The 961,702-nt window shown below is 40.0% G+C and overlaps 62 protein-coding genes, 8 long non-coding RNA genes and 1 pseudogene across 165 annotated transcripts; 37 read left to right on the top strand and 34 right to left on the bottom strand.

Annotated features, from left to right (window-relative positions):
- The first annotated feature begins 6,365 nt into the window (after positions 1-6,365).
- On the top strand, positions 6,366-19,105 carry Evi5 (ecotropic viral integration site 5). 5 transcript variants are annotated; one of them, XM_077424917.1, is made up of 11 exons: positions 6,366-6,500; positions 8,654-8,850; positions 9,283-9,537; positions 9,845-9,901; positions 10,263-10,526; positions 10,704-10,968; positions 11,150-11,512; positions 11,694-12,371; positions 12,467-12,949; positions 13,025-13,123; positions 15,811-19,105. In XM_077424917.1, exons 2-11 carry the CDS (start codon positions 8,786-8,788, stop codon positions 15,970-15,972), a joined length of 2,691 nt encoding a protein of 896 aa, XP_077281043.1. In that variant the 5' UTR covers positions 6,366-6,500; positions 8,654-8,785; the 3' UTR covers positions 15,973-19,105. The 5 variants fall into 5 exon arrangements, with proteins under 5 accessions (XP_077281043.1, XP_077281045.1, XP_077281046.1 ...); XM_077424919.1 differs by lacking the exon at positions 6,366-6,500 and adding an exon at positions 14,581-14,630 and having other exon boundaries at positions 8,118-8,850; positions 15,811-15,956; XM_077424920.1 differs by lacking the exon at positions 6,366-6,500 and adding an exon at positions 14,581-14,648 and having other exon boundaries at positions 8,118-8,850; positions 15,811-15,883.
- LOC143907882 (uncharacterized) lies at positions 7,979-14,661 on the bottom strand. The gene is made up of 3 exons (XR_013259996.1): positions 14,547-14,661; positions 9,258-9,520; positions 7,979-8,119 (listed from the first exon to the last, which is right to left on the bottom strand). It is a non-coding gene; the product is annotated as an uncharacterized LOC143907882 (long non-coding RNA).
- A 6,185-nt stretch (positions 19,106-25,290) lies between the features above and the next one.
- Positions 25,291-54,165, top strand: Fax (failed axon connections). 2 transcript variants are annotated; one of them, XM_077424929.1, is made up of 4 exons: positions 25,291-25,934; positions 49,462-49,800; positions 50,620-50,772; positions 51,222-54,165. In XM_077424929.1, exons 1-4 carry the CDS (start codon positions 25,587-25,589, stop codon positions 51,576-51,578), a joined length of 1,197 nt encoding a protein of 398 aa, XP_077281055.1. In that variant the 5' UTR covers positions 25,291-25,586; the 3' UTR covers positions 51,579-54,165. The 2 variants fall into 2 exon arrangements, with proteins under 2 accessions (XP_077281055.1, XP_077281056.1); XM_077424930.1 differs by having other exon boundaries at positions 25,293-25,934; positions 50,635-50,772.
- Positions 39,422-42,358, top strand: LOC143907934 (uncharacterized). Its single transcript, XR_013260008.1, has 2 exons — positions 39,422-39,969; positions 40,317-42,358. It is a non-coding gene; the product is annotated as an uncharacterized LOC143907934 (long non-coding RNA).
- A 150-nt stretch (positions 54,166-54,315) lies between the features above and the next one.
- Positions 54,316-59,636, bottom strand: LOC143907878 (uncharacterized). The gene is made up of 6 exons (XM_077424931.1): positions 59,395-59,636; positions 58,164-58,393; positions 57,131-57,292; positions 56,809-57,016; positions 56,221-56,416; positions 54,316-55,933 (listed from the first exon to the last, which is right to left on the bottom strand). Exons 2-6 carry the CDS (start codon positions 58,344-58,346, stop codon positions 55,741-55,743), a joined length of 942 nt encoding a protein of 313 aa, XP_077281057.1. The 5' UTR covers positions 58,347-58,393; positions 59,395-59,636; the 3' UTR covers positions 54,316-55,740.
- Positions 59,637-61,966: 2,330 nt separating this feature from the next.
- Positions 61,967-63,425, bottom strand: Sec61beta (Sec61 translocon subunit beta). The gene is made up of 4 exons (XM_077424938.1): positions 63,267-63,425; positions 63,052-63,177; positions 62,751-62,947; positions 61,967-62,448 (listed from the first exon to the last, which is right to left on the bottom strand). The coding sequence occupies exons 2-4, from the start codon at positions 63,052-63,054 to the stop codon at positions 62,361-62,363; spliced, it is 288 nt and encodes a 95-aa protein (XP_077281064.1). The 5' UTR covers positions 63,055-63,177; positions 63,267-63,425; the 3' UTR covers positions 61,967-62,360.
- An 810-nt stretch (positions 63,426-64,235) lies between these two features.
- On the top strand, positions 64,236-69,861 carry LOC143907879 (general transcription factor 3C polypeptide 6). Of its 3 annotated transcripts, none has more exons than XM_077424932.1 (6): positions 64,236-64,544; positions 64,876-65,106; positions 65,214-65,472; positions 65,535-65,787; positions 66,293-66,453; positions 68,354-69,861. In XM_077424932.1, the coding sequence occupies exons 2-4, from the start codon at positions 64,948-64,950 to the stop codon at positions 65,705-65,707; spliced, it is 591 nt and encodes a 196-aa protein (XP_077281058.1). In that variant the 5' UTR covers positions 64,236-64,544; positions 64,876-64,947; the 3' UTR covers positions 65,708-65,787; positions 66,293-66,453; positions 68,354-69,861. The 3 variants fall into 3 exon arrangements, with proteins under 3 accessions (XP_077281058.1, XP_077281059.1, XP_077281060.1); XM_077424933.1 differs by having other exon boundaries at positions 68,343-69,861; XM_077424934.1 differs by lacking the exons at positions 66,293-66,453; positions 68,354-69,861 and adding an exon at positions 65,855-66,082.
- Positions 65,971-68,586, bottom strand: LOC143907873 (amidophosphoribosyltransferase). Its single transcript, XM_077424923.1, has 7 exons — positions 68,376-68,586; positions 67,925-68,217; positions 67,543-67,792; positions 67,217-67,456; positions 67,005-67,132; positions 66,663-66,884; positions 65,971-66,594 (listed from the first exon to the last, which is right to left on the bottom strand). The coding sequence occupies exons 1-7, from the start codon at positions 68,584-68,586 to the stop codon at positions 66,322-66,324; spliced, it is 1,617 nt and encodes a 538-aa protein (XP_077281049.1). The 3' UTR covers positions 65,971-66,321.
- Positions 69,862-73,571: 3,710 nt separating the features above from the next.
- Paics (PAICS bifunctional enzyme) lies at positions 73,572-77,026 on the top strand. Its single transcript, XM_077424928.1, has 6 exons — positions 73,572-73,731; positions 74,270-74,593; positions 74,697-75,040; positions 75,127-75,402; positions 76,111-76,255; positions 76,330-77,026. Exons 1-6 carry the CDS (start codon positions 73,725-73,727, stop codon positions 76,485-76,487), a joined length of 1,254 nt encoding a protein of 417 aa, XP_077281054.1. The 5' UTR covers positions 73,572-73,724; the 3' UTR covers positions 76,488-77,026.
- Positions 76,043-79,983, bottom strand: LOC143907875 (xaa-Pro aminopeptidase 3). Of its 3 annotated transcripts, none has more exons than XM_077424924.1 (5): positions 79,173-79,983; positions 78,145-79,080; positions 77,710-78,072; positions 77,429-77,627; positions 76,043-76,297 (listed from the first exon to the last, which is right to left on the bottom strand). In XM_077424924.1, exons 1-4 carry the CDS (start codon positions 79,252-79,254, stop codon positions 77,470-77,472), a joined length of 1,539 nt encoding a protein of 512 aa, XP_077281050.1. In that variant the 5' UTR covers positions 79,255-79,983; the 3' UTR covers positions 76,043-76,297; positions 77,429-77,469. The 3 variants fall into 3 exon arrangements, with proteins under 3 accessions (XP_077281050.1, XP_077281051.1, XP_077281052.1); XM_077424925.1 differs by lacking the exon at positions 76,043-76,297 and having other exon boundaries at positions 76,710-77,627; positions 79,173-79,370; positions 79,500-79,982; XM_077424926.1 differs by lacking the exon at positions 76,043-76,297 and having other exon boundaries at positions 76,710-77,627; positions 79,206-79,982.
- Positions 79,777-97,277, top strand: Herc2 (E3 ubiquitin-protein ligase HERC2). 3 transcript variants are annotated; one of them, XM_077424912.1, is made up of 13 exons: positions 79,777-79,912; positions 80,188-80,866; positions 81,103-81,303; positions 81,614-81,824; positions 82,064-82,321; positions 82,406-93,528; positions 93,618-93,941; positions 94,087-94,396; positions 94,497-95,218; positions 95,314-95,752; positions 96,062-96,285; positions 96,399-96,553; positions 96,635-97,277. In XM_077424912.1, exons 2-13 carry the CDS (start codon positions 80,674-80,676, stop codon positions 96,866-96,868), a joined length of 14,394 nt encoding a protein of 4,797 aa, XP_077281038.1. In that variant the 5' UTR covers positions 79,777-79,912; positions 80,188-80,673; the 3' UTR covers positions 96,869-97,277. The 3 variants fall into 3 exon arrangements, with proteins under 3 accessions (XP_077281038.1, XP_077281041.1, XP_077281042.1); XM_077424915.1 differs by having other exon boundaries at positions 79,899-80,012; XM_077424916.1 differs by lacking the exon at positions 79,777-79,912 and adding an exon at positions 79,948-80,016.
- A 972-nt stretch (positions 97,278-98,249) lies between these two features.
- LOC143907872 (sarcosine dehydrogenase, mitochondrial-like) lies at positions 98,250-103,066 on the top strand. The gene is made up of 15 exons (XM_077424922.1): positions 98,250-98,515; positions 98,635-98,737; positions 98,974-99,230; positions 99,312-99,524; positions 99,760-100,083; positions 100,188-100,350; positions 100,435-100,582; positions 100,835-100,973; positions 101,069-101,269; positions 101,382-101,649; positions 101,738-101,867; positions 101,965-102,221; positions 102,314-102,476; positions 102,584-102,691; positions 102,772-103,066. Exons 1-15 carry the CDS (start codon positions 98,492-98,494, stop codon positions 102,929-102,931), a joined length of 2,658 nt encoding a protein of 885 aa, XP_077281048.1. The 5' UTR covers positions 98,250-98,491; the 3' UTR covers positions 102,932-103,066.
- On the bottom strand, positions 98,551-104,125 carry LOC143907880 (peptidyl-prolyl cis-trans isomerase-like 3). 2 transcript variants are annotated; one of them, XM_077424935.1, is made up of 7 exons: positions 103,973-104,125; positions 103,814-103,888; positions 103,306-103,586; positions 103,055-103,226; positions 102,833-102,971; positions 100,155-100,341; positions 98,551-99,558 (listed from the first exon to the last, which is right to left on the bottom strand). In XM_077424935.1, exons 1-4 carry the CDS (start codon positions 103,973-103,975, stop codon positions 103,100-103,102), a joined length of 486 nt encoding a protein of 161 aa, XP_077281061.1. In that variant the 5' UTR covers positions 103,976-104,125; the 3' UTR covers positions 98,551-99,558; positions 100,155-100,341; positions 102,833-102,971; positions 103,055-103,099. The 2 variants fall into 2 exon arrangements, with proteins under 2 accessions (XP_077281061.1, XP_077281063.1); XM_077424937.1 differs by lacking the exon at positions 100,155-100,341.
- Positions 104,126-104,522: 397 nt separating this feature from the next.
- On the top strand, positions 104,523-124,518 carry Nocte (no circadian temperature entrainment). 9 transcript variants are annotated; one of them, XM_077425618.1, is made up of 20 exons: positions 104,523-105,064; positions 106,296-106,443; positions 106,772-107,023; positions 107,220-107,376; positions 108,210-108,452; positions 110,587-110,667; positions 110,752-111,056; positions 111,148-111,643; positions 111,725-112,435; positions 112,756-113,207; positions 113,319-114,881; positions 115,231-117,141; positions 117,786-117,980; positions 118,064-118,372; positions 118,531-118,716; positions 118,800-118,932; positions 119,019-119,363; positions 119,528-119,652; positions 120,362-120,617; positions 120,741-124,518. In XM_077425618.1, exons 2-20 carry the CDS (start codon positions 106,351-106,353, stop codon positions 120,893-120,895), a joined length of 7,968 nt encoding a protein of 2,655 aa, XP_077281744.1. In that variant the 5' UTR covers positions 104,523-105,064; positions 106,296-106,350; the 3' UTR covers positions 120,896-124,518. The 9 variants fall into 9 exon arrangements, with proteins under 9 accessions (XP_077281744.1, XP_077281743.1, XP_077281741.1 ...); XM_077425617.1 differs by having other exon boundaries at positions 120,350-120,617; XM_077425615.1 differs by having other exon boundaries at positions 119,528-119,673.
- A 4,737-nt stretch (positions 124,519-129,255) lies between these two features.
- LOC143908103 (protein-associating with the carboxyl-terminal domain of ezrin) lies at positions 129,256-132,087 on the top strand. The gene is made up of 5 exons (XM_077425418.1): positions 129,256-129,672; positions 129,891-130,344; positions 130,438-130,627; positions 130,713-130,849; positions 130,961-132,087. The coding sequence occupies exons 1-5, from the start codon at positions 129,481-129,483 to the stop codon at positions 131,899-131,901; spliced, it is 1,914 nt and encodes a 637-aa protein (XP_077281544.1). The 5' UTR covers positions 129,256-129,480; the 3' UTR covers positions 131,902-132,087.
- A 154-nt stretch (positions 132,088-132,241) lies between these two features.
- On the top strand, positions 132,242-133,437 carry LOC143908120 (GSK3-beta interaction protein). Its single transcript, XM_077425459.1, has one exon. It carries the CDS (start codon positions 132,437-132,439, stop codon positions 132,785-132,787), a length of 351 nt encoding a protein of 116 aa, XP_077281585.1. The 5' UTR covers positions 132,242-132,436; the 3' UTR covers positions 132,788-133,437.
- A 315-nt stretch (positions 133,438-133,752) lies between these two features.
- Positions 133,753-135,175, bottom strand: LOC143908124 (uncharacterized). Of its 2 annotated transcripts, none has more exons than XR_013260043.1 (3): positions 135,033-135,175; positions 134,122-134,945; positions 133,753-134,050 (listed from the first exon to the last, which is right to left on the bottom strand). It is a non-coding gene; the product is annotated as an uncharacterized LOC143908124 (long non-coding RNA). The 2 variants fall into 2 exon arrangements; XR_013260042.1 differs by having other exon boundaries at positions 134,122-134,956; positions 135,033-135,174.
- A 283-nt stretch (positions 135,176-135,458) lies between these two features.
- Dmtn (transmembrane and coiled-coil domain 2 protein Dmtn) lies at positions 135,459-144,593 on the top strand. 10 transcript variants are annotated; one of them, XR_013260031.1, is made up of 13 exons: positions 135,906-136,046; positions 137,066-137,554; positions 138,940-139,141; positions 139,351-139,558; positions 140,029-140,194; positions 140,302-140,530; positions 140,682-140,726; positions 140,967-141,049; positions 141,953-142,278; positions 142,386-142,786; positions 143,131-143,291; positions 143,488-143,594; positions 143,872-144,593. XR_013260031.1 is itself a non-coding variant. In XM_077425427.1 (12 exons), exons 3-11 carry the CDS (start codon positions 138,999-139,001, stop codon positions 143,285-143,287), a joined length of 1,758 nt encoding a protein of 585 aa, XP_077281553.1. In that variant the 5' UTR covers positions 135,459-135,595; positions 137,066-137,554; positions 138,940-138,998; the 3' UTR covers positions 143,288-143,291; positions 143,488-144,593. The 10 variants fall into 10 exon arrangements, 9 of the variants coding, with proteins under 9 accessions (XP_077281553.1, XP_077281558.1, XP_077281557.1 ...); XM_077425427.1 differs by lacking the exon at positions 135,906-136,046 and adding an exon at positions 135,459-135,595 and having other exon boundaries at positions 143,488-144,593; XM_077425432.1 differs by having other exon boundaries at positions 141,992-142,278; positions 143,488-144,593.
- Positions 144,594-148,375: 3,782 nt separating this feature from the next.
- Positions 148,376-151,891, bottom strand: LOC143908101 (uncharacterized). Its single transcript, XM_077425415.1, has 4 exons — positions 151,611-151,891; positions 150,770-151,201; positions 150,314-150,559; positions 148,376-150,173 (listed from the first exon to the last, which is right to left on the bottom strand). The coding sequence occupies exons 1-4, from the start codon at positions 151,749-151,751 to the stop codon at positions 148,713-148,715; spliced, it is 2,280 nt and encodes a 759-aa protein (XP_077281541.1). The 5' UTR covers positions 151,752-151,891; the 3' UTR covers positions 148,376-148,712.
- Positions 151,892-152,070: 179 nt separating this feature from the next.
- On the top strand, positions 152,071-174,870 carry LOC143908100 (RNA helicase aquarius). 2 transcript variants are annotated; one of them, XM_077425413.1, is made up of 16 exons: positions 152,071-152,210; positions 152,314-152,565; positions 152,785-153,421; positions 153,607-153,785; positions 169,410-169,523; positions 169,849-169,952; positions 170,122-170,233; positions 170,340-170,553; positions 170,669-170,717; positions 170,797-171,032; positions 171,329-171,716; positions 172,061-172,309; positions 172,401-172,758; positions 172,832-173,088; positions 173,162-174,296; positions 174,376-174,870. In XM_077425413.1, the coding sequence occupies exons 2-16, from the start codon at positions 152,488-152,490 to the stop codon at positions 174,601-174,603; spliced, it is 4,338 nt and encodes a 1,445-aa protein (XP_077281539.1). In that variant the 5' UTR covers positions 152,071-152,210; positions 152,314-152,487; the 3' UTR covers positions 174,604-174,870. The 2 variants fall into 2 exon arrangements, with proteins under 2 accessions (XP_077281539.1, XP_077281540.1); XM_077425414.1 differs by having other exon boundaries at positions 152,084-152,214.
- Positions 153,859-157,321, bottom strand: Mthl5 (G-protein coupled receptor Mth-like 5). Its single transcript, XM_077425433.1, has 2 exons — positions 156,277-157,321; positions 153,859-155,645 (listed from the first exon to the last, which is right to left on the bottom strand). The coding sequence occupies exons 1-2, from the start codon at positions 157,229-157,231 to the stop codon at positions 154,993-154,995; spliced, it is 1,608 nt and encodes a 535-aa protein (XP_077281559.1). The 5' UTR covers positions 157,232-157,321; the 3' UTR covers positions 153,859-154,992.
- Positions 161,250-167,981, bottom strand: LOC143908109 (G-protein coupled receptor Mth2). Its single transcript, XM_077425435.1, has 7 exons — positions 167,126-167,981; positions 163,668-163,932; positions 163,024-163,325; positions 162,796-162,874; positions 162,538-162,698; positions 162,134-162,374; positions 161,250-162,039 (listed from the first exon to the last, which is right to left on the bottom strand). The coding sequence occupies exons 1-7, from the start codon at positions 167,175-167,177 to the stop codon at positions 161,841-161,843; spliced, it is 1,299 nt and encodes a 432-aa protein (XP_077281561.1). The 5' UTR covers positions 167,178-167,981; the 3' UTR covers positions 161,250-161,840.
- LOC143908110 (uncharacterized) lies at positions 174,770-177,498 on the bottom strand. 3 transcript variants are annotated; one of them, XM_077425438.1, is made up of 3 exons: positions 177,145-177,498; positions 176,495-176,721; positions 174,770-175,846 (listed from the first exon to the last, which is right to left on the bottom strand). In XM_077425438.1, exons 1-3 carry the CDS (start codon positions 177,178-177,180, stop codon positions 174,964-174,966), a joined length of 1,146 nt encoding a protein of 381 aa, XP_077281564.1. In that variant the 5' UTR covers positions 177,181-177,498; the 3' UTR covers positions 174,770-174,963. The 3 variants fall into 3 exon arrangements, with proteins under 3 accessions (XP_077281564.1, XP_077281562.1, XP_077281563.1); XM_077425436.1 differs by having other exon boundaries at positions 177,154-177,330; XM_077425437.1 differs by lacking the exon at positions 177,145-177,498 and adding an exon at positions 176,868-177,111.
- Positions 177,499-177,531: 33 nt separating this feature from the next.
- LOC143908117 (protein C3orf33) lies at positions 177,532-179,784 on the top strand. Its single transcript, XM_077425454.1, has 7 exons — positions 177,532-177,977; positions 178,283-178,401; positions 178,500-178,707; positions 178,795-178,854; positions 178,948-179,149; positions 179,212-179,321; positions 179,402-179,784. The coding sequence occupies exons 3-7, from the start codon at positions 178,633-178,635 to the stop codon at positions 179,657-179,659; spliced, it is 705 nt and encodes a 234-aa protein (XP_077281580.1). The 5' UTR covers positions 177,532-177,977; positions 178,283-178,401; positions 178,500-178,632; the 3' UTR covers positions 179,660-179,784.
- Positions 179,785-179,981: 197 nt separating this feature from the next.
- On the bottom strand, positions 179,982-185,640 carry LOC143908104 (adipocyte plasma membrane-associated protein Hemomucin). Its single transcript, XM_077425419.1, has 4 exons — positions 184,957-185,640; positions 184,653-184,858; positions 183,071-183,356; positions 179,982-182,690 (listed from the first exon to the last, which is right to left on the bottom strand). Exons 1-4 carry the CDS (start codon positions 185,064-185,066, stop codon positions 181,490-181,492), a joined length of 1,803 nt encoding a protein of 600 aa, XP_077281545.1. The 5' UTR covers positions 185,067-185,640; the 3' UTR covers positions 179,982-181,489.
- Positions 185,641-185,785: 145 nt separating this feature from the next.
- LOC143908121 (uncharacterized) lies at positions 185,786-187,375 on the top strand. Of its 2 annotated transcripts, none has more exons than XM_077425461.1 (4): positions 185,786-186,043; positions 186,252-186,315; positions 186,824-186,942; positions 187,025-187,375. In XM_077425461.1, exons 2-4 carry the CDS (start codon positions 186,312-186,314, stop codon positions 187,247-187,249), a joined length of 348 nt encoding a protein of 115 aa, XP_077281587.1. In that variant the 5' UTR covers positions 185,786-186,043; positions 186,252-186,311; the 3' UTR covers positions 187,250-187,375. The 2 variants fall into 2 exon arrangements, with proteins under 2 accessions (XP_077281587.1, XP_077281586.1); XM_077425460.1 differs by having other exon boundaries at positions 185,789-186,062.
- Positions 187,376-187,383: 8 nt separating this feature from the next.
- On the top strand, positions 187,384-192,572 carry Ttc30 (tetratricopeptide repeat domain 30). Of its 2 annotated transcripts, XM_077425416.1 has the most exons (9): positions 187,384-187,721; positions 188,011-188,076; positions 188,147-188,485; positions 188,545-188,680; positions 188,771-188,935; positions 189,010-189,278; positions 191,171-191,578; positions 191,667-192,051; positions 192,283-192,572. In XM_077425416.1, exons 1-9 carry the CDS (start codon positions 187,656-187,658, stop codon positions 192,423-192,425), a joined length of 1,977 nt encoding a protein of 658 aa, XP_077281542.1. In that variant the 5' UTR covers positions 187,384-187,655; the 3' UTR covers positions 192,426-192,572. The 2 variants fall into 2 exon arrangements, with proteins under 2 accessions (XP_077281542.1, XP_077281543.1); XM_077425417.1 differs by lacking the exon at positions 187,384-187,721 and having other exon boundaries at positions 188,012-188,076; positions 188,152-188,485.
- On the bottom strand, positions 189,284-190,454 carry LOC143908115 (zinc finger CCHC domain-containing protein 17). The gene is made up of 2 exons (XM_077425453.1): positions 190,229-190,454; positions 189,284-190,135 (listed from the first exon to the last, which is right to left on the bottom strand). The coding sequence occupies exons 1-2, from the start codon at positions 190,343-190,345 to the stop codon at positions 189,464-189,466; spliced, it is 789 nt and encodes a 262-aa protein (XP_077281579.1). The 5' UTR covers positions 190,346-190,454; the 3' UTR covers positions 189,284-189,463.
- Positions 192,573-193,126: 554 nt separating the features above from the next.
- On the top strand, positions 193,127-197,011 carry LOC143908118 (AN1-type zinc finger protein 2A). Of its 2 annotated transcripts, none has more exons than XM_077425455.1 (2): positions 193,127-193,412; positions 193,844-197,011. In XM_077425455.1, exon 2 carries the CDS (start codon positions 193,873-193,875, stop codon positions 194,509-194,511), a length of 639 nt encoding a protein of 212 aa, XP_077281581.1. In that variant the 5' UTR covers positions 193,127-193,412; positions 193,844-193,872; the 3' UTR covers positions 194,512-197,011. The 2 variants fall into 2 exon arrangements, with proteins under 2 accessions (XP_077281581.1, XP_077281582.1); XM_077425456.1 differs by lacking the exon at positions 193,127-193,412 and adding an exon at positions 193,460-193,613.
- On the bottom strand, positions 196,656-199,387 carry LOC143908114 (RNA transcription, translation and transport factor protein-like). Of its 4 annotated transcripts, none has more exons than XM_077425450.1 (5): positions 199,036-199,387; positions 198,789-198,926; positions 198,255-198,476; positions 197,967-198,065; positions 196,656-197,869 (listed from the first exon to the last, which is right to left on the bottom strand). In XM_077425450.1, the coding sequence occupies exons 2-5, from the start codon at positions 198,847-198,849 to the stop codon at positions 197,502-197,504; spliced, it is 750 nt and encodes a 249-aa protein (XP_077281576.1). In that variant the 5' UTR covers positions 198,850-198,926; positions 199,036-199,387; the 3' UTR covers positions 196,656-197,501. The 4 variants fall into 4 exon arrangements, with proteins under 4 accessions (XP_077281576.1, XP_077281578.1, XP_077281577.1 ...); XM_077425452.1 differs by having other exon boundaries at positions 198,789-198,920; XM_077425451.1 differs by having other exon boundaries at positions 198,789-198,898.
- A 35-nt stretch (positions 199,388-199,422) lies between these two features.
- Positions 199,423-213,187, top strand: Ranbpm (Ran-binding protein M). 3 transcript variants are annotated; one of them, XM_077425421.1, is made up of 8 exons: positions 199,423-199,772; positions 205,368-205,723; positions 206,173-206,360; positions 206,600-206,712; positions 206,927-207,358; positions 207,645-207,968; positions 208,269-208,452; positions 208,993-213,187. In XM_077425421.1, exons 1-7 carry the CDS (start codon positions 199,565-199,567, stop codon positions 208,400-208,402), a joined length of 1,755 nt encoding a protein of 584 aa, XP_077281547.1. In that variant the 5' UTR covers positions 199,423-199,564; the 3' UTR covers positions 208,403-208,452; positions 208,993-213,187. The 3 variants fall into 3 exon arrangements, with proteins under 3 accessions (XP_077281547.1, XP_077281548.1, XP_077281546.1); XM_077425422.1 differs by having other exon boundaries at positions 205,341-205,723; positions 206,927-207,274; XM_077425420.1 differs by having other exon boundaries at positions 205,341-205,723.
- LOC143908122 (uncharacterized) lies at positions 201,721-304,244 on the bottom strand. 10 transcript variants are annotated; one of them, XR_013260034.1, is made up of 9 exons: positions 304,035-304,244; positions 302,060-302,840; positions 301,096-301,150; positions 270,870-270,927; positions 210,949-211,254; positions 206,154-206,768; positions 204,992-205,728; positions 202,642-204,817; positions 201,721-202,206 (listed from the first exon to the last, which is right to left on the bottom strand). It is a non-coding gene; the product is annotated as an uncharacterized LOC143908122 (long non-coding RNA). The 10 variants fall into 10 exon arrangements; XR_013260036.1 differs by lacking the exon at positions 304,035-304,244 and having other exon boundaries at positions 202,642-203,153; positions 203,482-204,817; positions 302,060-303,397; XR_013260040.1 differs by lacking the exon at positions 304,035-304,244 and having other exon boundaries at positions 202,642-203,153; positions 204,575-204,817; positions 302,060-302,939.
- Galphao (G protein alpha o subunit) lies at positions 220,119-241,064 on the top strand. The gene is made up of 8 exons (XM_077425448.1): positions 220,119-220,585; positions 226,693-226,735; positions 231,547-231,688; positions 232,832-232,992; positions 237,000-237,128; positions 237,746-237,875; positions 239,176-239,329; positions 239,411-241,064. The coding sequence occupies exons 1-8, from the start codon at positions 220,468-220,470 to the stop codon at positions 239,596-239,598; spliced, it is 1,065 nt and encodes a 354-aa protein (XP_077281574.1). The 5' UTR covers positions 220,119-220,467; the 3' UTR covers positions 239,599-241,064.
- Positions 255,558-259,115, top strand: LOC143908147 (uncharacterized). Its single transcript, XM_077425511.1, has 2 exons — positions 255,558-258,361; positions 258,614-259,115. The coding sequence occupies exons 1-2, from the start codon at positions 255,558-255,560 to the stop codon at positions 259,113-259,115; spliced, it is 3,306 nt and encodes a 1,101-aa protein (XP_077281637.1).
- Positions 263,119-265,899, top strand: LOC143908074 (uncharacterized). The gene is made up of 6 exons (XM_077425360.1): positions 263,119-263,359; positions 263,651-263,908; positions 264,192-264,381; positions 264,472-264,595; positions 264,709-264,867; positions 265,770-265,899. The coding sequence occupies exons 1-6, from the start codon at positions 263,188-263,190 to the stop codon at positions 265,806-265,808; spliced, it is 942 nt and encodes a 313-aa protein (XP_077281486.1). The 5' UTR covers positions 263,119-263,187; the 3' UTR covers positions 265,809-265,899.
- LOC143908099 (uncharacterized) lies at positions 276,316-491,582 on the top strand. 3 transcript variants are annotated; one of them, XM_077425410.1, is made up of 12 exons: positions 276,316-276,509; positions 278,148-280,315; positions 288,507-291,903; positions 427,617-427,807; positions 429,462-429,651; positions 437,121-437,729; positions 438,281-439,194; positions 445,374-445,663; positions 454,663-455,017; positions 466,915-467,227; positions 486,394-486,603; positions 489,110-491,582. In XM_077425410.1, the coding sequence occupies exons 3-12, from the start codon at positions 288,586-288,588 to the stop codon at positions 489,746-489,748; spliced, it is 7,029 nt and encodes a 2,342-aa protein (XP_077281536.1). In that variant the 5' UTR covers positions 276,316-276,509; positions 278,148-280,315; positions 288,507-288,585; the 3' UTR covers positions 489,749-491,582. The 3 variants fall into 3 exon arrangements, with proteins under 3 accessions (XP_077281536.1, XP_077281535.1, XP_077281537.1); XM_077425409.1 differs by having other exon boundaries at positions 276,316-276,630; positions 278,003-280,315; XM_077425411.1 differs by having other exon boundaries at positions 276,316-280,315; positions 445,374-445,657.
- A 3,125-nt stretch (positions 491,583-494,707) lies between these two features.
- Positions 494,708-498,502, bottom strand: Znt86d (solute carrier family 30 member 7). 8 transcript variants are annotated; one of them, XM_077425443.1, is made up of 3 exons: positions 497,780-498,502; positions 497,331-497,601; positions 494,708-496,968 (listed from the first exon to the last, which is right to left on the bottom strand). In XM_077425443.1, exon 3 carries the CDS (start codon positions 496,923-496,925, stop codon positions 495,822-495,824), a length of 1,104 nt encoding a protein of 367 aa, XP_077281569.1. In that variant the 5' UTR covers positions 496,926-496,968; positions 497,331-497,601; positions 497,780-498,502; the 3' UTR covers positions 494,708-495,821. The 8 variants fall into 8 exon arrangements, with proteins under 8 accessions (XP_077281569.1, XP_077281567.1, XP_077281566.1 ...); XM_077425441.1 differs by having other exon boundaries at positions 494,708-496,973; positions 497,258-497,601; positions 497,780-498,501; XM_077425440.1 differs by having other exon boundaries at positions 494,708-496,973; positions 497,780-498,501.
- Positions 498,503-498,568: 66 nt separating this feature from the next.
- Rps25 (ribosomal protein S25) lies at positions 498,569-500,021 on the top strand. Its single transcript, XM_077425458.1, has 3 exons — positions 498,569-498,709; positions 499,408-499,500; positions 499,706-500,021. The coding sequence occupies exons 1-3, from the start codon at positions 498,707-498,709 to the stop codon at positions 499,967-499,969; spliced, it is 360 nt and encodes a 119-aa protein (XP_077281584.1). The 5' UTR covers positions 498,569-498,706; the 3' UTR covers positions 499,970-500,021.
- A 645-nt stretch (positions 500,022-500,666) lies between these two features.
- Dnapol-zeta (DNA polymerase zeta catalytic subunit) lies at positions 500,667-518,141 on the bottom strand. Its single transcript, XM_077425106.1, has 35 exons — positions 518,008-518,141; positions 517,770-517,911; positions 517,463-517,649; positions 517,248-517,341; positions 516,646-517,128; positions 516,336-516,564; positions 514,771-516,222; positions 514,567-514,603; positions 513,158-514,478; positions 512,935-513,082; positions 512,420-512,791; positions 512,154-512,342; positions 511,752-512,064; positions 511,353-511,671; positions 510,989-511,237; positions 510,771-510,884; positions 510,270-510,688; positions 509,812-510,040; positions 509,501-509,681; positions 508,201-508,234; positions 507,929-508,061; positions 507,677-507,778; positions 507,414-507,538; positions 507,145-507,328; positions 506,957-507,060; positions 506,241-506,357; positions 506,047-506,162; positions 505,730-505,787; positions 505,209-505,457; positions 504,870-505,110; positions 504,109-504,661; positions 503,236-504,032; positions 502,861-502,946; positions 502,557-502,704; positions 500,667-502,460 (listed from the first exon to the last, which is right to left on the bottom strand). Exons 1-35 carry the CDS (start codon positions 518,128-518,130, stop codon positions 501,120-501,122), a joined length of 10,989 nt encoding a protein of 3,662 aa, XP_077281232.1. The 5' UTR covers positions 518,131-518,141; the 3' UTR covers positions 500,667-501,119.
- A 649-nt stretch (positions 518,142-518,790) lies between these two features.
- Positions 518,791-522,025, bottom strand: Nup75 (nuclear pore complex protein Nup75). The gene is made up of 9 exons (XM_077425075.1): positions 521,880-522,025; positions 521,407-521,512; positions 520,940-521,287; positions 520,407-520,786; positions 520,007-520,326; positions 519,725-519,942; positions 519,421-519,639; positions 519,194-519,293; positions 518,791-519,117 (listed from the first exon to the last, which is right to left on the bottom strand). Exons 1-9 carry the CDS (start codon positions 521,907-521,909, stop codon positions 518,907-518,909), a joined length of 1,932 nt encoding a protein of 643 aa, XP_077281201.1. The 5' UTR covers positions 521,910-522,025; the 3' UTR covers positions 518,791-518,906.
- Positions 522,026-522,751: 726 nt separating this feature from the next.
- Positions 522,752-526,483, bottom strand: LOC143908088 (bifunctional purine biosynthesis protein ATIC). Its single transcript, XM_077425389.1, has 7 exons — positions 526,343-526,483; positions 525,563-525,766; positions 525,124-525,412; positions 524,560-525,051; positions 523,953-524,345; positions 523,576-523,840; positions 522,752-523,405 (listed from the first exon to the last, which is right to left on the bottom strand). Exons 1-7 carry the CDS (start codon positions 526,359-526,361, stop codon positions 523,286-523,288), a joined length of 1,782 nt encoding a protein of 593 aa, XP_077281515.1. The 5' UTR covers positions 526,362-526,483; the 3' UTR covers positions 522,752-523,285.
- A 58-nt stretch (positions 526,484-526,541) lies between these two features.
- On the top strand, positions 526,542-529,894 carry Tango4 (transport and golgi organization 4). 4 transcript variants are annotated; one of them, XM_077425401.1, is made up of 7 exons: positions 526,542-526,682; positions 527,395-527,875; positions 527,954-528,060; positions 528,166-528,287; positions 528,384-528,658; positions 528,763-529,560; positions 529,681-529,894. In XM_077425401.1, exons 2-7 carry the CDS (start codon positions 527,873-527,875, stop codon positions 529,738-529,740), a joined length of 1,365 nt encoding a protein of 454 aa, XP_077281527.1. In that variant the 5' UTR covers positions 526,542-526,682; positions 527,395-527,872; the 3' UTR covers positions 529,741-529,894. The 4 variants fall into 4 exon arrangements, with proteins under 4 accessions (XP_077281527.1, XP_077281526.1, XP_077281525.1 ...); XM_077425400.1 differs by having other exon boundaries at positions 526,641-526,791; XM_077425399.1 differs by having other exon boundaries at positions 526,641-526,900; positions 527,409-527,875.
- A 144-nt stretch (positions 529,895-530,038) lies between these two features.
- Positions 530,039-532,346, top strand: LOC143908093 (G-protein coupled receptor 143). The gene is made up of 6 exons (XM_077425402.1): positions 530,039-530,245; positions 530,802-530,907; positions 531,079-531,173; positions 531,257-531,435; positions 531,522-531,849; positions 531,935-532,346. Exons 1-6 carry the CDS (start codon positions 530,096-530,098, stop codon positions 532,178-532,180), a joined length of 1,104 nt encoding a protein of 367 aa, XP_077281528.1. The 5' UTR covers positions 530,039-530,095; the 3' UTR covers positions 532,181-532,346.
- Positions 532,234-537,189, bottom strand: Pkaap (A-kinase anchoring protein pkaap). 2 transcript variants are annotated; one of them, XM_077425392.1, is made up of 10 exons: positions 536,799-537,189; positions 535,594-536,368; positions 535,395-535,518; positions 535,175-535,311; positions 534,950-535,100; positions 534,726-534,840; positions 534,401-534,575; positions 534,252-534,325; positions 534,115-534,167; positions 532,234-534,022 (listed from the first exon to the last, which is right to left on the bottom strand). In XM_077425392.1, exons 1-10 carry the CDS (start codon positions 536,821-536,823, stop codon positions 533,933-533,935), a joined length of 1,719 nt encoding a protein of 572 aa, XP_077281518.1. In that variant the 5' UTR covers positions 536,824-537,189; the 3' UTR covers positions 532,234-533,932. The 2 variants fall into 2 exon arrangements, with proteins under 2 accessions (XP_077281518.1, XP_077281517.1); XM_077425391.1 differs by lacking the exon at positions 536,799-537,189 and adding an exon at positions 536,478-536,619.
- Positions 537,190-537,442: 253 nt separating this feature from the next.
- On the top strand, positions 537,443-539,841 carry LOC143908097 (uncharacterized). The gene is made up of 2 exons (XM_077425407.1): positions 537,443-538,801; positions 539,297-539,841. The coding sequence occupies exons 1-2, from the start codon at positions 538,625-538,627 to the stop codon at positions 539,747-539,749; spliced, it is 630 nt and encodes a 209-aa protein (XP_077281533.1). The 5' UTR covers positions 537,443-538,624; the 3' UTR covers positions 539,750-539,841.
- Positions 539,842-539,978: 137 nt separating this feature from the next.
- LOC143908096 (uncharacterized) lies at positions 539,979-541,586 on the top strand. Its single transcript, XM_077425406.1, has one exon. It carries the CDS (start codon positions 540,404-540,406, stop codon positions 541,217-541,219), a length of 816 nt encoding a protein of 271 aa, XP_077281532.1. The 5' UTR covers positions 539,979-540,403; the 3' UTR covers positions 541,220-541,586.
- A 1,413-nt stretch (positions 541,587-542,999) lies between these two features.
- LOC143908098 (uncharacterized) lies at positions 543,000-544,568 on the top strand. Its single transcript, XM_077425408.1, has 3 exons — positions 543,000-543,942; positions 544,130-544,283; positions 544,386-544,568. The coding sequence occupies exons 1-2, from the start codon at positions 543,473-543,475 to the stop codon at positions 544,209-544,211; spliced, it is 552 nt and encodes a 183-aa protein (XP_077281534.1). The 5' UTR covers positions 543,000-543,472; the 3' UTR covers positions 544,212-544,283; positions 544,386-544,568.
- Corn (microtubule-binding protein cornetto) lies at positions 544,032-561,043 on the bottom strand. 3 transcript variants are annotated; one of them, XM_077425387.1, is made up of 12 exons: positions 560,147-561,043; positions 558,984-559,158; positions 550,290-550,613; positions 548,689-550,123; positions 548,450-548,565; positions 548,203-548,343; positions 548,036-548,133; positions 547,772-547,955; positions 547,290-547,512; positions 546,962-547,212; positions 546,671-546,882; positions 544,032-546,597 (listed from the first exon to the last, which is right to left on the bottom strand). In XM_077425387.1, exons 3-12 carry the CDS (start codon positions 550,590-550,592, stop codon positions 546,405-546,407), a joined length of 3,156 nt encoding a protein of 1,051 aa, XP_077281513.1. In that variant the 5' UTR covers positions 550,593-550,613; positions 558,984-559,158; positions 560,147-561,043; the 3' UTR covers positions 544,032-546,404. The 3 variants fall into 3 exon arrangements, with proteins under 3 accessions (XP_077281513.1, XP_077281512.1, XP_077281514.1); XM_077425386.1 differs by lacking the exon at positions 558,984-559,158; XM_077425388.1 differs by lacking the exons at positions 544,032-546,597; positions 558,984-559,158 and having other exon boundaries at positions 546,667-546,882.
- LOC143908095 (uncharacterized) lies at positions 553,265-555,646 on the top strand. The gene has a single exon (XM_077425405.1). It carries the CDS (start codon positions 554,137-554,139, stop codon positions 554,956-554,958), a length of 822 nt encoding a protein of 273 aa, XP_077281531.1. The 5' UTR covers positions 553,265-554,136; the 3' UTR covers positions 554,959-555,646.
- Positions 561,044-561,046: 3 nt separating the features above from the next.
- Pop5 (POP5 ribonuclease P/MRP subunit) lies at positions 561,047-562,185 on the bottom strand. Its single transcript, XM_077425105.1, has 4 exons — positions 562,166-562,185; positions 561,921-562,069; positions 561,259-561,428; positions 561,047-561,163 (listed from the first exon to the last, which is right to left on the bottom strand). Exons 1-4 carry the CDS (start codon positions 562,183-562,185, stop codon positions 561,047-561,049), a joined length of 456 nt encoding a protein of 151 aa, XP_077281231.1.
- Positions 561,936-567,057, top strand: LOC143908090 (FGGY carbohydrate kinase domain-containing protein). Of its 5 annotated transcripts, none has more exons than XM_077425397.1 (13): positions 561,936-562,078; positions 562,193-562,665; positions 562,837-562,940; positions 563,172-563,437; positions 563,523-563,634; positions 563,741-563,978; positions 564,063-564,190; positions 564,443-564,625; positions 564,708-564,915; positions 564,974-565,124; positions 565,206-565,280; positions 565,585-565,859; positions 566,053-567,057. In XM_077425397.1, the coding sequence occupies exons 4-13, from the start codon at positions 563,204-563,206 to the stop codon at positions 566,135-566,137; spliced, it is 1,689 nt and encodes a 562-aa protein (XP_077281523.1). In that variant the 5' UTR covers positions 561,936-562,078; positions 562,193-562,665; positions 562,837-562,940; positions 563,172-563,203; the 3' UTR covers positions 566,138-567,057. The 5 variants fall into 5 exon arrangements, with proteins under 5 accessions (XP_077281523.1, XP_077281520.1, XP_077281522.1 ...); XM_077425394.1 differs by having other exon boundaries at positions 562,837-562,991; XM_077425396.1 differs by lacking the exon at positions 562,837-562,940.
- Positions 566,879-573,706, bottom strand: Hs3st-b (Heparan sulfate 3-O sulfotransferase-B). The gene is made up of 4 exons (XM_077425404.1): positions 573,486-573,706; positions 570,877-571,476; positions 569,674-570,164; positions 566,879-569,310 (listed from the first exon to the last, which is right to left on the bottom strand). The coding sequence occupies exons 2-4, from the start codon at positions 571,344-571,346 to the stop codon at positions 569,186-569,188; spliced, it is 1,086 nt and encodes a 361-aa protein (XP_077281530.1). The 5' UTR covers positions 571,347-571,476; positions 573,486-573,706; the 3' UTR covers positions 566,879-569,185.
- Positions 573,707-579,385: 5,679 nt separating this feature from the next.
- LOC143907955 (uncharacterized) lies at positions 579,386-580,216 on the bottom strand. Its single transcript, XM_077425103.1, has one exon. The coding sequence runs from the start codon at positions 580,214-580,216 to the stop codon at positions 579,386-579,388; it is 831 nt and encodes a 276-aa protein (XP_077281229.1).
- A 948-nt stretch (positions 580,217-581,164) lies between these two features.
- Positions 581,165-602,992, bottom strand: Esp (Epidermal stripes and patches). Its single transcript, XM_077424754.1, has 11 exons — positions 602,439-602,992; positions 589,099-589,262; positions 586,405-586,658; positions 585,794-585,995; positions 585,200-585,420; positions 584,702-584,873; positions 584,249-584,416; positions 583,934-584,095; positions 583,324-583,464; positions 583,099-583,244; positions 581,165-582,680 (listed from the first exon to the last, which is right to left on the bottom strand). Exons 2-11 carry the CDS (start codon positions 589,259-589,261, stop codon positions 582,333-582,335), a joined length of 1,977 nt encoding a protein of 658 aa, XP_077280880.1. The 5' UTR covers position 589,262; positions 602,439-602,992; the 3' UTR covers positions 581,165-582,332.
- A 1,293-nt stretch (positions 602,993-604,285) lies between these two features.
- Rich (guanine nucleotide exchange factor subunit Rich) lies at positions 604,286-611,738 on the bottom strand. The gene is made up of 12 exons (XM_077424753.1): positions 611,439-611,738; positions 610,545-610,808; positions 609,989-610,395; positions 609,245-609,866; positions 608,651-609,014; positions 608,018-608,562; positions 607,328-607,817; positions 606,966-607,248; positions 606,314-606,768; positions 606,003-606,165; positions 605,715-605,903; positions 604,286-605,397 (listed from the first exon to the last, which is right to left on the bottom strand). Exons 1-12 carry the CDS (start codon positions 611,571-611,573, stop codon positions 605,070-605,072), a joined length of 4,245 nt encoding a protein of 1,414 aa, XP_077280879.1. The 5' UTR covers positions 611,574-611,738; the 3' UTR covers positions 604,286-605,069.
- A 3,146-nt stretch (positions 611,739-614,884) lies between these two features.
- On the bottom strand, positions 614,885-619,436 carry Ef1a-f2 (elongation factor 1-alpha F2). Of its 2 annotated transcripts, none has more exons than XM_077425060.1 (5): positions 619,329-619,436; positions 617,373-617,551; positions 616,482-617,090; positions 615,995-616,270; positions 614,885-615,769 (listed from the first exon to the last, which is right to left on the bottom strand). In XM_077425060.1, exons 2-5 carry the CDS (start codon positions 617,514-617,516, stop codon positions 615,413-615,415), a joined length of 1,386 nt encoding a protein of 461 aa, XP_077281186.1. In that variant the 5' UTR covers positions 617,517-617,551; positions 619,329-619,436; the 3' UTR covers positions 614,885-615,412. The 2 variants fall into 2 exon arrangements, with proteins under 2 accessions (XP_077281186.1, XP_077281185.1); XM_077425059.1 differs by having other exon boundaries at positions 619,251-619,406.
- Positions 619,437-633,115: 13,679 nt separating this feature from the next.
- Positions 633,116-817,514, bottom strand: LOC143907924 (cyclic nucleotide-gated channel alpha-3). Of its 7 annotated transcripts, none has more exons than XM_077425051.1 (16): positions 813,773-817,512; positions 780,995-781,851; positions 779,148-779,574; positions 716,286-716,560; positions 714,887-715,125; positions 714,018-714,232; positions 712,897-713,152; positions 710,860-711,114; positions 709,245-709,375; positions 655,870-656,010; positions 651,499-651,651; positions 649,361-649,510; positions 644,098-644,265; positions 637,294-637,614; positions 633,672-634,017; positions 633,116-633,255 (listed from the first exon to the last, which is right to left on the bottom strand). In XM_077425051.1, exons 3-15 carry the CDS (start codon positions 779,488-779,490, stop codon positions 633,752-633,754), a joined length of 2,913 nt encoding a protein of 970 aa, XP_077281177.1. In that variant the 5' UTR covers positions 779,491-779,574; positions 780,995-781,851; positions 813,773-817,512; the 3' UTR covers positions 633,116-633,255; positions 633,672-633,751. The 7 variants fall into 7 exon arrangements, with proteins under 7 accessions (XP_077281177.1, XP_077281180.1, XP_077281182.1 ...); XM_077425054.1 differs by having other exon boundaries at positions 644,098-644,250; XM_077425056.1 differs by having other exon boundaries at positions 644,098-644,250; positions 649,373-649,510.
- On the top strand, positions 677,810-680,157 carry LOC143907829 (uncharacterized). 2 transcript variants are annotated; one of them, XR_013259987.1, is made up of 4 exons: positions 677,810-677,942; positions 678,004-678,107; positions 678,760-678,821; positions 679,734-680,157. It is a non-coding gene; the product is annotated as an uncharacterized LOC143907829 (long non-coding RNA). The 2 variants fall into 2 exon arrangements; XR_013259986.1 differs by having other exon boundaries at positions 677,904-678,107.
- Positions 688,526-689,097, bottom strand: LOC143908214 (uncharacterized). The gene is made up of 2 exons (XM_077425661.1): positions 689,010-689,097; positions 688,526-688,884 (listed from the first exon to the last, which is right to left on the bottom strand). Exons 1-2 carry the CDS (start codon positions 689,095-689,097, stop codon positions 688,526-688,528), a joined length of 447 nt encoding a protein of 148 aa, XP_077281787.1.
- LOC143907931 (uncharacterized) lies at positions 728,771-735,293 on the bottom strand. The gene is made up of 4 exons (XR_013260006.1): positions 734,842-735,293; positions 733,821-733,978; positions 733,465-733,719; positions 728,771-729,094 (listed from the first exon to the last, which is right to left on the bottom strand). It is a non-coding gene; the product is annotated as an uncharacterized LOC143907931 (long non-coding RNA).
- On the top strand, positions 736,112-840,103 carry LOC143907930 (uncharacterized). Its single transcript, XR_013260005.1, has 3 exons — positions 736,112-736,386; positions 757,650-757,995; positions 839,532-840,103. It is a non-coding gene; the product is annotated as an uncharacterized LOC143907930 (long non-coding RNA).
- Positions 840,104-840,256: 153 nt separating this feature from the next.
- Pbl (epithelial cell transforming 2 pebble) lies at positions 840,257-856,392 on the bottom strand. Of its 9 annotated transcripts, none has more exons than XR_013260001.1 (17): positions 855,756-856,390; positions 854,211-854,421; positions 853,652-853,790; positions 853,353-853,562; positions 852,813-852,959; positions 851,512-852,699; positions 850,355-850,489; positions 850,079-850,283; positions 849,536-849,648; positions 849,059-849,458; positions 848,522-848,962; positions 848,293-848,447; positions 847,788-847,873; positions 846,263-846,355; positions 844,932-845,088; positions 843,796-843,995; positions 840,257-842,954 (listed from the first exon to the last, which is right to left on the bottom strand). XR_013260001.1 is itself a non-coding variant. In XM_077425045.1 (17 exons), the coding sequence occupies exons 1-16, from the start codon at positions 855,814-855,816 to the stop codon at positions 844,357-844,359; spliced, it is 3,762 nt and encodes a 1,253-aa protein (XP_077281171.1). In that variant the 5' UTR covers positions 855,817-856,391; the 3' UTR covers positions 840,257-843,995; positions 844,348-844,356. The 9 variants fall into 9 exon arrangements, 5 of the variants coding, with proteins under 5 accessions (XP_077281171.1, XP_077281169.1, XP_077281170.1 ...); XM_077425045.1 differs by adding an exon at positions 844,348-844,377 and having other exon boundaries at positions 840,257-843,995; positions 855,756-856,391; XR_013260003.1 differs by lacking the exon at positions 840,257-842,954 and adding an exon at positions 844,348-844,377 and having other exon boundaries at positions 843,884-843,995; positions 846,263-846,375; positions 855,756-856,392.
- A 2,378-nt stretch (positions 856,393-858,770) lies between these two features.
- LOC143907928 (choline-phosphate cytidylyltransferase A) lies at positions 858,771-867,664 on the bottom strand. 7 transcript variants are annotated; one of them, XM_077425064.1, is made up of 11 exons: positions 864,073-864,268; positions 864,015-864,041; positions 863,311-863,464; positions 862,499-862,582; positions 862,060-862,168; positions 861,847-861,963; positions 861,532-861,683; positions 861,218-861,439; positions 860,873-861,040; positions 859,741-859,862; positions 858,771-859,627 (listed from the first exon to the last, which is right to left on the bottom strand). In XM_077425064.1, exons 3-11 carry the CDS (start codon positions 863,419-863,421, stop codon positions 859,525-859,527), a joined length of 1,188 nt encoding a protein of 395 aa, XP_077281190.1. In that variant the 5' UTR covers positions 863,422-863,464; positions 864,015-864,041; positions 864,073-864,268; the 3' UTR covers positions 858,771-859,524. The 7 variants fall into 7 exon arrangements, with proteins under 7 accessions (XP_077281190.1, XP_077281191.1, XP_077281188.1 ...); XM_077425065.1 differs by lacking the exons at positions 864,015-864,041; positions 864,073-864,268 and adding an exon at positions 867,293-867,664; XM_077425062.1 differs by lacking the exons at positions 864,015-864,041; positions 864,073-864,268 and adding an exon at positions 866,773-867,137.
- Positions 864,342-869,045, top strand: LOC143907932 (uncharacterized). Its single transcript, XR_013260007.1, has 2 exons — positions 864,342-864,672; positions 868,431-869,045. It is a non-coding gene; the product is annotated as an uncharacterized LOC143907932 (long non-coding RNA).
- Positions 869,046-870,971: 1,926 nt separating this feature from the next.
- Positions 870,972-878,299, bottom strand: Karybeta3 (karyopherin beta 3). Of its 2 annotated transcripts, none has more exons than XM_077425048.1 (14): positions 878,140-878,299; positions 876,702-876,851; positions 876,334-876,560; positions 876,155-876,251; positions 875,274-875,839; positions 874,831-874,939; positions 874,154-874,453; positions 873,731-873,913; positions 873,497-873,623; positions 873,012-873,377; positions 872,673-872,926; positions 872,009-872,529; positions 871,713-871,932; positions 870,972-871,617 (listed from the first exon to the last, which is right to left on the bottom strand). In XM_077425048.1, exons 1-14 carry the CDS (start codon positions 878,218-878,220, stop codon positions 871,528-871,530), a joined length of 3,291 nt encoding a protein of 1,096 aa, XP_077281174.1. In that variant the 5' UTR covers positions 878,221-878,299; the 3' UTR covers positions 870,972-871,527. The 2 variants fall into 2 exon arrangements, with proteins under 2 accessions (XP_077281174.1, XP_077281176.1); XM_077425050.1 differs by lacking the exon at positions 878,140-878,299 and adding an exon at positions 877,213-877,504.
- A 3,937-nt stretch (positions 878,300-882,236) lies between these two features.
- Positions 882,237-888,049, bottom strand: LOC143907921 (uncharacterized). The gene has a single exon (XM_077425042.1). It carries the CDS (start codon positions 886,485-886,487, stop codon positions 882,321-882,323), a length of 4,167 nt encoding a protein of 1,388 aa, XP_077281168.1. The 5' UTR covers positions 886,488-888,049; the 3' UTR covers positions 882,237-882,320.
- Positions 888,050-888,525: 476 nt separating this feature from the next.
- On the top strand, positions 888,526-900,623 carry LOC143907929 (uncharacterized). The gene is made up of 8 exons (XM_077425069.1): positions 888,526-888,968; positions 889,333-889,888; positions 890,101-891,969; positions 892,051-894,451; positions 894,641-894,727; positions 895,084-895,340; positions 895,460-895,543; positions 896,200-900,623. The coding sequence occupies exons 2-8, from the start codon at positions 889,334-889,336 to the stop codon at positions 896,533-896,535; spliced, it is 5,589 nt and encodes a 1,862-aa protein (XP_077281195.1). The 5' UTR covers positions 888,526-888,968; position 889,333; the 3' UTR covers positions 896,536-900,623.
- Positions 900,624-900,787: 164 nt separating this feature from the next.
- LOC143907925 (cytochrome P450 6a2) lies at positions 900,788-905,430 on the top strand. Its single transcript, XM_077425058.1, has 5 exons — positions 900,788-901,283; positions 901,729-902,251; positions 902,598-902,816; positions 903,034-903,285; positions 903,414-905,430. Exons 1-5 carry the CDS (start codon positions 900,945-900,947, stop codon positions 903,581-903,583), a joined length of 1,503 nt encoding a protein of 500 aa, XP_077281184.1. The 5' UTR covers positions 900,788-900,944; the 3' UTR covers positions 903,584-905,430.
- A 4,830-nt stretch (positions 905,431-910,260) lies between these two features.
- Positions 910,261-946,958, top strand: LOC143907883 (protein turtle homolog A). 3 transcript variants are annotated; one of them, XM_077424941.1, is made up of 10 exons: positions 910,261-910,493; positions 911,666-911,928; positions 936,759-937,103; positions 938,672-938,983; positions 939,335-939,486; positions 939,585-939,729; positions 939,948-940,241; positions 940,611-941,003; positions 941,757-942,074; positions 945,912-946,958. In XM_077424941.1, exons 2-10 carry the CDS (start codon positions 911,847-911,849, stop codon positions 946,469-946,471), a joined length of 2,601 nt encoding a protein of 866 aa, XP_077281067.1. In that variant the 5' UTR covers positions 910,261-910,493; positions 911,666-911,846; the 3' UTR covers positions 946,472-946,958. The 3 variants fall into 3 exon arrangements, with proteins under 3 accessions (XP_077281067.1, XP_077281065.1, XP_077281066.1); XM_077424939.1 differs by having other exon boundaries at positions 910,738-911,928; XM_077424940.1 differs by having other exon boundaries at positions 910,261-911,244.
- Positions 928,102-932,661, top strand: LOC143908072 (uncharacterized; annotated as a pseudogene). Its single transcript, XR_013260030.1, has 2 exons — positions 928,102-929,501; positions 931,317-932,661. The product of XR_013260030.1 is annotated as an uncharacterized LOC143908072 (transcript).
- A 6,256-nt stretch (positions 946,959-953,214) lies between the features above and the next one.
- Positions 953,215-957,006, top strand: LOC143908187 (uncharacterized). Its single transcript, XM_077425610.1, has 2 exons — positions 953,215-953,464; positions 956,519-957,006. The coding sequence occupies exons 1-2, from the start codon at positions 953,392-953,394 to the stop codon at positions 956,746-956,748; spliced, it is 303 nt and encodes a 100-aa protein (XP_077281736.1). The 5' UTR covers positions 953,215-953,391; the 3' UTR covers positions 956,749-957,006.
- Positions 957,007-961,702: the final 4,696 nt, after the last annotated feature.

The following is a 961,702-nucleotide window of genomic DNA, read 5'->3' as shown; positions in this document are numbered from 1 at the left end:
TGCCGCCATCCTCGGACGATCGTCAGGACGAGCGCCGAGGCCCCCCCGAGGTAAGCGACCCCTCCCCCCGCCCGGAGAAAACACACCGTCGCGACGCGGCCGTCCACCTGTGCGCGACCACCAGTTTGTTTGCTAACACGGCTACGGGGCCGCGTAACCCTTTCCGGTTGCATATGCCAGTATTGCCAGTCCGCGGGCCGCGCGGCTCGTTTCATTGTTATTATTATTATCGTCATCGTCATACTCGCCGTTCGCTCGCCTCCGGAGGGAACGGCGTGCGCTTTCACACAAGCGCACACCGCGTCCGTCACCCGTCAGCGTTGCGTCGAGGTTGCCGTGTCCGTACTCCCGTATCGGTTGAAGAGCCGCGAAGGTGGGCGGCAGAAGTGGGTGGAAATTCCGAGAGGCGAGAGGGGAAATTTCTCCGGAATTGTTTTTTCCCGAAGCCAGAGTGGGTAATTGAGAAAAATTTTAACCCCGTCCGGGGAGATGGGAAGAAAGCGGGTATTTCTGGAGGAGCCTATAAGCCTTTGGCAGGTCGTCGCCTTTCAGGTAGTGCAAAAGAAAAAAATAATATCCCGAAAGACACTTCTCTGGTTTTGTGCGATGTGCATCTGTGAAAAGAAAAATAGGAATCAAATCTTGTGATGAGATGTTGGTGAAAGACGAGGACAAGATCTGTTTGAAATCTCTTGTTTGCGTAGAATAGAGAGACAGCTTATTTTTTTTCATTTAGTAATTAATAATAATAGCGTTGAAAAAGTTGTGATGATTAACACTTTCGATTTGTTCCAGAAATTAGAAAAGAGCCGTCAAGCGTTCGATAATGAAGCATCTTCTCTGAAATTGTACGGACAAGAATATTTGCTCTTGCAATTGATTTAATATGTATGTTGCATCAATTTTATTATATAATTTTATTTGCTTATTTATTATTATGACAAATCTCTCAGAAAGTAATGTACTATAAAAATTGTACTTGTTTAAAGAAACTTTTGTTTCAACGCTTATTATTTCACATATTGACGTAACGTAGATAATATAACGTATAAGACAAACGAGGGCTCGATTTCACAACGATCTCCGTATAATTTAATTCATTTCGTATACATTTACATTGTTGTAATGATTTTATTTGATTACACGTAGGTGGGAACGGGAATAACGTTTTCCGAGCTGTTACCAGTATGTTGACCTGAAAAATGTTCGCGTTCGCCGCGACAATAAAATTAACGCGTTGCCGCGTGAGAAGAGGAATGAGCACAATGTATAGCAATACTAATTTCTTTCATTTCGCGTGCCGTTGCGAAAACTGTAAGGTGAAACGGTATCGAATTTGCGCGAAAGTCGCACGGTAGGCCGGTAGGCCGCCTTAAAATCGCTCGAGGACCCAAGCGCTCGAGCATTCCTCGAGCGCGCCGGTAGTTACGAGACACTCGATAACTTTACCGTACGCTCATCTTTCTTCCACACATCGTTAAATCCCTAAATTAGATGGAACCTACCTCCTGAGGCGTGAAAGGACTTGTGCCGCGCACGTTAAGCGATCCTAATGGAACGTATACGAATAACCCCGTCACGAGAGTATATACTTTTCAATCGCTTTATGAGCTTGGAGATTATCGATTCGTAAGAAAAGTTCGATTAAATGCCATCGTTTGTTTGCAATTTTAGGATCAAGTATTTTTTTTTTTTTATAATTAAGCCGTCTCTGAAGCATGCATGTGTCTCCTCGTTGGAATAAAGTTACTCGAGATTAATTGTTAGCTAGATTGATTATTTTATTACTTGTAATGTAATATTCTTTGGTGAGTAAATTGTAAGTAAAGAGGAACGTTATAGATATATTTCTGATCCGATTAGAATGAAATATAATTAAATCGCGCTTTTAAATGTGCCTCGTATCGCTTCAGCGGTGGGCGGTGCGCATCTGGACAGTTTTAGGATGCCTGTCGCTTTATTTGGGCAACGAGACGGAACACACGTTGCATCAGTGAGACTTGGGGAGCAGATATAGGCGACCTTTGACGCTAAATGTCAATGTAAATTACGGGTCAATAACTCGGTATAGGATCTGTGCCACTTCCTTTCGCGTATTGCGTTTTCGCGCGGAAACTGAAAATGACTCGATTACGCCACACACGAGCCTTATAAATAATTTGAATGCGACCTAGATTCCGCCATTACTATGATTGAATTTTTTACGTCGTTCGTAGCCCCGCGTTAACCTTTTTCCTTTTTTAAAATTCAGTCAATAATAATTGAGCAAAGTTTGTTTCATGTATTACGTCTCCATGTTTTATCAAGTTTATTAAATATTTGTGTAATTTTTGAGCGAAATAATCTGAATGTTATTTAGGGATAGAATCCTAAAGAGAAATTACATCTAAAAATAATATATATTATATTCCGCTTAGGCAGAATATATAAGTAGATGTCATATTTTGTTCTTAAAAAATATTAAAAAGGGAAAAATTAATCTTTAGAGAAATGAAGGAAAAAATGGAGGCTTTTATATACACCTGTTGAAAGATTACTTGGAAAACTTATTAAACCCACTGCCGAAAAACGGCTTAGTGTGTATGAAAATGTGTTTAAAAGTGATTGATATCGAATATATTAATTCTTCCAGTTACGTTCAATTGGAGTCACATAGTAAGTCGTGTGGGATGTACTATGACCCATAACTAGAGCAGATAAAATTCGCTCGCCGCATTGCCTATATTTACGTGTATTAGCGTATTTACATGTATTAACACGTGATAGCGTTGTTAATAGTATAAAGAATACAAAAAACAATTTTCTTTCTCTCTGTCTCGCGTAAATTTCAATTTCTAAATATTTAAAATGTCCGAGCATTTATATTTAAAAAAATTGTATCCATGAGAGAGAGAGAGAGAGAGAGAGAGAGAGAGAGAGAGAGAGACGGCATATTGTCGTGTTCAGTGAACATAATTATTGACAAAGTTTTACATAAAGAATACATGTACATAGAGGATTGAGTTCGGCAAAAACAGAAGCGATATGCTATACTTTTGAATTTATTGAACCTCTTTTTGACGATATAAAACGATACGTCTAGTGGGGGGGAATACACCGACCTTCTAAAGTCGATTTGAGTGTATAAAAATAACATCAATTCTACAGAAACGTGCCGTAATACCTAGGTGTGTCTGCACGCACACAAATAAATCGTCAGACTTCATTGAATACTTTGAAATTTAATCTTCCTAACGTATTGCGCAATTGTAAAAAGATTAATTATAGTGTTTGAGTTGGAGTAAAGAGATATATCAGTGATTTTATATATAATATATTTTTATACATTTATTGTAAAATATATTCGAGAGAATCACAGTTTCGCTTCAATGTAATTATTTTGATATTATTTTTATTAAACACATAAAATAAAATATCATTGTTTTGCACATTTGGCTATATTTAAATATAATGAGATCATACATAATGAATTTCACAAAAATTGAAAGGAAACATTTAGATAATCGGGAAATATTTTTTTCAACCTTTCAGGCGAGTTTTAATATTATAATTTTGCAATATGCTGAATAATTTTTGCTTTTAAATTAATGTAACCATTTTACGAGCCATTTTACCTCTTGTCTCTTTGTCCAATTAAATTAAAACTTTGAATTGAAATATATGCACTGAATTCAGGGTATATATCGTCGCTCATATAAATAGACAAATAGGATGTGTCGTCTGGATGTTGCGGACTCTTCACGTTAACTTTTTATCTCGAGTAGCGCACGGCCATTTCAGCTGTGCATTACTCCAGGGAAATCCTTATGCATTATTAAAGCCGCATATTTGAAATGTATTCAATTTTTCTGAAACTTTTCTGTAAAAGAACGTGGAACTTATGTCCTTTCATCACATAAGCGACGATATTATCACGCATGTAGGTGTTTGTGGCCACGTAAGCAATGTGAAAAATTCTAGTGATAGCATTACATAATTGGCAATTTCCCGCAGATGTGAATATACATACTTAGATATTTTTAACTCATAGTTTAGCGGATTTAATGTAAATATTTTCGAAGGACAAAGTATTTCTGGATATAACCCGAACTTTTCTCGCAATCTTTGCAAAATTCATTAACTTATGGCCAACATGTGCTGTAATAAAATTTCGTTTTTACAATGAGTGTTCAATAAAATAAATATTGAAGCAATTAAATATTACAAGGATGCAATAAAATATAACAATGTATTAGAAAGCAGTATAATTTATAAACGCGTTTAATTAAGTTATTAATTGAATTGGTACAAATACAAATTGAATTATTGAACTCCGTTTTACGAGAACGTAATATTTTATTAATATTGCCTCGAATGAGGAAACATGCGTGTACATGGCAATGTAAATGTCAAAAATAATTATTCGTTATTCATTCAATGACGCAATCGTGAGTAACAACGCGAAAGTAACGAGTTTTTTTTATACGTTTGCATTTTTTGTTCAGTCGACATTGTTTCGATTAAAAGAATATACAAAAAAATTTTAACTATACAAGAATACAAATATTCAATTTCATATTTTTTAATTAATCAGAAGCACGAGCTTTTTTTTTATTTGAACGGAATCTGAATTAAAGCTTTGATATATGAGCAAGAGATGTGGCGTGCAGGAAATAGAATTCCAGTTGGAAATATTGAACGGTCATAATCTTCTATTTCTATTCAAAACAAGGTCTATAGAGACTCTAACGAAAATACTGGGAATATATTTTCGGATGACGATGAATCATTTTGCACAGGATGGATCGAAATTACTCCATGATATAATCTAGTCACGGGCAGGCAAATGTTCCGGCGATGAATGATGACGAATACACGTTACTAGGAAAATATGCAACAGTTACCGTTATTGTTATTGTAATAGCGTCGTCATACTAATCTCATGCATTTTTTTAATGTTATGGTTTAAAAATGTTTAATTTTTTAAAACTTTTTCATATATATATTTTTTTTATTTTGGCGCAATTTTCTGATTTTAACACTTTTTTGAAAAATTTTTAACATTTTTTTAAATTATGAAATGTTGAGCAAATTCTTTAACTGGAAGTCATTCTTTAAAGAGTTATTGTGTTTTTGATTGATAACTTTTTACCTTTTTTGAACCGATTTTGTTAAAATTATATTATTTCGTAGTGTTGCAAAGATGATTTTCAATTATTGTCTATTTAAACTAATTGTAAGAAAGAATTCTAACTCTTTTTCGTGCATCTTCGTGTATCTCTTTAGAGATATAAAATGATAATTATTTTTCTAATATGTGATAAGTAAGTAAGTGATTCTCTGTTTCACATTTTCAATTGCGAAGCTTTTGCTAAACTGTTTTTGCGAGATTTGGACAATTTATTTTAATGATAAATATGTTTAATAAAAAATTAGAAAATGACTGTTTAATTGAATCTTTAAAATACAATTAAACAATATTACTTCTTGTGTATATATATATATATATATATATATATATATATATTTGAAATAATATCAAGTAAATAATATAAATTAATATTGAAAATAAAATCTCGGTCCTTCAACAAATCATTCACTAAAAATATTAATTAGAAAACTTAGTTAAAGAATCAGCTTTATATTTACGGTAGAATTATGATGAAATAAAAATACAATGTTTATGAAATTGTATCGCAGAGAAATTGCATAAAACATAAAAATATCCTAGAAAATTTCTCGAGATTTTCTCGGAAAAGTTATTACATTTGAAAAGACTAAATTATGATTAAATCTCTCTCTCTCCCTCTCTCTACATTTATTTTTATCTACATAATTATAAATAAACAGTAAGAATAAACAGTTTGTGCTCCATACTAATTGACACAATTTTTCAAGTAAGATTATTTTGAAAAAACAAAAATTAAAAATAAATGTGGGAAGGTCTGACGAATCTAAGATTAATTCAAGACTCGGTGAGAAGAGCGAAGGATCGCGAGTGTTTAAAAGTACTCGAGTGCAGAGGGTTGAAAGAGTTTCTAAAAATGTCTGCAATTGGTTTAATTGAAATGTTGTTATATAATTTTTAATATTTTATCTGTTGACACGAGAACGCCCAGTGCTCTCGACCACAGGCTCCACGTACTCGGTATCCTCTTATTTATTTGTCAGGAGACGGACGTCGCTGCGCATGTGGAGCGTCCTGGCCTGCGCGGGCTGCATCGACCCTCAAACCCATTTCGTACTCTCCAGCAGTACATGCCTAGCCGGATCCCACCGTGTCGGGATAATCGGGAAAATAAGTGAACCGATATCGTATCGAATTGGTCGAGTTAACGGTTTAACAATTCGCCATCGAAGAAACGAGAGAGCGAGAGAGAGAGAGAGAGAGAGAGAGAGAGAGAGAGAGAGAGAGAGAGAGAGAGAGAGAGAGAGAGGGAGGGAGGATCTTGATAAGGCGAAAGAGGAACCGCGGACATCCGAGCGAACGCGTTTCTGATTACGTTATCTGCCTTACCAGAGTATATATGCACTGACACGATTTTTGTTAACTTGTTTTTTAAGGGCATCGTTCGTCGAAATAATTTAGAAGTTAAATAACCACGATCATAGATTTAATTTTGCGAAAGTGGCGAAGAGAGCTTTGTGCGTGCATTAAAATAAAACGTTAAAAATATGTCGATCTTGTTGCTTAATTCTCTATTATTGCTAAAGAAAATCAAAATAATAACCAGAAACTTTTAATTCTCAATATTTTTAACAGTTATTTTTGTTGATAATTGATATGCAGCGTCGAATCTTCCATTGAAACCCACTAAAAAATCTTGAACTTTGTTATAAACGTTCTCAAAAACTAACCGGTGAAAGAAATCTAAAAAAAATTCACGTGCTGGCATTATTTATAAAAGAGTTTGTTTTAAACTTTTTGGAATTCTTCACGGAATTTCTGATTCTACTTACAACTTCCTTAAGTAATTAATCGTTTTAACTTGGCAGAGACGAGTCTTAAATCCCATTACTATGTTGTAAACTGTTCGAGAAGCGCTCTCATTATGCCACAAGAAAATACTTAGTAATGAATCTTAACGCAACTAGGATTAAATGAAAACTGTTTTCCATTCTGCGGTCTAAATCGTTTTAATTATCAAATCGTGTTTGATATCGTCCATTAAAACATTAATTACTAAAATGAAGATACGTATACCGTATCTTGTTTTACTTATTAAAAAAATGTAAACTCGTTCAATAATAGAAAACTTAATGCGATGGATTTAATGCAATGCTTTGCGAACATTATTTTAAGCGAATTTATTCCTGACGAACGAATTTATTTCGAGCTCTTTCGCTGAAGTCGCTTCCTTCTTGTTTTTTTTTTGCGCGTAAATAGTTTAGCTGTTTAGCAATAGCATTCATTAACATTCGAGCTGTGTTGCACATAGGTTAGTAATTTTCCTGATAACAACTTGAATTTTTTACGACGCAGCAATTCTAACGACACGACGCAGGTGTTCATCGACCGCGGTCTGCAGACAACATTGACGTGACATTAAGAATTGTGCATAATAAAGCCAATTCTTTAAGACAGATAAATTTCTGCTTTACAACTTTTCGAAAAACATGTATATACAGCGGGGAGAGATACGTAACATTTTGATTAATAATATACTTTAAATATTTATAAAACTCGAAAATTGTATGATAAAATTTTAACGAACTTTGAAGATGCTTCGATCTTTCGATTCTTAATATTTTTTAAGAAAATACTTATTTTACATAAATTTTATAATACGAATAGGATACAAATGTATACAAATATAATTCTAAAGACGCGCTAAGCAAATGAAATTTATGAAATAATTCAATTCTAAAATTAATCCTCGTCTCTTCAGAGACGCACGAGAGACGCGGCTCGAAGAACGGTATCCCGTCGTATTCCGTTTGCTTCCCGTTTTGCTACTCCTGCATACAGTACATAATACATAGTCGTAATAGCTAGCTCGGATTCACCTGCTCTTTCGCCCGCTAATTCGTTCACACGCACTAATTGCTCCCTTCTTGATCTCCTTCGTGTCGAGCTGCTTCGCGTTGCTTCACCGAGCATGGCGTTCATACGGGGCGTTTCACAAGAGTGCTGTGTCGCCTACAGAAAGATAGTCCACGTTATAAAATATTAAAATACCTAAAATACCTCAGAATAATTTTTCTCTTTGAGTCTTCACTTATTGAAAAGTGTCTCGAAAATTTTACGTAGCAAACTAGGAATCGAAAAGTCTTTCTTTTTTCGTATAATTAACAAATTGATAGCACCAGGGGATTTTGATGAGATATATCTAAAAGAAAAACAACTAATATATTTTAAAGTCCATATAATTTTCTTCTCACCGTTACTTTCAGAATAGCAGATCTCAAAGCTATTATTTATCTCATCGTGTTCTTCTATTCTTTTTGAAAATTTTCTTCTAAAAAGATGGCATTATTTGTTTTTTATCTTTTGCTTATGATAAATGCAAATATAATTTATTTAAACACTTTTAAAAATTAATAGAGTGATTGAGAAATATAATTCTGAATCTTAATAATCTAAATTTTAATCTTGATATGCGAGAATGGGTCTCTTATCGATTTGCAAAAGACGTTCTGTAAAATCGATCGTCTAAAAATGAATGGTTTGCAGAAAAGGGTGTCGACAATTGTTGCGTGTAAAATCACGCGACGATGTGAAGATAAAAACGGTAGAAACAAGAAAGCAAGAACGCTTTCTGCGAACGCTAAAATCGCGAACGTGAATTAAAGAAAAACTGTCTCGATGGTTCTTCGTGGCTTGTTGGCCCCTGCGGCAGCTCGTTGGAGGAGAAATAAAACCGCGAAAAGGTAAAATGAGCATTGCTGCGTGATTATTAAAGAAATATATATTTTTCTCCTTTTATGTATTAGATGTGTGACTTTACTGACCAGAATTCTGAACTAAAGTTAAGTAAAGAAAGGCGCCACTTAAAATAATCCCATTAATTTTGAATGAAGAACGTCGAGAAGCATATTAACAATTAACAAACTGATTTTGTCATCGTTATTACCGGTTAAACTGAATCGTCGATTGGTTAAGCTCAATTGTGTCCGTTTTAATTAATGGATTTCGATCGTGCGTAAGCGACTCGCGTTTATAACGCTCAATTACAAATTACAAGTGTAGGCGCACGCTCAAGTGTATATCACTTAAACAGATCACTGCGGTAGACCGCTGAAAGACCCGGATCGTATTGCGTTAATTGGTTACTCGCATTAATTCAATCCGTTTCGTTTCAGAAGCCAGAACGCCGCCTGGGACAGCGTGAACGCGCCTGCCGGCCAGTTGGGATTGTCACGATATGGACCGCAGGTGATGAGCGTGCTGTGTTTATGCACCTCCAGCATCCATCAGTCCACCCGTAACGTCACGCAGACCGGCAAGATACTTCCAAGTCCGCCGTCAGACACCCTTTGCGAGCAGCGAATAACGCCCTCGCAGGAAATACCCACTGACGAGCTGGCTCTATTAGCTAAACTGGAAGAAGCCAATAGGTGAATAATCAAGTGGCCCTCGCCTATTGTTTGATACCACAGCACATCGACCGCTACATCTCCGAGTTTGCAAGAATCGAACGATTCTTGTGTCCTGCACGGACCGATAAATCGATACCTACCTAACAAACGCAGAAAGCAAAATTCTCACCCTTTCCGCTTTTCAAGATTTGTGACACAATTGGAAAGACCTCTTGCATGTACACATATTTGGATAAATAACCTGAATTTCCTTTTGTTTCAAGTTTAGAATAAAAATGTTAAATGTTAATTTTGCTACACATTTTGGCTTGGAAATGATGCACAGTAGGATGCAAAATAAGCCTGCACTTTTAACTCAAAATCGAAAAATATGGGAAAAGACGTAAGTTTTGTTTTTCTATTTCCTTCGTATAACGTGTGAAGTTAATTTATCTCGACTAACGCGCGTTATCAAATTCAACATATAATAATTTATAAGAAAAAAATATTTAATTTACAAATGTATTTTTAAAGAATATATTTGTCAGAAATATATATATAGAAGTCGCTTGTATAACTTTGCAAGATATCAGACATATCTATCTATATCGATGGTTTGCAAAAATTGTATCTAACGCACGTAACTTACGTAATGGCTCGCGAATAAAGTACCGAAATATTGTGTAAAATGCTGTGTAAATTCACGCGTTATTCTCCGCGGGATATAGCGCCAATAAAAAAAATCATGATTTTATTAATTCCAGGCTGATCGAATCCGATGCAAAGTCACTGAATTCTCTCCAGAGCAATCACAGCAGGAAGGGCTCCGATACATCTCAGGTGTCTGTGGCGTCGGGGGGCAGCGGAGGTAACGGAGACGCTGCACCCCGACGCCACAACCCAGCCGATGGCGAAGAGAATACGTGGACTCTCTGGGGTCACATAGTGGCTGACTGGGATTATCATTGGAAGAAACGAAAAGAATTTGTTAAGGAATTGGTTCGTCAAGGCATACCTCATCACTTCAGGTAACACATATACACATGTGTATTGAAAGATATTGTATCTTATCAATGCTAATGATTTAGAGCATTATCTAGTTGATTAGTTTTATATACAATGTATATACATGTCGTCATTGCTGTAAATGTAAAAACAATGTTTATTTTATATTAAAACTTAATATAGGCCATATATCATTTTAGGGGCATTGTTTGGCAATTACTAAGCGGTGCCCATGATTCTCCAGTTAAGAAGCAATTCGCCGAGTATATTAAAGCAACATCAGCCTGTGAAAGGATAATTAGAAGAGACATCGCTAGGACATATCCCGAACATGATTTTTTCAAAGAAAAAGATGGTTTTGGTCAGGAGAGTTTGTTTAACGTTATGAAAGCGTATAGTCTACATGATCGCGAAGTAGGATACTGCCAAGGTTCAGGATTCATAGTAGGATTACTTTTAATGCAGGTAAAGTGCTAATAACATTATTATTATTAGTTATGAAATTAAAACAAGTACGATAAAAACAAGGAATTATCCATAAATTTCTTTTTATGAACTTGTATCTTTGTTGATTTTTTATTCTACATGAAAAAAAGAAAGGGAAAACATATGCACATAGCTCGAATAATTTTGTATATTGTTGCAGCAAATGCCAGAAGAAGAAGCTTTTGCCGTACTCGTAGCGTTAATGCAAGAGTATCGCTTACGGGACATGTTCAAACCAAGTATGGCTGAATTAGGGGTATGCATGTATCAGCTAGAACACTTAGTTGCTGATGCACATCCCGAACTTCATGCTCATTTCACGGCCCAAGGTTTCCATACGTCGATGTATGCATCTTCTTGGTTTCTTACACTATTTACCACAGCGCTAAGCCTTCCCCTAGCGTGCCGCATTTTTGACGTCTTTCTATCAGAGGGGATGGAAATTATCTTTAAGGTTGCATTGGCGATGTTGCAGTTAGGCAAGGAAGATTTGCTCAGTTTGGATATGGAGGGCATGTTAAAGGTAAAATTTTATTTGAAAAGTTGCGCTATTCACTCATAAGTCGTTAGATTAGATTCAAGAAATTATTGTCGGGGCCCAAATTTAATTTTTAGCATATTTTATATTTTTAAACGAGAATATGGATTTATATGTGTGCTCACTTTATTTAAGATGACACTAATAACTTTTCTTTTTCATGCAGTTTTTCCAAAAGCAATTGCCTGGAAAGGCCGAAAAAGATCCCGATGGCCTCATGACGCTCGCATATGGAATGAAAATCAATCCGAAAAGAATGAAGAAATTAGAAAAAGATTACACCATCTTAAAGATGAAGGAGCAAGAAGAGATGGTCGAGTTACGCAGGCTCAGAGCAGAAAACAGATTGCTTAGACAAAGAACTGAACTTCTAGAAGCTGAGTCCGCCGAGTTGGCCGATAGATTAGTTAGAGGTCAAGTGTCACGCGCCGAAGAGGAGGAGACCGCTTTCATAGCGCAGAGAGAATTGGCAGCGCTTCGCCATTCGCATCTCGAGACGAGCCATCAGCTCGAACAAGCTCATGAGGAATTGAGATCATTATCGATCCTTCTCGAGGAGAATGTGACGTCAAGACAGTCGTCACTCGACGAGATATTAGTGAAGCAAGAAGCATTATCGCAAAAGGAGGAAATGATACAATGTTTGCAAGAGGAATTGGTTAGAGTTAGATTACACGAGGCGGAAAACGATGCACTGATTCGGGAACTCAGAGGAAGGATACAAGAATTGGAACAAGATAAGAAGACTTTGCGCGAATCGACACCGGACAATTCCGTTGCTCATTTGCAAGAGGAACTTATTGCAGTTAAGCTTAGAGAGGCGGAAGCCAATTTATCTTTAAAGGTAAAGTCTTCCACGTCTCTGCATACAATATCTTGCCATTTCTTACGAATATCACACTAATGCTAGATGGATTTACATAACTATGTCTCACACAGGACCTACGGCAGAGGGTCATGGAGCTAAGTGCAGCTTGGCAGAGGCATTTACAAGAGCATCGGTCCGCTCAATCAGCGCCTGCCGCTGATTCTACGCCAAAGAAGCTGCTCTTCTGGGAGAATCGGGGTCACGAGGTGCAGAAGTTTGAGGAAGACTTAATGACTACCAGAATTCGAGAGATGGAAGCGTTGACCGAAGTTAAAGAATTACGACTTAAAGTTATGGAGCTTGAAACTCAGGTGCAGGTAGCAACTAATCAGCTCCGTAGACAAGACGAGGGTGGGAAAGTACTTAAAGACGAATTGGAAGCTGCGTTAGCACGGGAGAAGGATCTGGTTGCCAAGCTGAGAGAACAACAGCACAAGTATTCCGATCTGGAATCGAAAATGAAGGACGAAGCTATGATGGCTAGGATACGCGATGCCGAACACGCGCAGCAAGTGGCGGAACTTACGCAGAAAATATCTCTTCTCGAGTTGAAGGTTACTTTCACATATGTTATTAACAAATGTTAATGCTAAAAGACTTGAATATAATAACGTCTAACATTTTTGTAGAATGAGGAGATGCATGCGGAAGGCGAACTTAGGAATAATTTAGATGACAGTGAGAAAGTAAGGGAGCTTCAAGATAAGGTCGCTGAATTAAAAGCCGAGGTATGTGGAATTAAAAAATTCACCTTGTTCATTGTACTAACACACACAAAAGCAGTATCTCGGAATATTGCAGTAAGGGGTGAACTATGTTTTATAGTACAAAATATATGTATATTTTTCTTGTAATATAATGTATATTAGGGGAAACTCAATAAGTTCATATTCTATGCAGGCATATTAATTATATAAATAAGATCATAAAAAAATATTTTATCATTGAGCAACAACTCATATAGCACACAACATACATCTGTGGTGATATCGTATTATATATGTCTTTTAAATAGTTTCAGGTGTGTAATAAAACATGAAATTTGTTTATTTTTTTAAGTAAATATTACAAATATTGCAACAGTATAGTAAACGTTTCTATTACAGCTGAACAGTAAACAAAAGTAACTTGAAATAATAATTTATATGATTAGTAAATATTTAATAACTTTATTCAATTATTTCATTAATAAATTTATTACTTTTATAATTATATAATCGCAATTACAGTTTTTAGCAATAATTAAATTTTTTGAATATTTTACGAAACCCCATTCAGAGATACAATAAAAATATTTTTCACTGTTTGTTCTTTTTAAAGCACTGCATTGTTACGTGTTCTTTCTTCTGATTCTACAATATATATGTGGTACTGCGTTTTATAAAATAATTCGATTATCATGATAAATACATTACAGTATTAATTACTGATCTTTTTGATATCATGTTAATATCGATGCCAGGTATTTACGTTTAAATGTGATATATATGTTATCTAAGATTGTATAAAAGACACCATACAGTCCTAACAAATGTATTATATGTAAATTGAACGTTTTGATTTTCAATATGCTATCACAGATTGCACTCATAAACTACAAAATTGCGCCTACCATATGCAAAAAGACATTTCACATTGCTAAATCCATAAACATAAAGATATCGTAACTCATTATTGATGTCATACACTTACAAGATGCACATATCGCACCTCTTACTGCAATTTAACGCTAACCAACACGCTTCATAACATCGTCGCTTCTGGTGGACTGCAGAGAGAAAAAAAATGACTAAAATCTGTTTTGTCAGTGAATATTGAGGACATACTCCATTTCCTTGTGTATGTAGCTTGTTATTTTATTTATTTTGCTACCGTTCAATTACCGCTATATTAAAAAGACCTGTTACGTATATCTCTTACTAATAAATTAACTAACCCTATGTATTTTGTTAACAATAAAAAAATCGACGCTTTGCCGTTTAATCGGTGAATGTACAGGTGCGATTTTTGAAACAGGATACACTCGATTTCGTTGCGCAAAGAGATAATATCTACGGTGATAATATCTACGAATTACATTCTTATTGTGTAACGGTGTCAAGCGGTAACTAATGCTAACCAGAAGGGACTAATCGTTGTTGCAAAACTAACCCTCTATTGCTGTGTTATCTCTGTCTCTCCTCAGTTCCCCACGCCAATCACCAGCCCGGAGACTGAGCCTTGGCGCTGGCTCGAGTAAGTCTTTATCCATGCGTAAGCATCATTTTCTATCGTCTCCGTGTATGTGCGTGGCATGATTTCTTTTACTGTAGATAAATCTGGTGCTGTAGCTCTGTATTTGTTGCTTACATTTTCCATCTAAGATTTCCGTTCGGAATTCTTGCCGTTAATAATCGTAGCGCTCATTTACATAGTGAGTAAACAGACTTAGATTTGCAATTCATAATTATCTGACAAAGTCATTAGACATGCATCGTAAGTGTATGTTATTATCGATATAATTAGTTTCGTGGAAAAAATTAATTAAATTTGTGTGAAAAACAGAAATTGTTTTGCGTAGAAGAATAGATTGAAGATGTTTCATTTAGTTAACGTATACAACTTTCAATGAATATTGTCGTGTAAATCGACATGAGTGGTAACATCGGACACGATCAGATGAATTAAAGTTAAAACTGAATTAAAATGTGGCTCACTTTCTGTATTATATGCGTGGTGATGTGGCATGGCGTGCTCTTCCCGTTTAACGGCATGCTTCCTTAAAATTAAGTTCACTGTTTCGTTCTGATAAACATTCGTGAGGCTGCTGCTTTTAACTCGAAGAAGAAAAAACGCATAGATGTGAAAGAGGCGTGGAAAGTATCCGCGCAAACATTCGTTAAACTTCACTAAATTAGTGCGGGATCGAGTTTTGAGTTTTTTTTTCTTCGATATATCATTCATTTGCACGATTTCATCCGATATGGTAATAAATTTGTATATACATTAATGCAATAAATCTTAGTAATAGAATCTTTATATTTACAATTTAGGAAATCAGAAAACTTGTAAACAATTCTTTCAAAATGTTTTTTAAGTTACAATTTTTAGAGCTATCTTTTCAGAAAAAAAGGGCAGAATTTTTTATTTGAATCTAATGGCGAAAAATAAATAATAATATAATTAATTTTAATGACATTATAACTGAGAAATATATAAAATGTATTTCTAGAAAATAATTGCAACACAGCTACGAAATTTCAAATTTAATTAGACAGAATCATCTTTTCTCTTAATAATATTCTCTGATCTCTCTTTTGTAATGAGAGTCAGATAGATATTTTTGTTTTGTGAAGGAGAACGTAGCAGGCTCTTTCTCTCTCCTCCTGGAGAATTACTTAGAAAATGCGTTTTGCATCGCTTCTGTCTGTCACAGGTCATGCGACTAGAGAGCTGGAAACAACGGTGGACGGGACTTGGCGGGCAAACCGTGCGAAGCTTTAGCGTCGATACTGAAAGCGAATTGGACGAGCGGGATCTCAGAATTTGCTTGCAGGATCATATCAATACGACCACGCCAAACTCACCCGAGGTATAGAATTCTATGTATACCAAGACCATTAGGCAGCTAACAATACTCCGTTATCGATGCGCACGAACCTTTTGTTCGTCGTCGGCTTTTGCTGTAGGAAATAACGCGTATGCGCTTAGACTGTAACACGACAGTAGACCGTAAATAATCCCGTTTAGTTACGTGTATTACTATTAGGCCAAATATAACAAATACGCATAGCCGTTAATTAATTATGCTAATAACGATGACGAAACGAAACAATGAAGCAGTAACGATAGATGCTTTCGATAATCGAAGTAATCTCGATCGTAATCAGGGCAACAATTATTAAAAAAAAAAACTTGGTTGTAATTTACATAATTCCGCATGTTGAAATTTCTTCAGAACGGTATAACGAAATAATGATTTTTCACCATATGGCGGCAAATATTGTTTATTTTACTAGCAATATTATTTTTATTAGTATTATATTTTATAGATTATATTACACAGAGTATTATAGAGCATATGTTAATTGTAGCTAATAGCAGAGTATTATAGAATATAACTAACACTTGTTTATATTAAGCAGTTAATGTTCGTAATAGTAATCTGTATTTGAAAGAGATTTATAATCGATACATGATAATCTCAAACAAACTATCAAAATTTGAAGCATGCAAATTTGAATTTGATTTTTCCATTAAAAACTAATCCCATTCCATAATTGCAGAAAGTATTTTATATAACATGTTTCTTATTAAGTTGCGAATTTGAATTTTAATAATTAATTTTTTTACATCAGTAGGGCTAATTTGAATCAAGAACTTTGAATCGGATTAGTCGTCGCTCTTGTCGAAATATATACATTCTTCTAATAACTTTGATTCTCCAAGGATTTCGAGAAAGACACGCATTCCAACTCTCGCCTAATCTCTTATCTCATTTTCCTGGAAGAGAGCAATTATCGAAATTAATAAGATTAATTTTAATAATTAATATTTATTTTTTATTATCTGTATTTTCTCTCGCGATACGAATGTAGATTTTTGTAGAAAATCCATATTCATTTCTTAACAAATACAGGACTTAATGTATGATACGTCAATATTTCGTCAATATTTGAAATGTGGATTTTTGTGTTATCTAAAGATCCGGACTGTCTCTTTTCTAACTTCGAAAGCTTGATTACGATCCGTAGATTATACGAAGATTATCATAGACTTTCCGTGACACACGCAACTGTTTTTTATACGCATGATATACTCTGTGTATTTTTTGTAATTCATACCAAATGTAATCGCATTTAAGAAGTTATATATTTAATGCCGGAAAACGTGGGGACAATGATGTATCACCGTTTTTTATAAAAATATGTATTTATATATTATATACATGTATATGTATGTGTGTGTGTGAGTGTGTGTGTGTCACGAAGAATCATCGCATACGAATTCACGATATTCATACAACACACATATACTGCGTGCGTTACTCGAATCGAAATTTAATTATCTAAAGTTTAAGACACATTATATATTCTCAAACAGGAGAGTATCGAATTCTTATTATTGTTGTTCTATATATGTATATTATTTGTAACATATTTAACGAATTTCTTAAAGGAAAAAAAGTAAGATTAATTTTTATGGATAATATGCAATTTGCGCACAGCACGAAGTGTGTGTGGTTAATTGATGATCAATTTTACGAGGAATTGTAAAAAAAAAAAACGCGATAAATCGACCGTAAATTGTTCCGAAGGAGAAACGCAAGAGTCGTCTCTCTCAATCGATTCCGGATTGCTGAAATTGAAACCGGACGAGATAATCGGAGGTACTTGTAAAAATTAGCACCTGAGCACAGCTCGCTCCTTTACCGTGACTTGGATAATTACTTCCAATGTAAGCATTCGCGTTTAGCTACTTTCTTTTACAGCAAGTCACCTTAGCCTACTTGCAACGCGTCTTCTCTCGCTTGGCCTAAATCGTTACGTCCCATTCCTTTGTTGCGTCAAATAACCCGGCATTGTTTTCAACCGTGTCACATTCGTAAATCCGTGTATCAACGCGTGAACCACTGAGTCACTTTCGACAGGAGCCCTCTTCGCTTTTCACGCATGCATGTGTGCAAATTAGCATGAGCGTGTCGTTAACGAAGTTACGACTGCGGCAAAACGATACTAATATTTTTTTTTCGCAACCTTTTGCGTCGCGCGAAAACGAATCCGCGCAGATTTGATAGTGAGAGACAAGGTACCAAAATTGATATTAATTAAGGATCGAACGGAGGATTGTAGAAAACGCGAATGATATTGACTGTTCACGACGTGTCGAGCGTTGTATTTATTTATAAGTAGCACGGCGAAGAATAAATGTGCAAGACCGAGAAGAAAGTGACGTTTGTATCTATACGTTTCTGAATTTAGCACAGATATTTACAGCGGCTCTTTTCCGATTCTGTTGCGCGCACGTCAAAGTTGTGCTGTTAATAAGATTACACGCTGCTACGGAGACTCGATTTAATCACCACGAATTCTTGGCGTCGTAGAATAGCGGTGAGTTACGACGTGCGAACCGCGTTTTAGTATCACAGTACCTATCTGTAGTTTCTGCGTCATTGAATCTGTGTATATAGACTGTCCTAGACCTGCCGAGCTGTCTTTCAGCCTCGAACAGTCGAGTTATTAATTAAATCCCCGATTGCTTCGACGTTGTATGGCTTCGATATAATTATGAAATTGTCTGGAGAGAGAAATTGTGCAAATTGAAGAGTGCGCTTAAGCGAATTAAGCCCCAAAAGCGCTAATCGATAATTAAATTGTTACTGTTCAGTAAGCTCGAAGCGAATCTGACGTCAATGATAATTTAGTTTCATTATTTATCTTGAATTGAAGCTTTCAATGACTGTGATACGATCTCTTTTCAGAGACTAGAGCCGCTACGTCGAACCAGGTAGACTTCAGTCTAATTTGCGCCGTAAAAAGAAAGAAAACGACTGAAATAGAATCTATTGAAATAATGCAAAGTACGGCTCGCTAGGTCGGGAACACCTATAGTGTACACGATGCGAATTCATTCCGTTTAATTGAATTATTGATCGTGGCGCGATGAAAATGAAGTAACAAATAAACAACTACGATTGCATCCAACGGTATCAATAAATTAAGTTACATACACCACGTTGTTTCCGAAAGTAAATCACTATCGTTAGCCGTCAAGCGTTCTCGGGAGCGAACGACCCCTCGACACATCTCCCCTAAGTTTAGTTTCGGATTTAATCCGGAACGCGTACAACGTTTCCAGACTTTAATGAAAGTTGAATTTACTTCACATTCGGACTTTTATCTTTTATTTTATTTTAATAGCTGCGTGTTATCGTATATGTCCTTTGGCTTGCGGGATACGAACATTTCGTACATCGACACCGAGATTTCGTACGTCGACACCGTTATTTTATCGGTCGTTCGTGAGCAGCGACGAACGCGAACGGTAGCGTCGAAGGTTTTGCGGTGCGTCGCGCCGACGGTATTAATAATTTAGCGCGCGGTTCTTTTTTTTCTTTTTCTTCGCAGAAAGCAGAGCGCGTTCGATCGCGGCCATGCGACACGGTGACGCACGGCCGAGATGTGGGGTGTGCATTCGTTCCTATTGCGACGGCGGAAGGTCATCGGGGAGACGGTTTGGCGGTCTCCCGAGCTACCGGCGAACGGCGGTCGATTATAATCTGCCCGCGGATCGATTTGCGGCGGCATTCCGCAGTTTTTCTCTCAGCGCGGTGCGACCACGAGATTAAAAAAAAGGAAAAAGAGATAGGGAATTTTTAATTTCATTTGAAGACCAGAACTGTTAAAGCGGCTTTGTAATTCTTTTCCTCCCTTCTTTTCTTCTTTCCCCTCTTTTAAGATATATAGATATTATATATTTTTTTCATATATACACTGCTATGTTAAATTACTCAATTTCAATCATTTTTAATCATTCCTCCGCCAGTCGCCACTGCTTTTACTCTGTATGTCGTTAATTGAACTAAATCAATGAAGTTGAAATGATACTGTTTTGTGTAATAATAGATTTCGACACGCGTGGTAGCTAAAAATAACAAAATGTCAAGCAAAATGTTATTTAATTCAAAATACCGGTTCAAATTTCATCCTTCAATATTCAACACAACGTATATACATATAATAGAAATATTCCTCCGTCATTTTTATTGCAACATATAAATGGTTAAATATGAGTAAATCAATTTACATTCCCCCTTCATTGCTTTGTTTAAAGATATATACATATTATTATATTTGAATAGTGAAAATGTATAACGTTAATATTCGTATATAGTTCTAACGTTAATTGGACGTTCTTTTCGCGTTGCATGCATGATGATACGCGTACGTGCGTTCGTGACCGAGCCCCAATGAACGAAATGATCCATATATCGATGCGGCCGTTGCGTGACAACGTGCGAAAGCTCGGCGGCTGATCGGACGCGCGTATATCGCGGCCCCGGCTGCGAACGATATTCTCAATGCGTATATACGTAGGTACGATCCAACGACAACGACATAATGCTCCTCGTAATCGGGAGAGAAGTAGCGCGTGCGAATGGTACATATTTTCCGAGTGAGTCAGCGCCCAAGCCCCATCCGCGTGTCCCCGCGTGGATCCAGAGCCGCGCCGCGCCGCGCGAAGGGTCGATTAATTGGATCGAACGAGAAAAACGATAGTCTATTTTAACCCACGTGGAGGACCGACGAGACCGCGTACACTTGGGCCGTTCCGTAAAAACGCCACGTGTCCGCCCTCCTCCTTCCCGTTAACGATAATTATCGCGATTATTTATTCGCGCCTGGGTGTGTATATGTACGCTTGAAACACACGTTGCACGTGCGATCGTTTCTTTTTCCCTTCTTTTTTTTTTTCTAAAAAGGAAACAATTGCGTTAATTCGTTTGACGATTCTCTTTCTCCGGAAAAGCCGCGACGGAAACATTTTATTTTAGCGAAGGAAATTTTCGGATGCGAGACTCTTGGCAAGCTAAAAATTCAAACCGTGACTTTTAATCAGATCTTGGATCTAGATCTAGATCTAATTATTCTATGCCATATGACACTGCGATGAGTTAAAAAAGAAACTCCGAATGTTTATGTCGATTTTGGTCGATAATATAAAACGCGTTGGATTGGTCTGTCGCGGTAAATGCGGTTTTTCTTTGAGAAGCTTGATTTACAATATTTTAGATTTTGTTATTCAAACGGTGATTTACAAAAGTATTCGAAAAATTGTCTCCTATCTCAATTTTCCAATCTTCTCGTGCATATCTTGTTAGTTTATCTTTTTTTAGCGATACGTTCTCCCCCCCCTTCTCTCTCTAATCTCTCTCTTTCTGAGAGATCGACTTAATTTAGAGAATTATCTCTGGGTGTCCTTTCATTCCTGGTTACGCAATCTGAATGTGTGTATCTGCATCGTTCACAATACCGCCGGCGATAAATCCGTAAAGTGGCTTCGTTAAGCGCAATAAACTCATCTCGATACCGCACATTTAACTACCAATGTGCGAGTGTCCAGGTTCAATAACTCACTGGCCCGCGTACACTTGTTCCCCATTAAATTAATACGGCACGATCCCCATCATTATAACCGTATGCCGCATTCATCAAATAGAATTCCAAAAGATAAATTTTAATACACGAACGTGACATGATTAGTTTCGGTTTGTTGTCCGTTGTTGTGTCAGTTCACACGCATTGAAACACGATTTTCCATTCTCAAAATGACTAATTAAGGTATAATCTTACAATATACATATATATATAATTATTACATTTTTTCTCCTTTATATTAACAATGTGTGATACTCTTAATACGCAAATTTGATTCGATTGATAACTATACAATTATTTTTTACACGTTGTGTCGTAGGAAATAATTTTTCTTATAAAAAATATAAAATGAATTATTCTTAATTGAGAAATGGCGAAAATATTTTTGAGAGAATCTTTATTTCGTACGAAGCAGTCGGTGGACACAAGAAACGAATAAATACAGTATATAACTATTCGAGTTACGATGTCAGTAGGTAATTGTTATATTTTTATCCCGGCAGGAGGAGGAGGGGGGAGGGGGGAGATTGCGTCGAAATCGGCAATTGTTGCTTCCGAGAGCGGAGTATTTTCAATAACGTCGGGTTGAAATAGGTTTTAAACGGTTATTCAACGTGTAAAAGAGAGACGCGCTACACGGGGTTGGTATAGAGTTCGGAAAAAACTCTTGGACGGTGAATAATGCACAAACGCATCGTAAGATTTTTCCAGGTGGGTGCGTTTTCTGATAACACGTTTCACCCAGATCGATATCGTTTTTTCTCGCGCCACCGGCACTACCGGGAAAGAGGGGGGGCCGGAGGGGGGCAGAACTGGCAGAAGAGAGAAGCGCGGAGGGTGCACCCTTATAAAGCCCCATTTTAGACGAATCGATTTTCAAGTGTTGTCGCACGCGAGAGAGAGAAGCTCGAGTATGCAACTCGTTTTAATTTCTTGCCATATGTCACCGCGACCGTGGAACTTTCACGTCGCTTTCAGTACAATATTAATCTTTATGTTCTTTTGTAACTATCTACCTTAATATATCGCGTATCGCGCGTAAGTCGTGTAATACAATGTATTTCGTTTCCAAACGTAAAGGAAAACGATGTAAAGCCTCCGTTACGCGAACGAATTCATTAACAAACAAATTTTACGTACAAATAAATTGCGTAGAAATACTTTAACAGTAAGTCAATATTGCCTCGTGACTCGTCACTCATCGTGTGATAACGTCAGTGACTTCGTGATTCGGTATTTCTTTGTCTTATTTGGTTACTCGGACCGGGACGTTAATTGTCTCCCGTTACTTCCAGGCATCGATAAGATATCTATGGATCGCGCTATGCCAATAAGTCGCTGCGCGATTAGAGAAAAAGAACTTCTCTATCTCAACAAAGCCGGAATGCCGTCAGAAAATAACCGTCTGCGGTTCAGTCCATTGAAAATAAGGAATTCCTCGAGTAACGATAGTTTCTACAAACATTTTCTCGCTGTCTATAAAGAAAAGTCGATAAGCGATTATATATATTCCTCTCTATCGCTTTCTCTCTCGTATTTTGCCTTCTGTCCGCTTTTTCCCCCGACGCGACGGTGTGAAAATTAATATCCGACTGCGCGGTCGAGATTGACCGCGCTAATATAATAGAGAAGTCGCGTTTATATAAAACAGCATTGTCTCTTCAACGGTCTCCACACCGTCGCGGCGTCGCGCGAGTTTTATCTGGAATTTTCGTCGTTCGAGAAAATCCATTCCCCCCGAGCTCCCACCCCCTCCTACCCCCGTCCCCCTCTCGATAATATTCCGCATCTGGCCGCAACAATGGCTCGATTGTGCGCGGCTCGATGTATAACGTTGCCCAGAGGCAACCGGTTAATTACCCGACGTCACAGTTACCCCGAATCGTCACTCTCGTATCGATCCCTTCCCGTGACGGACGCGAGATCGCCGGCCCCCTTCCCCCCCCCCCGCCCCGGAAAATATCCCGCGCGAATTTTGCATTCACGCGCGCGCTGCTCGACGACGCTCGGAATCAAGCAAAAAGTCAAGAGGGGAACGATCGACGAACATCCTTTTCGCTTTTCGTTTTCACGGTCGTTAACCCTCGTTACGAAACGCCGCGATAATTGATCCCCTCCCCCTCTTTCCCCCCTCATTCGGCCATTCATGGCGTTTCGGAAAAAGGAGAAACGCGCTTCCCACGCCGCGCGAATTGCGTTCGCCGTTTTTCCCGGAATGTTGAGAGCAAGACAATGAAAAGGAAAAGAAAAAGATACGCGCAGAATTCTCCGCTGGGGGGGCTCTGGCCCCGTCGGTCGCGCGCGCGACACGCCACGACGACGCAAGACCGCAAAGGGTTTAAACGTCCCGTCGGAAGGGTGTCGCGCACCTATCGATCGCGCGCACGTCCGCCGTCTCCCCCGGTCTATCGATAATTCCGAGGTGAAGCGCGCGCGCGCGAGGGTGCAATTCCAATCTCTAGGCTTAACACAATCTCGAAACGATATTCCAGCTGGACGGCGGCGATAGCCAGAGAAAAAGAAAGAAAGAATGCGACAAAGATAAAGATAAAGTCGAGAAAAGAGACGAGAGCGTCGGACGCACAGGCCGGGCCGAGCTTGCGCTCCCGCGGACGGCGCAAGTTCCGGCAAGTAGTTTTTCAAATAGAGTCCATCGGCCGGAGAAAGAGAGAGAGAGAGAGAGAGAGAGAGAGAGAGAGAGAGAGAGAGAGAGAGAGAGAGAGAGAGAATATGGAAAAAAGTAACCCGTGAAAAGGGGTTCGCTGTTGCGCCGCTCGCCACGCGCGGCGTTGCCGCGTTTCCGCGCGTGCGGCGCAGCGCTGTGCAACGCGCACGCGTTGCATCGGCGCGGCCCGGGACGTGCGCGCGAGCGATGGGACCGATCCGATTTTCGGCTCTCCGCCTCGGGAACGATCCTCCGTGCCCGGTCGATAGGACGATGGACCCCAGGAGCGTGATTAGGAACCCGGAGGGGGCCGAGTCGCGGCCGCCTCTTTATACGTTCGAGGCGCGCGTAAAACGGGGAGATTCGCGATATATGTTTGCCGTGAAGTTAGCTGAGATAGCCGAACAAAGGTACGGCACATACTTCCTTTCTCTTTCTTTCTTGTTCACGCTCCGTTTTTTTTTAATGCTATTTCAGGCAACGGAGGCAAGAAAGACGCGACGTTTGTCCAAAAAACGATCCTTCAGACGTTCCAATGGAATTCAAATCTTTGAAGCAAAAAGAGAGGCACGGTGCGGTTAAAATTCCTCGCTACCCGTCATTTTGTCTCGGCAACTATTTCTTTTTTGTCAGGCACAGGTCCTTTTTTCGCCGTGCCCGCCAGGGAGTCCCTTTGCTTTGGAAACAGAGTCCTGCGCAGTGCGCGCCGCCACGCCGTCCCTTTCGAGCGGAAGGTACTTATCGATGGCCCTTTCGGCCCTGTTCGAAGCCATCGCTAACCGCTGCAGCGGCGACGGCGGCGGCGGCGGCGGCGGCGTTGCCACGACTTTCCTGGAGTATTCCGGCACAACGGAAGAGGGGGGGGGGGAAGGGAAGACGCACGCGCGCTCTTTCTCTCCCCTCGTCCTGTCTCTCTCGCGCGCGTACGGGCAGGGGTGGCCGACCAATTAAATATGTCGGCCACGACGGGGTGTGGCGCTTGCGCATGCGCGCGGCCGTCGCGCGCACGGCGCGGGAGGGCGCGACGGAAGGGGAGCGGAGTGCGCGGAGTAAGCGGACCCCAAGAGCGGCGGCGAGAAGGAAAGGAACCGGCCGGCGAGCGGAAAGAGGCGACGAGTGCTTGGCGTGTACGGTTTGTGTGGTGCGCGCTACCGTCGAGATAGGCTCGAGAGAGAGAGACCGGAGTGCAACGCGCGATCGTATTAGCGAAGGCCGGGCATCACCGACGGAGATCTCGGAGGTGCAGGAGCGGACCCCTGCGACTAGCCCCGAGGCGGACCGCAAAAAGGGGACCGACGTGTGTGTGAGAGAGAAAGAGAGAGAGGGAGAGACAAAGCGGAGTCGAGAAGTCGAGAGACAGAGAGACGCGCTAGCAGCGTTTAAGCGAGGATGACGATGGCAACCGAGACGGAGAACAACGGGCCCGAGGGCAAGGAGATCAAGGATGTGAAGGAGATGAAGGAGGCGCTTAAGGACGACGCGCCGCCGGACAACAAGCAGGAGGAGAAGGACGCGGCGGCGAAGAAGGACGAGGCGGCCGCCGGCAAGAAGGACGACGACGCCGCCGCCGCCGCCGCGGCCGCGGCGCCGGCGAAGGCCAACACCGTGCACCACCCCGACTACGAGAAGGACGTTGTTTATCTGTATCAGTTCCCGCGGACGCCGCTGCTCCCGTCCTTATCCCCGTACGGTCTCAAGGTGGAGACGTGGTTGCGGTTGAACGGCATCAAGTACGAGGTGAGTGCCTCTTTTTTTTAAGCGAGCATCTTTCCTCCCACCCTCCCGCCCTCTCTCACCCTGAGACTCAACTCCGACGACGGCGGACTCCAAATTGGTCCCCTCGCGTCTTCTCTCTCGCGTGCGTGCGTGCGTGCGTGCGTTCGTTTTTGCCCGCCTGCCGGTCGCCGGCCTGCGTGCACTCCCGGTGCGAGGGAGGATCGATTGCCTTTATCCCAATGCACTGTGTGTTGCGTGTGTCGTTTCTTTCTCCTTTACTCCGTGTACGGCGGAATTCCGGCGCGCGCGGTCGATCGTATACCCCTCGAGGCGTTTTCGAGATGTAAATGATGTAACACCGCGTGACGAGATTGCGCTATCTTTTTGGAGAACGGAGAAACGGAGCAGGAATATCGGTTAAGTCCGCCGGATTCGCAAACCGGCAAAAATTGTATAATCAGTCGAGATCGTATAGATATAAGCGCGTTTCGTCTCCAGTCCCACGATTAGAGGGAGTTCAGCGAGTAGAATCGCCCTCGCGCCCGGTCCCGCCGGGGACAATCGAGAGAGCGATTTAAATTCCCCTCCCCCCCGTCGGCGATCGGCCGACGTGGCGTCGCGATTTAATCCGCGCGCGCGGCTGGTAATGTCGGCCGGTCGGAATCCGGGCTCCGGAACGCGTCGACGCGGCTGCGGGGGGGGAGGGGGGGTGATTTACTTGTCGTCTGGTGCCCCCGAGACGCAACGAACGCGCCCGCGGCGGCATTTCGCGCTCAGGAGGGAAATATAATAATCGGGGTGTGGACGAAGGAAGCGCCGAGTCGCGACGCGCGATTGACCGCCGAAGGACCGCCTGTTTACACATCCGCGCGCGCGCGCGTGTGTGTGCTCGCTAATTATAATGTATATCTCTCGCGATTGTCCCCGAGTTTTAATTCGGCGTGAATCCAACTGGGAGAAACGCAACGCGCTCGGCACGCGAGTAAATTTACACGGACGACGGTGTCTGTCGTGGAGATAAAGGAGCTTGTCGCGATTTTTTATATTTAGTCGGCTCTCTTTTCGAACGATTTCATTCTCTTTGGATTGTCGTATGTATTATACGTTCTTCCGGTCGAGGTAATCTCCCCCGTACGCGCTCGGAGCGCGCGTCGCGACGTCGCGAGCGTAATTATCCCGCTGCGACGCGCGATAAAAATGCACGCGTAAAGACGGCCTTCGCGCGGACCGCTTCAAAATGGCGGCCGCTGTCAACTTTCGGAGCGGTGCCCTCGACCTAGGCGTAGACCCAGTGGAAAAGTGGAGAGTTCGGTTCGGACAAACTGATCGTCTCCCGGAGAATTGTAATTAAACATTTTTTAAGTTGCAACGATGACCCTTTTGACGAAAGTATACACAATACTTTGTGCAAATTGTGACTTGTTACGGTCGAAGCTAATTTGTAGGACGAAATATGATGAAAATGTACGAATGGAAATGACGATACCTTCGCGTCGTCCATGTTTCTGGTCCAAAAAGATCGGAAAGATGCAAAATATTAATAACGTAACATTAACATCTCGGCAGTTGCGCAAATATTCACTTGTTACGCTTCTTGCGATATCAAGTTTCATCCACGTTTGAAAGAATCTCGTTATAAATTCATAGCAGGCCTGTTCGTTTTCGCTGCACTTCAGAACCAGTGCGGTAAGTTAGAATGAAACAAATATATTTTCTTTCGTTCTAACTTATCGCACTAGTTCAAAAGCATGGCACGCATGTCTAAAAGATGTCTAAAAGATTTCTAAAATGTCTTTACGACGTCTTTTAGACGACACGTGCTGTCTGGGCAACAGGCCTAGCATATGTTATTTAACTCAAGGTATCGCTTTAAATTTCATCCTTTAATATTTAACAGTGTAGGAAGCACCCTGACATTAAATTACAAAAAAATTGACAAATAACATTTCGAGATAGATTCTCCACCTTCGATCGGGAGGAGAAGATCGGTTAATTTGCGGGAATTTGACGCGGCAATTTCGGAGTAACGTCTGTTCTCGTTATATCCGTTGCTCGCGAGTACGCGGTAAGGCGATCGGCCGTTTCTTTCCGCTGCGCGATTTTATTGATATAGAAAGCGGGGCATCTCTCGCTTCTCCGAGAGACGAGGTATAGGAAAACGCGATCTCGGACGAAAGTTCCGTCCAATATTCCGCCGGAATCGTTACGGCCGCGGCGCTTGTTTCGGCACGCCGATCACCACGATCGGTATCGCACAATCGGTTTCTTTCCCGCTGTAAATCGTCGTTTCGCGGACTCGGAAGATCGAAGCGGGGCACTCGCGGGGATATCGCGAATCGATCGTCGCGAAAAAATCAATTGTTCGCACGTCGCTCTCGTCATAAGTTTGACGACCGCGACGCTTTCTCGCGCGAAAGTTCGCCAATTCTTCCCAGCGGCAGCGCGATAGCGCCCCACACGGCGCGCCTAATTATCGCGGTTCATTAGGACGACATTGTGAGCGAAAATCATCGCTAATGATCGGCATAATGGCCAATTGAGAATTCGCTCGTCGGGCGCGCTTTTGTATCCTCATTGTCGGCTGCTGTGTGATCGTTGGCTCATAGGAGCCGGCGCGCGGCGCGGGTTAACGGGCTTCTCACATTTTCATTACCGCGGCCCAATGGCTGCGTGTATAACACATACGGGACGTATCACCCAGCCGCGAGATTCCGGCCGACGTGGATTCGAAACTTCACGTGTCTCGCATTGAAGACGACCGCGCGGTAGAAAACCAGGCCTGCGGTGTACGAAACCAGCGGCGACTCGACGCGTATATGTACCCATTCGTGATACGCGCGGAGGATATCGCGAATATATCCCGCGTTTCCTTTCGACCGCAGATTCCTGGAGCGATTCGCGGAGTTTTCCTCGACGGAAAATTATGACTGTCGTTTTTTACAATTATCTTTCAACTGTATAAATATCGTTGCGATTATATCTCAAATTAAAGCTTTATTGGAGCGTATCTATACTGGAACGCGGCGAGATTAAAATATCAGGAAAATTTCCCCCGTCATCTCGTAAATTAAATAAATATTCCGCCGTACTGAAATACTTTGCGCTAAGGGGAAAAATGAAAACCTGAACGGCAGCGGAGAATCTGGCGTATAACTGTTCGTATTGTAACATCGAGCATAAATTTTCCGTAGCTATATACAACTCCGCGCGGAATTCCGCGCCGGTGATCTCTAACCTGGTTATCGACCCTCGTGACACATTTGTCTTCTACATCGTCGCTGGTTGCCTACCCCTTCGAGTCGTTACCCCGACATCTGTTGAACATAACGTCATTTCTTCGGAAGAGAGCGGCGGCGAGGAGTTGCCGTTCGCGCGGCCGAGCTAAACCGAGGAACGCTTCGCTCGCGAGTTTTTCTCGATTTTTTCGAGCGAACTTCCTTCAAAGAAATGTCCCTAATCTAATCTAACTCCTTTCGATGGTAGTATCAAGTTACATTAGAGATCGATTTCCAGAGAGAAAAACTTAGCGATTCCCATCGATACATGTTTTATTTCGAGATATACCCGTCGTATCTAATCTGAACAAAGGATTCGTTCAACGTTAAAGTGTGGTTAATATAGCTTTATCATTGATACTTCCGACTTTAATCGGAATCGTATATCGTATCAGTTGCACATTTATGGCCCGCTATAAATAGCGTATAGAGTTTGCGCTGATATTAGAAGCTATTACTCATTTCAATGTAATGAGAACGAAGATAATAACACGGCAGTGTAATTAGTTGTTGCGTCTCCCCTTCGAGGAGAAAGCCAATTAGATATATTTCTTTAAAATTCCGTTATTTTCCGTGCGATATCGTCGATTTGACGCGAAGTGCTTTGTATCTCTAGTTTATTATTGCGTAGCACAGTTTTGTTATCTCTCTTCCAGTTCTGAAGCTCAACTTGCCTTTTAATTTTTAATTGGCTCGTTTAAAAACTGTATCTGGTCGTCTCGGTATTAAAAACTTTATATTTTTGTTTGACTTCTAATATTTATGATTGAAAATATATTAATTAAATGTTTTTCTACACGCACACACAGTTCCTTTTAAACGTTTTTAGCATCCAAGAACATAATTCTCCGCGCGTCAGTTAATTATTTCTTCGATCAATTTAGCCGTGAACCATAACTGCCTGCCGAGAAGTGGCATCAGCTGTCTCGCCGTAATATCCGTACCGTGAGATATCGTTCGCCGTATTTTCCCAATGAATACCCGTTCCGATCGCAAAATAGTAGAATTGGAAGAAAAGAGGTCGCAGGTAATACGGAGGAAGTTCCTATTGAACTAATCATTAGATAGCTACAAATAACGGGTGGAATGGTCGAGATCAATTGGCCAGCCCGGTCAATTTCGGACGTGCTAACGGTTATCGCGCATCCTAACGGATCCAACGTCGTTTTGCGAAGAAAAATACTTTTATCGTTTCCTCGCGCGTTTCTTCGATTCTGTTTCGGCATCGATATATCTCGTATAACTGGAACGACACCGTTTCTCCGTGACCCGTGGAGATAACGGGGGGCCTGTCCTATATCCGGATGCGAGACCTTCTTTTATCTCCGAATAACGAACGGTCTTTTCATCATCCAAGTTTCGTATTTAAATTTATCTCTCCGAGAGAAGAATGTGTAACCTTGCGCCGCAGGTATCTCGGATAAACTCTCGGTAAAACCTAATATATTTTTAAAAGATTTTCACAAATTAAAGAGGCAAGAAATTCTCGAGGGTTTTGAGTTAGGCACGAGGGATCGGCATTTCTCTCGAGGACACAGCGTCGAGACTTCTCGTTCCTTCGTTTCCAATAAGCGAGACAATGCATCGAGGAGGTGAAGCGCGTTTTCTCTCGCGTTGACGAAGCTGTTCGTCGAACGGTCATTGTGCGAGGAGAAAAGCGAAACGTTTTCAGACTTTCGTCGCGGAAAGGCCGAGGACGACGTTAAAATGTGTGTTAATATACTGTCGTTCGAGGAATGCGGCTGGCTTTTGTCCGCTTTTTCTCCGACTCCGCTGAGCAAAAGGAGCTAATCAATGAAATCGCGCGCGCGAATTCCTTTCGCTTCCGCGTTCCCGGCTTTCGATATCCCGGCGACCGCGGCCAGCGAGTATATATTTGAGGAATGGATTTAGATAGGTCGTTGTGTGAACAGCGCGCGCGCGCGGGATAAACGGAGGATTTTGCGTCCTCGATAGCCAGCGCGCCGAGAACATCCGATTACGTCAAGCGTATATATCTTTACGGGAGGTTCGTTCACCGTCTCGGCGCGGCCTCCCAAGGCATCGAAATCCCATTTGTTAGGGGAGAGTAATTTAGAAAGGCACTTTAAAGAGATACAAAAGCATCGACGACGAGAGGGGAGAAATGGAAAAGAGGCTGTGGAGGCGCTGAAACGATTTCGTGCGCAATCGTGACGCGTAAGAAGAAAATAATTTTCCATCTGAGCGCGCGAAACGTTTGTATACCGGCTAATAACGCGTTACGATGTAGAAACAATTGGCAAATTATTAAGTGCAGCATCCGCCCGTTGATCCTCTCGGCGTGTTCACACGTGTTTCGCACCCGTCTGTCACCCGGGTTTCCCACCGCACCGGCGTCGCCTGACTAAAACATAGGACGCGTCTTGCGGAGATGTAGCAGTTCTTTTAGATCTTTCGGCAAGTCCGGAATGTAAACAAGAGAACGAATAAATGCGGCAAGAAGAGCAATTCTGCAGATCTCCGACGCTGTGGAGGATTTTCATCTCGTGGAATATCGTTAAAATTTTGTATAATTTGTATAATTCTGTAATTTATAATAATAACTATAACCATTACTATAAAGTTACAACTATTACTATGTTAATTTAACTTATAATTATAAAGCGGTATGTATATATTCGTCAATTTTGCTCCGTGCGAATATTTCTTCTTTTAGTTTGTTTGTTTCTCAAGATTACTTTAATAGCTCTCGTATAATTATACGAAAAGAAAAAAAAATCACTCCGTTATATCAAAGATTCCAAAATCGGAAGAAAGTGCGTGATTTTCGAGCACCCCGCGTATCATCGGGAATTTAAGAAAACTACGCGCTGAGATTTCCGCCGGCCTGGTTCGTCCCAGGTTATCGAAGAGAGAAGGGCGAGGAGGGAAAGGGCGCGGGGCGCGACGTAAGAGATGGGCTCTCGGGGCCGCTGCGCTCGGTACAGCTGCCATGCGCACGCATCTTTGACCTTCGGTCATTGCACAGGCGTGTATAATCGTGGTTCGCGCTTGACACACGTCTTGGTGTTAGGCCAATGTCACGACGACTCTAATTAAATGGTTCGATTTTTTATTTTCCCGTAAAACGATAATTATAGAAGCGATTGACCTGTTATCTCACAATCAGTTCAACAGATTAATTGCTTCCAATTAGCGTTTCATAAGGCTATAAAAATCAAATAATTAATTATTATAATTAGGATAACTTTAATATCAGGCTTTTAAGAAGCATGTACGTCGTAAAATAGCGATCTTGAATTCAGATTATTTCCGGGATGAAGTTACACGGCGCAAACTTTCGATAAAAGTGAGACCGATCGGAGACGCACGCGGTCCGTATAATCCGTATAATACCGACACCGACGCCTACTTCTCTGTACATACAACTACAAATGACTGCACAATGCTTGGTGAATTCCTTCCGTAGGGTATTGTAAAGGACATAATCAACACACCGGCCGAGTTATGGTACGGGCTGGGTCGCTCGCAACTTAACGAGCCGTGAAATTAGCTGACTCATAGGATTTAAACAGCATTCTACGGGAGAAAAAACAAAGTGCTCTCCCGGTTAAGTTAGAAGAAGCCGCCGACGTTATTTTTCCCACCGTGTGGGTTCGTTCCTTCAAACGACGACGCTCCCGCCGGTTATGAGCCGAACGTTTAACCGTTATGGAACGGCCGTCGTCCGTGTATATCTCCGGGAGAAGATACACGCGGAGTGGGGCACAAGAACGTTATGGATTTTATGTAGGTACATGGAAATAATAATTTTCGCGGGCCGAAGATGGCCGAAGGCGTCGCGGTTTATTGCCGCGGATAAAAGATGCCGAGATCGTTATTGAGCGAATAAGTATAACGGACAGTTGCCCGTTTTACATCCGTTTATGATCTTACGATTCACGCGATCGCGCGTAACGTTCGTAACGAGACGATAGGATTAGCGTTAATCGCGCGGAGAATATGTATATTTATATGTCCTAGATTTATATTCGCTGCCTCTTTTCGATTGCAAACACGCCGACAGAAGCAAAATGAATAGCCAGAATGTGTTATCGTTCAACTGCACGCTGTTAGCGAATATTCAATTTAGGATCAATTATACCGATATATACATAACGCTATCGCGAACTCCATGCCGCGATCACACATCTTTGTTAATCAAAAGTCAATTTTGTAAATTTCACGTATCTCGTTAACAGAAGAAAAATATTAGCACGGATTTCTATCGGGGGGAGGGGAAAATCAATATTTGTATTCGACCCAAAAAAGAGCTCCGGCCGAGGCTCCGGCTAAAAAGACACCCGATAAGTTGGGGTGCGGCGGAGGGGAGCAACCACGGCATCTTTCCTTCCTTTTTACCCGAGATAAAAAAAGAAAACGTAATACAGAGATACACGCGGCCGATATGCATTCCAACCGCGCAACCTGTTTTAAGGTGCGCAGTCGAGTAACGGCGAGTGTGATCGCGATTATCGGCCACGGTGCCTTTCCGAGAAGCTTTCGAAAGGCAGGCGAAAACGTCAAGCGGCCCGGGAGGAAGTGGGGGGAGCCCATCGCCCATCACTATTAAGCCCAGGAACACACACGGGGCCGGCTCTCGCTCGCGCCTCTCCTCCTCTAGCCGCGCGTACGTTTCCGGCGACTTTAAAAGACCGCGACCTGCCTCAACCGTAAAGTAGGTGCATATTTTCCTCACCTGCTCTGCCGCGCCGCTCGTGCCCGCTCGCCAAGTAGCCCCGCGTACGAGTGCATGTGCACGCGGCACGCGCGTCATTAGATACGCGTGTACGTACATGGCCGGACATAGGCTCGCCAATCCGACACAATCCAACGCAAGGTTGGAAGTTTGTAAATAAAATTTCACGCGATGACGAGACAGAGCGAGGATTTCGAGAGATTACGCGCCGCACGGCGCTGTCGCGTCAAACGTCTGTCGTTTTACGACGCGATGATTCTTGCAGAATGAAAAAGATGGGACGATAGAGCGATGATCCCGTAATCGCGTTCGTAATTTTAACGATATTATACGGCATATCTACCGGAAAAATGGGATCTATATTTTCGGTTCTTTGCGAAACGGGTGAAAAACGTATGTCGTTCGTCGTGACTTTTTGATTTTTGTTACGTATCTTTTTGCCACTAACTGTAAGCCTTACACGGTAATTAAAATCATGTTAAAACGACGCTCGAAATTAGGCGAAGGGTATAATCGTTTTATATTTTCCAATGTTTTTGTTCGGAAAGAATCGACACCAATTTTTTCAACGTCGATTTAAGTTTGCTCGCTGCCCAGATATTTTGTTAAATAATAATTCTTTTTCATAATTCTCTAACGCGCGTTTGCGACTTCGCCATATTTTATGACTGGATTATGCGCGCACGCTTGTTGCAAATCCGATTGTAATTAACGTGTCTAATTACGTACATCTCTTATCATCGTGTTGTGATTCGAATGCTGTTTATAACATGCGCGTCTGTTGAAACTGAACTTGACCGAATCGCGATTGAAGAATTATGTTATCAAATCTACGGCGGAAAGAGGCGAGTTTTAATCGGTAGAATATATTTTCGCGCGAGAATCTCGTATCGATGTACTGACAGCAAAAATAACTTCAATTTTTTAACGTTTTTTTTTTTCCTTTTAATTTTTGCTGATTCAGATTTATGAGTTTGAATCATCTGTCAAAGTTTTATAGAAAGGTCAGCTATCATCGACTGATATGAGTTATATAATTTAGCTGATACAATTAAATATATACGATACTTCGTGAAATGACATTAATCTTAATGTATAATATTAGCAGAAACAACGAGATAAAATTATTTTCATTTTCTCTACAGAGCTGTCGAGTCTCACGCAGATCAAACAAGGGCCATTTAATGCTAGTTGTAAGCATCCATTGTTGACTTAATCGCGATGCAAACATGCAGCAACGAGACTCAATGTGTTAATCAGCGAACGATACACACCCACACACGCACGCGCACACACACACACATGTATCATAACGATAACAAGCGCATTTGTTGCACGCGACGATGTTCCTTGTTTAAATAATTGTTCCATAACAATTAAGCGTTCGGGAGAGACACACAGTTTTACAGACTATGATAAAGGGGGAAATTACGAGGGATGTACTTTTGGAGAATCGCGGTTCAAAATTGCAAATAGACCAGTTCTTGCTCTTCAGCTAATCGCGTGAGTCTAATTTCTACCAATGCAGATTAACTTTAATCTCGGTTCAACTTACTTCTTACTTTTTATCCTTTTCTAGTTTTAAGAACCAGAAAAAGAGAGATAAATAGTAAGTTAAACCGAGATTAAAGTTAATCCCTATCGGCAGAAACGGACATGAGTGAGCAATAATTCAACAGAGTTCTAATTTCGTGGAAGGAGAACGCCACGATTACAAATTCATTATTCGCCAATTACTCTCATACGGTGTTAAAACTTCGAGGTTCGCGTACAAGAATACGCAAACGAATCTCATCATACGAAATTTTATCTCGACGGATATTGGGTGCGATCGTCAAGTTCGCGCCCATTATCGAACGCTCTCTCCGCGTTTACATTCGCCGCTCCTTAAGAATCTCTCGGTATCGCGTTTGTTATTCGAGCGCGTGCCAAAGGCCGCCTTACGTCAATAATTCGATGCTGCGGGAGCAGAGCAGCGCGACGACGACGATGGGCGCGGAGAATGGAAATATCGGTATTCATAAAGCGTGCCTCTCGTGGCAGGACGCGACGACGACGACGACGACGGCGATAAAGAGGAGCGTATATGCGGTGCGCCAGGCACACGCACTCACTTTATATAGCGATGCGCGCGAGTCGCCGCCGCGGCGCCGCCCGCCACGTATGTCGCAAGACGGACAGCCCTCGGACGTACCGGCGTGCGGGAATAATGCGATACATATTGACGAGCTGCCGATGCCGTGGTAGAAAACAATCTCGCGTGCACGCGCGACTGATGCGGAATTACTTCTCGCGCCTTGCTCCTCCCTCGTTTCCTCTTTCCTCCCGGTGCAGAGCCGTGCGCTATGCATGCCGACCGCGGATGATGAGTCTTTATTTTTCTCCCGTGAAGGTATTTGCATACAATAAGGCACTTGTCGATATACAGCGCACTTGTGAACTGTTTTACAGTGAGTCTTCGAACGTTCTTGTAATAAAAATTGTCACTTTCGCTCTGGATAATCTTTAAATGATCTTTCTCGTTTACGAGACGCGACTATGTTAAATGTTAAATGTCAAGATACTGTGGCGTCGCTCGATTCACAAGATCAGTGTTCACATCACAAGGAAATATTTTACTGCGATATACGCGTACACTATAGTGTATATATATATACACACATGATATATTTGAATAATGAATAAAATCGAAGAAAAGATATTCGCGGAATAAGTGAGGGATTGCAAAAATATGCTAAATATTCAAAAATATTCGCGCGTATAATATCTATGATATAATAATTATATTTTCTACCCGGTCAGTCGCGAATAAGAGAGGTAAATGGAAACGGTGTAAATATATGTAAATAAAATACATTTGCACAAAGGCTGATGCGCACCGTTTTGCTTTCAATAACGAGGAAAATATCTCTTTTCACGTGATAAAAAATTACAAATGTCGCAGAATATGTCGCGTCGCAACGCAATAAATGCAAGTCGGACCGATAAAAATTCCAGCTTAGTGCTTTCGATCTCTCTCAATTGAGAAATCAAATATGGGCGCTCATCCTCGCGTCTCCACGACTGTTTTTTACTCCCAGCCCGCGATTTGCTCGCCGTTCGCGATCGATCGTGGCGATCGGCGATCGATGATAAATTGGCGCCAGTTGCTGAAATTCCTTTCGATGATAAATCCTCGGCATTCCGCCGCCAAGTCACGCGGCTAATCAGTCGCGATCGGTAATGAGGCGTCGTCGTGATGCATAGCAAATAGTGCCGGTCGTAAATTAAGCCGATTCCAGAGTATATTCTGATTAAGCGCGACGCGGACGCGCCGCGTGTTTTTATCGTCCAGCATGATCGGTCACCCGGCGCAATTATTCATGAAGCAGTGACTCACCGGAATGGTATATCCTGGAATTCAGTCTTATAGTTACTGACGCGAGAACCATTGCAACACGGTCATACGCATTGGGAGTCCCGCTCGGAATGTCGGTTTAGATAATTCGAGAACTTCACCATTTCCATACGAGATCATTCTTACTTCTGGAAAAGAATCCGATTTAGCGACACAAAGATTCAATCGCGTTTGCGACTTTCTCTTACGTGAATTACTCCGAAATTTATCCGTCATTCTCACTCATTGTTTCGTTTAATATTAGACGCTAATATTAATAATGTGTAATTATGTATCTATAATATTAATAATATGTTTATATTAATTATTAACATTATTTAAAATACTTTGAATTTATGAAAATATTTAAAATACTTTGCCCAAGTTTGATTCCAAGATTAGTTCATAATTTCCATTAATTTCAAATGTTTTTTTATATCTACGTGTGCCGAGGATTTATCATTTTTTAAATTCTGTTTCTATATTTATAGAAGCGAGATAAAAATGTCTATCAACATACAATTATAACTGTAACCCTGATATTATGCTAAATCTAGAAATATTTACGCAGTCTCGAGAGATCGCGTTATTAAAAAATGGACGTGCCTATATAGGAATATGTTCAAGAGTGGAATGTGTCAATAATTACCGATTTTATCTTGCCTATCGGCAAATATCGTGTTTATGTCATCCGTTACGCCAGATCGATTCACGCATGCGATAGCATAATTCCTCGGGTTTCGTGCCGTTGAACGCTTACGAACGACGCAACTTCGATTGCGTCCTTTTCGACATGCAAGACACTCGCCGGTCTTCTTCGCGCGCGCGCGCGTCGCGTTTTTCTCAAATAAATACGCAATATTCGTTATAACATGTGAAACATCATTGCGCGGATGTATCTTATCCGTAATCCCCGCGTGTAACGCGATAGCGTTCTTCGATATTATCGATCCCGTTACGCGATATTATACCTGATGCGGTACAGGTGAGCCCGAATCGCCCGACATTTCATACGCACGAAAGTCCGCGCCTGGCGGCGCATCGTCGTTGCCAACGAGCGTTACGAACCGCTTCTCGGTAACGTGTCTCCGGTAACGTTCGTCTTTGTCGTCGAGGAAAATGCGTCGTGCGGCTTACAATCAGTCGTAAATCCGTTTTCTGAAGGTAAAACGCGGGTATATTGTTCCCGCGTTTTTCGCCGCGATTTATTATTTATATCGCAAACCGGAGCGAGGACGGGGCTCTCTCTGTCTCTCTCTGTCTCTCTCTCTCTCTCTCTCTCTCTCTCTCTCTCTCTCTCTCGGAACGTTCTCCCTTCGGGATCGTTTCCGATAAAGCAAACTCGTGATAAAGCCGTTCCTTGGGTGGTCTCGAGGCTCCACGGGGGATCCCCTTTTGAGAGACTCTCGAATTCAAGGCATGCGCACGTGTTCGTGCCGAAAACGATATCACGGTAATAAAGTGTAGCCTCGCAGAATTTCGGAGAATTCCTAAAGAAAGGTCTAACTGGAAGCAATTGATTTTCCACGGACCTTGCTCGAAATATAACGTTGGGTCGGCAAATTCTTCAATATTGCATTCTTTCCACGTGACTATTTATATAGAACATCAGCGCTGCGTCGTATCCTCCAGCTCTCGCCGAACTATTCTCGTTTTATCGAACATATGCATGAAATACGGGGATAGAAATCGGAAACCCGTGTTACTTTATACACGATACCTATATGTCGTACCGGTGAATTAACCGGTGACTTGAAAATTATGCGCCTATTACCGCCTGCCGCCTGTTTATCTTCCCTATTGCCATTGTTCTAAACTCGCATGATTCCAGAGACGCAGTAAAGATTTGCAAGCGATGGTTCATGCAAATTATGTGCACCGAGTTTGTGCATACATTGCACGTTACGAACAATGCGCACATTGTTCCTGGGACGTACTAACTGCGCGTGAAATACGATGTGCTTAGTTCGTGTCTGTTACTTGTATATCACGCGATTCAGTGGAGCAAAAAAGTAAAAGTTATAGAGCAGACAATTTTTCTTTTGTACAATGTGCTCTACACTTTTCTGATTTCCGAAGATATTTGTGAATCTTTCTTTCTATAATATTAAAAAAAAATGCAGTACACGAGAGTCCTTTTTTGCAATAAGTATATATTTGAATTTTCTTTCACGTTTGGCGTTGTTATTGTTATGAGTAAGCGTCAGTCACGATCAAGATCTTCGAGCAATATGGCACGTAACTCGCATTGCAGTATAACGAACGTTTCTAAATATAATTCTTATTAGCTGAGCTGTGTGCCTCCTCTTTCGCTCTTGTCTACGCTGCGCGGTCTCTCCCTAAGTTTCTCTCCAAGTTTCTTTCAAGTGAGACGTAAAATTCAAACTTGTGAAAAGACCTGCCTGTAAAGTCTGATTTAGATAAAAACGGAACGTCGATTGTATTTTAACGATTTAATATCAGAGTTTAATATTAATTACGTAGCAAGAAGGTATATTCGTTGATGCATACGAATATTTGCTGGCGATACAAATTAAGATATGAAGAAAAGATTTTTTTCTGCCGCGTATTAAATTTCGCCTTTCTCGCCTGCTTGCATTTCATTCTTCGAAGTTCAGATGCAAGCTAATTAAATTGCAGCCGCGAGTGATGAGATATACGTTACAATAAGATACGTCAAAAATTCGAGCGCAGCATTTTCGAACGGTATATAGCTGTCATTCGTCGCTGATTCGTACTTTTCAATTTTTATTTTCAGTTTCAGTTTATGACATTCGATAGTTATTTACGTTATTCATATATTTCAATATTCCCCCATTCATAACCGGTCATTTTTATCAAATTTGTGAATCCTTTCACAGTTAAATTCCATTGTCAATAATTGATGAAAAAAAGAGCCAAAAATTAAATATATTCCAGAAATAAAGCGTGTTTTTAGATTTTATAAATATTAAATGCACTCTCTTATGCCCGTAACGGGCATTGGTATTTCCAAATAAAACGCAAGATTCTTCTCTTTCTCCTTTCCTTTCCCTTGCTTTTTCTCGAAGAAGCAGCGGCAGGGAGATTATTTCCACAACTAAGGATCGCAAAGTGGCTAAAGTCGTCAGAGTAGCTAGTCATAACATCAGCACATTTTAATTACCGTTGTCGCGAGACGTGACAACGTTAGACAACTTGGACACGAGGCGCGGCGCGCGGCGCGCTTCGTCGATCCGCCTGCTATGCGCCGCGGGATTTTTTTTACGGGCGCGCCAGCTGTCTAATTTCAAGTAAGTATAACTGCCACGGTGGGGCATATATAGAAATAAAATGCGGCGGAAATAAATGCGGGGGCGGGAGCGCGTCTCTTAAAATAGCGAGACGAGAGACCTCACTCTCTCTTTCTTCCTCTCTCTTTTTGGAGCCACCGCGCGCGCGCGCGCGCGTATCTCTCGCAACAAGAACAAAGCGCGAGAACAAAGAGAAAAGTCTGCGGATGCGTCGGAGGCGCGTGGAGGCGAGCGAAACCGGGCAGGAGGGCAGAAAGGGGAGAAGACGCGACGGAAAGGACGGCGAGAGGGCAAGGCGCGGTGACTGGCAAGCGTTCTATTACATTCCATTAGTCGGTAGTACTAGATTGCCCGCTCTGGAAATGCGATTGTCTTCCTCTTCTCGTTATACGAAGCGGAATCGTAACGCGCCGCGCGCGCGCGCGCGCGCGCGTGCGTCCGCTCGCGCCCGTCGCTATTTTCCGAGACACGCTCCTCCGTCCGCCGTAATTATTTTATACGACTTGTCACGGCGCGGTATTGCGGTCCCGTGTTCTGGGAAAAAAATATCGACAAAGAGATTCCTTACGGAGGCGTTAAACGAGCCTCGGCGATATAATTTATTAATCTTCTAAGAATCGTATATATAACCTTATTGAGAGTACGATTAGACACTTCCTCGGTAATTCCGACAGCAAGAATTTATAGCTCGAGTCTTTGGCTATATAGGATTCGATTAACTCACAAATTTTTTACGCGCTATAAATTTCTTCGTTAATTCCACTTTTTTTTTAAATTTAACACAAAGTAAACTTACGATCGAAAATAATGAAATTTTATAAACGGTATCACGTTAATTTGCAAAAATCATACCTTTAAAATAAATTCTGTTTAAATTAGAAAATAATGGAGGAGTGTAATTATATCGAGGTTTAATAAAAATCTGATTTAAAATGTGTCTGGAAATAACTTTCATAAATGGACATACGGGATTATTATGATACTAGCAATATTTCGTTCTACAAACGAGTATATAATATTTTTTCAATCGTTAATTGTCGCCAGCGAGAAAAATATCGCGCGTTCACGCGATCTGTCAGAAAATTTAGATTAATTAATATACCGTTCTCAACAAACTCCGTTTTGCGCTGCGGAGTGTATATACCTGGCCAACGTCAGAGACGCGAGAATATAAAGCGTTAAACGCGTGTTTGGAGCATCGAATTAGAAGCCGAGGAAGAAGCGTCGTGTAACGAAACGTTTCCTCGCGGAGTCGCGGGGCTTGACGCTGCCGAGAAAACGCCTCGCGTTCGTCAACGCCGAGAGGCCGGCCGCAACATAATTACGGGTCTCCGTATCCCGGCAGCTGTAAATCCCTCGCGCGCGCGCGCGCCCTCGTCTCTCTTTTTCTCTCTCTCCTCGCCTCCATCTCGCGCGCGCGCGGCCGCCCATCTCTCGTACATATCCACGCCCGGGGTACGCGTTCTCGCTCCCGTCGTCGCCGTCGTCGCCGGTTCAGTAACAGCAGCGGCAGCAGCGCGGCGTGCCTACATACCGTCCGCAATATCGTCCAATTTAACTCCTTCGCCGTGGGTTTTAATTAATTAATCTACCAATTGAACCTCATTACGGCTTATCTTATCGACGCCGCGGCGCAAAGGGCAGAATGGCGGAGGGGGAGAAGGGGAAACTTACTTCGACTCTTCGCGGTCCGTTTCTCTTTCATCTTTCTCTCCCTCTCTCCCGCGGTCTCTCCGCTTGACATTCCTCGACCGCGAGAAATTCATTCCGTCACGGGGCGGGCCCGGCGGGATGGCATGGCGCGGCGGACGCGGGGGTTCATTGCACTCCATAGAAAAATAGACGATGTGCTCGCCAATCTGCCGCACGTCCCCCGAATGTTCTCTGTCTCGCGTTTCTCGCGGTTTCCCTTTTTTCCTCCCTCACGCAAAACAAACTTTTTTCTCTCTCTCTCTCTCTCTCTCTCTCTCTCTCTCTCTGTCTCTGTCTCTTTATCTCTACCTTCGTTCGGTTCGTTTTATTGATGATATACCGCGGTGCCGCAATCGCAATTACTCGTAACGACGCCGACAACCGTGTCATAATGAAGAGGCAATAAATCGATGGTGCAATAAATCGATTTGCATATCACTTCGTAGATCGTTGCGCGGAGTAGTCGAACTCTTTGGAATTCTTATCTGCCTACGATTTAATTAAATGACGGAAAAATGTCATCGCGAAAGGCGCGACACGAATGTTGTACAGTAAATATATATATACAAAGTTATCTGAAATATATAGGAATCTTTCGGATTATATGCGAAAACGTGATAAGATTTATGCATTTGTGGCATACGAGTTTAATTGCATTACGATTAACTGAAGATAATTATTTGTGATTTTTAAATAGCAGCAAGATTAGATCCTTTTTTTTTCAAAATTGATCAATACACTTGGAGTTATTTAGATATGTTGTTTAAAAGTTAATATGGACTTTTTTTTAAGACTTAACTGTTTTATAATTGATCACACGTCGCTAATCTGTATAGTTTATTGATGGATTATTTCTTTACTCGCGTGTTAAAAAATTATACGGTTATACCGTTTCCATAATTCCGTTTTCGAAACTGGACAGTGCAGCGTTGAACAGCTCTCCTCGGCCTCGGACGAGTTACCCGGAGCTATTTGTTGCACGGCATGGAAGGATATCGACGTCGGTTATCGTGTTTCGTAAGATAGTTTACGCGACGTGAACGGGCCCCATTGTGCGACTTTACGGTGTCACGCTCGAGGAAACAACGGGTTAAATGTCGAGATAATTCACCGTCCGTGAATGCAAATCGTGGTGTTTCTCCCAATTTGACCGATTACTGAAACAAGAGTGCAACTTCGCATTCGTCGCGGCGCCTGTTGATCGCACGCGCGCAACCGTTCGGCGTCCGATTGAGAGATTCGATCTTTCCTATTTCGATCCCAGCGCACGTTACCATTTTGCAACTTACCAATTTGCGTCCAACGTTGCCGCATATATCGTATTCGCGGTGAATCAATTCGCTTATTTTTACGATTTTCAAGAGAGAAGACAGTCGGAAAAAGCGCAGCGCTGCTCGATAAGAATATATTATTTTTATTTCTAATTAAAGATATGTTATTTTAATTATCAATTCGATTGATTTCAAACATACGATTAACTTGAAATATGCGCAACGGACATCGTTATTTGTCGCTGGAAAGGGTTGCTCTAGCATCAGACTTAAAAAAGATACAAAAGAAAGACGGACGTTATTTTTAAGACGTTTATAAGAACGGATAATTCGTCGTAAGAAGGAAGGAATTTTTCACACGAGCGCTCGCGCGAGGCTAATTTACGTTCGCTGTCTAACACTTTGAATACACAGCGGGCGAGATGAGGCCAAGAGGATTATCTGGTAAAGTTAGCTGAGCTAGCAATCTACTTGATCCAAGCGACGCGATACTACGACACGCCGAGCGATACTACATGCGTGTTTAACTCGTCTCTCATTTTTTTTTTATCTCCAGCGCCGTCAGTTAAAAGTGCCTCAACACATTTCGACGTTCGTGCGTCACGCGCGATATACCGCGCGGCGTTATATGTCGCTCGCGATGCACGAACACGGGGCGAACGTGTTAAATCCCTTTATTACTATAATAACTTAGAAACGTCACTTTTGACGAATGCGAACGATTTTTAACGAAATCACGGGGGACGGGACATTTCTCTCTCGTCACGATCGCCGCGGCGCGGCGCCGTATCGAGACGTAACGTGTTTTCCAAAAATTGGCAATCACGTTCCCGTCAATTGTTAAATTCGATCTGGTCGCGACTTCCTTTCGTTTCTTCCTTGCCGTATCGATATCGCTCCGTTCGACGAGCCAATCGTCGAGTTTAGAACTCTCTTTAACTCTTTAAAGTTAAGTAACGACAAAAGAATTGGAGTCGAGTGACGGGTGCGCGCGGCGTGCGCGACGCGACGAAAGGAAGAAGAGACGAGAGGAACTTTCTTTCGCGCGCGCGCGCGCGCGCGCGAGGAGGAGGCCAAGAATTCGATAAGTCGAAACCACGCCGATGGGACGCAGCGCGCGTGTCTCGCGCGAAATCGCGTATTTTGCGCGTGTGCCTGCGCGCTATATGGGCATACAGGCGATAAGCAGTCAATTATGTACCGTGCCACGCGACGCACGTTCGTGCGGCGTATACACATGCGAATCTTCCGGGCGACAATCCGTTTCGCGTTGGAACACGTCGCGTCGAACGACGTAACGGCGCGGAAACGGTACGCTTCTGGTCCATTAGGATGAATGAGGGATCGGATGTATCGGATATAAGTATAAGTATGCAGAGATTGCGCGCGCGATGCGGCGTGCTGTTGTCGCGTGGCGCGGACCAAGCTGATTCGCAGCTTCCCTCGGGCGTATTCTTCTCGAAATTATACCATTAAGGATATTCGGTTTTGAAAAGGATGATCGTGGAGTTTTGATGACTTAAGATTATAAAAGAAATATATATGAATATGTATTATTGAAACTACAAATGTATATTTATACATCGTTTTTCCTTCTTAAAACCATAATTGCTTAGATTATGTTGTGATCAATAAGATTTGTTCTTTGTACAATTTGCTTTATATATATACATAGCAATATATAGACCGTGTGTTCCTTAAATACGCATCTCGCGCAGTTTTTTCATATTTTCTGTAAGACGAGTAAAAATGACGCGTTGAAAAATTATGTATCTCGCGTATCTGACTGATCGTCTTGTCCTCAAAATGGACTCCGCTCGCGATTCGCCCGATTCTCTAACATCACACTTTCATGCGCCGCATTTACCGCGAAAGCTTAAAGGGAGCCGTGGCCTCTGCTCCAAATAGAACATAATCAAAAGGCGATCGATAATTACGCCAGTTCGGCCGCCCTCGTTCTACCTGGACCTAACGTAAACGGTCCAGTCTAATCGATAACATCCCGAACTTTGACCCTGGGACGCATCTGTGCCCCAATACAGAGACAGGTCCCGCTCTCCCGTCTCTCCCTTTGTCTCTTTCTCTCTCTCTCTCTCTCTCTCTCTCTCTTTCTCCTTCGTCTCCCCCTCATCGGGAGAACTGTTGCCCTGTTTCGCGATCGAGACTGGTTTTTTTTTCGGCGCGATGCGTGCGTGTGCCCTTACGTCGCGTCGCCGCGCCGCGCGCAAACGGCGTCGGCGACGTCGGCGGCGGTTCACGGCGCACCATCCCGCGCGATCAATATCAGCGCAAACGACGACGCCGACGGCGGCCACGACTGCGATCAACGAGGGTGACTACGATGACGCGGACAAGAAAGAGCGAGAGAGAGAGAGAGAGAGAGAGAGAGAGAGAGAGAGAGAGAGAGAGAGAGAGAGAGAGAGAGAGAGAGAGAGAGAAAGAGAAAATCATCACATACGAGTACGCGGTGTAATGCATCGTGCGCGCGCGTACGATGCGGCGAGCGTGCACATGGGTTAAGTTGTGTGTATGTGTGTGTATGTACGTATGTGTGTGTGCCAATGTGTTGACGCTGCGCCCGATGGGAAGGGGGAGGCCAAGTGGGGACGTTGCCAGGCGACGGAAGCTGCCTGCCGCCGCGCCGCGCCGCGCGCGAGTTCATCGTCCTCCGCTCGCGCGCGCGCTCCTCCCTTTCCCTTGCGCCTGCACCGATCCGGCTAGCCACCCTTCGTCCACTTCTTTCGGCTCCTCCGCGTGCGCGCGCGCGCGCGCGCGAGCGAGTGTTTCAGACGACCCCGCCCCGTGGATTCGCTCTCCTCGTTATCGTTCTCATGAATCGGAATCGACGACGAAGATTGTACGTATCGAGATGTAACGTTGTTTCGGTCTACCGAGAACGGAGATGCCGGAGGGTGCTCCCTCGTGAAAGATTTTAATAGATTACGTAGGGTGGGACCAACTAAATTCCCTCTTCGGAAATTATCGGAGATCGCGATAAGATCTTTGATTATTTTAAGCTTTGTTAGAGGATCTTCGTTATTAATAAAAGAATAATAGAAGATCCCACTCAATAATAACAAATCAATAATATTGAAGTAACACACGTAATTGCGCTTTGAGAATGCCATATACATAATTTGAATAAGAATTGTAAGAAATTTCCATAAATACGATATAACAGGGATATGCCCCCGTGTATTATATTGCGATAGATATTGCGGAAAAAGTTAAGAAAATTCCACTTAATAATAAGTAAATAATACTGAAATAATAGGCAATTGCACATGCCATAAAAATTTCAGTAAGGGCAGTAAGAAATTCCCACAAATATACGATATAGCGCGGGGAGATATGCCCCGTATATATATTATATCAAGAAGAGATATTGCGGAATTCTCGTCCCCTGTCGTCATTACCAGCCGGAATTGATCGATCCTGCCGTTCTCTCGAAAAACGTGAGAATTTCCAATAAATAACAACATGACGTAATAGAGGGATGCCGGTGCATTTTATATCGAGGGCAATGGGCGTTCAGTGCCCCCGCGACCCCGCCCCGACCTCGCCTCCGCTATTATCGTTATCATATCGGAATCAAACGTGTAACGGATAAATAATAAACGTGACGTAGGTAACGGAGACGCAAATCTGCCGGAATGAGGGGCGTGCTGCGCGCGGGGCAACGTTCGGTGTAAAACCCCGCCCTACGACTATACTTTTCGTTGTCGACGGATTGCAGATTAAGTAAAAATTGAAAATTGCTCGGCTTGAGTAACGAGAACTACAAGAGCTGTGAAAATAGCGCTGATTTCACATTTTCTTCCCCCGCAAAAGTTGAATGATTTCAAAAAGATCGCGCAACAGATTTTTTTGCTACGTTCTCGCTCGCGCGTATATGTCGAGAGTCGATAATCAACAAAAATTGGGGGGAGGGGGGGAAGGGAAAAAAGCAGAAGATCGCGATCACAAAATCGAGGGAACGAGAGGCTCGGCAAAAGGATGACTCATTCGGGCAGCTTATACATATATACGCGAGGCATTCGGCCGACCCCCGTACAGCTGACAAACGCGTATTATGCGCGGGCTCTGTATAACCAGCCCTCATCGATCTCGCCGTCGTGTGCCCGACTGAAGGGGTTAAAACTGGAGCAATGGATCTCCGGCTACGTACAACGTCGGCCGCCTACTCCTCCTCGCGTTGCGGATCCGCGTGTGGTGCGGCGCGTATTTTCTCCAAGCGCGGCTGAAATTTCACGCAGCATCGCGGTCCTCCTCTCGTTTTTCCTCTCCTTTTCTTTTCCTTTTTTTTCCCCCCCGTACACCCGGCCTCGGCTCGGTAATTGGCCCCCGGCGCGCGTCCGTGCCCCTTTTGTTCGCGCTTCGAGCTCGCTCTTCCGAGCCTCCTCATCGTCTCGTCGGCCTCGTCGCTCTTCCGCGCGCATATACTTCTCACGCCGCGCTCGCACACGCGTCCCTTTTAATCCTCTCTCTTCCCCCCGTTTTCCCTCTCGCCTTTACGAACTTCCGTGCGCGCGCGATTTGCTCTTCCGTCTCATTTCCATTTCGGCGTGCCGGCGAGAGCCGGTTTTTTCGGGGGCGAGACGCGTTATCGTACCGCGGCGAATCCGGAACTCTTCTCTCGGGTTGACTTTGAAGGCGCTAACCCTCGGTATTTTACGAGCGCGAGGCACTTGATCCACATATGGCAAATCGTGCGAGCGAGAAGACACGCTCCGTTCAAGCACAATGTCACGCAAAAATCTCACCCAGCAGGTTTAACGACACTTGTTCTAATCTGATGATAAAACGACACTTAATTATTGTTAATTCATATTATCACGACTACATTGCGTGGAAAGTGTATCTGTTACAAAAAGCATTTAGATCTAATCTTTCTCTAATTAGCAAGAGAGACAGTAATATTTGGAACATTGGGATAAATCTGTTTTATTTTTATATACGCTATATATCTTAAATTGTGTAATGAAATTCAAGTTTAAATTCGTCCTCTCGAACGTCGCAGTCTGCTTCCCAATAAAATAGCGGAGTAATGAATTTAAAATCGACTTTATGCCGACGAGAATTTATTAACAAATTAAGAAACTGTTTCTCGCCGAGAGAGCACTTTCAACAAATTGAATTTTAATCGTATGTATCTCGACACGCGAGATCTCGTTTCTCAATTAATATAACTCCTTATAGGAGGAGCTTATCTTAATAGAAACTTTATTCAAAACTAATTGAATATTAATAATAAAAAATTCGTGTCGTAACGATAGAAATACGTTGAGTTATCGTGAAGAAAGAAATACTTCAAATTCAATGAATTTTTGTCGGTCAAACGATGATTCCGAGACACCCCGTATATCAACGCGTGAAACGTTCGCAGATTACATGTAACAAGCTGATTCACCTGTGAAAGCCACGATATCCCACTTATGCGTTTAACGCGCTACGTACGTCTATAAATAGAGCATGTGCCTCATCCGCGAGAGTGTGGGTATGCCTGTTCGTCTCGATGCAGCGCGTTATTTATTACGCGGAAGAATCGCACAGCACACACACAGAGAGCGTTTCACAGCATTCCGCTTTACAATACGGAATAACGAGCACAAATATTGCCGATCGATCCGGGACGATTTTATTCTAGGCTCCGGTTCAAGAGAAAAAAAATATCACCGCAATTTTATCCCGAATTGTTCAAGTTGAAAGGAATTTCGCGCGTTATTGCGATTCAATAAAAACAAGCTGCACACAAACGAATATAAACACGATGCGTCGAAATATGTTTTTATTTTATACGTTGGATCTCGCACAAAGTTGTTGCATCAGTATTCTAGGGATCGTTTGATATTTAGTCATTATAATCGCAAATGTAATTTTATCGTATATTATGTTGCAATTTATTTTATCATTATATTGTCGTTTTTTTGGCAAAGGACTGAGTCTTATTCGGTTGTTTCCAGAATGTTGACCACAAGATGAAATTCCGCTCCAAGAAAGGCCAGCTGCCGTTCGTCGAGCTGAACGGCGAGGAGATCGCGGACAGCACCATCATCCTGCGGGAACTGAGCCAGAAATTCGGCAAGGACCTGGACGCCGGTCTCACGTCCGAGCAGCGAGGCGTCTCCCACGCCATGATATCGATGATCGAGAACCACCTCGTCTGGGTTGTCGCGTGCTGGCGCACGAAGAACCTGGATCAGGTGCTGAAGGGCTACAAGGTCAATCTGCAGCTCGCCCTGGGATCGCGTATCCCGAACGCCATTCTGAACTTCTTCTTCAAGCTCACGTTCGGACGCAAGGTAAGCTTCGCTTTGTCGTTCGCCTTGTGATTTCGGTGTGACCTAGCGTACAACTTGGACGTTAGAAATCACTGAATGACAATTCACATTTCACAATTTCCGATCCATTCAGCTGTAATAATTTATTCGCACCTATATACGTATTTTCGTGTACGACTTATTTGCATATTTCCATAATTATATTCCACATTATTTCCACCATTATTAAAAACTAAGGTCATGCTGTATGCGAAAATAATTTTTCCCCCTTGACCTTTTCTCTCATTGATTTCGTCGAGACCGCACGATTTCGTTATGTTCGCGTTTTCTCGATTAGCTGTGCATGTACCACTCACATTAATGCTAGTTTGCATTCGTGTAAATACTGACTGTAGTTTTGTCATTGCACAAATTTTGCCAGTATTTTCAAAAATATGCCTCGCACAGCCAGTCTCATCCAGCGATCACTTTAAAGCTGCCTTAGTTGAGTCCTGGTCGAGGTTTCCGCCTATAGATATTAATAATATGGAATATAAGGATAAATGTGTGAAATGCAAGTTTAGAACGACGCAAACCTTGTTTGATATCCGCTGAAACAAGTATGATTTCTAAAACATTATTTTCGTCCGAATTGTACTTCGACCAAGTTTCGCTACTTACACGTTATCACAATGTTTACTTCGTGCTATCTCCAGAATCATTCATAGTATTCGCTTAGAGTGCACAAATTGCCACTTGCGGCCATAAATGTGCTATGAATGTGCTAACTAGAGGTAGTATCGCGACGAGGAAGCGCAATCGTAGAACAAAATATCGTGACCATTTGTAGTGAGATGGTAGTTGGATTGGTTGCAGGGCGCGAGGAAAGTGAAGGCTCAGGGAATGGGTGTGCACAGTCCGGAGGAAGTGTCCCAATTCGGCTGTACTGATCTCAAGGTGCTCTCGGACACGCTCGCCGACAAGCCCTTCTTCTTCGGGGACGAGCCGACTACCGTAAGTGTCGTTAAATCCGTTAACACGTTGCCTACGGCGGTCAAGAGTTCTTACGTCACGTATCACGGTGGTACGTTCCAGCGTGATATTTGGTTCGCTGTGTAAATAATAGTTTCAGTTACACGTAATCTGATGCCGGAGGTAATATCGGTGAAAACCAGTGCCGCTCGTGGCAAAACGGTGCTCTCGTGGTCGCTTTGTTTTCAATTATCTCACAAATATTGGACTGAGTAAATAGCAATTGTTGGCTCGAGCTTTAATGGTTTTCGATTTCCCAGTTGAGTAAAAATTAATTGGTTTTAATTAATTGAACTTGAAGAAAACAATTAGATAAAAATATCTTATTTAATATTGAAAGTTCTACCGCAAAAGATTGATAGAAGATATATAGATTATGAGCTACAATTTCGGCAATCTGTGTAACTGGCGATCTGTTTGGGTTTGTGCAGATGGACGTGGTAGCATTCGCGCATCTCGCTCAAATCCTGTACATCGACAAAGACACGCCGTACAGCCTGCGAGACTACATGGTCGAGAACTGTCCCAACTTGGTCGGGCATTGCTCGCGCGTTAAAGAACGATGTTTCCCGGATTGGGACGAGATCTGCTCCAGCCTGGACATGAATACGCATCTGCCGAAGCCCGAGAAGCAGGAAGAGAAGGAGGGCAAGGAGGAGGCGAAGGAGTCCAAAGAGTCCAAGGAGGAGAAAGAGGGCGACAAGGAAAAGGCGGACAAGGAGGAGAAGGAAGTCGAGAAGGACAAGGAAGTTGACGAGAACAAAGAAAAAGATAAGGACGGCAAATAAGCGGTCTCTCGTTGTAAAGGGAAGTAATAAGTCGTTTCAAGGATTTAAAGAGGCGAAGAGTCGCGAAGGTGTATTGGCAAATGAATAAAGATAGAGATAAAGAGAGAGAGAGGGATAGTTGGCGGTAAAAGTGTGTGTGTGTGTGTGTGTGTGTGTGCGTGCGTGCGTGCGTGCGTGCGTGAGCGTGGTTGCGTGAATGCGAACGACGACGGAGACGAGGACGATGTAGAAAGCACGTACAGAACGATGACGAGGGAAGGGAGTTGCCGGAAGTGAGAGATTGTGTGCTAGAGAGAAAGGGGGAGAGAGAAAGGCAGAGAGTGTGTACGTGTGCACGTGTGCGTAAGAGAGAAAGCAAAAAAGAAAGAGATGAGGTTTGGGACTTGAGCTCTCTACTTATACGTATAGATATTAATAGACTCATGTATAATGTTAATACTTCGTTTATATACGTTCAATGCGCATCACGCGTTACTTCACATTGACACACTCGAAACACACACGACCGGAACGACTATTCTCTAACCCACACACGCCCTTTCTCTGCTCTGCTAAGGACAAACGAAAGAAAAAAAAAACAAAAAAACGGGGCTATCTCATAAGTCATTAGAAACGTAGGATTGCAATATACGAACTGCAATAGTCTGACGCAGCTGGGGTCTTTGTCGACAGTGGCCAAATGCAATATAGCGTTAACGCTATAAGATAGAAGTAATTACGGGAGGAGAGGAAGAGAAGAAGAAGCGAGGGGGTAGAGTCGCGCGAACGGGCATACCGATCCCCGCCTTCTAAGGCGTCTCCTACTTCGCTTCTCTCAATGATCCTTGCTGTGCATAAGTTACCTTGCGTCCTGCGCGCAACGTAACGCAAATCTTCTTTTTAATTTAGTTCACGTTAATTTCCTTTCTTTTTTTTTAATACGTTCACACGTGTATCGCGCGTTTTTACTTTCGCTTTCATATCGACCATCGTGTTAAATGACGTTTCTAAAAGATTTTGTATGACGAGATATTTTTTACGACGTATATCATTGAGAGAGAGATTGTCTATCAAAACCATCTGAGGAAGCACCGTTGCGTCCCATAGCCGGTTCATCGACGCGATCCGAGATTTTTTCATTATACGATAACACTAATGATAACGCTAATGTTAACGTAACAATAATATTAATAAGAGAATGTGACAACAATAATAATAATATTAATACTAACCGTATAATAACGATAGGAGGAAGGTAATCCGATGTCCATCCGCGAAAACGTAATGTTGGGTCATCGATTGACTGAATTACTTCTCTCTCTCTCTCTCTTTCTCTCTCGCGTTCTTTCAACAATCGAATCGAGAGTCGAGTCACGCCAATTGACCAGCTTAGCAACGGACGTCCTCAGACAGCCTAATGTAGAATGCAAATGGAGCTGAGCAGGCCGTACGGAAAAGTGGTTCGATCCGCTCTTCCGTCTGGCCGTAAATCCCTGTTTGCATTTCAGCATCATCTCGAAGCGGGTGTAATCAAATTTTACTTTTAACGACGACACTCATTCCTATATTTCGTACGGACTATACGATTTGCAGCCTTTTACGATCACTTTTTAGAGAAATGGGTAAGGAACCGCGATAAGCGATGGACGGCACATATTATTACCTATTATTTGTATATTATAGAATATATATGATAGACGCGCGCGAATGCAGTCGGACTTAGATACGCGATGAAGATGCCATTCGTGTATAGCAGAGTCGTAATATTTCGTCCCCTTATCCACCCATTCCTCGCTCCCTCCAAGCTCTTGCGTTTTTTCCCCCTTCTTATACCCTTTTTCTTTCTTTCTTTTAGCGAAGAGGCACAGGTAATGTTTTGATCTCTTTTCCCTTGGTACTCAAAACGCTGTGCTGCCCACACGTATTTTATTGATATACGATTTTTCGGACGTGTGTTAAGGAAAAAAAAATTACCTTGCGTAATACAAAGTGTCTTTCACGCATCGAAAATCGACAATTTGATGTATAACGGGAATTGAAGTTTTTTCTACGAACTGCGTAGCGGCTGCGTAGTTTTTCTACGGCAGCTGAACATATTCCACGAGAAGACACGAGATATATTACATTTAAGTAGCTTACTATATTATTGATAACGATTATATATATATACACACATATATATATATATATATACATACATCTATATATATATATACATACATCTATATATATATATATATATATAGTATATATATGATCACGTAAAGAAAAAATGATGAAAAAAAGATTAGTGGATGATGCTGTTTATACTTAGGACGGCGCATATGTTTTCACCTGTGGTTACATATTATTATGGATTATTACGTGCGAGTAAATAATATAAATTAGAGAATGGAAGAAACATTTGGACAAGAGAAACCATAACGTTGCAAGCACAGTAGGTAGGCCCACTCAATACAGTAAGATTATTATAAGAGGAATATTAATAATTATTATATAATATGACTGCTCGTTTTATGCTCGGCGCTATACATTTCATTGTCATTATTATATCACCATTTATTAACGATATACATACGAACAAATAAAATGTGTTTATAAATATGAAGCGAACTTTACGTAATCTGTCGACGTTTATCTGCGATCTGCTGTCCAAATCTCTTCAGACAACTCTTAGGAAACACTATAATATGCATTTGCTGCAAATCGTATAATAATGTGATCGTAAGGGAAAGGGTCAATCAATCAATAATCCCAATTTAGGATCACTAATTATTTATTACCTGAACTTTGAAGACATACGTAACAGTGAAGTATCGAGAAATAACATTTGGATCGTTTATCCACGAAGAAATTCGTTTCATGCGCGTCGTAATTTTCATTATTACTACGTTAGATGCTTTATAGACTTCCGTTCGAAATTCACTTTTATTTCGTATTCTGGGAACGTTCTATTCGGCACGGAGATATGTTTGATATTGCTATGACTCAATAACTCGATCGAAAGTCTCGGGACAGAAGAAATCGGGACACGTTCGTATTGCATCTAAAATTTCTTCATAAGCACCCTATATGACGTACTAACGGAATGGATAGCGATCGTGATAGCGTGGTGAAGTGTAAACGTGACTGTTTTATTACGTTCGCCTGACGTCTCTGGCGATAAATATTGCTTATTCGCTGCCGAGTTACTGGAGACTTGAGATACTGTACACACACTTACGTTTCTCTTCCGATCTCTGTGCGCGTTTCTGCCAATTATTTTATCTTTAACGAACCGACAGTATCAACCGCCAACCACTACAGATCATCAATTTTATAAATTACCGTTAGTTTCATAAATGATCTACGTCGTCTTATTCGTATTACATTAAAATCTCGCTTCAAATTTCGTTTTTGCTATTTAAGACACACACTTTTTTTGTTAGTTGACAGCGAGCGCGGTAAACGGCTGCCTAATTTATTTACGCAAGAACTACTCTCTTGGAACAATATATAATATTATTTATTTATGCAATTTAAAGTGCGGGTAGCGGTTGACTAATTTGAATATAGTGACGCTTTTTAAGAGGTCTTAAGCCTGAATATTATTTAGGACATACAAATTATATATCATTTTCAATCTTTCTTCTTGTATCTAAAATAAGAGTTTAAATACGTACATAAATAAAGCCGCTAATCAAATCATTACAGTCGACTTGCCGTACAGAAACGATGCTCGAATTGGTCGATAAAACTACTTTTGGTACCCATATAACGTCGCTACAAAAATAATTTTCTTTGTTCATCTCATCATTCGATTCCGTACGAAAAGTCGCCGGTACCGTTTACGTCTAACGCCGGAAAGGGCTTTTAGTTACAAAAATAATAACACTTTGTCTTATAAGCCTTTCCACCTTGGAGGGGGATCTTCTCGGTTTCCATACACCGAACTTTGTACGCTCGACCCAAGTACAGTTTCGTACGATTCCTCGAGATGCCGATATATCGTGCCTTTGATAGAACATCGGATTGGGAAAATTGCGATTCGGCCGTCGGAGTTTATATTTTTGTCAGCGGATAGACGGGATGGTCGATGCCGCAGAGAAAGATAAGGTAACACTCAGAGAGCTGTACTGGTCGTAGCTTTTGCCGTCGACTGCACGCCGGACTCTGAATTCGGTCGTCCGGCGTGTGGCTACAGCTACGTGGACGCGGCGAGGCTGATGGACGTTGACTCGGTGACGGCCGACCTCGGCTTCACGTCCAGGGAGTCGTACAACGGGAATTCGCAGCACAGGATGAACTTGAGGAAACGCGGCACCTCGACGTAGATAGCCGGCGGTATCGGTATCAACGGCGACGTGGATTGCTTGTAGTAGCGATACTCTGCGTTACTGAAAACATTTGCAGAACGTTCAAGTATGAATAATCAAAATACAATAGAGCATAAATCAGCATTCATTAATATTTTTTTGTCACAAACTATAAAACAAAAATTTAAATAACTTCTTAATTATTTATCTTTAAATTATTATGTCTTTCTGATTACGTTGAGAAACTCCAATTCCTCTTAATAAGTTAGTACGTGCAATAAACATTTATTTTATATTTAATTTTGCTGAGATAGAATACTATTTTTTTAAGCTCGCAAAAATTCTCAATGCACTTCTGCGACACTCACTCCCGGTATCTCTCGTCCGATGCCTGTTCCAATAACGGCATCCCCGACAGAAATAGAATAATAAACGTCGTGAAGATCGGAGATGCAATAGCGACCCATTCTGCTCCTTCGATGACGTTTAAGGATATTAAAAATATCCCCCACCAGACGACGATCTCGCCGAAATAATTTGGATGCCGGGAGAGCCTCCAAAGTCCTGGAAACGTTAACTTATATAAATGACAACGGTCTTTAGCAAAAAGAAAGAGAGAAATAATGTTATCGAGGTAATTGGAGCACAGCCAAGCGATAAGTGAGACGCGAAGAAATTTATCGGGTCTCTTGGCGAGCATTTCCAGGTCCGTTTTTCGGTTGCAATGACATAAATCTTTGAATAAAAAGCAACATGTGGAACTCGTGTAATAATATATATATTTTTAATATATATGAAAATCAGTTTGACGAACATCTTTCGTCGAAGCTTGTCTTGGCAATGAAATCGCACAAACTATGCTTTCATTAAATTTTTACTTGCAGCATGAAGGATTCAACGGAGTTCGGCAAAAAAATTTTCGGATGTACGCGTGCATGGTCGGAGGGTAATCTCACCGTCGTTACACCACTTTCCATTGTTCACCGGGTCCTGCTTGAAAGCGAACTTTTGCAGATCGGCGTAGGTCTCGGCCAGCAGGCCGATGAGGAAGAGGCCCGTGCCGGCGCTGTCAAGTGTCGTCATCGTCTTCGGTGCGGGCGGTATTTTGTGGCGCGGAGAATTGATTATTATCACAGGCAGGCTGACGACGTACACCCACACGGCCTGCGAACCGTCAAAGCGTATACCCTTCGATATCAATATACCCCCGCGAAGAAGAAACGGGTGGCGTGCTCGCGAGCGAGCGATACGGAGACACGCGGTCTGTGTCTACTTCACCTGGAATGTCCAGAACACGGCGAAGCGGATCACGTTGCTGCGTCGGTCGTCGAATCTCTTGTCGCGGCCGATCTTGATGATTCGGTACAGAAGGTATCCGGAGAGCCGCACGCCCCACAGGCACACGAACACGGTCACCATGACCTGCCGGCTGTCGTACGTCTACACGGGGGAGGAGAGAAAAAGATTACGTCGGGTGTTATTTACACCGATGCGGATTCGTGACGCTTGTAAAACGACCGAGATAGAACGAGCGTCGTATAAAAAAAAAGTTTATAGACAGGCACAGGTCATCCGTTAATAGGTATTAAATATATCTTGCCGTTTTATTTATAGCACCGGCTTCATTGAGGGTAAAACTGTCGATGATAAAATCTACGGTGGGGCAATACGCCGCGGGCAATGCGTCTCAAGACGTATATTCGAACTTCGAGAGAGAGAGAGAGAGAGAGAGAGAGAGAGAGAGAGAGAGAGAGAGAGAGAGAGAGAGAGCGAGAGGGAGAGAGAGAGAGAGAGAGAGAGAGAGAGAGAGAGAGAGAGAGAGAGAGAGAGAATCGATCTAAGAATGATTTACGAATTCAAGTATCGCGTAATTATTATCAAAGATTATTTACAGTTGCAATAAAAATCAATATAAGTTGACTATATTAAACTTGTAATCGAGTAATAATAATTAACAGCATTAGTAGTAATTAACAGTAAGTGGATAAAGTGAGAGAATATCTTCATCTAATTTGTGATCTCTCAATCTTTCTTCGAGTCTGTTGAAACTTTCCAAGCCTATCTCGGCAGGTTCTTTTCTGATTGAATTTCTGCAATGCATCCCGTAGGCTTAAAGTTACCGAAACGAGAGTCGAATTTCTCAAGAGAGCTCGCTTTCATCATAATCCGCAGGTATAAGTTTTCGCGCACGCTTTCTACAGGTTCGCAAATATTCCATATACGTATTTGCCTGGATTTTATCCGTCGAACAGCCCTACGTAGGTCACACACGTGCACGGGAGGTGGTACTAGGTAAACGCGTTAGAAGTACCTTGCCCACTTGACCGAGGAAGAAAGTGAGGAGGGCGAGAATGATGAAGTTGGTGCCGCCGGCGAAGTCCGTCAACTTGTCCAGCTGGAAAGTGGCCGCGATCGTGAAGAAGATTAACTGCATACCGACGGTCACGATCGCGCTCACGGCGAGGTGATCCTCGTCCAAAATGTCGACCGCCATGTTTTCGATGACGCGTTCAGTCGCCTCCGGACAAATTATCTCGGATTCTGAAACGCGATTATATCCGCGCTGATGAATCAATTATACCTTTAAACCCTTTTACTTTGATCTCTAAAACTAATATTGCTCCAGTTCTTTTTCATATCTGTTCAAATTAAATAGAATTTTTATTTTCTTAATCTTCAAGCACGCGTAACAGCCGGCAGGTAATCAAGCCTTTTCACGCGTCAGTTAAAAATTAACTCAATTATCTGTCTCACGTACAATTAAACTTTTAACAAAAGAGAACGGGCAATCAACGGGCAATCACCAACTTAAACTTAACTAATCCGAGCTGTGTAGGAACTAGGAAAAAGAAAAAGAAGCCATTACTATATATATTATATATAGTACAATTTATGGGTCGTGATTATAAATTATTCTGCAGTGATTTCTTACTGCCTTTAAAAATTCAGTATTGAAGGGAAGAAAAGGAACGCGTTCGCGCGAAACCGGATCCTATATTTTCTGGCAAATAAACAAATCCCGCCGTCGTGCGAACACGTCGACGCGTGGTGCATAGTTATATTACGATTTCCGCAATGCGGAAAACGCGACGCGCGATCGAGGATGTGTCCCGTCGCTGTAACGCACACAGGGCCATTCCCACAGGGAAATTCGCTAAAAGAAATTTATGACACAAGGGAACACCCGTGCGCGTTCTTGGCAACGGTATTTTGAATAATTTGAGAATGTTCCAGCGCGCGTACAGCTCGTGAATTTAGATTTACCTTCAAAACCAGGCTCTCCCTCCCACCCACCGTCTATCTGCGAAATAATCTAGCGCGCATCTCTGATGTGCATGATTCTATTCATTATCGAGCGAGGTGTTGAATAAAGCAACGTCGAACGCCCTCGTCTTTAAATATAACGCTGTCCACTGTCGCGAAATGCATGATAGCGCCTAATATCGGTGTCACTCCGGTTCTCCCGATTTTTCCGACGCGGGAGGGCCCGAAGCAGCGAACGCCGAGGGAAAGAGAGGAGAAACAGACGGCGAGGAAATTACCTCTCCCGTGGAGTACCGCATCTCTCGCGGTGGTTTACCAGCGCGCGTGAACGCGCGTCCCGCCCCGACGCCGCTTCGCTCGGACGCCAGGCGTGGAGAGGAAGTCCGATGTCGCCGCGGCTAAAACGGAGGCGCGCACTCCCCGCACGACGGGTATCACGTGTGTGAGTCCGCGGCGGGCCGCGGGTCGGCGACGCTCGCTCGCGAGCCCTCCTCGACGGCGCGGCGGCGGCGGAGGAGCGCGAGAGATGCGCGCGTCCTCCGCCCCCCGCGGCGGGGGGTGGTCGGAGCGGACGAGAGTCGCCTCGGCGCGGGCATCCTTTCTCGCGCCTCCCGCCCCCGCTTCTCGGCCACGCGCGTCCGCGATGTAGCGCGTTCTCCTCCCGGTCCGCCTCCACGGCGCACGCCTTCGGAGCTCGGAGCGCCTTCTCACCCGCCGAGGGGCCGCAGCGGGAAGATCCCCGCGTCAGACGGATCCGCGACCTCGGCGTGCCATCCATCGAACCATTTCCTCCGTGGATGGATTTTGGGAGGGGGGAGGGATTATCGCGGGATTATTTTAATTGATTACAGACAATAATTGATTGTTCGAGCGAATTAAAATACGCACGTGTTCGCGGATTGCTCTTATATATTTACTACTTATCAATGTATCTCTCTCTTTGCACATTTTTCAATTTCTTTTCTTTAAATTCTTATAAGTTTTTTTTATAAATACTTTTTTCGCACGGATTTCTATAATTATAAATAAATTGGAGTCTAGAGCGTCGAAGAACGTCCCTTTCTCGAATCTTAGCCACCCCTTTAAAATTTCCTTGCCTTCGCTCGCCTTTCACGATGTTCCTTTCTAAACCTCAGCCCATTTCCTTTCTTAATTCGCACTGTTTCCTTTCTTTCTTTCATCACAATTATTCCACATATTAATCGCAGCATCCATTCCTTTTTTACATCGGTCTATTTTTCTTTTCACTCATCTTTATCCCTCTAATCTGAAATTTGTTTCTTTCTCCCCTTCCTGTCGATCTCTCTTATTTTCCCTTCACTCTTTCATCCCCTCTTGTATCCTGTGTGTGTGTGTGTGTGTGTCTCCCTTCTTGTTCCAATCTTCCATATTGCTCGTTTGCAATCTTTTTTCCTCGACCTCCATGCTAAGCGTTTGCTTCAATCGTGCACGTTTTGCGCGTGCATTTTCAGGACGTATTTATTGCGATTATCTCATAACGCTTATCTTCTGCTTCGTCAATTCGGAAGTGTCGCAATGCAATTCGGTTCATCGAGTCAGGAATCAATATTGGATGCGCCGGCGCCTCGTTGAAAACGCTCGGGAACGAAAATATGGATGTATAAGAAAAACTCTTGCTACCGCGGACGCCAGTGGTGCACGATTGCAGAAATAAAAAGCCTCGAACAAAATAAACGGTGTTTTCACGAATAAAAAATTCCATTGAGAAAACCGACATTTGAATCGTTACCATAGTATTTAAAACGTTCAATGAGATCATCAACAGAGGATGAATTGTTAACAGAGGATTATGCTCTTTTTATAATATTTTATTCAGCGGCATCCACATGCACAAGATATGGTCATTAATAATACCAGCGTATAAATTATTATGAGTTCGCCAAGCATAAAATTATCTTGCAATGTGGATGTATGAAACAATTTAGGAAATACATATTTTATTTTTAAATATTAATTTTATTCAACGGTTTTTTATACGAGGATACAGTGCTCGATAAAAAACTGTGCAATAGAAAGATTTTTGTTTAAGCTAGTATCTGCATAATCTTAACTCGTTCAATTAGATAACAAAAAATTTCATTGCCATGAACAAATCTTAAATATTAAATTTTGATTTGCAAATCTCAATCTGTAAAATTTATGTGAGAAATAAATTCATAAATTATTCATGTAGCAATTATACATGTAAGACATTATTCTCCTCGAAGAGATGCAGTTTTCGAACTGTATGCAGAAAATTAAAATTACATTAATTTGTAGTAAAAAAAAGAAACATATAAAAAGCAACGTACGCTAAAGACAAAAGTATTTTAAAAGTATATTCGGTAAAAGAAACATTGTCATTCGGTTAATGTTTCTTGTAAAATTATTTGATAACAAAAATTGAAACACTTTTAGTACTGAATCAATGCAGTCAACTGCAACAGAATTCGTTTCTTAAAAAATTCAAGAGATTAATCCAACTCCAATTAATCTAAATTTAATTTTCCTAATTTAAAGATTAATTTAAAATTTTCTAACGTTTCTTAAAAAGAAATTAAGTTCTTCAGCTGAAACATCGAATTGAATATCTTCGTAGGAAAAGACAAATCTACAGATGTAAATAAATTACACTTACACGGGGTGACACGTGGCTCTGCGTAGATTTATTCGTAGTCGGCGAATCCTAGGTTCGATCCCGACCCTCATCACGTATGTTAAGCCTCGGTTTTGTAAAAACGTTGATTGTAAAAAGTTAAAGGTTACGTGCGAGGAGTTATGAACGGTGTCCTGCTTCAGGAGAATCCATACTTCATTTACACTTACAAATAATTGCACAATATCAACAGATTAGGGTAAAAATAAATTACATTTATTTCAATATTATATAGCGCAATACCCTTAATATTACAAATGCAAACTAAAGACCTCTCACACTTTTCTCACAATAAGCCGATAAACTCGCTTAAAAAACGGACTTTCCCATTAATCCCATATTCCCGTGTATCGATATGAATATATTTCGATTATGTAACGATGTCCGCAGCGTCGTAACGTGTTTTGTGAGCGTTCCTTCAATGATATTATTATTAACATTGCTGTTAATAGCGTACATATCAAAAACCACGTATCAGCCTGTTCGAGGTGACAATTCCTGATTTACACGATGATGCACGTTGCAGTTCGTGCGCTCATTGCCTCTTATCTTTCCCAGGCCAATAATCTTAGTATATTGCACTTAAATCTAGTTTCTAGTGTACTTGCCCCAGATATGAAGCATAAATACGGATGCAATGAACAAGAGGGACATGACTAGCACTGGCACTGGTCCCCTGCAACAAAGCGATTTCAATGTTTATCAGAACGTTGTCAAGATACATGTGAGAGAAGAATGATATTGTAAGAGAGAAATAAATAATCAATGTTGTACATCGATCAATGTAGACATTTTAATTTTTGTCTATAATTTTAATATATTACATCCATTCTTGTTATCTTTCACAACAAGTGAAAGTACATTGTGATAAACTAACGTGTACTGAATCTTTTCATCTTATCTGGCACTCGACACATGTAAGGAACACGCAATCTCCGGTCAAGATTTGTAATTTCTCTTCAGCCAAACTCTACTTACACTTTAATGCCAGGAGAGTCGTCGGTGTAAAACCTCCACATGCCACCGGAGCTCGTGCCGGTGGTCCTGTTCCTGGCGGAGGTGGCGACGGTAGTTTTCCTCTGTCTGACTGTGCCACCACCACCTGTTCTAGGCGCTATGGCCTTGCTGGGCGACCGTCCGACGGATCCCACGGAGGTAGCGCTCGGCGCGGCGGGCTTTTCCCGAGAAAAAAAAACGCGTTAGTCAAAGTCTTTCCTTCAGATATACCGAAATCTCGCTCAAACTCATCATGTGTGTGTGTGTGTGCGTGTGTGCTCACCATTGTGCGACTGTTCTTGTCAACAATCTGGAAGAACGCCGAGAGATTCGTTCAGGGAACGCCACGGATTCAGCTTGGTAGTTGAAATACTACCAGATATCTCAGCGGCGCTTGCGTTCTGGAAGTCTTGTAAGTAAAATACAGATCGTTACGGGTCGAGATGCGTGAACGGGACGCCCGGAAGACAACTCCTGTGCAGACTTTTCGTTCCTCACCTCTCCGTCTCCGCGCGAGAACCGGCAGTAACGTGGCGACAAAACGTACAACATACGTACGCCAACGAACTCTCGTCGAGCGATTCGAACGCAGGCTGGCGGTGCGACGCGGAGCAGCGGGCGACGCGACGTGTCGAATGCGTATCCTACACGTGGTACGCGACGAACACGTCACCGTCGCGGCTGCGTCCTGCCTCCATTGTGCTTCTAACTGTGCCGCGATTGGTCGTTTTCGTCCACGTTGGACAAAACACTGCCGAACTGCGATTTCTTCATTGAAAGAAAAGAGAAGAGGAATGCTTCGAAGCATTTGTAGCGTCCGAGGTAGCGTCACGTTGACCGTAGCCCAGCCCATGCCGCGCGAAACGTTCGATGGCCAACCATTTTGGGAAACCAGAATTACTGACAATTAAATATCGAAATAACGTCCTGAAAGGATCACAAGAATTATTAAGAATTATTCGGAAAGAAAAAAACGTCGAATTATAACACGCGAAAAATTCTACAAATATATGTTCGTGGACTATGAGAGAAAAAAAAAAAAAACAATTCGACCGTTTCTACAACGCCACGTAGGGAAACATATTATTCGTTTAATAAAATTTTTTTTTTATTATGTATTTCAAAGGAAATAATTAAACAAATTAATAATTAAATATAGCTAGATTTTAATTACGCGCTCCTCGAGACGCTTGAAAGATCGTAAAAGTTGATCGGAAGAATGTACGACGACGATAAAGTAGGAGAGAATGGGTCTCGTGTCGCTTGAAATTTCCGAAAATTTCATCGGAGGTATCAGGAAAGCAGAATAGGCAAGGAGGTCGCAGGAGGTGTACCGGGCGCGCGCGCGCGCGCGCGCGCGCGCGGCGAAAGCGGCGCCATCTCGCGGCACGGTCGAGAAGCCTCTGCTCAATTGTTCCCCTTTATCTTGAGTCAGCACCGCTAGATAAAAGTCACTAGGTAAATCTAGTGGCTTTACTACGGTTAACCTCCTTGCGAGTTGTGTGCTCCTGATAACTTCGCCGATTTTTCGGGCTTCGTATACCCAGCACGCGTATTTCCCGATGCCACCTGCTTCTCCTCCTGTCACATCACGCTTTCCTAATAACTTTGTCGAATTTCCGAAGATTGCGAGACACACGTGTTCCGTATTCTGTACCGATCTACCGACAACTGTCGGTGTCGTTAAGTTTCGTTGCGCAGCTTTTTACACGATGTGAAACACATGCGCCAACGATAACGATAAGTAGAAAAGGAAATGGATAACACCGTCATCTCGTACGTATATTAATATATGTTTCTTCCATTATACTTTTATTTCTTGTAATAACAGAATATTAATTAATGAGGAATTACACAAGAATCGTCACGTAGGGATTGCGTGTTAGAATATAAGAAAGTAGTGCAATGTGTTTTAAGGTTATGTATAAAACGTTCCAGAAATTGTTATGTCATAATTTAAAAACTTCTTGAAAAGTTTCTTTCACGTTACAGTTTCATTTATTTAATATTTTGTTGTTAAATATATATATATAATATGCCTATATATGTTATACTTGTGTTACCGTATGTGATAAACATTTTATTTTATGTAACATAATTCTTCTAGGTGGAATTCCTCTCGTTTAATCTGAAACGAATTTACTCTCTGTGAACGTGCGAGCAATAATTCGTGACGAAGATGCAGTCTGATGACGAGCTGTTGGAAGATGAGGAAGAAATGCTCGTTTATGTGGAATTTGAAGGGATCACCGGTAGCGATACGTTCAGTAATCAAGATCTTCAATTGGATATGATCGGAATAGACACCGAGCATCCTATGATGGAAATAAACGGACGGGTGTGTAGCATTCTGTTGCCTGTAGAATTTAACAGGTGAAACACAAAGTGCAGGTTATATTTAAATTTCATACATTTATCTCCTTTTTAATTATTTTGCACATATAGTTTTATGAAGGCACTTATGAAGACGCTATGGGCACTTACATGTTTTTCGAAAAAGATGACAACCCGAAGGTGGACGATGAGGTATTTGATAAAGTGCCGACTCTGAAATACTTTGCTAAAACAAGAAAGTTGCTCAAGATGCAGAGAGTGTTTACGAAACCAAGAGTCGAGATCCTTGGGGATTCTGAACACGACAGTTGTATTCCGAATACCGAAACGTTATCGCAAGCTGGAGTGCCTCCAAAATATCAAGAGGAAGGTGAGAAATAAAACAAATTTCTGCGTTGTGTGCTATATTTGACGTGAAATTAATTTTTCTAGCCATGCAGTTTTGGAGTAAAGTACGTAACGATAAATTAGAAGAGCTAAATGTGTTTTTGGAAAAACAGAAAATTAGGGAAGAGAAAAAATCCAAAGGTATTTTATCGGATTCAGAGCCTGACGAGGATAACCCACTTGTGGCCAAAATCAAAGAAAAATCAGAAGAGGCATGATTGAGAGGATTCAAAGATTATTCCTTTGAAAGAGTATTTCTCTCAGTCACTAATACGTTGGAAGCTTTTAATATATTTGAGTAGGTGTAAAAATTTGTATTTTAAGTAGTTGTAAGAAAAATAAAATAATTTTAAACTGTTTTAAAGTTCTAGCTAAATATTTTAATATCTAGAGGTTAATGTTCTTATCACAAGCGTTATACATTCAAAACATGCGGCTGACAATAATATTAATGCCCAGATAGTAAAACGCCTGTCACACATTTACGAAAGATACGTCCAAAGATTTTATTGGTGTACAGTTCATATATTATTGATGGAAACAATTTACACATTGTTACATTGATGCTGCAAATAGTTTGCGTCTGTAATGTCTAGTTCTATTAAAATGCTCTGACAAAAAAAATAGAAAATCTTATATTCACACATACTTATTTTATATATATTTATATACATATATATTTCATGTGCAAGAAGTAATATGCATATAATGTGTATATCTATTTTATAATAACATCAAATCGCATACATCGAATGCTTCGTATTCGTTATTTCACTTTAGACCTGAGTTTTGTTTGATTCTAGATCAGAAATTGTATATCGCGTGTGTGTCTTTACCAGTCGAGGTCACCGGGCAGTTCATCCGGGTACTCTCCCGTTAGACAAGCGGTGCAGTGACCGACGTAATTACTCTCGCGATTGTCCATGCGGTGCCTGACCGCCTCGACGAGTCCTTCGACCGAAAGGTACGTTAAACTGTCCGCTCCCACGTGCTTAGCCAGCTTTACACTGTCAAGCTTATTCGCGATAAGTTCTTCTCTCGTTGGAATGTTGATGCCCATGTAACATGGATACTTCAACGGTGGCGATGCTATTCTAACGTGAACCTGCAAACGCGACATGACGAATGATAGTAATAAATATAAACGGAAAACGGCATTTAAAAAAAACCTACCTCCTTAGCGCCGGCGTCACGTAGCAATTTGATAATCGGACCGATTGTATTTCCCCTGACGATGGAATCGTCAATGAGAACTATTTTCTTTCCCTTTACGTTCTCCGACAAAGCTCCGAATTTCTTAGCTACTCCGAGCTGCCTCAGCCGCGTACTAGGCTGAATGAACGTCCTACCTACGTATCTGTTTTTGCACAGCACTTCGGCGAACGGTATCTTAGACTGTTACATTAAAAAGGAAAAAAGCTTAATTAGACTTCGACTGCGCTCACATATATAAACTGTTCTTGCATTTGTACAGTGTATATTTGCAGTTATGCTGCTGATTCTATTTGTACTTACTTGTCTCGCGTATCCATGTGCCGCTGCAGTTCCAGATTCTGGCACAGAACTGACTATGTCCGCTTCAATCGGGGATTCCATCGCTAGCACCCGTCCGCAATTCATACGTACGGAATACACCATTTGCCCTATAAACAAACGATTCAACGTGTTTTCTTCCCGATGTTTAAAATGCGTTATAATTCTATATTTTATTATTTCGATTTACGTACCCTCAAAAATGCTGTCGCTTCTGGCAAAATAGACGTATTCGAAAATGCAAAAGGCCTGCGGTTTTTTATTTGGTCTTTCCACTATGTCGATAGTTTTAATGCCTTCTCTGGTCAGCTCCACAATTTCGCCGGGAAATACTTCGCGAACATATCTCGCGCCGATGCTCAAGAATCCGCAAGATTCCGATGAAATTACCCAGCCTTCTGCTTCATCGTCATCGTCGTCAGAGTCGTTACTTGCTACGATTTATTTCATTATTTTGTATTAGTGTTAAAACAGCATTGTTGAAATAGACAATAATTTCTATTAATATTTCAATATGCACCTAAATTTCCAATCGGCACGATCTTCCCTATACAAAGAGGCCGATTTCCGTAAGGATCTCGCACGCCATAAATTTTGTCCCTTTGCATAATCACCAACGAATACGATAGAGGTGCCAATTGCATAAGGTGTTTGATACGCGCAGGCCAGTCCGGTCCGTTGACTTCACCTTCCGGCGGATTCAAACAGAGCGCTTGTGTTATGAGCTCCGAGTCCGAGTGCGTCGACAAACCAACGCCTCGACCTAATACCTGGACATACATATGAGATCAACACGGAATTCAGTTTTCTTAATGAATTTTGACGCTTTATGACATAAACTGAAGAAATAGTTCGCAAAAAAAAAAAAAAAAAAAGATACGTAATGTTTCCCTCCGCATTACCATTTTTCGTAGAGACTCCGTATTGACTAATTCTCCATTGTGAGCAACTGCCAATGCCCCGTGCGCGGTGTGCACCACGAATGGCTGACAATTGACTTCTTCGCTGGCCGCACTTGTGCTGTATCTGGTATGACCAATTCCAAGATTTCCTTTGAGCTTTCTCATATTCTCATCGTTGAAAATATTATTGATCAATCCCATACCCTTATGAACATGGAATGACTTCGAGCAGACGCCCTCGCTTGTAACGATGCCTGCGCTTTCTTGCCCCCTGTGTTGCAACGCCACTAAACCTGACCGAGCAAAAATAACAAAAATGCTTTATCTCATATTGCTAATACCAACGTCTTACCTTCGCTTTCGTTTCTATTTCGTTTTTTTCTTATTGCATGTATATTTATATATCTTTTTATCTCAGCTAATTTTCAGCGTATAAAACGAGTGTACCTACCTAGACAAACAACTTGGGCAACGTCGATTTGCGATGGCCAGTCCCCAGCAGCGATGCACCCAAACACCCCGCATTCGTGTGTAAGTCCAGTAAGCCTTTGTCCCCTGGTTTCACCTTTACTTCGTAGCCTCGTACAATTTGAGTCCTCCGTGGAAAGGCGAGACATTGCTTCGGTACAATGTTCGCTATCTTTATCGTGAAACGTTTCCATTGTGATCTGCAATAAATAAAAGATATTAATTTTTTCCCTTTTTATCCATCAATATATGTAATAATGATTAAATATGAATTACATAAATATACAGGGTGTCTGAGACCATCCGTACACCCTTTTTAAAATGGAAGGAAATGGATTTAATATCAAAAATCTCAATTTTAATCTAGAATAATCTAGATGGCTCATTTCCGGTCAGTACCGGAAGATGAAAGTATCACCATTCGATAGAGCGTACTCCATATGCTTATCAAAATTTTTTAGATTTTTAATAAAAACCATTTCCTTTCATTTTGAAAGGGGTGTACGGTGGTCTCAGACATCCTGTATACCACTTGAAGAAATCAGAAGGTATAATATCCAAATATGCACACACACACACACACACACACAGTAATTAAGATAGATAACTAAATTAAAAGGTCACAAAAGAAGGAGACACGATAATCATAAATACGCTCTCTTATTGTCAACATTTAATTTAATATAGCTACTATCATAATAGCAGATTGGAAAATTTTTGATAATTTAATTTATTTCTCTGGATTTAAATATACTTCCATTGATAAACTCAATATATCATATGTGATACCTGCAAAGATTTTACAATATGAATATATAGATTGGATGTAAATTAAATATTGTAAATCTCATTAAAATGTTCAATAGATCCTTTCGCAATTATTCCCCGTGGAGGAATTATCTGCGTTGCTCTTATAAACTATTGACCCCCAACGGACTGATAGAATCGACATATCTTACGTTTGTACAATGCTACAACTATGTTTTCTCATCACGTTTACGCAACCTGTATTTCGCAACTGGTTTCATCATCTTACATCGTACTGACATCATGAATATCAAAATATAAAACATTTATATTTGTGTTTACAGCAAATTAATCCTTTCACGTCACGCGAGAAATCACATACTATTTTTCTGCAACAAGTTTCTGCAACAAATTTTCCACTATGTCAGTTATAAACTACATACGTAAATACGAATGTAATATCGTCTTTCTTTAATCTTCATTAATCTTATGCTCTGAGCTGATTTTCAAAGTTAAACAGAAATCGTATTAAGAGAATAAATATGTTACGAATAAAACGATAGAAAAGAAAGACAGAAACTACATATTTTCTCATAAATGTTGTCTTCCGAATAAATTACTGATCAAGTCAAGAATAAATAAAATGTATCATATATTCAACCCCTTTGGAAACAAACTCTAATTGCTCGTTGAATAGAAATATTTGATATAATTCGATACAACGTTCGGACCAAAGGAAATTAATTTCCTTTCGACTATAATATCTTTATTACACAAGAGTTTCTCGAAAAATGCATTTAATTCGTTTGAATCTTGAGAATTCGGCCCCGTTATCGTAAGCCTTTCTGGCGTCTTAATCATCATGTACGGTTGCGTTGATTTATTTAAATTGGATAAGCAAGAATTTGAATAAGAGAGTTCAGAAAAAAAGGAGGCAACTGAACGGGCTGCATACTTCGTTTAAAAATATTCTCTTCTGTGCAGATGAGATCCACAATTTTATTATCGATATACGTGCACAAATTACCGTGAATCAGCTAAGAAACTGCTTGAGAAGTTTATCCAACGATATTTGATATACGCGAAGGCACAAAATCGGGCAAAGCAAAGGGAAGGACCGCAATAAAGAAATGTGCAAACGCGATAATTTTTTATATACGGATACACGGAGCGACTTCGACCGATTCTGATTAACTCGACCGGCAGAATCGTTTGAAACAAAAATTTCTAATGTACAATATGTTGTCCTAATCTCTTTTCCGCAAATTAAAAAATTTAATAACTCTATATCAATAAAAAGTACAGGCATTAATCGAAAAATTAATCGATTTATTAGTTCAATCAGCAGAATTGCTTAATTGCTTGTCTTTAATTTTTTTCTAAGCACAAAATAATAGAAGAGAGTAATAGAATACTTCTAAATATAAAGTAATAGAAGTATTTCTTAATAAGTTAATCACTGATTGAGTTAATCGGAGTTTGATAGTCACCCATAGTCCTCTTGCACATTGAAAAAAGTCATACGCAGCGTATATAAAAAAAATGCGTAGTCAACCCATCGAAACTGCATTTCTTTCCCGAATTATTATTTGCAAAACTTAAATGTGATAAAAGTCGAGCATAAATTTCCGAGTGTTTATTAAGAATATAAATGTGAGACTAAATGCACCTTAAAGAACAATAAGCTTTTTATCAAATTCGACTGTTTTCATTATCATATGTAAACACGAGTACACATGACGTGTCGAACCCATGCGGTCTTAATGGGTTAACAGCGTACGACGTGACGCGATGTGACGTAATGAAACCAACAACGCCGCTCGCAACGAGGATCAGCCGGGATTTGCTCCGGATAAAGGATGCCACATCGTCGCGTCCTGTCGCACACACAACCAGCCGATTTGATTCCACGAGGATCACGAAGAGGAATTACCTCGTCGTCACGAATAAAACGCACGTGGACACAGCTTCGTAGTGATTCGAATCACGCTCGGTTCACGCGTGGCGAGAGAGGAGAGGTCGATCGACGGGAAAGCGATGCACGTACCTTCACGCCGAGAAACGTGCTCCTCGTCCCGCTTCGGGAACGCGTCTGGTGTCTGGTCCCCGTACGGAAAACGTGCGTTTTGCTCCGTTACGTTCCAAACTAGAAGTGGGACGAACCGGGGTACCGCGTGCGGCCAATAAGGGGAGCCTACCGCCGGGGGGGGCCGGAGGGGCTCGGTCGGCACGACTATTATCTCTCCAAGAAGAGGGACGATGCACGAGGAGCTGCAGGCAGGATTGATCCGCACGATCCTTTGGGCTTGATGAATTTACGGACTCGAATTCAACACTATAAACATTACACACAGTGATACATTACATGAGAGAATTTATAGTCGCATCTTTTTTGAAGACACGGTCTCTCTCTCTCTCTCTCTCTATCTCTATCTATCTATCCATCTACCTATCTCTATGTAATTCCTTGTTCCTTATTCCTCTCATTGTGCATGAGCCCTAATACTCATAAACGCACATTCCGACTTCCTATTATTCACGTCCGATCAATGTTGCATCATCCGACATTTGTATTCAACTGTATTCTGAAGGTCTGAAAAATTTTACATATTTCTTTTTAGAATATTTTATAAATCTAAAATATGAGAAATTTTTTCACCAAGGTATAAGTCATAAGTATAATCATAACTGTAATTAAAAATTATATAATAATGAATATAAATTATATTTTTGTATTAATTATAAATATAAATGTAATTATAAATCAGTTCCTTTTTTTCAAATCACTATACCACAAGTTCTGGCCGTATTGCTCTCTGAAAAGAGGCAGGTGCCAATAATTAAAGAAGAAGAAGAAGCCGCAAGCCAACGGTTGTGTTCGATTCGGAAGACGAGCGTACGGGCTCGTCTCTCCTCCAGTCTAGTGACGACCGCAGGAGGATCGACGCGAGTCACGCTAAACACTAGGATCGAGCCAAGGGCAGATCACTTTAAGACTAACGATGTTTACGTCAGTCATGGCGTGACTATTGAAATTAGCCACCTCTTGACCATCGATAGCGCATTAGCACGGCGTGACCTCGAACGGACGCAATCCCATTTGAATTTCGTGAAGAGGAAGGCCGATATCTTCTTTGTTCTCGTCACGAGATTTCGACGCTCCTGAATAAGATTAGTCGGGACAATGCAGCGATCCAATTTCATTATTTTGACGTGCCGTCGAAGTTCGAGGGACGAAATCATTTCTATCGCGTGATGTACGTTATAATATCATAAGAGTTACAATTTCGACATTCTCGTCGCAGTATATTACCGATGTATACTTATGTTTCGTGATTTGGATAAAAGCAACTGATTTATAATTACTATAATAATATAATATTTATATTTATAATTAATGTAAATATAATTTATATTAATTTATATAATTTTTAATTATATAATTATGATTTTATATTTTATAATTTATGTATACCCTGGTAAAAAAATTTCTCATATTTTCTCAGAAATTTTCTAATCCTTATATTATAAAAAATTCTAAAAAAAATATGTAAAATTTCTTAGATACTTTCAAAAATAATTGAATGAGAATTTTCGGAATATTTCAAATTGCAATTTTGTTGAATTCCACACAGAAGATGGAAAGATAAAATAGCGTGATGGACGGACAAGTTACTCGATTCAAGTGAAAAAATATACACAATGAAATAAATACAGTTTTATAAATAGTTGAGACCACTTACAGGCTTAAAGATCGAAAACACCGCCGTAGTCGCCTAGACTCCTATAGGCCCACTATAGGAATTTTCCGGTAAGCTGGATTAGAACATGGAAAATCCCCCGCTATGGAAAATTCCAGCAACTGAAAGGAAAATTAACGGTCAAATTATACGGTACAGTAACAAATTACCTATTATTTTTAATTACTTTAAACATTTCTTTTTCGTGAAAAAAAAACAATTAAATTTAAAAAATTTTAAATTTAAAAACAATTAATTTCAATTACAACAACTAGAATTTATAATTTCTTGTAATTTAAATTATTTTTATAAAAAAGATTGTCTCCTTAGCTTTAAAATGCATGTTTAAAGATTTCTCTACAACAAATATAACTACAGGTATATTAATTTTTGAAAATGTTATATACATTTTACTTTACTAAAAAAGTTTCGGTCGATTAAAAAAATACAAGGTCATTTATTGTCCGATTTGACGTGGAGAGAATTGCCCACGTGTAGCCCGTATCTCCAGCAGAAATGGGTATTATAACGGTCTAAGATTCGATTATCTATTGATCCACAAGGAACCTTCTAGAATGTTTCGTAAATCTACTCGATGGAATATGAGTTGTGACACACGGGTGGGAATAACTTACTCTCTTCTCGATGTGGTACGGCGCGAGACAAATATTATTCGTATAAATGATTTTTCATTGACGATATCACGTTGTCGTAACGAGGAGCCGGAGCAGCTCCGAGCCAATCGGGATTCCGGCGGACGAGGATCGTAGTGGGGACTGCTGAAGAAATGCATGTGGAATCAGGCGGCTTACATCCATTCCGATAGTAGACGTTAGAGCGGCAAGATGGCTGGTAAGTCCGATAGAACGTTAGATGCGATAATTTCGGCTGAACGGGTTGCTCCTCTGCTCACATTCGGCAGAAGCGTAGACCAGCGATCCCCCGGACGCGTATTAATCACAGAGACGAATCTCGTGACGTTTATGTCCGAATAACTCGAAGCGATTCCACTAGAAGAAAATGAGAAGGGGGTAAACAATTGGATAAACAGAGAAGCCCGGAGCAACAGGTGGTCGATAACGCATTCGAATGCCGGCCGGCGTCTCGTGCGAGAGTGCCTTGATATGCCTGTGTTTAACACAATTTATATCACGGCAAATTATTAAATTTTCTCACCGAGTGATTTAATCAATCAACGAGTATTTGTACAGGAATGGTACATTAATGAACAATTTGTATGACAACGGTCTATGATCTCGGAACAGTCTATGATCTTACTCGAAGGAGAAAATAAATTATCTAATCGTTTTCTATATTCGCTAGAAAATGAAAAGAGATTTGTTTCGTACCGATCAATATTAAAAGATTACCATTTTCTTTGGTTTTATAGATTATAAACTTGGGAAAGTTATCAACGAGGGAAAGACGAAGAAGGTTTACGAACTTCTAAACGACGCTACGTTATGTTTGCTGGAAAGCAAGGACCGCATCACCGCTGGCGATGGCGCAAAGTCTCACGCCTTAGAGGGCAAAGCGATAATCAGCACGTCCACCACCGTAAAGGTCTTCGGATTGCTCAATCAAGCTGGTATCAAGACAGCTTACGTTAAGTCTGCCGGTCCAAAGTCTTTCATAGCGAAGAAATGTGACATGATACCAATTGAATGGGTTACTAGGAGGCAAGCGACTGGTAGCTTTCTAAAAAGACATCCCGGTATGTCCAAAAATTAATACCGTCCTCTTAGAATTAACAGAAGGAATTAACTGAGGAAAAAATGTCAGAATGCACGATACATTCGTATATAAATTGTTTCTAGGCGTACCTGAGGGTTACAGATTCAATCCGCCTCTGCTGGAAACGTTCTTTAAGGATGACGCCAATCACGATCCGCAATGGTCCGACCAGCAAATTATTTCCGCGGGTTTCCAACTGGGCGGCAGGAAGATAACGAAGGACGAAGTAGATGTTATAAAACGCACCACTCTTGTCGTTTTCGAGATTCTCGAGAGAGCTTGGGCGGTGCGTAACAGTTCGTTGATAGATATGAAGATAGAGTTCGGCGTGGATTCACATGGCGAGATTTTGCTGGCTGACATTATCGATAGTGATTCCTGGAGGCTCTGGCCTTCTGGAGATAAGAAACAGATGAAAGATAAGCAGGTAAGATTTTCGTTTCCGATAGCTTGAGGCATTTCCGTTGGAATTACGTCAGATAACGATTGTTAAAAATCTATACCTGCTATTAGGTGTACAGAGATCTGTCCAACGTGACGCAACAGAATTTGGAAACCGTAAAGTGTAACTTTAAGTGGGTAGAGGAGCAGTTGGATTATGTCACCGTAGCACCCACTCCACTGGTTGTTATACTCATGGGCTCGCCATCCGACGAGGCACATTGCCGAGAAATTGCAAAACATGCAACAGCACTAGGCCTAAAACCGCAACTCCGAGTCAGCAGCGCCCATAAGGGTACTGAGGAAACTTTAAATATTCTTGCCGAATACGAAGGCAGTGGAGAAAATGTACGTTCGAAATTTCATCTTTTTACATAGCTCATCGTAATAAACTTTTAATAGATTATGTAAACTGTAAGTTTGTTGAATATTACTTTTCATCTATGAATTTTCTGACGAACACAAAATAGATGTTTAAAAAAATTTGGATCACACATATTATTCATTACTAATCTCGTCAAGTTGTCTATTTTAATAGAATTGTGTTACGTATATGTTCACGATAATTCTTGTAAAAGTATGTTACGTTGAACATTAAAGAACGTAACAAAGTGTAATTCATAGATGCAAAAAGACGTAATGTATATTGAATCACTGTCAGAAGTCTTAAATATAATAATGATTAATAATAAGTTATTAATAATTAGTGACAGAATCATTAGAGGAGAGATAGAGCACACACATGCACATATATCATTTAAATAAATAATTAAGCATAATTATACAACGCTGATCACTGCAGCAACAGTGATGACATTGTGCAATTTTATCGTGATATATTTATCACGACGTTGGTCACTAACTTGCGATATCAAGTGCGCTAGCAAAGGATAACTGTATCAAAATCCATACTGACCCCGTCGAAGCGGTCCGCGTTTTCCTGTTATGCCTTAATCATAAAACTTGCGATAAAAAGAATGATCAGAGCTATAAAAAGATTATTTATTTCCGTTTATCACAATTTTTTCTTGGTGTTTTTTTTTGTTTTTTTCATAGGTGGTACTGATAGCGGTAGCCGGCCGCAGCAATGGTTTGGGTCCAGTACTCTCCGGCAACACGGTCTTGCCTGTCATAAATTGCCCACCTTTGAAGTCGGACAATATCGAACGTAGTGTGTGGTCTTCGCTTGACGTTCCTTCAGGTATTCTTAAATAATTGTATTCATAGTAATTGATCTTGTTTTCTGAAACATATAAAGTTAAATCATATTTACAGGACTTGGCTGTACGACGGTGGTGCATCCAGAAGCGGCTGCACTCGCGGCGGCGCAGATCCATGCGATGCAGAATCATTTGATTTGGGCTCGTCTGCGAGCGAAACAACTCTCCAACTTCATAAGTTTAAAAGAAGCCGATGTTAAATTACGGAAGTAACCAGTTGTGCGCAGCGTTTCGGCTAATGAAACAATAAGTGCCAATTAAATTTAACGTTATTAACGTCATAATATATTCGTCAGGCTGGAGGCAACTGCGTGGTTTTTTTTAGAGTCTCGTGAATACATAGCAATACAATTGTGAGAAGACCCGTTCATTCTTTTATATACATTTTAGTATATTAATTCATTTTGAATGCTACTCTTGAAGTATTCTATAGAGAGGGATTAAAAAAAATTTTTTTTCGTGTGTATTTTTTTGCATGCATCCATGAAGATTGAGATACAATTTTTGTGTTAAAAATACAGTAATGATTGTGCCATAGATTGCGATACGATCTGAATTTTATTACGTCAATGATTACGTTAGCTCTTTTCATATATACTTTACTGTTATTGATTCTAGTAATACTTTACTGGTTTCAAGTATCCAATATTCGTCTATTTCCACTTAAGCAAATTTTCGAATAATGTAAAACTTTATACGAATTTATAATAAAATGTACGTTGTTATATCCAAAATAAAAGAAATGCAAAATATTGAAGATCTCTCTTTCTGCGTATTATACAACTATATTATTTTTTTTATTAAGTGAAATAATATGTAATTATATAAAATACAAAGATACATACTATATACATAGGTATATATGTATATAGTCATATAAAGTCATGTTGTGCGAAGCGATTCTTCAACATATCTCTCTACATATACATTATAAATAAGTGAAAGTTGGGTTTGGAAGAATGTACAAAATTCAATCAAATTACATATGTATGAAAGATACATCCAACAGAGTGTGTATATGAAAGGGAAATATCGCCCAAAACTCCAATTGCTTTCACATACATACATATGCAATTTTCCATATATTTACCTACACGCATTTATACTTAGACTTTTTATATACATGTAAATAAGAAACCAAATTTACGTCTTACACTGAATGCTTGTATTAATCACTATTAAACGTCCTTGACTATTAGCTTGCTAGAGCTTCTATCTCCGCTAGCTCCTTCGGGCAGTTTTTCGTCAAAACTTCTGGACCGTTTTCCGTTATTAAAACATCATCCTCTATACGGATACCCAAGCCATGAAAGTGCGAAGGCGCGTAAGGAGTCTTCGGGCTTATGTACACACCTAGTGCGGCGAAAAGGAACGCGTAAATTAATTTGTATTAATTTACAAATAATTCTTTAAGACAAATATAACGCGGAGTTACCAGGTTCCATTGTTATTATCATTCCAGGTTGTATCCTTACGCTTCTGGATATTTTTCCCGTGTCGTGCACGTCCATTCCCAGATAATGACTGACATGATGCGGGCAATACGCGTACGCGGCCGCTAATAATTTATTTTCGTCCATGTTCTTCGGTATCGTGCCAATTTCTTGCAATCTTTCTCCCAGAAGAAAACACATATGACGGAACGCGTTGTCCAACGACGGCATTTCTTTCAAGCTCTCTATCAAGTTCTTTTGCACGTCAAGCACTATTTCGTAAAGAACTTTTTGTTCCGGCGTAAATTTGCCGCTAATCGGCCAGGTCCGCGTTATATCGGATGAATAGCCGTGATACTCGCAACCTGCAAGTGGAAAGAGATGCAAGGGCATATCGATCGCGCGCTAATCATTATTTCAGACATTTCTGTACAAACCTGCATCCATCAAAACCAAGTCGCCACTTTGTATAATTTGATTGTTGTTGATATAATGTATCACATTTGCATTTCTGCCAGCTGCTACGACGGGAGGATACGCCAGATATTCAGCTCCTCGCATCCGACATTCGTAATCTACGGTAGCGAATAGCTGATGCTCGCACATCCCTGGCTTTGAGGACCGAATTGTTTTTACAATAGCGTCAGAGGCAATTCTGCAGCTCTCCCGCATTAAATCGATTTCGCGGGCGCTCTTGATCAAGCGAATTTCGTGAAACAGAATCTTGGGAGAAGCAAATATTTGATTGTCCGTCAATTTAATCAATTGGCATAGCTTCTTGTGCAAGATCGGCTGAACAACGTCCGCATGATCGTACCATACAATGCTGCTTTTGTCCTCTTGTATGAGCGAGGACAGGAACCGTTCGAATTCCGTAACTGGCAGAGCGTGATCCGTGCCGAATACATCGGTTGCCATTTCAACGCCGGTTCTCGGGCCGTCCCATAATTCCGAATGTTCGTCCCTTGCTCTCACAAATAGGGTGTACGACGATTTGTTCTCCTTGCACGTGAGCACCAAGATACCGTCAGGCTCCTGACACCCGGAGAAGTACAGGAAATCCGTGTTTTGCCGAAAGACGTACGGTATCTTGTCCGACATGTAGGCCTTGGACGACGCAGGTATAACGACTATTTGCTGCCTGTCTACACTCTTGGCATTTGCAGTTACACTCTCCACCAGTTTAGAACGCCTTCTCTTGAACTCCCGAAGCGATAAACCTGGCAGCACCTCGCCGTGTTTTATCAGGTGAGGATGCGTCGTCGATGTCGGTTGCCCACACGCGGCTGGATAAACACCCCGTGTGCATTCTCGTTGCGTTAGATTGCTTTTGAGGGTCGTTTCCGCCGAGAAATATGCCAGCAATTGACAACCTAAAATTATATTCGACGTTGAACACGTCGACTTTTTACATACCAGACTAAAAATCTCAGATTTATTGCGATATTATTTAAGATATACGTGCCATTATGTAGACCGGTATAAATGTGTTTCTCACCAAATTTGTTCGGATTGTATCTCAGCGAATGTTTTATGCCGCTGAACATATTTTTTCCTCAGATACTTTTGGCAATCGCTGACGCTCACCGCGGAATTTTATTTTGTACCTTATTCTACGGATAGCGTGATATTTCGCATTCGATCATTCGATGTAGAATCTAACCTACAAAATTTTTACATATGTAATATCATGTTAATCATGTAATCAAAAACTGGAGTCCTGTGTAGGAGCGCCAGGTCCGAACAATTTCTGATTGGCTTGAAGTCACGAGGTTTTCCACCGCCATCTTACTTTTGCGTACACGTGTGCGTATGCATGCGTACATATGTACACTGCACCTGACGGCACCCACTCTCTCTCTCTCTCTCTCTCTCTCTCTCTCTCTCTCTCGCCAGTGTGGTCATGTGGCTGCGGAGCGAGCGCAAAGCGCGAGACGGGACGGGAACAGGGAACAGCTGATCTTGGCTGATCTCGGACGGAGAAGTGTCCGGAGTAGTCCGAGGTCCGGGCTCCGGAAGTAGATCGTGGAACGAGGGAGAATCTAGCACGAGTTCGCGGACAGGCCATCCCGTCACCTGTCACCCGCCAGACGGACGGCGTGTAAACATATTTGTAAATAAACATTGTCACGCGCCGGACGCGCTCGATTACCGCGCTATCGCGCGAACACTGGCGGCTGGCGGCACTAACGTCGATGACAATCGGTGGGTAATCGAGCAGTCGACGAACCGTCGTCGGTGATCGGGGTTGAGGTTGAAAGAGCTTTGAAGATCGCCGACGGGGTCGGCCCGCGGGCGCGCCTGTGTACGTACGTACATACGTGTGCGCTCGTCGAATGCGTGTGAGCTTGCGTGTGTGTGCGCGCGCGCGCGCGTGTGTGTCAAAATAACGATACCCGTAATGTCACGACCACGACACGTTCGGCTGAGTTCCCGTTCCCAATCGCGCTCGGCGAACTGACAGCGACGTATGTTTACAGATGGTGACGGGCGGCTAGGGGACGGAACCGGGCGGCGAGGGCGGAAACTCCGGGCGAGAGGCCGCGAAGCGAAGCGCACTAATCGCTAACCTCCTCCTTCTCCCGCGGATCGACCTCCGCGCCCAGGAGTCGTCTAACAGCCCCGAAGAATTCGTCCGAGGGAACGTCTCCTTTTCTTTTCTTTTCTTTAATTAACGTCGGAATCCTCGAGAGAGAACGAGAGAGAGAGAAGGAGTAGGAGAGACCTAGGAGTAATAAATTAGTCAATCTCGAGACAGGATTTTCTATTTATTGATCCACCGTGAGACGGATTAACAGCCGTCATGCGATCGCGTGGAGGCGATAAAGGAAAACAATACCTTCGAAGAGAAGGAGATTATTATTTGTGACTGAATCTCGCGAGGGAGATCTGCCCGCCCGCTTGTATCTGAGTCAACAGATCCGAATGTACATTTGGATATTTATGAATTAAAGATCGTAGACAAGATGAGCAACCAATTAAATATAACAGTTAGGCCCGAGGCAAGGCTGGACGCCAAGTGGTTGAAAACTGATCTACAACGATTCCTTTATCGCGATGGACTGGCTGAGTTGTGGAACGAGATGGTACGGGATGGCGAAATTGTCGGTTCCTTCAGCGACGGTTTAATCAATGCTGCGGGAATCGTAGCGAAGAAAGGTGAGTGAATGTAGAAATAAATAACTGAAATAACGGAAGAAAAATTTCGAGATGAATTTAATCCATATTAAGCTTTTTATCCGCGTTACAAGTTGTTTTGTGTCTCTAAATGGCTCCTTTTTGGACGCTGGGAAAATAAGGGCTTGAAAATGTAGATAAAGAGAACAGATCCTCTGATTGTATCAACATAAATTCTTGTCGACATTTTTGATTAAATTTTTGTGTACTTTTTTCAGGTGAAAATGGCCATTATTATTGTGGTATGAGAGTGTTATCTTGTCTTTGCTGTGATGGAATTTGTGGCCCGCAACATGGCTGTAATTGTACTCCGTGCCAGAAGCTGGATGAGGAAGAAACTGCGAGAGCAACGGCGATGGTTGAAAAGGCCGTATCTGCCAAGCGGCTAATGGACTCTTGGCTCTGGGGACCACAGCCAAGTAAACATTTATACTGATGTTTTATTCTTTATTTCAAACTGTCTAAGTCTTATTTAAGTTGTCAAAATATTTCGTGTCTGATAAAACATTGGCAAATATTTTTATTTTATAAATTACAGATTTTACGGTTATTCTGTATTTTACATAAATAATTGGTATTTTTTGTTTGGATAAAATATCTGTTTTACAAATTTATTATCTTTCCATATATTATTTGCATGCACTAATAAGAAAAAGTATTTTCGTATCTTTTTCGCAAAGTTTGTATGATATCTAATATTTACTTACGTTTGTGCATGTATTTCCTCAGCATTAACAGACTTGAAAGGATGCATCGATTTATCGATTAAGGAGCAACGGAAGCTGTGCTGCGAAGTCGCAAATAGTACATTATCCGCAACACGTTTAAGACAGCGCTTGATAGTCGCTCGAAGATATTTCACTGCTTTGTCTCGTCGTAAACCACAAGAGATCAAAGATACCTCAAATTTACCAAAGTCTATCGGAAAATTACAAAAAACGTTGAGTATAAAGTTGTATATGTAATATATATGATTATGATAAGCCATGTATTTATGTTGCAAACCCTATATACAGCACAGGCCAAATTTCCTAAGTGATTTGTTTTCTCGTGCACATTACACGCAGAGTATCGAAATACAATTATATCTTGATCCTCCTCAGAGTACGTTATTTTCTGTGTGCTTTGTCCGATACTTGGATTGTTTTTATAAATGCTTAAATATTTTGTATATTGCAGGCCGAGACCTAACGAAAAGGCGACCTTAGGATTAGCGCGCGTTGGTTCACGCGCGGCCCTCAATTTCTCGTTTGCGTACTTAAGACGGGCTTGGAGATCCGGGGAGGACGTCGAATTTTGTAGCGAATTATTGACCGAATCGTTGGAAGCGTTGCAATCGTTGCCGGAGGCGACTCTCTTCGATGAGAGTAACGTTTCTCAAGTCTGGTTGGAGGTCGTAGAAAGATCAGCCAAATTTTTAAGACAAGTTGTCACGGGGTATATATATATTTCGCTTCTGTATCAATTTATAACAATTTCTTGTACAACAAATAGACATATATATGATGTTTTTTCTTCCAGGGAAGTAACTACCGGGCGATCGTGGCGTCCCGTGCCATTGTCAGACCAGCATACGGCTCTTTGCTTGTTACTAGAACTGGTTGCGCAAAGAGCTACTCTCTCTAGTTTATTAGACTCCGTGGTTTTATTACTCCATCTCAGTGGCAAGCATAAGAATCAGGACAATCGCGTCACACCACCCGGAAGCACGGCACCGCTCGTCCCGCTGTTACGGCGACTGAATATGATACCAGCGATGAAATCGCGCAGGCATCTCGACAGAAACGTTACACCGGGACCCTGTGAAGTGCTACTTAAGTATTTACGATTGCCGGACGACGACGCCGTATCCGTCGACTTGAGAAAAGCCGCGGTTATCATAATGTGTAATTTAAGCAGATTGGCCGCTCCCCTTTTGCCACCCGCTAGTGCCGAGTACGGATTTCCAAGGAATGGCAACGGTAGGCAAACGTTTCAGGAGGTACTAGCTTGGGGTGGCGTAAAGTTTGGAAATGGCTCCACTCCCTTTTACTGCGATGCAATCGCGGAATTGGGCATAAAGCAGTTATGCTGCACTGAACGAGCATTAATGATATTGTCATTAAATGGCAACGTTTACAATATGTATCACGGATCCGAAACGCAATATCCGCAAAGGGTGCACGGTTTCTCCGACAAACCGATCACGATGATCGCGTCTCACTCGGACGGCAAGCATTACTTAGCATTAACGCAAGACGGTTGCGTGTATTCCTGGGGCAACGGAGACGGCGGTAGGCTTGGACACGGCGACACCGTCTCGTACGACGAACCGAAATTGATCGAGGCACTTCTAGAGAAGAACATCGTGTTCGTAGCATGCGGCAGTACGTACTCGGCGGCGTTAAGCGCCAGCGGCGAGTTATACACGTGGGGAAGAGGAAATTACGGTAGATTGGGTCACGGTAATTTCGACGATGTCACGAGTCCGACCTTAGTGACAACGTTGAAGGGTCATACAGTCACGCACGTGGCCTGCGGTAGCGGCGACTCTCAAACCTTGTGCGTGACCGCGTCCGGCATAGTCTTCTCTTGGGGAGACGGCGATTATGGAAAATTAGGCAGGGGAGGCACGGACGGATCCAAAACGCCGAAGATCGTCGACAAGCTGTTGGATATCAACGTGGTGAAGGTATTTTGCGGCGGTCAGTTTTCCGCGGCGCTGACGGTCCACGGGGAAGTGTATACGTGGGGGAAAGGTGACGCATATCGCTTAGGCCACGGCAGCGAGGAACACGTCAGATATCCCAAAGTCATCGAATCGTTGAGGGACAAGAAGGTCAAAGACCTATCCGTAGGCACCACGCACATATTGGCACTGACGGAAGATCAATTTGTTTACGGATGGGGTAGAAACGATTACGGTCAAATCGATCCTACGTTAGGTCCCGTTATTTCCGAGCCTACGTTGTGCCCGACGTTATCCTCGAAGACCGTCATCGGTCTGGCGTCAGGTCCGACCCAGAGCTTCGCCTGGTGCATGTCGGCGTGGTCAGGCGGTGCTAGCAGAGTGGCCTTCGTTGTCGACATATGCGAAGAGACCTTCCAATTGCTCGACACACTCCTTTCCAAGTCTTGCGAGGGCCTACCGGGAATACGACCGCCTACGCAGGATCGCGAGTGCCTGGCGGTAGCTACGTTGAACTTGCTTCGATTACAGTTACATACCATGTTAACGCATAATATTGACACTAAATCTGTCGGGCTCGCAACTAGCAGTCCGTTGTTGAGCTCCTTAAAGCAACGCTGTGTTAATCTGGCAAGCGCGACCGGGATATTAGCGACGATTCAAGAAGCGGCGCAGGCAGTCCTGCAAACTGGCTGGAGCATACTGCTGCCAACGGCTAACGAGCGTGCGAAGACACTGTCCAGTTTCCTGCCAAATACCTCGAACAATGTGGAACAGTCGAGTTCAGCGAATATGTACATAAATGGTGGACAGCGGTTCATGGCCGATTTATTAGTATCTAGTCTAATGGTGGATGGCGGATTGGAGTTAGCGTTGAAGGCCGCGATCAAGGTGGAAATAGCGGATATGCCGGACGAGAAGGATTATCTCGACGTAGGCACATCGAACGTCGTCAAGGTGAAGATCGAAACGAGGCAGGGAATGAAGGACGGTTTTAATACTGGGAAAAACATCACGACTATCTCTTTGCTTCAGCTAATACAGCAGTTAATTAGGAACGGCACGTGCATTACGCAATCCAGACTGCAGCAAAGCTCGTCGCAGCAGATGGATCGAAACGAGCATCTCCGAAGATTCGACAATTCGCCCAGCTTGAATCTCCTGCTGCGTTTCCAACGTTTGCTGATCGCGCAAGTGTACGAGTGTATCACGCGCAAGTCACGCACGGAAGATCTGCACGATCAGGAAATGATGGGCGCGGAATCGCTGCTAAAGAAGTACATCGCGCAGATCTGCGATCACGCGACCGAGATACTGCCATTGGCGGCCGAGATAGGCGGTCGTTCCGTTAAAGATTTTATCACCACCGCCGGTGTCCTGAAAGGCGACATAATCAACGTATTGCTTTCCGAACTAGTGACTTGTTTAATATTGCTGCAGGTAGACTACTCTATGCTGCTCATCGATATGAACTGGATGGAAGTGATTGCGCCGATTCTGGACTCGCTGGACCACTTCGTGAAACTGGCGCCGACGATGGAGAAGAACGAGGCGGACGATTTGTCCTGGCCGGGGATTATCGCGCCGCTGCATGGAAATAAGATACCCATCCAGGAGGAGCCCTCCTTGATACGGTGGGCGGACTTGGAGAACCACAATCGCGACGGCGGTCTTTGGGTGGTGGTGAATAACAACGTTTATGACGTGCAGGATATCAGAAACGACGGCTCCTGGTCTCCTTACGAGGTGCTGCAACGGTACGTCGTCGGACGGGACGAAAGTTCGGCGGTGACGCAATGCGGCGCACCGTACGGTCAGCTGTCGCCACCGCGGGGCATGATGGACTCCTGTTTCGTCGGTCATTATTGCCAAGCCGAGCCCGACGAGAACGCGCGGGTCACGATCGAGGTGACCGACGTTTGCTCGTCCCTCCTGGACACGGAAAGAGCTCTGGGATTTTTGCTGGGCTTACACGCCTACCGAATGCGCCAGAGCCTGACGCTTCAGTCGGCGGAGAAGGAGGCCGGGGTATGGCTCACCGCGAATTTCTTGCGGGGTGGCCTGCAAGTCCTGCAACCCCCGAATCCGTACGAGGAGGAGAAGGACGAGGCGAGAAGCAACACGTCGACCGCCGCTAACTCGCCCACGGAACCGCCGATCCCGGTGCACGCGAAGAACGAGCAGCAAAAGGAGCACGACGATCGAACGATCGCGTTTATACACGCATTAGCAGAGGCGCATAAAACCGACGACGGCCACGTTCGAGCATTCTTAACGATAGTCGACAGGTACTCTAAGGCTAATAATCTGTTCTCTCACGCTGATTTCTGCGGCGATCATCCGGTCGAGGAGATCAGTCGCGTTCTGATGGCTGTGATTATAAAACATCTCGGTTTGGGGCAACAGGCGCTCGCGTTAGCGGAACAGGAATTGAAGACCGTTAATAGCGTGAAGCTGAGCAATCAGTTGGCCGACATGGCGCGAGCGATTTATCAGACCAAGTGGAACCTGGTGCGGATCAGGCAACAACAGAATCGCAGTTACAAGGAAGTTTGCGCGCCCGCGCAGGAGAGATGCAGGTTTCTCTTGTACGAGGTCAGATCTGCAACGAGTTACGAAGTCAAAGGGCTCGAGGACTTGAAGCTACTGCATACCGTCCCTAGATTCAAGAGAGCCGCTCGCACGGTCTTAGCCGATATTCGTAAGAATAAAGATACATCCGGCGGAGGCGGCAAACCGGAGGACATCCTGAACGCGTCGATACAAAACGCCAAGACGAAAAACAAACCGGACGGGGATACGACGTCCTCCTCCAAGGAGGGCCTGACCGCCGCGGCTTCTTCCTCCACGAAACTGGAGGATATATCGGACATAAAGAATAAGATTATGCAGATAACTGAGAAGATTCGATGCGGACCGATGCAGTGGCCCACCGCCGACTATAACGGTTTAATGACAAGCATAATCGAGTTCGTCATCAACGACGGTATCGGCGGGGACGTCGAGACGTTGCGCCGCGCGATGTATTGCCAAATGCAACGCGCCCGCGTGCGGGAGCAAGGTATCTCGATGATGCGGGAATTATTGAGAAAAGACTACCTGATACCGTCGGTGAAATATTCCCTGCTTAACGGCTGGCTCGGCCTGACCTACGAGAACAAGTCTCTCAGCGACGGAATCGCGCATTGTCTGTATAATGTGCAGTTAACGACCCCGTATCAAAAGTCCAAAGTCATCCTGGCTGAGGCCGAAGTAATCTCATGGGCGGTACAAGCCTTGCGGACGTACGTCGTACAGGCGGAGCTGCCAAGCAAGCAGAAGGTCAGCGGGAAGAGCAGCTTGAATCAAGGTACTTATACTTGGCTACGAAAATTACCGAGAGCGAGATTTCTGCTGACGATCCTCGGCATGCTGACCAATCACCAGTGCGCCAACGAGATCGGGCTGCTAGTTAATTCGGGCCTTTTATCGAGCATCTTAACTTTACTGAGACAAATTGGGCCGTCGTCGGCAAGTTTCTGCGAAGGTAGCGAGGGGCAGGGACAGCAAGGCGGGGACGGCGAGGCGTCGAAAGTCAAGACGGAAATCACGGCGATTTACGAGGACGCCCTTCAGAAGAACAAACCGCCGACCGTACAGCTCAGCGGAATGGAGTTGGCGGCGTTGATGAAGGTTGGCACTCGGGTTGTGCGAGGGGCCGATTGGAAGTGGGGCGATCAGGATGGTCCGCCGCCTGGCGTAGGTAGAGTCATCGGCGAGCTCGGCGAGGACGGATGGATAAGGGTTCAATGGGACAACGGCGCAACGAACTCGTATCGCATGGGTAAGGAAGGTAAATACGATCTGAAGCTGGCCGATCCACCGACGCCTCCCGATGACGACAGCGACGAGACCGACAGCGATGCCTCGCCTGATGGAAATAGAATGGAGAGCGCCGGTTTCCGCGGAGAGGATCTGCACCCGACCACGTGCCTCAAATCGGCGTCGACGAACCTGCTACGGATAATCTTGCTTTCCTGCGGCGTGGAAGCGGATAAGGTACCCGCGATATCCATCAAGATCCTCACCTCTACTCTGCACGGTATAATATTGACCGCGAACAGATCCGGCGAGTCGAACACTCATATTCAGCTGGCGAGGCAGCATCACGAAACCTGGGCTACCTTCAGTCTTTTGAGGGCGATCGCGAAGTCGACGGGATTGTGCAAGTCTTTGAGTTCGCAGGCCTGGCTCGACCTCCTCCTGGGCATCGTTATCGACGAGGCTAAGCCCTGTCTCGAGAAGCAAATTATGATCACGAAACTCCTGGCGGCTGTTCTGCCCTCATGGGGGACGAAGACAGTTTTGACCGACATGATGCAATTCCTGCAGAAGGTCTTCGGGATATTAGGCCAAGTGGCTCTCACGTGCGACATCGCTGCCGGTTCCGAGCTACACTCGAACAAGTGCCGCATGTCCTTGACCGCATCGTACGGTTCTACCATAGCTGAAGAACTAACATGGCTAATTCGATTCTTGCACTCCCTTCCTGGCTGGAACGAAGCTATAAACAGATTTCTCTCCACGAAGTTAGCGCTGGCGGTGGATCTCTGGAACGACAGCTCGCTGTTCCACATACAGATGAATGAGAACGGTGGTGAGAACGGGCTCTGCATCCAACGGACGGTCATGGCGACCCTCGTCGTCATCGGTGGTTTGGATAGCAGAATAAGAATTGGCGGTTTGGTGAATTCCGACGGCGAGGTAGGCACAGTCTGCAAGTTTACGAAACACTCGAAGATCGTTATGCAGCTGTGGAATGGCAGCGGGACGCGGAGGATAGTACCGTTCCACGCGGTCAAGCGGATCAACGAGAAATTCCAACTGGAGAGAATGCCTTTAACAGACACGCTTATATCAGTCTGGGCCAATTTGCTTTTAGGTATCGCCTGTATGGATAAACGACCTGGTGGGATGCCCGTTATCGCTGGTGCCGTGAACGCCGCGATATTACGAAACCAGCAGCAACAACTCGCGGCCTTGAACGCCGGGAAAGCCATGCTCGCCTACCAGTCGAAATTGCGGAAGATCTTGAAGTATTCGTTAGCTAACGAAGTCAACGACGACGAGAGACGGACATCCACGCTTTTGCAGGAGATGCTGTTACGTGCTACGAAGCCACAACCACTGAAACCGATATTTAAGCGTAGAGAATTAGAGGAGGCCGCTTTGGCGGTCTCTCAATATCTGGTCTCCGAGCTGAGGCATACGCCTATCCAACGAACCGGCATGACTTCGGACCCTACTACTCCTACATCCGACTGTTCGTTGGTTTCCTTAACGTCAAGCCAAAGGAGGCACTGTAAAGGTAATATAGCAGCGAGAAGAAGCTCCGCGGCAGCGCCCGTAAATCCTTTAGTAGCTCAGTTGGTCGAAATGGGTTTTCACAAGAAGAGCGTCGAACTAGCTATCAAAAGTATGAGCGTCGCCGAGCAAGGCAGCGTAACGGCGGAAAGTGTAGTGGGCTGGCTATTGGAGAATCCGGATGTCGCCCTCAGCGACACGGAGACCTTGTCCAGTTTGGAGGGATTGACCGACGGCAGTGACGATTCGATCAGCGAAGATTTAGACGATTCCCCGTCGGGACAAGAGGGTGCCATGGGCGGTGGTGCCCCACCAACGTACATGAAACGCTCGGACTTCCTGTCGGTCGACGAGTACGCGATTTACGTGCGCGACAACGTGGTCCCGGGTATGCTGGTGCGGTGCTGCAAGAGCTACGAGGAAGTGGAGTACGGCGATGTCGGTCAGGTGGTAAAGATTGACGCGGAGAACCTGCACGATCTGAACGCGCAGGTTGCGTGGCAACGCAAGGGCGGCACGTACTGGGTGCGCTTTATCCACATAGAACTGCTCGGCTATCCGCCGTCTTTGCCAGGTCCACCGCCCGCGTTGAAGGTCGGCGATAAAGTCAGAGTTAAGGCGTCGGTAACTGAGCCCAAGTATAACTGGGGATCCGTGACTCATCATTGCGTCGGCGTGGTCACGGCGATAACTAATAACGGCAAGAATGTATCCGTAGATTTCCCGCAGCAGCACGGCTGGACCGGTTGCGTCGCCGAGATGGAGAAGGTGCCGTCCTGTCATCATTCCGTGATCTGTAACTCGTGCTGCCTGTCGCCGATTTCCGGTCCCAGATTCAAATGCAAGTACTGCGAAAATTACAATCTGTGCGAGAATTGCTTCTATACCAAACGATCGCACCGACACGGTTTTAACAGAATTGCAGAACCCGGCTCGGCGGCCGTGTACGCCGGCAAACCAGGCAGATATCACAGGCAGGATCTATCGGAATCTTATTTAATCGACGACTGGTCCAAGTGTATAAGGACCTTGAGCGTGTCCTCGCGAGAAAATTGGGCGACACGGCTAGTAGACGGATCCGGAAAATATTGGCAAAGTTGCGGATCGCAGGGCAAACACTGGATTCGCCTGGAGATGTTACCTGGAATCTTGATACACTCCTTGAAGATCATCGTTAATCCACAGGATAGCAGTTACATGCCTTCTGTAATAGCGGTCAATGTAGGAGACTCCTTCACTAATTTAGTAGAATTGAGAACGATAACGATACGTTATTCGGATACTAGCGTTACGTTACTTCAAGATATGAAAGAATATTATCCGTGTGTCGAGATAGCGATAAAACAATGTCGAAATGGCGGTATAGATTGTAAGATACACGGTTTGCGTATAATCGGCCGTCAGAATATGTTCGAGAATCAGCTGACGACCTCGGTTTCTTTTCTCGCGTCCGATTGGGAAGTCTTGCAGGAACAAGTGGCGATACAACGTAACACCGATGCACCACCTCAGCAATCAGCCGTTTACGTTTGGGGCTTGAACGATAAGGATCAACTGGGCGGTCTGAAAGGATCCAAAATCAAGCTACCAGTGTACAGCGAAGTCCTCTCAAAATTGAAACCTATTCACATAGCCGGAGGAAGTAAGACTCTCTTTATCGTTAGCCAGGAGGGCAAGTTGTACGCTTGCGGGGAAGGAACGAATGGTAGGCTAGGTCTAGGGGACGACAACAACGTGTGCGAACCGAAGGCCATACCTTTCCTGAGTCAATTCGTCATTAAGAAAGTGGCGGTACATTCAGGCGGGAAGCACGCCTTGGCGCTCACGCAGGACGGTAAGGTGTTCTCGTGGGGCGAGGGCGAGGATGGCAAGCTGGGACATGGAAATTGCGTATCGTTGGATAAACCGAAGCTTATCGAGGCGTTGAAGTCGAAAAGAATCCGAGATATTGCTTGCGGATCGGGACACTCGGCGGCGATCGCGAGCAACGGCGAGCTGTACACCTGGGGCTTGGGTGAGTACGGTAGGCTGGGCCACGGAGACACCAACACGCAAACGAGACCGAAATTGGTGCAAGCTTTAGTCGGACAGAGAGTCGTTCAAGTGGCCTGCGGTAGCAGAGACGCGCAAACCATGGCTTTGACCACCGATGGCTGCGTGTATTCCTGGGGCGACGGTGACTTCGGCAAGCTCGGTCGAGGTGGAAGCGACGGCTGTTACACGCCCTTGCTGGTAGATCGATTGAATGGTCTGGGCGTCACACAAGTGGAATGCGGGGCGCAGTTTTCCCTCGCCCTGACGAAATACGGCGAGGTGTGGACGTGGGGAAAGGGAGATTACTTCCGCTTAGGTCACGGTAACGATCACCACGTTAGAAAGCCCACGTTGGTCGAGGGTCTACGAGGCAAGAAGATCATTCACGTAGCGGTTGGAGCGCTGCACTGTCTCGCGGTGACCGATATCGGTCAGGTGTACGCTTGGGGTGACAACGATCACGGGCAGCAAGGCAACGGCACGACAAGCGTCAACAGGAAGCCGTCGTTGGTGCACGAGCTGGAGGACGCGAGAGTGAATAGGGTATCCAGCGGCTCGAGTCACAGTATAGCTTGGGTATTGGTCGATCAGCCCAGCAGCGGGAACCAGGATCCGGTCACATTCCCGACGGTGAGGGATCCGTTGGGCCAGATGTGTCTGGGCCTGAACAACGCGTCGGAGCAGAACGGCGCGGTTACCGCGACAAGTGACGCCGTCGCCACGAGGCCGTCGCTCGCCAGTATAATACTCTCGTTAGAGAGCAACGTCGCCAAACAGCAGGCTTTGCAGCACGTGATAAACGCTCTTCTCATTATGCAGGCACGAGTGGCGATAGTGACGGCTTTGCAGAGCCATTCAATGCTGAGCGGTTGCGCGTCGGCGAAGCACGTGTCGATACCACCGGTGATGGACGCGATACCACCGTCGGAGGGAACCATGACGTCGAGTACGGAGCACGCGGTTTATCAGAACGTCGGTGACATCGCGCAAGGCGGAGGAGAGGCTCCGGCAAACGTCGCTGAAGCTGCCAACGTGGCCACCAGCCCTAAATTAACTCCCGAATCGGAGGATTATCCGATAGCCATGTTAGCTATGTCCATGTCTAGTTCTGCCAGTTTGTCCTCGCGTGCCTCGAGGATGTCGACAAGCGCGATGAGTGTTATAGCTGCCACTTTGACGTCCAACGCACAGGTGGTGGGCGAGGACGGTGCGACAGCCTCTGGTTTGGACGAGTTCACGTCAGCGTTAACGGAAGACGACGCGAGAGTCCTGGTGGACCTGTTGAAGCTCGCGGTAGCCAACAGAGTCTGCGCGTCGGCCAAAGAGACGATATCATCGGTTCTGATCGCTCTAGGGAAGGTCAACGGCTCAATCGGCAGTATGCTCCTGGAACTGTGCGTCACAGAGCTGGAGGATACCGCGGCGAACAGCAATTGCGTCAATAACACACCGCAACCTGTGGTGCAAGAAACGCCGCACCCTTACATAGACGACACCACTTTGACCGGCCACGTGAAGATACCCGGCGCGGAGGCGCTCCGGGTAGAATTCGATCGGCAGTGCTCGACGGAGAAGCGACACGATCCGCTCACAATAATGGACGGCAGTGGCAGAGTGATGGCGGTCAGATCCGGCAGGGAGTGGACCGAATGGGGCCCGGAGATCAAGATCCAAGGGGACGAACTGAGATGGCGTTTCTGCTCCGACGGATCCGTCAACGGCTGGGGCTGGAAGTTCACGGTATATCCTATTCTGGCGAAAACAGCGCCTTACGAGCTCGGATCCGATAGGGCGGTATTGTCGCAGCCGACCATAGCTCTGGCTGAACATCTTCTCATGGACAACAGTCTGATAAATTCCGACAGGAACGTTGCCTCACGTTTGGCCACCGCTCTGGGCCAGTGCAGTCAACTGAGCACTCTGTCTGCGCAACAGAGGATGTGGGCGTTGAGAAAGTTACAGGTGGTTTATACAAACGGACCGGGCATCAGGCCCGAGGTGGCACTTTCGTCTTTGCTCGGTTCTCTACCGCAAGCGCTTTTAAGACAATACGCGTACGAGGATCCCATGGTCAGAGGCGGCAAGCAATTGATGCACAGCGACTTCTTCAAGGTCCTCGTGGCGCTGGCGTGCGATCTCGAGCTGGATGGAATGCAATTCTGCTCCGAGGTGCACAAGTGGTCCTGGTTCCGAAGGTACTGCCTCGCTGCACGCGTGGCGAAGTCGCTCGTCGACCGCATCCCTCTGCCGAAGGCGTTCTGTCACGAGGTCACTAAGCAACTGAACGAGATGGCGATGGACGGAGATGCCGATTACACGAAGGATCATGAGAATCACAATATATTCAAGCAGGGACACGACGAACAGTTGCTGCAGTGGCTGAATCGCCGTCCGGAGGACTGGACGCTATCGTGGGACGGATCAGGCGCGATTTATGGATGGGGTCACAATCACAGGGGCCAGCTAGGAGGCTTGGAGGGTCCGAAAGTCAAGCTACCTGCACCGTGCGAAAGTCTGTCCGCGCTCAGGCCGATTCAACTGGCCGGCGGTGAACAGACTCTGTTTGCCGTAACTGCCGATGGAAAGGTCTATTCGACTGGTAGGACGGAACAGTTAACTAATCTGACTAATTTTCCGCAATAGATTTGCTGCGTGGCATATGTCTAACTTTAATGTGATGCCTTGCAGGCTATGGAGCTGCGGGACGCCTCGGGATAGGAGGAACGGACTCCGTTATGATTCCGACGCTATTGGAATCGATACAGCATGTATTCATCAAGAAGGTGGCCGTTAGCTCGGGAGGCAAACATTGCATCGCTTTGAGCTCGGAGGGTCATGTGTATTCCTGGGGCGAAGGCGACGACGGCAAACTGGGACACGGTAATAAGGTGTCATATGATCGGCCGAAGTTGATCGAGGATTTACTCGGCGTAGAAATCGTAGATATAGCTTGTGGTGGTCATCATAGCGCCGCTATTACCAGCGCTGGTTGGCTGTACACCTGGGGAAAAGGTAAGCTACGGGCAAGAAAGACGCCGAAGCGTTTTATATTTCTGATACCGAGAATATTTATCAACTATTGCATGCTTAAATATTTAATTATTGCGAAATAATTTATGTAATTTTGCATTGTGGTAAAATAGATAATTGATTGCAGGACGATATGGACGTCTCGGGCACGGTGACAGCGACGATCAATTACGACCGAAGGTAGTGGAAGCTTTGCAAGATTACAAAGTGATCGACGTAGCATGCGGAAGCGGCGACGCGCAAACGCTCTGCGTAACCGACGATGACAACGTGTGGAGTTGGGGCGATGGAGATTATGGGAAATTAGGTAGAGGCGGAAGCGACGGATGCAAGGTTCCACTGAAGATAGATTCTCTGGCCGGGCTCGGCGTAGTTAAAGTCGAATGCGGTAGTCAATTTTCGGTCGCTCTAACGAGATCCGGAGCGGTTTATACCTGGTAATAACAATTATACAGCAATTTATTTTACATATTTATACCGTTCATTCTTAACGAATTACCTTCTTCGACAACCTCTTTTTACATTCTTTATTTGCAGGGGCAAAGGCGACTATCATCGGTTAGGCCACGGCACTGACGACCATGTACGTAGACCACGTAAGGTAGCCGCATTGCAAGGGAAGAAGATCATTTCAATAGCAACGGGTTCCTTGCACTGCGTCGCGTGTTCCGACAAGGGAGAGGTCTTCACTTGGGGCGACAACGACGAAGGCCAGCTCGGCGACGGCACCACGAGCGCGCTTCACAGACCGAGATTGGTACACGCATTGCAAGGCAAGAAAATCACGCGAGTCGCTTGCGGTAGCGCGCACACGCTAGCTTGGAGTACTGCGAAGGCAACGCAAAGCAGAATGCCGGCATCCACACCCATGGAGTATGATCTGGTTAAAGATCTGTCGTATTCCGTGCTGCGCAATAGGCTGGTGTTGCTGCATCATTTCGCGGAACTTTTGTGTCCTGCTCTGGCCATGTTTCCAACCACCGGTCATATCGGACTGAGCAAGCTGGCTCCTATGCTGGTGTACAGCATAAAGGAAGCGACATTCCGCAAGGTTATTCAAGCCACGATGGTCAGAGATCGTCAACACGGGCCTGTGATCGAATTGAATAGGATACAGGTGAAAAGAGCTAGAGCAAAGGGTGGATTAGCTGGACCAGATGGTATCAAGTCTGTCTTCGGCCAAATGATGTCGAAGATGTCTCTCTTGACGCAGGACGTACTGTTTCTACCTCATAGAGTATGGAAAGTGAAATTCGTGGGTACGTATTTTATATCCACGATTATATAGTATAATCACGATTTCTCGAAACGAATTAAATTACACAAAATCGCTAATACGTTTGCATTATTTTAGGGGAAAGCGTCGACGATTGTGGCGGTGGATATAGCGAGAGTATAGCAGAGATGTGCGACGAATTGCAAAATGGTTCCTTGCCGCTATTCATACCTACACCAAACGGCCGCGAGGATAACGGCACGAACCGAGATTGCTTCTTGTTGAATCCCATAGCCGACTCTCAATTGCATATGAATATGTTTCAGTTCTTAGGCATTCTAATGGGCATTGCTATACGAACCGGTAGTCCATTGAGTTTAAATCTAGCCGAACCAGTTTGGAAGCAACTTGCAGGTATACCTCTGACACCTGCGGACTTGACGGAAGTCGACAGGGATTATGTCCCTGGTTTACTTTGTATCAGAGACATGGATCCCGACGAAAAAGTCTTTCAAACTTTAGAAATGCCATTTTCCACGCCGTCCGCTGCAGGACACGATGTGGCATTATCTAACAGGTATTGCATTCAGTAATTTTTGAATTTATTATTTTATTTGTATACATATAATATTTTAATAGAAAAATCTAAAAATTATTTGAAATGTAAAGAACGCAACGGTTAAAAAAAAAACTTCAAAAATATCTTTAGTTGATAAATTAAGAGAAAAGAGATTATTTTTATTATTGTAATGAAATTTGATATAAGAGATATTTTTAATTTATATTGCTTTAAGATTGTCAAACTTATTTTATAATACATCTGATAAAAAAAGAATTTGTGAGAGATAGATAAAACATATTATAATTAAACTTCTCAAATTTTCAGATATCTTAAAATAACACCAGAAAATAGGCACGAATATGTAAGATTGGCGTTAGATTATAGACTACACGAATTTGATGCTCAAGTAGCAGCTGTACGAGAAGGCTTATCGAAAGTCGTTCCTGTGCCCCTATTGGCACTATTTAGCGGTGCTGAACTTGAAACGATGGTTTGTGGTAGTCCAGACATACCGCTTAATTTATTAAAATCCGTTGCAACATATAAAGGTATATGCCCTATTGCAATTGTATGTCATCATATTAAAGTACTTACATATATATATATATATATAGTGTATGCAAATAGTTTTAAAATAAAAAAATATTGTCTTGTTTCGCAGGTATCGAAGCGATTGCACCACTCGTTCAGTGGTTCTGGGAAGTCATGGATGAATTTTCCAATCAAGAACGATCGCTTTTCCTTCGTTTTGTTTGGGGTAGAACACGTTTACCGCGCACAATCGCAGATTTTAGAGGCAGAGACTTTGTCTTACAAGTAAGAAATTTCCATTTCTCGATAAGGAGCATCAAAATGTAGTTATCGTACACCGCGTATCAATTATTATTTTCTTCTCAGGTAATGGATAAGTACAACCCACCGGACCAGTTTCTTCCTGAAAGCTACACTTGCTTTTTCCTTCTGAAAATGCCGCGATATTCGTGTAAAGCAGTTCTACGACAAAAACTGAAATATGCGATTCATTTTTGTAAGAGCATCGACACCGACGAATACGCTCGAGTACAAGCTGCAACCAATTCCGACACTGAAGATACGGATAGTTTAGCAAGCGAAGAACACACTTCGCTTTAAATCATTCATTACGTGAAATGGTTATTTGTGTTTGAAGTGGCATTTCCGTTGACTTCTTTAAAGATGTGTTCACAGATTCTCCCAAAAAAAAAAATCCTATTTTTCTTACACAGTATATTTATATGCTACACTCTATGCTAATACTTAAATACATGTACTGCTTTTGTAGCACGACCAGTTTATTGTATAGTAGATGTTAATAACAAAAAAATAAATAAACTATTAAGATTATTAGGGTTCTCTTAGTCGGTAATATTTATTTTGTAGTTAGATATCAAACTCAATTTCATAATTTTTTACTAGTGTTTTTAGTCTAATGTCAAAACTGTTAGTGTTCAAGAAATAGTTTACGTAACGTCGTTATATATTCCGAAATACATCTTAGAAATACATTACGATTTGCAAAGCAGATAGTATTTATATGTTCCATCACAATTTTTAGATGACTTTATACTTCGATTGCATATTTCATACGTTAATATGTAGCGAAAACATCCACTAGTCTTATTATTTTTACTAAATAATCAAATCGCGTTGTGTAGATAACAGGCAGTGCAGTGTCATCGGTTTCTTTTATATATTAACTGAATTATTTATTGATAACAACACATATGACTTGGCATATAATTGCAGCAGACTTCATAATCGAAATATTCTGATACAATATCAAGGTCAAAAGGGTGCTGCATTGTTCTACACAGTCTAACAATGATTCCGGATATATATAAGTCTGTGAGAGAAAATAAAGCTCTTGTAAGAGAGTCGTTATTAGCGATAAATATTCTCCAGAGTTTATACTGGCAACAAGGGAAGTTATTTTCAGAAAGCTAATGAACCTCTGATTTTATCAAAAATATATAATTTGCATTATTATATTTAAATAAGATCCTTTCTTCCTTAATTCCTTTTAGTATCTATCGGACGATTTGTATATTTTTTTCAGGTTTTAATCGATCTCGCGTTAGCATGATGATAAATGATCAACATTTATATAAACACACATTGATTTTTTTAAAGCAAATAGATAAGTGGATGTACAAATGTGACAATATGTGATACTTCTAGTTTCATTCGGTAAGAACTGGTAAAAACTCGTGACGAAATTAGTTTCTCTCGTTATCATTATGTGTACCAACACAACAATATCGGATATTTTTAGTCTACAATAATAACAACACACATGTTGCATAAACCGTAGAACAAAAAAAAGAAAACAGATAACAAATTGAGCAATTATAATGCTTTACATAAATCTATCTTTTAACTCTTTTTTAACTTTTACTGTTTTTCCGATTTGCAAATATATTGAGTAATTGTTGTTTTGCAATTGACGTCGTAATATTATTTTCGTCGGACGAGCTGCGCGAAAGCAACAACTTTGTCAATCGAACGCGCGATGCGGACGCGAACTGATATCGCGGACGAGAGAGAAATGCCACGCTGCAATGAGAAGTTCTTTGATAATGTATGTATATGATATAAACAGTGTAATCGTAAAGAATGAACCACAACTAACAGAATAGTCGTGCGATACTGCGCAATCCATGAACCGAGGGACCGTAGTTCAATCTGCGCTAATACTGCAATCGCACACAAGCTGAATCAATCTGCGAGGCATACGAAATGCTCCGTTTAGTAAGGAACAAGGTATATATTTGATTTGAAATTAGTGTTCAGTGATACATTGTATATAAAGATGGTTTTATTCATATTTTTATAAAAAGCTAGAAACCGCATACATGCTAATGCTTCTTTTTATTGTTTAGTTGCCTAAATGGAGTCTCAGAAATAACCGAGCGATCGCTACATCCGAAAAGAACGAGATAAAAAACACTGACATTCCCAGCAATGCAGACGTTGTAATAATAGGTAATTAAGCTTATACTTCGTAGACACAAGATAAAGAATTATGTTAATGCGACTAACAAGTTATACAAAAATTGAATATTCTACATTGTACATGAATTAAAATATAATTGAACGGTTTTTTAGCAATATCTCTTCGTACGTAGAACTAAAGAGATAAAAATATCTTAGTTAAACATTAATCTTAACGTTTACGGACACAGATTTATTAATAAATTCAATTAAAATGCACACGACAGGTGGTGGCAGCGCTGGTTGCAACGCACTGTATCAGTTAGGAAAACGTGGAGTCAATGCAGTGCTCTTGGAAAAATCTAAGCTCATATCTGGCACAACATGGCATACGGCAGGTCTTCTGTGGCATTTACGCGGAATATGCGACGTAGAGACGGAATTGCTGAAAGCCTCGCGAATGCTTTACGCATCTTTGCAAGAAGAGACGGGTATAGATCCAGGATGGATAAACAACGGTGGACTCTGCATCGCTCATACTCCCGTAAGTACGAAGATATCTCTACACGATTGTTGTGTCTTTATCCATTTCTCAGAAAATAAATATCAACTGTGTTTTTCGTAGGAGCGAATAGCCGATTACGAAAGATTAGTTACCAGCTGTAAGAATTTCGGTATCGATGCATACATGATTGATCCGGTCGAAGCGAAAGAAAAATTTCCCCTCCTAGATAAAGACGCATTTGAAGCTGCGATTTACTGTCCAGAGGATGGTTCGATAGATCCTGCCATGTTAGTAAATGCGTTGACAAAATCAGCAGAAGGAAACGGTTGCAAGGTACATACTTCAGTTTCCTCATCGCCATCAATCTCTGTAACACACACATTTATACTATAATAATAAAACATGCAAATTCTATGGTATATAGTTCGCAATAAAATTGATAGAGTTATTTGTTCAATAGCGATATGTGTTTTATGTAAATAACTAGAACCAACGTAAAATTCTACCGTTAATTATTCATCGAAAGCTGATTTATATAGTTATAAATATATATAAATAATTCTTTAAGGTCATCGAAGATTGTCCGGCCATTAAAATTCTCGTGGAGGATACCGACGGCCATAAAACCGTCCGCGGAGTGGAAACGTCTCATGGTATTATAAAAACTAACGTCATATTAAACGCGGCGGGAGCATGGTCTGGAACAATAGCGCGAATGGTAGGATTGGATATCCCGTTGGTACCGATGAAACACGCATACATTGTTACCGAGCCGATGAACGTACGAGGATTGCCAAATGTTCGAGATCCCGATTTCGATATCTACTTTCGGGTGCAGGGTGGAAATATAAATATCGGAGGATACGAGCCAAACCCTATCATATTGAAATTTGTAAGTTTTATCGTACACTAATTGCTGTTATAGAAGAAACGCGTGCAGGACAATGGTAAAGTCTTACGTACTCTCGATTAACTCAAATGACGTGTATTGTCAAGCCGCCGGAGGACTTTGCCTTCAGTTTATACGAGCTGAATTGGGACGTGTTCAATACCCACGTAGAGGCGATGAACCGACTGATGCCCGCTTTGGCAACCACTGGAATAAGAACAACGGTGTGCGGCCCAGAAAGTTTCACTCCCGACCACAGACCTATTATGGGTAGAAAATTTCAGCATTAATTTACAATCGACGTTTATGCGTGACATAGGCACATTAAGTCTAAAATACAACAATGTCCAAAAGGTGAAGACCCACGCTGCACGGGTCTTTATTATTCTTGCGGATATAATAGCGCCGGGATGATGTTCGGAGGTGGTTGCGGAGAACAAATAGCATTATGGATCATTAATGGGCGACCGGACAAACACATGTTCAATCAGGACATCAGACGGTAAAAATTTATTCAAATTAAAAAGACAAATCTCTTAAACCGTAGAAAATGTAATACGTTAAAATGACATCGTGTTTACTCAGCGAATTAAATTTTGGATTTATCAATCGTTTATATATAAGACACCTTATATTTTTTATGTCTGTTTTATGTTTATAAAACAGAAAGTATCAGCAACATGATAAGTAGAATGCATCATTCTATTAATGTCTATAATTAATGCTTTTTACACATGTTTTTTTCTCTATTCAGATACATACTAGAACAAAGAAAAAATTTAGTGTGGGTGAACGAACGAAGTCACGAGGCTTATGCAAAAAATTACGATGTTGTTTTCCCGCACGACGAACATTTAAGCGGCAGAAATTTGAAGACAGATCCTTTCCACGGTGTAAGTTACGCTTTATTTCAATTTAAGCTTTATTTTTCAATTAGATTACGCATTTTTTTTACTCGCAAACGCGATGTATCATTGCTATTTTTTAGTTTCTCGTCAACGAAGGTGCCGTTATGGAAGAACGACAAGGATGGGAGCGTCCAGGATGGTTCCTACCAGACAACAAGACTGCTCCAGTTTTACCTTACGATTACGGTGGCTATTACGATACACCAAAGAATACGAATGACACATACGCCGAGATATTGAAAACAGAATGTACATTTGATTTTCCACCGCACGATAATATCGTAAGTCTCTCTTTTTCTTTACAAGATTTGGCTACTGAAGGACTATCATAAAATGTTTTTTGCGCGATGAAAAATGTTGACTCAACCATTTTTTTTCATCTACTTGTAATAGATACGGGAGGAAGCGCTTGCCTGTAGAAATAACGTTGCTTTATTTGATCTGTCGTATTTCGGGAAACATTACTTATGCGGCCCAGACACGAAGAAAGCAGTGGATTATATATTTACGTCTCAAGTGGATCGAGAAATTAATAGAACTGTATACACCTGCATGTTGAATAAAAGAGGAGATGTAGAAGGTGACTGCACGGTTACTGGTCTAGAATCTGGCTCGGGTGGCGTAGTCGATCCCATATTTAAGGGAAAATCTTTTTACATAGGTATCTATTTTTATATCTTATCGAGCGTATATACACCGTCTTTTATATTCCAATACTGCGTTATTAACACTTCCATTTCTGATTTTAGTGAGCGGAGGCATGTCATCGTATCACACTTGGGCACATATCAGCAAAGTAATAAGAGAGAAAGGTTTCAACGCATCTCTGCACAATATTACAGAACAGATAGGAATTTTGTCAGTTCAAGGTCCTAACAGGTATCAAAATGAAATGCGAATACGAATAAATATATAAATTGTTATAAAATTATATATCTTGTATATATCGTCCATTCAATATATCTCGTTATTACAGCCGCCAAGTTCTTCAAACGTTAGTCGACGCTGATCTTTCGAATAAATCATTTCCATACTCAACTTCAAAACTAGTGAGAGTAGATGGCGAACTGGTGCACATGTTTAGACTTAGTTTCGTGGGTGAACTCGGTTTCGAATTACACATTCCAAGAAGTTCGTGCGAAAAGGTTTATAAAGCTGTAATGGAATGCGGTAGAAAATATGATATGAAATTAGCCGGCTTCAGAGCGCTGTACAGTTTAAGTTGCGAGAAAGGTTTGCAATATTATACAGAGTACATGCTTTTTATCTTTTTAACCTCATGTCAATTTGTGGTAATTGTGTGTAATTGTTAATTCGTCTATCAGGATATCATCTTTGGGGTGCAGACTTAAGAATCAATGACAATCCGATAGAAGCAGCTTTAGAAATCGTCTGCCGCAAGAACGGCCAGTACTTAGGAAAGACGTCTGTTGAACAGAGCCGTAAAAATGGAATAAAAAAAAGACTGGTGCATTTACACATAAACGAGTGAGTACATCGTTTTGCAACACAATCTGACCGTTATCATTATTATTGTTGGCTTATCAGTATTACAAATGCGCACTGTTTACGCACAAACATTTGTTTAATTACAGCGATATACCACTGTGGGGTATGGAGAGCGTTTATAGAAACGATCAACTGGTTGGCTATTTAAGAAGAGCCGAACATGGGTATACCTTTAAGAGTAGCATTGGACAGGCGTAAGTAGATGAAATTACGAATAATAAAAATATGAATAAATACATATGTATATATACACGTTTACCGTTGCGTTATTCAGATACATCACAGCTCCAAATGGACAAAATGTTACAAAGGAATTTTTAGAGACGGGTACTTACCACATTGAAGCAAGGAGGAAAAAATATCCCGCGAAGATGTATCTTCGAAGCCCATTCGATCCACAGAACAAGAGATTACTAGGTGCATACACAATATAAAAATACTTATCGATATTATTCCTTTTTGATTCTAAACCATCTGCGAAAAGCAATTGTGTCTCAACAATCACAAACATTTTATATTTTTGTACATACATACATAAAAGAAATAGTATAAATTACTTGTGTCACTACGACGAACAGTACGAAACGTTCCGTCACTCAGGCCTACCCCGCTAATGGGTTAGCATGTATAGTTACATTATTCAGCCTGATTTCTGCGAGCGGTTTGTAATTCTTAGGATTCACGGGTTGTTTTTCTAATTGCTCCAACGTTTCTAAACCGTCAATGACTCTGCGATAAGTAAACAAAGAATGATCACAATTTTATACCGGCTACGCGCACAGTAAAAATTAAAAGGAGGTGAACTCACTTTCCAAACAAGGTGTACTTTAGATCCAGGTGCGACTGAGGCGCGTAAGTTATAAAAAACTGACTGCCATTTGTATTAGGGCCGTTGTTAGCCATAGAGACGAGACCTCTCGCATTGTGCTTGAGCTCCTCCTTAAATTCATCCTCGAACCTGCGATTCCATATAGAGGTTCCCCCTTTACCGGTGTTGGTGGGATCTCCGGTTTGAACGATGAAGCCTTTTATGTTCCGGTGGAACAAACAATTGTCGTAGTATCCACTGGCGCAGAGCGCAAGAAAGTTCTGAAAAGAGAACCGTGTTACACAAAGGTCGTAAAGTGTTTTCCTGTCCCCTAATTAATGTAGCGTCTTCAACCTCGCTTCAAAATTATTTCAGCACGGTATATTAATTATTATTAATTGTAAAAATATAAGAATAATTGCACGTATAGGTTATGCATCGCTGACGAGTGGTTGTATGGTTACGTGTCGTCGAAATGCGACAATATATACAGAAAATTAACCGATACCTCGCACGTTTTCGGACACATCTCGCAGAACAATTCTATCTTGATGTCACCGACGTCCGTATGCAACGTTACGCTCTGGAAAAGACGTAATATTTCCATCGCTCAAATTCTACAGATGCAAGCATAAAGCTGTAAAACACTACGGACAATTTAACATACCATTTTTCACGACGTATGTATTCGAGCAGAAGGATCTAATCTAATTCCGTCGATTTCAAGATCACATTTAACGACAAATAAATCCTTTTTAGGGCACAACACAGGATCACCCGCACGCGCTCAATGCTTTCGCGCGTTCAAGCGAGAATGGCGAGAATGTCGGAAGAGTGCAAAAGAGTGAAGCGGAGTGGAGGTGCAGAAGGCGCAGTTGAATTGCGCACGAGGTGCGCGTGGTTTCATTCCGGAGTCAAATAGCGTCTGTATAGCCATCATCGACCTTAGAATTACAATTTCATATATTATTAGCATATTATTATATTATTATATTACATATTATATTATATCAATTATCACTAATTACATTATTAATTATTATATTCTAAATAACAGCGCGGCGTAAACGCGCGCGCTTGATCTCGGCGGTGCCCGAAGCGCCGAGCAGCGCCGCCCGCGGCGGCGAGGCAAATCGCGGTTTCCGCGCGTCCTCCATTGCTCGCGCCTCGCGCCGCGTGCACAACGGACGGCGGCGAGCGGAAACAGTGATTCGGTGAACTCCCCGGGGGCGCGCACCACCATTTCCGCGAGGAGTAACCTACGCATCGGATCGGCGGACGGAGAGAGACCGCGAGCGATCCGGGGATCCTGAGCGCATTTCGCGATCGCGAGAGGATCGTTGTTCACGGGAGAGAGAAAAATCGGCGTGGTCGAGAAGAAGCGTCGCCGTTCCGCGCGTGTGTGCGTGCTGCGTGGCTGCTGCGTGCCTCGCGGGCCAAAGCCGGGATCCGGCGACGAGTGGCGCGTCTGTGAGAACGCGCGTTCCCCTCGGCGAGCGTGACGTAATTGTATTGATCCGCGGCGGAGGAAGGGCCCGAGAAAGAAAGAGGGAGAGAGAGAGAGAGAGAGAGAGCGAGAGAGTCGCGCATTCGCCATCTTGGGACGAATTGTGTGGAAAAGGAAGTTTCTGCGTCCCGCTTAGGCGCGGCGGCCGTACGTCGTACGTGAAGAGGAAAATCCGTGGCGATCCGCGCGTTAATCTAGTTTCACCGGGAGTTAACCCTGTTGTGAATTGGTAACCCATTTGGACGGACCAAGGTAAGGCGTTATATTTTTTTTTTTTTTCCGCCCATCCGCGGCCCCACGAACGTCGCGGAGTCCTTCCTACGTGGACGGCTCCGCTGTACCCGACACGACACTTCCCCTCCCCGCCTCCCTCCGGTCGTCCCCTCCCCGCCCCTCTCTGGCTCCCCCCGACGCCCCGCGGGGCGCCGCCGTCCGCTTTCTTCCCAACGGGATACCGTTATCGCCGAGGATATCCGAAAACTCGGCGACGGCCACGGTGCGGGCTGTAAATTTTTACGGGCTCGCCTCTCGTCCCTCGACGACGACGATCTGACGCGAGGCACCTTCGGTGCGCGAGCCCCGCGTTGTTTTGGGAGCGATCGCGGATCTTTGACATCGCGGCCGCGCGCGCGCGAGGGCGCGAGGGGTTGGGTCTCCGCGAACACGGCGTTACACCTGCCCTCCCCCCCGGCCCCGGTCGCCCCCTCGGTCGCGGGGGAATAAAGCGTTCGGCGACGACGGGTTCGCGATAAGTCGGCGAGGAGTTATTTTCGTCGCTTTTGCCACGGTCTTTTTTATTCGCGCGCCGCGCGCCGCGGCCGCGAGCGAGAGCGGGGTTTATGTACGCCGACACACACACACGGCGTGACAGACAAAGCTTTTTCTCCGGACCGGACCGGAGACCGCCTCGCGCACCGCCCGTATAACGCGCGGCCTCGCGCGCTGCGGCATTTGCGCGCTTTAGAAAACTCCTCTCCACGCTACTTTCTTCGCATCACCCAGACGAATTGTAATTGGAATTTAACACGGTGCCGCGCGACGCTGTTGTAGGAAGTCGTCGATCGTCGTTGCGTTTGGAAGTAACTCCAGCTAAAGCGCTATATGTATTACAATTACAGTGATTACTGCATTATACGTGGTATTACAATCTGTTGTAATGAATCGTAGTTTTCGCTCGATTGTACGTTCGGTCGGGCAAACGCCGTATAGTGGGCGTATGCGTCTAGTAGTAGCTTTTACGACGGTTAAATTTTTTATTATTGAACGCAGCTCCATTTAAATCTTAACGATACACTTTATATAATTCAACGAAGCCTTTTCAAAAGACAATTGGTATTGAAATTAGAATTGAATTTAGCATTGAAATTGTTTAGATTCATTTTTTAATCTGATTTTCTCAAATTGCAGTTATTGTTAGTATTAACCAGGAAGAAGAAGAAGAAGAAGATAGAGAAACTGTACTTAGATAACTTTGTCCTTGCAGACAAAGGGTTCGTTCTTTGGGTCTGATTGGTACTAAATGGTTGCGTGCAGACAGCATGTCTACTCTGTCAGGGATTGTGTCGAAGGGGGAGAAAGGAAAATCCAAGTTTCAATCATTAGATATCAATAGCTTGTACCGGGTGAGTAGGGTAAGTTGCAACATTTTATTACTTTTTCTCGTTAGTTTTTCTAAGAACCTTTGTTCGCGAGAGTATCCGTTCTCTCAAGCTTCAGATGCATTAAATAAGCCAGTTTAAATGATTATTTTTAATTTTACCAGTTTCTTACATATATATTTACATATTTACATATAATTTAATATTATATGTGATTGTGTTACGTACATAAAATAGTAGTCATTCTTAACGTTAAATACTTATATAAAGTTCTTTTTTATACCTGTACCATTGTTTGAAAGAAAAGGTCTTGTCTAGAGTGCAAACTGGCTAAACGTTTCCAACCGATTTTTTCATGTAGGGTGAATCTTTGGAGCCGCATCAGCAGAAAAATACATTACCGCGCAAACATGGAATGCAAAGTCTTGGAAAGGTGCCTTCGGCACGGCGTCCTCCAGCTAATTTGCCCAGTTTAAAAAGCGAAACTAGCAGCAGTGACCCGGCTGTCAGTCTTGTGCCAAGCGGAGGAAGTGGTTGGGCTACTACTAAGGATTCAACATCGTCGACCACTACTACTACCACCACAGTAGCAACTTCATTAGATAACACTACTGTAAGTTATAATTTGATTATTTTTTTTTTTTAGGATAAGACAAAGGAATAAGATGAAAGAGTTTATTGTTCCCGAAACAAAACGAACGGGTTACAAATTTGTCTTATATTATGCCAAAAGACATTTCTGTTACATATACATATGTTTGTGAAACTCAAGATGTACTGTTAATTTAAAGTTTATTATTTTCTTGCAGACTGTCTCTTCAACAGCACAATGCGCAGCAGGGACCACTGTTTCAACATCCATACACTCTTTACTGCCGACACAACAAAATGTGGCGCAAGCTCCTTTTTTGGATCAGACAAACAACAAATCATCATGGAGCGCGATTATGAGCAGATCAGGAGACGGTACGTAGAAAAAAAACGTGTTCTATAACTCTACTGGCATGTATGCATAATATTGATTAACGTAGAATGTTAAGGTTTTAAGTTATTTTTTCTCATTTTTTACATTTTCCGTTTCGTTAATACACCATCAAACTCATTTATCTAAAAACAGGCATGTATGCTTGAAGTAATATATATAAAAAAAAAAGAAACTTTTCAAAATTCTCTAATGACTAAAAACTTTTAATGGTATCTAATCGCGATTGCAAGGCGAAAGAGAAATTTACTTTTCCACGTGTAGGTATTCACAGTCGCCTTCCCCTATGAGAAGAAAGTGTGCAAGACTGTAGGTGGGGGCGACGCGTGCAAAATTGGTTGTGTATATATATTGCGGTCGTTGGTTATGTATAAATTGTTACTTCCATATGCTGATCAATAGCATTCGATAGGGTTGAAAATTAATTATGCATTATTTACACGATAAATCCACTATAAATATATTAATATACAATATACATATTAATGTATAATTATGTGATATAATATTATTATATAATGATGCCGCATATAGTATTTATTGAAAACAATCTATTGGGATATAAACGCACGTAACTATATCGTGAAACGTTAGACAGATGTCCAGAGTTGGATTAATAAAGGACTTCACGAACTCTGAGAGATAACGACATGTCATGATATAGGATATGACACAGTAAGCATTCTTGTTCAGTTAGCATTTGCGATACTTATATCCTTTTAACATCCATTTCTGGACGTTGGGCATGAGTAAAGTATGAGCGGAGTGGTGTCGTTTGGGTGGTGCAATTAATTGATAGGTACGCCCATTGTGGCAGCAGTGGTTGGTTACGCGGGGCTCGTGGGGGGCGCGAAAGGGGGAAGAGGTGCCCTTGGACTGAGTTTCCTCGCCCACCAGTCCCCGCAGTTCCAACACGAGTTTCCCAGTCTCAGTGGACAGCCGTCCGCCTCCGTCTCCACTCAGAGCCAGACTCAACAGTCCTCAACAACATCCAATGCAATCTCAGTCGCAGTCCATCACTCGTTACTACAGCAACAGCCGTATTCCCACAACCACTCAGGTGGGGTACTGCTTGCCTGTTGCTGCTAGATTCCACTTTTTTATCTCTTTCCAGTAGTGCTCTTTGTGCTTCTCCCCATGATAGCTTTTTTAAGGTTGCATTTCGATTAAATTTGCTCAATCATGAGTGAGATGGAAGCTGCATCGATTGATGTAAATAAATCTGTTAATGAAAACTGCAGCAGAGATGTACAAGCATGCGGATTCGTGACTCTTATAAAGGCCAATAATAGGTCTAGTAAAAATTGTGCTTTAAGAAGTAGTAGTTTTATTTACACATTGGATGTTTCATGAAGACTATTTATTTGTATGTATCTTAAGAGTTATTAGTGTGATGACAGAATATGTTAAAGTAATAAAAATAATCTGATTATGAAAAGTTCTATATGTTCTATTATATAATCGAAGCCATATGAAACTTAATATTTTTTATCTATTCATTAATATTTCTTTATCATTAATTTATTTTAATTAATTTTGTCATAAAACTGCTATATGATTAGATTATTTTTTTAGAAATACCGAGTATATGCTGATATATCAAAGAAATTAGTCATCAAAATACTGTTTAACAGTTAAGTAAAGATATTTTCAATCTCGACTGCAATTAACGATATGGCTTCTTAAAATTCTTATTCGATAATGATATTTTCATATGGCAAATATGTGTTTTGCCACTATTATTTAATAAATAAATTGTTACGTAAATTTTATATTTCTCGTTTACATTTTAGGCACGATTATTTTCTATAATGCTATTCCACGAAAAAAATTTGAAAATTATATTTTGCAATAAGGAAAAATATCTTTATAGCTGTATATACTGGAAATAAAAGTTTATACGAAATCTTTTTTTATCTATCAAGATTTATAAATAATTTTCTTTGTGGAGTAGCTTATATTCTTGACATTACCAATAGTAAAGATTTAACTTATAGCTTCGTACTAGTTAACAAATGTTTAAATACTCATATTTATTACATTATAGTTTTAGATATAGTGTAAAAGATTGACTTGACTATAAATGTTGATCTGCATTATTAGGTATATATACGTTTGTAGAAAATTAGATGACACCACAGTGTGTATGTACCAAATCTCGCACGTCATTTTTTACGTTTTATTATTTTTATGATTAAATTTAGAGAAACGTATGCATAAAGAATCGAGATTAGTACATAATGTTGTAAGAGACATGTTCTTTGTTTTCTTAATTTTTGAAGGAAATCTTTCTTAATATTTTGATTTGTCTTATCTCAATTTTTTCATATTTTTAACCGTGCATCAAGAAATGCATTATGCTACATTCTGTTATGCAAAATACTCGTATTACTTCATATTTCTTATGAATAAGTTTATATGCATTTATATGCAAAAAGAACGATTTGAATAACATTAACATTATTCTCAAACATCGTTAAACACATATGATTATAACAAAATTATAATTTAGGACTTATGTGGACGGAATGTATTCAACATGGAAATGAAATCTGAAATATTTTTTTTTATTATTTAATCGATTTTAAATCCATACATGTTATAATATCATTTTATATACGTAGAGAATAATGATAAATTTGTAATTATTTTAATATTACAATATATGTGTACATATGTATATGCAAAAAGATACGCGAGATTTAAGTAAAAATATTTTAAAGTATTATTTTATATAAGAAATAATATAATTGTAATATAAAGTATAATTTTATTTACATGAATGCATCTCTACCTATATATATTGTAATTAAAATAATTATATGCTTTATTTTATTTAATTTAATATGAAATTACACGTTTTATCAACTCGCGTGGTTTATTTTTACGCTTATTTTAGATGAAATTAGATGTTAATTTATTTTAAGAATAATCGAGCACTTTATCTTTTGTACTTTATTTATATCGTTTAATTTTTTGTTATCTTCACGACACTATCTCCGTAAAGCATGTTATATATATACGTGGGAAAGTTATGCACAATCTATGAAATAATCGCGTGCCAGCATGTACCTTGTTAGCTTACTAAATATTCATCCTTCATCAGTTGTTATATTATCATGTATTATAGGCATTGAAAATATAGTGTATTATTTATCTATTTTAACTTTTGATATAATGAATAAATTACATAGGTGGGGCGCCGGGAAACCAACAGCAATCGAATCGAGAATTAAATGCGCAATATGGTCCAGGACCGAGCCTGCGTCCACAAAGTAAGTTTCTTTCACCTATTATCACCGTAGAATCGTCTGATTTGAAAGTGTACAAATTAATTATTTGTGACTGAATCCTTGCAGCCGAAGGAAGTTGGATTCAAGGCGGGAGTCGTACGGCAAGTGGCGCAGCACCAGTAACATCAGCTGGTCCCGGAAATGGGAATACTCCGGCGGCCCAGGGCCTCCCTTTAAATATACCTGTTTCAGGAGGACACACCCAGGAGGGACCCGGTGGAGGGCGGCAGAACTTGGGCCAATCGCCCAACATGGGCGCGGGCCCGGCAGGCCAGCATAACTCCGTGAACAATCAAGGTTCTGCGCCTTCTTCCGGTTCTCATCAAATTGGGCCAAACCTGCATCACTACCGGGGACTTATCCCGCCATTTGTGAGTTTATTATTATAATCTCGAAAGTCGGAGCTTGTGTGGGTCTTTTTTTTTAACTTGCGTAACAAAATGTATTATATGATGTTTTTAGATGTATAGATCAAATCCTGCTGGATTTTCTTCGCAATTTTCATCAAATTCTGGATCCAACAGCCCCCGACCTAGATTTAATCATCCCATGGATCGATTTCCACCTCCTCAACGTGATCGCATGGCTGAGGAAGAAATGATGACCAGACCCATCATCAAAGAAGAAGATCTTACTCGTATGGATGATATTTCTCGTGACGCAGGATGGGCTGCGCACGATGATATTGATTATAACCAAAAATTGGCCTTTAGCGACGACGAAGCTGAATCAGAACCATCGAAAAATGACGAGAAAAAAGATAGTAAGGAGAAAAAGGGCGACGATAGTGTCGCAGAGGAGAAGGAGAAATCTCGAGACAATCGAGACTCGAGGGAGCTCCGTGATCCGCCGCATCGTCCTTGGGCTCAATCTATGAATCGCGATTATCGTGGGTCGAATGGCGCAAGTGGTGGCTACGCCGGTCAATCACAGTTGCACTCTGTACATTCGTTAAGAGGTAAATATAGTTTTATTAAAATAAAAAACGCAATTATTTATTTAAATTATGCCTAATGCATCTATCTGTATTGCCAAACAGGTGTCGAGGACGACGAAACGTGGAACGAGCGAGGAATTCGAAGAGTCAAGGTTGAGGTTGCGTCCGTTGTCGAGCGTGCGCGATTACGCAAGGAAGAAGAGGAAAAACGTTTTCAAGAATCAACGAAACAAGCAGCAGCTAAGAAGTTACAGGACTTGGAGCAAAAGATGAAAGAGAAGCAGGCGAAGCATAAAGATGAGGAACGTGCGCAGTCTGGCGAGCCGAAAAGCTTGATCAGCATCCCGCCTGTACCTCTTCCTATACCCGAATGGGAGAGAGAAAAGGAGAATAGGGAGCGAGAGAGAGAACGCGAACGGTCTCGCACTTCGTCCGAGGGGAAAGATGAGAAAATCAACGCATCTGGACGCGAGACTCGCGACAATCTGAGAGAAGGCAGAGATCAAGGACTGACGGACTTTCGTCAGAGCGATCGGCAGAATTTCTTACGACAACAGGACACAGTGCGTAGCGAGCGCGAAAGGGAACGCGAGCGCGATCGCGATCAAAGAGACGCAAGAGATCGCGAGCAGCCGGCGTTCTCTCGACACTTTCAGAATAATTTGCCGCCCAGGTTTCAAAAACAACAGGCAGAAAGAAGCGGTGCGAATTTTAATCGAATTTCACCGAATGCGGAAAGACCTGCTTCCCAGTCTATCCCGTTCTCCCAACAATACGATCCCGGTAGATGGCTTCACAATTACAATTCATTGAGTAAGTTTTTTTTATGGATTACTTCTGTGCTAGAGAATTACTACTCTTATCTTAATAATCGCAATTGGATTGTAAGGAAAATAATTAATTAAGGATTACTATTTCGTTTTACTTAAAAATAGCACGAAGAGGTAAACTTAATAAAAATTAATTAGTTATTTGTAAATATGAATTTTTAGCTTGGTTAAAAATTTGATAATATGTTAAAATAATCTTCAACGTGACATTTCTTGTTCTAAGATTTGTTTAATCGTTATTGCCTTTTTTTCTATAATGATGTTAAAAAACCAATGTATTATATTAAATAAAACTTGTATTAGTAGATAGTGGTATGAAGCAACCCATGCCATCACAACGTCGTAATAGAACCGATTCGGACGCATCGGCACCATTGGATGATGAACGACCTCCGTCTCGAGATCATCGCGGTGGTGCACCACCGTCGAGAGAAGATCGTTATCGGCACGCTTCGCATCGGTCCTATGATAGCCGCAAGCCAGGTGGCTATTACGACGAGTACAGTCGTAATTTCAGAGACTATGAATACGATGACAGACATCCTCGTGATTCTTGGGAGCGCGAGAGACATTTTGACGATAAAGAACGAGACCCGAAGGAGAATCTAGACTCGAGAGATAATCGAGACAGTCGAGATATTCGTGACAACCGAGACAGTCGCGATGTCAAAGATTCTCGCTCTACCAGCCGTGATGCTCGAGACGTTAGAGATGTGCGCGATAAAGACAAGAAGGATTATGATAATTACTCAAAGGTAAAAATATGAAATATTACTTTTCATGCGATAGATTTTATCTCAACATTTTACATTGACCGGCTTATTTCGCTCATTGTATTCAACTTGGAAAAACATTTGATTTTGTAGGATTCTTTCGACGAGCGAGAACGCGAACAAAGGGAGCGTTCTGAGAACCCGGAGTGGCGTGAAGAACGCAACGTGGGACAAGACAGACAACTCGAAAGTCGTCGCGACGCACCGAAAGAGGAGCGCAACGAACGCCCGCAGAGACCGGACTCGCGTGACAGTCGTGCCTCCAGAGAATCGAAAACGTCCTTGCGCGATGACGAGATGCATAAATTACGGGATTGCAGTTCCTGGGTAAACGAAGTGTCGGATTACGAGGAGAAGAAACGAGATTTGTATCACGAGGAGACTAGGGAAAGGGAAAGAGATAGAAGGCAACCGCCCGGTCCAGTTACTAAAGAGAAGATCGAAGCGGACGAATTGAAGAACGAGAAGCGCAGTCTGACTCAATTGAAGAGAGGTAGTTCTGATCAGGAGAAGAAGGAACAGCCGAAGGAAATTTCCGCTGAGGCGAAAAAGGATACGGATGTATGGAACAGGAAAACGGAACGTGCTCCGGAAAGCAGACAGATTGAGAGGAGTGATAATTCGCCGAAGGCCTGGGCCGACGCGATATCACCGACTTTTGAGAAGGAAGAGGAGAAGATAGCAGAAGCTGCTAAAGATGGCAAGGATAGCGATGAAATTAAGCAGAGCTCGTTGGATAAGCCCGCTTTAGAAAAAAGGGAAGAAGCTGTTAGCGAGGACGCTAAAGAGGCCAAGGATGAAAAGAGAGAAAAGAGTACGCGCAATAGAACGAGCAGCGGTGGCTCCAGTTCTAGAGTTCGGGAATCCCGAGGTGGACGTCAGTGGGGAGGAACCTTCAGCGTTTATACTCGCGGTTGGCGTGGCCCGGAATCCAGAGGGCGAAGAGGCGGACCGCGACCTACCAGCAAATCCGGAATGTCTGCCAAGAGCGGTTCGTATGGGCACACCGATTCCGAGAACAGCGCTGACGAGATATCCGGCTCCACCGAGTCTGGAAAAGAGGACAAGCGATCGGCTCGCTCTCCGAAACCCTCTCAGAAAATCGAGAAGGACGAGCGCAATCGCGAGGTATCGAGGCGAGACGACAAGCGGGGCACCGAGTGTTCTCAGACCCGCAGCGAGAAGAGAACGTACGACGGAAAACCCAGCCACGAGGCTTTCGCGCCATCAGGCGAGCCATCTCGTCGCGGCAGAGGTGGTTTCCGTATCCGGAATACGGCCACGGGCAGTCGTATGGAAGGTTACGGACCGCCGTCCAGTAAGAGTCCGTTTTCGTCAGAACGTAATACGGACGACAAGCATCAGCAACAAAATGCCGGCCGACAAAATCCACCAACTCCGACCTCGGAGAAAGAGGCGAGTCTCTTACAATCCGCGACAGTTGAGTCTACCGATGATAAGATAATCGCGAAGCAACAGGCACTCACAGCGGGTATCACAGGCAGACGCAATAAGTCTCCGAGTCAACAAGCTCAACAGTCCGGTAACAAACAAGAGGCGAATAACGCGAATCAAGTCACCAACGTCCCGTCCCAAAAAGCTCAAATGCGAAAAGATGACTCACGTTCTAAGAGACCTCGTAGTGGAAGTAGGAGAGTACGTATAATTGCATTATATTTTTTCATGCTACACACAAGCATTGAGAATATTTAAATTTTTGCATATTTTTTATTGCCATAAATTTAAGATTCAGTATGAAATACTTTATATCGGTTTAATCTTATTGAAACATTACTTCATGTATAATTTGAAAAAATTTGAAAAATCGTCTACGGAGTGCAAATATTGAGAACGCTTATGAAATTCTTATATCTTTTGCTTTTATAATTTTATTTACTTTTTTATTCTTATTTAAAAATAAAAGTTATATGTGATAATCACAATTTATCAAATAAGTAATATATTCATTTCTCTTTTAATGATGCAACAATGTGTTGTGTTTCAGGGAAGAGATAGCCGTGAAGCTCGTTCGCGCGGTAGCAGTGGCAATGTATCGAAGCAGCCCCAGTCGGATGTAGGCAACGAAGATTGGGAAACCACATCGGAGAACAGCGAGGAGCATATAGAAGATCACAAAGAGTCTCGTAACAGCCGCAACAAACATTTTGGCGGACGAGCCATACAATCTGCGAGTCAAAATGCTATCGGCATGAACGTGCATTCCCGTAGAGGTGATCAGTTGGCAAATCCTAGAGAGCAACGTGAGAAAAATCTCAAGTCTTCCAATCCGGCGTCGCGAGCCCCAGGGGCGGAAAAGCGGAATCTGCAGAATGCCGGATTTAGCGTTCAAAAGAATCATGCCGACGGTATACCGCCTCTGATGCAAAATGCGCAAATACAGAATGGTGGAAGGTCTAGAAGTCAAAGCTCGACTAACAGTGGTGCGGTCGCGAATAAACCGAGTAACAAGGATAGCATGGTTAATCGCATCGACGAAATCAAGCTGAGCGATCCAAATCTGGTGAATCAAGCGCTGAACGATCTTAATAAGAAGTCTCAGGCGAAAGACAAGAAGCTGGTGGATTCGGAAATCGAAACGAACAGCTGTACCGAGGACGCTACGAGTGTTGCAGCGGAAGATAAGGTGGACGCTGACGGTTTTCAAGAGGTGCGTTCGAAGAAGAACGTGAAGGAGTCCAGGCACAGTCAGAAGGAGGAAGCGAAGCCCATTAAAAGAGACAAGGAGAAGGAGCGTGAACGCGATCGTTCGAAATCAAAGTCGAATGGATCGCAGCAAGTTCTGCAACAGGTACAGAATATACCGCCTCTGCTCAGCCAGAATATCCCGCAACCGGCGAACATACCGCAGAAGCAATATGACAGTCGAAATTCTCGAAATCCGAGGCTTGCGCCGCGGTTCCAACGTCTGGTGAAACAACAGCAGCAGCAGATGTGCGGACCCGATGCGAGTGATATGAGCAAGCTGAACAGCTCTGGCACCAACTACGCTAAGGAATCTTCTAACAGTCCTGCTCCTCCACCAACGGTCAACGCTTGGGACAAACCTTTCACGAGCCAATTGCGTTCGAATTCTCCGTCTGCCGTTCCTACAGATATTCAGCTGATGTCTGGTTTAACGGCTCAAAATGATCACATCCACGAAGGCAACGAAGCTAACTCTGGACACAGCAGCCAACGAAATTCACCGAGCGGCGAGAAGACGGGGAAGAACCTGAAGGAGACTCTGACGGAAAAGAACGTATCCGACGTGTCGTCACCACCCGTGCAGACTTTAATCTTCGAGAACACGAATTACTCGAAGACGACCAAGACGACCGGACCGACGGATTTGGCGGTGAAATCCAAGTTTTCGAATCACATCAAAACGCAGCAGCAGCGAGCCGAGAAGCGTGCGGAGCTAGAGGAAGAAGCCAACCAAGTTCAACAGCATCAGCAACCGGCGCTCTCTGTTGCATTTTCCAATAAACCGAATGACTTAATCAAGGACAAGAACCAAGAACCCATCCAAATGCCTTTGTCGTTCAATAAGAACGAGGACAACGCCGACATGAAATTGGACTTCACCTTTGATTCCGATCTTTCACAATTGACGGATGATAAGAGCAAGAGTTTGAGCATGGCACGTTCCATGCACATGACTGGTGGCCAGAGCACGATATCGCCGTCGACTGCGGAGCTCAACCTTAAAATTGCGTCCGTGAAGAAGGTCTGGGAGAATGCACCACCGATGCCGACCGTGGTCGAACATGAAGACGGCAGCAGCGTGGTTAGCAGCGCGACCAGCTTCCCGCAGGCGTTCGAGAGCGGCGACGTCGACGACACTTACAGCCCCCACCAGCAATACAACCAGAGCAATATAAAAAGTGAAATCACAACGTCTACGAATGTGTGCAAGGTGAGAAATCATTTTTCGAATATTTCTTCATATTATGTTATGTTATTGTGCATGTAATGAAATTGTCATGTCACTAAAGTCATTCCAATATTCTGTATTATTTACTTATTGTATTATTATTGTCATAACTGTTGTTACTGTTACAATTAATTGCTTTTTTAATACTTTTATCTTCTTGTGTTTGAAAAATTCTGTCTAGTAAGTGTGGTGAAAATGAGAAAGGTAAGTGGCTAACAACTTTGGCCAAAGGATACTCAGTCAGCCACTTGTCAATGATCTATATCAATTTAACAGAAATTGTCATCTTTACTTTCATTATCATCATTATCATTACGTTAGTCTTACTGTATTTGCGGGTAATATCGTTACGTCTTGTCATCATCACCATTATCATCATTATTACTCATTATCATTAATATGGCCTTTATTGCTATTGTTAATTACAAAGCAAGGTATGTGTATTACCACGACATAATAAACCTGTTCATTTTCACCAGATTTTCAGAACAGATTTGAAAATAATTTTCGTTTGAAACTAACAAATGCTTGTTGAGAATGTCCTGTTGACATGATGTATATAACAACTAAATATTGAAACACAATGTCCCTTGTGGGAAGACGCTGACTCTTTGCCTGATGCGCAGCTGGTTCCCCCGCAGGTGAAGCCGCAGCAACAGTCTTCGGGGAGCAGTGGTACGCAACCAGGATCTACCGTTCCTGGGCCAAGTCCCATCGGAGCTGGCCAGAGTCCCATTGGCCATCCTCCTGTCAGTCTCCAAGGTCCCCTAAGTCCACCCCCGTTTAATTCTACAGGACAGCCCTCGCATATTAACTATCAGGTGGGTTGCGTTTACGTTGTTTATTATTTCGAGAATTAATACAAGGTATCGAATATTAAGAAAGACAATTTTCTTGTTTTTAGGAATTCCCGCAATATCCTGGTTCACAGGCAGCGCAATACGGTGGCATGTCGGCCATACCGTCGCCGCCGGCGGTGTTATTCAACACAGGGTCGGGACAATTGCCAGCTCAAGCGGGCGGCTTGTACGGAGCGTTTCAATTAGATCAGAGCCGATCACCGTTTACGCAGTACGCGCCGTACGCTCCGTCCCTCCAGAGCTCATTCAGCCAACAAAATGTGTACTTGCAACAACCACCACCGCCACCACCTCACGCACCAAATGCTCCCACACCAGAGATGTACCAAAACAATTTGTCCCAATACCGCCTTGTACGTAAATTCTAGTGTTCTTGTAATGTCTCTTACACAACGATAAAAATTTCCGATATTTATAGTACGTTATAACATAAAAGTGATATATGATAATTCTCTGTTCTAGTACAGATATTTTCAATGGGAATAGTTTAATTTTTAATTTCTTTCGATAGACCGCAGCAGCTGCTCCGCCGTTCGGACAGAATCAGCAGCTCAGTAATAATCCCAATACGGTACTAATCAGTTCATCGTCAAATTCTTTAATGTCAGCGAGCGTCAAGCCGTCATCTCAACCAATTGGAGCAATTGGAACTAAAGCTCCGCATTTCCAGACCCAGTCTGCCCCTCAACCCAATCAGGTACAATTTTACGTTATAAAGCTTATTCTGTTGTAATAAGTCTAATAACATAAATTTACTAACAAAACATTATCTTTTTTTAGTTGGCTTATATACCATATGATCCAAATCAAGTGCTCGGCGTAAGCGGTAGTTACATGAGCAATTCGCAATTAGTGCAGAGACCCGGTCCAAATGTGCAAGCATCCAACAGTTACTACAGCGCTACATCCGCCGGTAAAATATAATAAATCAATATACAGTATAATTACATGTGCATCGCATTTGTGAGGTATTCTCAACATTTATCTTGACATTTTCAGATGTATTTCCTGGGTCGCAAACAGGCTTCTATCAGTCTGGGGGTGCTACTCAACAAACTGGAACTCATTATGGTCTGCAAGGGTTTGGACAGCATAGCCAAAGTCTGGCAACAGGTAGTGCAACCCCTGTCGGTCTACAAAACTATGGTCCTAGCTTCCTATCCAGTTCAGGATTGCAAATAGCCGCGGCAGCTCAACAATTTCGCAATCCCACTGGTGGTTTGCCAGGACCGGGAAATGCAGCACCCACGTTTCTTAGTAAGCATCAACCGCAAGAACAGCCCAGACAGTTAAAGAGCCCATCAGGAAATCAGCAGGATGTGCTTGCATCAGTTTTTAGCTCAAGTAAGCTCGTTATTGATTTCAAAAATAATCGAAACAAAAAATTTTAACCTCGAAGAGTTTTATCCAAATTATATGTAGAAATTGTGATTTCTTTAAAAACTTTATTATACAAGAATAGTTTATATAATCTGTTGAACTATATTAGTCTAATATTATATATGTAGCTCCTCAAATACCGTCGCCTAAATCAAGAAATTGCAAACAGCAATCTTCGTCACAACAACCACAGCCGAGTCCTACACAACATCACAAATATCAACAATATCAGGGCGTTAGTCAGTCTGCTCTGGTAAGCAGCTACAGTAACTACGTATGTACCATTTATTCATTAAAGTTATCTCATTTAAATATTATGCATGTATTTTATTAAATCGAACACATACATAAAATTTTTAGTTACATGTCAATACTTTAAAGGAATCTAAAGCTCAACGTAAGAAAAGAAGTTATATGAACTTGTTGACGCTTTAGTTTACATTATATGACACTTTAAATTTTTCTTGTCAGATCTTCTAGAATTATTTTCCAAAGTCTTAAAATATAATTCAATATTATCCTATATCTATATTTATATAAACTTATCTTTCTTTTAAATAATTACATGAGAATTTAAACGAGAATTAAAATGCATGTCTTTCGATACCTTTGAAGAATACTATCTATAATTACTTTTTAGGAAGAAATAAATTTGTATAATACATTATAAAAAAGAGTATACCATTGAAAATAATATGATTGTAATACGCATGTAATTAAGAATTTCTCTTTTACTTTAAATAATATATATACAAATTTTTACCATCAGTAAACAAATAAGAAATGAAATGTAATATTAAATTTAATCATGTGAGTAAAGAATTCTTGAATAAGACTTATTTTATAGTACACGATAAAAATAAAAAAAAATATAGTTAAAATAAAAAATTATTTTCATCTGGTTTACAGATGAAAATTGAAACAATATAGCCTTGTGCATTAATCTACAGGTTTTACAACAGAATGTACGTGGCATGGCTATGCCACCTCGTGCTGGTATCCAACCGTCGCAACAGCGTTATCCACCTCCGATACAGCGACCCGTAGTACCATTTGCACCGGGTCCTAATCCGAATAATCCCACGCAACAGCAGCCTGGTTGTATGCCAACACAGCAGCAGCAACAAGCTCAAATTAACCGCCACAGACCGAATATACATCAGCAACAACAGCAGCAACGTAACATGAAGATGCAACAACAATATTACTCGCCACAAGGTTCGTAAAATGTATACAAGGACATATCTGTTATCTGTTAAATATAGAAGCGGTAAATTTAATATCACGAATAACATACATGTGATTAATATGTAATTAATATCTGTGAACTTTTTGTTCTAGGAAACGTTAAAATGGATTCCAATGACAAATCTGACAACCACAATGACAAGATGAATGATGGTCCCTCTGTCACACAACCTGGGAGTAACAAGCCTAATGTGAACCAACAAGATAGTGATAACAATAAGGAAGAAGTGAATCAACAAAACGAGTGAACGTGAATATTCGTGAGGGTGAACAACTTGCTCTTCCATTTTGTGGAAAACACCTTTCTTTGATTAAACCTTTGATATAATCTCGTCGAAAAATAAGGGCAAAGACTAACGTGCTTTCCTGTTTCTCGAGGAAGAAAGCACGCCAGTGTCACAATGGAATTCGTTTGTCTACGCGAAATCACGTGCTTATATAATCGACTAGCAGTTAAATAGATTAATTTAAAAAAAATCTGAGTTTCGTGCTGTATCGAAAGAAAGAACTTGTAGAAAGGTAACATTCTGTGTGTACGCACCTTTCCCGTTCTTTAATTCTAACAGCATAAACTTACCGTCTTTGTGCAGTCGAAAAGACGTTTATTAAGCATTTCCATTATTAAGTAATATCGGGTATACACGAACATGATACATATTTAAGAATGGCGACAAGTTAATCAGCGCTGATTGATACTGCTACAAGAAGCTTGAAAAAGTGACACAATTAAATTGTCGTGTAACGTTTGAATACTTGACTCAAGAAAAAGTATGTGCCGTCGTCGAGTGGAATGTTAATTAATTGATTACAAATGCGAGTCGCATAACAAAAAATGTTCTGTATCGTTAAGGAGTCACGTTCGTGAGGTTGTATCTGTGGGAAGTGAGATAAAAAAAATCTACATGGACTCTATATATAGATATATATATACATTCATATATATATATGTATATCTCTCTGTACCCAGATCAGGATCAGCCTGCGGTAAACGATACTGCATGTCCTAGGACGCACGATGCACGTTTTCTTGATCACGTCTTAAAAAAGAGGGAGAAGAAGAGAGCTCGAGTAACCAAGAAAAGTTACAGTTATTGCAATTTCGTATGTAGCACGTTAGAAAGGACTGAAACAAACGGCGGTATAAAAAGTTCTCCGTTTATCCGAACAATAAGAAGCGGAATCACTTACCGGAATTAGAATGATATTCACGAGTCTGATCTAACCATGGCTATGTCGCCCATATGTATTGCGACAAGGAGAAGCCCCATATGTATATTGGTCGTTTTGTGGATGACGCGAGATCATGGTGATGTTCGCGTGACGGAAATAGGAAACTGATGTTTATAGGTATCGCCCAGATTATCATGATCTCGCTTTATTCGCGACGAGTTTCAATCATTAGGTATATAAGGTATTGCTTGTGAACCGTGAAAAGCTATATGGATTATATCGAGTCTTTTCACGTTTAAAAAGATTATGTTGGATCAACCGAACCGCAATCTAAACTACTACTATCGCAACGTACGAAAAGGATTGTATATTCTCTGCTTTCGTTGCAGTTAAAGCTTTGTTATAAAGATAAAGCCTATGAAAATAAATAGTAGTATTCACAGGAGTCCACCGTTGCCAGATTTATTCAGCAAAGATAAATGTGGCCATGCCCGTCACGCCTTGATCTCACGAAAAAGGTCTAGGCACTGTTGAGATAAAATATTAACTTTCAACTTAAAAAAAAAAAAAAAAAAAAGACGATATACTGCCAGTCGTACCGACGACCACTGTCTTTGAACTCTGAGAATTTTTCATGTCATATTTGTGATGTCTGTGTGAATAGTGAAGAAACATGCATTAGAGGAAGAGACACTCTTAACACGTAGGCTTGTTAAAAATTTAACACTTCAATGAATTTAGAGAATATCGATTAGAAAGAGGATAAAGATTGCGATTGTTCCCTTTCACTCCCTGGATGTCTTTTCTCTGAAGCATTGAGAACTCGAGGAAAACTATTAAGAGACGAGTATGATGTAAATTGACGTAACGGCGATGCCACGAATTGCTTGAATTAGACATGAGGCTACAATTCCTTTCGTGTTACAAAGAATTGAATCCTTGGTCAAATAGCGCGGGCAATGTATACAATATTTAAAAAAGAAAAGAAGGAAAAGATACTGTTGAAGTCTCAAAGAACCTAGTAAATGCTTCTCTCTTATGTTATTGCTTAATTCTCCAATACTCGTATGGCATGCTATTGCAATGTATCCTTACTTATTGATTTTGTCGCCGATGTGGTTGTTGTTTTTATGTAAATACATTGAAATTTTGCCGGTACAAACTTTTAAAATGTATTTATATTTTTAAATGCACACACAATTACATTAACGTTATAATAATGTGACTGGCTATACTAGCGCAGTATACGAGTATTGAAGAATCAAGTTCTATCGTAAGCATCACTACCACGATGGCTATTACCACTTCGATCATTAGCATCATCAGCAGCAGGATCATTATTGTCAGCAGTATTGTAACAGTAGTGTAGGAGTATAAGTAGCAGTGGTAATAGTTGGTGTTGCAGTAAGCGCGATTATAATAGTGATAGTGTTAATAATAGCTCTAAAATAATAATAATAATAATAAATACAATAATAGTAACAATAGTAGTAACAGCAGCATCAGTAATAGAATTGTGATATAACGATTGTTTCATTTTCTTATTCCTTTTTAAATTTAATAGAATTTTTATGACGATGATTTTCATTATTATTTCTTTATCAGCGTTTGCTTTACTTCCTTATTGTGTATCATTACATACAACTTAAAGTACTGATTTGTTATCGTAACTATTGCCATTGCTATTACAACTTCCCGCTATTATCGCTGTTATATCATTGTCTTAATTTATATTACTATTTATACTATTATTGTCGCTATCATTTACCTTTTGTTCTATTATTACTGTTATACTACTATTGCCGTTACTACTAATTAATATATTTGTTATTATTATAGCTATTATCGTTATCATTTATTACTGCTATTACTTGTTAGTGCTATCGCTATTATCATTACTACGATTATTATTACTGTATACTATTATTATTATTACCATCACCTGCTACTACTACTGCTGCTGCTGCTGCAATTACTACTATTACTGTTAGTACAACTGCTATTATTATTATTATTTTATATTATTATTTTAATTATTATTATTATTATTGCACGTGTACACTCGGTGGATAATGAAGGTGAGGAATAAGCTAAAAAACGAGTAAGTAAATGGAAGAAGTACGTTCAATTGTATGGGTATGTTTCATAGGATATTCTCGATTTTATTAAAAATATTAAAATTTGTTTAACGACATCTATTATAGCTTAAATGCGAAGTGGATTTTGTTTATATCACACAACATATAGATCCGAGCTGGTCTGTCGTATTACAACAATTAGTCGTTTTATAACGATGCTAAAATATCTTTAATGATTTTTACTTATATATAGGGCCATTTTTTAATGTATATTAGGATGCGAGATATTATTTATTTAGAGAGTATTATCTTTGTCGGATTCATCGTATCTTTGTTTCGCATTTTAATGGAAAAGTCAAGTGGTCTTTGTGATTGTTACTATTGATGGCGATATGTGAATTGTTGATATTTTATTGTAAAGACGAAGTTTTCTACGTTTTCCGATATTTAACGTTTTTTTTTTTTTAGTATTAACGCATTGAAAGTAATACGACAGACCCGTTTTACCCATCGCAGGGCGCCTGTAATTATTATCTGTAGTTAGAAATATGACAAACATTACTTATATATACACCTACGTGCTAAAACGTGAAAATAAAATAGTAAACGGCAATTTGCTACTATTAATTTACACAGTTAATTGACACAACCCAACAGACAACTGTATAGGTATGAGGAAAACGATGAAAAAAGATAACATTTAATAATAAAAGAAATTGCAAAAGAGACAACGATGACTGAGGTAATATTTCTGTTACGTAGAAATGGCAAATAATTCTCGTAGAATCGAAAAGCCGAATCAATCTGGCTGCGATTAAACAATTGATCTGGTTTTGGAATATATACATTTCCTCTTTGGTAATTAACATAAATTATCCAATGGCAATTTTTTATATATAAATACTAATAAAAATTACACGACGGACACGGAAAATACATATTCGGTACATCTCGAGTGGAGCCAAAGATCTCTCTTGCGAATTAATCAATAGTTTAAAAAAACGCACATTATGCACACTAATCTCGTAAATAAAGAAGTAATAGTTGACTCTTAAAGCGTATATGCTTTATTCGCGCGTCTATCAATGGCGATTCAACGGAAATTTGACTTAAAAATTATGCGTATGCATCAGTATACTTCGCTGTCCTTATTTTTTCTTTGCCATCATGGCTCTTTCTTCGCAACTTTGAAGTGCTTTGCCGATAGTAGCTTAATTTATTTCCGATAACAACGAATATTTCGCATAAAAGGGTACTCGATCGACTTTGGGTGCACGCAGCATGCTTTTTTTTTAGCAGAATGTATATTGGACAAGAGGAAGTAGATATCAGCGAGGACTATGGTGATGTATGCTGCAGACAGAACAGCATCCTTACAACATATGTGAAGGGTATGCTGGCAACGCACGTCAAATCAATGATACCAGAGCAGTGCCGTGGTCTCCAGCATATAAGACATGTCTTATACGTCTGTGGTTGCAGTCCATTTTGGATGCTACAAATGCTTTGAGAAGTGTCCTTCTCCTTTTTTCTTCATTGAAATAAAGAGATTGAAACGATAACAGTTGAAAATCCTAAGATAGCTTATTCTGAAGTAATCTACTTGCGAAACAAACAGCTATATCTGCCCTTTGACTATATATAGGCTTTGACTCTGCCTTATATACAACTTGACACTGTCATTTTTATGTGAATAGCACTTTTTCTATTGATTTTCTATTGATTCTAGGCTAGTAGAATATATTAATCATTTTACAATTACTTTTCTCACTAGTTATGAGATTTAGTGATAAATAATGCTAAAATGTTGTTACATAATTCGCTTTAACGAGAACGCGGATCTGTGAATATCGACTCGAATAGTGGTAATAAGATTTCTCGAGATATATCTTTCTTTTAAAAATGTTTGCAATTTGTTGATGCTTCTTATGCATTTCTGCGACTAATCCGACAATAAACAATAACAAGATGTTGCTATATAATTCTATTCAACGACAACTTGCGGATCTCCGCATCATATCGATTTCAAAAGCACGCATTAATTCTTGAAAGATTTCCCTCTTTTAATAATATTTCCTGCTGGATAATTTATATATAAATTTTGGAAACAATTTTGAAGGACAATGCTAGAAATTTGTTGATTTAAACTTAAATTGATGAGAAAGATGACTGATGCATAATATTCCAAAGATCTGACTCTTTTGTCAGCAAAACAGTAGTCGCAACATTTATATTATAACTATATATTAATTATTTAACAAAATAATTTCATGTGCATCTCGCACTTCCGAAGAATTAAATGCAGTAATAAATCATCTCAATTTATTATCTTAAAATCCAAAGTATACCAAATAAGTACATGACGTTTAACGTATGCGTGAATTATTTAAACGAACATGATTAAAAAAAAATATGTTAATAATCAAATAAATGAAACGTTTTAATCCCTGCAGATTATAATTAAACAATAGCGACAATTTGATTTTGCGTGTAGAAATACTCGAAGGATCATAATAATTGTCACTAGAATATATTCAGATGAGAGGTTAGGTGAGAATTCGATTTCACATATTCGGAAATGTCCGAAAAATTCTTCTCAATTATTAGGAGCGCACGATAGCGAGGAGGTTCGCGGAGCGCGGGCGCGCGGCATTACCACTAGCGCCATCTGCGATCGACAGCTGGAAGTCGGTAATGCATTGACGCGAATGGTAACAAGTGAATTGGTAAAATACCTCCCTCCGTAACCTCCTTGCCGAACATGCTTTTCTGGTAGCCTGATCGAATAAATGGACGATTTTGACGACACTAACCCCGGGGTCCGCAACGCGCATATGCGCGCACTTATCTATAGCATACGTAACGTTTACTATAGAAAATGCGCGTTATATGTTATATGCGAGAGAGTTCGCGTTCGCGCGCGCGCGCGCGCGTGTAGAAATTAAAATATACATTAATATTCCGATATTGTTTAAGGTAAACACAGATGAAATTCTTACAACAAATTAAGAAATAATAAACTTTGTGGGGAAAAAACAGATATCTCAAAAATTGTTCCTTAATATTTCAATCAGATATGCAGAAATGAATAATAACGGACATCTCGGCATACTGACCAGTGAGAATCGAGATATCTGTTTCTCTAACAATACCACAAAACTCGAAATATCTTTTTTTTTTTGTTAATAAATGGAGTTCGTTAATCTCTGCACTCCCGCGTCTGTTTCAACGATAAACATATTAACGCAATATTCATAAATATATATAGAATCGACATTGCAGGAGCAACGCATCTCCAATCGTTATCTTGAAAATTTATTCAAGACTTCAAATATCATTTTGTTTTGATAATGAATGAAGCTATGCATTTCCACGCTTGTTTCGACAAGAAATGTTTGTAAAATATTCATAGACAAATAGAACAAAGAGAGTGCATGACGCGCCACCGAACGCTCAAGTATTTCAAAGCGATATAAAACTCGGGATATATCTCTTTCTTTTGATAATGAATAGGGCTTGTTAATCATTTTTATGCATTTTCGCGTTTGATTCGGCGATAAATTATTACGGAATATTCATAAACAGATAGTATCGACGAGAACGGCCCGTCACGAATAATCGCGCCCCATGCACTGTGTGCTCCAAACGTCTATACTATATACATTCAGAACTATTCGAAACTTGAAAAAGATCCTTTTTTTAATAATAAAATGGAGTTTGTGAATCTTTTCTGCACATTTTCTCGTCTAATGCGATGATGTGCCTTTGTGCAATATGGTTAAATAGTTTGAATTACAGACGCTGAAAAGATCATTAATGTTGTCAGAAGTATTTATTCGGATGAGAGGTTAGGTTGGGGGTTAGGTGAGAATGGGATTTTTCAGCGTCGAAAATCTCGGTAAAACCGTCTGAAGTATCAGGAAAGCACGTTAGCGAGTAGGTTGACGGAGGTATATTCGGGACGAAAGCGTAGTCTTCCCCGCTGGTCCCCCACATTGCCTCTTTGCATCGATACGCTGATTGGTTGGTGCATTTGACGGTCTCCATGGCAACGAGTTCCTTCTGTCTCCACCGACCAGCGCTCTCATTGGTCGATGGCTGTGAGCTGGCGTGGTATGTAAGAGGTGGGGACAATAAGCGAGTAAAGCGAGGGTTGCTTCGAGAAGCGGGTGTCTTTGGAATACCTCCTTGCTCAACGTGCTTTTCTGATACTCGCCTGATTTTTCTTCTTCCAAGTGAGAGTCCTACCTGTCGATTCTCGCTGCCACCCGTTTCCTCTTGTCGAACATACTTTCCCGATACCTTTTCGTTTACTTAGATGTAACGGAGATGTATCCAAACTCTTATCTAACCTCGTGATAGTTGTGCGTTAATTAGTTTGACTTCTCGAATTTAATTATTAATTCATTTCGAATCATCGAATAGCGAATAATCGTTTTATTTTAATATTATTTAGCTCGTTTCTCTTGCTATTGTATTTTACAATTAGTTTATTGGATTATAAATAAGAAGATATATTAAAATTGAGATTATAAATAATTTGTATTATCGACAAAAATTGGCTATAAGTATTATGAATTAAACAATAAATAACAAATTGAGATAATTATTAATTCTGTAAAAAACATGCTTTAAAACTACCAGAATTCGATAAGAATGAGGAAAGGCAATCGGGTAGTAAAGTAATTTTTAACAATCATTTATATATTGATGTTTATTTGTACAAAAACGTGCTATAAAATCAAAAGTTTTGACAATCCATTTTTCAACAAAGGAAGAAAATGTAATAACTGACAGAATGCATTTTGCGCTATTACCACCATTCTAAATCCAAATATTGTAATTTAAAATCTCAAATATACTGTGCGGTTTTATCCGCAGTGCAAATTTTAATATTGCAAAAGAGCCATGTGGCCATAAATTTTATATCTTTCAAGATATTTTTAGTGTCAGATAGTCTTTATAAACATAATTTATTTAGTTCTTAATATATTTTAATAGTCATTTTTATTAATAATTATTGATAACACGAATCTTCCAGAACCTATTAAAAATCTCATTCAAAAATAAAACCCATTCTTGAACTTTTTTTCACAAATATTCACATAACTAACATATTAACTAAAAAAAACTCAAAAAAATTACATGGTAAAATTATTTGTAAAAGAGTAACTTATATGCAATTTTGAATTATATGCAATTCTTCTGGTTTTCCCCATAACCTCCTTGATTATTATCTTTTTCTAATTATTAAAACTGGAACAAAATTATAATTGAGAATAAAATTAAATCTGCGTTGTTAGAAATGGACGTGAAACGGAGAACCGGACCAATCGCGGTGATCATCCGCGCGACCTAACCCTAACCCTACCGAGAGGGTGACACCTTGGGGCCGCGCACACGTAAAACGTAATGTCGGCGTTATCCGAATGCGATCGGAGTCGGCCAAGTAGCGATGTCGATGTCGGTCGCTGAATCGCGCGAATCGTAGAGCAGATGGAACGCGCGCCTCTCCCCGGCCTCGCGTGCCCGATGTTCCCGAGCGATTCTCCGGTGCGGCATCCGACGCGTATGTCGAGCGACTAATGGGGAACGAAAGGAGTGCCCTGCGCGGCCTCGAGATCGAAAACAAGGCCGTCGAGGTCACGGACTACTGGATGCACTACGATGCGAGCGTGCGCGACAGTCTGCAGAAGCTGTCCATCTTCATCAGCGAGCCGTCCTTGCACTTCGCAGCAACGTTCGGGCGACCGTCGCCGTTGGAGCGAGCGGCGAAGGTTTGACATCTCCATATCCCACAAAAGCACTCGAATATTTCCCTATTTATCTCGACGGACACAGAAATGAGACCACTTTGAGATCCTCCTCCTGATTTTTTTTTTTATATGTGGACTTCTTTCGTTTACAATAACACGTTATGGATTATACGTTGCGTGTACATTGCGAAAGTATAATTGTAAGAAATGAGCAGTGGACGCGGTATTATATGTTTTAGAATTTTATGCTACACCGGCATCCTTGTATCCTGAAGTATATATCTTCGTGGAGCAAAGGCAGCAAGTTCTTTCTCGCCACGGAAGAGGCCAGGCCGCTGATCCAAGTTATCGAGAAGCAGAATGTATTGCAAATATGCATCGGTCTGCACGGTATCCTACGAGCCCTGGTGTTCCTGCACGAGACCGCATTGGCGTCGCACAACAACGTGTGCAGCAGTTCCATCTACGTCACCGCGGAAGGATATTGGAAGTTGGGTGGATTGGAGTGCCTGTGCAAACTCGCGGGCGCGACGCCGACGTATTATCAACGAATAAAGAGTTACCGATGCGAGAAGGCGATATCGTCGAACGAAGACGTAGCTGATTTAATTGAAACCGCTAATCTCACTGCGATCGATTCGTACGCGTTTGGAGTACTGGCAGAAGATATTCTGAAGAATTTACAAGACACGGGTATACACAAAAATCGAAAGTCATAGTTTCCTTGTTAAATGAAACGTTTGGGACACTGGAATACGGTAAACTTGAATTTCAAACCAATTTCAGATGGAGCACCAAATCTGTTGGAATTTAAAGAGTTTTGCAAAAAGAATCTGCAGAATCCGGACGCGTGTCTGAGAAGTAGATTATTCAATGTGCTGCAGCATTCATTTTTCACTCACGAGTTTATAAGGATACATGCGTTTCTGGAAGAATTACCGCTAAAAACTGACGTTGAGAGGGAAGAGTTCTTCACGTGAGCAACTTGAAGAAAATAATTCTGCGTTGTGTAATACGTGGCATAATAAATTGTGTCTACATATATGGATAATTTTTTTTAGGAAATTAACGCAGCAATTGCAGATGTATCCCGAGGCTGTTGTTGCTGAACAATTAGGCAGGGTGCTTCTTTCCAGGATAGTTTTGTTGGATAGCACTGCCCAAGTAAAACTTTTACCGTTTATCTTTAAACCAAAAGGTTAGGCCATATCTGTTGCGTTCAGTAAAATCATAACGGTTAATTGATGCACACGAATATCTTCATTTTACGTGACAAATGGCCTAATGAAATATCCAATATTTTTTACAGATGAGAAAAACGATTTGGGGACTAGTCTATTTACAGTTCCTACTTTTAAGAGTATCTTAATACCGAGACTTCTGCAAATGTTTTGCATTCGAGATGTCTCTATTCGCCTGCCGCTGCTGTCCCATTTCAATACGTTCGTTCACGTGTTCGAGACGGACGAGTTGAAAAATCATATTCTTCCCGAGTTACTCGTTGGAATAAAGGACACCAACGACGATCTCGTCAGCGCCACGTTAAGGGCGCTGGCTGACGTAGTGCCGATCCTGGGCGCGGCGACGGTTATCGGTGGGAACAGAGGAAAATTATTTACGGACGGTCGGCCGAACAAGAAAATGACTCGAGGCAAGGATCTCGATGATATTAGGAAAGCTTTAACGTTCGCTCAAGAGATACCCGTCTTCGCGAACATAGACGAAAGTAACGCGCACCTAGCGGAGAGACCGTCGCCGGACGGTGGCGAGGACAAGAGGGAGAAGGAATTTTCGTTTCCCGAGGAGGAGTGCACCTGGTCGGATTGGGAAACGCAGGAGCCAGCTGGTCGTTGCTCTGTAGAAGAGGCTCCCCCGGAGGAGGACAACGTGCAATCGGAGGTACAAGGTCCTTGCGACGCGGGCTCGTCCTCGCCCTTGTCGGAATTATCGTCGAGCGCCGAGAAGCCAAAGTACACGAAGAAACTTGTAATTTCCGACATTACGGAGCTCGACATAAAGAATTCGAAGGTGATAAAATCCGCGAAGGAAGAAATCGACTTCTTCACGGATATGGAGCCTGTGATACGGAAGACGCAGATCTTACGCGTCCCGGAGGAAGTGCAATCGCCGAAGAGCATGTTCGACGTGAAGACGTCAGGCGCCACTTTGGAGGAACACGACGTTAACGGTTGGGGGGAAGATTTGAGTGACCTGAGCATAGACGATACGTACGAACTGGCGCAACAATGAGCGTGTAAAAAAAAAAGAGAAACCACTTGCGCAAAGAAGCGAACGAGCTCATGCGACAAATACTCATCCCGATTGTATCCATTTTCATTAACGTCCAATCAGTTCATGTGATTACCAACACCATATGTATACTACCGAAATAAGTATTTTTAATAAATGTAAAATATATACGATAGGCCAAAGTTACATATGGTATGTACTTATCTCTTTTGTAAAAGTTTAAATTAAATCGTAAAGAAATCTTATAGGGTACATCTGTCCGAGCAGACGGAAATACTCATCGCCATCGTGGATTCCTCTTCGTCCAATTAACAGGTCTATATTTTTAACGGCTTCAGAAAGAGGACTGTATATAGCTACAGGCTACAGGTATAGTGTAAGGATCCATATAGGGAAATATAGATATTTTATTTCAAGAATGTCGGGTGTTTGCAGCATCAGGCTGCGAACTGTCGCGGCCAGACGGCCAGGGCCAGAGTGGCCAGACCCAGACCGGTTTCAAGCGTGACCGGGGAGAAATCGCGTTCGCGGCGCGATGCGGACCGACGACGGGGACCGGGTGCTGGACGCGGACCAGTGGCGGCTGGAGGCCCAGGCGGTTATCGACGACGTGAAGAAGCACGTGCGAGATCTGAGGGTGTCCGAGCGGCTGACCAGCACGAACCAGGTCATCTACCTGAACCTGGTCACGCTGGAGGGCCTGCGGTTCTGCGTGGAGCTGTCGGCCGCCGGCTTCGCCATCGTCGGCAATCGGCACGACGACACGTCGAATACGGGTAACGAGCGCTTCGAGACGCCGTACAGCCTGCTGGACTTCGTCAGTCCGCAGTACGGGAACTCCTTCGGGAACGCGCTGCTGGACAAGCTGAAGGAGCTGGAGCGATGAACAGTAGATCTCGCGCGAGACGACGGGAAGGAAGCCGTGTTCCTGTCGTGGTCTAGGTTAAGAGTTAGGTTAAGTGCGGTTAATTAAATTATAATTCGCTTATAAGCGTCCGTTATTTTAGTTAGTATTGCACAATTTGGAATGAAACAGTTTACTATGTAGCATACGGACTATATTTTGATAATTAGTCGACGGCCGACGCGAAAATGGGATTCGATCCCACGTAACACCCTTAGACGCTGCGTCGATGCGTTTGGGAACGCATGCCCGCATTCATTGTCGCGTTTATATTTATTATTGTCGAGTTTTTTTATCGTATTCTCGACGAGTAAATTGCGAAATCGCTCAAACTTAATTTAAAAAAAAAAAAATAGATTTAATGTGTTTCATTAACGTTGCGAGGCAAGCTTCGCAAAAGAACAAATCATCGATTTACTTATGTATCTTGCCTTCATTCTTTTTTGCGCTTCTAGTAGTAGTTTTACTCGTTTGTAAAAACAGAGTTGTTCATTGTCTTATACGTTCCGCTCATTTTTCAATCATAATCTCATAATGAACCCCGTAATGTAAAACTAACGGAAAGAATTAAAATGAGAGAGACTAGAGTTTTTGGAAATATAATGCCAATCTTGGTCGACTGGAAACTTTGATTTGCATCGCCTTATTATTATCCAAACTTCTGAAATAATTCCTGACATTTTAAACTCTCAATCGTTACTATTTCTTTATTTATTTTTTTATAAGTATTGCAAGCTTTTAATCATCACGAAATGTATCGCAGATTATTAAGTTTCCGCTTCGCTTATATTATTTATTCATAGTTTATCTTATCTTCCAAACATTAGTCCTCGTGAATACGCTATTAATTATTATTCCGTTTTCCGTATTCATGAGAATCAAAGTTGCAAACACTCTTAGGAGCTGAATTAAAAATGTTTTTTTTTTTTTTTAATTTTGCGACGAAGTTTTGCCGCAAGAGTCGACTTATCAATCCCGGAATGCACGGACACGTCTCTTATCGTCTTCCGTGAAGTGATTTTCCAGTGCATTCGGTCTAATCGATGACTTCACAGACGCGCGGTGCTGACGCATACGTCTTATCGTATTCTGCGTTGTTCCAGCGCACAACTGCGCGACGCGACGCGACGCGACGGCTTAAAATGCTCTCGTCTCTCGTGGGCGACGTGAAAATGAGGAGCGCGTAATCTTATCATGAATTAAGCCAGAATGATCATACGTATATGACGCAACGTGATCGGCTGTCTGGAAAAAAAAAACAGCTGTAGCGGTAAAAGATAAATGTCGAAATTTTGCATTCGAACGATTTCGTTTACATTTACAAGACAATTCTGTAATTCAAATTTCGCTTTCCACGATGTCCGAATTCGTCGGTTCTAGACGGCTTTAGAGAGTTATTTATTTTCAAAGGTATCGAAAATATATCGCGCTGATATCTGGACGCGAATTTAATCCGTGCGAGGGTCCAGGTGAGCCTTTTCTCAACAATTTCAGTTCTTGGAATTCTATGTAGAGCCAACGCGTCGGTATGTATCTCGTGATTATTTTTCGTTCAAATTACTTGACCGTCGCCGATGTCACATTGACATTTAAAGAGATCAATCGATGCTTTGTTCCCAGTCGCGAGACTAATAGCCGTCGCTCGAAAGTCCGTTCTTCGTAGCCTACGCTACGTCATACCTGGAATGCATTTGAAATGACTGTAATTAGGCATCGGGGAGAAAAGGAGGAAAGAGGAAAAAAGAAAAGTATATATTATGAGAGGGAGAAAAAGAAATGCACTACTTTTCCCATAATAATAATAATAGTCCATCACTTTTGGAGCGTAGGTCATCTACAAACATTTTCCGTTCCCGCTTGTCAGAAGTTCCAAATATCTCAGCTCATTAGCTCCAGCTTCGTTTAGTCCCCTGCCCCAGGCTCTTCTCTAACTGTTCTTGGCTCGCCCACGTTTCCTAATTATCCTGAGAATTCCACCGCAATGCGTCTCTAGATATTTGGCGTCTTGGCGATTCTCCTTCCTAAACGTGCATCCAATCCATTTAAATTTCCAAAATGTCCTGACCCGTTACGACGTCATAAATCTTTGATATAACTTTCGGCCATCAAATTCCAAGGATGTAACGAAGACATCGGTTCTCTGTAAGCAATCTGCCCGTACTATTGTATATAGTATACATATATAGTATTGTATATATAGCGGATTGTCAGTAAAAACGGAGCGGACCTTCATTTCGCCAACATCAAAATACATCGTTTAAAAGGCAGATTTATCTATATAGTTTCCACAATCAATTTGCCATTATATTTTGTTAGCAGAGTTTGTTATAGATTTCTGCTGATGTTCCATCGACAAAATTTGCAGCGAACATTTTCAAAATCTGTTGAAAACTATAAAGAATGCAGAAAGTCGAGAGAGGGAAAGAATATGAAGGAGTGAGTGTATGCAGAGGTATTAATTATTGTAAACAAGTTCTTGGCTCTAGGCCGAAAGGCCGAATCAATAAAATACCGCAGTATTCTTCTTTCCAACATTCATAACTCGATAAATAATGCTAAGTAAAATTTCCTTTTTTTCATTCTCGTCGCCGCAGGACGCCGCTGCCAAATTATTGCGTCATCTCCGAACAAAAACTTCTCAGCTTCAGGGAAGCGTATCTCCAGGCATCGGGCCGCCCGGTGCCGTTCCTATAGTCATTGACGTTAGTCTCGGCTGCGCGTGGAGTCGCCCAGTCGCCGACAGTCCCGTCGACGTTACGTCGCGCCGTAACCTCGGATACCTCGCGCGAGGTACGCATATGTATACACGTATGTATGTATGTATGTACATGCGCTTCGTGACGGCGCGCGGGAAATCGGCCTGATGAATCGGCCGGCGTCCGGCGTGCGATGACATGACACGCCCGCCGATCCGTCACGCAGCGAGCACGTATAGCAACGTATAGCGTCCGTCAGCGATAAGGCCAGTCTGTGCAGTCTGGTCAGTTCGCGCGCGGTGCAGCGCGCAGCACGGTGCAACTGTACCCACCGCGCGCTCTCCGTCTCCGTCTCCCGTCGCGTGCGGACGCACGCGAGGACACGACAGAACGCGTTCGGGAACAGCGCGGGGACGACCAGTCAGCCAGCCGATGCCGATGCGACACGCGCGGCGCGGATCGCGGATCGCGCATGCATTCGTGCGTCCGTCGTCCGACGTCGCGTAGGAACTAGGAACGACACCGCGCGCCGCGCGGTGAACGAGGTGAGAGCGACGACGTGATTTCGCGAGAGTGAGAGCGAGCGAGAGAAAGAAAGCAAGAAAGAGTGAGCGAGTTGCGTGCTGCGTCGAGAAAGTATACGTCTGGCCCGCGGGACCCGAGGTATAGTACGAGATTTGACGCTTCGACGCGCGTGTCACTTCCTTCCCCCCGGCCGACGAGGAACGTCCGGCGTCGTCCGCGGGGTGGTCCTGTTCTCCACTCTCCAGGAACGGCGGACGGGCGCGCGCAGCACACTCGTTTCGAACGGCGACGCCGCGCCGTGCGTGCGCCGTGACGTCGGGCGACGACGACGACGGACGATCGCGCGTCCGCGGCGCACTTCACGCCGAATGCGCCCGTCCGCGACTTTTCGTTTATCCTGGTTTACGCGCGTTCCGCGAGGACGAGGGAGGCTCGGTGAGGCCAGGCTGACCAGGTGAGAGGAGCGCGGATTCGGAGGATCGACGCGCGCCAGCTGCGGCTCCCGACGGCCGACGGAACGTGCGTGTTTATTCTCACTCCCCGCGGGACTCGCGCGCGGGAGTCGTCATCTGTGTGTGCCCTCCTGGCTCCTGACGTTTGGACGTCGCATTTCCGAGCGTATTTCCGGAGCCGGTCGCGGTCTGGCTGCCAAGATTTAATTCCGTTGCCAGTCGGCACCGCGGCCAGAGTTGTGACACCGAATAGCCCCCGGATCCCCGAGGAACAGTTAATCGGGACTAATTAGCGCTTGTGCCACTCTGTCGACGCGCGACCGCCCGTTTCTTTCCTCACACACACACACTCTCTCTCTCTCTCCACGTTCAGGCGAACGAGAATCACGATTTGGACCGTTCGCCCGTCTCTCCGTCTCGCGGCATCGATGAATTATTTTGACCGGTGCCGTTTTTTCCTCCATAAGTAGACTAACGGTGGAACCGTTCTCGTACAACAGTGCCTACCGCGATCTAATTTTTCCTTTTGTACTGACGGAGGAAGGCGAGAGATCTGCTTAACGTTGAGTCAACTCTCCTGTTTGCAGGGAAACGGTGCGTCTAACGCGAGGGAGGAAGTCTCCCAGCGAGGGTCGACGTCGCCGCTACGGACCGACGCCGACGGGACCGACCGACCCGGCTAGCGCACGCTATTAATACGGTCCTGCGTGTGTTTTTCATCGATACTGCCCGTCGCCGCACACGCTATTCCGCGCTCGCATAACAGCGCCGTGATCGCGCAACGGGCGCACCGAGATCGCGCTCTGTCCCTGAACGCGGCAGGAGCGAAGTCCGGAGGCTGCTGGACTGCCGTTTTCTTCTGGAGCGGAGCTGTTCCCCCTTGTCCTCGATATCCCCTGGAGAAACGCGGCGCCGTCCGTGACTAACTGCGTGTTACCTCCGCTCTCTGCGTCGTCTGCCGCGCGCGCGCGCGCGTGTGTGTGTGTGTGCGCGCGGTGCGTTTTGTGATATCGGTGCCCAGCCACCCAGATGCCGTCTAAAGATCATCGCCGAGACTTTCGCCAGCCACGTGATCGGCAAGTTCAATTTTGTTTTACCTACGTTGCATCGAGCGCGGGCCGAAGCGAGGTCTTCGTCATTCACGAATTGGCAGGATTAGCCAAGTGTTTTAAATTCCTGACTTTCGTTCTCGAATCGGATGCTTTTCGCGTTTCTTAAACATATTCAGCTTTAACTTGACCCTTTTCACGTTCGGTGTATATTCCTACTTTAGTAATTTTATGTTTTAAATAATTTAATGTTAATGGAATTACGATCTAGGTGATTATAAAAAATTGTGGAGCAATTTCTATCATTTGAACTATGATTCTAAGTAATGTAGCGCTTCTTAGTTTCAAATATACATTATGATAATAGCAATGATTCATCAGTTAATATGATCAAATTAAAGGAAGTGATACGACGTTGAATTGAGAAAAGAATGCTTGTACACTTTATTTTCCGTTGTTGCAAACGTTGAATAGACGAAGCTTTTGGCATGTACTTTTAATATGTTATAATATAAATATGCAATATAATGGTATATTGTATATTTCAGTGTATATATATATATATATATATATATATATATATATATAAGTAGTTTTACTTTTTTAAATATAATTTAGTTTTTAAAAACTTTATACGTGTCTTTTGAATTTAATATGAACAGAGATGCAATAATACTTTTGCACAAATTTATTTATGTAGCGTAATCGAAATAATTTTTCGCCAACTAAAACGCGAATGAAACGTTTCTCTTTATGTGAAGTATCCTACATTCTAAATTTAGATGCAGTCTCTGTGTGCTCAATGTATATTTAAAGTATAAATTAGATAATGTAGCCTCTTAGAGAAAATTACTGCCCAAGATAGACCCATTGGGGTCCAGCCGTGGTGGAGTGTTTGTTCCGTAATTTGTTATGCTTTATGTTTTTTTTATTATACGATAAAAGGAATAAAAATACTGTACGCAATATTAATGCATAATATTTATGATGCATAAATGTCGATAATGGAATAAAATTATAAATAAATACACACTGTATATATATTTGATATATATTTATCGCTTGTTTTGCCATTAATGGTTTACTCTGAGAAAAACCTATGAATCATATATAAAAAAACTGTAATAAGATAAAGCTTATCATATATGTGGTTGATATTGAGCTTTATCTAATAATATCAAGAGGCGTGAGTAATCTCTCCGGTGCGAGATGAAGTTTCAATTCATTGATACGTGATATTAATTATTAGAATCTTATCTTTCGCTTTTTGCAGCTTAAGATTATTAAATATCGATTTATCAATTCCAGTATAAGTAGATTAATAACCGGGACATAGTTGTCTTGTAAAATTTAACTATCCTTTCGTACTTAACAGTATTTCTTATAATACCTGTAATTTATCGTGTGTTCAGGTTCAACGTGAACTTACTAAAACGAAGTAGATAGATGTCAACCATCTCAGAACAAAGGTATGGCAAGCTTGATGGTCAGCACCTCTAGTAAAAACAGTTCGCGCAGTGGATCTCCTAGTAGAACGACTTCGACGTCTCAAGTGCATCAGCAACAATCGACAGCAAACTTGGATCACACTCCAAGATTGCGTAATGCCCCAATGTAAGGTTCTATTAGTACAATAGATATATATGTACAATTTATCATTTATCGCACGTGCAGTTTCTTGAAACAAAGAGTCATAAGAATCTGTATATTTTTATATGTATATTTATAATTCGTCTTTATTATATTTATTATAATATTATCAGATCTAAAATCTACAAATTAAAGAAACTATAATAATAACATTTGCTAAATATCGGTTTCAGTTCTCAAGGAGAGGGTAGCACAGGCAGTGGAAGTAGCGGTGGGGGCGGTACTGGAAGTAGCCTTAATATGAAAGGCAGCAATAGACAAAGATCGCCAGGAAATTTAATTCGCACGGGGGATACCATGGATGAACCAAGTAATACTTCAAACACTGCCGAACCAGACGAGTTTGTGCCAAATGTTCATCCACCGACCGATGACGAAGGAGTACGTACTTTTCATTTTAAATACCTCGATTCTAATGAGGCATAAGATAATAAGCGTTTGCATTAAACACGAGCAGGAAAATTGTTACTATGTGGACCTAATGCGTGTATGCAATCTACAGTCGTCTTTGTGTTCTTACATAAAGAGAGTTACATAATATTGCTATTGTATATGCGTTAACTAACATAGGAGATTGCAAGGTCGTCAATGATTAATATGCAATCAAATTATAGAATAGGAAATAGCACAATTATGCGCATGTTTTAAACAAGATTATATTAGCTTCGCCAATTTTTAGACTCTATTTGATATTTTAAGATCGCAGAAAAAATCATAAAATCAACTGCTTTTGATATAGTTAAACTGCGTTGAAAAGGATGTTGTTTTATATTTAACGTTATATAGTTCATATATATATATGATTTTTTATGCACGTTTAAGTGAAAGATAATATCAATGTATTGTTGCAGGAACAATATCACGCAACCCAATCGTTTCTATCGAATGGTTCTTCTGAACTGATAACCGATGATGTTGACTCTAGTGCAACACGAGTTCGTCAAGCTATTGAACATATTCAAAGCAAAATTGCTAAAACGCGAGAACAAATAAGAATAGAACAAACCACGCGGGATGGTACGTAAACTTTTCTTAATTTAATTTAGATGGACACGCAAAGATGAAAGTATATTTTATTAATATGTGTTATTTACTTTATGTATCGTTATACATTTGTTCTTTAGAGAACGTCAACGAATATTTGAAATTGGCTGCTAATGCGGACAAGCAGCAGTTAACTAGGATTAAAACGGTATTCGAGAAGAAAAATCAAAAATCGGCGCACAGTATTTCGCAACTACAAAAAAAGTTAGATAGCTATACGAAAAAATTAAGAAATTACGAGATGAATGGTGCACCGACGAGTCATAGGCAACCGAGAGAAATGTTACGCGATATGGGGCAAGGACTTAAGTGAGTTTTATGTAAATGATTATTTTGATTTTAATTATGTCTAAAGAAAAAAATGTTGAAATTTATCACCGAATAATACATAATAAATTATTATGTATTATTTGATAAACGTTAAAAGCAAATCTCTGACTAATTTGGGCTTGCATTTCAGAAATGTGGGAGGAAACATCAGGGATGGAATCACTGGTTTTTCAGGGTGAGTGTTGATACGAAAATAGATCCCATGCCCAAACATGCTGAAACTCTATTCTTATGTGGTTGATTCATCACTTCTTTTTAGAACCGCACTGCCATTAATACCACTTCAATTTAAGATTAACGTAAAGCATTATTTTAATAATTTACGAGAAATCATAATTAAAAGTATAGTTAAGTAAAATATATTGTACGCTTATTTATATTTCTAATCTATTATATATCTAATATTCTATTGCAGAACTGTAATGTCTAAACCAAGAGAGTTTGCTCATCTTATTAAAAACAAATTTGGAAGTGCTGATAATATAAATACTTTATCACGTAAGTAACAGTGTTCAATAAATTTCTATCGAGTTTTATATGATTCAAGCTGTGAAGTATAACATATTACAACGCCTGGTTAAAAACAATTTAAATTGGTTCAGATTAATAAATGTAATTTATAATTCCATTTAACTACAGAAAATAAAGTATATAAATCTTACATTTCGATTCATACAATCTATTCTTGTCATTTCCATTTATTTAAATATAAAATATGTTTAGATAAGAAAATAAATATCTTTTAACATTTTTGGCTATCATGGCAGTTGAGAGTAGTAAGTAATGTGTTGTCCAAAGAGCGAGAGTTCCATTACACTTTATTATAATGCTTCATGCACAGTATCTCTATTTTTACCGCTTCAAGCTTCTTATCTTCTTTATAAAGAAACGATAAAGTAATAACATTGTTATCTGTAACGTATGAAAGATTACTTTGCTGTACCATGTATTCTTTGCTTAGAACTTTGCTTATTAAAATAATTTCTCTTTCTGTTTTAATGCAGTATAATTACTTGATATAATTTTGCCATACGTTATGTTGCACATATTTATTTAACATTATATTATTATGTGTGTGTAGCAAAGTATTATATGGTTTACAGTGGCTTCTATGATTACACATTTGCTTTTCTTTATTTACTGTCAGTTATCCAATACTCTCTTGTAACGATGCTAAAGTATATGATAATATAAAAAAATATTAGCTGTTTTGACATTATCGTGATTAAAAAAAAAAGCATATTGTGAAACGACTGTTTTTCGAAAATAAAAAGGCAGCGAGAAATTAACCATTGTCTAAGGAAACTGAATAACATAATAACTCGACAAATACTATTACTTCAAAAGGCCAAGCTTTGGTATTGGATAACATTCTAACTTGCCACCTCTGTGTCTCTACAGATGGCTCGACTTTTTATGTAAACGATACACCGCATGCAGGTAATGGTGATAACGCTAGCGTTGAAGATGATAAAACTCACCACGGATCGGCCACGCTTCCGGGTGGATGCAGTCTGGGATCTACCCAAAGCGCAGCGGCTATGAAGTTTCCGTCTGAGGAAGGATCGGAGTGTTCTAGCGTAACTAGTGAAAGCGGCCCTGGTAGTAGAGGACAGCCGCATACGTGTCACAGTAATAATGCCTTGAGTCTCAAATCTATTTTTGCAGAACTACAGGAACACCGAGAGAATCTTGACCGAATGAGAGAAAAAGTAGATGCTGTAAAGGTTTGTATTTATATATCCGGTAATCAAAATATATTTTATAAGGATATCACCTGTATGTTGCTAATTTCACAAATATTTGACTAATCTTTTTGTTTTGTTTTGTTCAGACGTTACAGCAGGAAGTGACATATCTTTCTCATTCCCTCCAAGAAGAACGTTTCAGATGTGAACGTTTGGAAGAGCAAATTAATGACCTGACAGAATTACATCAGAATGAAGTAGAAAACTTGAAGCAGGCTATTACAGATATGGAGGAGAAGGTGCAATATCAAAGCGAGGACAGACTACGAGATATACATGAGATGTTAGAGAGTTGTCAAACTAAAATCTGGAAAATGGAACATCAGCAACAACAGCACCAGCAATATGTGACATTGGAGGGTTTGGATAATAGCAATGCGAGAGCGTTGGTTGTAAAATTGATAAACGTAGTATTGACAGTATTGCAAGTTGTTTTGCTCCTCGTTGCAACGGGTGCTGGTATTATGATGCCTTTCCTCAGAACCAGGTAAGATTATTGTTGAGATGGTTTTTATCTTTTACTCTTTTATGTCACTTTTTTAATTTACTTTCCGTTGTAGCGACAACGGATAAACTATTAATAGAACTTTATGCTAATATATTCTCTATTATCTGCCTTGTCTACATTTATCTCTATTAGATATCTACAGATAATATTTCCGTGATATAAGTAGAAAATTGAAATATAATAATGGATATCGGTTTTTTTTTTAATCAGTAAATCATGTTATTTCTCTCTTGCTTATTTTTATCATCTTCATACTCCGATCAGTCATCCGAATTTATTTTGCACATTCATTATTCTGTTTTGTTTTTACATGTTTGTTACAGCTGTACTAAGCCTCATTGTTTCATGTGTAGGGTGCGTATATTAACAACTACATTCGTTGTACTGGGCATAGTGTTCGTGCTAAAGCAATGGCCTGAGGTACATGACGTCGGCAGTCATCTCATGCGCCACCTCAAGCAGACGCTCGCCATGAAGTAGCATTGTAAGTGAATGAAATTTTCACTCGATGTTTAATTGTCGTTAACACGTAAAGGCAACTTTAGTGCGATACTATATTTCAAAACGAAGTGAACGAAATATGAAAGTTCCTAAATAACTTTTCTTGGAGAAAGAGAAGGGGCAGGGGGGGGGATAGAAAGTAAGAAAAATATATTTTATGTAAACAGTATTTATTTTAGGGTGGAATACTTAAATTTAATCAAACCCTGTGATGCTGGGCTAGATTGGACACACATTGAAATCTTGCATCCGTTTATCAGTGTTGTAGCACATTGGAGCAATAATAGTATGTATACGCGTAAATAAGTTTATCTTGTATGTTTATCTTGGGTTGTTTAAATTTATTATTATATAAGATATATGTATTTTTGATACCATTATTTAAATTGACGAAGCTACCTTGCTGTAGAAAAGTACGTGATTTTTAAATTAATTTATACAAACTTTTATTAATTTCATTAATTTATATCTCTTCATTTTGGTTCAATTTTATCTTTCATGATCGTTACATTAGCGATCTATTAGTGCTGAACAAATGACATTAAAGAAACTTCTATATTAAGGTACGAAGAATTGTTGAAACACTACACAGTGACACACTGCTTGGCTATATGTGGCACATATTATGAAGGTTTAATTTCAATTAGCAGTATATCTCTACGTTCATTTCTTCACTTGAATGTAAAAGTAGTATAAAAAAAATATCAAGTGAGAAAATGTTAAGTGATGATGCACACCAGGATACTGTCTTCAACCTTCACGATCGGTCCAGTTACAATTTGTCGATGTACAATCGATTTGTTTTTAAATCTTCTTGGATGTATGTGTCGATAAGTTAAGAATTTGTAACATCCAAATCGTCCAAATGCTAAACAATAATGTAAATTAAGACAGAGCTCTTATATCACTATAGATAGCTGCTGTCCGGCATTGTATAAAATACGAAGTAGTACGTATTGTATATTTACTTGTTATTTGTAATATTCGATAAAGGTATAAGTTCTCTAGGAAATGCAAGCTTTTTTTAATTGTTGTTGCATTGCATAAAATAGCTAGTGTATAAATTAAATCGCGCATGCAATGAACCGGAAATGAAGAATTTCACTGAAGGCTGCAAGAAACATTACTTTCTCGTTGGAAAATCGTGAATACCAAATTTGGGCATAAATAAAAATTTACATACACACACACACACGCTCGCACGCACGTACACACACACACACACACACACACACACACACACACACACACACACACACACACACACACACACAAATATATACAATGCATGTGCTGCTACATTTGATATCAGGAGGACCAACCGTCTTTTTCCTCTTATTCTACGATACGATTTACATCGCACATATATACGTTAAAATTATGCTTATATATGAGAATGAGGACGAGAGTGATTTTCATTAGTCCAATGTATGAGCGATCCAATCATCAAAAACATAAATTTATGTATATTATAACGAGCATAAAGAATCGATCCATGACAGTTAGTTGAAATGAGAGAAAGACTGAAGGACTACATTGCTGTAAAACAATTATGTTAGTTTAACATTGGCGCTATAATTTTAAGTTTTTAGTATCGGAGATTATAACATTAATGTGACATGAGAGATAATACAAATTTATGGAAACGCGAAAAGTATTTGATACGTGGCAAAAATTAGATGAGTTAGAATAACAACAGCTCAGAAATAAGATTGTTAGCACTGATTTGTGTTTCTTCTTTGTATCGTTACTATCTAATAACAGAGCATAAATATGACTTATATGTTCACTGTCTTGCAATACAATTTTCTAGCTTTCACAGTCAGGATGGTTCGTGTTCAAGCACTGTTATTCAAAACAGCATGATATACATTGAAGTTAAATAATGAACGTCTGTACATCATTATATCATGCTGCTTTCGTTTAGCACAGAAATTTTAACATTTATCCTTATTTCACGCTATTTACAACTAAATAATAACAACAGTAACTTATATAATTAACAGTTTAGTATCTGTGTTAATTTAATTACATGTAGCGAATATGACAGCGCAAAGTTTTATTCAGAATTTTATTTAAAAGCTGCCCGTAACTGTGTACAAAAGAGATAATTTAATGTGTTTCAATGTTTAAAATATTTTATGATAATGTATGTTGTTGAAAAATTTTGTATTGATTTAGAAGCTTGCGATGTGAAGGATAAGAGTGTCTGGTAATTGATTAGCAATTCATCGCGTGGAAATTGAAGGCGTGAAAAGGTAATTTTATGCTATTGCGAAGAGATATTCAATTCATTCCTGATCTCAAAGCAAATGAAAATTGAACTGTATTATTCATCACACTAGAAACATTCGTTTTTGGTCTCTTGATGTCAGTCAACTCGTCCAATAAATTTCTCACATCCGCATTGTCTGCATGGTATTACTTCGAGCAATTTAACAATCAACTTTTCCCCCGCAAAAATGTTTTGAATATTTTCAATATTATTTTTCATGTTCCTGTGGTAAATATTACATTTCGGATAAATCGCTGTGATTATGCTAGGTTTATATATAAGCTTAATATTTAAGAAGCAGCTTTGGGATCAATATAATCACTGGGAAATACCACCAAAAAACGTATATGTTGTGTATATATATATATAGAGAGATTTTTCTCAAAAACCATGCACCCATTCATCACAATGTGTAACATTCGAGACAAATGAAAACGTATTGGTTTTGCCGAATATCTCCGTTAACATCTTTTTTTGTTATATAAAATATATGTAACTAATCTAAGATATAAGTCTATTTAGTATTACATAATCATAAGTATATAGTTAAAATATATAGGGTGTTAAGCATATATTAATGTATATATCATTATGTTATATTTATAGAAGTCTTATATCAATAAGACAAGATTTTAACTGTATTTTATTGATTTTTTTACTTATAGTTTTTCTAAAAGAAAATATTTAAGAATGGAAATTTAATTCCCATCCATTATATCATTAGATAACATATAAAACACCCTGTATATTTATAATTTTAGATCATGGTGCTTTGTAATATACGTATTTAACACTACTAGAAAATTAGAGAATTTATTCACATGATCGACCACCGATTTACTGAGGGCCCCTGCACGCTTATAATATATTGAGCGATACGTAACAGAGAAAGGAAGCTGGGTATTAAAGTAGTAAAGTAGCGCCCACGAACTCGAAATTCTAAGGGAGTTATTAAACAACGACGAGATGTATTTTGTACCTTATTGAAACGTCGCATAAGTTTCCGTTTTTCTACTTAAAAAGCCGTTTACAATTTTATATGTATTTTATATTTACGAGGCCACAAAATGTGTCACATAAATGTGTATCGTATAATTTGCGGTGATCAATTAATGAATCCTGTTAAATAGTTTGTTGTCATTCGTAGCTTAGGGGCCCCGCGTGTAGATATTAGCGATAGGCGACAGAATTATTGAAATAAATTATGTCATCGATGCCTTGCGTAGGTAGTTAATGTCAAATTATAGAATAAATATTCGTTGTCAATTGTAGAGACGGTATAGGCAAAGCCAGCAGCAGTTATTGTAAAGGTTGTTATCACGTACAACTCATTGTGCATATATAACAGCTGCGTTCAAACTGGTATTCAAGGTAATAAAAAGAATATTAAAAAAAAAAGAAAACTGAATATACATAAATTTTTATATACGTCGATACTTTCTACATGCCCATTGTCAACGGCAATGTTATTGCTGCTGGTAGAGTCGACGTACCGAGGTACGTGCTGAGCAGCCTTCTGCAATATCATTTCGTACTGTCAAAATAAAGCGAGTTTTCAATAAAATCACTTATATTCAATTCCACTCGACCTTACGGTGCTATTAATGAATTTCTTCTCTTCGAAGATGATCTTAGCTCTGAGAAAAATTCAATTCAACCAGTTTCAGGGACGTACGGCCAACTAAAAGACACATGTCGGTGTAAAGCTTTTTATATTTTCTTCCAAGACTTTGTTAATAATAATATTACATTCATCACAATCTTACAAATATAATATATTCAGTTATTTTTTTATCGTATATCACAATTTCTACTTTGTGCAGAAAGCTGATTTATATTATATTTATATTTACTGAGAGGTTTTTCCTGGTAGCTGTATAAAAATATACAATTGTTCATGAAAATTATTATCTATTCTCTTGAATTATCTTGTTACGATTTGGAAAGTGCTTATATATCATTAAAAAAAGCATTGTCATCATTGCATAGCGTTTCGTCAAGCATATCAGCCTTCGATTCATTAAATACTATTTTGCTATTAAATAATAAATATAGATATAGTAGTAAATATTATAATATTTACTCTACTACATCTATAAGAAAATATTTTACTTTTTTTATAACAACGTTAACGTTTCTTTTTATGATAGGTAAAGGTTTAGGAATATATAAAAGATGTAATAATATAAGAGAATTCTAATGCGCAAATGTGTGCGTATATATATATATATATATATATATATATATATATGCAAACGCAGTAAGAAAAATCGTACAATTTATACATTAATACAATCTTAAATACTCATTAATATATTTTTTATACTCTCCATGTTTTGTTAAAGCTTATTGTTCGAATCAAAAACAAATCAGAGATATCCGATATATAAAATCAGAATGATAATATTTCGTATTATCAACTACCTGACGTCCACGTTCGATAATGAATGCTGCTGAATTTTTCTACGCAATTTTTATATATACCTTTAGAAGTTATTTTATGTATTAAATCTATTTGTGTTTTTTTTTAAACTGCATAAAATTGATATATTAAAACAAGTTATTATCTTTTTGTTATTATTACAAAGTAATGACAAGTTATTACTTTGTAAATCTATCTTTCGAAAAAAGTAAAATATATTTTTGAATATAAGCTAAACTGCTACAATCTTTTGAAAATTAAAATAACGCGAGTTTATTTGTTCATGCTGATCTTCTTAGAGTCTTGCAATCATTTCATCTATTAACAAATAATTGTTAGATTTTTAACGTTTTAGAAAACAATATAGACATTGATATAAAAGATTTGTATTTACACGATCTGGAAATACAGTACAATGTCACGAAAAGAAAATTAAAGGACGACATTGTTATAGAATGTATAAAACATGTTGCATCTCAATAATTCAATATAACTTTCAATCTTCATATACCACCAGCACTACGCTGCTTGTAAAAATATCTTTATATAAAGTTTTTGAAAATGTACACTGATAGAGAATACACTATGGTGATGAAAGCAGTTCGTTATCTAACAAATGCGAATGAAATTTTCTTAGCACCCAAACTGTGCGCGCTAGGCTTGAACGCGACTCGCAGAATTCGTATACGTCATTTTCATCCGTGGTTTCAATCCGCGGTGATTTGGAGCCCTTCGTGTGTATCTCGAACTAGGATATCGGACGAGAGGATGAACTTGACCTCCGCGTCTTCGTTCTGCGGCACAGACTCGTCCTTTTGCGCAACGGTCGTAACGTGATGCTTCTTCCTGTGAGACATCATAGTTGACCTAGACACGAAAGCCTTGCCGCAGTCGTCGCAGTCGTACGGCCGCTCGCCGGTGTGCAAACGCTTGTGGATCGCCATCGGGCTGAACTGCGTGAACGATCTGCCGCAGACGTCGCATTTGTAAGGACGCTCGCCCGTGTGCGACCGCCGATGGCAGCGTAGCGCCGCGCGTCGAGCGAACACCTTCCCGCAGACTTCGCATTTGAAGCTCTTCTCGCCGGTGTGCATGGTCGAGTGGATCCTGAGGTCGACGCGCGTAAGGAATCCCTTGCCGCACACCTCGCACAGATACGGCTTCTCGCCCGTGTGAATGCGCTGGTGCGTGTTCAGGTAACTCTTGCTGACGAACATCTTCTTGCACACCTCGCACGGGTATTGGCGATTGTCAGTGCCGGAGTGTATCTTCTGATGGCTCTTGCAGAGACCCTTGGTGATGAAACCACGGCCGCAGATCTCGCACATGTACGGCTTCACGCCGAGGTGACGGTTCTCGTGGTCCAGCAGCGATTGCTTCGTCTTGAAGTTCTGACTGCACTTCGTGCACGAGTACGGCTTCAGGTCCGAGTGCACCCTTTGGTGTACGATGAGATAGCTCTTGCATTGGAATCCCTTGCCGCACGTGGAGCAGTTGTAGTCGAACTGGCCCGTGTGCGTGGCCGTGTGCTGCGCGAGACCGATCTTGCTGCGGAACGCCTTATCGCACGTCGTACACTGAAACGGCTTCTCGCCCGTGTGCTTGCGCATGTGCTCCTGCAGCTTGTAATTCGACTTGTATTGCTTGCCGCATTCCGTACACACCTTCGCGGTCCACTTCCGTCTCACCGTCGACTGTTTCTTCTGTCCCTCTTGATTGTCATTGCTCTCTTGCGACGGTACTACGTTTAACTGTGCGTCCTTCTCCTTATCGACTATTTCAGTTTTATATACATTACATCGCTCCTTGTGCAGATTTAATACCTCGACGCTAGTAAAATAAAAACCGCAGGGACAGCAGCAGAAGTGCTGCTCGAAATGTGCGGCTAAATTGGTCGTCTCCAAAGCTGCTTCGTTGCAGAATGGGCACACGTACCAGTGCGAGCCGGTTTCATCCACGGTAGGGTTGCTGAGCGTAGATTCCAATAACGCGTGCTTCGTTCTCTTCGTGTATTTAATCATTATTTCACACACGCCGTTTATCTGACTCGTAGATGGTAAATCATTCACGGAGTCCACGTGCTCGCGAGTTCCATTTTCGTTCATGCAAGACTCCTCTATTTCAGTTTCTGTTTCGGCTTGGGTGGATACAAAATTATCTACTGCTACCTGAATTACAAACCGGAATAAACTTAAGTAAAATAAGATTAAACAATTTTTTATTTTTATGGCTGTTACATTTGCTTCTAATTTCGAAATAGCAATTAATTTTTCCTTACAAACTGTCCATTATTTAAAGCAATACTTACATTATTTTTTAGTACGTGCTGTGTCTCTTCGGTGGTTAATCTGTCTTGCAATCTGTGGTACTCCTGTTTCATTGAATCTGTCTCGTATTTCACATTTTCACAGTAATGCACTATCTGCTCTTGACTCTGATCTTCAGGATTGATCGAAGTAACGTAATTTATCCCTAATTGACTCAAGTGGCCACCCAGGTTACTCACCACAGTTATATCGCTATCCAAGTGTATTGCGATCTGATGGTTTGAAACCTACAAAACAGCCCACAAATCATACATTAAAATTCGAATTAAATTTTAAATTATTTTTAATTGGATAAATTACATATCTATAAATAAACTGTTTCTCTATCGTTGGGTTTATATAATCGTATCACACACATTATATACAAACTAATGATCGGAATCGTAAGCAATCTGTTCGATTTACGAAACAAAGTGAACATAGATTAGTTTAATTACCTCTCGTATATGTTCATCGACCATTCTGACCGTGTCACCATCTAGACAGTCAATGTCTTGTATATCCGCATCTTGCTGACCCATCTCTTCCTGAGTGACCACTTGTTCGCCACCGGCCAGATCCATCTCGTCCATTACCTGCATCGTGTGCATGGTGGATTCCGTAGCCTCGTGAGCCACGACCGAGTGGCTTTGTACATTTTCGTTATTAATCTGTATGCTATTCAGGTTTCTCGGAATTGTGCCCATGTTATTCACGCTCGCTAAATCGTGCTCCGATATGTGCATGACCTCCTCCTTCCCGATCTCCTTCAACATCTCCATAAACATCCCCTCCGTGTGCAGACATTTCTCGCGGAAATCAAACAACTGATCCAGTTTGAACGCGCAATCCTCGCACACCACTTTGGGCAGTTGATCCGTCAACGACACCTGAAATTTACAAAACTGCAGTACAATATCTCGCTTCAAAAAGCATCATTTTACTCTTTTGCAGCGCAAATTAGCATCTATTTTGCTCCCGTTCGAAATATAAAAATATCAAGCGCAATAAAACAGTATAATAAAAATATAAACTAGCAAGATTTCATATGCATACTTCTAAAGATATCCAACTATTCATCGATTCTAATCAATTCTTCTTTTGTCAATATAATAAATTTACATTTATGAAACCAATTAAAATTATTTAATGCCACATCAGCCGAGTCCAAGCGACAAAAAAGCGTGTGCCTCTCGACCGAGGGCATTTAAACTAATTTAAAGACCCAGGATGAAGATTACTCCTCCGTCGCTGTCAGTGCTCGCTGACGCTCCGCGCTCCACAATCGTCGCCCTTTACCTGAACCGGCAGACAGGCCGCGATCTTCTTGTCGATGTTGCGCATCTGATCGCCGGCCTCGAATATCGGCAGGCCCATCAGGATGCCAGTCTTGGTCGCGCATAGACGGCACAGGTAATCGAACTCCTCGACGACGGCCATGTCGACGGTACCGAGGTGCCTCCTCTCGCGGTCTCCTTCCAACTCCAACGCGAGCCACCGACGGCGACGGGCGACGCGACAAGGGGTTGGGGCGGGGGGAGAGTCCTCTCGTTCCCAGAAAGCGCGGCGATAATCGGAATCGCGCGACTCGCTCGTTCCGCGTACGCGGTACGCGCATCCCTCACGACGACGGCGTCCACGCGAAACGTCGCTCTACAGCCGTCGCGACGGCGCGTCGTGACGTGAGTCCGCGACGTCAGTCCGCGCCATAATACCGTCGAGGGAGCTCGTCCCGTCGAAGTTCCAACGCAGGAGTTCCAAATCTCGCTTCCCGGACAAGGCCGGACACTCCGGACAGTTGCTTGTCAGCTCGGCGTCGCCTCCCTCGGAGCGAACTAAAGTTGGTCACATGACAGCGTGACGAGAGCCCGCGCCAAATCCGAAATCCGAATCGCGCAGGCAAGTACGCGCCACGCATACATGTATTTTCGTACCAACGTTACGTCTTGTTTTGCAATTAGAATTGAGAATCAAATCTGCTTTTTTAAATATTGTTTTGAAGGAATCGCGAAGGAATTCGACGAGAATTCTCCCTCTGCGTTCTCCTCGCGCGACAAGCGACGCTTGCCCGCCGCGGGCCCGCGGCTGCGAGTTCTTCGCCGTCGACACCGGCGGATGGAGGTTAGGTTAGGTTAGGTTGACTTCTGGCGTGCAGTTTGGAGCTGACGGATATACGATGGAGAACGCACCGCCTGTCAAAAGCAACAATCCCGCTCCTACGGTGGAGCAGATCAACGCGGACAGGCTCACCCAGGTATCTGTTTACGATCGTAGAGAAGTTTTCGAATTGTTCAAGATGTCACGCCCCGAATTTTGTCGTCAAGCACTTCTATTGATTCTTGCTGTTATTGCGTATCCATTGAGATGTCACGGCCTGAATCCTGTGACGGGACACCTTTTCTATCAGTGCTTCTATCTTGCCCGTTACTTTGCATACCTTGCGCGATTACATTGCGATTCCGTTGTATTGCAGCTTGCGAACAAGTACTGGGCGCCGCACACCACAAACACGCATCTGGCGTTCGACTCCCAGGTGGTGGACGAGATTTACGTGCAGGAGATATGCGCGTCCAAGTTTTCCGTCCGGAGGATCATGATGCTGGAGTTCAGCCAGTATCTGGAGAATTTCCTCTGGCCGAATTACAATGCGGAGACCGCCACGCGGCAGCACACCATGTCCATCGTCGTCATGGTGAACGAGAAGTTCAGGGAGCGGGTGCAAGTCTGGGAAGCGTTTGAGAAGAACCCGACGCAGTTCGCCGGATTCTTTCAGAAGGTCCTCGAGGCGTGCCTGGAGGAATCTATAATGGACTTCAATTTGAAAGAACAGACGGCATTGATAGTGTTCCTGAATCATTGCTTCAACTCCATGGAGGTGTCCTTGGTTCGGGAGGAGGCCAAGAGACTGGTGTCCCTGTCCATGTGGATCTCCCTGCAGCAAGGCAGGCGGGAACTCGAATTTAGAAAGTATCCGAAATGGAGGAAATATTGGAAAGTTATAAGGAAGAAGGATAATCCCGAGCGTAAGGAGAAACTCGAATGGGAACGCAAGTTCTTGCATAGGCTCATGATAAAATTCATGACGATATTGGAAACGATTTCCGCAGAAGGTATTTTATACGTATCTTTATGTATGTCCATTTAAATTTCATCCGTGCATTTTTTAAAAGAATACATTTCCTGACTCTTTAAGCATGACTCTCTTAAAGCCAGAAATTCAACTAAATTTTATATAAAATTAAATACTTGAAACAATTTATCTTTAATTGTAAACTTTATTTATATTTTTTAATAGAAAGTGTACTTCCCGATAAAGTACGTTATTGCGAGAGATTTTTGGAGTTGGTCATCGATCTCGAGGCTTTACTTCCTACCAGACGTTTCTTCAACACTGTCATGGACGACAATCATCTGGTGGTGCGTTGCCAGTTATCTAATCTGCTGCATCGTCCGGAGGGAAGTTTGTTCGGACAGGTGAGTCGCTGCAAAGTATTTATTGTACAAATAGAGGGGGCAGGGGGGGGGTTAAATAATTTAACTTATGACATTAATTCGAATATTCGTTTATCGAATCTAATAAATCTAAATCTCTCTCGTACAAAAAGTTGACTTACTGTATAGACATAAATATTAAACACAAATGCCATTAAAAGTATAAGATCATTTGAGACTCGGTGACACATATTTTAATCGTACTGTGCAACACGCTCGCCAGCAAACTTGTCCGTCAATTAGCGATATTGCATAATACAATCGATTTTTATATTTAGATTAAAAAACTAAGTCATGGCGAACATGATATGCTATGATCATGGATAAATAGAACATGCTAGACGTGTCAGAATCGCGAAGTGATAAAAATGTCTCGATAAGCGTACGTTTCTTTTTTTTTTTTTTACAAGGCAAGATATTGATTTCGTTTTAAGGCACGCATAATCACCGAACGTGGACTACGAAAGACGTACGCAATTTTATCAGTGCCATCGTTTACGTATCAGTCCGAACACTCTGATCGAAATGCATCATATGTACATGATGCTTCATACATGATGCTTTTTACAAATTTTTTAAACTTGTAGGATCTTTCAATGCCTCGTCGACTTTCTCGACTTCGCTCACATTTAACTTGCACATTGGCTCGATTATTGCATCATTATTTACAATATATTGCTGCATTTTTTTATTCCGATATTGTCTCCGATATATATATGTATCTTTCTTTACATATTCTTCGCTTGCACGTTTCGCGTATATTTCTCCAAAATAACGCCGTTACGCGCATAATACTGTTTCCTTCTGGAATAGAGACACATCCACGCATTTTTCACACTCTATAAAGAATAACTTTTGGTTTCAATATATATGCGCATATATCTATGATATATTATATCTGGTAAAATTTGCGCGCGACAGATGTACGTTTATGAGCTATGACTCTGAGATTGAGATTGTACGATGTGCAACGATTATATTCTCAATTCGAATATAATCGTACTTGGACGACTGTACGGAATTCTTTCCACGTGCTTCGCACGTGCCGAATGCATTCTCTTCATCGTTCCGCGAGCGATGTTGTGCTACTAATCGTGATCTAAACGCGCCGTCGTCATCGTTCGATCATCGAGTCGAATGCAGATTACGCTCGTAACGCAAGCGATTGTTCATCGAGGATAGGCGCACTTCAATAACCCGCGTTGATGGCCGTCATCTCCTCGCCCCAGTCGAGGCCCTCTGTGTTGTCACCGGAATCGCAACAGTTGCACGTTTTCCCGAGCAGGAACGTGACCCTACGCTGGCCGAACACGCACACGTAGAGGACGAGAAGCGCCTGCAGCAGATTAACGACGATATGGCTGTATATCAGGGCGTCGTACTTGAACTGCGAGAGCAGCAGCGAGAGCCAGCCGGTGCTCATGATCGCGTAGAGATAGACGAACATCCGGAAGCTGTACTTCATTTTGTGATGAATACGGCCGTACGTGCTCATCCGCTTGATCCTGTTCGCGGTCGTCAGTATCAGGCACAGATCGATGATGATGGTGAACGCGATGCACATGAACATCACGGAGAGCCCGAGCCAGCCCACGGTCTCCTGGGCGGGATAGGTCGTGCCGCCCACGGTGGGCTTGTTCGTCTCGAGAGCGAAGTGCGCGAAGATCGCCGTGCCGGCTATGCAGACCGTTATGCACCAGACCCAGGACGAGTAGTAGCAGTACTTCCTGCCGTCGGTGACCCGCAGGAATACGTTGCGCGACTTGAACGTGCTCCACACGTAGTAGCCCAGGGCGCCGAGCCAGAAGAAGGCGGCCATCAGGAAAACGTACATGACCGTGTCTGAAAAGGAAGAAAGAGACGGAAATGATTTCAGTGTTGTATTTCCTGGCAACACGTCCGTCCGGGAAATTTGTCCCGGCAATTTGCTGTCGGGGCAGATGGTGCGTTCGAGCGGTCGCGCTTATTAATTGGTCCTTCCGTCGGTCCGTTCGCTCTCGCGCTGAAATATGACTCATTCGCGTGTCTCGCAGATGGTGCTAACGCACTTGAAACGAAAAGGATATGACCGCAAATTTCGCTGTCTCGGCATGCCCGAGGGAAGATGACCCACGGTAATTCTATAAATTAATTCATATCAAGTGTCTCCTACATTGCTGAGTGTGCAATGCAGCAACAGTGCGTCAATTGCTGCATTGCTGCGCTCCTAAATGCAACCTTTTTCTGCGATAAATTATCGAGATATTTCTTTCTACAGACAGAACGCATTCCAATTTCATCACGGAGTTTAATTGAACGTTAAAATGATGCGCCGGAGATAATCAGATATGCCTCGTCACGCCGGTTTCGTCACAGGAGATCATTTGCATCTTCAAAAGGACATATCGAGAAGCCGCGTGTGATTCAACTGCATAAATAAAGAACCATTCGTTACTTTCGCGCTAAGCGAGACAACCGCTCACGATTCACGTACCGGCGACCAAGAAGCTGACGTGATTGCCGAACTCGGTGAATATTCTGACGGTGGAGGCGCACTGGTTGACCATGAGGCAGAGAGACATGCTGGTGATGATGTTGCCGACGAGATCGCGCAGCTGTGGCAACACGAAGTAAACCACCGCGACGATCAGATAGCAGGCCATCGACACGGCGTGGAAGGCGGGATCGATCGCGTGCCTCATCAGGTAGTTGGTGTCGGTCCAGCGCACAGCAACGTCCGGCACGCAAAGCATGGCGTACGTCGCCACCAGTCGATCCCCGCTGAGCACCACCTTGTCGGCGCAGTAATGCCCGAACGGATAGTCGTAGTGTATGGTCGCCCGTGTCTCCCCGTCGTCGTCGTCGTCGTCATCGAGATTGTTCAGCATCGCGACGCCGTAGACGCCGCGATTCTCGTCCATGCTCTTGGCCAGGTCGACGATGTAGTGGCGCAACACGCCGCTCGGCAGGATCGCCAGCCGATCCGGCCCGGACGGATAGTAGTACACGTGCCACTGGTGCTCGTCGGAGTCGCATCTTGGCCGTCCGATCTTCAGCTCGTACCTGGGCTCGACGAATCCCGTTCTCCTCTGCGCCGCGTCGTCTCGGTCCCTCGCGAACTCCGGCCGCCACTTGGTCTCGTTGGTCTCCGCCAGCGGCGTGCACCGGTCGTCCACCAGCAGCTCCTCGGGCTCGCAACACTTGCCGATGTTCACCGTCGCCCCGGCGCCGACGGGTCGGGTCTCGGCGTCGGCGAGCACGGTCCTCGCCTGCCAACCGACGGCGAGCAACAGCAGCACGATCCTCGTATACATGACTCCGAAACGCGCGCGAGTCTTCTCCTCAGGTTCGCATCCGCGGCCACGCTCTCCCGCCTCTTCGCCGTCGAGCGGAAAACCGAGTTGCCGCCGCGTCCGTGCGGCCGATCGATCGTCTCGCGAAGCGTTCATCCGTGATTCACTCAGCTCATCGCGCGGCGTGTTCGTACTCTCTTCACCATACCTGGCCTGTGACCGCCAGTGCCTCCCGTCCCGCGACTGCCTACCTATCTAGCTACCCCTGCCAGTGCGTCCGCCGCCATGACATTCCCGTTCTTCGCCGCATCGTTGCCCTCCCTCGGCCCCCCTGCGTCCCGCGACGACCACAAGCGAGTTTTACCTTCGTTTCAGCTGCTCCAAAGACACAACGGCGCGCGTCAGCGTTGCGCTCGCACGCGCCTTTGTGTATAATCCTTTCATTTTCGATTATGTATTCTGAACTCTCGAGTGCCGACGCGACTTTTTAAAAAATTCAGAATATTGTGTAAAATTCGTTACATCATTCTTTCTGTCTGTAATGTATACGGTTCTTCTTCTCATTTTGCTTTTTCTTCATCAGATTTGAGCTCTAGGATTAATGTCTTAATGTGTCACGACTATAAGGGGATCTTATACATCCCAAAATTTAGATAGTCTGTTTTACTCTACTTTATTCCAACATTTGTTGAATGCAGAAGTGTTAAATAGGATACTCTTTTAGACATATAAACCTAATATTTAATATACTCTTAATGTTTAATATAATAATTGAATATATATATTTATATTATGCGTTTATTCTCATAAGAGTTAAGCACACATTGTTTATCAGCAATATATATGACAATATTGATAATTTGAATCTCTAGTGAAATGTCAAAGGATTATCGATGATAACGATATCAATGAATGAATGACATGGGAACTGGGACATGGGAATTAATCGAAAAATTATCAAAACAACTTATTTTCGAATTTGTTAATGTAAGAACCATATATAAGAAAGAAACGAGTTTTTAATCAGGCCGATACTCTTATCAGGCATCATTGATAACTCGGAAAAATTACTTAAAACTTATTTTTTTGCAACGATTCTATCGTATGAGATTATTCTTATCAAAAATTGTCATTATTTTTCAGCCTTCGACATTGTAAGTGTACAAAAGGGACGATTCCCTCTTAATCTTATCCGTCTGAATTATCACCAGGTGAATTATGTCCATTTCTATCAACGCAGGTTAATTTTGATCTTGGTTTAACTTACCTGTCATCTTTTCCTAGTTCTAAAAGTTAGAAAAAGATAGAAAGTAAGTTAAACCGAGATTAGAAGTTAATCTACATTGGTAGAAATGGGCATTAGACAAATTACGAAAGCAGCACGATATTTCTCTTAAATATTATCATGAACATCAGCGTATCCAAGTCTGCGTCTTAGTTACGTGAATTCGCAAGTACGCAGTCGCATTCTCTTCCTTGTTTTCTCGCGGTTCTTCTCGTTTCATCTTTGTATTATTCATTCGCTACCTCTTCTTTAAACGTGTTAACAATAAACCGCAAGGACGTGTGTAAAATATGATATGTGTTTATGAAATGCTCCTCTGTGGAAACGCTGTATCGCAGTCCAATATATCTATGTATCAGACCCGAGAGCGGTCTCGAGTTTAGATTAAAAAAGAAAAAAAAAATACTTTCAGTCCCTTCGACACGCGTTTTACTGTGTCAGTAAAAGTAAGCGCGCTGTAATATAAATAGAAATATAGAGATACACAGAGTGCAACGTCCATTTTCCAATCTAAATGCTATTGTCATTGATCGTCAACAATATGATTCTTTTTTCTTAAACAACTTCAGTCAAAACTGCAAGTCCTTTTCTCACATGCAATATTTTCCTGTACCGAAGACACATCGGTATAGAATGTAAAAATCACTGCAATATCCTTCTCCGTCATATTTTTATTTGAAACGCGCAAGAAAATTCTCACGAAATTCTCCGTGGGATTTACCGATTTAACAATGCATGCTAAAAATAGATGGACCAATAATGATTCCTCTGAGAAAGGCAAATAAGGCCTTCCGGACTGTCGGGCCCCGGTAATTCGTACTGGCTTCCCCCCTTCTTGTCGGTGCTCCCTTTTTACAGCCGCTCTCAAGACGCACGTAATGTAACGCTAACATGCTCTATTTACGCTCTCAATTGGTTGTATATGACAGCGACGCGTTGCTTCTCTTTCGTTGAACAATCGAGTCATTGTTAACTTTAACACGTCTAAAGAGAGAGAGAGATAATTTTGCACGTTTTTAATTCTTTATACAACCTAAATTCGTCTTTTACATGTACGTCATATAATACACACAATTTTTTTTTTTTTTTTTTTACAATTTTAATTAAACTTGCAACTTTCTTTTTTCACATGTAATTTCTTTCTGTGTTGAAGACACACGAGAAGAATGCAAAAATTACTCCTTCTTTGTCATCTCCAGTTATTTGACGGTGCATTTCATTAGCGTATAGGTGTGCCAAAGCTTAACTAAAGTTCCGGGAATGTCGTCGATTAATTTTTATGCCTAATCTGTTAATCCTACCGATGGTGATATTTGTACGCGAGCAACTTATGCAAGGAGATAATATTTACGTTCATCTAGATTTTTTTCATCTATCTTCTCTTTTTCCTCTCCATTTTTTGTTCCACTTCACCTTTATCCAAATGATCGTTCGATTACATAGGCACGTTACTTATTGCTTATTAAGTCATTTTGACATAATTATAGAAATAAAGAAAAAAAAAAGCATAAATTTCCTGGCTATGATGGATGCATCTATTTGCATGTAACAGCACGAATCGGCATTTCAGGTATCAGCGAGATATTTATTTTGTTTTTAAAGCAGGAAATTATGAAAGATTTAATATAGGAAGAGTTCGCTTTCTATTTATAAGAGTTCGCTTTCTGATAAATATTTTTATCGTGAATGAATCGCATTTAAATAGCAATATTTGTAGATTTATTTTATAGAATTAGGGAACAATATATATAAAAAATATTTGCACGTTTGCAAATATTTCGTGAAAGGATTTCGCGGAATGTCTCGCGGGGTCGAATACATTCGGACGAACTCGTTGCACCTATAACGGCATCGATTGTCTCGGGACGATCCAATTTGCTTAACAAATTTAGTTCGTGTCGTGACCTACTATCTATCCGTCTGTCAACAAGCCAGAATGCACTGCGCGAATGCAATCAGGTTTGTTATACGCGGTATTGTTTCATGCATTTCTGATTCTGTATCGTTATAGAATGCAACGTGATGGCACAGAGTACCTACTTCTAGGCTTGCAGATCGTCCACATTCGCCCATAGATTCTCCAATGTGAAATGCGTGTTTCTTTAATAAAGATGTCGAGGATATCAATATAATTTTTAAGCCATAAGTCGTCCTTGACATTTTTGAAGATTTAAAGAATCAGCCTCGAACTGATTGAAGAATCCACCGAGCAAAGGTTCTCTAGATCTGGCACGCCCCGTACAATTCATATTAATGAACGCATGTCGAAGTGGATGACGCGTAACGAATTACGCGAGATCAATGGAAGTGGGACAAGCGATGTGTGTTTACCAACGCGCACATTTAACCGCGTGCCCGCGGCGACAATTTTCCTAAGTCTGTTGTCTAGACCTTATGTCGCTGCGTGAATCAGATTTTTATTGGGAGATATACTCGAGCTCGACGAGCACGTTAACGTACGCGCGTATATTGGGTTTATTGTCTCGCCCACACGGTGAAAGTGTCCGGTAGCCTTCGGGTACAGAAAGCGGCTTTTGCATCGCAACTTATTGCTCAACTGTTTACACCTTGATAGCTATATACCTTGATGGTCCAATGTCGGATGTTCGTCAGATGTTCACGATTGGATTCATTCGCTTGCGCAATGTTTTCACCGCACGCGAGATAATCTCGTGCCGGAGATCCGCGCGATACGTCATGCATAGTACTCGCGATAACGAAAGTATAACGAAAACAACGTAAATGAGTCGGATTTTACGCGTTTTTGTAGAAAATCGTAGGAACGTGGGGGAACGGATGATTCATATCGTCACGTTTCCGCGAGTGATTTACTTAAACGCGAAACTGTAATTGAATCACAGGCATGAAATGATATTACGCACCGATGAGTAATTGTAATCTTCGTAATTATATTCTTTCCACGTGTTTTTCTCCACACAGACGTACATGCAGTGATTCCAACATTTGCATAATGTTTACAGAGATTCTTATGCAGCGCTTAACACTAATGTACTCCATTACGCTAATCGAAAACAATACGACGTGTGTTCCACAATGATCGGATACTTAAAAAACACACATTATATTGCTTAACTTGTTATCAGGCAAATATCGTATTTTTATGTCTCTCTTATGGCGCTATACGTAAAAGAATAAGTGATAATATATACGTCAACAAGAGATACACTTACAGTAATATTGGTTTCGATTAAACTGACTCGTGAGTGATAACGGATTGACATAATTGAGACTATATTCGTGCAGAATGAAAATAAAATGCATATATATAAACGAGTTATTTAAAACCAAATTAATTCAAAGGTCGACAACAATCGCGTTATCTGTGCCTGATTACAGACAATGTACAGATATAAATCAAGATTATCTTTTCCTAGGCGATACTTGTTACATCTAAACCGGCGTGATGATCCTTGGAAAAGAAATTGCGAAAGAAAGAAATCTTATCCTTGAAAGAGTGTCTTATCCTTGTTGAGATAGTTCGAGCTCTTCGGGAAGTACCGCTTCGCACTCCTCGTCCTCGTACGCGGCCCAGGACTTCGGGAAAGCGATACCGCACGGCCGCTTTTTCGCCAACAGCTTCCGCACTCTTTTCCGCGTCGCGACCAGAAGCAGGAATATGATGAATCCTTGAAGGCCGTTTAACAGATCCGTCGGTATCCTGGCGAAAAAGAGAATGTTTGTGGATCACCTTATTAGTAATTGATAAATATTAAATATTGATGTCAAGGTAGGATGTCTTAACGATCGCTTACCAGAATTCATCCATCCTCGACCCGATTGCGAATGATAGCAATTCAAAGATCCAGGTAATGCCCATCACGAGCACCAATTTGATATACAGCAGGCACTTAAATCGCAAAACTCGCAGCTTGCTTCCCGTGTAATCGCGATATTGATGCCACAAACGCCAGCTGGTCATCCCGAGATAGATCATGTTTAACATTAATAGAATAGCTATCGGCCCGTAAAAGTACACCCACGTCTCTGTAACGCCTGTGAAACAATATATGCGCGAAATAATATTTTATCTTACATCAAAAGAATGCCCGATAAACAGATTTTTAAATTGTATTTCGACAATGTGTTATGAAGCAGCAAAGTCACTCACTGAATTTCTTTGTCGGAACAGGAATATTTCTTTAAATTTAAAACTTACCGCTGAACCAACAGGCAAATTCGCCAAAGCCGGGTCGCAGGTGATTTCCCGATATATGGTGCGTCGTCAGTGCGGCGATCAGAAAACACGTTGGACCGCCCCATCCCCAAACGCAGTAAGCATAGAAGAGCGATTGATCCCTTATCCTGAAGTTCTTAAACCTGTACGGATAATTGAATTTTGAAGACGTACGCGGAATGTGAAACAATTTTACGTACACCCGGTGTTTCTCAGGTGTTTTATTCGCCTGGCACTTACCATACGCATCGCCACACGTTGAAGGCCACGATGTTCAACCAGAAGAACGCGGACATGAAGGCAAAGTATAATATAAATCCTAAAATGCAAATATATGGATTGGATAACAGCGAAAAGTCGGAAGCTTTTTAAGGTATGCTTCTCATATGTCCAAATCAGCGATAAATTTACCTGTAAATATTCATCAGAGCACACAACTTAATGATAATTATATATAAATTTATATACCGAGAGAAACGCAGATGATATAATCGTCCTCTAAGTTCGGCCGTAAGTGCTGAATGGAGAGGACGGTGTAACTGACCGCCAAAGTCGTGACGGCGGCCATCATCGCCTTGTCCTGCAACTCCCGTAATTCCGGCAGTGTAACGTAAATCGCCAGAGTGGCGATCAGGAATATCGCCGAGATGATGCTGACGATGCAGATCAGGGTGTTTTTCCATGACTTCGTGACGCTCTCGTCCATCAGCTCGTCGAAGCACACCAGGGCGATTTCGCTTTTGCTCCGCGCCGATTTGGCTATGCAGAATCTAATGAACAAAAAGATTCATTAGCGATAAAAATCGACGCTCGCAGTCGTGGATCAGTCAAGCTCGATATTAATCGTCCATCCATTACGAAAGATTCTAACAGCCTGGGACTATTGCGCGGTAATAACTTGCAATAATAACGAGATGCTACATGAGCTCAGAAAATTTCCGAACACCAGGATTTTCCTCGTGTTTCTCAATCTATCAACTACTTCCAGCGACCGTTTCTCTCTATTTCTTTTTTCCTTCCGCAAGCACGTGTGCGACAAATTAATTCTCCGCAGATAAAACCGTAATCGGCAGAATGCAGATAAAGCCAGGCGGAAGTTGCGGAGATTCTACCTGTCAGCTGGGATTTTTTCATGATCGATGTCCAACAACAACCAGGCGGTGTCGTCCTCGTGGATAACAGTGAAGTTATCGTGGTCGCTCATATTGGGATCCATCAGGAAGATGCCGGACGGGCACTCCAGGCGGATCTTCGTGCCGTCCGAGCAATTGGACGAGTATTGCCATACCGTGCCTTCGGGGCAGCAGGATACGTCGAAGGACAGGCTCGGGGTGACCGAGCTCGCGAACAGGCAGAGCCACAGCAACCAGAGGGAACCTGCAACACGTCGCATTGTAGTGATACGGTTGACTCAGCTTTTCCGTGAAAAGACGGACGCTTGCCAGAAAGGCGTAGCTTAAAATACACAGTCGTGGTATTTTACACGTTCTGTCACGTTTATAAACGCGAAACTGTGACAATAATTCTAACAATAATTTTAAAATATTCTAACAATAATCTAGTTGTTGTCAGCGATCTCGTTTGCAAAGGTACCTTCTTTCTAGCGTAATCGTTTCTATGAAATATTTATATAATATTGCACTTCTCAAACTGATGATATATATATATATATATATATATATATATATATGGGGGTCAAGTATATTAAATTAATAATAGAATTAGAAATGTCCTCGAATATATCTTAATCTTAATGTAATGTATCGCCGCGTTCTAACGTAAAACACGTAGTTTCCACGAGTTTCCGCGTGCGTCACACAAGAGCCGGCCTGATACCCAAACGATTTTTTGTATCTTCGGTGATACTAGACCCGACGTTATCACGCGAATGCCTTCGTTATCCGGGGGTCACGAGATTTTCAGCGGAAAATAAAACGGGAACTCTCTGAATGGGAAAACCAAGCTCGATACAACGCGGTACATCCGTCTGCGTACGCCGGCATCCTCCTCCTCGACGGAGAAGAGACGGGCGCGTCGCAATAAGAGACGCAATGTAGAAACGGCACCCGTAACTCAGTTCACTGGCAGATGTGCGATATCAAACAATCTGCGACAAATTACGAAAGGAGGGATGGCTCTCTTGTTAACTTGGGATTGTTAACTCTTTATTAAAACGGCGCTGGACCGCACTGCGTCTGTACCGGACACGTGCGTAGGCAAGTGCTCTGTAACGGTGTATCGTTCGACCTACATTTTTAACATTTTACGAAAGCATTTAATGCTGCACGAAATTCGGAGAGAGTGCAAATACTGCAAATTAATATGTTGTAGCGAATAATTTGTCTTATAAAAGACGCGACGTATCATATCGCGATCGTTTCATTAAAAAAGGGCATTTTATTTATCAACGCGATACGTATCTTTTTTTGAACTCATGTATTCTATTCCTTTTTTTTTATTGTTGCTGATTTATTACTATTATCAATTAAATGCTTCGATTTATTTTTGAGTGCTAATTAATATGTTGTAGCGAATAATTTGTCTTATAAAAGACGCGACGTATCATATCGTGAAAGTTTAAATGCCCGCACGAGGCGTTAAATAAGAATTTTGTTATGTTAATACTCCTTAATATCCACCGATAACGTTAATCGTTTCATAAAAAATTTTTTAATATATTTTATTTATTGACGCGATACGTATGTTTTTTTGAACTCGTGTATTCTATTCCTTTCTTTTTACTGTTGCTGATTTATTACTATTATCAGTTAAACGCTTCGATTTATTTTTGCATCTCTTATTTATAATGATATCGGCCTCAAGAAATCTCGCCGGATAACATTATTTTTGCGAAACGATCGGCGTCGTTAATCGTATACACACTTTTGCCTTCTCTCGCAATTATTTAAGTTTTCTGATGGGACGATCTCTTGACCCGATCGATGTAACTATCTCGTCACCGTGCGTCGAGATTGTAAACTTCAAACGTGATACTTCGTATCGTAAATCATCAACAGAGTCTAAAGATCTCGCTTTACAACGTAATTATCATCGAATATTATTGTCACGTAATTTCTAGGAAAATCCTAACATTAAAAATAATTTTTACTTTTCAATAAACCGTGGAATTACTGTGAATCGACGCAGTCGTCACCTCCGTTGCTTGGAGGTGCAGCAGAGACAACTTAATTAAAGACAATATAAGCGCCATGTTTAATTACATGCAATTGCCGTATAATGAGCGGAATAAACGCTTATCGTTATTATGCCTCACGTGTCGCCGTTATCATCGTCCATATATATATATATATATATAAAGGTATATCGATAAATTTGCCGCTATTCGTTTAGTCTAGATTGTCGCATTAACGCGATGAACTATTCGCAAGCAATAAGATTATAAAATACATGTAGGATAAAAGGCGGTAAGCACGCAACTTTTTAAAGATTATTATCGTAAGAAGTTGTTCGAAATGAGATATCCTGCAAACGAAGTAAATTGTAAGATGCGTGGCGACCGTTCGCCTGAGATAGGTATCTCATCTTAACAGAAAACACACAAGCGAAAGACGCTTTTGATAATCGAATTGGCGTGCTTAATGCACTCTGTGTATCTCCAGATCAAATTAGCCTTATGAAGATTATGAAATGTCACGATTAAGCATCAATCTCGTCATCTGCATTTATTTATAGAACCGGTTGCGACTTTTTCACAATAATTCACAGTGCGCTTATCTTGATATTAGTTTTAAACAACCTTAAGCGATTTCCGAGTAGACAACGAAATATTGTCTCTTTTGAGATACACGCGCCGATCGAATGTATGCATTAATATTGGCTGCAAATTATTATCCAGTAATAATTCTCTTCGGTACAGCAGCTTCCTTGTTGAGAAGATACTTACGATAGATTGGAGTTGATTTTTTTTATCGATGAACGCAAATTTTCCTCTAATCGTACAATTGTATAATGTTCAGGCCGGTTTTGACGATTGATAAGTTAATTGAATATCGGATGTTCCATTGCTAACCGTATGCACGACTGCGACTGTATTATAGACGAGTTTGCATCGTAGAATACCAATGAGCTACGTTTTACGTAAATGAAAATAAGTTTCTGATGTACATACACGCTAGAAACAGACAAGCGAAACACGATCGCGGGACGCACATTTATGAAAAAGAAATGATTATACGAATCGTAAAATGCGAAATTATGCGATTTCTGAATATTATAAATCTTCCTATGAAACTATAATATTTTAAGATTGATAATGGAAGTGAACTTTACAATGTGTGTGATCTGTTCCACGTGGGAGGATTTTCGAAGTGCGAAGTTCTGGAAAATGGAATACAATGATCCGCGCAAGATCCGCAAGAAGCTTGAAGTGGCCAATGACGTTGGCGATGACATTAATTTGATTAATTACAATCAGCCTTATTATCGACGTATGATCGACGTAGATAAAATCTGTACACAGGAGGAGGTTTCTATAAAAACATCGCGCGAGGAGGAGAGTCTGACGCACAAAGACGAATGGACACGCAGGGGAAGCTCACGAAGCTCTCACCTCTGATCGACGACGCGCTCAGCTGTCTGCCGTAACTCACGTCGGACAACATTATATCTCGCTCTCGTTACGGCATCTCCTCGTTCCTCGATGTATGGGGCGAGTCTGCTTCTCGCCGAAGATAGCTATAGCCGAGTTGGGCGATGCAAACGTTTTCCAAGGGAAGAGTCGCTTGTTTGGCGCGACGCACGCGATCAAGCGAGGGTCAACGGACCCCGCGACGACGGGTCGCGCTGACGTTTACCGCTGAAGGAACGACCGCGGATTGTTTTTCGCAGCTTTCCTGGGAAGTTCTGCGAGTCGGATGATGACAAGATCCGTGGTTTCGCTACTGCCGGTCGCTTCTGTCCACGATTTCCCGCGGCCGGTTTCCTCTGTCGACACACTTCCTTTCTTCTTCCTTTCTTCTCGTGGCTCCTCACGAGTCGCTGCGACTCGGGCTGCTGCAAACGTGGAGGAGTTTGAGAAGATTATCGGCGATCTTATCGGTCCCTTATCGATCGACCTTCACTCTCACTCGAAAAGAACTGACAAGGAACTTTTGTTCGCGAAATAAGGTATAGTTTTCTGTTTGTTCAGAATGAGCCAGACGAGGGGTGCGCGAGCGTTATCGAAATCGCGAGAAAAGTCCTCGACGCGTGTCACGCGAGCTTTTACAGGGAAGACGACGTGTTTTGATTGTCGATACGATTAGACCCTGATAAGCGATTGAAGTGGCTGATGGAATCGCGTTGGCCGAGCTCGCGCAGTTGCGCTGCGAACGAAACTGAACGTGACGGCGGACTGTTCTCCGGAGCTTACCCGGAGAGACCGGCGGCTGAGAGATAGCGCCGTTCCTCTCCCACTTTTTGCGTTTGAATGGACTCGTGTGGTGCGACCGAACCGTGCAGTATTTCTTTCTTTTTCTTGTCTTTTTTATCCTCGCGAGGCACCACCTGGCACCATCTCCTCGAGAACGATGGCCAGAATGAAACAATCGTTCGATGAATGAAACAATCTCGAAGCAGGTTTTCTTCCAGATGTCGATATGCAAATAGGGATGCGTTCGTGAGAGCTACCGAGAAAGGGGTGGCGCTCCAAGGGGAATATGCTGCAAAAAGACGTCTAAGTTAGTTAGTTAAGAGGAGGAGAAAAGGAACACGGAGATATATATATTGCGTGTTATCGCTTTAATGCTTTACGAACGTCACGCCGCGTGAATAAGAACGTGGTAAAGAAACGTGTTGGAGATACATACCGTTACGCATTCAGCATCTTTTTTTACACGTATAGCATTAAAATGCTGACGATATTGTGCATCCACTGCAAACGCAATCTCATTGCAACTATCCTGAAAGTTTAGAGTTATCCTCTGGAGTATTGTATTCGCACGCGCACATGCGAGCGAAGGCCGTGACGGAACGATAGGAAATTCTGATAATTACTATGATTAATTACTATCGTTAACATTCACTGCATCGCAGTGAATGCTCTTCCTCCAAACCGCAGTCGGCTAATCGCATTCGAAGAGTCGCTTTGATATGTGGAACATGCGAAGTAAGAAGTAACGAACGAGTAACGAGCCGTGCTAATTGGCACGCTCGTTTATTAGGCACGCTATTAAGTGAACTGATTAATTTATCAGTCTTGATCGAAAAGACTTGAAGAATATGACGGAAGCTATTATATTCACGACATAACAGAACACCTGAAATGTATCTATTAACTAATATTATCAATTTTGTATGCAATAATCTTAATCATTATTATATATTATAATAATTAGTAAAATATATATTATCTAACAATATAATAATTACATATAATAATAATACCTTTCGTTCGTACACAATATATAATATATCTAGGACGTTTTAAATGAGAACTGAAGAATTCATCTTCCGATCGTCTTAAATTCATGTTTTCAGAAATAAGAAGTTACAAATAATCTTCATTTTTTGAGATATTTTAAGACAATGCGGAAAATGATTTTTTTCAGATAATGAATGAGTGTGGTAAATATATATAGGTTTTTCAACGAAGGAAGGTTGAATTTTTCGGGAGGGTACTTTACCGAAAGAAAGGAGAAACCTATTTCGTTGAGAGAAACGATTAACATACCTGCGGCCGGTCCTCTTCTATGACGTCAAAGATCGATTATAAATGCAACGACTTTGTTGATTCTGGTTTTATTACGCACGCATAGTCGGTCGCGTGTCTCCACGAAAAAAAGTATATGACTCATAATGCGTAACAATAAGTATCACCGCCCTAAAAATTATTCCTCCGATTATCTTGATTGCAGCTCCTGGAGATGCTCAAGTTCTACGCCCGGTTCGAGATCAGCGAGGAGACCGGCAATCCCCTGACGGATCACGACATGACGGAGTTGCATTACGCTAAAATTACATCTCTTCAGGTACGTAGAGTAGTCGCTACGGATTAAAAAACAATTTTGTATACGTGCTGAATAATTTTTCAAATTTGTGAAATGTCTTTCATTTTTATATTTCTACTATATATAGACGCTTTGTTTTTAACGTGAAAATAACGAACCTCAAATGCGTTGTGTGATCTTTGCAAACCGGTCGTTGTCGATCATGAGACACAAACTTGAATTTCAGTAGCTCTGATCAATCCTATTAGCTGCTATGTCATTAACGCTGACGTGCATCGGTAGGTACGTCATTACGTATAATAAATTCCCGAACTCTCGAGATTAGCAGGTAACGTTCCAATTCCAGAATGCAGTCTTCGCGAAATTCCCGGATCTGAGAAGCTTTGCATTGGCCAACGTAGCCAGCGTGAACGTCAGAGACGCTCTGTATAAACACTTCGGTTCGCTCAGGTGAGTTCTGCACGCAATTGTTTACCCTACAAAATACACATGGGTTAATTAATCTCGAAAATAACATCCCGTAAGATGATTCATGTGTGGCCCGAAGTAATTGATTGACGTAGAAAACCACGAAGTGTTGGCGTCGAAACGCCGCGAAATTAATGGGTTTTATTTTCAGTCAAGAAAAATTGAGGTCCATCGCGAGTTATTTGAATTTGGTGCCGCCCACGGAGAGAGAAGAGTACGAGAATTGGTACCGCCTGGATATAGAATTTTTGCGCGAACTGCTGGTGGGTATAAGAAGAAACAAAAAGAAGAAACGTCGAGAGAGACCGCGAGAGATTTTACGGCCATCAAGGTCGATCTGAATTCTGAGAGCGTGCGTTTTAATTTCAGATATCGCGACACGAGCGTAGGCCGTCGCAGCTTGAAGAGCTGAATGAGATGCCCCTCTACCCAACCGAGGACATCATCTGGAACGAGAGCATCGTCCCGACCGAATATTTTTCTGGCGAGGGCTGTCTGGCTCTGCCAAAATTGAACCTGCAGTTCCTCACGTTGCACGACTATCTGCTACGGAATTTCAATCTATTCCGTTTGGAATCTACATGTATGTAGAAAGCGATAAAAAGAATGAACGACGTTGTCGTTTATTATCGTATCTAAATTTATGAGTCGTAATATATCATCAGTCGTTAAATGTATTATATTACCGCTGTTCGCAGACGAAATACGACAAGACATCGAGGATGCCGTGAGCAGACTGAGTCCTTGGTATGTTGAATCGTCGCGTTGCATTCAGCTTCATCTTCGTAAAAATAAAAGTAATCGCGATATTTCTTCTTACTTGTAGGCGAGCGGAGGACGGCGGTGTCTACTTCGGCGGATGGGCCAGAATGGCTCAACCTATCACGCAATTCGCGGTGGTCGAGGTGGCTAAGCCTAACGTCGGCGAGAACAGGCCATCGAGAGTCCGTGCCGATGTGACGATAAACCTCAGCGTTCGTAAGGAAATTAAATCCGAATGGGAGAATCTTCGCAAGCACGACGTGTGCTTTCTCATCACAGTTAAGCCGCCGAATCCTATCGGTAAGATAAGAATTGAAGAGAATAATTTGAAACCGTTTCGTAATCATAAATAAGAATCGATTACTCAAAGAAAATAAAAAAACTTGCTGACGTATATAATAAATTAATAATTTGTAATAATCAATGACTCGCTATGATAACGAAGATGTAATAGACGAATTAATTTTTATTTTTAAAATTGTGCGGACGATTTTGTTGCAATTGCAGAATATATTTGGCAAAGATAGACTTGTCAGCAAACATTTTTCTATTTTTATTACCAATAAGACACGTTTTATCCCGATATTTTATCGCAGGCACTAAATACAGTCATAAGCTCCCCTTCGTGCCACAAGTGGGTTTAACGACGGTGCGAGGGTGCGAAGTCGAGGGTATGCTCGACTCGAACGGTAGAGTGATAGAGGATGGCCCCGAGCCGAGGCCGATTCTACCAGGCGATTCGCGCACCTATAGAGTGTGGCTGGACTGTAATCAATACCGGATCGATATGGACAACGCCAGCCATGGCGGCGAGGATGTATACGAGGGATTTAATATCATAATGAGGCGTAAACCTAAGGAGAACAATTTCAAAGCCGTGTTAGAGACTATAAGGGAGCTCATGAACACTGAATGCGTCGTTCCCGACTGGTTGCACGACATAATCCTCGGATACGGCGATCCGGGTGCAGCATGCTATTTTAGGTAATCTCTGTCTATTATCTATCTGTACGTATGTACCAATAATAAAGCTGAGGGTGTACCTTGTTTGCTTGCTTGGAGCAGCATTGATTATAAACGGATGAGCAAATCTGAGTTTGAGATTTTGACAGTAGATATATTCTTCTGTAATTACATTATCGTGCAATTACTCTACCAGTATCTTCCAAACAGTAATTTCCTTGGTTATTTGTTTGAAAAAAAGATTAACATTTTTGTACTACTTTCTGTAATAATTCACGTAATTTATAATTTGTATATCTATAATAATCTAAGAAATATATAAAATCGGCAATCAATAGAGCATTGACAAATATTTGATTCGACAGAATGCCAGATGAAATCGCGACGATAGACTTCAACGATACATTCCTCGATATCGACCATCTACGAGCCAGTTTTCCTCAGTACGAGTGCAAAACGAGGCCGGAGGACGAAGAAAACCTGGTGCGGCCGTTTCAGCTGACTTTCGAGGACGTCCTTGCAAAGCACAACGACGAACCGATCAAGAAGATCATTACGGTTAAACCGCACGTGCCACCCAGTAGAGGTCCATACAGAGCGAACGAACCGAAAAAGTTAGCACTTTACTTACTCTTCCGTAGCGTATTAATAGTATGTTAAAACGTGTTATTTTTTGAACGGATGAAAAACATGTTTACGTTACAGAAATCAGATTCCCTTCACGCCGACGCAAGTCGAAGCTATACGAGCTGGAATGCAGCCAGGTCTGACGCTGGTCGTCGGCCCGCCCGGTACCGGCAAAACGGACGTCGCTGTGCAAATCATCTCGAATCTATATCATAATTTTCCAAATCAGAGAACGCTGATCGTGACGCACTCCAATCAGGCGCTCAATCAGCTTTTCGAGAAGATAATGGCCCTCGATATCGACGAGCGGCATCTGCTGCGTCTCGGTCATGGAGAGGAGGCTCTGGAGACGGAAAAGGACTTCAGTCGCTATGGCAGGGTCAATTACGTTCTCGCCAAACGTTTGGATCTGCTCCTGGAAGTTCAGAGATTACAGGTACTTATTTTTCAAATTACATATTAATATTGTTTAATTGTATTCAGTTGTTACAATGTATCTCTCCTCTCAGGAATCCCTGAACGTGAAGGGCGACGTCGCGTACACGTGTGAAACGGCGGGTTACTTCTTCATGTATCAAGTGTCCACGAGATGGGACCGTTTCCAGACCAGAGTGAAACAGAGGCAACACGCGAGTGAGAAGTCCGATTTATCTGCTATAGTCGACGAGGAGTTTCCCTTCCACAAGTTCTTCGACAACGCCCCGCAGCCGCTTTTCAAACGGAATTCGTACGACGAGGATCTCAAGATTGCGCGCAGTTGCTTTAGGTAAGAACACGCGCGTTAAACTCTTACGAGATGAGTAATCACGACTACTTTTAATGAGATATCATTTATACAGATACATTGAGAGGATATTCGCACAACTGGAGGAGTTTCGTGCTTTCGAGTTACTGCGATCGGGTCTCGATAGGTCGAAATACTTGCTCGTGAAGGAGGCTAAGGTGATCGCTATGACCTGTACGCACGCGGCGCTCAAACGTCGCGAGCTCGTCGACATGGGTTTCAAGTACGACAATATTCTCATGGAGGAGTCCGCGCAGATCTTGGAGATCGAGACTTTCATACCGTTGTTGCTACAAAATCCCCAGGATGGATATAATCGTTTAAAACGTTGGATAATGATAGGCGACCATCATCAGCTGCCGCCGGTCATCAAGAACATGGCCTTCCAGAAATACTCGAACATGGAGCAATCGCTGTTCGCGAGATTCGTGAGACTGGGCGTACCCACGGTCGATCTCGACGGCCAAGGTCGCGCCAGACCCAGTATATGCAATCTCTACAATTGGCGCTATAAGAAACTGGGCAATCTGGTGCACGTGGAGCGCAGCCCCGAGTATCTGGTAGCGAACGCCGGTTTCCTGTACGATTTCCAACTGGTGAATGTCGAGGATTTCAACGGCGTCGGCGAGAGCGAACCGAGCGCCTACTTTTATCAGAATCTCGCCGAGGCCGAGTATTGCGTCGCGGTGTTCATGTACATGCGCCTGCTGGGATATCCGGCGGACAAGATCAGTATCCTAACGACATATAACGGTCAGAAGCATCTGATAAGAGACGTGATAAACATCCGGTGCGCGAATAATCCTTTGATAGGCCGACCAAACAAAGTGACGACTGTCGATAAGTACCAGGGTCAGCAAAACGACTACATCCTGCTGTCTCTGGTGAAGACGCGCGCGGTTGGTCACCTGAGAGACGCGAGGCGTCTAGTGGTGGCGATGTCCCGTGCCCGCCTCGGTCTCTACGTCTTCGCTCGCGTGTCCCTCTTCAAGAACTGTTTCGAGCTGACACCGGCCTTCGATCAATTGATGCAGAGACCGTTGAAGCTGCAACTATTGCCACAGGAGCTCTATCCCACCGAACGACCGAACGACGCCGTACCCTCGACACCCCCGATGGAGATCGAGGACATGCCGCACATGGCTAAGTTCGTTTACGACTATTACATGGAAAAAGTCAGCGGAATGAAGGTAATTTCTATTTATAAATTGATTTACGTACGTCGCTTCTTGATATATCGATTACACGGTCTCTCTTGGTCATTTTCAGGGATCGCAAAAGATGTGGCAGAAACCGGGAACCATGCAGACAATGGGTAGTCCGACGCACAAGATTCCTGCTCATCCAGGTGCCGATGACGATACCGACGACGAAGAGGAAGTCAGTCAAGATAACGCTGAAATTAAAGAATCCAAGGAAGAAGTGGCGGAGAAGAAATACGAGCCTATAAAGAATTTGATCGAAGATCCTCCGAGCGAGGGCGAAAACGACCGCTGAATGGATCGTACACCGATGCACGCGCAGGACTGATGTCATTAGGAAACATATTGACACGTCGGAAGTGAAATAATCGATTTTGCAGCATGGAAATGAAACAACTATTTGCTCCAGTTCCAAGACATCAATATACACATTGTAAATGATCAATCTATCAATACTGTTGTACTTAGCAAGAATAACTATTTTATTATGGATGTCACTATACAATAATGTAATATATAGAATCTTATATATCGTATTAAGATAAATTACACTTTTTACAGATGTCAGTCGTACCAGAATCTATTTCCTCTCTCCCTGCAAAACTTTCTTCAGTCGCGTACCGCCACGCTTAAGCACTTAAGACACTCGTGTGTCTCACGAGAAGAGATGATCCACCTTCTTCTTGACCATCTCCTTCCGACGAGCCTCCAGTCTCTGCATCTTCGACTTCTCCGGCTTGCTCGGAGTTCTCTTCGAGTCGTTCGGCGCGCTCCATCGCACGCTCGAGGGCACGTAACTGTCGTCGAATTTCATCAGCTTGCTCGGGGATTTGAAGTCGGGCTCGTACTCCTCTATGGAGGAGTCGAATCCCTTGGAATTGGGCACGTACTCCTCTATGGAGGAGTCGAATCCCTTGGAATTGGGCACGTACTCCTCGAGAACGCTGTCGGGCACCATCGTGATGGCGCGTGGCTCGTAAATCTCGTAATTCGCCTCCAGTCTCTCGACGGAGTTCGGCACGTAGCTCACGTCTTCCGCGACGCGGCATCCCTTGCTGCCGCACACGGTCGGCGTGTACTCGTTCGACGTTAATCGCATACCCTCCAACGCGCTCTTCCGGCTGGGCACGTACTTGAAGTCCGGACACGATCTCTTCGTCTTCGGCGCGTCCGGGATGTATTCCTCCAACGGCGCGTTCTCCAGATCGTCGGAAAGCTTGTACGTCCGACACTTCTTCCTCTTCAGATCTTCCCGCTTTGTCGCGGTAGCGCTCGGAGTCTCAGTCTTCTTCGGGGAAATCTGCGCCGATTTTCCCGGTGTCTTTTTCAGTCGATCGCTTTTCGTCGGCGTTCGAATCGGAGATTTCTCTTCTTTCGTTCGTTTCGCCGCATCGTCATCCGTCTTCATTTTGCTCCTCTTCGACGTTTCGTCACTCGTTTCTCGCTTCACCGGTTTCTTCCGGGCTGGCGACACGTGCACCTTGATCGTGGGCAAGAATGACACGTCGCTTGCGTTCTCCGGGTTTTCGAAAGTGTACCTGTTGTACGAAATTCACGTTATTTGTACGTAACGTGCGACAAGATAAATATTCGTCTGAGTATTGTTTCTTTCTATCTGTAGCAAGCTCAGCTTGTCACGTTTAATGTCCATTTCCACCAATGTAGATTATCTTTAATCTCGATTTAACTTACTGTTCATCTTTTTCTAAATCCTAGAACTAGAAAAGGATAAAAAGCAAGTTAAACCGAGTTCAAAATTAATCTGCATTGATAAAAATGAACATAAGAAGTACATACCTATCTTTAATATCAAACTTTATTATATGTTATTATACAATATAAATTTTATCCGCAGTTTAATTCAAAATATTTTATTTAGACAATATATTATAGAATATCTCTCTTGAATAAGATTAAATTCCGATTAATTTAATCAGCGATTAATTCAACAGAATTGTTTCCGGCGAATTTTTGACTACATGTATAATTCATCATCTAATCTCCAAATCTTCCTTCCCACGCGTCAAATGAAAAATTGACAATCCTATCCACGCGTGAACGAAACATTTTGGACAGGTCACTTAATAAATTAATCGTCAAGTTGATCGGAGTTCGGTCGAAATCATCCAATCAATTCGCTGAACAAACAATCTAAAGTCATCGAACCGGGACGGTCGCGCTCTTACGTGACTTCCAGCTGACGAGTCGACTTTCTCCACTCGCAACCCCGGCCCTCGCGATACGATCCATCATCCCGGCGGCCGTTCCGCAGGATCGCTCGCTCCAGTATCTCGTACAGAGCCGCCCAGTCCTCGACCTGCAGCCACTTGTTCGTGGTGACCTTCCGCTTCTTGATCTCCACCGTTCTCTCCTGCACGGTGACCACGGCGGTCGCCAGGCAATCGTCCGAGGCCTGCGAACACACGTTGCGTCACGATGAACAATTATATATATATGCACAATATGCTCGGTACAAATCACCGCGTGATCGTTCCAGAAAACTAAACGAGACACGTTCCGCGCCGACGCGATTGATTAAAAAATATTATCGTCCAACACCTGCACCGTCTCCATCCTCTACTCTCCGGATCGTTCCATATATCATGCGACTTGTCGCGGGCGATAACTTATTCTCGAACAGTTTTGAGGAAAAAAAAAGGAGACACCGAGATAATATTGCCGACAGAAAAAAAAATTTCTGCTCCGTATCGCTCGCGGTCCTCGTAACAGATGTTCGCGTTCGTGCGCGCGGCGCGGGCGCCCGCCTGTTGCGCGCGCGCGCGCGAGCACGTTTGACAGCCAGCAGCCAGCTGTTGACAGCTGTTGCACGCGGTACCTTGATCACCTCCAGATACTGTCCGTCCCGGAACATGTTCACGCTCGAGGGGGGCACGTCGCTCAGGCGGGAGGCCGTCGCCGACGGCGGGGGCGGGGGCGTTCGCGACGTGATTATATGGGTCCAGGGTCGTTGATCGACGGCACTGCCCGTCTCTCCCGCGGTTGACCGACGACGACAGCTGACGTCGCGGTCGCCTGATGCACGCGCCGCGTATACTCGCTGCCTATACGCTATACGCGCGGCGCACGCTTCGTCCTCGCCGGGCCGAGCGGCGGCGCGGATTTGGAGCGCGGCGCGCCCCGTCGACCGCACAGGCCCGACTCCCGACTCCCGACAGTCCGCTCCCTTTGCCCCTCCGCGAGGCGCGCGCGAGCGTCAAGTCACGTCTTTTTTTACAGTCGTTTATTTCCGTGGCGCGTTTTCCCCGATCCCGAGAGGTGCCCTTCCACCGGGCGTTCGAGTTAATTGCGAGAGAGCCGCGCGCGCGCCCGGGGCTGATAACGGTTATCGAAGCGCCGTGCCTCCGTCGCGTCGGAGTTCTTTTTCAGGGAAGACAAGAGGAAAGACGCGCGGCGTCTTTCTCCTTTCGAACGGCTCTCTCTTTCGCGTCGCGAGCTTTATCTCGACCGATAACATTCGGGGAGGCGTCTCCTTTAATTCGGCCCTCGAGCGTAGAAATCGCTGAAGGATCACCTGCTCCGTGCGCCGACGTTTGCGGAGATGCGCTCGCGTGAAGTTTCAACGTGGAGCATCCCGAGGTTCTCCGCGAGGTGATTGAAGAGGAAACTGTGCGTCCTTCTGTGAAGGCGCCGTTAATTTTTTTTACAAAGGTGCCGTTAGTATATAATTATAGAATATAAGAGAATTATAATTCTAAGGATAAAGAAACTTAAGTTTGAATCAAATCTCTTAATTGTTTGTATTCGTTTGTATTGAGAAGAAAATTTCATGAGTTTACAATTACGTAATCCCTTCGTCCGTTTCTCCAAGGACTGCTTTTGGTAATTGCATTTTACTGTTGTCTCTCCTCTCCTTTCTCTCTCTCTCTCTCTCTCTCTCTCTCTCTCTCTCTCTCTCTCTCTCTCTCTCTCTCTTTCTCTAATGTCCCCACTGACCCCACTGTATTTCGTTTCAGGCGCAGACGGCAGGCGCAGCTGAGAAGCGTGGACTGTGGACCGCATGCGAGTCGACCGGGAGATTTAACACGTGCTCGTTAATTATTGGATATTAAATCGCCCGCCGCGCGCGGAGAAGGTAACTGCCTGACCGTTCCGAGAAGATATATCGAAGAAAGTGTAAACATTAACACGTTAAATTATTACGAGTGTGACGTTATGTTTCTATGTCCGTAGGTGATCGAATACCGACTTGAGCTGTGATAAGATAAACGAACCGTCGGGTCGCGACGGTGATTAGCCGAACGAAATTAGCGACGCGAACGACAGCCTCGCTCAGGAGTCTCAGGACTCAGGACCAGGGTGGAGCATGGCGCGCGAGGACGACCCGTCCATCCTCGGACGATTGCAGATCCTTATGCAGGACGAGACGGGACCGGGAAAGGTGAGCGACGCTTTCCTAACCTTCCTAGCCGCGCTGCATGGTCACGCGCTTGTATCTTATACCTGCTGTTTCTCCTTCTCTTTTCAGCTGATCACCTACGGTCTCGCCAGCGCCGGCCTACTCGCAGCCCTGTACAAAATTAGGCCCGTGAGTACAAATTTCGTACTTTACGTTACGTCTACCTGCCACTGTCTCCTCCTCACGTTGATTCGATCCTCTCGTTCTCTCGTTGTTTTCCAGTTCGCGAGGTTCACGAAGCCGTCCGACGTCCCGTTGCATTTCCTGCAATCGCGGGTTCCACTCCAGGGCACGGTGCGACGCGTGGAACCGAGCTCCAGCAAGGTTCTACTGATGGTCGATCACCGGCCCTTGCTGCCCTTTCCCCGTTTCAACAAGGCTTACTTGCCCGTCAAGATCGGTGGCGTTGAAATTACTGGCAACGGTAGGTATCGAGCCGAACATGGAACCCACAGTTGTTGCTCAAAATGCCGATTGATCTTGTAGGTGTAAGCTGGTTGCAAACCGTGCTCAATGGAAAGCTCGTAACGTTTTTGCCTATTGTCAGAGAGAAGGAGTATTTGGAGTGCGTGGTCGCAATGTCAGAGAAAGATCGAGTGAGAGAAATAGAGATTATGTTCGTTGTTGTTATTAAGTACTTTATATATCGTGCTCACAACGTTATTTTTACAAACAGGTCTCGTTAGAGATTGGCGAGGAATTAGTCAAATTAGGCCTAGCTACGGTACACGAACCTTGGACGAAGCTGAAGGATAAGCAAGTTCTGGCGTACAAAAATTCTTTAGCGAACGCGCAAAAGTGGGCAGTACGAAGGAGAAACGGATATTGGCATTTTGTCAAGCAGCCGACCGTTCTGTGGAAGACACAAATGTTCATGATTGACAAAATGAAGTCGTTGTTGCCTGCAATCGTAGTGAGACGGCTTGATCTGTAAGTGCTCGGCTTGTCTTAGCGATAAGCTTCTAGAGTAATATATATTTTTGATAGTTTATACAAGAGAGAGAATGTATATATTGTGTGTACTTAAGGATTTTTTAATAAAAAGTATTTTCGCAATTTCGTGTGCGTCTCACGAGGACCAGTTGTGTGCACGTTTAGTTAAAAAAACAAGTTTATCAATTCCAGAGATATAAGATTAATGTTGAACCTTTTGTTTCGGACGCTTCAAATATATTTCAACTTATTTGATATAAGATTAATAATCGAAGTACGTGAGCGTTTTTGTAAAGTATCAAATCAAATATTTGGACGGGTGATAACTATCGAAAAAGTCAATTTTATTTGTGTAGTTGCCAAACTGTACAATTCTTATAATTATCTTACATCTCACACCTGACGCCATATAACAAGGTTATTTTTAATCGTCGAGCAACTTAACAAAAACATTTATGTCAATTCTTTAATTACCTACAGTACTTATATTCTTATTTTGGGACTTGTTCACTCTCACTTGTTGAAACTTGGGTTGATTATATTTTGATATCCGCAATAGTTACAATTATTGTGGATATTGTCCGTATTAAAGAAAAACGTAATATAAAAATAGACTTATGAAAAATTATCTACTGTACGAACAATGCAAAATAACCAACTCATTTTAATTACGACTATCCCTTAGTTTCTTTTAAAAAGACGTTTGTGTCAGCTTTCAAATTATCTTAGCATTTGACGTATGCTTTATATACTTAAAACCGGAAGCCAGTATAAAGATAGAGCGATATTATTTAAAGGATGCAAAAAAAAAGGAGTAAAAATTCTTATCGTTTGGATTTCGATACAAGTAAGATATAAAGTATAAAAATTAGTACATATACTATATAAATGAAAAACGTATAATAAAATTTGCAAAAACGATCTTTTAACTTTTTATATACATTACAGTTGCCAACATACAACTTTCTCTAAACTTTCGTTCTTATTTTTAGTCATTCGTAATAAAGCTGATAGATTTCTCTAATGTGCATTTCACAATCTTGTTCCACTCTCTGGAATATACAAGGTTGTCCATCATGGATAGTATTAACTGGGAACGTAACCTTATATTTAAAAAAGTAAAATCGAAATATGAAAATTTTTAAAATACAAATTTTCGAAAATAAAATCGAGCTTAAAGATTAGACCATTAATAAGCTTTCATCTAATCTTCTCTTAATTTTAAGCCTTTATAACGATCTCGCAACACTATTAAAAAAAGAATCTGTTTTTTTAAATCAGAATCTGAGTAAAAATCTTCGATTCACAGAAACATAAAAGTTATTTTGATATCTTACACGCGTAACCTCCATGACCAATTTCAATTCCTATTTTCTAATATTTGATGAAAAATTTATTATTCTACTATGTAGAATAGCAAAATTTTTAAATCATGTTTTGAACCACTGTTGAGATACGTTGAATGATTGCAATGAGGTTGCAATGTGTAGTTAAAAGTCATGCTAATTAAACATGATGAAAAGTATTTTTAATTCTCGCAACAGTGAAACTTTGTATGAAAAAGTTTTTTCTACTCATCTTCAACTTATTTTTTTTCATGGACTTTTACCTTTTGCAATCATAGCACCTGTAATGGATCACATAACTTATATATACATGACTTGGATATAACAACGTGAACGATATGAATGCGTATAAAGCAAATTGATGAGATATCGATAATCTATGTATCCTCAACCTGTTTTTTAATGGAATGTGAAAAATGGAGTGTACCGTTCAACAAGTGTTGGTGGTATCACAAATATATCCTCATGGTTCATTTACTTTCTCATTAAAGATCGTCTCTCGGACGGTTTGTTTCGACCCGTTTAACTTTCTCGGGTTGTGATTTCTGCGCTGTTTGTTTCACAGAAGCACCCTGGTCCACCTTCACATTCTTTTCGGATTGTGCCTTTGCAGCATCGTCCTTTTTGCTATTCTCTTCCGATTTCGCGTTCGGAGAATTTGATTTCGTTTTAGGTTTCGCGTCACCAACCGTTTGTGCATTGTCCTTTTTGGCTTCGGCATTTGTAGACGATTTAATTTCCGGTTTCACATTGCCACCGCCTGTAGCTGTAGGTTTGTCCGCTTTAGGAGTTGGGGCTGGTTTTGGTGCAGCGGTTGGCTTAGGTGCCGTAGGAGCAACGGTTGGTTTAGATGTCGTAGGAGCAGCGGTTGGCTTAGGTGTCGTGGGAGCAGCGGTTGGCTTAGGCGTTGTTGTAGGAGTGGTAGTTGATTTTGACGTTGTCTGGGAAGCCCTGGCCGACTCGGTCGGTTTTGCCGTCGTAGAATCCGTACTGCGTTTCACTCTTTCCGTTTTCACACCTGAAGGACCGGCATTCAGCGATTGCTTCGCACTATCGGCTAGGTCAGGAAAAGCCTGTTTCAACGGGATTCTCGAGAGATAGTTTACCCACGGAGAGCCAAACCATAAAAAGTCGTTGTGTATGTGAGCCGAACTTATACCGTAGACTTTGCCGTTATCTGAAGAAAGAGCTTCGACAATGTTACCAGACGCGTCTACTCTTAACACCAGACTTTTGTCCGAATTGATTAAAAACTGAGCGGTTTGGTACGATCCTATCGCGTGCACAAGTCTCTCTGTGCAGGTATTAGGATAAATGTCATTTAGCAGTTTAAACGGCAGTTCCATCGTTACTAACAACCGCACCAACATTTTTCTCAAGTACGGGTGTGGCGTGAGAGACTGGGTAAGTTGAGGATGTTCAGAATCAATAGCGATGACCAAAGTGATGAGAAAACCACCTTGACCATCGCTGTGAATGTTGTCCGGCATACCCGGTAAACCGTCAATGAAAACCTCCCGTTGTCCTGCCTTTGGTCCTTTCAAGTTATATTTCATGATACGATTTCTGTGCGTTTCTGCCACAATTACGAAACTTTCGTCCTTGCTCAACATGAGTCCATTCGCGAATGCAAGATCTCGCATCAATACCTCGTTTTTCTTTTTAGCTGCATTATAACGTATAAGCCTGTAAAATTAATAAAATTAATATATATATATATATATTTTTTTAATACATATAGATTCTATATACATATGTTAACCTTCCGGCGGCCGCGCCCTTTTCATAACGGGAGCGGAATGAGACTGGAAATTTGAAAGGATAAGGGATATATTATCGTAAAATAAACATTATGCGGTGAAAGTTTACAATATTTGAAAGGTTATTAGACACTAAAGGAATAGCTCGGGGAGCCGGCACTCAAACTGGAAGTTTCCATGCATTCCCTCCATAATCGTCGCGCGTATACAAAGTACACAGGCGCTTCCGTCGGAAGATTAAATACATGCATATATGCACATAGCACAAAACTGTTTTTAAAACACGCATTCATATATTTTTTTTACCTTCCCGATGGATTCGACAACGCTGACAGCACCAAATCATGAAGACGGAAATCTGTATTGCTATCGGTCCAATAAAAATCCCCATTTTCCGCGATATCTATGCTATTAGGTAATCGTGGAACTTTCCCCTCAATCGGTTTAGAAATGTTCACTATATTTTTGTATTCTCCGGTTGCAACATTCACTTTGAAAATTCCGTGATAGGTGTCAACCACAAATAAATTGCCTTTCCTGTCAAATCTCAATCCCAGTGGTCTGCCACATTTGTGCTCTTGCCAAATGCCATCTATAAATTTGATAAGAAAATGCAAATTTTATTACTGTGGTATAATTAATTGTATTAATTACACCAAAATTATTTATATTTGTTAATTCTACATATTATAATTATACGTATAGATGCACAAAAAAATTTATGCAGATATATAATACCAACACCTATATTAATTTCATCAAACATTTTAACAGTATCACAATGCTACTATTACACCAGTAATTGTATCAAATGTCTAACTGAACTTCCGAATAGACATAAAGTCTATGCTTTTTCCCATCGTGCTACACATACATGTACACTTTTTGAAGTTTTGAAATAAGAGAGAGAGAGAGAGAGAGAATATAAAAGATTAAAAAAATAAAATAAAAGATAATATAAGATAAAAGATTTTGAAGTTTGATGCAATGTTTAATCTTTCCACGTATATACGTGTTAAACTAATCCCTAATTGTAAGTATAATCAAGTGTCCGCATTTGTATAATCGAGCACACACAGGCAGTGACAAACCTGCTGATAACGTTCATTTAAGATTCCAAAATGACACGGCATGCGTAGACATTTCCACAATGCATATATTTCTTGAAATGTAATTTTCAATTTCTTCCTACCTTTAAAATTTGTATTACTTTGTTGAATAATAATTATGTCAAGTTATAAAATAAAATTTGTCATATTTTTCTGCATACAATCTGAATTTTAAAAAACAATTCTTGGGTCATTAATTTTACATCAGGTTTATAATAATTTTATTACCTCATTATTATACTCGTACACTTGCAAATTAAGTTATTTTTTAAGATAAGAAGACAAGAAGATAAAAAATTTGCAAATCTGAACGCTATTATATCTGATATTCCGATTTATCCTCCTTTCGCATATTTATATAGAGTGTAAAGATCACAAAGAGGCAAAGTCCAAACAAATAATTTATTAATATTTATATGAATAAGTATATATAAATTTGTCTCCAAGGAAACTTATATCTCTAAAATTTATCTCCGAGGCTGGCCGTAACTCAAGTGATTTATCAACTTGAAAAAAAAATGACGTTAACCTTCACCAATATTTATAGAATCGTGTATCAACTCCGATAGCTCTGTAATATCTGATCGTTTCTCCATAGATTGAATTAGAAAATTCTATTATGGACGAAGTGTCACTTCGTTCTATTTCCCCTTCCACATGCTACATTTTTTAAAATTCACAATACCCGTTTTCGCATCGTTGGGATCCATGCTGATGAATCTCGCGCAACTTTTTCCGGTCGAGAAAGAATCGAGTTACCATTTGTCGTCACTACTCACCGCATTTCTCGCCGAACTTGACGATCGGCACCGTGCGATCCTCCTCGATCCTCAGGACGTAGCCGCCGTGGACGCCGGTGTAGAGCTGCCCGTTATGCGAGTCGAAGCTCTCCGGGGAATTGATCTCGCCCTCGAACAGCCTCTCGACGTCGTTCAGCCGATTCTTCGGGCCCACTTCAGGGTCAAGCTCGCGCGGCGGTGTCACGCTGCAAGGTCGAAGGTCAAGGGTCAATCAGAGTCAATAATCGATCGCGTATTTCTTTTTTTTCTCTCCTCTTTCTTTCTCTTCGCGATCAGTGATTACCTGTACTCGTGGAACTCCGAGTCCGGCGGTAGACCGGGCATGTACGTGATCACGGCCAGGAACAGGCCGATGTAGATGACGGCGGTGCCGATCGACTTTAGATAGCTCATCTCGCTGGCGCGCGAGGTAACGACTCCTCGAAGCCTCGGATATTTCTACCTCTCAGGACACGGTGTCTCTCGCTTCTCTCACTCTCTATCGTCGATCCGTTATCCGTTCACGCGAAGATGCGCGCCACGTCTCCGTGTATGGGTCGGCAGAGTCGCTCACGGTCGCTAGTCGCTACGCTGGAATCGCCGTCGGCGCCGTCGGCGGTCGGTTCCGGACAAAGCGACGTTGTCAGCGTTTGTCGCGGCGCTCGGTGCCGGGGACGACTCTACGATCGCGGTTTAACTGTTCTTCGTTCTTCTCTTCTCGATACGCGAATAACGGCACCCCGTGCCGATCGAATGGCGTGGGGGTCTAGAGTCTAGGGGCTACCCCGCTTCCTCCCGTGCGCGACGAGCTTTCCGCTTGCTTCTCGAGTCGAGTCGTCGCGGAAGTCAGACGGCGATCGCCACGCAGACGGAAAATCCGTCATCGGCCCCGGGATCGTCGAAATTCATCTCGATCTCCGTGTCACGGTGACGCGCGCGTTATTGACACTCGACACTCGACGCGCGCGATAACGCCCGCTCGGACGGATCGGCCAATCGCGCGCGCAGCTTTTTATTCGGTCCACGATTAGTCGATTTCCGGGGATTACAGGGGATTATGCAAATTGGCGAGAATAGGCCCAAGGGTGAGCGTCATTATTATTATTATTATTTAAGATCGTCTTCGAAGGTTTGATTGATAAAGACCTCGCGGCTCCGAAGGGAGAGTCGCCGACTCCAGACTCGTCACGTGACCGTTGATGGACTCTGATTGGCTGGAGGGCTGGAGTCACTGCGGAGTGTGCCTGTCACGGAGAATAAAAATATCCCTTTGATGGCGGAACGAGTGTCAACCGTCAACCGTGTCTTTCAAAACGACGCCGTTTCGTTTCGTTCAGACAAATGACCGAGCTAATCCTCGAGGCTTGCTGTCACGCTCGTCCGGAAACTGTGTGCGTATACGCGAGCCTGGTAAGAGTCGAGCCGCGTCTCGAATTCGTGGCGTATTTTTCTCTGACGACTTTTCCTTCGAATCGGAAACAAAAAGCGTCGTTGTTTTCTTTTCTCTGTATTTTCTTCTGCCCCTCGAAGTTTTATCACACATTCGGGCACGCTTGATCACTTATTTATAAAGCGCCTCACCGTTTGTTTTCCAAACAGGCATGAGGAACTCGGGGATGCGACGTCAGATGTGAGGAGCCAACTGCATGTAATCTGGAAATGGGTAGGTGCTCCGTGTCCCACCTCGCTGTTGAAAACTCCCAACCTGGATTTTTTCGAGTGGAAACGAAATTGCTCTAAATTAGGAGAGAGAGTCCGCGATCTCTCTGTGGTCTCCAGGCTGGATCTAGCCCCTCTATGAAGTTTTATCTGGCCTGCTAAGATATGTTGACAATATGTATATCGTGTATAGAAGGCCATAAAATATTTGTAATGATCAGGAAGCTGGATATAAGTTTTGAAAAAAAAAAAAAAAAACAAAGTTCTTCTATATTATAAAAATCTAATACAGCAACAACCAAACCACAGAACCAAAGGCATAACAATATAATAATTTTAAAAGAAAGATATTTCGTTTTTATATGGATTTTCAAGAATAAAACATATTTGGTCATTATAAGCCCTCAGTCCGTTACAAAGATTTTGACAAAAAAAAAAACAATCGAGAATCCTTACTTTAAATTGGAAATACCTCAGTCAGTTATCCATAATGTCGTTTGTTCTGAATTCAGATGATCTTGAACAGCAGTGCGAAGACGCAGTGTTTGAGGTATGTGACGCTCGGGAGAGATATCCACTGCAATGTGCGAAGGAACTTGAGAGGTCCATCGAGCTTACCAACGAGATACGTGTAAGTGTTCCTTTACGGGACTGCCAGTTATCGTTTCGTCGCCTGCTTACCTGTATTTATCACCGGTGCGATTCATTTGCAGATGACTCGAGTTCTCGTGAAGCCAGCAAAGATTCTAGATGTGCCATCTGTCACGAATGAACACTCGGCCGTGTTTGAGAAGAATTTCTCGGAGACAGCTGAGCTACTGAAGACGCAGGAACATAAATTGCAAGTGATGATTGATAAAATTGATAATTTAACAGCTGTTCTGGATCAGATTAAGAGGGACAGGTTGTGCGAAGTAAATAAATTATTGTGGCACTAGATGCGCTTTTTCCTCAATGTAATATCTATCCATCTCTTATGTATTGTATATATTGTGTATCAAATGTGTAAATATATATGAATAGATAAATACTTTTTCAAATCACAATTTGCATTGTAAATATTTTTTAAAAAACTCACTGACACGTATTAAATAAACAGAATTTGCATTCGATAAAATATCGACATTATTGATAACAATGTGAATATAAACGAATTGTGTTTCAAACTTGTATTATTCCCTAGTGTTGTTTCCCTGGCAACGTATCTAGTCTCGCGTCAAAACAATACGCAGGAATGCATGTTTTACAATCACATGTACATACACACTGCACACTGCACTGTAAAGCAAGAAATAATACCAATTGACTGTTAAAGTAGTGCGTTGTTATGTATTGTAATTCGCTATGTCTACGTTCATAGAAAATGTGCATATAAAGGATGGAGAATATAGTAAAATAATATATATCATGGTACATTGAATTGTGTGCATGACTACGCATGCATATATTATGTATATTTGACAATTTCAATAAAATAAACCCAACTCCAAGTTAATCGAAGAGTTGATTAAATATGAGGAAGGATTATTTCCAAATACGCTGTACATATATTATGTACATTTGACACTTTTAATAAAATAAACCCGACTCCAATTTAATTGAAAAGTTGATTAAATAGAAGGGAGGATGTTGCGTAGATTTTTTTTTAATCTTTGAAAACGAATAAATATGCAATTAAATACAATATTGTGTATTCCAGATAAAAGAACAGCGATATACCGAAACTATTAAAGTCTTGTTAAATCTCTTAGACTCTCATCCCAATGTACGTATGCCGCAATATGATATTCCGATTTGCGTAAACGTTGTCAATGCCGAGTAAAATGTTCTTTCAGTCCAGACCTTGTTTGTCCCTTCTGGCCCATTGTTATTTCTACACGCAAGATTTCCTGGCCGCGGCTCAGTGTTACGAGAAGCTCGTCCAGCTATGCCCGGAGGAGAATCTGTATAAGCTTTACTACGCCCAATCCTTGCATCAGGCTTGCATGTATCCAGAAGCGTGGACGGTCTGTTCGAGCATCGTCGATCAAAGTAACATGGAATTCAAAGTAAAGAAGCTGCAAGCAGCTATAAAGTACGGGCAGGAAGACACGGTGGCTGCGAAAAATCTCGTCGATCAATGTCCCGCCGACGACGTCGATACGGAAATCAACCTGGGATGTCTCTTGTACAAGGTACGGATATCTACAAGCAGACTCGGTTGATAGATGTACACGTACGATTGCGTTTCTAGGAGGAACGGTACGAACAGGCTCTGAAGAAATTTGGGAACGCGTTACAAATTGCGGGATTCAGACCTCACTTGTCGTACAACGTTGCCCTTTGCTATTTCAAACTGAAAGAGTACGCAGCATCGCTGAAACACATCGGTATAATCCTCGTGTCTTTATTACCAATTCTATCGATGTGAATTATAATCTTTAATCGCTTACTCAGTTGAGCTTCTTATTAACTTTCAGCTACTATTATCGAACACGGTATAAGGGAGCATCCAGAGCTGAGCGTAGGGATGGCCACCGAGGGTATCGAAGTTCGGAGCGTCGGGAATACGTTGACGCTGCACGAGACAGCTCTGACAGAGGCGTTCAATCTGAAGGCCGCCATCGAGTACCAATTGCAAAATTGTATACTATCGCGTCGCTTCCGAATTCAAGAAAAAGTCCGCCTGTACTTGTTACATCGTTCCTCAATGTTACAGACGACGCGGCGAAGGAGGCGTTAACGGACATGCCGCCGCGTTCCGAGGAGGAGCTCGATGCCGTTACTCTGCACAATCAGGCGTTAATAAACATGGACACAAAACCGAGCGAGGGATTCGAGAAATTGCAGTTTCTGCTGCAGCAAAATCCGTTCCCGCCCGAGACCTTCGCCAACTTGTTACTCCTGTACTGTAAATATCAGTACTACGACCTCGCCGCCGATGTTCTGGCCGAAAATGTACATCTGACCTACAAATATTTGACGCCAGTAAGTTCAATTCTTATAATCGATCATTTATTCGTTAAAACATCAATTTGAGCATTTTAAACTATTGCAGTCGTATTTTGCATAGTTTATATACAAGTCACATGCAGCGTGTAGGGTAAAATATTGAAAATTATATTTATAAAAGAAAGTTTGGTTGACATCAACGCTGAATGCTTGATGCTAAATTAATCTGAACGCTTGGTTTTCGAGTGTTTGCATTTCTTCGTACGAGTTTCGTGATCTTCCGAGTGTTTTCGCTTGCGAGCCTTCACGTCGCCGGACGACGTGCTGTCCGAGGAGTCGCTCGAGTTGCCGCTGTCTTTCTTCCTGTGCTTCTTGCGCTCTTTAGAAAATTTCTTCTTCTTCTTGCTCCTCTCCTTGTCCTCCGTATCGCTGTCGTCGGTGGACCGTTTGCTCCTCTTCGACTTTCTCTTCTTCTTCTTCGACTTGCGCCTCTTCGCCACCTTCTTCGCGACCGCGACGTTCTCGCTGTCCGGTTCCGGTTCCGGAACACTCTCCTGCTCCTCGACTTCCGGGATCAGCTCGTACTTCTTGCCGTCGGGCGACACGAAGCAGTCCTTGGACAAGTGTCCCCTCGTCCCGCACTTGGTGCACGTGGTGTTCAGCACCGCCTCCAAGTGTATGGCCTTGCGTTGAGCCGTCCCTGGTGTCTTTCTCCGTTGCTCGTCCCTTTGCAGCTCCACGCCGTTGGGATCCAGATCCGTGCCGTTTCCCTGATTCACGTGTTTCATGGACAGCCCTACCTTGCCGTCCTCCCCCATGGAGATCACCTTACACCAGACCCGTTCGCCCTTTTGCAAGACTTCTGCAACATTGTCGACATGAGCCGTGCTTACCTGACGGAGAATTGCATAGAAATCAATGGATTACATTGCGGCAGGGATACATACATCGGTGTACTTGTTTAACGAGATTATGACAATACACACCTGTGTCCGGTGTATCAAGCCTTGCTGCGAGGTACCTGGTATCCTAACGAAGGCTCCGTAATTTTGTACGGACGCGACCTCGCCTAAAAATATCCGATTCAGTTCGCATTTCGTCATCCTGCTTCAATTTCTCATCGAAGCGACTCCGTCATCCGTGCGCGACTGACGACCGACGACCCGTTTCGACAAGTGTAAGATCGATGGAAAGAAAAATTGCGCTACACAGGTTAGGTTTCTATCAACAAATGCAGGGCCGTAACGTAATCAACATATGTCCGCAGCATCTGTCACTGGTGCCAATGGACATTGTTTATTATCTCATTAACGAAATAATTGAAGTTTAGATCGAAGTGTCTATAATTTACGTTAGTATTCATAGAAAGATGCAACAAAAAGATACGATGTAGAAAACGTATTGATAAGTGATATTTTACAAAAATAAAAAATATTCTGGAACATTTTTTAACAATAAAGCAATTCCGATGGGATTATAATTTTTTCTGTGTAACATATTGGATTTAATATATATTCATAGAAAACTATTATATAATAAAAGTGTGATATAGAACAAATGTTAATATATGATGTTTTGCAAAAATAAAGATTATTTTGGAAAAAATTTTAAGCAAGTATAGCGCCGATTATCTCAAGGGATTATATATTTTTAATATGTAACATTCTATACTTAATATTTGTAGAAAAATATACAAGTATAGAACAAATATTAATACACGATACGCTGCAAAAATAAAGATCCCTTTGGAAAGATTTTTAGCAAGTTATAGCTTCGATGAAGTGATTATGATTTTACATAATATTCTCTATTTATATAATATGTTTGTAGAAAAAAAAATATACAATACAATAAAAGTACGGTATGGAACGATACAAATGTTTTTATTAGTAGTATTAGAATGATTTAAGTTCACATTATTTTTCCAGTATTTGTACGACTTCTTGGACGCGCTAATAACGCAACAAACATCGCCGGAGGAAGCGTATCGTAAGTTCGACGATCTCGCTAATAAGCATACGGAGGCGCTTCGTAAGGCGACCAAGCAGGTCCAGGAGGCGAGGCTGAATCACGACGACAATGCCGTGAAGAAGGCCGTGAACGATTACGAGGAGGCCCTCGACCGATACGTTCCCGTATTAATGGCCGAGGCGAAGATATACTGGGACCTGGAGAACTACACTCAGGTGGAGAAGATCTTCAAGAAGAGCGTCGAGTTCTGCAACGAGCACGACGTGTGGAAGCTGAACGTGGCGCACACGCTTTTCATGCAGGAGAACAAGTTCAAGGATGCGACGCGTTTCTACGAGCCGATCGTCAAGAAGAAATACGAAAACGTTAGTACGAAACACAATAAGCTCGTTTTCCTTGTTCTTTTTGCCCTCGTGTCCTCGTCGCGATCTGACTCGCCGCTTCTGTTCGCAGATCCTGGACGTGAGCGCCATAGTCCTCGCGAACCTCTGCGTCAGCTACATCATGACCTCGCAGAACGCGGAGGCCGAGGAGCTGATGAAGAAGATCGAGAAGGAGGAGGAGGCGGTGTCGTTTGAGGATCAGGACAAGAAGCTCTTTCACTTGTGCATCGTGAATCTGGTGATCGGGACGCTGTACTGCTCCAAGGGCAACTACGAGTTCGGCATATCGCGGGTGATGAAGAGCCTGGAGCCGTACAACAAGAAGCTCGGCACCGACACCTGGTTCTACGCGAAGAGGTGCTTTCTGTCGCTCCTGGAGCAATTGGCGAAGCAGTTAGTAGTCCTGAAGGATTCCACGTTGCAGGAATGCATTCAATTTTTGGAGCACTGCGAAGGTGCCTCGACTCTCTAACTTACTCCAGCGATTTTTGAAGCGATATCTGCAATATTTTATTAACATAGATAGGAATTGTCGACTTTTTGTTGCTCGAGGTCCATGTCGAGGGACATGTCGAGGGGGGGACGACGGATTATATTAATTTAGTAGATGAATTAAATCGTCGATAAATTTACTAGCAAATTTTTAACGATAGACTTATACTCGTGTGTGTTTCTTCTTATTCCAGTTTACGGCAAAGACATAATGACGGTGATAGACCAGCCGTTTGACGTACAAGACATGCTGAATGTTTCACCTCAGGGCAAGCGGACGGTCGTTTACGAGGCGCGATACCTCAAAGCATTATTCTTAAAGTTGCAAATGTCTTAGATGCGTAAAAAAAAATACTTATATATATTTTGTCTATATTTTATCTTGTGATTACCTTAATTAGCATAATGTGTCGAATTTGTATTCCGAACTTGAATCACCTTTCAATCATTCTTTGCTTGATGAATACGAGAATTTATTTATGATCGTCGAGAGTCATTTTTAACAATATCTCATCGACACCGCATACAATTTTATCTTCGTGATAACATTAATTTATAAATTATATTACAATTTTAATCCATAATATAATCGTATAATACATAAGATTAGAATATATATATATATATATATATATATATATATATATATACTACATAATGATATAATTTATTATAAATTTATTATAATTTATTCTCTTTTCTTAGCGTTCGTTACCTCCTTCGAATCTAGCGGGTGATCTTAATTTACTCGTGCGTCCGCGCGAAACGCGACCATCGCGGCGTCGCGACGCGACGTCCCGTTTGACCACAGCGATCGACCACGGCCACTCACAGGTCCCCGATGCCTGGATTTTTCCCCTGAACCAACCAATCAAATATTTTTATTTTAAATCAATTGACGACGTGGTCAATTGAGGTCCCGCTTATGTACTGTGCATGCATACTGTAGGACGAGGGATGTAGGTCCGAAAGTCGTCGATCATCGTTGGTCTGGTTGGTCATCGGCTTCTATCTCGCCGCGCGAGAATATATAAAGAGGGGTACACGTGCCTGACCCCCCCATCAGTGCATGCGGCCATCGTGAGTGAGCTTCGGCTCGCGGTTTGTCGGTGTCAAATACTTACTGTCCTGCCGTCGGAAATTTTAGCGACTCACGGTCGTGAAATTCCGAGCGATTGCGATTAACCACGTACTGCGTGCTCAAGGAGTCACAAGTCACACACGTTACGTTACGTCGGCGGTGGAGAGGGAGGAGCGAAATACGCGCAGCACGCCCGCAATCTCGCGAGACCCCCTCGCGACTTTTCATTTTGGCTGAGTCAAGGTACGTCATTTGTAAAATTTATCGCGACAGTTGCACGATTTCCTCGCCTTTCTCGCTTTCCGCGTCAACGTTTTCACCCACGGTCATCGTGGTTTCACCTTGCGTACAACATACGTGCGCTTGAATTGGAGCTTTTTATGATTCGAGCCTGCGATACCTTTTTCGAGAAAGCGCTTTGTTTGATAGCAGAGAGAATAAACGGTGCGACTGATTGCGTCATGCGATTGTTTTAAATTATATAGGAAAATGTATCATATCACCTTTGCTTACTCAAGATTGATCTCTTTTACACATCGGACACTATTTCTTTATTTCATTTTCTGCCCCTGAAAATAAAATTACCAATCTCTAGCTGATTATGCATCTTTGTTTTCAAAGAGGATACAATTGTATCTTTATGTGTTTTATTCTGGGTTAAATTATTTTTGCAGATATTTAAGGAAGGTACAACATAATCGGAATGGAGTTTCCAAACTTGGGAGAACACTGCTCCGAGAGTGCGTGCAACCGCTTGGATTTTTTACCTTTGAGGTGCGACGCCTGCCAGGCAATCTTTTGCACGGATCATATAACTTATACAAGCCACAGCTGCCCCAGCGCGTACAAGAAGGATGTACAGGTGCCCGTGTGCCCGTTGTGCGACACTCCTATACCGATGAAGCGCGGCGATCTGCCCGACGTCGCCGTCGGATCGCATATAGACAATGACTGTAGAGAGAGCCGCAGGAAGGTATTCTCCAACAAGTGTTCTTCGAAGGGTTGCAAGGTCAAGGAGATGGTGCCGGTGAAGTGCGGCGAATGCGGTGCCAATTTCTGCCTGAAGCACAGACACCCGACCGATCACGCTTGCATCGGGGCGGAAGAGGCGTTGAGACTGCGCCGGCTGGAGGCGCTGAACAAGAGGGGCGCTCGCGCAACAATATCGCAGAATAGCGGCAACAGCAATTCGCATCCGTTCCGCAGTCTTCAAGGGACAATGACCGAGGATGAAGCGTTAGCCAGAGCTCTCCAAGCTTCCTTGGACGACGAGGAGAGAAGCCGACGTATGCCGCAACCAGTGCCTTCTGCCGGAAACCGAGACAGATGTAGGCTTTCGTAACTATCTACGCAATATTTTATATCGTTATAGAGAAAAAAAAGCTTCCTCCTTCTGTTTTCCGGAAATCTATCAACATAATAATATGTAAATTGTGCGATCCTTAAAGCTCTAGCGCCGAACTATGCGCAATTCGTGTTTCGAGACTCGCAGCGCGAATGGACGGATTCGTCGAGTTGCATACGTTATTTCCCGTTCGATTCGTGGAGCAGTTTTTTTTTAACGAAAATGCAAATTGTCACAAATCAGTCGACATATTGATTCGTATACAGAGTTACACAAATAACGAATCGCGAATCATGAATCATGAATCGCAAGCTGGCTCGAAGGGTGCGCATACTTGACGACACGCACAATGGAAGTTACTTAAGTATTATATTTGTTGCTCTATCAATTTTTTTATCCGTTATATATTGTTATAGATATAACTCAGCTGTTACACCTATAACCTGCTGTTGCGTTATAGAAATTGAACCGTATTTATAAAATTGCTCACGTAATTAAGCACATCACATTATCTTATGGGATTCCTAAGCAAAATTGTATATTAAAGCATTTATCTCAAAAAGACGTTATTCGTCGTTAGATAAGTTATGTTAAGTTGCAAGTACAAATTGTTCACGACTCGATATTTCCTTTATATATCATAAATGTGGATTATCTCACATATATTTCATTTAGATTATAAACTCTGGCTTACAACCAGCAAATACATTCTCTGCCGAAAATAAAACAATTCTGATAATATATTACATAATAAAGCTTCAGTATAGAGTGCCTTAGTAGATGAAACATAATCTACATTAGAATACGCACTTGCGTGAAATCTCTTCACTTTAATAATAAAAAGAAACATAGAAATTGTTTTAATTCAAGCTTATTAATATTTGTAATCGATTTGCTATAGAAACTGCTTTCAGACAGTGACTACATATATAGATTTTCGTACGATACAAAAATACATACCTGTGGATTTAATATTGTTTTCGGAATATTAAATCGTCTGTTATTAATTTATAATAATACCGTGTATACAAGAAATTATATTATAATTATTATTACGTATTTCTAATCAACGGGATTTTAACAAATAATATATGAAGTAAGTATTGGTCTTTAGTGCAATATCAAAAAAACTGTGATGGCAGGAAGAAATCGTGTATAATGTACGATATCTAGGCGTGTTCATATTACAACTTAAGCAAGGTCTCGAAATAAAAATCACGTTTGAACATATCACACTCTCGCATCACAGGCTTCTTATTGAAAATTCAGAGTATCACCAAAGTGAATAAACATATAGACTTTATACTCGAGATGCTGCATTGATATATTGACAAAAACTGATATTCATAAATTCTGTGATAATTGTCATATTTTTATAAATATATATAATTTTACAATACACAATACACCCAGTTCCCTTTAATTTACTTCGTTCTTTTGGAAGTGTAGAATAAGCATCTTTTTTTATAGCAAAATGGGTGAGAATTTTCAATATACATATATATGCGAGGCATGGATTTTTTTTAAATAATTATAATAACCAGAGATGACAAATATATCTATAATACGTACGAATGCATTGACAATTAATGAATATAGTCAATAGCAGATTTATGCTTTATGCTTGCCATTACTTATGTATGTTTAATGAATAATATGCTTTTAATATTGAAGACTCGAAAATAATATAATTCTTGATAATATGTAAATAGAGAAATACGCTTTTTACTGCTTTAAAAAGTTTTTGTTAATATCGTTATATTATACTCGCCTATGACGTGTCAGAGCTATTGGAAAGCGTTTACTATCTTTCTATAATTATTGGTATTTTAGGTAGAGAATCTCTCTCTCGGTATAAGTTATTTTGTAATTTTTCACTTGTACCTCCTTATAAAAGTATTTAAATTTAAATCTGCAAACATATTGCCTTTCAGTGTCTCTGAAACGTTTAAAATATGTGAGAGAAGGTGGTTTATTATATTCCTATACATTCCTATATATACACATATATCCACGTGCGTATCTTCTTATGCATATTACGGTAATTTATATATTTAATGGATTCTGATACTATATATATATAAATAAACTTGAATACATAATAAATGCAAGGAAATGACAAGCAGATATATGGACGTATATACGTTTACAAAAAGGTCATTTATTGATATTACGTATAATTCATAATTTGTTTTCTATTCAGATGTATAAAATTACGTTGTAACAATTATACGACCAATAACATATAACTTTTCCAACAAACTTTTTTAAATCCTACGAGATATGTATTGGATTCAAAAATAAATAATAAGGTGACCAAATAATTACAAAGAAATAAATTTATCTCGGCGAACAATAGCCTGTACACATTCGCACACACACACAATATATGCTATATATTAATTAAATTTATATTTTACGCTTTTAAAGAATACATTTTTCATAAATATAGTCCAATTATATTATAGAGTATTTGGACATTTATAATAATATGTAACTCGGAACAAAATAATTTTCCTAAGAATTTGACACGCTCACCAGGAATTATAAACAAGTCAGAATTCAATTTATATTTATTGCTCGATATTCATTATGTTCTAACGTGATGCGATTAAAATGTACTACTCTATGTCTCCAGTATTTACGTATAAATTAATAGGATAATTTTCATTTGCACATACAGAGTATTTTTTGTTACACTAGCAAATCTATGCTTATACATAATATGCCAATTTTGTACAAGAGAGACAGATGTTACACTGCGTTTCTTTGCAAAGTTTTACGACGTATTCACAGATTTGGCACAAAGTTAAAATATAATAACATTTAAATTATACAGAGATCTCGTTTTATAGTACAAACGTTTTTCATTTGAGATTGCTTTGAGACGTGTACGTGACATTAAATATCCTGCTAATTTGATATAGTCCATATTACTCGTTCGAGGTGTCAAATATCTTCTAGAATATAAAACGTCAACGAGCGATTTATTTGCCAACTTTTCCTAATTTGGTGTCAGTTTTCGGGTTAGCCGTTATATTTTGCACAGCGACTATCGTCTCATTGATTTTTGTTTGAAGATTCCTGAGATCTTGAACGTACAACAGGGAGAGACCTTTGGCGGCATTGTCCAACATCGCGTCGCCCATGTTAAAGCCAGGCCCAATAATCACTTTCGTTTGGGATTTACCCTTGGCGTTCAAGGCATTGTTAGGTTGTTTAATCGCGTCCGCGTTCAACTTGTTACACACGAGTTTGCTGCACGCTCGTAGCGTTACGAGATGATCAGAATGTTTCGGTACGTTCAGTAGCTTGGCTATCGAATTAACTCCGTTCTTGAAAGCGTCACCGTCAACTGAAAAAAGACAGAAATGCGAGATTTAGATTATATTCTCACACATGACGTATCTCCCTGCATCAAATATTGTTCGACGCACACAAGATATACCTACAATCTAAATTATCTAGAGGATTTGTGGACTTGATCCTAGGCACTTTTACCTCTTTCTTGTCTTTTGCCTTACTCCCTACGACTTGCTGATATTTCTGGCCTGAAAGAATAAATTAATATTTTTAAATTCTATCAGTATTATATATATATATATATATATATATATATATATACTGTTTATTAATTAGACAACTGAAACGATTGTTCAAACTTTACGAAAATTCACAATTTATCGCAAATATGCCTTTCGAAGTTTTAATTCCGTCGTTTTCAGATAAATCCTACTTACAGTCGTCTTCAAACTCTAGCAAAACAGCGTATCCTATGAACCATTCCAACCGATCGATCTCGTTCTTGGTTATCGGACACTCGATGTCATTGCAGTACTTTTCGAAAGCGTTCGGCCATTCCGAGGAGGCGATGTCTCTCAATTTCTTGCGATCGTCTATGGCGTAATGACGTATCTTCTGATCTTCCAGCCATACAATCACCTTTCTGAAGTGCTCGGTATCTGAAACGTTACAGTTCCTAAGAAGCTTCCTGTCCAAATGAGAAGTATATGACGCAATAATAAGAATTTTTGCAACCGACGAATCAATCAGACCGCCAGATCGCGTCGAGAACAGATTTTGAATGTGTGTTTGGTACAAAAATGTGTGCCGGAAATACGACGGAATCTATTAACGGAACGTAACGGCAGACTGACCATGGAAATTGAACAAAAAATCTGCCGTTTCGTAACCATTTAAATGATGCATTCAAATATCGTAAAATTGTTTTGACATCGCACATAGGTTACGACATGCGTCAAGGAGTCACTCACTGTTTCCGTTGACTTTATCCCATTCCAAGTAGCCGAGCGCCTTTAATCTTCTCTCGAACATATTAATTACCCGCGGTGAGAGATGGGCGAACGCGCTTCTCAAGGAATATCTGTATTTATTTAGAAGACGCGCTGCACCTCGAATATCAATAAAATTATGCTGCGCTGCATCTCGAATATCAATAAAATTATGCTCGAGCATAATTTTATTGATATTCGAGGTGCGGCGCGTATTCTAAATAATTACCGGGATATCTTCGCAGGGTGAAAAATCGTGGTGGAGCAACGTCAACCGTCAACTCGTTCCCCGGGGTCGAGACGCGCGAAACCTAACCTAAAACCTACTAACCGTTTTCGCGTGTGTGGCGTGCCACGCGTCAGTAGCTAGTAGCGCCGCGGTCCGAAGGGGGGCGGCGGCGAGCAGGCAGCTTCAAGCAGGTGGTACGCTCGTCTATCCGCGCCGCTCGCTTCAGCTTCACGTTCGCGGCGTTCACGCTCACGCTGCGCGCTGCCTGGCAAAAAGTGGCGAAACTGGCGAACCCGTCCAACGTCCACGGGGACGGGGGTATTGCGGAGGGAGCGAGCGAGCGAAGGCGAGGCGAGAGGCGAGCGGAGCGAGAGAATTGCGCGTGCGACGTGCGCAGCGGGCACGCTCTCGCGTCCAGGAATCGCGGAGCTGAGAGAGCGGAGCGCGGAGATCGCCAGATCGCATTCGCGGCACGGCTGACGGCACGGTGTGGGCACTGGGCCAGAGCGGGGCGAGTGGGGCAGCGCGGATGACAATGATGGCCGCCACCAGCGACGAACGGAGTGTTATGGAGCCTGGGAAGACGAATTCGGGGCAGAGCCAGCCCGTGGACCGGCTGAAGCTGCTCTATCCGATGGTAGACGAGGAGAAGACGCCGCTGCCGCGCTCCTGGAGCACCAAGGACAAGTACAGCTACATCGGCCTGTCGCAAAACAATCTTCGCGTTCACTACAAAGGTACGTGGGTAGCCCGTCAGCGCGCGCTCTCGGACCCGCGACGACGACGCGCCTCCGTCGTCGCGGCGCGTGTCGCGCGTCCTCGGCGACCCGACCGCGGGGGGTGGGGTGGGGGGGCGGCCCCCCTGCGCTGCCGCGGCCTGTCCGGACGCCCGTGCCTCTGCGGCCTCGTGTGCCCGTGGATCGGGCTGCTCCCGGGAGCAGGCACGGTCGATCGATTGAAAATGGCAGGGCGCTATTTCACCGTGTGTCAGCGACCTAAACAAAGGAATCAGCTGATCGGTCAGCCAGTCCCCCCCCGCGGTCGGGCCTCTACGCGTCGCTGCCGTCGTCGTCGTCGTCATCGCCCCGCGTTCGTCCCCGCGGTCGATCCTCGCGGATGCCTCCTCGGAGGGACGCTTACGTCGGGGTTTCCGTCGATGCGTCTGGCGGGGAAAAGAAATGCCAGAGGGAGAGGGAGGGAGACAGGGAGATGCGTGGAGAGAGGAACCGAGAGAGAGACGAAACACGCAATGTCAATGACAGCCGACGTGAAAACGATACTCTCGTGCCGCGAGCTCGTCGCTCGATCAAATCCTCGCCTCGAATTTTTCGTCGACATAGGTACGGGGTGTCTCGCTCTCTAAAATGTCAAAATTTAATAATAAAGATCGTCTCCAGAATCCGAGAGGCGAACTACTATCTCCCCTTATCTCTCTCTCTCTCTCACTCTCTCTCTTTTTTCTTAATATCGAGAAGATGACTAGGCGCGCAGATCTGAGGGTAAATCGAGATTTCACAGCGGGGATCGCTAAATAAACAAGGAGCGCTCTCCGGTTGAATTGCAGAAGCCGGAGCTGCTGCGTCAGCAACTTGATACGGAGACCTGATCGTCGAGATATTCAATGGCGGAAAATGGAGAGACGCGCCGCGCGCGCGATGTTTAGTCACTGGATTATCTCGCTATCGGAACCCCCGATCTCTCCCGTCGGATCTCCTTCGAGGAGGCGACCGGTCATTAAAATTCGATAAAGCGCAGCACCGTGTGCACGCGTGTTTCTCAGGCGCGGAGCGCTCCGCGCATTCAAATCCCGTGGAGTTTCTTCTCTCCCTTGTGAACGGGGCAAGGCAAGGCAAGGCAAGGCTTCTTCTTTTCTCACGCATCGAGAGTCAACGATGCCAGAAATGGCGAGGGCTCTTTTTTTTCTCGCCTCTTTGCGCTCTCCCCCCTCGTTATATACAGCCCGTGGCATCCTGGATTCCTCGGCGTGTGTGCCGCAAGCTCGGCCGCAACGTAACGTATATGATGGCAACGACGACGACGACGGTGACGGCGGCGCATATCTACCTCCCTCGGTGCCGGGTGCCATGCACGGAATAAGAAAAGTTAAAAGGCATTTAAAACGTAAATGCGCGCTGTATCGGCTTCGGGCCCGAGCACGCTCGACGAACGTGACGTGTTCGTGCAGCGAACGAAAATATTGTTTCTCCTTGATCCGCGCGCACGAAGATTGTTGAGTGGAAGCGAAGCGAGAGAGAGAGAGAGAGAGAGATAAACAATCGTCGCGCGTTTGTTCGATTACTTCGCGAGCGAATGATAATAATGCCGATGGGCAAATTTTTAGCGGTATTTCCTTTTCTTTCGATCCGACAATTTCCCGATTTATATATACGCGAGCCGATTCCTTTGTATTTATTTTATTACTAACGAGAATATAGAACGATAACGTCTGTGCATCGTCATGCATTAATTGATTCGTGCGTGAAAAACGTCGATTTGTGAAGCGAAATAAAAATTAGATTGTGTTTTTGTTTGTTTTGTAATGTATTATAAACAGATTAAACATTGGAGCGCAACTATTATTGACTATATAATAATATATAATATATTATTATAGCTCCAATGTTTAATACATTATAAAATATCTAACTATTATTAACTATGTTATTAACGGAATAAGGCTCGCTATAAATATAAATACATATATTTTTTTCCATAAAAAGTATATAATACGGCAAAGTTATAACCCCGTATTACGAAAGTCAACGTGAAATCGTTAAAATTAGAGTTTGTCAGCATATGGATATCTTCAAAGGGATATTGTCATTGTTCATAAGATAAATATTCGCCGAGTAGTGTGATTAAGCAGTCGCGATCACTGTTAGAATTCTGACTATTGTGATAGGGAAAGCGTGAGCCCGCTGAGAAGTTGCAATGTTACGATACGCGGCCAGACATGAGGCATAAATGCGCGCGTATACTCGACCCTAGCCGTACTGCACGTCGATAACATTCGTCGCTCGCGAATCCTTTAATTTAACTTCGATCGTCGTCGCTTCTGAGGTTCCACGGAGCCGTAGAAACACGTCTTGGATCAGACAATTTCAGTTTGCAACACGAATATTTCAGCACTTCCAAGTTTTCAAATCGAAATTCCGTTAAAACAAATTCCACCTGAAATTAATTAGAAGATATTTTACTTGGCTTATATATATGTGTTTTTACAATTAAAGTACATTATGTGTGATTGTATTTATTCATTATAATGTAAATTTGAAATTGTTAATTAACACTAGAACTACCGAAGATTAACTTATATATATATTTCAAAAGAATATCAAAATAAAAAAAGAGAGAAAATAAATTTATAAAATTAATTATGTGCATATTTCGATAAAAGTCAGAAAATTTCAGAAATTGTGATGCTTTAAAAGTGAATAATTATTTTCAAAGAATGTCAAACGAGTCATTTTGACCCCCTCCGTAGTTCTAGTGTTAAGCCATATCGGATGAGAGACGCGGCAATATTTCCGAGGCATCTGCCAATAAAATGGAATAATTCTACATGCAGTAATAATCGTGAAATCATGAAAATATAAATACAATTACGCTCAACTGCCACGCATTCGAGAACTCCTATGTATTATTTCGTATAGACGAAATTGTTGTTGCGAGCGTCCAGACCTGAGCAGTTTACAGGTAAACCCGCGATGAAGCATTTTGGGCGAGAAATTCGATGCTCGAGAATCGACCGCAGCTCTCCAGGCTATGTTGGTTGTGATCTGCTGCCGAATGCAGTTACAAATCCGCGATTCAGCGCAACGGACGAGTGCACGTGGCCTCCCTTGGATGGGAGTGCCTTGAGTCTTGAGAAAGCGGAAGGCCGACGTCGTCACTCGCAATAGTGCATCTACCGTTAGCCGTTAACTCCTCTCGTTTTCCCCGCACGTGTACACGTATATCGCTCTTTGATCCCGTGAACACGAGCCGACCGGACTTCGTCTTCGTCGCGCTCCTCCTCAGGCACTCTTCCTTCGTCTTCCAGTCGCTCGAGTTTACGAGCTGACGATCGTAGAAATGCTCCGTCTTTTGCGAAGCTCAACAGATTCAAAAGGCCGTGTCTGTAAACATTAATTATGCAGCGGAGTTAATTAGTTCAATCTATGTTTCTTTCTCAAGGTATTGAACTTGCCAAAATTAAGAAAATTTTCGAAAACGTATTTTATTGATCGTTTCGATTCTCTAAGCTTATTATTAATTTATTATTCATTTTTATAATCATTATTGCGATAACTTATCTAATTATTCGACGCAGATCAAAGATAAAAGCTTTCTTTTCCTTTTTGTATTCTTTATACTTTATATCGGTAAAATAGCATATGTCGCACATTACGCGTATTCATTAATATTCAACTACTTATTTACATATCAAAACTGATTTATACTTACTCATGCAAATGAATATATTCCAATTCCATGCGCGAAATAATGCGTCGTTACATTATTATCTATATATTATTTTACAAAATAAATTCTGGTATTCGCGCAAGTAGGTATACCTCGTTCTTTGTTTCAAAATGAACCAGATATTGAGATATAAGAGAAACATACTGACGCTGATATTACGTCAAACGGTATTGCGTGATTACAACAGCGTTCCTGGAGACCGTCGTTTGCACAAAAAAAAGAGGATTCTTTGTTTTATCCTCCGTCGCTTTAATGCCTCGACAGAAGCTTCCGAAAGCTATATAAATAATGCTCGGAGCAGACAGATACGGGATAGATATGTATTACGTTGTGTAAGGGTGGGAGACATGCGACCAACACTTGGAAACTCATAGATCACGCGGATCCTGGATAAGCTTGTAACGTTGCATCGATGTGCCGCGCGGCGATGACCCAATGCCCTACTTACATCTGCCTAGGTAAATCATGTCTTTGTGTGAATCAATTTGTAGCTTCGTGACGTACGCAGTTTTCACGGCAGTGGGCAATTTTTCGCGTTAATTTCGCTCAGACCGTAAGAAAGACGTTAAACGTCGAAAATTACAGCGGAAAGTCGCGCAATAATAATCCAAAGACTTAAACTTCAAATCGCCGACAAATCGACGTTCGATTTTGTTGAGAAATGTACACCTGCATAATAATATCCCCCGAGAATATACCCGTGTATCGCGCGCGACTGCGATATCTCGTTGTATAAGCGTGCGACGAAGGTCATCTACTTATGTTAACATTTCCCACAGGCGAAAGTTGCTGCTTAAAGTATGTATTGTTTATCGCCATCGCGCGCCGGCATCACCGTGACGCACCGAAAAATATATCGTTCGCGTGACGACTTACGATGCGTAAAATTAAAAGAAAAGCAAAAAGAAAAAAAAACACCCTGACCCCCATTTCACTCGCGGCGACTTCGGCGTTTCTCTAGATCTCACGCCGCTTTTCCTCGGGTAGGCGCTAATGTATGCAGCTTGAAATCAATATTTCACGTTGTAACCAAGGCACATAGCGTATCTCGAAGGTGACCATAGTTCTCGCTTACCTTTATCTTGACACGTAGACTTACGTGTTCAGCCAATTTGATTAAACTTGCTCCAGCGAGCGCGTTACAAATAGAGAAAAATATATAGACATGTAAGATATTGGATTCTCTTTCTTTCTCAAGAACATATTTCCAATTTTAAGTCCATCTCTTTACCGTCACCTTCCATTTCCCTTTTCTATTCCATTCATAGATTTTTTTAGTATAATTGATGGAAGTCTGCAGCTTTCAAAACTAGAATTTCTGGAAACATTTAAAAGAATTTTAACACTTAAAATGATAAAATAAAAATGAAAAAATAAGGATTGTATTTAATTTTCATGAAATTTCTGGATAGTATATCTTAAGTAAAATATGAAATATTTATTTTTTATGATAATCTTACTTTTACATGCACAATAACAAAAAAAGGCTTACATATAAAAAAATAGTACGAGAATAAATAATCTTTGCAATTATATTTGATAAATCTCTTCCGTGTACTCTAAACATAATTTGATAACTACACGTTATCCTACAGAATGCTGGACGAGTAGGCAGGAAGATATGAATGAACGTATGGTATTCGTCCTTGCATCTCTCCGTCACTGCACGACGGCCTTGGTTTTAATCTCAAGCAGCAGATACATCCCACTCGCCAAATATGTCTTCCTCTCTCCGCCCATCCATCTCTGTCTCTCTATTTTTAATATGTTTGTCTTCGTAACTGAAATTCTCGTACGATACAGGATACCTATAGTCTTCGGATTCACCGATTCCTTTAAAGAGAGTCGGGGCCGTACTCTTTTTCCAGGTTACGGCAAAACCCACAAAGACGCTGCCAGCGTTCGCACAACGCACTCGATACCGGCTGCCTGCGGCCTGTACTACTTCGAGGTGAAGATCGTGAGCAAGGGACGCGACGGTTACATGGGCATCGGCCTCTCGGCCTCAGGCGTCAACGTAAATAGACTTCCCGGTTGGGACAAGCATTCATACGGTTACCACGGCGACGACGGCCACAGTTTCTGCTCAAGTGGCACCGGGCAACCTTACGGCCCGACCTTCACCACCGGCGACGTGATCGGCTGCGGTGTAAATCTCGTTGACAACACCGCCTTCTACACGAAGAATGGCCATCACTTGGGCATCGCCTTCACCGACCTTCCTGTAAGCTATTCACCGCATCAATAATATAAACGGGAGAAAAAAAAATAGTGCTTTGTTCCGAAAGGAACAGTCGCGGGTAAATAACGGAGAAAAAGGGATCAAATGTCCTAAACCCCATGAGAACATAGGCAATTTCTCTCTTTCTCTCCGCACCTTTCGTTCTTTCATAAATTTCAGTTATACATATTATACATTAATTTCTTCCCTCTGTTTCCTTCTTTTTTCATATCTTTTCTTCGCGCACGAGAACTTATTTGTATATTAATTATCAAGATATTTGACAGACTTCACAAATACAGGTCTCAAATCATTTTGTAGTAAAAAGTATAGATTTTAGAATTTTCCTGATATTGATAAAGTGGCGGAAATTGATGTATATTACCGATTCGTGTATCATTCGTGTATTAGATATGATGGAGCGAAATTCTACCTAAAATTCGCTTTCGCAGCCCAATCTCTTTCCGACGGTCGGTCTGCAGACTCCAGGCGAGGTGGTGGACGCGAACTTCGGACAGTTGCCGTTTGTCTTCGACATCGGGGACATGATCAACGAACTGCGCGTACGAACGAGATTACAGATCATAAACTATCCCACGCCAGACCACGGCCAGGGGCAGTGGCAGGCGATTCTTCACAGGTACATATACGACCAGAAAGCGAGACGGGGACCGGGTGCGTGATTCCACTCCCTTCGTGGTTGCTTTTGCTCCTCCTTCGTTTGTCATTGTTGTCCGTTAAGATCCTCCTTGATTTGCGAGAGTTCTTCCCAAACGCTTGCGCGGATAAATCGAGGAAGTTAGCGGGGAAAAAAATCGCCACGGACCAATGTTCGCGGTATCTCTCGAGAGTTAACGAAGCTATGTACGAATTCGACAGAATGGTGTGTACGTATCTCGTCCATCATGGGTATCTCGACAGCGCCGAGGCATTCGCCAGCAGCACGGGTCAGGTGTTCGAGGAGGATTACAACTCGATCAAAAATCGACAGAGTAGGTATTTGCTCGTCGTCGCCCATTCGTCGGGGTTGTCACTCTTCCGAAAGCAGCTGAAACACCAAGAGAGAATAATAGATAAATGTGAAGAAGTTACAAATATATGATACAAGTATTTACCGCACTTAGAAATTTGAGGAAGAATGATGACTCCCCGCTTGTCGATTATTAAGCTTGCATTTTTACACTGTGATTCGACAATGATTTACAGGGGTTATAAAGTTGATATTGTCTGGTCGTATCGGTGAAGCGATAGACACGACAAATCGGTTATACCCTGGTCTTCTCGACCGGGATCCGGACCTGCTGTTCGCGCTCAAGTGTCGCCAATTCGTGGAAATGGTGAACGGCAGCGACTCGGAGGTCTGTCAGAACGGCAACCCCAATCAGACCAGTGTGATACAATCGACCAAAGCGTACGTGAAGTCCGCAAACCCGACCGGTACCGTGGAAGAGATGAATATCAATAATACGATAAACGGCACCAGCCCACAGTTCGTCAACGGTCAGATAGAAGATGACGTAGAAATGGAGGAAAGCAGCGTCACCGGCGTGAACGGTATCAAGAACAGTAACGGGTATCAGAATGGTAATCTGGACTCGAATGGGTACAAGTGTCAAAATGGGGAAGATGTAGATATGGGTGAGATCTCAATATAGTTGATATCACCAATAGTTTGAGAATAGATTATCTTCTAGATAAAACTAGATAAAATTAAATCAATGTCTTACGAATTAGACAGTAGATGAACGAAAATAACGAGTGAGATAGTTAAATAAATTTATAGATTTAACGTCGCGTCGTTGAATAGATGCGCGTAATAAGTTTAAGGTCCTTTATAAATTGTCTAATAAATGGCCCGTTTGTCTACTGTCAGTTTACATTTATCGAATAGAACGTAGTTCTTAGAATAGACAAATATTTGCAGAAATCGACAACAGTGCCAATCAGAGTCAGCAGCAGAGCAGTAACATCGCCGATGTGACTGTGACATGTAACAAAAGCAACAAGAAGCAATTGTGCGGAGGTAACAAGCAGGCGATCGAGAAAATGTTGGAATTCGGCAAACAGTTGTACTCGCAGTCGGTGCATCTGAGACAGCAGTACGGAAAGAACGAGAGCAATAAGAAGATGCTGCAGGACGCTTTCAGTTTGTTAGCGTACTCCAATCCGTGGAATTCGCCAGTTGGCTGGCAACTGAATCCTCAAGAAAGAGAAACGGTCTGCGCCAGACTGAATTCTGCTATTCTTGGTAAGAGAACAAGCATGTTTTCGCAATGACGTGAAAAAAAAAAGACGATATGTTTGATGTCTGTGGACCAAATTGCTCTGCAAGAAGAAATGAAATGAAATTACTTTTAAATTTGTTATCATTAATTAATGATTTTATTTTATTATCTTATTATTTATTTGTATCTTTTTAAATTCACTCAACTACGAGCAATCGAGTTCGAGCAATTACGGCAATTCTCGAGGATTCAATCAGAATTTGGATTGTCAATGTAATTGACAATGATTGTCAATCTAACGTTGCGATTATTATGATTAACAGAGTCTAGTAACTTATCCCGTCGGCCGCCGTTGGAAGTCGCAGCATCCCATGCTAGGGAGCTCGTTCGCTTGATGTCGGCTAATGGCCTAGGGGCCTGCGGATTTGCAGTAGTAGATAATATTATCCAATATTGACGGTGCCTACCTCTGCTGCCACGTCCGCCTCTTCTACCAGTGCGAGTATGGTGAGTAATATTCGTTTGCATTCGCGCGAACAAGATCGCGAAATCACGGGTGGATTGATTTATCGAAAAAGTACGCTCGCATATCTGTCTCCGCCGAGAATGAGGCATGTACGAATGATTGACGATAAGAGCCGGTCGATCTAAAGAAGAGGAGAGGTAACGCGAGTTTTATAATTCCCGTATTATTGAGATTTAGTTTGATTACAGAACAATATGTCGTGAAAAATCTCGAAATAAATTTATAAAATAAAATATTTAAAAAGTGACATAAATCTTTCTTCTGTAGAATAAAATGTTTAAGGAGTGAACTCTCTTCTAGGTAAATAACGCGCATTTTCCTTCTTATCTAGATATGGAAATTCCATACAAAGAAAGATTAAGGTAGGAAGTGCTCTGTGCACTACAGTTCGAAAATTGTTTCGGTATCAAGCGCGGCGATTCCATCAGTTATTATAGCACTTACCATGTCTTTCCGTATGTCTCTGATATGCATGTGAATCTTCTCGGTCGCAAAAAACACTGAGAGAAGGAATCTTGTAGGATGCAGAGGCGGAACGTGGAGCAGATTGTTCTGTTAACGCAGCAACATCGCGATGTCGCGTGCCTCTTCAGCTAGAGCAGCCGGATTCGTCGGTGCCTTGGCTCGATCTCACACCACTGACACGAACATACAAGGTGAACGCTCAGACCTGCCAGCCAAAATGACACCTCATGAATTTTTAGCTTAAATCGGATGGACGGTCACTTTGGATAACTACTACGCCGACCAAGAACGAGAAGCGGCAGTTGACGATGCTGATCCCCCGTTCCCGGTGGTCGACCGCACATCGTATCGTGATCGACCGTGTCACGTTTTTGACATTGTTGTGACTATTTATATGATTTTCTGTATCCCTTTACTTTTTTTCTCTTCTTTTTACTTTCTTTTGTTTTTTTTTAACCGACGCCAATACTTCGTTTTACGATCCACTCGGATGTTTATCGCGGCTAGCGCGTTACCTGGATGTACGCGGTGTCTCGTTGATAAGCGCGATAATTCGCGTATCGTTAGTTAATAGCCGCAAGCAATTGTGCAATATGACGATTCCACGGCGCAATAGGAGAGAGAATAACCGTTGTTGTTGGTGACGAACGGAGGTGGAGGTCGTTTCATGCGAAAGTGACGCTTCTGTGATGCTGTCGTTCGTATCGTCATGCAGCCGAGATTCCCGCGTATCGCGCGGCACACCCGGAGGGTAACGTGTAATCAAATTCATTTGCATTTAAAACGCGAGCTGTGTCCAGGCGTATTTAATAACGGAAAAAAATCAATCAAACATCCAAATCTGACTAGATGTAGTCGAAATTCGCTGATGGCTAGGAGGGGAGGAGTAATAAATGTTATACCTTGCGCTCTGTTCGCTTCGATAAAAGGAAAACGGAAAGAAATTCACCGCACGAGCCGAACTAATCTTCCGCAGTTTTAACGATTCTATTTAATTTTTCGCTTAACGCATCCTAACGATAGAAAATACTTTCTTCCTTGATATTAATTTGACGAATCGGCGCGAAGATTATACTCTTTGTATATCTTGATTTTCGTAATTACTCTGGGAGCGGCGGAAGCATGTTCATTTTAGAGATGGATGACGTCTTACGTTTATATAAATAGTTGCGAAAAACAAAAAAATCTGTAAACTTAACTAAGAAACGATCTTGTACTCTATATTAAGTAATTGTTTTTTATATGCGACATAGTATATTATTATATTATATATATTATTAAAGAAGAAAAAAAAGAAGAAATCACACAAATAAGAAAAATCGTATGCAGCTAGGCGTAAGCGTGCGTTTAAATACAATAATTTACTACATATACTATATTAATTAAAATAGAATTACTCGAATATTAAAATGATTTTTAGTGCTATTGTTTTATGTACTATAGATAGAGCTATAATATGAATATGTGCGAATACAGCAATGATTTGGCCAAGATGGTTTATAAGTCATTTTGTTTCACGTCGCACATGTTGTTGTTATCGCGATTATCCAGTCAGGATCTTCGTGTAAATTCACCAAAAACAAAAAAAAAAACGATCTATTGTACAAGCCGGTAGAAATTGATTTTCGGGACTGATCGTCATTGTTGTTTCGTGATCTGTTTAGAGCATTCGTTTTTGTTACGCGACCGGCGATACATTTGACGATAAAAACCTGCTCATTCTTGTATCGGATTATTCATCGAGAGACCTGCTCAGTAGGATCGCCGGCGTCCTTGTCCCTGGACACTTTCGTTTGCGCACCCATATCCAATCGTTGGCTCCCGAACGTCGTTTTGCCCCTTGCCTGCCTTCTCTAAGTCTTTCGACGATATTTTCAAAGTGCATATATTTTAGGTAATAAATGATACATAATGTAATATACGTATATACATACATATATGTGCCTATTTAACGTAACTTTATTTTCGTTCTCGCTTGATTAACGCTCACGCAAGCAAACACGTGCGTTTACCTGCGTAATACGTTCTACGTTCGACACGCATACGGTGTCACGCCGCTTTTCCGTTTCTCCTCCGAAGATCGTCAGCCTGGCGCGCCAAGAAAAGGGCTGGTTGTTGGTATCGTGTCGGTATTCTTGTATCACGCACGTCCGCGATGAAGCGCAGAGGGGGATGATGTTTCCCTCTTGTCCGTAACGAGAGGGATAAAATGCATATGCGTGCGTATAGGGTATGCACCAATCACGTCGTTCGCGTCGAAAGGTAGTAAATGTTCACTCGACGGACTTCCTCGAGGTCTTCTCTCACTCAAGCGACTCCTGCACAAGATGTTGTTTAGCTAGCGTTGTACGACAGCGGTGACGTTTTAAATAGAGGGAATCGGCAAACACTTTCTCGCTTTTATCTTTAACTTTCGAAGGGAGACTGTTCGCACTTGAAACGCGATCGCACACGCACGCGCGCGTATACTCCCACCCCCTCCCCAAAAGGGATAACGTCGGCGGCAATCCCAGCTCTGTTCTCCAGACTTCCGCACGACGAAGATGAAATGTCGCGACGAAAATTCATTCTCATCGATTAACCCTTATCCGGGAGGTCCATTTTTTAAAGGCAAACGGGTAAACGTATATTTTTTCTCTAAGAGTCTCGTAAAAAAAAATCTATATATATATACACGTATATAAGATATATTTATCTTTATATAATCAAAGACTACACGTATAAACTTACGAAGTTAGGAGACATATTTTTAGCTTGCCCGGATACGAGTTAAATGCTGTTCAATTAATTGACTTTAAGCACGGAATGTGTTGTAAATTCGCAATACTTTGTTTCGCGTCGCATAAAAGAGTCCCACAAGCTTGACGATACTCATTTATGTGCGTATGTACGTGCGCACGTGCGTGTGCGTATATGTACACAGTAAATATATATATATATATATATATATATATATATATATATATACATATATAAATATTAAATATATATCTATACTACGCTCTTTTTTTATATATATATGACAATGTAATTGTAGTTCTCATGTACGAGAGTACGAAGTATATATCTTGGATCCAGTTTTCGGGGGAAAATCGCAGTGGCGACGGCCATCGAATTAGTTATTTCTAAACTCTGAGTATGTTGAAAACGTATTTTAACAATAGAAAACGTTATTTTTATACGTGTACGACGTAGTTGTATCAAATGAAGCTGCGTGTGTAAACGAGAACATCGTGAACATGTTACAACATGTTTGTAGAATAAAACATATGCGGGGGGGGGGAGGGGGGAACAAAAAGAAATATTTCAAACATTTTTGTCGTCGCTATAAGTTCTCCGCTGTTTAGGAGCTGATGTGCAGGGTGATTCGGGGAGCGGGTCTGCGCGCGCGCGCCGGCGAAACACTCTGTATCCACGAATAAAACCAAATCGAAAGTTCATCCTGTCAACCGTGTTTTTTAGCAATATATTATGTAATAGCGAGGAGGAGAAGGGAACGAGAGAGGAGGGGAGCGAGAACTTCCCGCGGCGCGTATAGACGATAAGAGCGACGTGCGATATTCCGGAAAATAATAGCATAACGACGATCGAGGCTGCTGTGCGCTGTGCGCGTCTCTTCGTTTTTTCCCTCTTTTTTTCTGTCTTGCTGATTAAACATAGCGGTATCGTATCGTTTTTTTGTTTCGCGTGGCTCTCGAGAGCGAATCCCCCGGCCTCTCGAATCGCGGCGGCTTCGTGGCACCGGGGAGGGGAGGGGGGGTGCCCACCTACCCTCGGCTACCCTTATGAGCTTTCGATTTCGATTACGGCGGCACACAGGCTGTGCTTCTGACATTTCAGAGACCCGAGTGCGCAACACGCCGAGTAACCGTACGGTGTGAATAAGTAAAGCACACGCGAGCGCGAGCGGCTTGACGGAGCGACGTACGGAGGCGTCCCTTATTTAAACGCGGGGATCGAAGTCGGGGTGTTATTTCGACGAGACGTGGATTTTGACGTGGCTCGAGCGTAGAGACGAGGCCCGATTCGGCGATTTTTCCACGGTCCACTCTCTGTCCCGGAGGGCTTTAATTGCCAAATCCATTATATCTGTCTCGCTTAAATGAGATAATGCAAATAATCGCGGATCAAGCTGGCCGCGCTCGGTGGATCGAGCCGAGTGAAATTTTAATCGCGTTTGGTCTCCCCTACTTCGAGCGACGTGCGATGAAGGTAAATGAAAAAAAAAAAACGAAAAACAAATCGATTTATTAGAGATCGAGGACGGAAATCCGCCAAATGTCGCACGATTTTTATCGCGTAAGGTATAGCATTGTACGATTTTGCGCGATTATTGAAATACAAATACCATTCGCGCGCTACCCAGCGATTATACGTTTATAGAGTCGTTAACGGATTATCCTGTAATAAAGCAAGCTGTATATCCCTTACTTGTGCGAGCTGCGTAAATCATTGCGTGCGTCATTCGGGTTGAGATGATCTTAGGATATTGTTATAATATTACTTCGGTACACTCTAATGTCGCGATATGTGAAATTCAAAGGCGACGCGGCGACGATCGATCGTCGTCGCGGCGCGTAAGTTATAATGTGTTAAGGTAAGTCTGACTATATATATTTCTTTATCTTTGTAGGGGCAATTTTGTAAAACATTTTTGTCGAGTTATCAGCAATAAAAAAATTGATCGTGTATCACGAGGAGTATAAATTTTTGAGTGTCTTGCGCGAAAAGATGTATCTCAATAATTTTTTCCGCGTGACATTTCCTCTCTCGACGTTCGAGACCTTTTGGATTCAATTAATTGATTCGTGTCAATCTGTTTTCTGTACGCTGTTGAATTCGCAGTGTCAAATTACATATTCAATTGGAGTCATTTTTAATTTTAACCGTTCCAGTAGGTCGCCAATACTGCTACTCAATGTGTCGTTAAATTAATTTATCTGAAACAATGTTAATTTAACTAACAGTAAATCAATGCAATGGAGTTAAAATAATATTGTTTTGTGTAATTAAAATAATAAATTTAGACACACGCATAGCATTTGTTGAAAGTAACAAAATGTTATTTAATTCAATTCTTTAATAATTAACAGTGTAACCCAATTTAAGTTATTTTCAATTATTCTCATAGGTCGATCGTTACTGCTCCTACTCGATATGTTAATTTAACAATTTTAACCAAATCAATGGAGTTAAAATTCGAGTTTTCTGAAAAAAGGGAACGAAAAGAACTTTCCACCCAGATAAAATAAAGGGTATATCGAAGCCGATATATAATAATTGTGATAATTTTATTTCAATAAAAACTGAAACGTTTTCACGCCAATCTAATAAAAATGAATGAAAGCACAAAGCGTAGCGGCGAAAACACGTAATGCGCCCCGAGCTACCCCTCGAGCTGGGGGAAGGGGGGGAGCAGCGTCGCGACGCCGCGTGCCGTGTGCCATTAGATGTCGCCAGGACGAGGTTTTCGAGACCGAGGTCAGGGGTCGAGCGATCGCCGGTCGTCTCTCGACGCTTCTCGTCTCGTCGCGTCGGGGGCCGGCTGGTCCCGGGATCGATCGACGTCCCCTCCGCCGCGGCGTGGCGCGCCGTGGCGGCGGTGGCGGTAGCGGCGGCGGCGGCGGCGGTGGAGGCGGTGGAGGCGGCGGTGGCGGCGGCGGCGGCGGCGGCGGCGGCGGCGACGGAGTCGGGTGGGGCGAGAGGTCGCCCCGATCGACGCTCGTACCTCCGCCGCGCCGCCAGTACGCGTCCAGCTCGTCGCCGCTGTCAAGACAAGTGCGACTTTCGCGGAGCACGCAGCTGCCGGGGATCCCGCGGGTTTCAATCCCCCATCCGAGATTCCGGGATAACGCGCGAGCGAGCGAGCCCCCCTCCTCCCCACGGTCGTTACGCACTCGGACTCCGGGAGAGCGAACCAAGGGCGCGGAGCGGCCCTGTGTTCTCCCCTACTCGAGCGTTCCACCGTTTTTTTTTTTCACACGGAAAAAGGTGACGGACGACGGAGTCGCGGGGGTCGCGCGAGTTTTCACGCGGGTCGCATCCTCGGCGGAGACTGTAGCCCGGCCGGCAGCCGCCGACGTCGTCGCCGTCGTTATCGACGTCGACGTCATTCGGTCGCGAGCAACCGAGACACCCGGCGCGCCGAGGTGCCGCGGAGCCGACGCGCTCGGTCGGAATCGGCGCCCCTCGTCTGACAAGAACGAACGGGAGGACGCGAAACGCGGACGGACGCGTAGAGACGTAGACGGAGAGCCGCCGTCAGAGGCCGGAGGGAGAGCGGTCGCCGACGGAGAGCGAGAGACGACGCGATAACGAGCCGTATCTGTCGCTCGCGCATACGCACGCCTCGCTCGCTCGCGCCGCGAGTGCTCGCCGCCAGCGTCATCATCGTCGTCGCCGTCGTCGTCGTCGTCGCTGCCGGGTCGACGAGAGTTCCTCTCTCTCTCTCTCGCGCGCGGCTCGCGAGCCTCGCCTAAGCCGCTCCTCCTCCCGGATCCCGGTCGGGCCGAGCGGGAACGGGACCGCCGACCGTGCTCCTGCTGGGAGCCGTTCTCCCGGAATATCGATCAAATAGCCCGAACCAAGTGAAAAACTACTCCGGGAAGAACGGGGGAGAGAGAGAGAGAGAGAGAGAGAGAAACAGAAAAAGAGGGTGTCGGTGGTACAGAGAAGACAAAAAGACAGAGAGAGACGGCGAGAGAATCCCGACGTCAGTCCAGGATACGCGTAAGGAGGTGCGTAACACGTAACGCGGTTTCGATTCGTATCGACGGATCTCGCCGGGGAGAGCGCCCGTTTGTGCGTGCGCTCGCGGTGACACCGTCGAGAGCTACCCCTGGCGAGAGCTGCTCCGTGAGAGGGAGAGAGAAGAGGGGCCGAGAGGCGGAGAGAGAGAAAGAGAGAGAGAGAGAGAGAGGGCGGGGGTTCTTTCGGAGTACGCGCGACCGCTGCACATACTGACGCGCTCGATTCACCCCGTTAACTGCTAGGGGGTGGAAAAAAAAAGGAAAGGGTGCTTCAGTGCGAAACGTACCTACTCGTCTCGCGATAAGAGTTCGATAAAGGGTGGCGGTTGGCGGATCAACCGAGCGCGAGTCGTACGCGGGCACTTTATCGTTGTTTAATTACTTCCCCTTGTTCTTGTCCGAACGATAATTGTTCGGGACAGTAAATGTATGTAACAGCAATTCAAATTATACGATCGCATCGATGCCTTTTCGAAAAGATTCGTTCAGTTTTATATAGAATGGTGTTCAATGGTGACTTAATAAAAAAGGATTGAAAATTATTTAATCTGGTTTATTTGGTATTCGCACCTTAAAGGGGACAGTACTAGAAAGAATGGCGATCTGTCTTTTCTCTCGAGGGGGATACCGAGTCTTTTTTCAAGATCAGTGAAGAAAGTAATTACGGTTTCTTCGAGGTACTTGGCGCTTTAAAAACTTTTAAGGCCTTGCAATGGCTTACGTTTGCTTACATTTTGTTCGTGCGTTAGCTATATCGCGTGTTCTCTCCGTATACGAAAAATATATCGATGGAAAGAGCGTGTAACGAGATATAAACGACCGAACAATTTCATTTTATGATTTCAAGCTCCCCAGCGCGCTGCGCGGAACGTATATATTGGCGAGTATAGCGCGATACGTCGCTCACGATACGCGATAAAATTGTGCAATATACGCGATACACGTGGGTCAACGTGTTTTCGTCCGAGTCACGGAGGAGGGATGTTTCCAGTTCCCGGGACGTAAAAAGGAAATACGCGATTTCTCTCTCTCGATTAAACGCAACGGCGATTCTCGCGGAACGTATTTTAATTTCCCCTTCGCCTTACGTATATGGGAGATGAAGCGTCTGTTTGCATTTTTTTAATGCGGTTTTAGGTTTCGGATGCAATCTGAAATATCATCGCGTGATCATAATCGATAGAAAGTTTCGCGCCGTATATCGCTGTTGCGTTAAATCGTTCGAATACGGGAAATAATCATGGCTAAATTGTCGGAAAAAAGATCCTTACCGGCACATTTTCGAAATTTATAATAAATGTGATATTATGCCGCTTTTATCTCCCGGTGATTAATCGATGTTGTCAGTCAGTTGTCGGGGATCTAATTTCAATCGTTTGTGACACTAAATGACTATAAATAGAAATAACTATATTCTCTCTCTTTCTCTCTCTTGTAACATTAAACACGATAAATAGTTATATTTCTGTAACATAAGTAATGAATTAAGTCAGATTTTTCACCGCAATATATAGAATTGAATTAAAAGGTTCGTCTCACAGCGTTTTCAAAATAGATATTGCGATGGCAAGAGCGCTATTTAATTATTCCGAAATTACGTGAAAAGAAACGCGGAAAAAAAGAAGTTTGCAATTAAGAGCCACTTGTGCATTTGCTCGAGGACTCCGCGCCCTTTCTTTCCTGCCGCATTAAAACTACTGCGCGCTACTGAACGCGAAAGAACCATTCGAGGTTGCGCGGGCGATAAAAAGGTCTACGTTACGAAATGAAATATTCTGCGTTTCGCTGTGTTTCGGGTTGAGTAACTTTAAATAACGATCTAATCGTTCAGAATAGAATAAAATATATTCGTAATAAGTATAAGAACAGAATTTTTTGGCTGATGTTGGAAGTTCACGTTATACCGCGCGAGAGATCCTTTTCGCGCGTTACATAAATTATCAACTTAAAAGGCAAGAGGGGTGGACGAAAATAAAAGGCCGGGGATGACGAAATCGCGAGGAACTCGACGAATCGAAGATCCTTAGGATTCGCCGGCTCCCGTCCGACTTAATTTTTTTTTCCGCGAGTCACGCGTCTGCTTAACGTATTTTAGCCTTACCATGCCGGCGATGGTATTTTATGAAGCGCGACGCGTATCGCTTCCATTATATCAGGTCGTTGCATTTTATTGATCGTACGCCGGTGTGTTTCCACGTAATGCCGTGCTTGGCGAAGATGTACGTGCAATCCGACAAACGAATAAACCATGGACGTTCCCCCGGCGGCTTCGCGCGCGCGGCTGGGTTTTCCCGCTAGTTAAAAATTCAGCTGTCGCGCAACCGGAACGATCTCGATGAGCTTCGATTTCGCGGTGGTGTACACACACCGTGCGCCCCAGTGAGAGCCGGCGAAAAGCTAACGGCGTTGTTATTAAAATTGTTTGCGGAGACATGATACTTTTAAGGCAAACCGCGTTTGATACCCTCGTTCCGAAAGCGGAACAAAGGTATCGATATCTTATTGAGTTTATACACCCAGATTCCGAGGGCGATGAAATAATTTCTTTGATCGTGTAATTTTTCAAATGTTTTTTTTTTAACGCAGCGTTGCAATTTTGTTGCAATTCTGTTGCAATTTGAATTTGTTAATTTCTACACATTCGGTATTTTAATGTTTTCGACGTCACTTTACTTGAAATATTCACGTTGTAGAAGTTGATAAATTTTATTTTTATTTTGCTATAAGAGAAATTTACGATTTAATTTATTGTTAATAGCGTTGTTAGCGTTTTATAAGATTTTCAGATTTCAACACATTTTGTTTTGATGCGTGAAAATTACAATCATCTTTATTAAATTGCCGAGCGATCGCTGTCCGAATCTAATTGCAATTAAATCGAGAATCTAATTTAGCGTTTTGCTTTTCGCTCTTTCCACTCGACGGTTAAGTCAGGTTTGTTCTCGGAAACTGGGGAAGGAAACTTGGATTGAGTTTTCTGAAATAGCTCGTCAAGGCCCCACAATTTCATTTCTGTTTCGTTATAATTCGTCGTCTTTCTACGCAACGACATTCCTCTGCGAGTTGCGTTAAAACTTAGGCTGACTGAACGTGAACCTATTCCACTATCACGTCTAACCAACCGAGAATTATTCTACTAGTTATTTACAAGCAGAATAAAATTATATAATAGTATTTCTTAAAGAATTCTCTTTATAGGAATCCTTTTACAGGAATATATCTTTTTTTTTCGGAATTCAAGTATGTAATATACTTTTAGGCCCTTTTTCTTTATGTGCCTGGGTCGACTACAAAAAACACGTCTTTTTTTAACAATATAAAAATAATATTGATGAAAGAGGGGTTGCGAGGCGAGTTTGGTCTATTTTGATTTGTTATTTTCTCTTTCATTATTGTGAAACTCGATCTCTCATTTACTATATGGCTAATGACATTAGATCGGATTCACGCGCTCGGTGACAAGGTCTTAAATCACATCGAGTGCGGTTACGAGATACGCCAGCCTAATAAAATTATTACCCGGCTCGCGCCGAGGAACAATAACGAGATACGACGAACAACGACGTTATCAGCGACGCGTGGTCGAGAACCTTTCAACGTATCAAACACGGGCGATCTGCCAAGCCGTGATCGTACACTTGGCTGGAAAAGCGAAAACGAGTGTTGTCTGTTTCTTTCTCGTATTTCTCGGCGTAAACATACGTTTGTATATAGTTGAGACAAAAATTGGTTGAACAATGCGCCGATATCGGCGATCTAATCCGAAGACTCGGTTACACGTAATCAATTATTCTAATCGTTAATGAATCGCGCATGTAACAACACGCGATACAGAATCAACTATTATTTTTCTAATTTAGTTTGGTTTTATATTGAGAATATGTCCGCGAGATATATATATCTGAGACTTGGAATAATTTTTTTTTAACGTCAAAGTGTAAAATTTCTTAAAAATCTATTATGCGTCCATCAATTCATGCCGTACACTGTTAAATACAAAGAATAAAATTTAAACCAATACCTTGAGTTAAATAACATTTGGTTATTTTTAACTATTGTGTGTCGAAATTTATTATTTTAACAACAAAAATAATATAATTTTAACTTCGTTAGTTTAACAATTAAAGTAATTTAAATCGACCTGACTGGCAATATATATAACGTCTTTCCGATATGAACATTGAAAAAGATTTATCTGATTACTCCCTTTCTGCTTGCAGGCGTAGCTGAATCGCGCGGCTAAATCGGCGCAAGTGTGGCGGTGGTTGGGGTCGCGTACGGGTGGCTGCGGTCGCCCAGGTAGTTAGGGGACCACTCGGTGCCGGTTGCCGTCAGTAAGGTTGCCATCGGTGACGACGAAGACGAAGACGACGAAGACGAGGACGAGGAGGAGGACGGCGGTGGTGGTGGCGGAGGAGGAGGAGGAGGAGGAGGCGGCGGCGGCGGCGGCGTCGGCGGAGGAGACGGTGAAGCCGGTGAAGGAGGTAGTGCCGGTGACGGTAGTGGTGTCAGTGGTATCGGTGGCGAAAGTGTTTACGGTGGTTGTGGTGACGGTGGTGGTATCGGTCGTTGCGGTGACGACGGCGACGGCCGCGGCCGCGGGAAGTGCAAAGTGCGACGAGGAGGACGGGATTAACGAGGCGAAGGAGAGAAGAGGGAGGTGGTGGTGCTGGAGGAGAAGAAGTTGCGCCGGGAGGCCGTTACCTGGCCGCGCCGTTTAGCAGCCGCTGGTGAGAGAGCAAGTGCGCGAGGGTGGCATTTGTAAAGGCAACGTGTAGCAAGATGGGCTGTGCCATGTCCGCGGAAGAGCGAGCCGCTCTGGCTCGCAGCAAGCAGATCGAGAAGAATCTCAAGGAGGATGGCATCCAGGCGGCCAAGGACATCAAGCTCCTGCTGCTCGGTACGTCGTTTTACTCTCTTTACTCGTTCTCGATTCCGAAATACACATGCGTTCGGCCGGAAATAAAACCGTATACGAGCGATATGTATGCTCGTTAAAATGTTATAACGAGAAATCGTAGGTGGATGGAACCAGCAGACCCCCCCATCTGCTATTTTGGAGCTTGAAAAATTAAAAAAAGACAGCTGGCAGCCAAAATGCTTGCTCACAATTTTACTCAGCGTAGGACACGCATAATTCAATCGTAAAATTAGATGCTTTATTAATCTCTGAGTCGATTTATATAATCCTTTAGGGATCTATTAAATTACCATTTATGTTGAACAATTGAATAATTATGAATTTTCCAATATTTTATCAAATAGTCTTTTTTTGCAGAGCTTTATCATTTAAATTAAATTTAAGTCACTGTAAAAATAACGTTCTATCGCTCATTTCGCGGAAACAGGTCAGGCAGAAGAGATAAACAAGTAGCCAGCTATTTGATTTGGATCTGGTGACTTGTATATTCAACATGAGTGCCGTGTGAATACCGATATCGGAACAATAACTATACGAGAGAGGATGTAAAACACCCCTGTTGCGAGTTATATTGAGATACAAAATGTAACGAGCGAAAGAAATGTAACAATTATAATATATCGATTATGCGTCCGTTGCAAATTTATTAAAGTGTCACTTATCTTGATTGTCACGTTGCTCGCCTAAAGTCCGATATCGCTCAAATCAGAAGGAATCGACGTGGAAAAACAACGAAACGTAACTATAAACGTAGTAGTAGTTGAAAGGAACTGCGCGCAGACTTTAGCTCTGAGAGTTCTGAAACACGGGAAGAAAATAACTTCGTCAAACCGCATAAATATTGTCGGGACATTATCCGTCAGAAATAGTGCACGCAACTCGGCGACCGACCGCGATTATATCGACGACACCGCGAAGTATACCATCGCGTTAGATATTTCATGAGCTATAGATCTATGATTGGTGAGGAGTTGTGCCTTGTATACGCTTTTTTTTTTTCTCTCTCTCTCTCTCTTTCTCTCTTCTTTATTGATCTATACTTAACTTTTTTAAACGCGTGCCAAATCAGGCCAATTATGATGTCAAAGTTCTTCGTTTCGCGTGCAAGAATCATCGAGATCGCAATTCCACGATTACCTTTGACGCAACATCCGGAAACTGATTCGCGTTGTTCCCCGACGGAAAATCCATTGCCGAAAAGAGCAAAATTTTCCGCCCAGTTAAATCAGAGAAATTAACTTAGAGTTTCGCGAGATAATAATTTGAGGCTCTCTTCTAAGTTTATCTCGGCTTAAAGGATTAAAGACGATTTCGTCTCGACGCCCGCACGCGTTCGACGCGCGAATGGAGCGCCGCGCCGCGCCGCGCCGGCCGGCTTTTTAAATCGACCGGGCATGCAGGAAATTGGACGCGACGTAAAGCCGGAAGAACGGCGCAACAAGCCTGTTCCTCCTTATTGCGGAAGGGTAATGCCCGATCGCTCATCCGACGTCAGTTCTTTCAGTGCACGCCGGAACGCTTCGAGGCGCATAATTGCCGGCGTCGACATCAGATATCATCTGACGTCGGCGTTTCATCATCGGTGACGTCAACGCTTTGGGACGCGGCCGAGATGACGCGCGCGACAGCGGCGTCCTCCTCGTTTGCTTGCCAATCGCGCGCTGGGTCGAGAGAGAAAACTTCTCGATAAAAAAAAAAAGAAAAAAAAATGTGACGGGGGACACGCAAATGATATGCAACGTTGAATCTCGCGCGCCAAAAATATTTCCACCGAAATAGACGGCGGCGACGCGCCGCGATCCGCTGGAGACAGAGCTGGAAAAATAAATCAGATAGCCGGCTTTTTTCTCTCTTTCCTGCACCCCCCCCCCCGTATGCATTCGGGGCTATCTGTCGGGGAGAAGGGGGACCTGACGTCGGGAGATCCGATATTTGCCAGGACACATACTGTTGCCACGTGTCAACGTCCCTCGGGCTGCGGGACACGAGAGCCATGAAATTTTCAGTCGACGGGGAAAGTCTATCGCCAGATATATATTTTTTTCAAGCTAGAAGCGCACGGACGACACGAGGGATAATTTGGGAACGCGGTTTCCAACGGCATTTTATACATTCGTTCAGTCGAGCCACATCTCTCACATCAGGGACATATTTATTTCTGGTTTCCCACCTAATGATTTTTTTTTTTTAAGCGTTTCGGACACAGTTCGAGAGCAAATGTATACGTTATAAATGTGTCGTCGGCACAGATGTACGGGAGTTACTGTATTTATAACGCTAGCTTTTTTGTTCCTAAGAAAGAATATCGTGAATAATTACAGAAGCTATAGTACATACAAGCATTTCAAAGATTAGAATGTCAATGGGACAAATCGTTCGTTCCATTCACGTCCTAAGATTATAGAATAAGATAAGATTAGGACCGATTACTATAATGATGCATCATGGTGAATCATATCTGGCGAGCTCGTGCGCAGGAAGCGTTGCGAAACGTACTCATAGGTAAATAGATATAGTTATACAGGACTTGAGGTTCATTCATTATCGTAGCCTGTTTATACGAATATATTATTACGCGTCGATAAATTCTGCACCCATTTTGTCGCGTTGTTTTCGTATCGATATTAATTAGGCAAACGCTTATAGCGTTTAATTGCTTTCTGTCAAATTTCAATTACGTTTTGTATAGATATTACCGTGCTACTTGCGCCTCCGATTCCGAAGTCTTAATGAAAAATCCTTTGCCGTGGCCTCGCGCTATAATTAGAGGCGAAATCAGTGCGGGGGTGGCATAAAATGCACCGCGGCGTATTATCTCCGTTTATCTGTCAGCGTCACTAATTGCACGTTTTAAATTTACTCCCTCGCCTTTTCTCGTTTTCCATCTCGCATCTCGCGACGGGATATACCCCCGGTGTCCGAGGAAATTGTTGATCTCGATTTTCGGGCCTTCCTCGCAATTTTTAATATTCGATATCTCGGTAATTGCAACTTGTGTATCCAATATTCTATGGAAGTAAAGTTGTTTTGACCTTAACTTGGTAAATGAAATTTTCTCGTTTAATTATACGAGTTTAATTCGCCGAAGGCTTCTCCATTTTTAACGATGTTTGTCTCCCGAGGACATACCGCGCGCGTGCGTCCGACAAATCGCATTCTGCGTTAGCTCAAAACGCGACGTACGCGGGCACCGTGGAACATACACGTTTTCTAGCGAAATATGGGTCCTGTTTATTGGTGTAACCAGTGACGTCATTCCGCCGGCGCGGCGGAACGTGCAAGCCTATGTATACGCGCGCAAATTGGCCGCGAGTATTTTCATCCGATTAATGGTGCCTCGGCTGCGAAATACAAACGCACGTTGCGTATATTTCAAAGCGACGTAGGGCGGGTCTATGGCGTTAAATGTCGGTGACTTGAGATGCCTTCTTTGCCGCAGCGTACAGCGTGTCGGTGGACGGGGCGTTAAAAATGCGAAAAGAGAACAAATGCCAATCTAAAACTCTGCTTTTAAGCATGCGAATACCTTTTTGAAGATTTTACATTTTTGTTGCTGTTATTTATCTAATCTATTATTCTATTATTGTTGTCGAAATTTTTCTACTTATATTGGGAACGCGACAGAAATAGGGGAACTTTATCCCGGACAATTTTCTTATATCTCGATATCGCTATACTTGAATTGAGCCTAAGATTTCAACACAGCAATTAATTATGAAAATTTACAGAGAAAAAAAAATATATAGGTACCGTTTCTCAATTTTTTAATTATTTTGTACAAGCGTTACATCACGAATACATATATGTATACTAAAGGCTTATAAAAGAACCTCAATTTATATAGACAGTTTACTTCGGGAGTCTTGAAAAATTTTGCAAACATAGTTAAGCATACTTTAAAAACAGGTCGCTCGCATACTACGTGTACCGATGTCAAATAGCAAAGGGCACGATATGTTTGCGCGTGAATCCGACCAAAATGTTATATAGAAGGGCAGCGTAATAAAATACAATTTATTGCAGCCTGTATATTATAACAATGATGGAGTGTTTTTCCGTGTGCTAAACGCATTCAATATTTAATTACATTACGATTAATATTTCACTTTTCGACACAACGTTATAACATATGTATATACATATAAAATTACGTAGAATTTGCTGTGATTTACGATATAATAAAAAAGACCAAAGTTTTATATACATATATAAAAAAAAAGAGAGAGAGAGAGAATAAAATATCCTCTTATTTTTTAATATTTCTTCCAAATCACCCAAAATAAAGAATGTATGAAAAGAAATATCTTTGCCTCACACATTTATTAAAGAGTCACATATATTTTTTTAATTTAGTAGATTTATGTAAATGATTAAAATATATCATTAGCGTTATTAACAACCGATAATGAGTAAAAATAATATTCAATCGATCTCCGACGTATGGAAATTCATTAAAACTTTTCTTCTCGCGTGAGAGAGATATTTTATAAATAAAATTTATATTAAATCTGAATAAAATATATTTCGATATATTTATGCGAATTCATAGAATTTCCTTGCCTTTGTATTATTTATGTTTATATAAAGCCTGGCATAAATTTTCTCTTACATGAATTTTTCATGAATATTCCTACGCACGGTTGATTCCACACTAAACTGATGTATAGCGTCAATGAAATGCAAACAATTTCTCGTTTCCCGTCGCTCCGTGTGTGAGCACTTAAATTTATCTGAATTATCTCCGCACATTTATCGCGTTTGCGATGGATAAAGCCGCCCTCACAACCTGCGAGCCTTCCGTGAATGGAACAGGTGAATGAAAACGCAACGCGAGAACGCAGCTGCAGGAAGTGATGCGTTTCTGGACCGGATTCGTTAGACAAACCGGATCGCTAGCGGTTCCGAGGTTTCGACAGAGAGTCTCAACGCGGTGGTAAACGCAGCTGACAGGTGCGCCAAATCTTACCGCGGCGCGATAGTAAACGCGATCTGGCTCTAAATCATACACTAAAACGGTATAACAAACCATCGTATGAATAATAAGCGCTCGCGGAAGTTTACCAGGTGGCGTAGCCACAGGTGAATCTAACTGGAGTTATATACGAAAGTTAACACGGAATCTAATAGGAGTTACCCCGCGGAGAGCTCTCGGGCTTATCTAAAGTAAATAGAGATGAGCTTAGGTTTATTCCATCTCATTCCATCGGGACGTAGCGCCTATTTTACCGGATACTAAAAGCCGACTGCTTTACCGGAATAAAATAGAAGCTTGGGGAGGAGTCACGATGGCGAAGCACGATTATCTCGGCGAGCTCTAATAGATATGCAGATTTGCAACCCGTTTAGCTCTATTCGGTGTTTTACCTCGGCGAGAGCGGGACGAGGATCATCGTCCGGCGTCTCGAGATGAACTCCTTTTCTTCCTGGCCGCCGTTTACAGGGCGCTCTGCTCTTACTCGAAATCTCACGTGTTGGTACTAAACGGCTCTAGTCGTTGAGTAGCTATTATAGATGGCTACTTACGCCGAGAGTGCTTTTAAAAAATGGGAGAGCGGAGGCTTGCGGTAAGCAGGAAAAGCGAGTTCCGTCAACGTATCCGGTTATATAAAGCGGCATATTTCGCGATAACTATAGCGACTCTGTCCTAATGCGTTCGTCGATCCGATTTTAGTTATGTGCACGAGAGATCGTTTTTCTTTCGGAAAATATTTAATGAATTAAAAAAGCACTTCTTTTTCATTCAATATACAAGTTAATATATGAGATAACCTATCTTACAGAGACTATCGAATTTTAATACGTATTCTTTGACAGACTTTTAACTGATTTCTCTTCGATGATAATTTAATGGACAGAGTTTAGTTTTGTCACAACTTTTTAATTTTCGTACAAAATAGATAATTCTGGAATTGTGAGTCCCATAAGTAAATTCCGCCTGAAATTAAACGGATAATAAGAGGCTTATCTTTCCTTTGTCCAACGCGCAGAGTTCATTTTGCAACGTAATTCGGCGATATGCAATCGTGAAAGACTGATTGCTCTTCAATTATTAACTATTAATCTCTTCTGTTTTTTTTTCTTTTCAGGAGCAGGAGAGTCCGGCAAGAGTACGATCGTGAAACAAATGAAGTAAGTATAATCGTCTTAGAGCTTCGTGCTACATGCGCTAATTATCAGCTTCGAAGGAGGGGGATTCTATTATTGTAGCGCACGAGATTACATCCACACGTGTTGTTTATTCCCTAACACACACCGGCCGTTCCCGATTATCAATTAAATTAATTACAAGTACGAGTTAATTATGCAACCGCTTCCAATTTATGTCTGCCTTGAACTTTTGGATTGAATTTGACATATTCACATTGTGTTAAATTAACACAAAAATTTGAGTGGACCGTTTGGGATATGTGAAATGTGTTGAATTTAACAAAAATTTTTTTTTACTCTGTAGGGTAAAATCGGGTACCCATTTGAAAAGCACGTAAAACACTGTGCAATTATAAAATCTGGATTTATTTTGATCAACGAATACAATACCAAATGTATTCTATTCATTTTGGTTTACACGAAAATCGCAAACAAATATTTCTTTCTCTACATTGCTGCAGGACTTATGGGCCCACCCTTGGCATGCAATGTATTATCGTATCCAACTCTCGGTTGATTTTGAATATAAATCATTCCAAAAGATGCGAGCTCCATCTTTTTCCTCTTTTAAGGATGAGCTGTCTTCCTGCTTTTTTTAAACTTATTTTTTTAACTTTATGGGTCTCAGAAAGCTTTTTTTTTTTTAGTGATTTCTTTTTCTGAATGGCAATCTCTATTTCCAACTCCTTTTCGTAAGGAGACGAAGTCAGGATGGCAGTTTTTCCTCTTCTCCTATTGACTCTCTTCTGAATCCTATTTTCTTTTTGGGAAAGAGGAATCAGCGAGCTATGGAAAATTGCAAACGCCGACGGCCGGGTCTCATATCTAGATGTCACAGAGTGGACCTCATCAACTCTAACTGACATGCACAGATTGGGATTTATTGTAAGAAAAAATAAAGACGACTATTTTTTTTCCTTGTTATGGAGTTTGAGGCAAAAACGGGTATCCGATTTTGTCCCACCGGATTGTACCCGGTTTTGTGCCCCAACACGAAGAAACTGATAAACGGCTGTACATTCCGGCTTACACAGTGTCGATCAACACTGGTGCGATATACTCTCTAATACGTACAGATTGCGATTGCGATGCTGTAGTTACCGAAACAGATGCTCTGTATAGAAAAAGTCCACGACGACTCGATTTCTGTCGGCCTGAAAACTTTGGGCTTCTCTTGAGAAATAAATATCGTGTTCACATGAGCACAGTACGTCTAAAAATGACGATCGCGCCCATATCTGCAATTAATACTAACGAGTTGGTTACAGATAGCGATACTTATCGCAAAGAAACAAAGGTACCCGGTTTGACCCGTCTACCCGGTTTCACCCAACTTTCCATACATTACGGAAATGAACTCAGATATATATATATATATATCTGGCAGTCACACGAAGATGATTCATCCCGGCTCGTCGTGCGTGTACGTGCGTAATTAGGCGAAATTCGCGTTACCGACTCGTTATCCGAGAATTTAACGGCTCTTCCACTGGAAAATGAGACGAAGAATGCGACAAGAACGGGTCGTGAACACAATGGTACAATGCGGCGTCTGTAAGGCTCGCGTCCTTTGATGTTTCGTGACGTCGCGGAAATGCTAATTTGTGGACACTCATCAGTCAGCTGCAGGCTGATCACGAGAAATACTTTCCCACGTTTCTCTTCTGCACGGACTCTTGAACGGACTGCCAGATTTTTGTATCTTAAAGTTCACCTTCGCGATTGCTTTAATTCTCAAGAATTCTGTCCTGCGAGCCTATATTTTTCATTGTTTAATTTATGATCTTTTGTATACAATTAGAATTTTTACGTCTTTTAACTTACCATAAAAATGTATCTTTATTTATTTTTCAAAAACATAATAAAAATATATATGTGGAATAAAAATATGTATCCTTATTTCCTTTTCTTATGTTTTACTATTGTTAATTTAATGGTAATATAGTAATTAATAATATAGTTAAATTACTATTAATAGTGATTAATAGTAATTTAATCCCAGTTCTCTTCAGTTTTGCTATTCTTAGCGTTAATAGCGATCGAATTCTCGATTTAGTAGATTGTTTTTTTTTTACGAGAGGTTTATTCTGTCCAAGAACGCAGCTGCTTAAATTTGAACGATGTGGCTTAATAACCGGTCGGAAGTGAGTCAGACCTCTAATTAGGTACATTTCGGTTTGCTTACTAAAAGTTAAATGACTTGAATCATAACGCATGCCTATTCGCTTGGGAATTAAATTGTTTGAGATGTTTCATTATAATGTAGGTATTTTTCGCTCGCAATTCTGCCACCTCGTTAAATCGTGACGACAATCCAAATCTTTCTAATCCAACCAAATTCTTGCAATTAAAGCATTTCATTAAAAGAAAAATATAATAAAAAAACTACGCTGAGAAAAAAAAAACAACATCGTGCAAAACTACCGATAGAAAAATTCGCGTGAAAAATTTTATCACATACAGATTTGACACATTCATTCATTGTATCTATTATATTCTATACAAGTAAATTATCAAAAGGACATTAATCTTTTAATTAAATAAATTTCATGTCGCGTTTATATCCGAAAGATCTCTTCACGCTGCGCACTTTGCGCAGATGCACAATTGCCTGAATTATTGCGCACCTTGAAAGCAAGCAGAAACTGCAGTTGGATAATAGCGCGTGCTCGTCTCTCGCGTGTGCGAATAATAGATTAATCTTTTCGCGTCCGTGCATCGGCATTATTTCGAGGCAAACTGTTGCCTCGCCTCGCCTCGGCGAGATCGATACTGGCAATGTTACGATACGCTCGCGCGTATCCGAGGGCAGCAGCTGTTCCGTGATACGCGCTCGTTCGAGATGTTAGCACCGAGTTTTCTCTCTCTCTCTCTCTCTCTCTCTCTCTCTCTCTCTCTCTCTCTCTCTCTCTCTCTCTCTCTCTCTCTCTCTCTCTCTCTCACTCTCTTCCTCTGTCGTGTAGATTAGCATATTCTCTCTGTGGGGCGAGTCTCTCTCTTCCTGTGACCTGCGCCATGAATGGGCCCTGTTCAAGAGGTCCCACGAACAAAGTTACCGCTGTGCGTGCTCTCCCGAGAACGGAAGGGAAGCTGTCAGTCGCGAATAGGGATGCTCCTCGTATTTCGATAGCGATATTTCCTTCCCGATTCCCAGTATTTTTGCACTTTGCTTCAAAGTTAATTAGATTTCTTCTCTTTTTTCTTATTGAAAACCGGTATTGGACGAAACCAATATTGGATAAGAGCGCCGAAGATTTCCCGTGGGCCACGATTCAGGGACATTATTATATATCTTTATGATGGAATTTTATTAATATTATATTAGGGGGAAAAAGAGGGTTAAAGAGGGATGGGTGTAGAGTTATTTTAAATCGTATCACGTTACGTGGTTGTGACGGAAAAACCTATAAATTCGTAATGTTCTCGAAACGATTCTTTACGACATACAACCGCATCTCCCGTACACCGACTGCATAATTTATGGATGCGCATAATGCAACGAACAGTCGCGGTACTCGAGACTGAAGTACGAGCGAAGCGTGATTTCACGCGCACTCTTACGCGTTTTCCTTCTCGCGTGCGAGCAGCCATAAATCTAGCGGCGTATGCGTGCATATATGCGTATACACATAGCGGGCTCTCTCCGCGCTCTCGTTAATATCGTTACTCTCGAAACAGCGGACGCCGCGCCACACTCTGTTTCTGTATCATTTATTAACGTAATGGACAGTGCAATATTCTTTGTCGGGATTAACGTGCCGTTAAACATTGTAACGGCGGTCGCGCTTATTGGACGATGGGAATCACATTAGGAAATGCTGTTGCACACACACAAATTACAATTAATATTCGTTAATTAAAGCGTCCGGATTGCATATGCTCTCGGTTCTTTTGTTACGCTACGAAATAAAAATCGAGGATACGTCACGCGCGTTTGAAGTTACTAAAAGTTCCGCGAACGTGTGTCTGTAAAATGTACGATGTCGCCGTATACGACAAAGAAAAGTTAATTGGTGCTAGAACACAAGTGTTTAATTAACTTTTGAAAGCCTTCGGTTTCTCTCGTACGTATAAATATGTACGAATACAAATTAACGTGTTTTTTTCCCTTCTTTTTTCTTACGAAAATCACATCCAGAATATTTTCGCAAGTGATTATACATATATAGAAAAGTATATTTAGCCGCTGGTACGGACATAGATCTATTCCACGTAACACTACACCGTGTGTTTTCACTTGTATATACATAGCACACCGCCGACTCTATAATTCACCTGTGTTGACTCCGAACATTGTTACGATATGTATATGGGTGCTCATGTAAGTCACGGAGTACATGTAACGCGCATCGCAATTCATATATGCGTTTAGACAGGGTTGCACTACGTGGCATATATTAATTCGAGCCGTTGCGCACGTGACACGCGTATATTACAGCGCGCGACTGCAGACTTCTTGCGAGAGGCACTTAAAATCAAGTGGGATAATCCACGCGTCTATATCCGTTCGAATCGTATACTCGAATAAATACAGGTTTATCGATGTTACACACTCTCTCTCTCTCCTCCAACCGCCCCGGCTTTCCGACACGCATTCCTCTCTTTCAGAAAATTGCTCCTGTCCTATAAGTGTGCGGCCTTTTTCCTCTCCTTTCCGAGTATTTTTTAAGCAAACGTTGTCTTAAACCAACCACCCTTATCCTAATATTTACGGAAAGGAGACATCCCGTGCGTGTCTGGTGTCTCGCCTCCCTCGCGCGGACGTGCTAACGCGAGTACGATTCTGCTTTCAGAATTATCCACGAGAGCGGCTTCACGCCGGAAGACTTCAAGCAGTACAGACCCGTCGTATACAGTAACACGATACAATCTCTAGTCGCTATTCTCAGAGCAATGCCTAATCTCGGCATCAGCTTTTCAACCAACGAGCGAGAGGTAATGTTCATTTGCGTCTGTTCGAATGCTTTAAGAAAATAGGAGTCCGTTGTCGGGGAGAGATCCCGTCGCGAACTATTCTGAAATTATAATGCGGCGATGGTCGTGTATACCACACGCGCATCTTAGAGTTTACTTCAAAATAACTTGGGGGTAATTTCCGGCTATTACGTTTAACATATACATCTGCGCGTTTCATCGAACGCATCGTTTCGTTTTAATCGCTTCATACTTTCACAGTTCGATCACGCCAATAGTATTTACTTGCTGAAAGAGATACATTTTCAATTTTTTATTCAGTTATCCTCGCGAATTTTTTCCGACCGTTCGGAAAAAAGATCGTCGCACGAGCAGAAATCGTAGATGATTTAATTTTTTATTTCCGATGTATTTATTAACGCGACACCTTTATGCTGCTCGTCCGTAATCGTGGTATATATCCACGCATGTTTAATCTCAATGAAGTGTCAACTGCAAAATTATGGAAAACGGTCTCCAGAGTATAACAGTCGCGTATCGGTCGCATACATCTCGTATGTTATTTAAATGTTGTGTATCGACCATTTTAACTCGTGAAGCATGACATGACATCCAGAATGTGGTTTACTAACGTGCCGACGGTTATCTAATGAATGAAGCATTCAACGGCGAATCATAACGTGTTGCCTGGTTGATTAGCCGTCTAAAGCGCGATCGTGTAAGTAATAAGGCGATCTGACCCGCCGCGCCGGATGCGTGTCCCAAGATCGCACGAATAATTAATTATTGATCATCTCTCCTCAATAGGTATCTATAACTCTTTACATGTGTGCTGCGCACGAATTAATAAGTAATAAAATAATTGTGCCCTGAACGGTTCAACCTACGGCTATGTAGCATTATAATTATGCAAATGTTATTGAATTTACGCCAGAAATTAAATTGACACCTGTGCAAATTATATCACAGCAAAAAATTCGATTAATTATTCCCGTTAAGTGATTAGATATTGGGAATATTATGCGAATGCACCGAGCGATTGGATTATTTAATGTCACGATATTATTTGTAGCTCGGAATTAATATGCATTCGGCGAAGACCGGGCCGAAGTAAACTTTGAGATTTTTGTGGTGTGAGGATTTACATGTTTCGCGTGTTTGCAGACGGACGCAAAAATGGTGTTTGACGTAATACAAAGAATGGAAGACACGGAACCCTTTAGCGAAGAACTGCTGGCGGCTATGAAGAGGCTGTGGTCCGATAATGGAGTGCAGGAGTGCTTTGGCAGGAGCAATGAGTATCAGTTGAACGACTCCGCGAAATAGTAAGTAGCGATCATTCCTAAAACGATTCCTCAAAGGATCTTAAATCTTCAAATTTTATGAATTCTTCTGTATAAAAAATTGACGACTGTATTCTCGAAATATAACGGTCTGTTCAATTCCGCTGCAAAATTACCAGTCGGAGATGATGCTTATCAATTATATATACAGGAGACGAATGACGAATTACGAATTTGTTTTAATTGTATCATTTAACCGGGAATTATTTCATTATATATCGAATTTTTTTTTTTATCAACGAGAATCTTTTGTTAAGTTGCGCGAAATATCGACTCGGTGATTTTTGCGACCAGTCGCCGCGGGCAATGGTCACGCGTCACAGCCGTCACGGGGGGTGGTATTCGAAACTTGAATTTCACTCTTGAGAATTCGCGTGCTCGAAAGGGCGGAGAGTAGTAGAAGCAAAACCTCATCCTGAACGTGAGACTTGTCGTCCCTCTTCTCCCTCTCGGGTGCGTTTCGCAAGCATATTTCCGCGCTGCCTCCTTCGCTGGATATTGATTTTGTAGTAACGCTTGTATATCTCGGGGTGTAGTGCCGTTTTCCAATACTTTCGTCATCAGTTATCTCCGCTAAGCATACGTTTTTTTTTATTTTTTATTACGGGATGCTTTTTGAGCGCGTGTAATAATGATTGCGGATCTATTCCTCTCGATAAAGTTGAATCACGACACTCGGCGAGCCGATCGCAAATAACGCGATTAAAAAAAGAATGGGGAAACTCGTTTTTCTCCAACATTGTCCGCGAGCAATTATTTTCGCGGAAACGCAATTGCTCCACGATTTACTTTTACGACAACAATATTATATTATATATGTTAAAAATCAACGCATTCACAAGATTGAAAAGACAAAGAGACTCTTCATTTCAAATTTATTTTATCCAAGATTTCTATACTTATCTTAATTTTAACTCATTTTCATAACTCAAAATAATTTTAGCAGAAGAGCTTCGCCTGCCCTCCCTGAAAGATCCCCTCCCTGGACACGAAGAGAGAAATCAAAGCACTTGCATAAACAAGTTGGTCGCGAAAGATTTAATCGCGCGACCAATTTCGCCGGGGTAGTATGTATGCCACGTCGCCGTCGTGTGGCCACTGTTGTGAAGTCCTGTCGCTGACTATTAGATCCGATTAGGGCGTACACGTTCTGTCGCGTCTGCACGCAATACGAGAGTCTTTTTTTCTCTCTCTCTCTCTCTACGCCACGGACACACGCCGTTTTCTGGCGCCGTTCTTAGCTTCAATAAACCGCACTGCGGTTTCGCACTGAGCTGCACGATATCGCTTATAGCACACTTATTGCACACGCAACTATACTCTCTTTTTCTCCCTCCCTCTCCCTCTTTTTCTTCACCCTCTCTTTCCCTCGCCGTCGCTTAATGTATAATTCACTGAGACCCTATACCGCCCTTAATAAATGTGTATAACGAACAAGTCGACGCCTTTTCGATGAAAGCGAATGATATTCGCAACTGAAATTGCAAAAAAATGCAAAACGCTTTCCGACAATTATATTAATTATTCGCGTTCGATTCGCTCGCAGAAATGTGTTTATGATAGAACAAAAGATTGTGCTTAACCACCCACGATATCTATATATAGAACACATAAAGACCGTGCCGATAGCTGATATTAATAGATCAAATTTACACGAATAGATTAGCGCCGTTGGGCATTAGAAGACAAAGCAGTACTACGATGCACCGTTAATCTTGGAAATCTTATATCGGAGAATTAAAAAAAAAGAATGGCCGAAGAAGAAATTTTGCCTCCGTCTGCTGCGAATGCCACGTGTTGAAAATTACACGAAATACTCATTGATGTAAAATCACAGGAAATTTCGTGAAAAATATTTGCTTTTTTTCCTTAATTAAGAAAATCTCCCTATTTTCTCTTCGCTTATAATTCCTAAGGCACCGATATTCCGGCTTGGGGAGAAAACTCAATCGCAGTTCAGTTCAAAGACTTCGTCAAAGGCGAAGACGTGCAGGGTCCTCCGCAACCCCCGAAAAATGAGCATTCCGAGGGAAGGGAAACAGAGAACCGCCGCGGGAATTTCGTTTCGCGAGGCATGCAGGCCGGAAGAGGGTAACGCGAATTTCCCGTGGAAGAAGTCGCGATGGGGTGAGTCCTCCTGCCGCGGGAGATGCGACAGGTTTGCCCGAACGCGGGGTCGCGAGAGGGAGGGATAGGGGAAGGGGGGGGGGATAATGATACGACAGAGAGGTGGCCACCGATAGTCGAAATGTTACGAGAAATGCGCGCCAACCGTCTCTCCTTCCGTCTCTCTTTTTTTTCCCTCTTCTTTTCTCTTTGCCGCCTTCTTCGGGGATTCTCTTCCTCTTCCCTCCGTGCGCACCTCGTCATTATTGATCGCAGATGACGTCACGCCACGCCCGTGTCACGTGGCATACGACCAAGATGGCCGATCGGGTTCCGGCGAAACCACCACCTTCTCTCCTATTTTCTGCCTGGTTTATTCACGCCTGTCCCTCTCTCCGTTCCTCCTTTCTTCCCTCCTGACGGAAAAATCTAAGCTCCTTCTTTCCCGAGGGAGATATTACCAGGACTCGCTCGCTCGTCTCGGCTTTGGCGTGTCCCGAATCGCCGAACCCTTCATGGCGGCCTGATTTCCTCGTGCTTCGATCTTTGCTTCCATTTCCTGCGCACTCCCCCTTCCTCCCCCCTCTCTCTCTCTCTCTCGTTCCTTCATATTCTCTGAACCCTTTCATTCCATCTTCTATTCTCTCATATCATTTTACTATTACTTTTCGCATTTTTCTCTCTCTCTTTCTTCCTTCTTCGTCAGAAATTCATCCATCATCAGTCCTCTTCATCAGCTTCCGATTAGTTTTCTTTCTCATCTCATCCCTTTTTTCTCATTACGGATGCCAAAAGGAGAATCTCGCAACCTTCATATCTTGCAACCCCTAAACGCCGTAAGCAGAGGCCTAAAAAGATGGCGCTGCGTGGTTTTACCTAACCTTTTACTTCCCCTTTTGCTTCTTGAAAAATGTTCGGTGATCCTAATTGCCGATACGAGAAAATTATTATCTTTGAAGTGACATCAATCGTCTTCACTCGACGATTTTGCTTTGAGAAACAATAATCATTATTCTTAGCATTATTATAATACTGTCATTGCTAAATATTTATTATTCAATATGCATCTATCATTCTCAATATTTAACACCTGCACTCAACATCAAGAAATATAGTTTTATTAAGCTGCTAATGAAACTAATTCGTTTAACCATGCAATTTGCAATAAAGATAATGATTCAAATGTTTCAAAAAATTTTTTCCATTATTCATTGGAACATTGCTATTAATTCTGCCAAGTGGCACTGTGTAACTAAAATGATATCTCAGAAAAAAATAATTAGATTCGATTATTATCGACGTTGAATTGCGAGTACCGTCAATGATGCCGGTTTCGCAAACGATCGGCGAGAAACTTCAAAGGTATTTGCACCGGCGGAAGCGTTTCCTCGTGGCGGCCAGTTCGCACGGCAGTTTACGAAGACCTGATTACAGTAACGCCATTTATTATATCCGCTCGCTTCTAGCTACTTGTTGCGAGCCGCGCCCTAGCTCCCACCTCAAACGCTCCTCACCGCTCGGAATCGAATCTGGATTTGTTGTATAAATAGATGCGTATTTATTGTTAATTAATCGGTAATGGCACGTCAAAAATTTGTGGTCTTTACAATTTAGTGGAGACTCGAAACCGAAGGTGATAACGCTTGCACGCGGGAAAACCGTATTTGTAGAAATGGATAAACTGGAGTTGATTTTTAAGAGAAAAGTTATTTTGTTGCTTTAAAAACAAGTTAGAACGATTAATGCGAGAACACACAAATTGTGTACGAGATAATTAAATTACAACAATATTGTCGAAGTATATAAAACATCATGCATAACAATCAATGTATAACAGAGTTGCACCTCTGCAAAGCTTTTTACAAATCCGTCGTTCTTTACAGCTTCCTGGACGACTTGGATCGATTAGGAGCGAAGGAATACCAGCCAACGGAACAGGATATTCTCAGGACTCGAGTGAAAACGACGGGAATCGTAGAAGTTCACTTCTCATTCAAAAACCTCAATTTCAAGTGAGTCGAGATTTTATTTGATATCACATGAGATATAGATTAAAATAGAAAGATGAATTATATATTGTAATAAATTCGCGACTTTAATTAGGATCGTTCTGCGCGTGAACGATAATCAATCGTTCTTGCTTCATTTATGCCGACTCATTTGTGTAATCTCGCGAGGCGAGCGCGTCGTTCTGGAGATGCGAGGCGGCTACCTCGTTATGAATGGTCGACGCGTGAGTCATTACCGTGATAATTCGAGCGTTTGCTTGGAACGAAGCTGAGCGATGAGTCGTATGTGCGGCCAATACTTCTCTCCGTTTGTCGGGCGGAGTCGAAAATTAGCGTTGTTAGCGGTTGAAACGCGTGTCGGGATAATTATGGCCCTGTTAAATCAACCGTACTAGCCTAAGCGATATCGAGTGCCGATTAAGAACTAATTAGACGAGACATTACGCATCGAAACAGTGCATAAGCTTGTCACGATTGCAGACGTGGACATTGATGTTTTATTTATCGAGATTATTTCCTAATGATGACCCGATGTTACGCAGGGAATTAATAATCAAAATAAAGATTCAGAGAATAAAACGATGAAATCGATTATTTTTAACTTTGTCTTGTTTTTCTAGATTATTTGACGTGGGTGGTCAGAGGAGCGAGCGTAAAAAATGGATACATTGCTTCGAGGATGTAACTGCAATTATTTTCTGCGTGGCAATGTCCGAATACGATCAGGTCTTGCACGAGGACGAAACGACGGTAAACGATGCTAATTTATCCCTTTCGACATACATTCGCCATACATTGTTAGATATTAAAGGATGAAATTTAAACTAATACTTTGACTTAAATAATATTTTGTTATTTTTAACTACCGTGTGTTTTTTAACTGCCATGTGTGTCGAAATTTATTATTTTAACACAAAACAGTGTTATTTTAACTCTATTGGCTCAGTAAAATTAACATTGTTTTAATTAAATTAACGATATATTAAGTAGAAGCAATGGCGACTTATATTAGGAAAATTAAAAATGACTTAAATTGAGTATAATTTGACACTACAAATTTAAAGTGTATTGAATTCTGAACAACTGATCTAAACTCGATCGTGAATTTCTGATATAATAAGCAAATAAACTCTTTTCATGATTTTAAAGTAATATGTTTTATATATTATAAAAAAACAGTGTTATATATCTTGCGAAAAAAATCATTAATGTTTTAAAAAATCATTAATATTTCTTTTTGTGTGTGTGTGCCGCATTAAGATATAATAAAATTAAAAAAATTCAGGAATATCCTTGCGGTGTTTCCGTCATAGCTAACATGTCACGTTTTTCAATGCACGAGATATGTGATAGAGATCAAACGGTTTCTCTTTTCATTGCGTTCGACTAGTATGTATGTACGTATATACAAATGCGCGCGTTCATGCGGTTACATTAAGAATGCGAGATAATCGACATTGGGCACGGTTGATACGAGGTTGAACGTACGGCGTGCGATCCGTTAGAAGAGTATCACGTCCAAATTGGGAATGCGACGGGGAGTACACGTAACTGAAGCTCCGAGGAATCAAGGGTTCAATTGCCGGGGTCGCTGCACGTGGGAAGGTTCCGTTGAACTCTCCGTTCGCGTGCGGTAGTGACACACGCGTGTCGCCGTCCTACCACTGTTAATTGTCATTACGGTGTATGTCTCGTGACCTGTATCGCCGGTCCATCGTAGCCTATACGGATTATGCGCGGAAGCAAGTGAACCACGTCCGCCATGAACCAGTATCGCTTTAAATCACAATATCGATCACGTTTAGAGAGCGAGTCTTATAAATCATGAGCTTCAACTACTCGGGCGATGTAATTATTTATACCGATGTAATTATTACATAAGCGTATCTCTCTTGATCATGTCCCTCCGCGCTTAATCGATTTAATTATCGTATTTCGCGAAATAGAGAAAATGACGAGAATATGAAGTTCGAAAATGTTTATCCGCGGAAATTACACGCAAATATCTTGTGTAAACGAGCGAGATTGTAATGCTTTTGACGTTTTACAGAACCGAATGCAAGAGAGTTTAAAGCTGTTCGACTCGATCTGCAACAACAAGTGGTTTACCGACACCTCGATTATCCTCTTCCTGAACAAGAAGGATCTCTTCGAGGAGAAAATCCGCAAGTCTCCTCTTACAATCTGTTTTCCCGAATACACTGGTAAATAATATCAGAATACGTCGCTTTTTCGTTTATCTTACGCTAAAGGTAGCTAACGAGACGTTGAATTGCTCACCGTAGGTGCGCAGGAGTACAGCGAAGCGGCTGCATACATCCAGGCACAGTTCGAAGCGAAGAATAAGTCGACCACGAAGGAGATTTACTGCCACATGACCTGTGCCACCGACACGAACAACATTCAATTTGTGTTCGACGCAGTCACAGACGTCATTATCGCCAATAATCTGCGCGGCTGCGGTCTCTACTAGGCTAATTCTATATTCTACGTTAAGCGCAAACGGAGGAGGAAAACGTTACCCGCGACATGGCTGGTCGGACGATGTTCTTCAATGAGTTCGTGGCTCGTCTCGGTTCCACTCCGACGCGAGAAAGAGAGATAGAGAGGGGGGGAGAAAAAGAGAGAGAAAGACGACCCCTTTTGTTATCAACGCTGTGCAGAAGCGTAGCGGATACGTTTAGTTTGTCTTGTCTTATACTAACGAATCCGAGAAGCCGACGTCGTCAATCGTTCGTGATGTGATGTCGGTCGGAGAAACGGCACGCCTCCTTGGCGAAGGAGGAACGATCGATTGCGAAAGAGAACGCGTGCTCTATGAACGAGAACGGCGCGGCGGGCCAATCCTCGGATGCGGCAGAATGTCGTTTTCGCGGAAAACCGGTATGAATCCGTCAGAATATTGTACTCCGATTGATTTGCACTTGTTTCCTGCGAGCGATGTTACGATCTTACGTGCCGGAGAAATAGGATCTTAATTATTCGTGCTTGCATCTGATCGTCGGTGATGAGAACGCGAGTTCTGTACAAAATTGAGAGGGTCGCGGACCGTTCGATCGAAGCTGGCTGTCGACGTTAAAGGTCGTCGAGGCTCGATCATCTTTTATATCCGATCTGATCTTCGGCTTCGTTCTCGTTTCGCTGCAGAAACGCTCGAGCATTCCATGACGCTCCACGTAGAGGAAGGGAGAGAAGAGTCATGCGTGCGCGCCACGCACACGAGTCGAAATCCTTTTCCCACAATTTTCACACACAGATTTTACTAAGCGCACTCGGAGTTCGGTTTATATATACACATATACACGTTCATATATTCTCTTACGTCTCTCCTTTCATCGAGGAACAAATTCGCACACGCGATCGAACGTATCTCTCGAGAGAGCACCGACAGCGTTTTCCAGAATTGCATTTTGATAATCGGAGAGCGGCTGAAGGGCAACCGTGACAATTTTATAAGAGAGCAAACGGCATCGACATCGCGAAGTGTCTCCAAGCTCAGTTAATTACTTCTCGTAACGTAACGGTTAGATCCCTCTATTTTTACTTTATCGTCATTTCTATGCGTCATGCAATTAATATGACGACCACGCACACGGGATATTCCTAGGCACAGAAAATTATAGTCACAAATGTCGATCCATACGCACATACACATACGCATAAATTATTTTTCACGGTGGAGAAACCTGTTTCCTTCGTTAACGATCGTCGCAGACTGTCATGTATATGTATAGTATACTTTTATCGTCGCACACGTATATGTACACGAATTCCGAATATATACAGAACGTGTCGAATCCTTGAAATCCTCGCGACTTTGAATTATCCGTTCGCTCCGCGAAATTTCTCGGTGAGAATATTAGGAAGATGAAAAGTCATCACGCAATTTCTACTCACGGGATAATTCGCGACATCTTGTTCGCGGTGTCCCGAGGAAAATGTGCGAAATAGCGAGACGTCTTACGATTAAAAATAATTGTCGACAAATTACTTGGCGGTGATTCAAGATTTTCACGGTGGACGCTCCATGCGTTCGAGCAGGGACACACATACGGCACGTACCTGTGTGTACACAATTTCTGGGACATCCTGCGCACACGCGTAAACGCGCTGCGGCAATTCGCGGGAAGATCCTAAGAGTGTATTTTTCTAAGTGCTTCGTTTTTCTTCCTTTTCGTTTTCTTTTCCTACCGGGGCGTACCGACAATACTGGTGGTTAAGTTCAGTGCACGGAAAGGGAGGGCGGGGCGAGGGAAGGTGTACGAGAGCATGCACACATGGGACCTCACATTTAGGCGCGTGCACCAACAGCACGTGCGTAACGTGTTCCGGGACAGGCAAGTAAGAATCTCGTTGCGCACAATCGTACTGTACTCGGCGCTATCTCGCATAAGTTATATTTTATTACACGGGGACTGTTGGGAGAGACGCCGACGAGAGAGAGAGAGAAAAAACGAGCCACCGATGACGAGCATCGTTACGTTGCGATTACTCTGATTGCTATCTCGTCAGAAAGGGAGATGATGAAAGAGCGTTAGTGCAGAGGAATAAACGTATATGTTAGGTCGGGTGACGAGAGGTCGATCGCTCGAGATTGCGAGCCCGTTTTGTCGTCCGATAGTAATCGGATCAGTACAAAGGTCCTTGGAGGAAAAAGACGACAATTGATTGCCTGACGAAAACGTGGATGAGAAGCGCGAACGTGACTTGCATAATGTATCGAGGGCTAACGAACGCATTTGAAGCGAATCGCTCGAAAATATCGGGCGTCGATACTTGTGCTCGTCTGATACTTGAAGAAAGATGCGCTCTCAAATGTTGGAACGATGCTTGAACGATACGAACATTTAAAAGGCATCTCCGAGATAACTTCTAGACAACTTTTAGACCTCGTAGGAGAGTTTAGATATTCTCTTCGGAGTATTGAGTGTTTTGTACCGTTGGTGTCGCTTATGTGGACCACCATAATTCGTACCGATGTGACAAAATATCGATACTCTAGAAACGAATCTTGAGTGGCAGCGATGCTACTTGTTAGCGATCTTAAACAGTTTGATCTTTAATCTTTTCAAGTGTCAGGCGAGCGTCGACGCTTCTAAACGCGTTCGAGTTACGAGTAGACGAGGCGTCATCAGCGAGACGGGTGATGAGCTAATTGTGCTTTGTGACTTTAGCGATAAAATATTTATACCGAAAACCAAAAAGGAGAAATATGTGTAAGAAGTCTCAAAACGAAACGTACCAAATAGTGCGTGCCAATGCGCGTGATTTAACTTTTAGTCTAGCTACGTTAGGGTATCGAGGGCCCCGGTAAGCTGCGTTTTCTGTCGAGAGAGCGATTGGACACGACGAGATCGACGCCGCGGTCGTTGTCGCGAGATACGAGGATTCGACCGATCACGAGCATCGGTTTCTAGCGTTGGTACAAGGATTAGGAACTTTCAATTATCGTATCAACTATACTGCTCTAACAAATTTAGTCCACTGTGACCATTTGAAGATCAACTGTGCGGGCAAGACTTGGACCGGTTCGTTAGAGGAGACGATCGTTATCGGTTACGATGTCGGTCGAATCCAGTTACTCGCGCGCGATTTGATCACCATGCAGTTATCTTAAACGGGGCGAACGCGTGAAATCAGGAAAGCGCAAACGGGAAGCGAAATCGAGCGTGAAAACGTTGTTCCCGAGAGATCACTTGCCTCGTTCAACGAGAGCCAAGATTCACCCCTCGACGCTGCTCGATTTGCCTCCTGTACTGATTCCACGCGAACCTGGGATTCAGTGAGAGATCGAACGACCGTGCAACGTAACTAAATCGAAATCATGCGTGGAGATGGTCGTTTCTCGGCTCTAGTCAACCTATCGGGGAGCTCGTCGACGACACGTCGGTGAAACCGTTTTATCGAGAATACATTCGGGGAAGAGGGAGGTTTGGGAGGGAGGGGGGTTTACACGCGCAAATTTAATTACGTGAAACGGAAAACGCGAGAATATATTTGTAAGTTTACCGATTTACTGCGTTGCTAGCTTATATACATGATTCAACATTAAGAAGCGGATATAAGCGATGATGTTTCTGTATGCGGGACGCGTGTTTTCTTGATGAATGCTTAGACGGAGAAACTTAGGCGAAACGGGCGGCTGTACGCGAGCGAACGGTTTGTGAAAAATCGAGACGGGAAGTGGCGCGCAGAAGACTAGCTCTTTTGGGCAAGGTCGAAAGAAAGATCTACAAAGCGAATAACCCGTTCGACGTAATTGCCCACTGACTTCGCATAATCGCGACGTGAGGGATCGACATGCGGAGAGATCGGCGGATAACCGATTAGAAATTGATTAGTCGAAGACGATGAGCGGTAAAAGCCTGTAGACGAGATCGAGACACAGGCGAGTGAATCGCGTTGCGATGACGAGACAGGTGGACAGGCGTCTCGAGTCTGTATATATAATGCTATAATATATAATAATATAGTATTATGTGTGATACTACATTAAATGTGTGTAATATACGCTCGAGACACACGAAGCCACTATACCGGGTATCGCTGCGTACGCGAATGAAGCTCGTGCCATACGGTCGGATGGCAAGTCTCATCGTCGCGTGTCTTTTTTCGCGTCTTTCACTCCGCTGTTTCACGGCACACGCGTGTTACAAGCGAGCTCTCTCCCTTCGAGGCACACTTTGCGACGTACGTTTCATTTCGTTTCACCTCACGCTCGTCTCACATTGCAACGGGCTCACATTGCAACCGTCGGACCAAGCGCGACGATCCGATATCTCGGAATCTTGCCCAGGGTGGCCTAATTCGTGTATCAACATCGGGGAAATTGAAGTTTTCTTTCATTAACGGCGAAATATATCTCAAACGATCGAAAAGTCGTTTATGAGAGACATCTGAAAAATTGCGGTACCTTTTAGACACGTTCACGTTTGAAACATTTGTGATGAGATCAAAGATTTTTTAATCGTTTTTTATATTTTATTTTGTTTCCGTAGAAGGAAAAATAGCGATTATTTTGTATTCGCCGAGACGTTTTTCCGGACAGTCTTTATTCAGATGTATCCTAGAAAAGTTTAATACGTATAAGCGATATGGCGATTGCGCGCAATGATCCATGTCATTTTTCATATCAATCTATTACGAATCGCGGTAAACGGGGAAGGCAGCGCGAAAGAAAAAGAGTCGCTTAGCGCGGTCGCGATTTCGTTGACGAGGCAACTTGATCGCGGGAGTGCGGAATTGAAAATCTGAGAAAGTCACGCCGCGAAGAATTTGTCCGAGATAAAACGAGTTTTCTCGATAAGAGAGAACTCGAAGCGACAGTTTTGCGGAGTGAGATCGATGAGGAATTACTTTTTCGTCTTTGTTTGTTGCGACGGCGCGGGACGTTCGTGTGAAAACGTTGCAACTTTGTGGCTCTGTATAAAACGGTGGCAGTTTTTTGTGCACGATGGTTTTTTTTATACGACGTAAAATGTTTCTCTATGTAGGAAAAATGCGCTATAAAAATGATAGCTGCATGGATCACACAGGTCGAACGGTCGAGTGTTTGCTATTTATTTTTGTTAGAAAATATTCAGTCTCGTCGGTATTTTTATCCATTAAAAATATTCGGGTCTGCGCCGTTTCGTTCGTGGCGAATTAAAGTTGCGAAGTTTTCACGACGGATCGGAGGAACGTCTCGTCGGCGTTTGGTTCGTGCAACGGCGCGAGTTGCTTCGTGGCACAAACGTGCGACTTAATTTCGCTTGGCGAAACTGGTATATCCGAGATACGAGTCCTTTTCATTTTGTATTACTGTCCCTAAGATTAGTGTTACTGACTGTGTAGTCTCGCGATAACGTAGCTGTATTATTCATTATTCACCATGATTGCCATATTGTTGTAAAATTAGCTTAATACACAGACAGCCGGTAGAAGCTATTGTGACGAGTAATATATATATATATATATATAATTATACATACAAATATATATATATAATTATACATATATAAATATAGAGATACGTATTAGTTATACTACTGCTAAGTCATACTTTTATGTGTGTATGCGTGTGACCGTGCGGACGGATGGATGGCACGTATGTGTGTAGCATTTCTAGTCACGTAATCGAACCAAAAAACAAAAAAAAAACCAACCTTAACAACTAAATGTCTACACGTACATGTACGTACACGTGTATACCTGACATTGTTCGCTCACAGTCATTTAAGTTCGTGCACAGCGTGTCCCAGACCCGCCGAGAAATACTTTACGGACGAGTCTTACGACGAATTTGGAGCCGACTCAGCGGTGATAAACCTCATCGGTAATAAAAAGAGCTTATTTTTAATTGTCGCATTATACTTGAAATATGAAAGCTCTTGTCGAAGTGATCGACGACGAATACGCTTTGTTCTTCAATCGATTTCAGCCTACAAACGAGAAACTTAGAAAGCTGAAAATCACAAAATCATCAAATAGGTCGAAACGCTTGTCCGCAAAATAATTCCTGGTAGACTCGGTACATCCTATATGCAGTACAATTGCGAGTATAATTGCGCGCTTCTCACGCATGAGAAAAGGAAAAGGACCGCGATTGATCGAGACACGGCGTGAAGGATTGCGTCAAACCTCTTAAGAGACTGCGAACCGTGTGAACGTTGATGCATTTCCAAGCGGATTTCCAGAGATTACTTTTTATCCGATCTACTTATTTTTTTACTGTCGTATACTTTTTTTTTAATCTGTCGGTTATTTGCCTTCTTTTTTTTAATCTGTCGCGAGAGGAAGGAAGTCGGAGGAGACGCGGCTAGGCCGCCCTGAAGGGGCTCGCGTTCGCGGAAGACGTCGAAAGGGACGACGAGGATTCTTTCGAAGATACACGGCCTCCCGGTGAAAATCCACTATAATGATGACTATAATGCGAGGCGAGGTGAAATTTACTGTGCCGAGAACAGCCGCGACACGTTCGCTATGCATCCTATCATATAAAAAAAAAATGTGCTCTCTCTCTACCGTTATTACGGTCGGAAGCGAGCGAAATACAGTAAATTGTGTGGGAGGATTAATTATAGCGTTATATCGTAATTATAATGATTAATGGTAATTATTATAACACACTGGTAATGATAAAAATAACTACAAAAAAAAAGAAGTAAATAATGACGTTTAATTGACGATCAATAATCAAGAGCGCACGTATTTCATGATGCATTCATAGTTTAATAATCATTATTTGATTTCCGTTGTGAAAGAATGATGTGTAAGAGTCTTATTACGAGGGAGATGATCACAACAGGGGAGAAAGGGCGAGCGTTACACAAAAGATGAGATAAAAAAAAAGGAGTGAAACGCCTCATTATATATAAAGTTACCACCATGGAGAACCTTTCATTATATAAAATTATTATATAATAATTGTCCATACATCTTAAAATGTCAAAATAAACTAATAATGAAAAAAAATTTATTTCTGTCTCTTTCTTTACTTATTCCCAATTTATCAACCATCGCAAATTGTTGCGTTATATGATAATGACTTGTTGTATTCTTGCGAGCTATTAGTTTTGCGATTTGAACAAAACACAACAATATCTAAATTTTTTATGTATCATCTATCCAATAATGATCTAAAGATTTAAAAATAAATTAATGAATGACGACTCCCTAAAATGTATATTTTTAAATTATTTTAAACGCTTTTTTTTTTTTTTTTTTTAATGAATAAAAATAGCGCTTAAATGTCTTCGCTCTATGAAGGGTAATTCAACAGCTGCCAGTTTTACTCACATGCGGGCGTTGATTAAATAAATACGATTTTTTAACAAGTTGAGGTAAGACAAATTAACTGCAGCCCATAAATGAAATAACACGTTATTTTTTTTTTATATCTATTTATACTCAACATTAAAATGTACAAATTTTAAAAAGCTATTTTAAGAATTTACTGCTTTTCTCAATTTGTAAACTTCTTTATTAAATTGCAGAATTCTTAATTTTTCTTTGAAATTAAAGTCTATATAAGTTACATTTACTTTTCTCGTCACGTAAAAGAATTTAAAAAAATCAATTTATCTTCATAAATATATCTTCGATCAAAACAACGATAAACTATATATATTTTAATCCATTATAAACTAAATTAATTTGTAGTCACATATGTCTATATAGACATCTGTGTTTGTAATTGACAAACAAGGATCTAGATTTATCGAATTGTTAAATGAGTAGCTTCATCATTGATATCGAGTTTTACTCCGATTCAAATAAATCATAACCCTACATCCTCGAATTCTGTTCAACTTCCTAAACCGCACACTAAAATACGCAAAAGGAATCTACTATTTACAAGGTGCACATTACGAGATTATTTAGTTCATTCGGTCGGAAATTTGGCCAATCTATTTGTCCCGCTGAATAATTACGACATGCACGTTGTGTCAAGACTCAAGATAGAATGCGTAGTAGCACGCCCGATGCCGTTTTGCATCTGAAATGAGCCCGGCAAGTGATAACGATGTCGCACCGGATAATCTAACATGTCACCAGCTCATTCGCGCCCTTTCAAGATCCTTTGGATAACGCTGCAGGTATCTCCCGATATCGACTCTCGTTTTGGCAACTTCGTTTTCACGTTCTTCATCATACGATAAACTTTTTTAAGATTCATTAATTATTTTAATATAAATTAATAAAGATTTACAGAAATAGATTATTGATAATCTTATTTATTAGTTTTGATATCTGCATGCGATTAAAATATATACTCATCAGATGGTACTCGCGTCAATTGGCCCTCATCCCAAAAGTGCTTCTCCACATCTACACCCCTATATATCGGAGTTTCGATACGCTCCCCAGTATCATCCATCGAAGAATCCTGACTGCGCGCCGCAATGGCTCCGACGTAGGTTTTACAACGAACGATTCGAACATGAGGATTATCGACACTTCTCGTTTAAAGAACCGCTCGTCGATCAAGCTCATCCATGGATCGAAATCAGAGCTGTTCTCGTTCGTTGTTCGAAAACACGGAAAGAAGTGTAGGCAAACGCAATTTACATTGAAATTTTCAGAACTGGCATAATCTATAAAACGACTAATTATAGCAAATATTTTTATTATTATTAGATTTATAATATTGTTAATATTATTACTAATTATTATATTGGTAGCAGAGAAACGTCGCGTACACAATCAATTCGAAATTGCAAAAGAAAAGTGATTATTAGCATGAAGATCAACAATGTTGGCAAGGTATCGTTGAATATACATAATTAATTTATCGAAATTATTTAAGTGTTACTATTTCAAGATAAAGATCATTGTTATCCTTTTTTTTGATTGTTTAAAGTTTTGGCCAATTATCATAAGAAATTATAATATATTTTATTAGACAAACACGCGGGAAGAATTCGTGTTGGTGGATCACGTATTGGATCCGGTAAAGATGCATAAAATCAGATTGCGTAATCCGTACGTCATAAAAGTCCGCCAAGAACCTCTGTTGCATCTATATGGACTGAGATTACAAGGCGTAAGTGTATTAATTTATATTACAATTAATGTACATGACAGTTTTTTTTTTAACTAATACAACATCGGCTAAGAAAATACATAAAAATAGAATGGAATCCTCATTGATAATAATATTATTAGTAATTATTTATCTACAAAAATTTCGCGGATAAATTATCAATTAAGTTTCATCAATGATTTGTTGATTGGGGTTCGACAAAATAGTTTCCATTAACGTACTCTGGATTATCTACATTTGATACAGAAAAATGTATATTAACTGACGATAAATTCGCGCTGCTTGAATTATTCGCGTGTTCGTATAATAGAAAAAAAATGTTTCTTCTACATGTCGATCGTTTTGAATAAGGTTGTCAATGCGGAGGCAAGAGAAGAAGTCATTAATAATCATCGAACCAACTTCACTGAATGTAACGATGGTCTAAACAACCCAACTTGCGGTCAAATGTTAGTTAATGGAGAGCCAATTCCATTTAGTCAAGTAAGAGTAATATAAAAAAAACGAATATACTCATAAGACACCACCTATAAACAACATTCATTTGCTTTTTTTTAATAAAAAATAATTTTGTTGAATCAATGAATTGCAAAATAATGAATTATTATTTTACGAAAGTTTGACCTTTTTTCCAATAAAAAAAATGACAGATAAATAATAGATTATACACATAAATGATAGATTATATGTCTAGAAAAATTTAAAAAGTGCAGCTAGAGAAAGATATTTTATTAGAACCAAGAAATTAAGCAAGAGGCGAGTTATTAAGATAGAAAAATACGAGAATAATTATATTTTCGTAAAATATTAATTTTTTTATGTTGGTGTGTACGTCAAATAAGGCTGTGTTACATATTATAATAATACATCCATATAACACATCAATTTAGCATTCAAATTATTATCTATTGGTTCTATGTTATGCATTACTAATTACTATTGCATCTTATTAGTCTTCTTGCACTCAATAAAAAGTCATCTATTATTATTATTAAATATTCTCTTACAACTGTGTTCCTAATTACGATCGAATCGAACTGCCTCAAAAGACATGCAAAAGTAATTTCGAGACGCCATCGACATGTCATTTACACGACAGTTTGCCCAAACTCCCCCCGACAATGGCGAGCCATTTAATTAAACTTTAGGTAAGTTATGTCCCTGCAATAAGAGCCACGCGCAACAAGACGACGGATCGCTTTCAGGGTTTCTGCTGTTCTTGCGAGGACGCGCAGCGTGCCGAAAGTTTCCGCTCGGTCGCCGCCAAGTCAAACTATTACCAGCGGGACGAAAGCGCAAACAGAGCTCGCAACAGGTCCGTGTCGAGTGCGAATTTATTTGACAATTCGGAGGCACGGCGCCAGGCCGAAGCGAGCGGGAAGGAGGAACACAACCGCCAAGTCGGGAGCGGCGACGCGCGAGGACGAGTAACGAGCCGCAATACTTCCGCCGTTAATGGCCCACTTGGCGAGCAAGCGTCTCCTCTTCGGAAACAACAAGAAAAACAGCTTAAAAACGATTCGGCCCGACAGCGCACTCGACCGCCCGAGGGATTTCCCTGGGCGAAAAACGCGAATCGCACGGAAAGCTCGCCGTCCGTGCTGAGGAACGTGTTCTCCGATCCGTCGCCGAGCAAGGGGAAGATCGAAGCCTATATTGATGCTGTCTACGAGCAAGCCATGAAGGACAGAGCCATGAAACACGAAAGCGACGAGAGAAGTAAGGATTTATTGGACGAAAACGATTTATCAACTGGAAGTTTCGGTGATTCATCGAAGGGCACATCTCGAGAATCGGGTCGACAGATTCTCGATCGGAGGATTAGTGACGGACGATCTTCGATCTACGGACCAGTTACGGACAATCTACAAAATAGAACTACAAAATTCACGAATATAGGCGATTATGATTCTGGAAAGTTAAAATCTCGGAAATTCAGTTCGCAATCCCTCGATCATCGGAGCGACGGTCGATCTTTGATTCAAGGATCAATCGCGGATGATCCTCGAGATCCAACTACGAGACTAACGAAGTTAGAAGATGAACGGGGTTTTATGAAAATGGGCGGTAAAAATGATAATCGGGAGTCTCTCGAGCTCGAGAAGTGCGATAGGTCGGTGAATTTTTCAGAAAGTGGAAATCGCGAGGAAACGGTGAGGGATCGATTTCGTGGCGCAGCTCAGCCAGAAAATACCTTCGATTACCCACCGACGTCCCCGGCAATACACTCGTCGCGAATTCCGGGAGAGAGTCAATTTTCGAGACGGACGGAGAAGAATGCGTTCCTCAACGGCGATAACACGTTGCCTGATAACGGAAGCTTTCCAACAACCATTGAATTTTTTATTCGATCTGGGATTTCGTTCAGGAACAATTCTGACGAGGATATTAATTACGATATCGCGTTACCGACGATAAGATCGAACAGTTTCGAGGGGAACGTGTTCGCGCTATTATCGAAAATTATGATGTCAGAAACGCGCTCGACGACGGAAGGTGAAGAGAGACAGTATGGATTTAGGGCATCGCAGAACACCTCGGATAACGTTAACGCGTTGAGAAACGCTTCGGTCGTGAGGAAGAACTTAAGTGCAGCCGCGATTCGAAGAGGTAATACGAGCGGCGAAGAGAGAAAAACGGAAAATGCTAATGTATCGACGCAAATCTCGACCGCTCCTGCTTTTACAAGATTACGAAAGCTCTCCTCTGCCGTTGGAATCTCGCGATTGGAAGAATTATCCGCGCCCACCGCCGCCGCCATCGCCGTCGTCGTCGCTCGTTCCGCGGATAAATCATTGACGAAAATCCTGGAATCAAAAACTCACGGTTCGTTACCGACGAACGAGATACGGGGATCTCCCGACGACTTCGGGGATTTATACAAGAACCGAGAATCGCGCGGAATGTATAACTCGTCCGAGCGAGCGCCAAAAGACGTGAACTTGAAAAACAGTTACAAATTCTGGAAGCCCCGCCGGAAGTTACGGAAGTCGAAGGGCGCCGCGAAGTTTCGCGGGGACAAGGGCGTCACAGGGGGGAAGTTGAAACGCTTCGGGAATTCGAGCCGCGGATTGACGCGAAAGCGCGCGTTGTCAGATTTTAAGCGCGACAGTTTTCGGAGCGAGTTTCCGAAGCGCGAGAAACGTTTTCGAAGACATCTCCAAACCGGAAAGGAAGTTTTTAATATCGCGGACGGTTTGACAGACGAAGGCTCGCGTCGCAAAAATATGCAAGCTTTTGTAGATTACTATGCGCGACCTGAGATAGCTCGCTCTAAGCGAAAGACGTCGAATAATGGTGGAAATGAAAGTCCGAAGAAACAAGTGATTTTGGAATCCGGCCGTTCTTATGGGAAAGTCCGGTCCGAACAGAACGATAATCCGTTCTACTCCAACAATAAAGATGGCAAAAAGAGCAGCGTCGATAAGCGGATCGAGGACAAGTTCGTGCGAATAAGCAACGTCCTGAAGGAAGATTCTACCGAGATGGGAATTATTCAAGAAACTCCGGAGAATTTCAAAGTAGTTACAAAGAGCGAAGTCGCAAAAGCCGATATCCCTAAAATTCAGGATGAGCTAGGAGGCAATTTGTTTTCGCGAGAAAACGGCAAATCGGACGAGTTGCTTGCGATTCATGAAATTACGCACGAGCAGCCTGCAGAATCAAATAATACACGATTGAAAGAAAACTCTTTCGCGGCGACTACGGGATCTACAGTGACAAGCAATGAAGTCACCACGATTACGTCACCAATTACGCGAAAAGATTCCATCAATCATAAAGAATCCGTTTCCTTCAAACCCTCGATCGAACCTTTTTCATCACCATCGATTACGAGACAGCTCGATTACAATATCGCAAAGAAAATTAATTTTAATAAATCAAAAAGTCCGATTAATGCAACCGAATTCGCAATGGGGCGGACGAAAATCTTCGCGCAAAATATCGATGACTATTTCGAGATCACCGATGATCCACTTAGAACCTTATCTAGCAATTGGCCGAGTAGTTCCAAGGAAGTGACTAAAAAACCGAACAATCGTGGCGAGGGCGAGCGAGATGAAACGGAAAATGCGAGATCCCTCGAACTTAATGACAACTCTTCGCGGATTACTGCCGGCAATTTCGTGGATCCTAAAGGCCTGCTGATCGACCCGGGGCTCTCATCACGCGAAAGCGCTGCGATTACCGAACCTAAGGAAATTTCGTTGAACGACGAGGAAGGAATAGGCTCTCGTTGTACCAAAGATCCGCTTTTAGAAAATTCGAAGGGTTATCTAGAGCGCTCCCGGGAAAAGGAAGAAATTGCCGAGCTGGTGGATCGAATCGTGAGACAATACGCGGCATACACGCCCATCATGCCGGGCATGCCGACTTTCGACGAGATCACGGAAGCGGAAACCTTGCCGCTTGAAGAAGAGACGACCGTCACTCGTTTCACGACGACTTTGGCGACCACTACCAGGATTACGGACGTGGCTTTCCGACCTTCCGTACGTCCGTTGGAAACGACACCGCTCCCGGGAGAGATGCACGATGAGATCTCTCTGGACGAGACCACCTTCGCGGACGAGACGGAAGCAACGACGACCACTCACGAAAAAACCGTCTCTAAACCGAGATTTCGACCTGGAAGACCAGACGCGAACACCTCACCAAAAGCAAATGCACGAAAAGAATCGAATAAAACTAGAAAAATCGGAAAACAACGACAGAAAATTACCAATCGTGTTGCAAACGCGAAAATGACGGACGCGGAAGAGGAAATCGGAGATCACCCTTGGTATCAAACTACAGAGGTGCAGCAGGTAATCGCAGCGAATCGATCTAAACCAGTCCAGAAGACTGAGGGAAAAAGGAAGGATCACCGTTACAAATCGAAGACAGATTATTTTCAGAACACTTCCTCAACGTGGACTTCATCAACGACGGTCTCTTCCGGCGTCGCGCAGACGAGAGGCAAGAGATCGGACTATATCCGCGCGGCGGGCAATCGCGATTCATCGGTCTTCTACGACTACGAGAGCGAAGATGAAGAGGCACGGCGAAGTGGAAGAACGGGTTTGAATAAAAATGAAGAGTCTCCGAACATAACCGAGTCGACTGAATTACGTTCTACAATTGAAAAAAGATTAGCCGACGAATTGGATTATTCTGCGAGCCGAGGATCCGTTCGACACAGTTGCGAAAGTCGAGATCAGGCACAAAAGCTGAATGCTCTTCAAGATATTGCAGCGCGTAACGTCGGGCTTCGTACCGTTAAAGATAATCTCGATTCGGACGTGCAAAAGAAAGAACAAGATATGCAAGGTAATCTGAAAACCTTCATCCTCTCGAAGCTGCGTCACATGAAGGATGACGCAGTTCGTAAATTCGACGAGAATATTTCTTCGCGGAATCGTGAAGCTACGTCGGTGTCGCCCGCTACTCTGCCTTCGGGCCCGGCAAAAATTCCGTCGTCACGGACGGACCTTGCCGGATCGGTGCGCGAAAGACTGGAAATAGATCGGAGATCGGAGAAACACGCGTTCGGCGAGCATGCGGTGGCCGAGATCGACCGAATCGCGGTGGTGCGAAAAATCGCGGTGAACGTGTCGGAGAACGCAAGAACCGCGAGCGCGAACGATTTGTCGGATCGCGGCGCGAAGCCGCGGAAGGAATCGTCCGCGGGTGGGATATCGCCGACTCGCGCAAGAAGTCGCGGGGACCGAGACAAGAGTCGTGAAACGGATACTGTCATTCGCGACGTGAAATTGATGATACCGGACGATAAGGGCGAGACGCGCGAGCTCGATGTCGCGGCTAAAAGTGCCGATAAAAAGATCCCTCCGCTTTTCGTTGCGCGACAGCAGGGACGCGAGGACCCGAGGAAGATTAATGAAAATCCCGCGGATTGTCGCGTTTTCGCCGGAAAGCAATACCTCCGACGTCCTCGAGGCAAGGTGTACGACACCGTCCGCAAAATAATCAATAAGATCAAGAAAAAGTTATCATCGGTATCGGGCAAGGCGGGTACCGAGAAGGGAAGCGAGAAACGCGCCGATCGATCGCCACCGGATTGGCATCGGCCGGGCAGACGACTGTTGTCGAGTGGACCCGGCTACGTCGGGAGTATCGACGATGAATATTACGCCAACGATGAAAGCGAGACGGACCGGGAGAATGACTCGAGCGATAATGAAGCTATTGCCAAGAGGGATGATCTATCGTACCTCGAGAATCGGTCTGGCCGGCGCAAGGATCGAGATTCACGGAAATTGGTGCCCGAGACGGATCGATTGGCAGACGGGAACGCCGATGTTGCACGAGCTGCGATGCCGGAAGAAAGAACAGTTGCTGCCCGCGATGCAGCGATGCACTCCGACGATATGCAGGCGAACAGCGAAGAGGCAATCTCAAGGTTATTAATACCAGATATTAATTTTGATACAGATACGGGATTCTCATTAACGCAAAAATTCCTACTTCCACGTATAGTATTCTGTATAAAAGAGTAATTAATATCTTTTTTATTTTTATAGAAACGCGATATTTTTTCCATAATCCTTTATAAATACTGAAAAGCTGATTAATGCTGATAATGTTATTGATTATTAATGTTCATTATAGCAATATTAAAATTATCTGGCGAAAATACGGAAAAGCAATGTATAGAAAATTGAGATAAAACTCGCTTCATTAAAAAGATACGCGGTAATTATTTTAAATAAAATGATAAAATTCCATACAAAAATAGCATCCATTTAAACTATTTATACACTTATATACATAATCAGGCCATTATTACCATTAATTACGGTGGCAATTACAGGAATATTGAGAAGAAAGTTAAGAATAAAAATACAGACTTTCAAGATATCGAAGTTCCTTCCGAATCGACTGATTTTTCGAGTTTCAATGACGATAAGATGTTAGAAGTTCCTCTCGAAGCAGAAGAAAAATCTATTGTCCAAAGCACCGTTAATAATATCGTCGATAATAATATTTCTGTACAGGAAAACAGTTTCGATAATTCCGAAAATATTTTAAGAAATTCACGAACCGACGAAGTTAACGAGGAACCACTTTCCTTTCGCGAGAAAAACAACGAAAATAATTTAATTGATGAGATAACAGATGAATCTCTTTACGAAACCCATCCGACATTTAATACGAGAGAAACTGTAAACTCTCTTGCTACGAATAATCAAAGTCTCTCGAGTACTGGAAGAATACCATCGAATATAGATTTATCACAAAGCTCGGCCACGCCAAAAACTGATAAGAGCATCAAAATTTCGCTAATTGGGAGAATTCAGGTAAACGGTGGTTTCAATCAGACGCCAATGCTGATAAGCTTTGATGCCATTCCCGACGAGTCTGCAGCAACACAGTCTTCGGTTTCCACAGAATTGTCGAACACTATCAAGGCGATTGAAACTACCGCCATTAATCTCTCTCTGAATGATTCAAATGCGGGATCTGCGTTTGATCTCTTGTCCATGAGCGAGCGTGCAAACGACGAAGCGAGCGATTCACTGAACGCGATATCGGGCGAGAGTCGACGGGAAGCCGAAAAGACGAACGCGAACAAAGTCAGGATAAAGTCTCGCGAGAAGCTTTTCGATCTGACGCGAAAAAGGGGGAAGGAACGAAAGACGACGAAAAAAAATCCCTCCCGAATCGAGAAGCGATTGGACAAATATAACACGAACTCAAGATCGGCCAAGCAGGTTTTTCTAACGGATTACTCGGTCGAACCGAACAGCAAAGTGAGCAGAACGAACGTCGGGAGGATGATTTCCGAGCGAACCGGCGGAACGATTGGCAAACTGGATTCTCGTTCATCCGCGAATCCGGTGCACTTTCCAGATATTTTGGGATCCGTCCTGGTCAACAACGATAGTCTAAAAGATCGGGACGCGATTAAAGAACCCCGACGTCGAATCGACGTTCCTACGATCGAAACGAACCGATCCAATTCGATCGAGATTGACCCATCAAATACGACTCTTCATAGTGTACCGTTGGTGCATATCGGTATCGAGAAACCAAGTGTCGATCTTACGAACGGTGGAAGAACGACGTGTTGCCCTCGCGAGAACCCGTGGAACGCTACTTCGGGCGGTTGTTACAGAATGCCCGCGACCGTTCGAAAACTCGAAGTTACAGAGACGACTTCGCGCGAGTTGCAAACTTCGAGCAATTATCGGAATGACGATCCTGAAACTTTTCCGCCCAGATTCTACGAAACGACTGCAAACGACCGGAATGCGGTAACCACGAGACCCTCACCGTCAACGCGATTGCCGAACGGCGTTCTTGAAACCGCAGCTAAATGCAACGATGGCTCGATTAACGCAGTTCGCGTGAGAAACTTGATGGCCATCGTGAGATTCATGATGAAGCTGTTGAGAATCGTCGCGGAGGACGAAGAGCCTCCTTGTCCCACGGCTCAGATCGGCGAGACGGTGATTCGCGTGAAGAACGTAGTTATTAATGCGTCGAGTCACGTGGAACGGCAGAAAAGCACCACTGATAGGACGATAATAAAATCAGGAAGAACAAGGCAGGATCTTACGACCGCTGAGTGGCGAACGACAATCGTGGGAAGGATGCGCGAGGAATCGTCGCCTTTGGGCGACGGTACTTTTGAGTCCTTTACCGAAGCACCGTCTCACCCGGCAGCGTCCACCTCTTCCGATGAAGTGTCCAAGGACGAAGGGCTATCCACGCTCTTTGAAACTTCAACGGGAAAGGAAGTATACACCTCCGCTTTATCGAGCACGACTTCTTTCGCGACGCTCAAGTCCTTTCTATTTTACGATCCCGCACGAAAGTCGCCTCGCAAAGACGCCTCTCGGAAAAATACCAAAGTCGACCTAACGGGTGTAAAACAAAATTCGAACGTTTCCTTTAAAGATTCAAAGAGCGAGTCGGGAGGGGAGAAATCTCGATTGGACGGCAGCCAAACGAATCGTTCGCCTTCGTGGTCGCGGGACCGAGATCGAAATTCCGCCGATCGACTTCACTTCGGTAAACAAGGAATTGCCTGCACGACAAATCCGGAGGATAAAATCGGATCTTTTCGGGAGAGATATTTGGCAGGGAGTAAAAACGTCGGGTTTTGGCAACCGGAATCGGGTGTCGCTAACGATACTGTCAGACCGATACTTCCGCGCGATATCGATGTCTCGCGAAATGCTTTATCAGAAAGAAACGGTGCCGCGAGAGAAAACAGGCCCCGACGTTCCAAGTCGAAGAAGGCCAGCAAGCAGGCGGGGGTATCAGATCGGCGTGCCGAAACGAGTACGAAATTGCTTAACCGTTCCACGAGAGGAGGTCCTCCGGGAGATTGGATCGGGGAACGTCGGGCGGCCGCGCGTCGACTGCCGATCGATAAGAAATTGCGGGAATCGCGCGAAGTACCGGACGGAACTGCAACGCTCGGAAAAGTCGTATTTCGGCGCGTCCGCGGCAAGATTAACCGCCCTCCTGACCCAAATCTCGTTAGCGGTAGAAGTGATTCGTTTAAGATCGAAAGGAACGTCGCCGGAAATGGCCCTCTGGCAAAACTTTCGACCGATGATGCTTTATCCACCGACAGGGAATTGAGTTCGTTAGAAAGAGAAGATACCTCGGGAAATGCAATTCGATATTCAACTTCTTCATTAATGAACGATAACGTTGGCACTTCTAGAATTGGCAGAGAAATCGTGGATGAACACATAAGGTCTGTTACATAGAAACAATGAAGTTAATTCTAAAAAAAAATTCATATATAAAATATTTACCTTAATTTAATTTAATTGGACTTATATTGTTTACAACGTTTATTTTTTACCGCTTTCTTGATAATTCTTAAAGAAATTATTTTGAAGGAGACATTTAGAAAGAAAAATTTCTACACTATCCAAGAATGCTCTATGTAATTAGTCTTATTATCTCTACATGACAGATCCCATAATTTTACATTGTCTCATAGAATTCCGTACAAGAAACGAGATGTCAGCGAGCGCCGCGATTTCCGCGAAGGTAATCGCGTACTTAAGGAACGACAGAAAGCCTCGAGCTCGATGAAGAAGAAGACAAAGCAGCGGAGGAAAAAGAAGAGGAAAAAGGGCGGTCGGCGGACGAGAGATATTTCAGAGACTGAAAACCACCGGCGTTTCAAGAGACACTTATTAATGACGTCTCTCGAGCCGGAGGATGACGCCGATGACGCCGCGGCAGGATTTTCGAGACGCCACGTCGCCGTGGGAAAAAGGAACGCTGAGAAATTTCGGAAGTCCGCGGGAAGCAACGCGAGACGGCGGCGGCGGCGCAAACGCGACGGAAGTCGGACGGTCGATGGATCGGAAGCTGATCCCGGCGCGGCGCAAATCCGCGGTGGTCAAGACTGCACGGATCACCGACACCCGCCGAATATCGATGCGGCCAAATATCTCGAGTCCGCACATTGTTTGCGCTTTAGTGATTTATGGTAGGTCGCCTATGGGGATTTAAGGGGATCGCGGGTCGAACCCGTGATTCATGTGGAATATATAACGTTTGTTTCATTGAGAAAAGGGATGCAGCCGGCTTTTTTTCGACGCTTATAGTTATTACCAAACGCGATAAAGTTAGCGAATCTCGCGATTATAACGGAAAATATACAAAAAAAAAAGATGTGACAACATTCGAAAGTCCGAGAACGAGAGATTTAAATTGTAACAATAAATTGAGAAGAAGAAGAGAAAGAAAACAGAGAGAGAAAACAAGAATATATGATTTTTCGTGCATAAAACGTGAATGTAAAGTATAAAATATGTGCATAACGGTGTTATTTTTGTAAATTTGCACCGACTGAAAATAATGCCATTATTTTACAAATACAGAAAAACTTTTTCCTCATTTGTTTACGGAGAATGTGTGTTGTTTTACCTGTCGATACAGTTTTACTAAAAATATTGTGAATCAATCGTGCATATAATAGCGGCATGGGCCGATGGTTTATTAAAACATTAAAATGACAGCCAATGGCTCTCGATTACTTATTTTCAGTTTTACGCGCACAATGCTATGCACGGTAACAATTGCAGACTATAGACATAGACGCAACAAAAGCAAAGATGAGTGCTTTGTTTCGCGCTTCCGATGGTCTCTGCGGTTGACGTGCCGCAAATTAATTAACAGATAATCGATACAAAAAAGATAACGTTACATTTCAAATTCAAAAGTCCCCGTACATGTTAAATCGGCTTTCGCAACTTTCTATTTGTCGATTACGCGAATCATTGTTATCTCCCTCAAAATTAATTATCAAAGTTCGATGGAAATAAACCCCGGGAAAATTCTTCAGGTATTCCGTGTACCAGTTGGAGGATCCTATCGTCGAGCACACGGTGTATCTTCAGGTTTACGAAAAACGCGCTTTAGCAAATGGATCGACTTACTGGGAGGATCTCACTGGAAATTCCGTAGTCAGGTGAGAGAGGAGACGGGGAGTTTAAATGCGCACTCGAGTATGTTCGAAGCGGTCCGATAAACTTCACGCTAGACAGGTCGTTTATGCCATCAGATTGGGCACGTTCAACAGGCACCATAGAGGCAGTCAAGACACGATCGCTTTCGCCTACAAGGAAGTGAAAATGCCAGGACGGGAGGAGGGCGAGATTCCTAATTTGGATGTCGTTCGTAATCGTCTTTTGATACCATCGTCGGTGACATCAAAAGGCTCTGAATATCCTGCCGAAGGTATCGAGCCCGGAATATTTCAGGGCTTTTCTTTCAACATTTTGCACGCGAGATATTATATTTTCTAGTGAAAATTATCGTATAAAAGAGAGTGGATAATTACATGTCTAGAACAATGATTTCACGATTTTTATTCGTAATCAGAAAGGCCATGTATATTTTATTTAAAATGTACCAAAATTGTGTGTAATTACAATTTCATCTGAATTTCAGTCTTTTCTTATCAAGAATTTAATCGAGATTTTTAAACAGCCAAGGAATATTGAAAAATACATGTCAAACGTGTACCACAATATATATGTACCAAAATTTCAATTTTCAACTATTACGTCGTTCAATAGAATTTGCTATAATATATGTAATTGTAATATAACGTAGTGTAAGAATTTTAAAAGGCTAATATTTGAAAAATAATACGTATAGCTGTTTGCGACTTAATCTCGTCGATAATGTCAGCAAGATGACTTTGCGAAGATCAAGTCAAAGAGTTCGGGTATAATTAATCTAATATGACATTTTGTTAAATAATACTTCGTCGTGTTCAATGTAGACAAATCGGGTGAGTATCTCGTGGTGCCAGCGAGCAGCGTCGACGAGAGTGGGAACGAGTGCGACAAAGCGGGCGTGGGATTCGCGGCGTTCGCCAGGCAACCGGACCGGTGCGAACGTGTCAGGGGAACTTGTTTGAAAAATCAGCCCCTGGCCTACCGTAGGCGCGACGCGGTACGTATATGACAGGTGCAATAAATGAAACACTGAAAATGGTCTGTCCTCGAGCTATCCGCGGCCGCGTCGCTTCGAGAGCTTCGTGCGAAGCGATCGCGCGAGACGCTTTTAAGTACGGTCCGCTCGTCGTGCAACATGATTTATCGCGCACGAATTTAATGCTTATGCCCGCATCCGCATAAAACGTTCGCGAGGGGAGATTTGTCCCGGCGACGGAAACGGACAGTCGCGTATAATACAAATCGGTTGCTGGTGAAGGGACACTGGCGCGCGGATTTTTGTATACGCTTGGCTCTGTGATACGCGAGACGAGGAATTCGAGCCGTCTCGTTTCGGGCGAAATACCGAATCTGTCTCGCGTTCATAAATGTCCGTTGTTATACATTTCGAATCATTTGTATCGCGGATTCGCGTTTTTTCTCCCGGATTTCCATTGCGAAACGACTCGCATTGTATTATACGCTGCAAGACATTTGCAACGTGCAAATTTGGGATTCGTCCAAAACTTTTTTTTACAGCTTTTACGTTTTAATCGGTCTCAAACGGTTTCCGCTTCAAAGAGCTTACGAATTTCGACAGTTCGCTACATTGGATCTTTTGCAAGTGCGAAAAATTGCAATTTTAGCAAGAGTCTGAACGAGACCGTATTAATATCGAAATATTAAAAATCACAAACAAAAAGTTATATAAATGGAAATTCTTTCATCGGGAAAGGGCAAGATCTATCGATTAGGGTTTCGCTTGTCGAACCTTTAGAACCGCGTGAACTATGAAATACGTCATCGCGAGGTTTATCGGCGAAAGCAGACGACGGTCGCGCGTCACGAACGTGTGCCGGAAACCACCTCGCGTATCCCGTCGACATTTCCGCCAACCGGTTGTCGAAGGTCGGGCGCGCTGTTCGATCTAGTGTCACATGTCGACAGGAAGCTAGCGCGGCCGGGCGACCTGGTTGTTACTTCTTGAGCAATTTCGCATCCGTGCCGAGCGAGCCCATCAAGTACAGCGCGAACGGAAGCGGAAGTCACGAGTTCCTCGCACTGGAGTACCATTCGCCGCACGTGTCTGCGATCGACATCGAAGTCGAAGCGGGTTACAATGCCGCGCTTGCGGGAGGGTGAGTCTCGAGAGGAGCGATATCTATCTACGCCCTAGATGACTAACTAGAGATTACAAGTCCGCGCTTACACTTTGCGCGCTAATTCCCTCGTAATCCGATTTTATGATTACTCCGAATGACTCGAGTGTTGGCTGCTGGATACCTCTTCTTTGAAATAAATTTATAACTAAAGTTTCGGGATGTGATGAATAGAAAAGCGTCAATAAACTCTACGTGCCGAGAGATGATTTACGTTATGTTAAAATTAAGCGTTTAGAATTTTATGTGACATCGTAATGATATTTTATAAATAGAAATAAGTTATTTAACCCTTAAATGCCACACCTCTCAAGAATCTCGTAAATGATCGACATGAGGGGTCTAAAAAACCCCAGCATGAAAAATGTCTCCTTACTCATTGATTTTTTTATCTTTAATTATGAAAAATTTTTTCAATGTTGTTCAAGGCTTAGAAAAGAGAATAAAATGCTTATATTGTTAAAATTTCAATTTCAACATAGTATAAAAAATTAAGTAAACTGAATACTGCTAAGTGTACAAACGGGAGGTCACGCACTCAACTATCATCAATGGGAGCATGAGCTCCATTTTTGGCAAGAACATTTGAAAACATTTCATTCTAAAGGGTCTGGGGTTCGCTGGATCCCACGAGGCATTTATATATATATATATATATATATATATATATATATATATAAGGGTTAATAATATTTTATAAATATAAGTAAATTTCTTAATAACAAAATCTGAGGGTGTTTCAATGTAATTTTCCAAGTTCTTCAGATGTATCGTAGATATTTTACAGATTGAAACAAATTGATATGTGAGCAAAATCAAAGATATTTCAATAATACAATCTTCGACTAAATCACGATTGTTTAAAATTTTTGAATCTTAGATTCCTAGGTCGCATCAGCGAAGTGCACGTGGATAGCACGGCACTCGATCACACTGTAGTGACAGTTGTGATAACTAATATGGGACTGACTTCGATGTCCTATCGATCGAGGATCGCGAAATGTCCCGACAATCTTCCAGAGTCTTGGGTGAACGCTACGTTTCTTAGAAAAATAATTCAACCTCGACGGGATCAAACAGTGAGCTTGGATCTCTACGGAGAACTGCCTATAAACGAATTTCACTGTTCTGGTAAATTTAACAACCCAATGAGAATAATAAACTACAATCACTTCTAAAGGCTCGCATCATTAAATAATATTTAAACAGCGTTAAAGTTAGGACTCTCAAATTTACATTCGATTCTATAATCTTTTAACCTGAATTGATTTTTTTCACGAACGTGAAGAAAAAGAAGAAAGTTTAGTTTCTCGTAAAGTTATCGAACTGCACAATTTTTATTGTCGCAGTGCGCGAAATATATGCGAGAAATTATGCGTAAGAAATCATTCAAGCAAACATTGGGCGGTTACACGTTTCCAGTACAATTGCTGAATCGTCTCGGGGAATTAGTGGCCACCAGGAGAATAAATATACGGAAAATGGATCGTTGCTCCTGCATGTTGCATTGCTTATGTGTATGCATGAGTGACGCGCGTGGTTGCAGACCCATGTCGCCGGAGCTTTATCACGCCGCTGGATTTCGCGGTCCAGTTCCTACAGCCTCCCGCGAAATTTTCGCGAAAATTGTAGACGTCTTATTCTTCGTCATCTCGTCAATCCTGCTCTTACTTTTCATGGGTCAGTAATCCTATACATTTGTTTGTTTAATAATTTGTAAACTTACTGATCCCCAAAGACGGACTTCCATTTAGGATTTGTAATTATTTCTAACTAATAAACCGTCTTTAACGCGCATAGTACTTTTTATTTTTCCCAATCAACTTTCTCTAACTGATATTTTTAACGTATGATGTTTACATCTTTATAATTTACTTAATTATTTTACTCCAGCATTATATACGGTCTAATATATTTTTAATATTTATAACGATATGTGAAATTTGAAATATATTTCTCTCAGGTTTTCTGAAATGGTTGATCGGCTTGTACATACCGGTGGTAGGCCGTTGGGGCTTGGACTCTCTATTGGAAACTGGAGGAATGTCGGAGTACTTCGAACGAGAATTAAAATATAAATGCGTGGTGACGGATGAACATGGTGCACCGGTGCACCCAGATACGCGCAAGAGAACGGTCAGGATATGCAGCAGGTACAGCGAGATAGCTGTATAGTTACGGTACAGTAAGAAAAATATATATATAGATAAGTGCGTGAAACGTGACGCGATTATGTTCGGCAGGAAAGCGGAATTCTTCTTAAACACGATGTTCTTCTTGATTTTCCCATTCGCCATTTGCTGCCTTCGTCTTAAGAAGTCCTTTCGTCGACCCGCCCGGAGACGTTGTCGCTCGGATGAATCTAAAGTAAGAACCGTCCTTTCCCGTTTTTACGTCGCATGTGAAATTGGAGCAGAATTTCGCGACGTAACGATCCTTCATCCTCTTCCTTGTGACATGTACCGCGTCTTTTCGTCTAGATCAGTTTGACGAGCGACAGAAGCGAACGCCCGAGAACGATCTGCGTGAGCACTTATGGCGACAGTCGAGATTCGCGGATGGAAGCCGAGGACACCAAGTACGTGATGGACGAATTGAAGAAGTCCGAGGAATCGTTACGCAGTCGTAATAAATGTAAAGTAAGAAATAAAAGAGATGAATAATAGTGGTAAGGAGATGAAGAATAGATTATATGCGCAATAAATCTTCAACCGCTTTTTGCTCTCTTTAACGATATCTAATTAGAGACAGAGACGAAGCGAGAGAGAAAGTGAGGGAAAGAACCATTTCAGTGCTAAAAACCTGCTCATATTAAATATTTTGTTTTATTAAATTATTATTTAAAAAAAGAGCAAAAATAGTTTTAGTTAAAATTTATAATATTTAACGTTAAACGCGGTATATACATATTTAATGTTGTAATCAATATTTTCAAACTTCCTCTACGTGTTTTTCTTGAAAAAAAAAAGAAGCAAAATTCTTTTTAGTGTACTAATTTATGAGTTTTACGTGAAAATAATCACGCGTTAGTTTCGATTACCTATCTAAAATTAAGACCACCCTGGGGATCATATTTGGAAATCTAATTTATCGTTACGCTCCAAAAGTAGAATATATGTGTATACGTAGAGAGATTAGAGAGATTAGAGTGCAGGGAGATTAGAGCACCGGATACCCGTAAAATATAGGAAGAACGTAAACGCGAAAGCTCGTACCGCACCGAATGGGATGATACGTGATCCCAAAATGGCAAATATTAGGGGCTACGACGACGATTGGCCCGATAAAAGCGATATTTCATTTGTGCATACGCGTAATCCGCCATTCGTCATAAATGCGACGATAAAGTAGATGTTATATTTGTCATAAACCGTCGTTGGAATTTCGAGAACGAATAATCCGTCGCGTGCTTATTTTTATAGCATTCTCTTTTTTTTATACTCAACCGTGGTTAGGTATTTTTGGATTTATTATCGTTCGCGAGCATTAAGATGGACAAAGACGGAAAGAAAGTGATACCGCTGCAATTTTATTCTTTCAGAGAAACAGTTCCACAAAAGAATACCGTTCGCGCCATTAACGCTCGGGAACTCGAAATAAGTTTGACGTAATTACCACAGAAATCTAAAAAATCTTCGTGAAAGCTGATGTTCAAGATATCTTTATAGCTATTATAATGTATCAATACTAAAATAATGTTGTAATGTAATGTAATGAAATATTATAATCAACAAATGTAACAACGATTAGTCATTTATCCTAATAATATTAAAAATGGTATGCGCGCGTTTCATCAACATTAAGTTTGGAAAAAGGGGTAGAACTTGATATTTTTTTCTATATGTAAATACGCTGTATACACACCGGTAAGTTATTATAATTATTATTACGTATATTATGTATGATGGTGCATTATCAGCTTTTAAGTTCTCGGATATTAAGTATATCAACCATAATGAAAATAATTTATATATGCAATTCAGAGCAGAGTTGAAGGAGCGAAGAAGAGAGAAAAACCACGAGAGGACGAAAGAGTGGAGGGGGGGTCCACGAGAGTTATGCGCAATACGGTTGTTCCGCGAGACTCGTAGAATTTGTGACCGCTTCCGGCAGATATCTACGGCGCGGGTGGGTATATCCCGGGTCTAACCCATTTTTTCGTTGAGTACTATTTATGTACACCATCTGGATGTAAATATTCATGCGGGACGCGCGTGCATTTTTGCCGTGCGCCACGTTCCTAACCGTGGCGGATCGAAATAAATGCCCGTCTCGTGGAAACTGAAATTTCAACCCGCGGAGCATCAGTGCGGCTACGACCCTCTTCGATCGGATCGAACGCTCGCCGGTGTTTTATTCTCGTCTTCGATACTTCAGGCGGGAACTGTGTTATCGTAACTCACATTTGTCTACTTTCGCGCGGTCGGGTTCGTCGATTTTTAACTCTGCGACGAACGGTCTCCTAACGAAGAGCTGCAAAAACCGACGTGACAGAGAAATAGTTCTAGAAAGCTTTTGATTCAGTTATTCTCCGCGAAGAGATAACTTAAGATTAATCTGAATATTATCCGAAGGAAAGGAAAATAATAACTTTATAAGAAACGAGAGAAATAAAAGTTTGTCTAATCTTTTTGCGGTTCACGATGCATTCTTAATTATGATAAAAATTTTCAAAACTGTCGATTGATTATTTCATAACTGTGTTTAATGATTATATAGTGAGTCAAATAATTTTCATAGTGTTATAAAATCTGTACTATATATATTTAGATATGTAGGTATATTTTATGACATCGATATAATCCAATTTTTATGAATCAAATTGCCTATAATTAATGTTAATCATATTTTGCTAAAATTAGTATTACTGTAACTGGAATATTAGATAAATATACGAGTAAAATAATTTCATGATTATTCCTGATATATCTGATTTATAGGCAACGAAAAGATACTAATAAATGTATTTTATAATATATTTCTAAGTTCACGCAGATGATAATAACGATTCAAAAGTTAAATTAGATTTCTGTTAATTAAATCTTGGATGTCGGAAAAAATAGTTAATCATATAGTTGCGAAAGTGAAAGTAATTGGTCGTAATTAAGTAAGAATACGCGAATAAGCTGATGGCGCGCATTCTATAGAATTAATTTATAGTATTAATTTAAGTGTCGCCCCGATTATCGTGAGACTGGACATCGTTGGTTCAGGAATGAAAAATTCCGGCTCACTTTCTAACCGGGATTTCGCGCAAAATCGCGCGTACGCTTCTCACAATGCATAACTAGCACGCAGAGCCTATGCAAATGTACACACCTGCCGACTTCCGCGTTCTTATGTATACGGCGCCGTAGAGAAAGGCCACTCTTCTACCATTGTAATTCGGTAGCCTCCGGGCTCTTTCCATAGACCGGGCATACTTCACTGACCACACGAGAACGGTAAATAGATGGATATGGGCGGAACGGAACAATGTGCAATGGCGAGATGGGTAACGTCCATGTAACGTCGGATAGAAGGATGCAAACCATCTAAGTTTTCGCGATCGGGTTCACTTCTCGTGCAGGAGTGGATGCAAAAAATCGGACGAGCAAGCAAGACGAGTTTCATTAAAGTTCTTATCGTGCGTGAATAATGATAACTTTGCCAGTAGTAGCACCGTCCAGATGCAAAATTCAATCGACCGATCTTTCTAATCAAACTTTCTCACATTCTAGGTAATAAATATTAGGGGTTGACGACATTTTAATTTTTTAATCTAAGTTTTTCAGGAGGGAAACGATTTAAGACGCGGCGTGTCGACTTTCGCAACTGTAAAACAGTCATAAATATAATAAACGTTCCGGCTATGAAAAATCGGGTTTGTCGTAAAAGAAAACTTATAATATTCTACAACATTTTACTATCTTGCGTAAAATTTTATGGTTTACCAACAACAAGAAGTAAATATTTCAAAGAAGCGAAAGTTCTGTATCGAGGCGTAAAACTTGCGTGGATATGTAAAATGTAACAATCCTCTCGCAGAGATCGTTATTCGTGCAATGTCTTCGGAACAGAAACTCGCGGTCATTTCCTTAAAAGGTATAAAAAATATAAGCGTTGCAACGTATAGTTAAGCTATCGCACTTGCAATACGTAACTGGCAATTTATCCGAGAATTTCGTTAATGCACTCGCGGGATCGACGAGAATTTATGGTGAGCTTCCGAGGTGCCGACATTCAAGGTTAAACGATTACACGAGGAAGCCCCCGAGGATAATAGCAACTTTGGTTCGAAGAAGGCAGCAGCAGCGAGCGGCGGCGGCGGTGGTGGCGGCTGCACGCTGCACCTCTCACGCCGGAAATAAATAAACTGACTTTCCTTCCCGCGGAGGATATCGCGGCCGCTCGGTGGCTCCGGAGCTAGAGGATGTTGATGTTCCGTAGCTCGCGAGAAGCCTGAAACGTATAGCAGGAAACCCTTGGGGCATCGCCGGTGCTCTTGGAAGTTCTACTCCTCGCGTGCGCCGCTTTGTTTTAATACGGCGAGGTAATGGGATTGTTGCGAGCAGCGAGCTCGTCTGCCGTTGCCGTCACGGTGTGTCTCGTGAGAATGAGGATAACACCGCGTAGTGCTATCTACGCGCGCGGCTTTGACGGCACATGCGCCTGCGACGCAATCGACAAAGCAAATTGTCCGTATACTTGATCGAATCGGAATGAGTATATCCTATGGTTGTGCGTTGTTTGCACGCAGAACCCTCCTTATTTGTGCAACAAAGGTCGTGAAACAGATATAGATAATACATATAATTAATGTATATGAAAAATGTTATACATTAGAAAGAAGAGAGACAGACGTATCTATCAAATTACATAAAATTAATTATAAGTTTAAATGTACATTAATCGTAAATACATTTACTAAATATATTACTTAAAAATCGTTATATATTAAACGTACGTGTTGCATTAAAAGTTTTATTAAATTTTATACTTCAAAATAAAATGAACAGAAAAAAGAGAGAATGTTTATTATATATTTTTCTTATTGTATATTATAAATTATTCTCATTATATATATCATGAAATTTATAAGAAATGATAAAAAAAGGGATCTAGAGATTGTCAAGAGAAATTTCGTAAATTAATGAATTATAATAAAGATTTTTCTTCTATAATATAACAATATTATGATAATGGAATAAACGTAACGTTCAATTGCAAAATAATTTTAACGTAATGATAACACAGTCATCCCTTTTAAGAAGATTCCGTTTCAGACGGTACGTTTCTCTTATTGTAAACATTTGAGATGCATAGGAAACACTGCATTCGTCTCCGTCGTTGACGGAGGTAAGCCACGTTCGCGAATGATAAATACGACGAGTTTACAGGAGCGATGCGCACAGTATTGTATCAATTTCGCTTGTTAAAACTTAGCGTTTTAAAAAGTCAATGTTTAGATACGGCAAATACATTTTACAATAAAAATCATGAGCTATCACTTTTTTCTCTTTCCTATGAACTTTCGCTACTCCCTTTATCCACATTTGCGTATTTTATTTGTACTTGTGTATAGGAATCAAACCTTTCTCTGCCAGGAATACGTTTTGCAACATTGCACAACGTTGAGATAAGATCGTAGAGCCGCATCCTACGGTTACCGCGCACCGTAAAAGATCCCGCGTAAATAATTCCTGCGTCCGCGCCGAGTTTCGCGAATAAAGCTTTCCCGGGCGATTTATATGATATATAATACATAGCGGTTGAGAAAACGCTTTCGATCGCGCCGCGGTTCGTGCGATCCGCGATCCACGCGATGTTTTTCCGCACGCGCGCCCGTATACTCCCGTGTGATAAGCTGAAATTAAAGAAAACCGCACAAACCGGTTCGATTCGCGATGCAGCGAGATGTGCAACAGCCCGCGCCGCGCGCGCGCACATCTGCCGCTGAACGAATGCGCTGCATCTGAGAGCGCACAAATGGTGATTACGAGAACAAAAGGGCGAACACCGTGAATATATCCTTCGTAGTGCGCCACCCCGGTGCGCGGCCGGTCTCTTTCTTTCCTCACTTCGCCCTCCCTCCCTCCCGCCCTTTCCCCCGCCTTTTTTCACAATTCGCGATCTTTTGTCTTCCTTTCGTTGACTCTCCGGACTTTTTGCTCTTTGCCTCTCGCCTATAATTCCTACCGTTTTTAGTACTCCTCTCCGCATTTTTACCTGGCGAATTTCAACGTCAATGGCTTATTGTGAGCCGAATGAAAGGCGTGCTCGAAATAGTCATGCAATGACGTCGCATAATGTCCGGATAATGAACGTTCGCGCTGAAGAAACGAGATTTTCAGATCGTATAAAATTATTATGAGGCCGCACAAACGGAAGCAGCTGTGTACCGGTAAAAAGCTGCCTCGATGTAATCTGTCTTCATAAATTAGTACGACATTCGTACTTTAATTAAGAAAAACTTGAGAATAGGATAAACAGAGCGATACTTGAATACGATTTTGCAGTTGCACAAAAATTGTGGTTAATATTATGATATTGTAATGGCTAATGAGACATTAATGTTTTATATAACCTGATCGGATAATAAAGTTTGAGATACATTCTTGAAATGTACATACCGTTGTATGTACCATCTTGATGTACATACCGTTTATATTTCCTTTTTCTAGCGCTCCACGTATAATTTTTTTTATGCTCTTGTGAACCTGTAACAAAAAAGACGTAGCTATCATTAAAAACATATATTAAGAGTAATTGAAATAATTGGAAGAATAAATATGGCATGTGTGAAAAATCTCTCTTCTGACTACTTTTGATCTCGACAAAACCGAAGAACTTCCTTCCCGAGCTGCACACTCTCTGCAGGCCCATTTTTTAAATAAAATTTCGTCGTATATTAGCTATCGATATCAAAAGTTTAAGTAATCGTAAATCACTTGCGCTCTGCAGAAGTTGAAGAAAAATTTTGCCGGTACCGCGAGCACACGATTGCATCGTAAATTCAGGCGCGATTTCGCCGTTTTACGGGCGGCCCGCGCGGCGGTAAGTGTGAAACAGCCTTGAAACGACACGGTGGCGCATTGTTTTCCCCCGGGTAGCGTACGCCGAATTTCGAAACACACCGACTGCGCGAAACTGCAGCGAAAGTCAGGCGATTCGGCGAGCCCGGTCCGCGCCGCCTCGCCGCATCCGCTTGCATTCGGAGTAATTTCGACGACGCCGCCGGGACACAAATCTCGGCCGCCGAAAACGGTCGCGCTCTCCCCAAGTTATTTATCGGAGAATCGTAGATTATATATATATATCGACGATATATATATATCGTCTCTATGCGGAAACCATTGTCCCGGGCGGAGGAATTTGCCGTGTTATTATTTACTCGAGTTTATCGTTCGCGTTCCTCGAGTATGACCAGTTTTTGGTTCGCGGTTTGGTAACATAATCCGGAGCATGGAAAGTCGTTAGCTAATTAAACGGCTTTTATATGAACAGATGGGAAGTGTATATCTACGTCAGAAATGAGAGAAAGACAAATGAGACGCTAAAAGATTTCTCTATTAGGGAGAAGAACCTACTTGATTCTATCGAAGTAGCTTTTTCTCACGGGCTCCATTTGTGCGTAATGGTTACCGCTTTAATATCAATTTCATATTGCCAGTGCCGATAATTTTATATTCCGTGGCCTAAATCAGTATCAGTCGCTCGAAAAAAGGTTTTATCTCGGGGCATAATAAAATATTGTCACTCACACGCTTAATCGCAGCGGGCGGCGCGGCGGTAAAATAAAGCTGGTATTCACGAGACGGCTAACGATGAGCATTTTTATGTCGCCAATGCGCTGATCGCGACTGAGTTACCCACTTCCGTTATCGCGCGGTTGCTCTAATCTCTATTACCACTATCCGTATAACGAATCGAGTGTATGGCTGGCATCCCATAACCCAGTGCGTAAACCCCGCTCGTCATTCCGGCGATGCGGGAAATTATTCAGGGATATCAGGGCACTCTACCGAGAGAACGACGTCGCGCGCCGCTCCGCGACTTCTTCTGCAGCTCGTAAAGATATGGAACGCAATTCCCTTCATTTTGCATGGCCCAATAAATCGCGATTTGTGCCATGCGCTTTATCCAGTTTTCGCGGCGGCACACCTAAACTACCATCTCGTATAAGTAATCCAAGTAGATAAACGATAAGAAATAACCGCTGTTTCTCATCATTCGTTTTAAGATTAACCCCGGATTAACCGTAAAACGATCATTTAGATACCTATTCCGTAAAAGTTGCCCTGGATTTTGCACACGCAACTTTTAACGATGATTATTTTATTTATACGGCACATTAAAAATAATTAAGTCAAAGAAACCGTGTTCGGAAATCTCGTTTACATACAGGTTCTCTAAAAAAAATATGACGTTTCATGATCGTTCGCATCAAAATTGTCGGCAAGGTTGTCCGTTCATTCGAGCGTCGTATCTGACGAAATTACGAAGTTATGACTGTAACGCTTGAATTAAGAATTTCACGGAGATTACATCGTTGATATATCGAAAGACATGCGGTATGAAATACTAGCCGCCTTCGGTTATGTGACCGCGAGAGGGGTCCCTTCTCGACCGAAAAAGATTTCAGCGCGTCGAAACCGGTTTGAATAAATACACATCACCAGGCACGATTTCCCTATAATTTACAACGAAATTATAAAGTTATCTAGCCATTGCCTGTCTTCGTTCAATGACTGGAATATTGTTGGGAGAAACGACAAAGGATAACTGTTTCTGTTTCTGTCTTATTCTTTGCTGCTATCACGATCAATATTTCAAAGTTGCTTATTATAACAATATAGGCAATTCATCATCTTAATCAATTTTACGAGTCATTAAAATAATCAACGTTCCATATAACTATTTTCGGTTTAATTTCAGAGTGATAACATTGATTAGTGAGATATGGGGAAAATTCATATGTATTTACACATATATTTATCTATATAGATATATTTTTAAAATAACTGTGGCAAAATATCTCGTTTTTTATAGTTTCTCTTGGACAATTAGAGTTTATCGTCGCGTGTTTCAAGCGCAGTGTTCCATTAATCGCACATTTGAAGGCTCGCTGTCCAGCACAAAATTCGCGCGATGCGGTTACAAATACATGTGTATGTCGCAATCACGCATGTGACGTGCAATCAACCGGTTAACTCGCTACGAATTACACACACCGGCCGTCGTAAATAATGTCGCGTGCGAATCTTGGTGTTAAAGCGTCTAACGAGGCTGCTGTCACGAATTAAATCAAACATAGTACACCTGGCGAAATGTAACGGCGATGTCCTAACACTTGCAAGCAATTTTAAGTAATAGAGAGAGAGAGAGAGAGTCTTTCTTAAATTTCAATTTATTATCAAGATGCCATCATTTTTTTGGTATTAAATATTATATATATATATATATATATATATATATATATATATAGATAAAAGTTGAAATTACAAATTTTTCTGAAGAAGAGATAATTTAAAGAATTAAAGTTTTTGTATCATTTTATTACGTATAAAAACTTATATATTCTTATACATATTATTTATAATTTAAAATAATTCTTGACATCTGTAATAAAAAATTGATTACAAATTAATAAAAAAGCTGTCTTTAAAATTAAATCAAAATTACACAATACTAAAATGCTTTGAAGATAAAAACGAGCTTGCTGATTGTCGAAATTTAAGTTTTTGAATATAATTTTCATAGCCTCTTTTGTCTTTCGAATTGCAAAAGTCTGCTCGATGGGACAACTTTACCTCGCCAAAACCAGGGGAGCAGAACTCGAAAGGGCCTCGGGAACGAATCAGCAACCGGTACGACGATTCGTCCTAATGCTGGCGCCAGCGGAAACTCATTATGATGAGAGCCAAAAGTCGTCGACGATACGACACATCCGCCAGCGACGAAGGACGATGCTGCAGGCAGCATCGTGAAGAAACATCAGCGAGCGGAAATGCCTTTCGCGTAGACACTCGGTATCCGCGCAATACGGCGTCATCGTCCTCAAACGGCACGGCTACCCCTGATCCTCCCTACTTGCAAAATGATATTCCGCTTCCCCGTACCTATGTAACGTGCTGCTGCAACTGCCGCGACAGTCAAACTCCCGCATCCTTCGGCAAGGATATAACATGTCTGCAGACAGACACGTATATGCAGGTATATCTTGACCATATACGTCTCAAGTTTAAACACGATCCCGATGGATAATGTTATTAGATAAATGTCGACAGTGTTATTCGATAAATAGAGATTAACAGTACTTCAAGTACGCGAGAGTTAATTAAAAGAGAACACAAGACTACTTAGTATAAATTAAGTGAAAAGCCTCAGTAGTATCATATTTTCTCAAATTTAATAAAAGGTTTCATAAAAAAGATCTCGCTCTAAAAAGGGGTTAATCTGGGCGACTCATCTTCCCTAAGCGACCACTTTTCGCGCCGTGGTTCCTTCCATAATTTCGTCCCTTTTAATTAAACAGATTCGCAAGGTGTCACGATCCGTCGCTAATGAACCGCGTGAAAATAAAGCCGGGATTAAACGCGAATGACCACGTGTGGAAGGCCTCGCGAGAGTTGTAACGCCGCGTGTGTACCTGCCACTTTCGCGTATACCGTGCGCGCGCGCGCGCGCGCGAAAAACATCGTACGCGCCGTGGGCCAAACCAGTCGAGTACCTTAATGAGGGAGATGCTCGTATTTATATACGCGCGTGTGTGCATCTCGGCGAGCGCGCGGTTGTGTGGTGATGATGGTGTGGTGCGGGCAGCACGCATACCGCGGGAACAGGTACGTGCCCCCATGTGGGCACACGGCCGGGGCGCCCACGGAGAACCGGCCGCATTCTCTCGTGAGTACCTGAGAACTTTTCGTTTAGCGTCTTGAGCTCTTCAAAAGACCCCGCTCTCATCATCGCCAGTTGAGAATTTGAGACTGATTTACGATCTACGCAAATGACACGAGCGTTGACTTTAACGATTTCTTTCATTCATTTCTAAAACGGTCTCGCATGTAGACGAAATTTCCCATTTTAATAATTGACAAGTTAAATAAAAACGTAAATCGCTAGGATTATAACTAATTTAGGAATATACACACACTTACACTTTACGTTTTGTGCACATAATTTTACTCGATAAATTTGTCCAATTTCCTTTCTCTTATAATAGAGTATAATTTTCAGTATAATTTTGCTTCATGAGAAATTTACTGACTGGAGAAATTATAGCGCGCGCGTTACATATTATTAATCCGTCTAAACTTCGTAATACCGATTGAGATAGTGCTAAGTGTTCGCATACACTTCCGGCTCTACCTCTTCCGTTAATGCGCGTATCTCTCACGTGCAATAATACGAGTTACGGAATTCACGCGAATTCACGCGGCAACATAGAAAAAAGAATAGTTATACCCACCGTAATAAATCAACGTTGCGATAACGCGTCGGAATGCTTCTGTTTCTGGTCGCGTCGTTAAAATTGCTGATTTCGAAGACAAAATTTTCAGCTGCATAAATCGGATGTAAACTGTGTGTTTAAATTATATTTCGAATTAACGTTCCAGTTGTTAATTTAGTTTATCTCATAAAAGATCTCCGGTTTTCACACATAGTTTAAATCTTGATTCACAAACTATAAAATAATGTCTTATTATTTAAGATTTAAGATTAATTCATATGATCTTTACTAATCTGTGTGACCTTTCTGTAACTTATAAAGCACTAAAGTAAAGTAATAACTCTCTGTAACCTGTAAAGTACGTTTTATAAATTTGTGCACTGTTTCCAAACGCAAGAAATTAATATTCCAGAATTTACAGCGTTCAATACAACGTGTACTTTCGGATATTACTCATTTAAACTTTTGGAAAGCTCATTACATTCCGGCATCAATGAAAAACTGTCGAATATACAGTTCAAACATCCTTTTAGCCGTGTATTATTCACGAATCGATAATGGCATTTACGCCATGAACCCTGCCTTGTGCCGTCCCTGGTCGTTGTCCCTCGATCAAGATCCTGATCCATGCCGGCCAGTCTTGCCGCGCCAGCGCGATCGAGAGGATCGATGCTGCATAGTTCCAGCGCATCGGCGCGGCGCTCCGATTCGAGAAATCGAGTACATATAGTGATCCTCAATAGAATTAACCGAGATCAATAACGAAGTGGATTCATCAGTGATGCGTGTCTCTATTTGTGCAATTACTTGCCGGATGTGTCACGTGGATCCGCTTGCGATCTGCCGGAGGTTAATAAATTCGCTACCGCGGCCGAATTAATTCGTTTCTCCCAAAGGAATTGAACCTCCCGCGGGCGATATTTTTTCATTCTTCCCATCGTACATCTCTACGCCAAGAATCTATCAAACGGTTCGGTGCTTACAATTTCATTATCGCGCGCTGAATCATTTGGGTGTATTTTTGGAACAGTGACGAAGTGTATATATAAAGCATTCTTGTCCGCGTCATTAATTCGAGATTAATTTAATGAGCGCCGATTAAGGGCTTCCTCTTCTTCTCGCGAGATCACGGCTCACATTGCTTTGAACGACGGCTTATTACGCTCGATTTAGATTCCAATTGACCGCGTAACTCACACGTATCTGTACGATACTTCGTTAAATGTAACACTTGAATTCTTTCGACTTATCTCCGCGCAGAAGATAAACAGCCCGAAGTCAAACGAAGCAAAATCCGCTAATTACATGGGCTGATTCACACACAGTTCCCTGACAAGCGGTTCATATAACTTCTTTCCGTTCGCCTACGAAATCTTTCCATAAATGTCAATCAAGTAATTTTTTATCTATACACCATATATATCGGGCTTTATCAATTCCGTAGATCATCTCGCATTACAAAAAACAAATGCGACTCTCTGAAATAATTAATGGCATCAATAAAAATAGTTAAAAAACCGAGCGGACTCTCGAGATCTACGATATCTTCAATCCTTTAATTTTTTTCGATTAATCTCGCACAATGGCGATAGAAAGGCGGAACGTTGAATCGCGCGCGGCGCTTTTTATTCGTCGTTCCGTTAATATGTTAATTCAATTTATCTCGCGGCATGCAACGCGCCCCATTCATCTCTGTCTACTATCGCTCGATGTTTACATCCGTGTTCAATTCCCTCAACATTCCCTCGTTCTTCCGCCGCGCGTTAGTTTTTCCGCGGCATTTTCCGCTCGCAAAATTGCATCCTCGCATATACATCAGCGCGGCTGTCATGCCTTTCCGACATCGTGACTTTTTCAGATCAGAACGATAATTATTATTCCTTAGATTCTGGGCCCCGGAATTGTGTTGCCGCGGTTAGCTTTCGAAAGTTTAAATATTTGGAATCTTATGAGCTTTCTCACGGATTTATACAATGGATATATGTGTTACGATCTTTGTTAAGACGAGAATTGAATCGTCAGAGCACTCCTGCATTATCCCTGCAAATTGTAATTCACGACAGATTCACGAATATTAAAGCAGATAAGTTCGAGCTCGCTGCTAGTTTCTTAAGGATACTCTCCGAAGAGCTTTCGTAATTCCCATGTTATTAACGTAAGTCGAAATTCCTCGCGAATTATGTCGAACTTTCTGTCTCAAAGTTTAACTAAACGTGTCAACTTGCTTGTCCGGGAACTGTTAATAACATTAGTTACGTGCGTTCGTGGGTGTGCAAAATGATAAAATTATAAGCAATTATCGGAATAATAGAAGTTACAAAATTGAAATTCCCCCATCACAGTTTCTATGGCATAGAGATCTACGTTCGACACAACAATTACTCCTTATTTATGGCGGCGGTGCAGTGTACGACTTAACACATTGCACAAAGATACCGAGATCGCATTCTCTCCATCCTGATAATAGTGCATAATTTCACGTGATAGTGGTGGTACGAGATACTGTGCTGGATCCTCTTTGAAGTGCTACACAAGGGGCTGCAATTACCGTATCGCGTTAAGCGACGTCGCTGCCAGTCCGCCACGCGCGGATCGCGGATGAAAGGATGCGATTAACGCGGCGATTCGCCGTTACGGGACTGTGAAATTCGCCGGAACGACGTAGCCTGGTCGCGGCAGCAATTCCGTAACGTACTTCTTACGCGATATCGGAACGGCGCAAAAATAGAGAAGCTAGATCGATCGTCCGCCTCGCGAGCATTCGTGAAATCGGCCACGGGACTATCACCGGCTGGTGTCACGAAGAAATCAGTGTACCGCGAAGTGTACCATCCCTCTAAATTGCGGTGTGCTTTCTCTTTCTCTCTCTCTTTCTCTCTCCGCACGATAACGGCACTCGGCTGCCCGCCGATACACCAGTCCGCAAAAAGCCTCGACGCAAACGTACAATTATGTCTGCAGTCTAATTGGAAACAATGCCATTGTGTACGATTGGAGAAAGTTTAGAAGTTTTAGAAGAGAACGTTACCGCAACAAACGTTATTGCGTAGTCACCGAATGCATCTTTGAACATTTTTTCTATACCCATGAAATGGAACATCTTGAAATAACGCAACGGACGACGCTTTTCAGTCTCAATTGTATGACCAGCGCGTAATAACAGTTTGAGCTGTAAGCGAAAAGGACTCTTCACATCTGGGATTTATTTCACGTGTGGAATTTTTGAAAATTCGCCAACACTTTCCTTCACAAACTCGGCGTTTCGCAACATACATATCGGCGCCGAGTTTACTGCAATTCTCACGCGGACACGCGCTGCGAGAGGTACCGGTTCGGCTCCGCGGTACGATGTTACGTACCTTCTACGGTGAATTTCGCGGTACTTCAAATGGCAGTTTCCGCCGCAGAGTAATAGTTTCGCAGCTTGCCGCAGCCACGGATTGTTTCTGCTCCGCTGGCGCGGCGCGTTTCGCTAATTTGCTTCGATAATGCTCGCTGACAGAACTCGCTGCAGAACCGAAACTGGGTTCCTGAATTTAAGGCCGCGCGACAAATCGCAGCGGTAAACAACGTCCCTTGTTCATAGTTACAAGAAACTAACATTGTGCGATCGATATTGTAAAAGTGTATTCAAACATAACGCAATGCAATAGTAATTATTATTGGACTGCTTCTCGGTGTACTTGAGCACGCTTTGAAGAAATCGACAAAAGCTAATTTCCTGTCAAGATAATGACGATTTATCGGAAAAAAGCCATTGTATCTATTTCATGTTTCTGATTGCAGCGATTATTAATGAGTCATGCACGAGTCTACACGTGTCGTATCTGAGGATCGATAATAATTAGCGCGAACGAAGTTATACGCTAAAAAGTTATCGCCTCCGTTTACCGATCGCAATCTCCACATCGGCAACACGACGAAAACACCGAACCCGTATTTCCACGTTCCACGCTGCGTTGCGTGAGCAAACGAAGAGGCGAGGGCACATCTCTTCCACGAATCTCTTTTTCGGGAATTCGTCGGTCGCGCGTAAATCCAGCGTGCAATCCACGGTGGAGCAATAATCTGCGTCTTCGAGGAAACCGGAGCCGCGGGAAACCGCCACGGCCGCGTATGAGGGTAACCGGCATCGACGTCGAAGGACACCGCGAGAAGTTATCCTTTGCGTGGCGAATCGCGTTACAACGCTTCGCGGGACCGGGGTCGGAAACGGGGCACCTTGGCGCGCTTCACGTCGGAAGAAATGCATCGAGCGCAGCTCCGAGAGGCGCGCTCGTGACTCGAAGAACTCGGATGCTGGTCGGACGGGAATTCAAGAAGTTCGTCGCGCGCGTCAAGGAGAATCCATACGGAGAGCGGCATGCGATAATGCGGCTCGGCGTTATGCAGCCGTCGAAGCGAATCCGCGACATGGTGCTGCGGCGAGCGGGAAAGGATTAGAGATTGCAAAATCGATGCAATTGACAATTGTACCGTCGATGTCGCGCGGCATTGACTGCGGAGAGATGTTTCTCGGTTAATGCCGGCTGCCTGACACGGAATTGCACCGCGTCGATCACGCTGCGTGACCTGGAATCGTCCGCATACGCCGCAGCGGTCGTTTATTGAGGATAATAACGGCTCCTTCAACAGATAGGAGATACGTAAGTAAGGTGCGTTCGTAAATGTTAAATGCGTACTTCTCTCACATATATGAGATTGCCAGATTCCAAATTTCTTTTCCTATATATTCTTGCGTGTCTTTTACATGTAAAAAAAGTCTTCTCTGAATACTGATTATTAATAATTTACTTTATAATTATCATATCTCTAATACATAATTTCGCGCACATAAACATTCTTCTATCATCAGTTAATAATATATTATTCAATACGTAAATTCTATTATTAAATTTCTACTTTTCATAAAAAAGTTCTTGAGTCATGCAGGGTTATTGTAGCCTGTATAAGGAAAATTCTATTCACTCTGTTCTGAGAAAACTGTAAAATGAATATTTTTCGGAATACGAAGATAGATGTTCGGATATTTATCCGGTATGTTTATTCTAGATACGACTATACGGGTTTGGGGTTCAACGTACACACAACCTACTCAGTTGCATTAACTTTAGGGATAGAATCGGCTTTGTGGTTAGTAGTCAGGAACTGCGGAGGATTTGAAGAGGAGGAGGAAGAGAACATTTAATCGTCCCGTTAAGGAAAGTGCGATAGTGTGTAGGAGGTGTTTATTTCAGTAATCAAAGCTTACGCAAGCGATGATGTAACGGTGCAGTAATAGATTTTTTTCTCTAACAGTGTCACCTTGAGATTAGTCTCTTCATCCGAAAGCGTTATTTAATTTTGTATGAAATTATGAGAGCAAGTAATAATATTCTTTTATAATTGATGGGTAATGCAATATTGGCCAATATATATATATATATATATATATATACAAATAAATATATATAAAAAATAATATAAAATAATAAACATGATAAAAATAATGCAACCATCTCGCAATTCATAAAAAAATATACTGTTATTTAAATTATTTCATATATCCAATTTCTCTCTCTCTCTCTATATTTATGATATCCATTTTACCGTTCAAATATTCCGTATCATTGCGATATCGTATCATGTCGAAAATAAAAGCACGGTAGCTTCTGTTACAGTACAATAAAGATAGAAGTGGTAATTTTGCATTAATGAGTTAAATCCCTCGGAAGAGATAGTTGAGTGAACGTAACGATCGTGCTTGGCTTGGAACAAATATACATATATTTGCGCGTACGTGTGCGTATCCGTATTGTGCGATAAAAAGCGTATCACTCGCGTTGGACGATTCACGCGCTTCGCGCTATTATCAGCATGAATGAGTCTCGCAACACGAGTCCAACGTATTCGTTGCTATTAGTGTGCGTTATCTACGTGTGAATGCACTTGCCGCCGATCGTCCGTTAGCTTGAGGCGAGACAGAGAGAACGACGGAGGCGAGGAGCGGCCTATAACGAGCGTGTCCGGTTCCAAACCGAGTTCAAAGACATTCTTCCGATGCGAAGAATTAAACGTCATCTCGTTCTTGCATTTTAGTGCCTCGCTTTGGGTTTAGCGCACCGATGCATTCGGTCGATGCCCGATACACTCGTGATTTGTGCTAGGGGACGATAATAATTCCTTACATTGTTTGCAAAATTGTATTTTTGTGCCTCACTTATTTACTGGAAATTAAAAGTTAAAGTAATTTAATAGAAAAATTTTGCACACGTGTTCATTTATAAATTATGTCATTTAATATTCTAGATAATTAGCGCCATCTTTCATTATGTTAAATAATTAAAATAATTCAATAGTTCTGTCGGTACACGGTAATCAAAAAGAATTTGTCGCTTGAAAAGAAACTCAACGTGAAAAATAATAAAAAATAAAAGCGAAGGCACTATATAAACTCCATTTTCACACGTGGTAATAACGAGCAAACGTAAATTAACCATGTGTGGAAAAAAAAGCAAGGTGTTTAGCTTTAAAGTGCGGCTCGTGACATTTGTTTGTCGTATGGTTTGTTTGTCGAAAAAGTGAGTCTCTTCTGGCACATCTCGTATGTCGCGGGGATAGGAGAAAAAATAACAGAGAGAGAGAGAGAGAGAGAGAGAGAGAGAGAGAGAGAGAGAGAGAGAGAGAGAGAGAGAGAGAGAGGGAGTATGGCGAGAACAAAAGAATGGGAGGGAGAAGGGAGGAACTGGGTTTCAGAGGGGTCGCATATGCAACCCAGAGCGAAGCGACCTACGCGGAGAATGTTAAGATGAGCAAAAAGGTTGCAAAGTACTTCTCGGAGCCGCCCGCGTCGTAAGACAACTCTGTTTGAAATCAGAACTTTTAAAGCTTATGAAGCGCGTATACAATATGTGTATTACCATAAAATAATAATAATCTCAACATAATAATTGTAATACCATAACATATAAGCGTATAATTTTCCTAATATTTTATGTTAGTTCTTATATAATAAACAACCATAAAATTTATTTTATTTTCTAATAATTGTTACTGTATTTCTTTTATATAAACAATACTTTTAGATTTTTAAAATAAATTTTTTCAAACCACAAAAATTGTGTTGATTTATTTAAACTAAACTTCTACATCTCATTAGCTATGGACATTATTAATATGTTTATCTGTGTATAGAAAAATTATGAAATTGTGTATTCTTTCGTGAGTAAATACGGCGAGTCCTTCGAAAAACTTTTGAGTGCGTAGACCCCACGTAGTTACGTTCGGGTTATCCACCCTGAAGGCAAATCTGTCAAAGACGTGAATAGCCCAACGGTTTAGAACAAAGAAAGAGGCGAGAGAGGATTGTGAAAGAGGGCCGCGCGGTTTCAGAGACCATTCGCCGGAAGGGACCGGTATACACTACCTAGAAGAATGGTTAGCAAAGACGCTAGTGGCCGGACAAAATCGATATATCGTTGTCGAAGAAATTATATCTATAGAAGAAAGAAGCATGTAAGGTAGCTCGCGCGACTCTTGAGCAACTAAGAATCATCCAACGATATATGATCTTGATAAGATTCTCAGCATCTGATTTTTGAGTCTGGTAGAAAATTTGCGATTTCCAACTTGATATACTATTTTAGTACAAATTTTGTCACGTTACACGTTAAAATATGTGAACAAAATTCACAAGAAATACGTTAAGTTGTAGGCTAAGAGATACAATGAACTTTACAGTTGAGCGAACTTGCAAAGCTATTTTCACAAATTTCTATTTTTGAATCGCAGCTAAAGATAGACGGTGGACTCTCTCTCTCTCATTATCTTAGAAAATTGCGTGGGAAACTCAAACTGAAGCAGTCTCGAGCTTGATTTATTTCGTTGCCTAAGGCGCGCACTCGTATTATTTAATTCGAAAATAATAATCGTACCTAATGATGACATGCGCGATGTTAAAATCGAATATCGGCGAACGCCTCGAGGGATACGAAACGCGCGCTGCATAACAACTAGTAATACGAACGGCAGACACACACGAATGGCGAATCTGAATTATGAGCGATACGAGATACGCGATTGGAAATCGGCGCGCGACAAGTAGTCGTCGGAATGACAAACGAACGGCGGCGAAGTCGAGTCGGAGTCCAAGGCGAAGGTCTTCCCGCGCGGCTTCAAAAAGTCTCGGCCTGACCGCGCGGCACATATATCGACCAGATAATAGAGGGTCATTAAATCTTCCTAAAGGATCGGTGCTCACCTACATATCGCCAGATAATGTTGCTGCTCGACGGCGCTTAATCACGTACGCGTACACGCGCGCGCGCGTATATGCTAAACGCACGTAGTGCCCGATCCTCGATAAGATTGCTCTGTCGTGCGCGCTACGAGACGTGCGGTACGTTTTATTACGGCGCTACCGCAGGAAACGACCGTGTCTTCCGGCCTCTACGCGAGAAGTATCGTCGGTTGAACGAAGTAATTGACAAAACACCCGCGATTACGATTGAGTACCCTGAAAGCTGATTTCCGCGCATGTAAGTGTCACCGTCCGTACTAAAATGATTATTCCTTCTTAATATGTTTGTTGTATTAAACCTTATTTTAAAATAAAATAAAATAAAACATAGATCAATAGTTAGAATATCAATAGTTAAATAAAAGAACTATAAAATTTTCATCAGAGTATTTAGTTTCTCTTACATTAGTAAGTAAATTAGTTTCTCTTCTCTCCTCGGAATTAAATCGACTCGATTTAATTATCTAAAACCTGTAAAGAAACCTTTAAACCTTTTAATTCTGCTGCATATTTCTCACTACCTATAACAATATCGTAAAACTGAAATTTTATGTTTTAGTTAGCTTACAATTAGTCTCACCAAATTAGAAGAAATTCGATGTAACGGTAATGCCAGCGTGAATAATCCGGATGATCTGTAAGTCAACCTTAGATGGGAAGAGATCAAAGATCTCGTCACCCGATTAATTGAAAGGTTAAAAGGTTTAAATATAGCGTGCATAGTACCTCACGCTCGGCTAACGAGTCAGTTCCCGATGTACGTATTCGCTTTTCGCGATCGTAGGTCGATTACCATCCCTGGTTTTTACGCAATCGTGTCATGGTCGTTAAGCCCACGCGATTATTTTTGCATTCCATTGTCGTCTCTACCGCGATTCTAACACGCCGCAATTCATTCGAGAATGTCAATCGATGAATTATGCATATCCGCGGCACCGATTTGTCGCTGACATCTTGCGGTTCTTTATAAAGTTGAAGAATTGCGTTTTATGAAAATTGTGAGAGCAAATCTGCCAGAGGTGTTTTGCGAAACAGAATTTTCTCAAACTATAACTGTCTCCGCATAACGTGCATAGTATATATTACGAATGTTGTTATTGTACCGCAAAACAAAAAATATATAATGATACATTATGTATGCGCATATATATATATGTTAAAATATATATACATATATATATATATATATATATATATATATATATTATATAATATATATATAATAAATAAACAAATCATCATATTTACACGTGTACTTACATTTAAAATAATTCAAATTTCAGTCTAACAATAACTGTAGACGGAAGCTTATCTGTCACGAGATATGTCCTGCTAGAAAAAGTTACATATGATATCTTGCTTCTGATGCCCGTATTCCCGCAACTGCTGCAAGTCGCGGAGAATAGCATTATTGCGCTACAGTAAATACTGAGGGCTCGCTAACGAGACAAAATTATGAGCTGAATCGCGACGAGGGCCTACGGACGATAAATCGCGATAATCACCGTAGATCGTAGTCATCTTCGTGCATCGCGTGTTAGTGCGCGCGTAGAGGATTCGGGTCGGTGCATTCGCGGAAACACCTGAATTTTCCAGTACCGTTAATTACGTTAGCCAACACACCCGTGGCTCGCGTTCCTGGGGTACATACGGTATAAACATTTTTATCGGGAAAACTGATATTCCCCAGAGCACAATCTTTACTCTCATTTGCATATTACGCAATGACATAATTCAAGCTTTTTAATAAAAACATTTTTGAGAAAGAAATTTATTCTGATAAATCTTTTTCTGTCGCGTTGCTTTGATTATCTGCGCTTCTGTCTTTTTTTTTTTACTTTTTTTTTATAGCCTTCGTTCTCTCTCGTTGCATATTTCATGCAACATGAAAAATAAATCTATTGTAATATTTTTCGAAGAGCGATACGAATTTGATAAAGTTACAGAGAAATCCTTTTTTATGTGAAAAACTTTTAGCACGTGCAAATGCAAACAAATTCAGTTAGGATTAAATTAATCAAATCATTTTGGCCAAACGCACGAAGACGTACGATTCTGCTGATTTTAAGGTCAATTTAACGCCGACGTCACCCATGTCACACATGATTCACGAATGTTTCGTTACGACGCGGTGGGTTACATTAAACGTTATCCGCGATCTAAAAGTAGCATTCCTGCCAGGGGGTTTCAAAGCGTGTGGTTGTGTAGGAATCATTAGAGCGCCAGAAGAGCTCACGGTAGTACAGCAGCGAAGCCGGGACAGTTTAATTCAATTTACGCCGCTCCCGCACGCGCGGTCTTACTGCCTCGTGTGAATTGCATATACCCTCCCCGTGAGGTTTGACGATGTTCGCGATCCCAAGCCGATTGTCGTTTATAATATTTACTCTACGCGTTCGCCGATTTTAACGCATTGTTGAATTATATCGATCTATCGATGCACCGATGGCTATCGCGCAACGGATTGTAATTAAATGAAATAAAATCCACCTCCCCCTTTTTACACGTTCGCGAATATTATCCGATTACATAGCTGCCCCGTACCCTTCGCGCGCATCGTTTTACGAATGTTTATCGCCAGGTCGACCTTTATTTTTGTCGGGCGATACATTGTCGCTGAAAACCGATTGTTTACCGAAAATACGCAATTTGCAATTGATCCGGTTGTTGTTTTCCGATAAGCAGTACGATTTCTCGTATTTTTATTCGCTCCATTAGTTACGATTTTATTTAATTTGCATTAGAGATTCTCTCACGTCGCTATGCATTTAATAACCCATCATCTGTGAGCCAGGTTTTCGCAAATTAAAATTAAATTTTGTTAATTATACAAATTTACATGCATTATCGACATGCGTTATCGCGATCTCATTTGGGAGAGAAGTAAATCGTTGGTGGTCAACATAAAAACGCATTTATGAAGAGTATAAATATTACTTTTGGAAATTTGTTTATACTTCACGAAGAATATGTAAAGCGGAAATCATGGAAAATTTGGATTTTTACTTCTTTCATAACAAATTTATCTAAATTAATTAGCGAAACTAATCTATTTTAATTACTTCCTTTGTATATTTATATAAAAATTAAGATAAAAATCGCCTTAATCGATCTAGAGAAGATATAGATATAGGTAAGCAACTTTGGTGGATCATCATATTTTATAAATTCAATTTTACATGAAATACTACAAGCTTTAAATGAATATTTATATATTTTAACCAAGAAAGTATTACTTTCATTACTTACAAGTTTCCCATCAACATCTATAACATTTTCTTAATAATTCACAGGGCGCTATAAACTTGCAAACTGACTTTACGAAGAAATAATGCTGTTTCGCATTATCCCGCCAGTCTCTATGGGCATATTAAATTCGGTTGATCTCTTGAGTTTCTTAAGGATTCCATGCACGATTTCCTCAGAGCGAACACATTATAATATTTAATGTCCTCGAGCCCAGGAACCGAATTAATTCAAACCGGATACCGGTCAGTTACCGGAAATTCTACGAACGATAGAACGTGCCTCCAATGTCGGTAAATGACGGTGGCGTCGGATCGGCGCAATCGTTGTGGAGAAGCGCGCCTTCTGCTATTTATCGCCGATCGGCGAGATTTCCAGAACGTGGTCGAGTTCGAAATAGCGAATTTTGCCGAGGAGAATTTTAATCCTAAACTTAACACTGTACCTCGTAAGATAACTCTGATTCTCGTAGCCTAGACTCGTACTTTTTTCCATTTGTGGAATTAAGTGTTGCTAAAGTGTTCTCAAGCTTTACGAAAATTATATTTACCGGGCCTTTTCCAATCTATTATTATGATCTCGTATCTTTGTCAATTCACTGGAAAAACGATAGTCTGTGCTGGCCTTTGCAAATTAGTTAAAATGGCGCATAATGTGCATGTGGAGTTCAAGCGGAAACGTAGCCGCGGCGGTATCATTTAGCGGAGCACGCACGTAAATTTCGTGCAGGTTGAAAAATTAATGAGGAGAACCGCGTTCTTCGTTGGTCGTTTCTACGAGTTTGAGACTTTATTACGTTGGATTTGTGGGAATAGTTCCTGCGTATAAACCGTTCCTAGTGGATAATTTTTGGTACTCGCAAGCAATCGCAGGAACAGTTTCTAAAATTTAACACAAAGTTAATTCCGTTATCAGGACTGATAAATTAGTCGACTAAATAGTCGATAAATTAGTCGACAAATTGCACTAGTTTCTCTCCACTCTCAGTGTCTGAATTTCTGAAATAATCGTGCATCTTCTGAACAGTGCGATGCATTTTTTCATAAACACATCATGGTTGCCTATTAAAAAAATATATAATTTTTCATTAAATAATTATCTCGATAATTATTTCGAAATAAATCGATATTCTATGCTGCTATAGAAAAAAATATTTAACGTTTTGAAAAATTATCTCACGCAGAATATTTTTATACTTTTTTTTTCATAATTTCGAGAAATTCTATCAAACTCAAATTTATAAAACAATCTTTCGTTAGTTCTTCATTTTTTCTCAATCATCTTTTTGCCACAATTTTTATATTTAAATATTTTTATTTCAGGATCTCTTCGTGTCACCAGTACCCCTTCCTATTCTCTTCGAGGAGACACGATGACTAAAATGCCGTTTTGCGATAAAAGATGAACGATGAAATAATCTCGAAGTCCAATGTCGGCAGTAACATTCCTTTCGCCGACGAGGATGCGATCAACGTGGACGGCGGCGTCTCTCGTCTGGTCGCTTCATGGATCACGTCGAAGGGGTTGACGAACGCCGAGGAGGACACGTGTTCGCGGAACGTGCAGAACTTCACGACCTTCCGGGCTTCCGGTTTACCGGCGATTGCGAGGCGGGACTTGCCGACGTCCGACGACGGCAAGATGCTCAATCATCGGCGGGAGTCGTCTCAGCAACGTTACGCGCGTCAGTCGTCCGCTCCGAGGACAGACCAAAGCGAAGAGATCGAAGGCATTTCGTCGCGCTTCGAGAATGCGGTGATAAAATACCAGAAGCCGAAGCCACGTCCCAAGCGACAGATCAGCAGAGAGCGCGAGCAACAGCAGCAACAGAGCAATTGCTCGAGCAGCGACGAGAGCGTCGCGAGAAACAAGTCGAAGAGCACCAGCTCGATCGACACGCAGTCGGTGAACAATATTTTGGACGAGTACGAGGATCTGGACTATCGGAGATCGTCGGATCTCAGTGACGTCGGTAACATCAGCGTGACAAATTTCGAGGCGATAATGATGGATCAACAGAAACGGCAGCAGGTAAAGTCGAAGCAGATTAAGTCATTGTCCGGCGCAAAAATTCAGCCTAAATCTATTCCGACGAGGGAAAAGATTCAACCGGTGCTAAAGGTGAATCAGCAGACCCAAGTGAGACAGCGTTCGCGGGACAGACAGAGAGACTCTAACAAAGGACACCAGCAAGATACCTGTTGTGTTTCGCCGCCGGTTACAATGGACGAGATCGAGAGCGGTCGTTCGAAAATGCCTGAGATCTTGCTGCGCAAAGGAGAGGTCCAGAAAAGGGTAGACGAATGGTTAAATCAAGCGCACAGTCAGAACTTTCCGGTAACTCCACGTGAAAAACCCTTGACGAGGTCCAATAGCAGCGCCGAGCAGAAGAGCCAGCGAAGGTACCGTGGTCAGGATTCACGGTCTCGATCATCCATCGACGAGGCGAGGGACAGATTGAACGGAGGAACCTCGTCGAGTTACGACGATCTGACTCGTGTGAATCGCAGATTAGAGCGTAGCAAGCCGGAGAAGGTTAACGTCGGTGTGAACACTAGTAGAGGCACGTATAAGGAATACTTGGCGGTGAGAAGTAAACAGCAGGATTATGGCTTCAACGCTCAGTTGTGTGCCGCGTCATTAAGATCCGGAGATTCTAACCCGGCCTCTAGGATACCTCAGAGAGGACTTCTGGGTTCGAGCTTCAAGTCCAGACGTGTCGAAGCGGATCTTGAAGAGAAAACTACCGCCGCGAGTAGGATTATGAATTTGTCAAAGGCGATGAGCGAGTCTGATCACGGTAGGACGACCGTTAACAGCAATTCAAAGATGATCGAGGTGTCTACTGGTACGACGACGACGACGACGTCAATTATTTCCCGCAGAAGGCCGTCACTGAAGCGTTCTGGAAACGGCGTGGATGAAAACTGTGCGGCGGCGACGGCGGCGCATTCGCTTGTTAAGGAGGAGATGGACCCGTCGTGCGAGCCAGGCCCCTCGAAGGGCCTATCGTTGCCCGGAGGCAGTCTTAGTGACCAAGGCGAGCCGATCTCACCAAATAAGGACGGAGAAAGTAGGCGGCCGTCTGCTACGGCGAGCGGGCCGACGCTGCGACCCGCCGCCGCCGATAAAACGGTTGAGGCGGCCTGTAAATCGACGGAAGTGTCGACAAGATGTGCCGCAAACTATTCGCGAGGTAGCTCGTCGAGGATCGCTTCGTCGGCGGAATCTGACCGCGTCGTCGCGATCGAATCGCCGCGACGCCGACTTCAGTTTTGCAGCGACATCCGAAGGGAGCTTAGATCAATCGATCAGTCACGACAGGAGCAACCGATTTATGGCTCGGCTGTTAGCGCTCGTGTGCGGGCTCTTCAAGGTCAGGTGGAGTCGCGCACACCGAGATCCAGGTGTCACCAAGTCGCAGGGGCGTCGATGGAAGTCAGAAGGCCCGCGGCCTTGCCGCGCAAGGATCTCGGTGTGTCTCCCTCGCGAGACGCTGGATCGCAGGATCGAACGAGGATGTCGATTGGCATACCTTCGTCGAGCTTCAAGCCAAACAATCGAGCTTACACCGCGATCAGTGATTCGCAGCAACAACCGAATGAGCAGAATGCCACAAGATCCAAGATTGCTGTCTGTGAAAATGTTCCGTCCGTTAGAGTTATGCGTTACGCCTCTCCCAATCACGTGGAAAAAATTTACGAACGTAGCTTGCAACCGCAGGTGATCCACACAGATAATCTCGAATCAATTCTTCGACCTTCCCTGCAAGCGTCGCCTTACGGTGAAAAAGTCGGCGTTTCTAAACTGGATCGAGAGTCAACTGTCAAGGAAACGTCGTCGACGTTCGAGGACGAGACGTTCGACAAGATCGGCAAATCGCGACACGAGCATCTCGAGACTATCGAGGAGGACGATCGGAAGAGCGAAGGCTCGGTCTGCAGGTATCCGGAGATCGGGTTGAAACAGTGTCTGAAGGTGCAGAAGAGTCTGCCGAATGGCAGGTCGAAAGAATCAGCGGACAAGCGGGACAAGAGGAAAGACAATCCGATTTATATTCAGTGGAATCAACAGCAGCAGGTTGTTCTTAATGAGCCCGCGAAAACTTTCGCCACTTTTCAATCGGCGTCCTCTTGTCAGAGTAACGTTAAATCGAGTATCAGGTCTCGATCTCCGGAGATAAAAGAATCCCGAGGTCATGAAGAGATTAGACAAGATCCAGACGAGTCGACGACAATCCTCCAAGATCTCGTGGGTTACGAGGACGCGTCGCGAGAGGATCAGGACCAACTGACGATCCATTCGCGGGAGAACAGCAATTTGTCGACCGCTACAATTCCTGTGGATGAACTGGAGAGTCAGGCAGGCTCGAGATTGAAGACAGAGGAAGATCCTTCTCGAAATAAACTTCAGTTCGGTGAAAAGTTACAAGACCGCGTAGTTGAAGAGAACGCGGTAAAGAACGCCGACGAACGTGGTGCGGTGGTCAACGAAATTCTCGTTAAGAACCTGCAGTTCGAGCAGGATCTGCCGGAAAATCCGGTCGAGCAAACGAGATCGGATCACGTGATACAGCAGGTGAATTTTCACAATATTTTGTGCGACGATTACGAAAATGAGAAGTTGAAGAACAAGAAGATGTATATGACGAAGGAAGAAATGGAACACCGGAGGCTAATAGACATGTTGAAGAGAGGGAACTTCGAGACGCTGAAAACGGTGAGTGATACTTTATAATTTTTTATATTAAGCTATAATAAATTACGAGAGTTTAATTATCTTCGTTATAAAAAAAAATATGAATATATAATACAAATTACGTGTGAGTAGTATAGTCTTTAATAAACCGTCAACAAAATAAATTGCTAAATAATACGATTAGTGAGTCATTCATCAATACATTATCAGCATCAATAATGAAGACAACGTGCTGTAAATTAATAAATTTTCTTTAAGGAAATTTAATTATAATCAGATGTTCTATTAATATTCTTCTCCTTTCTTTTTAGTTCTGAAACATATTTTATTTAAATAGAAATGCCTAAAAAATATTTAAAGAAATATAACATTGTATTAAACTATGCATTGTATAAAGCATAATTTTTAAAAGTATTTTTTGTCAATGCATGTATATATGTGTTGTATATGTATATAAATACTTTAAAATGATTGATAGAATTTTAAAAGTTTATTACTTAATTAACAATATGATTTCTTATATCGTCGTGTAATCGACTTAAAAGAAATTAACGACATCGTATGACTGAAACTTAGGTATCTAAAGAGATTCACACATTAGTCGGGAAAAAATGAGATTGTCCGCGATCGAAATTCGATCTCGATTTCGACAATCGGTGAATCGACATACGATGCACAGTTTGGTATCGTATCGTATCATATCGTATATATCGATTGTTTTTGCCGCCACAAACTATCTCGTTTTAATCGCGATAAAACTTGCCGACAAGATCTGCCTGACAGTAACCCAATAATTACACATGCGCTGCTACACGATAGTCCGTGCGACAAATCCCGCGGCTCTTTCGGTAATTACAAGCTTAATGAATAATCGATGTTGTTCGTTTCGTTCGGCTCTTTATTCCGATCTGGTAACAAATACACCAAATTGCCATTAACAAAAACCCCAATGTTGTTTACGTATCACCGCGTTGTCAATGAATGATCAATTATTTAACAATGCAAATTTTAACTTCCTGAAATTGCGGCAACGCGAACCGAATTAATCGAGCTAATTGTGACATAATATATAATGGAATAAATAGGGAATTATAATATCGTATAGAATCAAAACCAATAATCATTACAAAATTGTTGAAAAACAACAACAATTGGTCGTTTATAGTCACAACGCTATTATATCTCTAAAAATAATTATTTCTAATTATTTCTAATTATCTTTAAGATTAATTGATCCTGAATATAATCATCTAAGTACACATAAAAATAAATTATTAAACTAACAAAATAAGTAATATGCACTGAAAATTCTGAAAATAAATATTCTTTAGTATAATCAAATGACACTTAATTCCAATCTAATCTTATCGCGTTAACGCGTTTCACAATTTATTTCAGCTCGTTTAATTATTCTCTTTATTCGTAGGCACTATTTATCGAAGTTATTATTCATTTATATGTATAAGCAGTTTATATATAAAGATCAAAAGCAATTTTGTATCGCATTTTACATCAAGCTACCTATGTTTATGTAAGTTGTGCATAAAAAATGCATCGCTAATAAGGTTGAGTATACACGTGCAGAGCATCGTCGGTGGAATAAACTGTAATTATATATGCCTCTTAGTAATGTATGTAGTTATCATAAAAGAGGGCTGTGATGTGTAATGTAATTATCAAGTTTTTGCGTTGTGGTCGCCGTAAACGTGACGTAATGGGGTTTGCGCGCGTGTCTCAGTTCAGTATATCAAATTCTCCCGGAGGGAGTGATATTTCACTCCCGGCGGAATGTAGGGTGCAGAAGGATAATTCGCAGAATCTGACTTGAAATAAGGATACGCGAAAAGCACCGCCGATATTTCGCCATCGATAGCCGATATTTTGATATCGGTGGCACGTTATTTCATCGCGACGTCTGTTCGCTCGATCGACGACACAAAAGACTATATTTCTTATACATTCGATTTCTCTTCATCCAAACTAGAATTCGCATCCCGTCACTCTCGCATCCCGTGATGGACTCGAGTCTCAATACACGACACAATAACTATAATGAATGTTTAATTAAGATACTGCTAAATTATAAAGTAAATTATAAAGTAAATTATAAACTAAATTATAAAGTAAAATACCGCGTAAAAACACCACTTTGTTACAAGATATCTTTTAATTATGTCGATAACCTTTCTCCGCGTGGCCTAATATTTGTTAACAAAAGTCTTTGATTGAATTTAACATTGTTCGTTTCTTATTCCATTTTGCTTTCGTGGCAAGAATCGAATGAACAAAGGCGTGAGAAAAGATTGAATTGGTCCTTATAAATTGATGTAATCTTTATTGGATACTTACACATAAGCATCTAATTTAACTCATGTCAGCCATGGACCGCTGAGGTATGTAATGTTTTTCGCAATAAATTTAATTATTTAAATTAGATGCTTATGTGTAAGTATCAAAGATTCCATCAATTTAGGACCAAATCTTTGGTTAAAAAAGAGTGTTTTGACGATAAATCAAACCAAATCATGGTCGTATTGTCTTGACAATTATAATTGCCAGTAGAGTCGATTAAAATCTTTTGAAGGTCTTTGAAGGTCAACGTTGCAGAAAAAGAACGAGCACCGGACGACCGAATCTTGTTAAGGGCGTGAGTCTCGCATTTACCCCCGGCTCCCCGAGACGTACTTGCACGCGTTGAACAATTTATTGCGCCTTTCTTGCGCGTTAAAGCGTGCTATGAACCGCATACCTTATGCTCGGTTCCCAGTTGGATCGAATCATAAATCGTACGGCTCTCTCCTTTCTTCTCTCGGACTTTCGCCCTCTCATCCTCGCGGTCCACCACGGTCACCCTTATTTCTTACACGATGAGTCGGAAGATCTCCTTCGTGCACCTTCAAATGCAGCAATGTCCATGGCAAGCTTGCCCTCGTCGGGGTATGCATGAGTTCTGGTATCTCGACTCGCTCATGCTAGTTGTTTAAATCTTTGCTTCATGTACCTTGCGCGAGCTTTTGCCCTTCGCATGTTTACGGCCCGTCCATTCGAAATGCAAGTGCCATGCAAGCTGAATGTATATCGCTATACGTTCGTGGCGTTTCATGCAATGTCTTCCAAACAAGAACGATATTTGTGTCAAGGGCTAGCCCATAGGAACATCTTTCTACGCGAAATTTGAAAATATTTTTTCGTACATTTTTGAAGATAGAACTCTTTTTCTCATTACATTTCAAACATCACATCTCAGTAGAACCCTCTATTATTTCGAAATAAATAATATTTCAAGCGGATAAGTATCGCTATGAAAAAATTTTTTAGTTCCTTATTAAAAATTTTTTTATGGGTAAGAGTACTGTTCGACTCGACAAATGTCACGATGAAATAACATGCTACCAATACCTATCAAAATATCTATGGGAAAACATTGGCGGTATTTTTCCTTTATCTCTATTTTAAGTCGAATCCGATCCTGTTTTTGGATTCTATCTCCGATTTGTATTTCGGAATGACTTTATTAAAGATGGTTGTGCATTCGGTATAAAATATGTTATCATTTTGTCGAAAAAATTTCTGTATTACAAAAAGAAGAAAGTGAGTGGATATATTGAAAATTATAACATTTTTAAAAAACCTGAGAACATTATTCTATAGAATTTTTGAAACTATTTTATTTTATTACAAAAGGATTTACGGATATTATGAGCCACTGCGCATATGATCGAAAATTCGTAATGTCATGGAATATAGGTATTTCCATGCATGATCAGATGATCATTATCTATAACTTAAAAAAATAATACAAAAATAGCGGCCAATTTTTAGATTATGTAAACGTATTCACAAAACTCAAAATTATCATTTATATAGATTTATATAATAGATTTGGTTGATACATTAATAACAAAATCGCGAGAGAAAAGCCGACGTCATTGATTTTCGAGATTTGCAAATAAATGGGTTGGCCTTGCGAGTTGTTACGTCAATCGAGACAATGAGTAACGATGATGAACAAGGTAGGAATCGGTACGCAGCCCTCGAAGTTTTGAAAATGCAAATGCGTTAGAACGCGACGCGATATTACACTTGGAATGATAGTAGTCTAAAAATTTGCATCGCGGTAAAACGGAGAGAAGTAAGCGTGAAAAGTTACAAGATGATATAAATTGATTAATACATTGTGCAGAGTGCAAGTTCGATGGAATAATTTAAGTTGCGTAATCAAAATTTTGATCTTGGGGAATAAGAAAAATTTTTGAAAAAAAAATTACCTTAGCAATAACACACAATAACTAAAAGTTTTTAAATAATTTAAGAAAATGAATAAATATATTGGCTTAATTTATAAATAAGTTTCGCTTTACATAATTAATAAATCACTTCTTCTGAGGAACCAGTATTATCTACGGAATCTAATTTATCTGCTACAAGTAGTTAATAAAGTGTATCATTTATATGAATCAGTACTTAGGCCCAGTTTCACAAGTGTCGGTTAACTTTTAATCTTAGATTAACTCACTCTTCTAAGGTGGACGTTAGAAGGAGATGAAGAGTGAGTTAATCTAAGGTTAACCAACACTTGTGAAACTGGGCCTTATATATACTGTTATAATGTTTTTTAAATATAAAAATTCGGTTTGTTAAGTAAAACGGAATTTATTTATGAATCAACCTAATAATTATAATTATTGGGTTGATTCATTAATGAATCCAATACATGAATCAAATACAATACAGTATTCCGAAAATATTGATATTTTCATCAATATTGATCAATATTTTCGGAATACTGTATTGCATTTGAAAAAATGCAACAATATAACTCGATTAATTGCAATGTAACTCGATTAATTAGCAATTTGGATAATTAGCGTATGATGTGAACAATCATTATGCAAAGAACGTATAGAAGATATTTAAGCAAGTTGCCTATAGACCGTGTGCTATTTGCAGCACGAAACTACATATTCACGATGTCTTGCACACATTTAATATAAGCGAACGACAGATAATCAAGCCTGGGTCTTACGTCGACCGTAAACATGGACACCAACACGAATCCGCGGTTTATTACGTAGAACGTAAATATATAGATCTATGTTAACCTATGTGGTTCGCAAATTAAAGATCAAAAGACTTATAAGGTCTGATAAGATGTTAATTGTTGTTATCACATATTTCATCTTTTTACTTAAATAAATTTACATTGGATAATATTTATAATCACATCTCACAATATCGGTCGTATCAGAGACCAACGGGAAAATTGTCATTAACCATAATTTAAAAGTATTAAATTGAAGATATATGAAATTATTTTTTACAATAAAATGCAGTATCAATTGTTGAATGATTTAAGAAAACCGAATAGAAGCATTTAGAATCAAGAAAAACAGGAAATTAAAACATTCTGATGCTATAGGTTAAATTTAAAATAAGCAAAAAGTTTTTGCTAAAAATAGATTCACAATCAGACGAGAAATCATTCTAGCATAATTAGCGTTTTACTCATTTGCATTTATAACATATACAGAATAAGGTAAATATGTTTTAATCTACCGAGTGCTAAATTTGAAAGCGTAACCTTGCCGAGTCTCACCTTGCGAGATATATATAATCATATATTTACTCATTCTCATCTTTGCTCGATGCATTAATCGCGCTTCTCATCGTTATATTACTGCCATTCATTAGGAATTATCCGACAGCGACTGCATTAGCACTTTAGAACGCGCGGTAGAGAGGAAAAGAAAGAGACTTCCCTTATTTCAAGCGTAAACACTATCCAACCACCACACAGATCCAAGCACGTGCATGTAAATCCGTTAGACCCTTTGCTCAGTTGGTCGTAGACGAGAATGTTGACGGAAGATCACAGGGATCATAAGAGATAGACGGTACGAGAGAGAGAAAGAGAAAAACGCGTTCGAAAGCGAGAAACAGAGATAGAACGCCGTAGAAGTTACCAAGCAGAATGCAATATCCTCGCACCTCTTCGCCTTGGTGTTCCTCAGCGAGCTGCGAGCCACCTTCCTGTGTTCTCTCCGCATCCGGAAACTTCAGCGGGACGTCACCGCACCTAGCATCCCCCTAAGGCTACATAATATCCTCCCTTGAATTGGCCCTTCAACCACCGACCCAGCTACCCGGAAAATGCCGACCTGGAGCTTTCAGAGCGCCGATATCGCGAAAAACCGGCGGCAAAATTGACTATGCGATGGAATTATAATGATGCATCGTTGTGCGTAAGACAAACGTATACACATGCGTTTGAAGATATACAGAATATATTACAATAGAAGCACGGATTCAACGTGATGTTTTTTTTTAAATATTTTTTCTCAAGAAAAATATATTAAAATAAAAATTTTTGAGTTTACGTACATTAAATATATATACCTTTTAAAATATGATTTAAACTTAATTTTCAATCAATTAATATTTAATAATTAACCAAATAACAAAAATTAACTTGGCAAATTAAAGTCGCAACCGATCATTGTCTTTTTATATAATTTACATGTATCCATTTATATTTATACATGAATATACGTACCTTCTATCTTCACTTTTTCGCACTTTTGTTTACAAGATCTTTTATCTCCGTGTATCTCGGCTTATTATATTTTATCTTAATCTGTATTTAACGTATGTAACTCGCGGCGAAATCTGTATTACGAATCAAATGGCCATGATATATCAATGATATTGATGCGCTTAATATACCAGAGACTCTCGTATAACAATTATCTCGTATCCCGCAGCGCATCATCTGGTTAGCACATGTGCCGCGTGGACGACGTACACAAATGCAACTCGTGTATTTGCATCACGAGGGTCACTCGCGACCGCACACGCGTTAGTATGCAGTACGCACGTTCGCGTTCCAGTATCCTCGATTGCGTTCGCCACTAGCCTACATTACATTTCTTCGTATTCACGTGAAACGCCGTGTGCTAAACAAGCTGCTGCTAAATACAACGTATCCCTCGCGAAAATTCACAATTACATGCACGTAATTAATCCAGTTATCCATTCGGTGGAAACGTCTAAAGCGATGAAATTGCAATTGAAAAGATTTAATTAGCCCTTTAAATCAAATGCAATAATGAACAGTACATGTAATATAACAGTACAGTAAGGAACTGTACGTATTTCCACTTGCAAAATTATAATTTAATTTATTATAACTACACGAATATTAAAAAGTTATTTCTGTAATATTTAATATTTTTAAAAATCTTATTATTCGCGTAAAACACACATTATTTTATCTAAGAAAAAGAAAAATCTTTTTAGGTAATTAATTAAATTCTTTTCTACAAAATTGATGGGCAGATCAGCAAAAGATAAATGACGAGGATATCATTTTTACTTACATTTACAGAATTCGCACTTTATCACGTGAGAATTATATTTATGTCTGAAAACTATTTTTCGTCAATTTATCGAAAATCAAGAAAGAATTTTGTGTACGTTTGAACAGGATTATTTTAAAACGTATGTTGAATAACATTATTTTTGCTTTGAATCCCGCAAATCATCAATAGATCAAATGATACACTCATATAATATACTACTCTCATATTTATGATGGCCTGTTTAATGCAGACTACTACACATTTATGCGTATGCATCGATCTGGTTATATCCGCATATGATAAAATTGCGGACATGGCTCAATGTTTCGTATTGTGCATGTGACGAGATCTATAGGTACATATATATATTATACATATTTCTGGACTTAAATAGCCGACAAGAGATCGGCGTGCAGTTTTACTAAATTGGAAATGTGCGTATAAATACACACAGAAGCATTATTAAGCTCGGCTTCCAAGATCCAGCTCGGACCGTAAATGGCAGTTTCTTCTATATTGACTGTACATTATAAAGACTTTTTTCACTTCATATTTTTATTTTTTCGTTTTTTTGTATATAAATAATACGTACTATAGCGATTAGCTAATATTAATTGATCAAAAGAATGAACACATGTTTTTTTATGCGTGCTTATATGCATTTTCAGATAAAACGCATCTCTTTGAAGATCAGTTTTTTCTTTCGGAGCGAATATCATCAAAATTATGAAAGATAAACAATTTTGTAAATAAAAATAAAATAGTTTTACCAGAATATATATTTGAATTTTTTTTCCGTTTGTGTAATTCCTAAGCGGACGAAGAAAAAATGTTGCATAAATCAAGATTCTCAACAATATTCGACGTTTCGACAAAGTCGGGAGTGTTTTTGGGAGAAAAAAAAGCAAGATCTCTTTTATCGACTTTCTAAAGATACCGAAACGGGAAACGTGTGTCACACGATTGATTCGCGTGTCGATCGACAGCCTCGGGATCATCGTAGAGTGGTATTCCCGCTCTGTTCCTTTGGTCCCTTCAAGACTACTGACGCCCTAAGATCCTGAATAAAGTTTCGTATCCCGAGAACGCCTTTATATCCGTCTTATGTAAGTAGTCGCTCGGTAGTCGATACGACGAGATTCCTCGCGAGGCGCGACGCGGGGAAGAGCAGCGGCGGCATGATAAGAAACAGACGGAATAAAGCGGGATAAAAAGTATCGAAAGAAGATAGAGGAGATCTCGTGGAACGTCGAGCTGGATGTTGGTCGCTCTACCCACCGTACACACCTCTCTCTCCTCTACCTCTCCCTCTATTTCGTTCCTCTTTTCCGTCCCTCCTCGCTGATCCTGTAGTTTTCCGGTCTTTTTGTATCCTCCATCCTCTCTCCTTGCACAGAAAGAGAGGGGAGAAAAAGAGTTGGAGAAGCGAATGGAGAGAAGAAACGACAGAATGAACGACGTGGAAAAGAGCGAAAGGAGAGTATCTCTTGAAACCAGTTCGATCTCTAACAGAGCCTTTGCATCGGACGTTACGAAAAACGAGAACGAATGCACTCTAACTAGTCCATCGGCCATGAGTTATAGGCGAATCGCGAGCTGTACGAGATTCGAAACAACCGGCCGGCTTTATTGGGGCACGTACTGCATCAACCAACCCCACAGAATTGACTGAAACTCGCACAACGCAGTAAGTTAACGCATTACGAGCTGATTGTCAATAGTGTAATACAGTCGATTTATTATTTTCTATATCTTGTTCGCTATTCTAATTTATGGCTTGTAAATTATTAAATTATTTAATGTTAAACCATTAAGCATACAATAGATCAATAAACTAGTAAATGATGTGACTCACCCCAAAATGAAGTACGACGGAGCTGCATTACCGGATATGTTCATCCTTATCTCCCCTGTAAAAAGAAATTAAATCTATTTGAAAAATCGTGCTACGATTTGAAAAATCAAATTCTGCGTTATACAAAATCCATTTTATAGATATTCAGAAAAAAATCAACATATATGTGTAATCTTTTTAAAACGAACTAAAAGAAATATGAAAACTATTACGAAGACATTTTTAATAACAAGAATGTATAACTTTTATATAATATCCAATTTCCATTCTCGTTTAATTATTGCCAATTGCCATCGCTTTTTGCAATCATTCGGTGACAAAATGAAAAATTTAACACGCCACGAACCAGAACCGGTCAATTTTTGCGCTTTTTATCATTTCACTCGCCGTGGATTTCCCGAAAAAAGATCGGGAACCGTCTATTAAGCAAACGATCGTCAATCCGTCGCTTACGATGTTTTTTTGCGACGACTATCACCTGTGCCACGATTATTCTCCGAATTGCTTTTCGCGTCGAGACAAATGGATATTTTTTTTACAGATCATATCTCAATCGATATAATTTTCGATGCTGCAAAGCATTCTTTTTAAAAATCACTAAAGAATTTAAAAACACATTAAAATTACTATAAATATCATTTTTTTTTTCGACATCACAGGGATTTTCCGGCTTAAATGTGCGATTTTTCGTAGCACTCTGAGTATTTTAAAAATAAATAATAACCTTGCGAGTTCCGAGTCGTTCAGAAAGGAAAGAAGGACCAAAAGGGCCAGAGAAGGTGCAAAACCACGCGCTTTCATTCACAAGTTTACAAGGGAGATTACACGGAGCATCGAAAAGTTACTTTACACATATGCAAAGCTGCGCACTTACGAATTAAAACGACAATTAAAATCACAAATGACGTTAACGCGTCAGCATCAAACGATTGGTCACGCGAGTAACAGGAATGAATTTACTCACCAGCGCCGATGTACCGTCGCCACTCTGTCCTCGCCTGCTCGTGCTGCTTGAAGAGGCTCACCCGATGCACACGCACACACACGCGCGCGCGACCACGCGCGACAATTGCCGTAAGAATTAAGAATCGCCCGTCACTTTATTCGGCACTCCCGATCGACAAGTAAAATATACGCCTCGACGAACTTCGGAGTTCGGAGGCGCTCCGCTCCGCTCCGCGAAACTTTGCTGCGCGGCGTTCGCGCCGTCGCGCGTCGGCCGCCTTCGATTCTCGATCGCGCACACGCGACGCACTTCACGCCGAGCGATGCCGAATCGCAATTCGCATTTTTTTCGTATAAACGGATACGCGAGCGTTCGTCGAGCAACTCGGCGGTCGACGTTGACGACGTTTCACGCGTCACACGCGTAGAACACGTATATAATACGGCTTTGTAAAAACGCGAGGAAAAAATTGCTCCGGAAAAAATTACGGAGTTAGGCTGATATTTCACGTGTCGTACGACAAGCTTTGTCAGGCGTACTGATTTCTAAAAACTCGAGAATTTCTCTGTCCTGCAGCCAACATATATGCTTAAAAAACGGGTCGTACGACACACGAAACGGCCGAGCCGGTGCGAGCCGGATAGACGAGGTGACGTGACGATATCGTCGGACGCGGATGGATTCGTTCATTTATCGCGTCGATTTATCGCGTCGGAGATGGTCACTGGATCGCAATTCGGCACTCCGCACAGCCGCACGCTCGTTACGGGAAAACGGGAAAAAAGCCGCGGCGCGCTTTCTAGAAAAAACCACGGAGCTCTCGCGTGACCGACGAACGCTGCGCGACCGTTGCAAGTGAGAGTGAGAGAGTGAGAGTGAGAGAGAGAGAGACGCGCGCGGCGCGAGGTACCTAATCGGCTGATCGAGGCAAAAAACAATTCGAGCGTCGCGATTGGTCGGCCGGCCGGGCCGGCGCGGCGTAACGAAACCGTCTTGCCGTTCAAAATTGTCGCGAAGAACATACTCGATGTCGCACAAGTAGCGATACGCTACAAATATTTGATACCAACAATGTATTAATGATGATTATTGATTATATTTGAGAGAAGCGTGATTAATAGCATCGATATGCCTATTTTCTAATTCCAAGTTTACACGATATTAATTGATAATAAAAATTATTCAGTTACTAGTAAATGGCGTTTTTCTCTCTAATTAATTGTACGTTGTATCGGTTCTGTTTCACTTATATTATCGACATTTTCTATTTAAGCGTACGATTCAAAACGACCACATCCGCGAATGGAGTGAAGAGAGTCACGCGATAGAAAATAATACGTCTTTTTCGCATCGTTATGTTATACCACTGAACAGGCGTTGTTACATCTTACGTTAACGATAAATAACGTTATATTGTGTTGTTGAAATTGTAAAGCCGAAAGGCACGAAATAATATTTCACTCGACTTTACGCAGACGTTAATAATTGCGAACGAAAAAAGAGAATTGAAGCGCGAGGCAAAAACTCGTTAGAGAGAGTCGTCAAGGAATAACACGTGTTACGTATTTACGTGTCGACAGCTCCCGCGATCGTGACCGGCTTGTTTACAACAACGCTGGCGTTTTAGAAAATATCGACGATAATAAGTGAAACGGGACCGATATAACGTACCAATTAATTCGAGAGAAAAACGCTATTTACGATAATCAACGAATTTTAATTATTAAAATTAATATCGTATGAATTTAGAATTAGAAAATAGGCATCGATGCTATTATAATCACGCTTCTCTCAAATGTAATCATCCTTGACACATCGTTAGTATCGATATTCGTAGCGTATTTAGGCGCATTACTACTTGTGCTACATCGAGAATCTTCTTCGCGACAATTTTGAACGGGAAGACGGTTTCGTTACGCCGCGCGACCAATCACGACGCCCTATTTGTTCTAATCGCCTCGATCGGCCAATCAGCTCCGCGCATCTCTCTCACTCGCGAGCCTCGCCGACAGTCGCGACTCGCGACGGTCACGCAGCACGCAGCACTCGACGCCAGACGGTCATGCGGGATCATCGTAGTTTCACGCGCGGTTTTTCTCCCTCGTTTTCGTGCGCGAAACAAGCGTCCGTAGTGTCGAATCGCGATCCCGTGACCATCTCCGACGCGATAAATCGACGTGGACGATCGCCATCCATCCGCGTCCGTCGATATCGGACTGTGGTGTCGCCTCGTCGCGGCCTCGTCTCCGACCCCCCACCGCCTCGGCCGTTCGAAGGCTGCCAGAGTGCCGTGGGTACGCGATCCGCCATGTCTAATCCTGTAATTTTTGAATTTTTCGCGTTTTTGCGAAGCCGTACGTGTTCCACGTCGTCCACGCGTGAACCGTCGACCGCCGAGTTGCTCGACGAACGCTCGCGTATCCGTTTGTCCGAAAAATGCGATCCTGCATCGCTCGGCGTGAAGTGCGTCGCGTGTGCGCGATCGAGAATCGAAGGCGGCGGACGGCGCGAACGCCGCGCAGCAAAGTTTCGCGGAGCAGTAGCGGAGCGCCTCCGAACTCCGAAGTTCGTCGAGGCGTATATTTTACTTGTCGATCGGGAGTGCCGAATAAAGTGACGGGCGATTCTTAATTCTTACGGTAATTGTCGCGCGTGGTTGCGCGTGTGTGTGTGTGTGTGCGTGTGCATCGAGTGAGCCTCTTCAAGCAGCACGAGCAGGCGAGACAGAGTGGCGACGGTACATCGGCGCTGGTGAGTAAATTCATTCCTGTTACTCGCGTGACCAATCGTTTGATGCTGACGTGTTAACGTCATTTGTGATTTTAATTGTCGTTTTAATTCGTAAGTGCGCAGCTTTGCATATGTGTAAAGTAACTTTTCGATGCTCTCTTGTGAATGAACACGCGTGGCTTTGCATCTTCCTGGCCCTTTTGGTCCTTCTTTTCTTTCTGAAAGACTCAGAAGGTTATTATTTATTTTAAAAATACTCAAAATGCTACGAAAAATCGCGCATTTAAGTCGGAAAGTGCCACCTGTGTGATTTTTACACCCCCAGTGTCTAAGAAATAAAATTTACAGTAATTTTAATGTGCTTTTAAATTCTTCAGTGATTTTTAAAAAGAATGCTTCGTAGCATCGAAAATTATGTCGATTGAGAAGGACCAAAATCGCCAAAGCCGATAAGTCGAATAATCTGTTAAAAAAATGTCCATTTGTCTCGACGCGAAGAGCAATTCGGAGAATAATCGTGGCACAGGTGATAGTCGTCGCAAAAAAATCGTAAGCGACGGATTGACGATCGTTTGCTTAATAGACGGTTCCCGATCTTTTTTCGGGAAATCCACGGCGAGTGAAATGATAAAAAGCGCAAAAATTGACCGGTTCTGGTGCGTGGCGTGTTAAATTTTTCATTTTGTGACCGAATGAGTGCAAAAAGCGATGACAAATGGCAATAATTAAACGAGAATGGAAATTGGATATTATATAAAAGTTACATTCTTGTTATTAAATGTCTTCGTAATAGTTTTCATGTTTCTTTTAGTTCGTTTTAAAAAGATTACATATATATGTTGATTTTTTTTGAATATCTATAAAACGGATTTTGTATAACGCAGATTTGATTTTTCAAATCGTAGCACGATTTTTCAAATAGATTTAATTTCTTTTTACAGGGGATAAGGATGAACATCCGGTAGTGCAGCTCCGTCGTACTTCATTTTGGTGAGTCACGTCAATTACTATTTTATTGATCTATTGCATTCTAGGAACCGCGATGTTAGTTTGAGGGTTTTTCTTAATTTTGTTCCCCTTCATGTTCCTAAATTCGTTCTCTAGACGAGCGAAATTTATTTGTGATACTTGGAAGGCTAAGTGTCCATTTTAAATAATTATAATAAGATTATTAATTTTTTTTTAAACAAAATTATTTTTTTTTGAGTTTTTGCTAAACCCATGCTTTTAATTTTTTATAAGTATAAAATTTTGTATTAATTCACTACAATCGACTAATTATGTTCATTTTTGTAATGACTTTTAGTAAATAATATGAAGTTGAAAATAAAAAAAATTGTAATTATTGCATTTTTTTCAAAATTTAGTATGGGGACGAAATTAGGAACTTATTTTGGTTTTGCCGAAAGTAGGTACTTTTGAAAGTAATTTTTTGGGGTATTAATAATTAATTGATTATACAGGCGATTTGCCTTGGTGGTTTTCCCGGTAAAGGGATATTTAACGGACGTAATGTCAAATTTTTAAGCTCTTACATAATTTTTTGCGGTCTCCAGGTACGAAAAAGTGACTAGCCAGACGAAATTTGGGCCCAGATACTTTATATATTTAGACACGTACGATGTACGTTAATTAATTACCTCCGCTCTACAAATGTTGGGGGGGGGGGGAATTCACAACCCAAAATTTTGTACACCAATGCCGATTTTTGGCATTGCTGTAAAACACTGCCGACATTTTCGTACATTGCCGACAATGCTTAGTCAATGCCTACAATGCCGTCAATCCTGTATTAAAATTAAGGCAATGCCATGCAATTATGAACACTGCCGCGTACTGCCCATTATCATACGCCAATGCCTGCACGCAAGAATCACAAAGCTTTCCCGAAGTATTTCTACACAATTATACAAAAAACTGTAAAAAATTTTATTTACGAACTGTATCTATACATTTTAATGTAATTGCACATTATTATGTGATGTCTTATGCATAGGTATACCTAACTTCAAACAATAGAATACTAAAAATAATAATCAAAATAAATTTTAAACATTCTTCTTTAAATATTTTATACATTTAAATGTAACTGCGCATTATTATGTAATGCCTTATGCATATTATAACTATAAACAATAGAACACTAAAAATAATAATAAAAATAAACTTTACGTTCTTGTTAATTACTTATCTTTTTTAAACATTTTGTACTTTTTTTCAATTGCACATACAAGTCGTATCTTTTAAGGTTGAATGGACTTAAGCCTAAAAGCGAAATAGGTCCATAAAAAATATAACATTTTTTGACCTGTTGCACGTCTTCTTGTTTGGACCAGTTAAAACTGTCCAAATTTCGGTACAAAAATTTTATCTGACACGTTGCCTCTCTGATTTTTATTATTCTTCCTATGTACTACTGATCATCATAGTATACTGCGTAGTATTTTTCTTCAACAATGGCTATTTGTCGCTTCTTTGGGGCCTCCGAATCAGAGCTACTGTGTTCTGCCACTTGTTCGCTGCCTTCCAATTTACTTTTTTTATTCTTTGGTTTTTGGAATGGTTTTTTGAGAGCCCATTCCTTTTACTCTCTGTAGCCGGTCGCCAGACAAATAACTTTTGTTTTCGGTAAAAAACCAGCAAAGGGTTGATTTTTTTATAGTCATAGTTTTGCCAGTTTTCAGTTTTATTTTTAAAACTAATTTATTATTAATTAGAGTTTGACTAAAATCTTTCAGGATCTATGTTTTGAAAAATAGTTTTAGACTCAGTAATATCATTGAGGTCTGTTTCGGAAATATACCCTGAATTTTCATTTGGTGATATACCATGCTCGTCGCTGTCAGATTCACTCCGGTTGTCTTCCTGATCAAAATAATCAGCAGAGTCTGGCTTTATATGTATCGTATAAAAAGCTTCTTCTGTAGTAGCATTTATTCCTAACGCAAGACAATCAGTTAGTGCATCAGCTTTAGCGCGGAAAAGAATATCTTTGATTTCACTAAGTGTTGTTAATTTTTCACGATTTTTTTCTGCTGTATTTCCCAATTTTGACGAGCACTTTTCCCTCGGAAAGATAAATGAATCTCCTAAAATGAGTCACAAAGTAATAGGAAAAATAATAAAATAATAATAGAGTAATAAAATTGAATTATATTGTAATATATAAATGGCATACCTAAGTCAGTGACGATTTCGTTTATCATCTGAATTCTGGACAGCTTTCGCAAAAGGTCTAGTATAGAAAAATTTAAAATTGTCGAGTAAGTGCTCGTCATTGATCTTGTTTGACGAAATATTTGTTCACAAGTTTGGCTTGAAAAGAACCAGGGTAAAAACTGTTCTGGGTTATTCTCTAGTTTTATTAGTAGTAAAATAAGTCCATGACCATTAAGCTCTATACATGTATACTTATTTGAAGTTATGAAGTTCTTGAAAGTAATCTTATTTGTGTAGAACCAATGTCTCCATTATAAACTCGATTCGAACAAGTTAATGATTTGTTTAGGAAGGCTTCTTCAATTTTATTCATTAGGGTCAGGTATTGAATAGTACATTTGCTACCAAGTATCTGCTTTAAAGTGTTTCTCACTTTATCAGAAGATATTTTTTTTGCAGGGTAAGAGAAAATTCTCTCCGTGTAGGATTTGGCATAGTTGTAGACATTCGTTTTCCTGATTACTTTTTATTAAATTATATAGCTCAAGATAAGATAAACTAAATAATTTTTTCATAGCGATACTTATCCGCTTGAAATATTGTTTATTTCGAAATAATTATAGGGTTTTACTGAGATGTGATGTTTGAAATGTAATGAGAAAAAGAGTTCTGTCACGTTGATGTTTTTCTTTATATAAAATATTCTTTCTTAAGAAAAATATATTAAAATCAAAATTTTTGAGTTTACGTACATTAAATATACATATCTTTTAAAATATGATTTAAACTTCATTTTCAATCAATTAATATTTAATAATTAAACTTAACAACAAAGAGCAAAGGTAACACAGTGTTAGTGTTAGCTTTGTCTATTTTATTTGGTCTTGCTTTTGTACTTTCTTGGTTATGTTAAACTTTCGTTCGAAAGTTTTATTTTGCTAGAGACTACCTAGACACCATGTTAATATAAAAAAAAACGTTGTACTCAACATTTCTCTATCATTTGTTTGTGCTGTTGATGAGCTGGTCTCTCGTTCCGCGACCGGGAACGAATCCCGACTGTTCTGGAGAGATTTGCGGTAACAGATAATGCTTGAGACGGTCTTGTAGGATGTACAGCATGACCTTGCTCGCATGATTGATGAGGGCGATCATCCTGTAGTTGCTGCAATCTTTTTTACATCTTTTCTTGTGCAATGGTATATATACACAGTTTCTTTCCACTTCTTTGGCCAGCATCCACTTTTCCAAATCTTCTTGCATATTTTATGTAGTACATCAATTCCGCTCTTCCCTGTCGCTACCAATATTTCCGCGACTATACCGTCTGTTCTCGTTTTTAAGTTATCTCATAACAGTTATGACTTCGCTCTTCAATATTGAGAGTTCCGATATATTTATCCCGATATAATTTGGTTGTACATGTATGTACATAAATAATGTTTTAATTTTTCTGTGCACTTCTGTATCGTTCAATCGCAAAGAATCTTCCGTGAAGAAGTTTCCTTGTAACTTTTCGAAGATTCTTTCAAACTTTTTCCGTGAAAAGTTTGTAATACAGACTATATCGTGAAGAACTTGAGGTACCGCGTGGTAGTTCTTTTTTATGATTTTATGATCAGTGAAGACCGTGAGACTTGTACGGTAGCAAACCAAGACCGCTGCTCCGCGTTGTTTGCATTTTCCCTTAAAGGGCCGCCTCGAGTGCTATGTGGGTCAGGACTACTGCAGTACTTTGTTTGCTGCTCGTCGCAAGCTGTATGCTCGTGTAATACACCGACAAGTAGTTGAGTTTCGCGGCGAGGAAACCGACTCGCTAAATTGGCACGACAAACGTATCTGTCGCAACTACTCCAATCTTTCGGTGTAACTTGTAAGCGTTCCAATCTTGTTCTATAAAATAATTTAAATATTTGTATATTAACTACGAAGTATGTTGTAATTTATATATACGTTATATAAATTAAAGAAAAATATATTGAGCACTGATGCACTAGTCCATATACGAGTTGCTCACGATCGCGCTGGGAAGTTAGTAATTTCTATTTGCGTCTAATTAGGCGCGACGTCGGGCAGGTTTCCGATGCACAACAGCGCATTGTGCGGATCGATGCGCAATTATTAAGACCTCGCTCGATCCTGAAGCACTCGCTCGTTACGCGAGCTTCTCGCGTTCTCCCGGCGACGTATCGATTTCTGCCAGATGTGGAGAACCTGACCTATAACGAGTTTACGCGCGCGTACGAGCCGCCCGCAACGCGAAATATCTCGTGTATAAATTGCTCGATCACTATCATGGCCGTTTGTATTTTCATGTATGTGCTGCTCAACTTTATCGTCGGCATGTATCAGTTCCGATTAGTTTATTATCGTCATAAACCAGGCTAAGCCGACGTTCGCGAACCTCGCCGGTTCGGTTCCGGTTTTGGTCCATCAAAATACTTAATAAAGGTTTCGGTTTCGATTTCGGTTTTCTAGCTGACAAAAATACCGATATTTTGTAAATTAGTTTTTTTTCGGTTCCGGTTTATTAAAATTTTCTTATTGAAATTTTTATTGAATTAAATTACTTATATGCATACTGCGTTTTTGTGGATATGTACTTATAAGCAGGGACTCGGACCCTCGCTTGGACCGGACGAAAATATCTGTTTGGTTCCGGTTTCGGTTCATTAAAATACTTAATAAAGGTTTTGGTTTCGACTTCGGTTTTCTAGCTATAAACAAAAGTACCGCGCGGTATTTTGTAAATTACAGTTTTTTTCGGTTCCGGTTCATTAAAATTTTTATTGAATTAAATTACTTATATACATACTGCGTTTGTGGATATGTACTTCAAAATTGCAATGTAAAAGAATATAATAAAATATTTAGCATATTTATTCTTATCATCAGGAATAAGAAAGATTAAAAAAAAATGTAGGATCTAACGTTAACACTTTAATCGCAAGCAAAACTAAATGTAATTACAGTTAACTTACGCGTCAAAACCTCTGATAGTCTTCCGGAAAATTAGTGTAAAGAGACTCGTCTGTGTTTATCAATAAGAGCTTGTTATCTCTTTGTCTAATGCTAAAGTACTCGACCGCTCTTTGACCCGGTATATAATGTAAATCAACCTTCGGATAAAGAAACCGGCAAAGTGCGCCGAGTCGACGCCTGTTACACTGTAGCTCTCTTCTCAGCATACAATTTTTTATCTCGAAATGAAATGCAGGTCAGTAAAATCCTTTTTTTAGCTTCATTAAGTTTATAATGAAGTCGGATATATACATGAACGGTTTAAATTCTTACACTAAAAATTAGCCGTAATATATTGAAATGATGTTAACTTGGTATTTCTTGGTGTAACTTTTGTTGTTGTGACATATGAGATTTATACGCTTACGTTTAGACTTTTCAAAAGTTTTTTGGTTGAGGACAGAATAAACGAGATAGATGAGTATCAAATACATTCGGTAAAGTCTGAATTTAATAGAATCACAGTAAATATAAAAGACATTAGTATTCGGAAATGTGCTTCTTAATTTTCTACGCGAGAAAACTCGCTATTGGTGCAGAGTTAATGACCTAGTTTTGTTATCCTTTTGATATGTTTTTGTTCGATGCATATCCCTTTTTTTCTTGCCACCCGGTATCGCGTGTTGCAAAGTTCGTCGGTGTTATTCGACCCACTCTATTCAAAAAGTTGACAACCAGCGGGCGAGCTTCGTCGTGCGTGTGCGTCGCGACACGCGTGCTGTACGTGGCACGAGAGCACTCGGGCATGGCACCGCTACCTCCGCCGAGAGGGATGACATCCCTTTGTATGTTCGAGTAGATTTCTAAATAGCATAGCGCTCAAGCGCGCACGGAATTTCCGTTCGTCTTTGTCGATCGAAACAATCGGACTTGAATTCAGAATACCGTGGACAGCTTAAAATTAAAATCGCTTAGAATGCGTCGAGCAAATCAGTTAGTGCAATGTTTTATCATATTTTTTTCATTATGTTTCATTATCGTTGCAAGCCGAGTTTGCGAGAACGGTAATTATCACAGGCTCCACGGATCTGACCCGCTTGCGTATGCAATATCAAGAGAAATCACGCCTGTCACTTCGTTAATTCGAAAATACTCGTGAGAAAAACTGTTTTCTTCCATACTCTTTTATATAGGGTAAATATTTTATCGATAAATGTTGTTAAATAAATATTTATCATTTACACGGACCACATTGTATAATATATAGGAGCCGCGATTTTGGTTTGAGGGTTTTTCTTAATTTCGTCCTTCTTCATGTTCCTACAATTCGTTTCCTGGATGAGTGTTTGTGATAGTTACTTGGAGGGCTAAATGCTCATCTTAAAAAATAATAATAAGATTATTAAACTTTTCAAGTAAAATTATTTTCTCTGAGTTTTGCTAAACCCGCATGTTTTTAATTTTCTATATGTATAAAATTTTGTATTAATTCACTACAATCGACTAATTATGTTCATTTTTGTAATGACTTTTAGTAAATAATATAAATAAAAAGTTGAAAATTAAAAAACTTATAATTGCATTTTTTTCGAAATTTAGTATGGGGACGAAATTAGGAACTTATTTTGGTTTTGCTGAAAGTAGGTACTTATGAAAGTAATTTTTTTATGTATTAACAATTGATTATACAGGCGATTTGGATATTGAATATTATTATCCTTTTATACTTTTTTTTCCATCCAAAAAAAATCGCAAAAAACGCTTTATTTTGGACTTTTAGAGTGGTGTAACCCCTTAAAATTTTTTTTGGTTAAATTGATTAAATTGGTTATTTTGTAAATTACAGTTTTTTTCAGTTCTGATTCATAAAAATTTTTTTATTAAAATTTTTATTGAATTAAATTACTTATATCTATTGATCATTTTTTTTTGCGGGATTCAAAGCAGAAATATTATTCAACATACGTCTTAAAATAATCTTGTTCAAACATACACAAAATTTTGACTAATGTAAAATGATCTTAATACGCGTATATATCGATGCTGCAAGATTTATATTAATATTACTCGTATAACGAACTCCCTCCGTACGTGGCATTGTTGCAAAGAACCGATAGAAACTGATAAAAAAAATATATTTTATCTGAAAATAATGTGTTTTTGTCCTTGGAATCTCTTATAACTTCTGATAGAATTGATGATTTTTGGAATTTGTTGATTTAATCAAATTTTATACGTATCTATCACAACTTATACAAACAGATAGAACTCCAAAGAGACTTGGCGCAGGTCAATCATCTGAGATTGCAGATATTCTTCAAACTTCGGTCGTGTTTTATCTGCAATTGCAAATAATTTTTAATGACTTGATCTTCTTTAATCAGCAATTGCACATACCTTAAAATTTAAATTTTTTATTGGTTTCAATCGGAATAGACTTGCACTTACGAGCTAGGATTTTATCAGGACTTACAGCACGATCAATATATGGAGATTATAGAGGAACGTATATGTTTTAATCATATTTCGGCAGCAATCATTCTGTATATGAACTGTCAAATTTAAAAAGTATCTTTGGTTCAAAGAGCGTGAATCCGTATCTGCAAAGTACTTTTTATATGCACATATTCGTATTGTGAAAAGTTCGACCTCAACACAAGGCTTCGATTACGAATTTCAATAATCTTACTTCAAATATTAATTTTCTTTTTGCTTCTCCGCCCCGATATCAAATCTGTCGATACACTCACAGTAATCAGGTTACAAACCGCTCATATTGTGCCGGAAATCATCTTTTTATTTATCGTTGTCACGGAACGTGTCAGCGGAATTCCGCGGCTCAGCTCGTAAGCTCGTTACGATGCGGAAGCTCACGTTGCGAGGAGAAGCTTTGACAAATTTCCACAAGCACGTGCTTGCGATGCGATGCGAAGCTTATATAACATACAGGTGGGTAACGGGTAATATTTGAACTCAACGCGATACCGTGCGTGCAACAAACACCGCTATTGTGTTATAATCATCGTTAGACTGCATCGGAATTGCATCTGTATTTACCATTTCGCGTACAAGCTCGCGGCAATTACTGCGACGCATTAAGAGCTAATGATGATTAAGAATCTTTGGATAATTCGAGTAAGAATTATCCAACAAAAGTACGCTGCCTTCGCCCATAAAATTCCTCAAAATAAAAAAAATATTAAATTATGTTTTTAATTAAATTCCGAGACCTTTTTCGTTATTACAATAAATAGTATTTTTATACGTAAATGTTATATAAAAAAAGATAGATTATTACAATAGAAAAAAATCTTTTCTCGCTATTTGCATTTAAATTAAATTAAAAATTAAATTAAATTATTTATATATTTGTGTTAACTATGCATCAAGTTTAATAGTCTTGTAATATTTGTCTAATAAAAAAAAAGAAAAACGTTTAGACTGTCAAAATCATTCTTAAACATTTATTATCTTTTTTAAGGGTGGCAGTGTGATCTTGTGGTAAAGCGCCAGACTCGTAACTCCGTGGAACCGGGTTCGAGTCCACCTGATCACAGGAATTTTTCTATTCCAAACTGCACCCCCCGCACGAGTGCTGGGGCTCGTGCGGAGAAACTGGACTATCTTTCGGAGGAGACATTAAATTTGAATTGGTCGTCAAGCTTAGGGAACTTGGGAGTTTTGGTAAATTAAAAATTTAAGGGGCCTATAGCGAAGGCCGAACTTTCTCGGATTATGCTCTCTATAACAGAGCGAAGTAAATCCCGAAGTATATTAACAATATATATGTCTAACGTGGTTTTCCAAGTGCATTTTCCAGATTTTCTCATTAAATAAAATGCCAGTTTTACGAGAGTAAGAAACGGACCTATTATTATTTCAATTTTCAGTTTCCATTTCTCGAACGAGCTTTCACATTTCCGCGTATTATGCATCGCGTAATACGCAAGCGTTTCCATTTCTGTCGTAACGAAGCGCGCGGAGGCGTTACTGGTTAATGATTATTTATAAGAAACTGGAATTTAAAAAAAAATATATATATATATTTGTGTCACTTCTCGATCTCAACTGCCAAAAATTGCTTTGTTTGCCACAAGCAGTGTTCTTTTTCCTGCTCCTACTTTTCTTTCTCTTCTTTCTTTTTTACTTTAACACAAGGTATATATATATATATATATATATATATATATATATATATAATGTTATAGTATTCTCAAATTGCTTGTGCATTTTCCAACTTATTTAGTCTTATAAAATGTGTAGCCGCTGTGCAATTTGTCGAAAGTGTTTCCCAGGTATAATCTAAATTAAAATAAATAAAATATAATAAATAAAAATTATTTTTTTTTTTAAATTTAGATTATACCTTGGGAAAACTTTCGACAAAATTGTCACAGCGGCTACACATTTTTATAAGACTAAATAAGTTGGAAAATGCACAAGCAATTTGAGAATACTATAACATTTTGAACTTATACTCGATGATAAGTCACTGGGTGGATCTATTTGGTGGATTCGACATATAAATATAACAAATTTTTAACAAATTTGCACAAAAAATACATAAATATCTAAATTTTTAATTCTCTGAATTTTCATCTCCAACTTTTAACTTTTGTAAGTCATGGTTTATATGCAGACAAATAGCGACATGAAAAGCTCAATAGAGAGAACATGGAAAAATTTCGATATTATTACAACGTAACGTAAGTTTACGAGGAAAATTCGTGCATACAGCTTACAGAGTGTCGAATTAACCCTCTTTCTTTCTTCAAATTTCTCCGACGTTCGCTCCGGCTCGAACTATGTCCCGAATCTGTTTAAAACAACAATGTCGTTCGAACTAAGAAGCAGCGATTTCCGGACTCGCGGACCAAATTCCAAATAATCGTTGTCCGAGCGATCCTTTCGGAGCGAAACTTTGTCTCTTTCTTTTTCTCCGTTAAAAAAACATTCCGGTGTGTAAAACGAAAAATTCTGGAATGTGTTGTATTCCGGAACGTACATGCCGACGTACATCCGACGGAATCCTATTCGGGACGAGTTACGACGACGCGGGAAACGAGACGAGCGATTCGCAGGAAAGTCAACTTCTTGAGCATGGAACACACGCACGTGCTAAAGTCGCGCGGCACGCCTCACAAGCTAGGATATCTCTCCTTCGTTCCTGCGGTAGTTTCCTTTCCGTTACACTTGCTCGTAAAATTATCCCGGCGGGTGGCCCATCTCGGTTACGACTCGAAAATTTGGTCTCCCGCTGACGTCAATGACGGGAGACGAGCGAGAAAAACACGGACCGACGATCGACGACTACGACGGACGACGACGGGCACGAACTAACGATCGAAGCGGGATGCTGACCTGCGGGGACATGTGCACTTGCTTGTAAATTTATAGGATACGGAATCGAATTACGCTTCCCTCGGAACGAGTTTTGGGACGAGCGAGCGATGTTGCGTTTTGCAGAGAGTGACCCTCGGTATAATTGGAAGTTAATAGCAGTGGAATAGGAGTGCGATGGCGTTTCAAGCAGTTTTTTCTTTTTTGCAATAAAAAATTATAATATTTGTGCGAAATCAACGTAAATAATGAATTTCGTACACATTTCGTAGAGAGACAATTTAATTAGAGAAACCATTTTTATTTTAACAACTCTACAAACATTATAAAAAGGAGATGGAAAATAAGACTTGATCTTAATTAATTGCAAATCTTCCGATTCTTATTAATATGTAATACATATAAAAATATACCATCATCTTTCGAATTCCAACGCGTGTACAAAAATGTGATTTATAGAAGCGTTGAGCGGATAATTGATATAGATTGGGTTTAATCTTAAACGTTATATTAATCATACATAAAGATATTTGACTATTAGCTCAGTCGCTATTGTATAACTTACTATTTCGATACAGTAGCTAAGCGTTTCACTAGGTATTGCGCAAGCGAGCTTTCTATCTAATAGAGGATAAAGACATAGCTGACACAAGCTGAAACTAGTACAGCTCTTTATTGTGTCGCCCGCCGTAACAATTTCAGTATCAACGGGCTCCGATTAACACAAGAGAATTGAATAAGATAAGGAGAAATTAAACGTTTTGCAGCAAATATATTAAACTTTCTTGGATTACAAGCAAATTTTCTTTAAAAACACGCAAGAACGGATTGGAATTATATTTTGCGGGTGGGATTTACTTCATAATTATCATTAATTATCACCCATATGCAGTTTTCTCGAGGTATTAATACCGATATTAAGGTATGCAGAAATGTGAATATGTGTAAATCGCGTTAATGTTGATTTCGAGGTCGGAATATTATTATCGTAATGAGAATTATTATTATTATTGCATGCTTTCGCAATAAATGTATTATTAAGCTAATGTAGTTACAATAGTCAGAAATTGTTGGCGAGCTTTTACATTTCCATCAGCATGAATATGTGAGTGATTCACTAATGTAATCGTAGTTTATAACATATTTAGCGAAATAAAATAATTCCTTATTGTAAATATTTTGTCATGATCAACACAATATATTCAAACAAAAGAAGTTCCACGCAGAACAGTTCACGCGTATAATGTTTCTAAAATAATAGCATCTATTATATAAGAGATTGTTATTAATTATTATTATAATATTATTAGCCGTCAGTATTATTATTATTGCAATACATATAGGCCATAGTTATGACCACTCGTTCGATCTCTGCTTATGCAAGATATCACGGCTCGATTCAAAATATGAACGAATTTTATTAATAATCGCGAATAGCAGCTCGCGCGAAAAATTGAATGCATAACATTGCGTGACACGAAACAAAAATTAGTTAAGTTTAATAACTCGGTCGACAAAAGTAATTTTCTCTTTGTTTATATGCATGCTTCATGCATCAGTTCCATCAAAAATAATACTGCAGCTCCATATCGTAATGAGTGCATTCTGCACGCATAGTTAAGCTTATATTTTAGGACATATTTTTTGATAGTTTTTTAATTTTTGGAAATTACGTTTTTCAAGCTGTCCGACTGATGTGTTGGCAATTAAACTTTTTTGCGAGCTCGGACACTCACTCTATCGCGGTGCACGACACATGTGCACGTTATAACGTCACCACGTGTGCGAACGACAGACGATGGAAGTCGCACGCAATTACACATTTCGCGAAACCGTAACGTATGTCATACGCGGCTTGTTATGCGACACACGGTGGATACACAGGATCATCACGCGGCTGTGTTCATCGGCGCACACACAGCATCTCGTGAAACCGCGTATAACTGCAGAGACATGACCTGAAAGTGCGTGAATTATTCGGCGGCTCGTTGCACGTGCATTTGCCTTAATGGATCGATTAATTACAGTTGTTTACTGCTTTTCTTCCGCTACATTTTACGCGGTTTTTTTTGTGCATTTGACGGTTTCAGTGAACACGACTGAGTTAAGCGAATTAAATTGAAATCTAAATTGAACAAAATTATTATGAGTTATTGATATTGTAATAAATTATTAATTTATAATATTATATAAGGTTTAGAATAAAGCATTCTTCTTCTTCTTTCTCTTCCTCTTTCTCAGCCCGTCATCATCCACTTCTGGATATAGGTCTCTTCCATCTTTTTCCACATGAGTCTCGGTTTGCTGCTGTCTGCAGTCAATTTTTCCCCGCAGTCCTGCGGATGTCATCCAGCCACCTCAATTGTGGTTTCTTCACGTTTCTCTTAGTTGTCCTGGGTCTTTATTGGACGATTCTTTTCGGCCCCCTTGTATCGTCTTATTTTGCCGCGTGACCCACCATCGCCATTTCTGGCTGGCGACCCGTCGCACAACGTCCGTGATCCTAGTGCGTTTCTTGATCTCTTCGTTGCGCATTCTGTCCCTGAGACTGATCTCCAGCATTGCCCTCTCCATGGCTTTCTGACATGTCCTTAGACAATTCGCGCTACTCCGTGTTTGCGTCATCGTTTCTAGGCCATAGGTTGCCACTTGTAGCCACGCAAGTTTCATATATATCTTTCGTTTGAGGTTGATCGGCACTGTCGGGTCCTTAAGGATAAAATTGAGCCGCCCATGTCAACCCCATTCTCCTGGTTATCTCCGTTGTTTGGTTGTCCTTGCCCAGCTTGATGCTGGGCCAAGGTAGACGTAGCGGTTCACAATTTCCAAGGTTTAGTTTCCCACCGAGAATTGAACCACATCTGGACTCGGGATCCTCGTTTTTTGAGGGTTCATCTTTAGACCAACTTTTACCGATGCTTCGTGGGGAATAAAGCATAGATTAATAAACTTATTGAATTATAAATAAAAACCGTGGTTTGAGTTGCTCACATATTACGACGTTGCTGAAAAAAAGTACATTACAAAATTCGGTTTATAAAATTTTTTCGCGCGGTTAATAGTTACGGTTATTATTCTATTTATTGAGAAAGAATAACGAAACCTAACTAGAAATATAGCTTTTTGGCTATATTTTTTTCTATATGTATATTTTTTACGAGGTTTCGTCAAAAATAGCATAAATGAAAGAACAGATCGTTGCATGCCTGTCGTGTAGGACGTCCAGGACAACGTTCGAACACGCGTGGCGTGCTTTCATTGTTTCGCAAAAAGTTAATTTGTCGAGCTGCGTGTACTCGCAGTGCCGAAACCATGCCACGTTGGTCCTCTTTTTCAACGAGTCGCCATTATATCGCTCGTGCGTTGCCGCTTGCGCGCTTTATCAAATCTCATTTCATTCGCTAGATCACGGCTTCTGGCTTTTGCGATGTCCCTCGCGCTGTTCATGACGGGTTTTTAATTCTCGTCGAGGAATCTCCCTTTATTTTCGGATTCGCACGCAATCATCGGACGACTGCGTTTCCGCGGATTTTCGCGAAACAACGAAACGCGCGGCCCGTTGCGTTTTTGAGCTACGTCGAGATTTTCGTTTGAAACGGCGAATTGCTCTGCTGACAAAAAACGGTGCACCATGTGTAAATAAAGACACAACATTTTCATTTCGCGGTGCCCTATAGTTCTGACTAATTCGTGTGTATTTTTTAATTATTTTTTTCAGCTTTATCTGTATCTAACACTGTTGGAAAAATGACGATTTTTTTAAATATAGACTCACGGTTGAACTTTAAAGGAATGTGAATTGTTTGCTGTTATCTTCATGTGTGTGTGTGTGTGAGGAGATTTCGGTACATTATATAGACACCAAAAACTATGAAGCGCACTATGTGGACCTCGTGTCATCAGCAACCTGGGACACCTAAACATCAATTTCAAGGTATTAATACACGTAGACACCGAAAACTACGGAGCGCAATATGTGGACCTTGTCATCGGCAACCTGGGACACTTAGACATCAAATTCAACGTACGATTACACCTGGACACCGGAAACTATGAAGCGCACTATCTGGATTCCGTCATCGGCAACCTGGGATACGTGGACATCGAATTTAAAATATTAATACACGTAGACACCGAAAACTACGGAGCGCACTATGTTGACCTTGTCATCGGCAACCTGGGACACCTAGACATCAAATTCAACGTACAATTACACCTGGACACCGAAAACTATGAAGCGCACTATCTGGATCTCGTCATCGGCAACCCTGGGACACGTGAACATCAAATTCGAGGTATTATTACACCTAGACATCAAAAACTACGGAGCGCACTGTGTGGACCTCGTCATCGGCAACCTGGGACACGTAGACGTCGCATTCAACGTATTATTACACCTGGACATTGAAAATTACGAAGCGCACTATGTGGACCTCGTCATCGGCAACCTGGGACACGTGGACATCGAATTCAAGGTATTAATACACGTAGACACCGAAAACTACGGAGCGCACTATGTGGACCTCGTCATCGGCAACCTGGGACACCTAGACATCGAATTCAACGTACGATTACACCTGGACACCGAAAACTATGAAGCGCACTATCTGGATCCCGTCATCGGCAACCTGGGACACGTGAACATCGAATTCAAGGTATTAATACACGTAGACACCGAAAACTACGGAGCGCACTATGTGGACCTTGTCATCGGCAACCTGGGACATCTAGACATCGCATTCAACGTACGATTACACCTGGACACCGAAAACTATGAAGCGCACTATCTGGATCCCGTCATCGGCAACCTGGGACACGTGAACATCGAATTCAAGGTATTAATACACGTAGACACCAAAAACTACGGAGCGCACTATGTGGACCTCGTCATCGGCAACCTGGGACACGTAGACATCGAATTCAACGTATTATTACACCTGGACACCGAAATCTATGAAGCGCATTATCTGGATCCCGTCATCGGCAACCTGGGACACGTGGACATCGAATTTAAGATATTAATACACGTAGACACCAAAAACTACGGAGCGCACTATGTGGACCTCGTCATCGGCAACCTGGGACACGTGGACATCGAATTCAAGATATTAACACACGTAGACACCGAAAATTACGGAGCGCACTATGTGGACCTCGTCATCGGCAACCTGGGACACGTAGACATCGAATTCAACGTATTATTACACCTGGACACCGAAAACTATAAAGCGCACTATCTGGACCTCGTCATCGGCAACCTGGGATACATAGACATCAAATTCAAGCTTGATTCATAAGAATCGACTTAAAAATTCCCTAGCGGCATTTTCTGCCAAGCATAGAGAACCTTCTTTTCCGTTGACTCAATATTTATTATATATATACCTAATTTACCTAAATATAGAAATCTTCCTCCTGACCGATAAGTCTATCGACCTAATTTCGAAATACGCGCGCGATATCGAAACTGGCGATACCTGCGCCGCCAGCGTCGAAAAAGTGAAAGTGACGTTTCTCTGATAGATCGCGGCGTTAGGAGGAGGAGGAGGAGGAGTATCTTAAAAATAAATTTTCACATTTGGACTTTGCGTCGCAATATCTCCGCTCGTAAGGCACGTAGCGGAATATTATGAGAGAAACCCCCCCCTAATTGGACCCCAAGCTATCGATCAAGCCTACTTAGAACTTGATCCGTTCACTCGTTATCGAGATCTCAACATCTCGGGTACTCGCAACCCGTCGCGTCGCGTAAAAGAGTGACGGTCGGTCTCGCTCCGCGTGTACTTGGCGCGAGACACTACCGTGTCTCTTGATTTTTTTCTTGCTTTTAATTTGTTCTTTGTATTACTTTTTCTTCGTATATTCTGTTTTCTATTAAGACAAATTCTCCATAAATAACCTGTCTTAACTTTTTCTGTTTTTATGAATTTTTGCTTTTTTTTTTATCACTCAAATCATTACGTAATGCACGTTTCCACATCTCTTTATCCTTCCTTTTTTCGAAATATACATAATGTTTTATTATATATTCTCTAATTTATTGTAGAGTCATTTCTTTCTCCCGCGTTGAATTTATCGCCTCCTCGATCAATTGCCAGTATCTTAAGTTAGGTTTCAAGTCATCTTCCGATGGTTTGATCCGACTGTTTGATCCGCAAGACTCGGAAGTTCTTGTACACTGGGAAAAAAAATTGTATTAACAGCATCAGTGTGTATGATAAATAAAATTGGTTGATGCAACTTTAATATTAATGAACAAAATGCATCAGATAGTTGATTCATAATCCATCAGATATTTGGCCGAATAATATCATTGTAGTTGGAATATTTCGTTATATCAATCATTGTCAATCATACATCTACTCATACCAAACCCATAATTCTTTATTATAATTACATATGAATTAAATAACTTTCTTGATGTATAATTGAATACCATGTAATCTATGTAACTACATCTGCTGTCACTTCAACTGCGTGAAATACTTAAAGGAAATCAACGGTACGGTTAATGTTATTATGGTTACTACATATGCACCATCTTGTTGATTCAAATATAAATTTATTCAATCTGTATACTTTTTATGTATATTGCTACAAATCACTTATTTGTCAGATATATTGCACTTAAATATTATTGATTTATGTGCAATGATTTTTTAGAGGAAACAGAAACGGCTTGGAAACGGCTTTTAATTGACTTTCCATTTGTTTTTTCCTCCAAAAATTTGCAAGTCAGATCTATTTATGGTCGGTGAACGATTTGATGATGGATAACATTTCCGATTTACACGCTATTTCCCGTATTGCGATGATTTCATTGTTCGATGCACCGTGTCACATCTCCGTGCGCTTCAAATAATGCTTAGCGATCCGAACGTGTGCTGTTCGCCATGCGACTCTCGCTTGGGTTTCGAATCTGATTTTGATCGTGTTTGTGAAGTTGGCATATCATTTTCCAGCAGATCAAAAATAAAAGGTCAGTTCTTGTCGCATGCAGTCGAGTTCTATAGTTCCTGATACTTTTTAGTAATAGTTCTGTTGATTTTGACAAAAAAAAGTCCATTGAAAAAATTATCTGCTAGTTTTCCGAAATCTCGGAATTCCGGTTTATCTGAAATATTTTTCGAATAATTCTAAGCATACTGAAGCATTTTCTACAGAGTTTCCGACACTAGAGCAATGTTGTATAATTTTTTTTATAAATTAATACCGCCCGAAAGCCGAGTATTTAGAAAGAATAGGGTGATATGCTGTACGAAATGTCGCAGTTCCGGTTTATCTAAAACTTTTCGAATAGTTCTGAATATACTAAAGCATTTTCTAAAGAGTTCCCGACACTGGCAATGTTGGTTATGATTGTTTAACCGCTCGGCTTTCGAGCGGTATTAATTTATAAAAAAATCATACAACATTGCTAGTGTCGGGAACTTTTTAGAAAATGCTGTAGTATATTTAGAACTATTCGAAAAATATTTTAAATAAACCGGAACTCCGAGATTTCGGAAAACTAGCAGATAATTTTTTCAATTAATTTTTTTTTGCAAAATCAACAGAACTATTATTAAAAAGTATTAGGAATGATATACAACTCGACTGCATGCGATAAGAACTCTTTTTTATTTTTGATCTGCTAGGAAATGATCTGCTACGGGAAGTTAGCAGATCATTTTTTCGATCGACTGTTTTTTGGGTAAAATCACCAAAAGTATCAGGAACTATAGAACTCGACTGCATGCGATAAGAACTCTTTTTTATTTTTGATCTGCTGGAAAATGATATGCCAACTTCACAGACATATTTTGATTCTGTCCTATGCATTGATCAGCTACGGAAAATATTTTAACTAATCAATGAGATGAAGAAGCGAATTTATTTTACAATAAGTTGAATATCGATTTAACTTTCCGTTTTTGTGATTGTAATAAAAATGGAAAAATAGATGAAAATTTTTTATAGCGTAAATTATTTTAATTTTTTTAATTTTATATTTTAACATCTCAAGAATTAAAAGTAAAGTAAATCTGTTACTATAAAATGAAATTAGTTTACATTAATAATGAAATGTTAATGTTATAATTTAAGATTTTATTATTTTCTCGCTACAGTTTATCTCGTGACGCAGTCTATAAATAAGTTTATAAACTTCTCAAGAATTCTCGCACGTCTCCGTTAGTCTAGGAATTATTTGTTTCTTCTCTTTTCGCAAAATCGTAATACGTTGCGGCAAACAGATAAGCGCGGTGACGTCAAAATAAATGTTCGTGTAGTTTTTCATCGGGCGGTTTATTTCAGCGGATGGCAGACGCAATGTATTACATGCAAGCTGAATATTTTCCATTCGATCAGACAAAACGGCAAAATCAATTCGATGCACAATCGAGCGCGCGTGTGTGCGTAGTGTAAATAGCGGACCAACAACAATGGAGTGTCCCGCGTTGTATTCTTCTCTCGCAAGAAGGATTCTAGGACCTTACACTTTTATGACACCCAGGAGCGCTTTTCCGACCAACGATACCCAGTCGAGAGCTTACTTTTCGCACGTGAAAATGGTTTTCATTCCGTCGCCAATTCAGACGGCATACATCATGAATCACGTAAAATGTTTGCTGTCTGGTACGCGCGTTAATAAACAATCGGAAGATTTATTTTTTATTGTAGCTATACGATTTTATGATGCGGTTAAGAAAACATCCTTCGAAGAAAAATTTCTCTTTTATAAAGCTCGAACAAAATTCTCTGTTTCAGTTTTTTTTCTTTCTTACTTTATTTCTCGAAGTTAAAATCTGTCTTGTAACGATCAACGATTCTTTATCAACATGTTCATGTACAAAATATTTTTAAATAATATTTAACCCTCACACAGTTACCTTACGTTTTTACACCCCGATATTACCTCACCAGGTCTGAGAGACCTCTGCCGTTTTCTTTAGCTTGTATCTTTAAGACAAATGCATCAATTTGAAGTCTTTTTTTTTTAATAGATGCGTCTTTTAAAGATCTACAAGACTGTGCGAGTTAGATTATTCCAAGTTAAAAAATGTAAATGTTATTTAAAAAAAAAGGAAGACGTGTTTTTCTGAAAAAGCGAAAAAGGTTGCTTTTTTTCAAGTTGACGTAGTACTGACTAAAAAAAGATACAAGGGTTTTATGAACGTTTTAAAGACTCTGCACGTTTTAACAATGTGCAGAGTCTCTCAGACCCAGGTGAGGTAACTGAGGGTTAATATAGTAAAATATATGTCATGATAATTATTTGTAAAAAGACTAAAAAGTGACAATTTATGAAATTAAATATTGAATATTTTCAAACAAAATATAAACGTGACTTGGAATGCTGCTTTGCCTTCAATTGTTTTTGTCTTTTGCTGCACTTTCTGTACGAGTCAATGAATTCGCGGAGAATCATGAGTTGGTAGACGCGCTGCTGGTCTTTCTCTCTCTTTTGGAAGCCGGCAATCACTTCTGGAATATCCCGGAGGGCGACAAAGGAAGATGTCGGCGGATTATTATTGTCGTTGGTTCGACGCTGACGCTCGCGGTTTGATGCCGGTACCTAGACGTCGGTGTCTAGACATCGGCATCGGTGTTGTCGTTGTAGCCACTCCGTGGAATCTCCCGTGGGAAATGCGAAAGGTTTATTTTCGCATCGTCTTCTCTCGGCGAAATTCTCACCGGCACGTCGTGTCGTGTCGTGTCGCGTCGCGTCGCGTCGCATCTCCGGACGAATGGACCCGCGCAAAAACAAGAACGTATAGGAGAGTGGATGAAGCGCACCCAGTCGCATTATTAAAGAAATTTACTTTTTTAAAAATGTTATATGCAATCCGTTAAGCTTTTGAGAAAGCTTGTTGACAGTTGAAATTTAAAAAGAAAATATTTTGCACTTATTTTTCAGCTTTCTCAATTAATTAGCAGTGGGAGAGGTTTAATATACCGAGGAGGATATTCCGAAACAAACAGCACTCGTAGAAGCCATGCAGTTATAGTGCGCACGCTTTCTTCTGTAATTCGCTAAAACTTTGCTCGCTTGCCGGTAAACTCGGCTATAAATCTTTACGATCGCGCTCGCGTCGAAGTTTTTTATTTTACTACCGGTGGAGATAATCCGCGTATAATGACGGCTAGTACGATGGAGGAAAATGAGCAGTCTTCCAGCAGCGTTCGTATTAACCCCTAGGCACATAACGCATTGCTTCTGATAACAGGATCTCTCTCAGATTTCTCGAGGCACGATCTTCAGTGACTGCATTTGTGCTATCTTGCATACACACGTGTTACACCATCTATTGTTTGAATTTTTAGGCGAGAAATGAATATAAACTTTGTTTTTATGTTATTCTATCTTGTTCTTTGTGCTTTGATATCGTACAACTACATAGTAATTAAAATTATTCAATATTTCTTTAGTAACACTAAAACTTTATACGCGCTTAAGAGTTAAGACAAACCGGCGCCGGCGTGATCGGTCAGCTGTTATTATTAATATGATTTGAGAGGTCGGTTCTCGGAAAAGAGGGAAGAGACTAATTCTTTCATTGATTCTGTTAGTAATATAAACAAAATCAGATATTACAATCGCCAGAAGATTAGGAGGAATTACAGGAGTTTCATGCGGAAGTGCGTCCACGTTAGGCGTTCATCGTGCCTATAAGTCTCTCGTACAGACATGTTCGACAAAACTGTGTGTTTTGCAAGATAAATTATAGAAATTTCAAAGATCGACTCGAAAACCGGTTTGTCCCAACATTGAAATATTTCTCGAGCTCCATTCGTTCCCAGCAACCATGCAATTCTTTTTCCTTCTTCATCTGCTTAGGTAGTTGTAAACAATTCAGCTTTCTCATCATTCAGTATTGTTTTAAAATCTATTCGCCATAGGTATTGCCCTTCTGATAACTCGTTAGCAAAATATACGTCCATAGAATCACTTTTGTGTACAAAGCCCGTTGGTGTATAGAACTCTAGAGGATATACTTTTATCAGAGTGAGAGGGAGGAAGTAGCCTATGCTCGAACAAGTTTTGTCTTTCATAGCTGTTTTTGTCGAATTCGACGGTCAGGCGAATTTCACGCTATGAGTCTCGTGAGTATTACCAAGTTTATTCGGCGGCAGCGTAGTATTTCGAGGTGTTTGGGAGTAGTAATTCGAGACTCAAAACAATAAGCGCGCAGTTGGTTACCATGCATCGAGTTCTCTATTATAACGTAGAATCTACTCCGATGCAACGTGCCCCTGTGCGTATGCACCCGCATATGCATTCGAGTATAAAGACGCACGAGTTATCTGTACCAGAAAAGTTAAACACGTGTTTAGTGGTAAACAATGGTAAATATGATCCATTAATTCTCATCTTACATTAACATTAGAAGCTTTTTTTATATCGCACGAATAAGATGCAGAATTAAAAACGATTCTTTTTTGAAAAGATTGTAATAGATTAAGAAACAACTTTTAAAAATGAAAATTTGAATAATATGGGCTTTAATTTAGTATTTTTGTGAATAAAATTTACAGCAATAGCATAAAATTTTGACTGTTAATTATAATTTGAAAAATTTAATCGAACTATGCAACTCTGTTTTCTAAAAATTACATTATTCGATAAAATATTGAATTGGATATTATGTACCAGTGTTTGTCGGAACTGCCATAAAAATTTTTTGAAAGGTAGTGTATACATTACATATTTAAATCGTTTTTAATATTTTTGCTGCAAAGGTGGATATAAATGGGCCAAACAAATTTGTAAATTATTTTATTATCGGCCGTCGCGCTTACGTTCGTTCTTATTTCGCGATACGGGATTCGCAAAAACATAAGCTACATTTGTCCGTCATGTCCGGTACTCCGCCATCAGCAAATTGCGAGCGGATGTCGTGGCGGCATAAGAAATCGCATACTCGCGCAGATGAGATAAATAACAGGTGCGCAGGTGCATCCCGTACGGCCGGCAATACACGTTAATTATCCGATGCGATGTATTTATGTAGGCCTAAGTAAGCGCATCCTGCATCGTGCTATGGTGCAATGCTGCACATTCTTGTTATCATTATGAAGGTTGGAAAAGCGTTACAAATTCCCGATTATTATAATAAATTCAAATTTAAACACATTATATATAGATAGATACTTTCTAAAGTGATAAAGTAATTGTTTTATTTATTAGTTTGAGATGAAGTATACATATGTATTGCATCCCTTGAATTCTAATTCTCTTCTAATGTTTGGGATTTTTATTGACATATATTTATGTCTATGATTTTATGACATATATCGAAAACTGAAATTCTTTTTAAACATTATTTTAGATCTTTGGATTTGTTTAGTGAAATTAACTGACATTTCTCTAATAAATTTCTAATATGATAATCACGAGCTAATAGCTCTTTTTGTTAATGATTATTATCAATGAACTGAACTATTAACGGGTAGAGTCACAAAAAGATTTACCTTGAGTAGGTATTGGTGCGGTAATCAAGAGGTTGCATTAAAAGCCGAAGCAGTTTAGCCAGATTTAGGCGAATAGCTGGCGGCGCTATTCCTCTTTCTCATTTCTTCTTCTACAGTTCTACACTGTAGAACTTTCGCGAGCTGGCTGCCACGTTTCGTCTATTTATCGTGAACTATCAGATTGTACCCTTTTCTCTGGCGGCCGATTTTCCGCAATAGTGGATTTGATTTGCATTTGCTGACGCTCGATAAGACACGTTGCATCGCACGGATGTGGCTAAGTCCAAACTTTATTTAATTTTTAAATATTTTGAAAGAATTATAGTAGTTATATATTTTTTTAATTAATTGCGATTCTTATATCAACTCCAGCAAAGATATATATATATATATATAAGATATATATAAAGAGAAGAAACCTAAAGAAGTAATTTACAATTGCAAGTATATTTTTTTATAAATCTATCAGAAAAGATGCTAGTTCTCGAAAAATCAGCAAGTGCATATTTTAATTATAACAAGGTATCACGTGGTTTACTAATTGAACGAATCTTTCTATCATATAAAAAAGCGAATTCCAGTGTGTCTCGCATCCCTGCTTTAATTTTAAAGTCAGTCCACCGTTTTCAAGATCCGATGTCTGTAACTCCTTGAGTGCGTCTGCTGCTTTGGCGCTGCGTTTGAAATACGTGACAATAGATTTCACTTTTTTCACCACAGTCTGGAATTCCGGTGTTGCAGCGATTGCATCTTGGACAGTTAGATTTAGGGTGTGAGCGAAACACCCCAGATGTTTTCGATGCCTAAACGTATCCCGCATCGGCTTCGCGATGTTGAAAGCGTTCTTTTAGAGTGTGTAATTACAGCTACTACTGAATCAGCATTAATGTGCCACTCATTTAGTACCTCGCTTACAATTATTGATATATATTCTGCGTTGTGGTTTTTTTCGATTTCTTTTATTCCCAGAGATAGACGCATTCCAGTCGCATAGCTCTAAGAGCATCCTCTGTCGTCTACGTTAACGGCGGGTGGCGGTTCTCTTTCCAGTTGTATTTTCTTATATATTTTTGTCGCTAATTGTTGCCGACGAGCAATATGGGTGTCGGTTGACGGGGTAACCGTCGCAGTCACATGCCGTATATACATAGCCTAATAGTGTGCTTCTTACATTTATAAAGGATATTATTATAGGACAATGTCCAATATATATAATTCCGCTTTAATTTTACACTTATTTAAAGTGGAAAGAAGTCACTTTTTTCCGTTATAGTTTCGCGGAATTTAGAGTGGATATATTTTGCAGTGTACCCCCCCTCCCCAAGCAGTTTGTGTATGTCGTATGCCCGTCGTGCACAAATCGCATCGAGGTATTCATTTTTACATCCATAATGAAGGCACTAACCGTTATTACGGCACCGCTGCATTAAGGTCGATACGATAACATAAACTGAGACTCACGACGATCCGCATCAAGTACGCAGCGGGACAGAGATATTCTGAATCACTGATCGAGTTCCGCGAATTGCAGGGCGGTGATGAGCCCGTTATTTTACGAAGCTTAGTCCAGGCACCATTGGCTTGCACGGGCTGGTGGCATCATATTGGGACTCTGAAATTCACGGAGGCGGGGAGGCCCGACCTCTCTGCATGGCTTATTGGATATGAGGGACGCCTTTACTGCGGCCTATCCTCAACCCCCGGGCTGCATATCGCCCCCCGGACCCCCTCCGCGTGCTTTGAAGGTCCCCTTCTCTCCGCTCTTAAAGCAATCTATTCTAGGGATATCCAGTCGCACGAAAAGCAAATTGTCCCCCATCAGTGTCGTCACTTGCACACCACTCCGCTGACGTACTTCCGTACAATGCGGGAGTACGTTGTAGACACCGTTCGCGAGACGGGGGGACTCTATACAGCACCTGCAGGAGACATTACCCGGTACAGCCCTCTTCGAGTTTGGCGCTCTGTCGATCCAACCCGCTAGTTCTGTTATTTCCTTCCATAATCTTACGTTCACCCGCGTGACGAGGAGAAGCTCTGCAGTTTATCGAATCTCCAGTCCAAAAGACGGAAGAAGCAGGGCTCCGTGTCTGCACACCCCAATCAGGCGATGCGCACAAAGCCACACACCCTCGATACGATCAAAAAAGCTAAGCGTTCACTGTTGGCAGAGACACCCGCAGCTAGTAGACGGGCATCGGCTTCGTGCCATCCGCTCCATTGGGGCTGAGAGCAAAGAAACCGTTCGAGGCTTCGAAGTGTTGGACCAAAGGCGGCGTTCCAGCAATTCACTGACTCCAAGGCCTTGGACATGCGCAACAAGAATCCAAATTTGCGCGGCCTTGCCTCTCGGGCGAACAAAATATGATCCGCACACAAGCTCAGTGCCGGACGGCCCACAGACGTGAAAGTCTATTGGAACATTTTCGGACCTATGCGTCATGACCGGACCGATGCGTCCCCGCGTAAAGGCTCGCTACTAGCCCTTATCGTTTACTGAACTCCGCCCGAAGTGGAGTCGAGCCAGACACTCGACGGATCAGGCACTGCGAATCCCCTATTTGATTTCTATATTGCGTTAGACTTGCAGAGCGTACGTGCACGCATCAGCCAACGCCTGAATTGAAACCTAATCGTCCCGTCATATCACAACGCGACGGATGTCTTTGATCGCGTCTCGATTCTACGCGTGGTTGGATTTCAAATATCGACTGCAACCAGTTATCGTACCGCGTGATCGATCCCGCGGAGCGTTCTACAAACATTAATCTTCGGTCGTCTGACTATCGCTCGACACCACGTCGTAACTTCCATCGATTCGCCGCCGCGTAATTGAATTGCCAATTAAACGTTTCCAGCCGTTTTTAACTCGGATGTAAAAAGCGAGGGAAGTTGGCAGTCTATCGAGAGGACGTTAAGCTCGGTTCGCGAATCGCGACATCATAAAACGGCATATAATTATCCGATATTCTTTCGCGATGATTTCCATTACTACCTGCAAATGTCTCGATAAGACATTTTTTTCCGGCCTTTAAAAACGATCTTGCTATTTTTATCTGATTTACTTTGAAGCCCCCGACTGACTGACAAGAATTAACCGTTACCACCTGCAAGTAGAAACGGCATTAAGTAATGCGTTATAAATGTATTTCTTCACGGCGCGTTTCTCGTAGCTGGAGCCATGCGAACGCACTGCATGCGAACTGCAGATGCAGTTTATGCGAGATGACAGGATGATTGATGTTGCAATTGAAAAGGAGTAAATTCCGAATGTGCTCGCCAATGGACGCGTTAATGGACATCTGCTAGTAGATGTAGAACGTTCTCTCATTCATGAATCACATTTTCATAATTTCTCCGCAATTTTTTCTATTCTTTATTTTTACATCTATAAAATTCTAAAAGTTTCGATTCTTTTTACGGAAGATAAAGTAGGCGGCCCAAAATTCGTTCCCGCGCTTAAAAAGTGATTTAGAGAACGAAATTTGGGCTTCCCTATCTTATTTATGTTAATTCTTTTAACTACTTCTAAAAAAGACATATTGATTAAAAAATATAACGACTACATTTCCACGAAAATCAACATAATTCAGTTCATTAAACCCATCTCATTGTTCGATGAAATTCATCATATTCTCCGATAATTATCGATATCCGGCGCACTTTAATTCCCACTGAACGACTGCGTGAATCCCGGGTTTTTCTATGTTCCAGTTCTTCTGTTTCTATACGCATAGCGTTTCTATGTCGTTAACTACCCATTTATCGACGATTGTGCGTGATATCATAGCATACCTGATTATGAGTCGACTCATATAATCGAGTTTAAATCGTTTAACCTTCCGGGTACCGCACCATTTTGCATGCAATAACCATATATATATATCGTGAGTTATAATTAAGAAATATAGTAAGAAATAAAATAATTTTTCTGTTTGTACCAACATCAAATTAATTAAAATTATAATATAATTAATAATTATATAATTAGTTTTTTAAATAAAATTCTAAGTTTTATTTAATTTTAATCAATTTAGAATTCAACAAACAATATTCGTCAATTAACGTTCGTGTGCCTCGCACACATATCTCTTCGTATATGATTACCGGAAAATTAATTTGCGACTGACATTAGTTTTTGATATCTCAAATGCGGAATAAATATTTATCCGAAGTAAATGCTATTTTCATGATGACGAGCAGAAGCTACTAAATTGGGTTCTGAAAGAGGTGTTAAGTGACAATGTCGTCGAGAAGGAGAGATACGCAGAGTTTCTCATTATAGACCTGTCTAATTTTCTTTTCATCAACTCCGTCGTCTCCCGTATTCTTTCCATTAAAATCTACTCTAATTACAAGTATTCTATCGCACATTCTCTCGTAAGAAAGTATGCTGTGTACATTTTGCGTGAGCGACATACCACTGGCGAAATGCGTTTTATTAAATACTAGTTGCTGGTTACCCGGGGCTAATATATATATATACATTACGTATTACAAATTCTATAAATTTTTAAAATTATGTTATAGATTTATAATATTATACTATTATATGTTTATATAATATATATTACTGCAAATTTTCAGCAGAGAACACGTACATACGTAAAGAGTCATTTTATACAAATAAATTCGATATTATTTTTATATTTAAAACTTACAATATTAGAAAACCTTAAAAGACCTATAAGTAATTCGAGTGCAATCATGTGTAAAAATAGTATAAGTATAAAGATCTGGCGGAAGATAGAATATTCTGTAGCTCTTTATTCTTGTAGTCTGACCAATCCTATACGACTAGAATGATTTATAGGCTCGATTCGATAAGTTTTGGCGGCAAGAATTTTCCGCTTCCGCGTCGTCCGGCACGCATTTCGGCGCGGCGCGGCGCGGCACGGCACACGGCACGACGCAACGCGACGCGACGCATCGTCTGGGACTCCGCGGGGTGGCTGTCTGGGACGCTTGCGTCGCGCTCCCCGTGTACGCCGGCGTTGCTCCGGGCAACCGATGGGGATGAATCTACGCGACGCCGGGCGTCGAGTTTCCTCGTAGCGAGCGGGCGGGGCTGTTACACTCTCTCAGTGCGCTCCACGACGCCGAACTGACCACGTACAACGCGACGTCGATCCCACGACCTCCCTTCCTGTTCTCTCTCTCTTTCTCTCTTTCTCTCTTTCCTACTAAATCGACGAGATCGGCGTCGTCGGATACGCGATCGAAATCTCAGCTCGAGATCCTCGCGCGAGTTCCATACTTCAACTCTATCTAGCACTTGCAGGTATTTGAGGATCGAGAGAATTTTGTCGAGAGTTAACAAGTCAAGTGCCGGTGCGAGATAAGCTGAATTTGATAAGGGAGAGCGTGATATATATAGAGAAAGAGAAAATTCGCGGCAGTGTCGTGTCGGGGGTGAAACGGGATCGTGGAGGTAACGAGATCAGTTAATTGGCGAACGAACAACGGCGCGCAACTCGAGATCGAGAGTATCCCTGAAAAGTGTCAAGGCAAGAGGATTAAAGGGTGGCAAGATGCAGCAATCGAGAGAATAAATTAGGAATAGAAATTGGTGGCTTTACGTTTAATTGAAAATTTATTTGAATCATTATGACGCTTGTCATAAAATTATTTGTAACAAATTAAAAGAGAATAGATACAAAGGAATTGTCAATGAATTATCACGAATATTTTGGTAATATTAAAGTTCTGAGAATTTTTCTGGATATTTGTAAGTAATTTTATTAAATTGCATATCAAATTTTTAAATTGTTAATAATTGTCGCAAAGATTAATATTACTGATGAAAAGATAATTTTTTTTAAATAATATTGTGCAGAAAAAAGAAATTATAGAAACAGTCGTTTGAAGTAATTAAGAACGTAATATTATACATAAACAAAACAAATATTAAAATTTATTAATTATATATACAATACACAATTATACACAAATTTGTAATATAAAAATTATTGATTTAAAGTGAAGGATATTAGAAATTGTTGACAAATCAGAAATAATATTTGTATGTATTAATCAATCAACAAGGGTAGTCTGATCGACAATGTGCCGAAACTCTCGTAGAACTCTAAAGTTATTGCGACATTAAGAGGGAGAGATCAACAAGTCGCAGATAACGATTAATTGACGCGAGAAAATGATTGTGCGCGAGATTATTCCGCGGACGATCAACACTACAGCGCGACTTCGTAGAATAATTCTCTATTCATTGATGATGATCCTTGTTGAGCGTTAGGGAACTCTTGCGAAGAGATTGCGTGGTTCTCCGAGGATCAAAGTTAGTCGTATAACGACGTGAGGAAAGTTTGTGATTGGCCGGCGATGTTTAGAGGAAATTAATTGCGAGTTAAGAACTCTAATGGCGCGTTAAGTCTTGGCGATCAATATCTTATGAATCGCCGGCCAATTTGATAAAGAGTTAGAAGAAAAAGTTCGAAGTTTACGAGAGTTCAATTAAAGATCTTCATCATAATTTTGATGGGATTATTTTTAATCTCGCCAAATATTATAAATGTCTTTTTTGGGAAATTTGTGGAATTAAAAGAATTTTAAGAAGAAAAGATCAGAAGAATATTAGATGTGAATAATTTAGCGCGTGTTATAATACTTTAAAATACCGTTACGTACGGAAATAATTTATGTGGTAAATTTACTAATTGGGGAACATCCTCGGTAAATACAGTCATCATATAGAGGACACAATTCGTGTAGTACGACTTATCGTATCACTTGTCGCATTAATAGCGATAGTGGTTGAACACTGTCGAAGTCCGATCTAAACTAACTAGATATCCTTCGAGGGTGGAAGTTATCCTATTAATGATGCACCACGAAGTTCGCAATCCAGTTTTATTTGTAATCCATGGTATAATCGTCCTATAATGGAAACGATTAATTAAAGAATGATAATGACATTGATTTTCGGTATAAAGCAAAAAACGTGGCTTATATAATATTACAGTAAAAAAAACTTCAATTATATTACAAATATTCTTTCTTTCTCTTTTCTGAGAGATGTTTATTTAATTAATATTTTATAAAAAGCACACACACACACACACACACACATAAGGTTAAAATGGTATACAATTAAAACACGATTTCTTATCACTGACAAGTTATATAATTACGCTTTGGAAAAAAGAAACTTCTTTTATTTAAGAAATTAAAAGAAATATGATATAATTATCGATGTAATATCGGGATAATTAAAATTGAACTGACAAGCCACCAATTTCGTTAATTATTTTTTTATAAGATTACACAGTTTCTTTTACATCGCCGTTGTTGTTAGAACGTCTAATTTAAAATTTACTTGAAAATTTAATTCTCAAATTGATGTTTAATGTGACATGTTGATATGTTTGTCATGTATCTCGACCAGTCGCATCTACGAAATTATTATGAAACAACCGATCGTGAACATCCGTGGTTGAAATTCCTGTGAAAAGTGATTATTGCGCGTGTTTTTTCTCACCTTCAGTGTCAAGAGAAAGAAGATATTCGGATCAAACATCCACGACTGCGATTGTAAGTCAAAATAAATTATTTAGTATCGTAATAAGCAAGTCGTTGCGGACTTTTTGATCGCGGCTTCATGAACAAACCATATATCTCCTTTTCCCAATTTATCCAGCTTTTCAGTCTGTAAAGCAAAAATAGCCGCGCGTTTTTGCTTCCTCATAGAGGAAGCTTTGTTTTCGTAAAAAAAAATTTTTTTTAGTTGCTTTTGCCAATGTGTTCAGAATGTTCTAAAACGTCGAAAAATCGCTATTTTAAAAAATGTCGGTATGTGTGTATCAAATTTACCGAAATTTCTATAACTCCAGAACCATCAACTAAATCTTTACGAATTATATATGAAATAGGGGTAGAAAAAAAACTGAAGAATATATAGAATTAATAAAAATTGCTAATAATCAAGCGGTTATTTTTTAATAAAATTTTGAATTTTTGCAGAAATGTTTGTTTATGTTTTAATTTCCGCAAATTTGGAGATATCGATCTATTTCTAATTTTATTATATTTTTTAGTCTTTTTTTTTCTACCCCTATATTTCATATATAATTCTTTAAGATTTGGTTGATTAGACTCAGCTTTATACGTGATCAAAGGTCCCTAATTTTTAGAAAAATGTTTTTAATAGCTTTAACTTCTGTAAATTTTAAAAGATATCGGTTTATTTTTAATTTTGTTATATTCTTCAGTCTTCTCTATTTCTATTTTATATAGTTTTTTAATGCCGGTATTCATGGCATAGCCGGGTCTTATATTCAAGTTAAAAACGAGATGCAAGTACTAGTTGCTCTAACTTCCGCAAATATTGAGATATCGGGCTGTTTTTTTTTTTTTTTTAATCAATAGAGTATCATTCAAGGAAGGTCGGTATTGAATTTGGCGATGATCGGTAAAGAGGTTTTTTGCAAGTAGAAACCTTTGCTCACAAAGCTTCCTCTATGAGGAAGCCAAAACAAATAGAGGAAGCTTTGTGAGCAAAGGTTTCTACTTGCACACTTAAAAACTATGAGGAAGCAATGTGCAGGTTTCTACTTGCACACTTTTACTTGTTTTGTTAATATACTTATGAAAAGTATCTTTAATTAAGCCGTGGTTTGCGAAAGCTTTAGAAAATCCATGCGGAAGATAATTTGGAGCGGATGAGCGTATTTTTTGCGACCAATGGCTTTCGTATCTGGAAAAAAGAATTAATATAGTGAGGGATTTGCGTTATGAAGTCTTATATATTGCATTGAATATACTTATAATCTTATAATCTTAAGACGAATCTCATATAGACGTTGCGTAATATTCTTCTTCATATTAGAGATTATATTATATTTTTTGTCGCATATATGAATCTGTTGATTCTCTGTAACAAACGTAATAATTATCATTATGGTTGTGCATATTACTGAACACGAGAACGTTTAGACGTATAAACGGAATTTCATTCATTGAGACGCTCGCAAGCAAGAGTCGCGGTTGCACAATCGAACACATAGAACGGTGTAGGCGAATACGAGAGAAAATTTGATTAAAAGGCCAAACAACGAATTAATTCCGCATAATTAACCACACGTTAAACTGCCCCGCGGTGACTCTGACCCGGGCAGTCGAACTCTTTGAAAGCGTTGCATGTGCGTATGCATTGTTTGCTTATTGCGGGCTTTCTCTTGGCCATTCAACGCTGTCTGACCGCCAAATTTACTAGCATTTCTTTTTCTTGTTGCTTGTACTATCATATAGACTACACAATTATTTTCGCTTAATGGCTCTTAACTGATACTAGAAATTATTTAGATCGGCCAAAAATCTTATAGAACTTTTGGAATAGATTTTTAATAGCATGGCAAACATTTCGTGTTAGATGTTAGATGTATCATCGATATATATACATTTCAAAGCGTTAGCTTGCAAAATAAAGCTCTCTTAAATGTTCCACTTAAAAATAATTGTAAAATAATTTCATCTTTCATATTCTTTAATTTTATCTTTGTTTATAATTATTATTATAATTAATATTCTTTGAAACAATATGAATACGAAAATACAACATTGGAATATTTGCGATAGAATCTCATGTTATATCAAATACTAAATTTATAAGAGAGATTCGTAAAATGTTACTGTCTGCGTTTTATGCCAAATCTTACTGCATTTTATTATCGTTATAAACGATAATAAAATAATAATTGAGCTAATGTCTATAACTACTTATCTTGCTTAACTCGCCCATTAAGAGGCTGCAAATCCGGGGTACATTCCAGCGATAAGGACGTAAAAATTACATAATTCCGTGCTATTTTCGCGTATAATTGTACCACTATGAATGCAACTAAATCGCCAAGGATACTTAATAAAGTAATAATCCCCATGAGTTACGTCTGCAATTAATTATCCCCGATTATCTCGCTGGTAAAGCAAAATGTTACATAAAACAGATCCGGCTTTGCATCGCGTTTTCAAAATTGCGGCACCGCGTTACTCCTGGTAACGTCCCGGTTCAAAAAGTACGATGTAATTCGCAAAATACGGCACAGCGGTTTTAACGAATGTACCACTCGCCGAAGAGTCCCTGTATAGACTAAAACGACCGGCTTAACAAACCTTTGGAGAGTGTACCGGCTTATTCAAGGATTCGACGTTAAGCCGATTCGAAGATTCGGATTTCCGCCTCCACATCGACTCGATGATCTAATTTCAAAAGCCAGCCCTTTGTGTTCCGCGGGCACGTTTGCGCGCGCGTGCGTGCATGTGTGTGCACGATAAATCCGCGCTGAGTTTACCGTCGATTGTAAACGTCCGGCAAAACGACGACCCTAATCGTTACGTATGGCGAAGGCGAGTCTACCGTGTCGAATGCGCTTGTCGAAAAATTACGAGACTATCCGGTTAAGTCGTTATTATTATCGGGAAAAATGTGCCACGATTTGTGCAAAGCGCATCTGATCGAACCTATCGATTGCGCCAATTTATGGGAATAAAACTCGTATTTTCTCATGCTCCTCGCTTATTGAACATTATTAAAAAAAGCGTGTTTCAAAATTTATTAGATTAATTAGAAATTTGCATCTAAAAATACAAAAGCCAATGTTTTTCAGCTTTGTAATGGACGCTGTATTCTTATTTCCTGCATTGATAAAAGATTATGCAGATGTTAAATTCCACATTTATCTTCGTTTTCATACGAAGCTTCAAGCATATTGTGCTATATCGCAGTCTTCATCAATTTAGATTCTACTATCTCGTAAGAGTCATTAATTTGGTCTAACGAGCTGTGATTAATGGGAGTGTGTAATAATTGTTAGTTCACTACATCTAGCAGAAACATTACTTTAGGTAACACGGTAAACTTACGAAGTAACAAAATGAATATTATATATAACGGAGGTACATATTATATATATCAATACAAATTGTCTATATTATACTATATCGCATCCATTTGACTAAAATAATTCTTGAATAGCAGATAATTATTATCTAAATTATCTGTATATCAATCAAACAATGACATTATTTAAAAATGATTTATTAACACACTAATTAGTTTTATTATATATATTATCACGATGTGTGAATAAAATTTAATTTGTTGGTGATTTATATTAAAATAGATATGAATTTATTGTTTTTCTCGGCATACAAATACTTATCACTAAGTTAACCTATAACTTAAAATATGCCTTAATCACATCTTATCTCCTTTTCTTCTACATCTCTCTCATCCATCTCTTTCCCTCTCCATCCCCCCCAAAAATCTTCATAAATACTTCCTGGGAACTTCCACCTCCTCTCTCAATCCACCTCCTACATTTCTCCCATACGTGCTCCCATGTCTCCGAGCATGTCTCCGTCTCCCTAACGCACATATAGCCTGCACACACACTCTTTCTCTCTCATTTTGCCACATTGGCGATTTATATAAATATATGCAATATGTTTTTTAATTGCTCTCCCAAATAGCAATTTCCTGGCAAATCTATGTCTTAGTTTTATATAAAACGCATATTTGTTGGCAACGATTCATTCAACTTTTATAGTCGTTTCATATAAATTTATTTTTTCGGACAATCGTATCAATAAACTAACTTCTCGACGAAGCGCATGCATTACTCTTCCCCGGCCTTCACGCGCGTTGCATTTTTCGACTTTCTTACTAGTCCCAGCCCGCCATTCTTTCGCCTGTTGTGCCATCCCGCCCTTCCGGCGTATCTACTCCGTTGTCCCTAGACAGTAAAAAAAAGCACCACTCTCCTGTATCTGCATGCCACCCAAAGTTTTGCCTCGCCCCTTATCTGCAGCTTACGGGCCATCGCGTCTCTGCATCCTGCGAGAGATTCTCTACCACCACCTCTATCTTACCTTGCCGCTTCACGCGCGCGCACGCACGCACGCACACACGCATACGTGACGGAAGAACGTGGAAATTGCGATTTCGTCACCCGCGATGAACAACGACAGCATCGGTCGTTTATCGGAGAAAAGCTGTATTTGTTCGTTTCATCGAGCACGCTTTGGGATTTATGATATAATACAAGTGGAGACACCACTGTATAGGTGCGGTTATATATTGGCAAAAGCAAAGCTTGTCAATATGAACTTCGTGAAAAATTTTGTTTGAATATGCAATTGTATTCCACAACAGTCTAAAAAAATATTATTTTATCCTAACGATACGTTAAATTTGTTTAATACAAAAATAATACGTAATTAAGGTTAAGAATAATAGTTGGTAATTTTGATATGCATATGCATATTATCATGGTTAAATTATCGTAGTTAAATGTAGGCGAATAGAATTCATTTAATTTTACGAATGTCCCTGTTTTGTGGAAGCGACTACTTTTCTCTGTCTTCCTCCATCTTAAATCGACCTTGTTCTGTATTCTCGATTGGCGTCGACGTCACGTATAGACTAAGAAATAGGCGATCGCGATCGGAATAATCGGAATAATTCAAAGTACGGTATATAAAATTTGCTGAGTTGGTGTCAAAAAATGAAAATTTCATTAAACATGTACCTACTAGAATGGTAATAATATTGTGATCGACGCATTCTTCTTATATCCTTCAAAGCGATATAACAACTGGAAAAGTATATGGTTATTTTATTATTAAGTCTAATACTTAAGTCAATAACTTTTAATTGAATTACAATGTTTAATGATGCTTTTTAAATTTTATCAAGATTACTTTGCTGACATTTGACTTCGTTTTCAACGGTATAGTGATGACAAATATTTAGAAAACTTTTCTCTTTCTTCTTAAAAATCCAGTGGAATTTTAATTAAAGTTCGATCAATTTTTCGGTGGCGCTCGCCAAAAATCAGGCCAGTTTGCGGTCAAGAATACTTCTCGAATCGTGTCTTTCGCAAATGCTGATATGTATTTGAAGGGAAATAACGTAAAGTTAATTTTCATAATAATTTTATGCTTGCAGATAAAATTATAAACTCAAGTTTACGTAATGCATGCAATTACGAAAAAATACCCTAGTAATACTATATAATTTTGATAAAAATTACGTGTGTCGAAATCAAAATATTTTATGATGGGTACAGCGTAAACATTATTTACTCAGTACCACATTGATTTACACACATTTATTTTCGCCATTGAATCTGGCTGTCTGAAAACATTTTTATTTATGTAAATGCAAGGGATACGTAATCTCTCTCTCTCGTACGTTTATTATCTAATGTATAAAAAAATATTTTTTATAATATGGTAATATTTTATAAGAAACAGCTTTTTATAAGACATGCGCGCGCACGTTCTATTTGTAACACTTTTTACATTCAACAGTCGACTTAGATTCTTAACTGATATATTAATATGTGTTGAGTTATATTTTGTATATATCAACTACATATATAAATATATATAAATATTTATATTATATTTGATAAAATGGAATATATACATATATGAGATATGTTGCAAAAACATATTTCATATATATATAAAAACTGATGCGGAATCTCTCGGAACTTTGCGTGCATGAGATTGCGTGCGCACGAGAACGACGTGTGTCATCATTTAGAATCATGAATTTATCGCGTCCAGCCCGACATTTGCCGCTGCGATTTTTCTCGCGACTCGCGGATCTTACGAATGACCGCAAAAAGCACCGACCGAGTTTCCGGCATGTTTTCTGACGCGTGTCCTCAGCGTAGCGATTGGTGGAAGGCGATGGCGGGGCGGAGAAACGCTTCCGGAATTCTTATATGCACTTTCTGCACCCTTATATCCATCGTCGGTTTTTCGCTCGTCAGTGGACGATCTTCGACGAACGAACGGAGATTCCAAATTACTTTTTGCACTAAGCCGCGTCCGGCTGTTTACCTCCCTCGCTTTTTCGTAGGTCGGTTCAGGTTGATGTTCCATTATGAACAAAAAAAAAGATCTAATCAGACGAGACGATACTTTTGAAAATATATATTGTAGAGTATTACATAAAATATGTTCGAAATTATTATTCAATAATATTAATTTTACATGCTGCAGATGGCGTTTTAAATTTGCACCAATAAGATTCTAATTCTTTTAAAATCCTTAGTAATACAAGTATAATCACATAATTGAAATGTACGTAATGATTGGACGTATTTATTATTATTATAATAATTATTATTATTATTATTATTATCATCATTAACACAATTTTCACAGTTTTCGTATTAGCTGAGCGATCTTTTTGAAATACGAGAAGTTTGTTCGCTTTCAAAACCCAATTAATAGAAGGCTCCAGCATTCATCGTCCATATGAATGACGCGCTTTATTCTCTCGTGTCGGCCAGGATATTAAAACAGAAAAAATTTCATTGTCGACGTGTCATAAAAAATTTTTGAATTTTAGAATAGCAGTCTTGTGAAATTATTTTATTTGAAACTGCAGGAAATGTGTTAAGGTAATTTTTCAATTTATCTACTTGATTTAAAACACCTGTATTTTTAAAAAATCAGAAATGATACATAACAGAGAGAGGAGCCTAGGATAACAGGTTCCAAATTCAAGCACATGTTCACGCGTGTGCAGCAAGACGGCGATGTATCTGATTTATTACTTAGGACATGTTCGAGATAAAGCGAGTTATATACGTTACATTAATTACTAGTTCCTTCGATCAATCGCTGTTCTCAGAACCACCTGTTGTATATTAAAGGACTGATCGTGCATATAGTCGTCGACGGTGCATGCATGTCCCACCGAGTGCATCGATAACGTGTTATCGTTGCTCGACTCCTCTTCCGAATTAATGAGCGCCTTGTTAACACTCCGTAGATAAGGCGACGCGTTAGGGTATAGTTCTTTGTTTTCAGCTACAAAATTACCGACAAAATTAAGCGATTGAAAATAAAAACGTTTATATTATATTTTTACGATTTGGACATTTAATTGTTTAAATTATTATTTTTTACTTTCGCTTAAGCGAATAACAAATAAATGAATGATATCATTCGTATGATGCATCGCGGCGCTCCTGATGTTTCATGACGCGAATGGTTTAATCTCGAGCATTCTGATGGCTTTTATTAATTTATCAGTTCGTAGTCTAGCGCGCAGTGCCCGTGGATTTAGCAGAGCGGCCATTTCTCGGCGAGCGAATAAATTCACGGATTATCGGCAAGTTTGATCGCGCTGTCAGGCGCCCCTCGAGTTTCCGAAGTCCGGAATTCTGCCGGATCAAGATACGACATGAATACGACAACGCGGATGAAAACGTTGATTGGCATGGATCGCGCATCTCTCGCGTTCAGTCCGATCTGATAACGGGTGCACGTATGCGTATATTCGCGTTAGATCAATTGAGTACCTGGCTCGAAATTGATCTCGGCTTAATTGCGAAATTGTACGAATCATGTTGCAAATCATGTTGCACATTGTGCCGGGTTTTTTTTTTGCGATAATCGAGATAAATTTTGATTATCACCGATGTGCTTTAATGCTTTACATCCCGGAATTAGATCGGCAGGCTACTAAATAGCGGTGATTACTAACAATTAATATAGTTATGAGTTATTATTATTCGTAAATATTAATTGTGTGCTTATTATTATTATCTGTTTGAACTGATAAATTTCACTAATAGGTATGTGAAAGTCTCACAGTCACCGTACAATATTTGAATAGCGCATGCTGCATATTAATTAGAATCGTTAATACTAAGTAACATTTGTTTCTGAATATTTCGATTTTTTTCTCTCAGTGTACATGTGCCGGCAATCATAAAATTATTCAAGTGCATCCACGCCATTGGCGATATTAACAGGGGTATTTTTCGTTCTCTCCGAGCCAAGCGATATCTCGCGAATGCTTTTACCGTAAAAACCGCAAAAGACGCACGGAGATATTTTTCGCAAGACTCATCGCTGACTTTTAACAAATTTGCGCCATTACGACCATCTGCGAGACGTGCAAAAATATCGTCCTTTACTGTGCCCGTCTACGAAGAATGCATTTCTCACGAGTCTACAATTTATAATTTTAAAGAGAATAACTGCTCGATTTCTCGAAATGACACAGAGTATAGAATCAAAGCGTTTATTATGATTTGCAAATTTTATTCTTAGTATTTGTTCTTTCAGAAATAGAGAATAATTAATATTTTACATCGCTGCTGTATTAGAAATTCTAAATTAAAAATCTATAGCATCCAGCCATTCATTTCAAACGTAATTGATAACATTCCATGTTGCAAAATGCAGTAATGCTGATGCAAAACTGTGTTGATAAGAATCCTTTTTCTATACATTTTTATATTTTCCCTTAAAAATCTATAAAACGTTCGTAAATGTCTCGCTGATATTGCACAAACGGATACTGCAAGGACGACTGCGAAAAAATCTTTGCGAGTTGTACAATTAAAGAGTAGATGTTAAAAATAGCCGAACATAAGCGCACGTCAGTATACGATCAGGAATTAATGTGTGATTCGTCGTTTTATTTTATTTTATTTTATTTTTATTTGGCGATAGGAGTCCTCTGCTATTCACAGCACTGCAATTCGTCCACGGAAAAACGGATTTCTCGCGGGAACATTATCATTTTAGTTGGCGGGGATTGCACCGGCAATGTGCCGATTATCGATTCGAGCCGCCCGCTCGTCAAGTAATCAAAGTCAAGATCCGGCTGCACTTCTTCTCGGATTCTGTCTGCACTTCGTTTTCCTTATCCCCCGAGGAGAAGAGGGAGGGGGCGGTCTTCCGGCGAGAAAACACCGCTAACGAAAGTAAATTCTCACGACCAATCACTTTTCGCCGGTGCGAAAAAGTACCGATAGAAATTTTATCCACGAACTTTTACCCTGTCGACGTCTAAACCAAATCGAGATTTCACGATAAATTTTAACTGTTTGGGTTTCTTTTTTTTACAAAAAGTTTGTTTTTAAACAAAATAAATAATTATAAATAAGACTTAACTTTTTATATTATCTTTTTTAAATAAACTCATTGCGTTCTCTCATCGATAACTCTCATATATGAAACATTGAGACGTTTCTATATAGGATTAACTATCCTTGTGAAGTGAAATTGCTGCTCAAAGGCTATCTCACTTTCAACGCCTGGCGAAAATTGGCATTGTCGCATCACATTTCACATACATATTGCTCTTGTATATACGCAGCTTTAACGAGCTTTGGCGCAACACTACGCGATATTAGCGATTAACAAAGTGTCTCGACTATCATGCGCTATCGTGCTCCATATTCCACACGAACTTGCTTTTAATTTTAATGAAGCAAAAGTATCGATTTTGAAATCCTTTTCCTTCTCCCATTTCTGTAAATGTTTTTAAGCAAAACATTATTTTACTTGATATTGCAAATTTCTTTAATAAAAAATATCTGTGAAATAATAAATGCTATTATTTTCTTTTTTTCCAAAAGTGTATATATGTATTTACGCGCACCTTCTTCCAATAATGAGAATCGACTCGCATAATTGGATCGATATTATTCCGGTTGCAACGTGCGTGGATTAAGCTTGTAGGATAAAAAAAGGAAAATTTTAATTTAAAAATTGGACTTAATGAGAATGAGTTATCTCCATTTATTTTAACATTTTTATTACATAACTTAAACAATCGGTGAGAAGTTTTTGTTTAATAATTGGAGGGGTAAAGGTCATAGTGGTGTAAGTCAAATTTTTAAAAATATTTTTTCGCGTGCATCGATGCAATTTATATATTGTATAAATTGCATCGATGCACGCGAAAAAATATTTTTAAAAATTTGACTTACACCACTGTGATTTTTACCCCTCCAATTATAGAAAAAGAAGAGGTACATATATGAATAAGAATATAATATTCATCATAATTATGGTATATACGTAAATCCTATAATACAATTGTGTAACAATAATATAATTATTAAATAATAACGAATGCAAAAACAATATAATAAGTATAATATTATCGTAATAATATGTAGAATAACATTAACAATATATGCAAGTAACATTGAAATACCATCGTTTGAATAAAATTTAAATAATGTCAGCAAGTTTATATACATATGTAGCGAAGGAAATAGTTGTTGCACCGATAAAATGACACGATGATATTTATGTCATTCATTTTTCAGTGCGGAAATATAACTATTGTTTCACGCGGTGCGTCACGTGCGACAAAGTGACGAGGCGGATGTTCATTTCAGAGTGCGATGAAAGAATGGCTCTTGTCAAGCTGGCTGGATGTTTATTATCCTCGCGTACGTCCTCGTATATGCAACATCACTTACAGCAACGAAAGCCGGTCTGAAATTTGTCCGGAAAATGATGTACGATGATGCGGGACATAAAAGCGCCATCCTACCTCGGGATATTAGAGCGGGATATCGCGGTTCATTTCTTTTTCATCGTGGTCCACGATCTCCCCCTAAAATGAAAGAGTTTTATCACTCGTGGGTCACGCGACTCGCGGTCGTTTCCCTTCGCCGGATAATTCCGACCGTCGGGATGCATCATTAATTTCCTCGCTCCAGAAAGTATATCGCTGCTAAAGTTGGAGCACGTAATTGATTCGGCTAACGGAATTTGTTATAGCTAACTTTTTGTTTATGCATAAGATGGGCAAAGAAAGGAGGAAGCGAACTTTCCTCATGAGGAGTATCATTTTCATTTCTCATAAAAATGTGAAACTGTGAACTGAGTTTTGAACTTTAATAAAATCTTAATTAACCTCGCTTTACCTATCGCTTGTAAGCTAAACGAAATGAAGAAATACAGGTAAATGGATAGAAGTAAAAAAATTTGTAAGCGCGCTCTGACGCGCGCGCGCGCATTATATTTACACAGTAAAAAATTTAATGTCAATGAAAGTCCACTCTATATAAATTTTGTGTTAAAATAACTCATTCATTGTGTTATATTTTACATTTAGAAATGTTATATCGACATTTTTTAGTCGATATAACATTTCTAAATGTAAAAAATAACACGATGAATGAGTTATTTTAACACAAAATTTAGAGTGGACTTTCATTGACATTAAATTTTTTACAGTAGTAGTACTCGTTTTTGACAAGATACAAGATACGCGTACAATGATTCTCTTTCTACCTCTCCACTCTTTGAGCCGCTCTGCTTAATTAGTCGTCCCTCTCTGTGTGTCATCATGGAGCTTTGCATCTCGCGAATAAACCCAAAGAGAAGCCAACTCGTCTATATTTGCACATCGGGTAGAAGGTATATCAACATATGCTATACAGAGAATTTTCATGTGTAATTCTTGGCAGCCGGGCAAGAAAGACGATCAAATTAGAGTCAATGGAGTTTCGTGCGCTCACTCTGATATTCCAACCGTTAACTTCTTTCACTTAGACGCTTTTACTTTTTTTTCCCGCGGAAGCTTCGCGACGCGACGTTCTTCAAGCGGCGCTTTCCGACGCGTAATTAACATGGTCGGCGGCCGCGACGAACTATAAAATGTTCTGAAAGTTTCTTTTTGTACCTGTATGTTACACAGACACTTTGATTATACTAGCACAGAAAAAAATGGAAATAGCGGTAAAGTTTTTAATTAATTTAAATACGCGGCATACGTCCTTTTTCGCAATTAAGTTGTTTATTGTGCGGCACCGTGCAAGTTTGATTTCTTCTCAGAGAAGATCTCAAAAACACCCAAATGTTAATTTTTAATATTTATTATTACACACGTTAGTAACCGTAATATTAAATAAAATGATAATTAAGAAAGATATAGTTCTGAGGAATTTGAACATCGCTATTGTCATCCCGCAATTGAGTCGAAATTCTCTCCCGAAACTAATGTTTTCCTCCCTTCGGCTTTGTCGGCACTCAAAGGCGAACAAAACGAAGTTTCGGAGCTTGCAATATAATTTGATGCAATACGCAAGGCGGCGCTTGTTTTCGTCGCGTAAATCGCACGTCCTCCCTTGGTGCTCAGGCACAATTTAAGACGATCCAATTATACTCCGCCGTGTTCGAGTCGGCGGAGATGATCCCTTAATCGGCGATATCCATGTGTCAAGTGCAGAGAGCACCGAGCGCCGACTGACGGAACGGCATATAAATCGATTTATGCCGGCGACACGAAAGTTGAGAGACGTCGCGCGCTCGCTCGCAAGATGACTTTGATGAGGTCCGCACGTAATTATCTTCCGATTAATGAGCAAGCATACTGGCGGGATAATCACCAGCAGGGATTTACTTCCATAATTACGCTCGCTACTTTGACGGCTTAATGAGGAATATACCTATATGTACGTGTGTCTTGATCCGAGTTCGTCTCCGAACTAATAGAACAAATTCCTTTTTTAGATACAAGGGAAAGAAGTAAAATAAACAGTGGAAAATACGATGTTGTAACTTTGGATTAGTTTAAACGTGTTACCAATCAATCTGACTTGGCCTCGTTAGACGATTTTTTACCATGCGAATTATTATGTAGCCGGGATATTACTATATATAGACACAAAGTTGCAGAAAACTATGATGAATATTACGATCATTTTATCGCTGACGCAGATGAGGAAAGTTTGAAGCGTTTATTCGACAAGATGACGAAACCAATTTTTTTTTAGGTACTTGAAATTAAAGTATATTAATAAATATATATAAATTAGTGCACTCTAATCTAATTGTGCAAATTATTTTGCATGCGGACAACCAGCTTACTAGTGAGCAAGAAAAAGAAATGGACGAGAATTATTCAAGAGTACATCGCCTTATTCGCTATTTAGAGTTATAATTGGATTTTTTGAAAATCAATCGTGTTGCGCTAAATTTAAATTTTGTTTCATGTTAGGTATAGTTAAAGACAACATTGATAATTCCGTTACGCATGTTTTTGTAGAAGACACAAGTGAGACACGAGGTCTCGTCTCACGCGATATCTAGTTCAGAAAGTGGGATTATCAACGCCACTGTTTTTTTTTCGAGGAAAGAATCCGTTTTCTTTTTAGAAGAAATGGGTTACTTACAAATGATAAATAAACATCTCGACAGATGATTATTAGTAAATTAATAGAGTATATTTATCTAACAAAGGAAAATATAAATTTATTAAATTTTTTATAAAAGACATGCGTAAAATTATACATTTCAATAAATTTGGAAATTGCTAAAACTCTTTATATTCTGAAAAAGAGATAATTTTGTTATTTATGCTGTTAATTATGCATTTTCAGCTATAACAATAGTTTTTAAAGTGATAAACTCTTATTGATCAGTTTATTAATTGTATTATTCTACGATATAATTAATTCTGTATATAAGACTTTTTTATTCATAGGGCAAACTATGAATTTTATATATTTTAATTTTCTATATTTAATACCGACGTATATGCTCTCGTTTGTTAAAGACGCCTTAATTTACGCGAGTCGAGCTACGTTTGCCATTTTTCGACAGAAAGATTCTCACCGGCATGACTTATCGCCTTAAATACTGTCGCGATAAAGCTGTGAATGTATAGTCCGCAAACACTCGCCGTGAAAGATATTGCATTCTTTCCCTGTAATAATTCTGCGAAACTCCCTCGAAATGGCCAGTATATATAATGTTAATCTCTCGTATTTATTTGCCTGGTGAATTTAACTCGTTACGTTTTTAGATATTCCGAGCCGCTCGGTAAACTAACCGTAAAATACAAAAGCGCAGAGGTTGCACTAACAATAAGCCTCTTTCCCCAGTTTGCTTGTTTATGCTAAAAGCTTCTACTCCGTTTTCTAAAAGATTTAAAAGATAACGTGAGAAATGAGACGATGCGAGCTTACTCGATCTTCTCATGAATAATTCGCAGTAATTTGCAACATATTTATGAAGGCGAAAATAGTAATTTTCTTTCCCGCGATGACTTACATTCACCTGTCACAAATCGCATAAATCGTAGCTTAGCTCAACGCTTAGCTTATCGCGCCCAAACGCGTGTATAGGCTTCGCGAAAATGAGCGGGAGTCTATAGCGACATTTTTTCACGTCGATATCGAGACGACAGCGATTCGTTTTCGTCGTGTTCTATCAACGGAAAAGCTCGATGGCGCGCGTCTTTTATGGAAAAATCACAACGAAAACGTTTGCACGATTGAGTTCCTTTTTTTGTCGATGATAGCGATTCGATTCGTCATCCGGACGAGCCTGATAAATTTCCCGATAGATCGATTCTCCCGTAGGAGAGATCTCGGCGATGAAATCGGCTCGGTCGCTCGCGAACGAATGGCGATGACCTAATTAAGTTCATCGTTAATGCATATCGCGCGCAAAACCGTAACGCGCGGCGCACTATATTTCTTCCGGAACGCGTTTGATTAAAATCCATTTATCATTGAAATCGCGCCCCGTTTCTGGTTTTTGTAAACGGCGGAAACGCACAGTAACGACGGATTTTTCTTTACTGCCCGATCTAACATGTGTCCTTTTTTCCCTTTTCGCCCGTTTCTTTCCGTTTTACTATCCCGAAGCGGAAAGCGACGATAAAGCATGAATTAATAATCGCCCTGCCTCCTTATTCCGATGATCTTCGTCTTGTTTCCTCCCGTCGCTGTATTATGCAGCATCTGCTGACATTACGTTGCATAATGGAGTGTTGCGAGCTGCGGCCGTTTATCTAACCAGCCATCGTCGTCGTCGCCATCGCTCGTGCAAAATTTTTTTTAAGACCTAACGAATTTGTCGCAAATGAGAACAAATGATTCTTCTCTTAGTTTAAAAACCTCACGTTTTCCGATTGAAATCATCTCTGCAGTGTCTCCCCTCATTTTTTTCTATAGAACGAAAAGAATGAATTCTCTGTTGGAATTTCTCAACATAACATTATATTATACTGTATCATGGTGAACCAGACATGAGTCTAGTTTATAGCCAATTTCTTCACCGTCAGATAACTCTATCCTTCGGTTAACCTCCACTCTTTATTTTTTTCTAACCTCTGCCGCCTTAGGCCCAGTTTCACAAGTGTCGGTTAACTTTTAATCTTAGATTAACTCACTCTTCGTCTCCTTCTATAACATCCCCCTTAGAAAAAGACGAAGAGTGAGTTAATCTAAGATTAAAAGTTAACCGACACTTAATTGTGAAACTGGCCCTTAGAAAGAGACGAAGAGTGAGGTTAACCGAAGGATAGAGTTATCCAACGGTGAAGAAATTGGCCCTAAGACTAACAAGAAATTAGTTTTTAGCGGTTTATATATATTATGTGTATATGTATAGGTATATACAGATATACACATATAACAAATTCATATTTATCCAACCATCGTACCAAACATGCAAAGTGTATACTTGTAAAACCGATATCATTCATACTGCAATGAAATGTTTATTAATACAAGTGGTTATAATATGCAGAGGGGTTAAAAGCGGTCAAAACTTCACGATTCGCACGAGAAATGATCGGTCATATTTTATTATATATTTTCTGATAAAATATGAGCTCTATCTGTTGAATGTATGAATACGTTATTTTATACATGATCTTTGAATTTTCTCGCTTAATTAATATAATCGATTATTGACACTCGTGTAATTAAGATTAAATAAAAAGAATGGATTCTGTAAAAAAAAAGAACATTAGTGGATAATATACTGATAGACTATTCCTCACAGAGTTGACTACGCGAATTATAAACCAATGACCAGTGAATTATAGACCCTGTATTAAAATCTCAAAGATTTATGCTCGGTGATATAATCTTTTCTTTCTCGCGCGCGTCAGCGCGTACACCAAAAGATATCGTCCGTATAAAACTTTCAACGTATTGTATGTGTGTGCTTGCGAAAAGTCAGACTTAAAATTTTTACCGTCCAACTCTCGACAATTTCTCGAGATTCAGCAAGCGCGCTCGAGTTTCTGCAAGCAACGCGCGCTATTTTAATAGTTTCTGTCAACTTTTAGTTACACGCCGCACGGACGGACATGCCGCTTTCGTGTTTCGTTTATGTTTTATTTGGAGAATTTTATTTATCCAATCTCAGGAAAGACGTCAACAACAACGTACCGACTGTCGTTTTCGAGTAACAATGAAATCAAGGAATCGACGTAATGTTACATATACGATAAAGTAGAAATATTATGTTCCAAATTAATTAAACTATATGAAAATCAGAAGATTTTTTATTAAACTATAAATATATATATAAACATTTTATAATATTAAAGAAAGAGAATATTACTTTAAAAACTAATAATTAGTAGCCAAATACTTTGTAAATATTAATTCAGTAATTCTTTATATAATAATTCGATGATAAAAATACAAAAGATACCACTTTCTAGAAAAGTTAACTATTTACTTTCAATTATCTTGGCAGAAAAACGAAGTATACAATGTATGCTATAGCGTATAAAGCGTATACTATAGCTTCGTAGATTTTATTTAGGAGATGCGATATGTCATTGTCCAATCCGCTTTCGCTCTAGTTTTGAGCGTGGGTTCTCGCGTGATTCATTCCAAGATATATATTCAATTGTCGCGAAAAATTGCCGGAGGAAGAGGTCGGGAGAAGAAAGTCGGTAATCCGTCTTAAAGAGTACACAAACCGCGAGTTATTGCGACACAGCGATAAATTCAGTTCGCGGATCCGGGAGTCGCATCAAAGCCTTCGTCGCGACGAAAAGAAAACTATACGAGCGAGTTTCGCGATCAGGTTACGCGATTTTGCCGCGAGATAATGCAAAGCCAGGCGCGATAAGTCAGTGAATTAAATCCCTTTCCGCGCGATGTGGAAGCGAGGAGAAAGGATTGAGAGTTCGGCCGTCCACTTCGGTCGAGGACGTTTTCTCGGGTCATTACGATAATAATTAAAGTCTTGGCGTTTTAAAAGCTGAAATAGAGGCTGAAATAGATAGCTTCATTGTAAAATTAAAAAAATTACACAATGCAATTTTTAAACGTTTATTTTAATTTCAGATTCTTGTATAAACTGTTATTTAAATTATTATATACATTATTTAATTCGTTTTTTTTTACGACTATGACTGTATTTATGATTAATATTTTATTGAACCAAGATATTTGTTCGATACACTTTGAGGTATTGCATGCGTCAACACGATGTTTTTTGCGCGGAAATACGCGACACGCGTTCTACGCGTGGGAGAATTTTCCGCGACCTAAGCTATTATTCGCTAATTTTCGGGCGCGCTCGGTATTATCACCCGCCGATTGCGGTATGCGGTAGGTATCGCGCGCGGCGTGCCTGCCCGAGCCTGTTCGTCTCCGGCTATTAGTGGAGGCAAATTAGGTTTTTATCTTGGAACTGGTTAAAACTACTCGGATTTGAACGCTTTTTTTTTAAATGTAGGTAATTAAAAACACTACAATGTTTATGGGTTAAAAATTGACGCTATATAATTATTTATTTAATAAATTTTTATTTAATAATTATTTAATAAATTAAAGCGTCAATTTTTAACCCATAAACATTGTAGTGTTTTTAATTACAATTACCTACATTAAAAAAAAAACGGTTAAATCCGAGTAGTTTTAACCGGTTCCGAGATAACGCACTTTTTTGGTCTAATTTGCATCCACTATATCGTATAGAAATCGGATCGTTCTTTCCTTCGCGGCTCTTCGCTCAAGGCACATTGCCGCGTCAAGTATTGTGCGCATTACGGTATCGGCGATATAAAGTCTCGTCAAGGCCTTGTATACCGCGAAATCGTTCCGCAGCTGAAATGTGCCTAAGCAATAAAGTGAGAGAAACCAGTTTTCTCGGCCACGTATTCGCGACGCAATCTTTCCGCGAGACACGCGTAATAAGGGCACACGCCCCATTTTTCAACAATATTTTCTTACCAATCTATATTATTATTAACAAAATAAAATACTAATTTAAAATGTAACTTTCAATGTTTTCTCATTAAAATCTTTGAACATTAATTTTTTACGATATTAAATGCGAGTTTATTGGAAATTCCTTTTTCTCACAAAACGGTTTCCCTTATATACGCGCGAGCGAGATCCGTTAAAAGACAATGAATGAAAATGCTCTTAAATGATGAAACACTTGATAAAATATAAAATCAATATATTACTCTTTCTTATTAAAATAAACAAGTAAAAGTGTTCAAAAGCATATATATACATTTCTGTTACTTATTAGAATAAAACTCAATTATTCTCACGATGGTTATGGATCTTTAACAAATATTTTGCTAGATGTTTTTGACATCACGTTACAAGTTAATAATTTCGCGAATATAATTGGATGCAAAAATAGAGATATATAGATGAATATTAATGATGGTCTAATATTCAATATCGGTCCGAAGCGTTTCGATGTATGTAAACTGTCTGATGGGTATGAAATATTCCGCATTCGAATTTTTCCACATGCTACCGTGATTACATTTGTCTGTCGAGCTAAATCAAGCACATGAACAATGTATCTAAAAGCGATTGCGCAAAACAAGAATAACAAATGTTCAGTGTTTCGGTATTCCAGATTGCTAGGAACACGTGCAGCGTGTAGCAGCTACTGCGTCGAAAGAACATAATTAACTCTGCCATCGTCCGTGCAATTTCGCGTATAGCAACCATATCGATCGCTGGCGTTATGAAATTATTGAAGACCGCGTGACGAATCCGCGAATCGTGGGCAAATACACGCTCGCTTCAAAAACAGATCTCCATCAAAACTCTCACGCGATTTTCGGCTTAATATCGCAATTTAACGTCGTTCTTGTTATTAATAGTCATTGATCAAAAGAATTAATTTAGTAAAAAGGTAAAGGTTTTAAACAAAATTAAAGAATTTCAATATCCAAGATCAGTTGATATAGAATAAATTTTGCAAATTTCAACTTTACTATGTTATCGAAAACATTATGCAGATGCTTGTACAATATATCGTAATCAAACGAGTCATGCTTACTCAGAATACACGAGTATCCATGCAGATACGAATATGTGATATGGCAGACCAATTAACATCCAATTGTAAATATTAGGAATGCATTTTGTGTTAACTTGATTCAGTTACCTCGTTTAACGCTGTTTACATCTGTGTGACGGCTACGATATCGTGGGCAAGGTTTCTCTGATGCTCGTGGGTACAGGTAATTAATCGATGAGTACTAATAGGCTATTACGAAATTACTATCGTCAATCAGAGACCTGTGACTTGCAAGCGATATTAAATGCAAAACTAACTATAAACGTACTATATAAAAGATACATCAATAAAATTATGCAAATATTATCTAAAAGACTAATACGTTCTTTGTCATATTTGGATTTTATAAATATACACACATGCGTGTGTGTGTGTGTGTGTGATAGTCTTAATAAATTATGTTAATAAGTAAAATATATGTATACATATATTTGTGTGACAAACAGATAACCCGAAAAATGTCTATTAAATCTTTTCGTGTAATCGCGTAGTGGAATTGTTAATTTAACCGTCTTCGAAGGAGAACTTTCGGTCAATTTTACCGACATGCCCAAATTGTATTTACTCCACATCGTTTATTTCCGTCCACTGTGCAATCGTTTCCCAATTTAGGAAGACAACAATATATAATACATATACTATGTGTTATCACTCATTATAAAATTCGTGCAAAACCCAAATTGGAGTAAACACATCGGTTAATATTCCTGTGACAATTTCTGTGATAATTTGTAATTTTCCACATGCCACAGACAGTGTCGAATCCCTCGTACCGCATCGAATTTACGCACCGGCCTCGAAATTGGTTAATCTCCAGCGGTCGCGTCACGATTGGATTCGAACCGGCGCCCTTCCTTTGTCTCGCTAGTTAAATAATCGAGCAATCTCGGAACACGAGATTGCTCATCTCGCACGTGGTCGTTCAATGGTGCGCGAGTTCCGCCGCGACGCGAGACAGACGCTTTGCAATAGGCTGCATCCCAGTTTCCAAAATTTCAAATCCAAAGAAAATTTGGGACGACCCGGAAACCGGCAATTCCCAATCGATAATCTGAAACAAATTTTGATCCTATTATAGAATGGTAATGCACCATTCATTAGCATTGGTTACGATTAAGTGACTGTTTTGTTCACTTCTTTGATCTCGCTATATTTTTATTATCTATTTTTTAAATGAGTGTATCGTTTTTATCTTTCAATGCTTCTCGATGAACGTCACAAATTTGCCGCGCTAATTCGAAACCCATCACGAATCTCAATTGCTGAGGTTAATGATTAATGATTTTTATCGCGACTCCATTCCCACAGCAGCGAGGTTTTGTGTATTTCTTTTTTTTTTTTTCGCTGCCGCGCCGCGCATATGTACAAATTCACAGGAGATTGAACATTTCGGTCGGGTGCGGACTGTAATTGTCGTTTGTCGGCCGTTAAACGCACTCGGATTTTTAGCGCCAACCATAAACCCACGCGTGCAGCGTGAAAACGAAAATAGGATTAGCTTCTAGATGTCGAGGATGGCTCATAGTTGAGAAAATAAATAAATGATAATAATTTTATGCTTAATTTTAAAACGTACGTTTTCTACATAATTTAAATTGCATTTTTTTTTGGATTGAGCAACGTTAAAATAATATTTTGTTAACAGCTGTATCCAAAGAGAATTTTTTTTTGAGAATCATATCTTTTTTTTATCCGTGTAAAAAAATCGCTTACCTAATATCACTGTTATTAAATTAAAATTGAGATTAAATCTTTCTATGGTTCTATTCTGATTTTAATAATTTCGCAAATTTCGTTATTGTGGAAATTACACGAAATTACAATTTTAACTCATGCATTCTCTTTCGGAAAAAGGCCGATACCAATTCTCATGCTCCTCGGATTTGGATTTTGTGTGGTATAAACGCGGGAAAATTACGGAATCGGACGAGCTCTCTCGCGCAATGCAATGGTGAAATCGAGTAATCTCAAAACGCAGCGCCGGAATGAATATATCGCGCGTGACTGCTCGTGAAACGTGATTATCGTTTGCCAATAGCGAAACGCTTTGGTCGAACAGCTGCCAGAATATTTGACACAAGTGCCACCGGAATCGTTACCGTTGGAGCGTTCGGCGTTTCGACTTTTCGACATTTTCCGATCTACACTCTCGACCGCTCGTAGATTTGTACGAGCACTAATATACTTTCGAAATTGCGATAGACTTTTACGACTGACAGCTCGTGCATTGCAATCTTGAAAGTAATACTCGGTGTTTTCAGTAATTTTTATACGTCGGGCGTGTGTACGTAAATGTATGTATAAATGTGTACAATTATTTCAAACGCAGACTCTTGATAGATGCAATTGAAGCAATTCATGCTTGTTTTGTCATGAAAGAAAGACGTTTTCATAACATCCTTTCGAATTTGCCATTTAGAATCGACTTTGAACATTACCAATAATTCGTGAATTAAATCGTTAATATAGAAAATATTAAATTACAAGTGATCGAGTGTTTCTTAACACGTTTTCCAAAATCAGAGTTTAACTGAGAAAGTAGATATCGAACACTGAAAGGATTTAATACCGAAAGGAAGTTGCTATCAGAGCAATCCAACCAGATGGAATTTAAATCGCCAAAGTTCACCTTGTAGACGGACGCGAATGGAATCTTCTCACGCCGTTTTTTTTTTCTGTCCGTAACCATCTCTTCCTCCGTCCATTCGGATATCGATTTCTTTTCGCGGACGCCGCCTTTTCTTTCACCGCGGAAATCTATAACTATCAAGACTTCTCTGCGTATCTCCCAGACAGGGGGGTTCAAAGAAATTCAATTAGGAGTGAGATTAGTCTACGTGGAAAAGTTTACCGTGGATTTTTTTCCGGAAGGCGATTTCCACTCGGCTAATCGCTGGTGACCGGTTGTTCGATGCTTTCGGCTGACAAAGGTCTGATCTCGCGACCGATTTTCCGGGTCGACGGAGTTTCTGGTTTCAATATGATCCCGCACAGAGGCGATCAACGAATGACACAGAACTTCGGGTAAAAGAATAAACTTTCTCGCCGCGAGTTTGCGCCCCTTATTTACCGGGCGCACAGGTGTCGACAGTTCGCGATGAAAAATTGGGTTTACGAGCCGCAATCGTAAATACAACGAGTGTTATTTACCTCGCGAAACATCCAGAAGAACGATGAAAAGTTATTAGATGGGCATATTATTCGGGAGAGATTGAGTTTTATAATAGATATTCGTTTCAATTCTGCGGATAAACAGAGGACGAATTTGATTTTAATTAATACTAAATATTGCAGCAATATGTTTCCAGATGCGGCTGCTTTAATTAAAAATGTTTATGATACTCTTAAATTTGGTGAAACCTGAGCTATGTTGATGGTTGTTAACAGAAACATCGAGTGAGTGTACTTTGACATCCCCCCTCCCCTACTTCACTGTGTACTTTCAAAGTAAAAGCATAATATAGTAATATAAATATGAGTTAGCTGAACGTAAATAAAAGAATATTTCACACAACAAGGCCGTAATTAAAATAGTTAGACAAAACTGTATTTAAATTAACATGAAATATATCAAAACTTTCTTATCGTTGATAATTTGTGTGCGGGGGCGAGTGTATTATTTTTATATTTCTCTATTTATATATAAAATTTATTTTTTAGCTTTAATGCAACGCGCATATATAAATTTTCTCACACTGTTCATATGTTCCGCTTCTGATTTACGTATTAGTTTTGCAATACGGTTGCGTTCCTATCGTTTCGCGGATCGCTTGGGTTGAATTGCAAAAGTTTGTAACGTAAATCTATACGTTGGTCCAGTTGCTGTATCGATTTTCGAAAGAAAACGTAAAAAGAGATCGCCGAAGAAACGCGTTATATGCGCTCGCGCATGTGATAAAATCACGATGTTTTACGCTCTCGTCACGCTTCGTTGTTGGTATGTCTATCTTTTCTTTAACATTATATATATATACATGTATATATATGTATATGTATATCGAAGTCACCGCGATGCATACAAAATGCACGAACGGAAGTTAGAAGAAGAAGTAGAAGACGCGCTGTCGGATGTTGCACATTATGTGTGTTTGCCACTCGAAGTTGAGTATTTTCGTAGACTTCTTCTTTCCGAAAGCTAAACATCTCGTCAAATAAGATAAGCTCGAAATCTTGATAAGATTTGAATTCCTCGAATCAATGAATTTTATTTATTTATGTCGACAAACAGGCTTTGAACTTTGAATATAGGTAGTATGTCAATTGACTGAGAAGATTTTGCCCGTTAGATGAAATTACTTTGCTAGCTCTGTTATTAACTAAATTTTTATCATGTTATAGCATCACTACGTATATTAATTATCGTAGATTAATGAGCAAGCTAGAAAATTGAATTTATTTTGGCTGACGTTTTCTAAGGATTTTGGAAGGTTTCTCAAGACGTATACAAGCGCGGAAATTTGCGCGGTTGCGTAATGGGGAGGTTATTAATTAATCATTTCTTAATTAGATTCTTAATTAGATCGCAATTCATGTTATTGATATCATCTATTATGTATTTAAAAGACTAGACGATAAATATCACGTCATAATTTATTCCGTTATGTCCATTTTACGATGCGTTGTTACGATGAAAAATTTAGTCTCGTAGAAGCTCGTCGTCATGAAATTATAATTCATCTGACATTAATATCGCTCTTCCTCGGATAGTTTCTTTGACAAATAATAACACAAAAGCCAATGAAAATAAAAAGCGAGTTCCAGCTGACGGACACCACGCGTCGTGTCGAAACTTTACGATCCGAATTTAAAGAGCCAGTGGCTGGCGACGAGGAGATATGATTCCGTTGGCATAATCAGCTGGCACAAATCCCGCTTCAAGTTTTACATATGCGCTTCTTCATGGTTCGAATATTTCCCCGCAAAGTTCTCATATTAAAAAATGTATCGACTTACGCGAAGTAAATATAATTGACCGATGCGGGATCGATTTCTGCTTATCAGAATAATCGGATGTATAACGAAATATTATGAAAATATCAAGCTATATTAATATTACGTATAGATGTATATTTTTTAACAGATGGGGATAAAATTAGTAAGAACTGAAAAAAAAAATGGTTTTAACGTCACCAAATAAAACAATTTTCCAGCTACATTAGTCGCACTCTATTCGTCTACTATGCATGATAGACATCGAGGATAAGCGAAATATCTATAGCAGTCTCACTTTTCAATCTCTTGACGGTATATTGCCCGGGATTCCCTTAAGTCTCTGCGATTTACTCCGAAATTCACGAGATCGGGAGGTGCCTCAGGTGCGCCAGGAGACGGATCCGCCGTCGCCCTTTCCTCTTCACCTTCAACCCTTCGCTTCTTCCGCCTCCGGTCCATTTTATATTTTTCTCCACGGACCACGAGTGGAACTTTTACTTCCTCGAAGGCGCGCAATGAAGGCAACGAAGTTCAGCGCGCTTTTTAGATCCGCGTTAGTGCCGGTTCGTTAGCCCGTCGAGTTATTACGGCGGTGCACAGGCAGGTTGAGCGCGTCTGTATCGCAACTTCTCACTCGTTTAATGACACGATATTAAACAGTCGTACACAATTAAACATTTTCTGTTTCAATGTCGTGCCGATATTTGTGTCATATTTTACTATGTTCGGAAATAATTGGAAATGCGAAAAAAAATTTTTGTATTTAGTAAATAAGTAAAAATAAATACAGATACAAGTTAATTCACTACAACGCACAGAGTAAATTTTATAATTAATAACAGATATGAGACTTGATGTCTTTACAAATATTTTAAAAAATGTAGAAATTTTCACTGTCAAATAAAATATAAGAACAACATAGTGAAATACTTTTCTGCTTATATAAATATCTACTTATCAATATAAATACATGATACACCTATTGTGTTTATTGTAATACTGTATTTGAATTGATCTTACGTTTGTATATCTGTCTAATAGAAACAAGAAAATGTACAGGTTTAAAATTTTTAACATGAGTAATGTACAAACTCTAAAACACTAAAGTAAAGAAGATGTACAACAAACATTACGATAGATATTACGCGAATGGACGGAAAAATGGTAAGAGTAGAGAAAAAATGAACTCCCGGGTTTCACCTCATTTAAAATCCTAATTGGTTTGACCGCGGAATTAGTAATCGTTAGCGGTTAATGCAGGGGAGAATTACAAATTACCGAGCATTAGCTCACGAATTATCGTCGGCACGCAAACTCTGCGATTTTTCGTCTGTCGGAATAATCATGAATTTCATATTCACTCATGTTTCTCATATTACCATGTACCTAGTTATCATAAATTAATTCTCTTATTATTTTTTGAAGCTAATTAGCTTTTTGTGGTAGTTAAAGGATTACTAAAATGCATTCATTATTGATTTAAATAATTAAATAATTAACAATCTTTTTATTTAAATCTTAGATAAAATTGCAATAGTAAAAACTGACCAAAATAACAAACATTTTCGAGAAAGCGGTTTTTTTCAATAACTCTAGCATTATATTGCCCATATGTATTTCGAGTGCATCGATCGGTCACATATGCTTCTGCAGTATAAATTGATATACGACATAAAAATAGCATATCAAATACGTTTTATGTATTTTTGATGTTCGCCGTGAAAGCTTCAAGTTAAAATATATCACGTGTTTTATTCTTTTCCTAACTGAAGTACGAGTCAATATTATATAACTCAGATATTACAATCCCACGCGGTCCAATCAAACTTACTTCATACTTTTGTAATATATTTACATCAGATTTTTGGATAGTAACTCTCTTTGTACCGTTTCCATAACATTTTATTTTGAAATCGGCGAGTTAAAATTAATTCGTGTTTAATAATTATCAAATTAGTTGTCCGGAAGAAAAGACAATTAAGAAACCATCTTTCAGTCAAAATCCCCAATTATCGTCTCCCGTAAGTAACAGTCAAGTGCTTTCACGGGCGTTCCCCCGGGATATTAATCGGTGACGGTAAATACGTACCATTATTGCCCCACGGAGATTCAAAGCGGTGTTAAGCGAAGCCGTGTCACCGTCGCCCGGCGCAAACGTCGCAACACGCCCCCGTTGTTAATGTCGATAACCGATACTAACGAGTTGTCCGTAGCGGCCCCCATGGCTCGCGCGGCGCATTATAAACGGTTTCTCGTGACAGTCGACATTGAATAATGACAGTTGTTGTTCGGACGCAGGAAATCGAGTTGTGCTGCGGCGGCTGCTGCTTCATCCGCGTTGCCGGTAGCGTAACGCCAATGTTGCTTTAATTTGACAGAGAAACACAAGCACGTAGCGCGACGTTGCGGACGGCTTCGCGTTCTCTTCTTCGGAGGGAAGGGTGTCGTAAATATCGTCAGGACGCGAGTTTCGAACGCTAAACTGAAAAGTAATAACTCGACCGAGACATGGAAATTCCAAGCAATTTCCACCTATTTTACCGCGTCTTTATACCTAAAAAAAAATTACTTTCCACAGAAATGCCACTTTCGAATTAAAAGAGACATTTTACCGCAGTCACGGTCCACGTTATATAGACTTTAATTTTTTTTGTATAGAAGGATGTATAACGTTATTCGTCAATACGTTTTGAATCTGTGTTCATCGAATGACAAGTGTGTATATTGAGTTTATATTTCTTTTGTATTTGCTTAGTCGATACATTGCATACCGCACTCTCGGTTTCGTTTTTCTAAAAACAGCTTGTAGCGTGAAAAGAGTTACGGATATAACACCAAAATTGTGTTTAAAAGAACGGCTTTACTGAAAAGCTATTGTTTGATCTGTAAATGGCTTTTATTGATTCGCGTTTTTCTCTAGCGTTTACTTTGTCACAAGCAGGTCCATAAAGCGAAAATGGAAATCGTAACATACCAGAGCATTGTAACGCGTTGAGTGACTAGATAAAAAAGTGGATCAGGTCATAAGAGTATCGGCGTAACAAAGTCACGCGTCTAAAAAACTAGGAACTTGAAAGCTTCTACAAACTTAACGTTTATCGTGTAATATCCATTACACTTAACGTAAATGGTTCCATAAAGATTAAGTTACGGGATATCTTTATAAAAATTTATACGTTTTTAAATTTAATACTTTATCAAGGGTAGAGTTATAACTCTGGTATTTTCATTAAATTTTGTAAAAAGACGTCAAATTTATCAGATATAACGTTCTAATGAAAGAGATATTCTACATTAAATTGTTATCTAAAGTAATCCCTTTTCGGCGAATATTTTATCAGAGAGAGATAATTCTTTTTATAAACTCTGTCGATTAAAGAAGTTATATAATTCTTTGGGTCCTCGTACAAAATGGCAGACGTTTCAAGGAAATCACCATCAGAGATTGCCGTATTTGGTGCACATACGCACATTTCTATGGATTTCGAATGAGGAAACGAACTGTTTTCCTGTTTGAGTCAGGATGTAGAAATCTCGTTTCCGGTCTGCTTTCACGAATCTCATCAGGGGATAGCTTCTCGCGGGGTGAGAACTCGAGCGAAAGGAGTATTGTATCGGTCGATAGGAAACCAAGTTTTCGTCCCTATCCCTTTCTCTTCTTTATTTTTGAAATATTTATGTCGGATATATTTTCAAATTATGCCTAAGTGCGTTGGAACGGCGGGAAACAAGATATCGACGGCATATCATGACTTTCGATCAGTATAAAGATTGGAAATCTAAAATCCTGAAATTCGCTTAAGTTTTGAAAAACAAAGACGTGAAGTTAACATTACGGAAAATCTCATAGAGCGAACTCTCGCAGAAAAAAGATCGATTTATAAATTTTTTTTATTACTTGTGACTTATTTCAAATTTATATATTTTAATACTTATAATTTAAATATCCATTATCGTGCGCGGTATCAGCGCAAAATAGAACGTGGAAGATCAACGAAACATTAACAGAAATATTTGGATCATGTAGTAGCTATAACTTCATGGATGTACCACATCCGTGTACCACACAGCTACGCATATTAGGCACACGCATGCACACACACACACACACACACACACACACGTCGTCATGTCGGATAATAGAATGGTTTCCCGATGTTATCGTGGCAAGACGCGCTGCACCGAATTTACGAGATATCCTACGGTGGTGAAAATGCTAAAGCAACAGTTATTCGCCCCCCAGGAACTTCCTCTCGAGCGACGTCGGTATATATGTATGTACGTATACCGAGCGGTGTATATAACAGAGCGTGTGTGATTTGGATTATACTAAGCTGCGATTGTTCTTGCGGCGGCCCCATAGAAATATGGGCAGAACTTTTCAAACGACCACTCGGGACTGCGAAAAATAGCGAGCTATACTTTTCAATTATTCTCTTTTCGCGAAATTGAGACCTATTCACGATTTGACGCATCGGATACGATATTTACAGTTTGACCGGAGATGATCCGAGTAGAGATTTCCAGGAACGTTAGAAGCGGAAATGAAATATAGGTATACATTTGTAGGCAGCGTTGTGTAGGTATATACGATTCGGTAAGGCTTTTTGAAAGCTTCACGGTAAACTAGAACTAAAAACAATGTAAAATTTAAAGCAGGGACCCGGACGAAAATATCAGTTCGGTTCCGGTTTCGGTCCATTATATAAATACTTAATAAAGGTTTCGGTTTCGATTTAGGTTTTCTAACTAAGAAAAGTATCGGTATTTTGTAAATTACAGTTTTTTTCGGTTCCGGTTCATTAAAATTTTCTTATTGAAATTTTCATTGAATTAAATTACTTATATATGCATACTGCGTTTGTGACATGGATATGTTATACTTATAACTATTTAAAGGATTTCCGCAATTTATAGATTAAGTATTTTTATTCTAAATCCATCAACGCATTTTTTTATTTTTATTTGCTAGATATACTTATATCTCGCGGTATATAAATTTAATCAAATCTTACTCGAAATCTTTCATTTGGCCAGTGATTCAATTTGATAATTTTATTTATTGCGCGTTGCGAAAGCTTTTTTTCCAAGTTCAAATGAATGTAAAAACGACTGAATCGAGGAAATGCCATCAACCGCGCGATGGCGCGAAAAAGTCGATGTTGGTCCGCGTTGGCATCAGCCTGTATCTGATGTTGTGCGACGCGAACGACAAGCAATCTCTCTGGGAGCCGTCAGTCATGTATCACGCTGTAACACCGGCGTTTCATCGCTCGTAGTTTCGCGCCACGATCTAATTCTGTCTCGTATATGTTGTTGTTTCGGAGAACGGGAGGCGCGGTTGTATCGGAGTACGTTCCATGGGGACCGGGCGATTAAAATTAGCGTGGAAGCGAGCGGACGTTCGATGGAGTTTCCTCCACTCGCGACAAATGATTCACTAAGGAGATGGAGCTTTCTTCCCTTTCTCCTGCACGCGCTTCGGGGTGGCATACTCCATCTAATCTAACTCGAGTACGTTCTCGTCATTACTCAGCGAGTTTGCCACGTAAACGCTCGCTTCTCTGGAGATTGGACGGTGAACGGAGCATCTATATATCAGATGCATCCGCGTCATTATATCGTTTCACCGATATATCCGTGCGCATGTGTATACATGTGTTTCTATGTGCGCGAGAGTAATTTAATGGTCCATCGTCGAAGCACTTGGGGACAAAATCGCAAATAGTTAATGCGCATGTTTGTACATTCATTTTAAGCTATGTTAGGTGCTGCATGTACTATTCATACGCGACAAATCGGCCGGGACAGCATCATTTTCTCTTGCAAATCTGTGAAATTAAAAATTTACAGCGTTTTATATATTTTTTATCGTTTTATCGGCTCATTGGAGATTATTTATTCGTTTCCCGCAATTTTTTCATTCTCGAAAAAAATCTGCGTGCTATTTTCGCGGTTGCACATATCCGTATTAAGTACATTTGCGAAACATTCTGCTCGTAAAAGCTCACCGCCATATTAATGCTTTTCAATTTTTAGCTGTGGAATGCAACGTTATAGAATGATGTTGCGTATGGATGTCAAACGAAACGATTCGCAATTAGAAATGAAATTCGTTAACGAGCATGCATACATGCGTGTTAATATATACATTGTAATTGTTAACGAAGAGCTCTATATCATGCTCTATCGAAATAGCAATACAAATCGGCTAAATTTGTCAGCTTTGATCAAATCGTACGCATTGGTTATTTATTGCTGTGGTTATTTGTTGATTTGATGCTCGGTTTCTGCGATACCGAGCTAAATATCATCCTGTAGCGTTCTTTACTGCTTGGCTAGAAAATTGTACCAAGTTTAAATGCCTGCTTAATAGTTTACTTAATAGTATCGAGAAAATGAGGCTATTTGTGCAGAATTACGTTTATCTCAATATTACAATTACAATGATTGATAGCATACATTAGTGCAGTTGAATTTGTATGGATAAATAGTAATTAGTCAGTCATTAATGTCAGAAATAATAGCAAGCGTAGTTTATGAGTGTAATCGCCACTCTATCTTAGCACAGCGTCAAGGCTTATATTGTTACGGAAATAATTGCGATGTATAATCTCTGACGTTCTAAAGTCGATATTCTCAACGCGACAGTTGATCTTTCGAGAGGCGCATTCGTATATTTATGGGCTCAATTGTTCTCTCGTTGATCTCACTATAATTCGATTTCTTTTGATCCCAATCACTCATCTATGTCACAGTCTACAAATTAAACACATAGTATAGAATTCGTCACCTCCTACCCTTTCATTCTCTCTGTTCAATCTCTTCTCTTTTGTTCAATACGCGCGATTCTCTTTACCGTAAAATGCCGTAAATGAACGCTTTGTTGCAAGCCCTGTGCTCCATATGATGGCACCAAAAGCAAATTAAATGCCTGCCGACCCACGCCCGAGCTTTTCCGGAAGATTTCCCCATTTGTAAGTAATTTTCCGCATCTTTATCGGAAAGCGCAGCGACAAATACTTTAGTATTCACCCGAGGCGATTGGTCGATTAGGATTAATGGCCGATGCAAGACGAGTGCGCGAGGAAGAAGAAAGAGACAGCGTGTGCAAGATTACGAGAGTTTCGCATTCGAAGGAAAGCCTTCTAACCAATACTTGGAAGGTATACGTTCAAACGCAGACGTGGAATTTTCAGCGAAAAATAACAAAAGCGTTAAAAAATATATTTTGGTATTCGTTATCGCGAGATTACGTAAAACTGTGCGCTGTGGAAAAAAATAATTCAATTAAAGCGTCACAATGTATTCCAAAAATACCGCTTTTACGCAATATTTTTTACGAAAACTAAAGAACGTTGAAGAACAAGAGCAAAGAGAAAAATAAGTTTTGTTCCTGTCATTGCCTTTTTTTTTAATGATTAAATATTATATTAATAAAATGAAATATTGTTTCGCATCATCATAATCAAGATCATTGTTAATTTCCTTGTGATATCAGAATGATATTTCTCTCATGCTTTAATGCGCGATGTATAGTAGCAACCATAAATTCGCCGCAATAGCGATCTACGACGAAATCACTCATCCGCCGTCGCCGTGTCAACAAGGGACGGCCGGAGGGTTTCTCGGGGGAGGCAGAGCCATTAACGGAATACCGAAATTCCATCGAAAACTTCGGCGCCGCTAACTCGCTCGATTATGAATGAGTTCCTCGTTTCGTCTCCCGCTGGACAAGAAACGATGAATTTCCCGCTCGCCCGCAGGAGAACCGGTAACCATACGTAACACCATCCCCCCCACGTAGTTCCAAACTGTCGCGCGTTTCCGCGCCATGGGACAATGATATACGTTAATCCAGTCGGTACGACTGGAGAAACCGGAGAAACCGTCTCGGATTACTCGCGCGACTCTCGAACCATTTGCAAATGCGCTCAATGTATAACGAACTGCCCGCCGCCGATTTTTGCAATGCAAATACGTGACGTCGAGATTTCCACGCGACGTTCTGCGTTAGCGAAATGATGTGCTACGGAATCTGTCTTCGTCCCTGCTTTCCCATGAATATTCTCGGTATAATTTCAATTATTTAGTCGTACTCATGACTTCCTTCGAGCAGCAATGCGAAACCGTAGACCGCGAAATTTTTCCGGTCTATTAAACCGACATTTGTCCGCTCCGATACGTGATATTATGAGAAACGATAATTATAGAGTGAGACTCGAAAGAGGAAATCATGTAATTTGCGCGATCTAAATTGAAAGAATTGCCGTGTGTATATTTACAAATTTTTTTAAATCTTTTTTTTCTAATATTATAAAGCAGCTGTCATTTATGTGAAATTGATGAAAAAAAGGACAAAATATCACTGATACGTGCTAATTAAGTTATACGCTAAAATTATATAGGTCTTGCTACATTTTTTTACAATAAAAATTGCATGAACAATTTTTCATCTTTTCAATTTCGAAAAATATAAGCGGCACGCTGTTTGTTATGTACAATTCATTCGTTTCATTGGCCAATAATTCGTGGCATGCATTGCTCCAATTACGCTTATATATAATTTAAAATAGAATAATTTAAAATGGAATTTTCAAGTTATAACAATATATTATAACGTTATAAAAATTGCAAATTCATATCTGGATGGGCGTATGTAGGTTTTATATAGCAGGCAAACTTTCATATTTGCAAAGTAAGATCACAGAGAATTACGAGCGAGCTTTAAAATAACCTAGCGTGATCTGCATTCTTTACGATCGTCATACAAGCAACGAAAAGTTTCCTTTTTTAGCAACGGTGTTATCTCTTTTTAGCAACGTTTTAGTATGACATTAAAGCGACGTATGTTCTACAGACAGATACATACACATTGACGAGCACATGTATTTTCTCGAGATGTGAATATTATCCGGCTAACATTTCTTAAAACAATAAAATGAGAAATGAACACAAATAAATTTAAAGTTTAAACTAATAAATATTTAAACCAGCCGTGCACGTAAACGTAGAAAATGGAACTTTATTTCGAGTTAACTCGACGATAAAAACCACAATGCGCATTTACGTGCAACCATAAATTTCACTCTTTTTTTTTTGTACGCCACCGGCGATATCAACAACGACGTAGCATTAAAAGCAAAGGCGATTTCGTCGCGAAAATTAATTTAATTCGCGACATTCGTCGCAATGTTTCTGGAAGCAGAAGTTATGTCGAGAAAATTTGCGATGCTCTCTAATTTTAATTACCATGCACTATAAGCGTCGGCAACGGTCATGTTCTTAATTCAGAGTGAAATTTCGAGTTTCTATTTTCAAATAGAAATTACATTCATAAATATTATACACAAAATATTTGTAAATTACAATTTTTTTATCAAGTGTCGTTAAGATCTAATGCGTTTGTGTATTACGAAAGGACCGAGATAAAATACTTGTCTGCAGTAATTTAAAAGGGATTGTAGGAGCAATTCTGTCGTATTAAAGCATTCCTTATCAATTTATCGTTCTCGTAGGAAATTCTGCACTTGTCGTAGAACGAAAGGAATGCGAGAGAGGAGTTTCTCGCGGCATGTGTCTAAATCCTCGCTGGCATTAGTGTCTTCTGTCGTCTTTCTTTTTCCGGTATAGCCGGTCTAATCCTAATGGAGCAGCAGCTTGCTCAACGTGGTCACGTTCGCCGGATCCTCTTCTGGAAGGAGGGAGGTTTATAAATTTTCCAGGCCCACTTCGCGATTGCACGTCTACGTATGTTCCTCTCGTCCAACCCCATCTCTTCGACCTCGTTTCATCCACGTGTTATTGCAATCCGAATCCCAGCGGCTATAATGGCAACGGTATCCAAAATATAAGAAAAGAATTGCAACTATTTTTTTTAATATATGAAAATTAACGACAGAGAGAGAAGACATATTAGAATAACGAAACGTTAAATTTGAAGTTTATCTAATTATTAACGGAATTATTAGAGACGAACGACCGAACATTTTCGTTTTGCACTTTAAAATGCTCTTGCGTTTTTTACCGAGTGTTTATAAGAGAATACGTGAGAGTATACTTGAGAGTAGCGTTATTAAAATGAAGTATCGTAGACTTCACGGTAGTCGATCGCATCTCTCCCAGGCGAGAGGTAGATTAAATAAAAAAAAAATTTCCAGTTAAGCGTGATAATGCTTCGTCGTCGGTGAGTATATCCATATTATTGGAAAAAAATTTCCTCTCGACACTGTGCACTGCAACTACGCCGCCGCGCAAACGAGCTTTGGATCATATTTACTCAACGTGAACCGTGTGCGAACGGCTTGATTGCATTCAAAAACACGCGCATTTGCCAGAATAACATTTCCGTGTATGCGAAGAGTGATACCCCGCGCGTTTGTCTTGTTACTCCATTCGGATTCTATCACGTAATCTCTACGCCTTCCTTTTTCAAGTCGAATTTACATTCGTAGAGCTGCAACTGCAAATTGTAATTCTAATTAGCAATTACAATTGGTGGTGACTCGGTACGCAACTATGCTAATTGCTTTAGTTTTGTATACGTTTGTAAAGGCATAAGAGAAAATATTATACAATGGAATTATTTATGTAATTAACGTAAGACTTGTATATAGAACTCGTTTTATATACGTGACTATTCAATTCCATACCAAAAGATAAATACTTTTAGCTGGCGATTCCAATTCGAACTATATATATGCTCGCATTTTTTAACTCGTTCATTCCAACCAATTAAATGTTTTCTAAATTTTGTTTTCTTTGTGTAATAATTTTTAATAATTTTAGCGATTGCTAAATCGTCGATTATTAATCTCTTATTGATTTAAAGCAATTTGCATTAGTAACGAAATTCTACAATCGTGAGAATTCCTTCGCGAGAATGCTCTTGGTGCATCTTGTGCTTCCGCCAGAATCGAGAGTGCTGACTAGTGCAATTGATGATAACTGTAGCTTGAGAATAGCAGCGATAACAATTGTGTGCAACGACTGGGACGTAACTTGTTCCTTTTGAGCTGAAATCGTGTAGGTGTTATCTTCTCCGTGATATACAAAGGACCTCACGCGCTCTTTTATTTCGACCTCACCCGAAATTTCGTTATTTGTTTGACAACGAGAATAAAATTTGACAGTCTTCGTCTAGGCGAATATTCTTCGCGTATATTTAATCTAATCAATATTTTAGACAAAATAATCTTTTAATCATATTACTTAAATATTAAATATTAATACCACATAAAAATTATAACATCCAAAAATTTGAATTAGATAAAAGATTTATATAACAGATAATATTCAAATTATATTACGGTAAAATAATAAATAAATTTGAATGAAAATATGAATAGTGATACTTTAATGAATAAAATGTACCTATACTTTGTATATGTTTTGATATTCTATAACGGCTCGACATTGAATCTTCAATGCTCATAAAGAGAATACAAGAAAGACATCTAGAGACATTTAGATTTTCACGAACTTTTAAATTTGCATTTAATGTTATACGTCTTTATATTGAAGATTATTAATTTTATATTATTTGACATAATATACGGTAATATTGGTACGGAGAAAAATCTTTTTAAGAAAAGATCTTCTAACAATAAGAACTGTGAGCCAAGAAAAAGCGAAATGACATAAAACTCAATAAATTATCTAATATAAACTCCCTTGATGGGGTCGCGGATCTATAAAAAAAAATGGTGATGGATAATTTAAAAAATAGAATGTAGTCAAATACGGGAAACACGGGACATATGAAGCACGACAGTGTCTAGCATAAATATATATTGTTCACGAAATTACGAGACGCGGAGCCTGCGATCGGCAGCACGTTTTATCTTCGCAGTCAATATCAACAGCGCTTCGCGTTTTCGATTTTGGCGGATTTGTTTTGGCTCATTCTTTTTTTTTTTTTTTTCAATGCCAGTCATTAATTGTCTGCAAAATATGGTCGGTCTACTTGTGCCAGGGACAGGCGGCTTACCATAAAAAAAAACGTCACTCACGATCGGTTTATGATCGACGCCGGAGAGCTCGCAACGAATATCGAGGATTTTTATTTATCGTTTATCTTGACAGCTTAATAATACGCATTTCATTCACGTGACGCCGAGAGAGAGAGATGAGTATTATACAAAACGGCTTTTTCGACGTAAAATTATTATATCCTGTCGTTTGCGATTCCAGTTCATAATTAGTTAATTGCATGATGCAGCATGCTCTGTAGTACATCAAAATTATCACAAACACAACGTTGTTAATTGTATCTCATTATCTCGCAAGCAATGTAGCAAAACACGAGTGTACATACATATCATGCAATGATATGAAACAATTTAATATATAATATCTAAAAGTTGAAAATACAAGGTCCGTATATAATTTCTTTAATTGTAACATAATATTTTTTTTCTCTTCTCTTTGAGAGAGTGAGACCTTTCAAGGTTCATTAACTCGAATTACTCTCGTTCGAGCGGAATATCTATATCGAGATACAATTGGTAACAGAATCATAGCGTGGTATCGATTGAAACGAGAAGGAAAGACCGCGGCACTACGGCCTGTAATAAAAGTAACTTCCATGGAATTTTGTAGAATGGGCCGCATAGAGGAGAACTGCGTAATTTAAGTCCCGCTCTGCTCCATGCCCTTTTGTGTATAATATTCCAAGAGAAGGAAAACTGCCGCGCCCTATGGGAAATCCTGCATCTCGTGGAGACGAGTGAGCTCTTGACTCCGGTTATTTTATTTTTTCAACTGTTGGCCTTTTTATTAGACGGCATTAGATGTTTTAATATGTAAAACTATAAATACGTCATACTGGAATTTTCTTGACTGCAACAACAACACAAATTTTTTTATTTTTTATTTTCTATCGCAAGAACGGTTTTTATGATTCATTTATAGAAAGTGTAATATTGTGATCAGTACATCCTAATCTACATATATTTTGCTATTTTTTATTTAAATTTTTTTTTGTGAAATTGACATTAATTTTTCAGACTTTGAATATTTCATTTCTGTGTACATCGTAGAAGCTACGAATTTTTAAGTAAATTCTGAGAAGACTAAAAGAAAGGGGGATTTTCGTGAAGTTTTTTTTAAAGAGATCCACCCTCTCGAGCATCTGCCGACGACGCGGCCCTGGGTTTCTTTTTGATGGCGACGATGCGGACGGGGAGGACATTTGTTTTCGCGTTAGAGCCGATGGAAAATTGTCGTGGTCACGGCGCCGTGAAAAATACGGCGGAATATCCCGCTCACGTCTTCTCGTCTCCCACGAGCTGCTCGTCGCCACCTTTTTATGGCTTGTCAAGTGCAAATCCCCGATGCCTTCTCACGACGACGCGATGAATGGGAATAGTGTTTAACGCCAAGACGGGAAACTCTGTCCCGAGAAACCGTCGTGTGACACTCGTATCATTCCCGCACTTATTTTCCTATACCATCGTAGAATAAGATAAATGTCTGACGCGACGACGCGCTTTTGCTACTGCGTGGGTAACGATTAGTCTTGTCTATTCACGAGCCTTTTTATTTCGACTCCTGAGAACGATTCTGCATAGCAAATCGAGAGTGCAAGATAAATCTAACGTAGCCTATAAATTGTCAATGTGCATGTAATTTCGAAACTATACTTGGAAATTAACAGATTGTATATAACATTCTACATAATAAAATAAATAATGGTTTTTATGATAGAGAAAGAATTTGACTGCTAATAATATCTACTTTCTTTTTACGTCGCGATAAATATAGATGTATCTCTCGGGTTAATGCTTTTAATCCAATAAACTGCGTTTACCTTGACACGGTATATTCAATATTGTTTGCCGACGTTATTTGCTGAATTTCGTGGATTTCCGCGAGGTCGACATCGATCAAACGGTCGTCGCGCCGACAGTGAATAATGAAAACGCGCTTGGAAAAAAATGCGACGATAAAATCGTGTAAACTCGCCGTCGTTGTTTCACGGCCGACCGGTGTTTCTCCATACACGCGTTTGCTCTAACACGCTCTTTAATTTGCCCGGCGTTTAGCTCGCCGCGGCTGTTGGGAAAACAGTTGTTTCAATTTATTCGGTCGTCGCGCGGCGATACGCCACCTATATACGACGTTCGCGCGGCTGGTGTAAAATGGAAGCAATTGAATCCCTTTAAATCGCTTTAATTGTACGTATCCGTCGTTACGGCGCAAACGGAAATAACGATAGCGCGCGCGACACCTCGGAATAAACAACGCGCCAAAATTGCGATAATGCCTACAGCGCGTATAATCGTTAAATTTTCCATCGGTGCGTGAAAGGCGCGACGATTACGCCGTATTACGTAAATTCGCATAATTGCGGATCGAATCATCAATACATTTCGGAGCTATTGGCTAAATTTTACTATATCAGAATATCCTGAAGGCTCGTTTCAACGATACGGAACATAAAATCTAATATCTATATAAGATTCAGCGCTTCCTGCTTTATTTAATCCAAATCATCGCGCAAATCATCAAACATCACGTGAAATCTCGATAACATTTGGTTTAACTTCCGGCAGATACGAATAAACTCCAATCTTGACTTTACTCAATACTTTGTTATACTAAAAGTAATCAACATAAAAAATATACGGTGACTTTATAGACCGCATGATATATCTACGTTAAAATTATGATCATGGCACACATACTCACACGAAAAATGAGATCGCTCAGAGAAGAGGCGATCGGCACTCGCTTATCTGCGCGGCGATAAATGGTACAGGAGGCGATCTCGTTACCAGTTTTCCGGTTATCCCGGTATATCCGGAGTGGAGTGGTCTGTGCTTTACGAGTCACTTCAGGAGTCCCGATAGCGCAGCGCGGCACGACACGGCGCTTCGTCGAAGGGAAGGCGAAAACTATAACTTTTGGTCCACTGTGTGTGCTCGCGCCTGCCCGCTATGGTCTACGACCATAAAATTCCGGCTCGATCTCCTCTTCTCTCCAGATCGCTCTCATTTTCTCCCTTTTCATCCCCCTCACGCACTTGTACACGTAATTGAAAACAAATTGCCCACGGCCGGTTAATTTAGCCGTTTTTCCGCGCTCGCGAGTTTCCTTCCTCTTCGCCTCGTTGTGCTTTACCGCGTTTTATTGTTCTCTCGTGATTCCTCGTTACCTGGCATAGTGCTACCGGTTACAACCGTCGCGTGTAATTTGCGACCAACTACGACTTGTTCGGAGTTTGAGCTTGCTTCGTTTCCGCAACGCAGCTTTTTGCCAATATCGGCGATGGCGCATTTGTTTTGTTAATATATACATATATTTTTTTCGAATATGTCATCGAGCACGCTCTATTTTTATACGATATTTATTATTTATGCAAAACATTACAAGTATACAGCATTAATGACGCGTTTATCATATTTCTGTTACAATATTTTTGCATTTTGCATTTTATATTGTGTAGAAAATAACCAAACATGCGTAATTTATATCAAGGCTTCTCGCGTATTTTTACAGAGTTTGTATGCGAATTTTATATCCTCGCAAATCGGAAATTGCGATACAGCTTATAGGGTGCATTTCCGCTGCCATTAAGGGCATTAAGTATAATTTTTTTTCTGCGGATCGTCCTGCTTTTATGAATGTCCGCCGTTTCGCGAGTCTAGACGTCGGTTTTACAATGTCAAAATAATGCAATAGTGCGTTGCATATGCATTACGTATACGTGTGTACCCGCAGGTAATGCATCCGAGAAGGCAGATAAAAGTCGGCAAATTCGCGAAAGTGCACACGCGCGCCCTTCTTTCTCCGTGGTCGCTTTTTTCCGACGCGCGCGAGAGACAGTGTTATTCATGGAGATATTAAATGGAAATCATAGTTTTTTGTTTTTTTTACGCGTGAGCCAGCTGTGAGATACATGGAAGCGACTCATCCGATACGTTTTGCTCTTATATAACCCGCAATCATTTTATAAATATTTAATGGCGACCATACTTCAACGTATATTCTTCACCGCCAGCATGCACTTTGTCTCTTTTTAGTCATCTTTGTAAATTCAAGTTTTTTCCTTATTCTCTCTCTCTCTCTCTCTCTCTCTCTTTTGCTTACTGCATTGGCCGGAGATAATTTTTCCTTTTTACCGGCACCGTCATACTTAATCATAATATATTTTATGGATACTAGTCGTATCTAGGATATTTTATATTGGAGAACTGCCTTTAAAGCACAATATATGTCCTGCTATAAGTTATTTATGTGCGATAATGTGACGTGAGGAGAACGATGCTGTCTAACTTACAAAGAAAGTAGTAAATTACTTTTTTTTCACATTCAAGTTAAAAAAATCCTTATAAATGATATGTTCCGAGACACGTTTTATTCGATAATATATCTATATACTTACTTATGGCATATATATCATTTTTATTACGGCAAAACTGACTCTATTTAAATATCGATCGACGTTAATGATGCGATAACGTATTTCCCGCGATATCGTTAACGTGTAATTCAGTTCATGTGGGTTAACGACGATACTCAGCGCTTTGATGTCTTTTTGTATGTACGCGCTTGTAATTTTTTTTTACTCAATCGAACGAGATCGAGATACGCCGATCGCGAATATAACAGAATTTTCACGTACGTGGTAATTTGGGTACGGTTATTACGTGTGCGCAGAAATTCCGCGGTGCTCTGCGGAAATTTCATATCGGTGTAATGTTGCATGCGCGCATCGCAGTAGTATGGTAATATTAAATTCCGTGTTTATTCTGCCGGCGCGCGTGTGCTGTCCGCGTTATTATGCATCGTAATGATGGATCATGCTCATTTCGCGGCCATTCGAAGGAACGAAGATGTTTTTTTTTCTCGTCCTCTCAACCCGACCGCATGTTCGTTCGCACCTCGTCGGGCGTTACATCGACTTCTTAGACGCCCCCGCTTATTTATGCATCCACCTTTTTGCAAGCACATCGCGTATCGCGTTGGAATCGTCTTGCGTCGGTAAAGTATTCTATAAATATTTAGCAGCCCTTATTTTCTTGTTCCTCTCGCTGCATGGCACGGTACTTGAATCTTTTTCATTATTTCTTCTCTTATTAATTCTGGAAGCCGCGGTTGTTCACGCGCAAACAGAATTTAAAAGTATTTCTATAAAAATGTGGACAGATCTTTTCTTGATCTCTGTCTCAAGTTCCAAATTCTTTCAATAATAAAATATAAAGATAAATTTATTGTTGGCCTTTATTCTTTTACAGTTTATTTTGACACACGAGCGTTTACTTTATTTTATCTAAAGATAAATTTATTTATATTTATATTTAATTATATATATATATATATATACTCGCTTATAAGTGATTTTTTAAATATTCTGAGCATCTGTTGGCTATTTCTACTGGATATATTTATATTCTTTTACTATTTAATTTATTTAAACATACTTTACAATCTCTTGTATAAGTCAAAGTTTTTTAACCAATTTCCGCTAACGTTCCTTTTTGACAAGGCTTTGTTTACAGACTTAAAAAACAATTTTTAGATTAAAGTATAATATCAATATTAAATTTCGGTACAAAAAATCTGTTATAACGATACTTTGAATTTTTTCTAAACTTATTAAAATAATATAATTACTTAACGACACAAAGAACCTATAAAAAACACTAAAAGAGAGGTTTTATATATATTGATTAATATTGAGAAATTTTTGTAAGTAAAAAAGAAAATTTATTTCAGAGATATAATTCTAGGAATATACATAAATACTCTTAAAATAGGTCATTCTATGTTCAACCTAGCTAACTTTATATCTAACACATTATGCTATATTAAGAAATATATGTCGCGGCTTCATGAGAGAGAGAAAGAGAGGGGAAGGGGTTTTCATCTTTTGCTACATTTTCAAATATAAAAATTGAACCTGGTTTTGAGAGAGACGCGAAAGAAAATTCGTTGAGAGATTTCCATCGAAGCTACTACGGCAGCCACGTTTTCGTCCAGACGAAGTTTCGCATCTATCGCGGGTTTCCGCCAGTAAATCCGTTAAAGAAGAGCTTCTTTTGCAAAGAGTTATATCGCGAGCGACTTCTGCGCATATTTGACACGTACGTGAATGGAAAGATTAAATAAAATAGGTCGCATCGCGTCGTATTGGAACTGCGAAAAATTTTATCGTTGATTCATATCAGGGATATTTCATCCAGCATCACAAATTTTGTCGCGCATTTTATTACATTTTTATCACAATTTTTATCATCACCGCGCTGAGCTGAAATTGTATCCTCCTTTCAATAGGGAATCTTTAAATGACAAAAAAGTATCTTTCGATTCTAGTGAAGATTTAATATCTTTTTGTTGCGTTTACGCGCTTCGGCGTGAATTAATATGAACGCAATCAATGTGCATGATATGCAACTCCGCAATTCGCAATTCGAGAATTTAGGGAAAACGTGTCGAGTTTAATTTGGAGTTAGACTAGCATGTTTAAAGGGTATAAACAAGATACTAATTTGATTGCGCAAATATTACGCTGCCGTTGCGATATTCCTGAAATAAAATAATCAGAATGTGATTGGTTCATTTATCATTAACTAGCATTGCAATATCACATTAAAGGAAAGAAATCTAATAATTTGACACACGGAATTACGTTATTGAGAAACATCGCGATGTTTGTTGCGATTTATATAAAATATTAATGAGATTTATAAAATTATATTTCGATGAATTCTTTAAATTGCATAACGAGACGTATTATGAGTTATCTTGATAGCTCTATACGAACTCTGAAAATCAGATTCTTTTCAAACGCGAGGCTATATCATGCGGGATCGTCACCACCATATGTTTCTGCCGACGCGGACGTTTCGGCGGTCGAATCGCTCGTAAATCTCTGTCGGGGACAGTCGACACGAGTGGGACAGATCGGTCCCGGCGAAAAGGGTCCCGACGATCGCGATAAATCATCGGGTCCACTGCGCCTCCCGGTCAATTACAAAGCTGCGTCGGTAAATAACGAATTACGCGGCTTTCAATTTGCCCGTGCAGTATAATGGCCATTCCATCGAATTTCGTCGGCATCGAAAGCTTTATGGATGCAATGCCCTCGGGATCGATCCGCGTGTATATTCGCGCTCGGATCGACCAGACTTCACACTCAGGCTTTCTCGTTCTCGTTAGTCTTCATTAGCTAATTAACGTCGCGCCACGTACGACGAATAAAAAAAATAGTATGTGGAAGCTATGACAGGCGTAATAGACGCGGTACTGAATTTTGACTTCGTATCGCATCGTCTGCGTTCCGATAATCTGCCACGCTTCGTTGCAAAAAGTTTGCTACTATAACAATTTACTGTATATTAGTTATGATAGATTGTTGGACCAGAGATATAAATATCATGATATACTAGCTCAGTGCGTTCGTTTAAATAATGTATACTATCAACGTTATGCATATACTTCGTTAGATTTTCGTTTAACATCTAAATAGCTAATTAATGAAGAATTTAATGAAAGAAATATTGTATCGAACTGTAGATACAGAGCGGTTTAGTAACACCTGGATAAAAAAAAATTATTATATAAATCTTTTATTGAATTTGTTATAGATATAGATTTTATAACTGCAATAAGAATCTAAAGCAAACTAATACAATCGCAGTTTTCAAAATCTGAAAAATTTATATTTAAAATTTGTAATTAATATTTTTTAAAATAAATTTTAAATTTAATTTGTGAAAACTTCTTTATATGTGTGATTACATTTCGAGTTACACAGTAATTGGTACGCCAAATCTAGTTACGAGAAATTGGTGATGGGTTTCCATATTTCGGAAACTCTAAGGCCGACGAGGGAAAATTAGAGGAAAAATATCGACATGTTATGTGTTCATATCAAATTCTACACTACCGAGAGATTCAGAATCACGTAATATCTATTACAGAATATTTCATTACGCAATTTTCAGTAAATCCTTTCCACAATCTTTCCGCATCCCTTCTCGAAGCTTGCAAAAAGTCCGCAACGATGACATTAAATTACTCGGTTTGCGAATTACAACAGCGGAACTAACTTTCAGCGTTCTCAAGTTCTCTCAACAAATTTCTACCTAAGGAAGATATACGCTGGAGCATTACGTCAACCGTCATCGTTCGTTGATTATTAAATCCAGTGATTAGCAATCGAAGAAGCGTTCGCAAACGCAAAAAAGAAAACAAGAGGGATGAAGGGCCGGCCTTAAGGAGTTAGTCGGGCCTGAAGGGCATACCGAAGGAGAACGAACCGAGAGAGGAATCGACCACCGGGAGGGTCGTCACCCCCTCCTAAAAAAAGGGGTCGAGGCCTGGCACCAGGTCAAAAGCTCGGTCACAATAGGTTGCCTGCAAAGCGTTGGTTCCAGGGGGTCGGAGGCGGAGGAGGAGGGTGGTGGCGTCGGGGGCAGCGGCGAGGGAGGCGGCACGAGTATGTGCTGCGTCCTTCAGGGTGCCGAGAGAGTGTTCCCCTCCGTTGGGAACGGGGGGAAACACGGTACGGGAGCGGGAAGCGGCAAGGGCACCGGCGACACCCCCGTGGGTGCCCACGACCTACCCCTCGAATCGCTCTGGGCGGCCGGCCTGGACGAGGGGATGGGATTTCCGCAGAGATGCTCTTACGCGAATCAGCATACCACTCTCGCCGCGTCCTCTTCTGCGAGCCACACGTCTCCCGCGAACCCCGACGAGCTCTGGAGAGAAAGAAACTTCCCTCATAGGTATATACGATTATTTATGAAATTAATCAAGTTTTAAAATTTTCGCTATTTTTTAAACATAAGAAGAAGGGAGCTTGATTAATTTTGTAAGTTTAGTATATCTGTCATGTATATATATAAATATATATCAGAAGTTCTTTTTCAAATCAGTTATCAATTCTCTGAAACGTTCAATTTGTCCCAATATCTAGAAATGTTCAATTTTGAAAAAACTACAAAAATATCGCATATTACAAGTAGAACTAAACTTTGATGTGCAGGGAGTTTTTATTAATTTTTTTTATTTTTATTAGAATATGATATCATTTATCGTACATATCTAAGAAAGAGTAAAATTGCATTGCAATTTATCATGTTTTCTGAATGTCGTGAAATTGTTCTAAATATCATTTGCTTTTACTATTTTTGCATTAATTAATTTACGATCAATTCTCTTTTTTTCTGACGGAAGCTTAATCTTTTGTAATTACAAACTCGAATTAAACTCTTTTCACGAGAAGATTGTTATTACTTAACTCTTCGAGCTTTCGTTCTACATTTTTTTTGTTCCTCTCAAGCGACAATTAAAACGGAGCATGTTACTGTCCTTGGAAATACAAAGTCCCCCAATATTTCGCTATATCCATTCAATAGCGGCTATAGAAAGGCTCGTTCGTGCAGAACGCCTACGACCTCCACGGGGATCGGTTCCTCGATCACGGATGAGATATGGACGTCGGCGAACGAGCGGCGTTTCTGCCGCACCTCGACCACCTCGACTGGCATCGGCTCGTCCCTGAACCTACACGAGAACAATCGCTCGTTGGAGTCGCGCGACGGCGATTTCTACTCCACGGATATCGAGGACTCCAAGGACACCTCCTACCGAAGATACTACCCGACCACGCCGACCACTTCCGGCCTGGGCTCGTCTTCGGACCGTCAATCCGTGGAGACACAGTGCGGCTCCAGGGATCTGCCGGATCATCTGTGGGCGGCCGCGATGGAAGACGGTTTCTCGCGCTTCAACGCCATGAAGTCGCTGCAGACGATCACGCGGCAGCCTCGTCCGAATCACGACTGGGTGAAGACCGAGCGTATCTCCAGGTTCACCAAGCATCGCACTATCAGTCAGTCGCCGCAGCGCGAGCAGGAGATTTGGACGTCCAAGCTAAACGAGAGCGCTGTAGTTTCCGGTTATGCTACGCAGAGGTGTCACCATCAAGCGCGCAGGAGCTTCTCCACGTCGATCGTCTCGGATCTCGCAGTTACACCAGACGGATCCCAGCAGAGCCTTGGCAGTGGCGAGTTCTTGGTGAGTCTTGGTGTCATGTCGTCGTCTCGTTGTCGTGTTTTGTGCTAGTCATTTAATGTTTATTCAATTTTTAACGTTTAGTTGAATTTTTAAGAACGGCAAATATTTTTAGACTTTCAAAACTGTATGTGTATACCTGCCCTAAAATTACGTATATAGGGCTGAAATTATATCAGGCTCGCGTAGCGAGCCATAACTTTTTTTAAACAAATTACGGCTCTGAAATATTCTTAGAAGCAATATACAGCTCGCGCATTAAAGTCGCTCATTATAGTTATTATTACTGCAATTGCGTCGCAAAATACTTGTACCATTCGCGGGCTTAATAATAACGTCCAGTGTTTACGCATACCGAACGTTTTTTCTCATAAAAGTAGCTTTGCGTTTTGTATCCCACGGATAATAATCTTTCCAACCGGTTCGTAAAAATGCGCCACCGGTAGGAAAGAGTATATACGAAATTATGAACACTGTACTCAGGACGCGGTCTCTAACCGTTGATTATAATTTACCGATTTGTCATCTATTATTGATTTTTGCAGCTGAAGTGATATCAATTTTTATCGGTCAGCTGATTTTGTTCTATTGGTTTCTTATGTGCAAATACTTTTACGTGCACTATAGCTATTATAGCAACGACAATTTGATTACTAATAGAAAATCTTTCATGTATATAGAAAATTATTTAATCGTTTGTTTTATTAAAAATTCAAATAGTTAATTAATCATTAGATTTGAAAAGAATTTGTTTTAATAATAAATTTAGATTTAATAATAAATAAAATTTATCTTTGTTTTGCATGATCGGAAAATGGAAGTTGTTTTATCGTTATTATTTCTTTTCAAGTTTTTGAAGGCATAAAATTGCAATTTTAATAAAGAAATCATTAATTTTTTCACGATGGTTTAATTTCACTTTTTTAATTTACACACAATATTATTTATCGTATAATTCTTAATTTATTAAAATCATGCGAGATTAAAACGAAAGTAAACTGCTGTATTCTTCAAATAAGCAATAGATATATTACGCGAGAGAGAATGAGCGTGATAATATCGCATATATTAATCTAAGGAACGAAATATCGTAAGTATGCGAGAAAGCGTTAAACATTTGGTAACGGTAACAAAATTCACACGAGCGACCTTGTTGTTTACGGTTGTGACGCACGGTGCCGCGCCGCGTACGCACAACGTCGCCGCGTTATCATTCTCCATTCTCGCACCGACACTCGAACGAGCAAGTAATAGCGCGCGTGGTTGCGTGTGTCGTCGCATTATCTTTCGAAATTTGATCGTGACAAATCGCTACGACGTGGACGTGATCATTTTCTCTATAAACGTGTAACTATTATAAGCCCGTGTTATCAATTAATTACTTTCGCGATTAACGACTCGTGAGCGTGCGAGGCGACGAGCCGTTTATCGAAATAACTTGCCTATCATTTTCGAATCGAGAACACAGAGTACTAAAGCTTTTACGAGATGGATCGTTCGTTCGAGTGATAAAGGGTGCCGTGCGATCGTAATTAATTGTATTTTCGCGAGTGCAACAACGAGATTCTGAGAGGAGGAGAAAGCCGGGGAGAGAGACGGAATTATAGGGTACGTCATTTATTATTTATTATTTTACTTGTTACTTTCTAAATATAGAATGGATTATTTTTTATTATTTTATATGCGCAACGGTTATTTTACGAACTATTTTAGGCGTTGCTTTTTAATTCGAGATTTTGCATATCAACATAGCTTACATTACGCCAATTAATACCGCTATCGTACATCGTATTAGTGAATGACGAGTTGTATTTCAATTTGAAGTAATGAGTCTATGAAAATTATATACCAGACACGCAAGATTTTTGTAGTTGTATGTTTAATTAATAGCATAAGATTATCATAGAGAAAAACACTTTTCATGGACGCATTGCTTGGTTAGATATTATTTAACTATTTGTTTGTCTATTAGTAATTAATTATTTATGTTGTATTATATTACACATAAGAAACCGATAGATAAGATGAACTGAATAATAAAAATCGATATCGAACTCTATGCAAATCTTTACATTAATCTGTTTTAATATTTACAATACGAAGACTATTGGTGACTTGAATATTTTCCTAATAAGAAATTTAATTGTGCGATTTTAATTAAATTATCGGAATATATTAAATTAAGTATTGCATAATGATCGTAAAAATTGTACTTAGCGTTCGCGAAGGATGTTTTTTGTATTGAAAAGTAGTAAAAATTGATAAAATTAACTCAATGTATTATATATACGTTAAATACGATATTACGCAAATATCTCACCGGTATCAAGCTGCCCGTTAACTGATTGCGAGATTTTTAATTTACATCGCCGTCTATTTCGCGCAGAATTGTGATCGCTTAAATCCGGATATGCCGCGTTCTCGCCCTCTTCCACTGCGTTTAGTTTATCGCGTATCGAGAGTACGCGGTATCTCCCTTTCGAGGTTGTTCAAACGTTAATTTTTAAATATCGCGTTTCCACCGAAGCGAAGGGAAACAAGATTTATACTGTGATTTACGTCAGTGTGGCATAGCTCATCTATTAGCCGTCAGTATATACGTGTGCGTGGCGCGTATCGCAAGATTTACATTAAACCGCCGTAATAAAGAATGCAATATCGGCGAATAATATTTTTTCATGGGAGAGATATTCGCGCAGCGAGAGACCATCGGATATGAAACAATTTAGCAATTTTCAATGTGAAAAATTACATGTTGGTCTGTGGTTTTTTGTTAATCGGTTATCGACAATCGATTTATGAAATTTGAAAAATGCGAACACATTGCAGCAGCTTTTCATTTCGCGTGATGCACAGCTCGAACGACTAATTGTAAGTATCTCTATAGACACTGAACATCCTGATATTAATTGCATCTTGTCGGTTTTGCACTCGTAGTCTTTCCTTTTCGCGAGTCGGATCAGGAAATAATTTTCCCGAGCGAAAAAATAACGTCGAGAAACGTTCGACGAAAAATTCGAATTTATGCTGTTTCCTGCTGATGTATAGGATATGTCCACGGATCCGGACATATCCGTGCGTGGAAAACACGAGGGGATCGAGCAGGCGACCGACGCGATCTTTTATTTTTTAATTTCGTCTGCATTTCCACACACACATCACATACACACATCGTGCCATTTTCGTGAGAATATGAAGCCTGTGCTTTTGTCACACCGACCCCCGGCGAAGCTCGCAGAAATATTTATCGCTTCGGGATAAAAGAGAATATCACGATGCGCGGCCGGGAGAGAATAATGACGCTATTTTTGCATTTGCATAGTGCGCTTTTATTTACAGAGTTGAGCTCGCGTGACCGCGGAAAATGTCCCATCGAGAATCAAAAAAACCCGTATCTGTTTTCCAATAAAACCTTGTTCCGATTCAACGCCGAAAGCGCCAACATTTTTTTCCTGACTACAGTGTTTTCCGTAATCTGCGAGACGCGGGAAAAAAAACGCTGCATCGTAGATCGATCTTAACCCGTCAATTTCACACGCAGCCGCTATATAGTTAATCATTAAACATGAGTCCGTAAAAACTTGAACTTTAAATTAAATAACAAGTTACGAGATGTATTTTGACTATGTATTTTGACTTGCAGTTTTTTTCTGCAGTTAAAATACACAGACTTCTTGCATTTTTAAAATTCGAGCAAGTATTGCGTTCATGTGTAACGCTTATGATTTATTATCATTGCTAGTTCCTGTTTTATATATATATTTTAGAAAAATTACATTAATTAATTAAGACGCAATCGATTTGCCTCTTTTGAGATGGTAGGGTTAGTTAGGTAAACGATACCACATTGTTACTTGGAGGCTTGCCAAATGAAACACACTTAAACGTTGCACTTTGCTATCTTAAGCGACGAATCATTATTCATACAATATATCTTGCAACGTCTCAAAGAAATGATCAATAAGTAGCTTCTATTTGTAGAAAATATTGTAAAAGAAATTATAGATTTTTTAGAGGAATATTTGTAGCTGTACTTAGTGCCTCGTTTCGTATAATTTTTAAATTTTATAAATTAACTTTATTAATTTTTTAAGAATTAGACCAGAGGGGATTTAGAGAAGGAGACATTAAATTGTTTCGAGAAAAATATCTTTTGCGTAGAATTGATGCGTCACTACCCGCGAATTGACATTTATTTTTATCTACGTCATATTTTTAAATATTATGGAATTAAAAACGATGTTTTATACGTATTCGCGACGAGGGCTAAAGCTTCGCCTTTTGGTATAGAATGATTCCATTCATCACAATCAATCAACGCACCTTGTTCTAAAGGGGGAAACAAACCGCGCCCACACAGTGCAGTTGATAATTTTAGCGTTGTACGGTAACAGGTGCACAGCAACAGCATTAGCGTTCCGCGGCAATAGATCTACGCCGAATCTCCGAAATAGAAGCATCCTCGACAGTTCGGCATCCGTTTCGGGTTTACGCCGAAGGGAGGCAACTGAATATACAGGCGGCGGGCGTTTGCTCTTCGCGTCGGTCTCGAGTTACCGGCACCGGTTCGGTTGGTCGCGAAAATGACGTCCGTCGTCTCCGCGAATCTCAGGACTCCATTCTTGAGGCACAAAGAGACGGTAAGGCGGTAAACGCTTCACGTTCGTATATACGTACGCGTTAAGATAAATTTACTCCGTTACGTTCTCGAAGATGCTCAAGTGAGAACGACGCGCCGCGCTCTCGTCGCGGCTTTTTTACGCGGCTGATACCGAAATAGCGGAGAATGTCTTTCATTTTGCACTTTGCCGAGTATGCCACGGCGTGCTAATGGAATGCGAAAGCATTGCATTCGTATACCGCGAGCACCGTTATTATCCGTGCATGCGTTTGTTATTGCCGTTGCGCGCGCCCGGATCCGTCATACATAGTTTTTCATGCCTTTCGTGCCTGCGCTCGATACGCTGCTCATAATTAATTATAATGAAGTATACCTTATTTTGAAACTGTGCGGAACTTGGATTCGAATTGTAAAATTGTGGTAATAAGAGTAATACACTCAACTCTCTTTTCACGCGATAGATATACGTTCCACGTAAGAAGAAGAAATCGCGTTATTTGGAAAAATCGCGTAAAAAATTGATCGCTATCAGAAAGACTGAAGTGAAACAATTGCGCAGAACTTGAAGTTTCTAGCTTAATACGCACACTCACTTGAAAGTACATGTGCCATATGCATGATTTCTAACCTTATGAAAGGGAGGAAATATATCGCGCACTGATTGTGAGTTTGAAGAGAATAAGGGTGAACAACGTATGAATGATAATCGAATCGTGATTGACAATGAAGCTCTGCTGAAATAGGATTGGGGGGAGCTACAACGATAATTAAAAAATATAATCTGTTTCAGGTATTACTCTCTTTTTTAACATCATAATATGAGGGGAATGAAAATTTTTCTGATTGAAAAATTTTCATTAATTGATTATTAGGAAATAAAATTAAGGTTTGTACATACATATACGACAAATTTAAAAAAAATTTTTTAAAATCGCGTAAAAAAACATTAAAAACCGAGTAAAAAGAGAATTGGATGTAATAATAACTGATATTTGAAAATGATATTTAATATTTTATTGAAAATAGTATGTACCTATATGAGCGCTGGTAACGACATATAAAGTGAAACACACTTACCGATATCGAAATGGATATCGAAATACATAATGTTATATATACATATTACATATGCTTATTAATTTACCTATCTAAAATTTAAATTTACAAAGGTATGTAATTATTTGCACGAGACACGAGGCAAAACGAAGTGCTTTCTCCAAAAGATAGCTCGTCGCGTGACGTACGTAGGTACTCTCTCCATACGTGTTTTCGACACTTCCGCGATCGAGAGACGCGACTTCGAACTGCTAGCTGCATGACGTTTAACTGTCCGGTAAATACAACGTGTGTAATTTTAGAACCGAGATAGCAAACGCAGTGTCGAGTTGCTAAGCTAAACGATCGCACGGGCCGTAAACCCTTTTTCATACGATCGCGGAAGCGATGGTGTAACGATTTGTCGTAACCCCGATTTGGCGCATCGTGCATTGAACCTCGACGCGCCTATCTTCCTCCGCATGGAGTCAGGCATTTGCACGCGATCGGTACGCACACTCAAAAGAAATAATTATAACATTTAATTGAAAATCAGTTAAGGGAATTAATAATTAAATGTATTATTTGTGGTAATATTATTAATTATAATTGTATACAACGCACATATGCATTATGATTTTAATAATGGAGAAATATGTTTGACAACTTGCGTTCCATTTATCCACATTGCGGGAGATGGGTTACCAAAAATATTTTTTTAATTATTAAAATTCATTGTAAAATATGACGTTTACCATTTCAAACTATTTTCCGTATAAAGAATGTATTAGTAATATTATTTTTGCGAATATAAAATATTTTTTTGTTGAACTCTCTTTTGCGAGAGACATTATGTACAAAATTATATTAATATAATATAATTAAATTGTATATTACATGTCCTACATATAATACACGTTATTCAAGGAATCGCACAACTAGTATTGAATTGCCAAGTCAAAGTCGTGAAATAATTTGTTCATATAAAGGAGAGCAATCTCTTTTTCTCTTCTTCTCTTTCCCTGTTTCTTCTTCTGATATTTGTCTTCCGGGACAGATGTCTTAAGAGGATTGAGAGTATTAAGAGTAGAAGATCATGGTACTGTTTTGACGCAGACGAGATTAAGTGCAAGAAAATGCAGCTGAAGAGAGTCGCACGACAGTCGCTCGGAGTGTGGCACGTGGCATATGGCACACTCCGACGGCCGCGGTCACGCGACACAGTATTGGGGAAGGTCAGCGTGGAGGTAGGCGCGTTCTCTCGAGCTGCGAGCGCGTAGGTAGGCTCCGCTCCGCTCCGCTCCGCGTTCGCCCACGGCGCTCACCGAGCGAAACGTGCGCGCTGCATGCAGTATCCACGCGCTCTTTAACGCGAGTACACTCCTGCTCGCGCGTATAATCCTGTTATCTGACTCCTGTTCTCGTCCCTGTCGTTCTTTCGTCGGAGGATGTAACTCCGTAACGCGTTTCGAAAAAAAAGAACCAATACGAGCGCGGTACGCGCTGCGTCCCGAATATTAATTAACGAAGATAATAATGTGTCGTAGACAGTGTGATTAGATAAGGAATGTATACGAGCGGTGACAGAGAGCGGTGGTTACAGTTACTCGATGAGTTATGCGGTGACAATGTGTCGTGGTTACGTATGGAGATGGTTGTAATAGAATTGTTGCAGTTTGTGTTTTCTAGTGCGTGTGCCCTATTTATTATAAACTACTATTAATTGTTATTAATTATTATTAATTATATAATAAATAATAATAAAATATTCTATCTATTATAAATTGAAGTAGAATATTTTCTATAATTATTAATTATGAAATATTCTTTTAATAAATAGAATATTTTATATATGATCCCCTAAATCTATTAACAAATGATCGCAGCGAGCTATTGGATAGAACGTATTTAACCGTTCGGTGACTTTAATGCCTTCTCGCCTGCACATGATGGCTAATCCTTAACTACTTATTGCAAGAAGTAAGTTAAAGTAGTATACATATATTCTAAGGTTAATCTCTTTCTCGATCTATTAATTCTGTGACATCTGAAACAAATTCATCCGTAACGAGAAAACTTTATCGAACACTGGATGTCATCTTGCATCAGATATCTCCCTACAATTCTGACTCTTAAATTAAAACCATATTAAAGGAAAATTCACAGTTGAGAATTTTAGGAATAATTTTTTTGCTTCTGTGACACTCGAAGATCATTGTTACACCAATAGTCTTATTAATGACAAATTGATCCCATATTGATCGAGGGCGCAGACGACGGCGAGTGTCCGGTATAATGTGCCTCTCGCGCGAAACACTCCATCCGAATAATCCCATTGTTCGCGAACATCTCTACTAGGCTCTCGATCGACGTGTCGAATCGATATTGTCCGAGCACCGTATTTCGTCCGACCGTATCGCCGCATCGTGCCGCGTAAATTTTGCCGGGACAATGTTGAACCGCCCGGCCGTTGTCGTGAATGATTTATTGACGTGTCATCGTCTTGATTCGCGACGTACGTGCAACGGCAGCGTGTGTCGCCCTGTAAACTCTGCACACTGTAAACTCGTTTCTCCCCCTGTGCGTAACGAGAGTCGGCGCCGCACATCGGTATGCAACGCGAGTGCACTCTTACTTGCGAATAGATTGCATCGAGAAGCAATAACGTGACGCGAGAGAGACCGATCAACTCGACTTCAGGAATGTGTCGATGCCCGTAAATAAAAACCGAATGTCTAACTAAATCCAATTGAGAAATCTGTTATTGTGCCATTCGGGAATTCCGGTACATTCTATATACTTATAGGTATATAAGAAAGATTAATTTTCTTTAATCTATATCAAAAGATCTAAAACTAAAATTTTGCAGGTTATTTAATAGCAATTTGATTTGTTATAATTTTCGCATAATTAATTAATGATTTATAGACGTATGTTTCAAAATATTTGAAATTGATCTTTTGTGGGGTATTTAATACCGACTTGATTTGTTATAATTTTTGCGAAATTAATTAAAGATTTATAAATGTACAAGTAATTAAAATTTGACATCTTGCAAAATTTATATGTGTATAGGCACACTAGGGGAGAAAAGTAATTACATTTAAAAAAAATAATTATTGTAAAAAATTGTTCAAGTGAAAGAAATTTAGGGAAAGACATTTAAATAATCATATAGATTTTAAAAATTCTATTAATAACATTATTGAAAATATACCGGTAGTTAAACATCAATATCTTGCAGCGGCATGAGCTACTGCACAAATTGCGATTACGTCAATCACGCAAACAATTACCCATGCGATACGTTGAACTCAAACGACATTTCTCGCACGATTGTTAAAGTTTCACGTGCTTTTAATTGATACGCGATTGATAATTATATTATTGGCATCGCGCGGCATTTGATCGATAATTTTCACGTGCCGCGACATAACGATATGCCGACGTTACAATACGCGCAATACAACGACATTCCGAGCGTCGCCGCATTGGAGCGCAACGCAATATTCCTGTTTAATCAGACATTTCAATATCGTGGATTATACACGGAGAGCATATATATATTCGCGGATCAATCGCGGTGCGTGCGTGCGAGCGCGGCCGGTTTCGATCGAGGCCGTGTGTTCTTGCGGATCAGTTAAGATCCGATATCGCGAATGCTATCGTCACGGATTGCACGTTCTATCGTATAATTAAACGATCCGATTTGCACTAATTATGTACTCGAGTAACCGTTAAAATTACATTTGATTACTGATTATGATACTTTGTAGATATCAAGGGGGGAGCACCCTATTTTTTCGTATTATCACAGTTTCATTCAAGAAAATCTAGATACGTAAAATGTACTTTTATTTATAGATTTTAATCAGATCTGTGGATTATTAATTTATCTTATAAATGCGTTATAGTTATTTCTTTTTCATAAAAATGTTTTTTTTTAATATATAATGTACATAATTATTACATATGCACAATTGGTGGATCAGTGTTCCTTATATAATCTTAGTAAATGAATGTAAGATCGAATTATATACCATAAATAAACTCTAGAATTATTTATTTTTTTCTATAAAATTATGAAGTTTTGATTGAAGATTTTAATACAAACATTAATTTATTAGAGTACAAATCATACATAAAATCATTTAGAATCGCTTTCGATATATAACGTAGTTTCTACTCTTCGTAAACAAACGCATTTCGCGTTGCTTTGTCACGCGTCGCGCATGTATAACGTTACGCTGTGTTAGACGCGAGCTTTACATTAAACCCGACGTCGCTTTTCCGGACCTCGGTGAGAAACGTAGTTTTCACGTGAAAGCTTTCAAATCCTGTTTAGATTTTGTCGTGACGACCGAGAGCTCGCACATATGCCTGGCTATTTAATTTGCGCGTGTGTGTATGGGATCTCGTTATGTGAGTGGCCCTCGGCTAACTTGCATCGTTAGCCGAGATTTTCGTGCGTGTAAAGGCCGCCACAAACAAACACGGAAATCCCCTCGTAAAGCCGATATTGCACAAAAGAGAAAATTAGTGGCGCCGTTTAATTTTCTGTGGTGCTATATATTACGCGACAGGTCTGCCTGTAACAATAGATTGAAATAGTATCGTTCTCGCTGACAAATTAGTGAGAAGCGTTGCTGATTTTTTATAATAAATGTTATAGTAAATTGAACCATTTACGACTGCTTTAATCAACAAACTAACTTTATTAACAATAAAATGCATATTTTGTTGTTATAATCACTTAATCACATAATAATCATAATAATCATATTCTAAAAGTAACTTTCTTGTTAAACCGTGTTTAAATCTAAAAAATTTCGGACTTGCGAATCTTTAACCTCCGAGTTCCGTGCACGTTTGGATTTATTAAATCACTGGTAATAGTGGTAATTTAATTATCCCGGTTTTTGCAGTATGATTCTTGCAATGTATACCTATAATTTTGATAATTACTGTTCGATCAAATATTCGCACTTTTTGCGTATCTGAACGGTAACGTACACCATATTTGCCGAACGAAAAACTTTACGGTGGAGATTGCACGGAAATGAGATGAGTTGATTGGTATCCAGATGAGAGCGCAGTCCTGCACGATCGTGCAACTTGAAACGATACATGCAGAATTAATTAGCCGTGTGAGTCTTCTTTCACAGTTAAATCAAGTTTATTCGATGTCCGTGTGCAACGTAATTTGCAAATTCAGAACTTTGTAAGATACTTCCACGCCCAACTCTTTAACATCCAAGTTAAATTCTTTATCACTTGACAGTAATTATATATTAATGTAAAATATTAATGTTTAAAATTTTAATTTATTATTTGCGTAGGATGTTAATTAGCATTATTAACTCTGGCTTAATTAATAATTGCGAACTTTTCGTTTTAACGTAATGCTCATAATGCTGCAGCGTTCCTATAATATGTATTTCCCCTGCAGTAATAAATTAGCATTACCTATAATTGCAAAAATTGAACAAAAATTTAATTAATTTTTAAAACCGTCATATACGTACAGGAAATGAAACAAATTGTATATTCGTCTAGTTTATCAGGTCTTCGTTTAGTTCTTATCAGGCAGCGGAAGGTAATATACTCCGTTATCGGCGCGCAGATTAACCCGCTGCCAGTGCAGCGGGCGCGCGAGAATGCATAATTCTCACGTCTGGGAATTTGTCCCGGCCGCTTTGTCTCCGCAATTATCGTGACGGTTATTACGCGCAGTCGTTCGTCACGGCAGTTATTATTTGGCAAGATAACGAGCTCGTTAATAACGTCATTCCGTCCGCGAGACGCGCACGAGTGGCCAGCGGTGCAGCCAGCGACGATAATAGCGACGTTCGCGTTGCCGCGAGCGGACAGCCCGAGTGTGCCGGGGTGCAATCTCTTCTCGGAGAGTCGCAAGTTCCTACTGTAGATCGGCTGCAAGCTGCAAGTTTCGCCGCGGCCGACGAATACGATCGCTTTCGGGCGGAATCTTGCCGCGCCGGGAAAATCCGTAAGGTAGTTTCCGGAACGCTTTCGACCTGCACATAATTTTGTGTCCAAGTTTCTCGTTAGCCGCGCGCCGTTTTGCGAGAACGCGCGGACGCGCGTTGATTATTCGGTAACGTTTTGCAGCACCGCTACCTCTCACTGCATCCACTTTAATAATGGCATGACGTTGGCCGTCACTGAGTTATAATGCCGCATTACGATCTGAAAGTGCGTGCTACATACTCTCCGAGATTCCTTTCTCCCGTTTCTCTCATCGCTTGCTTTGTGAATTTAACAGTGAAAAAGTATTATTAAAAATTGTTTTAAATATGAGAAAATATTTGATTACATTTCCCTTTAATATAAACTAAGAGTTAATTTAGTAATGGAATACTTTTGATGGGGAAAGAGAATGTTTATTGATTTTATAAGAAAATTCTTTTTCATGTGGATCGAGCCACATTTCCTCTTTGTACCATTAATCTTTATTAAATCCTATTTGTTCTCTTTACTTTATTTAGTAACGAGATGTTTCGCAAAATACTTCGTTCAACATGCGAGTTGCGTACTTCGTATTATAGTATCATTTCGTAATACTTTTGCCAACATTAACATGAGTGAAGTTTCTACGCTGGAACATCAGAATTCACATTTGTTGACCATACATTTTCTGCCATTACACTTTAGGTCGCGCGGAGAGTGCTTACTGTTCCTTTCACTCTGCTGGATATTTCAGCATGCAAACAACGCGACTGACATTTTTTATTTTATTTACAATCTCGCACGATGTAATCAATTATATCATCGAATTATTTAAAACAAATTTTTCCATTTATAAAATTGTACAGATTTTAATTCTTTTTACATTTTTTTAAATTATATCCGGCTATTAAGATATTAATCACTATAACTTTAACTTCGTATTTATTTGATGCTACAATATCTACTAAATTTCTTTAACTGTAAATAGTCAAGTATTACGACAACTAATTATTTTTGAACACTTTTAAATTGATAATTTATTACCAATCAAATATTTATTTAAAACTACCATATTTTATTTAAAAATTGTGTACAATCAAGCTTCGAAGAAATGCTTCAATCCACTATATGTGTATAACTTGATCTTGTTAAAGATCCCAAGAGATCCTGGGATGCTTTAAATCAATTATTCAGCTTATACAGTCAACGTAAACCTCGACACGATTTGAACGACAACTCGCTTTGCAGTACTTGTCGCAGTTGTAGCCGAAAGTGGTGCCGAAAAGTTGTTACGCGTACAATCTATCAAGTTGACCCGCGAACTCGAGACATGACTCCGTTTTATGACTTTCCATGAACACTCGTCATGCAAGCACGATTCGCGGCGCTAACCGTTTCATGAAATTGCTGTTCTACCATAACACGCGCGCTCATCAAACGTAATTGCCATTATTAGGATTACATTGAAGTAGCCATTCAAAGATAAAGCAAAAAGTATTTCCGAAAAATTTAGCAGTTATTATCTTATTGCTAAAGTAAAGTCTTGTATGCCGTAGAAAGAAAATAATAATTTTGATTAATTTTAATAATAACTTGGCTACTATAAATTTCATAAAAACAGATTTGTGAAACCTTACAATGTTGGGAGATTGAGGGAAATTTCTTTCGTATTTTGTTTTTCAATAAAACCGTGGCGTATCGCTGTTCAGCTATATCGAAACTTTCGGTATTATACACGATACTCAAGCCGGCTTATCGAAACGCAGCATTCGCGACGGAATGGATAACGAGGAGTGAATGGTCGAAACCATTCGATGCAAAGTCAACATGCTTCGAGGTTTACGTCAGCGGTACTCACCGTCGAGTTTTCCGCATTGTGTCGCGCGCCATTCCCCAACAATCGCGTCGTGTAATTTGCGACCGTCTCAGCTGACGCTCGATTAAGCGCGCTTGAATCGTGCTCGAACTAAACATTGTGCGATAGTATCGAGATAAATTAACGTGAATTTACGTGATTTAATTTTCGCAGCTGATGCGCGTTAGAAATATAATTACTTCCGAGCAACGTCAGTTTGCACAGTAGGTAAACAATAGCGTGCGGCTAGTGTTAATTGCAACATTTATTTTCTAACAAAATAACAGAATTTTTTTTAATGCGAAGCATTTCTATAATCAAATTCTATATTGGCATTTTGCAGAAATGCATTTAAAATCCACGATTGATGCGCAGTCATGCATTGGAATTATAATTTAAATACGATTATTGCGAGCAATTATTTACACTTTAGCAAGTAACGTAAAATAAGTAAAAGGAATAAATGATTATTTGGGTCAAAATATAGATATATAAGAGGCAATGAGGATTAACATTTCTTATATCTTTTACGTGACGTTATCGGTGAACCAGGCTTCCGGTATACTTCTTATCGGCGCCTTGCCTTGTCACGAGAGCACGTAGAATATATCTTACCGGATATATCTCGGCATCGCGTGACGATGCGATAATCATTATACTCGGCCGTTCCGGCCGCAATTATTCCGTGGCGTCCTGGAAAATTGGCGCGGGCCATCGTTGTACGTCTCGTCGTTACTTCGTCGTTAGTTTGTCTCGAGTCGATAGTTAACCGTTAGAGCGCATTTTACCACTGCCGTTCACGCTTTCGCGATTTCATCTCACCATCGTTTAGCCTTGCGCGTCGGGCGAGCGAGCGGTAGCTTGTAACGATCGTAATTTTTTGAGCGGCTAATGTCACCATTAGCAAAAATAACGAGTCATCGAAAGGCCGCGATGCAAATCCCCTTGAGTCTTTGACGATTCTATATGTACCAATGTGTACGTGCGTAACGTTGTTAAGTTCACCGGAAAGCAACGCACAAAAATCTCTGTGGTGAAATAAAACTATTTTCTTACATTTACATAAATCTTTATGTAATTTTGTCTGATTATTAGAATTACAAATCGCAAAGAAATATGTACGAAAATTAACATCCCAAGCAGTAATAACAACAAAAGCGTTTATTTTTAAAGAAATGCAAAAGATATTTTATTATACGTATATACATATAACTACTGAAAATACATCAGAAATGAGAAAAATACAACTATAGCAAAAATAATGCAAATATACTGAAATTTAAAAATTAAATATGTTAAAACGTCTTAACATATGACGTTTTTAACTCTGAAATTTTTTATGTCGAAAGGGAGATGGTTCTACTCGTAATGATCTTGCACTTCGTATTTGCGAGGCGTACATACGTCTCGTGCACGTGCGCGCACGTCTCTCGATTACGAGTGCGAAAGGCGGGCGCGTCGGAATTTCATGCAGGTGCATGGTGCATCCACGGTACGTATACTGCGACACTAATTGAAGCAACGTCCCGGCGAGAGCGATAATCGGGGCCAATTAATTTGCCGCGAGTCACGACCCGCGGTGCTGCGTCGCCGCACGCACGAGGCCGCAGTATCGGCAGTATAGGTTCCGCGCTCGTTTTACAGCGCCTGCCGTTTCGCAGGTGGCTCAACGACGGCGTATATATGAGCTTTTGTGCGCATCGTCTGTTTACGGACCAAGTTCATCCGACCGGCGCAACACTCATCCGGGGGCGCCGAGGTATCCGTGTGTGGCACTTATCGCATTCAACACCCGCTCGTAGCTTAACATCGGTGATGCACCGTGATTAGAGAGAACGGCGGAATTTAACGATCTTATCGGCAACGCCCAGACAGAATGCGCGACGACCGTAAATATGCTGGTATACAACACACACGCATCGCTAGTTCTCGTACAACGTATACAACGCGAGTAATTAACCGTGCTATATTTATTGAATATTCGATGATGTGAAAATCTTGTGGAGACTGCTGTGATAAAGAACGTAGTAAAAATTGTTAATAGACGGAATTTGCTTGAATTTTAGATATTATTTTTTTTATATTGCCCAAAAGAAATTGTAGAACTTTAATTTTGGATAAATCAAAAATTAATATTGCGAAAATATAATTAGAGATGGAAAATTTACTTCTTCAAATTAGGACGTTTTGTGCCATGAGCCTATACACATTATTTTCTGCTATTATAGTTATTATTTATTTAGAAATATAGATATGTTACGCCTATTTCGCTCCAGTCAAGTCAGTGGAAAGTTAAAAGAGTCAAGTGCATCTGGCCGAAACGATTGCGCCAGATTTGTCTTAAATGATAGAGTCTCTCGTAGGATATTAGGATCCCGAAGAAAAGTTCCCGATATAACTTTTTACTACGGCAGCTGGCACAAGCGCTTGAAAAGTTTTCCGCGAAATGTTTGTCTTTAAGCGAAGTTACCGTTTGTTCTGTGATATCTATACGCTGGTGTAACGGAACATAAGTTTGCCGTAAAATCCGCTGATTTTATTTTTTCACATGTATAATCGTCTTATCAGCACATTATCCATCTTCGCTAACTCGTCAGATCATCCTTATTCCTCGGAAGTAAAAATCGATTATACTTTCTAAAAAAAAAATTACAGACGTCATGCAGTTACGACAAAAAAAGAGATAACGTTAAAATATAATTAATTTTGGTTAAATTAACATTCTGAACGAGTAAAATTTCGAAATGCAAACGGGTTAAGATAGATTGCCCGCGACGGATATAGCGGAATCTTAATAAGAATCTCCAGGAATTCCCATGGTGGACTGGATAGAGTCAGTTCGGGTGTTATTTATCCTCGCTCGTACTCCATTGTTACCTCAATTTTGCGCGAGAGAGAAAATTATTATACTCCAGGCGCGATAAAGCCGCTTGCACAAGAGAAGAATGAAATTTTCCTTTCTTATTGAGACGCCAGTAATTTCCTCGGCGCGTCTAGTCGCCGTCGTTTGTTTTGATGCATCGCGCTCATTGTTTCCCCGCGGTGTACGCGATAACGTTATTAGGTCAGCAACGACTGCGCGCGACCGGATGGCTGTTTCCCTCCGCGAAAGAAATGCGCGAGAACGTCGCGTCGCGCGAGGGCACGAACCGTTTGCAGTTTCCGGACGGTGGCAAGAATTTCTGGGCCGGAATAAGCGGATTGCGGGAACATTGCGTTACGTACGGGCTTGGACTTCGAAATTCTTGTACTTGCATCGCGTCTCGTCGCGTCCCGCTCGCGCTTGCTTTTACCTCGAAATCCGTAACTCCAGCCTGACTTCTCTCACGCGAATATACATTTCGTTTCGTACCTGAATCTGTTCCGGCATCGAAAAACCGATGCTAAATTTGGAGCAAATTGAATTACACACATTATACACATATATTAAATAAATATCCATAAATTTAATTTGTATAAATTATGTATACTGTATATTATGAAAATCTAGCATTAAAATCCTTTGAAAATTTGATCATAAAATTATCAATATTTGATCTGAATATGGTACTCCGTTTGTGAACCAACGACGCAGTGAGGCAAAATTATATAATTTTAATTTATTTGGAATAAACTGTTTTTGTGAGAATAAATGTGGGATGTCTCGCGCAGAAATAGTAGTTTAGAACCGTTTAGATTCTTAATTTTATCCATGAAACTTTCGTATGTCTTCATTAGAATTCGTAATTGCAGGCATCTGTGCATTATATCGAAGAATCTTCAATGAGTGATAAATTGATAATTTATTACTGCGCAACGAAATTATATAATGATTTTCGCGAGATAACAAAACCATGCATCTGTGACAAGATTATTTCCTCCTCAACGAATTATTTCAAACTCGTGAATTGTTCCCGCGGCCACTGACGATTCCGGGAAGAAATTTCGCTGTTAATTAGAAAACTTTTTCATTTTTCACAGGCGACGTAATCTGCTTTAATTCCCTGTTAAGCTTTCGTTCGTGTTTCGTTCGCGATGTTATTAAGTTAAGCGGCTAGGTACGAAAAGAAAGCTTTCAGCTTTGCTGCGGACTGAGTTTATGAATTGGCGTTTTTACAACTCTTACGTGCAATGCGACGACGATGGCACGTGGCGCGTTAGAAACGTGGAATGTGTCAGGGATGTAAGATCAAAGCCGCGAAACGTTGTAACGGAAAGATGCTGCACGTAACTCTGTTGTATTGTCGCGAAGAAACTTCGGACTTTGCAATGCGCGGGGGTGCACGAGACATGCTTCTCTATTTTTCATCAGCGGCGGAAATATAAATCGGGAACTTTTTTATTTTTGTAGCGGGCGTCTCCCGATAACTTCTCATCGCGCATGTTCTCTCCCTCGCGATATTAAAGTTTTCCTCGCATTTTTTAAACTTCAGTGTCCAAACGCAACTGATGACTGCCGCGGATTTTCGAAATGTCACAATTGTTTTTTTTTTTCAAGAGTAACCGAGGTACAGTAAAAATAATTGTAATCAAAATTAATGTATATTATAATTATCGAGCATGTAAGTTTTTTATAACATAGTATCTCAAATTTAAATTTCCTCTTTTTCTTTATCTCTTCTGAAGCCATGGTATAGATATATTTTTATGATAGAAAAAAAGCGAATACTTTTATTATTCGAAGCAAAGCACGTAGCTTCGCAAATCACACCTTAAATTACGTATGCAATTGTAGTAACTGTATGTACATTAGCAGTTTCTGGTTAATGACATTAACCATGCTTATACAATATTAATTACGTCGACAGAATTTCGTTAGGGATATGTATAATTAGCGCAAGGATAATTACTAGGATGATTATCAAGCCGGCGCCTCGTGCCATTTGCTAAAGAAGAATTCATTAACTTCACAGACATTTCCTGATTAACGCAAAGATTCCGTTTTCATGTTTTTTGTCTTCATTAGCAGCCGCTGGTATTCGAATCGCGATTATTTCCTCGTAGCAGTTGCCGGATATTCATGATCGACGATCGTTATACGAGTATAACACCTCAATTTTGTCTTGAAGTGAAATTCTCAATATTTTACTTTCTACAAGAGATCTTTCGTCGAGGATTGCTTCTAGATATTTTTCACATGTTCGCGCAAAAGGTTTATCAATTATTCCTTCCCTCGTTTTTTTACTTTGCGAATACTTGATATATAACTAATCATTTCACAAATAATTAATTAGTGTTACAATAATGAATAAGAAATAAGAAGATATAGAATATTATTCTTATAACGTAGCTTTTACAACCATTAATTATATTTAATGAAAGTTAAATTGATTTATTTGTTTTTAACGATTTTAACGAAATTAAATTAAATTAAATTAATTTGAATGAGTTTCTGTTAGAAGCTAAATATACATATATTCGTAACGATATCAACACATTAAAAAGTGATTAATTATTAACAGGGAAAAGTGCTTTCTTTTTTCAATATCAGAAAAATTTAACATTACATATTTTTTAAATTTTTACGATATCTTGATAAGGTAGAAGCCAACATTTTCTTTCACTATACTTATTTATTTATATAGGTATCTATTATATATTTTTTAATTTGTCAACACAGCAAAGTTTTACCTCGGACATCTAAAACCCAACTCTATTTAAATTGCACCTTGTGCAAGCTGTGTTACACCGGCTCCGTTGGGGACAGCACCAAATTTCCGGGTCGAACTAACTAGATCGTCAAGCACGTTTTCGTGAACCGGCGAACGAAGGATATCCTCTTCGGGGTGTGGTAGCACCGAGTTAATTAGGATTGTCCCAAAGGATGGAAAGGGAGTCGAACGAATTTGTAATTTCCCGGATTATCTTGCACCGCAACCGTCTTTAATTGCCGTCCGTTACACGCGGAATTTCGGTCTTTCGCAAAATATACAATCTCTGGCAAATGAGTTGAGAGAGTCAATTAAATTCTTTACCAACAATCCATATCCTAATATTAAATTGATTATATGGGCATAAAAATACTATGCAACAGCTATAAATATTATTAGCATTAATTAATTTGTTAAGCTTAAGCTTAAATATATAAATAAGATTAATTAATTCGTCAATATATTTAGATTAAAATAACAGTGAGTCCGTTGAGTAAAGATTACAGAATCTGTGAATTTTTTTCAGCGGCAATCTTATATAGGAACGTCGATGTAAGCGAAGTAATTAGGATCGTTAGCAGAAACGGGCAAAGAGACTGAGTTGCGTAATGCGTATTACATCCGTAATCTTCCAGAAAATCTTCGTTCTTCTTCATCTTTCTCTTCGGGTTGTTGCCCGGCGGAGTATTTCGCTCCCGTGGGCCCGAACTTTATGAGCTTGCCCTTGTCTTTTCCCGACCCGCTATCACGGGAGAGAAAGCCTCCGAAATTGGATTATCCTTTATATCGTGTTCCAACGCGCTAAGTCGATGAGAAGAAGCCGAGGCGCGCGTAATTCCGTGCTTCATTTCCGCACTCTGTCTTTGAAAGGAAGACACGAATCCAGATATAATGATTAAACGGAATAGATTTTATGTATTCAAATGGGTAATATTATGGAATAGATTCGCCAGAATCCCGTTACCACTAATAATACTATAGTTATAAATCTAATTAATAAAAATTGAAAATTTGTGTTGTCTGCAAAGACAAAAATACATGCTTGCTAATGTTGAGAAGTGAAAAGTTTAACCATTCTATAGGAGAGATGTTAATGTAAAACGTAATCTTTGTATATATACCGACAATCGCATTATTCACGCCATAAAGTACGCGATAACGTGAATGGTTTTTCGTCTGAACATAATTTTAATAAATTGCTAAATCTTGCAACTTGTGACTCTATAACTCATTGCCGTGTCTGAGTGATGCCTATCGCATTTTTATTCGTTATAAAGTTCCATGATCATAAAAACGTAATTATTCATTGTTAAATCAACGCGCACGATGCACGATGGAAGAACTATATACTTTAAATCTTTCGTAGAATTATCGTGCTTCTGGCTTTTATAAACATCCATATAAATAAATAATTTATGTTACATAATCCGTGGATATAAAACTCAATAATGTCCTAAAAAAATAAAAAAAGAATAAATGTAAAATATATATAATATGACGCTAAAAAAATAAAAACTGAATATATAATTTCATGGCATTTAGTGTATACAAAGTTCGACGCTATATTGCAACTGAAAGAATTATTTTACACGTGTAACAACATATATTATTATAGATTACTTATTGTAAGTTGAATATAAAGTATCGAAGAAATTAATCGCCGACATTCTCTTCAACATCTAAAATTGCACACACCGAGTTAGTCGTGCTCTCGACCTCGTTTATGTAAATTCCAACCTTCCGAAGGCCTCCGCACCTTGTCTTCCCAAAATGACCTTGTTCACGTTCCCGGATATTTTTAAACGTTTCTCGAACGTCGAACTACGAACTGCCCGCGGCTCGACATCGCTCTCCAGTCGTTCGTGGATCATCGCGCGATTTTTCACGACGTTCCCGCGGGTAGTAAACCGCCCCAGGAAAAGCAGCCGTGTATTTTTCATTGTTTTTTTTTCCCGTGGGTCATCGGTCGAATCGCCAGGAATTGCAGTAACAAAATCAAATAAAAAATACATTTGTTTTGATGGATGTATTATACTTGTGCCACGTTTTTTAAACTGTCGCAGTGCGTGTATATTTCAACATATGCTTAGATAAGACAGGATATAATTAAATCGAAAAATTTTTCGAGCATATATAAAGTTTGCTTTACATTAAAAGAAAAAGTGAAAAATTCAAGAATAATAGGGACATATCTCAGGTATTTAAAAAGCTCATTTAGAAGCATATAAATTTTTTTAATGCATTTGAAAATTTACCCGGTTGTTAATATAATATCATTTGAGTTTCATTTGTCTCGATACATTTAAAGACACACTTATTAAAATTTATTTTATACCGATCGTTATAGGATTCCGTTTGTAAGTATTTGAGGTATAAAAAAGCGAGCAAAAGGCATAGTCGGTAAATACCGGACTGTGAACGAAGCGAAAAGTGGTTTCGCCGATTTACGCGGAACGGTGCCAAACAGCAGCGTAGCCCCGAGACATCTTTTTCGATCGTCCCAATTTTACGCGATCGTGTTGTAACTGCACTCGATTGAATTGCGTCGTTTCGTCACAATGCAGGAATACATTCTCATTGACTTTATCGGCTGCTTTTTACCCGACACTCGTTAAATTCTTTCCCATGCTCTATCACGATAGTTTCCTCTGTTAATTATTTATTGACAGTGTATCGTTTCGACTTTTTATATACATAATAGAAAAGATAAATTGCGAAATATATTGATCAAGTATTTTGTACATTACAAAATTATTTAAATATAGGTCTGCATAATTTTAGAAATATATTATTGGTATTCATATATGTTATCTGATAGTATTACAACTTATAAAAATGTTTTTACGTGCCAACTCTCTTTTTCCTTTCTATTCTTTTCAATATAATAAAAAAAAACAATTATTTAAATAATTTTAAATTTTTCTCATAAAACATTTTATCAATTTCGTGACTAACTGTAAAACGAGTTTGATTGCCATCAGCTCGATTGCGATTCGGTGACTATAAAATGTTATTTAGGAATTTAATTATCCCGAATCGCCACTTCTGAAATCGATGTAAAACAAGAGTCATCAATAATAACATTTTACACATGTTTGAAATTAAATTAATTAAATACCTGATTGTATATAATTATTCTACATAAGCATTCGGATAATCAATGACTTCCCGAACAGATCAACATGTAAAAGCAGTACAAGGAATATAACGCGTGCTCAACGCACTCATTCCCAGTATTTTACTTTTTTACTTTTTGTTTACGCCAATTGAAACAATTATTTTATATTAAGAAGAATAATGAAACATTAAATTTATAATCCATTTTCAGCAATCAGTTTCTCTCGGAATTTCTAACGATATTTTTCTTTTTTCTGACAATTTCTTTGTGAATTACTTCTTTGCTCTCCGTTTCTTCTCCCAATCCTCGAGCGTCCGTGTGTTTTTACGGCGAATCGACAAGAAATATACGGTTTAACGACGCATTGTAAATCCGGCCAATTTCTTTGGAATTTACAAATTACTTATACGCTAATAAACAACAAGTAATTATTTAATTATTATTTGGAAATACCCTTTTGAGATATAAAACAGCGTGTATTTTATTGATCAAAGGTATTATCATCAAAGTATGTCACAATGGTCGAAAAACATGTTTCGTATAAATATACCATATCTAGTTTCAACTGCGCTGATTAATGCATTTCTCGATAACGTTTTTTTATCATGCGACGTGTTAATTTGTTAATAAATAATCCAATTAATATTCTGAGCGAAAGCGCAATAATATGTTTATCGCAATAATACAAAAACAACGAATTCTTCTTCTGTGAATTAAAGAGAACGGCGCGTCGAATTTTTTAGTTTAATCGAGAAGTGGTCTCGAGGTTTATCATCAACCTGGGGAAAAATGGTGAATGTCAAAGACGACGCGAGGTGAGCAGGAGACTGAATACGTGTGTGTGCGTGTCGCGCGATGCTACAGCGCAAGTTCCACTGCGATTGCAACAAAGATCGCCTGCCCGATCTCACCAGCGATATGTGCCGGCTGCTCTCCTATCGCAGTCTGAACGGCCTCATCGTGAGGAACCATCGGCCGGATGGAGACAGGGATCGGAAGTGGCGGCGCGGCGAAGAGGAAAGGTCATCGGTGGTGGCCGAGGTCAAGGTAGGAAAGAGTTCGCGACCGCGCCGGATGGCCATCGGGGCCATTAAGTTATCGATTTTTAAACGTTAATACGCTCGACGCTTCGTACGCTCGATCGCGTGTGATTGATTGATCGTTCCCCTTGCTTCTCTTTGACACACGAGAAAAAAGTAGTAGTACGAGACGAGGGAGGTCGGTCAAATTGGGTGTGAAGTCCCATGTTATTCGTAGATGTTTTAGAAATATGTGTGATTTATAAAAATATGAACAAAACAACTAAAAATAAAATAATTGCAATCGGTATTCCGTAAGATAGAAAAAGTGGCTTATTAAAAGATACGCGGTCTCTCTTACACGGATAGAAAAATTATAAGCAAACGTGAATAATATATTCGAACGCCAAAGCACATTATACATATATAGGATCGCTGACATTGGAAACATTGATCTCTCGAGACGGCTGACGAACTCGAACGTAAATTCCCTTTTGCGCGACTTGCATGATTTATACGAGACGTGGGATAACGCGTCTCAATCGCGCAGTAATAACAAGGAAGTTTCGCTCCGAGCTTAAAAATTGAGCATTATCCTAAGTGCATTGCCGTGTTGCCCCGCTTAACGCCGCGCGTATCGCGCCGCGCGCGTTGAAATTTATCCCGAGAAAACAGACTCCTAAGAAAGCGCGAATATTACTCTCGATGCGCGAAACCTTTACGCGGGCTATCGCGTTTTCCAAGAACAATATTAAAAGGGTAAGAGAAAACAATATTAAATGATAAAAGTGCTATTAACTCTTCACATCAGGTTTCAGAAAATATGATGCGAAGAGTGCTAGTTAAGTATGTGCTATTTTTCACTCGAATCTTGTATATATACGCTGATTCTTCTATTTTTCTTTTAAAGCAATTCCAACGAGGGGATAAATTTAATCCAATTAATCGTTGTGATTTCTCGTATAGTTTGTCTTATATGTTGCACGACGTAATTGAGACGGAATCGAATGCAGTGAATCGGCGCACGGTACGACAGGAGAGGAGGATGAAAGTTATTTGGTATATAGTTTCTGTCACAATGAAATGTTTGATGACATGGTGGACATAACGAAATGTTTCATCTCGAGCGCGAATCGCGTAATTTGACAAAACAGTTTGTCGGTGCACGCCGAGAACTGCATTCGTCCAAATCGATTTTTCTATATCCTAATTCGCACTATCTCCGTCTGTCCGCGTGCATCCTCCGTCTACCCAGCTTCTTTCTCGTTACTCGTTCGGAACCGGTGTTTCGCTGGCCATGCACTCGATTTCCATCGTGCTGAACATTGAAGTATTATGCATCTTCCACTTCCGTGGAAAACGCGCAGGAAACTCGCGTCTCATTTGTTACTGAAAGAAACGGCGCGGGATTGCTGATAGCGCTCTTCACTATTTCCTTTCGCATGCACGACTCGCGTTTGTATGTGCTTTTTATTTCGCGAGCAACACCCAGGAAGACATATCCATGTTTCGCGAAACTCCACGATTTCAGAAAATATGCGACGCTTCGCGTTAGTTCGAAAACTGCTGTTGCGCAAGTTGCCTTTTGTATTTCTGGAACATTGGGTTGTAATGATGTTCCGAGCAAGAGCGAACTAAGTTTGTAATTTTAAAGTCCATTTTACGCATGACTTCATACTTGTGGTGAGTCTGGTAAATTATGAACTCGCTGTAAACCCCATGTATCACTAAGAGGAAATTATTAAGGTACACACAAATCCCCTTTTTTCCTCCCAGTAAAAGCAGCATCTTTGGCGCGTCAGTTCTTTCTTGAAAAAGAAATTAACAAATAGAGCATGAACTAAGACAAAATACGAATATTTCAGCTTGAATTAAATTAAATGATAATTTTTTAAATTGTCTTGAAAATTTTTGACTTAGTTTTAAATCCCTCCATAAATGTATATGTATATACGCGTGGGGTGGGACAAATCGCGCCATATGTGTACAAAGTAACAATCTCCGAACGGTGTACCGCAATATCGATCCCCGTATAGACAGTACATACTAAGGTGCCGCAATTATTGACGCTATAGTTACGTACGCAGCTACCACGGAAGTCGTTAGGCATTGAAGATGAACGGCAGCGCAGCTGGTGGATGGAGGCGCGCTGAGAGAGAACTTAGGAACACCCTGTGTAAATCACATCAGCGTTTATGGCGGCGCCGCCGCCGCCGCACCGGTCCCGTCGGTGCTTTTAACGCCGTGGCATGTGAATTATTTTGTTAATTTTCCCCCCGGCACGCGGAGGCAGGCAGACCATCGATTGTTTCAACCCGCTTGCCTCGCCACTTTCGGGAGTTATAGTCAAAAGCTACCCTTCGCTGACAGACTTGCAGGGCGCAATGCTCGTGAGCGAAGCGTCTCATTTCCTCCGGCTATTCTTCATTCTTACAGCCCTTCTCCGTTTGCCAATCGCGGCATTTAGATTTCTACTGAGCTCGAAGAGTCGAGAAACAGTAAAGTTCTTTTTTCACGAAGAGATTCTGCTACCCCGCCGTATAAAGTGACTGCCGAATAAAACTCGAAATTCTCGCTTTTGTTCACTCGTTCCCATTATCTGCGCCTTACATTTATCGAACGCGATATTTATTAGCCATTTCCTCTGCTTCGAAAATATTGTGAAGTATAACGAACTGATTTGCAAGAATAATTGTATTTGTATATCTTGGCATATTAATAATACTTGGCACACATTGCCATATATATATTTTCTCGTTAGACGGGAAAAAATCTAACAATAAGTTTATTTTGCTGGTAATTAAGTCTCTTACTTTTAGTTGTATACGAACAAGCTTTTGTCTCATAATAATTTACCTTCTAAAAGAGTCGGCAGCAAAGTGCATAATTTCTAATTTTATCGTCCTGTCTGCCAACATATAGAAGCGGCTTGAAATATTAAATCGTAAATTTCAAGTTTACGTAACTTTATCGTTTCACTCCTCTGATAACACTGTGAATAGATTAACAAATAATTTCACTGGAATTTCTTTTTATTCATTTTTCGACGATACCCGCTCTCTTTTCTCCTTATGATCGAATAAATTACAAATCGTCAGTTTTAAGGAGCGTTTTATAAGTGAACAAAGCACCGAAAGCTTTCGGAGACATTTGGATTTATCGGAAAGGGAGACGGAAAACTTTTACTACCTTTTCCCGAGGCATCTCATATAGAGATCCCACTTTGCAGGGCCATTCGCTAAGTTCGTTAAACGTCGGCCGAGGGAGGACGAAAAGTTTCTTTATCTGAAATGAAATCCGTGAGGCGGACGAGTTAGATGACGTAAATTAGAAATTTGCATGGGGTAAATTAAAAATTCGTCGGACGTAAATTAAAACATTTTATCGGGCTTATGCGTGGCGAATGCGACTGTAGGAAATTCAGAATAGAGCAAATTTGAATTTTGTATGTACTGAAATAATTCGAATAATTGAAAATAAAAATGGGATAGGTATAGTTAAAATCTAGATAGATGATTATTTGAATCAGTAATTCTTTGTATATTCATGTAATACAATCATCACCCGATTATTTATTATAATTTCGCATAACCTTAAAAATTTTTGGCAATTTTTTAATTTGCATAGGTACTTTTATTTTCCAGATAAAAATGTATTATTGTTTCTGACATTTTTCCGTATATTTTCGATGGATCGAGATTGGGCACCATTAAAAGTTACAGCAGGCGATTTCAGTTCGCGATAAAGTAAGTTGCAATGCTTCTTGGAAATCCCGAATAATCACATATTATTTTTAAGTCTACCGTTTGCAATTTTATGCGGGTAGGAATAAGTTCTACGCCAATTTTCTGACGGAAGAACGATGATTGTTGAAGTAGCGAAAAATCGAAAGCGCGAACTTGCGCGAGAGCAAGGAAAGTTTCAAGAATTGAGTTACTCAAGATTATTCACCGATCCAAGAATCTGCACACTCATTAAAATTTAGCATTGTAAAACTACAAATCTCTCTGTAATCTAAAAATACAGCGATGTATATTTATCGCAAAAATTATAAATTGATACTATCATTATAAACTAACTAAAAAATAAAAGCCATGTTTAGAAAACGACCGTGTACATCTATCTAAAGAATAATTTCGCTCTAGCAAGGAATTTTTTCATTTTATTTCCATTAGCACGTTTAATAAAATATTAAATGTTGAATTTAATGGAATAATTTTTTGCATTATGAATAATTAAATTACGCCACTATTTGCCGCTAATGATATTATTCGATACATTTTTTCTTATTTAATGTATTTATTTAATGTATTAAAAGCCTTGTGTGTGTGTGTGTGTGTGTGTGTGTGTGTGTGTGTGTGTGTGAAAAAAAACAGAGAATAGTCTACGCTAACTTAATAAACATTTTTGCAAATTTTTTTTTACTTTTATAGGAAACTACGTTTTGTCATGTTGCACTTTTCGCGTTTAGGATATCACAATGAGGGAAGCTGAGTATCGGATGCATCTATGAGAAGGGATAAATAAATGATTAGAAAAGCTCGCACGGAGCAGAAGCTCAAATGATACCGTTGCGATATCGACAAACACAGCGTAAGCTGTTGCATGACACTTGCACGTATATCGCCGCGATATTATTGACATTTTCTTTTCTTGTTTCCGATTCATTTAATCTTTAGCTTGAAGATTAGAATCTCTTTTAGAATCCGTATTATTACATATGAGATTTACTCGCGAGAAAATTGTACTAGTCTGTAATATTTCTTTTGCGTGATAATTCCTTGTCATTTTATAGTGGTATTTCCACATTTTCTTAATTATAAAATCATTCGCGTTAATGTATATAAAAAGTAAAGTATAATATAGAAAAAAATACCGCTATAGCAACATAAGTTATTTTTATTAGGAAAAAATATATAATTAGATATGTTTTATATTGTGAAAACAATTATACACACACACAGAATATATAAAAACGCATAGAACCAGTATATATTTTATCACGAAATGGAGAATTGTTTTGCACATTTAAAAACAAAGGACGTAATGGATTTTGTAAAATTTCTATTTTGGTTTATAAACTCATCAGCTTTCATCAAGCTAGCTAAGCACTATTAGCTGCGAATCCTGTAATAAATAATTTACTATGCGATTTTTATAGGTGATTACGCATGCATTTTGGGCCGCAATTTCTTAGACCTCAAATTTATAGCGTAATACTCTAATCATCTTACACGAGCATTAGATTGCATTACGTTATATAAGATCATGTTACGGCAGAGGACTTACCGTTGCCGCAGTAATTAACCTGGCAGTACTCGAAGGATCGCGAGGGTCGTTGCACCAGATCTTGTAGCCCGATGATAGATCCCTTTAGAGCCCGTGATACATCAAAAGGGAGAGAATCCGTTTCGATCGCGCAGACTAATTCGCAGAACAGGATTAAATCGTTGAGACAATGGGTCGATGAATTGGTACACGGGTGAGCCAATCAGATGCTTTAATGAGACCGAATGTACCACGTAACGTATAGGGTGGCAAAGACAAACGTTAATTTCGTTCGCGCGAAGATATTCTTAAGAAAATACTTAATTTAACATATGTTACTTTTTATAAATCTCTTAATTTTTCAACATGCTGCCTTATCTTTACACACGTATCGCGCCGAGATATTATAAAACAAAAAATTCAGTTATTTAAAATGCCGAATATATAATTTCAGAATAGCCAAGCATTGAATTGTTTGCGACAGATACATATTGATATATATTGATCCATATTCATTTATTTTTCAACAAAACATTTCGCAAAAGAGCTTTTGAAATAAATACGACATTCTAGTTTATAAGTGGCAAACGTTATAAATTATTTTATAAAAGTAATATATTCTTTAAAGCATTAATTTACCTTTATTCGTGGATACACGAATCGTTTGAGTTTACTCTCCCTCTTTCTCTCTTCTTCTCTTTGAAAGATTTACCAGTGTTTAATAAAATGTTAATAACTTGTATTAAAATGTTTCTGAAACAATGGACTCTGAATATCGATTTATTTTTTGTTATATTTATAAAAGTCTCTTTCTCTCGCGCTCTTTCTCTTTTCCTATGCAGTGTTAAAAAGTTTTACATGGCTGATGAGTATTTAACTTTTCGCTGAAATCATAGTTTATATATATATATATATATATATATATATATATATATATATAAGTCGATTTTTCATTTACGATTCCCACGGGAATGGGTACAGCGCCGCGCTCTTAAAAAAAATTGCAACAATTCCGGCCCATGTAAGTGTAGAATCACTTTTTGAAACCTTAAAGATAATACATGAATTTTTATGTAACACAGAAACGCTTTCAAAAACCCTTTGAGACTTAAAAGTCCCAGGGTGAGTGCTATGGTGTCCGCGCAGTGTTATTCACGTTAAATATTCGCAAGTTGTGAATTTTTATGTTGTATTTTTTGCCTCAAATATCTCGAAGAGTTTTGTTGTTATTGTCGCCCGTCCATCGAGCGAAACGGCTCTCATTTGCCTTTATGACTTTATCTATTAAGTTTTGTTTCATGTATGTTTTGCATGCAGCACCATTATTGGATTCATAAACAAATTTAAAACTCTAAATAAAGTTATAAAAATGGTGCAATCCAGTTGCTTTTGTTATATTATGTGCCGCATAAACAAACATATACAATATATATATATTCGAGGCAAAAATACAACATAAAAATTCACAACTTGCGAATATTTAACGTGAATAACACTGCGCGGACACCATAGCACTCACCCTGGGACTTTTAAGTCTCAAAGGGTTTTTGAAAGCGTTTCTGTGTTACATAAAAATTCATGTATTATCTTTAAGGTTTCAAAAAGTGATTCTACACTTACATGGGCCGGAATTGTTGCAATTTTTTTTAAGAGCGCGGCGCTGTACCCATTCCCGTGGGAATCGTAAATGAAAAATCGACTGTGCCTTAAAAGGCCCACGGTTTTCGCGCAGTGTTAAAATATTAAAACTTCATTGGCTCGTTTCTCTTTGCGTGCACAATTCAATTTTTTGAATTATAACAAAAATAATTACATACACCATGCTATTGTATTCTATTTAAAATGTATTCAAAGAAGAGATATAGAAGATACAAGAATTAATTAAATTTATTAAATCAAAATGTGTGTAAAATTTCTACTCAGTTCGGCGAACAGTCGATTGTTTCTGTTCGCTTAAAAGTTAAGCGAACTTGGATAAAGCAACGATATTGGATTTCTGTATTTGGAACAAGTTGATCAAGTTGATTGGCTCACCATCAATTTGAACGATCGCATGTCCGGTATATTTTGCATGGCACGAAACAAACATCCGCTGTCAAATATATGTTGATCACAAAAGTGCAACCGTCGTCCTATTCGCAATTATTCGTGATATTGCCTTTCGCGTCAATGTCGCCAGGAATCCAGGAAAAATGGTGAAAATCCGTTTGCCATTCGTTGAAGGACGCAGGTAAATTGTCGACGGCAACCGAGAACGTCATAAATTCTACGAATAACTCTCTTTTTCTCCCTTTTTTCTTCTTTCTCTCCATTTTTCATTAGATACTTGCTCATTATTCACAAAAAACTACAACGAAATCTTATATAATTTTGATGCGTTTAATCTCCGTAATTATGTAAAAACCTAACTTGCATTAATTTTTTTTTGTTATTATCGCGGATGAACTAGAGATTATTTCATAATGCTTAACATGACTTCTTCTTTAGAGTGTCAATGATACCAAAGAAAAAATACTTTTAAAAATATATCTATCGTGTCTCTAGATATAAGGAATATACGTATAATTTTACTTTTCAATTTTTTGAAATTTTTTAATTCTTTAATTAATCACAGCGTTAATCTGAAACAAAAAAGACGCGCAATAGCAATACGTACAACAATTTTTCTCAAAGTCATTCAGTTTGAAAAATATCAAATCGTTCGGAAGAGAACTTTCTTATTGCCGCTCAATAATTCATGCTGCATCGTGTATAACGTCTCGTTCGATTCCCGATTCTTTCTGCCGTTATTATGCTGCCATCGAGTTGTCGTCACGAGGCTTGCTTCCGCCATCGCTTTTCTTTTCTGCGTTTCCGTTCGCCGAGGAGCAAAAAGATAAAACGCCGGCAAAATTGAGAAAGCGCAAGCTCGTCCGGCGGCATTTACCGTTGCACATAGCGTCCTTTTCCATCGGGGATTAAACTCCGCGAGGAAGTCGTAATTATAGAATCTCCGAGGCGACATTCCGAGGGCTGTGTAAAGTCCTAAGCACTTAGCGTTCATGGTTCCGTTAATACGATATCTGCAGTGGGCAAACATCTTTAGACATGCAGCGAAAATGTATAGTCGCAATTAGGATGGAATTGAAACTTATTATTGATTTAATTTAGCAGGAATTTATAGGATTGTAATTTTTGTTGTAAAATGTAATACGGTACTATATATGATGACAAAAAGTCTTTGTCTTCAAAAGATACCGATTTTATAAAACTTCGATATACTAACTTTTTTCCATGCATAGAATGGATGAAAAAAGAAAAATAAAATATTGCCGAATGTATACTTGAGGGCTAAAATAACGTATAAATTAAAAATCGTTTTTAATCAGATTTGTAGAAAACTCTTGAAAAAGAGTCAAACGCGGGTTTACATTACCGGTAATTCGCGTAAATGCGGCTTCTCGGGGCAAGATTTACACAGCGCTACGTCAACATGTGCTGAGCTGCATGATGAGAGATCGAGGACGCAGCCTTTGCGGCTCGAATCTATCCAAGGGTAGCGCGGCCATTACGGATGCGCATTTGCTTTACTGGCAAATGCATTAATAATCTCAAGCAAGGGTCCCCGAAGAGCCCCGTTGAATGATCTTCGGATAGTAGAGTCCGCTCGTTTGGTTCTTGCTAGATCGGTATATTTTGCCTTGACTACTACGCACGGAATCTCTCGATGAATGGCGTGTACTAATGAAGCGTGCATATACCGCTCGGGATTATTTTACGGTATGATAATCTGTGTCTCAGTAAATTATTTCGTAGCGACAGCTATGCTCCCGATATGTATCTCGTTTGCTCCGCCATCGTGCTTGTGCAGAAACGCGCGCAATAATCCGAATTATCAATAAAGGCTTATTGCATGATCCCGCTTATTTCGAAGATATCGCATTTATTTTATTATCTCTGGTTGTGCTTTGCATATATTAATTATATTCTATATATTATAAAAGAAGAATATACGTGTATGATATATAATAAACTATTATTTGATTTAGTAAAAGATTTCTGAATTTCATCGATAGATTAAACAAATTTTTAATTGAATTTAAGAGAATAGTTCGGGCCCCGTTCGAGCTCGGCGTATAAACGGATTTACGCGCTGCAATTTACTTCCTCGTGCATGCACTTACTTTTTATCGCCTTAACATCTTAATTCGCCATTAAGGCGCGGCTCAAAGCCAAGTCAAGTCGTCCTTGTCGTCATTCCGTCGCTTGATGGGCGGTTAAAGCTCCCGCGTGACGCGCATCGCGACGTCGAAGCGGCGACAAAGCTTTCTCGAGAACACGTTTGCAGTGCATTAAGACCATTGCACGCGTCTCGCGGACGAGCAGATTTCCGGGTCGTTCATGAATATTTAAAGGCGGACGAGATAGGGCGACAAAAGGATCGAAAGGGCTCCGCTAAGGGCCTTAAACGCTCGGCAAACAACTGTTCGCTACGTAAGTTGGTTGACAGAATTTTACATGCATTTCGGAGTAAATTGCTGAAAATCCCCTCGTTCGTGTAAAATTTCCACCGTAAAGTATTGAAAGCGCGATAAATTCTCTCGAAAAAATCACTATCTCTCATCTCTTTGATGTGTTATATAATAAGGCGCGAAAATAGATATCATTAATGCTTGGTTGCATTTTTTCTGCGACTTTGTATTAGAATATTCAATTACCTGCTCGAAATAAAAACGAAGTTTTTAAAAGGCTTCGTCACCCTTCTGGATTTGCCGCGCGTACGACAATTTGTTAGTTATCCTTAGAAGATTCCTAGATATTACGATGTCTAATTATCTTCACGGTATTCGTAAATTAGGTTGAAAGCGGACAGGGACGGAAGTGCTTTTGATATTTGTGCGGAAGGTGTCAGGGCGCGTTTATGACGATGGAAACGTTAACGGCACTGGAAGCCCGTCGTCACGACGTGGGTAAGAAGGGGGATGATAAGTGACAGAGCCCTCATATTTTACCATGCACGCTCGCTACGACGTGTGTTACATGTAACGGCGGCTTCGTTTACTCCTAACTCTCCTTTCGCTGCAAACTCTTCCTGTCGTCGTCCCTCCTCTACGACCTCGTGCATAACTTCTGAGTAGTTTCACCGCGCTGCCATACTTCTTCGCGAATATCCAAGGAAAGAGGCGCACGGGGGATTCGTTTCCGCGCGTACCGTATACGCTAGATTTCCAAAGTTGCATTATTGATATGAAAAATAGTGTCGAGGTAAACTCAAATTTAGAGTATGTAAACCCGATAATTTTTATTTCAAATTTCAAAATGCGGAGACAAAAACCAAGAAACTTTTATTTCCGATTCTGGAGAAGTTTTATATTACGTTAAAAAGAAGCTTAAACATTTTTTATTGGTAATGGATATACATATAATATCAAGTGTTATTAGTTTTATTATTCCATTACAATTATTTTAATAATTCTTTATCTAAACATGTGACTATTAAATAAGAATATTGAACATTAGAGGAAATGGGCGCTAAAAGTTAATTTTTAATTTTTGAAAAGATTAAAAATTAATTTAGAAAATTAGATACGCTCAATTACCAGAGAAGCAAACTATTAGAATAACAGCAGTCTCACTGCTCGTCTTATTTTAAATCTACAATATATTGATTAATTATTTAATTATTGCAAACTTTCAAAATGCAGCTGAATATTTCTCAATCAACATATATATCCAAGTCATAATCGTCGCTCGCATAAAAAACAACCTCGAGAGTGCCAGATACGCCTCGTATTTATCTCGGAAAGGTTTTTACTCTTTCATACGCGTCGGCCACCGAAAACATCGCTTCGCTTAAGCGAAACTTTGAGCTGTCTCGTTTTTCCGCCAATTTGCAGGCCGCACGGCCGTGAAAACGTTCCAGAACGAGTTGAAGCGCGCTAATTTACGGGCGAATTACCGAACAGACGCTCTCAGGCATCCCGCTGCCTTCTGCGCGCACATTCACTAATTGCGATCGAAGGAAAACCCGTCACGAATGCTCTCGAAGTAACGATTCTCGCAGGTTATCCAAACCGCGCGAATTCTTGTTGACGCTGGATGTAATTCATGCGTCTAATTTTGAACAGGAAATTGGTGAGCGAGAATATTAGTTTATTAGATGGCCGATCGATCAAACGGTGACGTAGAATATACAGAATTATAGTGTAACAACACGGAATTAATGTATAACTACGAGTATGAAATAATTTTATATAGTTTATATAGAATCTATTCAAATTTTGCTAATCTTTGAAAAATTGTCAATTTAATTAATTACGTCATGTACGTATATGTGAGACGATATTTCGGTTACTTTATTACTATTTAAGAACAAAATGCACAATTTAACAATAAATAAAATATTTAGATTAATGATTAACATATTAATTTCACAATAAATTAATGAGAAATTATGCAAGCATTAATTGAGAACAAATTTTTTAAAGTTTATTTTTTAACAGCAACATATTTTTTTAGGAAAAAGCCGTAGCATAATTTACATCAAAAAAATTTGTCAAAAACACGATGGGCGAGACGCGTAATTTAATAGCGAGCTGAAACGTTAGTTCGCAACTGGCGCACTGCTCTCAAATCAAAGCAAAGTGCAATATTCCCGGAACGACGATCGTACAAGTTGAGAAATGAAAAGTTAATGATACAAATTGCACAAATTTTCTCGAGTTTGTATCGAGTTTAACTCGATCATTGTGAATATTGTAATACATGTATATAGGTATATACATCTGCATAGTATAATTATCTATTGAAATTGCAATTAAAATAGCGGGCGATGAATCGCAGGAATTATACTGACGTATTTTCATTCTTCCATCAAGTCAGCTAGTCTTGTAAATAAATTCGCGCCGCATGAAAGAGCTAAAAAATTTTTTCCAGCTCTATGTTTTATAGATCTTAATATTTTAAATTTTATCCGATGTTTTTGAAAGATGGTTACGAGGTCTACGAGGTTACGAATGGAGAATAATTTGAGTAGAATATCGCGCTTTTCCAGCTAAGCCAGTCGTTCGCGGTAATGAGGCTGCCTTAATTGGCAATCTCAATTATTTTTTGATTACCACTAATTGTTCCTTTATTACCATTCTTTTATTATTATTAAATCGCGAAGGTTTAACTATACTAATTTGCCCAGACTATATTTTTATTCATTTTTTGTTGTAAAATTACGATTAAAATTTATCATCTTAAAATAACTGTCTTAATTTTCCATTTTAAAACGCGCTTGAATGAAGTACGAAAAAAGCGAATATATTTTATTAAAACACTAAATTTTTATCAAAATTATTATATATGAATGGCTTTGTAAGTTTCGTTACATAAAAGTGCGCAAAGAAAAGAACTAACAGATATTCTCTCAAAATTTGAACATTTAATCTCTTCGGAGCAGTTTGCGAATCCAGACACTCAAGCCGGTAATTAGTCACGCAAATAGATGCTAATAGCTTGCCAGCGGAAGAAAGTAACACACACAAAAGGTTGTGTCGATGTTCTTGCCACTTTCCTTTCTCGCTTTTGTCGCAGCCGGCGTTGCTATAAAAGCCGTGCACACATGAATCGAGACAACTCATATGCGTGCACCGTCGCGTCGGCGTGGCAATCACATCAAAGTTGAGAGCATCGCCGTTGATGGAAGAAGCAAGATAAGAGCCGCTACCGTAAGAATCGCGACGCCTCTTCCATCTCCGAAGGAAGAGCAGTACACTAATTTCATCGCGAGTTTAATAAACATTGCCGGTTGTCATCCATTTACGTGTAATTAACTCTGAATAATTGTGATTATCCGACGAGATGGAGTTGAGCCTAGTTCCCTTTTTCATTAAAGATGCAGGGAACGAGTCTGAGAACGAGAGGGATAATCGAAGAGAAACGAGGCGAATTTTAACAAGGATTCGGTTCTGAAATAAAATGGACAAAAGAGCTTACTTCAAACATTATTATCGTTTTATTATGTATTATATAAAGTACAGTTTGAATTTTTTTTTAAATGGAAGAACTATAGTTACATCGTTTAAAGTTTACAATGTTAAAATATTATTACACGATGTTTAAAACTTGGTTCAAAAAGAATAATAAATTTTTTAAATTTATTTTTAAGAAGACATGCTTTCATCAGAAAATCGTTCCACACTTTTTACTACCGCTAATTCCTGCAATTTTACCCAATTCTTATCCAACCTGACCAATTCGTTTTATTAAAAAATTGCGCAATGACCATTTTCTTATTGTAAATTAACTTCTCCCTTGTCGTTCCATTTTTAAAGGAAAATTGCACGATCATCTGAAGTTCTCGGATCACCGATTTTCGTCCCCCTTTGTCGCGTGCTCCATAAACAGTCGCGGGCAGCATCGGTGATGTAATTAAGTCCGTGTAATTATGATTTTCCAAGAGAACGGCAGCGGTTCCACTCTCTTAAAGAGAACGAAGTCGCCAAGAAATTTAATAAGCGAGAGAACGAGAGAGAGACGCAATCGTCAAAAGATGGCTCGTTGTGACTGATTAAACATAGCTCCTACTTACGTCAGTCTCGTAAGCCCCGTATAATTACAATTATTTGCAATAATTGGCAGAAGCTTTCTCAATCAGTGTAAATTATAATTAGCAAGAGAGGATATTTTACTATGAAATAATATTCTTTGAGGAGGATTTGTGAAGTATGAAAATTTTCATTTTAAATATGGAAAGATATATTTTGTGAGTTTCTTAATATACATACACCGTATACTTTTATTTAAATAAGAGACTCATTATATCTAATAACTTTTACATTTTGCGCATAATCAGAGTTGTACAATGCAATAATGTATTAGAGATATTAGTTAATGTTACATAATTATTATTCGATCATACTCGTAATCATTATATGATACGCTGCGCACATAATAATTTCTATTACTGCATATATGCGGAATCCATATAACATGAATGAATTGATATTACTGTTTTATTGATGCGGATCGCGCGCAACTCGGACAGCCAAATTTTAGACATATCGCCCGTCGGCAGTTTCTGATAATGATGGACGCAGCCAGTAACAAATGTACGTTGACCCCAAACGCCGCGGTAAAGCAATTCCGGTAATGGGCATCTCGGACCCGCACGCTTGGGAAACGAGCCGCGGCAATCGAAGTGCCACACGTCGAGGGAGAGTCCAGGGAGGTCTCGCAAAAAGCGAGGAGTTAGCCCCGGTTTCTGCGAAGTGTGCTTTTTGAGCTTGCACGACCGGTCGCACGTTCCCTCCCTCCCCCGGCCAAGTCGTAGACGTGGGTGGACCTGTATCGCGGGCCACACATTTGTTTTCGCGACGTTGAAAAATGTTCTTTCTTTCGGTACCTTCGCTGGCTCACTCGAGTCAATGTCTCGACGGTACACCCACATCCAATTTCCTTAACTGGCACACACAACAAGTCCGTGAGAGCTCGTAAATTGATATTCCGTTCAATCGCGAGGCGAATTGATGAGTGGAAGCATGAAAATGTGAAGAAAATAATGTACCTACCTTTAATCATTTTAATACAGTATATCATATGTATTAAATCAAATTAAATATTATTTATTAATTTATTATTTGATTAATTAATTATTTCTCAAATATTATATATACACACACACACACACACACAATACATTAAAATATTAAATTAATATATTTATTCAATATAGGTCATTTTATATATATATATATATATATATATATATATATAGGTACATATAAAATTTGCGAATTAATCGTGATAAAAATCGAGCGCGAGAACTTTTATCAACGTTTACCGTTGTTGAGAAAAAAAGGCAACGAGGCAACGAGGCAACATCGGAATAACGCGTGTAAGTTACACGTCCCGTTACGCGATCGGCCGACGGGCATCGGGTTTCGCGTTTCCGGTCGATCGGACGAACGCACCTCGCGCATGCACGCGGCGGCGCATTAATTCCGTTCCGCGCCATTGCGACGATATAACGCGTCGCGAGTCGCTTTTCCGTTCGATTTATCGCCCAATCTCATATTTATTGAACGCGCGGCCAATTTCCAATTTACATGGCCGTGGGCCCGTCGACCGTGGCCGCCTAACTGCGCTCGCCCACCGCTAAGAGACTCGGCATTATATCCGGCTTAATTGGATCGGGATTAAATTAACTTCCGGCTGTGATAGAGAACTTTATTGCGCGCATCTTCCCTCGGCATGGTTCTCTTATCGCTCTTGATTTTATCTCTCGTTATTCGACGATAAAGCACTAATAAACAAGCTATAGTTATAAAATTAACTTTGTGTATTAATTTAAACAATAGAGTATTATACATTAAAAATTGCGAATCTATTTTTATTTTAATTTTATTGAAATTAATGAACGATTGTAAAATAAAATTTATCTTTTTAAAAAAGTTCTGATTAAAATAGGAAAAGATGAAATAACGTGCGGTTAATTTTCAGATAAAATAATAATAACGTATAAAATAATTAGAATCCCTTTATTTGTGAAACTAAATCTATTACGATTATGTAAAATAGATTTTTCCTACTAATTAACAGGATTTTTGAGTGATTCTGCGAGGAACAATTCAGATTTTGAATAAGATACTACATTAATTCTAAATATTTTATACATTTATTTCAAATGTATATTTGATGTAATAGCTTGAGGAAAACCATACTATATATGTATACGCACTAACGAATCCTTTGTGCAGCTTCAGTTGGAAACTTTCATCTTTATTGCAGATTCTATTTCTATATTTCTGCTGTATAAAAAATACTGTATTCTCCATTTCAATAATTACATCTGTGAAACAGAAGTAACTATAGTACCATACTGATTATCACAACATAACAATACTATGTGAGTATGTACTCGAAAACTTTCAGATTGCGTGTTATAGCAACCCGATAATAATGATGTTGCGAATTTATGTGTGTGTGACTTACGTTACGCGACCGACCGAATAATGAACAGTTGAAACATACAGGCGAAAAGACTACATTTTTTATCGCTACGTACGACAGTGTTCAGTTCGACTTATAGAATATAATAATTCTGTCACAAATGGATTTTCAATTATTAGATAAACCTTTTTCGCGCATATGCGATTATCCTGACAAGGTTCTTTGTTGAAATTCTGCATTGAAAACGTTACAATTCAATGTGCTAGCGGGACGCAGCGCTTGTGAAACTTATTGCTCGTCGGCAAATAATAGAAAAAGTAAACTAAAAGCCTCGAATATATTATTTTAATTAAAATTACGATTTATTTAATATCAATAAATTTAAAATATTGCAATTTAAGAAAGCGCCATAAATTAAATTTAGAAAGTTATACGCAAACGATAGTTCAGGGAAGAGTCAGCGTTAAATTTCTGAAAGAATTCGTCGTTTTCTGGAATGTCAGCGATTTTAAGAATTTTATGTAAAAAGTAAATCAGTTTCTTAGGAACTTTTTAACAAGTTTTTTTTTTAAATATCGCTTTGATTGCAGCGCAGTCTATCTTTGATACGCATTACGCGTCTGCTTATGCGAGGTATGCCGAGCACGTTTTACTATAATTGCTCGATTTCAATATCACATACCTCGTGTCGGCGTTATCTGTTAGCGAGCGTTATTGCTTTTGCAAATATCCTCTCATTCGAAATGCGATGTCGAGGCACGGCGTACTTAGTACGCGGCAAAACTTGATCGCGATATATGGCCGACGATTTGAATCGATAAATGCGGGGAAAATTGATTAATTAATTAAATAAATCAGCGAGGTCGCGGTAGGCTCGCGATTAATATGGAATTATACAAGAATGAAATGCATCTAAACGCGCACGATTGAATACGAACGAATAATATGTAAACTAATGCGCATATCAGAATTATCATTTCGAGGAAAAATGGATAGAGAGATCTTTTTGTAATGAGAAAAGACATTACTTTGGATTAATTAATATATGCTTGGATAACAGGTAAAAATCAAGGTTATTTAATTTTACATCGCAGATATTTATAAAGTACATTACCGCATTCAGAAAAGGCAAAATGAGAACTTGTAATATTTGATATAAATAAAAATATAATATCTGCAGGCTTTTAATCTCACCAGACATTGCCTTCTCTTAATCTTTTCTCTCGCTTTCCTAGACGGTATTTACATGCTAATAAACTTAGAGCAATTAACATGTTAATACCGTCCGAAAAGGGGAAAGAATCCTAACGCATGCCGTGAATTATCTCAAATTAAACGCGACCCGACTCGAGGCCGTTATATCCAACGACCGAAGGATGTAAAGAATTATTAGACATTTATATTGTAGAGTCGAGTATATGCTTTGCGTTGTGCCTGTGTGTGTGTGTGCTTGCTTTAAATCGCTCCCGTAATGGACCCGCGCGCCTAATTAGATAGTAATGACTTTATTAGACGCACCCGGAAAATTTACCCGCGCTCGTTACCCTTCCCCCCCCCCACTAGGGCAACGGCTAATGTAACCGGCGCATAATTGCAAAGTAAATTTCAAGGTACGCGCACTATGCTGGCGCGCACACAGGTATATCCATGCAGGTATACGTCGCATATGCGGGAGGAATGCACCTCTCGTCCCATAATTCCGACGGTTACCTGTAATCTTACGCGCTACCGAAAACGAAGATGCGTAATTTTCCTCTCTCTCTCGGTGGGGTGCTTCGCGACGGGGCGCGAAAGGGTGGCGGTCCTTTGTCCGCCCGCGAGAAGGCGCGTGCCTGCATCGGAAACGTGGGAGGTCCTCCTTTGTCGTCCCTACTACGGCTGCAATTATCTCGGATTAATGCCGGCGCTCGTCTTCGCTCCTTCGTATCCTCTCTTACTCTCTCTTTCCTCTCCCCCCCTCTCTCTGTCTTTCGCACACCCTTTCCCATTCCTCTGCGACTCGATCGTCGGAGCTGCTGCCGCGCCGTTCCGTTCCGGTATTGTAGTTTCGCGGTATTCGACGGCCATTGTGCGCTCCGTTTTAGACGCATAGTCCTTTGTGTTCTAAGCAGAAGACTCATCCTCCGATCTTTCAGCGAAGTTATAACGATGCCTGCGAATTTCGACGATGCGCGGGATAATGATAACTAATGGGCGATGATCTAATATAGATTATTCGTCTAAAATTGATTGCGCGAATACGTTGTAAATTGAAACATTTTTAGTGTCTTCTTAGCAAATATAAACTATCGACACACTCACTCGATATTAGGTATATTGAAATTCTAGAAATGGAATAGAGATGAATGTAAATATGAAGGCAGAAGTTTTAGAGCAGATTTGTTCAAACTTTTACTCGCAAATGAAATGCTTCTCTCTTTCCATTCAATCAAGGTATTCAGTTTCTCGATTGAATGAAACAGAAGAAGCAAAATAGTCTTTTTGCTCAGTAAATTTAGATAGAACGTTTGGATAGATGTTCTAAATTCAAGATTAAAAAAGGACTTAATTGAAATATATAATTTTACTTTAAGCAGTATAAATAGTAAAACCAATAAAAGTAGTATGAAATTTTGAACGAACGTAGGTTTAAGAATTTGTAACAAATAAATCTGTGTCCAATAAAATGGATCTTATGTATAGGTACACAGTGGATATAAAGTGGGTGGAACGGAATACATAAAGAATGCATGATAGTAAGGAAACCTTAATAAAGATGTGCTATTATCTTTGTAATCGAATTTGCAAAAGTTCTTAAGTTCTACCGTTTTCAATAACTTAATAGGAATCCTGAGCGAAAGAAGAGCGAGAGAGTGAGAGAGAGAGAGAGAGAGAGAGAGAGATAGATGAAAGGAAGATATCTACTTTGTTCGTTGTTTCATTTCATCAATTAACATCGCGGCTCGGTGAAGGTCGTTACAGGCAGCCTTGCCTTCAAGCGGAATTAATATCCGAGAATAATGCGATTATACCGAGGCTTCACCGCCAAGTCCTGTCTTCTCGTCTTCCTCTTCTTTAGTTCGAATAAAATGCACCTCTGTACGCATTATAAATGTGTCGTATACTACGTTTACGCGAGCGTTACTTCTGTAGTCACTTACGATAATTCCTTCGCGTAAACGGGATTTTGTAGTAACTTACGATAATTTACTCCGCGTAAACGAGTGATATATCGTAAGTTGCTACAGAAGTAACGCTCGCGTAAACGTATAGTGATAATCATTCGCGATGATCGGTAAAGATATAAAATCCGATTTTTTGAAACTGCGCGAGACTTTTATAGAGATTACCAAGAATATTGAATGACCCTTTATAAGAAATACATTCGTTAAAAGAATAACAAAATATACTTTATACAATTCAATAATACTTTTAATATTTTAAAAGATTAAAAAGTGTTTCTTTAAAATATTGAGTTGTTTTAAAAGATAGAGATATTTTTTCTTTGCTTTTCTGCGTCTTATACATAAAAGAAAAATAAAGTGATTGTGTTTGTAAAGTATGACATTTTTTTCAAGTAAAATTTTCTCTCTTTGTTTTCTAAAAATAAATAATTATCTAGAATTTCGAAATTCTCTTTTGCATTCTGAATGTATGCAGGCTAGATGTAGAATGAACAATGTGTGTGTTAATTAATTATTCGTAACATAGTACGTTTACTGAAAAGATTGCTCTTGTGTGAATAGAGATATATGAATGCGAGATTTGCGAGAGAAAGGGATTTAAATGGAATCGCCGAAGCACAAACAAACATACTGTTTTCTGGATTAGTCGGGATTTTAGTCGCATCGTGGTTCCGTATATCTCTTTTTCCGTTCAAACGAAGCAAGGGGGATCGCGTGCGGATTGGCGTATGTAGTCGGGCAATTAAAGGAATATCTGTCGACTAGCACCTGGATACTGATTAGTTCTCGGACGATCGACCGTCGGGGACCAGTAGTCGATTCGAAAAGTTTTCCGATCTCCATTCCGGCACACACAGCCACCCTTCTGCTAAAAATTCCGAGAAATTGTCAGAAAAGCTCGACGGGGAAAGAAAGAAGCTTTGATTTCGTTCGGGTCTGGCCGTCAGAAAGTTAAACGTTGCACGTTGATAACGAAAGTTGCTTCCGTTCGGAGGTTGTAATAAACCTACGCGATCGAAGCTACATTCTATTCTCTGGATTTTATATGAAAATTCCAATTTAATGACACGTCCTCGTTGATAAAGGAGGTCCCTCGCGCACGTAATATCGTGCGCAGCATTACACAAAGGAAGATTAATATAGCATACGCAAACAAAGGAACGTATAATTATGGAATGTGATACATAACATTCAATTTTCGTAATCTGTTATTCCTGCAAATCTAAAGAATCTTAAGAATCGCTGAATTTTATATCTCGAATTTCGACGCATCTAAACTTTTTGATATACTTTCGGCAATTATCATCGAACGAGCAATCTCTAAATTTTTAAAGATTGCTCTATTTTCCAGCAACAACATTGAAAAATTACATTCTTTGGTGCGTTAATTAAATTCAAAAAAGAGGCGTCGTCGAGGCGGCCTCCTCATAAATCTCGAAAGTCGAGTTCAGTTCCGAAGTTTAATCCTCGAGTTCCCCGTTAACAGCGTGAAAGTGCGCGCGCGATAAAGCTCAACCTCGCAAAATCGCTTGAAAATTTCCCGAAACTTAATCCGTAGGTTTAACTATAGACCGCCGAAAACGGCGAGGATCAAACGTTCGCTCTTGTACCCAGGCGCTTCGTTCTCGCGAACAATTTGAAATCGTAAACTCGATTCTTCACCTCGATCGTACTAACGTCTTGAACTCGTGCCTTCATCGTGAAGATCCTTGAAAAAAGAACTCACCGTCATTCGCTCTCCGAGTTTGCTTACAATTCTAATATTGTCTGACGTATTTTTTAACTATAAGAATACACATTCTAACAAAGTTTTATAAAATATATTGATTAAAAATGACAGCGAGTTAAATTAACACAAATCAGTATAACATAAAATTTTCTGAAAATATTGTATTACGTAATAAAACAAATAAAGTACCCACAGCTTTCCACCTATGAATGAAAATTCTAAAAAAAAATCAACTGTCGATAGCAGTACAGTTTTATGATAAATTTTATTAACCGTGAAACATTTTTTTTTTTTAATTTTAACAAATATGTATCTGCAAAATATTAATAGCACATAGATCGATATTTTATGATTGATATTTTAGATATTAAAATAAAAAGATAAAGCATGAATCCGGATCAAGGATTAATATAAAAATGCACATACATGCAGCGAAAAAGTTAAATCATACTACAATCATAACAATAACATTGGAACAAACCACATTGTAATCTTTATAATATCACATTTAAACCATTAAATCACGAGTTTTTAAATATTTGTATTTCCTGAATTTTTAAACGATTATAGACCATTGTTACCGTGCAACAAATCTTTTTGAGTGTTTAAAAAATAAGAGAACTTTACAGATGAAATATTATGAGAATTGTGGGTCAGATACCTATGGAGCCATTCGATTCTTGTCGAATGCAACTCGACTATATTATATCAAAAGCCCGAGGTTTCGCTGTTCCATATAACCGCCGTTTCCCTCGTCTGTTGCAGGAGCTGGAGAGGAGTTACACCCTGTCGACCCCGGGGGGTAGCAGTCCCGTTTGTTGTCCGCCTTGCAGCCCACCGCCCGCGCCGGCCGCATACATATCGAGCGCCCGCGCGTCCTCGCGTAGACTCGGCGCCGGAAGTGGCCTCGGCGGGCCGACATCCCCGGAGAGGGATCCCCTGGGAAGACTGTTAAGGTGAGTCACTCGTTCGATGTTCCCCGGCCGTCCGCAGTTCTCTCACTGCGAGACGGAATCCTTATTTCTCCGGGGCAAAATCGTCGTTCCCAGGTCCGACAGAGAATCTAATTCCATTAGACGTGTTTTTGCCCGCCGACGCTTACGTTCGCATTGTCCCGGAGATGAGATGATGCTCTCGGAGGTGATTTTACCCGGTACAAATAGATACCGGTATAGCAGTACAACGAGAAACTTTACGTCTAAGTGCTGTACGTTTTAATTAATCTCAGTTCCAATTCGCAATTTAATTTTGGCTCTTTTTGATTTTCTCTTTTCTACAGTTATGTTACAGTTGGTGGATAATTAATTGAAACGTAACACGAATACTTGTAGTTTATTATATAATATTCCCCCGAAATTATAAATATAAATGAATTCTTGTAATTATTTATTATACGAAGGATTAAAATCAAATATATCCATATTACGTACAATTTGAAATATACTGTACAAGTTATAACTTTATTCTACTTCTGCTTTAAATTTTCTCATAAACATAATTTAATGCTTCAGTGGAAACAACTCTGCGCTTGTAATTTTAATTAGTCTAACATAGTACTAATTAAATAATAATTGCGGTTAATTCAATTTTCTTTGTGCATAGTGTGACCGATATTGCAGAGTTTAAATTCAACATTGGTTAAACTCTGATTTAATTTAATCGACATTAATGAAAGCAGTGTTCTAGAACAGAGCGCGGACACGCGGGTATACGCGGGATCATAAATGTAAAAGCATTCGTGCGGGCATAATTAAATTCGCGATATGCTCAGGAATGTTTGTCGAGACAGCGCGAATGTCATCAAGAGCCGCGAGACGGATATTATCCGGCCTAATGACTTCCATAAAATCAGAACAGGCTTTTAAGATCGATTATTCGGAAGTCGTAAAAGTCTCTCGCGAGCTTTTCTTCCACGCCTCATCCCATCGGGACGTCCTTCTCCTGATTACTTTCATAGCCCTGCGGGCTTTCCGGTTGAGATCCATCAATCTGTATGGCGAGAGGTGTACACGAATGCGCCGTCTAACATCTTGCTCGTATACCACCATTTTGTCGTCTCGGGAAAATTTACCGATCTGCTTTATTCGTCCAATCTATCAAATTTAGTTTCGTTTTTTATCCTTCGGGTATTTTTTCTCTTCTACAAACGCTGCTCGTGTGTTGAAATTTTTCAATATTGCGTTAATGAAAACGATAAATGTATAGTTAACGGTGTGAGAATACGCTGAAATGAATTAAATTTTAATATACGGTATTTATATTATCACTATATGGAAAAGTGGAGTGAAATATGCATCAGTTAATATTTTTAGAAGGGAATAAAAATTGTCCGAGTTGAAATTCCGACTCCGAAGTTATGAAAATGTTCATCGTTATTACCGTGTCTCCTTTATTATACATATTATATTCCGCGAACAATGTGATATTTTGAATCTCGCGATTTCAACTCCCATCTATCTTGCTCGGAGCATCAAAACTATTTCATCAATTCCCAGCCTCTGCTCCCCCGGAATCCGGCGAACCGTCGCGTCGCTCTACGACTTCGCTCGAAGAATTTCCGTTCTATATGGCCTACAGATTGAATAACCCCGCCGAACCCTATCGTTACAGATTCCTGAAGACCTTCTACAGGGAGTTGGGCACCCGCGATCCGCCCCATCTACCGCCATGGGCGTCTCCGCTGCCGCTCGGCACCCTCTGTCCGGCGCACTTTCAGCCGCATCTGCAGCTCGTGCACAAGAGCGAGCAGGAGCACCGTCTCGAGAACATCAAGCCCGACCAGATCTTCGCCCCCGTCAGGGTGAGCATAATTAAAATCCAATGATTGTATTATATCGCTGGTTTAAAGCGGAGACACTGCACGCCCAGAGGATTACAGTTTGACAAAAACTCGGAGAGTATGTTTTATGTAACAATAGAGGGTGAGATATAAATGAAGGCGATATGCAGACGGGATATATTTAAATCATCGATATTTATTCTTTATACGTGATATCAAGGATTCTTGGCGGTGTATACATTATATTAAGGATTTTGCACTATATATTTCTATAAATATATATATTAGAAAGGAGAATCAGCTTCAGAATAAATTAAAATTTAAGTTCATCTTTTCAAAAACCGGTCGCAGAAAGATGGATATATCAGAGACGTAAAATTTAGGCCAAAGTGTCGAAAAATACTGCGTTACGTCACAAGCAGGGCAATCGATAATCGCGGATTCGTACTGAAAATGCTAAACAGATTTTCGGTTCACCACGCGGGGGCTTTATCAGAAAGCGGCCGAGATCTTTCGTCGGCAGCCGCAAATTTGCATGATATCGACTCCGTAATTGCGCGGACGAGCGGCAAGTCGGGTCCCGGATGTCCAAAAAAGCCGCGCGCGGGGGAGTTTTCTCCGACGACTGTCGAAAGCTCGTTTCGCCCTCTCTTTCGCCGTCGTCGCCGCCGCCGCTACCGCCAAGCAACTTCTTTCAGAAAATGTGAAAGCCAAGTTGGTGTCTTTCTAAAGTCTTAGAGCGAGAGAAAGAGAGAGAGGGCGTGAAAAAGTTCCGCGAACTTCCATCTCTTCGCGATTCGCTGTCTCGAGTTCTCGGCAATACGAGGCCGCTCGACTTCTTGCTTCTCTCGTCGATCTCTCGATGCAGTTTCCCACGAGTGAGATTCAATGACACTCGAATCGACACGCTTGCAATTTATAGTCGCAGTTGCTTTGGCTGCTGCGCGAATGGTTGTTTTTTGATTAAATTGCGCAATCTTTGAGTCGATTTTCACGGATGAAAGGATACCAACTTTAAACTGGATAGCGGTCTATGTAATTTAATCAGTTTTATGTATTTTTTATTAAGTGAAGAAAGAGGAATAAGGATAAAAATGTCAGCATAATTGCAAATGGTAATATATATTTGGCTTTTTTTCTTCGAATTCTCGTCAACAAATAGTAATTAGCGAGTCATTAATATTTAATAATACATTAATAAAGATAGAAGAACTTATTAAACGTATATATTAAAGAGAATTCGCGAAATTAAAATCTCAGATTTTCTTGAAATCTTGGCGCAGACGTATAATATATGTATGTATAATTGAATCACAGAGATCAAGACGTGGACTTGATATTCTAAAATTCAGGCGAAGTCGTAATATCCAATTCAGACAAATTGTTGAGTGTATCCAAGTCTGATGTACACGTGCACGTATGTACGTAGCACATCGATCACGACGAATAGCGGGCAAAGGGGTGAATAGCGGTTTCGAGCTCCTTGCGCGGTTCTCACGTCTCGCGAACGGTCGTTCACGTCCCGGCGATAATATCTTCGTCGCTCTGACTCTCGTTCTTCGGATAAAGGAGGTTTCTGATCGCGGCGCCGAGACGCCGATCGGCCGAGCGTCCTTCTGCATCGCGTAACGAAGCATTGTTCTGTCGCGAAGCGAGAAGCGATAAGCCGATTCGTTAACGTTTCCCCGACCAGCCGTGTTGGTCGCGTTGGTCGCGTTCTCTCGTCTCGGGTGGAAATACCAGCACCAGCTACGACCGATCCAGGCTCCCGCCGCGCCGGAACGTAAGAGTGAGATCTGCACGCTCCTTTATGTTTATATTCGCCGAGTTTCGAGATCGCTGTTACATTCTTACATCACCGTTGCGAAATGAATTAAACACAATTGTTTTTGAGTTATAGAATGCACTAATCATGAAAAATATAATTATTACAAACGAAAATACATGAAAGTAATGATTATAAAGATGATGATCGTTCTATATTACGATGAAAAATTGTATTAATAAATTAAAACTAGATAAATATAAAATCAATCTTGTACAGTGATTATTTATAACAATATATACATGTAAATGGGAGTATTAATTCAAAATTTATGTATAATTAATTATCCTATTTATTATTTCACGTATAAATTAATGAAAAGATATACATATGGAGAAATGCTATCGTTGTTATTGCATTCTTTTTCTCCTGAGAAACCCGTGTCTCTCGTTCGTTACTTTCGATATATATTGCGACTACGTAACGTAAAGAGCCACAAAATGCAGACAATGCGCCACGTCGCCCGGAAACGTTTGCGTCGAAAAATGAGCCTCGTAACCGTCGGGACATACATAGGATACGTAGGGTAGGAAAGAAGGAAGGTGCAGGTACACACAGACCGAGCTTGGGGAACCACATGCGCGCTACCGGCAGCCTGGAAATGAATTCGCGTCATAAAACCGATGTGCTTCCACCGCGAGAAAAGACGACTGCAGAGCCAACTTTCAGAAACCGCCCTTAGCACCGCCAAATGCACTCGCGTTCGTCGCGTGCACCACCACAATTCCCCCACGTGTCAGAAATTAAAGAGTCGACGTGAAAGAGGACTGCACGTAAACGCGAAGAGAGACGGGAACTTCAGAAAAAAGCCGCTTCTTTAGATAATATTTCATTTATTCGAAAATGTTTGGGAGAAACGCCATTTACGTGTTTGTTTCACAAATACGAATTCTACAATTTTTAATATATAAATTGTTTTGACTTTGGTACATAAAATATTTTTTGAAGAAAATGTGCTTTTAGAAATAACGAGTAAATACGATGTTAGTAACTTCTTTTTTATTATAAATAGAATAAGAATATATACTTCAGAACTACTAATTTTTTTAACAAAGTGCAGTCTTTGTAAATATGAGTTTCTTGATACCATGGCATGTATTGATTTTTTTTTTTATTGATGCTACATGAGCAGCGGCGCATATATAATCCGTCATCTCGCAGTGCTTTTTCCATATTTTAACGAATAACGCAAGCAGTTATATGTTCTGATTTTACACAATCGATTACGGTCGTGTTTTTCCGCTGAAGCGGAAAGTATACGCGGCAATATGCAAAAATATTAAAATATTCTAATCACAATAATTGAATAACTAATTAATACGTCTCATACATGTTTTAAAACTATATCTAAATATCCAATAATTTACTTTGAAATATGTGTTTTGTTCTTGTTTTCACTACATAAATAGAATGTGGTTCGTCCTCTTTGTCAAAGTGTTCATCGATAAAACCGATGAAGAATCAGTGTATATTGCGAGCAGAACCAACATACGATTCCCTGAGAACTGGGCATAACTCGTGGAAAAATCCTGTTGTCGTTCACCAAGTTTGCCGGAATCAAAATATCGAGGTCGATACTTGAAAAAACGAACGATTAAAACTTTCGAATCGCGAGCGCGTCGATGTTTTCAACAAAAATATGGAAAATGGACGTAACGTTAACTTAGGTTGTTTTTTTAATATACATATATATATATATATATATACACACACACAAAAATGCAATCACTGTCAAATTGTTAAAGATTATGGCGACCATTCACGCTGGTGAGCGATTATTTTTATTATCTACTATACACATTTGCATGCAATGAAGAATCGAGTAACGCGGCCGCGCTGTTCGCTAATGGAGGTTACGCTCGAAAATTTACTCTTTTTTAGTGGTAATTTTATTCGGGGTACAGGTATACGGCAAAAGACATTTTTTAAAATAGGAAAAGAAGCCAGTCGATTCCGATAAATTAAAAGGTCGTGGAAAATGAATAATTGAGATTACTAATGAGGTCTCGCGATATATAAAAGTATATAGCGAGGAGAAATGTGCGCTGGAATATCACTCTCATAAATTCCGCGTAGTCTAAAAGTAAAAAAAATTCAAAGGGGTTACATCGAAAAAGCATCGACGGTTGCGGGGGGGGGGGGAGGAGCCACCGGGTCTTCATTTTATTATTTCAGAGATTTTTCCGCGGAGAGACGCGGAGACTGACGATGCCGCGCCGCGCGTGCATTCGTGCATTCCGTCGGTTTGCGCGCGGTCGGATCGATGATAGATCGACGGAGGGTGGAGGAGAGAACGACCGCCGCCGTGGCGGATCGATCCACATCCAATCGCTGCCTGCCGTTTCTGATATATACGGAGACGTATATATATCCGCGAAAGCGGTGCACGCTCTGGCTGCCGCGATTCCGCGGCGGACCTTTCTCATCGCGTTTCTTTCCACGATGTGCTTCGCGAAGAGACACATCGTCCCCTCGCCTCTCCCTCCCCCGTTTTCCGTATCGCTGTCTCCTTAAATTTTCCACAGCGGAATGAAGCGCAATATCTCTCGCGGTATCGCCATGAATATCAACGGCGCGCTCCAATCCTTTCGTTGAGATTTGTGGACGCGCGCCGCTATCGCGTTTTCAACTCATCCCTTCGGGGGAATTTGTCGCAGCGTCTAACTGGATTGCCAAAAGAAATAATTGGCACTGACGTACATTGATATATAAGTATTTGTTGTTGCATATTGGTAATAATTAACGATCGCGCAATAATTATATGCAATGTAGTAATTTAAAAAATACAGAATTAAATATTAAATATACTAATTAAGAATTTGAAAATTATATGTGCGTGTATATACATTACAATGCAATTTAAATTTTGTTTCCTTTTCTTTTTAAAATTGTTGTGGGAGAAATAGTTTATATAAAAATTGCTATTTTGCCCATAAAAAAAAATTGCTTTTCCATTAGTGGATGGCTTTCAGGAAATCGACCATTTCGTCAAATTGTATTTAAAATAATCCACTTTCACTCTTCCCGCGTAATACAATAACGAATGTCGTCTGCCTTCAACGCGCCCTCCCGTCTCCGTTTATCGAAAGGATATTTACGGGCGTGCAGACTTTCTAATCTGTCCGGAAACGAAGGATTTATCGCCCTGTATCCTTGCAACGCGACCGTTCCCGATGTGCTCCGCGTCCGTCGTTTCTCGCGGGATATTCTCCTCGCCTTCACCTCGTTTCTCGGCATTCGAGATTGGTTGCGGCTGTGGAAGAACGGCCGGAACAAATGCGGCCCTATACCGGAAAGATTGATATAGGTAGATCCCGCGTGACGCAGGAATTATTTCGCGGCGGATTATCCGGTAACGAGCTTACGATCCTTCATGCATCCGCACGTTGCCGCATTACCTCGTCAAAAACCTGCGTCATGCTATCGACGTTTCGTTAATCCCCATCGGCGGTTAACGCTCGAATCAATTAATTTTAATCGGAGCGTCAGCTCCACGAAACTCCAATTCGCGTTTCCTCTGACAAGAAATATTGAAGGTTCGGTAATATGTTAATCTATTAAAATCGCATTCTTCTATTTACGAATACCACAGTTCTTTCAATATTTTATCGAACGTTAATATTTGAAACTGAAAGGGGTAATAGGGAAATCAAATTTATACGTCGGTCAAATTTTTATTGAATTAAAAATATTCGAATTAATCGAGGAACCTAAAATCGGACGGTGGAGCTGGCGATAATGTTTCGACATCTTGCACGCGTGTACATACACATGTTCATACATCGTACGATACAGGTTCGTGTCGGCATAGATACGCCGCTTCACGTGATAAAAGTTATATCAAATATATATCGGTGCCAAATCGCTCGGGAAGCACGTGCGATGAATGGACTCGTATATATCGCGCTCTTTTTCATCCGCCAGCGTGTCCCAGTAACCGGATGTTGCAATCACACGGTGTATAATGGTCGCGCTGTTATCCGTCGGCCAGCAGATTGTGTACCGCCGACCGGATCGATTATTGCTGACAGAGCGAATGACCGGCAAACGCCGCGTGTTCCTCGTACTACGGATTACGGTTATCGATTACGGGAATCGAGATGCGCCGCCTGATGCCGATATCGATCGCCGATCGCCGATCGTTCAACCACCGCCGCCGCCGTCGACGGCGCGGCGTCCTAAACCGCCCTAAACCGCCGCGCCGGTCAACGGTGTTGTTGCGCGTCGCGAAACAGACCGGGTTTAATCGCCCGCTCTCGCTAATCGTTTGCATAATGCTGCAACTACTATACGTCACGTGATACTTTTCGCTTCGAGCATCACACGAATACACTACCGTACTGTCGGGGATTGCCCTAGATTGGTGGCAAGTGGACAGATAGCATCACTTCGCGCAATATTTGCGTTAGCGTGTCAGATCGCTGATATTTCATGATCTGTAAACCATCGGGAGCAAAGAGCTTTTTGTAATAACGATGAAAAATACACGAATATAATAATGAAACGTTATTGTCCAGTCGAATGTGGAATCTTGTTCTGAAAGAACTTCAATCCCGAGCCCTATACACTGTTAAATATTAAAGAATTTAAACCAATACCTTGTTATTTTTAACGATCATGCGTGTGTGTCGAAATTTATTATTTTAACACAAAAGAGTGTTATTTTAACTTCATTGGTTTAGTTAAATTAACGATATATTGAATAGGAGTAACGACCTATATAGGAATGATTAAAACTGACTCAAATTGAGTATAATTTGACACTACGCATTTAACAATAACATAGAAGTTAAAATTTGAGAGCTTGAAAAATTTTGCAACTTTGCAAACACAGAGGAAAGCGTTCGGGGAGGATATCGATTCTCGTGGGGAAAACATTTTGCCATAATGTTGTCGGGTGCGAGATTGCAGGACGTAGTATCGAATGCCTCACGTGTAACAGGCAATAAGGTGTCCGAAGTGTTGCGAAGTCCCAGACGACGGTTGATCTATCGAAGAGGATTAGTGGTTCGTGGGGAAGGTTTGAGGTCCTAATTGGCTGACCGGAGACCGAGATCGGGAAACTGAGAAGTATCTGGGAAGCTCTGATCACGAAGTGACCGAACTTTTTTCTTTTATTCTCGTGTCGTCGCGTTCTATCGATCAAAAGAGAATTTTCCCTACATGAAGAAACGACTCGTAACTCGTAACATCGCATTAATTTTTTTTTACTTTCGTTTTACATCTGCAGTCCACGTGAATGGGCGCTTGTCACAGGCTTGCTCTATTTTGCGTGTAATTCGCAACATTTTTTATTTTGTTACAGCACAGACGCTGCATTGCGCGTTTTGTTACGTGAAATGTAAATTAAAGCGAGATATTAATATAACGTAATGTTACGTGTCCGCTTTCTTCTAATCCGCTGTGTGAAATGCTCCAATTTATTCTTGTTGCTGAAATTAAATTTTGGATAACTCTCATCGAGAATTTTTTAAAATTTGAACGATAAATCGCGAATGGATCGAGTACTTACCTTGCACGAGTCTGCGTTCTTCGTCAATTGTAGTTTGATTATAATAATCTTGATAAAAGCATGGTGATCGACATTTATTTTGCCAAAGGTGTTGAGCCTATCTTTCTAGTTTTTGTTACATCTTGTTTACGCGAAACAATTTATGATTTCCAGCTGAGCGACGGTACCGTGTCGGAGGCGCCGCGGCGCGTCGCCGTCGAGGGTGGTCCCGGAAGCGGCCGGACCACACTCTGTCTGCGACTACTGCACCAGTGGGCGAGTCAGAGCGACGGTCCCGCTCTGGCGTTCATCGTGCCGCTGCGCGAGCTTCGCGGTAGCCCGGTCCTAAATTATCTGGCGCGAGAATTGTTTCCAAGAACGTCCGCGTTGGGCGACGCGGTCGCCCAGGTATGGCGCACCCTTCACCTGATGGAGGACCGCGTGCTCTTCGTCCTGGACGGTTACGACGAGTGCGTGGGCGGCCGGGCGTCGCTCGGCGACGCGGCCGACCTGCTGGAGGGACGACTGTTCCCGGACGCCAGGATCCTGGTCACGTGCTCGCCCAGCAACTCAACCACCCTCGCGCCCTTGGTCCAACGCAGAATTCATCTGGCTGGCCTCGAGTGGCCGCATGTCGAGCGACTCTGCGTGGCCTATTTCATTCACAACGACATCGCCGAGAAGGCCTGCGAGTTCCTCGAGGCGCTCAACGTGCAACCGCAATCCGTCAGGCAGCTCGGCCAGCATCCGCTCGGCTGGATCATGCTCTGCTGCTTATACCAGGTGAGATTTTCCAACACAAATATCGATATAAAGAATCTTAACTAAATCAGAACTGTATTTTTTACTTTTTAATGAAAAAGTATTAGCAAATTATATGTATAATGCCATAATTGTGAAATCAAAAAAATTTGTTTAGATTATATTACCTATTAGATTATAAAATAAAAATTATGAATTATAATAATATCAAACAATTTTTATGAATTTTATTTGAAGACTTACGTTTGCTAAAAATATTATCTCCAACAATAAAATGAATTAATAGCAATTTTTAATTAAAAATTTTACGAGCAATTTTATTCAATAATTATTTTTAGCTTACTAACAAAATTTCTTCTATAATATCTGATACTTAATTGTGATAACAAAATACGATTGCTTTTACCATCGCGAATATATACGCAACAGTTTTGCTGCGACTACAAAATTCTTTTTCTCTCCGTGTATTCTGTAGAAATTATTCACTTTTCGATGCAGACAACGTATAAAATAAAAAGCCCTAGAAAATTATACGGAATACCTTGATCGAGCACGATTTTCCTTCTTATCAGGACTCCGGAAGCCTACCGACCGAGACAAGTGCCCTCGTGCAAGCGGCGGTGAAGTGCATCGTGAAAAGGAGCTTAGATCCGCCGATTCCCTATAACGAGGAAATCCCGGGCCATTGTAGGAAGCGTCTCGAAGACTTCGGCAAGGTGTCCCTGGCCGCCCTAAGGGAGAGCAGATGCTGTTACACGGAGGCCGAGCTGAGGGCACGGGGTGGCGGCATCGAGGTCACTCGACTCGGCTTTCTCACGAGGGGACTGACCTTCGGTCAGAGACGCAAGCCGGACTTTTACACGCCTATCCATGTGGCGGTTGCGGAGTTTCTGGCGGCGTACTATCTCACCTCGGTAGCGCAATACGCCAACATCCTGCGCCGCGAACTGGAGGGCCTACCCTCGGGCATCATCGGCCATTTGGCCGGTTTGCTGGGCCCCAAGACCCACCTGATTCTGAATCAATTGTGCCCGCTGGAAGTGCCGCCCAGAGCCGTGTTCTCGTTGCTGAAGGCGGCCGGCGCGTCCGACGGCAACATCTCGGCGGTCTGCCGACTGGTCGGCGCGGGCCCCGGATTCGGGCCCGCGCCCAACGAACGGCCCCCGGCCCCGTTGGTGCACACGTCCCCTCTGGAACTGGAGGGATGGGCCAGGATCCTCGAGAGTCCCGCTTGCACGCTCGAGGCGCTCGAAGTCGTATTCCAAGTGGAACGCGGTTCCGATCCGAGATATCTGGACGATTTCTTCGACGCGCTCGCCGGCAACGAGAGCGTCAAACTCGTCAGGATCACGTCTCTGTTGGGGCAGGAGTTCCCCGCGGACGAGGCGCAGCGATTGGCCGGACACCTGAAGAGCGTGCTCGGCAAGAAGAAGCTCAACGACTTCGAGCTTGTCATCACTTGTCTCGAGGAGGCGGCCCATGATAGGTGAGTCGTTTTACATCAGATATACCCACTCGGCGAAGCGAGCTCCAAATCGTTCTTCAAATTGTCGCGATCTCCCCGAGGATAGCAAGTTACGAACAAGTCGCGAGATTGTAGCTAAGCGCGCTTCAGGAGAATAAACTATGTATAACGCGCCAAACCGGTTTCTATTACATAATTGAGTTACCGAGATTGGTACACGAGCGGGAAGTTTATGCAATATTTTTATTTCGATTTTTTTATCTATCCGCTTAATTATTCTCCCCCTCCCCTCTCTACTTATCTAATTTTTTATATCTTTTTTTTTCTTTTATACTACTAATTTTATTGCCGTTTTATTGCTTCTTTTCACTTATCTTAATTACTAATCTTTTATTTTATCACGATTGAATTTTGACCTAAAATTCCCGCGTTATTGTTCCACGAAACTTCTCAATTAACAATAGACTATAAAGACGATTTTCCGCGTTGAAAAATACCGGACCACTTTACCGGACAACTCATCGCATCGATCCACTTGCGTGACTCAATAGCTCGAAGGATAAAGAGTCTAGGCGAATGTGTCGGCATTATTGCACCTCGAGGACGCTCGATACGGCGCCGTCGATAGCTTCGACGACGACGAAGAGTTATTACAGAAAGTCTGCTTGTCCGCTCGGTCGTATATGAGGTTGGCCAGGACAAGCGGCCAATGAGGATATTTGCTCTTTCGCGCCGCGAAAAGAAGCGCAAAAGATGAGAGAGCGGACGGAGATCTATATTTAGATTTCTACGTCGAAAGATATAAAGGTAAAGGAAGGAAGACAAGTAGGATATATATAGCGAAATTAATGAAAAATTTTAATCTTTATATAAATAAAAATCTCTCCTTTTATATAAATAAAAAGGGAAGAATCATAGATAAACATTTTTAAAAAATAATAATGTCATTTATTTGGAATAAATTAATCGAGATAAGAAATTTTTTTGAGTCTGTAATACGTTACAGTATTATTAACAGTATTTATTTACATTTTTGTCATAATCCATATACATTGTCTCTGTACATAATAATAATTGTAAATATTTTAAAATATTAACCGTTGCTGCAACATGTTCGTGAACGTGGTATAAATCATCGGCCCCAAAATTTCCATCGGGCTCGCGCGATTCACACGGAGACGTCAAAATTGAGAAATTTGTTTTGTCGCGCGACGAAGGGCGACGAAAGGGTCCATCGGGCGGATATTTGTCTTTGCCCGAAGGGAACGAAGAAATGGCAGACGTGGAAAAAGCGTGTTTACCTAGCGAGAATCGAGCGAATGTACATTCGCAAACTTGGCAGCGCGTCCGGCTCGCTCGCGAACGAGAAAACTTTTGCCGAGGAATATCGTCTCGATCTGGTTTTTATCCCGTGAGAAATTCAACGATGGCTTCGTAATGAGAACTGTAATAATTATGGCCGGGGGGGGGGAGGTACCGCGAAAAAAAATTGGTGGAAGTCATTATCGTCGGTCTTCCTTAAATTAAAATAAAAATAATCGTGGCGTCGTCTAATTTCTTCGTGTTATTAGAGGATGATAATTCGTGCGGTTTTGTAGAATAAAAGATTTACCACCGAATTCGCTCGTGCTCTACAAATGTGCCGAGTGCGCTGCCTACATTACAATAATTAAACCACCAATTTACCGTACATGGGCGAAAAGTTCCATGTATTAACTTATTTCGTTTGCATATATTATACTCTCGCATTTTTCATGTAGCCGCTGCACCGAAGCGTAGTAAGACTGTTTTACGCATTTGCGTGCACAATAGATCCACAAGCATGTGATTGCATATACGCAGGGTGCTTTTGGCGCAATCTTCTCGAGGTTTTTCGTTTATGATGCTTCTCGCGGGGGATTTTAATTTCTTGCTCGCGCTCCCTCGGCTTAACGCGAACTTTTTACCGACTTCTCCCGTTTTATGCGCGCTCTCGGCCGTCATACTCGCCTATTTCAAGCTTTATATTTTTCGATTCCGCCGAGACGCTTTAACTCTCCCTTTCTCGGTGTCCCCGTGGAGACGGAGAAAGTATTTCTACGGGCGGGTTCATGAACCCGATTCACCGATGAACTTGCCGTCGCGCCGACCTCGAATTCGAGATTGAGCGGACGCGTGGAATTCGAAATGCCGGTTTTGATTTCAGGATATGTTATCGCGAATTAACTTATTATATATATTGCCTTTCTTTTTTTCTTTTCAAACTCTCTGTTTTCGATAATTAATTTTATTTTAGATCATTCTTCTAAATTTTTTAAATCCATCTTTACGTATTTTATAACACACGACTTCATGCAGAATGTATTTAATTAAATTCTAGTGTGTAGTGTCTTATAAATATTGCCGATTTTGCGAGACGAAGTCTAGTAGAAAAGATCTGTCAACGATTTCAATTTTGCAAACAAAACGCGAAACTATCTTGCCTTCGTCACGTTTAGAAATTCAATCTCGTTCAACCTTGGAGGTCAGGAGGCACTTCTTTACCCTTATCGGGAAATTTTTCTTTCTCGAATTATATATTCCGGACGTGATACGAATTATGTTTTTTTTTTTTTTTTTTTTTCTTTTTTTTTTTTTTTTTTTGTGGGGTAGGGGCAAAGGAGGCTGTTACGAATACGAACGGCACGTAAGAACGAGAGTGCAATCTCTGCAAAGAGTTGCGGGCAGCTGCAAATTCTCGAAAGAAAATTCAGTGGAAAAAGAGACAAAAGGAGAAAGAGAGAGTCACGACGGAAAATTAAAGAAAACGACGCGCCGCGAGCTTTAACTTGCGACCGGACTCGGCATCTCTCTCTTTTTTACCGCTTCGCGCTTTTTTATTGAATCTCACAGCTTCAATCTCTTTGGTTTTATCCCGTTGGCCCCGAGCTTTTCTCTCCGGAGACTTTCACCCCGCCGTTATATATATATATATCACGATTTTATTCCACGCTCGACACGTTCTCTCGTACATGCAATATTCGATTCTTTCGTCCAAAAATGCAAATATATTTCTAACTGTTGGACCAAACGAGATTTGCCGAATCGAAATGCTTTTAATGCTTAAATCCAATAACCGTTTGCAAACACGTAGATCTGATTCTCGTCTTACAATTTAGCGAGAGAGAGAGAGAGAGAGAGAGAGAGAGAGAGAGAGAGAGCGCCATATCTTTCCAAATATTCGCAACATGAAAAGTATTTTCCGAAAGATCTTTCTTCTCCGCATTGTATTCCGGTAAATGCGATTACGCTCGCAAGCCGAGCTTTCGTTCGCTCCTGCTTTTCGTCGTCTCGGTTTTCCATCTCAACGCGAATATATACCGCTCTTCTTGAAGTCTTCTTCAAGCTCCATGAGAGCGATATCTTTTCCGCGATGCAACTGCGAGGCAGAGGAATAAAAGGGGACGAACACCTACCATTTGCCTCGGAGACCCTCGCTCTCGACGATGCGGCCGCCAGCTCATTGTTTCGTGTCGAAACGATCTACTTGTTTCAACCGCCGCACCTCTACATCACCGAACCCTTTACCCTTCCATTCTATCCATTCGCTTTCCCGTAACGTAGACCGTTCACTTTTGTTGGTGAACGGTCTACGCGAGGTGTGCGAGGTGTTCTCGCGAGAATCGATATTATTGTCTATCTTTTCTATTCGGACGACGGAAATCGATCAGATCATCTGCATCGTCTCGAATATTCTACACAGGAGAGCTCATTTTTTCCTATATACTATACTGAAGCTCTATCACGTGTTGCAAGATAGAACTCACAATCGAGCATGATGCGGTCTTATCAATATCTCAATATCATTGTATCTATCTTACTTTATTTTATAATTTGACATTCGCGAATTTTTGCGCTCTCCGTTGATTAATTCATAATTTTTCTCGAATGATTTTATAATAGAAATAGCAAAAGTACATATGACAAACAACAAAGCGATAATGTAATTTATTCCGCTCTCTTTTTCAAGACAATTATTTGTAAAATAGTTTATATTATATGAATCTTGCTTGCAGTTATTTTTTCTCTTTTTGTATCTTTGTTGAAAAATTATTAAATTAAAGGATCCTACTTGTTTAGGCAACCAAATACTGTCGAGAGATAAAAAGTTTCGAGTGCAATTTCTGAAATTCGCGAAATTTTTTCGCGTGTTTGAAGCTAGTTACCATACAAAGTAGCCAAGTTGCACCGTGAAAGTTTTCCTCCTTTTTCCTCTCCCCCCTCCCTTTTCGCGTGAAATGCGGCGGATTATCACATTTGCTGTGATACGCCTTCTAAATACGAATTCTTCTCGCGTACTTGCCGACGATGTCGGAAGGCAGAACGAATACTCGATTAATATTACGATCCACGTTACGAGAATGCTGCATGCCTGCCGTTTTCCGTAACTGCACTTATTGTTAGCCGTTGCTTTCGCGCTTTTCGCGAATGCGCTGCTTGCGCGCGCTTCGGCCGCAATTCTCTCAGCCTCACGTCTCGAATGCGGAACGGCCAATTCCGCGCGAAGAAAGCTTCAGTCGTATAGTAATGTAATTCCCTATAAAAGAGAGGCAAAAATCGAGGGAAAAGGAAGCAGCGAAGAGAAAGATAACGGGAAAGAACAGATAAATATTAAAAAATGTTCACGGAGAAAAGCTAATAAAACGAATAATAAAACAATCAAGAGAAAGAAGTAAAACGTATGGAAAAAAGAAAAAAAACGAAAAAATGCAGAGGAAAATGGAAAGAATATCAAATTTGTTCAAAATCTTGTGTTATTTATTGATTAATTTTGTAGCGATTAAATATTAAATACAGCAATTATCTACACTTGTTTTTATCCACATTTATCTACATGTATAGCATTTGTGCATTACTGCAATTTTTATTACTGTTATTAATTTAGATAATTACTATTACTAATTCCTATTAATATTAAACAGCGCAAAGACGTGGAAAGCATAATAACACGTTATCTAAGTGATAAGGTAATGAAGGATCCCTTCTCGTCCTTCTCATCTCCCTCCGTTACAGTACTTCGCGGAAGAGAGGGTAAGTTCTAAGCGCTAGTTAGAACTTACGCTACTGACTTGGGCCAATTTTCGAGTACCGGGAGTAATCGGGATGTGCAACGCGAGCATCTTCTCCCGCTCTCTCGTTGTCGGCGTATACCATGCGCGAGAAAATCCAGGCTTTCGCTTACCCGTTCTCCCGGAGGAGGAGCGTTGGGACTTTGCATAATATGTATCTACACGCGAGCGCGCGCGCCAGATGCGCCAGAGGGATAACCGCCGCGCGAATAGACAACGTGAAATGTGCATTACATATGCATAAATATATTCGCCGACGAGTCCGCCGAACTTCCGCGCCGCTAACTCGCCACACCGACCGAATTTACATCGGCTGCATCCGACGGGCGCGGCGCGGCATCCGTTCGAGCCGCGCGTCTTGCGCGCAAAAGCCGAGCTTCCCGAAAGTGCATCCCTCTTCCTCTCTCTCTCTCTTTCTCTCTCTCCCGCCCTTCATCCCTCGCATCATCCACGCGCGTCAGATCCGCTGCAGTTTTTTCCGGACTATACCGGAATATAAAGGCGCGAACGCGCGTAACGCCAATGGAAATTTCCTTCGCTCGCGCGTTTCATTTAACATATAATTTAAACCCGAATGTACATAACAGCTACAATATTAACCGCACTTTCCGAGTAAACCGATACCACATATGCATAATCCGTATGCGAAGTTTGTTCCAAAAACGTTTGTATAGTTTGTGACGGACAAATTATATAATCCGCCATATGTCTGCGCGCGGGTGTTTATATTATGTTTCACAACAAAATTATCAATTCGCCGCCGAGCCTCATCACGAAAAGTGTAATTTACGTGTAATTAGTTTTACATGTATATATACATATCTCTGACTTCAGAAAATATATAATTAGTGACGAAATTAGTAATTTGCCTGACAAAAAGTAATTTTCTCAACATTAGTTTTTCACATATTATATTTCTGACTTCAGAAGATAAATGTCTATGTTTTATTTTATTTCAATTGTAATTTTTTTTTTGTATATTTGGCTCTTTCTTATTTTATTTATTTATTTGCGCTAGTTGAGAATTATTTGACGTTGTCGCAATTCGATAACAAAACGCGAGAACGTGTCTAAGTGACCTATTAACGCCGTCATTAACGCGATTGATTTCAGGTTGGAGTGCGTGGTGAACGCTCTTTGTCGCGGCTTGAGTCACGCCTCCGGCAGTCTGTCGCGTCTGGTGCTCGACATGAATCTGTCCGGTGAGCAAGTGTCCCGGGTCTGCGAGGCACTTCGCGACTGCATTCAAGTGCAGGCGTTGCACTTGCCCCATTTAGGCTGCGGATGCGAGGGCCTGGCATCGGTCGCCGAGCTGCTGAAGGAACGGCCGCTGCTGGCACTCAACCTGGCCGGCAGCTGGGGCGCCAAGAACGAGGATCCGTCCAGCTCTGGCATCAGTATGGGTAAAACCTTGCCATTATTGCCCTCGATTCGTTGGCGCGATTCCGCGGATGCTTATACTTTCCGAAAATTAAGTATCGAAGTTAGATTCGTGATTATTTTCGAATAAATGAATACAAGACACCCCCGATATTTGAAAAATTACGAATTATTTGTATTAAGATAATGAAGAATTATTTTTCTCGAGACAATATTAATTGCTTTTTATCTTTTATCATTATCTTAAAATTTCTGCTCAAAAAAGTGAAAAGAAGATTTTTTTTAAGTTTAAAGTATATTTGTCAGTTGTACTTGTTTTATTGTTTTTAATGGATAATAATTATATAGCTATAGGCATTCTTTATCTATGTTATTTCTGCTTTGCAGTGATTTTATTCCAAAAATCGGTAAAATAAAAAAATTTTGAAATAAAATCTGCGAGTAGAGAGCCATTTTAGTGGCAATCTTTTTAATTAAAAAATTTAGCTCTCTGGACACGATTTACATATTACATACATATATATGTATATATCGAAAGCATGCATGCATATTTCGTGGTGAATCGCGTCGACAAAATTGCGAGTTTTGCCGACCGATGCGAAGCGTGAACACATGTACTATCGTTATTTGACGTCCACGAATTTTCCACAATATCAACCGCATTTTATATTTTATCGGCTTAGGCAAATTTTTTCTTTGCAATTGAATCATTCCTTTTATAGAGTAAAACATTTTTTTTTTGCTGCATCGAAATTATTGGGCGCCCTTTTTTAAACATCTATTTACAATTAGAAAAGGCGAAAAAGTCATTCTAGATGCATGCCCCACAATTTCTTTCCATAAATTAATATAATATGCATGTGAAACGCATGAGTAACTTTAAAAATTTTTATTCAGGACGAAATTTTTTTGCATTTATTATTTAATATAAGTAAGGGGAATTTTTTTATAAAACTAACAATATTTTTTCTATATCTTTGAATGTTCTCCAAGTACGAGCGAGTTCTTTTCGAAAAGTATTAATAGGAAATTAGCGAATTCTCCGTATAGATATATAGGATAGTAATTTCGCGGTTCTGGTCAGGGTTACGTCCCATAATGGTTGAATCGTTGTCAACGGTCCGACCGCGGCAACAGAGGAGCGACAACGGTGACACGTCGCCGAGAAAATTACGTCGACACAGTCACATCGGTCCGACAAAAGTAACATTGTCGCGTATATGCACGCTCGCCATTAACCCGACTCCGGAATTAGAAACTTGCGGAACGGAAGCACGCGAATCGCGCCGACAAATCCGTGTGACCGAAAGTTGCGCGGGCGATGTTAAAACGAACTTTGGCCCTTCCGAAACTTCAAGTCGCGCCATTTGCCCACGGATACACGGACTGCAGGGACTGGAATGCGATTTATTCGCCATAAAGGCCCGCGGTATTTGCAAGAATCGAAACGACAATTGACAGTCAATGATGATCAGACAGGAACAAAATTAACAAATTGAAACAGAAAATTAACGTTATATTATAGAAATATATGACGATAATTTTTAGATTTATTCGAATAATAAAATTTAGCTTAACGTGCTTAAAAAAGTATATATTTGCGTGAATTAATTTATAATTATTATATTATATGACATTTTTAGAATATGTGATTTTTAATAAATAGAGTAAAATGAATTCGCTACAGAAAAAACGGGCGATTTATTTTTCTTTTTTTTATATATATTAAAATTAATGAAATCAAGTAAAATTTTATTACCATTTAAATTAAATAATTTTTAGAAAATGGAAACGATAATAATGGATTATATATCATTCTTATTTTCCGATCACCAGAACAAAGATAAGCTTTATTCAAACTTAAAGCATATGTTTGATATTACAATTTATCAATCCTTTGAAATGGAATAATACATCAGTTATTCAAGTTTTCATTAAAAAGATTAAATAATTTGCATGATAAATTTGCTGTAATAATTATTAACTTGTCAATATTATAAGCTATGAAAATCAATAATCGATGACAGATTGGTACACATATAAGCGTAATTATCGGCTTAAACACGCGAACTTTATGCAACACCGTTGGCTCGTTTGATGGCTCGTAATTCGAAAACTATATAATCTCAACATTAAAATTTAATTGATCTTTAGAATAGTAAAATATTAATGAAACGTGAGATAGCCCGCGTATATAAATATATCCATACGCGGTCGCGCACGCAGATAAAAGATTTTCTCTCTCCCGGTGATTTATTTTACAGCTTCGAAAGAGGAGTAATTACAAGTACGGTTGATACTTCGAGGGAAGCCAATCCGTTTACAAGACCGAGCAAGAATCGCTCGGCCCCAACGAAGTAAGAGCAGCTCATATCGTTGCGCCCTTCTCTCTTCCCGCGAAATTGACAATCGATCGGAGTTACGAGTGTCTCGCTATAGGCACCTCGCGACTTTTGCACCGTGCTATAAGATTGCTCACAGATTCCCGAAGGAATCGCTTTTCACCGTGTTTGCCCACCCGATCATCTTTTTCTTACCTGAAAGACTCGTAAAATAATAAATAGAAAGTTCCTCGTATAATCGGAGATTATACATCTCGCGGTAAATTAATTAAAAAAACGAGTTGATTTTTTATTATTTCTTCAGGTGCTATATATTCCTTATTTTTATTATTCCCTTTGGTGCTATATGTTCTCATATAAATATATAGCGAAAAAAGTTAGTTTGATTAAAAAAGGTCGATGAGGTTCGCGTTTTATTAAACAAACGCCCGGTTACAATAATAAAGCGATATGTGATAAATAATTCTGTTAAAATACTATATGAGGTGTCGAATTGCATATAATTCGTTAACTTTGTTTATACATTTGTTTAAACTCGTTTGCGGTCCAATTATTCGTTTTAATTTCTCTCCGAAATTTAAAAAAAAAAATCGATTAACAGGGCAATTTAATAGCGTTTTGATCTGGGCGGTTTTTGTAGTTCAATTGCGATCTTATCTGCCTCAGGCGGAATAATATACGTCGTTTAAAATCACAACCGCGCAGCAGTGTTAATCCCGAAGTTTTTTTTAATGGCCCCACGTTTCGGTCGCGCAAATGGCTCCAAACGCAACTAAGCGCCATTACAACTTTCGAGCTGTGTGTAAGGTCTGCGTAATTAACGATTATTATGTTAGCTCGGAATTGGGAGTGCGCGCGAGTTTGCTTATCAACTCCGTTAAAACACATGGACCGCGGCTCAATATATATGCGTATTCATTAAGGTTGTGGGTGAATTATATATATTACTTTATGTTTACTGATTTTATAATTACTTTAATATAATTATCATAAACGCGCTCAATATATTGGGGATTAATTATTCAAGTTCTTTCTCGGTCCTTTCGCTACAAAAGCTCGATATTGGTAAGTAGCAGTTTTACAAAAGTACGCGGTGAAAAAGTTTATCCTATTTCACTAGAAATTAGCATTGAACTACTTGGATAGATATTGCTTAAAAGTTGTAAAGTTTCTTTTAGTAAAAATCAAAAAAATCCTCTTTAATTTCTTCGAAATCTGAAAGGTGATTATGGTATAATTAAATAATCTCTCGAATTTCTCATTTAAGTGTAGGATTCCTGAAATATCTGCTCGCTCGTTCTCAAAAGAGAGTAACGTTACGCCCGAAGGATCACGTTTAGTCAGGCATCTCTTTCTAATCTGCCTTCCCTCCTCCGCTCTCTCATCTTAGTTACGAAATCGCTTTGCATCGTCGTTCGCTGCAATGCGCGTTTTCCTCGATCGTCGAGGTCGGTTTCTCGCCGGCCAGCGGCATCCAATCACGCTAAAACGCCTCGGATAACATTGAATCGTTTCGGGGGCCATTGTTGTAAGCAATACGCGTAACAGCAGCATCGTAAATTCACCGGATTGCTTTAAACAAGCTATTGGTCGCACCGCGTAAAAAATTGAAATCGCGATTACGAGAACTGTGGAGTGGAAAAATTGTAAGAGATTGTACGTAAAAATCGAAGGGTTTATAATAAAAAGAATATTTGATAGCAGCACTTTTGAAAAAGCATATATCACACACACACACACACACACACACACACACACACACACACAAACTGTGTAAAATATATAATAAAAGAAATATTAAATTTTAATCTGAAACAAATGACTTCTTTAGAAGATTAGAATGGTTAGGATAAAAATCTATGATTATACTTAATTAATATCTACGATAAGAATATATATAGAATAATAGCTGTTGAATAATCGATGGAAATTATTTCATGGAATGAGACTGCTAATTTATGAACGTCTTAAGGCGAATAAAATAAATCTATAAGATAATTTTAAAATTCTTTTACATTCATAATTATATTAGGAATGACATTTAACGTTTTATACGATTTTTACAATCTCCTTTGCTGCTCCCTATTTGTTACCAATTTCTCGTTATATATATTAGTCAAGATTCCGAGTTTAACATACGTAAGATAAATATCGAGTTTTTCGAAATAGTAATAAAGCAACGTTTATACATATAATTATTTTTCTCTTATATTATCAAAAAAGCGTTTACGCCGTTAGGGAATATGAAATGTAAATTGGACGTCGGGGGGGGGAAGCATAAGCTATCGGCATCGCGAAATTGCTTTTCCCATCGAAAGGATTAAACGTCACCTCCTTGTTACCGATCACCCTAACTAGGTCGCCGCCACCAATCGGACTCTATTATAATTAGTTTGGCACGGCACGAGCGGATGAACGCGATGCAAGTCGCGCTGATCGATCGTAGGGCAAAAACTTTCCCCGCCTCTGTACCGTGATCAAGTAAGTTTAGTACAACGTAGCGAGAAATATCTACCTCTTTTCGCATAAAGGAGACAATAATTAATATCGAATTATGCATTCTCGCGAGAGTCTCTCGGATAGGGAGAATAAATGGGTTTACATTAAACTTTCTTTCCCGTTATCTGGAAACATTGAAAGACAACGAATTTTAATGAACCTAATAAAACTTTCTATCTAGAGATTTCTATCATCCCTCTTTTTTTGTCTCTCTTTTTTTATTATGAAAGACGTAATAATAGAAACCCTCCTCAAACAGTAAATGTACGAATAGTAGAAATATAATTAATTTTATGAAAAACTTAATTTCATGTTATTGAAGTGTTTTCTACATACAAATTAATTTATTCGTTAATTAATTAATTCTTCCTCTATCTCTCTTTCTCTCTTTTTCTCCATATCTTTTCGTGAAATTATGAATTCGCTTGCTTAACATCAGAAAACCGTCTCGAGTCTGTTAATATTAAAAAAACTTGATTGTTAATTGTTATCGTAAATTACATTAGAATTATTTTGAATTAAATAAACAACATTTTCAAGTTTATTTAATTAATTTTGATTATAATCTTTGTCTACAGCCTATTCTTGAAAAAAGAGAAGAGGTGCGGAAGGTATTTAAAATGAAAAGAAGCTTAAGCTTTTTCTTTATCTTCTACATCAAACGCTCAAATAAATTGATGTGAAAAGGCTTTATAACGCCGTCGGATAATAAGTCAAGTCGATGTTCAAACGCGCGATATCAGACATTTCTTTTATACCGAAACTTTTTTACAAAGAAGAACGTTTTCTTTTACTTCTGCGCCTTAAGACGCACTGTTATTTACTGTCGAGATATTAAGATATAATATAATAACAAACGATATTTCAAAAGCAGTATTATTCAAGTCGACAAACTACAATCCTTTTAAATAATGAGAGAAAGCACATGAAATATTTATTTGCGCTTAAATAAATACGTAAAGTAAATTTTACAAATTATAAATGTATAAGATAAAATTACATACGTTCACGGCGTAATGCCGTAATATTTCACGGTACTTTAACACAAAACATATTTTGACGTCATAATACGTATCAACCTAATTAACGTTGTCATAATCACTTCATGTCGGTTATCGATGATTTATTAATCGAAAAATCGCGAGTTCGCTAACCTCGGGTTAATCGTCGTCCGAATGATCGCGTGACGTAACGCGATTTTACGTTCCAGTTACGACATAACTTCCTATTACGCAAAACTTCGACAGTGTCCCGGCGGTGTCCATCAATTTAATACTCGACAACGCCGACGACGACGAGGAAGAACGACACATTTGCATCGCGCGTGTCTAAGCAAGTGCTCGAGAAAGTGTATGGAAGTTCGTGTGAAGTTCGCGAACAAAAGTTAACACTTATTATAACAGCAGCTCAACTTGGAAATTCTCCGGAAACTATGCACGCGAGAGAGAGGGAGAGAAGAGAAGAGAAGAGATACTGTCTACTTTTCGCGAGCAAGGACTTAAATCCTCGTTGCTGGCTGGTGGACACGACTTTCTCGTCACCGATTAGACGGAATATAATTAATTCAGAAGAGATGGGCCAAGCACACGTTTTGTACGGATAAAGAGACGAACAAAAAACTTTGAATGAGACGATACGGCGCATTGAAATCCAATCGACTAAATCGTCTCTCTGGCTGTTGTTTATTGTCGTCGGGTCGAATTTGCGGAAAGTGTTTGCTACGAGGATTGAAGTTACAGTAATTTTCTTTCGTTGCGGTACTGTTGCTTGAAATTAATAAATAATGAAAAGAAATTAGAGGAGAATATTTTTGCCGAGTGTTTGCTGCATATTTATGTTTTTGCTGAGAAGTAGAAGCTTCGAAAAAGCAAAAGTTTAAGCATCCAAGAGCTTGAGTTTCTCAAGGATTCAAGAATCCAAGGGTCGTTTAGTTCAGAAACTCGAGAGATCGAGTACTTTAGATTAAAAGACAGGACGCTACAGACTAAAAGGTATAAAGATTCTAAAATCAAACGGGGAGGAAAGGATCGATCGGGAGACTTGAGCGACGTGCTAGTTCGATCCGGAATAATATTGCCGCGACGGATGACTCTCGTCGAAATTAACCAACGCGCCGTGACGAGCGTCTCGAATTAATATCTATCGTGGATCTCGCGTGGCAGTTTCCTCGAATTTTCCCCGACCGATATACACGTCCCGGATGAGATCACGTCCAAAAAGGAGTTTAAGTGCTCAAACCCGTACCGTGGAATCCGTATTTGAGCTCGAACGGCACATCTCTCGTTGAACATCCGCAGCAACGTTAACGTTGCCAGCAACGTAGCTATACACAGGCAGCTACGAGTGGCAAAATAGAAGAGAAAGAGCACTGGTTTAAGTAGCTCAGGTTTAGACATATCCACTGCATTTGCGGAAAGAAAAAGATTTTATTTTTTCCTCTTACGCTACTGGAATCTCAAGATTTTTCTAACTAGCAACTTCCTTAAAATTTATGACACCCTTTCTTTCAATCATGCTTTCCATCGCTTTCGCTTTTGTTTTGCATATTTTGTACAGTAATTTTAGTGACATATTTTCAATATTTTTGTTTAGGAATGGGAATATATATGTGATTAATAATAGTATATAGGTAATGTATAAAATATATTTTATATTTAAAATATATATTTCTGGGATTCTCTACGCCACTGCTACTATATACTTGAATTTGACTGCAATTCTAGACGGATGCGATGGCAGAGCGCTCGCGAAATAGCGATAAACAAACCCTAATTTAATTAGTAATTACGAAACGCTCGTTGCAATGTACCGGACGCGATGGCACAATTATCGTACGTGGCGGTGTACTATACCCGCTCAGATAACTCGTCCTACGTGGCTTGCCGTTGATTGATCGCGTTACACAGCGGGCCCGATTACAGAACAACGCGTTACCGAGCGGTTACGAGTTTAACGCTGATAAAATTCGCTCTGTAACCGAAATCTGCGCTCCGATTCGATAAATCGATCGGGAGGCGAGAAGGATCGGTGCCACTTTACGAAACCGGAAAACGGAGAAGCTTATAGGATTTGATACTCGAATTCGCTGCTACCCACTTATTCTTTTACTTTTTTCGTCAAATTACTTGCGATAGTATCGTGCCTTTTGGTTTAAAATATTAGAGATTATTTGTTTAAAAATGTTATAGATTACGTTTCTACCTCTTATTTTATTATTGCATAGTATACAAAATTTTTGTTCCTTTTACAAAATAATTACATGTATAAAGAATTATAAAAAAGAGCAAGATGCCAATAGAGTAAATTACGAATTATTATTAATTATTAGATTATTAAAAATAACTATTCAATATTTTATTACTTGGAACATTATTTATATATTTTTATTTTACATATTATATAAACAAAATTAATATACTTTAGCGAAAAAATGTGAAAATAAAGATACTTATATAAAACTGACTCCTTCATTTTATATAAGAGAAGACCGAAAAAATATATGGCAATACTGCGCGCTCACGGAATTACTAAATTTCATCCGTGGCCAAGAAGGGTATTTGCCGCTGTACTATAAAGAAGCTTCTAAACAAATTTATTCGTGACGGCAACCACCGTTTATGTTTCGTATACCGTTTCCGGTAAAGGTCGATAAGACAAGTGGAAATTGTGTGAGGTATCTACTCCATAAAAAGTTATACGTATCGTCATCACGGTTCTCGCTCGTACGAAAAGAACAAATCACCCTCCATAAACTCCGTCTTTTGCTTTTTCAATTTCGCGCTACCCTCCCCGTCTTTCATCCCCCCCCTTTTGCATCATAAAGGTTCTTCGCGCGGACTTATTTAACTTTTCCTTCAAACCAATCGCACGTGGTTCTTCGCGCTGCGCACGACATTGTAATATTTGATTTCGAGTAGAGTATTTCTGCGACGAATATCAAACATTGTGAATATCTTCTTTTACCTTTCGCATCTCTATAGTGATAGAGAGAGAGAGAGAGAGAGAGAGAGAGAGAGAGAGAGAGAGAGAGAGTTTACATAACATAATTTAATTTCCCCTATATCATTATCTCTTTTTTATCTCTCTCTGTCTCTTTTCTTCGTTTAACTCGCTTTTTGACCTAGAATTTTAAGATCACAAAGTTTCGACGATATCATCCTGACGCAGTAATTTTACGGCAGGTTCAGGTTCAGGTTCCGGCTCCGGTAGCAGTGGCTGTGCCTCCAGTACCCTCGGCACCCTACCGCTGAATCGCTGCTACTCGTCCTTACCCAGGGGCGCGCTAACGGCTTACGGCAGCCTGACACGACCCGCCACTCTACCGCGACTTCCCCTGGGCCTAGGCTTGGGCCCGGCGCCCAACACCGGCAACGGACCTCTGCCCCAGAACGATCGGGATCGAGACAGCAACGGAAGCAGCAAGAGAAACAGCGACAGCGTGCTCTGTCATCGGCTGCCCTTGTTGCATCCTCTGCCCACGTGTGACGTTGCCAGTCATCAGGGCACCGGCTTCCACGAGATATTCAACGCTATTAGGTGAGTCGTTTTAGCGTGCATAATTTTTCTATTTTCTTGTAAATTGCTATATATTGAGGGGAAAGGAAATGACAGAGGAAACACTTGGATTAAATTCTTTAAGAATTCTGTTGCTTTAGTTTTAGTAAACTCTCTTTTCTTTCGTCCACGGGACTCTTTTTGTATCTATATTTGTTGGCGCTCTTATATTTTTTACGTTAGAATGAATTTACAATATTTGTGAGCGATATTATTCATTAGAATACGCGAACGTGGAATTACGCGCTGCTATAATCATTCGGGAGGAGGGAAGATTCAATCTGCAGTCACTGCGAAATATTGATGTCGCATAAATCCCGATCGATCTTCGTGTCTATCACGCGCACCAATAGTTCAGCATGAAAATCCAATAATTTCATGTAGAATGACATTAAACGCGGTAACGTTAATAATTATGCGCGACATTTCGTTATCGACTTAATCACATTTCCCATTATCATTATAATTACCATCACAACTGAATGTTTTACGGTCGAGATGGACCGTGAAACGTGTGATGAGTATACGGTCGAGTGACGATCAGTCTTGACGCATATAGATATTTTTACGCATAAATGAATACAAACGCCATACATATTCCTGCAGTGTACGTTTCGATACAATAATCTGACTGAATAAAATATTCGGCAAGATACAGTCACGTGCTGATGCAACATTATACGTTTGAACTAATAATTGCGCCTTTCGTATTGCATATAAAAAAAATTGCGTAAAAGTTAATAATTTCAATGAAATTGTGAGAAAAAATTTTCCGGGAAAGGAGAAATGAAGACAAACTTTTAGAAGGTTTAGGAATGACGTCTCTTTAAGGAAGAAAGATTTTAGGGAGACAAATGATCTCTTTGCCATTCAACTCGCCTCTCTCTTCCCGAACTCTCGTACGAAGAAGTGGGCGTATTACATTCGCGACCTTGAAACAAACCCGCGCAAATGATCGAACAACTTGTCCCTCCTGATTACCTCCTCGACAAAGAGGAACTTCTCGGGGACGAGAATATGCGACCTAGAACGATAAGCATCCCCGAACTTCCTCGGGGTCTCTTTCTTCTTGAACGACCGGTAAATGAATAATGGAAATTAAAGGGAACGAGTGGGAATATTTCGTTGGCGAAATTACGCGAACTTTGCGGACGACGGAGGCGAAAACTTCGTCAACAGACTTCACTCCGGCGGGCAAACTCGTGGAAATCGCGCAACTCCTATCGTCATATTCGGCCCGACGACGAAGAAACGGGACGCATTCGTCGGCACCCCTGGTCGACCATTAGATATCGTCCCGAGAGTTTTAGTTCTTCCCGGACGAGAGGAGCTCGGAAAGTTCGGTCGGCGAGCCGTGCGCTTATCCGGGCGAGCAGCTCGATATTTCGCGTAATTACCGTCGGAGCTTGCCCGAAGCTGTACGAAATACGCGCGAATAATTTGCGGAATTATTCGTGAATGAGCCTATATCATCTCTTTTATAAAATTTAAATTGCGTAATATTTTAAAATTTGTATTTATTGCCTCATTGCTCCTAAAATATTACCTAACTAACTTGTGATATTCATTTTTTCATAAACTATAATAGACGCGCTATTAGTTTCCATGCATATAACTGTTAAATGTTGGCCACTTTAAGTAAACTTTCGATTTAACTAAATTAATAACTTAGACAATGAGGTTTTTTAAATTACTAAGATATTAACAATAGAGAGAACAAATTATATCTGTGTATTTTTATTTTAAGTATTGTACTATAGGATTGCAAGACGATTGCAGCTGCGGTATTAGATATTAATTTATCCTCCTGCCTTACATCGTTGTACGTCTGTAGACCATTAATAATATTTAAAACAGCCTGCGCGCATTCCATGATTTATTGTTCGCGTAATCGCCGAAGTGCCGCGCGATACGATGGTCCAGCCGGTATGGCGGCGGCGGTGGCGGCGCGCGGGAGGAAGGAAGTCGATCCATTTCTCGCAGATGCGAACCGACACGGGTGCTCCCAACTGTATTCTAAAGATCTCGGAAAGATTTCTTAAGACCGTCTTCGACGGGAATAAAAGTTCCGCCGCCACCTGCCGCATCGGCCGTTCGTCTTTTTCGCGCCTGCAAATCGGCATGGCAAGTCGGATCCGCTCGCGATTACGAAGGTGATAAATAACTTGCGCTCCGCCCTTACGTTGATTGCCTATTATCGTTCGATCGCCAAAAGTGTAAGCGCGAGTTCTAACCGGGATAATCGTAATTGAGCGATGAACGTGTAGCATCCCAATTTTTCCCGACGATTAATACAAATTGTCAAATCAACCAGAAGAATAGCGACCATTAATTTCGTCGTTGCAGGCTGTCACGATTAGCCCAATGCCACGTTTATCACGATCGAACCGAAAGTGATGTCATCGATCATCGTAACGCGGATGAAAGAATGAAAGAAGCGAGATTCAGAAGTTATTTCTATCATCTTTAACCCATTGAGATCGCATAACGTGTCTGATTCGTGATAGGTACTTGTGTCAAATGTGAAGACAACGAGTCAGACTTATCTTTTCTCCGCGAGGAGTAATTTTTAAAAATAATTCAGTTTTTGTGTTCATAAAAAACTCATTCTTTGAGATACATTAATTTGTATACATTTATATTTTTAATAAATACTCATTATTTTTATGGATGACAAAAATAAATACTGCTCTCTGACTTCGACGTCTTCTTCTATCTAATCGTTGAAAATGTTTATTCGTTTGTTTTTAACGCGAGCAAATTAACTCGCCCGAAACACATGATGAATGTGGCATCGATAGGCATCGCGAGAGCAAGCTGTGGGTTAATGGAACCCCGTCTTGCGCATTGTTGCAGATTATCGCCGCATAATATCGCGCGAGAAAATTACGTTGTTACCCGTTACGTTCCCCCGCCGCTGAATAGAACCCGGCGATCAATTTCGCGAGGATTTGTATTCGTTATCGACGTTAAATACAAAACGGCGAGTTCGGCCCGGCGGTATAAAAAGCCACCCCGGCATTCTAATTTGCACTTACCCCCTTACGTCATAAATAGAACGCGCGAACCCGAACGAAACGTCAGCTACGTGACGTCGACGTGTTTTTCGGACGCGCGACGTGTTTCCGCCGAATTCCGGGATACGGTAAATTTCGCGAGACCCACAGCGCGACTTCGTCGTGATGTGTGTAACAGGTGTAGGCAAGCGCGCGCGTACATACATACCGGCGAAGGTGATGTTTTTAATTAAAAATTCGCCTTCGCCGAGTTGGGCGCGAGTTGCGCGGATACCGGCAAATTGGAACCCTCGGTCTCGGCGGAAACATATTCCCGAGATTATTCCGCGGGCTCGAGCGCGCACGACCTTGCGCCTTTCCGCGCGCTTTATTCCGACGCGTATCCGCGACGCGCGAACGTATTTCCATTAAATTTCTCGTGCCGGCCTTCATCGCGTTGCCGTCGTCGCGTCGTCGACTTTCTTCGACCTGGGGCCCTATTCTCGAATCATTTTCATGAAACTCGCATGCGAAATTCAATGCTTTTCAAATAGAAAGTCGCATACGAAAATCATTAGGGCAGGCTCGAGAATACGGTCCCTGAACTTACGAGCGCGCAGAAAAACAACGTCAAATTTCAAAAACGCGAGAAACGCGCTCGAGCTGTATGTCGAGGAAATATTACTTTGACCACCGAACCCTCGGTCGAGTCTTCTAAGACTGTCGAAAAGCGATAAGCGCAGCGCGTGTCTTGAAAGCTGAAAATACACAGTTGCACAAAGTTGCTTTATTATACATCTGACTCCGTCTCTAAACGAGAAACCCGTTTACCGATTGAAATATAAAAAAATACTTTATAATTTCAGGGAATTTTTTTCACAGCAAAAATGCAAATATGTGTACAAAAGTTTTTTCTACATATTTAGTTTTCGTTGAATTTTTCCATTGAGACCATGTTGACGTTCCGCGTTTCGTCAAAATTTTATTATATCAGTTTCATTTGTGTAAGTAATATATATTTTTTCACCGTATCCGTGTAAATGTTATGCAAACAAACATTTTTCACAGCGTTTTTTTCGTCATTCGACTATTACGTTCTATCGGGGACATGATTCATTCTCTTTTCAGAAATTGTAAAAAATGAAACGCGTTAAAAAGCGGGCTTGCGTTCTCGGAAAATCACTGAATTCTGATTAACAGTTTTTCATGAGAAAAGTCTATCAGCAACCGTTAACGCTGGTTCATACCTAAAGCAAAAAATAACGCGTCTGCTTCGTCATGTTTCGCGGCTAAAGGAGATGGATGTACCGCGTATACGGGGGCGTCTGAATGACGTTTATCGGCGTTTCCCTCCGCGGAAAAGAGAGCCGGGACAAAGGGCGACTAATCGATCTCTCTTTCCGCCCCGCGTGTTCCGTCATCCTTCATAAACGTGCTGTCCAAGATTTTCCACGAGCGTGAAAATATACACGTCCCGTGCCAGACCGGGCGGTGCGGTGATGGGATCGTCCGTCATAATCGATTCCCATCGTCGAGATAACGACGGGCTATTTCGTCCTTCCCCCGAAATTTCGCAAGTCACGCCGAATCGCGGCGATCTCTCATCGAGGCTCCGCAGCAGCCGCTGTTAAACGCGCGATCGAGACTTATCGATCATCCCGCCCCGCGATATACACGGGATATCACAATTCCTCTCTTTCTCTCCCTTCTCGTAGAAATTCTGTTCCGAATCATTTAGAATAACATGTTCGACGTCTGTCGAGCGTTTCATTCGCTCGAAGATCGGAAAGATATTTCCGTGAAAAATGGTCTTCCCGAATGTCACGTCGTAATCAACGATAGATTTTAGTCGGGAAAATATTCTTCGAAATTCGCAAGCTTTGTGTATATTTAAAAATATATATATTTAACACGAAAAAGAATATTATAAATAAATTTTTAAAAAGTTTCAGAATTAACCGAGTTTTTTATAAATGTAAATTGTAAATATCTACATTTTTGTGAATATATCGCCCCGTATTTCCGTCACAAAAAGACATCATGAAAATAAAATGTCTTTATTCGAGCGTAACATGCAAGCATATGGAATTCGTCAAATAGGGATGATTACGTCTGCCAGTTTAGGGGATGCCTGACGCATAAACGAAGAAACAATACTTCGGGGGTTGATAGCAGCCGACTGCGCTCTCTCTCTCGGAACTTTATAGCTACCTCGTCATTCGTGAATTTCAAAATCGCGCTCGTAAATGGACTCGTAAAGGGTTGAATGCTTTTTACTTTTTTACTTCATCGTTAACGCTAGGCGGTATTAATCGTGACAGAATGTATAATTTTACCGAGTGCCTTCAAACATGTGTATCTCACGCGTAAAGAGATTTTGATACGTAATAAGGGAGAAAATAATTGCGAATGGATAAAAAGATGGTTTTTATATTCTTATCTTATAGCTATTTTTTTATATCTATTTAAAAAGCGACAAAATTTCCGGATACAAGAATATAATTGATTAAGAGATCTGGAAAATCTGAAAAATAACGTCATATTTTAATAGAAAATTGATTAACGTTTCGTATACATGCACTTCCGATTAAGAGTCAAAAATTTGTTTCATGTTAAATCGCGAGGCCGTCATTCGCTTTGAAATATCAAAACGGGAAAATAAATCGCTCTCAACCAACATAAATCCAACCTTGTCGGATTCGACGATAAGCACGATGGATCAAATTTAAGATAAATTTATCGTTGCTTCAAAAATTCCATAACAAACGATACCGCGATTTTTCTCACCCTTGTTTTTCGCGGGTCATCTTCGGCGCGGGATATCACGGATCCAAACATCTGCATAGACTCTCCGGTATAAGTACCGGCGGGGTATTCGCGAACGAAGATACATCGCTTCGATGGGAAACGACGCGACGGGGGGGATATTTCGCCGACTCGCCGCCCGGCGAAGTTCATCCGGCTAACGCGAGTTCGCGAATTCTCCGGGCCGGAGAGAGTCGGCGATTTTTCATCGTTTCAAGTTTCGCCGACGTTTTTCATCGCTTTCGGACGATCTTCTCCCACTATACCTATACACTTTCGTCGAGCTCTCCCGACGAGCTTCCTAAATCACGCGCGCGCGCAACACAGCTCGCGATAAGAGACACGGCTCCCGGGATTAGAGAGGCCAGTCAGGCACTCGCGATAAAAAAAGTTCTGTCAGAAACTGTATCCATTGTCCATGGCAAGCCCGATGGGGAGTTATCAACATAAAAATCGGTGAGTTTATTTTAAGTATAGGAAAGTTTCCTATTAATATTGTTCCTTTATTGTTTGTATAAGCGAAGAAGGATTGCGCGCTCAGCAATGTTAACTTTTATAAAAATGCTACATGTAATGTTATATCGTAATGATTGATTGAACGATAATAAGGATGTATAGGAATATTTCGAGCAGCACAAATAAAATCTTCTATCTTCAGTTTCCATGTCGGTGCGTCTGATAAGAAAATTGTGGGATCCGCTCACAAAAGAGACGCAGACTTTTATCCGAATCAGTATCGCGCGGGTGCGCGTCGAGGGAAAATTTCGATTTTCCACTTGGGTTTAAAAAGGCGGTTGGAACACTTTCGCAAGCCGGTCCAGCAACGTTTTATTAGCGTTCCTCGAGACGACGAAGCGGAATTAGCTCTTACTCGTCCGCCACTTTCTCCGGATAATCCGATAACAGTCGTAAATAAACAGCGGCGAGATGTAAATGGTAACGTTTACATCTTAAAATGATGTTATCGGATTTTCCAATACCGCAGAGATTTTGACGATATTAATAGAGTTTATAGCGGTTTTTTTTTTACGGAATGTGGTATATTTCGCGGCTTTAAAACGAGACAAGACTAAACTAGAACTTCATTTACTTAAATTGAAGCTTACGTTTTGAAAATTAAACTTGCGTTTGTTCGGTTTATTTAAAATAACGCAAGTGTGCAAATATTTTCCACACATTTAATGTAACAGTATTCATACAGCATGTCATGTGATAACATCATTATATGCTAGTTACATATAATTTAATAGAATTATATCTCCTGTAACGTACATGCATATATGCTTATTATTGATTGTGATGTAATATAACAATTGGAGTAATAACAACTTGGCAAGGGGTTCGGTATATCAGCTACCGAGCACGGATTTCTCATCCGGATAAACGGAGTTCCACTTTACCTATATAACAAGCTCTGCGAGAGCTCGCCGAAGATCCCGGAGGTGTAACTCTTCGAAAGAGCAGGATGAACCGAAGTTGAAAGCGGGTGGGTATTCCGCGAGACGCACGTCGAGTATATAACGCAGTTTAAGCACCCGATATTTTTCTTTCGCGATGCAACTTCGCGCGCCGCGGAAACTAGCCGATCGTTCTCCGAGAAGGGAATATGAGAGGTTTATTATCGCGCGATTTTCTCTGTAGAATTTTATTATATACGATATACTAAAAATATTGTTGTGTAGCGCGTATTAATCGCGCTTGAAATATGTTTGTTCGAGCAAAATATCTGGTCCACACGTCGCGTTTGAATTTTAAATGTATATTATTAAAACAAGCTGTGAAAGTACATAAATATACATAAGCGCGGATATTTTTTTATTCCAACGATATACAATACCGAAAGTTCTCGATGGAAACTTTCGCCAAATTGACATATTTATCTTATCAACGTCATGGGAAAAAATAAGGTCGAGCCAAAGTTATAACGTGGTTTTACGACATCGAGGTTACAACGTCAAATTCTTGCTCACTTTTACAACGTCGAGTTCTCGCGCGTCAAATTGTAATGTTATTTCGTCAAGGAATAAATATCTCGCAATTGTTGCGAAATGTTTTGTTCACACGTCGGTGAACTCACGGCGAACAAAAGGGCATCGCTCTTTGTAAGAGCGTAAAGTCGAGTGACTTCGAATACGGCGGCAATAAAAGGCGACGCTCGGTTAAAGCCGAGGTGGCGAGGTGGAGGTTTAACCACCGGTAAAAATGCGCCGCGTTCTATTTTCCTTTAAATTCCGTGCGGATTTCGCGTCCCGCCGTGCGAAATCCCCCGCGCCGGTACTTAAAACTGTCGAAACTTAAGCGCAATATCACCGCGACCGCGTTTGACTTACGATTGCGACTCTATTGCGGCAGCCGGGGCTTATCCGGCGCGATTCCCGGGTCGCGGTGAAACGCTCCGTCCGCGTTTCCGCGTTGCGGAAAATCTCGTCGCGCCGCGCCGCGACACGTCGCGCGATTCCGACACACGATTCGCGGATAAGTCGGAAAGTAAATATATAAACGAATAACGCCGATCGTATAGATAATTGAATAAACGATGCTCGTTAATAAAACTATCACTTCGCGCATTATTGCAATGCGCTACAATGTATGAACTCCATTAATTATTAATGTATACACGAAATATTTATCGAGCAATTATATATTAATAAAATCAATGCGTCCAGCACGTTCAATTTAACCAATAAATTTCTACGTACATACATACCCAAATTTTACGCCTTTTAAATGCAATAATGCAATATGCATTATGTGTATAAGAATATTATATCTATTATTATGCCATGCATAATAAGCTTTATTATTTGATATGAGTAGGGTCTGTACTTTGATTTGAATATAGATCCGAAATCTTAACTCCACGTATTCAGCGAATTCGAAGAGATGTGCAATTTGGTTTGAGAGAATTTCACTATAGCTTAGTTTGTGTGGCACGCGTTTTTCTATACAGCGATAAGACTGTATCACTAATTTAAAGTAAAAAGAACACGTGTTTTTATTTATTTTTATGAATCGTTTTTCTTCCCGACGCGATGTATTAAAGAACCGATCGCATTTTTCGTAATTAAAGCGACGTGGAAAATTAAACGTGGGCCGACGCAATAATACTCGCAAGCCCCGAGACGTATTACCCGCGCTTTATTTCGGGGGAAATTTCGTGTTCCACACCGCGAATGATGGTGAAACGCCATTTGTTCTTTCCCACTAAAAAATACCCCGAAGCTCTCACGACGAAGGGTCGAAAAATTGCCGGGCCGATCGCGCGCTCTTTTTAATAGATTAACCGTCCGGTTGTTTGCACGGCTGCTCCATCGTTTTCTGATAACCGAGATACGCGTATCACGCTGCTTTACATTCTCGAGATTCAACACCACGCGTTATTTCTACGTAAAATCACAGAGACTTATTAGGAATTTTTCAAAGTTTTTTAAACAATTTTTTAAATATATTAATCTTATTAAAGAACTTATTTTTTTATCAATTTATTTATATTAATAACTATCTCTCTCTCTCTCTCTCTCTCTCTCTCTCTCTTTCCCTCTTTCGTCTCAAAAGAAATCAAAAAGCTTACTTTACAATTTAATTATTAACTCAACACTTAATTAACGCTTATTATTCTTTGCTAACTTCGTCTCTAATTCTGAAAAAGCTTACTCTGCAAATTAATTATTAACCTGACACTTAACGTTTATTACTTCCTTTGCTAATCCCGTTTCTAATTCTGAAAAACCTTACTCTGGAACTAAATTGTTATTTTAACACTTAACATTAATTACTCTTTGCTAATCCCGTTTCTAATCCTGTCTCTAGACGAAGACAAAAAAATAGTTAAACCTCGGTTAATTCTAGCTAATTCTCGCGGCTTTAAAAGGGCACGCAGCAATAAGGCAATCTGAAAAGAACGATCGGCGAATTGTCCTGAGAGAGAAGAATCTCGAGGATTATTTCCGCGACGGCAAGTAGTTTCAAGTCGAAGCCGCGTAGCGGCCAAGAAATTCCGGTATCCTCGCTCGCGAAATCCGTATAGCTTTATTACGCGGGAGCCCCGACGCCGGCGGAATATTCGCCGCGCGCGTTCCCCGTTTCTCTCCGCCAGGAGAGAAACGTTTATTTTTGTTAGAAATTCAACACGGGCGCGCGCGTACTTTCTCGCCGTGGAGGGTGCAGTATTTTTGTTCTCTCCCTTGTATATATACGGGGGAGGAGAGAGAGAGAAAGAGAGATACTGCATCGAGAGAGCGGTGCGGCGCGGCTCTCGAGCGAATTTACCACGCCCGTGCGATACCGTTAAAGGCAACGCCGTTAGACGTACGTACGTACGTATAACAGCGACGGCAACAGACGTATCGCGAAACGTATATGTACGTATCGCGGCGGCAATCGCAGTCGGGCCGTCAGTAAATATGGGCCGAAGTAGATACCATTAAAACCAGACGCGATACTGCGCGAGCTGGCCCGGCCGGCTGCTGCTGCTACTGTTGCTGCTGTTGGCTCGTACTTCGAATCGTTCGTCTTAAATTGCCCCCATTAAACGCACGTACGCGCACGTAAATCCTCACGCCGCGGTGTCGGCCGCCGCCGCGATTCGATTATTCGCCCTATAATTCGGCTCGCCGCTCCTGCCTTGTGGCGTTACCCTGCTGCCGCCGTGTGTTTGTTCATTATGTTCCGTTGTCGTGACGTTGATCGATATACCGCCGCAAGATTGCACGGAGCGTTTGGGAAAGTGACGTGTGGATACTACCGTGATCACGTAAAGCGTCTCGTTAAATTAAACTTAAATGAAAATCATGGGAGTAAGGTAATTATATCGCAATTTTTTTGTGCGTAAAATTTATGAGTAATATAATAAAAATGGATACTTTTATAGAGTTATATTGATCGAACGAAACATATACTTCTCTCTGAGAGATGAAAACTTAAAAGAGCGTGTGAATATAATTCAGAGCAAGCATTTCGATTTTTAAAAAAATTACAAGGCCAAACAATATGGTACAGACTGCGTGTGAGCATTTTCCCCTCAGTTTCAATAAAGCTGAAATTTAATAAGCAACCTAATTAAGAAACTAATTAGTCTAGCTTAAAATTAAATGGCTCGATAAAAAATTAAGATGAAGATTAATAAATTAAATAAGACTAAACCCCTCGATTAACCTTAATAAATGGAACCGTTAATCATAATTTTAATTTGACAAAATATTTAATTTTGAAAAGTTAGGCTTTCCCAATATCTTGGGAAATATAACGACGTGTCGTTATATTTTCTTGAGCCCCTTTGAGAAACATCAATGTCGATGAAATCTGTTCCAAATTGCCCCGAAAGTTTTGCACGTAAAAAGAAGATGCCAAACTTTTTCGTGATTCATTTCGAATCGCATTTCATTCCAAGTTTCGTGTCATTGTTATGAGAATGTTCTTTGTTGTAAGATTGATAGACGATGATGAGAGCCGAGACAGAAATTGCCGTTAGATACTTTTACGTCTCTCTTTTACTTAACGGCAAAGTCTTGCCCGCGATCCGATTCGACAGACCTATCATCAATCTTAAATGATTACTGCCTCATCAGCTGATTCGATTAAATCTTTCTCCTCTCTCTCATCCAATTTGATAAGTTTTTATTTCTATTATCGAAGTGGAACAAAAAAAAAGTTCGATATGACACATCATAAGTCAAACTTTGCGATTAGCAATAAATTATTGTATCAAAATGTACAAGAAAATATTTAATTGAATTATTTAACAAATTTTTCTTTATTTGTCTTGAAAATTTCTATTTTATCTCGTTCTAAAATTTTATTAAACGAAAATGAGAAAGCAACACTGTGTTTGGAAGAAAAATGTTTGCAATAATCATACAAAATAATTAAAGATGATTCTAACATGTCTTTATAATTTATATATATATATATGTTATATATAAGTCTTTATTTATATATATTAAATCTTTTATTTATATATATATATTGAAACTCTCATTCTCGATACACTGCTTGTATGCTCTCTAAAGGAACATTTCTCTTGTATTCTCGTCCGCGATACAATCCGACTGATCGATATCGTTGCGCATTGTGTTTCAGGGAGCCCAACTGCAAGCTGAGATCTCTGAACGTATCCAAATGTCTTCTGGGCGGCTTGGATGCCGGCTGTTTAGGCGAGACCATAAGGAAGGCTCGCAATTTGGATGCCTTGAGGGCCGCTGGAGCGTCGAGGCCGGCCGATGTGATGCCCCTGGTGCTGGCCCTGACGGAAGCGCCCTGTCTCCAGCTGCTGGATCTGTCTAGTCCCCGACTGGCCCTGGACGATCATCCTTCGAGGCTGTTGTGCCACGCTCTGGCCAGGAACACGACCCTTAAGCTGCTCAGTCTGGAGGGATGGACTTTCCGGATAGAGGTAAGTGAGACATCCCGTTGTTATTCACGTGGTTTGTTAGTTACGCTTTAGTGTGTTTTATTTGCCATCTCAATGGAAAGGATGTGTAACAATAAGTAAACAAAAAAAAGAGTAAAAGAAGAATTTAAACTCTTATAAAGCGGCAAAGGGCTTAAGTCTTTTGTTGTTCGAAGCTTTCTTCTTGAATCTCTTCAAACGGTAGTTTCGAGAAATCATCGACTCAAGATATATCGATGAAGTTCAAAATATACGATAAAATTTAATAAACATATTCGTCATATTAAAAAAAAAACCATTGTTGATAGAATTTAAAAATTGGACAAGCTCTTTCAAGATTGTTTGTCGTAATGAGCAGGGGAATCCGCGTTCGTTAACAATTAAACTTCCTGCGCTTTACAAAGGAAAATTTCAATGCAAGTTTCGTTATTACATGCCGTGAATAAACATCACGTACATAGTAGGCGACGAAACGTCTAGCTCACGTCGCAACGTCATCTATTTTCGTATATTTTCGCGTGCGAGGAAGAGCAGAGCTCGCGAAGGCGAGATAAGGATAAATTAGAAGGAGCGGAAATTATTTGCTCTTCCGTGCGGGCGTGCAATACGGAAAAGTGCCAGACGCGGTAATGTTCCGCTACACCTCCGCAACCGCAGACACTCACAATAGCACAACCGAAAATGGAGGAGGGACCGAACGACCAACTATATAAAAGTCTCGATAACAATACCTGAAAATTCCCCGTTCGTGCTATATTGTGAAGACTCTCGTCCCCAGGATCATACACATAAGTTAGCAATGCAAAAATCGCTAATTGAACATTAATCTTTTCTTAAAAAATTCGACGACTCGTGAGATAGAGGAATATATTTAAATAAAAATATATTCAAGAATTAGTTAATTTAACTAATGTTTAGTTATACACTGTTTAAACCAACTAATGTTTAGTTATATTTTAGTTGGATGAAACACATTTTGCGTTTTTGCAAAATTGCATTTTAAATTATCTACTTTGCGTCGCATGTTGATATCATTCGGCCCATATCGAGTGTCCTTCATTCTACCAACAAGTGATGACACTCTCGAACTATATTATTCGATAATCGTAAACGATGAAAACGATGATGAGGAGATCGCGCGACATTTCGACCCAACTGGTGCATCCGGCGTTGCAATCTTCGCGTTCGATAAACGCCTCTTATTATACGAACTACATACGCTTGCACTCTCGGCCCCATGGTAGTAACGATAATAATTAATATTTACCGAGACCGAGAGAAGCGACCTGATCCTGGTAAATATTAATAATTATTAAATAACGTTAGATTAACGTGAACGATGTCGTAAACAACGTAGCGCTCAACCGTTTTGCCGCAAAATTTCCGCAACCGTGACACGCCTCATGCTCTGCTCACTTGATACGCAATATTCTATAGCCTCCCCGTGGGAAATGGGAAATAATCTCAAAGCGTCGCTCTTTGATTTCGATAAGCTTAGCGATCGTAGTAAGACGCGAATTATTTTATGCTAGGATTTTTAGATAAGTTTTCTTTGTTTTTTAAATCTTGTTTTTGTTTATGTGTGTGTAAATTTATTCAATTCTTTTTTATTATTATTTATTATTTGGTTATATTACATATACGTTTTGCCTAATAATATTTGACTGGATTAACTGAGTTCCGATCGATAAGACTGACTTAAGGGAACATTTTTTATTATTTTTTAAGTAGAATACACATCTGATTTTAATTTTTATGTGACATTTAAAGATATTTTAAATATATGGTATACAAAACATCCTTGTAATAGATGACAAAAATGTAAGAGAATACATGTAGGTATGCAGATAATATAAACTATAATAATATAATTATTAAAAAAAAATATTTTAAACGTTTTAGCAGCAATCATATGTTATAGTGTTTATGCTATAATTAAACGGATAAATTAAGACTACCTTTTTAATTTATGAATAATATCGACAAAATATATAAGTTGTTTAATTTATCGGGCTTTGTTAAAGGCGCTTTTGGTCAGAGGTACGCCTGAACTTTGTAAAAGACGAGTTTATTTCCGTTATAGTCGCGTCCAAATAACTATCTCGCGTAATCTATAAAGGGATGCAGAAGGAATCGCTCTCATCGGGAAACTGCATTATCGTTTCGATACGAAGTTCTCTAGTTAGATTCGCGAGTCAATATTGTTTCCATTTCGTTAAGCTTTGAGACGTCGGTAAAAGTCGGGTTGAAGAGAGAAGCGTAAGAAAGAGAGATAGATGGGTAGATAGATAGTTAGCTAGACGGATAGAGGAAGAGAGAGAGAGAGAGAGAGAGAGAGAGAGAGAGAGAGAGAGAGAGAGCACGCTTTAGAATTTACAGGGAGAGGTCGGTTCTACGGTATGCGTTTGGAATCTGCAAGACTGCACCCTCGGGGTGTATCCTCGGGCTTTCGAAGAAGTTATCGAACGCTTCGAGAGATCGGCGAAAAAAATCAACGAGGGCGGCCTTTGGTCTGCCAACAGTACAACTTCGTATTCCCGTAGCAAAAGGGAATCGACTGGAACTCCGCGGTTTTCCATCGAGTGTCCGATCTGTCTGCTCTTTCGAACCCGGAAATTGCCGGGTAAAACATTTCTGTAGCTTTTAACCTGGTAAAACTAACTTTTTTGACCGACACTGTCGCGAGATCAAAGTAGCGTAGCGTGTCATGACCGCGAAATCCGCGAAGAACTTTTCGAGATACGTTTTTGACGTTTCTCGCATATGTACTGAGAAATTTTTAACTGTGACTTACAAGCTGCATTTTACGATTAACAAATATTAATTTAATATTTTATAACTTTAATACACAATATGTACTACTTCTGGGAAAAAAAACTATAATATTGAAGTTATGAAATGAGATAAGATAAACGCAAGTTAGAATTCTTCTTCAAGTAAAATTTTTCTCTACATTTTTCCTCTTACATTTTAAATTAAGATTATATTCAAGACTGTAAGATAATTGCCTGAGACAAAGAATAATCGATAAAAATATACTTCCCTTTAACAGTAATCTAATAGAAGAACTTATTGCTGCCTAAATAATAATTCAAGGGGAAACATATTCCTTCCGCGCGAAGGATTAAAAACTTGAAGAACTTACTAACAACATTTATTGCTCGGGACAGCGCATATATTTATCGCCATTTATTTACCCGGCGAATATTGTTTACAAGCCGCGAGAGTTCCCGCCGAGCGCCTGGCCGCAATTAAAGACTTTCAAAGTACATGCTAACGAGCGCGGTCGCTTCCGTCCGTCCGTCTTGCGGCGTAACAACCTAGTGCGTTTAATCGCTCGACGTTTAATCACATTCATAAACGACGAAATTTTGAAGCGTGCTGCCCTCCGTACCCTGTAGAGCGGCTGAGGATACTGAAAATACCAGGAGAAACCGTTTTCAATTTTAACTTAAGATATATATTTCGCTGCATACGCCGAACGCGCGATTTATGAAACAAATTCCCATTACAATCTTTTTTATCGCGATATTAAATATCGGAAGAGAAAAGGTCGACGACCAATAACGAATAAAGTGTCCAAAGATTGTCCAATAGTCAACTAAGAACAATATGTATATTCTAATTCTCATATTATATTTATATTTATATTGCTGGCTAATTGTAAGTTGAAACGTCCAGTGCTTTTTATCTTAATTTTGTAAATAAATTTGCGTTTTATTTTTAATCGATACCTCATTGTGTGATCGTTATCGGATCTTTTCTCTTAAGTTTTACATCAAGAGTTTGAGTCTTTCCTACATCGGATGTTAATTATCTTTTATCCTGAAGTTCTATGAACATAATGAAATTCCTTAAAATCTCACGCAAACGTCAAAAACATTGAATTTCTCCAAATCTGGACTATAATTTTAATTAAAAGGAAGTAATCAATGTATTAAAGAGATTATTGTCGTGGTTATTTTCCTCTCATTTACGGCGACAATATCACGGCTTTCAAATTTGAATACGAGCCACTTTGCGCCCCATATTATACACGAGATAGCCTTTTTAGTCTGCTATTTCGCCCTTCTGTCCGTCCCTTTACCGGAATTGCTGGCGACGAGCCATTATCTCGTCAAGATACGAGTTTTGCGCGCGACAGAGACGATCTTGCTTGTAAATGGCTTGAAATTAGGGACCAAAGGAACGGAATAAGAACGAAGAAGGACGAAAGAAGAGGAGGGACGCAGCCGCGAATAATCCCAACAGTCGCATACCCTGCGAGTGGATAATTAATTATCGGCGATTCCGGTTCGCGCTAAGAGAAGCGTGGAATAAGGGATGGCGGGGGGGCGGGCGCGCGCGCGCGCGCGAGGGGTGGCCCGCGGGATGACTCGAGTATTGTTTAGACGCTCACTAATTACGGAACAGTCAGCCTGGGAACTCGACCCGCCGGGCGGAAGCGAGGTGGTACTGGAGATACCTTCAATTTATTTTGTTCTTACGCGGCCCGGACCCCATTGTCTTGGCTCGTTTATTAACGGCGACGCCACCTTCGCGGTCTATGTTCGCGAGAGTGGATCTTTAAGAGCGTGTTTTTTTTACAGCGGGACACGGAACTTGAAAAGACATTCGTGCGCCCCCATTACTGCAGCACCCTACGGTTTCAGACAGATGTATAGTTTACAAGCCTCATTTCCTCCCTGTGCCTTTCGTGAATTTTAATTTGAATCTTGATGTAACATCCTTTTTATACTATTTTAAGATTTTAAGTTCGATATATTTTATTTATTGATCTGACATCTTAATTTCTGATTTAATACTTTCGGTAACCGAAATGTCCCTCCGGAAATAACTTATATTTTATAATAGCGAGAAAGAACTGTAGCTCATATCGACAGTATTATATGCAGGATTTATTCTGAAGCTCTCCTTCGAGGAGAGACGCGAGATATGGGCACCCCCGCGCCTGCTGCGCGAAGAGATTATTCAAATCCGAGCGTAAGACGCAATTCTCCCGCGGGATTCGAGCCTTATTCCTGGAAATCTTCGTGATAGTTTATTATTCTGTCGATGGGCGTGATTTTTTTCTTTTATCCCACAACGATGAGATCATCGAAAATGATCTAAATCTTCTATGGACACATGATTTTCACAAGTTAATCATGCGTCCAGTTAATCATGGCTTTGCGGCTTTTTGAGACGGACATAGGATGCTTTAGAACTTTTCACTTGTATTTTGACAAAGAATTTTTATGTGTCTACTTTTTTCAATTAAACTTTTAAGGTATTAATAGTTAGCAATAAGAGATTCTCTGAACTTAGTCGTGTTTGAATCAAATATCAAAGTCATTCTTTATCGTTTACGAAATTTGAATAAACTTCATCTTTTCGGAATGTTAATTAGAGATTTAATTAAAACGAATATTTAACATTGATATAAAAAATTGAAATCTCTTTGTTTATCGAGAACATTACATGCGCCGAGATTAAAGTTGCGACGTACAATACTATATGCCCAGCTATTATTCAAATGCAGCGTTGCGTGCAACTTCCCGTCCTAATTTATCGGTCGCATTATTCGTTGCAGCTCGCGTTTGCGACCTAATTATTATTACGCGCGACTGTTTTATGCGCAGCGCGAGATAAAGCCGGATTTTAATAAACGACGGCTCTTCGCACTTCATAATTACGCCCGGTTCTTACTCCGCCGGATCATCGCCGCCCCCTCCCCCCTCCCCCCCTCCAGGATTAGTTATTCAAGTGCGCGCCATTTCATTTTCTGTCGTAAACGTATTGCTCGCATTGTTCATATAGCTCTTCATTAGTTTGCTACTTTGTTCGCGCCGCGCCGACCCGATTTCTGGCCCCCGTTCCTCACCTCTTTATACCAGATGGAGCGAAAACTTTAACAAGAAAACGTGTCGCGCGCTCTTTTTGCGCATTTCCTTTTTCTCCTTCGCTGCGACTGACCGTTACGTTTAATTTAAAACTTGGAAAAACCGACGGAGAGAGCGAAACTTAAAATTACATTGTGATGAAAAGAAGATACGAAATTAATAGCTACGGCAAAAATATCGGGACTTTTACATGCGTAATTTTTTTTTTTTCGATACACGAAGAGATAATTCGATAACACGTTATGCAACGGAAGATAAAGTCTTACGACGTTATTATAGGCAGTAAAATAAATATATCATTAAATTTAGGATTGATATGTACGATCTCTCCAGGTTGTGTGAATAATTCTTGCAATAACATGGCGAGTCACTGCACAACGTACTCCAGCAAAAGAGCTCTGGTATCTCTTACATTCTTCAATACGTAGACACATTCGTCTCACTGTATCTTTTACAGGATGCTTTTAGACTTCTTCAAACTTTAACGCGCGGGTCTTTCCAGTTCTTTTCGAGTTGTTAAGATTTACAACGCTTTCGCGCAACGAGAGCTTAACAAGAAGCTCGACTTCTTATACACGCTTCATAATAATTCATACAACAGTTTACCGTCTAATAACGCGTCGTGATACGAAATTATCAATGAAAAAGAAGACAAATATTAAAAGAAAGAACGGAGAAAACGAGACGATAAATCCCGAGGAGCAGAAGAAAAGTAGCGTCGTTGCTTTGCGCAAATGTATAAGTCTCACCCGTGGTCGCGAGTCGATCGAACGTAGGTACATATTCTGCTTTGGCGAATGTTTTTATTTTACACGCGCGTAAAAATTGCGAGGCGCGAAAAAAACAAGAAGAGGAGAGCAGCTGACGCATGATTATCGTAAACCGGAATCGATTCGTCTTTATCTAGCTCCGGGTTTTCCCTCCGATTTCTAACCGTCCCAGCTTATCTCGCATTTTACACTTTTTTTCTACCTCTCGTCAAATAGGATTTCGTTCTTTTTCCTCGGACTTATTTGCAGGTTTACTCCGGTTTACTCCCTTTTTATTGCTGCTCCGAGATCGCGGGATCGCGGATAGAGAACGATCGATGATCGAGTCGATGAGAGAATGGCGCGAAAATAAATATTTGAGCTTTTAATTCTAAAAATTTATATCAATAATAATTTACTGTGCATGTATAATAGGATGAGATTTGCACGAAGTCTAAAAGAAAGAAAGAAAAATTGTATATGCAAGTATGTATACACTTAAATTTGTAGTGTCAAATTATACTCATTTTGCATCATTTTTAACAATTCCTGTAGGTCGCCCTGTTCTAACTCAATATATTGATAATTTAACTAAAACAGTGTTAATTTAACTAAACCAATGGAGTCAAAATAATACTGTTTCGTGTTGAAATAATAAATTTCGACACATATTGTAGTTAAAAATACCAAAATGTTATTTCACTCGAGGTACTGGTTCCATTCTCTAATATTTAACAGTGTACGCAAATAGTGAAATGCCTGCAGCATGGCTGTCACATTACAAAGCTTAATTGAAAGAGGTAAAAAAATATGCTTTAAAAATTTGTATCCGATCTAAAATACATAAAAATGTTCAAATATAAATCTATAAGTAAGAACACATACATTTAAATATAAAAAAATATAAATTGTTACATAATTACGGCGATAATAAGGCACATGCATATTAAAATTTAATTTTGCCAATTTATGCGAACTCATAAAATGAGTTTTTGATGTTGAATCTTTTAATTACCGCCAGTTAACTGCTCTTTATTGTTAGAGCAAATGGTTTTTCAATTTAATTCAATACTTTTAACAACTGTACCTTTTTGCGCTCCAGTTGTAATTTTTTTTCTCGTTTTCTCCTCTTCTTCAAAATATACATTTTCAATAAAATTTCTCTCGACACAACATTATACTTTGTCGTCACGATGTACATTAATCAACATGTTCATTATCGCATAATTGAATGCTGAAATGCAGGTAACTGGAAGGGTTGCTGGAAGCCGAATTAAAGCGCCGCGGCCGTGTATCGATGAAAAATATAAATTCTCGGCTGAGATAAAAGCGCGGAAGCGACGAGGTCGAAATGGATACGGATGTGAAAACATTCGACGAGATGACATTCGGGCGATATGGTAAAACGTGACGATGAATGGAGTGTCGAAACGGCAAATGGGATTCGGCAATATCGAAACGACGAGCAGCGTATCCATTTCTAAAAACGTCCTCGCTAGGCTCTCTCGCGTGTAGAACATGTATCTATTATATCTTTTTATTTACTTGACACGCAAGACGGGAGGATATAAGTCGACTTCGGAACCGATACAGTTTTCTCGCAAACTGCAAGCACTGAAATCACATTTATATATGAGAGAAATTGATTTTTAAATATAAAGCACGTTCAAAAACATATCCCTGTTAGTCAAATTTTGTATCGAAAAAAGCGAACAACAGCGTGGAAGAAAAAAATTTTATAAATGTAGACGTATCTAAAAAAAATGTCGAAGTTGCTGCGATCATTAACGTGGCAATATGTCGCGATTTTCCGAAAACATTTCCTCTATACATATATAAAAGCAGTAGAGGAAACGGGAGAAAACTACCGACGACGACGCGTTCTTTTATCACCGCGCCATTCGGCGTGCAGCGAAGATGAGATAAAATCGCAGAAGGAGAATGCGGCATTAGTGGGTTTTTTGTTATGAAAAGTCCTCCCTATAGATTACGCATCCGACTGCATACTGCGGCGCGGTATAAGTATAATCGATTTCCGATTTTCTGCGCGACTCTCGTACACCACTTCGACTCCGGGCTATTCAATTCACGATACGGAATTACGGGGCTGCGAGATGAACCAGTGCCTTTCAATATCTCCGACACGCTTGCAAAATCGATAAAATTATACTATATGCGCGTATATATCGTTATATTGAAAATGATATAATATTTTATATAGTACAACAGCGTAATATAACAAACAATCCTTAAAATGATCATTAAGGAAGCTCCAGCCATAATGTTTGACGCGACGACAAATCGTTGCTTCAAGTAGCATTTTATCCTTTGAGCCTTGACGATTATCCATATTTACCGATATCGCCACTGTTTATACTTCGAGGTGAAATAAATCGCATGAGATTACGTAAATCTGATGGGTTGGGTACTCCTGAGTGATTCTTGTCGTAAAAATGCGGAATAAAAAGGTCATAAAGCACGACAGTAAATACTACATCGAATTAAACGTACACCATCGTTATCCCATTATCTGAAACCACTTCGGACCGATTTATTTAAATATACTGTTGATCCACTTGGTACTGGTTAACCCCCTGAATTGCATATGTTGCTAAAAACGTTTGTAAATCGGATTTACATATGTATAACATGTTATAAAATTTGATATGGATTAACATAGTGATTAAATATGAAAATTACTTTTTTAATTAACAATTCTTATACCTGCATTGCGGTTATAACATATCTGTATGGAAAATGCGTCAGAAAAGAAAGAAAAAGGATTTTGAACCTAAAATATTAATTTATTCCACATGAATATGTATATTATTTATGTTACGGAATCCAATTATAATTTTTCTCGATTTTTTTTATTATATCAGCTAGAATAATATGAAGTTTTTATGGTACTTTTAGTACAATGATTATGACGCATAATGTAGCTATTATTCGAAATGCACGTGAACAGTTTGACATTTTATTATGCATTACAATGTGCGCGAATATTAGCTAATCTACCGGAGGGGAAAAAACAAAATCGCTAGTCCAGCACGTAACACGGATTTCCGTTCGCCAAGCACCGCATAAATCCGGTAACGAGCAATGCGATTGGGGAAGGGTAGGAGGGGGTAGTAAACGGCGAATAAAGGCCAGGACGTTCACATCGACTTATTTAAATCCAATGCCGACCCGAAAGAGAATGGCAAGCCAGGGTCGCCGTTATACGGAGAGCCGCCCCCATCTTCGGTCGCTATAAAATACATTTCTGGGACGAGAGACACGGGCTTTTCCCCATTCCTCGGGCTTTCCCCCGGCGTGTCGTCGGTAATATTGCTTGCAATAAATTACGCGGTCCTCTCTCCCAACATCCCCGGCCTCTCCCCCTTCTCTTCTTCTTGGCTCTCCCGTCTCTTTTCTCCGTCGCGGAATCTGCCGCGTCTCGAATATCCTTCGGGGACGATCCCGGACGGGATCCCGGACTCCCGGCCGACATATCGCCGAAAATTTTCACATGAGAATGTCGAGTCAGCTGACATATCTGCCCCCCATCCGCCTTCGGACGTTGAGAAATCGCGCGCGCTGGAATTTTAACTCTTAAATTCGTGCACGCTCGCTTCCGAATACCCGAGCCTAATTGCATTTTTGTATACGCCGTCATATTTGCAAGGACCCTCTTTTATATCCATCGTATGAGAAATAGAAGAGAAGGGTATCTTCTTGCCTTGATACAGTGTTCTTCATATATTCTGACATGTGAATATTTTGAGGGAGAAAGGGGACCGGGATTTTAAAGAAGCGCATTGCACTGTTCTTTCATAACCATTCTATATAAATTGCAGATATTTTATCAGACTACACTGTTAAAGGTTAGAGGATGAATTTCAAAACAATACCATGAGTTAGATTTATTTTGTTATTTTTAACCACCATGTGCATCAAAAATTATTAATTTAAAACAAACTAGGATTATTTTAACTTCATTAGTTTAGTCAAATTAACATTGTTTTAGTTGAATTAACTACATATTGAGTAGGAGCAGTGGCGATACCTATGGAATAGTTAAAAATTACTCAAAATTGAGTTTAATTTAACCCTATGAATTTAACAGTGTACATGTGCCTGTATATCTATAACACTCATTCCTGGTTTTCTAATCTGAACGTTTACCTCGAAAATATCCAAAGCTTGCTCTCCCATAATAACACTTGGTCCACTTCTGTCCACAGTGATTTTTTTTTGTCATTGCGCTTTAAGTACTCTCACAACACACTCGATGCTCTTTCCGTGCGAAGTTTACTCCCAGAGTAGATATTGCCTTCTGAAATCACCCCCATAAAGAATGGCTATATCTCTGGCAACCGGACGTTATCTCGAGATTAAAAGTCTTTGTCTCGAATCACTGACCGGTACACCCACTCTATACTTATAACCGCTTACGTTCCGTTTTAAGCGCATCGTTCGCCCTTAACCGCCACGACCCACCCTTAACGCGCGTAAGCCATTCGGGAGGATGGGAACAGAACGCGCGGCGGCGGTCCGAGCGCATAATTCGCGGAATATCGCGGATAAATTGTATAACCGGAAAATCTCCCCGGCTGCTCGCTGATACCGCATAAAGGGACGGATTTAGTATAACGGGACAAGGGATGCGATTATAAACAATGCGGCCCGTCGAGGCTTTCAGTGACCACCCCCCCATACCGCTCGCCATTTCTATCGCTATTCTATATGACACAAACGAGCCTGGCTGGCGATTATCATCCCAAAGAAGCCGTCAGGAACAGAGTTATGAACCGGTCTGATCCTGGGCGAAATCGCCAGACTCTTTGAGAGGCAACAGAGGATATTGAAAACTAAAATGTCCGAGACCACCTCTAGCAGTAATATATATTTATTTTAGCATTTTTTTAATTTCTTAACATTTTCTTGTCGATATTATAATTCTGTTCTATTGTGCGTGTAATTATATTTTAGATACGGCATTTTACGCAATATTGTTACACGAGCAAACTTTTTTTAGTAGCAAAATAAGTAATCCTCGTTTCGGAATCGACGATTTGCTAAATGGTTGGAAAAAAAAACCATACTGAACTGCTGTCGCTCACATTGTCCAACCCCCTTCCGAAGCGCTAAGAGACCGAACTCGCGAAATATTACGCGAGGGAACGAGATTTAATACATCGTCGCCGTATATTAAGTTGCGGTGGCGTGGACAATGCCGGGGTCGGCGACCCATGAATGCGAGTATATCCTGATAAAATTTAAGCGTTGCGCCCGCGCAACGTTCTACGCTAGTCTCTCTTTTCCCCGACGTCTTGCCTCCTTCCACACACACGCACACATACGCAGTTGACACACGGCGTTTGCGTCTGACGCCGGTCTATAGAAAACGCAAACAAAGAAATTGATTATTTTAGCGCGACACGAAGGAGTACGGGAAATACGCAGCCGACGGAACCTCTTCGCCGTAACTTAGCTTTCGCGATAAATTCGTAGCCGAAGGCTTTTCTCATGGAAAATGAAACGCGACGTCTGGCTGTAATTTAACGTGGAAAACTAAGGTATTTCAGAAGGCAGGCTTGGAGAAGTGCGTAGCGCAAAATCCTCTTCTTTAATTAGCTTTTTGTTTTTAATAAATGTAGGAAATTACTGCAATATTCAAAAATGAAAGTTTTTATTAGAAAGAAATCAGTTCTGATTTGGCGATATGATTATAATAACGTGCTACGGTTGTATTGCTTTGTAATTTGTACATGATATAAAATAGTAAAATAAATACAAAAATTAAAAAGCTATAGCTTTAAAAATATTTTCGCGCATATATCATTATAGCCTTAAAAGGATGATAATAATTAAAACAATTGAATGTTAAATGAATGAATAAAAAGACAGCAGCTAAATAATCGAAATTATGCTATATATATTATTTGACGAAACAATAATCGAGTTTTTTACCGTACGCTGAAATGGAAAAAAAAACAAATATATATTCCTCCGTCAGTGACAAATGCAAATTTGTTGCGCGACGAACGGAGAGGGCTGGGATATTCAACGAATAATACGTCAACGTTATACGCGGCTCATTGGAAAAAGAGTCGTGAGAAATCCCGCCGGGATTGTAAAATAATTCATAATTGGAGAAGGGAAAAGAGAGGTTATACGACGCCCGCGTGCCACGCTTCGCAATTAGCGGGAATCAATTTGCGTCGGAAACTATTAAACATCGCTTCCTTCCGTCCTAATTTACCGGCATTATATATTCGCCACCCTCCCCACTGGCCCCGAAGACACGCCAGGCATTGTGCCGCATAAAATGCCGGCGGCGCGAATAACATAAATTACGGAGTCGACACGTGTCGCCGATAATCAACAAGCCGACAAGTATAACACGCGCGGCACATTCGTAATTAACGAATGTAATTATCAGTTTGTATATAGAAACGATTCGATTTTGCGCGGCCGAATTACGTGAGCGAACGAAACGCGTTCTCATCGCTAACCGAGATCAATTCTCTCAATATTTTCAGGCATGCCTTTCGAATATAAAATGAATATTAAATGTCTTTGATAACGAAGGTTATAAACATCGAAACATTTCATAGTAAATTAATTGAAAAATTTTGTATTTTATTACATCAAATCTCTCCTCTCATTTTAAAAAGTTAAATGTTTGTATAATATTTCACGAATTCTCTTCATTTATCGTTATATACGTGCTTTTAGGATGCAAAAATGCGCATAATCATACGCGATTTTATTTTGACATTTTTAATATAAAATGTTATGTGAATTGGAGACTCAATAATTCGACGAATTAAATTAACTCTTCGAGAGAGTTTGGCGAATCGTTTTTGTAAGTTTATACGCGATTATTAATGACACTGCCCAACTTCTCGGTATATTATAAGTACGGACGCATCGGATTTGAATAGTTCATTTACTTACGTCGTAAGTCGATCGATGCTAAACTCGGTTTTGCCAACAAGCGATGAACTTTATTCGTAATCGGATCGAACGCTGATGGCGAAGGTTCGTATATAGAAGTATAGATTACTAGTATAGACTAGTTTCCTTTTTTTAGTCTAGATCTCTTCTCTAAATCCTCTTTGTTCTTACTTTTTTCTTCGCAGACAATTTTTTTCTACTTTAAGAGTTATATTTTTCTCTCTTAAATTTATGTATATAGAGATATATATCTATTTTACCCGCGCATCGCGCGGATGTACACCCTCCGCTAACCCGTTATTTTTAATTTACATTATTTTTATTTGTATTTTATTATATTTATTTATTAATAATTTTATTACATTTATTTACTATCAATTAAATTTTATTATTTAAAACGAAATTAGCTTCCACCCTCCAGAATGGAATATATACACGGAGAGAATTTTTTGTTATATTTTACCTTTAAATTTACTACAAACTTGGGACAACTTGGCAACCAAGGAATTTTTTAAATATCTTACAAACATTTTACAAACAACGTGATAAAAATTACCAAGCAGATTGGTAAATTTTGAAAAATTTTTGAAATTTTCTAGAAAAAGATTTTAATAAAATTAATCAAACATTTTATATTTTAATGTAATAAATATTAATATTTTTTATTGGATATTAATCAGAATAGTTCGCATAAAATTCTTGGTGGTACATGTTGTCCCACAACTACCATGATTTCAGGGTAAATTTTAAGAGAAAATTCTCTCCGTGTACCTACACACATGCATATACCTACAGACATTTTTTAAAAAGGTGATTTTTCAACGAAAGATTCGTTTATTTATATCATTACGTTCGACCTGTTATTTATCCGGGGTGGTTTTTCGGTTCGTTCACAACGCCATAGCAAGTAAAATGAAACTTTTGCATTCACGTTTCCATTCGGGAAACGGAAAAGCTTCCAAAGGAGAAAACAGTGAGAGACTTTTCGTACCACGGCGTTGCGAAAAACACTGCAGTTTCACGCTCATTTCATGCTAAATTCCTGTTCTTTTTTGCTGATACGTGCTGTAATTTGTTTTTTACTTAAAGTGTTTTTATCGTTTGCCGTTACTTTGTTATTCTCGGGTAAGTTAACAAAAACAGTCCCCTGTCAGTTTTTAAAGAATTTATGTAAAAAAATATCTGTTTTATTTTTTGAAATTATTTTTATATTATATTTTTTTGGAAAGAAATCTTCAGAGTTTAACCGTTTTAAAATATTTTTGGAGAACAAATTTGGATTTTGATTTAAAGATTAATATTGCAAATAACTATGAATAAAATTAATTAGTGTATTTGAGGGCAAAGTAATATTTTTAAATGTTACAGTTGGATATATGTCAAAAGCGAACAAGTTTTATGACAAAAAGTCTTCTTCATGAAAAATGATGCATAAAATATCTCTCGCACAATGCGAGTTATTTTGCCCATGACACGACATCCTTCTTCTATATATATATTTTTTTTTATGCGTCAAATGAGACAACAAATTCCTTGTGACGTACGTACATTTTATTCATCATTCATTCGGACATTTTCAGGTTACACATTGAACACCATTAATATATTTGAATCCAAACAAAAAGGGTAAAGTATACAAATCCGTTTATAACAATAAATAGGTAATACATATAAATGTTCATATAAATCGTTTATTCCGCTGGGAAGCATATTTTTAAATTTCATGAGTTTTGCATTGGCCATAAATAAACTTTGTAACTCCAGTTCAGATTCGAGAATTGAGAGTTTACGGCTGATGGCTATAGTAGCTGAAAATTGAGACACAGGAGAAAATTCGAAGTTTAGAGTTGGGAATTGGGGATTGGGAGTTTACGTACACACGCAAGCTCGCGCAAACGTTATATATTCGATATCGATACGATATTTTTTGACTCGATTATTAAATCCTGGATGATATTATTCCGCGTGTCTCTCTGGTTTTATCAATCCCGATACAGATACGTTTCCAACGGCGATCGAAAAACCTCTCGCTGAACGAGTCGCGCGCCCGCCGCGAAATAACGTCAAACACGAGTTCTCGACGATGCAGCTATAACACGGTTCATGGGGTTTCGTTTCGAACGTTTCTCAAAAAAAAAAACAAATTCGGGGCACGTATAGACACGCGCGCGTGTCTCATCCGCGTTTGATCTCGAGCGACGGCACCGAATTCAGCGCGATGTTTATTCATCGCCGCGTTCTTCCGTGCCGCGTGGCGAATTCCGCGCTGATGACACCGGGGCCGGGATCGTCTCTCGCGAGCCGAGCCTGGAGAACGCGAACCCCCAGGAAGCGACGCTCGTCAACGAGCGCTTCAGTCGGGAAGCGATAAATATCGTCGCTCTCGTAAATATCACGGTTAGCAAACAATAAATCCCGATGCATGAGGTGAATCTCGAAGGACGCCTCTGCACTTCGGCTCTCATTTCGCGCATTTGTTTGCGTTGTACGTTTAAGGACTGACGTCTGAATATTTTAGAAAATATATAAATCTCTCACAGAAATTATATTTTCAACGATGTGACTGATTGCGTGTGCGGGCACATATATATTTCAATAAATTAAATTTGAAATTTTATTTCTGGTTGAATATTTGAGTACCGTTGTCGAAATATTCATTTAAAATTGAGAGAACCCTGTCGGAAATTAAATAAATAAATAGATACCTCGATACTCTATCTTGATTCTTAATATGATGTTATTTTTCGATAGACAGCAAAGAAGTTGGGAAGATATAATCTAATTGGGTCAATGATAACGAGAATCTGTGACTTAAAATGATAAACTTGTATGACTTGTTGTTATAGATCTCTTATCCGGTTTAGAAACTTTATTGAGGAGAAGGCACGATATATATATATATATATATATATCGCAAAGTATAACATCATCTTGGGAGACGTATACACGTACGCGGAAATTCAGAGTTCCGCGCATATCGCACGATCGAAACTATGGTGGACAAACTATGAAAATATATACAAGGTATTTCCTGGCTCTCGAGATAGCCAAAGTTTCAACGATGCCCCTGAATTCTGACCTGAGTCGAACATTTCAGAGTCACCAGAGTATTACGGCGCCATATAGCATTGCCTTTGCCTTTGTATAGCAATCATAACAAATAGAGTAATTTTAGAAATTATCTTATAAATTATATAATCATAGAAATGTCATGAAATAGATTATAGATATATCACTCTGTCGTCACGCTTATACGTGCAGTATATAATAATGCAATAATCTATCAAAGCGCGGTAAACATCTCGAGAGTCCCTCAGTTTCGGAACCCTCCTTTTTTCCCATTCTCGTACAGGATACGCCAGTTGGGTCAAGCCAGATAAATGGACTGTCGAGGACATCCTTCCGAGAATGGAATCCACCCTCGATTCTGTTTGCCCAGCGGAACACGGAATAATCGTCGCGCGACCGCGCGGTATACTTGAGCCAAATCGAAAAACGGCGACATTGGTTTTTGTTTTTATATTAACAAATATATATTTTTAAATTGCGCTTTAATCACGCCCTGCTGCCTCCTTTTTTTCCCCCCAAACAAAAAGAAATCAGCGTGTCAATATTCTATCAATGTTATCAAGTTTTCAGTTGAAGGGATATTTAATGTAATATATGGAAGCAATATTTATTTAACTTTTCAGCGTGCTTTTAAATCTTCTTCAATAGAATTAAAAGGTAGTAAATAAAAAGATATGCGGATTTTTTAAATAAAATCGTTGCTAAAAGAATTTTATTAGGAACGCTAGAATTTAAAAGACTTTAAATATTAAAAATTCTTGAGCACATGTCTCGCGAAGCATGTAAATTATTTTTATGCAAAACCCATATAGATAGCATTAGCATTAATTTTATTTTTCAAGTTTGTAATTTGGAATGTAAAGCTTACATAACAGAATAGAATATATATAATCTCTAACTGACACGTTAAAAAATCAGACGAAGCTCTTTTTAATCCTCGAGAAATATTTTTTAATATTTACAATTAAAAAATTTATACACACACACATATACATAAATGTTCATTATACAACATTATTATGCGTTATCAACCTCGATTAATGTGGAATAATCAGAAAGCAAGCATCGCGTATCCGCTTCGAAAAAAATTCGCCGTCAACGTCTCCCGCCTTGAGATTGATTTATGCCGCTCGAGATTCGCATAAATCTCGCATGGAGTTCGAAAGTAAAGCTAACTTATATTAATGAACGCGCGCGTCTAACGTACGGCGCGTAAACTAAGCGGAGAGAGGCAGCTTCCGGCTTACACAGTTTTCCATAGAGATCCCGAGAACACGCTCTCTTCGCGCCGCTCCCGTGAGACGCATCCGCTATTACTCCCTGTGTGTACAACGACGTTCTCTGCATAATGAAACGATACCGCTCGTACCCCGTTCTCGATCTCTCCCCCCTCTTTCTTCTCCCCCTCAAGGTCGAACGCTCCTCCGGCTCCGGCTTCTGCATTTTTTATTTAATTTCTTGTGGTGAATGTGTGTGTGTGTGTGTGTGTGTGTGTCGAGAGGAAATCGAATTCAACGATATATGTTCGAGAAGAAAACTCGACAGAAAATCTTGGGCGAGCTCATCCTCCGAGAAGATTCTCAATTAACGCTCGAGAGAGATGTCTTCGACGGATCAGTCGCACCTTGTTAACCCCGCGTCACCGCGTTTCCCCATCGGCGAATTCACGTATATACAATCCACGTCGCGCGGTTTCTCTCCCTCCCGCGTTTCATTGCCGGAATAACGTAATATCGCCTGCCGTGTAGTCTCGGGGCGAGGAGATCGTCGAGGCGCGAGCGCGCTAAGACGCCTCTCCATCCGACTTAACGACATTCTCGGTGGCGGATTAGGTCGGGCGAGATGTGGTAGTCGGGGCGTGTGCTGGAGCCGAGACACACGGCACGGGCGGCGCGGCGCTCCGTGTCGAATGGGATGGGATTAGCCGCCGGAGATCCGGCGAACCCTGAAGCGCCGGATGCCATGCCGCTGCCGCGCGCTTGTAGCGCGCGAGATTTTCACGGGTCCGCGTCGTTTACGCGCGATTTAGGGGAAGCGTTTACCCACTTTGCGCATTTTAGCGTAATACAGCTGCAACATCGCCCAATATTGGGATGCAAAGCGCGGTTGAGCGCGCGCGGACCGCAACCAGCGGCCGCCGGATGTCTCAGGCGGGCGTCGACTTGATGGCTGCGTCAAGCCTCGCATTTATTTAGCAGCGGAAAATGAAATTTCTATTGAAATGGATTAATAATTTATCGAAGGAAGGAGGGAATTTTCATATTTTACGTTGATTATATTGACTGAACATCTCTTTAACAATTAAAAGTTATTTAATTAAAACCGGAACTACAATCCTTTGATCTTATGATCCGCACCCCGTTCGGACATTATTAATATTTTTATTATTTTTTCTCTATAAATTTTAAATTATGCTCATTTTAATTAAAAATAATAAAATGTTATTTAACTCAAGATATTGGTTATTTTATTCTTCAATATTAAGAGTGGGGAAGATGCTAATTGTAGTCGTTATTTTTCACAGGAATCTGACAGTCTAGCAGTGTTCTCCGAGCTGCTGCGATACACAAGCGTGCGTGAGTTGAGCTTATGCAACGCGCGTTTGCATTTAGCGGTGCACGAGGGTCCTCTGGCGAGATTAGGACGTCGCGATGACGCCGGCGCCGAGCTCCTGCGAGCCGCACCACCTCCGGCCTGTCCCGCGATCGTCTTCCTGAGGCTAGCCGGATTTCAAGTGAGTGAACGCACTCTCCTCTCGCGGGATATCTCGTCAAAAATCGAGCACGACAAAAATCACCGATAATCTTTTATATATTGTCGCCTTTATTCTTACAATTAGCGGAAAAAAATTAACTATGTCTTTCAAATCGAAAAATCAATTTTTCTACGTCGAAATCTCGATTATTATATCCTACCTTTAATGTTCATAGAAGTCATCGTAGTTTGTGCATATTAAACAATCGGACTGTAATAAATGGCTTCGAGTTGCCTAACACGGTATTACGGTGAAATGGAGTGTAAAATAATTAGTGGGAAATCTCCTTGAAACGGTCTAACTCACCTGTACGAACTGAATCGCGTAGCGCAACAATGCCGCAATGACATGTGCAATCCTATTATACCGGACTAAGCGTACGAAGCTTTGACCATTTGCTGATGCAGTTACACGTCTTCGAATGCACCGTGCATATCCGGACGCCCGTACCATTACGGGAAGATAACAGATACGTATACCGGGGGGAGGGGGGGGCTATACGGCATCATAGCGATTCGCAGTAGACGCAGTAGACGCAGATGTAGCTGTCTACTGACTGTCTCTACCGACCCGAGTATCCCTGGGATGTAACAGGCGCTGTGTAGCTATCGTGTTCCCGGGATCTGGGCTGGAACCATTAGACACACCCGCGTCTCTCTATCCAGCCCGCGGAACAGCTCCTGATGCGGAGTCCCTTCTCTCGCGGAGAGATGATTCGTCCCGTTTGAAAAATGGATCGCCGTTACGGTCTCCTTGAAACACGCCACGAAGAAAATCGGTTAGCCCGCTGGAACACCGAGTATCGCGTTCCCGTCGTCTAATATCGTCTCCCTTCCACCCCCCCCCCTTCCTTCCTCCATGGTAATTCTGATCTTGGGAAATTGCGAACGTGCTCGCGCCCATGTAACGTTTCCTAATGTCGTTTCACTGAAAGTCTGATTCCGGATTCTGAATGAGAAACTCTGAAAAATCCTAAAATGTGTTGTGGAGAGGCAGAAAAGTGCCAGATATTAATTATCATTTAGCCTGCATACATAGAACGTCCCAGAATTCACGCACAGATTCTCGATATCAGAAAGAAGCGAAAAATTCGTTTCTCTCCGGCAGAATTGCATTCAAGCTACTGTTTTTAAATGAGAGCAATTTAAAGCTAATGAATGAACGCTCCAGTTACGCATGGATCGACGCGCGACGTGCGCTGAATGTGCACTATTTTATTATTTCTCTGAAGATTTTTTTTATTTAACAACTGTATAGGATATTTAAATATCACTGTTTGAAATACAATTTAATAAGAGAAAATTTTTTAATTGATGCTATTTGAAGCAACGACTGAAAATAGATTGGATAACACGTGAATAGTGATCCAATTTGCACAATAAAGTTTTATCCGTAAAAAAGTGCGTATATACAAATAAAAAGCCTTTATAAAACATTTAATTGACTCTTTTTAATTAAGTCCACAAATATCTTTACAACGTTGGAATAACACATTTGGGATCTAATTGATTTTTCTAATCTACTTTTATTTTTAATCATTCAAAGATATTAGATTAGAAAACTTTCCATGTAACACTGATATCTTTTACACAAATGAGATTACAGTCATTATAGAATTTCATAAAAATATAAAAGCAAACTTTTCCTAATGTATATATTCGAAAATAATCTTTAGCTATTTCTCACCCGAATAAAAAAAGCCCATTCATTACTTATGAAAAAGAAAGGATGATACTGAAGTAACTATCTCATTTTACATCGCGAGGGCCAATTCCGTGCCCGGAACGTCCGCCAGATCTCGTGTCCCTTTCCTCCCTTATCTATAAGTCATATATTTTCTATTACATGCGCAATTACTGTCGGCCGCACCGCGATAGCGATAAACAAAGGACGGCCCGGACCGACATTCGTCTTCGTAGTCTCTCGCATTAAACCAACCCCCAATTCCATCCCCTTAATTCGCCTCCCCGTACGGGATGTCCCTAAAATAAATTACCAAACTTGCGGCCGCGTTCCTCATCTTCGCCAATTTGCAATTCGGTTTTTTCTTAACGAAGATACCTACGTCTTTGCTTGCCTCAAGTTTTCAATTAAGTATCTATATTTTAATTAATTCTCTAGTTAAAGGTCCAACAATGATTTAACTTATGCCTTTTTTGAGGGCATAAGAAATTAAGCTAACTCTTAGATTTTTCCTTGGAAATTGATCTTCTCAGGTTCTTAAACAAATCGAAAGATTTTGTTTGTTATTAAACGGACACTCTTTGAAATTCAGTTCCCGTTTTTCTTTCGATCGCTTGTCGCTTGAATGCTGAAGAAAAAAAACCAAACCAAATTAATCGGTGAAGCTCATAGAGATGAGAAATTGCTTGCCAAGTCCGTGACACTCTGTATGTCCCTCTCTCTTTTTGATCTCTCAACCTGTAAACGAGCGAAACAAATTGCGCCCGATAAGATCAGCCGACGGAATTATTTCTGATTGCAGGTGACAGTGAACGATCGCCTGGCGCTGCGCGGTCCGTTGCTGCTGCCGTTCCTGGCGGGTTTCACGTCGCTGAGCGAGCTCGACCTGTCGCTGGACAAATCAACGATCGGCGGCAGCAGCGGCTCCCTGCTCTTCATCGACGACAAGATCCTGCAGCAGTTCTTCTGCTGCCTGGCGGCGCACTTCCGCAGCCTGCAGTCGCTCCGGATCAACTTCTGGCGGATCACTCTGGAGGACAGCGACCGTACGATGCGACAGATCGCCAAGCACCTCAAGCTGTGCGGCCTGAGCTTCCTCAGGGCGAACGGCCTGATCGTCACCGACAGCGCCAAGCGCGTGCAGATGGAACACGTGTTCGTGCAGACGATCCTCACGCACTTGCAGTGTCTCACCTGGTTGTGCCTGGACGGCGTCGAGCTTACCGAGACGCAGGCCACCAGCGTGGGTAAGTGCGTGCGGGATCGTTACCCCGGCACCACCCTGGAGATCAGCGCCAAGGACGTGCACGTGAGATCGGTCAAGGCTCTGGTGACCGCGGCCGAGGAGGGCGGCAGGACGGAGGTGGTTTATACCGGCGGCTCCAACTGTCGCCTGAAGATCACGAAGCTCCAGAAGGGCGGCCGGGGCAAGAAGAAATGAGGGGATCGATAATTTGGAGGAAGTTATCCTGGCACACACAGTTTTACCGCGAGGTAAAGGGGAACGAAGAGAGGTCGATCGAAACGGAGGTCGATTGGTCTCTTCGCGGACGTGACTGTGGAACTGGGAGAGTTCCGGGAGATCGAAGGGGAGAAGGTATACGCGGAGATAAAGGATTAAGTCAACAGATCGTGCTACGAAAGGGACGCGGAGAAGCGAGCGGGGAAGCCCGGAGAATCGGAAAAGGGATTAGATAAGACGAAGATGTAATGTAGATTTTCCAGGAGCGACGGATATCGAGGAGAAAGCGTGTCGAGCATCGACGTCGATCTCGGCCGTGTGAGACACGTGTAGAATAATAAAGAAGAAGCTAAATGAAAGATGTAGAGGGTACGAAAGAGGGAAATGCGGGTTAACTTTGCAGATTTTCGTCTTACTGTGATTTCGTTTCTTGCGCGTCAAGCGCGCTCACCTACGATATAGACTCTATAGATTATAGCGATTTATTAAATCTCAAGAATGATTCGAAAGAAAAACGGGAGCTGCACCGCGCTTCGCTCATCTAACGCGTTCAAGAAACTAAAGATACTAAAAGGAGCGCAAACCCGCAATCAATAGTGGTCTAGGAATTTTGCTGCTTTAGCAGGATTTTTGACGGCATCATTTTTCGTCGAAATAGCGTCGCGTAAATAAAAAGGATGCCAATGCAAAAACATCTGTTTAATAATATGAAATTCTGTCTCTCATTTTAGAGCGATTATTTCAAAAATACTTGTTTGCGAGCGTTATCGTTAGCAGGACGGATGTTAATAATCTCGACATGCGGACGTATTTAAAATATACAATTATTCTTATTTTTTATATTTTTCTACATATATCTTCTACAATTTTTCATGAAATTTCCTTACTTTCATAGGCATGATAAGTTGAATTATCTTTGTTCATATATCTCGCAGTATTTGTTTCAACAAATAGGAGCAAGATTGCGTTTGCTTCATCTCTTTATGCAATTTTAATTGTAGCCAATAAATTTTTTACGTGTGAATCTCATTATCATTCGGGGAAATTGATTCGTTGGATAAACAAGATTGGAAATATCCGATGCCGCGTGGAGAAATAATCTTCTCGACATTTTTTGGCGGGGAAGAGCGAAAACAAAAGGGAAATATGGAAATGCTCATCGCGCGAGAAAAGAGGGATGTTAAAGCGAAGGAAAAAGAGGCTGTTGCGATTACATAAGTATCGTTCGTTGTTGTTAGATGGAGATGTAAGATACGATTCAGAGTAATATATTATTAGCGATATAGATCACATCACGATCGTCACGATATTATTAAATGTTACAATCGACCGTCATTCGCGATCGGCGAGATGCGGGTGGCTTTACCGAGCAAGTGGCGCGTTGTTGGGGATTTGGAGAAATTTTATAGAGTGAATTTTAAACGGTAGGCACATGAAGGAAAAAGAACATAACACACATACATACATGTGTACGTGCGTTTTCGCGGCGGCGTGAAAGGAAAGAAAGTCTCGAATACTCGTAATTCTTACGATAGAAGATACATATAAGCAGGCACTCGACGCAGGCTATTGTTGTATAAAGTAATTAATTATTGTAATTAGGATGACTGCCAAATCGTAATGGTTGAAGATCCGCGCTCTTTGCGCGCCGTAATTAGCGCTAAACTCGACGTTTTGAGGTTTTTGCCTAGTAAAAGAAGAAAAAAGTCGCCTCGCGATGAGAGTGAGGCGCAGAGAGATGTTTGCGCGGCTCTGAGGGCCGAAGATCCGAGTTTAAATCGAGTTAGTTTTTATTCGATCGCCACCTCTCGGGTGAGGTAAAAGAAGAGGCAATCCACCGAAAGTGTCTTGCCATGAACACCCATCCCTCTATAGAAGACTGTTCGGAATCAACGTCAAATGGGCGTAGATCCCCATACATCTCGTTTACAGATATATGCAGAAGGGATCACGAGGATCGAAAAAAATAATAATAAATAGGTACATCTCTCTGTGCCACTCCAAAAATAGGAACTGTACACAATTTTATTACATATAATGAAAACGTCCTTTGCGCTTTAAATGCAGATTATGAATCTGAAGAACCTTCCTCCTTTTCAGGAGATAATGTAGTATGAAACTCGGGATCGAACCCGAGTTCTCAAGCAAATGCGAATCAACCGTTTTCACGCGAAGCAACTCGTCACGTCCCATGGACCGATAGTCGCTCGATCACGTTTAACGCTAAATGCGGACTACGAGAGTTCTAGTATCGTTTTTCGATGTCGCGCAAACGTTTTAGGAAGGATCGTGTCTACGATCACGCGACAAAAGTAGACCGCATTTTAAACGAGCCGAGAACAATTTTTCGCAGCGTGATCGCGATCGATCGATCGTGATCAATGTCGGTGCGCCAACGATAACTGCCATTCTCAACTGGAACCACCGATGAAAATAAAAGGGAACGATCTGCGAAACGCGGAGGAATCTTTGCTGATCTTTAAGTTTCGTCTTGTACAGAGCGCTGGTCAAAAGTCTGCCATTCATTTATTATAAACGTATAATATGTATTATAAAAAAATCGATATCTTATAAGGTAAAATATAAATATTTAAATATCTACATGATAATATAAGCAAATATTTTTAGATCTTCATTTTATTATAAAATCTAATTATGATTTTATTGAAACTTTAGTTTTGCCTTCAAAATTTAATTAATGAATGAAAGAATTTAATATTAAAGATTTAAAAAAAAAAGAATTTATTGCATCTTTAAAGTATTTAACATTAAATGCCTTATAATTGATTCTCGAAAAGTGAAATTCTGAGAAAATAAGTTTTACTTTCAATTATTTACACAGTTCTAAACTTCTCTCTTGTCTCGATGTTTTATCCAAGAAAAATTAAAGTCTATAAATATCAGAAGAAAGTTTCATTTTTATTCTAACATACAGAGTGATCCTTAATTATAGGTCAATATCTAAGAGAGTGAACCTCTTTAGGGTCAAGACAAGAAAAAAATTTACATGACTACGCATATAAAATTATCATTAGGCATTTTGAAGTACCACTAAATGATACTATATAATTGCAATATGTATAGACATACGTACCTATAGGTATGCATTACAATTATATTCCCTCCATTTCTTAATATTTTAAAGCATCTAATAATAACTATATGTACATATTTGTTTTGGATCCTAAATTTATCCCTGAAAATATAAATATATATAATTAAGGATCACTCTGCTTAATCTCGGGCTTTTGACCGGCACTGCGGAGAAGAGTGCTCCTATTAAGAGTTCTCTCTCTCCCTTTCCACGTTTTTCCGGGACCTACAGTACCATCCCGCGCGGAATCCTTTATTGTCCGACTAGATACGTAAGTGCTCCCGCTCGAGCGTGTGTACGACGAATTTTGTCATTTTTGATAGTTTGCTATGTACATAAGAGTCTCTTCGATTATACCGCGCGGCGCGATGTGAATGACCACCGCGCGATTTGTTAAACGTTTGTGAGACCGTTTTACGAGCAAGCCAACACTCGGCAAGACTGAAACTCATGTTACACATATACGTATACAGAGAGAAAGAGAAAGAGAGAGAGAGAGAGGAACACCCGCAGAAATATACATATATAAAATACACGCTGGCCGAGCGATATATCCGCGGCGACTTGCGAGATAAGCGCCCAACGTATCCACATGTGGAATCAACTTCAGTAATTTTATTATAAATATTTATGTATTTATATGTGTACACATATCCTCTCCAAATAAATGTAATATGTGTTTGAAAACTTCGTCTTAATAATCGCAAATCGTGATTTAAGCACCTGTCAAATGTGGACGAGCTTGCAGGAGGAACTCGGCATTAAGAGTTATCGGTTATGGCTTTATTTCACATTATTGCAATTATCATTAAGATGAAAAGAGGAATATCTAAATTCGTCAATGCGATATGTAAAAAGTTAGGAACCTGCGTAGAACTTAAGAACTTGGCGATTGTTCAATAAGTAGCTAATAATATAAACCGCCATTGATAAATTAAACAACCTTCATTTATCACAAATTGAGAAAAATTAGACAATCGTAAAAAAAAAATTAACGATGATTATTCGAACAGGCATACGGAAGTAGCGAATTGTTAAAAGACGGTGTGAGCCTGTATTGCAAATGTGTATATTTATTACTTACACATTTCTTTTTTTTTATATAATAAAATCTCACACGCAATCCGCGCATTTATAAATCTATATACAATGAGAGTAATTAGGAAAACGTAACAAGACTCGCGTACCATAATCACATTTTCTCTTGTGTGTTATAGCAGACACTCTCTCATTGGCGCTCGATTAATCTAAACAAAGAACGTTAATTATCGCGCCTGACACGCGATGAGTGATAGATGTTTCTTCGTAAAATAATCAAATATTCGAAAGTTCCATTGTGATACCCTATTATTCATAACACAATTAACATATTGGCCCGCACGTCATCAAAATCGAAATCAATGCCTTGACATCTGTGCGCGCATATATATTAATATATATTACAATATAAATTATATAATGCATTATTACATTATAATATATAATATATTATAATATACAGTTTATAATACAAATTTTAATGCACATTATAATATATATTGACATGATACACACGCGGAATGTAAAAGTCGCTATGATCGCTAACGCGATCCCTTCATCTCTCAGAAATGCGATGAAATCATTAGTCTAAATCCGCGTTAAGATTTAGGAAACATCGCATTTAATGATTTCTTAATCATCCGTGTTAATCATCGGCGTTCTCGAAGATCCAAGACGTTCGCACATTGCGTTTAGGAGAAGAAAGTATTCTGCATGGTATAAATCAAGGAGGAAATATTTTAAAATTCTCTCGTCCGGATCTCCCTTGGATTCTGGCACGAGCTTTCGGTCTCTCTCTCACGTCGTTAACTTGCAATATTCCATTTATTTGGCTACAATCGGCATTAGCCTAATAACATAATTATATACAAATAATATTACACAAATTCGTCCAACAGATTGTGCATACATAACCGGCACGGTTACTCAACAAATGGTCCACGCATGCTAAGTTAACGTTTCTGAATTGAAAGTATTACAGTAACGAGGAAGGTAATACTTAGCATGGACGGAAAAATACAAATAGCAACCTCTCTTTTGGGATCATTGTATAAAAAATGGTAGGTATATTTTCATGTAAAAGTACTCCTTTCCGCGTTATGCGACGTTACTTTCTTCATTTCTCGCACAGATATGACTAGCTCTCTATAGCTGTCCCCAGGTTGTTATGGCCGCTTGCGTGGCTCTTACACACGATTCCATTTCGAACTTATACGACAATATAATTTTATAGAAACGATAATTGTCTCAAACAGTTATGTTATATAAATTACATAAGAATCAGCACTATCTTTTGTTCTCGGAAGTCTCGTTAAAAAATATTCTTACAAACGCACCTCAAGGTATCATTGCAAAAATAAAAAATCTAAGGCAATCTAAGCAATGCTACTCTTACATTACGATATAGCTAAATTTAACCTAGATCCGAAATGCTCACTCGTAATGATCAATTACAAGTCAAGGCTCATGTAAACAAAGATAAGCCTTCGCTCCGACAGAGGTAAAGTATTTATATAAAAGATGAACAAACGGAGACACTTGTTCCGGAGAAGAGAATGTAACTGACCGTTCTTAGAAGTATCTAATATGCGATATACATCTTTCCATCATAACATCGTGTTTTAGAAATTGCGCGGTTTAAGTTAACGATTTGATTCGATTAGAAATTCTTAGGAAATTCTCAATCGCCCCGTGTCAGCAGTTTTTCTCTCCCCAAGGCATGCACGGTCCTCAAACAATCTGTAGTCCGAGATGATACCGATTGCCATTCCAATGGGCACAATCACAGATTTTTGACGTAGCGAAGACATTCTGCGGGGCTCCCGTGTTACCCGTCCCCTCGCGACAAAGTCTGCAGACAGACGCACCTCCGTTATACTCGCAACAACACTCCGCGATGCACGTCGTGCCTTTCGTAGATCACATAGGAGCGTAATCGAGCTGGACGGTGAGCTGTCTGATGCCCGCCGACTGGAAAATCTTGTGCGTCGTCATCACGACGGACTTGGGATCCACTTCTCTGGCGACCTCCAGCTTCAGGCATCCGACGTACACGTCCGAGCACAGAGTCCAAAAGTGCGGCTCCTGTACGCTGTAGACGCCGGGTATCTGCGTAACTTTGTTGTAGCACTGCGGCAGAACGTGATCCAAGGCTACCGGCTGTCTCTGCATAAGTATCTCCCACGACTCCTTCAGCAACGAGATCACACTTAACACTATCAATACCGCTATGAGCATGGAGCAAATCGGATCGGCGATCATCCAGCCAAACATTTGCATCAGTATCGCCGATATGATTACCCCGACCGAGCCGAGGGTGTCCGCGAGTATGTGTAGGAACACGCCCTTCATGATTTGCGAATTCGTACCGCTGAAAGACGTTTCCACTTCGACGTGATGGTCGTAGTGGTCGTTGTGATTCAGGAGAGAGTATCTCTCGTCGTGATTCTGGGAGTGAGAATGACCGTGGTGTCCTCTCCCGCCGCCGTGACTGTGACCGTGGCTATGGCCGTGTCCTCCGTGCCCGTGGGCGTGTCCGTGTTTAAATGCGCATATCCCTACTAAATTCACTAACAGTCCCAACACGGAGACCACGATGAGCCTCTCGTGCTTGATCTCCGGCGGCTCGATGGCGCGCTCCACCGCCTCGGACATGATGAACAGGGCTATGAACAGTAGGAGTAGTCCGTTCACGAAGCCGCCCAACACCTCGGCCCTGACGTATCCGTACGAGTATCTGTCGTTCGCCCGCCACCTGGTGATAACGGACGCCGCTAGACCGAACAGCAGGCCGGTGCAGTCGAAGAACATGTGGAAACTGTCGGAGATGAGGCCGAGGCTGTTGGTCCATATCCCATACAGCAGCTCGACGAAGGCGAAGGACAGGTTGAGAATGAGAAACAGGAACAGATTGCGGGTGTTTGGGTCAGAGAAGATGAGGCGTTTCCAACTCAGCAGCTTCTCCTTGATCCTGCTGCGGAAGTTGGAGCGCGAGTCGCGCGGGCTGTGCGAAAGTGGCAGCATCTCGGAGTCACGCCGATCTTGCAAGCTCAGGCTTGTCTAAAATCTGTCCTGCAAGGAAGAAAGCCCAGTGTCGTGACAAGACGGACGAAACAGAGGCGTGTGTATAAAATAAAACAAAGGACTATGTTCATCATCGGTACTTATATTTACCGTCTCAAGTGCAATCTTGAGATGTCATAAACCAATCGCCGAGCCATTTTAACATCTTAAGGCGGTCTTGAAATAAGAACGGACTACGGATACCGGCCAAAGACCCCAAATTAAAGATTCGACGTTAAAATAAAGCAAAGACAAGCCGAATAATAGTGTCGCGCATTTTTACCAACAATTACATTTATAGTTTTCGAGCTAAACGGCGGAGCAACCGTCTACATTTCCGTCAACGTGTACACCGCAGCTACGCACATACATATGTTGACCAGAAAACCAGAAGACATCCCGTACCCCGCCGGTGGTAAACTGTGGCCGGAAATCTTGAATTCTTACGGCCAGACGCACACCTGCCGCTGCGGAACGATCGAGGACTCCGGAGCCTTTTTGCGGGGACACGAGAAACGTGGAGACCACAAAGCCGTAGAGTAGAGGCCGGAGGCCGGACAATTGACCAGGGCCAGTCGCGGCTCGCCCCGATACGCGGCACGCGCAGCTGTTCCGACACGCGTCCAGGTCAGGTTCGCTAATTGAAGCAACACGTACGTACATGTGTACTCGCGCATGCATGCGTACAACACGCATACATATGCCAACATACGCGCGGCACGACCGGACACGTCCGCGGGTCCACGTCGAGGACCGCGGGCATCCTAACCTAACCTAACTCGCGCCTCGCGCCCCTCGCACGAAACTCGACTCACCTGTCGCGGCGCCGGACGTCGATCCGCCGTCCCGTACGGCATGCCGGGCGGGCCGTGGCTCTGCGTTAGAGGCGCGTGGAACCGAATCGCGAACGGTGTGGAGACGCACGATGGAGAAGCGTGGCCATGCCGCGTGGTCCCGGTCGATCGACGAGGGGCCAGGGGGAAAAACGAGATCCCAGAGATCGCGAACGGGTTTTACGGGTGCGCCGGACGGGAACGAACGAGCCGAAATAAAATTCGTCGACGTATCCCGTTTACCTGCGACTCTTGTCCCGGCTTTCCCGGTCGACCCGCCTACCCGCGACACGTCCACGTCGCGATTTCGATCAACGTGGTACCCCAGGTTATGCAAGTCGCAAGTCGCAAGTCTCACACGGAAAGTTATTTCTACCAGTGTTTCATATAGCGCCAGCTTTCACGAAATGTGAAACTGCAAAGCAATACAGCGTAAGGTAAAAGATGCCGTATTATCTCATTTTCTTCGCCCCATCATTCGATACGAAATATAAAAATTATCGTTTTCGTTGTGTACGTACATATTAAGAATACTAATAATAGACAAGCATAAACACTCTTGCTACTAATAATGAAAAGACAAATGGGAAAGGAGTATAGGAATCATCTGCGGGGTGAGATAAGACTACGTTTGTGATTATTTGGATAATTAAATGTTGTACTATATGTATGTATATCTTGTAAATTTCATGAACCAGAATCCTAATTTAAAAAAGCGACGTTTTTCTCTGGTTATTATCAACCATGAATAAAGAAATTTTATTTTTTTAGGTTATCAACCCTACGGCGCCGCGGTCGCCGCCGCCGCCGCTGTGCCGGAAGTGATACCGCACGCCATGGCCGGCATGGCCCACGACCGACTTCCCGTTCCCGTCTCTTCCAGTCCCTCTTCCTCGCGCGACAGCCACAATGGTAGGTTCACGTGGTGCATAATTGTGTAATTTTCGAGCGACGTTTTCGCGATCCCGCGGTAAACCCGACAGATTATCACGTAGGGCGCGAGAGCCTCGCGAAAAATGGCGGATTTTGGTCGGGAATTACGCGCTGGATGCGTCTTGTTTGCGGAGCGACGAGCGTTTCCCGTCCGTCGAGGGATCCACGTGCCCCGCGCCGATTATTTTAATTCTTCCCGTATTTTCCGGTCACGGGAGAGGAATATCGAGTACAATATTTGAACGTTAGAGGAAAGATAACGATCACATTTGAAGAATACATTGAAATGTCAACTGGAGATTATTTGCGTCAACGACGTAACCTGTCTCTCTCTGAATTCCACACTTGTCTCATTAGGCAAGAGAAAAGAACAAAGAATGAATTGACACTGGGATCACTGAATCGTTCTCTTTCTTTAGCTTCTTTTACCTCGGGCATCGTCTGAAGCTGGCATTAACTTGTAAAAATTTTTCCTAACTCGTCCGATGTTTATGCGATAACATTTTACCATGTCGGGGATTTAAACCTCTGCAAGATCTATATGATGACAAACTAGTTTCTAGATAAATACTATGACAGTAAAATACTGATTTAATGAGTCTGACTGTAACTCTCGGACGTAATTGAACTTCCGTCTAGCTATGAATGTATCTTATATTTGACCGCTATTGTTACAGCCGCCTAAAAAGGATACGAAGGGTTCCTCTAAGCAACCTCAGAAGACCCAGAAGAAGAAGGAGGGTGGATCTGGGGGAAAGGCTAAGAAGAAGGTTCGTATCTTCTCCCTTCGTTGTAACGCTCGCAATGGACAATTTTAAACAATTTAATCTCGTTTGATGTGCACTTGCGAACTCGACCAACCGTGGAAGCGAAAACTGATTTAATGAGTCCGATGAGATTTGAATTGCTCGTAAATTTTTTGATGTTGCGACGTTGGAACATTTATTCTAACACTATTTTCCTGTATTCTTGCAGAAGTGGTCCAAGGGAAAAGTACGCGACAAGTTGAACAATCAAGTGCTCTTCGATAAGCCGACGTATGAGAAGCTGTTGAAAGAAGTACCGCAGTACAAACTGATCACGCCCTCGATCGTCAGCGAAAGGTTGAAGATCAGGGGATCTCTCGCCAGACGGGCGCTGATAGAACTCCAACAGAAAGGCTTGATCAAGCAAGTCGTGCAACATCATGCGCAACTTATCTACACACGTACTACTAAGGGAGATGATCCGGCGGTATAATATGTAAACCATCAATTTAATAAAAAAAAAACTTTTAAAAGTCAAAATATAATTCTCTACTCTTCTAAGAGCACTCCACGATCCACTGATTCTTAAATTTCACTGGTTTCTGTAATTCACTAGTAACGTTTAGTGAGAGAAAAGTTTAATCTGTTTCGATATTAAAAAATTTTATGAAATAACTGAAAACTTTGACAAAAAAAAATTAAGCTTCTGCGTCTCTTTATTGCAACTCTGTTGAATTATAGCATTAGAAGCGAGAAATCTTGCTTTATTTTGCATTGTTCATCGTAATAAATTTGTATATCGTTATTTGCATAGATTTCGAGATCTCGACAACAAACAGATCAAGTTCTAAATAGCTCGTTTGATAGCTTGAGTTTAAATTATAGTGTTATTTTTTTGCATTACTCTGCATTGTAGTATACGTATAATTCAATCTGCACGTCTCCTACGTTACACCACCCACCACACATCCCAGCAAAAATGGATCTCGTAATAAAGGCTCAAGAATCATTACACTTTCGTGAACCAAAAAAAATTTCAGCTAATTTATCGAATTATCGAACATGCAATAAAATATGCAAAAAAAATGTATTCCGACGTATATTGCAAGAAAAAGTTAACATGCTTCTTACTTCTGACGGCATAATTCAATACGGTTGTAAAAAGGAAAAAGAAATTTTAACCAAAAAAATAGGATCTAATCTGATTCTTTATTACAAAAATAAAAGTAAGAAAATTATAAATAAAATTATTTTATTACATTACTATAACATAAAAAATTACATCTTTATATCAAAGAACGATATATCAATACATAGAATTTGGCAATTACAATTTAAAGACAGGAGATAGCAGAAAATTAAATTTAATGATACTATGATTCCTATGGGTGCATTCATGGAGTGCGCTACATATTGCGTCATTCTATCCTTGTTTTACACCTAATTAGCGATAGACCGCGAACGCATGATGATGATGATGATATAAAGAGTATAAAGAGTTTCATTCGTTAACAAATACTATGCATATTTTACAAGTTATTTAAAATATAACTATCAACAATTTCTGCTTTACAGTGTCCATATTTTTTTATCAATTTTATCATACAGAGTATTCTCCAGAGTACATTCTATCTATGTTAACGCTACCTGTCCAAGACATCCTTATCGAAGTCTCTAATTCCCTGATTTGATTTCTGATACCGTAGGAACGTATTCGCCCCGGAGAAAACGTCTTGTTGCATGCGTTCGACGTTACACGTATAATTTGACTTCTGTAATTCCCTACCTTTGGGCAAGCAATTGTTGATATTGTCATTGCTCTCAATATCACAATATCTTACCTGTGGTCGAGCACAGTCATCCAGGCCGGGTAACCGACTCGTGCGTTTATACCGCTGATCCTTAGCGTTATGGTTTCGATTTTCAAACAATTCCGGTTTAGAATCGATTAGGTTTTGTATCTTAGACAAGTCTACGCTCACTTTGAGACCAAATTCATTATTTTTCGCCCTGGTCTCGCCATTACGACGCACGGTATTCTCTTGAAACCCTACACATCGAATAAATTTTCTAGAATCGCACGCATCGATCTGCTTATTCAGAATACTATGTTCGTTAAATCTCGTAATGTTCGAAACGCGCGCGATATTCATATTATTAACCTTCGGTTTCATAACATTCGTACTATCTAAAGGTTTGTAACCGTTCCATAACGTTGGAGAATCATCTGTATGATTATTGCCGATCCTATCGCCGTCAACATAAACAGTGATATCATCTTGCGATACTTTCTCAACATTTTTATTCATGTTAACAACGTTCAAATCAAAATCGACACTGTGTATTAGCCTATTACTCTCCTTACAAAATAGCCGAGCCCCGGGCCTATCTTCTGCAGACGCGGAAATTGCATTGCGCGACGAATGATTGGACGCTTTATGCTGCTGTACACCCTCTAAACTGACCCGTAAACCCTGGTTGCAACTGTTCGGAACGAACGTTACGCCGTCCGTAACACTGTCTACATTCGTATTACAAATTGTTTCATTTACTACACTTAAATTAGTATCACTGGAAACGCGACGGGTCTCATTGTTATTCTCGCCACAGAAACGATCACTCATAGTCACTGCGTCATCAACATTGTTCATCGAATTTAAATCATCAAATGTATCGCTACGCGAAAGCATTCTGGATTTGATCGGATCTAAATTCTCTTTAGTGTCGTCCTGACCGTGCGCTACGTACCTAGCGCATGTACTTTTGTCGTTAATTGAACAACTCCCATTCTTCGAAGAACGGAAAAGCTTGTCGGAACGCTGGCCCTCAGCCGGGATATTGTCGATATAATCTGAACTGCACGAAGCTTTACGAGACGCAAGGATGGACGATTCTTTCGACTTCCGCGATGTAGCCGATCGATTCTTACTCTCCCTGGGTTTCTTCATCGGGACATTTACGGAAAACGTATCGTACAGAATCATCTGGGCAATACAGACGTCACAATTAAATAGATATATGATAAAAATTGGCAAAGTAAGTTCATTTTATCGTAATTCGAATCCATGTGAAGTATATACCTGAATGTCGTTGGATTCGCCGACTTGAAATTTAAGGTCCTGCAAATTCATGTAGCGCGGTATCAATCTAGGTTGATGACAGGTGTTGTGATTGTTGGTGACTTGGGGGAAGACACTATGGGTATCAATGTCGTGTCTGACGGCCACACTACGCAGTAATAAATTAATATTAATGCCCAAAAGAATGTAGAGTATTTAATTTCCACTCTTCTTCTCATCGAGCAGACTCGTGAATTATTTACAGATTAGCTTGTGCAATAGGTGTCTTCGAAGCAAAACACCTGAAAATTTGCTGTGCACTCACCTCCTATGGAAGTCATTTGATGGGTCGTCCCTCTTCTGGCCGGCCGAATCGATCTCAGCAGGCCGGGTGCCTGCATCCCCGTCACACTGTTAGAATCGCAAGATATACACTGGAGAGGAGGTACGGGGAAATTGATTTGACAACACATACTCTCCCCGCACCATGTTTCTCACCAGAATGTATTTCTATACTTTATACTCGATTAAAAACGCGGAGTTTACTACGAGAGTTTATTGTACAAAAATATTTTTTCTAACGTTAATCATACTAGGTATCTGCAAGTTTCTCTTAGATATTTTTCAACGTTTAATAGCCAATTTTTGTTGTGCGAACGTTCAACGTAACAATTTTTGGAGTTCTCAGTGAATTACTTACGTAGGATTTGTTTGAGGAATCATTTCCAGCACTGGATGTAGCAACGAATATATTTCCCTTCGAGGCAGCTTCTTGCTGATTTACCGCTAATTGAGCGTTGGTCAGAATGGGCGCAGTTACACTGGTCATTATTGGTTGATTTACAACCACAGTTGGGTTGCTAAGCATAGGTTGATTGCTAAGCACAGTGATATTATCCGTCATGCGCGGCAGAATTATGCTACTCGATGGTATAGCGGTATATACATTTGTTTTCTCTGGCGTTACTGCACTTTGACTAATTGTAAATGGGTTTGGTATTTGCTGCAGATAAATCGGCATTTGCAAATAAACTGGATTGTTCTTGCCAATGGCCAGATATTCTGTACTTTTATGTGCAACAGAATTTTCTTTGTTTTGTTGTGCGTTAACGGACACATTGTTTCCTGATATGCTGCACTGAACATGATGCACATCATCCTTATGAAGAGGCATGGATTGTGCAGACAAGTTACGATTATTTGACAGCGGAATAGTAGTGCTGTTTGTAGGTTCGTTTAACATCGGAATAGCAATGCCGTTTGTAGTTATGGATGTACATTTCAAGAGACAATCATTTTTTTCAATCTCGCTGGACTTTCTTAAAGATGTGCTTTCGTTTTGCTGCTTATGTGTACTATTGATTGTGTTATTTGTATTAATTATATTACTTGTTTTGTTTGTGAAAATAACGCTGGTGGCCGTAGAACTCGTTTCGTGCAATCTTTCGTCAAAACTGTTTCTTTTGATCTTCTTGTAGTTGTCAATAGCGTCACTCGCTGCAACATATAATATAACGTTATCAATTACGGTATAACAATATACAAATTTCCAGCTTTCTTTTGTCAAATTTACCTTCGTGCAAACTACGCTTCGTCGATACGGTAAGGTCGTCACGTGTGAGAAGTTGCGTAAACACTGTATTTGCGGACATAGACGAGGTGTCAGTGGTATTATTAAATGTGACGTTATCGCATACATCAGGTACACTCTCGAACACTTCAGGTGGCAAAGAAGTAACGTTAGTAATTTTGATATTCATAACAGACGTTTCGTCTGTATCGTCTGTACCAGTCACATTTGTTTCCTCCAAATCGTTACCATTCGAGGCAACTAGATCTAACGTGGATTTTCGTGGCGCTGCTACACCGACTTGATCCGAGATGGTAGATACATTTTTGCTCGAAGCCTCTGGCTCTGATACAATAGGTTTTGGTACATTGATATTATCATTTTCGGCTAAATCAAATGTCATTAAATTTTGGCTCTTGGATGTTGCAGATTTTGTTTTTGCGTTTAATAGCGATTTTAATAGCGATTCAGTCTTCTTCGACGTCGATACGCAAGAGTCCCGCGAGCTACCTGATTGACGCGTAGGTACATTTATTCTTCGTTTTACCGTAACAAGCTGTAATAGAAGCAAATTGAATTAAATCAATAAATTTTCGATAACGCACACAATTGTGTTTAACGAAAATTCAGATGTTTTTCACTATTAACTATTAAAAATTAATATATATATATATATATATATATATATATATAAACTATTAAAAATAGTTAATAGGTAAAAGCATAGTTGGACTTTTTAAAATCAATGTACTTTAATTATTTACCTGCACCTCGTCATCGTCACTTTCATCAAGTGTGATAACATCCGCCTCCTTCCGAGTCGGTTGAGACTTTTCCTCATTTTTGCTAGACGACTGTCTTTTTTCTTGAGAACCAATTACCTTACTTTCTTGCGGAAGAATAGTCGATAGCTCCTTTTTGTTATCGTCATTATTTGATGATTCGTTGATATTTTTTAGACTGACCTCTGTAGTTACATTCCTTTCAGTATTTGTCAATTCCAAACTGCAAAATAAGATAGCAAGTTACATTAAGATACATTTCATAAAATCGGAATACTTTCTGTTGTTATTATTGTTATTATTATTATCATTATTGTCAACCATTTGCTTAGCTTGATCATTTCTTGTTGCAACTTAAAAGATCGTGGCCCAGGTCGCACGCTAGTGTCCGCAACAGAATCCAGCAAAGAGGTGGAAGGTGAACTGTTGGACAATAATCGTGTGGGCAATTCAGTTCCTACAGAGATATCTGTTTCTGCATCACTGTTCAAATCTGAATCTAAAAATGAATCTGAGTCCGAGCTTGAATCTAATTGTACGTCTGGATCAGGCTCTTTATTTTGACTAGAACTAAAAGCAAAAATAGACATATAGATTGGACATTGTTGCCGAGAAATGTAAATTATTCAATTATCATATTTCAAGATAAATATTTTAGAAACTTTCAACAATCTGTAAGTCCCAGTCTACAATAGGTGTTTTAAGCCATAAGCCCTAAGAAATTGACCAATCACAGTCAATTATTCTCCTCAAATTCAACTGTGACTGAACAATTTCTTAAGGCTTAGGACTAAAAACACCTATTGTAGACCGGGACCAAAAGTAAAAACCATGATGCATACCTAACTACTGCAGAACTATCGCCCAGTCTTGTATGTGCTTCATTGTGTTTCGAATTACCTTCACGAAAGAAATACACAAGATTAAAAATGTCATAAATGTAATATATTTTATGTAACACGTGCATGGAAAGTGGCCCATTGCGCACGCTACGCGTGCGTGATAGACCACTTTCCACGCACTTGCAACATAAAATAGGGTGTGCAAGTCGTGCGTAAAGATGAAAATTCAAGGGTACGGAGTTGACGCACGAGAAGGCGCAATTTTCATCTTACAGCACTTGTTGCACAAATAACTATTTCTTTTATAAGATACTCACTCAATATGGAAGTACACTCCTCGCATTCCCATGCCGGATTAGCCCACTTTAACTGCCCGCAAGCCGTATGGATGCCTTGCGAACCGCAAGTTCGACATAGCGTCAACTCCCAATTACTAAATATTTCAAGAAAATTCTGTAATGCTTCTCACACCGCATACAGCTTTAATATTATTATGAGCAACTATACTTACGCATTGTGACTTATATGCTTCCTTCCCCTTGGACAGAGACATTTTGGTGCGTCGCACTGATCGTGCCTGTACAAAAGCTCTTCGAATGCGTTTGGTACTAATTCCCACGAAGCATCTCTAATTTTACAACAAAAAAATATTCTCATATGCTATTTTGTATCTTATGTATGTATGTACAATATACAGCGTGAATGGTTCGATGGTTAAGAACCTGAAAGACGGCATGTGAAATGATTTTTAGTTGTTAAATTTCTTAGCAATGGTGAGCGTCATCTGATAACAAGTCACGCAGCAAACGGCGAAACATGTGATATCGCTATAAACAATCAACGACGCGTGACGTACGACACTGTTGCTAGATCCAACAACTAATCTATCAAGCATGCCTACCGAGTCGGACCTACCGTTTCTCATACGCTCAGAAGTTTTAATTAATAACTCAATAACTATTGCGAATTTTGCAAAATGGTAAAAGACTTTTCTTTTCAGTTTAACCGAATCTACCTCCATGTTTCAGATTCTTACCATCGAACTGGATACTTTTTATAAGTGATTGGTAGGCAACACATCAATAGTACTAATTTTAATCTAAAAATAATTTCTGTGCATTTTTAATCTTGCACCAACAATTAACGTTCATAGGATTTGAGAAATTGTAAAATAAAAATAAAAAAAAAAATAAAAAAAAATGATCGCCGAATTTTGTTCCTACTTACTGACTCGGCACGAAAATACCGTACTCCTGCATAGCCTTTTGAAAATCTTTCTTATTGTTACATAAGGGACACTTGAAAAAATATCCTGCGCTTAAAGCAAGTTGCTGAAATGAGAGTTCATCTAGGTATACATATATATATATCTGTATTCATATTACGAATGAAATAAAGCCGCTATTAGGACTAACCTGAACACAATTACGATGAAACCACGCGTCCTTTCTACAACAGGGGGCCCACAAGGTCTTCACAAAGTCATTAGTGTTAATTTTGTCATAACAAATATAACATAATACACTATCTACAGAGCGAATTTGCTTTAAAATCTGATCGTCGATCTTTTGTTTCGGCCTATGATTTACGCAGTACGATCTGAAACATTCCAAATAAATTAACTTGAATGGTCACATGGCAATCCCAATATTGATCAGCCCAATCCGGTGCTTTTCCCCCTTACCTAAATTCACCGAAAAACTGATGTAGAGAACCAGCTTTCAAGCCGCAGGGTAAGTGAAAGATCCGTTTACACCTTACATTACAGCAGCCCAAAGTAGCACCGATTTTCTTGCAGTACGAGCACGCCTAGAATCATTAAGACCTACTCATCGGAACGTTCATTAAGTTCAGAACGACAAAACACAAACATAACTGTTTGCAATATAAATGTTAACAGACCGCAACATATAAAACTGGTATTATGCTACTTCTATTAATATGTACCAATCTCTTTCCTCTGCGAAGCTCTTTTTGTATGTCTTCCGCCAGGAATCCGAGTATGCCTTCGTCGTCATTTCCCTTCTGCTCCATGTTCGAGGACAAGAGCTGTAAGGAAATTCGTGTGGATAAGTAGCGACACAACAGGCAGTTCTAGGCCTCTTCTAGATTACGCATTCTTATTAACAATTAGCGTAGAGAAGATAGAAACAAGTGGAGATCAGAGGTATCAAGATTGCCTCGCGGACGGCGACCTACCAGACAATAGTAGTGCGTAACGATCCCATTGTGCTCGTAGATCTTTCCGTACTCCACCTCATTGTCCTCTTTCGAATTGCAGAAGGAACAGACCTTGGAAGTGGACGGGCTGCCTTTGGCGGACATAGTGTGCCTGAATAACAGAAGACAGCGAGCAATTAGAGCCGGGCCACGGGCCACGGGATGACGATCGGCAAACCAGGGTAGCAACAAGCGACTCGCGCCCCCGAGATCGGCGAGCCGTGACGCAATCGCGAGACAAATGTATGTACGCGCGAACGATCTGATGGAGATCGGTAAATCCACCTGATAAATGCGTCGTGTCGTCACGCGTGAAGAGAATCACGTCGTCAAAAGCACCGCGAGTCAGTGTTCGAAAGTTGAAACCATGATGGTTAAAACATAGTTCCTCACAGAACGTGGCGATGGACGGGACGGGGCGGGGGGAGGGGGAGGGAGAAAAATCGCAATATCGCAAACAAAAGAGCCTTGATCAGCCTTGACAACTGACAACTTGACAAGGGATCGGGCGTTTCATTGAAATTGAAGAAAAGCCTCGAACCTGAATGGATGTCGATGCGATACCGCTAATGCCGTTGATCGGGACCGTGCTCGAGGCGCGTCATTCCAGAAGCCACCAACGGTGACAAAAGGTGAGTCTCGCTCTCGTCACGCGGAACTCGGGTCTCATCAACGAGGAAAGTCTCCCTCCCCTTAGATTCTTTCAGATCTCCATACCCGTTCGTCTCGAGTCTCAATAAGGGGAACGTGGAACGTTCTTTTCAATATTCAATTTACGTAAATGTGACGTGTAATTGCCTCCCATTTGGAGGGAAAACGAATGCTGCCGATCGCTCGCGACGCTCGCTACTGATTAGTTCGAGAGACACAGCTGTAAAGAATGCGCGTTTGTCATTGGTCGTCCATGCTGGTTCATGCGAATCGACAACCAATCGCAATCTTTCTTTATACGGAAAATAAACAGCCTGCGGGGTGCTGGGCAATTTTTCGAAACCGTCGGTAAATGAAGGGAACTGATATTATCGATAATACTGTCGGTACAAGTTTACCGATCGTCGTGTCTGAACATTTTACATTTATCTTGGAGGTCTTGAAATCTGAAAACTTCAACTAAATTAATTCACGAAAATGAACAAGGTATTAGGAGAACATAATCAGCAAGGTCACATTATCTTTCATCGATTTTTCAAGAATTTTGGACATCGAAAATCGATAAAATATCAGGAGAATGTAATTGGCAAGAGTTTGATCTTATTTAAAGCTCCAAGAAATTTCTCAACACCTTTCTTTAACACGTTGTCCGTGCTTGTACTTATCTCATGTTACGTTTTTTACGCTCAGGTAGGGATATAGGAATGAAAATTTAATTAAAATTGATATACCACTCCATTTCGCATATTTATTTGTAAAAATAATACATCACTGACAGTATTTACAACAATATGTTAACAAAAATACTATTTTACAAAAAATTTGTAATTTAATTGAAACTAGACCACGTCCTTATTTTTGACCATTTCAGATAAAAGATTTCATTTCCACACTGTAATCAGTACCACTCAGCAATTGAATTCAATTCCTTAATTCCACTGGAATTATTTCCATAAATAATACTGTTCACGTAGGAAACTTGCCCGAGCTCTTTGCGAGCTTGTGCCAGTCGGTATAAAACAGGGCAGTCCAAGGATACGCATTCTATGCCGCCTAATTGTCCAATACAAGAATGGCAGATCTGAAAAAAGTTCGTTATTAAATAATGATCATTGACTGATCGCAATTTACACCTTAAAGATGTTTAACATAAATTCACGTCTAATAATGATGCACATTTGCATAAATCTTATTTCTGCGTTCGTGCTTACAGCAGCAATTTGTTGATAATTCCTTTCCAATTGTTTGATCTTTTCGAGAAGTATGAGAACGGTCCGGCTCGGTTGCAGAAGGCAATCCGGACAGATCTCTTTATTGGTCTGTTCCCCACAGGTGATGCACGCCGTGGAACTGAAGAATTGACGAATAGTAGATTTCGGATTGCCTTCTCCCAAGTGTGCGATATTATCGAAATTCGAACGGTGGGAGATTTCTTTGTACCTGTAAACGCAGCGTCCCGTTATCCTCGCGACTGTAACACTCGATGAAACGCAGCGATTACGCGCGTTACGATTATATCCTATCTTGAAATGTTCGCCGAAAGAATGCTCAATAATTACATTTATAGGTAATTTATATAAACGCGAATAAGGATTGTCGTGGAAGAAAAGTGAAACACGCAATTCGTTCAAGTAATTCCGTAATCCTCATGGCTTCCACGCGCGCTCACCACACGTTGACGTCGATTCCGAATAAGTTGAAGCATCGATTGAGAGGCGGTATGATGACTTTCGTTATGTAATACACGGAGTTCGGGATTAATGATGGATCGGCGACGACTTCCATCGGCGTACGCACGCAGTGGATGAGCGCCTGATTCGGCGCACCCGCGACGATGACGTAGCGTACGCGCTCGCTGGTGCGCGGCACAGCGCGCGGATCCTTCCTGATCAATCTGCGCGTCAGCTCTAACGCTGGTACGCAGGCATTGGCCTTGTAGCCACGCATCCCGCGGAACTCCTTCGCGAACGTCAGATCCAGGATGGACACGCGTCGCTGAAAGATCTTGTCGAACTGCCTGACAACGTACTGCTTCACCAGAGAAATGTCCTTCGTCTCGAACAAGATTTTAAGGGCCCTCTCGAGTATCTGCAATATGCAAATGTTTAATTTAAAAATTACGAGCACTGCCTTTTCGGCGCGCTTCTCAGCCGTGGTTTCTTTTCTTTACTTTGGAAACTGCCGGACACCCATCTCTGCGAACCGTCTCGATGCCTTTCGCCAGGAACTCAGGCTTCTCCTGATCGCGAGTTTCATACATGAATCCGCAATATCGCTTCTTCGTCTGAAATATTGAATTTAACAATTTGGTCATCGATCTATGTTTTATATATATGACAATCACAATCATAATATGTGCTGATCTCTCGTTAATTCTCAATATCTTACTTGCAAAATACATGGATGAAGAACTTTCTCAAATTTGAGCTTGACAGGCGGAGGATTGATCGCGGTGACAGCGTCCGCGATCTCCTCACCGATAGTAAACGCCTCTTCTCGAGATTTTCCGGGTAACAGTACAAATAAGGAATCTGTATCCCCATAAACCACTCGTGCGCCCCATTTTGGGGTGGTTTCCACCAGTTTGATCGCACGTTCCAACGTCTCTCGTCCTTTGCTAACTACGCTATCGCCTATCTGCAATAAAATCTCATAAAATGACAATTTTGGTGACAGAAGCACATTAAAGAATTTTGTCAAATTAACTTATCTTTATTTCGTCTTTATATATCTCGATGAAATGTCTTCGTACCTCGATACACGGCATTCTACCGCTGAAATTGGCGGATGTATAGCCGTAAGTGACATTCGCGATTAATTTTAGGCCCAACTGCTGAGAATGAAGAACGCGCTGCAACGTACGATTTTCCGCTGGATGCAGCTTCATGGACTCTTTCACCATCAGACGCGTATTCAAGATTTCCGTCAGCATACGCGGCAGTATTCCCTGACGTACCTCTTTCTTCACAAAGGCCACGCCGCAAGGCGAAAAGTTCATTTTATCTTGTAACTTTAACGCAGTGTTCTTCTTCATCCTTAATGTCGCTGCGCCAAACTGGAATGGCCCGTATCTAACAGACGAAGATATCAAATTAATGAGTTTAATCCGATTTTTTTTTATACTAAATACATACTGATACCGGATACTCACTGGCCTATATGTTCTATCCTTCCCAAACAGGTAGAGAAACAGTAATTGTAAGCAATGATCATACTCGGATAAAGACTTTGGAAATCAAGCACGATTAATGGATCGGTATAAAATTTAGACTCGGGTTCCATGATCAACGGTAAACACTCCGGCGCTCGCATCTTGGCTCTCTGCTGTACGGACGGCGAGATCGGAATGTAGTTCATGGGTTTCGCCAATCTGAGCATCATAGACTCAACGCGAAACTGTGAGCCTCGCGAGAAGACTTCGTAAAATTGTATGCCGAAGAGACGGGCGAGCTCGCACGTGCGACCTGCAACGAAACTTTATAATAAAACGACGAACTTGTGAAAAAGAAATCTTGAAACAGGTAATACTGAGAATTTAAATTCTTGGTCTTACCTATAATATCCAAGTGATTCAGAAGCTTGAGAGTGCCTACGACTCTGATGACGTAATGACGTATAACTCTGCTTTTTATTATCATGCTCTCCTGTTTCCACCAAGTAGACAACGTTTTGAAGGAAGGACACGGAATTCTTTCGTGTAAAACGTGATGCATGACGTTCTCGAAGGTATACGTCAGTAATGCTGGAAGAAATTAAAGTTACTCCCCCATTTTTCTTTGAACAGAGAGAATAAAAACTGATCTTTTTAAAATATCTCACCTGCTTCATGTCTCATGATTCTCCATACGTCAAGGATATTACGACCAGGTACTTTTATCTCACCTACGTCGTCCTTTTCAAACACGTGAGCCGAGTCAGATTTGCCAAAGATCTGCATGTGCGGAACTTTTGAGATTCTCACTGGAAAGTTATTAAGACGAAGATGAGATGCTCGCTGAAATACGTAGCCCCATGAAAGCGCCTCCACTTCCCAGCCAAGCAGAACGTCTGGATTGTGGCGCTCGATCAATTTTACAAGGCTATCGAACGCGTCCCGTTCCGTCGCGACGTACAGGATTGGACACATCGCGCTGGCAGAGTGGATCTTGTTGAGTCTTGCGCTTATAGAGTTAGGATTTACAATTATAGCGCCTAAAACGAGAGAAAAAGAAGAGATTATCACGGACAATCTTGCGTCACACTTCGAGAGATGTCAAGTCCCGATTCGCAAAGCAAAATCTTCAGAGATACGAAATACTTTTCGCATAAACAAAATTCTTAGTTTTAACAATCACCATGTTCCATCTGCTCACTGGCGCCAGTCGGGGCGTCGTTGTAAATCGCGTAAAATAACGCAGCGATAGAATCACACTGCGGATCAGGCAGGAGATCTTCCCGAGTAACGACGTGAACTTCGAGAGATAGCGACGTCAGATACTGATGCTGCGGAAAATTCAACGAGACGTGAAACGAGTCCGGGGGGATTTGCCGTGCATAGAATTAAGATAACGAACTTACTACTGTTACTGCTCGAGCTTTCTGAAGATTCTCATTCGAGACGTTACCGTAGCTCCCCTTAGACGAACATTCGATTTGACCGTACGAGACACCCAGCTGCGTCTTATTTTCTTTATGTAACAAAGGGTTTTCCAATGCCTTTTTCAAGGAAGAATCCAAACTGTTCTCCGATATCTGCGAATTATCAGAATTTTGTGTACAGTCTGATTTCCCGCTTTCGTCAGACGTTCCACTCAGCGCGCTTTGTCGAGGCATTGGCGAATGCATACGTCCGTCCATGTTTGAATCGTTATTTATTAAATTTCTAGATGTTCCCGGCTGGGGTTTGATCTCTTCGTTAATGGCATTAATTGACGGACGCTGTACATCTTGCACATTTTTGCACGTCTCTCCCTTATTCTGCTTGCGCGATTTGACGTCAGAATTTTTATCCGATATGTATTCCTTAGCTCTAATCCAATTTTTAACATCCTTAGAAGATGGTGGCTCCATAAGTGGTTTAATCGTTAACGAGCTATATCCAGCAAGGGTTCGTTTGATATGGTAAGACTTTACACTCGCTCCGGAGGGATGAAACTCATTTACTTTCATTCTTCGCCACAGTGTGAGACTCGTGACCTCTTCCAGACTGGATTTAAACGCAGGCGGGTCGAAATACGACGCGTTCGTGTTGAAGGATTCCCTTTGTTTCGCGAGATCGAGTTTGTTGCTGAAAAACGGTTTCTGCCATCTGCACTTCGGAATGCCGTACATCGTCATACTTTTCCGGATTCTTTCAGGGCTGGGAGGCTTGTACCTCGTAGTAATTGTAATTATCGCGTTCTTCGACGGGCGACGACCACCCCGTTCCAACGACGAACCTTGACTGTCGCTCTCTAGCTTTTGGTTGAGATGCTGGGTGAAAGTTGTGTTGCACACATCTTCTTCGTCATCGTCGAGATCAGTTTCAGGAATAATGTCGTGAGTGGACTTTTTCGCCAAGTTTCGCACATCTAGCGCGTAACTTCTTTCAGGAGATACATCGTTATTACTCTTTTCCGTGCATTGACTGTTCGGGACACTGTCGTCACTGTTTTCGTTGCCGGAGACAAGTGCAGTCACATCTACGTGTACATGGTCACTCGAATGCGCGATTGAAGTTTCAGATTGGCTCACGTTGTGATCCGTCTTTGCGAGAGTATCTTCTTCATCCATGAAAGACAATCTTTTACGAACCTCTTTGCTTTTATTAATCAAAAAATTTTCACTGTTTTCTGTTCTCTGTTCATAATCTCGTATTGACTCGTCGATCGTTGATGTTTTATCAGTTTTTACGATATGGCTACAAATATAACAAAAAAAAAAGATTGTTTATATAATTTAAACAATATTATAATTTCTTTAAACTACGTGAAATATACAGATCTTACGCGGTGTCTGTTTCATTATCAGTGTCACCATTATTTTCTGAAAAAGAAAGAAAAAAGTATTTTTCACTTTATGTGTAAAAAGTAATAAATTGAGAGTGCAATTTATGATTATCAATGAGATGGCATTTTTAAATCAAAAGTATTCTACGTTATTTTTAAAAGAATAAATTTTTCCTAAATATATAATAAAGCTATTCGAATTACCTAGATCCGAATTTAAAAATTTTTCACGAAGCAAGCTCACACGTAACGGACGTATCTTGTGTTTTGGCGTAGTGGAAGGAGCTTCGGGCATATATTGATTTTTCTTCGGAGATCGTTCGCCCTGTCGAGCAGGACTTTTACTGGATTTCGGAGACGTTATAGTAATATTAAGAGGCGAGTAATTTCCCGACAACTGCGGACTCCGAGGCGCCTTGCCTGGAGAATTATATCTCCTTTTTGGCGTTTTAACGCCCGCATTTCTTCGTTTACCAGGTGATACGTGATCGTCGTCTTGAAGATCAAACTTCCTTTTCTTTGGAGTGACCTGAACTATGCTTTGCGGCACGTTCTTCTTGCCAGATTTATAAGCGCACACGCGTTTCTCCTGTTTATCCACGACGATTGTCACATCAGCTTCGGATTCAGCATCGCTCGAATCGGTAGCTGTAGCACCGTCGATATTCGATAATGTAAACTTTACTGAAAAATTACACCGTTCGTGATGTAAGCAGCGATCGCTAGTTAAAAGAACTCCTTTTTCAACACACGATTTGGAATCCCGTTCACAGTTACACTTGTCCTCCTCATAATCGGCCATATAATTGTTGTGTTCTAAAGTTTCAAACGTCTCTATATCATCTATATCATAAACATCCAAGTCTCGATGATCCGGTTGTAACTGACGTCGAACAATATATAATTCTTCCTCTGTTTTCCTATTGTGTACATTTCTTTTTTCATTATCTTTTAAATAACGTGCGTCTCTTATGACAACACTTGTATCAGTATGCGGATACTTTGTACTTGTACCTCGCAAATTTTTGCTCGATTTCAAAAAGATATGAAAACAATATCTATTTACAAAGTTGTACAATTCTCTTCTTAAATGACATCCGCTGGGATTATTTACGATACATTTAACAATGTCCATTAGATTTAAATTTCTATATGAAATACACATGGCATAATCTTTTCTCGTATTAATGATAGAAACATAGCTATTATGTTTAGAATTTTTAGTTCTTTTAGAAAGGCATTGAACTGTCGTATTATCTTTATTACTTAAACTATTTGCAGTTTCTTTTTCATACTTCAATGTCTCATACAAATCATCAACTCCATCAACTTGTGGAAAATTCACGAGTGTGACATCTCCATCATTTTCTTCAGTAACGTTTGAATTATCTGCAGATTTAGTGTTTTGTTTGTTATCTGTATCGTCACGTTGATTGGATCTCTGGTTATACACTGATTCCCAAGAACTTAGATCTAGATCTAAGCTTGTGATATTCAAATCCTCGACTTCTTCTTCCTCCGGATCATTTTTAACCGGCTCGCTGAACGTAGAATATTGAGACCCGAGAACGCTATCGTCATCTACATTGCTCGCCATTTCATTTTCTTCCGCTAGGTCAGCTAACATTTCTACCAGTCGTATGTCATCTGCATCCACTGTATGCAAAACAGATATTTTATTGTTACTTTAATGAAAAATATAGTAAAAAAACATTTTTGCAATATATTTAGTAAAATATACTAGTAACTAGTGAATATAAAATACTTACAAATACTAGTATCTGTTATATTACTCTGACTTCGAGTTGGCTCTAAAAGTGCTGACGAGGCTAATTGTAACAATTGACAATTATCCGAAACTGTTCTTTCCAGATTTTCCTCAGATACAAGAGATTCACTGTGATTTAGAATATGAGATGCATCTAAGACATTTTCATTATCTTCCACTTCAACAGGATACGAAGGTACCGTCGTATTTGGAGTGATCGTCTCATTGGTCTAAAATGAGAAAATTAAGCAAGATTAATATGCATGTATACATTAATTACATTATCATAATCCAACGAAACAATGGAATACTTGTGATATAGCGTTCAATCTTTTCAATAATTGGCCCTCTTGAAAAAGATCACTACTCGTTGGAGGTAAAATAATTTTGCTGGGAGTTTTGGGATATAATAATTGCGACTTTGCGTCTTCTATACCAGCTTCGGCCCTCCTTGCTTTCTCCTCGTCCCAGATCGCGGCAAGACCAGGATTCAGCTCCATATTTTTAGTGACACTTTGCCCGTTTAGAATCTCTGAAGCGTGCACGTCCACTTCCAACTCGCACATGCTTTGTCTCGTTACGGATATCGGAAGGTACGTTTGCGTGTCTAGCAAATCCATTGTAGACCTGCTTTGACTGTCTTCTTTTGCGCATCCTTGCAAAGGGTGCCTGTACTTTACGCTGTTCAAATTTATTAGATTCATGCCATAGAGATTGTAATCTATCATGAATTGCAGAATATATGGGATGTGTGCCTCGTACGGCTGCAGGGTTTGATTGAGAACGGCGCCATTCTGAAAAGAACGAAATAAATCCATTTCGTTGTTCGATTCTTACCCCCTTAAAACGGCACGCAGTATCGCACGATTATATCTCGTGTGTAAAAAAAAGGTAGAATAACAGAACTATTTACCTGCAACAAATCCGCTGTCCTTTTAATTATGGCTGGATTATAAAAATATATTTTAAAAAACAAGTGTTCCTTCTCGTGATAACCGTAGAAAGGTCTGCAAAAGCAACACACACACATACATTATGCATCTAATAAATACAATGTACAGTACTCTCCTAGTACTGTTAAAAATAAGATTACTAATCCGTCGCAATTTCCATTTAAACTTTCCTTACATTCCTGACACTCGTTGGATCTTGTACACGTGTTGGCTGCTAGACAAAGCTGAACCGAAGGATGTGTTCAGCGCAGAATCGATCGCCGCAGCCAGTTGATAAGCATAGCTATCCGTATTCTCCCGAACAGTGCACGGGACGTACATGTACGGAAAGACACCGTGAATGTGCAAGCATGTCTTCTTGCCTGAAAATCCTTGGACTTTATGTGGAGCAAGACTTTTCGATAATACTCATTTTAACATGAATCTGCAGCGTAACTAGCATATCAGGAAACATATGACAAAGTTATGCTACTTTGACTCACCTGTGGTAGTTGATCCGAACGCTCTGATTATCGGTACCTTTTTTACTTCGGAGCCACGAAACTCCGAGAATGTCGCGTCCAGTTCGGGTACCGGGGACGTCTGATAACTGTCAATATTTACCAAAGTGATGGAAAACATGTTCTGCAATGAAAATCATGCCGTGACGATTACGAATAGATATAGCGTAAATAGAACAGCGTCTCGGTAAAAAGGACAATTAATGAAATCTTTGCTTACGAGATGCGGGAGGACAATCGTTATGAGACATGTGCAGACACGTGGAAATCGACTCATACGACGTAAACAAACGGAAGCGTGGTGGGAGATTAGGTTTGCTCCTTTCGTCTGCACTTTCTGCATTTAAAACGAGATAGATAATAAGTCTAGCTTTTAGTGTGCGAGAAGAAGATATAGAATGTAGAAGGTGCAAATATATTCAAGACCAGACAAATCACCTGTTTTTAAGGTTTCTTTCGATTTACATTCATATTTTAGTTGCCACAAAATGAAATTATACCTAAAATAATAAATCTCAATGTTATAAAATATTAAAAACAGATGTTCTTATCTTTTCTACCAAATATTTTCAAAGATATATTAATTATAAATAGGATGAACGTACATTATTATATTAGTATAAAATATATAATTGATTTTTTAAATTTTAGGAAGAGTGAAAGAAATATAAACATTAAATATAAATTGTAAAATCGAATAAAATTTATATCTATAAATTAAATAAAAAAACAATGATTTATCAATTATCTTGCTTATTTCTTTTCTTTGCATTTAACTATTTGTAAATTTTTATTAGACATATTTTCCAAAAATACCAATATTTTTCATTCTTACGACAGTATAATTAGTAAAAATATCGTATTTCACAAATGCTCGATTTCATACATATATTTTTAGTGTAACTTGAACATTTTCTTTTTCTTGTAAATAATTCTTTGTTATCGCGCAGTTTCCTTTTCTTTTAAACACACAGCGTATGGGATAAAAAATAACTGACTCTCTCAATTAGAAAAAAAAGATCGTATAATTAGAAAATGTATTTGTAAATTTAATTACAATTTATTAAAGGAAGATACTGAGATATCACTATACAATAGATAATACAACAGTGAATGCGGTTAATGATCGGCCTGGCAGCCTTCTAAACTTAAAGCTCGTGCGAGATTTCGTGCAACGGCTAGTCGGAAGGCGGTAACCTTGTCTTGAAATTTCGGATCGTCCCCATGAGCCTCTACGCAACGTAGTAACTCGTAGCAATCGTTGGACGAAAAGATTACGTCTTCCGCTTCCAACAGCGGTATAGCGTCCGTGAGCAAAATGGACCAAAAACTGAGAAACAAAAATTTACGAATTAAATTGCGAGTTTCATGTGTAATCGTAAATATTATTAAAACGAACAACTTACTACTTCGGCGTCAAATTCGAAACTAGAAGGGACACCAATAGGCTTGCCGCTTCGCGATGTTCGTCCATTCCGTACACATGATGAAACTCACAATATTTGCCTATAAAATTTTATATTAATTACAATATACGATTTATGTGTGATGACAAATAATTAAATTATTATACATTAGAGAAATATTTATCATTATTCATTCTCGTTGGCGAATACATATAATAACTCTTTACCTAAAAATGTGAGTCTGTCGCTGGCCAACATGCAGGAGCCCAAGTTCTCGAGCAGATCGCGACATTCCAATTCCCCGTATTCCGCGTAATGCTTCAAAAATTGATCCGCGATGTACGTGATAAAATTGCCGTCGTGTGCCTTGAGCGCCCACGTAAGAGCGTTGCCCAATCTCCCCTGTCTTATGCTCCTCATTCCTTGGATCTTGCATATGCTAGTAACTAAGAATCTTTTTTTTTAGTTATTATAAATCTCTTCGAGCCAAGAGAGACAAAGAGAAAGAGAGAGAGAGAGATCGAATTTTACCAACGTGCGGCATATTATTGTCCCGCGCGACGTCAATGATTTTGTTGATTCTCGCCTCCGTGCCCGTTGGTAGCGACTGCAACAGGATCTCCAGCCTAGCTAAACCTTGCGTGGGGCAATGTATCAAGTAACTCGCGCCGCACTGCCACAATGAGCGCTGGCTCATCAATGTAGTGCCGTACTCCAATATGAGGGATTCGTGAAGCTGGGCAGTCACACTGTAACAAGAGATTTTGATTCACCGATAATTATAATCATTTCTCAACTTGCATTTCTACCCACTTGGTCTTTTCCTTGCTGAAAATGTTTAATTTTCCACACTTGTACAACAGGTCCATCAGGTGGGCTGCGAACCAGCCGTTATCGCTCATATATTGTATCTCTTTGATAACCTGATACAAATCATTTTCCATTAAAGCAAGGATTACACGATCTAGATGTCTATTAGCTTGCCATTTTTCGACCACGCTGTTTGCGTAGCGCGAAAGTTCCATCTGTTTGCAGCAGGGAGCTGAATAAAATAATTTCGCTGCCAATAATTCGTACCACGCTTCCGTATACATGGAATATTCCCACAATATCGATTCGTCTCCCGATATCAACTACAAAGCCAAAATATTACCTTTCACGTTGAAAAAAAACAGAGAAAAACATTATATGTATATATATAATATTCCTTTACCTTCATAAGCATCTCCAAATTGCTATCTATAACAAAGTAGTTGGTCTCTAGATTTGAGCAAAGATACATTTGCCAGTGCTTCCATCGCATAATAAATTCGTTTACAGAATATCCGCCGTATACGTTGTACACGGGCATTGTTCTAATAATATTGTCCGCAGTAACGAACGCCGAATGGTCCGCTTTGCTGTGCATCGCCAGGAGGCGGCAAACTAGATTCAATTTACCGTGGAACGCACAGCCCATCACAGCCTCCCAATAATTCGGATTTTCTAAATCCGCACCGATCGTCTTCTGTGACAAAATTTTTGACGCCGCCAGTTCTCTCGAGGGAAAATGAAAGCTGATCCACTCCAATAATTGCGGTAGCACAACGTCGCCTGATAAACAAGACGCAAACACCGTTTAAAAAAAAAAGATTCCATGTACTTAAAACAAAAAGGAACTTTTCTAACATAATATTTGTATCTACATTTATATTTCTGTATTATTTCGTAATTATATTTCACGTTTATATTTTTAATTCAATTTACCTGGTACAACGTCGACGTAGAGAATTTCCGTTAAATGCCAGACGCATTCCACCTGGTAAAATATAGTGAGAAAATTTTCCAGCATCGTCTTCTCTTCCGATAACGGCTCCTTTGGTAGTATCTCTTGCAAGTTTTCCACGCAGGCTCTCAATATAGACCTATATTGTTTGCTGTGCTTAAGAAGCTCCGGCCTAATGTCACCGGAAGAGGAAGACTTGAGCTTTTGAACCGACAGAAAGATACCGTTGCTCTCGTTAACCAGCTTACGCAAAAGCGGTGAGAATAATATGATTTCCGGTCGGAGAAAATGTACTTTGGCATCGCAAGGCGCAAATTTACTTTTGGCATCTAAAACAAATTCTTGATGTAGCAAAATAGCAGTTCACATTATTTCTAGCTCATATACACATCAAGAAATATAGATCTGTAAATATATGATTTTTGCATATTTATATTATTTGTGCAACCTGGCGAAGATTTGTCCACATGTTTGTACGCGTGTATCCCGAATCTGTTGCTATTGATCCAAGTTGTCGCGATACCCGCTCTGCTGCAGACATCGTCCGCGATAACCTGCAAAACCCAACGAGTTGGCTGTTCAGCAAGTAAAAAGGATCGTAAAATGAAATTATAAAAGTTCCCCGATTTCCTCCAATATCTATAGTAATAAAAAAAATAACACTTCCGATACGCAATTAAGTTTCAAAGGCAAATTTGTACAGATTTGTAAATAGACCAGATGCATAAATAAACTCACAGACAATTCTTAAAACATTGATTACGGATAATGTAAGTAAATTTGCACATGATAGTAAATTTACACGACAATTTGACGATGTAACGTCGTTTAATTTTGTGTTAAAAAATTATGACTGTCAGTGATATATTTGTGTATCTGGTCGAATTTGTAAATAGCGTTGTACGTAGATATTTTACTGACAATTATCTGGGCGTTATCGACTTCGTCCATGATCACTCGACTTGCTTCTCTCAAAATTTGTAAATCACGCTATTATTGTAATTAATATTTCTGTAAATAAAAAGTTTGGCGGGGTACCGGGCGAACGCCGCAAAGCCATCGACATGACGATCGACAAAGAGAGGAAAGTCTTTGCACCTTTTGAGTCCTTTGATCCTTGATGTAAAAAGATAAGTACATTGGTCGCGTTTAGCAGACCACAAGCCGCTGAGTCGCAGTCGAATGTGATTGGCTCTTACTTTTAGAACCAACCAATCAGCGCAGGGTGTTGATAAGGCGAACTCAACAGTTGTGTCTGGTGAACGCGGCCATTGCGCATAATGGCGGCCGAAAAATAGGACAGCCAATCAAATTTTTGGAATTGAGAATTGAGAATTGAGTGTGAGAGTTTATAGAATTACTGAGTATTTTAATGTACGGAATCATGTTATTGTACAGATTAAATTATTTAAGATTTCTTAGTCTTGAAAATTGAAAATTTTTGATGTTGATAAATCAGAAATTAAAAATTCTTTATGTTGATAAATCAAGAAAAGAAAATTCTTTATGTTGATAAACTCAAGAATTGAAAAAGTCTTCATGTTAATAAAACTCAAAAATTTACAAAATTCTTTATGTCAATAAATTCTAAAAAAATAAAAAAATTTATGTTGATAAAATTCTTGGAATTCTTGGAATTTTAGATAGTGCTCGTCGATTATGTTCTCTTGATACTTATTATAGATTTTTTGTGGATTTAGATTTTTGTGCTAAAATTTTTTAATTGCAATTTTTATAATTCCCGCTTTTTTTTGTGTGTGGAAATAGGATATGGAGGGATAGTTAGAAAACCATTTTGTGTATCAATAATGCACACCTTATTACATATTTAAAAATTACAAAATATCGTACAAATTATTAGTAATATTATACAACATATTTGCATTCTCAAGATATTTAGTGCTTATAAATAGTTTCTTTCCATTTTTCGAGCATTCAAAAGAATGGGGAAAAAATAGAAATTGATTGACGTCAGTAGAATCGATAACTTACGAAACTCAATAGTTATTTAATCTGATCATCTGAAGATATTAGAAATAAACTGATATAACTACTTTAATTGAACTAAAGTCAAAGTATATGCAAGATAAATTTTTCGATAGATCACAGCTACAACAATGTATGCATGTAAACGTTTATATTCAACATTTTACATGTAACTGCGCATATAAAGCTTAATAGACATTAAAGTAAAAAAAGCGGTACAAAAATAGCTTTTATGTTGTCGCTCTTTTCATATTGAAAAGCTGTAACATTAATTGGAAGAAATCTCTCGACTCGATACGTCGTATAAAAATACTACCAATGTATAACATTCTATTTTAGATTTAATGATGGAACAATCGGAAACCGGTGTGAGCCAGCACTATTCCGTGTTCGTCGCAAGCATCGATTACTGCTGCGTCGTTCGTGGAACCAGCAGGACTCGCAATAAACTTGACACCACTCTGTAACGAGAGAAAAAGAATTATAAAAACATATAAAACATAGTAAATTTAATATCTATGAAAAAGATAAGTCGGTCGAATGACGTTTAATTTATTGATGTTTAAATTTAAATTTAAATTTTTATACGACTGTATCTAAAATAAAGGTAATATATAATAATAATAATTACAAGTCTAGCCCTGTCCACATTGTCTCTGAACGGGAAGAAAGCATCGCTGCTCAGAGCAACATTGTTCAGCTTCTTCAGCCACTCGATCCTATCGCTCTCCGACAGTTTTTCAGGAATGACTTCGTACATAGCGGCCCAGGTAGCTTCATCCATATCTTTCCCAATGGACCCGTTCACGTAATTGTCAATAGCATTAGAGATCTCCGCTCTTTTCACGCCCTTCTTGAACTTCATTCCCGTTACCTTCGAGTGCTGGCGAAGCCACCTAATAATATACACAAAAGTATGTATACATAATGCGAGATAACTTTCATAACTATTGCCATGTCTTTGGCCATTTATTTTTTATATATGTATAATATAAAAAGATAACGAACCAATTATCGGCCTTGTCCCCCGCAAGCCTAGTGCAATGAATTCTAGATTGCTGTCCAGCTCCTGTGCCGATTACTTGCCCGTCTTTGGCATAACAGACAGAATTGCTTTGTGTATATTTTACGGTGATTGTGGCCACGATCAGATCACGGATAGCGTTTTCCGGCAGAGTCTTCGACTTCGTCGTCACGACATTGTCGAACGCCGACTTGTCGATAATCGCGTCGTTACGTTTCTGCTCCATAACCAAACCGTACAGAGTCTTGCGTTCCATCGGAGACGGTTCGTAAGAAGGATCGATTTGAAGCACACAATATGCGCCACTCTTCTTTTTTTTCAGTGTTTTAAGAGCCTCTTCCGAGTAGCCAGGCGCGATAATGCCGTCTGAGACTTCTCTAAACAGTTACAGAAATTTATTAATATAAATATTATCATCAATATATATATATATATATATATATATATATATATATATATATATATATTACATATTATGTTATTATATTATCATCTTATATTTGTAAGAGAGATATTAATACAATATATTACCAATATTGTATCAATATTATCATATATCATGCATTAATATCAGGCATTAGCATCACGTACCTTGAAATGATCTTTGCTGTTATAGCGTCGCACGGTTCAGACAATGCGATGAAATCGCCGAAACTTGACATTCGGTCGGCACCTCGTGCACGAGCGTAGGCGGCTGCCAAAGGCGTGAGCTGATCGTGAAGATCGTCCACTTGGCACAGCTTCGCCTGTATACTGTCCAGGGGAACGCCGACTGCGGCCCCAGCCGGGCTGACGTGCTTGAACGAAGTCGCTGCCGGCAAGTTTAGAGCGGACTTCAATTCTTTTACCAGTTGATAGCCGTTTAACGCGTCGCACAGATTGATGAAGCCAGGTGACCCGTTCAGCACGGTCAACGGCAACTCCTCCAGAGTGGTGAATATCTGCGCGGGTTTCTGATGCGGATTCATGCCGTAGCGGAGAGTGAGCTGGGAGACACCGGGGCTATATTGCTTGCGGAAGTAATCCGAGATAGCGTTGTCGTATTCGGCGGTGTGAGTAAACGCTTTCAGGGCTAAAGTTTGCCTGGAAATTATACATACATTTATACGGAATCTTGCAAGATTGCAATGCTGCATTTATATCGTGCAAGCTTACCTAGTCTGCAACGAGGTATTCTTGTCGGTAGCGGTGTCCATCTCTTTGATGACCTTTTCGTAATCGGTCGGGTCACAGATAACAGTAACTCTGGTATGATTCTTGGCAGCCGCGCGCAATAAAGTCACACCACCGATATCGATGTTCTCTATCGCGTCCTCGGCCGTCACGTTTGGTTTCGAAATGGTATTTACAAAGGGATAGAGATTGCAAACTACCACCTGGATAAGATCATAATTTTGCTTCTGAAGATCTCGAGCGTCGGAATCTGTCAACCTGGCGAGAATGCCTGTCATGGTAAAAATAAGAATGTAAAAATTATAAGGATTGCATCACAGCTTAGTTGTACATATTGCTACATAGTTGTTATTGCACTTAATTAAATAACATTTTGATAAATATGCATAAAGTCACTTAATTGTAACAAATTTATTCTTACCAGCATGAATGGCAGGATGCAGAGTCTTGACGCGTCCACCAAGCATCTCGGGTGCTCCTGTAACTTCAGAAACATCTTGCACCGGTAACTTGGCGTCTCTCAATGCCTGTGCGGTACCTCCAGAGGCGATTAGAGTCAATCCAAATTCGTGTAGTTTCCTTGCCAGTGGTAACAGGTCCGTCTTGTCAGATACGCTTAAAAGAGCTGAAAATTTCATAAAACTGATTAGTATCTCTGTCATTGTTTATAAAGTATTATTATTTGTAAATAGAAATTACGAAAGATGTGAAAAATATATATATACTTTTCAAGTATAAATATTGAGAAAACAGTTAGAAAATCTACAAGCATGCGAATATCATTTAAAGTTTTGTCTATTCTTCGATATTCTTCTACTGTGTATATTTGTTCCAGTAGCATAAATTTTTTATAATTATCATAAATATTCTCTCGATTTATATTTCTTTATTTTAATCTACAACATATAAAGCAATATTTTGATTTTATATGCAGAAAATTTACTAACTTTATGTGATTTCGTATTAATCAAAATTTAAATGTTATGCCTAATAATGCAGTTGCCAAACAAATAAACAATTACGATTAAAACGTAATTCGCTCTTATAGGTAGAAGAGATCCAGAGAAGAATATTTTAAATTGTTAACGTTTCGTTAACAAAAGAAGAAGTAGATCCGGCAAGCGTGCTCCATCGCGTGCTGCTCAATTAAAGGTTAATCAGATCATCGTCGTTTCTTTTCAGTTTCTATGAAATAGCTCACCTAATTTGTTCGCTGGCATTTTCAGGCGTTAGATCCGGAACGGGACGCAGAACTAAACAAACAGGTTGTTGTTTATCTTACTGAACAAAGCCGGTCTGCAAGTATCCTATACCGAGGGAACTTCCTCCGCGCTCTCGATTGGAAGCAATTTAAGGCGATGCGTGGCAAAGAGGATGTGCCACCAAGGAGCACGTCACGTATTACATCGAACGATTGTACACGCACATCCATCTCCCCTGCGGGCGGCGAATAGCGTAAATACGATAACACGCGTGTGACGTTGACGGCATGTCGCAATAACAAGCCGACAAGTGGCAACAACAGCAGAGGAGAACAGCAGGTCAAATGTCATCCTCTGTTATATTTAGATGATAAATATTATTATGTATATCTGGACGCGGACCACCAACGTACAATCGTCTTCTTAAAAATTTCAAGTGTTCCTTTAGGCGAGCGGTGAAACAGCTAATTCAGATAATCATTCGTCTTCTCTTTTATCGGACTCCTCTTTTAAGCTCTGAGAGATTAACTTATTAATTAGTGGATTAATTTTACAAGGTAATATTCGTACTATATTTTATTAAGAGAGAAATTATAAATTTTTTAACATATTTCATCTGTTTCGTGCAAGCTACAACTCGCGATGAAAGAAAATTGGAAAAAAATATTTTTTTGAAAATCAATATTACCTTGAATTTTTTAAACGGCACTATGCTATTTTTTTTTTACAAGTTTATGCTATGCGTAGCAGCTATAATATTATAGTATTTGGAATTCAAAGTTGTACAAGCTGTAATTATCATTTCTCGAAGGTCTTGAATATTAATTATTGGTTTGACATAAATATAGATCACAGATATTCCTGCATAGGACTTCGATCTCTTAATTTTTTTCCTTTATTGTTATAAATATTCTGATAGTGCGTTGAATGTGTTTTAAAGTCCTCTATATGATATCATGAAAAAATAGCATAGTGAAGTTTAAAAAATTCAAGGTAATATTGATTTTTTAATGAAAAATATTTTCTTCCAATTTTCTTTTATTAATTGTAGCTTTGCTGAAACAGATGATGATGAATGTTCAAAAATTGAGCTTCGAGAATGTATCGAAAATCCCCATCCGGATGAAAAGAAGTTTCCAGTAGGCCAACGACGCAAGAAGGAAACAACTAGAACAATCTAGAAGAAAGAGGAAAGTCTCATAACCTCAAAAATACAGAAATACACGGATTCGAAATGCTAAAATGTTTAGACGTGGATTGCGGAGTAGTCTCAAGAAATATTGTGTTTGGATGCATTAGACTGTATCGTTAACAATAAACATTGGAAATTCCATATCCGTACAACATTGAGGACTGATTAAAGAACATTGGTGTGAAACTTCTAATCGTTATCTGGATCTTCCTAATTGTGAAGAGAAATTGACAAAAAAAATATAATAAAGGCTATTAAAAAGTGATATAAAATAGTAACAATCGGGAAAAGAAACCACACACAGGAGCTCACAAAGTGATTTCTAATACTCAAGAAAATGGTAAGAATTTTTTAATTGTCCTCAATATTATTTTGAATTATTTTAAATAAAAATCTATACTTCATTATCCTGTTCTAGGATGTCCAACGGCATTCTGTGCACACGCTAGTGTTTCGGTCCTTAAAGAGAACTCACGATATGTTCCTGTTGAATCAAGGATCTTTACCGCCGGAAGATCCTATTTTGTGAGTAACTTGCCGTTGCAGCTGCTCTGAATTGCTTAAGAGCAAACCTGCCTGCTTTAATCTTGTGGAGAAGCAGTTATTTATTTGTAATATTTATTTTTTTAGGCAACAAATGAAGAAAATAGTCAAGGCTAAAGATTGTTATGGTCCAATATTAGAACGGGTCAAGCAAAATACGATTAAAGTGCAGCAAGACAATGACGCTGCGGATCCTCCACCGCCAGGAGGTAATATCCTGCGATACCTATGCACAATTGAGATAAAAATAAGTACCGTTACTCTTACATGTGTCTTTATTGTATCAATTTTAATATGATTTTTAGATGAAACTTTTGGAATTAACCCTACCACGGCAATTGTTCCTTACACTACGACAAAAGGAAGCGCAAGCGTAGTACCAATAAGTGCGGGAAGCAATATGAGCAGCGGTGCGCTCACAATGCCGCAAAAGAAAACGCCGTCGATGGCGAAACCAAAGTGGCACGCGCCATGGAAACTGTACAGAGTTATCAGCGGTCACTTGGGATGGGTGAGATGTTGCGCCGTGGAGCCTGGAAACGAGTGGTTTGCTACAGGCTCGGCCGATAGAGTAATCAAAGTGAGTGCTTCATTCTCGCATTATTTAGTAATATTCTAGAACGTAAGATTAACGAAGTTAACAGGTTCTCTATGCAAGCTTGTACAAATGTTTGGTATTTACAGATATGGGATCTAGCCAGTGGCAGGTTGAAGGTTTCCCTAACTGGCCACATAAGCAGCGTACGTGGTCTTGCATTCTCACAAAGACACCCGTACCTATTTTCCTGCGGGGAAGATCGCCAAGTCAAGTGTTGGGATCTTGAATATAACAAGGTGATCAGGCACTATCACGGCCATCTGTCGGCGGTGTATTCCATGGCGTTACACCCAACGATAGACGTCCTGGTAACGGCGGGACGTGACTCCACCGGGAGAGTGTGGGACATGCGTACCAAGGCGAATGTTCACACCCTCGTCGGACACACCAACACGGTGGCCAGCGTGATTTGTCAGTCTGCCGAGCCACAGATCGCCACCGGCAGCCACGACTGCACGATTCGCCTGTGGGACCTGGCTGCCGGCAAGTCCAGGGCCACTCTGACGAATCACAAGAAGAGTGTGCGCGCCCTGACGTTTCACCCATCTCTGTACATGTTCGCCTCGGCGTCGCCGGATAACATCAAGCAATGGAAGTGTCCGGAGGGCAAATTCATTCAGAACCTGTCGGGCCATAACGCCATTGTCAATTGCCTGGCCGTGAATGCCGACGGAGTCTTGGTTTCCGGCGCAGACAACGGTACCATGCATCTGTGGGACTGGCGAACCGGATACAATTTCCAGCGGCTCCAAGCGCCGGTTCAGCCCGGGTCAATGGACAGCGAGGCCGGGGTGTTCAGCATTACGTTCGACATGTCAAGCACCCGGATGATTACGACAGAGGCTGACAAGACGATTAAAGTGTACAAGGAAGACGATACTGCCGTAAGTTGATTTTATATCACGCTCGTGTCGATTTGGCAATCGCACGCGCGCTCATAACATTCGACTAGCTCATCGTTTTTCTAAGCTTTGCGCTGATTATCCCGTTATCTATGTTTTCAGACTGAGGAAACGCATCCCGTCGACTGGCGGCCCGACATAATAAAGCGAAGAAAATACTGAGCTCTAACTTATTGGAATGCCGTATACGCGCTGATTCAATTAATTTAACGCGGCTGAATGTAACGCGTTCGGAAATTTATTTTTTATATATCGCTTTGACTTCCAGGTTGTAATCGACAAAGCTATCCGAGCTGCAATAAAAGAATGAAAAGATTTCTACCGAGATTTCCGTTTTAAGAGATACGTGTGTATTTCGTTTATCATAAGAGAAGTTCGAACGTATCGATTGGCTGCCGGACGCTCGAGTGGGGAACTCCGGTTTCTTTCTGTACGGAGAGAGAGAGAGTTACTAGATCGAGCAGGATAAGTCGGGGCAGAGACACGCTGAACTTGATCGCGATAACATCCGATAGCAATGGCCGACCCGACCCTGCAAACGTTCTGCTGTCATCATACAAACCGAACGGATATGGCGATAGCGATAATGCAGGAATTCAATACAGACGCGTACAACACGGTGTGCATGCTCTCGTCCACGATGGGCATGATAGGCGCGATTTATCAGGTAAATTCAGCACGAAATGTTATCCCCGAACGAGCCTTCGCCTCACCGATTCGTTCTTTTCTTATTAATTTGCGACGACCAACGTACAGAGCGGGAATTGACCCGAGTTCTTCACCACGACCGGAATCGATCGCTGAAAGATATTGTTCCGGAATTGAAACTTCTCTGTCACGATGCGACTTCTCTGTTGATCCGTTTTGGTTGCACCTTGCACACCTCGTCTCTTCCTCCAACGCGTATATTTATCCGGTTTTCCATGTGACAAGTGTACGAAAAAGTGCAGCTAAAAGAAACCGATATAAAAGTATTTGTATCAAACAATTATAACATGTGTATGTAACATGTACAAAATATTTGAATAAAATATGAAATAATTTTATATTATATTATATTGAACTTATTTATACATATTTTAATGATTTAAGTTTATAATAATGGTTGTAAAAATTTATTTGCACGTGTAATGTTGTGTTAGATTGAAGTAAATTTGGCGAGAATTACTCGAGGGTACCGAGGAACGTTCACAAATTGGCACTGAAGGAAAATATTTTTTCAGATACTGCCCCGAGAGGATTCAAGTAATTCTTATCGTCGGCGGAGTTTCTCCAGAGGACGAGATATTATTGTATGGCTTGCCGTTGCTGATCTCTTAGCGTCCTTAGGTCTAGTTTATTATCGCAATTAGATTATGCCAATAGCAGTTAGTAGTACATAAACATCTGTAAATTAGTTACAAACAGCTATAAGTTAATTTTGGTCAGTGAATACAATGACACGGTAGGCGAGACAAACAAAATCGGTATCTTATCTCTGATTGTTCTGTACTCTATCAGGTGTGTTTGTGAGGTCGGCGCTATGGAGCAATTTCAAGTCCATCATACCCATAGAGGGTGACATGCCCAACGTGGTGTTTTGCGCCGTGTTATCGGTAATGTTTGACACCTCCTACGCTTGATACCTATTTTGAAAGTTCACGAGGAGGACTGAGAGAGAGAGATCGTTTGCTCGTAGGCGTGGATCCAGTATTTCTACATGGCCACGTGGATATGGACGTTGTGCTACGCGGTGGACATGAAGTTACTGCTGGGAGACAAAAACGGACGTCCCGCGTGCTATCACGTCCTGGCCTGGGTGCTCCCCGCTATTCTCACCGCGTTCGGGCTGATCATTCTGTACATTCCGAACGCAAAGTCAGGTCTTAGAAGTATCGCACGTGGCACCCTAGGCGGTACGCCCTTAGAGCGATATGATAACGGGCGAAATTTTCTCGTTGCAGCTGTCACAGCCTGACGTCGTTGTCCAGCGCGCTATTGCGCATCCTTCCGAATTACTTCGCCACGTACGTGCTGCTGGCGGTGGTCATGATCGCGAATCCCATTTTGTACGTCGCATCGACGCGGCACCTCGAGACGGCGGTTCTCCACAGTATGGCTCAGATGACCGGCAGGGAGCGAAGACTGATACAGACGGTCAGATTGAAATTCGCTCTCATCAATGTGGTCTATTACGTGTGCTGGACGCCCAATCTAATTAACGGAATACTATTGTGGACCCTGTGGTTTCAATTGCCGATCAAGGCGATCATCACTTTGTGGTACATAATGGTACGTTCGTGTATTAAATCCCATTTCAAGCGCACACGGCCGAACGCAGAGAACTAATCGAGATTTCCTTTTCAATCTGTGACAGGCTGTGACAAATCCCCTCCAAGCGTTCTTCAACGCGATCGTTTATCAGTCGTGGACCAGAAGGGAGAAATTGCGTTTAGAGTGTTGTCAAGATTACAAGTCGAGCACCGCCAGTCTGCATTTACGTACGATTGCCAGGACGGACAGCGACGTGCACGTTTCTGAATCGTCACCGTTGCTCAATCCGCAAACGGGATACAGACAGAAAGTACCGCATGTCAGTATAAACGGATCTTCGTCTCTGTAAGAATCTATTTTACTGCCAGTTTGTCGAGAAGTGTAAATAGTGTACGCCATATCATATATAGTGTTAAAGATATATTTAATATATGAAGTCAGTTTTTAATTTTTATACATATTATAAAGTCAGACTCGTTATCGTGCATTTCCGTTCAGGCGCGATTTCCCAATAAGATTTCTCAGAGAAAACGTCTCGACTCGGATAAAAGAATATTTTATCAAACAATTTTTTTCGAAATAACTTGGGGGAAATATTTTACAAAATAGAAATTTTTTAATATATTACACACACAGAGAGATCGTATTATATATAAAATATAGTTTTTTATACATTATACATCCGCGATACAATAAACAGAAAATGGATGGACATAATTTAGGTAATATTTAGACATCTACAGAGAATCGCGATTTTGAAGCATAACAACGAAGGTGTAAAATAAAAAAGAAACATCTGTGCAATAGAGAGAGAGAGAAAGTCTTTCAAAGAAAAGATTCGGCGCATATACGCATTTGTAACACATTTGCAATTTGCATACAATAATAGACTGCTTGATTATTTTTAATAGACAAGGTGCCTTTTCGAAAGATATTATATATACTTTTTTTTAACAGTATGCGTCGTATAATAGTCTCATAAATAAAAAGATATAACAAAATAGAGCATATATGTATAATAGGGGTTTCGTAGTTTCGTTATTAATAACATTTTGTACTTAAACATTACGTGTGTTATATACGCTCTAAATACTGTTAAAATATATCTTCTTCTATATCATAATATCACGATCAACGGCGGTCATATGCATCATCGTATGTACATATATATCTCATTATCTATTTTCACACCAATCGTCGTATAAATTGGCAATGAAAAAAGTACAAAATCTTATATTTTAAGAATTTTCGTCAATATCTGCATTAGTCATCTTATCAGAAGCGAGAAAAATAATGCAAATGTTAATAAGTTTCGCACGTACGGAAATAATTTAAAATGACTGCCAAGATTTAAGATAGAATGGAAAAAAAGATGGTATTACTCTAAATATTCTATATAAATTTTGACACATACATAAGTCTTTATATCTTTTTCATATTAACTGAGTATTTTTTTATAAATATAGATTTAATTATGATTTAGATATATATACGACATAGATGTATACAATAATCGATTTGCATTGATTTTTTTGCTTCTGGTGTCATCGACGATGGCTGATGAAGGAATTACGTGTTCGTTAAATTATTGTTCTTTGCTCATCGAGTATTTTATAATAAATTAACAAAATAGGAAGATCTTTTAATAGTTACAAAAAAATATTACAAATTATGCTGCTTATAAGATCTTTATAAATTATTTTACGCAACGAATTGTAAAGATACTAAAATACGTATGTCAATTTCTAATAAAGTTATTTACACTTATTTATAAACAACTTACTTATAAATTCGGATTAAATTATTGATTAGCAAATTCAAGTCTCTGTTTCATCGTTATGTTTCATGCCAAAATATAAAATACGAAAATGTAAAACATCCCAGAACGTATCTTCCTCCATAATATTTCCTTTTTAAGATGCCGTATTATAAAATAAATTAGAATTTTCCGTTTTTCTGTTTGGCACTTTGGCAAAGTCTGTAGCATCATTACGTTAACATTTAAAATAAAAGGACAAAGCACTTTACTTACACAGATACATAAAACATCTATACTTAAGGAAAACTCAAGCCTCAGAATCGTCACGTCAAGTTTACACCATCAAGAGGGAAGATTTGAAGCTCCAAGTGTCAAAGACGTGATTTCACGAATGATCATCTCGGTGATCCTCCATGCCAATTCCTCTTTAGCCTATCAATAACAAATAATGCAATAATCAAACAATGCCCGTTATATGTTATTGCTTTTATTAATGAATTATAAAATGCCAATAAAATATTTACCTTATCTTGTTCTATATTTATAAGTCGTTTTACAACACGAGTTAGGCGAGATTCTGAAATTTGCATACATGATTTTATATAATCTCATACAATATATATAGATATGTTAGCTTACAAACTAAATGTGTGCAACTTACCGTATTTTCTATGAGGATCTGGCTCTATTTCGGTAATAAATCTACCAAAGTTGTCAACGTAACCAATGCTTAAACTACAAAGTACATAAAATTATTTACGGCTTACAAATCAGTACGGACATGTGTATTAATGTTAAATTGTCAAATACCTATATTTGTTACGTCGCCACAAGGAATCTGGATCGTAAAGTTGCCTGGTGTCGATATTCATGTGACTGTTGATAGTTTTTTTATTATCAGATACTCTGCTGCTATTATTTCCTATTTGAGAAATACTTGGCATACTAGTACACACGGAGCTTACTTCACTGCTACAATCTGAACCTAAAAGTAATTATATATCTTCTAATTAACATCATATATTATACAAAGATAAAATTACATAAACATTATATGTATATAATTACTGATCAAAAGACATAGTATTCTTTAATATCTTTCATGCGTAACAACATTGGAATCAACGGCACCAACCTGTTCTTCTTATCTTGGAATGTAAACTCGGACACGGGCTGGTCTGAATCGTGCTGATTAGCTCCGATAAGTATTTATAATACAGCTGTGATGATAAGAACGCTGGGAGATAATGCTGGAAGACAGTGTTGGCTTTTAAAACAACTACTTTGAAGCGAGAGCTTGTGCAGTGAGTGCGGCTGTGTACGAGTTACAGGCAAATCTGTGTAATAAATTAGTAATACCTTATTGAGAAAATTATACACGATTTTACTGGGTTTATCGAAACAATCGGGCTGTGGACCACTATCGTCCTCGCGGCAAATATTCTGTTCCACATGAAAACGAATCTTATCGCTAAATCCAAGAGGCATGGTTGCTTGTAAGCTGAAATATCTGAAAAAAGTAGCATTCATATATAAGTCACTTACTTCTCTCCTCCATATATTCATATATTATATAGAAATTACTTCTCGTATATAATAACGGCATCGGATTGCGCTTCTTCGGGATCGGCTGCACCTTTCTTCTCCAAGAGATTCCGCTTGTAACTTATAGCCGACATCCAGAAGTCCAACAGCTCTCGTTTATTCTCGAGTTCCATAAACTGGAATGTATAAAGAATAGAAAAGAATCTCTCACGAAAATTTCGGCAGAAATAAGCGATCGTGAAGAGCGTGTGATGCAAACCTCCATAAAGTAGAAGAATGCTGTCTCGTTATACAATATATCCGCTAATTGTACGTTGCCACTGGTGAGCACGTCAATTTGATGCTTACAGTGAAATTCGCTTCGTAAAAAATCGTTAATATATCTGCGAAAAAAATTTATAAATTTTTTTTTATGCGTGTCAGTTCGAGTGGCGTGTCAATGAACATGCGTCACTCACTCGTTTTCTAATATATCGTATACTATGCTTTGAACAGCAGATAGGCACCGTAATATAGGCTCAATGTTTTCCTGGACAATGGCCCTCTCCATATCTACCCTCAACTCCTCGGATATTTGATTTACACCCAGAGCCTCCTTGAGAACGTACTTCCTATAAATTCTCAAAGCGTCCTGCCTGGTCGTCGTCGCGTCGTGTCTCCCACTCGTACAATCGTGGTTTGATTGTCGCGTTTTGCTTACCGCCTGACTAGTCTTTGGCATACCGTTGGACGTCGCGTCGTCCGCTCTCTCGCCCAACGGTATTTCGCTGCTCGTTTGAGTATCTACATCGCTGGCGAGCACGTCGCAGCTAAAGTTTTCGTTATCGTCTAGGGAAGTGGGCAAGGCGTCCAGCAGCCCCTTTTGATTTGACCGTCTGACTCTCTGTGCGTCGGAGTGCATCCCGGATGCGCTGCACAAGCATTCCACCTCCAACCAGAACTTGATGAGAGCTACGCGCTTCCTGATGTCCATGAACTGGATGAAGTAACCAAGGGCACTCTTGTCCTTAAGCACTTCCGGCAGGCCCTTGGACAATCGGGAGCTGAAGGCGCGCGCTTCCTCGGCGTCATTGTCGAGAATCTCCTCCTCCTCTTCCTCCTCGAGACTGCACAGTACACCCGAGGGCGTCCGAATGGACGACGCGTCACCGTTGAATGCATCTGTCGGGAAGCTACCCGAGCTCGTCGATCTCGTAGGTGAGGTTTCTGGTAATCCGGACTTGTCCCTTTGTCCTGCAAAAACGTCGCACGCAATTTCATTACAATGAAAATTAAAATTAAAACGTTGAAACGTACGAAGATGGATATACTGTTATAAACAGTCATTTTCCAGGATAGTTACCATTACCAGGCGATTTAACCAATTCTAATTTTGAATGTAAACAAGAAGAAAGATACATAAATATTTAAAAAGGCAAAAATCCAATTTGAACGACGAAACACCGACAGCTGATTCCCCCAAAAATCTCGATGGGGGAGAGAGGAACGAAGGAAAGGAAAATAAAGAGGAAAAGGGCAACGTGTTGCAAATGTCAGGAGGTCAGTCGCACTCGGGGAACGCGTGCTAAACGAGGGGGGGGGAGGGGAAGAGAAGGAGGCGATTCGACCGTTTCATCTACGCCGCGCGGCATGTGAGGCGGTACGTGCAATAATTAATAGTTACCAATCTTCTTGAAAAATTGGAGCATCGTTCGTGTCAGCGCGTCGCATGATAAGGGTCGCCGAGGACGCGGGGGTCGCCGTAGGGTAAACAACGGGCGATGCGCTGCTGCGAGTGCGGCGGGCGCGCATCCCACGGGGCGCGTGAACGGCGCCGCGCCGAGGAGGAGGTGTCAGGCTGTGCCGCGCGCGCGATGATCGGGACGGACGATCCGGTCGACGACGACGATGGACCTGGGGGGCGGTCGGCGTCCGGGCCACCCCGCTGACGGCGACGACGTACGTGCAACACACCCGGGGGAGGGCAGGCGGAGGCGGGGGGCTACGCGCGCCCACGGCGGCGCGCGACATTCCGCCTCGACGTCATTACGGACGTGCGAGGTGACAGATTATACTGGTTGTTTGCATCGTCCGCCGCGATTACGACACATTACGCGAGTGCGGGTGCAGACAGGTGCAGGCGAGACGGCACGTCCGGGGGCGGGGGGGGGGCGAGTCCGTCTGCACTCCGTCTACGATTTGGATCGAAATTCGAAATGGATAGAAAACGACTGGACGTCGGAGGGAGAAAGAAGAAGGACGTAAGTTCCAGCTGCAAATGAGCGAATTTAGCTGCGTCTCACGTGCACCTTCTCGCTCCGAGCCGCGCGGGCGTGGGCGAGGGGAGAGGAGAAAGTGCAGAAAGTGCGCGCGTCGTGAAAGTTTTTCGCGCGGGTTTTTCAAACGTTCTTTCCGAAGCGCGGACGAAATTTTATATTATTATCGAAATTTTATATTATTGATGTCTCACATTTGGCCGCGTGTCAATCTATCACGCGCACTGAAATGTAAAATGGCCTGCGAAAAAGGGAAAAGTAGATTACCTTATTTGCTGTCCGGTTCTGATGATTTAATTTGCACATTATATTTATATCTGTAATTTTTTTTTTCTTTTGAAAAAATAAAACGTGATTAATTACTGGAAGTCTCTGTTGCATCATTAATTTACACAACTGCAACACTATAATATACCGCGCATTATTCATGAAATTCCAACTTTCAGTCTCGAAACATCGTTTAGAGATAAAAATCGGTCTGATTAAAATTAAATTACGAAACACGTGATTAACGTGAGAAATTTTCCGTCTCGTTCCTCGGACATTCCTTTACAATAACCCGCATTGTATTCGGAAGACTTATTTTCATTGAAGGGAGCAACAAAATTACAAAGATACATTAGTCACACGAGGGCGAGAGAGGATACCTGGAACAGGCTCTCGCAATTCTTTCAAGAGCGCTTCGTTCCCTCTTCGTATCCCCCTTTACTCTATTTGTAAATATCTACGAAGCATTCGACCGAGTCTCTCGAACGCCAAGTGGACGGCCGGTGCCGGCCGGCCGGCCCGTCCGGGTTCTCGAGATCGTCACGCGGAACACGTGCAAACGCTTCATATGATGACCGGGAGTACGAGACCGTATGTACGAAAATACACCGCGGAGCGGCCGATCCGATTGCGTGTAAGCGCAACACGCGATGTTATGCGGCGTTCCGAAGGCCGGCTGTCAAGGTAGAACGCGTATAGCGGCGAGAGGGCAACGGCCGGACATCGTACCCGCCGCCGCGGCCAAGTGCCGGGGCGGTGACAGCGAGAGACACATCCGCGGCGGCGGTGGGTATACCGGTTTTATATACGCGCGAACCCCGGCCGCCCCGGACGCGTTGGCGGCAGGTTCCCGCCGGAGGCCGAGGCCATCAGGTCGGGGGCCCGGGGCCCGGGGCCGTCCGCCGTCCCATCCATTTTTCAGTTCTCGCCACGTCAGGAACGATCGCAGCCGCGCAGCCCGACGATCATGCTCGCCCTAAGCGGCCTCCTCCTCGTTATCGCGGCCTGTCGCGTCGCCGTCGCGAGGCCCCCCGCGACGCCGGTCTACGATCAGCGGCAGACCGGCGACCTGAACGTGCAGATCGAGCTGAAGGATGTGCAGGTGGTCGCGCTACTCAACTCCGAGCTCCTCGACGACTACACGGTAAATCCTTTCGCATAGCAGGACGCGAGAGCGCGTGGTCCTCTTTTTTGATCTCCTCCTTTTCCTCCGCCTGCGTTGGAACGCGCTCTTTTTTAATCTTGTCTTTTTTTTTCCAAATTATTTTGTACTCCTTTTTCCTCACCGGGGAAGATTTGCGAAAGCGTACAAAGTGAATTTTACTATGATGTACCTTTTGATCTTGCTGCGCTACTTCAACTCGCGGTTGAAGGAACAGTCCTCTGGCTATTCTTCAGGCTTTTGTAACTGCCTTGCATCGGTTTTACACGTACGCGATGAGTTTGACGCAAGATCGAAGCGAGCCTGCAATTTACAAAGTCCATCTTACAATTAGATACTTCATATTTAGAAACGCATTTTACAAACTATATGTATCTCGCGCTTTACGCCGAACAAATGGATTGTTTTGAGTACCGCTGTATAACTGTCGATATTCGTCGACGAATATTCACCGTCGACGTCGTGTTGCCTTCGCAGGACTACGATTACTTCTACGATTACGCCGACTTTACCCTCAAGCCGGGCAACAGGCCCACCACGACGAGCCCCGCGACGTCGACCACGGAGAAAAACGATATCATGCAGGTTTCCGAGCCGATCCCGTCGCGAAACTCGACCGTCTCGGCGTCCGCCGGTGATCCAAGCCCGACCGCGAGCAACGCAACGCCATCGAAGGACGAAGAAGCCCCGCCGGATGCTGATCGGTCGAATGGTACCGCGAGCTCGACGCCGAATGCGGACAACGACAACAACGATAAGGGTCAGCCGAGCGAGGAGGAGGAGGATGGGGTCGGAACGGCTCCTTCGACCACGGTGAAAGCCGTGCACGCCCTGCGGTCGCAGAAGCGCTGCAAATCTGGATACGTCCCGAACGGCAACGGACGCTGTCGACGAGCGAGTCGGCCGTGGCTGACTCGCCTGTTGCCGTGAGTAAAACCGCGACGATGCAGGATGCCCCTCCCCGATCGATCGGTCCTCCCTTGGTCGACCGGAACTTTTGACCCTGGCGAACGTCGGAAGAACCTTTCCTAAAAAATGTAACACATTATTAAAATATACTCATAGGAGAGGAAACGCATACATTCTTATAAAATTCTCGCAAAAGTTTGCGATGTTTCCTCCGTTCTCATTTTAACTCTTGACTCCTTTTGATCGTCACGCTTGGGTTTCCGCTCGAACGTTTGTCTGTAACTCGCAATTAGCCGCGCCGTTGAGATTCGCGATACAAAATCATCTGTATGTCGGCTTCCGTCCGTGACGACGTTGATGTACGAGCCGATCGTTCCCACGCCAATCGACGTGATTCTATAATCCTGCGGCGAGATGGATCCCCCTATCATACCGATTCCGGGTGTACCGGTTCGTGCAACGGTCCAACAAGTGCGGCGAGCGGCGGGCCCGCTGCTCGCGCGGTCGTCGCAGTTGCGGAAAGGACCTCGCTCGTTTCGCTCGCGTTGAGCCCGAAGAGCATTGTACCGCGAGGTCGAGCAGAGCGTCGCGCACCTCCCGTCACGCTCTCACGTACCAGCAGGCATCACGACGCAGCACGTGCACCTACCGTGTACGTACCACGAGAATATAGCGATGGTCCGGACGCTATTTTTCCTCGGCGCGGCGTTTTTCGCGCTCGCCGAGGTTCGCGCCGCACCGACGAGGTACGACCAACGGCAGGACGGCGAGTTCAACGTGCACGCTCAGCTGGAGAACTTCCTCATCGTCGCGGCCATCCCCAACGATACCGCCAACGACCACCTCAGCGACCTGGCACTGGAGACCCTCGAGCAGGTGATATCCCGCTCGAAGCAGCAAGGTTTAATCAAATCCGACGAGGCGGTTCGCCAAGAGGAGCCCTATTCCGTGGAAGTAATACAGATAAATGAAAATCGTCCGGACAAGGAGAGCTCGGTGCGAAAAGCGGAAGGAGAAGATGCCGGAGCGTCGAACGTTTTGGATCAGCGACCGACCTCCGTCGGCGACGGGCAGGCCGAAGGAGCCGGGAGAGTCGCGAGAAATGTGAAGAACTTCGATTTCCCGAAGAGCCGCGAGGTGCCAGCCAGTCCGGGATATTTCGCGAACGCGAGGAAGCCGCCCGCCGGGCCCAAGGCGGGAAACGGCGGTCGGGCACGGAACATCGTCGGCAACGTTTGGAATCCTGACGTCGAGTCGGGACGACCGGGAACGTCGTTGAAGAAGCAGCTGCCTGGAAGAGGAGAAGAGGAGGACGTCGCGCTACCTTCGTCGAGCGCCGACAAGAACGACGTGTCTTCGTTCACCGGGGAGAAGCAGCAGGACGAGCTGGTGCTGATTGGCGACGGCGTCGAGAACTGTGGTCCGGGAAGGCATCGCGACTCATTAACCGGCATCTGCCAGTTCGACGAGTCGGCTCGTTCTCTCCTTTAGCTTTAAGCTCCCCCCATGGCTGTAGTTCTTAAACATATAAAAAATGTACTAGTTATTATCATGCAATTATCTCCCGCTGTGTGCGATATTTGTTTGAGCATAAACCTTTCGTCAGATTTATCATTCGTCTGTCGATCGAAAAGCTCATTTTCCTTTGCTTATTATATAGCGCAAGAGCCATACGAGATGAAACGAGAGGAGTTAGCGAATTATTTGATTAATTTAGCAGTTAAAAACGCGCTGAATGCGAGATGATTATCGTTTTATATAAACTGTACATGTGTGAAGATTTACACTGTATGTATATCTATTAAGCTACTTGATCAATAAAATACTTAAGCAACAACAACATGAACATATATTTAAATACAAGCGAAAATCACGAAAGAATATTTCATTGAGATTTAATTTTGGCTTTCTCTTCTAAATCATCAAGCTTTCGGAAAAATCAGAAGCGTACAGAGATCGCTGATGGTAGTATTTTCTCGTCTCTCCGTATCCTCTGCTTTTCTCATTCTTTTCTTGTCGCGGTATATAAATAGCGCGTGTCGCGGGAATTGGAATCCTTACCGTGGAGAATCCCGTAAAACGTGATCTCGCCATCAATCGAGAACGGAGACCAGCCGTATAAGACGCGCGGTACCCGGCCCCCGGGAATTTTCGGAGAGCGAAGGTCGTTTCCCCAAAGACCGGCGGCGATTCTGCGATGGTCGTTGATTCGGTTCCCATCGCAAGGCGGAAGCGCGAGCGAGAGGAAAAGAGAGAGAGAGAGATAGCAAGGGCAAGGTTACGGTAATAGGCGCCAAGCCGCGAGACGGTAGGTAGATCGGGGAAATGAACTCGCCGCGAACGGCCGAGTACGGCCACGATAGGACGTTGCCCTTTACAGAGATTGGTGACTATAGATTGTGCGCGCACCTACGTACACGTGTGCGCGTATATATACCTGCGGCACCGCGTGCGATAACTATTACGCTCTGTCTTTGGCATCATCGCGGCGGCTTTCCCCCTTCTTGCTCCTCCTTTTCCTTCGAATAAAACTGGTTATCGCCGAGAGGGACATTCAACGCGCGATTGACACGCGATTGATCGTCGTTGACGAGGAGCAGAGGAGTCGGTCCTCGGCCAGTCCCACCGTGTCTCCATCCACGAATATCGTTAACGCTATTAATACCATCGTGTTTCTCTCCTTTGAGCGGCGGTTTCGCTTGCAATCCGAATGTAATGAGGAGAGAACGCTCGAGGAATGTTCCACGCATCGTTTCCACAGCGTCGCGCATCTCCTCTCAGCTGGAGACCGAATGGGGAAATACGCAATTAGCCGCAAGATGAATGATTCTTGAATTATGAGCGACTGAAAATTAAAAAAAAAAACGATAAGACTTGTTATCTGACGAGTAGACCTTTTCAATTTTTAATTTAAAATTTTGTTACGTTCAAAATTTGACTTTGGAACTGAGAAATTATGCAAATATATAAGTATCTTTATCTCGGCAACTCGTTCTCAAGGAAAAGCATGTATCTTTTTAAATGTAAAATCATATATCTTCTTGAGTATATATCGTCGACTTTACCTTTAGGAGAGTTGGCCGGTAAAATTGCGAAAAGAAGAGGGTATTTTTCAGATTTAATCAAGTTCGAGCGAATCTCTCCCGGCAATCTTCGCATAAATTACAAGAAGTTTACGGCGTATCAACAGTGCCGTGACGATATATGTGCCGTTAGCGGCAGGTTGCCGTCAGTATACGCCGAGGTTCTTGAACTTTTCCGGGGATCCGTCTCTAGAACCGAGCCGAAGGAAGGCTCACAGGTTCGGATCGGCCCAGGTGGGGATCGGGAATATCGGGATCGTCCTCGGTTACGAGACATCGCCCGGTCATCACACCTCGAGCATCCTCCGTGTTGTCCAGACACGTTGTCCCACGTTCTCCAACGTTCGTTCGCTTTCGTCGCATCCTCGCGGCACCGGTCACCGCGGTCCTTGGCCCAATCGCGTTTCCGCGTCGTCTCGTTTAAGAGTCGCAAAAAGTGGTCGGTCCGTCGAGCAGGAAATAACTTGGCAAATTCACGAGCCCGAGCCGAACAGGAAGAAGCATCCCGCAGTTTCCCGAGGTCACCGGTGCTTCGAATCGAAATCGAGTAGAAAGCCATAATTAGGAATCTCGGACTCGAGTCGAGGACAGACTTTGCGAATAGAAGACGGACCGAAGTGTGTCGAGTGGATAAGGCAACTCGACGAGTAGCCGCTCATCAATGTTATCGATCAACATGCGCGTGTTCAAGACCGTGCTAATCGTCGCGTTCTTCGGCGCGAGCGTTCGGTGTTTACCCGTCGCCGACAAGCCGACCGGGTCCAAGATCGAGTCCGAGATCAAGACCGAGACCGTGGCCACCTCGGTGGTACCGCAGGAGATAGATGTAACCACGGCCGCGCCGACGTCCAGGTATCCCGATGCCACCGATTACTACGACCAGCGGCAGAACGGTTCGGAGAATTATCGCATCCACGTGGACGGCTTTGTCGTCGTATTGGCACCGGTCGAGGCCCTGCTCCTGGCCGGTGCCGCTGGTGCCGCTGCTGGTGCCGCTGGCACTACGGAGGTAAATTTCACCATTTCCAGCGAGGGTACATCCCCGATTCAGCCCATCGGCGAGCCGGTCAAACCCGCCGTTGACGGTATCCATAACAAAACCGATCTGGCGATCTCGAAGACAATACACAGGTAAGAATCCATCTACTCGTCGTTGCCCTGACAATTAATTTTATTGGCATTAATTATAATTTATATCAATATCTTAAATTGTAATCGTATTGCAATTGGTATCTCACGCGTAATTTTTAATTTTTTAATTATAAAAATAATACAGTGTATATACACTTTTTCTCGACTTGACCATCTTATGTTCCAGACAACCAGCTGTACGGTTGGCGAACTTCTTGGCGCCCTTGATACGTGGCATACGTCATGTGCGAGGCACGAGCGTGCATTAAAATGACTCCTCGACGCTTGCAATTCCAATACATATATATAGTGTTCCGCCTACAGCATATATTAAGAAAACGGTATTTTCCTTCCCTTTCAATACAGCGGGCGTACAATCTACGTTTCAAGATTAATAACTATTTAAAATAAGATATTTAAAAAGAACCATGCTCTCTCCACAGGGATAGGATATCTGCATCTACAGGGATGATGGACGAGTACTCGTAGAATATAAACGATGTATGATCGACTATCGAAGTCGAAGTCGTACCATGCATTTATATGGTGTATCTAGTATCAATAAAGGGACGCGCCGATCGATATTAGCGTTATCCGGCAAGCTCATTTCTCTCTGTAACTTAAAAGATGGCTTTTAAAATACATAAAATTGCAAAAGTCACGATTTCATTGACCTTATCCGTACAATGTAACGGGCGATTGTGTATCCACATATGTATTTACATGTTAAACGAGCTAAATGCAATATTCGCCTTATAAAACAATCGTAAATGTTAGCTGCGAATTTTCCACGTGCACCGACGTGATATAATCTGCTTCGTAAAGTTATGTATACATAATATAATTATATGCATTTGTGTCTCTCGAGATATGAAAATTTATTTGATTAAACATTAAAATACATATGTGTTGTTGTTTGGTGTATCATCACAATGTTTCCTCTGCTTAAAGTTGTGCCTAAAGCAAAGCTCCATTTTGATAGAAGAAACCTCGTCTATATTTTTACAATAAATCTCAACTTTGATTTCACTGAGCAACAAGTCTTTGAGACTTATCATAAACAAATCTTATAGGTATTAACGTATATACATTCTTAGATAAAAAAGAGAAATAAATTATGCACACACACGCACGCACACAAATAATCGCATAAATGTTTTTTTTTAGTCCTCGTCTATTAAGAAGCTTTTTAACCATTTTTATATCCACGATTTGCCATAAAATATTTCATTATCTATCCTCCTTGGATGTTGCACAATGATTACGGTAATGTGAGTGTTGCAGGATCGAAGACACGATAAAAGGATACCTAAATTCTATTCCTTCATTTTATATGATAGTGCCTTGCACTGTTGTATTTTCCATTACATGCTATTATCTTAAATGTAGGATACTCTACCCTGTTATCTCAATTGAAAAAGCCTTTATTATGAACCTAATAATTTCACACAGTGAAGAATTATTTCTACGCATTGAATATAAAATTCTACGATCAACTGCGATCAACTCGGTGGGAATCAGTACTGGATATAATATATTCGTGAATAACGAATAACGATTTATAATTTTGTATTTTCACAAAAAAAGTGTACTAACGTATTATACAACGTTCACACGTATTTAAATGTATGTTAAATATACATTTTGACATAAATATAATTTAGACGTATAAAACATATATTTTATATACGCTAATACATTTACAAATGTATATTTAAAATCATTATTCATTATTCATGAATATATTTTACCAAATGCTGGTGAAAAAAAAATACAATGCAAAATCAGCAAAATTAAATATCCCTTTATACGCTTATGTAATTAGCCATAGTTGGTTGTAATTTTAACCAGAATCATTTATTCTTTAAATAATCATCTTTTTTACAATTATTTTAAAAACGGCGACGAGCCCGTATTTGTTCAAATTTGATTCACTTATTCTTCGCAATTTCGACATAACAACGTCGTATTAATATACACATGTACAATATTAAATTCAGCCTGGAATTAACATTACAAAGCGCACAGAAATACGTTCCGATAAAAGGAAAAATATATGTAATTCAAATTTATATGCTGTCTAAATTCTTTCAAAAATCCATTCACGTCGAAATTAGAGAAATCCCACTTTTACAATAAAATGTTCGTCGATGTTCAATATAATAATTCAGACTTTCAAAATTGACACATTTTTCTTAAGAATTAAAATAATTTATAATAATTAGGAAGAATATATATATGTATATACGAAATTAATAAGATATTTTAAAATATTAAGCGGAAGTCGCCTCGATCGCATCGAGATCCTCAGTTATCTCACCGGGACTGCTATTACTAGCAAGTACGGCCTCAAATTTTAATTCCTCCTTACCCGCCTACAGAGGAATTATACCATTTGACATCTCTTTCAGGAAAGTCAATAATTTATGTCAGAGATATGGCAGTAGCGTGAAAGATGCACACTATAAAAATGTATCGGCGACATCGCCGGCTATTACCTCTTTAAGCAAAATCCGGCAATTCTCTACAACGCTACGTCGTCGATCCGGCACGTTGTTCAGGACTTCTTCCGGTGATTGATGAAGATTATCGATGATCTTGCGAAGCTCGTTCAATTCCGTCAAAGTGGCTTCTAATTTTATCTCCAAGTTAGACCTGCAAATGACATTCCGAATTAATATAATTGGAGGTTTAATCCTGATGATCCGATCAGATTTATTAAACTCACTTCTCTTCTTTCAATTCCTGTATACACGTATCGTTGTCAAGCTGTATGATTCGTAGCACTTTGAGAAGTTTAGTAACGAGATTGTCCACCTCGATCACTTGATCGACGAGATCCACAGATGGACAGTAATCCGTCAAAGGTACAGGACCGTCATTGGTCCCGGTGTCAGATTCGCTCACGGAATCGCAATCGTCGTCACCCTCGTCCTCCACCTGCAAATTTTAATACGATTAATTATGATTATTTTATATTTCTAATAAGTTACGAGTTTGATTTATCTCAGATACTTGCCTTACGACGATGCAGGATCGCCTGGGTGAGATTCGTGAGACTTGTACATTCGTCGCCGTACTTTGTCTTCCTTAGATTATGCTCGTCCGACGTTTCGGAGAAACTCAGTGCTCTGCGTAGAGAATCGCTGCTCGATATCATGTTATGCGAGTATGTGTCCGGCAAAGGCACGTCTTCCAGGACGCTTTCCATCATCAAACATGGCTCGGTTTCAAAATCGAGCAAGTCGGACGACGATTCCATACTTAGTTCTAGAAAATAAAATTTATGGTTTTAACGGATCTTAATGTAATATCCTTATTGTGGCATCTCATTCGTATTCAATTACCTTTGTAAATCTGTTTAGACGAATCCAGGCTGGATTTTTTATCGATGTTTCTAGCCGCGAAGGGATGCGTCGCGGCGTTCCGAATTGCGCTGATCACCGCGGAAACGAAGGATCCACTCTTCGGGCTCGGCGTGCGTTCTTTTAAACTCTGCTTAGAGCTAACCGGACTAGACTCCACGCTACTGTTACTTCTACTGTACGCTTCGTTATGATATATAACATCCTTTTTGGGGAAATAATTACAATCCATTTAAAAACCGTCTAACAATAATCAATATAAAATTTTAATTATTAAATTTAGAAGGAAAGTTTTAGCAGAGAAAAATAGTAAAAATAGAATATTAATCCTCCATCTATATTGTGATCGTTATTGTCTATTATATTTATTTATAAAAGGTAGCATGTTATAACTGTTCAAAATAGCTATTATAAGAATATAAACCACTTTGTACGCAAAAGAGAACTTTCATCGTTATACTTACTTCAAGATCTTTTACTGAGATGTTATAAGAAGCAATTAATTGATCTATCAATCCTTCCAATCTGGTGCTAAGACCGGAAAGAGCTACAGCCGCTCCGGACATAGCGGCGCCTTGAGTGAGTAAAAGTTCCCTACTTCTTCGTTCAACGGCATTCAACTTTAGACTCATTGATAAATTCTCTTGCCTAAAAACGGATAATCAATTGTTGAAATATAATTTATAATGTTTAGGAGAAATATTGTCAAAAATTTTCGTGAGGCATACCTTCTTTGTTCGCTAATTCGCACTAAATGTTTACACTCCTCCATTTGTCTCTCCAATTCCGTCTCTCTTTGAGTTAAGGCTTCGCTTTTTTTCTTCAGCTACAAAAGACAAACGAATATGAAACAAACGGTACATACTTCAAGAAGGGAACTTAGAAAACTACGCACCTCCAATTCGGCATCTTTGAGCGCCTCCGCCAATGTGGCTTTCTCCTCTTGGAGAAAATCTTGCATCTCAGCTGATTCGGCTTCCAATTCTTGTTGCTGTTGTAGCAAGGCTTTCTGCGCAGCTACACTTTTGTCCAAATCCTTCAACAAAAATATAAAATTATAAAAAGAGATTTCCTTGACAGGAAAAATTATAGAAATAATTTTTGTATTATAATAGAAACTGCTGTAGATATGATTTTCTTACCCTGCTTAACATACGACAGAGCGATTGCAGATCAGCTATTTCAACTTGTTGATTAGCGACAACTTGTCCCGAAGATTGTATATGACTTTCGAGCTCGAGGAAGCTGTCGCTGCCCTCTGGAAGAACATTTCATCGATAACATTTTATTTTCTACAAATTTTACTTTTGCAAATTACGCAGATAAATGTAAAATAATTTTGCATTACATTATCACATTTGTTTTTGTACTATTGAATTACCTGCATGTTCTGATTGCGGCGTTCCTAGCATAGCCAGTACCCGTTGCGCGTTTCTATCGAGTTCCTTACGCGCAAACGCGTGATCGGCCCGTTCCTCCTCTAGAAGACGATTCGCCTCGGCCAACTCGAGTTTCAATCTCTCGTTCTCTTCCCGCAGACTGCTGCTTTCCTCATTCAAGCTTCTCAAGTTATTCTGCAAGGTCTGTACGTCGTCCCACGCGTCTTCCGTTTGGCAACCATTGTGCAGTCTCTCGACGACCTCGGGCCCAGCGATGGCGCTCGGTTGTCCGGACATCGCGTTCTCGATGTCCTGCCCGGTCAAGCCAGTCTGTGCGCTGGTCTCGTGATATATACGAGTTTTTTCGGTTCTCTGTCTGGGATACGGCGGCAGACTCTTGTGAACGGAAGACGAATCCCTCCCAATAACGCTCTTCTTCTCAATGGTTCTGCTGAGGCTAACGTCTCGACTTCCAGATCGACTTCTGGTCATCTTGTCCGTCTTCTCTCCGGCTTTCGAGATCGTCAGTTTATTTCTGTTCCTACGCGGCAACGTTGCGTACGTATCGAGCGCCTTGTTATCTTGCCCAGCGGATTTATTATCAGCACGTGAGACAGTACTCTTCGCGCAGAGAACGCGAGAAGCTGACAAGGACGGTATCTTCACTCTCGTTTCCTCAGACGGCGTGGACGCCGGCGTGCGCGCCCCTCGCGTGCTGGACCCGGTCCTCGATCTCGATGAATCGTTCCTGACAATTCTCCCGCCACGCTGCGCAAGATCCTTGTTGATCTCCGTGGTCAGTGCAGACGGCAGTGAGTCCGGCAGCACTCTCGTCCTCGTCCTCGCGATCGAAGCCGCAGTGGGAGTGGATAAATTGGATACTGCGCTGCTGCTGGACCGACAGCCATACGTCGCCGTACCACGACTACCAGCAGGCGTCTTGGTGTCTGCAACGAGGGAGGAGCTCGGCTCTCGAGCGCTCAATTTTTCCCTCGATCGTGGTCGATGGTCCCGTTCCCTGCTCGTACCTTGAATCTTGGTCATTATATTTCTGGGCGTTGCTGTTCGCGATTTAGACCGCGGCGTCGTCGAGCCTAAGCTCGTGCCCGAGGTCGCGCTCGTTGGTTTCGCGCGAGCGCTCTTCTGCGACTCGGTACCGCTCGTGATCTTCTTCTTGGCCGCGCTGGACGCCGTCGTGGTCCTCTTCACGTTCATACGGCTCGTTCGCACGGACACGCTGCCGGCGATGGACGAGCTCTCGCTACCGCCCTCGCTCGTGCCCTCGCCGCCGGTAGCACCCAGTCGCACATCGTCTGGCAACGTGGATCCGCACGCGTCCTCGTACACCGAGCAACAACTGACGAGGCTGGAGTCGCAAGAGGCCTCGTCCAGGCCGCCACAACTGCTCGTGTAGTCGACGCTATTTCTACTGCGTACCTGCAAGAATATGTGATCTAAATAAGTATCTATAATTTATAGATCTACTATCATTAGTGTCTGCACATTCTTGGTTTTACATATTGAAAGCATGTAAAAGAGTTTTTATCCTAAGAAAATACTCAAATCTTATCTGGTGAATAAAACTTTATATGTTGAAACTCACTCTTGGAACTTCTGTCGCGCAACCCTCGACGCCGCTGTCGCTGCCATCCTTGCTGTCCTTATTCTCAGCTAGCGTCTTGTCGTTTCCCTTGCTGTTCTGCGACTCGGTGATGTGAATGACGGTGATATTGCAATCGCTGTTCATAGTGAGATCCGGATCCTCCTCTCCATTGAGAGGCGAAGCGAGATCCTCCGGTACGCCCGAGTCCTGCCGCGCCACGTTCATCGGCGAGGATACCTTCAGACAATTTTCAGGCTCGGGGTACGAGGTCTCCATTATTACGGTATCGAACAAATCGCTCATTTCGTTCTTATCATCATGCCACTGAAAAATATCGCAGAGAAGAACGAATGAGTACAAAAATAATTAAATATAATATTAATACGTTCTAATTTACATATAAAGTCATACATATCTATATAAATCCGTTTGAACGTTGGGATAACAGTTAGGTAGATATATTTTTGAGGCTCATAAATTTAATTTTATTAGGAAGAGCCAGTCTTTTGGCTAGCATTCTGATTACGGACTTGCAGAAATGCACAATGTGAAATGAAGCTTTTTGAAGATTGTACAGTGAGACGATGTAATAAACATACTAATCCTCTAAAATTAGATAGCTGATTGTTGAACACGGAATTGGTCATGTTACAAGAATTTTTCGAATCCAAGGCTAAAAGGATCATCCAATACGGACAGTAACGGACTGAGGATGCAGACAGGAGCAATTAGCTCGCACAGCGCCAAATCGATAAAGCTATTTCGTTTCAAAATCAAGTTATGGCATTCCAATCACGGTCATATTGAATTAGTCGAATGGTACACACTACTCATGCAAAGGAAATCATTTCTGATAGTCTGGACACGATTTTTCCGATTCGCGCGTGCCGGATTAGGGAACAGCTCAGTTAACTATTTAGTAGAGAATAATAAAAACTAAGTAAAACATTTGATTCTTATCAATTTACACAGCGTATTATATTGTTAATCATTTAATTTTTAACAGAGAGGAAGAAAGAAAGAAAGAAATAATATTCTCTTCGCAAATTTTACTTAGGTTTTACGATTTATTCATTCGTAGACTCGTAAAATTGACAATTTGCAGATAATTTATAACAAATAAATTCTGATTTGCGTTTTGAATGATTCACGCTGGACCGGGAAAATCCATTTATTATTTTTCGCGAAAGTTCAATCAAGGCTAACCCTTTGAGCTCTCTGTTATCAGTTTATCTCTCGTCTCTTGATCGACGTACTCTGACTGATAGAGGCCAGTGTTATGCACTGATAGATATGATATGAAATAGCGGATAACGCGAGGAGGAATTAGGTGATTCCCTCTAAGCGCATATCTACGAGCACAGCTGATACCTCGTAGATTGTTCGCACAGATATTTTGTCGCACTACTATACAATGAGTCACTAAATTACTCCCCCGATTATCGAACGACGTAGTGCAATTCACTCGTGAATCGCGATTTACGAGAAATCGTGTGACCGAATGACAGTGAGACTGGACTGTGCCAGGAATGCTGAGTGGGACGTCGCGAGATAAGATACATGTTGATATCAATGCCGAGTATATCAGCCATTAGCACAATTAGAATTTACAAAATTCTGCGAAAACAGAAAAAAAAACAGAATTTAATTATAATTTTTTTAAAGAAGAGAATAAGATTTGATTCGATCTAAACGATTAAGAAAGAAGAGTTATTTCTCTTCTAGCATATATTAATAAAACAAATCTAGGAATCCGATAAATATAGTAAAGTGTAGAAGAAGTTATCTCTTATTCTCTTTATAGTGTTCAGTCCAATAAGATAAGTATCAACAGATGATTAATTTTCGGCCTATTATTGTTACAAGGTACACCATTGTTAAAACTCTTGCTGGGGAAAGGTGCATTCCATATTCGCTCCAAGTAACACTTTCTGTTTTAATCTTATATGCATATTTTGGCATTTCTCCTCCGATTGCATAGTGAAATCCGCAGTACACATACATCCGCAGTGTCCCGAAAATATTTGTATCACTCTTTCTTTCTTTCGAGGAATTGCAATATTTCAGGGGAAATATTTATTTTCAACGGACACCAGCCTCTTAGACGAAATAAAAATATTAACAAAATGTTTCAATGCTCATATTTATCCAAGGAATACAGCTATGTTATACCCTCTAAGAATTTTTATCATTAAAAGGTACGATGCAGAGGCATTCTGCATGTATATATATAATTAGACAGAAATTTTAAAGAAATACAATTTATTTTCGAGATATCAATAAAGAAAACTGTAAAAACTAAGCAGGATTTGCAAAGATTAACCCCTGACACTTTGAAAGCCTAAAGATGACGTTACGATTATATTAAGCTGTTGTAAAGCCCCTTTTCAGACGCTTCGAGTCGGCAAACCGTTTTGGCCTTCGCTCGGCCGTGATGAATGACGGCGAGAGAACGGCGTGCCAAATTAGAGATAGAGAAAAAAAGATAAGGCAAACAGAGACGTAACTAGGCTTTGGCAAATACGATCCTTTTTAATTCCAAAGATCCTTTTTCGTCACATTGCAATATTTGCATCTCTTTGCACATTTCCGGTGTAAAAGAAACGGCATGCACATTCAACTATGTAGGATGTCTTTTTAATTAACAAATTGTCACATATACTTTGTTGCCAATTTCAAATCAATTTTTCCTCACTGAAAATTTCGAGCAATTAAAATTAAGATCAAGACGTTAAATTTCTAGTGAGACTTCGGGAGTAGAATAGAATAATGTATATTATTATATATATTCTAGAATAAATCCTCTCAGGGCTCTCAGGGTGATGCATGAGAAAGTAAATGATGTATATCTTACAAAAGAGAAGATACTTGATATAAGATGATATATATTGTAAAATAAAATAATATAAAAAATACACAATATAAGGAGCATAAATCGATATGAGAATAAATAAAAATAGGAAAATTGGCAGAAAATATTATGTATTAAAATTACATCTTACAGTTTTTTTAATTTTCAGTCTACTTTAGCTTAATGGAATTTTAATTTGAAATATATATGATGCTAAGAATTCACGAGATAATTGTGGCTAATTATACGTAATTACGGGCCGCTAACAATTAACTTAACAATGTCCCCAGTAGCAATTTTAAATTCACTTTTAATAGATATAATTGAACACGAAACACGATAAAATTTAAAACTTCGTAAAAAATTCTAGCTCTTTTCGTACATATAGAAATAATACTCAAATAAATTGCGAGATATATTAAATATTGAGATGTATAACATTATATAGAGGAAAACTTGTTTAATTTCAACGTACTATAATTATCTGTGACAGATAAATGACACGTAACCGATAACAGATCGTAAAAGGCGCTGTAATTCCTAGTTACGAGTCTGGTATCAATGAACGGAGTGTTCACCGCTGCGAACGGTCTCGCGGGAAGTCCCGCGAGAAGCAACGATAATCGGGGCCGATTGTGCGGTGAAGAACCCGTCGTCACACGTGCCCACCACCACGCAAAGCGAGCAAACGCATTCGTTATTACGCGGCTGCAACGTAGGGAACGGACTCGTGTCACGCCGCTCGCCGTAACGTAAATAACTCTCTCTCGCGCGTATCTCTGCACAAACGCACTTTTTCTTTCTGGTACTCGCCTCTAAAAACAGGATATATCTTATATTTTAGTGGCGATAGAAAGAAGTAAAAAAAGGTTTATTAAGAAGAAGAAACCCTTCGATAACACAGTACCTGATTAGTAATTAATACATTACTTGTACAATAAATCATCCAACGAACAACAACGATTGGATAATTGTTGTAGTTGCCACGGAACAAGTATGTGTCGAGCGAAATGTTCCCTAATATCAATAACGAAGAGAGATGACAATCCGCAAGTGTCAGTGACGATCTCCCACACCGACGAGCAACCAGACTTGAAGACGAAGGAACGGAAGATTAAGAGCAATTCCATGAGACATTGTAAGCATTCTCCCGACGAGGCCGACGTCGACGACGACATCAAGCGATTCCACGGCGACGGGCTCGTCGTTAAGATGCACTCGAATCAGCATGTGCTGGAGATTACGGGTGACGGCTGCCGGATTGCCCTGTCGAAGAATTCCGGCAGCGTTCACGTCATCGGTGACGGTTGTAGGGTGCGCGTGAACCGCAACATGGGCGATATCGAGTACACCGGCGACGGCGGACAGGTCCTCCTCGGACCGGACTCCTCTAAAGGAAAGGTGAAATTCGTGGGAGACGGCGGAAGGGTGATCTTCGACTCGAGTCCCGAGACTGACCTGAGGAAGTCATCGAAGGAACAAAAAAACAGTGAAACTTACGTGCAAAACTTTACGTGTTCACCTAAGGAGATTATTAATAAGATACCGAAATGCGACGATGACCACAGGACGTTGAACGAAGAGGATCTGGACAATATCTTGAACGATACGAAGGAGAAGTGCCAGGGGAAGCACAACGAGGAAACGCGGAAATCCTTGCGGCATCCAACCGTTACGAAGATCATCACGAAGATCCAAAGCGACGGTCTATGCGTAACGAAACGCTTCGGCGAGTCTACGTTGATCGTTAATTTCCGCGGTCGTCCTGTGACGAAAAATGTGTCGAAAACTTCGGTCACGAATGTCGAGCTCAAGTGACGTAACCGGAGTTTCTTGGGTGGTGCTATGTAGAAAGGTCTGTTCCTAGAAAAATAAACGATCAAGAGCGATCAGCAGCTGGCTGAACGTAACTTCACCGAAAGTTCTTCTTTTCTCAATTGTACAAACTGCCAGAAAACATTTTCATTTTACGAAAAATTTTAGGAAGCCTATACCGCAACAAAGTTGACACTATTTGTAGCTCGAAAGTACAAACTAATAGTTACTTGGATTTTATTAATTTTACAAGTATTATGTTTCCTGCCTTTGTAATATTATTTACTTTATTATTTTAGAAAAATATCTCTGTGTACATGACGCTATAAAATTTCCATGTCATTATCCTATAGAATTACGTTCATCATATAATTATTTTCCATGCTATTGTCTCTCTAGACTTTCAGACTATTGGTACGAACTACATTCGACGTAAAGATGAAAAATAGGATTTTTAAACGACTATATTTAACGTTAACTATGTACTGACTAATATGTATATTGTTCATGCATATTAATTATTGCGCAAATACCTCTTTTCGTCTTTTCGTTTCCACTTTTTCTATTAATTATATATTCTAATTTTTAAACTTACTTAAACTTTAAATTTACTATAATTTCTATAAAATTATTACATGTATTTTAAATTATAAAAGTATTATTAAATATAATTTATTATTAAACCGTTAAACTGTTATTAGTTATTATTTTCCTGATTTCAAAACCCGATGAAACTTTCAGATCGACACTCCAATTATCGACATTCCGATAATTTGTGTCTATTAATAACTTTAATAATAAATATATATATTAATATATTAATAGTAATTAAATAATAATTATCAGCATGAAGTCGTTTGTGTGCTAAGTTAAGGCCATCTGCCTTGTATTCTCAGTGTATCAGACCGAAACGATCTCAGAGATTTGATTCAAACAACGACCAAGAATCGTAATAAATCGGCTCACCTAGACATTGACGCGCCTTAGCGTTTTATATACGAAATAAATGTAGGAAATAGCGATGACAGACTAAACGGAGAGTCATTTATATTTAGACACGAATAAAGCTAGCAACGGCATATCTTAAGAGCGCAGTGTGATCGATAGATAGGATATCGGTCGTAAACTATTCCTGGCAACCATATATGAAGCGCGTAGCTGGAAAATTTCTGTCCGAAGATATACAAATGTGTAAAATAACGCATTCAGATCGGTCGTGAACGAATGTTTTCCCCAATCGCATCGTCTATCCCAAATAGAAATATGACAAATTTATATTTAAGCTGATTAGTTCAAATTTAATTCCGGTTTAAAAAAAAATCCAAAAGACGCGAAACAGACCAATTTTCCGTCGAGGTAAATTTCTAAACGTAGTCGTTTCATCGTTGCTTTCGTGTGAAATCCTGGGAATCAAGAGATTGTTACTTTGTTCGGCACTCTCAATGTAAACTGTATATAGCGACTGGGCGCACTGGATTCAGCAGTTACCGAGATATTTCAGTAAATGGACGGCGGTCACACACATGGGGGCGACTGCGAGGAAGATAATTCTATTTATGAACGACAGTAATCCTCAGCATTCCCGAATATCGCGGTACGGAAAGACATTAGTCCCGTGATTTACCAGAACTTCTTTCCTGAGATATTTACAATGCCATTTCAGTATATCTATCCCTATAAAGTACTCGTTCACATTTCTCGACTCTCTCGCGGGGATTCTCCGAATAAAATACTTTTTTCAATAATATACTAATATTAATATACTATTTTTTAGACTAACATTCTTCTGAATATAAATATTTCAATTTTGTGTCTTAATTATGAGACACGGAAAGCTACGTTTTTCGTCGGCGGGTAATAAAAGTAGGGAAAATTAATTCGATATGTCGTAAAATGCCAGGAAACGATGCTAATGCGAGGCGATGTTCTCGGTAATCGACGTGTGCAATGTTGCTGTTGTTGCGCGTAGCATGTCAAAGAAATCGTCAAAACATCGCTCGTGAAAGCAAAGAGAAGTGAGAAACATTCCGTTCCCTCTTTCTCTCCTCGAGGAGACTCGATTCGGAGCCGCGCGAGATCCGAAGTCCCTGCTCCCTCTCTTTCTCTTTCTCTCTTCCTCGGGGTCCGTGCCATGTGGATATATTTATCGTCCGTGTTCGCTAAAATCATTCCACGAGGCTCGCCTATGCGAACCGAGTCTTATCCAGAGCGCATTTGCATTCGCTGCATGCCCGCGACTCGCCTCTTCGAACATTAGTATGTCAAACGTCCGTGTGATAAACTCGCTCTTTTCTCGATGGCACAGTAATTAAAATAGATTTTAATAAACATGATCTTTCCTGCGGTTAAAACCGCCCTACTTTAATTCCTCCGCGATAGGTTTAAATAAAAAAAATTCGTGACAGTGAAAATTTTCATTATACTAAACGAAGAAAGTTGTCCATCGTAACGATTTGAAATAGAAAAAAAAAGGAGAAAATATCGAGGTTCCTCGCACGAGTCTCAGTTATATATAATCGTTGTAATAAAAGGATAAGATGTGAACACGCTAAATTACATTAAATTACCGTATACGTGTCGTGGAGGCCGTACCGGCGGCAGGACTACGTGAAAGTTTAAGGCCACGCGTTAATTGACCGAGCTAATTATCGCGCAGAACATCTTCGACACCGCGTACGGACCTGCGCTAATTAGCGAATTAATAGGCGAGCGGAAGCCCGCGATCACATCGCCGTAACAGCCATAAAACGCAAAGTCTCATCCACGCGCGCTTTCCTCCGAGGCTTGCTCGCCGTGCGGAGTTTCCTTCGCACGGTCGCGAAAGTAAGATACAATTTCAGCCTACGTGTCTGGACGCGTTTTTTTCTCTCCGTTTTCTTTTACTACGATTATTGCACCGCGAGAACCCGCGGCTCTCTCGTCGCGTCGAGACGAGATTCACGGCCAGGGATCGCCTCTGGCCACGTACCTATTGTTAGTCCTTTCCTCCCAACTCGCGATCGCTTTTGCGAACGACTTCCACGTCAGAGTGATAAATAAGCTGGTAGCTTTCTAGCTAAACTGCATTCTCGAAGAAGCGATGCGTTTGGAAGATAACGAGATAATCGAGCGCCATTGTTCGACGATTAATTCCCCGTAACGTGGCGAGAGAGGGGTGGGATTAAAAAACGGCGGGGCAAACTTTCAGTATTTTCCTTCGAGCCGGTCGAGAGTAACCATCTGAAGACGTTCGACCGCGTCGATTGGGATAAACTGAGTTAATGACTACTAGTTACACGGCGAGAGGAACGAATCGAGTATCCATAATTTGTGAGGCCCGTTCTAGACATTGTTTTCAAATTCCATCTTGCGAATTGGATTTGCAGGCTCGATCCACTTTCACTCCTGAAATTTTTACGTAAATCAGAAGTGAGAAATGATGAAACAACGGGCACGCAACCGCTTTGTCGGTCGAAGAGGTTTAGAAGAAAAAAAATAAGAGAGGCAAATAATTATCGGCGAAAAATACACGTTTTCTCATTCTAAGACCATTCTTACGTCGCAATGATAATGTTTGCTTGACCATCTGTTCGTTGTATTTGGAAATTCATATACGGATTTGGTCGTATCTAAGTCGTTATCCTTAATTTATCTCGTCAGTCTTGTTCGGCGGGATAAACGCGCGTTTTTCCACGTCTACGCGACGTGGATGCCGCACGACTTAACGATTCGTTTTATTGTAATGTAAACCGAGTTGCGATGGCGTGACATAACTATATAAACACGTCCGTTTTGAACTACACCTTCTGCGGCTCGAAGTCGAAAAACACGGGTCTTCCCCTTTTTGAAGAAAAAGCTCTCATTTCCCGAGACAAAAAAAAAAAAAGGAAAGAGCGGGAGGCGCATCTGTAAGTAAACATCTGTAAGCAATTCGCTCGGCCACATACGGAGAATTAAGAAAAGAGAAAGTCGAGGCCAAAATCCTGCGGTTTACAAAAAACTTTCCTCAGACTTACGGGGAAGGCATTGCCGTGCGCGACGACAATTACCTCATCCGTTATCCTTTCTCTGAACGTTTGTCCCTCGAGGAAGGAAGATCTTCAACCCTCAAGCGTCGACGTCTGTCTTCGCGACATAAACACAACAGCTTGAATCGTCATATCGGATACGGAGTCTCCAGAACTCCCGTTACGTATTTTGTAATTTTGATCATTATTTTCTTTTCTAGAAAAACACAAATAAAACTTTTATCTCTTTGCACAATTAACGCTGAAAAGTGGAAAAAATATAGCGACAAGTACAAAGTGGAGAACAGCTATTTTTGTGTGTCTCTCTTTTTTTCATATTTAAAAGTAGGAGTCCTCTCGACAGTTAAGAATCGAATATCAAGGATTATTCTTTTAGACATCTCTCCCCACTTATTTTGTGATATCGATTAATTGTTTTCTCCTCGAGAAAAACGAATGAAACTTGATCCCGCACGATTAAAGATGCAAGAAAATGCAGCGGCGCATACCAGAGCGAAGAAAAGTTCTTTTCTCACATTTCCCTTTTCTTTTATATCTAAAAACAGAGAAGTCCTCACAGGACTCAACGGCGTAATATCCATAGTTAAAGACTGAATATCAGAGATCATCTTTTTTTTTTTAGATACAGACATCCCAACGTATGCAATGTCTACCTAAGTTAACACATTTACCGCCATAACACCGAGTCCTTTTGTTTATGTTTCGGTCGTCAGTGACTGTCAAATAATTATCACATATCACACCTCCGTGCAACTCAGGGCTATTACTGTAAATTAAGTATCTTATTCTTCTTCATCGTCTTAATATAAAAATACAAAATCAATCCGGCGTGAACGGAAAATCGGTAAAAATAAAATTAGCTCGGCGATGAATGCGTTAAGAGGCGAATGTCAAGGACGACGTGGGGACGATGTAAATACAACGGAGCATCACGTTCCACATTTTTCCACATTCGGCGTAATACGTCTACTTTGTAACTCGCGTTCCGGGCCGGACGTCGACGTTTCGCGAGGAAATTTTCCCGTTATCGCCGTCGTCGACGTGGGATTCCGCATTCCGCCTGCGACGAATTTGTGAAACCATCACCAGCGAGATCGCAGCCTTGGCGGAAGGGTCGAGGGCCAGGTGTGTGCGCGCGGTGGTCTAAACAACCGCGTGATCGATAAAGGAAACTGATCGCTTACCTCGAGCTCGCCGGTGTGACGATTATCCCCGATTACGGAGCCGCGCGGTCGGACGACCGACACGGATATCGAGATCCCGGAAGACGCGGTCGATACCCGGGGGGGAGGGGGGGGAAGGTGGTCTCACGTTGTATCCTGCCCGCTCGTTAAAACCGTCCGGCGTAAACGGAGCAATCGCGGGGGGCGAGAGCGGTGCCGCGCGTCAACGTCCGCAATCCGCAGCAGTTCTCCGTCTCTTTTTTTTAAACGCACACGCCTCGCACAGTTCGCTCGCCTCGTCGATTGCGAGTGCGAGTCGCAGAGGCACAGTCGGCAGGTCCTCCTAGGTTCGCGACGGGGATCGTGGAGTAGCCAGCAGTCTTGGAGCACAACTGTGCTTGGAGTCCGAAACGGTCCGAACTGATCCGAACGAATGCACGGATTGCACGGCAGACGGCGGAAGCAGGATAACGTTCGGAAGCGGGATTGGATCGGGGATACACCGCCGGCGATGGCGGGCGAGAAGGGAGGCAACCTTTTTTTCCCCGCAGCGAACAGCGACAACTGGCGAGAAGCGGCAACGATCCTTGCGGCTCGATCGTCAAAAATATCCTCTGCAGATAACGGCATCGTATGTTCAATCTCGAAAAGAATCCCCAAGATAAAAAAAAAACTTGGAGTCAACATTAAATAAATAAAAAAAAGAACAGAAATATGAAAAGGGGGCGAGTTTATTCGATGTCGCTTATCTCGTTGCGTCCCCGGGATATGTGAGAAATGTCCGTGAAACCGTATCGCGAGATTAACGTGTCTCCGTAAGTTATTGAGAGACCCGCTTTTATTTGTGCTTAATATTAACTTAAAACGCGAACGGTAAATTAATTACTATACTATATTGATCTATAACGATGATTTTTTTTTTTACGCGAGGTCTTTCATAGCGGGCGTCAAGGTCATCAGGAGGTCCTCCATCCGTTTTCGGTCGGTTTCCGTTGGCAATTTCGACCACAATCGTTCCAGCTTCCTCTCCTGATGTTTCTAAAAGAGAAGGAGAGAAGGCGAAGTAATATATTTTCTTTGTTAACTGGACTTCGTCGACGCGAGCGAGATATAGGCGAATGTCGCATGCTTACTCTGACGAAGAGAAAACAGTGTTTCAGAGTCGCTCCGACGTAGAGGATCTTCGTCTTGACTAGTCGCTCCCCTACGTTGCTTATTAGCGGGATAGCGTGCAACGCGAATTTGTGAGGCCCATGCCTGAGCCTCACTATCGCTATTTTCGTTTGTACGTTGCAGTATTTAGCTGCGACATAAGACAAGGTTGTATATTTAGACATTTCGGACTAAAAAAGTTACGCTGAGAACACATTCAAATCCATGAAATTAATACAATTACACATTCGTGTCTATATAACTGTCGCACGTATAAAGAAAAAATATAGTTCAGTTTATATAGGTTTCTTCTACATATACAAGCTAAAAATTTGTTGTACAAAAGAGAAAAAATGTTTTATCATATTTTATTTTATAGACATAAATAAAGACCAAGTAAATTCTTTATATCGATTTAAAAGGGATGTTTGTTAAATATAAATTTTCTTTTCCAACAAAAAAAAATTTCAAGACTAACAAATAATAGTTCGCTAAGTTGGGAAAAATATAAAATATTGCACAGAAATATTATTACTTAGATTATGAGATCTAGACTGACCAAAGATGACATTTTCTCTATTTAATTGTAGGAAACCAAATACGTTTGTCTAAAGAACTGTCGTAATGTCCAACGCCAAATTACCATCAAAGCCATCCTTTATCGCTGCTACCCCCACGTCGCCGTACAATTGTTGCACCTTCCGTTTAATCGCATTAGACACATGTGTATTCTTCCACGCCGCCTGCTTGTCGTCCTTGTCGTCGTACGGCTTTATTGTGAAAACGATGTATCTAAAGACCGTAAGTAACAGGCGATGAAGAAATGTTATCACAGTGTGATTCCTCGTCGTGAAAAATTGAAAACTTGGCAATTTTATCCTCTGTCACCTGTTTTTGAAGCGCACCATGTTTCAGGTTTCAGGTTAACTCAGCGGCGAACGCGATTCCTGGCCCGTAATTATGACGTTGACCAAGGTTCCGAATGCTCGGCGTGCTGCGGGGAAGGTCGAGAATGACGACGTACGATCGTATGAACGTTCCTCCAACGGGAATGAAAATGAGCACGAAGCGGACGATGCGGATTCGCGCTCTCGGCTACACGTGGTGCACGTGCGTCGGAGTCGGGTACGGCTGGGTCGCGTCGGTATCAAGCGCACGGCTTGGCACGGTGCACGTGCGTGAGCCACGCGTGTACGCGCCAGGAACATGCAGCGGTTTCCGCGCAACGACCGTGCGGAACGTTCTTCACGCCCGTCACGCATCGATCCCGCGTGCTTCCTCGCCAAGAAGCGCGAGTGACGTCGCGATGTCCACGTTGCCGTCGCCGCGGCGTCATTTCGGATGACTTTCACCAGGAGTATGCAAAAAAGAGTTTCCTAATTGAATATGTAAGTATAACGGAGCGGACGTGTGGCGGTGGTAAGCCTGCCGGAGATAATTCGCGTAGAGAGATACACGGATGTTCCTCCACGTCTCTGTACTTTAAGCGACGATTGTGACGTCGCAGAGAACGAGATAATTTTTTGCCTGGTGATTCTGAGACAATTTCGTTGCTTAAGGTACCGGAACACACCATATGTCGCACGTGTACACATCACGCTAATTGCTATTTAAAGCTCTACTCGTGGCCGCTGATGATGCGATGACGATCCGCGAGAAGCAAGTAAATCACGTTCGACTCGTCGTGTTCACCAATGTGGCGCATTATCCGCATGTGTGTTGCTGGATTAAAGAAGTATTAGCTGATAACGTTGCTACACTGTTCGAAGTCTTTATTCACTTCGCGCGTATCTCCTTCGCAATTAATGTTATCTCAGGGTCATGTCATCTTAGAATATGTGTCAATGATTAACGCGCGCGGTATGGTTGGCTGACGGTTGCTTCCTCCTTACAGCCTCATGCCTAAGCTCGGCGCGGAGCGCTTAGATGACTTTGCTCGACGCGAGATTGCGGACGCGATCCGGAGACACAGCTGCGACGGACATGGACTTCTTCGTCGGCGTGGATGTGGGAACGGGAAGCGTCCGAGCGGCTCTGGTCACCTCGATCGGGAAAATAAAGAGGGTGGCTACGTGCCCGCTCGAGATATTTCATCCTGCACCGAACTTCTACGAGCAATCGTCCGATAACATTTGGAGCGCCGTGTGCCACGTTGTCAAGGTGAATATGTGAGATTTTCCTCGCAGCGCGATATCGCGAGTCCGACAAATCCGGCTTTGAGATCTGATTTTTGTCCTGTTCGCAGTCGGTTGTGGCCGACATCTCCGCAGAGAATGTCAAGGGAATTGGATTCGACGCTACTTGTTCATTGGTGGCTGTGGATGAAGCGGGTTCACCGGTAACAGTTAGTCCTACAGGTACAAAGAAAATAACTGGCGGATATTTCTTATTTCGACTTTCGTGTCGAATTCACGTAACGGTAGTATTGCTGTGATGTGGAAAATTGAGGCGCTAATTGTTCAGGACAGGAGAAACAAAATGTCATACTGTGGATGGATCACAGAGCGCACGAGGAAGCTGACCTTATCAACTCTATGGTTCACGATATACTGCAATATGTAGGCGGCAAAGTTTCTCTCGAGATGCAAACGCCGAAGATGCTGTGGCTAAAAAAAAATTTACCCGTTTCTTGGAACTCGGCGGCGCTCCTGTTTGACCTGCCAGACTTTTTAACGTGGAAAGCTACTGAATCGGAATCGCGGTATGAATCTTTGATGCTTAATTTCTTTAATAAATGAGAAACAAGACAGGAGAGAGAAGTTCGAATTCTTAATTCTTGTTTCAGATCGTTGTGTTCGTTAGTATGTAAGTGGAACTATAGCGCCAATCCCAATAGTAGAAACGGATGGGATGAAGATTTCTTTGAACAGCTCAATTTACGGGACCTGAAGAAAGATAATTGGAGAAAAATAGGTATGTTGTCATTTAATTTACTAAAAATCAAGTTCTTACAGAGAAAAATGTTTTTTAATAACGATGAAAAATAATTCTCATCAATGATAAAGAGTTTCAACTCCAACAATATGTATGAGTAATTCAAATTGTAAAGTATTCAGTTATCTTTGATATTACGAAACATTAGTATAATTGGAACGTGTTATACAAGAACTGTGTATATGACTGAATTCTTATTTTATTTTAATAAAAGCTAATGTTAATGTCAAGGTAACGATGTAAGGGTACCTGGTGATGCGATTGAATCCGGACTGTCGGCGAAAGCCGCGGCAGAATTGGGATTATTGAAAGATACACCGGTTGGGACCTCGCTGATCGACGCACATGCCGGTGGTCTCGGGATGATCGGATGTTACGCGTCGGATGTGTCCCCGAATTTCTCCAACCGATTGGGTGCGCAAGATACTATTGACGATATGCGTTGCTCAAAGCTACAAAGAAAAAGAATCAGCATAAATTGTTTTGTAATGTCTAGCTTTGATTTGCGGCACTTCGACTTGTCACATGATAGTCAATGAAAACAAGATATTCGTAAATGGCGTTTGGGGCCCGTACTTCAGCGCGATGGTGCCCGGTTTCTGGCTCAACGAGGGAGGTCAAAGTGCCACTGGAAAATTACTCGATCACGTTATCGACACGCACCCCGCGACGCCGGGAATCCTGAAGACTTTGGGCGGCAATAAGTGAGTTTATCGAAACGAGACTGTGAAACGTTATGTATACGAAAGTCATTTGTTCCAGACACATTCAACAATACTTGTCCGAATTGTTGCACGTTATGGCTGAGCAGAAAAATCTGCAGAATGTGTCGTATCTGACGAAGGATATACACGTGTGGCCGGATTTCCACGGTAATCGTTCGCCTCTTGCCGATCCAACGCTAAAAGGAATGGTATTGAGACACATACGTATTTTATTGAGTCTTGAATATGTCTTTAATACGGATATAATTTTATACTATTATCCATCTTAGATATCCGGATTATCCTTATCTGTGGATGAGGAGAATCTAGCGTTATTATACTTAGCAGCGGTGCAGGCACTAACGGTATGTTATTATGAATTAAAAGTAATAATTCATTAAAACTCATCAATATAAAAAAAATTTATTTAAATCAATTATCTTTTTGTTATTTTATGTGGAAACGAATGAATATTTTTTTGAAAAATTAATAGATTTAAAAATTAGATATTAAAATGATTTTTTTCATTACTAAAATCATCTTATTCGCGATAAGTTTTTAACTCTGTAGATAAGACGTTGGTTGTTAATGCATTAGGAGATACGATAATTAGTAATGTAACATAATTCATTTTTTGATTAACATTATAACATTGTATTAATTTTTCAGTACGGTACAAAGCATATAATAGAAGTCCTATCGGCGGCCGGTCATAATATAGAAAGTATATTAGTTTGCGGTGGACTCAGTCAGAATCCACTATTTATCCAAATACAAGCCGACGTGTTAGCGTTACCGGTTCTTTGCCCCGTGGAGCGAGAATCGGTTTTGGTAGGCGCGGCGATCCTCGGTGCATGTGCCACGAAAAAATATTCCATGCGCGAGACTGTCCAGAGAATGGCGGGATCGGCGAACATAGTGAAACCGACGAGCGAGTGTTACAAGTAAATATAAAATTTATAAGTGCAAAAAATACGAGAACAGTCCAAAAAAGTATTGCATTTTTACTTAAAGTTCGGATAAAATAAAAGGGCTTTAAGATTACTAAAAAAAAGGAGATATTTCTATATTAATGTATTATTTGTGATTTATCGTATAATCTAATTTTTCATATGTATCTGCTTTTAATTATTTCAGATATCACTTTCGGAAGTATCGCGTATTCAAGAAAATGGTCCAAGACCAACAAGAATACAGGAAATTAATGAGTGAAGAATTATAGCCTATTCTTCCCTTCCTTTAGCCTGAGCAGATTAAGAATAGACTGTTTAACAAATGTTTTTGTTAATTGGGAGAAATCTGAGTGAAGATGAACGATCTGCGAATACTCGATAGATATCCAGAAAGAATCTCTGAAGCGTTTAGAATGCGTACAATGTATAAATATTAGAGATGGGTTTAATATTATAGAAATTTAAAGATTCGGATCGAGGATCTTGCAAAGAAACAATATTCCGCTGGAAAGTATCGATATCACATCTGAAATAATAGGTCTGTACGTTTTCGTTGCGCACTTCTGAACTAGTGCGATAAGTTGGAATGAAAGAACATATATTTGTTTCATTCTAACTTATTGCACTAGTTCAGAAGTGCAGCGAAAACGAACAGGCCTATTATTTCCTCTAATATGCAACGCGTAAGAACAATTGAGTTATAATGCACAGTTTTCGATTTACTACGTCGCCCTTATAATGCGATCATCAAGGATCTAAAGTGCTGATATATAATATTGATTTAATGTAGTAAACTTTGCGGCGATGAATGTTCCTTTGCAGTCGATCTAATTGATCTTGTGATCTGAAAAAGACAGCGCCGCCGTTATTACATATTTTTATTTTCAAATAATTTTGAACTTCTATTTTGTAATAGTAGAAAAATATATGGGAATTTATATGCCGAAGATATTAATTCATGTACAACTGCATTATACTTTATATTGTGCATAGATATTTTTCGCTACAAATTATATTCTATTAATAAATTCCTCTAAAGAACAATACGAGTTATGCCCATGATTTCTAAAGCAAATTAGTATCGAATATCTTCAGTGACATAAAGATGAAGTAACACCAAAGAAATGGGATCGGGGATTTGGGGATCAAGCGGTTTCTACATAGCGTGCTATTTATAATCGACAGCTACTTACAAAAAGACATCCGAATCTATTTATATAGCATCTATCATTGGATGAATCGCGGTTACTTTTGGACATCTTGCATAACATTTATATACATATTTTGTCTCTATTTGTCAAACAGTCTGTATTCAAAGCATATTCAAAACAATGTACGAAATACTTATATTAGTATTGACAGCCTCCTGTGGTACAATTTGAGCAAAAGCACTGTGCTTCACTATTACATCATTCGTCATTCGCACGATCGTATCGCTAAACATCTACTTTCATTCTTACGTACTAGATAAATACATCCCTCCAATCGTCGCTGAATAAATACATTAATTATTATTCTTTCTTACATACAAAATGTATTAACGTACGCACTAATTGCCTGAACTTACAGACTAATTCGATATCTTCACCTTTCGTCCAAATTAACTTCTTTATGTTCGGATGTTTCCTGATTTACTGATCTTATTAAATTTATCTTATAAGCGCTGACTTATACAGAAATATAATAGAATTGATGATATTTAACTATTTACCGGGCTAAAAATAAATCCATGTTTCGTTGAGAAAACTGATTTCAATATGTAATTATTAAAGAAAAAAATGTCCTTATTTCTGTCTTCGTATTTTACTCCGCATAATTAAATCTCTGACTCGTAACTTAATTATGTCAGAGGTCTCCTATATATCCAGCTACTCCATATATATAAATGCGCGTACCTTTTCTAATTGCATTGACTAGATTTTAATACTTAGGAACTAGCGAATTTTTTAATATTATTTTTATGCTTATTCGTCATTGTCATACTATACATTATATTAAAGACAAATGCACAATTGGATTGTTAACGAGGGCGCAGAGACTGAGATTATCGAGTGTCGAATATAAAAAAATTTAAGAAACTATGTATATATATATGCGAATTAAATATAGAATATTAATTTTTAAAATATAATTTACAATTATAATGAAATATTATATATTATTATAATATATAAATTCTTCCTTTTTGTGCGATATAATGCATATGATATTAGGTGGATAATATAATTTGTATTGCAAAATTAAAAAGTTCGTTTTAATTACACGTGAATTGTTTAAAACTTTGATAATATAGTTAAAAGAGCTGTTTCAAAAGTTTTTGAGACAATTTTTATAATATAGGCAGCGCGAATAAATTTTTGCTTGATAAAAATTTTTTAATCACTTTGCCCTTTCGTTGCATAATTGTTATAATAATCGCGTTCGCTGTTACATTTCACATGAATTCATCAAACTACAAAGAAATACATATTATATATTAATATTGCACTATTGTGTGATTTCTCTACAGAATTAAAAATCTAAGTAAATAACCGATAAATATATCCTATAATAATATTGAGATTCGGTTCAACTAATTACGATGTATTAAATTAAATTTATTTTATTTAGTAGAAATAACTATAATTTATTCATGTTGCTCGCATTATTATATAATATATATATCATATATAATATATATTTCATACAGATTTTATATTCTTTTCATTGCGTATAGAAGTATCTTCAATATTCTCAGATATAATTTCATTATTGTGGCTTTATTATAATAATTATAGGATAATTATAGATATGTCACGGTTTCTTTTCGTAAAGACTTCCGGACGGCAACTGTACGTTCATAATTTTTAGAGATATCGTTCCTTCTTTTCGTTTTACGGTGGCAAAATCTAGTATTTACTAAATTACAAAATTAAATAATCTAACTACGATATAAATAACAAACGGAACACATAATGACTTCTATTATATACGGAGTTCTTAAATTATTTTATAATAACGCTGTTTTAAATGAATATAACAAAAAGATATGTATTTTCTTGCAATTCAATTTGAGAAGGTTAAAACTTGATGAAATTAAAGACTACATCATCGGAAGCAAGATTTCGGAAAAGTTTCGTTCGAACGCTATATGGACTAACGCGGCGCGCTCTGATGATATGACTGTAATATATATGTTCCTATCACACAGGTTACAGATATTCAGGCGTAGTAGATATCGTATTTGACAAGTACCAATAAGTACTTGATACACAACGAGAATTGACTCCGTTCCGTTTTCCTGCTTACGATATGTATGTATGCGATACGCGTGGATTTTAGTACCAGCCGAAATCCATACCCGCCAATTGATAAAATCGCTGATTGAACGGCCGATAGAAATCTCGAAGACGTTGAATCGCCATAGGATCGATGTAGGGATGACTGCGACCCTTGTTTTTTCCTGAAAAAATAACGAGCAATCATTTAATATTAAATTTATGAATAATTAACTTATAAAGTTACATAATGATTCTTTAATATTCTGCGCAAACAAGTAGAGATCAAACGATACATACATTCTATAAAAAGTTTGAGAAATTTTACTGTAAAAGATTAATCGGAAAGACCGCCGAGAGCTTGATCGTTTTTGTTGAAGAAGTATTATACCATTTAAAATCAAAGGAAGACATATATAGCGTTCTAAAATCTATGAAACGCATTCTACTTATAATTTCTCCAAAAATGGATTTTTAATGACAAATATAATTGCGTGCTAGAAGTTCATTTATCCGCGCATCTCCCTCTCGATCGACTATATCCCTACCGAGACAGTGCGGCGTCGCGCGGTCCTCCGACTTGAGCAAGCAGGGAAAGCCCTTAGTGGCGTTGAAGTAGAAGTGTTTCTCGCATATCACCCGCTTCAGGCCCAGGAAGTCCTGCACCCGGGTGATCTCCATCACCGGATCGGCGATCAGACGTTCGCCGGACACGAATAAGAACTGCGTAAGCGGGAAGTATTGCAGCCACCGCTCCAGATGCCGCACGTAGACCCCGATCTTCAGCGGCATCCAGGAGGTGTCCACGATCCTCGAGCCGTTCAGGAAGGCCAGATCCTCGAAGCGCGGCATTTTCCGACGCTTGCTCTTCACCTGCGTGTAATCGGAAATCGCCCGAGTCACCGGGTCCCTCACCACGACGATCAGCTTCATCCCCGGGTTCATGTGCTTCACTCTCTTCGGCACCTCGCTCGTCACGAAGTACGACGGCGTCTTCTCCATGGTGATCTGACCGACCAGAGTCGGCGGCATCCTGCGCCTAATTACACACCAACGTGTTTTATTGTATACCAACGTTATTAAAAAATTAAATAAAATAATTATGATTAACCCGGGAACGGGCTCCAAATTTTCTTTTGTATAAATGGTCACTTAAAGTGATTTTTACACCTCAATTAAAAGTCATTGTTATTAATTACACATTGCATATTTTTCATTGTTCTGTGAATAATTAGTATTTGAGGACAATGTATAGATTCACTCAACATTTTCTGAAAAAAGTAAAGAAAGATTTAAAAAAATATAATATATTTAAAGCTTTATTTTTTCGATACTGGGCTGTAAAAATTACCTCAGGCGCCCGTTCACGGGTTAATCACTTATAACTAATTATTTATAATAAATTACTATAAAATAAATTAGGAGATTTGTAGATGGGTTTATACGTTTATATTTACAAAAACTATATCTTCGCTTGAAGAAGTTATTACTCAGAAGTTAATGGGCCAATTCTTTTTAGGATATCCTTCTTAGCATTCAATGAATAACAAAGACAGAACGACACTTGTGTCGACTTGTGTCACTAAACGGAATTGGCCTATTATACACTTATATGTAGAAGTATAGTATTAGCGGAGGAGCAAGCTCAAACTTATATCTCAGAACTTCGTAATGTCGAGGTCTTAAAGCTTTTTAAATGGGATCAGCGTCGTGTTGCGCTTTCAATCGTTGAAACGATTAGCCGCACGCACCTGTACCAACGGAATCCTTTAACGTAATGATGATCGAAGAAATGAACCTCGGAGCCGGCGGCGCGAATCGCGGGGTGCAATCGCAGAAACTCCAAAAGGGCCCTCGTCCCGCCTTTCTTCACGCCGATTATCAGGGCGGTCGGTAATTGCCGGCTTGGTACCAGACCCTGTTGCTTAATTATTATCTGATATCCCGATATACCTCTTTCGGGCGTACCGCTGGCGTTTCGGGACGAGAGAGGCTGCGGTCTTTTCAGGTCCGTCCGGCCGTCCGGAAGTGCCTGCTCGATCCTCGATCGTTCGGGACCCTGGTACAAGACGTTCCTCGGGGAGATCCGCGTTTTCTGCAGCGTGATCCTCTGCGATATGTCGGCCAGCATGTGCGAGTGATCGACGAAGAGCATCCACAGGTAGATGACCAACGCGCACACGAGGATCACGATCTTCCAGGAGCCCTTGCGCAATTCCATCGTCGTCGTCGTCGTCGTCGTCGATTTTTACGAGTCGTCGTACTTGGTCGGCCTCCTGGATGCCATTATATCGCCGCGGTGTCTTCTACTGTCAGCCTCATCGACGTCGACACGCTCGCACCGATACCGTCTGAAAGATATTCCGATATCTTGTTTACGTGGCCGTGTGATCAGACGGGAATAATCTTCGCTCGTGAATTATGCGCGGAAATGCAACTGGTGTATCCGGCAGAGGGTGAAAAATCGAACGCGATAGCATCCGCGACATTTAAAGGACCACCGGTGTATCAGTCTCCCTTTTAAATTTTAATACAAGACGGAATTGCGGAGACCGTACTCGGGGGGTTTTTCCCCTATAAAGAGAACACCGCAAATTCAAGTGTGTTATTTTGGCTGAAGCTTTCTCACACATTTCTTGCCGTTTTGAATCACGCCATATTTATAATATCGAACGATTGAACGTGTTATATATAACGTAATTTGACACATGAAGAAATATGTAAAAGGAGCTTCAGTCAAATGTGTTATTTTTAGATGTTTTCTTGTATGTAAAAGATAACACACTTGGATTTGCAGTGAAGACACCCAAATAACAGAGTGACGTCAAAAAACTTATTAATAACGTATTAAATGTTAACATCAATACTTCATTAAGACGTGCTTAATATCCTGCTACCTAGGCAGTGAAAAAAACGTGAGCTTAAATTGAACAAGAATTTAGTTGAGTATATGTCTAATTTCCCAATTACATATGTAAGCAGGAATTGATGAAGGAGAAATTTGTCATGTGGAGATATTCGGATAAATCATCTGCGTGTCTCCTTTCCTTGTGGAAAAAGCTAACGTAGTTACGAAAGAAGCACACAAAATTATAGCAATTATTGTAATATTCGCTATAATTTCCCCGTGTATTCTTTTTCGTAACTGCAGTAGTATTTCTGTAGTCCGAAACAAGGAATACGCTCTCAAGATGTACAATCAAATTTAAAATAGAAAAAAGAACTTCCTTCGCCAGTGATTAAAAACAAAAAATATTAACCGGCAACAATATAAATAGTAAGCACTACGTTTCGACTCTAGGTTTGAGTTTTTTTCAAGTGCAGTCTAAACACAATTAGGAACATATAACGTCATATAATACAATAATTAATAATAAGTAAAAAAAATTGTCAAATTTAAAATACAAGGCAAATAAGAGCAAAACGCCAATATAAAATACAAAAAAGTAACTTTAATACAAACATAGACACAAATTACAGACATTTTGGTCTTAAAGTTTAGGACCTTCTTTAGCGTGACAATAAAAAATATAGATCCTTAAAACGAGTGATTTTATTTTAAATTTGATTGTCTTTCAGTAGTATTTTTCCATAAGGGCTGTTTCGGAGAAATATATGTATCTTTATTTTAGTTTTAGATAAGATCTTTTTATTTTCAAAATAAAAAGATATCAAATGTAATTTATGATACGGAGACGATTGTAATAAGAAGACACACGGAGCAAACTTGAGATATTTTCATGTTTTTAAAACTACCCGTCGGGATGTTCGAATATTAGTCTTGAAGTCTCGGACAAAAATGCATTTCTCGAAAATTACACAATCTCAGCTCACACTTAAAAAAAAAAGCTCCGTAATACAGATACATAATGGATCCGCTTCGTTTCTCGCGGCTGAAACGCACTACTCCTATTTCCTATTTCCATAAAACGCAAAGCAGGTTCGCGCAAAGCTTCGTCAAGCTCCGTTCTTATATTCCTTTTGCTTGGAAGTGCAAAATGAGATATGCAAAACGGTTCCGTCCGATTCGCTTAACTTGAAAGCGGAATAAATTACAGAGAACATATTACAGTAAATAATTTTGAGTCTGAAGAAAAATGTTCGCCAGCTCTCCGGAATTTCCGAAAAAAATGCCGAAAACGTCGGGAGAGACTCCCGGTCGTCGGTTTTCCCGGAGGGAGGTCCGGTCCGGGGTCGCCCCGACCGAATCCAAAGTTTTTCCCAAAAGGGAGGCTTTCGCGAGGAGAGAGAGAGAGAGAGAGAGAGAGAGAGAGAGAGAGAGAGAGAGAGAGAGAGAGAGAGAGAGAGAGAGAGAGAGAGAGAGAGAGAGAAGGATATCGTCGCTGATCGTCGCACTTACCCCGGAGTAGCGTGCCGCCGGTCGGAGACGCGTTCACTTTCACCCCGTGCGCGTCCGTCATCGGCCAACGTGCGACTGGCGCAGCCGGCGGAGGGTTGCGGATGATGCGGGCGCGCGGTCTCGCGCGCGGATAGCGTACATTTAGCGCGTTATCAAACGGCACGGGGCAGACCCGTAACTGGTCCACGCGGCACACGGCCCACCCGTCACCCGTCCGCCCGCGCCGCTTCTCGCCGGCGTCATGCGTGTTGCGTCCCGCCGATCGACGGGAAGTCGACGGCGTCGCGGCGTCGCGCGCGTACGCCGAGATATCTCCCTTTTATCCAGCGAGATGAAAGGAAGCTGCGGGAACACATATCGCGTTTCTCTGTCTTCGACAGCGGAACCACGCGCAGACTACATCGCGGTCGTGATCGTTCGTTGCCCCGTTTCCGCGCGGATCCATTATTGGCTTCTCGCTAAATTTTAGGCAGCGACAGATTTCGCTGGTTTCTCCTTACTTTTTTAATAATTACAATAATTATATATTAATATGAGATTTTCTTTTTTCAGTTGCTTCTCGGAAACGGGGGCGTAGGAAATAATTCGCGGGTAGGCGCCGCGATCCTCGGCTACGGTTCTGGCGACGGTGTTCGTAACAATCGATAACGCCCGGCCGGCTGGGAGAAGGGAGACCATCGCCCTATATAATGCGGCGTGTAGGGATAAGATTTATATCTGCCGATGAACAATCAGGCTAATGAGAGCGCGAGAGCGACCTTCCGCTGGACCGAGACTCGCCCTGTCATCGCGTATACGTCATTAACCGTTGTATCGAGAAACGTCGGACGGCTGTTGTGTCGCGCGCGTGCAAAGGGGTGTCGATCGCGCATATAGGGTGGACAGGAGGGTGACTTTTCGAACGACAAAAGCTTTTTAAATCATTTTTGAATAAACAACCGTTCTGTACAATTTTCACTCGCGATATGAAAGGACGGATTTTAGGTCTGGTATATAGTCGGACGATCTAAAGCGGATGATGCATCGATGACGATCTTCAAAATTAAACTGTAATCGTTTTATCCCAAAAATCGCGAAGAACGTCTGCACGTTAATCTAAACATTTTGATTCTTATCTGACTTAATTGCGACTATGTGTGCGACGTGCTTTTTTACAATAAATATGTATATGCGTCTCTGATTTTGAGAAGATTGTTTCGAAGCTAATTGCGTTCCTTCACGTTGGAGACTGGAAATGACTGGAAACAAATTATAATACACGATTACATAATAATTACATATTAATTGACATGTATAATATATTATATACACATGCGGATATAAAACAAACTATCGCAATTTATATACATTGTTCAATTATGTACAGACTTACCGCTTGTAAGTCTATATCGAGTGGACGAAGCTTATCCTCGATAGCACAGATGCAGACGCTGTTAAGTAATTTACCACAGGATTCTATAATCTTGTTTTATGTAACGTAATTACGCATAGTTGCAGCATAATATTTCTCTGCAGATTAATATCGGCATTACCTCGCCGAAGTAGCACGCCGCATTAAATCCATCTTTCAGCGACGCGAGCCCATCTCGCTGCCGAAAGAACGCAACAACTTTTGCTTTTGCTATTATATTACCGCATCGCTTAAAACCCTGTTTGTTTAATTTACTTAGAATTAAATTGTATGCTCTCATATAACACTGTTACAGTTTTAATAATAATATTAAAATTAATTATCTTTACAATTATTATTACAAAATATATATAAATATAATTAATACTATTTTTTACACCGTACAGCGTTTTCTAAAAAATTTTTTTGTTAAACCATGCAGTCATATAATAGAAAAAACGTTTTTCTTTTTTACCCATCAAGAATATTATGGGCGCTTATATCTTAACTTACTTACGCTTGTGGTTAGGGTGCGCATAGGAAAGGCCCAAAGGATAGTGAATCGCAAGAGGGTAGTCAATAGGAGACAGATATACATTATATACATATATTTACAGGTTATACATCTGTATGTGTGTCTGTGTATACTTTATGTGGTACTGTCGATCGGCCGCCCCGGTGTTTCGCTTGCGTCCCCTGGTCCCTCAGCTTCTTCGGGCTCGTCTGCGTGGCCTGGTTATTTCCGTCCTCCGGAGGAGGAGGGGAAGGTCGCTCCTTTGTAAACCGCGGCGTGGTGATGCTGGTGCCGGCGCGTGGATAATTGTCAGGCGACTAGCGCCTTCTCAAGGGTCGAATCTGAGCTGTGTTTGCTGCGTCGCCTCCTTATATACCGTAGGCGACCGGAGCGCCGTCTGGCGGTATCGAGTGTCGTCGTTGTCGCCGTCGTCGCCTATTGGTGGGCGCGAGGCGCCGGCGTTTAACGCCTAGGAGTCGTTTGGGCGATTGACGCCGAAGGACTCGCGGCGATTGACGCCGTGGGCGCGAGGCGCCGGCGTTTAACGCCTAAGAGTCGTTTGGGCGATTGACGCCGGAGGACTCGCGGCGATTGACGCCGAGGATTCCAGGCGATTTACGCCGAGAAGTTGTGGCGATTAACGCCGCGGGGTTACGAACTCTTCTTGCGCGAAGAGTTCTGTCTACTGATATCGGCGACTGGCGCCAAGGAACTGGTTTTGGGCTCCCGCTGAGCCTCCTATTATACTATGCCTGGTTGTAAATGAAACACGAGTTAGCCGCTTTCTTGATGCGGCGCGTAGCGGCGTCGCTGCGAACTTACCGTCGCGTCGGTAAGTCGGTGCGCTGCACAATTAGGTGCGCGAACGCGCTTTTTCGGTGGCGTAGACCGCCACATTACCCCCTTCGTTGTATTATGTTACCTGAAATCGCACGGTTTTGTGCGATACTCTGCCGCTTCGTGTTCTGACCTCCGTAGGTGCTGGAGTGTCAGGCTGAAGGTGCTGGAGCTTCTCTGGAGGTTTTTCGGTTTGCTCGTGATCTACCAGTATGTAGGCGGGTTTAAGACGGTCTGTTGTTACGTGGACGGACTTTCCGTTAATCCGTAACTTAAAGACCTTTTCGCCTCGGCTGAGGACTTCGTATGGGCCATCAAAGGTGGGTTGCAGAGCCCGCGTTGGTGCGTCGTGCCTGAGGAACACATGTGAGGAGCTTTCAAGATTTTTATGCTCGAATGTAGCGGGCGAACCGTGCCTCTTGATTGGTTGTGGCCGTAGACTTTGCATCGTTTGTCTGAGTTTTTGGATGAAGTCGTTTGTATCAATTGGTTGTGGAGTTTCTTGTAGAAATTCTCCCGGAAGTCTCAATGTCTCTCCGTAGACGAGTTCCGCGGGAGTTGCGTGGAGATCTTCCTTGAATGCTGCTCGGATGCCCATCATGACGACGGGTAATACTTCGGTCCAAGCTTCCGTTGCGTGGCATTTGATGGCCGTTTTAATCTGCCGATGCAGGCGTTCGACCATGCCGTTGGCTGCGGGGTGATAGGCTGTCGTGTGTATATGCGTAGTGCCTGTGAGCCTTGTAAGCTGACGGAACAGGTCGGCCTCAAATTGCCTCCCCTGATCCGTAGTGACCCGCGTAGGTGTGCCGAATCTCGTAATCCAGTGTGTAAAGAGATTCTGGGCGACTGTTTCTGCAGTAATGTCTGTAACCGGTATGGCTTCAGGCCATTTGGTGAACCGGTCAATAATTGTAAGGCAGTATCGGTAGCCTCTTGAGACAGGTAATGGTCCGACGAGGTCCATATGAATATGCTCGAACCGTCGTGTGGGGCCGATGAATTGTCCGAGAGGCGATCGGTTGTGCCTATGAACTTTCGATTTTTGGCAGGCGAGACATGCTCGTGCCCACTCTTGGCAGTCGGCTTTAATGCGTGGCCAGACGTACCTCTGTGCGACTAATTTTGCTGTCGCTTTAACTCCTGGATGCGATAAGCTGTGCAATGACTGGAACACTTGTCTCCTGAATTGTTGCGTAACGAAGGGACGTGCTATTGGGGTTGACGTGTCGCAGTACAGTGCTGCACTGGTTCCAGGTATCAGAATCTTAGTGAGCTTGAGCGAAGAGTTCCCTTGTAATAGGTCTTGGACCTCGGTATCCTCCTCCTGTGCTCTGGATAGATCCTCTAGGTTGATTGCTGCGTGAATCTCTTCGATCCTTGAGAGGGCATCAGCGACGACGTTATCTTTGCCTGAGATATGGCGTATATCGGTGGTGAACTGACCGATGTATTGTAAGTGTCGTGCTTGCCTGGGAGAGCTGTGCAGTAGATCCTGCTGGAAAGCGTATGTGATCGGTTTATGGTCAGTGAAGACCGTGAAGAGCCTTCCTTCTAGCATGTGCCGGTAGTGTTTGATGGCGGCGTAGATTGCTAGTAACTCCCTGTCGTATGGGCTGTATTTCCTCTGAGCCGGATTCAGCTTTTTACTGAAAAAGGCTAGTGGTTGCCATTCTGTTCCGTCCCGCTGCTGAATAACTGCTCCGATGGCTGTATCGGATGCGTCAGTTGTAAGGATGATTTCTGCCTCCGGTTTCGGGTGAGCCAACATAGTTGCACGAGACAGGCTGTCCTTACATTTTTCGAAGGCTGCTTCTAATTCAGCGTTCCAAGTTATTGGAGCCTTCTTTTTCGTTTTCGGGCCGCCAAGTAAGCCATTTAGAATTGCTTGATCCTTGGCGGCTTCGGGGATGAATCTGCGGTAAAAATTTAGGGTTCCCAGGAATCGTCGGAGTTGTTGGACGTCCTCCGGTTTCGAGAACTTCTTGATCGCTTCGATCCTCTCTGGCGGAGGTCGTGTGCTCTTTTCTGAGACCTCGTAGCCGAGAAACAGGACCTTTTTCGCGCCGAAGACGCATTTGGCAGGATTTAGAATGATACCGTATTCTTGCAGTTTTTTAAATAATATGCGCAAATGCTCTTTGTGCTCTTCTTCATTTTTGGACGCAACGAGGACATCGTCAATATAATCGTAGCAGAAATCCAGGTCCTTTGTGACTTCGTGGATGAAACGTTGAAAAGTTTGTGCGGCATTGCGTAACCCGAATGGCATGAAAAGGAACTCGAACAAACCGAAGGGCGTGGTTATAGCCGTCTTCGGAATGTCGTCCGGGTTAACGGGTATTTGGTTATATGCTCGCACAAGATCTAATGTTGAGAAGATCTTTTTCCCGTGTAATGATTGCGAGAAGTCTTCTATATGTGGGATCGGATATCGATCCGGTACCGTTCGTGCATTGAGCCCCCTGTAATCTCCACAAGATCTCCAGGAGTTGCCTTTCTTAGGTACCATGTGTAGCGGTGCTGACCATGGGCTTTTTGAAGGTCGTATGATCCCTTCTTGTAGCAAGAGATCGAACTCGGCCCTGGCTGCCTTTAATTTGTCAGGAGCTAACCGACGGGGACGGCATGCTACTGGCGGGCCATCCGTGGTTTTGATATGATGCAGTGTGGCGTGTTTTACCGTACGCGTCTTGGTAGTAGCCTTTGTAATCTCTGGAAATTCTGCCAAGATTCGGTGGTATTCGTTTTCGATTGCCAACACTCTGATCGATTCTGCAGCCCCTCTTTCTGCCGTGCCTTTTATGCGTAGACTCGTCCTACCATCGAGAAGGATGCCTTTTTGTAGGTCCGGTAGGAGATGATAGTGGGCGAGAAAATCGGCTCCGATGATGGGCTGTGTGACGTTAGCGACGATGAAACGCCATGGGAATGCACGTCGTAACCCAAGATCTGGCTGTAATGTGGTCGAGCCGTATGTAGTGATTGTCGAGCCGTTAGCGGCGTAGAGTTCGTAGGTTGTAGGCGCGATGTATCCTGCTGTCATAGAGCGAGGGAATACACTCACGTCTGATCCTGTATCGATTAGGAACCGCTTTTTAGTTTCTCTGCATGTGACGAATAGGCGGCGAGGGCTTGGGGCTGGTCTACTGGCCGCCATCAGTGACCGCCCTGGTCTTTTTCCGACTTGTAGGTGCACGGCTGCGTGCATTTCTTCGCCTTTTCACCAAATCGGTTATGGTAATAGCAATGCTTGTCGTTTTTATCGTCCTTCTTTTCCTTGGACGTTCCGCGGTTGCGGCTTTGGCTGCGGCTTCGGCTTCGACTTCTGTCGTTACCGCGTTGCCGAGATTTATCCCTCGAAAGTCGCGTGGAGAGCTGAGCGACTTGTTTTGTCAAAGCCTGGATTTGTGCCTCCAGTGATTCTCTCGGGACTGCTGATGTAGCTGTGGCTGCTACAACGGCCTTGTTGGTCATTTCGTGGATGCGATCGGCCTGTTCAGCTACGCTGTTAAGGGGATCTTCGGCTCGAGTGGCTAGCACAGTCTGCATTGTTGTAGGCAGTCTTCCGAGCCAGAGAGTACGCAGCAGACTGTCGGGTATGTTTTCACCCGCTAGTGTACGGAGATGTCGCAGGAATTGAGTCGGTCTGCGATCTCCTAATTCTTCGTGCTCCAAGAGTTGACGTGTACGCTGCTCTTGGGAAACAGACATTCGCTGTATAAGAGCTCTCTTGACAGTCCCGTATTTGTCAGCTTCGGGGGGCTGGGTGATGACGTCTTTGATCTCTTTTATTTGACGAGAGTCCAGTTGTGAGATGGCGTATGAGTACTTTGTAGAATCTTGAGTTACGCCACTGAGGACGAATTGTCCTTCCAGTTGTGCGAACCATAGCTCGGGTTCGTCACTCCAAAACGGAGGTATGCGTATTGCGACTTTGCTCACGCTTTCCTCGGTTATCTGTATTCTTCCGTTGCCTCCCGTTGCCATTGTACTACCTTTGCGATCACGTCGGGGTCACCAATTTATGGGCGCTTATATCTTAACTTACTTACGCTTGTGGTTAGGGTGCGCATAGGAAAGGCCCAAGGATAGTGAATCGCAAGAGGGTAGTCAATAGGAGACAGATATACATTATATACATATATTTACAGGTTATACATCTGTATGTGTGTCTGTGTATACATTATTGTATGTCGATCGGCCGCCCCGGTGTTTCGCTTGCGTCCCCTGGTCCCTCAGCTTCTTCGGGCTCGTCTGCGTGGCCTGGTTATTTCCGTCCTCCGGAGGAGGAGGGGAAGGTCGCTCCTTTGTAAACCGCGGCGTGGTGATGCTGGTGCCGGCGCGTGGATAATTGTCAGGCGACTAGCGCCTTCTCAGGGTCGAATCTGAGCTGTGTTTGCTGCGTCGCCTCCTTATATACCGTAGGCGACCGGAGCGCCGTCTGGCGGTATCGAGTGTCGTCGTTGTCGCCGTCGTCGCCTATTGGTGGGCGCGAGGCGCCGGCGTTTAACGCCTAGGAGTCGTTTGGGCGATTGACGCCGGAGGACTCGCGGCGATTGACGCCGTGGGCGCGAGGCGCCGGCGTTTAACGCCTAGGAGTCGTTTGGGCGATTGACGCCGGAGGACTCGCGGCGATTGACGCCGAGGATTCCAGGCGATTGACGCCGAGAAGTTGTGGCGATTAACGCCGCGGGGTTACGAACTCTTCTTGCGCGAAGAGTTCTGTCTACTGATATCGGCGACTGGCGCCAAGGAATTGGTTTTGGGCTCCCGCTGAGCCTCCTATTATACTATGCCTGGTTGTAAATGAAACACGAGTTAGCCGCTCTCTTGATGCGGCGCGTAGCGGCGTCGCCGCGAACTTACCGTCGCGTCGGTAAGTCGGTGCGCTGTACAATTAGGTGCGCGAACGCGCTTTTTCGGTGGCGTAGACCGCCACAAATATTATAAATTAGTTACGTTTTGCGAAATTTTTTGTCGACGCGTGAGATGAAGCACGCGTCGTCGATGCAATAAACGTTTTTTAAAAATTCACGAGAGATCTATCATATACCCATAACAAGCGTCGCGACGGAAACTACGATCCGCCGAATATCTCTCCGCCAGATTATCCGCCAGACATTTTGTTTAAAAAATTATCACAGTATTGTTTGAACTTATTTTACTTATATGTACACGCGTTCCTATATATATATATATAGAATACAGGGGGTGCTACTTTGCATAAAGCAGTAGACGTATAAAAATGTACAATGGAACCTTCTTCCTGCCGCGAATCTCAAACAGCGTAAGGGGTTTAAATACACGAGAACGCTGAGTGATATCGATTGGAACGTTACGCAGATGTTCCCGCTTCATCACGAAGTTAAATAAATACTTGGACGAGACAAGAATTTGAACGAGGATCTAGAGATATTTGAGATGTCTAAAAGGCGCCTTTTAAGCTGCATTTTAATTTTTCAGACCTGAAAAGACGTTTCCCAGTCGCTCCCGGAATTTCCTATCGTACAGGATATTTCCAAGCTGCACTTCTACATATAATATCTCTCTTTTCGAGATATATAACAGTATACGTGTATATTATATACATATACCGAGATATTTGAGAAATCTATTCGACATATATATTTATATATGCTTCAACTTTTCTCTGCCTTCTCCGATTGCTTCCGCTACCCGCGCGAATCAAGGGTTCGCCAGTATTTTTTCGCCTAGATCCTAAACGAGGATTTAAAGTTGAACTTTCAGGCATTGTCGTTACGGTCGATGGTCGATGATACCTTCTACGTCATTCTATCGTCGCTTTCGTTGTTATTTGGAACTTCAAGTCGCGAGATACCGCCGAACTGACGACGTATAAATACACAAGTTGCTTCATAAAATTTCGTTTTCATGACGATTGGATTTGAAGAGATTCACGTACGGGCTGCCTCTCGACCGCGTCAAAGAATCGGAATTATAAAAGTCTCCCAATTCTCGCGTATTTGGTAACCGGTTGTCGCATCCGGATAACAGCCTCGAGGAACATGGTATGAAAGTACGAATGCACCTTTTACTATCGGAACCAATATTTCGACTGTGCCATATAAGACTTCCATTTCATCTACTTCATGTAACCCTTCTCCTTCAGTAGATCGTCCAACGTTTCCTGATTGTAGTAGACGACGAAATCCGTGGGTTCGACGCCCTCGAAGACGGCGTATACCGACGGCTTCAGATTGTAGAAGAAGAGCGGCTGGCCCCTCTTGGCGAAGTCCTTCGTCAGGATCTCGATGACCGTGGCGGCCGTGAAGTCCGCACCGTAGATATGCGAACAGTCGATCACTACAGGCGTCGCGACGCTCTCGGCGCGTCGGCTGTACTTGGTTACCAAATTGCGAACGTAGTCCACCGACGGGAAGATCAAGCAACGATCCGGCGTCAGCATTAAGTACTCGATACCGTGAAGAGTCTGTCGGACGAAAGAAAAAAAAATAAGAACGAGTATTATCACGCCGAAAGACACACTGTTAAATATTTAAAGAATGAAATTTAAACGAATACCTCGAGTTAAATAATATTTTGTTATTTTTAACCACCACGTGTGTCAAGATTTATTATTTTAACGCAAAACAGTATTATTTCAACTCAATTAATTTAGTTAAATTAACGACACATTGAATGGGAGCAGCGGTGACCTATAGGAATGGTTAAAAATAATGACTCAAATTGAGCGTAATTTAATACTACATGAATTTAACAGCGTATCACTCAAACCCGTAAAGAATACGAGCTCTTGAATCAAGAGCAGTATAAAAAATTGAAGAGTTAAAGCAAACGCTCGCGAATGAGAAATCGATTTCATATATTTTAAGCAAATCAATAATTACCTTGAGTTTCTCCACGGATATTTTCGGCCTGGCGGCGTGATACAGGATGAAGAGAATATTTATCCCGACACCGCAGAGGATGCCGATCTCCAATTGCAGCACCAAACACGCGATAAACGTACCCAGCCCCGGGACGAGGTCGGATTCTGCGAGAAGGAGGAACAAGTTAATTTCGTGGCGTATCGCAAATTCATCTAGTATCTTGTGAGAGGTATGCGCTCTTACTTTTCGTCCTCCACATCGGCTTCACCACTTTGACTTCGACCATGAAGATGACCGCGGCGATAATGATAGCCGCCAGAGTGGCGCGTGGAATGAAACTGAAGTACGGGGTGAGAAATAGCAGGGCTAAAATTACCAGCACACCTGAAATTCCAGATTGTTACTATAAGTACCTAGTCTTCATCAGCACAATCGAATAAATTAAAAAATAAACGAATTAAGATGTTGACATACTACGAGAGAGTTACAATTAGTATTTGCTGTTTTAATACTGTCATAATCTTACATTCCAATAATAAAATAATAAGATTTAAATTTACACAATTTTTTTTATAAAAAATTTCAACTCTGATTAAAATTTAATTTGCATGAATAGTTCATTCCTTTTTTTGTGTGTTCTGCAGGATAAGGCTCGTTTAAGATACTCGTTCTTAAAGGGTTAACAAAAGACTTGCTTCTAGGCAAATTCTATATTATCGAAGAAATTTAGCGAGAGCGCAGGAAATCTTTGCAATATATCATTCTCTGATTTTTCTCCACTTTCAACTTTCCAACTCTGCAGGATAAATGGATGCAACAATTGATTCGCGGAGAAGCCGCGAACGAAACTCACCAGTATAAACGCCGCCGAACGGCGTCCTGACACCGGAAGCGTTGTTCACCGCGCTCCTGCTGAGGGATCCCGTGCCCGGGAAAGCTTGCATGAAGGAATTTCCGATGTTCGATATACCGATCGCTATCAGCTCCTGCGTGGCGTCCACCGATTTTCCGTTAGCTGTAAAAATGCAATCGTCTAAACGAGAAGTTCCAAGCAATTCGATCACATTGGGATAAAAGGATAAATGTCGGCCCTTCGTGATAAAAGTTCTGATCAGTTCTCAATGCGAAATTACGCGGCGAAACACGCAACTTTCTGAGGCTTGCTTACCAAAGGCCTTACAGATAGCGATGTCTTCCATTAGAGAAATGAGCGGTATTACGACGATGCCGCTGCCCAGATTACCGAGCATCTCGATAAACGTGACCGTCGTATTGTCATCGTTGGCGAATCCGAATGGCGGAACTTGTACAGCAGGCATACCTCCCGGTATGTCGCCTGAAATAAGAAATTTCACTTTTTAGGACACTTTATCGGATATTCGAATCTTATGATTTATTAAGATTTAATAACAATTTCTCTTTCAACAATATACATGCAATCAAAATAGATTTTGTATACATTTTATCTCACTATAATTATTCATAATCAAAATTTCTCTTTTTTCAGAAATTTTGCATTTATTTATATCACGTTACGACGCGATGTGCCTGTTATTTTTGATAAAAGTTTATTTTGCGGTCGGTATTTTTCGAAAAAACAGATTTTATTTTCGTTGCATACCAATCAATCTGACAGGCGAGTTGTTTTGAAAACTCCAGCCCAGTAAACCGCAAATTACTACTAGGAGTGCATTTCGCGAGGTGCCGATCAGCCAGATGATTTTATTCACAACTCGATGTTTGGTAGTATGATGCTCCTCCTTTTTCGGGCCGATTTTGCATGAGGCTAATAACTGCAATCACACGTAAAAATATTATTTTATTGCAGTAATATTAATAATAATATTAAATCGCTTTTATCGTTAATTAAGTGTTTCCCGTTAATAATTTTAATCGCTTTCTCTCTGAAAGTTATCACAAATATTAATTTAAAATAAAGCTATAATTTATTTCCGGTTCGCGTTTTAAACGAGATGCTCTCTCTGCACTAAATTTATATTCTATACACGTGCAATATCTAAATCGCTTGATTTAAATTTAAATATTTACGTCACGTTGCGAGAGGATTTTAATAATTTCTCGCAATATACATTTCTCGTATGCCGTATCGAATAATTACCCTCAGAATTAATAGCAGTGCTATGCAGGATGCTCCAAGACTGGCGTCCCAGGCGGATGTCTCATGTATCAGTCCACCGATACTCCGCCACATCTCGATAAATTGAGAGCCCTTGGCAGGAATACCGAGAAGGTCTTTGACTTGCGACGTGACAATTATCAAAGCCACCGCCGACGTGAAACCGGAGCTTACCGGTCCGGACACGAAATCTATTAGAAATCCTAAAAAACAGGAAACAACGAAATATGATCTCAAGTTTTCACACGATAAATGCGGGATTTGAAAGAGAAAGCGACATTTTTTTAAATATTAAATAGAATTAGAAAATGAATTTTATCTCACGTTTGAAAATGTTAAAAAATTCAACTAAAGCACTACTTGATACTGTTATTGTTAAATTTAATTTTTCAAAATTATTAATTATGGAGTTAATTTAAGTAAAACCTCTTAATGTTTTTAATTCACGTAAAATAATTAATTCGCCCCGCTCTTTTTATGCAATTTCATATTCAACGACGGGCTCTTTTAAAAATACCGAGGTGTTTTACGATCTCAAATTAAATTAATCTTGATAAATTGCTGAAAACGTCTTACCGAGACCGAATATACCCATTATTAATTCCACGATTCCGGCCAGAAAGCACAATAGAATCGCATGCGGCACCGGAGCGTCCAAATGAGACACTGTTTGATAAGTTAACAAAGATATTATGGCAGTGGGTCCCATGGGTATGTCTTTGCAAGACCCGAAAATCACGTAGATGAAGCAACCCAGGAAACTGCCGTATAAACCATACTGAAACAAAAGATTGATATACATACATATTTATATATCTAAAAAAGGTATGTAAAAAAATATAAAACCGGCTTTTTTTTTTTTAAGTCCAGCCCAGTCATCATCTATCGCTTTTCAATATCGATCTTTGTAAGCAACTAAAATCTTATCAAATTAAATCTATCTGCAATTAAAAAATTTTAAAAGACATAGCCATTATTTATTTCGTATCTCTTGAAAATTATTAGTAAGACTCTTCATACTCTTCTTTTAAGACCTCGAGATTTCGTTCTTCTTTTTCTATTAATTAAGTTAAGCAAAAGAACATTTGGCCAAACGTGCAAACGTACTAACGTAATCTCGTCGCAATTCTTATGTAAATCTCCGTAAGTCATTGCGCGAGCGATAAACGTCTCGCTGGTTTATGTACCTGCGGCGGTAAACCGGCGACGTTCGAGTACGCCAGCGACTGAGGAATGACGGTGAGGCCCACGGTGATCCCGGCCACCAGATCACCGAGCGCATCTTGAGCGTTGTACCTTGGCAGCCAGTTCAAGACCGGCAGCCTCTTGTAAAGGGTTTTCTTCGTGCATATGGCCCTGGCACGCCGCCTCGCGTGCTGCAACGCCGATGTCAGGAGGCCTTCCTTCTGCTTGACCTCGTCATCCCCCGGCTCTTCGATCACTGTTCGCACACGGCAAATAAATTTATAATATGAGTATATAACAGTCTAAAAATTTACGTCATCCTTAAAATTTTAGCTCTTATTATATAATATATAAATTCAACCCTTTATTTATTTATATTTCTCAGATACATATCACGTGAAAATTCATTTTATAAAGAGTCTTGTAATTTCAGTCGTAATTTTTCACTTGTCAATTTATATAATCTAATATTGATTTAAACACGTTTCCGATATTATTTTTTTTTCGAGTTTTATAAGATTTATTCGGTTTAAAAATGCATGATTCATATCTTAAATGATTGCTATGACTAAGTGCAAATTGTTTTCGGTCCCTTCTCAATTATTTGTCAGTCGTTTCGATCGTATAATTTTTTGACCTTATAACGCAAATAAGAACGATCTGCAAAAACCAGCTGGCCAAACTTCACCATAACACCGCATGTACTTTTAACTGCACGGAGATTCGCGTCTGTCGTATCATACGCGGCCCACCAGCCCATAAATAATTTCGTGCACGCGAAAATGCAACGGTGACAAGCACGGTAACAAGGACGGAGTACTCTCGTACAGACAGAGCCGACACTTGAATTTATTATCTTGGCGAATACAGGCACACGTGAAAAGAAAAAGGGGAAAAAAATATATGCTACCGCGTATACATATAGGCTGAGATGTAAATTTCTAAAAACATTATGTACTCCTCAGAAGGCCGATTTTTCGTTCGCCGGCGTCAAGGAGGCGAACCAGTTTCGCGGAATGAAATCATTGGCGACGTGAAGGCACATTGCCGTGATCCTGCATGCATTAATGTCATCAGGCGCTTTGATTATGCAGTTTTGATAATGCAGCAACTCCCGAAAGTACGATAATTTTTTAATTATTTGTTTTATTACTTTTATACGAGCGCGATGCGCAATATGACACTTTTTTTTTACCGAGAAATAAAATGATAGAAAGATTAACACGTTTTGTGCCAGACTATAAATTTTAATTATATATGACATGTTTTTACCGAGAAATAAAATGATGGAAAGATTAACACACGTTCCGTGCCGGATTGCCCATATCGCGTGGATCACAGGTGAATCATGCAGTATGTTCATTATAGTTGTTAAATAAATTGTGTTTCATAATAATTACAAACGTAAACAAATTTTTATTATTATAAAGAAAAAGTACAAAATACAAAACAAAGCCCATGTTTTTATTGAACATTTGCTTAGTACTAACATTTAATATAAAAATAATTATTAACAACTAAAAAATAAAATATTTAACGGCTTGAGCGGAAAAGTTTAACGTGGGTCAGCGGTGATTAATAATGCATTCTAATATATTAAACTCGTTCAATATTAGAATATAAAAAACATTTTTATACAACAATTTATCTTTTCTATTTCCTTATCTTGATTATTTGCAATATTTTCTAATACATTTATCAAACCGTTTATTGAAATTGAATCAACTGTTATCATCTCCAACTTGAAAAATTATCAATGTGGAATTTTATCAAAGGTTGTTTTTTTTTTATCAATGACTATTAAATACGATGCAATTGTGAAGCAAGAGTCCTTATCTCCGCTGAACAAATTGGGGCCGTGGCGTGAAGCCGAAATTTCGTAGCGTGACGATCGATATCAATAAATTTACATGAAAATGTAATCAGATCAGAAACTATAGTTATCGTCTTTTCTATTATACGTCGTTGTGTAAAATTGAATTGAAAAATTACGAAATCTTCTGCATTTGATAAATTTAAAGTATATCTGCGCCCGCATCTTGTTGTTTTATGTTTCAAGATGACGTAACTGCGGTGTAACGCGTATAGGACGGACAATTCAAATTATCTCTGTCAAATTAAGTTTAAACACGAGACTTCGTATATCATTATCACCCTCGTGAGATACTTAAAGCTTGAAGTATCAAACACACGCAAGATCTCGGCCGATTTCGTAACACGAGTCGCTGTTAGATGCTTGTCCGAACAGTCGTGGATTTTTACGATAGGTACTCACTTTTGTGGCATCCTCGCCGCGTGCGAGAAGTAAATTATGCTTTAAAATACGACGATGAATAGAACTTATATGTTTATACAGCGTTCCCCCTGCGTATCCATCCGGGAAATAATTTTTCACATATAATTATATATATAAAATATATCTTCATTATATATGTTTTGTATTTCTTTTTATATAATTTCTGTTAGTTTATATAATGCAAGAATTATTTTTTTAATTATTTTTTAATTCTTCTAATTATTTTTCTTGTATATACGTTCAAAGATTATACAAAAGAGAGGAAACATATATGGACATATTTCATATATATATAATGTATGGAAAATTTTTTCCCCCAAGCGCTCTGTGTGCAGCTCAGCAAAAAATACGATTTCGTATCAAGTATCAAAACCTTTTGCGCTATACGTTTAGGACTTACAGATGAAATCTGAAGAGCCTTGTATATCGCGATGGTTACCGTGCGATGTGTGAAGAGATTGAAACGAATGAATGAGATCCACGTTGTTGGTGGATCCGGTTAAGCCGTGATTCACATAGCCCTCCAACCCCTGCCTGCTGTCCGAGCTGCTATTGTCTTTCATTCTGAAAACGTGAAATATCAAAATTAATACGAGGTCAAATCAACGAGAGACGATCGAAATTTTCTATTCGCAAACGCTATATATTAGAAATAAAATGATCTGCTGCGAAATAATCTGCACAGCAGGTGTTTATATTCTTTGCAAAAAAGATATAGAAAAAAATCAAATGAGATGCAGAGATGGAGAGAAAAAGAGGATAATTTCATAAAAGAAGAAACGTTCGCGTTTCGAAGAATTAAAAATATCCCGAGCTGATTGGCGATTAGATTAATAACATGTGACAACGCGATCGCGATACTCTATTATAGTCATCGTTAGTTAAAACGATTGGAGAGACGATATTCGCGAAGTGGAAGACACCACGATCGGTCTATTAAACTTGGCCGTGAACCAAGTATACTAATTGCAGTCAAGGCGACGTTGTCACGAGGATGTCTTTAACCCACCTTATCTCGTCCATTATAGGAAAAATACATTATGAAAATATTATATCACTATATCATAAATGAGATGATTAGATTAGACGTGATCCGTCGCTTCGACACTCGCGGAGCAAATTCTGTCGCGAGAGAATCGCAACGAGAGATATCTGCTTGTTATGCCGCCAAATAAACAATAAAAGCGATGACTGTTTCTGTCCGAGCGAAAAATGTCGAATTAACCAAAATCAATAGCTGTTATGATTAATATTACATACAACAGCTATTACAATTAATAATATTGTAATAACGGCATCTGTAATTAGATACATGTTAATTCAGCAACAGATACTTATAATATAATTACAAATATTAATTCAATTGTATCAGTTATATTAAAGTTTTTTTTTTGGGCGTTCGCCAAAGTAACCCGATGCTGTCAGGAGTGTTATCCGGCTAAGCGTCTCTTTTTTCTCATTGCGGAATTGCCGCGATTCCTCTCATACGCTAAAAGCGTGTCGCTTAAGCGCGTCGCGGGCGCGCACAGCCCCCAAATGCAGGCCGGCTGGGTTACGTGAGCTCGCGGTTATCGTAACAACTAGTGTCTCTATTTTATGTAAGACACCCGGGGTTTCATAACTTTTAAAATCTTGTACTCCCCACAGAACCTGCGGGGGGATCGATATTGCCTCGCGCGGCCATAGTACGAGCAGTTTACGCGAATTCGCGCGCGCGCGGCGGTCCCGCGGGAACATCGCGCTTGTTTCTCCTTTATTGAAAATTAAAGCGAAAACTTTCGTCCATTCATTTCAGAGCCGTAGGGAAATTACAATTCCGCGATTTATACGGGCGTTTAATTTTGAGAGATACTCAGCGCGCGGCTCGCTCGCTCGCTCGCTCGGTTTTGTGACTTATATTCGTAGCGCTTATGGCTCTAATTTTCGTGGGTTTAACTTTGATCTTGTTTAAATCTTATTTGGAGAAGATTTTTTCCTCCTGATAATGCGCAATGCCTCGTGATGATAGCACACGGAAGATAATCCGTGTGAATCCTCACTCGAGGTATGCTTTTGATATTGAAGCCGCATTGCGCGTAAGCGCGCGACATGCAAGCACAATTCTGCATCAATCATTGCAATTAGACGACAAAGCAATAAGTATAATCAGGTGACTAATTTTATTGACATACTTTCCTGCTCGGTTCGCGGCAGCTCGAAATTGACGATCCCAGACGAATTTTTGCAGTTCATTCGTATTTACGTTTGATTTCACCAATATTGACTCGATTGTAATCGTAATCACATATGAAATTTGATTAATTTAAGTCTTTCCGAGCAATTCTTTTTATATACGTTACACATTGAACATCATTGCTAATTAGATAATAGTGCTCGATATGCGGCAAATATAATGTATAATAAAATACGAAATATGTAACACTTTAATTAGAGAAGACGTGACTTTTATAGAGATAATTTTAACGTCTACAATTAATCAAGAATTAATTAAACTTTGTGCATATTTAAGGTCTAAGTTTCGTGCGTATTTAAATTTATTTCCAAGAGTTACGTTTATCTCTTTTATTTCTAATTAGATAATGACGAAGGCGACGAGGAATTAGAATTGCGTAAAATTTAGAACTCAAGCTTTCTTATAAATAATGTCAGCTAGCATATAAATTGCTTTAAATTTTTTCACCGGTTAGTTTTCGAGAACGTTTATAACAAAGTTGAAGATTTTTTAATGGGTTCTAATGGCAGTCTCGATACTGCACGTCAATTATTAACAAAAATGCTTATTAAAAATGTTAAGAACTGAATAAATTTATGTTTAATATAGAAAGAATGATACTAAAAGTATAAAGATTTGAAAAATATGATCACATAGTCTTGCAATATTAAATTGCACTGCAGCAGAGCCGCAGTAATAAATCGATATCAAAATGTGTATTTAATTGACATTTATACTTAAATGGGACAATGGAAATAGAAAATAGATATAGACTTCTTGTCACATCTCAAGTATACGTTGGTTAAGTGCTTCGCAGTATAAAATGCACATACAAGATTACGCGATAAAACTTTTATTGTGTGGCGTAAAAGTGACGTTAAAAAATCGTGACTTTTTGCTAGAAGAAATGTTCTAAAAAATTAATCGGTAAAAAAATTTTTTTTATTTACATGCTGATATTATATTTATAAAAGAATTTATATCTTAAAATTTTGTGTAATTCTTAATATTTCTACGTCCTTAATAGACTTCGCAAAAATCGAAAAAAAAAATTAAACTTTTATCACAACTTAAGATTGAGCTCCCGTCGAGTACTTTCTTTATCACTCGCGACGGATTTTATTACGACGGATTAAAGCTTATCAGTTGAAATTGACATTCGTTCGGCGCGATATATAGGTGTCTTCGAGCGAACGTGTCCGAATAATCTAAAACTGAAATAAAATATGTCGTCTCACGCGCGCACAAAGTGCACGACGTGCCGACGAACACAGAGTCGGCGTTTGATCTTCGATAGAGCTGGCGTAATTCACTGGTTAGAAGTAGCAATTACTACAAGTGGGTTCGATTGACTGGCGTCATTTCGTCTGATTGTTTCGCCAATACCGCGACGTTTGCTTGCAAATGGAAGCAAAATGAAAACGATAAGGGAATTAAAAAGCCTATATTCCGCGATTTTGTGCCATGCCAACGCGACGGTACACATGAGTTTCTCGGCGGTGATGACTACGAGAAATTTTTCGACTCGCCTACTTTTTATTGCACGGCGATTACCCGTGGACTAGTGACAATCTGTTCAAATATCGTAAACATTGGGCAATGAACCAGATAATCTTGTGATCTCCTCGAGCGCTGATCGCACGCATAGTTCGTCTGAGATTTATATGAGTCACGTTATAATACGTTTACATGCTTTAATAAACGTCAGCACACGGTCTTAAGAGGAAATAAATGTAAAGATATCTCCTCGTGCGGTTGAATCATCATCCAATAAAAATGCCATGGAATAACGAAACGAGAATGACACGTGCATTGCAATTTAAGAGGTTTTAAGTTAAACAATGATATATTACTTATTTCCAGCAGGATACAAAATTAGAGAACGTTTTGATTTTATTAATATATATATATTCTTTAAATAAATATTTTCTTTCTATTTTTCATTATTTTCAAATTGTTTTACAAATTAATGGAATTATAGAATATTTTATTGGTTAATTCGGTTTCTAAATTATTGAAAAATTATGGGAAGATTTATTTCGTGCCTCTCATCACCTTTTGGAGAACAAGAAATCACATTTCAGAAAATTGAACGTTTTAAACATTTCGAGTGATATATTGCGGGTTTTCTAAGATAAAATCTTATGACATTTATAATAGGTGATAAAACGTTTGCAGTTTTTTTTTGCATAAAACATCAAGATGTTGCGGTCGCGTATAATTGTTCCACTGGCGTATCCGAAACGCGCGCCCTACGCGACTTGAAGATGATTGACGATCACTAGCATCGAAGCCAAACAAAAGATGAAAAAAAGAGGACTATGTCGCAAAACTAGTTCCTTATCATATTAATGATTCATTTAACTTCAAATTGCTACACGTTAACAATCTTACGATTTTAATCACGAAGGACATCCGTGCAAAAAATTGTTTTGCGGTAATTACATGGTTGGAAAAAAATTATTGCCAGAAAAATTACATCGTTTAAAATAGGTAAAGCGGTCTTTTTTTTCGTTCCGAGCTCTATCTCTTATTTTTAGCTCAATGCCGATATTATCGGTTTTTGAAATGAACTTTTGCAATAAATATAACAACTGCGGTAATTACATGGTTGGAAAAAAAATAATTGCCAGAAAAATGACATCGTTTAACATAGATAAAGCGGTCTTTTTCGTTCCGGGCTCTATTTCTTAATTTTAGCTCAATACCGATATTATCGTGGTTTTCGAAAACAACTTCTCGCAATATAAATATATTTTCGTTCAGTTTGTTTGATACTTCGAATGATATTTTATTTTGATCCGCATGTATGTGCGGGTGCGTGTATCATGTTTTTGACGCGCACAATCTGTAATGGATTATATTATCGCGCATGTATCAATAAATATCATAAAATGTATATACGTGTGTATGTATACGTGATAACAAATGCAATTCGGTATAAACTTCGAATCATGTGTTCGTGCTTGTTTTACAAACGTGCACCGCGACAAGCACGGCGATTTCCCGAGTGGATATCCTCATAGCTCTTGTTGCATTAATGAGCATTAGCCGTTGAGCCGGCTCGGTTGCAAGTAAAAAGATCATCAATTGATAAACGCGCGTGCCCGCTTATCGCTTTGACAATGATTCTCTCTCTCTCTCTCTCTCTCTCTCTCTCTCTCTCTCTCTCTCTCTCTCTCTCTCTCTCTCTCTCTCTCTCTCGCGTGCCCAAGGTCTAGTCGTAGACGAACACGAACTGGAGTACGTAATTACACCTAATTATACCGCGAGACCGAAAACTCAGATAAACCGCAGGCGGATGGATTAATTTCAGATTGCGCAAATCGATGGGGAGAATCGATCGTTATCGTGGCGCGGAGGCGAAGACACGCGAGCTCGCCGGTATTCTTCTTTATCGAAAGCAAAATCGCGAGAAACTATATCGTCTGAAATACGATCCTCGGTAGAGATTTTCCATCACGGGGAAAAACATCACGAGCGAGCGTCGCGAACAGATAGATAATTGCCGGCGTGCCGGTCGATTGAAGAAATTTACTATGAGCCCGTCGAGCGGCGATACGAGCGGAACGCGATTGGTACGAGGCTCGGTAGTGGAATTAGTATAAGGAGATTAGGCTGACGCCTACCGGGGCGTTTAATTTAATAAACTGACCTTCCTGCCCCGTAATCTCCACACATCAGTTAATTATTACAATCTGATGGTTAATCTGATCGAACGTTATTAATACGTCATTTGACGTCACTCTGCTATATACCTGGGGCAGTTTATCGGTCATCAAGATATTCAATTCGAAAAGAAAGAAACTTAATATTGATAAATTATACGGCCTTCGTCGATATTTTTTGTAACAGTTTTTATTTCAATGGATCTCTGATAATCCTGGAAACGGATTAAAGGAAATGGGGATTTAATGAAGATTACACTCACTTTAGATTACCAATAAGTAATCGGCTTAAGGAAGATCCGTTTTCGTTCCTCGGCTCTCGGCGACTGTCTCCCTCAAGCACGAAGAATAAGAGTCAACGGAACGGGGCAGAGAGTGCGTCAGCTTCGTTCCCCGAGGGATTTCGAAGAAATTTCACGTTTCAATCTCGAAAATTCTCCTCTCCGCTACTTCGAGGCATCACGGGCTGCGCGGATCTAGTCCCGTTAAGGTCTTCGTCGGCATTTGTCAGAGCGGACTCGCTCTCTTCCGAAAAGCTGATGCCAGTCTCTCCAGTGGGGGTCTCTCGCAGCCGCTGACTTCCCTATCTATACCCGTTAAAGGGGACGTCGCGGAACGAAAATGCGAAAATGAGAAAACCGCTTTCGCAATGGTAATATCTACGGCGAATAATGCACGTATACGCGTACGAGGATTTATGTCGCAGGTATATAAGATTTCGGACCGGTTTTCGCGACGCAATGGTGAAACTGAGTTCGCGACGACGCGCGGCCGGCCATTTAAACGCATCGCGCGCGGGGCGAGCTCCCTCTCCCTCCTCGGCGACGACCTCAGCCTCCCCCGCGACGACGACGACGACGACGACGACGACAACGACGTTGTTGGAGAACGAGCTAATCGTCACGTGGTGTGGTGACTCTCCGATTCCGGGCTGCCGGGAATTCGATTCGATCACGCGCTATCGGTGGTAATGCCCTCCGCGCGGCCGCGGCGCGTCGCGAGAATCTTCTAGCATGTAAACTGTGCCACGCGCTCGCGTGTGTGTACCGCAGTTAGAAATCTTCCGACATCAGTCCCCCTCGAGTTGAATCTTGCCTCGAGGCACGGGAGATCGTACGTCTCGATCGGGTAATCCTAATCCATCATCGTGATGTCCGCTCGCGGGGGGCGCGTTGGGTGAACAGGTCGATATTTATATCGACACGTTGAAGAGTAACGGACGAATTCGCGAAGGAAATTAATTGCTGACGTTTGTAATTAAAACTATTGCGTATAAGATGGGTATACCGTATGCACCGTAAGTCTTCACTTCCGGCCTACAGCGAGTGCGATGCGTGCCCCCGCCCCCGCGAATGTTTAATTGTTGCAAAGTGTTAATGACGAGACGAGATGCTATAATCTTCGTAATATTTTCGCATTTGAAAGTTAATTTTAATTTCTCAAAGTCGTTAACGCTATACTAATTCATTAAGAGTTTATTATTAATTGGAAACATTAATAAAACAGTGATGTTGCTGTACCTTTGCTGATTATCGCTTTTCCAACTTTCATTAAATTCATCCGGTTTGAATAAATAAACACATTAATATTCTCTCTTCAATATTCTCTCCTTTTTATATATAGTCTAATTGCAAGGTGTCGAGGCTGCTCAATGCACATCCATATTTTGCAATAATTAAAGCCAAAGTTTATTATAAAATATATAAAAATGCATCCACGAGAAAGAAGAATAACGCGAGGATAATCAGACGATTATTATAAAATAATCTGCATAGAATAATCTCTTGTTTTCCCGGTTTTAATATTCCCATTATCTGCACTAGTCAATGATAACAATCGAGATTGTGCATCATCGCTCATTAAATATTGGATCCGAGGCGAAAATATGTCTGCTTGAAAAATATCTGTCGTGGAGGTGCGAAAAATGCGGAAACTTCCGTGCAAATTGTTTACTGCGTTTATATGTTTATATTCAAATATATATACATATAATCTGAAAATACGTGTACTTTATTTTTATACATTATCCAAGTATAGATCTCTATTTTTCGTATTACCGAAGTATTGAGATATTTTGAGATGTGCACCGTCTAAAGTGTATAAATTTGAATGAAGATTCCTTATCCGAGTGTCGATACTTGTTGTTAGTTTCCGATACAGGATCCAACAATAGCTGACCGTCGACATTGAAAGGCAGTTAGAATAAAATGCAGTTGCATATTAAATATCCGACGAAATACTAATTATTTTCAGCTGTACATATTAGCCATTTTTTGGATAAGACATTTTCAATACTTATCCAATACTTATTCGCAAGCTAATGTAAAAAAACGAAACATCTACTTTGAAATATTTAATATATCGGAAGCTGATGAATATCGACATTCCGATAAGATATTCTTATCCAGATGTTGTCACTAAGTTCGATCACATAACATACCATTACAATGACAATTAGACTAAATATCGGCGATCATATCGCTGATAAGTTTGTATGCGCGAAGCGTATAGTACATTTCGCAAACAACTATCGATAAAGCTATAGTTGATAATGCAAACTGTCGAACGACTAAATACGCACTAGCATTCTCGTGCGGTGAGCGATTCTTTAAGCAAACATATTTTCGTCTTGTTAGATCCCAGTATATTTAACAATGCACAATCTCAATCGTTCGTCGACTAACACACGTATGGATGTAAGATTCCGAGATATTGGACGGGATGAGTAAGAGATTCGAATTTCAATCAAACGGTAGTGTTGCGCAATGAGATTCTGATTAAATTAACCATCGAATTATATATAATTTCTGTCGCGTTACATTTTTCTCGATAATAGTGTAAATATGATTGCAACATATAATTTAATTTAATATTTATTTTAACATTCTGTGTAATGAAACTTTTAATTTTTATATTTGTTGACTGATCAAAATAATTAAAAGTAAGTAGTCTTGATTTTTAAGAACCAATTAAAAATATTAATCCATCCAGGAAAATATGAGATGTAGGCGTATTTTTTTTACAGACGTTAGTAAGTTAATGATTCTTGCACAAAACACTGAGTGTCCGAAATATTTAAATGAGTTGAGAATCTCTGGTGCAATATATTTTCGCGGTACATTGTGTTAGCCAAATGATTGATCGTTCTGTTATCATTTTTCGCATCTCTAATCAATTACCATAAACACTGATAATGCTCTTAAATCATCGTTAATTATCACCGGTTCCACGCGAGTTAACGCTCTTTATATACGCGCGTACTTAACATTTGGATGTTGAATACCAGCTCTGTTGATATTCAATTAAAAAATCATTTATAACTTGTTTGACGGCTCATTGACTCGCGTCGTCACGCCGAAGAAAGTCACAGCGGGTTTTTCTGACGTAAATTGACGTACGAATTGTGGGGGGAAGGCTCTTGCCAATACGAATCGGTGACGTTAACTTTTCGCATCCTCATCGTCACGTGTGTAGGTGACACGAGATAAATCTTCTCTCTGATTTTGTTCCGGAATAATCGCGCGAAAATGCGCGAGTGCGTTGCATTACAATGTTTTTTAAAGACAATGCTCTCTGTGATATCATATTTTATATTATTTAAACAGTAGCCTTCTTAAATAATTTTTCTTTTACGTACCTACATAATTATTCGAGAAAACTGAAATTATAACCAACATAAAGACAGAGCAATGGCTGCTCGAATAAATAATAAAAAAATGTTTTAAAAAACTGATTGTCGCACCGAGAAATGGTTAATCAAATTTATTTTTGAAATCGAGTATCCAATATTTTCATGATCGATATCCAATAAAAATGTCTGCGGCTAAAGAATTTCAAAACTTTTGTACTTTTTTTTTAACAACTATATTTCTAAGGGAATAAAATAAAAATAAATAAAACACGAAAAAATGTAAAATTAAACCCGATACAAATAGAGAAAGCTAAATATGTACCTGCGTCAAGCGTAAGTTCAACTTTCTTAAACATTTATATTGCCTTATGCAATATTATACAAATGTGACGTGAGACCTCGTGACTGCAGGTCCCAGGACTGCTCCCAGGACAGAAATGCCTTTTCGCGCTCCGCGCCATCAGCAATGAGATTTCAAGGTAATCCCGTTGTTTTGCGGCATTTTAATCGGTCACGTGCTTTCAGTTGATCTAACCAATCTGATAACACGCGCCGCGGTGCCAGAGAGCTTTGCGGTTCGACAATAAATCCATATCGAACCGACCCATATAGAGATACGATTAAAATATAGACGTGTTGAGCGATCTCCACGGATATCCTTTGATTTTTTTCACTCATTTCTCGATCATACTTCCGGATATAAATTCACCGTCCTTAAAATGTATATAAAGATATGTAGACAATGTTCTATTTTATTTTTATCTTTAAAATTTCGTAAGAAGCGCGAGGAGAAAAGGAAAAAAGAAAGAAAGATAGAGAATTTAAAATAAAGTACTAAATAAAATTATTCGCTAAGAGATTATTAGATGTAAATAGCTTTCTAATATATACTTGAGAAGTTTGATCACTCCGGCAGATTAATAAATTACTGACCCAAGACTTTAAAATAAAAGTTAACTTATTTATCACAAAAAATGCTAAACGTTTCACTTAAATTTGCAAAATCTTTATAAAAGATTAATTATTAGGATATATTATTTTTATCGCAATTTTATAACTTCCGACGTTAACTATAAGCTTTGGAAGTAAAATTCTGTTTTTAGTGCTAAAGTCGACTTGAAACTAAATAAAGAATTAGAATTCCTTATCTATCGGGACTGCAGACGCGCAGTCCCAATTTTAATATTTAACAAATACTTTTGTTCTTATCCTACACGTTTTATGGCTACGTTTCTTTTATTGTTTGTTTGTTTGTCAAGTAAGACGGGACTGCGGACTGCTTCTCTGTGTTTAAATGGATAAATAGTATTACACATTAAAGATGCTTTCATCTCAATATGATTCATCATACCCTTACAAATTCACGGATCAATTTACGCGATCACGAACCTGTCGATCACTCTAAAATACTTTGTGACGCATTCCGGTACTAGTGCGAGAAAAAAATTGACGTAACGAGTACATAAGCGAAAGCGCGTGTTACAAATTTCGCACGTAAACAAATTAGACTTGGGCATCGCCTTGGAAATCTAATGCGTCAAACAAACGACGTAATATACTACCCCATGAAGAGGTTTTTGAATATACTTCGAAGAATAATTACGAGGAGACGCAATTATTATTGACAAATTAAATGTAGCGGAATTATTCGTAGAACTTCTGCATCCTCTTAATATTCAAGACAAATATATACTTTTATCGCTTCTCTCTCTCTCTCTTTCTCTCTGTCTCTCTTTCGCGGCGGCTCTCGTTGCGAGAGCTTCTCGCAGGATTGATCTACTGAACTATCGAACTTCTATCCCGTCACGTCGCCGAGATATTGCCTCTTAAAATCGACATTCGACTCGCATTTTCTCGCGGCTTGCAAGTTTAACATAATAGCACGCCGCAGGAAAGGCTATATACATTATACATAGTTGATAAAGTGCAACCTTGAATTTGAAATATCGATTTCTGCGGTATTCTCGTTTTTACACGCAAAAAGAACAACCTGCGACCGCACCGTCACCCGACGCGGCGCAAAAATCATTTATCCGACACATTTTCCCGATGTGACAGACAAGCAGCTAAAAATACGCGAAACATTGATCGTTTCGTTTAGCTACTCTTTGTTTAGCTTCACGATTACGATGATTAACCGATTATCGCGCAATTGGCGTGTACTTATATTTTATCGTCTCGCGACCTTATTTCTAATAAATACCCGAGGACGGAAATGTCACTTGTTCGAAGGGAAAATCCCGCGGGGAATCGCAATGCAACGCGAATGACGTATCTTTTAGCTAGTCCCGTGTGTTCCAGGTTTACTCAGCGCAAAATTATCGCCACGCGACTAATGTCCCATCGATATTTTGGCCGATTTGTTTTCGCGGAACATTGAATGTACCTCATTTACGATCGATCTCGTTAACGTGATTGTCGCTTTAACGTGAAAATACCATCGCGGGAATAAATTCTGTTGGAAAAAATTAGCACATCCGATATGTAATAAGTAATTGATATACGTGTTACTTCTGTAAAATATCGGATAGACTTTTTCCATATTTTTCAATCAAAACCGAAGTGCGCGGCTAAACATTAGTGGTTTTAATAGATTTGCATTATCATTACGATTTATTAATAATTCACGACGTGATCGAACGTCAATAATTTATAACTTAAAGCTCCGTAACGGCCAATTATCCCGATCGTGTAAACGAAGTTTTACGTGAAGAAACGTTAATGGTCTTTCTTGGTCCGTGAACGGAATAATAAGAAAAAATAAGGGGAAAAAAGGGATTCTTATTGCGTATTAAAATGTCGAAAGACACAACGATATCGTATTTTATGTAAAGTTTTCTTGCAGAGCCCTTGTAAGTTGTAAGTACCCGTAATACTTATATATACTTCACGCTGGAAGCGCAGAAAATTAAGTTAAAAATTGCAGTAATGCTCGGCCCGAAATTGTTAATGTCTTCTTTAGAAAGTTTTACAGTCGCAGAAATAAGCGCGTTTGTTTGCGTTTGTTTTGTCAAGCGTTGGATAAGATTACATCCTTAATTGCTTGAAGAGCTATCTAATTCTATTTAAATACCTAGGCGAGATGACGTTTATATCATGTGCCTACTTTTTTCAAAGATTACACATTAACCGCACCTGACAAACAAAATAAAAATTGGCACTAAAACAATTAATGATGGAACGAACGATAACAGCAGGCGTATAAATACAGACGCGTATATATTGCGAGTAATAAACATAATTCCAAAAATTTTCTCTATGAAACGATAAACTCTAATGAATTCGATGTTACATAGTCCAGCGATTAAGTAGTATAAGATCGAGTTTATTTTAAAAACCTGCAATAATTACTATAAAAAACTGACTAGTAAAAATAATTACTATAAAATTGTGAGAACAATTATTTTGTTCTATTCACAAAATACACATCAAAAACCTGCAATAATTACTGTCCTGCAATATTACTATAAAAAACCGACTAGTAAAAGTAATTACTATAAAAAACTGACCAGTGAAAATAATTATCATAAAATTGTGAGAACAATTATTTTGTTCTATTCGCACAAAATACATCATAGAACGAGCAGCACTGTCCACTGGAACATTTTCGGTATATAGCTTCTAGCTAGTTTGTCACGGGTTGTTACACATTTCCAATATTTTTAAAAAGTTTTCCCTTCAAACTCGGAAATAAAATACGAAACGTTAAATCAAACGAGCAGGTGAGTGAACAACACACGTGTATCGCTTTCGAACCGAAAATATAAATTGCTGCTCAAAACCTTTCGAAAACAAGATAAACAAATAAATCAAATCGATTCGATTTGGCCTGTTAACAGATAATATTTTCATATTGGCCTCGAATTGAAATTATTATTTTCGACATTTAAAGCGGCACGAATAAAGGGCATGACAAATTCCCCGAAAGCTACACCGCAATGGAACACCATTGTCAATGCCGGAGAGAAAAACTTTGAATATAAATTAAACAGTTCTTAGCATAATTATTCTAATTAAAATAAAATCAGTTTCATTGTTTAATCGCCGATATACGTATACGTACGAATAAAGCGAAGGGACGCAAATAAAAATGATATAAATGTTACTTCCCGTATAAACATTTTAAACAAATAATTTATGAAAATCTCGCGCTCTTTCTCAAAAGAACTAATTAAAAAAAAAAATAATAATAAATCAGTTTCCTCGCTCTATAACCTCGACTCTTATACCTGGGTAGAACTTGGAGTTGCGCGTCGAAGTTGATCCGGCCGAACCGAACACGTTGCCCTATTCCAGAAATTTAATCTCGGACGTATATCGCCGTAGAAGAAGTGTCTCGAAACGAGATGCACTCGCGTCACTCGGGAATTCCACGATACAGAGGACATTCAACTTTTCGAACCGATATACGAAACGTGTCCACCGTTAATGCGGAATCGCGCGTCTACGACTGACGCGTTTGTTTACATTTTACATATCGTTCACCGTCCCGTAGTGTCCCGTACTTGTATCCGTCCAATTTACATGTTTCGCCCTCTCGTGTGACAGTTAAGTAGCCGAATAAAGTAAACAAGTAAACTCTACTCTGGAAAAAAAAAAAAAAAAAAACACTTTCTACTTTTACTCTGTTAATATTACATTACGCAAACCCGAATTCTCGTCAATCGTAAGCTCGCGAGATACAAATGTGAAACTTTGAATGAAATAAATTATCACACGTTGGAACAATAAGTTCAAGGGTCGCAATGAAACGCTTCGATTTTCCACCTTACGACTCTTAATGGCGACGGCCAACAATAAAATATCCACGTTATTTTATTAGTTTTATAGTCGTATGTTGAAATTATTTAGTTAAATATTTCAATTATATTCAAATGGATTGCGGAACACTTTGATATTTCAATTAACAATTAATTAATGACAATTAATCGTAGCAAGAAAGAATTATACACAATTGTAATAAGAGAACCGTGAATTTATAAAAAAAGGTGAATCAAAAACAGAGCGTAACTAACCGGCTATTAATCCTGATTCTTCGTCGTGCGCGTTTGCGTTTGCGCTATCATTCGCGACTCTTACGTCCTTTAATTCCTTTTACTCCGAATCAGCGCGATTCTTTAAAATATTTGCTCGAGTATTTGTAGTTATTATCGCGGGACCAAACTCTCTCTCTCTCTCTCTCTCTCTCTCTCTCTCTCTCTCTCTCTCGTTGTTTCGCACGTGCTTCTGCGCGTGGAGTTTCAGGAATCTCGCGAAAGTGTTTGCGTTCTTATCTTCGGCACGTGTTTCCCCCTTTTTCCTCCTTGCGAAACCACCTAGCTTTTTCCGCGATTATAAACTCGTCCGCTGACTGTAATCCATTCTGTAAAAGACGCATAGAGTTTCATAGATACACATTTCGTAGAAGTTTCAGAAATTGAGAAATAATAGCTCGACAAAAACGCTGTTACAACGCAACGCAATACCGTCTTTCCTTAAATTATGTGTGCCACAGGATAAAGATGGGACTTTCCTCGTGCGCTGAATAATCGTTGCTTTTAGATCGAATGGAGGAAATATCACGTATCGGATGTATTAGAAACACCTGCGAGGTAAACATTCCCCATAAAAACGTGTCGCAATGTGGAACACGAGATTGATACGACGATGATAATTACACTTGAATATTTTAGATTCGATGAACGTATTTTAGATACTGATAACTCATCGATCATTTGTCCAGCGGGATTAAGCGGAATGAACTTATCAAACGACAAATAGTGATGACGTGAAATAGATTGCATGTCATTTTATATTATACTTTTCATCTTCTTTGAAAGCTGCGATTTACTTGAGAAAAAAAATGTTTTTCGTTATTCCGGATAAATCTTGAAAAATAATGCATCCGCTCTCGGGATCTTATACAGGATGATTCTTAATTATATGTCATTTTATTTTACCCCATAAAGTATTACGTATAATTAAGAATTACGCTGTAAATCAATGTTCCTTTTATCAATATCTCCGATTTTGCTTGTTCGTTGAGCTATCGACGAGTGTAGATCTTCCAGTACCTAATAAAATAAGCACAGAAAAGTTTTATGAGAAAATATAACATATACTTGTATGATCGTCTATGATACAATATGTATAAATAGCTTATTAATAATTTTCATTGTTTTGCGTATTACATAATTATCATAATATCAGACCTTTCAGATGCGCCAATTTTGATTTAATATCTCTGAACCGCTATTCAATCATTAATTTCACTATATTGCTATTCTCTATTGCTCATAATTAGCGAATGAGCATTTCATACTTTTATACTCAGCGGTAAAATAACTTAAGAATTGCCGTTGGCCCTGATGGCGACTTCGTACATCGCGTTCGAGGTTTATTCCTCGCGACACAGCGTATACTTCAACAATAATATCATAAGCGCTTATGTACAATCACATGCTTATGTGAATCATTCACCTTTACACGTTTCACCCTGTACAATTCAAAATCTTCGAAAGTCAATAAAAAGACGTTCCAAAACTTTATGTACAAATTTCCAGGATTTCTCCGATTTATAATTATATGTTCCGGGAACAGCCTGCATCGTCCGTATCAGTTTTGCAGAATATTGTCGCATTACAAAAATTACCCTTAACATTAAGACAATCAAGGCCTTAATCAACGGCCTTAAAATAAGATCTCTTTGAAGTAATAATTATATAATATGTATATATATATATATACGGAATCCTTATGTGTCTGAAACATATAATCAAATATCTTTTAAAATTTAGTCTTAAATGAAAACAATTACAACATTTGGTATGTAAAATACACAGTAAAAAGTGTTCACAGACAGCCTTTTCGTAAAGCACCCTTTATGAGATCGTGCAAGCGCTCTGCGGCGACGTGTCCTCAGTGGCGTTGAGATTATTGTAACTTCCGTGAAATACGGACTCCTCGACGGTCAACAGCGATTCGTGGGAGCGTTCCTCTTCGAGTGGAGCTGTGTTGGAAGCGTGACTAATCGAAGAATGCCTCGAGCGGGAGAGAGTACCGCGTTGGTTGCTGCCGGCGGATGGAGCCGGACTCGGCGAAGGGCTTTCCGGTATCTGCTCCTGTTCCTGCTGTTGCTTTATTATCACCAATCTATTCAACAATGATATTTGGCTTTGGATGTTGGACATGAAGGGACGGTATCCCAAACTGAAATCAGAATAGCAATGTTTATAATTAAATTGTAGAGAATATATAATCAATTTAACTCATAGATTGAATATATTGCGTATATCAACGCTTGTCAATTATCGAGCAAATTAAAAATATTTTCTACCAAAAATTTAAATTTTATAAGTTACTCAATAAATTAGAAATTTAAGAAAATATCTTCGTTAAAATATCTCTTATTGAAAGAATAAACTTCTTGCTTGTTGTACAGCAAATACTTAAATTTTTAAATCTTAACTTTTAAAAAATTGCCGCATATAAACATCGTGAAGATACATGCGATAATGTACACATACCATTCCGAATGAGACCATTTAGTCAATGTAAGTAATCCGTCCCTCAGGTTGATTATAGAGTCGAAAGTTTGCATTGGTGCATGTGCTGTTCTGACGGTTCTAGCCATGGCTGCCGCGTCTCGAAGAACAGTAGCTACCACCGCAGCCCATCCTAGACAACTACCCTCGAGAAACAGTTGCAGTAAATACCTGTTAAAGATTTAAAGATAAGCATGTAGATATAAAAGATATACAACATTGATTTCTTAATTTTGATTTTTAATTAAGAAAATATGCATATATTTATACCTAAGCTGTACTTCTGCCCGACCGATTGATGGGGAAGTCAATGAGGCTTGATTGACTTCTGTAGGTCCCACTGACTCCGGTGAGACCCAGCACACAGAGCCAACCATGGAGTCTGCGTCATCTCTCCAGATTGTACTAGTATCGCTAAGAACACTGTTGGCATCTGAAATTACAAATCAAACGCAAAAAAAAAAAAAAAAATTATTAGTGCACAAAGATCTTTTGTCATAAAAATATGTAACTTGCATCTTTTTAAAAAAAATTTACTTGAATAGAAGTTTACCTCGAATTACCTCTAACGAAGGACTCACCATTTATCAGGTTCGGCGTTAATTTGGCTTCTGCGGTCGGAAATTGCGTCTCTAAGCTCGCTACGGGCGAGACCAACGTTGTATACGGTGGTCTACCGCTTGGAAGACTAGTGTATCCGCTGTCAGGTACGTCGACGACCAAGTTCGGGGACAAGGTCTCGTCATCGGATACTATGGAGTGTAGAGAGGTGAGGCTAGATCTCCGAAGTTTCTGCAGCGTTGGCAACGAAAGTGTCGGGTATGGAAATGCAAAGTCTTCGTGGACTGCCTTCAACGTGCCCACATAATCGTCAATTTTCGCTGCTCTATCACGCTCTCGAGCGAACCATGTCACTAGATGAAAGTCAAGACGGGCTGCGAATCTACCCAAGTCGGTCAAGCGGCGAGCTGAAAGCAGCCGCCGGGCGTGACGTTGCAAAATGACATCAATGAAGAACTCCTCCGCCGATCCTTCTCTGGAAAAAAAATATATATTTGATTAGTTTTAGTTCGACAGCAAAAGAAAAAAGAATAAAATAGAAAATTTGTAAAACTTGCTTTACAATATATTTTGTTTTAACTTATTTTATGTGATTCTCTAGATGTCTTAAATATTGAACATTCACGTAACTCTATGGTAATATCTACTTTCAAATGAAAAGGAAAAACTTACTTGCTTTCTGTTTTCTCGCTCGATTTTACTGTCGGAACCGATTTCTTTCGCCTCATAACAACGTTCCGGGTTTTCTCGAGCATAGAGGACGGCGCGACGTCTTTCTCTGATTGCACTTTGGGCGTAACCGTGGTACTATAACTGCGGCTCCTTGAAACTTGCATAGTGCCCAAGACCAAGGCTAGATCATCCTCGTGCGGAGAAAGAGGAGGGGTCTGAGGAGGGCCTACCAGTTTCGCACTGCCACTCCACGATGTACGTGGTGACTCCACGTCATTCGGATCTAAATTTAGAAAAGAAATTTAATGTTAATTTTATAAGTACAATTAATTATATTTACAAAGATTTATGAGATTATTTACCGATTGCTCTAAGAAATCTCACAAGATCCTTCGATAGCTCCCATCTACCTTGCTCTAACGCGGCATCTAACAGTAACGTGGCGTGTTGCCTGCTGACAGAGGATGGCTCTAAATTCTGTAGAATGATCAGATAACTGGCGGCGGTATCGAGTTGCTGACGCTGCAAACAATCTTGCAGTAGCTTCTTCGGCGGACCGGCGACAGAAAACAGGTACGGCCAAAGCGCGATTTCGGTCTTGCGAGCGCATTGCACGACGGCTCTGGCCCAAACACCGGGAAACTCGCGGATAAACTCCACGACGGACGGTAGTTGAGCATCCGGGATCGGGTCCTTGCTCGTCGCTTCTTCCTCGAGGACTTCGTGAAGCAACAGTTCCAATGAATGCGGGAAATACGGCAATGCGGAGCACGAGCGCGCTATTTCCCACGCGTGATAGCCCAAGTTCCGATGTATCAATTGACGCAGAATCTGATGCAGATACACTTGACTCTGGAATATAAAGTCACTACATTTAAGTTACATATAATTAGAAATAATAATAAATAATTAAAAATAATAAAATTGTTAATCTTCTGAATAATTTCCGAATAATTCCTTGAGAACTCGATAAATTATCCTAACTAACATATCACTGTATTTATTTGTATATGTTAGAGTTGTCTACATACAGAAAGAAATAAAATTAATACCGTAAGCTCCAATAAATTGAAGGGCAGTGAAAAGGGCGAGTTAGTATCCGACGTGAATAGTACGGTATCGTTTTCGGCTCCCAGTAGAATCGCGTCTTCAAAGAGTATCGCCAATGGGTAAATGCGCAAGTGAAACGGTAGCATTATCCGCTTGCTCATAAAGGCATGGGCCTTCTCCTGATGATTACGGAATAGCGGCAACCAAACTCGCATTCCGTGAGCCCCGCAGAACAACCACAGAGCCTCAGTTAAGTGCGGCTTGTCCCTCCTCGAGCGCGACGGTACCCAAACGTTCTCGACGTAGGATGCTAATACTGTCGGCGCGCCGCACGTGAAGAGGACCTCCGAATTGTCGGTAGAATGTTCACGTTGTACCATGAGAAGACGTCCGGAGACGTTCAGCAGGAGACTCTCAGGATGAGGATGACTGCCAGCGGTCTCGGCGCGAATCGAGGTCAACGTGGCGCTGACTACGCAAGCGGGATGTACGCACAGTCCACTGATGTCCACCGTTTGTATTCTCGTTAATTCGATGCCGCCAGCTTCTAAAATAATAATAGCATGTCCATTGATTGAGGATTGATTGAAACTTTTTAAAAATCGATTTCAATTTAGAAGCAATCTCGCACTTACCCACGCCGTTTTGCAACACCATATCGTAGATACTAATTTGAGCATTGGCACAGAAACTTAGGAGTCTGTCTTTCATCGTATTCAATAGTAGCACCTGCGAGGGCATCCTAATGCTCTTGACATAATTATTATCGAGCCGAGTATCGCGCGGATAAATTCTAATCTCATCTTTATCGTCCAATATGGAATAACTGCTGGCTATGAGATATCCTTTATGCCATAACAATCCACCAGTCACTATGAAATCTCGCTCTTGACTCTCGTTACCGAACAATTTCCATTTTCTCGAAGGTAGAGAGTAATGTGCTAGTCCCGTTCGACCGGCCACTGCAAGACTTAAACCTTCGCTATCTATTGCAGTGTACTATAAACATAAATACACATATATGAATTAACACATGATATTTAAAAATATGATATATACACAAGATATATTTAAAAAACAAAACTTTTAAAAGTCTTTTTCATTAATGTTATATTAACGAATTATTTATAATATCAAATGATCAACAAAATTACACGATAGAATAATAAAGTTAAATAATATGAAAATTGTCAGTAATTAATACGTTTTTCTGCAAATATTATATTTACCCGAATCGGCCAATTAGAACCACTGTATGCAGTCGGAATAGGAACAACGAGCCACTGTTTGCAGCCGGCGAGTGTCTGGAGCATACTGTCGTTGGGCATTTCGGCGGCAAGATGAAAACCCGAAGCGGTCGATCCGGCGCCCAGATTTAAATACAGTCTATCTTCACCTTGAAGATATAGATGTCCATGATGGCCCATACATGGATTGATAGTCAGAGGACTCTTAGCAAAGTCCAATTGAATGAGAGAGCGATTTGAATCAGTCGCTGTGTTGCCGTTTTCGTTGGTAACCAAAGATCCTGGAGATTCTCGCAGCATCCACAACTGATAACCCTCCGCGGACCATTCCATCGTATGGATATGCAGAGGATTATCGTGCGTCAGATCCACACGTAGGCCGTAATCCCATTTCAAGCTACAGAGCAATAGAGCACCGAAGGTGCTCCACAGTGCTAAGCCACCGCCTTCCCAAGCTAGAGCGATAGCACAACTATCGGGCGTCCATCTGAGACATTTCACGCTACCCGGTCGGCCTGGGTAATCCTTGGAGGATAGACTCAGGGTGTGCGACATCTCTAAACCGCCAGTTGTTTCATCGACATAGTATACGACGCCTTCGGAGCTGCAAATTAAAATATTCGAGTCAAAATATGTTGCACAAATATCAAAATTATAATTACATTTTATAAAATAATAATAATACATTTATAAACTCAAGAATAGCATTGTAAAATTGACACTTACTTTTGCCTACCAATAGCAATTAACCGATATTTATGATTAACAGCGGCGCAAGTAGCATCGTCCAAATCCTGAGCCCAGATCCCCTGCACTTGATTAGGATCAAACTTCAAAGATTGAGCAGTGAGAAATGCGGCTTTGCCATTATTTAGCACAATAGCGAAACCTCCAACGAGAGGTGAATATTCGATATCGGTAACATAAACGTTATTCTCCGTCAGTGGTACGGCCACCGTAGAAATTTGCTGATCAATACTGAACGGTATACGTCTCAAGTCCAAGGAATAGTCGCGATTCACGGTGCCGTCCCATTTATGGCGCACCACGTGGCTAGTTTTGGTCGCTACCATAAGCTCGTCTCGTATACAAACTAACGAACTGATCCCACCGTCGATCCAAGCAGACTTTTCCTGCAGAATAAACAAGATAAAGTTAAAATCAATATTTCCATTCAACTTTGATAAACCAAATAATTTAATCGGTTAACTAATAACACACAATTAATTTCATTTTTAATTTCTCTTTGCGCTTGACAAGGAAACATTATCAAAGAACTCACAAAACTCAAGACGAGGGATGGAATGACTTCTTTGATAAATAATTCTGCGCTATCCCGTTTCAAGCTGGTAACCGGCGAGTCTCGTTGTTCGTAAAGTCCCCGACCCTCCGCGCTGTTGTCCGAAAGTCTGTAGAACAGCAGGTAGCTGTCGGACGTGGCGATAACCAGCATGCTCGAGTCTGGCCTCCATTGCACCAAGACGTTCTCACCATGTTGCCACAAAGAATTTGCGGACCGTCTGCTAAATACAATCGGTACACAGGGCTGCAATATAAATTGCGTGTCAAAAATTATCAGATACAGAAACATCCGAGGAAATTACAAAGGGGAACATGCGCAGCTTAACATATGTAAAAGATTTAATCGTAAAAGGTACAAGGAATCATAAAAGCATGTATAGTCACAATGAAATTGTTAGCAGCAATTTGCCAGCAGATTAGAGCAGAACGTTGCAGCAATTTGGCATCAACTGCGTCTACATTGCTTGCGTTCTGTCGGCTGAGCTTGTCGACATAGCTCGACAGCAGATTGTCGACAGAAATCAAGGAAAATTGAGCAAAATCTGTTGCTTCGTAAGCATTTAGGTGGAATTTAAATCATTTCAAGATAACAGATTCTGCTCAATTTCTGCGGTCAAATCTGTTTTCGACAGATTTGACTACCCGAGTAGAGTCACGCGGAAATTTATGATCTCAGTACAGATAATAAAATTGTATATCCCTGCTCTGTCAACGTATTATGGACAGAATATTGTTCTATAACGAGATAATCGCGCAAAGAGTTCCGATCTTACCAAACATGAAGTTATTAACCGAATTCTCGCTCCAAATCTAAGATTTGGAACCGCGACTTGGACGGGATGAGAGAAAATCTTTCTCGGCCTAAATTACGTGCCTTGCAGTACCAGATGACGATAGCATCCGCGGTGAGGATGGCGAACATAATTTTGTCCCTGTTGCACACCACCGCGTTTATCTTGCCCTGCTCGCAGGTGTTGAGGACCCGCGGCCATCCCACGGGGAAAAACATGATTTCGCGCGAGAGGCGTGCCGTCAAACCTTCTCAGATCTCCCTCATGTTTCGCCTACGTCTTCCCACGACGCGACGCCGCGGGTTTGACAAGTAAACAAGTAAACACTCCCTAATCCTAACCTCGACATAGCGAGACAGGAGACCTCGGACAGAGGAGAGAGGCCATCCCGGTCGAGAGCCCCTGTACACTAGCGCCATTACATCCATTTTCGAAATTGGTACTACGTAGCCACGTACATTTTCCGACACTGCCGATAAAACATCATTTTGGTGCGCGTCCGTGCTACATCTGCAATTTGCGTGGTTTCATCTGCATGATAATGTTGATATATATATATATATATATATATATATATATATATATAATGCACAATTTAATTTTATTTAATCTGATACTTTATAATCAAGGAAAAAAAAGTATATGTATGTAAGCAATATTTTTAAAAGCCGTCCTGCTTGTACCGAATGTCATTGCGATTAAATGCATTTTGGACTTTGCATTTTCTTATTGTTATATATAGTTATAAATTAAATATTAGTTTTTATCTTAGATTTTAACCAACATCCGCTAGAAACGGGTCAACCTATATAGAGGCCCTTCACCGCCCCCGCCGATTCCGCGTTCGGGGCGGTCCTCTTTTATTTACAATACGTTTTTTTTTCACATTTCTATCATTTATTTTATTTCTCTTACAATTTACTTTTCAATATATAATAATATAATGTATGTATACAACATTATAAAAGAGTTATTACAATATACATAATTTAGTTACATAATATAATAAGCATTTTTATATAGACAGATTTTTTAATGATTAGTTCTTGCTTTTAGTCCCTTCTTGAATCTAAATAGAAACCAATCGTAATAAAAAACTATTGAGCGTTCACCGATGTCCATTTTCATCCAATGCAGAAGGGCCGATTTCACAGTCTCCAATTAACTTGATCCCTCCGATTAAACTCACACTCTTTGTCTCTTTCTGGGGGAACAGTTAGAAAAAGATGCAGAGTGAGTTTAATTGGAGACTGTGAAATAAGCTCACAAGGCCGGTATCACAGTCTCCGATTAAACTCACTCTGCATCTCTTTCTAACTGTCCCCCCAGAAAGAGACAAAGAGTGTGATCGAGTTTAATCGGAGACTGTGATATCGGCCCTAAACTCTTACTTTTTGTGTTTTTCTAGTTCCAATAATTAGAAAAAAGTAAAAAGTAAATTAAACCGAGATTAAAGTCAATCTACATTGGTATAAAATGGCCATGGAGCTGCTTTTCCGCCGAACGCGACCAATTATTGCGTTGCCACTTGCCAGAGGTTCATCTCTGGCGACGCATAGAAATCTCATAGGAAAAATAGAGGGATTGGTATAGAGCAACTGACAATTCATACTTTCATAGTCAAAGCAGAGAAAATTAAGCCTTCTCTCTGGTCAAAGGTAGTAAATGCTTGGACACGTGCTGGTTATAGAACGTGCCTGGGCGTGCATTCATCCAAATGTTCATGCATCATGTCCGACTGCGTCATCCTGAAGTAACGTGATTTTGTAATATAGATTACAAGAGATCTTGAGCCGCGCCATGTCTTACCTGATTACCTAAATTTCTCGATACTCTACCAATTTTTGCAGTTTTTGGGACCAATATTTTAGGAGTATAAGCCAATGTGAACTCTCGTCCGATTCATCTTGCCTAATTTTTCAGACTCTGGGGTTTTTGCTGTTTAAATGTTGAAATTGCTAGAGTTACCAAGTGCCACCTATCGCTCGATTCTTTTTATAACTTTGTCCATATTTTTTTTTTATCTTAGATTTCAACGGCACAAGTTCTTGCAAAATAAAAATCCTCATACTTTCCAAACTCTGAAAAACTGACAAAGCACCAAGCGCGCGCGCGCAGTATAAGAAAAAATTAAGAAAATAAAATAAAAGGTGATGCTCTAAAACTAAAATTCGAAGATCGTTTATCATAAACTCTCTTTTTTGTTATTCGTACTAAGATTGATATACTAATTCAATATATAACACGTATCATGCATGCCCATAGTTAATGCAATTTTTGTATTTTAATATTTATACATCCAGTATACATTTCAATTAAATGGAAAAGAGATAGCGACATCGATTACTCCAAATGCTTTTTATATTTCACGAAATCTCAGCACATGAAACGAAATACCTCATCATTTAACGCACGTATTAAATACATAATCGCAACTGAGACAATGCGATATAGCAGTCCTTTTAAATCAATAAATAAACGATAAAACGAAATATAAATATTGCAACAATTCGTATGCAGCGTAAAAGACAAATGGTACTACTAGATGTGAAAACATACCGGTTTCTAATTATTTGTTAACAGTTTTAAACGCTGTATACATGACAATATTAAGCTTCGCGCGTTTTTCACGTAAATAATATAGTAGGTTTTTTTCTCGTACAGGTTACAGCGGAATAAATTGGCTGGTCGCCACCATGCATACGAATTTCCATTTAGTTGACCATATGCCACGATTAAGAAATTCTGCCCTATATTTGCACTGCCTCGAGTCTCATACGTGTGCCACTAAATAAATTGCGCTTACGTGCATTTCATGCCTTTATCGAACAGCGTTCTTTCCGAGTCTTCGCGGTAGTGTCGATTGCAGCATCCGAGCAGGTTGCAAGGAAGACAAGGAATCGGGTTTTGCGTACTGGTGATAGTGAATCACCGGCATCTCGTTTCCGCGCGGCTTCTTTATTTTCGCTCTTACTCGTCACCGCTGGTATTTTATACGTATGTACAGAAAACCGTTAACCAATTCGCGTCGTTTGTAGAAGAATCGCGGGAAGGTAAAGGATACAGAGTCGTTGTAAAAGCAGTTTTTTTTCTGCGCATGCACTTCTCGTCTGACGTTAGTTGATAAAAGGAATAATTCGTAGAAAAAGTTTCTTTTTCCCCATCGGGATACAACTTGTCTTACCTACAATTGAATGGAAAGATAATTAGAGGAAATTACAGGTCCCATATCCCAACGAAATCTAACTTTGTCAAGACCTACTACCGTTGCCTTCTCTAGTCTAAATTTCCTGAATTAATAGTCTGAACGATTAATATAAAAAAGCTACCAAGACAAAATGATATACGGACATCGCCGCAATATATATATATATATTATTTTTCTTCTGATCTCAGACCGTATAGCTACCGTAGATGTGTGAGAGCGATAAATGAAACGTTTCTTTAAAAGGATGATGATAAACTTGACAAAGTCACCGATCGAGCAACTATGTCGACGTAGAGTAATAATGACACGTTTCTTCTCGAGTATCGGATATATACAGAATTTATTTCCGTATAGTAATTAGAAAATATAATTAAGCCGCGCTAAATTATGTTGATGTTCGTTATGAAGTAGTTGGTAGGTGTACGTTGTTTACGATAGCTCGCGCGAAGTTCGCTCTTCCTCCTAGCGACTCCCACGAGACGAAAAATACATATCGTGCCAGCGGCAAAATGTCTCCCGTGTTCTTTCCTGCGAAACTCCTTGCGGTGAAAAAAATGACGGAGCCATTTCGACAAGCGAAATGTCCGCGTGTCGAGGAAGCGCGGTAGCCGCGCGATCTCGCATGCACGAAGCGCCAATCTTCGCGATTGGATCGTTGCTTTCTCATTCCCGATCGTAGCTCGCGTTAAAGTCCTCACGAGGTGCTCCGCTGTAGACAATGCTGTCGAATTCGTCTCCTGCGAGTCGTGCAAAGAAGGGTGAGTTACGTCGGCTGGTGTACGCCGTTGTTCGCCCGGCGGCATATTCGCACGGAAACTATCGGTGTATGCACGGAAACTATTACGATAGTTATTTCTTCTTCTGGGCTTTCTCAGCGGCCTTGGTGACTTTGCCCGTTTGATCCTTAAAGGTGACGGCCTTGATGACACCGACAGCTACCGTCTGACGCATGTCACGGACAGCGAAACGTCCCAAGGGCGGGAACTCCTGGAACGACTCAACGCACATGGGCTTGCTGGGTACCAGGGTGACGATGGCGGCGTCACCGGACTTGATGGCCTTCGGGTTCTCTTCGGTGGTCTTGCCGGTACGGCGATCGCACTTCTCCTTGATCTCTGCGAATTTGCAGGCGATGTGGGCAGTATGGCAATCCAACACGGGCGTGTATCCGTTGCTGATTTGACCAGGGTGATTGAGCACGATGACCTGTAAACGGACAATTGCATCAATTACATGCTCATAATTTACATGTTTCAAAATGCCTTAAAAGTTAATAACATTTAATTTTTATATTTAAATATCGAGACACTCAGACGCATTCAACCATCATCAGAAAACTTCTGGTGGAAACCGCGAATGAAGACATTAGTTTCTCATCACAGTGTCGAAAAGATAAATTAAAACGAGTACAATTAAGTTTGACGAGCGTACCTGTGCGGTAAAGTCGGCGGCACCCTTGGGCGGATTGTTCTTGGAATCTCCAGCGACGTATCCACGACGCAGTTCCTTAACGGACACGTTCTTGACGTTGAAACCAACGTTGTCGCCGGGCACGGCCTCCTGAAGGGCTTCGTGGTGCATCTCGACGGACTTAACTTCAGTGGTCAATCCAGCGGGTGCAAAGGTAACAACCATACCAGGTTTCAATACACCGGTCTCAACACGGCCGACGGGTACCGTTCCAATACCGCCGATCTTGTACACGTCCTGCAATTACGAGAAATATGTTAAAACATATTATTCCATTTCAATAAAGTTAATCGTTCGCTTTATAATATCGCGTAGAATCAGACAAACTTTTGGCCGTCAAAGGATTAAAAATCCTCCGGTGGAAACCACGAATGAAATTGTAAAATTATATCATCATGTAAAATTACTCGCGTGAAGATTGAGAACAGCGAAATTGAGACGACGTTACCTGAAGGGGAAGACGGAGAGCCTTGTCAGTTGGCCTGCTGGGTGGCAGGATGGCGTCCAGAGCTTCGATAAGGCATTTACCTTCGGCCTTGCCTTCCTTGCGCTCCACGGCCCATCCCTTGAACCAGGGCATCTTGGAAGATTGCTCCAGCATGTTGTCCCCGTGCCAGCCGGAGATCGGCACGAACGCAACAGCGGCCGGGTTATAACCAATCTTCTTGATGTAGGACGACACTTCCTTCTTAATTTCCTCGAATCGGGTCTCGGAGTACGGGGGCTCGGTGGAATCCATTTTGTTAACTCCAACAATCAACTGTTTGACGCCGAGGGTGAACGCGAGAAGAGCGTGCTCGCGTGTCTGTCCGTTCTTCGAAATTCCAGCCTCGAATTCACCAGTACCAGCAGCAACGATCAGCACCGCGCAATCGGCCTGCGAGGTACCGGTGATCATGTTTTTGATAAAATCTCTGTGTCCGGGAGCATCGATGATCGTCACGTAGTATTTGGCGGTCTCGAATTTCCACAGGGCGATATCAATGGTAATACCACGCTCACGTTCGGCTTTGAGTTTGTCGAGTACCCAGGCGTATTTGAAGGAACCTTTGCCCATCTAAAGAAAAAAAGCAATCGTCTCAATTAGATTTATTCCATTACAGATTTTTCTATTATTATTATTAGATGCGTTTTAACGTTCTAATATTATTGAAAAAAGACTTTAGCGAAATGACATTCAGACACTCTAGGCCGTCAACGGATTCGAAAACGATCCTCGGGTGGAAACCGCGAATGAGAAAAAAATGTATCATCACCATGTCGCGACAAATCATACCGCGGGCAACGCTGACGCACCGGTTATATACTTTTATGTTGCGTAGAAATTGTGGGACGTTACCTCCTGGGCTTCTTTCTCGAACTTCTCAATGGTACGCTTGTCGATACCGCCGCATTTGTAGATCAAATGACCGGTGGTGGTCGACTTGCCGGAATCGACGTGTCCGATAACGACGATATTAATGTGAATCTTCTCCTTGCCCATTTTTGTAGTTTTATTAGGCGAGTTCTTCTAGTAATCTGAGAATAAAAAAAAAAAAAATACGAGTTAGAGCACGACACCCGAAGAAAATTCAGGCTTTCGATCGCATTGCATTTAATTCGTGTCTAATTTGCGCACCGGAGACTATCCGACCATCCGTATCGAGATCAATTGATAATCGCGAGCCGCAATATGGAACCGAACGTGGTGTCCGGAGCAACCGCGAGGAGCTCCGAGGGAGGGGAATCACCGCGATTCGCGTCTTCCGTTCGATTTCGCGCCGGCCACGCGTTGCGCCAGATGGTGCAACGGTTTTTCTCCGGACGCATGTCGAACGCCGCCGCGCGTGGACCCGATCGGGGGACATCCGGCGGTCTTTGTCCGCTCGTCCACGTGGCCGAACGTGAATATTCGAGAATGGCATGGCAGCCGGCCGCCATTTTGTAAGTGACGAGGGGAGCGGCGCGCTGTTGCCACGATTGTCCGCGACGCTCGGCACCGCGCGCGCGATGCCACGTTATTACGGATCCTCTCTCTCTCTCTCTTTTTTTCTTTTTTCCTCCCTTTCTTTCTTTCCCTCTTACGAAACTCGCCGAATGGACCGTGAGATTTTTCGCCCGCTCTCGACGGAATTGCGGGCGGCTAATCTCGGAGTCTCGGAGACGAACGTGGCGGATCAGGTGGCCAAATGTGCCGTCGCCGCCACCGCCTCTCTCTCTCTCTCTCTCTCTCTCTCTCTCTCTCTCTCTCGCGGTCCAGCAGCTCGCGATGGAAAATTACGGCGAGGGCCCCGCCGAGCCTCCGGATGCCAATTACAGCCGGCGATTCGCGGCGAGCGCGATGGAACGCGACGGAATCGCGAGGCCGACCGTTATCGCTTCGCGGAATCGCTTCCTCGGCCCGAGAGATACCGCCCAGTTTTTTTTTTTTTTTTTCGACGACCTTGCTGTGCCCGAGATCGTACGCGATTCTTCCGCGGATCTTTAACTCCGATCGCGCTAACGGGATAATATCGTTTTTGCCGAAAGCCGGCGCGACGTGTCCCGGTCGTTATTCTCTTCGCGAATCGATTTCCAGAAGGCACGTTCCGGATGCCGCCGGGGCGACTCGTGCCGTCGGCGTTGCACACGAAAGAGAGAGAGAGAGAGAAAAGAGGAGCACCTTTAACCTCGCGTTTCCGGTTCTCTAGCTCCGCACGCGTCCTGCCGCGAGGCATCGCGGCGATTTTTCGGTGTCGAGCAACGTGCGCGCGCGCGGACGAGCGCAACCGAGCGAAGGACGATCGCGGAATTTTGGCCGCCGCGCGGGCGAACTTCCTCGAATCTCTCTAGCCCCGCGGATCGCCGCGAGTTCCAGCGCTCCGACAAGCGCGGCCGCCATAGTGCATCCGGTCCGGTTCTCTCGCGATCTCGAACGGCGTCCGCCGTCCGCCGCCACCGGCTCGACCGGCGTTTTTTCTCCCGCTCGCGATTTTATTTTCGGCGACCGACGACGATCCCACGGGACGATGCTCGTCGTCGCGCGCCGGTATACGCGCCGCGGATACCGACGGCCGGCGACGGCGACGGACGGACGGGAAAGGAGAGGTCTTCTCGGCGCGGCGGCCGTACGACGACCGGCCATGCGGCACTTGACCGAGTCGCGGTGAATTTTCTCGCGCGGCCGGCCGCGACGCGATCGCGAAACTATACGCACAGCACAGCACGCCGCGGCCCCGTCGGCCGTTCTATTCCGTACCTGTCGTCCGATGCGGTATCCTCGGCTGAGATTCGTCGGATAAGTCGACCGGTGCGCGAACTACGAACAACCACTCACCTTCGGGTGCCACGACAGAAAGAGACCGTGCTCACGAGTGACATGCGCATACGGCGTTTTCGGGACGGCAAGCCTCGAGCCCAGCCGCGCCGCCGTGCGCGACGCTGGCGCCGCCACGCGCAGGCGCCGCTCTTATTTTACTGCGTAATTTATAGGAAGATAAACACCGAATTGTATATATACGTTTGTTTTATAATCGTCGATACTTTCCTCGATTTTCAGCCGCCTTGGATAATTTCGTAATTGGAAAAAGGACGACGTTTCCCCCGTGTCGCCACCTTCGTCGTCAAACGCGTCTGGGTTCGAGGCTACGGTTGCGCGCGCGCGCGCGCACGCACACGTGGACGCGTCGGGCCCTAGCGCGTGCACGTGCAAGCGCCGCTTCTAGGATCTATGCGTGCGTGTGTGCGCGCGCGCGCGCGCGCGTGACGAATTAGAGAGAGAGATAGATGGAGAAAGAAAAAGAGAGGGAGAGAAAGACGGAGGATAGGATGCGCGCGAGCGAGCGAGAGAGCGCTCTTCGGCCTCGCGAACCGCGAGCGGAGGAGTCGTAGCTTTGATGGCGAGACTTTTGGCGAGAGAGGACCGCCCTTTGACGCGCCGCCGCGCCGCACGCGATTCCAGAGCGTTCTTCGCGCGTTGCATCCCGCAACGTTGAATGACGTTGAATTGTTAAGGTGCCTTTTCATGCTGACGCTCGACGCTCATTTTCAGCGGAAAGAAGGTCGCATGACCACACGTGACGCCGGCGTCAATTGAAATTCATGAAAAGGAAAACAGCGTCAAAATTTCGGCGTCTTCGCGCTGCTTTGGCTTTGACGTTTAAAGCTGAGAAAATCCAGCTTTCTTTGCTTGACGCTAGCGTCAGATCGAAATCACGTGATCTCGCGATACACTGAAACTGGCTGAAACGAGCGTCCCATGAATTCGCACCTTTACTGTCGACTGTCGTCGCAGATCGAGGGTGTGACTTATTGTGACTTCGACCGAACTCTGATTAACTCGTCTGATTAATCGGTCGTTGAATCAACCGCCAGAATTGCTTGAGAGACAACATTTTTAAAACTGTACACATTTATTCTTCATCTTTTTTTTTGTGCGTTGAGCAACAGAGAAAATTAATTTAGTCATGTTGAAAAGAAATGGCATGGGAATCGCTTGATCAGTTAATCGCCGATTTAAATAATAATCGGAGTTCGGTCGACAGTCGTTTTAATATCTCGCATCGTTTTCGTACCTTATGGGGAATAAAACGCGATAGGACGAAGTTTCATGAATGGTTTCAGGCTCCTCGGCTTTTCCCAGCAGGGATTCTTCGTTTCTGCAGGTTCCCTTGATGTCCTCTCTTCCCTTTTTTTTTTCCATTAGATGCTTAAGTCGTTGTAAAACTTTCATCAAAAATAGAACTTTTTACAACATATAGGATATTGTAAAAATTAAACGGGGTTTCCTTTCTCCATTCAAAGTAACGGGATAACACTTATGAACTTTAACAAAACGGATTTTAGACAGCGCGGTTGCGTTTTAGAAATTCTCGTTTGTCGATACGAGGATCCTCTTAAACTTTATTTTGTCCAGAACGAAGAACGAAGGAAGAAAATGCGAGAAAAACCTACGGTGCAATACCGGATTTTACATCGAGTTTTATACGCGTCGATCTCTTCGGGTTGTTGAATGAGAAGTTACGCCTCGACGTGTATCTCAGCTTTCAGCTCGCTCTAGTTACGAGACATCAACGCGATCGATAATTCGGTCGTCGAGATAAATGGTGAAAGGTAAAGGAAAGAGATCGCGCGTTCTCGGAACGTTAACGGTATCCGTCCTGCGAGCAAACGTTGGCGAAGCGAATCCGTCTACCTGCCCAACAATAGTATGACAATAACGTTCTTCTGCTGTGGAATTTCGTTTGCAACGACCTGCATTAACGGTCGTCGTTCGCAATCCCGTGCGCGTCGACGTTACAAAATAAACTTATCCTATCTGCCTAACGACGATGCCATATATTCTTCCGTCCGCGACTTCCGCGTTTGCAACAGATTGTATTCGTCCGTCTCGGAACGCATCATCTTCGCGCTGATGAATTCTACCGTCTGAATGCTAGACGAAATTCACTCAGACTCGAGAAATCGATCAATAATTAATTTCCTCGAGGAAGATCTGTTCTTCTCGCGTTGCAAAAATGGAGCGAAAAGCTCTGGTTCGAAATATAAAATTAATTAAAATTCAATTTTAATCGATATCAATGATTAATTAAGGAGTGACTTTGCTACTATTAGATAATAATTATCTCAGAATCATTGAGTTACTTAATTAATTCCCTATAATATAAATAATAGGTCGTTTAATATCGCGCATTGACTTCTCAATCGGAAACTTTCATGCTTTTTTTGAACACGTATACGCTTCTTCGTTCACCAGAGAAAATGAATTTGCGACTTTCATCGTGTTTAGAGGATTTTGCGGTTTAGATACTTCAACTGTACGCGGTTTGCTCTGATGGTTCATAATAAAACGGTCCTGGTATCGATTATTGATATTGGCAATGGAACGTATACTTCTGTTAATCATAGAATGTATCACGCGTACGTTACTGTTTCTAAGTATGTCACGGTACCTCGAGCTTCTTACGCGGAAATTAAATGACTCATCGGAAATCATCATGAATGAATAGCATACATCCGTGCTTGCGCAAGATGTATGTATATTTAGTCCACCATTTTCGCAATCTTGCTAATGCTACTTAAGTGCAAACATCGATTGTCAATTAGTGTGTATATATGTACATATACGACACATATAAAACTTAATGCTATTCTTACTATTCTTTAAATAAAATTGAAATTAATTTTTATACTTAACAACAAATAATTCACGATGTATTGTCCATATTGTTAAAAATCAAAATCGAAAGATTATAACTGAATGTCTCTCTGAAATATTTAATATTAAATATCTAATTTTGAGATGAGAAAAAGATGATATATTTTTTTGATTTCTAAAAATTGTTAGGCAGTAGAAAATTTTAATATCTTCCTCATCGCAAGATAAAAGCGTTTAATAATATGTCCATAAAATAATTTAATAAATATTAAACACTCATTTTTTTTTATAAATACTCATTAAATAAGTATTTAAGAAGAATATTTAAATGAATATTTAATGAGTATTTGAATAACTATTTAAACATTCATTAAAAACTCATCAAATAAGTACTTAGTGAATAACAAGTAATTATGTAGTAAAATGCGTAACGAGACCGTGATTTAATGGATGTGCTAATGAATAAATCTAGTCATATTTAAGTCTAATAACAACTTCTCAACTTGCTTCTTGCTTTTCTAATCCTTCGTTCTGCCAGTTTGCAAGAACGCTTTAAGAAAATTAAGAAACTTAGCAAGCTGGCTTAATTAATGTTTCCATTCGAACGGCGCCGATTTAACGAAAAATCGAGAGTTTCTAGCGAACCACCATCTTGTGATACACTCGCGTTATTTTACGCTCGTTCAGCTCTTCGAAATCATTTGCGATAGACGCGATCCGCGAGCAAGAAATTATTTTTTTCGGAAACTCGGCTATCGATCGGGTTCTGACTGCAACCCGCAAATTTTATTGGCCTCTCGGTCTTCGGGGTCTTTGTTGTTGCGAGCGAACAAAGAAGGGGCAGTTCGAACCCGCCACGTCTCTTTTGTCCGGAAGAAACCGGATCCGAATGACTATGAACGTACCGTCGCGAATCAAAAAGTTATATATATATACATATATGTGTTATATATATATATATATATATAACACTCGTTCATATATTCAATCGTTACCAACGTTTTTCTGTGTCATGTTCTGTATCACGGGTCATGTTATTTGCATTTACTTATATATTTTTAAAGATCACAATTTGTTACACTCTCTGACACAAGTGAGACTTTTATCACCCTTAAGTATTATATATTTCAAGAAGATTAATTATGTCTTCCATTATCTTCTTTGGAGCGTTAATTTTATGAGACAATCGTATGACAAATAATTAACATCCGCGGATGCTGCGTGCGTATGGGAAAAAGAATTCGGAGGGAGTTCAGAATCGTTGGTCACGCGAAAGAAAAGCCCCCGCCGTGATTGCGGTCCACTTCAATCGTCTATTTATATTTCAGGATTCCTACTGACACCCGATTCGTACTGACACTCGCACGCTCTTGCGGCACAGCTAAGTTTCGAAAATTTAAAAATAACCTTCTATATAATCGTCGTAGGAGAGAACAGATATACGTGTAGAAATGGACAAAAACGCGCGTGTACAATCCGTGCGCGTACGCAACGCGTCGGGATACGCACACATGGCCGTGCATCCTGACCGAAGGATCGGTGACTCCTTTCTTTCTCTCACACACACACACATACGTACACATACATTCTCTCTCTCTCTCTCTCTCTCTCTCTCGCTCTCTCTCTCTCTCTCTCCCGCTCTCTCTCTCTCTCTCTTTCTTTCTTTCTTTCTCAGCCAGTATCTCGACGAAAGGATTTGAAACCGTTAGATTTTCGACCTCGTAGTCAATGGAGATAAGAAGCAAAAACTTCACCGGTGACTTCAATCATTGGAAGTGAAGACATTGGTCTCGCTTCCGTTTACGGCATCAAGATCCGAGCCTCGTTGAAGCTACCAATTTCAATCCGCGGTCGTGACACTCTGACCGCCGATCGCTACTCAGACGGCACGCATGTCCAAAATTGAGGACACAAGACGTCTTAGAAACAAGTTTAAGACATCTTTAAAACGTCTTGTGTCCCCCGATTTTGGACATGGTGCTGTCTGGGTCCTTGTCTCTCGTCTTATCTGTCGCGCCGATCGCTTCTATACCGATTTCAGGATCGTGCGCGGTTGCACAGCGCAATATGCATATTGGCAAGAAATCAATTGAGCGTCCTCATATGAGCCCGGCGGTCAAAGTGTTAATCGCGCTAATTGCGCTCGCGAATGCATCTTGCGACGTCTCCCAACGAATTCCACCGTCTCGCCTCTCCGTCTCTCGGCTTCCTTCCTATTTTCGCTCTTTACTTTTTAGTGTTGTTTATATCTTTCGACGTGAATGATCGTCGACACGGCACCGTCGTCGACGTTTTGGTCAGTTCTCCATTAATGGAAGTGAATTCTCGCCTTGATCCTCGTACATACAGGGGTTTACATGATTTTTTTTTATTCGCGCTCTTACACATACACACGCGCACGCATACGCACACATACACGCAGTCTCTCTCTCTCTCTCTCTCTCTCTCTGTACTCTTTCTCTTTTTTTCTTTCCCTTACGCAGATATACGTACGCGTTTCTATCAGGCTTGTTATCTCTTATTGGGCGATCGTAAAATTATACAGGGTAATTCGGATTCGTCGTGTATGCGAAATCAATACTCCAAATAAAAGATAAAAAGGTTTTCAAGATGGTTATAATATCGGGGTAAAATGTAACAATATATTTCTTCGGCACAAATAATTTTTTTTTTACGTTCCGTCGCAAAAGATTGTCGAATAACGCTAAGATTTAATGGCGGCCCGTTCCGAATCACCCTATACAAGTTTATATGCATATATATGTATGTGTATGTGCACACATATACATATATATACATGTATATTTATATGCAATATTGTGTATCTTTATATATTTGTCATATTCATATATTTACAAAAGGTCGTTCGTTAAATGTTAATATTCAATATCGCAACTGTTATTACATTATAATTTTATTCCTGAGTAACCATTCATTAAGAGCCTTATTGAGAGACTCGCCCCTTCCCCCCCGTTTCATGTTATGTAATATCGGATAGATCGTTTAATGCTAAGCGCCGTGACGTGTGATCGAAGTAGCGAAATGACAGAAATGCCGAAAACAACGATGCATGGCAGAAGTTCCTCTTTCGCGAGCGATTCACGCGCAAGGAATCAATATCTAGCTGTGCCATATATAGATCACGTTGGGCTACGAGGACGAGCTAATTCGCGCAGAAATGAAGAGGGCTTCTCTCATTCTTTTCAGGCGATATACAATTGGCTAAAAGACGCCTTGTCCAAACGAGTTTCTTCAGACGCCTTTTGGATTTTCGCGTTATCTGACTCACTGAAGTCCGAGATTTTTCCTGCTGAACTACTATAGATATACATGACCGTTTTATGTATAAAATATTTGGAGATTTGATCTGGAAATGTCTATAGAGATGAAAAAACACGATATATAAATCTTTGACTATCTCTTTTGAAGCAATATTAAATCGCAAGTCACAATATTTTTAATATCATTAAACGAATAACGATACTTTTACATAATAAAGAGAGAAGTCTATTGCGCGCGGTGCTCGGAAACGGATTACGCATACAATTGTGTAAACTTAAGAAAAATAAGAAATTCGTTGTATCTTTCCTCGCATGTTTTCGCACGTATCTCCCGATGTTTTAATCTCTTTCTATAATTAGATACATAGTTCCGATCTGATAGGATTAAACGTCGCTGAATCCATTGTACGTTCTAAAAATTCTCCCTCTCCAATCTACAAGAAAAGAGGTCACATTTGAGATAAAATTTTTCCTACGCGATTTATCTATAAATATCGCTTACACACTAAATTTAGTAATGCATTTCATCGACGAATCCTCAAATGTCACGACGGAACACAACGACGTTCTAAAACCTATCGCAATCGCTCGTAAATTCGCGCTTCGAATTACTTTTTTGCATTTCTAATAAACGAAAAAATTTTTCAAGATACGAAGAAATGGAGAAGTTTTTATGTAAAAATGCTCGAATGACAATAATACATTTTCGCCTATACTCCTGCCGTCCGATATGGAATAGCGTAATCGCATTAAGCATTAAGGATTCCGTTGCATGCACGATAGCAATATATATTAAAGGCAAACCGATTATTACCGTTTCTGGATCACTTTGTGGAGTTAATGCCGAGATATAATCGGCTTTGTTCTAATGGAAGAGCGCGATATATACAATTACGATCGTCTCCCGCGCGTTAATTTTTTGTAAAGATTAGCTATTTACGTGTGATTTAAAAAGAAACATTAGATCGACGATCGCGATGCTCCCGGATTACTTATATTCCTCCGGTATTCTTGGCACCCCAAAAAATGCGCGCGTGCGATTTGTTTCGATATTTGTACGTTTGCTGCATTTTTCACATTTTTCTGAATCGCGTTCAATTTTATGCCGCGTGCAAAGGAAGACCATCGTAAAACTTGGCACTACGTTAATACGCATTAGAAATTGGCTGTACGTGGATCCACAAAGCGACCAGAAATTCCATTGACACTTTCCACGTTTAAGAGATTTTATCAGAAAAATCTGTCTGTCGAACATCCGACTAGTGTGTCTATTTAAATATATGCAAAACTTGTAAATTTGGCCTTATAAAAAGTTGACGAACAACACATGCATCGCGACTGTATGCATTACTTAATTATCGAAAACATCGTCGTGAAACTTTTCTTCAATGATCGATATGGCTCTCTTTTTTCTTTTCTCCTAAGGAACCTAGGGGAAGGCTGGACTTCGAAATCGCCATTAAAATTAGGGTCGTGGACGTTGAAACGTGACGTTCAATCGTTAAATGTAATTAGGCGATGGAACGTGCGCTCGAATTATGAGAGAAAAAGAGACGGGTCAACCGCACGATGGATGCGTCGAGTGGTCAGTCATTAACAAGCTTCCTTCATCTCAGTAACGAACCTCGGGCGTTACGGCTCCGTAAATCGCTCTCCAATGGCGTTTTCCTCTTTGTACACATCTATACGTCGCTTGTAACACCGATAAATATTTCAATAAACTCAATATCGCGCAAACAGTCATGCGGAAGTGTTATTATGATAGAGAAAGATGATCCGATTGATCATTGATAATTGATATCGATCGCGTAAGTTCGCCTTGTATTCCGAACCGTAATAATAAATGTATCGCGGCTAATCTCCTGAAAGTTATCTTACATTTTCCCTTTGCGCAGCGCTGGTTTTACTCCGGTTTTAAACGACTCGGAGCAACGCGTGATTATCGTCGGTTGAAAAATCGATTGATTCGGGCGCGCTCTTCGAACTGTGGCATCGTAAATCGTTTACCTACTTGCGCTACTAAATTTAACAAGTACATCGTGCTACAAGTATCCGCATCTCTGATAATAATAACAATGATAAAATGATAAGTAATTGTCATAATATATAAAAGATTGTGAGCTGTAATTATTTGAGTTGTACTGCTCTCAAAATTCTCGACAAAAAAACTTGGCGACGATCCGCAAACTCAGCAAACGACGTGTCCCTTCGACGAGTATTATGTATATTTCGATTCCGCGACGCTTATAATCGATCGAATCGATGAAACGCATGGGGTACGCAATTTGTACGCTCAACAGGATCAACATAGAGTATCGCTAATCACAATTAAACTCTGAACATATAAATATCACAGCCAGTTAAACAGCGTAAAATATACAGCACTGACAACGCTATTTACATGTAATCATTAACGTTAAGATAATTAGATAATTTCCATCGAGGACAGGATCCTGAAGCTTCGAACGCAAGATACTCTTTCGGGCGCCGATAACGCCAAATGATAGTCGCTTATGTACAACACGCATGTACCATGTCTACGTTACGATCACACGTTGCTCGTAGATTATCGTTGTCCACAGCGCACATATCGCCAAGGATGTAATTTGTAATTAAGGTACGCCGATATATACGCACATACGCAAATCACTCACGTTTATACGCATATAAATTTAATATAATAATGTAATAATTGTCTAAGTAAGGCTGATTAAACGCATTTCTCATCCCTTCATAACACAAGCCTCCCTCTCTATATATCGTTCTATATATTGCCATTCATTGACCGATCTTCCGCAAATCGCAAATCCACATATTCCAGACAATACGCGCGGTGTCGAGAGTCGATGTGCGCAATTGGCAATTAGAATATTTTGTCTTGCCTTTCAAATTTCGTGTCCATTTGAAATTGGAATATTTTATCTTGCCTTTTAAATCTCCTGTCCATTTGGAAGTAACTTTTCAGAACAAAAAAAAGAGAGAATAAAATATTAAATAAGAAAATAATTCTGTATATTCTTTTGTGATAGTGAGATATATTCACTGGAAAGTAAATACGACTATTAAGAGCGATCCTAGACAGCATTTTTCTGAAATAGACACGAGTCATTATAACACGCGTGATATCGCTGAATTTTAGATATACTTGAAAGTTATACTTTTTGAGAGTAATTCTCGACAGCAAGCAAAACTGTCTAGCAAACTTTAAAGTGAAGGGTGACCCTTACTCAATAACTGCTCGAAAGTTTCAGTCTGTTCAATAATAAAACGTTCAGAAATTGCGAGCTCCCGAGAGTTTTCGCTCATAGAGTCTGATTTGTAACCCTTTGCGCCGCGGTCGAGTTGGACTTGACATAATGCGTTAATTATTGCATAATTTCTCAAGCATTCGAATCTGCGATTATGATATACATATGTTATAATTAATTATAGTTTTATAACAATTATTAATTATTGTATAACTGTATAACAGTTTTATAATTGATAATTAAATCAATTTAACTTTTAACTTAGACCACAATTATTAATAATTAATCATAATTAAAAAATTCATCTTAATTAAATTATATATTTGGAATCTCCATAAAGTATTTCAAGTAATAAAATTTTTTTGTCAGATCAGCCGATCGGATAAAATTAAAGATTGACTACTTGGTCTTCGCACGTTTGCGAGAAATAATTTGGACCGCAAAGGGCCAGTGCTTCTCTCCGATGCGCTTTCGGAAGTCGAATGCGCTTTATCTCGATACCGAGCGTCTTGCATGAATCATTCGGGCCCGTTTCAATCTGATCGTCTTCAGAGACGGAGGCGGAGAGACTCGGAGTATATCTCGTCTACCTTGGGATCGCGCGTATGGGAGTAAATGTAAATCTCAACGGTTTATCGAAGTGTCGCCCTAACGTGTTACAAATTCCTCTAACAAATTTACAGAGGTGTTCTAAATCAACGTGGCAGTAGAGTGATGTTCGCCCTCGGCCGCGGAGAGCGCCGTAACTCGAGCGCGGACGAGATCGCGCGAGACGCACGCCTGTAATCCTCGCGAAGCATTTCGTATTTTTATTTTTATTTATTTTTTTTCCGTAATAAGAGCACTTAATCGCTACGTGTGTTCCGAACTGAACTGCTGGTCGCGATGTTCCCTTTCCTCTTTCCCCTTTCTTCGTTTCTCTCGACACTTTCTTCGGGTTACCGCGACTTCGCAGCAAAGGCGGGATCAGTTTATCGGGTACTGATACTTCCTAAGGATAATACCTTACATGGTAATCATTGTTCGGTGAATATCATACAGATGACATGAGCCCAAGTCCCGCGAGATTTGTGATGCTCTCCCACCTCCTCGGGTTGATCATCGCACCCGAGAGTTCAAAAATTGACTCTGGTATAATTTCGATGTAATTGGCACACGTGTTCGAATCTTTCTGAATTTTTCGTGTCTAGGGTCTTCACGTAAAATTTTTAATCTTCTTCGTCTTAGTTCGCTATTATTTCAAATTTCGATACTGAAAGCACACTAGGACAATTTAGTTATTCGCGAAATCGGCGATAGATACATTTCTTTTCGGAATCATACCAGTTTCAATCATTTTTTTTTTATGATTATCGACTTCGCGATTGCTCGGATTACCTTTTACGCTCTCTCCGAAATGACGAAAAAGAAAAAGAAAGAAGGAGAATCGGTTTCCCACTTCTTTCGTTACCTTCTTCATTTTGCCCTGTTTCATCTATATGTCAAATTTGATCTATTTTTCGACACGCCGAAAATTTCAGATTACTTCGGGATACTCACGGAATTGGAAGATGAAACGTTAAAAAACGTACACGTCTAGTAAGGATTCTACTCCATAATTTATAAACGTTAAAAAAAATCGCTGCCACGTGTTACAAACGTGGATGGAGAACGAAATCGTCTCTTCTTTTTTTTATCTCCCCCGTTTTTACGAGATTCGGTGAATTCGCGCGCGTGTATCGCCTCTAAACGCGTCGCTCTGTCCTGCCTTCTTTGTTATGAGAGAATTAAGTATTCGGTTCGACTGTCTCGGTACACTATGAAGATGACGATGTTGCCGATTTTCGTCAGAATCGGAAGATTATCCGAAATTCGAATTTTTAAATTCCCTTTTTTGACCGAATGAACAAACGATGATCACGGATGGAAGCGGAAGTCGGAAGCAGTGATGTAGTAGGTGATGGCTTTAGTTGGTCCCGAACATGAGTTAGTAGAGAGTTGTGCAAGAATCGTAATTACTTGTGATTAATATCACCTGTTCGTCTCTTTAAATCACTGCTAAATAATAGCAACAATTTTTAAAAACCATGTCAAGCTTTAACATATCGAAAAAAAAGTACAGAGCATTGATAAAAAAAAGGAGCAATTACTCCTGACTGATTAGTAATAACAATTAGCGAGCTGTCTTAATTCTGTTTCGTTTTTGCCCATCCATGTCCACTCGAAGCTACCTAAGATCGATATTACGTGCAAAGTTTAATTAATCCAAATTATTGACGCCGTTAATGGCGATATAAGCCCCGATGTCCAATCCGCAACTGAGTAATTATAATCTTTGCACACACCCGCTCTAAGAACCGCGCGTCGAAACGTGTCGACCGTTGCGTCACGGATCTCAGCTCATGGCTATACTGCGCGCGTCGAACGTGATACACATACGCACACACACACACACACTATCTCTCTCTCTCTCTCTCTCTCTCTCTCTCTCTCTCTCTCTCTCTCTCTCTCTCTCTCTCTCTCTCTATCTCTCTTCCCCTCTTTCCGCCTCGCTTGATCTGCATCTTAACTATTACGAGCTATCTATTAATTAATCTATACGGTCCTATATTGTACGGATCAATTATGTCCAGTGGCAGTTTATTTACAATGCGGCTCGAGCCGCGGCCCCCTTGATATTAGCGTCAATAGTTCGTAAGTGATTTGGCGTTCGCCATCGCGCTGGCCGTCCAATTTCGCGGATCAATCGCGGTTGCGTTGCGTGGACGTAACGTCACTAGTCTCGAGTCAAAGTAAAATCATAAAATTCAGCGGGAAGCAACGCCGAAATTTTGCAGTTAAAATTATTATTACTATTTTCGATTAATAGTTACGATTGAGATAATTTCCAAAAGATTAGGTAAACGGTTAATCGAAAAAGAATTGTCGCTTCAACGATCCAATAATTTACAACCCCCGCGCACGATTCCACGGACCCCTCTTTCCGCGCTGAGCAAGCCACGGGCCGCGGATCTGGCCGCATCTATCTCAACGTCGTCATTTTATTTACAGGAACAGCACGATCATGTAATTGAGATATTTCGCGCTAGGGGTACCGTTGAGCTTCGTGCCGCCGTTTTCCTCGTCGTTTTCGCTGGCAGTGTCGCCCTTCGTCTCGACGATGGTGTCGAGCCGCTCCGTCGCGCCCCTCGCGGGATGATAATTGCCCGAGCTCTCGCTCTCGGGGGTCTCGTCGGAGTCGATGTCGATCGTCCGATCGTTCACCTGAATCTTCACCACGGCGTCTACCGGATACTTGCCGTTCCCCTCGTCGCTGGAGCCGGATCTGCCGGTGCTGGACGCGATTCCGGCCTCCCGCTCGCACCGCGGGCAGATATGACCGTTGGACGAGCCCTCGTCGCTCTGGCAGCGGAAGCAGATCAGATCGCCGTCGCTGGAGAAGTCGCAGTGCTCGCAGTGCACGACGACGTAGCCGTTACCTCGGCAGAGCTCGCAGATCGGGCTCTCGCGGTCTGTGAGCAGATCGGCGGGTTAGCTCGACGGTTGTCACGCGCGATCTAAGATCGTCGCCTGATCGAGGCGATCTCCGAGCAGCGGCAGTCACCTCGGAGATCGCGCGAAGCGTCAGCGAGAAATGCGGATGCAAGCAGCGACCAGATAATCGGGAAGTATATATGCGGAGTGCATGCGGAAAAATGAAATGGAAAGATGCTACTAGTTTTTCAAACACAGATAAGAGAAGAAAGCGGAGATACTCTCCTAATCTACTAAAGTTGTTTTACGAGCATTTGCTACCTACGTTAAGTAATAACATCCATTCTCGTAATACAGGATCAAAAGGTTTCAAAGGTTTCAAAAGACTCAAAAATTTCAATAAAAATTTGCAGTCTAATAACAAAAAAAAATTAAACTAAAAAAGGAATTTTTTTGTTTAGAAGAAGAAAGAGTTCTAGATTGGAATGCAAGTGCGTAGATCGGAAACGTCATGTACACCGGACGGTGGGGAGACATCGGATCGTCGGGGAACACCGAGGCCATTCAAATTAATTAAGCAAAGCGAACGAACTTGCTCAATCCTCGGACCAGAACTGGTCGAGGTACTCGCCTCTGTCGACGTCACCTCGATCGTCCGTGTCCCTGGCGGTCCATCCGCGTCGCTGCTGCTCCTGCTGCGTCCGGTAGGATCGAGGTGACGTTATCGGCACCGATTGCTCCAGATCGCGGTACGATCGTGGCGACGGCGTCTGCGCCACGCGATCCTGATCGGGACGGTACGAGCGCGGGGAGGACAGCTTCACTGGGCTTCTATAGGCACGAGAGGTTCCCGGCTCCTGGTGCCGATCGTCCATACGCTCCTCCACGTATCTGCCGGCGTGCGAGTCAGGTGTTTGCGGTTGGTAGGTGCAGGTGTGCGTCTTCTGATCGCACTCGCTGCACAGCAGCAGATTCGATTTGCTGCCGGGCTGCGAGACGTAGCCGTTGCAGGTACCGTAGTAACGCTCGTCCTCGTCGCTCTCGAACAGGTGCTGGCTCAGGCTACCGATCGACTTCGTGTCGCTGAAGACCCTCGCTTCGTCCGGCTCCTCCTGATCGCCGTACCTGCAAAAGCCGGATCGGACACATTATACGTGTGTGCGGTTTGATTTTACAAAACTGAGTATGCATACACAGAAAAAAGAAAACGAAGAGAACTTGCTGAATAAAGTCATTTTATATAGCTCAAAACTGAGAAAAAAAGTTGAAATAAATAATTCAAATTCTTATAAGAAGATTATAAAATGTCTATATACGAAACAAAGAGCGCCTTAATTTGAGTATATATAAGTTTTAATTTAACACTTAATTCTTTTCTTTCTGTGTATAAGAGAAAAGAAAAGATATATATATGCAAATGGTAAGACGTCAGCAATATTGCCGCTGGAATAACTGATCGTAATAGTGGAATATACGAGAAATAAAATAATACAAAACGCGAGAGAAAAAATACATAAAGTATAATATAATGAGATAAGTACCTAGAATCAGCGGCTCCGACAATGTAGTGGCGTATCCGCTCGATCTTGGTCTTGCCGCGCTCTCGCGGCATTGTTTCTCGTTAAATAATGCTCTCCCGATTTCTCTCATTGTTGTCCTCGACGCTCGAGGTCGAGCTCGCCCCGCAGATCTGCATCTCGATTTCGGCCAGCCGATGCTCGACCTCCCACTGCTGCTGATTGAGCTTGATGCTCATCGTCGCGTTCTCGGTCTCCAGGCATTTCAGGCGCTCGCGGAGACGCTGAATCTCCGCCAACAGAGCCTCGTGAGTGCCAAACAAGGGTGTCGTACCCTCGCTCACCAACTGCGTCGTGCTGTTAGTCATGCCTGAAGCAAGACAAGTCGTTTTCACTCGATCTAGCGAGTGTTCACATCTCTTCCGAAATTTATCTTCCGTATTCTTGTAATGAACAAATATGTCCGGAAGCTTAATAATAATTTAATAAATCATACGAAAACGAATAAATAAACAAACAAACGCCCAATACGAATTCGTGTCATTACAATCCTGGTGAAAAAATGTCTCAGAATTTTTCATACCTATTATTAATCAAAATTTCTTATGAAAATTTTAAGACTTTCTCAGAATGCTCAGACTTTTCATACAAATTGAAATGTTTTTCAGAAAAACTCATAAAATATTTCAGATTTTTCTCTCTCCCGCCAACACATCTTTATAAAAATCTGCGCAATTTATCAGAAATTTTTATACATACAGATACTGAAATATTCAGAAAATTCTCATCCAATTATTTCTGAAAGATCTGAGAAATTTTATATATTTCTTCATAATTTTTTCATAAATCTAAAATATGATAAGTTCTTAGAAACTTTCTGAGAAGATATAAGACATTTTTTCACCAGGGAATTAGTCAATAATTCATTCTCTATCCATTTTTATTTAGTCTCTATGCCTGTCTTCCATTTAATGTGGGAATCGCGTTTCAGTGAGGTATATTTAGCTTCACATATATATTATGTATATGAATACAAAGTTTTGTGTTTCAGCTGCTCTAGTACAAGCGCGCGCAATTATCAATCGTTGAAAGTTAGATGAGAAGCTTGGAAAGAGCAACAAACGAGTTCCGCACTTAACAGAGTACCGCCGGCGAGTATACGAATGCGAAATGGAATCCTCGAGCGCATCCGCGCGGGTCTTTGTGATTCACTGATGTTGATTAATGCGCGCGATTAGTATTTCTCTCTCGCAACAGTTGCACTAGCGCGATAATAGAATTCGCATACAAGATGAACCGCGTCTCTCTGACGGTCGCGTCGCGCGGGGGTTGATACGTACGAGAATTAGCATTAGCAAACTGCTAACTAATTCACGAACTGCAACCGTCTGGCCATTCAGAAATCCTATTGTCTAGAGACTCGTCTTGATCGTGTCACTCCTCGCGTCAACATTCGCAATTCGGCACGGGAAATTGGACGGGACTGTTTCGAGAGATTCGCTTTTCCATTTTAACGTACCCCCCCAGCGGAGTGGCGATTACGCGCGGTGATATTTCGTCAGTTAAATCACTATCAGTTCGTTGTCGATTCGCATCCGATTTGTTATCGCCCCGCAGCGAAGTCTGTCGCTTTAATTGCGGGGGAGGTAACCGCCCTCCTCCCCCCTTAACGTGTCATATCGCGTTTTGTTCATAAAAACACGCTGGAATTTTCAGCGCGCGAAAGGCGGAGAGGGGAGGTTGGGTTTTATTCCCCAAACGACATATAAACGTCGGCAGAAACGCGTTAAAATCGTTACTACCCTATCGTATCTATCGGGGTTAATGGTCGGGGCCGCTATTTTACGAGTGGCGCCGAGCGTCGCTCGTCATTCATTATCCCCGCGATATTTCTGAATTTACCTTTTTGCCGTTTTATACGGCCGCGCGATAAACGTTCGCGATGCCGTATTCGCGCGACACGCTCGCGCGTTATTCACGTCCGGTTAGATTTGATTTGCAATGAGAGAGATCGCGCGTCCCGCGGAGTTCTAATCCGATCGCGAGCCGAGATTGCGACCGAATCGCTCGTTCGTTTAGCGAAGGCGCGATAAAGTCTCTTCCGGGGACGTGCACAATGCTGCACGGTTCATCAATCTTTTTCTTTCATAAGTAGTGATAAGCAATTAAAGCTCATTCAAAATACGACGATTAAATTTGCCGAGATAAATGAATCGTATAACGATAAACAATAAAATGCATTTCTAGGAATATCATGAACGATGACAATTTCCATAATGTTGCGGAGAATCTGGGTCTTTGTGTGTGCACACGCGCGCACGTGTAGGTGTGTGTATGTGTGTGTGTTTCAGAGTCTTTTGTTCTGAAAATATCTCCAGGATGAAACTTATTACAAAACGTTCAAACGACATCGATGGTTTATGGTACAAACATTACGCGGCCTTTCTAAAAGAGCTTTTATGGAACGTAAAATATTGATGACTAGAAAGTGAGATGAGAGGCTATGAAGGTCTTCCTATTCTCTCCGCGTTCGCGCTTCACTTAATCGCGAAGTCTTACAGTCTATAAGAAACTACGGTTTTGCGTCAGCAGTTTGCGCGAACATGGCGCACACACCATCGCGCGTCCCGTTATCAGCAATAATTTATATACCCCGGTATAATACTATCGCAGAAGAATCGGCCGCAGGTAGCGATCGATGACATTTTTAAAATAAATCTGATATGGTCCTACATAGGCAAAACGAATTTACGAGATATCAAACGTGATTGGGGAAAATGTTTCCAGCATTTTATCGATGATCGGGAAATACAATTTACGTGATTACTCGATGTTTCGAGTGCCTACAGAAATATCCGCTACTTTTCATAAATCATTATATTGAATCCACTCGGCGGATAAATTCACTTATTTTACCTATATATACTTCTATAATATTTCCTATTTCTTTTATTAAAAACATATTCAGTTTAATAATTATAAATTAACATCGTTATTTTTCATTTGATGGTTCAAACGTCTATCGATCCGCTGTAGCTATCGATTTTTTGAGACATACGTGGCACAGTAGTTCTGATATAAATATACCAGTTATATGTGGAGTGTTGTGATACATAAGAATATAACAAATAATAAATAAAAAGATTTATATCCATATAATATATAAAATATTTATATTTATCTCATCGTCACAGAATCCGTTTTAAAACGTGTTGAAAATTTCAACATTCCTTGGGGAAAAGAGGCAAAATCCTATTAACTCGGGCGAAATTCTGAGAAAAGAAGTGAATGAGGGAGGAAATAATATATGTGTTCTGTGAATAAGGTAGGGACTATTAGCCGCTATGTAAAAGACTGTGATTGGACCAAAGATTGGTTCATAGAATTAGGGAGAAGTAAAGGAGAAATAATAGATAACATATAGAATGATGAATTAGATAGGGTTAAAGGTAAGGTGTTGAAATGTTTATGGAAAGAAAAAGAAGCTAAAGCAAGGAAGAGCAAATAGGATTAAGTATGGCTGCATGGAGAGTATGCAGAGATGGTATAAGTGAGTTAAGTTGTTTATTGTAAAGTCCACTACTTGGGATAAGCTGAAGTTAATAAAGCTTGATCGATTGATTGAAGCGGGTGAGGGGGAACTTACCGGAGTGGGTGGATTGCCTGCCGAAGGAGGCTTGGGTGGCGGCTGACGGAGGCGCCCTGGCCGTCTGGTCCTCGCTGCTGGGGCCGCTGCTGGCCCCGCTCATCGGGCTCTCCGTACCCCTGGGCACGTTGTTCGCGTCGGTCAGCGTCGCGCCCGGCATGGTGCGAGTCGTCACCGGGCTCGGACTCGGCGAGAACAACGAGGCGGCGGTCGAGTACGCGTGGGACTTGAGGTCGATCGGAGATACCCACATATCCTCCAGCGATATGCGGCCTCGCGATTCCACCAGACCGGGCGTGCTCTGGCACCTGCCCATGGCAACTGGAAATTCACTTGCTTTAGTAACAGCGATGATTCCACTGTGTGGGATCATGATAATTCTATTAGCTCTATCAACCAAGTTATTAAATTATTTATCCGCGTTAGAACAATTTTATGTTATTCAATATTCTCCAATATATGAATAGATATATTTTGTATTGGCTCAAATTTATTAATCAATATCTCTATAACATTCCTAATAAATATGATCTCTGAAAATAAAAGCAGCCAATTTAAATTGATCGCGGAGGATTGAATACTCTTCTTTCTATTTGCTATAAAAATTATGAAAGAGCTTATTACATTAAGATAATTATTCGTCATTGTAGGATGGAGTCGCGACAGGGAAGGAATGCAAATATGCGGTTTCAGCAAAAGAAGCTTAAGAGATGGGACGTGGATGGGACATGTTTAACGTGTTCTATTTCTGGTAAATCGTTCTGTGTGCCAACAAAATTAATATGACAGTTTGAATAATTCCACAAATTCACGTTACCTTAATTAACGTAAAATAGTAATACTACCGCGTTTCGTTCATCACGGATCCCCGAGTTTCGTCAAACAGTTTCAAATCTGTTTTTGCGCGCGGGGCTTTTATTTGAAAAACCGCGACTAACCGATGGTCCGAGAAATAGAGAATCGCGACATTATCGTCGTCGCTGTCGTTTTTTCCATCTTGCCGTGGAAGTGAAACCGCGACGCGTTGTCGCGCACGAAAAATTCAACCGGAGTGTCGCCAGAATTTACGAAATATGGCGAAACCCACGGGGAGAAATACGGAACGAGAGCCAGCCATTTGTTTAGAATACATCATTCATTCGCGCAATGCGGAGTTATCCATGCATTGTGTGTTTACGCACGTCGTGCCCTCGAATTTCCGCTTTTGGGGCGCGTTGACATTTAATCGACGCCGACAGTATCCAGTGGCATCAATGGTACGCCATTTCACTTTGATGCGAATCCTTCGATCGTCGAGCGGAATTCACGATCCTTGGGCTTGTTACGAGTTTCCGCCTTGCGACAATTTCATTGTCGATGCGCGAAGACGTTATTAATCGCTAAAGACATTCGGACAATTATGACGAAAGTCTGCTTTAGACGGTTCATAATTAGAAATCACAATAGAATTATTTTCTACATAAAGCGTACAATTATAACAAGTATCTGAAAAGTGTTTGAAGAGAGAATCCGAAATATACATATAATTTTAATAAAATGTATATTAAAATACACGCATGTATCTCAATATACACTACAGCATTACGGATCGTTTAAAGAAGGCTTTAACGATATCCATTCGCATTTATGTAAAACGGATATTCGCGGGTCGAAAGATGCGGATTGTAAAACAGCAAATTATGCAAAGCAACGAATTAAAAACGTATTTGTGCATCGTACTCGTAAACATTTCTAGTAAAAAAAAAAAGGTTTTAATAACACGACTAATCGTTATGTGGAACGCGTGGGCTCGGGTCACTTAAATTAAGAATCCTTCGTAATTAAAGTGACCTTTAAATATCACGGCGTGGGAGGTAAATCGCGGATCAAGACGCTAATAGCGGACGGCAAGCCCCAAAAAAATTGTTATTTTCGTGACGCACGAGACGCGATTCTTTGAAGCTATTTCAATTCGAGGTCTAACAATAAGCCGTTCATTTATCGCAGGCGTGTCTGTACTACCTTTTTCGCGCAGTTTCACTCCGTCAAATGCTTGGCTCTCCGTTGATCCGCAATCCGCAAGGAATGACGCGTGTACTTCTAAACTCGTAACGTCACAACGGCGACGTGTCTTTGTTCAATTTTATGTTAATTAGGGGGACGTTGCACCGATAACGGCGACGGTCGGATCGATAAGCCGGCGGATCTCGCTCTAGGCATCGCCTACACACCACGCGGGGCTCTTCCCTCTTTCCCCCATAATTCACCGCCGTAACTCACGTTACGCATTACACTTATTACAGCGACCTAATTTCCCATACGTCATCCCTCGTAGCGACGTAAAAGTAAATTTGCCGCGCGCGACGGGATGAGTGTCGAATGAAAGTCCGTCGCTCTGATGGTAATGAATGGCTCGAAAAGTTTATAAACGAGATAAATTTCAGCGACGCAAGCGTATTACCGGGAAACACGGCGATAGCGCGCGTTCTTAGAAAAGAAGCGGGGCGGCATCCCTCAAGGTGTGCCCGAGTAGAATATCTCGTTTTGTTCAACGCTGTTCTTGTTGCTCTTAAGGAGAACCAAAAATGTTAAGAATTGCGTCATAAAATTTAAAACACAAGTTCTTTTATGAATAATGTGAATTTTTTGTAAATTTTTTCACCGGTTGGTTTTCAAGGACATTTATAACAAAGTTCGATTTTTTAATGGGCTCTTAATATTAATAAAAATAAATGTCAAAAATGTTAAAAACTGACTAAATTTATGGCTAATATATAAAAAATATCCTACTAAAAGTAGCAGTAAATGAAGAACATAAAAATAAAATCTTTCTCAGGCCGGAAAGAGAATAATGTCCGTTTAAAATTGTATGAAGTCTCAGATTTTACGATTTAATATTATCAAATGTGTGAAATAACTTTTTCCCCCGACGTTTTATTTTCATCTTCTATACTTAAAAAGAGACAGCCTTTAACTTCTCATTGCGAACAAAATCGGATACCTACCTTCTTTTCTATATTGATTCGCCTTCTGGAATTTATGGCTGAAAGGACAATGGTTCGGCGATGCCCCTACATGTATATCCGCGCATATTTTGTCAGAAAACGGAAAGTAGACCGGAGAAGATGTGCTCAAACCGTGTACACGCCGAGCTATGGACCGAAGCTGATACCGCCATATCGCGGTATTCTGACCGCTGTTTCCGCGCATTTCGGATCAACGAGACACCCGGAAGGAAAGAATTGCCGGGATCCCTACTGCCATTTATCTCCATCAGCGTGGCATCGACTTTCGCCTCTGAGACTTTCGCCCCGTTCGTTCTTCGCGCTTTTGCGTATATATACGTCGGGAATTAGGTCACGAAAACATTTCGCATGCGGATGAGTAAATTCCGAGATAAAGACATCCTCCGAGATAGCGCGGTGTTCGCCGTTGCCTATTTAGCGTTAAACGCGACCGTCTATAATTTCCATCTCACGTTTACCCTGCGTGCGCTTCTCGCATTAGGCAAATGAGACGTAAGAGGGAAACATGTAAAACAGTGGCGACGGAATTTGCAGTATATGCGGCGCTAAATCCCTTAAATCGAGCACGATTTCTCTACGTAAAAGTAAAATTTGCGTGTTTAAACGCTTTACAACACGTACATAATATATGTAAAATGTAAACATTTCTTAAAATAACAAATGAAAGCGATACAAATATATTTATATTATATTTACGCATTTTGTAATAATTTAAGAAAAGTTAATGAATAACACAAACTTATTGCAACAAATGTGTTTTAATTAATATCCTCTCCTTTTCAAACTCACATTTCATTTCCCAACTCCACCTTAAGTTCGACAAGACGTGCGCTCGTTCATAAGAGCAACGTAGCCACATTTGGCGTTAAACGCGCAAGTTCCGCGTCGCTCTAGATTAAGTATATCTTTCAAAAGCTCGACCAAAGTTCAACGATCAAAGATTCTTCGAGACATTAGTGGCGCGAAGATATCGAGGATCACGTAGCGCGGCGGTGATCGTTTGAAAGGACGCAGCGAGGCAAAGACGCGATTTCGTTGCGCCTCGTTCAAAAGATTTTCGTCAGCGTACACTGGTAATAGGCGTGGCGGCGAGCTGAGGAATTTAATTAATTAATCCCGAAACTATAAGCGCGCAAAGCAGCCACCCTTCGCTCACCCTGTGCGGTAGAAGGTGGCGAAGTTTGCTGCCGCCGGTTACGCGCACCAAACTTTCGAGCGCGCGGGCGGGGCATCGTCATAGAATTGCGCGGCAAATATATAATACAGTCGCTTATCCCTTGCACAGCTTCGGATTCCCCGGTCCGTAAGAGAGAAATAAAATTGTTCTCTGTTGAATGGAGAGAGTGGTTGAGGTTTTACCTGTATACCCCCGCGGCAAAGGTTCAGACCGTTTTCCCTTTGTGGAGAGACTCAAACGGGGAAGAGGTAGCTTAATCTTACCGCGGCGATATATTGTCGAGTAATATCGAGCAAATTAAATTTATTTAACTCATCGCAGCAATTTTTTTTTTTTTTTGCGGGTTTTATCCGATTGCGGATTAAATGTGTAATCGAGTCTCGCTTCAGTAATTTTTGAGAGACATATAGACGATAGACGGTTAAAAATTCCATGTACTTTTCGACGTAGCGTCTTTTCGACATCGTGGGTATTTGTCAGCGTCAAGTGATAAGTCGACTTTTTGAAAACTTTCCCGTAAAGGCTATGTACCTTCAAAAACCGGCTTTTCATCCACGACAGCCCACTTGCATTAGACGCTCGTTACGTCTGCAGAAGAAACGAGAGGGAGAATTGCGCGGGGGAGAAGGAGGAGAGGAGTTACCGCGAGCGTTTTTTAAAGCAAAAATTGAGGTCGGAAAGAATATTTTGAAACGACAGTTTTTTGGGAAATATAAAAAGACGAGCGATATAAGATAGACTTTTATATCATCCAGCCCTCGAGGCAGTCGGCAGTGAATACAATATTCTTTTCTTTAGGCACGAGCATGTATTTTACCACAGTCGTCGCACAATCCGAAAGGGAGAAACAAACAGAATGGGGACATTTTTTGACTTCGATCGCCGCTTTATTAAACTTTAAAGCTACTTTTTGTTACATGATAAAATTAAAATTGAGAAAAATATGAGAAAATTAATATCGGATCTAGCAAAGCGAATAAAAAATTAAAAGAAAACTTTGGTGGCAGTTAATCAAATGGTAAAAAAAATTATCAAAACTTTAAGAGTGGAAATATTTGTCGAAATCTTTTCTCTTAAAAAGTTGGAATAAAACTTGACCATTAATTTTAATAATAAAAAAAAAAAAAAAATGTTCGCAAGACGGAAGAGACTGAGTTTCGTCGTTAGTCGCAAAAAGTAACGAGCTCTAAAATAAGTACTATACGGCTGTCGAATCTGCACCCGTCTTCTCGGGGATGTCACTCGAGAATACGATACAAGGTATCCGTTTCAAAGACATCTTTAACGGCTATTATGCTGGAAACTCCGCGCAGTCTACTGCGTTCCACGATGGTTAATTCGTTAATGCGCCGTAACAGCGACGAGGATATCTTGATGGAATCCCCTCCCCCATTCTTGGCCTCGGTTCGAAGTTCTCCGGATGGCATCCGCGCCCCGTAGAACTTACCTTGTCGAGGGCGCGTAAACTTCCGCGAGTCTAGCTATTTTAACGATGGTAACGAGGGAAGTTTCAGGCATTCGGGGCGTTTCGGCGTTGTGCGCCAAGCAGGGCCAAGCTGTTCGCAAGACGCGTCGCGTTCGCAGTCGTATTCGAACCTGTTCACTCGTCCTCCGCGCCACTCCACGAGGACGAGTGAATTGAAATGGAGTTTTAAGCGTATTTCCGACGCGATACCAATTTTCGCGGATGTAGCGCAGCTCGAACGAGCAATCTTTGAACCGCTCGCGAAGCACGCCCGAGACAAACATGAAGAAAGAAAACGAGCCGAATTATGGAAGGAAGCGCGACAGCAGTTCTTCTGAATGCCGATAGTTAACACGAACTTTCCCGTTAAAGTTTCATCGAATAAAACGAGAAAAAAACATCGTCGTAATCAGCTAATTCGCGCGAGGATAACTAATAACTTTTACAAATCTGGATTTCTTATCGACCGTTACTTGTAAGATCTAAGTTGTGCGATCTGGGAAAGAGTGACCGCAAAAATAGCCTCTTTTTTCACCCTTGAATTTAGACTTCTGCTTGGTACTAAATGATAGTCTATAATGAGTCATGAATCCTCAGAAAGTTTCAGATATTGAACCGGCTTTTTATTTTCAAGATATGGAGGGTCAAAGTTGGTTGCGTATTCGCTGTTTTAAAACGTTGAAATGGAAACTTACATAATAATATAGGTTCAAAAAACGTATTCGTTCGCTGTTATGTGATTATTTACAGGTACACGCGAATATATGTTAGTAGAGTGAGTCCCCTCGCCTTTTTTTTCAAAGCCGGCTCAATCTGAAACTTTCTGAGGATTCATGACTCATCATAGACTATCATTTAGTACCAAGTAGAAGTCTAAATTCAAGGGTGAAAAAAGACAAAGGTAAATTAGGCTATTTTCGGCCTGTTTTTGCGGTCACTCTTTGGTTGAGGTATCTTTAAAAGCTTTTTAACTTAACTCGAGGAGAATTTCGAAAGTCGTTCATCCGCGCGCGCGTTTCGAGAGGGGTGCCTCTCATCGATTTGCCCTATCTATCTGGCGCCGTTAAAGAAATATGATAGCTGTTTGTATATACTTGATGCGCGAGCGTAAACGAGATAGAGAGAAAGAGAAAAAGAGAGAGGTAGGCTCGACTCACCTTTCTCCAGAGGAGCTCTCTTGTACTTCTCCAGCCTCTTGACTGCGATGGCTTCGAGGCGCACCCTGGCAGCCGGATACTCCTTGAGCACGTCCCACATGTCCTTCTTGCTGAGGACGAAGAGGTCCGAGTAGCCGACCGAGCGCACGCTGGCTGTTCGCCGATTACCTGCGTCGATGTAGCCATTTATTGGTTATCGGGATGCATCAAGCTTTCTTATGTAACCGCACCGTGCTCGATCTCTCGATCGTTTCCCGCCGCTTTTTATCTACAGCCGTACTCGCTATCATTTCCTCGATTCCTCGGATGCGCGTGGTTCCGACCGCGTCTATGCGCGAGCTATCTCTTTAAGATCCCTTTTACGTCGTTTCGTCCCCCCGTAAAAGCGCAGTAATTTTGATTAATCAGATTCGTTACGGTTCAGCGTTCTTTGCTAATTGATCGCTAGGTCGCTCGGCTCGTTTCCCCGACTTTTTCAGAGAGAAAGAGGCATTTAATTGTTCGGCGTTTGTTCGCTGATAAATTGATGGATAATGGGCACGAATTAATTGCTCCACGGTCTGCCTATTTATCCGTTTCCGAGCGTGTTTTTTTCCCACACAGTTGCAGCTTTTCGCGGAATGGAATGCGGTTAGCTTCCGGCAGAGGGTGGAAGAGATGAACTCTGCGCACAGACTATAGGCTAATAAAGTAGTTTACCCAGAATGTGATAATGACGGCGGCCGAGCCATTGTTTACAACTTTAATTGGTGTCAACGATATTTTATATGCCGGCGTAAAAAGGGCGCGTAATTAACAAGGTAACGAAGAGCGTAATTGCTTTAGACTACAGACGTGCGCCCGCGGTGTGAAACGTAGCAATAACAGAAGCTACCGTGCAAACTTTATAAATTTCCGGGGAAGATTTAACCGTTAGATAAATGTTATGTTCGGAAGTTCCGCTTCATTAGTATGCTACGAATGGCACCTGAGCCGTAATACAAATTGTAATAATTAAGCTTAAGGCGACGAAGGAAATTCTTTGAAGTTGATTGAAAATTATACTTCCGCGTCCGTGCTGAAGTTTCACCGTGGCAAAATTGTAGCACGTGGCAACGCGTCTCTCATATCACGGTGATAATTGTAAATAGCCCGCGCGCACAACTCGCGTCATATATTACTCAGAAAGTTTTCATATTTCGAAGGGAACGAAGCCGCTCTCCCCCGCTCAGCTTCTCGTTCGCTCTCGGTCGAACACGCTCAGAAACATTAACCGTATATCGAAGAAATTTAGCGAATGGGAATTTCATATTCCTCGAGTATCTGAATTATTTATTTCGAGCAGCTTTTTCGCAAAAATAAACTCCGACATGAAGGATATAAGTCGCCTAAAAGCATTTTACTTTGTCCGAATTCGCGGGATGTTCGAGTAAGATGATATCTCGCTGCTCTTTAGAATGTTGCGTAACTATAACATAGTTTTAATATACGATTAGGCGAGTATTTTAACGAGACGGCGGTACTAACTTTGCGATTGTTACTCGACTGCGGTACGATCGGACGGCAATTTTGTTGTACGTTCTTAGCGGAGGATTAATTGACAGTATTGTCTTTACGATAATGCGTATAATAAGCAGGCGACGCAAATTTTACGTTACTTCCTGTGGTATTGTACATCTTAATTTTAATAAATGTATACCTTATGTAGAGATACGTTTGTTGTAGTTTCTTTCGCATCGGTTTTCTTTCATCATCGTTGTTAGATTTTACTTGCACTAAGTTAATATATTTACAATGGACAATATATCAATGCTTAATACTGGATATATTGAAGGGAGGTAGTCTATTTTGCCTTTCCCTGTCAATGTTTTCTTCTCTTTACGTGTACTATAGGATAGCGAAAGCAAGTTCGGCTATCTTCCTTCATGAATAAATTAAGGTAAGCAAAGTTATACTGGACGTTTCAAAAAGTTAGCTAAGATAAAGGACACTAGAAACTACTGTAATCAATTTGTACGTATACATATATATATATATATATATATATATATATATATATATATAATATATATATATGTGTGTGTATAAATATATATATTGTGTGTATAAATATATATATAATTATTGATAATATAATTGGCGGATCCGAATGCAGGTCAATATATATATGAAATCAGCACGCATCACAGCAGTAAAAATTACAATCATCAATAAGAGCCTACATCAGAGAGTTAATGGCGATTGTGAGAAAGATACGTGAATGGTGCAATGAATAGTAACATGGTGATATCGCGTGAGAATGGAGATGCTCGATCTTAGGAAGCATTTGTAAACGGCTGTGCAATGATAAATTCTCATTAGGCAATCGAACACCTGTGTTAGAGCCATAAATAACCGCCATCAATTTAAACAAGCGGATAAGTCCTTTACAAATGCCGTCCCTTCAGCCATAATAGATAACAATTAATAGATATGCAAGTATAAGAAAAAGAAATGTAACAGTCTCAGCGTGATGTTGCAGCACCGATTGTGAGAATCAAAGATTATGATGCTGAAAAGGGCGCGACTAAAGAAATGGATCCAAATCGACCCAGTTCTAAGCCATTTCCTCTAATAGAGCTACGAAAGCGAAATAGAAATTGTGAGCACGACTGACTAAAAATATGATTCATCAAAACCTTATCGACCGGTACGCCTTGCGAGGGTCGCCGTTCGCTATTTCGTCCGATTGGCACATCACTTACACGTATCTTCGAATAATAAAAAAAAAAACTAATGAATAATTTCGATACGTTATCGACGATTCGGTCTATATCTGATCTCTTTGGCCTCTTATGCTTCTCTCGGAAACGCGAGTGTCGCCCAAAAATTCGCGCCGGTGAGTCCGCGCCGTAAAGAAAAAGAAGAATCTCTCAATCGGATATTTTACGACGTGTGTCATAATTCGGTCGGTCGTTCCGGTCGATCGTAAATAAAAAAAATAATAAAAATGAAGTACAGTAGCCGCGTGAGAAATACTGAAGAAGGGTGGAGACTAAAGGGCAATACGTGTCACGGGCCTTATTCAAGATGCGTCGACGGTCTCGCAACGACGGACTCCGCCACGAAATTCAATTACCCGTTACTGTTTGCTAGATAAGCAGAGTATTATAAAATTTCTGATTCAATGCAAACACAATACGGAATTCAAATGCGATTGATACCGCTCGCACGAATTGAAAAAACGCCCGCGGAATCCACGCGGCAATACCTTCCTGGAACGGGCGCCTTGTTATCTACGAGTATAACAGCGTATGAAGTTTACACTTTCGCGAGACAATATTGCCCGGGTTTTTTTTTCGTAGATACAATATACGCGTAGCGGAGTTACAGAGCTTGTGTTTGCTAAAAAGATAAGCTGACATAGCCGCCGGTATAAATTAGGAGTAAATTCTTTATATCAACCATTTCATAAAAAATATGGAGTTTCGCATTGCAGAAAAATTAAATTCATTTAACTTAATAACAGCACTAGATCTCGAGCACTGAAAATACGGATGGAGAGAATTCAATTTATAACGGATTAAGATCATTCAGATGGCGGCCAAAACGGCGGCTCTTATTAGCCCGAAGTTTTCTCGCGAATGCGAATGCAATGTTCGTTCGGCGAAAAAGAGAGTTTTCTGAAGGAAGTTCGATAGGAAAATAAAGTTCGCGCCGTCACCGAGGCGACTTTTTATACGCGCTGGCGGCCGTTGGGCGTTTATTTTTTCGTCTCGACGGGAGTTATTCGAAGGGAGCCGGTCCTCGAAAACAAGAATGAGACCCGCCATCGATCCCGGGCACGGACGGCTCTATCCTGACAGGCGGCGGCAATAGGATTGTCGATGCAGAGAAATTGGCGTGATACTTTGCATTGCCAATCCTTTTTCTTCCGTCTTCCGCGTTCATTAAATCGTGCAAAAAAAAATGTAAGCGAGAGAAAAATATTTTTCCCCGTTAATTTTCTTTTGTCAATTCGCGAGCGCCGCGAATGCGAATGGCTATTTCGGTTTGTTACAGTTGGTTGCCGTTCGGTCATTTGATACAGTACCGCGCGGGTCACGAAATTAATCTAGTGAGATTTATTTGTCTCGATATATTTATAGAATTCTTTTCGTTTAAATTCTTTTATAAAAAAATATTTTTTTCTATAATTTTCCACTCTTTTCATTTGATTTCCATTTCACATTTATAGCGATGCGACACTACATTGAGACACATATATAACTTCGAATTCAAATAATCAAATTTCGCAATAAATTTACGGTGACTACACATGCCATAAATTCTGCGACAAAGCCAATAATAATAGGAATATGTCCTATACAGCCAGCAAAATTGTATGGTAGATAATGCAACGTCAATCACATCAGTTAAATTAGATAAAGCTCGTTTTTCAGTGTGTTTGTTTGAGAAAATGTGATATCACGACTGTGATAACGGAGAGGCTCGTTTAATTCCCTGCTCATTTTATATTCACGTAAATCTAAATTTGCGTTTAATTTTGTTTCAACCGTAATTTGAAAATTATGCTTAATTTTGAAAACATCCCGGAAATAAGCGTATTAAGCGTATTAATAATATAATACGTATCTGTATTATTTCTCTTGCATGCAGATTGGAATAGTTATGAAAATTTTAAGATAATTACATTTTCGAGATTTCTGTCGGCGAAAGAAATGTATCGCTCTTAATTAAATAAATAATAATGAGGCGCACGCAAGTAACGATGTATAATTTAGTAATGTATTCTCTCTATTATAAAGAATCCTGTTGCTTTTATCCTAATTGTAATCCATAGAAAATATGGAATTTTTTTATTAAGTACAAATTTTAATCCTTTATCCTTTTTAAATTTACTTCGGCTATTTCTTGAATACTGTTTATTAATAAACCATAATTTTTTCCCTTGATGCAAAGAGACCGAAGAATTAGTATTCCTACTCCTCGAAGTTAGTTTCTTTTACAGATCGGTAATCGATATATATACATATATATATATAATTATATTCTAATCTCGTTCACCGCGCGGACGTCGTTGCATGAACGTCGATCGCGATTAAAAAAGGTGAAGATCGACAAGTGGGTCTGCGAGAAAAAGAGAGATAGTGAAAAATTGCTAGAGAGATCGTTTTTAGATCGGCTCATACCGGCTCGACGGCTTGCCCTCTCACAGAGTGGTAAGAACGTGAAACGTGAAAACGTGATCGTGAAAAACGAAGGGGGACAGCTCACGGGCCCCTGGTCCGTTTGGAATATTTACCGCACTCTTTACCTGCGGTCCCCATATTGAGAATGCTGATCTCCCCGAAGTAGGAACCCGCCTTAAGGGTGGCGAGCACCGTCTTCCCGTTGTCGGCCACCACCTGCAGTCGGCCCCTATTCACTATGTACATCTCCTTTCCCACCTCACCTGCAATCGCACAAAAGTGACGTCTAAGCGAGGGCTAATTAATTCCCGTCGATTGTTCCTATCCTTAAATCTAACTTAATCAAGGCGTTTACGCTACATCGCTGCTCGACAATCCCCCGATAACAAAGCTGGTATATAAAGGAACAGCGCTATACAAGCTACAAGTCATATTTCCCTCACTCCGAGGGATGAAAAGTTTTGCAAATGTACTTAACATAATTTTCAGTTCTTTTTATGCAGCAGCTTTTTTACGAGTCTATAAAATAATAAGCCGTCGACGTCATTGGTCCAAGTACAGCGATTGGTACATATGTCTCAAGATACGACAAGGGCTGGTACCTCTCTCTTACTACGTAGAAATGTGCTCGTATCATTCCACCAATTCGACTTTTGTCATCGTTAAACCACGACGTATTTTTCAGCGAAGGTACAAGAAAATAGAGAAAAAAAAATCAAACAAGGATAAGAGTTGGAAACTTTTACAACGAACACACGCACATACACAGACAGAACCTAGATTTTACCTTTTTGTCTCTTCCTAAAATGTCACACGCGGAGAAAAATATCGTTACAATTAATTGACGTTGGAAGGGATCGACTATAATAAAAAAAATAGTACAAAAGAGCGCAACAGGATACGCGAGGAATGGCCGTCATTTGTTGGGCAAGTAGTAACGCTCAGTCATAATTCCGACCGTATTCGCGCGACGCGGTGCAGCGGCGCGGCGGAAGTGCGCGAGGAAGGTCGCCCATCAAAGGTATTGCTTTCCGCATTCCTACGCGCACATGGCGGTCATTCCGCCGGTAGTGAAAAGAAACCCTGTCGAGAGAGAGAAAGAGAGGATAAAGTGGATGGAAGGCAAACGATCCGCGGGTAAGAACGATTCGGTTCTCGGCCTTCGCGCGCTTTGACAAGCTGGAATTACTCCCGCGACCGCTCACGGATCAAGAAATAAATACTAAATATGTCGATAAAAGTGCCAAGCAATAGCGTAAGGTTTTATTTGTGCAACGATATACGATGCGGGTACACGGAGAGTATCTGGAATGCGTCATAAATATTCAAAAATAAATAGCAGTCATGTTTTTCAGCGAATTCCGTTCCGACTAGATTTCTCGATATCGAAAGAATAACTGCTTCCTGAATATAATTGTCACTTAAATAATCGTAAATTTTGTTCCACGAGACAAAATATGAGTTGAAAGATAAAAAGACCACGTTCCGTGACGGTAGAGGGTACTAAAAATAAAAGAAGAAATCATTTTTGATATAAATAGCCATTCTGGATCGTCTTTAGCTTTTTTTTACGGTATTGAATTCTGCTGTATTTTATGAAAGAAATATATTTCCGGAGACTTGCGTGTTGAATGGCGGTGTCAGTCGTTAGAATTTACGAGCCGCTTCTGTATGCAACTGGACTATACCGAAGTAGTTATGCAGAGAACAGACAGTGGCTCGCGCTTCCTTCTATCGCGTTAATAACGAGCGCGGCAGTCACTTTTTCGGTCGTAAAATAAAAATATTCGTCTACCAGAGACGGTCTCCGGTGACGGGGATGGAATGAGAGAGAGAGAGAGAGAGAAAGAGAGAGAAGAGAGAGAGAAAGAGAGAGAGAAAGAGCGCAAGCAATCATTTTTCACACCCACGGTACGTCGTTTGGCGTGTTTCCAGCACAGCGTGCCTCCATAAGCAGGGCACACCGAATCCGGGGAGAAATCGCGGGGAGTGGGAAGAGAAGCCCGGTATCTCTAGGGTTCGCACCCCTGAGAAATGCCGTAAATGGCGAAACGGGGATGAGCAAAGTCGACTGCTAACAGCGGAACATTTAGCTACATTTTTTTATCTGAATCCTAATTTACGGCATTAATTCTTCCTCGCTAAAGTGGCGCGGAACGAGGAGTATGTGTAAAACCCACGCTCGGCCTAACGCTTCCGAGAACTCCCGCGCCGCGCCGGGAAGAATGATGACCGGGAGCGATTTACATACCTTTGCGGCAGATGTAGTCGCCAGGTGAGAAAAGAACGGGCCGTAGTCGCAGCACCAGCTCGCACAGGAAGCCAGCCTCCGTGTTCTGGAAAATCTCGACCCTCCTCAGCGTGTCCAGGTGCACGTTTATCGCGATCTCTGCCTTCAGCTTATCTGCGAAAAGCGATTAAGTGCGGAGCGTGAAAAAAAAGGGGGGAGAGCACCGGAGAGGAATCCGAATCTCCGAATTAATTCCGGAGAGTGCAGTTTATACTTTCGCCGCGCGGAACGAGCTGAAAATGCAACGTGTACCTACACCGTCGAGGTGGTTCGTTATAACGTGTAAAGAGAAGCGTATCCATTTTTAATTAACTTAGAATTTCAAAAATTTACACGATACGCGCCCTCTCCACCCTCGTTGTCTTCCGCTATTTTATATACTCCCCCGCTTGATATTTAAAATTTCTTTCGCGACGAGGTAGTGAAATGTTTGTGCGCAACAATTTACGTCGTTGCACAACAACGGCGGAAGTCGCCGAGCGCCGGAGGACTGTTTCTGTTGCACGGCGACTTCATCCGAAACTTCAAAGTGTAAAACTGTTCTGGAAAGAAACGGTGTTTTTTTTTTTTTTTTTTTATCAAAGCGACGTCTCATTAGCCAGACACACTTTGTCGTACTTATTTGCGAAAGGTGGAAATTCCTGTCGCAATTAGGTGGCCGACTAAAAATGGTCAACCAAAGGGAGAGCTCTTATAAATTATCGATATATGTACATCGATTTCGACCGTAAAATATTCTTTTTAATATTATCTCGCGTAAAATTATTCATATTTTCGCGCAAACTCATAATAATTTAAAACAGTTTTCATTATAAAGCTAAAACGCTTCGAATTTCAATGTTCGTATACAATTTGAATCTCCGTTAAATTTCAATGTTTGCATTCTTTTCGGAATATGTATAAAAAGATTTATTACTACAAAATTATAATTATTAATTATTTGCTGTTTAAATTATTTCTTCGATTAAGTAATAATGATTTGGTGTGGGAAATAATTGCGATTATTTCTGTGCGAATATAGGTATTCTTGGCGGAAGTACAAATATAGTATATGCTAATTAACATTAATACTGAATTAATTAACAAACAAATATACTCTATTAAATGTCTATTGTAATAAATATGGGGGGTTATTCAATTAATAACACCTCCGCATTAATAATTATTCCCTCGCAGATTAATATAGGAGTTTCGTAAAATAAGATATTGACTTGGTATTATTTCCCGCATGAATTCTTGATTAGCAGGGTAAAGCTTAACATATTGTTACTATTGTTACTGAAATAATTATAGCCGAGCGTACACCAGAAATTGGTAGTTAACCCAGAAGCACATCGGTCGTATAAGTACGCAATACGACGTTGCCATTGTTATTGCGGCAATGCGCAGCTGCGTAATTAGCACTAAGGTCCGCAAATTAGTGTTAATTGTGATTGTGCAAGCTGTTGCAAGTATCGGGAATATCGTTGGCATTTTTTTGCTTTTAATTCATGCAATTTTGTCGCCGATCGATATGCCTTTTCCCGATATATTAATACGTAATGCAGCCTAATTGCTCGTCTCTGTGTCCCGATATAATCCGATTATTATCGCCGCGCAAAAAATGTCCGTACCGATTGTTTTATTACGCGTGGGCACAGTACTACAGATTATTTAATTATTAATTAGAGGAAAAATCTTTCAGGTGACGTTCTGACATCTCGACGAAGTAAACTGCAAAAATAGGATCAGAGATGATAAGATTTGATGTGTCGTCCATTTTATATCGGAAGAAATATCTTTTAAAGACGTAATTTGAAATTAAAGAGGTATTTAATTATAAAGCGTTCTAAAAATTAATATTATTCATTAGAGGAAATGTCCAGTATTATACAGAGACGTTCCGTGGGTCTTCGATATCATTTCCGGGATTTTATCGCTCGCGTTATAGTCGATTAAACGATCTATACGTATACGAAAACCTTTGCATCGTAATGGCCAACAATTTTTCATTTCGCACTAATATTCAATTTCCAACTTCTCGTTATGTTGTGCATTATACTCGAAGGCTTTATAACTCGCGCCTTATAGCAGGTTTATTGCTTGGGAAATGCGCGCGCCATTCGAACGAAACGATTTTCAGGATGTTGTCCGCGGTCGTTCTTTGCCGTTACTCTCGTGGAAACTCGTCTGAAAAGCGCCTCCGCTTTTGCGGGGGAAATAATAACGTTGCTCCTCGCCATTTATTCTCTCTTTAACATTCTGCGCTCTATAGACTGCGTTACGTTAACTCGGTTAACTATGTCTAAATTCCGATTCTTCTCCCGTTAAATAAGGGGACGAGTTGAAAAACGTTATTACAATGGTTGGGTGAAAAAAAGGGCAATATGAAATACACTTTTCTCAGTTTGAGAAACAAAGGAACTCGCGCAGGAGTGGTTAACGCAGAAGCCAGCTGCTGCTTTATTACGGAGATCCTTTTCTACCAGTTGTAAGGAGAGCGATTACAAAGAGGCCCCTCAAGAAGTACAAAGAGAACGATTGAAAATTTTACGTCACGCCACAAAAGAACGGGTGCTATACGCAGGCGTGTGAAAAAAATCGGTCGATGTTTTCGCGAAAGCGAAATAATACATTTTCGAGAGTTTACGATAGCTTCGAGAAAATAAAAAACTGACAATTTCCTTCTTAGTGGGAGCTTGACTTCGCGTTAAGCACTCTTGTATATCTCGTGCAATAAATTTCAGCGTAAGTCCTCCTATGTCACCCGGCGCGGCGCAGCCCGTGGATCCTCGTTCCTTTCAGTTTATTTGCTTCTATACACACTGCGTTTTATGTTGCATATATATAGTCTCCTTTGTAGTGCGTCGCGAGCGATAGAATCATTATTACGCTGCTTTACTTAGCATTTTAATGGGGAAATTCTCAGCAGAAATATCGTTTCATTCCAATAATCGGCTCGGAGTCGCCTTTAAGTCGATTCAGAACTTCATTCTCTATCATTTACGAATCTTCTACATTTTACGGAAGCAATAAAAAAATTATCTAATTTGTTAAGGAAAAATATATATAATCCCATTTTTTATACTATAAAAATATTAGAGAGAAAAAGATGATAATATGTAATAAATAGATTTATCTGTCATAAAAGTAGGTCTTTAATTTTGTGTTAATAATAGCAAATATGATGCATATTCGTTATTGGTACAATATACAAGTCGATTTGGTTTTCTATGTGTTTTATGCAAATTCTAATTACGTAATAAATAGATTTATTTATCATAAAAATAGGCATTTAATTTCGTGATGTAGTAGATATATTCGTCACTGACACGACGTACAGATCAATTTGTTTTCCTGTTTATGATGCAAATTCCACTTACGTAAATTGTTTGTTGCATCACAAAGAGAATGTGGATTTAACGAGCGTGGGGGGGGGGGGGGGAGGCTGAATATATTATAATTTTCGGATAAGTCGGGAGCTTTCAGCGCGCACTTTTATCTCGCCACTCTGCGACAGGCGCCTCGCGCTCCAGCGAAAATTCGCCCACGTCCGTTTGCTCTCGCGCGGGTTTGCATTAAAGGGCGACGATGTCGGCAACCGCACACGTAGCCTGCTTACGCGTTGCTTTGCTCGCATTTTAGTTTGCGGATCCTGCCAGCGCGGTTATGAGATCAAATGTTTCCCGTGAAATTATATACGCTAACGCACCGCCGCGAAAGGCGGCGGTACCGTTTCATTGCTCTCGTAAACACTCGCCCCGCGTAATTTGCGCTCGCCGTTATTTGACTAATAACACTAATAAATTTGACTAATTAAAAAATAAAAAATTCTTTCTTCGGAATTTGCGACGGACGAAGTCCGTTACATTAATTACACGCTGCGTTAAATTACACGTTCGTGAAACAGCGCCTCACCCTCGCCTAGCCGCGCTTGCATAGATTCTGCAGACTTATATATAAATATCATAAAGTTACGGCCACGCCGAGACGACGCCGGATTTTCGTATATCTCGCGCTTATGAAAGTAAATTTGCGCCCGCATCTCTTCTATATTGCGCATTAATAACGATAACTACAGGGTGAAGAGAAGATAAATGATTCATATAAAAATAACTAATTATGTATGCGTTAATTGCTTTCATAAATCACTTATGCTAAAAATAACGGTATACACAAGCGCGTTTTCTGTAAAAAAAAGGAGCTCCGAAGTCGCGTGAATAATATTCGTCACAGATATTCTTCTCAATTTTTAACCCGCGGTTGCAGTTTCTAGATGTTTTTCAGCAAATTAAGCGCGCAATTTTTTTTCCCGCGAATTATTTTCGACATATGTGTGTAAGCGAAACCTACCTGGAAGACAACTCACTGCTTTCTCCTCGTCGGAGCACTTCTGCGTCAGCCACAAATAGTCGAACCACTTGATAACTTTAACCTGCAAGTGATTTGGTACCCTCCTCATCCGCATGTAAGTCTTCACGCCGTCCAGCTTCGCTGCAACCATCAATTACTGTTAGAATGTACACTCTCAAATGACGATAAAATAAAAATTGATTATAAATGCCTGGTGGCGATTATAATTGACCCATAACTTAATTTCTTAATTTCGCATTTATCGTGCAATATCTGTCACGCGATCGCTCGCGCTACACAACAAACAAGATATTAATTCTCCGCGAGCTAATTATGCATATACATGACGCACCGTTTCCGTTAATGTATAATGTGTTCCGGGTTCCACTAATTATCATTTAAGCATCGAAAATCACGCGTGATATCGTGCCATTTGCTAATTCGAGAACGTGATAATACGTCATTATACAAATGAAATGTTCGACGATTATTAATCGTCGCGGCCAATATTGACGATTAATTTTGATAAAATTGCATAACGCCTTCGGTCTCGCGTAAGTTCGCAAGCTGAATGATTCAATGAATGAACGCATTACAAATGTAGGGCTTGACAAAGCCAAAGAATTAAATTTTTTACGATTGGATTACGCTTCCATGAGAACGGTTTTTCATTATCGACATAGACTTTCTGTTCTGTCTGAAAAGCCATTGCATTGTTTTCACTTAAGTGAATCGATCATGCTGATTATTATAGATGAACGATATATTTGTATAACTTAATAGTATGTTTTCTCTGGCGCACTCTTATATTTCTCGCATGCAACTTTGGACCGAGGCAAAGACCATATATTGCCGTAGTTATCAGTTAATTGAAATGAATGAAGGCAAAAGAAATTCTTTCTCGCGGGCGATCTCCATTCTTTCTCATCTCTCCGATGAGAAAAGCATCGATGGGATCTGTTAATATAGTGATATTCTGGTATATCCACCGTACAATCATTGCACAGGTCGCAGATCAATAATAATGCAGCGAAACGGAAAACCAAGATACGGCTACAATTTTACGCGATGACTTATCTCTTGGCGCTATATATTCATACAAACGTAACATTCAGAGGTAGAATTGAACGAAGATATCTACTCAAAGTTATAATTTCGCTGAATATATTAACAGTAGCGAAAGATACAATAATGCTCGAGGTATTAAAAGAGACGTAGATTTTCTAGATTCCGTAGATTTTCGTTGAAAGAGATTAAAAAAATCCTTGATTATATATATATAAAAGATGATGAGCCAATTCGACATTTAATTCTATCTGAATTATAATGACGTTTCAAAAATCCGTACACGGAAGAATCGGATGTCAACAGCATTAGTCCGATTAAAAATAATCTTGTTAATTCAATAAGAGTATTAATGAAATACATACGTCATCTCTTGTTTTAAATAAAAAATTGTTGTTGCTTCATTAATACTGTTATAGAATTAACAAAATTAGTTTTTCAATCAGACTAATGCTGTTAATATACATCGTTTTTTTTTCATGTACATTTATTTTACATTTATTTTAAAATTAATAGAGATATCATTCTTAAAGCATTTTAATTATTGCCTCTTATGCATATTACGCACATTAGTACTGGCACGAATGTAAAATAAGAATGTGTAAAATAAGAAATTTGCATAATTGCGTAAGAAACGGCTGATACGTGCCCCTCGTGCCAAACTGTTTCGTTGACAGGATGTAATTTTGCAAGTACTTTTACGACGTACTTGAACAAACGCGGAGCGCGCACGTAGCACGGTTTCAGCTAAATCTTCTTGATGGCAAGCCAGCGCTGAGTAAATGTTTCGACGAAACGCAAAGTAAAATGTACTCGCGTACTCGCGTCGGATCATCTGAAGATTTAGCGTCGGTTTGTAACGCGTCGCATGTACCACGGATATTCAAAAATATACAAAACAAAGAAAAACAGAAGAATTACGCTCGGATTTCAACGCGGATCTGTCTCGCGTCGCTGAGGATTATAGACATTATTACTGGATTCACGTCGCTCGGGTCCGTTATACGTTTCGAGAATCTATAAATATGGATTACGAGGAATGAAGAACGCGTATCAAGAAATGAAACGTCAAACTGTCCCCGAACGCCAATTGTTATTCAATGTTAGATATTCAATCGATACTCAATCGCGCAAGTAAGAAGCAATGGGATCAATAAAGGAGGTATAACGTGTTTCTTTGTCAGATTACATCGAGCTGTTGCATTCATAAATATATTCGAACGTCTCAATCATATTTTATAGAATGTGTCCTATTTGGAAAAGCTAATTTCTTATGCAGTTTGTCGACGACAAACTGTCGACCAATATTATTTTTATAAATCGTAAAACTTTTCCGCAGATTTATATTTTAAACATAAATGAATTCCATATTCCATTAGCTGTCACACGTCTCTCTGGATTAAATTAAGTAATCTCTACGGTACGTAAAATTGGATATTTCGCGGATTTCATACAAAATATATGAAATTTTTCGCTACCCGAGAATCTTACGTTTTCAAATTTAGCCGGTCCTTTTTTTTCCATTTCGGATGCTCAAATGTTAATGCACGACGCGGCCCGAGAGTCCGCAGTGCGGAGTTCACTGCAGCGATCTAATTTTGCCCCCGTATGGCTACCGGGGACAACGGGGTAGACGTCGTTTCGGGATTCCATCGCCGATCTATTCCGATATACCCGCGAATAATCAATCCCAGATACTTCTCGGCGCCGGATTCTATCCGAACGGGATTCCCCGCGAGCGAATCTACGAGCGCAATCCGGAATTGGCCGAAAATGGGTACAAAACGGGGAACGCTGCCGCCGCCGCCGCCGGACTGGCTTCGTCTCGCCTGACTGACAAGGAAGAGGGGGTGGTTTCTATCGGAAATGGGCTCTCGACCGGCCGGCAGCCGTGCCCGTTTCGACGGCGCAATTTAACTTACTCTCTCGCTTTTCGCGCTTCTATATCGCGCGGCCCGCTGCGTCTCGCCGCCAGGATTCGCCGCCGCCGCCGCCGCGCCAGCCGGTCGGCGCGGGCGATTCGGAGGAAGGATATGGGGCATGGACCGATATTGATAATATACAGCGACGGCCCGATTCGGTCGACGGCGCGATCAAAGGAGCGAGAAGATCCTTGGCCGCGATCCAGCCGGCACCGTTCACCCGCATCTCTGATCATTTTTCCAGCGGGTTCATCGAACCGCGTTTGAATATATGGACGTCGAATTCGTAAGGAGCGTTCGATGGAGATGCGAATCTACGCTTCGGAATAAGGACGATGTCCTTCTTGGAGCACTTTTGCGCATGCAGCAACGCGCGAAGTGGTCGAGTCGAGACGTATATATATAATGTATAAATCTTCGATAACGGGGTTTCAAACTCGCATCGACGGGCTTGCTTCTCGATATTACAAATGCGAAGAAATATATATAGCTTGTGCCATTGCCCTTTTTTTTATAGTCATAAAAAACTGTGGGGATCATATGTGTATAATATTAAAATTGGAAAAATTAGCATATTATTAATTTCTCGATGAATTTCGTTATTGTTTTCTTCCGTGATATGTTTTTTATTTGTTAATCTACCGTTCGTCGAAGGACCTGTGCAAAAATATTTTAGATTCCGTAATTATTACAATATAACACACTCTTATCTCTTGATTTATACGTATATTCATTCTATGATGGTTTTTTATGCGGTTGAGAATCGCGTAAATGGAGTCTGCTAGTATAAAAAAAATTAAAAAATACGTACACGGAAAGAACGGTTTTGTTGAAATATCTAAAAATTTAGCTAGATATAGATCTAAAAATAATTTTGTTGCCCCATCAAAATAATTATAGTAAGTAGGTCACTGAAGTATGATGTATGTATAATGCTGTGAAAAATTTTGATTTTAGCAATCAGTTTGAGTGTTCTACATAATTATTTTGATGATTCAACAAAATTATTTTCAGATCTGTGTGTATCAAGCTAAATTTTTAAATATTTCAGTAAAACCGTTCTTTCCGTGTAAAAGAAAAGCTCGTGTGTGTTGTAAAAATATTTGTTTCACATATATTTTGCTTTATTTGCACGAAGTGCAGAAAAATAAATTTGTTATCACTTAAGCTTGATATACTTTCCACAAGTCAATTAAAAAAGGTCACAAAATAACGAAATAAGTACAATCAAGTAAGAACTTTTGACTCCTTATATAATAATTTCAATAAATACCATAGAAAGTTATATTTTCATATCGCGTAAAATGAGATCGCGTAAGAAAAAACCGTGTATAAAAAGTACCATATAAACGGAGAGATTATTTACCGTAGAAAAGAAAAAACTGCGGATAAAAAATACCATGTAAATCGAGAGATGAGTGTATAACATAATAAATAATATTGTATAATAATACTGTAAATAATATTGTAAATAATATTGTATAATAATATTGTAAGTAATGTTGTAGGTATATATAATAACTAATATGGTGCTACACAATTACTATTCAATTTTATGGTATTAATTTCTAGTTACTGTCGGATATTAAAGCGAAATGTCCGACACTTACGATCTGAAATGTTCGTGTTCACCCTGAGTGATCTCGAAGAAATAAAGGGGCAATGTTAAGCATCAAAGTGAGACGCACGTGCGTCAACGTGAAACGAACGTAAAGCTCTACTACCGTTGCTTAACGACGGAACTTTCGGCTGTTATTTCAAGGGTTAATGGAAGGCATTCGCGCACTCTTGATGCCAGCGGCAAGATCAAAGCGATAATTTCTGGGCTCGTTTCCAACTCCAACTCGATACAAGCTAAGTCACGTTTATTTCGCGCGCCAAAGAGACTCGGTTTTATCACGACAAATAGCGGGGTGTACCTCGAGAATGATTGTACCACTGAAAAAGAATTTAAGTGGATCCTATTATCTCTTTTCATAGACGTCGTGAAAGTTTCGCGGCGCTTTATCATTCCGCGAGCGAGAGATCAAAGTTTGGAGCCTCGGAGAAGTTAAATTTCAATTCGCTCGGAAATCAGCATGCTAAAATACTATAAAGTAGCGAGTCGTCCGTTGACGGCTCAGCCTCGTGAAAATGTATGATGCGCGCGTAGGGTAAACTCGGGCAAGATGGCCATAGAGAAAAAGATGGTCAACCTAATGTTCTTTCAATCTAGCTCGCCTTGAAACATCGAATGAGTTGGCCATCTTTCCTGTATGGCTATCTTACCCGAGTTTAGCCTATATAAACGACGCGAGTGAATTCTGTCTTTTCCTCTTTAAAAAAATTTGCACGGGGACTGCTTGAAAAATCACTGTTTGTCCTCATCGATTCTGGTCGTCAGGCTACGACCCCTAAACGACACGTCGACGTTGTCTGTCCGAACGCGCAACCTGAAACTGACAGTCGCAGACGAGGCTCCGGAAGATCGATGGATCCTCGAGACGCGGTCTTAACGACCTTGTTCCATGTTACCGATAGCTTCTACCGGAACGTCATTACTTTCCTTTCAGTCCACTCGATCAAGGCACTCCCTCTAATGAACGGCGTCTGTAAATAGTTTGCACGTAATAAAAGTAAAGACACCGCCAGACTGTCCGCGCCGATCCTATAAATCATCGCCGGCGACAGAAAAATATGGCCGCGTTATTTCTACGGTTATACCTCGGCAGGACGAAAATTCCATTTAACCCGTGTATTTTGTCACAATACTATTTCTGAGTCTCACTTTTTTCCCCCCCTACATTCGCCGTGTCATCCAGCACTGCGCAAAAGGTGCGCCTTTTTTATCCAAAAATATGACCGTTACACGGATTTCGTTTAAGCTTGCGTTACGATCGAGCAAAATAAAAGAGGAGAGAAAAAGGGAAAAAAAGGAAAAAAAAATATCCTTGCTCGCTCGTTTCGAGGGTTGAATAAGGCATGTGCTAAACACCCGAAACGAAAGCAATGCACCCGGCGAAGGCATCAGTTGATTAGCGAGCCGCTGGTGTTTTTGAAACCCCACTGCGCCGGCAGGTATATCGCGGCGCGAAACCCCTCGGAGTGGATTAATTTTCGCGAAAGTCTCCCGGGCCAATTAATCGAGAAACGCAGCCTCGTTAATTATTCTGAACAAGCGTGCGTATCGCGCGAACGCGCGGGTTACCCTATTAACAGACTCGGCGTTCCTCATTGTTATCGAGAAACGCGATATTCCGCAGGTTTATAGATCACATCGATCGGCGGCGCTTCGGACGATTCTTTCGCGGTTCGGATTTCGCGAATTTCTCACGAGTTTATCCCACATGTCTGTCCGCCGTTTTGAGCTTGTCCCCATTTGAAACGATCGCAACAAATTCTATTGGAACGGAACGCGCTTTTCGAGAAAAGAATGCGTTTCGCGCGTCTCCGACTCGCGACGGCGAAGACTTCAGCGCAGCGCGACGAGTGATTTTTCCATCGGAAATAGCGCGGAAAGTTGGCGCATATTTTTCCCGCCGGACGGGAGGAACGCCCGGCGTGCGTTCGTTACTCGGATAATCTCCCGGATCCATTGAGCGGGATTAAAGGGCTTATCCCTTTGTGCAAACTCAATTCCTCTTTCCTTTCCCGCGCCCGGTCATATATATGCATACGCAGGTAATATCATATCGCCGTCCTTCTCTCGGCGCGACGCGACGTCTCGCCGCGTATCGCGCGACGCTTAATCCAAACCGGCAGCTCCTATTTATTCGGATCTCCCGGCAGTTGCGCAATTTCAAGTTTCGCTAGGGAAACTTTCAGGAATTTGTGCCGCGGAGTGTAACGTGTCCCTTATTAATCAGGTAACATTCAAACGCGTTCTATATACCGTGAAAATTAATATCTAAATTACTTCGTCGCGCGTGTTAGGAGCGCAGCTAACGCCGCCACGTTCCTTTCGCTCCCCTTTGTCGCGAGTGCATTATTCTCCTCGTTTGCGTCGCGATTATTCGTGTCAAGGAGGAGTCACCGGCAACGGTATACACGTGTTTATCGCGGAACAAGCGTTGTCGAGCCAGCGACGGCAGACTCGCTGTGAACTTCCCGACAATTCCATACAAACGTATCTCTATTGCGAGAGGACCGAGTTTTCCGAGGCGCGCTTTTATCTACCTCCATGGGAGAAAAAGCTCTCGTAAATATCTAAAGACCACAGTGATTTTTCACCAATAACTCGCTCCATTACGCGGATGTCGCGAGCAGCCGCGACAAAGCTCGGTCTCTCTCCCTTTTTCTCTCTCTTCCCGTCCCCCTATGCTTCCTGCAGAGTAGCAGCATCAAGCGGAAAGTGAATTTTCAACGCAACGGATCGATGGGGACCGAATCAACAGCCTTTCCGCGCGTTTCCGCAAACGCAAATAGAATTCATATACCAGGCCACAGCACCCCTCCGGTGTCGTGGGTCGTGGCTCCGTTATATTTCGCCTGGAAACGGCTTTCGATTCCAGGCCCTCCCTCTCCGTCGTACGCGTCGCCCGGTTACTCCCAGCGGAAGCGTATAATACGACGGCTTTATTTATGAACACGACGAATTGAGTGGACGTGAGGTGAACGTTTGAGGGTACGCGAAACGTTCGCTCGCTCCGCCTGGCATCCGCTTCATCCGCTCGCGCTTTGCCTGAGGTTGAGTTATGCGGCCGCTCTGTCAGCTATGTAGAAACGGCACGTGTGTAGAACGGGATCGTCTGGGGACGCACGGTGAAGCCGAAAGAAAATGAGAGGACTGAAGGGTAAAAGAGGAAGATATTGGATCCCGCGGCATTCTATCCATTTACCGTCCGCGCCCGCGTCCCCGCGACGGCATTCTCACATCGAAGAAAATGTGACATTCAAAGCCAAGGCAAATATGGAACTCGAAATCCGTGCGCGAAATTGCTTTGGCGATACGGTATGCACCCGCCGAACCGTCGTGTCGTTTGCTATCACCTGTTTCCGAAGAGCGCATCTACGAACGGCAAAGGCAACTTCGTAATCGAATCTCCGGTCTCGCCGCTGGCGCTCGTGCGGCCCCGAATTAATGATTGCCGTAGGAATGGAAGGAATTTCGTTCGGCGAACCGCACCGATCGAGACTGGATAATCTCAATTTTACATCAGCTCTTACCGACTCTCTTTACTGACTCTTTGAAGATGTCTCTCCAAACTATCTGCATACCACATGGCTGATAATTTAAATTTTATCATTCAAAATGTATCGTGCAATGTCACGTACATTTTAGAGAAAGATATCAGTAATAGAATCATTCATTTGAGTAGAAGTAAATTAAACATACAAGTAAATTTATTCATTTTAGGTATAGATTTGAGTTGATCCTACAAGAAATTAATTCGTGACGGTTCACGGTTTCTCTTTTCTATCGCTTTCTCTTTGCGATCAAACGCTAGTCGTATAATAAAATAATCTCGACACCCGAGTGCAAATAATCGAAACAATTATTTGCTCGTTCGGTTGTCTAAACGAACCTAACAATCTATGTAACTACGCACCGCACCAATTAACCGTGGGTTAAGCTAACGAACCAGTCATCGTGTAATTCGTTTGCCTCGTGGCGAGCGAGCTACATCATGTGGCGTTAGGTCGCTCTTCCCAAAACTGTACCGCATACCTACGCATATCTGATCGGTTTCTTCGAAATTTCTCGTGTCCGCAGCTTTTATCGATAAAGTGCCTCTATACTTTTCATTTACAATTCCCTAAGATCAATATTTGTTCGCAAAAAAATATCAGGGAAGATCAACAATCCTAAGTAAACGAATTTGTAAAATTTTTAATAACGCATCAGTAATTAATATTTTAAAAACAGAATGAGCAACGTAATTTTAACTGATTTAAAAATTGTATTCCTCATGTAACTTAATCAGATTTCATCTTTAATTACTTTTAATTTCAGATTTAATTTTAGAGATACAATGTTGAGTATTAAGAAAATATTTCTCTCTTCTATTAGAAATTAGTGCTCGTTCATTTGCGTTCATTCTCATCGCTTCTCAGAATATTACTCATACGCGGCGGGAAGTTCGTCGCAGTAGTTACGGACTTGAGTAGTCAGACGCGCGGCAAAGGTGCGGATGTGTGCCTCGTGGAATAATCCGCAGTGAAATCGGCAGCCGTGAATTTTCGGCACGGTCGATTGGATACGGGTGTACCGATAAGAGCTATCTATAACGTATAATTTAGAGGATCGGCAGATCTCGGACTGAAATGGAGCGATCCGTCTGAACAAACTCGAATTCCGCCAGACTGATATGCGCCCGGCACGAGTACGCGCATATGTAATTAGGCGTTAAGGCAATTGGCATCAAGATACATTGACGGTGCCGGAATTAGCGCGAAGGGCTCTTTGGTTCCTCTGGCTTTCGCCGATAGCAATGCCAATAGACATCGCTATTACGAATACGATTGCCTCAGAAAGCCATAATTGCGGTTCCTTCGCTATCTCAGCGCGTAACATGTTAATTCCGTCATTCCATCCGTGTCCATTACGGCTGTTAATCAGTGAAAGAGACTGAATCCGGAATGAATGGCAGCGGCGTGCAAAAATTAGCTTGGTTTACTCCAACTTTAGTTACGATTTAAATAAACAAATTTCGACAAACGCTCAAGAACTTATGCCCACATATATTACGGTATTTGCGGCTTTAAGAGGGCTTAAGGAATAATAAACATGGGAGAATAATATACGTATATTGTCTGACCTACTTAAACCTAACTGAACCGCGGAGTAAAAGAGTAAAGCTACACAAGCGTATTTTATATACCAGGAAAATTTGATCTGTTTTCTGCCTGAAATAGTTTTCCACGTATATCGCGAGAAAAGGCAGATATATCGTCCGGTAATTCCTCACAGACGTTGAAAGGATGAAAAATGGTATCCCTTGCAAATCTATACCTTGCAAATCATCGTATCACGCGTTATTACATCTCGATCCTATTCGCCGATATAGTCTTAATAGATGTTTCGCGAGATGTGCACGAGCTCGTTAACTATCGTGCTCGGCGTGTTATCGGAAGCGTCGGATTTCGCGCGCGTATAAATCTCCTTTCGCGAGGATTGCTCGCGGGACGCGAGCGGGAATTCCTTCTCCGTTAGATTCGAGTTACGTGCCTCCACGCGAGATAATCCATCGGCGCGGGCGGTACGTAAGGATCGAGTCGCGGCGCGTTGTACCTTAATCCGCTTCTTTCAGTGCGGCTGAATGGATTTGAATTTTCAATTCAGTCTTATCGGTAGCGCGGGGTGAATTTTACCCGCGTTTTCTTGCTACGGAATCGCGTTCTCGCTATCGCTTTTTCGACTTCTCTGCGCGCGCGAAGGCGAAGTTTTTTCGCTCTTTAATCCTGAATCGCGTTTTGAAGCGACTCCGCTCGCGCAATTGATAGTCAGCGTCAGAATTATCCGGGTATAATTCGACATTCGTGCGCGTTTTACTATTAAATTATTAGATTAAATATTATAAGCAAAGTGTCTCATCGAAATCTCGAAATATTCGAAATTATTACACAACGCGTTTAATTTTCCCTTCGCCAAACCGACCGTTAATTTGTTTGGAGTTTTTCTTAGAGCGCGCAGTTTTTCTTCTCACTTCTAGAACTCCTCCTGCGATGAGAAGAACCGTGAAAGGAACTCTCGGGGATACCCCTGTGGAGTACGTGTTCGCTTTGCCCACGGAACTACGGGGCGGAAAGCCTTTGATTATCGGGTAGAAAAAGCGACGGGAGCATGCAGCACGCTGACGTACCGTGAACATCGGCCCGAGAGTTTATTTAATCGCGACTGTGTGAAGAAATCTGTTTGGTTACGAGTCTAACAGTCATTATACACTCTCAGTCATTAGATTCTCTTTCGAAACACGTTTCGTTTGCTGATGCTTTTCAAATTTTCATTCAGGTTCTTTCCTGTTGCCGGAATTTCCTCCAGTGAAATTGTGGCGTCTATTTTTCTCAAGCGGATGTAAAAGTTAGTTTGTGGCGTTTCAAGCTTAATAATATAAACCAAAAGTAAAAAAGTTCCACTTCCTTAGGGAATAAATTCCCTATTGATTGATAATTAAAGAAAACTTATTGCTTCTTCAATAATTTAATAAATATCCGGCTTGTTAATGAGCTATTAAAAGTTTCCTTCACATTTAATATTTTCCTTAATAAATATTATCGATGCTAAAAGTGCAATTTAAACAATATCGATACCAATTAGTGAAAAGCTTTAGCATGTGACAAAAAAGAAACACAAGATGAATAATTCGACGATATACTTTTGAATGATGATAACGCAGTGGGCGCCGCGAAGTAAAGCGGAACGTTGACGTCGAATGGCGTTGCGGGAGCGAGTCAGGAAGTAGAACTTCCGAACAAATTCTCCTGTTACAAATTAACTGCGGATCCCGAAAGTTGATCTGACTTTTGTCAGGAGAAACGCGCGAGATTCACTCAGACGGACGGATGCTTTGTTCCGCACCATTTCAATGATGATTGCGTGATTTCATTGTATAACGAATCCGCGTATAACTTTGCGTGATTCCCTTGATTCTTAATTAATCTTTCCTGGCTCTTTCGTACGAATTCGTTTGCGTTCTATATACATAAAGAGCAGGAAGGATCATGGGTGTGTCAAAACGGAATGACGTGCTTAATATAAAAAAAGTGCGTTGTTTAATATCTGCTTTAATTAAATTAAAAAAAATAAGAATGGAAGGGGAATTGATAAATTACAACGTGTGCGTAATTTCATTGGACAGTTATTCGTCAAATTGTGTTCGATTTAGTAATTTTGCATTATAATAATATAAAATGAGGATTATTGAGTGCAAATAATAAAGCAAACTGATACTGGCTTTACGTTGCTTAAAACAATTAAGAGACGATTCTTTTAAAGTTCCGCTTATAGAACACGCCCTTTAGAGGAAAAATTTCTCAAATTCGCACTGTGCATATTGAAACGTAACAAGTAACTCGGAAAATTAACCAGCACGATGATTATTGCGTCGGATCCCGCTAACGTCAGTGATGGGACCGCGAATATACACCGCCGGCGGGATGGCACACGTACATTTCCGGATGTGTATGCAATAGGCAACGATTTGTGGAATTTAGGTAGTTACTGTCGCGTGCGGGCCGCGAACAATTTAATCTCGCTGGATCGTTTCTAGCGCCGGCGCCGATCGATGGCGGGTGCAAAATTGCCGACGCCATCAGAGATCCGCCGACGTCGGATATGCGCGGATACCCGCACGGCGTCGGCCGGGCAGTACGTACGTGGCAGCGTTCAACAAAGCGTGCAATTCGCAGACCACAGAGGACGCGGACACGTGGCTCGTTTACGGCGGCCCTTTAATCGCGCCGGAACTTCGGTCGCACGGTTTCCATTTACCAACTCCTGCATCAGTACCGGAATCGCGAAATTCCGCGGTCAACGGTGCCGCGTTGGCGTAATACGTTTGACATACGGAAAGAAACGTTAGTCGACATTTTCTGACGCTCTTCAAAGCGACGTGCACATCCATGTCATCATTACAATTTTTCTAATCAATGCTCTAATCAATCGAGAACCGACGAAAATTGTTCGAGCACAAAAATTGTTCCAAATTTTTAGATATATTTAATAATTTATGTAAAATTTTGCTCATTATAATTTTGAAAACTTCCGCACTGATGTTATTTCACATTTTCAGTATACATATAATTCGCGTTACTAATTTATATTAAAAACAAATTTTAGTACATCCCGAAATTTAACATATATACTTATGAGAAAATTTTTTAATGAACGTGTACTAATTGGCGCTAATAATGTCAGGGTATACGACACAAGCGAGAAATAAGCAAGAATGGAAAGTAAAGATAAATCAAGACAAAGTCGGCAAAGAGATCGCAGATTATGCGGATGACAGATCGAGTTGCTGATGGTAGCAGATTTTGTTTCGCTTACAGAGAAATATAAATCATGCGCGCAAGGCGACAGCGGGTATACCTAGAAGATCCTTTGCGATGGAACGAACGTACAGAAAGAAGCTCGGAATAACCCGACAACTGGCAGCAGCTTCGGCGCGATGAATCGCCATTCATAAAACAAAGGAGCGCAATCTCGCTCTTCCGCGGAACACGCAACGATGCCGGAAACTCCGCCGCGCCGCGCCAGTCCGGACGACGCCGTTCGTGGTCGCTGGCCATAAAGAACGGTTTTCGCCAGATATATATGTCACCAGCCTCTAAATGAATCTCGGTTTTCGTTTCTCGGTTTTTGATCTCGGTGGAGAATTTTGGTGGCTCCACCGAGCTCCACAATCAGTTAAAGCATCGCTATCGGCAAAAAGGTTTTTCGGACTCGCACAGATATTGAGTCCGTCGAAATTTCGCAACGCTCGCAATCTCCTAGAAAAAAACGATACGGAATCGAAACGCGGAAATCGCGGGATTTTTATCCATTTAATGCGGCAGGTGCGCGTATGCTCGCGACACGAAAATCAGGCTCGCGCACGGCTATGGAACCACGTGTTATTAATGCAACGGGGCATCCTCGGTCGCGACGGCCGGTCAATACTTTCCCGACCGGCGGGATCGTCGGTCGCTCGTCGGCCCCGGCCTGGCACCGGGGATAGTTTCGTCCGACAACGAGGACGATAGATCGATGACGTCAGCGGGATCTGGCTATTTTTAGCCGTGGGAGAGGCAACGCTAGTAGTCTGCGCCGCAGGGGCGACGGTGGGGTGGCGGAAAAGCAACGGAGGGGTGGAAAGCTGGGTGACATCCCCGGCGTGTGCTTCGCCCGACTCATTCATCCTGCTGACCCAAAGAATGGAGAGGGTTGGTTGGTGAAGGGTCGAGCGGGGGCGAGAGAGACGCCTGCGCAAACTTGCCCGATGTACTTAAGTTCGATGGACCATTAGATTCAGAAAAATTCGGTTTCTCGAAGCGAAGCGGGTACTAACCGACGAGGGAGAGAAAGAGAACGAGGGAGAGAAGAGAGAGGAGAGAGAGAGAGAGAGAGAAAGAGGGGAGGGAAAGGGAGCGACGGTGTGCAGGTGTGTGGTTACTCGCGAACCGATCGATTTATCGAGGGGGTGAATAGCTATAAATAGACTGGCCGCGATTAGCGACGCGCTGGTGGGAGTTATTGATATTGGTATTGATACTGTATTGCGGTTTGGGTCATTGCCTGGCGAAATCGTACGATACAGAATGAATAGCACGCAGCTATATAGAGAGATACAAAATGTTCCACAAGACGCCAAAATGAGAGAAACCAATCACGCTAAGAGCGCATCCGTAATCCAGAGAAAAACGCAGCATTCTAGAAGGTTTGTCATTGTGAATAAAGAACCGTTGGCATTCTACATTTTTTATGATTATTTATAATTAAAAATATCTGTATAATATATATGATACAGAGATATTGCGTGTTGGAGATATATTTCAACGTTATGCAACATATATTTCACAGTTTCGCATCTAAACTAGAAATTAATCGCCAAAGTGATCATTTTGATGCTAATCTCGTCCGACAGTGCTTTGCACTCTACCGGCTTTCCATCGTTTGTTATTTTATGCTAGTCAATTTATAACAACAGCGGTATCTGATTATACAAAATCCTCTATATAGAAGCTATTATGGTAGACAAAAATAATTACGCCCCTTTCGTGTCGAATAAAATCTCCGTTTCCGGGATTTGGAGAATTTTCTCTCCAATAAATGGAAAGAAAAAAAAAAACATTAATTGTTCCATCAAATCGTTGGCACGTCCAGTTTCACGTATCGATTACGGCAAGGCAGAAAAACTGTCGGTGAAAAACAACGTCGTGATCGACATATTTGCTTGCACGTAAACGTAAACAAAACGGATTTCGACGGATCCGTTGGGAGAACTGCTAAATTAGGAAAACGAGAACCCTCAGTCGGCTAGGTTCGCGACAGGTTTTAGGTTCGACCGAGTTATTTGCGAAAACTTTCCGCGGCGCACGACACCGCGGAGAACGGAGGGGGAATTTCCGGTAATCTCCCGGAGTGCCCCGCGGGAAATCGTAAGATGAATTTCATGATTGATGCTCTGATGACGCGCATCCGGCACATTCGTCTTTCCTGAACGAGTGATATCGCGGATACACTTTCGCGCGCGTCTCTCTCTCTCTCTCTCTCTCTCTCTCTCTCTCTCTCTCTCCCCTTTTCTCGCTTTCTTCTCTTTCTTTTGGAAGTTCGCGACGGAAGAAAATCGCGAGGGAAAAAGTTTCGGCATATCGAGAGACGCGCCGCGTGCACGAGACATCGTCGGTGATCCCCGCTCCTATAAATCGCGAGAGCGCGCGGAGCGACGCCGCGACGCTGTTCCGGCCGGGATTGTTCGCCGATCAAATGCATTAGGACGGTCTCCGGGTGTTAAAATACGTGTCGGTCGCCCCGACGACGGGAACTGGCTATTGAAATTCCACGATAATCGAGGGAAGTTCTATTCCCTGTTTGTTCTGGTACGTTTCAGTAGACTCAGAAATGGTTCATCTATCCTGCATTCCCGACCGTGAGAGAGATTGGATGGATGGCTTTATGCGAACTTTGCTACAAATGGACCGACAATTTCAGGGTATAATTTGGAGTGCTCGTTTTCGACGTGGCAGTGGCACGGAAATTAAATTACATTCGATATTGTTGAGAAGCGACTTTCGCGCGACATTTTTTGATCTGACAATTATCAACACATTAAACACTTAAATGGAAAAATGATTAAAAATGTGTCACAAACGTATCAATGTGACAAATCAAATCAAATCTTGTAATGTTTAATGAAGAACGAACTAGAATCAAAGTATACGTAAAACGCTTTTGACGAATAACTCGTTTAGTCCACGTGTTTATACAATTATCGTGATGATAACGTACGTGAAGGAAGAAGTACGTGTGGGACGAGTTTGATTAATGGCACTTTGGAGAAGTAAGAAATACATGGGACAATGCTCGAAGCTATACGGTTAAGAAGCGAGCGTGGACTGTTTTTTGCTGTAATAAAAGTTTTTATAGCGACGTACACACTTGCACGAATTCACGAAGGAGAAGAATATCGTCATTTGTCTGAGCGTACTTACATGAAGGAAATGCGATAGCCGTTCTTGTCAGCCACATCTACAACGTAGCCACCGCACAATCGCATTCCGCGCTTTAATCGCAGCCGTTCATTACACGCTAAGGAGACAGGCAATTCGGGATTTCTACGAAAAACCATTTGGCATTTTACTGAAACGTTATTGCACGCCATGAAGCTTTCAGTCACCCAATGTGAATGTTAATAAGACGCTAAAACGAGCGAGTCATATGAAAGATTTTCGCGAAAACGGAGAGCATAAGAAGGAGAACATTTATATCTAGCTTTCATTTGGAATAACTTAATTCCTTTTATGTAAAGATTATCTCGCAATATATTCAATTCGAAATATATCGTTCGAATAAGCTTGTAACTCAAAGCGTTCTGTAATTAAAGCGCTTTAAAAATATATGTGAATTTCTTGTGAAAAAATATTATTTTTCTTTTTAATATCGCCCTACCCTCATCGCACACGTCTAGATGACGCTTTTATAAAGTTTAGGATTAAAATTAAAATTTTCGATCGCTTTTCCACTAGTAATAGGCGAGAAAATTGGAAATGGGAAATAGGGAAAATTAATAGGTGGCGATCCAGCAGACCGATGTTACTCTATACATACCCGTGAAAAATATCGTATTACGGACGGCGGGTTAATTGCGGTGAAATTTCACGCGTTTAAATTGTGATCGATTGTATCGACTCGTCCAATTAGGCAACAACCGCGCTGGTTGCAAATGAAAGAAGGGAAATTGCTGCCGGTTCGCTGAGCAGCGCTGGCTATACGAATTACGGCAAAATCGTAGGGTAGTTCGGGGGCGGGCACGGTAATCGGACCAACTGCAGCGACGTGAGAGCGTTTGACGCCGGAACCCATTACGGAAAATTGAACGATGTTGACGGCCCGATCGAAGCCCCCGGTGCGACACCGTGGGTCTTCCGAGTTGGAATCGCCGGTCGGCCGAATTCGAAATGGTTTGCTTTCGGCGGCGGTCAGCCGCTTTTGCCCGATGGACGACGCATCGACCATGTGTGCGCTCCCGCCCCTGATGATGGACACTCGCATGAACCGCGTAATTCCCGGAAAGGGACTTGAGTAAGGCGTGACGCTTCCTGACCGATCCCCGAACCTACCTCTCATCTTTCGATATCCCATAAATGATTTTGATCCTCCTCGGTCAAAAGCAGTCGCGTGACGGAAGACGAATGTCGACGCGTCTCTCATCGATGAGGTATTGAGGTAATCAAGCGGTATATTTTGACATATTAGTGGATTATTATATATTACAATTAAAGACGATTCTTCCGTTGTCCATCAGGGTTATTCGATTTGCTAGTCGGTAAAACAAATATTTGAAAATTATAAGATACAGATTTCTGTAATTTCTAATTATATATATGTAGAGAGATGCAGGATTTGCTTTTTCAATTTTTATTAGATAACTAAAGTGCCATAGGGGTAAGTATCCAACGGCTTTTTTATCTCTGTATTTGTAATGTTTTGAAAGTTATAGATTTCAGGCGTAAATTTTATTAGATTACTTTGATTAAAATTGATATCGGAAAATTCAGAAAATTTGTTCTACTGTGTTTTTAGCAGATTTTTATTTTTATCGACAAAATCCGCACTATTCACCGAGTGCTAAATGATAAAAAATTTGTTTATTGAAAAATGAAAAAAGGCATGTTATATTGAAAAAAAGTGGATTAATCTAATTTAAATTTATAGCAACAGACCGTTAATTCTTTTTAACAAACAAATATTGAAATCGATACTATTTTTATATAACATATTCCGGAATAACTTGGTTTTTTACAGATCAATGCGTATTTTTTTGTTTTATATAAAAAGAAAATTATATTTTTATTGATATTAATATTATTACTTGTAGAGATCAATGGACACTGAATATAATTAATATAAACATTAATAAAAATGTTCAATCACAGAAAAAATGCTTCAATATTTTATTCAGATATTCCTATTGAGGAAAATATTTTGTGCAAGACATGTACACTATTATGAATGTAAGAAGGCACACCTCACTGATTTACGTTTGGCCACTTTAATCACGGCCTACGTGCCCTATCGCGGGTTGAATGGTTTTGTCGAGGGTGAGTTCGAATACTTCTTTCCGGTCGCGTACTAGCACTTTAATGCGAGAACCGTCGCGTGTGGCTCGCGGAAATCTCTCTTCTTGCCGGTGCGGTGGTCTCCTCGTTAGGCGGGCGGAAAAGCGTTCAAAGTACAAAGCTGGCAATCACCGCAATTTCTCGCATTGTATGCCCGGAGATGCAGCTACGTGAGGAAAATCATTGTTTGCGATTCAATACGGCGGAAAGGGTAGAGAACGGAGAACGTGAACTGGCGCGCATTCACGAAGGGACCGACCGAAGAGATTGCGAGCAATAATTTAAAAGACAGGAAATGGCGTGCTTTTTAAAGCAGCGATATCGGGAGGTGCAACATACAGTTTCTCGCTTAGACCCCGCTAAGCGAATTCAATCGCGAGATGATGAATTTTTGTCGGGATTATACCGCGTACGACTGCAACCTCTCTGCTTTGATAAAAAAAAAAATTGCAATCGCGTCGACGACCTGGCAATCTTATACAGAATATCTCTCGGAAGATAGCGAGTGTTTACGAGGAAATACGCCTGAAAAATGTGTCGTCAGTATATATACATAGGATATCGACTTTTTCTCGTGATACTTCACTAGATACAGATTTATACTAAATTCTTTGGTAGAAAAGAGAGAAAAAAAGAGGGAGGAGAGACTCTCCATCGAGGGGATCAGGACGAAATATGACTGGGGAACGGCAGCCGCTTCCTTCCGCGACGTTTCTCGATAAATCATGCATCTATGTATATCTCACCGTGTCTATGCAAATAAAAACAGAATCGCAGGTGCAAATTTTTACCGCGATAACGCGCAAGATCGTGCGTCGCATCCGTATATCTCATCGCGATTTGCCAAAAACTTGCGCAGCTGCAAAAACTTGTTTCGCCTTCCAACGCGGAGAGGTGAGAGTGCATTGTCCTTCGCCGATTCACTCTAGGTGGCGGCGAGTCCTTCAACGGCGCGGCTGTAAAGTGGAACAATTTCCATCGGCAAGGACATTGCACCCCGACGATAGTGCGGCTGCAACGCCGCACTGCGCGGCGCAACGAGGCGATAGGGTTGAAGGGGTTGGGAGGCTCGCAGGGGTCGGTCCATCAGTTTGCCACAGCGGGTGGATATTAACCCGACGCCGTTGCGATAGTGCGTAATGCACCGTGGTCGTAATGAGACCCGTATTACGCAGTAACGCGAGTTTCTATGGATATTTCAACTTTTATCGGTAAAATATTATTTGTTCGCATCAATAATAACGCTATTTGCTAGTTTTTTTATTCTCACGATATATCAAACGCAAAATTTATTACTACGTGATAAATACAAAAAAACCTGCCTTAATAAATAAATATCAAAACGCACGAAGCTAAAATTTGTCGCAAAGTTGGAGTAATTTGTCAAATAATGTCGATTATGACTCTTGGAGATAATTTATATAAGTTTAATAATTACTTACAATTTCAACGTTTCTCGTTTGAGTTTGTCTTAGCGAGCGAGAGTACGTAAATTTGGATGGCCTGGTGAGTGTGAGTAAGAGGAGTTAGCGAAAAATCGAGTATCGACATAGCAGAGCGCGCAGCAAGTTTAATCGCCGATAGAACGAGTCTCTTTCCAGCATCGTCGTGCTAACCGCAACTTCGGCATGAACGGGGAACATGGAACATCATAGTCGGCAATTTCCTCCTCGTTACTCGCAAGCGCACAGAAATCTTAATCAAGCAAGAGGAAGCGGGAAATAGAGACAGAAAGGGGGGGACGGAGAGAAAGAGAGAGAGAAAAGGGGTGTGAGAATGATTAACAGTGATTTCTGTTTCCGTATTACCTATGCAGATACATTTAAACGTCCCACTCCCATAAGATCACGTTGAATTTCCCTCACGACCGATTGGAGATACAGCAATGTAGCGGAATAGCACGGACGAAGGTGGAAATTCAGGGATTGGAATACGTGCGAGTTGATCGTTGCATTTCTCGTGGAAACCAAATTTAGGGATTTTCCTTGCTGCCTTTACGCGCGAAAATACGAGCTTACGAGGTGAGAGGGAAGAGGAGAGAAAGCGAGAGATGAAGAATCACACGGTCGAGAGAAACCGGAAAGCACCTCGCCGGCGTATGGTCCTTCAGCGCAATTGGTTACGTCGGAATAGCCATATTGCGACTTTTACATACATATATAGCCACGGAGAAGGGATAATGCAAAAGCAATTTCTTTGGAAAAGAAATATCGTGGAACGAAGCTTGATCGAGTAGCACTACAAGAAGCGCTACGTGATGCTCTACTTATCTCCGCGGTTCTGCATAGAAATCGAAGATCAAGTGGTAGCCTACCATCTGAGATTTATGCACGTCATATCGGAGCAGGATACAAAAGAAATCAAAGGTTTCCTATCGAAGCCTGAGTTAAGGATTATTCACGTCAATAAGCGTTTCTTTAAGCGACAAGTATTTCGTAGTTCCTCGGAAGCATCGAAAGATCTTTCCGTTCTGTTTAACGTTTAATTAATAATTAAATACTAATAATAATAAAATTTTTTATAATAAAGACGCATTTGTATAATGAAGATAAAAACCATAACCCTAAAATAAAAAAGTTAAATTAAAAAAAAAAAAAAAAAACGCACAAAAGCAGAATATATAGATAACAATATAACGCGGAAACGAATGTGCAAGAAATGGAAATAGGAAAATAATCCCATTTTCATAAGCCTTTTTCAGGAGGGTCGTGAAAAAAAAGAACACGTGCAATCCGCGGATTCTCCGTAGATCCGTTCGTCGATGACTACATCGATGGGAATTCCTGGTTGGTCCACGGGAAGATGTATCCCGAAACGTCCCCGCTCTCGAGATCTGGAATCTCAATGGAGATTTGGAACTCGCCAGGGTTCGATTTTCCGCGATGATAACGCAGCGTTGTACTTCGGATAAAAACCTTTTGCCTGCACGCTTGATGGGGGAAGAAAGGTTCTTTCGCGAACGTCCCAAATATATATAAAATATCACCGCAATCCCTCATAAACGGAAATTCCTGCAACCACGGCTGAAGAGACGGCTGCAAGATGCGTCACTGCAGTTTGTACGTTTCAAGAGACACGGTAGTGTCTCGCGCCAAGTACGCGCGGAGCGAGACGCACCGTGATGACTCTTTTACGCGAACGCACGAGTTGTGAGTACCCGAGATTTTGAGATCTCAATAACGAGTGATCAAGTTCTAGGTAGGCTTGATCGATAGCTTGGGGTCGATTTATTATAAGAGTGTTTTTATTTTTCCGCTACGTGCCCCACAAGCGGAGATATTATATGATGCAAAGTCCAACCGCGCGCTGTCGCGAGGCAAGGTACGACAACGCGCGTACGCGCGACAGCGAGTGTCCTATGGGTCTTAAAATGCCGCAAAGCGTATCGTAGACGCTCGACGTCACACGTACGCCGTTTCGCGTACACACGTATGCGCGCGTTGTCGCGCCTCGCCTCGCGATAACGCTCGGGCCACGCGCGGCAGCGCAACCGTGCGTCAAAACCGCCTCGTGTGAACAGACTCTAATAAGAGATAACAATATAAAATAAAAATATTTAATTAAAATAAAATAAGATTTTCTTGTAAAAAAACTTGGCACTACTAGACCTTAAAATTTAATAAAGTATTAAAATTTTGATTGAATTTAATAAAGCACAGAATTTTTTATTGAATAAAAAAGCAGCGCCGTGTGTGTGTGTGTGTTTTATTACAAAAAAAATTATTTATTTTATTGATGAAGCCTGACAAACGATAATAGATATCAGCGACGGGCATAAACAGACGTAGGCTGATAAAAACTGATAAACACCGAACTGATTCACTTTGAATTTCACTGAGCTGACTACAGGTGAGGATACGAAAGCTTCATCTCTATATAGTTTAAAAGTATTGTTCTACTTTCTCAATAGTTCTACGTGTACTTGATAAAACAAGAAATCTCTCAAGCAATTAATCGACAATGGGAAAATTCATGCTTGGCTTTACGGTTCTCGCAATCACTTCCGGATCAATCGTACGTAATATTGCATGATATTATGTTTTGAACTGTAATATGTGTGTATCTCCACATTTTTTATTAATTCATATATTTATTTCGTGAAAACCATTAAATTAATTAATATAATTTAATAGTATAGTTTTGAAAAATATGATAGATTCTATATGTAATTTATAGAGATGACATAAATTGAAAATTTAACAAATGTAGTGAGATTTTTATACTTGATTGTTATTTATATATTATATATTTATGTATATGTATATATATATATATATATATATATATATATATATATACATATATATACATATGAATATATATATGTATCTACATACATATACATATTTTAATCCGGTGTATTAAACATGTTTTCTGTATGTAAGGAACACGTTTCATCTCTTTCCTCCAAGTTATACACAATTAAGCAGAATAAAGAAGAGTAAAATATATTGTTGTATAAAGTGTCACATTTTGAATATTTTAAGTAGTGAGTAATGACAAGATTTGAGTGTTGATTACAGGGAACAATTTTATAAATGTGTGCTGGATAATACGGATTAAGTCAGAAGTGACGAAAGTGCATTGAGTTTAAGTTTATAAATAATTAAGTTATGTAATACGAAAGACATCGTGCAAGATAATAATCTCGCGTAATCTTTTTCAGTGCTGGCTTGGCGCTAAGTATTGCATGAGATATGTGTGTGATAGCACTCTAAAAAATCCAAAGTAAGACATGTTTGAATTTCAAACATTTTTCTACAGAAAGTGACTGATTTTCAGACATCAGTCATCAAAATGTGTTTGATATTCAAACAGCGCTATACTCAGTTATTTTTCCTCATTGCACAAAGTTCTTCAAATGTGATACTAAAGCATTAAATGTAGTAAGACGTTTATATGCAACTTACTTCGGTAATCAGTCAAACGTTTTTGTACAAATAAGACAGTTTTCTCTTTTTAAACATTTTTGAACTTATAATATTTTGCTGATTTGAAATCAAACACTTTTGGTCTTTAAAGAAATACAAATGACGCAGCAGGACTTGGTTAGATGGAGCGTGTGTGAATGGTAGCGGTGAAAGTGCATTGTGCGATTTTAGCTTTGTTTGTGCAGGGTTTAAAGATTAGTATGTAGCAAGTAGAGATAATGGAAAGATAAGGTGTAAGTAGGGGATGCGATGAGAATGAAGGAAGACAGTAGAATGCAAGTAGAGAAAAGTAGTATAGAAGTGTTTAGAGAACGTGGTAGGATGAGGTTATGGTGACAAATGACGCAGCAGCCTAATGCTCACAGTGACGATATATATATATATATATATATATATATATATATATATATATATATATATATTGGTGGTTGATTCCCTCATAGAACACTTTTGAAGAAAGTAGTTTTATTAAAGTTTTAGGTAGAGAGAATTTTGAAAATACTCATACAAAGTGCATTACAACTTAAAAGTAATGCGTCTAAAAGTGTTTGATTTTCAAACATAAAACATGTAACTGAAAAAATAAAAGACGTCTTATATTCTCAAACACGTATTGCTGTCTTACAGGTGTTTGATAGTCAGTTACTTATAAATAATGAAAAATAGTCTACAAGAAAAAACAACTTATAATCAAACACTTATTTCTTAGATATAGCAAGAAATTTCGCGCAGGACCAGAAGGACCATGGGGACCCGAAGGCCCAGCAGGCGCAGGATTAGAATGGCCACAAAATAAACCTACCTCTGCCCAATAATCATAAATGGTAGCTCAACTTGGACTTTGTTGCGTAGAACAATGATTTAATCTTGATTGATTTAAAAATATGTAAAAATTTATACAATAATTGGAAATATACACTTGCTTAGTCATTACCCAGCAATATACTCTTTATGTATCAATGACTAACAATAATAATTCATTTTATATAACATTTTTATAAAAATAAAAACGTACCCTGGTATTTATATTAGAAACAAGTATACATATACATGACGTAAATTATAAAATAAACAACCACGATAATCAACCCATGTAATAAATAAATAAATAATTATATAATAATATTAAATTACGATGTCTTTATAGTCTTGTTACTTGAATTATATAATATGGTGACTGTAATGGAATGTATCTTATGGGAAAATATTCTATGCAACCTTTTTGCGCTCGTAGAAGCCTTATTGCGTTTGCACTTTCTTGTTAAGTTTCGAAACTTTTCCAATGCATTTTTATATCCCGATCAGTGCAGATACGCGCGTTGCTGTTGATGCAACGAGATAAAAAAATTAAACATTCCGTTATCATTAGATAAACGAATGTCAAACAAGTCCTTTAAATCATCGCCATCGTCTTGCTTTAAATTAAGATTTTCTTTACATTTCAAAGAAACTCAGTACAATCTTCTTACACCCATAAGTATTTTTGTTACTTTCAAAAGATTTATTAATTAAACATCAGATAATGATAAATTTATATGCGAATAAAAGAAAAAAGTCATTTAATTTACATTATACTTTTTCTTTGAACTTTTGAATTTCTGTGAATTTTTCTCTGTTACGTAATTTGGAAAAGCACGGGTGGGAAATCGATCTTTTACAGACGTTTGACGGACGTGCGGGTGATAATTATAATCCGAGAATTTGTTCATATTTGTTTCACGGATAAAATCGTGGCTCGTCGGTAATCGCGCTCGTTATACCGTCAATAAAAACAACATATGTCATCGGTCGTTGCGAGATCGTGAGTGGATATAATTATAATGACGCTACAGAGAGCCATGTGCGACACGATTGCAACAATTTTCAGCTGATTTAATCGGATATTCTGTTTGACGTATTCACGTACGTGCGTAAACGCTCGCGTGGCATGTTCTGTAACATGCCTCTATATACATATCATATATTTATCATAGCTACTACATATATATATATTTATGAATTATATATATATAATATATATGTGTGTATATATATATAATACATAGAGATGTAATATATAATATATATTATTATATATAAATTTGCTTCGGAAAAAAGGTGGAAACTTTTGTGATGTATTTGATGTCTGATACGGACGTCGGTTTTGAGTATAGAAAGAGGAATGGAGGGAGAGAGTTTCCGGAAATCTCGACAAGGCAGGGCCATGATATTATCGCAGCTGATCTCTGATCCCCAAGAGAGAGATATATCTCGAAATATTCGCTTGTCGATCGAGCTTGGTTGAACCTACGTCGTAGTTACGCTTTCAATGGAAATTCGTTCATTTGACATAGCTGCAGCTTCTGCCACGTGACGTCAAAAGTATCGTACGTATCGCAGTTCACTAAATCACGGATACGCAAAGAGATAATATAGAAGTTACACATTAGTTCACTGATATTATATTATTATCGTATATTTTTATTATCATTAAATAGAATTCTCGATTATGAGAATATACTTTCTTTGAATAGCTTTAATAAAAAGACTTACATAAAAATGATAATATTTTCATTATCCGTGATTTTCGATAAATTCATGAATTTTAATCACTCTCTCCTCTCTTTTATGTAAAAATATTTAATTAATAAAGGGGAATTTTAAGTCCAAAACTAGAGTGAAAAAATTTACGCGTAATTATTAAAACGTCCAAGAGAGTAGTTGAAAAAAAAATAAATTTTTTTCAAATCATTCCCCATTAAGTTTCAATACTGAAACATCTGAGAGCTGTCAATTCTGTTTCAATCCTGCCATATCCTATATTTTAAGCATATTTTCCGAGTTTTATGCTTTTTTAATAAAGACTGATGGAACGTTCACTCTATACAAACAAAAAGATTAAAACATTCTGTTTGTTACAGTTTGTGCTTTTTTTTAAATATCCAGAAACTACGTCGACTGTAGGGAGTAACGGAGAAATACATTTATCGCATGTATCTCATTCACATTCGAGAAATATGCTGACTGTTGCACGTACGTCGTTAGAAATAGCCATGTCGCAAATTTTATATATGCGCAAAGTACCAGCGTGTTCATATTTAAGTGCGTCTCGAGTGGGGCAACGCGATCGTTTCAATGAAGATTTTCGAGTGAGAACTGCCATGAAGGAACGAGGAAGTCACTGAGCTTGCTGGACTGTGTAAAAACGTCGTCAACGCGAAAACAAGAGGCGTTTACTCGTTTCTCCGTGAAACTCTTTTCTCAAGGCAAACTTCAATCTTTTCAACCACACGCGAAATCGCTCTTCTGCAGTCGCGCAATAAACGGTTACATAGAAATAAATAAATCCGAAATGTAACTTGGCTTCTCGTCGACGCGTCGTTTTACTGTATTGAAATTTTCTGTGCGCTATACCAGCACGGTCAAGACCGTGGCTACCAGCGTTCCTATAAATATTTCTCTTCCCGCTGAAGCAATCGTAGAATTGTAAAGAGCTAGGTGGGGCTATTCGTTAAAAAATTCATTGATGCACGAGTCATCTTGACTGGAACAAGCGGAATGATTTAAAGACACGTAGATATACGTATCGATGGCTAACTAAATTAAGAAACTGCGGCGTGGTCATGAAAACTAATATTCCGATCGTCACTATTGCTGCCTATGCATACTGATGTTTGACCAATGTACGAGAATCGCTACTTTTACAGTGGAGACAATCGGTTTGAGTCAGCCACTAAATCCCCGTTGCCAGCACAGCTGCCATTTCACTGATCATTCAAACAGCGGCAATTCACATATTATACAAAAAAATCCCGCGAGCAAATAATAGATTGTTTCAGCTGTGACATTTTATTAACATTGTTCTTCGAAGCGTCTCTGATCGGTAATATACGTGTTTTTCGCAGTTTATTTTAAATCACCGTGCGACTTAACGCATTTATGGAATTAAAGCGAATGTGTTTCAATTGCATAACACTTGCGCGACACAATTCTCCATACGTTGTGTAAACTTCCGCATACATTTGGTGCTTTCCGAACAGCTTGTGCGGCATTCAAACATCCGAATAAAGCAGTAATATTATACATATGTTATACTGCGGTTACTATTTGATCTCAAATATTAAAGCAATTTGAGCTTGCAACAGAACTTAAATAAAAATTAATATTTGCATTACTGATCGATATATGATAATCATAAAATCATTATTAGTACAATCTAGTTAAATCCCAAATAATCCTTTGACTTTAATTTCAGTGATAATACGGATACTTTGATAAATCAAAACTTTTCTTACCAACTAAAATATAGAGAATTAGTTATCAAATTAAAAGTAATAGAAAAAATGAAGGATTCTTTATATAAGTTAAGTTATTAAGTTATGTTACTAAGTTAAGTTTTAATTTATAATAATTATATAATCGTGCACCATTTAAATTGATCGTAATCGAGAAAGATTCAGATGTTTTATCTGCAGTAATTAAAGCGTATTACAAAATTCATATTAACAGAAAAAATAAGATAAAATAAATATAGGAATGTGAAAATAATGCAGCGATAATGCGCTAATTATTCAAGTGGAAAATTCTTGAACATTTTGTAATGCGCGATTTAAAATGGTATTCGCGATATATATTTTTAATTTTATTTTCCCCATGTGTGTGTGTATATGCCATTACTACCCGGTTACACGTCAATGACGGACCGTGATGTACCTATATGTTAGAATAGAAACGGAGTAAGTAAGACATGTCATATTTCACGCGCGGGGAAACTTGATCAAGTATTGCGAACGTGCATTTACACGAAAGTTTCGTCGCAGACGCTGTAACCTAATAATTCAGGACGGCAGGCCCGCCACGGCAGAAATTGCAATTTAATCCAATCCACGGGAGTCTAAGTGGTAATTTCAAATCCAAATGCACCGTCTATTTCGCCGTCGTCGTCGTAAGCTAGCCGCGAGGCCAAAATAGAACGTGTGCTGATACGTATACGATAGTTTTTCAATCCCCGCGTTATCTCGTTTGATTGAAAACAGCGGATTTTGAACGGAAATTTTAATATCCTACACACACACACAACTGCGATTCTTCTATACTTTTTCTAAGTTAAAAAAAGGATGCAAATTACAAACTTTCACATTGCTTCCTCATTATTACATGAAGCTTATTTTATTTAATGTATAAAAATTTAATGTATATAAGGAAGCTTTTATATATATTTTATTTAATGTATAATTATTAGTATTTATTTTTTTGGCTTCCTCATAGAGGAAGCTTTGTGAGCAAAGGATTCTACTTGCACACTTAAAAACTATAAAGAAGCCCGATATCTCAATATTTGCGGAAGTTAGAGCAAATTTACCGAAATTTCTATAACTCCAGAACTAATCAACCAAATCTTAACAAATTATATATGAAATAAGGGTAGAAAAGACTAAAAAATATAATAAAATTAGAAATAGATCGATATCTCCAAATTTGCGGAAATTAAAGCATAAACAAACATTTCTGCAAATTCAAAATTTTATTAAAAAAGAACCCCTTGATTATTAACAATTTCTATTAATTCTATTATATTTTTCAGTTTTTTCTACCCCTATTTCATATATAATTCGTTAAGATTTGGTTGATTAGTTCTGGAGTTATAGAAACTTCGGTAAATTTGGCACATACACACACACACATACACACACACATACAGACATTTTTTTAAATTGCAATTTTTCGACATTTAAAAACTTTTTTTTCGACATTTTAAATATATGTATGTAAATACACCTATATATATACATATTATATATAAACCGGTTAAAACTGTGATTAAAGCCCGTATTCATAGTCGGATCCCATATTTAAGACCAATCTTAATTACGATCTTAAGATGTTATGAACCAATCACAGAGCCGTATTAGCACCTTAAGACATTACTTAAGACAGTCTCGACTATGAATACGGGCTTTAGAATACGAATTGATTTGAGTTGTCACGGATAAAAAGACGCGGATATTTATATTGAGAATCCTGAACATACTCTCTTTTTTATAATAAATTTTATAATAAAAGTTTTATAATATAACTTGTTATACGTGAATGACATAAAATAAAACCTAAATAGCGCTGCGTGTCAAAAAGAGGTGACTGCTACGATCTGTAATTTTATGAAATAAAAATGCAAATAAAAAGCACTAAGATTCTTTTAATTAAAGAGACACTGACGTCTCCGCATCGCTTCAACTCGCATCACGCGGGTAAAAGCAAGCAATCCTCTATCTGCAAGCGTCGGTGAAACGTCTATTCCTTCAAAAAGTCTCTTTTCTTTCTTTTTTTGTTGGTATTTTACGCGCAGTTTTACGGTGACAATTTTTATGAAAGACCGTAAAGCTGTCTTAATATTTGTTAGAAAATATAAAAAACTCGGCACCCTAATTATCATATTGTGCGACACTTTTTTCAAACTATATATTCAATGTTAACATGAACTGCAGCATCTCCTTAAGTTTTCATTGTAAAGAACTATGAGAACGCTGTGATAACATTGATCATTAAGTTTGGTGCAGTCGTTCAGAACATATTTTCAAGTATAATTCCAAGTCGGGACGTGTATAAGGGAAAGATTTATGTGATACAATATCTTTCTATGTTCCAACAGAGAGAAAGGAAAGATAAGATCATACTCATACTACATCACGTAGCGAGCTGAGGGATCGTTGTTCACTGTCAAAGGATTCTAGAAATTTAATTAATTTCTCAGAAGTAGATCACTCGCTCAACAATTCGACTAAATCATTTTTACCCCGAAATTCGCGGAGATGTCTCAGAAGATCGATGAACGGTGTAACTTTATACATTTAAATATAGTAGTTTGAGACAAATATATTCACCAAAATTAAAAATTAAAGGAAAGTATTTATAAAATATCATAATAAAATTACAACTTACATGTTATAATAAATATTATAATTAAATTATAAAATACTATATCCAATTCTGAAAAATGTAAAAGAGAAGTTCGCTCTCGAAATTTTAAAAATATATAATTTGGCGTTTAATTAGTGTAATTTGATAACTCCGCGCAAGATGCGTAATACTTTGTCCTCGGATTAGTTGATTAAATGGGAATTAACACTGGGATAGAGTGGGTGGACTGCTCAGGCTGTATACCACGTAAACGTAGAGCACGAAAACTGTGGCAAACGTAGCCAATGTAAATACGGCTGTTTGGTATCCTGAAAACGAAGAGAAAATATTCTGATAAGGTAGAGAGTGTTGCATCATGATTACTGCATTTAGCGAATCAGTGTAATTGAATAAACACGTGTGTGTGCGTGTGTGCGTATCAATTTAATATAAAATCTCTATATCGACAAATACGTAATAATTTTTCACGGTAAAACGAGAAGCATATTCGATATTTTAAGACTCTTATCTAAAAACTGCTTTTTTTCGCGAATATATGTTTCTCTGCTGAGTGAATAATAATGCCGTTTTCGATCGTGAGATATCTAATACTGGACGACAAAGCGTCCCGAAATTGACGTTCGTAATCTCACTTTCGTTTTTCTCTTCGTCAAGCTCAGATCTTCCGTCGATAGCTGCCTCCGCCAAGCTACCCTCTCGCGTTCCTTCGATCGTCGCAGCCTGTAACGAGGAGTTTTCCACACCATCTGGTATTTCTGATTGTATCATTTGAGAATCGACAGTCTGATACTTGATCGACGCTGCAGAAACATACGGAACATTTCACTTTCTTCTCGTCTAATTTTAATTTCAGCCTAAATCTATCAAGATTAATCGCGTGTAATTTAAAATGTATGGATCGCTAATTAAAGATTTTATATCCGATTTTTCAGAGTTCACGTTGCACATCGTCACATTCTTACTTGATGAGGCTTATTTATATTCTTTGACAGATATTTAATTGTTTGCGCTATATTTTCTCAATTTTCGAGATGCGAAATTTAAGAAATTTAATAGTTGTTTTGAAAAAATCCCGCATTTCGAGGAAAATAATGCGTTTTTAATAGATACTCCCAATTTTGCTTTCTAACTCCTGGAAACTACGGTCGACAAATGTTCGAAATCAGCAGGAGGCAGGAGGTAATAGACAGACCGCGATCAACCCGCATAAATACAGAGAAATTTCGATTTAACAATCTCGCCTCGGATTTACCTTCGTCGTCCATCATGCCGGCAATCAGGACAATCGGATCGGGACAATCAGGGTCGTTTATGCGCGCTTTTTCGTGACAAAGCTGTTCGATAGTATCACGTCGTACAAAATCACGTCGCCGACTTAGCTTGATCTCATCGTGATATAATGGCGTGGAAGACGACGAAAAGTTTGTTCAGGACGACTTCGGTAAGTGAGTTCGTGCGTCCCCCTTCGTTTTTTCTCTCTTTCTCTCTCTCTCTCTCTCGCGGGGAAGTACCAGAATCCCCAATTGGGATGCCCTTAATTACTCGGGTAGTTGGCAAATTTACCCTTGTGACTCGTCGCTCTCCCCCGTAATCCGTCGTTAAGTGGAGAGGTATTTCTTTCGTATCTACTTGTTTTTGCAAGGGCTCGGAACCAGCTGGAATCGGCTTCACGTGCATCGAATCGTCTTCGGACGAGAGTGTAATTAGGGACGGGGAAGAAATAAAACAATGTTATCTAGAAAGTATCAAGGAGATTGACGCAAAAAAAAAAGGTTTTCGCGAGCTAAATAAGCTACCGAAATAGTCTAAATACACGTTTCAATTAAGAAATCAATATGTAATCAACTACGCGGATTGGTCCAATTGAATTATTCGTTGACTTAATACTATCTATAAGATGAAGCATCAGAAACAGGCTGCACAAATATCTCTTTTAGACACGAAAGATACAAGAAAATATGTAGAATACTTAGATGGAATCTATAATTATCTCTAAAAATTTTTCATGTAAATTAAATTAAATAATAATTATAAAATTACTGTATGGTTCTTTTTTATTTTAGCTACTACCTGCAAGAGATAGAAATGTGCAATTCCATTTAAAAAAAACATAAATAATTTTAATAATTTTGCACGAATGAAAAAATTATATTAACGGATAAAAAAATTGTATTCTTTTCTCTGTATATTTTTCTGTATCTTCAAAAATGTAAAAAAGATATTTAATCTATTTCTAATAATGTGTGTGTTATTTTGATTATACAATACTTATAAAATGCTCTTTCACCTGCAAAAATAAGTATTGCGCATTTAAATCAGAGATACATATAAAATATCGCGGCGTAATCAAAGATTGCTTTTATATTACAAAGAATTTGGTAACGTATCTTTTCGAAAATGTAAGAATCTATTAACAACCAGAAAATCGCAATTAAGTGAATCGCCGAAGCCGAATTAAACAAATTAATTAAGCAAAAGTTATACGAGATTCCATCGTTCATTACGTCGAAGAGCCTTACTTGGCCGCCGCGGGCTATCGAAGCGGAGAGAATACCAAATTAGCGTGAAACGTTAATTTTCGCTTCGGCTTTTTGTCCGGGAGCTTTAGATCACGTCTTGACTCTTACGAAACTCCGAAGCTGGGATTTCCCGAGGCGCGCGTTGACTTTCAGCTCTCGTTTCTTGACCGTCAACGAACAATTCTGAAACATCAGCTTGTCGGACCTGGACAAGTGTCTCGGGGACTGTCGTTGCTTGTGGGATTTCAACGGGATCCTTTTGCGCAACTACGACTGGTTCCTCGAGAGCGGTTGCTCGCCCGTCCAGATATTTATTTCCGGATGCGTGACGCGTTATGTCGTCGGGATTTCCGGGCAAATCTGGGGCCACGTCAATGCCTGATGAAACTGTCGTTTCATTAATCTTTTTCGAATCGGTACTCTCCCCTTGTTTATGCGGGTTTCCTAATTCCGTTAAAATAATAGTTGTACGCTTTCATTCGCTCTGGGATCGTGTGAAATAATATTTTTGCACCAATAAGTATTATTTGATTCGAGATGTCACGAAACTAAATCGGAACGAGCTGTACCTGCAGTGCGTCCGGCCTCGAGCTGTCTAGCTTTTATAAACGCATCTCTTTTGCAATTGTCCTCTTTAGTGCATCCAATAATAGGCATCGTTTATTGGATTAATTTGAAAAATATATTGTCTAAAGATATTTATATAATAATGAGCATATATCGAGAAATATCTAAAAGATGATCATTTTATAAAATACTAATCTTTATACAATCCACTTTTTGTAATTATATATGTTTTTGTATATAGATATAAAATATTTGACTACTCACTTTATATAGTTTATTTAAAGAGAGTAAAATTGCAGCTACTCATTATAACTTCGGGTAATATTTCGTTTCTATAGGAAAATCTTACATCGGTAAAATCTTTCTATTTGTTATATGCTATTGATCAATAATTTATTAATTTCTAAACCTGTTTGCTCTTACAATAGTTCTCTTTTGTGGTCCTTTTCAAACTTGTGAATTCTTCAATGTCTCTACAACTTTTGCGATTATCGTGGCCTTTCGGAAACTTTTTGACAGGCTTTGATTAATGAGAATAAAAATGAATAAGTAACAAAAGTAGTATATATTACTTAATTAATAAAAATAAATAAGTAATTTAAGTAATGTAAGTAATGTAAGTAGTAAAATATATATATGCGTTACGTATCCTTTCAGTGTAAATATATTTAAGTTAAGCCGTATTCTCGTTCATGAGATTTAGCTGAGCTTATGAAAACAGAAAGGATAATGAAACTCTAATCTGTAATAATATAATAAAGCAGAATTTGCGAAAGTTACAATTTGCACATTCCATATTCTACTAACTGTTAGAATAAATATAATATAAATTTTTAAAATAAATATAATATAAATACAACCACATAGTTTTTTAATACTTATAATGTGAAACTAAAAAAAGAGAGTATATTCTAACCTACTATAGGTTTTAGAAAAATTTTCAATTAAATAATTTTGAATAAAAAGGGAATTCATAATATGAATAAAAAAAAAAAAAAATTCAGGATAGTTGGTACATAAAATAGCAATTTGAGATCTAAGATTTAGCGAAAAAATATAGAAGGAAAGAATAGAGAGGAATGCTATTGTCGAGCTAGGAAGACTTTGATTAAACGTCAGGGAAATCAGTCGCGCGTTTTTCTTTTTTATCCAAGTGAAAGAGGGATGTCACGGGAAGAGATTTCGATCGTTACGCACGATTAATGTCGGATCTTCAGTCAAGCCGGAATTGCGGCAGTGAGAATATCACAAGCAAAACTCTCGAGCACGTCCTTAGCGTGTACTTCGAACGAGACAGGTTCCGACGTAGGTGAGGGTCCTCCGGTCGTTTCACGGTTCGTCTCTTTCCGTTCCGTCATTTCGAATGCGCGGTTTTTATCCTAAAAGCGGCTCCGGCGCCTTTCAAATCCGACAATCTCTTTTGCGGGAAGATCGAAAAGTTTCAAGGGGGTCGCGCACATTTCACGGTTCATCCACGATAAAAACGTACGTGCGGACAAATATATCAAAAGAAAACTCTGCGTATATGGTTTCACTGACAGTCACACGCGACGCGACTTTTTCGCTTTCTTTACCAATATATACGAGAATTATAACTTACTTACGAGAATTGATTGCAGAATAAATTTAACAAGTAATATATGATAGGAAGCACTTAATTCACAGGACACAGGACTATTATAATTTTCAACGTTAATAATTTAGAATTATTATGCCTAAAAAAATGTAATAAATTTTGAGATTAAACCTTTCACGATCTGTGAAGGTATGTACAATCTAAGCAACGTTTTTCTTTTAATTTTTGTTTTCGTAAATCACGACACATTTCAGTTAAATGTTTTATAGATATATATATGGTAATTTGTACGTATTATTCTTGTTCATTCATGACTATAATTCCAGTTTTGAGATTTATTAATCTAATATGAATACCGCATTTAATTTAAACATAAGGTAGAAATTAAAGTGCGACATTTAATGCTAATTGTGCGGACTGACTGTGCGTTAGTCTACGGAGAGATTCCATCGAAACGTAACACTGCTGCAATTTGTATAATGAATGAACTGCGAACTTTCTGCTTTCGTGTCGCATAATAGAAAGTAGGGTTACTGTAATCTCACTCCATTCATTAATTAATGCGATTTGATTTGCGTTTGCATTTGCGCGCGTTCGCGAATGTTCAAAGTTAACGATTTGCAGCTTTGTGCACATAGGATGTAATCAATCGAAGCCACGGCGCAGTGTTGCGATGATCGAAACTGCCATCGGCCAATGTAAAATACACGCCCATCCATTGCGCGACCGCAATCGATTAATCGTTAATTAATTAACTATTAGCATTTCGACCACTCGAACGGAATAATGCGTATGAGATAACCGTCACGGCTCGGCGCCTGTAAACGGAATTCGATCGGGCGTTCTTGCGAATTTCGGCCAAATGCAACATTACAAAGCATTACGTACGCGGCCATCAATTTGTCTAGAAAAATATTGTTATTACGAAATTGATTAATTTTTATTAATTTTGATTAACAACATATCTCTAACGATAAAAAAAGATATATATTAATGCATATTCCGACAATAAAGCGGAATGCATATGAGAATGAATTTAACGTTACTTCCATCAGACTGACGCTAATCGTATTACTTATTACGATTGAGCGTTCATTCAAAAGCCAGCACAGGTCACTTGCTCGTACAATATGCATCAATTATATTTAATGAAATATTAATAATTGCTCGCTTCATTACAATTAGTAAATTATACTTCAGAGAAATTATATCTCGTTTCAGAAATAATGCCAGGTCTTGTAATCATGGTCCCCAGTAAGAAAGAGTCACGTAGAATATTGCCGTTGATGAAATTGCGTGCTGTGCAATATCCAGCTTTTATTTTAATTAAGCTAGAAACAATTAATATCTTATCTCATTTATAAATATATTTCCTGAAAATCATTTTACAATGGAAATTACGCTGTTACATTTTATGAACCGTACTATTCTTTCATTAGTCGTACGTAGGACGGCTGTTCTCTATATATCAAAGAAAAGGTTAATGTACCCATTCATTTAGCTGAAAGCTCCGAGAATGCCGATATTCTCTCCGCGCGTCTCGTTAATATTATGAAAAAACGAGAAAATAAAGTAGCAATTGTGTGTGTGTGTGTCCGGACCGTCATTATAAGCCTGCTGCTATATTATACAAGGCAGTTTACATAATCGGTATTCGTTAGACCTTTATAAATATGCATTGAATTAAAACTTATTCCACAAATTTCTAAACACAAAGTAATTATTAATAAAACGATAAAGAAGGTCTTATTAAGGTAGATGTACCTATGTCTGGACATTTTTATCATTTTAGTCCTTAAATAAGTTATAACGCGAATTAAAATCAAAGAATCAAAGATACAAATATTTTTCTTGTATTATATATTTTTAGCTTTAATTTTAATTCGCGTTATGCTTATTTAAAAATTAAAATCATAAAGGTGTCCAGACATATAGGTCTTAAGTGTCCCGGCATTAAGTGTTGGTATATTTACCTTACTGTTAAGAAAAAAATGGATAATAATATGACCGTATGTCAATTTTCGCGTGTTAGTTTAGCTTGGATGAAATTTTGTGCACTTGCCTATTCGCGATTTTCTTGCACCGAGTAAACGAGAACAATATCGAACGCGTAGATTACTGATTAAGACAGCGTTTTTGACTTGACAGGGAACGTCGTTGCGTTTATATATATAATTTGGGCAAAGTGCAGACGCCATGGAACGACGCGCACGGGAGCAAAGCGAGTGTACGAAAATCTGATGGGGTTAACGTGCACGAGGAGTTTTAACATCGTTTTCCGGCCGGCCGCATCAACCCGCCCGCGATTAACGTACCGCGCAATTTGGAGCAACGCATTACCCTTAAGTACGCGCACGCGGTACACTCCACTCCGGTGACAACGTTTACGCGATTTTAATGAAATTAACGCATCGAAATGTCGGAATTGCGCAACGAGAACGAGCTGCTCGTCATTTAAGCGGCACTTGCCGCTCGCTAAAGATATTTCATTAAGGGTCTATATAGCTTGCGGTACCTCCACGTGATAGAGACAATTGAATAAGGATGCTGAAACGTATACGGTATTTGCTTCAAGGTGCACTTTTCCTGCCAACACTGTTTTTACACTTTCGATAAATAATATTATACATTATCTGTCTATAATATCTAAAGCATCATACAGCTATATCTATATATTCACCGGAAATTTGAATATATTATTGCATGCTCGCACATAATCCAAAGCGTGTTCTATAATAAGATCGATAAGCGTACTTAACGAACGGAAATGCATAGCCTATCAATGTTTGGTCGTTGACTATAATGTGAGCGTGGGGTGACTATGTATCGAAGGAGTTAATGAGGATGCAGAGCCATGGCCTGCACAAAGGAATATTCATAAGCAGAACGTTGTATCACGCCGGTCACGCAATAAATGTTGAATTATCGGGCGACACGGTGCCGCGGGCAGGCCAAACGCTCCCGAGCCGCAAACGCATGCAGCAGCCGTGGTGTTTAGGACGTGCCGCAAATGCGGAGACACCATTTGGCGGCGCGATATCGCGCTGGCGCATCTCAGGCCCGATTAATATGTAGAGAGTTGACTTCCAGATAATTTTCCGGATGCACTGCCGTTGATTACGCCTACGACAACGGGAAACAAACGTGCAAACATACCGCGCTCTCTAGCTCTATATGTTTATGTCTAGCTTTCGTGATGCGCTGACGCGTTGTCGCTCCGGGAAACGCTGCAGCGAATCAGTTAATCGACATATTGTGGGTGATTGTTCCATACAAGAAATGTTGCTTTCCATCCTACGAAATTTTCGAATGTCAGGGAGAATAAGCTCATTTGACGTGGTAAAATTACTCGTAATTAAGTTAGTGAGAATTAAAACGGCCACAACTTTTAATAATTTTGCGGGAAAAAATTTTTAAAGTTAACAGTTTCGTTAAAGAAAGAAATAACATTATAATTCTTTTAGAGGGAATCAGATTGCTTCGCTTTGTAAAAAAGTATACTTCTTGAAGATTCTGTAAATGTCTGCACACTTTGATGATGATTTCATTAGATTTTGGCTATAACGAAATTATTAAAAAGAAACCTCCTTTCTTCGATCTTTAAAATTATATTTCTTCCTCCGTCGCGACCACAACGATGGTTAAATATTTTTTTGCAAACGTTACGTGCGTATAGCAATTGCAGCTATACGTGCAACAGTTGCAGTAAGCCGGCGCGAATCCAATAAAGCCGTTGCCATGGCTAGAGCATCGGTGGCTTAACGATTACGAAGTACGCCGGTGTAATGACGCTGCGACATGGCGGGGCGCCCAGCATCGTGGTCGCTATATGTTATTCAGACGCGTGGACCAGTTCGCGCGCCATGTAGCATGACCGTTACGGTGGCGTCGCCAACGCGATGTCGTATCCCGCCATCCGCGACTCCTTTTATTTTCCTGTTTCACGTTTCGACGCATCGAAAGCCAAAACGAGAGTCTCGCCGTCGACTTAACTCGCGACACGCAGCGGGCGGCGTAATTTATCCCAAACGAGATACGAGGGCCGGAGGATGCTCCCGTGAACTAATTCCCAACTTCTGCGACATGCGTTCGCAACCGATGCGCGACCGAGATGTCGTGAATCATGATGCGACTGAAGGGGAAGCCGATCGAACGAAGTTGCGTCTTCATCGTGGATGTCTACCGTTAGTAATTGAATTTTTTGTACGACTCGTTTCTTTTAACCGCACGGAAAACTGGCGGAACCTAGTTATCAGCAGGAGATGAAAATGTAATTTATAGCGGATGAAACTTTTAGCGAGAGCGTAATACTTTCTGAAACCCGTTTTCCGCTTTTTTCAAAAAAAAAAAGAGGGCGCGAGCTGACCGAATCATGCGGTTAACGGGTACAACGTAATTTAAAACATTCACTTTGCATGCGTCACTCCACTCGCTTTGGCAAGTCGAAACTGTGGACCATCTCTCACGTGTACCATCGCGAAACGATAAAAATATATTCCACTGTTTCATTGTTGGTAAAAAAATTCTAAATTTCGAATAACATATTTATGGACCGCATTTCTTTTAATACAAAAAAAAAGAATGACTAAATAATTACGTAAAAATATTTCGAATAAAATAAAATACTCGTATTTGTGAGATTGCTTTGTATACGAGATTAGGCATCGAAGGAGAAATTCTTCGTTTACTCTTCGCAAACAATTTAATCTTTACTTCAATCTTTTTCTCATACCTTTCATGTCTCTTTCAGGAATCTCTATACTGTGAATAACGGCTTCCAAGGCTTTCGCGCTTTAAATAAAAACTTTATGTTGTAGCTCGGACTTTTATGCGCGCTCTCAAGGGTGATAAACGATGATGATCTCAATCCTTCGCGCGTTCAATACATATTAATTACTCACGGCAGGGTGGACCGACGGCACAATTACCGAGGTTCCGCAACTTCACTCCGACCTAAAAGGGTTAGATCTGGTAATACCATTAATTATACTCTCTTCGGGGAACGCGCATTCAATAACGGCGTTAATTACATCTCTTCACGTGTCTGTGCAAGATGCTCAGACTAAAATCATGTGATTCATGCCCTTGATAAAAATTCTACGTGTAACGTCGGACGCTGCCGTTATATCTGTCTTTAGTTTACCTAGCCGAGAGAAGAATTTTCTATGCAAGAGAAAGTGAAATAGTAACAAAGTAAAACATGATAAAACAAAATTAATTAACATATTATTTTATGCGTTTTTCAATATAATGAATTAATTTGCATTCTTTTGGTAATATATACAATCCTTCATCGAGCCTTAGCTTCCCTTACGTCTCTTTATCGCTTCGGTTATAGATTCATCAATATGCGTATCGCGTCGCAACGTTGCCAGGTAACGCAAATTGTTTGCAGACGACAATACGGAGGTAATTTCGCGAATTGTGGCAATCGTGTCGTACTTTAAAGCTTTGAAATCAAATTCAGCATATATTCGTCGCCGAGTTTTCTTCCGCGGTATGCCCCAAACGCCATCCATACGTGCGAGCGTTTCCCTACGTGCCAAACGTTTCAAAGCTTGTGTATATAGTTTAAACTAAAGCTGTATCCACGTCGTGGGAGTGCTTCTGTACCAACCTATCGAATAACCGCAACCATAATTGCGCGGATCACGTCTGGCGCTTATAACCATCATATATCATATATTTCCGATTCGCGACACCTACACGATGTTATGCTGGTAAACGCGTCAGCTTCCCCTTTCTCGCGTAGAAAATATTTTCTTTGAAAACTTTGCGAATTCTTTTGTACAAGGAATGACTCTACGAGTGTGTGTGCCGCGACTTCCTTTTAACATCGATTTTTTGATAAATTCTAACGAATGTATCTACAAAATGTATAGCTGTCGTTTATGATGTTTATAGTTGTTTTATAAAGAGTATTCGAAACTCTATGTTCATGATTTTATCTACAGATTATTTTAATAAAAATATTTTTCCGCGCAAGAACATTCTTCGTGTTTAAACAGATAATTAAAAAAACTGGTCAATAGAGATCGAGTTGCAAGATATTTGCAAAGTAATATCGATTATTCTTGTAACACGTGTTTCTCAGTAAAACAGTAGAAAGTTCGTATACCTATATATGTAAAAGTGTTTTATATTATAACAGGATTTTTAACTGCATAATGAAATTTCTTCTTCAACTCCTACCTATTAATTCTTTTCATCTTGCATTATATTTTAGATATATTAAAATCGTAATTTATATATATATATATATATATATATATATTAAAATTATAATATAAAGAAATTAAAGAGTTATTTTTAAATTGAAGGGACAAAAATATTATATCATTTTCGAGTAAGAAATATCGTGAACCAATATATATATATATATATATATATATATATATATATATATATATTCAGTAAAATATAAAATAAAGAAATAGAAAATATAGAAATATATGTTTCATTCACTTTGACAGATCCAGCACTATAATTGAAGAAATTAAATTACGGTTTCAAACTTGCGCCGAATATTCGAAGATATCGGAGTAGGTAAATACCCTCAAGCGCCAAAACTTTCTTTCTGTTTTAAAGCACGTAAGTCTATGCGGGCCCTTTCTTCGAGATGCATGCCATGGAATTTAGTTTCAAGGCTTACGCCTCGGTTTAGAGCTGCGGCCCGTCCTTGGGCAATGAAGCTGAGTAACGGCCGCTCCCGAAATTACAACGTCAAAATTACTGGTCTAATATATCAGAACACGACTGATGTAATTAAGGAAATTGATGTTGCTCCGCCCTTGGTTGCTCGCAAAATACGCCGGTTAAATTATGATGCCGCAAACTGGTGCGTGCGTGAGTCGGATGAACTTTGAGCTTCACGATGAACAGTCTCGAAATATACGCGAAGAGGGTTTCTTTTAACGCATCATATGTTACGTATAAAACGTAAGTGAAACGTAGCACAGAGCTCTTTTTCTCTCAAGAAAAATTCACAAAGTCTTAAAATTTTGATCAAATCTTGATAGCGCTACGTAAATACAACTAACGTTACAGTCCGTTTAGCTATATAGATACTAGATAGCTTATATGACTGATTTATATCAAAAAACATCATCGTGCAGAATAATTATAGTCCCCTGACATATTCCCTTCGCGTTCTATAAAAAATATTAATATTTACAAAACTGGATACCACGCTACGGCGGGAAGGGTTTTAACGATCGTGTATCAATTAATTAAAGCGCAAAGGTGCGTTCGGCGGAAATGACGGCTGTTCCTCGGCACGTCGATATTACTAATCGCTATTATATACTATCGTAATAGGATAGGACATAATTAGCAAAATTAATATTGATTCATACCACGGACATACAGCTGGACAACCGTGGGTCAACGTACCGTCAAAGTTCGCGTTAATGGCAGGTTTATCGCTTCTCGATTTACCTTGTCCGGCTAATTTCATAAAATCAACGTCATCTCGGCCCTATGTTTCTCGCGTAGTTTCGCGCTTTGCCTTCGGGCTACCGGTGCCAGCCAATTATCTCAACTAATCTTGCGGAGAGACCGGTCGCAGCTGAGTAATTTGCTATGATATTTTGGTCTTATTGCGTACACGCGCGCGCGTATGGGATACGCAACGGTTTGTAAATAAAATTTCCTTTTATACTGACGAGAAAACGCATAATGTAAATAAACGTAAGTGTATTATTTAGGTATTCTCTTTTTCACTTTCTCTTCCGGAAAAGGAAGAATTAAGAACGCATGTTGTAAAATAGTAAAAAATAGAAACTATATGTACACCCAATTCTCTTATTATATGCATAGATACATTCCGCGTAAAAAGAAATCGCATTATTTGGTAAATATTGTTTGCTGATCACTGTATATACTATATAGTGAGCAACTGATTGCAAGAAGCACAAGAAGAATGAACTGAAACAATTGTGCTTTAAGCTTCTAGTCTGATACGCATACATTCTTCGATTGGAGGTGCATGTGCCATGTACATGATTTATAAGCTTATAAAAGAAGGAAAATATGTGCACGTTGTTTTATATTAAAAGCTGTTTACTTGACTAATTGTAAGTTTGAAACAATAAGGGTAAATGAACAACGTATAAATAATAATCAAATCACGATTGACAATGACAACCAAGCTGTTAAAATAATTAAAGAATGATAGAAAAATATAGTCTGTCTAGAGTATTACTCGCTTTTTTTAACATGATAATATAAAGAACGCATGAGTCTGATTAAAAAATTTGCATTAGTTCGTTATTAGGAATTAAAATTAAGTGTACATATACACGAGATTACAAAAATTTTCTGAAAAATCTCGTTTTAGAAAAACCGCGTAAAAAGAATCGTGCTAAAAAAAAACACGCAAAAAATCGCGTAAAGAGTTGGGTACATTTTAATTAAACTTGCTATGGTAACTTTAGACGTATTTTTTAGGAACATCTATAATAAAGTTTAATCAAAACTTTCAACGATAAAGTTCTAAACTTCGTAATAATATAAAATTTTCACTATGAATTTTTTTAATATCTTAGAAAAGTAGAATATTCTTTTAGTATTTTACGTTTTCTTTTTTAAACATGAATCAAAGCAAATTTCGATCTCATGTAACTCAACTGTTGCAATTTGTGGCAAGCACCGTAGTTGAATGTATAGTATATAAAAAAGAGCGCGAAATGACTCTATTTGATGATCAATATCTACAGAGAGAGTTGAATACACGTATGTATACTCGTGTAATATATGCTCTGTAGATAGCAGGCAATTGCGATTTTTTGGCTATCGCAAATGTAACGGCACGCATAACGCAGAAAAAGGCACTTTTGGGATGTTTCGTTCAGGAAATATAAACTTAAGAACGAGAACTTAAATCAAATTTATACTTTGTCGTATATCCTAGCAGCTCCAACAACGTGACTATAAAAACACGATAAAAATGTATACGTATATATAAGTTTCCCGTATATCCACTTAGAGTTTTGTTTACATCTTGTTAGCGAGAACTTTATTTAGACAGTCGCTGAGAAACTTGTAATAGCTTTTACTACCTTTTTCCTCACAGCAATGTAGGTTTTATCCTTTTTTAGTACCTTTCCCCCGTATGTCCTTCCATATGTATCTCGTTTCGTTTCGAAAGTTGCAAGAGATAGATAAGCTCGTCTGATAAGTTTTAAACATGTCCCTTTCGCGCGGCCAACCACGCTTGCTCTAACGAAGGCTGGCTATGCATCGTTATTTCCAATTAACCCTCACCACGAGCGCAAAACTCTATAATGAATCATTTAATGACGGGCAATTGAAAGTGAACTTCGTGAACATGGCGACATGGTTAGTGTGTGAAATCACGAGAGTTTTGCATCAATTGTGCATGGGGAAGCGGGCGATATTTGTGCGGACAGTAAGTATCTAAATCGTCCCGAGTATCCGGCCTGTAAACTCCTGCGAGCTCATCGACGGCTATGACCGTTTAACGATAGCCAATTGTAAGGAGAGCCCGGAAACATTCTGTCGTAGTTTTCTGACAAATTAGAAAACTTCTCACGTAACCGTAACCGTACGGATAAATTGTTGACAACTCGCAATGAGTGAAAATGGAGTTTGATGAATTATTTTAGCAGAGAGCTCCTCTCGCTTTCGAAATATCTATTTATTTAGCAAGGCTTTGGCGAGATATTTAACGTGAACGTATTCAATTCATGAGATGCTGAAAATGAGCGTCAACAAGGTGCGAACGTAGTGGTTTCGCTTTGACGCTAGCGTCAAAGAAATAAAAAGTTGAATTTGTTTAATATTCAGCGTCGTCGCGCTGAATCGTCGTTAATCGTCCCATTGCAGTACAATCAAACATAAACTTCAAAATACGTAAAATATTAATGATTTTCAAGTAATATCTTCAAGTAATAATATTTTATGTGGATACATATATATATAAATAAAATATATCATTTCTGAAGATTTTTGCTTGCTGAAAATAAGCGTCGAGCGTCAACGTAAAAAAACATTTATTTGCGTTTTTTTTTATTTTCTTGCTTCAATTATTTCTTTTTGTTTGTCGTACGCGATATAGTTCAAAACAATCCGATACAGACCACGATTGTTATGTGCCAGGGCAATAACAATCACTGCTCGTAACGAGATTTCGCGCGGCTAAAAGTGAACGAGTACTGAATTAGAAGAAATTCTATGGCATTTCATATTTAATCGGCTGCGCTCTCGTTTAATTCCGCAAGGAAAATTGCAAAAGCAAAGAGCATGAGGGTCATTACCGCGCTGTCGTCCTGCATTTTATACTTCCGTAATCTTATGGAATTACATTTATATAGCATTAATCTCTATTTCGCAATTTCTCGCATTCTACGTTGTATATAAGATTCCCTCCTGGGGCGCATCGAATCTAAATTGGTTTACGGGAGTAGGAAATATACGTAAAGAGATTTTTGGTAATGGTAAAAGAGTGTTATTTGCTTCGTGGCAATTTCCAGGTAAACCTTATGTCAGGTCACATCCTTTTCTGTTCAATTGTATAGTTGCAAATCTTTTGTGTTTTCATCGGGTCGATCATAAAAATCTCATAAAAATGGCTTCTTAAACCCTTATCGTAACATTTCCATTATCCCGTCATTTCTATGTAATGCTGTTTCTTATTGTACAGGAAAACTACTTTTACGATTTCTTATTCGAGTATTGGTAACTTTTTAGGCGATGGCTTTGTATTACGAGAAAACTTGTTCGATTAACTAGACTATTCCAATAAATTCGATAGTGCTGTCAGTTACACAAAATTAAGTTCGACATCTGATCTATTTTTAACACGATGTAAATTTAAAACCTTAAAATATTGGATTTACTTGTATACTTACTCTTTCTTAAATTTCAATATCCTATTTTTTGTTACGGGATTAATGTTTAAAGTAATAAATCGTTTCATACGAAATAGTTAAAGAGAAAAAAATTATCATGCAGCATACAACTGGAAAATTTTCTGTCTGGCAGAGGCATTAAGAACTTGACGTTAAATTTAGAATTAAGGCAATCAAAACGTAATAAAACGTATGACATAGACCTCGTAAAATTATTGAGTTAATTTATTTTGTATTTGTAAAGAACTTAATCATAATTAATATTTCAAATAAATAAATCGAATTCTATATGTGTAATTTTATCGCAATAACGAATTCAATTAACGAATTCTTATTATTAGTCACTTCTCTTGCAACTTTTCTAAAATATATACGTGAAAGAATATAGAGAAAAAAATACTGCAAGAGATAAAATTTTTGTAATAATAAAAAACAATATTTAAAAAAATATTGAAAAAGAGAGAAAAAGAGAAAAAGATATTCCTATATATTTATGCAATTGTTGTAATTTCCCAATAATTTCTGAGTTTATAAAATAATCTTTTAAAATTACTCGTAATATTTTACACATTTTGAAATATTGATGACAAAAAGCTATATTTTTCTTTTTGCTTGCTTTTATTTCATGATACGATATTTTGTATTAACGTTGCAATAAGCGAAAATAAACAACGTACGTTGCAATAAGTAATAATATTTATCGATAGACAGGTAATTATCGAATGTATAACTTCTTTACAGGTTGTCAAATACGTCATTGTCTCGCAGCATTTTATTCACTTTGTCGCTGTCGGAACAAAGTGCAATGAAAATGCAATTTAGTTTCTTTCTGTAATAGAGGAAAATTTAAGCTCTCTCTCTCTCTCTCTCTCTCTCTCTCTCTCTCTGATATTTCGATGAAACTTTGATGGTATTAAGAAATGGAGAATCACGATGGTACAAACACAATGAGATTTTTCACGTGTGCTCACCCTACGACTCGTATAATTTTTAATTTCACGACTATCGTTTAACGCGGATAGATCTTATAAAATAAAATAAGTATTAAAAGTAAAATTAAACGTGAGTGCGCAATTTTCTCGGATATTAATTTTCGTCAAATCCTTACATCATTACGTCAAAAAAATTTTTCACGAACATAATGGAGAAGTAACGAGAACGCGTTTCGCCTCCACAGAGATCCCCGAAGACTGGTCATTAAACATCAATCCTGTCGAGTTTCCTTGCTCTACGAGGGTCAAGGGATTTACAAACCTTCTAAAGAGAATCTTAATTGGTCAAGTAGAAACCCTAATTACAACAAATAATATTTTCATGGTGTCTATCTTCCATCACCGAGATATGCAATACGTTCCTTTCATATAAATTTAAAACTTAAAACAGATATATATAAAAGATATATATATAAAGTGTTAGAAAGAAACAAAAAGATATTCTAATTTTTAAATAAGTCGTAATATGAGTACTAGATAAATAGCTGCGTTTCTCACTTCAATGTTCTCATTATCTTTTAACGGCGCGTTATGTATAACAAGCATAAAAATGGAGTAATCTTGTATAATGACTGCGAGACGACTGTAAAGAATATTATTTTGCGCACACCGCTGGAAGAAATAAATACGAAGCATGTATCATGTGTGTTGATAGTACACAGAAAACGAGATAGACATACTCTCATCTTCAGACAGAAGATATAAAGCCGTAAAGTAACACCGCGAAAATATCCTAGTAAATATCCTATATACTTTACGGTAATCGAACAACGCCGCAAGAAGCTTATCTGTACAATGGAAGGTCTCTCGACTATATCTTTCACGGGTCTGTGGCGTATCTCGTACGGTACAATGCCAAGGGAAACTACGTCGATGGTTATTGTCGTAATAATGCCCGTCGCGCTAGTGTTTAGCGGAAGGAAAGTGTTAACCCCCGAGAGTACTCGCGCGATTCGATTAACGTTAACTCTTTAGTTAACGTTCTGCGAACGTTATGTACCGTATATATATATAGTCAACTAGGATCGGAAATTTCGGACTAAACAATCGCCAAATACCTCTCAACGTTATTTCGATGACGCGATATTATTACTGATTTATATATAAATATAATTAATGCGGACGCGCGATATCATAATTATACATTTCGATTTACTCGCTAATGATTTAAAAGAAGCAATTCAATTTGCTGTTAAATTAAAGGATTAATACAATACGCGCCAATCATTTCAATCAAAATACATTCTTGCACTATGCGTACATAAAGTATTCCACAACCACTGAATGATGCTTTAACATCGTGTTCTAGAAATTAATTAGATAGAGCGAGAATTTCAAACTGTGCAGAAATTCCAAAATCCTAATATAAAAATGTTAAATTCACGATTTTCAAGCTATAAAACTAAAATTGATATCAACGGTATCGCGTATAATATGACACTATTCGCATATAATTAATAATTATAATTATATGCAAATATATTTAATTTGTTATAACTAAATGAAATCATTGATTGTTAATTATTAATTATATTTAATTTGTTAATGAAGGATGAGTGGGCTACGAAGAATTTGGATAAAATTATAATAAGAAAAAATATAAGTAATATTTATTAATATAATTCTTTTTCCGTTAAGTAAATTAGTTGGAATAAACGGTAACTGGGGTTATTTCTTGTCGTTTTACCATTTATATTTATGACACAATATATATTATGACGCATACGTCAAAAAAACTTAGAATATATTGCTTTCGTGTAACAGTCCAAAAACTTAACCTATAGGAAAAAAATTGTAGCGAAGCCAAATGCAGGCTTCAAATATTACGAACAATTATTCGAGAGGAAAAATAAAGTCCCTGCTATATTTCGTACCAATTTATTTTTATTTATAAGTAAATATTTTTTTAATAATAAAAAACATCTTTGGATCTCCATGCAATATAAACACCATGAGAGTTATAACAAAAATGTTCACGTTTTACTTTTGCTTGTAATTTTATTTTACTCCTTTTTTTTTAATGTAAGCAACAAATTTGAAAATTTAATCGATTGCAATACACATGTAGAAATAAATATTTTCTAATGGTGTTCTCAATACTGCTTGAAAATCATATTATTTAGTAAAAGCAATGGGATTGTGAAATGTTATATTACCGATTTCTATTCCCGATTCTATTCCATTCTATAATATTCACAGATCCATTGCCCTCGAATAAAATGAAGCATATTTTGTCACTCACCCATACGATGCGCAGCAGCGGAATTGTAACATCACGTTGATCTGTAAAATACAAATATAAAATTTGGATTATAGCAGTGTCCAAATATTAATATTTCACAAAATAATCTTTGCATGCATTAAATGTTTCTCTTTCAAGAAAATAAAAAAATAAAGAAATTATATATAATATTCTCACAAAAAATCTTTTTTAACTACAAAATTTTACAAAGTTTTATGTATAAAAACTTTTTCTCTAATAATCTTACACATAAATCATAAGATAAAAAGAATTTAAGCAATTTATAAGTAATATAATAAATAATTACTTACTCTAGAGTTGTTCCGCCGGTGCATAATGCCTCTCCTAGGCCTCCACCTCCTCTCAGGTTGCCAAGGTTCGTTGTACTCACACAACACTCGCGAAAACACTTTAATTAAGATCGCGTGACACTTTGTACGGTACTCCCGAAGGTAAATTAACACAAGAGACGAATTTCGAGTGGCAGAGACGAATCTCGAATAAACCATCGTATAATACAAATGCTAAAGTTACACGTTTGACAAATATCAAAGCAGGAAATAAATTACAGTTCTTAATAATTAAACGACTCGAGACAGCAATTCCAATTCGAAGTCGACCTGTTCCGTGTTCGTTTGGTTAATGACAAAATTTTGGAGTGACAGTTATCGACGCTATTTTACCAATATAGCCTGCGAGGAGTTAATTAAAGATAATTAAAACTCTATGAGAGTTAATAATATCTTTTTATAGAAAATGGTCTCGCCGTACTTGTCATGACTAAGGTATTATCTCGAGAGATAATAATGCGATGTACGAAGCAACTTCTGTATAAGGCAGCATGCCTTATACAAGTGCTAAGGTCAAGGCTGCTCGATGTTAACGGCGTTACGATAAAAAAAGACTAAGGCCGCGGCGGCATGCCGAGCACAAAGACCAAGGCTGCGAACCGAATTGTTAGGAAATATTTAACGCTTCCAAAAATATTCACGCCGTTCCGTACTCCGTATTCCGTTTTTCGAAAAAACGTTTTAAATTAATTTCGATATGCGATCTATTATCTAACACTCCAAGAGTAAAATCTGCATTATTTTATCAATTACGTTACGTGTATGCCTAAATCAATTTAATATTTTATGTCAATTTTATGTTTTTACATCCTAAGAAAAACAAAATCATATAATTTTAATAAAACAAGACCTTTCCTTTCTATTCTGTGAAAATGAAATTAATGGCCAAATAATTACGATCACGTAATACTTCGTGCAAATTTTTTCAATTATTGTTAGTATATATATATATATGTAACGCGTAATCTCGCGAAATATACAAAATATTAATTGAAATTAAAAAATAGATTCAAGTAACAAAAAGATGTGTATTACATCGATTCGGTAATTAGTTATCTCACTAATTCAGAGATAGATATACTACTAAATAATTCATGTTTAAATTTACGGAATATTCAAACCGCGATGTAAAATATATCTATTAAAATAAATATAATGATAAAAAAAGAAATTATTGTTCACAGTAACATTGTAACACACAATAGTAATTTATTATTCCTTTCGTTTTTATTCCGGCTTCGAGAAAATAAATTGCGCGAATAATTTGATAGATAGCCATCGCCTCGATGCGCGCCGTTATTATATCGGAAGAGTTACTACATCGCGCGATCCGACAATTGTTAATGATAATAATAATCGCGCGTGATCGCGTTTCATAAAGTAGTATAATACGTACTAGCAATACGACGGAACGACTCGCATTACTGTCTGTTCGTTCGAGCGTGTCACGGAGGGAATATGTGTTTTTAATAAAACAAGAATTTTTCTTGCAATTTTAAAAATTATAAAAATAAAATTTAATCGCCAATTATATATAATTACGATCACTTTTAATTATTAGAACGACGATTGAATGAGACTTCGCACGTTTAAATTTGCGGAAAGTTCAAATTATGCGTGAAATATATTAGAATCTAAGTATCACAGAATATAAAGAATAATTACTGTAAATGTAACGAAACAGTAATTTATATGTAATTCCCGCATTATCTATCGTTTCGATTGCTGTTCCGAAAGATTAAAATGCGCGGAGTATTTCTTTCGGTAGATGCGCCTTCGCCACAATATGCATTATTAATCGCGAGAGTTAATTAATATTCTTTTGTACTTGTCGCGATCACTTTTCGATAGTAAGTCGACGACACACGGAACAGCTCTTCCCACAACCTTCTCGCTCGAGAGCCGGCGCGCGAGTAATAGCGGATAGCGGCGCCGCGCCGCGGCGCGGTGTCCTTGTTTACGCAGCGCGTAGGCCGTAGACAAAAACCAAGGCCGCGCGCCAACCGAATTGTTATCGATAAGAAATATTTAACGGCTTTATAGAATACTCACGCGCGCGGTGACTTTTTACTTACTTCCTACATTTTAGATTTAATACATCTCTATTATCGCTCAAAGCATTTAACGTTTATTTGAAAAGTAAGATTTACTTTCGTTGTGATCGAAAAAGTTTTCGTGTAAAATAATATTTATATTATTATTATTCTTCCCAAAATTTTGTTGTTTTGCACAATTTTGACAAATAATTTTTGCGATTTTAGTAAATCAAGAAAATAAAATAGATTGTCGGGAAAAATGTGACAATCCACCTTGATTTCTTAGTTCATTAAAATCACAATTCCGTTTCTTCTGAGACATAAAATTGAGAAACAAATAATAATAAATTAATTCTCATCATCTTCTACCACGCAAATGAATTATTTTATCATCGAAGATATGAAAACGATCTCAATTGCTTGTAATTTGAAAATTGTGGCATTCTTATATTTGGATTTTCTATTCTAATCAATCTCCAAAGTACACAATTAAAGTATTATAAAGTAGATGTGGAATACCTTGTATGTTTAAAAAATTATTAACAATGACCAAAAATATTTCAAAAAATTAAGAAAACAATCAGAAGTATAATATGATAATTACATTAATCTCTAAATTACTTTATCTCATACAATTTTTTTGCCTTCGCTAATATATCTATATAAAAAAACATTATTAGAAAATAATTGCTGCAATAAAAAAAATAACTGCAAAAAAAAGAAAATAATTTAGTAAATGTAAAATGTATAAAAAAATTTAAAAAATAGTTCCGCAGTAATTAAGAGCTGTAATGAAGTAATTATTTTTCCATGGTCATTTGGACGAGTTGTTACTGGTCTTTTGAACAAGTTTGAATGAAGATAAGCGCAATCTTCTGCTACGTACTATTTGATGAAAAAATAAGAAAAATTGTACGGTTTACAGAATGAATACCGTAAACTGGCAACAGATTATAAATGGGAAACGAAAATGTGCGAGCGATTATTCGGTCCGCGAGTATTCTCGGATTGAAGTGACCGCCACTATGCCGAGCGTGCGCCCGCTTTTATGCCAAAACGCACCATCGAATCGCGCATTTTGCGGGAAGCAGCGTGCAGAGAGCGGCTCAGTGAGTCGTAAAATAACGAAGGTGTAAGGGCGGAAATGCAGACGCGGCGAAACTGCGATGCGGCGCAATTAAAACGGAGCTTGGACGCAGAACGAAATGTCCATTTCCTACTCGGCGTTAATTGAAAATGCAGTTAGTTATCATGCACGATGGGATATGCTATACGCTCGGCAGATCCGAAACGGACGAGGGAAACGATCCCTCGTGGCAGTTTGCCAAGCTGTAATTCGAAGGACTTGGCAAAAAGAGATGGGGTCATATTTACTATACGCTTCAAAAGACACAGCAAATCTGTTATAAAAACTTATTTAGTTGCATAAATGTTTCGATCCGCTTTATATTGTTTCACACTGCAGGTTTTATTTCTTATAAATGGATTAAACTAATTATTTTTTTCTAACGGTTTATTTTACGTCTTTTTAATACGAATTAGTTTGCAGCGATTTATTTGTTGTATCAAATATTTTATTTTATTTAACTTGATTTAACGGCGACACGGTTATTGTTTTTATTTTTATTTTTATATCCATATAACTTTTGTTTAGCCATTGCGTATTGCGTAAGTTAATTCGTATAAGCTTCGGAAGTAAAATCTGGATAAAAACTCACGCTAATGCCAGTTACACTTTGCGTTCTAATTTACTTTATTATCGCGTACTTTGGATGAGTACCTAATTACCACCGTCGCGTAAACGTAGCATATGAACTTTGCGAACTTTCGTGAGAACTTTCGTTTTATGCGTCAAGTGGAAATCGTAAATCGCATTTCGCGCCGTAAAACGTATCACGTGTGCCGAATAATTTACAGTCACGAGCCAAGAGATGAATATTTTCGCGAGTTCCCATTTCGCTTCTTACGATACTAGTGGGATTGAAATAAAGTTCCATAAAATACGATGGAGATTCGAACGCGTCGCAAAAACGTTCGTTGGACATAAAGAAAAAACGACGGCTAGGTCTTACTTTGCTTTCGTCAAACGAATTCCGTTTGATATATAAAAAGTTAAAGTACGATTGACGAGAGAGCTTTTACACATGCGAGGAACTTAAACCCGACTCACCCTGAAACTCCTTTCGCGCCGCGCTGACGGAAGTGACGATGTTTGCGACGTGACCCAACACCGTTGCGAATAGCAGCAGACCGAAGAACAGCTGACCAATCACAAAGAGATACTCGCCCTTGCTTCTCGGTCTGGAAAGGATAAGGGGGAAAAATATAGAGAATAAGAGATATTAAAGTGCTTCGTTAACGTTGAGCGACTTGCGTTTTTCGCTCCACGGTTTTCACGCGACAATTGAACGATTTCGTCGCAAGAGAACAATTTTATGAATGTTCCTAAATATGCACGAATAGAGAAATACGTTTCTTCGACTATGTCATAAAACAATTCTTTTTTACATCTGTTAATTAATCATTCATCGCACCGATGTCGTCGTTCCAAATGAAAACTAACTTCGAATAGAAATTCTTTGTCCAACACAAATACATTGGCCGACGTGGAAATGTCTCCGGTATTTTTTCACTCTTTCGCATGAGTTTCTCTATTTTAAGTGCGCTAACAAAAATACTGGACTCATTTATTCGCAACTGTGTGATTCTCCTTCCTCGATTATATACGGTTCTTCATCGAGTCCGAAAGAATGACTTCGGGCTTTCTTCTGCATTCACAAACATTTTTATAATTAAAATATTCCATGGGCTTTTCAAATAAAAAAATTTAACAAATTTTGGAATTGCATATATAAAAAATTAAAATACAGACGTTGTCAAAGAAAATCGCAGTATAATCGGTATGAATGCATTCTCGATGCTGCATTGCAGAGATCTAAATACCGTAAAAAATTTATGAATTTGGTTATCGGTTATTTGATTGTTTGTCTGGCGGTTTTCTTTTATTTGAGTGGTTTGGACATTTCGCATTCACATTGCCGGCGATTTTTATCACAGCTACATTTTGGTTTAGCGTCGCGGTACAGCATTATAACGTAGTAGCGGTGACGGTTTGTTCGTCGCTTTTTTATTCAAAAAATTGCAGACGGATCATCATCGCACGAATCCGTGGAATTACACGCGAAATGTTATATGTGGTTAATGATAGCGGATTCGTGGGAATACCACACTGGAAATACGAAAATAGAATTAAAAACGAAAAAAAATTCTCGTAGCTGCGTATATACACGGTCTATATATACTTTTATTACATATGTATTGTTTTGAGAATAAATATAGTTAATGGATTACAATTGTGCGAAAGCTATTCCCGCGAGTTTCCTTGACGTTTTCGAAGGAAAGTCTCGGATTTGTAAAAGACCAGATAGGTCACGAAATGACTATCACTCGAATTGTTGCATAATACGTTTTGCGACGGCTGAAACGGCAAAATTTCCTTTGTACACGTTCAAGACAAACTGTATATACCGCCATTCCATATTTCATTTCATATGCTATTTACAAGATCAAATGTATCTTGCTGTATAAAAGTAGAACAGCATGAATAAAATTTGCTTAAGCGAATAAGAGTTTGCATATGCGAATAAGGTAATTTCATGAAGAAGCTTTCCGAGCATTGAGAAATGTCTGGTCAAATATATCAACGATATATTCGCCCTAAATTTTCTTGCGTTAACTCGTGTAACATGCATGTAACGTCGACGCATAAATAAATAAGTAAATACCTGGGCAGATCACCGATGGTCGTTAGGGCAAGAGTACACCAGTAGTAGCTTTGCAGGTATTGCTTAACAACGTCCGCCGTCTCGGAGTCGCTGAACACCCAGTTCTTACTGCCGAAGCCGTTGTTCTTATAAATAATGTGATAGAGGCACCCGTTCCAGTGAAAGATCACTAGTAAATAATGTATCAAGGAGGTGGAGCGAAACAGATTCGGGTAGTTCGTGTGTCGCTCGGTTCTGTCCATGAACGCCCAGAACCTACGTCAGAGACGGAGAAAACGGTTTGAGAAAATTGGCGGAAATTTCGGCGGTCGCGAAGCGATAAATTTCAGAATTCCTCTTAGAGGATATTCGGCGGCAGGGAATCACGTGGAGCGCGTTCAACGAACGTGGGACGAACGTGTTTTTAATCATCACGCGTACGACGGGGAGGCTCGAGCTTGTGCCTTCAACAGGCTAAAATATGTGCTCTTGTCCTTTTTTTCCAATTATTATTTACGATTTACGAGTGCGGCGAGATTCCGCCGTTCGTGCAATTCAGCGATTTATGGCGCAGCGTGGCGCCGTGATTGAAACTATCGCGATCAATAATTTACAGTCCATTAAAGGATGGACTGTAGCAGACAGCGAAAAAAGAAAATATTGAAAGAAGTTCATAATTTTCATTTTTAATTTTACTGCTATTTTTAGTTTCTAAGTTAAAATAAACTCAATCCAATGACTGTTATTTCAGTATGAGATAACGATCAATGAAAACGTTAAATAGAATGGGTTATTACGTTTACCATATTACATTTGTCTTCTCTTTAGTTTCGACCCCTTTTACCGTCAGTCTTCGTAAACATGTCCATGGTCTGTGTTCTCAATGCCACCATTTGTCACTAAATGTGGTCACTGATTCCGAGTTCCGTTTGCTTAATACAAATGTCGCGTCCACAATGTCAATGTTAGATGGGAGTAGGATACGCACAATTAGTAATAAATAAGCCGGTGCCATCGGTCCTGACAAAATCGAATTTTACAAAGCATTGGCTGCCAGATTCATCGACGCAGAAATCTCGCGATAATAAGTCGCGTTTTTCTTTCACATAATGTTGTTTCTAATAAAGAATAATATTGAGATACAATACGAGCCACCCCGTTCGTTCAACGTATTTTTTGCGGTACGTCTGAAACGTTGATATCAGAATGTGCAAATGTTTGCGTGTAAAAGATCAGCATCGTGTTACTATATGACATTAATCGCGAACTTTCGCGATCTTTTTCAATCTCGCTTTACTCCAAGTAAGTCACTTCACTTAATGCTGTTGCGCGAGAGAAAATCCGAACTTGCACATTCAAAGTCAATTATGGTAGTCGAAACAAGAAAAGAAATTCGCAACAATGACTTTAGTTTTCGGGTCGGATTCGTATACATGTTTAAATCATTGAAACGGAAATGAAATTTTTATGAGTTGAGGACGTTTTTGGATTCCGCGATATGTATAAGAATTTATAAAAAAAAATATTTCAATTCGTTGCGCTCCACTTAATGCCGCGCCGAAAAATGGTTGTATATATCATGCATCATGCATTAAATCTATGATTTTTGATTGTATATACTATATAAGAATATATGGCAGCACATTAATAAGTATGATAAATAAAATATTGCACAAAAAAAGGTTATCATAAATTTGGCATTTAAATCATTGTTTAAATCATTGAAACGGAAATGAAATTTTTATGAGTTGAGGACGTTTTTGGATTCCGCGATATGTATAAGAATTTATAAAAAAAAATATTTCAATTCGTTGCGCTCCACTTAATGCCGCGCCGAAAAATGGTTGTATATATCATGCATCATGCATTAAATCTATGATTTTTGATTGTATATACTATATAAGAATATATGGCAGCACATTAATAAGTATGATAAATAAAATATTGCACAAAAAAAAATTATCATAAATTTGGCATTTAAATTTATCGTTTAATTTATAATTATTAAATAAGAGTATCGTAAATTTCGTAAAAGGTAATAAAAAAAGTGACAATTACCGGTAAATTTTTACGAGTCTAAAACTTCGCAGCATACTGTTAAATCCTATAGATAAGTATAAAAAGTCGAGGGGCAGCAGGCACAGGATGTCTATGTAAAACGTGGTGCTGTTCGTATAATGATTTCTCAATTTCGTGGCGTCGGTTTGCAGCACGCCGTCTTCCAAGTATCCCGTTCGAATGTGAAATACTATGTCGAGCACGTATAAAAAATCCGAGAAGTAGTCCAGGCAGAACCACACCCAACGAGTTTCTCCTGCATTCGCAAGCAAAACAATGCCCATTTTCAATATGTACAACATACGTATTTACGATTAGTATTAATTAATCCTTAATGCCAGATAAAACCCTTTTGAAAGTTAAATCTGCTTTTGAAATATTTCCTTTTTATGCCCGAATTCGTTAAAATCTTTTCATTTTCAATCAGTTATAATGGGTTCATAGGTCGAAAGCTATTGATGCTTCCGTATTGATCACCATTATATTTAACCTGGCTTTTTGTATTCGTGATTGGGAAAAAGCAGCTTCTACAATGGTCTGTATATGCAAAATATTTCATAGCGATTTTATTTTCTATTTAATTCATATGTTTCAATATTCGCGTATCGTTTCATAAATCGTAGAGCTATTGCTCGCTTTGATACTTAATTAGAGTAAACATTACAATTACGATCGTTTTAACAAAAATCTAATTCGTTTAATAAATTTCTCAAAACTTTTGAATATAAAATGTTATTAAAAGCAATTTACTTTGGAACGTTTTCATATGGATAAATCAAAAAATACATATCATGACGTAATTTAATAATTTTTCGTGTTCAGGAGCGTTTTATAATTTCTACATCCTATCTTATTAAAAACTCGATTAAAAGTCTTGTATTTATTGAAATATATTTGAATATGAATCTCGCTTATGCAACATAATATAAAAACTAAATTCTTTTACAATTTCACGATTTAATAAATATCTCAAGAAACTAAATCAATGTAGCTTCGATTCAAACACTCAATTTCTAGACTTTAAAAGAGACATCTCTTAGGACATGTCCTACATAAAACGCTCCTGTGAACGCGTTTAAAATTAAAATTCGAAAGAGGTCGTAAGCGCATTGCGAACTAACCATTGATCTCCTGGAAGGCAAACCTATAGATGATCACCCAGAAATTGTAAAGAAAGGCAAGAGAAACCACCATCGACCAATAGTAACAAAGACGTCCCGCAGGATCGAAGATGAAGGACCAATTTGGCGCACCCGTGCGAAAATTCCTCGATCCAGGTTGGCCGGGAAAGCCTCTACTACCGCGTTGCTGTTGCTGTTGTTGCGCCGTGTACCTCCTGAGACAGTAATTCAGCGCGAACGTGCGTTGATTAATTACTTTTGTCCCCCTGGACACGTTCCGCGACACGCGGCTGTCTATTTTTTCCCGTTACCGTTCGCACTGTGTGCGAGGATTTGCGTATCAATGTGAAAAATTACGATGTGGAAAATATTGAATGTTCGCAGCAGCCGGAAAAGAGCCCGTGCAATTTTGTACACGCGCCATGCGGCTTCATCGATTAGAAAAAAAAGTTTACACTATATTATAGGCCCTATAATATAGGGGGATTTTCCCCCTGCAATTTTGTTTCCGACAATTCCGTGCTGCTGTGAAGATATTTCTGTTTAAAGAAGCTCCTGGCACAATTAAGCGATCCTTAGTAATGCAAGAAACGCCGTCACGGATAAACCTCCAAGAAGTCACTTGAATATTTATGATCCTTCACTACGGATCTTCTTCGGTACATTCATTTTCCTGAACTTTTATCGCGGATTTGATCTCCCACAAAGAGGGAAATTAGCATCAAATTGAATTTTTCCGCGAATACTCGTTCTTCTCGATATCGAAATATGGAAAAAGAATGGCTCTCAAGGATACGTAAACGAAACTTGATATCCGACGATAATTGAAATCGGTCGCCCGCGCGATTGTTCGCCAATGAAGTACTCACGTTTCAGTGCCGTTGCAGCTACTATTGCTGAGATGATTGACTGATGCCGGTGTGTGGAGGTGCGATTGGTCACGCGAGGACGTGAGCGCAACTGTATATGGCAGCTTGAATCTGCCCCTTAGGTGGTCCCTTCTTCTCGGCTTGCGGCTCAGATCGAGCTCGCTCGCCCCCCGATTCACGTATCCCCCCGAAAGCGAGTCCCGTGACGAGCTGAAGTATCGCTGCGACACAGAATACACCTAAACCAATTACGATGTATGAAGTGTCACGAGGCGACGTTACTTTATGCAAGAGTGCAACGACTACAGATTTTTGTCTACAAATGTATATTGTATAATAATCTTTATAAATATCGCATATATATTTATAAATGAGCAATTCTCAAATATGCTGTAAAATATATGTCATGGCACAAATGATTTATTGAGAAAAATTGGTCATCTCTCTCTCTCTCTCTCTCTCTCTCTCTCTCTCTCTCTCTCTCTCTCTCTCTCTCTCAATATGATTAATTTTTTAAAAATAAATTTCACCGAAACTTGCTGTTTTTCCCGCGACCACAGTCGACAATACCGGTTGTTTAATGTACTCATCATATTTTGCTCAATTACTAGCTACGGGCAATACATAGCTGTTTTTTTTTTCATCTCTCGGAGATTCTTGTTACACATATTTTCCATATCGGTTTTTTCCGTCGAACCATTAAGATATATGGCTCGTACGCGGTTGTCGCGCATAATGAAACGGATACTGCAAAAATTGTTATCCGCTCGCGGGATTGTTATTAAAATTTTTTTTCCGCGTCGATTAGTTTAGTATTAAACGCGCCTGTCCTGCCAAACTCAGAGATGCCTGCATGACGATTTTTACGAAAGTAAATACAATACCGGTTATTATTTCGTTGCTTTAACCTTATTGAAATAGTTAACTGGTTAAAGCACCTATGTTAGAGAATCATTTCCTTTATTTTCTTACTTTTCCATTGTGTTTTATTCGTTCTCATTCTCATTATCTATCCCGCAATGTCGGATATGATAACAATGTAAAATCATTCATATTAAAAAAAAATGGTCTTCAAATTTGCATTGCGTGCATATATATAAAGTTTATTTATTAAAGAAATTAAATCTTGATAACTTTATGAGTATTTTTAGAAGTTCCTATAAAAAGATTCTATAATTACGTGAATTCACTTTTCTCGGTCGAACTTTGTAGTTCTTTCAACGTGGATAGATTTGAAAAACCGGTAAAAATCAGATTCTGGGAAAGAATATTTGACGACCGACATCGAAGTGTTCAATGACAGCGAGTTCGCGCGCAAAATGTCCTCCTCGGGACGTTTCCCCGACGAGTATGGCAGTGAAACGAATATTTTATCGCGCGATCGCGGGCAGTAACCAACCTGCTGCTGCTGCTGATAGTAGTAGTGGTGAGGTGTAGTAGTGGGTGTGTGTCGGCCCATGAATTTACCGCTGACGAGGTCCAAGAGGCTCTGCCTCGAGGGTAAAACCCCCCTGGACACGTTCTCTGCACTCTTGGTGTCATCCTCCTTCCCCCTGCCGCCGCCCCCGCTTCTACCGTCGCCGGACCTTCCGCTTCTGCCGTACTTTTCGCCCCCGTAGCTCAGGGCGGATGCGGAGCCCCCACTCAGACGATGCCTCACCCCGCCTATGACACCTGCAACATCAAACGGTGGTGGCTGTAAACGACCATTCCTTTTTAATCTTATGATGCTTTTGCTAGTTTAGTGCTTTCTCACTCTATCTACTCGTATTTTAAAATATCTCTTTTCGTGAACATCTGCGATTATTGCGATTCATCAAGATTAAATGAATCTTTTTTGGCAGCTTTGAAAACTTATTGTATAAAGACGTCTGCAATATTGTTTATTAATTATTTTAATAATAACTTTTACACAATCTGTGTAATACGTTATATTTTCTAAATTCTTAAGAGATTCCTCTACAATTTCTTTTCTTTTACTATTATTCCTTTATAGAATTTATTTCCATAAGATAATTATAAATACGTATATTTCTACTTTTGCGTTAGAATTTTATGCTTTCTTGTTTTATAATGAGATATTTAATAAAATTAATATATATATACCGAGAGAAAGTGTTGTTCCGGTAAGAATATTAAGAATTTATATGGTAAAGTGATATCTATACTCAGAAAAATGTTGTAATAAACCTTTGCATCGGTATCATCTGCAGATATAATGATGAAGTGCAGCGTATGAAGAATTCTATTCACAATCAGATATTTCATTTTTCTCATAATTATATAGGATTTCCTACGTAATGAGGCGGAGTAAAGTACAATGTGCGTGAAAATAACAAAGAGTCTAATGTGAAAACGTGAGAAATAGAGGACTCTTTTTAAAACCTCAGTTATGAATTAAATTCCGACAATTTTGTAATAGGATTTTATTAAGGTTCGTAAAGGAGTTTTTGTAAAAACCGATTAGAATACCTAATTTCAAAATTTGTAACGTGTAGCCTTCCGCTTATTGTCTTCAAATTCTCTGTTAAATATGCTTTGTTAAGTAAGTAATATGAATCCACGTCAGAAATAATGCCGACTCGGTGCAACTCAAGGCCAAGCACTGCAAATCTCATTGAAAATGCGAGGAGAAATAAGCAAGTTCCCGCGGAGGTGGAGCATATCCCGGTATTATCTTCGTGCACGATGACACCTGCGACGTCAAAGAGACTGACAACGGAACGGAACGAGTCCCGTTTTCTTGCAGCACGAGATTACGGCTCATCCACTTTTGCTAGATAGTAACGAAGCGTGACATGATAAGGGCGCAAAATCCGCGCGGAGAGAGCTCGCGTTTCGCTCCTGTTGTCCTGTGAATCCGTTAACCCGGAATAAGTCTCGGGTGACTATTTAGTTATCACGCACCGACAGCTAATTTTTTTTCTGCGCTATATCTGAGTTGCGATTTGTTTCTAGTCGGGCAAAAATTCTTGCATATATTTCGGCAGTTTTTATATTATATCTACTGCTGCAAAAGTGACAAACGAAATTGTGTCGTGTTACATTTTCACACTATAATAACGAAGAGATTCATTTTGCCAATCAACAAGAGACGTTTGAAACTTTCTGTTTTTATATAGAAAAAGTAAAAATGTGTGTGTGTGTGTGTGTGTGTGTGTGTGTGTGTGTGTGTGTGTGTGTGTGTGAGTGTGTGTGTGTGAGGGAGAGATAAAGAAAGGTTCACGCCGAAAGAGGCTCGAATGGAGGAAAATGAGGAAGAGGTGAGTAGAATAATTAAATAAAAAGTGAATGAAAATACGTGATCGAGACCTATTGCACAAGAATAACGAAGTGTTAGACTCGAGAAACGTCAAAACGAGATTCCTGCTCTCCGGAGCTGATGTTTCGCAAATAATCTCGCGCTCGCGCGCCCAGCGTCCTCTCCATTAAGGCGTGTGTGTGAAGCTAGCGTCTCATTTTGCGGAAACTCACAAATTATTGAGAGTTCTGACTTCCTTTTCAATAGTTCTAGAGTTCCTGCTAGTTTAAACAAATAGTTCTGGCTTTTAAAGCCAAAAAACGCGTCAGTACAAACTGAGACGCTAGGTTCACGCAGCGTCTCACTTTGTCCTACACAAGTTCCACTACTGTATCTCATCAGATTTTGCGAGATCTATAGTTCTATAACAGTTCTATAAAGAGTTCTGCCATATAAAAGCAAAAAAATTAATTATAAAGTACTAAAAAAAATTACCATGTAACGAGTATACCGAGTTGAGACGCCAGTTGAAATCTCGGAGTTCCGATTTATGTAAAATATTTTTCGAGTAGTTCTGAGCATATTGAAGCATTTCTTAAAAAGTTCCGAGCGTTAGAATATTTGTGTTATATTTTAAAAAATTAATATTAACCGAAAAGTAATCATGACGGAAAACGATGAAACGCTAAGCGAAATCTCGGAGTTCCGGCTTATATAAAATATTTCTCGAAGTAGTTCTGAACATATAGAAGCAATTTCTAAAGAGTTCCGGGCGTTGGCAATGTTGTAAAATTTTTAAATAAATTAATAACGCTCGAAAGTCAGGAATTTATCGAAAATAGGTGAGACGCTGGCCGTATTTCGACAGTTCTGCGAGTTTTATTATAATTTTCGTACAGTTCTGAACGTGTTCTAACGTTTTCTAAAGAGTTCTGGCGATAAACATTATTTAATCATTTTTTAAATAATTTTTATCGCCCGAGAAAGACGCATTTACGGGTATATGGGTGAGACGCTGTAGGAAATCTCGGAGTTCTGGCTTATATAAAATATTTTTCGAATAGTTCTGAACATATAAAAGCAATTTCTAAAGAGTTCCGGGCGTCGGCAATGTTGTTAAATTTTTAAATAAATTAATAACGCTCGAAAGTCAGGAATTTATCGAAAATAGGTGAGACGCTGGCCGTATTTCGACAGTTCTGCGAGTTTTATTATAATTTTCGTACAGTTCTGAACGTGTTCTAACGTTTTCTAAAGAGTTCTGGCGATAAACATTATTTAATCATTTTTTAAATAATTTTTATCGCCCGAGAAAGACGCATTTACGGGTATATGGGTGAGACGCTGTAGAAAATCTCGGAGTTCTGGCTTATATAAAATATTTTTCGAATAGTTCTGAACATATAAAAGCAATTTCTAAAGAGTTCCGGGCGTCGGCAATGTTGTTAAATTTTTAAATAAATTAATAACGCTCGAAAGTCAGGAATTTATCGAAAATAGGTGAGACGCTGGCCGTATTTCGACAGTTCTGCGAGTTTTATTATAATTTTCGTACAGTTCTGAACGTGTTCTAACGTTTTCTAAAGAGTTCTGGCGATAAACATTATTTAATCATTTTTTAAATAATTTTTATCGCTCGAGAAAGACGCATTTACGTGTACATGGGTGAGACGCTGTAGGAAATCTCGGAGTTCTGGCTTATATAAAAGATTTTTCGAATAGTTCTGAACATATAAAAGCAATTTCTAAAGAGTTCCGGGCGTTGGCAATGTTGTAAAATTTTTAAATAAATTAATAACGCTCGAAAGTCGAGAATTCATCGAAAATAGGTGAGACGCTGGCCGTATTTCGACAGTTCTGCGAATTTTATTATAATTTTCGTACAGTTCTGAACGTGTTCTAACGTTTTCTAAAGAGTTCTGGCGATAAACATTATTTAATCATTTTTTAAATAATTTTTATCGTCCGAGAAAGATGCATTTACGGGTATATGGGTGAGACGCTGTAGAAAATCTCGGAGTTCTGGCTTATATAAAATATTTTTCGAATAGTTCTGAACATATAAAAGCAATTTCTAAAGAGTTCCGGGCGTCGGCAATGTTGTTAAATTTTTAAATAAATTAATAACGCTCGAAAGTCAGGAATTTATCGAAAATAGGTGAGACGCTGGCCGTATTTCGACAGTTCTGCGAGTTTTATTATAATTTTCGTACAGTTCTGAACGTGTTCTAACGTTTTCTAAAGAGTTCTGGCGATAAACATTATTTAATCATTTTTTAAATAATTTTTATCGCTCGAGAAAGACGCATTTACGTGTACATGGGTGAGACGCTGTAGGAAATCTCGGAGTTCTGGCTTATATAAAAGATTTTTCGAATAGTTCTGAACATATAAAAGCAATTTCTAAAGAGTTCCGGGCGTTGGCAATGTTGTAAAATTTTTAAATAAATTAATAACGCTCGAAAGTCAGGAATTCATCGAAAATAGGTGAGACGCTGGCCGTATTTCGACAGTTCTGCGAATTTTATTATAATTTTCGTACAGTTCTGAACGTGTTCTAACGTTTTCTAAAGAGTTCTGGCGATAAACATTATTTAATCATTTTTTAAATAATTTTTATCGCTCGAGAAAGACGCATTTACGTGTACATGGGTGAGACGCTGTAGGAAATCTCGGAGTTCTGGCTTATATAAAATATTTTTCGAATAGTTCTGAACATATAAAAGCAATTTCTAAAGAGTTCCGGGCGTCGGCAATGTTGTTAAATTTTTAAATAAATTAATAACGCTCGAAAGTCAGGAATTTATCGAAAATAGGTGAGACGCTGGCCGTATTTCGACAGTTCTGCGAGTTTTATTATAATTTTCGTACAGTTCTGAACGTGTTCTAACGTTTTCTAAAGAGTTCTGGCGATAAACATTATTTAATCATTTTTTAAATAATTTTTATCGCTCCGAGAAAGACGCATTTACGGGTATATGGGTGAGACGCTGTAGGAAATCTCGGAGTTCTGGCTTATATAAAATATTTTTCGAATAGTTCTGAACATATAAAAGCAATTTCTAAAGAGTTCCGGGCGTCGGCAATGTTGTTAAATTTTTAAATAAATTAATAACGCTCGAAAGTCAGGAATTTATCGAAAATAGGTGAGACGCTGGCCGTATTTCGACAGTTCTGCGAGTTTTATTATAATTTTCGTACAGTTCTGAACGTGTTCTAACGTTTTCTAAAGAGTTCTGGCGATAAACATTATTTAATCATTTTTTAAATAATTTTTATCGCTCGAGAAAGACGCATTTACGTGTACATGGGTGAGACGCTGTAGGAAATCTCGGAGTTCTGGCTTATATAAAATATTTTTCGAATAGTTCTGAACATATAAAAGCAATTTCTAAAGAGTTCCGGGCGTCGGCAATGTTGTTAAATTTTTAAATAAATTAATAACGCTCGAAAGTCAGGAATTTATCGAAAATAGGTGAGACGCTGGCCGTATTTCGACAGTTCTGCGAGTTTTATTATAATTTTCGTACAGTTCTGAACGTGTTCTAACGTTTTCTAAAGAGTTCTGGCGATAAACATTATTTAATCATTTTTTAAATAATTTTTATCGCTCGAGAAAGACGCATTTACGTGTACATGGGTGAGACGCTGTAGGAAATCTCGGAGTTCTGGCTTATATAAAAGATTTTTCGAATAGTTCTGAACATATAAAAGCAATTTCTAAAGAGTTCCGGGCGTTGGCAATGTTGTAAAATTTTTAAATAAATTAATAACGCTCGAAAGTCGAGAATTCATCGAAAATAGGTGAGACGCTGGCCGTATTTCGACAGTTCTGCGAATTTTATTATAATTTTCGTACAGTTCTGAACGTGTTCTAACGTTTTCTAAAGAGTTCTGGCGATAAACATTATTTAATCATTTTTTAAATAATTTTTATCGCTCGAGAAAGACGCATTTACGTGTACATGGGTGAGACGCTGTAGGAAATCTCGGAGTTCTGGCTTATATAAAATATTTTTCGAATAGTTCTGAACATATAAAAGCAATTTCTAAAGAGTTCCGGGCGTCGGCAATGTTGTTAAATTTTTAAATAAATTAATAACGCTCGAAAGTCAGGAATTTATCGAAAATAGGTGAGACGCTGGCCGTATTTCGACAGTTCTGCGAGTTTTATTATAATTTTCGTACAGTTCTGAACGTGTTCTAACGTTTTCTAAAGAGTTACCTATTTTCGATAAATTCCTGACTTTCGAGCGTTATTAATTTATTTAGAAATTTTACAACATTGCCAACGCCCGGAACTCTTTAGAAATTGCTTTTATATGTTCAGAACTACACGAAAAATATTTTATATAAACCAGAACTCCGATATTTTCTACAGCGTCTCACTCATATACCCGTAAATGTGTCTTTCTCGAGCGATAAAAATTATTTAAAAAATGATTAAATAATGTTTATCGCCAGAACTCTTTAGAAAACGTTAGAACACGTTCAGAACTGTACGAAAATTATAATAAAACTCGCAGAACTGTCGAAATACGGCCAGCGTCTCACCTATTTTCGATAAATTCCTGACTTTTGAGCGTTATTAATTTATTTAAAAATTTAACAACATTGCCGACGCCCGGAACTCTTTAGAAATTGCTTTTATATGTTCAGAACTATTCGAAAAATATTTTATATAAGCCAGAACTCCGAGATTTCCTACAGCGTCTCACCCATGTACACGTAAATGCGTCTTTCTCGAGCGATAAAAATTATTTAAAAAATGATTAAATAATGTTTATCGCCAGAACTCTTTAGAAAACGTTAGAACACGTTCAGAACTGTACGAAAATTATAATAAAACTCGCAGAACTGTCGAAATACGGCCAGCGTCTCACCTATTTTCGATAAATTCCTGACTTTCGAGCGTTATTAATTTATTTAAAAATTTAACAACATTGCCGACGCCCGGAACTCTTTAGAAATTGCTTTTATATGTTCAGAACTATTCGAAAAATATTTTATATAAGCCAGAACTCCGAGATTTTCTACAGCGTCTCACCCATATACCCGTAAATGCGTTTTTCTCGGGCGATAAAAATTATTTAAAAAATGATTAAATAATGTTTATCGCCAGAACTCTTTAGAAAACGTTTGAACACGTTCAGAACTGTACGAAAATTATAATAAAATTCGCAGAACTGTCGAAATACGGCCAGCGTCTCACCTATTTTCGATGAATTCTCGACTTTCGAGCGTTATTAATTTATTTAAAAATTTTACAACATTGCCAACGCCCGGAACTCTTTAGAAATTGCTTTTATATGTTCAGAACTATTCGAAAAATATTTTATATAAGCCAGAACTCCGAGATTTCCTACAGCGTCTCACCCATGTACACGTAAATGCGTCTTTCTCGAGCGATAAAAATTATTTAAAAAATGATTAAATAATGTTTATCGCCAGAACTCTTTAGAAAACGTTAGAACACGTTCAGAACTGTACGAAAATTATAATAAAACTCGCAGAACTGTCGAAATACGGCCAGCGTCTCACCTATTTTCGATAAATTCCTGACTTTCGAGCGTTATTAATTTATTTAAAAATTTAACAACATTGCCGACGCCCGGAACTCTTTAGAAATTGCTTTTATATGTTCAGAACTATTCGAAAAATATTTTATATAAGCCAGAACTCCGAGATTTCCTACAGCGTCTCACCCATATACCCGTAAATGCGTCTTTCTCGGGCGATAAAAATTATTTAAAAAATGATTAAATAATGTTTATCGCCAGAACTCTTTAGAAAACGTTAGAACACGTTCAGAACTGTACGAAAATTATAATAAAACTCGCAGAACTGTCGAAATACGGCCAGCGTCTCACCTATTTTCGATAAATTCCTGACTTTCGAGCGTTATTAATTTATTTAAAAATTTAACAACATTGCCGACGCCCGGAACTCTTTAGAAATTGCTTTTATATGTTCAGAACTATTCGAAAAATATTTTATATAAGCCAGAACTCCGAGATTTCCTACAGCGTCTCACCCATATACCCGTAAATGCGTCTTTCTCGGGCGATAAAAATTATTTAAAAAATGATTAAATAATGTTTATCGCCAGAACTCTTTAGAAAACGTTAGAACACGTTCAGAACTGTACGAAAATTATAATAAAACTCGCAGAACTGTCGAAATACGGCCAGCGTCTCACCTATTTTCGATAAATTCCTGACTTTCGAGCGTTATTAATTTATTTAAAAATTTAACAACATTGCCGACGCCCGGAACTCTTTAGAAATTGCTTTTATATGTTCAGAACTATTCGAAAAATATTTTATATAAGCCAGAACTCCGAGATTTCCTACAGCGTCTCACCCATGTACACGTAAATGCGTCTTTCTCGAGCGATAAAAATTATTTAAAAAATGATTAAATAATGTTTATCGCCAGAACTCTTTAGAAAACGTTAGAACACGTTCAGAACTGTACGAAAATTATAATAAAATTCGCAGAACTGTCGAAATACGGCCAGCGTCTCACCTATTTTCGATGAATTCTCGACTTTCGAGCGTTATTAATTTATTTAAAAATTTTACAACATTGCCAACGCCCGGAACTCTTTAGAAATTGCTTTTATATGTTCAGAACTATTCGAAAAATCTTTTATATAAGCCAGAACTCCGAGATTTCCTACAGCGTCTCACCCATATACACGTAAATGCGTCTTTCTCGAGCGATAAAAATTATTTAAAAAATGATTAAATAATGTTTATCGCCAGAACTCTTTAGAAAACGTTAGAACACGTTCAGAACTGTACGAAAATTATAATAAAACTCGCAGAACTGTCGAAATACGGCCAGCGTCTCACCTATTTTCGATAAATTCCTGACTTTCGAGCGTTATTAATTTATTTAAAAATTTTACAACATTGCCGACGCCCGGAACTCTTTAGAAATTGCTTTTATATGTTCAGAACTATTCGAAAAATATTTTATATAAGCCAGAACTCCGAGATTTCCTACAGCGTCTCACCCATATACCCGTAAATGCGTCTTTCTCGGGCGATAAAAATTATTTAAAAAATGATTAAATAATGTTTATCGCCAGAACTCTTTAGAAAACGTTAGAACACGTTCAGAACTGTACGAAAATTATAATAAAACTCGCAGAACTGTCGAAATACGGCCAGCGTCTCACCTATTTTCGATAAATTCCTGACTTTCGAGCGTTATTAATTTATTTAAAAATTTAACAACATTGCCGACGCCCGGAACTCTTTAGAAATTGCTTTTATATGTTCAGAACTATTCGAAAAATATTTTATATAAGCCAGAACTCCGAGATTTTCTACAGCGTCTCACCCATATACCCGTAAATGCGTCTTTCTCGGGCGATAAAAATTATTTAAAAAATGATTAAATAATGTTTATCGCCAGAACTCTTTAGAAAACGTTAGAACACGTTCAGAACTGTACGAAAATTATAATAAAACTCGCAGAACTGTCGAAATACGGCCAGCGTCTCACCTATTTTCGATAAATTCCTGACTTTCGAGCGTTATTAATTTATTTAAAAATTTACAACATTGCCGACGCCCGGAACTCTTTAGAAATTGCTTTTATATGTTCAGAACTATTCGAAAAATATTTTATATAAGCCAGAACTCCGAGATTTCCTACAGCGTCTCACCCATATACCCGTAAATGCGTCTTTCTCGGGCGATAAAAATTATTTAAAAAATGATTAAATAATGTTTATCGCCAGAACTCTTTAGAAAACGTTAGAACACGTTCAGAACTGTACGAAAATTATAATAAAACTCGCAGAACTGTCGAAATACGGCCAGCGTCTCACCTATTTTCGATAAATTCCTGACTTTCGAGCGTTATTAATTTATTTAAAAATTTTACAACATTGCCAACGCCCGGAACTCTTTGGAAAATGCTTCTATATGTTCAGAACTACTTGAGAAATATTTTATATAAACCGGAACTCCGAGATTTCGCTTAGCGTTTCATCGTTTTCCGTCATGATTACTTTTCGGTTAATATTAATTTTTTAAAATATAACACAAATATTCTAACGCTCGGAACTTTTTAAGAAATGCTTCAATATGCTCAGAACTACTCGAAAAATATTTTACATAAATCGGAACTCCGAGATTTCAACTGGCGTCTCAACTCGGTATACTCGTTACATGGTAATTTTTTTTAGTACTTTATAATTAATTTTTTTGCTTTTATATGGCAGAACTCTTTATAGAACTGTTATAGAACTATAGATCTCGCAAAATCTGATGAGATACAGTAGTGGAACTTGTGTAGGACAAAGTGAGACGCTGCGTGAACCTAGCGTCTCAGTTTGTACTGACGCGTTTTTTGGCTTTAAAAGCCAGAACTATTTGTTTAAACTAGCAGGAACTCTAGAACTATTGAAAAGGAAGTCAGAACTCTCAATAATTTGTGAGTTTCCGCAAAATGAGACGCTAGCTTCACACACACCATTAAGGCGGCGGAGAAAAACGATCGCAAGAAAATCTGCGCCGGCGTTCTCCTTCATTACTCTCCTCTGTTATTTTCCCGTTAATGCGATGTAAAATGACACTGTGCAAAACAAGCAGCGAGGAATTTCGTCGAATACAAGTCGAACGAGCTCGCAAATTTACGTTCGATAATGGTATGCCGGACGAGTAATGCCTCCTGATGGTTTCAAGCGGAAAAATAACGGCTGTTTAATTGTTCAATTAATTAATTTATAATTTATAATTGTAAGCTATTTATTTTTAATAAATTCCAGCTAATTAATTTACTTCTCTAACTAAATTTAAGACAAGAATACAATCTAATTTTTTATTGCGTTGTATTTGAATGTAGAAAGAATATTTTATTAACAAAGAATCGATAAATACAAATGACAGATGATTCCAATTAAAGTTGAAAGTGCCTTGTTAGGATCTCACGTCCGAGAGAAAGTGTAGTTTGGTAGGTATAAAAATAATTGCTTTCTGGCTCCCAAGAGGATTAATAGAATAAGTTTCGAAGTAAGGAAGAACTAAAATACATTTAAGTACTTAGGCTAAAGACACGTATTGTAAAAAATTGAAAAGCGTTATATACATTGGCCATTTTCGATGCGTCGTAAAGGAAATATCAATTGTAACTTCAACAACTAAGGAATTTATCATTATTTTAAAATAATATCTAGGTTTTTCATAATATATACACAATTGATTAAAAAATCTGTCATCAAATTTTAATTTAACCCGTACGAGAAAAAAAAATAAAATAAAGTTCTAATCTTTTCAAAACGAGGCTTACTTTACTCAAAATAAGCGGCTAAAATAATTTTAGATCGACCGAGTCGGAGGTCCTGATGATGAATAATGCGCAGCACGCCCGACGGTCATTATGGCAGGAGACGAATTAATTTTAGTTGGAAACCGCGTCGCGAGCTGGTTTATTCGCGTTGCGGGCACGACGTCGCGCGGTCGCTTTGGACGAGGACCATTGTACTGTTCTCTCAAAGACCGACAGTACGCAAATATTGTGTTCGGGTAAACGTACACACGACATACGTACGAACGACATGCGGCACGATATAGCCGTGACGGCAAGCACATGACTCTCCAAACCGAATTTACATGTCCCGGGCAATGCACGTTCTTTATACCGAATTTTATTGACCTGGCCTGCTTGGCGGGCTTCCCGGGTGATCCTTTCTGATGGCAATTTGCACGGCGATGCGCGCGTTGCGCATTTTAAAACGTTAATCAAAAACAAAAAGGGGAACGTCGATGAAGCTCATAAACCGCATCAATTTATGACCGATATGTGCCGCTCGCGCGAGAGCGGTCCTTCCAGCCCTTTTTCCCGATTTCGAAATGAGAAATCTTTTATGGATCTCTCGGCGATTTCGTTTCCCGATTTTTTTTTTCGAAAAACAAAAAAAAGTTACGCTAAATCGTGATTTATTGCGAGATCAAAATATTATTGCAATGCAGAACATCGCGAAAATCTTGATTTCAAATACAGATTTCATTGGCGCACTAAAAAATGTTTTATGACTACGCGTGTTGCTGGCCATTTGTGTCTCCCGTATAAAAAAAAAAGGTTGAGCAAGGTTTTGATAACACTCGGGTGCGTATAAAGCCTCGTCACATATACTGCGACATGCATGTATACATCTGTAACGCGAATGAGCTCTCTATACGTGAATGCGCGCCAAGTTTTGCGGGATATTAACAGCAACGATTTTGGTAATTTGAAAATTCGAAGTTTGTATACCACGACAGCATCATTTCTGGAATATGCCACCTCACGAACGGACGACTTTTCCTCCGTGAAGGATATATTCGCTTTCGAATTTTTGCGAATGAAAATATCGCGATTCCAATATCCGCCTCTCCGGCAGGCTCTCGTCCGCTCTCACTCGCGTAGAAGAAAAGTAAGTTTAATGGTGACGCCGCCCTCCAAACGGCTAAACGGAAATCTCCGTGAGGGAAAAATTGAGAAAGTAAAGCGTCGACGAGGGGCGAAGTAATAAAGTTAATTGCCTTTTGTTGCGACAGCTTGGCAAGGCCGGCAAAATTGAACGAGTATGAGCACAAAACACAAAACTGTTATGTTATCGTGGCAGAAATTGCACTTTAATTTGCCTTTTTTAAATTTGTTTTTCGTTTGTTTATCTTTCACAAAGTTACAGCGACGTATAGTTAAATACAGAGAGTATTCGAAAAGACAAGTAATTATTTCAGCTTTCTCGTGTCTCTTTTATGAAGAAATTTGATACGGTGTACCAGGCTCCTCGAAAATATCTCTTAAAAAAATGTTATTAAGTACAGATCGGACTGATGACCCGGAATAAAATGTGACGCGGTTAAGGCCTAATATCCTACATTGTCGTAGAGACAATTTCGTATACATCAGTGCGACCATTGGGACGTATTATCATAGAAGTTGGATCGATCGTAATGTTCATTCTAGAAGAAAACGAGAAATTGTCATAAAATTATATACGGCGACATGTGCAGGATATATACGTGCTGCAAATCCTAATACGCAGGCAGTATGCATTCATTTCCAAATAATATACGCACACAACGATCGCTTATTGTTATTTTTGTTAGACAACTATTAGATAAGTCGACGATTGTATTATTTAAGAAATTGCAAACGCTAATAAATGGCACGACGTTTAAAAAAAAAAAATCTCCATAGTTTTGAATCTGATAGAGGCTATAAGTACTGCACGATTTTGACGCTGTTTATTGTTCCCTTCTAAAAATCGTGTGCGACGTCGACATCAAACAGCGTCTGCTCCTATGCTCATCTAACAAAAATGAACAAATGAATGTAAAACAAGATAAAAGAGAAAAGGGGAAGAATCAAAGGCTCGAGGTAAAATTAAAATGATGGACGATGGAATAAAGAACGTGATAGAAATTTCATTCCGGGCGTGTTTTGACAGTGCGTGACAAGCACAAATGGAACTCGAAAAAAAGGAGCGCGACGGGTGGAACAACAACAATATTGCAGGTAGGCAATGGGTGTCCAGATTGCCGAAATAGAATCCGGTAAGCTTTCAGAGTTGCTCCGAAAAAAATGTTGACTGTTGCGAGGACTATTGTGCATTGGCGTACGGAAATATTCACTACAGAAAGAAACATTGAAGCCATGCACGCGCATTTCAGTTACGTGAATGTGCAAAAATGGATTCGCAACGAGTCAATTGAAAGATGGAACGTTGCATCGAGCTGCGCAGACCATTCCTGTATCTAAAGTATCGTCACCGATATAGAATTCCGTATCCATCGGACTGCGTAAACTTCGGCGACAAGAGTAGCGCATCAGTTTTATGCGTTATCGAGCGTGAAAAATGCAGGGTGAACAAACACGCATGAAAAAAATAAAACTGAATAAATTTTAGGATGAAAAATCGTTATCTGTACTAAATAAACCCACGATACAGTGCATTAGATCGTAAAAAAAATTGTCTTAAAAAAAAAAACAATTATTCTAATTTCTTGATGGGTTTCTGTTTATTAACTTTAGTTCTTTGTTCGCTAAAACTTAGAATAGTAGATAAATTATAATATACGTTTCATCGTCCGTGCAGTGCACATCGCGACTTTAACGTTCGCGACTATACTAGCGTCGTTATCAAACATGTAAGTAGGTATGATTGGAGAGTCCCATTAAAACTTACGTCAAAGCTAGTTCGGACTAATGTTGCAATTACTAATGCGACAAACAGTCTGCCAAGAGATTGCGCCGTTATTATAACGCGCCTTGTAGCGGCGCTAGAATCAATATACATTTAATCGATAACAGTTCGTATCGCAGAAGAGCTATTCTGCTAATCGTTTCTAACGAAGTTCGTAAACCAAAGTAGTAATAGTAGACGCCATAGCGCATAAACCAGACCAGAGTGGAGTAGTAAAACAAACGGTGGATCCCACGTCGCGTCGTCGGTATAGAATTTCAGTGATATGCATCAATATACTTGGACGCAGCGTAACAGAAGTTCTGCATAATGGAAAAATAATTGGACTAAAAACAACGCGCTGCAACAAGGCTATCCGAGAATGCAAAAGTTCTTTTCTATTTTAAAGCTTTTACATTAAATTTTTCGATAAAATCGACCAGAGAGACGAGATTCAATTACGATGCAACGAATCTAGTTCGGCATGCTATATACATTAACTTCGTTTTGAAGATATTAAGCGGCAACATTTTTTAATTTAGAAATAACACGGCGATTCGTAAACCGAAGGCAAAAATACGAGGGTAGTGAGAGCCAATATGGAAATGTCGCGAGAAGAAAATCTAAAATAATATCTAACAAAGACGAGCTGTATTAAAATGCACTTAACGTATTTAAATAAAATAGTAAACTTTTTCCTAGCGAAAATCATCCTGCCCGGCAAAATTCCACGTTAAATAAAAATCGTAAAATGAAATCAAAGTCGAAAGCACTTTGCATCGTTGAGAATACAATGCTTTCACCAGATGCGACAAGATTCCTTTTTTTCCAATAAACTAATTTAACCGTCTTTCGTGCTTCCTCTCATGAAAGAAATAATATTAAAACTATTACGTAGAATTTGAAAATGATATGAAAATATAGAATAATAATACTTCGAAATTTATTTCTTTTTAAAATATAGAATATTATATAATATAAATATAGGATACACAGAACATAGAATATAGGCTATTAATATTTCGAAATTTATACACTAATGGATTTTCCAAGTACCTATGCTCTAAAAGTTCTTGACAATTATCTCTTAATTCGGGCATGTGATAATAGCATACCTCGTTAATTAAGCTTATTATAAGATACCGGTACCTCTTACGAGAATTTTGAGAGTAACAGACTCGCATTACACGAAAACTCGTTTGCTCTTTAATTAGTTAATACGCAGACTTTCTACAATCGTGGAAATTCATGAAAATTGCTATCACTAAATTTTTTTATGTTTCGAATTTTTCCCCGTGTTAGAAATTCAAATGCGAACGCTATGGTGTGCATTTGAAACTTAAGTTGCACTCAGGTCAATCGGAAACAAGTTATTCGCATATTACGTATGTAATTACCAAATGCAATTTCGCCGTAATTGTTCATAATTGAACCGCACCGAGTGCGGTCAATGCAATGACTTTTTTAGCATTTAGATTGAACAGTTGCAGCGCGCGTCGTTTTTAGTATACAATTATCTTTCCCGTACAATTCTGGGAAAACGTAGAAAAAGGTCTCTCTCTCTCTCTCTCTTTCTCTCTATTTTGCGAAATTATTCGCGATTCAGCAAACACAAATTTTCTTATACCTCTATCTACACAACTTTACTATCTTCTGGCATCGTGGCATCGTGTATATGTCCGAGAATCGATATGTAGATGCGCAGAAAAACAGCTATTAGTATCTTGTGCCGGCAGAAATTGCAATATCGATATTATGCGCGGGACGCCTGCAAATAAGAACTAAAAATAGGCGGTTATCGGCTGACCGTTCGCGCGCGGTGGAGGTATTTATGTCGCACTTGACACATCTATTTTCACGTTGAACGTGCCTGTGTCCCAAGTTTTAGATTTTTTTCCCGTCGAGTTTCACCCGTCCAACTTCGTCAAATCGTTCCGTGAAATTCTGATACACGCCAGAAACCTCGACCGACGAAGCCATGCAGAATACATCCCTATTTTTTTTTTAAATAAAAATTTACTGGACGCGAGACTTCAGTCACGGTCAATTAAATCGACGGGAAAGAGCAACGGATTGTCAATCGGATGAAATAATGCCCGTACACAACTGCTATAGTACGATTAATCGTCAGTGTCAATATTCTGCAGATATATCCTGGTATAATAAATTTTGCGATTTTCCATCTTTTAAACGATAATTCGCGGCAGCTAGGGACGGCATACGCGACCTCGATGTGTATCAATAACACTATATTATATTTCGTTACCCGGTTAATTCATAATCCCGCGTTCGTATTTACTCTAACCAGCATGTAAAACATTCTCATTATGGAATTTGCTGTCCCGATGCAATTGAATTAATGCCGCTGCCGCGCGCAAAATACTTTCGTCCGCGGCGAATACGCGCCACCACCGCTCTATATTCATCGCGATTAAAGCTTCGCGTTTCCGTATACGATTATTAAACTAATAAATTAATTAAATCAGCACTTTGTATTCCCGTCTTTCATCCAGCGGGAGGGGGAGGACAGAGACGGGAAAGCGTTTCGCTCGCGAATCAAAATTTCGACATGCACGAACTGAATTAGTGAATACATACGGATTATAATATTGTGAATTAATCGCAAACACAGAGCGGTGACGCAAATACTTACGCGTTTTTCGCGTTGTGAGAGGAGTCGAGGAAATTTTTATATGACCGCACTCTTTGTTCTCGTCAATCAGGTTGTCGTTTCCCCTCGTTTAACTCGCGAAAATAAAAGCGCGATCGATAATCCATGACAGGCGGCATCGCGGCATTCCCCCCTTCCTCTCCTCCCGAAACGACTTCCCCTATTAAAATTTACTAATTAAACACGCGTCATAAACGACGGCGATTTGAACGTATTGACCGGTGATAGAGACGTTTTCGACGGCGCGTCCGACTCGCAGAAATAATCAACGTCACGTCCCGCAGATTTCATAGCTCGTCCCGCGTCGCCGCCTATAAAGGATAGCCTCCCACGCGTGCCCCCCTTTTTACGAGATTAAATTCCGGTCCCGGGGCAGATTCCAGACCGTAGGCGCGATACGGACGACGAGGCTCGAGGCGAAAGCGGCCGAAAAAACGGTGGAATTTGCAATATAAATAGACATGTTTTTGAAATACCTGAGATATTGAGTAGGTGAGAAAACGACAGGCCCGACGCGACGGCCGAGCTGGTTGCACTCAAGTTCGTTGTGGGGTTACAGAAACGGTGTATTTTGGAAATATTGCACGAGCTGCGGTCGCGAATACTATTCACTTATGCCGGCCGGTGTTTGAACTACGCAGGAAAGTCAAACCCATGTCACACGTCGGTACGCAACGCGTCAAGCTGGTTATACTTTTCCCTCCGAATGCTCCTGTCGATATGCGGGGTATCTAAAATAACGACACGATGTTGGCGACGTTGTAAAGACTGTTCGTTTTTTTTATCCGAGCTGTTTTTTTTTACGCCAGCAATGTTTTTTAACGGATTTCACCTCTCTTTGCCGGTTAGTCCCAATTTTCACTTCCAGTCCGAATATTTCGCAGAATTTTTCTGTTTCCTCGACGATAGATTTCCTCTCGCTGCTAAACTTGTAGTGTCAAGTTATACCCAATTTTAGTAATTTTTAGCCATTCCCATAAGTGGCCACTGCTAAAAAAATATATATATATAGTTAATTTAACTGTACCAATGAAGTTGAAATAATACTGTTTCATGTTAAAATAATAAATGTCGACATACATGGTAGTTTAAATAATCACATTAAACTCATTGGAGAGTCGCTGAAGATGCAGAGCCAAAACGATTTATAATTCGTATTATAAAAATCGCGATTAAATTATTAAATAAATGTTACACAGCGTAACTCACGCACAACTACGTAACCGCGTTTGCCGCACGTTCCGTTTCGACCAGCACGGTCGCTCGGCTACTGCGCGGCGTATACACGGAAAAAGGTATTCACCGTATAAGATCATGCAAGGCGGACCATGAAACGCGCTGCGCCCTGCCACTACGCTGGGCCGTGTCCCCCACTTTTTTCCGTCGTGCGCCCATGCAACGTCTTTCCTCGTACTAAGCACGGTATTTTTCCGTGCATTGCACCGGCTTTCGCGTTGCGAACGTAGCACGTCGTATCTTGCAGCGCTGCGCAAAGTACGAAAGCCGGTGCGATGCACGGAAAAATATCGTGCTTAGTACGAGGAAAGACGTTGCTGCGCGGCAGCGTGTTTTGACATGGGCGCACGACGGAAAAGAGTGGGGGACACGGCCCAGCGTAGTGGCAGGGCGCAGCGCGTTTCATGGTCCGCCTTGCATGATCTCATACGGTAAATACCTTTTTCCGTGTATGTGTACGAGTATTTCGTTTCGGAAATCGGAGGTCGAGCGGGGGTCGCGTCGCGTCTCCCGTGCTCCTCGCCGCGTTTACGGGGGAAAGCGGAGCCCCGCCGGAGACGAGTGACGGCTGATCGAGCGAGGTGAGTTCTCGTATCAATTCGGGAATCAACAATTACCTGCTTCCTGCGTCTCAACGGTGATCGACATCGCGGCGCGTCTCGAGCCCCTCTGGCGTAGGCGTCCATCGTCGCGGGTGATCGCGTCACAATGAAGTTGCCGCGGATTCGAATACAAGTGGTCAAGCGTTACGCGACACGCATTCCAACATGGCCAGGCGTCCGCGTCGCGTCTCCCGCGCTCCCTCGAAAGCGGAGTCCAGTCCGGTCGGCCGTCGGAGACGAGCGGACTTCAACGACTAAGTATAACTGATCGGAGCAAGGTGAGTTCTCAATTGGTATCAATTCGGGAATCCGATCGACAATTACCTGTTTCCTGCGCCTCAACGGTGACCGGCAACCGGCATCGCGGCGCGTCTCGAGCATCCGCTGGCGTACTACTGCGACACTGCGTAGGCGGCGGCGAGCGGCCCGGCCGCGACGTAATGAAGTTGCCGCGGATTCGAATTCAAGCGTTAAGCCCGTATCAGACTACCGACTGCGAAGGCCGACCCGACTGCCGATCGCGACTGCCGGCTCACATCTAGCCAATCACAACGAAGCGCCGACTGACTGGTCGGCCGACTCGCATTTTAGACTTTGGTCTATTTCTCGACTCACCGACTCAAAGTCGAAACCAATAGAAATACAGTTTCCGATCACGTGATAGTTTAATTGTAATTTGTAATGTTCCGCGGGTGTCCTGTGGATACGGTAAGAGATAATCTCTCTGCTGGTGGGATATTTTTTCTAAGATGAGTATTTTGTTTCATAATCAAAGGTGCAACTTTATGAAGAAGCTCCTCAAAGGTGGCAGTGTCCATTCTCAAACATCTGTTCAAAATAAAAACAAAAACTTTATATCACGTCTACTCTTATAAGTTATAATACCTAAAATGTTTAATTTTTTAATTTTAAAATACCTGCAAAATTTGTTTGGATCTTCAAGACTTAACTCAGTAAAAAAATTGCGATGTATTCCTTGTTCTTGCCTCTGTGCTATCCATGGCTTTACCCATAACCTTTGCTTTTTATATCGGATTTCTTCTATTATAAACACGAAACATAGAAGAACAAGTTTTTTTCGTTTTTTCAAATTTTGCATGCATTGAAAAAAATACTTTTTTTCGGTAATATTAATGCCATATTCTCACTAAAATTCGCTTAAATACGATCAGTCAGCATCGGCGACTTGGTGACAGATTGGGCAATGTGATTGACCGATTAGAGTCGGCAGTCGCGATCGGCAGTCGGGTCGGCCTTCGCAGTCGGTAGTCTGATACGGGCTTTACGGTTACGCTACGCGGCGCATCCAACATGGCGGGCGTGTAACGTTCGGCGGTGCCGCGTCAAACGGCGGACGATCGTCGCGTCTCGCGACGGCGTCACCGCATAGAATAAGCCTACCGGAGACTGCCGCCGGAGACCTAAACGGTCCTGAAGCGGTCCTAATCACCGGCGCCTCCTCGAGGGACGCGTTTGCACGAGGGACCGGAGCGACGACACGGAACGGAGCGGAGCGGCAGGGCGAAGGGCGCGACGCGAGATGGTGGGGCGTCGGGGAAGGTGAGTGTGAGTACATTCTCCACATTGCGATGCTCGCGAATAACTGCTCGGCATTTATTTCGGCTCGCGACAATTCGACGTCGTCGTTGCGCCAGGCGTGCGCGCGCGCGCGCGCTCCGGCACGTCGTTCTCGACAATCTCGACGTCGTTGTCGAAGACAAACGGAAACGCCGACAGGTGCATCTCTCGCCCGTGTACAATCTTGGAGACGGATTTGACTCTCTCCGGTTCAATACTCTCTCGCAGTTGCGAAACGTGTCTCGCGCTTCCGAGCGACTTTTCAGCTTGGATTCGGACGCGAGTCCCCGGAATTTTTGCTCCGAGAATCTCCGCTTAGATTTTTGCGAGTATACGGGGTGGCCGGATAAATTCGCGCGTGCCTCATCTGGTAGCAAGATGTCACGATTAAATCCGAAATCGATGTTTTTTAACATTAAAACATTTTTAAAAATTGATATTATAATGATATTATAATTAAATATTTTGTTGTTTGTGTATCAAATAAAATTCCATGTAAGAAAGGAAGTCCAATATACCCGAAATTATTAGGAGTAACATCTTAATATGTGCATTTCATGTCCAATTCTACCAATGTAGATTAACTTCAATCTCGATTTAACTTACCTTTTATCTTTTTCTAGTTTTCTTAGAACTAGAAAAAGATAAAGACTAAGTTAACCGAGATTAAAGTTAATCTACATTGATAAAAAATAAACCTCAGTCGTGGAAGTTTGATCTATAAAAATTCTGAATCCTCAATTGCTGAAAATTAAAAGAGATTACTGTTTAAGTACCTTTTGTTAAAGTAAAATGTCCTCAATCGTTCAAAATTAAAAGAGATTATTGCTGCTTGAACCTTTTGTTAAAACAAAATGTCAAGATAAATATGGTCGAGATGAAATTGATTTTAAGTTGCGGTAAATGTATCGCACGCTACGCTAAGCACGCGCGCGCAAATCCACCACCAGCCTGCGTGTGCAGGCATTGTTTTTTTTTGTCACCATCTGCGGATTGCGTGTTGCAACGATCGCGAAATGCATTTTCGGTTGGCCGCCCCCGCATTTTACGGCGGATTCGGATGAATCTGACGGGTAATATCCCGAAGTCGGTCTCTCGCGTGGCTCGCCGGGGATATTTATACAGCCACGATGGACCGTAACATCTCGATCGCGTTTCTTATTTAAGATTCGGATTCGCGTGCGAGGGGCGAACGCGGATTTCCATTTATCTGTTATCATGTATCCTTGTTCCTTGTTGCGATATTTCAGAAGTATTCTTCTACTTTCTAAAAAAAACTGATCTTTCACCATAAATATATCTTGAGATGAAAAAAAAAAAAATGATGAAGTACGAATGACATTGACACTTTTCGTGAACTTTGCTTTTCTAAAACTTCTTCAGATATTTGCCAATAAGGTGCTACAACGTTTAAACCATGCGTTAGTAGAAAAAGTTTTGAGTAAAAGTTATCCATTATGAAAAGTTTTAAAATAGGTAAAAAGTTTATTCCTCTCCTCTTTCTTTTCCACGAGATCTGTTTTTACTTTTATGAATTATATCACGATTTTTTCTTAAGTTTCCTAAAGAGACTTGGAACTTCATGATGCGATTGTAATTACAACATTGTTGCTGTTTACGTCTGGAAAAGCGAAATATATTTCGTGCTCGTTACTTCAACTTAATTAATTACAAGATGCAGATCCGGGCATTATTGCAATTATTATTTAGCAAAAGCCACGCTTAATTGTTTATGAATAAAGCTTGCTGTTATCAACGAATACACGAAGAGAAACGACATCGATTGATCTTGCAAATTTCTCTTATAAATCGATGGTAGATCACATGACATAGATATTTAATAAAATAAGAGAGCTTCTACTTTAAATGTATAAGGGTTACATTGCTTCTTATCGATTGAGACGACGCACAGAGAAGAATAATCGTTCTACAGCCAAGGAAAGCATTTATTTATTTTATTTTATTTCTCTTAGAGAGTAAGTTTGTACTCACACCAAAGAATATTTTCTTACTAATGGTTTTCAAATATCTTGACACATGTCTTTGAAAAGCCAGAATATTTGTTTCGAGTAAATGTAATGCTTATAATGATTTTATGGTAGATTTGCGGATACATAACCTTATCAAATACTTAATTCGCAAATCTACCATAAAGTCATTATAAGCATTACATTTACTCAAAACAATATTCTGATTTTCAAAGACTTGTGTCGAGATATTTGAAAGCTATTAGTAAGAAAATATTCTTTGGTGTAAGCTTACTTATAGGAGAAATAAAATAAAATAAGTAAATGCTTTCCTTGGAAGGAGAATGGTTTATTTTTATGTGTGCGCAATTAGTGCGCACATGTAAATTGATAACGTATTGTATGCAAATGATATTTCTATAATATTTTTACGGTTTGTTTTTCTTAAAAAATAATAGAATGCATATCGAAAAGAAATATTAGAGAAAATGTCAGAGAAAAATATCGTTTTATCAAAATCAGTTGTGCAGTAAAGATCTCGTTATAATTGCATGAAAATAATTTGAACGTGTGTGAAAGTAGAGAATTTCAAATATTACATCATATCTGTGACAAAAGATCTGTATTTTCTTTCGTGTTATCATATAAATAAAATATGAATAAATCTCGATCTTCCTCGAATCGTCACGCGAATTTAATGTTTTATACATGGAATATGGAATGTAGAAATTCTGTATATAAATTCGCATTCTTTCTTTAAAGTGTAACGTCTGGGCAGAGAAGGAAGAAAGTAAAGAAAGAAGAAAAGTGGTAAATACATGTCGGTGTACTAAACGAATGACGCTATTATCGATAACTGATGCGGACTATCTCGAAACTAATTACGTCATTATCGGGTTAATGTTCGAGTTTACTTCCAGGCGCCTTAGAAGCGTGACAACAACGACAATCCTTCGACAACCCTCGTAAGATCGGATCGATTCGTCGAACACGTGTGCGCTTGTTTCGAATAATCGAAACGATACATTACGCGCGCCGAATTCAGGAGCGGAAGAAAAACTTTGAACAAGTTAGGATAACTTTCAAATTTCCGATTGAATTTAAAAGACATAAAGTTGCAATTCCGCGTATAAAATATCGTTAAATTCATGTGACGGTTCCAGGATGGTTCCAATAGTTTGCCACATTTCTACTATATATGTATAGACGAATCACGACTGAAATTTCCTGTTGCAATCCGTGTATCAACAGCATTGCTTGGAATACTGGGCGGCGTAGAAACACGATGTTACGTCGTTAGCCGATATTTTTGGTCGGAAAAAATTCTATAACGAAAAATAGGATATCCTATTATCGTGAAAAATAAAAGCCCCCGACGAGTGTTTTCTATATTCAAGCTGCGTGGAAGCTTTGTAGAACGGCGCGCGAGACACGCGGGATTACAATAGAACTGTATCGCGTCTGGCACGTGCCATTGATTTTCATTACGCGCGTTTGCACTTACAAACCGTTAAATTACGAACCATTAATTTGACTGCGGTAAATACTTAAGCGCCCGGCCCGGTGTGTCGGGCATCACTCGATCGCGCGTTTTCGAATACAGCTCGTCGAATTATATTTTCACGAATGATTTATTCGAAATTCTGTGATCCTTCCTATAAAATCCATCCCGATTGGATTTCATCGGGATTTGATACAGTGTGTGTGCAGCAATCGAGTGGCATAATGCATCGGAATTTCGTAACGTAAAAAATTTAGTTTATTCCAATAATTAATCAAAATAAAACAATGATACGCACTACACATGTATATTTTTTGATAGATATATATCTCGAAAAAACTCAAGATATACTACGAATAAACCAAGAAATTTAAATGCATAAATAAACGATGCGACATACATTAGGTTTCTATCATTTGCTGAAGCTTGTTTTGAGGAAAAGTATATCTTTAAAGATGATATTCTTTCTCGGTGTCCCATTTCAAAAAGTTAATGCAAAAGCATTTTCTCGAGAGAATTCTTGCGCATTTTTCTTATGCACGTCGCGAATGGCGCAAGCACCTGCTTTCGGAATCTTTTCAACGGCTTACGCGATCGTCCTGTTAAGCAGGGCTGTTCTATGCATATACAAACGGAAAGACGAAATGGTCAATAAATGTTACCGCATCCGAGTGAGTAAATATAGCTTCAGGATCTGCATTATGTTTACTTTGAATTTTTTAAAAGTGTTCGTAAAGCATGCACAGGAATTTATTTGTCCATGCAAACAAGGCAAATGTATTATAGTTCCGATTTAATTCGTTTATTCGATAGACGATCTTTCGCGATAATAATATATAAATTCGCGAGTATAATATCTATAAAATTTAAGTTCACATGAATAAAGAGAAACTATGTTTTAGTGACATATTTATCGTAATTAAATTAAGCATATTGCTTTTATATATAGATTCCGTTTAATATCGAAGACATCAATATTGTCTTTTACGAAAACGTTTAAGATTTAAAATTAAATTATACTATTTCCTTTATCACAATCGAATCTATAATAAATTGAACCAGAAAGATTTCTACAAAGATAAGATATCTTTGCAATGTATATATTATACATATTTTATAAAATAGATTTTTATCAAAAATTGTAATAAAAAGCTACTTTATAAAAGCTGTTTTATAAAATCTCTTTTTGTATTTAGAGACGAGTACGTCTTCATTAAAAATCACTCGATGAATTGCTACATCCGTCCTTTTATCTTTAATAGTAGATGCAAGAAATTTCGCGATGGAAGCTTCCGCCGAAATTTTGGAGGAACTCTCAGTTGTGTTATGTTAGCAAGTCGCGCTTTGGAAACTTTACGAAATTCTGTTTTCGCTCGCATATCCCATTCCTCTTAGAAAGTACACTAGGTACTTCTTTATAAACGCACCTGCGTCGGTCAGTGATGACAAGAAAAAATTATTGCTTGAAGAACGTTCTAGTCAGTTTCTTTCACGCAACAATTTATGTTCTCCAAATTATAGTATTATTGAATATAAGAATGTTACAATAAAAATAGGAAAGATTGTTAAAAATAACGAAATGTCTCTCTAAAATATATATGCTCAAACATTTTGATAGCTTGACTAATGTTTGCAACAATTAGCACAAATTGATGATTTTGTATTGCATATACATCCAATATGTTTCAAATCTTTAAATATTTTCTGCACAATGTGGAATTAATTTAGATTAATGTAAAATTTTGCCTGCAGTTAGTTTAAATTCGACATACGGTTCAATTAATTATTTATAAGTTTCTATAAATAGATAGTATGAGATCGATAATTCATTTTCACTTTTAATTAAAACTGCGTAAAATTTGTTTTTTCTGCTATTCAAATAATCTTATTAATATTCAATATAGTTAAATCAAAATAAAACATACTATTTCAGATTTTTGCATAATCAAATATTTTAAAATAGTTACGTTTTTACAGATAAATAAGCAATTTTAATGAAATTATGACCAAATTTAATTTGGAGATATAAAACGTCGTTTTAATGAGATTGTTATGACAAAATTTAACTTGGAATACTATTGAATTCATATTAGAGCAGTTAATTTAAATTTGCATGAGAGCTATTCGGCAGATGGTTACAATGCTAAAACGATCGTATCGCTCGAACGCATAAACCAATTCGCGGCAAAATTGATCGAGCTCGACGGATAAAAAATACTTTTTGTTGGTTGCAAATGGTTGTAGTGAAGTCGGGGGTTGAGTGTACCGGTTTCGCCGCCGGTTGATCCTGTCAACAAGGTACGTTGGAAGTCTGTAAGCCGCTGACGCGTATATGGCACGAACACGCGCACGTGTGACCGATATAGATACGTAACCAAGTTGCCCCCACAAATGTACTCGCACCCTGAAAATTCGAGCTTCGCAGCATCCGCGAGTGCAAACAAATATTTGCTCGCCTCGTATTGCGGCAATCTCTGTTCAGAGATGCCTCTATGGAAATTTTCATGACATGCGAGCCCTTTTGATCCACCGTATTCCATCCGCAGTTAATCGGTCGAACCAGTTTTGCGATTTGCACTTTCGAGCGGCGATATAGAGAGGTTGTGTTTACCCGTCTAGTGGATTTTATTCCTTTTTACGGAGAACTTCATCTCTAAAAAGAATATCTTTAGAGCATAAAAGAAGTAGGTAATGACGATCCTAAAATAAAATTTGTCTTAACTCTTCTACTTTCTAAAAAAAACTGATCTTTCACCATAAATATATCTTGAGATGAAAAAAAAAAAAAAAAATGATGAAGTACGAATGACATTGACACTTTTCGTGAACTTTGCTTTTCTAAAACTTCTTCAGATATTTGCCAATAAAGTGCTACAACGTTTAAACCATGCGTTAGTAGAAAAAGTTTTGAGTAAAAGTTATCCATTATGAAAAGTTTTAAAATAGGTAAAAAGTTTATTCCTCTCCTCTTTCCTTTCCACGAGATCTGTTTTTACTTTTATGAATTATATCACGATTTTTTCTTAAGTTTCCTAAAGAGACTTGGAACTTCATGATGCGATTGTAATTACAACATTGTTGCTGTTTACGTCTGGAAAAGCGAAATATATTTCGTGCTCGTTACTTCAACTCAATTAATTACAAGATGCAGATCCGGGCATTATTGCAATTATTATTTTTAGCAAAAGCCACGCTTAATTGTTTATGAATAAAGCTTGCTGTTATCAAAAATATGCCAGTTTTAATATCGATGGCAATTTGATAGCACGGAAATGAGTCTGATAATAAACTCCGGCGTATACAGCTTCAATGTTCATCATTTTCAATAATCTCATTCGGGAAGTAAATTAATGACTCACGTGCAGTTAATCGCTTTCCCTACGATTTATCAATCTTTCGTCAAGAGAGATCGATAGAAATGTGCATTATAGGTTATTCATTATTAATTCGTCAAAATATATAAATAATAATAATTCCGAAGTTGTTTAACATTTGCCGAGAGAGACAATAACAGCTATGGGTCGATTCGTTTGCGAATTTAATGTATGAATAATTTTTCCGTATAAAATATATTGCAATGAAAAGAACTTCTCGAATTTTGTGACCTTTTTACGCGAAGAAAATAATTTTTCAAATGATCGTTATATGATTATTTCGTCAATATAATAGCTCGCGTATAACCTGCTTGAGGTTTGCGCTGATGCATATCAACATTATTTACCCGCACGATCGATATCGGAGCAACGATGCTTGGTTAGATAGATTGCCACAGTGTGGACTTGATTTCCATCTGCCGCGTGTTACCCGTTGATTGTCACAGCTTTTATCAAATTAGCGAGTGCATTATCTCATTGAAACGGCACGTTGCAAGCTAGATTAAATTTTGATCGAATTCTTTATCTTCGGGCTTGGGGCATCGACCGGAGTAGTTCGATATAGTCACAAAATAGAAATATAAATTGATATTAAGAAAAAGTGATGATATAGGTAATATAATTTTAGATAGAAAGAAAATGCATAATGTTAAAAATGCTAGTGATAACGCTAATAATAAAATTTTATGTGATTGTCTCTATTCTTTATGGATGGCCGTGATATATAATGCACAAGAGTGCGATTTTATGATGTTAAGCTTATACAAAGATTAATGAAAATTTTACGTGTCACGATTTTGTGATTTATGCGCGGATATATTATTTAAATTTCGCCTAACTAATCGCACGGAAAGTAATAGCAGCATTGCTACTTTAACGGTTATGGATAACGTGAACTTTAGCATTTTAACACCATCGATGCTTTAAGAACGTCATCCCTATCACCGGCAGAATACTATGTACAAGATTAAAAAGAATAAATCTTCCTTTTTCACTCATGACCTTTATTGCTCATAAAACCGTAGCAACTCGTTGAATGTCTAATGGAAAGTTGAGGGGACAAAGCCTTATATCCTTGGCTGCCTTAAGAAGAATTCAAAAGGTAAACTCTTAGATTTTTAAAAGATTATATTAAGTATCCAAAAGAAATATTATGATATAATTTCCTATTAATTCGTTCAGAAGGGGATAGCAAAATTATTATAAAGTTTTAACAGCAATACAGGTTTTAACCTCGAATAAGATAATCCTTATTCTCTCTTAGCTTTCATATATTATTCTTACGCATTATATATATATATATATATATATATATATATATATATATATATACACACATATAATGCGCAAGAATAATATTGTATTTTGCAATAAGTGTCTTTATCTGTAATTTTAATAAATTAAAAAAAAAATAGTCTTTTTGGCGCTTAAGCTTTGACAGATTTTTTATCTGGCTTAAACAAGCGCAATATTCTATATAGTCTCCGTTATTATAATCCACTGTTGAGATTTTGTCAGAAATACAATCAACTTGGAACGAAGTCAATAAATGAATCATGCACCATGATATTCGGATTTCTCGTAAACCTCATTTATCCTCGTAAAATACAAATGAAACAACTTATCTCATTACGAGAAGCAGATCCCTTCTTTTCGCGCTATCTTTCGGTCTAAATCTTCCCGTGTGACACTTAAGGGTGGATAAAGTGGTCTTTCCGGACATAAAGCTAATCATTCTTTAGTGCGTCCAAGTGAGAGTATAGGGAAGTAAGGAGGTGCTAAAAGAATAATGTCCCCTTTTTATCATAATATACATAACTTAAAAAAAAAAGAGATCCTCCTGACCCACAGATTTCTGTAGAAATCCATTAACAGATGGGAATTTTGCAATCTGAATCTTAAGTTTTGTTATATACTTTCTATAAAAATCCATATATTATACTATCGCAATTTAGTCATCTGACGATTCGGTTACTTTCTCATCTTATTTTTTTCAGAATACAGATTACATTTTCGTTAGCTCCGTTGTCGAATAAATATCAAACTGTATCGTTTATACAGGGAAAACAAAATAAGGCGTGGGAATAATCCGGCGTGGGCGCGGATTATCCATGGCGCCTTTATACTATCATATCCTTCGAGGTTTGTTGAAATTCCTCGCCGAGTGTCGCAACAGTAGAGCACTTGAAGTTTCATTTAAAACACAGAATAGATTTTTCGGAGCAAAGCTCACGTTTCTTATTAAACCGCGTTACGCACAGATTATTTCTACTCCACCGTCTCTCGCGTTACGAATACATACGTGCGATGCTTGCGAATGCTCGGCGTTGATTGTTAGACATTATTTTATCTCATAAGTGTAACGTTTATTTAATTATAATTGTATCTCTAATAACATGTCCCCAAAAATATTGAAAATACTAAAGGGTCCTTTTGGACCACAACCATCGTAGGTAATTCTAGCATTATCTAAATTTAATCAGAGATTTTATGTTATTCAACTAATTTTTATTTTTTGTATAATAGTTTTATTCAAAAGACAGCTTTTTGCTCATTCAAAATACGACCGACTATTTTCTCAAAATACCTTTGCGTTCCAAGAAAGACAATGTCTTTCACAGTTTGTTAATAATAATGATCTTCAATGGAACGAAACGAGTAGATGGTATGTACAGCATAGGACACTAACCCGCACTAACCTCTGACTTTTATTTGAATACCAACGAATACGCAAGTGACGGTATTTTATCTGTCGTGGACACGACGTGGTAAAGTTCGCTCTCGTCGACGGAAGAAACAAGAACGTTGACGAGATAGGAGGAAAATGTAGGAGTTCGCGTGCATACGCTCATAATGGCGCCGCATGTTTTTCGGCTGCCTCCTTGCTGAGGAAATTCGTGAGATTCCGGCGTTTGTCTCCCGAAGATTTCGGGAATTCAGAGTTCCGAGGACTCGCCGGAATAATATCCGCCACCGAGACAAATAAATTGGAGAACGTGGAACGTCGCAGGGGGGGAAATTCCCGACAATTCTCGCTGAGATGTGATTTTTATAAAGATAAAGCAGTTTTGCTGTGAATTAAATTCTCGACGTGATTATGTCTTTCAAGCTTAATTAACTCCGGAATTATTGAAGATTAAGACATATACCTGTATCGATTTAGAAACTCTTTGGCGAAAAATCAGAATTTTACCCTCTTTATCGATTATATCGAACTTCCGAAAATGGGATATTTACTTTGTAGAAATGTTCGCACGGGCAATGAAACTCTTCTTGCGCTGCGGGATGAAAATCAACCGGTGCAATCATCGTCGCAATTCGCCCGTCGGTCATCCAGTGCATTTCAATCTGACACCTGCCTGCCTGAGTAATTCGTGCGTTTGCGTAATGAAATTCGCGTAGCATCGCCCCGGTTAGTTGCAAATATGTGCAGATATATGCGCGCACTCGCCGGACACGCATCTGTTATACGCCGAGTTTGCCGTTGACGGTTATGGTCGCCCTGAACGAACGACGAGGTACACCGCGATAATGGCTTTAAGCTGTGCCCGAACGTTTCCGGGCAAGGTGTCCTCCGCAGGTAACCAATTATCCATATATGGTGTTCACGCGTTTATGACTGCATACGAGCATTTTCGGTAAAGGAGAATATGATGAATGAAAGACGGTGCTTCGCGTGATTTAATTATCAAACGACTGTCAACAGATCACTTGACGCGAAATTAATTAAATGCAAAAGCTTTTAGGATAGTGAATACCATCAGGCAAACTGAATACCTTTGGGCAATATTAAAAAAGCTTCTGTTCTTGCTGATAAACACGAATACGTAAAAACCGTGTACACCGGTGTACGAATGTGCGTTGAACGGTGAAGAGATTTTAACGAACGCGTAAAAGGTGCACGGGATTAAAATAAAAATATGGAGGTAAAATCGATATTGACTGATAAAACACGACAGCGACATCAGACTGATAAAACGTGAACTGAGAATCACTGAGGACAATGGCACGGTTCCAAAGAGCTGCAGCAGAATTAGGTTGGAAGAGATCCGCCGGAGACAAAGACACACATACACAAAACACAAGGAATCATTAGTGCGGCAGTAATTAAGTACTATTAAAATACGAGAGGTCAGAAGATGATGGAGATGGGAAAAACACGATGTGGCTTTATAAAAGTGTCTCTGTAATAATATGGTCTCTTAAGTGTCATTAAGTGTCATAATGATTAATATGGCTAAAGGAAAATTTCCTTATGAATTATTTAAACTCTTGCTGATAATGCATACATTAATCTAGTTACGGTGATAAAGGGATCAATCAATCAGTCGCTAAAAAAATTCAATGGAAGAAGTGTTGCAGGTGATACTTTAACGCTAACGTTACGGACTTTTTTATTGAAGCAATATACCGTAGTAATACAACAGAAAAAATATATTTTACTCGTATTCCTCTCACAAAGAGATATCATGTACAATAAATTGTAAAGGATAATGCACTAAAGAACATAGCAAGAACATCGCAACGATATAACACCATACACAGACTTTTATAGCCTACAATTATTCAAAATTATTATTAATTACTCTTCCACGGTCTTTTACCATAAATCTTATTATCTTGTACAAACACGATGTCAGAGACATACAAAAAATAAATCCAACGTCATGTACGATTTAAAATAAAATATCGTAGTGCCCATTGATATTACGATAAAATCAATTTCGAGTGTAGGTGGTCAAATATTCGCAGCCGTCCCTTTTATGATAGCGAAAAATTCATTGGGCATTCAAATAAAATTATAAAACGTATTACATGAAATTATAAAATAATATGCATAATATAAATTAGTCATTTCCATATAAAAGCCGTCCATTTAATTATTTTATACGATCAATAATGGCCGGATATGCAACAAAGCTTAGTGCACCCTGTGCCGTTTTCTAAAAAATGCTAGTAGGATGGATCTCTGCATCTGAATCAATTTTACGAAATTCGGTGTGTTTTACGCACGTGGTTATTGCGTACATGTTATTGTGTAAGCGCAGGATCTATAGAATTTTACGACGGGGAGAGCGGGCAAGTTGAGAACACTCGCGAACAATGACGTAGTTTCGAATTCCTCCACCCATGCAATAAACTACACCATTCCGCTGTATTCAGCTGCTCTCACCACCCCGCGCATCATATTCATGCTGTGTAACGAAGCGCAGCCGCGACTCGCTCAAAACCCGTAAAACTGGCTTTTATTAATAAATTCATTTTATGATTTTTGCACGCACGCGGAAAACAACGATAGATGTTCGATATCTCTTCGTTTTGCTCGTTGCTTTATATTTCTGGCATAATGAAGCAGATAAGCTTTTAATTTCTAAAAACACTCGTTTTTTTATTTTTTTATAACGTTGTCTCCATACAAAAGCTTCGAATTTTAAATCGATTTTCTACAATAAAACTTTAATCGCCATATATTATCGCAAATATTAAAATTCTCAGGATTTGTAAATTTGCATAAAAATGTTCGCATAACGTAAATTTTATGATTTAAAATAGATTGGAGAATAAGATTTTGCCATATACTTTTTACTCACAAAAGCCAGTGTTCCTCATTTTCAATCATTTATAACTTAGAAGCTATTTTCGCGAATAAAAGAAAGTACGATGAACCTAGACTACCTCGTATAAGATGTAACTATCGTTGCTGGACGGCGAGGAACATCGATCGAAGTTTCGTCCGTCCAACTGCCGCAATATTGCCGACGTAAATGCTTTTACTACTGACCTACCCCTCGAACGACACTTCGGATACACGTATACAGCACGCAGCATCGCGAATGCAACATACGAGATAGCATTTTCAAGATGCGAACGTGCTATAAAACCTCACGGAAAAATCCAAATGGCCGATTTCACTTATTGCCCAAAAAGAGTTGATATTTTTTATATCCAAGTCTCACTTTGATAAAAAACATGTAATACAGATTTTATCTAATATATATTTAATTCTCTCATATATCAAAGATACCTGAGTGATAGTAATATTATAAATGTATTATAAATTATAGGATATTTTGTAAATTTTTTAAACACATTATTTATAATGATAAATTATCCTCTTTTTTCTAAAAAAAGGCATGTTAAATCGATACTCGCATCTCTCGAAGTCTTCTCGAAAGTCTCGAATTGCTTTGTTGGCTCTTTTCCGCGATGCTGATTGATTCTGTTGCTGCGCTAACTTCGTGAGCGGCTGTCATAGCATATTTTGACAGTTGTGTGTAATATTAAAGCTATAAATAGCGCGCGCGAAGCGCACGTCTGTGATGTCTAGTTACTTAAATTATGAAATATAGCATGACATAGTAACGCTCTTTGTTCCGCATTGAATCTGTTTTCAAACTTTCCGTATAAATATGTATGCCTTGTAATGTATATCTACATTTGATATAAATAATTATTGTTAGATAATTACACTCATGAATATTATACATCACAATACTTCGGGGAATTAATATATATATATATATATATATATATATATATATATATGGAGGTAGCAATCGATAGTATTTCGTGACTGTATTTCGTGCATTATTTCGAATATTATGCACCGGATATTCATGTAACATGATTTTCTTATCACAAGAGATGTACAAAATATTCTTCTCTAGCTTAGCTTCTGTAACCTTCCGTAACTAATCTTGACTAATGGACTTATTAAGTAACCGTATTTTTTACGCCGCGACAGGGACGGTGTACAAAAATGACTCTTGATTTAAATTTCATTATCAGCAGCGTTACATCTCGCGATAGCTCATCTCATTTGCGTGCCAATCCTTTATTCGAGTGTGCATCCCTCTATGGCATCGTGACGCCACTCTCGAAGACGAATGCGTGGAAACGTGTAACGAACGTTCGAGGGGATGTTTTGCATAAGAATTTCCATATCGCCGGAATATGTTATCGTAAGATGGATATGCTCAACGTTGAAAGGCGAAACGTGATTCGTGCCGGTCCGGGATAAAATATACGTCCACCGTAGAATCAGAACGTGAGAGAATATTAAAATGATGGAGAGTAGGTACGGCGTGTTATCCGTCGTAGTTTGCTCTCGTCAAGTATAGGTGCTCGATACCGTTCTATCTCTCGTTGTCGTCCGATCGTGAGATGCATTTCACGCATGAGTACCTTATTGAGAAAATTTTATCGATATCTTAGAACAATAACGGTCGACCCTGGCTGTTCCATGGCTTGAGAGAGAGAAGAGCAAATATCCTGTATCTGAACATTTGATTTTTCTTTCTTACATTATCAAACTACAAAATGACATTTGAAAATATTGAGACATAAGCTCGTCTATAACAAAAATATTAAATATTATGACATAAGCCGTGATATAAACCGTTGATGTGATATTAACATTTTTAATATTATAATATTACTATATGTTTAATTTTTAGATTGCATTTAATTATTATTGCTCGCTTTCTTACTGCATACAAACATTAAAAAGTAAGATATATAGATAAATTTTATTGTAACATTCGTCGGTTTTACATATTAAACGTAATTTAATAATAGCGTGATAAATTTATTATTTTGAAATCAAATCTTATGCAAGCATCATGTTTGCACAGTTTGAGCAATATCACAATGTTACAGACTTTTAGATGCAAATTGGGTGGGAAAAAGTTATTCCATCGGAAGATATTGTGCTTAACGAACTGATGGGAGTAATTCGCACTTTGCCGCGGGATGTGGCGGACATTACCCTAATGTAATATTTATGGTAGGAAAAATATCGCAACGATTCGTATTTCGCGCATGGGTACCTTATTGAGAAAATTTTATCGATATATCTTAGAATAACGGTCGACCCTGTCCCGTGGCTTGAGGATAGAAGAGTAAATATCCTTCGTTATGTTATTTCAGTTTTTAACCAGAAATATTACTTATTTCTGCATCAAATGCGCTTATTACCGAATCCTAACAAGCGCTGCAGATCCGAACGTGATACGGGAAACTCACATTAAATATAATTGCAATGAGATACATAATTATTGATGGATATTAATACGGCGCATCTGTTAATCAATAATACTGTACGAATTTACATAATTATACTGTTTCCATCAGATAGAGTATAACGTTCGTACGGTAATAATTAACCCTTCATTGTCATCGAAGATAATATTATTAGGACACAAACATTTTTTGCAATTAAAAAAAATTGTGGATTTTTATTACATAATTTATAATAAAAAAATAAAATCTGAAAAATCTGAATTTACAATTTAAGTTCGTACGGTAATAATTAACTCTTCAGTATCATCGAAGATAATAGGTATTATTAGAGGAAAAACATTTTTTGCAATTAAAAAAACTGTGGATTGTTATTACATAATTTATATTAGTGACGAAAAAATAAAATCTGAAAGATCTGCATTCACAATTTCAGTTAAGTTTGCTTTCCAATACGTTGAATCAATTGATTGATTGAGTGAATTTAGTTTAATTAATCGTTAAAAAGTAAAGTTAATTTTTATCAAAAATTAATTTAATTTTTTTTAAAACAAGAATACGAGCAATTTGTGTTAATTTGCAAATTTAGATTTATACCAAACGGTAATGCAAGCAATTGCTTATCACGGTATAATAGATCATTTAATAGAAAAGATTGAATCAAGCGGTCAAGCGGATGAATTACGACAGTAGCAGTTCGATATTCAATATTCTGAGCTACCCGTTCGCATGAATCGCCTCTATACTATGCTCTCGAAAATTTCAAGCAAATTGTAACGATTAATCGTCGCTGCCGGATCGCGGCAATTAATCTTACGCAGCGTGAACCGTTTAACAATCACGTTGCTAGCCACTAGCCGCCAAGCTGACGGCCGATCTCTTATTTAAGCCGTGAGTAACGTGCGTTGCGAGTACAAGCCGTGAATGCGGAATATTTATGTTATAAAATGGATAATTAATGCATGAGAGAAGTTTTGAAGATTGTAAGGTTTAAAGTAGTTTGACATTTGCATCTTGTAAAACATATGAGAAGTATTTTAGGAAACCTCTACGTAAAATATTTTCAATATTGACACATAAGCAATATTAATTTAGTCGTTCATATAAAGATAAGGCGAGAAATTCGCTTTAAGCACTGAGGGGGTTATCTTATACATCACGTTATTGGATATCGCGATAAACGGGCGGATGCGTGCGGACAACGATGTTATGGGGTAGATTTGCGGAAACACGTTTCGTACGATGGCTCGTAAAATCTTGATGAGGGCTATCGCGAAATCTTATGAAACATAAACTTTAAGATGATCTAGTTTTAAAGCCTCTATTTAATGTCATAATAAAATCTAAAGTCTTAGTTAAATAAAAAAGGAACAATAAAACGGTATATATTTCACATAAAACTAACGTTTATATTCTAAATTAATGAAATATCTTAATATTTTTACGCGATAATATTTCTCGTATTAAATATTAAGATTGTAATTCAATATTATGTTCTAAATCGCCTACGGAATAAAAGAAGCCACGAAATCGGGGAAATTATGTACGTACATTAATACTGCGTGATAAACGCGACAAGCGCCGCGCCGCGCCGTCGCGAGTTTGCCTGAAATGTTCACACCACAACGGATTCACTACTGACATTTATTTCCGCGACGTTATCTAACATGCTCATGTACCCAGCTATATAAACGATCCTTGGCTTGCCTGATGGAGACAAACATTTGTAGTACCCAAGGGTCGGGAAGAATATACACGCGGCACAATAAGCAGGATAAGGTCTTGACGCACCGTTGCGTCAGGTTTCGCGTTAGTCCGCAAATGCAATATATGCATGAACGTGTCAGTTGAGTAAGCTCACACATAATGATATTTTACTTTAGTAAACGGAGTCAAATTAATATGGATTCGTTGTACTTTCGTGGTATCGGCTTGTAATGCATCGTTTTTAAAAAGGCAATTCTTTATACAGCGTAACCTTTAATAAAATATTCAAACGGTGGTTTTTTAATGATTTTTTAATTCATCATGAAGAAAAGTAATTAAATATACTTAAAGTTGATTCTTGCTGCCCATTATTTTGCTACTGTTAATTATCTGCTTGTTTAAAAGTGAACTGTTCTTGTTAATATTTAATTATAACAGCTGGTGGTTAAAGTAACTGCCTTGTACATGTATGTAATAAGTCAGTTGCCACATAAATCATATTCTATTTTCCTTATTAAACGTGATCGCCGAAAGCGACTGCAGCGTTTGAAAATATATGGTAATTTATGCGAGCAAACGAGTATTATGTTACTACTGGAGTATGCAGGATCGATCATCTTAACACACTTCGCGGTCCATGTACTTTGGCGGATCAACCAAACGATAATGCGAGCTTATGGATAGCAGAGACATGGGGTAGGGGACCTGATATTGACCTTGCTAGCCACAAAGGGCCGCATAATTGTTGAGGTTAATTCCTGTTTGTGCCACACGCCGCAATCTACCCTCCGTCAAACTATCGCGACCTCGATCCCTCTTAGTCCGTCTCCGCTTTGGACTATCTCTAAATTGTCCAGCAATTGTTAAGCCACGTATTTGTATTTGATGTGCGATGCGTAAAGTGCGCAGCAACAGGGTTTGCGGTTAACCAAGCAACTGAATATACGTATGTATAAAAGATATATATAAAAGATACTTTAATAAAGTATTCTGAAAATTTATTAAGAATTGAAAAGTTTTACACGAGAATATCAGGGCCACAACAGTTCTCAAATCATAGCGAATTAGCAAATTGCATGCGCCGAGTTCGCGTGCTCAGGCTCGTAATAATACGTACGCTTATATGCGTATTGATTTATCATGTGATATTGATTTTCATAGCGTAGGTGAGTCTAATTTTTATTGCACAACTGATTTTGCCTTTTGGATTTTTATACACAGATATATAGATGCTTGTTCAGTGGAATAATTAATCAGTTTTGTGTCACATTCTTCATAGTAATTTAGCTGTATTTTCTTGATTTAAAGTGACAAAATTCTTCATTCATTAAAATCATATGGAACGTATAAATTTGAGAAAAGCAGTAATTTACATAAATGTCATAAATATTTTTCTGACTGAAACAAACATGAATCTTATTCTTCAAGTAGACGTTATATAAAAATGCAATCATAAGTCATATATAGAAATCGATTTAATATGTAAGAAATCGAATATTTAGCGCGAATATTCTATAAAATGTTAACTATTAACTATAAACGTTAAATATTTCGTAACGGTAACGATTTATTTAACGTGTGCTCTTGGTGTACACGCAAGATCGTCGTTCTGTTCTCTCCGTGACGCTCGAGCGAACAGGTACGTAGGAAGAGATTGCACACATATACGCTTATCTTCATTCAAACTTGTTCAAAAGATGTAACAATTTGTCCAAATGACCATGGAAAAAATAATTACTGCATTACAGCTTTTAATTACTGCGCGAAACTATTTTTTAAATTTTGCTATACATTTTACATTTACTAAATTATTTTCTTTTTTTGCAGTAATTTTTTTATTGCAGTATCTAATTATTTTCTATAGATATATATTAGCGAATGCAAAAAAATTGTATGAGATAAAGTAATTTAGAGATCAATGTAATTATTATATTATATTTTTGATTGTTTCCTTAATTTGTTGAAATATTTTTACTCGTTAATAATTTTTTAAACATACAAGGTATTCCGCCTCTACTTTATAATACTTTAATTGTGTACTTTGGAGATTGATTAGAATAGAAAATCCGAATACAAAAATGCCACAATTGCAGTAATTTTCAAAGTATATAAGCAATCGAGATCGTTTTCATATCTTCGATGATAAAATAATTCATTTGCGTGGTAGGAGATGATGAGAATTAATTTATTATTATGTGTTTCTCAATTTTATGTCTCAGGAGAAATGGAATTGTGATTTTAATGAACTAAGAAATCAAGGTGGATTGTCACATTTTTCTCGACAATCTATTTTATTTTCTTGATTTACTAAAATTGCAAAAATAATTTGTTAAAATCATGCAAGACGATAAAATTTTAAGAAGAGTACCTAATAATAAATATTATTTTACACGAACACTTTTTCGATTACAACGAAAGTAAATCTTATTTTTCAAATAAACGTCAATTGAGCGATAATAGAGATATTAATTTAAAATGTAAGAAGTAAAAAATTACCGCACACGTAAATATTCTATCTATAAAGCCGTTAAATATTTCTTAACGATAATAACAATTCGGTTGGCAGGCGGCCTTGGTTTTTTGTCTACGCGCTGCGTTAAACAAAGACACCGCCCCGCGCGCCGCTATCACTCGCGCGTCAGCTCTCGAGCGAGAAGGTGTGTGCATTGGGACGAGCTGTTTAATGTGTCGTCGACTCTATTCGAAAAGTGATCGCGACAAATACAAAAGAATATTAATTAACTCTCACGATATATAATAATGCGTATTGTGGGGATGGCCGCATCTACACCGAAAGAAATAGTCCGCGCATTTTAATCTTTCGGAACAGCAATCGAAACGATAGATAATTCGGGAATTACATATAAATTAATGTTTCGTTACATTTACAGTAATTATTCTTTATATTCTATGATATTTAGATTCTAATATATTTCACGCATAATTTGAACTTTCCGCACAACGTTAATTTATCTATTATTATTCCTCCGGATTGGTGGTGTAGACTGTGTAGTGTAGAGTAACTAACAAATTACGGAATCGATATATTACATCTTTTTGTTACTTTTGAATCTATTTTTTAATTTTAATTAATAATATTTTGTGCATTTCGTAAGATTTATAAGCGTTACATACAATTAACGTTAAAACGTACTCGCGCGAAGTCTCGCACAATCGTCGTTCTAATAATTAAAAGTGATCGTAATTTAATTGGCGATTAAATTTCATTTTCATAATTTTCGAAATTGCAAGAAAAATTCTTGTTTTATTGAAAACACATATTCTCTCCGTAACGCTCGAACGAACAGACAGTAATGCGACTCGTTCCGTCGTATTAACTCTCTGAAACCCGATTACGATTATTATCATTAACAATTGTCGGATCGCGCGATGTAGTAACTCTCGCAATATAACGACGCGTATCGAGGCTATATGGATTATCTATCAAATATTTCGCGCAATTTATTTTCTCGAAGCTGGAATCAGAACAAAGGGGAATAATAAATTACTATTGTGTAACGATATTATACTGTGGACGATATATATATATATATATATATATATATATATATATAATTTATGTTTAAATTTACAGAATATTCAAACCGCGATGTAAAATATGTTAAAATAAATATAATTATAAAATATATATATATTTTTTTATAATTATATTTATTTTAACATATTTTACATCGCGGTTTGAATATTCTGTAAATTTAAACATAAATTATTTAGTAGTATTTCTCTGGATTAATGAGATATGGTAACTAACGAATTACCGAATCGATATATTACACATCTTTTCGTTACGTGAATCTATTTTTTAATTACGATTAATAATATTTCATGTATTTCGCGAGATTATGCGTTATATGCGATTAATGTCAAATTAATCAAAAGATTCGCGTGAAGTCTTACGCGATATCGTTGTGTTTTAATTAAATAATTAAAACGCAAGTGATCGTAATTAATTGATGGTTAAATTTTATTTTCATTATTGAAATCACATTATGGTTTTATTCTTTTCGAGATACAAAAACGTTTGGTATAAAATATTAATAATAAATTGATTTATGCAATAAAATGAGATCGAAATCTTACAATTAGATATAAAGTGTGATAATGTACGTCGAAATTATAATCTAAGATGAAATATTCGACGCAAGTGTTTTCTAAAGCGTTATAATTCATATTAATAATTCGGTTATCCGGTGGCCTTGGTTTTGTTGTGTAATATGTTATGTAGGTATATAGTATATAGAGTACGAGCGTGCTGCTATATGCGTATCCACAAAGGTACGACACTAATATCATTCGCACCAATTTTCAAATAAGCAAGTAGTGATATGAGCCGCTCTATGTGTCGCCCCCCGACACGCGACCGTTTTTTGTGAGTAATTACTCGCGCGGCTAATTAATTTAATGGTTCGTAGGTGTATTAAGGCAACTTTATTTACAACTTTATTTACTGAAAAGGATATTTCGCGCAATGTGCTCGTTTGAGATCGAATTGAGAAGCGAAGAGAATAAAAATTAGAAATTAGTTGCAATATTTAAGCGATAACAATTTCTTTAACGCTTTGACTCATTGTCAGATATATTTTGCATTGAAATATCTAGTTTTGAATACTTCTTAGATTTACACATATTTAGATATAATTTTTTTACTGTTTTCAGATTCAGAGAACATAGAAAAATGCGCGAATCGTTGGACTGAGTTCAAGCAATGGAGAGTCGTCATATGTAATTAGTAATTAATTAGTGATACATTGAATGCACATAAACGAGAGTTGGTTTACGCCAATTTCGTTGTTACATCTTAATTTGTTTTAATTTCGGGAGTGCCGTGTAAAGTGTCGCGCGATTGTTATATTCTGTTAATTAATTCACGTGCTATTGTAATTAACCGCGTTTGCGCAAGTGTAATTAATTGCATTCTCGCGAGTGTATTGTGAATGCAACGATGCCATGGAACTTGAGGGAAGGCTTGGGAAGGCATTTGGCGACAGCGGAGCAGCCTGGGGTGAGTGTAATTTATTATTTATGTATTAATTATTGTTTTCACGGAATATATATTAATCTTTCATTTGCGTTTATTTGAAATGTTTATACAAATAATTGGAATAAAAGTTGGAAAAAGATCTTTATTTATAGAGTTTCATAAAAGATTGTGCTCTTAAAGAGAAGTTTTCAAAAGTTACATAACTATTTTATTAAATATTTCTTTGAAGAAAATTAAAAAATTCAATATGCGTAATAATTGTTTAAAATATTTTAATTTAGATACTCTAATAACTTGAGTACATCTATATTTCCAAGTTCTTTGTTGTTATTCAACGTAATTCAGAACTCTGGTTGTTTGCATCTGTCTGAAATTATTTTTATTAATTTAATATTTAGTGAATTTTTTTTTCACATTTGACTAGTTATATAAGTAATTAATTGCTAAACGATAGTTTGGCAATAATTTATTCATGGATTAAACCACGAATTAGTATAATTCAGAGAGAAGGATATGAAGAAAATATATGATTAGATAACGAACACACAGTTTTTGCTTTTATTGATAGTACGTATTATTTTCATTAATAATGGAATCGTGTAAATTATTATCATAATTTTTAACGAACGCGTCATGCACGAGAGCACAACATTTGTTTGAGTATTCTTTAAGCTTCGTAAGTTCTCATTTAAATATATTATGAAAAATGTATGCATGATTATTCCAACTTTAGATAGGCATTTTAATGACGTCTCTTGCTCATCGATATTCGTTGATGTAAAATTTGTCATTATACGTTATAGACAAGTTTGAAGCATGACATATGAAAACTCGGACAAAATGAGATTTTTCAAAAGTTACTGTGAAAAACTTCTCATATTTACATGAGTAGTTTCCGACACGTTCGCGCGATTTCATTGTAACTTTGTTCCATTTTACGGATAAAAATTTGATATTTTACGGGTAAAAATAACTTATTCGTTGATTCTCACTACGAGTAACGTTGCATTGATTATCGATTTCACAGAAATAGAAAAATTTTGTTAATAAAATATTTTATTGTAAATTTTATATCAACCGAACACATACATACAATATATACTGAAAAAATGAGAGAAATAGAATTTTATTGTCGTTTCGATCAAATTGCAGATCACATATTAATATAAATACACAATATCCATAAATTATTTTGCATATATACGGATTTTAATTGTAAAATGTTCGTGATGACGAGTCGCTTAATCAATCTTGCAAAACGCTGTTTTCATATGAGGTTTATTTATATAACGTCAATAATTGCACTGCAATCCTCATCACGATTAAACGCATGTATAATGATTTTTAGTGAAGTCGAAACAAACAATTATAACTTTGTAATTTATCTGAAAAGTTTTATGCCAATTTATAGTTTGACCGGTAGTTGATTTACTAATTTCTGATAAAGTATTTGGAGCTATCCGCCCAATCGCGTGTATAAACTCCAAGACTCGCACGTTTGGAAACCGCATCTCACGTATACGGAAAGAGGTGGGAACGTCCCTTGCGAAATATAAATCCGTCCGACTTTCAAGGCACGGCAATTAATAGCCTGCATTAATCACGAAGGACGGTGACGTTGCGGAGAATTATGGGCATTTGTTAGCGCGGTATAAGCGAAGCATCCGCACGCTTGCACGTTAATCATACAAAATGCAGAACGCGATCTCGGCCGTGGTCCGCACAGACGCGAGCACTTACCGGGCAGCGCTTAATCGTACATAAACCGCTTCTTATACCGACTGCCTATCTGAGAGGAGGTTTTAAATATAAAAGGGCGATGCGAAGCTGAATTGTCCGCGAGTGCACTCCCGAGAGCGAGCAAACGAGCCTCGACGGGAATAACGTCGGCGCGCGCGAAAGGATTAAATCGCATTCATTAATCACGTTAAATGTGCGTTAAATTGTGTATCGTATAACTATTCTCGTGAACTTGCTTGAAAGCAAGCAGGGTATTTTCGTATATTTCCTTGGTCGGTTAATATCGTTAGCTTTGCGCATTGTAGAAAACGATAATAGTGACTGATGCACTTGCATCTTTATCTCACTCGATTGGTGAATGCACCTGGAATGCAGGGATCGCGCCGCGGATAAGGAAGCATTAAGACCGAGAGCTTTTCATCCCTATAGTATATACGGAAGCAAGGGAGTTGCTGCTTGAAGCACCCGCTCGTAAAGAACGCGTGGAAGTGGAGTTGAAAACTTGGTATAATCCGGCTGTATCTTCCGCGATATCTCGGAGAAAAGTCGGCCCTGGGTGAAATCCATCTGATATCCAACGAGTTTACTATAACCATCAGCACTTTGGCGACGTGGCCAAGCGGGTGCAATTTGTATCACCGTTCACGATATAAGCGCGTTCATAAATTTTAGCTGGGAATTGAATATCCGAGGAAGAGGTGTGAAAAAGAGTACGTGTCGCGTGTTTCAACATTGGTACGTAACTGTCACAGCATAACATGTATTCGTGTGTGTAGGTAAAGTATATTCCGCGATATACATATATTTGAATAAGCTTTATTGTTTCTGGCTTAGTTGAAACGTAAACCAAAGTCTGTATTTATTGCAATTTATAAAATTTCTTAATAGCACTTAGGAAGGAATATATATCTTGCTAATTTATTTTTAAAATAGAGATATAGTTGGGATTAGTTGGAAAATGGAATAATATTATTCTATTATTAATACAAAAGCATTATTTAGAGAATTTCTATTTATATCAGTAACAATTAATATAACTACAATCATAAATTTTAAATTTACACCCGTGTAGTTATATATTTATTTAAAAATTACAAATTCTTTGTTTCTAATATTAAACTGCAGCGTCTGTCGCTATAATTAAATCTCTGACAATTTAAACACTCTTCTCAAATTACCTATAAGTTACAATAATACGGAAGGATTAATCATATAACATCAAACTTTACTTAAAAATATTTTTATTGAAAATAGTAAAATAAAATAGTGCGTACTCTCGCTCAATAATACTATGCGTGAAATGGATTATATATTCGATCGTTGATGCACATAATTCTCTTCTACTGCATAAATAGACGTCCTCACAAACGATTGACGCGTGACAAAATTCCTCTTTTGTGAACTGAAGTGATTGACACCCAATTTTCTTCGGCTTTTGTGAGTCAATCTCCGAGACTACGTCTATCGCGAAGCTACTTACACGGCATATAAGCACTTCACTTCGTTTTGCTGACTCGATCGCTCCGTCTCGTTTAAGCTTCTGATATAACCAGAATTTTTCGATTCTAGCGAAATTCTCAATGATAAATGTGCTACGTATTCGCATATAGGTACATATTATATGTATATGTATATATAAATAATACCTTTTTGTAAAGAAACTTTTGTGAAAGAGTCAACAAAGAAGAATAAAGAGAGAAGCATTATATTTAAAATAATATATTACACCATTTTTTTTTTTTTCAATTAGTTCGAATTTTTGTGGAATTTTATTGAAATAAGATATCTTTTTTAAATACATATGTATATGTATGTATGTATTAATTTGTCATGATGCTACATATACTCGTTATAATATCTGAAATAAACAAAAAATCTTATAGGCCATCTCTTTATCTCAGGAGACATGTAGCCTGAATTTACGAGATTTTAAGCAACACTAGGCTGTGTTAGGGAACTTAGGAAAATTGCCAAGAGCTTCACCAAGTAGGCACCTGCTGCGTATCAATTCGATTTGATGCTAATGAAGTGACGTTGCGAATGTACATTAGTGTCGCTCGCGGAACTCTGTTTTGCACTGTCGAACCATGAACGCGACCGTCAGATCGCTCGGATATGGAGTACAGGGAGTCGATCGATGATGGACCGAACGGACGCGAAAGCTCATCCGAAAGCCTCGTTTTACGGCACGTCACTTTCGATCGGAACTGAATCAGAACGTATGTGGAGGTTGATAAATATCGTCCTGTTTTTCCGCGCTTAAAAATTCAGTAAGCTGTGAAAACCTGAAAACACAGTGTTATGAGAGAATTGAAAAATTGTAAGAATCAATAACTGAAAATGTTTATTTTCATACCTGAAAACACGTACAAAGGTTAACGTAGTTATACTTAAAAATACACTTTTCACTTTTCATACATCACAAGAGTTGACGGAAACTCGCGATGAGAAATACGACAAGTTCGATGACGGCAGATAATATAACTGTTTATTTAATCGGCGAGATTATTTTGGAAGTGAAAAATACGCTATTCCATAGATGAACAAAGCCATACGAGTAAGAGCTTGGTTTCAGTCATGACTGACAATATGTACTCCCCGTGTATATACTGTACAAATGAAATTCTTTGCTTTAGAAGTAACATCGATCTTCTGGGTATAGACAGCTCGCCATCCATCCCGTGCATTACTCGAAAATATCTCCGGTAAACAACCACCGGCTGCCGTCATATCGAGCGTAATACAGAAAGGGTAAACGCGCGATGGAACGCGACACTCAACTTCCCGGGTCGAAAAACAATTGCAGGATATTGGTCGCGGATTCGCACTAGCGATGTGGTTTGGTCAGTAAAACGATGCTTGAAACGTGAAGGGGATGAAGTTCAGAGGCTTCGCGCATTATGACGTGGAATATTTCCATCGAATGATTTATGTATATATATTTCGATAAATATAACTTGAGTGGTATTATTTTAGTAGTCGTATGTGCCGAATTGTGTGCTATTGTCATCACTGCTGGATTAATTTGGTTTAATTACCTAATGGGGCATCACGCGACACGGTTCCTTTACTCTGTTGGCCGAAAAATACAATATCTCATAAATTTGAATGAAGCAATGCATAAAATAATAACGTTATTGTGTTGATCGATCGATTAAACAGCGTTGAACTAACGAAGCACGTGACGTAATAAAACTATAAACTCAATATTCAATTACCACGATTATCAAGCATCCAAAATTTGAAACTATAATACAAACGTGCAACAATTCCTGACCTTTATCAAGTGATCGAAATTTCTCGTTTGTTTTTTAAAGATTTTATTATTATTATTCCATTCATTTTATTTATAAAATAAATATTGGTAATGCTACAAGAAGTTGTAACGTTAACAAAAATTATTGCTCTATTTAGAAAGATTAAAAGTTATAGGTTTTCAATATAGAGCGTACTTATCCAAGTAAAGCGAAGGAATCGCGATCACGAATTCTTTCGTCCGAGAGAATTACCAGACGTGGTAACGCTCGTTTGCTGATCTCGAACGCCGTTTGCTGATCTCGTCGTCGTAACACCGTCTTCGCATACGCATTTCCTTGAGGATTATTGCTAGATCGTCGTTAGAATTATTCGATATTCGCTCCTTTTTATCCTTCTTCGTTCGACGTCATTACGCGAGCACCATATGCACAGCGGCTTAAACTCGTCCGGGATATTTTAAGTCCCCAAACTGCGGAGTTCGTTGGCTATTTTATAAATCCGCACGAAATTGCTGCGGCATTAGGAGTACCTCGGCATTTTCCGCTACCGCGCGAAAATTTTTATTATCCGCGCATATTAAAAATATCTAATTGTAGGTGCGGCAAGCGCGCAATAACTTTTGAGTGCAATTACGAAAGAATTAAATCTATGATAATCTCGTTTTTTAATTATAAAAATCTGAACAGTGTGTTTCCAGCGTGAACAAAAAATCTTGGTCTCATAGATAGATTGAACGGGCATGTTTATCTTGCTTAAGATGGATTTCGAGTATAAAGACGATTTTCAAAATGTGAACCAATTACACCCCATGCTACAAAAAAACCAAATTTTTTGTTGAAATATCTACAATGATAAATAAAGAAAAACGTAACGTATTTTGCTAGTGTATTATAGTGCTAATACCTGCAAAAATTAGACATACTAAATGAAAATACATAAGGAGAAAAAAAACAGTTAGTCGTTTAATAATTAATATGTTTTTTATATCTTAAAAATACAAAACTCGAAAAAATTATTTGACATTAAAACTTTTAGCTATCTAATAATAGAAGACTAAAAATATTTGAGATGAATCGATATTTTGTTGAGCCTTTTATCTTTTGCCTTAACGATGTCTCAATATCGGTATTTTATTGTATTCTTCAATATTTTATATATAATTACGATTGGATACAACACACTAGCAAAATACATTGCATTTTTTTACTTTCGATTCATTATCATAGATATTTCAATAAAAAATTAGGTGCAGCTTTTTTTTTGTTGTACGGGATGTACAGTCAAATTATTCAAGCCACCCTCACTTTCCCCCCCCCCCATTTACGACAACCCCAGCATCTTGGCCCTTTTGTATGCAAATCTCTTGAACTACTCGCGCCATGGTAACGATACTGCTGCTTATAGTGCGGGAATAGACTTCATCGAAGGATGTAGAACACGAAGGGTACCTTTGCTCAATATATCGTGTTTGCATATTTGCTTGATATAACTTGTTCCCTATAATTAATATTTAATTATCGGCGCAGTTCTTTTACAAGCGCGATATTTTTAAAACATTTAAATTTTAAATAAAAGCTGCGCAAATATGAATATCAAATTAAACATGAAGGTTTAAGATTAGAACAGATAATTCTATCCATATTTCGCTATTCTATAATAATTAATATTATTTTGCAGTCCGCAAGCAAAGAATCTTGCAGAAAATTACAAGCTACAGAATGATATTAATTTTTCTAGTGTCAAGCTATTGTTATGTACAATCAGCTTTATTAATGATATTCGGTGCGCTTATATGCAAGGGTGAAATTTTTGTATAATACTTAAAAAACATATTTTTCGAGTAATAATTAATGGTATATCTTACATTTAGAAGAAAACAAAAAATCAATGATTTGCGTATTGTGAGGTATTTTTGTGAATAGAATATTATTAATACATTTAATTGAGTTACACGCGTTATATACCCATTATGTTATACGCTTAATTTAACCTGAAAAGTGACTGCAGTTTTCGTTGATGCTAAGATGGAATTAAATTGAATATTTAGTTTTATTTTATTATTAAATATCGTCAAAGCTAGCGCGAGGTCGTTTCCATTTAAACTATATATTAGTCACATTGTAAGATATGCAAAATTGTAGAAACACCGCGGTCGTATTGAAAAACGAACAGGATTGTCGGGTGGAAGTTGGGGGACTCAACGCGTTCACCCCGTCGATAATTCCGTAACAAAAGTTGCGCGGCCGTGGCAGAATTATATGAGGACTTCAAAGTTACTGGCACAGTTATGTTATTGTTCATTCTCTCTCCGATTTCATTGCCGTGAGCTGCGTTTTCTCTCACGAGCTTGATGAAAATTTCAATGCGACGGAATATACAGAATACACTTAGTCGACCACATCGATCCAGTCCGGACCGACGCAGTGCGCTTCATTGCGAATAACATACAGTCAAAATTTGACTTCGGTATTCGTTATCGAAAACGCACAAAAGGCTCCCGTATACAAAAGCGTTGTTCGAATATTTCATTACATTCGATTCTTGAGTTCCACTCAAGTTTTAATACGAATATTTTGGTGAAAATTCATAAAATGTAACGCGCGATTTTTGTTAATTCTTTGTTCGTTGCGATAATAAATAATTGAATTTTTCGAATTTATATTATGATACAATAGATAATAAATTTTATATTATCGTACAATAAATAATAATAATTTTATTTCCACGGAGAATTAGATTTGAGTTTTACCCAGAAAAAATAAGAAGTTTTGATTGTTCGTGTACTATATAACAGTACAAAATTACCTTTTTCAAAAAAGGTAAAAAAAGGGCGCCAAGTACACGCGTGGTTGTTACCTCGAAAAAAAACCCAAGTGGTAGTATTATTAATTTTATTCAAAAATAAATAAAATCTATTCTAACCTAGGTGGTAGTAGCTTTAATTTTTGTAAACAAAATTATTAAATTTAAAAATTGTTAATTTAATTAAATCCAAGTGATATCTACTTCAAAAAAGCCTAAATAACAAGTAGTATCTATTAAAAAAAAAAAAAAAAAAAATGTGAAATCTTTTAATACTGCGCCAATTACAATTACAAAGAGAATATATACCTAAAATAAAAACCAAGTGGTATGTATCTTTGTATTCCTGAGAGTCTTTCTATCAACCCAAGTGGTAATATAATAGTTTTAATTCTCCTTGATAAAATTATAATATTACAAAGAATTATTTTAATCACAAAAAATTAAAGAGATAACATTATAAAATAAAAATATTTAATTAAAATAAAATAAATAAATTTTTCTTGTAAAAAACTTGGCGCTGCTTTTTTAAGGTTTAGAACCTTTGCACAAGACTTTCGTATGGCAACGTAGTGTAACTAAACGTGGGTCAACGCACAAGAAACGCACATGACGCTTTATACGTCAATACGTTTCTTGTGCGTTGATCTACGTTACGTTACCATACAAAAATTTTGTGCGGAGGCTCTAACCGATACGTTTCTTGTGCGTTAATCCACGTTACGTTACGCTACGATATCATACGAGAGTCTTGTGCGGAGGCTCTTATCCAGACAAATTTGCATAGCGCATAAACATAAGAAATTAATTGGTTTATATGTATATGTGCAAAAGGAAATAGACCAATCCATCTCTTTATGCATATGCTTATATGCACCTATGCAAGTTTGTCTAGGTTGACCTTGGACAAAGCAGCGCCAAGTTTTTTACAAGAAAAATTTATTTATTTTATTTTAATTAAATATTTTTATTTTATAATGTTATCTCTTTAATTTTTTGTGATTAAAATAATTCTTTGTAATATTATAATTTTATCAAGGAGAATTAAAACTATTATATTACCACTTGGGTTGATAGAAAGACTCTCAGGAATACAAAGATACATACCACTTGGTTTTTATTTTAGGTATATATTCTCTTTGTAATTGTAATTGGCGCAGTATTAAAAGATTTCACATTTTTTTTTTTTTTTTTTTTTTTTAATAGATACTACTTGTTATTTAGGCTTTTTTGAAGTAGATATCACTTGGATTAAATAAAGTAACAATTTTGTAATTTAATAATTTTGTTTAAAAAAATTAAAGCTACTACCACCTAGGTTAGAATAGATTTTATTTATTTTTGAATAAAATTAATAATACTACCACTTGGGTTTTTTTTTCGAGGTAACAACCACGCGTGTACTTGGCGCCCTTTTTTTACCTTTTTTGAAAAAGGTAATTTTGTACTGATATCATGCGTTTTGTAGTGTTACGCATTAGGCCAGTCATATTAGACTAATTTAGAGGGGTAACCTTCCAATCACTCTTTTCAGGTTGCAACCACCATGAATCGCTTTGATTTAAGGTGTTGTAAGTGTTGTAAGTAAATTTTGCTTTGCATAATTAATGCGCATTAAAAAGTTATTAACAATATTATCAACAAAAAACGCGATTTTTTTTATTTTTTTTATTTTTTATTTTTTTATTCAAATATCTCGAAAACTAAGCAAGATAGGGTAACTAACTATACGTACCTTTTTGTAGAGCGTAAAATTATCTACAATAATGATCTGAACAACATTTATCGTCAAGTCAGTCGTATAGCTTGCACGCGCCGTCAAAGTCCGAGACTCGGATCTCGAAAACCCTCGATTTCATCAGTTTTTGATGTTGCGTCGGTGATTTTTTTCAGTCATTTAAAATAAAATTAAAAATTCCCCAAAAAACACACATCATCTGAGAACTACAAAGAATACTTTTCAGGGTGTAACCGATTTTTTAGACCTTTTTTCTTCAGTTTGTAGCTATGTAAGCAAAAAATTTTGATTTTTTGGACTACTCTTAGTTTTTCGCTGTTTTCAGGCCTTAAAATTTATTTGAGACGAATTTTATCGTATGCATCTTGTTGTGGACGAAATTTGCAACAAAAAAGGACCCTTGTATTTTCTTCGTACGACGAACGCTGATTTTTTTATTCACGCGCAAAGTTATCTAATATTGCGCATAGGTCGGATAACGCTTGTTTACACTAAAATAATTATTTTTTATTAAAATTTACGTAATTTTTTGCATTATTATTGAACCATCGTGCAAAGCCGTTTTTAAACACCGTCTCTCATGTTTACTTAATTATTAACAAATTGTTTATTTAAAAATTATTATAAACAATTAGAAAAACATGTTATATTTGTTGTACTCGTCGTCTTATTTCAACTCAAAAAATGTTTTTAAAAAATTTATTCATGTTATTTATAACATTTATTCACACATGCAGTGCATCTTTTGATTATTTTTCGCACCATCTCTGAGCCAATGCAATGGTGCGTTTTTTGTGGTTTTCCCTGTAGGCCTAATCCACAAGCATTGAATATATGTCCTTTCTATGTGATAATTATTTTGACATTTCTTGGATACTAAAATTATCCAACACGCAGATGTTGATGAATATTAACATTTGCCTCAAGATCGTCAAAAAGTCGTACGTTTTTCAGTAAATTCGGGGGGGTTTTTTTTAAGGAAAAAAACGCACCATTGACTTTACCTCAGAGGTGGTGTGGAAAATAGTCAAAGGTGCACTGCCTGTATGTTTGAATAAAAAAATGTTATAAATAATATGAATAAATTTTTCAAAAACATTTTTCGAGTTGATATGAGACGACGAGTACAACGATTATAACATATTTTTCTAATTGTTTATAATAATTTTTAAATAAACAATTTGTTAATAAATAAGTAAACATGAGAAAATGTGTTGAAAACGGCTTTGCAATATGGTTCAATAATAATGCGAAAAATTACGTAAATTTTAATAAAAAATAATTATTTTAGTGTAAAACAAGCGTTATCCGACCTATGCGCAATATTAGATAACTTTGCGCGTGAATAAAAAAATCAGCGTTCGTCGTACGAAGAAAATACAAGGGTCCTTTTTTCTTGCAAATTTCGTCCACAACAAGATGCATACGATAAAATTTGTCTCAAATAAATTCTAAGGTCTGAAAACAGCAAAAAATTAAGAGTAATCCAAAAAATCAAAATTTTTTGCTTACATAGAACAAACTAAAGAAAAAGGGTCTAAAAAATCGGTTACACCCTGAAAAGTATTCTTTGTAGTTCTCAGATGATGTGTGATTTTTTGGAAATTTTTAATTCCATTTTAAATGACTGAAAAAAATCACCGACGCAACATCAAAAAAACGATGAAATCGAGGGTTTTCGAGATCCGAGTCTCGGACTTTGACGGCGCGTGCAAGCTAAACGACTGACTTGACGATAAATGTTGTTCAGATCATTATTGTAGATAATTTTACGCTCTACAAAAAAGGTACGTATAATTAATTACCCTATCTTGCTTAGTTTTCGAGATATTTGAGAAAAAATAAAAAAAATTGCGTTTTTTGTTGATAATATTGTTAATAACATTTTAATGCGCATTAATTATGCGAAGCAAAATTAATCCCACTTACAGCACCTTAAATTAAAGCGATTCATGGTAGTTGGAACCTGAAAAGAGTAATTGGAAGGTTCGATGTCTAATATGACTGGCCTACATCCTCTTCTAAAAAGGGCATGTCATCCATACGATCTATCGAATCTATCGAAATATTGTTGTCGCTTTTCCGCTTTTCTCGTCCTGCTGCCGAGAGATCATCCTATAAATACTAAATAAATTATATACATGTATAATATAAATATAAATAATTTTAATTACACACACACACACACACACACACACACACACACACACTACGTTTACGCGAACGTTACTTCTGTAGTAACTTACGATAATTCCTTCGCGTAAACGGGATTTTGTAGTAACTTACGATAATTTACTCCGCGTAAACGAGTAAATTATCGTAAGTTACTACAGAAGTAACACTCGCGTAAACGTAGTACACACACACACACACACACACACACACTATCTGTCACGTATACTATGTTTACGCGAGCGTTTTTCTTCCGTAGTAACTTATACGATAATTCCTCCACGTAAATGGAGATTATGTAGCAACTTATGATAATTCATCCCGCGTAAACGAGTACTGCCGGGATTACGATGAATTTAACGTAACGGGACGCGACGGACGCGAAGTAACGTAACGTGAACTTAAGAAATTACGATCGCCGTAACGTGAAGCAGCGTGCATTTCAGAAATGATTTGACAGCTTGGTATGAATAGAAGGTTAAGATTAAGGTTATCTTTAAATTACGGCGATCGTAATTTCTTAAGTTCACGTTACGTTACTTCGCGTCCGTCGCGTCCCGTTACGTTAAATTCATCGTAATCCCGGCATAAATTATCGTAAGTTACTACAGAAGTAACGCTCGCGTAAACATACAGTTTGACAACTTTTACAAGGCAGCATATACGTACGTGTTTGTACGATTTTGTAGATACACCTTCCTTCTTAAAGATCTCTCGGCATCAGCTCTTTACGGTCAATACTTATATATATTTCACTATCGGTCACGACGGGGCAACGGTCACGACTATCACACACTTACACTTATCCTTTTCTAGGTTGTAAAAAACTGTCACGCACTGCGACAGTGCACGAGTGCACTCTTGTGTCAAAAATGGGAAAGTGACACACCAGCCGCCATTTTTGTCCGACGTGGACGTTTCTTAAAAAAAAATTTTCCACATTTGGTTTTTGCATTGCAATATCTTCGCTCGTAGGGCACGTAACAAAAAAAAAAGACTCTTATTTATAAATCAAACCCCAAGCTATCGATCGAACCTACTTAGAAGTTGATCCGTTCACTCGTTATTGAGATCTCAAAATCTCGGATACTCGCAACTCATGCGTTCGCGTAAAAGAGTCACGGTGCGTCTCGCTTCGCGCGTACTTGGCGCGAGACACTACCGTGTCTCTTGATGGGAAAATATATAAAATATAAATTCAATTTTGCCCATTGTTCTGCGAAATCTCTACACGTAAAATGTACGAGACAATTCGTAAGGCGTCGTCCGCGTTAGCATCCGTGAAATTTGCCCCGAAAATTTGTTTTCGGTCATCATATTGGACAAATAAAACACATTATACAGATCGGTGTGCAACATATACTATAGAATTTTTAGGTCAAATATTTATATATCTAATATAATATCTCTAAATATACTGTCAATATAAATACTGAAGCTCCAATAAACTTCGCAATATTTTGCATATCTGCTTTATAATGTAACATATGAAGGAAAGAGAAATAGAGATAAAACTGTAACAGATCCAAGATGTTTAAAGTCCAAACGTAAATTAATTTCGTGACTTTCATCAAAAATTCTAAGCCAGAGGTTTTAAAGAGTAAATTGAGTATTATTTTTATTTTCTTAAGCATCGTTTACGTTATCGGAATTTCATTTATTCGTTCGTCGATCCTTCACGTAGCGCATGAATATAACATTGATCCTTAACGTAATTTATAAACAGTGCGTTATGTACGAAGCTCTAAACCTTTAATACATATAAACTGCAAAGGGATTTTGGCAAAAGGCCAATCGTAACACGGTTTCATATCATAGATATCTGTTTGTACCATCAAACGTTGCATCGCACTGAATCAACATAAACCTATAGAGTTCTCGCGCATGCATATGGAGTCGTCATCTTGTTTCCGAACGTGTATGTGCCCATCTAATTAACGTCGATTCGTTGTCCGCCGTCTCTGTTGACATGCAGTCGAGTATTGTTGATGTCATCGACGACGACAGGGACACAAACACAACTAGAAGCATATGCGATTTTCATTTAAGCTGAATTCACGCCTGAAGGAAGGATTTAATCGAATTTCAAATCAATGGAAAATTGTTGGACTCCTTTATCTGTAGATATATATTCGAGGAACTATTTGATATTTATATATTTTAAAAGTCCAAACCGAGTTTAAAAATATTTGTGAGCAAGAGAAATACACGTAGAATATAGAACATAATACATATTTGCTGGAATTTTTTAAATTTGTACATACATCAGATAAAAGTGATAGATGAGGGTTCCAATAAATGCTAAACGTTAACCAAATCTATTTGATTTTATTATATCGGCACACTAGTGAGGGTTTTTATCTAACAAGCAAACTAATAACGAGGTTTTAGAAGCGATGGCGGAGTTTCGAAAGCCATACGTCTCGAAATAAGTCCGAGTTCACTTAGAACATCCCGTAATTGCTTCAATCGCAGACGCTGTCGCGCCACAGGAAATCAATCCGCTCTTGGGCAATGGAAGCGAAGGAAGTAGAGCTTGATGATAACGGAGAACCTCCGTCAAAGGTCCCGCGCGATTATTACAAAGGAATCTTCACGGTTGCATTCAACCTCTCGGGTATTGAGAGTACCGAAATATTGATCCCTCTCTATCTGTATAACACTGATGCGATATTAATAGCGCCTAGTGAGAAAGCTATTTTGGAATGAAAGAGTATATACGAGAAAGGGAGAGAAAGGCAGAGAAAGGGAGAGAAAGGGGAATCATCAAAGGATAGAAGGAAGATAATCAAGATTGTTATTTATAGCGAAGAAAGTCGAAGTCAGATCGATAAGTATATAGGCGCGCGATTATTGCTAGTTTAGCAACTACTGCTCTTTTAAGAGTGTACTCTCATTACTTTATTACTATTTTTCGTAAATGAGTAATGTAATTTCTTCTTTTTTTCTGGAACACATTGCGGATCTTCAAGGCATAAAGTCGTAAAGTTACACAAGATTAAGTTCTCTGTTAAAAGCACCGCGGATTTTATCTGTAATATCGTCGCAATTAATCGCTTTAGTTTTTGGACGCGTTTAATCGTTTCAAAAGTTCAGCGACCATTAAATACTTGTTTGGGAGTTTGTGACTCAAAGTTTGGACGCGACCTTCAATTAGGGGGATTACCGGCGTTAAACCTCCCCTAAAACATTTGGAAGATTCCAGGGAGAGATTTTGTACCAGTAATATATGTAAAAAAATAACAAAAAAAAACGAGACATTTGAGTATACTATTAGAATAGCGTATCATTAGATCATTAGAAACAGAAAGATAACAATTTGTTTAATGAAACATTTAATCGTTTATAGCAGCTAAATTCTTAAAAAGTTATTAACATTTCCGTAATTTTTAGTGTGCTGATATAATGTATTTGAGAAATAATATTGATTAAGAACTGTTACAAACTAGGAAACAAAAAACCTTTTGTTTTTGTTAGAAATTGAGATCGCCATTCTTTATTTTCGTCAACTCGATTTTTCATTTGTCGAGAAATGACTCTCCACATAATATTATTGAAATAATATTGAAAGTTGCGCGGTATATCATCGATCGCGACCAAACAAACTTCCGAGCGTTTTAAAATCACCCCAAGCGATCATCTTTGTAACCGTTACCGAAAGCGCCGGCAGCGTGAGAGATTAATCTCTTTAATGAAAAGACATAGGTATCACTCGTGCAAACGAAACGTGATTGCAGTCAACCGAACTTTTTCCCAACTTCTTGTATCTTTTGAGACTTTCCATTTAGTGCAAAATCCAACGTTTCGATTTTACTCTCACGCTGCTCTCTCTCTCTCTCTCTCTCTCTCTCTCTCTCTCTCTCTCTCTCTCTCTCTCTTTCTCTCCCCCTCTCTCTCTCTCGATCTCATCCTCGAGCAACTTTTATCTTGGCCACATGCTCCAAACTTTTCACCGCTAAATAAAAACAGGAATGTTGACTGCATTGTGCGGAAAGCACCGGCAGCATCGAACAAAAGTTATAACGACTTTCTTCGACACTTTTATTTGTTGCTCGAACGCGCCTTAATCCACCAATTTGCACCTAGTTCTCTGCTTCTTCTACGATCCCCATAATGTGTCATTATATCCTCCGTCTAACGCGACATTATCAGAAATTTGCATATAACGCACTTTGCTCATATAATATCGTCGTCTTATCATGTTTCATGTGAATTAGGCATTGCACATATTTGTCAAGGGTTCCACATTATAAATTTTAAGAAAAATATACAGACGTCTCGAGACGTCTAAGCTAGGACGTCATTAAAACGTCATTTAACGTCAGTGCGCTACTAGGGAATTATTATAATAAAATTAGTTATAAACACTAAAGTGATATGAACGTGTTAATAAAATGTTGCATAGTCTTTTACAATTCTCTTGATAACAGAGAATATTGAGGTAGGTAAATAGCGACTCTGGCATCTAAAAGCAAATTGCAGGGAAAAGTGCTCTTCTCTCCCTTTATCAAGATCGTTACGGTGGTTCTCACGAGACGCATTGTATTATGCATATACATTTAGACTCTACTTTTTTCCGATAGCGCGTCCATAGAGGTCCAGCTTAAACTCGCCACTTCACCAAAACAAGAAGTAGATAATTATACTGCAATATGTATGTATACGTAATAAAAGCAGATTATAACGATAACATGTTCCACTATATGCAACTCTTTTATTTCGCATGTTTCATAAACACATGCGTAATATTCATACCTATATATTTTAAAGAATTATCCGCACTGCGGGAAAGCTCTGAATTAATTACAACAAGCACAGTTCAGTTACTATCAGTTTTTAATTGTGAACATAATTAATCTTGGCAATAGCGAACAGTAAATTCTCTTCATTGAAATACGATTTCTGATGAAAATAAATTAGAATTGAAATTGCTATAGTCGAGCCTGTAATACTTTCGAAAATTATTAATTTTGAAAGTAAAGTCTTCTATCTCTCTCTCTCATCCGAAATTATTCGATCGACTGCATTGTTCTTTCCGGTGTGTATACCCACCGAAACGACAGCTGTCCCAGCGGTGAAGCGGCCAACCGCGAAGTGAATAGCGATATCCGTAGAGAGGTGGGCCAGCTTAACATCGCCGACGCAATACCCCGCTCCTATTTCTGCGAAACTATACATTGAAACCGGTCTGAACTTGCTCGCCTATTTACCAGTAGACACGTCGCAAACACATAACTCCAGTGAGTTGTTTCCAACTGCGATTTTCGTGCGAGCGCGCGTATGAACGTGGCGGCCGCGTGCGCTGCATCCGATCGAGTTCCTTATTGTTCGAGCAGACGGAAAGAAGACTTCCCGTGCATCCACTTCTCCAGCGCCGACAACGTCCATCCAACGCGAACTTTCGCGATTGCGACGGAGTTTCTTGTTTCTTGTCGAGTAGCGAGATTTTGGGTATCGCGCACGATACACGAGCCACGGTATCGCGCAACACGCGCGCGTTTGAACGACCGCGACGTTCACAGAGAGAAAAGTTAATGGACGGCGGATGAGGCAGAAAAAGCCCTGTCACAATGGGGGACGTATCCCGTTGTTGCGGCGGCGAGTTGCGCCGGCAACTTTCGAGTTAATCAACCTGGCGTTATAGCAGTTTTCCTTTATCGTCTTACGTTTTCTATAGAAAGGAAATTGAGAGAGTTACACTCAGAATATTACAGTCCATCAGTTTTGGCCTTTCGACCAGAGGCGAGAGCAGATTCTTAAAAAAAAATATAAAAAAATATAAAAAAATATAAAAAGCTTTGCGAGACTTGGATCAGCGAAATATTGCACAAGTTGAATTTTTATTGCTCGACAAATCAAAGAATCTTGCAAGTTATGAGAATTTTCAGACCAGATATTTTTTAAGCGGACGTGACGGAAGTGTCACCCGCGAAGTTAAAGCTAATGGATCGAATCTTTTATTCTCGTTTATCGCATTGGTTAAAATATTACGATATCGACATGTGGAGATATCTAGACTCCTCGATAGGCACTTTAAACTTTTGAATGTTTCTCACCATAATTTTTAAACTCACGTCTCTGTCGGTGTCAGCCAATACTCGAGCCGTGTTTCGATTTTTTTGCGTTTTCGCTCTCAGGTTCTGCGCACGATGTCTCGCTTAACAAAGGGCGGTGGAAAAGTGTTTTTCGCCGATAACGGTACCTATCGATCTCTCGCATACGTGTCCGTTATAATTAGGTCAAGAGAATGGAGACGTTTACGAAATCGGATCGGCCATTATCGAAATCCGTTGCTCGTAAATTTTCCGCGATACCATCGGCAACTGCTGCCTGATGCCAGGGCCCAACGACTGTCGATTAGCGGATTAGTATTATCGGTCTTCGTCGTGCCATCATTGGCGTAGCGGATCTCAAAGGGAGGCCATAAAGCTTTTCGCGTTTACGATCGAAGATATTGCGCTGAAGTCGACAATGATCGCTCGGATTGCATCATCGACGTATCGTCGTGATCGTTTAACGGCGATCTTCATTTTATGTCGGGAGGGATCTGTAATATTCTGTAAGGATACGAAAATAATCTCTTTCTCTTTTATCACTATGACTACCGGATAATAATCGCGATCTCATCGTTAATATTTTAAACCATCTCTCTTCACCGGAATTTCGTATTTTAATCTTACAGTTTAAACGCTAATTTCGAACTACAGCCTCTTGAGTATTCGCGAAGTCAAAGCATTAAACCCTCGAAAGACAGTAACAGCTATTCCCCTCTAATGGCGTCAAAGTTGATCGAAACCCTTCTAGCTATGTTGTAAAGATTAAAGTCCTGAAACGCTGCTTTTCCGCTCCATTAGTCGTTGGACACCTTACAAAGCATTAAGACTAGGTTCTAAGAGTATGATTAATAAAGAACTTTTTGTTCTCTTTACGCCGACAGGCAAGCAAACAACAATTATATACATTCTCTTTCCCTTTGATTAATTTATGCTTTAAGTAACTTTTGGTGTTGCACCGCGATTACGAGAGTTCGCATAAATTTTCATTTGTAGTAATTAAATATATTTCCTTTGTACACGTACACTTGCTTGCTTTTAATTTCCGACGCGCGTGCTCCTTTTCTCGTATTTCTACAATTATGCAGACGGTTAATTTCAAAATATTATCTAAATGTAAAATTAATGAAAGTGAACACACAATCGGTTATTCAGCAGATATCAGGTGGCAATTATTAACACTCGTGTTCCAAGTACAAGAGAACAAGTAGACATAGTAAGTAGAAAAGATTAATACTAATCTTGGAACAGAATGGCGAAAACGTGCCTTGTTACGACTTCTCTGCATTGCACTTTGATAAATAAGTATCTCTTTCACCATGAACAAAGTTTATAGTTACGACGATATGACAGAAAATGTCATAAATGTCAATTTTGTCAGATAGGTTCCCAGCAAACATATGACATGCATTTCTTCTCCTCTTCTGAATGTCAGATATACAAAGAATACCTTCGCAGTCACAGTAATTACGTGTGATGTAAGAATCCCGGCACAGATATTCGGCAGAAATTATAGACGTGAAATCGCGATAAAAATCGCCGAGAATGCAGGATTGTGTTTCTTTCGAGAGAAAAAGCTCGGGAAAAGGCTGGCCGGCAGCGCGGCCTTTCGCGAAGCGAGATTTAAAAAGTGCTCGCGAGACTATATAAGTATATAAAGCAGAGAGAAAGAGATGCGCTTCCTAAGTAAAAATCCCGCTTCTTACAGACGCGAACGAGAATTTATGACTGTTTATGAAACGCAATATATTATACGTGAAGATTGGAAGATACGAACGAGCGCGTTAGATTTTGCGACAAATTTCCGGCGTTTAGTTTATAGCCTCGTACTAACGAAACATGGCGAATATGTTTCGCGTTGTGTCAATAAATACTCCGTGTTAACGATGCAGAGACTGGACCGCAGTTGTCGAGAACTCGACGGTGCGCAGTGTGCGCGCACAATGAGTGCGTAGAGCGAATCAACAGCGACTTCGCGATTGTCCGAAGGCGCGAGAGAGCACGAGTGGTAATAAAAATTAATGGCTCCCACGCGCGGTCAGCTTGTCTACATTTTTTGCCGCTTGCAACCATTCTACCTGCATCGTTACATAATTCTATGTTATACTGCACTGCTGCAGCCGGCAACTACAGTGCTCTTTTACAATGAAAGACTATCCAACTCGTTGAATCGAAAATGGGTAGCCTTATATTATAGTCTGTTCGCGCATGACTTTTGTCTTTATCCCTTTACGAAATATGACTTTGGGAATAAATCTAAAGCGAGATCTAAAGTTATGCGATATACGAGGTCAGTTCATGCATGAATCTTACGTACATTTTTGAGAAATTTGAAAGCTGATAAAGTAATGTGCGTTTTTTCGACAATATGTTATACATTATTGACAACTTTTCTATCAGAAATAAAGACAATGACAAAATAATGATAATATCTTAATATATAATAGATATACGCATGAATCTATGGATTGTAAAAAAAAAATTTGTCATCGCGATTAAAAATACGAAGATATCTCGGAAAGATTAATCAAATACACTCCGCAAATCAAACAACGGAAGTCTGTCACAATGTTGTATTAAATTTTTAACTTTATTAAATTAGAATTTAGAAATTCTAGTTACACAATGTTAAAATTGATCTGTAGGACGGAATTTTCAATTCACACATAGTCGTTTTCAATTCTTATTTTAAGAAGATAACGCATTAATTTTGATAATTGAGATATCCAGATTTAAATAATTTTTTAGAATTGGACATTACAGAATTTATTCTCCAATGTTATCTTATATATTGATGTTATGCTATTTTATTAGTTCCAAGAAACTATTGCAAATCTTATCCATGTAATTTTGCATTTATTTAATATTTTTCCTCTATTGTGTGTGTGTGTGTGTGTGTGTGGGTGCGTGCGTGCGTGCGTGCGTGCGTGCGTGCGTGCGTGCGTGCGTGCGTGCGTGCGTGCGTGCGTGCGTGCGTGCGTGCGTGCGTGCGTGCGTGCGTGCGTGCGTGCGTGCGTGCGTGCGTGCGTGCGTGCGTGCGTGCGTGCGTGCGTGCGTGCGTGCGTGCGTGCGTGCGTGCGTGCGTGCGTGCGTGCGTGCGTGCGTGCGTGCGTGCGTGCGTGCGTGCGTGCGTGCGTGCGTGCGTGCGTGCGTGCGTGTGTGTGTGTGTGTGTGTGTGTGTGTGTGTGTGTGTGTGTGTGTGTGTGTGTAAATAATCGAACTATTTCGAGAAGAAGTCACGTAAGAAATTAAAAGTTTCTAACAATGCTTTTCATTAGTGGCGTCAGATTACGTGTATATACACATATGTGTGCCAACGTCCGTACAAAATAATACACGATTCATTTATAATGCGAAGCAATGCCGGTAACTGTCGACGTAAAAGCTGAAAAGATGGTGATCGAACTTACCGGACTGTCCTCTGTGCGCGGGTATGGCGGGGGCGGGCGGTAATCCGGTGATGCTGCAAAGCGTCTGTCCACTACCGTACTTGATATTTCTGATGCAGTGACACGGCGTGGTGGGCGTCGTCAGTCCCTGCTCGTTGTCCCTGACGGTAGCCCCGATCACTGAGATCTCATCGAGCTCATGCCCGCTGTCGTAATGGCACAATCTCGTCGCGCTGGTGCTGGCCCCGCCACCCCCGACGCCGCTATCCTCACCGGCACCGGCGTCGGAACGACCGCCGCCGGTGCCTCTACCCCCGGTCCGGCCCCTAAGCGACTGCACCAGTCGCTTGGCGCCCGAAGACATTCCACGGAGGTGATCCAGCCTTCCGGTCTTCGTTTCCTCTTGTCCTGTCCAAAACCGCCCGAGTACACGCCCGGGGATGTCCACCTAAAATTTGCACGCTTTTAACCACCGAGTCGTCATATATGTGTACTTATATGGTATTTTAAGTTGCTGCATAAATTTCGCCCGCTAGTGAGAATAAGATTCCGAAGATCCAGTTTCCGCAAACGTCTTGTAAGGTAAATGTTATCAATGTCTGGACACGTACCTACGTCTGGACATTTTTATCATTTTAGTCCTTAAATAAGTTATGACGCGAATTAAAATCAAAGAAATAAGGATACAAATATTTTTCTTGTATTATATTGTTATCTTTGATTTTAATTCGCATTATACTTATTTAAAAACTAAAATGATAAAGGTGTCCAGACATAATAGATTTTAAGAAATGTCTCGGCATTGGTACATTTACCTTATTTAAGATCGTGTTGTATCACCAGCAAAACGATTATTTGTGACAGTTCCCAGTCTTTCTTTGTCCCTCCTTCATCCTTTTTAGATTTTTTTTTAAGATTTATATTTGTAACACAGCATTTTTGAAAACGCAAACACTCGCAATATTTTTGTTAGTGTTATACGTATATGATTTGTATTGTATCTATTGTATTACAGATAAATTGAGACTCTCGTAAAATATGCTGTGTTTTACATCGACTGCATTAGCGATTTTAATTTTGTTAACACGATCACTTTCAAATATGATGGATGGAATTTATGCAACAATCTAAGACAAATTAAATTTACTGTATTATAACATTTAACAATCGGTCGATAAACGATCTGAATCGTAGTTAACAGTTCCAACTACTAAGAAGGTTCCGTCTGACTATTATGAGGCTGTATCTACTTTCGCTCAATAGATAATATGAATGATGCTTCTGACAATGAGAAACAAATCACCTATAAAATTGAAATTCACCAGTTTGCCTGAAGCTACGTAATAGTTTGGCTTGTGCAGAATAAAAATTTGGCCACTTTTAGCTCCGACGGACATTTGTGATAAATGATCAGTCGGCTACATACATCTCCTTTAGTCTCTACCTTTCCGCCTTATCGATTTTGACTATGAAAAAGCAAAGCGCTTATAAAAGAATGTGATAACTTTTGACAATACATGATAGATTGCCCTTCATCTTCACGCGTGTATCGCGCTTTAATAAAAAAAATATGTTTTTATGAAATATTTTGTGGGTCGACAAGAATATGAACGCTATAATCTAGACAAAAAATTTAATGAAATATTTTAATACGTTTATAGATAAGTAATTTTATGTTGAACGATACTTGTGCACGGAGAGCAAGGTACAATGGCGATCTTTGGAGGGATTACCGGGATTAAAAGTCTTCGACCCTGGTTCGTTTCTGACAATACGAACCTACACAATAAGCCGGCTAGTAAGGTTAGAAGAGAAGGGACACACGAGACCACACACGACTCGAATTCGACGCGATGGAATGTACTTACCACGTGGTGATAGCCGCCCCGCAGTGGTATATAGCTCTGCTCTCTCTGCTGACTACGTGTACCGCCAACGGTAACGCCGCGCACGATCGCGACCGGTGTCACCGAGCGTAGCACATGATCGCTCTCTCTTGATCCCCGGCACGATACCGATCCGGCACGCGGGCCACGCGTCTACGATACTCCACTTCCGTGCCCCGATTCCGGGCTGCCGCGCTACCGATTGTCAATCGAGCCGCTTGAGCGTTCGTACGCACCGACGTGAAGAGCAGCGACGACGGCCGACCACCGAGGGGGGTCGTACGACGATCGGCGGCATGCCAAGTGACGCCCGTCGAGCACGTCGCTTCCGGCACCGATCGCTCGACAACACGCTAACGATCACTGTGCGTCACGATCGTGACGGTGGCGGCGGCGACGGCCGGCGTGCACTTTTTGCGAACGGTGATCGATAGGCGTACGAGGCACGCGTCGCTCGCCACGTGGTCGTTCGCGACCGTCCCGTCGAGCGACATGCCGCGACTATACGGTCGACCCGATGGCCCGCGTTCGCCGGTGGAAACCCCTCGTCGGCACACTCTACGCACTCTCGCCTCTCCGCGACACCGAGGACGAACGGGGTCCGTGCAGCCCTCTCGCAACCCTGTGGCCCGATATTGACGCCGACAGACCCTCTTTAAGGGACGGTCGACGTGCAACAAGTGTCTCAAGCGACGACACTCGTCTCACGTGTCGCTGCTGCGCCGCTCTCGCCTACTCCACGTTCAACCACTCTCGCTGATAAACTCGATACTCCGCGTTCGATCCGTCGACGGCTGGAGAACTCGTCTTCGAAGTACGTGGATACAGCGCGACGGTATCTGGGGAGAAAACAGAGAAAGCAAACGTTATTTAGCGAACGGGAAATGCCAGTTGTTAAATACGTTAAATAAAGTACGTTAAAAGAAAATTGGTTCGCATTGTTTTAACAGATATGTCGATGGGTTTCGTGAACGTGAGCGGAATTATTCTCGGAGGTAACTGGTAGAATTTTCATGAGCTCTTTGTGAGGACCAGAGACGGCAAAGACTTCTCTTCAAGGGCTAAGCGCTCGACGTTGATGGAGAAGTAACGAGCTGGAGATTAGGATGTGGCCCGTTCGAAATTGCTAATATCGATTATGCCGAACCTCAAGTTGCGCGGAACGGTTCATACGTTCGTTATGTTCAGATTAATCTCGAGGGAATTGGAGCAGCAAATAGGTCGTGACGGTCTAACATATCTCAAATGAGCATTCAAGTCGTTCTTAGGCCAGATGAAAGATTTTCGTACGTGCGAATTATATATATTCATTGCATATTACATAATTCAAAATAATAATAAAAGACATAAAAGTAATCAATTTAATAGAATTAGTTGAGACGAAAGCATTACCGCAAACAGCAATTGATCGGTTATTTCGCGGATTTTGACAGAAATATTAAGTTAGATTAAATAGAGAATCACACATTTTAGATTTGTATTTTTCGATAATTATTAAAATGGAAATTTTTTTTTGGCGCAGTATTCTATGTCACAACTACAAGATCGAAATTTTTAAATTACTTTTTAACTCATATAGCTCATTGATGCATGTATGCATCCTGTCGGATGACGAGATGATGGATGCGCCGTCGCATTAGCTGTATGCAATATTTTGCAACCATGCACGGCGGCGTGGAGGTATATAAAGTATAGACATGGACAGGAAGATGGTGGCTGGGGTAAAAGAGAAAAGGGTATTGTATATAATATACATATAACGAGAATATATAGGACCAAGCACAGATCCTGAATATAGGGACATTGAGCTGTCGCTAACCTGACGTATTATTTTACCTCCTTATTCTCGCGCACAAGAAAAACGGTGCGCTCAATCGTTTGACAGTCGCGACGCGAGAAAATGCCCCTACGATATTTCACATTAAGTATACAACGACTTGTTCTCGCGGAAATAATTTCTGCACCATCCTCTTCCTTCGTTTATCACAGGTTTTGTCGAGACGACGTCGCTACGAATTGCGAAGATTAATAAAGCAGTTGCACGAAAAATATACAAACTTTAAAATAATAATGCAAATTGTTACATTTTTATTTTGTTCGTTATAAATTGTAAGAGATTAGCAATGAACTTATTGAAATATATCTTGTTTCCCAATGGACGCGATGAATTTGATTCGTCTGTTGTATTATTTCGCAATCTTGCGGATTGTGATCGACAAATAATTAGCCAGTGGGGGGGACGCGGACGTGACGATGCTCGACCTTCGAGCAACGCGTTAAATTGATTCCGTATAACAAAGAACAATGACTGTCGCATACGGGATGAATATTAGGAGTCCTTGCACAGCATCGGATAAATTATTTAGGCAACGAGAATCTCGTTTTATTGCCGGCGGGGTCATCGTGCCACAGCAATCCAGGCGTAAACTCGACGGCGCTCTCCCTCTCTCTCTCTCTCTCTCTCTCTCTCTCTCTCTCTCTCTCTCTCTCTCTCTCTCTCTCTCTCCCTCTCTCTCTCTCTCTCTCTCATATGGAAATCGTAATTTGAAAGTATAATATGGAAAAAATATTCTAGCGGTTTCTGTACGTTACCAGAGCGCCTCGAGAGCGCGTTTGTTTTAACTTATAAAAATTCCGGTGAGAATCGAAGTGTATTTATCCCGCGGAACAGAGGAAGTATCGGGTCTGAAATAGTCTGGAAAGCACATTAAAAGTTTACGTACGAGGGTGTGCTTCGATAAATCATCCGTTGAGACCTTTCCCTTAAAGATTTAGACGGAGATCAGTAAGTCCTAAGCCGGTTGCTAAATATTGCGTAACAGCCAAAGTTTCGGTGGTTAATCTTACATTTTGTTGGATCGTAAGAACGAACGAACGTATCTAATCGCGATATCGAAAACGGAAAGGACGCTTCTGTCTGCCGAAGAGAAAATATAATACTAACGAAAATAAGTATAAATTAATGTCGCGCACTTCATCCGGAATAAATAAACGAGCACGCGGCTCAGTGACACTCTGCGGAGCAATCTGTAGTGCTTAGTTTTAAACTCCAATATCTTAGTTCGTGGCTCTGTGTTAGTGCTTAATCAGAGCGGTGTGTCGCTGCAACGTATCGCTCCGAATTGCTTTCATGTTCATAGTTTCATAACGACGCTTAGGAGATTTCATCTGTCATGGGAGCGACGATGCTGCGCAATTTATATGGCACCTATTACGGTACAAATTGCAGGATACTCCTAAGGATACTTTCAGAAAAGATAGAACTCATTAAATTAAATTTATTTTTATTAAATTCTTGTTTGCCAATAGTAAATAAATTTGAAAAATTACATTAGTGTCTTAAGTTAGAATATAGCATTTTGATGTAACGTGTAGCCATTTATAACCGATGTTCATGTTTATAAAAATATCTATAACAGAACGTAATGTATAATTCAAATTTATCCATGTGTGATACTCCATTTTTATTATTATTTGTTTAATTTATTAGTAGATGCAATACGGGTAGTGTCCAGTCAAAATCTGTTCAAACATTCTGTCGAAATTCATTGAAAATAAATCGTATACAATGTATATCCCCGTTGAAAATATTCCACAAACGGGATATTCGTTTGCAACGACCGTCATAAACTGTGCGACTCCATTTCCCTGATATTTTTTCAATTGCGTTTGCGCGCACACGACCGGTGCGAAACGTTGTGGCAGTTGATCGATACCAGCAGGAACATTTTCCTCAGGAACATTTTACTCAGTTATTTTATATAGGAGCACAAAAAATGTCTTCAGATCCCATTTTCGCCTTAGTTTCACCGCTGGCGTAGTGCGAAAATTACCGTGAATTTGACTTGCCCGTAGGTGCATCGACCGAGAAGGATTGCGTTCTGCGACGTTACGACGTCGTGCATGTTCTGCGGCTGCAAATGGCCGTGTGCTGTCGTCGCCGACAATAAATGCAGATACTGCAGTTTCTCACTTTACGGTCGATGCGTCGATGTGTTAGCGCATTTATATGTCGGTGCGCCTCGGCGTCGGTTGATTGCGACGAGGTGCAGCGCGACGCGCTGCAATAGACGAATGACTCGCTTCGACTCGACTCGGCGGCCTCTGTTGTATGTACATACATGCACGTCGATGAATCAGAACGGAAATCTCCGATGGACGAAAACAAGCGACAGAGTCGTGCATGCGCGCGCGCGCGCGCGCGCGGGGGGGTGTAAATGTAGTGAATTTTTTACGACCCATCGATTCCACCGCTAATGGAAGTTCCGATTTTCCGCATTCGTTAATATACGCAAAAGGATGCTGTCCGATGCGTACTGTCGTGTATAAGCGATATTTTCAGCGGGAGTTATCGATTATCGCGCATACGGCGAATCATTTGCATCGTCGACACTCGGAATGCATTCGATTATTCAAATTTGATAACCGTGTGACCGAAGTGAGAACAACTCGCGAATTGACCCCTCGAGGTTTGCCGCGGTATTATTCTCGTATTTTTGCATAAAACGCAGCTCTCGCGATTGAAAAGAATGACCGCGGTAATAAATGGTTTGGGTGGGGGAAAACAGGAATTGTGGAAATTATACTATTTGAAAAAATGCGAATAAAAAATAATAGACGACGCGTCGCGTTACCTCAACTCACGTCACAAAGACTGTCCCGTTTTCGTTTGTCGAGTGTATACGCTCGAGATCGTATTCTAATATTACATTTTCGGGGGAGTTTAGCTCAAAAAATTGTATTTTGAAACTGCAAAAAAGTGCACACGTTATGCAACCGGAAACGAACGTTTATGGGCGCGAATGTTTCACGATCTGATGAATCGCCCAATGGTTATTTAAAATAAAACAGAAAGAGAGAGAAAAAAAGAGGAAAAAGAACGCAAAAACACGTATATGGGTTACAAACGTTAACGACACATTCTGCGTGCCCACTTCGTTTGTCGGATTGATCGAGTTTGTTAAATTAAACTTGATATTCTGCATCGATGCTTCTCATGGGTCGGGTTTTTACGCGTCCGACTCAACTGTAGCTCGCATGTCAAAAGTCGCAGATTGCAAAACGACTGAGGAAAGGGAGGAAAAAAAAGGGATATAGGAGAGAGAGAGAGAGAGAGAGAGAGAGAGAGAGAGAGAGAGAGAGAGAGAGAGAGAGAGAGAGAGGGAGGGAGGAAAAACAGAGAATTCGCGCGCGAATAGAATTCCACGGAAACCGAATAGAAACGGCCAATGGACCGAGTGAAAAGAGTCGCCGACTACCTACTCCGAAACGAGCATTCCGACGCGACGCGTCCGATATATAGTTCCTCGTTGAATTCCGGTTGAAAGAGAAACTTTAACTCTTTTACCCGTGAATATATGCTGTTTATGTATGTCGCATCAGGTTCGCGTAATTTTCCAATGATATGGAATAGAATACATTTTAAAAAGGATAATATAACAAAAAGAATTGATCCCTTACGGAAAAATAAGTCACATCAGACACAAAATAAAATTTGTTTCGTACATAATTTCGTTCTCACAAGAACTGACGTTGAAAAATTAAATTGAAAATTAATAATATCTTTGCGCTTTTTTAAGCTTTTTAAACAATTTTTCGACGAGTTTATATCGTATTTTATCGAATCTATTTCGATTGATTATATTATTGTCTTGTCTAGAAAATTAATAAATATTTTTATGAATCGTGTTATCTTATGCTAATAAAATTACCTAGAAATGCAAGCAATATATCATTACGATTTACTTTGTTTATTTGTAAGAAAGCATTTAATGTGGTTAAAGATATAGAGTATATCTACAATTACTTCGGCTATTTTCTCTTCTTTCTTCTAACAAGATTTTATTTAGAAAATTTGAGTTGACGGTCTCGTTGATACTTATTGATTGCTGCGGAACGCTTTGTCGGATATTGCGTGCGAAAGGGGCAACCTCAGTAAAAGCTTTTTGTGCATTCCGGAATGGCTTTGAAGCAAACGCACCGACTTTTTCACGGTATTGTAAAACGGAAAGGTATAGGAATTAACTTCACACACAACATACACACGCACACACACACACACAAAACTTGAGTAGAAATTATTAAATAAACTTGAGAACGTGGCAAAAAGTGTTTGAGAGCGAGGCAAAACTTATATTACACAACTGATACATCTAATGATGTAGAAAAGTATGTTTCAGCTGTTACAAGCTTTAGGCATTATATAGGTACATCTACTCGCTTGTCAAACTTACTTGCAGCAAGCTGGCCTTAATGCCACTCGATCGATGAGTTGGAAACTTCAAAAGGCCTCACCTTTACGTCGCGAAGTAGACAAAATGCAAGTCAACCTCGACGACGCGCAAGATTTATGACCCGCCGAAAGTTTCAGCTGGCGATTCATGTCAAACCTCGAAACAAGAAGCATCGGGGTACTAATCGAGGTACTCGGGGAACACCTGGCCGAAGTATAATTACCCTTATCATGAGGACGTTCGTCGTGCGCGAAACTTAAACCGATCAGTCGTTTTCTCGTAAAAATTTAAACCGAGTAGTCGGATCTGATAAATCTTTTCGCGAACACTAAATGATCGAACATCGATAATCTACTCGCGCGAAGACTTGCGGCGAGATTCGGGCCAATGCAAGCAATAAAGTGACGCGTGCTAAGCTCACGTTGCATTATTTAGAAGGTTTACTAAGTCTAATGGATCGTTCGAGGTAGTACAGCACGTCTTTACACGTTGTAAGGAGATTATCGCTACTTACGTGCCATACGGCATCATCCGACTCGAGAGATGAACTTAACTTAAGAAGTATATCATCTGACTTTGCGGAAGAAGCGGCTTATCGAATTATTGGCAAAGTTTCGGGTTACGGCTTTAGTATTGTATTTTGCGTGAATTATTCTCGAGCGAACAAATAATTAAAAGCAATTATTAATAGCTTCGCGTTGCAGAATGCTAAGTATATGTTCTTCTAATTTTTTGCCGTTCCTTAAACTTTTTCGCGTCACGCGCCAGCACTTCAACTTGATAACAGCGAAGTTGGTTCGAAGAAGAAGTCGCTTTCTTTATCAAGAATAACCAGCATCTCTTTTTTTTTATTTCCTTAATTATATCTATATCTTTGAAAATATATCGCAACGGTAGGAAGATCTGGGATTAAAATGAAAAACGTAAATACATAGATAGATTTTATATTAAACTTTCAACTTTTTCTTTTTTTTCTCTCTTGGTAATTCTTCAGAATAGGGCCTTTTCCGAATTTTGATATTTTCTTGCGGTTTTCTTGGTAAAAACCTTTGTTGTAACTCCGACAGTGATAATCAATCGGGGGAGCCCGAAAAATATGCACCCTACCTATTTTTTTCCTATTTTAGTAAATCTGAAGGAAAGCTCACTTCTCTCCAATTTCGATGAAATAAGGCTCAATTAAAGCGTTTTTGGTCAAAATAACTAAAAGTATTTAATTGTTTAAAGCGCATCACTAACCTACATAACGAAAATCACAACTTCTATAAAGCAGGGCACACACATACGTGTGTATGCCCTGCTTTAACGAAAATCACAACTTCTATAAAACAGGGCATATACATACGTGTGCGTGAACCTCGGTTCGCGTGGAAATTGTATGCGTGAACTATTTCGGGACTACCGCACCTCTCCCGAAAGCACGGGGGGGTGTGCGTGAACCTCGGTTCGCGTGGAAAGTGTATGCGCCCTTAATCTGGACATTTATAAAAAATAAAGTAAAAATAGGTAAAAAAAATAGGTAGGGTGCATATTTTTCGGGCTCCCCCGATTGATTATCACTGTCGGAGTCACAACAAAGGTTTTTACCAAGAAAACCGCAAGAAAATGTCAAAATTCGGAAAAAGCCCTATTCTGAAGAATTACCTTTTTTTATATTTACTTTTTCTTTAAAAATTATGCGGAGTAATTTTTGTGTAACTAAAAATTATTCGAGTATTCTCAATTTAATGAAATGTAAATTCGTTTGACATATGTTGTATAGCGGAAGTTTTCTCTAAGATTGGACGAAGAACGATGATTAATGCAAGTATTAACTTGTAGCAAAATGATCTGTTCGACAATATAGTTTATTCAAGATTGTAAGAGAATAGAAAAGATAAATTAATGCCATTAGTTTTCAAATAACGAAAGCATGATAATGATAATGCCAACACAGTTGTAATATTACGTGTATAATAATATATGTATATGTAAGACCTTATATCCGCACACAGATTTACGTGAAGGCTTTCTGAGCAGATTACTGGTCATGCGAATCGTGTTCTAAGTAGTCAACCGTTGGCTAGCTTAGTGGATTAACCTGTGAAGCTTAAGAGCACTGAGTTTATGCGGCTGAGATGAAGCTATGACGTTTAAAGACGTATTAGCGACGTAACTGTTACCCTTCCTAGTCACCTCAAAGTTTAGATAATTTGTAAGTGACTGTCGCATACAAATTACATTATAATGGATAGCAGATTCCTGACAATTCATCCCGAATTACTTAATTCCAGTCAATCTTCTCAATTTGTATTTCAGCGGAATACTTTTGTATCCAGCGTTGTCAACTGAAGACAAAAAAAATTCTCACGGTAGAGAAAGTGAAAGAGAAAGAAAGAGAGAGGGAAAGAATAAACGATACTTTGCATTACGTGTGCACATTTTTGACTAAATAGATAAACGTAACCCCGCTTAACCCCGATGCACGTTTCCACGATTAAATTCTTCATGTTGGTCTTTCGCGGCGGTAAACCTACAACGAGCCCTGTTTCGCGTCCCACGAGATAATCCCCCGAGTTACAACTTGCAAGGATAACGTACGAGGAAGCGGAAAACAAAACACGCGTACACTGACTGTGGGTTTAAACGACAAAACGGAGCGCTGGTCCGAAAACAGGATCGTCTTGGACGCGGCTTGGTGTGCGCTTTAAATTGTCGCTCCGCCGAGCATCGGTGGTTAATTCCGCGGCGCCTCTCTGGTCGTTGAACGAGAAAATAAAATTGCGGAGGAAGAGACCGCGCACCGGCTGCGGAAAGTGCAGGTCAATGGCCGCGTGTATATAGTACGGGGAGGTTTACCGTCCTCGGAGTGCAGGCGACTTGATAATCACCGTGCGGTGCGAACCGCTAGATTTCGAGCACTTTTGCGTACGAGTATAAATTCACATGGTCGTAAGTGAAATACAGTAATGTGAAGTGGTATAGGGCGTTTTTGCACGTGCTTTCACATTTTGATGGGAGAGAGCTCTTTGACGCAGGAAAACCGTGTACGATATTATGTCGGGACACATTTAATCTCAAAGCGACGTGTAATTACACAATTTTTCCACTTACGCTTAACGAGTAAGGCAGAATGCAGCTACTTGTTACGTAGATAAATTGGAATATTGCATTTTACGTTCGTTTGACGCAATATGAGTTTGATTAAAGTACGAATTCGTATATTAACGATGTTCTAGCGTATACATTATATTATTGTCGCTGAATATCACTATATCTTGTTATTTAAAATTTTATGTTTGCTCTAAAGCGTATACATATTTTTTTAAACTTTCTGAAATAACATTATCTATATGTTTGCCGCAAAATTTATTTTAAATGGGCAATGCATAAAACCTAAATTTGTGCACTTCTCTCTCTTTCTTTCTTTGCGATTTGAAATGACATCTCACTGTACATACAAAAAATAAGTATATATACCAGGTATGTATGGTATGTAATATATTACAGAAAACCAAGTCTTTATCTTTTTATTTCTAAGTTTCCCAACATTTCGAAATTCGTAACAATCACTCGAGATGGCACCGTTAGATCTTTGATTATTGCGAACTGGCATGTACTAGTTTTTGCGATGCATAAACACTACCAATTATACCGTGATTGTCAAATACACACCTGATTGCGGATTGCATTTTGAATCCACAGAGATTGAACGGATAGAATATGACATACGTATAGTCGTGTATAAGTTATATTGCCTATTTAGCGTGCTAAGTCAACGACGTTGTAACCGTGTTACTCGGTGGATGAGTTATGGATATCTATCTCGCGTAACTTCGCGCATTTAAATCGGCCCTTTATGCTAAAAGGTATAGTTGTGGAGAGAGATAGAGAGGGGAAGATATATCTTTGGTGGTAACAATCAATAACTATGATAATCAATCACTGAAAAAATATATATACGTGTGACATTTATAATTAATCAAACTAAATAATAAAACCAGTTTGTAAAAAAAAAGATGTAATAATAACAACATAATGAAGTTATTTCCGAGTCCGAGCATCGTCGAGGACGCGATTAATCGTATTTCATTACAACTTAACATTTATCAATGTCAGGTTTCAGATAAGATTAACACGATTTTTAGAAGTGCCGTTCAGAAATTGTTAAGGACCACATAGGATGCGCAGTAAGCGAGTTATACAGTTTAGGATATTTATAGTAATCCTCGGGGATTGTTCGAGGATGCTTCGCAACTCGCCGCAACTATATATAACTCCTGAATGAAGTTTCGTTGATTCCGTTACCAATCTACCTTCTACCGGCTGTATTAACTTTAGGAAATTAACAAGGATTGACTGTACAGTTGATTTTCAATAGTAATAAGTATAGTTATATATTCTTCTCGCATAAAAGTTTAAGGAATCTTCAAATCTCTCCTCTCTTTCGCACATTGCGAGATTATAAATTTCGATAAATACGTAAAGCATGTTGTTATTTTTCCACGTGCAAGTAAATATATGAATCACGTTGCGTCAGTTTTTCAAAATTATTCGCTCTCGATTACGCTCTGCTTTTTTTGCGTTTACGCAGTCGCAAGTTCAGATCGAGAATTCGCTGAGTTCGACGGTAGAAGAACCACGAATAGAATTACATTTTGCCAGTTTAAATTTGGTCGTCTGCGTCCAGATTGAAATTGAAATAGCATTCTCAATATTCTTGCTTCTCCCTGGCGCGTCTGGCAATTCGCGAGCGGACCGAGAAAATGACCTCGTTGCTCAGGATATTTAGCAGCGAATGAGATTCGTTGCCACGGTTCTGTGAGTCTCCGTAGAACGCGATTCACAAGAAGGAGTTACTATGGCGACAAGAGACGTCGCTCGGTTTCTCGGTTGTTGCCGAAATTCCGGGCAATATTGGCTGGATTATTCGGCCGGGGTCTTTGCGCAAAAAAGGAAATAAATGAGAGTCAAGATGTGACGCAGAATTTCGTCGCATGATATTTAAAAATTATATATCTTCTTATTGCTATTGTCAATATAAAATAAAAAAATTTCTGTAACTCATTATTTATTCTTGATTAATAATAATGCTCTGGATATTAATAACTGCTCTAATAATACTAACTATTATTAATAACGAATAATATATATTTTATGTTATTTGCCTTCTCTAATATCCAATATCAACGCGCGTGTCATCGTGTCAATTATTCAAGATATTGAGATAAAAAACACGATCAAACGAAAAAAGAAAAAACAAATTGCTGTAACATCCTCATTAAGGGCTGGTAATAGGCGACAAAGCAAATTAAGCTCAAAGCAAGCGCTTAACAGGCGAAGCTTTTACGATGGCGCAGATAACGTCTTTTTTTACCTTTTTTTTACTTTTTCTTTTTTTTTATTAACAGTAGCATCTGCTGCGCTGTCATCAGATACCATAAAACAAGATTGGCACAGGAAAACAAGCAAATGTAGGATACAAAATATGCATAGATTTCAGGAAAACTGAATTTCAAAGTAGGTTACATGAGACAAGTTTTCCAAGAGAGGCAAATATGTATATATGCACGTGCAAGAAATAAATAAAAATGAACAATCTCGGAAAATCAGAAGTTTTCCCGAGACTTTTTTCAGATTTCAGATCAAAAGTTTTACATTTTATCTCGCAAATGGACAACGCAAATTAGGTAATTTTGTGTTATTCTCCTAATTCAACTTAATAATTTAAATGACAAAGGTCTATTTTAAATTATATTTAATATAATTTGATTCTATATTTTAATCTAAGTTAAATTTAAATTTAGAAAGATTAATTGAAGATTGTGTCCAGATTGACTTGTGATCTATACTGCCTGATATATGTTCTCAAAATGCACTGGTACATACGTAGTTATTACAGAACGTAACGTGATTTTTTTTCCAAAAAGAAAAGTCACAGAAATTTTGTTGCTCGGTGAAATATCACGTTCGCGAAAAGGGCAATAACTGTGCTTGCGCCAAATGTACAAAATTGCTGACAATATAAGAAAATGTGTTTCAAAAATGCGTTGCGTACGTACTTACGCAAGGGACCATTCATCTAGATGTAGCTAAAAGCACTTTTATAATTTATTTTTACACATACATAAAATGTTTACACGAGAATTTATTTTTGAACTTAATAATCTTAGCTTTTACTACTAGTTTTGCACGAATAAATTTCAGTCGTATTGCTTCTCGCACCAACAATTGAGATATATAATTGTATTAAGATATTTATTGTAAATTACTATTTCGCGAAATGAAGTTCTATATTTGTGTGTGTTTATTTGTCATTCAAGCAAACCTTTATTAAGTTTGAGTAAATTTATCATTTTAGCTTCACAGTATTCTAAATATATATATGCTTATTATACGATAAATAAATTTAATACGAAAAATAAAATACAAGTTAAAATAACAATTACGCAGTTTAATAGAATTGAAAAATTATTTTAAAAATAATAGCAGTTTATCGGTCGGAGATAAAAAAAAAAAATAAAACGTTCCCTGTTTGCCAGGAATTATTTTCCAAGTTGGATGCTCCGCGTTACGATATCATCACGCGGAGATAAATTATTTTTCGTCGGGGTTTCGTTTGCGTTTGACGTTCTACCTCGAAGGCGGGTATAGTGTATAGCTCAGGCCCAAGATAGTATTTTTGTATCGACCCGCACAACGTAGTGTTATGCAAATGCGAACACTTTCTCGTGAGATTCTGTCGTATGGACGATAAATCACGGAATTTAATCAGGAAGCCACGGAGAAATTTTGCTGATCATGCTACGCATTGCGCGTGTAAAACGCGATCGATTAGCGTAAAAATTCTCCCCGGCGTACGAGACGTACACATATAAGTTTCGCGAGATAAAACGCGAGTGTAATCATGCTTTTAACCTTTTTATAATTGAAATCCGAGAGACCAAAAAAGCTTTCCGGCAAACGATTGCAAATCAAGTTAAAAACAATTTTTTTCGACATTTCTATAAATAGCCTTCGTACTTTTTAATATCTGTTTTTAATAATTAAACGCGTGCATTGTGTGTAATATGTTATTTCGGTCTTTGGTATTTTTATCAACGACGAGAGATAAATATTTCCTGAATCGGCAAATAAAGCGCAAACTCGATATTTTTTAAGTTGCAAAAGTTTACCGAAGTCAATGTTTTACAAATTCTTGTAATTCTTTTTTAAGAAAAACATAAAATTAGAATAACATGTATTATATGCATATGATATTTTTGTACATTTAATGTTTTTTTACAAATAATATTTTTATACGTTTAATATTTTGTGACTATATATTGTTACCTTTTTTGTTTTGAGAAGTACATATATATTGTGAATTTAATGATTCACTTTAATTTTTAAACTTACTCACTACTTATTTAACTGATTATCTTCAATAAGCGTTTAACAAACTTTTGCAATGTTGAAGCGCACATCTTATATTAAATGATCTAAGCATATCTCTGGTACATCATTCACGAGCTTAATAATTTTGATAGCAACAAGAACTAACAATTTAATTAAAAAGCCGAATTTGACAACAGCTATACGTTCAATTATAACAGATTGCAATTTGTAACTTTCTGACGATATGGACGTTTACACTGGCATTTGGCCCTCGCAAATTCTCACATCGATCGTACGTTATTCTGAAACTAAACTTTAGTAGCTACAGAATCTTTAATCAATTTGGGCTATATACCCATATATTTCCCGTCAAGAGTCTGGAAGCATATTTTGCATTAACATCGACGAAACAAATTGTAAAACGCAACGGACTTAACGTGGCTCTCGTGCTTTCTCTCTTTTTTCTGCTAGGCGGTAATCCGCCTTTGATAGAGTGTATATACCAATCACGCTGATATTTTTGCATACAACCTTGTATATACGCACGTTTACACGATGAACGGTTTAGTTTGTTATTGGCATACGGAAACCAGCGCGATGAATAAATCGAAAGTTCGTTTCTCACTGAGTGCGCAAATGAATGAAAACGTGGCGCCGCGTGTACGCGCCACGAATTAAAATTGTAAGAAAAGTAATGGGGGTTGTTGACACATTTAACCACATCGAGAACCGATTATTATAGGATGTATACCGCGGAGGAGAGTGCGTTTTCTTCGTCACTGTCGATATACGAGAATTCAATTTCTGGTGAAACGCAACGTGAGCTGTTCCCATTGATGCGGCCGTATATTACGATATTATGCAGACGGATGTATGTGTGCGCTTCCATAAACATAAAAATGCATCTCTGATCGTTACAAATGATTGCTTTATATTTTTATACACACCGTGTGAAATCAGACTGTTATTACGTGAAAATATGCAACTTTATAAAAGAATTAAATCGGCAATTAAAAAATATATTAATCTGCGGATAAATATATACGAGTCTAAGAGCAGGCGAGAAAGAAACTTTTATGACACGAGTAATATTTTTCTTATTTAATTAATAGTAAATCATTCAGCGCTTAATTTATAATTTAAAAAATCTGTACTGATAGGACAGAAAAATATAAATTCAAAACTTTACGCGAGAACACACACCAATTACGCGAGAAATTAAATCAAAAATTAATATTAAGTTTAAAGCAATTTTAAGCACTTTCTGTAGATATTTGAATAAACTATTGATGCAATAAATACAAATGAAAATATCTTTATATTTTAATAAATTAGTAATTCTAATAGCTTACAAAAAATACAATATATTTAGAGAATCCATATACAGCCAGGTGACATTCAAAATGGTTTTTTTCTAATGCGTAGTTGCTCAATTACAGATCTCAGTTTTTCCGAAATGCGAAACTGATCGATCACAGTTAATGAGTGGTTGTGTGAAATAACAATGCCCAATGCTTTTGCAACAATAAAACTGCTGAAAACGCGACGAAACGTCACGTAGTTCAATACTTTTCGCGCGTAAGAACGGGTATCGATCTCGCTATATCTGGAATTCTCATGGATATCATTACTGCACCCTATATAGTCACATTCATGTCGAGATATATGATCCTGAAGATGTTACTATGACCCCCCCCCCTTCTCCGGTGAGTACTCTCGTGAGTGTAACCGCATCTAAGCAAAAGACGTCCTGCTTTGCGCAGGAAGTTTCATCTTCCTGTACTATAGAGCATTAATCCCCCTTGGGACGACACAGGACCAGCGTGTCCGACATTGTTTCGAACCCGTTCTGAATTGGCTCACAACGCGACGTTACGCTGTCTGATTTTTGTCGTCGGATTAAATAGAAACGGAAATTAAATGATGACGCGCCCGTATGAGATTTAGATTAATTTCTGTTGCATAACTCGCGGATACGAGTTCACTAAGAATCAGCGAGTAGGTATTGCTTAAATGATACATTTTTCAATTATAGTACACTATAATTTCAAGCAAATCTGCTGATATTTTGATGACCGGTTTGTCCGTCTAATAATTTTAAAAATTTCTCTATTTCAAAACGGGAAAGGGAGTTCCGTCATACTCCATTGATAAATTTTTAATTCTCTTCCATGTTTTTATATTGCCTGTTAATCTCTGTAAAATATTGTTGTCGCTTAAAAAGTATTACCAGTATGCAAATATAGCGTGGCTGATACGGAAGTCACATGAAAGTAATTTTTTCAACATTACGAGATATTAAGGCGAAATAGTCCTGCATTCTGTTACACTTTATAAAAGATCCCATCATCGTGACTTTAAATTGTTACCGGCGTTTGCGCAAAGCGGCGCGAGATCGCCATTTCGCTCGGAGCACCGAAATATTCCTCCTCAATTTTAGATCTATTTTGGCAGAAGATCGATCGGCCGCTTATAACACCGTCCGCGCCTTGTCAATTTTACAATCCACTTTTACTGCTAACGATTTCAACAGAATATCTCTCGAGTCGAGCGGAGAAGAAATATATCACGAACGGATTCGAAACGAATTATTTATACGAAATCCGAAATGCGACATCAGTCTGGCGGCTGTCCTAGTTACGACATGTTCGACATAATTCCGATCGTCGTCGGATATTCTTGATCGCAAATTCAGCATTGCGACAAGTCGCGGAAAGTATATAACGCATTATATCGCTATCATAGTCGTCGTAAGGCATCGAGGAGATATTTTATTCGGAAGGTACCAGATTGCGCGAGAAACTCTATCACGCTATTCACGCTGATTCGTAATATCTGTGGCGCTGGTTCGAGTTGCATTCGCTATATATTTTGCAGCAAATCACATTTATATCGCGCGACGTCCGACGCGCCCGTATAGTTTTGATTTCGCCCGAAATCATGAATACGTGTGTCTCTATGCGATGGATTTGATGTGCGTAACACAATATTCGAGACCAATCATGTTTTACAATCACGCGGGTTGACGTGAGATCGCGCTGGAAAGCGCATGAATCTCTCGTACGAGAAGTTCTGTTTTTAAGGAGTTATGCGTGCGATAAATAACAATGTTTTATGTACGATTGTTACGCGTATATGTTACAGAAAAATGTCATAATACGCGCGAAAAAAAATTCGAGAAATTATAGAGACCATGCGACGTGTTTCACAAACTAATGCTAAAATGGCTGACCACAAAATGCATGCGTTTACATTAATTTTCGCTGAAGCGCTTTTTTTCAGTGTGCATTGTAACCACCGGGACCCATTACACAAATCACGTGAAAATTTCCATGTAGAGTACCTTCCGCGCAAGTACATCTTCTAAAAGCGTAATCTAGAAAAATAATGAAGATACCCGCCAACCTTTGTTTATTGAATTAAAATATATTAAACGCTGATGCACGGGGCATAATGCAGAGATATGTTTCGTTACACTGCGAATTTAATAATTTTATTTAGATTATAATGAAAGCGTTCTAGTTTTATGTCTGCGCATGCATGAGTTAAAAGTTCTATCAAAATGCTCCGCGTTACCGCTAATATTTACGGTACAAAGTATTAAAAAAAAGCCGATGTCGGCATTTATTATTCTTCCTAAGAGAAGTGATGTTTCTCCCGTCTCGGAAGTTATTTCTCATAAGAAGTGATTCGTATTCATATATGCGTCGAATATGCTCGAGCGGGTGCTTCGTCTTGTGGAGGATCTCCTACGCGTCCATATCTAATCGAAAGACAATCCATCATATCGATCGAAGTGGATTAGGTACCCGTGAAACCTGAAACGCTCCCGTTGTCAAAGGGTTATGCCTAAGCATATTCCGCGCAATGGTACGCGTCATACGCACGCTGCGAGAGTCAGCAATGCGAGTCTAACAATAACCATGATTCTCCGAAAGTCAACTCCGAGTCTTATATAATTTAAGTTATAAGTATTAATCTGTTATAATCTATTATATTTGATAAATCGATGAAATAAAACGATATAATCCTTAAACTTACACCGACGACGCCTCGTTCGAAAATCAAAATGAGATTGAGCGCAAAGATGCCATGCAATAATACTGTTCGATATCGAACTCAGCTTCCGCTGTATCGAGTACAAAACGCAAAATATATAATTTTTTGTCAGAAAGGTGCATGGAAAAAGACACGCTATAAGATCTCGCCGTTTATCCGCTGCTACGAGACCTGCAAACCGGCTACTGGGATGTACCTTACTTCTAAGTTGAACGTTGCAATAGGATATCTCGTTCCTCAGAAAACCAATTAAAGTTAGCGGCATCTCGTGAGAAACTCTAGCGTGTATGCCACAAGTTAATTCTCGTTATTCCTATCCTTGTTTGCGTCGAGGGCTCAGACCGGCCTAACTTCGCTTTAATGCGTAATCATCGTGTCCGCCGCGCCAGCCGAAATTCTCTCCATGTTATCGTGAAGTACCGCGGAGAATAACATAGACATTCCGGGGGGCGTAATCTCTAAAGCTCAAATTCTTTTTCACGCGGAATGATAGTAATCAATTACGGATCTCCCTCCACTTGACGGCGCGGCGTTCGCGCGTTTGCGGAAATCGCCCGGCTAAATCCTCGCCAATTTAAAAGCGTCGTTACGCGTTACGAGAGCGGGATTAACCGGATTGCGCGGGCAAATGGGAAGGAACCGCGTGTAAACTTTCATTCGCGCGAGTCTGTTTAAATGTAGAATCCGCTCGCGTCAAAATTTCTTCGGGCCGTCCACGTCCCTTCGCCGACGTCGTCGTTCACGAGTGTGGACGCCCGCCGACCCCGAAGCGACTGACCGACGCGAAAAGATTGAGATTGGATGGACAGACCGCCGCGGGAAGCGAGAAGTGAATTTTTCTCTCGTCCCGGGGTAAATATTCACATATTTCGAGAAGCTCTCGGGGTGCGCATCTCCCGAAGGCACATCCCTCTTCTTTCGCGCCTCGTCCTTTCCTTCAGCCACCCATCGTGCCACCGTTCTCTCGCCGTTTTCGCTTAAACTCTGATTTCGACGTACCTCTCACGACCTGATATATGCGACAGCAACACGCTATTATCGTGTAACGTAAGTTCACATTTCCTGTTATATCATGTTATATTAGGCGTAACAATTAAGCTGAATTTATCTAATTATAATATCAAAAAGGAAAAATTAATGTGAGCACTCAATTTATTTTGATAATTTTAATTATATATTGTACGAAGATTATTTTATCTAGACATATATGATATTGATTATTAGCAATATTAAGCGACATCTTTATTTTTTCGATAATCCACACACTTGGAAGTCTGAAAATTTTATATTATGCTGCTAATTGTGCTACTGTACAGATACCTAATAGTTAATTTGATAAGAAAATGTAGATTAATAAATATTAATGAATAAAATAGGAAGCATGGGAATAAATTGGAGATATATGAAAATTAATGATAATTTTACTGATGTTATATTATAACATCTCAAAAAATTTACGTAACGTGATAATAACTTTCTATCTTTATTGCTCTTGCTTCTCTTTCTAATATGTCGATAAAGTTTTACATAATTCTTATATAAGAGAGGCTAAATGCAATATACAGTGGTCAGTGATCCAATCCATGAAAACTGAAAAAATAAATTAGTCTCAAATCAAAGTTCTTTACATCGGTGTCCATGATTTTAACATATAGCTTCTCGTTTCTCAATAAACGATACAATAAATATAATCTTGCATTAAATAGATTTCCCCATGACTTTCTGAGCTGTAACAGTGATTTTGATATGAAATCAATTTTTTGTCTAAAAATAAGCATTCTAAAGATCACATCAAACGCCAGGAAATTCATTAGTTCAGAACATATCGATATCATAGAAAATTAGAAGAATAATATGAAATTATAAAAAACACTATCAGTCATACAAAATTTTAATATTACTTTTCTTAAAATATGTTTTATGGATGAATTGGATTGTTGTTGCGTTGAGTTTTCTATACAATCGCGTGATGAAGAAAATAAGCTTGAACTCGTGCGAAGTGTGAGAAGAGAAAGAGAGAAAAAACAAAAGAAAAAGAATGGCGATACAACGAGGGGATGAAAAATGCCTGGAATTATTACGGAATTTGCATAACAGCGGGATTCCGGGCGCGCGGGTGAGCGAACTCGAGTCGATCTCTTGCGTTCCTGTATAAGTAGTCGTCGATCGCGATCGACACGGCCGGCGCGGGTAGGCGGGTAAAACTAACCTGTCTTCCTACTTGAACGGCAAAGACATTCGCTACGTTCGACGGCGGAAAGGGAAACGACAGTTCGCAGCTCTTCAATAGCTCGGGCAAACTCGTATACTTGGGACGTCGATGGCTGTTACTTGAACTACCGTAGCTTAACGCGAGTCACAGACAATTTCGTATACACATGTCGCATACGAACACGTATGAATATTTTCTTTCACGATATATATAATTCATATTTTTTACACAAGAAAATACTTTTGTATTGCAAAACTATACTTACAGTTTTCGTATAGGGGTTACCTGAGAAATTTGATACCCCACAGAAGCGAAGTTATGCATTGAAGTTAACATTCATGCATATATATATCTCATAAATGTGTTCTTCAAATACAAAAAACATGTGATAGAATGTGTATCTTTCTTCATCAATTAATCGACAAGCAGGATTATTAAAAGGATGGCTATTTAAATTCCATCATGTGGGTAGATATCAGATTTTTCATAGGTCGTGCATGAAAGGTTAAACTGTGCGAGTCTTTCATCGATAATCGGTTAAGCTCTTTAAATTCCAACCAATCAAGGTACCGTATCCTGACGATCTAAAAATCCGGAGTAAGGATTCGAGACACGTGGAGCTAACTAATTAACGTAAGAATCAATTTCTATTGTTATCCGAGTCGAGCGAACGATTAAGAATGTAATAAATTATATACATGTAATATGATAAAAATCAATTAAAATTTTTCAATAACGTGCATATTATAGTATCAGAAAAACTATATCAGTTTGTACAATTTAATATAATTGAATTATTGCAAAATTATTTTTAAAGATAAAAGGCGCAAATCTCGAGAATTTTAAATTTTAAGGCACATTTCAGAAATTCTTAATTGATGAATTTAAAACTATTAAAGATTGATTTAAGAAGAATTTGTCGTTGACAATACAATGACACGCACATTAATATATTTTGAATATATTTATATAATGAAAGATATTTTTTAAAAATATTTAATGACAAATTTTCTTTGATAATAAGTTTCTTTAATAATAAATCACAGACAGTAAAAAAATATAAGAGAAGTTATAAAAATGTTAACTAAATAAACGAATAAGAGCATTTAATTTCTTTTTTCAAGCGCTCCGAGTAAACGTAGAAATACTTTTTAATATCTTCGAAATGTCAGCAAATACTTCTTCTTTTCTTTACGTAAAAAATGCTGATACTTAATGAAGAAATAAGATAAAAAATTTACGAACGAAAACGCGATATTGGTTTTGAGAAAGTCTATGAGGTACTTGCTTAAATCATAATATTGTTTTTGTGTTTTGCGTGCTTTTCATCGTTACTCCAACAACACTTTTTGCCATCGACTTTCAAAATCAACCTGCATATCGGAAATTGCGTCTGTAACAAAACTGCATCCCGATTTGTCCAGACAGCTTTTTAATTGGATTATCCGAACAAACAATTTGTGCCGGCGACTGCTACAATTAATGCAAGAATAAAAGAACCTTAGCGTGGTAAAGATTGACGTGTTACGGATTATCAAAGTATAGATAATCGAGCAAACGTGAGAAACCGTTGCCGAATTGAATAGAATCAAGGTTTTTTTCAAAATTTTAACTGCTAGAAGAGAAATTATTAAAATATTTCTCATTATCCTATATTTATTAATAGGGTTTCTATTAATTATTCACAGGATATTATATCGTGTCTCAGCGATTTTCCATATAATTGCACAATTATTCGCTTTGACAAAATTAATATATCGCATAAAATTAATATATTATTTACGTTAATGCAAGTTATTTACTCCGTTATTACTTGAGGGAACTAGAAGACTCTTAAATAATTAATGGAGCTGGTATAAAAGTAAAATAAATTGTATTTATTAAAGTTTGACTTCTAAAATTAATCTTTTTCCTCGTGACCGATGTTACATAAAAGCAGATGCTAAAAATTATTACATTATTGCATTCTGAAGTTTTGCGAGGAATTCTATATAATTTAAATGGAACATTGTTCTCCAAGCTTGTTATTCAGTTAGTTTATTAAGCTGCATTTTCCACTTTATTATACGAAATATAGCGAATATTTGGCGAATACATTTCTTTAATGACATTTGAGCGAACAAAATACAGATTACTCGTACATAATGCGAAATAAATTATATTAGTAAAATTATATAATTATTAAATTGAGTTACGTCAATATCGAATACGCGCAGGAAAAAATACGCTTTTAATATCTGAAGACTACGGCCACTCTGGAGTGTCGATGAATATAACAGTGTTTGGATATGTCGGTTTAATCTACCTAAGTGCCCTACATCAGCGTGACTGCTATTAAATGTGCGTTAAATCCACCATAAATGTACTGGGAATATTTCTGGTAGTTATGCCGTGCCGTTTGTGTGGACACTTGTTCCCATATTACTTGGCGAATTTATAATTTACAAAATATCGTTTATTGCCTTTCAGGTGCCACTGCAAAACGCAGATAGGGCTGCCTTGGTTAGTTTTTACCCGAATGGTAATAAACAACGGTATTATCCGCAAAACAGCGATGGCTTATCCTTGCCTTCCCTAGATAATGAGGATGGTTAAAACACTCGGCCATTTGCGTATTTTTCTTTCACTGCTCCGTTTTCGTTTTTCACTTAAACCCACTAAATAATTATGTTTGCTACTATTAATTCGTATTTGCATGTTGCTGGCCAAGCAACGCGCATTTTTTTTTTCGCACCGGCATTTTCGTTTAACCCGTCTCGATTCTTGGACAACGTATAGAGCTTGCGGAAAAAAGTAAATTTGACGGCTAAAATATTTGCCTGATGGTAATAATACTGCTTAGATGAAAAACCATTCACTGTGAGCGAGCGTGGGCATGCTACGAGCGATCTGTTGAAAATCCTTTTCCTAGCGTTGTCACTCTATTTCTCTCTCGATGAAAATAGTAATTTCAACGTTAGAATTTGTCCGTGGTAAAGATGGAATCACACTTGATGCACGTATTGTATGTGTATATACGTACGGCTATACGCATGCATTCCTCTAAATTTCGTTTGTCCCTGACACATGATTTAGTTCGTGCTGTGCTAATATTAACTCGATACGGTATCCGGCGAGTGCCGGTCGGCAAACGCCCAAGCGGCAAAATATCAATATTGAACAGCAGCGCGATTTTGCGACGCTGTGTCCTTTTACACGTGCTCTATCCCTCGAAGTGGGCGGCGAAGGATGAAAACTTTCCGAGACACTCGCGGTATCGATAAGAACTGATCGATGGAAGCGGCATTCGATTTCCAGTTCAAGGTTGAACGGAGAACAGTTTCATTTACCCTCGTTCTCCCGCATTCTTGCTACGAAAATGGGAGATATTTTTCAAAATGTCCTCAAATCGAAATAATGGTGCCCGCTACAAAACCCATTTTTACGAACATTCTTAGACAAGTATGTCATTCTTCACCGTCATTCACCGAGAAATAATTTAAATTGATCTCTCTTGGAGAACATCAGGATTGATAAATAGGTACGAATTTGTCACGAGATTATTCGGATTGAATGCAATATGGAAATGTTTGACAAACATCGTGACGCTAGAGAATTATTTCTTTTCGTAAATAATCGGATACAACATGTAGAGGCAAATGGTTTTAACTCGCTCTCTCTGTCTCTCTCGCTTTCTCTCTCTCTCCCTTTCTCTCTCTCTCTCTCTCTCTCTCTCTCTCTCTCTCTCTCTCCTTCCCCCCTCTCTCTCTCTCTCTCTCTCTCATCTACTTGGATGAGACTTTATCGGGTAAGAGAGTAGAAAAGTCGGTCCGGCGAACGAAATAATTTCTCCGGCTGAAATTAGCGTCGGTGCGGGAAAAAGTTCTAGTAGATGGCTCGATAAGTCGCAGGGAGATAGTCGTTCAAATTAACTCGCTTGCAATGTTAGGTTTGACAGGATATTTTAATTACTGTACCGATGGAATTTAATCGTCTAAAAAGAGATTGCTACTTTATAAAATCTATTGCGGGGAGAATCCGCAGGCGCAAAAATTAAAATAAATCGCTTCCCGCTTTATTACGTGATTATTTATGCTTACACATTGCTTTCTTAAAAGTTTTTAATTTCCTTATAATTTCACTTTTCAATTTAACATAATATTTATCTTACCTTGAAGTGCCAAGAAAAGATATTTAACGCTGGATCTTGAGCATCTATATTATCTATATTCCGTAGTGCAATTTTATAAACTTTTCTCCGCTGTCGCTGCAAGAAAAATTTATTCTCATAATTCTTTATCCTCGGCAAAGAGGAAAAAAAATATCGCTCTCGGCGGTATCAATATCTTCAATATCTATCGTTTCCCATCAGCGGAAAATATCGAAGCACAGAAACACAGAAAGAAAGTTTTTTTTAATTAAATATCGTTTTCCCACGAAATCGTGCAATAAGTCGACTAGCAAAGTTATTTTATCTCCTCGGCATACCCAAACGGAAGTACGGAAAGAAAATCATTTGTCGCTTGGAACGTGTCGGGCGGTTTTATATATAAAACTTGCAATAGTTCGCGCTGTGATACTCTCGCGAACTTTATATACTTACTCTCCCAGAGCGACTGAAACTTTGATACGTTGCGCTTACTCCGCGAGGTATAAAATATTTAATTGAAAGTAACTCTACTTTTTCAGTATCAACCGCTCGTTTTTTAATTGAATCCCATCAATAAGTATATCATTCAGTTTCATCAAATCTCCATCAATCGAAACTTAAGCTTATTCGCCGCCTATTTTATGTGAGTCAGATACAGTTACAATGCGTTATATTTGCCATAAGAATATTTTTACTACAATCTGTAAATTGAAATACAATCAGTACCTGGTGTTCTCAAATTTCTAGAAACGTGATCAAAAATAGCTTACTATATAGTCGTCTCATACTGCGAGGCATTTCCTAATGGGTATGTTGGAAGAAAAATAATCCCGCGAAAAATGTCGTCGATCGTTTTTATCCCACAATTTCATACTTCAATTCGCAATCGACGATATATTGTCTGACACGCGGTATCAGAGTTCCACGCGTCACGGATTGTCGTGAATGGCGAAGAATGCGGGAGGTAGCATTCAACGATGGGATAATCGTGCTGAAATGGCGGTTAGATAAGTTTATAAACCGACCACAGCCATCCTCGTCGTGACGGGGACCATTCACGCTCAAGTTTCGCCTCTAGTTAGATGGAGCGAAGTAGATGAAGTCGCCGCGTGTAAGGAGTGCCGGTGGATAATTAAAATAACCAAGGTCGGATTAATTAAACGCGCCATTAGGTGCGTTTTCACCTAGCCTTGCTGTCTATAGGGAGTAGGGACATATCTTCGCTAAAGCGAGAACGCTCCTCTAGCGTGGTACGCCACGATATTTTATCGCTTCATTTCCGCTTGACCGTTTTACGTTAATTGTCTTTCCCTTAGCCAGCGAAATAAGACGCAGTGGGTAGGATACCGCTTCCTGAAATAGGAGAGCATTAAATATGCTACCATTAAGATATCAAAAGTGTCTAGGAGCTGTAGAAACTATAGAAACTGGCGAAATTGAAAATCTCATGGCCCACAAGGAAATTGAAAAAGTGCAAGAAAGTAAGAAAGAAAGGAAGAGGAAAAGTTGGATTCTGATGAAGTCATTATCTGTAAGCGTGTGCGTCACATCGACTGCATGTGTAATTTTCTTTAGCCTGAATAAATTTGCATCTTATTATTAAAGTTATATAGAACAGACATTATTTAAACTAAAGAATAAAATCTTTCTCTTTCTTTTGAGCTTCTTTGTTATAGACGAGCGAAGCGTCTGAATGCGTTAATTACGGAAAATGTCGCAGAATTAATAATTCACTAACGTTTAAATAAGCGAATTTACCAAGGCGCAAACAACGAAAAAGTTTTTTTTTTTTAGAAATCGTCGACCACTAATTATTCGTGAAACCGAGAGATCGAGCGACGCTGCAAACGTCCGTGGAATCGTACAAATTGCATAAATATAAAGCCGCTTAAATTCTTCTCCACGTCTTCATTAGCGTTACGCTTAATTAACCTTAAATTCTTCGCGTATTTCACTGGCATAATATAGCCATAAGCGGTTTCGACATTCGCATATCGTTCGACGATTTCGCGCGTTGAGAATGCCGATTAAGAGGCCGCTTGATTTCTCATTAATTATCTAAGTGATCCTTCCGCGAGCGATAATTATCCCGGACGAGCGATGGGAAAAAAGAACCTGGAGAAAGATAAAGGAAAAGGATGGAAAAAGAATCGATTATCTGTCGACGGAAACGCGAGCGACAAAGGCGAAAGGAGGAAGTAAAAGGCACGCTTTTACCGTGCGCCCGTGGCGAGTAAACCGGTGATGTAAAGTACCTTACGGCGCGCGCGCGCGGTCGTACTTCTCGCATTGGTTTCTGGTGCGTGCAAACTCTGACAAGCAAGTTACGCCCGAGTTTATGCTAGTTGTACGACCTCAAATTCAACATCATCCCATATTCAAGAGCGCGAATATTCAGGTACGATAGTGCCAAACATTAAGTACAAGAACCATCGCATCCGCGAGTGCGGTCTATATGACTTTATCGAGTTTTATTCAATCAAGCATCTGCGTGTGGTTTTCGCCGAGCAGCTTCCCGAAAAGATATCGGTTATAACTCTCAGTTGCACGATAACATAGGTTTATTCACGATTTGTCTTCAACAAAACGTACGGTTAAACCTAATAATTTTCCAATTTTTTTACAAACATGTTTATGATTAAATTTCAGATTAACATTTCTTTTATATGAATTTCTCTGTACGTTTATTAAAAACTACAGATAAGATAAACCAATTTCACAATCGCGTATTGTACGAATCGCCGTTTATTAACATTTGTCAGGAATTATCAAGAATTAAATGAAATAAATGCAAAACCATATGCCGTTGTTTTTCATCGCGCTCAGTTCGTTTGACTGCACATTCGTTGTTGCTAACGAACACGGTACGAACGCATCGGTCTCAATCAAGGTACTAAATGCATTACGGCTGTTCTAAATCAGCGTAGGTACTAATCCGATACTGCATTGTTCAGTGATAATGCAGTAGATGCGGAATATCATAGTCAGCCAAGCAACAATATGTATCATATTTATTCTCCACATCCCCAAGTAAAAGAAAGATACTTCCTCTCGAGAAATTTAGAACAAGAATAATATATTCTATTAAACGTGATGTGTATAATTTTGAAAATCTCCAACCAATTTACAATAACACTTAATTTTTATAGTATATATGTTATGGTCAAAGAGCCCGAAACGCGGGCATTTCTAGGACTGGTCAATTCTGCGGAATGACGGGTCAATCTTGAGGAATAACCAAGTTTCTTGATTAAAGCAGTTATTTATCAGGCTGGGAGTTTGATTAGTTTTATTATGCGGGGAAGGGGCTGCGGCGATATTAACAAATTACTACAAAACTTTGACCAAGACGCTTGACCGTTCGGCAGAATTGGTTAGTCAATCCTAGGATTGACCGCGTTTCGGGCTTTAACCATAACATATATACAATATTTAGAATCGCTAAAAACACGCTGGCTCCAGACTCAAGAGAGCGGTAGTTGAGTTTTATTGCGGAAAAAGTCAGCGGTCATTTAGTTTTCATCTATATACACGCGTGCAGTTTATAAATATTTTAAAATAGACATTTGGGAAACGTATAAAAAAAAAATTATGTGAAAAAGAGAGACTCGAAACTTTCTCACGAGTCTTAGCGAAAAGTTGGAATGTAAAACGTAATACATTGAACCCACTGCACGTTTTTAGAGGTCACAAGATCGTAGGAGAGTTTTCTTGTAATTTTACCGGCTACGTTATTTTCATTTTTGCCAACTGAAAGAAACTCTCTTTAATCTCAATACGAATGTTATTTTCTAATGGCTGCTCGCAACGAAAAATACGGTAATCAGCTAGAATTAGTCGAAGACGATGACGCACCGAAATGGTAGAAACAGGGCGAGAGCTTAACTATAATTAAATGGTTGTGCAAAACCCGATAATTTTTTCTGCGAGAGATTCGCTCCTTCAATTATCTTTTTAATTCCAGGACGCTAGAACAGCTCTTATCGCAGGCGTCGGGGAAAAAAACGCGACGTTCTCTAAGAGGAAAATTTGCGCCACTATGAGCTGCAGGTATTACTTCTTACCCGGCGTTAATGGGAAAATTCAGATAATGCGACATGTCCGCGGAGATAATTAAGTTTTAAGAATCGTTATATAAAAGCACGAAGAACGCGTGTTCGTAATCGCGCGCGCGCGCGCGCGCGTGCTTGTTAGTCGTTGGAAGTTACGTAGAAGCTGCGAAATTAATAAAACAATCGCTTGAGAATTATGAAGGCGAGAATTTATCTCGCGGTTAATGCGAGGTTCAGCCGCAAGTTTGCTTTTCGGAGCTACCACCAACGCGAGTCACCTTAATTATTTCGCATATTAAAATCTCTGCTGCATATAAATTCGATCTGTAAAACTGGATCGAATAATAATAATAATTCATTTAGCGTACAATTACAGAAACGTGACGTTTATTGATTTAAAATAAAATTTACGTTTGCAACATCTGCCATCCACGTCTGACCGTTACTTTTCGACTATTTTTTTCAACAAACTATATGTATGTATGCTTTGATTCATATAGTTACTTTTTAACGGCACTTGTAATAATCTATAACTGTCAGACGCGAGCAATTTGCTTTTCGTTTATCCGCATCATCTAATCTGCATCCTGCGACGAGAGCATTATATATCATATCGTTATTTTATACAGGTGTTCCGTGATAACCCAGTTGTGCGCGCTATTACGTCATAAAGCTGGCCGATAAACGATACCGGCAGCGAGAATACGAACGGGCAGCGGCGCTCTCTGAATAAAACGAGATAATGCCCTCAATATGAAGCATCGACCGGAAAGTTGCAACGCGTGTCGATTTAGCCGTAGAAACCCGTTGTAATTCCAATGGGAAATGGTACTTTGTTACTCTCACTTCTCCCAAATCCGCCCGAGAGCCCTTCCGCATCGCGGGCGAAACACGCGCGCGCATCACGAAATACCTAATTAATTAATGCAATTAAGTTGGTAATCTCGTTTCACGAAGATCCCGCACCGAAAGTCGCGCGAACGGATCTAAAAGTCAAGCTTCGTTCGACTCCCTCGAATCTCGCGGGAACGAATTTCGCTGCGATGTATCGACAGATTAAAAAAACATAGTTCTCTCGTTCTCGGACGAAAAAAAGCGCGTTGTATCAAAAGATAAATAAAGATATTGTCTCGACCATATTTATTGGCGCGGAGAATTGCCGGCGAGGCGATGCATAAATTCGCCGAGTTCGGCTGAAAAACGGAACTTGGGCGAGAGAACGGACGCGAGAAGAGCAGGGGAACGACGAGAGAGATCGCCCGGGGAAGTTGAAAAAAGTATCGACAAAAAGGGGATCTCCCGCGGAGGAGGTCTCTCCGTGATCGCGCACGCAAGATACTCCGCGCTGCATAATCCGCAATAAATTTCAATGGATGCCAAAACACTTCCATTCCATTTTCTTCCGCCGCGCGACTTATCATCGCCCGAATATCTGCGTCGGAGTTACGCCAGCCGATCCATCTTTTCGCGATCTCCTCTTCGGCGGCTTTGACCGCAGATGGAAGGTACGTTGCGGTTTCCCTCGTCCGCGAAACCGGCGAGATATATTTCCGAAATATTTGGCCAGTTCATCCAGTCGATCTCGCCCAGTAATATGTGGATCTGTTGTATTTATTGGGTACATTGGTACAGAGGATTTCGTGTGCCGTGTGCCAGTGATACGAGCGATGGATATATTTTTAAGGGAGAAAAAACTATCAGACAAGAGAAAATCATCTATTTGTACATGTGCAAAAATAAGGAAAGATAAACAGCGATTTTTAATTGTACAAACACACACACACATGCGCGATTGATAGGAATATGAGATTGTATCAAAGTTTGAACAATAGTCAGCCAGTACGAGATCTGCAGTCTATTTAAAATGTGCGCAATGTGCTGTATGTCACAAATATTTTTTCACACAGACATTATCATTCCACTCGCGACTTGCTGATCTCGACATCTGTCCCAATTCAGATAAATGCATTTTGCGCGAAATTATCGCGTTCGACTTTGCCCGTTAATTTGCGCGCGAAGGGCCGGCGAAATATATTGATTTGTTTAATAACTTCGCACACGTATATACATCCCGTGCGTTGCATCGATGACGCGTTGATTAAAGCTGTTGCGTAATTATTTTGCTATCTGGTATTTGACGTTCGCGCTCAACAGAAGACACGTGACGAATTTAATATCGTACGTTCGCGTACGCGCACGCATACAATGAATCGCCGTCAATTATCGCCATTTTTCGGAGAGCGATCGATGTGAAATACAATCCCAATTTCAACAAGCGGGCAGGAAATTAATTTACATGTAATACATGTATAACCAAATGGTATCTAGTGATACAGTGACGACATGCGGGAATAAATCTGTTAACGTTTAATAATAATAATAAAGTAGAGTATGCGAGGTTCTTTGAAAGGTAACTATTGTGCATTACGAGGTAAACCGCTAACCAAAAATTTGTACACCAATTTCATAATTGACCGGTGTTACGTACAGCAATGTTCATTCATAATACGCTATTAAATTAACTGGTAATTTTACGTTGTTATGCAACTGACGTTTCTTTTTTTAATGAGCAATTTAAGAAATTTATTGAATTATACATTGTAGACCGAGTGGTTGATGGCACGGCTTAAACATATTAATTAAGAATTCCATCTGATTCATATACTATAATTATACTCCGTATACTCTAAAATTTCCGGCTGTCAAGGAGAGGTTTTTGTAGTCATATAATTTTGTTAAAAATCGCCTTTAACTTGCTTTCTTAGTGAAGAATGAGCGCTATACTTTGTAATTGTCGGAAGTGTTAATCCAATCCATTTCGATCTACAAGCACGTACATCGTAAGCATCGGAGGAGGGCGCATGCCGAGATATCGGCTATCGGCCATTAAGCGACACTTAATGCCGTCGAGAATGTCGTAACCGTATAAAGATATTTGACTTTTCTCCCGATCGGTCTAATCGTCGTGCTCTCTTTCGAAGTCTTCTTGTAAACAATCGTCTATCTTTTAATGAAAAGCCAAGTGATTAAATTAAATCATTAAAGAAGGAAATATTCTGTAGAGAAGAACAATCGCCACGCGTCATACGTATATGTATAGTAATTACTGTGTTTAACTAAGCAAAACTAATCACGTTCGCACTTATTATTATTACTGATTTATGCACGTTGGCCACGTTGCGATACATCACATCTCGGATGTGTTTACTTGTTTATTATTCATTGGATCGGCTATTGTATTTTACATTATTTTGTCATTACGCGGCAAATCCGTACAAAGAGAGAACGAGATAATTTTAATACAATAATTACACGCGTATACTAATCCGTTCTACCAAACTACATCACATGTATATTGCTGATTGACATTAAATGTCACATGTTATTAAACTTAACGGGGCGATATAAACGACAGATATAGAAAACGATGTACATAAATATGCATAAGCATTATAAAGCAAGTTCTAACTGGGAGTCTCCGAAGGGACTGCGAGGCAAGGTGTTGATTGTTCAATATGAGCATGATGTCACTATATAGGCGAGGAATCTTCGGGGAGAGAGAATAAAAATCGAGATGTTTTACGATGAAGCGTGTAGTAAATCGAAAATGTTGATTATTCGGTTAAACTACTTTTGCCATAACAGAACGTAACAATATCATCGATTGAACATCAATTATTTTGCCGCGTTAATAGGATAACGGGATCACCGGATCACGATTGGAGGACGCAGAGTTTGATAATGATACTTCCTCGTTTGTGGAAAACGTGAGTATTTGCTAAGAGTAATACGAAATACCTTTGTCAATAAAGCGCCTGATGATGAAACCCCCGGTACGCGGTTGCTTTCGAGCTGCTGCTTTCAATCGAGTTCCGTTCCACCTGAATCGCCGATTGCATTCCGCGCCACTTTTGCTTCTTTGAACGCGAAGTTAATATATATATATAAGCAGCCGTTCGATTTCGTTTCCCCAATCCCAGATCCTCGCGCATAAGATAGCAGCATCGTCGATATCGGACGAAATTAGTTTACCTTCGTCGTTTACTTGCAATTTATAAGAAATCTTCTTCCGATACTTTGCAAATTGTTGCGAAAAACGATACAAAAGTTTTGAACTGCACGTGGAAAGATAATAATTTTCCGCGTTATTGAATAAAAGCTTCAAAATATCGTTGAAGTAAGCGCGAGTTTCAGATTAGATAAACTTAACAATTTACCGTTAAAACATTTTTCATTCTTTCACGATAACTTTGAGGACTGTGTGTCACTGAATTGTTACAGCCTGCCGCTACAAAACCCGAGCTCGGCGCTCAAATGTATACGGCCCGGGTAATTGCGTTAGATCATTTCCGTTCTGCAAACGCAAACATCGAGGGGGCAATGCGAGGAAGGCACGCGGGGCATCAAACGAGGGTTAATTCCATCCCTCTCGGCTTCGATTAAACGAATTGCAAGAGCCGGACGTTTCGAGTGCGCGAGATCGATCTTTCCCGCGATGTTAAAGGGCATAGCTCCCTTCGTGCGCCATTTAACTCGGCAAGAACGGCAAACAGCAGCCGCGGACCGCGCCACTCTCGATAAGCCAGCATCCACTTGCCCCGAAAATGACCGTTCCTCACCCCGCGCCCCTCCTTCACCCCTGCCTCCCGTTTTCCCTCACTCTCTCTTTCTCGGGAGAGTAACTTAACGTAACAACGTACACGTGCGCAATACACATACCTACTCTTGTTTCCGCATGCCGTCCCCTCTCATCTCGTCGCTCGCAGCTCGCGATGTGCCGAGGCGATGACGTCGCTGGGACGCCGCGGCATCGCGAGATCGTGGCTACGTTCCTCGCGAATCGTGGGGGGGTGGGGAGAGATCGGCGTCGTCGTGCGTGTCAGATCGACCCTAGAATCGGCACCTCGATTCCGTCACAATCACCGGCACTCTCACGACGAATTCACGCGTAGCGGCCGGAACGATCGGCACGCACTCGCGGCCGCGGAATTTCGCTTCGCGCTTCCGACTCGCAGAATATTGCTTTTATCGATGCACTTAAAGTCGCGCTTAACTGGAGAAATGGTAAATGGACCGGCTCTCTCGGCTTGGATGTCTTCGTGCTAAACTATATATCGGTATGAGCGACCGCTAATCCTATAATTGCCCAGCGAATCGGCAGATTCGGCTTGCCGTTCTCTCTCGTCGTACAGAATTGTCCACGTGACTCGCGGAGCCGACTCTCTCGTTACATCGTCGCGGCGGACAAAGCGACGCGATCAAACGGCCAGTGCTGTTGAAAGCTCGTAGCGCTTAATGAGCCGCGATTACGCGCGTCCCCGCGCTATGTACGATATCGGACAGGCGAAAGCCGGAACTTGAGGCGTCAGATGCACCGACAATCGAATTGTCGCGATCAATTGTTCGCAGCGGTTCACTTAATGCCATACACGTGCCGACACGCACGGCGTTACTCGACGCCGCCGTCGCGATCGAACGGATCGGTCGACCATCGATCGCCACTGGCAATTTATTTCTCGGGATTATTATTACTTTCTTCGCCGCATAATCTGATCCCGCGTTTAAAGTTACATTCTCGAGTGACGAATTGAAAAACGTAATGAAAGAGATCTGAAAATCGCGTCTCACTGTCCCGCGGCGCGAAACCCTCGTCCAACTAGGTGTTTTCCGGCACCTATAATTTTAGTATGTAAACGTCTGCATTCATTAGTTATTACAAGTTCGTCGTTAAATCGTCTCGATTCGCGATGACGTGACGCACGCGATGACGCGACATTCGCGATGACGTCCGATCGCGCAATCGACTTCGCCGCGCCGGCGAGATATTTTGAACCTACTGTGCTCGGCTCGTAGGTATTCCGGGTGTTTGGTCGCTTAATTAAATTCTCCGGTGAATATCGTGCGTACTTCGTCTGTAGACACTCAACGGCGCGTTATTGACCGCGGAGTGCCTTTTTCCGACCGGTAGACCTCTTTCCAGGATGCCTCGTGAAGTCGCGTAAGTTTTATTGTGCGGCGTACTTCATGGCCGGGCAATCGCGGCTTCTGGCACAATTTTCCGGACTCTCTTTCACAAAGTACTAATTCCCACGATTCAATTCATGCCAAGTATTCTCGATCATCCGCCTTTCTCTCTCCTGATGCTCCTCGCGAATTTTCGTTTATTCGCGTTACCGCAAAAGTACCCCCTTCAAAATTAACCGCAGCCTCGAATAAACGTAAAATTAGTACGTATTTAACGGTGACGTTAATAGACGTTTTACCTCTCAGTATCACATTCAGGAAAGTGTTAACGTTCGACAAAGTCTAAAATCCACGCCTGACATCTGCGTTTACGTCATCGTCTCTCGTCAGAGATTCAGCAGTTACACGTTGCAACAAGCATCTATCGTTCTACGCGAATCGCATGCTTGACACGAGACGGTAGCCTTTAATCATCCATCAGGGTATTAACGACAATCGCTCAATGACCGCACCGTCGTTGACATATACGGGTCAGCATCGACACCATGCATGGTGTTCCATTCCGCATGAACCACGTTTACGCAATGGCATTCGTGACCCACCAGCGAAACACTCACACTAACATGGCGCACAAAATTTTTAGCATTCCCCAAGTTCACGGCTCGCCGCCACCCTCGACACCACAAACTTCCCCTCGCCGCATAGACCTCACTACTACGGTTTGCATTATTTATTCACGATTACGAACCGTCATCACCGTCGATGTCACCGTATTCCTACTCATCAAGTATGTAACATGTACACGCAATGTCAATTACAAACGCCGGCAACATTTATATGTGCGAGTGCTGATCTTTAAAAGACTTCCTCAGTCGGTTGAACATCACCGGCGGGTCTTATCGCAATCGAGAGAACCGCTAATCGTTAAGATCCTCTGTCCTTTCCGCGGCTATCACCGTCAACTACCCTCACCGGTCACCCTCGCGCCTTCAATGGCATCCGACGATGAACGGCGGTCACCCACGTCGACGAGTGACACGCACACGAAGCCTCTCTACCGCCGTCGTCGTCGTCGTCGCAAGTGGTAGAAGTGCAAATAAGACGCGCCGCGCGTGTTGTACACTCTCACCACGTTGCTCTACGCTCGCCCGTTGGCCATCGTCGCCGTCGCCGTCGTCGACGCCGTCGTCGTCGTCGTCGTCGTCGTCGACGATGCCTCGTCAGCAGCACGGTCTCTACGCGCTCCCGTCGTCGGGTGTACACGCTGCCCGCGAAAGCGGACACTCGCGTGTCCAGATCCACGTCACTCTCGCTGCCGGATGCTCGCCCGGTCGGTCGCCCGGTCGTCGGCTCGCGCGCGTGCGAGACGACGTGCCACGCTGGTGAAATTCTAGACTGGAATATGGGTTAAAACGTCGCCGCCGCGAAACGCGCGCCGCAACGCGGACACCCAGGAACGTCGGACAGAGACGGAGAGAACGAGAAAACGGAGAGAGACAGAGGAGGGTGAGAGAGGAAGAGAGAGTGATTCGCCGGTTTCTCCTCCTTCGTTGCCCGGGGAGCGGCTATGGCGGCGGCCTGGCTCTCACTGCTGCTTCCCTCGACACGGGGTGACTCGCGGGGGTTGGTTACGCGAGGAGCGAGGGGATACGATTATCTCGCAGCATCCCCTAGCGCGCAGGACCAATCCGCACGAAACCGGCGCTTGACGACGGTGGAGGGTGTGCGTGAGTTGGTGGGAGACAGCTAGAGAGAGAAAACGAGAAAGAGGCAGGGCATGGAAAGGGTGGAGGGTGGTAAATGAAGAGAGAGAACGGTGGTTGGAGAAGGAAGACACACGGCGTAAAGAGTAACGTTGAAGAGAGACACTTCGGGGATTTGAGGACGGAGAAGGAAAGACAATGACAGAGAGGGTGCCGCGAAGCAGAAACGGACGCGCGATGGTTGAAGCGAGCTAGATGACGAAAGGTCGAGAAAGTGGACGAGACGGGGGTGAATCGGATGAAAGAGGAAAGGCGAAAAAGTGCGTGCTGAAGCGGGACAAGGACGGAGCGACGGCTGGGGAGCGTTGATAAAACAAAGGCAGCCGATAGAGGTGGGACGATAGAGGCGGGTATCGTCTGAAGCGAGATGAGACGAGAGGACTCTTCTCGAGCGAGACAAGGCGTGGAGCGTAGTACGCGCGAGACGAAGCGTGAACGAAAGGAAAAGAGAGACAGAAGCGGCGAAAGACGAGGGGGGTTGTCTGAGGGGGTTTGGAAAAACGCGCCGATCAAACAAAGACGGGAGACGAGCGCGAAGGGAATCGACGACGTGAACCGCGGATCGAACAAAGGAAGACAGTGTCTTTCCGGAAGATACAGCTCGCCGTTCGCCGCGAAGATCCGGACTACACGCAAAGCGTAAAAAAAAACTGGGCTGGAGAGATAAAAAGACGAGATGGTACACTCCCGTGCGGGATCTAAACAGAAAGTGACTACTCGTATACCAAAACAGACTCTACGTGTCACGAAGCTTCAGAATTCGCGATAGAATGTAGACCGTGCACGAAAACGATCGAAACGATGCGGAAGTTCGATTCGGTAACTCCGCAAGAAGCTGCGCAGCGACGTGAAAAAGCCCGTGGCGACTACCTACTGCGCGCCACCGTAAGAGGAAACGCGACCAGGTGGAAACCGAAAGGGTTGACGCGCTGTGACGCGATCGTGTCAGCCGCCATCGAAAATTCTGGGGTGAAAATTCGGGGTGAAAAATGGAAAAATGTGTATTTTATATTATCGACCTGCGTGGTCTGATCTAATGAAAATATAAACACATGCATCTCTTCGAGTTTTCTCGGAATGAAGAAAGGATGACAGATTGTGCTTTACGTTTTATATTGAACGATTATCGTCCAGATTTCATCTGCGCGTTTCCATTTTTAAATAATGAAACAAAAGATAACACATTTATATTTGTGCAATGTTTAATAGATGTCATAAAATTTTTGATGTGGATATACACGTCAAGTGTCAGGAAAACCATATATTCTTGAATTATGTATTCTTGAGCTGGTTATATAAATGTATTTTTAGAAACAGAACTGACAACGCAAGTTATCATAGTAACAAATGTATTTTTGTCTTCACTTGTACACCATCATTGTCAGCGCATTCTTGGAATTTTCTTCAGGTAGTCTCTAAAACCCTGAGGCACATTTCTTTGCGAACATTTGCAATTTTCAAATATGAAATCCGGCATACTGGATACTTCCAGTCGGATGGTGCTCCATCCTACTATGCTATGTCTATTCCCTTAACAGAGAATTCGGACGGAGATGGACTGGAAGAAAAGGGCCTCTAACATGACCAGCACGTTCTCCAGACCTCACGTCGTATGATTTCTGACTGTGGGGGATGATAAAAAGAACGTGTTTATGCTATGTGATCTCCAACGGAAAATTGCAAATGTGGATTACAACAATACCCAAAGAAATGTGCCTCAGGGCTCTGGAGAAGATTCCAAGAATGTGTTGACAATGATGGTGAACAAGCAGATACTCTTTGAAGACAAAATACATTTATTATCTATGATATCTTGTATTATCAGTTTTATTTTTCAAAAATAACCTTTCTTCCACATAAGTGTTAATATTGTTTTAAAGAACCTTGTAAAGTCAGTAAATTGAAAGTTAAAGGGAATAAAATATGTATGACGAGAGACTTTTTTCACTCCACACTACACGCACATTAAAGAAGAAGCGAGATAGTCTCAGTAGTATAGTCAATATCAAGGCCTCCGCCTTTCCTTCGCGACCGTTTACCTTGAGTACGCGTTCCTAATCGGATCTAAGCACCCTTAATGTTTAAACCTTAATCTATATAGCTTAATGTAACTCCGAGGGCTTACGTGAGGTCGTGCATGTCCAAGTCCGCGTGCGTATCTTCGTCCTGCCGATGCCGTGGATACGGCGAGATGTATCAGGGATAGGAAAAGGATCGAACCGTTGTCGATCGAGAGAATCCGTGGAAAAGCGTCTACGATGATGCATCGTTGGCCGAGGGTTGTATCACTTAGATCGACTTATAAAATATTCATGAGGAAAGTTTTATCGGTGGAATCGCGCGGGAGAGAAACTGACTCGAGTATGAAAGTGTCGTTAGACGCGCTAACCTTGTCCCTTTTTTCTCTTTGTATTTTGCTTCCTCTTTCTCTCGCCCGTTCTAATGATATGTCAGCGTGTAAAGTTTCTATATTTGCACGCACAACTTTAAGCTTATCACATCACATGTATATACATATATTATGTATATATACGTGTACTTATATTTCTCATGCATGTCTATTAGTAGCTTCTTTTTTTACGATAATCTCGGAATGTCAATCATTCTCGAGTCATGGAGGATTGATTTCTTTCGCGGATTATGTACCAGAATGACACACGATTGTAATAAATTAATTGAAATTTTACTCTAACAAAATATAAATATATATTGTACATACATATTGTAATTATCTACATGTAATTATTACATTTTATAAATATACACGATGAAAAAATAAATTCACACATTTAATAAAGGAAAAGAATAAAATCAAATAAAAAGATGATACATGAAACAAAAAAACATTTAACATTCGCAGGACTGAAATTCCTTGCACGATATCTGCTTAATAACGAAGTGCGAAATGAGATCAAAATGAAATGGAATTAAAATAGAATGAAGGCAAACTGCGTTTGTAAACTCGGTTGTAAATTTATTTTCAAGTACGAGGTAAATAAAATGAATGATCTCTCCGCGCGCGTGGAATAACGCAACTCTCGAGAAGACAATATTATTGTTAGCACCGAGCGACGGCGGAAGCAATTATCTCTCGGCGCACTCGCGTTTTTCACGAGTCGGACAACTCCCGCGTTTTCCCGCAACCGTGCTAAAAGGATAAAAGAATGCGAATTAATCTATTACATTTATTTTGCCGTTCCGAGACGTAATCTGCAAAGGAATCCTCCGTTTCTTGGTAATTCCAGAGAGAAACCTGAGAGAGGCCATCCCGGCCTTTTTCGTCAATTTTCGTGTGTTGCATTTTCCGACGCGCCGTCTGAGAAAGTGCAACTCAACTAAGTCGTTTCGTGTCCGAACTGGCAAGCTGGAGGAGATATTCTGGCCGCCGCGGCCGCGCTCGGCAAGCTTCGAGAGCGAGGAGAGAAGAATATATATATATATATATATATATATATATATATATATATATGAAATTTATATAAATATAAAAATTGCAGATATAATTAAGTAAATATGAATAAACATAAAAATTAAAATTTATAAGGATAATATATAAATATTTAGGTTGCACCTATGCGTTTCGAAAACGTTTTACAAATGTTTCTTCGAAACGTTTTATAGCGATTAAAATGTCTACTCGAAAAACGTTAAAGTAAACGTTTAATTATTTTCGGGTTCGGAGAATCTATAATAGATTCTCAAATGTGAAATTTCACCAGAGACAGTACATAAAGTCTTACGGCAAAAATTTGTCACTCGCTGTTCTATACATCATTGCAAGCCACATAAAAAATAAATAAATAAATGAATAATAAATATTGAAGTGAAATGAACTTGTAGTGAAGTAAACTAATTATTTAGTCGAAGAGCTGACGACACTTTTGGCCAAGTGATTTTGTAAAATATCCTGAGTGACCAATTAATTATTATCAATATCCGATAAAAATTGAGACTTATACTATGACTTGAAAATCTGTTTTTTTTTTCACCTGCGTACTTCAAATGAACGATTCGATTAAGTAAAGACAGAAGAGTTGTCTAACGAGTGACAGCAGGATTTTTTACACGCTTAGCCCCCTAAGCGTGGTCTTTTTTTTTTTTTAACGTAGGAAAAACTTATGAGTACCGCCGCCCCCGGGGGGGCGGACGGTTATGCCGGACTCCTACCGGCTAAAAAACCTACGATGTGTCTAACGAGTGACAGCAGGATTTTTATTACACGCTTAGCCCCCTAGCCCCCCCATTGACCTGCTCTCATACGTTATGCAGACGGCATAACTGACTGTCGGTCTGCACCGACTATATGGGATTACGGGGTACTAAGGTCAAAATTCGGAACTTCACTTTTTTCATTTTTGTCCGCGTTTTTCTGGAATTGGGCCACTGTGCAGTGTTTCAAAGTTGCTCCATCTCGTCTTTGGTTATTTTTTTATACAACTTGTGATACCGCTAGCATACAAAACCGAATTTATGCATGTCTTTCTAAGAATTGTTCGAATCGGCAAAGTAGTCTCCAAATATCGCTGAATTTTAGAGATTCAGCTTACATAATGCAAAATATGAAAAAGATACTACAATACCTGATATAATGCATATGTTCGACGAATTTTGACATAGTTCAATTAAATATTAATACGCAACTCATACACACGTATACACGCATTTATTATATATAGTGCGATTCAGGTTCTGAATAAATTTAGGACTGGTGAATTAATAGAAGCGCGTTTTATGTGCACCAAAGCCGATATCGATGGTTCTTCGCCGAACAAATGGCGTTAATTACTCGCCACCTTTGGCGACTTTTCGATTTACTCGTGCGGTGAAACGGCGGAAATACGTTTTCCAGTCACCGCATTGTTACGTTTTCCCTCGCCATCTACGCGTATTCGAGGAGAAGCTTCTTTCCCGGAGGCTATCCATTACGGGGAGAGTTAAGTACAGGTAGTTAGAAGCAGCTAGTTCTCATTGTAACCGCCGCATCAATAATCCCCGGCAAGGGCTCGATCACCGAGAGACAACCACCTCTCAGCGTTCTAAGAATACCCCGCTACCCCTTACTAAAGAGAAACTTGTGCTCTTGATTAAGGCCACCCCTTTCTGTTGTTTTTCTTCACCGCCATTGTAAACAGTACCTTAACAAACAGCCACATCCCACATCGGTGCATCCCAGAAATATCGAAGTTATCGATGAGGCTGATCGCGCGGTATCGGCCTTAATGGTGGATCGGGAGTAGCGGCTGCGCGAGGTATCCAAAAATAGGAGGCGTGAAATATAACGTCGCAGTTAGATTTATTCGAACAATTTTATAAAAAGAAAAAAATTATTGTGTTTTAAGGCGGAAGCTTTTTCCTCCATCTTCCTCCAAGAGCACTTGCTTTCCTTTTAGCCATTATCTTTTATATATATATATATATATATATATATATATGTATATTATTGTGCTCTATATATAAATTACAATAAGGCATGGAAATTCTACAGTTAATACAGTTCGCGTTTTATCTTTTAGGACTGAAAAAGCTTTATTTTAAGAAGTAGCAATTTTCTAAAGGAGCGACTCTCTACTTCTTTAGTGTAATCATGTTCAACGCGACAGATATTCTTAGACCGCTAGTTAGCCTCGGGGATCGGCGATCGTTTCGCGGACTTTCTCGTATATACTTGGAATCGTATACGATAAACGTGGAGGTGTGCCGAGACGTTTGCGCACACAAATGGAAATCGACCTAGCATAACGTCTCGGCGTCGCCAATTCGTTTGATTTATCGTAGGGCGATCAGCGCTGACCATAAGTAATCGGTGATGAAGGTGACGCGTACGGGCGAGTTGAGAAAAAAAAAACTAACATGTCGTTCGAGGACGTTCGTCGAGAATGACGTCGTCGTCTAGTGGTAAGAAACCACTTCAGCGACTCCGCCAAGTTCGATTTCAGCAAAACGCGTAAAAAGTACATTTTTCCCATTTTACCTGCGCTTGCCATAGATTTTCTCTCTTCAACTCAACTATATAGACGAATCAAGTTATTATATTACATATCGGAATAAAGCAGTTCAACGGAACGTAAATTGTATCTCTTTTCAGATTTCAAAATGTTTCTGAATTTACATTTCTAAACTAACAAGCAATTTATATTGCGAATTATATTTACATTTAATAGAAAATCTGCTTTTGTGTGTGTGCTCTTTTACTCTCTCTCTCTCTTTCTCTTTATTTAATTTTAAAGATATTCTCCTCAGATTTGCAATCGATTCGCATCCATTAAAAAAGTTTCAGCCATCGGGGAATTGTGAGAGCGACGCGGAATACCCGCGTATTTTTCTGTTTGCTTATCAACTATATTCGCGTATTTGTCGGAAAACGTGATCCACCATTTTCCGACCAACATAAATAAAATCGTGCGATTAAAAGAGAAGAAAATAGTTCGAAAAGAAAAACGTATAAATTGCCGAATTGCTATGTAAAAAAGGGCAAACGTCTTCAAGCAACGTCCGTAATTATCCATATCGTTTCTTTGAGTTTTATCAGTCTCTTATAATTCGACTTTTGGCATGTAACAATATCACTTTTGTCCCACTTTCTCCCTCTGCCCTACTTTAGTCTTCTCTTTCTTGTTGCATATGCGTCGGGGCGATGTTTGTCCTCTCCCCTTTCAGTTTTTCTCCATTTGCAGACCGCTCCTCGTGAAACGAGTATTTGTCCTGCATGCTCTAGCGATGGTTATAATACGCTCGCATACGAAATCGATATTTATGAATAAGGCATTCAACTCTCGCTCGGACGGTGATGAGAGACCAATATAGAAGTCCCCGCGGTACTTGATAGCGGCTCAAAGCTGCTATCTCAATGTTTTCCCTCTCGCCCGTTACACGAGAGGACGTTTGCGCACGTATCGATTAGTTAGCAAATCGATTAATTCGCTCGCGGTGATTAGCTGCAATTCAACTTATTCTGATCCAGCACGGATTGTCCGCAGCAATAAAAAAAAAATTATGTCATTAACGCACACGGAAACGATCTAATTTCTCTCTTCTTTTAAACAGGCAAATGTAATTTGTACTTAGCAGCTAATTAATTCTTTTTAGTTTTAATGGATATATTTTCAATTATATAACTTCTATTATATGACTATTAGATAATTAAAATTATTTTAAATTAAAAGAAGACACAAGAAATTATTTGAAACAAAGATTAACCCTTTTATTGAGTAAATAGTTTCACAATTTCTGATATAATTTTTCGAACATTCTTCTTCTATTGCAACTTTCACTCTTTCTGTTATCTATCAAAAAATAGGATTTACCTGAAATTTCGATATCTAATAACATCTTTCTTGAGTTATACCCGCGTGAGCGATGTTTATGTTCTCTCGTTCTCTATTACACGAAATTCTCTTGGGATACATAACGTTAGTCGAGTCGATGCTACAGGCGAATCGAGCAGGTTTTTCCGTGAAAAACAAACCAGCAAAAATCCATACTCCTTTCTATCAAACGTAAACTCAATTATTTGAGATTATTTCTTCGAAAATTTTTTTCTCCCGTAAATATAGTTATCGAACATTAGTTTCGTTTTTACTAACGAGAATTACATTTTTCCAATACTCTCGATTACAAGCAAATGCTAATAACATTTCGAGAGGAGACAATATATTCTATTTTTCAATCTATATATTTATATATATACAATATATATATATTTGATTTAATAATAATTTATATAATTAGAATATTTGAAGAATATATGAACCGCATTTACTTATAAAATTATATAAATATATTATTCAAGCAATCAAAATAAATGACGATTTCATTACAACGCATAAAAATAATATAGAAATATCTATTTTATGCAGAATATAAAACATTATTAAAATTTATGTTTTTTAAAATTAATATAATGGATACACACACACTTTAGACGTATCGTATTTCCTTGCATGCACGCGTACGTTCACAGTAACAAAATTTAACGTCTATAAAAGTTGCATTCGACCGGTTTTCTTTTCGCCGCTAATAACCACAATTTGCCGGAGTTTTGTTGCCCGAGGCATAGATACGCCACAACTTGTGCACGTTGTTCACCGTAATTGGAACTTTACAGAAAATCTTCCTTTGACGAACTGATCCAGGGTAGATTTTCCAGGGACGGATGACGCAATTCCCAACTGAATCTCGTTCCGGATGGACAAAAAGAGTTGGTCCGCGGCCGCTGTGGTGGCAAGAAAAAGCGACAGACGTGAAACGCAAAGGGCAGTGGATTAGCGTGGACCGCAAAGCTAGAGTGCCTCTTCAAACTTCGACGACGTCTATGTTGAATCAGAGAAGAATTTCCCTGCATGCGCACATTCGCGCAGGCAATTATCGTTATTGAGTAGCTTCGCTACTTCGTGAAATTCACGAAGAGGAAGCGCGGATAAAAAATGCCACTGCCGAGGAAAGGCAGGTTACAAAGTCAGAATAAAAAGGAGATTCTTATTATAATCCATGAATAAGGAAATGGCATAATTTCATCTGCGGAGAAAGAAACGATGCCGAAAGAAATAACGATAACGTTGTTGAATTAAATTAACGGTCTAAAGTTTTAAGACAGCGAATGCTTCGAGGGAAGACATTGTACAGTTCCTAAATTTTATCGTTAAAAATAAAACAACATTAATTAAAATTTATAAACATTTGCAAAAAGTTTTTGGTAAAAAACGATCCATAGGAATTAATAATGTTCATGATAATAATTTATGAGTAAATGAACCTTTTTTGATACAAGTCTAATATACATTTCCCATTTTACATTATTCAGAAAGGTTTGCTGTAATTAAGATGAAAAATGTATGTTGTTAAAAATACATTCAAATGTCACATCGTTTCTCACTGTATCTTCCCAGTGTATGTATGTACATACAAGAAAAAGACTTTTAATTACGGCTGCGAATGAAACGCAATGTTCTCCCTGTTGACTTTCTTCTCTCGTTGAATCGTATATCGTTTTCAAGAGAAATAACGGTGTATTCGCGCTAGAGAAGGACGACGCGGCGACCAACGCCGACGGTGGGATTGTACCAAGTGAGAAGCAAGAGACACAATCGGATCAGAAATTACGACAGGGAGGAGAAAGGAAAACGCGAAACACAAAACGTGGCGCGGATGAAAGAAAGACGCGAGAGACATCGGGGGGATTGGAAAAGAGAGTAAATATAGATAAGAGGATACTAGGGATAAGTCGATGTCCGTTTAAGCGCATTTGCCGTGACAAATTTCGAGCGGAATATGACAGATTGCACTTCCTGCTGATTAAACCATCAGGGGGGATTACGGTTTTTGCATCAAAGGTAGAGATATTAACAAAATTCGACGCAACACGAGCGGTCGAATCACTCTACGTGAGAACTGCTCGCACATAGGTATACGTCCCAGTGTCGTCGTGTATCGCAGTCACAAATGTTTCGAAAATTTTCATCGCGAGCAAAACCGTGGTAGGGTGAAGAGAGAGCCCTTTCTCTTGAAACCGCTTTCTAATTTCATGCTTCGCTGATAATATCGCGGAATGGCAGCGGAAAGAACTTCGACATGCGTCGAGAAACGGCACTCGCTTTGAAAATCATAGCGGGCTTTGAAGCGAACGTTTCGACCGCGAAATAAGTATTACGTGATGCGCCAATTAACTCCGAAGTACGTTAGCGAAGTATAAAATTAGAAAAGAGGGGAAAATTGATGGAAAAGCACCTATTAATTGAGTTATACTGGTCTCGTCGTGATTAATATTTTAAATAATACGGAACGTGGACTTCGAGATTATATTTCCCATTATTATAGTCGTCTCTCGCGCGTATACTATACATAATATGTATAAATACCTATCGCAACGTAATTTGCAATTAAAAATAATTTGTATATAAGAAGTCCGCACTTTTTGTATAGATAACGAACGGAGGATTTAAAAAGAGAGGAGATTAAGAAAGCTTTTCTTCTTTCATAAAAGTCAAGAGAGAATTGTTCCTATAAGTATACTATTCCAAACGACGCCGCGACGCTCCGCCAGCGCTGGGAGTAATACTCCATCGTAACATTGGAATAATTTTTCAACTTTTATTTAAAGAAAGTAGATTAAGATGCACTTTGATGTCACGTTATTGCACAAGTGAAGGTTCATAAATAATTAATATAAATTTTAATATAAATAGAAACACCATGTATCTTAGTATTAAAAGATGCATTTTAATATTTATATGCATTTTCAATACCACGTTATACTATTTTAGTTAAATATGTCACAATTTCTCGCGATAAAGAATTTACGCATTCTATACAACATTTAAATTTCGAATATCTGACTTAACTCTCGGTTTAAACAAAATTTCTCTCACTATAATAACTGATCCAGATATTATCTTTCTGATTAAGACGTCGCGGCGGAGCAAAAATATTGATTCGAGATACATCCTAAAAATATCATAGACTGCCTGCTCTTGGGAGCCACTTCGTGTACTTGAGACGGGGCAAGCGATATTCTTGAAAATTTTATCAACCCTCCGAGAGAGAACTTGACGATCTTGGAACGGAAGGAATGATCGGGCCTCTTTCCTCCGTCAATTTTGCGGCTCGAACTTCATGTAGCTATAATCCCGGGCTAAACGCGATAGTTCGCGCACGTGCAAATCCACTTTATCGCCGACGTTATTTCTACGATTATAGCCGCTCGTATCGTTCTACGACAAACTTTTAAATTCTTATTCATTTCTTGTCGCGGAATTTCTTGTTGTAAATAGCAACGATGTGTGAATAACTATTAGAGATTTCTCGTTTATCGATAGCTGCGATATTCAACGAAGCATCGTTGAAACGCGCACTCGATGCATCATCATAACTTTCTAACGAATCCGCGTTGAACTCTTGGGGAAGTAAAAAAAAAGCTATACACACTATTTCTTCGTTCATTATTAATTTTTCATCTTGCTTCTGAGTGCGCGCTACGATGCTCGGCCTTACTTTCTCTCTTCTCAGGGACCGCACATACCAATAAAGATTGTAGTTTCCGTCGGGGGCTTTACGTCACGCGCCTACCGGGGGATCATCTTGAAATTTTTAACATCTTATCGGCAGGAACTGTCGTTTCGTCAATGGTACCGGGTGACGGCTTCAAGCGGAAATGACTAGCGATTTTACGCGTGTTGCCGCGTCTGTTAGCACTCCGGATAAAACCCCGTAAGTGGTTGGGAAAGATACGTCACGTAACGGATTCGACGTTATCGCGGAAAATCCTCCACGATCGAAAATTTTATGACGACACGGGATTGTACGTTTCTATAAGAAAACGATGAGAGCGATCGTATCTCGCGTATGATTCAGTTAGATTATATCTATGTGAAAGGCAATGCGTTCTTTTCCCTTGTCTTAGGGAGAATAGAATTTGCATGATCGAATATGCAAAAACGTTTGAAACAGTAAAAAATTTATTTTTTAATCGCAGTAAATTAGAAAATTTTTGCGTGTGTAAACGAATTATTTAAATTTTTAATTTAATTTTTCAACTTTAGATGTGATAAAAAATATTGCGCATCCTGTACTTTGTGTAATTCCATAATATTTTGAAAAATTAATATTTTATTATAGTATAACTCAACACGTGTACACACCCACAAAGATTTGCAATACGCTATTGCTGTGAGATGTTCAAACTATTGTTACTAGTATTGAAGAGAGATATTGAAAAATTGTACAGATCGATTGCTGCAAAAGAGTTTATATTTAAATAAGAGGATTTATTTTTCACATATTCAACTCTTTTGTTATCATATATGTATATCTATATGCATATTTATGCCCCAAAGACTATTTCGTTATAAATATGCGATCCGCGGTATGTTAAATGCCTCGCACTCTGCATAAAACGGAAAATTTGAGCATTCAACAGCTTTTGATCTCAAAGAAAGGACGGTAAGGGATTTCTTAAATAAAAGTTCTAAAGATTGTGCGACTAGATCGATATTTTCCCGACAGCTTGCCGACTATCCAATTACGTTGGGAGAAATCGGAACGAAGCCGTGTGCCAGTAAAAGGCAAGAATTCTATCAGCTTACATTGTCGCGTGCGATATAACGAAATCCCTTTTCAAGTGGCGAACCTCGTAGAAAGGAGAGAAGACAAGAGAACGATTAGATAGATTTTATGGAGATTTTTATAAAGGAAAAAAATTACCGTGTAAAAACTTGCGAAACTCTCATATAGCTTGCGAGTGAGTAACGGTCAACACCGTTCCAATTTATTAAGTGGCGCAAACTTTATTGGCCGTTCGAGTTTATCGGTTTCTAATTTGGCCGTTTCGTTTACATCGAGTTTCGCGAGTAGCGGCACGTCCCTTTCTCCGTAATCAAAGCGTATTCCTTGCGGACGATAGCTGCGCGGTTTACCCCTATATAGTAACACGGCTCAAGTGCTCCGGGCGCAGGGTTGCCTCTCGCGATGCCGCACAGTGACAGCCACCGTAATAAACGGCGCGAGGCAAAACGCGCGAGTAATTCATTTCCGCGCGTCGCTCATCCGTCGCGGTCCTGGGGCATGATTAATCGCGATGCGCGCGGATAGAACCGTCGCCGCATCCGACAGCCGCGCGAGACGCGGATCCCCGTGCCTCGGATACGCGGAGCGCGGGAGCAGCAAGTCGTCGAATATAAGTAAGGCTTTATTAGGCCGGATCGGCGCGAAAACGCATCCCGCTCGCGTTCTCCCTTTTCCCGTGAAAATAATGGGGTCGAATCTTTCGTCGAGATAAACGGTCGACGTGATAATCAAATGAGCGTTTTTCGCGCGCCCATACCGCACGACGACCCAGTTTCCGAGAAGATTCGCGAATAAAGCTGTTCAAAAGTCTTGGCGGTTTCGTTCGCCACGAATTCCCACGACGGGGATTCTTTTTTTGGCGAACCCTCGCGTTTATCGTGCGGCCGACCGAGCTGTTGCACGGTTGGACAGAGGCCCGCCGCTAAATATGCGATTATACCCTTTAATTATCATTCCCCCTGGGGTGCCGGAACTTTTTCGATCTTGTTTTCGACAAAAATTTTCCGTCAGTTCGCGCCACTAAGAGAGAGACGGAGAGAAAGAGAACCGCGAGATATAAAGCTTCTATATAATATATATATATTCCCAGTGGTACACAAAAACTTCCGCTTTGCGTCTTATACAGTCGCGGAGACTAAGTAAAAGTTTCGTTTAATCCAATCGAGGGTTAGATGCTACTTCGACCATGATACTCTCCATGGAGCTGGTTTCCTTGAAACACCTTTACTAATTAATGAATTAAAACCTGCTTTTGTGTGACACAGATGATATTCTCATAATCTTCGTATATATTTAATGCATCACGGTCCATTCGCTCGCTAATCTGTACTTTGAGATCTGACTCATCATTAATTTCGAAAGGGAGCTAAGACTTTCTAGCCTTGAACTTTTTCATGATTCTTAATAATTAAACAGAAGTTTCCTTTATACAGTTTCCTCTATTCTATGAACTTTTTGACATGATATAATTAAATGGTTTAAATTCAACTGTAGGTTTTATGAAATACATGCACATTTTTTTCTTAGCAAGTTTAATTGATAATCGATTGGCCTGCAAACATATATATTATTGTTAAATTTTTATCAGATTAGATAACGAAATTCAGTTATAATAGAAAAAAAATTCGAGTTTAATGTATTTAAATAGATTGATTAAGCATCTATAACATATTAACTGTTGATACTGCAAGAAAAATCCTGTTGTGTATATTATTATATTATCGTAAAAACTACCTGCAAAATTAATTGACTGCTGTCTATTCACGAGTATTCTAATTGAATATATTCAAACTGTAATTAATATGTTCAGGATCTTATCAACAGATTGAAAGTATTCTCGCGTATCTCGTGGAGACGATTGATTTTCCACAGCGATGCGATGCTGATGGGATCACCCGTTTCCCGGACGGGAAACGAATTTGAATTACAAATACGGCGACGATAATGGAATAAATGTTATTCGGTCGAAATCCCGATTAATCTAAAAGTTCGAGGACGCGGCGCGGCTGTACCGGATTGTTCGTTGCAAACTCACTCGCCACCTTGTAAATAGACCTCACACAATATAACTGAGGTAAACTTAGTTGCACTCGGATTGATATCGAAGTTCGATTGCGCGTTTTCAATAAATCACTTGCAAAATGACCGATATGGATACCTACTTATTAAAATTAAATAATCGCCATTTTCAAAGACTAAAGAAATAGAATAAGAAGAGACGATAGTGCTTCCGTATGGTATCACATTTATCACCGCCTTTGTAAATTTAAATGGACGGTATTTGCATTTTATAGTTTTAAGGCCAGGTGCCTACCGTTGATGACTACGATATATCACGAAGCACATTGTGAAAAGCTTATAACGCGTTTTATTATAAACTCTCGTTGCGCTTGGCGACCGGCAAGCCGTGGTAAGAATTTAACCAGGCTTTCCTTAATTCAAATTCTCGGCCTTCCGCTCCGCTTATCTCGCACTTTGTCGCGAATTTTATATTTTCCCTACCTCTCGTCACACGCCTAGAACGGCGCGATATTCACGCGACGTCGTTCTGCCAAAGTCTAGAAAATATTCAACGAATATAAGTAAGCGCGTCGCGCTTGAAAGTGCGACGTAAGAAGGTCGCGAAGAGATGCGAATGGAAACGAGGGCACTGCGACATTAAAGTGTAATGCGCTGTAATTTTTATGACTTGTGACATATATAAGCCGTGGAAGGAAAATCTTTTCTAAGCAACGGGACTATCAATCTTTTCAGGCGTTGCGCTTGAAGATATCCGGGACGAGAAGATCTTCGCGAATGTCCAACCGCCGACTGATGAATTCGCTTATCATTTCTTTTCGAAAGTTATACCCGCCTATAATTCAGAATAATATTTATACAGAGCTTATGCCTCTTCCCTCTTACTTATTCTTCCATTTGCTTATTAACTTGCGATTTGATATCTTTAACCGTGGAAAAATCGGATAATTAATTGTGTACAAAAGTGCCCGAGTACCATCAAGAGTACGAAGCGCAAGATTTATCTCAATCCGAATTAAACCGCGAGATTATTTATCCGAGATTATTTAAGCTGTATACGAACATGCAACGGAACATTAGGCGCATTGAAACGTGACTTTCTGATATTGTTGACCGTAAGACAGGAAGCCGGGCGCCGTATGTATCACACGTAGCAGAGGACGAACAACTGTTACCGCCGGTTGTGTGGATCAGGAGTCACGACTCGCTTGGCTATACTACTGTCTGGCGTAAACGACTTTTCTATACTAGACACCGTGTGCCTGACACAATCCGGACTCATTCTACTCGGTCGACCATCAATACGCCCTTTCTACTGCCGCGTTAGTTCTTCTTGGTCCGCTTAAATTCTCCCTCGCGTGCAAGTTGCACATAAGTGCTTTCTGCTATTACCAGCATATAAATATATGTTTTTTAAAGCTAAAAACACATATTTATACGTAAAAAATAATACGCCGTTACAAATATTTTCGCAACGCACTTTTTAGCGCAAAATGGAAATAAACTGCAATTTATTATTATACATACGCGAGTGAAATCGTAATATATACTGTGTAATACTGTGAAACGTTGATTATTAGTTGGAGATTTGTTATTTCGCAATTTTCACGGCGTCGGTTACGAAATGGAAAATAATAGTATGCATTCAGGAAAAATATCATCATTTCGGTATTGAACGTAAAACTGCAATTTATTGCAGCCTATATCAAGTGATTATAAACTGCGAAATGCACTCCGTATCACAATTTGAATTTACCGGATCTACTTTATCACTCTGTTACACCTTTTTAATCCAATGAAGAAGAAATTAATACACGCGGATAGAACGTAAAAAGTGGATCAAGTAATCAAAGAGTGCTAAGTAATTTACGCTCCACGTCACGGTGGACGCGTGCGGAAGAAGTACCGTAAATATATATCTGGGGCGAAGCATTTTACGCGGGTACCACGGGTTAACGCCGGCGCGCCGATTTTCTGCAAGAGAATTCAAAAATAAATTGAAACTTTAATCAAAGCTTCGCGCACTGTTAACACTGTTCGTTTACCGTCGCGAGCGACGATATGTACTTTTTGCATCTGGGGACGTGTGTCGCATACGCAATCGATATTTCACGAAAAGCCGTCGGAATTGAAAAGTCCATTGGGAAAATAATTGTATTATTTTCACACGTATTTCGATGATTATGTTGATAAAATTCTATGTATATCGAAATTGTCACACACATCAGAGGCATTGGAATTAAGTCTCCAAAAAGTGACAGAAGGGCGAAGACCGGCGGACGTCCGCGATCCGGTGCAGGCGTCTGGAATTAATGGCGCACCGCCGATTCCAGTTGAAGCTCAAGTAGAAGCGGACCGGATGGAAGTGCGCGGTCCGATTTTAGCCCGCAGCTCCGTGTGCCGATAAATGCCCCGCCGGAAAACTTCATTAAAGTCAGGGCGTCCGTCGCCTTTGTACGACAGCCACGGCTTCGATTCGTGACGCCAGAGGAAATATTATTATATTGTTGTCGGACGTTAATTAGCGAAAATACGAGACAATCCCGATAACGTTAAATTTCGTTGCTGTACAACATCCGCCCAGCCGTCGTTGTTGTCGAAGAGAACTCGGTTCCCACCATTTTACACGTATTCTTCGACGATTTCGTCGACATTGTTCCCGACGTTATTAGCCACTAATTAGAAGCTGTAACATTGCGCGAGATTGGTTTGAGGAATATACATAAGCGAGTTTTAATTAGCGTTCCGGACGCGGAAAAAATCAATGAAATGGTCTCCGCAGTTTCGCACGTCGACATTTAAACGCGCCTATCTAATATTCATCCCCGGTGAAATTTCCGTCGAAATAACGAGAACCGAAAAGGTAAATTGATTACTGCAATTAAGATATTAATGCAGTACATGCGTGGAGCGTAATATTTCGTTATGATCGCTTTTTTCAACGGATTATTTGAAATTTTTGCGGATAAGAATCGAGACAGCATTTTTCTTACTTGTTATCTTTCCACGTTAAATATTTCCTTATTAAATAATTAAGCCAAGTAAAAATCATAAAGTAAGGCGCATCATTGAAATAAGAATTTTGTAATCTATTTATTAAATTTAAAACGTAATTTATATATATCAAAACGCCTTTTTTCTTATCTAATTTATAATATTCACACTCGATTCTCTTTACAGACATTTATATCCAATTCCTCAAAATGTAATAATTCTGTGCATTTTGTGCACACAATTTCGATTAATCGGAAATCGATATTTGACTAATATTACATGAAACGTATAGTCGTGGCAGAGCATAATACAATATACAGCCTGTGGTGTAATATTTTGTGACAATTGGTACGTTATCGTATACTAAATCAATAAATGAAATCGTCCGCTCTCGAAATGCAACACGGGTATATATATTAAAATGTAACTTAGCATGCGTATTCGTATGTAAATAAGAGCGCGTGATCGAGCGGCGCAACGAATCGAGAAAAATTCATTTAAGTAGGTATATATATAGTTACATTCTTAAAAAAAAAGATTCGTGGAGACTTAATGTCACTCTCGCTCTGTTTTAATAAAGAAATTCGCGAAATTATTTCGCAATTCCGCGAAAAGTAAAAACGTCGCGACGTCGAGTAAATGGGATTTTAAATTGACGTGCCCCTCGGCACGATAGAAAGAAGAAGCGAACGAGGGCGAGAGCACGTCGAACAAACGAGGCACGAAAGGGTGAGAATGAGGAAGGCGCGTATTCCTCTTGGGTTCCACGGAGGGTGAGAAAGACGGAAAACAAAGACCATGCGGCGAGAAGCGCGAATGGAAAAGGATCGCGTGGAGTGAATGAGCGAGAATTGAAGGCCGCAGCTTCCATTCCAGCTGTGGCCTTCAAGAACCCCAACCCCTGTGTGAAAATCAATGTGAGCCGCTGTGGTCTCGCTACTAACCGTTCTGATAACGTCGCATCCTCCTCACCCTCCCGCCTTTGCCGTGCACCTAAAAATACACGTGCATATCTTTGCGCGGAAGGTAAAGTTCCTAACCAAACGCGTGTGCGCGCAGCGGCAGTCAAACGTCTTCCCCGGGAAGAGATTTCGAGACGCTGCGACGCCGCGCGCGAGACGCGCCTGTTTCAGCTCCTTATCTCGCGGGAGTTGCGAGCGCGAGATATCTCTCGGAAACAATTAGAAAGTAAAATTAATTCGACGCACAGCGAGGCGCGCAAAAATAAAAGAGTGCCAAGTCGCACGAGACAGAGTTTTGATAACAATAATACGACGGTCTTCGTAAGCGTAGAAGCGTTCTGAGAGCTTATTCGTGCCTCTCGCGCGCTATACGACGACGCGTTTTTCGCTCCTCGACAGAATTTAATTCTCGTGCCGTTAGAGAGCCGGACCTCCTATCTCAGCTCCTTTCGACGGCACGTGAAGTTCTGCAGACAGCGTAAACGTTTGTAAAAGGCGGCGGTAGCTCCCCATGCTTCTAAGACGCCGCTCCGAGCGCGTCTATTAATTAGCGCGTCACTCAGGAGGCGCGATACCGGTATACATATATTATATCGCGCGACGCGTATATTCTAGAATGTATGCGAATGTAAACAGAACGTAATTAACAGGCGGGATTGAGATATGCCCATTTTGCAGGTCTATTTCGAAGTTTCTACATTTCGCGCATGCACGCGCGGTATGACAATTAGCGCGGGAGTAACGATAGCGCGAATTAGGCGCACAATCTGCACGTTCGCCATCTCGGCGATTATGCACTGTTACAGGCACTTTGCGGCCTATGCAATTGCGATCTGTTGTACATACACTTCGCTAATACGATCGCATAATTGATGGATTGAATATAGTTAATTATTACATACGGGGCTCCATTCAGGGCGCCTCCGCTAGCAATTATAGTTAATCACGATATCGCCCCCCCCCGCGTGTTCGAGAGATTAAAGGTACACTCTCAAATTCAGATGTAACACCTTCGATCCGACTGTTCCGCGAACTCGTTGATTGTTTCAACGACGTTCGCTCAATTTGCGCCGGTTTTCTCTCCGACGCCGGAATAAAAATGGCATGGCAGCTTTCGCGGCCAAGTAGTGTAAAGTTTATCTCGCCATAGCCCCCCCAATTATCGTGCAATCGTGCAAAAACGCAATTTAAAATGGTCTCCCTGGTCCACGCGCGCTCATTAACGCAATATAATTTTTCACCCAAAGCTCGCGAATTGCGTCAATTTCCCTGCGTTTACATAACGCGAGCGCGCGGTGAAATAATGGGGTTTGCATTCGCATAAACGTGTTTTTCTTCTTTTTTTTTCTTTCGTCGCCCGGAGAAGAGAAGAGCACGTCAAACACCTGGATATATTTACGCATCGCGTTAACTTCGTCGTAATCCCGATGCGATGTAACGAAGCGTTTCATAACGCGGTGGACGCGGCTCTGGAAGGGAGGGGCAAAAAAAAAACGTCCGTCAGACTGATATTTTCCGGCGAGTTGGCAATCGCAGCATTCGGGATGCATGATCAGCATATGTATGTACCTATATATACTATATATGCCCGGCGAGCTGTTTACTCGTTCGTAAATTCGCCTCGTTGCATATTTGTCCACGCACGCAAACGGTACTCACACGCCCGTATAATAAAACGTTTCCGCTCGCCTTTTCAGCGAGCGCGCTGGAAAAACGAAATGTTTAACGGCGCGGGGCGTACGTTTCCGCGTCTGCTGCGTAAACGTTTTCATTCTGCTTGTCGAAAAGGAGGAGGTGGAGGAGGAGGAGAAAAAAGAACGACACGGCAACGGCAACCGGGCTTGACTTGCTCTTATTAGCTTCCCCTCGTAGCCGAGGCATTTTTTTAATCAGACAACTTAGTTACTCGCGCGCGAGAATTTCGCGAGTTTACGTTGTGTTGTGTACCGTTGCGTTCGTTAATTAAGAGATCGCGAACCGTTGGGAAATATACCGCCTTTTTATCGGCGAAATGCACGGGGACGTCGTCCGAAAGCTTATGTATGTACGTGATTCCACATGTACGTAGGCGTGCTAATGAGCACTCTCGGCTGCGTTTCGTTGAATAAATAGGTGCAATAAATTGATAAAGGAATAGTTGCACACACGCACATACACGCACACTCACCTCCCCCTCCGCCGTGAAAGAAGATTTATGGATTTCTGAAATGCGAAAGTTTCTAAACTAAGTTTCTCCGCAGAATTATGGATTTATTATTTGGTAATTATTTAGCAAGATCACGCAACTTTGCGCAACTCAATTTAAAACTTCGTATTCCAGAAATCTATTAAGTTTCTGCTATAACAAGCGTGCGGCGGTCCGGCAGTGCGAAAAATGCAGGAGACCAGAGTCATCGGAAGTTATCGGATTTATTTTAAAAAATCAAATATAAAGGAAATAAAATAATACTTTACTTATTGATGGAAAGAATAGATACTCCGTTTATTGTATAAAATGTTTTTAAAAATAGTTTGTCGCTTCAGTGAAACAGAACTTACGTATAATACTATACGAGTGTATCATCCAATGTATGTACGAGCATCTCGAAAGCAAAGCTGATCGAAAGCCAAACTTCATTTCGATAAATTATCTTTTAAAAAACTTTCAAAATACTTTTCGTAAAATTTTTAGCACCGGCACATGATTTAGTTTACTTATAACTTTAATTTTCCCTGCTTTTTATTTCGTGGAGTTAATCCGTTTCGCTATGTTATTACAGTATGGAGGTGACAGTATATTTTAGCATGTCTGTTAAAAATATTCTGCAGATGCTTTTATGCGGAATATATCTCAGGGAGACATCATGTGTGTGCGATTTTCCAACGAGAGATATCTTGACGAGACTCCGCGGAGTCTCTTGCGCTACGCGGGATATATATATCGTTCAGGAAAATTCCGGACACAACCCATCAAAAAACATACCTTTTTTATCGGATTCATCTATCTTCGGAGTATCCTTTATCGAGTACACTTAAACTTCTACTCGGTGATGCAATCAAAAGTTAACCCGAGTGTCAGAGAAATGAGAGGTGAATACTTCGTAAAGAGCAAAAGGGCGATATCGATTCCACCAATTGCCGAGTTGTAATTTGTATCGGGGGAATAGGGGCGCGAAACGCATCACTGTTAACTGAGTTTGCTACTGTTTCGTAGTCTATTTCCGTGACGAAGACCCGGAAGACCGTGCATCAGCGATTCCAACCGCATTACGGCCTTTGTTGATGTTCGATTTCAGCCTCACTTGCTGATTTCGGCAACTATATCGTATTTATTTCCACGCTTCTCCGAGATCGAATGAAGCTAAGGACCAAGTTTGGGTTGCTTCAAATATTTAATGCAGTGTTATCAGTTTCCTCTCTTATCCTCTATAGTTTTAATTGTGTTCAGAATATACTGCACACAAATATACATATTGTACATAATACAGTGATTTATTGCGTAAATTACAAATTTTTAATTTCAGGAATTAATTCTACTAACATTTATGCATCTGAACAGTCATAGTTAAAAAATGAGACGAAATGGATGACATTGCATCAAATATATAGCAACGTGTATAAACACGATCTAACTTTATTTGCGCGTTCAGATAAACGTGGAAATAAATTACTGCCGAAATCTGCGAGCAAAGTTGACAAGTATCTTTAATATATTTTTCATATTCGACAGAATATTTTTAAAAACATTTTCCTTCTTTAATATTTTTTTGTCCCTGTGTGTGTGTGTGTGTGTGTGTGTGTGTGTGTGTGTGTGTGTGTGTGTGTGTGTGTGTGTGTGTGTGTGTGTGTGTGTGTGTGTGTGTGGTGTGTGTGTATCTATGTCATGTGTGACGCGCGCGTGTGTGTGTGTGTGTGTGTGTGTGTGTGTGTGTGTGTGTGTGTGTGTGTGTGTGATGTGTGTGTGTGTGTGTGTGTGCGTGTGTGTGTGTGTGGTGTGTGTGTGTGTGTGTGTGTGTGTGTGTGTGTGTGTGTGTGTGTGTGTGTGTGTGTGTGTGTGTGTGTGTGTGTGTGTGTGTGTGTGTGTGTCAACAATTTCACATATTATTTTAGTTAAAAATATTGAGGGGAGTTAGTAAATAGGAATATATATAAGAAGTACTAAAGTTTAAATAAATTTTTAATGTTGAAACACATTATTCTATACTTTGCATCTTCATTAAATCTAAATCTACAAACTGGAGCATGCAAATCAGAGAAAATGTTGAAAAGCTCGTGTTATTCGTATCTAAAAAAATCTCATTATTTCATTAATTTCGGAGCGCGTTATGACGATGTACGAATACTATCTGCATAAAAATAATTTATGAATAATGGTAGTATAGAAGAGAATAACAGTAACATTACACTATATTCGATAATGTTAATTCAATAATTAATTACTGCGTTATTATATAGGACTTGCAAGTTAACATTTATGCAACTACTATTTTCAATATTTCCTTAAAAAATACAAAAAAAAAAGAAATTTGTTAAAAATTTGTTAGAAAAATTTATTAAAAATATATCGAATAAATAGAAGAGAAAAGAGAAATAAAGAAGATAATAATTTACATTTATAATTATCTAATTTATTGAACTTGTTTCATGCGTATATATGTGTAAATTCACAAATCAACAAAATCTTGTCTAAATGCGAACTTTACATTTAGTTTTTGATGAATGTGCGGTTTTTTTTTTCAGAAAAACGCCCAAACCAATGGAGGAACAGTTCGCCGATCCACATCAATTTAACTTCTTCTATTATGAAAATACGTTCGTAAAATTGCAAATTTACTAAAGGTAACGACTCTCTTTATCAATGTAATAATTTCAAATAAAAATACTTTATGCGAGTTTTAAATGGCATCTGAGCAGCAGCTACTATTTCAAGTCTGTAGTCTAATTGATTTCCCATTGTCTTATAGTTATGGAATATATTTTATCATTGTTATCTTGTAGAAGATCGCATAGTATACATATTCTGATAAAATTATTAATTATACGCTCTTCGAGATTAAAAAAGTTTCTAATATTAACTGCTCTTCACTATTATTATCTGCCCGAGTTCGGAAAAGGTGAATGAGTAAAGAAACAATAGTTTAGGTTTACATAATATATGTTAAATTTATACATTCAATTACAATATTAATAATGTATAAATAATAACTGCGCGAGAATCGTAAGACGATATATAATCTTGGGCATATAGTAAAAAATGTTCTCTACATTACATTAGTTTCTGAGATGTTTAACTTTAATTATTTACAATGCACCTAAATCAAGGACACTTGTTTTGGCATATCACCATGCGATTCTTATATTACTTTCCGCAATAAAGAAAAAGGAAATTTTTCTTTATAGAAATAAATCGATTGCGCATGAAGCGTGGTCGACGCGTTCCGATGCAGTTGACCCGCCAATTTCTCTTTTCCATTTTTTTTTTATTTTTTTTTATTTTTACAGGAGATTGGAAAATACGCACAAGACAGGTGTCCGAGTATAGATATTCCGAACTTTCTACGTGTCACAAGAGGACTCGCGAGAATAGTAGTAATATATCTTATATCGATCCTTACGTTGAAAAATTGCAGCAATTATTATAAGATTTAATTTTTATATTATGTCAAACCATCTACGCGATACCAGATTAATTAACGGAAACTGATATGTGTAGAAATTTTATTTTTTCCCCGCGATTCGTACCACTATTCTACTTAGCGGCTCTTATTATATAATAATATTATTATTATTATAAATAGGTAGCGTGCTTATTTCGAGCATGCACGCGAATGGCATTTGAAAGAAGCACGTTTTCGTTATTACGGGATAACATTTCGTTATTAGAAAGTATAAGGTACCATATCTCTCACTGGTTTGAAATAAGACAGAGCGCAGTACGCAAAGTCGGAATTCTTAATAAATAGTCTAAATCAGGAGGCACAAAATATTAGAGAATACAAGAGACGAAATCAAGAGAAAGGATACGTCTCCAATTTATCTCTTTCGCGAATCAGGCACATATACAAAGTACATTTCATCATACAATACAAGTTTTATTCGTACTCGTTGTCATACTCAAGGCACTAATTATATTTATCATAAGATGACAAGAGAGAATATAATCGGTAATATAAAACTGTATAATTCTTATAAGCAGTGATCGAATTACTTTCTTCCACTTTCTCTGCAGCCTTTTACGATTTCGCGTTGGTTTTCTTTAATCAATCAATATATACATAAAATGGATAAAAACCTATATCGATACCATATTGTCGGATTTTTGTGACTCACATGCGGTAATGCTTGTAAAAAATGTCGCTCATACGTGATACAAAATATTAAAGCTTAATCCTCGCTCAGCATTTTATTTAATTGCTTTAGAAGTGGCACTGGTATCATTCTGTAAAAACAGGAGAACCGTATTATATTGATTGAGTAAAGGCTAAAGGAAAGATCGCAAGAGAAGAAATCATTCTGAGCCTACAAGATTTTCTGCCAAGTACATTTACTAATCAATTATTCTGCAATTAAACTAAATATTTATTCTTCCTTTTATCTCGTCTTAACGATTAGAAAATAAACTTTAGTTAGGCTTCGAATAATGAACCATCAAGAAAATGCTAATACGTAGAGCTGGAATATACAATCATGGCCGAACGAAACACTTAGGAATATTCGCGTTATAACATAATAGCGAATACGTGTGGACGCATTCGTGAAACAATCTTACACATATATGGCCTGTCTTCAATTTTTACAAACACAGTTACGATGGCAAGATGTTGCTGTAGGCAACGCAAGTTCTGCAACGTTAATAATTAAACTATTAATGTTGCATGAAATCAAAAATATAACGAAATATATGTAAAAAATAAAATACTCTTTATAGAGCGTTGAAAATTTGAAGAATTATGATGATGTATGTCTGCAATCCTTGAATTAATATTTATCAAATCATGCATTAAATTTTCAAAAAGAGCCTATCAGTCGTGATTGTTTTCGCTGTTCGCCGATATACTTGGTACATATCGTAATTATTTTTCACGTATAATTTTATTTACATGTTTCTCCAGTCAATTGCTTAATTATAGCTGATAATCGATAATATTTTAGAATATTTGTAATTAAAAAAATTTCACAAACTGAGCATCAAAATAAATAATTAATGCTATAAAGAAAGCAAATTGTCGAGAGCCTGTTAATTTTATGTGTGTATTAATTACATAAAGGAGAATTTATGCAATAAAATTGTGCCCGTGGATTAAACAAATAAATTGAAGACTAAGTAATGAAGAAATTGCATTTAGATATTTATACAATAGAAATAAATAATCATCAAATAGAGCACCGAAAGTTCCAAGACAAATATAGTTTGCGTATTACTTAAAGATTATTATTGATTATGTTTAGTACATTATTATTTTCTCTATCATATATATATCTTACCATTATGTAATTAACTGTACAGAAAAAAGCAATATGTTTCTCGTTGTTTAAATCCTTATTTCCGATATTTTTAATATTGGCAATTCTTCATTTTTTCTTGATACAGTCAATTATGCAGAATTATGAACAAAGTACAAAGATACAAAATTGTATAAACATTTATGAAATAGTACATATTTTCATTTTATGAATCTGTTCTCTTATTTCAATTCCATATTGATGTTAAAAAGTTGTGGAATTTTTATTCTTTTGTGCGTTTGTCTTGAATAAATTTTGGACGTATAAAATATTAGTAAATTGCATTGTTTCTCCTCGTGATAAACCCAATCAAATCACAGGTCATTGAAATATAATATTATCTAAGCAAACCTATCAAACTCGTAACAATTGACAATATTTTTGTTATTAAGTATATTGGCTATATTGGCACGTAGCAGGTATGCATTTTATCATTAGTGTTTAACAATAAATTTCATTTCTGAATATGAATATTTTTCACATGTATGCCAAACTTTATTCCAAAACTTAATTTTATTTGAAATATGAATATTTGTAAGCCTTATTAAAAAATCTACGGTATCTTCGTTGATAAATGATCAAAGTGAAATAAAGCTGCGTGTAAATTTTTTTATATCTTAAAGATCAGACCTCCTCTGTATGATTCCCGCTGAACAAATTCTAAATAAATAGAAAAACAGAAATGAAAAAAATAGTGAGTAAAATGTTGAAGTTGTAGAAAATTTTGATATGTCAAAAATATAAAAACTATTAGTCTTATTAGTTGGAGGACATGTTTATTTCATGCTGTGATGTTAACATATATATAAATTTAGCATATTTGCCGAATTCTTTCTTAAACAAACAAATGCTTTGTCTGTCTACTTTTGGCATTGAAATTGCAAATGCAATAGGATAATATTAATTAACGAGACATTAAATGCTATTTTTTTTACAAATTATCGATACATTTATTAAGAAAAATTTTTGCACGTGCCTACAGTGTCTATCAGTATAAGCCTGGCTTTGTTTGTCATTAAAATAGCGATTAGAAAAAATGTCTCCGAAACAATGTAATTTGAAGATATATCTCTTAGAATAATTCAATTAACTCGACGCGAAGAGCGAGCTGTATTTATATAAAAAGATGATAATTCTTTATCGTATCTTATCGGCGAGTAAGTGCGGAAGGTAAGAAGGCATATACAATAATTACAAGAGATAATACATAAAATAAATAAAAGATGTTAATAATAGTAATGTAACAATAATAACTAGGCATTATTGGCACTAATAACAGTAATATCATTTTTATAATGATGTATCCGAGGATAAGGCGGCATTTAGGAAATTGTACTGAACTCTGTTATAAAAATAATAATGATGAGAAATAAAGTAATTATAATTATTTGAAACAGAACTGTGATGGTGTTAAAAATGTTACAGCGCGTCTCGGGCTTTGCTCCGTTAGATATAATTAATGTCTTAATCACTATAGACGATATATATTAGTTTAACATACCACAGTGGGGTCTGTTAAAAATGCACGTCTCTTTGTAGAATACTAAATGACTGTAGCAAAAGGAAGCATGACTTCTTCCATACTAATTACAACCTTCGCAGCGAAGCCATACTGAGGGCCTTTCGAGTTGGCTGATCCGACATCGGCGCTACCAGAACATCCTCTCTATTTGGAGAACTCGAACCACCATTATCCAACTCCTGGAAAGATATAAGACTTAATATATTTATTCTTTATTTTGAAAAAGTAGCAATAAAAACTTTGACATTTGAATTTTATTTTGGAATAAAATAAAAGAATATTTATGTATCAATAGATTAAAAATAGTATAGAACATAATGTGATAATTTAGTAAGGTAGGATTATAAATATGAGATGAAGAGAAGAAAGAGAAAATAGAACCTGCCACATAAAATGTAATTGCAATATAGCTATTAATTACGTTTCTTAGTTTTATTTTATATTCTCCTACAAGTCTGTGATAAACTTTGTAGAAGGAAAACCTCAATTCTTATGGAATTAAACAAGTTGAATTCAATATAACATACTTACATGAAATCCTTAATATAGTTCATCCATTGACTTTAAGTCAGCATGAAAGTTTATTATAATTATTAATATACACTTTTTTCATGAAAATAATATAATAATAAAAATAAACTGCACAAGCGAAAGTAGTAAATGTAAAATAGAGTAGAAGTTCAGAATAACATATAAATGAAAAACATAAGATATTGCTCTTAATAGAACAGAAAAAATTATATTTTGCAATAAAAATATTGTACAATTGATATAAATATTTAAAATATTTAACGTAAATTATTATGATTATTTTAAAAATATAAAAATGTTATAATAAAAAATATTTTAACACAAAAATTTATTTAATATAACAGAAAGCAAATATTTAAAAAAATTAGAAATTTAATTTAACTTAGTTTCCTTTACAGTCCGTCCCATATATGTAAGGTAAATGTATTAAAAAATAAGATTAGTGTAAGAAATAACAGCTACTTTCGTTAGTCACATTCATGGTAGATATAAAGCAAAAGAAGGAAAGCAAAAGAAAAGAAAAAAAGAAAAGAATGAACAGAAGAAAAAAAAATATATATATGTATAAAAGATTATCAACTAACGCTGATATTGTTGCAACTTCCTAGCCGCATCTGAGCTATTTGTTGGTTTGTGGGAGGAAGATTTTGTGACATAATTGTAGACATCGCTCTATTTAGTTTGCTTGGCGTTTTAAAACTAAACGCTCGACCAACTCTCGCTTTTGTACGAGATGCAAACCTAGAGAAAAATATGTCTTGAAAATTTTTTTATCTATTTATAGAGATTATTAAAATAAAACATTAAAATTTTTTTTCCTCCGTTCGAGTTAATAATTTTAACTTTTGCATATAATTTAAAATGACATTTGATTATACGATGATAAAGTTTATTTCGCCCGGAGGAAAAAAAGTTTGCGGACAAACAGAGAAACCTGCGTTATAAATCCACAAAGACATTGTCATATTACGAAAATTAGTTCAAGCAACAGACTCTCATCTGCTATGATACAAAGAAAATATAAGATATACATGCAGAGTTTTCAAGACAATACAATAAAATTTAATTCAATTCGTTCAATCACACACGTAGTAATTAGAGACAATGAAAATTGCACCATGGCTGCATATTAAAAGAAATTAATATGAAAAAGAGAAAAATTTACATTAACGTATATTTTCTTGTATTTTCCTTTACGCATATGGACACACACAATTTATGTAAAACTATTCCTCAAAAATTATGTACATATAAGTAAGAAATAAAATCAAGCAGTAAACACTGTTAATATTAGTTTTCAAGGCAAAATAAACAATCAAATTGCAAATTAAATCGTAATGCAGAATAATGTTATCCATGTCAATTAGGTATAATTAATTAATTAATTAAAATTCCAATAAGTTAAAAACATATATATATATATATATATATATATATATATATATATAAATTCTTGTTTAAAGAAGAAATATAATAAAAAGCTTTTAATAAAAATTATAATTATGTTACATTATGCTTGAATTGGCAGAGGAATTATTTCTGACTAAAATTATATCTATTCATCACAGCACAAAACAGAATCTTAAAGCGAAAATTTTCAGTAGCGTAATTACAAATTTTCAGCCTTTTAACCAAAAGAATTAAAAAGGCCGTTTTTTTTCTATTCTATCTGCAAGACTGCAAATGTTTAAAAATCTTTAATTTTTTATCTAAACATTCATTTAATTCACAAAATTTTATAGATATATTTTAGTTTATATATAAATATGTTAATTTTTTAAATTATATTTAAATCTACTAACATAACGAGCTATTAAGTATCGTTATCTCGCGCTTAATAATTATGCCACTGAATAAGGGACTGAGAATAAAAAGCGAGTAAAAAAATATAATCAGCCTTGGTGCGAAAACTGACGGTAGTGGGACATGTAACGTGGTTTCACACATGCTATTGAGTAGGAAGACATACGGGTCCATATACTCCAGGTAAAAATTATGAAATAGGCTCCTGTAACCAAACGGGTTGCTCTATTATTCCTTTACATCATGCAACACAGTAGAATATGTACACTAATCATCAGGGACCCGGATCGAAAAGATGTTTCAGTTCGTTCTTGACCACTAAAGAAAACCGAAACCGTTACGGTCTTTTTCGGTTATAGTTACTCGCGTGGAGGGGAAGAAGTTTAAAATATTTTTTTTTCTACATTAATTGTATGTGCGTGCGTGTGCGTGTGGAGAAATAAAAATAAAAAAATATTTGTTGTCAAAATAAAATAATAAAAAATGTAGAAAAATTTATATGTTTTTATAATAAAAGATAAGGAAAAAATAATACCCAAGTATTCAAATGATAAAACTCTTTTTTGTATATGTGTGCACGAGTTAAAGTCGTCGCAATTGCGACGATGATATGAATTCGATTAGTTTCTCACCTAAGTAATTTTTCTTCGTATTTCCGGAAAGATAATTTTTTCTTTTTCTCTCTTAGTCGATGAAAAATTGGTATTCTTTCTCTTCGGGGAAAAAAAAAACAGAAGCAACAACGTAAATAGATAAAATATTAAAAATAATAAAAATAATGAATAATAAATTAAGAACCGACAAAAAAACAAAAAAAAACTTAAAAATAATTTCATTGGTTCGGTTATGATCGGTGTTATATAAACTTTGTAGTATTTGATACTATTTACGGTTTCGGTTCAGCTAAAAAAAAGGTTATGGGACAGTTTTCGGTTTCGATTCCGGTTCTGTCCGGGTCCCTGACACTAATGCACATATGAAATCTTTTGATTGTGCCTTGTAGAAATATGTCAGTGCCATTTATAATTAGATCGTTCGAATATTAACGACATACTCATAAATTTGTCGTTTAACAAATAATCTAATCGTTTTATCTGAATACAATGGCAGATTAAAATTCTAATTACACACAATAAGTACCAGTTACATATATACTATCAACATTTTTTATTGATAATTAAATAATATTTTTATTTAATCATCACATTATCTTTCCATCCAAAATATTCGTTGAACAAAAAATTTAGAATTTCCATTAATATCCGGACAACCTTGTATATCCATAGAATTAAACTCCTTTCTGTCAATACGTGATTTAATAATAGAATCATCTAACTACAAATAGTAGAACAAAAGAAAGAAGTCAGTTCTCACACCTTTCATTCGACATGTGATCTAGTAATAGAATCATCTAACTACAAATAATAGAACAAAAGAAAGAAGTCAGTTCTTAGGTCTTACACCTTTTATAATATTTGACAAATATATCCCGTAAGAAACAAATTTCTATATAATATTTTACTACTCATCCTAATATGTGAAGGTTAGTTTACTATTATTTATTTACAATATACTTAACATATTAAAGTAATGAAGAAAAGAGCATGATTCTAGTTTCAAGCCACAAATATACTCACTTAATTGTTTTCTTTAATGTTCCTGATGCCACATCGCTAGTACCAACTTCAAGCTGATGCGAATCATATCTAATAAGCAACGTATCCTGATGAACAAAAAATAAAAAGGATAACATATATTAATTATAGTATGACATTTAAATCAAATTATTCGTCACAGCCTGCCAGCAGATATAAGTAGAAATTGCAGCAAATTGACATCAACTGCATTTGCATTGAGTTCGCTTATGTTCGGCTGGCAGAGCTAAGACATGATGCAATATTGATGACAGAAACCAAGTAGGATTCATCAAAGGTAAAGTGAGAAACTTTGCTACATTTCTGGCAACATTCTATCAACAGCATTACATATGACAAACTCTGCATCAAATTTCTAGCTTTTCTGCCAACAAAATTTACAGTAAACAATTTTCGAAATCTGTTCTCGAGAAAGACAGAGAATGATCTTGATTGTTTGAGGATTTATATATGAAGCAAGCATCAAATCACAAATAATATATCTTACAGCATCAGCTACACGAACTGCAAGAGCCATTTGCCTGCATAAAGTCTGTAGATAATTCGTTTTGTTTACTTCCTCGTCAGTAATTATAAACGAAAAGAATTTTTCCTTCAGTTCTTGAGTGCCTCGTACCACAAGTGCAAATACTTTATGACATTCTGAAAAAATCGCACAATTAGCTAAAATTTTTATGAAAAGTGCGTTTTACATATACATAGCAATATTTACGTACCGTCAGTTTCTCGTATATCCACGACTTTCCTGATAGTACTTAATGACAACATTTTGATATGCTTATATGGCTTTCCTTGGCTTAATTTATTTGATTGCAAACCATTTATAGCATTAGGACTCTTTAACGAGTTGAAAGCTTTCGATCTTTTCTTGCATATTTCGAGAGTATCGGTAAACAGGAACAATACTAAATGATCCCCTCGTCCACTAAGACCTTCCGTAACTTCCATTACATCACATTTACTGATAAATGACCTATGCGAGGAAACTAAATTCGGCGGGCAATTATCAATCTCTTTAAAGACTTCAAACATTGCTAACTGGCGTTCCGTTTTCCTTTTGTCCTCGTTTATGTGCGTCATTGCTTTCTTAATACAGCTAATAGAAGCTTCGAGCGCGCTATAGTCTGGATTACTTTTGTCCGTGTGCTTAAGAATATCTGTATAGGAAATAAAAGCATTTTTTTTGCTAGCGTCCAAAAAGTTATACAAACAAAAGCAAATCATTGTCATTGTTTGAAAGTAATTAATCTTACCGCTTAATAATAAACTAATACTGGGTAACCTTTGTATTGGTTTAATTAACAGCTCCTTTAAGCTTTGTCTACCGCACTCCGGTATTGTCTGGCAATTTTTTAAAAAGGCGTGAAATCTTGGCTTAGTTTGATCACATTCTTCCAACATTTGCTTTGTATTCTCGAAGAAGTTAACATATGGAGGATACGCTTTAACTAAATCTGGTTCAAACTTTAGAAATATTTCGCCAATACTGATATCCTCTGTCCAGTGAGAAGCACTACAATGTAATGCCTCCAACAATTGTTTGTGAATCTCATAAATGGGTGGGAAATTACCAAATATAATTTTTACTTCTGTACTATTTAGCAACTCTTTCCCACTTTTGCCTATGAGATTTTCCAGTGGCAATTTGAATAACTGTAACCGTAAAATGTATATAGATCGTTAAAAGTTATTAAAAAATATAAAACATTTAACGCATAGTAAATACTTACCGTCATAATTGTATTGAGGATGCCGACGTAATTACCCTCCGTCTCGACTAGTTCAAGAAAAACTTTATGTCGTTGCGACAAGTTTTCTTGAACATAAGTGATTGGTAAATGTTCTGTAACAATATCAATCTGAATTAGAAATAAATAATTTTTATACAATCTTTCCTTTCATCTTACGAGTTCAATGATCAAGTAAAAGCATGTACTGTTTTAAGCATTAATTTTTGTAATAATCTGACATTAAACTTTTTATATGTGTTATGCTAAAAGATATAAGCATTCTTGTTTTGTTAAGAAAAAAAAAACAAGAATTTATATAATACAAAAATATATCAGAACTTGTTGCCATATTTGTTCCATTTAATGAACTAAAGAAAAGGAAGACTGAACACAAACAGTGATTTATTAATATCAAAGTGTACTTTTGTTAACTTTATTATAAGCGTTAATCGACATATATATTTAAAATGTTATTACGATATTATATATTTTATACAAAATCAAATGTGTGTAAAATTATAAAAAGTAACATTAGATACATACCGTCCAGCAACTGTTTATCCGGACTTGCTGTGCAGTCCAGAAAGCTTCCACTGACACTGGCTGGGGAATCCGCTCCGTTTTGTAATAAATTAGATAATGGACCATCCAACCAACAGGGGTGCTTTGCCAATGTCACATTCTGCGGTACGAGCTGTTGACTGTCTCGTCTACCCGTCGCAGTAGGGGACAGAACTTTTTCTAGATACTAAACAACACACAATTTTAGATAGCAAACAGTAATTAGAATATTTAAAGAATTTATTATTATGAACTTACATGTTCGAATAGATACTCTTTCTCATCAGCGGCTGCCTCATTTTGTACAGATGTCCAAAACCATCCAGTTTTGACTATGAAAGCAGACACTGAAACTAAATTTGGACGAACATTTACGCTGGACTCATCTACGACCTGTAATAAAAAAATTTCGATTTTATTAAGGATGCCTATGTATGTAACTGACCTCAGTCTCTACTAATTCAAGAAATACTTTATGACGTCACGATAAGTTTTTTTTTATCTATCGGTAAATATTCTGTATCAACAGCTTCCATCTCAGAAATATCTGATAGTTAACAAATATGACAAAACATCGACATTATTATATTTTGTTATAGTGGACCATTTACAGTCATATTATTTACCATTTTTCCTCTTATGCGATCTCCCATTATTTCATATTGGTGTAACCAGGAATAGAGTTAGAGAGAAATATACTTTCAAAAGTGGTAAATAATACTGACTATTATAATTTTCATTATATCGCAGTAAACAATAGAGAATCACAGGACAATTACATAATTACACACAATTTTATACAATACTTCTATACCACGATACACATACTAAATTCTCAAAAGACAATATCATATAATTAATGTAATCTCTCTTTAGTCGTTCTGCTCGATTTTGAGCCTCGTGACCTCTTCTGCATGTATCTGTGGATCAGATATATGGGACCTACAATTTAACGCCGATTCCGAACGGCTATAGAGGGGTATTCATGACGAGATACTCAGTGGTTACCTCTTCCTTTCGAGAAGATGGCGATCAAATAAAAACCGTTTTTATTGTTGGATTGACCCGGATCTTTGGTTCATAAAGCAGCGCACAACTCTCTGTGTCACGATCGACTACCACATCTCACCACCACCACCACCACCACCATCGTGTATATACCATACATTAATATTTTAATGTTTTTAAACAAATATAAATTCTAAATATACAGGACGTTCACATAGAAACGAGCAAATTGTCTGTATTACCAAAATGAATGTTTAACCCATGTATTATACCAGTACCATCTTTTGCTCAAATTAGTGATTACCACACATCCGCTTCTCCTTAACATTACGTATAACTAAAGCCACGTAAAATTATTTTACTTCACAGAGAAAAATTACCAAAAAGAAAAGAAAGAAAGAAAGTACCGTGAGTAATGATTTATCCTTCACTGCCTTCAAATCTGTGCACTCAGTTTTCATGTCATGTGATGCAGATGATACATTGTTACTTTTGCCATCAAATATAGAAGTGTTTCGTAAGCTGTGTTTACTATTGGAAATTTTTGTAGGCACTGGGAAAGATTTGGATAAAAATGTGTATTTCTTTTTAAAAAGTTTTTTCTCGGGAGGACAATGGTATGAACTGATGGAAGTATCTAGCTTATTGTCAGAAAATATTGGACAGAAAGAAAAGTGGCTGATCTTTGAGAAAAAAGATGTATTAGATTTAGACAAATGCTTATTCCTTTCATCTAATGCCTTGTGTAAAAATGTATCGCTATACTGTTCCTCGTTACGTTTTAATATATTCGGATACGAGAGCGTCTTTGTGAACTTATACTTTTCAAGCGTCGCCATTTTATGAACAAATGTGCAGGAGTTAGTTTTTCTCCATTTTATATATCGTTTGGGAATTATTTTACTTTTCGATGTATTATTCTGCACGTAATGAACATTTTTACGATATTTTAAAGATAATGCATTATTGCTCGTTGGTGATATACAAAGATTAGATTCGTTATTTTTTTCATAAGATGGCGACGATTTATAATCATTTGGTTTATCTGGAAAGTTTAACATAGTTTCACAAAGAGATACTTCGTTATCGAACAAAGTGCTTTCAGAAATACAGAATTTAACGTTCTTTTTGTTTATCATTGTCGACGTTGTTGGAATCGAATATTTATTCGACATAAAAACCGCAGAAGAACTAGATGATCTGGTCGTGTCTACGCCAGAATCACTTTGTTCCGTGAAAGAATGGAATAAGTTCTCAGATTTAATAATTGAATTTTGCAAATTAAAACAGTTATCATTCATACTAATAGCAGAATCTCCACTGACATTATATATAGAAACAAGATCGTTCCACTGGTCACTATAATGTTCTATATCGTTTGTACGTGAGATCAACGAATTGATTTTTGACGAATAACTAGATATATTGCTATGATCAAATTTTGTTGTATTAAAAATCGTGTTCAAGTAAGGATTATGGAAAGAAGAGGAAATTGGTTTAATATACGTTAAGGAAAGTGGACTATTGGATGTATTTTTAAGATATAAGTCCACATCGTTGGCTCTCTTGTGGAAAAGACCGGGTATATCTATCACCTGAAGCATGTGTATTTATGTAATATATAAGCTGTGTGATGTAACGTCGTGCGAACATATTTATGTATAGAAAAGAATTTATGAATAATGTGAAAATTGTATCGTTTACTTACAACATGAGTGCAGCACGGATCGTCAATCTCAGTGGGTTCGCCACCCTGTTGCTCCAGAATCTCACACATATGTCTCTTCTCGTCGTCAGGAAAACCAGAGAAACATACTTTTGCACCATAAAATGGCTTCAGCTTATAAGCTGCTATCTGCAATTAGAATTAAATGTTTTTAAGAAAAAGGAAATAATCACGTTATTATATATATTAGAGCCCGAATGAGAACACTTCGCTATCGCGCTAAGCGCTCCGAGATAACAATAGAGAGACAGAGAATGCAACGCAGATTCTGCATTACGATTGTTTGTTCACATACATACACATGCGTATTTTCTCTATCTCTTTACTGCTAGTTTCAGTGGTACTCAACAAACGACGTGCCGTATTAGCGGCTTGAATTTATCAGAATTATACGTGCCAAACGTATAATAAAATAATTATAAATATTACAAACTAATGTTATAATTATTTTATTCAATGAATTTTTTCACACGTAAAACAAAGCCGTATTTTGGAATTACTTTCCTATGTAATAACGCTCACCAAATTCTCGTCGTTCGCGTACGTGGAGATATCATCTTTGGCATTCCACAATGCTATCACCCAGTCTATCGACATGATAGGCAATCCAAATGTGTCAGCGTATCTATACTTCTCTCCGCTGCAATGATTTGCAATAAGATGCGTCACTTTAATACCCATCTCCTTTCGGATGCTACCTCCCATATTAAGAATCATATTAGCTAACTTGCGCTGTTGAGAAATATATTATGTTAAAAAAAAACATATGAAATACACATAAATCAATAGTACATCACAAAAATCATAAATAATGGACTGACCAGTTCATCCTCTCTAGACCGAAAGCCGCTAAACACCACAATTGTGCCTACCATAGCTTGCGTGTACATTGGTCTTTTAATACTGGGCAGAGGTTCTTTCTTCTCTGCCAGTTGTAGCAACGCTGTAGGTCCCAGTACTCTAAAAGAAAAACGTAAGTCACGCGCGAATAACCTATGGAATTTTTTTTTCTGTATCAAAATTATATGCACAACCGTTTTATATATTCTCGATATTAAAACTAACGAGTAAAAAGAAAAATTGGGCTATGATAGTAAAACGCGATTTAATACAAACTATAAATCATACGTTTCGGATCTACTGCGTCATCTTCAGCGTTCCGGTGATAAATAAATTAAATCATTTCAAGCTCTCCGAAAATTATAGGATGAGTATTTGAAAATTGAATGTAACAAAGGCAATGCACCGAGAGAAAAAAAAACAGAAAAATTCCGACATTGTATTAAATTATTAAATAAATATTACACAACGCGCAAGTTCGCGTATAAATAACCGTGTTTTACACATTATTAAAAGTATAATGCACCATTATGTACAAACCTATGAGCACTCTTGCATAAAGCATCATATTCGGACCCATCAAATTGTTTGAGTATGAAATAAGTATTGTAAGTAGTGTCCTCAACATGTTCCGTGCCGGTTTCAGACTTAAGTACAGGCACTTTGAATTGCTGAGCAGCAGCATTAAGCGCAGGATCATTGCAGGTTGCACCAACCAAGCATATCCTCTTCTTACGTGGTATTATTAAAGCTGATAAACAAATAAATTGCCCCGTTATCAAACTTCCTATCATTCGCATGGCTTACGATGATCGTTTACATTGATTAAATCGTCACAGAGGTATCAAGTTTGTTAAAGAGAACTTCCAACAGGCCAAGAAATACGTTTCAAACATTTCATTCTATAGCTTAACGTTTAAAAATATGCAAAAATAATATATTATTTTACGAATACCATTTAAGTACGGGGTAATAATAATTGCAAAACAACGCTATTTGATCAAGAAGCGATTAAGGGCGATAATTAGTTGTTTCTCGGTGATGAAGAATTTTTTATTCACACACGTGGGCCTGCATTATTTTCGTTCGCCGATAAATCACTACGAATACCGGCCGTAAATTTTTCGACAGGCTACAGCAGAAAGATTTGTTAGAAAACGCTATTTTTAGTCGTGTCAGAGCCGTTCTCCTGTAAAATTTGAACACTGTTATACAAAGTACACAGGCACTATCTCGTATCATAGGCAACGGGAAGTCGCGTATATACACGTAACGCATACATCTGTGCGCGTACGCACCATTCACGTGCTCGGCGTAAGATAATTAAGCTCGCGAAAAGCCCGAAGGACAGAAAGAGAGGGACGGATACGCGCGCGCGCGCGCGCGAGAGAGAGAGAGAGAGAGAGAGAGACAGAGGCCCGAGAGAGGGAGATAACCAGAGGCAGAAAACGGGGGACGGTCACGAATTATTGCGAGAGAAACAGCATTGTAATTCCCGAGGAGTATCCCGAGGCCTGGAGGACACTCCTCTGAAATGTAATTTATTTTTTCAAGACTTCAACGGACAAGGGTTACAAAAGACTCTTTCTTTCTCTCCCCCTCTCGCGCCGTCCTCTTCTTTTTTAGGAGAAAAACAATGCCCGTTTGCCGTTCGGCTCATTCCAGAAAGCTCGAAGGGTACCGTGACATTAGGTAGCCTGGCTACCTGGCGAGGCGAGCCGAGAGAATGGATTTCGCAAAGTTCGAAAGCGAAGAAGAATAAGTACGCGCGACACGGATCGGTCCGTTGGACAAGCGTGTATACACAAGCTTCGCCGGGCTTCTTCCGCTTTCACGAGGGTTATACCCCGTGTGAGCCGGGGTTCTCTCCGCTCGGAATGCCGAGAGATCGTAGCCGACGCGAGGTCGACGATTTTTTTAATAAATCGCGTGAAGATGCTCGCAGGACGGATGAGCGACGGGTGAGAAGAGCGGGTCCCGAAATCTCGGCGGCGAAAACGACGTCACCGTCCTCTCTCTCTCTCTCACTCTCTCCGCTTTGACGGAGCGCCGCGGACGGCTTAAGATTGACAGATCCGCGCTTACTTTTGGTCGCCTCCGCACTATTTATATCGCCGATACTGCCGTGGACGCTACGCTCTTCCATCTTGGCCCCTCCGCAAAAAGGGGGAAAAAAAAAAAACGTTACAACATCGGCCCGAGTCTCACTCCTCCCGTGTATACGCGCAGATCTTGCCGAGCGTGTCCTCCCGTCTCCGACGTGCTACGACACTCGTCCCGGTCCCGGTCGTTGATCATTTAAAGCGCCGTCGCGCAGGCGACGAGCCGCCGCCGAGTCCACCGCACCACCCTCGCGTTCAACATGAACCTCACTCGCGCCTCGCGCCGAACCGCGCACTTTCGCACTCCCGACTCGCGCTTGCTCGCGCTCACGTATCACGTATCTCCCGAGCGGCCCGAGTCCGGAAAACGGGATTTTCGCCTTTCCCGAAAATCGCACAGGCGCAACCCAGGCGGCGTCGACGACATCGACCAACAGCGCGCTGGCAAGGCAGTAGGCACCAGTATAGGCACGATGCACGATCCGCCACGATTTGTGTGGCCTGTGGCCTCGTCCTTCTTCCCTCCGCCGCACCGCGCGTACCGCGACCGTGTATACGTCCCGTGTCCCGTGTGTGTTGTTCCCGACCCCACCACCGAGGCAGTTTTCGTTGAGATCTTGCCGAAACTCGCGTCGTCTCTTTCTCGCACGCGCGCGCTACTCCACTCGCGCCTGCGCGCAGTCTTCCGTTTCCTCGGTTTCCTGAGTTCCCTCCACCCCGGCTCGCCACGGCTAATGGCGAGACTCGAGAGCGCGAGTATAGGGTCTGGTTCTTTGTGATAATAATGATATAATTGCATTGAATCATCCCTTTAAAGGCCATTGCACGTTAATAAAGTTTTAGTCATAATCGTAAGGCCGTAAGAAAATAGACCACGCACAGTCGATTATTCTCCTTGAGCTCGAAGAATAATCGAGTGTGCGTGGTCTATTTTCTTACGACCTTACGATTATGGCTGCGGTCCACTTGATGCTAGAAATGTTTTGGAGCGTTCTTCTTCTCTTTCTTTCTTCATTGAAAGAAAAGAGAAGAGGAATGCTTCGAAGCATTTGTAGCGTCAAATGGACCGCAGCCTATGACTAAAACTTTGTTACGTGCAATGGCCTTAAGGGCCTTGGCACATAGAAAAACTTAAGCAGTAAAACTTAAGCAGTAAGAAATCAACAGGATTGGATATGGATTCGCTACCGCTTAGGGCCGTGCCTTAAGTTCTTAATTGTGATTGGCTGATTTGCTTACTGCTTGAGTTTTACTGCTCAAGTTTTTCTATGTGCCACGGCCTTAAGGCCTGGAAGACGTAAGACGTAAATCGTAAGGAAATCCATTAATCAGAGTCGACTATTCCCTTCTTCTTTCCTCTTAAAGAGGGGAATAGTCGACTCTGATTGGTGGATTTCCTTACAATTTACGTCTTACGTCTTGCGTCGATTCGTGTGTAAAGGCCTTTACTTTCTGCATTTTAAAGTAAAATGGGCGATTGGTCGTCGGAGAGAAAAGGAGGGAATGTAAAAACGGAGAACAAAGTTAGGCTGAGTTTCCATTGAGCGCGTCACGCGTCGCGTCGTCACAAGTTAACCAATCAAAACATCCTATTTCATTACATTCTTGTGACGGGATCGAAATAGGATGTTTTGATTGGTTTAACTCGGACGACGCGACGCGTGACGCGCTCAGTGGAAACTCAGCCTTAGGATAGAGTTCCTAAAGTCAGAATTTGGACACCACGTCGTCATTTGAAGGCTAATTATGAAACGTTTTTCAAAAATGTTGGTGTCAATTTATTACTAAAAAATATATTTATTTCAATAATTTACATGTATAAATTCAAACTCTTTTGAAGAACTCTAATTTATGTCTTGAACAGTGGCTAAATTTTCACCTTCGACCGTGAAAGCTAGGGAGTTTTATGTAGGTATGTATTACATGAGCGGGACTCAATTGACTGCGTCGTCAATTGATTTAAAATAAAAATATCTGATTGGTTGGTTCAGGGGAAAACTCCAGACATCGGGAGCTGTGAGTGGCTGTGATCAATCGCTGTGGTCAAACGGGACGGTCCCTTCTGCTTACCAGGCGCGAGTTCTGATTGTCTTCTGCTTTTCTGCTTTCTGCTATTCTGCCAAGGTGTGAATTTTTCCTTCTTCTTGGATTTATATTGGCTCCTGCCTCTAATACGAGGTCAATATGGCGTGTGAATTTTTCCGAAGAGCGTGGTTCTCGAACGCAGCTCTGCTGAACGCGTCCATTTATTTCATGCTCAAAACGTGCGCGCGATCTAGGTATTCGCGACCAGTGTTGCGAATCCGCGCCCGGTTTTTCGAGCATGCGCGGCGAATGCAATAAAGTGAATAAAACACAATACGAAGAAAGGATGCATATATATATATATATATATATATATATACATAAATATTTTTCATTATTTTTTCTTAAATTTAAAATTTTTTATGTATGTATGTATGATCAACGGTGCATCCTTTCTTCGTATGTATATATATATATATATATATACATAATCACATACATATAAATATAGGAAGTTTAATAATCTGTGTTTAATAATAAAATTAAAGGTACACTGAGAGAGAGAAAGAGGAAAGAATGCTGAAATAATTTCGAACAAAACACATGGTTCGAAATAAAATATTTTATTTGGCAGAAATATTAAGAATGCCAATATAGCTTTATTTTCTACAGGATGAGAGGAGCTAACCATCTTTTAAAAATATTTTTATCTAGCCAGGCACTTAAAAATTCTCTGATTCTACGTTAATTCTTAATAGCTCTTTTACCAATAGATTCCATTACGCACAAATATAAATAATTTGTATCTAACTTATTCTAAGCAAAAAAGGTGCATTATTTAAAATTCTAAGGACAATTTCGAGAATTCAAAATTTTTATTCATAAATATCAAGTATCCGAAGAGACAGGACTATCAGGAACATACATGATATTCAGAATATACGTATTACAATATTCTAAACAATCTAATGCCTGATTTTCCAAATATTCATTTATTTGCGATACAAAATACAACAAAATTTTCCATTGTATGAGCCTAAAAGTATCTGTTTTGTACGTCTTGGTATTAACACAAAATATCAAGTTACGTGGTTAAAGTAAAATTTAACTCGTAATATTAACTGCACTTGTTCGAATCAGATTATAATTGAATTTGCATATCTAAAGATAAAAGATAAATTATTTATGCAATTAACCAACATTGTTTTATAAAAACATTTCTGTACAAAATTAATCATAAAATAATAGTACATATTATCTTACATTAAATACAATTTTAGTGAATATTTCGTGCTCTCGAAATTATGGATACATATGTCCATCTTCAATTTTCAACTATGAAAAAGTAGCAAATTAAATAATGAATACATCTGCATTAAGTAACATAGGAACTAAAATACGGTGTAACAGTATCTCAAAAACGATAACGTTAAAAAAACATTGAGTAGCACATGGCTCAGATAATCTACATGTATCACCTATTATCCTTTTTACGATCTATTTAATAAAATCTGCAAAAACACGCTAAACTCTCACATCACGACAGGCGATTTTGTTTAATGTATACTGCTAGCTAAATACCATAATATACAAAATCCGTTAAGCATAGCATCATCAGCAGTTCATGTAGTTGTATGAAAATACATCTAAACTTTTAAGGTAATAAATAAAAATTGCACGTTTGTTTTGGTCAGAGAGTATATATGCCTTTTTAATGTAATTAGTTATCATTTGGAGTGTAGATGTTCTTCTTCATCATCACTATAATCATCACTTAAATAATGATTGTTTTGTGAAAACTCAAAGCGTCCCGTTTTCTTTGGTGGTGGACTGCAAGATGAGATACATAAAATAATTTCATACATAGTTATACATACATACCATACATACTCAGATACGCATGAGAGATGTTTCATAGAGAAAGTATATTCAAAAACCCGTACCTTGTCTGGTCTTCATCGTTGTGGCTGCTGTTACTACTGCTTGGGCTGCTATCCCTTTTCGGACTTGCCGGTGGTGATAACGCTTGCATTAAACGACCTTTACTCTCATTCCAAATTGTTGACTGCAAATATAAATAAAAAAATTCCAATCCAAAATCTATAGAAAATCAATTTTGAAATTCTTCAACTTTTGTACGTTTTGCAGACGATATAATGGAGAATTTTCCCCATGACTAATAATCTTAAGATTCCTGAGATAATTCTATCCTTGTTTAATTAGATTAGAAGGAAGAAACGTTGAGAATTGACACGTTGAAAATGTACAGCTGTTTATTAACTGTCAAGGGAAAGGGATAGACTTCGGAACAGTATTTTCAAAGTGTGCTGAAGTGATATCTTATGCTTGTGTATCTTTTTATTTGGAAATTGCACGCAAGAATTCTCAACGTTTCTCGCTTCTGATGTCATCAAATAAAGAGTGGCGAGTACCGTGAGGAGCTTTAAATTTTAACATTTACGAGCAAAGATTACAAGAGAGTTTATATTATTAGAAGCAACATAAATTTGGGAAAGTTTGGTTAACACAATATAATCCTGAATGCAAATTCAGGCCAACATAAAATAAATAAGTACTAATAAAAAGAACGCAGTTCAGAGAGAAAAGGGCGATTAAATGAAATAAATAATTCTGAATAAAAATACTGAATAAAATATATATTTTAATTATTTTAGTTAATATATATTGCAAGAGAGGAAAACAGGGAAAACGAAACGAAAAATGGACGCAAGAGCGCCTTAAAAGTGCTTCCTTGTAGTAATACGTAGAAAGGACTTGTAAAGTGCACAAGTTTTAAATACATTTAACCATAAATGTTAGATATGATACATGATATTTAAAAAACTTAAAAAAGTGTAAGTACTTTTTAGAATAAGAACGTTTATGGAAATTGTGAGCAAAGTTCAAAATTCTAGGCTCCTTTATATATATCCCTGATTTTTCTCAGTTTTCCCAGTTTTTCAGGTCTGTGGCAACCAATATATCTTCATACAATTCACTTTTTCCAGTTAGAGCATATTTAAAAGCATATCGAAAGACCCATATGTACGCACATGTACATATGAACGTACATACCAATCTGCCTTCTCTTCCGAACAGCAAGAGGAAAGCATCGATAAAATCTCGAGATTTCTCTTCCCATTTGCTTATCATATCCATTCGTTTCTCGCCAATGTTTTCCATTACTCGTTTCCCCTTATCTTTTAGGTCATCAAACTTGTTTTGTAGGCGAAATTTTTTCTCCTGTAAGATTCGTCTCATAAGCGTATTTGTTATAACTATTCTTTATAAATCTACTATCTTGTGTGTGTGTGTATCATTCTTCCAAAATAATTACAAAGTAGTATTTTCTTTTTAATAATGTTTGTAACAATGTAAGTGTGACAAACGAATATTACACAATAATTGACAATCACTTACATTGAGAAAAGACACATTAAGTTCCTTTGCGCTGTAGCCTCGTGCGAGATTTCTTCTGACGTATATGTCATAATCTTTTACTATCCTCGCAACTATATCCGACGTGGAAACACCTTCCGTTCTCTGTGTGGCTACAAACATGCCTTTAGCTTTCAATGTAGCATAAACGTCCTCTCCATCATCCGTCATGTATGGTATATCATCATGAGCAACAAAGTCAATCTGTAATACAATACACAGTTCGTGTAATTTCTATATAAAATAAAATGCGCATTTTATTACACAAATTTAAAGGCATAAAAATATGTACGTACCTTGTGCTTTTTTATAAATTCATCATCAAGCTCCCAAGGTGCGTCTCGAACAACTTCATCTACGTATCTACAATGTTTAACAGCATCGTATCTTTCTAAGTCTGTCATTACAGTCCTTCCTTTTTTGTTATGTGTCAAATCATCGTTACACACTGTAAAATAAAATTATGGAGTTGACATACTATAAGTATATTTATATTTTATTTTAATAGTAGATCAGCGATGTAATATATATAAATTTGTTATAATTGCAAGAAACATTTAAGATATAAGCATTAAATAACAAAGTTTTCTTAAACAATTTTGCATAATTACCTCCAACGATAAGATAAACATTTGGAAAAATATTCTTTGCTTGTAAAAGTTGCCGTGCATGTCCTTGGTGAAAGAGATCATAAATACCATCGGCATAAACTCTAATTTTCCTAGGAACTAAAAAAAGGATTATTTTAAGTGATATATAGAAATAGGAAAATGAAACAATATTTAATATTTTTAATAAGAATCACGTTAAAAGTTAAAACGTACCTTTACCACTTCTTGCTTGTTTTAAAGTAATTCGCGTGTTATAATCGCATGCATTTCTCTCCACAATAGCATCTGGATCATCGCTGAAAGGTGCTTCTTTACAGATTGACTAGAATAAATAACAAGAGAATACATTAACGAGATGATAAATAATAATCCGTATAAAAAAAAATTAATTAGATTGTTGATTTTTAGTACGCAAATAATCACGTATATGTAATGTTAAAAAAAAAATTCTTTTTCACGTTCTTAAATTTATATAGTCAGGACATATAATTAACGTGGCACAATTTAAATTTTTATTTTAGGATTACACTATACTTATAATTATTTCTTCAATTTGTTGTGTTATATAATAAATAACATTACTCTTATCTTTTGAATATATTATACGAAATAAAGAAAGAAATAAGTATATTAAATAAAAATAAAAACTTACTGGAAATCTTTCCTGACAAACAGAAACTTGACCATTACAATCCTTCAAAAACGTTAAACCCTCACTGCTACTTTCGTTGTAATTCTGTTGGGATCCCCAAGTCATTGTTCTTTTAATACAATTCAGTTATATATATTTATATAATAGAGATGTGATTTTTATATTTTTCTATCTCAAATATTGTAATTAGTATTTTATACTAAAAGCACTTGATAATTTAAAAATAAAGACCCCGCGCACCGCATTTAACCACTTTCAGATATTACATAACTACCGCACATATATATATATATAAATAAAAAGTCGGATCGTACTCAATATGCTTAAATTCAATATATGCCAGGGTATGCTTCAATAGAAAGTTACCGCGCAAGACTAGCAGGCAATAAAGCATTTCCTCAGCTTTTATCACTACTGGATATGCCAATCTGGAATCACGCCAGACTTATTATCAGTTAAAAAGCAATATTACGTATTATCTGTAGACAACACTTTCCACGTTAAAGATTAGCCCCTGCTCAGTATTGTATTTAATAACAGTAGACCCAACATACCCAGAGTTTATAAACGTAACACGCGTAACGTTGCAGTCTAACAAAACTGAATAATCAAATGAGATAAATATGCACATACGTGTACGTTAATCTAATGCACGATATAAATATACATGTGTGCATGATGAAAAGGTCATTTATGTTACATTCATAAGTATGGAAAATAGATCTCTCTTGGGAAATACGCGAGTCTCGCGTAAAACGCCTTGCCACGTGCCTACGTTTCCACGCCGAACCGATAGCGAACGGAATGCTTACAGGGTGAACCGGAGAGTCTTCCCTGGAGCAGGACGCTTTTTCTCCGTTAACGCTGTTCCGATGGGACGCGGTAGTCAGCATAGTTTCCTCTCTGGTGCGCTTCCTGGACATTTTCTTACGTTTGCAATGGTGTTGCCATGCAGCCTCGATTTAACTGCAAACGAACAAGCACTTGGTTACTCCGATTAGCCACCGGCAAATTTACGGGATTCCGCGACGCGGGATCTATCGTTGATAACTACCGATGCGCGTACACAAATGCAAGGGGGGGGAAAAGAAAGCTTCTCGGATCGAACACGAGCGGAACGTCCTCGCTGGAGGTCGAAATCGACTCCAGGGACCAGGGTTTAAAGTTTAGGACATAGAAGAAAAATTCCAAGGGGGCAATCACGCTATCGCGGACGCGATAGCGAGCGCGTAATCGGCGGCATCCTCGCGTCGGCGGACGTGGGCCTCGGCCTCGGGGGAACGCGGCTCTCGGAATCCGCGATTCGCCGGTTGACGTCACGGCGCGGTGCCGCGCCTGCGAGCGGCATGCCACGCACGCTCGCGCCGTCGTCGTCGCCGTCGGCCGCTCGCGCGTCCCGTTGAAGAAGGAAACATTCGGAGCGCGACGCGATCGTCTCGGAGTGGAATCGAAGAAGGCCGAGAAGGGCTTGTGGATCCCCGGGTGGTGGTGCGTCGCTCGTGCGGGGGGCACTTACGCGTCGGCGGTAGACCTTTTTCGCGTAGACCCCCTCTTCGGCTACGGAAAAGGTTGGAAAGGTTGGAAAGACGCTTCCACGTCGGCGATTCTCCTCGGCGCCCGGAGCGCGATCGCGATCGAACGATAACGGAGTACGGACTGCCGGGACTGCTGCGCGACGGAACTCGCGACGCAACAAACGCAACTTCGGTGCGGAAGCGTCCGCAACGCGTTCGTGGTTCGTGCTTCGTGCGCGAGTCGCCTCGACAGCTGACCCAGCAGACGCTCGCCGCGCGATAGGTCTGAAAATCTGAACGGTCTGATTCCTCGCGTATATAGCTGCGCCCCTCGCACCTACTCATCTTTCCTCCTTCTCGCGCCCGTCGCTCTCGCCCGTACATCCGTCTCGTTTCGGGTGCGGGAAAAGTGCAACCTCTTTCGGGAGCCCTAAGGCCTAGAGGCTAACGGCGCTTACGCGGGACAGGACAACGACGAAAGTTGACGCGCGTCGTTGTTTGGAGTCGCTGAAACGGGTTCGTATTTTGCATCGCGCGAAACATGTGCGCGAAGAAAAAAGTAACTGACCACGCGCACGTTCAACGTTCAACGAGGGCACGCCGCGTCGCCGCGCTTGACGATTGGTGGATCTGAACTCGTAAACGGAGCGTTTTAGCTCCGTAAGTACTCCGGTCCGTTCTCCGTTTGATAGAAGATTGACGAAACGGGGAATTTCCTTGGTTTTGATTATCATTCCAGTAGTGAGTCAAGCCAGGAAAATTGCGTGTTTATTTATAAGAAAAGTATGGCGTAGCTGGTAGAGCTAAACTAAGGGAATTTTCAAACTGGAGTAGAATGGGTTGAACTGAATAAAAAAGTCCTGTTTTTTTTGCGACTATGGCGATAAGTAATTAATTATTGATTAGTCGCAGCGGTAAAGATATGCGGGTCAGCGTGCGTTTGCGCAATTTGGCGAGGAGACAGCTCAGCGTTTAAAATTGCTAACATTGCTACGCGCGCGCGGCGAGTTGCGAGGCACTGCGACTTGGGAGGAGCGCTGTGTAAACAACAACGGAGGCTATACCGAGCAACATTATTTGTGTATAGCTGTGTTGTTTACTTGTTTATAAAGCGCTCCCCTTTTCTGCTGGGAAAACTGGTGCAACACCGGTGCACCCTGCGCGCAATTTTATTGTTCCACTGACAAAAATTTGTCAAATTTTAAACATTGAAAATATGTGAACTCTGATTTTCACTGTGCAACAATAAAATTGCATTCAGGGTGCACCGGTGTGTTACTTATAGTATCGTATTTCCAGTTTTTGTCGAAATGGATTTTAATGGAATTTACGTTTTTCGATCAACGTATCAGGATTTTAACTGTATAATTGTTAAAGGTTCCATTATTATTATTAGTTCTTAAGATACAATGTTTAGAAAAAGTCATATTAGAAATCGAAATGTTGTTTTTTCTAAATTAATAATAATGGAGATACAATTCTTTTTCTCTAAAACACAGATACGTATATATTGCATATAACGTCGAAATTTCTTGCTGGGTTGGATAAAATTTCGAAAGCCGTAAATTGGGGATTCTTGCGGTAGACAATGCACGATTCGAGATTCGCTATTTTGTTAATTGCAAAGACTTATATGTAATAGTTAACCGACGTACGAGATTATATAAGTCTTCCGCCAGCTTTGTGTTATTAGATATAGCTTCTAGAGAGAGATAAACTTCCAAGGAATATCCCGATAAATAAAGCGGTGAAATAAAATCTGTCTCTCTTTCTTTCGTCACGGAGATATCTATATATTAAGATGAAATTTCAAACTAAACTAAATTGAATTTAATAATAATGTACATTAAATTTAAAAATTACAAGATTGAATTAAAATTTAATTTAATTTAGTCCAATTCTAATGTTCTAATTTCTTCAAATTTTATTAATACGATGGACGATATTTTTCAGTTGTGACAATAAAAATAAAACAAACGCCTAAAGAGTGCTATTTAGCAATCATGAGATTTTATGTCCGTTTCTACCAATGCCGATTAACTTTATATATCTCGGTTTAACTTACTTTTTATCCTTTTCTAATTTTAAGAATTAGAAAAAGATAAAAAGCAAGTCAAACCGAGATAAAGTCAATCCTTATTGATAGAAATGGACATTAGAGTATAACAATTCCTTTTCCGGGAACAGAGTCCAACTAATCTCTTTCGCCAGGGATTCGCAGAACGCGATCTCATTCGCCCGGCAAAAGAAAGAAAACGCAAAGCCGAAAGTTTTTCCAAAACTTCGCCACGCATATATATATAAGTATGCGAGCTCCTCCGCGCAACGCGTGATTTTGCGCGCATTGTGCGCATGATTTGTTTCGCCGTAATATTCGCGACTTGTCGCCGGCGATCTTCCTTCCGCTTTCTCTCTATACATTCTTTCGTTCACGACACGCGTACCGTTACGTTCGGTTCCATCGACATTTCGCTGAATTAGCCCCGCGCTAATACCGGACGCGCCCCGCGTTCAGCGAACAAAGAAAGTCAACGGAAGTCAATTTCAAACGTTTTAACGCAAACAAAACGCTCCCGGCGTCCGCGTGGGTGAAATAAACGTCAGTGCGCCGCCGAACGTTTCGCTCCGCTCATTTCTCTCTCCTCCTTTCCTCATTTCAGTAAACACCAAATTAACATGCGATTAACATGCCAGTTATATATTTCCTAATCAACAATGTAAATACCTGATGCATTTACATTGCCGAGTGGGAAATCATACCTAGCGTGTAAGTTCCCAGACGGCACAATGTCTTAAAGACGTCTTGTTGCGATTTTGGATATTGTGCTGTCTGGAGTTGCATGTCCCTCGGTGCGTGCTGGGATCCAACGTCCAACCGATGTTACATCCTCTAATTGTTTCACGTTTCAAGCGCGGGAAATATAGGCATTAATAACGCGGCGCAGCTACAAAAAGAACAGAACTGTCATCGGCACGTGACAATGTTGCCCCGTGAGTCACGAGTCACGAGTCACGAATAGTCACGAAGGAACCCGCTCTCGGTTCCCACGTCGCGTGTTCCATCGATCACGGGCGTCCGCACCCTCGGAAGTGCCCCGCTACCGACGTGCGCGCGACACGTCGCCGCGGAAGTACGACGGCACACGTACCGCGTATACACCGCGTCGTGGGAGTCCCGCGCACCGCTGGGATTCTCCGACGCCCTCGTCGCGCGCGTCGCAGCGTTTATTTATTTATCTTCAAGCGGGACACACACAATGCCAGAATGCCATTGCCTTACCGTTATTGGTCACTCCGTGACGGCCGCGCGCGCATTCGTGTCCGGGTCCGGCGGCCTTCGAAATTTGCCGGGCGTCGCGACGACGGGGAACGTGGGAGCGTCGACGCGCGATATCACGCAACCGAGCCCACCGCTATAGCCCCACGCCCCACCGGGGAAGGGAGAGAGATTTCCGCGATTCTATAGTCGCGCGATTAGAGAGGCTTATCGCTCGGGCGCGCGCGCGCACGCGTCCGATAATCCTAATCCCGGATACGCGCGCGATGATCCTCCCTTTATTTTATCGGCACCTCGCCGCGCACTGCGTCCGCTTTGGCCGCTTTAACGTACGCTTTTTATCGTCGCGGATACACGTATGAGCGCGGCGGCGATAGAGCGGAGCGGGCGCTATCCGCGTCCGCGACTCTCGGGCGAGAGCAGGCGAGAGGGCGACGATGACGTAATATCGGATGATCGCCGGCGTCATGTGCGCGCCCGGCCGTTTATGCCGGCCTGCACGTATGTACAGTCCATACGCGCGCGCGGATGTGTGTACGTATATGTACATACGTGGAATACGGCCCGCAAAAAGCGGAGGAGACAACAACAAAAAAAAAGAGCCGACGCGAAGCATTCTCGGAATTTTTCCGTTCCGAGAGACCACCGCTCGCGATGCAAATCGGTGAATCCGAAATGAGATCTCTCGGTTTACGTTATCAAATTTAAAATATATAAATGCAATAGATACTCATGTTTTATATTTTGTAAAATAAATCTGATTGTATATATATGCGCAAAATCATATTTTTAATTTATTTTGCGTGTGTATGTGGATCATCGTATTTAATGATTACAGGCAACCCTCGAATAATGCGATTAATTAGTTCTGTGTTATTGAAAACCGTGCAATTTAAGGTTCCAGATAAAAATAGATACTTGGTCTCAAAGGATTAAAAAAAAACAAAAAAAAAAAAAACTTAGAAAACTTGAAAAAAGTAAGGTTGTCACAATTTTTTATCGTGCAAGTACCGTATTATTCTAAGTTCACCTGATACACATAATGAATGCGAACGTATGACGGTCGTAAGTCTGTTTTAATAGCTGGCGCTGTTGTACTTTCTGCATTTGAAATGAAGTATCTAATTATACATAATTACAGAGAAAAGAAAGGAAAATGAGAGGCACATAGGAATTTCAGCTGCGAGGAGCAAACTTGAATCGGAGATCGACGGCCACGACTGCGGGAGATGCAGCCTTCCGTATCAGAACGCCATAGTCGTTATATGCTTCAGCGCTTCGCCTATTCTCTTTTAATTCTCAGCTCAATTTGCGAAGAAAATATTTTGAACAATATTCGAGCATGAGTGCGAAAAATATTTAAGAGTTACTGTATAAGCGTGTACATAAGCGCGAGATGCAAAGTATACCGCTACGCGAATTACGCTCTCAAATCAGGTTTCCTCCGTTACTTTAAAACATGTGTGCGTTTTCATTTTACGGCGGATCACCGGCCGCTTACCTCGTAAAATTGCGGGCGCATAATGCACCGTAAATTTCATCGTTTCACGCGTTCGAGTGAAGAAAGGCAGCGCGATTATCGATTTTCCGTTAACCGCATTTTCCGGTCGTCTTATAAAATAAAATAAAATAAAAAGAAACGACGAGTCTCTGAGATACATTCGAAATTTGATTTCCATTTTATTCTGATTGACGACAGCTTAATCTTTTCCCTGTTTTCACTAGCTAATTATAGACGCATATGTTAATCGGCCGTTATAAAAAGTTCGATATCAGGACTGAGCTGTCCGTTCACGTTGACCTGTCTCACCCTTCCAATATATTGATATTGAAATATGTGAATTACTCGTGTAAAATGAAACGGCAAAATGCGAGTGCTATAAATAAATGCATTTGCAATATCCCGTTATATTGTGACATACGATGCAAGTGTTAATGCCTTGGGAAATCATATACGCGCCACGCTCGTCAACCATCTACGAAAATATTTTATCGTTCGCGACAATGATCGATAAAGCGACACTCCGTAATTTGATATACGAATGATATGCGTGATATTTTTAACTATTCCAACTTCGACGGTACGTTTGAATTGCATGCCGATAATTAATACGCATTTCTTTTGCCTCTCTTATCGGCTTTTACACGTCATGGAAACGCCTATAGGATAGTTATCGTATATAGCCTTGTAATATATATAAATTTTAGATAATTTAGATAATTTAGATAAATTACTCGAAGATAATTATACTGGGCGAGATAAACGTCGAAACGTCGACGAGCAGTTAACTCTTATCGATTATTTAAGACGACAACTCTTGCAAAAATTCAACGATGTACGATGTATATTATACGTTCTGTTTACGCAAAGTTTTGCAAAATATACATACTGGCCAATAAATTAAATTTATTAAAATTAAGATGTATGAATGTAGGTGAAGCAAAACAAACGATTACAAAGCTGAGATTTATTTTAGCTAGTAATGATTTTAAAATAATCTCTATATAAGAATTATATATAATTTTTTCTTTCTTTTCACATTGATTTTTACTCTCTCTCTCCCTCTCTCTCTCTCTCTCTCTCTCTGTGTCGCAAATGTGTATCGCATAAACGTCATAAACAGTCCTGTATCGATTCTTCCGATGTATTTGCTGCAATTATGTGCATCTTACAAGATCGTGTTGTTGACTTTCGGTGAAATAACGAGGCTGTACCGTATATCATGGATACTTAACAATCGGATACTTCAACTCTATACGTATTCGCGATATTTTTATATACTTTGACGTATGTACAAATAAATGTTTATTCTCTTTACTTTTACTCCTCTACACGTCTTAGTAAAAAAAGGTTGTTATTTACTTGGAACATTTACGGTAAGAGTGGCCGCGATGGTGTACTAGAGGTAAAACTTTTTCCATCGGTGAAATTTCGAGACAGTCGCAAGTAATCGGAGTATATTTTGTAAATAAATAGCAACAAGAACGGAGGCGGGAGCCGTTTAAATGGATTATTTCGCTCAGTCCTTTTCAACATCTCAATTCTCATCGTGTTACATCGGCCGAAGGAAACGTAATGCATTCCGTATTGTCAAATCGCCTTTTTTTTGCATATCTTTCATATTTCTTATTTTTATTTCTCGAGTAACACATTTTGGTTTTACGATAAGAATAATGTTGTAAAGTTACAGCTAAGTATAAGCATAACTCAATACGAATTAGCTGTAAGATTACAAGAAAAATTTGCGGCACTTGAAAACCTAAATTTTTGATGTATCTCTATCTAAATAAGAAAAAAAATGTATTCGTTATAGTCGCGGAGTCACATCTTACTGATCTCGAATCTAAAATTTTTAAAACTCTTCATTACGTTTCATTCAAAAGGCATTCGTATATAGAGCTCAACATTGCAACATTAAATTGCATCATTAAATAACATGTATCTAAATTTAATAATAAAAATACCTAAATCACAATGTCACGCGTTCACTTCATGGCTACAATGAGGCTTTCCAGTCTATCTTGCATTACAGCTTACCGGAACGTGGGATAGCTTGAGAATGTTGACGCAATTTAGAAAGATCACAGTGACAAAATCATAATTCCTTAAACGTTATACTCGCATAACAAAGCTATATGTATGTACTATGCAATTTTTACAAAGCCATTTTTGTAAAAGATGATTTAGCATCGTTCGACTCTCAATGGCAGGAGAATGTTCTCGTTTGAATGTCTGATTTAAGTCGATGTCATTATTCATAAACTTTTTTAATAATGTTCACCAATGTGATATAGAAAGAAAAGAGGTATATATACAACAAGTATATATATATACATATAAAATATTGGATTTAAAATATTTTAGGGATATAGTTTTAAATTCTGCCAATGTGAGTTCATTCATAATCGATAAAATTTCTGTCGACTTAGCTTCATTCGTAGAAGCATTATAAATCGAACAGTGACAAACCCTAATTTTACTTCAATTATTCAACAATCCCTGATAATAGAAAACTAATCAAATCTGATAATGATACAGAAATACATACTTAACAAGTATGTGGATAATAATATGTAGAATGCTTAAATATATCTGCGTGTGTATATATAACTAGGCTGGAGCAAATGTTTTATAGGTACAATATACCTATATACAATAATTGCGATTTTAATTACGATTTTTTTTCGGGAGATTATTTAACACGAGCAATAATTTCATTTGTTACGATGTTAAAAATTCAACTTAGTGCACTGAGTGCCTCGTGAAGCGCCTGTTGTTGATCTGTTGTTAACTGCATAATGATCGCCTGGAATATCGTGTCGTTTTTCTGGAAAGAAATAAAATCATTTGTCATTTATTATGTATATTTATTATATTATCCGAAAGCTTGCAACGATAAGTATAGACTTTTTGCCCACACACCTGTATTTCTCTAACGATACTAAGGATTCTAGACATAACGGGATGGTCGGTAGGCACGGCTTCTCTGAACAACGCTTCGGCAAAGAAACTTATAAGTCGTGGCAAATGCGCATTATTCGTTCCTAAAACTACTGCGTGATTTGCTTCGATCAAATCGCATAGATATCCGTATACGTGAGGGGCTTCGTCTTCATCTTCGACAACTGGCAGCCAAGTTAGCCTGTAAAGAAGCGTTTTGAGTGTGTTCATGAGTTTATATTTATTAAAAATAACAATTTCTTAAAATATCAATTTACCAATGTGGAAGAATCTCATCGACGTTGATTGCTTTGTTATTGTATTTGAGAATTTTAGTCACTGCTGAAATAGCATTTTCAGTAGGGTTTACATTCTCTGGCGACCTAGATTCGGGATCGCTAATAACTTCCATCAGTTTTGGTAAAGCTTCTGCACACGCTTGCGCAAAGCCTTCTCCACCAAATTGGCCTAAAACTCCGCAGCCATAAGCCGCTGCCTGCCTAACTTCTGCGGACTTGTCAGAAACGTATTGAATCATGGGTCGCAAAAAGAGATCTTGATATTTTGCGCACTCAGGTCCTCCGAATTCTATAACGTCGTCAAAGACGCATAAAGCCCATTGGTGATCCGCCCACGATCTTTCGGGGCTCAATAATTTTACGAAATGTACGCATATTTGATCAAAGTATGGGAAGAATGAAGACTTGTGAGTTGTAAATAAGGCATGCAAAATATCAGCAATTTTGCTGAGCGTGTATACGTCCTCATTGTCTTCATCAGCAAGTTGTTCTTCAACAACCTAAACCAATAAATATAGTTAATACAGATCAATATATTTTTATAACATTCATTTAATTATTTAAAAAATTTCTATCAAGTTTTATAGACAACAGACTTTATAGATTACTATACATAGATTATTACCTCATCACAAATTATTACCTCATCATAATCTTCATCTTTTCGTTTCTCCAATCTAGCAACTGCTCTTTCAAAATGTTCTTTAAGTAACTTATCTAAAAGTCGTAAAAGTTCAGTCATATGCGGTGCACTTAAGCAACCTGCGCCCAATGTCTCGATACATTTTGCTAAAGAGGACAATAATTCCAACAACACTTCCGATTCTGGTTCTGTATCGATAGCTTTCAACAGATCTGGGCAAATATATGCCCACATGCCTTCTAGATACTGTGGACCTGTAAACATTGATATGTGCGATAAGACAGTTGACGATAGAAAAGTTATGTGGTTCTTCAATAAAAATATTAATTATCTAATAACCTTTTATTTTAGCACAGTCGAGAAGATACGGCAAACTTGCCGCAGCTGCAGTTCTGACACCGTCGTGGAAGTAAAACTTCAACATCGGCACCATTAATCGCACCACTTCTTCCGCATAATCCGCAAAGCCTTCCTTTAATTCCCGCGCGTAACAAACCAACATCTCGCACGCAGAAGCCTTGTCCTCCAAACCAGCTGTTTTGATTCCAAAGTTTTGTTGCTCTCCTAGTGAAACAAACTGCCAATCAAGATCACCCTCAATGCCTTCCATGTCTTCATTGTCTAGTAATGCAACTTCAGGTTTCATAGCGGCTGTTCGCAATACGGGTCCCATTACTAATGGTAAGTACTGTTCAAATTGTTTCCCTATAAAAAAAAATACAAGTGTTTTTAAGGAACTGTGTGATTATAAAAACTTCCTGAAGTACGATAAAGCGTGGAATGTGCAAAAGAGCATAAAAAGTTTTCATTGTGTAATATCTTACCAAGAATTTTACAAATCCTGGCCCAAGCAGATATAAGATAGCTGGTTTGCGGATCGTCATCAGGAAGATCACCTTCTGAATGTGTTTTGAGTAACATATCCATAACATCGCTAGCATCGGCAATAAACTGTTGAGATTAAACTATATTAATATATACAATATATAACAATATATAATTGATAATTATGAGCTTTTCATTCAGAAAACATCAAAGTATCAGAAGATTTTAATCACCTTTTCTGGGCCAACAGCTAGGCCTATAAGACTGACACATTCGATAGTTTTGCCTCGTAATATTTTGTGTTCCTGCTGAGTCGCATTTTGAATAATATATTTTAAACAAGGCATTAGCCTGTCGTAATAAGTTACAAATTGCTCTTCGCATGTATCCGCAACAGAAGCAATTGTCGTGACAACCTGTATAAACAAAAAAAGAATCAGTTTTACAATAAGTCCTAACTTTTCGTAAACGTTTATTTATATTTTACAATTTATTATAACTCGAGAATTTAACGTAGCTTTATGTGGAAATGGCAAACTTATAATTGGCGGATATCAGATTTGATTCCTCATTTTAAATTCATAATCTGCATAAAGCAACAGCTCCCATTGGCGGCTGGATATAAAAAGCATTGAGCTAAGGATAACTCAACTTACCTGTTCCAGTACGAGCTTAGTTCCCTTTTCAACTAATTCGTGGAATTTAGCAGTCAGGATAGATTCAAGTTTAGCCATTATAGCATCGAGGTATGGAGTGAGAATATTTTTAGGACAATCTTCGCTAAAGTTTACAAGAGCGGCGCCAGCATGAGCTTGAACTCTGGGATTTGCGTTATCGTCCAACACCATCAATAATCCAGGGATAACTTTATCATGAAATTTCTTTTCAAATATGGGCGAAAAGTCTGTAGACATTTGACCTACTGCGTTGCAGGCAGCGTATCTTACACGAGGATGCTAAAAAAAGAAAAAAAAGAATTCAACATTACTTGATTTATCCACAAATTTTATTTTCATATTATATTGTTTGTACGAATGGAAATATATGTTCCAAAACTATGACTACTATTACTACTAGCAGTAGTCAGCTCTCAGGAACCGCAAGGAACAAATTTTGATTTTCTGTATTACTAAAACAGTAATACAGAAGGAATTTGTGTCCTGTGCTTAATTTGCCACAATTGTATCACTAGTCATATCCAAATGTATATAACTGTCGGATTTATTTGTGGCTCAGTAAATTACATACATATAACTTGATGTAAGAAGAAATAATTTCAAACTAATAGCTGATGTTAAATAAAATTATGAAGCAAGCGTGTCTTTGTACTTACCGGATCTTGTAAATATTGTATGACTCCGTCCATTATTTGTGGTAAAAGAGCTTCCATTTGCTTGTGGCACCCTTCACCAACAGCTGAGATAGCCATAAGTGCTGCATGTCTAAATAATAAAAAATATATTTTTATATATACACAATAGATAAGTATAAAGATATAAAATTTTATTAATTAACAAATATTTAAAAAGCTGTATGTTTTTGTAATTATAGCAGTCATATCGTACAACTGCCAATTCTCATTTTAAACATCCAATGAGAGTCTCAGACCAACTGCCAAAACGGCAGCTGGGAAAGAGAATTATCTCATTCGTTATTCTATCACAGACGTAACGCAATTACATAAAAGTATGTAACTGCTGACTTTTCTGTGAATACGTTCATAAATATCATATGTATAAATTATAACTAAATATATAAAAAATAAAGATTGTTTACCTATACTTCCAATCATTGTTATTTAACATTGTAGGAATATTTTGCACAATTTGTGGTAGCATAGTCTTCCCTCCCAGGCCACACGCCAATCTGTCTAGAGCGCTTTCCGCAACCACAGTGTTGCTATCGTTATCTTCCTCGATAATTTCATCAGAGAAACTCCATTTTTCATCTTCTTCCAAATCAGTCATCATCTTCAATACCAATGGTACTAAAGATACAATGTATTTTTCACCAACTTTGCGTACCATAGCTGGTGCAGTCTCTGCTAGAGTTACCAAAACTTCTAGTGCCAATTGCCTCCAAGAGTCAGGCATCTCTTCGTTAGAAAATACATTCATGCACATTTGCATAACATTGTCTAATTGTCCCCTGAGGAATTTTGGCGTGGTTTCAGCAAGGTCTATCAACACTTTTATAAGAGCATCATCATCTTGCTTTTCTATAGATTGGGCGGTTACTTGTACAAGCGCTGGAACTAGTTCGGAGAAATGCTTGTGTATATTTTCCTCTTTGTCATGTAATGTTATAAACGCTCCAATTGCCCTTACTGCTTGAAACCTGACCTGTGTGACAAGAACAATTGCAATTATTACAATTACTCTTATAGAAAACTTGGGATAATTAAAAAAAAAAAATCGTTTAGGATGTCAACACAAATGTAACTATTCTATATAAAATGTATGCCCCGTATCTGTCTGTAAATTAATACTTCACAAGTTACAGTCATCAGAAGGCATATATATTTCTTTTTTTTTTTTTTTTTTTTTTTGGAGAAATTATGTGACGAGTAATCTCATCTTGTCGAGACTCGCGTATCTATCTCCCGTTAGACTAAATAAAAGTACGAAAAATAAATGAGTACGTAAATTTCACATTACCTCGTAATTTGTCGGGTCTAAAACAGATTGTTGTAACATTTGTTTTATAAGATCGAGATGATTTGCTTGTTGATTTCCAAATACGCCTGGGACGGATCTGCATGCACATTTAATACGCTTTACTCTCATATTCTTAATAAATACACCACTCATACAAGATAAATATAAAGAAAACTCACGTAAACATACGAAGCGCGCTCTCTTTTAATGCCGGCAACGGACTATTCGCGCATTGAAATAGGAACTGAAGAAACTCCGGCCACTGATTATTACCATCTTCGTCTATTAAATTCCTGGCAACTTCGGCTGCAACGTCGCAAACTTTACGTCGGATACTTTCGGTTTGTTCGGTTTGGACCGATAGTAAAATTTGTTCCTTCAATTGGATTTGCGCCTCCGGTGGAATCTGTGAAATAATAGCATATCAAATTTATCTTTAACTGACCTTTGATTCAAACGTAGATGATTATTGAAAAAAGCTTATTTTAAGAAAGATATTTTATGTAGCAACTGGAAATTAAGGAAAAGAGCTTTTTAGGAGGACTACCTTGGGATAAAAGTCCAGAAATTCTGAAGAGAATAACCGACGCAACAGCACTGCGGCTATGGCCCGCATGTCTTCTGCAAGCGTGCCATTGCAAACGGTAGTTAACAGAAACGTCACCTTGCTTTCCACTGGAAGATTTCCGTACGCCTCCTAAATAATTTCAATTTCTCATTAAAAATATCGTTGATTATTTAAGATCTTTGTTAAATTCCTGACGACATAATATAAGCCTTCTAATCAAATAATACAATTCCTTTAGAAATTTAAGCTATAAAGTTACTTTATTCAAAACTTTCTACAAATTTTTATATCTATCTAAAAAGCATTAATTTTTCCTTTGAAGAATTAAACACATAATTTTCTATAGGAAAAATCAAATTTTACAAAAGTGCAAAAGAAGAAGCGACATCACACTTTAACGATAGAAAATTGTAAAGTCATTGTAATGTCTTTATCCTGTTGTTATACATTATACGTCATATACAAAGCAATGTGCGATGAATATATCTACAGATATTTATCTTCATAGATGCCAAAATCCAAGCTTTCTCTCTTTCAGTGTCTCTCTCTCTCCCTCTCTCCTGAACTAAATTTACCAAGCTGGATCTGACGCATTTCGTGCGGCGTACATATCGTAATCGACGCACGTATGAATATTCGACGAATTACGCTCGACACGTGATCGTGCCGTGAGTCAAGGTAAAAGGCATATATAGAGCGCGCCGAGCGGCATCAAAGTCGCGGACTCGCGAGCCGATATTCTCGGGCGGCTCGCGAACATCGCGAACCAGAGGAACGACGATGTACACGCGGTGCACGCCACCGGCCACGATGTCGCCGGAAATCGCGTGGCTCGCGTGTGTAGGCGGGAAACCGAGACGCATCTCGCGTGGAACGCGCTTGCCGCGCGGGGACGGACGGACCAGGACGGACGCACGGCCGGACGTTAATCGCGTCATCGCGTTGATCGCGAGCAAGTCGCGCTGCCCGGGGGGAAAAAAAAAAAAAAAAAAAAAGGAGCTCGGAGTCGAGCACGCCGGCGAGCGTCGGCATCCGTACATCGCCCGTACACGCGGAGCTGACGGATGGCACGCGGGGCGCGCGATGCCCGCGTGCGGAGGGGGACACCATTTTGGATTTCTTGACCGATCGCGCGCGGGTAGGCGCGTCGCGGAAATTCGACGCCCGGTCGTCGCGCTCGACGGATTCCTCGCGGTCGACGATGATGGACGGATCGGCGACGTCGCCGTTCGACGGACCGCGTCGCGCGGACCGACGCCGGCTCCGGAGCAGCCCGCGCGCGAGCTCTGACACACAACACGTCGGCAACGTGCTCGGCACGACGGAACGCGTGCCGCGATCCGCGCGGGCCGCCGCCGGGCGCGATCGACGTCGAGCGGGCGCGACCGCCGAGAATTCACCAGGCGTTTACACGTACCTCCGCCCGCGTCCGGACATCGTTGTCTGTGCTGAGGAGTGTATTCAGAAGTTGTTGAAACTGGTCGAGGTCTGCCGCCATTGTTACCGAACGAACACGAACGAATGAAGCCAAGCGCACAGCCGCACACTTGCCCCCCGCGAGTCGATCTCTCGTCGTGCGACGTGGCCAACGTCGCGCGGCGAAACGTCACTATTCGCCGAGCGCGCGGTGCCAACATCGCGGACATCGCCCCGTGGCGCCTCGCGCCGGCGGCCGCCGCGCGGCGTTGCTTTTAAAAATTGTTGGAAACGAAACGTCCGCTGAATTCAATTGGTTCCTTCGTTTGACAGTGAATTTGGAGTCTAATAACTGCGGAAATCTTAGATATTATAGAAATTAGTTATTTTAATATAACTCAGAAATAATTTTTAAAATAGAGTAACTTAAAAAAACATACGGAATTTAATAATATTTGCAATCTTTCGGAATCTAGTAACTTTCAAATCCCAACCTTTCAATTTAGTAACTTTTAAGTCCCAATTTATTTCAAATCTAGTGATTTTTAAATCTTTTTTTCAATCTAGTAACTTTGGACATTTTATTAATAATAATTTATTATTTGTAGATTTGATTATAGCAATTAAAACTAAGTAAATTAAAATTACTTTGTTCCAGAGTTGTCATTGGAACATCAATTAAATATGAACCCGGAAAACATTATGCAATGTTTGGAAAAATAAGGTGTATTTTTTACTTAATTTTATTAATTTTGCTAAATTTATTAATAATAATTTATTATTTGTAGATTTAATTATAGCAAAACTAAGTAAATTACTTTGTTTCAGACTGTCATTTTGGAACATCAATTAAGTATGATCCTGGAGAATATTATGATGTCTTGAAGTTAAAATATTTTTTATTTGATTTTAGTAATTTTATTAATAATAATTTATTATTTGTAAATTTGATTTTACTAATTAAAATTTAGTAAATTAATATTATTTTGTTCCAATGTGCTGCCGTTGAGACATTAAGTGAATAATGAATTGAATATCCCGAAGAACATTATTATGTCTTAATTAAGATGCCTTAAATATTATTCTTTAATAAAATGGAACAGTGTCCCTTAATAATTTGTTTATAATCAAATTTGCTAAAATATATCAGACTATAATATTATTATATATAATCAGATGTATTAGATCAGATATATATAATCTGATTTATTATGATAAATTAATTGTCTCTTGAATCTATCAGTCTATTGGAAAGTTCAGGTAGTGGATAATTTAAACGATTGCTTCATCAATAATTGCAGTCTAGCTCTTTTTTTGTAAACTAATGATTATTCTAAGTCTTTATTCAGATATATTCGTCGATGTCGATGGGGATGATAGTAGGAAAAGGATAGGGAGAGAAAAACGAGCTTACGCCAGCGTTTCGTGATTACAGTGATTTTCCGCAATTAAAGTCTGTTTAGTCATGGACCAGTACGTGGACTGCGTTCGCGAAACACATCTGACAGTGCGCAGCTCGACGCATCGCGTTTTATTTGCAACTGTCTGCACTCATTGTTTGCCTCTACGTGAAAACGCAAAAATATAAACGCAGGGAGGATAACGCCAATTCAGAAATATAGAAGCAAAAATACTCTTCAAGTTCTGATAAACTTTTAAAAAGCCTTTCTCATAGATTTGTCAACAAATTGCCATACGACTATATTTTATTTATTTATTTTGAAATTGAATTAACATTGAGTTAAGTGTTAATCTCATGAAATTTTAGTTGTAAATTGGGCACATTACGTTTTAATAGAACACAAATGTCTTTCGAATTAAAATACCGAAAAGGAATATTTTTATAATTTTTAATTTATATCAGGTTTATATATATATTATCGATTACTTGACATGAGCAACTGTTTTATTAGTATAATAAGATTACGCGTACTACAAAAGATACACACAAGTATGACAAAATATATATTACATTACATAAATATAAATTTATATATAGATATATAATTTTTCTCTGCATTATTTAACCCGTGCACAGAATCCTTTTAATTTTAATTTGAATTGATAGGTAAATCGAAAATGATTACCTTCGCTTAAAAATACTTTTCCTTCTTGATTTAGCGACATGACAATTTATTTATAAAAATTTGATTATATGATACATATGAAAACTTTATATAAAAATAAATAATCCCGATATATCTAGATATCTAAATATTATCAAGCGATTATCCAAAAATATTCACAGTCTATTTGGATATGAGAAGACACTATATAAATTGCAACACTTCTCTTCGAGCGTGAATGATATTTTATTCATGTATTCGCGATATCGGCGATATTGTAAAAGTAATATCCGCAAGTCACTGCAATTACGGTAATTATTAACGTTGAATCTCTCATTTGCAATGAGGAACGCGGTCCTTTTTAATTCACTTATACAGTTACATTGATACTCGTCATTAATGGATTAAATGCTAGACGAGATAAATATTGAAATTAAACCCATAATTATATCTGGCATAATATATTTACAAGGCGAGGATGCATTACTCTCATTAATAGCGCAAAAGGCGTCTCTTCATTTGAGATTGCTCGTATATGATGCGCGATTATATACACGAATATATTTAATCCGCGAAAATGTGGAGAGTCACAGACACCAAAAGCCGGCATCAATGTGTATCTCACGCGCGGAGAGAGTCGCAAAACAAAGGGGCAAGCCCGTTGTAACATCTGTCATTACGACAATCCAATGTTTTTCGCGCGTGTGTGACGTCCGTTGTTATACACGCGATCAGTGGATTTATCACGAAAGATATTACAAAATATACATCCGGACGCGTTTTCATATCGAGTACGCGCTTTCATCTCGCGCGCGTATGCCATGTGCGTGTTGCAGTAAAAAATTACGCGCGGAGCATAATTGAACATAAAGCTATTACGTACGCGCACAGCTATTACTGTGTACTTTTTTTTTTACATAAAACGAATTTTTGACGAAACAAAAAATTTCTCTTTTAATGAAACTGAATTATTGATCGCAATCCAAACGAGATGCTATCTTTGTCGTTAGATACTATTATTTCATTTTTTTTATCTACTTAGAAACAGTCAATTTTTGATGCTGTAAGGAAGAATATAAGAAAAAATTTGTAATATTTACTGTATCCCGCGAAATGTAATTGCGGCTGTTTAGTAGAATAAGAGCAGAGAGGTCAAAGACCGAGATATATATAAGAAGAATATAATTGCAGGGGTGCTTGTGCGAGGACTATCCACTCATTTGCAATGTGCCACGTCGCACTCTGGCAGTCCAGGGGAATGATAGATGAGCACCAACTATTCCGCGCGCAAAGCGAGCTTTACCTTTTTGCTGGAATAATCTCAGACACAAGGATTTTCGACGTGATGCCCGTGGTCGTAGAGTATGCGATAATGGCCCGACATGCGCGCGCGATTAATGCATTATTACGCGCTCCACCGACACCGCTTTATCCTTATCGCCGTCACGCCGCCCGCGCCGTTGTCATTGTCCTGTTTGGCTTTAACTATACTCTCGTCGCCCTAAAAGCTGAAGATGAAGTAGCGGCGCGGTGCTTTCAGGAGGTTTTGTCAGTTGCTCTTAAAACGATTCCCAGGCGCTCGCGCCGGCGAGAGAACATGAGCTACCCTTCATAAATTTTAAAAGAACCGCCGGTTATATGGAAATGTTTAACGAGAAAAGAAACTAAATAAAGTATAAAATGTATTCAAAGTATAATGAATTAACAAAGCATTGTATTTAAATCAATCTTTCAATCTCACGAGCTATTTTTTGCTATACATAAACACTTCAATTTCTTCCTTCCCTAATTAAATGGAAAATCTTATTATAAATTGGCAGATATATATCCCTAATTAAATAGAAATTTTATTATAAATTGAAAGATATATAAAAGCGAGTAAAGATAACAAAATTTAATAAACTACGTATACAGAATTTATGGTATATAGACATTCCACCTCCAGGATTTTTGTCCCTCTATATGCTGCAGGTTCTCTTCGATGGATTGTAGTCCAGGATTCTTTCAGTTACACACTTCCTTCCTTAAAATTAAATAAAAATAATTTTATTATAAATTAGCAGATATGAAAATTTAATAAATTATATGTACAGAATTTAATATTATCCATTCAATCTCAGGATTTTTGTCCCTCTATATGTTGTAGATTCTCTTCGACGGATTGTAGTCCAGGATTCTTGGGAGAGACGCGATCGAACCGATTTCGCCTGTTGGTTATCCGCAGATTTTTCTCCGCGAAGATATACTTCTTCAGATAGTCGCTCAATTCGCCTTCGAAATTATTTTTTGACCTTCTATCCGACACCTCCGACATTGCGGTGTACTCATCCGTCCCTCTCGACGCGTCCTGATGCAGACGACGCCCCAATCCCGCATTCGTCACCTTCAATTTTTCGTTAGCGCCTCGCAGGTCGTTTACTCTGAGCCTAAGGTCGAAGTTCGACTTCCTCGAGGCGGCGAGCTCGTCCTTTAAAGCCGCTCTCTCCGATTTCAATGCGTTTAATTCTTCCTCAAATATCTCGAGCTGCGACCTCGACGCCGCCTTCTCGTCCCTCAGATTCATCAGTTCGAGTTTCAAAGCCTGAATCTCCTCCACCGTCGCTCCACCGAAGTCTGCCCTCGTTTTCTCACCGTCCAGGCAGGAGTTGCGACTACTGCGCGAGATATCCGCTTTCATCTTCGGCGCCCTATTCTCGGGCTGATCGATATCGTGCGCCGCGGTCCTTTCGTTACTGCCCGACATCTTCGGATCGGCGAGATAATTAGAATAATTGCTCGCTCCTTTCTCGTGCGAGATTTCAAATTTCTTCAAGATAGGATCGACGATTTCTTCGTCGTCCGACGCATTCGTCCACGCCGCCGGGCCTTCGGATCTGCCTTCCGTCAGTTCCATCGCAATCTCGGAGTTTTCGGACCTCAAATTTGCCCGCTCCAATTTCAAAGGCTTATTCCCGCGTCTCTTTAACTCGCCCTTTGGTTCGTCTTTGATCCCTGCTTTGTTATCATGACCGTCGCGTGTGTCAGATTCTACTTTGACTTCTGTTCCGCCGTCCCTTCGCTCGCCAATTTCGACCTTTACGCTCGTGCGCGAGGTATCCGAGCAATTTTGCTTCTGCTTAATCTCGTTATGAACGCCGACGAATCCCCGCTCCCTCGCAAGCGGATGCCGCGTATCGATCTTCTTTAAATAATTCTTACGCGCGTTACTCTCGTCGTGCAACGCGGCCGCAGCGAGCCGCAATGCCTCATACTTCATTCGCTGAATCTTCAGTTGATTACCGAGTGCTCGGCACTCGTTACCGATTTCATTTATTCTCCCTCTCGCGTCGTCTCTCTCCCGCCTCAGCTCGACGTTATCCCTCTCCCGCGTGTCGCAGGTAGCCCGAAGGAGAGTATTTTCCGCTTTCGCTTCGTCATTTTCGACCCTTGATTTATTCAATTCCATGGACAAATATTCATTCTCCTCTCTCGCCTTATTCAGCCGCTCTCGCAGGGCGACGTTCTCATCGTCGAGCTCGTTAATACGCGTCGCGAACTCGTTCTTTTCGGTCAACAGCACTCGTACACGGTTCTCGGCCTCGGCATTCCGTAGCGACAGCATATCCAAATCGCCGACGACCCTCGAGTTCTCCGATCGCAAACGCGCCGCTTCAACGGCCGCGTCTTCCAGCTCCGTCCGCATGCTCTCCAGCTCGAACTTTAAATTCTCCGCGGCAGCCTCGCGCTCGCTCATCTTCTCCCGAAGGCCGTTACGCTCGGACTTAAATTTGTTAACTTGATCCTGCAGCGCGGCGCACTTGTTATTGGCATCGGCCATCGACCTATCCAACAATCCTTTCTCGGACCTCAACTCCGATAACTCTCCCTCAAGTTGTTCTTTCTCGTTCCGAAGCTGTTTGACTTTATTCCCCGAAGCTTTGTACTCCGCCATCAGCCTGTCGAATTCGTTCGACCTTTCCTCGCCGATGCTCGTCCGGCAGTTCAATCGATACGTCAACGACTGCTCGTTAGACTCGAGATCAGAAATTTCACCCTCCGACCCGGCCCCGTCACCGACGGCTTTATCCGGCACGGGCTTCAAATAGCCGATTCGCTCGTCCGATTCCTTGTTCGGACTTATTTCAGGCTCATTTGACTCGGCTTTCAAGCACTCTAATTCTTCCCTGAGGTTTCGTGCACGCTCTTCAGCATTGTCTCGCTCCCCCCCGCCGCTTTTCTCCGCCGAACTTTTCAATTTGCCCAGTCGCTCGTCGCGTACCTCCTGTTTCCCAAGTCCCTCAATTATACTTTTCAGTTTTACATTTTCGTCGGAAGCGATCCCAAGCTTAGTCTTCAGATCCTCCGTCTCGGTCCTAAGGACCGCTTTCAGCGCGTCCCCCTGGGTAATAATATTCTCAATTTCCTTGTCTCTCACTTCGAGAACGTTACGCAACCTTCCCGTTTCCCCTAACAACGTCTCTTTGTCCTCGCGAAGGCCCAGCAATTCTTTCCTCGCTGCGTCCATTTCAATCTTCATCAGTTGCATCTCTGCGACACGCCGCTCGGAATGATCGCGTTCAAGTTCCGATAACTCTTGTTTCCCCCTTTTTATATCCTCCCGAAGAGTCTCGTTTACCTCGCGCATGTCAGCGATAATCTTCTCGTACTTCTCGCGATCTCTCTCCGACGTTAATCTGATGCTCGCACGTTCGTCGTTCAGCCCACTTATACGCTCGTTCTTTTTCAACAATTCCGATTTTAAATACACGACCAAGGCTTCGAGCTGCTCGATTCTCTCACGTAAATTCGCGCGATCATCGAAAACTTCGAGTTCCCTCATTTTGCAGCACAATCGCTCAATCAAGTCTTCCAGCGCTTCCGTTATTTTCTCGTTGGTGCTTATAACTTCCGGCGGGGCCTGTTTCAAAATGGCGATTACCGCGATTGATTTTTTAACGATATCTTCGAGTTCCGTGACTTTGGTCATGTATCGCGAGCCGCTTACGCCGCCGATTTTGCAATACTTATTCATCGGTTTTATCTTCAGCTTTTCAATCTCGCTATCGATTTCCTGAAGGAAATCGTTCAATGACGAAGCGGTTTCCAAGCATCTCTCGTACCGAACGTTCTCGCGCGATCGTTCATCCATCGGCACGTCCGATCGTCCGAGCTCTACGGACAGCACTTTCAGGTTTACTCTTAGATTAACCACCTTCTTCATGTATCTCAAACAATCGGGATCGCCGGCGGCGATCATCGCCTCGCGATCGCTCTTTAAATTGTTCCTCAAGTCGTTCATCAAGCGCTCGATGCGCTTAACAACGTCCGGGATATCCGTGGCGTCCAAACTTTCGCTATGGTTCGCATTCTCGCGAATAATTCTCAGCCGGCCCATCTCTCCCATCAATTGTTCGGCGAGATTGTTCAATTCGCCGATCCTCTTCCGATATTCCGCTCCATTACCGCACCTCAATCGCAGCATCGCCCTTAATCGATCGAGCTTGTGACGCAGATTCCTGTACCTGGTCTTGAACCTGTACAAATTCTCGCTAACGTTCACGAGCTCCTCCGACAGGCCGATAATCATCTCGACGGTCTTGCCGATCGCGTTCGCGAAGATTATTTCTATCGTCCGATCGCCCCTCGCGAACTCGTTCAGCTTGTCCCTGAGTTGCTCCACCAGCACGACGCTCGTCTCGCTCTCCCCGGCCTCCTTCAGCCGCCTCTTCAGACGCAGAATCTCGTCGTTCATACGTTCCCGCTCGCTCGTGAATTCGTTCTCGAGCGTGGCGATCTTATCGCCTATTTCGCAGACGGTGACACGCGCGAGATCCTTCTCGGCTTTCGTCAGGGCACGTTTCAGGCTCGTTACTTCGTTCTCCAGTGCGCCGTTTGCCTGCTCCAACCGGTTAATCTCCTCCCTCTGATGCGCGATCAAAGGGTCTATCTGCTGGCTATCGTTCCCACTCTTGTCATCCACACGCAAAGCCATTTTCATCCGCCAGATATTACTCTTCAGTTTCGCGCTATCGTCACGCCAGTCCCTCATCTGCCGCATCACGTTATGCAGCTTGTGCAGGGTCGCAACAGCCATTCGGGCGATCCTCGTCTTCTCTTCGACGGCGACGTCAATCGCGATCACTGACAAGTAATCGTCGAGATATTTGTCATTCATCGCTGCCTCTTCAATTTCACCGGAGTTTTGTAATACGCGACAGAGCGGCATCGAGCGGGAGATAAATTTCGCTAAACACATCGATGGTATAGCTATTATAAGTTCACGTAAAAAATCTTTTATGTACATGTTTATACGTGTATAAAATTATTTACGACTTTACCTTTATGCAGATTTTTCATTCAAATCATTATAAATTTTTGAAAATGTTCCGTTGTGGTTAGCGCTGTGCCGTTAATAAATCCATTTAAATGTCAATTAATTTACGCTATTTTATTAATTACATTGTACAAATATCGATTACTATTTTTTATTAAGCGTACAGCATGTCATGGTAACAATAATATCAATAATTTGCAACAATTTCCAATTATCTAGTTTCATCAACTTGTATGTATGTACTTGAGAATTTTCGTATATATATCGAATTGTCACTAATGAGCGGCGCTCTTCGGAAGATAGGAAATCGATTTTCATGCGTATACTGAGAGCACAGATATCTTCACGTTTGACAAGCTGTTAACATGTATGTTACATACATACATACGTACACGTTATTTATTATACATTTTGTAAGAGCTAAGAGCCCGGCCGTTGTTACGGCAATTCGATTAACGAAACGGTGATTTTGCACGAGTAAACGCGGCGCGCCGCGGCGAGCAAAAAGGGGGCGGAAAGTTTCGTGCTGAAGTTCCGTTAACCCCTCGCACCGCATCCGTGTTTTCCTCCTTCCTTTGCAATTACCGCGCAGATTTAATTGATGACGGGCCCTCTCGATAAGTTCTCCAACAGAACCGAACTGTGGTCCAAGTGCTCTCGAAACTCTCGAAACTTAAGAAGCGTTCAGTATCGCTGCGCCTGGGCCCTCAATATATCGGAACACCTAATAAGACTGCTCCAACGAGGACTTTCGCTGGGGCATACTGCGCCCAATTTAATTATAGCGACCGCTTAATTATGTGGGTCGTACGTAATCGGTACTTCCGGTTTCCCGGGGAGCGCGCGCGAGAACTTCGCGAGTGGGAAACTCGGTGAATAATGCGCGTGTTCTCTCCGCATCGAGCATCTCCATCTCTATATCGACAACAATCTCACGTATAGGATTCTCTGATGCGATCGAAATTCTCGATATAAATTCGCGACGAGACAATTTATTTAATATTAGCTTATTGCTGTGTTAACCGCTGAAGATTCTGTTTACTTTGTACATACATATACGTACAATTTTGGAAACTATAAGTTATCCGAAGTTTAATTTGGAATTGCAAAATCGAGTTATATCGATCTCGCTATCAATGTCGCTGAGTCACGTGTCGAGCTCATTGAGAAGAGTATATGCCGATACTGCCTGACATTTCACGAGTTTCCGCGCAACCTCATATCTGCATAAAAAGATTTTATCTTGGCAAAGTTTCTTTTTGCGAAACAATGATAGCACGCTGCACCGTCACGGGTTATCCGTGAATTGACCCGAGGCATAAATAACTTGTTTTTCATTCCGATAATGTTAGAGGTGCTGTCTAGAACTAGCGCCGGATACCAAGTAACTTTTACATCTTTTATCCGACGCGCTCGCCGGAAAGTACGTCGTAATGATTGTAAGGGCATTTTCAGGAATAAATTCGCGTCGCGGAACGTATACGCTATGCAGAAAGGTTAAAACGTGGTTCTCACCAAATTGCACCGGGTCATGGACGATCGATACGCACCGCCGTTTTGCTCATGCGGATGCCATGCACCGCGGCCGGCGAGGCCGATCGAATCGCCGCCGCACGAGCCGTGCTGTTGCTGCGAATACAACCCATTCAGCGACAATTCCAAGGAGTCGGAGATCTACGACTTGCCGTTCGCCCTGCGAAAACTGACGGTAATGAAGTGCCAGATGAAGAAGTGGCGCATGGAGCGGCTGCAGCTCGAGAGCGAAAATAGGTCTCTGAAACGAGCTCTGCGATCATTCGGTATCGGTGTTCCACTTCATAGCCGAACCTTTCCTCCCCCCCTCACGCTATATCTCTTATGGAATAAATTTTATAAGAAATGGGCGTTCAAGTATATATATATACGAAGAGTAATTTTAGCACGTTTGCTTTTCTCGGCGCGCCGGGAATTCCACTTATGGAACGGTTCTGTAATAAAATCTGTTCCATATTGATTTTGGATATTTCGCCGAAACTATCAAATGAAAATATTTCGATCATCAAAGTAAACGATTCTCCGATGTATATATATCACTATTTCACAAGTTCACTCTTTCGCGTTCTTTACTTTTAAGTTTGCGTAGCATCATCGATGTGCGCGGTTTCACCGTAAGAGGTCCGCGTTTTCTTAGTTCATATAAAAGAAAGTACCGAATATATATTTCGGGCGGTCAAATAATTTCCATATAGGTGCGAAGCCCGACGGGGTATTGGGCACTGATCCCTTGCTTGTGCATTACCGCGAGGAAAACGAAAGGCTGCAGAATGCAAATGAGGAACTGGCGGAAAAAGTTTGCAACCTCGTGGAGAGCCTCGCCGAACGAGATTGCTGCGACGATCCGTGCGAAAAAGTTAAATACGTGAGGGAGAAAATAGCTGCGCTGAGAGATCGTTTCGCTGACGAAAAAAAACAGTACGTATAATGCCTATTGGACTATGAAATTTCGCTAAGACGGTTTAATGAATCTCTCTCTTTCTTTCCCTCTCTCCCTCTCCCTCTCCTCGCAATTTGCTTTGATGAGCGGAAAAATAATTGAGCAATAAACAGAAAAAGAATGGCAAAAAAGGCTGCTATGAAATTAATATTAAATTAATCGTTGAGGAAATAATCATAATGGCAAGAACAGACTTCTGTTTTAGACTCCGCGAAGTTATATAGCTTTAAAAGGAGATTAATCACAGTTCGTCGGTCGCGATATTTCCTCGAAAACCATCTATCTTCATTAAATACGGTACGCCAATATAATTACGTGCAAACGCTGTTAATATCGTGACAGAATGCGAGACACGATTTCGCATCTGAAGCTGAAACTGGCGGAAGCCGAGGAGGATACTTCCTGTGCGGCATTAAATCGTTTGAGGGCAAAGCTTCGTGAGTTAATGAAAGATGGTCAGAAGGTGGATCAACAGGTGCCCGCGGTTGTCGAGAGATCAATGCAGACGTCGGTGGATCTATCAAAGAGCCACGAAGATCTGTTGCGAGCGGAGAACGAGCGTCTGCAGGCCGAACTGGCGCAGATTCGTCGTTCAATGGAGGAGGTTGTCACACCGGTCACAGAGGAGCGTGTCCCACCTTTACCTACGGACGACGAAGAAACGGACATGTCGGCGCTGCTAAGTCAGCTACGTAATTGCGAGACGCTTCTGGCTGAATTAAAAACGCATTTGGACGAGAAGACGGCTCACGTGGAGGCTCTGCGAAGTGAGCTTGATCAACAGAGAGCCTCTGCCGCCGCACCTGCATTAGATGTGGATCAGATGACCGTCAGCCCTGCGACCATGATGGATGAGATGGCCGAGATGAAAGAGGAACCTGAGAAACCTGACGATAAAGTATATATCTCCCTTTATTTCTCCCCGTGTTTGTAAATACTCGTTGTCGTACGCGCGCGGTCGCGCGTTACGATACGTTAAAAGTCATGAATGTTTTATGCCGAGACACGTTACACTCCTGTTTCGTCGAGATGAGACAAATGCCAGGAGGATGTTTATACTTGTCCAACTCGCGCAATAATATTCATGGACAATTGGGTGTTTGTTCGCAGATTACGGAGCTACTCGAAAGCCTGCGGCAGTCGGAACTGGCGGTGCTGGGCGTGAGTAAGTTGCAGAGCGAGATCGAGGATATGAGGTTCCAGCTGTATAATCTTGAGACGGAGAAAAAGGAACTTCTCGATGAGCTGGGGAAGATACGGAGCGCGGTGTCCGAGAGAGACCGTCAAATAAACGAGCTGAACGACGAACGCGAGTCCCTGAAGGAGGAGATTGCGACAATAAAATCCGAGCGCGACAAATTAAATATTAAGAGTGCGTTGTTAGATAGGGAAATTCGAAAAATGCAAGACGATTTGAGAGTGAAGGAGGAGGATAACGAGCTGAAGAGCGAGATCGATAAGTTGAACGTTGACCTGCGGCTCGAGAAAGAAAAATTTCAAGTGGCGCAAAAAGAGCTGGGGGGCATGAGGGACGATTTGCATAGTCTTGGGGCTGAAAATGAATTCTTGAAGGAGACATTGGAAAATGCTAAATTGGAGACTAACGAACTTAAGGAAGAAAATGTTGCTTTGAAAAACAATCTTGATAATATGATTAAGGAATTGGAATCTTCGAGAGAGAAAAATAATAATATTAAGGCAAAGGTAGATCAATTATTATCCGAGAATGAGCGTTTAACGAGTGAATTAGAAAAGCGAGTGACGGAGACGGATCAATTAAAGTCCGAAGGAGTTGCATTGAAGGACGGTCTCGATAGACTGCTACGAGAAATGGATAGATTAAAGGTTGAAAACGATAAACTGCAGGACGAAAGTGCTGTTGTTAAAACCGAAAGAGACAGTCTGGCAAGTGAAAGAGACAGCTTGAAATCCGAGAATGGTCTTCTTAAAGACGACTTGTCTGAGACAAATGTAGCGTTAGACGACGCAAAGAAACAATTGAGCAAATTTAAAGTCGAGAATGGAGTTCTTACGGAAGAATTGGAGAGGGCTAATGTAAATAATAACAAGCTACTCGCGGACTTCAATACTTTGCAGAGCGAGATGGCAAAGTTGAAGTCGGAGAACAGAAAATTGTTACAAGAAGCGGATGATGGGAAAGAAGAACTAAGAAAGTTATTGTCCGAAATAGAAACTCTGAAAAAGGAAGCGGATAATACAAGTAATAAATTGACGAGGGCAAATAACGAAGTTGCAGATTTGCGGCAAGAAGTGGCCGGGTTAAATAACGAACTGAAAGAGACGAGAGTTATAAATGAACAGCTACGGGCGGACGTTCGCCGAACAGAAGTAGAGAACGAAAATATTAAGACGGAGATGAATAACTACAGGGACGAAAATGATAGGCTGAACGCGAAGCTAAACGAACTGCAGAAACAAATAAATTTATCGACGGACGAGGTAAATAAATTAAGAGGACAGCTCGACGACGCCGAGGCTCGAATGAAGTTTCTCGATGCTCAGATCGCTAGTTTGCAGACCGGTAGGGACAAGATGCAGAATGAGATCAACGCTTTGCAAAATGAGATCGGCAAACTGAAACTAGATCTAAGTGCAGAAACTACTGCTAAACGAGACATTCAGGAGGAATTAGCGGCGTTGAAAAGCGAGATGAAAAATTTGATCGCAAAGATCGACGAGATGAAGGTGCAAAATCATGTTCTGAAAGAGGAGAGAGACGCCCTTAAGAACGAGCTGTTGAATCTGGGCGAGGAGTCGTTGAGCCTAAAGGCCGTGAATGCCGAGATGACGAGCGAGATTAATAATTTAAGACCGGCCATATCTGATCTTCGATCGCAATTATCTAAAGCGGAAGAAGATATTGAATATTGGAAGTTGGAAAATTGCAAGCTTAAGATGGAGGCGGATAAGTTATCCGCCGAGAATGAAAAGACAAAGGGAGCTTTAAACGTCTGTAAGGTAGAGATAATTAGTTACGTATATATTCCTCCTGTGTAACTTTTTATGCCTTTGATAATATAATCACATTGAAATTCATAGGTTGAGCATCAAGCGTTAGAGAAGGAGATAACGAATCTTAGAAATGAGAAGATTAAGCTCGAGGGAGAGATCGCGGAACTTAAAAATCTGTTGGAAAAACTGAATCTGTCTTCATTCGCCGAAAAATCCGCTAAAGAAGAGACAGTGGAGAAACTGACGAAAGTTACGGATGAAGTCGTCGCTTTGAAAGAGGAACTTGAAACATTGAAGTCTGAATTGGCGAAATTAAGAACGGAGAACGATAAGATAAAAGATAAGGAAGACAGTTTGTCGCGCCAAGTATCAATGTTAAAGGCAGAAATAGAAAACACGAAAAATGAAATATTAGCTTTGAGATCAGACAATGACACGTTAAAGTCCAAGGCAAATATGTTAACAGCCGACAACAACAAATTGAAAAATGAATCAGATAGGCTAATATCTGAAGTTGACGGGTTGAAACTGGAGAACGCGGGCCTGAGGGAAGAACGACAGAAATTTGAGGAAGAATTTGGCAAACTGAGAGGCGAGGGTGACGGGCAGAGGGCCGAAATTAAAAGTCTGAAGTCCAGCCTGATAGCTGAACAGGCATTATCAAAAAAAATTGGATTGGAATTATCTGCTAGCCAATCGGAAAACGATAGATTGAGAGCAGAGTCGGAGAAACTGCGGAAGAATTTAGACGCTCTCGAATTGACGAATGGCGAACTGAGCAGCGAAGTGGAGGATTTAAAGAAAACGTCGATCGACGCGCGAAACAAGGTGGACGCATTGCAATATCATGTGGCCGCGTTGCTGGAGGAGAAGAAGGCACTTCTGAGCGAGTTAGACGGTTTACGAGCGGAAGTGAGTGGATTAGGTAAAGAAGTTGTGTCGGATAAAGCCGCGCGGGAAGCTGCTGAGAAAAAGGCGATCGTCCTGAGCGGTGAATTAATGGACCTGAAGGCGGAGCTGGATAAGACGCGTGTGGAAAATGAGAGTTTGAAGCAGGAATTGAACGACGCGAATAAACGGTACGCCGCGTTAGAAAACGAGAATGCCGTGTTGAAAATCGAAAATATTAAAATAGCGACGGAACTCGATTCCTTCAAGTTGGATTTAACAGTGGCGAGGAATGACCTCGATAAGTTCCAAAATGAGAACAGCGAGTTAAAAGGGAAGATCGATGAATTGAAGAAAGTACTCGGCGATGTCGAAACGAAGATTAAATTTCTCGATGGACAGCTTGTTGACTTGTCGAATGAAAAAAAGCGACTCGAAAAAGAGGCGGAGGACGTGAAAGCTCAGGCTGCGATTTCAACGGCTCGCGCTGATGACGCACGTGCGCAGCTTGATGACTTAATTAACGAACTGAGCGCGGAGAAAACGAGCAGGAGCGTCGCCTTAAAGGAATTGGACGCCTTAAAGGATGCTTTGGTCCAATTACGAGACGATTTGAATAAATGCAGGTCGGACAACGAACGACTGACAATCGAATTGGCCGCTTCGGAAGAACGAGCGTTAGCGATACGGAGAGATTTCGAGACGGCTGAAACGATCGAAACTGAAAACGGCAAATTGAGAAAAGACGATTTGACGAGAGTGACGGACGACGTGGAAACTCAGGCTGCGATTTTAAAAGCTCGCGCTGATGACGCACGTGCGCAGCTTGATGACGTAATTAACGAGCTGGACGCAGAGAAAGCGAGCAAGAACGCCGCCTTAAAGGAATCGGACGCTTTAAAGGATGTTTTGGCCCAATTACGAAACGATTTGAATAAATGCAGGGCGGACAACGAACGACTGACAATCGAATTGGCCGCTTCGGAGGATCGAGCGTTAGCGATGCAGAGAGATCTCGAACCGATCGAAACTGAAAACGGTAAATTAAGAGAAGATGATTTGGCGAGAGTAAGGACGGCGCGTGATGAAGAGCGGCAGGTTTTAGAAAAGTTAAGGACAGAAAATGAGGAATTGCGGGATGAGCTAAGAAGGGCACAGAATGAGATCAATAAATTAAAAGAGAATATCGAGAAATCAAAAGGCGATTTTATAGAGGATGTGGACGATATCGACAGGTTTAAAAATAAATTGAAAAAATTGATGATCGAGATAGACAAGGCGAGAGAAGATTTAAAGCGCGCGACGGAAGAGAATAATAAATTAAAGATGATCAATGACGGTCTCGAATTAGAACTAGGTCGATTGAAAGCGCAGCAAGACGAAATAAAAGATTATCCTGAGCGAGTCGATGTAGAAGTTAATGGGTCAGAGGACGAAATCCGAAAACTCTTTGTCGAAAATAATACGCTAAAAATTGAAAACACGCAGCTGAAATCCGGATTGGATCATTGTCAAGAGGAGAAAGAGCGTTTGAAAGAGGAAATTAACAGTTTGCAGAGTGAGAAAATCGAATTGCTGAGATCTTTCCCTCCGACCGTAGGTTTGTACCGGTTCTTTCAATATATATTATTGGAAAATATTAGCACGGCTGTGTTTATAAATCAATGGATATAATTTAGTCGTGTAACGCGCTTCATTCATATTTGCTGGTTTTTGGCGAATCGTTTTCTCACCATTGAATTTAGCCGCGCGCATTCGCATTAAAGGAAAGACATCTTTGTAATTCCAGAGGCTGGCGTGATTAAACCGGATGAATGCGGCGACTTCGTTAAGGCGAATGAATTACTGAAGAAGCAAATTGAAAAGCAATATGACGGTAAAAACTTGCATAAAAACTTTTTCAACTGTTTTGCCACTGCGACAGTTTTTATCGCATCGCGGAGACGCGAATTTCCTTATTCATAGCCCGTAATTAGTCCGGCTAATATCCTTAATAAGTCAAGCATTTCCATAAACTTGCGAACACTCGAAGTCAACGTTATTCAAATCGTTATAATCTATTAATTACGCGATGTCAACAAAAGTCGCGTGTCAGAGTTTTTGGCTCGCGGGAACAATATATATAACAATATCTGGACGAATTTCGAGATACTATAGAAAGTGACACGAACACAAACTCTGATTACATAATTTCTGCAAGTTGGTTCTGCATTTGTTCTCGCGACACAATAGCCGTGCGACGCGTGCGTGATTATATACAATTTGTGGACGGCAAAATTCCGTCGAGACCCGCGATGGCGACGACGTGGGACGACGATTTTGAGATCGAGCGCTGGACCGTGCCGTCCATCGTGGAGCTACTGAGAGAATCGCAAAAGCTGTCCGAGATTATTTATCTGACGGAGATCGAGGTGCAGGATATCGACAGACTGCTGGATCTGCTCAATGAATGCAGAAGAGACAATGAGAATTATATAAAGCAATTATCGGTGAGTCTAGTAACTTATAAGTAACGTTAGTCTAGTACGCGTCTTGTTTGATAATTTATTCGGAGGATAATTTGAATTTTCCGGCTTGCATATTAACGCTGCAAATGAATCATTTCTAGGAGCTTGGTGTGGAAGTTACCAAGGTTGCAGGTGTGGATAATGGCGATGAGCTTGCAGCTTTTGACCCTGAATCTTGGTTGAAGGTATGTACGTGCGGTGATAAGAGTTCATTCCGCTATGGTTCGCGTTTGCTTCTTTATATTTATTAAATCTCACGTCGACTTTTTTCTCCGTATCGACGCGCAGTACTTGTACACTAAAAAAAAAAAAATAATTAGACAAAAAAAATATTCATTTAGATTGTGGCCAAGAGATTACTTACTTAATATAATACACATATTTTTATTTAGAATTAAATATTTTTATTTAAATTAAGTAAAAATATCTACTTCTAAATAAAAAAAAAAAAAAAAAAATATGTGTATTATATTAAATAAATAATCTCTCTTGGCCACAATCTCTAAATAAATAATTTTTTTTATCTAAAACATTTTTTTTCAGTGTAATAAATAAATGAAAGTGAAGCAGCGGATTATTCGTTTTTGTAATTCATATATATGTAATTAAAAATCAAAGTATATTCACAACTCACCAACAATCGCGTTACTTTTTTTACCGGCTCTTATTTGGTTCAAAAGAAAATATACTTTCTATACATGTATATATACAAAATTATTTACATTATTTTAATTATCTATATTACATTAATATATAGATATACATATTGTTCGAATAAGTTATAAACAGGAAATATAACTCGTCCGCTGATATACCAGATATCTTTATCTATCGTTTCCAGTCCTTGACACTAACGCAACTGGCTGAATTGCACGATAAGATCTGTTTACTGACTTCAAATATGGTGCAACAAGATAGCCCTGCGGTCTGCGATCGATCAGCGATTAATCGGGACTACGGTGGCGATCGGCTGCGGGCGGATTACGATGCTTTAAACCGGCGGATCGCCGCCTTGCAGAAGCAAATAACCGAGAAGCAGATTGAGGCGGGGTGGAAGCTGCAGGAATTAAAACGGGCTCTTCGTCTCGAGCAGGCAAACCTGATTCGAATCTCTGACCGGATGAATCGCGAAAAAAGGCGCAACTTGGCTCTACACCTCACCATGGATGAATCGTGATGTTTTCTTTCCCAGTATCAGCTGGGATGTTAAAAATGGTGCTTGCTTCGAGCAAGTTCTTGTTGCCGGACGCGCAGCAACGAGGCGAAATATATATTCCTTATATTCCTTCTTCGGATTACACTGTACAAAAATAAAGAAAGGAAACGATTTCGATCGATACTCAAAGGATTATATGTGAATAAGAATAATAACATTGCGTTTAAGACCGTCTGATATTTTTGAATGATATTTCTGTAACTATAAGCAATGCCGGGGAGACGAAATAAAATAGGGCGTTCTTCAATTATTACAGCTCTTTCAAAAGACCCCCGGTCCGCTTTCACGTTCCGAATGGCTGCAACAATCTCCTAGGCGATATAATTGCGATAATGTGCTATATTCGGCAACAACATGCTTTTGTTGCTAATCACGATCGAACAATAACAACTAATGAGAGCCGCTTGTTTCGCGGCGCATGCTTGTGGACGCTGCCACGCGCGATAACGTGATTTCCTGTTTCATTTCGGAGGTCGCGTTGTTCGATCGAGATTAATTCAATTGTACCGCACCGCATCCGTACCCCACGACTTTACGTTGGCTCGTGCGACCGCTGACGCGCGGGTGTGCTACGCGGGCTCAATAGAAAGGCGAATGCCGTTGACAAAGAGTAAACATATAATTGAAACGCGTGGGTATAGATCAAACGGTGAATGAATTGTCGAAATCCGTTTAACTGTGTGTCCATCGCATAGAATCGAAATAAACTCGTAAAACGCCGATAGCAAACCGCCGCGAGAGCAGGTGCATCAATGCGACGGATTCACGATTGCAAAAGATGTATCTTTTCTTCTTCCTCCTCTACCCCTTTTCCTATTTTCCCTCTCTTCCATTTTCCAGGATGAAGAGTATTTTTCCATTTAAGTTATATATTCTCAGCTTGAAATCTCGGTGCACGGAGTACGAATCATGCACACACATGCTATAACAGATATGGTTATGAAATTAACTGTGGCAGGACCTTCGTGTTAAAAGATGATAACGATATGATCGTGTGAATTTGTATAGCGATATTTTTGTTTCAATCGCCGAAGATGAGCTATGATTGAGTGAAACATGTAATTAACTCTGAGAAAAACCAATTTTGACACTTAAATAAAAATGCATTGTAATTTATTATATAATGCTAATAATAATAATAATAATAATAATATTAATTACGTGTATATATTGAGATTCTGTCATACAACAAACAAATTTTCATAAAACTTCATGTATTATACGATTAAATTTTTCATTACAAAGAGAGACTTGTCACAGGTGAGATTGTTGAGAAATATAAACAGAATATAAAATATTTTCTTTTATTCTAGGACACAATATGGATGAGAACGAAAAAAGTTGACGAAAAAATTTCGAACGTATAATTTTTTATTATTATTTATGTAACAAAGTTTCCCAAGAAGATGTTATCTTTATCCAAAATGTAGTCTTGTGTAAATCTGTTTTATAATTGCAATTTTGCGCACTTGTAAAATTTTAGAAAGACGCTTATTATGCATATATGGAAGACGTAATCGTTAGTTACGCGGCATGTTTTTATTTTGATTGCAATGAGATTTTCCGCATAACAACAGCGATAGTACGAGATATATAAGTACCAACGTGGTATTAGTGAGGAATCGTAACGGAAAGATTTATGAGAGTTTAAAAATGACTTCATGCATTTATGAGCTTAGTTTGAGTTTGCGTATCTTTCGTATCTACCGGCGTGCACAACTCATTGCATTTCCATATTTTCTACCTGAGATTGAGATTCTAGAATCGATATTTAATTAAACATTTCGCTATGGTATATATAACGCAACAACAGCAACAAGAATATTACCGATTAAGTTGATGCTCCAGAAGTAATTAATCATACTTAATATCAATGCAGATGGTTGTCCATTTGTATCAATCCGTTCTAGATAAATGAGAAAAAAAAACGTCATTTTTGAATAGATAAGAATAAAATATTAGAATGGAATATATATAGACAAAATAAAATATTGCAAGTTGATCTTTTTAAAAAGTCTTTAACTGTTGCGCAGTTTACATCAGTCAAGATTTGCCGTTAATCAGACCAAGATTGGTCTAATTAAAGTGCTAATGAATTATAAAATAGACGTTTGCGAGAAAACCCAGATTCCAATTGTCCATGCTCCGCTGAGCCCTGTAATGTTGCAAACAACTCACGGTACATATGTAAAATTGACCAAGCTCGCCTAACAGGATAATTACAACGTCATGTGATTTGTATGTATTGTGCTATATATATATATGTATACTTATTAGTAAATTAAGCAATGCAAAATGATGTATGAACGTGTCGTGTCCCATCACATAACACTTGCTGTACATGTTTACAATGTATATTCAGTCATTAAGATAACGTTTATTAATAGAACAAACATTGGAATGTGTAATCGAGAACTTTTTGTAATGCTAGAACTAATAAATCATATTCAGATAATTTAGCGTCGCCAATCGCGACAAACAAAACTCACGGTAAATAAAGAGTCGAGTTTTTTAAATCATCTGGATGAATTTGCCATGTATACAATACTATAGAGTAATATTAAGAATGACTTGTAAGAACATTTGCAATCATATAAGAGTTCATTATTTCAACAGCATTTCTTCGTGTCATTGACATGATATAACTGTTAGTCATATAATAATGCTCCTATTTTGTAATCAAATAAACAGATAATGTTATATGTACACTTGATTACTACATATAATCTTTATTGAGCTCTTGTCTGTTTTTTGCCACGATATCAGATTACAGAATACGTGACGATATTACGTGTTAGATAATTAATTAAGCAACTCAGCATAATGCTACATAATATCGCGGTAATGATGTTAAGAACAATTGAAAAGAATCATATTGTTATCGACAATTCAACGTTTCAGTTTGAATATGTTGACATTTGTTTCAATAATACTCTCCTCTCTATATCATATCACGCGTCAGAAATAATATCATATTCGCAATTATGTGAAATTTTCTTATTTAGAAATAACACATGATACTGTAAATATAGACGATGCTATTCTGACACACTTGAATTACATACATGGCGGGTGTGTACAAACGTATAAAAATTATATTATTAATCTAAAAATATATATGAAATAAATAATATTATATAAAAAAAAATTGCGTAAGAATTTTTAAATTTAACCTACCATTGAATACTTTACAATATTTGAAAAAATAACTAACGTATGAAATTTTTTCTTAATTATATAAAATTTTTTTCTTATCACACACACACATATAACACTAGTACTCTTAGGCCCAGTTTCACAAGTGTCGGTTAACTTTTAACCTTATAGCGTTTTTCACTGTGGCAGAGCCGGTGCGCAGTCAGTGCATATTAAAGCCGTCGTACACAAACCAACGTAAAGTGTATGTTTAATATAATCGGGTTAAATATCATGAAATCCTCAATATTCTTTATTGCACTATTTGGTAAAATATGTACTGAGTATTTTATCAGTCGAAATATTTTCATTTTACTTTAAATATTAGAGACTAAATCGGTGTACACAACGGCTTTAATGTGCACTGAGTGCGCATACCAGTTCTGCCAGTGAAAAACGCTATTAGATTAACTCACTCTTCGTCTCCTTCTAACGTCCCCTCTTGAAAAGAGACAAAGAGTGAGTTAATCTAAGATTAAAAGTTAACCGACACTTGTGAAACACTGGGCCTTATGGCCGCTTATTTTTTATATTTACTATATAAATGTTGAAATTAATTTTATAAGAGAAGAAACGATTTTAAATGATTATAAAGTATGAATTGCGATAAAAGATAAAATATTTTAAAATACTGAGCACTGAAAAAATTCTGTACACAGTTTCTGCTATTATAAGAAGCTAAACTCGGATTACAATTTCAAAAATGGGGATTGCACACCCACATATATATACACACACATAAACGCGAAAATAGAACAAGTTTCTGGAGCGTAGTTTCTTATAATATAAAAGTACATCGATTGTTGCTTATTATAAAAATATGTGTATGTATATATGTGCACAAACTAATTATATATTGATCATGTACACAATTTGAGTTCTAGTGGAATGTATATCAAGTGGAATGAATCAACATATCTGTAACTCAATATGCAGCACGATTAATGAGGCTATGATTATAAAATCCACCAATATATACGTCCTGATACGTAATTCTCTCCTCAGTCGCGTAGCAGAAGCAGTGGAAAATCTTCTTAGACTGTTGCGCAGTCGACATCAGTGTTTTCTCGTAAATGTTGTTGATCTGTTATCAGTATTTGAGCTGAGGCTGCCGTGAGCGGATTGAACAATTACGAAACGGGTGTCATAATCGTAAAAGCGGGCAGTTAACTACGATGGCTGCGGGCATGTTCGAAATTCTCTGTGCCTGCGTGGTGATCTTATATTTACTTTATTATTATTTCACCGCCGACTTTGACTATTGGACATCGCGCGGGGTTATTGGACCGAAACCCGTCCCGCTCTTCGGCAACATCGCCGAATTCATGCTGGGCAAGAAATGCATGGGCGATTTCTACAAAGATATTTACGACCGATACCCGAAAGAGGCCATGGTGGGTGTGTTTTTGAGAGCGACCCCCGTGCTCATTCTGAGAGATCCTGAGTACATCAAGCAAGTGCTGATCAAGGATTTCACCATCTTTGCCGAGCGGCAAGGAACGGTTTTTGAAAAGGTATAATTTTTTAACTTTATATAGGCACGTAATAGATAATTATAATGTATAATTTAATAATTTAATGTATATAAATATATATATAAAAAAATGCATATAATAATATATAATAAATAAAATAGAGGAGCGACGAACTATGATAAAAGTAAAATAAAACGTGATATAAAACATACCAAAAATAATTTCAGTATAATTATTTAAAATAGTTATTTTTAATTTGCTCCTCTCTCTTTCTGTTTCGAAATGTCGCGTATCCATAGTTATAATAAATAACTTAGAAAATTAAGAATTGGAAAGAATGTCTCTTTTTCTCTTCAGCACGAAGCTGAACTGACGCGGCGTATAAGTTGTTTGGGGGGAGCAGGCATTGATCACACGGAAACTTTTGAGAGAAAACTTTCTAACATAATTCCCGCTTTCTGATACACTGATGCATAATTTATAGGCCGAACCCATGTCCATGCACCTCTTCAGGCTCGACTCTGTTAGATGGCGACCATTAAGAACGAGGCTCTCGCCCGTCTTCACGTCCGGGAAGTTGAAGGACATGTTTCACTTGGTGTTGAATTGTTCCGATCACTTTGAGAAGTATCTGAACGAGACAGTGTCTAAAGACGGTATCGTCGAGTGCCGGGATCTGACGTCCAAATTCACCGTCGACGTGATCGGATCGTGCGCTTTCGGCCTCGAAATGAACGCGCTGAAAGAAGAAAATAATAAGTTCCAGAAAATAGGTCGTAGGATCTTCCGTTCCACTCCAAAGACCATGTTTAAAATCGTGCTCAGAGAAATTCCGTGGATCTACAAGCATTTAGGATATATCTTGGACGATCATGATGTGACCGAGTTCATAACGAACGTTACCCGCGATACTATAAAGTACAGAAAGCAGAACAACATGCGCCGACACGATTTTATCGATACACTTATCGATCTCAAGGACAATCCTGACAAGCTGGGCGTTAATAGTAGGAACATTTTTTTTCCATCTTTCGGATCTTAATTTATCAACTTTCAAATGCGTTAATATGTCCTTAATTCTCCTTAATTTTCTAGAATATGTTTATTTTCTCTTTCTTGAGAGATAATCGAATATTCATTGACAAAACGTTACTAACAGTATAGATTAATGTCTATTTCTTCCTTAACGTAGATTAATTTTAATATTGGTTTAACTTGCTTTTTATCTTTTTCCAGCTGTAAGAATTATAAAAAAAAATAAAAAGTAAATTAAACAAAGCTTGAAGTTAATCTACATTGATAAAAATAGACATGAGAGTCACAGAGACTAATATAAAATTATTATTTTTACAGATGTAACGGATGAATTCATTGCTGCCCAATCGTTCGTATTTTTCGCGGCTGGTTTCGAGACATCTTCCTCTACAATGTCCTATACAATATATGAGTTGGCGCAAAATCAATCAGTTCAAGAAAAAGTTCGAGAGGAAATTAAGGAAGTCCTTAACATACACGGAGCAATAACATACGATAACATCAAAAAGATGAGCTATTTAGAAATGACTTTTAAAGGTTTGTTTATGCCTCAAAAAATAATTCTGTGGTAATTCAAGTTTAAGTGAGTCAAGTTTATCCGCAAACATTTGCAAATTTACACATTCCTTTTCGATAAGATCTCCCGAAAGTGAAAGGCGATAATTTCCGCCAAATATTTTTCGAGCTTCGATAAATTCGATTAAGTAATCGAAAATATCTTTCTGTTAAGTCAAGTGTTTGTGTTACCTTGCAGAGACTCTCAGGAAATATCCACCAGTAATGTATCTCACGAGGAAACCTGTGAGAAATTACACTTTTGAGGGGACTAAAATCGATCTACGAAAGGGACTACAAGTGGTTATACCTGTTTCTGCTATTCATAATGATCCGAATATTTATCCAGATCCGGAAGTTTTCGATCCCGAACGATTTAGCGCGGAAAATATGGAGCAGAGAAATTCCATGTATTATTTACCTTTCGGAGATGGTCCAAGAAACTGTATCGGTAATTTAAGAAACTAATATATTTACTTTTTCTTATACGCTCATTTTACACATATGCACGCGCGCGCACATGCACACATAACCACTTTACTTGAAAAATAATTGAAACTTCATGCGGTATCTTTTTAGGGGCAAGATTCGCCGTTAATCAAACCAAAATTGGTCTAATTAAAGTGCTGATGAATTATAAAATAGACGTTTGCGAGAAAACCCAGATTCCAATTGTCCATGCCCCGCTGAGCTCTTTGATGTTGCAAACAACTCACGGTATATATGTAAAATTGACCAAGCTCGCCTAACAGGATAATTACAACGTCATGTGATTTGTATGTATTGTGCTATATATATATGTATACTTATTAGTAAATTAAGCAATGCAAAATGATGTATGGCCGTGTCGTGTCCCATTACGTAACATTTGCTGTACGTGTTTACAATGTATATTTAGTCAGTCATTAAGATAACGTTTAATAAAACAAAAATTGAAACGTGTAATCGAGAACTTTTTGGTAATGCTCTAGAACTCATAAATCATATTCAGATAATTTAGCGTCGCAAATCGCGACGAACAAGGGTCACGGTAAATAAAGAGTCGAGTTTTTTGAATCATCTGGATTTTGCCATGTATACAATACTATACAGTAATATTAAGAATGACTTGTAAGAACATTTGTAAAATCATGTAAGAGTAAATTATTTCAACCACCATTTCTTCGTGTCATTGACATGATACATTATTAGTCGTAATAATGCTCCAATTGCGTAATCAAATAAACAGATAATGGTATATGTACACTTGATTATTATAATCTTTATTGAGCTCTTGTCTGTTTTTTGCTACAATATCAGATTACAGAATACGTGACGATATTACGTGTTAGATAATTAATTAAGCAACTCAGCATAATGCTACATAATATCGCGGTAATGATGTTAAGGACAATTGAAAAGAATCATATTATTATCGACAATTCAACGTTTCAGTTTGAATATGTTGACATTTATTTCAATAATATTCTCCTCTCTATCATATCACGCATCAGGAATAATATAATATTCGCAATTATGTAAAATTTTCTTATTTAGAAATAACACATGATACTGTAAACATAAACGATGCTATTCTGACACATTTGAATTACATGCATGGCGGGTGTGTACAAACGTATAAAAATTATAATATTAATCAAAAAACATATGAAATAAATAATATTATATAAATTGCGTAATATTTTTTAATTTTAACCTACCATTGAATATCTTACAATATTTGAAAAAATAACTAACGTATGAAATTTTTTCCTAATTACATTAAATTTTTTTCTTATCATATATAACACTAGTACTCTTATTACCGCTTAATTTTTATATTTACTATAAATGTTGAAATTAATTTTATAAAAGAAGAACCGATTTTAAATGATTATAAAGTATAAATTGCGATAAAAGATAAAACGTTTTAAAATACTGAGCACTGAAAAAATTATATACACAGTTTCTGCTATTATATAAGAAGTTAAACTCGGATTACAATTTCTAAAATGGAGATTGCACACCCACATATATATACACACACATAAACGCGAAAATAGAAAAAGTTTCTGGAGCGTAGTTTCTTATAATATAAAAGTACATCAATTGTTGCTTATTATAAAAATATGTGTATGTATATATGTGCACACACTAATTATATATTGATCATATACACAATCTGAGATTATATTCAAAATATGACATTTTATATATCTTAATAATTTTTTATATCGTTTATAAAATTTTTTTTTGTTAAATTTATTTACTTACAATACACAGCAATTACTTCTTAATAATAGAAGTGTAATTATTAGAGCAAAGTTTTAATTAATTAATATAATTAAAAAAAAAAATATATATATATATATTCTTTATTTTTTGACATTGTGTATGCGCTGTTATATTATAGTTCTTGAGACGAGTAAACTGTTAAAGTGTTTACAAACACTTACTAAACACTTTTCCATGTCAACGAAATTTTTGCAGTTAAGATAAGGAGATATATTATCTATATTATCATATCTCGTTGTGCATACACTACCGTGCTTCTGGATATCTGTTGAAGAATGTATGTCCGTTCAGTCAAAATAAAGGGATCAAGCTGAAATTTACAGAGATTGTGCACTTATATGTTCTAAAAACCTGTGTTAAACTTCTCTGACTCGTTTAAAAAATATTAATTTTTTAATTTTGTATGTGTTCTTATGGAGATTGACAGTTTATCAAACATATACATTCAGAATGTAAAGAAAAAATAGAAAACAAATCTCGAAAAAATTACGGTGTATAGAGGATACATTGGCACAGGTTCTCTATAAATTTCACGATGATTTGCTGACTAGTTTCTGAGAAAAAAAGTAAAAACTGCAGCACTCTCGCAGATTTTGGCGTTTGACGCCGAAGACGCCTAAAGACGTGGCAACGTCGTTATTTCATTGGTAACTAATATGGATATTTTTTGCCTTTTTTTGCCGGTTTCCGACATTTTCAGCCGATGTTTATATATAGGATCTGAAATTCACTTGCCCTTATATATTAAAAGCGGGATTTTATTCATTTCAACATTTCTTATTTAACCACACTCTTCTAATAATCGGCTGTCAATATACAACAGATACTATGACAGTCATGTGATAGCAGTCGGGCGTTCAGTGCAGCCAACAGTTAAAATCGAGCGGTGTTGCCACGTCTTCTTGTGTTATTTGCTCGATATTTATATTTTTTATTCTCGTATTTAGCGTATTATTTTCATTTTATAATAATATTTTATACTATTGCGTGATATTTTTGATCATATTTAATCGTTACTTTCTGTCTTTATCCACATTATACATGTATGATTTTTATTTCTAGCAGTTAGATTCAGGGAAGATTCCCAGCCAAAAGTTTTGAGCCTCTATTAAGAATATTTACAAATACGTAATAATCATAAAAACTTGTTAAAATCACTTAAATCAGTAACATTAATGTCCTTGTTATATGATATTAAATAGTAGTAAGCCGTTAAAGTATGCGTACAACCGATATATATTGGATTTCTCAGATTACTGTACTTTTGGCTGGGAAGGTATAAGTAATACATCCTAGAATGTCAATGTTTGATATTGTTTTTAACATCTACATTCAAATGTTAATATTGATTTTGCAGTGATAAAGATAATAGAAGAAAACACGGAAATGTTTTCTTTCAACACTGCGATAAAAACAATGCTGGATATTTCGCATAAGTTGCGCTAAAATAATTTCAAATAGTGTATTTTTTCACCGTATCGCACCTGTTTTATGTAAGATAAAGATAGTGGTTGATAAAGTCCGACTTTAAAATTTTACAAGAGCAAATATGCATATAGTAACCAAATTTAGAATCTTAAGGTGGTCCTTTCGTGAGAACAAGTATTAGATAAGTACCTAACGTTGATATATGTTAAATATACAGTAATAAGGGACTTGTGTACAAAAAATCAAGTGAGGTTACCGACACTTTACAAGAAATAAGTCATTCTAAATGTGCGTTCGCGGAGCGTGCCATTGTCATTCTATCCTTGTTTACATCTAATGAACGGGAAAGATAGAACGATGTAAATCGCCACGGCCGAGGTTTTCAACGAATAATACATGTACTTAGCGATCAGATGAATACATTGTTCATGTCTTAAAATATTTCCTGAAGTTTCCGAATTTCGTACATACCTTGAAAATAAGGTCTTGCCGAATGTTTTGCTCTGATATATGAGGTTAAATAAGTAGTGGATCCACGCGCATATTGCTTTACTCGTACTGTCATGCCTGACCTAACCTAAATCGAGTCCAACCGCACTACTATTGTGATATTTTTTTAATTAATAAATAATTAAATACGATTAAATCGTGCGTGTAAAATCATGTTATATTATTATAATTATTGGAATGCTGTGTGTAATGTTTGTTTTCAATTACCTCATGACGGACTGTTACTTGACTAGCTGGGTCCGCGAAAGGACCACCTTAACGATAGCGATTTGAGAGCGCAATTTTGTAGCGACTATTACGTCATTTTTCGGATAAAAATCAATAATTAAATTTCATTGCTGCTAAAAGGGAATTAACGATGCGTACTATTATATCACCGCAAAATACATCTATTGGGAAGTCCACGGTGTGAAGAGGTCTCGATTCCACTACCAATTATTTTGATTTTATATTAACTTCTAAAAAAAGAATTATATTCCAAAAGGTAACAATAAATAATTACTTAATAGAAGTCTACGACAAAATAGAAAGGTTTTCCTATTAATATAGATTTATTCTTTCTCTCAATTGTTTTATTAACGAAAAAGACGCTTACAAAAATATCCTTATCAAAGATTTATTTTCTTCTTGCTGCTTATCTAACTAGATTATCAGCCTCGCTCTCAGTCCTACGTTATTAGAATATACCTAAAATTGGTTAATACTAGATTAATCTGAGATATTGCCATTATACCTTTGCTAATTAATTATAGATGCTAAAAATTTTATAAATAGCATGCACTATCTCTTCGTGTTAATTACGGAGATATGTACAGTAATATTTTAATATGGCTATCAGTGTTACAGATCTAGTCTTATAAATTTAAAATGCTAATGTAACGTTTACATTTCTTCTTCCACTAAATATTCATTGCTGGTTTAGTGAAAAACCAGAAATAACTATAAATAAGCTATTTATCTTCAATCGTGCACATATAAGCATATTATATTGTATACATGAGATAAATAGCAATATTTCGCTGTAGTACTGAGATAATATTCGGGTATTTCGGACTATTTTCATTTTGGCAAGTGTAATATCTCGAGCGAATCATCGTTCTACAATGGCGTTCTAGAAACTTGTTGCGGAAACAATAAACTTTCGTCCTGAGTACACCTTAATGTGAGTACATTTTGCGCACCTGCGCTATTAGCGAATACTAATAATTATGGCAAACATGGATAGCTGGCATGACTATACTCGATACATGTTGCGTGTATAATCATAAGGTTATAGCGTTATTGTACAATTGCAAGCTCGTTCTGCTCAAAAAAAGATTTTTTGGAGGGAGAATTTATTGACACGGCGCGGGCGGGGAAAGACAATTTCGGAATTGAGCAATTTTAAGATTGTTGCGATACAAATTTTATAAAATTTTTAAATAAAGATAAAAGAGACAGCTGACAAAGAGTTAACATTTTACGTTTTTCCAGTTGTGTTCTCGAATTTCAAATGTCCATGCCCAATGCAATGCATGCGCTTTACGCGTGTACACATGTGTAATTTTTTTCGGTTAGCCGACGTACACGTAAATCACTTTCACTGCCCGCGGGGTGCACGAATTAAATCCGGCTTGTTCTGTAATTCAATTTTTAGTTTTTAATACTCGCGCTTTTATGCATTGACAGTTGTCATTTTTCTTGAATTTTTTTTATTGCACTGCAACGCAAAACCCACGTAAAAAAAAAACTGCGTGCAGTGTATAGGGACGCGTGGATATGAGGGTTTAATTGGTAGGAATGTAATAATAAAAAAAAGGTATTCGCGACCACATATTCTGATTGTTGAATTTTATTTATATAAAACGTATACATTTTTTATGTTAATTAATTGTTATCTTAGTGTTTTTTAATGATCATTTAAACGGACGCGTTCGTTCGCTATTTGTTATGCCTAACAATATAAATAATGTTATAAATATATATTCTACACGATATTCCATTTCTTTATATATATATATATATATATATATATATATATATATATATATGTCCTGGAAACTGCCAAATGTCCCGGAATATACCGATATAAAAAATAAAAGTCCCGGAACATACTTCCGGACCTACATATATATATATTTTTTTTTCGCTTTTTTATCCAATATTTATATCAATTCAATTTTCTCTCGGTCAGATTAAGGTGGAAGTCCAAAATTATTGTCGATCGAGTCTGAAATAACGTCTATCTGTAGATGTCGTTACAAAAAGTACACTTTATATTATAGAATTAGATTTAGTGGCCTTTTTATTTCTAAAATAATTTGTTCCTCTGTTTAAATAACACTTTCTTCCAATATTTTCTCTCTGAAGTTCGCATAACACGCAAGTATAGTTTTAGTCGATCGAGAGAGAAAAAGAGAGACGCGAAGTAGTCATGGACGTGCGGTCGGTCAGACGCACAGGACGCAGCAAACCGCGGCATTTTGACGGTCCTAGGTCGCGCAGCAGTTGTCATTTTGCGTGAAACGCAGAGAATTACAAAATGCTTTGTATTGCACGTAATATCCATCTGTGCCCACGTGTATTTGACATAATCCCCCTTTTATCACCACATGGCAAAGAATTGCTCGTTCTCGCATTCAGAAAATAATTATGCAACGCTTCGAAAGGCGATATCGAAAATATTAAAGAAGAAAAGTTAAAGTTACATGTATCCCTTTAAAAACAAAGATTATTAAACTCGAAATGGGGGAGTATAATAATAATCCCTTAATTTATTCGTGACATTAGGCCGGGACTTGGGTCTACGGGTAAAATCCCTTCTAAATTTCTATATATACTTTCTTAATTCTATCTGTAGCACTCTTCAAGACTTTCTTCGCTCGTCGTTGGCCGGCGCGGATTACTTCCCCGAGTCATTAACCTTTATTTCTCACGTTCCCGAGCTACAAGCTAAACACAAACGACCCGCGTTCCCCTTTGTTCCGTATCGTTCCCGCGGTCTCAGCGTTTTTCCGCGAGACAGCAGTCGTTTTCTAACGTTCACCCCCGATTCGCGAAGTGCACCGGGCAGTCCGAAAGAAGGGATGCGGCCGGCAGTGGAGTAGAACGATGCCGGGCGCGGGCGCGGGCGCAAAAGGGGATGAAAAGTGATCGGCGGGCGCTTTAAGCGGCCGCCGCCGCACCGGAGGGTGACGGAGCCGCACGAGTCGCGCCGAGCCGAGCCGAAAGCTACGACGGCATCGTCAGTAGGCCTGCCGCAACGCAGCAGTGAGCGCGCCTTCCACCTTGAGCAGGGGGTTCCGCGTTTCCCCCGAGAGGACCACCTCCGATCGGTTTGGGGAACCTCGCCGATTGGGATTATCTCCGGGATCGCTGATCGCCCCCGCGCGTGATCCGGATGTCGATCGTCGGGACCGGAAGCGGGATCCATGCGCGACAGGTGAAAGCGGCTTCCCACGACAGCGGGTGAGAGACGGGACCACCTTCACGCGGTGGCTCTACAGACGTGTCGTCCCAGAGGGAACTCTCGCACACGAGTTCTCGCCACCGTCGCGTCGGCCGCTGACCCTAAGTATCGCGATCTGGTATCAGTGGAATTACGCGGCCGGGGGCAGGAATTCCTTCTCCCTCGAGAAGAGAATGAGAGAATATTTTCGCGACAGAATATAGATAATACATATATGTGAGCCCCACGGACGATTCTCCCCAGGTGATCGATAAATTTCCGCACTTGTACCTGAAATCGCGCGTCGGATCGATTGAAGTCTGCCGATCGATTCGACGTAATGGGAGATGCCAACGCTTCGGCGTTCGCCGCCTAATCGCCCATACCCCTTCGCGCTGTAACTATTAAGAGCGACGTGGCGTGAATTCTGCGGAGGGCGAAGGATGCACGAGGACGAGGGTGGGCGGTAATCTCGATATACCAAGGTGCAAACAACGTGAAAATGTTTTTCGTGCGCGGCGTGTTAACTGAACGCCCGTTAACGCTCGACCCGTGATCGCGCGACCACGACGAACCGCGGGAGTCATCTATGAGCTTGGATATCGATTTTTCCGTCCCACGTTTCTCGAAAACATCATTACGTCATTATCCGCCGAGCGATGACGGAGAAGAGACGTGGGATGGGTGGTTTCGCGTGCGCGCGTGTGAGACTTAGTGGTGTATGAAATGAACGCCAATAGACTGTGCAAGGATGTACTATTACCCGATCGAGTAACCCCGTTAGACGACGTTCGAGGGAGAGAGAGAGAGAGAGAGAGAGAGAGAGAGTTTGCGTACATAAATAACGCGCGTAATCGCGCGCGGAGCCCTTAAGAAGTTACGGCGACTTACTTATAATCCTGCAGTTTTATGTCGGGAATCTGCCGGCGAAGTGCCTCGCGTGCTCCGTCAACTGCACTTAAGCCTCCTTTCAAAGCGCAGGTCGCGACCGCCCCGCCGTCGCCCCCGCTCGTTACCGTTAAAAGTGTACATCGGACGTTTTATCGGGGGTCGTCGCCGGTAAAAATCGGACGCCGGAGGACCGGCTCTCTCTCTCTTTCTCTCTCTCTCTTTCGCCGACCAGGGGGTCAGGATCGATGCGACGGATCTCCTCCGTCGTCTGCCGCGTCTTATGACGAGATGCGCCCGTTAGAATCGAGATTCCGGATGACCTGACGGATCACCGGGGGATCGCTCTCGTCTTCATTGAAAGTTATCAGCCGCGTCGGCTCCCACTTAAGCACGGGATTTAAGAAGGAGAACGGTGTACCTGCACGAGGGGGTGGAGGAGGAGGAGGAGGAAGAGGTGGAGGCAAGGATTCATTCCGCTTACAATGGAGAGGATGCTTTTGCTGATGAGCTTGCTGGCCCGGTTCGTCGTAGCGGAAGTTCTGCTCGGCGACGTCGACGAGCCACGTAAGTGAATGAAAAACTTGGGGGTTTCCTGGCAGAGGGATAGGGACGCGGAAAGAGGAGTAAAATATAATGTATAATTGCGAAAGAGGGGGAGTTTCGCTATCTCTCTCTCTCTCTCTCTCTCTCTCTCTCTCTCTCTCTCTCTCTCTCTCTCTCTCTCTCTCTCTCTCTCTCTCTCTCTCTCTCTTCGTTTGTTTGCGTTCGCTAATGGAATTGAGGAAAATAAATAATTGGTTCGGATCGATCGGTACTTTTCTATTCTTGTTATGTAAGGCTTCTTCCTTTCAGTCTTCAGTTTATGTTTCTACGAAACTTCCGTCATCGCTTATGTACGCCGGCACACGTTTAAGGCTAAGTATTTTGTATGTACGTCGCTTTCGCAGGTAACCGAGAAAATGTTTACGCTTGCAATATTCGCCTGCTTTCAACATAGTAAAAATATTTACGCGTCTGCATTAGGATCGCTCATATCGATGCTCGTATATAGGTATCGATTTTCCATATCACAACGTCAGGATAATGAACTAGCAAATGTGAGGGAATACGTAGCAGGGACACGAATGACGGACAGCTGGTTTCTCTTAGTAAAATTTTCATGTTGACTAGTGCCAGCGGTAACTGAATAAAATATTTGATGCAGAGAATTAAAACCGAAAAAAATTGTGATCAATTCTATCGAAAAAGATATGATCAATTTAATTATCATTAAAGAAGTTTGAAAGATCTGTATCGCAGGTATATCTGAAAATATTAATGCATCATTAGTGCGCCAAAACAGATTGAGATTGTAATAATATCAGACAGTTATTGTTTATATATTTCACGTGACGCTAGACAGTACAAAAATATCAAACGTGCACAATTATGCAGCTGATGAAACTTTCTCTTCATTCCTATCGCGAATGTCTAAGTAGTCGCGCATAGAGAACTTTGATGAGTATAATACCGTAAAAACTTAATCAAATGATAATAATTGAATTAATTAACACGGTTGGTTGCAACGAGACTGACTGTGTCTCAGAAAGGAAATTACAATGAATATTTTCCGTATCAGACAAAAAATATACTAGCGAGACGGTCATCTAACCAGTTAACTACAGATAAAAAGAAGAGACAGAGAGAAAGAGAGAATCTACCATTTTCATTTTATTCACACTTTTGAATTCAATATTTAATCGGGGTAAAGTTCAATTATTGAACGTTCCAAAAATTCCGCTAAAGAAAAATTATCTCCGTATCCGACAGAAAATATCATTTTATTATTATGGTATTGGTTTTTCGGGACGCTGCGCATATTTATCGCATGTGCCAATGAAACGAGCGGACAATAATTGTACGATTAGCGATCGTTTCGCAATGTCTGAAATTATTGGCGTCGGCGGAACACGTCGTCGGATCGTGCCGCAATTATCATGCAACAACGGCTTGGGCAAATAGCGGCATTAAACGCGAAACTAAATCGACCAAGACGACAATTTATTCGGTGATCCGATATATATATATATTTCGGCATTTACGTACCGGGGGGACAGGCCGATGGGCGCGCAAGTGACAAATGACGCGTTCTGATTTACGACACGGGCACGGGGTAAAAGGACACGATAGAATTTCAGGCCGCGATTTACGCCGCTAATTAATGGCGAAGGACAAGTTTCAGCGCGACCGTCATCGTAGCGACATCGGCGACAACCTCATAATCGTTATCGTGCGTGATGTGACGTGTCGCGTGCGCGCGAGCGCCGGAAAAAGATGAGGGGTTGGGAGGGGGGCGGAACGTACATTAATTTTGACGTACGCACAGGACGTGAACGGCGTCGAGAATTCGCCGCCTGTCAATAGTTGTTTTGCGGACGACGGCGGCGGCGGGGAGGGGGGGAGGGGACGCGTCCTTCGCCACCGTCGTGCTCCACGACATCGGACAGGACCGCAACCCGTTTATTTAATCGATGCATTATGCAAATTGACATAACGGCTCCACTTCGGATGCAGTAATCGACCGCCATCTCTCGACAGATTCACAATGGGCCAACATGTACGCTGAATAATTGGCAGTAGCGTATCGTGCATGGGCTGAAAATCAAAGCCGCTGTATGTGCACCCTTCCCTCCCCCCTGTCCCCCATTGCCCTCTCACCCCATGCCCCGCGAATTCTCGTGTATATCAGGAACCAACGATGGACCCCCGGCGTGTAACGCGCGCACACAAATGCATAATGGTTTGTACGCCGTACATACGGCTGTTCTGTTCGGAATTGAATGTCGTTGGGAGGGGACCGTAGGTCGGGGAACACACGAAGTTTGGGGAAAAACACAGCATGCGAGTATAGTAAAATTATTTCGTTGGGATTTTTTTTTTGTAAACAAAACGGTTGCGCGCGAAACGCGTCGTCAAAGAAAGGGAGAATTCTATAATAAAGAATGTACATACCCCACAATTCATGTAGCGTCGATGCGTGCGGATTCGCACAAATTTACGGCTTTGATTGTTTTACACAATTCACAATTCTTGTCAGTTATAGAGATTTATGAAAGTCACCGTTATTCTACCGCGTTCTGTTAGCTTTTGGTTTATAATTTATATTTCAAACTTCTCTTAAATCCGTCTTACCCTGAGATATATTTTTATCCTCACTCATTTTATACTCTTGAAAATACCTATCTGTCTCGCTTTTGTGACGAATCAGATTTAATCGTGCGGCTAAACTTCCAAGTCACGTTAAAGTTTTGTACCACTTGCTACTTAAACTGGTCAAGGGTTTCCAAGTTGTTCGTTATAGGGAAATAAAGCAAACAAACGGCGATATAGTCGAAGACTGCGCATGAGATTTTAATGAAGGGTTTAAGCAGCATCCATCGACGCAACGTCCTTGTCATGGTTTAAACGCCGATTACGCCAAAGTGGAACAATTGTAAAGTTAATAGGTACGTGGAACGGTTTGCAGTAGCGTTACCTTATCTACTTCAATTGCCACGGTACGTATAGAACATAAAATTTTTACTCGATCGTTAAACTGGATCGATTACGATCAGCGGCATCAAACGCTATCCGTACATATATCGTGCCCGTCGTTTGCCGTATCATAGCCGGCGCGCGCGCGCGACTTTACACATTGTATTGCTGACAGTAAAGCAAATTATGAAAGTGCGCGGACTCCCAGTTGTATACACATTACGCCACGTGCATACATGTATTGCGCGTAGCGTTGTAGCAAAAGTAGTGGCAAAAGTTTAAGTTAAAAGTTGGTATATAGTTCTAATCTTCGCTTGTTTTAATAATGGAGATTAAAAGGCGTGTGCTTAAAGAGTAAAAGCGATTACCGAGAAAATATTTAAAATTTCCCATCGGAAAGAATGTCGGCGACTTTTTCTCTGCAACTTGCGTTATCTGGTTCACTATTGTTTTCCATTGTGTTATACATCACAATCAATAAAGTTATTGTCATTATTATTACCTTTAACGATCTCTACAAAAGTTACTTGAGAGGCAATAGTTCGTATAAATGCGAGTTACTGCTAGATTTTGCATATTGCAATTACAAACGAGAAATAGTACCATTTATCTGAAATGTGTAAAAACCATAGAACCATCGCGGCGACCCGCGAGAGCATTCATTTCTATGTATATGCACATTGCACATTGAGACACATCGTTTTACGGAAGCTTTCCCGTAAATCACGGATAACCGCGCAATGACTTAATTGACTTAACAAACTTTGATTGCGCACGTGACACGATGACTCGTTATTCTCTTTTCATTTCGTTTATTTTTTAGATCCGTTTGGATTTGTGATTACAATAACGTGAAAATCAAAATAATAAAAAACAATATAAAAAATTGGTTTAAAAAAATAAAAAATATATATAATATACGAATTTTTTATTTTTCAAATTGTGTCGAGCAAGCGTTTATACTCGCTACGTATTTTAAGATTGATTTTTTTCGAAGTCATAAGGGTGTATACGGGTTGCACCACTTCGAGGCAGCGCGTCGAATGCGCTTAAACGACTACAGATCTCCTCGCGGTGAACCGCGTGCTCGTAATGGAGCGTAATGCGTACAGTAACGGTCCATTACGGGCGAAGATATTGAAATTCCGCGGGAGTGCAACTTCGTTCGATGAAAACTTAAAATTCTTTCGCCGGCGCGCGGTCGCGCCGCTCGCGGCCGTGGTCGCGGACAACCCTCCCCCTCGAGCTCGAGTTTCATATCGGGGCTGTAAGAAGACGCGGTGAAGTTTATAAAGCACGGTTAAACCAGTAGTATTCCGCGGACGTTGCGCGGACTCGAAATAAAAGGAAACTGCAATTATACAGCCCGCGGCGTCGGTCGCGGAGCGGCGTGACGGTACGGAAGAGAACGAGGGCGTCGTGGGAATCGAGAAAGCGCATAGTCGTTCGCCCCGTCGGGATGTCATCCGCGTCTACGTCGCCGGGGGAGAAATAGGAAGAGACAAGGACAGATCGGAGGGGGAAAAATAAGAGGAAAATGAGAGAGAAAAAAATAGGCTTCAACGTCCGCCGCGAAATACACGGTAACGATCGGTGACTCGAGATAACCGGAAGCTCCGCGTGGACAATGTATCTGGACGCACGACGGCGCCTTACCCGGGTTTATCTCGGGGTACACACGGCACACCCCGGCGCGCACGTTCGTCGCCTATTCGGAAGTCGCGATGCAATTGCAGTCGGTACGTGACGCCGTCGAGTCGGGGAAGGCGTATTTTTGGTACGGGAGGGGAAAGTATTGTTCGACCCCCTATACACGCTTTTCTCCTCTTTTCGCTTAGAACCGCGATTTTACCGTGCAATTTTGCCGCGCATATAGGGAAGCCGGCGTTACAGAAGTGCGTTTTTTTTATCCCGATCATACGTAATAGGGAACGAGCTGGAAAAAGGATGCGGGTTTTATTTCGATATTGACGCGTCGTTACGGAGTCATTCATCACGCGCATGGCATAAAAGGCGCACCATGACGTGGCCAACAAACTTCACTCGCACATTCTCTGAGCAATTCAGAGTCAATTTTCTCTTAAAAAGAACGAAATATATATGGAGTCTCTCAATTATAAACGATTAGAATTATAAGCGAGCTATATTCTGCCAAATCAAAAATGGTTCTCTGAAACTTATTCCAGTAGCTAATGAATATCAACAAATCGGCTGAAAATTATAGTAAAATATACATGCTCTCTAAAATAGATAAAAATATTATTAGCTAAAACTAAAATGCTGTGCTGATTTGTAATTCTTAATTTTGTAGTATTGATATCTCTACAGTATTAATTCTTTACTTCAAACTTAGTTTTTATCGACTTTCCAATTGAGAATTACGATATTACTTTCGCCGAGATAGCCACGTTTATATCGCAGTCGGGGGGAAAAAAATCCCGCGACCAACGTTATGTATTTGGAGCACGGTCTGTGAAAATATGCAATAACTTAAACTCGCGAAAATAACACGTGAAATTATCGAGATATCGATATTAGGCGGAAGTTGCGCGAGAGGCGATGGTAGATTTTAATAAAAGTTCCGGGCTATCAGAGCGCTCTTTCGCGCTCAACGAGTATTCGCCGCGTCGAAATTCCGCGTTGCACAGCCTCTCGTTTCCGTGCCATTGCGCTTATGTCCCCCGCGCGCGCACCAAATGTCGTAACAGTTTCTATTTGTAACGCAGGATCATATCATCCTCCTCGATATCACGATTCTCTCGCATCCTGGCTCGTAAAGGCCCAGACGATGTCATTTTCCGCCTCGCATATTACTTCTTGCTGCATTTCGTAATGATGTTTAACAAAAGGCGCATGCATAATATTAATCCTTTTATCGTGTCACTTTTTATCTTTTACGACGTGTAATCAGCGTATGCGCGCAACATCGATTTGATATGAAGTCGCATTTCGTCCCCGATAAATAACGTCCATTCAGAGAATGTCTCCGCTTTTCGAATTTTAGTCGCATTTGATAAAAGTAACGTTTTCTCTATCAAAATCTCTCTCTTTTTCTCTCTCCTTTATATTCTATGTATGTATATATATTCCTAGATATTTAATCCTTTTCAGAAAGTATATATATATTTAGCTAATTATACAATTACAATTTTTTATCGTATTGTGAAGTCATGCACGATAAATTAATTGATATTATGTGCTGTGGCCAATTATTAATATTATAAAGCGTCGTAGCGATACAATATATTTTCACGAAGAAATGGATATCACTTTACATGGAAAATTGTTAATGTCAGCGATCTGAAAATATGCAATTTTCGCACAATTACTAAGCGAACATATGTGTAGAAATAATCGATGATTATACCGATGCGCCGCTGACGGTACGTTGTCGTTGTCGCGATATTTAATTCCGCAATCGCAGAGTCGTAAAAGCGTTAGCGTTATTAATTTTCAAACTGCACGCGGGGGTTACGCCCGGAAGGCGGTCCGCGGGGTGCTCGCTCGCGGGGGGGGAGGGGGCTGAAGAGGGATACTTCGTAAATCACTCGACGGGATTTATTATCGAGGATGTTCGCGTAAATGGCGGCGCCGCACCGCGCCGTGGCGGCTTCGACCGCAACGCCGGAAAAGAAAGGAAAAGCCAGCGGCACGGGCGGCCGCGACGATGAAAAGCGGAGAGCGGGAGAGCGGGAGAGCGAGAGCTCCGTGAGCTGGGGGGATGACTCGGTCGTAAGAGAAGGATATCCGGCCTTGAAAAGCGAGAGGCAAAAACCGAGAGGGAGGAAAAAATGAATAGAAAAAAGGGGGAAAAGAGAGGAAAAAAAGAAGAGAGAAAGAGAGAAAGAGAGAGAGAGAGAGAGAGAGAGAAGAATAAAAACGGGAAACGAGAAGAGCGGGAGAAACATCGCGGGAACTATTTCCACAATGGTGTGGTGTACAACGTTCGGTCGGGCACGCCGGCGCGAAATAAGTCGGCGCGGTTAGGCGATATGTGTAGCACGAGAAAAACAGGAAACCGCGGTATTTCAAAGTCCTGGCTAACGAACGACCCCGTATAGCCAGCCGGCTGGCTGCCTGGCTTGCTGGCTGGCTGGCCAGCTAGCTTGGCTAGCTGGCCGACTGACCAGTCAAACTTTCTGTTAGTAACGCGGACGGAGAACCTTCTGGCGAAAATTTTCCGCGGGTTCCAGCGAGCTGTGAGACTAATGCGTATTCTCCGTTTTTTTTCTGACGATAGGACTATTCTGTGAAAAAAATTATAATTAAAAAAAAATGTCAGAAGTTCCGTTTTTACAGATATTTTGCCTCATTTCCGCGAACTCTTTTAAATTCGAGCGTAATACGCGTTCTTTTTTTAATTACACGCTAAATATATATTTTTCATCAGGTTATTATAAATATAATAAAAGATTGCAAAATGATAATTTTTTAAATATATTTTAAGTGAATTTACCAAAGGTAAAAAAATTTTATTATGTACAATAACTTTGTAAATTGGAACATAGTTATTAAAAATAACACGTGGAAAAGCCCTTATACGTTCTTAAAATATCAAAATGTTTTTATAAACCGCACTTTGTCATGCACAAACAATTTATTTTTGTTAAATAAACCGTTAAATAATTTGGGAATGAAAAGATTAAAATATATTTTGAAAGATTTTATTTAAAGTAAGTATTTACGATATTTATCGAGAAGCTGTCTGTCGTTAAATTAGTATATCTTTTTGAGAATATTTTAATAACAAGCAGACAAATTCGTCTTTAGATGCTTAAAAATATCCTTTCTATGCACAAAGTTGCATCTCAATTGTCCTTTTTAATCTCAGAAATGAATCAATAACGAATATTCGATAATGTCTTGATGTTATCACGAATGCGACTTCCAAATTCTTTAACGCATCGATTATTATCAGTGCCCCCTCTGGAAATTTCGCCAGGTCGATACACTTTTACTACGTTTACGCGAGCGTTATTTTTGTAGTAACTTACGATAATTCCTTCGCGTAAACGAGATTTTCCTTCGCGTAAACGGGATTTTGTAATAACTTGCGATAATTTACTCCGCGTAAACAAATGATATATCGTAAGTTACTACAGAAGTAACGCACGCGTAAACGTAGTATTTGTTGCACGCGTTTCGAGAATCGCGAAAGACACGGATATCGTGCGTAGCCGCGCGCGTTGACTCTCCTCTCACCATCAGGCGATGTTTCCGCTTCGACTATTGATTATCCAGCGGATCACACGCCGTATTTATTTGCCTGTCTATAATATGCTCACGGTGAACGGAACACGCCGGAGATTTGCATGCACAATAAGCGATCTGTCGCGCGTAATACAACCCTCGTTGCTCCGGGGAAGTTCAATAACGAGCGCGAGCGCGAGGGTCCTAAAGGGAGCGGCCGAATAATATAATCGTTTTATTTATTTGCGCAACCCCCCCCCCAATTTACTTGCGCGCGCAAGAGTCTACCTTCTTCGCGAGAGTAAACGACGATTTTTGATATTATTAATATTAAATATTACACGCGACGTCCGCCGACTACGTTAATCGTTGAAAATAATCGTCCGAGAGAGAAGGTGGGATGCGTCCCCGCGCAGCATCTGCATAAAACGCCTCGACCATCCGCGTTTTCAATTATTTATGCTACGTTATGCACGTACCGAGTATGCATTCTATAGCTAATTAGAATAATGCGGAGAACGACGGCGACGTTACAATGCCGCAGCACGACCGACAAAATTTATTCAATACTAACAGCGCTAATTTTACACAGGAATCTTGATGAATTATTAAAGACTCGGCTCTGCCCTCCTCTCTGGGGTGGAGGAGAGGAGGAGAGTATGTCTGGGTTACGTACATTTCATGGCTTTTCTATTTGGCCGTTCGCCAAATGGTAGGCTTTTCGATTAAATGAATCGATCCTTGTAAATGTCTAGTCGTATTATGCTTTTATCACGGCACGCTTACCACAAAGCTTCAAGTTCTTCCCTTAGCGCTGTAATCATAATTTTTGGTCTGACTTGACGTATACGTAGAATACGAATGTGCAATAAATAGAGTATACACATGCAACGCAATAAAATTACGCTTACGGTACCGGCTTATCAAAGGCTAAATCGCACTGTGTGCGCGAGCACGATTTCTCTCTCTCTCTCTCTCTCTCTCTCTCGCTGCAGTTACTTTTATATGTATATATAATACGTATGCGGAAAATTAATAAAGGAGATTCTTTAATAAAAAGGATATGTACCGCGCGGAGATTCGCGGAGAACAGGAACGATGGATACATGCAATATAGGCGTGGCGCATGCCCCGGTGAGCGTCACCCCCGACAAAAAGCGAGGCAATAGCGGCGAAAGACAGAAAGCAAGAAACGCCCGACCTATGAACCTGCCTCGTGCACATGATGTCATTATTGCTTTGCATTTGCCGCTCTCTGGTCCCCGTTCCGGTCCCTGCTCTCTATCCCTCTCGCGCCCACCCCTCGTCTCGCGCGCGCGTAAGTAAGGCGATATCGTACACACGCGAATTCGTTCGGGAGCAGCTGCGCGCGGAGCCCGTCCTTTATACGCGAACGTTTCGCGGCAAATTACATTTCCGCGACTCCACCTTCTCGCCGACCGAAGAGCTGTTACTTACTTACAAAAGCGCGCTAAGTCGTAATTCCCGTAAAGCTCGTCTTTCCCGCCCCCCCCCATTCCACCTTTCTCTCGCGAGCCCGAAAGTTCTTTAAACGATCTCACGCGGGGGAAGGGACGGGGGACCTCTTTGATCATAATCTCTCGCCCGGAGTTATTTGGGAGCTCCTAAATTTCAACGCGCACGGCCGCCGCCCGAGCGATAAAGTCACTTTACCAAAGAGAAATCTTTTTTCCCCCGAGTAAAAGTGACAGCTTGAAAAAGAAGAGAGGGGGGCATTAGACGGGATAGATTCGCGTCTAACGGTGCGAACCCTATCGCTACCCGACAGGATTATCTCTTCCCGATCGTCAAAGGAGAAGCGCAACTGAACGTTTCGGTTGAATTTCTTAAACTAAGGCTTGCAAATCGACGCTTCTCCTCCGTATATGCCGTTTCGATGGCAGGTAATTGTTGATTACCCCGGACGTACGCTTATCCAGTTACACAGCTATCTATGGCAGACACGTGTTTGAATAAAACCGCCGGCGAAGACTAATAGGCAATCAGGCAGTGCTCCACGAAGAGCTACGACTCCGCTTGGCAATCCCTGAAACCCCGTTACGTCGGCAATCCGCGCGCGCGGATATAGAGTAATTTCACTTGAATCGCATATAATCCATAGATTACAGATCGCGTCCGCGTTTTCTTGGCCGTGGCGAATGCCGTCGTCGGCCGCGACTAATGGCTTTCTCACGAGCGCGGTATCGCCGTATGTAGATCGCACGCAGATCGCATGATTGCGGTGAAAAATATTCCGCGAAGGAGCGTTACGACTGGAATTGCCGGCCCCGATAAGTCCCCATCGGGGGCTAATGCAGCTGACCTCCTTCTGCGCTCGCCGTGCCGTTGCGACCGGCGAAATTGCGGCCGAAAAAATTATATCAGCGATCTCGTGCCTCTCTATATAGTCCTGCGTTTTATTTACGATACACCACGCGATCTCGATTGTCTTCTTATTAATCCTCGTATCTCGTTCCTTATCCGCGCCCCGCGCCGCCTCCCCGTAATCCGCTCTCCACCGTGAAACGCCAAAAGTGACTCGGAAAAGCTGCTTTCGGTCCGCCGCCGAAAGAATCCCGTCGGAGCCTCTTTACTTTGTTTCTCCGTCTATCTCGCTTTTCCTTTTCATATGTTCCTCGCTCCCCCGCGCCCCGAGAGCACGGCGCAAAGGGAAAAGTCCCGGAACTCAATGCGGGACTGATTGGCTCGCGCGATTATCCGTGGTCCCCCGATTGTCTTGGAAACGTTTCCATGGGAAGAAATCCGGCCGGAGTAACGTCGAGGTCCCGAAAGAAAAAGAGGAGGAGGCGGCATATACGAGGAGGATACGGAGAGGGACACGGAAAATAGTGAGCGAAGGTAGAAGAGGGAGAGAAGAAAAGAGAGGAAAAAGGAAAATGACGGCGCGATTTCGCGAACGCGCCACCGCGGGCGATGGCGAGGAATCGGGAGAAGCGAGGGGAGAGAAAGCAGAGCCTCGCTTTTCTCGTTTTATCCCGCGGATCTGGATTCATTCGGTCGGACAGCCAGCCAACCTAGTCGGGCGTCGGGCCACTCTCTACTCTAATGCCCGGATCTTTATACGCTTCTTGGCCACCAAACGCGCGCGGTTCCGGACGGAAGAAACACCGTCGCCCGGCATCGATCGCAGCGCGGAAAGTAGCGCGGATTCCTTTCGGTCGGCCCGAATCGCTAAAGATCCTCGAAACAATCGTATAGGTACGCCCGGCTATATACGCTTTCTCGCGACAGGGCTCCTTTGTTCACGAAGGCCAAGAAAAGGAGCGCGTGCCACTTCTATCTGATTCCCTTTTCATTATGCAACGAAATGACATCTGGATCTTGCTAGGTTTATCTTTATATAGCCTCGGCGACGACAGACGCGACTTATATATTCGTACAAGATATATAGGATCCTCTCGCGAGATAGACTAATTTCAAAATAAGACGATCACGCGGGTGGAGTTATAATACATACCGGCGAGATACCTATACATATTTCCTTACATGGGCCGGCTTCATCAGCATCAATTAACTTTAATCCTCGTTTAATTGCGAGGAAACGGTTAAACTATGCGATTAAAATTAACCGACGTCGTCAAAACTGGGTGATTAGTAAGCCTACCAAAAGCGAAATGGAGCGAGAGATAAAGATATTTGTTTTTCCTCTCTCGCGCGATAATGCACCGCGAATCTCTCTATAACGCCGAGCGGTTAGCGACACTCCCTCGCCGGCGATACTTTATCCGCCTGACGGTACGCCTGACGCTCTCTCTCTCAACGGGGATTTCTTTTCTGCTTCGCCTTGCCTCCGCGAGGAAATACCTATATGCGGCTCTCGATGAAACCTGAATGCCTGGTAGGTGGAAAGGTTACTGCCTATCTGATGGCGAGTAAATACGGCGCGGCGCGGCGCAGAGACGGCGCGGCGACCGGTTCTGTCGCACCTGCTCCAGGGAGTTATTTCCTCCTTTGCCCTCCTTTCCCCCCGTTGCCCCTATATATTCGCTATCCCGCATAACAATCCACTCTCCTCGCTTCTCGGTGGCTCTCTCTCTCTCACTCTCTCTCTTTCTCTCTCTCTCTCTCTTTCTTGCGCCATCTTCTCTCCACCTTCGGTCTTCGCCTGCACTTTGCACCTTGCATTTCTACGTGCATTCTCGCGGTATCCCGTCCTTCCAATTTATTCCCGCTGCCGTTTCTTCTGCATTCTACGGCAGTCTTCGTTTTCTCGAGCTCTCCATTATACGTGTATACGCATACACGTGGCCTGGTGCACCGCTGCGTAAATTGTTAGGAGTGAAGATACGCGTATGTGCGGACGCGTACCGGTTATTTTGTAATGGACGGCTGTCGTTATTACCGAGTTACATACAACGTTAATTCTGCAAGTGCAGATATATTTAATATTTGCGTTGCATTTAACATTGCACGGCATAGCCAAAGTTGCCGTTTATACTTGTACACGCAACGAGTTTATCAATGAAGAATTAAAAAAATAGCTTTTCGTTTTTTAATAAAACGCAATTTTCGTTAAGACAAATAAAAGTCCAATCAAGTGGTGTATAAAACATGCGCTAGACCTTGCTCCAACGATTCTCTCGGCCAGCAGCTATCACATTGGACAAACATAGCCGCAGTGTATATACAATGCCGTGTATAATGTCGAATGTAGAGGCAGCGTATGGCTGGAATTGACAATTCGGGTCCGTTAGATTGTACCAGGCTCTCTCCTGCCTCCGACACGGCGGATTATTTCTATAACGAAGGCGACGTCGCTACTATTTCGCGGCACGTAATTTCAGAGATTACGCCGGCGTGCCGAATTTTCGGGACTCGGGAGCGAGTAAAACGTAATTGCCTCTGCGGTGGAAGTGTCACGTTACGATGCATATGCACGTGTCGAACTATACGGCGTTGCGCAGTAATTTGATTTGTAAAAACGTCCCTAAATGTGATGCACCGCTGCGCCTTGCAAGAAGCGCGAACGTAATTCACGCGTAGAAACTTAGTGTGCAATTTAATCGTTAAATATTTCACTTTCACGTATTTCGACGATTATATCATTCCGTTCTCTTCAGACGCACGTCAATACGGTAAATATCTTTTGTTAGATATATTTTACTGATGTCTATTTTTATTTCGTTTTACATATGCCGTTAAAAAAGCTTGATATACTTCAATCGTATAAATAAACACGGGAACATAATATTCGGACACCATTCTATACAAGAAAGCCTCAGGATACCGCGTGTCGTTCAGCTGTCACGTTAGGCCGACGTGCGTACGTCCTTACAACGTTTTCCTTTTAGTGCCGTTGCCAGGAACGTGGAAAGAGGCACTTCGCTATTTCAAACTTTGAGTTTGGAAAGCCGAAAAGATTCAGAAAAGATCGCGGAATTAATTTTCTAATTTTCATGATGGAAATTTGGCAAGATACTTTGCGATATCTTTCAACGATGGGAGTTAAAAGTAAAATTGTTGCTTAAAGCAAATCATCTCGACAAATTTTGCAGGCTTGCATCAGAAAGTTTCTTTCAACTTTATCGACATGATTTATAAGCAATGAAGGGATTCCAATACGACGAACATCTAACAAACAAATGTGCGTGGTAGGATCATGCGAGCAAGCAAAACATTAACGTGCGACGTTACGACGAGATTAGGAACTCTCTCTTATTTTTCCTTAGATGAACGTATCCTTCAGAGAGTCATAAAACGCGCCGTATTCTTGCTAGAAAGTAGCATGAATCTCTATAACGCGATGTTTCCGGTTGCTTCAGCGAAAGAATTGCGGTGCTCACAATGCGAAGCATCGCTAGTCGTATATTAGGGTGTAAAACGACATATGTGTCCTTCGAACTAAAGTTGGAGACGTGATGCGCGCTGCTGCAGTGCGCGTATATGGCCGGATAGAGCGAGCGGGAAAAAAAACTTGCGCACTTGATTCGCCATAAAATTCAATATTGTGTCACAGCGAGACGTGTTCAATGCTTCAAACACCGAGGTCGAGGCCGTAGGTAATAAAAATGGAGTACGTTACATCACAACGTCGCATTTTTTTTTCTTATTCTAAAACCGTTTCCTCGTTTCTTATCAACGGCCGTCTGACTAGCATCCGACATTGATAATTCCGCAATCCTAGTACAAACAAGCAATAAGAACTCTCATTGTGTTCGACTCGCAAAGAGTCCGTTCCGATAAAAATGCAAAAGATACAAATCTCCAATTTCCCTTTTAATTTTAGAGACGCCGTATTCGTGGAAGGTATACGAAAAGGAGTATAATCAAAGTACAGCATTCCGGAACTGCCTACGTTCGGTTCGGATTTTGCGTTCGCCGCGCGGCAATCTGATTTTATTGGTCGACAAACGTGGCGCGGGCACGTAGCCGGAACTTTATCGGAGTGTTATGCGCAGTCACAAAACGCCAGGAATTCTGATAGCGGCGAATTACGCAACGCGTGCCCCAGTTCCAAGAATTTTTCGATCCTGCAAACAGTGTGAGTCGGGAGGACCATTGAAATGCAACGGCGAAATGGATCCTCTCTCATCGCTATCGGCGAGATCGGACCAATTCGATATCGTTTTTGCCACCCCGGCCGGCAGCGGCGGCGCGCGGCGCGGCGTTTACTTGTCATCTTGATGTCCGACAACGTGCCAATTATACCGATGAATTCTGTCGCCCGTACACACGCGCCTTACCGCATTTGTTGCCCTTTCCCGTTACCGTCGTTGTTGTGACAAGCGTACGATAAACATCGGGGGCTACAGCGGCGACAGGCGCGCAAACCACCGGTCGGTTTCCGTATCCGCCATTTCGCGGGGACCATGTTAAATAATTTACCACGAATTGGCCCGCGCCCCGCGCCGGCGACATTGCCTATACTCGTCCTACTTTCACGGCCTTTCTATCGCTTCATCTACTTCCGTCTAATTCTCTCCCACCGCGCATACCTCCGGCACCGGTGCGCGGCGGCGGGGACTCACCCACACCCCCGGTGTGTTCTCCCTGCGTGCGCTTGTGTACATCCGCCCGCGTGTACCACCCTCACCCTCAACCCTCCGGTTCCTCGGTTTGCCTTCTTCGTCATACCCCGGCGCGTGTTTGTTCAGTCGGCGGTTTCGGCACAGGGGGAGGAGGGGTGTGCGCTGTGACGTCGTTTTCCCCGGATGCGGCGGTAAAGGAGCCGGCACCACGTTTGCACACCGCTCGGTGTTTACACGCGCGGCTCCGGACGAGTTACCGACGCCGACGTTATGAAGTTAAACAGGCCGGTGATAATAATCGCCATGGACAAGCGAAATTTATGGCTTCTTAATGAGTTTGATCATTGTTCATTAGCGGCCTCCGTCGTTACCGACACCCGCGCTTCCCAGATGAACTTGGGAGTGGAAAAATTTTGCACAATAGAAATTACCTATATCCTCAGGAAGCGAGAATCACGGTTCTCTTAGAACTCAAGACACCAAACTTTCAAGAGATAATTATTTGTTCCTTTTAGAAAAATTAGATTACATCAAATTGATGAATTGCTTTTTATGATTTATGTATGTAATCGCGCAGAATTAAAATTCTAAATGTCTGTAAATAAATTAAGACCACTCACGTTTTTCTATACGTATATCAAAGTCTATCTATCGTGCTTGCATCACGTTTATACGCATTTTATCAGCAAACTGGGTCAAGTTGGCGTGCTCGGGATAAAGGGAAGTAAGCGACGATTCCCTATTGAGAAATAAAATATTCGTTCAATGTCCTGTTTCCATCTTTTCCCCCTTTCGCGGCAACTGGGAAAGTACGTAAAGAGCATTTTGTCAAAGTTTTCCCAGTACATTCTTTACCTTGGCAAGAAAGTTGCACCTCGTATTTGCACAACGGCGCGTTGCTCGTGCGCGAAAATACCGGCCATTCGTTCTTTATGGATTCGAGAGAATACGCAATGGCGCGATTGTTAGTCTGAAGATTAATAGTTATGCAACGTCTCGTCCGGATGGATATATGTATATATGTGTATATATGTGTAGTGCGCTCCCTGCGCAGTTACCAACAGGCGATTTTAAAGACTCTAAAAACGCGCGTTTTTCTCGGTTCGCGCGCGAGTCGAGCGTCACCTCCCCGCCGTAGCGTTTCATTGTTTTTCCTGTTGTGCGTTCATCAACAGTGCGATTATTTTCTTTGCAAGATTTAGGTTATTTATCGAGTAAAAATGGGCAAGTCCATGCATAAATCGAGGAAGAGGAGGAAGTCATCGTCATTCAAGCATCGTGATCGCATTGAAGATCTGGAAAACAAGATATCGCAGTTGATCGAAGTAATCGAGGAGAGAGGTTAGATATCCACATGTCGAGTCTTTATCGCCGACCGTGTCCTCTGCTCTCGCATGTCACACTGACCAAGAGTCGGATGCGGAGAGACCTTCTGACGACATCATTAGGGAGGACAGTCCCGGTCGAGCGAAATCTGCCTCTCAGGTGGCAGAAATGGCAAATCCTGCTAGACAGGTTATGCCAGAGGATCCGCACGTTACAGGTGTGTACGTTCATCCCAGTTCTGTAATACAGACCGAGGAGTCGACACAACCTTTTCCGATTAATCGGAATACCTTTTCTTCTGTTGTGGCGGCGGTAAGTAACCTGCCAGACGATGGCTTGCCCACGTCCCCCCCGAGCAAGACGATAGTTTTGTCGGAGCCCGCTGCAGCAGAGGATTCGGCGGATACCTTAACTAGAGAGCTCTTCGGTGCCATAGGACAAATAGCAGAGACACAATCTTGGAACGACCTTGTTGTCCAGCAGTTGCGTGAGTTAATGCGGAAAGGCCTTCCCGCGGACCAGCGAGAAATTCTGTTTAAGAAGTACTCTCCCCCGGAGGAGGGAGAATTAGATTTCCTCAAGGCTCTTAAACTAAACATAGAGTGCAAATCGGCTTTAAAAATCGGAGAGGCATTGTCGGATCTTCTCAAACCGGAGGCCCAAAGCTCCCTCAACGCCGAGGCTCGTGCTGCAATCGGTAAATTTCAACGAAGGAATTAAGATCATAGCACACCTATTCTATCGTCTTTCCTTGTCTAGACGGGCTCTTGTCAAGCCGACATTTAATATTGTGGCCAAGAACACAGCCGATGCCATTCCGGTAGATAATTTATTGTTTGGCGCTTCGTTCGGTGAAGAAATTAAGAAAGCAGCCTTAATGGAGAAGTCGTCCAAGGACATTGTTAATGCGTCATTAACGCTCTCAAAAAAGACTCAGCAGCCAATTAAACGCCCGCTACAGACTGCACCCGTTAGGTCGGGAAATGCACGTGCCCCTGTATCGAGATCGAGACAGTTGGCGACAAGGAGAACAGGCGCGTCGAGCAGCAGTCGCCAGTCGCCGCACCGCTACAGGCCCCGCTACAGGTCCCATTCCAGGAGGCGTTAGAGGAAAGTCAGGTAACCGTGGACGGCAGGTTATCAAGGTTTTTACCCAAATGGAAGGAAATTACATCTGATCCAGTGATTCTCCAAGCGATAACAGGCTATAAGCTTCCCTTTTAGCACCATCCACCACATCAGGAGTTTGAACCCTCTATCCACTTATCAGACTGAGAGATGCAAATTTGTCGTCATTAGATAGATAATCTCTATGCTAAGGGCGCTATTGAACCTGTGTCAGATTGCGAGGTACAATTCCTGTCACCATATTTTGTCATTAAAAAACATTCGGGGGATTGGAGATTCATTCTTAATCTTAAGCGGCTCAATGAATATATCATTGCCCCGCATTTTAAACTAGAGAATTGGAAGACGGTAGTTCAGTTTTTTTCACCGAGTGATTTTCTCGCATCAATTGACATACAGGACGCATATTTGCATATTCCGATCTGTCCAGAGGATAGGAAGTATCTCCGTTTTCGGTTTCAGGGTCAATTTTTTCAATTTAAAGTCTTACCGTTTGGGCTCGCTTCAGCCCCTTTTATTTTTACTAAGTCCTTGAAACCTGCGTTATCGTATCTAAGAGAGAAAGGACTCTTTTTAGTCGCTTTTCTAGATGATTTCCTGATAATTGCACCCTCATACGAGGCATGTTTACGTAATATTTTCGAAACATCGAATCTTCTATCTTCGCTTGGATTTTTAATAAACGAACGGAAAAGTGTATTTTCTCCTTCTACATCCTGTCTTTACTTAGGTTTCATCTTTGACTCTATTTATTTTTCAGTTTCTATTCCTTCAGAAAAAAAGGGAAAAATTGCTGAAATTAACGCTGTCTTTCTTGGATAAGAAGTTTTGTACTATTCGAGAGTTCGCAAGTTTCATTGGCTCATTAATTTCGATCTGCCCAGCGGTCCAATATGGGATTTTACATACCAAGATTTTGGAAAGGGTTAAATTTCATGCTCTGCTAGATGCAAACGACAATTTTGAAGCGCGGATGACGCTTCTTTCTTCCATTAAAGAGGATCTTTTGTGGTGGAAAAATGTTTTTGCTGACACCTCTCAGCGTAATGTTATTCGTTCGGGCATCTTTACTCGGGAAATTTTCACCGTCGCCTCGCTAACCGGATGGAGTGCTGTCTGCGGGGAAAACCGCACACACGGGTTCTGGTCAGCGGAGGACAAGCTCAATCACATCAATTACTTGGAACTTCTGACTATATTTCATGCCTTGAAATGTTTTGCATTTGATTTAAAGCATTGCAACATTCTATTAAGAGTGGACAATGCAACAGCTCTCTTTTACGTGAACCGCATGGGATCGATTAAATTCCCCCACTTGTCGAATCTCGCCAGAAGAATCTGGTGCTGGTGTGCAGAACGTGACCTTCTCATCTACACCTCGTATATTCCCTCTGCCCAGAATTTTGAGGCAGATGCAGAATCTCGAACCATTTCTGAAGAAACAGAGTGGTCGTTAGAGCAAAGTTATTTTAGGATACAATAGGATTTTCGGTCCATTTGATATTGATTTATTCGCCGCATCTATCAATGCAAAATGTTCACGTTTTGTGTTTTGGTTTCCGGATCCGGAAGCTTTCTCAGTGGATGCTTTCTCTTTAGATTGGAGCAAATTTTAATTTTACGCCTTTCCCCCGTTTATTTTAATTTTAAAGGTTTTACGAAAAATTATCACGGACAGAGCGGAGGGAGTTATATTGGTTCCATGGTGGCCAGCACAACCCTGGTTCCCGCATTTTTTGCCGCATTAATTATTAATCAACCTGTGTATTTTGAACCGGACATTCACATGTTGTCATCTCCTTTTAGGGAAATTCACCCAGTCTGGAGCAAGACACGCCTGGCTGTCGCGAGATTATCCGGCAAGCCTTCCTAGTCAGAGGTACACTCACGGTTGCATTGAACGCGATACTCGCCTCTATTTCAGACGCTACGATGGCTCAATATGCTAAGCCAATTAGACTGTGGTGGTTCTTCTGTAAACAGAGACAAATTGATTGTTTCTGCCCGTCCTTTTCAGTATTTTTGGAATTTTCATCTTGGCTGCTACCGGAGCTTCGTTCTTACTCAACTCTGAACACGTATCGGTCAGCCATTTCTCTGCTTTCTGCAGAAGAAATAGGCTCACATCCGCTGGTGAGATGATTTTTTAAGGGATTGGCGGCGCTGAAACCACAGCGTCCTCGATACAATTTTATTTGGGATCCGGCGCAGGTGATTACCTATTTATCTACATTATACCCCCACGAGGATCTCTCTTTGGAAATCCTCTATAGAAAACTGGTAACGCTTCTCGCGCTCACGACTGCGCAAAGGATGCAAACGCTAGCAGCTATACAATTTTCAAACATCACAATTACCGACACCTTGGTCATCAAAATTCCAGCGAGGCTCAAGACTTCGAAGATTGGAAGACCGCAACCCTTGCTCATCTTTAAACCATTTGCGGACAGACCAAACCTATGCGTTCTTTCATTGGTGAAATTTTATTTAGACCGTACAAAAGAACTTAGAAGCAGAAAGGACGACTCGCTCTTTATCGCTACTCGCCTTCCAGTTTCATCCCAATCTCTAGGCCGTTGGGTTAAAACGGAGTTGAGCGCAGCAGGTATAGACACCTCTATATTCTCGGCTCACTCCACTCGCCATGCCTCGACATCATTAGCGGCCAGTAAGGGCATCAGTTTGGACGAAATTCGGCGAACTGCAGGGTGGACCAAATCTTCGGAAGTTTTCGCCCGTTTCTATAATTGCCCTATCGTCGAAGACCCTGTTTTCTGTTCCACTATACTTAATACGGGTTAACATATTAATTGTCCTTGTATTATCCAGTGCATAATTTAAATTCTGCTTTGTAAACAGGATCTCGGAGGCAAATCTGAGCTTTAAATATCTACACATATATCCATCCGGACGAGACGTTGCATAATTAATAAGTTGAACGAACTTACCTTAAGTGAAGTTCGACTGTAATTATGCTGTCTCGTCCGGATGGATAGTCCCACCCTCCCAAGCCCCGATTTCAGATTTGCAGCTTTAAAAGTATGAAGCGCTACGGCGGGGAGGTGACGCTCGACTCGCGCGCGAACCGAGAAAAACGCGCGTTTTTAGAGTCTTTAAAATCGCCTGTTGGTAACTGCGCAGGGAGCGCACTACACATATATACACATATATACATATATCCATCCGGACGAGACAGCATAATTACAGTCGAACTTCACTTAAGGTAAGTTCGTTCAACTTATTAATTTTACCTTGATATAATTCTCGTTCCTTATCACATTTAACACTCTGACTGCTATTATGTCACGCATATCTGGGTGACACATGAATTTCCGCAAGGAACTCAGTCATCCACATTCGTGAGTGACAGTTTTATTTTTGCCCGGTTAAGAATGATTTTATTAAATAATAAGTATTGATTAAGACATTAAAAAACAATAAAGTATTAAGCTAATATACTATAATAGATTTAATAAAAGCAAAATTATTGATTTTTATGTTTTTCTGCTTATATTTGTTCATTTCAAAAAGATTTATTATTTCCGGTTTGTGAATGACAGTTTTATTTATTCCATCTGAAATTATATTACTAAATATACGTACGTATTTTTCTTTATTTATTATTTATTTATTCTCTCGGGATGATTTATTTTGCATTCCAACCCTGCATATTTTGCAAACAACCGCATATTTTCTCGACTTGGGGTCTCCCGGCGGAGCGCAATGCCGAAATCAGTTTGGCAGCTCAAGTGTTAAAATGCACGTTCGACTTTTAACGGCGCGGTGAATATCGTTTAAGAAGTACGTGCACTCGAAAATTCCATTCCCTTTCCCTATATTCAGCGTGATATATATATATGATGTATAAAAATATGTAAAATACAATTTCCGCGCGCGCGACTCGCGCGTCAGTTCGTCCTTGAATCGCTATCCACCTATATCTTCTTTTTATTGCTTTCCGGATGTGTTGGTTTCTACCTTTCCGTATGTTTGGCTGGGACTCGTCGGTTCGCCAGGCGATGCCTGAATCTACAGAAAACAAGTCGCATCCACGTTTGCGCATCCGCGATGTTTACAGCGGTACTTTGATCGAATTACAAGGCTCGCACTTTCGCGCTGGCGAATGGCTGCGGCACGAATTGAATTTTTGCGTATTAGAAAATAGTCGGCGAAAATATCGATATCATGATGCATTCGGGCTCATAAAGAAAAACAAAGAAAAATGGTGTATATTTTATGAAAAATAAAATGGCCGCGTTCAGCAGACACAACTGTTGAGTGTCGTTTTATCAACACGCTACGTTGATTTGTTGGGTCTAAAAGTAAGAGCCAATCACGATTCGATTGTTACTGAGCGGTTTGTTCTGCTGAACGCGCCCAATATCACTGCCGCTGAAATCACAACTCGTCGCGCTTCAATTATTGCGTCAATATAAATGTACAATAATAAATTATACGTTAAAAAGTCCGAGCTCTGAATTTTTTTAAAGCTGCGCCGAGAGAGCGCAATAATGTTACGCGCATCGGGATGCCAACGATCAACGCTCGAGTCTGGTTCGCTATACTTATATATTCCTGTTAACAAAGCGGCGTCAATAAACTCGATCCATGTATACAAATCAATATGCCACGAATCAATTCGCTACTTCGCATCTGCTCTTCGCATCGTATAGGCGTGTTTGAAACCGTATACGCGGTGTCCCGGTGTATACACGGGCGCTGGTAATGCGATGTATTACCAATCCACGACGGCGTTCGTGTTTGCTTTGAATAATTACTCCGGGATCGTTGTGTCGGCGGATATACGTATGCGTCCCGCGTTACCCGAGAAACGGATATATTCCGCCACGCTCTCAAGTAAACGCGATACACGCGGCGCGTGCGAAAGCACAACCACGTATACGCGGCGGGTACCACGCACCGTGGACGGACGCACGTGCATACGTGCAACGCACGCGTGCACGCATACGGAATACGTAAGCGTCTGCGTGCGCGCCGGAGTCTGTCTAAGTCCATCAATTTGCTAGGTTCACGAGAGGATTTAACGAGGTAATAGGACTCGCCCCGGCGCTATTAACATTTTAATTGCGGCATTAACGATCCCCTTCCGCCTTTCGTATATATAACATTTAATCGGCACGTTCGCAACCGATCATACTCGTAATGATTCACCGTTAACGGCGCGGATTCGAAGTATTGAGGCTTCCAAGTATTGAAAGAAAGAGAACTTATGTCACACATCACTTTTAATCATTTTTACAAAATCCGCTCGGCACAGTCGCGCCGTGTTTATGTGCTCGTAGGGAGATTACAACATTTCGCGCGATGTTATCGTATATACGTACCTTGGTTTGCTCTTCGTAAATGTTTACGTAACGCATTCTATTTCCGATAAAGTAATCGCTATCTCGCGCAATTTTCATTCCGGGGCATAACTTCGGGTGATATGCACGGATATGCAAACGCGTCAACGTGTGAATATTCAGATGCACGTATATCAATGGGGCGCAAAGGTGGCGCAAGAGCGAAGCCCACGTGTGCTCGTTGTCGTTTGTTAACGAGTTACTTCGTGCGTACGGCCATTCATCACCTGGCATTAATTACATCGTATCATTAACACCGCCATCGTCTGTGCGATGAATCTCAGAGCTCACGTCAACGCGGAATTTGAATGCGCGCGAGATCCGGGCCGTCGTTATACGCGAGAGCATCATGTGTCGGTTGAGCTCTCTATTGATATTAAAATAGGAATCATATTTAAGGATTTTATATATTTATAAGGGTCTTATATACAATAATGCAAGGATCTTATATTATTATGTATCATATTTAAGAATTTTATTAAGGAAAAAATCAAAATAACTTCAGCGATAAGAATCGCGTATCGTCAAACGTCAGAAATCCCTCCAACGATAATTATAGATGATGCGTTTAATGTATAATCGAGTTATATAATATAAATAATTGTCAATCGTTATCAGATCGAAAAACCGTGTAACGGAATTCTTTTCTAAAACCGTCTTCTCCACAGTTATCAAATCAGATTTATAACACCGTCAAAAACCTGTAGGTTATGTGCCGGCTATCCCAAGTTGCGTTTTTCTTCTCGCGCCGCGCCCGGTGCCGAGTCTCGCAGTGGAAAAAGCCGATACACGTCAGCCGTGTTCGCGCTCAATTAATCTCCGACGGCGCGCGCGGCGGCGGTAGCGGATGCCCGTTTCGAAGGTAACTCTCTCTCTCGGTACCCGTTACGCACCTAAGGTCAACGAGGGAAAAGATAATGAGACCACTGTGGTCGGTTGGTCGGGCGTTAGACGCCAGGACGATGGATGAGACGGCTATGAAAGCCAATAAAATCGCACCCCCGACGGTTGGCGCGCCGTTATAAATCGGCAAGTAGACCGATTAATTGGGTTCACCCGATCGTGCAGCCCCCATTCAGTGAACGCGCGCTCTCCGCGTTTTGTTTCTATGCGCGACCACACGCGCGCGTACACGCTCTCTCTCTCTCTCTCTCTCTCTCTCTCTCTCTCTCTCTCTCTCTGGGTAGTCTGCACGGGTACGGGTGCGCCCCGAGTTCGCTTGGTCCGGGAACGTTCGACCACTTTGCAGTTATTTGGTTATTTCTATCGGCGCCGACGGTGACTGACTAAAACTCCAAAATTTGCGCTTCTCACAGTGAGAAAACGTATACGATACCGGGCCGCATTGTTACCTGATACGGGACCCGTTAACGCAGCCGCAGAAACGCAACGAGGCACTTGTCCGAGAATGCGCATGTTTCTCGCTGGAGAATTGCCATGTCGCGTGCGTACGGTGGGTCGGCAATGCGTTGCAATCGCGTAACTATGGTGAGAATGTCCGTAATAACGCGTCTGAACTTATTAGAGGTGATATTTGATTGTTTAATGCGAAATCGAAAAGAATTGGTTGCAGAATAACGTAATAAGATTAGTTTCATGCTAAGAGAATATTAATTAATCATATTATTATGCAGAGTTACAAAAGACTTGCGAAAAATTTATCGTTAAAATATATGAGATTGGATCTTAAGATATATACGAAAAACAATACAACGATCTTAAGATTATATCAAAATCTAAAATAATATATATATATATATATATATATATATATCTTTGAAAAATTATATTTATTATAATTATACATAGGTATATATATCACTTTTACGAAGAAGAATCATATCCTTTCCGTAAGGATAATTTGTCGCTTTCCTGTACTTTTCAGTGCCTATATCAGACGTTAGCGCTGTGGCCGGTTTCAAAGCTCGGATACCTTGCGACATCGATCCGCCGATTAAAGACGAGATGGTCATCATGGTATTTTGGTACAGAGATGAAAAGGACAGTGAACCAATATATCGCATGGACGTTCGGGGAAGGAAGCTAGTTCAGGCAAGGCTTTGGTCAGATCCGTATGTGTTCGGTGAAAGGGCGGTTATGAAGACGGACGTAAAGCCCGCCGAGTTGGAGATAGATCCTTTGGAGTCCACGGACGGTGGTATATACAGATGTAGAGTGGATTTTAAAAATAGTCCCACGAAGAATCAGAAGATTAATCTTACGGTCATAGGTGAGTTTCAACGAAAACTTGGTATTTCTATATTTCCGCGTATATATAACTCCATAAGTGACAATTGCTATTACAGCTATTACTTATTTAAAAGCACTTCTGTCAAATGTGATTATTATCACAATTCAATATCTTCATCAAAATTCATCAATCTTCAGCATTTTTAGATTTTATTAAATCTTAAGTTGATTCGCGGTATTTATGGAGCAATTGAGAAGAAACGCGATACGTTATTTATAAAAATTATTAAAATCTTTTTCATTTGTGATAGATAGAGAAATAAATTAAGATAAAGACTGAATAAAATTAACTAACAATAAGTGACACCTTTATGCAAATAGAAAATTCTTTAAATAGAGATATATGTAATTTTATATCAATTATTTGAGATTATAAAATTATAAAAATGTAATACATTAAACATTTAAATATAAAAAAATGCAAAAATTGAGACTAATGACTATAGTTAACCGACACATTGATTGTAAATACAATGAATTATATGCACGAATAAAGAGGTATGAGATAGTATTTACATCTGTCATTCATCTAAAAAATTTTCGATATAAAACATAATTTATGCAAACCGATGAGGCATAATTAAAAAAAAAAAAAAAAAAAAAAAAAATAAATTACAAATAATCTGAAAATATGTAATCTCGATTGATCGCAAATGCTCTCTTGGGATTAATTTTCCATTATTATTCCAATTATCTGTTATTACGACGGACTGTGGCATTTTATGACGCAAATTTTGTGGCTTATCGAGCGACACGTAGGCGGACAGATCGTGTTTTATGGAATTTTAATCAGGCGGCGCGTATGAGCAGCTATCTCTCCATTCATTCGTGATTTATTCGTTTTACATTATATCCGTGGGTGAGATTTACGCGGGCGGTGCGTAACCGCGGAAAACAGTAGTAAATCGAAAAGATAGTTTGATTCGTTCAACCTCAACCTTCCACGCGCAGCGGACAGTCATGTGGAAATAGAGCCATGAGACGAAATGAAGTTACGCGAGGTCGGTTGGATCAATTCCAGCGAGATGTAGGAAGTAGGAACAAACAGCCGGATCATTGCGGTTTGATGCGTTCAGTTATAAGGTCGCTGCAGTTTAAGCAATTCTGAATCAATTAATTTAACGTCATAGTACCGATTCAACAGGTGTTAGCCTCATCCGAGGTCGCCGACGTGCAGGAAAAAAAAAAATCAAAGACCTGGGCCGTTATGTCTTAATTCTCATTTCGCGGCCGCTATCCGCTGGCAGACCATTTCGCGATACAAAAATTCGATAGCGTTGCCTGGCCACGCGCCGCGGATACAGATATTTTAACGTATTCGATTCAATTTCCGTCTATCGAGAGCCATTAAAACACAGTTCAAATTATTATTGCATCGTATACGGAGACCAGGTGTCGAATATATTATAGATTTATGACAAATGAAATCGATCTTATTAGGAAACGATAACAAAGGAAATCGCGCATATAATTCGACATAACGGACACGCGGCGCATGCCGATGTTACGGAAATAATGTCCTATGATCGGAATTCAATTTGCTGACAGTGCCGCCGAAAAAGCCGGTGATATATACCGACACTAAAAGGACTCCGGCTCAAATACTGGAAACGTTTAACGAGGGAAGCGAGAAGTTCCTGTTGTGCGAGGTGATCGGAGGTACACCTCCACCGAGGGTCACGTGGTACCTCAACGACAGAATCCTGGACGACACGTATACGCATATGCACGACGTAACGACAAATCGGTTGGATATCCCGAGTGTCACCAGGGACTTTCTGAGGTCGAGGCTAATTTGCAAGGCGACCAATACTCAACTTATGACGCCCCTGACCTCTGCGGTCATTATAGATATGAACCGTGAGTGTAATTGAGATATTCGTTATTCATATTAATCGGAAACTTTAGAAATTCTTAGAATTAAATTATGGATAATGAAGTAATTTTTATGTAATAATTTCTTACTTCATCTTTTCCCCGTCGTTTTTGTTTATTATGTTGAAATTCGATGAAAAAGGAATTGAAAAATTTTGTGTAATTAGGTATGTAATTTAATGTCAATTAATTTATTTCTCATTGCACTATAATTTCATCCGAGGTTTATTAGTAAAATTAATAAATTGATGATGCATAACGTGGAGTAGAAAATTAAAATATCATGCATGGATATTTTATACCAAAACTCATTTTGTGCATAATTGTTCATCGCAGTGAAGCCGCTCGTGGTCAACATTACGAATAAGCTATTTCATTTGTCGGCATTAAAAACTTACGACATCGAGTGTGAAACCTCGGGTGCTAAACCGGGAGTGATATTCAGCTGGTACAAAGGGACTCATCATGTCAGGCACATGGCTAGGACTGTGAGTATGTCTTCCTCGAACAGACGGAATTATCGTTTTACGATGTAAGACTTCGTCGTTTTTACGTTGCAATGGCATGGATTCTGAGTTCTTCGTAGTTCTCAGACAATCCGAACATCACGAAAAGTGTGCTGAGCTACGTGCCGACCATCGAGGACGATGGAAAATTTTTGACGTGCAGGGTGGAAAATTCCATAGTGCCTAACAGTGGCTTGGAGGACAAATGGCGTTTGTTGGTGTATTGTAAGTTATTATATCTCTTCCCTCATGGTCTAAGTTACTTTAAATTACTCATAGAAACTTTTATTAGTATCCGAAATTCGACTTGAAATTATTTTAAATCTTGATACGTTTCTCGTTTTTCTTGTTACCATTCTCTTTTCAACGACACATTTTCTAATTGTCGATCGCGTGCAAAATTATAATAAATAAGAGACATTTCTCGCTACCGATGCTTTCAGACGCACCGCTGGTGAGCATTAAGTTGGGTTCCAGCTTGAGGGCGAACGACATAAACGAGGGCGACGACGTCTACTTTGAGTGTGACGTGCAAGCCAATCCAAAGTCTTACAAGCTACTTTGGTTCAAAGACGGCAAGGAATTGCATCAGAACGCCACCGCGGGGATTATTCTTCCTGGTGGACAATCCCTGGTATTACAGAGCGTGACGAAAAGCTCCGCCGGGGAATATTCCTGCATGGCAGTCAATGTCGAAGGGAAATCCATGAGTCGACCGGTAACCCTCGAAGTGATGTGTGAGTACATCCCTTTCTATATCCGAATCGATCCGCGTGACTGATATCGGGGAATTCGGCAGAAGTGTTTTTAATTCATCATCTCGAGTCTCCATCTGGTATAACGATTGGAATAACGTCGTTATTCTAATTTTATTAATACATTCACTTTCTTATCGCAACATCGTCGATATTGAGTCGGAGCGCTGGTAAATCGCGTTTACATAGAAGCGTCAATTATCGGCGTTCGCTTGTAAGGAATGGAAATCGAAAGCCGCCGACGCGGGCTCACGGCCCGGCCCTTATTTTTCCCCGCCCGTGACGCTCACGAGCGCGAGAGCGTGCACCGCGGTAAATTGAATCTACCAGCCGGCGCCCTCGTATTTTCAGACGCACCGATTTGCAAGGACGGCTCTTACACCCAAGTGGTCGGCGCCCTGAAGCACGAAACGATCTCGCTGGTCTGCGGCGTACAGTCGAAACCGCCGCCCACGACCTTCCACTGGACGTTCAACAACTCCGGGGAGTTGATGAGCGTGCCGGCCACGAGGTACGCGCAGGTCAAACCGCTCAGCCTGATCACGAGTCACTGGCACGGCTCCAGACTGAATTACACACCGGAGAACGACATGGACTACGGCACGGTCGCCTGCTGGGCGAGAAATCGGATAGGGGCGCAGAAGACGCCCTGTCTCTTTCAGATCATCGTCGCCGGGAAGCCCTATCCCTTGCAGAACTGTACGGCCCTCCAGTCGACCACCGGACCCTACGCGTACCGAATGGGTAAGCGTTAGCCCGAGAGGGTATACCCCGGGAACCCCCGCAACGACCTGCTAACTGCGCCATTACACCGGCCATCATCGTGGCTGACGCCTTATGGTCGATGCCCTTGTTGCGTTCAACAGCTTGTTTCCTTGTTTCCCCTCGAAAGACACGATAACCGTGAAAACGCCCGTGAAATTAGTTTTTATCGATCATCAATGCTCTCGAATGGAGGAGCCGTGTCTTTTCTCCTATAATTCGATTAGATAATTGACGCGAGGCTTTGTGGTAAAATCGTTATTTGCATTTTTTACAGAACGTTTATTATTTTCGCTAATTTCTGTGAATGAAAAGCCGCAAGGTATTTTATTCACCCCGATTTTAATTAAACTAACAATAAGATTCACTTTTTTTTTTGGCAAACAATGCAACGCTCGAACATAACTCATTTTAAATGTCGGCTTTCACATTCGTTCTGATTTATGATCGCGCGCCTGAGGATTTATAGTTATTTAGAATAGTAATTTTCGATCAGCACTGCTAATTACAGTCCGCCGGTATATGGTATATACTTATTATGCAAGTCTAGCTAAAACTATTATCCAATTAATTCGGTCTGGCCCCCCCCCCTCTCTCCCTAATCGACGCTATCGAGTGTGCTTTGCCACGACGACGCTCGCGCCGGGAAGCAATTAGGTCTAGCGAGTCCGAATGTTTTTCTTCCTCCGGGAAGGAGCTTAACCGCCTCGATATGTGTGCGTCCGTGTGAAACAGGTCACGAAGACTTTAAAGCCACCGACTCGAGGGACTCGGACTCGCTGATCGTCAGGTGCTCCGAGGGATTTGACGGTGGTTTGCCCTTGACTAATTACGAGCTAGAGGTCTACAGCGAGGAGAGCGTTTATCATGTCAATACCATCTACCTGAACCACACCGATAGATCCGGCTTATCCGGTCCAGTTTTCGAGGTCTCCGGCTTAGAGCCGGGACGGAATTACAGGCTTCATCTTTATGCCGTCAACGCGAAGGGCCGGAGCGATCCCGTTGTTCTGGAACCGGTCACGCTCAAAGGAGTAGCGATGTACACCACCGGTGAGTTTTTTATTCATTTTTCTTTTAAACCGCCCCTTGAGATTCTAATGAAATAATAACGATGTTATTATTTCAAAGTAGCGATTTCATACTCGCGATCCGAGCGGCACACAGAGACGAGCGTCACATGTTTCGGCAATTACTTAGAACCGGGGCGAGCTGATTAAACGAATGTTCGCCGTGCACGATGATACGTATTAAATCTTTACCGGCAAAATTCACAATCCCGATGAAACCGTGCTCGAGATTACGAAACGTCTCTCGAGAGTTTATTCTTGGGAATACCTTCGCTGTATCTTTCCCATGTGTAATTTCCAGTTATTATTAGCGGTCTTAATGTATGTAGATTGTATTACGTCGATAGAGTGTTTGCCCGTCGTGATTAACCCTCCTACTTTCATTACGTAATCTTAACGTTAGAGGCAAAATAATAACGAGGTGAGTTAATAAAGCGCTAACGACCGTTGTGGAAAGAATTCCGAAACGTTCGGCTGGGGTTCTTAATTGGACCGAATTGCACGACGGAGTTAAGTATACACGTCGGCACATCGTAAATGCTTTTGTTTGATTTCGACGAAATTGTATGCGCATTTGGATCAACCTTATTTTTATTTCTAGGCCAAGGAAACTTGCTTACTAACATGTCTCCTCGTATCTCTCATCTACACAGACCTTTCTTTAAATTTTCGTCGTTCTATTTCACAGTTCTATTTTTACAGTCCCTTTTACAGTTCTATTTTACGGTTCTATATTTCCTTGCTGTATTCATAAACTGTAACTATACTCAAATGGAGCGATGCATTTAATTCTCGCTACAGCGGTAGAATATTTAACAAATGTTTCACTAGTTCGGTTATCGATCTTGGCAATAGAGACTTTCAAATTCTGACATCGATCTATTTCTATTTCGGATTCGGTAGTCGGTGGAATCGAGGACTTGCCGTGACACTTCTGTAATCAAGTACTAGACATATCGGATTGATAAAATATTAATGCATATCGACGGGTGGGCGGCGTCAAGTTGAGCGTTGACATTACTAATCAGCGACTTCCGTCAAAACTTCCCGATGTAATTATACGAAATTTCGATTGAGAAAACGCGGCCGGCGCGCCGCGCCTCCCGCCGAGTATCACCGCTGTTCCGCGCGGGCCTTGAATTAAAATCCCATAAAGCCCAAGTCTCTTTCCTCGTCGCTACCTCATTTCAGCTGCATTTATCGTCTTTAATTTCCATCCTCATGGGTTATTCATGCCGGCTCGCGCACGATTCCGCCGTGCGGTAACGCGAACGTGTGGCAACCCGTATATATATCGTCGTCCCGTGTGCGTGTGCACGCACGCGGGTGCACGCGCACATCCCGCGACCGGCAAAGCTCATCCCGAATCCTGGCTGCGTATCACCTTCACCGTCGCGTATCGGCAAGCGCTTGAAGCCCCTCAGACGTTCTCAGACAGCCCCTTCCCTCCCGTCCAAGTAGCTTCTACCTATTCCCGCGGGGGTGGCAAATGCTCCCTCTTAACGGTACAGCAATGGAGAAACGCGCGCGGGGTGGGAAAGGAGCTTTCGAGACCCCGGGATGACGGACTCAGACAATCGCGTTTCGCGTGTCCGCCTTTCGTTCTCGATCGTATATATACGTTCGCGGGCGTGTATGCGCGTCACGGTATATATGCATGTGTGACCATACACACACACACACACACACACACTCTCGTAAGGAGACCGTTCGTTGGCTAACGAACCGAGGCGTTTTCTGAATTCTAAAGAGCCTGGCCATCTCTGTCCGCGGACCCGATTCTCCGCCTTCCTCTTAATCTTTGCTTCCGAAAGCTGCCTGCGTTTTCTCCGTGATCTAATAAGTACACGGAAAAAGCGAATCTCGTTTACCGGACACGTTGGGACGAACGACGCTACCGGACGCTGGCTGTTGATGTCGCCATCAGTTCGAATGTCCATCCTGATGAGGATGAATGTTCTTTGCCGGTCGAGAATATATACGGATATATACGTTAGGAAATCGCACGTTTTGCGCGCAACGACCAGCCGTTAATCCTGCGACGAGTGTGATGCAGCGAGCGGAATTAAATATCGCGATATCCCAAGCTGACGCTTTAATACGACGAGTCAGTCAAGTATAAACCGAACTTTTCCACCGCTGAACAAGCGATCACGCAAAGCCAAGACCATTTGAGCAAGTTAGTAAACACGATGAGCGAGTAAGCAGTACCGAGTGCCGTTGCACAACGCTCTATTATCAAATTTTTGACCAAAGAAAATGTTAAACCGATCTCCGACCGAGATCTTGGAGAGACTACGCGCACAGTTCAGTAATGAGACGTCGAAGACACATTAAAAGTTTATCGTGGCGCTGGGAGGACAATTCAAAAATAACGAACAGGTGGAAGCGTTCGTTGCAAGTGGCTTCGAACACGTCCCACTTCTTTTTATGACACGGGAATGAAAAAGCTGCCAATACGGTGGCGCAAGTGCTAAGATGTTCAGAGAAACTATGTAGAAAAATGACTTGTGTATGTGCATTAGAAATACTTTAACTGAATAAGGAGTTTATTTATTTATTTTTTTATTATTTTTTTTTTTAATAGAAAAGTTCGGTCTATATTTGACCGACCTTCGTAAATCCGGAATTCAACGTTATAAATAGAACGGAAACATAATAATTAATGTAAAATATTCTTCCCAAATTCCACAAGTTACTCGATTTATTTCCCCGTATTCGAGGGATTAAGAATAGACCTCGTAGAAATTATTACCGGTTTTATCCCATGAAATTTGCATGACGATTCCCCCTCGTATGGATTTTCGTCTCATGTAATGTTAAAAAGCTGTAATGCACCGCGCGCGGGCAGATAAAACGTCTCTTGCGAGAGAGAGAGAGAGAGAGAGAGAGAGAGAGAGAGAGAGAGAGAGAGAGAGAGAGAGAAAGAGAGAGAGAGAGAGAGAAAGAGAGACGCGAATTGCCGATACAAAATTTGCCGTTTAATGGAAATCGATTTGCTGGAATCCAAAAAGAAAACGCCCAAGCGCATTCCCATCGTTACGCACTTAATCCGATGTGGCTGATTGCCGCTTAATTGTGATGTGCGCGTATTGTCGATGGTCCAAAACTAACTTGACATTCGTACGGGATCGATAATGCGCGCGCCGTGCTCATCTCGCAAGTATCGTCATCATCGGATAAACCGATAAAGCCGCGTGCATACTTTAACATACACGTAAACGGCGACGGGATCGATAAAATGCTCCTTGCATCGTCGCGCTGTTAATGTTCACGTTCGTTAATTATGTCAAGCGCGCGGAGAACGTAAAACTATTAAATATTAATAGCGAAATGACATTCGCGTTTGAAACAGACTATATTCTGTTTTGGCTTTCCGCGAACAAATTTACTCGCACACGCACGCAATAAGATCCTTTTTATTTTATCAACGAAACACAGATTTTGCTGCAATATCGAATAATTGGTTAGTAAAATTGGTCAAGCTCACGTCGAATGTGCAGCAGCAGCAACAGCAGCAGCGACGGTTTTGCTACGGCAGCAAAATTCTCTTTCCCCGTACAGATATCGAATATTTTATCGAAAGGCAGAGATCTAGTTTCTTTCGAATTAAGCCGATTCTCTTACGTTTAAATCTTGCTTGGAATCTAGTCTCGAGAATTTATCTCCTACTTGATTATCATTTGGAAAACGGGTCACACGCTATCAGCATCCAATCCAGCGATATATATTCCAAGAGATCGAAGCGCTCATTATTTCTAGAAAAGTACATCGGACCCTCCCACAAGTCACGATTTTTTTCTTTACGCTTGTTTCGCAGGTCGCGGTATCTCGGACGAGACGACCGATTACAGCCTCCTGGTGGCGTGCTTCGCCGGCGGGGTAACCGCTATTTGCATTCTGATCGTCGGGATAACGCTGACCCTGTACCGGCGAAACCATCCGACGATGCATCAGACGATGAAGACGCGGGCGGTGGAGCCGGTGCAGTATGAGGGCAAGGAGGACCGGCCGGCGGCGCCGCCGGCGACAAACGGGGCACACCGGGATAACTTGAAGGAGCAGATAAACGCGGACGTGCCGGATGACGATCCGGACGTGATACCGAGCAAGACCGCGGAGAGGCGGCCGGACATCTTCGAGCCGGGCTACGCGTCCGGCAAGTCTTCCGAGCGCGCCAAGGACTTCAGGTGCCTCGAGGACCTCGATTATCCGTCGCCCTCGTCGGTGCTTCACGCCAAGGACTCCTGGATCTATCCGAACGGTTACGCGGAGAGGACCGAGAGGTGCCTGAGCCCGATGCGGCCCAGCACGCTGCCGGTGCATCGCACCCACGACATCTACACGAGGAGTCTGCGTGTACAGGAGAGTTGTATATAGACGGAGGTATAGCGTCTTTGCGCCCGATTATCCGGGTCAGTACCCTCCGATGCTCGCCAAACCGTCGTCGTACGCGATTAAACGACGCTTGTAAATAGACAATAAATACCGTTAAGGACTCACCCCCCCCCCACCTGACCGGCACGTCGATTCGACACATTCCTATTCTTGTTTTTCACCTAGCCTGTAAGAGGTAGCCTCGTTAGCTTCGTTTCTAAGGGAAACGTGATACTTGGAACGTCAGGGCGCGATCATGCGCGTGTACAGAGACAATAATTTTCCGCCGTTGAAAATAAAAAAAGAAAAACAGACTTCCCGTCACCTCTCTATCTCTCGTCGGAAGCCTTCCCGTTAAAACTACTCGCGAATGTCTGAAGAAGCGTATAATTGTTTTGTCTACACGGATGTTTTATCGTGCTTCGTGGTTAATTAAATGATCAAATATAAACATTTGTATATATAGATAAATAAATCTTGTTGTTTAATATGCACATCCTCGCTGTTGTTATTTACACACGTTTTCCCAAGCGATGCGCGCACCGGTCTTCATTAGCGGGCAGATTAGCATTAGCTATATATCAAAGCTCCTCGCGCGGTACGCCGAAGTTGGAGTAAGTATTAAAGAGGGATTAATTACTTCCGGACAAGTCTGACATTTCATTTTCCACGACTCGAACTTATTTTCGGTTAACGAGACGCTTCGACGCGACTAAAAATTGTCCGTCGCCGCTCGACGCTTCGAGCGCTGCTCGGTATACGAATTCGTCGGACACACTCGCGTATAACGTTCGCGTGCTCGCCACGCTGACAGTTTGACAGGTTGGTGAATTGGTTCGCCGACCGATCGCAAATTGGCACTCACTAACAACGTCATACGGCAATATTCGCGCGTGATACGAATGGGGCCGAGAGCTGTATGGAATATTAACCCAGATCAATTATAGGTAAATTGACTCGGGGCGAAAGGTATCGCACATTGCCGGATAATATCGCCGGATGTGCGCGCTAAGGCAATCTTTCTTCAGAAGTTTACGATTTACATTACGGGAGGATATATAGCGGAAATTCCGAGAGTGGGTGAGAGTTCGTGGAGCGCGCTCGATCTCCGACTTTATACCATGCGTATATAGATCGTCGCGTATCTGATCGCCGAGGCAACGCGACGCAGCCGCCTGCAACCACGTCCTTAAGCCGTGCCACTTCCGTTGTTTGCGCTATTTCAGCAACGCCGCCGCGACGGTTTGCTCTTCGACAGACTTCCAGTAAGCCGCTTATCGCCGCCGGTTGCGCGATAAGCTTAGAAATCGACGTGCAGGGCGTCCCGCTGCTGTCTGTGTACCGACGATGACGGGGACCTGTCAGGGCTCGTAGACGACGATAAATCACATCGTTATAGGACAACGCGCCCCTCGAGCCCATCGACTCTCGATTCCACGTCGGGGCGGAAATAAACTGCCAGCGATCCGGCGAGTCGGCGGAAGTAGGCGATTCGATCGCTCGATGTGAACTCGGGGGTTCGGTCTTTCACCCTCCCCCTGCCCCCTGTTCCTCCCCCCACCCCCTCTCCCTAGTTTTTCGTCTATCTATCGGTCACCCTGGTCATCGACGTCCGAGGTACGCCGTGCGAAATAAGCTATCGTTATATGACACTCTTGCGTCCGCCCCGTCGCCGGACGTCCCCTTATCCCGTCGTCGTTCGCCAACTCACCGCCGTCCCCCAAGTCCTTTGTATACGAAGTGACAGAGACGGATCTCCTGGCAGCGCGGCCTGGGACAGTAGTTTCGGGTAAACAAACCACGATATATCCCAAAGAGAGTTGCCCATCGTCAGGTGGATGCACGTCGTCGACAAGCACGTCCAGAATAATTTGACGACTCTTATACACGTAGCGCTTGCGCCACTTCGGCCCCTCGAGACTAATCCCTGCATCGTCACGACGCCGAAATGACGGCGGCGAAGAATTTGAGATTCGCGCGCGGCGACGGCGAACGATCCCAGAGTGCCGTTTTCGCACAACTAATAATTGATTAATTATTTACAAGCGGCCCATTAAGCGGCATTCAAATTTCAAATACAGCTTAAAAAATAGTTTTACTCTCTTATTTAAGGAACTTCAGTGCAGATTTTGTCATAAAAAAATTAGCATTTTGACAGAGGTTCCTTTTGGTATATTGTAATATTCTTGGAGAGCGTCGTTTTCTTCATCGAATAATTAAAATGTTAAAAATGAATAGAGACGTTATATATACGTAAAATAAATAAAAAATTTCTTCCTCTACTGTTACTTTTGCCCAAATGTTGAGAAGACAGTCGTTAATTGATTTCTCAGACGCCGTTCAACCAGTTGAAGCTAAAGCGCTCAAGAGATTAATATCCGAGCTTATCAAATTACAAGAGAGTTGAGGCGTTTACATACATTGGTAAACCCGTTCCTTCATGAGAGAAAGTACGAATGAGAAATTCTATTTAGACACAGATTCATGAAATTCCCGCCGTCGAGACCCTCTTGTTATCTGGATATAACAGCGGTGATTTCAAGCGTCAAAGCGAAGAAATTAATTATTCCCTCTGACAATGATAGACGTTATTCTTGCATAAGACTTAATTTCGTTTTCGTGAATGCGCGACTAAATGAAGATTGAGCACGATTGCATTAAGTATTTCGTTAATCCTATTCTCGAATAGAACGCTGAACGGCGTCGTTAATTTGCACTCGGCTATACCGTGAATTAGATTCTTCGTCCGTTTCGCGCGACTATTCGGCAAATTAACATTTTAGATCGCGCTGTCAGGAATATTAATTGGTTCCTGTTGTCGACAATTTGAGTGTTTACCTTGAGAAATCTCGTCCCTGGCGTACGACGACGGCCTTCACCTGCTAGTGTCTTGCCACCGTTGCTTCATCGCAAATTGATAATCCTGTAACACACGTTGCGATTTCGCCAAAAATAAACATTTAAAAATAAATACGTAATTGATTAACCCAGAAACGGGCTCCTCGAGTAATTTGTACACCCCAGTGTCGACAATATAAAGCTCATATAGTAATTTTAATGTGCTCCTTTCGTTTTTTAAATATTTCTTTGTTCCTCCTTACTTTTTTCAGAAAATGTTGAGTAAATATACATATTGTTCGCAAATACTAATTGTTTATAGAGCAATAAAAAATATACAATATGTAATTAATGACAATCACTTTTAAATGGGATGCAAAAATCACCCCAGGTGACCATTTATAAAAAAAAATCAAGCGTTTCTAAAAAACGTTCACAAAACATCTGTGAAAAGTGACATAATCTATATATAAAGTGACATTTTCTTACGTAAGATAAATTCGCATAAAATGAAGTAATAACACAAAAAAATAACGTTATGTTTCGCCGGTTTCTGTAAGGCGCTTGTTTTAAGAGTGTAAAGGTTCGAAATTCCTGGCTAAAAAGACTGTATTTATTCACGGTAGTGAACTCAAACGACTGTAGGTCGAGAATAACAGTAATGGAAGCCTCTGCGGTATCGTATCAGCTATACTGCGGAACGGAGAATATTGGGAATACCGTCCGCGCGCGCGCGAAACGATATACCGTGAAAAATTTCATATTTTTCGGTAAGATTTCTGATACTATCGTTCAAAAAGTACCGCTCGATTATTTTCAATCTTTACATTTCTTCGTCCCCTCCTTTCTCGTTAATCATTTTTCCGGTCGTTCGACGTTCGAATTTTCTCGAAAGAAAAAAAAATGCAGTCTATTATGCAATCTATGCGTCCGACATAACGATATCTATTATGTCGCCGATACACATGTATGCAAGAAAAAAAATTATACCTTCCTCTCATATCAACAGAACGGCGAATATATAATTTTCAGGCGCGCATAATTTACACGTCTATATTCCGTGTTGCGTTCGCCTCGTTATATATCGATTGCGTCGTTCGCCTCGCGTTACGTTCCGTATTATGCGCGCATCGCATGCATTAACGTGCATGCGCGCGTTGACGTTTCGACTATCGGAAAGCGCGTAACAGAGACGACGACGACGACGACGACGACGACGAGAGAGATCAGCGCGGCGGGGAACCTAGTCGTAGAACAAAAGTAACCACGAGAAAAAGCCCTCAGGGCGTCGTATCCGCGACGCCGGGCTTCGAAAGCCCGGAATATCGGGATATTGTTCGCGGTACGATACCGTGAAATTTTACGGCATGGTACCCGCCGGGAGCAGCCGCCGCGATCGCAGTAATTTTCCCGGGGAAAATTTTCGACGCGCCAGTTACGCGCTCCCGACCGGTCGACGCAAGCGGCTAATTACGTCCGTCAAATCGACTTCTCTCTTTCTCTCTTTCCTTTTTTTTTTCGCGTCGAAACGACGAAGCCGACTCGTTTTTCTCTCGCGGTTCGCAGACCGCGACGCGGAAGCTATTAATGCGGACGCGCGCGACGTTTCCCGAAGTGTCGGCGGCGTCGAAATTACGCGAACGAAAAGGGAGAAGTTTCACGATGACGGCAACGGCAGTCTTGTTTCTTGTCCAATTTTACGAGAAAATGGCGTAAGCTTGTAAAGCCCGCGTATGGAATATAGATTTTGCGACCCGCCATAAAGCGTAATCGTGCTTATCGTAAAAGTGCGGCGTAACGTGACGCGTAATGTACCTGGCGAATTTCAGGCGGAGAGAGAACGACAGAGGGAGAAAAAGAGCGTGAGAGAATAATATCGGCGGATTTGATGTGAATTAGTTTCAAATTACAAGTTTAATTTTTTAATGTTATATAATATTAGTTTGTAAATTTAGACCGGGACTGTGGAACTGAATCGGGAAAACGGATATTCCGAAATTGGCGTTATAACTTTTTCTACGTATATGCATATATACGTGCATGCATATACGCGTGTAATATACATGTAACGAGATTTTTATACGAGAGAAGTTTTGGATAAACTTTATTTAATTTAATCATGATCGTATCGAATTTCTTTGTCGCTCACAGCATAGATCGAACGGCACGCTGTCGAAAGAAATGTGATACTCTTTCTATTCCGTGCAATATACATCGAAGTTTCATTAGTTCTTCGGTACTCCCTCTCAACAATAATGGTATAAATAGCAGCCGACGCCACGCTGAAAGGTTTAACATTTCACTGATCGCGTATCCCTCTTTATCGCCTCCAGGATATGAGCGAAGAAGCGTCGATCTAATAACGCAGTCGTTTAGACAAAGTTGAAATATACGTCCGACGAAAGATCGAATGTACGGAAACCGGATATTTTTTTCATTTCGAAACTCGACGCCGCGATACGTCAACGCAGAATTGCCTTTGGCCGTATAGGTATACTACTGCCGAACTTCCGTTACAAATTTTACTCTTTCGCCTCATCCCCGAGTAAAGTAATTGGCTTCTCTCTTTCTCTCTCTCCTTCTCTCTCTCTCTCCTTCCCTTTCGATAGATCCTCCTGATGTTACCGAGTTAAGTGTCTCGCGGATCTGCTTTTCTCCTTTTGCGAGAAAAAGAAAAGTCCTGGCACTCCAGTTCATAAATTTCATCTCGCGCGCCGTCGAATTTCCCGATCAAAAAGATTTACGGAGAGTAGAAGTGCCGGAAGACAGAGGCAGGGCGACCGAGCAGAGAAAGAGAGAGCCCGTTTCCTCATAACCCGTTTCCTAAGACATTCCTTTAATTTCCCGTTTTCCACGGCCTACTTTGCGCGATCTAACTAATACAATTAGAGAGGTGTTCTCTCATCGCCGGCAATGCCGTCAACAACATTCTGCAAGCGTCGCCGTCCAACCGGAGATAGATCTCGGTTCATTTTTCTCTTCGTTTCTGTTGTTTTTCCGTGGCCATGGTCAAAGAACCCCGCTCGCACGAGGCGTGTATGTACCACCTCGTATGGGAAGTCGATTAAATGCCACCTATTTGCATGGCAATGCATAATAATTAGGGGCTGAACTAGGGCGCGACAGATTGGTACCATCAGCTTAGCCGCCTGTCTATCGCCGCGCATCAACTGCAGTATGCAACCGCAATCCTTCGTAAATGCCGGCGCGCGCCACATCTCGCAGATGTTCCCTCCGCATATCTCGCGTGAGGGGTGTAAATATGCGCCAGCCGCGAAATTCCACCTTGTACCTCCGGGTGCGGATTTTCCGCGAATAAACCGCTGATCACGATCGACCAATCTGTTGCGATATTAAATTCCGACTCGTTTTACTTTTTACCATATTACACTTCTTAATTTACGATCGCCGACCAACCAGTTCGTCGTTGTTTAATAAAGGCGCGATCTCTGCTTTTGCATAATTTGCCTTCTGCTTAAAAGAAATAAATATCTTTTACAAATTGAACGCTTATTATTCATAACGATCCTGTCTTTATTAAAAAACGTCAAAATAAAGAATCAAAACGTTATATTGAATTAAATTAAAATTAAACATAATAATGCGATATTGTGTAATCGCATATTTTCTGTGTCAAGCAATTTGTTTGTACAGTTTCCGAGGTTCAACATTTTTATCTTTCTTGTATGTACACAAACACATCCGGAGAAAAATTGTATCGTCTCAGCTCCGATCACGGCACGTCACCAAACAGAAACTTTTATGTAATTGCAATTTCGAAATGCGGAAATGCCCAATAATAGAAATGCATTTTTGCAAGACGCTATTGAAAATTACAACCGATAGCGACTTGATAAAATAAAGTAAAATAATCGTATTTATAAAATCCCTGTAAATTACGCATAAATTAAAAATATAATTCCGTACATGAGACTTGAAGTGTGGTGTAAGAGAAGCTGAACGACGTCAAACATTTGTTTCGTAGATAACGTTGATCTGACATTTCAATTAGGACCTACCTTCCAAATTGCTTTATCGATTATGCTTTAAATTAATAACCAAAGAACAGCTTTGGATGTCACAGCATGCGTCGTAAAAATCGACCCGGCAAGTGGCGTCGAATTAGGAAGCTATATCCCGATATCAGGGAGGGTCAAGGTGCGTAAAATATTTGCAACGAAATTAACCTACAAGTCAATTATTCATTAATTATTAGTACTCGATTAACATTACTGTTATAAATTTTCTTAGGGGGGAAGAAAATAGCGCTCCACTTCAATTTCCCGTCGTCGGCCGCGCGATAATTATTCCCTGACAGAAGATAATTTAACGCGCGTTATTAAATGCGTTGCGACGCGACGCGGAGAGCCTTTTGCTCTCGCCTTTATTCCATCTCGGACGCGATTCGCTTTCCAAGCTACGAAAATCCATTACAATCTTTCCCGCCCGCGTCTCGTATCATACAATATACGGAGCGTCTCGGCTTCAAAGAACGCACACTCCCCAACCCGTCTGCTTCTCTCCCCCTCTCTTCCCGCCCTCTCTCTCTCTTTCTCCCTCGTATCTCGTATCCCGCTGCGATGCTTTGCGAGGTGAACGCGCAATATAATCTCGGTACGTACAAGAATGGTATCTCGAGGCGCGTTACGATCGCGCAAGTCGCCCGGGCGGAGTGTTTGGTCGTTTCGTAAATTGCGCGAGCGATGAGCTCGCGCGCCGGCACGCTTCATCGAGCCCGCATCGTTTCCGGTACGTTGTCATCGGAATCGCAGGACACGTCAGAAGCGACGTATTATTGCGACATATTTATTTCGAGGGAGGGTGCGGAAGGGCGAGGGTGAGGAAGGATCGAGCGGAGACGGGTGAGATCAGAGCGAGGGCGAGACAGGGCGGAAATCACGGTGGTAGGAGCCGGAGGGGGATGAATGAGCAACGAACGAAAGGGGGGCAGGGGGGTGAGAAGTGAAGTGGTCGCGCACTTTACGAAATGAGATACACCCACGCCGATAAAACGCGACCACACCTATATGTATCAGGGTACAGCGCTATGGATATATAGCGACGGAATTAAGAACGGCGGCGGCGGCGGCAAACTAACGGCGCGGCTGAAAGTAAGAATCCGCTGACGCGTTTAATCGTTCGCCGTGCATTTCGCCGAGAGAAATGCAATCCGCCATCGGTTGAGGCGCGTGTAATCGCGCAGGGACCGCTTTTATCGCTCAGGATTGCAGTACGTTGCCCGGCACGTAGCTAGAATTTATAGACGTCCAAAAACTCCTTATCTCCCTTTGTTAGAATGATGAATTCTTCGGATAACCCGGAGACGTTAGATACACATACGGACATGTTTGTGTTGTACGGATCGCGATTAATGAGCAGAGAAAGCGTAAAAAAAACGTCGAACGCGTGATTGTCTCCGACGATCGATTTATTCACCTCGTCAACCTTGCCAATTTGCGAATAGTGTTTTAATTACGTTACGATAATTGATATCGAAAACATGAGGAGAAATATGCTTGCTTACCGACGTGTAATCGCTATATTTTTAATTGTGACATATCGTCAATATTTCAACGTCAAGTAATCCAGTTTTTATCGCGCTCGAACGTTTATTTTTCTGCATGCTACGTGTGTCCGCCGTTTTCGCTAAATTTTTGATCGGTCGTCCTTATCTCTTTGTGGAACGACCGCGGTTGCATCAAACGTTGCGGTTTTCGGTTTTGCGAGAGCGAGCCAGCGAGCGGTTTGCGAATTTTTACCCGTTCTCGTTTCTAATCGTCAATTCGAGCACAGCAAAGGGGTATAGCGTCTCGGGGCGCGTCCCCGATATCGATTTATCCGTCGACGATTAAGCCCCGATCGTATCTCCTTACCAAAAAGGGACTTCTCGTGTTCGCCCAAAACGCCTTCGGAGGCGCCGCGGCGTATGCTACACGCAAGTTGTAACAAACGATCCATATTTCATCGAGCGCTGAAAGGACCATTTTCCCGCGAGGTTGCTCGCTTTTCCCCTTCCTCCTTCCCCTCCTTCCCCCTCCTCCCCGCCCCGAAAGATGAGCGCACACCCTCGCGCGCGACCGGTTTCCGCTTTTCTCTTCGCCCATCTCGCAATTTTCCGTCCGTCGAATATACGCCGCGCGGGCGATGGAGTACATCCACGTGGAAATAAAAAATGTATGCCAATGCGCGCCGAGTGCGAAGCCGAAACCGTTGTCGATCAATCGTATCGTATATTGCGATACCCTCTCCGCTCGCAATCAACGGAAGACTCGCTTATAGCGCAGATTCGCGTTCCATTAAAATGTCTTCGTCGTTAGAAACGCGAGCGGTTTTAAGACTCCTGTTCACTCACCGCTATACTATCTCAGATTGTGACGTCGAAAAGAGAAAACATACGATAAAAATTGTTGCTAAATTTATTACAATGAAAAAATGTTTCAATAAAGCAACACTTACAATCAATAAACCCGATTTGTAAAATATACCGAAAACTATCTTTTTGTTTCGAGGAGAAATTAAATCATTTATTTTCATGTGTTGTATTATTTTGACAGTTGTCACTAGCTGTGAACACAGCTTATTTTTCTTTTGGTTATGCATAATTTATTTCTAGATACGTGGTCATTTATTAATTTATTAATAATTAACGAAACAAAAAGACAGTTTTTGGTATATTTTAACGCATTTGCATTTTAATATATTCAGCAAGAATTTTTACTGTATATTTTCTCGCTTCTGACATCACAATCTGAAACAGTAGTGATGAGTGAACCAGAAGTCTTAAAAAAGGTAGAATACATTGCAGCATATTAGTCTAAATTTGTTCTAAATTGAATATGTTAATTTTGAACCAAGTTTCTCATCAATCTTAATCGATACCACGGATTCTCTTGCACTCGAACCGTTATCTACACGCGCCAACTAAAATTCGATAAAACACACTTCATATTCTATCGACGAAATTATAGAATGTATTGATGAATCCTTCACCTCTGACAAATCGTGAAAACGAAAAAGCGTTCGTACAAAAGGAAATTATATCATAACGATTTTATGGTTTACGAGAATACGATATCTATAATGAAGCGTATAATTCGACGTGTGGTATTATAAGATATTAATAAGCTTTCCTTCCAGATATCTCCACAGTGATTTGATCGTATTACGCCTTATCGAGGAATTCATATCAATCGTGCTAATTTTGGATAACAGGTCAACCGTATGCCATATCCGGTAAAGCACAGGCCGCCCTCTCGGCCGTCGTCGAGAGCATATTGGAGGAGTGTCTGCAAGACGCCAAGAACTTAGCCACGGTGGCTGGTAAAAGCTGCGTCACCCCCGAAGAAATGGAGAAGGCATTAAGGAAGCTCTGCCTACGTTTAAACGTGCAGCCAAGCACGCCGAGCAAACAAAAAGTTAACACGCAGCGCGAAGACGTCTGAACACTCGGGAACCGAGAGTTTGGCGAAATCTTCTCAGGGAGGAGATGTCTTCGCGGCGCGCTCTAAACAATTCGAATGTCGAGAGAAAGTTTCTCGCACCATCGTCTGTATCGCTATAATAAATGTCGAATTGTACGAAAGTGCGAATTGTTCGCGAACAGTGTCTCTGCTTATTGTCACTCGTTCGTAATATTCACCGTGACGTTTTATTCGTATCGCGACTCCGCGCTCGGGAAAATTAAGAAAATAAATTTACGTTGCGAGACGTGTCAAGAACAATGGGATAATAGATAATTGGATTCTCGTTTAAGTAAAAAGTACAAGAACGCATATAGTAGCAACTTAAAAAGTCGCAATTCCTCTCGCATAATAATACATAACGAAATGAAAAAAAAATTCATCATTTTTTATGCGTTTCTCACGTAATTCAGATAATTTGAAACTGCGGGTCTTGCATGAATATATTATTACATGTTGGAGAATCTATCGAGTTATCGAGAAGCTAATTATATCTCGCAACACGTGTCGCAATTGTTTAATGCGTAACAAGAACACGTTTCCATCGACAACAATCATTTGTTCCGCCTTTAACTTTGATCGAAATTCCTCTCAATTAATGTGACGAATCGCGTCATGAGAGCCCTTCCGTGTTCATCACATTGGAGAGCGGCCATCGTGACAACGGTCAAGCAGTTTGTTGCGAAATCCGTGTGCGGCAAAGCGCTTCTCGCGTGACTGGGAAAATTCATTAAGCGACGCGCGATAAACCAAAAATAATTCCGTCCACGCATTGTCGAGCGTTAATGAACGGGATATACAGTTTTATTTTTTTCTTTCTCGCGGTCGCGTATATTTTTCACGTCTCGCCGATCTTGCGGTCGTCTCTTGCTCGTCAATGAGAACTCATGCGAAAAGTGAAATTCTCTCGTCTGCTCGATGTAACGAAATATATATATCTACACTTTTCGGGGATTAAAATTCCATTGTAAGCATGCGCCGCGTAAATTCGAAAACAAAGGAAATAATGATGTTATATTATACGAAATTCGCATTAACACACACGCTGCTTTGCGCATGGAATTTCGTGGAGAACGCATATATACGCTGCTTCAATTCGGGATCGTGTACATTTCCCTTACATGATAATTGACAAGCTTTGCAAAACAAATAGAGCAACTTAATGATGTTCATAACTTGCAATATCAAAAATGATATATTGTATATTTTTCAACGTTCGGAAACTGGCGTATTTCCAGCGACATATGTATCATCCAGCTGAACATTTCTCTCATTAAAACCAAAACCAACGGCACGAAACCCAGTACAATTTGTCGAGCGTACTTACAAGCGACGGACGTTATTGCGGCGGCGCCGCACCAAAGCAGATCGCGATTCAGACTCGACTGGCATGTCATCAAAGTTTTCCATGCAGCTTGACATCAAATAAAAATCATCTGAGAGAAAACGGTCTCGGTCCGTGTCGCGCGCCGGAAACGCTCTTTGAAATTACGTCTTCGCTAATGACGTTGCGCGCAACTTTTCCGGACGACGCCGAAGGTATTCTTATTCTTAGATTGAAGTCTCGGCTGGGATTCAGAATGCCTCAGAATGCGTTTTGTTCACATTGCTCTGCCGATGGCGCCACGGCCAAGATTATGACTCTTTCCGCGTGTCACGCGAAAGGGCGAGGTAGAACAGCGGCGTGCGCGCGCGAAATATCTCCGTCCGACAGACGACAGACGCGCGAGGCTCAATATTTTACGAGCGGATCCACGTGAAATAATTGGGACGCGTTAACAATGGACCCGGTCCGTCCTTCCTACTTTTTTTTGTTCGTTTGTCTTGTTTTTGTTTCCTCCCCGCCGCCCTGTGTTTTTTTCTCTTTCCCCTTTTTTTTCCATTTCGACGCGTCACGATCGAAAAGTAAGGTAGTTGTGTCACAAAACCCATTTTCATAGGAATCTTCTAAAATTTGAACAGCATATTAATCTAAACACGCTCTACACACACGTGCAAGTAGAAAAAGCTTGACTATACCAAAGTTGAAATAATCGAAATCAAACTTAGCACTTTTTACATGTATCGTATATCACGTTTGTAATTGTAGCGATCAAACTACTCATAGGATTTTAATGAAAAACAAAGAGATGATGAAAGAGACTTGTAAAAATATTCTTACAAAAGTACAAGACCCTTATCTATTTAGTTTTGAAGCAATATTGTTACACAAAGTACACAATTGCTCATAGCGGTGGACGCATACGACAGCTAACCTGTAAAAATCTTGCAACACTGCGCATATGAAGATTAGATATATATGTAGTTCAGACATTGCCGCTAAAGCTTTAATCTTTTCTTTAATATATTTTTTTTCATTAATCTTTCTTTGTAATGTTCAACAGATATTTTCGCTTCTATTTCTTCTATTTATTCAAAATAACCTCGATAGCATACTAACGCGAGCGTCGCGAGTTAATCTCGATGGTATACTGACATTACTGACGAGTGACGCGAGTGAAAACAGTAAAAACTGTACTTACAAGCTCAGTTAAAAGTTTTACACAAATAAGTATAAGTAGAGTTTTCCGTACATTATCGTATTGTAGTGTGACCATTATTTTTTACTAATACTGTCGCGATACAACTACCTTAATAGATACGTGAAATGACGCGCGATATTCGTTACCGTGCCGCGCCGATTTTATTCGTAACTCGAAAATTCGCTGTTTCGTAAAACGAGATTCGCAGATACGTACGTACCTGAAGCCGCGCGCGCTCCGGCCCGCGGGAAAATATTTTTTCCGTGACAGCTCCGCGGGAACGACAAAAAAAAAAGAGAAAAAAGAGGAAGGAAGGGAGGAACGGGCAGCCGGTGATAATCAATCGAAAAATGATTTCGAATGGCGTAACGAACCGCTCGCCGCGTCATAAATCTTGAAACCTAGCGATTAAGCAGATATGTCCACCTGCCAAAGCGAATATTCACGATTTTTGATATACGGGGACGAATCCGGAATACAATTACGTGCGTGTGTCGAAGCGTGCAACTTGGAAACGTTTTGTCTGATCTGACCTGAGCATCCGTTGTCTGAGCATCGCTCGATCGCGATGCAATTGCGCGTGAATATTCAAATGCGATAAAAAAAAGCGTTTAAATAAATCCGTATAAATTAATAGACATATTTATCTCTCCGGTGCAACAATATATCTCACGTTCGCTGCGGTTGTACAACTCTCGTATAATCATATATTCAAAAGTATTATCGTTTCTGAGAATATAATTGTCAGCTTTATATCTCTTGCGTCATATCGCGACTTTTAATAATATTTTATAAATTATTCAACGATTATTTATCGTCTGAGTTATGAAAAAAAAAGATAATTTTGTTTCGTTTAAAAATTGCTCCATGCGAGACAATAACATATATGCGAAACGTTTTATCGATGGAAAATAATTTCTCTTCCGCACGATAGAAAGGCGCAGATTGGAAAGGTATTTAATAAACGAATAGTTACACGAATTTATAGATGTTGAATATTCATTTGTATCCTCTTCTATGGCGTGTTTAATATTTCGTAAAACAATTTAAGTCGGCGCTTTAATTATTGTTGGCCCTAGAGAGAAAACGTTTCACACGAAGAATGTTCAACGGATAGAGAAATTATGTATCGTACAGGTGGTCCGCGGGCTCGAAATGATCAGAAAACAAATTAATTTCGGCCTCACGCGCCTTTCGTCGGCAAGCTCTGCGTGTCGTGCGTGTTCCGCCTCTTCGAGGCGGTCTGTCATAATAATAGCTATCGGGTTCTGATCTAATCCTGATTAAACTCTAATTAAATAACTTTCCCGTCCGTTTTATCAAGAAAAGGAAAGAGAACCTAAATGAAAGAATAAGGTAAGAAAGACCGAATCAAACGCATAGTTTAATATGCATATAAAATTCAAGTTTTCAATTTTCTTAAAGAATCTGCTTAGATCAATATCTGTCAATAGTTCTAGTATTCCTTCAATCTACACTTGAAAGTCCATATCGAATAAAGGAAAAACTAAAAAAAATAAAAAAAAAAATTTATAACGCAATATCTCTTTCTCTCCCTATCTCTATATTTAATTCAATGTTATAAATCAATTCGATTAACAGGCCGTTTGTTAAGGAATAAAACATTTACCAATATTGCTTATAAAATGATTTACAATAATTCATATAAAAATTGGAGTATATAAAAAAATCTCTTCTACATTTATATATATATATATATATATATATATATATATATATATATATATATATATATAAGAGTAGGTTTTCTCGCTCTCTAAAATCTATTTTCGCTGACATTATCTACGTATTTCTACATCTACTTTTGTTGTAAAATATTTAACACAATTAAGAATTTAATTGACTTAAAATATTTAAATTTATCTATTGCACACTGTTGTCTACATATACACACTTCTATTTAAATCAAGAATTGCTAAATTGGTAAATTCCTCTTCTACATGAGCTCTTTCCTTTTATTCTATTTTCTTTAGCTAGGAACTTCGATTTAGTCGTGGCTCGCGCGGCGCAAGGTTGAATTGGTCTTGTCTCGAAGACACCAAGGTGGTCCGCGTCCGTGACCGGAATTAACAAATTAACGCGCGGGCGTTCCGCTGGGAATCAGTCCGTTCACGTTCTCTCTCTCGCTACGTTGACGAAACAGACCCCGCCAGGTTCACCTTTCCGTTCGTAATTTCTCGCGCGCATCGCGTAAAATAATAACTTTATGACGCGACGCTCCAAAATGAGACGGGACCGGGGCCGCGTGAGCGAAAGAAAGGGCCGTGGGACGAATAAGGAGCGTCCCTAGGAATGCGCGCGATGGTGTGAAAGGAACGGCGCGAGAAACACAGAGTGAGATAAAAGGCGAGCCGAAGAGAAGAGAAGAGAAAGGGGGAAGAGAGAGAGAGAGA

This window comes from Temnothorax americanus, unplaced genomic scaffold, assembly GCF_048541705.1.
Source record: "Temnothorax americanus isolate GAGA-0224 unplaced genomic scaffold, ASM4854170v1 Scaffold9, whole genome shotgun sequence".
Taxonomy (NCBI): Eukaryota; Metazoa; Arthropoda; class Insecta; order Hymenoptera; family Formicidae; genus Temnothorax; species Temnothorax americanus.
This window is presented reverse-complemented; position numbering and strand designations above follow the sequence as displayed.

Bases quoted from the DNA above. Each gene is read 5' to 3' on its own strand.
- Evi5 (XM_077424917.1), top strand. From the start codon at position 8,786: ATGGTTCTTCGTGGCTTGTTGGCCCCTGCGGCAGCTCGTTGGAGGAGA. The intron at 10,527-10,703 runs GTAACACATATA...ATATCATTTTAG, and splicing joins GGCATACCTCATCACTTCAG to GGGCATTGTTTGGCAATTAC. The intron at 10,969-11,149 runs GTAAAGTGCTAA...ATATTGTTGCAG, and splicing joins TAGGATTACTTTTAATGCAG to CAAATGCCAGAAGAAGAAGC.
- Fax (XM_077424929.1), top strand. From the start codon at position 25,587: ATGACGATGGCAACCGAGACGGAGAACAACGGGCCCGAGGGCAAGGAG. The intron at 25,935-49,461 runs GTGAGTGCCTCT...GGTTGTTTCCAG, and splicing joins TGAACGGCATCAAGTACGAG to AATGTTGACCACAAGATGAA. The intron at 49,801-50,619 runs GTAAGCTTCGCT...GTGAGATGGTAG, and splicing joins AGCTCACGTTCGGACGCAAG to TTGGATTGGTTGCAGGGCGC.
- LOC143907878 (XM_077424931.1), bottom strand. From the start codon at position 58,346: ATGGCGGTCGACATTTTGGACGAGGATCACCTCGCCGTGAGCGCGATC. The intron at 57,017-57,130 runs GTGAAGTAGACA...GACGGTTCGCAG, and splicing joins CCGTGTTCTGGACATTCCAG to GCCGTGTGGGTGTACGTCGT. The intron at 56,417-56,808 runs GTGAGATTACCC...TAACGTTTCCAG, and splicing joins TGGAAAGTGGTGTAACGACG to GACTTTGGAGGCTCTCCCGG.
- Sec61beta (XM_077424938.1), bottom strand. The intron at 62,449-62,750 runs GTAAGTAGAGTT...GCTTTGTTGCAG, and splicing joins GACTCTCCTGGCATTAAAGT to GGGACCAGTGCCAGTGCTAG.
- LOC143907879 (XM_077424932.1), top strand. From the start codon at position 64,948: ATGCAGTCTGATGACGAGCTGTTGGAAGATGAGGAAGAAATGCTCGTT. The intron at 65,107-65,213 runs GTGTGTAGCATT...TTGCACATATAG, and splicing joins TGATGGAAATAAACGGACGG to TTTTATGAAGGCACTTATGA. The intron at 65,473-65,534 runs GTGAGAAATAAA...TAATTTTTCTAG, and splicing joins TCCAAAATATCAAGAGGAAG to CCATGCAGTTTTGGAGTAAA.
- LOC143907873 (XM_077424923.1), bottom strand. From the start codon at position 68,586: ATGGAAACGTTTCACGATAAAGATAGCGAACATTGTACCGAAGCAATG. The intron at 67,133-67,216 runs GTACGTAAATCG...GTTTGTTTATAG, and splicing joins AAGCGACAGCATTTTTGAGG to GGCAAATGGTGTATTCCGTA. The intron at 66,885-67,004 runs GTAAGTACAAAT...TTAATGTAACAG, and splicing joins CACATGGATACGCGAGACAA to TCTAAGATACCGTTCGCCGA.
- Paics (XM_077424928.1), top strand. The intron at 75,403-76,110 runs GTACGTTCGAAA...TTTTTTTCATAG, and splicing joins ACGAAGGCAGTGGAGAAAAT to GTGGTACTGATAGCGGTAGC. The intron at 76,256-76,329 runs GTATTCTTAAAT...TCATATTTACAG, and splicing joins TTCGCTTGACGTTCCTTCAG to GACTTGGCTGTACGACGGTG.
- LOC143907875 (XM_077424924.1), bottom strand. From the start codon at position 79,254: ATGTTCAGCGGCATAAAACATTCGCTGAGATACAATCCGAACAAATTT. The intron at 79,081-79,172 runs GCACGTATATCT...ATATAATTTTAG, and splicing joins TTATACCGGTCTACATAATG to GTTGTCAATTGCTGGCATAT. The intron at 78,073-78,144 runs GTTTGTACAGAA...TTCCACTTGCAG, and splicing joins CTTGGTTTTGATGGATGCAG to GTTGCGAGTATCACGGCTAT.
- Herc2 (XM_077424912.1), top strand. From the start codon at position 80,674: ATGAGCAACCAATTAAATATAACAGTTAGGCCCGAGGCAAGGCTGGAC. The intron at 81,304-81,613 runs GTAAACATTTAT...GTATTTCCTCAG, and splicing joins GCTCTGGGGACCACAGCCAA to CATTAACAGACTTGAAAGGA. The intron at 81,825-82,063 runs GTTGAGTATAAA...TGTATATTGCAG, and splicing joins ATCGGAAAATTACAAAAAAC to GCCGAGACCTAACGAAAAGG.
- LOC143907872 (XM_077424922.1), top strand. From the start codon at position 98,492: ATGCTCCGTTTAGTAAGGAACAAG. The intron at 99,525-99,759 runs GTACATACTTCA...TAATTCTTTAAG, and splicing joins CAGAAGGAAACGGTTGCAAG to GTCATCGAAGATTGTCCGGC. The intron at 101,868-101,964 runs GTATCAAAATGA...TCGTTATTACAG, and splicing joins TCAGTTCAAGGTCCTAACAG to CCGCCAAGTTCTTCAAACGT.
- LOC143907880 (XM_077424935.1), bottom strand. The intron at 103,587-103,813 runs GTATCGGTTAAT...TTCTCTTTTCAG, and splicing joins TGTGTCCGAAAACGTGCGAG to AACTTTCTTGCGCTCTGCGC. The intron at 103,227-103,305 runs GTGAGTTCACCT...TACTTATCGCAG, and splicing joins AAGTACACCTTGTTTGGAAA to AGTCATTGACGGTTTAGAAA.
- Nocte (XM_077425612.1), top strand. From the start codon at position 106,351: ATGTCTACTCTGTCAGGGATTGTGTCGAAGGGGGAGAAAGGAAAATCC. The intron at 111,644-111,724 runs GTAAATATAGTT...ATTGCCAAACAG, and splicing joins CTCTGTACATTCGTTAAGAG to GTGTCGAGGACGACGAAACG. The intron at 119,674-120,349 runs GTATGTACCATT...ATTAATCTACAG, and splicing joins TAAGCAGCTACAGTAACTAC to GTTTTACAACAGAATGTACG.
- LOC143908103 (XM_077425418.1), top strand. From the start codon at position 129,481: ATGGGGAACGAAAGGAGTGCCCTGCGCGGCCTCGAGATCGAAAACAAG. The intron at 130,628-130,712 runs GTGAGCAACTTG...AATTTTTTTTAG, and splicing joins GAGAGGGAAGAGTTCTTCAC to GAAATTAACGCAGCAATTGC. The intron at 130,850-130,960 runs GTTAGGCCATAT...TATTTTTTACAG, and splicing joins GTTTATCTTTAAACCAAAAG to ATGAGAAAAACGATTTGGGG.
- LOC143908120 (XM_077425459.1), top strand. From the start codon at position 132,437: ATGCGGACCGACGACGGGGACCGGGTGCTGGACGCGGACCAGTGGCGG.
- Dmtn (XM_077425427.1), top strand. From the start codon at position 138,999: ATGGCAAGCTTGATGGTCAGCACCTCTAGTAAAAACAGTTCGCGCAGT. The intron at 140,531-140,681 runs GTGAGTTTTATG...CTTGCATTTCAG, and splicing joins GATATGGGGCAAGGACTTAA to AAATGTGGGAGGAAACATCA. The intron at 142,279-142,385 runs GTTTGTATTTAT...TGTTTTGTTCAG, and splicing joins AAAAAGTAGATGCTGTAAAG to ACGTTACAGCAGGAAGTGAC.
- LOC143908101 (XM_077425415.1), bottom strand. From the start codon at position 151,751: ATGGCCGTCGTCGAGGAGTTCGATTACCTGTGCCGTCTATGCGCGACC. The intron at 150,560-150,769 runs GTAATTAAACTA...GCTGTTTTGTAG, and splicing joins TCGATGAACATATACGAGAG to GTTTCAAACCATCAGATCGC. The intron at 150,174-150,313 runs GTAAGTATTGCT...TTTGTAATTCAG, and splicing joins AGCACGTACTAAAAAATAAT to GTAGCAGTAGATAATTTTGT.
- LOC143908100 (XM_077425413.1), top strand. From the start codon at position 152,488: ATGGAGAACGCACCGCCTGTCAAAAGCAACAATCCCGCTCCTACGGTG. The intron at 171,033-171,328 runs GTAAGATAAGAA...ATTTTATCGCAG, and splicing joins TAAGCCGCCGAATCCTATCG to GCACTAAATACAGTCATAAG. The intron at 171,717-172,060 runs GTAATCTCTGTC...TTGATTCGACAG, and splicing joins GGTGCAGCATGCTATTTTAG to AATGCCAGATGAAATCGCGA.
- Mthl5 (XM_077425433.1), bottom strand. From the start codon at position 157,231: ATGAACGCTTCGCGAGACGATCGATCGGCCGCACGGACGCGGCGGCAA. The intron at 155,646-156,276 runs GTACGTGAATCG...CTTCCTTTTCAG, and splicing joins CGTCAGCTTCTTGGTCGCCG to ACACGGTCATGTACGTTTTC.
- LOC143908109 (XM_077425435.1), bottom strand. From the start codon at position 167,177: ATGTTGTCCGACGTGAGTTACGGCAGACAGCTGAGCGCGTCGTCGATC. The intron at 163,326-163,667 runs GTAGAATCTCCG...TTTGTTCATTAG, and splicing joins GAAAAAATCCCAGCTGACAG to ATTCTGCATAGCCAAATCGG. The intron at 162,040-162,133 runs GTAAGCGATCGT...CTTTTTCGCCAG, and splicing joins TCGAGGATGGATGAATTCTG to GATACCGACGGATCTGTTAA.
- LOC143908110 (XM_077425438.1), bottom strand. From the start codon at position 177,180: ATGTTCCGGGACGGACAGTATCTGGAGGTGATCAAG. The intron at 176,722-177,144 runs GTACCGCGTGCA...GTGTGTTCGCAG, and splicing joins AGTATCTGGAGGTGATCAAG to GCCTCGGACGATTGCCTGGC. The intron at 175,847-176,494 runs GTAAGAGCGCGA...TTCGTACAACAG, and splicing joins ACTCGTCAGCTGGAAGTCAC to GTACACTTTCGAAAACCCGG.
- LOC143908117 (XM_077425454.1), top strand. From the start codon at position 178,633: ATGGCGCGCGAGGACGACCCGTCCATCCTCGGACGATTGCAGATCCTT. The intron at 178,708-178,794 runs GTGAGCGACGCT...TTCTCTTTTCAG, and splicing joins ACGAGACGGGACCGGGAAAG to CTGATCACCTACGGTCTCGC. The intron at 179,322-179,401 runs GTGAGAGAAATA...TTTTACAAACAG, and splicing joins CAATGTCAGAGAAAGATCGA to GTCTCGTTAGAGATTGGCGA.
- LOC143908104 (XM_077425419.1), bottom strand. From the start codon at position 185,066: ATGAGCTATCTAAAGTCGATCGGCACCGCCGTCATCTACATCGGCCTG. The intron at 184,859-184,956 runs GTAATCACTGAT...TCGACCTTGCAG, and splicing joins TCGGAGTTCCACGAGTACAG to CGTGACACCGCCGCGCGAGC. The intron at 183,357-184,652 runs GTGAGTAGTGAC...TCAAATTTATAG, and splicing joins CAAGTTCGGCGAGAAATGCG to ATGGCATTTGGCAAGAGCAC.
- LOC143908121 (XM_077425461.1), top strand. The intron at 186,943-187,024 runs GTAAGTGTTCCT...ATTCATTTGCAG, and splicing joins AGCTTACCAACGAGATACGT to ATGACTCGAGTTCTCGTGAA.
- Ttc30 (XM_077425416.1), top strand. From the start codon at position 187,656: ATGTCTACGTTCATAGAAAATGTGCATATAAAGGATGGAGAATATAGT. The intron at 187,722-188,010 runs GTACATTGAATT...TGTGTATTCCAG, and splicing joins GTAAAATAATATATATCATG to ATAAAAGAACAGCGATATAC. The intron at 192,052-192,282 runs GTGCCTCGACTC...TTCTTATTCCAG, and splicing joins ATTTTTGGAGCACTGCGAAG to TTTACGGCAAAGACATAATG.
- LOC143908115 (XM_077425453.1), bottom strand. From the start codon at position 190,345: ATGACGAAATGCGAACTGAATCGGATATTTTTAGGCGAGGTCGCGTCC. The intron at 190,136-190,228 runs GTGTGTATTGTC...ATTCTCCGTCAG, and splicing joins GCTTGATACACCGGACACAG to GTAAGCACGGCTCATGTCGA.
- LOC143908118 (XM_077425455.1), top strand. From the start codon at position 193,873: ATGGAGTTTCCAAACTTGGGAGAACACTGCTCCGAGAGTGCGTGCAAC.
- LOC143908114 (XM_077425449.1), bottom strand. From the start codon at position 198,990: ATGCTCGAGCATAATTTTATTGATATTCGAGATGCAGCGCAGCATAAT. The intron at 198,066-198,254 runs GTAAGTAGGATT...TTATTCTTTCAG, and splicing joins GCTAGAGTTTGAAGACGACT to GCCAGAAATATCAGCAAGTC. The intron at 197,870-197,966 runs GTAGGTATATCT...GTCTTTTTTCAG, and splicing joins TCCTCTAGATAATTTAGATT to TTGACGGTGACGCTTTCAAG.
- Ranbpm (XM_077425420.1), top strand. From the start codon at position 199,565: ATGACAATGATGGCCGCCACCAGCGACGAACGGAGTGTTATGGAGCCT. The intron at 199,773-205,340 runs GTACGTGGGTAG...ATTCCTTTAAAG, and splicing joins TCTTCGCGTTCACTACAAAG to AGAGTCGGGGCCGTACTCTT. The intron at 206,713-206,926 runs GTAGGTATTTGC...AATGATTTACAG, and splicing joins CTCGATCAAAAATCGACAGA to GGGTTATAAAGTTGATATTG.
- Galphao (XM_077425448.1), top strand. From the start codon at position 220,468: ATGGGCTGTGCCATGTCCGCGGAAGAGCGAGCCGCTCTGGCTCGCAGC. The intron at 226,736-231,546 runs GTAAGTATAATC...TTCTGCTTTCAG, and splicing joins ACGATCGTGAAACAAATGAA to AATTATCCACGAGAGCGGCT. The intron at 237,129-237,745 runs GTGAGTCGAGAT...TTGTTTTTCTAG, and splicing joins TTCAAAAACCTCAATTTCAA to ATTATTTGACGTGGGTGGTC.
- LOC143908147 (XM_077425511.1), top strand. From the start codon at position 255,558: ATGTTAGAAGTTCCTCTCGAAGCAGAAGAAAAATCTATTGTCCAAAGC. The intron at 258,362-258,613 runs GTCTGTTACATA...ATTGTCTCATAG, and splicing joins ATCGTGGATGAACACATAAG to AATTCCGTACAAGAAACGAG.
- LOC143908074 (XM_077425360.1), top strand. From the start codon at position 263,188: ATGGGACTGACTTCGATGTCCTATCGATCGAGGATCGCGAAATGTCCC. The intron at 264,596-264,708 runs GTAAGAACCGTC...CTTTTCGTCTAG, and splicing joins GTCGCTCGGATGAATCTAAA to ATCAGTTTGACGAGCGACAG. The intron at 264,868-265,769 runs GTAAGAAATAAA...TTATTCTTTCAG, and splicing joins GCAGTCGTAATAAATGTAAA to AGAAACAGTTCCACAAAAGA.
- LOC143908099 (XM_077425410.1), top strand. From the start codon at position 288,586: ATGAACGATGAAATAATCTCGAAGTCCAATGTCGGCAGTAACATTCCT. The intron at 427,808-429,461 runs GTGAGTCACTCG...CTATCGTTACAG, and splicing joins CCCCTGGGAAGACTGTTAAG to ATTCCTGAAGACCTTCTACA. The intron at 455,018-466,914 runs GTGAGTCGTTTT...ATTGTGTTTCAG, and splicing joins GAGATATTCAACGCTATTAG to GGAGCCCAACTGCAAGCTGA.
- Znt86d (XM_077425443.1), bottom strand. From the start codon at position 496,925: ATGCTGCCACTTTCGCACAGCCCGCGCGACTCGCGCTCCAACTTCCGC.
- Rps25 (XM_077425458.1), top strand. The intron at 499,501-499,705 runs GTTCGTATCTTC...GTATTCTTGCAG, and splicing joins GGGGAAAGGCTAAGAAGAAG to AAGTGGTCCAAGGGAAAAGT.
- Dnapol-zeta (XM_077425106.1), bottom strand. From the start codon at position 518,130: ATGCAGAAAGTGCAGACGAAAGGAGCAAACCTAATCTCCCACCACGCT. The intron at 511,672-511,751 runs GTGAGTATCCGG...TTCGTCTGTTAG, and splicing joins AGGATAGAACATATAGGCCA to ATACGGGCCATTCCAGTTTG. The intron at 507,329-507,413 runs GTAAGGGGGAAA...GGAATGTTTCAG, and splicing joins CAGTTTTTCGGTGAATTTAG to ATCGTACTGCGTAAATCATA.
- Nup75 (XM_077425075.1), bottom strand. From the start codon at position 521,909: ATGGACGAAGTCGATAACGCCCAGATAATT. The intron at 520,787-520,939 runs GTAAATTGAATT...CTTGTTTATCAG, and splicing joins CTACGTCGACGTTGTACCAG to GCGACGTTGTGCTACCGCAA. The intron at 519,640-519,724 runs GTAAAATTCGAT...AAAGATTCTTAG, and splicing joins CAATAATATGCCGCACGTTG to TTACTAGCATATGCAAGATC.
- LOC143908088 (XM_077425389.1), bottom strand. The intron at 525,052-525,123 runs GTAAGCTTGCAC...TATAATTTCCAG, and splicing joins AATACCTCGTTGCAGACTAG to GCAAACTTTAGCCCTGAAAG. The intron at 523,841-523,952 runs GTTCGTTATCTT...GTATATTATTAG, and splicing joins GGGGACAAGGCCGATAATTG to GTGGCTTCGCCAGCACTCGA.
- Tango4 (XM_077425401.1), top strand. The intron at 528,061-528,165 runs GTGAGTAACTTG...TTATTTTTTTAG, and splicing joins CCGCCGGAAGATCCTATTTT to GCAACAAATGAAGAAAATAG. The intron at 528,659-528,762 runs GTGAGTGCTTCA...TGGTATTTACAG, and splicing joins CGGCCGATAGAGTAATCAAA to ATATGGGATCTAGCCAGTGG.
- LOC143908093 (XM_077425402.1), top strand. From the start codon at position 530,096: ATGGCCGACCCGACCCTGCAAACGTTCTGCTGTCATCATACAAACCGA. The intron at 530,908-531,078 runs GTCTAGTTTATT...GTACTCTATCAG, and splicing joins TGATCTCTTAGCGTCCTTAG to GTGTGTTTGTGAGGTCGGCG. The intron at 531,174-531,256 runs GTAATGTTTGAC...GTTTGCTCGTAG, and splicing joins TGTTTTGCGCCGTGTTATCG to GCGTGGATCCAGTATTTCTA.
- Pkaap (XM_077425391.1), bottom strand. From the start codon at position 536,535: ATGTATCTTTCTTCTTGTTTACATTCAAAATTAGAATTGGTTAAATCG. The intron at 536,369-536,477 runs GTAACTATCCTG...ACGTTTTTGCAG, and splicing joins GGTTAAATCGCCTGGTAATG to GACAAAGGGACAAGTCCGGA. The intron at 534,168-534,251 runs GTAAGTTGCACA...TGCAAATTTCAG, and splicing joins AGATCCTCATAGAAAATACG to AATCTCGCCTAACTCGTGTT.
- LOC143908097 (XM_077425407.1), top strand. From the start codon at position 538,625: ATGCTCGCCCTAAGCGGCCTCCTCCTCGTTATCGCGGCCTGTCGCGTC. The intron at 538,802-539,296 runs GTAAATCCTTTC...TTGCCTTCGCAG, and splicing joins AGCTCCTCGACGACTACACG to GACTACGATTACTTCTACGA.
- LOC143908096 (XM_077425406.1), top strand. From the start codon at position 540,404: ATGGTCCGGACGCTATTTTTCCTCGGCGCGGCGTTTTTCGCGCTCGCC.
- LOC143908098 (XM_077425408.1), top strand. From the start codon at position 543,473: ATGTTATCGATCAACATGCGCGTGTTCAAGACCGTGCTAATCGTCGCG. The intron at 543,943-544,129 runs GTAAGAATCCAT...CTTATGTTCCAG, and splicing joins ATCTCGAAGACAATACACAG to ACAACCAGCTGTACGGTTGG.
- Corn (XM_077425387.1), bottom strand. From the start codon at position 550,592: ATGAGCGATTTGTTCGATACCGTAATAATGGAGACCTCGTACCCCGAG. The intron at 548,344-548,449 runs GTAAGAAAATCA...TTTTTGTTGAAG, and splicing joins TCTGTCGTATGTTAAGCAGG to GATTTGGACAAAAGTGTAGC. The intron at 546,598-546,670 runs GTGAGTTTAATA...TGTCATTTGCAG, and splicing joins CAGGAATTGAAAGAAGAGAA to GTCTAACTTGGAGATAAAAT.
- LOC143908095 (XM_077425405.1), top strand. From the start codon at position 554,137: ATGTGTCGAGCGAAATGTTCCCTAATATCAATAACGAAGAGAGATGAC.
- Pop5 (XM_077425105.1), bottom strand. From the start codon at position 562,185: ATGGTGCGCTTCAAAAACAG. The intron at 561,429-561,920 runs GTAATTTGGCGT...CTTATGTCGCAG, and splicing joins GATAAAGGATGGCTTTGATG to CTAAATACTGCAACGTACAA. The intron at 561,164-561,258 runs GTAAGCATGCGA...CTTCTCTTTTAG, and splicing joins ACTGTTTTCTCTTCGTCAGA to AAACATCAGGAGAGGAAGCT.
- LOC143908090 (XM_077425396.1), top strand. From the start codon at position 563,204: ATGACTTTGCTCGACGCGAGATTGCGGACGCGATCCGGAGACACAGCT. The intron at 565,125-565,205 runs GTATTGAGACAC...TATCCATCTTAG, and splicing joins ATCCAACGCTAAAAGGAATG to ATATCCGGATTATCCTTATC. The intron at 565,860-566,052 runs GTAAATATAAAA...TAATTATTTCAG, and splicing joins CCGACGAGCGAGTGTTACAA to ATATCACTTTCGGAAGTATC.
- Hs3st-b (XM_077425404.1), bottom strand. From the start codon at position 571,346: ATGGAATTGCGCAAGGGCTCCTGGAAGATCGTGATCCTCGTGTGCGCG. The intron at 570,165-570,876 runs GTGCGTGCGGCT...GTGTGTAATTAG, and splicing joins AAAGGATTCCGTTGGTACAG to GCGCAGGATGCCGCCGACTC. The intron at 569,311-569,673 runs GTAGGGATATAG...TTATTTTTTCAG, and splicing joins CGCGACGCCGCACTGTCTCG to GAAAAAACAAGGGTCGCAGT.
- LOC143907955 (XM_077425103.1), bottom strand. From the start codon at position 580,216: ATGGCAACGGGAGGCAACGGAAGAATACAGATAACCGAGGAAAGCGTG.
- Esp (XM_077424754.1), bottom strand. From the start codon at position 589,261: ATGAAAGACAATAGCAGCTCGGACAGCAGGCAGGGGTTGGAGGGCTAT. The intron at 584,874-585,199 runs GTAATTATTCGA...GTGTGATTGCAG, and splicing joins CACTGCTATTAATTCTGAGG to TTATTAGCCTCATGCAAAAT. The intron at 582,681-583,098 runs GTAATTATTGAT...TTCGTCCGACAG, and splicing joins TATCCGTGGAGAAACTCAAG to ACTCTTCACGGTATCGAGTA.
- Rich (XM_077424753.1), bottom strand. From the start codon at position 611,573: ATGTTTTTCCCCGTGGGATGGCCGCGGGTCCTCAACACCTGCGAGCAG. The intron at 609,867-609,988 runs GTAAGTGTCAAT...TTTAATTTGCAG, and splicing joins ATTGCTATTGGTAGGCAAAA to CTCCGAAGGCGTCGTATACT. The intron at 605,398-605,714 runs GTATGTGTACAT...TTCTGATTTCAG, and splicing joins AAATGGTCTCATTCGGAATG to TTTGGGATACCGTCCCTTCA.
- Ef1a-f2 (XM_077425060.1), bottom strand. From the start codon at position 617,516: ATGGGCAAGGAGAAGATTCACATTAATATCGTCGTTATCGGACACGTC. The intron at 616,271-616,481 runs GTAACGTCGTCT...TCGTAATTGCAG, and splicing joins CTCTCCGTCTTCCCCTTCAG to GACGTGTACAAGATCGGCGG. The intron at 615,770-615,994 runs GTACGCTCGTCA...GTCCGTTTACAG, and splicing joins CCGCCGACTTTACCGCACAG to GTCATCGTGCTCAATCACCC.
- LOC143908214 (XM_077425661.1), bottom strand. From the start codon at position 689,097: ATGCCTATTATTGGATGCACTAAAGAGGACAATTGCAAAAGAGATGCG. The intron at 688,885-689,009 runs GTACAGCTCGTT...TAACGGAATTAG, and splicing joins CGAGGCCGGACGCACTGCAG to GAAACCCGCATAAACAAGGG.
- LOC143907924 (XM_077425051.1), bottom strand. From the start codon at position 779,490: ATGTCTTCGGGCGCCAAGCGACTGGTGCAGTCGCTTAGGGGCCGGACC. The intron at 714,233-714,886 runs GTGAGTACTTCA...TTACTGTCTCAG, and splicing joins AGCTGCAACGGCACTGAAAC to GAGGTACACGGCGCAACAAC. The intron at 656,011-709,244 runs GTGAGTCGGGTT...TGATGGTTGCAG, and splicing joins GGCGCGAAAGGAGTTTCAGG to CGAAGCTGGACGGCGTGAAG.
- Pbl (XM_077425043.1), bottom strand. From the start codon at position 855,816: ATGGAAGAGCGTAGCGTCCACGGCAGTATCGGCGATATAAATAGTGCG. The intron at 850,490-851,511 runs GTACTTTCTTTC...TTTTTATTACAG, and splicing joins AGGATAAATCATTACTCACG to GTCGTAGATGAGTCCAGCGT. The intron at 849,459-849,535 runs GTAAGTATTTAC...TTACGGTTACAG, and splicing joins TCCTCAATACAATTATGACG to TTATTCAAATTGCCACTGGA.
- LOC143907928 (XM_077425065.1), bottom strand. From the start codon at position 863,421: ATGTCCAGGAAGCGCACCAGAGAGGAAACTATGCTGACTACCGCGTCC. The intron at 861,440-861,531 runs GTACGTACATAT...ATTGTATTACAG, and splicing joins AATTTATAAAAAAGCACAAG to ATTGACTTTGTTGCTCATGA. The intron at 859,628-859,740 runs GTACGGGTTTTT...CTCATCTTGCAG, and splicing joins AACGATGAAGACCAGACAAG to TCCACCACCAAAGAAAACGG.
- Karybeta3 (XM_077425048.1), bottom strand. From the start codon at position 878,220: ATGGCGGCAGACCTCGACCAGTTTCAACAACTTCTGAATACACTCCTC. The intron at 876,561-876,701 runs GTAGTCCTCCTA...ATTATTTCACAG, and splicing joins TTCTGGACTTTTATCCCAAG to ATTCCACCGGAGGCGCAAAT. The intron at 871,618-871,712 runs GTGTGTGGGCAA...ATTTCTTTCCAG, and splicing joins GTATCGTTAGAGAAATACAG to AAAAACGACACGATATTCCA.
- LOC143907921 (XM_077425042.1), bottom strand. From the start codon at position 886,487: ATGTACATAAAAGATTTTTTACGTGAACTTATAATAGCTATACCATCG.
- LOC143907929 (XM_077425069.1), top strand. From the start codon at position 889,334: ATGCGAGACACGATTTCGCATCTGAAGCTGAAACTGGCGGAAGCCGAG. The intron at 889,889-890,100 runs GTATATATCTCC...GTTTGTTCGCAG, and splicing joins CTGAGAAACCTGACGATAAA to ATTACGGAGCTACTCGAAAG. The intron at 894,452-894,640 runs GTTTGTACCGGT...TTGTAATTCCAG, and splicing joins ATCTTTCCCTCCGACCGTAG to AGGCTGGCGTGATTAAACCG.
- LOC143907925 (XM_077425058.1), top strand. From the start codon at position 900,945: ATGGCTGCGGGCATGTTCGAAATTCTCTGTGCCTGCGTGGTGATCTTA. The intron at 901,284-901,728 runs GTATAATTTTTT...CATAATTTATAG, and splicing joins AAGGAACGGTTTTTGAAAAG to GCCGAACCCATGTCCATGCA. The intron at 902,817-903,033 runs GTTTGTTTATGC...GTTACCTTGCAG, and splicing joins TTTAGAAATGACTTTTAAAG to AGACTCTCAGGAAATATCCA.
- LOC143907883 (XM_077424941.1), top strand. From the start codon at position 911,847: ATGGAGAGGATGCTTTTGCTGATGAGCTTGCTGGCCCGGTTCGTCGTA. The intron at 939,730-939,947 runs GTAAGTTATTAT...CGATGCTTTCAG, and splicing joins ATGGCGTTTGTTGGTGTATT to ACGCACCGCTGGTGAGCATT. The intron at 941,004-941,756 runs GTAAGCGTTAGC...CGTGTGAAACAG, and splicing joins ACCCTACGCGTACCGAATGG to GTCACGAAGACTTTAAAGCC.
- LOC143908187 (XM_077425610.1), top strand. From the start codon at position 953,392: ATGCGTCGTAAAAATCGACCCGGCAAGTGGCGTCGAATTAGGAAGCTA. The intron at 953,465-956,518 runs GTGCGTAAAATA...TTTGGATAACAG, and splicing joins CGATATCAGGGAGGGTCAAG to GTCAACCGTATGCCATATCC.